Source organism: Pleurodeles waltl, chromosome 8 (genome assembly GCF_031143425.1).
Source record: "Pleurodeles waltl isolate 20211129_DDA chromosome 8, aPleWal1.hap1.20221129, whole genome shotgun sequence".
Lineage (NCBI taxonomy): Eukaryota > Metazoa > Chordata > Amphibia > Caudata > Salamandridae > Pleurodeles > Pleurodeles waltl.
Genome location: NC_090447.1, coordinates 188,580,480 through 189,705,790, shown reverse-complemented (window position 1 = coordinate 189,705,790; position 1,125,311 = coordinate 188,580,480). Strand labels below are relative to the sequence as shown.

Here is a 1,125,311-nt window from a genome sequence, read left to right as displayed (position 1 = left end):
AGTGCTGAAATGTCAGAAATGCATGAAAGGGTTATCCGATAACATAGGGCCTCACGTTCCTTTGCTGGTCTTTCCTTGGACGATTAATGGGAGTTCCCGCCTTTGTTGACTTCACTTGAACGCACCTGGGACAAAAAGAAAAGCCCTTAATAGTAAGGAGTGGTCCCTGGTAAATAGGATCACTGGAATTATACGGCGCATTGTGTGATTTAATTATCTCTCTGTGTTAACATTCTGACACACATTGAAAAGAGATGACAAGGCTGCAGAAAATACACAGGTGTCATACATAAATAAGAAAGACAACTAAACATATTGAAATTGTTGTTCGCCAACTGATAACACTCTTGTCTTGCAGAGGAACATAAAACCACTTTTGTTTACACTGTCCTATCTTAACTCCAAGAGCAAGAAAGGTGTGCATAAAAAATACTATGTCGTATTTAGTGCGAAAATGGTCGTTATAATAATTTTATGTTACACAATACTAGAAATAAGCTTACAGCTAGATTTTATTTCCATCTGTTATCTCTGTACAAAACTGCCTGCCCCGAAAGACGCTCTTTCTATTAAGAGTCGGGCCTGAAGGACAGTGTTATACAATGCGCATCTATAAGTGTATTACTAGAAGGAAATATAAGATTGAGATTTAGAAATAGAAGCATCCTGTTTGGAATTTTTGTACAGCCCGGATTCTCTGTTAAAAAAAAATAAAAGTGCGGCATTGCGCAGCATGTATGCTTGAACATGCACCAGTATTGAAACAAGCATTGGCAAAGCCACTGTTGTAGGAGAGGATGTGGTGTAAAGGCCAGCGCTGCCGAGCTTAGAGCTGCGGAAGACGGTTCGAGTCTCCGCAAATCAGAACTCGGCAAGTTCTGGGCAAATCACTTATCCCCACTCCCGTGCCCACCAAAAATGACGTGTCCTTGGGTCTTGTAACTGGTGCTTATTTAAAGTGCTCCAACACCTTCAGGTCGACTTTGCGCTATGTAAAATTGCAAAAACAAGAAACCAGCAGGTCTTGCCTATGCAATTTGTTTTAGCCAAGTTGTACACCAGCATGGCTGCTGTTCAGAATGGCTAAAAGTTAGTGAGAGGGGAGTGGAGTATCATAGTGTTGTGGCATAGATTGTTGTAGAGTGGAGTGATGTAGAGGGAAGGGACATACAGTGGAGTAGAGTAATGCGGTATAGAGTGAAGTGGCATAGAGTAAAATGTTCTGGAGGATTATAAAGAGGAAGTTAATACAGTGGCCTACAGTGGAGTGGTGTGGAGTAGCATAGAGTGTTGTGGAGTGGTGTGGAGTGGTGTTTCATAGAGTGCAGTGCCTTGGAGTGGAGTAGAGTGTCATAGAGTGCAGTGACATAGATTGGAGTAGAGTAGAGTGGCATTGAGTGGAGTGGCATAGTGTACAGTGGAGTAAAGTGTTGTGGAGTGCCGTAGAGTGAAGTGGCATAGTATAGGGTGGAGTAACGTGTTATAGAGTGGCACAGAGTGTTGTGTCATGGAGTACAATGGAATGGAGTAATGTCATATAGTAGAGCGGAGTGTCGTGGAGTGGAATGGTGTAGAGTGGAGTGATGTAAGTGGAGGGACATAAAGTGGAGTAGAGTGTCGTAGGGTGTCATGGCATAGAGTGGAGTAGAGAGGTGTATGGTGGAGTAGCATAGAGTAGAGGTTTGTAAAGTGGAGTAGGATAGCGTAGAGTGGAACAGTGTGTCATGGAGTAGGGTGTCATAGAGTGGTGTGGCATAGAGTGGAGTGTTGTAGAGTAAAATGTTGTGGAGGGTCACAGAGTTGAAGCTAACACAGTGGTGTAGAGTGTTGTATGGTGGAGTTGCATAGTGTTGTAGAGTGTAGTGCTGTTCAGTGGAGTAGAGTGGCATAGAGTGACACAGAGTGGAGTAGAGTGTTGTGGAGTGGTGTAGTGTAAAGTGTTGTGGTGTACTGTGAAGTGGCATAAAGCAGAGTAAAGTATTAAAAAGTGGAGTGAAGTAGTGTAGAGTGTCTTAGAGAGGCATAGAGAGTCATAGAGTGGAGTGTCATGGAGTGGTATAGAGTGGAGCAGAGTGTTGTAGAGTGATACAGAATGTAGTCATAGAGTGGAGTAAAGTGGAATGGAGTAGAGTGTCATAGAGTGGAGTGTCGTAGTGTGAAGTAAAGTGGCCTAGAGTGAAGTGGCATAATGTGTTGTAGATTGGAGTACAATAGAGTACACAGTAGAGTGGAATAGAGTGTCATGGAGTAGTGGAGTAATGTAGAGCAGTGGTTCCTAACCTGTGGTCCTGGGACCCCTGGGGGTCTGCAAAGGCTCCTCAGGAGGTCTGCAACTGCTTAGAAAATGTAATAATATTAACAGATTAGGTCCCTAGCTTCATTGGGGGGGTTCCCGGATTCCAATAATGATTATTTGGGTGTCCCAGGGTTCCAGTACTGATAAAATGGGGGCCCACAGAAGTCAAAAGGTTGAGAACCACTGGTGTGGAGTGTCATGGAGTGTGGTAGAGCAGAGTGGCATTGTGTAGAAGGGAGTAGAGTATCATAGAGTGTCGTTGAATAGAGTGTTGTAGGGTGGAGTTGCATAGAGTGGAATGTCCATGGTGTTGTGGTAGTGCGCTGCCATTACAGACAACACATTTTCAATTGAAATGACCATTACATTTGCACAGACATACTGTTTTATTGATAAAACCATTCAGAGCATAAACAATAATTTGTGGAAATGGCATCACCTAATGCAGCGGTTCCCAACCTGTGGTTCGTGGCCCTCCAGGGGTCTGTGACACATTCCCAGGGGTCCACAGGCCTGGGCCAGCCGGAAGGCACTTCTCCAGCTGAGGCCTCTCAAAACACGTGCATGTTTTTATATTTATTACTTCCGTTCTGGTGCAGTATTAAAAGCAGTGCAGAGTTCCTTGTACATCCAGCAGCTTTCGGTCAAAAATAAAAGCATCAAGATAACTCTGGTGATTAATGTACCTGGGGGAGAGAGATGGGAGTTTCATACAGTCGTAGTTTTGACTCCGAAGGTAGCACAGATGGTTAATATGCCTGCTGCAAAGAAGATGTATCATGCAAAGAACAGTATCTTATGTGCTTAGCACAGTGGGATACTGTTTTTGTCACAGGTATTCTTTTGTTACATTGCAGTTCATAAGTTACAATCATAATCCAGCACAGTGAGCTCTGAACGTCCATCATAGAGCTGCATGCAAACTGCATGGCACAAATTAGAAAGTAATGTTTTTTTCCCAGGCTTTCATTTTCCTTATGCTGCTAGAAATACATTATTATTAAAGTCAACACTAACCACTGTGTTATTTTCTGAATCCTGATTGTGTGCTTCTCCAAACCATTCACTTTTAGAAAAAGCCTACCAGTGTGGGTGACATCTTCACCTTGTAGTCACCTGTAAAGTGCTCCGACACCCTACACTAGAATGAGAGGTGCTGTGAAACAAATTAAATACATGTGACAGAGAGCCTATGGCGAGATCAGAAAAATCTTTCTCAGATCTTATCCACCTAAAACAATAAAAACCGAAATTCACTTTCCTTCAGCATACCCAGAACACGAGTGTCAAATAAATCCTTTCACTTTGAAGCAGTAGCTGGTGCCGCATAACTAAAGGGGAGTGGTGGGGGGTAGGTGGATGGAGACGAGGTGAATATAAAATAAATAAATAAATAAAACACACTTGTCTTGCCTCCGTCCGTGCCGCCTTGCTTGCCGCTTCTCTTGTGGTGTCGCAGAATTCACTGCTTGGATACCAGCACAGGCTCCCCAACAATCCCAGTGCTGCTTTCATGCTAACCTTAGCATGAAAGCAGCACCAGGACTGGTCTGAGTGGCTTGGTCTGCTGCTCAGACAGAGCCCTGGGGTCTGTGCAGTTTCTCCAGCCCAGCTGTTAAACACAGCCAGCCTGGAGAAACCTAAGTGTGCATGCATGTTTGGCCAGCCTCAGACGGCTGTCCAAACACACATGCACACTTTGGTGCACTCTCTCCGCTCCTCCTTTCCCCTTCCACCTCCCATGGCCAAGCCCTACCCCTCCTTGCATTATTTCATTTTTCGGTTAAAAAACAAAAAGTGCTGCCGCCATAGCAAAGGAGCCGCCCCTACTTTTAAGTCAGAAATAGAAAAGTAAACACCAAGATCCCTCAGAAGACAGAGCCCCACATTTGACCTTTGTTTTTAGATGCACAGCATATGTGTCAAGAGCACAATTGAAAATCCTGGTTACAGAAAGCAGTAAACAGGCTATGCTCCACAGAAGGGATAAAGACATATCAGATAGACCAGCACAAATAAAGCCAGCAAATTGAAAGCAAACAACTGTGAGTAACAAAACAGAAAACCAATGTAAGACATGGGGCTGAATGCATTCCCAGAGTAGCTTTCTGGATGTGTCCAAGAAGTCTTTGGAAACCAGATAGCTGTGCTGTCTGGTAGGCTTCAACCTAAAAATAATGTTTTATTTTACCCTGTTTGACTTGCATTTAAATATGCACGCTTTTTTCTTTATTTCTACAGACAAAAGCTCTTCTCTAGACCATCAAGTGGGGACATTTCTGTTTCCTTTCAGGACAGCATTTTTACCTCTTTCGTACTAGTTTGATGTTTAAGTAGTACAGCAATGTACAGATGAAAGAACAACAGTTAACTTTTACCAAGTGTCTACCACTGTGTTTCACAACCTTTGATCTCTCTGAATATTTGGTAACTTTTGCTTCGTTTAAACTAGAAACACTTGAAAAATTCAGCAAATTGTGCAGCAAGAATTACATTTTGACCAATGCATTTAAACACGAGTACTCACCCTACAGCAGGTATCCATAAATGTCATATTCCAGTACAAGTTTTGACCCTACTGCGCTTCAACCATAGTGTATTAAATCACTTTCTGCTGGTTCAATATCGTTAGTGTACTGCTGATAGAATATGTTGTTGGACAGCAATAGTTCTCTAAATTGATGTATCATAGTTTTCTGCTGTGGTTGTAATGCCCAAGAAGGTTCCATGCATTATCTCTTGCTCTAGCACTACATGAGGTTTGAATTCCATTAAAGCAACAGGGGCGAGTATTATGAATATTCCTTTGTGAAAATACTAGCAGCAAAACAGTAAAAAAATATATTGAGCATGAAAGAAAAACGTTCCACAGCAGATACATTTTTTTGCTTCCGTATATATGATGTGACACATGGTCAGTGCTTAATTTGTGCTTGTTGTTTCCGGTGCTAAGCAACGGCACTTATTTGTGAGGGCCGGGGCTTATTCTTATGCCTCAAGCATTTGCTACGAGCAAAAGACACATATGGGAAAGACGGAAGAAGGAAAAACTAAAAAGCGTCATAAAGGGAGAAAGTAGAAAGTTGCAGGATGAGCTGAAGGGGCAGGGGTGGCCGTAAATGGATTGAAGAGGCCCGAAATGGCTTCAGGATTACGCTGCCTCAGCATTCAGTGCTGGTAGATTTAATTACAGCAGCCTCGTGTTTAAGAGAAGGGCTTTGAGCACCGGCACCTCTTTATTTACAAATTAAGCACTGCACATGGTCCTCCATTCCTGTACCAGGCAGCCCTACACAAGTCATGTGCTCACATCATTCCTCCTCCTCCTCGTTCTAGGTGACAAACAGAACACAGCCTGGCTTTCGAAATAGAAACTAGAGCACCTGAGCTCCAACAGCAAATAGAAAACAGCCCCAGTATATTCAAGCTCCCATTTTCTTGAAACTCCCTTGCCTCATTTGAAATTAAACTGAAAGAGAAAAAAACATTCAGGGAAGTGGGAACCTTCACCTCCCTGTGTTTGAGAGTATCTAAACATCCTCTAATGCTAGTGAGGGAGAGTTTGCCGTCTGTGGCTCAATTATGACAATTTCCAAGCATGTCCTTCACATGTTGTGATACACATGCTACATCTTGTAATAGAAAGTTGTGAAAGTAGATTCATAAGACCGGTCTGTGGATTTTGTAATGTCCTTCAACGTATCGGAAGACATATAAGCTTTAAATGAGAGCCTGTGTGGCTGAGTGAGACAACCTTATTCATCCCTTCCTCTACCAGCAACCATGGACCCATTTTGCAAAAGTGGGTGACAAAATCTGAGCAAAAAGGCTATTTGAAAGAAATCAAATGCTGAGATGCATCGGGCGGAGGGTCTGAAAGAAGTAATCTGTGCTTCATAACTTATAAAACATTTCAGAACACCTAATATGGCACTAGGAATAACAGTGGGGTAAAATGTGTGTTATGAAAAAGGTTTAGTATGTTTAGCAACATAGAGTGAGAAAGCTTCAAGGGAAAAAAACTTTGTTACCAATATCCAAATCTTTCACACCTGAGACCCTTTTTAAGGAGAAGAACGATAAAAGCACAGTCAACGTGCAGTCAGTGTTTACAAATATATTATCAGGCCTTCACAATAAGAAATTCAAAACTATTCTATCATTCTATCAAATAGAGAACTTAAGTTTCAGAGACACATTAATACAAATTGACTATAGGGCTATTCTTGCCAGGAAATGCAGATTCACCAGTTCACCCTTCACTAAAATATGGTCTGCTGCAATAGCAGATCTGTAACCATTCACAGTGCCATAGGTTTACCCCTTTGAAAAAAAACACAAGACTAACAATTTCACAACGTATGCTGGAGATGTACAAGTGTGAATAATGTGCCTTTACATACTCCAGCCCACTTGGACTGACATATCTGTATTTTGCCTGACGTGAAAGAGAGCAAGAATCTCAGATGACTGACATCTTTTGAAAGACCTAATACATCCCAGGAATCCCTAAAATACATACTCCAGGCAATCAATTGCAGATGACAGTGTAACATCTTATAATGAGAGATCCCACTAGATTCAGTAGCAGGAAAAGGAAAGGTTTGAATCAATTCGGGAAAATCTACTGTCGGCTCTAGAAGTTGAGAGCACCACACTCGAGGAAACAAAAACAGTGCCACTAAAACAAATATAGCCATGTCCCTTCTGACATGGACAAGGGATCTGACAATTGTGGAGGAAGGATAAAAGCATATAATTGAAAATCTACTCAAGATTGAGGTTTGAGACCAGCATATCCATAAATAGAAGATCCAACAACCACAAATCCCTTAATCACAAGCCTGTCAATTCTGAGCTGAAGAAATGTGGACCCCTGGTCATCAATTTCATTGGTCAAACTTGGAATATATTCCACATGCAATAAAATATCATTTCCAGTTAGACGGCTTTTGGCTAAATGTGCCAGACATTTGGAAATGAGCTCCTCTGATCTTGTTTATTTACATCACTGCTGGAATATTGTCACTTCATAGTGGCACTCAAAACTTGATTCTACTTTGAACCAGGCTCCTTATTCTGATGTTACCTGTAAACAACTCTAAGCAATTTATGTGCCACTTTCTTCTAGGCACCACTTTTTATGCACGCCAGCCAACCTTGTTTGTTTTCATCTAACTTTAATGTAGTAACTACCCACCTCCAAGCTAAAGAATATACTTTCTATTCCCACTTTCATAACACATCTGCTCAGCTTGACTATCTCTTTATACCCTCCATGGATACAGATGGGTTGATTGACTCTTGCATCCTCCCATGTGCACTGACAGACCACACTCCAATCACCCTGGGCCTCAAGTCCTCCAGGTTTTAGCAGATAAACCAATGGCACCTTACCGTAGTGTGTCTGACAGATGCTGACTTTGCAGAATTCCTTCGTAAACACATCTCTGACTAGTCCAATACCAATAAACAATCCGTCATCTCCCCTACCATTGTATTAGAGGCCCTGAAGGCAACTGTCCGTGGTCAGGTAATATCTTACCAGACAACTGCCGGGTCCCACAGATTCGAGGAGGTTGTGTCCCTCAGGAACAAGTTGCGCTTGATGGAGGAGGCCCAAGCTGCAAATCCCACCGCCCAGTCGAGACACATGGTGGACCTTAGGAGGCTGATACTTTGCCAAAAGGAGCTGGGCACGGCAATCTTAGCACACCTTGCCTCACAGGATACTTGCTGGCGTGCAGGGTTTAGCCTTTCCCCCCTGGTTCCCACTCTAGTGACGGAGGCAGTCTCAGAGGTGTCAGACCGTCAAATGGTTGTCCAGGAATTTGCACGCACTTCTACCCCAGCTGCCCGGTGCTCGAGGCAGAGCACCTCATTCCCATTGTGGAAGACTTGCTTCTTCCCAGCCTAACCAACACTGACAGACAGGGACTTGAGGAATCCATCACAGCAGTGGAGATTGCAGAAGCCACTGGGGCACTCCCCACTGGGAAGTCTCTGGGACCTAATGGCTTCCCTCTGGAATTCTATAAAAATATGCCTCCCTTTTAAACCTCCTCCTTGCCTGCATTGTATGAGGAATCGTTGAAGGTAGGTGAGCTCCCTTACGATCTACAGGGGGCCACTATCTCTGTGATTTTCAAACCACAGAAGCCCCTGCAAGACTGTGGGTCATACAAACCCATCCCCATCTCCATCATAAATATGAAATCCAAAATCCTAGTCAACGTTTTGGCGAACTGGCTGGTGAAAGTCATCACTTCTCTAATTTACCCAGACCAGAACGGGTTCATGCCGTGATGCAGCACACACCATTGCCTCCGTCGGGTACATAGCACAATCACCCTGTGTAAGGACAGTGCGGACTGTCGGGCCCTCATCTTGATTAACTTTGAGAGAGCCTTCAACTTGGTTCAATGGCAATTAATGTTCTGCCTTTTTCGAATGCATAAACATTGGCCTCCCCTCTTCTACCGCTTGGCCCGTACGCTCTACTCTGGAACCTGGGTACTATCCCATTTGAATGAAATAATCTCTTAGATCATCCCCGTGGCACGCAACTCAATGCAGGAATGCCACCGGTCACTTCTCTTATTTATGCTTGTCATTGAGCCTCTGGCGGAATGGATCCATCAAGACGCGCAACTCTATGGATTCTGCTGGCCTGATGAACACTAAGATCGAGTATCGCTGTATAGGGATGACCTACTGATCTACATAAGTGAGCCAGAGACCTCTGCCCCATGCCTTATAGAGATCTTACGGATTTATGCAGAGGCCTCAAGGCTCTCAGTGAACTGGCCCAATTCCACATATATCCCTTTCTGAGGCTTTCACAAGGACATCAGGCCTACATCCCTGCCCAATGGTCCTCTGACCACTTTAGATATTTAATGATGCATGTCGCCCTCTCCCAGCAGCAGACCTGAGATCTCTATATAATGCCTGTGGTTGTTGGGACCACAAGCGGTATGGCCCACTGGCCAGCACTCCTGCTTAACGTGGCACATAGGGGGCAGTGTTCAAAATGGTTGCACTACCAAGGTTTCTCTACACCTTGCAGAACTAGCCTTACCCCCACTTTACCCACCCCATTCCTCATACTACAATCTGATGTGGTCTGCTTTATTTGGGCAGGGGGTCAGCCACAAATCTCTCTCTGTAATTGAGTGCTGTTCCCATATTATGGTGGACTGTGGTTCTCAGCTATATTACTGGGCCAGCCTCTTCCTTCCCATCACCAACTTTTTTTTTTGTAGACCGAAACAACCTCTTCATAGCAGTGGAGCTTGGTGAATTAGATCGCCATGCACACTCAGTCTTCTCTACGGATGCAGCATCCCCGCAACTCTACCACCCGCTACCCAGTCAACACAGTTTGGCTGGTGCCAGGCACTGCAGTAGATTGGGTGGCACAGGGTACCAACGTCATTTACGCCACTTTCGGTTGTATCTTTGGCTTAGTCAAACAGCCACCTTTGAAGGCTTCTGGGCATGGGACTCCATAGGCATCTCGAATGTTGGGGATGTCTGGACAAACACATCTATGTGCATGTTTCAACATCTTATGGGCACTTACACTATGCACAAGATTATTTGTTATCGCTTTTTAAAGCTGCAACATATCTTTGAAGCCTCTTGTGACTCCTCAGAGCCTCTTCCCCTATATAAACCCCTGGAATCACACCTGCTGGAATCATAACTATTCAGAAAGGGCATCTCTTGTCTCTATCGCTCATTAATCAATAACACACCAGACCCCATGACCACACCGAGGGAGAGATAAAAGGAGGATGAGGGCCCCTTGGACGAAGATGACTTGGTGGAAGCCAAAATGGCCATTAAGATATTGGCAATTTCAGTGAAACTTCACCTTATCCAGTTTAAATACTTTCATCATGTATACTACAGTCCCTCCCAGCTAAACAGGAGGAGGGGCATTTTATCACCATGATACTGGTGCTTCTGACTCCCAGGGTGCGCATTTTTGCGCATGGTCTGGGAATGTTCCATTATCCAAGCATAGTGAGAGCAAACCTGCAGTACCTTAGGGGGGTAGAATTGTCATATCAGATGCCTGGTTCGACTGGGCCTCATCATTGCAAAAAGTGTAATTGCCCAACAGTGACGCTCGAGACTAGCCCCACCATTTATTGAATGGGCCCAAAGAATGGATTATGGTGCTGCAGCAGAGAGAATTGTATATAAATCTAGGGGGTTCCCAGAAATTACCATAAGGCATACTTGGAGTCTGAGATCTAGCCCTTATGTGACACACCTTTGTTAACTCTGCTGCTAAGCAGTTAGGGGTTCAGGTTTATTTCAGCAGAGTTACTCCTATTGATGTGGTTCTTTTTATATGTAACCTGAGAACTAATAAAAAAGAGTTTAAACAAATGTAGTAACTGAAGCAAGGCTAAAATAGATTTTGTATTTTAGGCTTCCTTATAGGAGAACCACTAACCCAACTCCTTCCTTGGTTCCTGAGAAAGAAAAACTAACGTACAGTAAGGGAGGGCTTTTCCAATTGTTGGGGAGCTCTATAATCCACAGAGGCAGGTAAAATACTCTAAATTTACACAAACTTGAGACCCACAAAACTCAGGCCCTCATCATGACATTGAGTGAGAAAGTGTAATTACCATCAAATTATGACCATAGGGGTGATAACTCCCATAGACAGCCAATGTACCACACCAACCACTAGTGCGTTAACACCACTGACCATGGCAGTAGCCATCAACAGCCAGGCGGAAGACAAAGTACCGCCCACCATACTACGACCTTACAGTCCACCTGGATTTCCGGGGCAGTACCAACGCCATGAAAAGCCTGGCGGAAACAGAACACAGAAGACCAAAGACTCACCATCGGAGACACAGGGAAGAACAACGCCGCAAACCGGAACTGCAAGTCTTACCGATGCTCATCTACGTCATGCTCCACCTAGAACACCAACGTTGATGAAGACGATGACAGTGAGTACAACCGCCTAGCACACAAGGGAGGGAGGTTTAAAAACGAGAGTGACACACACACCATACACACAACCAGCTGCAGACGAAAACCAATGGCACACGACACACGGCAGAATAATGCAAGGACAACAAGAATGCAGTAATGAGAATGTATTGATTGTAAACAGCTACCAAAAGAACCAATTGTGCTAAAAATAAATATGTACAAATGCACAAAATGGGCCAATGCCCAGTCCAAAGTACTAAGGGTCCACATAGCCACAGAGCACAGTCCAAGGCCCAACTCGAATCCTGACTTCATCCGGATAGAACTCTGCAAGGGGATCAGTTTTCAAGTGGGCAGGCACCTCGGGGGTGGGGCCGGGGACACCTCAGCAGAATACAGGAACATGCCCACTGGTTCTGGAGGGGGCTCCATGCCCATAGCTCTGTGCTGGGAATGCAAAGCCACAGTCTCTCAGGTGGGTGACTTTCCCTCTGGTTCTGGAGGGGGCTCCATGCCCATATCTCTCTGCTGGGGAGTGGAAGGCCACAGTCTCTCAGGTGGGTGACTTTCCCACTGGTTCTGGAGGGGCTCCATGCCCATATCTCTCTTCTGGGGAGTGCAAGGCCACAGTCTCTCAGGTGGGTGACTTTCCCACTGGTTCAGGAGGGGGCTCCATGCCCATATGTCTCTGCTGGGATGTGCAAGGCCACAGTCTCTCAGGTAGGGCACATGCCCACTGCTTCTGGAGGGGGCCCCTTGTACAGCAGTCCCTGGAGGGTGGCCTACATGGCTTCCGCTGGTGGGGATGGCTGCACTGAGTCATCTGGAGGTGAGGGCTGCACTGTGTCAGCAGGTGAAGGTGCCTCCTGGGCAGCCTCTGATGGAGGTGAGGGCTGCACTGTCTCAGCAGTTGAAGGTGCCTCCTGGGCAGCCTCTGCAGGAGGAGTATGCTGCACTTCCTCAGCTGGTGGTGAGGGCCCCGTGACCACTGGTGTTGGTGGTGTCACCGTGACAGCCTCTGCTGGAGTCAAGGGCTTCTTCCCTTTCATGGCAGGAGGTGTTGGATCCTTACCCTTTCTGGCAGGGGTTGAGGGCTTCCCCTTAATGGCAGGCTGTGCGGGCTTCTTTGCCTTCCTGGCAGGAGTCGAGGGCTTCTTCCCCATCATGGCAGGAGGTGCGAGCTCCTTCCCCTTCATGGCAGGAGGTGTGGGATCCATAACCTTCCTGGCTGGTGGAGTGGGATCCTTCACTGACTTGCCACCACGACTGGGAAGTGCCACCATTGTCCACGTGGACTGTTTGGCTGAGGTGCTGGGCTGGGTTGTTGGGACCCTGCTCTTACGAGCAGGACAGGGGGACGGAGAGGGAAGAAGTCAAGCTGGGCAAAGAATAGCTTCGTAGGGACGGTGGAGCGGGATGAAGGAGGAGGGATGGGCGTGGAGGTTGAGTGAGTGGGTGTTGGAGGTGTATGTCTGCTGGACTTGGGTGCAGGTGAATGGGCAGTGTGCTGATGTGAGGTAGGTGGCTGAGGTGGATGGCTGTTGGGTGTGTGAGTGCTTGCGTTTGTGTCCTTTAGGAGGGGGGGATAGACAGGGTGGAAGAGGACACAGGGGATACGTGCATGGATGTTGTGGAGGTGTCTGCTAGTGAGGTGTGTGTGCTGCTTGGTGTGGTGATGCTGGTTGTGGACGTTGATGCAGTGCATGCAGGTGTGAGTGTGGACTTCACTATGAGGGAGGTGGAGTAGGAGGGATAGACAGTGGTGTCAGTGGATGTGGTTGTGTCTGCAACTGTCTGATGTTTGCGTAAGTGCTTGTGGGATGAAGTATGGTGCCTGGGTTTGACTGTGCCACTCTTGTGGTTTGTCTTGTGTGCATGCTCGTCTGTATGTGTGCATGGGATGGGTTGGTGTTGAGGAGACTGGGACTGGGCAGTGGTAGTTGGAGTGGGGACAGTAGGAACAGGGACAATGGCTGCCATCAAAGAGGAGGCCAGAACCTGAATCGATCTCTGTTGGGCCACCAATCCACAGTGGATGCCATCCGGGAATGCTTTGCATTGCTGCATCTGGGATGCCAGCCCCTGGATAGCATTCACAATGGTTGACTGCCCTACAGAGATGGATCTCAGGTGGTCAATAGCCTCTTCACTGGGCTCACTGGGGCAGGGCCTGAGGTGCCTGGGGCAAAGGAGATACCCACCCTCCTGGATGAGTGGGCGCGGGCAACTCATTGAGGGGCTACTGGGAGGGTGGTGCTGGTACGGGGGTGGCGGTTGTTCCTGCATCTGGGGTGGTCACAGAGGTGTCCCCCACCAACAGGGAACTTCCATCAGAGGAGGTATCTGAGTCTGTGTTGTCACCTCCTGTCTCCGCCGTAGTGCTCCTCTCGCCCTCCGTCCCACTGCTTCCCTCAGGGATGGTGGACTCTGCCTCAGGGTCCTGTGGGATGCAGCTCCCTCTGTCACCGGTGCCCCTGCTCCTCCGCCAGATGATTCTAATGCACACATGGACAGAATGACAGAAGAAAAAAGGGGGGCAAGAGAGAGAGAAAGGAAACACTGGGTCAATTACTGCACCAACACCACAGTTAGCATACACAGCACCATCACAGATAGGGATCAGGATTGAGCACTATGCATTGCACTGCCAGTGATTTGGCTAGATGCCATGGCAAGATAAGGGCCACACACTGCCAACCGCACCCCTCCTGGTACCCACAAACACCTGACTGACATGGAATGCTGACAAGCTAGGTTAGCTGCATTTGTCATACACCCATTACCCATGAGCTGGATCACGTTGCAATGTCTGACCTGTCATTAAGGGGCACCCACTAACTCACACCTGGACCCCATGCCACCAGCCAATTATTGTAGTATTGCCTACTGTACTCACCCCCTTGTGGCTGCTGTGATGCCCTCATGCACCCATCCAGCTCTGGGTAGGCCACCACCAGTATGCGGGCCATCAGGGGGATCAGGTTCTGATGGGCACCCCTTCCTCGTTGGGAGGCCATCCCCAGCTGGGCTTCCGCAGTCTTCCATGCCAGGCATCTCAGGTCTTCCCACCGTTTCCCATAGTGGGTCTCCTGCCTGCCATAGGCCCCCAGGGTTCGCACGTCCTTGGCGATGGCATGCCATAATCCCTTCTTTTGATGGGTGCTGACCTGCAGAGGTAATACAGACAGGAGGACACCAGTACACATACAATCCATCCTGTCACACATATGGCCCACCAATCTTGTTTCCGTCACCATTGGCACACACATTGGCACACCATGTACGCCACCACATTATATCCTGCCCGATGACACGATGCTTGCACACACATGCATCGTGCCCAAGGTGTACTCACCTGTTGGTCTGGAGGCCCATACAGCAGTCCGTACTGGGGTAGGACCCCATCTACCAATCGCTCCATCTCCTCCGAAGTGAAGGCAGGGGGCCTTTTCCCGGTCACAAAGGCCATGGTAGGTTCCAGACACAGGTCACAGCAGCACACGCAGTGTAGGTGTTCTCCTGTTGGAGATCAGGAAACAAGTGAGAAATCAGATAGAAAATGGCAGTCACGTCAGTGGCGGTGTACACTGCCTGCGCTAATCCCCATTGGCCACTGTACTCCACAGAGCCCCATAATATCCAATGAGGAATTGCATGGCGGTGCAAGACCACCTTTTGCCATGACACCCAACGTCAGCGGAGTTACCTCACTTCCACCTATCCCTACTTGCAGGACAGGCAGTCGTCATTTCATGGTGGCGGACAACGGTCATATCAACCTTAACTGCATCACACCCTAGATTAGCGCATTCCTCGCCATTCCCACCGTCCCATCACACAAATGCACTATGTACACTGAGGTTATGGTTCCATTGTTGAAATTGTGGCAGCCTACTCTCTCTTGTGTCCCTTCGATACATACCACTGCGGATGAATAGGAGGAGGAGACAAACCCCAGTATACAGACCTCTTGTGGACTTTGCTACACTGGAGGACAGGCACATTATACTCACCTCTAGACTGGACAGGGCCACAATCATAGAGCTGTGTGTCTAATTGGAGCCTGACCTGATATCTGCTATTCATCATCTGACTGGGATCCCCCCCTCTTGTGCAAGTGCTATCAGTGCTCCATTTCCTGGCAACTGGGTCTTCCCAAGTGACAGTGGGCTTGACAGCAGAAATGTCACAGCCAATATTTTCAATCGTGATGGCAAAAGTTTTGTCTGCCCTGGTGAAACACATGTGTAGCTACATAGTTTTCTCCCAGGTGGAAGATCTGGCCACTGTGAAGGCCGGATTCTATACAATGGGCGTATCCCCAATATTGTTGGGAAGATTGACGGGACACATATTGCGTTTGTCCCCCCCGCCAGAATGAACAGGTGTTCAGCAATCGTAAGAGTTTCCACTCACTGAATGTACAAATGGTATGCCTGGTAGACCAGTACATCCCCATACGTCACTGCTAAGTATGCCTTTGTTCTGAGGAATTGCAGCATCCCAAATGTGATGGCTCAACTACAGAGGCACAGGGTGTGGCTAATAGGTGAGCCATGGTCCCCACCCACTGTATGTTAGTGTATGCCTTTAGGTGTCATACCCATTTGCATTGAGTGAGGCTAAATGTTGTCCCTCAATACTTGCAGGTGACTCTGGCTACCCAAACCTATCGTGGCTGCTGACCCCTGGGAGGAATGCCAGGACAGGGGCTGAGGAACATTATAATGAGGCACATGGGCGAACCAGAAGGATCATCGAGAGGACCTTCGGGCTCCTGAAGGCCAGGTTCAGGTGCCTCAATCTGACAGGTGGATCCCTGTGCTACTTACCCGGGAAGCTCTGCCAGATAGTAGTGGCATGCTGCATGTTGCACAACCTGGCCCTCAGATGGCATGTACCTTTTCTGCAGGAGGAGGAGACTGGAGATGCCCTTGTGGCAGCAGTGGACCCTGAGGACAGTGAGGATGAGGATGAGGATGAGGACAACTGAACATCAGTCATACGTCAATACTTCCAATGACCTCAGGTGAGACAGTGCAACTGACCATTTCTCTGACTATTGATGTTTTCTGTGTTGCTGTAGCATGATGGCATTAACTTCCATTGCATCTCAACTTACTGTCACCTATGGCTTGTCATTTGACAGATGTTGGTGAGATAACTGTGTACTGATGTGATGACTACAAACAGCTACAGGTCATTATGTCTGTGCTCTCACAGTGTTCAGATCATTTACACTAGATGTGACTGCTCCCATAAATGCACATTTCCAACAAATAAATAAAATACTAGTAATAAATAAAATACTAGTAGTCAACTAGTTTTCAAGGGTGTTTATTGTAGTGCTATGAAATTGAGGGAAAGTGCAATGGAATAAGGTGATGATGGAGGAAAGTCCAGGGTATTGTTCCAGTCTGTTTGTAGCACAGGTTCAGTGTCCAAGGGGCCATATAGGAAGGAGGATCAAAGGCAGTTCAAAGTGGACAAGGTGACAGTGTGGGACACAAGGGGGACAATCAGGAGAGTCTCATTTTCTGGCTGTGGTCTTGGTAGGTGTCTCTGGCTTCTGTCTGGGATTCAGGGAACGTTTGTGGGGTGGTCCATCTTCTAGAGGGGGAGGGGTGCTGGTGGCCTGTGGGTCCTGTGGCGGGGCCTCCTGCCCACTAGCTGCAGCGAAAGTGGAAGGCTGGTCAGTGGACTGGCTAGTGGTAGGGGCCCGCTGGTGTGCTGTTGCTTCCCTCATGATGTTGGCCATGTCTGCCAGCACCCCTGCTATGGAGATCAAGGTGGTGTTGATGGCCTGCATGTCCTCCCTGATCCCCTATACTGATCCTTCTGCAGCCGCCTGTTCTCCTGCACATTGTCAAGGATCTGGCCCATCATGTCCTGGAAATGTTGGTAGGCTCCCAGGATCTCGGTGAGTGACTAATGGAGAGTCAGTTCCCTGGGCCTGTCCTCCCCCTGGCGCACAGCGGTCCTTCCAGTGTCCTTGTTGCCCTGTGCCTCTGTCCACTGAGCGGTGTGCCCACTGCTGCTGACACCAGGTCTCTGATTGTCTTGGGGGGGAGGTGTGGACTGGGGTCCCTGTACAGGTGGGCACACTGCTGATTGACGTGTCCTGGGGACAGAGGTGTGGGTACGCTGGGTGGGTGCTGTGGTGTTGGATACTGATGGGGGAGGCTCTTTTGTGGACTGTGAGTGGGCTGGGGTGACCGACTGTCCAGAGGTCCCTGACGGGCCAGGTTGTTGGTCCAGATCCTGAAGTCCAGAGATACTGTCATCACTGGAGACATCTTCTGTTGGGGGACTGGGTAGTCGTGGCACCTCCTCTCCGCTGGGATTGGCTGGGGCACCTGTGGGGATGTAAGTGATGTATATGTCTGTGGCATATTGTACATCCCTGGCTTCCCCTCTATCGTTGCTCTTGCCCTGCCACCTTTGTTTGTGTATGGTGATGTATTGTGGGATTATTAGTTTCCCTATGCTGTTCATGCTTTAGTGATTGGTGTCCATGCAGGGCTGGGAGGGATGTCCATGCATTGGTATGGCCTACAGGATTTGGCGTTGGGGTTAGTCATATGTGTAGGTGCAGTGTGTGGGATGGAGTGGAATGATGGGAGTGAGGGTAAGTGGGTGTGATGGCATGCCGGTATGGGGGTGATAAGTAGTAAATATTGGCTAACCAGTGTTCAGTCCTCCGGCTACTCCAGCGAGTCCCTCAGGGTGCAGTAATGCCAAGACTTGCTCCTCCCATGCTGTGAGCTGTGGCTTAGGAGGTGGGGATCCACCACCAGTCCTCTGTATGGCGAGCTGGTGCCTTGCTGCCATAGAACGTACCTACCCCCATAGGTCGTTCCACCTCTTCCTGATGTCGTCCCTTGTTCTTGGGTGCTGTCCCACAGCGTTCACCCTGTCCACGATTCTCCACCATAGCTCCATTTTCCTGGCAATGGATATTTGTTGTACCTATGCTCCAAATAGCTGTGGCTCTACCCTCGCTATTTCCTCCATCATGACCCTTAACTCCTCATCAGTGAAACAGGGGTGCATTTGTGGGGACATGGGTGTTGTGTGGTTTAGTGTTGGTGAGAGTGTGTTGAGTAATGTGGGGGTGTGTGGTATGTGGGGTGCGTGAGGGATGTATGGGTGTATGTGGTTTGTGTGTCTAGTTGTCTCTGTGCTGTTCGTGTCAATCACCTGGCAGTAATTGTTGTTCGTAAAGGGTTGTGGGTATTGTGGGTGTGTGTTTTATGGTGCTGTGGGTGTGTGTGGTGTGTGTATGAGTGTCAGGTGTGTGTTTTTTTATTATACGCCAGTGTACTGTTGTTTTGTATGTTGATGTCCATTCTGAGTGGGGCGGTATGGACTGCCAATGGTTTACCGCCATTGAATGTCCGCTGTGGTGATTCGTGGGTCATAATGTGGTGGGCGTTGTTTTGTTGGCGTAACGGTATGGGTGTTGGTACCGCCACTTTATCACTGACCTTTGGGCTTGCGGATTTGTGTATGTGGCTGTATTCTGTTGGATTGGTGTGTCATAATATAGGGAGTGGATATTCACCACCGCGGCGGTATTTTGGTGGCCGTCACTGTGGCGGTAAGCAGGATTTACCACCAATGTCTGTATTCTGACTCTGATTTTCTTCATAGAACAGCTAGGCCTGCCACAGTGAAAATGGCTTTTATGGCCTTGTCAATGTGGGGGCATGGCAACATTATTTTTCTACATGTCACTCTTTTAAATATATTGCACATGGCCTTGCAGGCTGAAAGGTCTACCTTGAGGTGACCTACTATAGTTAAAAGGGATGTTTTTACCTGTCAAAAAGGGTTATTATAACAGGTCACTCTGCAGGTGTACACTGCAACAGTCAAGCTACAGAGGGTTGACCTAAAGCCATGGTCACACTGTCAAACTTTTGAATGGCACAAAAGGTGTTGCAGCCCACAAGTGCCATTTACCCTCTAGGCCCTGGGTACACTTATTACACCCTATATTAAGGACTTACAGTCAAGTTAAATGTGCCAGTCAGAAGTAAGACAATTTAACCATAGTTACAGAGAGGAGGACAGGCATGTTACTACTAGTTAGCAAGGGTAAAGCACACAGGGTTCTAAAGCCAGCAAAAATATGGGGTCCAAAAAAGGTGAAAAAGCGGGGATCACCACACAGAAAAGGCACATTTCCAAATGAGACTACTTGCCCTTCTCAGTAGCATACAGGTACTCTGAGATAGTGACTACGTGCACTTTTATCTTTCCATTTAAAGCAGTGTGTATATATCCATGACTTAAAGTCTTTCTTGAAATTAAATGCTGTTGGTATGACACCTTTGATGTTATACTATTTCTCAAAACCTTGGTTTCGGGCCTCAGAATGCTTTTTTGTGTGATTTAATCTACTGTAATTTAGGAGAGTGGAGGACTTTCAAATAGCACAATACCAGGTTGCCTTAGCGCTGTATGTCACGAGTTTCACCCAAAACTCCAGGAACTGTTTGATTTTTCTGCAAGGCAAGCGCAGGAGATCCAGGCTCTGTCACTCCTCACTATCACTTGAATAATAAACCAAGCTGTAAAGGAGTTGCTCTCTCTATAATGCTGCAACTCAAGATTGTGGACACTATTTTGTCTGCTCTTGGAAGTTTTTGATTTATGAAGTCTGAAGAGACGCATTAGAGTCATCTTAAGCAAAGGACTTCTTTTCTCTTGCATTATAGTGTGCTAGATTGCCCTTCTCTTTGACAAACATAAGTTCCTTTACATGGTGTGTACGAAAGTTGCTTTCTTTTTAAACATACAAAACTGCTTGTTGGGTGCCCTATTATTTTCTTTATACCCATAAACCATTACTTGGAAAGTTGACTCTGCCACAAAGTCCTTTCTTGCAGGATATTATTGCCTTGAGGCAAACGAGATGCCAAGTCCATTCTTAAATGCCGTAATCTATGATATCAATCAAACCTTTGAAGTAGTTTCTTTTTTCACCTTATCCTCAGAAGTGTTTATTTTGCCACTAGTAACACCATGATTTCCAGTTTCTTTTTGTCTTTTGCAAAACCCCAGTTCACCACAAAACAATATACTAGGAGCTATCTAGAGGGACTTTTATACCCGTGTTGTGGAAATATGATCTAAACTCCCATCCAAAGCTGCGCATTTTAGGGCATTGCCAATGTGCGATATCAAGCCTTCTGCCTGCATCTCCACCAACATTTGTCAGATTTAGGATTACTAGATACATGCAGTCAAAGTAGTGAATAGTATTAGCTGTACAATAGTTTCAAGTTGGAATCTAACTGGTCTACGTTAGTAGCTCCCCAGGACATATAGGACATGGCAATGACTAATTCCGTGGATTAAGTATGAAGCCTAATTCTGTCTCCCACTTGGAGTTGTATTCTACTACTCTCAGTACTTGATATAGTTTTGATATTAGCTGTTTGTTCTTATCTGTTTGTAGAAGCTTTTAAAAGCTTTAAAAAAATAATCAGGTCCCTTGAGGTTCCTGCCTTGTCGGTGATGTTGTGTGTAGTGGAAACTTTCACTCTGTCTTGCACAACATTTTGTTTAATTTGCTTACACAATTTAATCGCACCCTCACTAAAATGCTGCTAGTTTAATTTACCCATTGCTCTTCCAGCTTTGCAATGCTTCCTGCTTCACTCCATGTTGTAAACCAGAGTTACCAATGAAAGTGCCAAAATATAACTAATCAAGCTCCTCCATTTTCAGGGTTTTAGAAACCTATTCTATCCTCTTCACCTCCCGATAAAGTTAACACACTGGTTTTGTAGCTTGTCTAGTGTGCTGTAGAGTACATGCACCAGTAATGCCCAGAAGAGGAACAGAATCCCCCCAAGGACCGTCATCCTGAGAGATGCAATGTTGCTCATCCATGAGAGGTACATGTTGTACCCCCACTGTAAATGTTCCTGGAGCATTCCAGTACAGGTAGCTATTTTGCAGCAAAGTACCACTGACAGTTGGGGTGCAAAACTATAAAATGAATCCCCAAGAAATTCATAGGCACCATATTCTATTGAAATAGGAGGAACAGCCTCTGACAACTTAGTGTTTTCAGTCACAGTTGGCTAAACTGATTTCATGTCCAGAAACCTACCTTAACTGGTGCAAGTCCCAAAGTGAGGTAGGAAGCAGCAAGACTGGATCAAACTAGGAGGCTTTGATACTGTCAGCAAATACTGTTAATTTAAATAAATCCAAATGATTTCCGTTTCTTACAACACTATCCCAAATCCGTTGGCAATGGGGTTCCAGACACAACTGAAAAAAAGAGGGAGAAGAGGGCATTCTTGCCTTGTCCGACACACAGAACCTGGTTTGATAATCCTAATTTGTGAAGTTAGTTCTGCATATAATGCCATATCCATGTTCAACTTCATAACTGACCAACATTGCCTCTTTAAGAAAACCCCAATTCACTCTGCCCAAAGCGGTCTTGGCAAGGAGAGGTGAGGAGCATTGTCTGGTCAGTGAGTCAGCATGCCACTCAAGTACACCAATTGTTTGATGCTTCTGCAATGCCTGGCATCTGCTGATGAATCCGAACTTATCTGGGTATGTCAGCTAAGGCAGGGCACTGTTCAGCCTCATGCTTAATATCTTTATATAGATCTTTAGTTTTATGATGAGTAGAGAAACTTACCTATCAGACAATTTGTCACCATTTTTGGTAGCACTTTGATTCTCACCTCTATTTTAGAAGGAGTAGCTCTCCCCTGAACAGCAAATAACTGAGGTATCTAGTTAATTAGTCAAGCAATCAAGACCAGAAGGTTTTGTGGAGGATTGAAGTAAATCCACCAGCACGCAATGCTTTAGAGTTTTTAAGGCCCTTGATGGCCTGTATCCCTTCTTTATTTGTAATAGATTCTACCAGGGTCTCCACCTCTTAAGGATATCATTTAACTAATTTGAATTCCTTGAAGTATGCTGTTATTGATGTTTAGTTAGTTATCTCTGTGCTTCATGTAAATATTGGTAAGCCAGCAGAACCTCTCTGCCTTTTCAGTTATCTACTTTAGTTTGCCACTATTATCATCTTTGATAGTGCAGACATATTTTTATGTGCCTTTATCTTTTGATCTGAATGCCAACAGCCTTCCTCATTTGTTAAACACTTTATATTTTTTTGTTTAGTTTTGGCAAGAGAATTCACAGCTCTATTGAGGTCCAGACTCTGGACTTTGCACCATATATATTGCAATTGGAATATTTTATGATGTGCTTCTACTACTACTAGGTCTACTTCAAGTTTCATTCATCATTACCCAAACAGGCCCCCATATCTATTAGGCATCCCCTTACTACTTCTTTAATTTCATCCCAGATAATGCTCAGATTATATACTGTGTCATTTAATTAGAGACATTCTTTTATTTGTTCCAACACAGATGCATTCACTGAGGGGTCATGCAAAAGAGAGTCACTGAGCCTCCATATACACCCTCATGTCACCCAATCAGCTCTCCATCTATAATGACATGCTGCTGTGCCATGGTCTGAGGGATGTCAACCTTCATCATCATGTACAGAAGATTATTGTCTGTGACTATCATGTCAGGAAGTGCCCATCATATGTCTGTGGCCAGAAGGTGCATGTAGTTAGCTGGGATTATGTGACCTCCAGCTATAATTCAAGCCTACCTCTGGCAGTCACCGCACTCCCTCTATTAAAAGGGCTGTAGCACCCCCAAACATCTGAGCTGTGTTGTGTCAGCTTTTGCCTACCACCAGATTACAGTTCCACCTAGCACTAGGGGCCCCGGAGGCTGTGTCATTAGTTTCTGAAGTGTGGTTATAATGAAGGGTTACTGATTAGAATTGGGTGCATAAACTGAAGAAAATGAACACCCCTCAGATCACTATTTAACAGAATCCACCTACCCATGTTGTCTATGAAGCACACAGATAGGGAAACCCCTGTGTGTGGTGCAAATATTATGCCTACTCTTGCTGTTTTTGTTTGGTTGAGGGGCAAGTTGCATTGGGACAGAGAGGGACTGTAGTCCCCATGCATCTTTATCTAGCAGGTGTGTCTTGTAAGAAACAGACATCATCCTACAGTTTTTTTATATCAGGGCATTGGACTGCTGGCGTTTGGTAAGGACCTGTTGGTCATCCAGCTGGGTATGGATCCACCATGGATGGTGAGGAATAGAGTCTTGCACCGCTCTCCCCACCAGAAGATGTCCTGGAGCTTGTCCCATGGTGGAGTGAGGTGTCTGTTGGTATTCACTCAAGAACGCATTAATCGTTCAGTCATATGGTTGCTGGTAGGCATGGGCGATTCATATCACTTTGTTCAGTGTCCTCATGCATTGCCCCACTTCCCCATTGGCTTGTGGTCATCTGGGGTGGTCATGACTTGAGGTACTCAGCCATCTCATGACCTTGGAACGGGGGCCCATTGTCAGTTCTCAGTTCTTTAAGCAGTCTGTTTGTGGCCATGATTTTCTCAAGCTTGGGCAGCACCTCATGAGCACCTAGTGGCAATAGGATTTCCACCTTCAGGTACTTTAAATAGTAGTCCATGACTACCGTGGTGTATCTTCCATCCGGTAAGCTGCTAAAGTCTAGGCTGGCAAGGAGCCAGGGCTGATGAGACCCTTCTTTGGTCATCACAGGGCAGAGGTGGGAGCAGCCCCAGTGGCTTGGCACCAACCTCACAAAAGTTTTGACCTGTTCATCCGTTAGTGGAAACCATACCTCTGTGCGTAGGGATTCTTGGTCTTGATCATGCCTTGGTGGCCCAAGTGAGCAAGTTGAATCAACTGACTATGGAGGCTTGCGGGGACGACGAGGCAATGGCCTCATAGAAGGCATCCTTCAGGATCAGCAACCAATTCCTGTCAGACGAGATACAAACTCTCCAGGATGTAACGCGCTTCCAGGGTCTTTTGTGTCCACTTCTCATTGAACTTGTGCCACTGGTTGTTTCTCACCGTTTCTAGGGCCTGTTGAAGATATTCATCCTGAGCGGTGGCTCATTGTATTTGAGTCATGGAGATGGGCAGAAGACATGACTAATCTACCACATATGGTACATATTCTTCAGTTTCTCTGGCTTTGTACTCTTCACTTAGAGTTGTTGCTCTCGGGTGCCTAGACAAGTAGTCTGCCGGGTTGGTTGAGCCGTGACGATACTCCACTTGGCAGTTGTATTCCTACAGCTGCAGCATCCATTTTTTAATTCTGGGGGTGGCTTTGAGTCGGCATTCGAAAAAGGGGAATGAGGGGTTTGTAGTCGGTTGTAACCATGAACGGCTGGCCATACATATACAGATAGAAGTGTCGGCATCCCCAGTGGATATCGATGGTTTCTGTCTCAATCTCTGAGTATCGCTGTTTCATGTCACCGGGGGCCAGACACCTCCTTCGGGTTGTTGCATGAGGACTGCCCTTAGGCCCAATTGGCCCAGTGTCGAAGGCAATGGTAGTCTGTTTTCAGGGATCATAGTACATGAGGGTGGTATCAATGGATAGGGCTGCTTTGGTTGCTTGGAACGCTCGCTCCTGGGCCTCCCCCGTGCCATGGCATGGAAGATTTTGTTAACTCTCATACTGGTAGTGTCAACGTGGTCAGATCCTGGATAAATCATTGCAGTAGTTTACCATCCCCAAGAAGCTGCGGACTTCTGACATGGTGGTGGGGGGCAGCATCCTTGATGTCTCGTACCTTTTCAGGGTCTGGTGGTAGGCCTTCAGATGGGAAGGTGTACCCTAAGAAACTGATCCATGGGGTTAAGAATTCACATTTGCCTGTAAAGTAAGTCCTGAGTCTTTAATTTTTTGGAGCACTCCTCAGAGTCAACTGTTGTGCTCAGGAATGGACTTTGTGTGTATGAGGATGTCATCACTGACATTGATTACACTGGGGAGGTCCCCTAGAATCTCTCGGATGGTATTCTAGAAAACTTTGGCGGCACTGGAGATGCCAAAGTTCAACCTATGGTATAGCCGCAGGCCAACATGAGTTAAGAAGGTGCTTATATATCGGGATTCCTCAGCCAGTGTGAGCTGGTGATATCCCAACCTCAAGTCAACTTTGGACAACCAGCATGCTCTGTTCAGTTCCACTAGAAGGTCGTCCACAGTGGGGAGCGGTGTTGTTCTCTCTTGATGGCCACTTTGGACAGTCTCATGTCCACATGTATACGATTATTCCTTCTTCTTCCAGTTCTCTCTCTACTTGTGGCCTCAGAGGAAAGGCAATCCTGTGGTGTCTCGAAGCTCTCGTCTTTACCGTCAGGTCAATGTGGAATGTGATTTATTTTCCTTTGAGGCACCTGATTCCATTGAACACCTTTGAGAATTCGTCGAAGATGTGGATGATGCCTTCCTGGTGGACCCCAACAGCAAACATGACAATCCCTAGGGCCTCTGCTGTTTTGCATCCTAGTAGCATACCACTGCCTTCTTTGGTGACATAGCCGACGGTGTTGCAGAATTCAGTTCCATGTGTGATAGAACTGTGAAATTTTCCTTGAATGGCCAGCGGTTGGCATTGCCCATATGAGAAGACTTTGATCATTGTCATCTGAAGAGGTGGTGGTGGTGGTTGCATCGTTCTTCCAGGGTATGCACAGCCCTGGATGATTTTACCCCATCATTCTTCCCCTTCATCCGTGATGACACATGTGTTTGCTATCTCCTTGAGCCTCATGTAGAATACGTCTAGAGACTCACTTTCTTGTTGTCTGGCTTGCAATATTACTAGGGTGGCATGTGTTTTGGGGGTCACCTCTGGCAATGTTTTGGATATTCAGTGAGACTCTTTCCTTCATAGGTGCAGAATCATGGCACTCTTTCTGTCATCTTTAATCGTCATGGCTTCAAAGTAGAGGCTCACCCGTTCTATCCAGTCTTTCTATCTGGACGCTTGTGCAAACAGGGACCCTTCTACAGTGAATGGCTCTAGTGGAGGTATGTTGGCCATTGCATTTACACTGTTGGTGATTGGGTGGCCTTCTAAAGTATTTCCACTTCACTGTGTTTGTGATTGGTCTTGGCGCCCACGTGGTGCCAGAGATCGCTGTGCTTGTGTGTAACCTGTGACTCTTGGGGGGGTCACTGAAGTGCTGTTGCTGTAGACCTGGGTGCCGTGACAGTGATGCTGTACTCTCAGCAGGGTGCAATGTTTTTTTTTCTAATTTGACAGGCTCATAGATGCCAGAGAGCCAATGTTTCATTCTTTTGAATCTTTCAAATCATTATTGCTTGCGGGGTGCTTGCTGCGTGGGGCCTTGCTGGCACATGCTTCTCATCCGTGCTGAGTGGTGACAGTGTCACCTACCACTCCTGAGGCATGAAGGGCTAGGTCTGGGAATCTTTGCCAGGAGTCTCCGGGTTTATCTGTGCTTTCAGTTGTCTTATTTCAGGCTGTGCCACTTGTCCCGTACTGTTCACGTAGTGCATTCCCATTTGCGGAGGTGTGACCTATCCACCACATGCACCACTCTTCCTCCCAGCTTCCTCTGGCACTTTTCATTGGTGCCCTAGGGCCATGCAGTGTTACAGTGAGGTGCGGATCCCGCCCTTGTTGTCAGTTTGTTGTGTGGAGGGCTAGGGTAGCTTCAACCTCTTCAGCCCTAGGGTAATCAGGAGTCGCCTGCGGAGCGCTGGCACTGGGCCGAGGCGCATGAAGACTCAGACAGACTCAGTATGGTGATCAGAGTCCCCAGGGAGTGCCATAACTAACTCCACCTCTCTTGGTCCCTTATTTATTAGTTATCTTACATGTGACCCAGGATTAGGCCACAGGCCCAAAAACACAGGTAACTCAAACTGCCTACCCCAGCGGACGGCAGCCAATTGGTCCTCCCCTCTTTCGTGCACTCCTACATCATACGTGCAACATTACAGTGTATTGTGTAGGACATCATATATAAGGACACACTAGATATGTGGTTCTTTACTTTGGAATCTTTTTGTTCTATGTTGAATGTGTTTGTTTACTGTTTTTCTGTTAGAATTTTGCAATTACGAAAAACAGCCATGACTGAACCTGTTAGATCCTTGAATACTGACCTAGTTCAGCTCATTTAGAAATTACACAGATTCACACCTGCCGACTTTCTTCCAAATACTCTCTCAAGCTCAATTCCTCATGACGGTAACATAAAGAGGTGACAGTATGACATGGGAAAGGGAATCAGGAAGCCATAAGAAACGCTTGGGACTGCCACAAGTGTTTTTCTTCTTGTATCGAGGATATTCACCCTCTTAGAGATGCTTCCAACATCTTATGTCTTCTGCTCTGATACTTAGAGTGGTTTTCCCTAACACTGACATGTAAAATAAATTTTATTTATAATCAGCCCAGATCCCCCTCTTCCTTTACTGATCTTACTAGCATGTGTGTTCCCACCTAGTGCTCCCCTCTTCCCCGCTGTCTCTTCCTAACTCACTTTTTCTTCTTCTTTTCTTCATTCACTGAACAAGACAAATGACTCAACATTAAGTTCTAAACAACAAACCTCTGTAGTAATCCTTGTGCTCATGTGTGACACAGTACTATTGTTAACCCCTTTTGCATAGATTAAAGCAAAGCATCCAGCTGTTAGCACAACTTCAACTTTTTCCCTTTAATATGTGGCTTCACAGTCAAGGGCCCCAAAAAAAACCAACTTGGTGAAAAAATGTTAACTAAAAGCATTCTCCTTGCTTTCTCCAGTGATTACTTCCAATTCACTGAACAAGATTTTCTTTTCTATCATAGTTCACCAAATAATGCCTTTCACTGTACTTCATTCATTTTTGTCCATGCTTTTTAAAAGTCTTTTGTCTCTTTCAATCCATGAACGAAAATGCTCACTAGCTCATGAAGGCTACAGGAAACCCTGTGAGCCTTTATATTAAGTTTTATCTTGAAGGGCAGCACTGCGCCTTACCTCCATGTGGGTACCCTTAAGAAACAGTGACTTACTAATTAGCTAATCATATTGTCTTTTGTTGAATGGACGCTTCATGTGGTTGTCAAATATTGGGTGTAACTTTAGGAGACAGCACCCCTTCTAACTCTAAAAACAAACCCTGTTTAGGTCAAAACACAGTTCTGAAAGAATCTTTGCTCAACCCCTATTATCTAGGGCACAAGTAGCAGGCGATCTCCAAAAAAGTGTGTGCTAAGTTCAATCATTACCAACAATTTTAAATTAAGGAATACAGCAAAATAAAATTCACAAACCGGTTTAGAAAAATAGTGAAAAATGTGATGAGTGCAAAGACATCAATGTCATCCAAATAGGTTAAAGGAAACCAGGGATATATCTTTTTTAAGTTCTAAGGCAAAACAACAGTTTGTGGTGGACCAAAGTCAGATACATCCAGTCACAGTCAAAGGAACTACCTTCAGACTTAAGGTCTGATGGAGATATTGGCAGATGAGTTACTCTGTCACAATGGTGATGGGTATCCCGTCGGCCGAAACCTAAATCTCATTATATCCTATGGGATTTAAATTTCAGTGGACAGGATATCCGTCACCATTGTGATGGAGTAACTCATCTGCCAATATCTAAATCAGGCCCAAAGTCTCCAACTGCTGGAAAAGTTTCTTCTGGTCAGTCCTGAAGCCCCTCGCTCCTCAGGACAGGCTTCTGGACATCAGATCCATCTCCAGCATGGCCTCTTGCAGGGTCAAGTCCGTTTATAGTAAGCTGGGCCTTCTTGGAACCAGAAGTCCTTTTGATTTTTGTGTCCCTGAATCAAGTAAGTAGGAGCCCAATGATTTGAAACATAGACAGCAGTTCCATTTCCTGTGGGGCAGCAGGATTCAGTGGTCCTTTATTTCTTGAGTCCGTATGGTACTCCTCTTCTGCCAGCATGAGCCAGGAGTCAGGATTCTTCTTCCAGAAGGGCCACCTTCTTCATATGGAGTTTCCCAGGTCCAAGAACGTTCTGAGGAGGTAGTGGCAGGGGTGCCAGATTAATCCTGTGCACTAGCCAATGAGTAGAGGAACTCTGCTTCCCAATCCTAACAATTTGCCTGCAGTGCCCCACCTCATTTTTCAGCACTCCCCCTTTGCCTCTTTGTCTTACTGTAAAATTACCCAAGAGTGCCGTTTTAGGACGGTTGGGACTCAGGTGCTATCATACAGGCCTTTCTATAGCATATTGGCCACTCTCATACCTGACAGGGTCAGATATGGTTTTCCCTCCTATCCTAACTATCCAGGAGGGACCTGGGGATGAATAGAAGAAGCCTCCTTGACGTCTCCAAGTCAAGCGAAGCAGTGCTAAACATGCCCTTTATCCTGCCAATTGTTCCTGTCCACTCACAGATATTAATTCCTGATAAGTGGTCAGCAGTTAACACCCATTGGCCTTTCCCGGGGCCAGAGGCAAGCCATTGCCCTCTTAACCAGAGGCATTATATCTTCAGCCAAATATCTTTTTTCAGCTCTGGAAGAGTTATAGGTGGCAGAATTAGTCTTAAGCCACAGGAACTCGCTGAATGACACTTCAGCTGGGGCACTTCACCTGTTAGAATTATTTGTCCCGGGATGGTTGTGCTTTTGCAAAAAGTAGGGAAACAGTATTTAATAAATCATAGAAGTATGGGCACATCGTGTCCCTCCGATCCTGTACATTTTGACAACTGGAAAAAACACAATGCAGCCCACATGACATTTAACTGTTCATGCCATTGGTGCCCTTACGGCACCATTTGCAAGGCTCCTATAGGGAAGTTAAATATGTCACACAGGGAGTTCCAGTGTATAGCACATGTTGGAGAGGGGAAGCACAGGCACTTACTACTGTCTAACAGTGTTAAAGTGGACAGAGTCCTAAGGCTATAAAAATACAGCACAGAAAAGGCACACAATCTGGGGTTACCATGAAGAAAACATGAATTTGCTGCAAAAACAATCTCTATTTAACTTCTAGTCAAGAAAACAAGTAGGTAAAACTGGGAGTCAAAAACGGATCTCAGACGAGCTCCGTTTGTGAGTGTAAACCATGACACTAAGTGATAGCGCTCCAGAAAGAGGCACTTTAAGTAAACTTGCTACACCACAACAGCAAGTGTCTTGTGAGTTCTTGCAGGAGTTCTCACTAAAAGAAAATATTGACAAAAGACTTAGGGCCAGATGTAGCAAAGTTTTGCGAGTCGCAAATGGCCCGAATCGCTATTTGCGACTGTGCAAAATCGGAAATGGGATGCAAAAATCCCATTTCCGACTCGCAAAAAGCGATGCGAGCCGTTACCGACTCGCAAAATTTGAAACCCCATTTTGTGACCCGCAAATAGGAAGTCGCAATTTGCGAGTCGCAAACCATATGCAATTGCAACTCGCAAATTGCGACTAGTCGCAAAAAGCCCAGTTTGCATGTCCCATTTACCACTAACTCAGAGCAGGTGGTAATCATTACCAAAGTATAAAAGGAGACCCAGAAGGCATCTGGGTTACTCAAGATGGCAGAGATATACCTGATAGCAGTGAGGAGGAGAGTCCACGCAGCCCAGCAGAGGAGGAGGAGGAGCCACAGACAGGAGAAGATTTATAGAACAAGGCAGACTCTTTTCCAGCAAACTGAGGAAGAGATATACGATAAATACCGCCTTAGCAGCGCAGCCATACTAGAATTAATTGAATTACTAAAACCACAGCTAGAACACCAGACTCTGCGCGGCTGCGCCATCCCTACGCATGTGCAAGTGCTATGCTCACTGCACCTCTTGGCCTCAGGGAGCTATCAGGGGGTCATTGCTGTGGCAGGTGGGGTATCTCAAAGTGCAGTGTCAAGGTTCCTCAGGGCCTTCCTAGACGCCATACTCACACACATGTCTCACTTCATATACCTACCCAGGAATGAGGCAGAAATTAACAGCACCAAGCTGGACTTTTACCGGATTGCCAACTTTCCCCATGTCATAGGATGTGTAGATGGGACACATATTCAAATATGCCCCCTGCAAACCTGGAACATCTGTTCCGCAACAGAAAGTGTACCCACTCACTCAATATTCAGGTTGTTTGTGACGCCCATTATGTCATCACTGACATTGTTGCAAAATTTCCAGGCAGTACCCATGACTCCTACATTTTTAGGCACAGTGGGATACACCAACGCCTGGAACGTGGGGAGTTTGGAGACGGATACCTCCTAGGTAGAGCTGCATACACCTTGCAGACATACACACAGGTCACTGTGCACACCAACCAGGACTTTCTAACAGTGTAATGTTTGTGCCCAACAGGCCATGGATAATGACTCCGTTCTTAACACCCAGCAATGATTCAGAGAGGCGATACAACAGTGCACATAAGAGGACCAGGAACCTGATTGAACGCACCTTTGGATTACTGAAAGCAAGATTCAGATGCCTCCACCGCAGTGGAGGTGCCCTCCAGTATACCCCCATTACAGCATTCAAAATTGTTGTCGCATGCGCCATCCTGCACAATATTGCCACCCGACGTGGGCTACCTCTCACCCCTGCAGACCCAGACTCTGAGGATGAAGAGCAAGAGCAACCACATCGCCATCATGGGGATCGGAGTATAGCTAATCAAGGCAGACTGAGGCGGGAACACATCGCAAACCAATACTTTGGAAGGTACGTGTCAACTTCAACCATACTCACCTACTGACCAAAAACTCCATTTGTCAAGTGGAACAAAAAAACTATTTAATATGTGCAGAAATACAACTATTTACAAATACTAACTGTTCATGGTCATCTAAATGCAAACCATGCATGGGGCACATTGCTGTCATGTGCCCCAACATCAGGGACAGGGTTTTGTCTATGTCCTACTGCGGCCTCTGCCAGCCTGGCTGGTCCCTGGTGGTTCTGCAGTGTTCTGCCTGGTACTCCCACTCCGGAGCACCCTAGTGTCACTGGCAGAGACACTGCTCACTGTAGAGCCCTCCTCGCTGTCCTGGGGTGTGTCCCCTGTGCCCCTGGACAGATGCCGTGCATCCATTAAGTCAATCATGTGTGTGATCCAGCCCAGGCCTCTAGCCACATCCCCTGCAAAATGGCCCATTTCTACTTGGAGGCCAACTGTCCTTCTCGACAGGCCAGTGGTGTTAACAGCCAGTCTGCCAATTGATGTGGCCATCCTGTCAAGCCTCTGTAGCAGCTGACGGTCCCTGCGCGGCCCACCCTCGCCCTGTGCCAGTAGTCCTGCCACCAGATCCCTCATGGACAGGGCTAGGTCCCCAGTGTTTGTGGCAATCACGTCTATTCGGGAATTTAGCTGCTGCATGCTGGCCTCATTGTTTCTGACAAAGCGGTGCAGCACACCACTAATCCGCCCTAATATATTGTTTTGCAGGCGCTGACCACAGAGCAGCTGTGCCTCGCTGTTGGTGGTAGATGGACGGCCGGACGCAGCCTGCAGCCCTGCTCTCCTGTACCTGCGTCGCCTGCGCAGTGGTGGATGCCCTGTGTGCTCTACTGTGGCCCTCCTGCCTGTTGCTGGCGCAGCCTCCTGAAACACATTTGCAGCAGGTGTGGACATCACAGGGATGGTGTTGGTCGTGCAGGTGGGAGTGGTGGCAGCTCCTGTGCTGTCCTCATGGGGCTGGCTTCTGTGGCTTGTGGTGGTGTCTTGTGGGAGACCTGTGGGACATGGGGAACAGACTGTCAGTGTCTACTATCTGTTGCACACTTCCTAATAAATATTTGCCTATGAACTGCCTACTTGACTACATTTCCCATAATGCATCATTCTGGTGTTTGCTACCCTGAAATGGAGCTATCTTGGTTGAGCATGCCCCTGTGTACATGGTGGGTGGGGGTATGGCATTGATAGGGGTACAGGCATATCACATGGTACTCACCGGTTGATGTAGTGGGCTCAGAGGTGTCCAGATCTCCAAATCCTGACACTGCCTCCTGCTCCAGGGTCTCCTCCACCCTTTCTTCCAGGGGTGTGGGTGGTGGTACGGATGATGGTCCCCCTCCTGTGCCTCTCATCTCCCAGAGCCTTTCTGCCACCCTCTCCTTGGTCCGGGAGCGGAGGTCATACCACCGTTTTTTTATCTCTTCTACACTCCTGTGGCTCACCCCCAGGGAGTTCACTTTTTCTTGGATCTCCTGCCAGAGTTGTTTTTTGGTGGCTTCTGGCACATTGAGGGCTGCCTTTCCGAATAGTTCATCATAGTGCTGACAGCATTCTTCTGTCAGCACCTCCAGCTCCTTCTCAGAAATTTTTTGTTTTCGTTTTCTAGGTGTTTCAGCCATTGTAGCTGCTGTTCCTCCTGTTTGCAGTTCAGCAGTTTAAAATGGGTGTGGTCCTCCCTCCTCCCAGGTGTATTTGTAAACTTCCTGGCTTTGATGTCATCATCATGTGCCAGGAAGTGTTTCCAGAGTGTTCTGGAGTGGTTTCTGGAGTGTTCTGCAGCAACTGCAATCAATTTACATGGTACTCGCAATTTGCGACACCCACTCGCAAATTGCGAGTTCGTTTTTTGCGCGGTCGCAAAAAGCGACCTCGCAAACTGCGGACTCGCTATCTGCGTTGCGACTCCGGGTGCGAGTCGCAAATTGTACACGGACATTGTACCTGCATTCCTATTAGCGACACGCAATTTGCGAGTCGCACATACTCGCAAATTGCGAGTCCCAAATTTTTTTGTACCTACATCTGGCCCCTGGTGCCGGATGTATCAAACTTTTTTGCATTCGCAAATGGTGTGAATCGCAAAAATCGTCCGTTTGCGAATGCAGAAATGCCTCCCTCGATGTATGAAAGGCATTTGCATTGTGAAAATAAGGAATAATTAAAATTGTGAATTTTAGCAAATATTACATGGTTTTGCATGTTGCAAACAGCGTATCGCAAATAGCGACACGATTTACCGAATAGCTATTTGCAAGACGCAAACTGTGACAAAGTTTTGTGATTCGCAGATAGCGGTCCGCAAAATACTGACGCAATTTGCGATATGCTGATTGCAACACACAAAACCATGTCTCAATGCGATGCATCAAAAATGACCAAATTGCGAATATTCGCAGAATGGCCTTTTGCACATGCAATTTACCACAAATTGAAATCAGGTGGTAACCAGGTGCAACCTATATTAAGAGGCCCAGAGTGACTCAGCCGCTTTTCCACAATAGCTGCACTCTAGGTGATGGCGAGGAGAATGAGGATCTTGGCAGGTTTGAGGAGAGGGAAGAGGAGACAGGAGCGCATTTTCGAAGGGAGCATTACTCTTTTTGACCAGACAGAGGAGGAAATCTATGAGAAGTACAGGTTAAGCTCAGCCATGATACTTGACCTGATAGCTGATCTACAAACCATACTGCAGTGCAGCACACACAGGACCAATAGTATTCCCACCCATGTGCAGGTATTATGTTCCCTGCACCTATTGACCTCAGGGAGCTATCAAGGGGTCATAGCAGCAGCAAGAGGGGTCTCACAGAGTGCTCCCTCACGCTTCTTCAATGCATTTCTAAATGCCATGCTGAGCAAAATACAAGAGCACATAAGGTTCACCAACACCCCACAGGAATTACAACAAACGAAAATCTATTTCTATCATTTTGCACAATTCCCACGTCATACGTGCCATCGATGGGACACATGTAGCAATCTGTCCACCATCGGCCACCGAGGATCTATATCGCAACTGTAAGAATCAACATTCTATGAACATACAGGTGATTAGCAATGCCTCCAACATCATTACAGATCTCGTGGCCAGACACCCAGGTAGCACACATGGCTCGTACATCTTTCGCCACAGCTGGATTCACACAAGACTGCTAGCTGGGGATACCTACTGGGTAAAGTAATAGTTGACAATGTTGCATTGATGTTATAGTGCCTGCAGATTTCAACAGTACTCACTTTACTCTGTTCATTCCAGGAGACAGTGCCTACGTAGTGCACACCTATATACTGACGCCCTATAGGAGCCCTGCAACGCCAGCAGAGAGGAGGTACAATGCTGCACACAGGGCAACCCGCAGTGTGGTGGAGTGGACCTTCGGACTGCTGAAGAGCCGCTTCAGGTGCATCCGTAAGAGTGAAGGGGCACTACAGTACAGCCCAGAGACAACCTGCCAAATTGTGGGTACATGTGCAATGTTGCACAACATTGCAACAAGAAGGGGCATACCAGTTGAACCAATGGAGCCTGACTCAGATGAAGATGGCGATCCCTTACCACCCCATCACCCAGTAGACAGGACCAGTGCAGAAGAGGGCAGGCAAAGACGTGCTGACATCACACACAACCATTTTTGATGTAAGTAATGACAACACCACTTCAATATTATGTATTTCTGTAGTTAGCAACTTTATTACCTTGACTTCAGGTAACATATGTGTCAATAGGACATAGCCATGAACCATAGGCTAACGTGCGATTAACAGTGTCACACTATTAGCATCATAGTATAACTGCATAGCTACATGTTACGGTAGTCCCCTGTAGGCCTTAACATTACTTCCTACGTCCACGCACTCCACTTGAGTGCTCAGTGGCCTCACTGGCACCTCTTGTAGCTGGTTTAGTGGCAGCACTGTGTCTGGTACTGGAACGCCTAGGATCCATCACAGGGGCTGTGAGACTGCTGAGGCTAGAGAACTCCTCACTATCCCCACCACCCAGTTCGCTGTTTGTAGCACTGCGTGCTGTCGGCATTGAGTCCAGGACATTGGTTATTTGCACTAATCCCTGTGCAACGTCCCGACTGCAGTGTGCCATCTCCACCTGTATGCCCACAGCACGTCGTGAAATCAAGGCAGTTAAGCTAGCCAGCCGATTGACCGATCTGCAGAACCCATCAAACCTTCCCATAAATTGGTGATGGCACCTACAGTGGCTGTCATGCTCCTGCTGAATCTCAGTGCAGAGGTCCCTAATGGCACTTATCAACTCCTTTGTGTTTTCGGCTGCTGTTTGCTGTCCCTCATTCAGAGACTCCAACTGCTTGTTCATGATCCAGTGTTTTCATTGAGTACATCCATCTGCTTGTGCAGTACTCCCATATTGTCATTGTGAGACTCAAACTGCCTGTACATTGCACCCATGTTCTGATCAATTGACACCAACTGTCTGTGCATTGACCTCATATGTTTGCATTGCAGGTGCTGCACTTTCAGCATGGAAGCTTCAAGGCCGCCGAAGATTGATGGGCCCTCTCCTTCCTCTATGCACTGTCTGCCTGCATCGTGACATCTCCTGAGGGGAGTTGACTGACGCTGGGGCAGGGACTGCTGTCTTCCTGTGGATCTAGCCTCTGGGGTGGTGTGGGGACTTCATCCAGCATCTCATCTGATTCCTGGTTATACTCTGGGAGAGGTAACAGCCTTGCCCTGCCTCTGGTTGGTGCAATACTGAAAGACTCACTTGTGTTGGAGTCGGACTGTGGCTGTGTTTCAACATTCCCCACATTTCCACCTTCTGCTGCAGCAGGGCCCGGGACATCTGCAACTACAATGTGCAGCATGTCATTTATGTACATATCACAAGAAGTTGCACAATAGTAAAAATTGTACTCTGACATTGTATCACTGTGAGTTGTGTGTGTTGTTTCTCCATGTGGCTGAACACCAACTTGCTAGTTGTGTAGTATTTTGACCATAGGGTTGTGGACTACCACTCCTGTAAGGCATAGTTGGGTTGTATGTAAGATGTGGCATGGACTACTTATTACAATGCATCTAAGTAATAGCTATCTTCTAAGGGTCATTTGAACATGCACATATGGGGATACACATCATTGCTGGCTTACCTTTGCTGGTGCTGGGTGTCCCTGAGGTGTCAATGTCAGTGACACCACTGACAGCTTCAGGTAGCAGTGTGGACTCCACCATGCCTTCCATTGGTGTGGACGGTGTCTGGGTGGGTGGTCCTCCTCCGATGCTCCTTCCCTCCTTTAGCCTGCTGGCTACCCTTTCTTTGGCACGGGAATGCAGGGCATACCATCTCTTGTGTATCTCCTCCACAGAGTGCTGCGCAATATACCCACTGCGCATATTTTGGTCTGGATTTCTGACCCCAGCTTCCTTTTCTCACTTTCAGGTACTTGGAGTGAGATGAAGTGGAAAATACCTATCTTTACTGTTCTGTGTGACAGCAGACATTCTCCACCCTACCACCACAATTTGTATAAATATTAACATTTTCACGATCGTCTAATGGTAGCGATGATGATGGATGTACAAATAGCAGTCACAAACTACTTTCTGTGCATACTGTTGTAATCTTAATGTGTATTCACTTGAATGCTTGTACTGCACAGTATCATGTGCTGCATCCTCATGCTTGCAGAGGCATTGTGTTACGTACAAGCTTTCTGGTTCTATGTGGGAGGCTTGGGAGTTGGGAGTCGGCAGCTTGGTGAAGCAGGAGCAGATTGGAAATCCCCATCCTTTCTATGCTTGTATTTTCATCAAATATGTCTTCAAATACTATCTCAAGTGTGAGGAACCAAATACCACATATTTGGTGATGAGCGACCAGAATACATTTTTTCCACCACAACAAAGAAAGGAGCTATCACCTGCAGTGTTGTGTCGGCAGCGCTGGAGTTCGACAAACTGCGTGTATCTTACCTGCTGTGTTACAGAGGTACAGTGGTAAAGTGCTTGTGCTCTCTACTGTACACATGGCAAAATTGGCTTATATCCTTTTGGCACATTTTATTTACTTATACGTCCCTAGTAATGTGGTACTACATGTCCCCAGGGCCTGTAAATTAAATGCCACTAGTGGACCTGCATCAGTTATTGTGCCACACACTTAGTTAGCCCTTTCAAACATGTCTCACACCAGGCACTGCAGCTTTTAGTGTAGTTTTGAACTGACATTTCAACTTGGCAAAATACAACTTTTGCCAGGCCTAAACCTTTATTTATAAATCATATGTCACCTCAGAGGTGGGCACTAAACAGCCCATAGGGCTAAGTGGAGCTTATTTAAAATGTTTGCCATGTGGGTTTAAGTTTTACATGTCCTGGTAGTGAAAACCCGCTTACATTCATATTTCACTACTGCAACGCCTGTCTCTCCAATAGGACAACATTTGGTAACCTTATTACATTTAATAAGTGATAACTTCAATTGGGAACTGGTTAGAAGGTCAGGTTTTGTGTCTACAGAATTGTAATTTAAACCCCTCTTGAATGTTAAAGTTGGATTTTAAGCCACGATTCTGAAAATACCACTTTTAGAAAGTTGGCATTTTTTGGTTCTAATTTCGAAACTGCAGACTGTATCCTAGGTCATAAGGCTGGTTGTAGTTGGCAGTTGGCCTTTGTGTATTCCTCTCAAAAATTAAGACAAAGGGGGATTAGGCATTGGCAGGATGGGAGGGACAGAGCTGTTCCCTGGCCCAATTACATTTCAAAAGGGTTGCCTCAGCACACTCACAAAAAACCTGACACCAGTTTATTGTCACCCCAGATCTCTTGGAGTCTGGCAGGGGAAGGAAGGAACCTCCAGAACCAGATGTGAGGGAAGTCTAGAAGGTTCTCCCACTACAAAGGCTGGCACCAGCTATAAATATTGAACCCTCACATCAACTCTTCAGTACACTCCTGGATTTGTGAAAGACTACAGAAGGGCCACCTTGTACTCCAGGGCACTGCCTTGCTGCTTTAGGAGTGTCTTGTTTCTCAGTGAATTGCCCTGCTGCTTGAGGCCTGCCTTGGTTCTCCAAGGACTGCCCTACTGTTTGAGGCTTGCCTTGTTCTCCAGAGGACTGCCCTGTTGCTTGAGACCTGTCTTATTCTTCAGAAGTCTGCCCTTTTGTTTGAGGCCTGCCTTGTTGCTTGAAAGAGAAAGAGCCATCTCTTTGAACCCAGGACTACCAGAGTGACTCTAATGGTCAAGTGGCTGACTTCTTTTTATAGGCTACAGGGACACAACAAGCTCCAGAGGCCTCATTCCACCTACCCTGCTGACCAGCTGCAACTGGCTATTCCTGGACCTGCAACACGACCTGCCAGAGCCCTGTGGTCTCTGCTGGAATGAGTTCCTGATCCCGAAGAGGTGCCCTATCCCCCCTCCTATCCCAGGTCCCGGACCCTTGGTTTGCATTAGTTGAGCCTCTCCTGGGAAATCCTGATTCTTTGAACTCTGTGCCCATGGCTTTGAGGGGGTAATCTTTTTCAGCGGGACTAACCTGGTCCATGTATCCAGCCCACACTCCATTGTGTTGATTCTGAATGTAAGACTTTGTTCCGGTATACCATCCGGAAAACTCCAGTTAGAGCTTTCTGCTTTTTAGTGCTACTGATTAGATATTCGGTGCACTGTGATGGAAATGAAGAATAGAGTTAGTACCCTATGTGAGGAAGGGTGTGCAAAAGACTCAACGAAAATAGATACTGATCGCATTCACTAGGTGATATTGTGAGACGGTCATACATTGAGTGATATACAGAAAGATAGCAGTGAGTTAAAATCATGCTTGGTGAGGTGTGCAATATAGTATATTTAAGGGCAAGTGCTGGCAAAGTTAAATAAAAAACTCACGTATTTGATATTGAAATTCACAAGTGAGTATAATACAGATTATTGTGGTGTAAAAACTATAATTGGTGAATAAGACAGCACATACCTAATAATAAATCATCTGAGAAACTTTGCCAGCACTTGCCCTTATATATAATATATTGCACATCTCACCAAGCATGATTTTAACTCACTGCTATCTTTCTATATATACCTTAATGCATGACTGTCTCACAATATCACCTAGGCAATGTGATTAGTATCTGCTTACCTTGAGTCTTTTGCACACCCTTCTTCACATTGGGTGCTAACTCTATTCTCCATTTCCATCACAGTGCACCAAATATTTTTTGAGACATCATGGTACTTTTCCTTTCCTCATTGCACTAAAGGTACTAACACGCTAGCTCTCCATAATTTTGTCCAATATTGACCCAATCATTATGTATACTTTACAGCCTTGAAAAAGCCCCAGGCAAACCTGCCACAGGGGGCGAAACACGTGTCGGCTTTCTGCTCACATATCAACGACTCTTTGTCCAAAACCACAATAAAACCTCCTTGAACCTTTCATCTTGACTCAAAGGAATGTGAAAAGCCTGATGTGAAAGAAAGAGACACATAAAACCAAGTATGTGAGTTGCCTTCAAAAACAAGTTGCTGTGTGTTTGTGTGTGTGTGTAATATGTTCGGCAAAACGAGATGCAGTGTGTGTGTGAGGGACAGGTCATACAAACACATAGCGTTTTTTGAATGAGACACAATGTACCATATGTGGTGAGATGCTTGAAAACAATGAGAAATGTGGCACCAGCTTGTGAGATGCTCACAGAAATTCAGTATAGTAAAATATGCCAAACAAGATGAGTGTGGGTGATGCTTGGTTCATAAGCAAATCTAAGGGGCTAGTACAATCTTTTAATTCATAGAATCATTTGAAGCGTCATGGTGTCAGAGAGTTATTCTTTTTTGAAAGCCACTCTAAGAAAATTACCAGTCCAGGAAAGGTGTGCACTAGGTACAATCTGAATGTGCAAATAAACAGTGAGGGGCAAATTTGTAACTTTTGATGCAACATAGCACAGTGGCCAAAGTTGCTTTCTTGCATTAGTAGGAGAGAATAGAACAGCACCATATATACTGGGATATGACACCAGTTTTGTCTCTCCCTGTGCTGGCGCACATTTGACTGCCTTCCGCCAAAACACACATCCATGCACTTTAGTGCACAGGAGTGTGTGTTTGGAGTCAAGCATAGGTTTTTGCAGTGGAAGAGTACCCTTCTGTACAGGAACTATGCTTAAACAGTTTAATATTTTGTCCACTGCATGTATGCTGTAAGTGCTGTGTATGTATAAAGTTTCAAAAGTTTAGAGAAAATAAAACTTTACTCATTCTTTATGCCTGCCTCGAGGAGGTACAATTTGTTGGCACAAGGTCCTATCTACCTCTTCTTTTCAGTAAATAAGGCTTTGCATCAAAAACCATGGACGGTTCTATTGAAATTAGAGGTGGGAAAGCCACTGTAAGCTCTAGCCAGACTCCAACTGGAAGCTTGAGCATTCAGTGGCTGGCTCTGGCTCAGCTCGAGGTCCCTACTGGGGACCTCTAGCCCATAAAGAGCTTAGCATTGGCTTCTCCCTGCCACCCTTCCTCTACCCAGGATATGGGGTTACGGTCAGAGTTGCCGACTGTGGACATGGGGAACTAGGTACAAGTTTCGCATTAGCTCAACATCCTGTGATTCTGGGCCAATCACTTAATCCACCCTTGCCAGTAAACAATGCATGTGATCTCATATAATGTAACTGGTGCTCATATAAAGCGCTCCAATACCTTTGGGTTGAGTTTGCACTATACTTTACAAACTGCAGAAAAATGCACTGAGAGGTCAAAATAAAGCCTTAACATAAGGATGAGCAAATAGATACCAATTTACTAACAAATTAATCACTGCTTCCCTGCTTGAATTGTGTGATCTTAGGCACATAATTTCACCAAAACTCTTGTTCCTTCATTATCACCAATGAGAGCGCATTTAAATATGTGAGTTCAGACTACCAGTAGTAGAAAACTATCACTTTTAACAAGTACTTCCCAGTGGAGTGCTATATACTCCCTTTTATTGTTAAGGTTTCACATCTTAAAGAAATACACAATTTTGAAGAGACTTTATCATATTTTATGTGGTGTTTGTTGTATAATTTTATTAGCAAATATTTTCAGGGCTTGGCTAATGCATGGGCTCTCTAAGATGTGAGCCAGACTCTTGACTCTAACTCGGCTGTCCCTGGGCTCTCCCTGTTAATTTGTTGGCTTGCCCACCTCCATGTTAACCAACTGAGATTTACTCTCAGAACAATGGATTGCCCACATATCAGGGAGGACCAAATTATTTGACAGTATTGACTAAATTATGCTGCAGTAAAAAGCAAATTGTGGTGAATAATGTAACACTGTTTGTCATGGTATTACTTCATTAAAATTGCCATTTATACAATCCCAATACTGTATGAGCAAAGATTTCACCTTATTAGTACAGGTTTAGTGCCCAAATGTTGCATATATGTTGTATGTGGTGATCAGAGTTATGCTCCTACCATGTGGGTTCGCTGCTCCTATGCATTATTTTGAGGTGAAAAGGGGTAAGAGATAGTTGCTCTCGACTGATTCTAATGTATGAATAAAAGTGTGTGATGTTTGGACTATTTTGGCGTGAAATGAGGGGTACCAACCTTCAGAGGTGCAAACCCAGTGGTTCATGCAGTTAAAAGGCCCATACGTTCACCCAAACCCTCTCAAAGGATCTTCCATGGAAGAAAAAGGCGACATGCGCTTTACAGTGCAACAGGCTCTATGGCACTCATAATACTCTTTGGTAAATGCAACAATTACTTGGAAAGAGAAGTGGATGAGCATAGAGGGCTGGGCCATTAAATAAAATCACTTATAGAATCTGGTGAAAGAATATAACTTTTCATTAAAAATTCTAATTAGTAGTGTCCTATGTTATGAATGTTTTCAAGGCGCTAAGAAAATAAAAAAAAACATATTAACATTTATATTTTTTCAAATATTAATGTTACAACTCCTTGGGATTCACAAGGAATAGGAAAGTGCTATAGAAATGCCTATAGAACAATACAATGTAACTGTCTTGCTCATTTATTTATATTTTAAAGGAAACTTGCATAAACACTCCTTTTTAGAAATTTAGGCTGTGACAAGGTACTACTGCAGTGTATTTGTGAATGGGGACAGATATGCTAATGGAGCCATTTATCCCTGTTTATCTGCCCCCACCAAGTCTTTAAATGACACCTTGCAAGTGGGCCGAAGAGAGCGTGATACCGCTCAGGGGGCACAAGAAGCAATTAAAAAAACAAAACCTTCTCTACATTTGAAAGGCCTTTGAATGACCTGTGAAGTACTAGAGTTGAGAGCACACTGATCAGGTAATCCTCTGGCATGGAAGCTGCAGCAGCCCGGGCAACAGGCTTTGGGAGCTTGGATTCGGACAAAAAGTCAACAGCCCAGTTTATAATTCATTAGTTTTCAGTTCTATTGCTTTTAATGCACTGAAGAACTATTGAAGGTTAAAAAGGGACTGCATCGCTGTCTCTTTTTAAACTTCAGGGTCGTTCATCCCCCTAGTCCCCCACATTCTCTCCCTTCCAAAATCTGGGTGCATAAATCCCATATAGTTCCTACGTCCATGGGTCACAGGATTTTAGTGATGGGATTGTCAGAGAATTATTTTCAGTTTATGATGGGTGCGTGAAGGTGACATCGTACAGCCAATGTGCACATCTGACATCCCACGTGCATAGTGGCCATTTTGGGAACTGCATTGTGTAGACTTGACATAGTGATGTGCAGTTTAATATTGGATGGACTGAACACCCATATTTGAGTATCTCTGTCATATCTAACCCCATGTAGACTTTTTCGTGGATTACCGCTACAGTGAAAATATTTTTTGACACTGTACCTGTTGTGGGAATATAATTACTGATCATACTTACCTGCATGTGAATAGTTTCAATTTTTTCCTAAGACTACTTTTAGTTTTTAAGCCTGTGCTGTGGAATATATTTACTGTGAGGGGTTGAGTAGTTTGTGTATTTTTTCAAGATTTATTGTAGCTTTCATTGGTTATATAAAACAGCCGCCATATTTTGTACAAAATCCAGGCAAATCTGCACAAAAGTGGGAGCAGTGGTTTCGAGTTTTCTAGAACTATCTAATTACAACTGATAGAAAAAAGTTTGCACCAACTAGAAAACTAGCTTTATTATTTAATTGTCTTGGTACAGAAGCACAGAAATGTTTTGATCACTTGAAAGTGAGACCCGCAGTAGAAGAGTCAGGCAACTCTAGGAATTTGGAATGTTTTTGTTGAAGCAGTGGAAAGACTTTCCCAGTGTTTGACAGATGAATCTAGTGTTATACTTGTCAGGATCCGTTTTTATTCTTAGAAGGAATTACCATCAGAGACCGTAGGTAGGAATGTGGCATCTATGAGGATTCTTGCCTGTACATGCTGTTTTCAGAATTCAGTTGATCAGTACACCCATGATCAGATACTTTTGAATTGCTCATCTAAACTAGTACATGAGGAGCATTTACTGTGTTGTAATAATCTTTCTGTGCAGGAAACTGTCAAATTTGCAAAAGGTATTAAAAGGTCAATGGAATCGATGAGGGTGATTTCAGGTGCGTGTGTCAATTCTGAGCAAGTGGGTGTGAGTGTGGCTAACAAATCTACTGTGAGTGATACCAAACAAAGGAAAATGGTTAGGAGAGGTACTGTTTGTTAGAGGTGTGAATGTAGTGCACCTGAAAGTCTGCAGTCTGAAATTGTGTCATAAGAACATTTAGGCCATTTGGGATCGACTTCTACCAAGAAACCTTTGAGGTCTTTTTTGGTGGCCAGCTACAGACAGTGAGGTTGATAATTTTGTAAATAAGTATTCGGAATGTTTGTTATCTAATAAACACTAGAAGTTAAAGGATACATCACTGTTGCAGATACCTTTCCCTGTAGGAGCATGGGGCAAGTTAACATTGGACTGTGCAGGAACTTCAAATTCTTTGTCTCAGAAAAACATTTATATTGTAGTTCTTGTAGACTATTTCTCTAAATGTATATACTATGATTTTGTTGAACAGAGGAGTACTCAAGTGGCTATTGAGTTTTTGCAAATGTTTTTACATTGGAGAATTTGTTTTTTGAACTCATTACTGATAATGAGCTTCAAGTGGTTTTGCATGACATGGACATTTTTTTAAAGAGAAAGAGGATTACACACTGTTATAAGCATAAGAGTTACCAAGGAAAAGATATAAGAACATCTTTGTTCAATCAGTAATGGAATGTTCTGACATTCATTAATATTGTAAATTTGTACATTATATATTATACTGTATATATGTTTAAGTTATGTTATTTATGGCTAGTTTATGGAAATGTAAAGAAATGGTACACTCCCGCTTACCTTAGAATGTTGGTCAATGGACCAGCTGGGAGTTTGTGGTGGAATGTTTTCAAAGATAATGTAAAGGCTGGAGCCTTGGTGATGTTGAAAACATGAATCATAAGAAATGTGAGACAGATTTTAATTTCTGTAGTCCTTTCAGAGTTTCTCTTGTTAACTAGAATTCTGTTAAGCTTTTAGATGGTCACTGGTTGGCTAGGCACAATTTGATTATACTCAACGACTTTCATAAAGAGGTTATTCAAAGTAGAAAGCATGTTCAAGAAGAATTTTTTATTTGTGGATCAAAGAAGCCATTAACTACTTATGAGTTTGAGAATACTGGAAATATTATTGATAGTTATAATTTGTGCTGTACGATGAATACATAAATGATTAGTTTGGCTATGTAATAGTATATATTAATATGTAGTTCATATATATTAATAGTTTCTTTATTTTCATATGTTTTTGTTAATGTGATGAGATGTAATCTTATTGTGTATTCACTTGTATGATTCTACTGAACAGTTATCTTGAGCTGCATCCTGAAGATATCACTAGTATTGTGTTACGTACAAGCTTTCGGGTTCTATGTGGGACGATGGGAAGTTAGTGACTTGGTGAAGCAGGAGGAGGTTGGAGAGATCTTTCATTTCTACGCTTGTATCATCACTAAATATGTATTCAAAAACGATCTCAAGGGTGAGGAATCCAATACCACACATACATGTTCTAATATTCACAATCAATATTGTAAAGCTAATGTCTGTAAACATTTCTATTAATTAAAAACGTACATCTATGGTGGCCATCTGCACCTAGCCACTGGGTTTAATTTGGAAGGGAAGGTTGGTGGGCATCACCACTGATTTCAACTGTTGCACCCCAAAATCTAAAAAGCTATCACTGGCAATGACCTATGTAGAAGTGGCAAGGAAAGCTACTTTTTAAAACTATTAGGATGGAAGGGCCAATAGAGTGCCTCTCTATAATGAAATACACACAGGGTATTGCTTAGGAGCTCACAAAACAGCAGTTTGTGTGCCCCTCTGTCTTGTGGATCGGAGACTCCACAAACCATTGCTAAGGAGCAGAAAGTTTAAGGGAACCTTAAGGACAGATGAGAAAATAGTGAGGATGTTACAGCTGCACAGACTATCAGCCACATTTGTCCTTACAGTAATCAAGATTAAATAAATTGAAATAGTTTGTTTTCACTAATAATAACTCAACCTATTGTTGCCCTTTTGATTTTCTCAAGGAACTTCTATGGATGCTGATTTTTACATATTAATTAGCATGCCCTTCATGTGTACTATGGAGTCACACTGAACACCAGTTTAAGACTGTACATGATATCTTGAAGGTCTTCAGTTCCCCATTTTCGGTAAAGAACATTTAAAGTTAAAGGAAATAATACACTAGTGATGACCTATTTTATCCATTCTTATGTCTGTGTTCCATTAATGTCTATAAGGATATGGTTTGGTATATTACTACCCAAGTCAAGTCAGAACATGCTTAACCATTCACCATTCCAGGTGATGTCTTACAGTTTTTGATTTGTTCCCATTTTAGGTAGAGAGCATTACAAGTGGACTCACTATTTACCCTCCTCAGATGCTATTCCACCAAAATATCAAATAACAAATGTAGTGTCAAAAATATTGTGAGATAGAGTACAGAAGGTAAGAATATTGTTTTCAAATTGTTTGTATCATTTTTAAAATATAGTTGTAGATTATATCATTGTTAATTATTTAGTTAAGTTTTATTAGTTTTTGTGACTTGAATTGCTGTTATGTTATGTTAATGTTAAGTATAGTTAATAATTTTAGTATGGTTTTGATTTTTTATTTGGTAATCAAGTTTTTTTTAATTTCATATCAGTTTTTTTGGGCGGGTTGTTGGTTTTAGAGGGAGATATGGTGGAAATGTGTACAAATATTAACTTAGAATTCTAAAAAGATACATTTATTGAGTTTCTCATCCATTAAAAAAAAACAAATCAATATATGAGAATGTAAGTACCAGTGTATTCACATTACCCTGGTATGCTGAGCCACTTGTTTGGACTGCCTAGCTACAACTGACCCCCAGCTATTAATTACATTGTGCATAATTCACAATCTTTGATCGGGCTCTATTCTTATAGGGAATTGTTCATAGGGGTCTCTCATCAGTAGGACAGATTGGATTTCATGAAAGGGCCTTCAATGCTTCAAGGTCATTTTGTAGTTTTTCATCTTACCTAGGCAGATTCATTTATATTTCTTCTGCTGAGGTCTACTCAGTAACATCCTGTATCCAGTTCTCCACTGTAGGGTTTCTAGGCATCAACGAGCAGCGTGCAATATGCCTTTTTGCAAGCCATAAAGTGTATTGTACAAATTTTGACTTCACGTTGTATTTTGATTATATGGCATCAATGCCTAAAAAAAACACGTTTGTGAGCATAGAGACTGTCATTTGTAAAAAATAGCATATCACTCTATCACCTATTTCCAGTATTCAAGTAGATGTACAAAATCCCACACTAGGTGATAATACATAGCCTTTTGCTTCTAACACTTGGGACAAGTTATTTCCTTTACTTGCATCAAACCTATACAGTATTACTGAGGTGACATAAGACCTATTTATAAAGATGAAATGCAAAGGGTGAAATCAAGTGTTACTAGATACCTCCTTTGTAAGTGTGAGCATTTCTCGCCATTGTTTATCAGTGTATTGAGTCCCACAATCTATTTCCATTTCCCTCTTGCCTTCAGTTCTGATTTAAGTGTGTCCACCTGCAGCGCTCTATATAGTCCTATGATACATCTCCGCCCGAGCCGCTCTTACTATCAAGCTCAACACTTCAGATTTGCATGTGGTACCCTGCATGTCTCCACAGAGCTGCCGTTACCCTCAACAGTGCATGAAAATTAAGAAAATGTCCCTCAACTACTCCAAATGTTTCCATCACTCTTTCCATTGAGTCTAATGCACTCAATTCAAACATACCCCCGTCATACAACCTCCTGCCTTCCATCTGGAAATATCCATCTCCACCTCTAAGTTTGCAAGTTCCTGGCGATGCAACACCAATAGGTCCAATGTAAATGGGGATGTTTTTCCACATCAGGTACAGTATAGCTTCTACAACCACTCCATGTCCCTTACTAATTGAGATACTGATGTCTTCAAACTAGTTTTCTGGAACAGGCACTGTATATGTTCATCTTTTGTTAGTGAGTCACCCAGCAACTCCCTCTGTATACTCCAGTTTGGATTAAACCAACTGGCTACAAATTGTAGTTGGACCGCTAAATAATATGCCATTAAATCTGGTACCCTTGCCACAATCTTTATATCCATTCTTACTGTCTCTTCATGCCCCATGTCAGTGCAATCATTATCAATCATAGTGTGTTGATAGATGCCCGTGGGATTGCATGCATACTACACTGGAACAACAATAACTACCTAGGTAGTCCCACCATCTTTGCTATTTGTCCTGCCATTGACAATGGTAAAGAGACCCATAGGTCTAATGACCTCTGTGAACTTATGATTAAGGGCATCATTATGAGTTTAGCGGGCGGCAGAAACCCCCGGCCAAACTCTTTGGGTCGGAAGACCGCCACTCCGGTCTTCTGCCCGCTGACCCTATTACGAGAAACAGCATTTCCGCCCACTGGCCCAGCAGGAAACTACTCACAACATTGACGCCGGTTCATAATTGAGCTGGTGGCAATGTTGCAGTGTGTCAGATGCAACAGCACCCATCTCGCTTTTCAATGCCTGTAATTCAGGCAGTGAAAAGCACGATGGGGCTGTCCATGGGGGCCCCCGGCACTGCCCATGCGACAGTGGATGGGCAGTGCAGGGACCCCCATTGGACCACCGGCACCCCATCTCCGCCCGCATTTGCATGGCAGTGGAACCACCATGCAAAGCTGGCACACACGGGACTAGTAATCCCCAGAGCATCGCTGCTTGTAATGCAGACCTGGTGGATTAAAATCGCCGGCACCACCAGGCCGTCGGCCAGTGTAAAACTGGCGGTGCCGGCAGTCCGACTGTGTTTCTTTCGCCGCGGTCGTAATGTGGGGGGCAGACTTCCACTTTGGGCCTAAATCTAGTTGTGTTCAACTCCTGATATGTCTGTTCTATACTCATCACCATTATCCCTAAATATCTGAATGAATGTGATTTCCATGGCATTTCCAGCATTGAAAGACTCTGAAACAGTGAAGTCACCAGGCTTTCTAATGGGAATATGAGTGACTATTGTGCATTAATACACAGCACAGATTGTTCCCTGAATTTCCCCAATATGTCTGTAAGTCATGGAAGGCAACTATATGGTTTGCTAAATATAGTAATAGATCATCTGTATACAAACAGACTAGATGCTTTCAACTGTATGCCTCTATCGCCCAGGCCAATGGCGCCAATCTAAGGATGTATGCCAGTGGTTCTACCGTTAGCATGAACAACAGCAGGGACAGTGGGCACGCCCATCTCGCACCATGCTAGTTCCCATTCTGTCAAATTCAGCCTATTTGTCTTGACTCGAGCTAGAGGTTTTGTACACAGAAGCTGGACCATTTGTATAAACATGGTTCCAAAATTAATTGTACTGAACATTGTAAACAGGTAGTTTCAGGACACCACTTCGAAGGCGTTTTCTGTGTCCCAAGACACAAGGGCATGGGTTCCCAATTATCCTGCATTTCTCCCACTAAACATCTCAATCAATTCAATTGAATTCAAAGCAATATATTGTATTAGTTCATTAAAACATTAACAATATTTGTGTTACAAATCCAGTCTAAAAGTTCAGCGCCACCCTGGCTGTTTACAACTGCAATCACCGTCACCCCATGGGGAACCTTGTTCCCGGCAGAAGTGGTGGTCGAGGACTGCCAGACTTGCTCTGACGGATGGACTGCCACACTCCAGAAAGCCAGTGCCCAGAACAGGGCCCCTGGACTGCCCATGGCATGGGCCCCCTTCCCAGCACTGTCAGAAGGCCCTCCAAGACGCCTTCCAACGGTGCTGGTTGGCCTCCTCTGTGCTACGGTATTGGACTCGGATTGCTTAGCATAGCACTGTTCCTGACTGATCGGTCAGCCCAGTGAGAACATTGTAATATGGTGGGTGGATGCCACCGGTATGACGGTGGCATCCTCCCTGTGGCTTTGACAGTTGGCTGGTCCGACTGCCAGTGTCGTAATGAGTTCCTTTATCTAATTTTGGTCGGGTTGGAGTGGTAGTTGTGAATTTTATCCTCCAAGTCTAATTTTTTTTCCCCTGCTTTTTTAAAAGCTGTATTAATATATTTTGTTTGTTTTAATATTAAAATTGAGTTTATTGTATATGAGTGTTTTACTATTTTTGTAATTGGAAATAATTTTTATTTATTTTTATTATGCTTTCTTATTTATATTTAAATAATCATTGTATTTTTTTTAATGTTTATTTTTGCAATTATTTTTAGTTTATGTTTGTAAGTTATGCATGTTTAAATATTTTTATATTATAAGTATATTTTTTACAAACGTAATATTTTTTAAATTAGTATAAATTCAAAAGGTAATATAGTCTCTAGTAGTTACAATTTGATACACTTACCCATTTTGACGATATTATGGTATTCTATATTTTTGATATTTTCATTTTATATACAAAGTTTGCAAAGTCTATATGTGTGTCCTCAATATTTTTGGCAGTACTTTTTTTGGCAATATTTTTGACAGCAATTTTTTTTATCATACAACAGATGAAATACCTTTATCTTTATCCATCAAGACAAAAACAGCATTTTACAGAGCCAGATCATGACGTAAGAATTCAAAATTCAGATTAGTAAAATACCTTACAGCTAACCTTGTTCCTAATTTAAAGATGGACACTAAATACAACAGTACAAAAGTACTGCATATTACTACCACTTAATTTAGTCTGCAAAAAACTAAGGAACCAGAATAGTGCTAATTTATTCTGCATGTTTCTACTTTTTGTTACCAACATTTAGGCTGTGATAATCATGGCAGAATTATCTTGAATCATTGTTGCAATTTGGTCACAGCTGAAAATCAGCATAAATAGTACAAATGTGCAGTATTCAAATTACTGCGTATTTTTTAGGTCAAGCGCTGCTTTTCTGACCTGTTGGAATTTATCTGGGCTTTTAACCATGCCCACCACACACCCATCAGTAATCACTCGTTTGTGGGCTTGCCCTTAAAAAATCATTTTGTTTTGTTGGTAAATGCTTTACGTTTTTCCCTCCTTGGGGAGGTTTAGTTACCGCCTTGGACATCGTCCCTGTTACATGATTAATTGTACTTTTGCCGATACTTTTGACTGCGAGCAAACTTCTTTTTCATTTTGTGTGCTGCTGCACGCTGATGCCATGGTGCTTTGAATCGGCTTGTTTATGTAAAACTGTATTGCTTTTCATTTTCAATTTATGTGCCAAGAAAAGTCCGGTTAAGAGTGTACAACGCTAATAGCTCTAACTCAACCTATTGCATTGCAAATGCTTGTTTTATTTACAGCCAGTGTGTTTTACTTTCATTTATATTTTAGTATTTCAAGAATGGGCACCAACCACGGACGTGATACACGGTATCACATACCTCTGCGTCACTTACTGGTCCCCTGCAGAAGCAGTGCTGACACCCATTGCTGCGTACATATACCTTCTTGTGTAAACTTGGTAAATTGATGCTCTTTTAAGCAAATAGATGCTTCAAGTAACTGCTGCATAACTGCAGTAACATTGCTTTCCCACAAATTGTGACTGCATTCATTCTAGCAAACGTAAGCATATTCTAAAAATATTTATTAAACAATGTTGTGCACGTTTGTTTGTTTAAATGTTTAATAAAATGTAGTGAACCTTATTGCATCAAATTGCATTAGTCCACTGTGCTCCTTCCATTAACCCTGTATTACCTCCCTCTTTGGAGGATGTAGCTCTATGTGGCACTGCATCCACCCCAGGCTCATTTGTTCATGTTAAACTTGGTGTGGCGACTTAGAAGCCAGCAGAATGAGGAGGGGGCATAGAATCTTGGTAGACTTGGAGAGGAATCCTAAAGACCCCTAAAGACCTTATGCTAGTCTGATGCAGATAGATTGAGCCTACAGCAGTGGTCCACAACCTTTTGACTTCTGTGGACCCCCACTTTATCATTACTGGAACCCAGGGACCGCCACTGAATCATTATTGAAATCCGGTGACCCCCCCACTGAGTCGTTACTGAAAGCTGGAACCTGATCTATTAATATTATTTAATTTTCTTAGCAGTCTCGGACCCCCTGAGGAGGCTTCATGGACCCCCAGTGGTCCCTGACCACAGTTTGGGAACCACTGGCCTACAGCATGGAGGAATTGTGGGTGCTTGCCACATGCAGCCGTGGCACTGTGCAGATTCATCTCCCATATTCAGAGCCCCATTAGCAGGAAAATAAATACAACTCCCAGTTGTCAAAGCTTCGAAAAATGAAGTTCAAGAAGCTTCCTCAATGGGCACTGACCTGTTATCTGGCTCTACCTGCAGAAGCAATGCTAGTTTCATCAGCCCACTCAAGGTCTCTCCTCTGCCTGCAGTATCATAGATAAGGGCGACCAAGAAGACACCTTGGCCCTGGTTAAGAAAAGTGGTGCTGCACCCAGTGCAGCGCCACTTTTCTTGCACCTCTTAGCTCCCCCCTAATGCCACCATGTGTGCACCGCATTTAATATATGGCGCACCATGGCTGTAGTTAGGGAACTAGCATCAGAATTTTTGACGCTAGTTCAGAGCTTTGCAGGATTAGCATAAAAAATGTTGATGCTAATCCTGCAAAGCCCATTGAGGCCCATTGTAAACAATGCTGTACCTCCTTTTAACGCCTGCTCTGGGCGCTAGGGGCTTTTAAATCTGCCCCCTTGTTGAGGAGGGGGAATTGCCTCTGGGAAATTTTGACCAATGATGATGAGTGTAGTCATGAGAAATCTCCTCACAAATAGGCTCTTCTAGAAAAGGTGTTGTCTTTCTGTTTTCAGTTGAGGACCCAAATAGACATTTACTCCTGGTCCATGCAGGAATAAAAATCTCACTCTGTTAGAAGTTAAGGAAAACAAAATTATACTTCATCAATCCAGTCATAACAATCTTAGAAACTATTTATAGTATAGGTCTTGTCTTAGACAATAAGGTTGCATTACATTTTACCTGGCAATATGTGCTGTAGTACGTTTTCCAAATTTCCTTCATTTAAAACATACATATATACACTTTCGCTTGAGAGTATTTTTCTTTTTAAATATAGAAAATATGTTATGGGCTTGTTTCTTGTCTTTTATCTACTTAGGATTGTGTAGGTTCTTGCAGTTGTCAGTCTGTACTTTCAAACTCAATTTTGTACAATTCTCTTTCAGGTTTTTTTCTAACTTATCCAATGAGCCTTTTCAAATAGAAGTATTAATGTTCCATTAAGTAAAATATATTTTTACAGTAGTATTTGTTTGCAAAAAACAAATAAACTGAATGATGCTTTCCAAGAGTTCTGCTAGATTTCTTTTTCTATAAAAAAAAAGAAAAGATAGTGTCACTGACCACGATTCCATTGTTCTTTTTTCAGGATTTCTGGAATACTGAAGATCACTGCACCTCCTCCTCTGCTGGGGCAACACCACAGGATGCACAGGATTGTGAGTTAAGATCCACACTGGAGACAAACTAGACTCAACACAACAACTGTATTCAGGACATTGAAGAACAGGCAACATGGTGCAAACTGGGAGAGGTTTAGAGGGGCGTATCTCAGTCAATACCATTGGGGGGTGAGTTTCAGGTTACACCCACGCTGGGATATCTTGTTAAAACATACGATGTGAGAAGCAGGACATGAGGGGGATTTAAGGGGCAATGGAAAGAGTGGGAGGTGGGTGTGTGGATAGGGGCACTTAAAACACAAATGTTTTCAAACTAATCAACATTTTTTAAGGCCTTCAAAACAGAGACAAGAGTGAGTGTGAGAGTGTGTGTGGGTCAGTGTAGGCATGTAAAAATCCTAGGTGAAATCCAAAAACACTTCACCATACCCGACTGAAAGCCCTTGTACCCAACTATTTACAGCAGACTACATTTTTAGGGGGGTGCAACACCTCAAACGTCCCCCCCTCAAAGCTGCGCCCCTGAAGGTTTATATAATTTATCTGCTCCAAGATGGGTGCTGGCAGGAAGTCTTGCATGACTCATTTTGCATGACTCATCTTTCTCTTGGCAGAATCTAGGTATCTTAAGGAGGTTGTAGAAGCAGGATAATTTCTACACTTGGTGTAATTACTAAATTTGAATATGAGGGCATGACTGTGGTCCTGCTAGCTGGCAAGTTGGAAAGTGGCATTACACCAGGCAGCCAAAAGAGAAATATTCAGGGAAAGTGGTGGCACTGGCCTTCCCTGAAATCTCTTGGATCCTGTAAGTAAAGGAGAAGACCAATTTATTTTTTGTGCAGTTTTCATATACCACAAATGTGACCCAAAGGCATTACAGTGCTTTTCATGAGCACCAGATTCTATTACACATTTTTAGGCTAAGCCTGCCAGACAGCACAATCTGGCCAGTTGCAGAAGACCTATTGTATGCTCACAGCCTTCCCATGATTAGCATTGGTTTGCCTTATTGTCACCATCATTTGCTTGCTTCCTATTCATCGGCTTGCCCTCTTCTTAATTTTTTACCTTCCTCGAAGCATAGCCTCTTCACGATACTTTTGATTGGCTCACTTGTATTGTTCCACTGTTCACATTTAAGGTACTACTTTTTCAATTCCTCATTCAGTACTCCAAGAGAATACACGTGTTTGCTAGCCCTCTCTCTGTTTTGCTGCTTCATCCCTCAAATATGCCCTCCGCCCATACTGTCTTGCACCACACCCTGCCTGCTTGTCTGTAAAACGTCAGCAAACATGGACAGTTTTGCTAGGGTATGGTTGAAGGTCAGACTCTAATGGTTGTTTTTGTTTTATCTCTTGCATCCCTTGTATGGTTTGAAAATATAAGCTTTGCTGCACAAAAGCTTCCATGGCACTAGGGATGGGTCTTCTGCTGCACTCACTCAACTGATGTCTGTGGCAGACATTATACTTAGCATGCACTTCTCCTGGAGGCCAGTAAATCCGATCCCTGAGCAAGCTCTGAGGGACGGCATAGATTGGAAACTTCACCAATCAATTTTTCAGAACCTGATGGAAAGATGGGGTTCATGCTCGATAGAACTCTTTGCATCCCGACTCAACTTCCAACTTCCAAGGTTCTTCAGTTGGGGGCCAGATCTGTTAGCGATGAGCTCAGATGCTTTCCTTCAGGACTGGTCCCAGGGTCTTCTTTATGCTTTCCCTCTGTTCTCAATGATTCAAAGTGTCCTTGCGCAGGTCAAGAGACAGTTGGCCGAGATCATTTTAGTGACACCTCTCTGGAAAGCTCAGGCTTGGTTTCCAGTAGCGATGTCCCTATCGTGTGCTCCTCCAGTTATAATTCCATTATTTCCTTTGTTATTCCTGGACCCATTGAGTCTTCCCCATCCTCTGATAATACAGGGTCAGTTAACTCTCATGCCATGGAGACTTTCAGGAGACGTTGGCAAATACCAGGTGTTTCAAGAGAAGCTATTTTCTTCCTTTTGCAGTCCTGGGCTCCTTCCACCCATAAACGTTACGCAGCCTCATGAAAACGATGGGTGGGTTGGTGCAGTGAACGGAGTATTGATCCCTTGGAGGCCCAAATTACCATGATTGCAAATTTTCTCTCCGAATTAGCAACTCAGGGTTTTGCCTATAGAACTATTAACAATTTCAGATCGGCTATTTCAGCAGGTCAGCCGCACTTAGAAGGTAGACCTTGTGGGAGAACATCCTTTGATCTCTAAGATCCCTCGGGGTATTCGGATGGTCAGACCTCCTCAAACCTGATATTCGGTTCTATGGGATGTAGATGTCGTCCTGCATTTTATCAGATCCTGACCATGTAATGAGGATTTGTCTTGTAAGCAATTATCTGCTAAGCTAACGTTTCTCTTATGCCTTATTTCATGTAGACGTGTGTCAGATGTGAGAGCACTGGATTTGACAGGTAGAATATTCACTCCCACCGGAGTTTCATCCACTGTTTTTAGACGTACAAAGACTGCATCTAGATGTATTTCTTACCCTGCTTTTCCCCACAATCAAAATTTATATATAGTTCAATGTTTGAAAGCTTATGAAAGTTGTACATGTGAGTTCTGCAGAGATGCAGGAGGTCAACTAATGATTTTTATTTCAAAAGCCGCATATTCCAGTGTCATTAGCTAGATGGGTTAAATGGTTAGTGGGGTAAGCTAGTATAGACATTACCATTTTTGGGTGATTCCGTTCAGGGAGCTATGGCTTCTAAGTCTTTTGGGCTGGTTCTCAACTAGAGGATATCATGGCAGCAGCAGATTGGTCTTCAGATAATACGTTAAAAAGTGTTTTATCATAAGCCTATTGTTGATATAGCATCAACAGTTGTGGATCAGCTTTGAACAAGCATAATCCGAAGCCTCTGGTCCTGACCTAGAATAAAAAATGTTCTAGCTACCGTGTCAAGAATGTTCAATTCTATTAAGGACACGGAGGCGAGGATTATCCCACCCTTAGTTGTGATGTTATCTGATATTTATTGCATTGGTAAATGTTTAAAGATTATACATTTTCATGATGATATATGTATGTGACTATCAAGTTTTACCCCCCCGCCTTATGGCCTAAACATTTCCAAATAGTATTATTAGTGCATTCTCTTTCATCCATAGGTTCCGCTAATAGAGGCGATTGATAGACCAGACAGATGATGATAACAAGATCAGGCCGCTGTTGCCCGCCGTTGGCAGTTCAAGTTTCGTTGGACGTTGCTGAATGTTGGGAAGAATATTTTTGGTGTAAAGAGAGAGGAAGGACTTTGGTTGTAGTGACTCCTATAGAGGAAAGCAAGCCTGGGATTGGACAGGCTGGACTACAGGTTCTATTGGGAAATCAAATTTTTCTGTAAATTTATTGGCTGCTGTTTAATTGTCAGTAAAGAAAGAGAAGCATAATCCTCACCCGGTAGCTAGAAATTTTTTATTCACAAACAATTCAGATACATGCCAGAAGGAGATCGGAGGCTGCACTGACATCCAAAGGTTTCTTTACTAAATAAACATTTAAAATAATATTAAAAATTGATTTCGTTCAGCAGAGAAACGGTAACGTTTCAGTTTAAAAGCTTTTTTTGATGTTTCAACAACCCTATACAAGCTAAAAAAAAAATACAGACATGCAGGAAAGAAAGTAATGTTCACACTACTGTCTACAAGTGCTAACTAAGGAAAGAATTTAAACGACTATGTCAATGCATAAACACTTCCCAAGTAGGTTTGTATAATTCAAATCAAAAAAATAATTCCTCGCTGACGAAACACAGACATAAATCAACTTACTTTGTAGCAGTACTTTTGGTTCCGTTGTAACCCAATGCCGAAGATGAAACATTCCTAGGACATTTCCGGCTCAACCTCTTCACACTGTTTGATAAAGAGGCGCCACAGTCGAGCAGCCTTCTCACTACAATACAAGGCAGAGCACACAACTGACGACTAATTATCTTGAAAGTTCTCCCCAGTATCATTGCATCTACTAGCGATAACACAGAGAACCAGTTAGTGCGTCTATCAAGGCTTTCTTTAAACTGTTCCTATCAGATTGCGGCCTGCAGTTATTCCATCTGGCTGATGTACAAGACAGAGAGGTTTTGGAGAGTTTTATGTCTTGATAAGTAGGCCATACGAGAACTAGAAGTGCTCGATAATTTTCATATACTTGAATGACCTTCGCCCCTCTTTCCCATAACCCCTGTAATTTGGGTAATCAATTAGGGCAGGCTCAGATACCTTGACTGTTAACCATAGTGCTACAGAAAATGGCCATGTTTGGCGGTTCTCTTTTCCATTATTATGCAAGCTTATCCAACAGAGAAAATTAGGGGGCAGTGATGCACAGGAGTGTGTCCTAACCTCCATCTGCATTGCGCGTGTGATGTATTCAGGTCACTGGCACGAGGTGTGCTACTATTGTTGCTTCCCGTTCTGAAGTGGAGCAGCTAAGGTAAAAAAGAATACATATTTTCAAATTTTTTAAATTTTTAGTTGCAAAGAAGCCGGGTATTGTAGCAAAGAATAATTTAGGTTTAAAGTTTTGTAGTAAAATATACTTTTTGTAAAGTAATGAATAAATGACTCCCTCTTCAAAACCTCATCTAGAGCCCTGGTCGCTGCATCAGCCATAGGTTTTGGGATGAGTTTTACCAATAACTGACCTCCTATTTGCATGTTATCCTTTTCCCAGAACACTGAGTATGGGTCTACAGAGACACCCCTTAAATAACAACATTGTGATGTCACTTAGTTAAATAGCTCCTGGCAACCTGACAACAACCTTCTGCTTAGGTATGTCCTCTGTTCCTCTGTTCATTTTAAGTGAAGGAATTATACGTGACCTTATTATTTGGGAATTTTTATGAGGATCCTTGTCCACCTGGGCTCAGACATACCGAGTAGCTCAGCCTTGCACCTAACTAGAGAACATCTAGGGAAAATAGGGAAAATGCAGATGTGTCATGGTGATCACACTACATTCATAGTAGCTTTCTAATTCATGTCTTTGCCTCATTGACTCAATGTTATAAACACAGGTGTAGGAAATTGGCTTACTGGTTGAGGGGAGTGAAATCCTACTCAAGCAGCAACCACAAATCATGTCAGGGTGAAACACAAGCAGACCCCAAACTAACCTATGCCTAATCCTCCGGTACCTTGGCACACAAGCAGTCAGACCTATCTTAGAGGCAATGTGTAAACTATTTGTGCAGCTCACAAACAGAAATAAGTAAGTTAAAATCAGAGCACAAGATATATCCCACACCAGTTTAGAGAAATAGATTTGAAACCAACATAACAAAAATCGAATTAGTAGAAGTGGAGACATGCAGTTGTAAAGATGTAAGTGAAAACGGTGCTTAAAAGCACAAAGCGCCAACTGTGGTTTTCTGGTTGGGCCAGACTGAGACAAGTCACAAGTTCAGGCCAAACATGATGCAGCACGGGCCGGATACAGAGACCAAGTTAGGTCCGCTGAACCAAGTACCTTAAATCCTGGTTGCGGAGCGTTGTGAGATCATGCGTCAAGGATGCGTCACGCAGTGGCAGTTCCAAGGAGCGGCGATACAAAGTCCTGCATAAGTGATGCATTGTGCAGTGGTGGTTCAGATGAAGAACTTGATGAAGGCTTGCGGTGTGAAGTCCTGCATTGGAGATGCATAGTGCAGCAGCAGTTCTGAGAAGCTGCGATGCAAGGTTCTGTGTTGGGGATGTCGCTCAGAGGCGATTCTAATGTGGAGCTGCAAGGAGAAGTGTCATGCTGCAACAGTTCTGCCCAGGAGACCACAGCTGGGCTGGCAGAGGACCTTCAGAACCAATTCTAAGGGTCCAGGTGGCATCACCTGGGGAGAAAATCTTACAGCATGCAGATTCCAGGTGCTGGGTTTAAGGTGGTTGGAGCCTTTCCTGTCCCTGAGGCTCTAATTAGTAGGTCAGCCAACTAGTCCTTAAAGCCACTCTATGCTCTGGTGGTCCTGGTCTCAAGCTGCAGGTCCAGTCAGTCTCACTCAGACTGCAGGGCAGCAGAGTAGCAGTCCATCTTGCAGAGCAGCTCTGCAGGTTGAGTCTTCCACAGGTCCAGAGATGGACTGGAGATTTAGGTTTGAGGGTCCAATATTTATACTTGGTGCCAGCTTTGAAGTAAGATAAGATTCTGGAGGTACCCTCCCAGAGGTGTTTAGAATTTCCTGCCTCCCCAACTTGTATCAGCTTCTCTAGGGGCACAAAAGACTAGAGTCAAAACCTTCATGAGTCAAAACTTGTGTGAACCTGATCAGGCAGCAACTTTATGATGTGCAAGTATGGTAAGAGAGAGCTCCTTCCCTATCAAGTGAGAGATGGTCCATCCTGCCAACACCCATTCCCCCTTTCTTTAGACACTAAACTCAACATTCCTACCTGCCTACTCACACTTGAAAGTTATCATTTAGTAAATGCTATAAGTTAACCCAATGTTATCCCATGGGAGATGCAGGCCTTGCAGTAGTGAAAAACGAATTTGAGAGTTTTTCACTACTAGGACATGTAAATGTTTAAAGTACATGTTCAACATTTTAAAACACTGCACCTGCTGTATGGGCCACTTCAAGCCTAAACTAGAGGTGATCTATTTGTATTAAGAAGGAAGGTTTAGGCCTGGCAATAGATTTATTTTAGCAGTTGAAAATGGCACTTTAAACCGCACACGATGGCCGCAATGGCAGGCTTGAGACATGTTTAAAGGGCTACTTAAGTGGGTGCTTATTTACAGGCCCTGGGTACATGTAGTACTACTGTATTAGGGACTTACAAGTAAATGAATGTGCCAATTGGGTGTAAGTCAATGTTATCATGTTTTATGGAGTGTGCACATGCATTTTAACAGTGATTAGCAGTGGTAAAGTGCATAGAGTCACAGGGCCAACAAAAATGAGATCAGAAAAAGTGGAGGAAGAAGGCAAAATGTTTGGTAGATGACCACTCTAAGGCTTATAAGTTTAACAATAGGCTATAGTAAAATAGACATATTTTTTAAGATGCATCATAATCCTGCCCCTTAAAATGACATTGACCCTATGATCTACATATTTGTATTACAGTCCCTTACCCAGTCCTTAATTATATAAAACAAAAAGAAAAATAAGTGCTGTCCCCCAAAGTTGGGCGGGGGGGCAGGTCTTACTTGGAGCACCACTGCCTCCTAAAGAATCCACCACCTTTGTGAGAAATACACAATTTTACCAAATTGACCATACTGCTTATTGAATAAGAATGCTATGGATGTGTGATGAATCAACGTATACTGCCTAAATTAATGCTGTAATCAAATCGTAAGCAAAACCAGTTGGGCTATGTGAGCCAAACATACCAGTGCAATGTTAAGATTATGATTAGTTGTGCTTTTATTTTTGAGGATGTGGTGATGTATGGTTTGTGTGTGGTAAATGATTGTGTTATTTGATGACTGAATGTGTGTGTCCGAGAGACCCAGGAAGTTAGGCAGCCAAATATTATTAAGTTTTGTATTATATTTTCTATGGAGTATTTTTGGCCAATATAAATATATATATATATATACATTGCCCTGAATTATTATGTCTTTATGTGACGCAACTGTATATCAATGGGGTTTATCTAATAAATTGTGTAAATATTGATTAATAATTTGTCTTCATACATGGCTCCATTCCTATTTTGAAGTTATATTTACAGGAGTTATTCCCATTTCTATAAAAACATTTGGGAGAAGTGTTTGTTTTGTGTTTGAACAGAGAACTGGACCTGCAACTTCATCCTTGAACCCAGGACACCTGAGCGACTCCAAGGGCTAGTCTGCTGGCCTCCTGATCTGAGCCTTAGGGACATAAAAGGCTTACAACATCTTGTACCAGCCCCTGGACTCAGCTGCAGTGAGTTCCTGACAGGTGGTGTCCCTATGGTCCTGGACCCTTGGTGTGGGCCAGTAAGCTTAAATCCAGCTTTTGGGTTCTTCTCAATTGCAAATGGGCCCATTCGCACCAAACCCTCGCCGCTCACACCATGATCCAGTGCAAAGCTCTGTCAGTCTGACTCTTTGTGTGCCAGCATTGACTATTTGTAGCACGCCAATGCACAGCTCCGCAAAGCCTGCCTGTGACACCAGCCGGGTCTTTGCGCTATGCAGACATCCTCCTGTAATGCCCTCCGCGGTCCTCGTGGGCCTCTTCAGCATGAATGAGATTCTTGGCACTGACTTGAGAAGGTAAACTTCAGCAGGCCTTACCTTGTGACTGTATCCGCTCTGTGCTCCATTGCCGATGGCCTGAAAGTGTGATTTTGATCCAGTCCAGTGCAACAAGATTACCTGAGCTGGCGCTTTGTGCTTATTGTTACTTTCACTAAATTCAAGAATGTTGATTTCCTGTTCTAATAATTTGATTTTTGTTGTTTTGGTTTTGCTTTATTTTTAAAATGTTGATATGTTTTTCTAATTTGGGGTGGGATCCTTTTTTCGTGGTGTTTTCACTGTTTTACTGTTTAAAGTGTTACACAAATACTATACACATTGCCTCTAAGTTAAACCTGACTGCTCCATGCCAAGCTACTAGGGGGATGAGCACAGGTTAATTTGGGGTTTGCTTCTGCCGTATCCTGACAAGTATTGTGTTTGTTGCTTGATCAGGACTAACACCCCATTCAACCAGTAACCCAAGTTTTTCACAATAGGCTTAATCAACTCCTAATATTGACTCTATACAAGGTAGGCCATTGAGCTGTAGCTAGACTGATGCCATAGGACTCTCTGATATCCTCAGCGCCTACCACTATTCTGTTGCTTCACAGTATGCTGCTCCCTATAATTGCAAACCTGCTTAATTAAGCGACAATTTGTGCATGCCGCTTTGCTCCATCAATGACCAATGTTTTTGTTAATGGTTATGATAAGGAATCTGGGGTTTGTAGTACATCTCTAATGGCTTCCCTGAAGATAAACAGATAGGGTAAACTGCAAATCTTGTATGATAAAAGTGCCCCCTCAGCTACACTCTAAATGTTCATTAATCCTTTGGACCAGGGCAGATGTTTCAAAATGTAAGTTTCCTTTCTGGCTGGCAAAAGCTTTGCCTCCCATACCTCCATGTCATACAGAGTTGACAACACTACTTGGGCCCAACTGCAAAGAAGAATTGGAAATACTCTTATCCCCTTACCTGCATTGTGAACCTTAGAAAGCCCTGTTTGTTTTCCTTTTTTACCATAGTTTACTTGGCTATTCATTTCCTCATGTAAGAAATACAAATTGTGATCAAGATTGCTTTTACACTTTGAACCATGAAAAGGGTCATTTGTACCTTATAAATGACAGTCATTAGGTTGAAAAATATAATATGGATACAGCGTAGCAATAGCTTTGCAGACTTTGTAATAATTACATGCAAGAAGAGGGCTTAACCAACTGCATTTATTCAACTACAGATTTCTGTCATGGCATCGATAAAAACACTATTCCCACCAAGCCAAGCTATGGTCCATCCATTTTTCCAATACATCTATTGCAGAAATGGGAGTTTCTTGTAGATTAGGTAGATCAATGCTTTGTCCCTTGAATCTTGGAGAGGGTCCCCCTGAATAAGTGCATTTGCTAGTACAACAAAATAAGGACCTAGGTTACTGGAGTTTTGACAGGAGTCATTATTGAAACTCATAGACAAGAATAAACATGATGGCAAACTCTTAGTATGAATTCCCTTATCACCTGCTATAGACAGGGTTGTGACTGACTATGGAATACAGGACAAAGGTGAATTAGAATAGAACAGCCAGTCAGCTGACCAGTACAGAGGCAGGACATCCTACAGTAGGGGTCACTTGATGGCAATGGTAGTAAAGTGCATTCAACACCTTTAAAGACGAAACTTGGCAGCAACGTTTGGATGCATTGGTTTTCCACTCTCAGTAGTTTGTACATTCTGCTTAGCATCTTCATCTTTGTTTTATTCTCCCATATCAGTTCCCCCTTGCCCGTGTGATTTGCCTATTGTCTCCTGTTTGTCCATTTGTGTTGTTCTGTCCTATTTGTGTACACTGTGCTGGAAATGTGTAGGATTCTGCGTGTTCTGGCAATGGAAGAATCTGAGCTGGTGTTCTGGCTGACCCTTAGTCTTAGCACAGCAACATCTATTGCAGAGTAGTGTATATGGAATCCTGTCATGTATCTTATACTTTCAGGTAACCGCTTAGCTTGGTATTAATTCTTGGCTAATTAATATTTCTCTGCAGACAACTCATTCTGCATCATTCCCTGGAGCAACTAGCTTGCCCTTTAGAAGTCAACTTTCATTCAGTCAAGGTTTTACCTTCACCAGTTTACAATGGCAAGAGGACAAGTGTCTCTTCTCTCCTTCCCCTATTGCATAGTGTTTTTCTGCTGATGTGTATGCATTGTCAGCACCCCCAGAGGGATGTGGGGAAGGACTGGATTCAAACCATATCCACACAGCAAGGTACAAACTTGACAGGGCCATAATTCCAGCCTTACTCATGTACTGGAAAACAACTGAATGAACTCCTTCATTGATTGTAAAGGGGCAGAAGGATGCACCTGGGTCATTCAAAGATAATTGATGGTTTGCCCTACTTGTATAGTTTGTCTCTCTTATGTTAAACCCACAGTTGTTATAATTTGTAATTTACTCTAGATTTCTCTACTTCCAGAATCATCTACTGTATCAGAAGTCAGCAGCAGATTTTAATGACTTTCAAAGTTCTTTTAACATTACCTTTTTAGGCACCATGCACAGAATAGATTATTAAATTATCAGTACTGAAGAAATTGGCATTACGTTGATTTTGTTATGCCAGGTGCTAACTGCTGTTGAACCAACAAACTTTTACTCCAGAATGGGGCCCCTGAAAGACTTAGGGGGTCATTCTAACTCTGGCGGGCGGCAGAGGCCGCCCGCCAGAGTTCCCCCCTCCAGAATACCGCACCGCGGTCAGAAGACCGATGCGGTTATTCTGGGTTTCCCACTGGGCTGGCGGGCGACCGCCAAAAGGCCGCCCGCCAGCCCAGTGGGAAACACCCTTCCCACGAGGAAGCCGGCTCCGAATGGAGCCGGCGGAGTGGGAAGGTGCGACGGGTGCAGTTGCACCCGTCGCAAATTTCAGTGTCTGCAAAGCAGACACTGACATTCTTTGTGGGGCCCTCTTACGGGGGCCCCTGCAGTGCCCATGCCATTGGCATGGGCACTGCAGGGGGCCCCAGGGGCCCCACGACACCCCATACCGCCATCCTGTTCCTGGCGGGCGAACCGCCAGGAACAGGATGGCGGTATGGGGTGTCTGAATCCCCATGGCGGCACAGCAAGCTGCGCCGCCATGGAGGATTCATCTGGGCAGCGGAAAACCGGCGGGAGACCGCCGGTTTTCCTCTTCTGACCTTCTGACAGCGGCCATTCTAACTCTGGCGGGCGGCGGAGGCCGCCCGCCAAAGTTCCCCCCTCCAGAATACCGCACCGCGGTCAGAAGACCGATGCGGTTATTCTGGGTTTCCCACTGGGCTGGCGGGCGACCGCCAAAAGGCCGCCCGCCAGCCCAGTGGGAAACACCCTTCCCACGAGGAAGCCGGCTCCGAATGGAGCCGGCGGAGGGGGAAGGTGCGACGGGTGCAGTTGCACCCGTTGCAAATTTCAGTGTCTGCAAAGCAGACACTGAAATTTTTTGTGGGGCCCTCTTACGGGGGCCCCACGACACCCCATACCGCCATCCTGTTCCTGGCGGGCGAACCGCCAGGAACAGGATGGCGGTATGGGGTGTCTGAATCCCCATGGCGGCGCAGCTGGATTCATCTGGGCAGCGGAAAACCGGCGGGAGACCGCCGGTTTTCCTCTTCTGACCGCGGCCAAACCGCCGCAGTCAGAATGCCCTGCGGGGCACCGCCAGCCTGTTGGCGGTGCTCCCGCCGACCCTGGCCCCTCAGAATCACCCCCTTAGTTTGCTCACTTGAAAAAATGATTCTCCAATTTAAGTTTATCTTTATGAGCTACCAGCTAAACTAAAGGATCACCCCACCTATCAATTACAAATACAAATTGTCAGATGTTGGAGAATAGCACGATAAAGCAATCTTAAAACATTTCCCCTATCAAGGTCCTCCCAAGGAGTTACTCTTCTGGTTTTATAAATAATCCATGAGATGTCTATGGCTGGCTGGATGAGTATCATATATTAAAGACCTGTGGGAGGTCTTTAAGCAGTGAAAAACTTAAAAATATAAAACCTAATTCCATGATCTAAGATTAATGATGATAATAGTGAAACTAGATCTAGCCTGAGATTTAAAGGTTTGTCTTAGCCAAAGATCCCTCTCAAATGGTCACTGCATGTCAGTAGTTTTATTTAAAATATCCAATGTATCGGTAGTTAACTCATGTGACAGGGCTTTGCTTTCTAGGAGGTAGGGCAAACAAGGAGCAGAGGTTCCACACCTCATTGTTGACTTCTTTTGTTGAGGTGATTTGACAAAGTGAATCCATTAGGCTGGTAATGTCACCCACCACTAAAATATCATTATTTATGTTTAGTAATCTTTGTTGTGAGGTTTCCCCCAAAACTTCTTTTAGAAAGTTCAGATTACCTGTTTCTAACTTACCTTTGGATGAGATGGCATGTTATACATTTTTAGGAGAAAAAAGACCTGTCCCTGTGGGAAGTAGTAAAATATACATTGAAATTCTAAACTCCTCCATAGACGTTAACGTTGGCATTGACATTAAATTACATTAAAGCTGACACCTATCAAAGTCTACATGAAGAGACCCCCAGTGGCAAAGGTTTTGGTAAGCAGGTAACCCTTGTAACAGCAGTGATTCTGTATGCCACATTTCTTGGAAACAACAGATAAAATAACCATTCACAAATTGATTTGAGGTATATGTCGACCACAGGGGAATGTCTCAAACAGTGGTGATGATTACTTTCAGGATAATTGGTTACTCAAAAGTATCACTAGTCCGATTTGTCATACTTCCTGGTCCTCTAGATTAAAATACCCTATTTCTGTTACTCATTAAAGGCTTAGGAGTGGACATCAGTGCTGAAAAACGTTCGAAACTTTAAACACAATGAATTTTTTTGTTGGATTATGGACAGGTTTTTTGAGTGCAGTTTTACTCTACACCCTTGGCAAGCTTGTCATGCCTCACTTTCCCCACAACTGGGACATCGTACTTGCATCATAGAGTATCAGAGATCCAAATTGCCAGATGCTGCTTAAGAGGCCACACGACAGACAACGACTACCGGGCCCAACCATGGTAGTTGTTTGCCACTGGCATCTTGGAGTCCACGCTACTGCGGCTATCCCAGTGTTAAGCTTTTAGATAAAAAGAAATTAGTAGAACATTGTTACTCTTCTGCACAAACCAGCAGTCCCGACAAAGCTTGTGTCTGACTTTAATTGCTTGACTTTGCAAAACAAACATATGGCTCAAAATTACCCTCGTGGACCCTAAGGTGAGAAAATATATTCCTACATTTTGGCACAGAAAAATACTGTTCTTAAATTTTCTCTGATCTTGTCCTCAAATAAATGAGAGCAAACACCTTATGTCTCTAATATACACTTAAAACATGACCACAACTACACAGGAGGAAGCCAGTCCTGCTCACTTGCTTACCTGCCTCCAATAACCAGATGAATTCACTAAAAGGAAGTAGAGCCTTTGTTGACCACCTATCAGCTCAAGGGTCTCTTTCTCGGTTAGTGGAATTGGATGAACAGTAGAGATCATGCACAGGTGGGGCCTGCATGTCACATGATGGCTTGTTTTTTAGCCCCGTGCGTATGGTTCAATGAGTAACAAAGTACTTAGCGCCCTGGAGTAAGGTTGCTCTGAATTCATTATTTGGTTGGTAGTCGCTTTTCATTTTAAAAGATTACGTTGGCTTGACCTATGCACTTTATGTCTTTCAAGGCGTGCAAGTCCTTTTCTGGTTTCATCACATACAATATATGTTATAGCTGTTTATACAAACTACGTTTTCACCTCCATAACTGAACCCTTTTAACGTTATGTGGACAAGGCTTACCCTGTGCTGAGATTCAATAAAAACTGCGCAAGAACAAAAATGACAGATGAAATAACAAATTTTGAATCCTCTGAGAGAGAAGACGATTGTGCTTTTGAAGGTGCAAACTCTAGCAAAGCAAAAAATGTGGTTTTAAAGTTTGCAATAGTCTTTTTTTAAATACAGAGACAAGGAAATCGTTTAATACCTACCCTTTTAGTGGCTGTTAGAGAACACACTGGGGCCCATATTTATACTTGGTTTGTGCCGAATTAGCGTAATTTGTTTTGGCGCTAATTCAGTGCAAACCAAACTCCATATTTATACTTTGGTGCTAGACACGTCTAGCACCAAAGTTATGGAGTTGACGTTGTTTTCTGAAGGGGAAGACCTACCTTGTGTCAATGAGATGCAAGGTACGCGTTCCCGTCCAGAAAAGGACGATATGGCCTTTGTGCCATATTTATCCCCTGTGCTAAAATCCAGCATGGGGGGATGAGGGCCTTAAATAATAGTGCTAAGCTTGCTTAGCGCCATTATTTAACGCCTGGGTCTGGGCAGGCGTAAGGGGACCTGTAGGCAGATTTCCATGGCCAGAGACCATGAAAATTGCCCACAGGTGCCCTTCCCTGTCCCCAGGGGCACCCCACCCACCCCTACACACACACCAGGAGGTCACCTACATATGGGGGACCCATCCAAAGTAAGTCTGGGTGAGTATATATTTTATTTTCATCCAACGCCTCTCGGGGGCCCTGACTTGGGGCCCCCTGCATGGCCCTGGCCCCAATGGCCATGCCAGGGTACATTTGTCCCCTGGGCATGACCATTGGGGTGGTGGGCATGTCTCCTGTCTTTACTAAGACAGGAGCCATGTCCATGGGGCTTGTGCGCCAGAAAATGGTGCTACACTGCCTAGAGGCAATTTTCTGGCCTCTTAACAGTGTAGTGCCATTATTTGGCGCACAAGCCCCGGTTCCCCTTACCCATCCCCGGCCATCTAGTGTCCTTTCCAAGGATGCTAATAGGGCCTTAGCATCGGCTAGCGCCATTCCATAAATATGGTGCCAGGCCGGAGTCTAGGAATGGGGCTAGCCGGCGCTATACTTTTTGGTGCAAACCTGTGTTAGCGCAGGTTTGCACCAAAAAGTATAAATGTGGGCCTCGGTGCTGTCTATCACTTCATAGCAAAGATAAGGGTGTTTGAGGGCTTCGAATAAGAGATCATTCAAAGCTAAAAAATGAACTGGCACTGAGGATCACACGGCAGAGATCAGAGGAACAGCAGTAAACTTGGAAAAGAGAAGAAAACTTCACAGAGCGCAGAGGAAGCCATTGCAACATCAAAAGGCTAACAGGGGATATAAAAGAAGAAGTGTGAAACCACTCAGCTGAGATGTGGTTATTTGGAAACTGGTGCTGCTGTGGCTGAATTCTAAGTAGAATGTGTTAGCAGAAAATGCTTGAAGTGAGAAACGCCCAAGAACCACACCCAAGCCACAGTTGAGATATTGTAAAATACTACCAGCCTCACCCAACTTTGACCGCTGACATTGTGCCAACAAGCCCACAAGGGGTTAAATCATGCTACAAATGAAACTGCAGTGCACAAATGCACTTGTAGGCATGTTAAAATAGGCTCTAGTCACATTATTTTGTATGTTGTCATTTGATTACAACTTTTTAAACTACAGTAGTAATCAAATTCACAATGAACATACACACAACCTTTACCAAATTATAGATTGAAAAATGGCACTCCATGCATTATATTTACCGTAGACAATGAGGGGCTTAACATTTAGGTACAGAGATGTTCTCACTTGCTATCAGTTTGCCGCAGCCGGGTAACAGCATGTATTACTTGACTAAGTAAAGAACATAAAATGCATCCTTTCCATTCTACTAGGATTAAGTTATGGATTGGGCCTTGGAGAGTGATAGATGTCTTCAAACATGGTTCTACAAAACTTTTTTTCTCAAAAGGCCCTTTCCTGGTGAACTACATAGCTGAGTTTTGACGTTCAGTCTATGAACGCCTGACTTCAAGACCGCTCTGCTCGGGATCCCAAGGAAGGCATCCAGGAACTGTTCGAACTGCTGCGTTCTTAACAACATTTTAAAACAGCAGACAGGCCGGTCGGCATCCGGTCGGTGGATCAATGATTCTCAAATGACCACTGACTACAAGTGTTGACACCCAACTTGGGTAGACATGGTAGAGTGCTGCCACTACCTAGATCTTAATCCTCTGCCTTTTTACATCAGATGTGTCCCAGGTTTTGCATAAATCTTGCATAATGGTATATATTATCAACTTAAAGTGGTCATCTTTGCTTCCAGATTGTGGCGGTAGACAGTAGTGGACTCTCTCACAAGTTTTTTGTGCATCTGGTTCCAAACACATCACTACCCAGGGGTGGAGGCCAGTGGGGTAACGAAACTTGAGGGGGCCTCCATGCACAGTACATGGAGGGGCACCCTCTCTGGGCTCCCTTAGGAGGTCTTAAGCCACTGTACTGTGCTGAGGGGGCCCCCTGGAGCACAAGGCCCCGAGCACCACAGGGGTTGTGCGGGACTTTGTTATGCCACTAGGGCTTATACTCTTGTATTGGCAGGACCCTTACCGGCAATCTGGATCTTGGTCTTTTCCTTCCCGGTGTAAGGACGACTGTTTCCCAAAGCCACAGTGTCACCAAATACACAGGAATATATGATATGCAAGTGCCCTTGAAAAGCTGCCATCTTCTCAGGAGTTAAAAGCCAAAGGCGTAAAAACCTCCTTGATGGATGAATACTTCAAAGAATTGAAGAAAACCAGGAATCAGGAATCCAACAGTGGAAATCTTATGGAACAAACAGTCAGGGGCAGCAAGTGGAGGGAGCTAGGAAACAGGCAAAGGAATGCACATTTGTTGCAATGCAACCTCCAACTAAACTGTCGTTTTTTTATATAGCAAAAGTACAGGAAAAGGAAATTACATCAAACATCTGATGCCAAAAATCATGATGAAATGTAAACAGAATGAAACCCTGAACTGGACTAGCTGCTAAGAAGCTTCTAAGGGCTGCTGCAAACTCTTGGACAGGTGATTGCAACTTTGGAGCTGGAGGGTCGAGGACAAGTAAGAAGGAGACCAAGAACATACAAGCATGCAGCCTCGGGTAAGTGAAACTCACAGTCCACAGCTGTGGGCTTCTTGTGGTGTCTAATGACACCTGGAGGCCATGGGACCATGCAAGGTACCACGGACATGGAACCCCGAGAAAGCTGAGACTCAGTAGTTGTAACAACTCAAAGGATTGAAACAGGAAAATATTAATGCCACAGTCAGCACCTTATGAGAGGGTCAAATACCCATTCAACGACTCTTCTTCTTATAAGGACTACAAGACATGTTTTCAGCCAACCTAGATTCTCATATGGACTAGGTAGATGGTGGCGTTTTGAAATGGCACAAGATCTTTCTTTTCCATGTTATCTATTTCGTAAATCCTACTTCACTAGACTTGCCAAACCATTCAGACTTTTTTGTGTGGAGAAAAAGATTTAGCTTGCTGCAGCTCTATGGGCATGGATACTTGGGTTTGAAAGTTGATGGCCCATTATTTCTGCATACCTGTTAGTAGAGGAATCAAGGACATGGGACTTCCACCTTGCGTTCCAAATGATGCAAGCATTTGGTAACATTTTCATGCTTTAAATTATTAAGTTAGATAAATGGTTTATTTAAACCACAGTATGTCAAACTGAAGATAAAAAAATACAATTAATATACAATATGGCAGAGCACCAGTAAAATATGGTTAATCATTCTAAAAAGATGCAAAAATTAGATAACAAAAATTAAAAAGGCGACAAAGAGCACAAACCGCATGTAAAATATGAATTTTCACCAGCAGGCTTTTAACAGTTCCTCGGGTGTTGACACCATATTTGATAAAAACAGATTTTGAAAAGAACCATATACACATATGCACTCCGATAAAATATGGGCATTTATGCATTCCTTTCAGTAGAACACCAGCAAAATGGCTTAGTAATCAACAATTTATTAGCTGCTCCTGAAATAAAATAGAGAGGGGTTAATGCTTACTTGGAATTTACTAATTTATTGTCGCGTATCATTATCCAGTAATTAAATTATATATTGGTATGCATTACCATAGTCATTACTTCTTCAAATCTAAATATTGTTAAGTCTCTTCATTTTGAAACTTCAGCAACTTCTAATTCTTTATTAACATTTTAGAGATGCCATTGGGTTACCATCATAATGGCAATAGGTTTCCCTCACTACACATATCAGCTTTTGGACGTTTACACCAACCGAAGTTTGCTTTTTTGCAGTGCTTTATTGCAATATATCAATATTTTATTATTGGTGTATAACAATAATTTATTCCACTATCTTAATGATTTTAATGCCACCAAATTTAACCATGATATCAGCTTCAACTTGAAATTGCTTATACCATGGCGGATTTGACAGTAAACATTTCAAACACTGATTTTCTATATGCTCCCATGATGTTATACTGTATAGATTAATATTTCTGCTCCCTACATTACCTAGAGAAGCACATTTGCTTTGTATTCATGAACAGGAGGACCAGATGAAAGATTAATATTTCTGCTCCATACATTACATAGGGAAGCACATTTGCTTTGCATTCATGAACAGGAGGACCAGATGAAAGCCCCCCCCCATAATTTTCAATAAAATTGTGTAAGCCTGCTATTGCAGTTTGTTTTTGATGGTCCGTCCATTTGAAATGCTTTTCAAAAATTATCCACAGGTATTTATACTAGGACACATAATAAGTTTTAGAATCCCTCAAATACCACATGTGACTACTACTTTTAGGGCCAAAAACTAGCATTTTAGTTTTATCCATCTTTATTTGTTAGGTTATTTTGCTAAACATATTTATGGAAAGCATTTAGTTTCCTTTGCAAAACAATCTGTGTTCTGGCCATAATCACCAAATCGTTGCATGCAGGAAACACAGGTCATGGTGTCCTCCTACCTTTGGTGAGATTAATAGGGATTGTGCAGCCTGGATGGAAGGGTGACCAAAAATAATAGGAAATAAAGTTGAGGCTAGCATGCATCTCTGTCGCAAACCTTCATACATCTTTACCTCATCAGATAGGGTGCCCGCATAATCTACTTCAACTCTGGTCCAGTTAAAAGGATGTAATTCTTTTAGTATAGAAAGTTCGGAAGGGGCATAGCCAGTACTACCAATTTTTGCCATAACAGTTTACAATTTACATGGTAAAATGTGCTCTAAAACAGCAGAGCAACAGAAATAAATTGTCTATTAGTCTATCAATTTTTTCGTCCATTACTGAAAGACTGAAACAATGGTCAATAGTCAATTGGCCATCACTGAAGCTACCCTGTTCTACTGGTAGTAAGTTATTGTCCTCAATCCAGTCTCTTAATGCTTGCTTTCGCATACACTGTTCCCCAATATCTATTAAACTGATCAAACTATTATTTTTTATAGTAATGTTGGATCATCCTTTTTTGGAGACCAGCTTAATCACTGTTCCTTTTCATCTATCAAGGAACCCATTCAGTAATCCATCTAAATGTCAGTGCAACCATTTGAGCCAATATATATTTGTTTTAATAGTAGGTGCTGAGAGATTATCTGAACCTGAGAGTCCAGTCAGATTTAGGGAGCTAATAGTGTGCGCTGTTATGTCTAAGATAAACACATTTACAACTGATGGATCACTTTTATACTCTGGTGGGTGTCCAGTCAGAGATTTAGACCTGTAGACTTTATCTAGGAATGATTTCCTTGATTCTTCTGGAATTATGCAGGAGAGTGTTGGTTGATTCTTTAATGTACCATACTGCACTCATTTCTAAACCTCCCTGCTTTCATTTGAATTGATGGCTTCTGATATTTGATTCAAGCACTTCTTGTAGAGCTCTGACTTCTTACTTTGTGAGAAATTGATATATTTACTTGACAATTGCTTATATTTCACCCATTCCCTTGTATTCTTTGTTCTATTTGAATGGGCCTCCATCGCCTTAACTAACTTTCACGGTTTTTGGCACTGCTCTTACAACCATCCACTCTTATTAACATGTTTTTATTACAGATTTTAATGCTTCATAACAAATTTCTTCATCTCCACCTTTAGACATGAAACAAACCTTCTTTATTGTTTCTGTGTGCAATTGAGTTGCTGCAGATCTGCCTGGCTTTGCTAATCTTTATGTGGTTCTGATATTGAGACAGTAAGTGTAAATGTTTTTATCTAATCCACTTGGAAGACATCATCAAAGTCTATTATGGCTTGCATGTTTAATGTTTAAGTTCAATTTTTCATTAGTGGCTGGCTTTTGAATCCTAAAGTCCGAGACCAATCCAAAGAACTATGCTGATGTGAAAATACAGTTGAATAGGCATTGCTTATATCCATTTCAAAAGGTCCTTGTTGCTGCCATACTATTTAGCCCTATAATTCCCAGTGATATAGGAAGACTCAAACCATTCCTGGCATGCATGAATGTTGAACTGTTTGAAAAGTTTGCATCAGGAATTTAATTAACTGCCAATAAATCTTCATACATGATATTGGTGCTTTTTGGATTTAAACACAAATTAAAGTCCCCTGATATAAAAACCACAGCTTTCGAACCGGTGCATATTATCACCTGTGACCATATTATATTCTAAAAAGTGTGGTTCAACATTATGCTCTTGAGGAAGACCTTGATCCCAGCGAGCTGACTTATTTGAAATAACTGGGAATATATTCAGTTGATCTTTGGATTAAAGTGCTCTGACATAAAACCCACAGCATTTGAACAGGTGCATAATATCACCTAAGATGTTTTCAAATTTATTACGGATTTGTTCTCCTTCCAATTTGAACACCAGCACAAAATAAACCCGTGACCACATTATATTCAGAACCATGTGGTTCAACATTATGTTCTTCAGTAACAGTAACTTATTTGATGAAACAGTGCTTATATTCAGCCACAGGGAAGAAGATAAACCTGGTTCCAATGGATCTGGGTCTGATTTTGCTGAGAACTGAAAAGTGAGGCACCTTGTAAATTTGAGGGTAATGTTCTTTCAGATCTTGCTGACGTTCACATTGTGAAGTCTCTTGCTGATTTACCTCTTTAAAAGTGCTTTTTAACATAGGGCTTGTAGTATAACATTTTAAGGAATGGCTAACCATTCCAAAATGGTTTGCAACTGTTAAATAGGCCTTCTGAGGTGTACTGGAAAATTACCAATTTCTTATCTAGCAAAGTCTTTTTGCAATTTCAGAACTTAAAATTGAGTGCACAAAGTATTCACTAATTGAAAATAGGTGCAAAAAGAGCAAAGAGCAAGTACAAAGTTATGCCAACTTGAAACAGATGTTAGCCTGCGACAAGGCATAACAGGTCACCCAAAATGCATTGAGCTCTTTTACAATGGCAGTACTGTATGCTATGTTGAGGTGGATGCACATCCTCGGAGTTCAGCAGATGACAGAGGAGGAGGAGAAGCGGTAGGAGTTTTAGCAGAGTGTGCCTTTGTTTAAACAAGTAAAAGAGGTGTACAGTAGGTACATAAGGTGAATTTAAGTTACATTTCTGAGTTGCCTGTTTTAGACAGGTCCATCAATCTTAGTGTGGCTATTCCTACATAACTTTCAGGTTTTACAGAGCCTTCACCCCCTTGCATGTGGGAGTTGCTGGTGGAATATACAAAATGTGCTTTGTCTAGAGTATTCTGGAACTTTCGGATGCTATGCTAGAAAATATTTTAGTCCTTGCACCCCAGTTGAATTAAAAGCCACAAAGGTGGCATGTTATTGTGTTGCCAAATTTCCAAACATAATTGGATGTGTGGCTGTAATACATACTCTCATTTGCACACCTTTTGGAATTGAGCACATTTATAGGAGACAGTTCATGTTCCGTATGACCATGGAATCTTGCTTCCATCAAGAATGGCTAGAGAGGAGGTCCATTCATGCATAAGCAACCTAGAGCTGTCATTAAAAAGACATTTGTTTTACACAAAGGGAAGCTTTGATGTCTTCATAAGTCTGGTGGTGCATTGGAATTTTACCCTACAGCATCTTGTAAAAGTGTTTGCCACAAGTGCAGTGTTAAACAATATTGCATTTAGTAAAGGCATGCTTTATAAAATAGTATTAGATGATTTAGACCATGGGTACTCGCAAACATTTTCCCAGGGGCCAAAAAGTTTGATTTGTGATGGGCTGCATTAATGCCAGGGCAGTGGCAGTCGGGGAGGGTGGCTGCGGTGATTGGTGGCAAGATAGGTGCATGAGAAGCAAAGGAGATACATCTAGTCGCTGAAATAAATAATGGGAAACCAGAAAGCCTGGAATTAATCCTGGCTTATCCACTTTTCTAAATTGTGTGAGCCTAGGCAATTGTTTAATATCACTTCCCCTCCTTTTTCTGCATTATCACATATGAGAGGACCTCGAATTACATGATTTCATGGTGTGCGCTGCTTCTAACCTGCTTCTATGTTTCATTTGCTGCTTCCAACCTGCTTCTATGTTTCATTTAATAAACTATAATGTTGTTCATGTATGATAGGAACCCAGCCACCCATAAAGTGCACATACCAAGTGACTTGTCTCTTTAATTTACTACTGGTGCTGTTATCAGGGTAAGGGGAAGAATTAATGTTTCCAAATTTATGTTTGAAAACTATCACTTTTAAATGAATACATCTCAATGCACTGCTAAAATAAATTGTTCTAAGGTGAAAAGGTTCTGCATGTTAACTCAATACACTTTTTTTTAATTTTGAAGAGACTCTCTTAGTTTATGAAACTTATGTTGCAAGATGTCTTTAAAAATTAAGGTGTTTCTAAAGTTAAGTGCAGGAGTCCCTAGTTATTTCCTTTCTTTTAAGTTTGAAATAAATGAGTGTGTGTCTATTTAATATTTGTATTGTTAGTGTGGAGTCGAGCAAACAGCTGCTCAGTGCTCCTGTTGGCCAGGGGGCTGCATGTAAAGGTCAGAGGGGCCACATGAGGTCTGCGGGCAGTACTTTGAGTATCCATTATTTAGACTATGAGGATGAAAATTTGGTTAGACCTCCACCCTTACCCTTCAAGGCCCCTGTCCCTCCCCTACCCCAACAGCATGCTTCCAGACCTGCCAAAGTTCATTAATGTTCAATTAATTATACATTTAATTTTGAGGTGAATTAAAAAATAAAAAAACGTTTATTTTAGTATTTTTTCATGTATTAAAATACAACAAATTTGTTACTTATATTTTGTTCACAATAATACATAATTGCCATTTTCTGTGGCTCCATATTCAGATATTAACAATATATACTTATTTATGCCTAAAAACTCTCTAAGAGTTTTTTTCTACTGCATGTGATGTTAAATTGGATTTTCCCTGCACACTTTGACTCCTAGTTGGTCTTTTAAGGCAATGCTTAGAGGTAACAGAAAAATAACTATAAGCTCCTTCTTCACTTTCCTTATGTGCAATATTGGAAATATTACACATATTCTGTGTTTGTATTTCTTCCAGGTAAGTGTCATTTGTGCCCCATTTCTGATACATCACTTCTCAGACATACTATTTCAAGTTTTATATTAGTGGTAAGTCTGTACATTGTACTTTTGAAGATGCCAACTTTTCAATAAACTGGCCTAAAACGTGTTGACTGATATCATTACATCTTTGTCTATGCTTGTTTTCCTGTGGGTGTGCCGTTATCGTTTGACATAGATACCTCACCACCTGAGTTATATCTCATGCACCAGAACTTAATATGTTATTATGCTCAGGCATGTATTTTGCATTTCATTAATCCTTCAACTGAATTTACAAATAGTCCTATGCTGCGTAATTTGAACTATTAGCAATGATGTTTCTAGAGCATGAAACTGATATGCAGTTGCAGTACCAACTGAAATGATTTCTACTAATGCAGTATCTGCTTGCCTAGAGGCGATCAGTCTGAGTACCGACTGTTGTCTACATCTAAATGTAGCATTTGTAAAGTGGATTCAGTGATGACAATAGTAGCGGTAACAATGGATGTTCAACGGATTCGTGGGCCACATGAGGTCTGCGGGCCGTACTTTGAGTATCCACTGAGTACTTGTATTTACTGAGGGGCTTTGCTTGCCTAAATTAGCCACCCCTTTTTCTTCTGTAGCAGAGCAGTATTCTTAACTCACACAAGAGTGGTAATTTTTACTTGGAGTTTGTAGAAGTTGAAGTTCGACCAAGATGGTGGTTCTTTCAGAGGGACTTACTTGAATGTCTCTGTTAACAAAGTGACACATTTAAAGCTATAAACATAGAAATGTGTTCTGTTGTTACTTTATGTTTTTCCTTGCAAATAAAATATATGTTGGATACGCTCAACCTCACACCCTTAGAATTTATTTAGTCTTATTCCCCCTCCAAATGTGGTAGATCTTCCTTAGAGGAAAGACTAGGGGTACAGGTGGGTATCTTCTGCCTTTCTCTGCTATATTGTGAAAAATATCAACTGTGCAAAAATGAAAGCTCATTCTCACCAGGTGATCCTTCCAGGAATTTGGTCCTCACTCACCACAATTTCCTTGATCCAATCTCTCCCTTTCACAGCTCTAGTTCAAGCATGGGGCTACCCTGCTGTCCAATCTCCTTTAGGTGAGAAAAAGCAATGTGGTGTACGGTTGGTCCAAACAATGATAAGAATTTGCTTCCCTTTTCACTTGTCTATGTGCTGGCCAGGTATGAAAAATCGGTTTACGCCTTCCTCAGTACCCACAGCACACCTTACTGCTGCACATATTCTTTCATGGGAATGATCACAAAATTACTCACCACTTTGAGTTATTCTACTGTGGCTAGGAGCATTGCTTCTGAGGTCAGCCATGACCAAGATGCTAGGTCTAATAGGAGAGCAACATACCACTATTCCAGTCCCAAGAGGCCAGAGTATGGTGTTTGCTGAAAACCTGGAGAAGGTGAAGAAGAAGGAGGCACAAGAGCAGTGGTTGTGGGAGGAGGTGATGCCATGAAAAAAGGATATAAATATGCCTAAAGACAAAATTCCTATTTCTTTTGTGAATATGTGATATCTGGTTCATTTCTCAATGGCGCTGAATTCCAATGCTGTCTGCACCATTAAACCACCTCCTGGCTTAACGCTTCTATTTTCATTAGAAAAGATCCTGGTTTATTGTTAGAATGGCAGTCAATGTGAGTCAGACTATGAATCGACCCATTCCATACCCCAGGTTATGTAAGTGGAGCGACTTTCACTCATCAGGACATAATTCCTGTCCCAGGATGTGTATGTGAAGAGAATTGGCCCGCATGCAGGACATCTAGAAATAAAGAGATAAAATAACTCTAATTAATTAATTTAGCACAGAATTTCCAACCAAAGTAATTAATGAGGCAGATCCCTTTGGGATAAGAGGGCGGGAACAGGGAATAGACTAAACACAGCTTCGGACACATTTACTCCTATTATACTATGCAAGGTCAGATTAGTTGTTTGTGAGACAGGAATGTTGTGATGATTGTGTGGTTCTGTGTGACTTCCAATGCAGGAACATTGGGAAATTTCTTAAAGTGGAAGGTTGGATAGAATTGTTTGGGATATCTTGAAAGAAAGTGTTTTGTACATGCCCTCTGCTAGTAAACAACTGCTTTAACTTCCTGCTGTCATCTAATTATTTAGAGATTATTATTATTTAAACATTGGTGATGTTTTTCGGACTTTCCCCGAGTCCACCACCAGGCATCACCTACAAAATGCCAAATATTGGGCACGAGGGGAGAGTGAAATCGAACTATATGACAAATGATGGTATTGGTGCTGTACTGTACACTTCAACTCAAAAGCACAAAATAACTGCACATGATGAAAAATACTGGGGGGGGTGGGGACGAACAAAAGCTGTCCTGGAATGTTTGCTTGTGCTCAACACAACACCACCATGAGCATCAGAAATGGCAATGTGCATCAATGAGCCCGCATAGCATAATGTTGAGCATGCCAATTTGCAATACCTGGACACTATATGCCCAATGCAATTGTAGTGTTGGATGCATATGCAGATACATGCATTGGGTGCAATTATGAGGTAATTGTGGCTAATTGCATTCAGTGTGCTGACATAGACAAGAGTGTTGCAGGATGAAATTACCAGAAGTCTGACACAACGTTGGTTGAAACCATGAAAAAGGCAGAGTGCATATTTGCATTTCGGGTCTTCAGGATTATAGCCTCACAGGGTATTTGGTTCATGTGGTAAACGTATTTCTGAGGTGTGATCTTCCGTCCATCATTTGGCTACGTGTGCTGAAGGCAGATTGAGCTGTCATCACCTGCAATCTGCACCTGTAATCCCACAGCTGTTAGGTGACTTGTTCACAAATTTTGTAAGGAATTTTAAAGATCGATGAAGATTAATTGGCTGAGCATCAACTTTTGCAAAAATTGAGTTCTTGCTGTGCTGCTCCCTGCATATACACCAGCTACTTTCCAGACCAACACGATACTTCCATTGATTATGTGCTTATACTGATCATCCTTAAAGGCAACACCTTGTAAATCTTTTTTAATTCTCTTCATTAGCTATTCCTTGCGTGTAGGTAGTGGTAGGTGTGTTATCTTCTTGCCTTAGGCCTCTTCGCTGTACAAAGCCTTTATAAGCTATGGCCACTTGACCACCATTGCACATTATATCATCAACTCTCCCCTGAATTTCGTAGTTTCAAAATTAAAGTCAATGGGACTTTTGATCACCACACCAACAACATTTCTCTTTTTTTATTACATCATACATTTATGGGTCTGCCCTTGAAAATAGGCTCCATTCCCTCCCCATATTCACAAAATAAACCTTTCCACAGAGTTAGGTGTAGAGCAAATTCAATAGCCAGTAATACAAAACATATAACATATAATGATTGCACATTACCATAGAATAATTTCCTTTAGTGACTTGATATGTAATGTCATTTGTATTACTGTCTATTGAATTTTGTCGGCACTTAACTCCTTTGAAAACAATTTTCTATATCCTGACATCTGTCAACGTCTTTTGCATTGTTTATAGATAGTGCAAAACCAAGTTGCAAGTATTCGGACCCAGTGGTATGTGTTGTCAATTGACCACCATTAGAGCGTGTGTCAGATACAGGGACCAGGTTAGTCCAATTGAAAAATTCCCTTCTATGTCTGGCTCAGAGTTCAATTCTTAGGAGAGGAGGCTATAAGGAGGAGGCTCATTGTAATGGATGGTCATCGTAATAGTGCAAAAAGCAGGTCGGGCACCGCAACCTGCTGTCTCTGTAGCATCAATAGCCCATTGGGCATTGTGGACAGTCTTTGCTGCATGCTTGTATTGGCGGCGGTCACAGGCTGCCATTGCTGTAGCCTGAAGTGCAGGTCACACTTTGTTGCTCATTGTTGACAGTCCGCCAGCGTGACAAGCAGGTCTTTCCCAGAACTTGGCAGAAACAGACCCGTTCACGATTGCGAGGAGCCCAAACCTCAGAATGTTCACTGTTTCACTTAGGAGGAACTCTCCCTAATGTCAGCCAACAGTTCAGAACCTGGGGAACACCTCTTGGAGATCAGGACATACCAACAGAAGCCAGAGACAGAGCTCAGGCAGGTGGTTGGGTGCAGGTCCAGTTCCAATAGGTCAGCTGAGCATGTGCAGGGAGGTCTTTGTAGCTTGTAGTGTCCCTGTAGCTCACACAGGAGGTCAGACAACTGACCCTTAAAGTCAATGTGGTTAGCGTGGGATAAAGAAAAGCAGGTCCAATCTTTCCTCTCAGACAGCAAGACAGGTTTTCAAGCAGCTGGGCAGTCTTCTAGCAGCAGGGCAGTCCTTCTTCTGAATCTTCCACAGGTCCAGGAGTGTTCTGATGAGTTGCTCTGGAGGTCCAACGTTTATACATGCTGCCAGTATTCATGTGTGGGAACTCCCTGTCCTACCCCCATATCTCATTCTGGAAAGTTATTCTCCTTCCCTGATCTAGGTTCCAAGCTATCTGTGGATAACAGACAGGGCAGGCCTGGTATCAGGTTCATTTAGGTGTGCAGGAAGCAAATCCCTCCTCCGTCATCTTGCAAAGATGGCCCATCCTGTCTATATCTTAGTCCCATCTATGTCACAGTATAGAAGTAATACACATAAACCGATCACAGCCATTCACAGTCATATGACCCAGGCATTAGCACAGATGGTTGGGACAATGCTAACTTTCTGAAAGTGACATTTTCAAAATTGTGGCTTAACATTCGATGCACAACTAAAGAGGAATTTGAATTATAATTCATCTGAGTAAAACAGGATATCTTAATCTGTTCCAAATCCAAAGTTAGCACTAATTAAATGTAATAAGGTAATCCACTGTTCTTCAATGGGAGAGATAGGCCTTGCAACAGGGAACAAAGACTTTATGTATTTTTCATTACCAGAACATGTAAAACTTAAGTGATCATGCCGTACGTTCTTAGACAAAGTGCCCCCTACCCTATGAGCCTTTATGGCCTACCTTATGGGTGACTGATAAGTATTAAAAGGTAATGTTTGGGCCTGGTAAAATGTTCATTATGCCAAGTCAAAATGGCAGTTTAGAACCCCACCACAGGCTGCAGGTCAGGCCTGAGATGTGTTTTAAAGTGCTCCTTAACTGGGTGGCACAATGAGTGCTGCAAGCCCACTAGTAGCATTTCATGTACAAGCTCTGGGTACATGTGGTACCATATACTAGGCACTTACAATGAAATGTAATGTGCCAATAGGGAGTTGCCCAATTTGACTATATTTGAAGGAGAGAGCACATGCACTGTGGCTCTGGTTAACAGTCATAAAGTGCACAGAGTCCTAAAACCATCAAAAAATGAATTCAGCAATCCAGAGGTATTAAGGCAAAAACTGTAGGTAAATACCACATCAAAGATGTTAGGTCTAACAGTCTCACAAAATCCACCCTCACAAATGTTTTACACTATTTAGCCAAGTGACCAAAATCCATTTACCATGAACATAATTTTAAAAAACTGCATTTGGAGTGTAGCATCCTTGCAAATAAAAACTCCCGGTATTAAGCTTCTAAGTCAATCCATTGGCTTTTTAAGGCATACATTCCTAAAAGCCCCTTCTCAACCACTAACAATTAACTCATACAATTTGTCAAAAACATTTCTGTTTGTGCACTGGCAAGGGAAATTAATAGACACATCTAGTAAACATGTCAGATGCAAAATAGGAGACAAATACATGTTAGACATTTTAAAATGTATCCATACGATCAATATAATTTTCAAGTATTTCTCTTCTTGCTTTAACTTAGAGCCACACAGTTTTGATTAGTTTTATTCATGTAACATAATATGATTTATATTTATCAAGTTAGTTGAGTAAGTTACTTATATGATAGGTGATGAGTTATACCTCAAATTATTGTCCCTGTTTAAGTATTACACAGACTTGGATCACAAACATTATTGTTTTACTACTTGTCAACCATGCACGATTCAGTGCCAAAAGCCCACAATATGGTTTTCTGCAATAGTGACCAAAAATTAATGTGCAGATTCCCTCAATATATATATATATATAACCTATCCAAGAAAAACTAAGTTTTCACTTCACATACATTTACATGTAAAGGTTACTATCATCCATATGTATTCATCTTTCTTTCAAAGTCGCCTTAGTTGTCTATGTTTTAGTGATGGTAAAGGAGATATTGTTTCCATGAAGTTCTAGGACTTCAGTACATTTATACTCTGTCTGCACCGAATTTGCATCCAAAATTTGGACGCAAATTCGGCGCAAACCTAAGACCATGTTTATACTTTGACACCTGACCCGCGAATGCCAAAATTCCGCCGTGTGCGTTGTTTCCTGGATGCCTGAAACCGCCTTGCGTTAATGACATGCAAAGTAGGAGTTCCCATCCCAAAAATGACTTAAACACTCGTGCGTCATATATTAATCCTACCGCGCAAAAATCCCGCACGCCTGGGAGGTGGAAAATGGCGCACAGCCCGATTTGCGTTAAAAAATATCGCCTGGGTCAGGGCAGGCATTAAAATGGGGCAAACACACCAGTACTTAAGGAAAACACACACAAGCAACATCAGAGCTCCAAAAGGAGGACATGGAGGTGCTATTCATCCAGCATGCACAAAGACGCAGAGCACAGGACCAACACCAGCAGCTTCCACAACACCAACAGGGACCCCATAGGCAACGCAGAAGGCAGGAGAGGATATTCCGGACCAGGACACCCCTTCTGGGCATGAGGGAACATGACATCATCCAGAGGTACAGACTAAATTGGCAAGCCATACAGCAGCTGCTGCACAACATTAAGCCCCAGTTGGCACCCAGCTTGCAGACACCCCACATCATTCCACCAGAGACCAAGCTGCTAGCTGTCCTCCACATGTTGGCAAGTGGATCTTTTCAAACCACTGGTGCCCTGGTTGCTGGGATCTCACAGCCCTCATTCTCTGCCTTCCTACCCAAGGTACTGGATGCCATCATCTTCCTCACACCCTGCCACATCAGCTTTCCCAACACACAGCAGAAGCAGCAGGAGACCAAACAGGGCTTCTACCAAATCAACGCCTTCCCACAAGTGCTTGGTGCCATTGACTGCACACATGTATGGATTGTGCCACCTGCTGCAACCAAGCATCTATACCGCAACAGGAAGCACACACACTCCATCAATGTGCAGGCCATTGTGGATCACCAGGGATTGATCACCAACATCGTGGCAAAGTATCCTGGGAGTGTACATGATTCATTCATCTTCCGCCACTGCACCATCAATCAACACTTCCAGGATGGACGATATGGAAATGGCCTACTTGTTGCTAAGTACAGAAACCTACTTATAACACACAGCACAGCAACCCTGTAGGACACACAACACATACACCACTACATGGACACATGGCCAGGCAGACACTGAGGTTGTGACACTGCTAGTCATGTTTGATATCCTGACCCAATGGGATACACACCTAGGGACAAATGACAGATGCAAATAACCACAGATGCCACTCCAGAGACACAAAGGACCAATTTAGAACCACACAGTGACAATGACATGGCCTTAACTAGCAGTACAACTTGGAAGATAAATCTTCCAAAATCACATCAATATCACTCAATCACATACCCTTCCAACGAATACGTACTGTGTAAGGGGGGTAATGTGTTTCGCTGAAGGTCAAACACCATGAGACTGATAGCATGATGATAATGACTCTAATGAATGGGGCATGGAATCATTGAGGCTGTACCAACATCTCACATCCTTCCTGGTCTGACAATGCCCGCTACCAATAAGCAAGTGGACTGTGCTAAGAACACATATTGATGTGACAATATTGCAAAGTGCACATTGCTACACCTACGGATTGACACAATTACACATATACACAGCAGGTGTACAGGCATATGGACCTACTGACAATTAAACCTTCACCCCCAGAGCCAAGTTAGCCAGCTTACCTAGAGCAGGTTCAGTAGTGTAGGTACACATTTGAACAGGAGCCAACTTGGTGAGTGCACAAAAATAGGTTTGCATAGAACTTGTCACACATGGGATATTTGTGCATTGTCAATTGTAAACACTTCAGTGCTGCCAACTTATGGACATGTGTTGTACATTGTCAGCTAGCCAAATCAAAGGCCCTCGCTGTTTTTTAACACATTCTATTGCATATATTGAATTGGATGGCATGTTCAGGCCATATTGATGCAACCGTGTTACCACCACTGTGGAACTGATTCTGTGTGTGGAAGTATCATGTCACCTCCAGTTAAGACACATGGACACTTCTTTCACATGACAAAATGCATGGGAGTACACAATGTACTGCAAGTGTACAAAAATACCGCTGACATCCGGTCAATCAGCCAAACACCAGTTCAGATAATGAAACAACCCAATGCTGATGGTACATCCTATAAGCCTAGGATTCCACACAAAAACACAAACACAGATGAGTCACAGACAACACAAGATAACAACTGCCATGCAAAGTGATAATCATGGTGCAACTCCATCAAAGATTTTCACTCATTTTCTCTTTCAGCTGATCAGGGGTATGGGATCTAGCCATGGATCATGACCCCATTTGCAAACCCAAGCACTGCAGCAGAGCGTGCCTATATCATCGGAGGACACGCACCATACTAGAGAGGACTTTTGGCATCCTGAAGTCAAGATTCAGGTGCCTCGACATCACCGGAGGCAGCCTCTTATATTCACCGGCAATGGTCTGCAAGATCATTCTGACCTTTGCCATCCTGCACAATATATGTGTAAGGAGGAACATTCCCCTCTATGAACCAGACCCACAAATGAAGAGGAGGAAGAGGAGGATGCTGTCCATCAACATGAGGGGGACCATCACCACTTTCTTATCATATGTCATTAAACACCCAATCTAATCACTAAACCAAGGTCTGGGTAATTATTTATGCATCACATGATCCCTAGGAACCACAATCAGAGTTTGGCCTCAGGGAGCAGTGCAGTAATACAGGTGAGGATACTGAAAACGCCACATCACATTTGTTGGGTATGAATATACACCCAACTGCACACACAGTGTAAATGACATATATCGTGTTCATTTCACATTTGAAGGGCAATATCAAGGTAGCACACCTATGGCACACATCCATGTTGGCAACATGGTTCATCGCAGCATATGGCACACAACTAAGACACCATCAATCACAAGTAAAAAACCTGCTTCATACATGAGGCAATGGATTTGCAATTGCATTGGTAACAGGAATGTATGACCACACCCTTGACAGCAGTAAGTGTGACATCAGCTAGCTCTGCAAGGAGCATGTGTGACAAGAAGTCCAGGTAAGCTGCAAATGGATAGCACGAGTGCCCCAAGTATGACAAGCATTGCTCATAAGACATGCCCTGTGCATGCCATCCCAGGTTATAAGTTCTGTCAAAAGCATTTATTCAGTCTCTCCTCCCTTCTTTAGGTGGCCCTGTATCTGGACTATTTGTACCCTGATAATCCTCCATCTACACACACCCAGACTCACATTCTGACTCGAGTGTGCTTCCCTCTTTAGTATGGCATGCCATAGTCCTAGGTCATCTGACTGCATGGACTGCAGGTCTAAAGATGCACTGCCCTGGTAGTCTGTAGGACCTGTAATCACCTGTCCATTGCTTCCCGTGTGAAAGGTACTGTTGGTCCTTTGAACTGGATTCACACCTACAGGACTTGTGAGAGACTGAAGCTGCACACACCTGTGAGCACTTCCATGCAGACCAGCCATTTGAACCTGCACTGCCATTGCTGCTGCCTGGAACTGCTTAGAAGCTGCCATTTTATGTATATCCTTGTTGTGCATTGCTGTATAAACCACTTGTGAAACACAGCCCTTGGTTTATTGTGTAACGTTGCAGCCAACAGCACAAATCCAGTTTTCATTTTTCACAGTGTTGTTCAGGCTTTTCCCAGTCTGAGTATGCTCACTGTGCATTTGCCTTGTTCATCTTAGTTCCTGACAGAGTGTGCATCCTATTAGCCTGATTGATTCCTGTCTTGGTGTTACCATAGAGGTTCCCTGTGGCTCCATTTCTCTCATAGTTGCTTTCCATGCCCTCACTTTCCTCCTGGGGTAATGTGTCTGGTAGGTCTACGATAAATCCACAAATATATTGTATAGTGTAATCAGTTTATATATGATATCAAGGTCGGTGACATGTATTCAAATAGCCTAATCCCGGCCCTATCCCTTGCCTGTGTTTTGTGTATGCATGAATGACAAACAGTGACAGTGAACTATGGCTGTATGCATCGATTTGGTATGGTGCCTACAGCACAACAAACAACGTTTGCTAATGTGCATGAAAGGACAAAACATATTTGTGTCCTGATGGTCCACACACACATTCACATTGGCTGCAATCCAATGATGGTGTTTGCGTGGTGACTAGCTGTGAAATTAATCAGCACAGAGGCACTGATGTTCCCTGTTGCAATGGGAATTTTCAATACCACCCTGTGTACAAATGTTGTGATGAAAGCTGCTGGGTTCTATTTACTGATCCATTATGTTTGTGAGCACACCAAGGTTGCCCTGTTGTCAGCCTCATAAAACGTGTGCAGTGCCTTAGCTGGACTATCCCCATGTGTGTTGTTGATTCCTCTTTGGCTTTCGGTCAATTCTGCTTTGAAGGATACTGTGTTAATGAAGGGAATGGATCCACAGACTCATGAGTAGACATGCACTTAACAGTGACAACATGGAGGACAATAATGACACAGGGTACACATGAAAATATGTGAAAACATGTAGCTTGGTCTGCTGGTCCTCGACTTCCACACGAGAAACATAGGTCATTTATATGACTCAAACTGTGGAGTGACATTAAATTTTTGTATTGTTTTCAGACTCTGTGTCACAAACACTGTACCTACATAGCATTTTCAAATGACTGACTCATGGCTAGTATACAAACAAGTGACCAGGATGTGGTATCCAACATTCCTGTACATGTGATGGCTTACTCATTGCCATTATCAACCATCCTCTATCTATCCTGTGCATAGTTTGTCATGGGAGATGTACTGTCCTAAAAGTCAGTGCAGTTCACACAGCATTAGATGCTACGTGTATGAAAAACTCATATCATGACTCATATCTACACTGAATAGTCTCTGATGGTTATCCACATTTACAACACATGCAAACAAGCACATTAACTAAAGCACGTCTTGTGACGTTCACACAGAGGCCAACAAAAATGGAAATAGCCAATTCACAGACATTAACACACAGGCAATGAGTTAATGTATTGAGTTGTGTAGCCTTGCTATCCTCTATTGACGCACAACCTGCTCAAACTGGGTAATACTAATTTTTATTCAAAAAGTTTGGGTATCTATTGCGTCAATAAAGACTGCTCATCCGGTACAACAATATGAGTATCATGGTCCGCAGTAGTGTGGTCTGCCACATGTGCCCAAACACTGGAACACACAATGCCTATCTCTGTACAGTTACAGCTTTCATGTACTTTAAAAATGAGAGAAATTACACAAACACAGTAAAAGACATATTTTGATGCAAACACATAAAAAAAAGACGCATATGCATCAATAATCGCTACATATGCGTTGAAAAATTCCTACACTGTACCCCATGAAATTGGTTACCAATTAAAAATAATTTGAACTATGAATGAGGGGCAATTTTTATGCATTTGCGTCAAAAATATTTGACGCACAGACTGTAAGCGTCATAACATTTTTACGCATCATAATAAAAACACACTGCATTTGAGGCAGGAAGTGATGTAATAGGATATCCTGTTTACAGAAATGGTACAGTGGGTGTACTTTCACTTTGCAGCCTGTGATTTTTCTAGACTGTGTGGCTGTGCTGAGAGTTTTGTCTGTCCAAATTGTGCTTTTGTCTCCTGTGTGCCATCCTATTTGTCATCTATTTTATTTGTCATTTTCTCAGTTTTTCATTGTAAGTGTGCATTTGTCATATTTGGTGTCTAATTTTGGCTTTGTATTGTTGGGAGTGTGTAGTGGGTATTGTTAGTTTGGGGATAGTTGGGCTGTTTGTGGGTTACTTTACTTTCATTTTCCTCCCTCCTTTCCCTTAATTTTCCTCTGTACCCTTTACTATTACTATAAGTTCTGTCATGTTGGGTAGGCCACGTCTGTGGAGAATGGGTGAGGAGGAGCTGGGGGCATTCATTTTGCTGGTGTGCCACTTCCTTCCCCTGATGATTGAAGCAGGTTGCAGGGTGATACTGGGGTATCACACCGAGGCGAGGAGGCTCAGTTGGTCCAAAGTGCTGTACCATCTGCATAGAATTTTCAACACACCACGCAATGACCACCAACTCAAGCACCTCTGGGCTGACCTTGTTGCCAGAGAGCAAGATCTGCTGGACCACCTGGGTGTTGTGATTAGTGGCCCGGTTGGTGAGTACAATTCAGAGTAATGTGCACATTGAAATGCTCTGTAGTGACAGTAGCAGATTTGTTGATATGCTGCAGGCAATGTTTTTGGACATGTGGAATGCAAGTTAAACATACAGTGGCCTTGAGTTATACAATACTTGCTACACATTACTGTCATTTGTTGACGCAACAGCTGCACAAACTTACAAAATACAACTTGATCTTGTAAATTAGTGCTGCTTTCACGTCAATAGATGATGGTAATGCTCAAACATATGTTTTATCCATGGTCTGTGAGTGTACCAGGAAAGAAATGTATCTCACAAGCTAGAGCAAGGAATTAATGTGGTCCCCAATTATTTGGAATACATCTGAAATGTATTCCGGGCCATGTGTGCAAAGTTCTTCCTAACCTCAGGTAATATCTTTAGCTGATAGTTTGACTTGGTTTGTGCCGCAATTAACTTAGAAATGGATGCCAAATTTATGCACATGGGTTCATATCTAAGGGCCAGATGTATCATCACGGCCCTTTGAGATTCGGTAATAGCGATTTTTAAGAAATCGCTATTACCAACTCGCAAAGTGCCATGTATCACATTTGCGATTCGGTAATAGCAATTTCTTAAAAATCGCAAATGCTATTACTAAATCGCAAATTGCGATACCGGCCCCATTCGCAGCTATGGGCCTGTTGGCCCATAGCTGCGAATTTTTGGCATTTCTAAAATTGCGATTTCTGAACCAGAAATCGCAATTTTGGAAATGCAAAAGGCTAGGGTGCTGGGGGCCTAAGGCCCCCTCTGCTGCACCCCAAAATCATTTTTAGCAACATGTAAGGTACACACATGCCAAAAGGGCATGTGTGCTTTACATGTTCAATTTAAAAATGCAGTTTAACTGCATTTTTAAATTTTGCACCAGGTTACCACCTGGTTGCAGATCATGGTATTTTGCATGTGCAAAATGCCATTCTGCGAAAAAATCACAATTTGCAATTTTTTGCAGCATTGCCTTGCGACCTGGATTTTGCGAATCGCAAATTGTGATTCGCAAAATCCAGGTCACAATGCTAGAAATCGCAATTTTAGAAATTTCTACTTTGTGGTCTGCGAATGCCTTTCATGCATTGCAGACCACTATTTTGCACTCGCAAAAGGCCGAATTTACCGGTTCGCACCATTTGCGAGTGCAAAATATTTTCATACATCTGGCCCTAAATGATTGGTGCTACTTTCCATAGCTGTAGCGTAAAACATGAAGCAAATGCTTCAAATTGAGGGATAAAAAATATCCCTGGCCCTCTGTTCATTGTTCCTGTGTGTTTTAAATTGGTCTTTGGCACAATAGCTGGAACAGAGCTGATGCATTTGCCATCTGTATTACTTTATAGCCATGCACTTCTCATAAGTTATTGGGTTATCATGGGAGACCTGAAGTTGGTGAATACATGGACACAATGTATTACTTGCATGATGTTGTGCAAGGGACCCCTGACCAATTCCATCATACATATAAAGTCTCCAAATACTTACCTACTTTATGTTTGGTACACCCCTGTTGATCTCATGCAGCATATGTACAATAGCTACCGTCCCAGTATGAAGGCTGTCACAGACATGGGTGTATGCTAAGATCAGAAGACCAGCATTCCTGTGACTGCTGCCATTCCCAAGGTACATACATATTGAAACCTACATCATCATGATTGACACAGTAGGACATTTGCTAAACCATGTTTCAATAATGGGACAGTGTCAGTTTGCTGTATACCCGCTGAGCTCCCAACTTGGCTAATGTAAGATGATGAATGGTGCTGACTGTGAATTCCAATACCCGATATGGGTACACAGGGCAATGAGTGACACATTTAAGGTGCAATGACTACACCTGTGCCCATGCATTATGTCATGGTCACCAAAATATGCACTGTCAGCATATGTTTCTTTGTTGTATTGATTTAGATAAATGGGCAATCCATGTTTAGCGTCAGATTGTCTTCAAGTAACGCACAGGATCCCTGCTGTTATGGTGTCATAGGGGGCATATGCAGCTCAGGGTACACTGTAAATGTAGCATATGCAACCTACACACAACACAGGCCCACATGTAAGGGACCATAGAAAGCATAATAAATCATGAGCTTAACTCAACCCACATGAGCATCACACAGTAACTGATTGTCCCTTGATGCACAAGCCACAATACCTGAGTGACTGGTATTGCAGTGCACCAGGAATGTGGCTTTGCATGTCTCTCATAATAACAAATGATGAAATGGAGTATACTCTATAACTGAGTCTGCAACCAATTGAGGAATCATGTTTGTCACCACATGATAGTTAGGGCCACTGCATGTGTGCATATGTGTGTGTATCACCCACTGGAGTGACAGGGTCTATACATGTTTACAGTGGTATGTATGTTGGAGTATCATCATGCCTGTGTGACTGGACTTTCAGATATAACGTCACACACAGTAATTTTACTTTAAAGTGTACAGTGCATAGACATTGAGCACATTTCACCCATCCATGCTTTACAGGTGGACCTGCCCCTTACACAATTGGAGAAGTGGCTCGACTTGCGGACCCAGACATATCCAGTAAGTGTTGATATTTCAGTTCTGTGTTGTATTTGCAGCTGTTGTGTGATTGACTCCTGTGTGTTGGACACATAGCAAGGTATGATGTGCTGGCACATGATCTGATATGTGATGTGATTGGAGTTTGACTTATTTTTCCATATTTGAGTTGGACAATCAGTGGCGTAGAGTCATATTTTGGGATTGTAGTGGAGCCCTGTAGGCATGGCCACGTGAGTAGGGTGACATTTGTTGTTACATTTCTTGTGATGACAAATTTGGAGAAGACCATTTTCATGATTTAGTCAGCAAGTCATACCCTGAATCACACAGAGTAGGGATGCCAAAGTATTACTCACAGACTTGAGCCTCCCTGTTCACTAATGAACATGTTAGACTGTATGTTTTACTTCTCAAGCATCTAGCTCCACATGTTGTGCTACGGTTATGTGGCACTTGAGTACAATGTCATAGGCAGCTCATGCCCAGATGGGTGCTTGCATCTATGTGCTTGTTGTAAGACAGGTATTGGTGGTATCAAATGATGTTGACAATTGTTCGCAATTAGGAACATAAATGTTGATGGGATTGTCCAATGTTTGTGTCTTTCCTAGTTTGGACACCCTCCTTACCTGCGGTGGACTGACTAAACCCATGGACAGCTGTCCAAAGCTTCCTGGCTGTATTTGATGTTTGAAATTATGTGTTGCTTGTCCATCCCCCCTGAGGCACAGGCTTAGGGTTATGAAATATGTGTACCTAGGTGTGAGGATCCAAGTGTAGTACACAGACATGTAATTCTGTAATTCATTTGTTCCAACCTAGGATACCCACTCTTGATTAGCAACTGCATACCATTCTGGCAATTCCAGTTACAGATCACAGATCTTGTGGCCCTTGATTTTCATCCAGAAGATAGTCATTAGTTGGCCTGTCACATGTGGAGGACTTGCAGCATTTGTTATGTGACTAATGTCAGAACAATGATACTTAGAGCATTGTTGTGCTGTTGGATAGGACATGTGTGGGCTGCGTTGGCATGTACTTCCTTAGGGAGAATCTGTGATCTGTACTGTGATTTGGCCTGTTTAAGCTAAATTAGATGAATTTTTTGATTACCATCTGTAGCTGTATCACACAATGATGTAACTAATGTTTGGCTTTATCTTTTTGAACAGCAGCCAATATGGATGCCAACCAGATCCGCGAGTTTCAGAGGTGGGCGATGCATTACCGCCACATCCTGGATGTTGAGTCTGGGTTCCGCCACATGGCACAGCGTTATCGCCATGAGAGAGCCACAGGGGTGTGGAGGGCATTTGCCCAAAGGGGCCCATCTGTGTCCACAACAACCGCCAGCACCACCACTACGACCCAAGTGGCAGTAAGGATGACAGCCACCACTGCAGGTCATTCAACATCCTCGGCTCCTGGACCACTGACAGCAGCCCCTGCTCCTCCAAGCATGGCACCAGCAACTGCACAACCCTCCACAACTGGCACACAGACCACCCCTGCTGCAGTCATTGACAAAGTGGAATTTCGTTCAATGCAACGTGACATGCAATGGATGTTGCGCAGACGGAACAGGCTGCAGCAAGACGTGTCCCAGATCAACAGGAGAGTGCATGGGATAAAGTAGACCCTGCGGAGGGCAAACTTGTGACTTGGAACCGTATTTATAAGTGAACTTGATATTTACCTCATTACTGTTTAGATAGTCACACTTTTGTTTAAATTCTCCACATTTCCAGTCCATATCATGAAACAATCATCTATATATCTGCCCCAAAATAGGATGTGTGTCTGCCATTCTGCTGCTCCCAGACCCCACACCCAGCTTTCCTCAAACCATCCCATCAATAAGTTTGCATATGATGGAGAAAATCTCAACCCCATCGCCACTCCTTGTTTTTGCTTAAACCAATCGTTTTTTAAAAGAAAGTAATTATGATTGAGGATGAGATCTATCATTTGTAATAGCATATTAGTATGTTCCTTTAACTGACTGATCTGATTGCTTGACTGCCTGATTCATGTTTGATGCTGGTGTATAAAGCCACCACATCCAAAGTTACCATAAACATATTGGGGTCCCATTGGATATCCGATAACAAACTCAATATATGTTTTGTGTCCCTAATGTACGAAGGAAGATTAATTACAAAAGGTTGTAAAAATATGTCAACAAACTCCGATATTCTCTCCGTGGGACCTCCCATACCTGACACTATTGGTCTCCCAGGGGGAAACTCACATTCTTTGTGTATTTTAGGTAACATATATAAACATGGAAATTTAGGGCGATTCACCTGTAAATATGTATATTCCTCGTCATCCAATAAACATTTCGCATGCCAGATATTAAGCAACCTGTTAATCTTACTGGATAGCCACATCATAGGATTATACATTAGTTTCTCATAACAGTTAGTATCATAAAGTTGTGCATATATTTCTTTTTCATAGTCCACACAATTCAAAATCACTATATTTCCACCTTTATCTGCTTGTTTAATAACCAATTCATCATCATGCATCAAAGTTTTCAATGCTTGATATTCCTTAAATTGTAAATTATATTTCATTGTTCGTTTCTGTTTCAATTCATGTTTTTCCAAGTCATTCCATACTAGTTTAAAAAATACATCAATGTTATTATTGATAACCTGTCTTGGTGTCCAAGTAGATTTCTGCCTAAGCCCACTGGTAATATGCAAATCAGATACAACATTTAGTTCTTGTAACACTCTGGATATGGTGGTCAGATATTCCTCATTATTGGTAATAAACATTAAAGCAACTGTATCATATATGTCTTGTATCGATAATTCACTATGTGCTATATTATTGTGTGAAATTATTTCAACATCCACAGATTTAATGTTAGTTTTAAAATGTTTCTTGAGTTTTAACATCCTTATAAATTTAAATAGATCTATTTTTTATTTTCAACTTACCAGTATCTCCTTTGCTAGTGGGGCAAAAACCTAACCCTTTCTTCAAAAGTGTCACCATATCAGATGTCAAATCCTTTTTGGATATATTGACCATGTTATTTTCTTCTCTTGGGAAAAGGCTCACATATTTTTGTCCCGTGACCTTGTCTTCATGCCTGAGTATTGTTCCCCGACCCTTTCCTCTCTTTCTTCTTCTTGTCTTCCTTCCCGACTTTTTTTATTTTGTTCCCAAGTCCCTTGCTTTATCCTCTTTAACTCTTGTAAAGAAGCACCCCCTTGCATGCCCAAGTTCAGTGATTGTCCCTCACCACTTTCTAAATCACTTTCACTGGTGGCAAAACACTTATCGGCGTTGTTGTGGAATCTATAGAATTAGTGGATTGGGCTCTAGATAATGCGCCCTTTATCAGATGATCATATTTACTTGAAAATATAAACACTCTACCGTTTAGGTAATCTTGTTCATCCCTCTTTAATTTCCTGGCTTTTCTCTGTTTGATCTCATCCTGAAATTTAATTATCACATCATTGAGAATATTATAATTCTTCAAATCAGTTGCTCCCTTTAAATTTAATTCTTTAATCTCTTTCTCCAAAGCCAAGATCTCTAATTGAAGTTTTTGAACTTTTCTATCCGCATTCTCTATTAGGATATCCATAAGTTTCATTGAGTTAGATTTCAGTTCCTCTTCCAACCTCATGAGTAAATCTGCATCCAAGTCATCATATGTGGGAAAAATATGTGATCTTAAAACCCTAGGTATTCTATTCAGCTTTTTATATTGCTTGAGTGTTGTGCTATCCCACCACCTTCACATTTCATTTTTCTTTAATTTTTCTAATCTAATAAATTTGGCCCTCAGGCCTTCCTTGCCTACACTGTTTCCACTTTTGGTTGCTTGACGTACTGTATGTCCACTATCTAAGCTTCTGAATAATTCCTCAGCTAATTTCTCTCTTTCAACTTCACTCATTCTGATCTGAGTTATCTAGTTTTGATGTGACAAAATAATGAGTAGAGAGCTGCCTACTCCAAACAAAGCAATAGCTACCAAGGGGCGATTTTTTAAGAGGTAATCGGCGCTCTCTTTCTCAAAAACAATTGGTTTAAGCAAAAACAAGGAATGGAGATGGGGTCGAGATTTTCTTCCTCATAAGCAAACTTATTTATGAGATGGTTTGAGGAAAAATGGGTGTGGGATCTGGGAGCATTTTTTTCTGATTATGTGTGTATTTCTAGTTATGTATAGTTCTTTACAAAATATGTATTGCTACTATGTCATAACAATAAAATACACACACACTCTTTAAACCTGTTTGACTAAGTATATTTTACCCATGGTTCTAATTATGTATTGTATGTGCATATGTCGTTAGCCGGCGTTAAAATTTTTGCATCGGCGCAGTTTTGCGTCAGAAAGTATAAATATGGGCCTTAGATCTCCAAAATCAAATAAGAACAGAATTTTCGACTCACCTCTCTGTTTTACAACGTTAATATGTGGGTTACTTATATCCAAACATATCACCCATTTTGTGTAGCTATTCATCTGTCCTGTGATCTCACCAGAGAAAATGATATGTTATTAGGGCTCCATGTCCTGTGAGAAAAATGCAGCACATTTGTTCTTTGCGCTCAGTGTGCTTTAAGTAGGCCTAATTCACGGAATTTTGGGACCTTTACAATATGGTTGTTATGTGAAATTCCAGACAATAGACCTTCATGCCGGCCTCCTTAATTACGTGCCATTTTCAGTAAATATTTTCAGCAAATGCACCATTTACTGTACAAATCTACAGTGAATGCACAGCAACAACGGAGCACGAGTAGCTGTTTTTTACGGTGCTTTTTATATGCCACACCAAATTTTGATCCATATCACTCAAAAATACAGCACGAAATGACAGAGGTGCATTTCCACGTGCTTACATGTAATTTTGTTTCATTTTGCTGAAATTGTGAATGATTAAGCAAAAATACATTATGTGAATTTTGCACTGCCCTAATGATGATATCACATTTCGGATGTTCGGACTCAGTGCACAGGAAGTTTTCTTGTCCCATTCCTTACAATCAGTGCCTTTCAATCAGAAGTAGGTGTGAGTAGCTTAAATATATTTATCCAAAACAGTTGCTTTACCAGTTGTTGCAGACTGAAGTTTCCAATCCAAGATAGAGCTAACCTTTTTTCATGTGATGTAATTTCCTACTTGAACCATTAATAAGGAGGTTTTGCCTTGAGATGGATGCATTTTTGCTCATTTGTTCCATTATTCATTATAGCATTCATTCCCCACTCAGCAGTCTTTTTGTCACTTAATTTTGCTCTACTATTTCTGCAGCAGGATTCTTTCTAGATTGCTGTGTTTCTGGTACACATATGATGGGTTCTTTCTCAACCCTGATTCAGGGTGGTTTTGCTGCCCTGCTTTTCAACTCTTTTATTATCCATCACCTTTAGTCAAGATTTACTAATATTGCCAAGGAGTTTTTTCTCCTCATTGTGAATCTTTCCTCCTGACTGGGATCCCCTTAACGAGACACTTGACACCTTTCAGGGTTCCTATTGTGCAAGGTGGCACCACGGCTACCAGGAGTAGTCACCATCTCGTTGAGGTATCAAAAATCAAACTAGAGATGTTTTCACTGCTGAAAGTCTCTGACAGATTGCAACACCAATGACGCTTCTGGTCTGTTCATTCAATTGATCTTTCTAGGGGCCTTGTGTAAGAGTTACCACAACTTTGCCTTGTATATTGACTTTATAATGAAGCCCAGAATTAATGTCTAATGATATCCAAGCAGTTGCTTCATGTACCCCACATATTTCTAGGGAACCATTGGATTTAAAGGAATTATCAGATTCCGTTGTGGTGCATTTTGCTTTGTTATGCTATGTTAGGGAATAGTTATAAAGTGCACTTTCACATGAGCCTTTTGACAGGGGAGAACTAATACATTCTAGTAACACCTGGAAGTTATAGATGTTTATTGATCAAGAAGCTAAGTGTTAAGTGTTTTCTAAAGCACAAGACAGGTTTCAAGATGTTTGGAGCAGCTATGGAGAACACTTTGGCGCTCATTACCACATTGGTGGTAAAAGCCGCTTACTGCTGTGCAGAAGACCGCCAACAAACCGCCGCAGCAGTGGAATTCCGCCACGGTCATTATGACCCACTGCTCGGAATCCGCCAAATTTCAGACACCCACAGAAGTCCGCCACACCAAAGGTCAGTGATAAACTGGCAAAAACAAAACCAACACCGTCCCACGAATCCACGTGTCGGTCTTTCAACCGCGGTAATCCATTGGCGGTACACACCGCCGTGCTCAAAATACACACACGTCTCCAAAACACCACCACATTGGACAATTCGAAATACACACACCTGATATACATACACACACCACTCCCACACACTCAATACAATATAAAACCCACACCCACATCACCCACAAACCCTTACGTCAACAATTGCGACAGAAGGCCAGAGAGAGACACCACCAAAAAGAACAATAGCATCCACAGGCACACAATACCATCACCCACATAACTTCCATGCACCTCACACAACTACATATCACCCCACTTATCACTACACACACCACCCCACACATCACCCACACCACCCCATGGCACGGCAAAGACACCCCATGTTCTCGGAGGAGGAGCTTAGGGTCATGGTGGAGGAAATCGTCCGGGTTGAGCCACAGGTGCAGCACACCTCTATAGCTAGGAAGATGGAGCTATGGGGAAGAATAGTGGACAGGGTCAATGCAGTGGGACAGCACCCAAGAAATAGGGATGACATCAGGAAGAGGTGGAACGACCTACGGGGGAAGGTGCGTTCCGTGGTCTCAAGACACCACCTTGCGGTTCAGCGGACTGGCGGCGGACCCACACCTCCTCCCCCACAACTAACAACATGAGAGGAGCAGGTCTTGGCAATTCTGCATCCTGAGGGCCTCGCAGTAGATGGAGGAATGGTCTCTGGTAAGTCAAATCTTAACTATTACATCCCCCACCCTACCTGCATGCTATCACATACCCCCCACCCTCACCCCCAACCCATCACTCCAACTCCTCAGAAAATGTCCAAATATCACAACCCACCCATCCCAACACCAAGCCCTGCATGCAACTACAAAGCATGGACACCCATCACCAATGCATGGCCACTGCACATACCCACACACACCCCTAAAAAAGTATCACACAAGGTCCCACACAAGAATGCAAGCACTGGGGTACACGGTCACCCACCCATTGCACACCATGCCACACACAGATGTAATAAACATCCTTTAATACCCCTGCAGGATCCCTACCCACCGTCACTGGACAGGAGGGTCCACACATGTCCACACCACCAACAGAAGAGGCCCACAGTGATGACAGCAGCTCTGTCCAACTGGATCTAGATGACCAGCCCGGCCCATCGGGGACCTCTGGACAGTCGGTTCCCCTGACACAGTCACAGGGCACCACAGAGCTTCCCCCCTCTGGAAACGCCAGCACAGCACCCACCCAGCGGGCCCATACCTCTGTCCCCAGGACACGTCAATCAGCAGTGTGTCCACCAATACAGGGAACCCAGACTAACCCACCACCCCAACAACAACAGGGACCTGGGGGCAGTGGCAGTGGGCACACGGTCCAGGGGACGGAGGCCCAGGAACACAGGGGAACTGGGAGGGCTGCTGTGCGACAGGGGGAGGACAGGCCAAGGGAACCCACTCTCCACAAGGCCCTCTCCAACATCATGGGAGCCTACCACCATTCCCAGGAGACGATGGCAACGGTACTGGCCAAATTTCAGGAGACCCAGCGCCTGCAGGAAGAACAGTATTTGGGCTTCATGGAGGAACTCAGATCCATGAATTCCACCCTGGGCACCATCGTAGGGGTGCTGAAGGAAGTCCTCAACACCAGGAGGGACACTGTGGCACAACAAGGGGCCCCTGACACTAGCCTGGACGATGAACTGCCCACCACCCCCGCCGGCACTAGTGGACAGGAGGAACCGCCACAGGACCAGCACCCACCCCCTGCAGAGGGTGAACCACCACGCAAATGGTCCCTGAGATCCAGGACAAAGACAGAGAACGATGCCAAGACCCCTGCCAAGAAATGAGACCACCCTGAATGTCATCCTTCTGTCCCACTTTGTCACCCTGTCCATCGTCAAACTGCCCCAGCTCCACTTCCTATGCCCATTTGGGCAATGCACCTGTGAGACTAATAGACTGGACTCTGCCATGGACATTCCTCCACCATCACCCCTCACCATTTTACAACCCCCTCCAATATAGAGCACTTAAATAAACACCCTTGTGTAATGTCAACATACCTATGTCACACAGCTCTAGTCCATGAGGAAACAAAGCAGATGTCACACAGTGGGACCCACATCTATGAAATCCTAAGGGAAAGTGACAACTCATTGACCATACACTGGGTGAAAACGACAGACAGTTGAGAGGTAGTAGTGTTAAAGTACATGTGGTAAGCAGGTTTGTATTCTTACCTGTGTCTCACTGGAAATATTGCAGGATCACTGAGTTCCTGTTGTCCATGTCCTCTTCTTCTGCTTCCTTGTCTTCACTGTCCACAGGCTCCACAGCTGCCACAACACCGCCATCTGGACCATCCTCCTGCAGAAAAGGCACCTGTCATCGCAAAGCTAAGTTGTGAAGCATACAGCAGGCCACGATGATCTCGCACACCTTCTTTGGTGAGTAGAATAGGGATCCACCTGTCATATGGAGGCACCTGAACCTGGCCTTCAGGAGGCCGAAGGTCCACTCTATAATCCGCCGAGTTCACCCATGGGCCTCATTGTAGCGTTCCTCTTCCCTTGTCCTGGGATTCCTCACTGGGGTCAGTAGCCATGAGAGGTTGGGGTACCCAGAGTCACCTGCAAATGGCGAGGGACAACTGTTAGACACACACTAACCTGTAGGGATATCCCCAGACCCAGACAACCATTCCCACTGACTTGCTTCCAGGTGCTCACCTAATAGCCACACACGGTGCCTCTGGAGTTGACCCATCACATAAGGGATGCTGCTATTCCGCAGGGTGTAAGCGTCATGCACTGAGCCAGGGAATTTGACATTCACATGGGAGATGTACTGGTCGGCCAAACACACCATCTGCACATTCATGGAATGATAACTCTTCCGGTTTCTGTACACCTGTTCACTCTTGCGGGGGGGTACCAAAGCCACATGTGTCCCATCAATGGCACCTATGATGTTGGGGATATGTCCCAGGGCATAGAAGTCACCTTTCACTGTAGGCAAATCCTCCACCTGAGGGAAAACGATGTAGCTCCGCATGTGTTTCATCAGGGCAGACAACACTCTGGACAACGCGTTGGAAAACATAGGCTGGGACATCCCTGATGCTATGGCCACTGTTGTTTGAAATGACCCACTTGCAAGGAAATGGAGTACTGACAGCACCTGCACTTGAGGGGGGATTCCTGTGGGATGGCGGATAGCTGACATCAGGTCTGGCTCCAGCTGGGCACACAGTTCCTGGATTGTGGCACGATCAAGCCTGTAGGTGATGATCTCATGTCTTTCCTCCATTGTCGACAGGTCCACCAGCGCTCTGTACACCGGAGGATGCCGCCATCTCCTCACATGTCCCAGCAGACAGTGCCTATGAAGGACAACAGCGAGCACAGAGTCAACCAACTCAGAGATACGTACCCACAGCTTACACAGAACTCGAATCATAACCAGAAATTTGGCCTGTATGAGTGTTGAGGCAAGGCCTAGGTATGTGTGACGCAGTTAGAAATTAAGCCATGTGGGCCCCTGAAATGGCGACTGCCTGACCTGTAAAGTGGGACAATGGGATGTGAGGTAACTGCGCTGGTGTTGTACACCGTCGCAGTAGGCGGTCGAAGACCGCGGCGCAGTTCTGCATTGGTTAACATTGGACCCTATGGGTCCCAGGGGCCAATGAGAATGTACGCCGGCGGTGACGGTACACACCGCCGCGGACGTGACCGCCATTTTCTATCTGTTCAATCACTCGATACCTGATCTTCCGCAGGAGAGGACCTACACTGCAAGTGCTGCTGTGACCTCAGTCTGGAAGAGACAATGGCTCGTGCATCTGGGGAAAGGGCCCCTGCCTTCACATCGGAGGAGTTGGAGAAACTCGTGGATGGGGTCCTCCCCAGTAAACACTACTCTACGGTCCTCCAGACAAACAGATAAGTACTCTGGGAGCATGCTGTATGGGCTATGCCTGTGTGGATTGGGGTGGATGAAAGATGGGGGGGAGATTGAGGCGTGCATGAAACGATGGTGAGTGTATGAGCCACATGGCAAGGGTAGGGATGGGGGCCAATGACTGTGATGGTGCAGTTGGTAATAAGTTTCTCTTCCCCCTGTACAAATCATGTAGGTCAGCACCCACCAGAAAAAGGATATTTGGCGTGCCATCGCCAAGGACTTCCGGACCCTGGGGGTCTACCACAGACGGAGCACCCACTGCCGTAAGAGATGGGAGGACATTTGCCGCTGGAGCAGGAAGACGGCGGAGGCCCAGCTGGGGATGGCCTCCCAACGTGGGAGGGGTGCCCGTCGCACCATGACCCCCCTGATGTTCAGGATCCTGGCGGTGGCGTACCTGGAGTTGAATGGGCGCTTGAGGGCATCACAGCAGCCACAAGGGGGTGAGTACACTCTCTATCTGCTGATTTTGCGCACAGTGGAGGTGTCTGGGTGGGGGAGGTGGGCTGTGGGTTTCCCTAGGCCAGTGCGAGTGTGCTAGTTAGGTCCCCTTTCTTCTGGCAGACCCTGTGGCCCCCCACCCGTGTACAGTGCCAAGTACACCTAGTCAGTCTCCTGTGTCATCCATGTGTGCAGATGTCGGCCATAGCCTTGTAGGCCATGTCCCAGGGATTGAACAGTAGACTCCAAGTGCGCAGCGTAGTGCCGGGGGATTCTGTGTCTGTCATGTCCGCCAACTGTAGCAGTAATGCATTCACTCAACATGTCTTTCTTCTGTCGTCCCCCCTTTTTGTGGTCTCCCTTTTCTTGTGTGCATTAGCATCATCAGGCGGAGGAGCAGTGGCACCGGAGCAGGAGGGAGCTGCATCCCACATGGCCCTGGAGGGCGAGACAACGGACTCAGAGTTCACCAGTAGGACGGAGGGCGAGGGGAGCTCCATGGCGGGGACAGGAGCTGAGATCAGTGATACAGACTCGTCCTCTGATGGGAGCTCCCTTGTGGTGGCAGCAACATCTGTGCCCCCCGCATCTACAGGTACAGCCGTCACCCCCCAGTACCAGCACCGCCCTCCCAGTAGCCCCTCAGCCTTTGCCCCGTACCCGCTCACCCAGGAGGGTGGGCATCACCTTCGCCCCAGGCACCTCAGGTCCTGCCCCAGTCACCCCTGCTGCCCTCAGTGAGGAGGCCATTGACCTCCTCAGGTCCCTCACTGTTGGGCAGTCTACCATTTTGAATGCCATCCAGGGTGTAGAGAGCCAGTTGCAACAAACAAATGCATTCCTGGAGGGCATTCATTCTGGTCAGGCGGCCCTTGAGCGAGCTTTTCAGACTCTGGCCTCAGCACTGATGGCAGCCATTGTCCCTGTGTCTAGCCTCCCCCCTCCAACTTCCTCCACCCAGACCCAATCCCCTCTACCTCAGCCTATCCCAAGCACACCTTCAGACCAGCATGCACACACCTCAATACACAAGGGAAGCTCTGGCAAACATAAGCACCACACATCCCACAGGCACTCACACAAGCATCACACACATGCAGACACACCAACATCCACTGCTTCCACTGTGTCCCCTTCCTCCTCGTCTCCTTCCTCCCTCCCAGTCTCGTCTACACTCACACCTGCGTGCACTGCATCAACAGCCACTACTTCCATCACCAGCACACACACCACCACACCCCACTCACGTGCAGTCACCACCCCCACTGCCATTCACACATCCCCTGTGTCCTCTCCCAGTGTGTCTGTGACGCCACCTCCCAAGATAGACAAACGTAGGCACACAGCCACCCAACAGCCATCCACCTCACGACAGCCTCCAGCGCATGCACCTTCACCCAAAGTCACCAAACCAACACCTCCTACAACCACTATCTCTTCCTCCACTCCCAAACCCCCTCCAGCTACCCATCCCAGTGTCCCGAAAAAACTTTTCCTGTCCAACCTTGACCTCTTTCCCTTACCTCCCCCACCCCGTCAGTCTCCTAGGGCCCAACTCTCCAGGTCCCAACCTAGCACCTCAGCCACAACATCTCTGGGACCAGTGGTGCCTGTAGTCACCGGAATCTGGAGTGCAGCGGCCACCAGGGCAGCCAGTGTGGCACAGAGCCACAGCACAGACAGTCCCCCACCTGTCAAACATCAAAAGTTGGCCAGTGCCTGGCGGGAGAGTGGGAAGACTCCAGCCTCCAAAGCCGCTCCCAGGGGTACAGGTGGGAGTGTGGAGTCAGCTGCGACACCTTCCAAGGTGGGGAAGGGCCACAAGAAAGTCTGCAAGTCTGGGAAGATCAGCACGGCGGAGAAGACCGCCATCATCCCCGCTGCCCAGGAGGCCACCGCCATCATCCCGCTGTCCAGGAGGCCACCGCCATCATCCCCGCTGCCCAGGAGGCCACCGACATCATCCCCGCTGCCCAGGAGGCCACCGCCAGCACCAGCCCAGCTGCCTAGGAGGCCACCGCCAGCCCAGCTCCCCAGGAGGCCACTGGCAGCACCAGCCCTGCTGGGCCAGACAGGACCGGCAGCACCAGTCCCGCTGGGACAGACAGGACCGCCAGCACGGACAGACAGGACTGCCAGCACCAGTCCCGCTGGGAGAGACAGGACCGCCAGCACCAGCCCCGCTGGGCCAGACAGGAGCGCCAGCACCAGCCCCGCTGCGACAGACAGGAGCGCCAGCACCAGTCCCGCTGGGACAGACAGGAGCGCCAGCACCAGTCCCGCTGGGCCATGAAGGACCGCCAGCAGCTGAGTCACTGCCAAGAACCCCGCCGCCACAAGCACCACTGAACAGGACACCACCACCACAAGCACCGCTGAACAGGATCACCGCCGCAACAGGCACCGCTGGCCCATGAGCGCCAAGGGCACTGACGCTACTGAGTCCGTCACGAGCAGGATGAAGCACTCTGGGCACAAGGCCCCCTCCAGAACCAGTGGAGAGATACATCCACTACCTCTGTCCTTGGCAGGAAGAAGCACTTGGGGCAGAAGGCCCCCTCCAGAACCATTGGAGAATCACATCCACTACCTCTGTCCTTGGGAGGAAGAAGCACTCTGGGCACAAGGCCCTCTCCAGAACCAGTGGAGAAAGGCATCCACCTGAGAGACCGTGGCTTTGCACTCCCCAGGATATGGGAGTGGGCAACCCACCCACTGTAGAGACTTGAGAGACTGTGGCTTTGCACTCCCCAGGATATGGCAGTGGGCAACCCACCCACTGTAGAGACTTGAGAGACTGTGGCTTCGCACTCCCCAGGATTGAACAGTGGGCATGTAGCCCCCATCGTGGATTTGGCGTCGTGCACTCAACCGGCTGAGGTCCTCCCCTTTCCCTTCCCCCTGAGGTGCCTGTTTTATTGCTATCTGATGCCCCTGCAGTGTTCTCTCCGTCATGTTCGGGGATCGAGTGTGGGCCTCGCCCATGCTGTGTGGGCCCAGTATTCCACGGACTTCAATGGAGCACTACCTGGACTATTATTCTTGGTGTAAATATTTGTTAATGGTGTATATATATTTTTGCGTCCTGGATTTTAATAGATTACATTGGTTACACTAATTTGCTTTTGTCTTTGCATTCTTCCGGGAGGTTTGGGGGGTGTAACTGTAATGTATCATGCTGTATTCGTGTGTGTGTTGTAGTGGGTGAGGGTGGGGGTATTGCGTGTGTGTCCCTGTTTTTTCCCTCCCCCTCCCCTGTGTCGTAGGTGCAGTACTCACTGTTGTCTTCGCCACCGGCGTTCATGCTCCTGGTAGAGGAGGAAGAAGATGAGGGCTGGCAGGATGTTGAGCTCGGGTTCCATGGCGTCCGGATTCTTCGTGGGGTGTGTAGAAGTGAGCGTTTTCCCTTCGGAGTCCTGTTTCCGCCGTGTTTTTGTCCGCGGTGAATCTGCCCCGGAAAAGGTCGTGGATTGGTAGGTTGTGATACTGTGGGCGGTACATTGTCCTCCGCCTGTCTGTTGGCGGTGACCGCCAAGCTGTTTCTTTGTACCGCCATGGCGGTCAGAGTGTTAAAGTAGCTGTCTTTGTTGGCAGTTTCCGCCACGGTCGGAATTGCAATTTTTTTACCTCCGGCCTGTTTGCGGTCTTACCGCCGCTTTAACACATGTATCATGCTGCATTCGTGTGTGTGTTGTAGCGGGTGAGGGAGGGAGTAGGGGTGTTGCGTGTGTGTGTCGCTGTTTTTTCCCTCCCCCTCCCCTGTGTCATAGGTGCAGTACTCACCGTTGTCTTCGCCGCCGGCATTCATGCTCCTGGTAGAGGAGCAAGAAGATGAGGGCTGGCAGGATGTTGAGCTCGGGTTCCATGGCGTCCGGATTCCTCGTGGGGTGTGTAGAGGTGAGCGTTTTCTCTTCGGAGTCCTGTTTCCGCCGTGTTTTTGTACGCGGTGAATCCGCCCCAGAAAAGGTGGTGGATTGGTAGGTTGTGATACTGTGGGCGGTACATTGTCCTCTGCCTGTCTGTTGGCGGTGACCGCCAAGCTGTTTGTTTGTACCGCCATGGCGGTCTGAGTGTTAAAGTCTTTGTTGGCGGTTTCCGCCACGGTCGTAATTGCAATTTTGTTTACCGCCGGCCTGTTGGTGGTCTTACCGCCGCTTTAACACCGTCCGCCACGGTTGTAATGACCACCTTTGTCACCAAAGAGAGTAATTTTGGAGCTGGGGACAGACAGGAGTAATACAATGGATGTACACAAGTCTCTAGTGGGATTGCAGCAAGAACCATTGTCGAACGTTTTTGATTGACCGTGTGCAAAATTATCATGGATTTCAAAGTAATTCTGTGTCATAAAGTAGTCATTGAAGTGATGTTAAGACATAACACGGACCCACCTGACATTTTGCACAAGTTGGAGATGTTGAATCAGTTTCTTAGAAGAAGCCAAGCACAGTGAATTAGCATAGTCCCGACTTGGCTACATTAACACATTAACTACTGTCATTTGGTAGTCAGGTTCCAGAAAAGGGAAAGGTGAATCCCCAAGTTTCTTGAAATAGCATTTACATTGGCAGATCGAGGACCCATTAATGTGGACCACAAACTCTTGTTCCATTGATCAACACTGAGGGGGTAAACAGGAACTCAATTCTTAGAGGATTCAGCTACAAGAAATTGTAGGGCATCCACCATTGAGTGATTGCCAGGTGAAAATCACCCTGGGTGTCATGGTTAGAGCTTAATGTATGAATTTTGTGAAGGCATGAGATTGTGAAGGTAAACTGTGGGTTATCTGTAGACATAGCGACCATGTCCTGTATTGATGTAATAACCTAGTAAAGGAGAGCATTTACCGATTGAACAGGAGTGGGGAGAGTGCATAGACACCACAGTTTACTTACCTTTGATTAGACTGGAACGGATTAGCCAAGGGCGATCCACCTTATTCGATCTCGGATCAGTAGAACTCTCAGTCAGCTATGGGGCTCTCTGCAGAATTCCGCGTTGATAAAGTGCCTCCGCATTGATCGTAGTAGGTTATAAAGAGAGGTTTGGTTGTACAGGAATGGCAGGTATGAAACACCGTGGACCAAGCTCTTCTACTCCTCGAAACAAAACGATCAGAGAACATTTTTGAAGCTAATCAGTGAGGAAGTGAAGAAGAATGGGTGAAGTTTTTGAAAGCACAATACAAGGGATGTACAGATATTCTACTGCTCCAGCCCCTTGCATAGCAGCATCCTATATGGCACTTAATAACAACAACAACAAAAACAGTGATTCAGACCACTTGGAACATTCAACCTCATCTCTAATAAAGGTTATGGAGAACTCACGTACCAACTGTGCACCTGTCCCCTTTGGAATTCCGCCAGCCCTCATATCAAAGAAAATATCACAATCTGGGCAAGTTTCCTGGCTTCAGTGTTTACATACTGTCCTCTGAGAGCATTCAAAATAGTTGGGTCAGTCATCCACCCTATTTTAAAGGTGGAGCAGCCACTTCTCCAAGTAGATTGATAGCTCTGTTCGTTGTGGGCCTCAAATATTCCTCAACTTTGCTTCTCCAAGATCTTTTAGAGTGGGCAACAGAGGTTAGAAGAACCCAGATGAATCAAATGGATTCTCAAAAAAAGAATGAACTCTTTCTTATTTCATGGTTGTTGGCCTGATCATGAAGAGGGCAAGTCACACTCATACACCGCTATTCATGTGTTTTGTGGACTTTAAGGCAGTGTTTGGTCATGTCCCCCATGATAAGCTTTGAGAAAAGCTACAACGCTGGGGGATTCTGCCAAAATGTTTGAGGACAATATGTTTTCTTAACACAAAAACCTGGGTTAAGATCAAGGTAGGGGATGGAAGTCGTCTGTCAAGAGATGTTAGCACCTCCCTATGTTTGAAGCTGGGATGTGTGTTAGCGCTGCTCTTTTTTTAGCCTAATCATCTCAGATCTCTCACTGTCCCTCACAGAGCTGGTGTCTCATTCCCCAAGTCTTGGCAGCCAACCATTGAGTAACATCTTATACGCTGATGATCTGCTCCTGCTAAGCAACACCCGAGTAGGTCTGCAAAGATTGATCAATAGGCTTGCTGAGTACTCACCAATAATCAATTGGAAATCAACCTCAAAAAGACTAAAGTAGTCCTTTATATTGTCAAATTGCCAAATACAGAAAATGGTATCTTAATGGGTCCACAATGGAAAAAACAGCAACCTATGCTTGTTTAGGTTTTAAATTGGATTTGAGGGCTTCCCACGCTGCACAAAAAAAAAACATTAGTGGGAAAGCAAATGCACTAAACTTTTCTTTCTCCACCTTAAGAAATAGCTTGTGGGGGCACAACCTAAAAGCACTGATCACAGTACTAAACTCAAAACTGATTCCACCCATATGCTACGGAGGCAAGATAACGCTAGGTGAAGACGCAGACATCTTGGAGAAGCTCATAATATGAACATATTAATGGGTGTTTCAGCCACCGAAGTCTGCCTCTCCTGCTCAAGTAAGACTTAAATTTTCTTTGGAAAAACAATCTTTAGCCAGATGAGGGGCCTTTGTCAGGTGCTGCCACAGACTAAAGAGTGCCTCTGAAAGTACATTAGCACACCTCGTCTGGGCGGATATTAATTTACAAAGGGGGAAAGGTCACTACACCAAGTACCTACAGAACAGTATTGAGATTCTAGGCCTTTAAGATTTATGGCAACTGAGCACAAGCTAGCACAATTAAAAAAAACTCTGAATAAATGCATCCAACTAAAAGGTCGCCTGGAGGACAACATGATACTAGTGAAACGAGCGCATGGGTGGCTGATGGTAAACTCTTATGATATCCGCCAGGATCAGCCCTACTTCAAGGCAGCATACTCTTTGACTGGTAAGAGGGACTTCATACCAAATGGCAGGATAAGGGACAATCAGAGGAAATGATGTGTCATCTGTACCACCAGGCAAAGGAAGTGTTCTTGCATATACTTTGTCTGTGCCCTACTTTATTAGTGCACAGAAGGACCTTGATATGCAAAGAGTTTTTAGCCCTGTGAGTAAGAACTTGTAGGTCAGCGGCCATAGAGGCCTTTAATCCACAAAACCTCATGTTAAATATTCGATTGGTGCAGGTTTTAGCCATCTTTAAGGACTTGATAAGGGCACTGTAACTCATGTTAATATCTGAAGGCTAAGATAAGGGCATAGGTCCACTGGGCCCTCAAAGGTCTCCATTTGTGTTTTACACTAGATTGCTAGGTGGGGAGCAAGAGGAATATTGCCCCATATACCGATGCTTTCAATTTCTATTAAATTGACGGGTTGCTAGGGGGAGTGTACGAGGAACACTGCGTCCTATCCCCTCTCATTTTGGCTTTTTATCTTTTGTTTCAATTTCTTACTATCCTGGATTATGCTATATTATGCCTTATGGATGAATTGACAGTTTTTGTTTACACCTATGCGTGTATTATATCCCTTGCTCATTTGCACAAGGTATCCTATTTTCAGGGTCTTTTTAGCTACTTTGGTAGGGTCTGCCAGTTAGTTATGATATTTTACATTTTGTTTTATGGAAAAATTGAATTATTTATTTATGTCTATGCATATTTTATTTGCAGTTTTTGCACAATGCTCTTTACAGCACACATGGTTGGGTCGTAGGCTACTTGTATATGTCCATGTGTGTACTATGTCCTTGACCGTTAGCACAATGCACTTTTTGCATGTCGTTCCTGTGCTTAGTCGGGCTAAAGTAGGCATGATCTATCAATTTTAAATAGTTTAATCCAGGTTCATTCTTAGTCTTTACAGAGGAAAGTATTATATTATTGTTGATTGAACTGTGTATGTTTATGGATTTTATTAACTAATAAACTTATCATTAGCTACCTACCAGCTGGAAGGGAGGAAGTGAAACAGCCTAAACTCTGTTGGTAAGAGAAGATTTAATTAATTGTAATACTTAGCCCAAGATGCCTGTCTCTTTAACGTATTGCACAGTTTAGCACGACCGGCCAAGGTTGGAAATCTAATCAGTTGTCTTGTTAGATCTGCCTTGGCTTGGTCAATTTCTCTCGAGACAACTACAGATCCTTAGAGAATTAGGTTTCCTTTTTAGTGACTTCCAAGAAGATGTATAAAGTTTCTAATTTGGATCGTGCTGCTAAGGAAGCATTATGTAATGTTGAACAGAGTGAAATTGGTGTATTAAGAAGCATGACTCGTTTTTGCCAATCAGCAATAGAGACAGACATACATGGACTCAGAGAACTCATATTACATTATTTCCTCATGGCTTGCAGGACTAGATTATGGATGAATTGGTTCATTCTCAACTACCTGCTTAGTTTTCTGAACTGATTGATTTAGCCTTGTTCCGGACATACATACAGTGACACTCCTTGTTGGTGTAAAAGGTCATTTATTTTAGGACAGGGTTTAAACACAACATCATTTAACATTTAACTGTATATGGTCCTTTAACCAGACCTTAACTTTTACAATTCCTTTTGCCTTCATTCTCTCCTCAAATAGCTCCCTTCAATTCTCCTACCGTATATGCTCCCCTATTCCTCCCATGCCTTCCTTGCTTGTAGCCTACCCCCCCGCTCTGGTCCTTCACCTCCTTGTTTTTCCCCCTGGAAGGGTGGACAAGCCCGCATCTGGCTCTCCACCCTCCCCCATCTCCTGCTACGCACCTCCTAATTCACCTGCCCTAAATGACTGCTAAGAAAAAACCCTACCTAACAAACCTTCCTTTCCTACCTAAACTCAAACTAGCCTTCCTCCCCTGGCCTTCCTAAGTTGGGTGGGTGGGTGGTCAACCGCTGCTCCCTACAGACCCCCGTCGGCACGGAACAGAGGCCGACCCCACCCCTCCACCCCCCTTATGAACCCTGCCTCAAATCCCACCCCCACTTACCTTCTACCCAATAGGGCGCCTCCGTGCCACTTCCTGTGCCCCGAACGTACCCTCGGAGAGACTAGACCGGGTTTCTCTCTCCGCGGGCCCCACCATCGGGACATACATACAGTGACACTCTTGTTGGTGTAAAAGGTCATTTATTTTATGACAGGGTTTAAACACAACATCCTTTAACATTTAACTGTATATGGTCCTTTAACCAGACCTTAACTTTTACAATTCCTTTTGCCTTCATTCTCTCCTCAAATAGCTCCCTTCAATTCTCCTACCGTATACGCTCCCCTATTCCTCCCATGCCTTCCTTGCTTGTAGCCTAACCCCCCCCGCTCTGGTCCTTCACCTCCTTGTTTTTCCCCCTGAAGGGTGGACAAGCCCGCATCTGGCTCTCCACCCTCCCCCATCTCCTGCCATCCAGCGAAACCCATGCGGCGTTTCGCTGCCCCACCCCAAGGAAAAACAACCTTTTTCCGCCTCTGTATGTGCTCCTATATCATTTCTCCCTTTTTTTTTTTTTTTTTTTTTTTCTAATGCCCAAATTCACCCCCCATAAACTTTCCAAAATCAACCTTAACTCTGTTAAGTAATACGCATTTCCTATCTGTGACAAATGGACCCCGTCATCTCGAAACAAGGCCTTCTCCTGTTCTTTTATGTCCCCGTGCTTTAAAACCTTGATCCCTTGAGCCCAGCAGAAAACTCTCATGGCTCTATTCAACTTTTTCCGAGCCAGCTCAATGGCTCTGTGATTGAGTGCCCCTCTCCATGCCTTTCTCGGCACAAATTCCGTCCATACTAGACATGTCCCACATAGCTTCTGCTTCAAAAGTTTCAAATCTCTTTGCATAAGCTGTATCAAAGTGAGCCCCGATAGCTTCACTGGATCATTTTCCCCAAGATGAATCAATAAAAGGTCCGGACATCCCCACTGTGGCAAGTTGCCCGTGATAAATGGGAGCAAGCTCCCCCACCTCATACCACTCTTGCCCCACCAAAAAACTTAATGTTGTCTGCTGGGCAGTGCCAATGATCTGCCGTAAACTTGCTTCTCCGCAAATTTCGCCGCCCAATGAACAAACGAATGGCCAACCAACCGTGTCGTCATCTTGTCCTTCTGTGGCCCAGCCACACATCCTGTAAAGAAAAAATGTTGTAAAGGCTGTTGTGATACGCTAAACCCCCCCCAACCTGATTTGTACACCTCAAGGCCTGACATACCGCTCGCAGCACCTAGATTTCCATCTCCCTATGGCCTTGATCTTAGCCCAATCCCAGCCTAAGTGGGCTGCCGCAGTCGCTGCGCCAATCCTGAATGAATGCGTTCCCTAATCCCCCGCGCGCCGACCTATCCGGCTAAGTGCCATTCTCATGACTTGTAACAGCTGATAACTCGTCAGTTTTTTCCCTGATGTATGTACAAAAAACCCTGAATCACCTGTCCCCAGCCACCTTGCCTTGAAAATGATCCACTCTGCTACTGGGCATGCCATCTCTACGCCCCCTTTTTCCAGCCATACCCACTTGCCTTTGCCAAGCTGATCCGTCTTCGATCGCCTAAGCCATATCCAGAGCCTGCCTTTGTGCATGCACACCTCCCTTCTCCTTACCCCAATTCCTTTCCCTACTCCCAACAATTCAGACACTCGAAAAAGGGCCAAAGAACATCCACACCATGGATAAGCGGAATAGACCCACCTCGTACTCATCCGCACAACAACCTGGTAAAACATGCAACAACTCAAGCAATATTTCAAAAGTAATGGGTTCTCTTGCAGGTTTAACCCCACTGGCCCTGACCCTGCCCCAACCCTTCAACATTTTACCCAGTAAATCATTATTCGCAGGGTCATAACCAAAAAAGAGTTTCCCATAAAAAGAGACACCTGCCAATTTTCCCCCAATCGTAGCTGGAGATAAACCCTCCCCGATCAGAAAAAGTACAAAACATATGGCACGTGCTTTGAGAGTCCGCAGGTCTTGCGCCCAAAAATTGCCCCCAAACGGCTCAAAAGATTGAAACTCCAACCATGCAAGCCTGTAATTCCGCTGCGTAGATACCGCTAATGACATCTCCACCAGCCCCGTGATCATCATGCCCCCCACTCCCAAATGTCTGCCGGGACCACAGTCTTGTTCCGTTCCGCTCCGGGTGCCAATTCGCGAAAACGCCGCCACTGTGAACGAGATAGGTAGTCTGCAATCTCGTTGTGAACCCCAGGTATATGTGCAGCTTTAAAGATAACATTCAAAGATAAACATTGAAACATGAACTGACGCAACAAGCGCAACACTCTGAGGTCCCTTGCTCTCTGCCTATTGACCAACTCTACCACCGCCATGTTGTCTACTTGAAAGATCACTGTCCTGTTAGCTAACTCTTGTCCCCACACTGCCATTGCCACTATTAAGGGAAAAAACTCCAGAAAAGCAATGCTTCTCCCCTGCTGCAACCAAAATGCAGCCCATTTTTCTGCGCACCACCTCCCGCCCCAGTATAAACCAAAACCCGATGCTCCTGCCGCATCGGAGAAAATTTGGACCTGCCACACCGTGTCCGACTCACCAAAAGACATCGGTACTCCATTGAAGTTTTTCAAAAAGATCTCCCATATTCTAATGTCTTCTCGCAATGCCAAGGAGACTCGTATTCTATGGTTTGGTAGCACTGCACCGGACATGGACAGTCCCAAACGTCTACAGAAAGACCGCCCTCCCCTTAACACTCTACAAGCAAAATTGAGGTAACCTAAAAGTTTTTGAGCCGTCCGTAAATCTATTTTTCGCAAAGTGCACACCACTGCTAGGAAATCCAGTATTTCTTTCACTTTTGCCGTTGGCAATCTGGCAACCAATTCTCCTGCATCCAGCTCAATACCCAAAAAGGTCAAAATCGGCATTGGTCCCTCTGTTTTCTCCGGGGCAAGAGGTACTCCTGTCTGCTGAGCTAGTCTCTGAAAACTGTCAAGAGCCCGCCCACACGCCCCGGATGCGGCTACTCCTACAAATAAGAAATCATCCAGGTATTGAGTCACCATCCTATGGCCGCTCATTCTCACAAAAACCCACTGTGGGAAAGTGCTGAAAGTCTCAAAAAGTGCGCATGATATCGCACATCCCATAGGCAGAACCCTGTCCACATAAATGGAGCCGTCTAGCTGCATACCCAAGAGGTCAAAATCTGCTGGGTGAATGGGAAGTAATCTAAAAGCTGATTGAATATCGCATTTTGCCATTTCGGCATTCCGCCCGCACTTCAGGACCAACTTCACTGTGTCATCAAATGACGCGTAAATTATTTTGGAGTCCTCTTGGGCAATAAAATCATTAACTGACGCACCTTCAGGCCACGATAGGTGGTGAATCAAGCAAAACTCTCCCTGCGCCTTTTTGGGTACCACTCCCAAAGGAGATATCATCAGCATGTCACTTGGCCATGTGGAAAACGGGCCAGCTATTCTACCCAGGCCCACCTCTTTTGCTAATTTGTCACGAACTATCTGAGGTCGTTCTTTGGCTGACCGCAAATTGTCTGCCCATCTCCTTTCTCGGGGACCTTGGTAACCTATTCTAAAACCTTTTCGAAAACCCCATTCCAGCAGTCGGGCTTTATCTGCTTCAGGGTAGATGCTCAACCAAGGCAGCAAAACCTCCAGTCTAACTGGTGTAGCACCCCTTTGGTGCAGGAGCGCCATGCAATCCCCTCCCTCTTGAAGCTCTCCACTGCTCTGCTGGGCTGGAGAGTGAGAAACATTGAATGACTGGGTGACGGCCCCCGCACTTGGAGCAATCATGTTTAAACCTGCACTGTGCTCTGGAACAAAAGCCTTTGTTAAAGTTCAAGCAGGCCCCTGAATTAGCCCCCGAAGTTGTCCCCGTAGTTTTTGTTGCGGCACCCGCCCCTCCCGGGGCGGGGCGTGCATGATAGGGCTTATAGATCACTGGCAGTCCACTTGCCATATGTGTGGACGCTGCTGCTTGTGCCGATGCCATCCATTGCATCCACAACTCTGGATCTACGTCCCCCCACGGCTTTTCAGGATTTACACTCACCCGGGCTCTAAACTCTTCATCATAACTGAGCCATGCAAAACCCCCGAAATGCATTTGTGCCTTCCTGATAATGTCCATGTATTTAAAAAGTGCAATAGCCCTATCCGGGTATTTTTCATAATATATACTGGCAAATATCAAAAAGGCCGACGTCCAATTGTCCATTGTGATAGGGACCCTAGGCCTACGCGTTAGCTCCTATTCCTCCTCCTCTTTGGCACCCTCTTTGGCCTGTATGTCCCTGTGTAGTAGCTTAAACACATCTACATACTCGTGCTTCCATATCCTAGCTTTCGTTTTTTCCGCTATATGAGACCCAAGTGGCATGGCCAGACCCATATATGGAAGACGTTTCTTATGGCCTTCCCCTTCTTTTTCCTCTGTTGTCGTATCTCCCCCGCCGTTTTACTACCTGTAGCTGTTGCTAGCGTGGAGGGGCCTTGCTTATCCTTGCTCTTGTCCGTTCCCTGCACCGGGCTAGGCCCTGGTGTTTCCAAAACCGATCCGTCCCCCACTCCAATAGATCTACTTGTGCTCGTCTCCCTTGATGTTGCTCCCTCTTCGCCCCACACTGACCACCATTTCTTACCTCCGACGTTCTCTCCCAGACTCCTTGGCACTCTCTTCAGATTTCTGCCACGCGGCATGGCTTGCCGTCCCCCTGTGGGCCGTTCCGCCAGGATCGTGTCCTGTAAAACAGCAAGCGAAGAAGAGGTTGCGCCGCTCTTGCGCCCTCGCCCCCCCTTTTTTTACAGCGCTCACCTGCACATCTCGAATCTCACCATTTTCCCATTCCTACCCTTCATCCTCGTAGTCCAGTTCCAATTCTTCCTCTCCTCCCCACTGGCCCCTGTGTTGGGCAAAAGCTCTTGCTTTGGTTGATGCAGTCTCTACCACCTCCGTACCCGAATGGCGCACACCATCGCTAAAGTACGCGTGTTCCCCCGGGGTGTAGAAGGCCGCCGCAGACCCCTCCAGTGCTTCGTTCCAACACGTTTGGGCTGTATTGCGTCCAGTTGGCGTATACCTTCTCCTGCCAACCTCTGCCGTTGGCATTGATTTACTCCTGCCCCCATGACCCTATGCGTCACCGGGTTTCCCCGCGCCGACTTGCCCCTCGGCCGCACCAGCCTCTTGTCTCTGGACCCCTTCTGACTGAGGAACCCAGACCCAGGTTCCGCCTCCCGCCCCTGGCTGCTGCGTCCCTCTGCTGTCTCTGGCCTCACTAGCCCTTTTGGCCGCTTCGCTGCGGGCGCTCGCTTCCTCCCTGTCTTTGCACTACTGTGCCCACCTGGCCTCCGTCTCAAGCACGATCCTGCGCTGTTCTCGTATCCTGCCTCTAGGTCCCAGGTCACTGCCTGATCCCAATTTCCCTGCGTGGGTGGGGCCGAGGCCTCGCTGGGCCCTGCCTTGTCCGTTACTTTGGTTTTCCCCAATCTGGCCTGGCGGGGAGCTGCCTTGGCTCTAGCTGACCCCCCTCTTGGTTTCCCCGCATATTTGCCTTTTTTCTTCACTGGGGCCCCAAAAACCCCCGAGGCTGTAACCATCGCCCTTGTGGTATGACAAGTCTAGCGGGGCAGCTTCCCCGCTGGGCCCCGGCAGGGGCTGCTCAGTCGCCCCGCCTTGTAAAACGGGACCACCCTCGCCTGTCAGCTGTCCCTCCGTGCCAGAGGGGTCGCCCCTGCTGATGCGTTATCCGCGCCAGCGGTTCCTGGCCCCGCGTCCTGTGTACCTTGGGCCTCTCCGCTAAACATGAGCGGGCTATGTGCCCTGGGGAACCCTTGTTGGGTGCCTGCGTCTTGGCCGGGGGGCGCAGGCCCTTCCTCCCTGTCCCCGCCTGAGTCCTGGGACTTGCATGCCGCAATAGCCGCCGCGACCTGACTGGATGCATCCCTTGTCGGGCGTGCCATACCCACCCAGGCCTGTTCTAATACTCCCTGTCTGAGTAGGTCCGCCCACCTTGCCTCGCCCAACACACGCAGCGCTGCCCTCACCGCTTCTGCGTCGTGGCTGGTAGCCATGGCGCCTCTCTTTATCCTTATTTATGTTTTATTTCTAATTAATAAAATATTATTTTTTATTTTTTTATTTTTTTTATTTTGCCCCCCATACTTGTGGCCCTGTTCTAGGAAAGGAAAAAAGGAGGGACCCTGTTGGACCTGGCTTTTTGACAGGGACATCCCCAAACGTTTTGCCTCCTTCCTCCAATTTCTTCTGACCTGTTGTTGTTGGCTTTTGACCTCTGGGCACTTTACCACTGCTAACCAGTGCTAAAGTGCATATGCTCTCTGTGTAAATTGTACTACTGATTGGTTATCCATGATTGACTATTTAATTTACTTGTAAGTCCCTGGTAGAGTGCACTACATGTGCCTAGGGCAGGTAGATTAAATGCTACTAGTGGGCCTGCAGCACTGGTTGTGCCACCCACCTCAGTAGCCCCTTAACCTTGTCTCAGGCCTGCCATTGCAAGGCCTGTGTGTGCAGTTTCACTGCCACTTCGACTTGGCATTTGAAGGTACTTGCCAAGCCTAGAACTCCCCTTTTTCTATACATAAGTCACCCCTAATGTGTGCCCTAGGTAACCCCTAGAGCAGGGTGCTGTGTGGGTAAAAGGCAGGACATGTACTTGTGTGGTTATATGTCCTGGTAGTGTAAAACTCCTAAATTCGTTTTTACACTACTGTGAGGCCTGCTCCCTTCATAGGCTAACATTGGGGCTGCTCTCATACATTGTTGAAGTGGCAGCTGCTGATCTGAAAGGAGCAGGAAGGTCATATTTAGTATGGCCAGAATGGTAATATAAAATCCTGCTGACTGGTGAAGTCGGATTTAATATTACTATTCTAGAAATGCCACTTTTAGAAACTGAACATTTCTTTGCACTAAAACCTTGTTGTGCCCTTCAATCCACGTCTGGCTAGGTTTAGTTGACAGCTCCTTGTGCATTCACTCAGACACACCCCAAACACAGGGTACTCAGTCTCACTTGCACACATCTGCATTTTGAATGGGTCTTCCTGGGCTGGGAGGGTGGAGGGCCTGCCCTCACACAAAGGACTGCCACACCCCCTACTGGGACTCTGGCAGACAGGATTGAACTGAAAAGGGGCTTGGTGCATTTCTTAGACACTCTTTGAAGTCACCCCCACTTCAAAGGCACAACTTAGTATAAAACAGGGCCTCTGCCCTACCTCATCAGACACTTGCTGGAGAAGAAACCTGAACCATAAACTACATCCTGCCAAGAAGAACTGCCTGGCTGCTCAAAGGACTCACCTGTCTGCTTTTCTACAAAGGACTGCTGCCTTGCTGTTGGGCTGCTGCCTTGCTGAACTCTTGTCTGGCTGTAAAAGTGCTCTCCAAGGGCTTGGATAGAGCTTGCCTCCTGTTCCCTGAAGTCTCAGGACCAAAAAGACTTCTCTCTTCCTCTTGGACGCTCCGTGCGCCAAACTTTTCGACGCACAGCTTGTTCCGCGGCAAGAAAAACGCCGCACACAGACGCTGATCGACGCGACGTCTTCGGGACGACCGAAACTTTGACGCACGGCCTCGCAAGGACAACGCCGCCCGACTTCCCGGGAGAAATCGACGCGACGCCTGCCGTGAGATCAAAACTTTGACGCACGGCCTTGCAAGGACAACGCCGCCCGACTCCGCAGGAGAAATCTACGCGACGCCTGCCGTGAGATCGAAACTTTGACGCACGGCCTCGCAAGGACAACTCCGCCCGACTTCCCGGGAGAAATCGACGCGACGCCTGCCGTGAGATCAAAACTTTGACGCACGGCCTCGCAAGGACAACGCCGCCCTACTCCGCAGGAGAAATCGATGCGACGCCTGCCGTGAGATCGAAACTTCGACGCGCAGCCCCGCAGAACGATGCGCAGCCGGAAAACAAGCAGGAAAATCCACGCACAGACCCGGGACATCTGGTACTCCCCGCAAACCACAGTAAGAGACTGTCCGCGCGCCGGAAAACGACGCCCGACTCCCCGCGTGGAAAATAACGACGCAAGTCTGTGTGTGCTGAGGAGAAATCAACGCACACACCAGTTTTCCACGCACCTCTTCTCCTGTGGCCCTCTGAGGAGATTTTCCACCAGAAACCAGGTACTTTGTGTTTGAAAGAGACTTTGTTTACTTTCTAAAGACTTAAGACACTTTCTATCACTTTTCAGTGATATCTTTACAAATTCGTATTGCAACTTTGATCGTTTTGACCTGAAGATACCCAGATAAATATTATATATTTTTCTAAACACTGTGTGGTGTATTTTTGTGGTGTTATGCTATGGTGTTGTATGATTTATTGCACAAATGCTTTACACATTGCCATCTAAGTTAAGCCTGACTGCTCGTGCCAAGCTACCGGAGGGTGAGCACAGGCTGATTTTGGATTGTGTGTGACTTACCCTGACTAGAGTGAGGGTTCTTGCTTGGACAGAGGGCAACCTGACTGCCAACCAAAAAAACAATTTCTAACATTGGTGATCAGCGGTGAGGATAGGACTTGTGTTTGTGCAGTGACATACAGTAGCTAAGTATTTCACTACCTACCCACAGTTGAAGGTCAACTTGATTTTTCATCTTTTTTGGCTTTTGGTTCTCTGATGTCCTCCTGGATATATTATTGATATTTTTGGACTTGGGATTTTGGTTCTTGCTGGTAAAATCTTATCAGAATGGGATTGTATACCTACTCATTCTTTGTTCGTACTGACCACCTCACTAAGGCTGACCTAAGGAAGCTTTGCAGAAAATGGGGCCTTCCTGTAGCAAGGAGATCTACTAAGGTGGAGATGCTACATCACTACATAGTCTGGGGGGAGGAAAGATGGGCAGAGAGAGAGGCAGCAAGAAACCAAATGACTAAGTACCCCTCAGATGAGGAGGAGGACTACGCACCTGAGGAGGAAGACTACTCAGATTTGGACAGTGACCCAGAAATAGATGAATGGCTCCGAGGTCAAAGGCGACAGGAGCAACAATTAGAGAAGTATCTTGCAGAGGTTGAGGCAAAAAGACTCTTAGCCCTGGAAGGAGAAAAGATTGCAGCTCAAGAGCTGAGCTGTAAAGAGCTGAAACTGGAGGCCGGAAGGGCTGAGTCTAGTTCAGATGGTGGCAGCAAAAATCTTGCATCTAGTACTGCTGAAGAAGGGCACAAGCCCAGAGATGTGGTACCCAACTTGAAGAAGGGAGTTGACACACCCCAGGCGGTTCAAGGGTATGAGGTAGTTCCCGTTATGCACAGGGTCCCTGAGAAGGATTGGGCAACTGGCACAGTGAGTCATATTCCTACTGGGGGGAGGGACACTTTACTGACTCTAGCAGAGAGTGACAGAGAAAAGGGTTCTCCCCTGGTGGACGTCCTGGATATAGAGTGTAGACACATCCCAGAAGAGTATGGGTTGAGTGTCAGGGACAGACAGATACTGTCTCACCAGTCTCAGGAGGGTGAGGTAGAGTGCTTTTCCAAGGTTGAGTTACTGGGTGGTTGGGTGAAGGGTACTGTGGTTAATACATGTGAAGGGCAGAATGATGTAATTGCTGGAGAGCATATGTCTGGTCCTTATTTTCCAGAGCTACGCCAACACCAGGTGGAGTGTGAGTTCTCTGACCCCAGGGAACTTACAATGGAGGCAGACTTCTGGGTGAGTACCAGAGAGTCTGAAGAGGCATTTGGGGGTGCTCCTGAAGGGAGTGGTCTAGGTGGTTCCCAACCGAGTGAGGTGGGAAAGGATTGTAGTGTCCCAGGTAGGTCCCAGGTCCTAGAGGGTTCCATGAGGGAACACCAGGAGGGAAGCCTAGCCTGTACCGTAGGGCCACCTTTTGAGGGAAGCCCCGCAGTGTCAGAAGAACTTGGGGGGGTGACTGTAGCCAGCATCCCAACAGTTCTGGTGTCTGGCAGTACCCCTCCTAGTGAGAGGGTGCAGAAGTCCAGACATAGGGTTGAGAGGGGGTTGCAGACCCCAGTGGAGGACCTTGAGAGTCAGGGGACAGCTCTGAGAGCAGAGCCCCCCAGGAATGACCCAGGTGAAACCGTTTCTGGTTTGGGGGAAACCCAGACTCTGCCGGATGGGCAGAGGTCGGGAGACCTGCACCAACCAGACTCTTGTGTGGCCCTTGGGGGCGGTATGTCCCTTGTGGGGGGTGAGAGTGCCCCCCAGGAAGTCCTGGCATGCCCGGCAAAGATTCAACCTCAGGGTGGTGACTCTGGGTTGGATACCCAGGTTCAGAGGTTAAACTCTGACCTGGTGGGAGGTAGATGTGCCTCCCAAGAAGTCCTGCTGTGCCAGGCAATTGTCCAACCTCAGGTTGTTGACTCTGGGTTGGATGACCAGATTCAGAGGTTAAACTCTGACCTGGTGGGGGGTAGGTGTGCCCCCCAGAAAGTCCTGGCGTGCCAGGCAATTGCCCAACCTCAGGGTGGTGACCCTGGGTTGGGGAACCAGGCTCAGAGGTTAAACTCTGACCTGGTGGGAGGTAGGTGTGCCTCCCTGGAAGTCCTGGCCTGCCAGGCAATGGTTCAACCTCAGGGTGGTGACTCTGGGTTGGCTAACCAGGTTCAGGGGATAAACTCTGGCCTGTTGGGGGGTAGGTGTGCCCCCCAGAAAGTCCTGGCGTGCCAGGCAATTGTTCAACCTCAGGGTGGTGACCCTGGGTTGGAGAACCAGGTTCAGAGGTTAACCTCTGACCTGGTGGGAGGTAGGCGTGCCTCCCAGAAAGTCCTGGTGTGCCAGGCAGTTGCCCAACCTCAGGGTGGTGACTCTGGGTTGGAAACCCAGGTTCAGAGGTTAAACTCTGACCTGGTGGGAGGTAGGTGTGCCTCCCAAGAAGTCCTGCTGTGCCAGGCAATTGTCCAACCTCAGGGTGTTGACTCTGGGTTGGATGACCAGGTTCAGAGGTTAAACTCTGACCTGGTGGGGGGTAGGTGTGCCCCCCAGAAAGTCCTGGCGTGCCAGGCAATTGCCCAACCTCAGGGTGGTGACCCTGGGTTGGGGAACCAGGCTCAGAGGTTAAACTCTGACCTGGTGGGAGGTAGGCGTGCCTCCCAGAAAGTCCTGGTGCGCCAGGCAATTGTTCAACTTCAGGGTGGTGACTCTGAGTTGAATGGCCAAATTCAGAGGTTAAACTCTGACCTGGTGGAGGGTCAGTGTGCCCTCCAGGAAGTCCTGGCGTGCCAGGCAATTGTTCAACTTCAGGGTGGTGACTCTGAGTTGAACGGTCAGGTGCAGAGGTTAAACTCTGACCTGGTGGGGGGTAGGTGTGCCTCCCAGGAAGTCCTGGTTTGCCAGGCAGTGATCCAGTCTGAGGGAACAGACCCTGGGCTGGAAGACCAGGTTCAGGGTGTCCCCCCGGACCTGGAGGGAGGGGCTACTGATAACAGTGCCCCTACCATGTTGTCTTCTGAGGAGGCCACTCCTAGTTGGAGGGTGCTGGACCCCAGAAGGGAGGGCAGGGGGAGGGAAGCCTCACCCCGGGCCCTAGTCCAACCTGAAGGTACAGACCCCAGGTTGGAGGGCCAGTTGCAGGTTAACAGCCCTGCAGGCTGGTGGAGGAATGGTACAGGGCGACTTCTGTAAGCACCCTGACCATGTTGGACTCTGGGGGTACCGCTCCAGGAGGGAGGGTACAGAGCCCCAGAGGGGAGGACCAGGTTCAGGCTGTCATCCCTGACCTGGTGGAAGGGAGAGTGGTTAAAGGGTGCCCAGCACCTGCGGCTACCGCCCCCCACTCTCCACAGCCACAGTGGTTGGAGAGCTTTGAGAGGCCTGGGGCCTGGCTCTTATCCCTGGCAGCTGTCAGTAATCACTGTGGCTTGCTGTCCGGGTGGACAGAGTTATCCCTGGGGAGGGGACAAGTGTCACACCCCGGGGATAGAGTGGGCAACACCACTGTGTTGGTCATGGTGGTACTATCCTGCTCCTGGGATACATCGGTGAGCAAAGTAAGGTTAGGTGCTGCACAGATGGGATCCGCAGGTAAGGAGAAAGGTTCCCCATGGGTTGGCTTAGTGCGCCCTGAGAGTATGGACAGAGGGATCCAATTGGAGTCAGGAAGGCGAAGAACTGGAGCATGCCCCTGCTGTTGTGGGCCTGGGTCCTTGTTCTGTCGCCTCAAACAGGGAAGTACATCAGGATAGTGATTGTTCTCCCCTGGCTTTAGGCTGGTAGGGGGTCATGTTGGACCTGGCTTTTTGACAGGGACATCCCCAAACTTTTTGCCTCCTTCCTCCTATTTTTTCTGACCTGTTGTTGTTGGCTTTTGACCTCTGGGCACTTTACCACTGCTAACCAGTGCTAAAGTGCATATGCTCTCTGTGTAAATTGTACTACTGATTGGTTTATCCATGATTGACTATTTAATTTACTTGTAAGTCCCTGGTAGAGTGCACTACATGTGCCTAGGGCAGGTAGATTAAATGCTACTAGTGGGCCTGCAGCACTGGTTGTGCCACCCACCTCAGTAGCCCCTTAACCTTGTCTCAGGCCTGCCATTGCAAGGCCTGTGTGTGCAGTTTCACTGCCACTTCGACTTGGCATTTAAAGGTACTTGCCAAGCCTAGAACTCCCCTTTTTCTATACATAAGTCACCCCTAATGTGTGCCCTAGGTAACCCCTAGAGCAGGGTGCTGTGTGGGTAAAAGGCAGGACATGTACTTGTGTGGTAATATGTCATGGTAGTGTAAAACTCCTAAATTCGTTTTTACACTACTGTGAGGCCTGCTCCCTTCATAGGCTAACATTGGGGCTGCTCTCATACATTGTTGAAGTGGCAGCTGCTGATCTGAAAGGAGCAGGAAGGTCATATTTAGTATGGCCAGAATGGTAATATAAAATCCTGCTGACTGGTGAAGTCGGATTTAATATTACTATTCTAGAAATGCCACTTTTAGAAAGTGAGCATTTCTTTGCACTAAAACCTTGTTGTGCCCTTCAATCCACGTCTGGCTAGGTTTAGTTGACAGCTCCTTGTGCATTCACTCAGACACACCCCAAACACAGGGTACTCAGCCTCACTTGCATACATCTGCATTTTGAATGGGTCTTCCTGGGCTGGGAGGGTGGAGGGCCTGCCCTCACACAAAGGACTGCCACACCCCCTACTGGGACTCTGGCAGACAGGATTGAACTGAAAAGGGGCTTGGTGAATTTCTTAGACACTCTTTGAAGTCACCCCCACTTCAAAGGCACAACTTAGTATAAAACAGGGCCTCTGCCCTACCTCATCAGACACTTGCTGGAGAAGAAACCTGAACCATAAACTACATCCTGCCAAGAAGAACTGCCTGGCTGCTCAAAGGACTCACCTGTCTGCTTTTCTACAAAGGACTGCTGCCTTGCTGTTGGCCTGCTGCCTTGCTGAACTCTTGTCTGGCTGTAAAAGTGCTCTCCAAGGGCTTGGATAGAGCTTGCCTCTTGTTCCCTGAAGTCTCACGACCAAAAAGACTTCTCTCTTCCTCTAGGACGCTCCGTGCACCGAACTTTTCGACGCACAGCTTGTTCCGCGGCAAGAAAAACGCCGCACACAGACGCTGATCGACGCAACGTCTTCGGGACGACCGAAACTTTGACGCACGGCCTCGCAAGGACAACGCCGCCCGACTTCCCGGGAGAAATCCAAGCGACGCCTGCCGTGAGATCAAAACTTTGACGCACGGCCTCGCAAGGACAACGACGCCCGACTCCGCAGGAGAAATCAACGCGACGCCTGCCGTGAGATCGAAACTTTGATGCACGGCCTCGCAAGGACAACGCCGCCCGACTTCCCGGGAGAAATCGACGCGACGCCTGCCGTGAGATCAAAACTTTGACGCACGGCCTCGCAAGGACAACGCCGCCCGACTCCGCAGGAGAAATCGACGCGACGCCTGCCGTGAGATCGAAACTTCGACGCGCAGCCCCGCAGAACGACGCGCAGCCGGAAAACAAGCAGGAAAATCCACGCACAGACCCGGGACATCTGGTACTCCCCGCAAACCACAGTAAGAGACTGTCCGCGCGCCGGAAAATGACGCCCGACTCCCCGCGTGGAAAATAACGACACAAGTCCGTGTGTGCTGAGGAGAAATCAACGCACACACCAGTTTTCCACGCACCTCTTCTCCTGTGGCCCTCTGAGGAGATTTTCCACCAGAAACCAGGTACTTTGTGTTTGAAAGAGACTTTGTTTACTTTCTAAAGACTTAAGACACTTTCTATCACTTTTCAGTGATATCTTTACAAATTCGTATTGCAACTTTGATCGTTTTGACCTGAAGATACCCAGATAAATATTATATATTTTTCTAAACACTGTGTGGTGTATTTTTGTGGTGTTATGCTATGGTGTTGTATGATTTATTGCACAAATGCTTTACACATTGCCTTCTAAGTTAAGCCTGACTGCTCGTGCCAAGCTACCGGAGGGTGAGCACAGGCTGATTTTGGATTGTGTGTGACTTACCCTCACTAGAGTGAGGGTTCTTGCTTGGACAGAGGGCAACCTGACTGCCAACCAAAAACCCCATTTCTAACAGACCCTCTTAGTTGCAGGGGCCTGGTCCCTTGGTGCCCCCCTGTAGGGAAACTGTCCTGTGGCCTGTCCCCCCGTCCCAGCCCTGGTCTCTGGTCAAATTCGAGTTTCCTTGTTTTTTTTAATTTTTTTGTTTTTTTTATTAATCGCTATTATTATTATTCTTTTTTTAAAATGTAAGTTTAAACCGGGGCCCGCGGGCCTAACCGTTAGTTTTTGGGTTCTTTTAGCCTATTTATACATGGGCCCCCACGCTGTCGTTGCAGGCGCGTGGTTCCCGCACCTGGGCCGGTGCTGATTGGGCGCGTGAGAACGCGGCCCAGCGTGCCTGCCTCACACGCGGCAGCGCGTTGATGAAAAATGCAGCCGGCTCTCCTGGCCTGCTCGCGCTGCCCCGGCTCCGGATACGAGCGCCAGTCCTGCCGCAAAGTGCTCCCCCTGCCTCGCCCACGAGGCCCTACCGCCAATCTCCTTACCGCTACCTATACTTGTACCTAAAAACACCTGCTCTTCAACCGTTGCTCCCTACAGACCCCCGTCGGCGCGGAACAGAGGCTGACCCCACCCCTCCACCCCCCTTATAAACCCTGCCTCAAATCCCACCCCCACTTACCTTCTACCCAATAGGGCGCCTCCGCGCCACTTCCTGTGCCCCGAACGTACCCGCAGAGAGACTAGACCGGGTCTCTCTCTCCGCGGGCCCCACCATAATTAAACATGCACTACAGAAAAGATGTAATGATACTCCTGAGTGGATGTTATTGTTTTTCACTTCCTTTTTTAACACAAACGTTACTGTGGTTCTTTGCAACTCGCCGCTGCACCAATGAATCACAGTAAAAGCTCTTCTGATTGGTTCCAATATTACTGGGTGTGATCTATGTGGCTTGACAGCTTCGGTAATAAGCTTGAGGATGTTTTCTGTGTTTTTTTGTTTTGCTTTTTGTGGCGCAGACTTGAGAAAGTGGCTTCAGGGAGTGAGGAGCAACAACATGCGGAAAGAAGGGGGCCACCAAAGTTAATTGTGTGGCAGTTCTTCTGCATCAGAGAAGAAGATAAATAAGTATTTATGAATATGGTGACTTGCAGGTTATGCGACAAAAACATCAGCCTCAGTGCAGGTAAAATGTACAGCTTTGAAACCTCAGGTATGCATACGTATCCCAAGGAATGGCATCTCCAAGAGTTCAATGCATCTAAAAGATGCTGGCAAGAAGATGAGGGATCTCCACGTCATCTGCATTCTTGCAGGACATAATGCATTCTGGATCAGCTTTACCTGTAGCTGTCCTCCAGAGCCAGAGGGAAGAATCGGACACTTGTTTCGCCACCACTGGCATACACTGTTTAGTAGTATGTGTTGGTGAGCAGAGATTTATCCCGAGAAAAAGTCGAGTTCTAGCTCATCACACTAGTTCTAAAAAACAATTTGCCATTCCTTGATTTTTGGAGACCCCCCTAAAAAAAATCGAAAGACTCCCCAAAAAGGGTTCATTTCACAAGTACTTCTATTGGTTAAAAAATAGAAAAAAAACTTTCCTTCTTTGTTATGTCATTATCTTAATGTTAGTAAAGTCTTATAGCCCGCTGGAAAGAGCCATCCTACCCATTTATGACTCACTCCCGTAAAATAGGTCTGAAACAGAGGCAAGGGTCTATAATAAATAATTATTTTACACTATTTATGTAATAATTTAATGGATGATATAGCAGGCTATGTTGGACTCTACGGCTATTAAAACATTCCATTTCCTGGAAGGAAAACATTGCGATATAAACAAGCGCTCACAGGAGATAGACACTTCCTATAGCCTGTCCCTCTTGCACAAAACCCCCATTGAGTGGCCAGCCCCTGATACCTACTGGTTTGGTCTTTGGGTTTCGCCTCCAGTTAGGCTCTGCCCAGTGCTTTATTTGCAATGGAATGAATGCCAGTGCCCAAATCTATGCTCTGAAACCCACAGTTTCACAATTAAATGTCAGCGCACCAAACACCAAGGCTACATAGCTAAGAATTCACCTCAGGCCTCTTTAATCCATGAGCAGACACTTCCCGTCCCTTTATCGAACTCTTAAAATCTTCTCCTTTACACCTTTATGACATTTTACCATCTTTCTCGTCCTCCGTCTCTCCGCTTTTTTAGAGTCGAGGCAAAGTGCTCTGTCCCTGGTGTAATCTCTCTGTGGGCTTTTAACCACCCCCATGTCAAGCCCATCAGTTTAGGTGGCTCATGGGCTTGCCTTTGAAAATTAGCTTGATTTAATTAGTGAAAAACGTGCATACGTCATGCCTTTTCCGGTGTTTAGTGCTCCTCGAGCGCACCGGCCAACTACTAAAAAGATACAAGGCTCCATGTTTTCCGCATGATTTTTGCACTATTTTTTCTCCTTATTTTGTAGGCAACGTGATCTCACTGGGCATTAGTAGAGTGCTTTGCATGACATCGACCCTGTTACATGAATATTTGCAGTTTGGCCGGTTATATGGATAATTGCACTTTTACCAATACGTTTCTCTGCAAGCGAACTTCTGTTTCCTTTTCTGTATTTAGTTTGCGCTCATGGCAGCCGTCGACTCACTTATGTGAAACTGTTTTACTTTTCATTTTCAGTTTATGTGGCAAGAAAAGTCTGGTTAGGAGTGTCCAACGCTAATAGCTTTAACTTGAGTAAACGCGAGACCCATTGCATTGCAAATGCTTGTTTTGTTTTCTGTCCCTTACAGAAATATAAGTGCCAGTCCTCAAAAATAAGTGTTGGTGCCCGCCACCGGCAATCAAATTAAGTACTGTCTCTGCCACACCTGGTCAAAGCCCAGCTGCACATGGCCTTTACCCGTGCTTAGCAGGGTATTAGCTGAAGCTGCGCTTTTGGCCGTGCACAGAGGGTGTTTGGCTGTGCTCTGGCCAGGCCCTGAGACTAAGTCCTTGCAGGCTGCCTAATGGCCCTGCTCCCTTCCCCCTACAGGCAGCCAACCCCTTGTATCCTTGTTCTGATTAAATATCTTTCTTTATACCATGGTCACATGAAAATCAGCAAATTATAAATTATGCATGCAAATGCACGGAGTATCGCATTCTATGTATTATCATTATTGCTGGAATATTATTGCCTGTTCTGAACAATGGCAAAAAATTGCATATTAAACTCAGCACAGCGATATGGATCTAATATCTACATATGTCTGTGATAAATGTGCATCACTTGGGCTTGTCATTTGGGGACATAGTCGATATTGTCTCTTGCTCTATTTTTGCTCTGGATTCTGTACTGTGATGTAGCCAAATGAGGCCATTAATCGTTTTAACTGTAATCACTACATTACAAGCATGATAATAAACACTTTCTGGCAAGAACTCCATAAAAATTTAATTACAATAAACTATGCTGTTACCAAAGCACTGGCAGCTCTGTAGGGCTTTACAGAGAGAATATGTGAGCAGGGATGAGTTACAATTTACAGCTTTACTTAGTTTATAAACTCTGTGCTGCGTGCATGGGCAGAGGCAGCTTGCCTCCACAGGCTGTGAACAATAGTAGCCACTTTTGCCAAGCAAAATGTGGGAGGTATTCCTAAGTAGTGTTTTCCCGCATTTCTCAAGCCATAGCTAATAAAATCATTGCCTTGCAGTCTTCGTTAGGATTTGCTGTTTTTGAAGTTTTTTTGTAATTCCCTGAATAGGAAACCCCAGATAGAATTATACATTGCAACAGTGAATGACGGGGGTGTTTTTCATACAGGGGTTCTGAATGACAGAATGCAAAGCTCGAATTGTCAATGATGTCAATTAGAGGCTCAAGGTGAAAAACATCCCCCATATTACATGTTCACCCATCTATAATTTTATGTGGTGTGTGGCCCTAAAATCATCTGCCTCTTCTTTCAATTGCTACTCAGGGGCAGAGGAGCAACGAGGACGATAGATAACACAACCTGCCCTCTCTGCACCAAATGTTTAGACAACTCCTGGCTAACTGCAACTCACCCCTCCTCCCTATGCGCCATTTGTCACCCTCTTGAAGTTGCGCTCTCCACTCTCCATTGGAGCAGAGAGTCAATGCCTCCCTGACAGGCTCTCTGAGAGCACTGTCGGAGCAACCACTTATTCTTTTGTAATGTAAAAAAACAGAAACTGTTTTTGTTTCCCACTTTTAGTATGTTATAGCATTAAATATGTAGATTTAGAATATGAGATTCACCCGCAGTGCATCCATGAGGGCAGAGGAGCATTGCCCCTCCACTGTGAGTGAAAGAAACATGAGAAATAAAGTGGCAAGGAAACAAATTTATTACCATTTTCTTTTTTATTCTGAAAGCATCCGGCTGTGAGGGAGGGAGGAACAGTGTGCATTCAGTTTAATTGTGCACACTGCACTTTGGCCAGCTATCTTGTGAAAGCCAGCCTGACATGCACGCTTTAAACATTCCAATCCGAGCTGTCTCAGACATCTGGGTGGAAAGCACGCAGAGGCCTCTAGGGCCTGAAGGAGTCTTGAACCAGCTTGCTCCAGCCAATCCTGGTGCTTCTCTCATGCCTGAGCAGCATGAGAGCAGCACCAGGATTGGTAGAGGGGAGTTGGATGAAGCTCTGGGAGCCTGTGTTGGAGGAGCCACAGACTGCTGAGATGAAGAGGTGCACTGGGTAAATAAATCTTTATTTGTTTATTTTATTTTGATTTAACTCACTGACACGCACTAAGAGAAACTTGCACTGCCTTCAGCCTCAACTTCAGAGTTCTCAATCGTGGCCTGTTATAGACACTGTTTAAAATAGAGCACGATGGAGAGCTTTGGATTGAGCTTAAGGGCACTGCTGTTTTTTTTTACCAGTGCCTCTCAGTGGGTTAAATATTCGCCCCACCAGTTTTGTTTGCCGCTTGCTGCCATTGCTGGTTCATGTTAGTGGCACTCAGTGAGAGCCGTACATAACAATGGATCAAACTGAAGGTTGATGCACCTTCTAAAGTCAGATCATGATGGAAGATAGTCACATCCATTCTCAAGACAACACAATATAATATAGAGTACCACCAAGAATTCAAAGGCACAGACGTACTATATCCCAATGACAAAGCCTATGGCACAGTACTTCTCCTTCATACACACATACTCTCACAGGTTGGTGGTAAGTTGCAAGACTAGTACCACCAGGAGCGCAGCTATATAGAAGGAGTCAGGGTGAGGGGAAGCACATGCAGAAAAGGAGGACACATAACCACCTTCATAACTTCAAATAATATTAACTAAAAATATACTATGACAAAAGGGAATAACATTGCCAGGATCATGCTGTACATTTGTACCAGGGAGGCAACCAAACAGCCCCTGTTACATGCAGAGTGTTTGGAGATCTAATCACAAATAGAACTGATAACGCGTCCGTCTATGTTAATTTATACACATCAGGACTCGTTTAGGTCGATGAATCTTTGGGCCCAGTGGTGAGACTCCGTAAGACGAGATAACCGATCAATAAGCCAATCAATATGTCAATAACATTGTCAAAAGTTAGCATCAAAATATATTTCACATCAGTCATTAATAAACCTTCGGCGCAATCATGACCTTTCAGTCACGAATAACCACACCTTGATGGAGATTAGTGAATTTTATTCCCTATTGATTACAATCTAATAGCAAATGCATTAATCTCAAAACCAAGAAGCATATAAACATAATCACAAGGTGACAACTATGATAAGCTTTCAATAACGCAAAGATCAGGAACATAAGATAATCATGCGAATAAGAAACAGATCGCAATACATAATACCTCCTAAAGGTCTTAGTTCAGCATAGCACTACGTTAGTCACGTCAGTTCCGTCAGTTCCGTCAGTCATAATGAATACCTCATCTAACCTCGAATTAGCATTAACATGTGGGGCTTCATGTAAAACAATTTAGAACATCAATTTGGAAAACTTCTAGCTAAGATCTCTAATCAAAAACATACAGCAGTTGGTACCTAGAAAGAAAAGGCAAAATAGATTTCATTAGTAATATATTACCCTCCTCTGGATAGGTCAGCATACAGAATCAGTCTTCGTCTTCAGGACATCAGTTAGATCACCGTCAGTCTATCTAAGTAGGACGCAAGGGACACTCTCCCCTTAAGGAGGAAAGTGTAATGGGCAGTCTATGGGCAAAGATTATTGTCTAGTCTCAAGTCACCAAATAGAGTGACAGAGTTTATGGATGCAATCGATATCATTCCCTACCTAATGCGTCTTGTCTCCTGTGTCATGGGTTTTTATCCCCTTTTCTAAAATACATTCCCCCAAAATTCTATTGGTCAATCACTACACCCCACTATTGGTAACCAATCAAATTATACATTAAGTAATGCATATGTCATTTCATGATACCCTCCTCTATCCTAATTGGTCTTTGCAATTGATGTTTTTCGTAGGTGGCATATCCGGGGTTATTTCATCTCCTTGGCACACATCTCGGGTCAAGAGTTCTCTTCTCCTCGCTTTATTGTCCTTGAAAGTGTCCATGTTTGTTTCGAAGTCACATAATTTGTACTAAAAGCTACTAGCATGCGAATGGGAGAATTGGGCATTGTAACGAGTAAGTGAGGGAAAAGAACAATCGCTGGATCATGTTCTTTTGCAAGTCAGCACACTGGAGAAACAGAAAAATACGCCTTTAATACGAGAGTTACACAGCTAATTCGCGACTCATGCTAACTTAAGATGTACGAGCTCTAATGAATGCGGTTTTATACGTAATAATGCACACAATTATAAATGATTAATTCTTCTAGTTGACATTAGTTTACACAGGTGAATAATTCTCCACGTTTATTAATACATTTCAATTATTAAGGCAGCATTGTTAAACATAGGCATTTCGCATCTATAACATGTAATAATTTAAACTACGCTCTCTCAGTCCCTCCTCTGATGACGCTCGTCATCACACAATCTTTTGATCTTTTAATTTTTCACCTTTCGCATGATACGCATTTCAACATCTTGCCCTTTATGTGAGCTTTCCCATATTTCATTGAACATTTTCTCTCTTTCACTTTCTTCATTTTGTCTGGCTCTTTTTGATAAATTTCGTTTTATTTTGTCATTCATTTTGCATGCCCCCCCTAATCCTAATAGTCAAATCAAAACAATTAATAGACCTATCATAATTTTTGCAAGTACCCCATTCCAAATGTTGGTAAACCAGCTTCCCACTCGGGCAATTCCTTTCCCAAATTTTTCCCAAACACCAGGTTCTTTCAGGTCCTTCAATTCTGTACTATCTCTAGTAAGGTTAGTAAGCATATTTCTAATTTTCTTACTGTTGTCAGGTATGAATGAACAGCAATGACGTTCATTAAGCATTTTGCACACACCTCCACTCTTTGCTAAAAGAATGTCTAAAGCAAGCCGGTTTTGAAGAGTCATAGCTCTTTCTGCAGCAAGTTCAGTAGTGCACACATTACAATCTTTCGCATCCATAGTTTCCACATACTCATTTAGTAAGCGATAGAACACATTAGTAGAAAGTTCCCCTTTTGCATTAGTTCCCTCATGCAGATGTCTGGCGTCTTGCTCAAATTTCTCCCACTGTGATAGTTTACTAGCAGTAGTAGTTTCAGGTTTTGAAGTTGCATTAATAGTTTCACTCTCTCTCCACGGCATTCCTACAATCACTCCCACAATCATTATTGCACATACAACACTCACCATAAATCCTAACCAACCACACACCTTACTTCCTTTGCTACTATAAGCCATGTTTGTATAGAATCAGAATAGCAGATCAACAATCAACTCGAGAAGGCGAACTTTTTCTGCGTAATTTATTTTTTTACAGCGTCTTCCCTCACTCCAGGACCCTTTTCGTCAATTCAGGTTAGCAGCTTGTCGTAATCAGGTTTCTTGAAGTCAAATCCAGGTTTTGTGTCGCTTTCCGGTAGTTTTCTAAAGTCTCTTTCTCTTTTCAGCTTTCACAATTTCAATTTTATCCAAGTTTTCTTGTAGAATACCTTCAGGTACCGTAGTATTGGCCTGGCACTTCTCAATCAAAGCAGAATGCTAAGAATTCTTGTTGCCATTCAGAGGTTGTAGCATATGCCCATTCAGGACCTGTGTATCTTCGGTTCGCTATTCTCTTTCTTTTTAGTCTTCGTTCACCTTGCTGCTCTCCTTCACTCAGATCATCTGCCTGTGAAGTATCGCTTTCTTCTATTATTGTTTCGTTTGCTATTTCCCTTATTCTGAAGTGTGGCTTGTCTGGCCAATTATCACCTCTGTGTGTTTTGTTTCGATGTTTTCCTTCAGGACGCTGAACAGCACCCTCCTCTTGTGATATGGTGTTTTCTCTTGACGGACTTGCAACTGGTTCAATTGCTCTCTCTCTGCTGTCTTCCGGTTCTACACTGTACTCAGGCTCTGAATTGTATTTGTCTACTTCTGGGAGAACCTCTCCTTGTCTTAGTTCTCCTGCTGCCTCAACTGAGATAGGCTCTCTGTCACCTCTCTCGAACTCACTGTCAGCTTGAGGGACAAGGCTGTTCTCAGTGGGCTCTCCCGTAGTCTCAGATCTCTCTTGACTGATTTCTGTCTCTGAGACTTCTCCTCCTGAAGTTATGGTGCCGGAATCTTCAAGTTCCTCTTCAACAGGACACGTTACCCTCTTTGTGTGACTGGCATGTATCCAGTTGGGAACCCCGGCACACTTCACAGCAGTAGTGGTAGTCAGTATTACTTGAAATGGCCCCTTCCAACGTGGCTCAAGACACGATTTCCTCACGTGCTTCTTGACAACCACCCAGTCACCAGCTTGCAAAGAATGTCCTGGTTCGCCGATTGGCGGCAATGTGTTAGCTTCCACCTGGTGAGAGAAAGAGCGAATTACGTCAGCCAAACCTTTGCAATAATCCAACACCATATCATCTGTAATATTCACTAGTGCATTCGCAGGTACCGCTGGTAACCTCATTGCTCTACCCATGAGGATTTCATGGGGGGATAGTCCCGTTTTCTTATCTGGCGTGTTTCTCATAGACATCAGTACTAGAGGTAACGCATCTGGCCACTTCATGTTTGTTGCTGCACACATTTTTGCTATTCTTGATTTTAAAGTACCATTCATCTGTTCAACTAGTCCTGATGCTTCAGAGCGATAGCTACAGTGCAACTTCTGCTCAATGTTGAGTGCTGCACACAGAACTTTGATCACCTCATTGTCGAAGTGTCTTCCCCTATCTGATTCTATAGAAACCGGAAACCCGAATCTTGGTATTAACTCTCTGAGTAGTAGTTTTGCAACTGTAAGACTGTCATTCCTACGTGTGGGGTATGCCTCAATCCAATGACTGAATACACACACAATTACCAACACGTACTTCAATCCTCCACAAACAGGCATTTCAATGAAATCCATTTGCATTTTGTTAAATGGCCCTCCAGCTCTTCCAATGTGGCTCAAAGTTACCACTGTTCCTTTTCCAGCGTTCATCTGCTGACAGATGACGCACCTGTGACAAGTAATTTCTGCGGCATGTCTGAATTTTGGATTGAACCAATCAATTTTAAAAGATCTGATCATGACATCTCTTCCTAAATGTGCCTGCCCATGATATAATCGGGCAAATTGTGACAAAAGACTATTTGGCAAAACCAGCTTTCCTTCCTCTGAAACCCACATATCATCTGCTCTTTGTACACACTGCATTTTCTGCCAGGAACGTTTTTCTTCTTTGCTAGCACGACTTTGTAATGTTTTTAATTCGTCTAAGGTATCAACCACTCGTAACGCTAGACTCAAGGTTGTGTCGTTCTCAGGTTGTGGTAACAATTCCCACTGCTTTTTAAATGATATACAGTTTAATGCACAAAATCTTGCAACTTGATCTGCGTAACCATTCCCCATTGACACAAAGTCTTGTGATCTGGTGTGAGCACTGCACTTCACCACGGCAATTTCAAGAGGTAACTGAATCGCATGTAACAAATCTCTTATTTGTTCTCCATTTTTCACTGGTGAACCAGAGGAGGTCATGAAACCCCTCTGCGACCAGAGTTGGCCAAAATCGTGTACAATTCCAAATCCATATCTGCTATCAGTATAGATTGTGACCTTCAAATTCACAGCGGCGTGGCAGGCTTTTGTAAGAGCTATAAATTCTGCCACCTGTGCAGAAAACACTTTCTCAAGCCAAGAGGCCTCGACTATGCCAGATATAGTACATACTGCGTAACCAGCTCTCAATGTTCCTGTTGAATCTCTTAGACAGGACCCATCAACGAACATAATGCAGTCGTTTTCTTTTAACTGGGTATCCTGTATGTCTGGGCGAGGTTTGGTACAGAGCTCAGTCACCTCAAGACAATCATGCTCAAATTCTTCCCCATCTTTGATTTCTGTATTCTCATTGGGAAGTAGAGTTGCCGGGTTCAGCACAGTGCATCTTTTTAATGTAACATTTGGTGACCCCAAAATAATTGTCTCATATTTAGTAAGTCGTGCATTTGTCATGTGCTGCGTCTTAGTTCGTGTCAACAAAATTTCGACAGAATGTGGAACCAATACTGTCAAAGGGTATCCCATGACTATGCCCTCACATTGTGAAAGGCTTTGACCAACTGCTGCGACTGCTCGCAAACAACCCGGTAAGGCTGCTGCAACAGGGTCCAAAGTAGCTGAAAAATACGCTACAGGGCGATTTGCAACTCCGTGGACCTGTGTTAAAACAGACAAAGAACAAGCATCAGAACAACAGAAAAGGTTTCTCATAATCGGGCATTCCCAGTGCTGGAGCCCTGCACATGCACTCCTTCAGCTCTAGAAATGACTCAAGCTCTTCTTTTGTCAAAGTGATTGTGTATGGTTCGTCCTTGACCTCTTTTCCTGTCAACTTTATTAAGGGTTTTGAGATGATCGAGAAATTGGGTATCCACTGGTGACAGTAACCCACCATTCCCAAAAACATCCTGACATCTCTCTTTGTTGTTGGGGGATTCATTTGTAAAACAGCTGTTATTCATTCCTTTGAAATTCTTCTGGACCCTTTCTCAATCAGATGCCCCAAATATTTCACTTCTTTCTGACAGTATTGCAACTTCTTAGGTGAAACTTTATGTCCATTCTTTCCCAAATGATTCAACAATGCAATAGTATTGTATTTACAGCTGTCTCTGGTTTTGGATGCAATCAACAAATCATCAATGTACTGCACAAGAGTCGAATTAAACGGCAGCATAAGAGGTTCCAAATCCTTCTTCAATATCTGATTGAAGATTGAAGGTGATTCAGAAAACCCCTGAGGAATTCTGCACCAACTGTACACCTTATCCAGGAATTTGAAACTGAACAAAAATTGGCTATCTTCGTGCAGAGGTATTGAGAAAAATGCTTGTGATAGGTCTACTACAGTAAACCATTCAGCATCACAAGGAACCTGGAACATTATTACCGCTGGGTTAGGTACCACCGGGCAACATTTTATCACAATTTCGTTTATTTTTCTCAAATCTTGCACAATTTGAACCTTTCCACAGGGCTTCTTTAAACCCATAATTGGTGAGTTACACGGACTGCTCAAAACTTCTTTCAAAACTCCCTGTCTGAGAAAATCTGCAATTATCTGTGTCACTTCAATGAGGACATCCTGAGTCATATGGTATTGTGGTACTTGTGGGAACACTGCATTTGGCTTTATTTGTACCTTGACTGGCCCTACTCCCTTGATTAATCCAACCTCTTTTCCAGTCAAGTCCCACACTTTCTCTGTTACAGACCCTTGCAGATCGGCAGGTAAATCAATCAAAGTAAACACTGGGTATAGAGTAATGAGAGGGTAGTCTTCATTTGTCTCTCCTCCTTCTATGAATTGACCCTCATCTCCTTAATCATCACTGTTTGTCTGAACTTCTATTCTATTGTTGGAACAGGTAATTGAACATTTGGTCTGACATAGTAAGTCCCTTCCTAGCAAGGACACTGGACTTGAATCGCATACAACAAACCTATGCAGGCCTTGGAAATTTCCAATTTCAACCTGTACTGGGTCAGTGATTGGATTTGTCAGATACTGGTTAGCCACACCAACCACTCGTATGGTGCGCCCTGAAAGAGGTAATCTCGGTACTTCTACACTGCGAACTGTAGAGCGCGTAGCTCCTGTGTCAACTAAGAATGAAACCTTATAGCGCATTACTTTTCCCTCTACATATGGGCCTCTCTGGTCTACCTCTAAAGAAGCTGCAAGCCTACACTCTTCACTGTCTGAGCTGTCGTCTGACCATTCCTCATTCATATCACTTTCACCTCGCAATGGGAATTGTTGTACAGTGTTGTTTTGGTTTGTTACCTGGCCTGTGACCTGCTGAGGAAGCGTCACCTGTTGCTGTCCCATCGGAGCTAGGGTAACTGCATTTGCTGTCTAGACACCATAGGGATCTGCTGTTGCATTGGTTGTACTGACACTGTTTGGAAACGCGCATTTGCATTTGCTGCATGGGTTGTACCCCTGGCATTTGCACCAAATTATTCTGGAAGTTCGGGTTCTGGTGTCTCATTCTTGGACCTCGTGAATTTTGTAGTGTACCGACATTAATGCTCTGCTGAACTGTACCATCCTGCACCACATTCGGACAATCCCGTTTCCAATGTCCCATGCCCCCGCACGCATGACATGGTGACATTCTTTTCACTACCTACCCGTCATTTTGAATGACAACATTATTCATATCCGAATTACGACTCACAAAACCTCGACCTCTACCTCTCGGCTGTGCCTGAAACACACCGTTCATTTGCGGTTGTTGTTGTATCATCTGCTGAACACCATTTCCCTGAATTCCAGCTTGTGCAGCCCTTATCTGCATCACCATCACTTTCTCCTTCAACTTTTTCTGCTTCAACTCAATTTCATCACTACAGTATTTCGCATACTGTAACACTTCATCAATCGGTTTAGCTTGCCAACAAATCAAATGATTCTTAATCATCTGGCTGACCTCCGGTCTCAGCCCTTCGACAAACCTAAACACAAGATGATTCATGTCCTTTGGTTCGATTGTCTCAGTACCACTGTAATGTTTGAATGCCTTCAACAATCTCTCATAATATGCATGTATTGATTCTTTGACCTCTTGCGAAGTCCGGTCGATTTTCTGCCAATCGGTTACCTTCGGCGACACCTTCTGTTTCAAAAACTCAATAACTTTATGATAATATTTCATCACCTCTTCAGAAGGTACTCCAGTCACTTTATCCCTTGCCGGCTCCTTCGTGGGCCAATCTACCCCTCTCTTGCACTCGAGCCACAAGTCTGGCGGAACAATAATCTCAAATAAGGTATTCAAGTCTTCCCAAAGACACTTCGCAAGCTTCACGAATCTATCTGTCTGTTGATACCACTCGATCGGTTTCTCTCTTAACCTAGGGTAATCATTCGTAAAGGACAAAATGTCTCCCCTTGACCAAGGCACATGTACTAAAATACCACCAGCTGTTTCTCTCATGGGTAAGATTTTTACCGTGTCTAAATTGGGTGTAGCCATTGCTTCATTAGACCCTGGGTCATTTCCCTTTTCCTTATTTCTTTTCTTTGCCCACCGGCCTTCCCATATCTCTAGTGCTCCCCAAATGTGTGCACTTTGTAACAATTCCTTTAGATGTGTCTTCATGCCTGCAGATCTCATGTGTTCAAAATCTTTGGTGTCAAAATCTAATCTGTAGCTCCTTTTCAGATGTTTTGTGTTGCCAATATCAATATTGTATTTGTCTGCCAAATTGGTTAATCTCTGGTTTATTTTTCCTACCTCTTTGGTAATCTTAGGGCATAAGTACCTCAACTCTGCCTCAGTGTATGATTCCAACCTATTCACTCCCATAGTTCCTTCCACCAATTCGGCAGCTTCTGTCCCTAGTCGTACAATATTCAGATATTCATCTTGTTTTTCTTTTTCAGGATCGATTGTGGTCACTGTAGCCTTTTGTGAAGCGCAAGTTTTCTCTAACCATTCATTTAACTGTTGTACTGTAAACCCCTGCAGTGAAATGTTCCCTGCATGTATCATTGGAGTGTGAGAAGTATTCGTGCTCATAGTTTGGGGAGTCAAGACTCCCAATCCTGCTTGCCGCAATGCTTCAAGAGGTGCCCCTATTGGACTAAGGTCCATTAAGGGTCTCTGTTGTTCACATACCTGTCCTTCTTGGCCCATTATCTGTGGAGCTCTAATAGGCCCTCCTCTTATCGCTTCATGAGTCATAACTCCCTGTTCGCAAGTCCCTGTTTTCTCTTGTGCATATAACGGCACCGGGGGACCGACAGTAATAGGCAGTGATATAGCAGCAGGTGTCTGACCTGGTCCCAAGCTTCTAGGAGCTGCAACACCATAGGTCTGTTCTAATGTACCTGGTATGGGTACTAATGGAGGTCCTGCTACAGGGTTATACCCAGGTATCAGCTGTGGCGGTTGAGACACTAGCTTCGGGGTTGACTCAATCTGAATCAGTCTTGGCTTTGTATATATCGGGTCTGGCAGCACCACCAAGTTTGTAGTAGTTTCAAGTACTGGAACATCAGGATAAATTATTTTTATCTGCGGTGGAGGCTGCAATTGTATCGGTAAGTCTGGTGCAGTGGGTACACTGTCACCATTCTGTATCAAGGCTGTATCACTAGTCTGTACCGTATCAGTAACTCCCTTCTCTTGCGTCTGGTTCCCATGATCCAAGCTGGTGCTTGGAACACTGTCGCTCACTGCATACGGTGGTGGACGATCATGCAACAATCTATCCATAAATGCCTCATCATCTGAATCATCCTCTTCTTCCCAGGACCTTTTGTTCTCTTTAATTTTTCCTGAATCCTTGTCGGTTTTACAAGAAGCTTTCTTTCCCTGTGTCTCTTCTCCCTGTGTTATTGCTGGAAACAGCTTTAACCCATCTACTATTCCTCGTCTCCACATTTTATTCTCACTGTCCCATCTAGCTTCTGCATAGGATTTTTCTGCTCTTGTCAATCTTCTGTGGAACCTTTCTTGCCTATGTTTAAGAGCCATCAGGTCCCAAATCGCCAAAGCCTCGTATTGTGCCGGTCTCGGAGGTGGTTTCTGCGTACTTAACATCCACCTCAAATTTTCTAATACCTTTGGATTGAATGTCCCATGTTCCGGAAACGCTAGACACGCCTCTTTCTCTGTTAATTTGCGCCATTGTTTCATCCATAAACAAGGTGCAACACCCTTCTCCTCCATAACTGTATAAGCTGGAGTACCTTCAGGTGGTGTAGGTTCCCCATCAGTTGCTACAATATATACATCTCCTTTCAAAGCGCTTTTGAATGCCTTAACAAAATTCATTTTGCAATTCTTTATTTCGTATTTGATCAGAAAAACAGCTTAATTCCCAGGACACTCTTCACCTACCCTTTTCTCAGCCTATTGCCTTTCACGGACGGCAGCCAATCCGTGCGCGACCCCTCTCGGCATCTGACCTATCTCAGCGCGGCACCACTGACGTCACACTCACACATACTGCGGCTGACAAAGTCTTGCGGCTTGTCCACCCCTCACTAACTCCTTACAATTCATACAAACTAATGCAAATTATTGCAAGCACCTTAAATGACAACACAAATCTGCCGGTTTACTACAGGAAGGGTAACACATTCGCTTCAGAACTTTACAGAGATTTCACTTGAAGCCTCGGCCGCTACTTTCTCCTTCTCAGTTCCCACATACGCAAGCAGAATTCGACCTGCAAATCCTACTCTCGACTTGTCAATGACTCCTTCTACTGCACTTTAGAACTCGTCAAATCTCCATCGAAGGTTTCACACATGCATTATAACTCGTACTTGACTTGTCAACCACGCCCGATTGACCTATTAAACCGCACAGATTACAACATAAACCATATTTACCATCATACTCCGGAGTCTTAGACCTCAATAGGTCCGTATACAACAACCAACCACGTGGATAATTTTGAGCAATAAGCGCTGCATTCACATGAAGTACGCCGACTTCCCTACTCTCATACTGTGGAGTACGCCCACTCCTTCTAATTAACACTTAGTTTGTCCTAGACACACACACATTTTTTCACGACCACCTGCAAGAAGCATAAGATTTATTAAGCGCAAAAGACCCTAACCACACATACTATGGCGCCGAGAACATTCCCAACTCATTCAGGCAGGCTCCGAGATCCCAGGAAAGCCATGGCGAACCTAGCCACTCATCGTCTCACCAATTTTCATTATCATAGAAAACAAAATTAACAATGAAAACTCCGTCCTAGGGCCCCCAAGGGCCAAACCGTCGCTCTGCTACCAGAACTGATAACGCGTCCGTCTATGTTAATTTATACACATCAGGACTCGTTTTAGGTCGATGAATCTTTGGGCCCAGTGGTGAGACTCCGTAAAACGAGATAACTGATCAATAAGCCAATCAATATGTCAATAACATTGTCAAAAGTTAGCATCAAAATATATTTCACATCAGTCATTAATAAACCTTCGGCGCAATCATGACCTTTCAGTCACGAATAACCACACCTTGATGGAGATTAGTGAATTTTATTCCCTATTGATTACAATCTAATAGCAAATGCATTAATCTCAAAACCAAGAAGCATATAAACATAATCACAAGGTGACAACTATGATAAGCTTTCAATAACGCAAAGATCAGGAACATAAGATAATCATGCGAATAAGAAACAGATCGCGATACATAATACCTCCTAAAGGTCTTAGTTCAGCATAGCACTACGTTAGTCACGTCAGTTCCGTCAGTTCCGTCAGTCATAATGAATACCTCATCTAACCTCGAATTAGCATTAACATGTAGGGCTTCATGTAAAACAATTTAGAACATCAATTTGGAAAACTTCTAGCTAAGATCTCTAATCAAAAACATACAGCAGTTGGTACCTAGGAAGAAAAGGCAAAATAGATTTCATTAGTAATATATTACCCTCCTCTGGATAGGTCAGCATACAGAATCAGTCTTCGTCTTCAGGACATCAGTTAGATCACCGTCAGTCTATCTAAGTAGAAGGCAAGGGACACTCTCCCCTTAAGGAGGAAAGTGTAATGGGCAGTATATGGGCAAAGATTATTGTCTAGTCTCAAGTCACCAAATAGAGTGACAGAGTTTCTGGATGCAATCGATATCATTCCCTACCTAATGCGTCTTGTCTCCTGTGTCATGGGTTTTTATCCCCTTTTCTAAAATACATTCCCCCAAAATTCTATTGGTCAATCACTACACCCCACTATTGGTAACCAATCAAATTATACATTAAGTAATGCATATGTCATTTCATGATACCCTCCTCTATCCTAATTGGTCTTCGTAATTGACGTTTTTCGTAGGTGGCATATCCGGGGTTATTTCATCTCCTTGGCACACATCTCGGGTCAAGAGTTCTCTTCTCCTCGCTTTATTGTCCTTGAAAGTGTCCATGTTTGTTTCGAAGTCACATAATTTGTACTAAAAGCTACTAGCATGCGAATGGGAGAATTGGGCATTGTAACGAGTAAGTGAGGGAAAAGAACAATCGCTGGGTCATGTTCTTTTGCAAGTCAGCACACTGGAGAAACAGAAAAATACGCCTTTAATATGAGAGTTACACAGCTAATTCGCGACTCATGCTAACTTAAGATGTACGAGCTCTAATGAATGCGGTTTTATACGTAATAATGCACACAATTATAAATGATTAATTCTTCTAGTTGACATTAGTTTACACAGGTGAATAATTCTCCACGTTTATTAATACATTTCAATTATTAAGGCAGCATTGTTAAACATAAGCATTTCACATCTATAACATGTAATATTTTAAACTACGCTCTCTCAGGACCAACCAATCACCAGACGTTTAAACCCTGAACAATGTCAGAGACATTGAAAATGGGTTTGGTGCTCTTTGCAAAACACCGTAATATGATATTAAAATGTTGTAAAATGATTTAAGCATGTTTAGAACATATATTTGGATTTCTATTGTATAATCCTAGCAATAGGGCAAAGGATCACTGCTCATCAAAAGGGCCAATATCAAGTAGAGGTCATTGGGAGAAGAGAGTGTGGACACAGGACATGAAATACTGGAGGGATTGGAGTTGGATGCTTAAGACGACAAGGAGCAGGGCAGTATGACAGAAGAGTTGGGTAACAGTGGCCGGGACCTGAGGTGAACAGCAGAGAGGGTAGGTCATGGTAATTGTGGCATACAGTTGCATAGACAGAAGCATGTACTGGTAAAAGTTTTCAACACTTTGTAAAGGACCTGAAAAGTTGTTAATGTTTCTGCAACTTGTGAGACGTAACCTCATGAAATCTTGGAACAGGTATTTGTACAGTAATTTCATATATTAAACTAGATTGCTCTACAAGGCTCCTATCACCGTCTTCTGCCTGCTTACCAGCGCTTCTCCTTATATCATGTTCTTGTAGTCCTAAGAGACTCTGAGACTGCCATATAAAGGTTATAGCAGAGACATGTTCATCTATGCACATAGGAATTATCTATTCTTACAACCAGAAACCCAGGGAAATCCACTAGTGACAATTTATATTTACAACGAAAAAACACAGGGCACAGAATCATTTTTGTCCCGTGCAGTGGGCTTTAATAAGAAGGTTGTGGGGGCACACGGGAATGGGTGGGTGGAATGATGAAACATTAGTTGGATGGTGCAACAAAAGCAAACTGAATTTCTATAACTGATTCTTCGATTTAATTCTGCCTCCTTAAGAATTGCACATGAATACTGTTTGCCCACATCTAATTGGATCACTTGCGGATGATAGTCGGGTCAGTTGGATCCTCATATCAGCATACGAAGAAATCACTGAAAATATTACTCAAGCAGTCATGAAATAATGCATTCTCTGATGCATAAATTATAAAGCAAAAACATAGTTGTTGGATGGGTAATCAGTTTTATCAATGCTACCACCACCTCAATGAATTAGAAAAAAATAGAATGTTTATTTCACAATCATGCTTTTTGGGAAAAAATATTTAAACTTACAGGCTAGTGTGATGACATGCCATTCATTATACATTGTTCAGCAAGCTGTACATGCCATTTTTAAGTCTGGCTATTTGATGTATCATTTCTCCTTCCTGATGTGCTTCAATTGAAATGCCTGAGACACTATTTTTTGCCTGAACATTTGTTTCATCACACGCAGTTCTTTATATCTTTATATCCTATAATCATTCTATACAGAAAGCAATCCCCTTTGCTTCTTTTTTTCCCGCATTGGGGAAGCCAACAGGGCAGGCACCGATGTCATAATACTTGGGCATGCAGCGCATCTGAACAGTATTTGTGAATAACTATTACTAGAACTGAAACTGAAATTCAGTATAGTTACGGCATAGATTTCCTCTGTATGTGTACCTCTATACTCAAAATAGATGGTTTAGATTTAATAGGCCATATGTACGGAATTTCGGATTCGTGATTTCCAAATTGTGAATCCATAGAAATTGCTATTTGGGAATCGCAAAACAGTATGTATGTAACCGCCGATTCCACTAATAGAGATTCCTATGGATTTGAATTCACAATTAGGAAATCGCAATTTTAGAAATTGTAAGTTGCAATTTTCTAATAGCAAAATGTAAAATACGAAAAGTCACATTTTTGGTGCAGAATGATGATGTCAGACCTGAAGTTTAAAAATATAGGGTGTGACTACTACCCAGCAGGCTAGGAAGGTGCTGGAATCAGGACTGCTCCTGCATCACTACTGCCAGTGTATCACACCATTCCTGGATCATAACATGGCCAATGAATATGGAAAGAGGAACTCAGGGAGCTGGAAGAAGAAGGTTCAATTCTCAGAGAAGGAGCTTGAGCTCCTGACAAAAGAATGTGTCTCCCATTTAGGCCAACTGTTTGGGAAGGCCTCCTTCACAGTACCAGAGAGCCAAAAAGCCAAGGTCTGAACCACTATTCTGGAAAAGGAGAACTAGGAATCACCAAGAGGACCATCCCAAAGATATGCAAATGGTGGTCCGACCTGAGGTCCAGCACAAAGGAGAAGGTGGCCAGCAGAACGGCTGAGGAACATGGAACAGGTGATGGAACCTCAAAACACCTCCCTCCAGCTCCCAGGGAGATGGTCATCGAGGGGACTCTGAAGCTAGAGAGTGTGGAGGGAGAGTCTGACATTGACACCTCCAATTCTGCAGGCACCAGCCAAGGTAGGTCATCTTCCCTTTACATAACTAACATAACATATTGGTAACAAATCCATATGTCATATATCACAGCAGGACTGACTCCATTGAGATGCTTGCCCCACACTGGCAATGCATAATGAGAGTTGTAGTACACATCATTTGCCTGTTGTACTGTGTGCTGATGACTGCACCAATCATATCTGTTCAGCATAAACATGTCACAAACATATGAATCACAGTTACAGCATTATTGTGGACAAACATTAACCATTGATTGACACTAACTATATACAAACATTTCAACAGATCACAGCCGGACGTGTGAGAGCCCATCGCAGCTGAAGGGGCTACTGACACTTATGTGGAAATTGAGGACACAACATCACCATCCACTCAGCCCATTACCCCAACTCCAACTGCCAGGAGAGCAACCATATCACTACTACAAGAGTCTGTGGACAATGATGAGGGACAATTGCAGGGCAGGGACCTCACAACATTGGAGAGCTGGACACAAAGACAGCGCAGACGCCAAACATCTACAGTCTGTCTTGATAATGTGTTGGACAACATGTTCAATCAATCAATCAATCAAAGCATTTGTAAAGCGCACTACTCACCATTGAGGGTCTCAAGGCATTGATGGGGGGCTGCTACTGATCTAACAACCAGGTCTTGAGTTATCTCCTGAAGGTTAGTAGGTCCTGTGTCTGTCGAAGGTGGGTGGGAAGAGTGTTCCACATCTTGGCGGCGAAGTGGGAGAACGATCTGCCACCGGCGGTCGTTCTGTGGATGCGTGGGACGGTGGCGAGGTCAATGTCACCGGCGTGAAGCTGTTGGGTCAGGGTGTAGAAGGAGAGCCGTCTGTTGATGTATTCTGGTCCGGTGTTGTGTAGTGCCTTGTGAGCATGGGTGAGGAGTCTGAACGTGATTCTCCTGTTGATGGGGAGCCAGTGCAGGTCTTTCAGATGGGCTGTGATGTGGCTATGGAGAGGGATGTCCAGGATGAGGCGTGCGGAGGTGTTGGAGAAGTCTCCTGTGTTTGATGGCTTGGAGAGGTCCATCATCTCCGCACAGCGCCTGCAAACAAAACAAATACGGACTGTGAATAGGCATCTGTAACGAATGTCTAGGTTGCCACAGCAGTTGGAGAAAGGACAGGAATGGTGGCTAACTGCAATGGAGAAGGATCACCGTGTGCAGAAACAGAGGCACAGGCAGTACCTGCAAAGGTTTGATGCCTTCACATGTTCCATCAACTGAATGGAAGTAGCAACAATAACACTAGCAAAGCGGACGGTGAACATACAGACTGACCTGAGGCATTACTGTCAGGACATTGCATGTGGGCTAATGTGATTGACCACAGCCTTTGAGAATATACAGAGACACAACATCTGTATCCCCAACAACCTGCCCCAATCTGAGAGCAAAGAGGGTTCTAGCCTCAGTGTCACATACAGTCAGGAGGCATGCAGTTACAGGTGTTCAAACTGACACACTTATAAGACTGACATGTCCAAAGTCCCACAGCCCAGTGCTGCTGACAAGACACCTAACCCCAGAGGTCGAAAGAAGTGAACCACTGAACAGTCAGAGGAATAAGTCACCTGTGTTTTGTTTTGCATTACATACTTTGTTGTATATTTTTCAAAATGTTACATCCACAAGGATACAGTTGATCCTTGAGTTAAAAAATGTTGTTGCTACCTGAATAAAAGGTGGTCTCTCAACTATGCACCAAGCATTACCATTACTTGTGATCTCTCAGTATTATATGTTTTAATTACTCTTTCATCAGAAATAGTTGTTGGCCATCTCTGTGCATTGTGCTCGCCCCTTTGCTGCACATGTGTCCTCCTGCTGCACCTGTAGTGGTGGTAAGTCATCCCCAGAGTCAGAATCAGGCTATATGGGTATGTTGTACAGACCCTTCTTAATTGCAATATTTTGTAGTTTGGCACATGCAGCAATGATCTTGCAGCACGTCTCTGGTCTGTACAGTAGAGCCCTGCCAGTCGTGTGTACGCATTGAAACCGGGACTTTAGGATCTCAGATGTCCTCTATATGATTGAACACGTTGCCCAGTGTGACCTGTTGTGCTGCCTTTCACTTCTTGTCCTTAGAGTCAGATATGGTGTGAGGGTCCAGGAACACAAGGCAAATGCACTGTCACCTTAAGAGCATGAGAAGAGAAACAATTAGGTCATATTACAAACACCATCCTAGCCACTGTATTAGTTGAGTCTGCGATTCTCTTACCTAGTAGGAAACCATGGCCAAATTTACCCTGTCAATTTGTATTCCACTGTAGAGGAACATGAATGAGTCGTGGGTGCTTCCTGGGAACCTGGCCGCAAGGTCCATTATGAAACAGGAGGCATCACACACTACATGCACATTGAGTGAGTGTGAGCTTTTCCTGCTCCTGTATATGAATTCATTTGCTGAGGTAGGACCTATGGCAATATGTGTGCCATCAACACGGCAAATTACATTAGGAAACTATGCCACCCTGTATGATATCAATTTGGCTTGTTGAAATGATTGTGGGTTATTGAGAAAAGATATACATTGTTTACGTTTGCTCACCAAGATGTCCAGAAACCTGTGAAAGAACTTGGAAAAAGCACTTTGTAACACCTCCCCCCACCACTGCAATGACCTCCCTGGTAACTGCAAGAAGCTAAGAGGCGTAGACAACACGATACCTGCACATGTGATGAGATTGCATTGCTTCTGAGTGTTGGGGCCTGTAGCTGAGTTTGCAACTCAGCAATTAAACCAATAATTACCTGACTACTGAGTCTGTACCTCTGATAAGTCTCATCCTCAGTCTGTTCAAACAGGGTGACCCTCACCCTAAAAAACCTCTCCTGTCTCCTCCTCCTTCTCTCCCTCCCAGCCAAAATCCTCCTCCTCCTCATCAGAACGTATGACAGAACTTTCAAAACCACCATTGTCAATGAGCCTGATGCATTTTGAGTGCCTTTTTAGGTTGAGTGCACAAGCACTCTAGGCTGTTGGAAGCAGCCTGTGGGCTTTTAATCACACCCACGCCATGCCAATCACTATTACTCGTTCCTGGGCTTGCCTTTCATAAATCATTTGTTATCATTGGTAAATGATTTAGGTTTGTCCCTCCTTGGTGCAGTTTTGTTTCTGCCTTGGATACTGACCGTGTTACATGGATAATTGCATGTTTGACCATACGTTTGACTGCGAGTGCACTTCTTTTTCCTTTTGTGTCTCTCCTTCGCTCTCATGCTCATAGCTGCTATGGCGCTTTGAACTGGCTTGCTTATGTCAATGTTTAACTTTTAATTTTCAATTTATGTGGCAAGAAAAGTCCAGTTAGGAATTTACAAAGCTAATACCTCTAACTCAGGTAAATGCAAGACAAATTGCATTGCATATGCTTGTTATATTTTGCACCTCTTACCACCTGATTTGAATCAATAGTTAATTGCATTTCCTAAATGCATATTTTGCAACTAGTCACTATTAGGAAATCCGTAGTACAGGCGGTTAGCAATTTGTAATTTGGAAATCACTAATTGTGATTTCCTATTTTGCTGTTACCGAAATGCGATTTCTACTTTCTGCACCACAGCAAATGCCTTTCGTACATTCAGAAATGGCATTTTGCATTTCCTAATGGCCCAAAATTGTAATTCGCACCATAGGAAATGTAAAATGCCTTCATACATATGGCCCACTGCTTGTCTGGAGCAATAAATACATTTTGTTGCTGATGTGGTTTAATAAACAAAAAATGTGAGTACAGATTTGTGGACTTCTGTAAGTTCTTTAAAATAGGGCTTTGAGTAAGCGAATGAGGCCTGAATGAGACAACCGGATCTAAAAGCAGCAAACGGAGAATGTAAACGCAAAGTAAAGGAAGTCTTAGTGGCATCCTGGCATTTTAAACAGCACACAGCTACCTCTATCAGCATTCTGTGATTACTGCAAAGCAAGGCAGTATAAGCAACTCTTTGGCATATCACGTTGTACCATGACATGTTACACATAATGCTTGTATGCGGGGATCATGACGTTAGGAAGAGCAGCATCCTGGAACATTCAGTTTCACTGTGATACTTCTGTTAGCAATTTAACACATACATTAGTAACCTAGTAGAATAGCACCCTGGAATATTAAACATCACACAAATGGTAGTATCAGCTCCATGCCCATTTGAGTTGCACTACTGATTTACTGACAGTACACTCAGGAGCGTCTTGCGGCCCGTGGCGGGGGCAGGGTGACGCGAGGGGGAGTTGGAGAAAAATCAATAATAAAACAAAAAAATACTTACATGAATCCACTGATGCTGCCACTGCGCAGCTCCTCTTTCCTTCACTGCAGGCATAGGCTCCCAGCCTGCCTTGTGGCAAATCTGAACGCTGCTGTCATGCTTCCGGCAGCATGACAGCAGCGTTCGGATTGGTCGAAGCACCTAGCCAGGGCGCTCCCAGGCAGACTGAAAGAGTCTGCCTGCTCTCTCCAACCCAGCAACGCAGTGCCGGGTTGGAGAGAGCTTAGTGTGCATGTATGTTTGGCCGGTCTCAGACTTGTCAGTCACATGGCACAGTTATTATTGCTGTATCGCAGACGTTTGCCAGTTGCTGCTGCTGGCGGGGGGAGGTACCAATGCTCCTCTGCTCTACCGGATGGGCTTAAGGAGTAAATTTATTAAATTGGAAAAATTAAGAAAGAACAAACTCTCAAAATGGTGGGATGGGACAACATTAAAACAATATGTCAAGCTCAATCGTATCCCAAGGGGATTACGCTCCCAAATCTTTCCTACATATGATGACTTGGACCCAGATTTACAGACTCTCTGGGACAAAGAACTAACCTCTAGTTCATTAAAACTTGGCTATCAATTTGGATGCGGCTGCTAACATGTAAATAATAAGCTATATCATCCTTTGAAGAATATGATTGAACCTTGATTTGAGAAAATCTGGACTGGCTATCAATTTGGATGCGGCTGCTAAAGTTTAAATAATAAGCTATATAATCTTTTGAAGAATATGATTGAACTTTGATTAGAGAAATCTGGACTTGGACTTTGGATCATAGCAATCTTGGAACAACAGATCAATTAATTCTACTATTTGGATTTGGACAGTGATACTGTAATTGGGGATTATGTTGGAAATAATCCTATTAATTTTCAGAAATATATGACAAAACATTGCCTATGTATACTGACTCATGAGTACTATTATTTTTCATGTTATAATGAGTGCCTCTTGTACTTTATATTTGCAATAGTGCTTTTAGCATCTATCAAGACCTTTTGAGTGTGGTCTTTCAAGAGTGCACCATTTCGAGATTCGACATTCTTCGTTGATATTCACCTCGCTACCCAGAGCGCCTAGTTTTCTCCCAGTACAATACACCCACACGTAGTTAGAGTATAAGACAATTGGGTAGTGGCCGCTAGGGTGAGGTTAAACAAGATGGATAGAGTGAAACTAGCAGAAGAACTATTTAATAATGTTGCACAAGGGAATACATTATTTAATCTGAATATAAGCTCTAATCACTCGCGTAAAGAGGGCTTAAGGAGTAAATTTATTAAATTGGAAAAATTAAAAAAGAACGAACTCTCAAAATGGTGGGATGGGGCAACATTAAAACAATATGTCAAGCTCAATCGTATCCCAAGGGGATTACGCTCCCAAATTTTTCCTACATATGATGACTTGGACCCAGATTTACTGACTCTCTGGGACAAAGAACTAACCTCTAGTTCATTAAAACCTGGCTATCAATTTGGATGCGGGTGCTAACATTTAAATAATAAGCTATATCATCCTTTGAAGAATATGATTGAACCTTGATTTGAGAAAATCTGGACTGGCTATCAATTTGGATGCGGCTGCTAAAGTTTAAATAATAAGCTATATCGTCTTTTGAAGAATATGATTGAACTTTGATTAGAGAAATCTGGACTTGGACTTTGGATCATAGCAATCTTGGAACAACAGATCAATTAATTCTACTATTTGGATTTGGACAGTGATACTGTAATTGGGGATTATGTTGGAAATAATCCTATTAATTTTCAGAAATATATGACAAAACATTGCCTATGTATACTGACTCATGAGTACTATTATTACTTTATTGTACTTTACAAGGAGCAACTGCAAGCATAAACATTACATGATGTCGAACTGGAGAGATCTGCAATTTTCCCTCTGAGAGAGGTGTAGATTCTGTCACTTTGACTGTGAACACATTCCACAACCTCTCCTCAATGACTGCAGAAAAAGGGCAGGGTAAGTAGGTCTATACAGTGAGCATCAACTTTGGTGAATTGAGGGAAGCAGAATAGGAAGAATTGGTGCAGGACACTGCAGCAGAACTGGAGTTGTGGTGAAGAGTGATTTGGTTATTTGGTGGCTGAACTGATTATTGGTGACCAGGTGGTCCTGAAAATCAGCAGGAACATCACTCAAATGTAGGATCAGCTGAATGCCCTGCTGAATGAAAAGTAACACAAACAGCACTCCCAGTAAACAGCCCTGCAATGGACACACACATCACAACACAATGGAAGGACAATGGGATGTACAATTGTTAGAAAGACAAATATACAAACCTCACTATGCAAATAATACATGCATAATAGAGATGGGGCCAGCAAGAACATTCCGGGGAGGAAGCTGCACTGAGACACATATCACTTTGCAACTGCCCATAAAACAAAATTTTCACAGGAACTGGCCTTTCGGGTATCTCTGGGACAAACAATACTAGACCCAAATGGCAGCCAATAAACAATGGTGACACGCTCCTGTATGTGGCACACCATGAGATGTACCCCCATTGTAAATGTCCTATTACGCACACCATTTGCCATATGTGAGGTTATACAGACATCATCCCATCAACGTAGGTGAACCATGCACCAAACAGTAGCTTACAAATGTTTTTAAAAAGAGAAAGCGGCACACGCTGGCATGTAGGCACAATGAATGCTGGAAACACTGATGGCACATGTCATGTCAATGGACATTCCCCACTTACCAAGAGAAAGTATTGATCTATAGCTGCACCCAAAGTACAAAATAGGCTCTGTCATATGTGTGATGGCCATCGTCACATTACAGACTTCAGCGAGGCACCAGCACCATCATACACTGAAGAAAACTATCCGCTGGGTGGCAGGTGCCAATATACTCATTTACACAGACACATGTCTGAGGACAGTGATCCATCACTTACTTACCTTTGGCCTATAACAGTGAGGACTAGTGGTATATTGCATAGCATGTACACACACAGTACAACAAACAGGACTTGATTGATCAATATACACAGTCACATGTCGCTCCTGGAGAGCAAGTGGTTTATGGATTGCAAACAGTAGTGTCCTGGGTCCCTGAGCAAATAGGCAAGGCACATCAGAATACAACATGTTACATGTCTACACAAACAATCTACTGTGTGACACATGGCTCATCCCTAATCATCAGGGGGAGCAGTCAGAACCTAACACATTCACTTGGCAATGTGACAGGACGGAATATGCCCCTCTACTCGCCCCCTTGTAGCTGCTGTGCTGCAGTCAAAAACCCAATAAGCTCTCAATAGGCTACTTCCAGAATGCAGGCCATTAGGGGCGTCATGGTCCGATGGGCACCATGCCCACGTTGGGAGGACATTCCCAGCTGGACCTCAGCAATTTCTTTGGCCCAGTGTCTCAGATCTTCCCACCTTTTCCTGCAGTGGGCACTCCACCGGATGGGGAATCCTAGAGTCTGTCGCTTCTGGGATATGGCTCTCTGTAGTGTCTTCTTTTGATTTGGCGTTGACCTGCATGGATGCAAAAGACAAATCAAGAGAGGGTGATCACACGTTTCATTACAAATGTTTGCGTCACATACATGTCAGTAACATCAAACTAGGACTTTTTTATTTGTCAATACTCCCCAAATGTGACACACACAAGCCAATAAGTACACGGACATGACTACGCACATATATATTTCCTAAAATGACTAAGCAAGCTTACTGACATGAGGTAGTCCATGCTCTAGCAACATGTACTGTGATGTGAGCCATTATAAAACACCACACACCTATGTGGCTTCTGAAGGGTAAACTCCTTAGGCATGAATGGGTCAACATATTCACACTCTGTGAGAATGACTCACTGCATGCATTCCCTACAGGTAACTTCCAGAGTACAAACTCAAACATTACACAAGTTTCAATGAAGGGGCTGGCATGGTGGGTACAGAAAATGTATTCCCTTTCCATGTGTGGACATGTGGAATAACAAATGCAGACTTATGCCACTTCATGAGGTGGGGTTCTGTGATATCTACCTGTACCACAGAACACTCCTTTTGACCATCCTATGTCCATCCTACAGAGATAGCTTCCAATTTACAAAGGCATGCATTATACACTGTCTGCTATGCGACCAAGCTACTGACTCACATATCATGGCCTCCCAGGAATCAATACACCGTCTGCACTGTGGGACTGTCAGTTATGCAATAAGCTTTCACAGAACAAATAAGACCTTTGGGAAGGTGACAACAGAGTTGTGGGATTAAGGGAACTATCATGAGTGTAATACACACACACTGACAATGATGCTAAGTGCACATATGGACACAATTAATGATTTACCGCTGTGCACGTTCCTTTTCTAGTCAAAGGAATGAAGCATTCAGGACAGGTTATTCCACCAGAGCCCCATGTAGGCCACATGACAGGATCTGCTAGGGTACAGGGAGTGGACAGAATGCCACAGTTGCATAGCCACAGTGACTCTCCCACAGCCTGGACTAGGTCCCATACTGGGAGATACATTGACAGGCCCTGGTCTCTAAAGGCTGATCTGACAGAAACTATATTGCACTCCTTTCCTACCCATCACTTCCATACATGACACTACATCTTGTACCAACAGCAATTTGGCATGTGGTGTGTGTGGCAACCTGATGGGTTCAGTGAGTCATGATAGGCCTTCCAAACAACAGTTTAGCAAGTACAGATGTGGCTTGCAATATATGTGGCATTATACACAAGGCTCACATGACTCAACTGATTCATACAACATGCATACACAGTTCATGCTGTCACACACACTTCATGTTGTCTGACATTTACAACAATCAAGAGGAAAGAGATGTCAGTGGATGGCAGTAATGACTCCCCACCTAGTTATGTGCATCCAACAGACGGAGGATCTAGGGCCCCAAACACCTCACACAACTCAATGTAACTGAAATTAACATATGACACTGGCCACCACTACCTGTACATTGTCTCTCCTGTTGATGCCACACAGACTGCACCTTCAGGCACATGAGTAGTCATACTGGCACACATGGGCACATTCTAGCCTGTGAGGAGGGAAAGGATGGTCAAGTACAAAGAAAATTTGCACTTGAGGTAAATACCTGTTCCTCTGGTAAGCCATAGGGCTATCCATACAAGGGTAGGACTTCAGTCACTAGCCTCTCCAGCTCCTCTAGAGAGAAGGATGGGGCTCTATCACCTGCTGGACGTCGCATGATTGCTCCCAGAGGCAGCACACTGCAGCTCGGGTCGTGGAGTGTCAGGAGTGAAGTGAGTGAATCTGCAGAACATGGCAGTCATGTCTGCCACATACGCGGTCATCACCACCAATGGATACAGCCATTGGCCCGTAACCACCACTGGCAACAAAATTACCTAATGGGTGTGTCTGCCGCGGTTGCAATCACCTACCACCATGAAGACTTCTGCCAGTGGTCGTGGGCGATTTCTTATGTCCGGTGGAATACATCAGGCAGCCATCATTTTCGTGGCCTGAAATGCTGCACTGGACTGTAGGAACTGTGTCACACCTGTGAAAATGTATTTTTGACCTCATAAACATGCTTTCCCTCTCTTGTCATGTAGGTCCTACTACTCAAACACCATTGTAGTATGTTGCAGGTCACAGATGTCATTTTACAGTGGCACACAGTCCACCACCACCAATGGTCATATTGGTGGTAGGAATACCCAGTCACATTTCTAGGGGCAATTGTGTTGCACATCTCTGAGTCATTTCTCTATTACCCTTCAGTCACCTGGGATAATAACATTTCTCAAATGTTGGGAAGTAGAGGGAGTGACCTGACTGCAAAGCCCAATAGGCACTGTTACTTGAAGTCCAAGCATCAGCCCAGTGTTTCCTTCTCCAAATACCCTTGTTTCTAAACTCACAAATTACGTTTACTCACCTTGGGGGATGAAATTGGTCAAGTGTATGAAGTAGGTAGAAGTAGAAGTAGAAGTAGATAGAATAACCTGACTGCAACTCACAGGAGGCCCTGTTTCTCTGATTCCAAACACCAGAACAGCATACATTCTATCAAAGAACCCAGTTAGGCAAATCACAATGTAAGTTTGCCCAGATATGAGGATACAATATGTAAATTTTGTCTAGTAAAGGAAATGGCCTGACTGAGAAGATTAGGAGGCTCTGTATCTCTCACTCCAGACATAAGACCAGGGTGCATATACCCAAATAGCCATGTCTATGAAATCCCAATTGAAGTTTACTCCCCTGGGAGGATACCATACGAAAAATAGTGGGAAGTAGAGGGAGTGACCAGAATTCCTAACAGGGGTTCTGAGGGACATTAACACCACCCTGAGCAGGGATTGACAACAACACTATTCCCCTTCCTTTGGTGCACCTACACCAGGCCCTTCATTGGTGCCAACCACTGGGACTGAGGCCCTTTCAGGGGAAGAACCCACCCCAGACAGTAGCAATAGATCCCTCCACCACGCAAGCAGGGACATCCAGCGAGGAATCCAGGAAGTGCGGATGGCAAGACACCCACCACAGACAGCAAGTGACCTCTTCCAAAATGACCTCCTTTGTGTGCCACATATTCACTCTGTTGACTGTTCCTAAACCACCCTCCATTTCCAATGGGAGGGGTACACTTTACTTTGAACTTCCAGTAGTGTGGCATCTACTCCAATGATTTCATCTACCATGACTAACCCCTTCACCTTTCTGTTCCATCATGCATCAATTTTGTATGCTGCACACATTTTCAATAAATCCACCTATCACACAGTCATTGACTGCTTGCTTCTGATACACATTGTGCTATGTAGAGATGTAAGACCACGTGAACCAAATGAAGAAGACACAAGATACTAATGCAAGGAGGGATTTGTTACTGGTGAAAAGAATATCTACCGACACACGCAAACACATTGCTACAAGTGTCTGATCCACCAAACATTTTATTGCACTGTACAGCACAGAGGTTGCTGAAATGTCTGGACTTTCATTGCAGAGAATGGCTGAATCACATTGAGTCAAGGTACACATAGCAAGGTACAGCCCCCAAACCACAGAAGGAAGAGCCTTGTCAGATATTGTCCTATAGAATAAGTAAACAGAAAAGTGGATGATGTCACCAGGTTTAGCCTTATCACACACCACACCAGAGTAATCCACCATCACATAAATCAAGGTACAGACAGAGGGCCCTGATCAGAGGCCCATCATTAGGCAATGACCATAAATCTGGTGGTATGACACAAACATATGTCAGTGTTATGGCACATGCACTGCGGTCTGCAATGATGAAATACATCTACTGCTGCATACAGGTCACACAAGAAGAGTGTTTAGCCAATGTGAAGGGTGAATGCCTTGCTCGCAATTGATGACTACATATTTCATGCCCACATGATGACACACATGATGCAATCGGCCCTACACAGCACACTAAACAAGTACAATGTGTACTTCAAACTTTCCACCCAAACAATGTTAAAGCTGCCTTGGCCCAGGTCTCATACACCCCAAATCAGTGACCTACATTACCTGGAATAATGCATGTCCACTTTGGCTGTCAGAACTGCATCAGATAACTGCCAATGTCACCACTCTGAAATGCTCACATGAGGATGTCATGGTGAAGGTACCTGTGCAAAGAAAAAGAAGGAGTATAGGCTTGAAAACATACAATTATACAAATCACATAGCAAGCATCTGAAAATAAAATTACATTGAAATGAGACTGTCACAAAAGAAGCAGCAACATCAAGGTGTGAATGTGTCAAAGGCTAACTCTTCAAGCACCCATTGGCTGAATATTGCATAGTATCAGCTAACTAGTTGTTGTCAAAACACTCAACTCCGCACATTCTCAGACCTACCGTGCATTGTGCAGTCACAGTCATTACATCACATGACATACTTACACTCATGAAAAAGTAGCTGTTGATGTGATCTTCCAACAAGGCAGCTCCTTTCTCTTCAACACTGTCATCCTCCCTTGACATTTTAGGATTCTCACCTGGTGACACTGTAGGCTCCCCTCCTCTGGGATATATGGGATTTTCCTCTGCAGGGCAATATTGTGGAGCATGCAGCATGACACAGTGATCTGACACACTTTCCTAGGTGAGTAGAGGAGGGTAGAGGAGGGTTCCGCAGTCTGGTCCAGACAAGCAAATCTGGCCTTCAGGAGCCCAAAAGACTATATGGGCAAATGGAGCTATTGGACTTTACAGTCATGTCACTCCATCTACTTCCCAACAGTTATCCCATGGTATCTTCCCAGGTGAGAACACTTCAGCTGGGAGCTCCCAGACAGGAGTATTTGGAGAAGAGGACACTGGTCTGGTGTTTGGAGTTATTAAAACAGTGCTTCCCCAGGGTTGCAGTACACTTCATTTGTGAGTTAACAAACAAGGGTATTTGGAGAAGGAAACACTGGGTTGGTTGCTTGAGTAGCAGTAACAGTGCCTGCTGGGAGTTGTAGTCATGTCAGTTCCTATACTACACACACTTGACAAATGTCCCCCCCAGGTGAGTACACTTCAATTGAAAGTTCACAGACAGGAATTTTTGGAGAAGAAGACACTGTTCTGGTGTTTAGAGCAGTCAAAACTATGTCCCCTGGGGCTTACAGTCATATCAGTCCTTGTACTATGCACCCTATGCAAATGTTGACCCCCCCTCAGGTGAGTACGCTTCATTTGTGAGTTAACAACAGGGGTATTTGGAGAAGGACACATTTGGCTGGTGCTTTTAGTAACAGTAACAGTGCCTGTTGGGAGTTGTAGTCATCCTGCTGGGAGTTGTAGTCATGTCAGTGCCTATACTGTACATACTTATCAAATGTTCTACCCCTAGGTGAGTACAGTTCAATTGGGAGTTCACAAACAGGGGTCTTTGGACAAGTGAACACTGGGCTGGTGAGTGGAGTAACAGTAAATGTGGCATAAAATGAGCTATTAGCATGACATTTCTGTAACATTTTTAATGTTGTTGCTTACCAGCCTCCACTCCCCCAGGTATTCCTGTCAATCCCCCAGGATGCAGGATGGCCAGGACCTTCTCCTCTCAGGAAAAGAGTTGTAATGGGGCAGTGGGACGTCTACTGCGAGTCTTTTTGGCCTGCAGCTGGTGTCTGGAGACCAGAGAACGGACCTTGCCCTTGAGGTTGTTCTACCTCTTTCTGATGGCGTCCTTTGTTCGCAGGGTGGTGTCTACAGCATTGACTCTGTTGACTATCCTGTCCCAACTCATCTTTGGAAAAATTGAGATTTTTTTAACGTGTCATAGTGGAAAAAAATATACAGAAACAGTTGAAAGTGACTTACTAAATAGGGGTAGTGCAAAAGGGGGTGAATGGAGTGGTGTCTGCATGGTGTTGTATAGGATATTGAAAAAAGGGGTGTCTAATTTATGGTGTGTGGATTAGTAAATTCATTCTATCTTGCTGAGTCTTGCTGTGAAAATGCAGAGGACTGTGGTGTGTGAGCGGGTGTGTTTTATAGTGTCCTTTGCAGGGTGTTTTTTTTGGCCATGTGTATTACTTTGGTGATCGCGAACTGCCCTGTTTTGGACCACCACTGGCTAACTGCCACAGTGACTTTGTGCTTGTAATAAGGGCAGAGGTCGGTCACTGTGCTGACGGCGCTGGAGGTCAGACGTTCTATTTCCAGGCATCCGCTCCGCTGGCGGTCTGCCTTCTTTGGTTGACAGTTGGGGGTCCTGCCTGTATAACTCATAATAGGGTGGTATGTAAGACCACCAACATGGAGGTCGTTTTAGGTCCGCCAATGTGGCGGTCTGGCGGTCCAACCACCAGACAAGCTAACTAGGGCTATCTAAGAACTTCCCCGATAGGTCCTAAAAGCCATCAGGAGTTCATATTGTCTGATGAATTATTGACCTGCTTTTAATCCTTTAATCCAAAGCTTTGAGAAGTCAGGGTTCCGCAAACTACTGTGTATATTGTAATCTTTAGTGTAATATTTGGATGAGCTATTTTTTTTTATATCTCACAATACTTCTTATCACAATCAGTGGAGACTTACAACATATCTTTATAACATTCATTAGACCATGTGCAACCTGGAGGCTCAGCAATATTTCCTATATTTGGATCTGGCTTACCCTGCTTGTCAAACTGGCCAGTGCAGAACCTTCTGCAATGTAGCACAGTTTTCAAACAAATTACCTGATTTCTCAATGACAAGGGTGACTCCTAGTTTCAATTAAACAAAGGGGAAGCCACATTGTTTATTGAAAAGACAAGGGCTCTGGTACAGATGTAGGCACAGTAGAAATGTTTAATTAGGCACAGTTCAGAAGCATTCATCCCAGTCTCCTACTCAGTAGCTGGTCTCAGAGAACCCCAAAACAATCCATCTCTGAAATGTGCAGTGACGCACTGATCACAACACCATTGATACATTTCTCTGTTGGGTATGGTCTTCTGTTCACTCTATATAACCTCCATAAGCAGAGCTGCAAGCAAGAAGCCATGCCACATAGGGTGCTGCCCCATTTTCCCTGTTTAGTAGTCATACCTTGCCAAAGCGAGTACATGAAACTATACTTTAGTAAAATGCTGTAAAACAGGAGTCCTGTATGAGTTCTTCCATGTACCCCGCTGAAAGTATACTTTTTAAATGAACTAATATGAGCTATATTTATATATGTGGATTGCTATGATACAAAGCAGACAGACTTAACTTAAGAAAATGTGGAAAGCATCTAGAAGTACTAAAACAGTTAAAAGTTATAAAATACACCACAATAAAAATATTACTCCAATTTATATAAAAAAAGAGAATCGAAGAGTACACTCCAGGTGCGGAGAGTACACTCTGGGCGAGAATACACTCCACACCCGGAGTGAAATCTCCGCTCCAAGTGTGGACGTAAAGATACTACTCGTAAATGTCCTAAATACCGAAATACTGAAGGTAATAAACTTAGTGTTGGACTTTTTCCCTTCGCAGGGTCATCTCCAATCTTATAGCCTCCTTTCTCCTATTTGTTCTGACCTGTTGTTGTTGGCTTATGGACTCTGGGCACTTTCCCACTGCTAACCAGTGCTAAAATGCATATGCTTTCTGTGTAAATTGTATTCTTGATTGGCTTTCCATGATTTACACATTTGATTTACTAGTAAGTCCCTAGTAAAGTGCAACAGAGGTGCCCTGGGCCAGTAAATCATATGCTACTAGTTGGCCTGCAGCACTGGTTGTGCCACCCACATTAGAAGCCCTGTAAACATGGCTCAGACCTACTACGCCAGTGTCTGTGTGTGCAATTTTAAACTGCCAATTCGACTTAGCAAATGTACCTACTTGCCAGGCCTCAACCTTCCCTTTTCTTACGTGTAAGGCACCCCTAAGTTAGGCCCTAGGAAGGTACATGGGCAGGGTGCGGTGTATGTTTAAGGAAGGACATATACTAATGTGTTTTATATGTCCTGACAGTGAAATACTGCTAAATTCGGTTTTCACTTTGCAAGGCCTATCTCTTTCATTAGTTAACATGGTGGCTGCCTTTAAATATTAAAATGCAGATTCCCCTTCGGAGCAGGTAGACATGTGGAGTTTGGGGTCTCTAAACTCACAATTTTAAAATACATCTTTCAGTAAAGTTTGTTTTAGATTGAGTGTTTGAAAATTACACTTTTAGAAAGTAAACAATCTGTGACTGCTTGTTTGTGGATTCCCTGTCTGGGTCAGTTTGACAGTTGGGCTTTTCGCACCTCTCTCTAGACCAGTAGTCTCCAAACTTTTTTTAATGCCGTGACCCACCCAGTTGCAAAAATAAAAATCATTGGGCCCCCCTCAGAATTTTTCACAATTATTTTATAAAGATGGCAATGTTTAAATATGTCTAGACCTATCTGAAAATTGCAGTTCACTACTGTTACCTTTTTAAAAATGCAATAACATGCCTCTGCTTAAAACAAAGGTGTGTTATCTGTATAAAGCAGCTTTTGACCAGAGTCTGGCACCCCCCCCCCTAGGATCACTTGAGGTCCCCCTAGTGGGGCCCGCCCCCCAGTTTGAAGACCTCTGCTCTAGACAGTGACACAAAGGGAGCTGGTGTGTAGCCTGCAAATCCTGATGAGCCATCTGTGCTGGGAGGGAGGGAAGGAGGGGTCACTCACACCTGAAAGGGCTGTGGCTGCCCTCACACAATGCAGTCTCCAACCCCCTGGTGTGTGTCTGGGGCCTGGCCTGGGCAAGGCAGGATCCTGAAAACAACAGAGACTTCTCTTTAACGTAGGCCTACTTCAGAGGCAGAAAGGGGTATAAGAAGGGCCTCCAAAACCCCTGACAATTAGATCACTTCTGGAATCAAGAGGAACCTCTGCCAAGGAGAAGAGCTGAGGAGAAGTGCTGCCCCTGCCTGTGACTGTGCTTTGTTGGGCTATCCTGCAGTTGCTGCTTCTGCCTGTGAAAGGGGACAAAGACTGGACTTTGTTGTGCATTCCTGTTTGAGGAGAATCTCCAAGGGCTTGAACTGAGCTTGCCTCCTGTTGTTGAAGTCTCAGGGCCATCAAAGACTTCCCCTGCCAGCACCTGGACTCTCTGCTGGGACTCCTGTCACGTGGTGCCCTATCCGGTTCCCGGGCCCTTGATAGGTGAAGTTGCTAGACAAGAAGTGAAAATCCACGCACAGACTGCCGTGCGGGGAAATTTGCAACACACCCTTTGTTCCACAGCTGGTAAACAACGGCTTTGCGGCTGAAATCAATGCTCCACCTGCATCGAGGCTGGAAGATCGACACAACGCAGCTGGAGAAACGACGTGCAACACCCGCTAACGAGGCTGATAATGACGCAAACCCTACACAGTGCAGTTTTGTGATACTGTGCAACTGGATCTTCAACGTAACATCGCTGGGCGTGGACAATCAACGCAAAGCCGGCATGGACCCAAGGTGCCCATCTGGATCGATGCATCGCTGTCCTGTGGGAGAGAAGAAATGACGCACGCCGTCCTAACGGGAGGAGGAACGATGCACTGTCTTGCTTACGAGTGAGAAATCGATGCATCGCTGGCCTTTTCCGATGCACACTCACCCGTGCAGCTTCATTTTGACGCTACCCAGGGACTTTTGTGCGCTAACAGCGTTCTCGCAGTTTTCTAAAGAATTTAAGTCTCTTTTTCTTTTTAAATTCATATCTCGACTTGTGTATGTTGGATTTTTGTCGTTTTGGTCTTGTTTTGTTTAGATAAATATTATCTATTTTTCTAAACCTGTGTTGTGTAATTTTGTAGTGTTTTCACTGAGTTACTGTGTGGTGGTACAAACACTTTACACATCGCTTTTGAAGTTAAGTCTGCCTGCTCATGCCAAGCTACCAAGGGCGTGAGTGGGGGTTAACTGATGGTGATTCTCATTTACTCTGACTAGAGTGAGGGTCCTTGCTTGGACAGGGGGTAATCTGACTGCCAACCAAAGAACCCATTTCTAACACTTAGACTTTTGGTCTACGTTTAGACCAAGGATCTAAGTTTACCATTCTGAATCAAGCTCAACGAGTGGGAAATGTTGGGAATTCACATTCAGGAAGCCGTTGATGTTGATCAGATGCTGCTCTGCATTGGACCTGGTGATGATATCTACCTTTGGACTTAAACTCATTTCTCAAAGTCAAATTCCTTTAGCAGGGCAAGGCTGTAGATAGAGAGGGTTCAACGTTGTCAGGTGATAGTCAGCATCAGGCCTGTTGAATCAGATTTGCTGCTGTGGAGAGGAACATAGAGGGATGTGGAAAAAGTCAGACAGTGTGGCGCTGTACCATTGGCGAAATGTCTTGGCAGGTTGATCCCAGTCTTCTGTTGATTCTCAAGGCAACAATCCTTGAAATAGTTTCTAAATCCCAGTTTTACAGTTAAGCAACAGGCATACACTCTGACATCAGCCAGAGGCTCTAGGACCTCAGGAGCTGCACTTGAGGGTCAGATCACACTCCACAGAAGCCACCAGCAGGGTCTAGTGCAGGTCCAGTTGAAACTGGTCAGATGGACTCCATCAGGAAAGTAGGGTTATTGCAGCTCTTGGTCCCTGCAGCATAGCAAGAGGTCAGGCTACTGACCCTTCTTTGCACTGCATACAAGTGGAAACAGGCCCAGCCCCTAGGATTCTCTTCATAGGTCACAACAGCTGATGTAGTCCTTCTTCTGTCTTTCACAGGTCTAGTAGTGTTCTGAAGAGTGTCCAAGAGTGCCAAATGTATGCCTGTCACTAGCCTGTGGGTGGGGGTGACTCTTGCCCCTCCCTGACCAGATGGGAAAAAGTTCCTGGGGTAACTGCACCCCTTTTTGTATCAGTTAGGGTGTGCCCCACAACAAACAATCCCACAGTGCCCCTTCTAGCTGAACCAAGATGGCACAGCCTTTCCTCTCTTGTGCAGAGTCCATGTAACCTCCCCTGTGGTCACTCAAAACTGGCTCTAGGGGCAGCTCCTCTGCCACTGGGATTGGTGTTTGTCTGTCTAGCAGAACAATAAAGGGTCAGACCCAGGTGTGAGCTACACCTGCCTGTGGCAGGGCAGACCCTTATAAAGGTAGCTAAGTTACTTGCCTCTACCCAGGTGGTCATCCTGTCACAGGAACAGGGCACCTCCACACACCCAAGTTCTTTACCTCAACTCTGGTAGTCAATTCCCAAATAATTAAGGAGCTATTCAGGTCTTGTGTGACAGTTAGAAGCTCATGCAAATGGACTTATAGGGGCTTTAGGCAGGGAAAAGGTAGCTTAAAGTATCTTTTGTAAAATACGTGAAAGAGCATTTTGTGAAAACTGTTTTTCAAGCCTTTTCACTATATGGAAATGTTTTACATTAAACCTTTACATGTCCCACATTTAAATCTCATGCACATTCCCTTACGAGCAGTTAAGGCTTACTTAGTGGTGACGTATTAATATTTAAAAGAAGGTTTGAACCTTTCAAAAGCATAGTGGTAGCAAGACTGCAGTCATGTTTCGTATTGTTGCTTTAGTGATGGCAAATACAATTCATGTTAGAGACTTATAGGTAAGGTAAATATTATAAACAGATTTTTTGGCAAAGGCTTTGACGTTAAACCTCAACCTACTTTCACATATACCTCTGCAACCCACGCAAAAAAATGCTAATGTGGCCCAATGAGGCCAAAATCGCTTCACCAGATTTACAAAGTGGCACATTTGCCAGCACCAAGCATAATGTATGCAAGGCCTCCCTATGGCGCACCTCCGTAGGGAGGCCGAATAAATGGTGCAAAGAAATGTAAAAGATTTCTTTGCGTTATTTCTTTCTGCATTTTTAACGCCTGCTCAGAGCACGCATTAAACGGGGGCATGCCATTGTTTTTCAATTGGCCCCTATGTATTGTCCAGGGTTAGCACAAAAATGTTGGCGCTAACCCTGAATAGTACATCAATAGCATCAGAAATTGCCCCCTACCCTGCGCCATGGTGCGCCGTATTCTAAATGCAGCGCACACATAGTGGCGGTAGTGGGACACTAAGAGACGCTTAGGTGGAGTGCCACTTTTCTTAAATCTGCCCCAATGTTTTCCAATGCCACCCACCCACACACACATTTTACATAGCCACCACTTGATGGACCACCCAGATACTTGCCAGGAAGGAGCTAAGGAACATCATTTAAAAAAAATATTTGTGAAGATTTGTCAAACAGCACCAAAGTTCTTAACAAATAAAAACACTCTTCTTATGTAAAGTCTGACCTAGCTACAAGTCCACAGTTATATAACCACCCTATTTACCACGAATCATCACAGAGCACTTTTCATCAATAATAGGCGTAAGTATAATTCAATTTAGTCATACTTGGCTGCTGACATGGTTCGCTAAGTTGGCACACTCATACTTGCCCAGTGGCTGGATTGACCTTGAGAAAGAAAAATCACTGGTGATATTTTTGCCAACACTAAGCAACAAGCAAACTGATGGAAATCTTGAAACCTAGCAAACTTTGTGGGTGAGGTGCCACCCTGCCTGTGACTACCACTGTGTAATTGTGTAATATATAATAATTTTCCCAAAAAAATCAACAGGCACATCAGCTGCTGCCTGGAAAGTTTTGGGAAGATCCATTAAGGGGGGGCGAGAAAAAGGGGGGAGTCCCAAAATACTTTTTCCCCATTCATTTTTCCACAGGGATTTTGAACAACAGTAACGCCCAAACCTCTACACGGAATTACACCAAATTTGGCAGAATGGTAGCTGTTGGTCCAGAAAGTGACCTTTTTGTTATTTTGGTGTAAATATGTTCAGTAGTTTTTGAGTAAATAAAGAAAATACAAATTTGAATATGTATGGGCACAAAGGCTTTGAGTGCTGAGATCTGATTGGCTGCCAACGCTTCAACAAGGCAGTGTTGGCAAACATTTAGGGACTCGACTTCAGTCGAGTCCCAGAAACAAACTTGAAAACAACAAAAGGGTGCCAGAGAGACCCCCCAGAGCTAATGAGAATTTCTTATAAGTTCTCACTATGGATCCAGTGAAAATAAAATAAAAAACAAGCACAGGCTCCGCACTTGTTTTATGAACAACCCCCGGGAGGCCAGGTCCCAGGGGCATTGCAATTTTAATGCAGGGGGCCTCGGGGACCACCACCTCCCCCGGGGTTACAATAATTAAGTGTGTAGGAGGCCACCTGACCCCTGCTGCCCTGGGGACTGCCACTTCCCTGCGGATTTAATCAAATTTGTGGCAGTGATTGGATTAACGTATAGTAATGAAAAATAATTTACCTTAAAAAAACATTAAATTCACTTAAAACCAAAGGTTATAAGGACGTTCTAGTTAGGCTCACATTTTAAACATACAAAGCCATAGAAATTAATCTGTTATAGTTAGAGTTATCTCAAGTAACTATAACTTGTGCCCTGAGGTAACTATGACTCATGCCCTTGCCACGCACTGCTAAGTACCCCACAAGTTACTGCACTCATGACATCTTTTATAACATCTTTGATAATATCAATGTAATATTTGCAGTAAAATTTGTGACGAAAAATACTGTGCGTGATGGGGCACGAGTGAGAATGTCTGTCTGGGTGTCAAAGTAGGTGCATCAGTGTCTGTGTGGGTCTGTGAGTGGGTGTGTGAGGGTTTCAGTGGGTCTGTGACTGGATGTATGAGAGTATGAATGGGTCTGTGAAAGGGTGTGCGAGTGTCTGAGTGGGTCTGTGAGTGGGTGCATAAGGGTCTGAGTGGGTGTATGAGTGGGAGAAAGAAAATGAAAAAGAAATTGAGAGAGAGTAAAGAAGGGTGAGAGGGCGAGAAATATACAGTTTTTTAGGTTTTGGTGAATGATATATTTAGAATTAGATATTGCTGGACATTTTGAAAAAAAGTGAGATTACCTTTCAGCTTGAACCTTAAACTTTTGAAGTATAAAAGACATTAAAGAAGGAAAATTATCACAGACACACCTGAAGCAGTACCTTCAACTTTCAGTGCGAGGGTCTGTGACCTTAACCTTCAGGCCATAGGTGACTCCTTACAGTGATGCTTCCAGACATACCTATGACAGTCAACACACACACGTGAATGGAAAAAGACATGAATGTTCCATTACTAGGAAGGTTTGACAGTCAAAACACTAGTAAATAAAGAAACGCAGTGCCAAGCAATACTAGGATTTGAAACTTCAGCCTACTGAGTGACAGTACAAGACCTTGACCTTTAGGCAAGAAGTTACTGTTTTCTGCTCTGCATCCAAATGTAACTATAACATCTGTACCAAACGTCTTTCCAGTATGACACTTTGAAATCATTGCATGAAGAGACCTTTGCGATGCATATCTCTCTCTCTTTCATCCCATTATGGGACGGAAGAGAGAGAGAGAGTGACAGGACCACAGGGGGCGCCTCAAGGCCCTTGTGATCCTAGCCAGCTTCCTACATCCTGTGGGAGTCGGCATTTCTCCCAGAAGCAGGAAACTTTAAATAGCAGTTCCCTGCTTCTGGGAGCAATGTTTTCATCTGTCTTCCCTGCACACACATTTGTGTGTAGGGAAGACAGATGAAAACTCTGCTTTCTGACAACTTCTGCTGTCAGAAAGCAGACTTTGTTTGCTTTTGCTTGGTGGGGGCTGTCAGCTCCTACCAAGCATAAGCAATCAACTATGCCGCAGGGGTGGGCAGCCCAGGATATAATAGGAGCTGTCCCTGGGGGGGTGGCATCCTCAGGGTCATAAATGGCTCCTCCAGGGGGGCCACGTGGCCCCCTCCAACTTTATTAGCCCTAGGGAGGTGGTGGTCCGGCTTGGGGATCCAAAAGGGGCCCCCTATGTGTTTCGAAATGTGTGCCCTAGGGGCTGCAGGGGGCGATCCTCTGCACAGTTTGTGTTTAGTGTCCTGGAGAGGTAGCGGTCCCCGGGGCTGCAGGGGGGCCACCCCCCATACAGGCACATAAAAAACTGCTTTTCTATAGAAACTAGATCCTAACTATACCTACCTAGTGGTGACTATATATATATATATATATATATATATATATATATATATATATATACAGAGAGAGAGAAGAGATAGATATATAGATATATATATATGGATGTAGATATAAAAATAACACTGCATTAAATATATGAATTACACTTTGGCTGTCACCGCTGTGTAGTTACAGTTAGGACTGGATTTCTAGAGGAAAGGGACTCTTTTTTTGCTAATAACTTTGGGACCATTTCATAAATCTTTACAAATATTTTAATAAAAAAGGTTAGGCCAACTCAGCTCCTTTGTGAAAAGTTTCACGATGGTCATTAAGCTGGTTCGAAGAAATGGGGAAGGTCCCAAAAATAATTTCCCCATTGAATTTCCCATGGGAACATTGAACAGTGATCCAGTCAAAAAGGCTGAACAGAATTACATTGAGCAGAAAGTTGGATCTTTACCCAGAAAGCATGTTTTTTTGTGATTTGTTGAAAATTCATTCAATAGTTTTAGAGAAATCAAAGTTCAAAATATATGTACCGGTGGCTTAAAATACACAATCTGATTGGCTACAACATGAAGAGAAAGTTGCAACTACCACTTTATAACTCGTGACTTGGTCCCCGTGTTGTATAAATCAAATAAAAATAAAGAATAAGGGGGGAGGTGGTGCCCCGACCCCTATACCCTTGTAGGATGGGATGGGTCCTAAAGGTACACTTCCTGGAGTCACAGTAAAAAGATTTTGTTTTGAGGCACTGTGATACTGCAGTACTACTATGAAACTAAGTGCAGCCCCCATGCAATGTTGCAGTAGTAAGTAGTACCACGGCACTGTGAAAAAAAGGTGGGGCCTTGGGGTGCTGCAAGACCATGGGGTATTGAACAGCAGCGGGGTCTTGGCCACCGGTAGGGAGTGGGCTGCCATGATCAGTTGGGCGCAGGGTAGGCCTAGTTAGATATGGTAATAAAATATTACTTTATGTTAACAACACCCTAGAAATTCACTGAAAAAAACAAACATTAAGGCAACTTTATAGTTAGGTATAGTTATAATACCTTAATTTAAATTTATTTTTAAAAATGGAGAAATTCACTGAACAAAGCAAAGGTTAAAGTGACATTATAGTATGGTGAAAAATATCAGTTAAAACATTACATTTTAAACTAAAAAAAACTACTTACATTTTTGAGTTATAGTTAACTGAAGTAGTTTGAGCTCATGTCATCACGGTACACTGCTTATTATCTCACATATTACATCACTCATGACAGCACTGATAACACTGATAACATAATTGTGACTTCTGAAATGACAAATACACGGTGCATGGCGAGGCTCTGAGTCATAGTTACTTCAGTTATAGTTATTTCAGTTAACTATAACTGGTGAATATCAGTATTTTTTTTGTTTCAAACGTAACATTTTAACTGACATTTTCACGTTAGCATAATGTCTGTATGGTAAATTACCACTTTGTATACCTACAAAAAAAACTCTTAGAGTCACTTACTTCCATTGTAACAACTTACAAAGTACTTACCCACATGGCAACAACTGTGTTGTAAAGGTTGCACACCTCCTATAGAACTTTGTAGGACCCTTGTCAAATATAGCTTAATTTTTCCCCAACATATTAGAGGTATTTAATTAGTAAGCCTCAAATTCTGTATTCTCTTACCTATTTTGCTTTTTGAACAGTTGTGACCTGTATTTCCAAGCCACTATCAAAGCATTTGTTTTCAGGTGGACAATGCTACTTAAAGATGAGTGAAGGACACTATAAATGAGCTTCCGGCTAGCCTGCATCATAACTGCCTCACCTTTGTGGTAACCCATAAGAATTTCTTATAGCATGCACCAAGCAAAACAGAGAACTCCCACTTTCATTGGTGCATGCAGCTTTCCATAACATAGCAAGATAAAATTCCAAGCAAGGGAAGCAACACATTTATATTACCCTGGACATGGTCTTCATTTTTTGCCCCCTTGTGGTGTGTATTCTCAGAGGGGACAGATATGGGCATCCCTTTTAAAGGTGCCAAAACACACTACACCACCTAATCCATTCTAAAAAACTGTCTGGTTTCCCCAACACAGAGCCAGAACACTAACATAGTTAAAAGTTGCCTAACTCTGCCACTGAGTACTGTGAGCCAACAGTTGGAGGGAGGGTCTGTGATGTCATGGACAACAGCCATTGTCAGGACATAATTCAGAAGGTGAGGGTGTGTGGCTCCTTATCTTCACTGAGAAGAGAGCTCGATGTTGCACTCTTACCACTTCCCCTTCTCAGCAGGTTTTGCAATTTGATATAGGACAGATATCAGTAGTTGTGAAACGTCCTCATTTCAGGTCCCCTGTTGCAAAGAGCAACACATTGGCACTGTCACACTTCTCTACTGTTCCTCACCAAGATAAGAGTAACATCCATTCTGGGTCAGAGTACATTGGACATTGGACTAAAAGTCAGGCACCGGAGCAGGAATATGAAAGATGGTGCCATGTGAGAATCACAAAAAAGATTAATTAAAGAGGCCATGTTGAAATGACGTTCAGCAGACTGGGGAAGTAAAAGGTGGAAAGTGATTCCTTTAGAGATTACACCAGTAGAAAAAACGCCAGAAGACCCAGAGCAAAAGACCCACAAGCATGTCCAGATGTAACTATTGCAAGATTTGAGTTCCAGCTGAAGCCAGATGCTGGATCTCTGACCACAGCGGTATTGAGAGAGGACCAACCAAAGTCAAATAATCTGTGGGTGATGAGAATTGGATAAGGTGTAACCTTCACCATCCTTCTTCTCCCAAGACACTATGATTGACCCACATGTGTACTACATGCCACACCCCAAAGAGCAACCATTGGAGATATCAACAGAGCACAAGCTAGATGTACATGTCAGTCTGGTAACAAGATTGCATCCATTGAACAATAGCTCCATCTTGACCTTTGGTTATTATTTTTCTTGCGTTGATTCTGAGCTGAATCATTAATTCCAAAGATATTTTCAGCCTGTGAAGTGTAACAGTGGGGGCAATATACTTCCAATATACTTCCAATCAACCTGAAGTATTTGTTTGTTTTCAACCTTGCACTTAACTTACCTGCTCAGAATAAAGACAGTGTATCACCTACAAACATTTTGGAAACTGTGGTGTGCTCATCTTATTTGTTAAATCATCTGTAAGGGAAGACATTCCTCCACAGCCAACATGAGACTCTTAACAAAAACATCATGCTTTTATAAGTTAGTCATCACTAGTATGTAGCTTTGCAAGTTTGAATTAAACATAAAAATATCACTTGGACATTGAATCAAGAAGAATTTCATTCAGGTACGTACCGATAACTGAGACAACATCTCTTTTATTTCAATTATTTTTTTATATCTTGTGTATTTTGGGTTAAAGGTATGGGCTCCCTAGGTTAATTATTTTATAATGGACGGGACTGTTCCACTATGTAGCAATACAATGAATGTTAACTTCACTCAATCGTTGATAATGCTTTTATAGGGATCCCAGATTTTATTTAGGATTACGTTTCTTTCCATTGCCATATTCTCTTTATGAAAACATTGTTTTATTAAATGTACTGATATCCCTTTCATAAAACAAGTATAATTTGTTCTAATTAAATCAATTAATTCAGTGGGAAATTGCAACAATATTAAATCGAGTCACTTTTCCTTATAGGAGATGTGGTAGACAATCTGAGTTCTAGCTCTTAAATCAGAACTTCTAGTAGAAGTTGCTAAGCTTGCTAACTTTCTTCAGATGCTAGACTAAGGGCCTGATTTAGATTTTAGCGGACGGGTTACTCCATCGCAATGGCGAAGGCTATCTCATCTGCCAAAATATCAATCCCGTAGGAAATAATGGGATTTATATTTCGGTGGACGGGATATCTGTCACTATTGTGACAGAGTAATCCATCCACCGAAATCTAAATCAGGCCCTAAGCGTTTAAATTAAACCCAAGAAATTTTGGATTATTGATTTATGAGGTGGAATAAAAGAGTTCTACATACCCAGTGAATGTTCGGCTTTCCACTAGCTGCTTAAGGCTGTCCCCTATTTAGGGGTGTATGTGGATGGCCTACAAGGTATAAGTATAAAAACAATTGTTTATACATTTACGATGGAAGAACTATGGACAAATCTTGTTTTTCCAAAATGGAAGCTTTTTCATTGTGACTTATCACATAATGAAGAGTATATTTGTTCCAAGGATATATTGCCAAATGTCAAGGACATCTACATCATCCCAGAATTTCAAGGAATTTAATATGGAGATTTCCATTTTAGCTATTTATTGTTAAAGAAAAAAAATTACAAAATCATTATTGATACCTTATTCAATATGGAGGAAGGTGTGGGGTGCCAGATAACATAATCTGAAATAAAAACATTAGTTTGTGCAGACAAGTTGTTTTCACCTATTGATTCTACCATCCCATGGGAGTAGAATAATGTTCCATCTGAGCAGTTCATACTTTATTTGGTTTACTCTGTTGAAATAGCATGTAGCATACATTATAGGTATGTTGGTAAAAGGCCAAGATGTTAGGTATGTCAGTAAAAAGTCACGTCTCCAAACAGGTGTTCTTATGTTGTTCAGAAATAAAGGGCAGATTTAACACAGATGAAAATGGGGTGTTGGTGGATAAAGGAAGACTATCTTGTTGTTCTGCTTTGGTGTTGAAATTATATTTAACATTTTCATTGGGTGTTGATAATTTTCATAAGTGTATTAGAGTGGACAAGAGTGAAAGAGGCTTCATCACTCTTACTGTAGCCATCATTTTAACATCTGCATTGATATGTGCCATTGGCATGCATGGGGCAGAAGCACAGAGCAATTTACTGTGTTTATGGAAAACTTCTATTGTGGCTCAATGAAAAAATGAGCTATTTTTCATAACCAATGTATCTAATAAAAACAAGTTTTAGTTGTTGGATCTAGCATACTAGTAAAATCTCAGGCTATACCATCAGAGCCAGAGGGCTTATCCTTATTAAGGCATTCAGGCTCAAAACCTAAGACTGCTGTACCAATACTGTCTTACTCAGCTGCTATTGAGATGTAAATGGTTTAAGGGGGGGCCCTTAGCCTCATAAGACTACTCCATTTGAAACGCCCGTCTTTTTGGGTTGCTACGGACCAGGCACTGGGCATAGGCATGTCAGCGATATAGAGGACTGTAAGGTTGATAGAGTTGTGCTTGCTGGTTCTTTGCATTGAGAAGTTAGGAATCCCTGACTAACGGATAATAATTGTGAAGATAATTAACTCAAGAACAGTCATATTTTAATCCTCTGTAGGATTCCAGGGATTGGTGAGACTACAATGGTTATCAAACACCCTTGCCATCAAGAAACGTTTGACACAGTGCTAACTGTCAGCAAGTGACAGCTTCTTCTATTCAAACAACAGCTGTGAGCATTAGGGGTAGCAGAAAGCAGTTCCAAGAACTTTTGCATGGCTTTCCAAATGCCAGTCAACAAAGTAGCACTATTTAGGCCAGGATTTTGGATTTTGTCTCACAGGCATATTGCTAACAATATACCTAGAATGGGCTTTGGGACTGCCCCTTTCAACCATTAATATTTCTTTGACAAGCCTCTTTCATCCATTGAGCTGAGACTTTATCAATTCAATCATGTCTTAGATGGGCTCAGTGGAGTATCCATCTCTCTGGTAATTCTATTAGCTGTTTGAGTCTATTTTTCTGCCTCCACTTTAATGCTTGTATTGACCTGCATGAGGGACTACTTTACAACTTTGGTGCTCATTCCGAGTTTGGCGGTAACCGAACCACCACGCCAATGGCGGTCTTGTGACCGTTGGTAGGGTGGCGGTGCAGACTGCCAAATAACAAGTAACGTGGTGAATCCAATGCAATACAGACAACTCACCGCCAGCCCGGCCACCGCCGACGAGCAGCATCCGCCGGCGGAAGACAACTTCAGGCAGGAGGCAGCCGAGTAACCACACCACCAGGATATCCGGTGGGGCCATCCCGCATGAAAAACCTGGCGGAAATAGAAAGTATAAATGGAAACACCCACCTCCAGGCACAGAGACGCCACCGCGGCCGCCATGGCAAATGAACTGCTAGACTTCCCAGCATTGTATCTCGCCATACACCTTCAGGACCACCGACGACGACAAAGATGACAACCGTAAGTATACCTAGCACAGAGAGGAGGGAAATAGCAGTGATACACTCCCACACAAAACACACATACCCCACGTACACAGTGAAGGCCACAACATACCTCAATGCCAAATACCCAAGATACACACAAAGCCATGCAAAGATATGTGCCAAACATACAGCACAACACACAACAACACCACCAACACACCCCATAACCACACAATGACTACTACCCCACAAACACCTCAACTATGACATAGACGGGCACGTTGTGCAACACTACACATACACACACACCATGAACTCCATGTAGCAATGACACACAATCAATAATTGTGAACACACATCCAAACTATCATACAGGAGACACAACACGTACAACCATCAATCAAAGAAATACACACATGCAGCACTAGACACACGGACTCACACAACACCCCATACAAACACACAAGCAAGCAGACACACACATCACAACATCCCCATGGCCCAAACCATCTACCGAGCGCATGCAACAACACAGACACAATCCACGCACAGACACCACACAGCTTTGTATACAGATGTCACACCACAATGTAGAAGGAAACCAGGACAAGCATCTCATCTTGCCAACCACAGCAATGTGGGCAGTTGTATTGGAACAATAAACTATATACAAAGGTGCCAATGGCAAGTTCAAATGTCTAATTTTGCAGGACACATTGTCCATCAACAATGGCCCAACCTGACTTCTGACTGAAGCTAGGCCTCCACTTCATAGGGGTAGCAATGGGACAGAAAGGCACCTCAGGGGTGGTGGGGGAGGCTTGGACATGGAAGGGGCATGTTTTGGCTTGGGTGGGGTGACCTAGGCACTGGGAGGGGTGGATTTTTTGCTGGGTGGAGGAGCAGGGGAAACACCAGAGGGGGGATCCAAGGAATGGGAGGTGAAGGGCCTGAGAGGAGCAGTGGGACACGCTGTTTACGGGGAAGACGGGGTGGGAGAGGAGTAGGGAAGAGGTCAAGGGTGGCAAGGAAAACTCTCTTAGGTACACGGGGTGGTCACATGATTGAGGGAGAGGAGTGGAGGTAGAGGGAGTGGTCGTCTGACGTGTCTGTGTGCTGTACGTGGATGCTGGTGTGTGCCGTGTCTGGATGTGTGTGGTGGCTGAATGTTGGGTGGGTGAGTGGGTACGTATGCATTTCTTGGGAGGGGGCAGAGAAGCAGGGAGAGGGAATGGGTGATGTGTGAGTGAATGTTGAGGTGGTGTGTGCAAGTGAGGTGGATGTGCTGCAGGACGGTAGTCATGGTGAGTGCAGATGTGGTGTGTGGAATGTGTGACTCTGAGTCTGCTGTTGCGGTGATTGTGGGGATGACAGGAATGACAGCAGGACTAGTGTGTGATGATGCTGTGCTGTCAGGTATGAGTGGAGATGTGACTGTATGGGAGGAGGTGGTGGTAGAAGTGTCTGTTGTTGTGTCTGCAGATGTGTGTTATGTATGTGCATGCCTGTGTGAACGTCTGTGATGCTCATGTCTGTCTTTGCACACCTTGTCTGTTGTACTGGGTGTATGCATGTGTGTTGGAGTGTCATGGATGGGTGTAGGGAAAGGGCTTGTGGATTGGGAACAGGTAGCTGGAGGGTCGCCGGAAGATGAAGGGACACTGGCTGCCGTCAACGAGGAGGCCAGAACCTGAAACGATCTCTGGAGGCCAGACAAGGCACAGTGAATGCCTTCCAGGAATGCATTGGTGTGCTGCATCTGGGATGCCAGTCCCTCAATGGCATTCACGATCGTTGTCTGCCCCACAGAGATGGACCTCAGGAGGTCAATAGCCTCCTCACTGAGGGCAGCAGGGCTGGCAGGGGCAGAGGTGCCTGTGGCAAAGGAGATGCCCACCCTCCTGGGTGAGTGGGCAGGGGCAACTGGGTGAGGTGCTACAGGGAGGGCAGTGCTGGAAAGGGGTTTGGTGGACAACAATGGTGTTGATGTGGTACCAGAAGGGCCCACCACTGCCAGGGAGCCACCATCGGAGGAGGATTCTGAGTCAGATGTTGTGGTAGCTCCAGTCTCTGCTGTAGTGCTCCCCTCGGCCTCCGTCCCACTGGTCCCCTCGGCTTCACTGCTGGTCGCCTCATGGGTCCCCTGGGCTGCAGCATCCCCACTCGCCGGTGCCCTTCCTCCCTCACCAGATGATGCTAATGCACACATAGACAGAAGAGGAGAGAGAAAAGGAGGATGGCAGAAACAGAAAGGGAGGAAAATATTAGAACCCACACATCCACTTCACAAACAAACAATGCAGATAACAGTCCCTGCCTGCCAAGCATTGGACAATATAGCAGTCTTTACCAAAAAGAGTCATGCAAGCTCTGTCCAAACCCATTACAACCCTGCAGACCAAACCCCTGCATAGAGACACCTACATGCCCATTATTGCCAAAGTGACTACTCCTAGAAACAAGCCATGAACTATAACCAATCACATGTCATCCACTTCAGGATGATATAAATCTAACCAGAGAGGGACTCGGACACTAAGGGCCAGATGTAGCAAACTTTTGCGAGTCGCAAATGGCCCGATTCGCAATTTGCGACCCTGCAAAATCGGAAATGGGATGCAAAAATCCCATTTCCGACTCGCAAAATGCGACGCGAGCCGTTACCGACTCGCAAAATTTGCAACCCCATTTTGCGACCCGCAAATAGGAAGTTGCAATTTGAGAGTCACAAACCATATGCAACAGCAACTCGCAAATTGCGACTAGTCGCAAAAAGCCTATTTTGCACTTCCAATTTACCACTAACTCAGAGCAGGTGGTAACCATTACCAAAGTATAATAGGAGACCCAGAAGGCATCTGGGTTACTCAAGATGGCGGAGATATACCTGATAGCAGTGAGCAGGAGAGCCCACGCCGCCCAGCAGAGGAGGAGGAGGAGGAGCCAGAGACAGGAGAAGATATACAGAACAAGGCAGACACTCTTCCAGCAAACTGAGGAGGAAATCTATGATAAATATAGACTTAGCAGCGCAGCAATACTAGATTTAATAGAATTACTCAAACCACAGCTAGAACGCCAGACTGTGCGCGGCTGCGCCATCCCTACGCATGTGCAAGTGCTATGCTCACTGCACCTCTTGGCCTCGGGTAGCTATCAGGGGGTCATAGCTGTGGCAGGTGGGGTATCCCAAAGTGCACTATCACGGTTCTTTAGGGCATTCCTAGACGCCTTACTCACACACATTTCTAGATACAGATACCTACCCAGGAATGAGGCAGAAATCAACAGCACCAAGTTGGAATTTTATAGGATTGCCAACTTCCCCCATGTCATAGGGTGTGTAGACGGGACCCATATACAAATATGCCCTCCTGCAAACCTGGAATATCTGTTCCGCAATAGGAAGTGTACCCACTCACTCAATATTCAGGTGGTATGTGACGCTCATTATGTCATCACTGACATGGTTGCTAAATTTCCAGGCAGTACTCATGACTCCTACATATTTAGGCACAGTGGGATACACCAACGCCTGGAACGTGGGGAGTTTGGAGACGGATACCTCCTAGTTAGAGCTGAATACACCTTGAAGACATGGACACAGGTCAATGTGCAAACCACCCATGCCTTGCTAACATTGTACGTTTTGTGCCAAACAGGTGACAGTGCATATGCATTACGACCATGGATACTAACTCCGTACTTGACACCCAGCAATGATTGCGAGAGGCGATACAACAGTGCACATAAGAGGACCAGGAACATCATCAAATGTACCTTCGGACTGCTGAAAGCAAGGTTCAGATGCCTCCACCGAAGTGGAGGTGCCCTACAGTATACCCCAATAACAGCTTTCAAAATTGTTGTTGCATGCGCTATACTGCACAACATTGCCACCAGACGTGGGCTACCTCTCACCCCTGAAGACCCTGATTCTGAGGATGAAGAGCAAGAGCTACCACATCGCCATCATGGGGATCGGAGCATCGCAAATCAAGGCAGACTGAGACGGGAACACATTGCAAACCAATACTTTGGAAGGTACGTGCCAACTTTTACCATACTCACCAATGTAACACACAAAGAGTCCATGTGTTAAGTGGAAAGAACAAGTAATTTAATAAGTGCAAATAACCAAACTATGTACAATAGGAACAGTGCAGGGGCTTCAATAGTCCACCTGGCATGGGACACATTGACATCATGTGCCCCAACCCCAAGGACAGTGTGGAGCTCACACCCTACGGCGGGCTCGGCCAGCCTGGCTGGTACTAGGGGGGTCAGCAGTGCTCTGCCTTGTGCTTCCACTACGAAGCACCCTGGTGTCACCGGCAGAGACACTGCTGACAGTGGAGCCCTCCTCGCTGTCCTGTGGCGTGTCGCCTGTGCCCCTGGCCACCTGCCGTGCCTCCATGAGGTCTATTGCATGGCTGAGACGGCCCAGTCCCCTTGCCACATCACCAGCAAAGTGGCCCATGTCCACCTGGAGGCTGACTGTGCGCCTAGACAGCCCAGTTGTGTTGACAGCCAGCCTAACTATAGAGGAGGACATCCTGTCCAGGCGTTGCAGCAGCTGGCGGTCCCTGCGCCGTGCACTGTCACTCTGTGTTAGCAGTCCTGCCACTAGTTGGCGCATAGACAGTGCAAGGTCACCCGTGTTGGTACCAATCACCTGTAACTCCGAATGTACCTGCTGCATACTGATGGCATGATTGCGTTCAAAGCGCTGCAATACCCCACTAATACTCCTTAATTGTTGGTTTTGCAGGCGCTGACCCCGTAGAAGTTGGACCTCGGTTGGTGATGTGGAGGCATGCCCTGACTCTGCCTGCCGCTCTGCTGTTGTAATCCCACGGCGCCTGCGAAGCGGTGGAGGCCCTGTGTTGTCTGAGGTGGCACTCTGGCTCGTACCTGGTGCAGGCTCACTCACCACTACTGCAACAGGTGTGACCTGAGAGGGCATGGTGTCGGTGGTGCAGGTAGCAGTGGTGGCTGGTCCTGTTGTCTCCTGTGTGTGCTGGCTGACCATTGGCCCCTGGCTGCTTGGGCTGGTGGGGGTGTCTTGTGGGAGACCTGTGGGACATACGGAACACACTGTCAGTGTCTACTATCTGTTATCAACTTCCTAATAAACTATTGCCTATGAACTGCCTACTTAACTACATTGCCCATAATGCATCATTCTGGTGTTTGCTACTCTGAAATGGAGCTAACTTGGTTATGCATGCCCCTGTGTACAAGGTGGGTGGGGTATGGCATTGATGAGGGTACATGCATGTTACTTGGTACTCACAGGTTGATGGTCCTGGCTCAGAGGTGTCCAGATCTCCCATCCCGCTTACAGCCTCAGCCCCTATGGTCTCTTCTACCCTTTCCTCCAGGGGTGTGGGTGGTGGTACCGTCGATGGTCCCCCTCCTGTGCCTCTCATCTCCCGGAGCCGCTCTGCCACCCTCTCCTTGGTCCGGGAGCGCAGGTCATACCACCTTTTCTTCAATTCTTCCACACTCCGGTGCTTGACCCCCAGGGAGTTGACCTTGTCCTTAATCTCCTGCCAAATTATTTTCTTCTCTGTGTCTGGCACGGTGAGGGCTGCCCTGCCAAACAACTCGTCTTGGTGCTGACAGCACTCATCAGTCAGCACCTCCAACTCCTTTTCAGCAAACTTTAGCTTCCTTCTCCTAGGATTGTCAGCCATGGTTGCAGGAGCTCTGTTTGTTAGCTGTGCTGAGTTTAAATGGGTGTGGTCCTCCCTCCTCCCAGGTGTATTTGTAAACTTCCTGGCTGTGATGTCATCATCATGTGCCAGGAAGTGTTTTCCTGAGTGTTCTGAAGTGTTTTCCAGAGTGTTCTGCAGCACCTGCATTAAATTTTCAGCACAGTCGCTATTTGCGATGCCCACTCGCAAATTGCGAGTCCGTTTTTACCGCGGTCGCAAAAAGCGACCTCGCAAACAGCGGACTCGCTATCTGCGGTGCGACTCCGTGTGCGAGTCGCAAATTGTCCTCGCGCTTTCTACCTGCATTGCAGTTAGCGAGTCGGAAATTGCGAGTCGCAAATACTCGCAATTTGCGAGTCGCTATTTTTTACCTACCTACATCTGGCCCTTACTAACTGACAGGAATGTGAGGAGCACATGTGGTACGAGGATCCATTGATGTAGGAAGTGATGCAACTGCAACCCTCAAGTAACATGCCTGTCATTACGCATCTACAATGCCATCATGACCAACTCAAACTATTACAGTATACGCAGAGATGGAGGATGCAGCCATTGACTTCATAGCAGACTAGAGAGACCCATACCTACAGCAGAATATGTGTCACTGTACCACTACTCATCCTACATGACTCAACATAGCATCCATCACACACTCCTACCTGATGGGTGTGGCAACCAGGCCTACATATTCCCTATACCACATCTGACTACATTCATTCCAAGTCCAAGGAGGGTGACAGTGCCCAACTATCCAGTAGTGACCTGACAGTCAACACTTACCCCCCTGTGGCTGCTGTGGTGCCTTCAAGTGCCCATCCAAATTAGGGTTCGCCACCTCCAGTATGCGGGCCATTAGGGGGTTAGGGTCTGATGTGCACCCCTCCCACGTTGGGAGGCCAGCTGGGCCTCTGCCGTCTTCTGGGCCCAGCGACGCACGTCCTCCCACCACTACCTGCAGTGGGTGCTCTGCCGGCAATGGACCCCCAGGGTCCGCACTTCCTTTGCGATGGCTCGCCACAACCCTTTCTTCTGGTGGGTGCTGGCTTGCTTGGGAAACAATGAGAAAAGGGGGGACATGATGTAAATGATAACAAACCAGCAGTGGGCGTAGGCGACACACACAATGAACACTGCTCATGCACACTGGCAATGTCCCACTCATGCCATGTGCATGCTACACACCAGGTCAGTCATGACATGTGAATGAGCACACACATACATGGTCAATCGACACACAACTTGTGGAACCATGGATGTAGTACTCACCTGTTGTCCTTGAGCTCCATACAACCACCCATACAGGGGTAGGACCCCTTACACCAGTTTTTCCAACTCCTCTGTGTGGAGAAGTGTGGCATAATGGTTAGAGAGGCAGACCCTGATGCAGAGATCTGGCCTGGGACCAGGGTTTAATTCCTGCCTCAGTGGTTCTTGGGCTCAATTTCCCTGGACAGGATATTTCTCGCCTCAGTGCCTAATCTAATTCATGGGTCTCACTCTGCAACTCTGGGCAATAGCTTGCTTAATCTCCACAACAGCCCCAACAGTGCTGGGCTGGCTGGCTTCACCTTGGGGTTTACCCAGGAGTGGGCACCTCAAAGGGAAAAGCCAGAAGGGGTTCCACAGCGGTATGTGTTCAGCGCCTCGATACCTTAGGGTCGGAGTGTGCTTTACAAGTACGAAGTTTACTTTACTTTTACTTACTCTGTTGAGAAGGCCGGGGCCCTTTCCCCTGCAGTGCGTGCCATCGTTGCTCCAAGAGACAGGACCCAGCAGCACACAAAGTGGAGGTCTGTATCGCCCGAATGCCAGGAGTCAAGTGAGCTGTCTCACACAAAATGGTGGTTATGACCGCAATGGTTATGACCGTCACCGCCGGCGGTGATCAGCATTGGTTCCAGTCTTCCATTGACATCAATGTTAACCAATGAGGAGTTGCACAGCGGCTCTGACCGCACTCCGCCATGACGACTTACACCGGCGGGACAAGGTCGCTTCCAGCAGTCCAATGCATGCCGGGCATGCCAATGCCATTTTAGTTTGTGACATTACTGTCCTGAGTGTATACTGCTTCACTACCTGCTTGTCAACACAAAAACAAACTGCAGGTCTGACATGGTGAATATGGACACATGTAGTGCATGTCTAGTGAAATGTACAGACTTGGCACAACAATTGTCAGCATATTTGACCAGTAAGGTAAAACATAGAAAAGGTGTAAGTGTACATGTCCTGTACACGTCCATCCACACAGTAATCATGTGCCTTCGTCTGGTTAGGTATGGATGGTAGAGCAATGTGTACTGACACATTGCAGGCAACTTGCCTGAGTATTGCATAATGACTGTTGTGTGTCATACTGTATAGCCTACCTTGTGACAGACATCCTGATTGTTGTTTGTATCCCTGCACAGATTTGGCCAGAATGGAGTGAGGAGGAATGCACCAATTTTCCGGCCACTCATTGATCTGGAAACCATGGAAGAACGCCACATCATCCTGACCTATCGACTGAACCGTCTGTGCATCAGGGAACTGGTCGCCCAGTTAAAGGCAGACCTCCTGCCAGGTTTGAGGAATCCCTATGCCATCCCTCCAACAGTCCAGATGCTGTCAGTCCTGCATTTCCTGATGAGTGGCACGTTTCAGAGCACGGTGGGACTGGCTGCAGGCTTTTCGGAGCCCCAGTTCTGTAAGGTGTTGCAGGATGTGCTGGATGCCCTACTCAAGCATGTGCACAGGTACATTAGGTTCCCACTTCCTCCAGATTTTCCCACTGTGAAAGCAGCCTTCTACAACATCTCAAATGTCCTGCATGTAATTGGGGCCATTGATGGGACTCACATTGCCCTGGTACCTCCGAAGATCAATGAACAGGTTTATAGGAATAGGAAGAGTACATATTCACTCAATGTACAAGTGGTGTGTCTTGCAGACCAATACATAACACATGTGAATGCTAAATTCCCTGGATCAGTACATGATTCCTACATCCTGAGGAACAGCAGTGTCTCTGCAATAATGTCCCAGCTACAGGGCGAAAGGGCCTGGCTCATAGGTATGTGTAATTCTCTCCATGTCAGACGTCTATACCCCTCATGACCCAGTCAGCACTCCGCCTAGCAATGTTACCCATGGCCATGTTTCCTTTCCCACACAGGTGACTCCGGATACCCCAACCTGCCCTGGCTCCTGACACCTGTGAGACATCCAACTACATTAGGGGAGAACAGGTACAATGAGGCACATGGCCGGATGAGGCGTGTGATTGACCGTACTTTTGGTCTCTTGAAAGCCAGATTTTGTTGTCTCAGTGTGTCTGGTGGTGCACTACAGTACAATCCAGGGAAAGTCTGCAAGATCATTGTTGCATGGTGCATGCTCCATAATCTGGCCCTCAGAAGGCACATCCTACTGTTGGAGGAGGGAGATGTTAATGCTGGAGCTGTGTTTGTGGCCGGTGACTCTGATGCTGAGGGGGAGGTAGATGAGGATGAGGCACATGACAACAGGACTGACATGATTCATCACTACTTTCCTTGAAGTACAGGTATGTGTGCATTACATGTCATCTGCGCATGGTAGATGTATTGTTGAAAGCAGTCTGTAGGTAGTATTTGCATGCATCAATGTATGTGTGGGGACTGAAGCCTTACATATTGGTTGACGACCTTTAAGGGTAGGTAACTCACCAAGAGGGGTAGTGGAAATTCAAAGCTGCTAACTTTATTTGTGGTATGCTGGTGCTATTGCGGTAGAGCCTTAAAGTTGTTGTGAAGCTTTAGGGTCCCCAGACTACCTATTTGGGGTTATGTTTGGGGGACTTCTCACTCTTGTCCTGCTGCATAGGCATATTATGCTTTGACATCTGTTGGGTGTCAGGTACCTGTTCATGACTAGTCAGGGAGTTGTGCAATTGAGGATGTGACCTATGTATTATCTTTCCTATTCCACACATGTGTGAATGCCAATGCAGTCCCTCATTTCTGGTGCAACATAGCTGCTGGGACACTCATCCTGTGCTTGTGCTCAACTGCTATTGATGTATGACTGTAGTTTACATTCCTACCACCTTGTACCTCATTCCATTTATTTATCCCTCTTCAGGTGACATCTCTGTTTACGGCCTGCTTGTTGATTTGCCTGTTGGCATAGTTGACACTGGATGTTAAAACAATATGGATGTACTCACACACCTGCTGGAGTATCCCACTACATCAGTAACTTGGACGTTTTGGTTGTGTAGACATGTGTATTCTTTTGTTGTTCTTTAACATATTTGGCAATACTAACAATAAAGAGACATGCACCATGACTTGTGATAATAGGTGTTTATTTAGTGTTGAATTTCACAGTCCAGAGGAGTGGGGTAGTGCTCTAGGTGATGAACAGAGTGGCTGGTCCAGCTGTTAGGTTCATAGGTCCTGTGTCCATTTGCCTCGGAATGATGTGACCTTAGTATTGGACAGCTAGCAGGGTGTAACAGTGGCACACAAGGGTGACATTTCAGAAGAGGGATCACTTCCTGGTGGGGGGGTTGGTCTTGGCCTCAGGTCCTGCAGGATGTCTGGATGGGCGAACTCTTTTACGGGGGGTTCCTCAGCTGCAGGGGTACGGGTGCTGTTGTCCTGTGGGTCCTCCTGCTGTGCCTCCATTTCAGTAGCAGGTGCTGATGTTGAGGGCAGTGGTGTTGACGGACTACTGGATGTGGCCTGCTGTTGGGTGGAGAACGTCTGCAAGATGCTGTTGAGTTCCTTGAGCAGCCCTAATATGGAGGCCATGGTGGTATTGTGTGCCTGCCACTGCTGCCTGGCTTCCTGATGGTATTCCTCCTGCAGCCTCTGTGTGTCCTGTAAAGTGGTAAGTATCTGGCCCAACTTGTCCTGGGTATGCTGGCAGGCTCCCAGGACCATGGAAACGGCCTCCTGGCCAGTCGTGTCCTGGACCTGCCTCTTCCCTTGTCCCATGATTGTCCTCCCACTGGCCCTTGCCCCCTGTGCCTGTGCCCCTGGTGCAGTGTGCCCCCTCCGACTGACACCAGGACAGTCATTGTCTTGGGTTTGCACCATTGACTCCTGTCCCTGTCCTGTGGGGCACACTGATAATTGATGTCACCTTGGGACACAGGTATGGGAAGGTGGGCTCTGCTGTGCACTGGCTGCCACAGGTTGCGTTGTGGGCAGGGTTAGATTGGTGGTGGTGGACTGACCACTCAAGCCTGATGGGCCAGGTTCATTGTCTGAATCCAGATTTGCATGTGGATCCTTCCCTATTTGTGCTGCATCCAGGCCTGGGCTTCCTGTTACTGGGCTCCTTGGTTGTGTGGCAGTACTTGGGAAACCTGTGAGATGAGAGGTATTGTGTCAGATGATGTTTTTTATGCAGTGACACACATGGTTGTATTCCCTCATTCACTGTATTTGCAGGGCAGAACTAGCATTGACAGTTTGCAGTCCACTGCTTGTGTTCCCATCAGTGGAAGGTTGCAATGTTCCTAATTTGCAGTACAGTTTACATTTGTCTTGCTACTGTCATTGCAATGCACTGATGTGCATTCTTACCACATATTGGTGATGGGGAGTGACATGGTTTAATGTGCAATTGCAGAGATGTGATATGGATGAAGCAGTCAGGCAAGGGTAGGGAGTGTTGCATTGTGGTAGTTGTGGTACTTTCTGCTGTGTGAGGCATACATGCACTGGGTTGGGCTGTGAGGGAATGGCGTCAGTGGGGAGATGTGACATGCAAGTGTGGGTATGGGGCCAATGATGGGATTGTGCACGTTTGTGTGGTTTGAGGGGGTGAGAAGGTGAGAAGGTGGTGGGGATACATGCTGTGCACAGGGACATGGTGGCCAGTAAGTACAGTGGACTTACCAGTGTCAAGTCCACTAGCAATTCCAGTCAGGCCTTCCAGAAGCAGTATGGCCAGGACCATCTGGTGGAGGTGGAGGTGGTGGTGGTCCGTCACCAGTCCTCATGACGGCCACAGGGTGCCTGGAAGCCATGGCCCGTACCTTCCCCCTCAGGTCATTCCACCTCTTCCTAATGTCCTCCCTTGTGCATGGATGGTTCCCCACTGCATTCATCCTGTTGACTATCTTCTACCATAAGTCGTTCTTCCGGGCTATGGATGTCTGCTGGACCAGTGCTCCAAACAGTCCCGGCTCCACTTTGACAATTACTTCGACCATTACCCTGAGCTCCTCTTCAGTGAATCTGGGGTTTTCTTTGTGGTGCCATGGTGGTTGTGTTGTGGGTGGGGGTGTATGCTGTGCAGGGATTGTGGGTGTGCTGTTTGTAGTTGTGGATATGTGTAATGATGTGTTCGTGTGCTCTGTGGGGTTTGTGTGCAGTGGTGTATTGTGTGCTGCGTGCTTAGTATGATGGTGCCTGTGGTATCTAGGTGCAGTGCCTCCTTTCGGTGTGTCCTTCTCTCGCTCTATCTGGGTTTCAATTTGCAAAGGGTTCTGGGGATATGTGGGAGTGTGGTTTGTCGTGCTGTGGAGAGGTGTTTGTATGTGTATGTGTTTCAGGTGTTGCTATTGGTTTTATCCTATCTGATGCAGTGTTGCTGTGGTGGTGGCTACTTATTTCCCACGGCGGTTTGGACCGCCAATGGATTACCGCTATGTTGGTTTCCGTGTTGCTGATTTGTGTATCAGAATTTGGCGGGCACATTTTCTCGGCATGGCAGTGGTGTAACCGCCTCCTTATTTCCATCATTTGGGCCGACGGTGTTGTTTTTCTGATCATAATTTGGCGGTGTTGTGTTGGTCACTCGTAATACGGCAGGCTTCACTCCGCCATCGCTGGCGGTGTTTCAGCTGCCTTTTGCACGGTGGTCTTTGGGTATGACCACCAAACTTGGAATGAACACCTTTGTCTCTACTACTCTAGCTGCTCTTACCTGCTCCTTATTGAGTATCCCACTGTAATGTATTACAACTGCGTGTGTAGCACATTAAACACAGGCCTATTAACTTTGCCAGTGCTTTTTTTGTCATTGTGACTACTGTTTCTTTAAGGCTAGAGGTGGCAATATTTTTGTTTTTATTATTATCTCACACATTTTTCATTCCTCTTAATCAATTGGTGTAAAAAAACAAAATAATTAAAAAAAGCATTAATTTTCTAAAATATTTTCCATGTTACCACCATATAAAGTTACTGTTTATAACATGCTTAGTTTGACCACCAATCCAGAAGGTGTCTTAACTAATAACAAAGGATGATATATATTGATATGTGAATCAAGGCATATAGCTCTAGGTGCAAAGGAAAACTTAACAAAATCATAAGGAAGAAAAAAATAAAACACTCAAAAACTACTGTCAGTTGAGGGATGTGGCTTGAGCGCCCACAAGATGGCTGACAGTCCATGAGGCACACTTTCCCCCAGGGGCTTCACAAGGATTTTTGTGGTTCTGCTGAATCCCTGGATGAGACAAAGGAGAGTGGAAGTGGCAGATGTGTCAAGATGTGGCATGAGGCATTTTTTCTGAACAGTCCATGCCTCTTTATATATTTGAATAGATTCCCCTGCGGCGCATGGCATACCAGTACTGCAGCCGCTATTTTGACTGCTCCCTCCTCAGAAGAGCGCACTTTGCGTGAAATGCTTGCCTCTATATCTATTCCAGCTTGTTCTACATGTGGATAAATAGCATTGCTTACATGCAGTCTCTGACTACCGGTGCCTTCCAGTGGAAGTATGTTAATTCCATCTCACAGTTAATTTAGTCATTTAAACATAATCAGATACTTTTTCTCTAACCTTGTCTAAGACACTTCATGGGTAACTCACCCATGCTCACTGGGTCTTCATTCACAAAAATGTTTATTCTTCCAAGTACATGTCCTATGTGAGGTGGAATAATTTCCCTGCGTAAGCAGTTATACCTATAAGACAGCCTCTTCTTGCTTTTGTTATTTTGTTCTCAAATTTGGATGGGAAGAATCACGCCTCAAAAATCAGTCAGTAATACTTTAACCCACAGAAACAAATTATTTTGCACTCATCCTTGTGGTGCTAATTCTCCTGCTATGTCGGATTTGACAACCAATAGGGAGGACCTGGCAACATCCATTCCAAAACCCTTCACAGCTCTTACATATGCAGTTCACTCTCGTAAAGACTTTTCCTGTGGAGGCACTAAAAGCCAGAAAAAAGACCCAACTTCACTTCCTAAGTCACCACCTAATCTCACCTTGGAGGTTCTTATGGCAGAAATTCAGAACTTAAAAGCCTTTCTTCAAAGTTTAAACCAAACTCACGCTGCAACGACTTGACAAGAAATGGTGTACCTTGGAGTCCAGGATAACAGCGGTTGAACAACCCATCAGTGATGCACAGGATGTCATCGTCTTGTGGACTCCATGTCTAAAACATATCACATCCTCAAAAAGCAAACTGAAGACTTGAAGAATCAAAACAGGCACAATAGTTTGCGTATACATGTTATTTCTGAAGAAGAGGAGGGCTCTGATATGATTACCTTTCTTCAATCTGCTATTACTAATTTGGTTGGTCTCAGGAGTTCCTCCTTTCAATATACAATGAGCACATCATATTGGTCCTCGAGCTCCCTCATCAGCCCAGTCCACTAGACCTAGAGGCATTATTGCTTTCTTCTTACAGTATACTGATCTCATGAAGATTTGTTCAGAGGCAAAACAATGGAAGCAGATGTTATGGCTTGCTCACAAGGGCTATATTACTCAAGACGTGGCACAGGTCACAGCCACTCATCATGAGGAATTTCTTGAGATTCGCCCTGCCTTGAGATCAATGAATGCTAGATTTGGTCACTTGCATCCATGTTTATTCAAGGTTAAATTCAAAGACAAGACTACTGTTTATGAGTCTCCAGCCCAGCTCCGAGAATTCCTATACCGTCACTGTGAAGATGTATAGATGTTGGACAATCTTCTCAGCATTTTTGGAATAGTTTTCCTTTCGTATTGTCTCCAGTATTGCACCTGGTTAATTACCACTTAATTGATATTTTGACTTTCCTCCTCTCCTCCGCAGGATCCTTCTGTCTTATCAGCTGAGTGGAGAGATGTTCCCAGTATGTTTCTATGTCTTTCCCATCTCCCCTGTCTGCCCACCAGATTATTTCTCATCCCTCTCAAGGTTGGTAAGTGTCTGCTTATTGCTCCTTGTGCAGTTCTTTTGCTCTTATTTTATATAATTGTCAAGTATTTGTATCATTTTGGTTGTAGGGGGATTATGGGCCTTGCAGCCTCTTGCCTTAGTATTTTACTGCTACTTGACTCCAATGCTGTTTTTTCATTGCTTGTTGATCATTATTATGGTTAAGGTCGCCCAGCCTCTTACCATTCTTTATTTTCTATCTTCAGGGTAGGGCTTATAGGTTTCCCCGTAGTTGACGTCTCCTCTTCCTTCTTCCTCTTTCCTATTCTGTCATCTTTAATTTTCCTTTGTTGTTTAATTTACTCATATGTCTTACATACTTGTGATGTTGTCAATCTGTTTCACCTGATGTTATTTTTCACCAGATTTATTGCGCTTGATGTATTGCCATTTAGATTTTTCCTTGGAATATTGTTTGTTACCAACCTACACATGTAGCTATGCATTCATTTCGAAAAATTTCCTGGGTTTTTGCAATCCAATTAAGAAACAGAGGGTTATTATTCACCTTTACCAATTAAAATATCAAATTGGCCTCTCGTAAGAAACACATCTAACGGACAAAGACTTACTCTCATTGAAGAAAAATTGGGATGGTCACTTTTTTGCTTCCCCTCTGTCAATATTAAGAATGGAGTTCTTATTTTAATTCACAAATCTTTGCTGGTTACAATGGATTATCAAAAAATGGATATTGAAGGTTGATGGATTTTGCTACAACCTAAGATTAAAAATTTACCTATATCAATATTTAATGTCTATGGTCCTACCAGGGTTGATTCAAAGTTTTGGCAAAATATTTAATTGATGTTAATGTCCTCCTCCAATACCAATTTGGTGAAGGGAGGTGACTGTAATCAAGTTATGGATCTATTCCTTGACAGACCCTCTATCACTCTATGTACACCTAATGAGATGCAAAAAGCTTTTAAATAGTCTATTTAATGTAGGGGGTTTGATTGATGCTTAGCGTATTTGCCATCCTGATATTTTAGAATATTCTTTCTACTCACCTGTAAACCAGTCTAGAGTGAGGATAGACTATGGGTGTATTTTGTTGGAGGGGTTGTTCCATCACAACAGTGGCGGACATCCCATCCACTGAAACCTAAATCCCAATAGATCCAATGGGAAATAATTTTTTTTTAAGAGTTCACCATTATTGGGATCATTGATAAATGCAGACATAATTCTAACCTTAATTCAGACCATTTCCCAGTTATTTTAGACTTAGATCTTGATGTTAACACTCATAGAACCAATAGATGGCATTTTAGTAATCTGCTTTTAATTGATAAATAGTTTGTGGCTAAGGTTGAAGACTTTGCTAACATTTTTTTTAAACTCAATGAAACACAAAATATGTCCTTGATACAATATGGAATGCTTTCAACGTGACACTAAGAGGTTTTATTAATAATTACGTTGAGGCTAAGAAAAAGGCCTCTGCTGAAATTGCCTCAAATTAATTTAACACCTGAAAAATACGTATTTTTCTTTGGCCATATCAACTACACTAGCTCAGTTCACACACACTAAATTTGATTTCAATAGGAACGTCACCCTTAGTGCCTATGGCACATTACTTAAAATGAACGCTAAATGTTATTGTGGATGTAATAGAGCTGGCAAGATGTTAGGTAACTACTATAGCCTTAGAACCCGCCGTAGCGGGCTCTACTGGCTATTAAAGGCCCGCTCCCCACGTTAAATGCCCGAGCCGAAGGTGCTACGGCGGGTTCTAAGGCTATTAGAACATTCTGCCACTCAGGGCAGAATGTTCTATTAAAAAAAAAAAAAAAATCACGGAGCCCGAGGGGATTAAAATCCCCTCGGGCTCAGTGAGGCTTTGTCCACAGCTGTTGCTGTGAACAAAGCGAACATTGGAATGTTGGCGCTGCGGGCTTTTACCGGCCAGTAAAAGCCTGCAGCACTCCATTGTTTTCAATGGAGCCCCCAGCATTCCAATGTTCTAATTAAAGATACGGAATGAAAGCTCAAAAATAACTAGTATGTAAGATGAACAAGATCATAAACACTTAAGGGCTCTGAAATACTGAGTACTTTCATGGACTATTATCAGACACTATATACTCCTGAACAGTCATTATCAGATAATCAAGTTAATGCCTTTTTTACTGCTATACCCAAGTTTCCTCAATGGGGTTGATATCTCCCTGTTGGAGCGGACATTTCAGCTGCCCTCAAAAATGTACCTCCTGATAAAGCACCAGGACCTGATGGACTTACAGTTTACATCTATTCATGTTTTTCCAAAATTTGATTACCCAAACTCCTTTCTCTGTTCTCCTTTTTGCCATGTCCGGTACTCATGGGTTGTTTCTAGAATCTATGTTGTGTTTGATTCCCAAGAAACATCATGACCTGTCTGCTTGCAAAAACTATATACCCATTTCATAATTTTATTTCTGATTTATTATATTACTTATAATTCTAGATTCTTTTTTAATATTATACATGCTGCATCACATAGTAGGGTACCTATGGCTGCAATTACATTAGATGCTGAAAAAGCCTTTGACCGAATGAACCTTCTGCTGAAAGAAGTACATTGGCACGGATTTGGCCTTAATACTTTAAGATATCAATTAACTATATTCCACTCCTCGAACATCTGTGTTTGTTGATGGTCTCCAATTTCCTTATTTTGGCTTAAAAAGGGGTAAAAGACAGGGGTGTCCTTTTTCCTCGCTTTTAGTTATATAAACCCTAAAACTCTTTCTACAACAAATTTGTAGATCACCTGGTTGTATGGGTTCTAAGCATGGCGACTTTGAGGTCACATTTACTGCTTATGCAGATTATATTCTATTATTTACGTTTAATCTAGAATCCACTCTTCCAATATTCTTTCAGTTATTGCGGAATGTTCTATAGTTTTGGGGTAGAAGCTAAATACTGTTAAAACAGAATTTATGTCATTGAGTAAATATTGTTTCAAATAAATGTTTTCTAATTCTTGCTTGTCATGGAACTCTATACCCACTAAATGTCTTGATGTTAACTATTCTTTTTCAAATAGGGTAACTATTGCTATTAACCTGGAAGAACTTAAATAGAGTCTCCACTCCCTATGAACACAATTTTCACCTTTATTTCGTTCTTGGAGGGGTATATTGGGTACTATTAAAATTATACTACTCCCAATTGTTAACAATCATTTATCGATGCTGCCTGTGAAGATTCCTCAAAATATATTTAAATGCATTTACACCATTCTAAGGAAATGTTAATGGAATTGTATAGCACCACTAATCCCCCTATACAAACTTGAAATGTCTTAAGATAATGGTGGAGTTCTGTTCCCTGATTTCAATTGTTATCACTCCACTTTCTTCCTCAATTTGAACCTCCCTCTCTCCAGACTCTGTTACCCCTCCCACAGTCTAGAAGCAAATAGAACTTAATTCAATATTTCCTTTTTCCTTCCAAGATCTAGTGTATTTTTCACATAAATCCCAGTTTCTTTCCTCACCTATCCTACACCATTCCATATCTCTTGCCAAATCTTTCATTCTTCCACCTAACCTTACATTGTATAACTTTAGATTCTCTCCTATATGTCATAATACAAATATACAATAAAATAGGTTATTGGCAACATTGGGTTCAGAAAGGTATCTGGCATGAGGATCAACTCATTATAAACAACCAATTCATATCCTTCCATACATTCCAACATATTTGCAATATGCCATGAGCTTCACAGCATAAATTTGACCAATTGATTCACTCCATTACACAAGCTTTACCTGTCCCATATTTACCATCTTCTTTAATGACTGACCCCCTCCTTCAATGTCATTGATTTTTGTGTTGAATGGAAGGTGTCTCAAATTTACAAGTATTTATCTTCATCAGATAACCCCAGAGACAAAAATTAAGTCGAACTACAATGGTAAAAAGACTTCTTTCAATCCTCTCCGCTATCCTTGTGGACAAAATCTGGTCCAAAATCCACTCCATGTCTTGTTCAACTAGCACTACTCAAACATGTTTTTCTTCTATAATAAGTTATATTTAACTCCTTTTTCTCCTCAGAGTATGAACTTCTCGACAAATAGTAAGTAGTGGTCCTGTAAAGCAGATAACAGTGATGTTTTACACGTTTTCGGAATGTCATAAAGTTTACCTCATTTGGTTAGAGGCTTGAAATAAAATTGCTGCTGTGTGCTCTGTTAAATTACCATTTGACATAGTTTCCATCTTTCTAGACGGTTCCTCTCACATCTGGAATGTTGATATCATCACTGGAAAGTTTGTGGATCTTTTTATTGCTATTGTCTTGCAAATAATACCTTCAAATTGGAAAAACACTATGCAGATTACTTTCAAAGGAAGGTGGGGCTTATTGTGTCATAATCATAGACTTGATAGAGCTCATTCATCTTCTGTCCAATATACAATTAAGAGGGGCCTTTGGTGGAGGCCTTTGACCTCCTTTCTGTGTATGCATGCTCAAGGTTCATCTCCTGAAAACAGGGTATTCAGTCCTCCTTCATATGTATGTGAACTTGTTTCCTTTTGCTTGATTACTGGCAGGTTTATACATTTCCATATATGGTTCTTTTGTAAGGCTCTCCCCATCCTTTTTCTTCCCTTTCTTTTCTTCGCTTTTCTTCTTATACATAAAGCCATAAAATGCGTTGCAACTTTATAGTGATAATCTCAGTCTTATACTCAATTCTGCTATTTTTAACCATGTTACTTTTTATCAGAACATACTTTGTAACGGACTACCTTGTAATAATTTTACTTTTGATGGTCATTAATAAAGCATTTTTTTAAACTTAAAAAGCCTACTCCCAGTTAAGCTACTAACCCTTTCAGTAGACTGTGTATCACAGTGACAATTCAGAAAGCAGTTTAATTAGTGAAATCAAATGTTTTGTTGCAAAGTTTGATTTTACATCATTTTCTTTTGCTCAAATATCCCAGAAACTAATACATACCTGTAAAGAAAGGGTCACCAAAAACATTCAAATAGAATTAAAAAATATTTCTCCTGAAATGAAATCTACTGAATACTTACAAAAAATGAAAAATTAATTTGTTTAATGTTATCTCTCATGGTTTATCACACAAACAAATGAAACTACGCACTCTTCACAATTCACAAAGATAGCTCATGCTTTTGAGTAAGTTTTCACTTTTGAATAAGTTTACTACTTTTCAGTACTCACACAGTCTCAGTGTAAGTTACTACAAAAACAACAGCAGTTAGTCTAGCAATACACATGGCCAACTATTGGTACAGCAACATCCTCCCATAGAAAATAATGGAGTTCGGGACTTAACCGCCCATTGGAAACAATTTAAAATTAAATAAAATTATTTAAAATAGTTAAAATATAAATAAATATAAATTAATATTACAAAAAATATTTAAACCGTGTGGGTCCACCCTGATTGCAAAGTCTTCCTATGGTAAAGAATAGGAAAATGTACAAAATTAAACATATGTTTGACACATCAATAAATATTACAAAAACTTTAGGTTAAATATTAATGTAAACTAATTTTGTATAGTTCATTTAAATGTGGGCCAACATAAACAAATGCTACAGCAGTATTAAATTAAATTTTAAATAAACTTAAACTAGTGGAAATATATAAAAAATGTATAAAAAACTACATTTCCGCCTAAATAAAAAATCTCGGTTTGGACTCAGCCATATGGATATCAGTCTTGACCTTTCCCAGTCCAGTATGAACTTCCAGGTCAGGTTCTCTCTGATCCGGAACACAAGCAGCCCAAGACCAGGTCCAAACTGAGGTGGCATGGTGGGCAAAAGAATGATGGGTTAGAATGCTATCTCCAGTGATTGCCAGTGGTTAGAGTTACTGGAAACGTTCCTCCTCTCACTTTTTGTGTCTTTGATGTAGCACTCTAGTTAGTTAACGGTGGGCCCAGACGTGGTTCCTATGCTCACTGTGCCACTGGAAATGAGCTACACCCGACTGAAGAGCCCCTATCAGGGCAAAACTGGTCTCAGGTCATTTGTGTTCCAGTTCAGGGAAGTTGTGGGCTGGCAGTTCGGGCTGCACTGTTCTGAATGGAGCAGGATCAAGACTGATTTGCATATGACTGGGCCCAATCTTAAGGAACATGATGGGCAAAAGAACAATGGATTGGAATGCTACCCTGAGCGATTGCCAGTGGTACACTTGTTCCTCCCACCGCCCTTTATGTCTTTAACATTTATAACTGCCTATTTACAATTTGGTTTTGCAATTAATGTGGCACTAATCTACAAAGAAAAAAACGATAATGGTGGTGTTCATGTACTATCATTATGCCATGTTGATCACTACAATACATCGTGACTTAGGGCCTGATTTTGAGTTTGGTGGCATTGTCACCACCGTCACAGTGACATCAAAAACCCCAACTGCTGACTAGGTAGTCTGCCAGCTGAATTATGATGTTGGTGGTTTGCTGAACTAGAGACGGCCAGAGTCTCCCAGATACCACCAACCATCAGCCGACAACCATGATGGTGGCTGAGCAAAAGCAGCTGGCACAGGACGGTATAGACAAGGGTACCACTATCCACATTACGATGTGCTTTTCCATTGAGCCGACTGTGACAGGGAGACCATCTGCTTGGAGATGGCTGAATCAAAGGAAATGAGGTGCTAGCTCCCCCATTTCTTTCTTCTCCCTTCAGTCTCTGACATTGGCCCCTTCGTCCAGGCCCCCCCCCTTCACAGCAGCAACTTAACCCTTATCAAAATCCAAAGAATACAGGTAACTACAATTAGCATTTTTCTGCCATTGACTGTGCTGGGCGTATATGGTCCAGTCTCCAGCAATCGAATGGGACATGCACAAAGTATTTTTATATATGTGTCATGTATTTTTGTACCTTTTGATCAAAATGTACACACCTGCATCAACACAAATGTAAAAATATACCTTGTATTGCTGACCGCATCCCCCGCGGGTCCACCGCCATCAGGAACACTGCCCCTGGGCCAGTCGTAACTGTCGACCACCTTGGCGGTCTGGCGGTCTGCCGGTCCCACCGCCAAACTCATAATCGGGCCCTTAGTTGGGAGTGCATTGTGATGAGCATGAGTAATACAATCTTATGACCCTATTACCTCTGTTAGAGACTGATCTCTTAATAACATTCCTTTCATCTATCTTCCACAGAGCAAAGAATTAGCCAGGGTACATTGCAGGCACTTTGGATTCACAGCACTGCAATACAACTTGATCAATGATATGTTTGTCTCAAATTTTTAGGATGCGAAAAACAAATTGTGAACTTACAGGGGCTTGCTGCCCCCGATTGCTTTCCATTGGTTGACTTAATTATCACTCGCATTTGCCTGCATATTATTTTCCTTTGCTTTCTTGTGTTTGTATATCCTTTTTAGTTTACTTTTGATTGGCTGACTTGTATCCTTCCACTGCTCACATATGGAAAACATTTGTTTTTTTATTCAGCACTCCATGACAGGGCATTATTTCCTACCTCTCTCCTTCATGTGCTGCTTTTCCCTGTTAAATCATACCCCTGTGCTCTGTTGCTCTGACCCCTCTCAGCATGTCTTAAAAAGCACAGCAGCAGGGATTTCTTTTCTGGTTTAGGACGAAGAGCAAACTTAAGGGTACTTTTTTTGTTGTCATCTGAATGCCACATATTGTGTGAAAGCACAACATTTTGCAATTGTAAGAAATTGAGTTATTAGTTGTGAGGAGTGGAAGCCCCGGGGTGTCAGGATGAACCAAAAAGGTACTGGCACAAAAGCAGTCAGGCTTAACTAGGACACAACGTGTAAAGTGTTTATGCAGTACTCAAACAGTAATAAAGTGAAAACACAACACAAGGAAAATCCCAGTTTAGAAAGACAGAATTCATTTTAAGGACTAAAATAACACCAAAATGACAAAAATCCAATCAGTAGAATCAGAGTTATGTACTTTTAGGGTCGAGCGCAAAGCGATCTGTCCCTGGTGTAATCTCTCTGTGGGCTTTTAACCACTCCCATGTCAAGCCCATCAGTTTGGTTGGTTCGTGGGCTTGCCTTTTAAAATTAGTTTGATTTAATTAGTGAAAGTGTATGTGTTATGCCTTTTCCGGTGTTTAGTCCGCCTCGAGTGCCCCGGCCAACTACTGAAAACATACAAGGCTCCATGTTTTCCGTATTGTTTCTGCACTGCTTTTTCTCTTTATATCGTAGGCAGCATGATCTCGCTGGGCAATAATAGAGAGTTTTGCATGACATCGACCCTGTTACATGGATATTTGCACTTTTGTCGGTTATATAGATAATTGCACTTTTGCTGGTTAGATGTATAATTGAATTTTTGCCGATACATTTCACTGCGAGCAAACTTCTGTTTCCTTTTGTGTGTTTGTTTTGCGCTCATGGCGGCCGTCGGCTCACTTATGTGAAACTGTTTTACTTTTCAGTTTATGTGGCAAGAAAAGTCTGGTTAGGAGTTTACAATGCTAGAAGCTTTAACTCGAGCAAACACGAGACCCATTGCATTGCAAATGCTTTTTAAAGTGTTAGGTGAAAAAAGCGCCCTTTGTCTAACCTTCCACTTTTCCTTGGTTTGGTTCCAAACTGTCTAGGTTAACGAAGGGCAGGCAGTCCTAGGCGTGAGCTGCATTTGCCAGTGGCAGGGAAGGCAGTCTTTGGAAGTCAGGAAGTGAATGGGCAAGGCCTGAGCTTACCCTTTGAAGCTCAGGAAGGCTGAGTACCATGCCCCAGGACACCCTGCTCAGGACAGCAACATTCACCCCATATCCAAGTCTCTTTTGTCTCCATGTCTGGAAGTAATACACAAAATACTACAAGAGAGACATTCACAGTCAAGTGACCCTGGACACTGGCTGAAAGGCATTTTTGTTTTAGGCAGAAAAAAGCCAACTTTCTAAGGAGACATTTTCAGAACAGGAATTTAAAATCTGACTTTACCATTAAAGAGGATTTTAATTCACAATTTATTTGAGTGGAAGAACCATTTCTCTATCTGTTCCCAAACTGAAGTTATCGATCTTTATGTGTAATAAGGCAACCCAGTGTCAGGCTATGGAAGAGATATCCTTACAGCAGTGAATTATGCAGACATGTCTTACCTTTTAAATACTATGCACTCAGCTCTATGAACCAATAGGGCCAACCATAGGGGTGAGTTGTAAGTATTAAAAAGCAAATTTTAGGTCTGATGAGAGGTTTAGTTTGCAAGGTCAAAATGGCTGTTTAAAACTGACCTACAGGCAGCAGTGGCAGGCATGAGACATGTTACAATGCTACTTTAGTGAGTGGCACAATGAGTTCTGCAGCTCACTAATATCATGCAATTTACAGGCCCAAGTGCAAGTGATACCTTCCTGACGCGTCCTTCTTTGTTAATTTATTACACATTAGGACTCGTTTTAGGCCAATGAATCTTGTGACCCAGTGGAGAGACACCGTAGGACGAGATAACTGATCAATATGTCAAGCAATATATCAATAATGTCATCAATATTTACCACCACAATGCACTTTACTTTGGATAAAGACATTAATCAAATTGTCGGCACAACCATGACCTTTCAGCCATGAATAACCACACCTTTGATAGAAGTTTAGGAATTTTATTCCCTATTGATTACAATCTACGAGCAAAATAGTTAATCTTAATACCAGGAAGCATAAGAGCATAGTCACAATATGGCAACTGTGATAAGATTTCAGTAATGCCAGAATCACAAACATAAGAGCATAGCACGGCATGAACATAGATCAGAATACAGCAAATGTCATATACGTCTCAGTTCAGCATAGCGTAACGTCAGTCATTTGTCTATTTGCGTCAGTCGAAGTGAACTCCTAACCTAACCACAGATTAGCATCAGCATGTTGGGCTTCATGCAAAACAATTTAGAACACCAATTTGGAAAACATCTAGCTATGGTCTCTATCAAAATGAGCAGTTGGTACCTAGAAAGGAAAAGCAAACAGACAAATTACAAATTGCATTGTCATAATTACCCTCCAAAGATTAGGTCAGCACCCAGGATCAGTCTTCGTCTTCAGGACATCAGTTAAAACGCCATCAATCAGGACTCAACTACAGGGCATAAGGGACACTTCCCTCATAAGGAGGAGAAGTGTAAAAGTGGGCAGACTATGAATGAGGATGGTTCAATAATTCTCAAGTCACCAAACAGAGTGACAGAGTTTCTGGATAAAATCAATAGCATTCCCTACCTAATTCTCTCGACCATCCTGTGTCATGGGTTTTTACAGGGGCTTGCTGCCCCCAATTGCTTTCCATTGGTTGACTTAATTATCACTCGCATTTGCCTGCATATTATTTTCCTTTGCTTTCTTGTGTTTGTATATCCTTTTTAGTTTACTTTTGATTGGCTGTCTTGTATCCTTCCACTGCTCACATATGGAAAACATATTTTTTTTTATTCAGCACTCCATGACAGGGCATTATTTCCTACCTCTCTCCCTCATGTGCTGCTTTTCCCTGTTAAATCATACCCCTGTGCTCTGTTGCTCTGACACCTCTCAGCATGTCTTAAAAAGCACAGCAGCAGGGATTTCTTTTCTGGTTTAGGACGAAGAGCAAACTTAAGGGTAGTTTTTTTGTTGTTGTCCTCTGAATGCCAACATTTAGCAATTGTAAGAAATTGAGTTATTAGTTGTGAGGAGTGGAAGCCTCGCGTTATCAGGATGAACCAAAAAGGTACTGCCACAAAAGCAGTCAGGCTTCACTAGGACACAACGTGTAAAGTATTTATGCAGTACTCAAACAGTAATAAAGTGAAAACACAACACACAAAAATCCCAGTTTAGAAAGACAGAATTCATTTTAAGGAATAAAATAACACCAAAAAGACAAAAATCCAATCAGTAGAACCAGAGTTATGTCCTTTTAGGGTTGAGCGCAAAGCTCTCTGTCCCTGGTGTAATCTCTCTGTTGGCTTTTAACCACTCCCATGTCAAGCCCATCAGTTTGGTTGGTTCAAGGGCTTGCCTTTTAAAATTAGTTTGATTTAATTAGTGAAAGACATGTATGTGTTATGCCTTTTCCGGTGTTTAGCCCGCCTCGAGCGCACCGGCCAACTACTGAAAACATACAAGGCTCCATGCTTTCCGTATGGTTTCTGCACTGCTTTTTCTCTTTATATCGTAGGCAGCACGATCTTGCTGGGCAATAATAGAGAGTTTTGCATGACATCGACCCTGTTACATGGATATGTACACTTTTGTCGGTTATATAGATAGTTGCACTTTTGCTGGTTACATGGATAATTGAATTTTTGCCGATACGTTTCACTGCAAGCAAACTTCTGTTTCCTTTTGTGTGTTTGTTTTGCGCTCATGGCGGCCGTCGGCTCGCTTATGTGAAACTGTTTTACTTTTCAGTTTATGTGGCAAGAAAAATCTGGTTAGGAGTTTACAATGCTAGAAGCTTTAATTCGAGCAAACACGAGACCCATTGCATTGCAAATGCTTTTTAAAAATATAGGTGAAAATAGAGCCCTTTGTCTAACCTTCCACTTTTCCTTGGTTTGGTTCCAAACTGTCTAGGTTAACGAAGGGCAGGCAGCCCTAGGCGTGAGCTGCATTTGTCAGTGGCAGGGAAGGCAGTCTTTGGAAGTCAGGAAGTGAATGGGCAAGGCCTGAGCTTACCCTTTGAAGCTCAGGAAGGCTGAGTACCATGCCCCAGGACACCCTGCTCAGGACAGCAACAATTACCCCATATCCAAGTCTCTTTTGTCTCCATGTCTGGAAGTAATACACAAAATACTACAAGAGAGACATTCACAGTCAAGTGACCCTGAACACTGGCTGAAAGGCATTTTTGTTTTAGGCAGAAAAAGGCCAACTTTCTAAGAAGACATTTTCAGAACAGGAATTTAAAATCTGACTTTACTATTAAAGAGGATTTTAATTCACAATTTATTTGAGTGGAAGAACCATTTCTCTATCTGTTCCCAAACTGAAGTTATCGATCTTTATGTGTAATGAGGCAACCCAGTGTCAGGCTATGGAAGAGATATCCTTACAGCAGTGAATTATGCAGACATGTCTTACCTTTTAAATACTATGCACTCAGCTCTATGAACCAATAGGGCCAACCATAGGGGAGACTTGTAAGTATTAAAAAGCAAATTTTAGGCCTGATGAGAGGTTTAGTTTGCAAGGTCAAAACGGCTGTTTAAAACTGACCTACAGGCAGCAGTGGCAGGCATGAGACATGTTACAATGCTACTTTAGTGAGTGGCACAATGAGTTCTGCAGCTCACTAATATCATGCAATTTACAGGCCCAAGTGCAAGTGATACCTTGCTAACGCGTCCTTCTATGTTAATTTATTACACATTAGGACTCGTTTTAGGCCAATGAATCTTGTGACCCAGTGGAGAGACACCGTAGGACGAGATAACTGATCAATATGTCAAGCAATATATCAATAATGTCATCAATATTTACTACCACAATGCACTTTACTTTGGATAAAGACATTAATCAAATTGTCGGCGCAACCATGACCTTTCAGCCATGAATAACGACACCTTTGATAGAATTTTATGAATTTTATACCCTATTGATTAGAATCTATGAGCAAAAGAGTTAGGGGGTCATTACAACAATGGCGGTAAAAGGCGCTTACTGCCGTGCAGAAGACCGCCAACACACCGCTGCGGCCACTGAGTTCTGCCAAAGCTATTATGACCCACATCTCGGAATCCACCGAAATTCAGACACCCACACAGCTCCGCCACACCAAAGGTCAGTGATAAACTAGCGAAAACAAATCCTCCACCATCACGCTAACAGAAACACGCCCATGCTATTACGACCCACGAATCCGCCTCGCTCAAAATACACACACATCTGCAAAACACCGCCACATTGGACAAATCGAAATACACACACCTGATACACATACAAACACCACTCCCACAAACCCATTACAATATAAAACACACACCCACATCACCCACAAACCCCTACGACCACAAAAATCTGAAAGAAGGCCAGAGAGAGACAACAGCAATAGACAACCCCACCACACAGAGGCACACAACACCATCACCCATACAGCATCCACGCTCAAAACACCCCACACCACCACACATCACCACACTCATCAACACATACACCACCCCACACATCACCTACACCACCCCATGTCACGCCAAAGACACCCCAGGTTTTCTGAGGAGGAGCTCAGGGTTTTGGTGGAGGAAATCCTACGGGTAGAGCCACAGCTATTTGGAGCGCAAGTGCAGCACACCTCCATAGCCAGGAAGATGGAGCTATGGCGAAGAATCGTCGACAGGGTCAACGCTGTGGGACAGCATCCAAGAAATCGGGAGGACATCCGGAAGAGGTGGAACGACCTACGGGGGAAGGTGCGTTCCGTGATATCCAGGCACAACATCGTGATTCAGCGGACTGGCGGCGGACCCCCACCTCCTCCCCCACAACTAACAACATGGGAGGAGCAGGTTTTGACCATCATGCATCCTGAGGGCCTCGGAGGAGTCGGTGGAGGAATGGACACTGGTAAGTCAAATCTTAACTACCATATCCCCCACCCTACCTGCATGCTATCACACCCCCCCACCCTCACCCCCTCCCCTATCACGCCAAATCCTCAATAAAGTACTCATAACACAAACCACCCATCCCAACACCATGCCCTGCATGCAACACCAAAGCATGGTCACCCCTCACTAAAGCATGCCCACAGCACATACCCTTAACACCCCCCCAACCATCATCACACAAGCCCCCACACTGGAATGCTAGCACTGGGGTACACGCTCACCCACCCATTGCACACCATGACACACACACATGCAATAATCATGCTTTTATACCCCTGCAGGACCACTACCCAACGTCACCAGACAGGAGGGTCCAGACATCTCTACCCCACCCACAGAAGAGGCCCACAGTGATGACAGCAGCTCCGGTCAACTGGATCCAGATGACCGGCCCGGACCATCGTGGGCCTCAGGACAGTCGGTTCCCCTCGCACAGGCACAGCCCAACACTGACCTTCCACCCTCTGGTAACACCAACACAGCACCCACCCAGCGGGCCCATACCTCCGTACCCAGGACACGTCAATCAGCTGTGTGTCCACCACTACAGGGAACCCAGGCTAACCCACCACCCAACAACAGGGACCTGGGGGCAGTGGTAGTGGGCACACGGTCCAGGGGACGGAGGCACAGGATCACAGGGGAACTGGGAGGGCTGCTGTGCGACAGGGGGCGGACAGGCCAAGGGAACCCACTCTCCACGAGGCCCTCTCCTCCCAGGAGACGATGGCGACTGTCCTGTCCAAGTTTCAGGAGACCCAGAGCATGCAGGAGGAACAGTATTTGGGGTTCAGGGAGGAGCTTAGAACCATCAGCTCCAGCCTGGGCACCATTGTAGGGGTGCTGAAGGACATGCAAAAGACCATGAGGGACACCGTGGCACTCCAAGGGCCCCTGACACTAGCATGGACGATGAACTGCCCACCACCTCCGCCGGCGCTAGTGGACAGGACGCCCCTCCACAGGACCACCACACCAGCACCCCACCCCTGCAGACGGACAACCACCCCGCAAGCGGTCCCTGAGATCCAGGAACAGGACAGAGCAAGATGGCAAGACCCCCGCCAGGAAATGAGACCACCCTGATTGTCCTCCCACTGTCCCACTTTGTTACCCTGCCCAGATTGGAACTGCCCCAGCTCCACTTCCTATGCCCATATGGGCAATGCACCTGTGTGACTAATAGACTGGACTCTGCCATGGACATTCCTCCACCATCACCCATCACCATTTTGCCACCCCCTCCAATAATTAGCACTTCAATAAACACCCTTGAACCACAAAACAATCTGGAGTCAGTCTGTGATTTTGAAAATGTGTATTAACTATGACAATGGCAAAATCGGTTCGAAAATGTAATGTCAACATACCTATGTCACACATCACAAGTCCATGAAGAATGCAAGCAGATGACACACGTTGGTAACCACACCTGTGAAACCGTAATGGAAATGTAGAACTCAGTTACCATATACTGCTGATAATTGACAGACAGGATAGAGGTAGAAGTGTGAAAGTGAATGTGATAGTAAAATAATTGTTCTCACCTGTGTGTCACTGGAAATGTTGCTGTATGACTGACTCCCTGTTGTCTGTGTCTTCTTCCTCAGCTTCATCCTCATCACTGTCCACAGGCTCCACAGGCTCCACAGCTGCCACAACGCCGTCATCTGGCCATCCTCCTGCAAAAAAGGCACCTGGCGTCGCAAAGCAAGATTGTGAAGCATGGAGCAGGCGATGATGATCTGGAACACCTTCCTTGGTGAGTAGAATAGGAAACCACCTGTCATATGGAGGCACATGAACCTGGCCTTCAGGAGGCCGAAGGTGCGTTCGATCACCCTCCTAGGTCGCCCATGGGCCTCATTGTAGCGTTCCTCTGCCCTGGTCCTGGGATTCCTCACTGGGGTCAATAGCCAGGACAGGTTGGGGTAACCAGAGTCCCCTAATAGCCACACACAGTGCCTCTGGAGTTGACCCATCACATATGGGATGCTGCTATTCCACAGGATGTAGGCGTCATGCACTGAGCCAGGGAACATAGCATTCACCTGGGAGATGTACTGGTCTGCCAAACATACCATCTGTACATTCATGGATCCTGTACACCTGTTCACTCCTATGGGGGGGGACCAGTGCTACATGGGTCCCATCAATAGCAACTATGATGTTGGGGATATGTCCCAGGGCATAGAAGTCATCCTTCACTGTAGCCAAATCCTCCACCTGAGGGAAAACGATGTAGCTCCTTACGTGTTTCAGCAGGGCAGACAACACTCTGGACAGCACGTTGGAAAACATAGGCTGGGACATCCCTGATGCCATGGCCACTGTTGTTTGAAGTTATCCACTTGCAAGGAAATGGAGCACTGATAGCACCTGCACATCAGGGGGTATTTCCGTGGGATGGCGGATTAGTGAGATCAGGTCAGGCTCCAAATGGGTACACAGTTCCTGGATTGTGGCACGGTCAAACCTGTAGGTGATGACCAAATGTCGCTCCTCCATTGTTAACAGGTCCAGCAGCGGTCGGTACACTGGAGGATTCCGCCATCTCCTCAAATGTCCCAGCTGACGGTGCCTATGAAGGACAACAGCGACCACAGAGTCAACAAAGTCCCAGGTATGTGCACACAGCTACACAGAACACGACCCCAAATACAAAACTCGTCCTGTATGTGTGTTGAGTGTAGGCCTAGGTATGTGTGACACAGTAGTAAATGAAGCCATGTGGGCCCCTGAAATGGCGGCTGCCTGACCTCTAAACTGGGACAATGGGGTGTGAGGTATCTGCGCTGGCGCTGTACACCATCGCGGTAAGTGGTCGAAGACCGCGGCGCAATGCTGCATTGGTTAACATTGGACCCTATGGGTCCCAGGAGCCAATGAGGAAGTGCGTCGGCGGTGATGATACGCACCGCCGCGGACGTCACCGCGTGGACGTGACCGCCATTTTCTATCTGTTCAATCACTCGATACCTGATCTTCGACAGGAGAGGACCTACACTGCAAGTGCTGCTGTGACCTCGGTCTGGAAGAGACAATGGCTGCTGCGTCTGGTGAAAGGGCCCCTGCCTTCACTGCTCAGGAGTTGAAGAAGCTAGTGGATGGGGTCCTCCCCCAGTACACTTTACTCTATGGTCCTCCAGACCAACAGGTAAGTACACAGGGAGCACGTTGTATGGGCTATGCTGGGTGGAGAGGGCTGGATTGCAGTAGCAAGGGGGCAGAGTTAAGCGACCATGAAGGACTGTGAATGCATGTGCCACATGGCAAGGGTAGGGATGGGGGCCACTCACTGCGACGGTGCACTTGTTAATGACTTCTCTTCTTCCCCTGTACATGTCATGTAGGTCAGCGCCCACCAGAAGAAGGACATTTGGCATGCCATCGCCAAGGACGTCCGGACCCTGGGGGTCCACCAGAGACGGGGCACCCACTGCCGTAAAAGATGGGAGGACATTTGTCACTGGAGCAAGAAGACGGCGGAGGCTCAGTTGGGGATGGCCTCCCAACGTGGGAGTGGTGCCCGTCGCACCATGACCCCCCTGATGTTCCGGATCCTGGCGGTGGCCTACCCTGAGTTGGATGGGCGCTTGAGGGCATCACAGCAGACACAAGGGGGTGAGTACAACATCATTCTGCGGACTTTGCGCACAGTGGAGGGGTCTGGGTGGGGGAGAGGGCTGTGGGTTCCCCTAGGCCAGGGCGAGTTAGGTAGGCTAGGCCCCTCCGTAATGCATGCCATGTGGCACTCCACCCCACCTCTGTAGAGTGCCAAGTACAGGTATACATGCCCCTGTGTCATCTATGTGTGCAGATGTCCACCATAGCCATGTAGGCCAGATCCCAGGAATTGCATATGTAGAGGCCAAGAGCACGGCATAGGGCAGGGGGCTGCTGTGTCTGTATTGTCCGCCAACGGTAGCGGTAAGCCATGCACTCAACCTGTCTTTCTTCTGTCGTTCCCCCCCCTTTTTGTGCTCTCCCTGTTCTTTTGTGCATCAGCATCATCAGGCGGAGGTACAGTGGCACCGGAGCACGAGGGAGCTGCATCCCACATGGCCATGGAGGGCCACACCACAGACTCTGAATACACCAGTGGGACGGAGGGCGATGGGAGCTTCACGTCGGTCACCGGATCACCAAACAGCGACACGGACTCATCCGCCGATGGGAGCTCCCTTGTGGTGGTGGCACCATCTGTGCCCCCCACTTCTACAGGTACAGCCGCCACCCCCCTACCAGCACCGCCCTCCCAGCAGCCCCTCAGCCTTCGCTTCAGGCCCGCTCACCCAGGAGGGTGTGCATCACCTTCGCCCCAGGCACCTCAGGCCCTGCCCCAGTCACCCCTGCTGCCCTCAGTGAGGAGGCCATTGACCTCCTCAGGTCACTCACTGTTGGGCAGTCTACCATTGTGAATGCCATCCAGGGTGTAGAAAGGGAGTTGCAACACGGTAATGCATTCCTGGAGGGCATTCATTCTGGTCAGGCTGCCCTTCATCGAACCCTGCAATCTCTGGCCTCAGCACTGATGGCAGCCATTGTCCCTGTGTCTAGCCTCCCCCCTTCAACTTCCTCCACACAGACCCAATCCCCTGTACCCCAGCCTATCCCAAGCACACCATCAGACAAGCATGCACACACCCCAACACACAAAAGTAGCTCAGGCAAACATAGGCACCACACAACCCACAGGCACTCACGCAAGCATCACCCACATATAGACACCGCAACATCCACTGCCTCCACTGTGTCCCCCTCCTCGTCGTCTCCCTCCTCCCTCCCAGTGTCGTCTACACTCTCACCTGCATGCACTACATCTACAGGCACTAGGACTCGCACCAGAACACCCAGCACCACACCCCGCTCACCTGCACTCACCACCCCCACTACCATTTACACGTCCCCTGTGTCCACTCCCAGTGTGTCTGTGACGCCCCCCTCCCAAAGTACACAAACGTGGGCACCCACACACCCAACATCCATCCACCTCACGACAGCCTCCAGTACCTGCACCTGCACCCAAATCACCTAAAGTGACACCTCCTACAACCACCTCCTCTTCCTCCAATCCTAGACCCCCTCTAGCTACCCATCCCAGTGTTCGTCAGAAACTCTTCCTCAGCAACGTTGACCTCTTTCCCACCAACCCCACCCCTCCAATTCTTAGGACCCGTAGTAGCACCTCAGATTAAAAAAAGTCCGGTACCAGTGGTGCGTGTTAAAGGTCTGTGGAGTGCACCAGCCTCCAGGGCAGTCAGTGTGACACGGAGCCAAAGCTCTGCAAGTCCACCCCCTGTAAAGCACCTTAAGTTGGAAAGTGGTCGACGGGAGAGGGTGAAGACTCCTGGCGGAAAAACAGCTCACAAGGGTCCCGGGGGGGAGTGCTGAGTCTGCTGTGACTCCTCCCAAGGTGCTGAAGGGGCAGAAGAAGTCTCCAAAGTCTGGGAAGAGCAGCACGGCGGAGAAGGCCGCCATCCTCCCCGCCGGCCAGCACGTCACCGCCAGCAGTATCGTCACTGGTCCGGAGAGCACCGCCAGAGTCAGTGCCCTGGAGGGCACCAGTATCGTCACAGGTCAGGAGACCACCGCTGGAGTCAGTGCCCTGGAGGGCACCAGTATCGTCACAGGTCAGGAGACCACCGCCGGAGTCAGTGCCCTGGAGGGCACCAGTATCGTCACAGGTCAGGAGACCACCGCTATCTTCAGTGACCTGGAGGGCCCCGGCAGCCACAGCCCCGATGGGCACTGAGGGACCGTAATGCCACACACCGCTGCACAGGTCAGAGACAGCAAAGGCAAGCACCGCTGAACAGGGCAAAGCACCGCCATGGTGAAGACCGCTGAACAGGGCAAAGCACCGCCCTGGCAAAGCACCGCTGAACAGGCCAAAGACCGACATGGTGAAGACTGCTGAACAGGGCAAAGCACCGCCATGGTGAAGACCGCTGAACAGGGCAAAGCATCGCCATGGTAAAGCACAGCTGAATAGGCCAAAGACCGACATGGTGAAGACCGCTGAACAGGGCAAAGCACCGCCATGGTGAAGACCGCTGAACAGGGCAAAGCACCGCCATGGCAAAGCACCGCTGAACAGGCCAAAGACCGACATGGTGAAGACCGCTGAACAGGGCAAAGCACCGCCATGGTGAAGACCGCTGAACAGGGCAAAGCACCGCCATAGCAAAGCACTGCTGAACAGGCCAAAGACCGACATGGTGAAGACCGCTGAACAGTGCAAAGCACCGCCATGGTGAAGACTGCTGAACAGGGCAAAGCACCACCATGGCAAAGCACCGCTGAACAGGCCAAAGACCGACATGGTGAAGACCGCTGAACAGGGCAAAGCACCGTCATGGTGAAGAACACTGAGCAGGGCAAAGCACCGCCATGGCAAAGCGCCGCTGAACAGGGCAAAGACCGCAATGGTGAAGACCGCTGAACAGGGCAAAGCATCGCCAACTCAAGCATCGTTAGCCCATGTGCAGCTGGGACAGTGACGGAACAGGGACCGTCACAGGGAGCGTGATGCACTTTGGGCACCAGTCCCCCTCCAGAACCAGTGGAGAATGTTATCCACTTGAGAGACTGTGGCTTTGCACTCCCCAGGACGGTACAGTGGGCAACCCACCCACTGTAGAGACTTGAGAGACTGTGGCTTTGCACTCCCCAGGATACATCAATGGGCATGGAGCCCCGTCGTGGATCTGGCGTGGTGCTGTAATCCGGCTGAGGTGCCCCCCTTCCCTTCCCCCTGAGGTGCCTGTTGTATTTATGTCTGATGCCCCTGCAGTGTTCTCTCCGTTTGTGGACAGGTGTCTAGTGTGGGCCTCGCCCATGCATTTTGGGCCCAGTGGTCCAAGGACATTGAAATGTGCATACCTGCACTACTAATCGTGATGTATATATTTGGAAAGTGTAAATCTATCTGTATATAGTAGGTTACTGTATTTTGATACATTACAATGTTTGAACTGATTTCGTTTTGTCTTTGCATTCTTCCGGGGGGGTTGTGGGTCGTTACTGTGCTGTTTGGAACTGCATTGGTGTGTGTGTTGTAGTGTGCGAGGGTCGGATTGGGGATGAGGGTGTTGCGTGTGTGTCCCCCTGACTTTTGCCTCCCCCCTCCCCTATGTCGTAGGTGCAGTACTCACCGTTGTCTTCGGCGCCTACGTTGCTGGTGATCGTAGATGAGCAGGAAGAGAAGCGCAGGGAGTATTTGTAGTTCGGGATCCATGGTAGCCTCCTTCCTCGTGGAGTGTGTTCAGGTGAGCGTTTTCCCATTGCAAAAGCTTTTTCCGCCGTGTTCTTATCCACGGTGAATCCGCCCCGGAAAAGGTGGCGGATTGGCGGGTTGTGATCCTGTGGGCGGTACATTGTCTTCGGCCTGTCTGTTGGCGGTGACCGCCGCGCTGCTTGTCTGTACCGCCGTGGCGGTCGGAGTGTTAAAGTGGCTGTCTATGTTGGCGGTTTCCGCCACGTCATAATTCCCTTTTTTTGTCCGCCGGCCCGTTTGCGGTATTACCGCAGCTTTAACACCGTCTGCCAGGGTTGTAATGACCACCTTAATCTTAATACCAGGAAGCATAAGAGCATAGTCACGATATGGCAACTGTGATAAGATTTCAGTAATGCCAGAATCACAAACATAAGAGCATAGCACGGCGTGAACATAGATCAGAATACAGCATATGTCATATACGTCTCAGTTCAGCATAGCGTAACGTCAGTCATTTGTCTATTTGCGTCAGTCGAAGTGAACTCCTGTCCTAACCACAGATTAGCATCAGCATGTTGGGCTTCATGCAAAACAATTTAGAACACCAATTTGGAAAACATCTAGCTATGGTCTCTATCAAAATGAACAGTTGGTACCTAGAAAGGAAAAGCAAACAGACAAATTACAAATTGCATTGTCATAATTACCCTCCAAAGATTAGGTCAGCACCCAGGATCAGTCTTCGTCTTCAGGACATCAGTTAAAACGCCATCAATCAGGACTCAACTACAGGGCATAAGGGACACTTCCCTCATAAGGAGGAGAAGTGTAAAAGTGGGCAGACTATGAATGAGGATGGTTCAATAATTCTCAAGTCACCAAACAGAGTGACAGAGTTTCTGGATAAAATCAATAGCATTCCCTACCTAATTCTCTCGACCATCCTGTGTCATGGGTTTTTACAGGGGCTTGCTGCCCCCAATTGCTTTCCATTGGTTGACTTAATTATCACTCGCATTTGCCTGCATATTATTTTCCTTTGCTTTCTTGTGTTTGTATATCTTTTTTAGTTTACTTTTGATTGGCTGTCTTGTATCCTTCCACTGCTCACATATGGAAAACATTTTTTTTTTTATTCAGCACTCCATGACAGGGCATTATTTCCTACCTCTCTCCCTCATGTGCTGCTTTTCCCTGTTAAATCATACCCCTGTGCTCTGTTGCTCTGACACCTCTCAGCATGTCTTAAAAAGCACAGCAGCAGGGATTTCTTTTCTGGTTTAGGACGAAGAGCAAACTTAAGGGTAGTTTTTTTGTTGTTGTCCTCTGAATGCCAACATTTCGCAATTGTAAGAAATTGAGTTATTAGTTGGGAGGAGTGGAAGCCCCGCGGTGTCAGGATGAACCAAAAAGGTACTGCCACAAAAGCAGTCAGGCTTCACTAGGACACAACGTGTAAAGTATTTATGCAGTACTCAAACAGTAATAAAGTGAAAACACAACACACAAAAATCCCAGTTTAGAAAGACAGAATTCATTTTAAGGAATAAAATAACACCAAAAAGACAAAAATCCAATCAGTAGAACCAGAGTTATGTCCTTTTAGGGTTGAGCGCAAAGCTCTCTGTCCCTGGTGTAATCTCTCTGTTGGCTTTTAACCACTCCCATGTCAAGCCCATCAGTTTGGTTGGTTCAAGGGCTTGCCTTTTAAAATTAGTTTGATTTAATTAGTGAAAGACATGTATGTGTTATGCCTTTTCCGGTGTTTAGCCCGCCTCGGGCGCACCGGCCAACTACTGAAAACATACAAGGCTCCATGCTTTCCGTATGGTTTCTGCACTGCTTTTTCTCTTTATATCGTAGGCAGCACGATCTTGCTGGGCAATAATAGAGAGTTTTGCATGACATCGACCCTGTTACATGGACATGTACACTTTTGTCGGTTATATAGATAGTTGCACTTTTGCTGGTTACATGGATAATTGAATTTTTGCCGATACGTTTCACTGCAAGCAAACTTCTGTTTCCTTTTGTGTGTTTGTTTTGTGCTCATGGCGGCCGTCGGCTCGCTTATGTGAAACTGTTTTACTTTTCAGTTTATGTGGCAAGAAAAATCTGGTTAGGAGTTTACAATGCTAGAAGCTTTAATTCGAGCAAACACGAGACCCATTGCATTGCAAATGCTTTTTAAAAATACAGGTGAAAATAGAGCCCTTTGTCTAACCTTCCACTTTTCCTTGGTTTGGTTCCAAACTGTCTAGGTTAACGAAGGGCAGGCAGTCCTAGGCGTGAGCTGCATTTGTCAGTGGCAGGGAAGGCAGTCTTTGGAAGTCAGGAAGTGAATGGGCAAGGCCTGAGCTTACCCTTTGAAGCTCAGGAAGGCTGAGTACCATGCCCCAGTACACCCTGCTCAGGACAGCAACATTCACCCCATATCCAAGTCTCTTTTGTCTCCATGTCTGGAAGTAATACACAAAATACTACAAGAGAGACATTCACAGTCAAGTGACCCTGAACACTGGCTGAAAGGCATTTTTGTTTTAGGCAGAAAAAGGCCAACTTTCTAAGGAGACATTTTCAGAACAGGAATTTAAAATCTGACTTTACTATTAAAGAGGATTTTAATTCACAATTTATTTGAGTGGAAGAACCATTTCTCTATCTGTTCCCAAACTGAAGTTATCGATCTTTATGTGTAATGAGGCAACCCAGTGTCAGGCTATGGAAGAGATATCCTTACAGCAGTGAATTATGCAGACATGTCTTACCTTTTAAATACTATGCACTCAGCTCTATGAACCAATAGGGCCAACCATAGGGGAGACTTGTAAGTATTAAAAAGCAAATTTTAGGCCTGATGAGAGGTTTAGTTTGCAAGGTCAAAACGGCTGTTTAAAACTGACCTACAGGCAGCAGTGGCAGGCATGAGACATGTTACAATGCTACTTTAGTGAGTGGCACAATGAGTTCTGCAGCTCACTAATATCATGCAATTTACAGGCCCAAGTGCAAGTGATACCTTGCTAACGTGTCCTTCTATGTTAATTTATTACACATTAGGACTCGTTTTAGGCCAATGAATCTTGTGACCCAGTGGAGAGACACCGTAGGACGAGATACCTGATCAATATGTCAAGCAATATATCAATAATGTCATCAATATTTACTACCACAATGCACTTTACTTTGGATAAAGACATTAATCAAATTGTCGGCGCAACCATGACCTTTCAGCCATGAATAACTACACCTTTGATAGAATTTTATGAATTTTATACCCTATTGATTAGAATCTATGAGCAAAAGAGTTAGGGGGTCATTACAACAATGGCGGTAAAAGGCGCTTACTGCCGTGCAGAAGACCGCCAACACACCGCTGCGGCCACTGAGTTCTGCCACAGCTATTATGACCCACATCTCGGAATCCACTGAAATTTAGACACCCACACAGCTCCGCCACACCAAAGGTCAGTGATAAACTAGCGAAAACAAATCCTCCACCATCACGCTAACAGAAACACGCCCATGCTATTACGACCCACGAATCCGCATCGCTCAAAATACACACACATCTCCAAAACACCGCCACATTGGACAATTCAAAATACACGCACCTGATACACATACAAACACCACTCCCACAAACCCATTACAATATAAAACACACACCCACATCACCCACAAACCCCTACGACCACAAAAATCTGAAAGAAGGCCAGAAATCCCTATTGATTACAATCTACGAGCAAAATAGTTAATCTTAATACCAGGAAGCATAAGAGCATAGTCACAATATGGCAACTGTGATAAGATTTCAGTAATGCCAGAATCACAAACATAAGAGCATAGCACGGCATGAACATAGATCAGAATACAGCAAATGTCATATACGTCTCAGTTCAGCATAGCGTAACGTCAGTCATTTGTCTATTTGCGTCAGTCGAAGTGAACTCCTAACCTAACCACAGATTAGCATCAGCATGTTGGGCTTCATGCAAAACAATTTAGAACACCAATTTGGAAAACATCTAGCTATGGTCTCTATCAAAATGAGCAGTTGGTACCTAGAAAGGAAAAGCAAACAGACAAATTACAAATTGCATTGTCATAATTACCCTCCAAAGATTAGGTCAGCACCCAGGATCAGTCTTCGTCTTCAGGACATCAGTCAAAACGCCATCAATCAGGACTCAACTGCAGGGCATAAGGGACACTTCCCTCATTAGGAGAAGTGTAAAAGTGGACAGACTATGAATGAGGATGGTTCAATAATTCTCAAGTCACCAAACAGAGTGACAGAGTTTCTGGATAAAATCAATAGCATTCCCTACCTAGTTCTCTCGACCCTCCTGTGTCATGGGTTTTTATCCCTTTTTCGTAGTACAGTCCCCCAAAATTTTATTGGTCATTTACTATACCCCACTATCTTTAACCTATCAAATTAAACATTAGGTAATTCTAATTGTCACCCCACATTTATTCATAACACTTTGATTGGTTTTCACAATTGACGTCTTCGGAGGTGGCACATCCGGGGGTTACTTCACATCTTGGCACGCTTTCTCGGGTCAGCAGTTCCTTTGGCCATGGTTTAAACGTCCTTGTACATTACATTAATCTACATTTGTTTCAATCTTGTGCATAAAACTTATACTAAAGCAGCAAGCATGCGGATGAGAACAGGATTGTAATGATACATTCATCTTCCAAGTTGAAGTAAAAGAACATTTGCAGGGTCAAGGCCCTTTGCGAGTCAGCACACTGGAAAACAGAAAAAATGCTTTTAATATGAGAGCCAGGCAGCTAAAACCCACGGCTCACGCTAACTTAAGGCCTATAAGGTTTTCAATATAAATGCAATATCGTAATCGTTAATATAACTTGATTAACCATATCATTAATGATTCTATTTATTAGTTTGCGTATACATTGGTGGCCACACACATTATAGTCATAATTCAAGTGCACATTTAAGCAAAATCACTATTATTGTTGTTTTCTATGCAACATCGTAAGCATTGATATGAGCATTTCATTTTAATATGTATTATTTAAACTACGCTCTCTCACCTTTTGCTAGGGACATCTAAGTAAATCAAATGTGCCACTTGGGTATAGGCCAAATTTACGATGTTTAAGGGATGGAGGACAAGCATTTTACTAATGGTTAGCATTTTACTAATGCCAACACAAACAAGCTTATCAAAACAGGGGAGTGAAGGCAAAATGTCAGTGAGAATACCACACCAAGAATGTCAAGTCTAACAGCACACAAAGCTTTTATGGCTCTGAGGAAAGGGCCACATGCTGCAATCACTAAGGGGGTGATTCTAACTTCGCCGCCCGCCGAAGTTCCCCCACCAAAATACCGCTCCGCGGTCGAAAGACCGCTGAGGGTATTTTGGGATTTGCCCTGGGCTGGCGGGCGGCCGCCAAAAGGCCGCCCGCCAGCCCAGGGCAAATCAGCCTTCCCACGAGGACGCCGGCTCAGAATTGAGCCGGCGTAGTGGGAAGGTGCGACGGGTGCAGTGGCACCTGTCGCGTATTTCAGTGTCTGCATAGCAGACACTGAAATACTTTGTGGGGCCCTCTTACGGGGGCCCCTGCAGTGCCCATGCCATTGGCATGGGCACTGCAGGGGCCCCCAGGGGCCCCACGGCACCCCCTACCGTTATCCTGTTCCTGGCGGGAGTCCCGCCAGGAACAGGATGGCGGTAGGGGGTGTCAGAATCCCCATGGCGGCGGAGCGCGCTCCGCCGCCATGGAAGATTCTGCAGGGTTTCCCGAATCTGACCGCGGCCGAACCGCCGCGGTCAGAATGCCCTGTGGGGCACCGCCGGTCTGTCGGCGGTGCTCCCGCCGACCCTGGCCCCGGCGGTCTCTGACCGCCGGGGTCAGAATGACCCCCTAAGTGTCTGAGGCAGAAGGTGAATTTAGCATAACACTTCTCCTGGGTGCCCATAAATCTCTTCCCTGAGATACTGTAGAGGGTACCAAACGCTAAATCCTTTGGAAAGTAAATTAGGCCTTAGCAAGAGTTTCCTTTACTATTCTGATACTTCCTTATTCTTTTTATATTCTGTTTCCCATGCGAAAAGTATTTGAAAAATAGGCCGTGCTTTTATAAAGTTTGAAAACACAGTATTTAATGTACAGTTTTGAGATACTGCCAGGTACGTGTTTTCCTTAAGTAGTTTGATTTTTTTACTTTTTAAAATAATACTTTACAGACTAACATTGGCAAAGCCAACTGCTCGGCACTTAGATTTAAAAGGCGACACCCAGGGGTAGAGCAATGCTTGTTAGCTTTGACTTATGATAGTGTTTGAGACATTCCTGACAAACATATATTGTATTCTATACTTTCTTTAAAAGACTTTCGTACTGCCTTCTTCAGACACTGATGTCTTTTGCTCAGGAACCTTCAGCCATTGAACTGTGACTTTGTCAGTTAGTCCACAAGAATAGATTAGCCCTTCCAAAATTCATTGAACTCTGTGTGTGTGTCTTTCCACCTCCATTGGAATGCATGAAAAGTACACTGTAATCATAATGCAATTCTTTTTCTCATCCATGCTTCACAAAGCAATCACAATTGTAACTGTTTTGCACCGCAATATATTGCTTTATTGCTTCTGTGAGTGTTTTAATGTCAAATTCAAACATTTTGGCGTTTACCAGCACTTGTTTAAAAAAAATCAGAGTGAAGAAGCAATTTCCTAAAATAACCCTGACATAGGAAATAGGATAGAAATGCAACATGTTTTAAATGGGTCTATTACTGAGATGTTTTCACGTGAAGGAAGTGCACACAGGGAGCAAGAGGATTAGTGATACTGAAGCATGTGACTGGAAGTCAGGAGGCTGCGGGTTCAATTTCTTGACCCCATGTCACTTTAAGTCATTTCCTTTCACTTCTTTGGAATATGAAATTGAATTATCGAATGCTTTCTTCTACTAATATCTCGTTGAAACCCTACCGTGTAGCAGTGCAGCAAGCGGAGGAACCAGACACAGCAAAGCATATGTGCACAGCAAACCCTACTGTACGTATACAAAGGAAGTGCTACGACTGCACACCATCCATTGAAACGAAGAGAGAAAATGTAAGGGCCTGGCCTTTATAATCTGTTTCCCACACAATACACAGCTGTATGACTAATGCTGCCATTTTGTTTCCCACCCATAAAAATAATTCACAGCTACAATTTGTGGGTCATATTTTTCAGCTCTCTTGCCAAAGGAGATGCAGACATGCATGCCTTTGTGTAAACCAGACTTGTGGGTCGGGACCTCAGAGGAGTCAAAGCAGGGTCACAGTAAGCTTTCAACTGAATGTGCTGCCAAAGTATATTCAAGGGACTTGAGTGCATCAACGACTTATATTTACTTTCTATATCTACAATAATGTGTTCATGTGTTTTAAAGAGTGTTTTTTAGATGGGTCATGACCACTTTTTGTTTCCTATAAATAGGGTCTTATCACAAACGTTTTTGCAGCTCCATACCCATGAGTGCCTAAGGACTGAGGAGTTTAACAAAAAGCTTCACAATGTCCAGTCCTTACAAAAAACAGAACAGTGACCGATTAACATTGGCAATAGAATTGCATATGTTAAGTATTTTTGAGAGAGCAGCAGATGACTACTCCTTTGTCTCTTAGGGCCAGATGTATCATGCATTTTTGTGGTCAGAGACCGCAAAAAAGCATTTTGGTATGTATAAAATCCAATTTGGGACTGGGTTACCGAATGGCAAATTGGAATTGCGATTACATGCCGATTCAGTATTAGGAAGGGTCTGTCAAGGGGCGTCCCTTCCTAATACCAAATCGTAGAGGTATGCAGGAATGTTTTGTGACCGAAGTGTGGTTGCAAAACATTCACATTTTACCACCTACTTCAAGTAGTTGGTAACCCATTCGCAAACGGGAAGGGGTCCCTAAAGGACCCCTTCCCCTTTGTGAATGCATGCAAAAAAATTTTTTAAGACAAGGCAGGGTTTCCACAGACCACTGCCTACTCTTAAAAAATGAAAAGAATACTTTTCATTTTTCTTTTTTAAACGCATCCCATTTTCCATTAAGGAAAATGGGCTACATTCTTTAAAAAAAAAGATTGCTTCATTTAAAAGCAATCACAGACATGGTGGTCTGCTGAGCCCAGCAAGCCACCATCCCTGTGACTTTAGCGTTTCCTAATGGGCTGCAAATTGCGACCACCCTCATGAATATTAATGCTGTAGGTTGCTTTGCGACCCATTAGGAAATGCAAAATGAAACTCCATGAGTTTCATAATTTGACTAGCTATTCCCTAATTGTGATTTGCAGGGAATCGCAATTAGGTAATCACAATTACATAAACTGATACATCTGGCCCTTAGTTTTGTTGCAAGTCTGGGAGTGCAGACTGCGATCTGGAGATTTAAGGGGCTATTCACAAAGATAACTTCCACTTGTGAGTAATTTACACATGTACACATGTAACTTACATTTTTGAGTAACTTTACTATTTATGGCCATTCACAAAAATGTTTCTGAGAAAGGGGATAGGGCCAAATTTACAAATATAAGTTACTACTGCAAAAAAGAAACAGTAATAAGTACCTCACCACACATTTCCAACAACCAGGCGCATCTCCTCCGTATGTGCTGCAAATCCTTTTCCAAGGAAAGGATAATTAACTCTGTTTATTATCCTTTCCATGTAAAAGGGGCGGGCATTGGGGGTGACGAGCTGAGGGGAGTGCACTGTGTACTCCCCTCAGAGTGCATGTGTGTTTGGCCGGCTGTCTCTGGCCGGCCAAACACATATGCCTATAGGGCTGTCTCCAGCCCAACAACACGGTTACTAGGCGGAAGAGAGCCTGCACAGGCTCCCAGTCGGCAGCAGTGACGGGAGGGGGAACGCAGCACGGGACCAAAGCAGGTAAGTTTTTTCTTTTATTATTTTTTTTTTTTCCCGTGCCTTCTGTGCCCCTGCCTCACCCAGCCATGCGAGCTGCTCATGCTGCCAAAAACTGGTACTGCACCACCCTCCCATAGAAAATAATGGAGGCAAGGACTTAAAACAAAACCCCTTTGGAAATATTATGAAATGAACACATATAAAATAGTTAAAACTATAAATAAATGTAGCTATATGTTAAAAAATATTTTAACCGTTTACGAAAAAAAAATAAAACATTGAGTTACATTTTAATAAAATGTGTATTTTTTAAAACTTGTTCATATCCTTTACCATAGGGAGATCTCCGCTCCAGTGGCAAAGATCTCCCTAAGGTAAAAAATAGGGAAAAATGAAAAAGTTAAATTAAACTTGTAAATAAATAAATAATAAATAAATACATTTGTAAATATATTTTACCTTAAATGTTCATGTAAATTATATGTTATATTTATTTTAAACATAGAACAAAAAAAAAGTTACATCATTAATAACAATTTACATTTTAAATTTAAATATTTTGAATATCTAAAATCAAATGCAAATTATTTTTCTGGAATTTAAACCACAACAAAATCCCACCTAAAATAAAATATATATAATTTTTATGTATTAATAATTACTAAAAGTGATGTATAGAATTAATTAAAATGAATCGAATTATATTTTAATAAAACATTATGATACCTTAAAATTTAAATAAAAAAATGCAATTTGAGAAAATGGGCCTTAGACTTTTCCACCAAAGCAAGATTGTGTGATGGGTTGAAGATCATGGTACCTTCCTCCATACAGTTAAAAAAATGATCAATGTTGTTTGCAGGTTGTGGATTTTCCTTTTATGAAGGTTATACAGGGTGTTCGGATTTTTTCACCTAGGGCTGGTGAATGCATTGAGGGGTTATTTATATGTTTGCATGTTGTCTATGTGCATGTGTTACATGTTTAGCACACATTCAGAAAAAGGCTACTGAGAGCTGTACAGGGTCAAGAAAATATATAGTCAAAAGGTGATTGAAGGGGTGTGAGGTTCTGAGATTGGAAGTGGACCGGTTCTGCATCGTGATATAGCGTTCCTCACACAGACATTTCTTCAGTTCATGTGTGTATGTATGTATATGTATGTGTGTGTGTGTGTGTGTGTGTGTGTGTGTGTGTGGTCTTGAGTTCTTGCTACCAGGCTTAAAGAATCAGCTGCCACCAGAGGAAGATCCTCATTATAAGTCAGCCTACACCCCTGCAAGAACTGGTGGGATCTACTTTAACACCCAAAGCAGTGTCTGGGCGCACAGGTATTACTCCATGTCAACCAGAAAGTGATAAGTGTATTTGTTTAAACTATATTAGAATAATAACTATTTATATTGCAGGCTATGGTCCAGTTTTTAAAAATGCTAAGTAACAAACTCAAGAATAAATGTGTTTTTATTTTACCATTCCATGGGAGTTGTAACTTGCCATTTCTTATTTTTCATTTTCAAACAAAATTAAAACATATTACACATTTAATACTAAAAACTAATTACTAAAACAAATAATTACTTAGTCTAATAAAGCAATAAAATTAATTATAATTTTCCAGAGATGATACAGCTCAGCTGGAGGAACTAGAGGGCGCCATGGTAATTTGAGGATAAGTTCGAATTTTAAGATCATGGCCAAGATGGCGGACGGAGCGGACATCTAATCCGACTCTGCGCCAGGCCCGAATATCATCCTGCAAAGATCGTGACAGCCGTACTATCCAGCCACACGGAATGTGACTCCCGGGGCTTAGTATACCGACCTGCGCTCTCGTGCTGCGCGGCCACTGCCGGAGGAAACGCGGACCGATGAATGAAATCGGGCCCGCGCGCTGACACTGGGCCGGGCCTTGTGGGCTAGGGGATCAGCCCGTGGGGTGCCTGGAGGAGGCCGACGGCAGAGAGAGGGACCACGGGGGCCTTTGGAGGCAGCAGAGATTACCGGTGCAGCCCCGGTGCCGGTGGCATGCCCCGGAGCCGTGTGAGCACGCGGCCCGCGGCGCGAGAGGGATGCCTTGCCTGGCCGCTGGATCGCGCCGCAAGTGGAACCGGCGGTGCGGAGAGTGCAGGCTGTGTGGGTGGCCTGCGGCCATGTGCTGCGACCGTGGTGCAGCGCGCTGCCTGTGGGGAACGCGACAGGGTTTTCGCTGCACTCCCTCCCCCCAATGCGGCTTGGATTGCGCCTGGCTTTGGGGCTGGATGTGCTGTGGAGGGGGGTGACCCAGTTAACTAGAGGTCCCTGTGGTTGGGACGAAGACACGAGCCTCGCAGAGTATATTTCGCTGGATTATAGGGCAGGGCCTGAATCAGCGCACCACAAGAGTAGCGGACTGTGGCTTGGATCCTCGCCATTTATGGTGATGGAGCGCAATAAATCATACAGACAACACCTGACGGGCAGGGTCCATGTGTGCTGGAGGAGCAGAGGGACCCTGAGGCCCCTCTGGATTCATTGGTGATGGCTATATTAGGGGCGCACACACAGAAATGTGATGACATCCTGATCGCAGTACAGAGTATAAAATCCACTTTGGAACCCTGCATATCGATGTGGGCCACTTGCATGAGGAGCATATGAACCTGAAGGAACAAGTCACCACCACTGAAGGCACAATATCGGAGTTGTGCCCCTCTCTGGCGAACGCCACCAAACATATCAAGGACTTACAGAAGGAGGTTCTGCATTTGTGTCACCGGCTTGAGGACCAGGAGGGTAGATCCCGACGCAACAATATCCGTGTGGTGGGACTGCAGGAACAGGAGGGGGGCCTTAGCTTGGATCTATACATGGAGCAGTGGCTGTCCCAATCAGTCCTACAAAGGAAACATTTGTCTTTTTTCTCCGTGGAGAGAGCGCATAGAGTACCTGGTTCTTGCGGTAAAGCGCACGCTAAGAGAACATAACATTAGATACGTGTTGTAATTCCCAATGACTCTCCGAATCATAACAGACACTAACACTATATTCTGTGCCACACCAGAGGAGGCCTGGGCATGGTTAGAAAGCAGCAGCATGGTTCCACTGCCATCTTCATTACCCCCTCGGCCACGGAGGTGCAGGTCAAGGGGGAACCCTCCTGGCGGAGTCCGGCTTACTCGCGCGGCCCCTACCGTGGAGCAAACTACCATGGAACAGGAGCGGGTGAGCGCAGTGGTGGAACTGAGAGTGGGCTCCCCCGCGTCGTCGTCATCGATGGAAAGTGTGGAGCAAGAGGAGAAGACCCCCCCCCAGTCTGGATGAGGAACAGCTCAGGGCGGCCTTGGGCGGGGGCCCAAAGGTGATGCCGCAGACTGCAGAAGACGGGCTCTAGAATGTGTGGCGCCTGGGTGGCGTGGTTCTCACCGCTTTGAACCCGCATAGTATAATTGGAAGGCTTGTCAATGCCAGCTTCACTAAGGGCTGGGATAGGCTAATTTGATGTTCTTACTTATCAATAGTACTACACTTTGATGTAATTTGTCTGTACTGAATGTGTTTCCCCCTCCCCCCTGTTTTACACCTTGGTGTATTCATAAATTAACAATAATGCTTTCATTGGGTAGCAGCATTTCAGTGCTATTGGCTGATCCTAAGTTTTTGACTCAGCTGGGGAAGAGTTGTTCAATGTTACATTTATATTTTTTTTATGGGTTTGTTTGTTGGATTTCTGGCTGGGATTGCATGAGTGTGCAGCGTGGATTCTGGGCTGGGTGGGTGGAATGTGGGGGGGCAACATATGATGTGGTCGTATTTGATATCCAGTATTGCTTGCTTACATGGTCGCACCTCCTGGACTCGTCCCACAATATTAACTCCAGATTAAATGACACAATACTCTTTTATAACATGGAATGTTAGGGGACTGGCGGGCTTTGGCAAGAGACACAGGGTTCACCAATTCCTGCGTCGCCACAAGGTACAGGTAGCTTTGCTTCAGGAGACACATCTCACTGCACCTGACCTAGGACAGGTGCTCAGGCAATGGCGAGGGACACCGATTGGGACCACATATTCTATTTATGCTAGTGGTGTTCTGATATGGGTGGCTCCTGGGGTACCGTTGTTGATACAAAGGACTCAGATAGACCCAGACGGGCGTTATGTCATCTTAGAGGGGACACTGGATGGATCACCGATCTCAATACTTTCACTATACGCCCCCAACGCTAACCAGGCCTTATTTTTACAGACTCTGTCCATGTCCCTTCTCCCTAACCCGGCAGCACCATGTTACTGGGGAGGTGATTTTAATGGCATGCCTTGCATTGATTTAGACAGGTCTGGCCCTCCGGTGTGGGGAACCCAGTCAGTTGCGCTTGTGGGCCACACATAATCAACTGCACAACGTGTGCCGTAATCTGCACCCTACCGACCGGGTCTACTCATTCCACTCAAGCCTAAATGCCCTACACACTAGGATTGATTTAGTCTATTGTAATCCAGAAGCGTTGCTGAAGTTCTCCAGTGCGGAGTACCTTGGGCGCGCCTTATCCGACCATTCACCCTTACAGGTAGGGATACAATGGAGCCGCAGTCCTCTGAGTATACCAACTTGGAGAATGCCTGTTATGGCATTACAAGACACCGCTTACAGGGAGAGCTTGAGAGAGCACATTGAATCTTACTACGAATTTAACGAGAACCCTGCATCAGACACAGGGATCGAGTGGGACGCCTTTAAGGTGGTACTGAGAGGCCATGCGATTAAAACAAATTATGGGACGGTGCTGCTATTGCGTCGGGAGCTCCGGGACTTAGAATTAGAGCTGAAACACTACGAGCAGCTTCTACCTACGGCTCCAGGGGTAGTAGCGTCCCTGGCGCGAGTGCGGATCGCCTATAGACAGGCATTGGATAGATTGGCCCAGCTAAATTACAGAGACTACCAAGCCCACAGACATGCAGAGGGAGACAAAGCAGGCAAACTGTTGGCATGGCTGCTTCGATCAGAGTGTGCCCAGGCACCAATTACGCGGCAGGAATGTTCAATTACTGAACACAGAGGTGGACATCAATGCAGCATTTTATGCATATTAGTCAGCTCTGTACGCAGCTTCGGAGATGGGGGGAGGGAGCAGCGGCGGAAGAGTTTCTGTGCCCCCTTCATATGGTTGGCCAATTGAATTTTATGCCACATATCAGGTAATGCTGGCTCCTAAACTGTTGAAAATGTCTAATGCAGCGTACGACGGGGGGATCCTCCGGCTTCCTTGAGGGAGGCGACGCTGCTGGTACTCCCAAAGCTGGCAGGGACCCCTTACTACTGGGATACTATCGTCTGCTATCATTGTTTAATTCTGATTACAAGATCTTAAGTCGTATAGTAGCAGAGAGGCTTATGCCCATAATCTCTGACCTAGTGCACTCTGACCAGAATGGATTCATCCCAGGCAGAAGCACCTTCCTCAACCTCCGTCGATTGTTTTCCATTAGGGACTGGGCGAGTGTGAAGGGAGGGGATAATGTAGTGGCCTTATTGGACATAGAAAAAGCATTTGACACTCTGGGGTGGGCCTACTTACTGAAGGTCCTGCAAACAACGGGCTTTGGACCTAGCTTTGTGAAATGGATAACTCTGCTACATCAGGCGCCGTTAGCCCGGGTTCAAGACAAGTGCTAGAATCTCAGAGCCTTTTGTCATCGGACGTGGAATACGTCAGGGCTGCCCCCTGTCCCCACTTCTATTTGTGCTAGCAATGGAACCCTTGGCGCGGGCCCTGAGAATGAGGGCTCCTGAGTGGGGTCTGTGCGTGGAGGGGGTATGGCATGTTGTCTCGCTCTACGCAATGATGCACTGGTGTACCTTCGCAAGCCCGCCACAGTGGTGCCTCAGCTGATGGCGTTACTGCAAAAATTTGGCAGGGCATCCGGTCTTAAAGTGAACTGGTCAAAGTCCTGCTTGTTCCCTCTTACATCCCTGACTATGGCTCAACGCATACAATTGCCCAACACTTCTTTGTCGTGGGAATATGACACCATCAAATACCTCGGGGTTAGGATACACCACGAGGAAAAGGATTTACTAGATGCAAATATAGGCAAAGTACTGGAGGGAGTGAAATCGTCGTTACAATTTTGGACCTCCCTCCCGCTATCCCCAATGGGTAGACTAGCCATCGCTAAGATGCTGATCCTTCCGCAACTGTTGTACCACTTCTCGACTCTCCCTGTTTACCTCACGCGTAGTGGTGCGCTGAGATGCGTTCGCTTCTTACTGTACTGATATGGGGCACAGGTAGAAGCCGGGTAGCGTTGTCCAAGCTCTATGCACCTACATTGGATGGTGGATTGGGGGTCCCAAATTTCGAGCACTATTATATGGCGGCCCAACTCCTGTGGCCTATGCGCTGGTTGGCAGGGCACAACTTGCACAAATTATCCCCCACACACTAAACAGCAAGCTCAGGTAGCCTCTTGGGTTGGGTAATGTCACCAAACCCTACTGGTTCTATTGGTGATAATAATTTATTAATGAGAATTGCTAGGAAATGCTGGCTTGGTTTCATGCGCACATTAAGACAAGAATTTCCATATGCACCAAAACTATTGCTGTGGGCTGTGCCAGGATGTGCTAGTTCTCTGCATAATCCGACGATGAGAGCTTGGGAAGCAGCAGGTATAGTGGAGTGGGGAGACCTATTTGAAGATCACATGCTGGTCTCGTTTGATAACTTAGTGAATGATTTCAGTGTGTCACCGGGCACTTTCATGGCATATGCAGCAGTGACGAGACAAGCGGCAGTCTACTGGGATACTATATCTAGGAAACCTGATACATCGATATTGCTTCAGACACTGCTGACACATGGGTCCAAGAGGAAGGCGATTACAAACATTTATAAAGCTCTACATATGGAGGCTAGATGTCCCTTGACATTGCTCTGAACATATTGGGAGGACGCGCTCCATGTCGAACTTACAGATGCACAATGGGAGCAGGCCCTCATGGTCCCGAAAATTATCTCTGTAAATACCCATTATAAATACATACAGTTTAATTATTTACATCACACTTACCTCGCTCCTGCGAGATTGGCATGGATTTACCCATCGGCAGCGGCAGCGGATAGATGTCCGAGATGCCACAACGGGAATGCGGATTCTTACACATGGTGTGGGCCTGCCCCGTGTAGTTGAATATTGGAAATTGATAACTGAGGCGCTAAATAAAATAACAAAGGAAAACACGCGGCGTGACATAGCACACTTTATCCTTGGAATAACTCATAGAACCCCTAAGAACAAATCAATGAACAAAACATTGGACTTAGCACTCATATTAGCAAAAAGATGCTTAGCAATGTGCTGGAAATCTGTGTTGCCCCCCCCCCCCCGGTGTCGAGATGGCTTGTTGAACTTCGCAACGGAGTACTGGCAGAACAACGCTTATTATTATCGTGGCATAATCAGGTGGGCCCTCTTCACGACCCCCAGATTGGACGACACTTCTTGAGGGTGTTGAGAGCCTGCTCGGTCTCCCCCTATCTCTGGGCCCCCTGCCTGTTTCCTACCCCCCCCCCCAATCCCCCAAGCACCCTTGCCACCTATGATAGGACCTCCTGGGTTTCCTGCCCGGTAGACTGATACGAGCCCTGAATGCTCTTTCTTTTGCTACTGTGCCTCAAATGCACACCTAGCTAATTGTAGTTTAGTTATGCCTTAGGTTATTTTATTCTTTAGTTATAATATGGAATAAGTATATTAACTAGTGTTTTCTAAAATATATACCAGTGAAGGAATCCAATTGGTATACCCTAGTCAATCTGCTATGTATGACGTTTTTACAATGGATATCAAGTGTAACGCAATATATGACAACTCCCATGTATATGCATTGATGTCTTGCGACTGAACAATCGATTTAATGTACAATTTTACACATGGTTGTGAATTCTTAAGTTCAAAATAAAGAAATATGGAGAAAATTTCAGGACACCAACTTCCATGATCAACAAGACATTCAGTAATCGTAAGGGCAAGAGTACAGCAGATGAGGAAATATAGAAGAAATTGGGCTAACATTAGAGCAACTACAATAAGTGTGCAAGATGTCCACAAGGAAGTACCACCAGGCATGCAACGTCCACCAGGGAAAATTGAAAGCAATGAATGCAATGGGCAGTGAAATAGAAGGGATCAAGGGAAAACAGTCAAGGAGGGATTTTCTACCTTGACAGAGGGGAAACAAAATTGACATGACAAATGTAATATATGATTTAACCATCCATTAAATGAGTTGTGTGCATCAGTTAAGGAGGAACCAGATGTCTATAGTTGTCAGCAAGGAAATGTGATGGCCTGTTTCATAGACTAGCATTTGCTACTAGGATGTTTCTAGGAGGACTTTAAACCTCCAAATTGAGAAGAGTCATGTCAGTGAAGATGTAGCAAGGAATTTAGAAAAGTTGAGTAATACCTTAAAGTTACTCCAGGCTTTTCAGGTTTACATGACAGGAAACCATCAGCCACATCACTGAATCATCAACCACACATGAAGAAAACACTTTCACATGACTGGAGGAGAAGGTACTGGGTCTACCACTGGATCTGAAAGTGCCTAAGTTGTAAGATGCAAATAAACACATACATTTACATCTACGTATGTTTGGTTTACATTTTTAAAAAGTTTGAATGTCATAAATGTGTACTGTCATTCACAAGATCACCATAGGTTACTAGCCAAGCATGAACATTTTTGTTTTGTTTGGTCAAATTCCTAACCTGTGAATAAGCAACATTTATATTATTATTTTAGATTAAAAAATACATTACTATGAATAATAAACGTTTTTGGATAACTTATTTTAGAAGTGGCTGTTTGTTATATTTGCTCAACAAGCTCTTCCTTCTGCAGGTCGTGTAGTGTCATTCACCACATTGTGTTCTGGAGGTGAATGTGAGTCACTAACGCCGGAGTACTCATTATCGTGTTCCATGGGAAGTCCTTTTTGTGTTGGTATGTTAGGCAGTGAAGCACAACATGTAATGGTTTTGCAATTTGTCTTAGATTTATACTGTAACATCCCACCACTTTTGTAAAAGCACCTACATTTCCCTTTTGGTAATCCAAAAGTGTGCCTCATCACAAGCGCTGCTCTTCTCGTTAGGTCTTTTCGACATGCTGTAATGGATTCTATTGGCTTTAACCATGCCCATATCACACCCATCACTTTCATTTGTTCCTGGCCCTGCCTTTCAAAATTCCCTTGATGTCATTGGTAGATTCTTTATCCTTCCTTGAGGCTGTTTTGTTACCACTTTGGAGACTGACCCTGTTACGTGTATTATTGCACGATTGGCCATGTACCTTAGTGTGGCACACTATTTTTTTCTTTGGCATCATGACTTAGCGCTCATGGCGGTATGTTGTTTTTTCCTCTTCCTTGTTTTCGGGCATCCTGCTGTCTCTTTGCAGTGTCTGCTTTTTTCTGTTGCACTTTTATGTAGTGCAAACTTGACATGTCACAAAGATATTGGAGTGGTGTTTTGTTTTTTTGCAGTTTTATATAGCGCAAACTTGATACAAAGGTATTACATGAGCACCGATTACATTACACAAGAACACATTCATTTTTGGTAGCAAGGGGAGATTAAGTGATTTGCCCAGAATCACAGGATGTTGAGCTAGTTCCGAGACTTGAACCATGTTCCCCAGCTCCAGTCAGCAGCTCTGGCCTCTATGCCACATCCTCTCCCCTAGGGTTCTTTGTCTGGTGTGTGTTGGGGCAGTCTGGGAATAACTTGTTTTTGTTAATACAGCGCCTGGTAATACAGGTTCGGCCATTTCATAGCGCTGCAAAGCAGGTGCCATTTTTAATAAAATCTCTATAATTCATTTGCATCGACCTTGCAGAGATGAAGAGGTGAAAAAGCTTGTCAGGATTGTAATCTGTGACATTCTCGTTGTGTCACGACCTCTGCAGAGGGTGCATTAAACAAATGACTTGAGTAGAGCTTAGCACTAGGGAATAGCACGCGATCTTGATAACCTCTGGAGGGTCAACAACCAAGCACACAGGTTAGTTCTAGGCAAGAGGATGGCAAAAGGTGTTGTCTCTAAAATCGTGGAAAAGGAGTTGTGACTCCAGACCCAAGCACTTCACAGCCTTGAGCTTGATAGCAAAATACATCCAGCCATTTGGATGTAAATTGGGCCTCTTCAAATAGAGTTCAGTTAGTGCGAACTCAATACAAAGATATTACAGCACTTTACATATGGGCGAGTTACATTACACAAGAACACATTCATTTTCTGTAGGAAGGGGAGATAAAGTGATTTGCCCAGAATCACGGGATGTTGAGCCGGAGTGTGTCATTTAACACACATTATTACGGTCTGAGCAAAGATTTCTCCTTATTAGTACCAGTTTCACGCATGGCCACAAGAGTCAGAAACCAAAAAGGGACCAGATGACCTCCGCAAATGATCTGCCTCTCCACACACTATGCCAGATTCACAGAACTGCATCATTCCAGTGACGCTTCCTCTTACTAACATGCACCAAGAAGAGACACGCATGCTTGATGTGGGCTACATAAATGATCATTTAAATGTTATTATTATTGTTATTGCATTAGTTATGTGATGGGGTTAAGAGGGGGAATGCATGTTTACGACTGCGCTACATATACAAGATGCAGGCTAAATTTCCAACACCGCAGTTAATATTTTCTCTAAAGTAATACATGATTCCTATTTATGACTTGTGAGGAACTGAGAATTTGTGGCTGGTGCAACATCTATTTAGGCTTCACAGACTTGGACACATCTGCTCTCAGCATCACTACAACATGAATGTTTGAGAGCAGCAGTTCATGGCATCTTCAATGCACACAAACATTCCTGTCACATGATCAGACTATTTCTGGACATCTTCTTCGACTTTAAGAGAAGTCAGAGCTGATTCACTGCCTGAGACGTACATGACTGTCTTAGCTCATTCTCATTGTATATTCTATGACTACATACCAGAAGTACACTAATGTTGTTTGCTTTACATTTGTTTCATTTGGGTATGCACAAATTCTCCTTTAGAGGGTATATGGTCTAACCAAGCCCTGTGGTTCAAGGAACTTGCCTTATGGAGGCACCTAGCGGTTAGGTGAAATTATTGCCAATATACCTTAAAAACCTATTTAGGAACAGCACCATTGGCACAGTTCTATTTTGCCTGCGGAGCTGAAACCACTCCCTGGCCAAGCTGTTCCAACAGAACGTCCATTGAATGGTTGGGCCAAATTAATTCTCACATGGTTTGTCCTAGCCTGTAATGGCACAGACAAGCTAAAAATGATGGAGCGGAATGTGCCTCACCATGTCTCAGAATATTGTATTTGATATTACAATTCACACAGAGCTGCTTGCCAGCTTGAAAAGGCCTGTGTGATTTCTAATTTACAGCTATGCCACACAACCAAACTGTGTCAAAACCTGAAAGGGGACCAAGCATCAGTGTGATCTAACACAAGGCACCACCACTGCGGTATCCAGTGCCACAACAGTGACATAGACAGTTCCCACCTTGGCTGGATCAATGTCCACATCCTGACCTGCAAGTATATTTTGAAATCAAACCTCTTCCCAGTACTTAGTTGCCTAGTTGGGCACCATGAGATTTACTTGACAAATGATTTCCTGGGAAGCTGGAAGTTGGGCTTATGCGACCGGCAGCACTCAATGTCCAATTCACCATCAATTTCATGAATAGGTTCAACGTACTTGTGTAAATGGCTTGATTTACAATAGTGTAATATGACGTTAAGCTTATAACTCAATTTACACAAACATAATATAACACCTGTATTATGTAACATTAGTTTGGAGTAAATGTGCTTTCATGGGTGTGGAGTGTGCATTCCAAGGTTGGGATGCCATAGAGAGTTTGTGCACACTACAATTGTATGAATTAGTAACTACTCACAAACATTCTCAGCCTGGTCACGGTTAGACACTTACTGTTGTTACAGACATGAGTAAACCATTTCTCAGTAACAGAATGAGGGGAAACATCCCTAAACTTTGTGGAGTTGTAGGAGATGTGGTTTCCCGACTCAGAAAAACATTTTCCAATGGAAAATGGGGGAAAACGTTAGAAAAGGGAAATGTCTTAATAATAATTTTTTTCTCATATGAAATTAGTTTCCAAGTACAGTTATGTGTGTGTAGCTGCTTACTAATGTGAGTACTCCCGGAAAGTTGTGACTGTTGCAGGCTCCCATGATTACTTCTGGAATTCTTCAAGAATTCCCAAATCAGAATCGAAAATCTCCCCTTTCATGTAGGAGTAAACTTAAGACTGTAGGTTTTCTTAGTAAAAGTGGCACCTTGTGTTTGAAAAAAAACACACACACAAGCGTAGAACATAACTGGAGGAGCCATGACTTCAGGCCGGGTGGCAGCACAATGCCCCCTCCTCCCTGTAAATATTTTATGTTACTGTGTTGCTTCTGTAATGCCATTTGAAATGAAGCCGGTGATTTGTGGTCAGACAGCATTTGTTTGCTTCTGTACACAGAAGATTGGCCTAATTTGCTAGTTTCCTGTTTTTGCAGTCTGAAACAGTCATCTGTGGCTTGGGCTGCAAAGCCAAGGCTGCTTCATAGCATCTTCAGGCTGGGTAACTTTTCACTTCATAATTCGTATTGGCCTAAAGTACTTTCTTTTCAAATATTTTGAACATTGGATTTTTCTACTTGTTGGAAATGCTTGCTTTGGGCCTCTGTCATCATTCTCCTCGCTCAGAGAGGAGATACGTCAGTGACCTCACAAGCTGATAGAGTGAGTGGGCTATTTATAGAACACGAAGTGACACAGGAAGCTGTTTTTTTATTTCATTTTTATGTTGCAGTTCTTATGTGCTATATACATATTATAGGTATAGGTTGAGGTCATTAAAATACTTTATTGCATGTCATTATACAACACGCATGTCCATTGAAGGACTGGGAAGGCAGGATCCATGCCAGGCTTGCAGGGTAACCACTGTGTAAATAAGTTCCATATATTTTATTTTTACTTAATTCATCTTATGTGGGTATCAAGAAACTCTGACATGGTTCTGGACCTTCCTTGGATTCCCAAGAAAAACATACATTTAAATCCTTTTCATAGGCAGAACTAATTCCAATGAACCAGCCCTGTAGGAGCCTCACTGAGCACCACTGGCCTAGGTGAAAAAACACTATCTTCCAAACTCAGGCTTCCCTTACTGCTCTGAGTGGTCCAGATGGCAAAGCCAAGACTTCAAATTTTGAGTAGACACCCCAACCCCAGATAATTCTCACTTCAAAACCATCAGCTAGAGCACAAATGAATGCAATGAAAAGGCACCATCAAGGCCCAGGAGATTCAGGTACACGTATCTGTTCTACAGAGTCCAGTCCTGAGCCAAGGGCTGTCATGAGACTATTAACCCAAACCCAAGGCAGTGCTTTAAATGAATACAGAGTACCAGCCCTTCTGTATTTCCATTTAAAACACTGACCCAGCATCACAAATGTTACACCTCTGGGGCCTATCTTGTTGGCCCATCTACCAATGAAGCTCTGTTTCACCAATCTGCACACATTTGAAGCCTCCTGTTCGGCTAAGCTACCTCTTCTGATATTCTCTTTGTATACAGTCAATGTTTTCAAAAGTTAGGCTGGTATTGCCAATGTAGAGGAATAGTTCCTTTAAACACACAGAGATATAAGGCTGCTCTCATTTCTTTGCTCCTAACTCTTTTGACCCCCTCATTCTCTGCATCTTTGTGGCTTGTTTGGTGCTATAAATGTTTACGTAAACACACTAGAAAGGTTTGCATCTGTAGGGTATCACAACCAATCTGTGGGAATGAGGCAAAAACACTCCTGAGATTGCGGCCTTGTTATGTCCTCTATCCTGCAGCAACAGGCCTGGGAGGGTTGCTATGGCACCTGGCATACATCCACTACACTCCAAACCAAAACACATAGGTAAAAGGCATATTCATTTACAACGCCAATAGCTCTAACTCTCACAAATGCCAGACCTATTTCATTACAAATGCTTATCTAATGAGACCTGGTGAATCTGTTTCTCTGGGTCAGGGTCAGGGTCAGCTCTAGGCATGAGCAGCATGGGCAGCTGCCCAGGGCCCCATGCTCAGCCCACCAACATGAGGCCTCGCACAAGTGTTGCCCCTGTCCTGGTCCTCGCACCCATTATGCAGCACTACACTGCAAGCCCCGGGGGAGGGCCGCCTCTCTCCTGAGCCTCGCAGGCATGTGTAGTGCTGCAAGGAATTGGGGCCAAGGCCCACCTCCCCTTGTCCTCACAGCACATTACCACAGCTGTGAGGCCCAGGAGAGGGGCCCCTTGTCACCTGGGTTTCGCAGCCCCACCTTAGCTGTGAGGCCCTTATGCAAGTTGCAGGTTTGGCTTTGATTTTTTTTAATCCTGCCCACTCAAAGGCACCACGTGATGCCAATTGCGGTGCCCCCAGCACTTTTAACTCTTCCAAAGGATAGTCAGCACTCAAGATTTCTGCCCTTTATGAGGTGTGAAAGGGCTGCTTATCAGTGGCAAGCAGGGATGCATTACAGCACAGGAGGGGTCTTGCACTATGCAGGTTCAGAAGCACCTCCAGCTATTAAAATGCAAACAGCCTTGAGTGATGTATTGAAACTCATTTTTTTAGATTCTTTTTTTGCAGTTTAATATTGTGCAAACTTGGCCTGGAAGTATTGGAGTGCTTTACATGAGCACCAGTTACATTATACAAGGACATATTTCAAGGGCCACTGGAATTATGCAGCAAGGGAGTACCAAATTATGCAGCAGAGTTTACTAAATTATGCAGCAAGAAAATGAAAAGTATGCAGCATAATGCAACATATTTGAGATAGTATAATTTCATTAGTTTGTCATTTTTACATGTTACCGATGTCTGGACAAAGGTTTAACACCAATAAGCAACTAATAGGTAAAGAGTCAACCTTTGCTAAGTGCCTTCCTCTGCACAGCAGGCATTTTTAGTAAGTTTTGATCTGTTTCAGCTAGACACCATATTTTCTGTTAAATTTTGCAAATTATGGAGCAGATGATGGATTATGTGGCAAATGCAGCAAATCCATAACTATGCGAAAAGGCTGTTGCCACAGAATTGCATAATTCTAGTGGCCCTGCATATTTGTTTATTAGGCACAAGGAGATTAGGTGATTTACCCACTATCACAGGATGTTCAAACACCGAGACTTGAACCTGGTTCTTGAGTTCTAAGTCAGCGGCTTTGGCCGTAATGCCACATCCTCAGGACCTGCTTGGGGAGTACACCTTTTTCTTACATTAAGGCCCTCATTACAAACCTGGTGGTAAATGCCACCTACCGCCGTCCTGACGGCCACCAACATACCGTGACCGTGGCGGTATTCCACTATGGGTATTATGACCCACAATGAGAAATCCGCCACAATACAGGCACCCACACAAGTCCGCCAGACCAAAGGTCAGTGATGAATTGGCGGAGGCAAAACCCACACTGTTACGCCAACAGGAATATGCCCACAGTATCAGGACCCACAAATCACCACAGTGGTCTTTCAACCGCGGTAAACCATTGGTGGTACACACCACCGCTCTCAAAATACACACACACTAACAAAACTACACCACATTGGACAATTCAAACTGCGCACACCTGACACACATACACACACCACACCCACACACCCACACCTCTATAAAACACACACTCACATTACCCACAACCCTTTCAAGGAAAAAAAAGATTGCCAACAGAGAGAGACACAAGCCAGGAGTACCCACTCAATCTGAGCCACAGAACACCATCACCCATACACCATCCACGCACCTCACACCACACACAACAACACATCACTCCACACATCACCCCACACATCCTCACACATATCACTCACACCACATCCATGGCACCCCAAAGACACCCCAGGTTTTCAGAGGAGGAGCTAAGGGTCATGGTGGAGGAAATCATCCGGGTAGACACACAGCTATTCGGATCACAGGTGCAGCAGATGGACATTGCAAGGAAGATGGAGCTATGGCGGAGGATCGTGGACAGGGTCAACACCGTGGGACAGCATCCAAGAACAAGGGATGACATCAGGGAGAGGTGTAACGACCTACCGGGGAAGGTGAATTCCGTGGTTTCAAGACACCAGTTAGCTGTACAGAGGACTGGAGGTGGACCCCCATCTCCTCCCCCACAACTAACAACATGGGAGGAGCAAGTCTTGGCAAAAATGCATCCTGAGGGCCTCGCAGGAGTAGCAGGAGGACTGGACTCTGGTAAGTCAGATCTCTACTACTATATCCCCCACCCTACCTTTATGCCATCACAAACTCCTACCCCTACCCTCACCCCCATCACTCCACCACCTCACATATACCCCACTATCACAACCCACCCATCCCAAAACCAAACCCTACATGTAACACCAATCTATGGACCCCCATCACAGACCTGCATGGACACCCATCACCACAGCATGCCCACTAGAGAGAATCACCTAGCCCACAAAATCACCACACACACAAGCCTAAGCTGCCAGGGCTATCCCAACCTTACAGGGAAACAAACCCATGCACAAGATGGCACACACAGATGCAATAACACTGCATTTTCATCCTCACAGGACCCATTCTCAACGTCACCGGAGAGGAGTTGCCACCAACATCCAGTCTCCCCCTAGAGGAGGCCCACAGTGATGACAGCATCTCTGCACGCCTGGATCAGAATGACCAACCTGGCCCATCAGGGACCTCTGGACAGTCGTTACCCTGCCACAGTCCCAACCCACCACAGAGCCTTCCCCCTCAGGAAACACCAGCACAGCAGCCACCCAGTGGGCCCATGCCACTGTCCCCTAGACACGTCAATCAGCAGTGTGTCCACCACTACAGGGACCCCAGGCAACCCCACGAACACAGGACGATCAGGGACCTGGGGTCAGTGGGCACACGGTTCAGGGGACAGAGGCACAGGACAACAGGGAGGCTGGGAGGACTGCTGTGAGACAGGGGGAGGACAGGTCCAGGGAACCCACTCTCCAGGAGGCACTCTCCAACATCCTGGGAGCATACCACCATTCCCAGGAGACCATGGGCCAGATACTGTACAAGTTGCAGGAGACCCAGCGGCTGCAGGAGGTACATACCAGGGGATCAGGGAGGACCTCAGAAACATCTACACATCCTGGTCACCATTGCAGGGGTGCTGGCAGACATGGGCAAGACCATGAGGGAGGTAGTGCCACACCAACGGACCCCTGACACTAGCCACACCGAAACACAGCCCTCCACCTCTGCCAGCGCTAGTGGACAGGAGGCCCCGCCACAGGACCAACAGGCCACCAGCACCCCACCCCCTGCAGGAGGAGAACCACCCCACAAACAGTCCCTGCGATCCAGGCAGAAGCCAGATAACATTGCCTAGACCCCCGCCAGGAAATAAGACTCTCCTGATTGTCACCCTTCTGTCCCACTCTGTCACCCTGTCCACTTTGAACTGCCATTACTCCACTTCCTATGCCCCATTGGACAATGCACCTGTGATACAAAGAGACTGGACTCGTACTGGACATTCCTCCACCATCACCTCAGCCCATGAACACTTAAATAAACACCCTTGGAACAAATAAAAATATTGAGTCTGTCAAATGATTGAATCATGTATTAGTACAACATTCTGAAAACATTGCAAGTCATATATACAGTAATGTATACATTGGTATGACCTTTAGTGGGCAGCAGTAAACATACCAGGAGCCAGAGTGGGCCACAGAGATCTGAAAAGAGAGATGCCAAAGGGGACAGTAAGTGGCCATAGATATAGGGAAATCAGGCTGCCATGTACAATGTCCAACAGAAAACTGAAATGTAAAATGAAGTTACTGTGTTTTACCTGTGTGTCACTGGAAGTACTGCTGAATTATATTACTTCTTTTGTCCACATCTTCTTCCTCTGCCTCCTCTTCCTCACTGTCCACAGGTTCCACCGCTGCCACAAGACCATCTCCAAGCTCATCCTCCTGCAGAAAAGGCACCTGCTGTCTCAAGGCCAGGTTGTGCAACATTCAACGATGATCTGGCACACCTTCTTGGGTGAGTAGTACAGGGATCCACCTGTCAGATGGAGACACCGGAACATGGCCTTCAGGAGGCCAACCGTTCTTTCAATTATCCTCCTTGTTTGCCCATGTACCTCATTGTAACGTTCCTCTGCCCTTGTCCTGGCATTCCTCACTGGGGTCAGTAGCCATGAGAGGTTGGGGTAACCAGAGTCACCTGCAAATATCGAGGCATACCTGTTAGACAAACACTAACCCTTAGGGACAACCCCATACCCAGATACCAACTTATACTGGGTGGGGACCTTGGGCTCACCTATTAGCCCCACCCGGTGCATCTGGAGTTGGCCCATCACATATGGGATGCTGCTATTCCTCAAGATAAAGGCGTCATGCACAGAGCCAGGAAACTTGGCATTCACATGGGAGATGTACTGGTCCGCCAAACACACCATCTGCACATTCATAGAGTGATAGTTTTTTCTATTCCTGAACACTTGTTCATTTCTTCTGGGGGGACAAATACTACATGGGTACCATGGGCATAAAAGTCAGATTTCACTGTGGCCAAATCCTCCACCTGGGGGAATACGATGTAGCTGTGCATGTGTTTCAGCAGGGCTGAGAACACTCTGGTCAACACGTTGGAGAACATTGGCTGAGACATCCCTGATGCCATGGCCACTGTTGTTTAGAAGGAACCACTTGCCAGGAAATGTAGCACTGACAGGACCTGCACTACAGGGGGGATACCTGTGGGCTGGCGGATAGCTGACATCAGGTCTGGCTCCAATTGGGTACACAGTTCTTGGATTGTGGCCCGATCAAGTCTGTAGGTTAGGATAATGTGTATGTCCTCCATAGTCGCAAGGTCCACCAGGGGTCTGTACACCAGAGGATGTCGCCATCTCATATTCATCCTCAGCGGCAGAAGCCTGTGGAGGAAAACGGTGAGCAGAGGGTCATAGTCACACATCAATTGAAATAATGATGCATCTTTTACTTTACAGAACCTGTATGTGAATCTGAGAGTCAGTTGCTGTGCCAATGTGATGCAGTTAGGTGCCATGGCCTGTGCCCCCCTGAAATGGCAGCTGCCTGAGCTGTGAGGAGGGACAAGTGGACATGAGGTAATTCCACTGGCCTTGTGCGCCGTTGCGGTAGGCGGTCGATGACCGCTGCGCAACATCGCACTTTTTATCATTGGGCCCTATGGGTTCCAGGAGCCAATGGCGATGTACACTGGCGGTGATGGTACGCACCGCCGTGGATGTGACCGCCATTTTCTATCTCTTCACTCACTTGCTACCTGACCTTCAACAGGAGAGGACCTACACTGCAAGTGCTGCTGTGACCTGTGTCTGGAAGCGACAATGGCTCATGTGTCTGGGGAAAGGACCCCTGCCTTCACTGCAGAGGAGTTGGAGAAACTGGTGGATGAGGTCCTACCCCAATACACTTTACTCTACGTTCCGCCAGACAAACAGGTGAGTACACTGTGAGCATGAGGCGTGGGGCATGAATGTATGGATTGCTGTGTGTGTAATCCACATGTAGGGGGGGGGTAGAGGCGTCCTGGCCAGGGTGCTGCATGTACGGTGGTCAATGTATGTGCACCAGGGGATGGGAGGGATCTGGTGGGCCATGAGTGCAACGGTCTGGACGGTTAACTAATTCCCTTTTCTGCTGTCTTTTCCATGCTGGTCAGCGCCCATCAGAAAAAGGGTATTTGGCGTGCCATCGCCAAGGAGGTGCGGACCCTGGGGGTCTTTGACAGGCGGAGCACCCACTGCCGCAAAGGGTGGGCGGACCTTCTCCGCTGGTCAAGGTAGACGGCGGAGGCCCAGCTGGGGCTGGCCTCACAACGAGGAAGGGGTGCCCGTCGTACCCTGACCCCCCTGATGTTCCGCATCCTGGCGGTGTCCTATCTGGAGTTGCATGGGCACTTGAAGGCATCACAGCAGCCACAAGGGGTGAGTACAGATTCAGTTTCATGACTGTGCGCACATTTCCGTTTACCTGGGTGGGGGATGTGGGCTGTGGGTACCCCTAGGCCAGGGCGAACATGGCAGGATAGGCTCCTTGTTGGTGGAGGCTCTGAAGCACTCCACCCCCAATAGTGTTAGTGGGCAGCTACTACTGGGCAGGGTTCTCTGGGTTTCAGGTGTGCAGCTAATGGCGTTAGGCATTGTACCCCATGGTCTTGTGTCTATCTTAGTAACTGGTAGTGCATGGCCTAGTGCATAGGGCTGCTCCCTGTGAGTTGTCTACGCCAACGGTAGTGTTGTTGCTGGCATTGACCAAGTGTATCCTCTGTCTACCCCCCACTGTTTGTTTTGTCACCCTGTCCTTGTGTGCATTACCATCATCTGGCAGAGGAGCAGAGGCACAGGTGACGGAGGGAGCTGCATCCCACATGGGCCTGGAGGCTGAATCCACCAACGGTGAGATCACCAGTGGGACGGAGGGCGAGGGGAGCGCCACCATGACGGGGACAGGAGGGGACACCACAGACAGTGACTCCTCCTCCGATGGAAGCTCCCTGGCTGTGACGGACACCTCTGTGCCCACCCCAACAACAGGTACAGCCGCCACCCCCCTACCAGCACCTCTCTCCCAGCAGCCCCTCAGCGTGTTTCCCGTGCCCGCTCACCCAGGAGGGTAGGCATCTTCTTCGCCCCAGGCACCTCAGGCCCTGTCCCAGTCAGCCCTGCTGCCCTCAGTGAGGAGGCTATTGACCTCCTGATATCCCTCACTGTTGGGCAGTCAACCATACTGACTTCCATCCAGGGTGTCGAGAGGCATTTGCAACAAACAAATGCATACCTGGAGGGCATTCACTCTGGCATGGCGGCCCAACAGAGAGCATTTCAGGCTCTAGCCTCAGCACTGATGGCAGCCATTGTCCCTGTCTCTAGCCTCCCTCCTCCAACTTCCTCTACCAAGTCCCAATCCCCTCAACCTATCCCAAGCATACCTTCAGACCAGCATTCACCCAAATCACCATACAAAAGTGGCTCAGGCAAACACAAGCACCACACTTCATCTCATGGGCACTCACACAAACACCATCCCCATGCAGACACGCCAACATCCACTGCCTCCACTGTGTCCCCCTCCTCCTCGTCATCCACCTCCCTCCTAGTAGTGTCTCCACTCACACCTGCATGCACTACATCCTCATCCGCTACCTCCATCACCAGCACGCCCATCACAACACACCCCTCACTGGCAGTCACCACCTCCACATCCATGCATGCGTCCCCTGTGTCCTCTCCCAGTGTGTCTGTGACCCCCTCCTCCCAAAGTACACAAACGCAAGCACCCACCCACCCAACAGCCATCCACCTCACAACAGCATCCAACCCATGCACCTGCACTCAAACTCAGCAGACAGACTCCTCCTATAACCAATCCCTCTTCCTTCACTCCCAAACCCTCTCCCTCTTCCCACCGCAGTGTCCCTAAGAAGCTTTTCCTGGCCTCCTTTGCCCTCTTCCCTACCCTTCCCCCCAGTCCTTCCCCCCAGGCCAGGGTGGCCAGAACCCAGCCCAGCACCTTGGCCACCAAATCGTCGTCCGCTGTGGTTCCTGCAGCTATCAAAGGCTCAAAGGGGGCACCCGTCAGCCCAGCCAGTGTGCCACCAACCCCTGCCAAGGACAAAACCATTCAGCCACCTGGCAAGGGGAAGAGGGGGACAGGATCCAGCAAGGGGAAGGAGCCACAACCACCCAGCAAGGCCACCTCAAAGACTCCCGCTGCCAGACCCAAGGTCACACCACCATCTGCCAAGTTAAGGAAGGGGCAGAAAACACCAGCCAAGGCACTTCAGGCGTCCGAGGCTGCAGGTGAAGGCCTAGTGTGTACCAGCACAACAGCTAGCACCGCCACCTGCACCGCGGCCAGCACCGCCAGCAGCCCCTCCGCTAGCACCGCCACAAGCCCCACCACCTGCACTGCCGCAAGCACCACTACTGTCAGCAGCAGCAGCCCCAGTGGGCAGCCGTCCGAGACTGCAGGAGAAGGGCTGGAGCCTCCCTTCACCACTGGCAGCACCGGCACCTGCACTACGGCCAGCACCACCACCTGCACCGCCGCTATTACTGCTGCAGGCCCCGCCACAAGCACTGCCACCTGCACCGCTGACAGTAGCACCACTGGCAGCAGCAGTAGCCCCAGTGGGAAGCCGTCCGAGGCTGCAGGAGAAGGGCTGGAGCCTCCCTCCAACACTGGCAGCACCCCCACCAGCCCCAGCACTACCACCAGTTTGCAGCCGTAGCCGTCGCCAGATGGAGTCTAGCCCTCCCTCCATGGACTATCATGCAACCTGGTCCCTGCAAATCTCGTGCCTCAGAAACCCAGGTGAGGGACTGTAAACTGCCACACACCAAGTGTTACATCACTAGGCACAAAGCCCCCTCCAGAACTAGTGGAGATATGCATCCACTAACCCTATCCTTGGCAGTATGAAGCACACTGGGCACAAAGCCCCCTCCAGAACCAGTGGAGATGTGCATCCACTCACCCAATCCTTGGCAGGATGAAGCACACTGGGCACAAAGCCCCCTCCAGAACCAGTGGCAGAAGGCATCCACTCACCCTATCCTTGGCAGGATAAAGCACACTGGGCACAAAGCCCCCTCCAGAACCAGTTGAAGAAGGCATCCACTCACCCTATCCTTGGCAGGATGAAGCAACTGGGCACAAAGCCCCCTCCAGAACCAATGGAAGAAGACATCCACTCATCCTATCCTTGGCAGGATGAAGCACACTGGGCACAAAGCCCCCTCCAGAACCAGTGGAGATATGCATCCACTCACCCAATCCTTGGCAGGATGAAGCACACTGGGCACAAAGCCGCCTCCAGAACCAGTGGAGATATGAATCCACTCACTCTATTCTTGGCAGGATGAAGCACACTGGGTACAAAGCTCCCCCCCCCCAGAACCAGTGGAGGTATGCATCCACTCACACTATCCTTAGCAGGATGAAGCACACTGGGCACAAAGCCCCCTCCAGAACCAGTTGAAGAAGGCATTCACTCACCCTATCCTTGGCAGGATGAAGCACACTGGGCACAAAGCCCCCTCCAGAACCAGTGGAAGAAGGCATCCACTCACCCTATCCTTGGCAGGATGAAGCACACTGGGCACAAAGCCCCCTCCAGAAACAGTGGAGATATTCATCCACTCACCCAATCCTTGGCAGGATGAAGCACACTGGGCACAAAGCCCCCTCCAGAACCAGTGGAGATATGCATCCACTCACCCAATCCTTGGCAGGATGAAGCACTCTGGGCACAAAGCCCCCTCAAGAACCAGTGGCGATATGCATCCACTCACCCAATCCTTAGCAGGATGAAGCACACTGGGCAGAAAGCCCCCTCCAGAACCAGTGGAAGAAGGCATCCACTTGAGAGACTGTGGCTTTGCACTCCCCAGGACCAAGCAGTGGGCAGACCACCCACTTGAGAGACTGTGGCTTTGCACTTCTGAGGAACAAGCAGTGGGCAAACCACCCACTAGAGAGACTGTGGCTTTGCACTCCCCAGGACCAAGCAGTGTGCAGACCACCCACTTGAGAGACTGTGGTTTTGCACTCCCCAGGACCAAGCAGTGGGCAAACCACCCACTGGAGACTGTGGCTTTGGACTCCCCAGGACCAAGCAGTGGGCAAACCACCCACTAGAGAGACTGTGGCTTTGCACTCTCCAGGAACAAGCAGTGGGCAACCCACCCACTTGAGAGACTGTGGCATTGCACTCCCCAGGACATCGCTGTGGGTATGGAGCCCCCTCCAGGAGCAGTGGCGTTTTACCATCTTCTGGCTGAGGTTCACCCCCCTTCACCCTCCCTCTGCGGTGCCTGTGTGTTTTCGACCTGATGCCCCTGCAGTGTTCTCTCTGTATTGAGGCAGGAGTCAAGTGTGGGCTTTGCCTATGGGTTTTGGCCCAGTGGCCCATGGACATTTTGAGTGGACAATGTGCTGCCTTCTGTACATATTGTATATTTTTGTAAATACTGTTTTTTAATTTCTTACGTATATCTGACTATTTCTAATATATCACTGATTTGACTCTATTCCTTTTGTCCATGCGTTCTTCAAGGGGGTTACGGGGTGTAAATGTAATGTTGATGCATGTGTTTGTGTTTATGGTGTTGTGGGTGAGGGTGGGGGTGAAGGGGGTGGCGTATTGCGTGTGTGTGTCACTCTCTTTTTCCTCCCCCTCCCCTGTGTACTAAGTGATCATCACCACCACCGTTGGTACTCCTGGTAAATGAGGATGTAGACCAGCATGGGGAGGACCTGCAGCTCGGGCTCCTTGGCGTTCTGGTTCTTCGTTGAGTGTCGAGAGGTGAGTGGTTTCCCTTCTGGGTACTGTTTCTGCCGTGCTTTTGATGGTGTTGGTACCGCTCCGGAAAAGCTGGAGGATGGGCGGGTTGTGATGGGGTGGGCGGTACATTGACTTCCGCCTGGCTGTTGGTGGTTGTTGCTACCGCCGTGGCGGTCGGAGTATTAAAGTGGCTGTATGTTTTGGTGGTTTCCGCCGTGGCTGTGATCCCATTTGTTTTACCGCCGGCCTGTTGGCGGTATTACTGCCGCTTTAAAACCGACCACCAGGGTTGTAATGAGGGCCTAAGTCTCTTGCAAAGTGCTGTCAGATTGTCAGATCAATGGACAAGGCACAGTGAGAGCATTAGTTGCCCAGGGTCAATCAGTTAGTTAAAGTAGTATGCCCATGATTGCAAGGCAATGATACTTGGTGCAAAGGTTATATATTTACCACTGTATTGCTTTTAGGTGACTACGCCATGTGACCGGACATCTCTCTCCTCCAAAGTAATATTCAGTCCACTTTTTTTAAATCACCCTAGCAGTTTTTACATTGAAACAAAATACTCCCAATCTTGCCAAAAAGGAAGCAGCAGAGCAGTAAGTTCAGTAAAGTGATTTGCCCAAGAGCACACAGTGTGGCCTAATAGAAGGCTGGGATTAAAAGCCGTGTTTCATAGTTCCGCATTTGCAACTAGTCCACTAGACCCGGACAGGGTTCTAAATGATTATGATCGGAAAGGGCTGACCCTTCCAGGGAATTGTCAATCTGTTATGAGCCCTGGCCAGCTTTAGAACACAGTGGGGCATATTTAGGAAAAGTGGCGCTGCACGAAGTGAAGCACCACTTTTCTTGCACCCCAGTGCCCCCCTAATGCCACTATGTGTGCGCCGTATTTAAAATACGGCGCACCATGGCGGTAGTTAGGGGACTAGCATCAGAATTTTCAAAAATGTTGACGCTAATGCAGCAAAGCACCTGCAAAGCACCCAGAGGCCCATTGTAACCAATGGAAGCCTAATTTTAATGCCTACCCTAAGCTGCTTGGAGCAAGTGTTAAAAGTGACGAACAAAATGATGCAAAGAATGGCGCAAAGAAATCTCAGAGATTTATTTGCGCCATTTTTGTGTCTCATTTAACAGAGATCGCCCCCTTTGCATACATTATGCCTGCATGCATTGTGTCACTTTGTAAATATAGGGCAGCGTTTTTGGTCTTCTAACTCCACATTTGCTTCAAAAAAATTATGCTAATGTGGCATTCAAATGGTGCTAGGGGCTCTTAAATATGCCCCACTGTTTTTTAACCATAAAGCTGAGATTAGATGTCATATATTTTAGTTCCATAGCTGAAACATACTCACTGCACCAGGTCTTGTGACTGTGGGTACTCACACATGATAAACTTAATCTCCAGTTGAGTTGTCTTTAAAGGGGTGATTTAGATAAACCTCTAAATTCTTCTCTGTGTTGCATAGTTCCTCTGCTCTCCAACAAACATCTTCTGATGTCTCTGCACACACAGTGTGCCTCCAAATGTGCAGGTGTCTCCAAAAGCACAAATTGGCCTGTGAAGGGATAATGGAATATTGGCCACCCTACTTGGCTCTTGCAGCGATGGCTGGAGACCATGATTGTGTGGCCAAGGGAAGGAGACTCTCCTGTCCTGGGACCTGCAGCACCAGGCCATGGATGTGAAGTCCAGGGCAATGGGGTCACATCCCATGAGCCTTGCAGCAGTACACCATTGGTGTAAGGCCCAGGGGATGGGACCACCCTTCACTGCGCCTCACAGCTTTGGATCATAGTGGGATGGTCCAGGGCTACATCATTCTTGCAAGGCCAATGAAAGTATGCTTCCATATTCTGGGTACCCCCATCTGGGCATTGCAGCACAAGATCATAGTTGTGAGCCCTAGGAGAGTGGAGGACCCTACCCTAGACCTCATAGCCATGGTGTAGCATTGCAAGCCCTTGGGGAGGGCCCCTATCCCATGGGCTTCATAGCCATGGTTCAATGCTGAGAGGCCTGTTGTAGATGGGCTCCCTCCGTTAATCCTTAATAGGTTTCAGCTTCTTGTGGAACTCAAGAAGTGAGGAGGATGCTCTGATGTGTTGAGGGACATTGTTGCATGTTTTGGGTGCAATGTAGGAGAATGAACGACCTCCAGTTTTGCTGTTGCAGATGCAGGGAACTAGTGGGAGTGCGGCAGAGCGTAAGTGTCTGGTGGGTTGGTGAAAGTATATGAGGCTGTTCAGGTATTCTGGTCAAGTGTTTCGTGGGGCACAGCTAGGAGCACAGACATCAGTAGTGCATCAGGTGCAGTGGCACTGGGCCCAGGGTACTTAGTGCCCAGTGTTCCTAAATGATGGCTTTATGTTACTGTGCAGCTAGTGGACGAGGGTCAGGAGGGCCCATTGCGCCATTGCTGTGCTTCTTGCCCCTCCTTCATGGACCACATAGTCAAGTTCCAGAGCTGTGAGTCCCGGGAGAGGCCCTCCCTGCCCCAGGCCCCACAGCCATGGTGACATATTTGTACCCCTATCCCCCGATGAGTTTAGCAGCCCTGGACTATGGCTGTGAGGAGCACAGTGGGGCCTGTCTCTCCAGGATGTAGCTGTCAGTAGTGCATCAGTGTAGGAGGCTGGACTGGCTTGTAGTGAGTACCAAGGGGTACTTGCACCTTGCACCAGGCCCAGTTATCCCTTATTAGTGTATAGGGTGTCTAGCAGCTTAGGCTGATAGATAATGGTAGCTTAGCAGAGCAGCTTAGGCTGAACTAGGAGACGTGTGAAGCTACTACAGTACCACTTAGTGTCATATGCACAATATCATAAGAAAACACAATACACAGTTATACTAAAAATAAAGGTACTTTATTTTTATGACAATATGCCAAAGTATCTTAGAGTGTACCCTCAGTGAGGGGATAGGAAATATACACAAGATATATATACACAATAGCAAAAATATGCAGTATAGTCTTAGAAAACAGTGCAAACAATGTATAGTTACAATAGGATGCAATGGGGAAACATAGGGATAGGGGCAACACAAACCATATACTCCAGAAGTGGAATGCGAACCACGAATGGACCCCAAACCTATGTGACCTTGTAGAGGGTCGCTGGGACTATTAGAAAATAGTGAGAGTTAGAAAAATAACCCTCCCCAAGACCCTGAAAAGTGAGTGCAAAGTGCACTAAAGTTCCCCTAAGGACAAAAGAGTCGTGTTAGAGGAATAATGCAGGAAAGACACAAACCAGCAATGCAACAACTGTGGATTTCCAATCTAGGGTACCTGTGGAACAAGGGGACCAAGTCCAAAAGTCACAAGCAAGTCGGAGATGGGCAGATGCCCAGGAAATGCCAGCTGCGGGTGCAAAGAAGCTTTGACTGGACAGAAGAAGCTGAGGTTTCTGCAGGAACGAAAAGGGCTAGAGACTTCCCCTTTGGTGGACGGATCCCTCTCGCCTTGGAGAGTTGTGCAGAAGTGTTTTCCCGCCGGAAGGACGCCCACAAGCCTTGCTACACGCAAATCGTGCGTTTGGCGTTTTTGGACGCTGCTGGGGCCCAGGAGGGACCAGGAGGTCGCAAATTGGACCTGCAGAGAGAGGGGACGTCGGGCAAGACAAAGAGCCCTCACTGAAGCAGGTAGCACCCAGAGAAGTGCCAGAAACAGGCACTACAAGGATGCGTGAAACGGTGCTCGCCGAAGTTGCACAAAGGAGTCCCACGTCGCCGGAGACCAACTTAGAAAGTCGTGCAATGCAGGTTAGAGTGCCGTGGACCCAGGCTTGGCTGTGCACGAAGGATTTCCGCCGGAAGTGCACAGGGGCCGGGGTAGCTGCAAAGTCGCGGTTCCCAGCAATGCAGCCCAGCGAGGTGAGGCAAGGACTTACCTCCACCAAACTTGGGCTGAAGAGTCACTGGACTGTGGGGGTCACTTGGACAGCGTCGCTGGATTCGAGGGACCTCGCTCGTCGTGCTGAGAGGAGACCCAAGGGACCGGTAATGCAGCTTTTTGGTGCCTGCGGTTGCAGGGGGAAGATTCCGTCGACCCACGGGAGATTTCTTCTGAGCTTCTGGTGCAGAGAGGAGGCAGACTACCCCCACAGCATGCACAAGCAGGAAAACAGTCAAGAAGGCGGCAGGATCAGCGTTACAGAGTTGCAGTAGTCGTCTTTGCTACTATGTTGCAGGTTTGCAGGCTTCCAGCGCGGTCAGCGGTCGATTCCTTATCAGAAGGTGAAGAGGGAGATGCAGAGGAACTCGGCTGAGCTCATGCATTCGTTATCTAAAGTTTCCCCAGAGACAGAGACCCTAAATAGCCAGAAAAGAGGGTTTGGCTACCTAGGAGAGAGGAAAGGCTACTAACACCTGAAGGAGCCTATCAGCAGGAGTCTCTGACGTCACCTGGTGGCACTGGCCACTCAGAGCAGTCCAGTGTGCCAGCAGCACCTCTGTTTCCAAGATGGCAGAGGTCTGGAGCACACTGGAGGAGCTCTGGACACCTCCCAGGGGAGGTGCAGGTCAGGGGAGTGGTCACTCCCCTTTCCTTTGTCCAGTTTCGCGCCAGAGCAGGGGCTAAGGGGTCCCTGAACCGGTGTAGACTGGCTTATGCAGAATTGGGCACATCTGTGCCCAACAAAGCATTTCCAGAGGCTGGGGGAGGCTACTCCTCCCCTGCCTTCACACCATTTTCCAAAGGGAGAGGGTGTCACACCCTCTCTCAGAGGAAGTTCTTTGTTCTGCCATCCTGGGCCAGGCCTGGCTGGACCCCAGGAGGGCAGCTGCCTGTCTGAGGGGTTGGTAGCAGCAGCAGCTGCAGTGAAACCCCAGGAAGGGCAGTCTGGCAGTACCAGGGTCTGTGCTACAGACCACTGGGATCATGGAATTGTACCAACAATGCCAGGATGGCATAGAGGGGGCAATTCCATGATCATAGACATGTTACATGGCCATATTCGGAGTTACCATGGTGAAGCTACATATAGGTAGTGACCTATATGTAGTGCTCGCGTGTAATGGTGTCCCCGCACTCACAAAGTTCAGTGAATTGGCTCTGAACAATGTGGGGGCACCTTGGCTAGTGCCAGGGTGCCCTCACACTAAGTAACCTTGCACCTAACCTTTACCAGGTAAAGGTTAGACATATAGGTGACTTATAAGTTACTTAAGTGCAGTGTAAAATGGCTGTGAAATAACGTGGACGTTATTTCACTCAGGCTGCAGTGGCAGGCCTGTGTAAGAATTGTCAGAGCTCCCTATGGGTGGCAAAAGAAATGCTGCAGCCCATAGGGATCTCCTGGAACCCCAATACCCTGGGTACCTCAGTACCATATACTAGGGAATTATAAGGGTGTTCCAGTAAGCCAATGTAAATTGGTAAAAATGGTCACTAGCCTGTCAGTGACAATTTGGAAACAAATGAGAGAGCATAACCACTGAGGTTCTGATTAGCAGAGCCTCAGTGAGACAGTTAGTCACTACACAGGTAACACATTCAGGCACACTTATGAGCACTGGAGCCCTGGGTTACCAGGGTCCCAGTGACACATACAACTAAAACAACATATATACAGTGAAAAATGGGGGTAACATGCCAGGCAAGATGGTACTTTCCTACAATCAGGTGCAGAGGCAGCAGGGCCTGTGAATGTTAGGAACCTAATGCACCCAAATGGCTGTGTTTTACAGTGTAGCATCATTTATGTGCATATTGGCCCTTGCCTATGTTATTATGTCATTGATCCCTTCTCCCATGCACTGCACAGCCATGATCCAGAGCTTCAAAGGCCAGGAAAAGCCCATCTCACATAGGTGTTACGGCCATGGTCCAGTGCTGAGAGTCCCAAGGAAGGGAGGCTGCTGTCATAGGGCTTGCAGCACTGGTCAATGGTTACAATATCCAAGTTCTTCTGAAGGGCATAGCTATCAATAGCTTAGCAAGTGGAGTAGGACCATGGCCTTGTGGGGTTATAGGTCCAGTGCATGCACTGTATTTTACTATCTAGTCAATCACGGCTCATTGCACCATTGATACACCACAGACCTCACTCTCCTGGGATAGCAGCTATTGTTCTCTGCTGCGAGGCCTAAATGGGTTTTGGGGGGTTGAGAGGCTGGCATCACAGCACCATGGCTGTGAGACCCAGGAGGATGAGCCCTTTTGATGGGCATACCTAACAATAGTGCAGCAGGTATAATGAAACTGGAGCCCAGGGGTATTATGGGCCCAATTTACCCAAATAATGTATGTAATTTATGCCCTGCCAGGGGAGGGGGAGAGAGAGGCCCATTTACCTTCCTCCACCTTGGCCTGTGGAACGATTGCCACACCAAGCTCCTGGTTCTCACAGCCATGCTCCAGTGTTGCAGGGGCCAAGAGAGGCCTCCTTCCCCTTGACCCCACAGCCATGGTCCATTGCTATAAAGTCTACTAAAGAAGGGTGCAGGAGTGTTCTTCATTTTAGATGTTTGTCCTCCATCTTATAGCAATCTCTTGTGGGATACCAAATGCCCAGCTTTTTTCGCTTGTCAAGAGACTGATGCAGGAAAGCAGGTTAATCAATAGGCGATGTAAAACACACAGTTTTCTGGGAAGCCTAGAGCAGCCCAGTCCAGTAGGATGTCCCAACACTAACTTTATGAGCAACCACTGTGCAGAGATGTGAAGGGAGCAGCATTTGCTAACATGGTAACTGGGAGGTAGGACTTGTCTCCCAAGAAGTGACCTACACAGGCTACCTTATTAAAATGTTTACGTTTAGGGGTGCCAAAATAAGAGAAAACTGAGAATGAAACAGCCCTGGATCCACCCTAAAACCTTTACTTTAAGAAAATGTCCAGGTAGCCAATGAGATATTGGCAGATATAGAGGAAGGGGTCCAGGAAGGACATGATTTGCCCAGGATCAAACAATTTGGTCAAGTAGGAAAACCAATATAGCAGCACAGGACTGCGTGTTTCAAAACGCATAACTTTCCTAGTATAGCACATGCTTTATGTGTTAAGGAGAATAGGGGTCTAATTTAAGAAATTGTATAATTAAATGAAAACTCCAAAATGAACTCAGTGATTTATTGGTAACCTTCATATAAACATGGTCTTGGTAAAATCACAAGTATAGTTAAATGTCCTGCTATGCAATAATGGCTTCCATACTGGGGAGAAAGCCCTAGGGAGAGGTGGATAAGGCGGAGCCTGTTCTTGACTTTTAGAAGTTAGGGATTGATTCTTGTCATCAAGGACTTCCAGCTATGGCCCAGTGCTGTGAGGTCCGGGGAAGGAAGGGCCTTCCCCCTATATCTTGCAGCACTGGACCATAGTGGGAAAGGGTGTCCCTCCCTTGAACCTCACAGAGATGGTCAAGTGCTGCAAGACTCGAGAAAGGGCCATGCCCTGGCCTTTCAGTGCTGGACCATGTGTAAGAGGCTCGGAGCGGCATTTCTCTCTTCGACTTCAGAGAACTAGTCAAGTATTGCGAGGCCCAGAGAAGTGGGCCCTAGATTTGCCTTTGATTACTTTTGAAGTTCAAGTAATAATAGTTCTAGCTACGTTTGCTGTTTGCAAACCAGTGTTAATGTCCGAAAGTTCCCAATGACTAAATAAATGAATGGGCCATTGTAGAATATCTCACTGCCACTATTTTCTTTCACTAAAAGCACTGCACTGTTTTAATCAGCATGATGTTTGTCTCTATTACCTTGCAAGATAATCAAATGCTTTTCCTGCTTAGAGGCTGGTGCCCTGTGAAACAATTGAGGTCCACCAGAGAGGCCTACACCCATTGTGCAGACTTACTTCTACACAATTTGTCTCTGTTTTACACACACATCCAATGTGAGAGCTTTTACTTTGTTGACGAGGCAAGGATTTCCTGTTCTATATTTTTATATCCTAACGCGTTCTGTTAAGATTTTTGCTCTGGTGTAGACATGAAAGTACTGTCCATGGTAATAAAATACTGTCTAGACGCTACCCTAGAGGGCTGGCATCACTCCAGTGGGCCTTACAACAATAGTCCAGCTCTGTAAGGCCCAACAAAATGAGCTGATTAGTGTTAGGCTTTTTTTTGAACATTTGCTTTCCAGATGTTCTGCAAAATTGGGAGAAATTATCATATGCAAGAAAAAGGAGATGTATCTCAAAACTGTTAATTGAGGCAGCGTTGCGCTAATTTACAAAAGGAAATCTGCAAACATGTAGGTGTGTTAATAATTAGAATCAGAAAATTTTAATTTTTCAGAGGGCACTGATAGAGTAGTTGTAGCCATGGCTAACAGCACATTATGTTAAACCATTTTAGCCTACATATAATTGCATGATAGTGGGTTGTGGTTTTATACTGTGTTTTGGGTGAGGCCTTTAACAGAAGGCAAGCTATTTTCAATAGCTGTATTTGCTTTCATTTCTTCCTTGCACATGCATTATCTTGTTCTGGGTAGCTGGGAAACCATCTACCACACTAGCCCCCATCTCAAGAGCATTCTATATGCTGCGGCACACCTCACTAGGGAATGAAGACATTTGAACAAATCATTCCATGGTGATGGAACACTACATGTTCCCCTTGCCAGCCTGCATCATCTTGAAACCCAGCTGCATCACCTTCAGTGCCACCACCATGCATTAAGAGTCTACAAGCCAGCTACCTTTTCTACTACACATTGACTATATGCTTGTCATTGACCCTGTGCAGTGCTCCTCTGCCTTTTGGCTAGGTTTGCAGTGTAGCAGTACCACATACACAAGAGTGACACCCCTGCTTACTTGGCAGACAATCTTGCTGTTACCAGTGGCTCTCCACACACCCGCAGCAAGAACATCTTCAGACGAAAGGAGAAGTGCTAAAAAGAAGATAAACAAGCAAAAGGCCTTTTCCATCATTGCACCAATGATTTAGAACAATATCCCTATATCCACTTGGACAGCCCAAACGGCTCCAATTTAGCATGAATTGATTTATTGATAATCTGAACCAATAAGGTTGCTTCTTGCAAAGTTGCTTTAACAATAGGGAATTGATGGTACTTCCCGTGATGTAATTTCCTGTGATTTCACATTGTATGCCAATTAGAGAAGCCTCACACATTCACTGTTTACCCGGGGCCCCAAAAGTCCTAGGATCGGCACTGCTCTGGGTGTATGTGTATTCAGATAAAGGGTCATGATCCAAAGCCTAATTGCACAGATGGTATACCCTAAAAGTAATTATATTATTATGCTACATTCACAAAAATTTCAATAAATATATTGTGTAAAACCTTTTTAACCCTTACCTAATGTATAATCATTCCTAACTCTGTTCTGGACAAACAGCCATATAGGGCACAATTATGAAATATGCAAGATGCTTGGGTACTACCAGGAAATCTGGTGACCAGGTCCGTGATGAGACATTTTGAAATACAAACTATCTGTATATTTAATTAATGTTGTCGTTTTCGACTGTGATACAGGTACTCATTTGCAGATAGTGGACATAAAGTATATATGTACCATCGACACAACCAATCACATTAGGGAAACAATTGTGGCCTGCAATTCCTGTTGGTTGTTAGGGAAGGGTATCTGTACATGTATTTTACTTATGCTTGCAGTCCACAAATCTCTATGCAAAATCTCTAAGTACACTGGAAGGTGCACTTTGAGATGTCAACTTTGCATGACTCCATGAAGGTGCTAGGTGAAGGGAACACATACTTAAGGATGGGTAGATGTAGTCTGACTATGCAATCATTCTACTAAAACTGACTTGAAATCATCTACCAGCGTTAAAATAGCCTGTACTTACTTTAAAACAATCAATACTTTCCGCGTATTTCTGCCTCACTTTGGTCAGTGTGACATGCTGCAAGTAAACTCTCTCCTTTCGCCTTCTTCTCCTCTGCCGAACAGCACAAAAAATATTCATCTTCTTGAAAAGACAAATGAATGTCATAACAGAAAAAGCTAAGCTCTCAACATGAGCGTTACGCTGCTCAGAGCTCAATTGTTTTCTACCTGAAGACAGAAGAGTTAATCATGTGCTGTGGATGGCTGCAAAGCTGAGCAGCCGCCTGAGTCAGACATCTTGTCAAGCGTCCACAAGTGACAATGAGTAAAGGAAGCGCACCTGATAAACATGTCCAGTTGACAGCATACAAAGGGCCTCGTGCAGATAATGGGGAGATTACGGGTAGCCACATTCCGTTGCGTCTGCTCCTCTCTGGAGAAGGAAAGCCCCCAGACATCCTGCTGACTAGAACGGTCATTTGTGTCCCCTGTATATGTGCTGCAAGCGCAGGGTGACATCAGCCAAGCGTCCCTCCAAAGGGGACGTGCCGGAGGAAAGCTACTTGTGTCGTTCGACTTCTTTCCCGGCTCTGACCCCTGCTTTTGTTCCAGTGTATTGACTGCTTGTAGGTTTGCTTGAAGTTGCATAACCTTCTAAGGGGCCCCTCCCTGCTCCTGGGCTGACTGGCTTCTTCTAGATTTTAGCCATACCCATCGTGTGAGTGAGAGAGAGATGGGTTCATGGCTGGTCCATGCATTGATGCACATGAGGCTGTGCAACAAATGCAGCACTCATTTAGATCACTCGTGTAATAATGCACACTCTTCCTTAGCAACACCTCAACTCAACACCTGCTACATATTCCAGCTAATTGTATTTTATTTTCTATCACACAAATAGTGAATACAATTATTCACTATTTGTGTAGTACAAGATCGACTTAAAACCGGTTAAGTTATTATACGTTGTCTTAAAAATAGAATTATAGGTATGTAATGAAATAGAATGTAAGGGGCATGGAGAGTTCTGGTGAGGAGAGGGCAGTGATAGTTGGAGGGAGGCAGAGGAGGAAGGAAGACATTCACTCTCTTTTACTGCACTTTACATGAAGCTCTTATCAATAAATCTGCATGAAATCTGATTCATCTGCAACATTATTATAATATTAATAAACATATGTTTGTGTGGATGGAAAGATGTTGAAATTGCTGGTTGATTCTGGAGCAAAGATGAACATTATTACAGAAGAATTCTTCAAAAATATATGGAACAACAAGGAGCTGTTCCCTCCCGACAGATTTCCTGTTTCGTATGATGAAAAAAAAAAAGATTTGTTTTGATATTTTGAAACAACTCTTCAGTTCAAGGAGAAGGTTATTCATGGGAAAGAATATGTTGCTAAGAAGGGGCTTAACAATCGCCATAATATGACACACACACACACACACAAAACCAACAGAGTACTGCCACAAACACAAATCCGCCAGACCAAAGGTCAGTGGTAAAGTGTTGGTACAAACACCCCTACCGTTATGCCAACAAAACAACGCCCATCACATTATGACCCACGGATCACCACGTCAGACATTCTACTGCAGTAAATGATTGGCGGTACACACCGGTGCGGTCAGAATGGCCACCCAAATACAAAACAACACAACATTTGCCAAAACTAAAATCACACACCTGACACTCATACACACACCACACCACACCCACCCACCCACAGCACTATAAAACACACACCCACATTACACACAACCCTTTGCCAACACAAAAAGACTGCAATAGCTAGCCACAAAAATACAGAGGGAACTACACCCCCCCCAAACACCCATACATCTGTTACACACTCCACACCCCACACTCCACCACATTACTCAAAAACCTCTGCACAACACACACCACACAACACCCATGTCCCCACTAAGGCACCCTCATTTCACAGATGAGGAGTTGCAGGGTCATGGTGGATGAAATAGACGGGTAGAGCCACAGGTACAGCAAATATCCATTGTAAGAAAGATGGAGCTATGGCTGAGAATCGTTGACCAGGTGAACGCCGTGGGACAGCGTCCAAGAACAAGGGATGACATCAGGAAGAGGTGGAACAACTTACGGGGAAGGTACGTTCCGTGGCAGCAAGGCACCATCTCGCCATCCAGAGGACTGGCGGTGGACCCCCACCTTCTCCCCCACAGCTGACAGCATGGGAGCAGCAAGTCATGGCAATCCTGCATCCTGAGGGACTCACTGGAGTAGTCAGAGGACTGGACACTGGTGAGTCAAAATTTACTACTTATCACCCCCCATACCTGCATGCCATCTCACCCCTTCACCCTGACTCCCGTCACTGCACTCCATGCCACACAGTGCACCTACACATGTGACTAACCCCAATGCCAAGCCCTGCATGCCATACCAATGCATGTACAGCCCTATCAGCCATGCATGTACGCCCACCACCAATGCATGCACAGCATGGAGAACTAACAATCCCACATTACATCACCATACACAACAAAGGTGGCAGGCCAACAGCAGTGATATAGGGGAAGCTAGGGATGTACAATATGTCACAGACATGAAGCATAATACATCACTTACATCTCCACAGGTGCCCAAGCCAGTCCCAGCGGCGAGGAGGTGCCACGACTATCCAGTCCCCCAACAGAAGATGTCCCCAGTGATGACAGTAACTCTGGACTTCTGGATCAGGATGACCTACCTGGCCCATCAGGGACCACTGGTCAGTCGGCCACCCCAGCCGCTCCCAGCCCACCACAGACCCTCCCCCCTCAGTATCCAACACCACAGCACCCGCCCAACATCCCCACACCTCTGTCCCCAGGACACGTCAATCAGCAGTGTGCCCACCTGTACAGGCACCCCAGTCCACACCTCACAGCCAAGACAATCAGGGTCCTGGGGTCAGTGGCAGTGGGCACACTATTCAGGGGACACAGTCACAGGGGGACAGGGACACTCAGAGAACAGCTGTGCGCCAGGGGGAGGACAGGCCCAGGGAACCGACTCTTCAGGAGGCACTCACTAATGTCTTGGGGGCTTACCAGCAATCTCAGGACAAGATGGGCCAGATTCTGAACAACATGCAGGAGAACCAGCGGCTGCAGGAGGTACACCATCAGGAGATCAGGAAAGATTTGTAAGCCCTCAACACCACCATGGTCTCCATAGCAGGGTGCTGGCTGATATGGCCAATATCATGAGGGAATATACAGCACACCAGCGGGCCCCTTCCACTAGCCAGTCAACTAAACAGCCACCTCTGCTGTAGCTAGTGGACAGGAGGCCCTGCCACAGGACCCACAGGCCACCAGCACCCCTCCCCCTGCAGAAGGTAAACCACCCCGCTAACGGTCCCTGCGACTCAGACAAATGCCAGAGACACTTGCCAAGACCAAGACCACCGCCAGGAAATTAGATCCTCTTGAATGTCCCCCTTGTGTTCCACTCTGTCACCTTGCCAACTTTGAACTGCCATTGCTCCCCTTCATATGGCCCCTTGGACACTGGCCTTGTGCTACAAACAGACTGGACCAATACCCTGGACTTTCCTCTACCATCACCCCATTCCATTGCACTATTCATTCTATATATTTCACCACAATAAACATCCTTGAACACAACTTGAGTGATAGTGCTTTATGTGATGAAAACGTGCAATTATGTTCACATTTACATCTTGTGGAATTGACCTGAACTTTGTGATAGAATACAAATAATGACCTGTAGCTGTCTGTAGTCATCACATCAGTACACAGTTGGAATAACACCAACATCTGCAAATTGAGAAGGCATAGGTGACAGTTAGTTGAGCTGCAAAGGAAGTGACTGCCATCCTGCTACAGTCACACTGAAAACATATATAAATACGCATACTGGCGGTGGTCTACCCAGAGCTGGACGGGCGCTTGAGGGCAGCACAGCAGCCACAAGAGGGTGAGTACAGTAGGCAATACTACAATAATTGGCAAGTGGCATGGGATGCAGGTGGTGGGTTTCAGTAAGTGGGTACCCCTTAATGCCAGCTCAGCCATTGCTGTGTGGTCCAGCACAAGATAAATGGGCGAATAGAAACATCTTGTATTGAAGATAGGTGGCAATCCATGTAAGACAGGCCTTAGTGGGTCACAGAAGGGGTGCCCTTTGGGGTGGTTGGCTCTCATCTTGCTGTGGTACCTAGCCAATGGAATGCCAGTGCGATGCATAGTGCCCAATCTTGGTCCCTGTGTGTTATGGTAATGTGTATGCCATCTGTGGTGTTGGTGCTGTAATTGACCCAGTGCTCCCTTTCACTCTCTCTCCCCCCTATTTTCTTCTCTCATCCTGTCCATGTGAGCATTAGCATCATATGGCGTAGGAGCAAGGGCACGGGCGACTGAGGGAGCTGCATCCCACAGGACCCAGGAGGCAGAGTCCACCAACGCCGAGGGGACCAGTGGGACGGAGGGCAAGGGGAGCACCACAGCGGAGACAGGAGGTGACAACACTGACTCTGACACCTTCTCCGATGGAAGCTCCCTGGTGGTGGCAGACACCTCTGGAACCACCCCAGCTACAGGTACAGCCGCCACCCCCGTACCAGCACCGCCCTCCCAGAAGACCCCCACTGAGTTGCCCGTGCCCGCCCATCCAGGAGGGTGGGCATCTCGTTCGCCCCAGGCACCTCAGGCCCTGTCCCAGGGAGCCCTAGTGCCCTCAGTGAGGAGGCTATTGACCTCCTGAGATCCATTTTTGTAGGGCAGTCAACCATAGTAAGTACCATCGAAGGGCTGGCATCCCAGATGCAGCAATTCAATGCATTCCTCGAGGGCATCTACAGTGGGTTGGCGTCCCTACAGAGATCGTTTCAGGCTCTGGCCTCGTTTCTGATGGCAGCCAGTGTCCCTGTTCCTACCGTCCCCCCTCCAACTACCACTTCCCAGTCCCCTCATCCCCAACCCATCTCATGCACACATACAGACAAACATGCACACAAAATATCAGGCAAGAGTAGCACAGTCAAACACTGGCAGCACGCTTCAGGTCACAAGCACTCACACAAACAACATACAGTTGCACACACAACCACATCCACTGTCTTCACTGTCTCCCCCTCCTTCTCCCTCACAGTCACATCCGCACTCACACCTGCATGCACTGCATCAACAGCCACCACCGCCATCTCCGCATCATGCAGCACACACACCTTACTTGCAGACACCTCCACAACATCCAACCACGCTTCCCCTTTGTCCTCTCCCACCCTGTCTGCCCCCCTCCTAAGAGACACAAAAGCATGCACTCAATCTCCCAACATCCATCCACCTCACACATGCACACTGTCCATGCACCTGCACCCAAGTCCAGCAGACGTACACCTCCGACAACCACTCCCTCAACCTCCACTCCCATCCCTCCTCCCACATCCCACCCCAACGTACCTAAGAAGCTTTTCCTTGCCCAACTTGACCTCTTCCCTCCCCCTCCAAACCCCTGTCTTGACCGTAAGAGCAGGGTCCTAATGACCCAGAACAGCACCTCACCCAAACAGTCTGCCACTGCTCCCATCAAATCCTCAGCTGCTAGCACAAAGGGGCCCCAGAGTGTGACGGCTGCCACTCCTACTGTGATCACACCTCCACCTCAGAAAGGGAGTACTAGGGTGGCGAAAACCAAGGGACAGGAGACGGGGACAGTGGAGGCACCTCCTAGTCCTGGAGGCAAGAAAAGGAAGGTTCCCACTTCACCACCCAAGAAAAGGAAGGTACCCACTCCACCACCCAAGAAAGGGAAGGTACCCACTCCACCAGCAAAGAGAGGCAGGAGGCCCCCTCCACCAGCAATGGGCAAGGAGCCCTCACCTCCAGCAGAGGCATCCAGGGTAACACCTCCACCAGCAGTGAGCAAGGAGCCCTCACCTCCAGGAGAGGCAGCCAGGGTAACACCTCTACCAGCAGTGAGCAAGGAGCCCTCACCTCCAGCAGAGGGCATGTAGGCCTCCCACCAGGGACAATTGGGCATGGAACCCCCTTCTGAACCAGTGGGCAAGTTCCCCACTTCAGTGACAGTGGCCTTGAACTCCCCAGCAAAGACAATTGGGCATGGAGCCCCCTCCAGATCCAGTGGGCAAGTTCCCCACTTAAGAGACTGTGGCCTTGCCCTCCCTACCAGGGACAATTGGGCATGGAGCCCTCTCCAGAACCAGTGGGCATGTTCCCCACTTCAGTGACTGTGGCCTTGCACTCCCCAGCAAAGACAATTAGGCATGGAGCCCCCTCCAGAACCAGTGGGCATGTTCCCCACTTCAGCTGAGGCGCCCCCACCCTACCCCCCTACCCTCCGAGGTGCCTGCCCATTTCCAATTTGATGCCCCTGCACAGTGGAGTCTGGATAGTCAGGAGTCGATTCCGGCCTTGGACTGTCCCCTGTGGCCATGTGGGCCTTTTGTAATTTGGACTGGCCATTGGCCCTTTCTGAACATTGACGGATGCTTTTGTTTTCGCATTGGACAATATGGTGGCTGTTGGCATCAAGTTACAGTGTTTGCTGATTCTCATTGTTGTCCTTGTTTTATTTTAACGTGTATCCTGTGGCATTGGTTTAACTCTGCAGCTGGTTGTTTGTATGGTGAGTGTGAATGGTGTGTGTTGTGCGTGTTTGTATCACTCTCCTTTTCCTCCCTCCCTCCCTTGTGTGCGAGGTGGTTGTACACACCAGTGTCGTCTTCGTCGGTGTTGGTGATCCAGATGGACCATGGCATAGAGGAGCATCGGGAAGACATGAAGTTCCGGCTCCAAGGCGGCAGCAGAGTCCTCTGTGTACCTGTTGGTGAGTGTTCTGTTTCCGCCAGACTTTTGATGGCGTTGGTACCACCCCGGAAATCCTGGTTGTCTGCTGTGTCATAATGTGGTGGGTGGAACCTTGTCTTGTTGGCTACCTCTGTGGTCAGCATTGTTAACGCCCTGGCGGTTGGTGTGGTACATTGGATGTCTATAGGAGGATTCACCGCAATTGCCATAATCTGCTTCTTGGCGGTATTACCGCCACTTTAACAGTCACCGCCAATGTCTCAATGAGGGCCACAGTGTTCAAGAGGGATACGAAGTGTCAACAGGATTTTATTCAATTGAAACATGAATTAAGTTCAGAGAATATTTTATCACCTTTTGATTGTGCCAATCAATGTTGTATCACGGTTGATGCAAACAACAGTGGGTTAGGAGCAACCCTCGGCCAAGTAGTGGGACAAGTTGAAAGAACTGTTAGCTTTGCCTCCTGGGCTCTGAGAGACAATGATAAAAAAAATTGTATCTGGAGAACTGTGTGTACCGTGAAGCAATACTTTTTACATCTAGGAGGGGAGAACCATTTCAAACTCCAGATGCCGGCCAGGAGCAAGCATGGTGAGCTGCCACAGTCACAACGACTGGGTAGAGATTTGGAAGCTGCTAACAATGGAGGGTGATCTTGCACATTGTTTTGTTGTATATAGATGTACATTTGAAAAATCGAACCTATGCAATACTTAAAAATAAAGTACACCACATTACATTGCATATAATACATTCTAGTGTGTATCTGAAAATAAAGAGACCTGAGGTTTCTTCCAAGAGAATGGCGACTCCTGGCAACCCCTAAGTGACAACCATGGAGCCCGGTACCTGCTTCCACAAGCATCTCTGGCATCACAGCTCTACCTACGAACAGCAAGTGGAGGTCCTGCCTAGGGCTCATTGCCTGTCTTTATGAGATTTTGCTGCTGCCCCTACCCACACTCTGCTTGGAGTTCTGTGCAAACAAATTTTGGTCCCCAAGTCACCTTATAGTCCTCTTTTGGTTTGAACCAGTATGGTGAAATAACCTAGTCCAAAATGGTAGATTCTTCACTTCTCAGTCTTGTTTCCCAAATCAAGATTCACCCTGGACACCAACCTTACCCTCAAAGAACACATTGCCAAAACAAATTAAAGACTGCCTGGTACCACCTAAACTGTTTTGTCCAGAAAACAATTTCAAAACGGCTGTTCAAGCCATTCTATTTTTGTATCTGGATGGTGGAAACACCCTGCTTTAGGGCCTCCCAGACACCACATTAGATCCCCTCAAGGGCTTTCTACACACCATCTCATCCAGGGCGTGACAAAATATGATTACATCACCCCCATCCTGACGGCACTCTATTAGCTCCACTACCCGGCCCACATCATCTTCAAAATTGGCTGAATCATCATTTACAAAGTGATCATGACCCGCACCCCAGCTTATCTTGCAGAAAAGGTCACCATCTATTGTGGTTCTTGCCACACCCGCAACAAGGACACCATCAGACTGGTGACTGAGAAGTTAAAAAAAGACAAAACAAGGCAACCTTGTCCATCTATGCACCCATTGATCTGAGCCAACACCCCTGTATCCAGTTTAGAAAACAGTTGAAGATGCACGTCTTTAAGAACACTACATCACAATGTAGTAAGAGTACACTTCTACTCCCAGAACCCGTCTCCCTCTCCAATTAGTCTTTGACTATATGCTTGCTTTTGACCCTGTACAGCAGTCTGCTACGTTTTTTACCACACATACGTAGCTACATATCTACATATATGCATACAAACATACAAGATCACGGTCTCTAACTAATGAGTAGATTCCACAAGTGTCAGAATTAAAGCTGACCTGGCTAGAGTGTCCAGTTTTTTGCACCTGTGCTTACTGTCCCATGTTCCTTACATCAACCCTGAAGCTCCATTCTCTACACCGTGTTGTACCTAGCCTAAAAGACCTGCCACAACTGTTTTTTCCTGGTTGCCTCATTTTCTTCTAGAACACAGATCAATTCTGACCTGGTTTCTATATGTGTTTTCCCTTTAATGTCAGTGTAGTGCCCTCCCAAGGGAAGACAGCACAATGAAAGGAAATAGAAACACTTTTCTCCAGAAAAGAAAACCAAAGCCTAAAACTCCACTTTGCCCTGCCCTTGAAAACATAGAGCTAGACTTGCTGCATCACTACTACAAGTTGTTGCTCTGATTACTTAATGGTTGTCTTTACGTTGAGTCCTAGTCTTCACTGTCACACTCCTGAGAAGGGAGAGGACCACTCACTGAGACAATCATTTTAACATTTGGTGCTACCATTACTGGAGAAGGGCATAAAGAAGACAATGTCCCACAGCACATAGTGTAAGGAATGCCAAGAAGCAATCTACTTAAACCCTCCTACTCCTACCAGTGGTGCTGGAACAGCAGTTAGAGAGGGGGTGTTGGCCCCTATAATCATAGTTGGCTTGATAAAAATTCCTCTGTTTCTGAAGAATTCACCTCAGCATATGAAAGAAACCTCTCCCACTGGATGCTGTGTGGGCCTCTAACAGATGGGCTTCTGTGGTGCAATTTGACACATGCATTCCTTAATGTATAGATCAAATGTAGTATGATTGTATCTGGTCAATTTTTAGTGAACTAGTTCCCCTCTGTAATAATGTTTTTGATACTAATGCATCACAATAAAAACCACTGAAGGGCTGTCTGTGAGTCTTACCGTTGGTAGGGCTAGTTCTTAATGTCTCTTCATGCCTTATGATGCCCTCATAGAGGACTTGTGAATTCCCCTACTGCTTCACACAGAATTTTGCTCCTAAACCTACTCAGATTCGTTCAATCTGTTCTTTTAAATTTCCACACTCATTGAAAGCACTGCTCTTGATCCACCTGGGGTTTCTCAGAGATCTGCCATTGTCACTGACTTTACGAAAATTCACTTCACCAATATCTGTGGTCCTGACAATAGCTGAAGTCACCAACAACTCTGCGTTTGGTAACATTAGGATTCTTCATTTTGAATAAAGACTCACTTACAATTGTATTCCTAGCTACAGCAAGAGTACTCAATAGATTATTTCTGTTAATACACTGCCATTTATAGATCTGCTCTTTGTGCACATAGAGTCACTAGGATTGTAGTTATTTCTAGGTGCACCTCGTTTGTAGAGAGACCAATGCCAACTGGGCAGAATCGTGTGCCATTTTGTTTCTCATGCAACAACACATGCCCAAATGTCAACAAATGCTTGGATAAGCAAAGTGAATCCATCAACAAGTGGCAGGCCGCCTGCCATGGGAAAAGGTGAGCCCTCCTTACTGCTTATCAATCAAGGGAGCCCTCTAATCTATCCTCTCCTGGTCACATCACAAATGTAATCTAATTGAGTTATGCTAACTGCATTATGTATTTGTATGCTCGATGTAATGTATATGTATTTGTCATAAGTAGCATTTTGCGACCATCTTGATCTGAAACATTAAATCTTTAGGTCGAGCCTAGGCAGTGCATACCGTGTCTCTTTGAGACATGCTCTATTCACTTTGTGAGCTTCTGGCCTGCCAATCGCTTTTAACTGGTAACTTTTACTGTTGTTTGCAAAGGCTTGCTTGTATGTGGTTGTTGTAGCTTTCATGTCCCTCCTTTTTGCGTGTTGTTGCTGCCCACAGAGCAGGCCCGCATTACTTTTCTCCTTTCACTTGTGTGCATTTACGTTTAATTATGAGCACTATTTTTTTCTGTTTCTCTCTGTGTTTGCAGTAGGTATTCCTTTTGTTCTTTGTTGTCTCGTCAATACAAAGCATGAGGATGAGATGGCGTTGACTGGCTGGGTCCTAGTGAGCAATGAGTCCAGTATGAAGCCGAGGTTGTGAGTGTGGGTGGTGGGCGTTGGGGCGGCTCCTAGAGTGGCAGGTCACCTGGAGTCGTCCCATGCTGATTTGTTGGAGGTGTAGATGATGATCTCGGTCTTATCCGAGTTCAGTTTGAGGCGGCTTGCCTCCATCCAGTTGGCGATGGTGTGAAGTCCGGTGTGGAGGTTGGTCTTGGCAGTTGCGGGGTCCTTCCTGAGTGAGAGATCAGCTGTGTGTCATCCACGTAGGAGACGATGTTGAGGCCGTGGGATAGGACGATGTTGGCGAGTGGCGCCATGTAGACATTGAAGAGGGTGGGGCTGAGAGAGGATCCTTGGGGAACTCCGCAGATGGTCTTGGTGGCTTTTGACAGGAACGGGGGGAGGCGGACTCTCTGGGTTCTGCTAGAGAGGAAGGATGTGAGCCAGTCCAGGGCCTTGCGGCGGATTCCAGCATCGTGGAGGCGTGTGCGAAGTGTGTGGTGACAGACGGTGTCGAAGGCTGCAGAAAGGTCAAGGAGGATGAGGGCAATGGTTTCACCTTTGTCGAGCCTGCTCCTGATGTCGTCGGTAGCAGCGATGAGAGCGGTCTCGGTGCTGTGGTTCTTGCGGAAGCCGAACTGGGAGATGTTGAGTAGGCTGTTGTCTTCTAGGAAGCGAGATAGTTGGCTGTTGACTATCTTCTCAATGACCTTCACTGGGAAGGGGAGTAGGGAGATGGGTCGGTAGTTCTTGAGGTCTTCGGGGTCGGCCTTGGGTTTTTTGAGCAGGGCGTTGACTTTGGCGTGTTTCCAACTCTCCGGGAAGATGGCGGTCTTGATGGGGCTGTTGATGATCGTACGGAGCGATGATTTGCCTGGCTTTATTGAAGAAGTGGTAAGGGCAGGGGTCGGCGGGTGAACTGGAGTGGACGGTGCTCATGATCTTAGTGGTTTACTCTTCGTTGGTGTGGGTCCAGGTACTCAGGATGTTGATGTGGATGGGTGCGTTGGGTTCGGCATTGGCAGTGGTGGTCTTGGGGGTCGGCGGTGCGAAACTGCCATGAATGTCCGTGATCTTGAAGTGAAAAAAGGTGGCAAGGGAGTCGCAAAGGTCTTGTGAGTGTGGGGGGTCGGCTGAACAGGACTTGGGGTTGGTGAGTTCCTTGATGATGCTGAAGAGCTCCTTTCTGTTGTGTGCGTTGTTGTCAATTCATTTTTTGTGGAATGATCTTTTGGTGGTCCGGATGAGCTGGTGATGTTTTCAGATGGCAATCTTGAGGGCGACATGGTTGCTCTCTGTTCTTGGCGCTAGATCTTCTCGGCTTTCCGGCATTCCAGCTTGGAGGTCGGCGGTGAACCAGGGAGCTTTCTTGCTGGTGCGGGTGTTGGTAGTTTTTCTAAGTGGAGCGAGGGTGTTGGCGCAGTCGTTGAGCCATTGTTTGAGGTTGAGGGAGGTGGTGTTGGGGTCACTGGTGTTGGGTGGTGGGGCATGGGCGAGGGTGGAGATCAGTTGGTCCTTGGAGATCTTGTTCCATTTGCGGTGAGGGGTCCGTTGCTGGTGGTGGTGAGCGGTGGGTTTCTGGAAGGAGAAATGGACACAGCGGTGGTCGGTCCAGTGGAGTTCGGTGGTGTGGGTGAAGGTGATGTGGCTGCTGGTGGAGAAGATGGTGTTGCATGTGTGGCCGGCTGAGTGGGTGGGTGTTATAACGAGTTGCTTGAGGCCGAGGTTGGCGAGGTTGGCGAGCAGGGCTGAGGAGTTGCTGTTGCCAGTGTTCTCCAGGTGAAAATTCAGCTCGCATGTAGTCCGTGGAGGCGAGGACGTGGGTGCTGATAGTGTCGCGATGTCATTGCAGAATTGTGGGTGGGTGCCCGGGGGTCAGTAGACAAGGGTTCCTGTCAGGGTGGTGTTGGCGTTGACGTAGATCTGGAAGTGCAGGGGTTCTGTGGCATCTAGGGCATTGTTGGTGTTGGTTGAGATCCTGATGGTGCTCCTGTTGACGATGGCGATTCCTCCTCCTGGTTTGTTGGTGCAGTCTCTTTGGATGATTTTGTAGCCCTCAGTGATGGCTATGGCGATGTCGGGTTCCGAGGAGTGGTTCATCCAGGTTTCGTGAGGAAGGCCATGTCTGGGGAAGTTGATGTGAGCAGGTCCCAGAGTTCGATGGCGTGCTTGTGGACGGAGTGGGTGTTGAGGAGGATGCAGCTTAGGTGGTTGTTATGGGTGGCGTTGTTGTGGTGCTTGGTGGCTTGAGTGCAGGTGAAGCTGCATGTCCGGCACGAGAAGGGTCCATGGGTGTGCCTAGGGGTGGTCTGAACGCAGGCGGTGGGGCGGCCAGGGTTGTGAACGTGGAGTTCTTTGGCAGTGTAGCGGCGTCTAGCGGCGGCGTGGGGGGTGCCAGGGACAGGGGGACTGGCGCTAGACACAGTTCAGGCGCGGACGGCGCGGACGGCGCAACCGCCATTAGGAAGGGGAGGTGGAAGGGAGGAGCAGCTGGGAGGCGGGAGGAGGGGAGCTGTGGCAAATGAGGGCTCGAGGGGGCGGGGCCACAGGGGACATAGCGGCGGGAACGTGAGAGTCGATGAACTGGCAAAAAAAGGGCTAAAAAGGAGAAGGCACTAAAACAGAGTCAAAAATCAGAAAAGGCGCAAAAGGTGGACACAACAGCACCGATAACACGAGGACAAATTACAGGACAGACACACAATACTTACGGCAACCACTAGACACTTGGGATGAGGCGCAGGCAGGTGCCTGCGGGTGGTGGAGGGCCTCGAACTCGCAGCAGCTGCGAGGGCGGGGTCAGGGCACGGTGGCAGACAGGGGGAGCTGCGCAGCGTGTATAGAGTGATACCTGGCCTTAAAACGAGTCAGGGGTCACTGGCACCGGCATTGGCATATCTGTGGCAGCAGATCCTCAACTCCTACAGTGAGTTTCTTTGCAGTACAGATAGTAGTTACAGATCTACTGGGTAGAGTGTTATTTTACAGGAAGCAGTCGGAACCTTGAGTACTTAAATGTAATTAGAACCGGGCAAAAAATATATGCCTTCTTTGTAATTAAATTATTTTATTTCCTTTAGATGTTCATAGTCTAAACTATTATGAAAGCTTTATATTTCACAGAAACTATTTTCGAAACATTATTTATTTAATTGATGCCATTTTCAAAGCAGCAAGTGTTTCAACGGGACACTCAGTAATCAGAAGAACCAGAAACACATTACTCTTTCAGGTTTCACCTGTAAATAACTTTTCAAAAGTAGGTTTTGAATTTTAAAGAACATCTTAGTGAGACAAGTACATAATAACTGTACAATATTCTTCTAGATGCTTGTTTTACCTAAGCACACAAGTGCGGCTGAAAGCCCTATAGGTGATTATAGATTAAACATTTCACCACCACACGCTTTAAAACATAGTAGGGTTGATCAGAGTAAAAGATGCACATACTTTTGTATATGCAAAAACTGTACATGCATGTTTGTTTTCTGCCAAGTGTAATATTAGATATGTTTTTACCAAACTAATCTTTACTCTGGAAGGTAGAAATGACAAAATTAGGAAACGTTGTGTTTATGATCTTCCACGCAAGCCAAAATAAATTTTTGTTGAATATCATAGATCAGGATGGCTCGTGAGCTAAATGCCCTGAGCTGAAATATGCAGTTATCTGCAGGTCAAAAATGCATATTATATTGTCTGTGTTAATTACATTGCATTGAAATGACAGAAGTGTTTTATGAAGTGCAATATAAAACAAGTTATTATAATTATTATCTTCAATGAGTATCAAACGTAGAAATATTGTGGTGCAAGATTATTGTGGATAAAATATTGAGGCACAAAATATTGAAAAGTAAGTGCATATACAATAGAGGAAGTATAGATTTATTTTTCCTAACTCCACATGTATGCATTTTTACCTAATGGCAGACACCACTAGATAGTTATAGTTAGGACCTAGTTTCTATATACAAAGTGGTTTTTTACTTCCCTATATCTTTGGTGCCGGTTAGAGAATCTTCACAAACTTTTCCAAAACAATACAATGCTCATGTCAGCTGCTGTCTGGAAAGTTGTGGGATGGTTTGTCAAGCAGGGACCGAGAAAAAGTGGGGTGGGACCAAAATGTGTTTTCTCCATGTTAATTTACATAGGGATTTTGAAAAGGAATAGAGGCCGAACTGATGGATAGAATTACACCAAATCTGGCAGAATGCTAGCTTTTGACCCAGAAGCAGCTCTTTTTGTTATTTGGTGTAAATCCATTCAGTATTTTTTGAAACATTAAAGAAAAACAAATTTGTCTAAATAGGGATAAATGGATGCAAAGGCTCCGCGAACCCTCCTGATCTTTTGCTGAAATCTGATTGACTGCCAACACTTCAAGAAGGAAGTGTTGGAAGCCATCTTGGGACTCGATGAAACTATTGGGCCAGGGCAAGTTCACTCTGACCCCTTGGCTCTTTTGATGGGGTCCCAGAGTGGACCCCCAAGGGCAAAAAACTATTTTTCAAAAACAATTTACTGCAAATTTGTGACAGGGTTGCGAATCCATGGCAAAAGTTTTTTTTTTTTAAAGTTGTCTCCCACGCTTGTTCTGAGAAAATCCCAGAGTGGGCCAGGTCCAGGGGGGCATGTTAGAAATTAAGGAGGGGGCACACGTGGCACCCCTCCTTGGCTTATTTATGTTCCAGGAATGGCCACCTCCCCAGGGCTTCATTTCAATAGTATGTGGGGGCAGCCCCATACCCCAGGGCAAACATTAAATTACATGTGTGTAGCAGCATGCCCCCCGCAGCCCCAGGGACCTCCCTAAGCCTGTAATAAAAGAATGATGGGGTCCGTTGCGGCACATCGCCCCCAAAAGCCACCTCCTCCCAGGGACAAATACAAGGTTCAAGGGAGGTCGTGCAGCCCCCTTCAAGGAGCCAATAATGCCCCTGAGGACTGCCACCTCCCAAGGCCGGCTCCTGCTATGTCCAGGGTGCCCACCACCAGGAGATAGATTTTAGCTCTAACTTGGCGGGAGCTTTGACAGCTCCTGCCAAGTTAGAGCAAACCCTTTATCTTGCTAGAAGCAGAGGTTTCCTCTGTTTTCCTGCCCACAGACACGCGGGCAGGGAAGCAGAGGAAACTATTGCTCTCACAGACCGGGAGCTGCATCCTAAGCAGCTCCCTGTCTGTGACTCCAATGCTGGCTCCCGCAGGAGGTGGGGAACCGGTTGAGACTGCGGGGTCATTCAGGCTCCACACGTGGTCCCCAACGGTGGTGAGTGGGTGCCCTGAGGGGCTCCCCAGTGACATGGCCATTCCCAGAAAGATGGGGTCCCTGGGGCCAAGATTGGCCGGGGGAGGAGGGCCATGCGGGCCCACTCCCTCCCAAAAAAATAAATCTATTAAGGCTGGGCCCCATGGGATGGGGTCCCCGAGGCTTAAATCAGCCCGAGGAGTGAGGCCCACCTCCCCCGCACCGCACATTTACCCAACTCGGTAGCACTCACTAACTAACCAGTAAAAAGTTCTCCAGTTCGGTAGACATTTGTACAAACTGTGGACTCTTGTTGGAAAAAGAAGCAGGTGAGATTCCATTCTGGCCATGATGATCATTTCACAGAAATTAAACCTCAGCAAGAAGCACTCACAAATATAAACATAGCAGGTTCCCAAGTTGAAGCTCCTCTTCTGGAAAGGACAGATGATCCCAGCTCCTGGGCTTGGCGAAGGCAAAGGAAGTGTGTTTAATTTGTAATTCCATATTGAAACATGATGTGAAATCCTTTGTGGAGATGAATACATCTTTCATCTATTGGAGCACAATCTGACACTCTCACAGCCATTCTCACACCCACATAGACCCTCTCACACCCACTCTCATGGCTACTCTCACACCCAGAGACACCCTCTCACATCTATTCGCACACCCAGAGAGATAGGCCCTGTGGCTCACTTTGGGTGCTCATGGCCTTTGGCCATGCGCAGCATGGGGTTGGGTGATTAGGGGACTGGCCACAGCAGTAGTTGGCCACAGGGCCTATCTCTCTGGGTGCCAGAATAGGTGTGATAGGTTGACTTTTGGTGTGACAGGCCTGAAGGCCATGCGCGGTGCCCTCACCATGCACTGCTAATTCCCCCAGATATAATAGCACTCATGAAAACTTTTATATCGTTAATAAAAATATCAATGAAACAGTAGAAGTTGAATGACTGAAGAACAAAACTGTACGTGGTAAGGGCACAAGTTATAGTTACCTTAGGCTGTGAGTTATAGTTGCTTGAAATAACTCTAACTGGTGAATTTCTATGATTTTGTGTGAGTAAATTCAGAACCCAACTATAACATCCCATAACCTTTGTTTTTCTAGGTACATTTCTAAGGTTTAATTATACTCCTAACTATAACATTCCAGTAACCTTTGATTTTTTTTCAGTGATATATATATATCTTTATACACACACAAAGGTGTGAAAAATACAAAAGTTAAAGCTTGGTTATACTTAGGAAAACCATTTTACATATACTACACAAAGTTTAAAATTCCTACAGGTATAACTTTCATTTACGATTTAGCCACCACCTTCAACTTATTATAAGAAGTGCATCTTGTTACACATTCTTTTCAGCACGCTAACCAGACAACACTAACTATAACTCACGACTCTACCATGCACTCTGTTGTGACAAATTATGTCTGTTGGAAGCTGGCTCTTTATATAGTGGACCAAAATGAGGTACACAGTGCAAATAGTCCAAGCAATTCCCAGAGGTATTACAAAGGTACAAATGACATCCCAAATGGTCTCCTTTTGGGTAGTGTGGTTGAGCAGTTAGGAATATCAGAGGGTAGTGCTAAGCATGTAAGGCACATACATGCAGTAAGTGAGACACACAACCAATGAAGACATCCAACACCAATTTATAAAAATAACATGTACTTTTATAGAACTTTTGATACCAGGTTCTCCAGAATCAGGTGAGTACTTTTCAAGAGAGGAATTTTTACAGGTTTTAAAAGTCAACACAGTGCTGTAATGTTATCCTATGGTGAAAAACAGATACTGCATTCGGACACCTCACAGCGACTTACAGGACTGCTTTCCAGGACCTAAGCCAAGAGTATGGAGCAATCTCCAAGGCCACGCCAACAGGTCACCTCAGGAGGCGCTGGTGCGTCACAAAGATGCTGCAGGGATGGACTGGGGAACCCACAGGGGGGATCGACCCTTGAGGCCTTCAGGCATGTGGGCATACCATTGGTACACTCCTTCTTGGGCTGAGGGCACGGAACAAGCAGTGTCTTCTGGCATCAGTTCCAGTGCTGGGATTCCTCACAGTTGCAGTGGGGTCTGCAGAAACAGTTTGCAGGCATGGACTGGGGGTTGGGTCTTATGAGGATCAGAGATGGGGGGACACCCTTGGTTCGCTTCTCCTCTATCCGATGTGGACGGGTGCAGGCATGTCCTGAGATGTCAGATCTTTGTCTCCTGGTCACACGTGGTTGCCAGGGGTCTGCAGAAACAGGTTGAGAACGCCGATTCAAAGTTCACAGTGGGTGAACTCAGGGGAATGGGGGGCTTTGTCTCTGGATCGCCTGGGGAGTACGCTGACACAGTTGGCCCAATTCAACATGGGCTAGGCGGCTAGGTGGAGTGGTGATGTCTGATGTCAGATTTCTGGCGGGCCCGATCCTCACAGTTCTTTTGTGGGTGCATGCAGATGAAGGAGAAGGTCCACTACTCCAATGGGGCTCTTCCTGGTTATTTGATAAGTACTGGCAGCTCTCCCAGTTTCTTGAAGGCTGCAGCGGCAGGACAGGTCAGTTACTCTTCGATGGTCAGGTGCAGCAGGCAGGCCGACAGGGTTGACATCAAATCAGTCATACTCCTTTGTATTTGGGTTCAGCAGGCTTCTTGTTCACTCCTTCTTCAGTATCCAGCAAATATCTGAAGTCCTGGTATTATGGGGTCCCCTAAATACTCAATTTAAGGGCCCTTAGGGAGAGTGAAAGGCATTAGGCAATGGGCTACTTAATATTGGGCTCATTATATCCCCTAGATGACCACTTCCTGTTGGGAGTGGGCATCACCCTTATTAAAGTTCCTTAATTCCACTACACACAAGATGGCAGAATTTCCTAAGTCGTGTCCACTTCAGGCTGGCCACCCTGTGCCCAGTATAGAAATGTGACACACCTTCTGCATAGCTAATTTTCCCGCCGGCACAGGTGCCAGATAGACCCTGGGGTGGAGGGGCTGGCATCTTCCTCTGAGGAAGGCCAGATCTGCATACCAAAGGCAGTGGAGTTGTTTTCCTCTTTCTGTGTGTGCTGCAGAATGCAGAAATAGGAACAAACAAGGTTCTTTCTCCTTGTAACACAGTTTTGAGGCATTCCCAGCTTTACAGATTCTTGCAAATCTGAGAATGTGTCAAAACCCATGGGTGTTGCATGGGAAAACCCACCGCCACGTGATAGGAACACATTCTTGGTGTAGAGTAAGGCAACACAGTACTTTGCTCTGCCTTGCCTGACAGTACATTGCTCTGCCTTGCCTTTCTCCATATTCATGCGGTCATGCAAAGTCACACAGGGTGGCTTTGCCTCACCTCATAGACATGATTGAGAGGCCTGCGCCACAAAAGCTTAATAAAAAGTGACGGACCGGCTGCGCAGACCTCTTGTAAATGATGCCCTTAAGTGCTTTCGGTCTTCACTTTCTTTGCCACTAAGTAGCAAACAGTAACTACCTGTTTTCACTAGTCTTTCCAGAGCCCAGATAAATGTGGATAGCAAAGCCACAAGCTATCCACTCACACACAAGACACAGGTATGACGACAGAATCCAGGCTGCAGCAGTTCTTTTCCAGTTCAGGCTGCAAACCTGCACACACCTCCTGTTTGTGCAGGAAGCAAAAGTCACCATGAACATATATTAAAATAATTGTAATAAATTCCTATGTGCGCCAGGACTAGTTACCTTTCATTAATGAAAGCAAGATGTTTAAAGCATAGTTCCAGCATATGTGGAAGTAGCCAGACCTAACCTACCTACTTCTATCCGATCCGAGATAATATAGAAGCATAACATGAGATTTCTTTAGGCCTATTTAATATTTTTTTTTTCTTTATTAAATAAAAAAAAAATTGGAAAAGAAAGGAAATTCATCACAAAAACATTACAGAACAGAAAATTTAGTCCATGGAAAAGAAAAAGAATCAAAAAAGGAAAACATGACAATCATATTCTAATTCATAGCAATTAAAATTTGTCTTTCCCAAAAAAAAACTTTATACAACCCCTCAAGTGGCCATTAACGAGTCTGAACCCATTCATGAAACTGCCCCCATATCACCTGTCCTTTTCTCCTCGCATGCTTCCCCTTCTGTTCATACAGGGCGACCTCAAGATGATAAACAGATAACAATTTACCCAGCCACTGTTGACAAGTAGGGGGCCATGGATCCAGCCATGCAGATGAAATGCACAATCGGTATACCGCCATAGCCATAAATATAAAAGCTCTATGCGTTTCCCCCCCTTTCTCAGCGATCCCTAAAACCACAATTTCAGGGGTAAGCTCTACATCATATCATACTACCCCCTTTAACACCTGCTGGACCCCTTCTTTCAGCGTGGTCAATTTCCCACAAGTAGCGAACATATGAATGATATCTGCTCCGGGTAAACCGCATCTTGGGCAATGTATCCCCTCCAATCCACCCCATTTAGCTATTTGGGCTGGGGAATAATATAGGTCATACAATGTCTTATTATGCTGTGCCTGTAATGCTGAAAACAATAACGTAGTATATCCGAGCTCCAGGGATTCAAGAAACTTGATGCCACCCTTTTTGAGCTTGCCATCCCACTTCTCGCTATATTTCTCGAGGTCATTGGGTTGTTTCGACATAAGCATTGAGTAGATAGATCTTATTGATGTATTAGGATTTTCGATTATATTGTCCAGAAAAGGATTTTTGGCAAACCCCTGTACCCCCCCAGCTTTTTTGCTCAAAAAATCTCTTATCTGCAAGTATTTAAAAAAATCTCTCCACTCAAGTCCAATCTTCTCCCGGAGATCAGCAAATAACTTAACCCCGGACCCATCATAGAGATCTCCTAACCTTCGTATCCCTAGAAGGGCCCATTTTATGAAATAAAAATCTTTGAATATCCCGGGCAGGGATGGATTATTGTTTATTAACGTATAGTAGTTAAACCTCCTAAGTCCAACCTTTTTCCGCCATGGTCGCCAGCATCTATAGGCGGCTTCCAGTACCTTAAATCGTACTTTTTTATAATACCCAGGTTCAGTGAAGATCATCAAATTCCCATTAGCTATTGGTCCTGTCAGCAGTTCATAAATATTTGGGCAGTATTCTGCCCCTGTCTTACCATGTTTACCCCCCAACAATGGGCACATATATTGAAAAGCTGCTCCCAACTGATACAATTTCAGGTTCGGGAGAGACCATCCCCTCTTTTCCCTGGGTAAAGACATAAATTTGCTCTCCCTTCTACATTTGCCATATGCCCATATAAATCTCATTACCCACTAGTCCATCTCTTTGAACCGGGAGCTTTCAAAACTCAATCGAATTGCCCGAAAAAGATACAACAGTTTGGGGAGAAGGATAATTTTAACCATTTTGTATCATCCCATTATAGACATATGCAGGTTATTCCATCTGTTCAGATCCTGCTTTGCTTTTCCGAGTATCGGGTCCAAATTTATACTGACGATCTCTTCTACCCTTGGGACAATATCAATACCTAAATACACCACATGATCCACCCGCCGAGTGTCCTGTGTGGTCACATGTCTATTAACCAATAGTTGGGTTTTCTCTCTATTTAATAAATACCCAGAGAACTTCCCAAATCTGCTTGTCTCCTCTTCAATTTCTCTCAATGCTACATCTGGGTTGGAAGTTATAAAGGCTATATCGTCAGCATATGCCAAGACCTTCGTGTCCCAACCGAACCTGCAAACTGGCGAAATAGTAGAGTTCCCTTCTAGCTGTCTAAGCAAGGGATCTATATATATTGCAAATAGCAATGGGGAGCAAGGACACCCCTGCCTAGTACCCCGCCCTATTTGAATGCGATCAGATTGCCCTCCCATTAGCGGAATCCGTACACCAAGGGATTTATAAGTGGCTTTTATTGCCGAGATACATTTTCCCCCAAAGCCAAAGACTTCCATTATCTGCCACAAATAATCCCAATTCACCCTATCAAAAGCTTTCTCAGCATCTAACAGCACGACAGCCATAGGTTCTTCCGCCACCTCCGTAGCATCTAAAAGCCTAATGACCCTCCTAATATGTTCAGTGGTATCTTTTCCAGGGATAAACCCATGTTGATTTGATACTACTAGTTTCTCGATAACCATAGAGAGCCGAGCTGCAAAACGTTTTGAGTACATTTTTACATCACTATTTATCAATGTAATTGGGCGATATGAGCCTGGGTTCTGTGGTGTCTTCCCCTTCTTTAAAAAAACTACTACACCGGCCATATCCCAGGATGGGGGAGTTTTACTACCCTTTTGTACCCGGATAAATAATTCCATCATCAGGGGTAACAATAGTGCTTTAAAACATTTGTAAAATTCAAGAGGGATTGCATCGGGACCAGTAGCTTTCCCCATGGAGAGCTCTCGCATTGCCGTCTCTAGTTCCCCACTACTAATACGCTCCTCCAGATTCAACTGATCTTCTTCCGGAAGTTTGCTGATCTTAATAGTGCTTAAGAACCCGAGCTTTGCTGCTTCTGTCAATGAAGGTCCCGGATTGTAAAGCTCGGCATAGTACTTTGAAACACCTCCCTAATCCCATCGGTGTCTACTATAATTCGTCCTTGCTGTTCCCTAATTTCCCTGATGACCCCAGATGCTGCCTTATGGCGTGCTCTTACTGCCAGCAAGGGACCAGACCTCTCCCCATATTCGTAGCTTTCGGTGCATTTGGCAAGATATTTTTCTGTGATTTTTTTTGCTGAAGTTTCATTTATTGCTGCCTTTGCGATAGAGATCTGCTCCAAAACATTATTTGTGTCTTCTCGCCTCTCTATAACCGAGATCAGCTGATTTTCTGCTGCTCTGAGTTATATATTTGCGCCCTTAATCAAAGATTGAGTACATCTCTGTCTCCTGAGACTAAAGCTTAGCATTTCTCCCCGTACCCCAGCCTTTAGGGTGTCCCAGACAATCTCAAGTGGAGGAGTCCCCTGATTGAACTCCAAGAATTCCTTTATCCAATTTTTCATATAGGTACAATATTCGGGGTCGTTAAGGAGCCCTGTAGGAAGTTGGCTCTGTATGTGCTATTTCAAAGTAAGGAATAGCATGCACAGAGTCCAAGGGTTCCCCTTAGAGGTAAGATAGTGGCAAAAAGAGATAATACTAATGCTCTATTTTGTGGTAGTGTGGTCGAGCAGTAGGCTTATCCAAGGAGTAGTGTTAAGCATTTGTTGTACATACACAAGACAATAAATGAGGTACACACACTCAGAGACAAATCCAGCCAATAGGTTTTGTTATAGAAAAATAACTTTTCTTAGTTTATTTTAAGAACCACAGGTTCAAATTTAACATGTAATATCTTGTTTGAAAGGTTTTGCAGGTAAATACATTTGGAACTTTGAATCATTTCTGTTGCATGTATACTTTTCAAGTTATTTACAAATAGCTATTTTAAAAGTGGACACACTGCAATTTTCACAGTTCCTGGGGGAGGTAAGTTTTTGTTAGTTTTACCAGGTAAGTACGACACTTACAGGGTTCAGTTCTTGGTCCAAGGTAGCCCACCGTTGGGGGTTCAGAGCAACCCCAAAGTTACCACACCAGCAGCTCAGGGCCGGTCAGGTGCAGAGTTCAAAGTGGTGCCCAAAACGCATAGGCTTCAATGGAGAGAAGGGGGTGCCCCGGTTCCAGTCTGCCAGCAGGTAAGTACCCACGTCTTCGGAGGGCAGACCAGGGGGGTTTTGTAGGGCACCGGGGGGGACACAAGCCCACACAGAAATTTCACCCTCAGCGGCACGGGGGCGGCCGGGTGCAGTGTTAGAACAAGCGTCGGGTTCGCAATGGAAGTCAATGAGAGATCAAGGGATCTCTTCAGCGCTGCAGGCAGGCAAGGGGGGGCTTCCTCGGGGAAACCTCCACTTGGGCAAGGGAGAGGGACTCCTGGGGGTCACGTCTGCAGTGAAAGTCCGGTCCTTCAGGTCCTGGGGGCTGCGGGTGCAGGGTCTTTTCCAGGCGTCGGGACTTAGGTTTCAGAGAGTCGCGGTCCGGGGAAGCCTCGGGATTCCCTCTGCAGGCGGCGCTGTGGGGGCTCAGGGGGGACAGGTTTTGGTACTCACAGTCGTAGAGTAGTCCGGGGGTCCTCCCTGAGGTGTTGGTTCTCCACCAGCCGAGTCGGGGTCGCCGGGTGCAGTGTTGCAAGTTTCACGCTTCTTGCGGGGAGTTTGCAGGGTTCTTTAAAGCTGCTCCTTTGGATAAAGTTGCAGTCTTTTTGGAGCAGGTCCGCTGTCCTCTGGAGTTTCTTGTCGTCGTCGAAGCAGGGCAGTCCTCAGAGGAGTCAGAGGTCGCTGGTCCCTTTGGAAGGCGTCGCTGGAGCAGAGTTCTTTGGAAGGCAGGAGACAGGCCGGTGAGTTTCTGGAGCCAAGGCAGTTGTTGTCTTCTGGTCTTCCTCTGCAGGGGTTTCCAGCTAGGCAGTCCTTCTTCTTGTTGTTGCAGGAATCTAATTTCTAGGTTCAGGGAGAGCCCTTAAATACTAAATTTAAGGGCGTGTTTAGGTCTGGGGATTAGTAGCCAATGGCTACTAGCCCTGAGGGTGGGTACACCCTCTTTGTGCCTCCTCCCAAAGGGAGGGGGTCACATCCCTAATCCTATTGGGGGAATCCTCCATCTGCAAGATGGAGGATTTCTAAAAGTTAGAGTCACTTCAGCTCAGGACACCTTAGGGGCTGTCCTGACTGGCCAGTGACTCCTCCTTGTTGTTCTCATTATTTCTCCTGGACTTGCCGCCAAAAGTGGGGGCTGGGTCCAGGAGGCGGGCATCTCCACTAGCTGGAGTGCCCTGGGGCATTGTAACACGAAGCTTGAGCCTTTGAAGCTCACTGCTAGGTGTTACAGTTCCTGCAGGGGGGAGGTGTGAAGCACCTCCACCCAGAGCAGGCTTTGTTTCTGTCCTCAGAGAGCACAAAGGCTCTCACCGCATGAGGTCAGACACTCGTCTCTCAGCAGCAGGCTGGCACAGACCAGTCAGTCCTGCACTGAACAATTGGGTAAAATACAGGGGGTATCTCTAAGATGCCCTCTGTGTGCATTTTTTAATAAATCCAACACTGGCATCAGTGTGGGTTTATTATTCTGAGAAGTTTGATACTAAACTTCCCAGTATTCAGTGTAGCCATTATGGAGCTGTGGAGTTCGTTTTTGACAGACTCACAGCCCATATACTCTTATGGCTACCCTGCACTTACAATGTCTAAGGTTTTGCTTAGACACTGTAGGGGCATAGTGCTCATGCACATATGCCCTCACCTGTGGTATAGTGCACCCTGCCTTAGGGCTGTAAGGCCTACTAGAGGGGTGACTTACCTATGCCACAGGCAGTGGAAGGTTGGCATGGCACCCTGAGGGGAGTGCCATGTCGACTTAGTCATTTTCTCCCCATCAGCACACACAAGCTGGCAAGCAGTGTGTCTGTGCTGAGTGAGGGGTCCCTAGGGTGGCATAAGACATGCTGCAGCCCTTAGAGACCTTCCCTGGCACCAGGGCCCTTGGTACCAGGGGTACCTGTTACAAGGGACTTACCTAGGTGCCAGGGTTGTGCCAATTGTGGAAACAATGGTACATTTTAGGTGAAAGAACACTGGTGCTGGGGCCTGGTTAGCAGGGTCCCAGCACACTTCTCAGTAAAGTCAGCATCAGTATCAGGCAAAAAGTGGGGGGGTAACTGCAACAGGGAGCCATTTCTTTACAAGCCCTTTCTCAAAAGTCCACTTCCTCATCTCATACTCAAAGCCATCCAGATCTAGTTCCAATATTAATGGGTTGTGGTCTGCCATAAACCGTGGGTATAGTTCCATGCCGGCTCCTGCTAACAATTCAGGAGATATTAAGAAATAATCTAATCGAGCCAACTTCACATGGGGAGCCGAATAATATGTATACCTGGGGTCCGGTGCACATAACTTTACCCAGGCATCCACTAACCCTAATTCCTTCTGCAGCCCAACTACAGCTTTATTTACCTGAGGCTTGCGACCATGGTACCTCTTAGGAGTGGCATCGAACAGATCTCTTATCCCATCCCATGACCCATTAAAATTAAAATCACCGCAGAGAATATAAGGGGAGGGCCATTCCGCTAATTCCACTGCCAAAAAGTCCATCACGGCAGGATCATCCGTTACTGCACCGTATGTAGAACACGGGGTAAAGCAACCTTGCCCATAATGACACTCTACTGCCACCCATCTTCCATTTCTATCTGCCATCTGCCTCGTAAACTTTAATCTATTACTCCGATCCAGTATCGCCACCCCCATGGTCTTAACATTCTGTTCAATGCAAACTACCATCCTCATACCAAGCAAACCCAGAATCCCTCTGTTGGTATATTCCACGTGCGTCTCCTGTAAGCAATAAACATGAGCACTGAGAATTTTCAAATCTTCTGCACCTTTTTGCCTTTTCTGGGGATCGTTTAATCCACAAATATTAATTGATGCAATTCGCAGTCTCGTCATTTGCCCCTTAACCTTGCTTCTCTGCAAATATATCAATTTTTCTTTTTTCTTAATTCCAGACTTGTGTCTTTTTTACCTTTCAGATGACTTCCCTCTACCTGTTTCGTACCTTGTGCATCTTTCTTTTCTCTTTCATCTCCATTAGCCACAAACAGCACATCTCCCCTTTCTTTTCCGTTTTTCTTCATATCCCCACCCTGTGCATCCCCACCTGTCCTGACTCCCCTCCCAAAACACCATTTCCCACCCTTTCCCCTCCCCTCCACACCCTTCTCCCAACAACTCACCTCCCAACCTCCCCCACCCCCCTGCCAACTGAGCAATCAGACCACCAATGGCCTGAATGATGGTAACTGATAATGCAGGTAAAAAAATAACCCTCCCCAAGCCGCCGCGTTTCATTCAACCACACATATTTGCTCCCCCCCAGCTTCTAGCTCTCCGATCTTTTACCAGTGCTGCCTATACTTTCAAATCCATCAAATATTCATTTGCTTGAATTTCAGATGTGAACATCCTAACTTTCCCATTAACCACTGTTTTCAACCTTGCGGGAGCCAACAAGAAAGCCTCCCCTCCCCTATCTTGGAAAGGCTTAATCAGCTGTCTTAATCGCCACCTACGCTCCACTGTGGCATGACAATAATCAGGTCATACAAAGGAAGTTATATTCTCGGTGCAGCGAGGGGCATCAGGGCGGGCCTCCTCAAATATAGCTTGCCTCAGTAAGAAATTACCCAAAAGAAACAGGACAGCCCTGGGGTATTTAGACCCGGGGTCACGATCCCCCACTCGCTTACCAAAAGGGAATCTATGGACTCTTTGGATTTCTGTCTCCCAATCCCAATTTACAAACTCTGGAAAGGCAGCGCGTAGCAGCTTGATCATAAATGCTCTAATATCGTTTCCCTCTACCCCTTCTTCTATCCCCAAAAAACGTAGATTATTTTTCCTCTGCCTATTCTCAAAATCTTCCAGCTTCCACACCTTGAGTGTCTACGTGCTCCTTCAGAGCCACCAACTCTCCCTCTACCACTGAGGTTCGGCTCTCAACAGTGTTCAATGTCTCTTCTATTTCGGAGCAAGATTTGGCATCGTCTGAACCGTGACCTGTAATTGTTTGGTGGCCACTCGAGCTCTGCACGTGTCTCAGTTTGCAGTTCCCTTACAGTACCGTTTATCAACTGTAGCATTTTTGTGTCTGTACTAGCCATATTATTTATCTGCTCACCTGGGCAATTTTCATCCGCGGTTAGATTGGGAGTCAGAGCCGTATCTCTGGGGGCCTTAGGATCTCTCTCAGATTGTGACAGTCTAATTCCTGAGTAATCCCATTTAAGCGTCGCTGCGCACCTCTCGGGAGAATCTGCGACGCCAGCTGAGCCGGTTCTGGACATTATACGCTTGCGGTGTCGGCCTCACCGTGGGTCCCACTGAGGGGGATAAACTCTCAGCCTCCGAAGAGCCGCTGCTACCCTCCTCGTTGAAATCATACCCACTGCTAGCCGCTTCTGACGCTTTCGTTAGCAAATAAAATTTATCTCCCCCATCCTTTGACCAATCAATGTTCCTCCCATCATTCTCCGCTTTTCTGATTTCAAATGTCCAGTTTTTATCCACATCCTCCCCTGTAGCGGTTCCTGTCTTCTCCCACGCTATTCCCTTTCTGCTGCAAGGTTTCGGGACATTCTTTAACCAAGTTATGGGTTTCTTTTGCCCTTTCTCCTTGCTCTTGTATATTATTGTGCACAATAAGATTTTCAGACTGCCTTGTCTGCTGCTCCAAATTCTTAGCTTCACTCATTTGCCCCTCCCCGCAGTCTTGTGGGTTGTTAGAGTCCAGGCTGCCCTCAACAAGCTTTGTGTCAGTGCATAAGTCCTTTTCCCCACAACTTGCCCCCCCGGAGCCTCCGTGATGGTAGGGGAATCCTTAAGTAAGGGACAAGGGTCCTCATAGGCCAGAAAATCAGTTACGCTTGGCTGTATCTTATTCTGTAGTTTGTCTCTTGACTTATTGTCGGGCTGGGCGACTCTAATCTGATCCTTCCCATCTCTCACGGCCCCAGCCCTGATCTTGCAGCCTACCTTTATTGACCCTCCCGTAGCCCGTTTCCCAGCAGGGCAGCCGTCGCTACCCTCTTTTGCCGTACATGCCTGACGTGCGTTTTCAGGTTTATCTGTCACATTCCTTAAATTTTGGGTGCCATTTCTGACCGCATAAACCAAGACAAAGACCAGGATCCAATCAATTCACCGATCCTTCGAACCGACTTTCGCCAATGACCAACTTCTCTCTTTAGCAGTTCCAGAGCGCCTTTTAATGTCCCGCTAAGTATCCATACAGGGCCTGACCTTGTCCCCTCAGGAGTGCCCTTAAGTCCGCCTTGCATTCAGCTTTCTTGATATATGCCACCACAGCTTGTGTTAAATGTAGGCGTTGTTGCAATCGTAAAAAAAAGGACTTACCGCAAGCCGCCGTCAATACGCTTCTCGCTCGCTGCGCTAGTACCTCCGTGTCACCGAAACCTCTGAAATCTGGGCTAATGCTGGCAACATCGGGGGGAACCGCGGAAGACACGAAAGCGGAGCTCAATCCAGCGTGGACGCGCTCACCATGCTCCGACGTCCATCTTTGCGGTGTCCAGGGGGAGGGGCCGACAACCGTCACACGGCAACCATCTTGCTCACATTTTCAGGCCTATTTAATTATTTAATAAATACAACATCACATTCCCATGTTTTTTTGAAATACTAAACTGAAAATAAATTATTTAAACCATAACAACATCATACGCTGCTGACCTAATATGTGTTTTGTTTTTTTGCATTGGAGGGCCTTGCATTCTTGCATTTATAATAGTAAAAGAAATCTGTAAATTGTAGAATCCAAACAAATGTAACATCAGAATGAGATAACAGATTCTTTCATAATTGTGTGTGATGGTCTATACTTCCTTATTAATCAAGGAAAAGTTTAGTAGCACCCACTGTAGAGATTATATTAAACAATGTTCAGTAGTCATTACTTTCCAATTCAAATTAGGTAAGAATGGAGGGGCCCGCGGGAAGCAAGAGCAACGCTCTAGTCTTCCCGCGGGTCAATTCGGGAAAGGAAGTGACGGCGAGGGACAGGGATTGGGAAAGGTAAGAGGGGGCGGGTCTAGGGGGAGGAAATAAAAGGGGTTGGGGGTGGAGGGACCGGCCTCTTTTCCGCGCTTACATCGCGCGTTTTAATTTGGAGTGGCCGGTCCCTGGGGATCCTTCATAGTGGGAGTTTGTGGTGCAGGTAGGCTGGGGTTTAGGGCAGGGAAGCGGTATATGGGAGTTTTGGTCCTTTGGTTTTAATACTAGGGGGCCGGGGCACGCTTGCAGCCCGCGCGGCCCCCTTTCACAATTACTGGGGGTGGCCATGCGCTCCTTTCGAGCGCCGACCCCCCCCCCCCCATTTCAGGAACAAGACACGCGTTTGCTGGCCAGCAGGCCTGCATTCGCAGCTCCACCACCGCAGTAGCAAGTGGCTGTTTTGAGCCACTGCGGCCCCCTGGGGGCCCCGACAGCAGGCCCCCTCCCCCTTTTTTCCGGGGGGCCCAACATTTTCAATTCATTCAGCGGCGGTCCAGATTGCCTGGCTCCGACCGCGTGGGGGCTCTAAAAAAAAAAAAAAAAAAAATTATCAGTAAGTAGACAAGGGTAAGTTTAAATTAGAGCATTATGTTTTCAGGCACAGGCTGGTTAACTATAATTAATAGGTGGGGGGAGATCACACATTAAGGCGTGGGGCCCTCGCCACAGGCTTTCAGGGCCCAATTAAGCGAGTTAGGGCCAATACAGGCGCCCCCCCCCCCCAAAAAAAAAAAAAAAAAATATTTAAAAATATATATATATATATATATATATATATATATATATATATATATTATGAAAAGTAATAGATACAATTTTATACAGGGAGGCTATTGCGCAGGGAAAAATTAACGCGCTCACAGGCCCCCTCCCCTTTGTCCAGGCCCCACGTCAAGACCCTGGGAGGCGGCAGGTTACGCAAAGGCCACGTATCCCTTATCAACACTCCCTCTGTGGGCCGCAGCAAGGGGGCACAGGCAGGCAAGTGTAGGAGGGACCCCCGCCCCGGACATGTCCGTGCCATGCGGCCGGCAGCCGGAGAGGCCAGCAGACAGTACAGGCAACGTAGGAACCATGCCCCAAGACAGAGGAAGGGGCAGATGGGTACGGGTCCCGAGTGGAAGGGGACAGGAAGTCGGGGAGGATAGTGTTTTAGGTAGCAAGATGGGAGCCAGTGGCGCATATGGCCATGTGGCGCGCGGAAGGTCAATGCCAACGCAAGAGGTTGGTAGAAAGAAGGCGATACCAACGGGGCGCAATACGGCCCCGGCACGTTGGTCAGAAGCGCTAGAGGGGTCTTCGGCGGCCTTCTCTACTTCGCAGGATCGGGGACAACACAGAATGGCGGACGCCATGTGGGGCAAGATGACATGTCTAATAAATGCATGAGGATGAGTGGGAGTGTTTGACAAACGGATGTGTGCGAATAGGAAGTGCTAGAACTGGACTATGACTAGGTTTCTGGAAGAATGGGAAAAGGGGGAGATCTGGGAAACAGAGGTACACAGCATAAGGGGGAGGGGAAGAGGACGCAGGAGCGGCGCAACCCCTCTCTCTGTTTCTATTTTTAGGAGCGGGACAACAGCATGGGTCCACAGGAAAGAAGGCAGGACCAAGCACGGGGCCGAGGGGCCCGGAAAGTTTTCGCGGCTTTCGACCACACGTGGAAGAGGTAAAGGGCAATGGTGGTAGGTTTGGGGGACAGCGAAAAGGGGATGTCATTTCAACTTACAAGTCCGTTGGGGTGGGGGAAGTTTCGACAGTTGACACACTGCTGCGAGCCAGAGCTACAACTGAGGGCGAGGGCGGGGACAAGATAGCAGGAGAGAAGTCAGGCACAGGAGAGTAGGAAGGGGGAAGACACAAGAAGAGGCTACCCTATATGGGTCTGGCTATGCCATTGTGCTCACACGTAGCGGAAAAAGCGAAGGCAAGAATATGGAGACCTGATTATGTAGACGTTTTTAAACTCTTTCATAAGGACATACAAGCCAAAGGAGGGTCTAAGGAAGAAGAGTAGGAGTTGGCCCGTAGGCCGAGGGTGCCAATTAATATGGACGTCAGCGTTTTTAATTTTGCAAGCATTTATTGTGAGAAATACCCTGACATAGGCTATAGCGCTATTTAAATACATGGACATCATTAAGCCATGGGGGGGATGTAGACCCAGAATTATGGATGCAGGGGATGACATCATCACAATCCGCAGTAGCGACACATACGGCCAGTGGGTTACCGGTGGTATATAAGCCTTTTCAGGCACGTCCAGCCCCGGGGGGGGAGGGGAGACAAAGAACAACATTTAACACGACAGGAGCGTGCAGGATTTTCACCAAAGGTTTCTGATCCAGACATCCTTGTAAAAAGGAAACAGGACTGCTCCAAGTGCGGGGGCCGTCATCAGGTTACTCAATGTTTTTCACCTTCAGTCCCTCCGTACAATGGAGGGCGGCAAAAGGCAGAGGGACACAGGGCGCTATCTGCTCCAAAAGGGGGCCTACGCCAGTTAGGTTAGTCTTTATCTTACCAGGGCTGCGTATATACACGGATAGGGCAGCTGCTTTGAGTTAGCAGAAGGGATTCAAGAAGGTTTGAGGGTCAGTGACCACGGCTCACGGGTGAGACACTGGGCAGACAAAGTGCGGTCTGCAAGGGAATTACCACAGGTGGTAAGGAAAAGCTGGACAAGGAACGGGCATTGGGCAGAATTGCGGGCCCATTTTTTATGGGCGGCCAAGTCAGATTTTGATGATATCCCCGCTGGGAGTCGTGCCGAAGAAGGCCCCGGGTGAAATCAGGTTGATACATCACCTCTCATGGCCGGAGGGCACATCTGTTAACTATTTCATGGCAGCAGAAGACACCAGACTGGTGTATGCATATGTGGATGATGCCGTAAAATTGGTCAGGGAGTGCGGCCATGGGGCAGAACTGGAAAAATGCAATATACAATCAGCTTTCAGGTTATTGCCGATACACACAAGGGATTTTTGAATTACTGGGGAATGCAGCTTGAAGGGGCAATCTATGTGGACAGGGTCCTGCCCAGGGGTCGCGCGATTTCATGCGCGTTGTTCGAAGCTTTTAGCACCTTCATGCAGTGGGTCTTTGTCAAGAGTAGTGGGCATTATGCGGTGACCCATTATTTGGATGACTTCTTTTGTAGGAAGGAAGGGTTCGCGGGGAGTGCCGGACGGCTCTGGAAGGTTTTCAGGATATGGCACAGCAGATGGGAGTGCCGTTGGCACCCAGAAAGACCAAAGGCCCCTCATAGTTTCTTACCTTTCTGGGTAGGGATTTAAGACTCCAGTATAATGACGGACAGATTACCGGCACAGACAGTAACGGAGATGCTGTTTTTCTTGGACACGGTGATAGGAAGCACGGAAAATCGATTCGAGACAGCCCAGAAGCGGTTGGGGTACCTTAACCTTGCTTGTAGGACAGTTAAAGGGGGGAGGATGTTTTTGCAGGTGATTAGGGTCGTGCATGTCAGGCGCAGTTTTGCCACACCAAAGAATAAGAGGGTCAAGGGGACTCGGAAGATGTTAAGGTGGGAAATATTTCTGAAACAATTAATTGGGGTACCCAGGTGGTTCTGGGAAGAAGAGACAGCATGGCAGGTGCAGATATTTTCAGATGCGGCAGGAGCGCATGGTTTTAGAGATTTTCGGGGATGGCAGATGGTGCTCGGAGGCGAGGCCAGCATTTTGGTGACAACTTAGGAGGAGCATTGCTTTTCTGGAAATTATTTTCCTTGCTGGTGGCCATGGCAGTATGGGGGCGCGAGTTAGCATATAGGGCAGTTTTCTTCAGAACCAACAACATGGCTGTCGTGGATTGAGGAACAGACAGGAAGCGAGGGATGTGAAGGTTTTTTGCGCTGGTTGCGCCGATTCATGTTGCAGGGCTTATCTCGGAATTGTGATCTTTAAAGCTGTCCATATACCAGGAGTTCTCAACGAGATTGTGGTATCCCTGTCCCTTTCACAGGGGCAGCGTTTCAGCAACCTGGGGTCAGGAACGGAGCGGACCAAGACAGCGGTCCCGGCAGACAATTGGGAATGGGGGGTATGATGATCACGGGTGGGTGGTGATGTTTTTAGCGGACTCCAATCGGCGAAGTTACCGGCTGGCCTGTTTGGGGTTTTTTCAGTTTTTGAGCGGTTACAGGAAAGTTTGGGGGGCAGAGTGACAAACAGTTAGAGCATCAGGAGTTTTGAGTTCTTGTACGGTGCATGTTTCAGAGAGGGTATCAGCGGCCACTATTTGGGGGTAAACTGGCAGGTGGACCTTTTTTATGGCAATTGTTTTTGATCACGACCCAGCAAGAAAGGATCTGTGGGAAGAATGTTAAAAGGTTGGGGCAGAATTAGAGCGGTGGGGGGTAGAACGGCCAGGGAACCCAATTTTTGAGTCGTTACTAGATTTGTTACACGAATTGCCGGTATGTTGCGCAGATGAATATGAGCTAGCAATTTTTCCGCTTAGGCAGGGTGGATGTTTTTTGGAGCTTTCAGTCAATCCTCACGGTTGTCAAACAAGGAAGCCGGGGTTTTTGTGCACAGATCAAGGTCCAAGCTCACTAGTTTTCAGCTCTTACGAGTGTTGAGGATGGCGTTGGGTCGTGTGGGCCGCCGGGCCATGGTTTTTTCGGTACACCTTAGTTTAGGTTTGGGGCAGCTACGGCCGCAGCGCATTTGGGTTGGGACTGGGCAAAAGGTCAAGGCGAGAGTCCGCTAGCGATCAAGGTGTTGTGAACTTTAAGTCAAGACCCTGAAAGGTGGGGCGATACAGTTGGAGGGGGTTTTAAAAGGGGGGGGGGTTTGTTCTGTTAAAAAAAAAAAAAAAAAAAAACAGAAAAAACAACACAGGTTACAGTTATTTTTCCATTGCAGGAGATGCGTTTGGTCCATCACAGAGCAAGATGGTTACATGGCTGGTCGGCCATTCATTTGTCCACTGGGCAGCGAAGTTCGTGGAGAAAACAGATATATGGTCGGGGCCTGGGACTATCCAGCAGGCGGCACGAGGTGCTATGGTGGGGAAAGAGCAGAAGGCGGTGGGGTAACCTGCTTCCTTTCATCACTGCTAATTTATGGAATTGGGGATGTGGCGGAATTGTTAATCATACATTTGGGAGAGGATGGCCTTGTGAAATTGTCAGAACTCACGTTACTGCAACACGTGCAGAGGGATTTGGAGATTCTCAAGCAAAAAATGGCATGGTACATACTTGGGTGGACAGAATTTGTTCCGCGTAGAGGGTGGAGAGGGGCAGTTAAGTATGGAGCCATGGAGCGGGCTCGAAGGAGTAAAGGTTTTGCTGGGCGCAAGGGCAAAAAATTAATGAAACACGAGAACATTACAGAGCAGGAGGTGGCACTGTTCAGAAACGATGGTGTTCACCTGTACACAATGGGAAACGCATAATATCTGACAAATCTGAGACTGCTGGTGGAAGATTTGTGGGGAGAAAATTGGTGGATTACAAACAAGAAATGAGAAGTACTGGGTCGCAGTAACGTGGCCTTTGGGGGGGTGGGGCAGCAAAACGCCAAATGGGTTTGTGCTGGTTGGCAGTAGATGGGGGAGGGTGGTGAGTCAGATGCGGGCTTGGCCACCCTTCTAGGGAATAAACAAGCAGGTGAAGGCTCTGAGTGGGGGTACGCACGAACCAAATGGGGCATGAAAGGAAAAGGGGAGTGCGTAGGGGAATGGAAACGAGATAAGGGTTTGAAGAAGAAGGATGAGCGAGGAGATGTTAATAGGAGGGCGTTATTAAAGTTACGGTTACCTTTGAAAGTTAATGGTTATGTTATTTATGCAATCCTGTCCTAATAAATGACCTTTTACACTAAAACAGCTGTCACTGAATTATTTCCCGATGGAGGGGCCCGCGGGAAGCAAGAGCAACGCTCTAGTCTTCCCGCGGGTCAATTCGGGAAAGGAAGTGACGGCGAGGGACAGGGATTGGGAAAGGTAAGTGGGGGCGGGTCTAGGGGGAGGAAATAAAAGGGGTTGGGGGTGGAGGGACCGGCCTCTTTTCCGCGCTTACATCGCGCGTTTTAATTTGGCCTCCCACCCACCCGGCAATTGGAAGAGCGATTGGAGGGACGGAAGTTAGAGTCGAATAGCAAGGAGGGGAGGGAAATTGTCAGTTAGGGCAGGTTGCAGGGGTGAGCGAGCAGTAGATGGGGGAGGGTGGTGAGTCAGATGCGGGCTTGGCCACCCTTCTAGGGAATAAACAAGCAGGTGAAGGCTCTGAGTGGGGGTACGCACGAACCAAATGGGGCATGAAAGGAAAAGGGGAGTGCGTAGGGGAATGGAAACGAGATAAGGGTTTGAAGAAGAAGGATGAGCGAGGAGATGTTAACAGGAGGGCGTTATTAAAGTTACGGTTACCTTTGAAAGTTAATGGTTATGTTATTTATGCAATCCTGTCCTAATAAATGACCTTTTACACTAAAACAGCTGTCACTGAATTATTTCCCGATAATGCAAGCACATACAAAGCACTTCACATTCGTGCTAATACATGAGCAGATAAGGTATTAATCAAAGAAGCCAGTTACAGATTAGAAAGAAACACTGCGTGCCATATGTATTTGATGGTTTTCATACTGATGACTTGTAGTTGGTAGCTGATTTTGAAACCGAATTTCCAACCATGCACGTAAGAGTGTTTAAATGCCCATATACGAATATTTACAAGCATTTTCTTCACCCTGTTTTGCTTAGAAGAGAACTGGCGTGGACGGTGTCTTTGTGAAGGAACGCACATTCGTTTTGTGTATAAATGCAAAAGTTTTTTTCTTCTTTAAAAGGGAAGGCCCCTTCAGGGCCCCTTTCCCTGTATACGAGGTGAGAGTTTCCACTGCCCCCCTGTGGCTGAAGAGCAGGTGTGAAGCTATCCACTCACACGAGACACAGGTATGACGACAGAATCCAGGCTGCGGCAGTTCTCTTCCAGTTCAGGCTGGACCTGCACACACCTCCTGTTTGTGCAGGAAGCAAAAGTCACCATGAGCATATATTGAAATAATTGTAATAAATTCCTATGTGCGCCAGGACTAGTCACATTTCATTAATGAAAGCGAGATGTTTAAAGCATAGTTCCAGCATGTGCGGAAGTAGCCAGACCTAACCTACCTACTTCTATTCGATCAGAGATAAGATAATAGCTTTGCATGAGATTTCTTTAGACTGACTTATTCCCAAAGGCCTATTTAATAAATATAACTTCACATTCCCATGTTTTTTTTAAATACTAAACTGAAAATAAATTAATTAACCCATAACAACATCATACGCCGCTTACCTTTTATGTGTCTTTTTTGCATTGGAGGGCTTGCATTCTTGCATTTATAATAGTAAAGGAAAGCATCCAAACAAATGTAACATCAGAATGAGATAAAAGATTCTTTCATAATTGTGGGTGATGCTCTATGCTTCCTTATTAATCAAGGAAAAGTTTAGTAGCACCCACTGTAGAGATGTTATTAAAAAATATTCAGTTATAAGTACTTTCCAATTCAAATTAGGTAAGAATAACGCAAGAACATACAAAGCACTTCACATTCACGAGCAGAGAAGGTATTAATCAAAGAAGCCATTTATAGATTAGAAAGAAACACTGCGTGCCATATGTATTTGATGGTTTTCATACTGATGACTTGTAGTTGGTAGGTGATTTTTAAACCGAATTTCCACCCAGTGACGTAAAAGTGTTTAAATGCCCATATACGAATATTTCCAAGCATTTTCTTCACCCTGTTTTGCTTAGAAGAGAACTGGCGTGGACGGTGTCTTTGTGAAGGAACACACATTCCTTTTGTGTATAATTGCAAAAGATTTTTTCTTCTTTAAGAGGGAAGGCCCCTTCAGGGCCCCTTTCCCTGTATACGAGGTAAGAGTTTCCACTGCCCCCCTGTGGCTGAAGAGCAGGTGTGAAGGGGCGCTGTCCCAGATCTGTATAACAAAGAGCTGAGCGCTTGACTCTCTTCAGTCAGCCCTATTTCACCTCACGGCTGCCCCAGCAACACAGAGCCTTAGCTTCATGGGGGTGGGAGATAACCAGCCTATGCTGATGAGTGACCCCTTTCTCCACTTGCCTTTTCGTTTAGTGCTATTTTAAATCACACAAGAAAATCAAGTAATCTCACCAGCAAAGAAATAATCTTCCGGAAAAATAATCATTTTCAAACTGCAGGTCTATAACTTCCTTTAGGAGGAGGAAAATGTCTATGCAGATGTCCAATGAAAGAATGACAAGCGCACCTTTCTATACAATACCATGTGAACACTATTTTGTAATTTATGAAGCACCTGCTTTCCACAGATGAAGCTGCTGTGCTATTTCACGCTGGTCTGTTTTTTAAACTGGACTTTACAGCATAGGACTTGAAAATGTAAAATATTTACGGCTCTGATGAGGTGTACAGTAATCTGAATTAGATACATGTATATAAGTGATCTTCAAAAAGGGCGCTCGTTCAAATACATAATACATGCTTCAGCACAACATATGAGTTATTTGCAAAACTAGAAATCCGTAAAATACATTTTATGCAAATGAGCAGCCAAAGCTAAGTTATAGATTATCAACAGTGAAGTATCAGTGGTGATAAGAGAATGTTGGAATAGTGAGAGCGAACAGTGAGAGAAGGGGAAAGCAAGCGAAGGCCAGCCAGCTGAGAGAGAGAAAGAACAGATGGTGAAAGAGGGAAAAAAGTAATATGGGGCAGAGAAAGGAGTGAAAAAGAGATAAAGAAATATGTTGATGGTGACAGAGCGATAGTTGAAAAGACAAAAAAGATGGAGAGGCATATTAAAAGGCAAGATAGATGAAGCAGACATAAAGCATGTTGGGGGGAGAGAGAGAGAGGCAGATACAGCAAGGAGGGAACAGATAGAGGAAAGGGAAAAAGAAAGAAAGAGGGTGAATAGGGAGTGAATGGAGAGATTATTTGATGGTTCACTTTGTAACTTGCACGTCAGAGTTTTCACTCCCATTACTATACTTTTCTAGGGGAGCTGAGAGGGATAGAGTACCTACTGCTGATATCTGTGCAGAAATCACCTTGAGAATCATGCACAGAGATCAAAGTGGACAGTATTACCTGGGAACAACATTCCAAAGCTTTCTTACTTTTACCAAAACAGATCCCACGGTTTTGGTTAAAAAACAACTGTTCATCAATGGTTCGCAGTGATCTTGAGTTGCCTCAGGCTGAAAAGGAAAGAGAGGGTCTCCTGTGCTGTGAAGCGAGAGGACGGACAGACAATCAGTGCTTAATTTGAGCTGGTGATTTCTGGTGCTTGGCCCCAATACTTAATTGTTAACACCAGCACTTATGACAGACTGTCATATAGAGTTACTCTTTGAATAATTCAGAGATGAACACACAACAGTTGTTTATTATTTCAATATATATTACAAATTACTAATACCCACCATCCAAGCAATTCCTATAGCTTTGGGGGCCTGGAATAGTCTGAATATTCACACTTTTAGGAGTGTGATGGTAAGTAGTTGTGCTACTTATGTCTTTTGCAACACTGATGAGGGCAATGGGTGGTGTTAGCTGTAGTGGCCTCCTGACAAGGGCTTTGAGACATTTTTTTAAATTTTTTTTAAGCACTGCAAACAGTTAAAGAAGAAGCAAGCCTTCTTTTCAGGGTGCCTGAAACCTGAAAAAAATGTAGATGTATGCAGCAAATTACTCAGCAAATCTAAAAGCTGCGGAACCTGTCTTATACTGTGTGAAGTACATTTGTAGGTCAAGTGTATCAGTATGTTCCAAAACTTACAGGGGTTACAGCTTACCACTGCTTACATCTTTATTGCCAGCCTCATTTGCTTGCTTGTTATACAATGGTTTTCTTTGTTCAAGCTTATCCATCTTGTGTTTGTCTCTCCCTTGGAGTCTAGCCTGCTTACCATCTGTCTCATTAGATGGCTTCTATTCTTCTTCAACTGATCAGTTTTTGGGAACCTTTTTTCCTTTCGGTTTAAGCACTCCTCAGGAGTGCAAGTGTTTTCAGCTCACTCCTTCTCACGTTTGTGTGCTCACCCCAAATGAACACCCTGTGCTGTTTCTGTCTTGTGCACTCCTCACCCACCCTCTTTGCATTCAGTGTTATTCTCACCCTCATGTGCTTCTCTGATGCTGCTTGTGATGATGCCACTGTTGGGTGCTTCTCACCTTCTTGTTTCTTCTCTCCCTGCGCTCCATGTTCTTCTCTCCCCCATACCTCTGCCCTGTGTTTTTCACTCCTTGTGTGCTTCTCCCCTGGCTCCCACTGTTCACTCTTGTGTGTGATGCTTCCACTTCCTCTCCTCCAGTACCCCAAACACCATCAATCCATCCTAAATAAAGTGGCCCACATTTGTGGATTGCAACCTTTTGTGAAGCATTTCTTTGATAGTAAAAGGTGAATAATTTGGGAGAGCTTTTGATAAATAAAGCCTTTTTTAACCTGTAGGCCAGTAACATTGGATAGGACTGAAGACTCCATTTTCAATGCATCTCACCTGCTGGTCTAATTATACTCGTCTGCAGGACCATTAAACTTACTTTGTCCTTGCTCACCCTCAAATCCCTGTGTCTTCTCTCTGTTCTTAGGTCTTAAAGCTCATGTTAATTCATGGACATCTTCACTGTCCACTGTCTTACAGGTCCTCATAGGTTGATGTTCACTTTAAAGGACCTAAGATGGCGTGACTCCTGCCTTCTTCAATTGGTTCTAAAACTACCCACCCAACTCTGAGGTAATTTCTACTCTCTCGTCCTCTAAGATTACTCGAGGATCCTGCTTAGGCAAAGACCCCAATAGGCTTTTACCCACTTTTAGGTGTCCTTGCACTTCTTATCACTCCTTTCTTGTAGGAAAGTACCCCCATTTTCTGCCTGATGTCAGTGTGCTTGACTGTGTTCACTGGGATCCTGCTAACCAAGATCACAATGATTATGCTCTTTCTCCTCTACATTTTGTCACTGCATTCTGGTAACCCAGTATTTCACCCACAATTGGCATACTGGTGCCCTCTTTTCAGTCCCTAGTATATGGTACCTAAGCACCCAGGGCATTGGGGTTCTAGGGGATCCCTCTGGGCTGCAGCATTTCTTTTGCCACCCATAGGGAGCCCATGCAAAGGCTTCTGCAGGACTGCAATTGCAGCCTGCGTGAAACAGTGTAGCACCCTTTCACTGCCATTTAGACTCACCAGGTCACTTATAAGTCACCCCTATAGCAGGGCCTTCACCCCTGAGGGCAGGGTGCAGAGTACCTGTGTGTGAGGGCACCCCTGCACTAACAGAGGTGCCCCCACGACCTCCAGGACCATTTCCAGACTTCGTGAGTGCGGGGACACCATTTTACATGTGTACTGGACATAGGTCACTACCGATGTCCAGCTACATAATGGTAACTCCGAACATAGGCATGTTTGGTATCAAACATGTTGGAATAATACCCCAATGCTTTTGCAAGCACTGGCTGTATGATTCCATGCACTCTGGGGGCTCCTTTGAGGACCCCAAGTATTGCCTGGTGTCTTGGAATCCTGCTCAAAATTAGTTCCTCTTATATCTTTGTTAACCCCTAGGCCCTGTTTCTCTTGCTCACTCTTAACTAGAAGCTCCTGATTATCCTCAGGTCAGCCAAGACCATGCTGACCATGAGATTTCCTGGTGCTTCAGTTTATCCCAGCTCTCCCGGTGCTACACACACAAAGGCCCTGAGGTTCCGACACACCACTAGTTTTTCAAACCGGGGGCTTGAACATGAGTATAATGTTTGCATGAATTGCAGCATGACTATCACTATTCCACTATCCAAGGGCAGACTTGAACATGACTATAAACAAACATTATGGCCCTCATTATGACATTGGCGGTAAATGCCACTTAGCCCTGGGGTGACGGCCGCCACTTACCACTGCAGTGGCATTCGCCATATTATGACACACACACACCAAACCCACAGAATACTGTCACATCCACAAATCCGTCAGCCCAAAGTTCAGTGGTAAAGTGTTGGCACGAACACCCATACCGGTACGCCAACAAAACAACGCCCACCACATTATGACCCACGAATCACCAAGGCGGACATTCAGTGGCAGTAAACTATTGACGGTACACACCGGCATGCTCAGAATGGCCACCCAAATACAAAACAACACCACATTAGCTGAATGGAGGGAAATAGAAATCAATTTAGTTTTTTAAATTTTCTTTTCTAAGTTCACACAACTCTGTTCCGAAACACTTTAGGTGACAACACCAAATTAATTTTAAAATACTTCCTTAAAAGATGCCTCACCGTTCTTATAGAATATTGAATTATGTCTTGTGATTGAAATGCATTAGCTAAATTCAACTCTAAATTGAATTTTCATCTCTTTCCTATTCGTTGTAATTCTCATTTCCCTTATTCATTCATAGTATTGTTTTGAAATTCTGCAAAATACCAAGTGCTTATTTCATTATGAGATGAAGCATTCTAAAGTGAACAGGACTCCACTCTTGTTTTCAAACTGTATTTAATATTTACTTGAAGAAATTAAATTATATAAGTTTGGAGCAAAATTGATGTGCTGCTGAGATTTGAACACAGGATTTCCTCTTTACGAAATAGGAGCTTTAACCAATAAGACACAGCACCTCTTTGGCATAAAATGATTGAATAACTGACTTAGTTGCCATTATGGGTTCTAAATGCCTTCTGTGAAGTCTTCCTTATCTGTGTTATTACGTTAAACATAAAAGAATTCCCCATCACTTAGGAAGAATACCTAAATTTTCATTAAAAAGTACTCATAAAAGTAGATTTTTGAGTGGTTCACAAATTATTATTGTAGAGGATTGCTTCACGTTTCTACTTCAACTCTAGGGTTTTATTTCATATTTACCTTCCTCTTTGATATACCATTCATTTTACATTCACGGTCTTGCTTCTGTCATCTCGAAAATACTCTGAATTTTATTTAGTACTAAGATGAACTGTTCAATAGTAAGTTGACTCAAATTTTTCATTTTTTAATTATACTTAAGAATACTTCCTTAATGAGTGACTTACCCTACTTATAGAATATTGAATTATGTGTTGTTAGTAAAATGCATATTATTAGTTAAATTGAACTCTCAATTTATTTCTCGTCTCTTTCCTTTTCTTTGACATTCGCTTTTTCAAATCAAATCAAATCAAATCATTAACATTTATAAAGCGCGCTACTCACCCGTGCGGGTCTCAAGGCGCTAGGGGGGAAAGGGGGGGTTATCGCTGCTCGAACAGCCAAGTCTTTAGGAGTCTCCGGAAAGCGGAGTGGTCCTGGGTGGTCCTGAGGCTGGTGGGGAGGGAGTTCCAGGTCTTGGCCGCCAGGAAGGAGAAAGATCTCCCACCCGCCGTGGAGCGGCGGGTGCGAGGGACGGCAGCAAGTGCGAGGCCAGCGGAGCGGAGGGGGCGGGTGGGGACGTAGAAGCTGAGGCGTCTGTTGAGGTATTCCGGTCCCTTGTTGTGGAGGGCTTTGTGTGCGTGGGTGAGAAGACGGAAGGTGATCCTTTTGCTGACTGGGAGCCAATGCAGGTGTCTCAGGTGTGCGGAGATGTGGCTGTTGCGGGGTACGTCGAGGATGAGGCGGGCCGAGGCGTTTTGGATGCGTTGCAGGCGGTTCTGGAGTTTGGCTGTGGTCCCGGCGTAGAGGGTGTTGCCGTAGTCCAGGCGGCTCGTGACGAGGGCGTGGGTCACGGTTTTTCTGGTGTCGGCGGGGATCCAGCGGAAGATCTTACGGAGCATGCGGAGAGTGAGGAAGCAGGCGGAGGACACGGCGTTGACTTGCTTGGTCATGGTGAGAAGAGGGTCCAAGATGAAGCCGAGGTTGCGGGCGTGGTCTGCGGGGGTCGGTGCGGTGCCGAGGGCCGTGGGCCACCAGGAGTCGTCCCAGGCGGACGGGGTGTTGCCGAGGATGAGGACTTCCGTTTTTTCAGAGTTCAGCTTTAGGCGGCTGAGCCTCATCCAATCTGCGACGTCCTTCATACCCTCTTGTAGGTTGGTCTTGGCGCTGGCGGGGTCCTTGGTGAGGGAGAGTACAAGTTGGGTGTCGTCGGCGTAGGAGGTGATGATGATGTCGTGCTTGCGTACGATGTCGGCGAGGGGGCTCATGTAGACATTGAAGAGTGTTGGGCTGAGCGATGAGCCTTGAGGTACGCCGCAGATGATCTTGGTGGGTTCTGAGCGAAACGGAGGGAGGTAAACTCTTTGGGAGCGGTTAGCGAGGAAGGAGGCGATCCAGTCCAGGGCCTGGCCTTGGATCCCGGTGGAGCGTAGGCGGGTGATTAGGGTGCGGTGACAGACGGTGTCAAAGGCAGCCGAGAGGTCGAGGAGAATGAGGGCGACTGTTTCACCGTTGTCCATCAGGGTTCTGATGTCGTCTGTGACTGAGATGAGGGCGGTTTCCGTGCTGTGGTTGGTTCGGAATCCGGTTTGTGAAGGGTCGAGCAGGTTGTTGTCTTCCAGGAAGGTGGTCAGCTGTTTGTTGACGGTCTTTTCTATTACCTTGGCTGGGAAAGGTAGAAGAGAGATGGGGCGGAAGTTTTTCAGGTCGCTTGGGTCAGCCGTAGGTTTCTTTAGTAGGGCGTTGACTTCAGCGTGCTTCCAGCATTCGGGGAAGGTAGCAGAAGAAAAAGAAGAGTTGATGACGGTCTGGAGGTGCGGGGCGATGATGTCGTCGGCTTTGTTAAAGATGAAGTGCGGGCAGGGGTCCGAAGGGGCGCCGGAGTGGATAGAGTTCATGATGGATTTGGTTTCTTCCGTGTTGATGTGGGTCCAGTTGTTGAGGGTGATGTCCGGGGAAGCGGGTTCAGTGGTGTATGGTTGGGTCTGGTGTCCGAAGCTGTCGTGGAGGTCGCTGATCTTGCGATGGAAGAAAGTGGCGAGGGATTCGCACAAATCCTGTGAGGGCGTGACGGCGTTGGCGCTGGCGCTGGGGTTGGAGAACTCTTTGACGATGCTGAAGAGTTCTCTGCTGTTGTGGCTGTTTTTGTCTAGTCTGTCGGTGAAAAAGTTCCTTTTGGCAGTGCGGATCAGGTGGTGGTGTTCGCGTGTAGCGTTCTTGAGGGCGGTCATGTTGTCAGCGGTGTGGTCCTTGCGCCAGGCCTTCTCAAGGGCACGACAAGTTTTCTTTGATTCTTTGAGGGTGTCAGAGAACCAGAGAGGTTTTTTGGTGTTGGTCTGTCGATGCGTGCGTTTGAGGGGAGCAAGGTTGTCAGCGCAGTTGGAGATCCAGTTTGTGAGGTTGAGAGCTGCGTCGTTGGGGTCGGTGGTGAGGGTGGGTTGGTTGGCGGCGAGAGCGGAGAAGAGTTGCTCTTCAGGGATCTTGTTCCACTGTCGATGAGGGATGGGTTGAGTGCGGAGGTGGGAGGTCTCGCGTCGGAATGTGAAGTGGACGCAGCTTTTTCCCTATTCATTTATGGTATTGCTTCGGAATTCTGCAAAATACCAAGTGTTTATTTCATTTGGAGATCAGGCATTCTAAAGTCAACAGAACACTACTCTTGTTTAAACTTTAGTGAACGTTTACTTGAAGAAATTGAATTTTAAAAGTTTGTACTAAATCTAAAGTGTTGCTGATATTTAAACACAGGACATCCTAGTTATGAGACAGGAGCTTTGACCACTAAACAACAGCAACTACTTATCCTACAATTTATGAATAACTGACTTAGTGGAGCTGACTTGTCCTCAGTGCCTTTAGAGCAGTCTTCTTTATCTGAGGTGAAACGTTGAACAGAAAAGGATTCCCCATCAATTAACAAGAATACCTACATTTTAGTTAAAAAGTACTTTTAAAAGTGGATTACATTTTTGAGTGGTTTACAAATAATAATTGTAGAGGAATACATCAATTGTCTTCAACTCTAAGGTTTTAGTTAATATAAATACCTTCCTTTGATTTACTCTTCATTTTACATTCAGTATTGCTTCTGCTACCATGAAAATTCTCTGAATTTTCTTTAATATTAAGATGAACTGTCTATTAGTAAGATGACTTAGATTTTTCATTTTTAAATTGTATCAGAGAAGTATCTAAGGAACCTGATTTGTAATTTTAAAATGAAAATATTAAGGTGCTGCTAAGATTTGAACTCAGGATCTCCAGTTTACAAGACAGACGTTTTAGCCAGCAAAGTCACAGCACCTGTTTGATGAAAGTCACTGTAATAGTTAGCTGAATGGAGTGAAATAGAAATCATTTGTTTTTCATTTTCTTTTCTAAGTTCACATAACTCTGTTCTTAAAGACTATAGGTGAGAACACTAAATTTATTTAAAAATACTTCCTTAAGAGGTGGCTTACCGTTCTTATAGAATATTGAATTATGTCTTGTGAGTGAAATGCATTAGTTAAATTCAACTCTAAATTAAATTTTCATCTCTTTCCTCTTTGTTGTAATTCTCATTTCCCTTATTCATTCACGGTATTGCTTTGAAATTCTGCAAAATTCCAAGTGCTTATTTCATTATGAGATGAAGCATCCTAAAGTGAACAGGACTCTACTCTTGTTTTTAAACTATTTAATATTTACTTGTAGAAGTTAAATTCTATAAGTTTGGAGCAAAATTGAGGTACAGACAAGATTTGAACTTAGGATTCCCTGGTTACAAGACAGGTGCTTTAAGCACTCAGCCACAAGACATCTTAGTCTTCAAATGATAGAATAACTAATTTAGTTCTCATTATTGGTTCTCAATGCCTTCTGTGGAGTCCTCTTTATCTGTGTTATTACGTTAAACATAAAAGAATTCCCCATCACATAAGAAGGGTACCTAAGTTTTCATTAAAAAGTACTCATAAAAGTAGATCACAGTTTTGGTGGTTCACAAATTATTATTGTAGGGGATTGCATCACTTTTCTTCTTCAACTCTAGGGTTTTATTTCATATTGATCTTCCTCTTTGATATACCCTTCAATTTACATTCACAGTCTTGCTCCTGTCATCTCGAAAACACTCTGAATTTTATTTCGTATTAAGATGAACTGTTCAATAGTAAGTTGACTCAAATTTTTCATTTTAAACTTATACCAAAGGATCATCTAACGAAAATAATCTGTTATTTAACTATGAAAAGGAATAAGGTGTAATTGAGATTTGAACTTGGGGTCTCAGGTTTATGAGACATTTCGTTTAACCAACTAAACACCTGCACCTTCATGCAAACCTTTTTTGGAATTGATAGCAGAATGTAGAGCAGTAGAAATCTTGTTTTTCAATTTTCTTTTCTAAGTTGATACAACTCTGTTGTCAGGTGAGAAGACCAAATTTATTTAAGAATACTTCCTTAATGAGTGACTTACCCTACTTATAGAATATTGAATTATGTGTTGTGAGTAAAATGGATTAGTTAAATTGAACTCTCAATTTATTTGTCGTCTCTTTCCTTTTCTTTGACATTTTCTTTTCCCCTATTCATTTATGGTATTGCTTTGGAATTCTGCAAAACACAAAGTGTTTATTTCATTTGTAGATCAAGCATTCTAAAGTCAACAGAACACTACTCTTGTTTTTAAACTTTATTGAATGTTTACTTGAAGAAATTGAATTTTAAAAGTTTGGACTAAAACTAAAGTGTTGCTGGAATTTAAACAGAGGACATCCTAGTTATGAGACAGGAGCTTTGACCACTAAACAACAGAATCTACTTATCTTACAAATATTGAATAACTGACTTAGTGGAGATGACTTGTCCTCAGTGCCTTTAGTGCAGTCTTCTTTATCTGTGGTGAAACATTGAACAGAAAAGGATTCCCCATCACTTAACAAGAATACCTACATTTTAGTTAAAAAGTACTTATAAAAGTGGATTACATTTTTGAGTGGTTTACAAATAATAATTGAAGAGGAATACATCAGTTGTCTTCAACTCTAAGGTTTTAGTTCATGTATACATTGCTATTTGATTTACTCTTCATTTTACATTCAACGTATTGCTTCTGTTACCATGAAAATTGTCTGTATTTTAGATTAAGATGAACTGTCTATTAGTAAGAGGACTCAGATTTTTCATTTTTAAATTGCATGAGACAGTATCTAAGGAAACTGATTTGTAATTTAGGAATACAAGTATCAAGGTGCCGCTGAGATTTGAACTCAGGACCTCCTCTTTACTAGACAGGCACTTCAACCAGCTAAGCCACAGCACCTGCATGACAAAAGTTACTGGAATAGTTATCTGAATGGAGTGAAATAGAAATCCTTGTTTTTTAATTTTCTTTTCAAAGTTCCCACAACTCTCTTCTTAAACACTATAGGTGAGAACACTAAATGTATTTAAAAATATTTCCTTGAGAGGTGGCTTACCGTTCTTATAGAAAGTCTTGTGAGTGTAATGCATTACTTAAATGTAACTCTAAATTGAATTTTCTTCTCTTTCCTCTTTGCTATAATTCTCATTTCCCTTATTCATTCATTGAATTGCTTTGAAATTCTGCAAAATACCAAGTGCTTTTTTCATTATGAGATGAAGCATTCTACAGTGAACAGGACACTACTTTTGTTTTGAAACTGTATTTAATATTTACTTGAAGAAATTCAATTCCATAAGTTTGGAGCAAAACTGAGGTGCTGCAGAGATTGGAACTCAAGATTTCCTGTTTACAAGACAGGCGCTTTAACCACTAAGCCACAGCACCTCTTACTCTTAAAATGATTGAATAACTGACTTAGTTGCCATTGTTGCTTTTCAATGCCTTCTGTGGAGTCTTTTTTTATCTGTGTTGTTACGTTAAACATAAAAGAATTCCCCATCACTTAAGAAGAGTACCTAAGTTTTCGTTAAAAAGTACTCATAAAAGTAGATTACATTTTTCAGTGGTGTAAGGAAATGCCTCCTTGGCATGGTTACCCCCTGACTTTTTTGCCTTTGCTGATGCTAAGTTTTGATTTGAAAGTGTGCTGAGGCCTGCTAACCAGGCTCCAGCACCAGTGTTCTTTCCCTAACCTGTACTTTTGTTTCCACAATTGGCACACCCTGGCATCCAGGTAAGTCCCTTGTAACTGGTACCCCTTGTACCAAGGGCCCTTATGCCAGGGAAGGTCTCTAAGGGCTGCAGCATATCTTATGCCACCCTGGGGACCCCTCACTCAGCACAGACACACTGCTTGCCATCTTGTGTGTGCTGGTGAGGACAAAACGAGTAAGTCGACATGGCACTCCCCTCAGGGTGCCATGCCAACCTCACACTGCCTATGCAGTATAGATAAGTCACCCCTCTAGCAGGCCTTAGAGCCCTAAGGCAGGGTGCACTATACCATAGGTGAGGGCACCAATGCATGAGCACTGTGCCCCTACAGTGTCTAAGCAAAACCTTAGACATTGTAAGTACAGGGTAGCCATAAGAGTATATGGTCTGGGAGTCTGTCAAACACGAACTCCACAGCACCATAATGGCTACACTGAAAACTGGGAAGTTTGGTATCAAACTTCTCAGCACAATAAATGCACACTGATGCCAGTGTACATTTTATTGTAACATACACCCCAGAGGGCACCTTAGAGGTGCCCCCTGAAACCTTAACCAACTACCCGTGTAAGCTGACTGGTTTTAGCAGCCTGCCACATTCAAGACATGTTGCTGGCCACATGGGGAGAGTGCCTTTGTCACTCTGTGGCTAGTAACAAAGCCTGTACTGGGTGGATATGCTTATCACCTCCCCCTTACAGGAACTGTAACACCTGGCGGTGAGCCTCAAAGGCTCACCCCCTTTGTTACAGCACCCCAGGGCATTCCAGCTAGTGTAGTTGCCCGCCCCCTCCGGCCACGGCCCCACTTTTGGCAGCAAGGCCAGAGGAGATAATGAGAAAAACAAGGAGGAGTCACTGGCCAGTCAGGACAGCCCCTAAGGCAACCTGAGCTGAGGTGACTCTGACTTTTAGGAATCCTATATCTTGCAGATGGAGGATTCCCCCAATAGGGATAGGAATGTGACCCCCTCCCCTTGGGAGGAGGCACAAAGAGGGTGTAGCCACCCTCAGGGCTAATATCCATTGGCTACTGCCCTCCCTGACATAAACACACCCCTAAATTCTGTATTTAGGGGCTCCCCTGATCCTAGGAACTCAGATTCCTGCAACCTAAGAAGAAGAGGACTGCTAAGCTGACAAACCCTGCAGAGAAGATGGAGATACCAACTGCTTTGGCCCCAGCTCTACCGGCCTGTCTCCCCACTTCTAAAGACACTGCTCCAGCAACGCTTTCCCCAGGGACCAGCGATCTCTGAATCCTCAGAGGACTGCCCTGCTCTAGAACGACCAAGAAACTCCCGAGGACAGCGGCTCTGTTCACCCAAGACTGCAACTTTGTAATGAAGGAGCAACTTTAAAACAACTTGCGTTTCCCGCCGGAAGCATGAGACTTGCTACTCTGCACCCGACGCCCCCGGCTCGACTTGTGGAGAACAATCACTTCAGGGAGGACTCCCCGGCGACTGCGAGACCGTGAGTAGCCAGAGTTGCCACCCCTGAGCCCCCATAGCAATGCCTGCAGAGGGAATCCGGAGGCTCCCCCTGACCGCGACTGCCTGTTCCTCAGATCCCGATGCCTGGTAAAGACTCTGCACCCGCAGCCCCCAGGACCTGAAGGATCCGAAGTCCAGTGCGGGAGTGACCCCCAGGAGGCCCTCTCCCTTGCCCAGGTGGTGGCTACCCCGAGGAGCCCCCCCCGCCTGCCTGCATTGCTGAAGAGACACCTTGGTCTCCCATTGAAACCTATTGAAAACCAGACACGTGTTTGCACACTGCACCCGGCCGCCCCCGTGCTGCTGAGGGTGTACTTTCTGTGCTGACTTGTGTCCCCCCCCGGTGCCCTACAAAACCCCCCTGGTCTGCCCTCCGAAGACGCGGGTACTTACCTGCTGGCAGACTGGAACCGGGGCACCCCCTTCTCCATTGAAGCCTATACGTTTTGGGCACCACTTTGACCTCTGCACCTTACCGGCCCTGAGCTGCTGGTGTGGTAACTTTGGGGTTGCTCTGAACCCCCAACGGTGGGCTACCTTGGACCCAAACTTGAACCCCGTAGGTGGTTTACTTACCTGCAAAAACTAACACACTCTTACTCCCCATAGGAACTGTTGAAAATTGCACTGTGTCTAGTTTTAAAATAGCTATATGTGATTTATGTGAAAACTGTATATGCTATTTTGCTAATTCAAAGTTCCTAAAGTACCTACCTGCAATACCTTTCATTTGAAGTATTACATATAAAATTTGAACCTGTGGTTCTTAAAATAAACTAAGAAAAGATATTTTTCTATACAAAAACCTATTGGCCTGGAATTGTCTATGAGTGTGGGTTCCTCATTTATCGCTTGTGTATGTACAACAAATGCTTAACACTACTCCTTTGATAAGCCTACTGCTCGACCACACTACCACAAAATAGAGCATTAGTATTATCTCTTTTTGCCACTATCTTACCTCTAAGGGGAACCCTTGGACTCTGTGCATACTATTCCTTACTTTGAAATAGTGCATACAGAGCCAACTTCCTACATTGGTGGATCAGCGGTGGGGTACAAGACATTGCATTTGCTGGACTACTCAGCCAATACCTGATCACACGACAAATTCCAAAAATTGTCATTAGAAACTGATTTTTGAAATTTGAACTATTTTTCTAAATTTTTAAAAGTCCTGCTAGGGCCTTGTGTTAGTCCCTGTTAGCATTTCTTTTAGAGTTTAAACGTTTTGTGAAAGTTTGAATTAGGCTCTAGAAATAGTTTTAGATTCTTAAAAAGTATTCCAGCTTTTAGAAACATAATGCCTGGTGCAGAAGAGAATGTGGTGAAACTCGACCTCACACCTTACCTCCATCTTAAGATGAGGGAGCTAAGGTCTCTCTGCAAAATAAAGAAAATCCCAGTTGGCTTAACACCCTCCAAACAACAGCTTCAGGAGCTTTTGGCAGAGTTTGAAAAGCCAACCCCTCTGAGGATGACAACCCAGAGGATGATGATAGTGACTTGGAGGAGAATTCCCCCCTTCCAGTCCTAACTAGGGAAATCAGGGACCCTCAATCCCTGATTCCAACTGTGATAGTCAGAGATGCTGCTTCCCTCACAGGAGGGGCCAGCACCTCTGAAATCACTGAGGATAGCCTCAGTGAAGAGGACCTCCTGTTAGCCAGGATGGCCAAAAGATTGGCTTTGGAGAGACAGCTCCTAGCCATAGAAAGGGAAAGACAAGAGATGGGTTTTGGTCCCATCCATGGTGACAGCAACATAAATAGGGTCAGAGATTCTCCTGACATGTTGAAAATCCCAAAAGGGATTGTAACTAAATATGAAGATGGTGATGACATCACCAAATGGTTCACAGCTTTTTGTGCAACCAGAAAAGTAAACAGATCTCACTGGGGTGCTCTCCTTTGGGAAATGTTCACTGGAAAGTGTAGGGATAGACTCCTCACACTCTCTGGAAAAGATGCAGAATCTTGTGACCTCATGAAGGGTACCCTGATTGAGGGCTTTGGATTCTCCACTGAGGAGTATAGAATTAGATTCAGGGGGGCTCAAAAAACCTCGAGCCAGACCTGGGTTGATTTTGTGGACTACTCAGTGAAAACACTGGATGGTTGGATTCAAGGCAGTGGTGTTAATGATTATGATGGGCTGTACAATTTATTTGTGAAAGAACACTTATTAAGTAATTGTTCAAATGATAAACTGCATCAGCATCTGGTAGACCTAGGACCAATTTCTCCCCAAGAATTGGGAAAGAAGGCGGACTATTGGGTCAAGACAAGGGTGACCAAGACTTCCACAGGGGGTGACCAAAAGAAAGGGTTCACAAAGCCTCCCCAGGGGAAGAGTGTTGAGACATCTAAAAACAAAAATAGTAAAGAGTCTTCTACAGGCCCCCAAAAACCTGCACAGGAGGGTGGGCCCAGAGCCTCTTCACAAATTTATTTTGGGTACAAGGGTAAAAACTTTGATCCCAAAAAGGCCTGGTGTCGTAGCTGTAATCAGCCTGGACACCAAACTGGAGACAAGGCCTGTCCCAAGAAAAGTACCACTTCTAACTCCACTCCAGCTAACACTGGAATGGCTGGTCTCCAAGTGGGATCAACAGTGTGCCCAGAGCAAATCAGGTGTCACACTGAAGCTACATTAGTCTCTGAGGGTGGCGTGGATTTAGCCACACTGGCTGCCTGGCCTCCTAACATGCAAAAATACAGGCAGCAGCTCTTAATTAATGGGACAAGTGTAGAAGGCCTGAGGGATACAGGTGCCAGTGTCACCATGGTGACAGAGAAACTGGTTTCCCCTGGTCAATACCTGGCTGGACAAACTTATCCAGTCACCAACGCTGACAATCAGACTAAAGGACATCCCATGGCTATGGTAACTTTAGAGTGGGGAGGGGTCAATGGCCTGAAACAGGTGGTGGTCTCCTCAAATATCCCTGTAGACTGTTTGCTTGGAAATGACCTGGAGTCCTCAGCATGGGCTGAGGTAGAATTGAAAACCCATGCAGCCATGCTGGGAATCCATGAACTGGTGTGTGTCAAGACAAGGGCACAGTGCAAGGCTCAGGGTGAAAAAGTAGAGCTGGATTCTGGAAAAAGGGCCCAGCCTACCAAGAGAAAAGGAAAGACAGCTGGGAAACCAGCTGCAACACAACAACAAAAAGAGAACCTCTCTTCTCAGGAAGAAGTTCTGCCCCCTGAGGGAACTGAGCCTATGGAGTTGGAACCTTATCAGGTTGAGCTCTTAGGCCCAGGGGCACCCTCAAGGGAGCAGTTGTGTAAGGGGCAAGAAACCTGTCCTTCTCTTGAAGGCCTTAGGCAGCAAGCTGCTGAAGAGTCCAATGGCAAGAAAACTGGAACACATAGGGTCTATTGGGAAGATGGACTCCTTTACACTGAGGCAAGAGATCCCAAACCTGGTGCCACTAGGAGAGTGGTAGTGCCTCAGGAGTTTAGGGAGTTCATACTGACCTTTGCCCATGATATTCCTCTTGCTGGGCATTTGGGACAAACCAAGACGTGGGAGGGACTAGTCAACCACTTCTACTGGCCCAACATGTCCCAGAAAGTCAAGGAGTTTTGTGTCTCCTGTACCACCTGTCAAGCCAGTGGTAAGACAGGTGGACACCCAAAGGCCCCCCTCATTCCACTTCCAGTGGTGGGGGTCCCCTTTGAAAGAGTGGGTGTGGACATAGTGGGTCCACCTGAACTTCCCACAGCCTCAGAGAACATGTACATACTAGTAGTAGTGGATCATGCTACTAGATAACCTGAAGCTATTCCCCTTAGGTCGACTACTGCCCCTGCAGTAGCCAAGGCCCTCATTGGTATATTTACCAGAGTTGGTTTTCCTAAGGAGGTGGTGTCTGACAGGGGTACCAACTTCATGTCAGCATACCCGAAACACATGTGGAATGACTGTGGAGTGACTTATAAATTCACTACACCATACCATCCACAAACTAATGGCCTTGTTGAGAGATTCAACAAGACATTAAAAGGCATGATCATGGGGCTCCCTGAAAAACTCAAAAGGAGATGGGATGTCCTCTTGCCATGTCTGCTTTTCGCTTACAGAGAGGTGCCTCAGAAGGGAGTAGGGTTCTCACCCTTTGAACTTCTGTTTGGCCACCCTGTAAGGGGACCACTAGCTCTTGTGAAAGAAGGCTGGGAGAGACCTCTTCATGAGCCTAAACAAGACATAGTGGACTATGTACTTGGCCTACGTTCAAGGATGGCAGAGTACATGGAAAAGGCAAGTAAAAACCTTGAGGCCAGCCAACAGCTCCAGAAGTTTTGGTATGACCAAAAGGCTGCAATGGTTGAATTTCAACCAGGGCAGAAAGTCTGGGTTCTGGAACCTGTGGCTCCCAGGGCACTTCAGGACAAATGGAGTGGCCCTTACCCAGTGCTAGAAAAGAAGAGTCTGGTCACCTACCTGGTGGACCTAGGCACTAGCAGGAGCCCCAAGAGGATGATCCATGTGAACCGCCTTAAGCTTTTCCATGATAGGGCTGATGTGAATCTGTTGATGGTAACAGATGAGGACCAGGAAGCTGAGAGTGAACCTCTCCCTGATCTCCTCTCCACAAACCCTAAGAATGGCTCAGTTGATGGAGTGATCTACTCAGACACCCTCTCTAGCCAACAGCAATCTGATTGTAGGAAGGTCCTGCAACAGTTTGCTGAGCTCTTTTCCCTAACCCCTGGTCAGACACACCTGTGTACCCATGATGTGGACACAGGAGACAGCATGCCTGTCAAAAAAAAAATATTTAGACAGTCTGACCAAGTTAAGGAAAGCATCAAAGTGGAAGTCCACAAGATGCTGGAATTGGGAGTCATTGAGCACTCTGACAGCCCCTGGGCTAGCCCAGTGGTCTTAGTCCCCAAACCTCACACCAAAGATGGAAAGAGAGAGATGAGGTTTTGTGTGGACTACAGAGGACTTAATTCTGTCACCAAGACAGATGCCCATCCCATTCCAAGGGCTTATGAACTGATTGATAAATTAGGTGCTGCCAAATTCTTAAGACTTTTGACTTAACAGCAGGGTACTGGCAAATCAAAATGGAACCAGGAGCAAAAGAAAAGACAGCATTCTCCACAGCTGATGGGCATTATCAGTTTACTGTTATGCCCTTTGGTTTAAAGAATGCCCATGCCACCTTCCAAAGGTTGGTGAATCAAGTCCTTGCTGGTTTGGAGTCCTTTAATGCAGCTTATCTTGATGATATTGCTGTCTTTAGCTCCAGCTGGCAGGATCACCTGGTCCACCTGAAGAAGGTTTTGAAGGCTCTGCAATCAGCAGGCCTCTCTATCAAGGCATCCGAATGCCAGATAGGGCAGGAAACTGTGGTTTACTTGGGACACCTTGTAGGTGGAGGCCAAGTTCAGCCACTCCAGCCTAAGATCCAGACTATTCTGGACTGGGTAGCTCCAAAATCCCAGACTCAAGTCAGGGCATTCCATGGCTTGACTGGGTACTACAGGAGGTTTGTGAAGGGATATGGATCCATAGTGACAGCCCTCACAGAACTTACCTCCAAGAAAATGCCCAAGAAAGTAAACTGGACTGTAGAATGCCAACAGGCCTTTGACACCCTGAAACAAGCAATGTGCACAGCACCAGTTCTAAAAGCTCCAGATTACTCCAAGCAGTTCATTGTGCAGACAGATGCCTCTGAACATGGGATAGGGGCAGTTTTGTCCCAAACAAATGATGATGGCCTTGACCAGCCTGTTGCTTTCATTAGCAGGAGGTTACTCCCCAGGGAGCAGCGTTGGAGTGCCATTGAGAGGGAGGCCTTTGCTGTGGTTTGGTCCCTGAAGAAGCTGAGACCATACCTCTTTGGTACTCACTTTGTAGTTCAGACTGACCACAGACCTCTCAGATGGCTGATGCAAATGAAACGTGAAAATCCAAAACTGTTGAGGTGGTCCATCTCCCTACAGGGAATGGACTTTATAGTGGAACACAGACCTGGGACTGCCCATGCCAGTGCAGATGGCCTTTCCAGGTTCTTCCACTTAGAAAATGAAGACTCTCTTGGGAAAGGTTAGTCTCATCCTCTTTTGTTTGGGGGGGGGTTGTGTAAGGAAATGTCTCCTTGGCATGGTTACCCCTGACTTGTTTGCCTTTGCTGATGCTAAGTTTTGATTTGAAAGTGTGCTGAGGCCTGCTAACCAGGCACCAGCACCAGTGTTCTTTCCCTAACCTGTACTTTTGTTTCCACAATTGGCACACCCTGGCATCCAGGTAAGTCCCTTGTAACTGGTACCCCTGAAACCAAGGGCCCTGATGCCAGGGAAGGTCTCTAAGGGATGCAGCATATCTTATGCCACCCTGGGGACCCCTCACTCAGCACAGACACACTGCTTGCCATCTTGTGTGTGCTGGTGAGGACAAAACGAGTAAGTCGACATGGCACTCCCCTCAGGGTGCCATGCCAACCTCACACTGCCTATGCAGTATAGATAAGTCAACCCTCTAGCAGGCCTTACAGCCCTAAGGCAGGGTGCACTATACCATAGGTGAGGGCACCAGTGCATGAGCACTGTGCCCCTACAGTGTCTAAGCAAAACCTTAGACATTGTAAGTACAGGGTAGCCATAAGAGTATATTGTCTGGAAGTCTGTCAAACACGAACTCCACAGCACCATAATGGCTACACTGAAAAGTGGGAAGTTTGGTATCAAACTTCTCAGCACAATAAATGCACACTGATGCCAGTGTACATTGTATTGTAACATACACCCCAGAGGGCGCCTTGGAGGTGCCCCCTGAAACCTCAACCAACTACCCGTGTAGGCTGACTGGTTTTAGCAGCCTGCCACACTCGAGACATGTTGCTGGCCACATGGGGAGAGTGCCTTTGTCACTCTGTGGCTAGTAACAAAGCCTGTACTGGTTGGAGATGCTTATAACCTCCCCCTTGCAGGAACTGTAACACCTGGCGGTGAGCCTCAAAAGCTCACCCCCTTTGTTACAGCACCCCAGGGCATTCCAGCTACTGGAGTTGCCCACCTCCTCCGGCCACGGCCCCACTTTTGGTGGCAAGGCCAGAGGAGATAATGAGAAAAACAAGGAGGAGTCACTGGCCAGTCAGGACAGCCCCTAAGGCAGCCTGCGCTGAGGTGACTCTTACTTTTAGAAATCCTCCATCTTGCAGATGGAGGATTCCCCCAATAGGGATAGGAATGTGACCCTCTCCCCTTGGGAGGAGGCACAAAGAGGGTGTAGCCACCCCCAGGGCTTGTAGCCATTGGCTACTACCCTCCCTGACCTAAACACACCCCTAAATTCTGTATTTGGGGGCTCCCCTGAACCTAGGAACTCAAATTCCTGCAACCTAAGAAGAAGAGGACTGCTAAGCTGAAAAACCCTGCAGAGAAGACGGAGACACCAACTGCTTTGGCCCCAGCTCTACCGGCCTGTCTCCCCACTTCTACAGACACTGCTCCAGCGACGCTTTCCCCAGGGACCAGCGACCTCTGAATCCTCAGAGGACTGCCCTGCTCTAGAAGGACCAAGAAACTCCTGAGGACAGCGGCTCTGTTCACCCAAGACTGCAACTTTGTAACGAAGGAGCAACTTTAAAACAACTTGCGTTTCCCGCTGGAAGCATGAGACTTGCTACTCTGCACCCGAGGCCCCCGGCTCGACTTGTGGAGAACAATCACTTCAGGGAGGACTCCCTGGCGACTGCGAGACCGTGAGTAGCCAGAGTTGCCCCCCCTGAGCCCCCACAGCGACGCCTGCAGAGGGAATCCCGAGGCTCCCCCTGACCGCGACTGCCTGTTCCTCAGATCCCGACGCCTGGTAAAGACTCTGCACCCGCAGCCCCCAGGACCTGAAGGATCCGAACTCCAGTGCAGGAGTGACCCCAGGAGGCCCTCTCCCTTGCCCAGGTGGTGGCTACCCTGAGGAGCCCCCACCTTGCCTGCCTGCATTGCTGAAGAGACACCTTGGTCTCCCATTGAAACCTATTGAAAACCCGGCCGCTCCCGTGCTGCTGAGGGTGTACTTTCTGCGCTGACTTGTGTCCCCCCCGGTGCCCTACAAAACCCCCCTGATCTGCCCTCCAAAGACGCGGGTACCTACCTGCTGGCAGACTGGAACCGGGGCACCCCCTTCTCCATTGAAGCCTATACGTTTTGGGCACCACTTTGACCTCTTCACCTGACCGGCCCTGAGCTGCTGGTGTGGTAAGTTTGGGGTTGCTCTGAACCCCCAACGGTGGGCTACCTGGACCTAAACTTGAACCCCGTAGGTGGTTTACTTACCTGCAAAAAATAACAAACTCTTACTCCCCATAGGAACTGTTGAAAATTGCACTGTCTAGTTTTAAAATAGCTATATGTGATTTATGTGAAAACTGTATATGCTATTTTGCTAATTCAAAGTTCCTAAAGTACCTACCTGCAAGACCTTTCATTTGAAGTATTACATGAAAACTTTGAACCTGTGGTTCTTAAAATAAACTAAGAAAATATATTTTTCTATACAAAAACCTATTGGCCTGGAATTGTCTTTGAGTGTGTGTTCCTCATTTATTGCTTGTGTATGTACAACAAATGCTTAACACTACTCCTTTGATAAGCCTACTGCTCGACCACACTACCACAAAATAGAGCATTAGTATTATCTCTTTTTGCCACTATCTTACGTCTAAGGGGAACCCTTGGACTCTGTGCATACTATTCCTTACTTTGAAATAGTGCATACAGAGCCAACTTCCTACAAGTGGTTCACAAATTATTATTGTAGAGGATTGTATCACTTTTCTTCTTCAACTCTAGGGCTTCATTTTATATTTATATTCCTCTTTGATATACCCTTCATTTTACATTCACAGTCTTGCTTCTGTCATCTCGAAAATACTCGGAATTTTATTTAGCATTAAGATCAACTGTTCAATAGTAAGTTGACTCAAATTTTTCATTTCAACATTATATCAAAGGATCATCTAATGAAAATAATCTGTTATTGAACTATGAAAAAGAGCAAGGTGTTGTGGAGATTTAAACTCAGGATCTCCTGTTTACTAGACGGCAGTATAAGCAACTAAGCCACTGCACCTTTGTTAGAAATGGGGTCTTTGGTTGACAGTCAGGTTACCCCCTGTTCAAGCAAGGACCCTCACTCTAGTTAGGATAAAAGAGAATCACCCTCAGCTAACCCCTGCTTACCCCCTTGGTAGCTTGGCAGAGCAGTAGGCTTAACCTCAGAGTGCTGGGCGTAAAGTATTTGTACCAACACACACAGTAACTTAATGAAAACACTACAAAATGACACAACACCAGTTTAGAAAAATAGGAAATATTTATCTAGACAAAACAAGACCAAAACGACAAACATCCAACATACACAAGTCAAGTTATGATTTTTTAAAGGTTTAAAATAAAAAGAGTCTTTAGGTAGTTGTAACAACACACTAGCGCTGCTAGCGTGTAAATGTACCTGGTTTGCGTCAAAAATAACCCCGCACGGGCGGTGTGCGTCGAAAGTAACCCTGCACGGCTGTGTGCGTCGAAAACAACTCGGCACGGTGGTGCGCGTTGAAAAAGCCAGCCACACGACGATCCGAAAGTCCCGCGGCGCAGGGTGCGATCTCTCAGCCTCCGTCAGCGATGCTGCGCGTCGTTTCTCCTGCTCCGGGCGTCGGTTTTTCGGTCGCGTTTCCTGCGGCGTCGTTTCTCAGCTGCGGAACCGGCGTCGCGTCGTTTTCTCAGCCGCGATCGGATTCGCGTCGATCTTTTCTCCGCACGGTGCTCGGTGCGTGTATTTTTGTCCTTAGGCTGCCAGCCTCTCCTTTCAGGGTCCCAGGAACTGGAAGGGCACCACAGAGCAGAGTAGGGGTCTCTCCAGAGACTCCAGGTGCTGGCAGGAAGAAGTCTTTGCTATCCCTGAGACTTCAGTAACAGGAGGCAAGCTCTACATCAAGCCCTTGGAGATTTCTTCTTCAAGATGGAAGGCACACAAAGTCCAGTCTTTGCCCTCTTACTCTGGCAGAAGCAGCACTGCAGGAAAGCTCCACAAAGCACAGTCACAGGCAGGGCAGCACTTGTTCCTCAGCGATCAGCTCTTCTCCAGGCAGAGGTTCCCCTTGATTCCAGAAGTGTTTCTAAAGTTTGTAAGTTTGGGTGCCCTTCTTATACCCATTTTAGTCTTTGAAGTCACCTTTCTTCAAAGGGGACTCACACCTTCTTGTGAAATCCTGCCTTGCCCAGGCAAGGCCTCAGACACACACCAGGGGGCTGGAGACAGCATTGTCAGAGGCAGGCACAGTCCTTTCAGATGAGAGTGACCACTCCACCCCTCCCTCCTAGCAGAGATGGCTAATCAGGAAATGCAGATCACACCCCAGCTCCCTTTGTGTCACTGTCTGGTGTGAGGTGAAAAACAACCCAACTGTCAAACTGACCCAGACAGGGAATCCACAAACAAGGCAGAGTCACAGAATGGTTTAAGCAAGAAAATGCTCACTTTCTAAAAGTGGCATTTTCAAACGCACAATCTCAAAATCAACTTTACTAAAAGATGTATTTTTAAATTGTGAGTTCAGGGATCCCAAACTCCACATGTCCATCTACTCTCTAGGGGAATCTACACTTTAATCATATTTAAAGGTAGCCCCCATATTATCCTATGAGAGAGAGACAGACCTTGCAACAGTGAAAACGAAATTGGCAGTATTTCACTGTCAGGACATATAAACCACATTACTATATGTCCTACCTTATCCATACACTGCACCCTGCCCTTGGGGCTACCTAGGGCCTACCTTAGGGGTGCCTTACATGTAAGAAAAGGGAAGGTTTAGGCCTGGCAAGTGGGTACACTTGCCAAGTCGAATTTACAGTGTAAGAATACACATACAGACACTGCAGTGGCAGGTCTGAGACATGATTACAGAGCTACTTATGTGGGTGGCACAACCAGTGCTGCAGGCCCACTAGTAGCATTTGATTTACAGGCCCTGGCACCTCTAGTGCACCTTACTAGGGACTTACTAGTAAATCAAATATGCCAATCATGGATAAACCACTTACATACAATTTAAACAGGAGAGCATATGCACTTTAGCACTGGTTAGCAGTGGTAAAGTGCTCAGAGTTGAAAAGCCAACAGCAACATGTCAGAAAAAATTAGGAGGCAGGAGGCAAAAAAGACTGGGGATGACCCTGCATAAGCAAAAGTCCAACACGACCCCCTACCAGCCTAAAGCCAGGGGAGAACAATCAATACCTTGATGTACTTCCCTGATTGGGGCGATAGAACAGGGACCCAGGCCCACAACAGCAGGGGCATGTTCCAGTTCTACGCCTTCCTGACTCCAGTTGGATCCCTCTGTCCATACTCTCAGGGCCCACTAAGCTAACCCATGGGGAACCCTTCTCCACATCTACAGACACCATCTGTGCAACACCTAACTTTACTTTGCTCCCAGATGTATTGCAATGGGCAGATAGTACCCCCAGGGCCAACACAGTGGTGTTGCCCACTCCACCCCTGGGGTGTGACTCTCGTCCTCCCCCCCCCAGGGGCAACTCTGTCCACCAGGACAGCAAGCCACAGTGGCCCCAGACAACTGTCAGGGATGAGAGCCCGACCTCAGGCCTCTCTAACCACTGTGACTGTGGAGAGTGGGGGGTGGTAGCCCCAGGTGCCTGGCACCCTTTGACCACTCTCTCTTCCACCAGGTCAGGGATGACAACCTGACCCTGGTCCTCCCCTCTGGGGCTCTGTACCCTCCCGGCAGAAGCGGCACCCCCAGAGTCAAAAACTGTCAGGGTGCTTGTAGAAGCAGTCCTGCACAATTCTTCCATCAGTGCAGGGATGTTAACCTGCAACTGATCCTCCAACCTGGGGTCTGTACCTTCAGGTTGGACCAGGGCCAGGGGTGAGGCTTCCCTCCCCCTGCCCTCTCTTCTGGGGTCCTGAACCACCCAACTAGGAGTGGCCCCCCCAGAAGACAACATGGTAGGGGCACTGTTAACAGTAGCCCCTTCCTCCAGGTCAGGGGGGACACCCTTAACCTGGCCTCCCAATCCAGGGTCTGTACCCACAGACTGGATCACTGCCTGGCAAACCAGGGCTTCCTGGGGGGCATACCTACCCCCCACCAGGTCAGAGTTTACCCTCTGAACCTGGTCATCCAACCCAGGGTCACCACCCTGCGGTTGAACCACTGCCTGGCACACCAGGACTTCCTTGGGAGCACACTTACCCCCCATCAGGTCAGAGTTTACCCCCTGAACCTGATCATTCAACCCAGAGTCACCACCCTGCGGTTGAACCATTGCCTGGCACACCAGGACTTCCTTGGGAGCACACTTACCCCCCTCAAGGGACACACTGTCCCGAAGGGCCACACAAGAGTCTGGCTGGCGCAGGTCTCCTGACCTCTGCCCATCTGACAGAGTCTGGATTCCCCCCAACCCAGAAATGGTCTCACCAAGGTCATTCATGGGGGGCTCTGCTCTCAGAGCTGACCCCTGACCCTCCAGGTTCTCCACTGGGGTCCGCAACCCCCTCTCAACCCTCTGTCTGGACTTCTGCACCCCCTCACTAGGAGTGGTACCGCCAGACACCAGAACTGGTGGGACGCTGGCTACAGCGGCCCCCCCAAGTTCTCCTGACACTGTGGGGTCTCCCTCAACAGATGGCCCTATGGTACAGGCTAGGCTCCCCTCCTGGTGTTCCCGCAGGGAACCCTCCAGGACCTGGGACCGGATCTCGGGCACCTTGGGCCTCAACCCATCCCCATTCCCTCTCCTCTGAGACTGGACATGGGGTCCCTCACCCATCCCACTACACTGGGACCTACCTGGGACACTACAATCCTTCCCTACCTCACCTGGTTGGGAACTACCTAGACCACTCCTCTCAGGAGCACCCCCAAATGCCTCTTCAGACTCTCTGGTACTCACCCAGAAGTCTGCCTCCATTGTAAGCTCCCTGGGGTCAGAGAACTCACACTCCACCTGGTGTTGGCATAGCTCTGGAACATAAGGACTAGACATATGCTCTCCAGCAATTACATCACTCAGCCCCTCACATGAATTAACCAAAGTACCCTTCACCCAACCATCCAGTGACTCTGCCTTGAAAAAGCACCCCACATCACCCTCCTGAGACTGGTGAGACAGTACCTGACTGTCCCTGACACTCAACCCACACTCTTCTGGGATGTTTTCACACTCCATAACCAGGACTTCTACCTGGGGGGAACCCCTCTCCCTGTCACTCTCACCTAGAGTCAGTAGAGTGTCCCTCCCACCAGTAGGAATATGACTCCCCATGCCAGTTCCCCAATCCACCTCAGGGACCCTGTGCATCACTGGAGCTACCTCATACCCCTGAACCTCCTGGCGTGTGTTAACTCCCTCCTTCAAGTAGGGCACCACCTCTCTGGGCATGTGCACTTCTGCAGCATCACTGGATATACAATTGTTGCTGCCACCATTCCAGCTGGACTCAGCCCTCATGACTTCCAGCTCTTTCAATTTAAGCTCGTAAGCATAAATCATTTTTTTAATCTCTAAGTTCCTCCTTCTTTCTTCCAACTCTTCCCACTTGTCATACTCCCTTTGCATCCTCAACTTTTCTGCCTCCAACCGGCGAACCCTTTCTGCCTGTCTGTCCTGTAACTCTTCAGGAGTCAGACCCTTGGGTGACACCCTGCCATCCCTCCTGGGGACCCTCCCCCCAGGCGTAACAGGTTCTTCCACTACACCACTGTGTATCCTCTGCACTTCCCCACCCACATTCTCCTCCTCTGCGTGCCCTCCAGCCTTCTTGATTGTCACCCCGGCCCTCTGTGCCTTTTGCAGCTCCCCCTCCCTGGTGGAGCTCTTAGTGGGACAGTCAAGATCTTTAAGGAACTGTTTCAATTGAGCAACTGAGTACTCCTTCAGTTTCTCCATTTCAAACACAGCTCCAGCTGTTGCATCTCCAGATTGAGACATGATGGTCACAAGTGCAAAGTTCCAAAGGCAGAAAATAAGTTCCCAATGAAGTAAAAAGAATCAGTCAAGGGATCAGCAAAATCATGGAAGTAGAACAAAAAGAGTCCTTAAGAGAAAAATCAAAAGATCACCAAACAAGTAGTATGTGGTCACGTAGTGGTCTGAGATCAAAACAGTAGTGTACACTTAATTACTGTATGTCAAGTACAAATACAAGTCCAATCCCGACCGCTGGTCACCAATGTTAGAAATGGGGTCTTTGGTTGACAGTCAGGTTACCCCCTGTTCAAGCAAGGACCCTCACTCTAGTTAGGATAAAAGAGAATCACCCTCAGCTAACCCCTGCTTACCCCCTTGGTAGCTTGGCAGAGCAGTAGGCTTAACCTCAGAGTGCTGGGCGTAAAGTATTTGTACCAACACACACAGTAACTTAATGAAAACACTACAAAATGACACAACACCAGTTTAGAAAAATAGGAAATATTTATCTAGACAAAACAAGACCAAAACGACAAAAATCCAACATACACAAGTCAAGTTATGATTTTTTAAAGGTTTAAAATAAAAAGAGTCTTTAGGTAGTTGTAACAACACACTAGCGCTGCTAGCGTGTAAATGTACCTGGTTTGCGTCAAAAATAACCCCGCACGGGCGGTGTGCGTCGAAAGTAACCCTGCACGGCTGTGTGCGTCGAAAACAACTCGGCACGGCGGTGCGCGTTGAAAAAGCCAGCCACACGACGATCCGAAAGTCCCGCGGCGCAGGGTGCGATCTCTCAGCCTCCGTCAGCGATGCTGCGCGTCGTTTCTCCTGCTCCGGGCGTCGGTTTTTCGGTCGCGTTTCCTGCGGCGTCGTTTCTCAGCTGCGGAACCGGCGTCGCGTCGTTTTCTCAGCCGCGATCGGATTCGCGTCGATCTTTTCTCCGCACGGTGCTCGGTGCGTGTATTTTTGTCCTTAGGCTGCCAGCCTCTCCTTTCAGGGTCCCAGGAACTGGAAGGGCACCACAGAGCAGAGTAGGGGTCTCTCCAGAGACTCCAGGTGCTGGCAGGAAGAAGTCTTTGCTATCCCTGAGACTTCAGTAACAGGAGGCAAGCTCTACATCAAGCCCTTGGAGATTTCTTCTTCAAGATGGAAGGCACACAAAGTCCAGTCTTTGCCCTCTTACTCTGGCAGAAGCAGCACTGCAGGAAAGCTCCACAAAGCACAGTCACAGGCAGGGCAGCACTTGTTCCTCAGCGATCAGCTCTTCTCCAGGCAGAGGTTCCCCTTGATTCCAGAAGTGTTTCTAAAGTTTGTAAGTTTGGGTGCCCTTCTTATACCCATTTTAGTCTTTGAAGTCACCTTTCTTCAAAGGGGACTCACACCTTCTTGTGAAATCCTGCCTTGCCCAGGCAAGGCCTCAGACACACACCAGGGGGCTGGAGACAGCATTGTCAGAGGCAGGCACAGTCCTTTCAGATGAGAGTGACCACTCCACCCCTCCCTCCTAGCAGAGATGGCTAATCAGGAAATGCAGATCACACCCCAGCTCCCTTTGTGTCACTGTCTGGTGTGAGGTGAAAAACAACCCAACTGTCAAACTGACCCAGACAGGGAATCCACAAACAAGGCAGAGTCACAGAATGGTTTAAGCAAGAAAATGCTCACTTTCTAAAAGTGGCATTTTCAAACGCACAATCTCAAAATCAACTTTACTAAAAGATGTATTTTTAAATTGTGAGTTCAGGGATTCCAAACTCCACATGTCCATCTACTCTCTAGGGGAATCTACACTTTAATCATATTTAAAGGTAGCCCCCATATTATCCTAGGAGAGAGAGACAGACCTTGCAACAGTGAAAACGAAATTGGCAGTATTTCACTGTCAGGACATATAAACCACATTACTATATGTCCTACCTTATCCATACACTGCACCCTGCCCTTGGGGCTACCTAGGGCCTACCTTAGGGGTGCCTTACATGTAAGAAAAGGGAAGGTTTAGGCCTGGCAAGTGGGTACACTTGCCAAGTCGAATTTACAGTGTAAGAATACACATACAGACACTGCAGTGGCAGGTCTGAGACATGATTACAGAGCTACTTATGTGGGTGGCACAACCAGTGCTGCAGGCCCACTAGTAGCATTTGATTTACAGGCCCTGGCACCTCTAGTGCACCTTACTAGGGACTTACTAGTAAATCAAATATGCCAATCATGGATAAACCACTTACATACAATTTAAACAGGAGAGCATATGCACTTTAGCACTGGTTAGCAGTGGTAAAGTGCTCAGAGTTGAAAAGCCAACAGCAACATGTCAGAAAAAATTAGGAGGCAGGAGGCAAAAAAAGACTGGGGATGACCCTGCATAAGCAAAAGTCCAACAACCTTCATGACAAAGTTTACTGGAATTGCTAGTAGAATGGAGTGCAGTAGAAATGGGTTTTTTTTATTTTCTTTTTTAAGTTGATAGAACTCTTTATTTAAGAATACTTAATGAGTGACTTACCCTACTTGTAGTATTATGAATTATGTGTTGTGAGTAAAATGCATTAGTTAATTTGAACTCTTAATTTATTTGTCGTCTCTTTCCTTTTCTTTGACATTCTATTTTCCCGTATTCATTTATGGCATTGCTTTCGAATTCTGCAAAACACCAAGTATTTATTTCATTTGGAGATCAAGCATTCTAAAGTCAACAGAACACTAATATTGTTTTTAAACTTTATTGAACGTTTACTTGAAGAAATGTAATTTTAAAAGTTTGGACTAAATCTAAAGTGTTGCTGGAATTTAAACACAGGACATCCTAGTAATGAGACAGGAGCTTTGACCACTAAACAACTCAGTCCTCAGTGACTTGTCCTCAGTGCCTTTAGTGCAGTCTTCTTTATCTGTGGTGAAAAGTTGAACAAAAAAGGATTCCCCATCACTTAACAAGAATACCTACATTTTAGTTAAAAAGTACTTATAAAAGTGCATTACAATTTTTAGTGGTTTACAAATAATAAATGTAGAGGTATACATCAGTTGTCTTCAACTCTTAGGTTTTAGTTCATATATAGCTTGCTATTTGATTTACTCTTCATTTTACATTCAAAGTATTGCTTCTGTTACCATGAAAATTCTATGAATTGTATTTAATATTAAGATGAACTGTCTATCACTAGGATGACTCAGATTTTTCAGTTTTTAATTGTATCAGAGAGTATCTAAGAGAACTGATCTGTAATTTAGGAATGAAAACATCAAGGTGCTGCTGAGATTTGAACTCAGGATCTCCTGTTTACTAGACAGGCACTTTAACCAGCTAAGCCACAGCACCTGCTTGGCAAAAGTCACCGTAATAGTTAGCTGAATGGAGTGAAATAGAAATCATTTTTTAATTTTTTTTTCTTTTCTAAGTTCCCACAACTCTCTTCTTAAACACTATGGGTGAGAACACTAAATTTATTTAAAAATACTTCCTTAAGAGGTGGTTTACCGTTCTTTTAGAATATTGAATTATGTCTTGTGAGTGAAATGCATTACAAAAATTCAACTCTAAATTGAATTTTCTTCTCTTTCCTCTTTGGTATAATTCTCATTTCCCTTATTCATTCATTGCATTGCTTTGAAATTCTGCAAAATACCAAGTGCTTTTTTCATTATGAGATGAAGCATTCTCAAGTGAACAGGACACTACTCTTGTTTTGAAACTGTATTTAATATTTACTTGAAGAAATTCAATTCTATAAGTTTGGAGCAAAACTGAGGTGCTGCTGAGATTTGAACATTTTAGTTAAAAAGTACTTTTAAAAGTAACTTACATTTTTCAGTGGTTCACAAATTATTATTGTAGAGGATTGTATCACTTTTCTTCTTCAACTCTAGGGCTTTATTTTATATTTATCTTCCTATATGATATACCCTTCATTTTACATTCACAGTCTTGCTTCTGTCATCTCGAAAATACTCAGAATTTTATTTAGTATTAAGATGAACTGTTCAATAGTAAGTTAACTCAAATTTTTATTTTAACATTATATCAAAGAATCATCGAATTAAAATAATTTGTTATTTAACTATGAAAAAATGCGAGGTGTTGTGGAGATTTGAACTCAGGATCTCCTGTTTACTAGATGGGCAGTTTAAGCAACTAAGCCACAGAACCTTTGTGACAAAGTTTACTGGAATTGCTAGTCGAATGGGGTGCAGTAGAAATCTTGTTTTTTCATTTTCTTTTCTAAGTTGGTACAACTGTTGTCAAACTCAATAGGTGAGAAGATCAAATTTATTTAAGAATACTTCCTTAATGAGTGACTTACCCTACTTATAGAATATTGAATTATGTGTTGTGAGTAAAATGCATTAGTTAAATTGAACTCTTAATTTATTTGTCGTCTCTTTCCTTTTCTTTGACATTCTCTTTTCCCCTATTCATTTATGGTATTACTTTCGAATTCTGCAAAACACCACGTGTTTATTTCATTTGGAGATCAAGCATTCTAAAGTCAACAGAACACTACTCTTGTTTGTAAACTTTATTGAACATTTACTTGAAGAAATTGAATTTTAAAAGTTTGGACTAAATCTAAATTGTTGCTGGAATTTAAACACAGGACATCCTAGTTATGAGACAGGAGCTTTGACCACTAAACAACAGCACCTACTTATCTTGCAGATATTGAATAACTGACTTAGCGGAGATGACTTGTCCTCAGTGCCTTTAGTGCAGTCTTCTTTATCTGAAGTGAAACGTTGAACAAAAAAGGATTCTCCATCACTTAACAAGAATACCTACATTTTAGTTAAAAAGTACTTATAAAAGTGGATTACATTTTTGAGTGGTTTACGAATAATAATTGTAGAGGAATATATCAGTTTTCTTCAACTCTGAGGTTTTAGTTCATATGTGCCTTGCTATTTGATTTACTCTTCATTTTACATTCAAAGTATTGCTTCTGTTACCATGAAAATTCTCTGAATTTTATTTAATATTTAGAGGAACTGTCTATTAGTAAGATGACTCAGATTTTTCATTTTTTAATTGTATCAGAGAGTATCTAAGGAAACTGATCTGTAATTTAAGAATAAAAATATCAAGGTGTTGCTGAGATTTGAACTCTGGACCTCCTGTTTACTAGACAGGCACTTTAACCAGCTAAGCCACAGCACCTGCTTGCCAAAAGTTTCTGGAATAGTTAGCTGAATGGATTGAAATAGAAATCATTTTTTTTTCATTTTCTTTTCTAAGTTCCCACAACTCTCTTCTTAAACACTATAGGTGATAACTCTAAATTTATTATAAAAATACTTCCTTAAGAGGTGGCTTACCGTTCTTTTAGAATATTGAATTATGTCTTGTGAGTGAAATGCATTACAAATATTCAACTCTAAATAGAATTTTCTTTTCTTTCCACTTTGTTATAATTCTCATTTCCCTTATTCATTCATTGCATTGCTTTGAAATTCTGCAAAATACCAAGTGCTCTTTTCATTAGGAGATGAAGCATTCTAAAGTGAACAGGACACTACTCTTGTTTTGAAACTGTATTTAATACTTACTTGAAGAAATTCAATTCTATAAGTTTGGAGCAAAACTGAGGTGCTGCTGAGATTTAAACTCAGGAGTTTCTGTTTATGAAACAAGTACTTTAACCGCTAATCCACAGCACCTCTTTCTCTTTAAATGATTGAATAATTGACTTAGCTGCCATTTTTGCTTTTCAATGCCTTCTGTGCAGTCTTTTTTTATCTGTGTTATTACCTTAAACATAAAAGAATAACCCATCACTTAAGAAGAGTACCTAAGTTTTTGTTAAAAAATACTCATAAAAGTAGATTACATTTTTCAGTGGTTCACAAATTATTATTGTAGAGGATTGCATCACTTTTCTTCTTCAACCCTAGGGCTTTATTTTATCTTTATGTTCCTATATGATAAACCCTTCATTTTACATTCACAGTCTTGATTCTGTCATCTCGAAAATACTCAGAATTTTATTTAGTATTAAGATGAACTGTTCAATAGTAAGTTGACTCAAATTTTTCATTTTAACATTATATCAAAGGATCATCCAATGAAAATAATCGGTTATTTAACTATGAAAAAATGCGAGGTGTTGTGGAGATTTGAACTCAGGATCTCCTGTTTATTAGATGGGTGTTTAAGCAACTAAGCCACAGAACCTTCATGACAAAGTTTACTGGAATTGCTAGTCGAATGGGGTCCAGTAGAAATCTTGTTTTTTCATTTTCTTTTCTAAGTTGTTACAACTCTGTTGTCAAACTCAATAGGTGAGAAGATCAAATTTATTTAAGAATACTTCCTTAATGAGTGACTTACCCTACTTATAGAATATTGAATTATGTGTTGTGAGTAAAATGCATTAGTTAAATTGAACTCTTAATTTATTTGTTGGTTTTTTCCTTTTCTTTGACATTCTCTTTTCCCCTATTCATTTATGGTATTACTTTCGAATTCTGCAAAACACCAAGTGTTTATTTCATTTGGAGATCAAGCATTCTAAAGTCAACAGAACACTACTCTTGTTTGTAAACTTTATTGAACGTTTACTTGAAGAAATTGAATTTTAAAGGTTTCAACTAAATCTAAATTGTTGCTGGAATTTAAACACAGGACATCCTAGTTATGAGACAGGAGCTTTGACCGCTAAACAACAGCACCTACTTATCTTACAGATATTGAATAACTGACTTAGTGGAGATGACTTGTCCTCAGTTCCTTTAGTGCAGTCTTCTTTATCTGTGGTGAAACGTTAAACAAAAAAGGATTCCCCATCACTTAACAAGAACACCTACATTTTAGTTAAAACGTACTTATTAAAGTGGATTACATTTTTGAGTGGTTTACAAATAATAATTGTATTGGAATACATCAGTTTTCTTCAACTCTAAGGTTTTAGTTCATATATACCTTGCTATTTGATTTACTCTTCATTTTACATTCAAAGTATTGATTCTGTAACCATGAAAATTCTCTGAATTTTATTTAATATTAAGATGAACTGTCTATTAGTAAGATGACTCAGATTTTTCATTTTTTAATTGTATCAGAGAGTATCTAAGGAAACTGATCTGTAATTTAAGAATAAAAATATCAAGGTGCTGCTGAGATTTGAACTCTGGACCTCCTGTTTACTAGACAGGCACTTTAACCAGCTAAGCCACAGCACCTGCTTGGCAAAAGTTACTGGAATAGTTAGCTGAATGGAGTGAAATAGAAATCATTTTTTTTTCATTTTCTTTTCTAAGTTCCCACAACTCTCTTCTTAAACACTATAGGTGAGAACTCTAAATTTATTATAAAAATACTTCATTAAGAGGTGGCTTACCGTTCTTTTAGAATATTGAATTATGTCTTGTGAGTGAAATGCATTACAAATATTCAACTCTAAATTGAATTTTCTTTTCTTTCCACTTTGTTATAATTCTCATTTCCCTTATTCATTCATTCCATTGCTTTGAAATTCTGCAAAATACCAAGTGCTCTTTTCATTAGGAGATGAAGCATTCTAAAGTGAACAGGACACTACTCTTGTTTTGAAACTGTATTTAATATTTACTTGAAGAAATTCAATTCTATATGTTTGGAGCAAAACTGAGGTGCTGCTGAGATTTAAACTCAGGAGTTTCTTTTTATGAAACAAGTACTTTAACCCCTAAGCCACAGCACCTCTTCCTCTTTAAATGATTGAATAATTGACTTAGCTGCCATTTTTGCTTTTCAATGCCTTCTGTGCAGTCTTTTTTGATCTGTGTTATTACCTTAAACATAAAAGAATTCCCCATCACTTAAGAAGAGTACCTACGTTTTTGTTAAAAAATACTCATAAAAGTAGATTACATTTTTCAGTGGTTCACAAATTATTATTGTAGAGGATTGCATCACTTTTCTTCTTCAACTCTAGCACTTTATTTTATATATATCTTCCTCTTTGATATACCCTTCATTTTACATTCACAGTCTTGCTTCTGTCATCTCGAAAATACTCGGAATTTTATTTAGTATTAAGATGAACTGTTCAATAGTAAGTTGACTAAAATTTTTCATTTTAACATTATATCAAAGGATCATCTAATGAAAATAATCTGTTATTTAACTATGAAAAAATGCGAGGTGTTGTGGAGATTTGAACGCAGGATCTCCTGTTTACTAGATGGGCAGTTTAAGCAACTAAGCCTCAGAAACTTCATAACAAAGTTTACTGGAATTGCTAGTCGAATTGAGTACAGTAGAAATCTTGTTTTTTCATTTTCTTTTCTAAGTTGATACAACTCTGTTGTCAAACTCAATAGGTGAAAGGAGCAAATTTATTTAAGAATACTTCCTTAATGAGTGACTTACCCTACTTTTAGAATATTGAATTATGTGTTGTGAGTAAAATGCATTAGTTAAATTGAACTCTTAATTTATTTGTCGTCTCTTTCCTTTTCTTTGACATTCTCTTTTACCCTGTTCATTTATGGTATTACTTTCGAATTCTGCAAAACACCAAGTGTTTGTTTCATTTGGAGATCAAGCATTCTAAATTCAACAGAATACTACTCTTGTTTGTAAACTTTATTGAACGTTTACTTGAAGAAATTGAATTTTAAAAGTTTCAACTAAATCTAAATTGTTGCTGGAATTTAAACACAGGACATCCTAGTTATGAGACAGGAGCTTTGACCACTAAACAACAGCACCTACTTATCTTACAGATATTGAATAACTGACTTAGTGGAGATGACTTGTCCTCAGTTCCTTTAGTGCAGTCTTCTTTATCTGTGGTGAAACGTTAAACAAAAAAGGATTCCCCATCACTTAACAAGAACACCTACATTTTAGTTAAAAAGTACTTATTAAAGTGGATTAGATTTTTGAGTGGTTTACAAATAATAATTGTAGAGGAATACATCAGTTTTCTTCAACTCTACGGTTTTAGTTCATATATACCTTGCTGTTTGATTTACTCTTCATTTTACATTCAAAGTATTGCTTCTGTTACCATGAAAATTCTCTGAATTTTATTTAATATTAAGATGAACTGTCTATTAGTAAGATGACTCAGATTTTTCATTTTTTAATTCTATCAGAGAGTATCTAAGGAATCTGATCTGTAATTTAAGAATAAAGATATCAAGGTGCTGCTGAGATTTGAACTCTGTACCTCCTGTTTACTAGACACGCACTTTAACCAGCTAAGCCACAGCACCTGCTTAGCAAAAGTTACTGGAATAGTTAGTTGAATGGAGTGAAATAGAAATCATTTTTTTTTTCATTGTCTTTTCTAAGTTCCCACAACTCTCTTCTTAAACACTGTAGGTGAGAACACTAAATTTATTTAAAAATACTTCCTTAAGAGGTGGCTTACCGTTCTTTTAGAATATTGAATTATGTCTTGTGAGTGAAATGCATTACAAATATTCAACTCTAAATTGAATTTTCTTTTCTTTCCTCTTTGTTATAATTCTCATTTCCCTTATTCATTCATTGCATTGCTTTGAAATTCTGCAAAAAACCAAGTGCTCTTTTCATTATGAGATGAAGCATTCTAAAGTGAACAGGACACTACTCCTGTTTTGAAAGTGTATTTAATATTTACTTGAAGAAATTCAATTCTATAAGTTTGGAGCAAAACTGAGGTGCTGCTGAGATTTGAACATGTTAGTTAAAAAGTACTTATAAAAGTAGATTACATTTTCCAGTGGTTCACAAATTATTATTGTAGAGGATTGTATCACTTTTCTTCTTCAACTCTAGGGCTTTATTTTATATTTATCTTCCTATATGATATACCCTTCATTTTACATTCACAGTCTTGCTTCTGTCATCTCGAAAATACTCAGAATTTTATTTAGTATTAAGATGAACTGTTCAATAGTAAGTTGACTCAAATTTTTCATTTCAACATTATATCAAATGATCATCTAATAAAAATAATCTGATATTTAACTGTGAAAAAATGCGAGGTGTTGTGAAGATTTGAACTCAGGATCTCCTGTTTACTAGATGGGCAGGTTAAGCAACTAAGCCACAGAACTTTCATGACAAAGTTTACTGGAATTTCTAGTCGAATGGGTTGCAGTAGAAATCTTTTTTTTTCATTTTCTTTTCTAAGTTGATACAACTCTGTTGTCAAACTCTATAGGTGAGAAGTTCAAATTTATTTAAGAATACTTCCTTAATGAGTGACTTACACTACTTATAGAACATTGAATTATGTGTTGTGAGTAAAATGCATTAGTTAAATTGAACTCTTAATTTATTTGTCGTCTCTTTCCTTTTCTTTGACATTCTCTTTTCCCCTATTCATTTATGGTATTACTTTCGAATTCTGCAAAACACCAAGTGTTTAATTCATTTGGAGCTCAAGCATTCTAAAGTCAACAGAACACTGCTCTTGTCTATAAACTTTAATGAACGTTTTCTTTGTAGAAAATGAATTTTAAACGTTTGTACTAAATCTAAATTGTTGCTGGAATTTAAACACAGGACATCCTAGTTATGAGACAGGAGCTTTGACCACTAAACAACAGCACCTACTTATCTTACAGATATTGAATAACTGACTTAGTGGAGATGACTTCTCTTCAGTGGCTTTAGTGCAGTCTTCTTTATCAGTGGTGAAACATTAAACAAAAAAGTATTCCCCATCACTTAACAAGAATACCTACATTTTAGTTAAAAAGTACTTATAAAAGTGTATTACATTTTTGAGTGGTTTACAAATAATAATTGTAGAGGAATACATCAGTTGTCTTCAACTCTAAGGTTTTAGTTCATATATACCTTGCTATTTGATTTACTCTTTATTTTACATTCAAAGTATTGCTTCTGTTACCATGAAAATTCTCTGAATTTTATTTAATATTAAGATGAACTGTCTATTAGTAAGATGACTCAGATTTTTCATTTTTTAATTATATCAGAGAGTATCTAAGGAAACTGATCTGTAATTTAAGAATAAAAATATCAAGGTGCTGCTGAGATTCAAACTCAGGATCTCCTGTTTACTAGAAAGATGCTTTAACCAGCTAAGCCACAGCACCTGCAAGACAAAAATCTCTGGAATAGTTAGCTGAATAGAGTGAAATAGAAATCATTTTTTTGTTTCATTTTCTTTTCTAAGTTCCCACAACTCTCTTCTTAAACACTATAGGTGAGAACACTAAATGTATTTAAAAATAGTTCCTTAAGAGGTGGCTTACCGTTCTTTTAGAATGTTGAATTATGTCTTGTGAGTGAAATGCATTACAAATATTCAACTCTAAAATGAATTTTCTTCTCTTTACTCTTTGTTATAATTCTCATTTCCCTTATTCATTCATTGCATTGCTTTGAAATTCTGCAAAATACCAAGTGCTCTTTTCATTATGAAATGAAGCATTCTAAAGTGAACAGGACACTACTCTTGTTTTGAAACTGCATTTAATATTTACTTGAAGAAATTCAATTCTATTAGTTTGGAGCAAAACTGAGGTGCTGCTGAGATTTGAACTCAGGATTTCCTGTTTACGAGACAGGTGCTTTAACCACTAAGTCACAGGACCTCTTACCCTTAAAATGATTGAATAACTGACTTAGTTGCCATTATTGCTTTTCAATACCTTCTGTGGACTCTTTTTTTATCTGTGTTATTACGTTAAACATAAAAGAATTCCCCATCACTTAAGAAGAGTACCTAAGATTTAGTTAAAAAGTATTCATAAAAGTAGACTACATTTTTCAGTGGCTCACAAATTATTATCGTAGATGATTGTATCACTTTTCTTCTTCAACTCTAGCACTTTATTTTATATTTATATTCCTCTTTGATATACCCTTCATTTTACATTCACAGTCTTGCTTCTGTCATCTCAAAAATACTCGGAATTTTATTTAGTATTAAGATGAACTGTTCAATAGTAAGTTACTCAAATTTTTCATTTTAACATTATATCAAAGGATCATCTAATGAAAATAATCTGTTATTTAACTATGAAAAAGAGCACGGTGTTGTGAAGATTTGAACTCAGGATCTCCGGTTTACTGGACAGCTACTTTAACCAGCTAAGCCACAGCACTTGCCTGACAAATGTCACTGGAATAGTTAGCTGAATGGAGTGAAATAGAAATCATTTTTTTTTCATTTTCTTTTCTAAGTTCCCACAACTCTCTTCTTAAACACTATAAGTGAGAACACTAAATGTATTTAAAAATTCTTCCTTAAGAGGTGGCTTACCGTTCTTTTAGAATATTGAATTATGTCTTGTGAGTGAAATGCATTACAAAAATTCAACTCTAAATTGAATTTTCTTCTCTTTCCTCTTTGTTATAATTCTCATTTCCCTTATTCATTCATTGCATTGCTTTGAAATTCTGCAAAATGCCAAGTGCTTTTTTCATTATGAGATGAACCATTCTAAATTGAACAGGACACTACTCTTGTTTTGAAACTGTATGTAATATTTACTTGAAAAAATTCAATTCTATAAGTTTTGAGCAAAACTGAGGTCCTACTGAGATTTGAACTCAGGATTTTCTGTTTACGAGACAGGTGTTTTAACCACTAAGCCACAGAACCTGTTACACTTAAAATGATTGAATAACTGACTTAGTTGCCATTATTGCTTTTCAATACCTTCTGTGGAGTCTTTTTTTATCTGTGTTATTAAGTTAAACATAAAAGAATTCCCCATCACTTAAGAAGAGTACCTAAGATTTAGTTAAAAAGTATTCATAAAAGTAGACTACATTTTTCAGTGGCTCACAAATTATTATTGTAGAGGATTGTATCACTTTTCTTCTTCAACTCTAGCACTTTATTTTATATTTATCTTCCTCTTTGATATACCCTTCATGTTACATTCACAGTCTTGCTTCTGTCATCTCGAAAATACTCGGAATTTTATTTAGTATTAAGATGAACTGTTCAATAGTAAGTTACTCAAATTTTTCATTTTAACATTATATCAAAGGATCATCTAATGAAAATAATCTGTTATTTAACTATGAAAAAGAGCACAGTGTTGTGGAGATTTGAACTCAGGCTCTCCTGTTTATTAGACGGGCAGTCAAAGTTACTAAGCCAGAGAACTTTCATGACAAAGTTTACTGCAATTGCTAGTAGAATGGAGTGCAGTAGAAATCTGTTTTTTAAATTTTCTTTTCTAAGTTGATACAACTCTGTGGTCAAACTCTATAGGTGAGCAGATCAAATTTATTTAAGAATACTTCCTTAATGAGTGACTTACCCTACTTATAGAAGATTGAATTATGTGTTGTGAGTAAAATGCATTGGTTAAATTGAACTCTTAATTTATTTGTCGTCTCTTTCCTTTTCTTTGACATTCTCTTTTCCCCTATTCTTTTATGGTATTACTTTCGAATTCTGCAAAACACCAAGTGTTTGTTTCATTTGGAGATCAAGCATTCTAAAGTCAACAGAACACTACTCTTGTTTTTAAACTTTATTGAACGTTTACTTGAAGAAATGGAATTTTAAAAGTTTGGACTAAATCTAAATTGTTGCTGGAATTTAAACACAGGACATCCTAGTTATGAGACAGGAGCTTTGACCACTAAACAACAGCACCTACTTATCTTACAAATATTGAATAACTGACTTAGTGGAGATGACTTGTCCTCAGTGCCTTTAGTGCAGTCTTCTTTATCTGTGGTGAAACATTGAACAAAAAAGGATTCCCCATCACTTAACAAGAATACCTACATTTTAGTTAACAAGTACTTATAAAAGTAGATTTCATTTTTGAGTGGTTTACAAATAATAATTGTAGAGGAATACATCAGTTGTCTTCAACTCTAAGGTTTTAGTTCATATATACCTTGCTATTTGATTTACTCTTCATTTTACATTCAAATTTTTGCTTCTGTTACCATGAAAATCCTCTGAATTTTATTTAATGTTAAGATGAACTGTCTATTAGTAAGATGACTCAGATTTTTCATTTTTTAATTGTATCAGAGAGTATCTAAGGAAACTGATCTGTAATTTAAGAATAAAAATATCAAGGTGCCGCTGAGATTTGAACTCAGGACCTCCTGTTTACTAGACAGGCGCTTTAACCAGCTAAGCCACAACACCTGCTTGACAAACGTCACTGGAATAGTTAGCTGAATGGAGTGACATAGAAATCATTTTTTTTTTCATTTTCTTTTCTAAGTTCCCACAACTCTCTTCTTAAACACTATAGGTGAGAAAACTAAATGTATTTAAAAATTCTTCCTTAAGAGGTGGCTTACCGTTCTTTTAGAATATTGAATTAGGTCTTGTGAGTGAAATGCATTACAAAAATTCAACTCTAAATTGAATTTTCTTCTCTTTCCTCTTTGTTATAATTCTCCTTTCCCTTGTTCATTCATTGCATTGCTTTGAAATTCTGCAAAATGCCAAGTGCTTTTTTCATTATGAGATGAAGCATTCTAAATTGAACAGGACACTACTCTTGTTTTGAAACTGTATTTAATATTTACTTGAAAAAATTCAATTCTATAAGTTTGGAGCAAAACTGAGGTGCTGCTGAGATTTGAACTCAGGATTTCCTGTTTACGAGACAGGTGCTTTAACCACTAAGTCACAGGACCTCTTACTTTTAAAATGATTGAATAACTGACTTAGTTGCCATTATTGCTTTTCAATACCTTCTGTGGACTATTTTTTTATCTGTGTTATTACGTTAAACATAAAAGAATTCCCCATCACTTAAGAAGAGTACCTAAGATTTAGTTAAAAAGTATTCATAAAAGTAGACTACATTTTTCAGTGGCTCACAAATTATTATCGTAGATGATTGTATCACATTTCTTCTTCAACTCTAGCACTTTATTTTATATTTATATTCCTCTTTGATATACCCTTCATTTTACATTCACAGTCTTGCTTCTGTCATCTCAAAAATACTCGGAATTTTATTTAGTATTAAGATGAACTGTTCAATAGTAAGTAACTCAAATGTTTCATTTTAACATTATATCAAAGGATCATCTAATGAAAATAATCTGTTATTTAACTATGAAAAAGAGCACGGTGTTGTGAAGATTTGAACTCAGGATCTCCGGTTTACTGGACAGCTGCTTTAACCAGCTAAGCCACAGCACCTGCCTGACAAATGTCACTGGAATAGTTAGCTGAATGGAGTGAAATAGAAATCATTTTTTTTTCATTTTCTTTTCTAAGTTCCCACAACTCTCTTCTTAAACACTATAAGTGAGAACACTAAATGTATTTAAAAATTCTTCCTTAAGAGGTGGCTTACCGTTCTTTTAGAATATTGAATTATGTCTTGTGAGTGAAATGCATTACAAAAATTCAACTCTAAATTGAATTTTCTTCTCTTTCCTCTTTGTTATAATTCTCATTTCCCTTATTCATTCATTGCATTGCTTTGAAATTCTGCAAAATGCCAAGTGCTTTTTTCATTATGAGATGAAGCATTCTAAATTGAACAGGACACTACTCTTGTTTTGAAACTGTATGTAATATTTACTTGAAAAAATTCAATTCTATAAGTTTGGAGCAAAACTGAGGTCCTACTGAGATTTGAACTCAGGATTTTCTGTTTACGAGACAGGTGTTTTAACCACTAAGCCACAGAACCTCTTACACTTAAAATGATTGAATAACTGACTTAGTTGCCATTATTGCTTTTCAATACCTTCTGTGGAGTCTTTTTTTATCTGTGTTATTAAGTTAAACATAAAAGAATTCCCCATCACTTAAGAAGAGTACCTAAGATTTAGTTAAAAAGTATTCATAAAAGTAGACTACATTTTTCAGTGGCTCACAAATTATTATTGTAGAGGATTGTATCACTTTTCTTCTTCAACTCTAGCACTTTATTTTATATTTATCTTCCTCTTTGATATACCCTTCATGTTACATTCACAGTCTTGCTTCTGTCATCTCGAAAATACTCAGAATTTTATTTAGTATTAAGATGAACTGTTCAATAGTAAGTTACTCAAATTTTTCATTTTAACATTATATCAAAGGATCATCTAATGAAAATAATCTGTTATTTAACTATGAAAAAGAGCACAGTGTTGTAGAGATTTGAACTCAGGATCTCCTGTTTATTAGACGGGCAGTCAATGCTACTAAGCCAGAGAACTTTCATGTCAAAGTTTACTGCAATTGCTAGTAGAATGGAGTGCAGTAGAAATCTGTTTTTTTAATTTTCTTTTCTAAGTTGATACAACTCTGTGGTCAAACTCTATAGGTGAGCAGATCAAATTTATTTAAGAATACTTCCTTAATGAGTGACTTACCCTACTTATAGAAGATTGAATTATGTGTTGTGAGTAAAATGCATTGTTTAAATTGAACTCTTAATTTATTTGTCGTCTCTTTCCTTTTCTTTGACATTCTCTTTTCCCCTATTCTTTTAAGTATTACTTTCGAATTCTGCAAAACACCAAGTGTTTGTTTCATTTGGAGATCAAGCATTCTAAAGTCAACAGAACACTACTCTTGTTTTTAAACTTTATTGAACGTTTACTTGAAGAAATTGAATTTTAAAAGTTTGGACTAAATCTAAATTGTTGCTGGAATTTAAACACAGGACATCCTAGTTATGAGACAGGAGCTTTGACCACTAAACAACAGCACCTACTTATCTTACAAATATTGAATAACTGACTTAGTGGAGATGACTTGTCCACAGTGCCTTTAGTGCAGTCTTCTTTATCTGTGGTGAAACGTTGAACAAAAAAGGATTCCCCTTCACTTAACAAGAATACCTACATTTTAGTTAACAAGTACTCATAAAAGTAGATTACATTTTTGAGTGGTTTACAAATAATAATTGTAGAGGAATACATCAGTTGTCTTCAACTCTAAGGTTTTAGTTCATATATACCTTGCTATTTGATTCACTCTTCATTTTACATTCAAAGTTTTGCTTCTGTTACCATGAAAATTCACTGAATTTTATTTAATATTAAGATGAACTGTCTATTAGTAAGATGACTCAGATTTTTCATTTTTTAATTGTATCAGAGAGAATCTAAGGAAACTGATCTGTAATTTAAGAATAAAAATATCAAGGTGCTGCTGAGATTTGAACTCTGGATCTCCTGTTTACTAGACAGGCGCTTTAACCAGCTAAGCCACAGAACCTGCTTGACAAACGTCACTGGAATAGTTAGCTGAATGGAGTGAAATAGAAATCATTTTTTTTTCATTTTCTTTTCTAAGTTCCCACAACTCTCTTCTTAAACACTATAGGTGAGAACACTAAATTTATTTAAAAATTCTATCTTAAGAGGTGGCTTACCGTTCTTTTAGAATATTGAATTATGTCTTGTGAGTGAAATGCATTACAAAAATTCAACTCTAAATTGAATTTTCTTCTCTTTCCTCTTTGTTATAATTCTCATTTCCCTTATTCATTCATTGCATTGCTTTGAAATTCTGCAAAATGCCAAGTGCTTTTTTCATTATGAGATGAAGCATTCTAAATTGAACAGGACACTACTCTTGTTTTGAAACTGTATGTAATATTTACTTGAAAAAATTCAATTCTATAAGTTTGGAGCAAAACTGAGGTCCTACTGAGATTTGAACTCAGGATTTTCTGTTTACGAGACAGGTGTTTTAACCACTAAGCCACAGAACCTCTTACACTTAAAATGATTGAATAACTGACTTAGTTGCCATTATTGCTTTTCAATACCTTCTGTGGAGTCTTTTTTTATCTGTGTTATTAAGTTAAACATAAAAGAATTCCCCATCACTTAAGAAGAGTACCTAAGATTTAGTTAAAAAGTATTCATAAAAGTAGACTACATTTTTCAGTGGCTCACAAATTATTATTGTAGAGGATTGTATCACTTTTCTTCTTCAACTCTAGCACTTTATTTTATATTTATCTTCCTCTTTGATATACCCTTCATGTTACATTCACAGTCTTGCTTCTGTCATCTCGAAAATACTCAGAATTTTATTTAGTATTAAGATGAACTGTTCAATAGTAAGTTACTCAAATTTTTCATTTTAACATTATATCAAAGGATCATCTAATGAAAATAATCTGTTATTTAACTATGAAAAAGAGCACAGTGTTGTAGAGATTTGAACTCAGGATCTCCTGTTTATTAGACGGGCAGTCAATGCTACTAAGCCAGAGAACTTTCATGTCAAAGTTTACTGCAATTGCTAGTAGAATGGAGTGCAGTAGAAATCTGTTTTTTTAATTTTCTTTTCTAAGTTGATACAACTCTGTGGTCAAACTCTATAGGTGAGCAGATCAAATTTATTTAAGAATACTTCCTTAATGAGTGACTTACCCTACTTATAGAAGATTGAATTATGTGTTGTGAGTAAAATGCATTGTTTAAATTGAACTCTTAATTTATTTGTCGTCTCTTTCCTTTTCTTTGACATTCTCTTTTCCCCTATTCTTTTAAGTATTACTTTCGAATTCTGCAAAACACCAAGTGTTTGTTTCATTTGGAGATCAAGCATTCTAAAGTCAACAGAACACTACTCTTGTTTTTAAACTTTATTGAACGTTTACTTGAAGAAATTGAATTTTAAAAGTTTGGACTAAATCTAAATTGTTGCTGGAATTTAAACACAGGACATCCTAGTTATGAGACAGGAGCTTTGACCACTAAACAACAGCACCTACTTATCTTACAAATATTGAATAACTGACTTAGTGGAGATGACTTGTCCACAGTGCCTTTAGTGCAGTCTTCTTTATCTGTGGTGAAACGTTGAACAAAAAAGGATTCCCCTTCACTTAACAAGAATACCTACATTTTAGTTAACAAGTACTCATAAAAGTAGATTACATTTTTGAGTGGTTTACAAATAATAATTGTAGAGGAATACATCAGTTGTCTTCAACTCTAAGGTTTTAGTTCATATATACCTTGCTATTTGATTCACTCTTCATTTTACATTCAAAGTTTTGCTTCTGTTACCATGAAAATTCTCTGAATTTTATTTAATATTAAGATGAACTGTCTATTAGTAAGATGACTCAGATTTTTTCATTTTTTAATTGTATCAGAGAGTATCCAAGGAAACTGATCTGTAATTTAAGAATAAAAATAACAAGGTGCTGCTGAGATTTGAACTCAGGATCTCCAGTTTACTAGACAGTCCCTTTAACCAGCTAAGTCACAGCACCTGCTTGACAAACATCACTGGAATAGTGAGCTGAATGGAGTGACATAGAAATCATTTTTTTTCATTTTCTTTTCTAAGTTCCCACAACTCTCTTCATAAAACACTATAGGTGAGAACACTAAATTTATTTAAAAATTCTTCCTTAAGAGGTGGCTTACCGTTCTTTTAGAATATTGAATTATGTCTTGTGAGTGAAATGCATTACAAAAATTCAACTCTAAATTGAATTTTCTTCTCTTTCCTCTTTATTCTAATTCTCATTTCCCTTATTCATTCATTGCATTGCTTTGAAATTCTGCAAAATACCAAGTGCTTTTTTCATTATGAGATGAAGCATTCTAAAGTGAACAGGACACTACTCTTGTTTTGAAACTGTATTTAATATTTACTTGAAAAAATTCAATTCAATAAGGTTGGAGCAAAACTGAGGTGCTGCTGAGATTTGAACTCAGGATTTCCTGTTTACGAGACAGGCGCTTTAACCACTAAGCCACAGCACCTCTTACTCTTAAAATGATTGAATAACTGACTCAGTTGCCATTATTGCTTTTCAATACCTTCTGTGGAGTCTTTTTTTATCTGTGTTATTACGTTAAACATAAAAGAATTCCCCATCACTTAAGAAGAGTACCTAAGATTTAGTTTAAAAGTATTCATAAAAGTAGACTACATTTTTCAGTGGCTCACAAATTATTATTGTAGAGGATTGTATCACTTTTCTTCTTCAACTCTAGCACTTTATTGTATATTTATCTTCCTCTTTGATATACCCTTCATTTTACATTCACAGTCTTGCTTCTGTCATCTCGAAAATACTCGGAATTTTATTTAGTATTAAGATGAACTGTTCAATAGTAAGTTACTCAAATTTTTCATTTTAACATTATATCAAAGGATCATCTAATGAAAATAATCTGTTATTTAACTATGAAAAAGAGCACGGTGTTGTGGATATTTGAACTCAGGATCTCCTGTTTATTAGATGGGCAGTCAAAGAAACTAAGCCAGAGAACTTTCATGACAAAGTTTACTGCAATTGCTAGTAGAATGGAGTGCAGTAGAAATTTGTTTTTTTTAATTTTCTTTTCTAAGTTGATACAGCTCTGTTGTCAAACTCTATAGGTGAGAAGATCAAATTTATTTAAGAATACTTCCTTAATGAGTGACTTACCCTACTTATAGAAGATTGAATTATGTGTTGTGAGTAAAATGCATTGGTTAAATTGAACTCTTAATTTATTTGTCGTCTCTTTCCTTTTCTTTGACATTCTCTTTTCCCCTATTCATTTATGGTATTACTTTCGAATTCTGCAAAACACCAAGTGTTTGTTTCATTTGGAGATCAAGCATTCTAAAGTCAACAGAACACTACTCTTGTTTTTAAACTTTTTTGAACGTTTACTTGAAGAAATTGAATTTTAAAAGTTTGGACTAAATCTAAATTGTTGCTGGAATTTAAACACAGGACATCCTAGTTATGAGACAGGAGCTTTGACCACTAAACAACAGCACCTACTTATCTTACAAATATTGAATACCTGACTTAGTGGAGATGACTTGTCCTCAGTGCCTTTAGTGCAGTCTTCTTTATCTGTGGTGAAATGTTGAACAAAAAAGGATTCCCCATCACTTAACAAGAATACCTACATTTTAGTTAACAAGTACTTATAAAAGTAGATTACATTTTTGAGTGGTTTACAAATAATAATTGTAGAGGAATACATCAGTTATCTTCAACTCTAAGGTTTTAGTTCATATATACCTTGCTATTTGATTTACTCTTCATTTTACATTCAAAGTTTTGCTTCTGTTACCACGAAAATTCACTGAATTTTATTTAATATTAAGATGAACTGTCTATTAGTAAGTTGACTCAGATTTTTCATTTTTTAATTGTATCAGAGAGTATCTAAGGAAACTGATTTGTAATTTAAGAATAAAAATATCAAGGTGCTGCTGAGATTTGAACTCAGGATCTCCTGTTTACTAGACAGGCGCTTTAACCAGCTAAGCCACAGCACCTGCTTGACAAACATCACTGGAATAGTTAGCTGAATGGAGTGAAATAGAAATCATTTTTTTTTCATTTTCTTTTCTAAGTTCCCACAACTCTCTTCTTAAACACTATTGGTGAGAACACTAAATTTATTTAAAAATTCTTCCTTAAGAGGTGGCTTACCGTTCTTTTAGAATATTGAATTATGTCTTGTGAGTGAAATACATTACAAAAATTCAACTCTAAATTGAATTTTCTTTTCTTTCCTCTTTGTTATAATTCTCATTTCCCTTATTCATTCATTGCATTGCTTTGAAATTCTGCAAAATACCAAGTGCTTTTTTCATTATGAGATGAAGCATTCTAAAGTGAACAGGACACTACTCTTGTTTTGAAACTGTATTTAATATTTACTTGAAAAAATTCAATTCTATAAGTTTGGAGCAAAACTGAGGTGCTGCTGAGATTTGAATTCAGGATTTCCTGTTTACAAGACAGGTGCTTTAACCACTAAGCCACAGCACCTCTTACTCTTAAAATGATTGAATAACTGACTCAGTTGCCATTATTGCTTTTCAATACCTTCTGTGGAGTCTTTTTTTATCTGTGTTATTACGTTAAACATAAAAGAATTCCCCATCACTTAAGAAGAGTACCTAAGATTTAGTTAAAAAGTATTCATAAAAGTAGACTACATTTTTCAGTGGCTCACAAATTATTATTGTAGAGGATTGTATCACCTTTCTTCTTCAACTCTAGCACTTTATTTTATATTTTTCTTCCTCTTTGATATACCCTTCATTTTACATTCACAGTCTTGCTTCTGTCATCTCGAAAATACTCGGAATTTTATTTAGTATTAAGATGAACTGTTCAATAGTAAGTTACTCAAATTTTTCATTTTAACATTATATCAAAGGATCATCTAATGAAAATAATCTGTTATTTAACTATGAAAAAGAGCACAGCGTTGTGGAGATTTGAACTCAGGATCTCCTGTTTATTAGGCGGGCAGTCAAAGCAACTAAGCCAGAGAACTTTCATGACAAAACTCACTGCAATTGTTAGTAGAATGGAGTGCAGTAGAAATCTGTTTTTTTTAAATTTTATTTTCTAAGTTGATCCAACTCTGTTGTCAAACTCTATAGGTGAGAAAATCAAATTTATTTAAGATTACTTCCTTAATGAGTGACTTACCCTACTTATAGAAGATTGAATTATGTGTTGTGAGTAAAATGCATTGGTTACATTGAACTCTTAATTTATTTGTTGTCTCTTTCCTTTTATTTGACATTCTCTTTTCCCCCATTTATTTATGGTATTACTTTCGAATTCTGCAAAACACCAAGTGTTTGTTTCATTTGGAGATCAAGCATTCTAAAGTCAACAGAACACTACTCTTGTTTTTAAGCTTTATTGAACGTTTACTTGAAGAAATTGAATGTTAAAAGTTTGGACTAAATCTAAATTGTTGCTGGAATTTAAACACAGGACATCCTAGTTATGAGACAGGAGCTTTGACCACTAAACAACAGCACCTACTTATCTTACAAATATTGAATAACTGACTTAGTGGAGATGACTTGTCCTCAGTGCCTTTAGTGCAGTCTTCTTTATCTGTGGTGAAATGTTGAACAAAAAAGGATTCCCCATCACTTAACAAGAATACCTACATTTTAGTTAACAAGTACTTATAAAAGTAGATTACATTTTTGAGTGGTTTACAAATAATAATTGTAGAGGAATACATCAGTTGTCTTCAACTCTAAGGTTTTAGTTCATATATACCTTGCTATTTGATTTACTCTTCATTTTACATTCAAAGTTTTGCTTCTGTTTCCATGAAAATTCTCTGAATTTTATTTAATATTAAGATGAACTGTCTATTAGAAAGATGACTCAGATTTTTCATTTTTTTATTGTATCAGAGAGTATCTAAGGAAACTGATCTGTAATTTAAGAATAAAAATACCAAGGTGCTGCTGAGATTTGAACTCAGGATCTCCAGTCTACTAGACAGGCGCTTTAACCAGCTAAGCCACATCACCTGCTTGACCAATGTCACTGGAATAGTTAGCTGAATGGAGTGAAATAGAAATCGGTTTTTTTTTCATTTTCTTTTCTAAGTTCCCACAACTCTCTTCTGAAACACTATAGGTGAGAACACTAAATTTATTTAAAAATTCTTCCTTAAGAGGTGGCTTACCATTCTTTTAGAATATTGAATGATGTCTTGTGAGTGAAATGCATTACAAAAATTCAACACTAAATTGAATTTTCTTCTCTTTCCTCTTTGTTATAATTCTCATTTCCCTTATTCATTCATTGCATTGCTTTGAAATTCTGCAAAATACCAAGTGCTTTTTTCATTATGAGATGAAGCATTCTAAAGTGAACAGGACACTACTCTTGTTTTGAAACTGTATTTAATATTTACTTGAAAAAATTCAATTCTATAAGTTTGGAGCAAAACTGAGGGGCTGCTGAAATCTGAACTCAGGATTTCCCGTTTATGAGAGAGGCGCTTTAACTACTAAGCCACAGCACCTCTTACTCTTAAAATGATTGAATAACTGACTTAGTTGCCATTATTGCTTTTCAATACCTTCTGTGGAGTCTTTTTTTATCTGTGTTATTACGTTAAACATAATAGAATTCCCCATCACTTAAGAAGAGTACCTAAGATTTAGTTAAAAAGTATTCATAAAAGTAGACTACATTTTTCAGTGGCTCACAAATTATTATTGTAGAGGATTGTATCACTTTTCTTCTTCAACTCTAGCACTTTATTTTATATTTATCTTCCTCTTTGATATACCCTTCATTTTACATTCACAGTCTTGATTCTGTCATCTCGAAAATACTCGGAATTTTATTTAGTATTAAGATGAACTGTTCAATAGTAAGTTACTCAAATTCTTGATTTTAACATTATATCAAAGGATCATCTAATGAAAATAATCTGTTATTTAACTATGAAAAAGAGCACGGTGTTGTGGAGATGTGAATTCAGGATCTCCTGTTTAGTAGACGAGTAGTCAAAGCAACTAACCCAGAGAACTTTCATGACAAAGTTTACTGCAATTGCTAGTAGAATGGAGTGCAGTAGAAATCTGTTTTTTTTTATTTTCATTACTAAGTTGATACAACTCTGTTGTCAAACTCTATAGCTGAGAAAATCACATTTATTTAAGAATACTTCCTTAATGAGTGACTTACCCTACTTATAGAAGATTGAATTATGTGTTGTGAGTAAAATGCATTGGTTAAATTGAACTCTTAATTTATTTGTCGTCTCTTTCCTTTTCTTTGACATTCTCTTTTCCCCTATTCATTTATGGTATAACTTTCGAATTCTGCAAAACACCAAGTTTTTGTTTCATTTAGAGATCAAGCCTTCTAAAGTCAACAGAACACTACTCTTGTTTTTAAGCTTTATTGAACGTTTACTTGAAGAAATAGAATTTTAAAAGTTTGGACTAAATCTAAATTGTTGCTGGAATTTAAACAAAGGACATCCTAGTTATGAGACAGGAGCTTTGACCACTAAACAACAGCACCTACTTATCTTACAAATATTGAATAACTGACTTAGTGGAGATGACTTGTCCTCAGTGCCTTTAGTGCAGTCTTCTTTATCTGTGGTGAAATGTTGAACTAAAAAGGATTCCCCATCACTTAACAAGAATACCTACATTTTAGTTAACAAGTACTTATAAAAGTAGATTACATTTTTGAGTGGTTTACAAATAATAATTGTAGAGGAATACATCAGTTATCTTCAACTCTAAGGTTTTAGTTCATATATACCTTGCTATTTGATTTACTCTTCATTTTACATTCAAAGTTTTGCTTCTGTTACCATGAAAATTCTCTGAATTTTATTTAATATTATGATGAACTGTCTATTAGGAAGATGACTCAGATTTTTCATTTTTTAATTGTATCAGAGAGTATCTAAGGAAACTGATCTGTAATTTAAGAATAAAAATATCAAGGTGCCGCTGAGATTTGAACTCAGGATCATCCTGTTTACTAGACAGGTGCCTTAACCAGCTAAGCCACAGAACCTGCTTGACAAACTTCACTGGAATAGTTAGCTGAATGGAGTGAAATAGAAATCATTTTTTTTTTCATTTTCTTTTCTAAGTTCCCACAACTCTCTTCTTAAACACTATAGGTGAGAACACTAAATTTATTTAAAAATTCTTCCTTAAGAGGTGGCTTACCGTTCTTTTAGAATATTGAATTATGTCTTGTGAGTGAAATGCATTACAAAAATTCAACTCTAAATTGAATTTTCTTCTCTTTCCTCTTTGTTATAATTCTCATTTCCCTTATTCATTCATTGCATTGCTTTGAAATTCTGCAAAATACCAAGTGCTTTTTTCATTATGAGATGAAGCATTCTAAAGTGAACAGGACACTACTCTTGTTTTGAAACTGTATTTAATATTTACTTGAAAAAATTCAATTCTAGAAGTTTGGAGCAAAACTGAGGTGCTGCTGAGATTTGAACTCAAGAGTTCCTGTTTACGAGACAAGCGCTTTAACCACTAAGCCACAGCACCTCTTACTCTTAAAATGATTGAATAACTGACTTAGTTGCCATTATTGCTTTTCAATACCTTCTGTGGAGTCTTTTTCTATCTGTGTTATTACGTTAAACATAAAAGAATTCCCCATCACTTAAGAAGAGTACCTAAGATTTAGTTAAAAAGTATTCATAAAAGTAGACTACATTTTTCAGTGGCTCACAAATTATTATTGTAGAGGATTGTATCACTTTTCTTCTTCAACTCTAGCACTTTATTCTATATTTATCTTCCTCTTTGATATACCCTTCATTTTACATTCACAGTCTTGCTTCTGTCATCTCGAAAATACTCGGAATTTTATGTAGTATTAAGATGAACTGTTCAATAGTAAGTTACTCAAATTCTTCATTTTAACATTATATCAAAGGATCATCTAATGAAAATAATCTGTTATTTAACTATGAAAAAGAGCACGGCATTGTGGAGATTTGAACTCAGGATCTCCTGTTTATTAGACGGGCAGTCAAAGCAACTAAGCCAGAGAAGTTGCATGACAAAGTTTACTGCAATTGCTAGTAGAATGGAGTGCAGTAGAAATCTGTTCTTTTTTTATTTTATTTTCTAAGTTGATACAACTCTGTTGTCAAACTCTATAGGTGAGAAAATCAAATTTATTTAAGAATACTTCCTTAATGAGTGACTTACCCTACTTATAGAAGATTGAATTATGTGTTGTGAGTAAAATGCATTGGTTAAATTGAAATCTTAATTTATTTGTCGTCTCTTTCCTTTTCTTTGACATTCTCTTTTCCCCTATTCATTTATGGTATTACTTTCGAATTCTGCAAAACACCAAGTGTTTGTTTCATTTGGAGATCAAGCATTCTAAAGTCAACAGAACACTACTCTTGTTTTTAAGCTTTATTGAACGTTTACTTGAAGAAATTGAATGTTAAAAGTTTGGACTAAATCTAAATTGTTGCTGGAATTTAAACACAGGACATCCTAGTTATGAGACAGGAGCTTTGACCACTAAACAACAGCACCTACTTATCTTACAAATATTGAATAACTGACTTAGTGGAGATGACTTGTCCTCAGTGCCTTTAGTGCAGTCTTCTTTATCTGTGGTGAAACGTTGAACAAAAAAGGATTCCCCATCACTTAACAAGAATACCTACATTTTAGTTAACAAGTACTTATAAAAGTAGATTACATTTTTGAGTGGTTTACAAATAATAATTGTAGAGGAATACATCAGTAGTCTTCAACTCTAAGGTTTTAGTTCATATATACCTTGCTATTTGATTTACTCTTCATTTTACATTCAAAGTTTTGCTTCTGTTACCATGAAAATTCTCTGAATTTTATTTAATATTAAGATGAACTGTCTACTAGTAAGATGACTCAGATTTTTCATTTTTTAATTGTATCAGAGAGTATCTAAGGAAACTGATCTGTAATTTAAGAATAAAAATATTAAGATGCTGCTGAGATTTGAACTCAGGATTTCCTGTTTACTAGACAGGTGCTTTAACCAGCTAAGCCACAGGACTTGTTTGACAAACGTCACTGGAATAGTTAGCTGAATGGAGTGAAATAGAAATCATTTTTTTTTTCATTTTCTTTTCTAAGTTCCCACAACTCTCTTCTTAAACACTATAGGTGAGAACACTAAATGTATTTAAAAATTCTTCCTTAAGAGGTAGCTTACCGTTCTTTTAGAATATTGAATTATTTCTTGTGAGTGAAATGCATTACAAAAATTCAACTCTAAATTGAATTTTCTTCTCTTTCCTCTTTGTTATAATTCTCATTTCCCTTATTCATTCATTGCATTGCTTTGAAATTCTGCAAAATACCAAGTGCTTTTTTCATTATGAGATGAAGCATTCTAAAGTGAACAGGACACTACTCTTGTTTTGAAACTGTATTTAATATTTACTTGAAAAAATTCAATTCTATAAGTTTGGAGCAAAACTGAGATTTGAACTCAGGATTTTCTGTTTACGAGACAGGTGCATTAACCACTAAGCCACAGCACCTCTTACTCTTAAAATGAATGAATAACTGACTTAGTTGCCATTATTGCTTTTCAATACCTTCTGTGGAGTCTTTTTTTATCTGTGTTATTACGTTAAACATAAAAGAATTCCCCATCACTTAAGAAGAGTACCTAAGATTTAGTTAAAAAGTATTCATAAAAGTAGACTACATTTTTCAGTGGCTCACAAATTATTATTGTAGAGGATTGTATCACTTTTCTTCTTCAACTCTAGCACTTTATTTTATATTTATCTTCCTCTTTGATATACCCTTCATTTTACATTCACAGTCTTGCTTCTGTCATCTCGAAAATACTCGGAATTTTATTTAGTATTAAGATGAACTGTTCAATAGTAAGTTACTCAAATTTTTCATTTTAACATTATATCAAAGGATCATCTAATGAAAATAATCTGTTATTTAACTATGAAAAAGAGCACGGTGTTGTGGAGATTTGAATTCAGGATCTCCTGTTTAGTAGACGGGCAGTCAAAGCAACTAAGCCAGAGAACTTTCATGACAAAGTTTACTGCAATTGCTAGTAGAATGGAGTGCAGTAGAAATCTGTTTTTTTTTTATTTTCATTACTAAGTTGATACAACTCTGTTGTCAAACTCTATAGGTGAGAAGATCAAATTTATTTAAGAATACTTCCTTAATGAGTGACTTACCTTACTTATAGAAGATTGAATTATGTGTTGTGAGTAAAATGCATTGGTTAAATTGAACTCTTAATTTATTTGTCGTCTCTTTCCTTTTCTTTGACATTCTCTTTTCCCCTATTCATTTATGGTATTACTTTCGAATTCTGCAAAACACCAAGTGTTTGTTTCATTTGGAGATCAAGCATTCTAAAGTCAACAGAACACTACTCTTGTTTTTAAACTTTTTTGAACGTTTACTTGAAGAAATTGAATTTTAAAAGTTTAGACTAAATCTAAATTGTTGCTGGAATTTAAACACAGGACATCCTAGTTATGAGACAGGAGCTTTGACCACTAAACAACAGCACCTACTTATCTTACAAATATTGAATAACTGACTTAGTGGAGATGACTTGTCCTCAGTGCCTTTAGTGCAGTCTTCTTTATCTGTGGTGAAACGTTGAACAAAAAAGGATTCCCCATCACTTAACAAGAATACCTACATTTTAGTTAACAAGTACTTATAAAAGTAGATTACATTTTTGAGTGGTTTACAAATAATAATTGTAGAGGAATACATCAGTTGTCTTCAACTCTAAGGTTTTAGTTCATATATACCTTGCTATTTGATATACTCTTCATTTTACATTCAAAGTTTTGCTTCTGTTACCATGAAAATTCTCTGAATTTTATTTAATATTAAGATGAACTGTCTATTAGTAAGATGACTCAGATTTTTCATTTTTTAATTGTATCAGAGAGTATCTAACGAAACTGATCTGTAATTTAAGAATAAAAATATCAAGGTGCTGCTGAGATTTGAACTCAGGATCTCCTGTTTACTAGACAGGCGCTTTAACCAGCTAAGCCACAGCACCTGCTTGACAAACATCACTGGAATAGTTAGCTGAATGGAGTGACATAGAAATCATTTTATTTTTCATTTTCTTTTCTAAGTTCCCACAACTCTCTTCTTAAACACTATAGGTGAGAACACTAAATTTATTTATCTAAAAATTCTTCCTTAAGAGGTGATTTACCGTTCTTTTAGAATATTGAATTATGTCTTGTGAGTGAAATGCATTACAAAAATTCAACTCTAAATTGAATTTTCTTTCTTTCTTCTTTGGTATAATTCTCATTTCCCTTATTCATTTATTGCATTGCTTTGAAATTCTGCAAAATACCAAGTGCATTTTTCATTATGAGATGAAGCATTCTAAAGTGAACAGGACACTACTCTTGTTTTGAAACTGTATTTAATATTTACTTGAAAAAATTCAATTCTATAAGTTTGGAGCAAAACTGAGGTGCTGCTGAGATTTGAACTCAGGATTTCCTGTTTACGAGACAGGCGCTTTAACCACTAAGCCACAGCACCTCTTACTCTCAAAATGATTGAATAATTGACTTAGTTGCCATTATTGCTTTTCAATACCTTCTGTGGAGTCTTTTTTTATCTGTGTTATTACGTTAAACATAAAAAAAATCCCCATCACTTAAGAAGAGTACCTAAGATTTAGTTAAAAAGTATTCATAAAAGTAGACTCCATTTTTCAGTGGCTCACAAATTATTATTGTAGAGGAGTGTATCACTTTTCTTCTTCAACTCTAGCACTTTATTTTATATTTATCTTCCTCTTTGATATACCCTTCATTTTACATTCACAGTCTTGCTTCTGTCATCTCGAAAATACTCAGAATTTTATTTAGTATTAAGATGAACTGTTCAATAGTAAGTTACTCAAATTTTTCATTTTAACATTATATCAAAGGATCATCTAATGAAAATAATCTGTTATTTAACTATGAAAAAGAGCACGGTGTGGTGGATATTTGAACTCAGGATCTCCTGTTCATTAGACGGGCAGTCAAAGCAACAAAGCCAGAGAACTTTCATGACAAAGTTTACTGCAATTGCTAGTAGAATGGAGTGCAGTAGAAATCTGTTTTTTTTTATTTTATTTTCTAAGTTGATACAACTCTGTTGTCAAACTCTATAGGTGAGAAAATCAAATTTATTTAAGAATACTTCCTTAATGAGTGACCTACCCTACTTATAGAATATTGAATTATGTGTTGTGAGTAAAATGCATTGGTTAAATTGAACTCTTAATTTATTTGTCGTCTCTTGCCTTTTCTTTGACATTCTCTTTTCCCCTATTCATTTATGGTATTACTTTCGAATTCTGCAAAACACCAAGTGTTTGTTTCATTTGGAGATCAAGCATTCTAAAGTCAACAGAACACTACTCTTGTTTTTAAACTTTTTTGAACGTTTACTTGAAGAAATTGAATTTTAAAAGTTTGGACTAAATCTAAATTGTTGCTGGAATTTAAACACAGGACATCCTAGTTATGAGACAGGAGCTTTGACCACTAAACAACAGCACCTACTTATCTTACAAATATTGAATAACTGACTTAGTGGAGATGACTTGTCCTCAGTGCCTTTAGTGCAGTCTTCTTTATCTGTGGTGAAATGTTGAACAAAAAAGGATTCCCCATCACTTAACAATAATACCTACATTTTAGTTAACAAGTACTTATAAAAGTAGATTACATTTTTGAGTGGTTTACAAATAATAATTGTAGAGGAATACATCAGTTTTCTTCAACTCTAAGGTTTTAGTTCATATATACCTTGCTATTTGATTTACTCTTCATTTTACATTCAAAGTTTTGCTTCTGTTACCATGAAAATTCACTGAATTTTATTTAATATTAAGATGAACTGTCTATTAGTAAGATGACTCAGATTTTTCATTTTTTAATTGTATCAGAGAGTATCTAAGGAAACTGATCTGTAATTTAAGAATAAAAATATCAAGGTGCTGCTGAGATTTGAACTCTGGATCTCCTGTTTACTAGACAGGCGCTTTAACCAGCTAAGCCACAGAACCTGCTTGACAAACGTCACTGGAATAGTTAGCTGAATGGAGTAAAATAGAAATCATTTTTTTTTCATTTTCTTTTCTAAGTTCCCACAACTCTCTTCTTAAACACTATAGGTGAGAACACTAAATTTATTTAAAAATTCTATCTTAAGAGGTGGCTTACCGTTCTTTTAGAATATTGAATTATGTCTTGTGAGTGAAATGCATTACAAAAATTCAACTCTAAATTGAATTTTCTTCTCTTTCCTCTTTGTTATAATTCTCATTTCCCTTATTCATTCATTGCATTGCTTTGAAATTCTGCAAAATACCAATTGCTTTTTTCATTATGAGATGAAGCATTCTAAAGTGAACAGGACACTACTCTTGTTTTGAAACTGTATTTAATATTTACTTGAAAAAATTCAATTCTATAAGTTTGGAGCAAAACTGAGGGGCTGCTGAGATCTGAACTCAGGATTTCCCGTTTATGAGAGAGGCGCTTTAACTACTAAGCCACAGCACCTCTTACTCTTAAAAAGATTGAATAACTGACTTAGTTGCCATTATTGCTTTTCAATACCTTCTGTGGAGTCTTTTTTTATCTGTGTTATTACGTTAAACATAAAAGAATTCCCCATCACTTAAGAAGAGTACCTAAGATTTAGTTAAAAAGTATTCATAAAAGTAGCCTACATTTTTCAGTGGCTCACAAATTATTATTGTAGAGGATTGTATCACTTTTCTTCTTCAACTCTAGCACTTTATTTTATATTTATCTTCCTCTTTGATATACCCTTAATTTTACATTCACAGTCTTGCTTCTGTCATCTCGAAAATACTCAGAATTTTATTTAGTATTAAGATGAACTGTTCAATAGTAAGTTACTCAAATTCTTGATTTTAACATTATATCAAAGGATCATCTAATGAAAATAATCTGTTATTTAACTATGAAAAAGAGCACGGTGTTGTGGAGATTTGAATTCAGGATCTCCTGTTTAGTAGACGAGTAGTCAAAGCAACTAACCCAGAGAACTTTCATGACAAAGTTTACTGCAATTGCTAGTAGAATGGAGTGCAGTAGAAATCTGTTTTTTTTTATTTTCATTACTAAGTTGATACAACTCTGTTGTCAAACTCTATAGCTGAGAAAATCACATTTATTTAAGAATACTTCCTTAATGAGTGACTTACCCTACTTATAGAAGATTGAATTATGTGTTGTGAGTAAAATGCATTGGTTAAATTGAACTCTTAATTTATTTGTCGTCTCTTTCCTTTTCTTTGACATTCTCTTTTCCCCTATTCATTTATGGTATAACTTTCGAATTCTGCAAAACACCAAGTTTTTGTTTCATTTAGAGATCAAGCATTCTAAAGTCAACAGAACACTATTCTTGTTTTTAAGCTTTATTGAACGTTTACTTGAAGAAATAGAATTTTAAAAGTTTGGACTAAATCTAAATTGTTGCTGGAATTTAAACAAAGGACATCCTAGTTATGAGACAGGAGCTTTGACCACTAAACAACAGCACCTACTTATCTTACAAATATTGGTTAACTGACTTAGTGGAGATGACTTGTCCTCAGTGCCTTTAGTGCAGTCTTCTTTATCTGTGGTGAAATGTTGAACAAAAAAGGATTCCCCATCACTTAACAATAATACCTACATTTTAGTTAACAAGTACTTATAAAAGTAGATTACATTTTTGAGTGGTTTACAAATAATAATTGTAGAGGAATACATCAGTTTTCTTCAACTCTAAGGTTTTAGTTCATATATACCTTGCTATTTGATTTACTCTTCATTTTACATTCAAAGTTTTGCTTCTGTTACCATGAAAATTCACTGAATTTTATTTAATATTAAGATGAACTGTCTATTAGTAAGATGACTCAGATTTTTCATTTTTTAATTGTATCAGAGAGTATCTAAGGAAACTGATCTGTAATTTAAGAATAAAAATATCAAGGTGCTGCTGAGATTTGAACTCTGGATCTCCTGTTTACTAGACAGGCGCTTTAACCAGCTAAGCCACAGAACCTGCTCGACAAACGTCACTGGAATAGTTAGCTGAATGGAGTGAAATAGAAATCATTTTTTTTTCATTTTCTTTTCTAAGTTCCCACAACTCTCTTCTTAAACACTATAGGTGAGAACACTAAATTTATTTAAAAATTCTATCTTAAGAGGTGGCTTACCGTTCTTTTAGAATATTGAATTATGTCTTGTGAGTGAAATGCATTACAAAAATTCAACTCTAAATTGAATTTTCTTCTCTTTCCTCTTTGTTATAATTCTCATTTCCCTTATTCATTCATTGCATTGCTTTGAAATTCTGCAAAATACCAATTGCTTTTTTCATTATGAGATGAAGCATTCTAAAGTGAACAGGACACTACTCTTGTTTTGAAACTGTATTTAATATTTACTTGAAAAAATTAAATTCTATAAGTTTGGAGCAAAACTGAGGGGCTGCTGAGATCTGAACTCAGGATTTCCTGTTTATGAGAGAGGCGCTTTAACTACTAAGCCACAGCACCTCTTACTCTTAAAAAGATTGAATAACTGACTTAGTTGCCATTATTGCTTTTCAATACCTTCTGTGGAGTCTTTTTTTATCTGTGTTATTACGTTAAACATAAAAGAATTCCCCATCACTTAAGAAGAGTACCTAAGATTTAGTTAAAAAGTATTCATAAAAGTAGACTACATTTTTCAGTGGCTCACAAATTATTATTGTAGAGGATTGTATCACTTTTCTTCTTCAACTCTAGCACTTTATTTTATATTTATCTTCCTCTTTGATATACCCTTCATTTTACATTCACAGTCTTGCTTCTGTCATCTCGAAAATACTCAGAATTTTATTTAGTATTAAGATGAACTGTTCAATAGTAAGTTACTCAAATTCTTGATTTTAACATTATATCAAAGGATCATCTAATGAAAATAATCTGTTATTTAACTATGAAAAAGAGCACGGTGTTGTGGAGATTTGAATTCAGGATCTCCTGTTTAGTAGACGAGTAGTCAAAGCAACTAACCCAGAGAACTTTCATGACAAAGTTTACTGCAATTGCTAGTAGAATGGAGTGCAGTAGAAATCTGTTTTTTTTTATTTTATTTTCTAAGTTGATACAACTCTGTTGTCAAACTCTATAGGTGAGAAAATCAAATTTATTTAAGAATACTTCCTTAATGAGTGACTTACCCTACTTATAGAAGATTGAATTATGTGTTGTGAGTAAAATGCATTGGTTAAATTGAAATCTTAATTTATTTGTCGTCTCTTTCCTTTTCTTTGACATTCTCTTTTCCCCTATTCATTTATGGTATTACTTTCGAATTCTGCAAAACACCAAGTGTTTGTTTCATTTGGAGATCAAGCATTCTAAAGTCAACAGAACACTACTCTTGTTTTTAAGCTTTATTGAACGTTTACTTGAAGAAATTGAATGTTAAAAGTTTGGACTAAATCTAAATTGTTGCTGGAATTTAAACACAGGACATCCTAGTTATGAGACAGGAGCTTTGACCACTAAACAACAGCACCTACTTATCTTACAAATATTGAATAACTGACTTAGTGGAGATGACTTGTCCTCAGTGCCTTTAGTGCAGTCTTCTTTATCTGTGGTGAAACGTTGAACAAAAAAGGATTCCCCATCACTTAACAAGAATACCTACATTTTAGTTAACAAGTACTTATAAAAGTAGATTACATTTTTGAGTGGTTTACAAATAATAATTGTAGAGGAATACATCAGTAGTCTTCAACTCTAAGGTTTTAGTTCATATATACCTTGCTATTTGATTTACTCTTCATTTTACATTCAAAGTTTTGCTTCTGTTACCATGAAAATTCTCTGAATTTTATTTAATATTAAGATGAACTGTCTATTAGTAAGATGACTCAGATTTTTCATTTTTTAATTGTATCAGAGAGTATCTAAGGAAACTGATCAGTAATTTAAGAATAAAAATATTAAGGTGCTGCTGAGATTTGAACTCAGGATATCCTGTTTACTAGACAGGTGCTTTAACCAGCTAAGCCACAGGACTTGTTTGACAAACTTCACTGGAATAGTTAGCTGAATGGAGTGAAATAGAAATCATTTTTTTTTCATTTTCTTTTCTAAGTTCCCACAACTCTCTTCTTAAACACTATAGGTGAGAACACTAAATTTATTAAAAAATTCTTCCTTAAGAGGTAGCTTACCGTTCTTTTAGAATATTGAATTATGTCTTGTGAGTGAAATGCATTACAAAAATTCAACTCTAAATTGAATTTTCTTCTCTTTCCTCTTTGTTATAATTCTCATTTCCCTTATTCATTCATTGCATTGCTTTGAAATTCTGCAAAATACCAAGTGCTTTTTTCATTATGAGATGAAGCATTCTAAAGTGAACAGGACACTACTCTTGTTTTGAAACTGTATTTAATATTTACTTGAAAAAATTCAATTCTATAAGTTTGGAGCAAAACTGAGATGCTGCTGAGATTTGAACTCAGGATTTTCTGTTTACGAGACAGGTGGATTAACCACTAAGCCACAGCACCTCTTACTCTTAAAATGAATGAATAACTGACTTAGTTGCCATTATTGCTTTTCAATACCTTCTGTGGAGTCTTTTTTTATCTGTGTTATTACGTTAAACATAAAAGAATTCCCCATCACTTAAGAAGAGTACCTAAGATTTAGTTAAAAAGTATTCATAAAAGTAGACTACATTTTTCAGTGGCTCACAAATTATTATTGTAGAGGATTGTATCACTTTTCTTCTTCAACTCTAGCACTTTATTTTATATTTATCTTCCTCTTTGATATACCCTTCATTTTACATTCACAGTCTTGCTTCTGTCATCTCGAAAATACTCGGAATTTTATTTAGTATTAAGATGAACTGTTCAATAGTAAGTTACTCAAATTTTTCATTTTAACATTATATCAAAGGATCATCTAATGAAAATAATCTGTTATTTAACTATGAAAAAGAGCACGGTGTTGTGGAGATTTGAATTCAGGATCTCCTGTTTAGTAGACGGGCAGTCAAAGCAACTAAGCCAGAGAACATTCATGACAAAGTTTACTGCAATTGCTAGTAGAATGGAGTGCAGTAGAAATCTGTTTTTTTTTTATTTTCATTACTAAGTTGATACAACTCTGTTGTCAAACTCTATAGGTGAGAAGATCAAATTTATTTAAGAATACTTCCTTAATGAGTGACTTACCCTACTTATAGAAGATTGAATTATGTGTTGTGAGTAAAATGCATTGGTTAAATTGAACTCTTAATTTATTTGTCGTCTCTTTCCTTTTCTTTGACATTCTCTTTTCCCCTATTCATTTATGGTATTACTTTCGAATTCTGCAAAACACCAAGTGTTTGTTTCATTTGGAGATCAAGCATTCTAAAGTCAACACAACACTACTCTTGTTTTTAAACTTTTTTGAACGTTTACATGAAGAAATTGAATTTTAAAAGTTTGGACTAAATCTAAATTGTTGCTGGAATTTAAACACAGGACATCCTAGTTATGAGACAGGATCTTTGACCACTAAACAACAGCACCTACTTATCTTACAAATATTGAATACCTGACTTAGTGGAGATGACTTGTCCTCAGTGCCTTTAGTGCAGTCTTCTTTATCTGTGGTGAAACGTTGAACAAAAAAGGATTCCCCATCACTTAACAAGAATACCTACATTTTAGTTAACAAGTACTTATAAAAGTAGATTACATTTTTGAGTGGTTTACAAATAATAATTGTAGAGGAATACATCAGTTGTCTTCAACTCTAAGGTTTTAGTTCATATATACCTTGCTATTTGATTTACTCTTCATTTTACATTCAAAGTTTTGCTTCTGTTACCATGAAAATTCTCTGAATTTTATTTAATAATAAGATGAACTGTCTATTAGTAAGATGACTCAGATTTTTCATTTTTTAATTCTATCAGAGAGTATCTAAGGAAACTGATCTGTAATTTAAGAATAAAAATATCAAGGTGCTGCTGAGATTTGAACTCAGGATCTCCTGTTTACTAGACAGGCGCTTTAACCAGCTAAGCCACAGCACCTGCTTGACAAACGTCACTGGAATAGTTAGCTGAATGGAGTGACATAGAAATCATTTTATTTTTCATTTTATTTTCTAAGTTCCCACAACTCTCTTCTTAAACACTATAGGTGAGAACACTAAATTTATTTATCTAAAAATTCTTCCTTAAGAGGTGGTTTACCATTCTTTTATAATATTGAATTATGTCTTGTGAGTGAAATGCATTCCAAAAATTCAACTCTAAATTGAATTTTCTTTCTTTCCTCTTTGTTATAATTTTCATTTCCCTTATTCATTCATTGCATTGCTTTGAAATTCTGCAAAATACCAAGTGCTTTTTTCATTATGAGATGAAGCATTCTAAAGTGAACAGGACACTACTCTTGTTTTGAAACTGTATTTAATATTTACTTGAAAAAATTCAATTCTATAAGTTTGGAGCAAAACTGAGATGCAGCTGAGATTTGAACTCAGGATTTTCTGTTTACGAGACAGGTGCATTAACCACTAAGCCACAGCACCTCTTACTCTTAAAATGAATGAATAACTGACTTAGTTGCCATTATTGCTTTTCAATACCTTCTGTGGAGTCTTTTTTTATCTGTGTTATTACGTTAAACATAAAAGAATTCCCCATCACTTAAGAAGAGTACCTAAGATTTAGTTAAAAAGTATTCATAAAAGTAGACTACATTTTTCAGTGGCTCACAAATTATTATTGTAGAGGATTGTATCACTTTTCTTCTTCAACTCTAGCACTTTATTTTATATTTATCTTCCTCTTTGATATACCCTTCATTTTACATTCACAGTCTTGCTTCTGTCATCTCGAAAATACTCGGAATTTTATTTAGTATTAAGATGAACTGTTCAATAGTAAGTTACTCAAATTTTTCATTTTAACATTATATCAAAGGATCATCTAATGAAAATAATCTGTTATTTAACTATGAAAAAGAGCACGGTGTTGTGGAGATTTGAATTCAGGATCTCCTGTTTAGTAGACGGGCAGTCAAAGCAACTAAGCCAGAGAACTTTCATGACAAAGTTTACTGCAATTGCTAGTAGAATGGAGTGCAGTAGAAATCTGTTTTTTTTTTATTTTCATTACTAAGTTGATACAACTCTGTTGTCAAACTCTATAGGTGAGAAGATCAAATTTATTTAAGAATACTTCCTTAATGAGTGACTTACCTTACTTATAGAAGATTGAATTATGTGTTGTGAGTAAAATGCATTGGTTAAATTGAACTCTTAATTTATTTGTCGTCTCTTTCCTTTTCTTTGACATTCTCTTTTCCCCTATTCATTTATGGTATTACTTTCGAATTCTGCAAAACACCAAGTGTTTGTTTCATTTGGAGATCAAGCATTCTAAAGTCAACAGAACACTACTGTTGTTTTTAAACTTTTTTGAACGTTTACTTGAAGAAATTGAATTTTAAAAGTTTGGACTAAATCTAAATTGTTGCTGGAATTTAAACACAGGACATCCTAGTTATGAGACAGGAGCTTTGACCACTAAACAACAGCACCTACTTATCTTACAAATATTGAATAACTGACTTAGTGGAGATGACTTGTCCTCAGGGCCTTTAGTGCAGTCTTCTTTATCTGTGGTGAAACGTTGAACAAAAAAGGATTCCCCATCACTTAACAAGAATACCTACATTTTAGTTAACAAGTACTTATAAAAGTAGATTACATTTTTGAGTGGTTTACAAATAATAATTGTAGAGGAATACATCAGTTGTCTTCAACTCTAAGGTTTTAGTTCATAAATACCTTGCTATTTGATATACTCTTCATTTTACATTCAAAGTTTTGCTTCTGTTACCATGAAAATTCTCTGAATTTTATTTAATATTAAGATGAACTGTCTATTAGTAAGATGACTCAGATTTTTCATTTTTTAATTGTATCAGAGAGTATCTAACGAAACTGATCTGTAATTTTAGAATAAAAATATCAAGGTGCTGCTGAGATTTGAACTCAGGATCTCCTGTTTACTAGACAGGCGCTTTAACCAGCTAAGCCACAGCACCTGCTTGACAAACATCACTGGAATAGTTAGCTGAATGGAGTGACATAGAAATCATTTTATTTTTCATTTTCTTTTCTAAGTTCCCACAACTCTCTTCTTAAACACTATAGGTGAGAACACTAAATTTATTTATCTAAAAATTCTTCCTTAAGAGGTGATTTACCGTTCTTTTAGAATATTGAATTATGTCTTGTGAGTGAAATGCATTACAAAAATTCAACTCTAAATTGAATTTTCTTTCTTTCTTCTTTGTTATAATTCTCATTTCCCTTATTCATTTATTGCATTGCTTTGAAATTCTGCAAAATACCAAGTGCATTTTTCATTATGAGATGAAGCATTCTAAAGTGAACAGGACACTACTCTTGTTTTGAAACTGTATTTAATATTTACTTGAAAAAATTCAATTCTATAAGTTTGGAGCAAAACTGAGGTGCTGCTGAGATTTGAACTCAGGATTTCCTGTTTACGAGACAGGCGCTTTAACCACTAAGCCACAGCACCTCTTACTCTCAAAATGATTGAATAATTGACTTAGTTGCCATTATTGCTTTTCAATACCTTCTGTGGAGTCTTTTTTTATCTGTGTTATTACGTTAAACATAAAAAAAATCCCCATCACTTAAGAAGAGTACCTAAGATTTAGTTAAAAAGTATTCATAAAAGTAGACTCCATTTTTCAGTGGCTCACAAATTATTATTGTAGAGGAGTGTATCACTTTTCTTCTTCAACTCTAGCACTTTATTTTATATTTATCTTCCTCTTTGATATACCCTTCATTTTACATTCACAGTCTTGCTTCTGTCATCTCGAAAATACTCAGAATTTTATTTAGTATTAAGATGAACTGTTCAATAGTAAGTTACTCAAATTTTTCATTTTAACATTATATCAAAGGATCATCTAATGAAAATAATCTGTTATTTAACTATGAAAAAGAGCACGGTGTGGTGGATATTTGAACTCAGGATCTCCTGTTCATTAGACGGGCAGTCAAAGCAACAAAGCCAGAGAACTTTCATGACAAAGTTTACTGCAATTGCTAGTAGAATGGAGTGCAGTAGAAATCTGTTTTTTTTTATTTTATTTTCTAAGTTGATACAACTCTGTTGTCAAACTCTATAGGTGAGAAAATCAAATTTATTTAAGAATACTTCCTTAATGAGTGACCTACCCTACTTATAGAAGATTGAATTATGTGTTGTGAGTAAAATGCATTGGTTAAATTGAACTCTTAATTTATTTGTCGTCTCTTGCCTTTTCTTTGACATTCTCTTTTCCCCTATTCATTTATGGTATTACTTTCGAATTCTGCAAAACACCAAGTGTTTGTTTCATTTGGAGATCAAGCATTCTAAAGTCAACAGAACACTACTCTTGTTTTTAAACTTTTTTGAACGTTTACTTGAAGAAATTGAATTTTAAAAGTTTGGACTAAATCTAAATTGTTGCTGGAATTTAAACACAGGACATCCTAGTTATGAGACAGGAGCTTTGACCACTAAACAACAGCACCTACTTATCTTACAAATATTGAATAACTGACTTAGTGGAGATGACTTGTCCTCAGTGCTTTTAGTGCAGTCTTCTTTATCTGTGGTGAAATGTTGAACAAAAAAGGATTCCCCATCACTTAACAAGAATACCTACATTTTAGTTAACAAGTACTTATAAAAGTAGATTACATTTTTGAGTGGTTTACAAATAATAATTGTAGAGGAATACATCAGTTTTCTTCAACTCTAAGGTTTTAGTTCATATATACCTTGCTATTTGATTTACTCTTCATTTTACATTCAAAGTTTTGCTTCTGTTACCATGAAAATTCTCTGAATTTTATTTAATAATAAGATGAACTGTCTATTAGTAAGATGACTCAGATTTTTCATTTTTTAATTCTATCAGAGAGTATCTAAGGAAACTGATCTGTAATTTAAGAATAAAAATATCAAGGTGCTGCTGAGATTTGAACTCAGGATCTCCTGTTTACTAGACAGGCGCTTTAACCAGCTAAGCCACAGCACCTGCTTGACAAACGTCACTGGAATACTTAGCTGAATGGAGTGACATAGAAATCATTTTATTTTTCATTTTATTTTCTAAGTTCCCACAACTCTCTTCTTAAACACTATAGGTGAGAACACTAAATTTATTTATCTAAAAATTCTTCCTTAAGAGGTGGTTTACCATTCTTTTATAATATTGAATTATGTCTTGTGAGTGAAATGCATTACAAAAATTCAACTCTAAATTGAATTTTCTTTCTTTCCTCTTTGTTATAATTTTCATTTCCCTTATTCATTCATTGCATTGCTTTGAAATTCTGCAAAATACCAAGTGCTTTTTTCATTATGAGATGAAGCATTCTAAAGTGAACAGGACACTACTCTTGTTTTGAAACTGTATTTAATATTTACTTGAAAAAATTCAATTCTATAAGTTTGGAGCAAAACTGAGATGCAGCTGAGATTTGAACTCAGGATTTTCTGTTTACGAGACAGGTGCATTAACCACTAAGCCACAGCACCTCTTACTCTTAAAATGAATGAATAACTGACTTAGTTGCCATTATTGCTTTTCAATACCTTCTGTGGAGTCTTTTTTTATCTGTGTTATTACGTTAAACATAAAAGAATTCCCCATCACTTAAGAAGAGTACCAAAAATTTAGTTAAAAAGTATTCATAAAAGTAGACTACATTTTTCAGTGGCTCACAAATTATTATTGTAGAGGATTGTATCACTTTTCTTCTTCAACTCTAGCACTTTATTTTATATTTATCTTCCTCTTTGATATACCCTTCATTTTACATTCACAGTCTTGCTTCTGTCATCTCGAAAATACTCAGAATTTTATTTAGTATTAAGATGAACTGTTCAATAGTAAGTTACTCAAATTTTTCATTTTAACATTATATCAAAGGATCATCTAATGAAAATAATCTGTTATTTAACTATGAAAAAGAGCACTGTGTTGTGGAGATTTGAATTCAGGATCTCCTGTTTAGTAGACGGGCAGTCAAAGCAACTAAGCCAGAGAACTTTCATGACAAAATTTACTGCAATTGCTAGTAGAATGGAGTGCAGTAGAAATCTGTTTTTTTTTTATTTTCATTACTAAGTTGATACAACTCTGTTATCAAACTCTATAGGTGAGAAGATCAAATTTATTTAAGAATACTTCCTTAATGAGTGACTTACCTTACTTATAGAAGATTGAATTATGTGTTGTGAGTAAAATGCATTGGTTAAATTGAACTCTTAATTTATTTGTCGTCTCTTTCCTTTTCTTTGACATTCTCTTTTCCCCTATTCATTTATGGTATTACTTTCGAATTCTGCAAAACACCAAGTGTTTGTTTCATTTGGAGATCAAGCATTCTAAAGTCAACAGAACACTACTCTTGTTTTTAAACTTTTTTGAACGTTTACTTGAAGAAATTGAATTTTAAAAGTTTGGACTAAATCTAAATTGTTGCTGGAATTTAAACACAGGACATCCTAGTTATGAGACAGGAGCTTTGACCACTAAACAACAGCACCTACTTATCTTACAAATATTGAATAACTGACTTAGTGGAGATGACTTGTCCTCAGTGCCTTTAGTGCAGTCTTCTTTATCTGTGGTGAAACGTTGAACAAAAAAGGATTCCCCATCACTTAACAAGAATACCTACATTTTAGTTAACAAGTACTTATAAAAGTAGATTACATTTTTGAGTGGTTTACAAATAATAATTGTAGAGGAATACATCAGTTGTCTTCAACTCTAAGGTTTTAGTTCATATATACCTTGCTATTTGATATACTCTTCATTTTACATTCAAAGTTTTGCTTCTGTTACCATGAAAATTCTCTGAATTTTATTTAATATTAAGATGAACTGTCTATTAGTAAGATGACTCAGATTTTTCATTTTTTAATTGTATCAGAGAGTATCTAACGAAACTGATCTGTAATTTAAGAATAAAAATATCAAGGTGCTGCTGAGATTTGAACTCAGGATCTCCTGTTTACTAGACAGGCGCTTTAACCAGCTAAGCCACAGCACCTGCTTGACAAACATCACTGGAATAGTTAGCTGAATGGAGTGACATAGAAATCATTTTATTTTTCATTTTCTTTTCTAAGTTCCCACAACTCTCTTCTTAAACACTATAGGTGAGAACACTAAATTTATTTATCTAAAAATTCTTCCTTAAGAGGTGATTTACCGTTCTTTTAGAATATTGAATTATGTCTTGTGAGTGAAATGCATTACAAAAATTCAACTCTAAATTGAATTTTCTTTCTTTCTTCTTTGTTATAATTCTCATTTCCCTTATTCATTTATTGCATTGCTTTGAAATTCTGCAAAATACCAAGTGCATTTTTCATTATGAGATGAAGCATTCTAAAGTGAACAGGACACTACTCTTGTTTTGAAACTGTATTTAATATTTACTTGAAAAAATTCAATTCTATAAGTTTGGAGCAAAACTGAGGTGCTGCTGAGATTTGAACTCAGGATTTCCAGTTTACGAGACAGGCGCTTTAACCACTAAGCCACAGCACCTCTTACTCTCAAAATGATTGAATAATTGACTTAGTTGCCATTATTGCTTTTCAATACCTTCTGTGGAGTCTTTTTTTATCTGTGTTATTACGTTAAACATAAAAAAAATCCCCATCACTTAAGAAGAGTACCTAAGATTTAGTTAAAAAGTATTCATAAAAGTAGACTCCATTTTTCAGTGGCTCACAAATTATTATTGTAGAGGAGTGTATCACTTTTCTTCTTCAACTCTAGCACTTTATTTTATATTTATCTTCCTCTTTGATATACCCTTCATTTTACATTCACAGTCTTGCTTCTGTCATCTCGAAAATACTCAGAATTTTATTTAGTATTAAGATGAACTGTTCAATAGTAAGTTACTCAAATTTTTCATTTTAACATTATATCAAAGGATCATCTAATGAAAATAATCTGTTATTTAACTATGAAAAAGAGCACGGTGTGGTGGATATTTGAACTCAGGATCTCCTGTTCATTAGACGGGCAGTCAAAGCAACAAAGCCAGAGAACTTTCATGACAAAGTTTACTGCAATTGCTAGTAGAATGGAGTGCAGTAGAAATCTGTTTTTTTTTATTTTATTTTCTAAGTTGATACAACTCTGTTGTCAAACTCTATAGGTGAGAAAATCAAATTTATTTAAGAATACTTCCTTAATGAGTGACCTACCCTACTTATAGAAGATTGAATTATGTGTTGTGAGTAAAATGCATTGGTTAAATTGAACTCTTAATTTATTTGTCGTCTCTTGCCTTTTCTTTGACATTCTCTTTTCCCCTATTCATTTATGGTATTACTTTCGAATTCTGCAAAACACCAAGTGTTTGTTTCATTTGGAGATCAAGCATTCTAAAGTCAACAGAACACTACTCTTGTTTTTAAACTTTTTTGAACGTTTACTTGAAGAAATTGAATTTTAAAAGTTTGGACTAAATCTAAATTGTTGCTGGAATTTAAACACAGGACATCCTAGTTATGAGACAGGAGCTTTGACCACTAAACAACAGCACCTACTTATCTTACAAATATTGAATAACTGACTTAGTGGAGATGACTTGTCCTCAGTGCCTTTAGTGCAGTCTTCTTTATCTGTGGTGAAATGTTGAACAAAAAAGGATTCCCCATCACTTAACAAGAATACCTACATTTTAGTTAACAAGTACTTATAAAAGTAGATTACATTTTTGAGTGGTTTACAAATAATAATTGTAGAGGAATACATCAGTTTTCTTCAACTCTAAGGTTTTAGTTCATATATACCTTGCTATTTGATTTACTCTTCATTTTACATTCAAAGTTTTGCTTCTGTTACCATGAAAATTCACTGAATTTTATTTAATATTAAGATGAACTGTCTATTAGTAAGATGACTCAGATTTTTCATTTTTTAATTGTATCAGAGAGAATCTAAGGAAACTGATCTGTAATTTAAGAATAAAAATATCAAGGTGCTGCTGAGATTTGAACTCTGGATCTCCTGTTTACTAGACAGGCGCTTTAACCAGCTAAGCCACAGAACCTGCTTGACAAACGTCACTGGAATAGTTAGCTGAATGGAGTGAAATAGAAATCATTTTTTTTTCATTTTCTTTTCTAAGTTCCCACAACTCTCTTCTTAAACACTATAGGTGAGAACACTAAATTTATTTAAAAATTCTATCTTAAGAGGTGGCTTACCGTTCTTTTAGAATATTGAATTATGTCTTGTGAGTGAAATGCATTACAAAAATTCAACTCTAAATTGAATTTTCTTCTCTTTCCTCTTTGTTATAATTCTCATTTCCCTTATTCATTCATTGCATTGCTTTGAAATTCTGCAAAATACCAATTGCTTTTTTCATTATGAGATGAAGCATTCTAAAGTGAACAGGACACTACTCTTGTTTTGAAACTGTATTTAATATTTACTTGAAAAAATTCAATTCTATAAGTTTGGAGCAAAACTGAGGGGCTGCTGAGATCTGAACTCAGGATTTCCCGTTTATGAGAGAGGCGCTTTAACTACTAAGTCACAGCACCTCTTACTCTTAAAATGATTGAATAACTGACTTAGTTGCCATTATTGCTTTTCAATACCTTCTGTGGAGTCTTTTTTTATCTGTGTTATTACGTTAAACATAAAAGAATTCCCCATCACTTAAGAAGAGTACCTAAGATTTAGTTAAAAAGTATTCATAAAAGTAGACTACATTTTTCAGTGGCTCACAAATTATTATTGTAGAGGATTGTATCACTTTTCTTCTTCAACTCTAGCACTTTATTTTATATTTATCTTCCTCTTTGATATACCCTTCATTTTACATTCACAGTCTTGCTTCTGTCATCTCGAAAATACTCAGAATTTTATTTAGTATTAAGATGAACTGTTCAATAGTAAGTTACTCAAATTCTTGATTTTAACATTATATCAAAGGATCATCTAATGAAAATAATCTGTTATTTAACTATGAAAAAGAGCACGGTGTTGTGGAGATTTGAATTCAGGATCTCCTGTTTAGTAGACGAGTAGTCAAAGCAACTAACCCAGAGAACTTTCATGACAAAGTTTACTGCAATTGCTAGTAGAATGGAGTGCAGTAGAAATCTGTTTTTTTTTATTTTCATTACTAAGTTGATACAACTCTGTTGTCAAACTCTATAGCTGAGAAAATCACATTTATTTAAGAATACTTCCTTAATGAGTGACTTACCCTACTTATAGAAGATTGAATTATGTGTTGTGAGTAAAATGCATTGGTTAAATTGAACTCTTAATTTATTTGTCGTCTCTTTCCTTTTCTTTGACATTCTCTTTTCCCCTATTAATTTATTGTATATGTTAGAAATGGGGTTTCTGGTTGGCTAGGGTATGCACCTCAGCCAGGCAGAACTTACCCACTCTAGTCAGGGCAAGGGAGTTACACGTCCAAGATAACCCCTGCTCACCCCCTTGGTAGCTTGGCACGAGCAGTCAGGCTTAACCCGGAGGCAATGCGTAAAGCGTTTGCACAACACACACATACATGTGACGCAATATCCCCACCACAAAGGAAACACAACACCAGATTATATGAAAATACACTGTATTGTACACAACGTAATTATTAGACCAACATCACATAACAGTACTATCCTGCTACCTTAGCAGTTGTCAGAACACGTTACACATTAATTACTCTGCAAACTAGCAGTAGTCACACATAACACACAGGTTACTCAGTATTCTGCAACATAAGCAGTAGTCAGGAAACACGTTATCACATTGGAACACTTGTCATAAGCATATCATAAAACGCCCATAGTAGGAACATTAGAAAACCTATGGCAAGTTAAGCAAACATATTAGCAAGTCATGCCCATAAAAGGAACATGTGCACACATATGTAAACACATCATAGGACAGGCAGGCAATATAACATAATTACAAAGTCTGTAAAAAGAACTTTAAATCAACGTTACATTAGTCCGTTTTAAAGTACCTGAAAAATGATGAAAAGGCACCTCCAGTGCCCAAAACGAATAATGGGGCCCCCGGCGCTCTTCTGCGCAAAACGGGGGCCTCCCTAGACTTGGCAGATAGAGAGGGGCAGCACGCACCCTCTCTGATTCCTGGCCGGGCCCCTTCTGGGACCCGGGATCATTGGGGGGCCCCCTGGGCCTCCACCGGCCCTCTCCAGGGGGGGGCCCAAGTCAGGGAAATCCTTGAAGGTGGAGGGGGGCGCCTCGCACCCCCTCCTGGGTGAAACGCGGGCCCCACCGGGGACCCGCTAACTCCTGGGGTCTCCCGGGGCCTATACTGGCCCTCGCACCGGGGAGACTCCCAGTTATAATGCTACTGGCCCACGCGGGGGCCAACAAAAGAGCCGGTGGCCAGGGCGAGCCTCCAGTGAGGCTGCCGCCCGGCCCGAAATGGCAGGAGAGTCCTCCGGGACTCCTGCAAGGGAGGAGAGGCGTCCTCCTCTCCCTCTGCCTCCGGGACTCCTGTGAGGGAGGGAGAGGCGTCCTCCTCTCCCTCGGATGACGTTGCGGCCCCAGGTGGGGCCTGCTGGTGCCCCGGGGGCGCTCCACAAAGCGCGCGTCCCCCGGGAGCACGATAGGAGCGTGATAGCTCCTTCCTTTACTCCGTGCAGTGCCCCGGGGGCACTAAAGTCAGCGCGATCCTCGCGCTTTAAACAGACAGCCCTACCCGGGCTGCGGCGGTGATTTTCTTTGTAGCCGAAACGCGCTCCAGACAGCGCGAGGGCACCATTAAAAGCCCGGGCTGCGGCGGTGATTTCCTGTAGTCCAAGAAAAGCGCCTTCAAAGCGCGCTAGCACCTCAGCAGCTTCACCCATTTAAAAGAAGCCTTTTTCCCTTAAAACATCCTGGGCAAGGATGTAAAAGATCGTTGCAGGGGTCAGGGGCCACAGCACCCTGCCCCTGGGAACAACTAAGCAAGAAGGAGCACAGGGCTGGTGGGCCCAGCTACAGGCCAGCACAAGGGGTGCAGATGGTGGCAGTTCCTCCTAGTGACCAGGCAGGTCACAGGTCAGCACAGCAGCAGCAGTCCATGGCGGTTTCCTGGTGAGTCCATTCATCAGCGTTCTGTGTCCAGTTCCAAGTTCCAAGAATGTTCAAATTGTGGGGAAAATTCCCCTGTACTTATAGTCAGTTCTTACAGTGTTTTACAGTGGTAGGGAGAGGAGGTTCCAGCCAGTTACAACTGGTTCTGGGAGTGCCCCCTCTCTCCTTTCAGCACAGGCTCCAAACATCAGTGGGGGGTTAACGACCCTATTGTGTGAGGCCAGGGCACAGCCTTTACAAATGTAGGTGTGCCCCGCCTCTCCCTTCTCTCAGCCCAGGAAGACTATTCAGTATGTAGATGCACCTCAGTGACACCTCCACCCTCCCTGTGTACAGGCTGTCTGAAAAGTATGCACAAAGCCCCAACTGTCACTCTGCCCAGACGTGGATTGGAGTCAAGCTGCAAAACACCAGAATCATAAGCACAGATAAATGCGCACTTTCTAGAAGTGGCATTTCTGTGATAGTAATAAAAAATACACCCACACCAGTAAGCAGTATTTATTATCACCATCACAACCATACCAAACACGCCTACGCTAGCCCTCATAAATCAGACAATACCCCTACACATAAGGCAGGGCATTTCTAATGCAATCCTATGAGAAGGCAGCACTCACAGCAGTGAGACACCAAGTTAGGCTGTTTGTCCCTACCAGGACAGGCCATGCAATATGGCACATGTCCTGCCTTTCTACATACATGGCACCCTGCCCACAGGGCGTACTTTAGGGGTGACTTACATGTAGTAAAAGGGGAGTTCTGGGCCTGGCAAGTAAATTTAGATGCCAGGTCCCTGTGGCAGAAAACTGCGCACACAGGCCCTGCGCTAGCAGGCCTGAGACAGGTTTGAAAGTCTACTTCAGTGGGTGGCGCAAGCAGCGCTGCAGGCCCACTAGTAGTATTTAATTTACAGGCCCTGGGTATAGAGATACCACTGTACGAGGGACTTATAGGTAAATTAAATATGCCAATCAGGTATAAGCCAATCATACCAACTTTAGATGGGAGAGCACCTGCACTTTAACACTGGTCAGCAGTGATAAAGTGCTCAGAGTCCTAGAGCCAACAGCGAAAGGTCAGAAAAACCAGGAGGAAGGAGGCAAAAAGACTAGGGATGACCATGCGTATGGCCAAAAGTCCAACAGTATAACTTTCGAATTCTGCAAAACACCAAGTTTTTGTTTCATTTAGAGATCAAGCATTCTAAAGTCAACAGAACAATATTCTTGTTTTTAAGCTTTATTGAACGTTTACTTGAAGAAATAGAATTTTAAAAGTTTGGACTAAATCTAAATTGTTGCTGGAATTTAAACAAAGGACATCCTAGTTATGAGACAGGAGCTTTGACCACTAAACAACAGCACCTACTTATCTTACAAATATTGAATAACTGACTTAGTGGAGATGACTTGTCCTCAGTGCCTTTAGTGCAGTCTTCTTTATCTGTGGTGAAATGTTGAACAAAAAAGGATTCCCCATCACTTAACAAGAATACCTACATTTTAGTTAACAAGTACTTATAAAAGTAGATTACATTTTTGAGTGGTTTACAAATAATAATTGTAGAGGAATACATCAGTTATCTTCAACTCTAAGGTTTTAGTTCATATATACCTTGCTATTTGATTTACTCTTCATTTTACATTCAAAGTTTTGCTTCTGTTACCATGAAAATTCTCTGAATTTTATTTAATATTATGATGAACTGTCTATTAGGAAGATGACTCAGATTTTTCATTTTTTAATTGTATCAGAGAGTATCTAAGGAAACTGATCTGTAATTTAAGAATAAAAATATCAAGGTGCCGCTGAGATTTGAACTCAGGATCTCCTGTTTACTAGACAGGCGCCTTAACCAGCTAAGCCACAGAACCTGCTTGACAAACTTCACTGGAATAGTTAGCTGAATGGAGTGAAATAGAAATCATTTTTTTTTTTCATTTTCTTTTCTAAGTTCCCACAACTCTCTTCTTAAACACTATAGGTGAGAACACTAAATTTATTTAAAAATTCTTCCTTAAGAGGTGGCTTACCGTTCTTTTAGAATATTGAATTATGTCTTGTGAGTGAAATGCATTACAAAAATTCAACTCTAAATTGAATTTTCTTCTCTTTCCTCTTTGTTATAATTCTCATTTCCCTTATTCATTCATTGCATTGCTTTGAAATTCTGCAAAATACCAAGTGCTTTTTTCATTATGAGATGAAGCATTCTAAAGTGAACAGGACACTACTCTTGTTTTGAAACTGTATTTAATATTTACTTGAAAAAATTAAATTCTAGAAGTTTGGAGCAAAACTGAGGTGCTGCTGAGATTTGAACTCAAGAGTTCCTGTTACGAAACAGGCGCTTTAACCACTAAGGCACAGCACCTCTTACTCTTAAAATGATTGAATAACTGACTTAGATGCCATTATTGCTTTTCAATACCTTCTGTGGAGTCTTTTTTTATCTGTGTTATTACGTTAAACATAAAAGAATTCCCCATCACTTAAGAAGAGTACCTAAGATTTAGTTAAAAAGTATTCATAAAAGTAGACTACATTTTTCAGTGGCTCACAAATTATTATTGTAGAGGATTGTATCACTTTTCTTCTTCAACTCTAGCACTTTATTTTATATTTATCTTCCTCTTTGATATACCCTTCATTTTACATTCACAGTCTTGCTTCTGTCATCTCGAAAATACTCGGAATTTTATGTAGTATTAAGATGAACTGTTCAATAGTAAGTTACTCAAATTCTTCATTTTAACATTATATCAAATGATCATCTAATGAAAATAATCTGTTATTTAACTATGAAAAAGAGCACGGCGTTGTGGAGATTTGAACTCAGGATCTCCTGTTTATTAGACGGGCAGTCAAAGCAACTAAGCCAGAGAACTTGCATGACAAAGTTTACTGCAATTGCTAGTAGAATGGAGTGCAGTAGAAATCTGTTCTTTTTTTATTTTATTTTCTAAGTTGATACAACTCTGTTGTCAAACTCTATAGGTGAGAAAATCAAATTTATTTAAGAATACTTCCTTAATGAGTGACTTACCCTACTTATAGAAGATTGAATTATGTGTTGTGAGTAAAATGCATTGGTTAAATTGAAATCTTAATTTATTTGTCGTCTCTTTCCTTTTCTTTGACATTCTCTTTTCCCCTATTCATTTATGGTATTACTTTCGAATTCTGCAAAACACCAAGTGTTTGTTTCATTTGGAGATCAAGCATTCTAAAGTCAACAGAACACTACTCTTGTTTTTAAGCTTTATTGAACGTTTACTTGAAGAAATTGAATGTTAAAAGTTTGGACTAAATCTAAATTGTTGCTGGAATTTAAACACAGGACATCCTAGTTATGAGACAGGAGCTTTGACCACTAAACAACAGCACCTACTTATCTTACAAATATTGAATAACTGACTTAGTGGAGATGACTTGTCCTCAGTGCCTTTAGTGCAGTCTTCTTTATCTGTGGTGAAACGTTGAACAAAAAAGGATTCCCCATCACTTAACAAGAATACCTACATTTTAGTTAACAAGTACTTATAAAAGTAGATTACATTTTTGAGTGGTTTACAAATAATAATTGTAGAGGAATACATCAGTAGTCTTCAACTCTAAGGTTTTAGTTCATATATACCTTGCTATTTGATTTACTCTTCATTTTACATTCAAAGTTTTGCTTCTGTTACCATGAAAATTCTCTGAATTTTATTTAATATTAAGATGAACTGTCTATTAGTAAGATGACTCAGATTTTTCATTTTTTAATTGTATCAGAGAGTATCTAAGGAAACTGATCAGTAATTTAAGAATAAAAATATTAAAGTGCTGCTGAGATTTGAACTCAGGATATCCTGTTTACTAGACAGGTGCTTTAACCAGCTAAGCCACAGGACTTGTTTGACAAACGTCACTGGAATAGTTAGCTGAATGGAGTGAAATAGAAATCATTTTTTTTTCATTTTCTTTTCTAAGTTCCCACAACTCTCTTCTTAAACACTATAGGTGAGAACACTAAATTTATTTAAAAATTCTTCCTTAAGAGGTGGCTTACCGTTCTTTTAGAATATTGAATTATGTCTTGTGAGTGAAATGCATTACAAAAATTCAACTCTAAATTGAATTTTCTTCTCTTTCCTCTTTGTTATAATTCTCATTTCCCTTATTCATTCATTGCATTGCTTTGAAATTCTGCAAAATACCAAGTGCTTTTTTCATTATGAGATGAAGCATTCTAAAGTGAACAGGACACTACTCTTGTTTTGAAACTGTATTTAATATTTACTTGAAAAAATTCAATTCTATAAGTTTGGAGCAAAACTGAGATGGTGCTGAGATTTGAACTCAGGATTTTCTGTTTACAAGACAGGTGCATTAACCACTAAGCCACAGCACCTCTTACTCTTAAAATGAATGAATAACTGACTTAGTTGCCATTATTGCTTTTCAATACCTTCTGTGGAGTCTTTTTTTATCTGTGTTATTACGTTAAACATAAAAGAATTCCCCATCACTTAAGAAGAGTACCTAAGATTTAGTTAAAAAGTATTCATAAAAGTAGACTACATTTTTCAGTGGCTCACAAATTATTATTGTAGAGGATTGTATCACTTTTCTTCTTCAACTCTAGCACTTTATTTTATATTTATCTTCCTCTTTTATATACCCTTCATTTTACATTCACAGTCTTGCTTCTGTCATCTCGAAAATACTCGGAATTTTATTTAGTATTAAGATGAACTGTTCAATAGTAAGTTACTCAAATTTTTCATTTTAACATTATATCAAAGGATCATCTAATGAAAATAATCTGTTATTTAACTATGAAAAAGAGCACGGTGTTGTGGAGATTTGAATTCAGGATCTCCTGTTTAGTAGACGGGCAGTCAAAGCAACTAAGCCAGAGAACTTTCATGACAAAGTTTACTGCAATTGCTAGTAGAATGGAGTGCAGTAGAAATCTGTTTTTTTTTTATTTTCATTACTAAGTTGATACAACTCTGTTGTCAAACTCTATAGGTGAGAAGATCAAATTTATTTAAGAATACTTCCTTAATGAGTGACTTACCCTACTTATAGAAGATTGAATTATGTGTTGTGAGTAAAATGCATTGGTTAAATTGAACTCTTAATTTATTTGTCGTCTCTTTCCTTTTCTTTGACATTCTCTTTTCCCCTATTCATTTATGGTATTACTTTCGAATTCTGCAAAACACCAAGTGTTTGTTTCATTTGGAGATCAAGCATTCTAAAGTCAACACAACACTACTCTTGTTTTTAAACTTTTTTGAACGTTTACATGAAGAAATTGAATTTTAAAAGTTTGGACTAAATCTAAATTGTTGCTGGAATTTAAACACAGGACATCTTAGTTATGAGACAGGATCTTTGACCACTAAACAACAGCACCTACTTATCTTACAAATATTGAATACCTGACTTAGTGGAGATGACTTGTCCTCAGTGCCTTTAGTGCAGTCTTCTTTATCTGTGGTGAAACGTTGAACAAAAAAGGATTCCCCATCACTTAACAAGAATACCTACATTTTAGTTAACAAGTACTTATAAAAGTAGATTACATTTTTGAGTGGTTTACAAATAATAATTGTAGAGGAATACATCAGTTGTCTTCAACTCTAAGGTTTTAGTTCATATATACCTTGCTATTTGATTTACTCTTCATTTTACATTCAAAGTTTTGCTTCTGTTACCATGAAAATTCTCTGAATTTTATTTAATAATAAGATGAACTGTCTATTAGTAAGATGACTCAGATTTTTCATTTTTTAATTGTATCAGAGAGTATCTAAGGAAACTGATCTGTAATTTAAGAATAAAAATAGCAAGGTGCTGCTGAGATTTGAACTCAGGATCTCCTGTTTACTAGACAGGCGCTTTAACCAGCTAAGCCACAGCACCTGCTTGACAAACGTCACTGGAATAGTTAGCTGAATGGAGTGACATAGAAATCATTTTATTTTTCATTTTATTTTCTAAGTTCCCACAACTCTCTTCTTAAACACTATAGGTGAGAACACTAAATTTATTTATCTAAAAATTCTTCCTTAAGAGGTGGTTTACCATTCTTTTATAATATTGAATTATGTCTTGTGAGTGAAATGCATTACAAAAATTCAACTCTAAATTGAATTTTCTTTCTTTCCTCTTTGTTATAATTTTCATTTCCCTTATTCATTCATTGCATTGCTTTGAAATTCTGCAAAATACCAAGTGCTTTTTTCATTATGAGATGAAGCTTTCTAAAGTGAACAGGACACTACTCTTGTTTTGAAACTGTATTTAATATTTACTTGAAAAAATTCAATTCTATAAGTTTGGAGCAAAACTGAGGTGCTGCTGAGATTTGAACTCAGGATTTCCTGTTTACGAGACAGGCACTTTAACCACTAAGCCACAGCACCTCTTACTCTTAAAATGATTGAATAACTGACTTAGTTGCCATTATTGCTTTTCAATACCTGCTGTGGAGTCTTTTTTTATCTGTGTTATTACGTTAAACATAAAAGAATTCCCCATCACTTAAGAAGAGTACCTAAGATTTAGTTAAAAAGTATTCATAAAAGTAGACTACATTTTTCAGTGGCTCACAAAATATTATTGTAGAGGATTGTATCACTTTTCTTCTTCAACTCTAGCACTTTATTTTATATTTATCTTCCTCTTTGATATACCCTTCATTTTACATTCACAGTCTTGCTTCTGTCATCTCAAAAATACTCTGAATTTTACTTAGTATTTAGATGAACTGTTCAATAGTAAGTTACTCAAATTTTTCATTTTAACATTATATCAAAGGATCATCTAATGAAAATAATCTGTTATTTAACTATGAAAAAGAGCACGGTGTTGTGGATATTTGAACTCAGGATCTCCTGTTTATTAGACGGGCAGTCAAAGCAACTAAGCCAGAGACCTTTCATGTCGAAGTTTACTGCAATTGCTAGTAGAATGGAGTGCAGTAGAAATCTGTTTTTTTTTATTTTATTTTCTAAGTTGATACAACTCTGTTGTCAAACTCTATAGGTGAGAAGATCAAATTTATTTAAGAATACTTCCTTAATGAGTGACTTACCCTACTTATAGAAGATTGAATTATGTGTTGTGAGTAAAATGCATTGGTTAAATTGAACTCTTAATTTATTTGTCGTCTCTTTCCTTTTCTTTGACATTCTCTTTTGCCCTATTCATTTATGGTATTACTTTCGAATTCTGCAAAACACCAAGTGTTTGTTTCATTTGGAGATCAAGCATTCTAAAGTCAACAGAACACTACTCTTGTTTTTAAAAACGTTTACTTGAAGAAATTGAATTTTAAAAGTTTGGACTAAATCTAAATTGTTGCTGGAATTTAAACACAGGACATCCTAGTTATGAGACAGGAGCTTTGACCACTAAACAACAGCACCTACTTATCTTACAAATATTGAATAACTGACTTAGTGGAGATGACTTGTCCTCAGTGCCTTTAGTGCAGTCTTCTTTATCTGTGGTGAAACGTTGAACAAAAAAGGATTCCCCATCACTTAACAAGAATACCTACATTTTAGTTAACAAGTACTTATAAAAGTAGATTACATTTTTGAGTGCTTTACAAATAATAATTGTAGAGGAATACATCAGTTGTCTTCAACTCTAAGGTTTTAGTTCATATATACCTTGCTATTTGATTTACTCTTCATTTTACATTCAAAGTTTTGCTTCTGTTACCATGAAAATTCTCTGAATTTTATTTAATATTAAGATGAACTGTCTATTAGTAAGATGACTGAGATTTTTCATTTTTTAATTGTATCAGAGAGTATCTAAGGAAACTGATCTGTAATTTAGGAATAAAAATATCAAGGTGCTGCTGAGATTTGAACTCAGGATCTCCTGTTTACTAGACAGGCGCATTAACCAGCTAAGCCACAGCACCTGCTTGACAAACGTTACTGGAATAGTTAGCTGAATAGAGTGAAATAGAAATCATTTTATTTTTCATTTTCTTTTCTAAGTTCCCACAACTCTCTTCTTAAACACTATAGGTGAGAGCACAAAATGTATTTAAAAATTCTTCCTTAAGAGGTGGCTTACCGTTCTTTTAGAATATTGAATTATGTCTTGTGAGTGAAATGCATTACAAAAATTCAACTCTAAATTGAATTTTCTTTCTTTCCTCTTTGTTATAATTCTCATTTCCCATATTCATTCAGTGCATTGCTTTGAAATTCTGCAAAATACCAAGTGCTTTTTTCATTATGAGATGAAGCATTCTAAAGTGAATAGGACACTACTCTTGTTTTGAAACTGTATTTAATATTTACTTGAAAAAATTCAATTCTATAAGTTTGGAGCAAAACTGAGGTGCTGCTGAGATTTGAACTCAGGATTTCCTGTTTACGAGACAGGTGCTTTAACCACTAAGCCACAGCACCGCTTACTCTTAAAATGATTGAATAACTGACTTAGTTGCCATTATTGCTTTTCAATACCTTCTGTGGAGTCTTTTTTTATCTGTGTTATTACGTTAAACATAAAAGAATTCCCCATCACTTAAGAAGAGTACCTAAGATTTAGTTAAAAAGTATTCATAAAAGTAGACTACATTTTTCAGTGGCTCACAAATTATTATTGTAGAGGATTGTATCACTTTTCTTCTTCAACTCTAGCACTTTATTTTATATTTATCTTCCTCTTTGATATACCCTTCATTTTACATTCACAGTCTTGCTTCTGTCATCTCGAAAATACTCGGAATTTTATTTAGTATTAAGATGAACTGTTCAATAGTAAGTTACTCAAATTTTTCATTTTAACATTATATCAAAGGATCATCTAATGAAAATAATCTGTTATTTAACTATGAAAAAGAGCACGGTGTTGTGGACATTTGAACTCAGGATCTCCTGTTTATTAGACGGGCAGTCAAAGTAACTAAGCCAGAGAACTTTCATGACAAAGTTTACTGCAATTGCTAGTAGAATGGAGTGCAGTAGAAATCTGTTTTTTTTAATTTTCTTTTCTAAGTTGATACAACTCTGTTGTCAAACTCTATAGGTGAGAAGATCAAATTTATTTAAGAATACTTCCTTAATGAGTGACTTACCCTACTTAAAGAAGATTGAATTATGTGTTGTGAGTAAAATGCATTGGTTAAATTGAACTCTTAATTTATTTGTCGTCTCTTTCCTTTTCTTTGACATTCTCTTTTCCCCTATTCATTTATGGTATTACTTTCGAATTCTGCAAAACACCAAGTGTTTGTTTCATTTGGAGATCAAGCATTCTAAAGTCAACAGAACACTACTCTTGTTTTTAAACTTTTTTGAACGTTTACTTGAAGAAATTGAATTTTAAAAGTTTGGACTAAATCTAAATTGTTGCTGGAATTTAAACACAGGACATCCTAGTTATGAGACAGGAGCTTTGACCACTAAACAACAGCACCTACTTATCTTACAAATATTGAATAACTGACTTAGTGGAGATGACTTGTCCTCAGTGCCTTTAGTGCAGTCTTCTTTATCTGTGGTGAAACGTTGAACAAAAAAGGATTCCCCATCACTTAACAAGAACACCTACATTTTAGTTAACAAGTACTTATAAAAGTAGATTACATTTTTGAGTGGTTTACAAATAATAATTGTAGAGGAATACATCAGTTGTCTTCAACTCTAAGGTTTTAGTTCATATATACCTTGCTATTTGATTTACTCTTCATTTTACATTCAAAGTTTTGCTTCTGTTACCATGAAAATTCTCTGAATTTTATTTAATATTAAGATGAACTGTCTATTAGTAAGATGACTCAGATTTTTCATTTTTTAATTGTATCAGAGAGTATCTAAGGAAACTGATCTGTAATTTAAGAATAAAAATATCAAGGTGCTGCTGAGATTTGAACTCAGGATCTCCTGTTTACTAGACAGGCGCTTTAACCAGCTAAGCCACAGCACCTGCTTGAGAAACGTTACTGGAATAGTTAGCTGAATGGAGTGAAATAGAAATCATTTTATTTTTCATTTTCTTTTCTAAGTTCCCACAACTCTCTTCTTAAACATTATAGGTGAGAACACTAAATTTATTTAAAAATTCTTCCTTAAGAGGTGGCTTACCGTTCTTTTAGAATATTGAATTATGTCTTGTGAGTGAAATGCATTACAAAAATTCAACTCTAAATTGAATTTTCTTTCTTTCCTCTTTGTTATAATTCTCATTTCCCTTATTCATTCATTGCATTGTTTTGAAATTCTGCAAAATACCAAGTGCTTTTTTCATTATGAGATGAAGCATTCTAAAGTGAACAGGACACTACTCTTGTTTTCAAACTGTATTTAATATTTACTTGAAAAAATTCAATTCTATAAGTTTGGAGCAAAACTGAGGTGCTGCTGAGATTTGAACTCAGGATTTCCTGTTTACAAGACAGGCGCTTTAACCACTAAGCCACAGCACCTCTTACTCTTAAAATGATTGAATAACTGACTTAGTTGCCATTATTGCTTTTCAATACCTTCTGTGGAGTCTTTTTTTATCTGTGTTATTACGTTAAACATAAAAGAATTCCCCATCACTTAAGAAGAGTACCTAAGATTTAGTTTAAAAGTATTCATAAAAGTAGACTACATTTTTCAGTGGCTCACAAATTATTATTGTAGAGGATTGTATCACTTTTCTTCTTCAACTCTAGCACTTTATTTTATATTTATCTTCCTCTTTGATATACCCTTCATTTTACATTCACAGTCTTGCTTCTGTCATCTCGAAAATACTCGGAATTTTATTTAGTATTAAGATGAACTGTTCAATAGTAAGTTACTCAAATTTTTCATTTTAACATTATATCAAAGGATCATCTAATGAAAATAATCTGTTATTTAACTATGAAAAAGAGCACAGTGTTGTGGAGATTTGAACTCAGGATCTCCTGTTTATTAGACGGGCAGTCAAAGCAACTAAGCCAGAGAACTTTCATGACAAAGTTTACTGCAATTGCTAGTAGAATGGAGTGCAGTAGAAATCTGTTTTTTTTAATTTTCTTTTCTAAGTTGATACAACTCTATTGTCAAACTCTATAGGTGAGAAGATCAAATTTATTTAAGAATACTTCCTTAATGAGTGACTTACCCCACTTATAGAAGATTGAATTATGTGTTGTGAGTAAAATGCATTGGTTAAATTGAACTCTTAATTTATTTGTCGTCTCTTTCCTTTTCTTTGACATTCTCTTTTCCCCTATTCATTTATGGTATTACTTTCGAATTCTGCAAAACACCAAGTGTTTGTTTCATTTGGAGATCAAGCATTCTAAAGTCAACAGAACACTACTCTTGTTTTTAAACTTTTTTGAACGTTTACTTGAAGAAATTGAATTTTAAAAGTTTGAACTAAATCTAAATTGTTGCTGGAATTTAAACACAGGACATCCTAGTTATGAGACAGCAGCTTTGACCACTAAACAACAGCACCTACTTATCTTACAAATATTGAATAACTGACTTAGTGGAGATGACTTGTCCTCAGTGCCTTTAGTGCAGTCTTCTTTATCTGTGGTGAAACGTTGAACAAAAAAGGATTCCCCATCACTTAACAAGAATACCTACATTTTAGTTAACAAGTACTTATAAAAGTAGATTACATTTTTGAGTGCTTTACAAATAATAATTGTAGAGGAATACATCAGTTGTCTTCAACTCTAAGGTTTGAGTTCATATATACCTTGCTATTTGATTTACTCTTCATTTTACATTCAAAGTTTTGCTTCTGTTACCATGAAAATTCTCTGAATTTTATTTAATATTAAGATGAACTGTCTATTAGTAAGATGACTCAGATTTTTCATTTTTTAATTGTATCAGAGAGTATCTAAGGAAACTGATCTGTAATTTAAGAATAAAAATATCACTGTGCTGCTGAGATTTGAACTCAGGATCTTCTGTTTACTAGACAGGCACTTTAACCAGCTAAGCCACAGCACCTGCTTGACAAATGTCACTGGAATAGTTAGCTGAATGGAGTGAAATAGAAATCATTTTTTTTTCATTTTCTTTTCTAAGTTCCCACAACTCTCTTCTTAAACACTATAGGTGAGAACACTAAATTTATTTAAAAATTCTTCCTTAAGAGGTGGCTTACCGTTCTTTTAGAATATTGAATTATGTCTTGTGAGTGAAATGCATTACAAAAATTCAACTCTAAATTGAATTTTCTTCTCTTTCCTCTTTGTTATAATTCTCATTTCCCTTATTCATTCATTGCATTGCTTTGAAATTCTGCAAAATACCAAGTGCTTTTTTTATTATGAGATGAAGCATTCTAAAGTGAACAGGACCCTACTCTTGTTTTGAAACTGTATTTAATATTTACTTGAAAAAATTCAATTCTATAAGTTTGGAGCAAAACTGAGGTGCTGCTGAGATTTGAACTCAGGATTTCCTGTTTACGAGACAGGCACTTTAACCACTAAGCCACAGCACCTCTTACTCTTAAAATGATTGAATAACTGACTTAGTTGCCATTATTGCTTTTCAATACCTTCTGTGGAGTCTTTTTTTATCTGTGTTATTACGTTAAACATAAAAGAATTCCCCATCACTTAAGAAGAGTACCTAAGATTTAGTTAAAAAGTATTCATAAAAGTAGACTACATTTTTCAGTGGCTCACAAATTATTATTGTAGAGGATTGTATCACTTTTCTTCTTCAACTCTAGCACTTTATTTTATATGTATCTTTCTCTTTGATATACCCTTCATTTTACATTCACAGTCTTGCTTCTGTCATCTCGAAAATACTCAGAATTTTATTTAGTATTTAGATGAACTGTTCAATAGTAAGTTTCTCAAATTTTTCATTTTAACATTATATCAAACGATCATTTAATGAAAATAACCTGTTATTTAACTATGAAAAAGAGCACGGTGTTGTGGAGATTTGAACTCAAGATCTCCTGTCTATTAGACGGCAGTCAAAGCAACTAAGCCAGAGAACTTTCATGACAAAGTTTACTGCAATTGCTAGTAGAATGGAGTGCAGTAGAAATCTGTTTTTTTTAATTTTCTTTTCTAAGTTGATACAACTCTGTTGTCAAACTCTATAGGTGAGAAAATCAAATTTATTTAAGAATACTTCCTTAATGAGTGACTTACCCTACTTATAGAAGATTGAATTATGTGTTGTGAGTAAAATGCATTGGTTAAATTGAACTCTTAATTTATTTGTCGTCTCTTTCCTTTTCTTTGACATTCTCTTTTCCCCTATTCATTTATGGTATTACTTTCGAATTCTGCAAAACACCAAGTGTTTGTTTCATTTGGAGATCAAGCATTCTAAAGTCAACAGAACACTACTCTTGTTTTTAAACTTTTTTGAACGTTTACTTGAAGAAATTGAATTTGAAACGTTTGGACTTAATCTAAATTGTTGCTGGAATTTAAACACAGGACATCCTAGTTATGAGACAGGAGCTTTGACCACTAAACAACAGCACCTACTTATCCTACAAATATTGAATAACTGACTTAGTGGAGATGACTTGTCCTCAGTGCCTTTAGTGCAGTCTTCTTTATCTGTGGTGAAACGTTGAACAAAAAAGGATTACCCATCACTTAACAAGAATACCTACATTTTAGTTAACAAGTACTTATAAAAGTAGATTACATTTTTGAGTGGTTTACAAATAATAATTGTAGAGGAATACATCAGTTGTCTTCAACTCTAAGGTTTTAGTTCATATATACCTTGCTATTTGATTTACTCTTCATTTTACATTCAAAGTTTTGCTTCTGTTACCATGAATATTCTCTGAATTTTATTCAATATTAAGATGAACTGTCTATTAGTAAGATGACTCAGATTTTTCATTTTTTAATTGTATCAGAGAGTATCTAAGGAAACTGATCTGTAATTTAGGAATAAAAATATCAAGGTGCTGCTGAGATTTGAACTCAGGATCTCCTGTTTACTAGACAGTCTCTCTAACCAGCTAAGCCACAGGACCTGCTTGACAAACGTCCCTAGAATAGTTAGCTGAATGGAGTGAAATAGAAATCATTTTTTTTTTCATTTTCTTTTCTAAGTTCCCACAACTCTCTCCTTAAACACTATAGATGAGAACACTAAATTTATTTAAAAATTCTTCCTTAAGAGGTGGCTTACCGTTCTTTTAGAATATTGAATTATGTCTTGTGAGTGAAATGCATTACAAAAATTCAACTCTACATTGAATTTTCTTCTCTTTCCTCTTTGTTATAATTCTCATTTCCCTTATTCATTCATTGCATTGCTTTGAAATTCTGCAAAATACCAAGTGCTTTTTTCATTATGAGATGAAGCATTCTAAAGTGAACAGGACACTACTCTTGTTTTGAAACTGTATTTAATATTTACTTGAAAAAATTCAATTCTAGATGTTTGGAGCAAAACTGAGGTGCTGCTGAGATTTGAACTCAGGATCTCCTGTTTACGAGACAGGCACTTTAACCACTAAGCCACAGCACCTCTTACTCTTAAAATGATTGAATAACTGACTTAGTTGCCATTATTGCTTTTCAATACCTTCTGTGGAGTCTTTTTTTATCTGTGTTATTACGTTAAACATAAAAGAATTCCCCATCACTTAAGAAGAGTACCTAAGATTTAGTTAAAAAGTATTCATAAAAGTAGACTACATTTTTCAGTGGCTCACAAATTATTATTGTAGAGGATTGTATCACTTTTCTTCTTCAACTCTAGCACTTTATTTTATATGTATCTTTCTCTTTGATATACCCTTCATTTTACATTCACAGTCTTGCTTCTGTCATCTCGAAAATACTCAGAATTTTATTTAGTATTTAGATGAACTGTTCAATAGTAAGTTTCTCAAATTTTTCATTTTAACATTATATCAAACGATCATCTAATGAAAATAACCTGTTATTTAACTATGAAAAAGAGCACGGTGTTGTGGAGATTTGAACTCAAGATCTCCTGTCTATTAGACGGCAGTCAAAGCAACTAAGCCAGAGAACTTTCATGACAAAGTTTACTGCAATTGCTAGTAGAATGGAGTGCAGTAGAAATCTGTTTTTTTTAATTTTCTTTTCTAAGTTGATACAACTCTGTTGTCAAACTCTATAGGTGAGAAAATCAAATTTATTTAAGAATACTTCCTTAATGAGTGACTTACCCTACTTATAGAAGATTGAATTATGTGTTGTGAGTAAAATGCATTGGTTAAATTGAACTCTTAATTTATTTGTCGTCTCTTTCCTTTTCTTTGACATTCTCTTTTCCCCTATTCATTTATGGTATTACTTTCGAATTCTGCAAAACACCAAGTGTTTGTTTCATTTGGAGATCAAGCATTCTAAAGTCAACAGAACACTACTCTTGTTTTTAAACTTTTTTGAACGTTTACTTGAAGAAATTGAATTTGAAACGTTTGGACTTAATCTAAATTGTTGCTGGAATTTAAACACAGGACATCCTAGTTATGAGACAGGAGCTTTGACCACTAAACAACAGCACCTACTTATCCTACAAATATTGAATAACTGACTTAGTGGAGATGACTTGTCCTCAGTGCCTTTAGTGCAGTCTTCTTTATCTGTGGTGAAACGTTGAACAAAAAAGGATTACCCATCACTTAACAAGAATACCTACATTTTAGTTAACAAGTACTTATAAAAGTAGATTACATTTTTGAGTGCTTTACAAATAATAATTGTAGAGGAATACATCAGTTGTCTTCAACTCTAAGGTTTTAGTTCATATATACCTTGCTATTTGATTTACTCTTCATTTTACATTCAAAGTTTTGCTTCTGTTACCATGAATATTCTCTGAATTTTATTCAATATTAAGATGAACTGTCTATTAGTAAGATGACTCAGATTTTTCATTTTTTAATTGTATCAGAGAGTATCTAAGGAAACTGATCTGTAATTTAGGAATAAAAATATCAAGGTGCTGCTGAGATTTGAACTCAGGATCTCCTGTTTACTAGACAGGCGCTCTAACCAGCTAAGCCACAGGACCTGCTTGACAAACGTCCCTAGAATAGTTAGCTGAATGGAGTGAAATAGAAATCATTTTTTTTTTCATTTTCTTTTCTAAGTTCCCACAACTCTTTTCTTAAACACTATAGGTGAGAACACCAAATTTATTTAAAAATTGTTCCTTAAGAGGTGGCTTACCGTTCTTTTAGAATATTGAATTATGTCTTGTGAGTGAAATGCATTACAAAAATTCAACTCTAAATTGAATTTTCTTCTCTTTCCTCTTTGTTATAATTCTCATTTCCCTTATTCATTCATTGCATTGCTTTGAAATTCTGCAAAATACCAAGTGCTTTTTTCATTATGAGATGATGCATTCTAAAGTGAACAGGACACTACTCTTGTTTTGAAACTGTATTTAATATTTACTTGAAAAAATTCAATTCTATAAGTTTGGAGCAAAACTGAGGTGCTGCTGAGATTTGAACTCAGGATTTCCTGTTTACGAGACAGGCGCTATAACCACTAAGCCACAGTACCTCTGACGCTTAAAATGATTGAATAACTGACTTAGTTGCCATTATTGCTTTTCAATACCTTCTGTGGAGTCTTTTTTTATTTGTGTTATTACGTTAAACATAAAAGAAATCCCCATCACTTAAGAAGAGTATCTAAGATTTAGTTAAAAAGTATTCCTAAAAGTAAACTACATTTTTCAGTGGCTCACAAATTATTATTGTAGAGGATTGTATCACTTTTCTTCTTCAACTCTAGCACTTTATTTTATATTTATCTTCCTCTTTGATATACCCTTTATTTTACATTCACAGTCTTGCTTCTGTCATCTCGAAAATACTCGGAATTTTATTTAGTATTAAGATGAACTGTTCAATAGTAAGTTACTCAAATTTTTCATTTTAACATTATATCAAAGGATCATCTAATGAAAATAATCTGTTATTTAACTTTGAAAAAGAGCACGGTGTTGTGGAGATTTGAACTCAGGATCTCCTGTTTATTAGACGGGCAGTAAAAGCAACTGAGCCAGAGAACTTTCATGACAAAGTTTACTGCAATTGCTAGTAGAATGGAGTGCAGTAGAAATCTGTTTTTTTTTCTTTTCTTTTCTAAGTTGATACAACTCTGTTGTCAAACTCTATAGGTGAGAAGATCAAATTTATTTAAGAATACTTCCTTAATGAGTGACTTACCCTACTTATAGAAGATTGAATTATGTGTTGTGAGTAAAATGCATTGGTTAAATTGAACTCTTAATTTATTTGTCGTCTCTTTCCTTTTCTTTGACATTCTCTTTTCCCCTATTCATTTATGGTATTACTTTCGAATTCTGCAAAACACCAAGTGTTTGTTTCATTTGGAGATCAAGCATTCTAAAGTCAACAGAACACTACTCTTGTTTTTAAGCTTTATTGAATGTTTACTTGAAGAAATTGAATTTTAAAAGTTTGGACTAAATCTAAATTGTTGCTGGAATTTAAACACAGGACATCCTAGTTATGAGACAGGAGCTTTGACCACTAAACAACAGCACCTACTTATCTTACAAATATTGAATAACTGACTTAGTGGAGATGACTTGTCCTCAGTGCCTTTAGTGCAGTCTTCTTTATCTGTGGTGAAACGTTGAACAAAAAAGGATTCCCCATCACATAACAAGAATACCTACATTTTAGTTAACAAGTACTTATAAAAGTAGATTACATTTTTGAGTGGTTTACAAATAATAATTGTAGAGGAATACATCAGTTGTCTTCAACTCTAAGGTTTTAGTTCATATATACCTTGCTAATTGATTTACTCTTCATTTTACATTCAAAGTTTTGCTTCTGTTACCATGAAAATTCTCTGAATTTTATTTAATATTAAGATGAACTGTCTATGAGTAAGATGACTCAGATTTTTCATTTTTTAATTGTATCAGAGAGTATCTAAGGAAACTGATCTGTAATTTAAGAATAAAAGTATCAAGGTGCTGCTGAGATTTGAACTCAGGATCTCCTGTTTACTAGACAGGCGCTTTAACCAGCTAAGCCACAGCACCTGCTTGACAAACTTTACTGGAATAGTTAGCTGAATGGAGTGAAATAGAAATCTTTTTTTTTTCATTTTCTTTTCTAAGTTCCCACAACTCTCTTCTTAAACACTATAGGTGAGAACACTAAATTTATTTAAAAATTCTTCCTTAAGAGGTGGCTTACCGTTCTTTTAGAATATTGAATTATGTCTTGTGAGTGAAATGCATTACAAAAATTCAACTCTAAATTGAATTTTCTTCTCTTTCCTCTTTGTTATAATTCTCATTTCCCTTATTCATTCATTGCATTGCTTTGAAATTCTGCAAAATACCAAATGCTTTTTTCATTATGAGATGAAGCATTCTAAAGTGAACAGGACACTACTCTTGTTTTGAAACTGTATTTAATATTTACTTGAAAAAATTCAATTCTATAAGTTTTGAGCAAAACTGAGGTACTGCTGAGATTTGAACTCAGGAATTCCTGTTTACAAGACAAGCGCTTTAACCACTAAGCCACAGCACCTCTTACTCTTGAAATGATTGAATAACTGACTTAGTTGCCATTATTGCTTTTCAATACCTTCTGTGGAGTCTTTTTTTATCTGTGTTATTACGTTAAACATAAAAGAATTCCCCATCACTTAAGAAGAGTACCTAAGATTTAGTTAAAAAGTATTCATAAAAGTAGACTACATTTTTCAGTGGCTCACAAATTATTATTGTAGAGGATTGTATCACTTTTCTTCTTCAACTCTAGCACTTTATTTTATATTTATCTTCCTCTTTGATATACCCTTCATTTTACATTCACAGTCTTGCTTCTGTCATCTCGAAAATACTCGGAATTTTATTTAGTATTAAGATGAACTGTTCAATAGTAAGTTACTCAAATTTTTCATTTTAACATTATATCAAAGGATCATCTAATGAAAATAATCTGTTATTTAACTATGAAAAAGAGCACGGTTTTGTGGAGATTTGAACTCTGGATCTCTTGTTTTTTAGATTGGAAGTCAAAGCAACTAAGCCAGAGAACTTTCATGACAAAGTTTACTGCAATTGCTAGTAGAATGGAGTGCAGTAGAAATCTGTTTTTTTTTTAATTTTATTTTCTAAGTTGATACAACTCTGTTGTCAAACTCTATAGGTGAGAAGATCAAATTTATTTAAGAATACTTCCTTAATGAGTGACTTACCCTACTTATAGAAGATTGAATTATGTGTTGTGAGTAAAATGCATTGGTTAAATTGAACTCTTAATTTATTTGTCGTCTCTTTCCTTTTCTTTGACATTCTCTTTTCCCCTATTCATTTATGGTATTACTTTCGAATTCTGCAAAACACCAAGTGTTTGTTTCATTTGGAGATCAAGCATTCTAAAGTCAACAGAACACTGCTCTTGTTTTTAAACTTTTTTGAACCTTTACTTGAAGAAATTGAATTTTAAAAGTTTGGACTAAATCTAAATTGTTGCTGGAATTTAAACACAGGACATCCTAGTTATGAGACAGGAGCTTTGACCACTAAACAACAGCACCTACTTATCTTACAAATATTGAATAACTGACTTAGTGGAGATGACTTGTCCTTAGTGCCTTTAGTGCAGTCTTCTTTATCTGTGGTGAAACGTTGGACAAAAAAGCATTCCCCATCACTTAACAAGAATACCTACATTTTAGTTAACAAGTACTTATAAAAGTAGATTACATTTTTGAGTGGTTTACAAATAATAATTGTAGAGGAATACATCAGTTGTCTTCTACTCTAAGGTTTTAGTTCATATATACCTTGCTATTTGATTTACTCTTCATTTTACATTCAAAGTTTTGCTTCTGTTACCATTAAAATTCTCTGAATTTTATTTAATATTAAGATGAACTGTCTATTAGTAAGATGACTCAGATTTTTCATTTTTTAATTGTATCAGAGAGTATCTAAGGAAACTGATCTGTAATTTAAGAATAAAAATATCAAGGTGCTGCTGAGATTTGAACTCAGGATCTCCCGTTTACTAGACAGGCGCTTTAACCAGCTAAGCCACAGCACCTGCATGACAAACATCACTGGAATAGTTAGCTGAATGGAGTGAAATAGAAATCATTTCTTTTTCATTTTCTTTTCTAAGTTCCCACAACTCTCTTCTTAAACACTATAGGTGAGAACACTAAATTTATTTAAAAATTCTTCCTTAAGAGGTGGCTTACCGTTCTTTTAGAATATTGACTTATGTCTTGTGAGTGAAATGCATTACAAAAATTCAACTCTAAATTGAATTTTCTACTCTTTCCTCTTTGTTATAATTCTCATTTCCCTTATTCATTCATTGCATTGCTTTGAAATTCTACAAAATACCGAGTGCTTTTTTCATTATGAGATGAAGCATTCTAAAGTGAACAGGACACTACTCTTGTTTTGAAACTGTATTTAATATTTACTTGAAAAAATTCAATTCTATACGTTTGGAGCAAAACTGAGGTGCTGCTGAGATTTGAACTCAGGATTTCCTGTTTACGAGACAGGTGCTTTAACCACTAAGCCACAGCACCTCTTACTCTTAAAATGATTGAATAAGTGACTTAGTTGCTATTATTGCTTTTCATTACCTTCTGTGGAGTCTTTTTTTATCTGTGTTACTACGTTAAACATAAAAGAATTCCCCATCACTTAAGAAGAGTACCTAAGATTTAGTTAAAAAGTATTCATAAACGTAGACTACATTTTTTAGTGGCTCACAAATTATTATTGTAGAGGATTGTATCACTTTTCTTCTTCAACTCTAGCACTTTATTTTATATTTATCTTCCTCTTTGATATACCCTTCATTTTACATTCACAGTCTTGCTTCTGTCATCTCGAAAATACTCGGAATTGTATTTAGTATTAAGATGAACTGTTCAATAGTAAGTTACTCAAATTTTTCATTTTAACATTATATCAAAGGATCATCTAATGAAAATAATCTGTTATTTAACTATGAAAAAGAGCACAGTGTTGTGGAGATTTGAACTCAGGATCTCCTGTTTTTTAGACGGGCAGTAAAAACAACTAAGCCAGAGAACTTTCATGACAAAGTTTACTGCAATTGCTAGTAGAATGGAGTGCAGTAGAAATCTGTTTTTTTTATTTTATTTTCTAAGTTGATACAACTCTGTTGTCAAACTCTATAGGTGAGAAGATCAAATTTATTTAATAATACTTCCTTAATGAGTGACTTACCCTACTTATAGAAGATTGAATTATGTGTTGTGAGTAAAATGCATTGGTTAAATTGAACTCTTAATTTATTTGTCGTCTCTTTCCTTTTCTTTGACATTCTCTTTTCCCCTATTCATTTATGGTATTACTTTCGAATTCTGCAAAACACCAAGTGTTTGTTTCATTTGGAGATCAAGCATTCTAAAGTCAACAGAACACTACTCTTGTTTTTAAACTTTTTTGAACCTTTACTTGAAGAAATTGAATTTTAAAAGTTTGGACTAAATCTAAATTGTTGCTGGAATTTAAACACAGGACATCCTAGTTATGAGACAGGAGCTTTGACCACTAAACAACAGCACCTACTTATCTTACAAATATTGAATAACTGACTTAGTGGAGATGACTTGTCTTTAGTGCAGTCTCCTTTATCTGTGGTGAAACGTTGAACAAAAAAGGATTCCCCATCACTTAACAAGAATACCTACATTTTAGTTAACAAGTACTTATAAAAGTAGATTACATTTTTGAGTGGTTTACAAATAATAATTGTAGAGGAATACATCAGTTGTCTTCAACTCTAAGGTTTTAGTTCATATATACCTTGCTATTTGATTTACTCTTCATTTTACATTCAAAGTTTTGCTTCTGTTACCATGAAAATTCTCTGAATTTTATTTAATATTAAGATGAACTGTCTATTAGTAAGATGACTCAGATTTTTCATTTTTTAATTGTATCAGAGAGTATCTAAGGAAACTGATCTGTAATTTAAGAATAAAAATATCAATGTGCTGCTGAGATTTGAACTCAGGATCTCCTGTTTACTAGACAGGTGCTTTAACCAGCTAAGCCACAGCACCTGCTTGACAAACTTCACTGGAATAGTTAGCTGAATGGAGTGAAATAGAAATCTTTTTTTTTTCATTTTCTTTTCTAAGTTCCCACAACTCTCTTCTTAAACACTATAGGTGAGAACACTAAATTTATTTAAAAATTCTTCCTTAAGAGGTGGCTTACCGTTCTTTTAGAATATTGAATTATGTCTTCTGAGTGAAATGCATTACAAAAATTCAACTCTAAATTGAATTTTCTTCTCTTTCCTCTTTGTTATAATTCTCATTTCCCTTATTCATTCATTGCATTGCTTTGAAATTCTGCAAAATACCAAGTGCTTTTTTCATTATGAGATGAAGCATTCTAAAGTGAACAGGACACTATTCTTGTTTTGAAACTGTATTTAATATTTACTTGAAAAAATTCAATTCTATAAGTTTGGAGCAAAACTGAGGTGTAGCTGAGATTTGAACTCAGGATTTCCTGTTTACGAAACAGGCGCTTTAACCACTAAGCCACAGCACCTCTTACTCTTAAAATGATTGAATAACTGACTTAGTTGCCATTATTGCTTTTCAATACCTTCTGTGGAGTCTTTTTTTATCTGTGTTATTACGTTAAACATAAAAGAATTCCCCATCACTTAAGAAGAGTACCTAAGATTTAGTTAAAAAGTATTCATAAAAGTAGACTACATTTTTTAGTGGCTCACAAATTATTATTGTAGAGGATTGTATCACTTTTCTTCTTCAACGCTAGCACTTTATTTTATATTTATCTTCCTCTTTGATATACCCTTCATTTTACATTCACAGTCTTGCTTCTGTCATCTCGAAAATACTCTGAATTTTATTTAGTATTAAGATGAACTGTTCAATAGTAAGTTACTCAAATTTTTCATTTTAACGTTATATCAATGGATCATCTAATGAAAATAATCTGTTATTTAACTATGAAAAAGAGCACGGTGTTGTGGAGATTTGAACTCAGGATCTCCTGTTTTTTAGACGGCAAGTCAAAGCAACTTAGCCAGAGAACTTTCATGACAAAGTTTATTGCAATTGCTAGTAGAATGGAGTGCAGTAGAAATCTGTTTTTTTTAATTTTATTTTCTAAGTTGATACAACTCTGTTGTCAAACTCTATAGGTGAGAAGATCAAATTTATTTAAGCATATTTCCTTAATGAGTGACTTACCCTACTTATAGAAGATTGAATTATGTGTTGTGAGTAAAATGCATTGGTTGAATTGAACTCTTAATTTATTTGTCGTCTCTTTCCTTTTCTTTGACATTCTCTTTTCCCCTATTCATTTATGGTATTACTTTCGAATTCTGCAAAACACCAAGTGTTTGTTTCATTTGGAGATCAAGCATTCTAAAGTCAACAGAACACTACTCTTGTTTTTAAACTTTTTTGAACCTTTACTTGAAGAAATTGAATTTTAAAAGTTTGGACTAAATCTAAATTGTTGCTGGAATTTAAACACAGGACATCCTAGTTATGAGACAGGAGCTTTGACCACTAAACAACAGCACCTACTTATCTTACAAATATTGAATAACTGACTTAGTGGAGATGACTTGTCCTTAGTGCCTTTAGTGCAGTCTTCTTTATCTGTGGTGAAACGTTGAACAAAAAAGGATTCCCCATCACTTAACAAGAATACCTACATTTTAGTTAACAAGTACTTATAAAAGTAGATTACATTTTTGAGCGGTTTACAAATAATAATTGTAGAGGAATACATCAGTTGTCTTCAACTCTAAGGTTTTAGTTCATATATACCTTGCTATTTGATTTACTCTTCATTTTACATTCAAAGTTTTGCTTCTGTTACCATGAAAATTCTCTGAATTTTATTTAATATTAAGATGAACTGTCTATTAGTAAGATGACTCAGATTTTTCATTTTTTAATTGTATCAGAGAGTATCTAAGGAAACTGATCTGTAATTTAAGAATAAAAATATCAAGGTGCTGCTGAGATTTGAACTCAGGATCTCCTGTTTACTAGACAGGTGCTTTAACGAGCTAATCCACAGCACCTGCTTGACAAACTTCACTGGAATAGTTAGCTCAATGGAGTGAAATAGAAATCTTTTTTTTTTCATTTTCTTTTCTAAGTTCCCACAACTCTCTTCTTAAACACTATAGGTGAGAACACTAAATTTATTTAAAAATTCTTCCTTAAGAGGTGGCTTACCGTTCTTTTAGAATATTGAATTATGTCTTGTGAGTGAAATGCATTACAAAAATTCAACTCTAAATTGAATTTTCTTCTGTTTCCTCTTTGTTATAATTCTAATTTCCCTTATTCATTCATTGCATTGCTTTGAAATTCTGCAAAATACCAAGTGCTTTTTTCATTATGAGATGAAGCATTCTAAAGTGAACAGGACACTACTCTTGTTTTGAAACTGTATTTAATATTTACTTGAAAAAATTCAATTCTATAAGTTTGGAGCAAAACTGAGGTGTTGCTGAGATTTGAACTCAGGATTTCCTCTTTACGAGACAGGCGCTTTAACCACTAAGCCACAGCACCTCTTACTCTTAAAATGATTGAATAACTGACTTAGTTGCCATTATTGCTTTTCAATACCTTCTGTGGAGTCTTTTTTTATCTGTGTTATTACGTTAAACATAAAAGAATTCCCCATCACTTAAGAAGAGTACCTAAGATTTAGTTAAAAAGTATTCATAAAAGTAGACTACATTTTTCAGTGGCTCACAAATTATTATTGTAGAGGATTGTATCACTTTTCTTCTTCAACTCTAGCACTTTATTTTATATTTATCTTCCTCTTTGATATACCCTTCATTTTACATTCACAGTCTTGCTTCTGTCATCTCGAAAATACTCGGAATTTTATTTAGTATTAAGATGAACTGTTCAATAGTAAGTTACTCAAATGTTTCATTTTAACATGATATCAAAGGATCATCTAATGAAAATAATCTGTTATTTAACTATGAAAAAGAGCACAGTGTTGTGGAGATTTGAACTCAGGATCTCCTGTTTATTAGACGGGCAGTAAAAGCAACTGAGCCAGAGAACTTTCATGACAAAGTTTACTGCAATTGCTAGTAGAATGGAGTGCAGTAGAAATCTGTTTTTTTTTCTTTTCTTTTCTAAGTTGATACAACTCTGTTGTCAAACTCTATAGGTGAGAAGATCAAATTTATTTAAGAATACTTCCTTAATGAGTGACTTACCCTACTTATAGAAGATTGAATTATGTGTTGTGAGTAAAATGCATTGGTTAAATTGAACTCTTAATTTATTTGTCGTCTCTTTCCTTTTCTTTGACATTCTCTTTTCCCCTATTCATTTATGGTATTACTTTCGAATTCTGCAAAACACCAAGTGTTTGTTTCATTTGGAGATCAAGCATTCTAAAGTCAACAGAACACTACTCTTGTTTTTAAGCTTTATTGAATGTTTACTTGAAGAAATTGAATTTTAAAAGTTTGGACTAAATCTAAATTGTTGCTGGAATTTAAACACAGGACATCCTAGTTATGAGACAGGAGCTTTGACCACTAAACAACAGCACCTACTTATCTTACAAATATTGAATAACTGACTTAGTGGAGATGACTTGTCCTCAGTGCCTTTAGTGCAGTCTTCTTTATCTGTGGTGAAACGTTGAACAAAAAAGGATTCCCCATCACATAACGAGAATACCTACATTTTAGTTAACAAGTACTTATAAAAGTAGATTACATTTTTGAGTGCTTTACAAATAATAATTGTAGAGGAATACATCAGTTGTCTTCAACTCTAAGGTTTTAGTTCATATATACCTTGCTAAATGATTTACTCTTCATTTTACATTCAAAGTTTTGCTTCTGTTACCATGAAAATTCTCTGAATTTCATTTAATATTAAGATGAACTGTCTATTAGTAAGATGGCTCAGATTTTTCATTTTTTAATTGTATCAGAGAGTATCTAAGGAAACTGATCTGTAATTTAAGAATAAAAATATCAAGGTGCTGCTGAGATTTGAACTCAGGATCTCCTGTTTACTAGACAGGCGCTTTAACCAGCTAAGCCACAGCACCTGCTTGACAAACTTTACTGGAATAGTTAGCTGAATGGAGTGAAATAGAAATCTTTTTTTTTTCATTTTCTTTTCTAAGTTCCCACAACTCTCTTCTTAAACACTATAGGTGAGAACACTAAATTTATTTAAAAATTCTTCCTTAAGAGGTGGCTTACCGTTCTTTTAGAATATTGAATTATGTCTTGTGAGTGAAATGCATTACAAAAATTCAACTCTAAATTGAATTTTCTTCTCTTTCCTCTTTGTTATAATTCTCATTTCCCTTATTCATTCATTGCATTGCTTTGAAATTCTGCAAAATACCAAATGCTTTTTTCATTATGAGATGAAGCATTCTAAAGTGAACAGGACACTACTCTTGTTTTGAAACTGTATTTAATATTTACTTGAAAAAATTCAATTCTATAAGTTTTGAGCAAAACTGAGGTACTGCTGAGATTTGAACTCAGGAATTCCTGTTTACAAGACAAGCGCTTTAACCACTAAGCCACAGCACCTCTTACTCTTGAAATGATTGAATAACTGACTTAGTTGCCATTATTGCTTTTCAATACCTTCTGTGGAGTCTTTTTTTATCTGTGTTATTACGTTAAACATAAAAGAATTCCCCATCACTTAAGAAGAGTACCTAAGATTTAGTTAAAAAGTATTCATAAAAGTAGACTACATTTTTCAGTGGCTCACAAATTATTATTGTAGAGGATTGTATCACTTTTCTTCTTCAACTCTAGCACTTTATTTTATATTTATCTTCCTCTTTGATATACCCTTCATTTTACATTCACAGTCTTGCTTCTGTCATCTCGAAAATACTCGGAATTTTATTTAGTATTAAGATGAACTGTTCAATAGTAAGTTACTCAAATTTTTCATTTTAACATTATATCAAAGGATCATCTAATGAAAATAATCTGTTATTTAACTATGAAAAAGAGCACGGTGTTGTGGAGATTTGAACTCTGGATCTCTTGTTTTTTAGACTGGAAGTCAAAGCAACTAAGCCAGAGAACTTTCATGACAAAGTTTACTGCAATTGCTAGTAGAATGGAGTGCAGTAGAAATCTGTTTTTTTTTTAATTTTATTTTCTAAGTTGATACAACTCTGTTGTCAAACTCTATAGGTGAGAAGATCAAATTTATTTAAGAATACTTCCTTAATGAGTGACTTACCCTACTTATAGAAGATTGAATTATGTGTTGTGAGTAAAATGCATTGGTTAAATTGAACTCTTAATTTATTTGTCGTCTCTTTCCTTTTCTTTGACATTCTCTTTTCCCCTATTCATTTATGGTATTACTTTCGAATTCTGCAAAACACCAAGTGTTTGTTTCATTTGGAGATCAAGCATTCTAAAGTCAACAGAACACTACTCTTGTTTTTAAACTTTTTTGAACCTTTACTTGAAGAAATTGAATTTTAAAAGTTTGGACTAAATCTAAATTGTTGCTGGAATTTAAACACAGGACATCCTAGTTATGAGACAGGAGCTTTGACCACTAAACAACAGCACCTACTTATCTTACAAATATTGAATAACTGACTTAGTGGAGATGACTTGTCCTTAGTGCCTTTAGTGCAGTCTTCTTTATCTGTGGTGAAACGTTGGACAAAAAAGCATTCCCCATCACTTAACAAGAATACCTACATTTTAGTTAACAAGTACTTATAAAAGTAGATTACATTTTTGAGTGGTTTACAAATAATAATTGTAGAGGAATACATCAGTTGTCTTCTACTCTAAGGTTTTAGTTCATATATACCTTGCTATTTGATTTACTCTTCATTTTACATTCAAAGTTTTGCTTCTGTTACCATTAAAATTCTCTGAATTTTATTTAATATTAAGATGAACTGTCTATTAGTAAGATGACTCAGATTTTTCATTTTTTAATTGTATCAGAGAGTATCTAAGGAAACTGATCTGTAATTTAAGAATAAAAATATCAAGGTGCTGCTGAGATTTGAACTCAGGATCTCCTGTTTATTAGACAGGCGCTTTAACCAGCTAAGCCACAGCACCTGCATGACAAACATCACTGGAATAGTTAGCTGAATGGAGTGAAATAGAAATCATTTCTTTTTCATTTTCTTTTCTAAGTTCCCACAACTCTCTTCTTAAACACTATAGGTGAGAACACTAAATTTATTTAAAAATTCTTCCTTAAGAGGTGGCTTACCGTTCTTTTAGAATATTGACTTATGTCTTGTGAGTGAAATGCATTACAAAAATTCAACTCTAAATTGAATTTTCTACTCTTTCCTCTTTGTTATAAATCTCATTTCCCTTATTCATTCATTGCATTGCTTTGAAATTCTGCAAAATACCGAGTGCTTTTTTCATTATGAGATGAAGCATTCTAAAGTGAACAGGACACTACTCTTGTTTTGAAACTGTATTTAATATTTACTTGAAAAAATTCAATTCTATACGTTTGGAGCAAAACTGAGGTGCTGCTGAGATTTGAACTCAGGATTTCCTGTTTACGATACAGGTGCTTTAACCACTAAGCCACAGCACCTCTTATTCTTAAAATGATTGAATAAGTGACTTAGTTGCTATTATTGCTTTTCATTACCTTCTGTGGAGTCTTTTTTTATCTGTGTTACTACGTTAAACATAAAAGAATTCCCCATCACTTAAGAAGAGTACCTAAGATTTAGTTAAAAAGTATTCATAAACGTAGACTACATTTTTTAGTGGCTCACAAATTATTATTGTAGAGGATTGTATCACTTTTCTTCTTCAACGCTAGCACTTTATTTTATATTTATCTTCCTCTTTGATATACCCTTCATTTTACATTCACAGTCTTGCTTCTGTCATCTCGAAAATACTCTGAATTTTATTTAGTATTAAGATGAACTGTTCAATAGTAAGTTACTCAAATTTTTCATTTTAACGTTATATCAATGGATCATCTAATGAAAATAATCTGTTATTTAACTATGAAAAAGAGCACGGTGTTGTGGAGATTTGAACTCAGGATCTCCTGTTTTTTAGACGGCAAGTCAAAGCAACTTAGCCAGAGAACTTTCATGACAAAGTTTATTGCAATTGCTGGTAGAATGGAGTGCAGTAGAAATCTGTTTTTTTTAATTTTATTTTCTAAGTTGATACAACTCTGTTGTCAAACTCTATAGGTGAGAAGATCAAATTTATTTAAGCATATTTCCTTAATGAGTGACTTACCCTACTTATAGAAGATTGAATTATGTGTTGTGAGTAAAATGCATTGGTTGAATTGAACTCTTAATTTATTTGTCGTCTCTTTCCTTTTCTTTGACATTCTCTTTTCCCCTATTCATTTATGGTATTACTTTCGAATTCTGCAAAACACCAAGTGTTTGTTTCATTTGGAGATCAAGCATTCTAAAGTCAACAGAACACTACTCTTGTTTTTAAACTTTTTTGAACCTTTACTTGAAGAAATTGAATTTTAAAAGTTTGGACTAAATCTAAATTGTTGCTGGAATTTAAACACAGGACATCCTAGTTATGAGACAGGAGCTTTGACCACTAAACAACAGCACCTACTTATCTTACAAATATTGAATAACTGACTTAGTGGAGATGACTTGTCCTTAGTGCCTTTAGTGCAGTCTTCTTTATCTGTGGTGAAACGTTGAACAAAAAAGGATTCCCCATCACTTAACAAGAATACCTACATTTTAGTTAACAAGTACTTATAAAAGTAGATTACATTTTTGAGCGGTTTACAAATAATAATTGTAGAGGAATACATCAGTTGTCTTCAACTCTAAGGTTTTAGTTCATATATACCTTGCTATTTGATTTACTCTTCATTTTACATTCAAAGTTTTGCTTCTGTTACCATGAAAATTCTCTGAATTTTATTTAATATTAAGATGAACTGTCTATTAGTAAGATGACTCAGATTTTTCATTTTTTAATTGTATCAGAGAGTATCTAAGGAAACTGATCTGTAATTTAAGAATAAAAATATCAAGGTGTTGCTGAGATTTGAACTCAGGATTTCCTCTTTACGAGACAGGCGCTTTAACCACTAAGCCACAGCACCTCTTAATCTTAAAATGATTGAATAACTGACTTAGTTGCCATTATTGCTTTTCAATACCTTCTGTGGAGTCTTTTTTTATCTGTGTTATTACGTTAAACATAAAAGAATTCCCCATCACTTAAGAAGAGTACCTAAGATTTAGTTAAAAAGTATTCATAAAAGTAGACTACATTTTTCAGTGGCTCACAAATTATTATTGTAGAGGATTGTATCACTTTTCTTCTTCAACTCTAGCACTTTATTTTATATTTATCTTCCTCTTTGATATACCCTTCATTTTACATTCACAGTCTTGCTTCTGTCATCTCGAAAATACTCGGAATTTTATTTAGTATTAAGATGAACTGTTCAATAGTAAGTTACTCAAATGTTTCATTTTAACATGATATCAAAGGATCATCTAATGAAAATAATCTGTTATTTAACTATGAAAAAGAGCACGGTGTTGTGGAGATTTGAACTCAGGATATCCTGTTTATTAGACGGGCAGTAAAAGCAACTGAGCCAGAAAACTTTCATGACAAAGTTTACTGCAATTGCTAGTAGAATGGAGTGCAGTAGAAATCTGTTTTTTTTTCTTTTCTTTTCTAAGTTGATACAACTCTGTTGTCAAACTCTATAGGTGAGAAGATCAAATTTATTTAAGAATACTTCCTTAATGAGTGACTTACCCTACTTATAGAAGATTGAATTATGTGTTGTGAGTAAAATGCATTGGTTAAATTGAACTCTTAATTTATTTGTCGTCTCTTTCCTTTTCTTTGACATTCTCTTTTCCCCTATTCATTTATGGTATTACTTTCGAATTCTGCAAAACACCAAGTGTTTGTTTCATTTGGAGATCAAGCATTCTAAAGTCAACAGAACACTACTCTTGTTTTTAAGCTTTATTGAATGTTTACTTGAAGAAATTGAATTTTAAAAGTTTGGACTAAATCTAAATTGTTGCTGGAATTTAAACACAGGACATCCTAGTTATGAGACAGGAGCTTTGACCACTAAACAACAGCACCTACTTATCTTACAAATATTGAATAACTGACTTAGTGGAGATGACTTGTCCTCAGTGCCTTTAGTGCAGTCTTCTTTATCTGTGGTGAAACGTTGAACAAAAAAGGATTCCCCATCACATAACAAGAATACCTACATTTTAGTTAACAAGTACTTATAAAAGTAGATTACATTTTTGAGTGGTTTACAAATAATAATTGTAGAGGAATACATCAGTTGTCTTCAACTCTAAGGTTTTAGTTCATATATACCTTGCTAATTGATTTACTCTTCATTTTACATTCAAAGTTTTGCTTCTGTTACCATCAAAATTCTCTGAATTTTATTTAATATTAAGATGAACTGTCTATTAGTAAGATGACTCAGATTTTTCATTTTTTAATTGTATCAGAGAGTATCTAAGGAAACTGATCTGTAATTTAAGAATAAAAATATCAAGGTGCTGCTGAGATTTGAACTCAGGATCTCCTGTTTACTAGACAGGCGCTTTAACCAGCTAAGCCACAGCACCTGCTTGACAAACTTTACTGGAATAGTTAGCTGAATGGAGTGAAATAGAAATCTTTTTTTTTTCATTTTCTTTTCTAAGTTCCCACAACTCTCTTCTTAAACACTATAGGTGAGAACACTAAATTTATTTAAAAATTCTTCCTTAAGAGGTGGCTTACCGTTCTTTTAGAATATTGACTTATGTCTTGTGAGTGAAATGCATTACAAAAATTCAACTCTAAATTGAATTTTCTACTCTTTCCTCTTTGTTATAATTCTCATTTCCCTTATTCATTCATTGCATTGCTTTGAAATTCTGCAAAATACCGAGTGCTTTTTTCATTATGAGATGAAGCATTCTAAAGTGAACAGGACACTACTCTTGTTTTGAAACTGTATTTAATATTTACTTGAAAAAATTCAATTCTATATGTTTGGAGCAAAACTGAGGTGCTGCTGAGATTTGAACTCAGGATTTCCTGTTTACGAGACAGGCGCTTTAACCACTAAGTCACAGCACCTCTTACTCTTAAAATGATTGAATAGCTGACTTAGTTGCTATTATTGCTTTTCAATACCTTCTGTGGAGTCTTTTTTTATCTGTGTTATTACGTTAAACATAAAAGAATTCCCCATCACTTAAGAAGAGTACCTAAGATTTAGTTAAAAAGTATTCATAAAAGTAGACTACATTTTTCAGTGGCTCACAAATTATTATTGTAGAGGATTGTATCACTTTTCTTCTTCAACTCTAGCACTTTATTTTATATTTATCTTCCTCTTTGATATACCCTTCATTTTACATTCACAGTCTTGCTTCTGTCATCTCGAAAATACTCTGAATTTTATTTAGTATTAAGATGAACTGTTCAATAGTAAGTTACTCAAATTTTTCATTTTAACGTTATATCAATGGATCATCTAATGAAAATAATCTGTTATTTAACTATGAAAAAGAGCACGGTGTTGTGGAGATTTGAACTCAGGATCTCCTGTTTTTTAGACGGCAAGTCAAAGCAACTTAGCCAGAGAACTTTCATGACAAAGTTTATTGCAATTGCTAGTAGAATGGAGTGCAGTAGAAATCTGTTTTTTTTTATTTTATTTTCTAAGTTGATACAACTCTGTTGTCAAACTCTATAGGTGAGAAGATCAAATTTATTTAAGCATATTTCCTTAATGAGTGACTTACCCTACTTATAGAAGATTGAATTATGTGTTGTGAGTAAAATGCATTGGTTGAATTGAACTCTTAATTTATTTGTCGTCTCTTTCCTTTTCTTTGACATTCTCTTTTCCCCTATTCATTTATGGTATTACTTTCGAATTCTGCAAAACACCAAGTGTTTGTTTCATTTGGAGATCAAGCATTCTAAAGTCAACAGAACACTACTCTTGTTTTTAAACTTTTTTGAACCTTTACTTGAAGAAATTGAATTTTAAAAGTTTGGACTAAATCTAAATTGTTGCTGGAATTTAAACACAGGACATCCTAGTTATGAGACAGGAGCTTTGACCACTAAACAACAGCACCTACTTATCTTACAAATATTGAATAACTGACTTAGTGGAGATGACTTGTCCTTAGTGCCTTTAGTGCAGTCTTCTTTATCTGTGGTGAAACGTTGAACAAAAAAGGATTCCCCATCACTTAACAAGAATACCTACATTTTAGTTAACAAGTACTTATAAAAGTAGATTACATTTTTGAGTGGTTTACAAATAATAATTGTAGAGGAATACATCAGTTGTCTTCAACTCTAAGGTTTTAGTTCATATACCTTGCTATTTGATTTACTCTTCATTTTACATTCAAAGTTTTGCTTCTGTTACCATGAAAATTCTCTGAATTTTATTTAATATTAAGATGAACTGTCTATTAGTAAGATGACTCAGATTTTTCATTTTTTAATTGTATCAGAGAGTATCTAAGGAAACTGATCTGTAATTTAAGAATAAAAATATCAAGGTGCTGCTGAGATTTGAACTCAGGATCTCCTGTTTACTAGACAGGTGCTTTAACGAGCTAATCTACAGCACCTGCTTGACAAACTTCACTGGAATAGTTAGCTGAATGGAGTGAAATAGAAATCTTTTTTTTTTCATTTTCTTTTCTATGTTCCCACAACTCTCTTCTTAAACACTATAGGTGAGAACACTAAATTTATTTAAAAATTCTTCCTTAAGAGGTGGCTTACCGTTCTTTTAGAATATTGAATTATGTCTTGTGAGTGAAATGCATTACAAAAATTCAACTCTAAATTGAATTTTCTTCTGTTTCCTCTTTGTTATAATTCTAATTTCCCTTATTCATTCATTGCATTGCTTTGAAATTCTGCAAAATACCAAGTGCTTTTTTCATTATGAGATGAAGCATTCTAAAGTGAACAGGACACTACTCTTGTTTTGAAACTGTATTTAATATTTACTTGAAAAAATTCAATTCTATAAGTTTGGAGCAAAACTGAGGTTTTGCTGAGATTTGAACTCAGGATTTCCTCTTTACGAGACAGGCGCTTTAACCACTAAGCCACAGCACCTCTTACTCTTAAAATGATTGAATAACTGACTTAGTTGCCATTATTGCTTTTCAATACCTTCTGTGGAGTCTTTTTTTATCTGTGTTATTACGTTAAACATAAAAGAATTCCCCATCACTTAAGAAGAGTACCTAAGATTTAGTTAAAAAGTATTCATAAAAGTAGACTACATTTTTCAGTGGCTCACAAATTATTATTGTAGAGGATTGTATCACTTTTCTTCTTCAACTCTAGCACTTTATTTTATATTTATCTTCCTCTTTGATATACCCTTCATTTTACATTCACAGTCTTGCTTCTGTCATCTCGAAAATACTCGGAATTTTATTTAGTATTAAGATGAACTGTTCATTAGTAAGTTACTCAAATGTTTCATTTTAACATGATATCAAAGGATCATCTAATGAAAATAATCTGTTATTTAACTATGAAAAAGAGCACGGTGTTGTGGAGATTTGAACTCAGGATCTCCTGTTTATTAGACGGGCAGTAAAAGCAACTGAGCCAGAGAACTTTCATGACAAAGTTTACTGCAATTGCTAGTAGAATGGAGTGCAGTAGAAATCTGTTTTTTTTTCTTTTCTTTTCTAAGTTGATACAACTCTGTTGTCAAACTCTATAGGTGAGAAGATCAAATTTATTTAAGAATACTTCCTTAATGAGTGACTTACCCTACTTATAGAAGATTGAATTATGTGTTGTGAGTAAAATGCATTGGTTAAATTGAACTCTTAATTTATTTGTCGTCTCTTTCCTTTTCTTTGACATTCTCTTTTCCCCTATTCATTTATGGTATTACTTTCGAATTCTGCAAAACACCAAGTGTTTGTTTCATTTGGAGATCAAGCATTCTAAAGTCAACAGAACACTACTCTTGTTTTTAAGCTTTATTGAATGTTTACTTGAAGAAATTGAATTTTAAAAGTTTGGACTAAATCTAAATTGTTGCTGGAATTTAAACACAGGACATCCTAGTTATGAGACAGGAGCTTTGACCACTAAACAACAGCACCTACTTATCTTACAAATATTGAATAACTGACTTAGTGGAGATGACTTGTCCTCAGTGCCTTTAGTGCAGTCTTCTTTATCTGTGGTGAAACGTTGAACAAAAAAGGATTCCCCATCACATAACAAGAATACCTACATTTTAGTTAACAAGTACTTATAAAAGTAGATTACATTTTTGAGTGGTTTACAAATAATAATTGTAGAGGAATACATCAGTTGTCTTCAACTCTAAGGTTTTAGTTCATATATACCTTGCTAATTGATTTACTCTTCATTTTACATTCAAAGTTTTGCTTCTGTTACCATGAAAATTCTCTGAATTTTATTTAATATTAAGATGAACTGTCTATTAGTAAGATGACTCAGATTTTTCATTTTTTAATTGTATCAGAGAGTATCTAAGGAAACTGATCTGTAATTTAAGAATAAAAATATCAAGGTGCTGCTGAGATTTGACCTCAGGATCTCCTGTTTACTAGACAGGCGCTTTAACCAGCTAAGCCACAGCACCTGCTTGACAAACTTTACTGGAATAGTTAGCTGAATGGAGTGAAATAGAAATCTTTTTTTTTTCATTTTCTTTTCTAAGTTCCCACAACTCTCTTCTTAAACACTATAGGTGAGAACACTAAATTTATTTAAAAATTCTTCCTTAAGAGGTGGCTTACCGTTCTTTTAGAATATTGAATTATGTCTTGTGAGTGAAATGCATTACAAAAATTCAACTCTAAATTGAATTTTCTTCTCTTTCCTCTTTGTTATAATTCTCATTTCCCTTATTCATTCATTGCATTGCTTTGAAATTCTGCAAAATACCAAGTGCTTTTTTCATTATGAGATGAAGCATTCTAAAGTGAACAGGACACTACTCTTGTTTTGAAACTGTATTTAATATTTACTTGAAAAAATTCAATTCTATAAGTTTGGAGCAAAACTGAGGTGTTGCTGAGATTTGAACTCAGGATTTCCTCTTTACGAGACAGGCGCTTTAACTACTAAGCCACAGCACCTCTTACTCTTAAAATGATTGAATAACTGACTTAGTTGCCATTATTGCTTTTCAATACCTTCTGTGGAGTCTTTTTTTATCTGTGTTATTACGTTAAACATAAAAGAATTCCCCATCACTTAAGAAGAGTACCTAAGATTTAGTTAAAAAGTATTCATAAAAGTAGACTACATTTTTCAGTGGCTCACAAATTATTATTGTAGAGGATTGTATCACTTTTCTTCTTCAACTCTAGCACTTTATTTTATATTTATCTTCCTCTTTGATATACCCTTCATTTTACATTCACAGTCTTGCTTCTGTCATCTCGAAAATACTCGGAATTTTATTTAGTATTAAGATGAACTGTTCATTAGTAAGTTACTCAAATGTTTCATTTTAACATGATATCAAAGGATCATCTAATGAAAATAATCTGTTATTTAACTATGAAAAAGAGCACGGTGTTGTGGAGATTTGAACTCAGGATCTCCTGTTTATTAGACGGGCACTAAAAGCAACTGAGCCAGAGAACTTTCATGACAAAGTTTACTGCAATTGCTAGTAGAATGGAGTGCAGTAGAAATCTGTTTTTTTTTCTTTTCTTTTCTAAGTTGATACAACTCTGTTGTCAAACTCTATAGGTGAGAAGATCAAATTTATTTAAGAATACTTCCTTAATGAGTGACTTACCCTACTCATAGAAGATTGAATTATGTGTTGTGAGTAAAATGCATTGGTTAAATTGAACTCTTAATTTATTTGTCGTCTCTTTCCTTTTCTTTGACATTCTCTTTTCCCCTATTCATTTATGGTATTACTTTCGAATTCTGCAAAACACCAAGTGTTTGTTTCATTTGGAGATCAAGCATTCTAAAGTCAACAGAACACTACTCTTGTTTTTAAGCTTTATTGAATGTTTACTTGAAGAAATTGAATTTTAAAAGTTTGGACTAAATCTAAATTGTTGCTGGAATTTAAACACAGGACATCCTAGTTATGAGACAGGAGCTTTGACCACTAAACAACAGCACCTACTTATCTTACAAATATTGAATAACTGACTTAGTGGAGATGACTTGTCCTCAGTGCCTTTAGTGCAGTCTTCTTTATCTGTGGTGAAACGTTGAACAAAAAAGGATTCCCCATCACATAACAAGAATACCTACATTTTAGTTAACAAGTACTTATAAAAGTAGATTACATTTTTGAGTGGTTTACAAATAATAATTGTAGAGGAATACATCAGTTGTCTTCAACTCTAAGGTTTTAGTTCATATATACCTTGCTAATTGATTTACTCTTCATTTTACATTCAAAGTTTTGCTTCTGTTACCATGAAAATTCTCTGAATTTTATTTAATATTAAGATGAACTGTCTATTAGTAAGATGACTCAGATTTTTCATTTTTTAATTGTATCAGAGAGTATCTAAGGAAACTGATCTGTTATTTAAGAATACAAATATCAAGGTGCTGCTGAGATTTGAACTCAGGATCTCCTGTTTACTAGACAGGCGCTTTAACCAGCTAAGCCACAGCACCTGCTTGACAAACTTTACTGGAATAGTTAGCTGAATTTAGTGAAATAGAAATCTTTTTTTTTTCATTTTCTTTTCTAAGTTCCCACAACTCTCTTCTTAAACACTATAGGTGAGAACACTAAATTTATTTAAAAATTCTTCCTTAAGAGGTGGCTTACCGTTCTTTTAGAATATTGAATTATGTCTTGTGAGTGAAATGCATTACAAAAATTCAACTCTAAATTGAATTTTCTTCTCTTTCCTCTTTGTTATAATTCTCATTTCCCTTATTCATTCATTGCATTGCTTTGAAATTCTGCAAAATACCAAATGCTTTTTTCATTATGAGATGAAGCATTCTAAAGTGAACAGGACACTACTCTTGTTTTGAAACTGTATTTAATATTTACTTGAAAAAATTCAATTCTATAAGTTTTGAGCAAAACTGAGGTACTGCAGAGATTTGAACTCAGGAATTCCTGTTTACAAGACAAGCGCTTTAACCACTAAGCCACAGCACCTCTTACTCTTGAAATGATTGAATAACTGACTTAGTTGCCATTATTGCTTTTCAATACCTTCTGTGGAGTCTTTTTTTATCTGTGTTATTACGTTAAACATAAAAGAATTCCCCATCACTTAAGAAGAGTACCTAAGATTTAGTTAAAAAGTATTCATAAAAGTTGACTACATTTTTCAGTGGCTCACAAATTATTATTGTAGAGGATTGTATCACTTTTCTTCTTCAACTCTAGCACTTTATTTTATATTTATCTTCCTCTTTGATATACCCTTCATTTTACATTCACAGTCTTGCTTCTGTCATCTCGAAAATACTCGGAATTTTATTTAGTATTAAGATGAACTGTTCAATAGTAAGTTACTCAAATTTTTCATTTTAACATTATATCAAAGGATCATCTAATGAAAATAATCTGTTATTTAACTATGAAAAAGAGCACGGTGTTGTGGAGATTTGAACTCTGGATCTCTTGTTTTTTAGACTGGAAGTCAAAGCAACTAAGCCAGAGAACTTTCATGACAAAGTTTACTGCAATTGCTAGTAGAATGGAGTGCAGTAGAAATCTGTTTTTTTTTAAATTTTATTTTCTAAGTTGATACAACTCTGTTGTCAAACTCTATAGGTGAGAAGATCAAATTTATTTAAGAATACTTCCTTAATGAGTGACTTACCCTACTTATAGAAGATTGAATTATGTGTTGTGAGTAAAATGCATTGGTTAAATTGAACTCTTAATTTATTTGTCGTCTCTTTCCTTTTCTTTGACATTCTCTTTTCCCCTATTCATTTATGGTATTACTTTCGAATTCTGCAAAACACCAAGTGTTTGTTTCATTTGGAGATCAAGCATTCTAAAGTCAACAGAACACTACTCTTGTTTTTAAACTTTTTTGAACCTTTACTTGAAGAAATTGAATTTTAAAAGTTTGGACTAAATCTAAATTGTTGCTGGAATTTAAACACAGGACATCCTAGTTATGAGACAGGAGCTTTGACCACTAAACAACAGCACCTACTTATCTTACAAATATTGAATAACTGACTTAGTGGAGATGACTTGTCCTTAGTGCCTTTAGTGCAGTCTTCTTTATCTGTGGTGAAACGTTGGACAAAAAAGCATTCCCCATCACTTAACAAGAATACCTACATTTTAGTTAACAAGTACTTATAAAAGTAGATTACATTTTTGAGTGGTTTACAAATAATAATTGTAGAGGAATACATCAGTTGTCTTCTACTCTAAGGTTTTAGTTCATATATACCTTGCTATTTGATTTACTCTTCATTTTACATTCAAAGTTTTGCTTCTGTTACCATTAAAATTCTCTGAATTTTATTTAATATTAAGATGAACTGCCTATTAGTAAGATGACTCAGATTTTTCATTTTTTAATTGTATCAGAGAGTATCTAAGGAAACTGATCTGTAATTTAAGAATAAAAATATCAAGGTGTTGCTGAGATTTGAACTCAGGATCTCCCGTTTACTAGACAGGCGCTTTAACCAGCTAAGCCACAGCACCTGCATGACAAACATCACTGGAATAGTTAGCTGAATGGAGTGAAATAGAAATCATTTCTTTTTCATTTTCTTTTCTAAGTTCCCACAACTCTCTTCTTAAACACTATAGGTGAGAACACTAAATTTATTTAAAAATTCTTCCTTAAGAGGTGGCTTACCGTTCTTTTAGAATATTGACTTATGTCTTGTGAGTGAAATGCATTACAAAAATTCAACTCTAAATTGAATTTTCTACTCTTTCCTCTTTGTTATAATTCTCATTTCCCTTATTCATTCATTGCATTGCTTTGAAATTCTGCAAAATACCGAGTGCTTTTTTCATTATGAGATGAAGCATTCTAAAGTGAACAGGACACTACTCTTGTTTTGAAACTGTATTTAATATTTACTTGAAAAAATTCAATTCTATACGTTTGGAGCAAAACTGAGGTGCTGCTGAGATTTGAACTCAGGATTTCCTGTTTACGAGACAGGCGCTTTAACCACTAAGCCACAGCACCTCTTACTCTTAAAATGATTGAATAACTGACTTAGTTGCTATTATTGCTTTTCAATACCTTCTGTGGAGTCTTTTTTTATCTGTGTTATTACGTTAAACATAAAAGAATTCCCCATCACTTAAGAAGAGTACCTAAGATTTAGTTAAAAAGTATTCATAAAAGTAGACTACATTTTTCAGTGGCTCACAAATTATTATTGTAGAGGATTGTATCACTTTTCTTCTTCAACTCTAGCACTTTATTTTATATTTATCTTCCTCTTTGATATACCCTTCATTTTACATTCACAGTCTTGCTTCTGTCATCTCGAAAATACTCTGAATTTTATTTAGTATTAAGATGAACTGTTCAGTAGTAAGTTACTCAAATTTTTCATTTTAACATTATATCAAAGGATCATCTAATGAAAATAATCTGTTATTTAACTATGAAAAAGAGCACGGTGTTGTGGAGATTTGAACTCAGGATCTCCTGTTTTTTAGACGGGAAGTCAAAGCAACTAAGCCAGAGAACTTTCATGACGAAGTTTACTGCAATTGCTAGTAGAATGGAGTGCAGTAGAAATCATTTTTTTTTTTTTTTCTTTTCTAAGTTGATACAACTCTGTTGTCAAACTCTATAGGTGAGAAGATCAAATGTATTTAAGAATACTTCCTTAATGAGTGACTTACCCTACTTATAGAAGATTGAATTATGTGTTGTGAGTAAAATGCATTGGTTAAATTGAACTCTTAATTTATTTGTCGTCTCTTTCCTTTTCTTTGACATTCTCTTTTCCCCTATTCATTTATGGTATTACTTCGAATTCTGCAAAACACCAAGTGATTGTTTCATTTGGAGATCAAGCATTCTAAAGTCAACAGAACACTACTCTTCTTTTTAAACTTTTTTTAACCTTTACTTGAAGAAATTGAATTTTAAAAGTTTGGACTAAATCTAAATTGTTGCTGGAATTTAAACACAGGACATCCTAGTTATGAGACAGGAGCTTTGACCACTAAACAACAGCACCTACTTGTCTTACAAATATTGAATAACTGACTTAGTGGAGATGACTTGTCCTCAGTGCCTTTAGTGCAGTCTTCTTTATTTGTGCTGGAACGTTGAACAAAAAAGGATTCCCCATCACTTAACAAGAATACCTACATTTTAGTTAACAAGTACTTATAAAAGTAGATTACATTTTTGAGTGGTTTCAAATAATAATTGTAGAGGAATTCATCAGTTGTCTTCAACTCTAAGGTTTTAGTTCATATATACCTTGCTATTTGATTTACTCTTCATTTTACATTCAAAGTTTTGCTTCTGTTACCATGAAAATTCTCTGAATTTTATTTAATATTAAGATGAACTGTCTATTATTAACATGACTCAGATTTTTCATTTTTTAATTGTATCAGAGAGTATCTAAGGAAACTGATCTGTAATTTAAGAATAACAATATCAAGGTGCTGCTGAGATTTGAACTCAGGATCTCCTGTTTACTAGACAGGCACTTTAACCAGCTAAGCCACAGCACCTGCTTGACAAACGTTACTGGAATAGTTAGCTGAATGGAGTGAAATAGAAATGATTTTTTTTTTAATTTTCTTTTCTAAGTTCCCACAACTCTCTTCTTAAACACTATAGGTGAGAACACTACATTTATTTAAAAATTCTTCCTTAAGAGGTGGGTTACCGTTCTTTTAGAATATTGAATTATGTCTTGTGAGTGAAATGCATTACAAAAATTCAACTCTAAATTGAATTTTCTTCTCTTTCCTCTTTGTTATAATTCTCATTTCCCTTATTCATTCATTGCATTGCTTTGAAATTCTGCAAAATACCAAGTGCTTTTTTCATTATGAGATGAAGCATTCTAAAGTGAACAGGACACTACTCTTGTTTTGAAACTGTATTTAATATTTACTTGAAAAAATTCAATTCTATAAGTTTGGAGCAGAACTGAGGTGCTGCTGAGATTTGAACTTAGATTTCCCTGTTTACAAGACAGGCGCTTTAACCACTAAGTCACAGTACCTCTTATTCTTAAAATAATTGAATAAAAGACTTAGTTGCCATTATTGCTTTTAAATACCTTCTGTAGAATCTTTTTTTATCTGTGTTATTACGTTAAACATAAAAGAATTCCCCATCACTTAAGAAGAGTACCTAAGATTTAGTTAAAAAGTATTCATAAAAGTAGACTACATTTTTCAGTGGCTCACAAATTATTATTGTAGAGGATTGTATCACTTTTCTTCTTCAACTCTAGCACTTTATTTTATATTTATCTTCCTCTTTGATATACCCTTCATTTTACATTCACAGTCTTGCTTCTGTCATCTCGAAAATACTCGGAATTTTATTTAGTATTAAGATGAACTGTTCAATAGTAAGTTACTCAAATTTTTCATTTTAACATTATATCAAAGGATCATCTAATGAAAATAATCTGTTATTTAACTATGAAAAAGTGCACGGTGTTGTGGAGATTTGAACTCAGGATCTCCTGTTTATTAGACTGGCAGTAAAGTCAACTGAGCCAGAGAACTTTCATGACAAAGTTTACTGCAATTGCTAGTAGAATGGAGTGCAGTAGAAATCTGTTTTTTTAAATTTTATTTTCTAAGTTGATACAACTCTGTTGTCTAACTCTATAGGTGAGAAGATCAAATTTATTTAAGAATACTTCCTTAATGAGTGACTTACCCTACTTATAGAAGATTGAATTATGTGTTGTGAGTAAAATGCATTGGTTAAATTGAACTCTTAATTTATTTGTCGTCTCTTTCCTTTTCTTTGACATTCTCTTTTCCCCTCTTCATTTATGGTATTACTTTCGAATTCCGCAAAACACCAAGTGTTTGTTTCATTTGGAGATCAAGCATTCTAAAGTCAACAGAACACTACTCTTGTTTTTAAACTTTATTGAACGTTTACTTGAAGAAATTGAATTTTAAAAGTTTGGACTAAATCTAAATTGTTGCTGGAATTTAAACACAGGACATTCTAGTTATGAGACAGGAGCTTTGACCACTAAACAACAGCAGCTACTTATCTTACAAATATTGAATAACTGACTTAGTGGAGATGACTTGTCCTCAGTGCCTTTAGTGCAGTCTTCTTTATCTGTGGTGAAACGTTGAACAAAAAAGGATTCCCCATCACTTAACAAGAATACCTACATTTTAGTTAACAAGTACTTATAAAAGTAGATTACATTTTTGAGTGGTTTACAAATAATAATTGTAGAGGAATACATCAGTTGTCTTCAACTCTAAGGTTTTAGTTCATATATACCTTGCTATTTGATTTACTCTTCATTTTACATTCAAAGTTTTGCTTCTGTTACCATGAAAATTCTCTGAATTTTATTTAATATTAAGATGAACTGTCTATTAGTAAGATGACTTAGATTTTTCATTTTTTAATTGTATCAGAGAGTATCTAAGGAAACTGATCTTTAATTTAAGAATAAAAATATCAAGGTGCTGCTGAGATTTGAACTGAGGATCTCCTGTTTACTAGAAAGGCGCTTTAACCAGCTAAGCCACATCACCTGCTTGACAAATGTCACTGGAATAGTTAGCTGAATGGAGTGAAATAGAAATCGTTTTTTTTTTCATTTTCTTTTCTAAGTTCCCACAACTCTCTTCTGAAACACAATAGGTGAGAACACTAAATTTATTTAAAAATTCTTCCTTAAGAGGTGGCTTACCGTTCTTTTAGAATATTGAATTATGTCTTGTGAGTGAAATGCATTACAAAAATTCAACTCTAAATTGAATTTTCTTCTCTTTCCTCTTTGTTATAATTCTCATTTCCCTTATTCATTCATTGCATTGCTTTGCAATTCTGCAAAATACCAAGTGCTTTTTTCATTATGAAATGAAGCATTCTAAAGTGAACAGGACACTACTCTTGTTTTGAAACTGTATTTAATATTTACTTGAAAAAATTCAATTCTATACGTTTGGAGCAAAACTGAGGTGCTGCTGAGATTTGAACTCAGGATTTCCTGTTTACGAGACAGGCGCTTTAACCACTAAGCCACAGCACCTCTTACTCTTAAAATGATTGAATAACTGACTTAGTTGCCATTATTGCTTTTCAATACCTTCTGTGGAGTCTTTTTTTATCTGTGTTATTACGTTAAACATAAAAGAATTCCCCATCACTTAAGAAGAGTACCTAAGATTTAGTTAAAAAGTATTCATAAAAGTAGACTACATTTTTCAGTGGTTCACAAATTATTATTGTAGAGGATTGTATCACTTTTCTTCTTCAACTCTAGCACTTTATTTTATATTTATCTTCCTCTTTGATATACCCTTCATTTTACATTCACAGTCTTGCTTCTGTCATCTCGAAAATACTCGGAATTGTATTTAGTATTAAGATGAACTGTTCAATAGTAAGTTACTCAAATGTTTCATTTTAACATTATATCAAAGGATCATCTAATGAAAATAATCTGTTATTTAACTACGAAAAAGAGCACGGTGTTGTGGAGATTTGAACTCAGGATCTCCTGTTTATTAGACGGGCAGTAAAAGCACCTAAGCCATCGAACTTTCATGACAAAGTTCACTGCAATTGCTAGTAGAATGGAGTGCAGTAGAAATCTGTTTTTTTTTATTTTCTTTTCTAAGTTGATACAACTCTGTTGTCAAACTCTATAGGTGAGAAGATCAAATTTATTTAAGAATACTTCCTTAATGAGTGACTTACCCTACTTATAGAAGATTGAATTATGTGTTGTGAGTAAAATGCATTGGTTAAATTGAACTCTTAATTTATTTGTCGTCTCTTTCCTTTTCTTTGACATTCTCTTTTCCCCTATTCATTTATGGTATTACTTTCGAATTCTGCAAAACACCAAGTGTGTGTTTCATTTGGAGATCAAGCATTCTAAAGTCAACAGAACACTACTCTTGTTTTTAAACTTTTTTGAACCTTTACTTGAAGAAATTGAATTTTAAAAGTTTGGACTAAATCTAAATTGTTGCTGGAATTTAAACACAGGACATCCTAGTTATGAGACAGGATCTTTGACCACTAAACAACAGCACCTACTTATCTTACAAATATTGAATAACTGACTTAGTGGAGATGACTTGTCCTCAGTGCCTTTAGTGCAGTCTTCTTTATCTGTGCTGGAACGTTGAACAAAAAAGGATTCCCCATCACTTAACAAGAATACCTACATTTCAGTTAACAAGTACTTATAAAAGTAGATTACATTTTTGAGTGGTTTACAAATAATAATTGTAGAGGAATACATCAGTTGTCTTCAACTCTAAGGTTTTAGTTCATATATACCTTGCTATTTGATTTACTCTTCATTTTACATTCAAAGTTTTGCTTCTGTTACCATGAAAATTCTCTGAATTTTATTTAATATTAAGATGAACTGTCTATTATTAACATGACTCAGATTTTTCATTTTTTAATTGTATCAGAGAGTATCTAAGGAAACTGATCTGTAATTTAAGAATAAAAATATCAAGGTGCTGCTGAGATTTGAACTCAGGATCTCCTGTTTACTAGACAGGCACTTTAACCAGCTGAGCCACAGCACCTGCTTGACAAACATCACTGGAATAGTTAGCTGAATGGAGTGAAATAGAAATTATTATTTTTTTCATTTTCTTTTCTAAGTTCCCACAACTCTCTTCTTAAACACTATAGGTGAGAACACCACATTTATTTAAAAATTCTTCCTTAAGAGGTGGGTTACCGTTCTTTTAGAATATTGAATTATGTCTTGTGAGTGAAATGCATTACAAAAATTCAACTCTAAATTGAATTTTCTTCTCTTTCCTCTTTGTTATAATTCTCATTTCCCTTATTCATTCATTGCATTGCTTTGAAATTCTGCAAAATACCAAGTGCTTTTTTCATTATGAGATGAAGCATTCTAAAGTGAACAGGACACTACTCTTGTTTTGAAACTGTATTTAATATTTACTTGAAAAAATTCAATTCTATAAGTTTGCATCAGAACTGAGGTGCTGCTGAGATTTGAAGTCAGGTTTCCCTGTTTACGAGACAGGCGCTTTAACCACTAAGCCACAGCACCGCTTATTCTTAAAATAATTGAATAAAAGACGTAGTTGCCATTATTGCTTTTCAATACCTTCTGTAGAATCTTTTTTTATCTGTGTTATTACGTTAAACATAAAAGAATTCCCCATCACTTAAGAAGAGTATCTAAGATTTAGTTAAAAAGTATTCATAAAAGTAGACTACATTTTTCAGTGGCTCACAAATTATTATTGCAGAGGATTGTATCACTTTTCTTCTTCAACTCTAGCACTTTATTTTATATTTATGTTCCTCTTTGATATACCCTTCATTTTACATTCACAGTCTTGCTTCTGTCAACTCGAAAATACTCAGAATTTTATTTAGTATTAAGATGAACTGTTCAATAGTAAGTTACTCAAATTTTTCATTTTAACATTATATCAAAGGATCATCTAATGAAAATAATCTGTTATTTAACTATGAAAAAGAGCATGGTGTTGTGGAGATTTGAACTCAGGATCTCCTGTTTATTAGACGGGCAGTAAAATCAACTAAGCCAGAGAACTTTCATGACAAAGTTTACTGCAATTGCTAGTAGAATGGAGTGCAGTAGAAATCTGTTTTTTTAAATTTTATTTTCTAAGTTGATACAACTCTGTTGTCAAACTCTATAGGTGAGAAGATCAAATTTATTTAAGAATACTTCCTTAATGAGTGACTTACCCTACTTATAGAAGATTGAATTATGTGTTGTGAGTAAAATGCATTGGTTAAATTGAACTCTTAATTTATTTGTCGTCTCTTTCCTTTTCTTTGACATTCTCTTTTCCCCTATTCATTTATGGTATTACTTTCGAATTCTGCAAAACACCAAGTGTTTGTTTCATTTGGAGATCAAGCATTCTAAAGTCAACAGAACACTACTCTTGTTTTTAAACTTTATTGAACGTTTACTTGAAGAAATTGAATTTTAAAAGTTTGGACTAAATCTAAATTGTTGCTGGAATTTAAACACAGGACATCCTAGTTATGAGACAGGAGCTTTGACCACTAAACAACAGCACCTACTTATCTTACAAATATTGAATAACTGACTTAGTGGAGATGACTTGTCCTCAGTGCCTTTAGTGCAGTCTTCTTTATCTGTGGTGAAACGTTGAACAAAAAAGGATTCCCCATCACTTAACAAGAATACCTACATTTTAGTTAACAAGTACTTATAAAAGTAGATTACATTTTTGAGTGGTTTACAAATAATAATTGTAGAGGAATACATCAGTTGTCTTCAACTCTAAGGTTTTAGTTCATATATACCTTGCTATTTGATTTACTCTTCATTTTACATTCAAAGTTTTGCTTCTGTTACCATGAAAATTCTCTGAATTTTATTTAATATTAAGATGAACTGTCTATTAGTAAGATGACTTAGATTTTTCATTTTTTAATTGTATCAGAGAGTATCTAAGGAAACTGATCTGTAATATAAGAATAAAAATATCAAGGTGCTGCTGAGATTTGAACTCAGGATCTCCTGTTTACTAGACAGGCGCTTTAACCAGCTAAGCCACATCACCTGCTTGACAAATTTCACTGGAATAGTTAGCTGAATGATGTGAAATAGAAATCATTTTTTTTTCATTTTCTTTTCTAAGTTCCCACAACTCTCTTCTTAAACACTATAGGTGAGAACACTAAATTTATTTAAAAATTCTTCCTTAAGAGGTGGCTTACCGTTCTTTTAGAATATTGAATTATGTCCTGTGAGTGAAATGCATTACAAAAATTCAACTCTAAATTGAATTTTCTTCTCTTTCCTCTTTGTTATAATTCTCATTTCCCTTATTCATTCATTGCATTGCTTTGAAATTCTGCAAAATACCAAGTGCTTTTTTCATTATGAGATAAAGCATTCTAAAGTGAACAGGACACTACTCTTGTTTTGAAACTGTATTTAATATTTACTTGAAAAAATTCAATTCTATAAGTTTGGAGCAAAACTGAGGTGTTACTGTGATTTGAACTCAGGATTTCCTGTTTACGAGACTGGCGCTTTAACCACTAAGCCAAGCCACCTCTTACTCTTAAAATGATTGAATAACTGACTTAGCTGCCATTATTGCTTTTTAATACCTTCTGTGGAGTCTTTTTTTATCTGTGTTATTACGTTAAACATAAAAGAATTCCTCATCACTTAAGAAGAGTACCTAAGATTTAGTTAAAAAGTATTCATAAAAGTAGACTACATTTTTCAGTGGCTCACAAATTATTATTGTAGAGGATTGTATCACTTTTCTTCTTCAACTCTAGCACTTTATTTTATATATATCTTCCTCTTTGATATACCCTTCATTTTACATTCACAGTCTTGCTTCTGTCATCTCGAAAATACTCGGAATTGTATTTAGTATTAAGATGAACTGTTCAATAGTAAGTTACTCAAATTTTTCATTTTAACATTATATCAAAGGATCATCTAATGAAAATAATCTGTTATTTAACTATGAAAAAGAGCACGGTGTTGTGGAGATTTGAACTCAGGATCTCCTGCTTTTTAGACAGGAAATCAAAGCAACTAAGCCAGAGAACTTTCATGACAAAGATTACTGCAATTGCTAGTAGAATGGAGTGCAGTAGAAATCTGTTTTTTTTTATTTTATTTTCTAAGTTGATACAACTCTGTTGTTAAACTCTATAGGTGAGAAGATCAAATTTATTTAAGAATACTTCCTTAATGAGTGACTTACCCTACTTATAGAAGATTGAATTATGTGTTGTGAGTAAAATGCATTGGTTAAATTGAACTCTTAATTTATTTGTCGTCTCTTTCCTTTTCTTTGACATTCTCTTTTCCCCTATTCATTTATGGTATTACTTTCGAATTCTGCAAAACACCAAGTGTTTGTTTCATTTGGAGATCAAGCATTTTAAAGTCATCAGAACACTACTCTTGTTTTTAAGCTTTATTGAACGTTTACTTGAAGAAATTGAATTTTAAAAGTTTGGACAAAATCTAAATTGTTGCTGGAATTTAAACACAGGACATCCTAGTTATGAGACAGGAGCTTTGACCACTAAACAACAGCACCTACTTATCTTACAAATATTGAATAACTGACTTAGTGGAGATGACTTGTCCTCAGTGCCTTTAGTGCAGTCTTCTTTATCTGTGGTGAAACGTTGAACAAAAAAGGATTCCCCATCACTTAACAAGAATACCTACATTTTAGTTAACAAGTACTTATAAAAGTAGATTACATTTTTGAGTGGTTTACAAATAATAATTGTAGAGGAATACATCAGTTGTCTTCAACTCCAAGGTTTTAGTTCATATATACCTTGCTATTTGATTTACTCTTCATTTTACATTCAAAGTTTTGCTTCTGTTACCATGAAAATTCTCTGAATTTTATTTAATATTAAGATGAACTGTCTATTAGTAAGATGACTTAGATTTTTCATTTTTTAATTGTATCAGAGAGTATCTAAGGAAACTGATCTGTAATTTAAGAATAAAAATATCAAAGTGCTGCTGAGATTTGAACTGAGGATCTCCTGTTTACTAGACAGGCGCTTTAACCAGCTAAGCCACATCACCTGCTTGACAAATGTCACTGGAATAGTTAGCTGAATGGAGTGAAATAGAAATCGTTTTTTTTTTCATTTTCTTTTCTAAGTTCCCACAACTCTCTTCTGAAACACAATAGGTGAGGACACTAAATTTATTTAAAAATTCTTCCTTAAGAGGTGGCTTACCGTTCTTTTAGAATATTGAATTATGTCTTGTGAGTGAAATGCATTACAAAAATTCAACTCTAAATTGAATTTTCTTCTCTTTCCTCTTTGTTATAATTCTCATTTCCCTTATTCATTCATTGCATTGCTTTGAAATTCTGCAAAATACCAAGATCTTTTTTCATTATGAGATGAAGCATTCTAAAGTGAACAGGACACTACTCTTGTTTTGAAACTGTATTTAATATTTATTAGATAAAAATTCAATTCTATACGTTTGGAGCAAAACTGAGGTGCTGCTGAGATTTGAACTCAGGATTTCCTGTTTACGAGACAGGCGCTTTAACCACTAAGCCACAGCACCTCTTACTCTTAAAATGATTGAATAATTGACTTAGTTGCCATTATTGCTTTTCAATACCTTCTGTGGAGTCTTTTTTTATCTGTGTTATTACGTTAAACATAAAAGAATTCCCCATCACTTAAGAAGAGTACCTAAGATTTAGTTAAAAAGTATTCATAAAAGTAGACTACATTTTTCAGTGGCTCACAAATTATTATTGTAGAGGATTGTATCACTTTTCTTCTTCAACTCTAGCACTTTATTTTATATTTATCTTCCTCTTTGATATACCCTTCATTTTACATTCACAGTCTTGCTTCTGTCATCTCGAAAATACTCGGAATTGTATTTAGTATTAAGATGAACTGTTCAATAGTAAGTTACTCAAATTTTTCATTTTAACATTATATCAAAGGATCATCTAATGAAAATAATCTGTTATTTAACTACGAAAAAGAGTACGGTGTTGTGGAGATTTGAACTCAGGATCTCCTGTTTATTAGACTGGCAGTAAAAGCACCTAAGCCAGCGAACTTTCATGACAAAGTTCACTGCAATTGCTAGTAGAATGGAGTGCAGTAGAAATCTGTTTTTTTTTATTTTATTTTCTAAGTTGATACAACTCTGTTGTCAAACTCTATAGGTGAGAAGATCAAATTTATTTAAGAATACTTCCTTAATGAGTGACTTACCCTACTTATAGAAGATTGAATTATGTGTTGTGAGTAAAATGCATTGGTTAAATTGAACTCTTAATTTATTTGTCGTCTCTTTCCTTTTCTTTGACATTCTCTTTTCCCCTATTCATTTATGGTATTACTTTCGAATTCTGCAAAACACCAAGTGTTTGTTTCATTTGGAGATCAAGCATTCTAAAGTCAACAGAACACTACTCTTGTTTTTAAGCTTTATTGAACGTTTACTTGAAGAAATTGAATTTTAAAAGTTTGGACAAAATCTAAATTGTTGCTGGAATTTAAACACAGGACATCCTAGTTATGAGACAGGAGCTTTGACCACTAAACAACAGCACCTACTTATCTTACAAATATTGAATAACTGACTTAGTGGAGATGACTTGTCCTCAGTGCCTTTAGTGCAGTCTTCTTTATCTGTGGTGAAACGTTGAACAAAAAAGGATTCCCCATCACTTAACAAGAATACCTACATTTTAGTTAACAAGTACTTATAAAAGTAGATTACATTTTTGAGTGGTTTACAAATAATAATTGTAGAGGAATACATCAGTTGTCTTCAACTCTAAGGTTTTAGTTCATATATACCTTGCTATTTGATTTACTCTTCATTTTACATTCAAAGTTTTGCTTCTGTTACCATGAAAATTCTCTGAATTTTATTTAATATTAAGATGAACTGTCTATTAGTAAGATGACTTAGATTTTTCATTTTTTAATTGTATCAGAGAGTATCTAAGGAAACTGATCTGTAATTTAAGAATAAAAATATCAAGGTGGTGCTGAGATTTGTACTGAGGATCTCCTGTTTACTAGACAGGCGCTTTAACGAGCTAAGCCACATCACCTGCTTGACAAATGTCACTGGAATAGTTAGCTGAATGGAGTGAAATAGAAATCGTTTTTTTTTTCATTTTCTTTTCTAAGTTCCCACAACTCTCTTCTGAAACACAATAGGTGAGAACACTAAATTTATTTAAAAATTCTTCCTTAAGAGGTGGCTTACCGTTCTTTTAGAATATTGAATTATGTCTTGTGAGTGAAATGCATTACAAAAATTCAACTCTAAATTGAATTTTCTTCTCTTTCCTCTTTGTTATAATTCTCATTTCCCTTATTCATTCATTGCATTGCTTTGAAATTCTGCAAAATACCAAGATCTTTTTTCATTATGAGATGAAGCATTCTAAAGTGAACAGGACACTACTCTTGTTTTGAAACTGTATTTAATATTTACTAGATAAAAATTCAATTCTATACGTTTGGAGCAAAACTGAGGTGCTGCTGAGATTTGAACTCAGGATTTCCTGTTTACGAGACAGGCGCTTTAACCACTAAGCCACAGCACCTCTTACTCTTAAAATGATTGAATAACTGACTTAGTTGACATTATTGCTTTTCAATACCTTCTGTGGAGTTTTTTTTTTATCTGTGTTATTATGTTAAACATAAAAGAATTCCCCATCACTTAAGAAGAGTACCTAAGATTTAGTTAAAAAGTATTCATAAAAGTAGACTCCATTTTTCAGTGGCTCACAAATTATTATTGTAGAGGATTGTATCACTTTTCTTCTTCAACTCTAGCACTTTATTTTATATTTATCTTCCTCTTTGATATACCCTTCATTTTACATTCACAGTCTTGCTTCTGTCATCTCGAAAATACTCGGAATTGTATTTAGTATTAAGATGAACTGTTCAATAGTAAGTTACTCAAATTTTTCATTTTAACATTATATCAAAGGATCATCTAATGAAAATAATCTGTTATTTAACTACGAAAAAGAGCACGGTGTTGTGGAGATTTGAACTCAGGATCTCCTGTTTATTAGACGGGCAGTAAAAGCACCTAAGCCAGCGAACTTTCATGACAAAGTTCACTGCAATTGTTAGTAGAATGGAGTGCAGTAGAAATCTGTTTTTTTTTATTTTATTTTCTAAGTTGATACAACTCTGTTGTCAAACTCTATAGGTGAGAAGATCAAATTTATTTAAGAATACTTCCTTAATGAGTGACTTACCCTACTTATAGAAGATTGAATTATGTGTTGTGAGTAAAATGCATTGGTTAAATTGAACTCTTAATTTATTTGTCGTCTCTTTCCTTTTCTTTGACATTCTCTTTTCCCCTATTCATTTATGGTATTACTTTCGAATTCTGCAAAACACCAAGTGTTTGTTTCATTTGGAGATCAAGCATTCTAAAGTCAACAGAACACTACTCTTGTTTTTAAACTTTTTTGAACCTTTACTTGAAGAAATTGAATTTTAAAAGTTTGGACTAAATCTAAATTGTTGCTGGAATTTAAACACAGGACATCCTAGTTATGAGACAGGAGCTTTGACCACTAAACAACAGCACCTACTTATCTTACAAATATTGAATAACTGATTTAGTGGAGATGACTTGTCCTCAGTGCCTTTAGTGCAGTCTTCTTTATCTGTGGTGAAACGTTGAACAAAAAAGGATTCCCCATCACTTAACAAGAATACCTACAATTTAGTTAACAAGTACTTATAAAAGTAGATTACATTTTTGAGTGGTTTACAAATAATAATTGTAGAGGAATACATCAGTTGTCTTCAACTCTAAGGTTTTAGTTCATATATACCTTGCTAATAGATTTACTCTTCATTTTACATTCAAAGTTTTGCTTCTGTTACCATGAAAATTCTCTGAATTTTATTTAATATTAAGATGAACTGTCTATTAGTAAGATGACTCAGATTTTTCATTTTTTAATTGTATCAGAGAGTATCTAAGGAAACTGATCTGTAATTTAAGAATAAAAATAGCAAGGTGCTGCTGAGATTTGAACTCAGGATCTCCTGTTTACTAGACAGGCTCTTTAACCAGCTAAGCCACAGCACCTGCTTGACAAATGTCACTGGAATAGTTAGCTGAATGGAGTGAAATAGAAATCATTTTTTTTTCATTTTCTTTTCTAAGTTCCCACAACTCTCTTCTTAAACACTATAGGTGAGAACACTACATTTATTTAAAAATTCTTCCTTAAGAGGTGGGTTACCGTTCTTTTAGAATATTGAATTATGTCTTGTGAGTGAAATGCATTACAAAAATTCAACTCTAAATTGAATTTTCTTCTCTTTCCTCTTTGTTATAATTCTCATTTCCCTTATTCATTCATTGCATTGCTTTGAAATTCTGCAAAATACCAAGTGCTTTTTTCATTATGAGATGAAGCATTCTAAAGTGAACAGGACACTACTCTTGTTTTGAAACTGTATTTAATATTTACTTGAAAAAATTCAATTGTATAAATTTGGAGCAGAACTGAGGTGCAGCTGAGATTTGAACTCAGGTTTCACTGTTTACGAGACAGGCACTTTAACCACTAAGCCACAGCACCACTTATTCCTAAAATAATTGAATAAAAGACTTAGTTGCCATTATTGCTTTTCAATACCTTCTGTAGAATCTTTTTTTATCTGTGTTATTACGTTAAACATAAAAGAATTCCCCATCACTTAAGAAGAGTACCTAAGATTTAGTTAAAAAGTATTCATAAAAGTAGACTACATTTTTCAGTGGCTCACAAATTATTATTGTAGAGGATTGTATCACTTTTCTTCTTCAACTCTAGCACTTTATTTTATATTTATCTTCCTCTTTGATATACCCTTCATTTTACATTCACAGTCTTGCTTCTGTCATCTCGAAAATACTCTGAATTTTATTTAGTATTAAGATGAACTGTTCAATAGTAAGTTGACTCAAATTTTTCATTTTAACATTATATCAAAGGATCATCTAATGAAAATAATCTGTTATTTAACTATGAAAAAGAGCATGGTGTTGTGGAGATTTGAACTCAGGATCTCCTGTTTATTAGACGGGCAGTAAAATCAACTAAGCCAGAGAACTTTCATGACAAAGTTTACTGCAATTGCTAGTAGAATGGAGTGCAGTAGAAATCTGTTTTTTTTTATTTTCTTTTCTAAGTTGATACAACTCTGTTGTCAAACTCTATAGGTGAGAAGATCAAATTTATTTAAGAATACTTCCTTAATGAGTGACTTACCCTACTTATAGAAGATTGAATTATGTGTTGTGAGTAAAATGCATTGGTTAAATTGAACTCTTAATTTATTTGTCGTCTCTTTCCTTTTCTTTGACATTCTCTTTTCCCCTATTCATTTATGGTATTACTTTCGAATTCTGCAAAACACCAAGTGTTTGTTTCATTTGGAGATCAAGCATTCTAAAGTCAACAGAACACTACTCTTGTTTTTAAGCTTTATTGAACGTTTACTTGAAGAAATTGAATTTTAAAAGTTTGGACAAAATCTAAATTGTTGCTGGAATTTAAACACAGGACATCCTAGTTATGAGACAGGAGCTTTGACCACTAAACAACAGCACCTACTTATCTTACAAATATTGAATAACTGACTTAGTGGAGATGACTTGTCCTCAGTGCCTTTAGTGCAGTCTTCTTTATCTGTGGTGAAACGTTGAACAAAAAAGGATTCCCCATCACTTAACAAGAATACCTACATTTTAGTTAACAAGTACTTATAAAAGTAGATTACATTTTTGAGTGGTTTACAAATAATAATTGTAGAGGAATACATCAGTTGTCTTCAACTCTAAGGTTTTAGTTCATATATACCTTGCTATTTGATTTACTCTTCATTTTACATTCAAAGTTTTGCTTCTGTTACCATGAAAATTCTCTGAATTTTATTTAATATTAAGATGAACTGTCTATTAGTAAGATGACTTAGATTTTTCATTTTTTAATTGTATCAGAGAGTATCTAAGGAAACTGATGTGTAATTTAAGAATAAGAATATCAAGGTGCTGCTGAGATTTGAACTGAGGATCTCCTGTTTACTAGACAGGCGCTTTAACCAGCTAAGCCACATCACCTGCTTGACAAATGTCACTGGAATAGTTAGCTGAATGGAGTGAAATAGAAATCGTTTTTTTTTTCATTTTCTTTTCTAAGTTCCCACAACTCTCTTCTGAAACACAATAGGTGAGAACACTAAATTTATTTAAAAATTCTTCCTTAAGAGGTGGCTTACCGTTCTTTTAGAATATTAAATTATGTCTTGTGAGTGAAATGCATTACAAAAATTCAACTCTAAATTGAATTTTCTTCTCTTTCCTCTTTGTTATAATTCTCATTTCCCTTATTCATTCATTGCATTGCTTTGCAATTCTGCAAAATACCAAGTGCTTTCTTCATTATGAGATGAAGCATTCTAAAGTGAACAGGACACTACTCTTGTTTTGAAACTGTATTTAATATTTACTTGAAAAAATTCAATTCTATAAGTTTGGAGCAAAACTGAGGTGCTGCTGAGATTTGAACTCAGGATTTCCTGTTTACGAGACAGGCGCTTTAACCACTAAGCCACAGCACCTCTTACTCTTAAAATGATTGAATAACTGACTTAGTTGCCATTATTGCTTTTCAATACCTTCTGTGGAGTCTTTTTTTATCTGTGTTATTACGTTAAACATAAAAGAATTCCCCATCACTTAAGAAGAGTACCTAAGATTTAGTTAAAAAGTATTCATAAAAGTAGACTACATTTTTCAGTGGTTCACAAATTATTATTGTAGAGGATTGTATCACTTTTCTTCTTCAACTCTAGCACTTTATTTTATATTTATCTTCCTCTTTGATATACCCTTCATTTTACATTCACAGTCTTGCTTCTGTCATCTCGAAAATACTCGGAATTGTATTTAGTATTAAGATGAACTGTTCAATAGTAAGTTACTCAAATTTTTCATTTTAACATTATATCAAACGATCATCTAATGAAAATAATCTGTTATTTAACTACGAAAAAGAGCACGGTGTTGTGGAGATTTGAATTCAGGATCTCCTGTTTATTAGACGGGCAGTAAAAGCACCTAAGCCAGCGAACTTTCATGACAAAGTTCACTGCAATTGCTAGTAGAATGGAGTGCAGTAGAAATCTGTTTTTTTTTATTTTATTTTCTAAGGTGATACAACTCTGTTGTCAAACTCTATAGGTGAGAAGATCAAATTTATTTAAGAATACTTCCTTAATGAGTGACTTACCCTACTTATAGAAGATTGAATTATGTGTTGTGAGTAAAATGCATTGGTTAAATTGAACTCTTAATTTATTTGTCGTCTCTTTCCTTTTCTTTGACATTCTCTTTTCCCCTATTCATTTATGGTATTACTTTCGAATTCTGCAAAACACCAAGTGTGTGTTTCATTTGGAGATCAAGCATTCTAAAGTCAACAGAACACTACTCTTGTTTTTAAACTTTTTTGAACCTTTACTTGAAGAAATTGAATTTTAAAAGTTTGGACTAAATCTAAATTGTTGCTGGAATTTAAACACAGGGCATCCTAGTTATGAGACAAGAGCTTTGACCACTAAACAACAGCACCTACTTATCTTACAAATATTGAATAACTGACTCAGTGGAGATGACTTGTCCTCAGTGCCTTTAGTGCAGTCTTCTTTATCTGTGCTGGAACGTTGAACAAAAAAGGATTCCCCATCACTTAACAAGAATACCTACATTTTATTTAACAAGTACTTATAAAAGTAGATTACATTTTTGAGTGGTTTACAAATAATAATTGTAGAGGAATACATCAGTTGTCTTCAACTCTAAGGTTTTAGTTCATATATACCTTGCTATTTGATTTACTCTTCATTTTACATTCAAAGTTTTGCTTCTGTTACCATGAAAATTCTCTGAATTTTATTTAATATTAAGATGAACTGTCTATTGTTAACATGACTCAGATTTTTCATTTTTTAATTGTATCAGAGAGTATCTAAGGAAACTGATCTGTAATTTAAGAATAAAAATATCAAGGTGCTGCTGAAATTTGAACTCAGGATCTCCTGTTTACTAGACAGGCACTTTAACCAGCTAAGCCACAGCACCTGCTTGACAAACGTCACTGGAATAGTTAGCTGAATGGAGTGAAATAGAAATTATTATTTTTTTCATTTTCTTTTCTAAGTTCCCACAACTCTCTTCTTAAACACTATAGGTGAGAACACTACATTTATTTAAAAATTCTTCCTTAAGAGGTGGGTTACCGTTCTTTTAGAATATTGAATTATGTCTTGTGAGTGAAATGCATTACAAAAATTCAACTCTAAATTGAATTTTCTTCTCTTTCCTCTTTGTTATAATTCTCATTTCCCTTATTCATTCATTGCATTGCTTTGAAATTCTGCAAAATACCAAGTGCTTTTTTCATTATGAGATGAAGCATTCTAAAGTGAACAGGACACTACTCTTGTTTTGAAACTGTATTTAATATTTACTTGAAAAAATTCAATTGTATAAATTTGGAGCAGAACTGAGGTGCAGCTGAGATTTGAACTCAGGTTTCACTGTTTACGAGACAGGCACTTTAACCACTAAGCCACAGCACCACTTATTCCTAAAATAATTGAATAAAAGACTTAGTTGCCATTATTGCTTTTCAATACCTTCTGTAGAATCTTTTTTTATCTGTGTTATTACGTTAAACATAAAAGAATTCCCCATCACTTAAGAAGAGTACCTAAGATTTAGTTAAAAAGTATTCATAAAAGTAGACTACATTTTTCAGTGGCTCACAAATTATTATTGTAGAGGATTGTATCACTTTTCTTCTTCAACTCTAGCACTTTATTTTATATTTATCTTCCTCTTTGATATACCCTTCATTTTACATTCACAGTCTTGCTTCTGTCATCTCGAAAATACTCTGAATTTTATTTAGTATTAAGATGAACTGTTCAATAGTAAGTTGACTCAAATTTTTCATTTTAACATTATATCAAAGGATCATCTAATGAAAATAATCTGTTATTTAACTATGAAAAAGAGCATGGTGTTGTGGAGATTTGAACTCAGGATCTCCTGTTTATTAGACGGGCAGTAAAATCAACTAAGCCAGAGAACTTTCATGACAAAGTTTACTGCAATTGCTAGTAGAATGGAGTGCAGTAGAAATCTGTTTTTTTTAATTTTATTTTCTAAGTTGATACAACTCTGTTGTCAAACTCTATAGGTGAGAAGATCAAATTTATTTAAGAATACTTCCTTAATGAGTGACTTACCCTACTTATAGAAGATTGAATTATGTGTTGTGAGTAAAATGCATTGGTTAAATTGAACTCTTAATTTATTTGTCGTCTCTTTCCTTTTCTTTGACATTCTCTTTTCCCCTATTCATTTATGGTATTACTTTCGAATTCTGCAAAACACCAAGTGTTTGTTTCATTTGGAGATCAAGCATTCTAAAGTCAACAGAACACTACTCTTGTTTTTAAGCTTTATTGAACGTTTACTTGAAGAAATTGAATTTTAAAAGTTTGGACAAAATCTAAATTGTTGCTGGAATTTAAACACAGGACATCCTAGTTATGAGACAGGAGCTTTGACCACTAAACAACAGCACCTACTTATCTTACAAATATTGAATAACTGACTTAGTGGAGATGACTTGTCCTCAGTGCCTTTAGTGCAGTCTTCTTTATCTGTGGTGAAACGTTGAACAAAAAAGGATTCCCCATCACTTAACAAGAATACCTACATTTTAGTTAACAAGTACTTATAAAAGTAGATTACATTTTTGAGTGGTTTACAAATAATAATTGTAGAGGAATACATCAGTTGTCTTCAACTCTAAGGTTTTAGTTCATATATACCTTGCTATTTGATTTACTCTTCATTTTACATTCAAAGTTTTGCTTCTGTTACCATGAAAATTCTCTGAATTTTATTTAATATTAAGATGAACTGTCTATTAGTAAGATGACTTAGATTTTTCATTTTTTAATTGTATCAGAGAGTATCTAAGGAAACTGATGTGTAATTTAAGAATAAGAATATCAAGGTGCTGCTGAGATTTGAACTGAGGATCTCCTGTTTACTAGACAGGCGCTTTAACCAGCTAAGCCACATCACCTGCTTGACAAATGTCACTGGAATAGTTAGCTGAATGGAGTGAAATAGAAATCGTTTTTTTTTTCATTTTCTTTTCTAAGTTCCCACAACTCTCTTCTGAAACACAATAGGTGAGAACACTAAATTTATTTAAAAATTCTTCCTTAAGAGGTGGCTTACCGTTCTTTTAGAATATTAAATTATGTCTTGTGAGTGAAATGCATTACAAAAATTCAACTCTAAATTGAATTTTCTTCTCTTTCCTCTTTGTTATAATTCTCATTTCCCTTATTCATTCATTGCATTGCTTTGCAATTCTGCAAAATACCAAGTGCTTTTTTCATTATGAGATGAAGCATTCTAAAGTGAACAGGACACTACTCTTGTTTTGAAACTGTATTTAATATTTACTTGAAAAAATTCAATTCTATACGTTTGGAGCAAAACTGAGGTGCTGCTGAGATTTGAACTCAGGATTTCCTGTTTACGAGACAGGCGCTTTAACCACTAAGCCACAGCACCTCTTACTCTTAAAATGATTGAATAACTGACTTAGTTGCCATTATTGCTTTTCAATACCTTCTGTGGAGTCTTTTTTTATCTGTGTTATTACGTTAAACATAAAAGAATTCCCCATCACTTAAGAAGAGTACCTAAGATTTAGTTAAAAAGTATTCATAAAAGTAGACTACATTTTTCAGTGGTTCACAAATTATTATTGTAGAGGATTGTATCACTTTTCTTCTTCAACTCTAGCACTTTATTTTATATTTATCTTCCTCTTTGATATACCCTTCATTTTACATTCACAGTCTTGCTTCTGTCATCTCGAAAATACTCGGAATTGTATTTAGTATTAAGATGAACTGTTCAATAGTAAGTTACTCAAATTTTTCATTTTAACATTATATCAAACGATCATCTAATGAAAATAATCTGTTATTTAACTACGAAAAAGAGCACGGTGTTGTGGAGATTTGAATTCAGGATCTCCTGTTTATTAGACGGGCAGTAAAAGCACCTAAGCCAGCGAACTTTCATGACAAAGTTCACTGCAATTGCTAGTAGAATGGAGTGCAGTAGAAATCTGTTTTTTTTTATTTTATTTTCTAAGGTGATACAACTCTGTTGTCAAACTCTATAGGTGAGAAGATCAAATTTATTTAAGAATACTTCCTTAATGAGTGACTTACCCTACTTATAGAAGATTGAATTATGTGTTGTGAGTAAAATGCATTGGTTAAATTGAACTCTTAATTTATTTGTCGTCTCTTTCCTTTTCTTTGACATTCTCTTTTCCCCTATTCATTTATGGTATTACTTTCGAATTCTGCAAAACACCAAGTGTGTGTTTCATTTGGAGATCAAGCATTCTAAAGTCAACAGAACACTACTCTTGTTTTTAAACTTTTTTGAACCTTTACTTGAAGAAATTGAATTTTAAAAGTTTGGACTAAATCTAAATTGTTGCTGGAATTTAAACACAGGGCATCCTAGTTATGAGACAAGAGCTTTGACCACTAAACAACAGCACCTACTTATCTTACAAATATTGAATAACTGACTCAGTGGAGATGACTTGTCCTCAGTGCCTTTAGTGCAGTCTTCTTTATCTGTGCTGGAACGTTGAACAAAAAAGGATTCCCCATCACTTAACAAGAATACCTACATTTTATTTAACAAGTACTTATAAAAGTAGATTACATTTTTGAGTGGTTTACAAATAATAATTGTAGAGGAATACATCAGTTGTCTTCAACTCTAAGGTTTTAGTTCATATATACCTTGCTATTTGATTTACTCTTCATTTTACATTCAAAGTTTTGCTTCTGTTACCATGAAAATTCTCTGAATTTTATTTAATATTAAGATGAACTGTCTATTGTTAACATGACTCAGATTTTTCATTTTTTAATTGTATCAGAGAGTATCTAAGGAAACTGATCTGTAATTTAAGAATAAAAATATCAAGGTGCTGCTGAAATTTGAACTCAGGATCTCCTGTTTACTAGACAGGCACTTTAACCAGCTAAGCCACAGCACCTGCTTGACAAACGTCACTGGAATAGTTAGCTGAATGGAGTGAAATAGAAATTATTATTTTTTTCATTTTCTTTTCTAAGTTCCCACAACTCTCTTCTTAAACACTATAGGTGAGAACACTACATTTATTTAAAAATTCTTCCTTAAGAGGTGGGTTACCGTTCTTTTAGAATATTGAATTATGTCTTGTGAGTGAAATGCATTACAAAAATTCAACTCTAAATTGAATTTTCTTCTCTTTCCTCTTTGTTATAATTCTCATTTCCCTTATTCATTCATTGCATTGCTTTGAAATTCTGCAAAATACCAAGTGCTTTTTTCATTATGAGATGAAGCATTCTAAAGTGAACAGGACACTACTCTTGTTTTGAAACTGTATTTAATATTTACTTGAAAAAATTCAATTGTATAAATTTGGAGCAGAACTGAGGTGCAGCTGAGATTTGAACTCAGGTTTCACTGTTTACGAGACAGGCACTTTAACCACTAAGCCACAGCACCACTTATTCCTAAAATAATTGAATAAAAGACTTAGTTGCCATTATTGCTTTTCAATACCTTCTGTAGAATCTTTTTTTATCTGTGTTATTACGTTAAACATAAAAGAATTCCCCATCACTTAAGAAGAGTACCTAAGATTTAGTTAAAAAGTATTCATAAAAGTAGACTACATTTTTCAGTGGCTCACAAATTATTATTGTAGAGGATTGTATCACTTTTCTTCTTCAACTCTAGCACTTTATTTTATATTTATCTTCCTCTTTGATATACCCTTCATTTTACATTCACAGTCTTGCTTCTGTCATCTCGAAAATACTCTGAATTTTATTTAGTATTAAGATGAACTGTTCAATAGTAAGTTGACTCAAATTTTTCATTTTAACATTATATCAAAGGATCATCTAATGAAAATAATCTGTTATTTAACTATGAAAAAGAGCATGGTGTTGTGGAGATTTGAACTCAGGATCTCCTGTTTATTAGACGGGCAGTAAAATCAACTAAGCCAGAGAACTTTCATGACAAAGTTTACTGCAATTGCTAGTAGAATGGAGTGCAGTAGAAATCTGTTTTTTTTAATTTTATTTTCTAAGTTGATACAACTCTGTTGTCAAACTCTATAGGTGAGAAGATCAAATTTATTTAAGAATACTTCCTTAATGAGTGACTTACCCTACTTATAGAAGATTGAATTATGTGTTGTGAGTAAAATGCATTGGTTAAATTGAACTCTTAATTTATTTGTCGTCTCTTTCCTTTTCTTTGACATTCTCTTTTCCCCTATTCATTTATGGTATTACTTTCGAATTCTGCAAAACACCAAGTGTTTGTTTCATTTGGAGATCAAGCATTCTAAAGTCAACAGAACACTACTCTTGTTTTTAAGCTTTATTGAACGTTTACTTGAAGAAATTGAATTTTAAAAGTTTGGACAAAATCTAAATTGTTGCTGGAATTTAAACACAGGACATCCTAGTTATGAGACAGGAGCTTTGACCACTAAACAACAGCACCTACTTATCTTACAAATATTGAATAACTGACTTAGTGGAGATGACTTGTCCTCAGTGCCTTTAGTGCAGTCTTCTTTATCTGTGGTGAAACGTTGAACAAAAAAGGATTCCCCATCACTTAACAAGAATACCTACATTTTAGTTAACAAGTACTTATAAAAGTAGATTACATTTTTGAGTGGTTTACAAATAATAATTGTAGAGGAATACATCAGTTGTCTTCAACTCTAAGGTTTTAGTTCATATATACCTTGCTATTTGATTTACTCTTCATTTTACATTCAAAGTTTTGCTTCTGTTACCATGAAAATTCTCTGAATTTTATTTAATATTAAGATGAACTGTCTATTAGTAAGATGACTTAGATTTTTCATTTTTTAATTGTATCAGAGAGTATCTAAGGAAACTGATCTGTAATTTAAGAATAAAAATATCAAGGTGCTGCTGAGATTTGAACTCAGGATCTCCTGTTTACTAGACAGGCGCTTTAACCAGCTAAGCCACAGCACCTGCTTGACAAACGTCACTGGAATAGTTAGCTGAATGGATTGAAATAGAAATCATTTTTTTTTCATTTTCTTTTCTAAGTTCCCACAACTCTCTTCTTAAACACTATAGGTGAGAACACTACATTTATTTAAAAATTCTTCCTTAAGAGGTGGGTTACCGTTCTTTTAGAATATTGAATTATGTCTTGTGAGTGAAATGCATTACAAAAATTCAACTCTAAATTGAATTTTCTTCTCTTTCCTCTTTGTTATAATTCTCATTTCCCTTATTCATTCATTGCATTGCTTTGAAATTCTGCAAAATACCAAGTGCTTTTTTCATTATGAGATAAAGCATTCTAAAGTGAACAGGACACTACTCTTGTTTTGAAACTGTATTTAATATTTACTTGAAAAAATTCAATTCTATAAGTTTGGAGCAAAACTGAGGTGTTACTGAGATTTGAACTCAGGATTTCCTGTTTACGAGACTGGCGCTTTAACCACTAAGCCAAGCCACCTCTTACTCTTAAAATGATTGAATAACTGTCTTAGCTGCCATTATTGCTTTTTAATACCTTCTGTGGAGTCTTTTTTTATCTGTGTTATTACGTTAAACATAAAAGAATTCCTCATCACTTAAGAAGAGTACCAAAGATTTAGTTAAAAAGTATTCATAAAAGTAGACTACATTTTTCAGTGGCTCACAAATTATTATTGTAGAGGATTGTATCACTTTTCTTCTTCAACTCTAGCACTTTATTTTATATATATCTTCCTCTTTGATATACCCTTCATTTTACATTCACAGTCTTGCTTCTGTCATCTCGAAAATACTCGGAATTGTATTTAGTATTAAGATGAACTGTTCAATAGTAAGTTACTCAAATTTTTCATTTTAACATTATATCAAAGGATCATCTAATGAAAATAATCTGTTATTTAACTATGAAAAAGAGCACGGTGTTGTGGAGATTTGAACTCAGGATCTCCTGTTTATTAGACTGGCAGTAAAGTCAACTGAGCGAGAGAACTTTCATGACAAAGTTTACTGCAATTGCTAGTAGAATGGAGTGCAGTAGAAATCTGGTTTTTTAATTTTATTTTCTAAGTTGATACAACTCTGTTGTCTAACTCTATAGGTGAGAAGATCAAATTTATTTAAGAATACTTCCTTAATGAGTGACTTACCCTACTTATAGAAGATTGAATTATGTGTTGTGAGTAAAATGCATTGGTTAAATTGAACTCTTAATTTATTTGTCGTCTCTTTCCTTTTCTTTGACATTCTCTTTTCCCCTATTCATTTATGGTATTACTTTCGAATTCTGCAAAACACCAAGTGTTTGTTTCATTTGGAGATCAAGCATTCTAAAGTCAACAGAACACTACTCTTGTTTTTAAGCTTTATTGAACGTTTACTTGAAGAAATTGAATTTTAAAAGTTTGGACAAAATCTAAATTGTTGCTGGAATTTAAACACAGGACATCCTAGTTATGAGACAGGAGCTTTGACCACTAAACAACAGCACCTACTTATCTTACAAATATTGAATAACTGACTTAGTGGAGATGACTTGTCCTCAGTGCCTTTAGTGCAGTCTTCTTTATCTGTGGTGAAACGTTGAACAAAAAAGGATTCCCCATCACTTAACAAGAATACCTACATTTTAGTTAACAAGTACTTATAAAAGTAGATTACATTTTTGAGTGGTTTACAAATAATAATTGTAGAGGAATACATCAGTTGTCTTCAACTCTAAGGTTTTAGTTCATATATACCTTGCTATTTGATTTACTCTTCATTTTACATTCAAAGTTTTGCTTCTGTTACCATGAAAATTCTCTGAATTTTATTTAATATTAAGATGAACTGTCTATTAGTAAGATGACTTAGATTTTTCATTTTTTAATTGTATCAGAGAGTATCTAAGGAAACTGATCTGTAATTTAAGAATAAAAATATCAAGGTGCTGCTGAGATTTGAACTCAGGATCTCCTGTTTACTAGACAGGCGCTTTAACCAGCTAAGCCACAGCACCTGCTTGACAAACATCACTGGAATAGTTAGCTGAATGGATTGAAATAGAAATCATTTTTTTTTCATTTTCTTTTCTAAGTTCCCACAACTCTCTTCTTAAACACTATAGGTGAGAACACTACATTTATTTAAAAATTCTTCCTTAAGAGGTGGGTTACCGTTCTTTTAGAATATTGAATTATGTCTTGTGAGTGAAATGCATTACAAAAATTCAACTCTAAATTGAATTTTCTTCTCTTTCCTCTTTGTTATAATTCTCATTTCCCTTATTCATTCATTGCATTGCTTTGAAATTCTGCAAAATACCAAGTGCTTTTTTCATTATGAGATAAAGCATTCTAAAGTGAACAGGACACTACTCTTGTTTTGAAACTGTATTTAATATTTACTTGAAAAAATTCAATTCTATAAGTTTGGAGCAAAACTGAGGTGTTACTGAGATTTGAACTCAGGATTTCCTGTTTACGAGACTGGCGCTTTAACCACTAAGCCAAGCCACCTCTTACTCTTAAAATGATTGAATAACTGTCTTAGCTGCCATTATTGCTTTTTAATACCTTCTGTGGAGTCTTTTTTTATCTGTGTTATTACGTTAAACATAAAAGAATTCCTCATCACTTAAGAAGAGTACCAAAGATTTAGTTAAAAAGTATTCATAAAAGTAGACTACATTTTTCAGTGGCTCACAAATTATTATTGTAGAGGATTGTATCACTTTTCTTCTTCAACTCTAGCACTTTATTTTATATATATCTTCCTCTTTGATATACCCTTCATTTTACATTCACAGTCTTGCTTCTGTCATCTCGAAAATACTCGGAATTGTATTTAGTATTAAGATGAACTGTTCAATAGTAAGTTACTCAAATTTTTCATTTTAACATTATATCAAAGGATCATCTAATGAAAATAATCTGTTATTTAACTATGAAAAAGAGCACGGTGTTGTGGAGATTTGAACTCAGGATCTCCTGCTTTTTAGACAGGAAATATAAGCAACTAAGCCAGAGAACTTTCATGACAAAGATTACTGCAATTGCTAGTAGAATGGAGTGCAGTAGAAATCTGTTTTTTTTTTATTTTATTTTCTAAGTTGATACAACTCTGTTGTTAAACTCTATAGGTGAGAAGATCAAATTTATTTAAGAATACTTCCTTAATGAGTGACTTACCCTACTTATAGAAGATTGAATTATGTGTTGTGAGTAAAATGCATTGGTTAAATTGAACTCTTAATTTATTTGTCGTCTCTTTCCTTTTCTTTGACATTCTCTTTTCCCCTATTCATTTATGGTATTACTTTCGAATTCTGCAAAACACCAAGTGTTTGTTTCATTTGGAGATCAAGCATTCTAAAGTCAACAGAACACTACTCTTGTTTTTAAGCTTTATTGAACGTTTACTTGAAGAAATTGAATTTTAAAAGTTTGGACAAAATCTAAATTGTTGCTGGAATTTAAACACAGGACATCCTAGTTATGAGACAGGAGCTTTGACCACTAAACAACAGCACCTACTTATCTTACAAATATTGAATAACTGACTTAGTGGAGATGACTTGTCCTCAGTGCCTTTAGTGCAGTCTTCTTTATCTGTGGTGAAACGTTGAACAAAAAAGGATTCCCCATCACTTAACAAGAATACCTACATTTTAGTTAACAAGTACTTATAAAAGTAGATTACATTTTTGAGTGGTTTACAAATAATAATTGTAGAGGAATACATCAGTTGTCTTCAACTCTAAGGTTTTAGTTCATATATACCTTGCTATTTGATTTACTCTTCATTTTACATTCAAAGTTTTGCTTCTGTTACCATGAAAATTCTCTGAATTTTATTTAATATTAAGATGAACTGTCTATTAGTAAGATGACTTAGATTTTTCATTTTTTAATTGTATCAGAGAGTATCTAAGGAAACTGATGTGTAATTTATGAATAAAAATATCAAGGTGCTGCTGAGATTTGAACTGAGGATCTCCTGTTTACTAGACAGGCGCTTTAACCAGCTAAGCCACATCACCTGCTTGACAAATGTCACTGGAATAGTTAGCTGAATGGAGTGAAATAGAAATCGTTTTTTTTTTCATTTTCTTTTCTAAGTTCCCACAACTCTCTTCTGAAACACAATAGGGGAGGACACTAAATTTATTTAAAAATTCTTCCTTAAGAGGTGGCTTACCGTTCTTTTAGAATATTGAATTATGTCTTGTGAGTGAAATGCATTACAAAAATTCAACTCTAAATTGAATTTTCTTCTCTTTCCTCTTTGTTATAATTCTCATTTCCCTTATTCATTCATTGCATTGCTTTGAAATTCTGCAAAATACCAAGATCTTTTTTCATTATGAGATGAAGCATTCTAAAGTGAACAGGACACTACTCTTGTTTTGAAACTGTATTTAATATTTACTAGATAAAAATTCAATTCTATACGTTTGGAGCAAAACTGAGGTGCTGCTGAGATTTGAACTCAGGATTTCCTGTTTACGAGACAGGCGCTTTAACGACTAAGCCACAGCACCTCTTACTCTTAAAATGATTGAATAACTGACTTAGTTGCCATTATTGCTTTTCAATACCTTCTGTGGAGTCTTTTTTTATCTGTGTTATTACGTTAAACATAAAAGAATTCCCCATCACTTAAGAAGAGTACCTAAGATTTAGTTAAAAAGTATTCATAAAAGTAGACTACATTTTTCAGTGGCTCACAAATTATTATTGTAGAGGATTGTATCACTTTTCTTCTTAAACTCTAGCACTTTATTTTATATTTATCTTCCTCTTTGATATACCCTTCATTTTACATTCACAGTCTTGCTTCTGTCATCTCGAAAATACTCGGAATTGTATTTAGTATTAAGATGAACTGTTCAATAGTAAGTTACTCAAATTTTTCATTTTAACATTATATCAAAGGATCATCTAATGAAAATAATCTGTTATTTAACTACGAAAAAGAGCACGGTGTTGTGGAGATTTGAACTCAGGATCTCCTGTTTATTAGACGGGCAGTAAAAGCACCTAAGCCAGCGAACTTTCATGACAAAGTTCACTGCAATTGCTAGTAGAATGGAGTGCAGTAGAAATCTGTTTTTTTTTATTTTATTTTCTAAGTTGATACAACTCTGTTGTCAAACTCTATAGGTGAGAAGATCAAATTTATTTAAGAATACTTCCTTAATGAGTGACTTACCCTACTTATAGAAGATTGAATTATGTGTTGTGAGTAAAATGCATTGGTTAAATTGAACTCTTAATTTATTTGTCGTCTCTTTCCTTTTCTTTGACATTCTCTTTTCCCCTATTCATTTATGGTATTACTTTCGAATTCTGCAAAACACCAAGTGTTTGTTTCATTTGGAGATCAAGCATTCTAAAGTCAACAGAACACTACTCTTGTTTTTAAGCTTTATTGAACGTTTACTTGAAGAAATTGAATTTTAAAAGTTTGGACAAAATCTAAATTGTTGCTGGAATTTAAACACAGGACATCCTAGTTATGAGACAGGAGCTTTGACCACTAAACAACAGCACCTACTTATCTTACAAATATTGAATAACTGACTTAGTGGAGATGACTTGTCCTCAGTGCCTTTAGTGCAGTCTTCTTTATCTGTGGTGAAACGTTGAACAAAAAAGGATTCCCCATCACTTAACAAGAATACCTACATTTTAGTTAACAAGTACTTATAAAAGTAGATTACATTTTTGAGTGGTTTACAAATAATAATTGTAGAGGAATACATCAGTTGTCTTCAACTCTAAGGTTTTAGTTCATATATACCTTGCTATTTGATTTACTCTTCATTTTACATTCAAAGTTTTGCTTCTGTTACCATGAAAATTCTCTGAATTTTATTTAATATTAAGATGAACTGTCTATTAGTAAGATGACTTAGATTTTTCATTTTTTAATTGTATCAGAGAGTATCTAAGGAAACTGATCTGTAATTTAAGAATAAAAATATCAAGGTGCTGCTGAGATTTGTACTGAGGATCTCCTGTTTACTAGACAGGCGCTTTAACCAGCTAAGCCACATCACCTGCTTGACAAATGTCACTGGAATAGTTAGCTGAATGGAGTGAAATAGAAATCGTTTTTTTTTTCATTTTCTTTTCTAAGTTCCCACAACTCTCTTCTGAAACACAATAGGTGAGAACACTAAATTTATTTAAAAATTCTTCCTTAAGAGGTGGCTTACCGTTCTTTTAGAATATTGAATTATGTCTTGTGAGTGAAATGCATTACAAAAATTCAACTCTAAATTGAATTTTCTTCTCTTTCCTCTTTGTTATAATTCTCATTTCCCTTATTCATTCATTGCATTGCTTTGAAATTCTGCAAAATACCAAGATCTTTTTTCATTATGAGATGAAGCATTCTAAAGTGAACAGGACACTACTCTTGTTTTGAAACTGTATTTAATATTTACTAGATAAAAATTCAATTCTATACGTTTGGAGCAAAACTGAGGTGCTGCTGAGATTTGAACTCAGGATTTCCTGTTTACGAGACAGGCGCTTTAACCACTAAGCCACAGCACCTCTTACTCTTAAAATGATTGAATAACTGACTTAGTTGACATTATTGCTTTTCAATACCTTCTGTGGAGTCTTTTTTTATCTGTGTTATTACGTTAAACATAAAAGAATTCCCCATCACTTAAGAAGAGTGCCTAAGATTTAGTTAAAAAGTATTCATAAAAGTAGACTACATTTTTCAGTGGCTCACAAATTATTATTGTAGAGGATTGTATCACTTTTCTTCTTCAATTCTAGCACTTTATTTTATATTTATCTTCCTCTTTGATATACCCTTCATTTTACATTCACAGTCTTGCTTCTGTCATCTCGAAAATACTCGGAATTGTATTTAGTATTAAGATGAACTGTTCAATAGTAAGTTACTCAAATTTTTCATTTTAACATTATATCAAAGGATCATCTAATGAAAATAATCTGTTATTTAACTACGAAAAAGAGCACGGTGTTGTGGAGATTTGAACTCAGGATCTCCTGTTTATTAGACGGGCAGTAAAAGCACCTAAGCCAGCGAACTTTCATGACAAAGTTAACTGCAATTGCTAGTAGAATGGAGTGCAGTAGAAATCTGTTTTTTTTTATTTTATTTTCTAAGTTGATACAACTCTGTTGTCAAACTCTATAGGTGAGAAGATCAAATTTATTTAAGAATACTTCCTTAATGAGTGACTTACCCTACTTATAGAAGATTGAATTATGTGTTGTGAGTAAAATGCATTGGTTAAATTGAACTCTTAATTTATTTGTCGTCTCTTTCCTTTTCTTTGACATTCTCTTTTCCCCTATTCATTTATGGTATTACTTTCGAATTCTGCAAAACACCAAGTGTTTGTTTCATTTGGAGATCAAGCATTCTAAAGTCAACAGAACACTACTCTTGTTTTTAAACTTTTTTGAACCTTTACTTGAAGAAATTGAATTTTAAAAGTTTGGACTAAATCTAAATTGTTGCTGGAATTTAAACACAGGACATCCTAGTTATGAGACAGGAGCTTTGACCACTAAACAACAGCACCTACTTATCTTACAAATATTGAATAACTGATTTAGTGGAGATGACTTGTCCTCAGTGCCTTTAGTGCAGTCTTCTTTATCTGTGGTGAAACGTTGAACAAAAAAGGATTCCCCATCACTTAACAAGAATACCTACAATTTAGTTAACAAGTACTTATAAAAGTAGATTACATTTTTGAGTGGTTTACAAATAATAATTGTAGAGGAATACATCAGTTGTCTTCAACTCTAAGGTTTTAGTTCATATATACCTTGCTATTTGATTTACTCTTCATTTTACATTCAAAGTTTTGCTTCTGTTACCATGAAAATTCTCTGAATTTTATTTAATATTAAGATGAACTGTCTATTAGTAACATGACTCAGATTTTTCATTTTTTAATTGTATCAGAGAGTATCTAAGGAAACTGATCTGTAATTTAAGAATAAAAATAGCAAGGTGCTGCTGAGATTTGAACTCAGGATCTCCTGTTTACTAGACAGGCGCTTTAACCAGCTAAGCCACAGCACCTGCTTGACAAATGTCACTGGAATAGTTAGCTGAATGGAGTGAAATAGAAATCATTTTTTTTTCATTTTCTTTTCTAAGTTCCAACATATCTCTTCTTAAACACTATAGGTGAGAACACTAAATTTATTTAAAAATTCTTCCTTAAGAGGTGGCTTACCGTTCTTTTAGAATATTGAATTATGTCTTGTGAGTGAAATGCATTACAAAAATTCAACTCTAAATTGAATTTTCTTCTCTTTCCTCTTTGTTATAATTCTCATTTCCCTTATTCATTCATTGCATTGCTTTGAAATTCTGCAAAATACCAAGATCTTTTTTCATTATGAGATGAAGCATTCTAAAGTGAACAGGACACTACTCTTGTTTTGAAACTGTATTTAATATTTACTAGATAAAAATTCAATTCTATACGTTTGGAGCAAAACTGAGGTGCTGCTGAGATTTGAACTCAGGATTTCCTGTTTACGAGACAGGCGCTTTAACCACTAAGCCACAGCACCTCTTACTCTTAAAATGATTGAATAACTGACTTAGTTGACATTATTGCTTTTCAATACCTTCTGTGGAGTCTTTTTTTATCTGTGTTATTACGTTAAACATAAAAGAATTCCCCATCACTTAAGAAGAGTACCTAAGATTTAGTTAAAAAGTATTCATAAAAGTAGACTACATTTTTCAGTGGCTCACAAATTATTATTGTAGAGGATTGTATCACTTTTCTTCTTCAATTCTAGCACTTTATTTTATATTTATCTTCCTCTTTGATATACCCTTCATTTTACATTCACAGTCTTGCTTCTGTCATCTCGAAAATACTCGGAATTGTATTTAGTATTAAGATGAACTGTTCAATAGTAAGTTACTCAAATTTTTCATTTTAACATTATATCAAAGGATCATCTAATGAAAATAATCTGTTATTTAACTACGAAAAAGAGCACGGTGTTGTGGAGATTTGAACTCAGGATCTCCTGTTTATTAGACGGGCAGTAAAAGCACCTAAGCCAGCGAACTTTCATGACAAAGTTAACTGCAATTGCTAGTAGAATGGAGTGCAGTCGAAATCTGTTTTTTTTTATTTTATTTTCTAAGTTGATACAACTCTGTTGTCAAACTCTATAGGTGAGAAGATCAAATTTATTTAAGAATACTTCCTTAATGAGTGACTTACCCTACTTATAGAAGATTGAATTATGTGTTGTGAGTAAAATGCATTGGTTAAATTGAACTCTTAATTTATTTGTCGTCTCTTTCCTTTTCTTTGACATTCTCTTTTCCCCTATTCATTTATGGTATTACTTTCTAATTCTGCAAAACACCAAGTGTTTGTTTCATTTGGAGATCAAGCATTCTAAAGTCAACAGAACACTACTCTTGTTTTTAAACTTTTTTGAACCTTTACTTGAAGAAATTGAATTTTAAAAGTTTGGACTAAATCTAAATTGTTGCTGGAATTTAAACACAGGACATCCTAGTTATGAGACAGGAGCTTTGACCACTAAACAACAGCACCTACTTATCTTACAAATATTGAATAACTGATTTAGTGGAGATGACTTGTCCTCAGTGCCTTTAGTGCAGTCTTCTTTATCTGTGGTGAAACGTTGAACAAAAAAGGATTCCCCATCACTTAACAAGAATACCTACAATTTAGTTAACAAGTACTTATAAAAGTAGATTACATTTTTGAGTGGTTTACAAATAATAATTGTAGAGGAATACATCAGTTGTCTTCAACTCTAAGGTTTTAGTTCATATATACCTTGCTATTTGATTTACTCTTCATTTTACATTCAAAGTTTTGCTTCTGTTACCATGAAAATTCTCTGAATTTTATTTAATATTAAGATGAACTGTCTATTAGTAACATGACTCAGATTTTTCATTTTTTAATTGTATCAGAGAGTATCTAAGGAAACTGATCTGTAATTTAAGAATAAAAATAGCAAGGTGCTGCTGAGATTTGAACTCAGGATCTCCTGTTTACTAGACAGGCGCTTTAACCAGCTAAGCCACAGCACCTGCTTGACAAATGTCACTGGAATAGTTAGCTGAATGGAGTGAAATAGAAATCATTTTTTTTTCATTTTCTTTTCTAAGTTCCAACATATCTCTTCTTAAACACTATAGGTGAGAACACTAAATTTATTTAAAAATTCTTCCTTAAGAGGTGGCTTACCGTTCTTTTAGAATATTGAATTATGTCTTGTGAGTGAAATGCATTACAAAAATTCAACTCTAAATTGAATTTTCTTCTCTTTCCTCTTTGTTATAATTCTCATTTCCCTTATTCATTCATTGCATTGCTTTGAAATTCTGCAAAATACCAAGATCTTTTTTCATTATGAGATGAAGCATTCTAAAGTGAACAGGACACTACTCTTGTTTTGAAACTGTATTTAATATTTACTAGATAAAAATTCAATTCTATACGTTTGGAGCAAAACTGAGGTGCTGCTGAGATTTGAACTCAGGATTTCCTGTTTACGAGACAGGCGCTTTAACCACTAAGCCACAGCACCTCTTACTCTTAAAATGATTGAATAACTGACTTAGTTGACATTATTGCTTTTCAATACCTTCTGTGGAGTCTTTTTTTATCTGTGTTATTACGTTAAACATAAAAGAATTCCCCATCACTTAAGAAGAGTACCTAAGATTTAGTTAAAAAGTATTCATAAAAGTAGACTACATTTTTCAGTGGCTCACAAATTATTATTGTAGAGGATTGTATCACTTTTCTTCTTCAATTCTAGCACTTTATTTTATATTTATCTTCCTCTTTGATATACCCTTCATTTTACATTCACAGTCTTGCTTCTGTCATCTCGAAAATACTCGGAATTGTATTTAGTATTAAGATGAACTGTTCAATAGTAAGTTACTCAAATTTTTCATTTTAACATTATATCAAAGGATCATCTAATGAAAATAATCTGTTATTTAACTACGAAAAAGAGCACGGTGTTGTGGAGATTTGAACTCAGGATCTCCTGTTTATTAGACGGGCAGTAAAAGCACCTAAGCCAGCGAACTTTCATGACAAAGTTAACTGCAATTGCTAGTAGAATGGAGTGCAGTAGAAATCTGTTTTTTTTTATTTTATTTTCTAAGTTGATACAACTCTGTTGTCAAACTCTATAGGTGAGAAGATCAAATTTATTTAAGAATACTTCCTTAATGAGTGACTTACCCTACTTATAGAAGATTGAATTATGTGTTGTGAGTAAAATGCATTGGTTAAATTGAACTCTTAATTTATTTGTCGTCTCTTTCCTTTTCTTTGACATTCTCTTTTCCCCTATTCATTTATGGTATTACTTTCGAATTCTGCAAAACACCAAGTGTTTGTTTCATTTGGAGATCAAGCATTCTAAAGTCAACAGAACACTACTCTTGTTTTTAAACTTTTTTGAACCTTTACTTGAAGAAATTGAATTTTAAAAGTTTGGACTAAATCTAAATTGTTGCTGGAATTTAAACACAGGACATCCTAGTTATGAGACAGGAGCTTTGACCACTAAACAACAGCACCTACTTATCTTACAAATATTGAATAACTGATTTAGTGGAGATGACTTGTCCTCAGTGCCTTTAGTGCAGTCTTCTTTATCTGTGGTGAAACGTTGAACAAAAAAGGATTCCCCATCACTTAACAAGAATACCTACAATTTAGTTAACAAGTACTTATAAAAGTAGATTACATTTTTGAGTGGTTTACAAATAATAATTGTAGAGGAATACATCAGTTGTCTTCAACTCTAAGGTTTTAGTTCATATATACCTTGCTATTTGATTTACTCTTCATTTTACATTCAAAGTTTTGCTTCTGTTACCATGAAAATTCTCTGAATTTTATTTAATATTAAGATGAACTGTCTATTAGTAACATGACTCAGATTTTTCATTTTTTGATTGTATAAGAGAGTATCTAAGGAAACTGATCTGTAATTTAAGGATAAAAATAGCAAGGTGCTGCTGAGATTTGAACCGAGGATCTCTGTTTACTAGACAGGCGCTTTAACCAGCTAAGCCACATCACCTGCTTGACAAATGTCACTGGAATAGTTAGCTGAATGGAGTGAAATAGAAATCGTTTTTTTTTTCATTTTCTTTTCTAAGTTCCCACAACTCTCTTCTGAAACACAATAGGTGAGAACACTAAATTTATTTAAAAATTCTTCCTTAAGAGGTGGCTTACCGTTCTTTTAGAATATTAAATTATGTCTTGTGAGTGGAATGCATTACAAAAATTCAACTCTAAATTGAATTTTCTTCTCTTTCCTCTTTGTTATAATTCTCATTTCCCTTATTCATTCATTGCATTGCTTTGCAATTCTGCAAAATACCAAGTGCTTTTTTCATTATGAGATGAAGCATTCTAAAGTGAACAGGACACTACTCTTGTTTTGAAACTGTATTTAATATTTACTTGAAAAAATTCAATTCTATACGTTTGGAGCAAAACTGAGGTGCTGCTGAGATTTGAACTCAGGATTTCCTGTTTACGAGACAGGCGCTTTAACCACTAAGCCACAGCACCTCTTACTCTTAAAATGATTGAATAACTGACTTAGTTGCCATTATTGCTTTTCAATACCTTCTGTGGAGTCTTTTTTTATCTGTGTTATTACGTTAAACATAAAAGAATTCCCCATCACTTAAGAAGAGTACCTAAGATTTAGTTAAAAAGTATTCATAAAAGTAGACTACATTTTTCAGTGGTTCACAAATTATTATTGTAGAGGATTGTATCACTTTTCTTCTTCAACTCTAGCACTTTATTTTATATTTATCTTCCTCTTTGATATACCTTCATTTTACATTCACAGTCTTGCTTCTGTCATCTCGAAAATACTCGGAATTGTATTTAGTATTAAGATGAACTGTTCAATAGTAAGTTACTCAAATTTTTCATTTTAACATTATATCAAACGATCATCTAATGAAAATAATCTGTTATTTAACTACGAAAAAGAGCACGGTGTTGTGGAGATTTGAACTCAGGATCTCCTGTTTATTAGACGGGCAGTAAAAGCACCTAAGCCAGCGAACTTTCATGACAAAGTTCACTGCAATTGCTAGTAGAATGGAGTGCAGTAGAAATCTGTTTTTTTTTATTTTATTTTCTAAGGTGATACAACTCTGTTGTCAAACTCTATAGGTGAGAAGATCAAATTTATTTAAGAATACTTCCTTAATGAGTGACTTACCCTACTTATAGAAGATTGAATTATGTGTTGTGAGTAAAATGCATTGGTTAAATTGAACTCTTAATTTATTTGTCGTCTCTTTCCTTTTCTTTGACATTCTCTTTTCCCCTATTCATTTATGGTATTACTTTCGAATTCTGCAAAACACCAAGTGTGTGTTTCATTTGGAGATCAAGCATTCTAAAGTCAACAGAACACTACTCTTGTTTTTAAACTTTTTTGAACCTTTACTTGAAGAAATTGAATTTTAAAAGTTTGGACTAAATCTAAATTGTTGCTGGAATTTAAACACAGGACATCCTAGTTATGAGACAGGAGCTTTGACCACTAAACAACAGCACCTACTTATCTTACAAATATTGAATAACTGACTCAGTGGAGATGACTTGTCCTCAGTGCCTTTAGTGCAGTCTTCTTTATCTGTGCTGGAACGTTGAACAAAAAAGGATTCCCCATCACTTAACAAGAATACCTACATTTTATTTAACAAGTACTTATAAAAGTAGATTACATTTTTGAGTGGTTTACAAATAATAATTGTAGAGGAATACATCAGTTGTCTTCAACTCTAAGGTTTTAGTTCATATATACCTTGCTATTTGATTTACTCTTCATTTTACATTCAAAGTTTTGCTTCTGTTACCATGAAAATTCTCTGAATTTTATTTAATATTAAGATGAACTGTCTATTGTTAACATGACTCAGATTTTTCATTTTTTAATTGTATCAGAGAGTATCTAAGGAAACTGATCTGTAATTTAAGAATAAAAATATCAAGGTGCTGCTGAGATTTGAACTCAGGATCTCCTGTTTACTAGACAGGCACTTTAACCAGCTAAGCCACAGCACCTGCTTGACAAACGTCACTGGAATAGTTAGCTGAATGGAGTGAAATAGAAATTATTATTTTTTTCATTTTCTTTTCTAAGTTCCCACAACTCTCTTCTTAAACACTATAGGTGAGAACACTACATTTATTTAAAAATTCTTCCTTAAGAGGTGGGTTACCGTTCTTTTAGAATATTGAATTATGTCTTGTGAGTGAAATGCATTACAAAAATTCAACTCTAAATTGAATTTTCTTCTCTTTCCTCTTTGTTATAATTCTCATTTCCCTTATTCATTCATTGCATTGCTTTGAAATTCTGCAAAATACCAAGTGCTTTTTTCATTATGAGATGAAGCATTCTAAAGTGAACAGGACACTACTCTTGTTTTGAAACTGTATTTAATATTTACTTGAAAAAATTCAATTCTATAAATTTGGAGCAGAACTGAGGTGCGGCTGAGATTTGAACTCAGGTTTCACTGCTTACGAGACAGGCACTTTAACCACAAAGCCACAGCACCGCTTATTCCTAAAATAATTGAATAAAAGACTTAGTTGCCATTATTGCTTTTCAATACCTTCTGTAGAATCTTTTTTTATCTGTGTTATTACGTTAAACATAAAAGAATTCCCCATCACTTAAGAAGAGTACCTAAGATTTAGTTAAAAAGTATTCATAAAAGTAGACTACATTTTTCAGTGGCTCACAAATTATTATTGTAGAGGATTGTATCAATTTTCTTCTTCAACTCTAGCACTTTATTTTATATTTATCTTCCTCTTTGATATACCCTTCATTTTACATTCACAGTCTTGCTTCTGTCATCTCGAAAATACTCGGAATTTTATTTAGTATTAAGATGAACTGTTCAATAGTAAGTTACTCAAATTTTTCATTTTAACATTATATCAAAGGATCATCTAATGAAAATAATCTGTTATTTAACTATGAAAAAGAGCATGGTGTTGTGGAGATTTGAACTCAGGATCTCCTGTTTATTAGACGGGCAGTAAAATCAACTAAGCCAGAGAACTTTCATGACAAAGTTTACTGCAATTGCTAGTAGAATGGAGTGCAGTAGAAATCTGTTTTTTAAAATTGTATTTTCTAAGTTGATACAACTCTGTTGTCAAACTCTATAGGTGAGAAGATCAAATTTATTTAAGAATACTTCCTTAATGAGTGACTTACCCTACTCATAGAAGATTGAATTATGTGTTGTGAATAAAATGCATTGGTTAAATTGAACTCTTAATTTATTTGTCGTCTCTTTCCTTTTCTTTGACATTCTCTTTTCCCCTATTCATTTATGGTATTACTTTCGAATTCTGCAAAACACCAAGAGTTTGTTTCATTTGGAGATCAAGCATTCTAAAGTCAACAGAACACTACTCTTGTTTTTAAACTTTATTGAACGTTTACTTGAAGAAATTGAATTTTAAAAGTTTGGACTAAATCTAAATTGTTGCTGGAATTTAAACACAGGACATCCTAGTTATGAGACAGGAGCTTTGACCACTAAACAACAGCACCTACTTATCTTACAAATATTGAATAACTGACTTAGTGGAGATGACTTGTCCTCAGTGCCTTTAGTGCAGTCTTCTTTATCTGTGGTGAAACGTTGAACAAAAAAGGATTCCCCATCACTTAACAAGAATACCTACATTTTAGTTAACAAGTACTTATAAAAGTAGATTACATTTTTGAGTGGTTTACAAATAATAATTGTAGAGGAATACATCAGTTGTCTTCAACTCTAAGGTTTTAGTTCATATATACCTTGCTATTTGATTTACTCTTCATTTTACATTCAAAGTTTTGCTTCTGTTACCATGAAAATTCTCTGAATTTTATTTAATATTAAGATGAACTGTCTATTAGTAAGATGACTTAGATTTTTCATTTTTTAATTGTATCAGAGAGTATCTAAGGAAACTGATCTGTAATTTAAGAATAAAAATATCAAGGTGCTGCTGAGATTTGAACTCAGGATCTCCTGTTTACTAGACAGGCGCTTTAACCAGCTAAGCCACAGCACCTGCTTGACAAACGTCACTGGAATAGTTAGCTGAATGGAGTGAAATACAAATCATTTTTTTTTCATTTTCTTTTCTAAGTTCCCACAACTCTCTTCTTAAACACTATAGGTGAGAACACTAAATTTATTTAAAAATTCTTCCTTAAGAGGTGGGTTACCGTTCTTTTAGAATATTGAATTATGTCTTGTGAGTGAAATGCATTACAAAAATTCAACTCTAAATTGAATTTTCTTCTCTTTCCTCTTTGTTATAATTCTCATTTCCCTTATTCATTCATTGCATTGCTTTGAAATTCTGCAAAATACCAAGTGCTTTTTTCATTATGAGATAAAGCATTCTAAAGTGAACAGGACACTACTCTTGTTTTGAAACTGTATTTAATATTTACTTGAAAAAATTCAATTCTATAAGTTTGGAGCAAAACTGAGGTGTTACTGAGATTTGAACTCAGGATTTCCTGTTTACGAGACTGGCGCTTTAACCACTAAGCCAAGGCACCTCTTACACTTAAAATGATTGAATAACTGACTTAGCTGCAATTATTGCTTTTCAATACCTTCTGTGGAGTCTTTTTTTATCTGTGTTATTACGTTAAACATAAAAGAATTCCTCATCACTTAAGAAGAGTACCTAAGATTTAGTTAAAAAGTATTCATAAAAGTAGACTACATTTTTCAGTGGCTCAGAAATTATTATTGTAGAGGATTGTATCACTTTTCTTCTTCAACTCTAGCACTTTATTTTATATATATCTTCCTCTTTGATATACCCTTAATTTTACATTCACAGTCTTGCTTCTGTCATCTCGAAAATACTCGGAATTGTATTTAGTATTAAGATGAACTGTTCAATAGTAAGTTACTCAAATTTTTCATTTTAACATTATATCAAAGGATCATCTAATGAAAATAATCTGTTATTTAACTATGAAAAAGAGCACGGTGTTGTGGAGATTTGAACTCAGGATCTCCTGCTTTTTAGACAGGAAGTCAAAGCAACTAAGCCAGAGAACTTTCATGACAAAGATTACTGCAATTGCTAGTAGAATGGAGTGCAGTAGAAATCTGTTTTTTTTTTATTTTATTTTCTAAGTTGATACAACTCTGTTGTTAAACTCTATAGGTGAGAAGATCAAATTTATTTAAGAATACTTCCTTAATGAGTGACTTACCCTACTTATAGAAGATTGAATTATGTGTTGTGAGTAAAATGCATTGGTTAAATTGAACTCTTAATTTATTTGTCGTCTCTTTCCTTTTCTTTAACATTCTCTTTTCCCCTATTCATTTATGGTATTACTTTCGAATTCTGCAAAACACCAAGTGTTTGTTTCATTTGGAGATCAAGCATTCTAAAGTCAACAGAACACTACTCTTGTTTTTAAGCTTTATTGAACGTTTACTTGAAGAAATTGAATTTTAAAAGTTTGGACAAAATCTAAATTGTTGCTGGAATTTAAACACAGGACATCCTAGTTATGAGACAGGAGCTTTGACCACTAAACAACAGCACCTACTTATCTTACAAATATTGAATAACTGACTTAGTGGAGATGACTTGTCCTCAGTGCCTTTAGTGCAGTCTTCTTTATCTGTGGTGAAACGTTGAACAAAAAAGGATTCCCCATCACTTAACAAGAATACCTACATTTTAGTTAACAAGTACTTATAAAAGTAGATTACATTTTTGAGTGGTTTACAAATAATAATTGTAGAGAAATACATCAGTTGTCTTCAACTCTAAGGTTTTAGTTCATATATACCTTGCTATTTGATTTACTCTTCATTTTACATTCAAAGTTTTGCTTCTGTTACCATGAAAATTCTCTGAATTTTATTTAATATTAAGATGAACTGTCTATTAGTAAGATGACTTAGATTTTTCATTTTTTAATTGTATCAGAGAGTATCTAAGGAAACTGATCTGTAATTTAAGAATAAAAATATCAAGGTGCTGCTGAGATTTGAACTGAGGATCTCCTGTTTACTAGACAGGCGCTTTAACCAGCTAAGCCACATCACCTGCTTGACAAATGTCACTGGAATAGTTAGCTGAATGGAGTGAAATAGAAATCGTTTTTTTTTTCATTTTCTTTTCTAAGTTCCCACAACTCTCTTCTGAAACACAATAGGTGAGGACACTAAATTTATTTAAAAATTCTTGCTTAAGAGGTGGCTTACCGTTCTTTTAGAATATTGAATTATGTCTTGTGAGTGAAATGCATTACAAAAATTCAACTCTAAATTGAATTTTCTTCTCTTTCCTCTTTGTTATAATTCTCATTTCCCTTATTCATTCATTGCATTGCTTTGAAATTCAGCAAAATACCAAGATCTTTTTTCATTATAAGATGAAGCATTCTAAAGTGAACAGGACACTACTCTTGTTTTGAAACTGTATTTAATATTTACTAGATAAAAATTCAATTCTATACGTTTGGAGCAAAACTGAGGTGCTGCTGAGATTTGAACTCAGGATTTCCTGTTTACGAGACAGGCGCTTTAACCACTAAGCCACAGCACCTCTTACTCTTAAAATGATTGAATAACTGACTTAGTTGCCATTATTGCTTTTCAATACCTTCTGTGGAGTCTTTTTTTATCTGTGTTATTACGTTAAACATAAAAGAATTCCCCATCACTTAAGAAGAGTACCTAAGATTTAGTTAAAAAGTATTCATAAAAGTAGACTACATTTTTCAGTGGCTCACAAATTATTATTGTAGAGGATTGTATCACTTTTCTTCTTCAACTCTAGCACTTTATTTTATATTTATCTTCCTCTTTGATATACCCTTCATTTTACATTCACAGTCTTGCTTCTGTCATCTCGAAAATACTTGGAATTGTATTTAGTATTAAGATGAACTGTTCAATAGTAAGTTACTCAAATTTTTCATTTTAACATTATATCAAAGGATCATCTAATGAAAATAATCGGTTATTTAACTACGAAAAAGAGCACGGTGTTGTGGAGATTTGAACTCAGGATCTCCTGTTTATTAGACGGGCAGTAAAAGCACCTAAGCCAGCGAACTTTCATGACAAAGTTCACTGCAATTGCTAGTAGAATGGAGTGCAGTAGAAATCTGTTTTTTTTTATTTTATTTTCTAAGTTGATACAACTCTGTTGTCAAACTCTATAGGTGAGAAGATCAAATTTATTTAAGAATACTTCCTTAATGAGTGACTTACCCTACTTATAGAAGATTGAATTATGTGTTGTGAGTAAAATGCATTGGTTAAATTGAACTCTTAATTTATTTGTCGTCTCTTTCCTTTTCTTTGACATTCTCTTTTCCCCTATTCATTTATGGTATTACTTTCGAATTCAACAAAACACCAAGTGTTTGTTTCATTTGGAGATCAAGCATTCTAAAGTCAACAGAACACTACTCTTGTTTTTAAACTTTTTTGAACCTTTACTTGAAGAAATTGAATTTTAAAAGTTTGGACTAAATCTAAATTGTTGCTGGAATTTAAACACAGGACATCCTAGTTATGAGACAGGAGCTTTGACCACTAAACAACAGCACCTACTTATCTTACAAATATTGAATAACTGATTTAGTGGAGATGACTTGTCCTCAGTGCCTTTAGTGCTGTCTTCTTTATCTGTGGTGAAACGTTGAACAAAAAAGGATTCCCCATCACTTAACAAGAATACCTACAATTTAGTTAACAAGTACTTATAAAAGTAGATTACATTTTTGAGTGGTTTACAAATAATAATTGTAGAGGAATACATCAGTTGTCTTCAACTCTAAGGTTTTAGTTCATATATACCTTGCTATTTGATTTACTCTTCATTTTACATTCAAAGTTTTGCTTCTGTTACCATGAAAATTCTCTGAATTTTATTTAATATTAAGATGAACTGTCTATTAGTAAGATGACTCAGATTTTTCATTTTTTAATTGTATCAGAGAGTATCTAAGGAAACTGATCTGTAATTTAAGAATAAAAATAGCAAGGTGCTGCTGAGATTTGAACTCAGGATCTCCTGTTTACTAGACAGGCGCTTTAACCAGCTAAGCCACAGCACCTGCTTGACAAATGTCACTGGAATAGTTAGCTGAATGGAGTGAAATAGAAATCATTTTTTTTTCATTTTCTTTTCTAAGTTCCAACAACTCTCTTCTTAAACACTATAGGTGAGAACACTAAATTTATTTAAAAATTCTTCCTTAAGAGGTGGCTTACCGTTCTTTTAGAATATTGAATTATGTCTTGTGAGTGAAATGCATTACAAAAATTCAACTCTAAATTGAATTTTCTTCTCTTTCCATCTTTGTTATAATTCTCATTTCCTTTATTCATTCATTGCATTGCTTTGAAATTCTACAAAATACCAAGTGCTTTTTTCATTATGAGATGAAGCATTCTAAAGTGAACAGGACAATACTCTTGTTTTGAAACTGTATTTAATATTTACTTGAAAAAATTCAATTCTATAAGTTTGGAGCAGAACTGAGGTGCTGCTGAGATTTGAACTCAGGTTTCCCTGTTTACAAGAAAGGCGCTTTAACCACTAAGCCACAGCACCGCTTATTCTTAAAATAATTGAATAACAGACTTAGTTGCCATTATTGCTTTTCAATACCTTCTGTAGAATCTTTTTTTACCTGTGTTATTACGTTAAACATAAAAGAATTCCCCATCACTTAAGAAGAGTACCTAAGATTTAGTTAAAAAGTATTCATAAAAGTAGACTACAATTTTCAGTGGCTCACAAATTATTATTGTAGAGGATTGTATCACTTTTCTTCTTCAACTCTAGCACTTTATTTTATATTTATCTTCCTCTTTGATATACCCTTCATTTTACATTCACAGTCTTGCTTCTGTCATCTCGAAAATACTCAGAATTTTATTTAGTATTAAGATGAACTGTTCAATAGTAAGTTACTCAAATTTTTCATTTTAACATTATATCAAAGGATCATCTAATGAAAATAATCTGTTATTTAACTATGAAAAAGAGCACGGTGTTGTGGAGATTTGAACTCAGGATCTCCTGTTTATTAGACGGGCAGTAAAAACAACTAAGCCAGAGAACTTTCATGACAAAGTTTACTGCAATTGCTAGTAGAATGGAGTGCAGTAGAAATCTGTTTTTTTTAATTTTCTTTTCTAAGTTGATACAACTCTGTTGTCAAACTCTATAGGTGAGAAGATCAAATTTATTTAAGAATACTTCCTTAATGAGTGACTTACCCTACTTATAGAAGATTGAATTATGTGTTGTGAGTAAAATGCATTGGTTAAATTGAACTCTTAATTTATTTGTCGTCTCTTTCCTTTTCTTTGACATTCTCTTTTCCCCTATTCATTTATGGTATTACTGTTGAATTCTGCAAAACACCAAGTGTTTGTTTCATTTGGAGATCAAGCATTCTAAAGTCAACAGAACACTACTCTTATTTTTAAACTTTATTGAACGTTTACTTGAAGAAATTGAATTTTAAAAGTTTGGACTAAATCTAAATTGTTGCTGGAATTTAAACACAGGACATCCTAGTTATGAGACAGGAGCTTTGACCACTAAACAACAGCACCTACTTATCTTACAAATATTGAATAACTGACTTAGTGGAGATGACTTGTCCTCAGTGCCTTTAGTGCAGTCTTCTTTATCTGTGGTGAAACGTTGAACAAAAAAGGATTCCCCATCACTTAACAAGAATACCTACATTTTAGTTAACAAGTACTTATAAAAGTAGATTACATTTTTGAGTGGTTTACAAATAATAATTGCAGAGGAATACATCAGTTGTCTTCAACTCTAAGGTTTTAGTTCATATATACCTTGCTATTTTATTTACTCTTCATTTTACATTCAAAGTTTTGCTTCTGTTACCATGAAAATTCTCTGAATTTTATTTAATATTAAGATGAACTGTCTATTAGTAAGATGACTTAGATTTTTCATTTTTTAATTGTATCAGAGAGTATCTAAGGAAACTGATGTGTAATTTAAGAATAAGAATATCAAGGTGCTGCTGAGATTTGAACTGAGGATCTCCTGTTTACTAGACAGGCGCGTTAACCAGCTAAGCCACATCACCTGCTTGACAAATGTCACTGGAATAGTTAGCTGAATGGAGTGAAATAGAAATCGTTTTTTTTTTCATTTTCTTTTCTAAGTTCCCACAACTCTCTTCTGAAACACAATAGGTGAGAACACTAAATTTATTTAAAAATTCTTCCTTAAGAGGTGGCTTACCGTTCTTTTAGAATATTAAATTATGTCTTGTGAGTGAAATGCATTACAAAAATTCAACTCTAAATTGAATTTTCTTCTCTTTCCTCTTTGTTATAATTCTCATTTCCCTTATTCATTCATTGCATTGCTTTGAAATTCTGCAAAATACCAAGTGCTTTTTTCATTATGAGATGAAGCATTCTAAAGTGAACAGGACACTACTCTTGTTTTGAAACTGTATTTAATATTTACTTGAAAAAATTCAATTCTATAAATTTGGAGCAGAACTGAGGTGCGGCTGAGATTTGAACTCAGGTTTCACTGTTTACGAGACAGGCACTTTAACCACTAAGCCACAGCACCGCTTATTCTTAAAATAATTGAATAAAAGACTTAGTTGCCATTATTGCTTTTCAATACCTTCTGTAGAATCTTTTTTTATCTGTGTTATTACGTTAAACATAAAAGAATTCCCCATCACTTAAGAAGAGTACCTAAGATTTAGTTAAAAAGTATTCATAAAAGTAGACTACATTTTTCAGTGGCTCACAAATTATTATTGTAGAGGATTGTATCACTTTTCTTCTTCAACTCTAGCACTTTATTTTATATTTATCTTCCTCTTTGATATACCCTTCATTTTACATTCACAGTCTTGCTTCAGTCATCTCGAAAATACTCGGAATTTTATTTAGTATTAAGATGAACTGTTCAATAGTAAGTTACTCAAATTTTTCATTTTAACATTATATCAAAGGATCATCTAATGAAAATAATCTGTTATTTAACTATGAAAAAGAGCATGGTGTTGTGGAGATTTGAACTCAGGATCTCCTGTTTATTAGACGGGCAGTAAAATCAACTAAGCCAGAGAACTTTCATGACAAAGTTTACTGCAATTGCTAGTAGAATGGAGTGCAGTAGAAATCTGTTTTTTTAAATTTTATTTTCTAAGTTGATACAACTCTGTTGTCAAACTCTATAGGTGAGATCAAATTTATTTAAGAATACTTCCTTAATGAGTGACTTACCCTACTCATAGAAGATTGAATTATGTGTTGTGAGTAAAATGCATTGGTTAAATTGAACTCTTAATTTATTTGTCGTCTCTTTCCTTTTCTTTGACATTCTCTTTTCCCCTATTCATTTATGGTATTACTTTCGAATTCTGCAAAACACCAAGAGTTTGTTTCATTTGGAGATCAAGCATTCTAAAGTCAACAGAACACTACTCTTGTTTTTAAACTTTATTGAACGTTTACTTGAAGAAATTGAATTTTAAAAGTTTGGACTAAATCTAAATTGTTGCTGGAATTTAAACACAGGACATCCTAGTTATGAGACAGGAGCTTTGACCACTAAACAACAGCACCTACTTATCTTACAAATATTGAATAACTGACTTAGTGGAGATGACTTGTCCTCAGTGCCTTTAGTGCAGTCTTCTTTATCTGTGGTGAAACGTTGAACAAAAAAGGATTCCCCATCACTTAACAAGAATACCTACATTTTAGTTAACAATTACTTATAAAAGTAGATTACATTTTTGAGTGGTTTACAAATAATAATTGTAGAGGAATACATCAGTTGTCTTCAACTCTAACGTTTTAGTTCATATATACCTTGCTATTTGGTTTACTCTTCATTTTACATTCAAAGTTTTGCTTCTGTTACCATGAAAATTCTCTGAATTTTATTTAATATTAAGATGAACTGTCTATTAGTAAGATGACTTAGATTTTTCATTTTTTAATTGTATCAGAGAGTATCTAAGGAAACTGATTTGTAATTTAAGAATAAAAATATCAAGGTGCTGCTGAGATTTGAACTCAGGATCTCCTGATTATTAGATAGGCGCTTTAACCAGCTAAGCCACAGCACCTGCTTGACAAACGTCACTGGAATAGTTAGCTGAATTGAGTGAAATAGAAATCATTTTTTTTTTCATTTTCTTTTCTAAGTTCCCACAACTCTCTTCTTAAACACTATAGGTGAGAACACTAAATTTATTTAAAAATTCTTCCTTAAGAGGTGGCTTACCGTTCTTTTAGAATATTGAATTATGTCTTGTGAGTGAAATGCATTACAAAAATTCAACTCTAAATTGAATTTTCTTCTCTTTCCTCTTTGTTATAATTCTCATTTCCCTTATTCATTCATTGCATTGCTTTGCAATTCTGCAAAATACCAAGTGCTTTTTTCATTATGAGATGAAGCATTCTAAAGTGAACAGGACACTACTCTTGTTTTGAAACTGTATTTAATATTTACTTGAAAAAATTCAATTCTATAAGTTTGGAGCAAAACTGAGGTGCTGCTGAGATTAGAACTCAGGATTTCCTGTTTACGAGACAGGTGCTTTAACCACTAAGCCACAGCACCTCTTACTTTTAAAATGATTGAATAACTGACTTAGTTGCCATTATTGCTTTTCAATACCTTCGGTGGAGTCTTTTTTTATCTGTGTCATTACGTTAAACATAAAAGAATTCCCCATCACTTAAGAAGAGTACCTAAGATTTAGTTAAAAAGTATTCATAAAAGTAGACTACATTTTTCAGTGGCTCACAAATTATTATTGTAGAGGATTGTATCACTTTTCTTCTTCAACTCTAGCACTTTATTTTATATTTATCTTCCTCTTTGATATACCCTTCATTTTACATTCACAGTCTTGCTTCTGTCATCTCGAAAATACTCGGAATTTTATTTAGTATTAAGATGAACTGTTCAATAGTAAGTTACTCAAATGTTTCATTTTAACATTATATCAAAGGATCATCTAATGAAAATAATCTGTTATTTAACTATGAAAAAGAGCACAGTGTTGTGGAGATTTGAACTTAGGATCTCCTGTTTATTAGACGGGCAGTAAAAGCAACTAAGCCAGAGAACTTTCATGACAAAGTTTACTGCAATTGCTAGTAGAATGGAGTGCAGTAGAAATCTGTTTTTTTTAATTTTATTTTCTAAGTTGATACAACTCTGTTGTCAAACTCTATAGGTGAGAAGATCAAATTTATTTAAGAATACTTCCTTAATGAGTGACTTACCCTACTTATAGAAAATTGAATTATGTGTTGTGAGTAAAATGCATTGGTTAAATTGAACTCTTAATTTATTTGTCGTCTCTTTCCTTTTCTTTGACATTCTCTTTTCCCCTATTCATTTATGGTATTACTTTCGAATTCTGCAAAACACCAAGTGTTTGTTTCATTTTGAGATCAATCATTCTAAAGTCAACAGAACACTACTCTTGTTTTTAAACTTTATTGAACGTTTACTTGAAGAAATTGAATTTTAAAAGTTTGGACTAAATCTAAATTGTTGCTGGAATTTAAACACAGGACATCCTAGTTATGAGACAGGAGCTTTGACCACTAAACAACAGCAGCTACTTATCTTACAAATATTGAATAACTGACTTAGTGGAGATGACTTGTCCTCAGTGCCTTTAGTGGAGTCTTCTTTATCTGTGGTGAAACGTTGAACCAAAAAGGATTCCCCATCACTTAACAAGAATACCTACATTTTAGTTAACAAGTACTTATAAAAGTAGATTACATTTTTGAGTGGTTTACAAATAATAATTGTAGAGGAATACATCAGTTGCCTTCACCTCTAAGGTTTTAGTTCATATATACCTTGCTATTTGATTTACTCTTCATTTTACATTCAAAGTTTTGCTTCTGTTACCATGAAAATTCTCTGAATTTTATTTAATATTAAGATGAACTGTATATTAGTAAGATGACTCAGATTTTTCATTTTTTTATTGTATCAGAGAGTATCTAAGGAAACTGATCTGTAATTTAAGAATAAAAATATCAAGGTGCTGCTGAGATTTGAACTCAGGATCTCCTGTTTACTAGACAGGCGCTTTAACCAGCTAAGCCACAGCACCTGCTTGACAAATATCACTGGAATAGTTAGCTGAATGGAGTGAAATAGAAATCCTTTTTTTTTCATTTTCTTTTCTAAGTTCCCACAACCCTCTTCTTAAACACTATAGGTGAGAACACTAAATGTATTTAAAAATTATTCCTTAAGAGATGGGTTACCGTTCTTTTAGAATATTGAATTATGTCTTGTGAGTGAAATGCATTACAAAAATTCAACTCTAAATAGAATTTTCTTCTCTCTCCTCTTTGTTATAATTCTCATTTCCCTTATTCATTCATTGCATTGCTTTGCAATTCTGCAAAATACCAAGTGCTTTTTTCTTTATGAGATGAAGCATTCTAAAGTGAACAGGACACTACTCTTGTTTTGAAACTGTATTTAATATTTACCTGAAAAAATTCAATTCTATAAGTTTGGAGCAAAAATGAGGGGCTGCAGAGATTTGAAATCAGCATTTCCTGTTTACGAGACAGGCGCTTTAACCACTAAGCCACAGCACCTCTTACTCTTAAAATGATTGAATAACTGACTTAGTTGCCATTATTGCTTTTCAATACCTTCTGTGGAGTCTTTTTTTATCTGTGTTATTACGTTAAACATAAAAGAATTCCCCATCACTTAAGAAGAGTACCTAAGATTTAGTTAAAAAGTATTCATAAAAGTAGACTACATTTTTCAGTGGCTCACAAATTATTATTGTAGAGGATTGTATCACTTTTCTTCTTCAACTCTAGCACTTTATTTTATATATATCTTCCTCTTTGATATACCCTTCATTTTACATTCACAGTCTTGCTTCTGTCATCTCGAAAATACTCGGAATTTTATTTAGTATTAAGATGAACTGTTCAATATTAAGTTACTCAAATTTTTCATTTTAACATTATATCAAAGGATCATCTAATGAAAATAATCTGTTATTTAACTATGAAAAAGAGCACGGTGTTGTGGAGATTTGAACTCAGGATCTCCTGCTTTTTAGACGGGAAGTCAAAGCAACTAAGCCAGAGAACTTTCATGACAAAGATTACAGCAATTGCTAGTAGAATGGAGTGCAGTAGAAATCTGTTTTTTTTTTATTTTATTTTCTAAGTTGATACAACTCTGTTGTCAAACTCTATAGGTGAGAAGATCAAATTTATTTAAGAATACTTCCTTAATGAGTGACTTACCCTGCTTATAGAAGATTGAATTATGTGTTGTGAGTAAAATGCATTGGTTAAATTGAACTCTTAGTTTATTTGTCGTCTCTTTCCTTTTCTTTGACATTCTCTTTTCCCCTATTCATTTATGGTATTACTTTCGAATTCTGCAAAACACCAAGTGTTTGTTTCATTTGGAGATCAAGCATTCTAAAGTCAACAGAACACTACTCTTGTTTTTAATCTTTATTGAACGTTTACTTGAAGAAATTGAATTTTAAAAGTTTGGACTAAATCTAAATTGTTGCTGGAATTTAAACACAGGACATCCTAGTTATGAGACAGGAGCTTTGACCACTAAACAACAGCACCTACTTATCTTACAAATATTGAATAACTGACTTAGTGGAGATGACTTGTCCTCAGTGCCTTTAGTGCAGTCTTCTTTATCTGTGGTGAAACGTTGAACAAAAAAGGATTCCCCATCACTTAACAAGAATACCTACATTTTAGTTAACAAGTACTTATAAAAGTAGATTACATTTTTGAGTGGTTTACAAATAATAATTGTAGAGGAATACATCAGTTGTCTTCAACTCTAAGGTTTTAGTTCATATATACCTTGCTATTTGATTTACTCTTCATTTTACATTCAAAGTTTTGCTTCTGTTACCATGAAAATTCTCTGAATTTTATTTAATATTAAGATGAACTGTATATTAGTAAGATGACTCAGATTTTTCATTTTTTAATTGTATCAGAGAGTATCTAAGGAAACTGATCTGTAATTTAAGAATAAAAATATTAAGGTGCTGCTGAGATTTGAACTCAAGATCTCCTGTTTTCTAGACAGGTACTTTAACCAGCTAAGCCACGGCACCTGCTTGACAAATGTCACTGGAATAGTTAGCTGAATGGAGTGAAATAGAAATCATTTTTTTTTCATTTTCTTTTCTAAGTTCCCACAACCCTCTTCTTAAACACTATAGGTGAGAACACTAAATGTATTTAAAAATTATTCCTTAAGAGGTGGGTTACCGTTCTTTTAGAATATTGAATTATGTCTTGTGAGTGAAATGCATTACAAAAATTCAACTCTAAATTGAATTTTCTTCTCTTTCCTCTTTGTTATAATTCTCATTTCCCTTATTCATTCATTGCATTGCTTTGCAATTCTGCAAAATACCAAGTGCTTTTTTCATTATGAGATGAAGCATTCTAAAGTGAACAGGACACTACTCTTGTTTTGAAACTGTATTTAATATTTACTTGAAAAAATTCAATTCTATAAGTTTGGAGCAGAACTGAGGTGCTGCTGAGATTTGAACTCAGGTTTCCCTGTTTACAAGAAAGGCGCTTTAACCACTAAGCCACAGCACCGCTTATTCTTAAAATAATTGAATAACAGACTTAGTTGCCATTATTGCTTTTCAATACCTTCTGTAGAATCTTTTTTTACCTGTGTTATTACGTTAAACATAAAAGAATTCCCCATCACTTAAGAAGAGTACCTAAGATTTAGTTAAAAAGTATTCATAAAAGTAGACTACAATTTTCAGTGGCTCACAAATTATTATTGTAGAGGATTGTATCACTTTTCTTCTTCAACTCTAGCACTTTATTTTATATTTATCTTCCTCTTTGATATACCCTTCATTTTACATTCACAGTCTTGCTTCTGTCATCTCGAAAATACTCAGAATTTTATTTAGTATTAAGATGAACTGTTCAATAGTAAGTTACTCAAATTTTTCATTTTAACATTATATCAAAGGATCATCTAATGAAAATAATCTGTTATTTAACTATGAAAAAGAGCACGGTGTTGTGGAGATTTGAACTCAGGATCTCCTGTTTATTAGACGGGCAGTAAAAACAACTAAGCCAGAGAACTTTCATGACAAAGTTTACTGCAATTGCTAGTAGAATGGAGTGCAGTAGAAATCTGTTTTTTTTAATTTTCTTTTCTAAGTTGATACAACTCTGTTGTCAAACTCTATAGGTGAGAAGATCAAATTTATTTAAGAATACTTCCTTAATGAGTGACTTACCCTACTTATAGAAGATTGAATTATGTGTTGTGAGTAAAATGCATTGGTTAAATTGAACTCTTAATTTATTTGTCGTCTCTTTCCTTTTCTTTGACATTCTCTTTTCCCCTATTCATTTATGGTATTACTGTTGAATTCTGCAAAACACCAAGTGTTTGTTTCATTTGGAGATCAAGCATTCTAAAGTCAACAGAACACTACTCTTATTTTTAAACTTTATTGAACGTTTACTTGAAGAAATTGAATTTTAAAAGTTTGGACTAAATCTAAATTGTTGCTGGAATTTAAACACAGGACATCCTAGTTATGAGACAGGAGCTTTGACCACTAAACAACAGCACCTACTTATCTTACAAATATTGAATAACTGACTTAGTGGAGATGACTTGTCCTCAGTGCCTTTAGTGCAGTCTTCTTTATCTGTGGTGAAACGTTGAACAAAAAAGGATTCCCCATCACTTAACAAGAATACCTACATTTTAGTTAACAAGTACTTATAAAAGTAGATTACATTTTTGAGTGGTTTACAAATAATAATTGCAGAGGAATACATCAGTTGTCTTCAACTCTAAGGTTTTAGTTCATATATACCTTGCTATTTTATTTACTCTTCATTTTACATTCAAAGTTTTGCTTCTGTTACCATGAAAATTCTCTGAATTTTATTTAATATTAAGATGAACTGTCTATTAGTAAGATGACTTAGATTTTTCATTTTTTAATTGTATCAGAGAGTATCTAAGGAAACTGATGTGTAATTTAAGAATAAGAATATCAAGGTGCTGCTGAGATTTGAACTGAGGATCTCCTGTTTACTAGACAGGCGCGTTAACCAGCTAAGCCACATCACCTGCTTGACAAATGTCACTGGAATAGTTAGCTGAATGGAGTGAAATAGAAATCGTTTTTTTTTTCATTTTCTTTTCTAAGTTCCCACAACTCTCTTCTGAAACACAATAGGTGAGAACACTAAATTTATTTAAAAATTCTTCCTTAAGAGGTGGCTTACCGTTCTTTTAGAATATTAAATTATGTCTTGTGAGTGAAATGCATTACAAAAATTCAACTCTAAATTGAATTTTCTTCTCTTTCCTCTTTGTTATAATTCTCATTTCCCTTATTCATTCATTGCATTGCTTTGAAATTCTGCAAAATACCAAGTGCTTTTTTCATTATGAGATGAAGCATTCTAAAGTGAACAGGACACTACTCTTGTTTTGAAACTGTATTTAATATTTACTTGAAAAAATTCAATTCTATAAGTTTGGAGCAAAACTGAGGTGCTGCTGAGATTTGAACTCAGGATTTCCTGTTTACGAGACAGGCGCTTTAACCACTAAGCCACAGCACCTCTTACTTTTAAAATGATTGAATAACTGACTTAGTTGCCATTATTGCTTTTCAATACCTTCGGTGGAGTCTTTTTTTATCTGTGTCATTACGTTAAACATAAAAGAATTCCCCATCACTTAAGAAGAGTACCTAAGATTTAGTTAAAAAGTATTCATAAAAGTAGACTACATTTTTCAGTGGCTCACAAATTATTATTGTAGAGGATTGTATCACTTTTCTTCTTCAACTCTAGCACTTTATTTTATATTTATCTTCCTCTTTGATATACCCTTCATTTTACATTCACAGTCTTGCTTCTGTCATCTCGAAAATACTCGGAATTTTATTTAGTATTAAGATGAACTGTTCAATAGTAAGTTACTCAAATGTTTCATTTTAACATTATATCAAAGGATCATCTAATGAAAATAATCTGTTATTTAACTATGAAAAAGAGCACAGTGTTGTGGAGATTTGAACTTAGGATCTCCTGTTTATTAGACGGGCAGTAAAAGCAACTAAGCCAGAGAACTTTCATGACAAAGTTTACTGCAATTGCTAGTAGAATGGAGTGCAGTAGAAATCTGTTTTTTTTAATTTTATTTTCTAAGTTGATACAACTCTGTTGTCAAACTCTATAGGTGAGAAGATCACATTTATTTAAGAATACTTCCTTAATGAGTGACTTACCCTACTTATAGAAAATTGAATTATGTGTTGTGAGTAAAATGCATTGGTTAAATTGAACTCTTAATTTATTTGTCGTCTCTTTCCTTTTCTTTGACATTCTCTTTTCCCCTATTCATTTATGGTATTACTTTCGAATTCTGCAAAACACCAAGTGTTTGTTTCATTTTGAGATCAATCATTCTAAAGTCAACAGAACACTACTCTTGTTTTTAAACTTTATTGAACGTTTACTTGAAGAAATTGAATTTTAAAAGTTTGGACTAAATCTAAATTGTTGCTGGAATTTAAACACAGGACATCCTAGTTATGAGACAGGAGCTTTGACCACTAAACAACAGCAGCTACTTATCTTACAAATATTGAATAACTGACTTAGTGGAGATGACTTGTCCTCAGTGCCTTTAGTGGAGTCTTCTTTATCTGTGGTGAAACGTTGAACAAAAAAGGATTCCCCATCACTTAACAAGAATACCTACATTTTAGTTAACAAGTACTTATAAAAGTAGATTACATTTTTGAGTGGTTTACAAATAATAATTGTAGAGGAATACATCAGTTGCCTTCACCTCTAAGGTTTTAGTTCATATATACCTTGCTATTTGATTTACTCTTCATTTTACATTCAAAGTTTTGCTTCTGTTACCATGAAAATTCTCTGAATTTTATTTAATATTAAGATGAACTGTATATTAGTAAGATGACTCAGATTTTTCATTTTTTTATTGTATCAGAGAGTATCTAAGGAAACTGATCTGTAATTTAAGAATAAAAATATCAAGGTGCTGCTGAGATTTGAACTCAGGATCTCCTGTTTACTAGACAGGCGCTTTAACCAGCTAAGCCACAGCACCTGCTTGACAAATATCACTGGAATAGTTAGCTGAATGGAGTGAAATAGAAATCCTTTTTTTTTCATTTTCTTTTCTAAGTTCCCACAACCCTCTTCTTAAACACTATAGGTGAGAACACTAAATGTATTTAAAAATTATTCCTTAAGAGATGGGTTACCGTTCTTTTAGAATATTGAATTATGTCTTGTGAGTGAAATGCATTACAAAAATTCAACTCTAAATAGAATTTTCTTCTCTCTCCTCTTTGTTATAATTCTCATTTCCCTTATTCATTCATTGCATTGCTTTGCAATTCTGCAAAATACCAAGTGCTTTTTTCTTTATGAGATGAAGCATTCTAAAGTGAACAGGACACTACTCTTGTTTTGAAACTGTATTTAATATTTACCTGAAAAAATTCAATTCTATAAGTTTGGAGCAAAAATGAGGGGCTGCAGAGATTTGAAATCAGGATTTCCTGTTTACGAGACAGGCGCTTTAACCACTAAGCCACAGCACCTCTTACTCTTAAAATGATTGAATAACTGACTTAGTTGCCATTATTGCTTTTCAATACCTTCTGTGGAGTCTTTTTTTATCTATGTTATTACGTTAAACATAAAAGAATTCCCCATCACTTAAGAAGAGTACCTAAGATTTAGTTAAAAAGTATTCATAAAAGTAGACTACATTTTTCAGTGGCTCACAAATTATTATTGTAGAGGATTGTATCACTTTTCTTCTTCAACTCTAGCACTTTATTTTATATTTATCTTCCTCTTTGATATACCCTTCATTTTACATTCACAGTCTTGCTTCTGTCATCTCGAAAATACTCGGAATTTTATTTAGTATTAAGATGAACTGTTACATAGTAAGTTACTCAAATTTTTCATTTTAACATTAAATCAAAGGATCATCTAATTAAAATAATCTGTAATTTAACTATGAAAAAGAGCACGGTGTTGTGGAGATTTGAACTCAGGATCTCCTGTTTATAAGACGGGCAGTCAAAGCAACTAAGCCAGAGAACTTTCATGACAAAGTTTACTGCAATTGCTAGTAGAATGGAGTGCAGTAGAAATCTGTTTTTTTAAATTTTATTTTCTAAGTTGATACAACTCTGTTGTCAAACTCTATAGGTGAGAAGATCAAATTTATTTAAGAATACTTCCTTAATGAGTGACTTACCCTACTTATAGAAAATTGAATTATGTGTTGTGAGTAAAATGCATTGGTTAAATTGAACTCTTAATTTATTTGTCGTCTCTTTCCTTTTCTTTGACATTCTCTTTTCCCCTATTCATTTATGGTATTACTTTCGAATTCTGCAAAACACCAAGTGTTTGTTTCATTTGGAGATCAAGCATTCTAAAGTCAACAGAACACTACTCTTGTTTTTAATCTTTATTGAACGTTTACTTGAAGAAATTGAATTTTAAAAGTTTGGACTAAATCTAAATTGTTGCTGGAATTTAAACACAGGACATCCTAGTTATGAGACAGGAGCTTTGACCACTAAACAAAAGCACCTACTTATCTTACAAATATTGAATAACTGACTTAGTGGAGATGACTTGTCCTCAGTGCCTTTAGTGGAGTCTTCTTTATCTGTGGTGAAACGTTGAACAAAAAAGGATTCCCCATCACTTAACAAGAATACCTACATTTTAGTTAACAAGTACTTATAAAAGTAGATTGCATTTTTGAGTGGTTTACAAATAATAATTGTAGAGGAATACATCAGTTGTCTTCAACTCTAAGGTTTTAGTTCATATATACCTTGCTATTTGATTTACTCTTCATTTTACATTCAAAGTTTTGCTTCTGTTACCATGAAAATTCTCTGAATTTTATTTAATATTAAGATGAACTGTATATTAGTAAGATGACTCAGATTTTTCATTTTTTAATTGTATCAGAGAGTATCTAAGGAAACTGATCTGTAATTTAAGAATAAAAATATTAAGGTGCTGCTGAGATTTGAACTCAAGATCTCCTGTTTACTAGACAGGTACTTTAACCAGCTAAGCCACGGCACCTGCTTGACAAATGTCACTGGAATAGTTAGCTGAATGGAGTGAAATAGAAATCATTTTTTTTTCATTTTCTTTTCTAAGTTCCCACAACCCTCTTCTTAAACACTATAGGTGAGAACACTAAATGTATTTAAAAATTATTCCTTAAGAGGTGGGTTACCGTTCTTTTAGAATATTGAATTATGTCTTGTGAGTGAAATGCATTACAAAAATTCAACTCTAAATTGAATTTTCTTCTCTTTCCTCTTTGTTATAATTCTCATTTCCCTTGTTCATTCATTGCATTGCTTTGCAATTCTGCAAAATACAAAGTGCTTTTTTCATTATGAGATGAAGCATTCTAAAGTGAACAGGACACTACTCTTGTTTTGAAACTGTATTTAATATTTACTTGAAAAAATTCAATTCTATAAGTTTGGAGCAAAACTGAGGTGCTGCTGAGATTTGAACTCAGGATTTCCTGTTTACGAGACAGGCGCTTTAACCACTAAGCCACAGCACCTCTTACTCTTAAAATGATTGAATAACTGACTTAGTTGCCATTATTGCTTTTCAATACCTTCGGTGGAGTCTTTTTTTATCTGTGTCATTACGTTAAACATAAAAGAATTCCCCATCACTTAAGAAGAGTACCTAAGATTTAGTTAAAAAGTATTCATAAAAGTAGACTACATTTTTCAGTGGCTCACAAATTATTATTGTAGAGGATTGTATCACTTTTCTTCTTCAACTCTAGCACTTTATTTTATATTTATCTTCCTCTTTGATATACCCTTCATTTTACATTCACAGTCTTGCTTCTGTCATCTCGAAAATACTCGGAATTTTATTTAGTATTAAGATGAACTGTTCAATAGTAAGTTACTCAAATGTTTCATTTTAACATTATATCAAAGGATCATCTAATGAAAATAATCTGTTATTTAACTATGAAAAAGAGCACAGTGTTGTGGAGATTTGAACTTAGGATCTCCTGTTTATTAGACGGGCAGTAAAAGCAACTAAGCCAGAGAACTTTCATGACAAAGTTTACTGCAATTGCTAGTAGAATGGAGTGCAGTAGAAATCTGTTTTTTTTTATTTTATTTTCTAAGTTGATACAACTCTGTTGTCAAACTCTATAGGTGAGAAGATCACATTTATTTAAGAATACTTCCTTAATGAGTGACTTACCCTACTTATAGAAAATTGAATTATGTGTTGTGAGTAAAATGCATTGGTTAAATTGAACTCTTAATTTATTTGTCGTCTCTTTCCTTTTCTTTGACATTCTCTTTTCCCCTATTCATTTATGGTATTACTTTCGAATTCTGCAAATCACCAAGTGTTTGTTTCATTTTGAGATCAAGCATTCTAAAGTCAACAGAACACTACTCTTGTTTTTAAACTTTATTGAACGTTTACTTGAAGAAATTGAATTTTAAAAGTTTGGACTAAATCTAAATTGTTGCTGGAATTTAAACACAGGACATCCTAGTTATGAGACAGGAGCTTTGACCACTAAACAACAGCAGCTACTTATCTTACAAATATTGAATAACTGACTTAGTGGAGATGACTTGTCCTCAGTGCCTTTAGTGGAGTCTTCTTTATCTGTGGTGAAACGTTGAACAAAAAAGGATTCCCCATCACTTAACAAGAATACCTACATTTTAGTTAACAAGTACTTATAAAAGTAGATTACATTTTTGAGTGGTTTACAAATAATAATTGTAGAGGAATACATCAGTTGCCTTCACCTCTAAGGTTTTAGTTCATATATACCTTGCTATTTGATTTACTCTTCATTTTACATTCAAAGTTTTGCTTCTGTTACCATGAAAATTCTCTGAATTTTATTTAATATTAAGATGAACTGTATATTAGTAAGATGACTCAGATTTTTCATTTTTTTATTGTATCAGAGAGTATCTAAGGAAACTGATCTGTAATTTAAGAATAAAAATATCAAGGGGCTGCTGAGATTTGAACTCAGGATCTCCCGTTTACTAGACAGGCGCTTTAACCAGCTAAGCCACAGCACCTGCTTGACAAATATCACTGGAATAGTTAGCTGAATGGAGTGAAATAGAAATCCTTTTTTTTTCATTTTCTTTTCTAAGTTCCCACAACCCTCTTCTTAAACACTATAGGTGAGAACACTAAATGTATTTAAAAATTATTCCTTAAGAGGCGGGTTACCGTTCTTTTAGAATATTGAATTATGTCTTGTGAGTGAAATGCATTACAAAAATTCAACTCTAAATAGAATTTTCTTCTCTCTCCTCTTTGTTATAATTCTCATTTGCCTTATTCATTCATTGCATTGCTTTGCAATTCTGCAAAATACCAAGTGCTTTTTTCTTTATGAGATGAAGCATTCTAAAGTGAACAGGACACTACTCTTGTTTTGAAACTGTATTTAATATTTACCTGAAAAAATTCAATTCTATAAGTTTGGAGCAAAAATGAGGGGCTGCTGAGATTTGAAATCAGCATTTCCTGTTTACGAGACAGGCGCTTTAACCACTAAGCCACAGCACCTCTTACTCTTAAAATGATTGAATAACTGACTTAGTTGCCATTATTGCTTTTCAATACCTTCTGTGGAGTCTTTTTTTATCTGTGTTATTACGTTAAACATAAAAGAATTCCCCATCACTTAAGAAGAGTACCTAAGATTTAGTTAAAAAGTATTCATAAAAGTAGACTACATTTTTCAGTGGCTCACAAATTATTATTGTAGAGGATTGTATCACTTTTCTTCTTCAACTCTAGCACTTTATTTTATATTTATCTTCCTCTTTGATATACCCTTCATTTTACATTCACAGTCTTGCTTCTGTCATCTCGAAAATACTCAGAATTTTATTTAGTATTAAGATGAACTGTTCAATAGTAAGTTACTCAAATTTTTCATTTTAACATTATATCAAAGGATCATCTAATTAAAATAATCTGTAATTTAACTATGAAAAAGAGCACGGTGTTGTGGAGATTTGAACTCAGGATCTCCTGTTTATAAGACGGGCAGTCAAAGCAACTAAGCCAGAGAACTTTCATGACAAAGTTTACTGCAATTGCTAGTAGAATGGAGTGCAGTAGAAATCTGTTTTTTTTATTTTCTTTTCTAAGTTGATACAACTCTGTTGTCAAACTCTATAGGTGAGAAAATCTAATTTATTTAAGAATACTTCCTTAATGAGTGACTTACCCTACTTATAGAAGATTGAATTATGTGTTGTGAGTAAAATGTATTGGTTAAATTGAACTCTTAATTTATTTGTCGTCTCTTTCCTTTTCTTTGACATTCTCTTTTCCCCTATTCATTTATGGTATTACTTTCGAATTCTGCAGAACACCAAGTGTTTGTTTCATTTGGAGATCAAGCATTCTAAAGTCAACAGAACACTACTCTTGTTTTTAAGCTTTATTGAACGTTTACTTGAAGAAATTGAATTTTAAAAGTTTGGACTAAATCTAAATTGTTGCTGGAATTTAAACACAGGACATCCTAGTTATGAGACAGGAGCTTTGACCACTAAACAACAGCACCTACTTATCTTACAAATATTGAATAACTGACTTAGTGGAGATGACTTGTCCTCAGCGCCTTTAGTGCAGTCTTCTTTATCTGTGGTGAAACGTTGAACAAAAAAGGATTCCCCATCACTTAACAAGAATACCTACATTTTAGTTAACAAGTACTTATAAAAGTAGATTACATTTTTGAGTGGTTTACAAATAATAATTGTAGAGGAATACATCAGTTGCCTTCACCTCTAAGGTTTTAGTTCATATATACCTTGCTATTTGATTTACTCTTCATTTTACATTCAAAGTTTTGCTTCTGTTACCATGAAAATTCTCTGAATTTTATTTAATATTAAGATGAACTGTCTATTAGAAAGATGACTCAGATTTTTCATTTTTTTATTGTAGCAGAGAGTATCTAAGGAAACTGATCTGTAATTTAAGAATAAAAATATCAAGGTGCTGCTGAGATTTCAACTCAGGATCTCCAGTTTACTAGAAAGGCGCTTTAACCAGCTAAGCCACATCACCTGCTTGACCAATGTCACTGGAATAGTTAGCTGAATGGAGTGAAATAGAAATCGTTTTTTTTTTCATTTTCTTTTCTAAGTTCCCACAACTCTCTTCTGAAACACTATAGGTGAGAACACTAAATTTATTTAAAAATTCTTCCTTAAGAGGTGGCTTACCATTCTTTTAGAATATTGAATGATGTCTTGTGAGTGAAATGCATTACAAAAATTCAACTCTAAATTGAATGTTCTTCTCTTTCCTCTTTGTTATAATTCTCATTTCCCTTATTCATTCATTGCATTGCTTTGAAATTCTGCAAAATACCAAGTGCTTTTTTCATTATGAGATGAAGCATTCTAAAGTGAACAGGACACTACTCTTGTTTTGAAACTGTATTTAATATTTACTTGAAAAAATTCAATTCTATAAGTTTGGAGCAAAAGTGATATGCTGTTGAGATTTGAACTCAGGATTTCCTGTTTAAGAGACAGGCGCTTTAACCACTAAGCCACAGCACCTCTTACTCTTAAAATGATTGAATAACTGCCTTAGTTGCCATTATTGCTTTTCAATACCTTCGGTGGAGTCTTTTTTTATCTGTGTTATTACGTTAAACATAAAAGAATTCCCCATCACTTAAGAAGAGTACCTAAGATTTAGTTAAAAAGTATTCATAAAAGTAGACTACATTTTTCAGTGGCTCACAAATTATTATTGTAGAGGATTGTATCACTTTTCTTCTTCAACTCTAGCACTTTATTTTATATTTATCTTCCTCTTTGATATACCCTTCATTTTACATTCACAGTCTTGCTTCTGTCATCTCGAAAATACTCGGAATTTTATTTAGTATTAAGATGAACTGTTCAATAGTAAGTTACTCAAATGTTTCATTTTAACATTATATCAAAGGATCATCTAATGAAAATAATCTGTTATTTAACTATGAAAAAGAGCACAGTGTTGTGGAGATTTGAACTTAGGATCTCCTGTTTATTAGACGGGCAGTAAAAGCAACTAAGCCAGAGAACTTTCATGACAAAGTTTACTGCAATTGCTAGTAGAATGGAGTGCAGTAGAAATCTGTTTTTTTTAATTTTATTTTCTAAGTTGATACAACTCTGTTGTCAAACTCTATAGGTGAGAAGATCAAATTTATTTAAGAATACTTCCTTAATGAGTGACTTACCCTACTTATAGAAAATTGAATTATGTGTTGTGAGTAAAATGCATTGGTTAAATTGAACTCTTAATTTATTTGTCGTCTCTTTCCTTTTCTTTGACATTCTCTTTTCCCCTATTCATTTATGGTATTACTTTCGAATTCTGCAAAACACCAAGTGTTTGTTTCATTTTGAGATCAATCATTCTAAAGTCAACAGAACACTACTCTTGTTTTTAAACTTTATTGAACGTTTACTTGAAGAAATTGAATTTTAAAAGTTTGGACTAAATCTAAATTGTTGCTGGAATTTAAACACAGGACATCCTAGTTATGAGACAGGAGCTTTGACCACTAAACAACAGCAGCTACTTATCTTACAAATATTGAATAACTGACTTAGTGGAGATGACTTGTCCTCAGTGCCTTTAGTGGAGTCTTCTTTATCTGTGGTGAAACGTTGAACAAAAAAGGATTCCCCATCACTTAACAAGAATACCTACATTTTAGTTAACAAGTACTTATAAAAGTAGATTACATTTTTGAGTGGTTTACAAATAATAATTGTAGAGGAATACATCAGTTGCCTTCACCTCTAAGGTTTTAGTTCATATATACCTTGCTATTTGATTTACTCTTCATTTTACATTCAAAGTTTTGCTTCTGTTACCATGAAAATTCTCTGAATTTTATTTAATATTAAGATGAACTGTATATTAGTAAGATGACTCAGATTTTTCATTTTTTTATTGTATCAGAGAGTATCTAAGGAAACTGATCTGTAATTTAAGAATAAAAATATCAAGGTGCTGCTGAGATTTGAACTCAGGATCTCCTGTTTACTAGACAGGCGCTTTAACCAGCTAAGCCACAGCACCTGCTTGACAAATATCACTGGAATAGTTAGCTGAATGGAGTGAAATAGAAATCCTTTTTTTTTCATTTTCTTTTCTAAGTTCCCACAACCCTCTTCTTAAACACTATAGGTGAGAACACTAAATGTATTTAAAAATTATTCCTTAAGAGGTGGGTTACCGTTCTTTTAGAATATTGAATTATGTCTTGTGAGTGAAATGCATTACAAAAATTCAACTCTAAATAGAATTTTCTTCTCTCTCCTCTTTGTTATAATTCTCATTTCCCTTATTCATTCATTGCATTGCTTTGCAATTCTGCAAAATACCAAGTGCTTTTTTCTTTATGAGATGAAGCATTCTAAAGTGAACAGGACACTACTCTTGTTTTGAAACTGTATTTAATATTTACCTGAAAAAATTCAATTCTATAAGTTTGGAGCAAAAATGAGGGGCTGCTGAGATTTGAAATCAGCATTTCCTGTTTACGAGACAGGCGCTTTAACCACTAAGCAACAGCACCTCTTACTCTTAAAATGATTGAATAACTGACTTAGTTGCCATTATTGCTTTTCAATACCTTCTGTGGAGTCTTTTTTTATCTGTGTTATTACGTTAAACATAAAAGAATTCCCCATCACTTAAGAAGAGTACCTAAGATTTAGTTAAAAAGTATTCATAAAAGTAGACTACATTTTTCAGTGGCTCACAAATTATTATTGTAGAGGATTGTATCACTTTTCTTCTTCAACTCTAGCACTTTATTTTATATTTATCTTCCTCTTTGATATACCCTTCATTTTACATTCACAGTCTTGCTTCTGTCATCTCGAAAATACTCGGAATTTTATTTAGTATTAAGATGAACTGTTCAATAGTAAGTTACTCAAATGTTTCATTTTAACATTATATCAAAGGATCATCTAATGAAAATAATCTGTTATTTAACTATGAAAAAGAGCACAGTGTTGTGGAGATTTGAACTTAGGATCTCCTGTTTATTAGACGGGCAGTAAAAGCAACTAAGCCAGAGAACTTTCATGACAAAGTTTACTGCAATTGCTAGTAGAATGGAGTGCAGTAGAAATCTGTTTTTTTTAATTTTATTTTCTAAGTTGATACAACTCTGTTGTCAAACTCTATAGGTGAGAAGATCAAATTTATTTAAGAATACTTCCTTAATGAGTGACTTACCCTACTTATAGAAAATTGAATTATGTGTTGTGAGTAAAATGCATTGGTTAAATTGAACTCTTAATTTATTTGTCGTCTCTTTCCTTTTCTTTGACATTCTCTTTTCCCCTATTCATTTATGGTATTACTTTCGAATTCTGCAAAACACCAAGTGTTTGTTTCATTTTGAGATCAATCATTCTAAAGTCAACAGAACACTACTCTTGTTTTTAAACTTTATTGAACGTTTACTTGAAGAAATTGAATTTTAAAAGTTTGGACTAAATCTAAATTGTTGCTGGAATTTAAACACAGGACATCCTAGTTATGAGACAGGAGCTTTGACCACTAAACAACAGCAGCTACTTATCTTACAAATATTGAATAACTGACTTAGTGGAGATGACTTGTCCTCAGTGCCTTTAGTGGAGTCTTCTTTATCTGTGGTGAAACGTTGAACAAAAAAGGATTCCCCATCACTTAACAAGAATACCTACATTTTAGTTAACAAGTACTTATAAAAGTAGATTACATTTTTGAGTGGTTTACAAATAATAATTGTAGAGGAATACATCAGTTGCCTTCACCTCTAAGGTTTTAGTTCATATATACCTTGCTATTTGATTTACTCTTCATTTTACATTCAAAGTTTTGCTTCTGTTACCATGAAAATTCTCTGAATTTTATTTAATATTAAGATGAACTGTATATTAGTAAGATGACTCAGATTTTTCATTTTTTTATTGTATCAGAGAGTATCTAAGGAAACTGATCTGTAATTTAAGAATAAAAATATCAAGGTGCTGCTGAGATTTGAACTCAGGATCTCCTGTTTACTAGACAGGCGCTTTAACCAGCTAAGCCACAGCACCTGCTTGACAAATATCACTGGAATAGTTAGCTGAATGGAGTGAAAAAGAAATCCTTTTTTTTTCATTTTCTTTTCTAAGTTCCCACAACCCTCTTCTTAAACACTATAGGTGAGAACACTAAATGTATTTAAAAATTATTCCTTAAGAGGTGGGTTACCGTTCTTTTAGAATATTGAATTATGTCTTGTGAGTGAAATGCATTACAAAAATTCAACTCTAAATAGAATTTTCTTCTCTCTCCTCTTTGTTATAATTCTCATTTCCCTTATTCATTCATTGCATTGCTTTGCAATTCTGCAAAATACCAAGTGCTTTTTTCTTTATGAGATGAAGCATTCTAAAGTGAACAGGACACTACTCTTGTTTTGAAACTGTATTTAATATTTACCTGAAAAAATTCAATTCTATAAGTTTGGAGCAAAAATGAGGGGCTGCAGAGATTTGAAATCAGCATTTCCTGTTTACGAGACAGGCGCTTTAACCACTAAGCCACAGCACCTCTTACTCTTAAAATGATTGAATAACTGACTTAGTTGCCATTATTGCTTTTCAATACCTTCTGTGGAGTCTTTTTTTATCTGTGTTATTACGTTAAACATAAAAGAATTCCCCATCACTTAAGAAGAGTACCTAAGATTTAGTTAAAAAGTATTCATAAAAGTAGACTACATTTTTCAGTGGCTCACAAATTATTATTGTAGAGGATTGTATCACTTTTCTTCTTCAACTCTAGCACTTTATTTTATATTTATCTTCCTCTTTGATATACCCTTCATTTTACATTCACAGTCTTGCTTCTGTCATCTCGAAAATACTCGGAATTTTATTTAGTATTAAGATGAACTGTTACATAGTAAGTTACTCAAATTTTTCATTTTAACATTATATCAAAGGATCATCTAATTAAAATAATATGTAATTTAACTATGAAAAAGAGCACGGTGTTGTGGAGATTTGAACTCAGGATCTCCTGTTTATAAGAGGGGCAGTAAAAGCAACTAAGCCAGAGAACTTTCATGACAAAGTTTACTGCAATTGCTAGTAGAATGGAGTGCAGTAGAAATCTGTTTTTTTTAATTTTATTTTCTAAGTTGATACAACTCTGTTGTCAAACTCTATAGGTGAGAAGATCAAATTTATTTAAGAATACTTCCTTAATGAGTGACTTACCCTACTTATAGAAAATTGAATTATGTGTTGTGAGTAAAATGCATTGGTTAAATTGAACTCTTAATTTATTTGTCGTCTCTTTCCTTTTCTTTGACATTCTCTTTTCCCCTATTCATTTATGGTATTACTTTCGAATTCTGCAAAACACCAAGTGTTTGTTTCATTTGGAGATCAAGCATTCTAAAGTCAACAGAACACTACTCTTGTTTTTAATCTTTATTGAACGTTTACTTGAAGAAATTGAATTTTAAAAGTTTGGACTAAATCTAAATTGTTGCTGGAATTTAAACACAGGACATCCTAGTTATGAGACAGGAGCTTTGACCACTAAACAACAGCACCTACTTATCTTACAAATATTGAATAACTGACTTAGTGGAGATGACTTGTCCTCAGTGCCTTTAGTGGAGTCTTCTTTATCTGTGGTGAAACGTTGAACAAAAAAGGATTCCCCATCACTTAACAAGAATACCTACATTTTAGTTAACAAGTACTTATAAAAGTAGATTGCATTTTTGAGTGGTTTACAAATAATAATTGTAGAGGAATACATCAGTTGTCTTCAACTCTAAGGTTTTAGTACATATATACCTTGCTATTTGATTTACTCTTCATTTTACATTCAAAGTTTTGCTTCTGTTACCATGAAAATTCTCTGAATTTTATTTAATATTAAGATGAACTGTATATTAGTAAGATGACTCAGATTTTTCATTTTTTTATTGTATCAGAGAGTATCTAAGGAAACTGATCTGTAATTTAAGAATAAAAATATCAAGGTGCTGCTGAGATTTGAACTCAGGATCTCCTGTTTACTAGACAGGCGCTTTAACCAGCTAAGCCACAGCACCTGCTTGACAAATATCACTGGAATAGTTAGCTGAATGGAGTGAAATAGAAATCCTTTTTTTTTCATTTTCTTTTCTAAGTTCCCACAACCCTCTTCTTAAACACTATAGGTGAGAACACTAAATGTATTTAAAAATTATTCCTTAAGAGGTGGGTTACCGTTCTTTTAGAATATTGAATTATGTCTTGTGAGTGAAATGCATTACAAAAATTCAACTCTAAATAGAATTTTCTTCTCTCTCCTCTTTGTTATAATTCTCATTTCCCTTATTCATTCATTGCATTGCTTTGCAATTCTGCAAAATACCAAGTGCTTTTTTCTTTATGAGATGAAGCATTCTAAAGTGAACAGGACACTACTCTTGTTTTGAAACTGTATTTAATATTTACCTGAAAAAATTCAATTCTATAAGTTTGGAGCAAAAATGAGGGGCTGCAGAGATTTGAAATCAGCATTTCCTGTTTACGAGACAGGCGCTTTAACCACTAAGCCAGAGCACCTCTTACTCTTAAAATGATTGAATAACTGACTTAGTTGCCATTATTGCTTTTCAATACCTTCTGTGGAGTCTTTTTTTATCTGTGTTATTACGTTAAACATAAAAGAATTCCCCATCACTTAAGAAGAGTACCTAAGATTTAGTTAAAAAGTATTCATAAAAGTAGACTACATTTTTCAGTGGCTCACAAATTATTATTGTAGAGGATTGTATCACTTTTCTTCTTCAACTCTAGCACTTTATTTTATATTTATCTTCCTCTTTGATATACCCTTCATTTTACATTCACAGTCTTGCTTCTGTCATCTCGAAAATACTCGGAATTTTATTTAGTATTAAGATGAACTGTTACATAGTAAGTTACTCAAATTTTTCATTTTAACATTATATCAAAGGATCATCTAATTAAAATAATCTGTAATTTAACTATGAAAAAGAGCACGGTGTTGTGGAGATTTGAACTCAGGATCTCCTGTTTATAAGACGGGCAGTCAAAGCAACTAAGCCAGAGAACTTTCATGACAAAAGTTTACTGCAATTGCTAGAAGAATGGAGTGCAGTAGAAATCTGTTTTTTTAAATTTTATTTTCTAAGTTGATACAACTCTGTTGTCAAACTCTATAGGTGAGAAGATCAAATTTATTTAAGAATACTTCCTTAATGAGTGACTTACCCTACTTATAGAAAATTGAATTATGTGTTGTGAGTAAAATGCATTGGTTAAATTGAACTCTTAATTTATTTGTCGTCTCTTTCCTTTTCTTTGACATTCTCTTTTCCCCTATTCATTTATGGTATTACTTTCGAATTCTGCAAAACACCAAGTGTTTGTTTCATTTGGAGATCAAGCATTCTAAAGTCAACAGAACACTACTCTTGTTTTTAATCTTTATTGAACGTTTACTTGAAGAAATTGAATTTTAAAAGTTTGGACTAAATCTAAATTGTTGCTGGAATTTAAACACAGGACATCCTAGTTATGAGACAGGAGCTTTGACCACTAAACAACAGCACCTACTTATCTTACAAATATTGAATAACTGACTTAGTGGAGATGACTTGTCCTCAGTGCCTTTAGTGGAGTCTTCTTTATCTGTGGTGAAACGTTGAACAAAAAAGGATTCCCCATCACTTAACAAGAATACCTACATTTTAGTTAACAAGTACTTATAAAAGTAGATTGCATTTTTGAGTGGTTTACAAATAATAATTGTAGAGGAATACATCAGTTGTCTTCAACTCTAAGGTTTTAGTTCATATATACCTTGCTATTTGATTTACTCTTCATTTTACATTCAAAGTTTTGCTTCTGTTACCATGAAAATTCTCTGAATTTTATTTAATATTAAGATGAACTGTATATTAGTAAGATGACTCAGATTTTTCATTTTTTAATTGTATCAGAGAGTATCTAAGGAAACTGATCTGTAATTTAAGAATAAAAATATTAAGGTGCTGCTGAGATTTGAACTCAAGATCTCCTGTTTACTAGACAGGTACTTTAACCAGCTAAGCCACGGCACCTGCTTGACAAATGTCACTGGAATAGTTAGCTGAATGGAGTGAAATAGAAATCATTTTTTTTTCATTTTCTTTTCTAAGTTCCCACAACCCTCTTCTTAAACACTATAGGTGAGAACACTAAATGTATTTAAAAATTATTCCTTAAGAGGTGGGTTACCGTTCTTTTAGAATATTGAATTATGTCTTGTGAGTGAAATGCATTACAAAAATTCAACTCTAAATTGAATTTTCTTCTCTTTCCTCTTTGTTATAATTCTCATTTCCCTTGTTCATTCATTGCATTGCTTTGCAATTCTGCAAAATACAAAGTGCTTTTTTCATTATGAGATGAAGCATTCTAAAGTGAACAGGACACTACTCTTGTTTTGAAACTGTATTTAATATTTACTTGAAAAAATTCAATTCTATAAGTTTGGAGCAAAACTGAGGTGCTGCTGAGATTTGAACTCATGATTTCCTGTTTACGAGACAGGCGCTTTAACCACTAAGCCACAGCACCTCTTACTCTTAAAATGATTGAATAACTGACTTAGTTGCCATTATTGCTTTTCAATACCTTCTGTGGAGTCTTTTTTTATCTGTGTTATTACGTTAAACATAAAAGAATTCCCCATCACTTAAGAAGAGTACCTAAGATTTAGTTAAAAAGTATTCATAAAAGTAGACTACATTTTTCAGTGGCTCACAAATTATTATTGTAGAGGATTGTATCACTTTTCTTCTTCAACTCTAGCACTTTATTTTATATTTATCTTCCTCTTTGATATACCCTTCATTTTACATTCACAGTCTTGCTTCTGTCATCTCGAAAATACTCGGAATTTTATTTAGTATTAAGATGAACTGTTACATAGTAAGTTACTCAAATTTTTCATTTTAACATTATATCAAAGGATCATCTAATTAAAATAATATGTAATTTAACTATGAAAAAGAGCACGGTGTTGTGGAGATTTGAACTCAGGATCTCCTGTTTATAAGAGGGGCAGTAAAAGCAACTAAGCCAGAGAACTTTCATGACAAAGTTTACTGCAATTGCTAGTAGAATGGAGTGCAGTAGAAATCTGTTTTTTTTAATTTTATTTTCTAAGTTGATACAACTCTGTTGTCAAACTCTATAGGTGAGAAGATCAAATTTATTTAAGAATACTTCCTTAATGAGTGACTTACCCTACTTATAGAAAATTGAATTATGTGTTGTGAGTAAAATGCATTGGTTAAATTGAACTCTTAATTTATTTGTCGTCTCTTTCCTTTTCTTTGACATTCTCTTTTCCCCTATTCATTTATGGTATTACTTTCGAATTCTGCAAAACACCAAGTGTTTGTTTCATTTGGAGATCAAGCATTCTAAAGTCAACAGAACACTACTCTTGTTTTTAATCTTTATTGAACGTTTACTTGAAGAAATTGAATTTTAAAAGTTTGGACTAAATCTAAATTGTTGCTGGAATTTAAACACAGGACATCCTAGTTATGAGACAGGAGCTTTGACCACTAAACAACAGCACCTACTTATCTTACAAATATTGAATAACTGACTTAGTGGAGATGACTTGTCCTCAGTGCCTTTAGTGGAGTCTTCTTTATCTGTGGTGAAACGTTGAACAAAAAAGGATTCCCCATCACTTAACAAGAATACCTACATTTTAGTTAACAAGTACTTATAAAAGTAGATTGCATTTTTGAGTGGTTTACAAATAATAATTGTAGAGGAATACATCAGTTGTCTTCAACTCTAAGGTTTTAGTACATATATACCTTGCTATTTGATTTACTCTTCATTTTACATTCAAAGTTTTGCTTCTGCTCCCAAGAAAATTCTCTGAATTTTATTTAATATTAAGATGAACTGTATATTAGTAAGATGACTCAGATTTTTCATTTTTTTATTGTATCAGAGAGTATCTAAGGAAACTGATCTGTAATTTAAGAATAAAAATATCAAGGTGCTGCTGAGATTTGAACTCAGGATCTCCTGTTTACTAGACAGGCGCTTTAACCAGCTAAGCCACAGCACCTGCTTGACAAATATCACTGGAATAGTTAGCTGAATGGAGTGAAATAGAAATCCTTTTTTTTTCATTTTCTTTTCTAAGTTCCCACAACCCTCTTCTTAAACACTATAGGTGAGAACACTAAATGTATTTAAAAATTATTCCTTAAGAGGTGGGTTACCGTTCTTTTAGAATATTGAATTATGTCTTGTGAGTGAAATGCATTACAAAAATTCAACTCTAAATAGAATTTTCTTCTCTCTCCTCTTTGTTATAATTCTCATTTCCCTTATTCATTCATTGCATTGCTTTGCAATTCTGCAAAATACCAAGTGCTTTTTTCTTTATGAGATGAAGCATTCTAAAGTGAACAGGACACTACTCTTGTTTTGAAACTGTATTTAATATTTACCTGAAAAAATTCAATTCTATAAGTTTGGAGCAAAAATGAGGGGCTGCTGAGATTTGAAATCAGCATTTCCTGTTTACGAGACAGGCGCTTTAACCACTAAGCCACAGCACCTCTTACTCTTAAAATGATTGAATAACTGACTTAGTTGCCATTATTGCTTTTCAATACCTTCTGTGGAGTCTTTTTTTATCTGTGTTATTACGTTAAACATAAAAGAATTCCCCATCACTTAAGAAGAGTACCTAAGATTTAGTTAAAAAGTATTCATAAAAGTAGACTACATTTTTCAGTGGCTCACAAATTATTATTGTAGAGGATTGTATCACTTTTCTTCTTCAACTCTAGCACTTTATTTTATATTTATCTTCCTCTTTGATATACCCTTCATTTTACATTCACAGTCTTGCTTCTGTCATCTCGAAAATACTCAGAATTTTATTTAGTATTAAGATGAACTGTTCAATAGTAAGTTACTCAAATTTTTCATTTTAACATTATATCAAAGGATCATCTAATTAAAATAATCTGTAATTTAACTATGAAAAAGAGCACGGTGTTGTGGAGATTTGAACTCAGGATCTCCTGTTTATAAGACGGGCAGTCAAAGCAACTAAGCCAGAGAACTTTCATGACAAAGTTTACTGCAATTGCTAGTAGAATGGAGTGCAGTAGAAATCTGTTTTTTTTATTTTCTTTTCTAAGTTGATACAACTCTGTTGTCAAACTCTATAGGTGAGAAAATCTAATTTATTTAAGAATACTTCCTTAATGAGTGACTTACCCTACTTATAGAAGATTGAATTATGTGTTGTGAGTAAAATGTATTGGTTAAATTGAACTCTTAATTTATTTGTCGTCTCTTTCCTTTTCTTTGACATTCTCTTTTCCCCTATTCATTTATGGTATTACTTTCGAATTCTGCAAAACACCAAGTGTTTGTTTCATTTGGAGATCAAGCATTCTAAAGTCAACAGAACACTACTCTTGTTTTTAAGCTTTATTGAACGTTTACTTGAAGAAATTGAATTTTAAAAGTTTGGACTAAATCTAAATTGTTGCTGGAATTTAAACACAGGACATCCTAGTTATGAGACAGGAGCTTTGACCACTAAACAACAGCACCTACTTATCTTACAAATATTGAATAACTGACTTAGTGGAGATGACTTGTCCTCAGTGCCTTTAGTGCAGTCTTCTTTATCTGTGGTGAAACGTTGAACAAAAAAGGATTCCCCATCACTTAACAAGAATACCTACATTTTAGTTAACAAGTACTTATAAAAGTAGATTACATTTTTCAGTGGTTTACAAATAATAATTGTAGAGGAATACATCAGTTGCCTTCACCTCTAAGGTTTTAGTTCATATATACCTTGCTATTTGATTTACTCTTCATTTTACATTCAAAGTTTTGCTTCTGTTACCATGAAAATTCTCTGAATTTTATTTAATATTAAGATGAACTGTCTATTAGAAAGATGACTCAGATTTTTCATTTTTTTATTGTATCAGAGAGTATCTAAGGAAACTGATCTGTAATTTAAGAATAAAAATATCAAGGTGCTGCTGAGATTTCAACTCAGGATCTCCAGTTTACTAGAAAGGCGCTTTAACCAGCTAAGCCACATCACCTGCTTGACCAATGTCACTGGAATAGTTAGCTGAATGGAGTGAAATAGAAATCGTTTTTTTTTTCATTTTCTTTTCTAAGTTCCCACAACTCTCTTCTGAAACACTATATGTGAGAACACTAAATTTATTTAAAAATTCTTCCTTAAGAGGTGGCTTACCATTCTTTTAGAATATTGAATGATGTCTTGTGAGTGAAATGCATTACAAAAATTCAACTCTAAATTGAATGTTCTTCTCTTTCCTCTTTGTTATAATTCTCATTTCCCTTATTCATTCATTGCATTGCTTTGAAATTCTGCAAAATACCAAGTGCTTTTTTCATTATGAGATGAAGCATTCTAAAGTGAACAGGACACTACTCTTGTTTTGAAACTGTATTTAATATTTACTTGAAAAAATTCAATTCTATAAGTTTGGAGCATAAGTGAGATGCTGCTGAGATTTGAACTCAGGATTTCCTGTTTAAGAGACAGGCGCTTTAACCACTAAGCCACAGCACCTCTTACTCTTAAAATGATTGAATAACTGACTTAGTTGCCATTATTGCTTTTCAATACCTTCGGTGGAGTCTTTTTTTATCTGTGTTATTACGTTAAACATAAAAGAATTCCCCATCACTTAAGAAGAGTACCTAAGATTTAGTTAAAAAGTATTCATAAAAGTAGACTACATTTTTCAGTGGCTCACAAATTATTATTGTAGAGGATTGTATCACTTTTCTTCTTCAACTCTAGCACTTTATTTTATATTTATCTTCCTCTTTGATATACCCTTCATTTTACATTCACAGTCTTGCTTCTGTCATCTCGAAAATACTCGGAATTTTATTTAGTATTAAGATGAACTGTTCAATAGTAAGTTACTCAAATGTTTCATTTTAACATTATATCAAAGGATCATCTAATGAAAATAATCTGTTATTTAACTATGAAAAAGAGCACAGTGTTGTGGAGATTTGAACTTAGGATCTCCTGTTTATTAGACGGGCAGTAAAAGCAACTAAGCCAGAGAACTTTCATGACAAAGTTTACTGCAATTGCTAGTAGAATGGAGTGCAGTAGAAATCTGTTTTTTTTAATTTTATTTTCTAAGTTGATACAACTCTGTTGTCAAACTCTATAGGTGAGAAGATCAAATTTATTTAAGAATACTTCCTTAATGAGTGACTTACCCTACTTATAGAAAATTGAATTATGTGTTGTGAGTAAAATGCATTAGTTAAATTGAACTCTTAATTTATTTGTCGTCTCTTTCCTTTTCTTTGACATTCTCTTTTCCCCTATTCATTTATGGTATTACTTTCGAATTCTGCAAAACACCAAGTGTTTGTTTCATTTTGAGATCAATCATTCTAAAGTCAACAGAACACTACTCTTGTTTTTAAACTTTATTGAACGTTTACTTGAAGAAATTGAATTTTAAAAGTTTGGACTAAATCTAAATTGTTGCTGGAATTTAAACACAGGACATCCTAGTTATGAGACAGGAGCTTTGACCACTAAACAACAGCAGCTACTTATCTTACAAATATTGAATAACTGACTTAGTGGAGATGACTTGTCCTCAGTGCCTTTAGTGGAGTCTTCTTTATCTGTGGTGAAACGTTGAACAAAAAAGGATTCCCCATCACTTAACAAGAATACCTACATTTTAGTTAACAAGTACTTATAAAAGTAGATTACATTTTTGAGTGGTTTACAAATAATAATTGTAGAGGAATACATCAGTTGCCTTCACCTCTAAGGTTTTAGTTCATATATACCTTGCTATTTGATTTACTCTTCATTTTACATTCAAAGTTTTGCTTCTGTTACCATGAACATTCTCTGAATTTTATTTAATATTAAGATGAACTGTATATTAGTAAAATGACTCAGATTTTTCATTTTTTTATTGTATCAGAGAGTATCTAAGGAAACTGATCTGTAATTTAAGAATAAAAATATCAAGGTGCTGCTGAGATTTGAACTCAGGATCTCCTGTTTACTAGACACGCACTTTAACCAGCTAAGCCACAGCACCTGCTTGACAAATATCACTGGAATAGTTAGCTGAATGGAGTGAAATAGAAATCCTTTTTTTTTCATTTTCTTTTCTAAGTTCCCACAACCCTCCTCTTAAACACTATAGGTGAGAACACTAAATGTATTTAAAAATTATTCCTTAAGAGGTGGGTTACCGTTCTTTTAGAATATTGAATTATGTCTTGTGAGTGAAATGCATTACAAAAATTCAACTCTAAATAGAATTTTCTTCTCTCTCCTCTTTGTTATAATTCTCATTTCCCTTATTCATTCATTGCATTGCTTTGCAATTCTGCAAAATACCAAGTGCTTTTTTCTTTATGAGATGAAGCATTCTAAAGTGAACAGGACACTACTCTTGTTTTGAAACTGTATTTAATATTTACCTGAAAAAATTCAATTCTATAAGTTTGGAGCAAAAATGAGGGGCTGCAGAGATTTGAAATCAGCATTTCCTGTTTACGAGACAGGCGCTTTAACCACTAAGCCACAGCACCTCTTACTCTTAAAATGATTGAATAACTGACTTAGTTGCCATTATTGCTTTTCAATACCTTCGGTGGAGTCTTTTTTTATCTGTGTTATTACGTTAAACATAAAATAATTCCCCATCACTTAAGAAGAGTACCTAAGATTTAGTTAAAAAGTATTCATAAAAGTAGACTACATTTTTCAGTGGCTCACAAATTATTATTGTAGAGGATTGTATCACTTTTCTTCTTCAACTCTAGCACTTTATTTTATATTTATCTTCCTCTTTGATATACCCTTCATTTCACATTCACAGTGTTGCTTCTGTCATCTCGAAAATTCTCAGAATTTTATTTAATATTAAGATGAACTGTCTATTAGTAAGATGACTCAGATTTTTCATTTTTTTATTGTATCAGAGAGTATCTAAGGAAACTGTTCTGTAATTTAACAATCAAAATATCAAGGTGCTGCTGAGATTTCAACTCAGGATCTCCAGTTTACTAGACAGGCGATTTAACCAGCTAAGCCACATCACCTGCTTGACAAATTTCACTGGAATAGTTAGCTGAATGATGTGAAATAGAAATCATTTTTTTTTCATTTTCTTTTCTAAGTTCCCACAACTCTCTTCTTAAACACTACAGTATAGGTGAGAACACTACATTTATTTAAAAATTCTTCCTTAAGAGGTGGCTTACCGTTCTTTCAGAATATTGAATTATGTCCTGTGAGTGAAATGCATTACAAAAATTCAACTCTAAATTGAATTTTCTTCTCTTTCCTCTTTGTTATAATTCTCATTTCCCTTATTCATTCATTGCATTGCTTTGAAATTCTGCAAAATACCAAGTGCTTTTTTCATTATGAGATGAAGCATTCTAAAGTGAACAGGACACTACTCTTGTTTTGGAACTGTATTTAATATTTACTTGAAAAAATTCAATTCTATAAGTTTGGAGCAAAACTGAGGTGTTGCTGAGATTTGAACTCAGGATTTCCTGTTTAAGAGACACGCGCTTTAACCACTAAGCCACAGCACCTCTTACTCTTAAAATGATTGAATAACTGACTTAGTTGCCATTATTGCTTTTCAATACCTGCTGTGGAGTCTTTTTTTATCTGTGTTATTACGTTAAACATAAAAGAATTCCCCATCACTTAAGAAGAGTACCTAAGATTTAGTTAAAAAGTATTCATAAAAGTAGATTACATTTTTCAGTGGCTCACAAATTATTATTGTAGAGGATTGTATCACTTTTCTTCTTCAACTCTAGTGCTTTATTTTATATTTATCTTCCTCTTTGATATACCCTTCATTTCACATTCACAGTCTTGCTTCTGTCATCTCGAAAATACTCAGAATTTTATTTAGTATTAAGATGAACTGTTCAATAGTAAGTTACTCAAATTTTTCATTTTAACATTATATCAAAGGATCATCTAATGAAAATAATCTGTTATTTAACTATGAAAAAGAGCACGGTGTTGTGGAGATTTGAATTCAGGATCTCCTGTTTTTTAGACGGGAAGTCAAAGCAACTAAGCCAGAGAACTTTCATGACAAAGATTACTGCAATTGCTAGTAGAATGGAGTGCAGTAGAAATCTGTTTTTTTTTTATTTTATTTTCTAAGTTGATACAACTCTGTTGTCAAACTCTATAGGTGAGAAGATCAAATTTATTTAAGAATACTTCCTTAATGAGTGACTTACCCTACTTATAGAAGATTGAATTATGTGTTGTAAGTAAAATGCATTGGTTAAATTGAACTCTTAATTTATTTGTCGTCTCTTTCCTTTTCTTTGACATTCTCTTTTCCCCTAATCATTTATGGTATTACTTTCGAATTCTGCAAAACACCAAGTGTTTGTTTCATTTGGAGATCAAGCATTCTAAAGTCAACAGAACACTACTCTTGTTTTTAAGCTTTATTGAACGTTTACTTGAAGAAATTGAATTTTAAAAGTTTGGACTAAATCTAAATTGTTGCTGGAATTTAAACACAGGACATCCTAGTTATGAGACAGGAGCTTTGACCACTAAACAACAGCACCTACTTATCTTACAAATATTGAATAACTGACTTAGTGGAGATGACTTGTCCTCAGTGCGTTTAGTGCAGTCTTCTTTATCTGTGGTGAAACGTTGAACAAAAAAGGATTCCCCATCACTTAAGAAGAATACCTACATTTTAGTTAACAAGTACTTATAAAAGTAGATTACATTTTTGAGTGGTTTACAAATAATAATTGTAGAGGAATACATCAGTGGCCTTCACCTCTGAGGTTTTAGTTCATACATACCTTGCTATTTGATTTACTCTTCATTTTACATTCAAAGTTTTGCTTCTGTTTCCATGAAAATTCTCTGAATTTTATTTAATATTAAGATGAACTGTCTATTAGAAAGATGACTCAGATTTTTCATTTTTTTATTGTATCAGAGAGTATCTAAGGAAACTGATCTGTAATTTAAGAATAAAAATATTAAGGTGCTGCTGAGATTTGAACTCAGGATCTCCAGTCTACTAGACAGGCGCTTTAACAAGCTAAGCCACATCACCTGCTTGACCAATGTCACTGGAATAGTTAGCTGAATGGAGTGAAATAGAAATCGTTTTTTTTTTCATTATCTTTTCTAAGTTCCCACAACTCTCTTCTGAAACACTATAGGTGAGAACACTAAATTTATTTAAAAATTCTTCCTTAAGAGGTGGCTTACCATTCTTTTAGAATATTGAATGATGTCTTGTGAGTGAAATGCATTACAAAAATTCAACTCTAAATTGAATTTTCTTCTCTTTCCTCTTTGTTATAATTCTCATTTCCCTTATTCATTCATTGCATTGCTTTGAAATTCTGCAAAATACCAAGTGCTTTTTTCATTATGAGATGAAGCATTCTAAAGTGAACAGGACACTACTCTTGTTTTGAAACTGTATTTAATATTTACTTGAAAAAATTCAATTCTATAAGTTTGGAGCAAAAGTGAGATGCTGCTGAGATTTGAACTCAGGATTTCCTGTTTAAGAGACAGGCGCTTTAACCACTAAGCCACAGCACCTCTTACTCTTAAAATGATTGAATAACTGACTTAGTTGCCATTATAGCTTTTCAATACCTTCGGTGGAGTCTTTTTTTATCTGTGTTATTACGTTAAACATAAAAGAATTCCCCATCACTTAAGAAGAGTACCTAAGATTTAGTTAAAAAGTATTCATAAAAGTAGACTACATTTTTCAGTGGCTCACAAATTATTATTGTAGAGGATTGTATCACTTTTCTTCTTCAACTCTAGCACTTTATTTTATATTTATCTTCCTCTTTGATATACCCTTCATTTTACATTCACAGTCTTGCTTCTGTCATCTCGAAAATACTCGGAATTTTATTTAGTATTAAGATGAACTGTTCAATAGTAAGTTACTCAAATGTTTCATTTTAACATTATATCAAAGGATCATCTAAGGAAAATAATCTGTTATTTAACTATGAAAAAGAGCACGGTGTTGTGGAGATTTGAACTCAGGATCTCCTGTTTATTAGACGGGCAGTAAAAGCAACTAAGCCAGAGAACTTTCATGACAAAGTTTACTGCAATTGCTAGTAGAATGGAGTGCAGTAGAAATCTGTTTTTTTTTATTTTCTTTTCTAAGTTGATACAACTCTGTTGTCAAACTCTATAGGTGAGAAGATCAAATTTATTTAAGAATACTTCCTTAATGAGTGACTTACCCTACTTATAGAAGATTGAATTATGTGTTGTGAGTAAAATGCATTGGTTAAATTGAACTCTTAATTTATTTGTCGTCTCTTTCCTTTTCTTTGACATTCTCTTTTCCCCTATTCATTTATGGTATTACTTTTGAATTCTGCAAAACACCAAGTGTTTGTTTCATTTTGAGATCAAGCATTCTAAAGTCAACAGAACACTACTCTTGTTTTTAAACTTTATTGAACGTTTACTTGAAGAAATTGAATTTTTAAAGTTTGGACTAAATCTAAATTGTTGCTGGAATTTAAACACAGGACATCCTAGTTATGAGACAGGAGCTTTGACCACTAAACAACAGCAGCTACTTATCTTACAAATATTGAATAACTGACTTAGTGGAGATGACTTGTCCTCAGTGTCTTTAGTGGAGTCTTCTTTATCTGTGGTGAAACGTTGAACAAAAAAGGATTCCCCATCACTTAACAAGAATACCTACATTTTAGTTAACAAGTACTTATAAAAGTAGATTACATTTTTGAGTGGTTTACAAATAATAATTGTAGAGGAATACATCAGTTGCCTTCACCTCTAAGGTTTTAGTTCATATATACCTTGCTATTTGATTTACTCTTCATTTTACATTCAAAGTTTTGCTTCTGTTACCATGAAAATTCTCTGAATTTTATTTAATATTAAGATGAACTGTATATTAGTAAGATGACTCAGATTTTTCATTTTTTAATTGTATCAGAGAGTATCTAAGGAAACTGATCTGTAATTTAAGAATAAAAATATCAAGGTGCTGCTGAGATTTGAACTCAGGATCTCCTGTTTACTAGACAGGTACTTTAACCAGCTAAGCCACAGCACCTGCTTGACAAATGTCACTGGAATAGTTAGCTGAATGGAGTGAAATAGAAATCATTTTTTTTTCATTTTCTTTTCTAAGTTCCCACAACCCTCTTCTTAAACACTATAGGTGAGAACACTAAATGTATTTAAAAATTATTCCTTAAGAGGTGGGTTACCGTTCTTTTAGAATATTGAATTATGTCTTGTGAGTGAAATGCATTACATAAATTCAACTCTAAATTGAATTTTCTTCTCTTTCCTCTTTGTTATAATTCTCATTTCCCTTATTCATTCATTGCATTGCTTTGCAATTCTGCAAAATACCAAGTGCTTTTTTCATTATGAGATGAAGCATTCTAAAGTGAACAGGACACTACTCTTGTTTTGAAACTGTATTTAATATTTACTTGAAAAATTCAATTCTATAAGTTTGGAGCAAAACTGAGGTATTGCTGAGATTTGAACTCAGGATTTCCTGTTTACGAGACAGGCACTTTAACCACTAAGGCACAGCACCTCTTACTCGTAAAATGATTGAATAACTGACTTAGTTGCCATTATTGCTTTTCAATACCTTCGGTGGAGTCTTTTTTTATCTGTGTTATTACGTTAAACATAAAAGAATTCCCCATCACTTAAGAAGAGTAGCTAAGATTTAGTTAAAAAGTATTCATAAAAGTAGACTACATTTTTCAGTGGCTCACAAATTATTATTGTAGAGGATTGTATCACTTTTCTTCTTCAACTCTAGCACTTTATTTTATATTTATCTTCCTCTTTGATATACCCTTCATTTCACATTCACAGTGTTGCTTCTGTCATCTCGAAAATACTCGGAATTTTATTTAGTATTAAGATGAACTGTTCAATAGTAAGTTACTCAAATGTTTCATTTTAACATTATATCAAAGGATCATCTAATGAAAATAATCTGTTATTTAACTATGAAAAAGAGCACGGTGTTGTGGAGATTTGAACTTAGGATCTCCTGTTTATTAGACGGGCAGTAAAAGCAACTAAGCCAGAGAACTTTCATGACAAAGTTTACTGCAATTGCTAGTAGAATGGAGTGCAGTAGAAATCTGTTTTTTTTTATTTTATTTTCTAAGTTGATACAACTCTGTTGTCAAACTCTATAGGTGAGAAGATCAAATTTATTTAAGAATACTTCCTTAATGAGTGACTTACCCTACTTATAGAAGATTGAATTATGTGTTGTGAGTAAAATGCATTGGTTAAATTGAACTCTTAATTTATTTGTCGTCTCTTTCCTTTTCTTTGACATTCTCTTTTCCCCTATTCATTTATGGTATTACTTTTGAATTCTGCAAAACACCAAGTGTTTGTTTCATTTTGAGATCAAGCATTCTAAAGTCAACAGAACACTACTCTTGTTTTTAAACTTTATTGAACGTTTACTTGAAGAAATTGAATTTTAAAAGTTTGGACTAAATCTAAATTGTTGCTGGAATTTAAACACAGGACATCCTAGTTATGAGACAGGAGCTTTGACCACTAAACAACAGCAGCTACTTATCTTACAAATATTGAATAACTGACTTAGTGGAGATGACTTGTCCTCAGTGCCTTTAGTGGAGTCTTCTTTATCTGTGGTGAAACGTTGAACAAAAAAGGATTCCCCATCACTTAACAAGAATACCTACATTTTAGTTAACAAGTACTTATAAAAGTAGATTACATTTTTGAGTGGTTTACAAATAATAATTGTAGAGGAATACATCAGTTGCCTTCACCTCTAAGGTTTTAGTTCATATATACCTTGCTATTTGATTTACTCTTCATTTTACATTCAAAGTTTTGCTTCTGTTACCATGAAAATTCTCTGAATTTTATTTAATATTAAGATGAACTGTATATTAGTAAGATGACTCATATTTTTCATTTTTTAATTGTATCAGAGAGTATCTAAGGAAACTGATCTGTAATTTAAGAATAAGAATATCAAGGTGCTGCTGAGATTTGAACTCAGGATCTCCTGTTTACTAGACAGGTACTTTAACCAGCTAAGCCACAGTACCTGCTTGACAAATATCACTGGAATAGTTAGCTGAATGGAGTGAAATAGAAATCATTTTTTTTTCATTTTATTTTCTAAGTTCCCACAACCCTCTTCTTAAACACTATAGGTGAGAACACTAAATGTATTTAAAAATTATTCCTTAAGAGGTGGGTTACCGTTCTTTTAGAATATTGAATTATGTCTTGTGAGTGAAATGCATTACAAAAATTCAACTCTAAATTGAATTTTCTTCTCTTTCCTCTTTGTTATAATTCTCATTTCCCTTATTCATTCATTGCATTGCTTTGCAATTCTGCAAAATACCAAGTGCTTTTTTCATTATGAGATGAAGCATTCTAAAGTGAACAGGACACTACTCTTGTTTTGAAACTGTATTTAATATTTACTTGAAAAAATTCAATTCTATAAGTTTGGAGCAAAAATGAGGCGCTGCTGAGATTTGAACTCAGCATTTCCTGTTTACGAGACAGGCGCTTTAACCACTAAGCCACAGCACCTCTTACTCTTAAAATGATTGAATAACTGACTTAGTTGCCATTATTGCTTTTCAATACCTTCTGTGGAGTCTTTTTTTATCTGTGTTATTACGTTAAACATAAAAGAATTCCCCATCACTTAAGAAGAGTACCTAAGATTTAGTTAAAAAGTATTCATAAAAGTAGACTACATTTTTCAGTGGCTCACAAATTATTATTGTAGAGGATTGTATCACTTTTCTTCTTCAACTCTAGCACTTTATTTTATATTTATCTTCCTCTTTGATATACCCTTCATTTTACATTCACAGTCTTGCTTCTGTCATCTCGAAAATACTCGGAATTTTATTTAGTATTAAGATGAACTGTTCAATAGTAAGTTAATCAAATTTTTCATTTTAACATCATATCAAAGGATCATCTAATGAAAATAATCTGTTATTTGACTATGAAAAAGAACACGGTGTTGTGGAGATTTGAACTCAGGATCTCCTGTTTATAAGACGGGCAGTCAAAGCAACTAAGGCAGAGAACTTTCATGACAAAGTTTACTGCAATTGCTAGTAGAATGGAGTGCAGTAGAAATCTTTTTTTTTTATTTTCTTTTCAAAGTTGATACAACTCTGTTGTCGAACTCTATAGGTGAGAAGATCAAATTTATTTAAGAATACTTCCTTAATGAGTGACTTACCCTACTTATAGAAGATTGAATTATGTGTTGTGAGTAAAATGCATTGGTTAAATTGAACTCTTAATTTATTTGTCGTCTCTTTCCTTTTCTTTGACATTCTCTTTTACCCTATTCATTTATGGTATTACTTTCGAATTCTGCAAAACACCAAGTGTTTGTTTCATTTGGAGATCAAGCATTCTAAAGTCAACAGAACACTACTCTTGTTTTTAAACTTTATTGAACGTTTACTTGAAGAAATTGAATTTTAAAAGTTTGGACTAAATCTAAATTGTTGCTGGAATTTAAACACAGGACATCCTAGTTATGAGACAGGAGCTTTGACCACTAAACAACAGCACCTACTTATCTTACAAATATTGAATAACTGACTTAGTGGAGATGACTTGTCCTCAGTGCGTTTAGTGCAGTCTTCTTTATCTGTGGTGAAACGTTGAACAAAAAAGGATTCCCCATCACTTAAGAAGAATACCTACATTTTAGTTAACAAGTACTTATAAAAGTAGATTACATTTTTGAGTGGTTTACAAATAATAATTGTAGAGGAATACATCAGTTGCCTTCACCTTTAAGGTTTTAGTTCATATATACCTTGCTATTTGATTTACTCTTCATTTTACATTCAAAGTTTTGCTTCTGTTACCATGAAAATTCTCTGAATTTTATATAATATTATGATGAACTGTCTATTAGAAAGATGACTCAGATTTTTCATTTTTTTATTGTATCAGAGAGTATCTAAGGAAACTGATCTGTAATTTAAGAATAAAAATATCAAGGTGCTGCTGAGATTTGAACTCAGGATCTCCTGTTTACTAGACAGGCGCTTTAACCAGCTAAGCCACATCACCTGCTTGACCAATGTCACTGGAATAGTTAGGTGAATGGAGTGAAATAGAAATCGTTTTTTTTTTCATTTTCTTTTCTAAGTTCCCACAACTCTCTTCTGAAACACTATAGGTGAGAACACTAAATTTATTTAAAAATTCTTCGTTAAGAGGTGGCTTACCGTTCTTTTAGAATATTGAATTATGTCTTGTGAGTGAAATGCATTACAAAAATTCAACTCTAAATTGAATTTTCTTCTCTTTCCTCTTTCTTATAATTCTCATTTCCCTTATTCATTGCATTGCTTTGAAATTCTGCAAAATACCAAGTGCTTTTTTCATTATGAGATGAAGCATTCTAAAGTGAACAGGACACTACTCTTGTTTTGCAACTGTATTTAATATTTACTTGAAAAAATTCAATTCTATAAGTTTGGAGCAAAACTGAGGTGTTGCTGAGATTTGAACTCAGGATTTCCTGTTTAAGAGACACGCGCTTTAACCACTAAGCCACAGCACCTCTTACTCTTAAAATGATTGAATAACTGACTTAGTTGCCATTATTGCTTTTCAATACCTGCTGTGGAGTCTTTTTTTATCTGTGTTATTACGTTAAACATAAAAGAATTCCCCATCACTTAAGAAGAGTACCTAAGATTTAGTTAAAAAGTATTCATAAAAGTAGATTACATTTTTCAGTGGCTCACAAATTATTATTGTAGAGGATTGTATCACTTTTCTTCTTCAACTCTAGTGCTTTATTTTATATTTATCTTCCTCTTTGATATACCCTTCATTTCACATTCACAGTCTTGCTTCTGTCATCTCGAAAATACTCAGAATTTTATTTAGTATTAAGATGAACTGTTCAATAGTAAGTTACTCAAATTTTTCATTTTAACATTATATCAAAGGATCATCTAATGAAAATAATCTGTTATTTAACTATGAAAAAGAGCACGGTGTTGTGGAGATTTGAACTCAGGATCTCCTGTTTTTTAGACGGGAAGTCAAAGCAACTAAGCCAGAGAACTTTCATGACAAAGATTACTGCAATTGCTAGTAGAATGGAGTGCAGTAGAAATCTGTTTTTTTTTTATTTTATTTTCTAAGTTGATACAACTCTGTTGTCAAACTCTATAGGTGAGAAGATCAAATTTATTTAAGAATACTTCCTTAATGAGTGACTTACCCTACTTATAGAAGATTGAATTATGTGTTGTAAGTAAAATGCATTGGTTAAATTGAACTCTTAATTTATTTGTCGTCTCTTTCCTTTTCTTTGACATTCTCTTTTCCCCTAATCATTTATGGTATTACTTTCGAATTCTGCAAAACACCAAGTGTTTGTTTCATTTGGAGATCAAGCATTCTAAAGTCAACAGAACACTACTCTTGTTTTTAAGCTTTATTGAACGTTTACTTGAAGAAATTGAATTTTAAAAGTTTGGACTAAATCTAAATTGTTGCTGGAATTTAAACACAGGACATCCTAGTTATGAGACAGGAGCTTTGACCACTAAACAACAGCACCTACTTATCTTACAAATATTGAATAACTGACTTAGTGGAGATGACTTGTCCTCAGTGCGTTTAGTGCAGTCTTCTTTATCTGTGGTGAAACGTTGAACAAAAAAGGATTCCCCATCACTTAAGAAGAATACCTACATTTTAGTTAACAAGTACTTATAAAAGTAGATTACATTTTTGAGTGGTTTACAAATAATAATTGTAGAGGAATACATCAGTGGCCTTCACCTCTGAGGTTTTAGTTCATACATACCTTGCTATTTGATTTACTCTTCATTTTACATTCAAAGTTTTGCTTCTGTTTCCATGAAAATTCTCTGAATTTTATTTAATATTAAGATGAACTGTCTATTAGAAAGATGACTCAGATTTTTCATTTTTTTATTGTATCAGAGAGTATCTAAGGAAACTGATCTGTAATTTAAGAATAAAAATATTAAGGTGCTGCTGAGATTTGAACTCAGGATCTCCAGTCTACTAGACAGGCGCTTTAACAAGCTAAGCCACATCACCTGCTTGACCAATGTCACTGGAATAGTTAGCTGAATGGAGTGAAATAGAAATCGTTTTTTTTTTCATTATCTTTTCTAAGTTCCCACAACTCTCTTCTGAAACACTATAGGTGAGAACACTAAATTTATTTAAAAATTCTTCCTTAAGAGGTGGCTTACCATTCTTTTAGAATATTGAATGATGTCTTGTGAGTGAAATGCATTACAAAAATTCAACTCTAAATTGAATTTTCTTCTCTTTCCTCTTTGTTATAATTCTCATTTCCCTTATTCATTCATTGCATTGCTTTGAAATTCTGCAAAATACCAAGTGCTTTTTTCATTATGAGATGAAGCATTCTAAAGTGAACAGGACACTACTCTTGTTTTGAAACTGTATTTAATATTTACTTGAAAAAATTCAATTCTATAAGTTTGGAGCAAAAGTGAGATGCTGCTGAGATTTGAACTCAGGATTTCCTGTTTAAGAGACAGGCGCTTTAACCACTAAGCCACAGCACCTCTTACTCTTAAAATGATTGAATAACTGACTTAGTTGCCATTATAGCTTTTCAATACCTTCGGTGGAGTCTTTTTTTATCTGTGTTATTACGTTAAACATAAAAGAATTCCCCATCACTTAAGAAGAGTACCTAAGATTTAGTTAAAAAGTATTCATAAAAGTAGACTACATTTTTCAGTGGCTCACAAATTATTATTGTAGAGGATTGTATCACTTTTCTTCTTCAACTCTAGCACTTTATTTTATATTTATCTTCCTCTTTGATATACCCTTCATTTTACATTCACAGTCTTGCTTCTGTCATCTCGAAAATACTCGGAATTTTATTTAGTATTAAGATGAACTGTTCAATAGTAAGTTACTCAAATGTTTCATTTTAACATTATATCAAAGGATCATCTAAGGAAAATAATCTGTTATTTAACTATGAAAAAGAGCACGGTGTTGTGGAGATTTGAACTCAGGATCTCCTGTTTATTAGACGGGCAGTAAAAGCAACTAAGCCAGAGAACTTTCATGACAAAGTTTACTGCAATTGCTAGTAGAATGGAGTGCAGTAGAAATCTGTTTTTTTTTATTTTCTTTTCTAAGTTGATACAACTCTGTTGTCAAACTCTATAGGTGAGAAGATCAAATTTATTTAAGAATACTTCCTTAATGAGTGACTTACCCTACTTATAGAAGATTGAATTATGTGTTGTGAGTAAAATGCATTGGTTAAATTGAACTCTTAATTTATTTGTCGTCTCTTTCCTTTTCTTTGACATTCTCTTTTCCCCTATTCATTTATGGTATTACTTTTGAATTCTGCAAAACACCAAGTGTTTGTTTCATTTTGAGATCAAGCATTCTAAAGTCAACAGAACACTACTCTTGTTTTTAAACTTTATTGAACGTTTACTTGAAGAAATTGAATTTTTAAAGTTTGGACTAAATCTAAATTGTTGCTGGAATTTAAACACAGGACATCCTAGTTATGAGACAGGAGCTTTGACCACTAAACAACAGCAGCTACTTATCTTACAAATATTGAATAACTGACTTAGTGGAGATGACTTGTCCTCAGTGTCTTTAGTGGAGTCTTCTTTATCTGTGGTGAAACGTTGAACAAAAAAGGATTCCCCATCACTTAACAAGAATACCTACATTTTAGTTAACAAGTACTTATAAAAGTAGATTACATTTTTGAGTGGTTTACAAATAATAATTGTAGAGGAATACATCAGTTGCCTTCACCTCTAAGGTTTTAGTTCATATATACCTTGCTATTTGATTTACTCTTCATTTTACATTCAAAGTTTTGCTTCTGTTACCATGAAAATTCTCTGAATTTTATTTAATATTAAGATGAACTGTATATTAGTAAGATGACTCAGATTTTTCATTTTTTAATTGTATCAGAGAGTATCTAAGGAAACTGATCTGTAATTTAAGAATAAAAATATCAAGGTGCTGCTGAGATTTGAACTCAGGATCTCCTGTTTACTAGACAGGTACTTTAACCAGCTAAGCCACAGCACCTGCTTGACAAATGTCACTGGAATAGTTAGCTGAATGGAGTGAAATAGAAATCATTTTTTTTTCATTTTCTTTTCTAAGTTCCCACAACCCTCTTCTTAAACACTATAGGTGAGAACACTAAATGTATTTAAAAATTATTCCTTAAGAGGTGGGTTACCGTTCTTTTAGAATATTGAATTATGTCTTGTGAGTGAAATGCATTACATAAATTCAACTCTAAATTGAATTTTCTTCTCTTTCCTCTTTGTTATAATTCTCATTTCCCTTATTCATTCATTGCATTGCTTTGCAATTCTGCAAAATACCAAGTGCTTTTTTCATTATGAGATGAAGCATTCTAAAGTGAACAGGACACTACTCTTGTTTTGAAACTGTATTTAATATTTACTTGAAAAATTCAATTCTATAAGTTTGGAGCAAAACTGAGGTATTGCTGAGATTTGAACTCAGGATTTCCTGTTTACGAGACAGGCACTTTAACCACTAAGGCACAGCACCTCTTACTCGTAAAATGATTGAATAACTGACTTAGTTGCCATTATTGCTTTTCAATACCTTCGGTGGAGTCTTTTTTTATCTGTGTTATTACGTTAAACATAAAAGAATTCCCCATCACTTAAGAAGAGTAGCTAAGATTTAGTTAAAAAGTATTCATAAAAGTAGACTACATTTTTCAGTGGCTCACAAATTATTATTGTAGAGGATTGTATCACTTTTCTTCTTCAACTCTAGCACTTTATTTTATATTTATCTTCCTCTTTGATATACCCTTCATTTCACATTCACAGTGTTGCTTCTGTCATCTCGAAAATACTCGGAATTTTATTTAGTATTAAGATGAACTGTTCAATAGTAAGTTACTCAAATGTTTCATTTTAACATTATATCAAAGGATCATCTAATGAAAATAATCTGTTATTTAACTATGAAAAAGAGCACGGTGTTGTGGAGATTTGAACTTAGGATCTCCTGTTTATTAGACGGGCAGTAAAAGCAACTAAGCCAGAGAACTTTCATGACAAAGTTTACTGCAATTGCTAGTAGAATGGAGTGCAGTAGAAATCTGTTTTTTTTTATTTTATTTTCTAAGTTGATACAACTCTGTTGTCAAACTCTATAGGTGAGAAGATCAAATTTATTTAAGAATACTTCCTTAATGAGTGACTTACCCTACTTATAGAAGATTGAATTATGTGTTGTGAGTAAAATGCATTGGTTAAATTGAACTCTTAATTTATTTGTCGTCTCTTTCCTTTTCTTTGACATTCTCTTTTCCCCTATTCATTTATGGTATTACTTTTGAATTCTGCAAAACACCAAGTGTTTGTTTCATTTTGAGATCAAGCATTCTAAAGTCAACAGAACACTACTCTTGTTTTTAAACTTTATTGAACGTTTACTTGAAGAAATTGAATTTTAAAAGTTTGGACTAAATCTAAATTGTTGCTGGAATTTAAACACAGGACATCCTAGTTATGAGACAGGAGCTTTGACCACTAAACAACAGCAGCTACTTATCTTACAAATATTGAATAACTGACTTAGTGGAGATGACTTGTCCTCAGTGCCTTTAGTGGAGTCTTCTTTATCTGTGGTGAAACGTTGAACAAAAAAGGATTCCCCATCACTTAACAAGAATACCTACATTTTAGTTAACAAGTACTTATAAAAGTAGATTACATTTTTGAGTGGTTTACAAATAATAATTGTAGAGGAATACATCAGTTGCCTTCACCTCTAAGGTTTTAGTTCATATATACCTTGCTATTTGATTTACTCTTCATTTTACATTCAAAGTTTTGCTTCTGTTACCATGAAAATTCTCTGAATTTTATTTAATATTAAGATGAACTGTATATTAGTAAGATGACTCATATTTTTCATTTTTTAATTGTATCAGAGAGTATCTAAGGAAACTGATCTGTAATTTAAGAATAAGAATATCAAGGTGCTGCTGAGATTTGAACTCAGGATCTCCTGTTTACTAGACAGGTACTTTAACCAGCTAAGCCACAGTACCTGCTTGACAAATATCACTGGAATAGTTAGCTGAATGGAGTGAAATAGAAATCATTTTTTTTTCATTTTATTTTCTAAGTTCCCACAACCCTCTTCTTAAACACTATAGGTGAGAACACTAAATGTATTTAAAAATTATTCCTTAAGAGGTGGGTTACCGTTCTTTTAGAATATTGAATTATGTCTTGTGAGTGAAATGCATTACAAAAATTCAACTCTAAATTGAATTTTCTTCTCTTTCCTCTTTGTTATAATTCTCATTTCCCTTATTCATTCATTGCATTGCTTTGCAATTCTGCAAAATACCAAGTGCTTTTTTCATTATGAGATGAAGCATTCTAAAGTGAACAGGACACTACTCTTGTTTTGAAACTGTATTTAATATTTACTTGAAAAAATTCAATTCTATAAGTTTGGAGCAAAAATGAGGCGCTGCTGAGATTTGAACTCAGCATTTCCTGTTTACGAGACAGGCGCTTTAACCACTAAGCCACAGCACCTCTTACTCTTAAAATGATTGAATAACTGACTTAGTTGCCATTATTGCTTTTCAATACCTTCTGTGGAGTCTTTTTTTATCTGTGTTATTACGTTAAACATAAAAGAATTCCCCATCACTTAAGAAGAGTACCTAAGATTTAGTTAAAAAGTATTCATAAAAGTAGACTACATTTTTCAGTGGCTCACAAATTATTATTGTAGAGGATTGTATCACTTTTCTTCTTCAACTCTAGCACTTTATTTTATATTTATCTTCCTCTTTGATATACCCTTCATTTTACATTCACAGTCTTGCTTCTGTCATCTCGAAAATACTCGGAATTTTATTTAGTATTAAGATGAACTGTTCAATAGTAAGTTAATCAAATTTTTCATTTTAACATCATATCAAAGGATCATCTAATGAAAATAATCTGTTATTTGACTATGAAAAAGAACACGGTGTTGTGGAGATTTGAACTCAGGATCTCCTGTTTATAAGACGGGCAGTCAAAGCAACTAAGGCAGAGAACTTTCATGACAAAGTTTACTGCAATTGCTAGTAGAATGGAGTGCAGTAGAAATCTTTTTTTTTTATTTTCTTTTCAAAGTTGATACAACTCTGTTGTCGAACTCTATAGGTGAGAAGATCAAATTTATTTAAGAATACTTCCTTAATGAGTGACTTACCCTACTTATAGAAGATTGAATTATGTGTTGTGAGTAAAATGCATTGGTTAAATTGAACTCTTAATTTATTTGTCGTCTCTTTCCTTTTCTTTGACATTCTCTTTTACCCTATTCATTTATGGTATTACTTTCGAATTCTGCAAAACACCAAGTGTTTGTTTCATTTGGAGATCAAGCATTCTAAAGTCAACAGAACACTACTCTTGTTTTTAAACTTTATTGAACGTTTACTTGAAGAAATTGAATTTTAAAAGTTTGGACTAAATCTAAATTGTTGCTGGAATTTAAACACAGGACATCCTAGTTATGAGACAGGAGCTTTGACCACTAAACAACAGCACCTACTTATCTTACAAATATTGAATAACTGACTTAGTGGAGATGACTTGTCCTCAGTGCGTTTAGTGCAGTCTTCTTTATCTGTGGTGAAACGTTGAACAAAAAAGGATTCCCCATCACTTAAGAAGAATACCTACATTTTAGTTAACAAGTACTTATAAAAGTAGATTACATTTTTGAGTGGTTTACAAATAATAATTGTAGAGGAATACATCAGTTGCCTTCACCTTTAAGGTTTTAGTTCATATATACCTTGCTATTTGATTTACTCTTCATTTTACATTCAAAGTTTTGCTTCTGTTACCATGAAAATTCTCTGAATTTTATATAATATTATGATGAACTGTCTATTAGAAAGATGACTCAGATTTTTCATTTTTTTATTGTATCAGAGAGTATCTAAGGAAACTGATCTGTAATTTAAGAATAAAAATATCAAGGTGCTGCTGAGATTTGAACTCAGGATCTCCTGTTTACTAGACAGGCGCTTTAACCAGCTAAGCCACATCACCTGCTTGACCAATGTCACTGGAATAGTTAGGTGAATGGAGTGAAATAGAAATCGTTTTTTTTTTCATTTTCTTTTCTAAGTTCCCACAACTCTCTTCTGAAACACTATAGGTGAGAACACTAAATTTATTTAAAAATTCTTCGTTAAGAGGTGGCTTACCGTTCTTTTAGAATATTGAATTATGTCTTGTGAGTGAAATGCATTACAAAAATTCAACTCTAAATTGAATTTTCTTCTCTTTCCTCTTTCTTATAATTCTCATTTCCCTTATTCATTGCATTGCTTTGAAATTCTGCAAAATACCAAGTGCTTTTTTCATTATGAGATGAAGCATTCTAAAGTGAACAGGACACTACTCTTGTTTTGAAACTGTATTTAATATTTACTTGAAAAAATTCAATTCTATAAGTTTGGAGCAAAAGTGAGATGCTGCTGAGATTTGAACTCAGGATTTCCTGTTTAAGAGACAGGCGCTTTAACCACTAAGCCACAGCACCTCTTACTCTTAAAATGATTGAATAACTGACTTAGTTGCCATTATTGCTTTTCAATACCTTCGGTGGAGTCTTTTTTTATCTGTGTTATTACGTTAAACATAAAAGAATTCCCCATCACTTAAGAAGAGTACCTAAGATTTAGTTAAAAAGTATTCATAAAAGTAGACTACATTTTTCAGTGGCTCACAAATTATTATTGTAGAGGATTGTATCAGTTTTCTTCTTCAACTCTAGCACTTTATTTTATATTTATCTTCCTCTTTGATATACCCTTCATTTTACATTCACAGTCTTGCTTCTGTCATCTCGAAAATACTCGGAATTTTATGTAGTATTAAGATGAACTGTTCAATAGTAAGTTACTCAAATGTTTCATTTTAACATTATATCAAAGGATCATCTAATGAAAATAATCTGTTATTTAACTATGAAAAAGAGCACGGTGTTGTGGAGATTTGAACTCAGGATCTCCTGTTTATTAGACGGGCAGTAAAAGCAACTAAGCCAGAGAACTTTCATGACAAAGTTTACTGCAATTGCTAGTAGAATAGAGTGCAGTAGAAATCTGTTTTTTTTAATTTTCTTTTCTAAGTTGATACAACTCTGTTGTCAAACTCTATAGGTGAGAAGATCAAATTTATTTAAGAATACTTCCTTAATGAGTGACTTACCCTACTTATAGAAGATTGAATTATGTGTTGTGAGTAAAATGCTTTGGTTAAATTGAACTCTTAATGTATTTGTCGTCTCTTTCCTTTTCTTTGACATTCTCTTTTCCCCTATTCATTTATGGTATTACTTTCAAATTCTGCAAAACACCAAGTGTTTGTTTCATTTTGAGATCAAGCATTCTAAAGTCAACAGAACACTACTCTTGTTTTTAAACTTTATTGAACGTTTACTTGAAGAAATTGAATTTTAAAAGTTTGGACTAAATCTAAATTGTTGCTGGAATTTAAACACGGGACATCCTAGTTATGAGACAGGAGCTTTGACCACTAAACAACAGCAGCTACTTATCTTACAAATATTGAATAACTGACTTAGTGGAGATGACTTGTCCTCAGTGCCTTTAGTGGAGTCTTCTTTATCTGTGGTGAAACGTTGAACAAAAAAGGATTCCCCATCACTTAACAAGAATACCTACATTTTAGTTAACAAGTACTTATAAAAGTAGATTACATTTTTGAGTGGTTTACAAATAATAATTGTAGAGGAATACATCAGTTGCCTTCACCTCTAAGGTTTTAGTTCATATATACCTTGCTATTTGATTTACTCTTCATTTTACATTCAAAGTTTTGCTTCTGTTACCATGAAAATTCTCTGAATTTTATTTAATATTAAGATGAACTGTATATTAGTAAGATGACTCAGATTTTTCATTTTTTAATTGTATCAGAGAGTATCTAAGGAAACTGATCTGTAATTTAAGAATAAAAATATCAAGGTGCTGCTGAGATTTGAACTCAAGATCTCCTGTTTACTAGACAGGTACTTTAACCAGCTAAGCCACAGCACCTGCTTGACAAATGTTACTGGAATAGTTAGCTGAATGGAGTGAAATAGAAATCATTTTTTTTTCATTTTCTTTTCTAAGTTCCCACAACCCTCTTCTTAAACACTATAGGTGAGAACACTAAATGTATTTAAAAATTATTCCTTAAGAGGTGGGTTACCGTTCTTTTAGAATATTGAATTATGTCTTGTGAGTGAAATGCATTACAAAAATTCAACTCTAAATTGAATTTTCTTCTCTTTCCTCTTTGTTATAATTCTCATTTCCCTTATTCATTCATTGCATTGCTTTGCAATTCTGCAAAATACCAAGTGCTTTTTTCATTATGAGATGAAGCATTCTAAAGTGAACAGGACACTACTCTTGTTTTGAAACTGTATTTAATATTTACTTGAAAAAATTCAATTTTATAAGTTTGGAGCAAAACTGAGGTGCTGCTGAGATTTGAACTCAGGATTATCTGTTTACGAGACAGGCACTTTAACCACTAAGCCACAGCACCTCTTACTCTTAAAATGATTGAATAACTGACTTAGTTGCCATTATTGCTTTTCAATACCTTCTGTGGAGCCTTTTTTTTTCTGTGTTATTACGTTAAACATAAAAGAATTCCCCATCACTTAAGAAGAGTACCTAAGATTTAGTTAAAAAGTATTCATAAAAGTAGACTACATTTTTCAGTGGCTCACAAATTATTATTGTAGAGGATTGTATCACTTTTCTTCTTCAACTCTAGCACTTTATTTTATATTGATCTTCCTCTTTGATATACCCTTCATTTTACATTCACAGTCTTGCTTCTGTCATCTCGAAAATACTCGGAATTTTATTTAGTATTAAGATGAACTGTTCAATAGTAAGTTACTCACATTTTTCATTTTAACATTATATCAAAGGATCATCTAATGAAAATAATCTGTTATTTAACTATGAAAAAGAGCACGGTGTTGTGGACATTTGAACTCAGGATCTCCTGTTTATTAGACGGGCAGTCAAAGCAACTAAGCCAGAGTACTTTCTTGACAAAGTTTACTGCAATTGCTAGTAGAATAGAGTGCAGTAGAAATCTGTTTTTTTTTTTTCTTTTCTAAGTTGATACAACTCTGTTGTCAAACTCTATAGGTGAGAAAATCAAATTTATTTAAGAATACTTCCTTAATGAGTGACTTACCCTACTTATAGAAGATTGAATTATGTGTTGTGAGTAAAATGCTTTGGTTAAATTGAACTCTTAATTTATTTGTCGTCTCTTTCCTTTTCTTTGACATTCTATTTTCCCCTATTCATTTATGGTATTACTTTCGAATTCTGCAAAACACCAAGTGTTTGTTTCATTTGGAGATCAAGCATTCTAAAGTCAACAGAACACTACTCTTGTTTTTAAGCTTTATTGACCGTTTACTTGAAGAAATTGAATTTTAAAAGTATGGTCTAAATCTAAATTGTTGCTGGAATTTAAACACAGGGCATCCTAGTTATGAGACAGGAGCTTTGACCACTAAACAACAGCACCTACTTATTTTACAAATATTGAATAACTGACTTAGTGGAGATGACTTGTCCTCAGTGCCTTTAGTGCAGTCTTCTTTATCTGTGCTGAAACGTTGAACAAAAAAGGATTCCCCATCACATAACAAGAATACCTACATTTTAGGTAACAAGTACTTATAAAAGTAGATTACATTTTTGAGTGGTTTACAAATAATAATTGTAGAGGAATACATCAGTTGTCTTCAACTCTAAGGTTTTAGTTCATATATACCTTGCTATTTGATTTACTCTTCATTTTACATTCAAAGTTTTGCTTCTGTTACCATGAAAATTCTCTGAATTTTATTTAATATTAAGATGAACTGTCTATTAGTAAGATGACTCAGATTTTTCATTTTTTAATTGTATCAGAGAGTATCTAAGGAAACTGATCTGTAATTTAAGAATAAAAATATCAAGGTGCTGCTGAGATTTGAACTCAGGATCTCCTGTTTACTAGACAGGCGCTTTAACCAGCTAAGCCACAACACCTGCTTGACAAACCTCACTGGAATAGTTAGCTGAATGGAGTGAAATAGAAATCATTTTTTTTTTCATTTTCTTTTCTAAGTTCCCACAACTCTCTTCTGAAACACTATAGGTGAGAACACTAAATTTATTTAAAAATTCTTCCTTAAGAGGTGGCTTACCGTTCTTTTAGAATATTGAATTATGTCTTGTGAGTGAAATGCATTACAAAAATTCAACTCTAAATTGAATTTTCTTCTCTTTCCTCTTTGTTATAATTCTCATTTCCCTTATTCATTCATTGCATTGCTTTGAAATTCTGCAAAATACCAAGTGCTTTTTTCATTATGAGATGAAGCATTCTAAAGTGAACAGGACACTACTCTTGTTTTGAAACTCTATTTAATATTTACTTGAAAAAATTCAATTCTATAAGTTTGGAGCAAAACTATGGTGCTGCTGAGATTTGAACTCAGGATTTCCTGTTTACGAGACAGGTGCTTTAACCACTAAGCCACAGCACCTCTTACTCTTAAAATGATTGAATAACTGACTTAGTTATCATTATTGCTTTTCAATACCTTCTGTGGAGTCTTTTTTTATCTGTGTTATTACGTTAAACATAAAAGAATTCCCTATCACTTAAGAAGAGTACCTAAGATTTAGTTAAAAAGTATTCATAAAAGTAGACTACATTTTTCAGTGGCTCACAAATTATTATTGTAGAGGATTGTATCACTTTTCTTCTTCAACTCTATCACTTTATTTTATATTTATCTTCCTCTTTGATATACCCTTCATTTTACATTCACAGTCTTGCTTCTGTCATCTCGAAAATACTCGGAATGTTATTCAGTATTAAGATGAACTGTTCAATAGTAAGTTACTCAAATTTTTCATTTTAACATTATATCAAAGGATCATCTAATGAAAATAATCTGTTATTTAACTATGAAAAAGAGCACGGTGTTGTGGAGATTTGAACTCAGGATCTCCTGTTTATTAGACGGGCAGTCAAAGCAACTAAGCCAGATAACTTTCATGACAAAGTTTACTGCAATTGCTAGTAGAATGGAGTGCAGTAGAAATCTGTTTTTTTTTATTTTCTTTTCTAAGTTGATACAACTCTGTTGTCAAACTCTATAGGTGAGAAGATCAAATTTATTTAAGAATACTTCCTTAATGAGTGACTTACCCTACTTATAGAAGATTGAATTATGTGTTGTGAGTAAAATGCATTGGTTAAATTGAACTCTTAATTTATTTGTCGTCTCTTTCCTTTTCTTTGACATTCTCTTTTCCCCTATTCATTTATGGTATTACTTTCGAATTCTGCAAAACACCAAGTGTTTGTTTCATTTGGAGATCAAGCATTCTAAAGTCAACAGAACACTACTCTTGTTTTTAAGCTTTATTGAACGTTTACTTGAAGAAATTAAATTTTAAAAGTTTGGACTAAATCTAAATTGTTGCTGGAATTTAAACACAGGACATCCTAGTTATGAGACAGGAGCTTTGACCACTAAACAACAGCACCTACTTATCTTACAAATATTGAATAACTGACTTAGTGGAGATGACTTGTCCTCAGTGCGTTTAGTGCAGTCTTCTTTATCTGTGGTGAAACGTTGAACAAAAAAGGATTCCCCATCACTTAAGAAGAATACCTACATTTTAGTTAACAAGTACTTATAAAAGTAGATTACATTTTTGAGTGGTTTACAAATAATAATTGTAGAGGAATACATCAGTTGCCTTCACCTCTAAGGTTTTAGTTCATATATACCTTGCTATTTGATTTACTCTTCATTTTACATTCAAAGTTTTGCTTCTGTTACCATGAAAATTCTCTGAATTTTATTTAATACTAAGATGAACTGTCTATTAGAAAGATGACTCAGATTTTTCATTTTTTTATTGTATCAGAGAGTATCTAAGGAAACTGATCTGTAATTTAAGAATCAAAATATCAAGGTGCTGCTGAGATTTCAACTCAGGATCTCCAGTTTACTAGACAGGCGATTTAACCAGCTAAGCCACATCACCTGCTTGACAAATTTCACTGGAATAGTTAGCTGAATGATGTGAAATAGAAATCATTTTTTTTTCATTTTCTTTTCTAAGTTCCCACAACTCTCTTCTTAAACACTATAGGTGAGAACACTAAATTTATTTAAAAATTCTTCCTTAAGAGGTGGCTTACCGTTCTTTTAGAATATTGAATTATGTCCTGTGAGTGAAATGCATTACAAAAATTCAACTCTAAATTGAATTTTCTTCTCTTTCCTCTTTGTTATAATTCTCATTTCCCTTATTCATTCATTGCATTGCTTTGAAATTCTGCAAAATACCAAGTGCTTTTTTCATTATGAGATGAAGCATTCTAAAGTGAACAGGACACTACTCTTGTTTTGAAACTGTATTTAATATTTACTTGAAAAAATTCAATTCTATAAGTTTGGAGCAAAACTGAGGTGTTGCTGAGATTTGAACTCAGGATTTCCTGTTTAAGAGACACGCGCTTTAACCACTAAGCCACAGCACCTCTTACTCTTAAAATGATTGAATAACTGACTTAGTTGCCATTATTGCTTTTCAATACCTTCTGTGGAGTCCTTTTTTATCTGTGTTATTACGTTAAACATAAAAGAATTCCCCATCACTTAAGAAGAGTACCTAAGATTTAGTTAAAAAGTATTCATAAAAGTAGATTACATTTTTCAGTGGCTCACAAATTATTATTGTAGAGGATTGTATCACTTTTCTTCTTCAACTCTAGTGCTTTATTTTATATTTATCTTCCTCTTTGATATACCCTTCATTTCACATTCACAGTCTTGCTTCTGTCATCTCGAAAATACTCAGAATTTTAGTTAGTATTAAGATGAACTGTTCAATAGTAAGTTACTCAAATTTTTCATTTTAACATTATATCAAAGGATCATCTAATGAAAATAATCTGTTATTTAACTATGAAAAAGAGCACGGTTTTGTGGAGATTTGAACTCAGGATCTCCTGTTTTTTAGACGGGAAGTCAAAGCAACTAAGCCAGAGAACTTTCATGACAAAGATTACTGCAATTGCTAGTAGAATGGAGTGCAGTAGAAATCTGTTTTTTTTTTAATTTTATTTTCTAAGTTGATACAACTCTGTTGTCAAACTCTATAGGTGAGAAGATCAAATTTATTTAAGAATACTTCCTTAATGAGTGACTTACCCTACTTATAGAAGATTGAATTATGTGTTGTAAGTAAAATGCATTGGTTAAATTGAACTCTTAATTTATTTGTCGTCTCTTTCCTTTTCTTTGACATTCTCTTTTCCCCTAATCATTTATGGTATTACTTTCGAATTCTGCAAAACACCAAGTGTTTGTTTCATTTGGAGATCAAGCATTCTAAAGTCAACAGAACACTACTCTTGTTTTTAAGCTTTATTGAACGTTTACTTGAAGAAATTGAATTTTAAAAGTTTGGACTAAATCTAAATTGTTGCTGGAATTTAAACACAGGACATCCTAGTTATGAGACAGGAGCTTTGACCACTAAACAACAGCACCTACTTATCTTACAAATATTGAATAACTGACTTAGTGGAGATGACTTGTCCTCAGTGCGTTTAGTGCAGTCTTCTTTATCTGTGGTGAAACGTTGAACAAAAAAGGATTCCCCATCACTTAAGAAGAATACCTACATTTTAGTTAACAAGTACTTATAAAAGTAGATTACATTTTTGAGTGGTTTACAAATAATAATTGTAGAGGAATACATCAGTGGCCTTCACCTCTGAGGTTTTAGTTCATATATACCTTGCTATTTGATTTACTCTTCATTTTACATTCAAAGTTTTGCTTCTGTTTCCATGAAAATTCTCTGAATTTTATTTAATATTAAGATGAACTGTCTATTAGAAAGATGACTCAGATTTTTCATTTTTTTATTGTATCAGAGAGTATCTATGGAAACTGATCTGTAATTTAAGAATAAAAATATCAAGGTGCTGCTGAGATTTGAACTCAGGATCTCCAGTCTATTAGACAGGCGCTTTAACCAGCTAAGCCACATCACCTGCTTGACCAATGTCACTGGAATAGTTAGCTGAATGGAGTGAAATAGAAATCGTTTTTTTTTTTCATTTTCTTTTCTAAGTTCCCACAACTCTCTTCTGAAACACTATAGGTGAGAACACTAAATTTATTTAAAAATTCTTCCTTAAGAGGTGGCTTACCATTCTTTTAGAATATTGAATGATGTCTTGTGAGTGAAATGCATTACAAAAATTCAACTCTAAATTGAATTTTCTTCTCTTTCCTCTTTGTTATAATTCTCATTTCCCTTATTCATTCATTGCATTGCTTTGAAATTCTGCAAAATACCAAGTGCTTTTTTCATTATGAGATGAAGCATTCTAAAGTGAACAGGACACTACTCTTGTTTTGAAACTGTATTTAATATTTACTTGAAAAAATTCAATTCTATAAGTTTGGAGCAAAAGTGAGATGCTGCTGAGATTTGAACTCAGGATTTCCTGTTTAAGAGACAGGCGCTTTAACCACTAAGCCACAGCACCTCTTACTCTTAAAATGATTGAATAACTGACTTAGTTGCCATTATTGCTTTTCAATACCTTCGGTGGAGTCTTTTTTTATCTGTGTTATTACGTTAAACATAAAAGAATTCCCCATCACTTATGAAGAGTACCTAAGATTTAGTTAAAAAGTATTCATAAAAGTAGAGTACATTTTTCAGTGGCTCACAAATTATTATTGTAGAGGATTGTATCACTTTTCTTCTTCAACTCTAGCACTTTATTTTATATTTATCTTCCTCTTTGATATACCCTTCATTTTACATTCACAGTCTTGCTTCTGTCATCTCGAAAATACTCGGAATTTTATTTAGTATTAAGATGAACTGTTCAATAGTAAGTTACTCAAATGTTTCATTTTAACATTATATCAAAGGATCATCTAATGAAAATAATCTGTTATTTAACTATGAAAAAGAGCACGGTGTTGTGGAGATTTGAACTCAGGATCTCCTGTTTATTAGACGGGCAGTAAAAGCAACTAAGCCAGAGAACTTTCATGACAAAGTTTACTGCAATTGCTAGTAGAATGGAGTGCAGTAGAAATCTGTTTTTTTTAATTTTCTTTTCTAAGTTGAAACAACTCTGTTGTCAAACTCTATAGGTGAGAAGATCAAATTTAATTAAGAATACTTCCTTAATGAGTGACTTACCCTACTTATAGAAGATTGAATTATGTGTTGTGAGTAAAATGCATTGGTTAAATTGAACTCTTAATTTATTTGTCGTCTCTTTCCTTTTCTTTGACATTCTCTTTTCCCCTATTCATTTATGGTATTACTTTTGAATTCTGCAAAACACCAAGTGTTTGTTTCATTTTGAGATCAAGCATTCTAAAGTCAACAGAACACTACTCTTGTTTTTAAACTTTATTGAACGTTTACTTGAAGAAATTGAATTTTTAAAGTTTGGACTAAATCTAAATTGTTGCTGGAATTTAAACACAGGACATCCTAGTTATGAGACAGGAGCTTTGACCACTAAACAACAGCAGCTACTTATCTTACAAATATTGAATAACTGACTTAGTGGAGATGACTTGTCCTCAGTGTCTTTAGTGGAGTCTTCTTTATCTGTGGTGAAACGTTGAACAAAAAAGGATTCCCCATCACTTAACAAGAATACCTACATTTTAGTTAACAAGTACTTATAAAAGTAGATTACATTTTTGAGTGGTTTACAAATAATAATTGTAGAGGAATACATCAGTTGCCTTCACCTCTAAGGTTTTAGTTCATATATACCTTGCTATTTGATTTACTCTTCATTTTACATTCAAAGTTTTGCTTCTGTTACCATGAAAATTCTCTGAATTTTATTTAATATTAAGATGAACTGTATATTAGTAAGATGACTCAGATTTTTCATTTTTTAATTGTATCAGAGAGTATCTAAGGAAACTGATCTGTAATTTAAGAATAAAAATATCAAGGTGCTGCTGAGATTTGAACTCAGGATCTCCTGTTTACTAGACAGGTACTTTAACCAGCTAAGCCACAGCACCTGCTTGACAAATGTCACTGGAATAGTTAGCTGAATGGAGTGAAATAGAAATCATTTTTTTTTCATTTTCTTTTTTAAGTTCCCACAACCCTCTTCTTAAACACTATAGGTGAGAACACTAAATGTATTTAAAAATTATTCCTTAAGAGGTGGGTTACCGTTCTTTTAGAATATTGAATTATGTCTTGTGAGTGAAATGCATTACATAAATTCAACTCTAAATTGAATTTTCTTCTCTTTCCTCTTTGTTATAATTCTCATTTCCCTTATTCATTCATTGCATTGCTTTGCAATTCTGCAAAATATCAAGTGCTTTTTTCATTATGAGATGAAGCATTCTAAAGTGAACAGGACACTACTCTTGTTTTGAAACTGTATTTAATATTTACTTGAAAAAATTCAATTCTATAAGTTTGGAGCAAAACTGAGGTACTGCTGAGATTTGAACTCAGGATTTCCTGTTTACGAGACAGGCACTTTAACCACTAAGCCACAGCACCTCTTACTCGTAAAATGATTGAATAACTGACTTAGTTGCCATTATTGCTTTTCAATACCTTCGGTGGAGTCTTTTTTTATCTGTGTTATTACGTTAAACATAAAAGAATTCCCCATCACTTAAGAAGAGTAGCTAAGATTTAGTTAAAAAGTATTCATAAAAGTAGACTACATTTTTCAGTGGCTCACAAATTATTATTGTAGAGGATTGTATCACTTTTCTTCTTCAACTCTAGCACTTTATTTTATATTTATCTTCCTCTTTGATATACCCTTCATTTTACATTCACAGTGTTGCTTCTGTCATCTCGAAAATACTCGGAATTTTATTTAGTATTAAGATGAACTGTTCAATAGTAAGTTACTCAAATGTTTCATTTTAACATTATATCAAAGGATCATCTAATGAAAATAATCTGTTATTTAACTATGAATAAGAGCACGGTGTTGTGGAGATTTGAACTTAGGATCTCCTGTTTATTAGACGGGCAGTAAAAGCAACTAAGCCAGAGAACTTTCATGACAAAGTTTACTGCAATTGCTAGTAGAATGGAGTGCAGTAGAAATCTGTTTTTTTTTATTTTATTTTCTAAGTTGATACAACTCTGTTGTCAAACTCTATAGGTGAGAAGATCAAATTTATTTAAGAATACTTCCTTAATGAGTGACTTACCCTACTTATAGAAGATTGAATTATGTGTTGTGAGTAAAATGCATTGGTTAAATTGAACTCTTAATTTATTTGTCGTCTCTTTCCTTTTCTTTGACATTCTCTTTTCCCCTATTCATTTATGGTATTACTTTTGAATTCTGCAAAACACCAAGTGTTTGTTTCATTTTGAGATCAAGCATTCTAAAGTCAACAGAACACTACTCTTGTTTTTAAACTTTATTGAACGTTTACTTGAAGAAATTGAATTTTAAAAGTTTGGACTAAATCTAAATTGTTGCTGGAATTTAAACACAGGACATCCTAGTTATGAGACAGGAGCTTTGACCACTAAACAACAGCAGCTACTTATCTTACAAATATTGAATAACTGACTTAGTGGAGATGACTTGTCCTCAGTGCCTTTAGTGGAGTCTTCTTTATCTGTGGTGAAACGTTCAACAAAAAAGGATTCCCCAGCACTTAACAAGAATACCTACATTTTAGTTAACAAGTACTTATAAAAGTAGATTACATTTTTGAGTGGTTTACAAATAATAATTGTAGAGGAATACATCAGTTGCCTTCACCTCTAAGGTTTTAGTACATATATACCTTGCTATTTGATTTACTCTTCATTTTACATTCAAAGTTTTGCTTCTGTTACCATGAAAATTCTCTGAATTTTATTTAATATTAAGATGAACTGTATATTAGTAAGATGACTCAGATTTTTCATTTTTTAATTGTATCACAGAGTATCTAAGGAAACTGATCTGTAATTTAAGAATAAAAATATCAAGGTGCTGCTGAGATTTGAACTCAGGGTCTCCTGTTTACTAGACAGGTACTTTAACCAGCTAAGCCACAGCACCTGCTTGACAAATATCACTGGAATAGTTAGCTGAATGGAGTGAAATAGAAATCATTTTTTTTTTTCATTTTCTTTTCTAAGTTCCCACAACTCTCTTCTGAAACACTATAGGTGAGAACACTAAATTTATTTAAAAATTCTTCCTTAAGAGGTGGCTTACCGCTCTTTTAGAATATTGAATTATGTCTTGTGAGTGAAATGCATTACAAAAATTCAACTCTAAATTGAATTTTCTTCTCTTTCCTCTTTGTTATAATTCTCATTTCCCTTATTCATTCATTGCATTGCTTTGAAATTCTGCAAAATACCAAGTGCTTTTTTCATTATGAGATGAAGCATTCTAAAGTGAACAGGACACTACTCTTGTTTTGAAACTGTATTTAATTTTTTTCTTGAAAAAATTCAATTCTATAAGTTTGGAGCAAAACTGAGGTGCTGCTGAGATTTGAACTCAGGATTTCCTGTTTACGAGACAGGCGCTTTAACCACTAAGCCACAGCACCTCTTACTCTTAAAATGATTGAATAACTGACTTAGTTGCCATTATTGCTTTTCAATACCTTCTGTGGAGTCTTTTTTTATCTGTGTTATTACGTTAAACATAAAATAATTCCCCATCACTTAAGAAGAGTACCTAAGATTTAGTTAAAATGTATTCATAAAAGTAGATTACATTTTTCAGTGGCTCACAAATTATTATTGTAGAGGATTGTATCACTTTTCTTCTTCAACTCTAGCACTTTATTTTATATTTATCTTCCTCTTTGATATACCCTTCATTTTACATTCACAGTCTTGCTTCTGTCATCTCGAAAATACTCGGAATTTTATTTAGTATTAAGATGAACTGTTCAATAGTAAGTTACTCACATTTTTCATTTTAACATTATATCAAAGGATCATCTAATGAAAAATATCTGTTATTTAACTTTGAAAAAGAGCACAGTGTTGTGGAGATTTGAACTCAGGATCTCCTGTTTACTAGACGGGCAGTCAAAGCAACTAAGCCAGAGATCTTTCATGACAAAATTTACAGCAATTGCTAGTAGAATGGAGTGCAGTAGAAATCTGTTTTTTTAAATTTTCTTTTCTAAGTTGATACAACTCTGTTGTCAAACTCTATAGGTGAGAAAATCTAATTTATTTAAGAATACTTCCTTAATGAGTGACTTACCCTACTTATAGAAGATTGAATTATGTGTTGTGAGTAAAATGTATTAGTTAAATTGAACTCTTAATTTAATTGTCGTCTCTTTCCTTTTCTTTGACATTCTCTTTTCACCTATTCATTTATGGTATTACTTTCGAATTCTGCAAAACACCAAGTGTTTGTTTCATTTGGAGATCAAGCATTCTAAAGTCAACAGAACACTACTCTTGTTTTTAAGCTTTATTGAACGTTTACTTGAAGAAATTAAATTTTAAAAGTTTGGACTAAATCTAAATTGTTGCTGGAATTTAAACACAGGACATCCTAGTTATGAGACAGGAGCTTTGACCACTAAACAACAGCACCTACTTATCTTACAAATATTGAATAACTGACTTAGTGGAGATGACTTGTCCTCAGTGCGTTTAGTGCAGTCTTCTTTATCTGTGGTGAAACGTTGAACAAAAAAGGATTCCCCATCACTTAAGAAGAATACCTACATTTTAGTTAACAAGTACTTATAAAAGTAGATTACATTTTTGAGTGGTTTACAAATAATAATTGTAGAGGAATACATCAGTTGCCTTCACCTCTAAGGTTTTAGTTCATATATACCTTGCTATTTGATTTACTCTTCATTTTACATTCAAAGTTTTGCTTCTGATACCATGAAAATTCTCTGAATTTTATTTAATATTAAGATGAACTGTCTATTAGAAAGATGACTCAGATTTTTCATTTTTTTATTGTATCAGAGAGTATCTAAGGAAACTGATCTGTAATTTAACAATCAAAATATCAAGGTGCTGCTGAGATTTCAACTCAGGATCTCCAGTTTACTAGACAGGCGATTTAACCAGCTAAGCCACATCACCTGCTTGACAAATTTCACTGGAATAGTTAGCTGAATGATGTGAAATAGAAATCATTTTTTTTTCATTTTCTTTTCTAAGTTCCCACAACTCTCTTCTTAAACACTATAGGTGAGAACACTACATTTATTTAAAAATTCTTCCTTAAGAGGTGGCTTACCGTTCTTTCAGAATATTGAATTATGTCCTGTGAGTGAAATGCATTACAAAAATTCAACTCTAAATTGAATTTTCTTCTCTTTCCTCTTTGTTATAATTCTCATTTCCCTTATTCATTCATTGCATTGCTTTGAAATTCTGCAAAATACCAAGTGCTTTTTTCATTATGAGATGAAGCATTCTAAAGTGAACAGGACACTACTCTTGTTTTGGAACTGTATTTAATATTTACTTGAAAAAATTCAATTCTATAAGTTTGGAGCAAAACTGAGGTGTTGCTGAGATTTGAACTCAGGATTTCCTGTTTAAGAGACACGCGCTTTAACCACTAAGCCACAGCACCTCTTACTCTTAAAATGATTGAATAACTGACTTAGTTGTCATTATTGCTTTTCAATACCTGCTGTGGAGTCTTTTTTTATCTGTGTTATTACGTTAAACATAAAAGAATTCCCCATCACTTAAGAAGAGTACCTAAGATTTAGTTAAAAAGTATTCATAAAAGTAGATTACATTTTTCAGTGGCTCACAAATTATTATTGTAGAGGATTGTATCACTTTTCTTCTTCAACTCTAGTGCTTTATTTTATATTTATCTTCCTCTTTGATATACCCTTCATTTCACATTCACAGTCTTGCTTCTGTCATCTCGAAAATACTCAGAATTTTATTTAGTATTAAGATGAACTGTTCAATAGTAAGTTACTCAAATTTTTCATTTTAACATTATATCAAAGGATCATCTAATGAAAATAATCTGTTATTTAACTATGAAAAAGAGCACGGTGTTGTGGAGATTTGAACTCAGGATCTCCTGTTTTTTAGACGGGAAGTCAAAGCAACTAAGCCAGAGAACTTTCATGACAAAGATTACTGCAATTGCTAGTAGAATGGAGTGCAGTAGAAATCTGTTTTTTTTTTATTTTTTTTTCTAAGTTGATACAACTCTGTTGTCAAACTCTATAGGTGAGAAGATCAAATTTATTTAAGAATACTTCCTTAATGAGTGACTTACCCTACTTATAGAAGATTGAATTATGTGTTGTAAGTAAAATGCATTGGTTAAATTGAACTCTTAATTTATTTGTCGTCTCTTTCCTTTTCTTTGACATTCTCTTTTCCCCTAATCATTTATGGTATTACTTTCGAATTCTGCAAAACACCAAGTGTTTGTTTCATTTGGAGATCAAGCATTCTAAAGTCAACAGAACACTACTCTTGTTTTTAAGCTTTATTGAACGTTTACTTGAAGAAATTGAATTTTAAAAGTTTGGACTAAATCTAAATTGTTGCTGGAATTTAAACACAGGACATCCTAGTTATGAGACAGGAGCTTTGACCACTAAACAACAGCACCTACTTATCTTACAAATATTGAATAACTGACTTAGTGGAGATGACTTGTCCTCAGTGCGTTTAGTGCAGTCTTCTTTATCTGTGGTGAAACGTTGAACAAAAAAGGATTCCCCATCACTTAAGAAGAATACCTACATTTTAGTTAACAAGTACTTATAAAAGTAGATTACATTTTTGAGTGGTTTACAAATAATAATTGTAGAGGAATACATCAGTGGCCTTCACCTCTGAGGTTTTAGTTCATACATACCTTGCTATTTGATTTACTCTTCATTTTACATTCAAAGTTTTGCTTCTGTTTCCATGAAAATTCTCTGAATTTTATTTAATATTAAGATGAACTGTCTATTAGAAAGATGACTCAGATTTTTCATTTTTTTATTGTATCAGAGAGTATCTAAGGAAACTGATCTGTAATTTAAGAATAAAAATATTAAGGTGCTGCTGAGATTTGAACTCAGGATCTCCAGTCTACTAGACAGGCGCTTTAACCAGCTAAGCCACATCACCTGCTTGACCAATGACACTGGAATAGTTAGCTGAATGGAGTGAAATAGAAATCGTTTTTTTTTTCATTATCTTTTCTAAGTTCCCACAACTCTCTTCTTAAACACTATAGGTGAGAACACTAAATTTATTTAAAAATTCTTCCTTAAGAGGTGGCTTACCATTCTTTTAGAATATTGAATGATGTCTTGTGAGTGAAATGCATTACAAAAATTCAACTCTAAATTGAATTTTCTTCTCTTTCCTCTTTGTTATAATTCTCATTTCCCTTATTCATTCATTGCATTGCTTTGAAATTCTGCAAAATACCAAGTGCTTTTTTCATTATGAGATGAAGCATTCTAAAGTGAACAGGACACTACTCTTGTTTTGAAACTGTATTTAATATTTACTTGAAAAAATTCAATTCTATAAGTTTGGAGCAAAAGTGAGATGCTGCTGAGATTTGAACTCAGGATTTCCTGTTTAAGAGACAGGCGCTTTAACCACTAAGCCACAGCACCTCTTACTCTTAAAATGATTGAATAACTGACTTAGTTGCCATTATAGCTTTTCAATACCTTCGGTGGAGTCTTTTTTTATCTGTGTTATTACGTTAAACATAAAAGAATTCCCCATCACTTAAGAAGAGTACCTAAGATTTAGTTAAAAAGTATTCATAAAAGTAGACTACATTTTTCAGTGGCTCACAAATTATTATTGTAGAGGATTGTATCACTTTTCTTCTTCAACTCTAGCACTTTATTTTATATTTATCTTCCTCTTTGATATACCCTTCATTTTACATTCACAGTCTTGCTTCTGTCATCTCGAAAATACTCGGAATTTTATTTAGTATTAAGATGAACTGTTCAATAGTAAGTTACTCAAATGTTTCATTTTAACATTATATCAAAGGATCATCTAATGAAAATAATCTGTTATTTAACTATGAAAAAGAGCACGGTGTTGTGGAGATTTGAACTCAGGATCTCCTGTTTATTAGACGGGCAGTAAAAGCAACTAAGCCAGAGAACTTTCATGACAAAGTTTACTGCAATTGCTAGTAGAATGGAGTGCAGTAGAAATCTGTTTTTTTTTATTTTCTTTTCTAAGTTGATACAACTCTGTTGTCAAACTCTATAGGTGAGAAGATCAAATTTATTTAAGAATACTTCCTTAATGAGTGACTTACCCTACTTATAGAAGATTGAATTATGTGTTGTGAGTAAAATGCATTGGTTAAATTGAACTCTTAATTTATTTGTCGTCTCTTTCCTTTTCTTTGACATTCTCTTTTCCCCTATTCATTTATGGTATTACTTTTGAATTCTGCAAAACACCAAGTGTTTGTTTCATTTTGAGATCAAGCATTCTAAAGTCAACAGAACACTACTCTTGTTTTTAAACTTTATTGAACGTTTACTTGAAGAAATTGAATTTTTAAAGTTTGGACTAAATCTAAATTGTTGCTGGAATTTAAACACAGGACATCCTAGTTATGAGACAGGAGCTTTGACCACTAAACAACAGCAGCTACTTATCTTACAAATATTGAATAACTGACTTAGTGGAGATGACTTGTCCTCAGTGTCTTTAGTGGAGTCTTCTTTATCTGTGGTGAAACGTTGAACAAAAAAGGATTCCCCATCACTTAACAAGAATACCTACATTTTAGTTAACAAGTACTTATAAAAGTAGATTACATTTTTGAGTGGTTTACAAATAATAATTGTAGAGGAATACATCAGTTGCCTTCACCTCTAAGGTTTTAGTTCATATATACCTTGCTATTTGATTTACTCTTCATTTTACATTCAAAGTTTTGCTTCTGTTACCATGAAAATTCTCTGAATTTTATTTAATATTAAGATGAACTGTATATTAGTAAGATGACTCAGATTTTTCATTTTTTAATTGTATCAGAGAGTATCTAAGGAAACTGATCTGTAATTTAAGAATAAAAATATCAAGGTGCTGCTGAGATTTGAACTCAGGATCTCCTGTTTACTAGACAGGTACTTTAACCAGCTAAGCCACAGCACCTGCTTGACAAATGTCACTGGAATAGTTAGCTGAATGGAGTGAAATAGAAATCATTTTTTTTTCATTTTCTTTTCTAAGTTCCCACAACCCTCTTCTTAAACACTATAGGTGAGAACACTAAATGTATTTAAAAATTATTCCTTAAGAGGTGGGTTACCGTTCTTTTAGAATATTGAATTATGTCTTGTGAGTGAAATGCATTACATAAATTCAACTCTAAATTGAATTTTCTTCTCTTTCCTCTTTGTTATAATTCTCATTTCCCTTATTCATTCATTGCATTGCTTTGCAATTCTGCAAAATACCAAGTGCTTTTTTCATTATGAGATGAAGCATTCTAAAGTGAACAGGACACTACTCTTGTTTTGAAACTGTATTTAATATTTACTTGAAAAAATTCAATTCTATAAGTTTGGAGCAAAACTGAGGTACTGCTGAGATTTGAACTCAGGATTTCCTGTTTACGAGACAGGCACTTTAACCACTAAGGCACAGCACCTCTTACTCTTAAAATGATTGAATAACTGACTTAGTTGCCATTATTGCTTTTCAATACCTGCTGTGGAGTCTTTTTTTATCTGTGTTATTACGTTAAACATAAAAGAATTCCCCATCACTTAAGAAGAGTACCTAAGATTTAGTTAAAAAGTATTCATAAAAGTAGATTACATTTTTCAGTGGCTCACAAATTATTATTGTAGAGGATTGTATCACTTTTCTTCTTCAACTCTAGTGCTTTATTTTATATTTATCTTCCTCTTTGATATACCCTTCATTTCACATTCACAGTCTTGCTTCTGTCATCTCGAAAATACTCAGAATTTTATTTAGTATTAAGATGAACTGTTCAATAGTAAGTTACTCAAATTTTTCATTTTAACATTATATCAAAGGATCATCTAATGAAAATAATCTGTTATTTAACTATGAAAAAGAGCACAGTGTTGTGGAGATTTGAACTCAGGATCTCCTGTTTTTTAGACGGGAAGTCAAAGCAACTAAGCCAGAGAACTTTCATGACAAAGATTACTGCAATTGCTAGTAGAATGGAGTGCAGTAGAAATCTGTTTTTTTTTAATTTTATTTTCTAAGTTGATACAACTCTGTTGTCAAACTCTATAGGTGAGAAGATCAAATTTATTTAAGAATACTTCCTTAATGAGTGACTTACCCTACTTATAGAAGATTGAATTATGTGTTGTAAGTAAAATGCATTGGTTAAATTGAACTCTTAATTTATTTGTCGTCTCTTTCCTTTTCTTTGACATTCTCTTTTCCCCTAATCATTTATGGTATTACTTTCGAATTCTGCAAAACACCAAGTGTTTGTTTCATTTGGAGATCAAGCATTCTAAAGTCAACAGAACACTACTCTTGTTTTTAAGCTTTATTGAACGTTTACTTGAAGAAATTGAATTTTAAAAGTTTGGACTAAATCTAAATTGTTGCTGGAATTTAAACACAGGACATCCTAGTTATGAGACAGGAGCTTTGACCACTAAACAACAGCACCTACTTATCTTACAAATATTGAATAACTGACTTAGTGGAGATGACTTGTCCTCAGTGCGTTTAGTGCAGTCTTCTTTATCTGTGGTGAAACGTTGAACAAAAAAGGATTCCCCATCACTTAAGAAGAATACCTACATTTTAGTTAACAAGTACTTATAAAAGTAGATTACATTTTTGAGTGGTTTACAAATAATAATTGTAGAGGAATACATCAGTGGCCTTCACCTCTGAGGTTTTAGTTCATATATACCTTGCTATTTGATTTACTCTTCATTTTACATTCAAAGTTTTGCTTCTGTTTCCATGAAAATTCTCTGAATTTTATTTAATATTAAGATGAACTGTCTATTAGAAAGATGACTCAGATTTTTCATTTTTTTATTGTATCAGAGAGTATCTAAGGAAACTGATCTGTAATTTAAGAATAAAAATATTAAGGTGCTGCTGAGATTTGAACTCAGGATCTCCAGTCTACTAGACAGGCGCTTTAACCAGCTAAGCCACATCACCTGCTTGACCAATGTCACTGGAATAGTTAGCTGAACGGAGTGAAATAGAAATCGTTTTTTTTTTCATTATCTTTTCTAAGTTCCCACAACTCTCTTCTGAAACACTATAGGTGAGAACACTAAATGTATTTAAAAATTCTTCCTTAAGAGGTGGCTTACCATTCTTTTAGAATATTGAATGATGTCTTGTGAGTGAAATGCATTACAAAAATTCAACTCTAAATTGAATTTTCTTCTCTTTCCTCTTTGTTATAATTCTCATTTCCCTTATTCATTCATTGCATTGCTTTGAAATTCTGCAAAATACCAAGTGCTTTTTTCATTATGAGATGAAGCATTCTAAAGTGAACAGGACACTACTCTTGTTTTGAAACTGTATTTAATATTTACTTGAAAAAATTCAATTCTATAAGTTTGGAGCAAAAGTGAGATGCTGCTGAGATTTGAACTCAGGATTTCCTGTTTAAGAGACAGGCGCTTTAACCACTAAGCCACAGCACCTCTTACTCTTAAAATGATTGAATAACTGACTTAGTTGCCATTATAGCTTTTCAATACCTTCGGTGGAGTCTTTTTTTATCTGTGTTATTACGTTAAACATAAAAGAATTCCCCATCACTTAAGAAGAGTACCTAAGATTTAGTTAAAAAGTATTCATAAAAGTAGACTACATTTTTCAGTGGCTCACAAATTATTATTGTAGAGGATTGTATCACTTTTCTTCTTCAACTCTAGCACTTTATTTTATATTTATCTTCCTCTTTGATATACCCTTCATTTTACATTCACAGTCTTGCTTCTGTCATCTCGAAAATACTCGGAATTTTATTTAGTATTAAGATGAACTGTTCAATAGTAAGTTACTCAAATGTTTCATTTTAACATTATATCAAAGGATCATCTAATGAAAATTGTTGGACTTTTGCTTATGCAGGGTCATCCCCAGACTTTTTTGCCTCCTGCCTCCTATATTTTTCTGACATGTTGCTGTTGGCTTTTCAACTCTGAGCACTTTACCACTGCTAACCAGTGCTAAAGTGCATATGCTCTCCTGTTTAAATTGTATGTAAGTGGTTTATCCATGATTGGCATATTTGATTTACTAGTAAGTCCCTAGTAAGGTGCACTAGAGGTGCCAGGGCCTGTAAATCAAATGCTACTAGTGGGCCTGCAGCACTGGTTGTGCCACCCACATAAGTAGCTCTGTAATCATGTCTCAGACCTGCCACTGCAGTGTCTGTGTGTGTATTCTTACACTGTAAATTCGACTTGGCAAGTGTACCCACTTGCCAGGCCTAAACCTTCCCTTTTCTTACATGTAAGGCACCCCTAAGGTAGGCCCTAGGTAGCCCCAAGGGCAGGGTGCAGTGTATGGATAAGGTAGGACATACAGTAATGTGGTTTATATGTCCTGACAGTGAAATACTGCCAATTTCGTTTTCACTGTTGCAAGGTCTGTCTCTCTCTCATAGGATAATATGGGGGCTACCTTTAAATATGATTAAAGTGTAGATTCCCCTAGAGAGTAGATGGACATGTGGAGTTTGGGATCCCTGAACTCACAATTTAAAAATACATCTTTTAGTAAAGTTGATTTTGAGATTGTGAGTTTGGAAATGCCACTTTTAGAAAGTGAGCATTTTCTTGCTTAAACCATTCTGTGACTCTGCCTGGTTTGTGGATTCCCTGTCTGGGTCAGTTTGACAGTTGGGTTGTTTTTCACCTCACACCAGACAGTGACACAAAGGGAGCTGGGGTGTGATCTGCATTTTCTGATTAGCCATCTCTGCTAGGAGGGAGGGGTGGAGTGGTCACTCTCATCTGAAAGGACTGTGCCTGCCTCTGACAATGCTGTCTCCAGCCCCCTGGTGTGTGTCTGAGGCCTTGCCTGGGCAAGGCAGGATTTCACAAGAAGGTGTGAGTCCCCTTTGAAGAAAGGTGACTTCAAAGACTAAAATGGGTATAAGAAGAGCACCCAAACTTACAAACTTTAGAAACACTTCTGGAATCAAGGGGAACCTCTGCCTGGAGAAGAGCTGATCGCTGAGGAACAAGTGCTGCCCTGCCTGTGACTGTGCTTTGTGGAGCTTTCCTGCAGTGCTGCTTCTGCCAGAGTAAGAGGGCAAAGACTGGACTTTGTGTGCCTTCCATCTTGAAGAAGAAATCTCCAAGGGCTTGATGTAGAGCTTGCCTCCTGTTGTTGAAGTCTCAGGGATAGCAAAGACTTCTTCCTGCCAGCACCTGGAGTCTCTGGAGAGACCCCTACTCTGCTCTGTGGTGCCCTTCCAGTTCCTGGGACCCTGAAAGGAGAGGCTGGCAGCCTAAGGACAAAAATACACGCACCGAGCACCGTGCGGAGAAAAGATCGACGCGAATCCGATCGCGGCTGAGAAAACGACGCGACGCCGGCTCCGCAGCTGAGAAACGACGCCGCAGGAAACGCGACCGGAGAATCGATGCCCGGAGCAGGAGAAACGACGCGCAGCATCGCTGACGAAGGCTGAGAGATCGCAACCAGCGCCGCGGGACTTTCGGACCGTCGCGTGGCTGGCTTTTTCGACGCGCCTCGCCGTGCCGAGCTGTTTTCGACGCACATACCCGTGCAGGGTTATTTTCGACGCACACCGCCCGTGCAGGGTTATTTGTGCCGCAAACCAGGTACATTTACACGCTAGCAGCGCTAGTGTGTTGTTACAACTACCTAAAGACTCTTTTTATTTTAAACCTTTAAAAAATCATAACTTGACTTGTGTATGTTGGATTTTTGTCGTTTTGGTCTTGTTTTGTCTAGATAAATATTTCCTATTTTTCTAAACTGGTGTTGTGTCATTTTGTAGTGTTTTCATTAAGTTACTGTGTGTGTTGGTACAAATACTTTACGCCCAGCACTCTGAGGTTAAGCCTACTGCTCTGCCAAGCTACCAAGGGGGTAAGCAGGGGTTAGCTGAGGGTGATTCTCTTTTATCCTAACTAGAGTGAGGGTCCTTGCTTGAACAGGGGGTAACCTGACTGTCAACCAAAGACCCCATTTCTAACATTGGTGACCAGCGGTCGGGATTTGGACTTGTGTTTGTACTTGACATACAGTAATTAAGTGTACACTACTGTTTTGATCTCAGACCACTACGTGACCACATACTACTTGTCTTGTGATTCTGCTTTTTGTTCTCTGATGTCCTCCTGGAAGTATTGATGATATTTTTGGACTTTGTTTTTTGGTTGTGAAGCCTTTGCAGAAATGGAAGTCAATTTCTGGCACCTATCTATGTATAAAAAGTGGCAGCTTAAAGCATTCTGCATGGAAAGGGGACTGGCTGTGAACAAGGAATCCAGAAGGGAGGATCTTGAGTCAGCCCTGTTTCAGGATGAATTGAAACGTTGTCAGGCAACACCACCAAATGAGTCTGAGGAGAATAACTACTCTGAGGAGGAGGACTACTCCAAAGAGGAGGGCAGTGGCCCTGAGGAGGGAACAGAAAGAGATGATAGGCTCCTAGCTCGAATCCGGAGTCTGGAAGAGCTTAAGAGGGCCGAGGAGAAGAGAGCCTTAGTCCTGGCAGAAAGGAGGAGGGACTTAGAGATTAAAAAAATGATTTATGCTTACGAGCTTAAATTGAAAGAGCTGGAAGTCATGAGGGCTGAGTCCAGCTGGAATGGTGGCAACAACAATTGTATATCCAGTGATGCTGCAGAAGTACACATGCCCAGAGAGGTGGTGCCCTACTTGAAGGAGGGAGTTAACACACGCCAGGAGGTTCAGGGGTATGAGGTAGCTCCAGTGATGCACAGGGTCCCTGAGGTGGATTGGGGAACTGGCATGGGGAGTCATATTCCTACTGGTGGGAGGGACACTCTACTGACTCTAGTTGAGAGTGACAGGGAGAGGGGTTCCCCCCAGGTAGAAGTCCTGGTTATGGAGTGTGAAAACATCCCAGAAGAGTGTGGGTTGAGTGTCAGGGACAGTCAGGTACTGTCTCACCAGTCTCAGGAGGGTGATGTGGGGTGCTTTTTCAAAGCAGAGTCACTGGATGGTTGGGTGAAGGGTACTTTGGTTAATTCATGTGAGGGGCGGAGTGATGTAATTGCTGGAGAGCATATGTCTAGTCCTTATTTTCCAGAGCTATGCCAACACCAGGTGGAGTGTGAGTTCTCTGACCCCAGGGAGCTTACAATGGAGGCAGACTTCTGGGTGAGTACCAGAGAGTCTGAAGAGGCATTTGGGGGTGCTCCTGAGAGGAGTGGTCTAGGTAGTTCCCAACCAGGTGAGGTAGGGAAGGATTGTAGTGTCCCAGGTAGGTCCCTGTGTAGTGGGATGGGTGAGGGACCCCATGTCCAGTCTCAGAGGAGAGGGAATGGGGATGGGTTGAGGCCCAAGGTGCCCGAGATCCGGTCCCAGGTCCTGGAGGGTTCCCTGCGGGAACCCCAGGAGGGGAGCCTAGCCTGTACCATTGGGCCATCTGTTGAGGGAGACCCCACAGTGTCAGGAGAACTTGGGGGGGCGGCTGTAGCCAGCGTCCCACCAGTTCTGGTGTCTGGCAGTACCACTCCTAGTGAGGGGTTGCAGAAGTCCAGACAGAGGGTTGAGAGGGGGTTGCGGACCCCAGTGGAGAACCTGGAGGGTCAGGGGTCAGCTCTGAGTGCAGAGCCCCCCAGGAATGACCTTGGTGAGACCATTTCTGGGCTGGGGGGAATCCAGACTCTGTCAGATGGGCAGAGGTCAGGAGACCTGCGCCAGCCAGACTCTTGTATGGCCCTTGGGGAAAGTGTTTCCCTTGTGGGGGGTAGGTGTGCCCCCCAGGAAGTCCTGGTGCGCCAGGCAATGATTCAACCGCAGGGTGGTGACTCTGGGTTGGATGATCAGGTTCAGGGGGTAAACTCTGACCTGATGGGGAGTACGTGTGCTCCCAAGGAAGTCCTGGTGCGCCAGGCAGTGGTTCAACCGCAGGGTAGTGACTCTGGGTTGGATTGCCAGATTCAGGGGGTAAGCTCTGATCTGGTAGGGGGTAGGTGTGCTCCCCTGGAAGTCCTGGTGTGCCAGGCAATGGTTCAACCGCAGGGTGGTGACTCTGGGTTGAATGATCAGGTTCAGGGGGTAAACTCTGACCTGATAGGGGGTAAGTGTGCTCCCAAGCAAGTCCTGGTGTGCCAGGCAGTGGTTCAACCGCAGGGTGGTGACCCTGGGTTGGATGACCAGGTTCAGAGGGTAAACTCTGACCTGGTAGGGGGTAAGTATGCCCCCCAGGAAGTCCTGGGTTGCCAGGCAGTGATCCAGTCTGTGGGTACAGACCCTGGATTGGGAGGCCAGGTTAAGGGTGTCCCCCCTGACCTGGAGGAAGAGGCTACTGCTAACAGTACCCCTACCATGTTGTCTTCTGGGGGGGCCGCTCCTAGTTGGGTGGTTCAGGACCCCAGAAGAGAGGGCAGGGGGAGGGAAGCCTCACCCCTGGCCCTGGTCCAACCTGAAGGTACAGACCCCAGGTTGGAGGATCAGTTGCAGGTTAACATCCCTGCACTGATGGAAGAATTGTGCAGGACTGCTTCTACAAGCACCCTGACAGTTTTGGACTCTGGGGGTGCCGCTTCTGCAGGGAGGGTACAGAGCCCCAGAGGGGAGGACCAGGGTCAGGTTGTCATCCCTGACCTGGTGGAAGAGAGAGTGGTCAAAGGGTGCCAGGCACCTGGTGCTACCACCCCCCACTCTCCACAGTCACAGTGGTTAGAGAGGCCTGAGGTCGGGCTCTCATCCCTGACAGTTGTCTGGGGTCACTGTGGCTTACTGTCCTGGTGGACAGAGTTGCCCCTGGGGGGGGGAGGACGAGAGTCACACCCCGGGGGTGGAGTGGGCAACACCACTGTGTTGGCCCTGGTGGTACTATCTGCCCATTGCAATACATCTGTGAGCAAAGTAAAGTTAGGTGTTGCACAGATGGTGTCTGTAGATGTGGAGAAGGGTTCCCCATGGGTTAGCTTAGTGGGCCCTGAGAGTATGGACAGAGGGATCCAACTGGAGTCAGGAAGGCGTAGAACTGGAACATGCCCCTGCTGTTGTGGGCCTGGGTCCCTGTTCTATCGCCCCAATCAGGGAAGTACATCAAGGTATTGATTGTTCTCCCCTGGCTTTAGGCTGGTAGGGGGTCGTGTTGGACTTTTGCTTATGCAGGGTCATCCCCAGACTTTTTTGCCTCCTGCCTCCTATATTTTTCTGACATGTTGCTGTTGGCTTTTCAACTCTGAGCACTTTACCACTGCTAACCAGTGCTAAAGTGCATATGCTCTCCTGTTTAAATTGTATGTAAGTGGTTTATCCATGATTGGCATATTTGATTTACTAGTAAGTCCCTAGTAAGGTGCACTAGAGGTGCCAGGGCCTGTAAATCAAATGCTACTAGTGGGCCTGCAGCACTGGTTGTGCCACCCACATAAGTAGCTCTGTAATCATGTCTCAGACCTGCCACTGCAGTGTCTGTGTGTGTATTCTTACACTGTAAATTCGACTTGGCAAGTGTACCCACTTGCCAGGCCTAAACCTTCCCTTTTCTTACATGTAAGGCACCCCTAAGGTAGGCCCTAGGTAGCCCCAAGGGCAGGGTGCAGTGTATGGATAAGGTAGGACATACAGTAATGTGGTTTATATGTCCTGACAGTGAAATACTGCCAATTTCGTTTTCACTGTTGCAAGGTCTGTCTCTCTCTCATAGGATAATATGGGGGCTACCTTTAAATATGATTAAAGTGTAGATTCCCCTAGAGAGTAGATGGACATGTGGAGTTTGGGATCCCTGAACTCACAATTTAAAAATACATCTTTTAGTAAAGTTGATTTTGAGATTGTGAGTTTGGAAATGCCACTTTTAGAAAGTGAGCATTTTCTTGCTTAAACCATTCTGTGACTCTGCCTGGTTTGTGGATTCCCTGTCTGGGTCAGTTTGACAGTTGGGTTGTTTTTCACCTCACACCAGACAGTGACACAAAGGGAGCTGGGGTGTGATCTGCATTTTCTGATTAGCCATCTCTGCTAGGAGGGAGGGGTGGAGTGGTCACTCTCATCTGAAAGGACTGTGCCTGCCTCTGACAATGCTGTCTCCAGCCCCCTGGTGTGTGTCTGAGGCCTTGCCTGGGCAAGGCAGGATTTCACAAGAAGGTGTGAGTCCCCTTTGAAGAAAGGTGACTTCAAAGACTAAAATGGGTATAAGAAGGGCACCCAAACTTACAAACTTTAGAAACACTTCTGGAATCAAGGGGAACCTCTGCCTGGAGAAGAGCTGATCGCTGAGGAACAAGTGCTGCCCTGCCTGTGACTGTGCTTTGTGGAGCTTTCCTGCAGTGCTGCTTCTGCCAGAGTAAGAGGGCAAAGACTGGACTTTGTGTGCCTTCCATCTTGAAGAAGAAATCTCCAAGGGCTTGATGTAGAGCTTGCCTCCTGTTGTTGAAGTCTCAGGGATAGCAAAGACTTCTTCCTGCCAGCACCTGGAGTCTCTGGAGAGACCCCTACTCTGCTCTGTGGTGCCCTTCCAGTTCCTGGGACCCTGAAAGGAGAGGCTGGCAGCCTAAGGACAAAAATACACGCACCGAGCACCGTGCGGAGAAAAGATCGACGCGAATCCGATCGCGGCTGAGAAAACGACGCGACGCCGGCTCCGCAGCTGAGAAACGACGCCGCAGGAAACGCGACCGGAGAATCGACGCCCGGAGCAGGAGAAACGACGCGCAGCATCGCTGACGAAGGCTGAGAGATCGCAACCAGCGCCGCGGGACTTTCGGACCGTCGCGTGGCTGGCTTTTTCGACGCGCCTCGCCGTGCCGAGCTGTTTTCGACGCACATACCCGTGCAGGGTTATTTTCGACGCACACCGCCCGTGCGGGGTTATTTTTGCCGCAAACCAGGTACATTTACACGCTAGCAGCGCTAGTGTGTTGTTACAACTACCTAAAGACTCTTTTTATTTTAAACCTTTAAAAAATCATAACTTGACTTGTGTATGTTGGATTTTTGTCGTTTTGGTCTTGTTTTGTCTAGATAAATATTTCCTATTTTTCTAAACTGGTGTTGTGTCATTTTGTAGTGTTTTCATTAAGTTACTGTGTGTGTTGGTACAAATACTTTACGCCCAGCACTCTGAGGTTAAGCCTACTGCTCTGCCAAGCTACCAAGGGGGTAAGCAGGGGTTAGCTGAGGGTGATTCTCTTTTATCCTAACTAGAGTGAGGGTCCTTGCTTGAACAGGGGGTAACCTGACTGTCAACCAAAGACCCCATTTCTAACAAAAATAATCTGTTATTTAACTATGAAAAAGAGCACAGTGTTGTGGAGATTTGAACTCAGGATCTCCGGTTTATTAGACGGGCAGTAAAAGCAACTAAGCCAGAGAACTTTCATGACAAAGTTTACTGCAATTGCTAGTAGAATGGAGTGCAGTAGAAATCTGTTTTTTTTTATTTTCTTTTCTAAGTTGATACAACTCTGTTGTCAAACTCTATAGGTGAGAAGATCAAATTTATTTAAGAATACTTCCTTAATGAGTGACTTACCCTACTTATAGAAGATTGAATTATGTGTTGTGAGTAAAATGCATTGGTTAAATTGAACTCTTAATTTATTTGTCGTCTCTTTCCTTTTCTTTGACATTCTCTTTTCCCCTATTCATTTATGGTATTACTTTTGAATTCTGCAAAACACCAAGTGTTTGTTTCATTTTGAGATCAAGCATTCTAAAGTCAACAGAACACTACTCTTGTTTTTAAACTTTATTGAACGTTTACTTGAAGAAATTGAATTTTTAAAGTTTGGACTAAATCTAAATTGTTGCTGGAATTTAAACACAGGACATCCTAGTTATGAGACAGGAGCTTTGACCACTAAACAACAGCAGCTACTTATCTTACAAATATTGAATAACTGACTTAGTGGAGATGACTTGTCCTCAGTGTCTTTAGTGGAGTCTTCTTTATCTGTGGTGAAACGTTGAACAAAAAAGGATTCCCCATCACTTAACAAGAATACCTACATTTTAGTTAACAAGTACTTATAAAAGTAGATTACATTTTTGAGTGGTTTACAAATAATAATTGTAGAGGAATACATCAGTTGCCTTCACCTCTAAGGTTTTAGTTCATATATACCTTGCTATTTGATTTACTCTTCATTTTACATTCAAAGTTTTGCTTCTGTTACCATGAAAATTCTCTGAATTTTATTTAATATTAAGATGAACTGTATATTAGTAAGATGACTCAGATTTTTCATTTTTTAATTGTATCAGAGAGTATCTAAGGAAACTGATCTGTAATTTAAGAATAAAAATATCAAGGTGCTGCTGAGATTTGAACTCAGGATCTCCTGTTTACTAGACAGGTACTTTAACCAGCTAAGCCACAGCACCTGCTTGACAAATGTCACTGGAATAGTTAGCTGAATGGAGTGAAATAGAAATCATTTTTTTTTCATTTTCTTTTCTAAGTTCCCACAACCCTCTTCTTAAACACTATAGGTGAGAACACTAAATGTATTTAAAAATTATTCCTTAAGAGGTGGGTTACCGTTCTTTTAGAATATTGAATTATGTCTTGTGAGTGAAATGCATTACATAAATTCAACTCTAAATTGAATTTTCTTCTCTTTCCTCTTTGTTATAATTCTCATTTCCCTTATTCATTCATTGCATTGCTTTGCAATTCTGCAAAATACCAAGTGCTTTTTTCATTATGAGATGAAGCATTCTAAAGTGAACAGGACACTACTCTTGTTTTGAAACTGTATTTAATATTTACTTGAAAAATTCAATTCTATAAGTTTGGAGCAAAACTGAGGTACTGCTGAGATTTGAACTCAGGATTTCCTGTTTACGAGACAGGCACTTTAACCACTAAGGCACAGCACCTCTTACTCGTAAAATGATTGAATAACTGACTTAGTTGCCATTATTGCTTTTCAATACCTTCGGTGGAGTCTTTTTTTATCTGTGTTATTACGTTAAACATAAAAGAATTCCCCATCACTTAAGAAGAGTAGCTAAGATTTAGTTAAAAAGTATTCATAAAAGTAGACTTCATTTTTCAGTGGCTCACAAATTATTATTGTAGAGGATTGTATCACTTTTCTTCTTTAACTCTAGCACTTTATTTTATATTTATCTTCCTCTTTGATATACCCTTCATTTTACATTCACAGTGTTGCTTCTGTCATCTCGAAAATACTCGGAATTTTATTTAGTATTAAGATGAACTGTTCAATAGTAAGTTACTCAAATGTTTCATTTTAACATTATATCAAAGGATCATCTAATGAAAATAATCTGTTATTTAACTATGAAAAAGAGCACGGTGTTGTGGAGATTTGAACTTAGGATCTCCTGTTTATTAGACGGGCAGTAAAAGCAACTAAGCCAGAGAACTTTCATGACAAAGTTTACTGCAATTGCTAGTAGAATGGAGTGCAGTAGAAATCTGTTTTTTTTTATTTTATTTTCTAAGTTGATACAACTCTGTTGTCAAACTCTATAGGTGAGAAGATCAAATTTATTTAAGAATACTTCCTTAATGAGTGACTTACCCTACTTATAGAAGATTGAATTATGTGTTGTGAGTAAAATGCATTGGTTAAATTGAACTCTTAATTTATTTGTCGTCTCTTTCCTTTTCTTTGACATTCTCTTTTCCCCTATTCATTTATGGTATTACTTTTGAATTCTGCAAAACACCAAGTGTTTGTTTCATTTTGAGATCAAGCATTCTAAAGTCAACAGAACACTACTCTTGTTTTTAAACTTTATTGAACGTTTACTTGAAGAAATTGAATTTTAAAAGTTTGGACTAAATCTAAATTGTTGCTGGAATTTAAACACAGGACATCCTAGTTATGAGACAGGAGCTTTGACCACTAAACAACAGCAGCTACTTATCTTACAAATATTGAATAACTGACTTAGTGGAGATGACTTGTCCTCAGTGCCTTTAGTGGAGTCTTCTTTATCTGTGGTGAAACGTTGAACAAAAAAGGATTCCCCATCACTTAACAAGAATACCTACATTTTAGTTAACAAGTACTTATAAAAGTAGATTACATTTTTGAGTGGTTTACAAATAATAATTGTAGAGGAATACATCAGTTGCCTTCACCTCTAAGGTTTTAGTTCATAAATACCTTGCTATTTGATTTACTCTTCATTTTACATTCAAAGTTTTGCTTCTGTTACCAGGAAAATTCTCTGAATTTTATTTAATATTAAGATGAACTGTATATTAGTAAGATGACTCAGATTTTTCATTTTTTAATTGTATCAGAGAGTATCTAAGGAAACTGATCTGTAATTTAAGAATAAGAATATCAAGGTGCTGCTGAGATTTGAACTCAGGATCTCCTGTTTACTAGACAGGTACTTTAACCAGCTAAGCCACAGTACCTGCTTGACAAATATCACTGGAATAGTTAGCTGAATGGAGTGAAATAGAAATCATTTTTTTTTCATTTTATTTTCTAAGTTCCCACAACCCTCTTCTTAAACACTATAGGTGAGAACACTAAATGTATTTAAAAATTATTCCTTAAGAGGTGGGTTACCGTTCTTTTAGAATATTGAATTATGTCTTGTGAGTGAAATGCATTACAAAAATTCAACTCTAAATTGAATTTTCTTCTCTTTCCTCTTTGTTATAATTCTCATTTCCCTTATTCATTCATTGCATTGCTTTGCAATTCTGCAAAATACCAAGTGCTTTTTTCATTATGAGATGAAGCATTCTAAAGTGAACAGGACACTACTCTTGTTTTGAAACTGTATTTAATATTTACTTGAAAAAATTCAATTCTATAAGTTTGGAGCAAAAATGAGGCGCTGCTGAGATTTGAACTCAGCATTTCCTGTTTACGAGACAGGCGCTTTAACCACTAAGCCACAGCACCTCTTACTCTTAAAATGATTGAATAACTGACTTAGTTGCCATTATTGCTTTTCAATACCTTCTGTGGAGTCTTTTTTTATCTGTGTTATTACGTTAAACATAAAAGAATTCCCCATCACTTAAGAAGAGTACCTAAGATTTAGTTAAAAAGTATTCATAAAAGTAGACTACATTTTTCAGTGGCTCACAAATTATTATTGTAGAGGATTGTATCACTTTTCTTCTTCAACTCTAGCACTTTATTTTATATTTATCTTCCTCTTTGATATACCCTTCATTTTACATTCACAGTCTTGCTTCTGTCATCTCGAAAATACTCGGAATTTTATTTAGCATTAAGATGAACTGTTCAATAGTAAGTTAATCAAATTTTTCATTTTAACATTATATCAAAGGATCATCTAATGAAAATAATCTGTTATTTGACTATGAAAAAGAACACGGTGTTGTGGAGATTTGAACTCAGGATCTCCTATTTATAAGACGGGCAGTCAAAGCAACTAAGGCAGAGAACTTTCATGACAAAGTTTACTGCAATTGCTAGTAGAATGGAGTGCAGTAGAAATCTTTTTTTTTTATTTTCTTTTCTAAGTTGATACAACTCTGTTGTCGAACTCTATAGGTGAGAAGATCAAATTTATTTAAGAATACTTCCTTAATGAGTGACTTACCCTACTTATAGAAGATTGAATTATGTGTTGTGAGTAAAATGCATTGGTTAAATTGAACTCTTAATTTATTTGTCGTCTCTTTCCTTTTCTTTGACATTCTCTTTTACCCTATTCATTTATGGTATTACTTTCGAATTCTGCAAAACACCAAGTGTTTGTTTCATTTGGAGATCAAGCATTCTAAAGTCAACAGAACACTACTCTTGTTTTTAAACTTTATTGAACGTTTACTTGAAGAAATTGAATTTTAAAAGTTTGGACTAAATCTAAATTGTTGCTGGAATTTAAACACAGGACATCCTAGTTATGAGACAGGAGCTTTGACCACTAAACAACAGCACCTACTTATCTTACAAATATTGAATAACTGACTTAGTGGAGATGACTTGTCCTCAGTGCGTTTAGTGCAGTCTTCTTTATCTGTGGTGAAACGTTGAACAAAAAAGGATTCCCCATCACTTAAGAAGAATACCTACATTTTAGTTAACAAGTACTTATAAAAGTAGATTACATTTTTGAGTGGTTTACAAATAATAATTGTAGAGGAATACATCAGTTGCCTTCACCTCTAAGGTTTTAGTTCATATATACCTTGCTATTTGATTTACTCTTCATTTTACATTCAAAGTTTTGCTTCTGTTACCATGAAAATTCTCTGAATTTTATTTAATATTAAGATGAACTGTCTATTAGAAAGATGACTCAGATTTTTCATTTTTTTATTGTATCAGAGAGTATCTAAGGAAACTGATCTGTAATTTAAGAATAAAAATATCAAGGTGCTGCTGAGATTTGAACTCAGGATCTCCTGTTTACTAGACAGGCGCTTTAACCAGCTAAGCCACATCACCTGCTTGACCAATGTCACTGGAATAGTTAGGTGAATGGAGTGAAATAGAAATCGTTTTTTTTTTCATTTTCTTTTCTAAGTTCCCACAACTCTCTTCTGAAACACTATAGGTGAGAACACTAAATTTATTTAAAAATTCTTCGTTAAGAGGTGGCTTACCGTTCTTTTAGAATATTGAATTATGTCTTGTGAGTGAAATGCATTACAAAAATTCAACTCTAAATTGAATTTTCTTCTCTTTCCTCTTTCTTATAATTCTCATTTCCCTTATTCATTGCATTGCTTTGAAATTCTGCAAAATACCAAGTGCTTTTTTCATTATGAGATGAAGCATTCTAAAGTGAACAGGACACTACTCTTGTTTTGAAACTGTATTTAATATTTACTTGAAAAAATTCAATTCTATAAGTTTGGAGCAAAAGTGAGATGCTGCTGAGATTTGAACTCAGGATTTCCTGTTTAAGAGACAGGCGCTTTAACCACTAAGCCACAGCACCTCTTACTCTTAAAATGATTGAATAACTGACTTAGTTGCCATTATTGCTTTTCAATACCTTCGGTGGAGTCTTTTTTTATCTGTGTTATTACGTTAAACATAAAAGAATTCCCCATCACTTAAGAAGAGTACCTAAGATTTAGTTAAAAAGTATTCATAAAAGTAGACTACATTTTTCAGTGGCTCACAAATTATTATTGTAGAGGATTGTATCAGTTTTCTTCTTCAACTCTAGCACTTTATTTTATATTTATCTTCCTCTTTGATATACCCTTCATTTTACATTCACAGTCTTGCTTCTGTCATCTCGAAAATACTCGGAATTTTATGTAGTATTAAGATGAACTGTTCAATAGTAAGTTACTCAAATGTTTCATTTTAACATTATATCAAAGGATCATCTAATGAAAATAATCTGTTATTTAACTATGAAAAAGAGCACGGTGTTGTGGAGATTTGAACTCAAGATCTCCTGTTTATTAGACGGGCAGTAAAAGCAACTAAGCCAGAGAACTTTCATGACAAAGTTTACTGCAATTGCTAGTAGAATAGAGTGCAGTAGAAATCTGTTTTTTTTAATTTTCTTTTCTAAGTTGATACAACTCTGTTGTCAAACTCTATAGGTGAGAAGATCACATTTATTTAAGAATACTTCCTTAATGAGTGACTTACCCTACTTATAGAAGATTGAATTATGTGTTGTGAGTAAAATGCTTTGGTTAAATTGAACTCTTAATGTATTTGTCGTCTCTTTCCTTTTCTTTGACATTCTCTTTTCCCCTATTCATTTATGGTATTACTTTCGAATTCTGCAAAACACCAAGTGTTTGTTTCATTTTGAGATCAAGCATTCTAAAGTCAACAGAACACTACTCTTGTTTTTAAACTTTATTGAACGTTTACTTGAAGAAATTGAATTTTAAAAGTTTGGACTAAATCTAAATTGTTGCTGGAATTTAAACACGGGACATCCTAGTTATGAGACAGGAGCTTTGACCACTAAACAACAGCAGCTACTTATCTTACAAATATTGAATAACTGACTTAGTGGAGATGACTTGTCCTCAGTGCCTTTAGTGGAGTCTTCTTTATCTGTGGTGAAACGTTGAACAAAAAAGGATTCCCCATCACTTAACAAGAATACCTACATTTTAGTTAACAAGTACTTATAAAAGTAGATTACATTTTTGAGTGGTTTACAAATAATAATTGTAGAGGAATACATCAGTTCCCTTCACCTCTAAGGTTTTAGTTCATATATACCTTGCTATTTGATTTACTCTTCATTTTACATTCAAAGTTTTGCTTCTGTTACCATGAAAATTCTCTGAATTTTATTTAATATTAAGATGAACTGTATATTAGTAAGATGACTCAGATTTTTCATTTTTTAATTGTATCAGAGAGTATCTAAGGAAACTGATCTGTAATTTAAGAATAAAAATATCAAGGTGCTGCTGAGATTTCAACTCAGGATCTCCTGTTTACTAGACAGGTACTTTAACCAGCTAAGCCACAGCACCTGCTTGACAAATGTTACTGGAATAGTTAGCTGAATGGAGTGAAATAGAAATCATTTTTTTTTCATTTTCTTTTCTAAGTTCCCACAACCCTCTTCTTAAACACTATAGGTGAGAACACTAAATGTATTTAAAAATTATTCCTTAAGAGGTGGGTTACCGTTCTTTTAGAATATTGAATTATGTCTTGTGAGTGAAATGCATTACAAAAATTCAACTCTAAATTGAATTTTCTTCTCTTTCCTCTTTGTTATAATTCTCATTTCCCTTATTCATTCATTGCATTGCTTTGCAATTCTGCAAACTACCAAGTGCTTTTTTCATTATGAGATGAAGCATTCTAAAGTGAACAGGACACTACTCTTGTTTTGAAACTGTATTTAATATTTACTTGAAAAAATTCAATTTTATAAGTTTGGAGCAAAACTGAGGTGCTGCTGAGATTTGAACTCAGGATTATCTGTTTACGAGACAGGCACTTTAACCACTAAGCCACAGCACCTCTTACTCTTAAAATGATTGAATAACTGACTTAGTTGCCATTATTGCTTTTCAATACCTTCTGTGGAGCCTTTTGTTTTCTGTGTTATTACGTTAAACATAAAAGAATTCCCCATCACTTAAGAAGAGTACCTAAGATTTAGTTAAAAAGTATTCATAAAAGTAGACTACATTTTTCAGTGGCTCACAAATTATTATTGTAGAGGATTGTATCACTTTTCTTCTTCAACTCTAGCACTTTATTTTATATTGATCTTCCTCTTTGATATACCCTTCATTTTACATTCACAGTCTTGCTTCTGTCATCTCGAAAATACTCGGAATTTTATTTAGTATTAAGATGAACTGTTCAATAGTAAGTTACTCACATTTTTCATTTTAACATTATATCAAAGGATCATCTAATGAAAATAATCTGTTATTTAACTATGAAAAAGTGCACAGTCTTGTGGAGATTTGAACTCAGTATGTCCTGTTTATTAGACGGGCAGTCAAAGCAACTAAGCCAGAGAACTTTCATGACAAAGTTTACTGCAATTGCTAGTAGAATGGAGTGCAGTAGAAATCTGTTTTTTTTAATTTTCTTTTCTAAGTTGATACAACTCTGTTGTCAAACTCTATAGGTGAGAAAATCACATTTATTTAAGAGTACTTCCTTAATGAGTGACTTACCCTACTTATAGAAGATTGAATTATGTGTTGTGAGTAAAATACATTGGTTAAATTGAACTCTTAATTTATTTGTCGTCTCTTTCCTTTTCTTTGACATTCTCTTTTCCCCTATTCAGTTATGGTATTACTTTCGAATTCTGCAAAACACCAAGTGTTTGTTTCATTTGGAGATCAAGCATTCTAAAGTCAACAGAACACTACTCTTGTTTTTAAGCTTTATTGAACGTTTACTTGAAGAAATTGAATTTTAAAAGTTTGGTCTAAATCTAAATTGTTGCTGGAATTTAAACACAGGACATCCTAGTTATGAGACAGGAGCTTTGACCACTAAACAACAGCACCTACTTATCTTACAAATATTGAATAACTGACTTAGTGGAGATGACTTGTCCTCAGTGCCTTTAGTGCAGTCTTCTTTATCTGTGCTGAAACGTTGAACAAAAAAGGATTCCCCATCACTTAACAAGAATACCTACATTTTAGTTAACAAGTACTTATAAAAGTAGATTACATTTTTGAGTGGTTTACAAATCATAATTGTAGAGGAATACATCAGTTGTCTTCACCTCTAAGGTTTTAGTTCATATATACCTTGCTATTTGATTTACTCTTCATTTTACATTCAAAGTTTTGCTTCTGTTACCATGAAAATTCTCTGAATTTTATTTAATATTAAGATGAACTGTCTATTAGTAAGATGACTCAGATTTTTCATTTTTTAATTGTATCAGAGAGTATCTAAGGAAACTGATCTGTAATTTAAGAATAAAAATATCAAGGTGCTGCTGAGATTTGAACTCAGGATCTCCTGTTTATTAGACAGGCACTTTAACCAGCTAAGCCACAGCACCTGCTTGACAAACCTCACTGGAATAGTTAGCTGAATGGAGTGAAATAGAAATCATTTTTTTTTTTCATTTTCTTTTCTAAGTTCCCACAACTCTCTTCTGAAACACTATAGGTGAGAACACTAAATGTATTTAAAAATTCTTCCTTAAGAGGTGGCTTACCGTTCTTTTAGAATATTGAATTATGTCTTGTGAGTGAAATGCATTACAAAAATTCAACTCTAAATTGAATTTTCTTCTCTTTCCTCTTTGTTATAATTCTCATTTCCCTTATTCATTCATTGCATTGCTTTGAAATTCTGCAAAATACCAAGTGCTTTTTTCATTATGAGATGAAGCATTCTAAAGTGAACAGGACACTACTCTTGTTTTGAAACTGTTTTTAATATTTACTTGAAAAAATTCAATTCTATAAGTTTGGAGCAAAAATGAGGTGCTGCTTAGATTTGAACTCAGGATTTCCTGTTTATAAGACAGGCGCTTTAACCACTAAGCCACAGCACCTCTTACTCTTAAAATGATTGAATAACTGACTTAGTTGTCATTATTGCTTTTCAATACCTTCTCTGGAGTCGTTTTTTATCTGTGTTATTACGTTAAACATAAAGGAATTCCCTATCACTTAAGAAGAGTACCTAAGATTTAGTAAAAAAGTATTCATAAAAGTAGACTACATTTTTCAGTGGCACACAAATTATTATTGTAGAGGATTGTATCACTTTTCTTCTTCAACTCTAGCACTTTATTTTATATTTATCTTCCTCTTTGATATACCCTTCATTTTACATTCACAGTCTTGCTTCTGTCATCTCGAAAATACTCGGAATTTTATTTAGTATTAAGATGAACTGTTCAATAGTAAGTTACTCAAATTTTTCATTTTAACATTATATCAAAGGATCATCTAATGAAAATAATCTGTAATTTAACTATGAAAAAGAGCACGGTGTTGTGGAGATTTGAACTCAGGACCTCCTGTTTATTAGACAGGCAGTCAAAGGAACTAAGCCAGAGAACTTTCATGACAAAGTTTACTGCAATTGCTAGTAGAATGGAGTGCAGTAGAAATCTGTTTTTTTTAATTTTCTTTTCTAAGTTGATACAACTCTGTTGTCAAACTCTATAGGTGAGAAGATCAAATTTATTTAAGAATACTTCCTTAATGAGTGACTTACCCTACTTATAGAAGATTGAATTATGTGTTGTGAGTAAAATGCATTGGTTAAATTGAACTCTTAATTTATTTGTCGTCTCTTTCCTTTTCTTTGACATTCTCTTTTCCCCTATTCATTTATGGTATTACTTTTGAATTCTGCAAAACACCAAGTGTTTGTTTCATTTTGAGATCAAGCATTCTAAAGTCAACAGAACACTACTCTTGTTTTTAAACTTTATTGAACGTTTACTTGAAGAAATTGAATTTTAAAAGTTTGGACTAAATCTAAATTGTTGCTGGAATTTAAACACAGGACATCCTAGTTATGAGACAGGAGCTTTGACCACTAAACAACAGCACCTACTTATCTTACAAATATTGAATAACTGACTTAGTGGAGATGACTTGTCCTCAGTGCCTTTAGTGGAGTCTTCTTTATCTGTGGTGAAACGTTGAACAAAAAAGGATTCCCCATCACTTAACAAGAATACCTACATTTTAGTTAACAAGTACTTATAAAAGTAGATTTTATTTTTGAGTGGTTTTCAAATAATAATTGTAGAGGAATACATCAGTTGTCTTCAACTCTAAGGTTTTAGTTCATATATACCTTGCTATTTGATTTACTCTTCATTTTACATTCAAAGTTTTGCTTCTGTTACCATGAAAATTCTCTGAATTTTATTTAATATTAAGATGAACTGTCTATTAGTAAGATGACTCAGATTTTTCATTTTTTAATTGTATCAGAGAGTATCTAAGGAAACTGATCTGTAATTTAAGAATAAAAATATCAAGGTGCTGCTGAGATTTGAACTCAGGATCTCCTGATTACTAGACAGGCGCTTTAACCAGCTAAGCCACAGCACCTGCTTGACAAACCTCACTGGAATAGTTAGCTGAATGGAGTGAAATAGAAATCATTTTTTTTTTCATTTTCATTTCTAAGTTCCCACAACTCTCTTCTGAAACACTATAGGTGAGAACACTAAATTTATTTAAAAATTCTTCCATAAGAGGTGGCTTACCGTTCTTTTAGAATATTGAATTATGTCTTGTGAGTGAAATGCATTACAAAAATTCAACTCTAAATTGAATTTTCTTCTCTTTCCTCTTTGTTATAATTCTCATTTCCCTTACTCATTCATTGCATTGCTTTGAAATTCTGCAAAATACCAAGAGCTTTTTTCATTATGAGATGAAGCATTCTAAAGTGAACAGGACACTACTCTTGTTTTGAAACTGTATTTAATATTTACTTGAAAAAATTCAATTCTATAAGTTTGGAGCAAAACTGAGGTGCTGCTGAGATTTGAAGTCAGCATTTCCTGTTTACGAGACAGGCGCTCTAACCACTAAGCCACAGCACCTCTTACTCTTAAAATGATTGAATAACTGACTTAGTTGCCATTATTGCTTTTCAATACCTTCTGTGGAGTCTTTTTTTATCTGTGTTATTACGTTAAACATAAAAGAATTCCCCATCACTTAAGAAGAGTACCTAAGATTTAGTTAAAAAGTATTCATAAAAGTAGACTACATTTTTCAGTGGCTCACAAATTATTATTGTAGAGGATTGTATCACTTTTCTTCTTCAACTCTAGCACTTTATTTTATATTTATCTTCCTCTTTGATATACCCTTCATTTTACATTCACAGTCTTGCTTCTGTCATCTCGAAAATACTCGGAATTTTATTTAGTATTAAGATGAACTGTTCAATAGTAAGTTACTCACATTTTTCATTTTAACATTATATCAAAGGATCATCTAATGAAAATAATCTGTTATTTAACTATGAAAAAGAGCACGGTGTTGTGGAGATTTGAACTCAGGATCTCCTGTTTATTAGACGGGCAGTCAAAGCAACTAAGCCAGAGTACTTTCTTGACAAAGTTTACTGCAATTGCTAGTAGAATAGAGTGCAGTAGAAATCTGTTTTTTTTTTTTTCTTTTCTAAGTTGATACAACTCTGTTGTCAAACTCTATAGGTGAGAAAATCAAATTTATTTAAGAATACTTCCTTAATGAGTGACTTACCCTACTTATAGAAGATTGAATTATGTGTTGTGAGTAAAATGCATTCGTTAAATTGAACTCTTAATTTATTTGTCGTCTCTTTCCTTTTCTTTGACATTCTATTTTCCCCTATTCATTTATGGTATTACTTTCGAATTCTGCAAAACACCAAGTGTTTGTTTCATTTGGAGATCAAGCATTCTAAAGTCAACAGAACACTACTCTTGTTTTTAAGCTTTATTGACCGTTTACTTGAAGAAATTGAATTTTAAAAGTATGGTCTAAATCTAAATTGTTGCTGGAATTTAAACACAGGGCATCCTAGTTATGAGACAGGAGCTTTGACCACTAAACAACAGCACCTACTTATTTTACAAATATTGAATAACTGACTTAGTGGAGATGACTTGTCCTCAGTGCCTTTAGTGCAGTCTTCTTTATCTGTGCTGAAACGTTGAACAAAAAAAGGATTCCCCATCACATAACAAGAATACCTACATTTTAGGTAACAAGTACTTATAAAAGTAGATTACATTTTTGAGTGGTTTACAAATAATAATTGTAGAGGAATACATCAGTTGTCTTCAACTCTAAGGTTTTAGTTCATATATACCTTGCTATTTGATTTACTCTTCATTTTACATTCAAAGTTTTGCTTCTGTTACCATGAAAATTCTCTGAATTTTATTTAATATTAAGATGAACTGTCTATTAGTAAGATGACTCAGATTTTTCATTTTTTAATTGTATCAGAGAGTATCTAAGGAAACTGATCTGTAATTTAAGAATAAAAATATCAAGGTGCTGCTGAGATTTGAACTCAGGATCTCCTGTTTACTAGACAGGCGCTTTAACCAGCTAAGCCACAACACCTGCTTGACAAACCTCACTGGAATAGTTAGCTGAATGGAGTGAAATAGAAATCATTTTTTTTTTCATTTTCTTTTCTAAGTTCCCACAACTCTCTTCTGAAACACTATAGGTGAGAACACTAAATTTATTTAAAAATTCTTCCTTAAGAGGTGGCTTACCGTTCTTTTAGAATATTGAATTATGTCTTGTGAGTGAAATGCATTACAAAAATTCAACTCTAAATTGAATTTTCTTCTCTTTCCTCTTTGTTATAATTCTCATTTCCCTTATTCATTCATTGCATTGCTTTGAAATTCTGCAAAATACCAAGTGCTTTTTTCATTATGAGATGAAGCATTCTAAAGTGAACAGGACACTACTCTTGTTTTGAAACTCTATTTAATATTTACTTGAAAAAATTCAATTCTATAAGTTTGGAGCAAAACTATGGTGCTGCTGAGATTTGAACTCAGGATTTCCTGTTTACGAGACAGGTGCTTTAACCACTAAGCCACAGCACCTCTTACTCTTAAAATGATTGAATAACTGACTTAGTTATCATTATTGCTTTTCAATACCTTCTGTGGAGTCTTTTTTTATCTGTGTTATTACGTTAAACATAAAAGAATTCCCTATCACTTAAGAAGAGTACCTAAGATTTAGTTAAAAAGTATTCATAAAAGTAGACTACATTTTTCAGTGGCTCACAAATTATTATTGTAGAGGATTGTATCACTTTTCTTCTTCAACTCTATCACTTTATTTTATATTTATCTTCCTCTTTGATATACCCTTCATTTTACATTCACAGACTTGCTTCTGTCATCTCGAAAATACTCGGAATGTTATTCAGTATTAAGATGAACTGTTCAATAGTAAGTTACTCAAATTTTTCATTTTAACATTATATCAAAGGATCATCTAATGAAAATAATCTGTTATTTAACTATGAAAAAGAGCACGGTGTTGTGGAGATTTGAACTCAGGATCTCCTGTTTATTAGACGGGCAGTCAAAGCAACTAAGCCAGATAACTTTCATGACAAAGTTTACTGCAATTGCTAGTAGAATGGAGTGCAGTAGAAATCTGTTTTTTTTTATTTTCTTTTCTAAGTTGATACAACTCTGTTGTCAAACTCTATAGGTGAGAAGATCAAATTTATTTAAGAATACTTCCTTAATGAGTGACTTACCCTACTTATAGAAGATTGAATTATGTGTTGTGAGTAAAATGCATTGGTTAAATTGAACTCTTAATTTATTTGTCGTCTCTTTCCTTTTCTTTGACATTCTCTTTTCCCCTATTCATTTATGGTATTACTTTCGAATTCTGCAAAACACCAAGTGTTTGTTTCATTTGGAGATCAAGCATTCTAAAGTCAACAGAACACTACTCTTGTTTTTAAACTTTATTGAACGTTTACTTGAAGAAATTGAATTTTAAAAGTTTGGACTAAATCTAAATTGTTGCTGGAATTTAAACACAGGACATCCTAGTTATGAGACAGGAGCTTTGACCACTAAACAACAGCACCTACTTATCTTACAAATATTGAATAACTGACTTAGTGGAGATGACTTGTCCTCAGTGCCTTTAGTGGAGTCTTCTTTATCTGTGGTGAAACGTTGAACAAAAAAGGATTCCCCATCACTTAACAAGAATACCTACATTTTAGTTCACAAGTACTTATAAAAGTAGATTTTATTTTTGAGTGGTTTTCAAATAATAATTGTAGAGGAATACATCAGTTGTCTTCAACTCTAAGGTTTTAGTTCATATATACCTTGCTATTTGATTTACTCTTCATTTTACATTCAAAGTTTTGCTTCTGTTACCATGAAAATTCTCTGAATTTTATTTAATATTAAGATGAACTGTCTATTAGTAAGATGACTCAGATTTTTCATTTTTTAATTGTATCAGAGAGTATCTAAAGAAACTGATCTGTAATTTAAGAATAAAAATATCAAAGTGCTGCTGAGATTTGAACTCAGGATCTCCTGTTTACTAGACAGGCGCTTTAACCAGCTAAGCCACAGCACCTGCTTGACAAACCTCACTGGAATAGTTAGCTGAATGGAGTGAAATAGAAATCATTTTTTTTTTCATTTTCTTTTCTAAGTTCCCACAACTCTCTTCTGAAACACTATAGGTGAGAACACTAAATTTATTAAAAAATTCTTCCTTAAGAGGTATCTTACCGTTCTTTTAGAATATTGAATTATGTCTTGTGAGTGAAATGCATTACAAAAATTCAACTCTAAATTGAATTTTCTTCTCTTTCCTCTTTGTTATAATTCTCATTTCCCTTACTCATTCATTGCATTGCTTTGAAATTCTGCAAAATACCAAGTGCTTTTTTCATTATGAGATGAAGCATTCTAAAGTGAACAGGACACTACTCTTGTTTTGAAACTGTATTTAATATTTACTTGAAAAAATTCAATTCTATAAGTTTGGAGCAAAACTGAGGTGCTGCTGAGATTTGAAGTCAGCATTTCCTGTTTACGAGACAGGCGCTCTAACCACTAAGCCACAGCACCTCTTACTCTTAAAATGATTGAATAACTGACTTAGTTGCCATTATTGCTTTTCAATACCTTCTGTGGAGTCTTTTTTTATCTGTGTTATTACGTTAAACATAAAAGAATTCCCCATCACTTAAGAAGAGTACCTAAGATTTAGTTAAAAAGTATTCATAAAAGTAGACTACATTTTTCAGTGGCTCACAAATTATTATTGTAGAGGATTGTATCACTTTTCTTCTTCAACTCTAGCACTTTATTTTATATTTATCTTCCTCTTTGATATACCCTTCATTTTACATTCACAGTCTTGCTTCTGTCATCTCGAAAATACTCGGAATTTTATTTAGTATTAAGATGAACTGTTCAATAGTAAGTTACTCACATTTTTCATTTTAACATTATATCAAAGGATCATCTAATGAAAATAATCTGTTATTTAACTATGAAAAAGAGCACGGTGTTGTGGAGATTTGAATTCAGGATCTCCTGTTTATTAGACGGGCAGTCAAAGCAACTACGGCAGAGTACTTTCTTGACAAAGTTTACTGCAATTGCTAGTAGAATAGAGTGCAGTAGAAATCTGTTTTTTTTATTTTCTTTTCTAAGTTGATACAACTCTGTTGTCAAACTCTATAGGTGAGAAAATCAAATTTATTTAAGAATACTTCCTTAATGAGTGACTTACCCTACTTATAGAAGATTGAATTATGTGTTGTGAGTAAAATGCATTGGTTAAATTGAACTCTTAATTTATTTGTCGTCTCTTTCCTTTTCTTTGACATTCTCTTTTCCCCTACTCATTTATGGTATTACTTTCGAATTCTGCAAAACACCAAGTGTTTGTTTCATTTGGAGATCAAGCATTCTAAAGTCAACAGAACACTACTCTTGTTTTTAAGCTTTATTGAACGTTTACTTGAAGAAATTGAATTTTAAAAGTATGGTCTAAATCTAAATTGTTGCTGGAATTTAAACACAGGGCATCCTAGTTATGAGACAGGAGCTTTGACCACTAAACAACAGCACCTACTTATTTTACAAATATTGAATAACTGACTTAGTGGAGATGACTTGTCCTCAGTGCCTTTAGTGCAGTTTTCTTTATCTGTGCTGAAACGTTGAACAAAAAAGGATTCCCCATCACTTAACAAGAATACCTACATTTTAGTTAACAAGTACTTATAAAAGTAGATTACATTTTTGAGTGGTTTACAAATAATAATTGTAGAGGAATACATCAGTTGTCTTCAACTCTAAGGTTTTAGTTCATATATACCTTGCTATTTGATTTACTCTTCATTTTACATTCAAAGTTTTGCTTCTGTTACCATGAAAATTCTCTGAATTTTATTTAATATTAAGATGAACTGTCTATTAGTAAGATGACTCAGATTTTTCATTTTTTAATTGTATCAGAGAGTATCTAAGGAAACTGATCTGTAATTTAAGAATAAAAATATCAAGGTGCTGCTGAGATTTGAACTCAGGATCTCCTGTTTACTAGACAAGCGCTTTAACCAGCTAAGCCACAACTCCTGCTTGACAAACCTCACTGGAATAGTTAGCTGAATGGAGTGAAATAGAAATCGTTTTTTTTTTCATTTTCTTTTCTAAGTTCCCACAACTCTCTTCTGAAACACTATAGGTGAGAACACTAAATTTATTTAAAAATTCTTCCTTAAGAGGTGGCTTACCGTTCTTTTAGAATATTGAATTATGTCTTGTGAGTGAAATGCATTACAAAAATTCAACTCTAAATTGAATTTTCTTCTCTTTCCTCTTTGTTATAATTCTCATTTCCCTTATTCATTCATTGCATTGCTTTGAAATTCTGCAAAATACCAAGTGCTTTTTTCATTATGAGATGAAGCATTCTAAAGTGAACAGGACACTACTCTTGTTTTGAAACTCTATTTAATATTTACTTGAAAAAATTCAATTCTATAAGTTTGGAGCAAAACTGAGGTGCTGCTGAGATTTGAACTCAGGATTTTCGGTTTACTAGACAGGCGCTTTAACCACTAAGCCACAGCACCTCTTACTCTTAAAATGATTGAATAACTGACTTAGTTATCATTATTGCTTTTCAATACCTTCTGTGGAGTCATTTTTTTATCTGTGTTATTACGTTAAACATAAAAGAATTCCCCATCACTTAAGAAGAGTACCTAAGATTTAGTTAAAAAGTATTCATAAAAGTAGACTACATTTTTCAGTGGCTCACAAATTATTATTGTAGAGGATTGTATCACTTTTCTTCTTCAACTCTAGCACTTTATTTTATATTTATCTTCCTCTTTGATATACCCTTCATTTTACATTCACAGTCTTGCTTCTGTCATCTCGAAAATACTCGGAATGTTATTCAGTATTAAGATGAACTGTTCAATAGTAAGTTACTCAAATTTTTCATTTTAACATTATATCAAAGGATCATCTAATGAAAATAATCTGTTATTTAACTATGAAAAAGAGCACGGTGTTGTGGAGATTTGAACTCAGGATCTCGTGTTTATTAGACGGGCAGTCAAAGCAACTAAGCCAGAGAACTTTCATGACAAAGTTTACTGCAATTGCTAGTAGAATGGAGTGCAGTAGAAATCTGTTTTTTTTTATTTTCTTTTCTAAGTTGATACAACTCTGTTGTCAAACTCTATAGGTGAGAAAATCAAATTTATTTAAGAATACTTCCTTAATGAGTGACTTACCCTACTTATAGAAGATTGAATTATGTGTTGTGAGTAAAATGCATTGGTTAAATTGAACTCTTAATTTATTTGTCGTCTCTTTCCTTTTCTTTGACATTCTCTTTTCCCCTATTCATTTATGGTATTACTTTCGAATTCTGCAAAACACCAAGTGTTTGTTTTATTTGGAGATCAAGCATTCAAAAGTCAACAGAACACTACTCTTGTTTTTAAGCTTTATTGAACGTTTACTTGAAGAAATTGAATTTTAAAAGTTTGGTCTAAATCTAAATTGTTGCTGGAATTTAAACACAGGACATCCTAGTTATGAGACAGGAGCTTTGACCACTAAACAACAGCACCTACTTATCTTACAAATATTGAATAACTGACTTAGTGGAGATGACTTGTCCTCAGTGCCTTTAGTGCAGACTTCTTTATCTGTGCTGAAACGTTGAACAAAAAAGGATTCCCCATCACTTAACGAGAATACCTACATTTTAGTTAACAAGTACTTATAAAAGTAGATTACATTTTTGAGTGGTTTTCAAATCATAATTGTAGAGGAATACATCAGTTGTCTTCAACTCTAAGGTTTTAGTGCATATATACCTTGCTATTTGATTTACTCTTCATTTTACATTCAAAGTTTTGCTTCTGTTACCATGAAAATTCTCTGAATTTTATTCAATATTAAGATGAACTGTCTATTAGTAAGATGACTCAGATTTTTCATTTTTTAATTGTATCAGAGAGTATCTAAGGAAACTGATCTGTAATTTAAGAATAAAAATATCAAGGTGCTGCTGAGATTTGAACTCAGGATCTCCTGTTTACTAGACAGGCGCTTTAACCAGCTAAGCCACAGCACCTGCTTGACAAACCTCACTGGAATAGTTAGCTGAATGGAGTGAAATAGAAATCATTTTTTTTTCATTTTCTTTTCTAAGTTCCCACAACTCTCTTCTGAAACACTATAGGTGAGAACACTAAATTTATTTAAAAATTCTTCCTTAAGAGGTGGCTTACCGTTCTTTTAGAATATTGAATTATGTCTTGTGAGTGAAATGCATTACAAAAATTCAACTCTAAATTGAATTTTCTTCTCTTTCCTCTTTGTTATAATTCTCATTTCCCTTACTCATTCATTGCATTGCTTTGAAATTCTGCAAAATACCAAGTGCTTTTTTCATTATGAGATGAAGCATTCTAAAGTGAACAGGACACTACTCTTGTTTTGAAACTGTATTTAATATTTACTTGAAAAAATTCAATTCTATAAGTTTGGAGCAAAACTGAGGTGCTGCTGAGATTTGAAGTCAGCATTTCCTGTTTACGAGACAGGCGCTCTAACCACTAAGCCACAGCACCTCTTACTCTTAAAATGATTGAATAACTGACCTAGTTGCCATTATTGCTTTTCAATACCTTCTGTGGAGTCTTTTTTTATCTGTGTTATTACGTTAAACATAAAAGAATTCCCCATCACTTAAGAAGAGGACCTAAGATTTAGTTAAAAAGTATTCATAAAAGTAGACTAAATTTTTCAGTGGCTCACAAATTATTATTGTAGAGGATTGTATCACTTTTCTTCTTCAACTCTATCACTTTATTTTATATTTATCTTCCTCTTTGATATACCCTTCATTTTACATTCACAGTCTTGCTTCTGTCATCTCGAAAATACTCTGAATGTTATTCAGTATTAAGATGAACTGTTCAATAGTAAGTTACTCAAATTTTTCATTTTAACATTATATCAAAGGATCATCTAATGAAAATAATCTGTTATTTAACTATGAAAAAGAGCACGGTGTTGTGGAGATTTGAACTCAGGATCTCCTGTTTATTAGACGGGTAGTCAAAGCAACTAAGCCAGAGAACTTTCATGACAAATTTTACTGCAATTGCTAGTAGAATGGAGTGCAGTAGAAATCTGTTTTTTTTATTTTATTTTATAAGTTGATACAACTCTGTTGTCAAACTCTATAGGTGAGAAAATCAAATTTATTTAAGAATACTTCCTTAATGAGTGACTTACCCTACTTATAGAAGATTGAATTATGTGTTGTGAGTAAAATGCATTGGTTAAATTGAACTCTTCATTTATTTGTCGTCTCTTTCCTTTTCTTTGACATTCTCTTTTCCCCTATTCATTTATGGTATTACTTTCGAATTCTGCAAAACACCAAGTGTTTGTTTCATTTGGAGATCAAGCATTCAAAAGTCAACAGAACACTACTCTTGTTTTTAAGCTTTATTGAACGTTTACTTGAAGAAATTGAATTTTAAAAGTTTGGTCTAAATCTAAATTGTTGCTGGAATTTAAACACAGGACATCCTAGTTATGAGACAGGAGCTTTGACCACTAAACAACAGCACCTACTTATCTTACAAATATTGAATAACTGACTTAGTGGAGATGACTTGTCCTCAGTGCCTTTAGTGCAGTCTTCTTTATCTGTGCTGAAACGTTGAACAAAAAAGGATTCCCCATCACTTAACAAGAATACCTACATTTTAGTTAACAAGTACTTATAAAAGTAGATTACATTTTTGAGTGGTTTACAAATCATAATTGTAGAGGAATACATCAGTTGTCTTCAACTCTAAGGTTTTAGTTCATATATACCTTGCTATTTGATTTACTCTTCATTTTACATTCAAAGTTTTCCTTCTGTTACCATGAAAATTCTCTGAATTTTATTTAATATTAAGATGAACTGTCTATTAGTAAGATGACTCAGATTTTTCATTTTTTAATTGTATCAGAGAGTATCTAAGGAAACTGATCTGTAATTTAAGAATAAAAATATCAAGGTGCTGCTGAGATTTGAACTCAGGACCTCCTGTTTACTAGACAGGTGCTTTAACCAGCTAAGCCACAGCACCTGCTTGACAAACCTCACTGGAATAGTTAGCTGAATGGAGTGAAATAGAAATCATTTTTTTTTTCATTTTCTTTTCTAAGTTCCCACAACTCTCTTCTGAAACACAATAGGTGAGAACACTAAATTTATTTAAAAATTCTTCCTTAAGAGGTGGCTTACCGTTCTTTTAGAATATTGAATTATGTCTTGTGAGTGAAATGCATTACAAAAATTCAACTCTAAATTGAATTTTCTTCTCTTTCCTCTTTGTTATAATTCTCATTTCCCTTATTCATTCATTGCATTCCTTTGAAATTCTGCAAAATACCAAGTGCTTTTTTCATTATGAGATGAAGCATTCTAAAGTGAACAGGACACTACTCTTGTTTTGAAACTGTATTTAATATTTACTTGAAAAAATTCAATTCTATGAATTTGGAGCAAAACTGAGGTGCTGCTGAGATTTGAACTGAGGATTTCCTGTTTACGAGACAGGCGCTTTAACCACTAAGCCACAGCACCTCTTACTCTTAAAGCGATTGAATAACTGACTTAGTTGCCAATATTGCTTTTCAATACCTTCTGTGGAGTCTTTTTTTATCTGTGTTATTACGTTAAACATAAAAGAATTCCCCATCACTTAAGAAGAGTACCTAAGATTTAGTTAAAAAGTATTCATAAAAGTAGACTACATTTTTCAGTGGCTCACAAATTATTATTGTAGAGGATTGTATCACTTTCCTTCTTCAACTCTAGCACTTTATTTTATATTTATCTTCCTCTTTGATATACCCTTCATTTTACATTCACAGTCTTGCTTCTGTCATCTCGAAAATACTCGGAATTTTATTTAGTATTAAGATGAACTGTTCAATAGTAAGTTACTCACATTTTTCATTTTAACATTATATCAAAGGATCATCTAATGAAAATAATCTGTTATTTAACTATGAAAAAGAGCACGGTGTTGTGGAGATTTGAGCTCAGGATCTCCTGTTTATTAGACAGGCAGTCAAAGTAACTAAGCCAGAGCACTTTCATGACAAAGTTTACTGCAATTTCTAGTAGAATGGAGTGCAGTAGAAATCAGTTTTTTTTCTTTTCTTTTCTAAATTGATACAATTTTGTTGTCAAACTCTATAGGTGAGAAGATTGAATTTATTTAAGAATACTTCCTTAATGAGTGACTTACCCTACTTATAGAAGATTGAATTATGTGTTGTGAGTAAAATGCATTGGTTAAATTGAACTCTTAATTTATTTGTCGACTCTTTCCTTTTCTTTGACATTCTCTTTTCCCCTATTCATTTATGGTATTACTTTCGAATTCTGCAAAACACCAAGTGTTTGTTTCATTTGGAGATCAAGCATTCTAAAGTCAACAGAACACTACTCTTGTTTTTAAACTTTATTGAACGTTTACTTGAAGAAATTGAATTTTAAAAGTTTGGACTAAATCTAAATTGTTGCTGGAATTTAAACACAGGACATCCTAGTTATGAGACAGGAGCTTTGACCACTAAACAACAGCACCTACTTATCTTACAAATATTGAATAACAGCACCTCTTACCCTTAAAATGATGACTTGTCCTCAGTGCCTTTAGTGCAGTCTTCTTTATCTGTGGTGAAACGTTGAACAAAAAAGGATTCCCCATCACTTAACAAGAATACCTATATTTTAGTTAACAAGCACTTATAAAAGTAGATTACATTTTTGAGTGGTTTACAAATAATAATTGTAGAGGAATACATCAGTTGTCTTCAACTCTAAGGTTTTAGTTCATATATACCTTGCTATTTGATTTACTCTTCATTTAACATTCAAAGTTTTGCTTCTGTTACCATGAAAATTCTCTGAATTTTATTTAATATTAAGATAAATTGTCTATTAGTAAGATGACTCAGATTTTTCATTTTTTAATTGTATCAGAGAGTATCTAAGGAAACTGACCTGTAATTTAAGAATATGAATATCAAGGTGCTGCTGAGATTTGAACTCAGGATCTCTTGTTTACTAGACAGGCGCTTTAACAAGCTAAGCCACAGCACCTGCTTGACAAATGTCACTGGAATAGTTAGCTGAATGGAGTAAAATAGAAATCCTTTTTTTTTCATTTTCCTTTCTAAGTTCCCACAACTCTCTTCTTAAACACTATAGGTGAGAACACTAAATTTATTTAAAAATTCTTCCTTAAGAGGTGGGTTACCGTTCTTTTAGAATATTGAATTATGTCTTGTGAGTGAAATGCATTACAAAAATTCAACTCTAAATTGAATTTTCTTCTCTTTCCTCTTTGTTATAATTCTCATTTCCCTTATTCATTGCATTGCTTTGAAATTCTGCAAAATACCAAGTGCTTTTTTCATTATGAGATGAAGCATTCTAAAGTGAACAGGACACTACTCTTGTTTTGAAACTGTATTTAATATTTACTTGAAAAAATTAAATTCTATATGTTTGGAGCAAAACTGAGGTGCTGCTGAGATTTGAACTCAGCATTTCCTGTTTATGAGACAGGCGCTTTAACCACTAAGTCACAGCAACTTTTACCCTTAAAATGATTGAATAACTGACTTAGTTGCCATTATTGCTTTTCAATACCTTCTGTGGACTCTTTTTTTTATCTGTGTTATTACGTTAAACATAAAAGAATTCCCCATCACTTAAGAAGAGTACCTAAGATTTAGTTAAAAAGTATTCATAAAAGTAGACTACATTTTTCAGTGGCTCACAAATTATTATTGTAGAGGATTGTATCACTTTTCTTCTTCATCTCTAGCACTTTATTTTATATTTATCTTCCTCTTTGATATACCCTTCATTTTACATTCACAGTCTTGCTTCTGTCATCTCGAAAATACTCGGAATTTTATTTAGTATTAAGATGAACTGTTCAATAGTAAGTTACTCAAATTTTTCATTTTAACATTATATCAAAGGATCATTTAATGAAAATAATCTGTTATTTAACTATGAAAAAAAGCACGGTGTTGTGGAGATTTGAACTCAGGATCTCCTGTTTATTAGACGGGCAGTCAAAGCAACTAAGCCATAGAACTTTCATGACAAAGTTTACTGCAATTGCTAGTAGAATGGAGTGCAGTAGAAATCTGTTTTTTTTTCTTTTCTTTTCTATGTTGATACAACTCTGTTGTCAAACTCTATAGGTGAGAAGATCAAATTTATTTAAGAATACTTCCTTAATGAGTGACTTGCCCTACTTATAGAAGATTGAATTATGTGTTGTGAGTAAAATGCATTGGTTAAATTGAACTCTTAATTTATTTGTCGTCTCTTTCCTTTTCTTTGACATTCTCTTTTCCCCTATTCATTTATGGTATTACTTTCGAATTCTGCAAAACACCAAGTGTTTGTTTCATTTGGAGATCAAGCATTCTAAAGTCAACAGAACACTACTCTTGTTTTTAAGCTTTATTGAACGTTTACTTGAAGAAATTGAATTTTAAAAGTTTGGACTAAATCTAAATTGTTGCTGGAATTTAAACACAGGACATCCTAGTTATGAGACAGGAGCTTTGACCACTAAACAACAGCACCTACTTATCTTACAAATATTGAATAACTGACTTAGTGGAGATGACTTGTCCTCAGTGCTTTAGTGCAGTCTTCTTTATCTGTGCTGAAACGTTGAACAAAAAAGGATTCCCCATCACTTAACAAGAATACCTACATTTTAGTTAACAAGTACTTATAAAAGTAGATTACATTTTTGAGTGGTTTACAAATAATAATTGTAGAGGAATACATCAGTTGTCTTCAACTCTAAGGTTTTAGTTCATATATACCTTGCTATTTGATTTACTCTTCATTTTACATTCAAAGTTTTGCTTCTGTTACCATGAAAATTCTTTGAATTTTATTTAATATTAAGATGAACTGTCTATTAGTAAGATGACTCAGATTTTTCATTTTTTAATTGTATCAGAGAGTATCTAAGGAAACTGATCTGTATTTTAAGAATAAAAATATCAAAGTGCTGCTGAGATTTGAACACAGGATCTCCTGTTTACTAGACAGGCGCTTTAACCAGCTAAGCCACAGCACTTGCTTGACAAACATCACTGGAATAGTTAGCTGAATGGAGTGAAATAGAAATCATTTTTTTTTCATTTTCTTTTCTAAGTTCCCACAACTCTCTTCTTAAACACTATAGGTGAGAACACTAAATTTATTTAAAAATTCTTCCTTAAGAGGTGGGTTACAGTTCTTTTAGAATATTGAATTATGTCTTGTGTGTGAAATGCATTACAAAAATTCAACTCTAAATTGAATTTTCTTCTCTTTCCTCTTTGTTACAATTCTCATTTCCCTTATTCATTGCATTGCTTTGAAATTCTGCAAAATACCAAGTGCTTTTTTCATTATGAGATGAAGCATTCTAAAGTGAACAGGAAACTACTCTTGTTTTGAAACTGTATTTAATATTTACTTGAAAAAATTCAATTCTATAAGTTTGGAGCAAAACTGAGGTGCTGCTGAGATTTGAGCTCAGCATTTCCTGTTTACGAGACAAGCGCTTTAACCACTAAGCCACAGCACCTCTTACTCTTCAAATGATTGAATAACTGACTTAGTTGTCATTATTGCTTTTCAGTACCTTCTGTGGAGTCTTTTTTTATCTGTGTTATTACGTTAAACATAAAAGAATTCCCCATCACTTAAGAATAGTACCTAAGATTTAGTTTAAAAGTATTCATAAAAGCAGACTACATTTTTCAGTGGCTCACAAATTATTATTGTAGAGGATTGTATCACTTTTCTTCTTCAACTCTAGCACTTTATTTTATATTTATCTTCCTCTTTGATATACCCTTCATTTTACATTCACAGTCTTACTTCTGTCATCTCGAAAATACTCGGAATTTTATTTAGTATTAAGATGAACTGTTCAATAGTAAGTTACTCAAATTTTTCATTTTAACATTATATCAAAGGATCATCTAATGAAAATAATCTGTTATTTAACTATGAAAAAGAGCACGGTGTTGTGGAGATTTGAACTCAGGATCTCCTGGTTACTAGACAGGCAGTCAAAGCAACTAAGCCAGAGAACTTTCATGACAAAGTTTACTGCAATTGCTAGTAGAATGGAGTGCAGTAGAAATCTGTTTTTTTTATTTTCTTTTCTAAGTTGATACAACTCTGTTGTCAAACTCTATAGGTGAGAAGATCAAATTTATTTAAGAATACTTCCTTAATGAGTGACTTACCCTACTTATAGAAGATTGAATTATGTGTTGTGAGTAAAATGCATTGGTTAAATTGAACTCTTAATTTAATTGTCGTCTCTTTCCTTTTCTTTGACATTCTCTTTTCCCCTATTCATTTATGGTATTACTTTTGAATTCTGCAAAACACCAAGTGTTTGTTTCATTTGGAGATCAAGCATTCTAAAGTCAACAGAACACTACTCTTGTTTTTAAGCTTTATTGAACGTTTACTTGAAGAAATTGAATTTTAAAAGTTTGGACTAAATCTAAATTGTTGCTGGAATTTAAACACAGGACATCCTAGTTATGAGACAGGAGCTTTGACCACTAAACAACAGCACCTACTTATCTTACAAATATTGAATAACTGACTTAGTGGAGATGACTTGTCCTCAGTGCCTTTAGTGGAGTCTTCTTTATCTGTGGTGAAACGTTGAACAAAAAAGGATTCCCCATCACTTAACAAGAATACCTTCATTTTAGTTAACAAGTACTTATAAAAGTAGATTACATTTTTGAGTGGTTTTCAAATAATAATTGTAGAGGAATACATCAGTGGTCTTCAACTCTAAGGTTTTAGTTCATATATACCTTGCTATTTGATTTACTCTTCATTTTACATTCAAAGTTTTGCTTCTGTTACCATGAAAATTCTCTGAATTGTATTTAATATTAAGATGAACTGTCTATTAGTAAGATGACTCAGATTTTTCATTTTTTAATTGTATCAGAGAGTATCTAAGGAAACTGATCTGTAATTTAAGAATAAAAATATCAAGGTGCTGCTGAGATTTGAACTCAGGATCTCCTGATTACTAGACAGGCGCTTTAACCAGCTAAGCCACAGCACCTGCTTGACAAACCTCACTGGAATAGTTAGCTGAATGGAGTGAAATAGAAATCATTTTTTTTTTCATTTTCATTTCTAAGTTCCCACAACTCTCTTCTGAAACACTATAGGTGAGAACACTAAATTTATTTAAAAATTCTTCCATAAGAGGTGGCTTACCGTTCTTTTAGAATATTGAATTATGTCTTGTGAGTGAAATGCATTACAAAAATTCAACTCTAAATTGAATTTTCTTCTCTTTCCTCTTTGTTATAATTCTCATTTCCCTTACTCATTCATTGCATTGCTTTGAAATTCTGCAAAATACCAAGAGCTTTTTTCATTATGAGATGAAGCATTCTAAAGTGAACAGGACACTACTCTTGTTTTGAAACTGTATTTAATATTTACTTGAAAAAATTCAATTCTATAAGTTTGGAGCAAAACTGAGGTGCTGCTGAGATTTGAAGTCAGCATTTCCTGTTTACGAGACAGGCGCTCTAACCACTAAGCCACAGCACCTCTTACTCTTAAAATGATTGAATAACTGACTTAGTTGCCATTATTGCTTTTCAATACCTTCTGTGGAGTCTTTTTTTATCTGTGTTATTACGTTAAACATAAAAGAATTCCCCATCACTTAAGAAGAGTACCTAAGATTTAGTTAAAAAGTATTCATAAAAGTAGACTACATTTTTCAGTGGCTCACAAATTATTATTGTAGAGGATTGTATCACTTTTCTTCTTCAACTCTAGCACTTTATTTTATATTTATCTTCCTCTTTGATATACCCTTCATTTTACATTCACAGTCTTGCTTCTGTCATCTCGAAAATACTCGGAATTTTATTTAGTATTAAGATGAACTGTTCAATAGTAAGTTACTCACATTTTTCATTTTAACATTATATCAAAGGATCATCTAATGAAAATAATCTGTTATTTAACTATGAAAAAGAGCACGGTGTTGTGGAGATTTGAACTCAGGATCTCCTGTTTATTAGACGGGCAGTCAAAGCAACTAAGCCAGAGTACTTTCTTGACAAAGTTTACTGCAATTGCTAGTAGAATAGAGTGCAGTAGAAATCTGTTTTTTTTTTTTTCTTTTCTAAGTTGATACAACTCTGTTGTCAAACTCTATAGGTGAGAAAATCAAATTTATTTAAGAATACTTCCTTAATGAGTGACTTACCCTACTTATAGAAGATTGAATTATGTGTTGTGAGTAAAATGCATTCGTTAAATTGAACTCTTAATTTATTTGTCGTCTCTTTCCTTTTCTTTGACATTCTATTTTCCCCTATTCATTTATGGTATTACTTTCGAATTCTGCAAAACACCAAGTGTTTGTTTCATTTGGAGATCAAGCATTCTAAAGTCAACAGAACACTACTCTTGTTTTTAAGCTTTATTGACCGTTTACTTGAAGAAATTGAATTTTAAAAGTATGGTCTAAATCTAAATTGTTGCTGGAATTTAAACACAGGGCATCCTAGTTATGAGACAGGAGCTTTGACCACTAAACAACAGCACCTACTTATTTTACAAATATTGAATAACTGACTTAGTGGAGATGACTTGTCCTCAGTGCCTTTAGTGCAGTCTTCTTTATCTGTGCTGAAACGTTGAACAAAAAAAGGATTCCCCATCACATAACAAGAATACCTACATTTTAGGTAACAAGTACTTATAAAAGTAGATTACATTTTTGAGTGGTTTACAAATAATAATTGTAGAGGAATACATCAGTTGTCTTCAACTCTAAGGTTTTAGTTCATATATACCTTGCTATTTGATTTACTCTTCATTTTACATTCAAAGTTTTGCTTCTGTTACCATGAAAATTCTCTGAATTTTATTTAATATTAAGATGAACTGTCTATTAGTAAGATGACTCAGATTTTTCATTTTTTAATTGTATCAGAGAGTATCTAAGGAAACTGATCTGTAATTTAAGAATAAAAATATCAAGGTGCTGCTGAGATTTGAACTCAGGATCTCCTGTTTACTAGACAGGCGCTTTAACCAGCTAAGCCACAACACCTGCTTGACAAACCTCACTGGAATAGTTAGCTGAATGGAGTGAAATAGAAATCATTTTTTTTTTCATTTTCTTTTCTAAGTTCCCACAACTCTCTTCTGAAACACTATAGGTGAGAACACTAAATTTATTTAAAAATTCTTCCTTAAGAGGTGGCTTACCGTTCTTTTAGAATATTGAATTATGTCTTGTGAGTGAAATGCATTACAAAAATTCAACTCTAAATTGAATTTTCTTCTCTTTCCTCTTTGTTATAATTCTCATTTCCCTTATTCATTCATTGCATTGCTTTGAAATTCTGCAAAATACCAAGTGCTTTTTTCATTATGAGATGAAGCATTCTAAAGTGAACAGGACACTACTCTTGTTTTGAAACTCTATTTAATATTTACTTGAAAAAATTCAATTCTATAAGTTTGGAGCAAAACTATGGTGCTGCTGAGATTTGAACTCAGGATTTCCTGTTTACGAGACAGGTGCTTTAACCACTAAGCCACAGCACCTCTTACTCTTAAAATGATTGAATAACTGACTTAGTTATCATTATTGCTTTTCAATACCTTCTGTGGAGTCTTTTTTTATCTGTGTTATTACGTTAAACATAAAAGAATTCCCTATCACTTAAGAAGAGTACCTAAGATTTAGTTAAAAAGTATTCATAAAAGTAGACTACATTTTTCAGTGGCTCACAAATTATTATTGTAGAGGATTGTATCACTTTTCTTCTTCAACTCTATCACTTTATTTTATATTTATCTTCCTCTTTGATATACCCTTCATTTTACATTCACAGTCTTGCTTCTGTCATCTCGAAAATACTCGGAATGTTATTCAGTATTAAGATGAACTGTTCAATAGTAAGTTACTCAAATTTTTCATTTTAACATTATATCAAAGGATCATCTAATGAAAATAATCTGTTATTTAACTATGAAAAAGAGCACGGTGTTGTGGAGATTTGAACTCAGGATCTCCTGTTTATTAGACGGGCAGTCAAAGCAACTAAGCCAGATAACTTTCATGACAAAGTTTACTGCAATTGCTAGTAGAATGGAGTGCAGTAGAAATCTGTTTTTTTTTATTTTCTTTTCTAAGTTGATACAACTCTGTTGTCAAACTCTATAGGTGAGAAGATCAAATTTATTTAAGAATACTTCCTTAATGAGTGACTTACCCTACTTATAGAAGATTGAATTATGTGTTGTGAGTAAAATGCATTGGTTAAATTGAACTCTTAATTTATTTGTCGTCTCTTTCCTTTTCTTTGACATTCTCTTTTCCCCTATTCATTTATGGTATTACTTTCGAATTCTGCAAAACACCAAGTGTTTGTTTCATTTGGAGATCAAGCATTCTAAAGTCAACAGAACACTACTCTTGTTTTTAAACTTTATTGAACGTTTACTTGAAGAAATTGAATTTTAAAAGTTTGGACTAAATCTAAATTGTTGCTGGAATTTAAACACAGGACATCCTAGTTATGAGACAGGAGCTTTGACCACTAAACAACAGCACCTACTTATCTTACAAATATTGAATAACTGACTTAGTGGAGATGACTTGTCCTCAGTGCCTTTAGTGGAGTCTTCTTTATCTGTGGTGAAACGTTGAACAAAAAAGGATTCCCCATCACTTAACAAGAATACCTACATTTTAGTTCACAAGTACTTATAAAAGTAGATTTTATTTTTGAGTGGTTTTCAAATAATAATTGTAGAGGAATACATCAGTTGTCTTCAACTCTAAGGTTTTAGTTCATATATACCTTGCTATTTGATTTACTCTTCATTTTACATTCAAAGTTTTGCTTCTGTTACCATGAAAATTCTCTGAATTTTATTTAATATTAAGATGAACTGTCTATTAGTAAGATGACTCAGATTTTTCATTTTTTAATTGTATCAGAGAGTATCTAAGGAAACTGATCTGTAATTTAAGAATAAAAATATCAAAGTGCTGCTGAGATTTGAACTCAGGATCTCCTGTTTACTAGACAGGCGCTTTAACCAGCTAAGCCACAGCACCTGCTTGACAAACCTCGCTGGAATAGTTAGCTGAATGGAGTGAAATAGAAATCATTTTTTTTTTCATTTTCTTTTCTAAGTTCCCACAACTCTCTTCTGAAACACTATAGGTGAGAACACTAAATTTATTTAAAAATTCTTCCTTAAGAGGTGGCTTACCGTTCTTTTAGAATATTGAATTATGTCTTGTGAGTGAAATGCATTACAAAAATTCAACTCTAAATTGAATTTTCTTCTCTTTCCTCTTTGTTATAATTCTCATTTCCCTTACTCATTCATTGCATTGCTTTGAAATTCTGCAAAATACCAAGTGCTTTTTTCATTATGAGATGAAGCATTCTAAAGTGAACAGGACACTACTCTTGTTTTGAAACTGTATTTAATATTTACTTGAAAAAATTCAATTCTATAAGTTTGGAGCAAAACTGAGGTGCTGCTGAGATTTGAAGTCAGCATTTCCTGTTTACGAGACAGGCGCTCTAACCACTAAGCCACAGCACCTCTTACTCTTAAAATGATTGAATAACTGACTTAGTTGCCATTATTGCTTTTCAATACCTTCTGTGGAGTCTTTTTTTATCTGTGTTATTACGTTAAACATAAAAGAATTCGCCATCACTTAAGAAGAGTACCTAAGATTTAGTTAAAAAGTATTCATAAAAGTAGACTACATTTTTCAGTGGCTCACAAATTATTATTGTAGAGGATTGTATCACTTTTCTTCTTCAACTCTAGCACTTTATTTTATATTTATCTTCCTCTTTGATATACCCTTCATTTTACATTCACAGTCTTGCTTCTGTCATCTCGAAAATACTCGGAATTTTATTTAGTATTAAGATGAACTGTTCAATAGTAAGTTACTCACATTTTTCATTTTAACATTATATCAAAGGATCATCTAATGAAAATAATCTGTTATTTAACTATGAAAAAGAGCACGGTGTTGTGGAGATTTGAATTCAGGATCTCCTGTTTATTAGACGGGCAGTCAAAGCAACTACGGCAGAGTACTTTCTTGACAAAGTTTACTGCAATTGCTAGTAGAATAGAGTGCAGTAGAAATCTGTTTTTTTTTATTTTCTTTTCTAAGTTGATACAACTCTGTTGTCAAACTCTATAGGTGAGAAAATCAAATTTATTTAAGAATACTTCCTTAATGAGTGACTTACCCTACTTATAGAAGATTGAATTATGTGTTGTGAGTAAAATGCATTGGTTAAATTGAACTCTTAATTTATTTGTCGTCTCTTTCCTTTTCTTTGACATTCTCTTTTCCCCTACTCATTTATGGTATTACTTTCGAATTCTGCAAAACACCAAGTGTTTGTTTCATTTGGAGATCAAGCATTCTAAAGTCAACAGAACACTACTCTTGTTTTTAAGCTTTATTGAACGTTTACTTGAAGAAATTGAATTTTAAAAGTATGGTCTAAATCTAAATTGTTGCTGGAATTTAAACACAGGGCATCCTAGTTATGAGACAGGAGCTTTGACCACTAAACAACAGCACCTACTTATTTTACAAATATTGAATAACTGACTTAGTGGAGATGACTTGTCCTCTGTGCCTTTAGTGCAGTTTTCTTTATCTGTGCTGAAACGTTGAACAAAAAAGGATTCCCCATCACTTAACAAGAATACCTACATTTTAGTTAACAAGTACTTATAAAAGTAGATTACATTTTTGAGTGGTTTACAAATAATAATTGTAGAGGAATACATCAGTTGTCTTCAACTCTAAGGTTTTAGTTCATATATACCTTGCTATTTGATTTACTCTTCATTTTACATTCAAAGTTTTGCTTCTGTTACCATGAAAATTCTCTGAATTTTATTTAATATTAAGATGAACTGTCTATTAGTAAGATGACTCAGATTTTTCATTTTTTAATTGTATCAGAGAGTATCTAAGGAAACTGATCTGTAATTTAAGAATAAAAATATCAAGGTGCTGCTGAGATTTGAACTCAGGATCTCCTGTTTACTAGACAAGCGCTTTAACCAGCTAAGCCACAACTCCTGCTTGACAAACCTCACTGGAATAGTTAGCTGAATGGAGTGAAATAGAAATCGTTTTTTTTTTCATTTTCTTTTCTAAGTTCCCACAACTCTCTTCTGAAACACTATAGGTGAGAACACTAAATTTATTTAAAAATTCTTCCTTAAGAGGTGGCTTACCGTTCTTTTAGAATATTGAATTATGTCTTGTGAGTGAAATGCATTACAAAAATTCAACTCTAAATTGAATTTTCTTCTCTTTCCTCTTTGTTATAATTCTCATTTCCCTTATTCATTCATTGCATTGCTTTGAAATTCTGCAAAATACCAAGTGCTTTTTTCATTATGAGATGAAGCATTCTAAAGTGAACAGGACACTACTCTTGTTTTGAAACTCTATTTAATATTTACTTGAAAAAATTCAATTCTATAAGTTTGGAGCAAAACTGAGGTGCTGCTGAGATTTGAACTCAGGATTTTCGGTTTACTAGACAGGCGCTTTAACCACTAAGCCACAGCACCTCTTACTCCTAAAATGATTGAATAACTGACTTAGTTATCATTATTGCTTTTCAATACCTTCTGTGGAGTCATTTTTTTATCTGTGTTATTACGTTAAACATAAAAGAATTCCCCATCACTTAAGAAGAGTACCTAAGATTTAGTTAAAAAGTATTCATAAAAGTAGACTACATTTTTCAGTGGCTCACAAATTATTATTGTAGAGGATTGTATCACTTTTCTTCTTCAACTCTAGCACTTTATTTTATATTTATCTTCCTCTTTGATATACCCTTCATTTTACATTCACAGTCTTGCTTCTGTCATCTCGAAAATACTCGGAATGTTATTCAGTATTAAGATGAACTGTTCAATAGTAAGTTACTCAAATTTTTCATTTTAACATTATATCAAAGGATCATCTAATGAAAATAATCTGTTATTTAACTATGAAAAAGAGCACGGTGTTGTGGAGATTTGAACTCAGGATCTCCTGTTTATTAGACGGGCAGTCAAAGCAACTAAGCCAGAGAACTTTCATGACAAAGTTTACTGCAATTGCTAGTAGAATGGAGTGCAGTAGAAATCTGTTTTTTTTTATTTTCTTTTCTAAGTTGATACAACTCTGTTGTCAAACTCTATAGGTGAGAAAATCAAATTTATTTAAGAATACTTCCTTAATGAGTGACTTACCCTACTTATAGAAGATTGAATTATGTGTTGTGAGTAAAATGCATTGGTTAAATTGAACTCTTAATTTATTTGTCGTCTCTTTCCTTTTCTTTGACATTCTCTTTTCCCCTATTCATTTATGGTATTACTTTCGAATTCTGCAAAACACCAAGTGTTTGTTTTATTTGGAGATCAAGCATTCAAAAGTCAACAGAACACTACTCTTGTTTTTAAGCTTTATTGAACGTTTACTTGAAGAAATTGAATTTTAAAAGTTTGGTCTAAATCTAAATTGTTGCTGGAATTTAAACACAGGACATCCTAGTTATGAGACAGGAGCTTTGACCACTAAACAACAGCACCTACTTATCTTACAAATATTGAATAACTGACTTAGTGGAGATGACTTGTCCTCAGTGCCTTTAGTGCAGACTTCTTTATCTGTGCTGAAACGTTGAACAAAAAAGGATTCCCCATCACTTAACGAGAATACCTACATTTTAGTTAACAAGTACTTATAAAAGTAGATTACATTTTTGAGTGGTTTTCAAATCATAATTGTAGAGGAATACATCAGTTGTCTTCAACTCTAAGGTTTTAGTGCATATATACCTTGCTATTTGATTTACTCTTCATTTTACATTCAAAGTTTTGCTTCTGTTACCATGAAAATTCTCTGAATTTTATTCAATATTAAGATGAACTGTCTATTAGTAAGATGACTCAGATTTTTCATTTTTTAATTGTATCAGAGAGTATCTAAGGAAACTGATCTGTAATTTAAGAATAAAAATATCAAGGTGCTGCTGAGATTTGAACTCAGGATCTCCTGTTTACTAGACAGGCGCTTTAACCAGCTAAGCCACAGCACCTGCTTGACAAACCTCACTGGAATAGTTAGCTGAATGGAGTGAAATAGAAATCATTTTTTTTTCATTTTCTTTTCTAAGTTCCCACAACTCTCTTCTGAAACACTATAGGTGAGAACACTAAATTTATTTAAAAATTCTTCCTTAAGAGGTGGCTTACCGTTCTTTTAGAATATTGAATTATGTCTTGTGAGTGAAATGCATTACAAAAATTCAACTCTAAATTGAATTTTCTTCTCTTTCCTCTTTGTTATAATTCTCATTTCCCTTACTCATTCATTGCATTGCTTTGAAATTCTGCAAAATACCAAGTGCTTTTTTCATTATGAGATGAAGCATTCTAAAGTGAACAGGACACTACTCTTGTTTTGAAACTGTATTTAATATTTACTTGAAAAAATTCAATTCTATAAGTTTGGAGCAAAACTGAGGTGCTGCTGAGATTTGAAGTCAGCATTTCCTGTTTACGAGACAGGCGCTCTAACCACTAAGCCACAGCACCTCTTACTCTTAAAATGATTGAATAACTGACCTAGTTGCCATTATTGCTTTTCAATACCTTCTGTGGAGTCTTTTTTTATCTGTGTTATTACGTTAAACATAAAAGAATTCCCCATCACTTAAGAAGAGGACCTAAGATTTAGTTAAAAAGTATTCATAAAAGTAGACTAAATTTTTCAGTGGCTCACAAATTATTATTGTAGAGGATTGTATCACTTTTCTTCTTCAACTCTATCACTTTATTTTATATTTATCTTCCTCTTTGATATACCCTTCATTTTACATTCACAGTCTTGCTTCTGTCATCTCGAAAATACTCTGAATGTTATTCAGTATTAAGATGAACTGTTCAATAGTAAGTTACTCAAATTTTTCATTTTAACATTATATCAAAGGATCATCTAATGAAAATAATCTGTTATTTAACTATGAAAAAGAGCACGGTGTTGTGGAGATTTGAACTCAGGATCTCCTGTTTATTAGACGGGCAGTCAAAGCAACTAAGCCAGAGAACTTTCATGACAAAGTTTACTGCAATTGCTAGTAGAATGGAGTGCAGTAGAAATCTGTTTTTTTTATTTTATTTTATAAGTTGATACAACTCTGTTGTCAAACTCTATAGGTGAGAAAATCAAATTTATTTAAGAATACTTCCTTAATGAGTGACTTACCCTACTTATAGAAGATTGAATTATGTGTTGTGAGTAAAATGCATTGGTTAAATTGAACTCTTCATTTATTTGTCGTCTCTTTCCTTTTCTTTGACATTCTCTTTTCCCCTATTCATTTATGGTATTACTTTCGAATTCTGCAAAACACCAAGTGTTTGTTTCATTTGGAGATCAAGCATTCAAAAGTCAACAGAACACTACTCTTGTTTTTAAGCTTTATTGAACGTTTACTTGAAGAAATTGAATTTTAAAAGTTTGGTCTAAATCTAAATTGTTGCTGGAATTTAAACACAGGACATCCTAGTTATGAGACAGGAGCTTTGACCACTAAACAACAGCACCTACTTATCTTACAAATATTGAATAACTGACTTAGTGGAGATGACTTGTCCTCAGTGCCTTTAGTGCAGTCTTCTTTATCTGTGCTGAAACGTTGAACAAAAAAGGATTCCCCATCACTTAACAAGAATACCTACATTTTAGTTAACAAGTACTTATAAAAGTAGATTACATTTTTGAGTGGTTTACAAATCATAATTGTAGAGGAATACATCAGTTGTCTTCAACTCTAAGGTTTTAGTTCATATATACCTTGCTATTTGATTTACTCTTCATTTTACATTCAAAGTTTTCCTTCTGTTACCATGAAAATTCTCTGAATTTTATTTAATATTAAGATGAACTGTCTATTAGTAAGATGACTCAGATTTTTCATTTTTTAATTGTATCAGAGAGTATCTAAGGAAACTGATCTGTAATTTAAGAATAAAAATATCAAGGTGCTGCTGAGATTTGAACTCAGGACCTCCTGTTTACTAGACAGGTGCTTTAACCAGCTAAGCCACAGCACCTGCTTGACAAACCTCACTGGAATAGTTAGCTGAATGGAGTGAAATAGAAATCATTTTTTTTTTCATTTTCTTTTCTAAGTTCCCACAACTCTCTTCTGAAACACAATAGGTGAGAACACTAAATTTATTTAAAAATTCTTCCTTAAGAGGTGGCTTACCGTTCTTTTAGAATATTGAATTATGTCTTGTGAGTGAAATGCATTACAAAAATTCAACTCTAAATTGAATTTTCTTCTCTTTCCTCTTTGTTATAATTCTCATTTCCCTTATTCATTCATTGCATTCCTTTGAAATTCTGCAAAATACCAAGTGCTTTTTTCATTATGAGATGAAGCATTCTAAAGTGAACAGGACACTACTCTTGTTTTGAAACTGTATTTAATATTTACTTGAAAAAATTCAATTCTATGAATTTGGAGCAAAACTGAGGTGCTGCTGAGATTTGAACTGAGGATTTCCTGTTTACGAGACAGGCGCTTTAACCACTAAGCCACAGCACCTCTTACTTTTAAAGCGATTGAATAACTGACTTAGTTGCCAATATTGCTTTTCAATACCTTCTGTGGAGTCTTTTTTTATCTGTGTTATTACGTTAAACATAAAAGAATTCCCCATCACTTAAGAAGAGTACCTAAGATTTAGTTAAAAAGTATTCATAAAAGTAGACTACATTTTTCAGTGGCTCACAAATTATTATTGTAGAGGATTGTATCACTTTCCTTCTTCAACTCTAGCACTTTATTTTATATTTATCTTCCTCTTTGATATACCCTTCATTTTACATTCACAGTCTTGCTTCTGTCATCTCGAAAATACTCGGAATTTTATTTAGTATTAAGATGAACTGTTCAATAGTAAGTTACTCACATTTTTCATTTTAACATTATATCAAAGGATCATCTAATGAAAATAATCTGTTATTTAACTATGAAAAAGAGCACGGTGTTGTGGAGATTTGAGCTCAGGATCTCCTGTTTATTAGACAGGCAGTCAAAGTAACTAAGCCAGAGCACTTTCATGACAAAGTTTACTGCAATTTCTAGTAGAATGGAGTGCAGTAGAAATCTGTTTTTTTTCTTTTCTTTTCTAAATTGATACAATTTTGTTGTCAAACTCTATAGGTGAGAAGATCGAATTTATTTAAGAATACTTCCTTAATGAGTGACTTACCCTACTTATAGAAGATTGAATTATGTGTTGTGAGTAAAATGCATTGGTTAAATTGAACTCTTAATTTATTTGTCGACTCTTTCCTTTTCTTTGACATTCTCTTTTCCCCTATTCATTTATGGTATTACTTTCGAATTCTGCAAAACACCAAGTGTTTGTTTCATTTGGAGATCAAGCATTCTAAAGTCAACAGAACACTACTCTTGTTTTTAAACTTTATTGAACGTTTACTTGAAGAAATTGAATTTTAAAAGTTTGGACTAAATCTAAATTGTTGCTGGAATTTAAACACAGGACATCCTAGTTATGAGACAGGAGCTTTGACCACTAAACAACAGCACCTACTTATCTTACAAATATTGAATAACAGCACCTCTTACCCTTAAAATGATGACTTGTCCTCAGTGCCTTTAGTGCAGTCTTCTTTATCTGTGGTGAAACGTTGAACAAAAAAGGATTCCCCATCACTTAACAAGAATACCTATATTTTAGTTAACAAGCACTTATAAAAGTAGATTACATTTTTGAGTGGTTTACAAATAATAATTGTAGAGGAATACATCAGTTGCCTTCAACTCTAAGGTTTTAGTTCATATATACCTTGCTATTTGATTTACTCTTCATTTAACATTCAAAGTTTTGCTTCTGTTACCATGAAAATTCTCTGAATTTTATTTAATATTAAGATAAATTGTCTATTAGTAAGATGACTCAGATTTTTCATTTTTTAATTGTATCAGAGAGTATCTAAGGAAACTGACCTGTAATTTAAGAATATGAATATCAAGGTGCTGCTGAGATTTGAACTCAGGATCTCCTGTTTACTAGACAGGCGCTTTAACAAGCTAAGCCACAGCACCTGCTTGACAAATGTCACTGGAATAGTTAGCTGAATGGAGTAAAATAGAAATCCTTTTTTTTTCATTTTCTTTTCTAAGTTCCCACAACTCTCTTCTTAAACACTATAGGTGAGAACACTAAATTTATTTTAAAATTCTTCCTTAAGAGGTGGGTTACCGTTCTTTTAGAATATTGAATTATGTCTTGTGAGTGAAATGCATTACAAAAATTCAACTCTAAATTGAATTTTCTTCTCTTTCCTCTTTGTTATAATTCTCATTTCCCTTATTCATTGCATTGCTTTGAAATTCTGCAAAATACCAAGTGCTTTTTTCATTATGAGATGAAGCATTCTAAAGTGAACAGGACACTACTCTTGTTTTGAAACTGTATTTAATATTTACTTGAAAAAATTAAATTCTATATGTTTGGAGCAAAACTGAGGTGCTGCTGAGATTTGAACTCAGCATTTCCTGTTTATGAGACAGGCGCTTTAACCACTAAGTCACAGCAACTTTTACCCTTAAAATGATTGAATAACTGACTTAGTTGCCATTATTGCTTTTCAATACCTTCTGTGGACTCTTTTTTTATCTGTGTTATTACGTTAAACATAAAAGAATTCCCCATCACTTAAGAAGAGTACCTAAGATTTAGTTAAAAAGTATTCATAAAAGTAGACTACATTTTTCAGTGGCTCACAAATTATTATTGTAGAGGATTGTATCACTTTTCTTCTTCAACTCTAGCACTTTATTTTATATTTATCTTCCTCTTTGATATACCCTTCATTTTACATTCACAGTCTTGCTTCTGTCATCTCGAAAATACTCGGAATTTTATTTAGTATTAAGATGAACTGTTCAATAGTAAGTTACTCAAATTTTTCATTTTAACATTATATCAAAGGATCATTTAATGAAAATAATCTGTTATTTAACTATGAAAAAAAGCACGGTGTTGTGGAGATTTGAACTCAGGATCTCCTGTTTATTAGACGGGCAGTCAAAGCAACTAAGCCATAGAACTTTCATGACAAAGTTTACTGCAATTGCTAGTAGAATGGAGTGCAGTAGAAATCTGTTTTTTTTTCTTTTCTTTTCTATGTTGATACAACTCTGTTGTCAAACTCTATAGGTGAGAAGATCAAATTTATTTAAGAATACTTCCTTAATGAGTGACTTGCCCTACTTATAGAAGATTGAATTATGTGTTGTGAGTAAAATGCATTGGTTAAATTGAACTCTTAATTTATTTGTCGTCTCTTTCCTTTTCTTTGACATTCTCTTTTCCCCTATTCATTTATGGTATTACTTTCGAATTCTGCAAAACACCAAGTGTTTGTTTCATTTGGAGATCAAGCATTCTAAAGTCAACAGAACACTACTCTTGTTTTTAAGCTTTATTGAACGTTTACTTGAAGAAATTGAATTTTAAAAGTTTGGACTAAATCTAAATTGTTGCTGGAATTTAAACACAGGACATCCTAGTTATGAGACAGGAGCTTTGACCACTAAACAACAGCACCTACTTATCTTACAAATATTGAATAACTGACTTAGTGGAGATGACTTGTCCTCAGTGCTTTAGTGCAGTCTTCTTTATCTGTGCTGAAACGTTGAACAAAAAAGGATTCCCCATCACTTAACAAGAATACCTACATTTTAGTTAACAAGTACTTATAAAAGTAGATTACATTTTTGAGTGGTTTACAAATAATAATTGTAGAGGAATACATCAGTTGTCTTCAACTCTAAGGTTTTAGTTCATATATACCTTGCTATTTGATTTACTCTTCATTTTACATTCAAAGTTTTGCTTCTGTTACCATGAAAATTCTTTGAATTTTATTTAATATTAAGATGAACTGTCTATTAGTAAGATGACTCAGATTTTTCATTTTTTAATTGTATCAGAGAGTATCTAAGGAAACTGATCTGTATTTTAAGAATAAAAATATCAAAGTGCTGCTGAGATTTGAACACAGGATCTCCTGTTTACTAGACAGGCGCTTTAACCAGCTAAGCCACAGCACTTGCTTGACAAACATCACTGGAATAGTTAGCTGAATGGAGTAAAATAGAAATCATTTTTTTTTCATTTTCTTTTCTAAGTTCCCACAACTCTCTTCTTAAACACTATAGGTGAGAACACTAAATTTATTTAAAAATTCTTCCTTAAGAGGTGGGTTACAGTTCTTTTAGAATATTGAATTATGTCTTGTGTGTGAAATGCATTACAAAAATTCAACTCTAAATTGAATTTTCTTCTCTTTCCTCTTTGTTACAATTCTCATTTCCCTTATTCATTGCATTGCTTTGAAATTCTGCAAAATACCAAGTGCTTTTTTCATTATGAGATGAAGCATTCTAAAGTGAACAGGAAACTACTCTTGTTTTGAAACTGTATTTAATATTTACTTGAAAAAATTCAATTCTATAAGTTTGGAGCAAAACTGAGGTGCTGCTGAGATTTGAGCTCAGCATTTCCTGTTTACGAGACAGGCGCTTTAACCACTAAGCCACAGCACCTCTTACTCTTCAAATGATTGAATAACTGACTTAGTTGTCATTATTGCTTTTCAGTACCTTCTGTGGAGTCTTTTTTTATCTGTGTTATTACGTTAAACATAAAAGAATTCCCCATCACTTAAGAATAGTACCTAAGATTTAGTTTAAAAGTATTCATAAAAGCAGACTACATTTTTCAGTGGCTCACAAATTATTATTGTAGAGGATTGTATCACTTTTCTTCTTCAACTCTAGCACTTTATTTTATATTTATCTTCCTCTTTGATATACCCTTCATTTTACATTCACAGTCTTACTTCTGTCATCTCGAAAATACTCGGAATTTTATTTAGTATTAAGATGAACTGTTCAATAGTAAGTTACTCAAATTTTTCATTTTAACATTATATCAAAGGATCATCTAATGAAAATAATCTGTTATTTAACTATGAAAAAGAGCACGGTGTTGTGGAGATTTGAACTCAGGATCTCCTGGTTACTAGACAGGCAGTCAAAGCAACTAAGCCAGAGAACTTTCATGACAAAGTTTACTGCAATTGCTAGTAGAATGGAGTGCAGTAGAAATCTGTTTTTTTTATTTTCTTTTCTAAGTTGATACAACTCTGTTGTCAAACTCTATAGGTGAGAAGATCAAATTTATTTAAGAATACTTCCTTAATGAGTGACTTACCCTACTTATAGAAGATTGAATTATGTGTTGTGAGTAAAATGCATTGGTTAAATTGAACTCTTAATTTAATTGTCGTCTCTTTCCTTTTCTTTGACATTCTCTTTTCCCCTATTCATTTATGGTATTACTTTCGAATTCTGCAAAACACCAAGTGTTTGTTTCATTTGGAGATCAAGCATTCTAAAGTCAACAGAACACTACTCTTGTTTTTAAGCTTTATTGAACGTTTACTTGAAGAAATTGAATTTTAAAAGTTTGGACTAAATCTAAATTGTTGCTGGAATTTAAACACAGGACATCCTAGTTATGAGACAGGAGCTTTGACCACTAAACAACAGCACCTACTTATCTTACAAATATTGAATAACTGACTTAGTGGAGATGACTTGTCCTCAGTGCCTTTAGTGGAGTCTTCTTTATCTGTGGTGAAACGTTGAACAAAAAAGGATTCCCCATCACTTAACAAGAATACCTTCATTTTAGTTAACAAGTACTTATAAAAGTAGATTACATTTTTGAGTGGTTTTCAAATAATAATTGTAGAGGAATACATCAGTGGTCTTCAACTCTAAGGTTTTAGTTCATATATACCTTGCTATTTGATTTACTCTTCATTTTACATTCAAAGTTTTGCTTCTGTTACCATGAAAATTCTCTGAATTGCAATTAATATTAAGATGAACTGTCTATTAGTAAGATGACTCAGATTTTTCATTTTTTAATTGTATCAGAGAGTATCTCATGAAACTGATCTGTAATTTAAGAATAAAAATATCAAGGTGCTGCTGAGATTTGAACTCAGGATCTCCTGTTTACTAGACAGGCGCTTTAACCAGCTAAGCCACAGCACCTGCTTGACAACCGTTACTGGAACAGTTAGCTGAATGGAGTGAAATAGAAATCATTTTTTTTTTTATTTTATTTTCTAAGTTCCCACAACTCTCTTCTGAAACACTATAGGTGAGAACACTAAATTTATTTAAAAATTCTTATTTAAGAGGTGGCTTACCGTTCTTTTAGAATATTGAATTATGTCTTGTGAGTGAAATGCATTACAAAAATTTAACTCTAAATTGAATTTTCTTCTCTTTCCTCTTTGTTATAATTCTCATTTCCCTTATTCATTCATTGCATTGCTTTGAAATTCTGCAAAATACCAAGTGCTTTTTTCATTATGAGATGAAGCATTCTAAAGTGAAGAGGACACTACTCTTGTTTTGAAACTGTATTTAATATTTACTTGAAAAAATTCAATTCTATAAGTTTGGAGCAAAACTGAGGTGCGGCTGAGATTTGAACTCAAGATTTCCTGTTTACGAGACAAGCACTTTAACGACTAAGCCACAGCACCTCTTACTCTTAAAATGATTGAATAACTGACTTAGTTGCCATTATTGCTTTTCAATACCTTCTGTGGAGTCTTTTTTTATCTGTGTTATTACGTTAAACATAAAAGAATTCCCCATCACTTAAGAAGAGTACCTAAGATTTAGTTAAAAAGTATTCATAAAAGTAGACTACATTTTTCAGTGGCTCACAAATTATTATTGTAGAGGATTGTATCACTTTTCTTCTTCAACTCTAGCACTTTATTTTATATTTATCTTCCTCTTTGATATACCCTTCATTTTACATTCACAGTCTTGCTTCTGTCATCTCGAAAATACTCGGAATTTTATTTAGTATTAAGATGAACTGTTCAATAGTAAGTTACTCAAATTTTTCATTTTAACATTATATCAAAGGATCATTTAATGAAAATAATCTGTTATTTAACTATGATAAAGAGCACGGTGTTGTGGAGATTTGAACTCAGGATCTCCTGTTTATTAGACGGGCAGTCAAAGCAACTAAGCCATAGAACTTTCATGACAAAGTTTACTGCAATTGCTAGTAGAATGGAGTGCAGTAGAAATCTGTTTTTTTTTCTTTTCTTTTCTATGTTGATACAACTCTGTTGTCAAACTCTATAGGTGAGAAGATCAAATTTATTTAAGAATACTTCCTTAATGAGTGACTTGCCCTACTTATAGAAGATTGAATTATGTGTTGTGAGTAAAATGCATTGGTTAAATTGAACTCTTAATTTATTTGTCGTCTCTTTCCTTTTCTTTGACATTCTCTTTTCCCCTATTCATTTATGGTATTACTTTCGAATTCTGCAAAACACCAAGTGTTTGTTTCATTTGGAGATCAAGCATTCTAAAGTCAACAGAACACTACTCTTGTTTTTAAGCTTTATTGAACGTTTACTTGAAGAAATTGAATTTTAAAAGTTTGGACTAAATCTAAATTGTTGCTGGAATTTAAACACAGGACATCCTAGTTATGAGACAGGAGCTTTGACCACTAAACAACAGCACCTACTTATCTTACAAATATTGAATAACTGACTTAGTGGAGATGACTTGTCCTCAGTGCCTTTAGTGCAGTCTTCTTTATCTGTGCTGAAACGTTGAACAAAAAAGGATTCCCCATCACTTAACAAGAATACCTACATTTTAGTTAACAAGTACTTATAAAAGAAGATTACATTTTTGAGTGGTTTACAAATAATAATTGTAGAGGAATACATCAGTTGTCTTCAACTCTAAGGTTTTAGTTCATATATACCTTGCTATTTGATTTACTATTCATTTTACATTCAAAGTTTTGCTTCTGTTACCATGAAAATTCTCTGAATTTTATTTAATATTAAGATGAACTGTCTATTAGTAAGATGACTCAGATTTTTCATTTTTTAATTGTATCAGAGAGTATCTAAGGAAACTGATCGGTAATTTAAGAATACAAATATCAAGGTGCTGCTGAGATTTGTACTCAGGATCTCCTGTTTACTAGACAGGCGCTTTAACCAGCTAAGCCACAGCACCTACTTGACAAATGTCACTGGAATAGTTAGCTGAATGGAGTGAAATAGAAATCATTTTTTTTTTCATTTTCTTTTCTAAGTTCCCACAAATCTCTTCTTAAACACTATAGGTGAGAACACTAAATTTATTTAAAAATTATTCCTTAAGAGGTGGCTTACCGTTCTTTTAGAATATTGAATTATGTCTTGTGAGTGAAATGCATTACAAAAATTCAACTCTAAATTGAATTTTCTTCTCTTTCCTCTTTGTTATAATTATTATTTCCCTTATTCATTGCATTGCTTTGAAATTCTGCAAAATACCAAGTGCTTTTTTCATTATGAGATGAAGCATTCTAAAGTGAACAGGACACTACTCTTGTTTTGAAACTGTATTTAATATTTGCTTGAAAAAATTCAATTCTATAAGTTTGGAGCAAAACTGAGGGGCTGCTGAGATTTGAACTCAGGATTTCCTGTTTACGAAACAGGCACTTTAACCTCTAAGCCACAGCACCTCCTACTCTTAAAATGATTGAATAACTGACTTAGTTGCCATTATTGCTTTTCAATACCTTCTGTGGAGTCTTTTTTTATCTGTGTTATTACGTTAAACATAAAAGAATTCCCCATCACTTAAGAAGAGTACCTAAGATTTAGTTTAAAAGTATTCATAAAAGTAGACTACATTTTTCAGTGGCTCACAAATTATTATTGTAGAGGATTGTATCACTTTTCTTCTTCAACTCTAGCACTTTATTTTATATTTATCTTCCTCTTTGATATACCCTTCATTTTACATTCACAGTCTTGCTTCTGTCATCTCGAAAATACTCGGAATTTTATTTAGTATTAAGATGAACTGTTCAATAGTAAGTTACTCAAATTTTTCATTTTAACCTTATATCAAAGGATCATTTAATGAAAATAATCTGTTATTTAACTATGAAAAAGAGCACGGTGTTGTGGAGATTTGAACTCAGGATCTCCTGTTTATTAGACGGGCAGTCAAAGCAACTAAGCCATAGAACTTTCATGACAAAGTTTACTGCAATTGCTAGTAGAATGGAGTGCAGTAGAAATCTGTTTTATTTTCTTTTCTTTTCTATGTTGATACAACTCTGTTGTCAAACTCTATAGGTGAGAAGATCAAATTTATTTAAGAATACTTCCTTAATGAGTGACTTGCCCTACTTATAGAAGATTGAATTATGTGTTGTGAGTAAAATGCATTGGTTAAATTGAACTCTTAATTTATTTGTCGTCTCTTTCCTTTTCTTTGACATTCTCTTTTCCCCTATTCATTTATGGTATTACTTTCGAATTCTGCAAAACACCAAGTGTTTGTTTCATTTGGAGATCAAACATTCTAAAGTCAACAGAACACTACTCTTGTTTTTAAACTTTATTGAACGTTTACTTGAAGAAATTGAATTTTAAAAGTTTGGACTAAATCTAAATTGTTGCTGGAATTTAAACACAGGACATCCTAGTTATGAGACAGGAGCTTTGACCACTAAACAACAGCACCTACTTATCTTACAAATATTGAATAACTGACTTAGTGGAGATGACTTGTCCTCAGTGCCTTTAGTGCAGTCTTCTTTATCTGTGCTGAAACGTTGAACAAAAAAGGATTCCCCATCACTTAACAAGAATACCTACATTTTAGTTAACAAGTACTTATAAAAGTAGATTACATTTTTGAGTGGTTTACAAATAATAATTGTAGAGGAATACATCAGTTGTCTTCAACTCTAAGGTTTTATTTCATATATACCTTGCTATTTGATTTACTATTCATTTTACATTCAAAGTTTTGCTTCTGTTACCATGAAAATTCTCTGAATTTTATTTAATATAAAGATGAACTGTCTATTAGTAAGATGACTCAGATTTTTCATTTTTTAATTGTATCAGAGAGTATCTAAGGAAACTGATCTGTAATTTAAGAATAAAAATATCAAAGTGCTGCTGAGATTTGAACTCAGGATCTCCTGTTTACTAGACAGGCGCTTTAACCAGCTAAGCCACAGCACTTGCTTGACAAACATCACTGGAATAGTTAGCTGAATGGAGTGAAATAGAAATCATTTTTTTTTTCATTTTCTTTTCTAAGTTCCCACAACTCTCTTCTTAAACACTATAGGTGAGAACACTAAATTTATTTAAAAATTCTTCCTTAAGAGGTGGGTTACCGTTCTTTTAGAATATTGAATTATGTCTTGTGAGTGAAATGCATTACAAAAATTCAACTCTAAATTGAATTTTCTTCTCTTTCCTCTTTGTTATAATTCTCAATTCCCTTAATCATTCATTGCATTGCTTTGAAATTCTGCAAAATACCAAGTGCTTTTTTCATTATGAGATGAAGCATTCTAAAGTGAACAGGACACTACTCTTGTTTTGAAACTGTATTTAATATTTACTTGAAAAAATTCAATTCTATAAGTTTGGAGCAAAGCTGAGGTGCTGCTGAGATTTGTACTCAGGATTTCCTGTTTACGAGACAGGTGCTTTAACCACTAAGCCACAGCACCTCTTACTCTTAAAATGATTGAATAACTGACTTAGTTGTCATTATTGCTTTTCAATACCTTCTGTGGAGTCTTTTTTTATCTGTGTTATTACGTTAAACATAAAAGAATTCCCCATCACTTAAGAAGAGTACCTAAAATCTATTTAAAAAGTATTCATAAAAGTAGACTACATTTTTCAGTGGCTCACAAATTATTATTGTAGAGGATTGTATCACTTTTCTTCTTCAACTCTAGCACTTTATTTTATATTTATCTTCCTCTTTGATATACCCTTCATTTTACATTCACAGTCTTGCTTCTGTCATCTCGAAAATACTCGGAATTTTATTTAGTATTAAGATGAACTGTTCAATAGTAAGTTACTCACATTTTTCATTTTAACATTATATCAAAGGATCATCTAATGAAAATAATCTGTTATTTAACTATGAAAAAGAGCACGGTGTTGTGGACATTTGAACTCAGGATCTCCTGTTTATTAGACTGGCAGTCAAAGCAACTAAGCCAGAGAACTTTCATGACAAAGTTTACTGCAATTGCTAGTAGAATGGAGTGCAGTAGAAATCAGTTTTTTAAAATTTTCTTTTCTAAGTTGATACAACTCTGTTGTCAAACTCTATAGGTGAGAAAATCATTTTTTTTAAGAATACTTCCTTAATGAGTGACTTACCCTACTTATAGAAGATTGAATTATGTGTTGTGAGTAAAATGCATTGGTTAAATTGAACTCTTAATTTATTTGTCGTCTCTTTCCTTTTCTTTCACATTCTCTTTTCCCCTATTCATTTATGGTATTACTTTCGAATTCTGCAAAACACCAAGTGTTTGTTTCATTTGGAGATCAAGCATTCTAAAGTCAACAGAACACTACTCTTGTTTTTAAGCTTTATTGAACGTTTACTTGAAGAAATTGAATTTTAAAAGTTTGGTCTAAATCTAAATTGTTGCTGGAATTTAAACACAGGGCATCCTAGTTATGAGACAGGAGCTTTGACCACTAAACAACAGCACCTACTTATCTTACAAATATTGAATAACTGACTTAGTGGAGATGACTTGTCCTCAGTGCCTTTAGTGCAGTCTTCTTTATCTGTGCTGAAACGTTGAACAAAAAAGGATTCCCCATCACTTAACAAGAATACCTACATTTTAGTTAACAAGTACTTATAAAAGTAGATTACATTTTTGAGTGGTTTACAAATCATAATTGTAGAGGAATACATCAGTTGTCTTCACCTCTAAGGTTTTAGTTCATATATACCTTGCTATTTGATTTACTCTTCATTTTACATTCAAAGTTTTGCTTCTGTTACCATGAAAATTCTCTGAATTTTATTTAATATTAAGATGAACTGTCTATTAGTAAGATTACTCATATTTTTCATTTTTTAATTGTATCAGAGAGTATCTAAGGAAACTGATCTGTAATTTAAGAATAAAAATATCAAGGTGCTGCTGAGATTTGAACTCAGGATCTCCTGTTTACTAGACAGGCGCTTTAACCAGCTAAGCCACAGCACCTGCTTGACAAACCTCACTGGAATAGTTAGCTGAATGGAGTGAAATAGAAATCATTTTTTTTTTCATTTTCTTTTCTAAGTTCCCACAACTCTCTTCTGAAACACCATAGGTGAGAACACTAAATTTATTTAAAAATTCTTCCTTAAGAGGTGGCTTACCGTTCTTTTAGAATATTGAATTATGTCTTGTGAGTGAAATGCATTACAAAAATTCAACTCTAAATTGAATTTTCTTCTATTTCCTGTTTGTTATAATTCTCATTTCCCTTATTCATTCATTGCATTGCTTTGAAATTCTGCAAAATACCAAGTGCTTTTTTCATTATGAGATGAAGCATTCTAAAGTGAACAGGACACTACTCTTGTTTTGAAACTGTATTTAATATTTACTTGAAAAAAATAAATTCTATAAGTTTGGAGCAAAACTGAGGTGCTGCTGAGATTTGAACTGAGGATTTCCAGTTTACGAGACAGGCACTTTAACCACTAAGCCACAGCACCTCTTACTCTTAAAATGATTGAATAACTGACTTAGTTGCCATTATTGCTTTTCAATACCTTCTGTGGAGTCTTTTTTTATCTGTGTTATTACGTTAAACATAAAAGAATTCCCCATCACTTAAGAAGAGTACCTAAGATTTAGTTAAAAAGTATTCATAAAAGTAGACTACATTTTTCAGTGGCTCACAAATTATTATTGTAGAGGATTGTATCACTTTTCTTCTTCAACTCTAGCACTTTATTTTATATTTATCTTCCTCTTTGATATACCCTTCATTTTACATTCACAGTCTTGCTTCTGTCATCTTGAAAATACTTGGAATTTTATTTAGTATTAAGATGAACTGTTCAATAGTAAGTTACTCACATTTTTCATTTTAACATTATATCAAAGGATCATCTAATGAAAATAATCTGTTATTTAACTATGAAAAAGAGCACGGTGTTGTGGAGATTTGAACTCAGGATCTCCTGTTTATTAGACGGGCAGTCAAAGCAACTAAGCCAGAGAACTTTCATGACAAAGTTTACTGCAATTGCTAGTAGAATGGAGTGCAGTAGAAATCAGTTTTTTTAAATTTTCTTTTCTAAGTTGATACAACTCTGTTGTCAAACTCTTTAGGTGAGAAGATCAAATTTATTTAAGAATACTTCCTTAATGAGTGACTTACCCTACTTATAGAAGATTGAATTATGTGTTGTGAGTAAAATGCATTGGTTAAATTGAACTCTTAATTTATTTGTCGTCTCTTTCCTTCTCTTTGACATTCTCTTTTCACCTATTCATTTATGGTATTACTTTCGAATTCTGCAAAACACCAAGTGTTTGTTTCATTTGGAGATCAAGCATTCTAAAGTCAACAGAACACTACTCTTGTTTTTAAGCTTTATTGAACGTTTACTTGAAGAAATTGAATTTTAAAAGTTTGGTCTAAATCTAAATTGTTGCTGGAATTTAAACACAGGGCATCCTAGTTATGAGACAGGAGCTTTGACCACTAAACAACAGCACCTACTTATCTTACAAATATTGAATAACTGACTTAGTGGAGATGACTTGTCCTCAGTGCCTTTAGTGCAGTCTTCTTTATCTGTGCTGAAACGTTGAACAAAAAAGGATTCCCCATCACTTAACAAGAATACCTACATTTTAGTTAACAAGTACTTATAAAAGTAGATTACATTTTTGAGTGGTTTACAAATCATAATTGTAGAGGAATACATCAGTTGTCTTCACCTCTAAGGTTTTAGTTCATATATACCTTGCTATTTGATTTACTCTTCATTTTACATTCAAAGTTTTGCTTCTGTTACCATGAAAATTCTCTGAATTTTATTTAATATTAAGATGAACTGTCTATTAGTAAGATTACTCATATTTTTCATTTTTTAATTGTATCAGAGAGTATCTAAGGAAACTGATCTGTAATTTAAGAATAAAAATATCAAGGTGCTGCTGAGATTTGAACTCAGGATCTCCTGTTTACTAGACAGGCGCTTTAACCAGCTAAGCCACAGCACCTGCTTGACAAACTTCACTGGAATAGTTAGCTGAATGGAGTGAAATAGAAATCATTTTTTTTTTCATTTTCTTTTCTAAGTTCCCACAACTCTCTTCTGAAACACCATAGGTGAGAACACTAAATTTATTTAAAAATTCTTCCTTAAGAGGTGGCTTACCGTTCTTTTAGAATATTGAATTATTTCTTGTGAGTGAAATGCATTACAAAAATTCAACTCTAAATTGAATTTTCTTCTATTTCCTGTTTGTTATAATTCTCATTTCCCTTATTCATTCATTGCATTGCTTTGAAATTCTGCAAAATACCAAGTGCTTTTTTCATTATGAGATGAAGCATTCTAAAGTGAACAGGACACTACTCTTGTTTTGAAACTGTATTTAATATTTACTTGAAAAAATTAAATTCTATAAGTTTGGAGCAAAACTGAGGTGCTGCTGAGATTTGAACTGAGGATTTCCGGTTTACGAGACAGGCGCTTTAACCACTAAGCCACAGCACCTCTTACTCTTAAAATGATTGAATAACTGACTTAGTTGCCATTATTGCTTTTCAATACCTTCTGTGGAGTCTTTTTTTATCTGTGTTATTACGTTAAACATAAAAGAATTCCCCATCACTTAAGAAGAGTACCTAAGATTTAGTTAAAAAGTATTCATAAAAGTAGACTACATTTTTCAGTGGCTCACAAATTATTATTGTAGAGGATTGTATCACTTTTCTTCTTCAACTCTAGCACTTTATTTTATATTTATCTTCCTCTTTGATATACCCTTCATTTTACATTCACAGTCTTGCTTCTGTCATCTTGAAAATACTTGGAATTTTATTTAGTATTAAGATGAACTGTTCAATAGTAAGTTACTCACATTTTTCATTTTAACATTATATCAAAGGATCATCTAATGAAAATAATCTGTTATTTAACTATGAAAAAGAGCACGGTGTTGTGGAGATTTGAACTCAGGATCTCCTGTTTATTAGACGGGCAGTCAAAGCAACTAAGCCAGAGAACTTTCATGACAAAGTTTACTGCAATTGCTAGTAGAATGGAGTGCAGTAGAAATCAGTTTTTTAAAATTTTCTTTTCTAAGTTGATACAACTCTGTTGTCAAACTCTTTAGGTGAGAAGATCAAATTTATTTAAGAATACTTCCTTAATGAGTGACTTACCCTACTTATAGAAGATTGAATTATGTGTTGTGAGTAAAATGCATTGGTTAAATTGAACTCTTAATTTATTTGTCGTCTCTTTCCTTTTCTTTGACATTCTCTTTTCACCTATTCATTTATGGTATTACTTTCGAATTCTGCAAAACACCAAGTGTTTGTTTCATTTGGAGATCAAGCATTCTAAAGTCAACAGAACACTACTCTTGTTTTTAAGCTTTATTGAACGTTTACTTGAAGAAATTGAATTTTAAAAGTTTGGTCTAAATCTAAATTGTTGCTGGAATTTAAACACAGGACATCCTAGTTATGAGACAGGAGCTTTGACCACTAAACAACAGCACCTACTTATCTTACAAATATTGAATAACTGACTTAGTGGAGATGACTTGTCCTCAGTGCCTTTAGTGCAGTCTTCTTTATCTGTGGTGAAACGTTGAACAAAAAAGGATTCCCCATCACTTAACAAGAATACCTACATTTTAGTTAACAAGTACTTATAAAAGTAGATTACATTTTTGAGTGGTTTACAAATAATAATTGTAGAGGAATACATCAGTTGTCTTCACCTCTAAGATTTTAGTTCATATATACCTTGCTATTTGATTTACTCTTCATTTTACATTCAAAGTTTTGCTTCTGTTACCATTAAAATTCTCTGAATTTTATTTAATATTAAGATGAACTGTCTATTAGTAAGATGACTCAGATTTTTCATTTTTTAATTGTATCAGAGAGTATCTAAGGAAACTGATCTGTAATTTAAGAATAAAAATATTAAGGTGCTGCTGAGATTTAACCCCTTCGCTGCCAGGCCTTTTCCCCCTCCTGTGCCAGGCCTTTTTTTGCCTATTTGGGGCAGTTCGTGCTTAGGCCCTCATAACTTTTTGTCCACATAAGCTAACCAAGCCAAATTTGCGTCCTTTTTTTCCAACATCCTAGGGATTCTAAAGGTACCCAGACTTTGTGGGTTCCCATGAAGGAGGCCAAGAAATTGGCCAAAATACAGTGAACATTTCGTTTTTTTCAGATAAATTGGAAAAAGTGGCTGCAGAAGGAGGCTTGTGGTTTTTCCCCTGAAAATGGCATCAACAAAGGGTTTGCGGTGCTAAACTCAGCAGCTTCCCAGCTTTCAGGAACAGGCAGACTTGAATCAGAAAACCCAATTTTTCAACACAATTTTGGCATTTTACTGGGGCATTCCCCATTTGTGCAATTTTTTGTGCTTTCAGCCTCCTTCCAGTCAGTGACAGGAATGGTCATGAAACCAATGCTGGATCCCAGAAACCTAAACATTTCTGAAAAGTAGACAAAATTCTGAATTCAGCAAGGGGTCATTTGTGTAGATCCTACAAGGGTTTCCTACAGAAAATAACAGCTGAAAAAGAAAAATATTGAAATTGAGGTGAAAAAAACATCAATTTTTCTCTACTTTTTACTCTGTAACTTTTCCCTGCAATGTCAGATTATCGAAAGCCATATACCGTTCCGTCTGCTGGACTCCTCTGGTTGCGGGGATATATAGGGTTTGTAGGTTCATCAAGAACCCGAGGAACCCAGAGCCAATAAATGAGCTGCACCCTGCAGTGCGTTTTCATTCTATACCGGGTATACAGTAATTCATTTGCTGAAATATAAGGAGTAAAAAATAGCTATCAAGAAAACCTTTGCATTTCCAAAAAGGGCACAAGATAAGGTGTTGAGGAGCAGTGGTTATTTGCACATCTCTGAATTCCGGGGTGACCATAGTAGCACGTGAATTTCAGGGAATTTCTCAAATAGATGTCTTTTTTACACAAACTGCTATATTTGGAAGGAATAAATGTTGAGAAAGACAAGGGGCAATAACACTTGTTTTGCTATTCTATGTTCCCCCAAGTCTCCCGATAAAAATGATACCTCACTTGTGTGGGTAGGCCTAGCGCCCGCGACAGGATATGCCCCAAAACACAACGTGGACATATCACAGAAAACAGAGCTGTTTTTAGCAAAGTGACTACCTGTAGATTTTGGCCTCTAGCTCAGCCGCCACCTAGGGAAACCTACCAAACCTGTGCATTTCTGAAAACTAGAGACCTAGGGGAATCCAAGGAGGGGTGACTTGTGTGGCTCGGACCAGGTTCTGTTACCCAGAATCCTTTGCAAACCTCAAAATTTGGCTAAAAAAACACATGTTCCTCACATTTCTGTGGCAGAAAGTTCTGGAATCTGAGAGGAGCCACAAATTTCCTTCCACCCAGCGTTCCCCCACGACTCCCGATAAAAATGATACCTCACTTGTGTGGGTAGGCCTAGCGCCCGCGACAGGATATGCCCCAAAACACAACGTGGACATATCACAGAAAACAGAGCTGTTTTTAGCAAAGTGACTACCTGTAGATTTTGGCCTCTAGCTCAGCCGCCACCTAGGGAAACCTACCAAACCTGTGCATTTCTGAAAACTAGAGACCTAGGGGAATCCAAGGAGGGGTGACTTGCGGGGCTCGGACCAGGTTCTGTTACCCAGAATCCTTTGCAAACCTCAAAATTTGGCTAAAAAAAACACATGTTCCTCACATTTCTGTGGCAGAAAGTTCTGGAATCTGAGAGGAGCCACAAATTTCCTTCCACCCAGCGTTCCCCCACGTCTCCTGATAAAAATGATACCTCACTTGTGTGGGTAGGCCTAGCGCCCGCGACAGGATATGCCCCAAAACACAACGTGGACATATCACAGAAAACAGAGCTGTTTTCAGCAAAGTGACTACCTGTAGATTTTGGCCTCTAGCTCAGCCGCCACCTAGGGAAACCTACCAAACCTGTTCATTTCTGAAAACTAGAGACCTAGGGGAATCCAAGGAGGGGTGACTTGTGTGGCTCGGACCAGGTTCTGTTACCCAGAATCCTTTGCAAACCTCAAAATTTGGCTAAAAAAAACAAATGTTCCTCACATTTCTGTGGCAGAAAGTTCTGGAATCTGAGAGGAGCCACAAATTTCCTTCCACCCAGCTTTCCCCCAAGTCTCCCGATAAAAATGATACCTCACTTGCGTGGGTAGGCCTAGCGCCCGCGACAGGAAACGCCCCAAAGCGCAACGTGGACACAACCAAAATTTTGGAAGAAAACAGTGCCTACCTGTGGATTTTGGCCTGTAGCTCAGCCGGCACCTAGGGAAACCTACCAAACCTGTGCATTTCTGAAAACTAGAGACCTAGGGGAATCCAAGGAGGGGTGACTTGCGGGGCTCGGACCAGGTTCTGTTACCCAGAATCCTTTGCAAACCTCAAAATTTGGCCAAAAAAACACTGTTTCCTCTCATTTCTGTGGCAGAAAGTTCTGGAATCTGAGAGGAGCCACAAATTTCCTTCCAACCAGCATTCCCCCAAGTCTCCCGATAAAAATGATACCTCACTTGTGTGGGTGGGCCAGGTGCCTGCAACAGAATAAGGCCCAAAACCTGAAGAGATAGAAGGGATAGGTATTTTTGCAATATATCATTTTGATGTGTGCACATACGTCCGTGATGTGCCAAACACTAAAATTGTGAAAAGAAACACACTTAGGTTATGTGAAGAAGACCCCTCACCCACCAACCAAGTTGGTGGCATGCTTCATCATCGGGGTCCCACCCGAGGCACTAATGTGTCACAGGTGTGCTGCGACGCCTGATTACAGCGGAGCAGGTTTTGTCATTTTTTACAACACATACTGGTTGGATTTGGCACGAGGGTGAGTGATGGTTCAGTGGATCAAATTTTATTAACAAGAGATTTCACAAAAATGAAATGCACTGCTAATAACTGAAAGGCAAAAAAGTGAACCAATGACTCACAGCTCGTGAGCTGTAAAGCCGCGACAAGGCACCAACCGCTTTACAGTCCATTCACACACCTTTCATACATGACACGCACAAGACCATTCACACCGCCAGCCACGGGCCCAGCACATTACAACACTCACATCGACAGACCGCGCCACTCAAGGGCCCATCACTTACATACGCCCACATGCCTGATACAAGAATCACACCAGCTGATGGGAGTGTGGACTGCCGTTTGGCTGGCACCGCCAGCCAAGCGCCACCCCACGCACACCGCCAGCCAAGCGCCACCCCACGCACACCGCCAGCCAAGCGCCACCCCACGCACACCGCCAGCCAAGCGCCACCCCACGCACACCGCAATCACTTTTTTTATTTATAAACAACAAATAAACTACTAATTATAAAATAGGCACAAAACTACAAACACAAAACCTCAAACTAAATACACGACAGATGCCAACCGTGAAACATATGAAAATATAAAACAGACAGCTTACGCTCACGGTATTTCCCAAATGTTTTTCCTTGTGTGGTAACTTCTAAAACAGCTGGGCACACACAGCCCAGGCTTTGAAGGGCATTCGGGGCAGTACATCCGGCTCTCCCTCCGGATTGATCTCCGGGCACATACTCTACATTTCTTTGTGGGCATGTCTTTTTTGGGAGTGGGAGGAATGTGATCTGGAAAGTGCCGATCTTTCAATCTAGCCACATCCTCCACCACTTCTACTCTAGGAACTCTTGCCGGTACCACCACAATAAGGCTTTCTATCACCGACTCCTGAAATGTAACAAAAGTCATCCTTGACTCAGGTGAACAATCCTTGTATACAATAAAGGCATTAAAAGTTGCCAAATGAAATAAATGTAGGGCCAACTTTTTATACCACACATACGACTTACGAAGAGCAGTGTAAGGTTCCAACCTCTGATCTACTCTATCAACACCACCCATGTGCCTATTGTAGTCCAAAATGCACGCAGGTTTGCGCACTTCCGCAACCTGACCCCAAACAGCCACAGGGGAAGTACTCTCATCATGGATGGTCGATAGCATGTACACATCCCTCCTGTCTGAAAATGTCATAGCTAACAGCTCATTATTCCGCAAGGCACTGCACTGTCCCCTCTCAAGTTTTTTACAGACAAGCTCCCTTGGATAGCCTTTGCGGTTAGAACGGATTGTGCCACAAGCAACAGTGTCCACCCTAAACAACTCCTTGAACAACTGCACTCCAGTGTAGAAATTATCTACGTACAAATGGTGACCTTTGTTAAACAGCCGTCTAGCAAGTTCCCACACAATTTTTTCGCTAACTCCAAAAGTGGCCGGACAACCAGGAGGGTCAATACTGGAATCCCTACCAGTGTAGACCCGGAAATTATAAACATATCCTGTACTGCTTTCTGACAGCAGATACAATTTAATCCCATACCGTGCCCTCTTACTAGGAATGTACTGCTTAAAAACTAAACGCCCCTTGTAAAGGACCAAAGACTCGTCCACACTTATCTCTTTGCCTGGAACATAGACCTCTGAAAACCGATCCACAAAATGATCAAGGACAGGCCTAATCTTAAAAAGGCGGTCACAATCAGGGTGATCTCGTGGCAAGGCTAAAGCATTGTCTACAAAATGCAGCATACGAAGAAGAAGCAAATACCGATTACGTGTCATAGTTGCAGGAAATATAGCAGTTGCCATCAAGGGACTAGTAGACCAATAAGAAGCCAGTGACGGCTTCCTGATCAACCCCATCAAAAAAGACAAACCTAAAAACCTTTTCATCTCTTCCAGATATGTGGGAACCCAATGAGTAGCTCTAGACTGAGGCTTAAGTCTGGCAGCGTTGTCCCGCAAATATTGCTCTGCATACACATTTGTCTGCTCCACAATCTCTTCCAAAAATACATCGTCCATAAACAAGTGAAAGAAATGGACAGGCAGAAAGTTTTCCGTATTAACTCTACACCCTGGGAGACTAGTAAATGCCGGTAACTGTGGCTGCTCCATGTTTGGGACAATCCAGGTGTCAGGTCTTCTAATGGGAAACCCTTCAGCCCCAGGCTGCTGCACTCTTGGCACATCAATGTCCTCCTCTAACTCAGGCCCTTCATCTGCACTGAGAGTAGCTTCCTCATCAGAAGAATACTCTTGGACAGAAAACTCACTTCCAGAATCTCCTGCTTCCTCCTCTGCCTCAGATGCAGAGTCAGTGTCGTAATCATGGTCTGAAGACGACTCAAAGATCATGCGAACAACCTGCTGAGCGGTCACTTTGCGGCTAGCCATGATCCTAACAACAAATGGATTGCCAACAACAACTAACACTAAAATAAGTAATAAACAAAGTGTAGCTTTATCACAAAGAGTTATGTACTACAAAAAACTATACCACTCAGTTGCCTGAAATAGCTACTCACCAAGCAACTACTCTGCACAGACACAGCAATCACCAATGATATCCCACTAAAAAGAAAAAGAAAAAAAAGCAAATTAGACATATGACAACACAAACATTACTGTGTTCAAATCTAAGGACAATGTCAAACACACAATACTGCATTTAGTACACCACCTACAAACATGTCATTCATGCATGTCAACAATACTCCTTTGCAGTAAATTGCTTTCACTTACCTAAAACATGCAGCTATGCAAACCACTGGACAACTACTGCCAAAACCGCTAAGATCCACAGCAAAGGAAGCAAAAGCGTTGAACTAGAAGAAAAAGAAGAAATAAATTGTTATAATCACAAATACAAATACTTTGCCAGTTGACAAACACCCCACCACCAAGAACTTAGAAGTTGCCCCTGGTACCTAAGTGGATCCTTCCCCCCCTCGGGGGTAGATGGGCGTAAAAAAATTAGCCGAAATGGGCAACACCTCTGTGCCCCCTTTTAGGGGGCGACCCTTCCCAAAGGGGGCACCCCCAGCACAAAACAAAAAAATCCCTGCCGTATTGGTGGTTTCTGCCCTCCTTGGACAAAATTACACACACACCACACAATCCCTGGCGCCTAGTGTGCTTCCACCCCCCCCGGGCCAGATCGTCCAAAAAATGACTGGTCTGCCATCGGGGGGCCGAAACAGAAAAAAAAAAACTCCCCAGGGGAGAGACCCTTGCCCAAGGGGTTGCCCCCAAAATAAACAACAAAAACAAAATCCCTGGTGTCTAGTGGATTTTGCCCCCCCGCCGGCAGATCAGCCCGAAATATCGGCGGATCCGCCCCAAGGGGGGGGGGGGGCGAAATACAAAAAAAAATTGCCCCCGGGGGGGGCGACCCTTGCCCAAGGGGTCGCCCCCAAAATAATGCCAAAATAACACTATCCCTGGTGTCTAGTGGTTTTCGCCCCCCCCTGGGGGCAGATCCGCTGAAAAAACGGCGGATCTGCCCCCAGGGGGGGGAGAAATACTAAAAATAATTGCCCCCGGGGGGGCGACCCTTACCCAAGGGGTCGCCCCCAAAATATTGAACACAGTAAATCCCTGGTGGCTAGTGGAGATTCCTGCTCCACGATCGCGGGCTCTGCCCGCGATCGTGGAGCAGGAATTTAATGAAAACAGGCACCGGGGGAAAGGAAAAACCCTTTCCTTTCCCCCCGTGTCTGTTACCACCACCCCGACCCCCAAAAACGAAGAGGACTTACTTTTTGTGTCATCCTCGGTAGACGCGCTGGAAGCAAATGGCTTCCAGCGCGCCCGGCAACACTAGATGACGTCAGCGCGCTGTGCGCGCGCTGACGTCATCGGATTGCCGTGGGGGGGGGGCGGGGGTGGAAGGGGAAGGTCTTCCCCTTCCATCCCCGCCTGGGGGGGAGGGGGGTGCACGGGGGGCACGCTAGCGCGCCCCCAAGTTCCCCTGTGCCTAGGACGAGATGATCTTATCCAAGGCACAGGGGAACTGTAGCCTTGGACGAGATCATCTCGTCCAAGGCACCCAAGCGGTTAAACTCAGGATCTCCTGTTTACTAGACAGGCGCTTTAACCAGCTAAGCCACAGTACCTGCTTGACAAACGTCACTGGAATAGTTAGCTGAATGGAGTGAAATAGAAATCATTTTTTTTTCATTTTCTTTTCTAAGTTCCCACAACTCTCTTCTTAAACACTATAGGTGAGAACACTAAATTTATTTAAAAATTCTTCCTTAAGAGGTGGGTTACCGTTCTTTTAGAATATTGAATTATGTCTTGTGAGTGAAATGCATTACAAAAATTCAACTCTAAAGTGAATTTTCTTCTCTTTCCTCTTTGTTATAATTCTCAATTCCCTTATTCATTCATTGCATTGCTTTGAAATTCTGCAAAATACCAAGTGCTTTTTTCATTATGAGATGAAGCATTCTAAAGTGAACAGGACACTACTCTTGTTTTGAAACTGTATTTAATATTTACTTGAAAAAATTCAATTCTATAAGTTTGGAGCAAAACTGAGGTGCTGCTGAGATTTGAACTCAGGATTTCCTGTTTACAAGACAGGCGCTTTAACCACTAATCCACAGCACCTATTACTCTTAAAATGATTGAATAACTGACTTAGTTGCCATTATAGCTTTTCAATACCTTCTGTGGAGTCTTTTTTTATCTGTGTTATTACGTTAAACATAAAAGAATTCCCCATCACTTAAGAAGAGTACCTAAGATTTAGTTAAAAAGTATTCATAAAAGTAGACTACATTTTTCAGTGGCTCACAAATTATTATTGTAGAGGATTGTATCACTTTTCTTCTTCAACTCTAGCACTTTATTTTATATTTATCTTCCTCTTTGATATACCCTTCATTTTACATTCACAGTCTTGCTTCTGTCATCTCGAAAATACTCGGAATTTTATTTAGTATTAAGATGAACTGTTCAATAGTAAGTTACTCAAATTTTTCATTTTAACATTATATCAAAGGATCATCTAATGAAAATAATCTGTTATTTAACTATGAAAAAGAGCACGGTGTTGTGGAGATTTGAACTCAGGATCTCCTGTTTATTAGACGGGCAGTCAAAGCAACTAAGCCAGAGAACTTTCATGACAAAGTTTACTGCAATTGCTAGTAGAATGGAGTGCAGTAGAAATCTGTTTTTTTTTATTTTATTTTCTAAGTTGATACAACTCTGTTGTCAAACTCTATAGGTGAGAAGATCAAATTTATTTAAGAATACTTCCTTAATGAGTGACTTACCCTACTTATAGAAGATTGAATTATGTGTTGTGAGTAAAATGCATTGGTTAAATTGAACTCTTAATTTATTTGTCGTCTCTTTCCTTTTCTTTGACATTCTCTTTTCCCCTATTCATTTATGGTATTACTTCGAATTCTGCAAAACACCAAGTGTTTGTTTCATTTGGAGATCAAGCATTCTAAAGTCAACAGAACACTACTCTTGTTTTTAACCTTTATTGAACGTTTACTTGAAGAAATTGAATTTTAAAAGTTTGGACTAAATCTAAATTGTTGCTGGAATTTAAACACAGGACATCCTAGTTATGAGACAGGAGCTTTGACCACTAAACAACAGCACCTACTTATCTTACAAATATTGAATAACTGACTTAGTGGAGATGACTTGTCCTCAGTGCCTTTAGTGCAGTCTTCTTTATCTGTGGTGAAACGTTGAACAAAAAAGGATTCCCCATCACTTAACAAGAATACCTACGTTTTAGTTAACAAGTACTTATAAAAGTAGATTACATTTTTGAGTGGTTTACAAATAATAATTGTAGAGGAATACATCAGTTGTCTTCACCTCTAAGGTTTAGTTCATATATACCTTGCTATTTGATTTACTCTTCATTTTACATTCAAAGTTTTGCTTCTGTTACCATTAAAATTCTCTGAATTTTATTTAATATTAAGATGAACTGTCTATTAGTAAAATGACTCAGATTTTTCATTTTTTTATTGTATCAGAGAGAATCTAAGGAAACTAATCTGTAATTTAAGAATAAAAATATCAAGGTGCTGCTGAGATTTGAACTCAGGATCTCCTGTTTACTAGACAGGCGCTTTAACCAGCTAAGCCACAGCACCTGCTTGACAAACGTCACTGGAATAGTTAGCTGAATGGAGTGAAATAGAAATCATTTTTTTTTCATTTTCTTTTCTAAGTTCCCACAACTCTCTTCTTAAACACTTTAGGTGAGAACACAAAATTTATTTAAAAATTCTTCCTTAAGAGGTGGGTTACCGTTCTTTTAGAATATTGAATTATGTCTTGTGAGTGAAATGCATTACAAAAATTCAACTCTAAATTGAATTTTCTTCTCTTTCCTCTTTGTTATAATTCTCAATTCCCTTATTCATTCATTGCATTGCTTTGAAATTCTGCAAAATACCAAGTGCTTTTTTCATTATGAGATGAAGCATTCTAAAGTGAACAGGACACTACTCTTGTTTTGAAACTGTATTTAATATTTACTTGAAAAAATTCAATTCTATAAGTTTGGAGCAAAACTGAGGTGCTGCTGAGATTTGAACTCAGGATTTCCTGTTTACGAGACAGGCGCTTTAACCACTAAGCCACAGCACCTCTTACTCATAAAATGATTGAATAACTGACTTAGTTGTCATTATTGCTTTTCAATACCTTCTGTGGAGTCTTTTTTTATCTGTGTTATTACGTTAAACATAAAAGAATTCCCCATCACTTAAGAAGAGTACCTAAGATTTAGTTAAAAAGTATTCATAAAAGTAGACTACATTTTTCAGTGGCTCACAAATTATTATTGTAGAGGATTGTATCACTTTTCTTCTTCAACTCTAGCACTTTATTTTATATTTATCTTCCTCTTTGATATACCCTTCATTTTACATTCACAGTCTTGCTTCTGTCATCTCGAAAATACTCGGAATTTTATTTAGTATTAAGATGAACTGTTCAATAGTAACTTACTCAAATTTTTCATTTTAACATTATATCAAAGGATCATCTAATGAAAATAATCTGTTATTTAACTATGAAAAAGAGCACGGTGTTGTGGAGACTTGAACTCAGGATCTCCTGTTTTTTAGACGGGCAGTCAAAGCAACTAAGCCAGAGAACTTTCATGACAAAGTTTACTGCAAATGCTAGTAGAATGGAGTGCAGTAGAAATCTGTTTTTTTTTTTATTTTATTTTCTAAGTTGATACAACTCTGTTGTCAAACTCTATAGGTGAGAAGATCAAATTTATTTAAGAATACTTCCTTAATGAGTGACTTACCCTACTTATAGAAGATTGAATTATGTGTTGTGAGTAAAATGCATTGGTTAAATTGAACTCTTAATTTATTTGTCGTCTCTTTCCTTTTCTTTGACATTCTCTTTTCCCCTATTCATTTATGGTATTACTTTCGAATTCTGCAAAACACCAAGTGTTTGTTTCATTTGGAGATCAAGCATTCTAAAGTCAACAGAACACTACTCTTGTTTTTAAGCTTTATTGAACGTTTACTTGAAGAAATTGAATTTTAAAAGTTTGGACTAAATCTAAATTGTTGCTGGAATTTAAACACAGGACATCCTAGTTATGAGACAGGAGCTTTGACCACTAAACAACAGCACCTACTTATCTTACAAATATTGAATAACTGACTTAGTGGAGATGACTTGTCCTCAGTGCCTTTAGTGCAGTCTTCTTTATCTGTGGTGAAACGTTGAACAAAAAAGGATTCCCCATCACTTAACAAGAATACCTACATTTTAGTTAAAAAGTACTTATAAAAGTAGATTACATTTTTGAGTGGTTTACAAATAATAATTGTAGAGGAATACATCAGTTGTCTTCAACTCTAAGGTTTTAGTTCATATATACCTTGCTATTTGATTTACTCTTCATTTTACATTCAAAATTTTGCTTCTGTTACCACGAAAATTCTCTGAATTTTATTTAATATTAAGATGAACTGTCTATTAGTAAGATGACTCAGATTTTTCATTTTTTAATTGTATCAGAGAGTATCTAAGGAAACTGTTCTGTAATTTAATAATAAAAATATCAAGGTGCTGCTGAGATTTGAACTCAGGATCTCCTGTTTACTAGACAGGTGCTTTAACCAACTAAGCCACAGCACCTGCTTGACAAACGTCACTGGAATAGTTAGCTGAATGGAGTGAAATAGGAATCATTTTTTTTTCATTTTCTTTTCTAAGTTCCAACAACTCTCTTTTTAAACACTATAGGTGAGAACACTAAATTTATTTTAAAATTCTTCCATAAGAGGTGGCTTACCGTTCTTTTAGAATATTGAATTATGTCTTGTGAGTGAAATGCATTACAAAAATTCAACTCTAAATTGAATTTTCTTCTCTTTCCTCTTTGTTATAATTCTCATTTCCCTTATTCATTCATTGCATTGCTTTGAAATTCTGCAAAATACCAAGTGCTTTTTTCATTATGAGATGAAGCATTCTAAAGTGAACAGGACACTACTCTTGTTTTGAAACTGTATTTAATATTTACTTGAAAAAATTCAATTCTATAAGTTTGGAGCAAAACTGAGTTGCTACTGAGATTTGAACTCAGGATTTCCTGTTTACAAGACAGGCGCTTTAACCACTAAGCCACAGCACCTCTTACTCTTAAAATGATTGAATAACTGACTTAGTTGTCATTATTACTTTTCAATACCTTCTGTGGAGTCTTTTTTATCTGTGTTATTACGTTAAACATAAAAGAATTCCCCATCACTTAAGAAGAGTACCTAAGATTTAGTTAAAAAGTATTCATAAAAGTAGACTACATTTTTCAGTGGCTCACAAATTATTATTGTAGAGGATTGTATCACTTTTCTTCTTCAACTCTAGCACATTATTTTATATTTATCTTCCTCTTTGATATACCCTTCATTTTACATTCACAGTCTTGCTTCTGTCATCTCGAAAATACTCAGAATTTTATTTAGTATTAAGATGAACTGTTCAATAGTAAGTTACTCAAATTTTTCATTTTAACATTATATCAAAGGATCATCTAATGAAAAGAATCTGTTATTTAACTATGAAAAAGAGCACGGTGTTGTGGAGATTTGAACTCAGGATCTCCTGTTTATTAGACTGGCAGTCAAATAAACTAAGCCAGAGAACTTTCATGACAACGTTTACTGCAATTGCTAGTAGAATGGAGTGCAGTAGAAATCTGTTTTTTTTAAATTTTATTTTCTAAGTTGATACAACTCTGTTGTCAAACTCTATAGGTGAGAAGATCAAATTTATTTAAGAATACTTCCTTAATGAGTGACTTACCCTACTTATAGAAGATTGAATTATGTGTTGTGAGTAAAATGCATTGGTTAAATTGAACTCTTAATTTATTTGTCGTCTCTTTCCTTTTCTTTGACATTCTCTTTTCACCTATTCATTTATGGTATTACTTTCGAATTCTGCAAAACACCAAGTGTTTGTTTCATTTGGAGATCAAGCATTCTAAAGTCAACAGAACACTACTCTTGTTTTTAAGCTTTATTGAACGTTTACTTGAAGAAATTGAATTTTAAAAGTTTGGACTAAATCTAAATTGTTGCTGGAATTTAAACACAGGACATCCTAGTTATGAGACAGGAGCTTTGACCACTAAACAACAGCACCTACTTATCTTACAAATATTGAATAACTGACTTAGTGGAGATGACTTGTCCTCAGTGCCTTTAGTGCAGTCTTCTTTATCTGTGGTGAAACGTTGAACAAAAAAGGATTCCCCATCACTTAACAAGAATACCTACATTTTAGTTAACAAGTACTTATAAAAGTAGATTACATTTTTGAGTGGTTTACAAATAATAATTGTAGAGGAATACATCAGTTGTCTTCACCTCTAAGGTTTTAGTTCATATATACCTTGCTATTTGATTTACTCTTCATTTTACATTCAAAGTTTTGCTTCTGTTACCATTAAAATTCTCTGAATTTTATTTAATATTAAGATGAACTGTCTATTAGTAAGATGACTCAGATTTTTCATTTTTTAATTGTATCAGAGAGTATCTAAGGAAACTGATCTGTAATTTAAGAATAACAATATTAAGGTGCTGCTGAGATTTGAACTCAGGATCTCCTGTTTACTAGATAGGCACTTTAACCAGCTAAGCCACAGTACCTGCTTGACAAACGTCACTGGAATAGTTAGCTGAATGGAGTGAAATAGAAATCATTTTTTTTTCATTTTCTTTTCTAAGTTCCCACATCTCTCTTCTTAAACACTATAGGTGAGAACACTAAATTTATTTAAAAATTCTTCCTTAAGAGGTGGGTTACCGTTCTTTTAGAATATTGAATTATGTCTTGTGAGTGAAATGCATTACAAAAATTCAACTCTAAATTGAATTTTCTTCTCTTTCCTCTTTGTTATAATTCTCAATTCCCTTATTCATTCATTGCATTGCTTTGAAATTCTGCAAAAAACCAAGTGCTTTTTTCATTATGAGATGAAGCATTCTAAAGTGAACAGGACACTACTCTTGTTTTGAAACTGTATTTAATATTTACTTGAAAAAATTCAATTCTATAAGTTTGGAGCAAAACTGAGGTGCTGCTGAGATTTGAACTCAGGATTTCCTGTTTACAAGACAAGCGCTTTAACCACTAATCCACAGCACCTATTACTCTTAAAATGATTGAATAACTGACTTAGTTGCCATTATTGCTTTTCAATACCTTCTGTGGAGTCTTTTTTTATCTGTGTTATTACGTTAAACATAAAAGAATTCCCCATCACTTAAGAAGAGTACCTAAGATTTAGTTTAAAAGTATTCATAAAAGTAGACTACATTTTTCAGTGGCTCACAAATTATTATTGTAGAGGATTGTATCACTTTTCTTCTTCAACTCTAGCACTTTATTTTATATTTATCTTCCTCTTTGATATACCCTTCATTTTACATTCACAGTCTTGCTTCTGTCCCCTCGAAAATACTCGGAATTTTATTTAGTATTAAGATGAACAGTTCAATAGTAAGTTACTCAAATTTTTCATTTTAACATTATATCAAAGGATCATCTAATGAAAATAATCTGTTATTTAACTATGAAAAAGAGCACGGTATTGTGGAGATTTGAACTCAGGATCTCCTGTTTATTAGACGGGCAGTCAAAGCAACTAAGCCAGAGAACTTTCATGACGAAGTTTACTGCAAATGCTAGTAGAATGGAGTGCACCGGAGGATTGTTTTTTTTTTTTTTCACCGTAGGAGACGCGGAAGAGCTTCCGCGTCTCCATCCCACCCCCCTCCCGCCCCCTTATGACGTCAGCGCGCCGTGAGGCACGCTGACGTCACATTTTTTCCCCACCGGAGAAGGAGAGACGGAGGTAAGCGTTCTTTCCTTCTCCGGTGTGGAAAAAAAGGCCAAAACGGCCTCCCCAGATGCCAGGGAGGCATCGATGGAAAGGGGAGGCTCTCCCCTTTCCATCGATGCCTCCCTGGCACCGTTTCCTGGCCGTGGATCGCAGCGCGGCTGCGATCCACGGCCAGGAAATGGCACTAGGCACCAGGGATCTTCTTTGGGGGGGTCGGCCCCCTCGTAAAAGGGCCACCCCCCCCCCGGCAATATTTTAATTATTTATACTGTTTTGGGGGGCGATCGCACCCCCCACAAAAAAAAGAAATAAAAAAAAGAAAAAAAAAATGGCGGGGTCGGCCCTTGGAACACGGGCCGACCCCAGGGGAAAAAAAAAAAACGTAGTTTTGCCTGGGGAGGCCGATCGCCCCCCCAGGGTAAAAAAAAACAAAAAAAAACAAATTGTTGGTGGTCAGCCCTTAGGGTGACCATCAATGGGGCCATTTTTTTTTTTATACATGTGTGCTTTGCCGAGGGCAAGCACACATGTATAAAAAGAAAAAGATTTGTGACATGAGTCTCATATATATGTGTATATATGTATACACATATATATATCTATATAGATATATATATCTATATAGATATATATATATATCTATCTATATAGATATATATATATATATATATATCTATATAGATAGATATATATATTTTTTTCAGGACAAGCATTGCAGCGTCCATGTGCTGATTTTCTGACTTGTTGGTGTGTATCTGGGCTTCTAACAACGCCCACCTCACGCCCATCACTACCACTCCTTTGATGGCATTGGAAAATGATTTACCTTTGTCCCTCCTTGGGGAGGTTTTGCTAACGCCTTGGCCATCGCCCCTGGTACATGGCTAATTGCACTTTTGCTGTTACGTTTAACTGCGAGCGAACTTCTTTTCCTTTTGTGTAACTCTTCACATGATGCTCATGGTGGCCATGGCGCTGTGAATCGGCTCTCTTATGTGAAAGAGTTTAACTTTAAATTATCAATTTATGTGGCAAGAAAAGTTGGGTTAGGAGTTTATAACGCTAATAGCTCTAACTCGAGCAGATGCGAGACCCATTGCATTGTAAATGCTTGTTATTCTTGTGTGTGTTGTTTTATAATGGTGAACAATTTCACCGCACTCCACGAGGACCGTGATCAAGACTCCTTGGTGAGTTGAAACACGTTGGTGGTTATTGACTGCAATAAAATACACGTTTATTTGTACTTCATGGAGTGCGGTGAAATTTTTCGGCATTAGATAATTTCTAGATTGGTCTTCCCTGTCACTGGGCACCGGCAGTGAAGTGTGCCGCCCAGCAACCCTTCAACCACTTTGTTTCTAAACATATAAATATATATATATTATTATATATATATATATATATATATATATATATATATATACACACAATATGCATGCATGCATGTCTTTTCTGTAGTGGCAGTTTTGCTGGATAGTACTGAGGGAATTAGAAGAGGAGGTAATGGGAGGCAGAGCACCAAAAATGACTGTTGCACAGGGTGTGTGGTAAGGTGAAGTAATACATTCTTTTTTTGTTTTTTTCAGTGTTTTCAGAGAATCTGCAGAATTGGAGAAGAAGCGAAGGTAAGGTGATGACATTTCCTGTTGTACACAACAAACATACCAACAAGCAATTTTGTGACTATCTGCCTTCTACGTAGGATAGTAATTTAGAGGGACAGTTTAGCCAGTTGCAGAGATGGCGTCTCGTTGGATGACTGCTGATCAAGCCCTAGCTCGGGTTATGGAGGACAGTTCTGATGTAGGCTCAGAGACTGAGACAGCAGACACTGAGACAGCATCTGAGGGAGAGGACAATGGGGCAGATTCTGGGAGTGATTTTTCAGTCGGCGGAGTCCCATCTGACGACACCTCTTCCAGTGAGTCTGAAGGAGACAATGACGACATCCGTGCTGTCCCTTCGCAAGCACATTCTGGGCAGCGGGACCACATTGGGTTAGCCGAACCCAGAGAGCACGTGCTTGCTGCCGCAAGCACAGAACGAGTGCTCTCTTGGCAGCCCCCCTGTTTGGTTCAGCCCCAAATTCCACCTTTTACTGGTGACGCTGGATGTAAAGTCGATACAGCTAACTTTTTGCCAGTCGACTACATCTATCTGTTTTTGGATGTTGACTTTCTTCAGAAAGTTGTGCAGCAAACAAATTTGCGTGCAGACCAATTTCTGAGGGAGCGCGGAGGCACTCTAGGGCCCCGTTCTAGGGCACGCCAGTGGACTCCCACTTCGCTGGCGGAGTTGAAGATATTTTTGGGCCTTACCCTCAAAATGGGGTTAGTACAGAAACCCACCTTGCAGTCCTACTGGACGACTCGCACGGTTTGGGTAACTCCCATCTTCGCACCATACATGAGCAGAGATCGTTTTTTGCTACTGCAGCGCATGCTGCATTTCAATGACAATTCTGCTGCATTGCCCCGGGACCATCCAGATCATGACAGGTTGTTCAAAATTCGGCCTGTCGTGGAACATTTGTCTGCCAGGTTTCCAGAGATCTATACTCCTGGAAAGAATATAGCAGTCGATGAGTCCTTGATCCTGTACAAAGGACGGCTGCTTTTCAGACAGTACATTGCGAGCAAAAGAGCTCGCTATGGCATAAAGCTGTACATGCTGTGTGAGAGCTCTACTGGCTATGTGTACAGCCTGAGAGTGTATACAGGGAAGGATTCTACCCTAAACCCTGTAGGTTGCCCTCCCACGTTAGGGGTCACAGGTAAGATTGTATGGGAACTTGTCCATCCACTTCTTCACAAAGGTTATAACCTTTATGTGGACAATTTCTATACAGGAGTAGAGCTGTTCAGTGAGCTCTACAAAGCTGGCACTGTGGCCTGCGGTACAGTTCGTTGTAACCGCAAAGGATTCCCGCGGGAGCTTGTTTGCAAGAAGCTCCAGAAATCACAGAGTACTGCATTGCGTTCTAACGAACTGCTCGCAGTCAAGTTCCTAGATAGACGTGATGTATACGTGCTCACTACAATTCATGATGAGAGCACTTCTCCCATCACGGTTTGGGGTCAGATGGCCGAAGTCCACAAGCCCATCTGTATACTTGATTACAATAAGTACATGGGTGGAGTGGACAAGAACGACCAGGTTCTTCAACCATACAATGCGTGTCGTAAAACTCGCACTTGGTACAAGAAACTGTTTACCCACCTGATTCAGATGGCAACATATAATGCGTATGTTGTTTACCGTCAGACAACAACAGGAAGACTCATGACTTTCCTTGACTTCCAGTTGTCTGTAATTGAAAGCCTCACTGCTGTTACTGAAGAAGCAGCAGCCTCCACCTCATATGTTCTGGAGGATGTGGCAAGGCTGCAGGAGCGACACTTTGCTGATCGCATACCTAAAACACCCAAAAAGGATCGCCCATGTCGTCGCTGTAAAGTGTGCTCAAAGCATGGAAAGCGGCAGGAGAGTCGGTATTACTGTCCCCAGTGTCCATCACAACCAGGCCTCTGTATCCCTACTTGCTTTACGTTGTATCATACTAAAGCAAAGTTCTGGGAAATCGACTGAGGTTGAGCTGCTGTTGGGTAATCCTTTCAGTGGCAGTGCATGGATACCGAACGTCCATGGGCCACTGCTTCGTTAGGCAAGGAGCCACAGAATTTTACTTCATCATGGACTTCCTTTTGGCGTGGTCGGTGTTCTGTTCAATTAACATGCATTTTCTTCCCCCTACTGCATATACTAGTAGACAGAACATATGCCACATTGCCACGGAGTACCCTTTCTTCACCTGCATGTCTTCCTTACTTTCAACGGTAGATATGCTCTCTCAGTTCGAGAAATCACTTTGTAGGGCATACTTGGAAGCCCCCAACTTGCTTCCACAAACTAGTATAGGTTCACTTGGCTATTATACAGGATTAGCCAGGACTCTGATGAGAACAGAGACATGGATGGGTAAGGAAAGCTTATGGTAGGAGTGCCTTCACAGGGTTATTGCACAGGTAGAAGGCAGATAGTAAAGGTAGTACAGATGTACATCATCTACACCTATGGATTCAAACCCATTGGTGCCATCCCAGCACTAAAGGAGAATGACTTGTATAGGTCAGTGTTTGACCTGCTTTTCATGTTCATCCTCCATCAGAACTTAGTAGATGTTCAGTTTGCTGTATAAGTGCATTATAGTCACATCACTGCACATAATGTTGGCTGGGACATATGCTACGTTCTCATGGACTCCCCTATGTACCAAACACTACCCTTTTCCATAGCCTATGACCTTCTCTTTAGGGAACATCATGAGAAATCCCCAGCATGTCTCCCTTAGTTTCAAAGGTAGATATGCTCACTCAGTTCGAGGAATCGCTTTGTACGGCATACTCGGACACCCCCAACTTGCATCCACAAACTGGAAGGAGTTGGATTTAGCACAGAGATTGCGCTAAAGGCGCATGAAAAACATGTCTTCCTGAGCCTCAGGTGGCTGTCACAGGAGTCATTAGTAAAGGTTTGTTACGCATGCATTTGGTAATGTTAAGGAAGAAGGAGGCAGGTAGCCTATGACCTTCTCTTTAGGTAACAGCATGAGAAATCCCCAGCATGTCTCCCTTAGTTTCAAAGGTAGATATGCTCACTCAGTTCGAGGAATCGCTTTGTACGGCATACTCGGACACCCCCAACTTGCATCCACAAACTGGAAGGAGTTGGATTTAGCACAGAGAGTGCGCTAAAGGCGCATGAAAAACATGTCTTCCTGAGCCTCAGGTGGCTGTCACAGGAGTCATTAGTAAAGGTTTGTTACGCATGCATTTGGTAATGTTAAGGAAGAAGGAGGCAGTTACTTGACAGGTGGTAAAATGTAGTCAAACTTAATCCGTTCTGTGGCGTGTGAATGTGATGGGCCCTTGTCTGGCAGCGGTAAGTTAATGTGAGTGGAGTGATTGATTGGATTGGGCCCGTGGCTGGCGATATGAAAGGGTTGTTTGTTGTGCGTGAATGGCGTGTGAATGGACCATAAAGAGGTTGGTGCCTGGACGCGGCTTTATGGCCCACCTTCAGAAGGCTTGGTTTCAACATTCAGATACTTTGATAAGTAATCATGCTTTAAAACCATAATTTCTGGAGGTGCTAAAACCAACCAGTGTGAGTGGTGGGTTAACTTTAACAAACTAGTACCAGGGGAGACCAAGGGTGCAGGACTTGCATGGCTTTCACCAGTTTTCCTTCACCCAGAATCCCCTTGAAATTACATTATGTGCTTAAAAAACACATTTTCCTTGCATTCCAATGAGCAGAAGTCCAGGGATCTGCAGGGATCCTCAAAATTCCTACCACCCAGTGTTTCCCCACTTGTCCTGATAAAAACACAACCCCGCTTGTGTGCCTGCGCCTAGTGCCTGCTTCAGGAATGAATCACTCCAGGGTTAACAGTAGACCTCAAGCAAGGACTACCATTGACCCTTGTGTGATCCATTCCTGTCGCGGGCGCTAGGCCTACCCACACAAGTGAGGTATCGTTTTTATCGGGAGACTTGGTGGGACGTTGGGTGGAAGGAAATTTGAGGCTCCTCTCAGATTCCAGAACTTTCTGTCATCGAAATGTGAGGAAAACTTGTTTTTTTAGTCACTTTTTGAGGTTTGCAAAGGATTCTGGGTAACAGAACCTGGTCAGAGCCCCGCGAGTCACCCCATCTTGGATTCCCCTAGGTCTCTAGTTTTCAAAAATGTACAGGTTTGGTAGGTTTCCCTAGGTGCCGGCTGAGCTAGAGGCCAAAATCTACAGGTAGGCACTTTGCAAAAAACAGCTCTGTTTTCTGTGATGTGTCCACGTTGTGTTTTGGGGCATTTCCTGTCGCGGGCGCTAGGCCTACCCACACAAGTGAGGTATCATTTTTATCGGGAGACTTGGGGGGACGCTGGGTGGAAGGAAATTTGAGGCTCCTCTCAGATTCCAGAACTTTCTGTCATCGAAATGTGAGGAAAACTTGTTTTTTTAGCCACTTTTTGAGGTTTGCAAAGGATTCTGGGTAACAGAACCTGGTCAGAGCCCCGCGAGTCACCCCATCTTGGATTCCCCTAGGTCTCTAGTTTTCAAAAATGTACAGGTTTGGTAGGTTTCCCTAGGTGCCGGCTGAGCTAGAGGCCAAAATCTACAGGTAGGCACTTTGCAAAAAACAGCTCTGTTTTCTGTGATGTGTCCACGTTGTGTTTTGGGGCATTTCCTGTCGCGGGCGCTAGGCCTACCCACACAAGTGAGGTATCATTTTTATCGGGAGACTTGGGGGGACGCTGGGTGGAAGGAAATTTGAGGCTCCTCTCAGATTCCAGAACTTTCTGTCATCGAAATGTGAGGAAAACTTGTTTTTTTAGCCACTTTTTGAGGTTTGCAAAGGATTCTGGGTAACAGAACCTGGTCAGAGCCCCGCGAGTCACCCCATCTTGGATTCCCCTAGGTCTCTAGTTTTCAAAAATGTACAGGTTTGGTAGGTTTCCCTAGGTGCCGGCTGAGCTAGAGGCCAAAATCTACAGGTAGGCACTTTGCAAAAAACAGCTCTGTTTTCTGTGATGTGTCCACGTTGTGTTTTGGGGCATTTCCTGTCGCGGGCGCTAGGCCTACCCACACAAGTGAGGTATCATTTTTATCGGGAGACTTGGGGGGACGCTGGGTGGAAGGAAATTTGAGGCTCCTCTCAGATTCCAGAACTTTCTGTCACCGAAATGTGAGGAAAACTTGTTTTTTTAGCCACTTTTTGAGGTTTGCAAAGGATTCTGGGTAACAGAACCTGGTCAGAGCCCCGCGAGTCACCCCATCTTGGATTCCCCTAGGTCTCTAGTTTTCAAAAATGTACAGGTTTGGTAGGTTTCCCTAGGTGCCGGCTGAGCTAGAGGCCAAAATCTACAGGTAGGCACTTTGCAAAAAACAGCTCTGTTTTCTGTGATGTGTCCACGTTGTGTTTTGGGGCATTTCCTGTCGCGGGCGCTAGGCCTACCCACACAAGTGAGGTATCATTTTTATCGGGAGACTTGGGGGGACGCTGGGTGGAAGGAAATTTGAGGCTCCTCTCAGATTCCAGAACTTTCTGTCACCGAAATGTGAGGAAAACTTGTTTTTTTAGCCACTTTTTGAGGTTTGCAAAGGATTCTGGGTAACAGAACCTGGTCAGAGCCCCGCGAGTCACCCCATCTTGGATTCCCCTAGGTCTCTAGTTTTCAAAAATGTACAGGTTTGGTAGGTTTCCCTAGGTGCCGGCTGAGCTAGAGGCCAAAATCTACATGTAGGCACTTTGCAAAAAAGAGCTCTGTTTTCTGTGATGTGTCCACGTTGTGTTTTGGGGCATTTCCTGTCGCGGGCGCTAGGCCTACCCACACAAGTGAGGTATCATTTTTATCGGGAGACTTGGGGGGACGCTGGGTGGAAGGAAATTTGAGGCTCCTCTCAGATTCCAGAACTTTCTGTCACCGAAATGTGAGGAAAACTTGTTTTTTAGCCACTTTTTGAGGTTTGCAAAGGATTCTGGGTAACAGAACCTGGTCAGAGCCCCGCGAGTCACCCCATCTTGGATTCCCCTAGGTCTCTAGTTTTCAAAAATATACAGGTTTGGTAGGTTTCCCTAGGTGCCGGCTGAGCTAGAGGCCAAAATCTACAGGTAGGCACTTTGCAAAAAACAGCTCTGTTTTCTGTGATGTGTCCACGTTGTGTTTTGGGGCATTTCCTGTCGCGGGCGCTAGGCCTACCCACACAAGTGAGGTATCATTTTTATCGGAAGACTTGGGGGGACGCTGGGTGGAAGGAAATTTGAGGCTCCTCTCAGATTCCAGAACTTTCTGTCACCGAAATGTGAGGAAAACTTGTTTTTTTAGCCACTTTTTGAGGTTTGCAAAGGATTCTGGGTAACAGAACCTGGTCAGAGCCCCGCGAGTCACCCCATCTTGGATTCCCCTAGGTCTCTAGTTTTAAAAAATGTACAGGTTTGGTAGGTTTCCCTATGTGCCGGCTGAGCTAGAGGCCATAATCTACAGGTAGGCACTTTGCAAAAAACAGCTCTGTTTTCTGTGATGTGTCCACGTTGTGTTTCGGGGCATTTCCTGTCGCGGGCACTAGGCCTACCCACACAAGTGAGGTATCATTTTTATCGGGAGACTTGGGGGGACGCTGGGTGGAAGGAAATATGAGGCTCCTCTCAGATTCCAGAACTTTCTGTCACCGAAATGTGAGGAAAACTTGTTTTTTTAGCCACTTTTTGAGGTTTGCAAAGGATTCTGGGTAACAGAACCTGGTCAGAGCCCCGCGAGTCACCCCATCTTGGATTCCCCTAGGTCTCTAGTTTTCAGAAATGTACAGGTTTGGTAGGTTTCCCTAGGTGCCGGCTGAGCTAGAGGCCAAAATCTACAGGTAGGCACTTTGCAAAAAACAGCTCTGTTTTCTGTGATGTGTCCACGTTGTGTTTTGGGGCAATTCCTGTTGCGGGCGCTAGGCCTACCCACACAAGTGAGGTATCATTTTTATCGGGAGACTTGGGGGGACGCTGGGTGGAAGGAAATTTGAGGCTCCTCTCAGATTCCAGAACTTTCTGTCATCGAAATGTGAGGAAAACTTGTTTTTTTAGCCACTTTTTGAGGTTTGCAAAGGATTCTGGGTAACAGAACCTGGTCAGAGCCCCGCGAGTCACCCCATCTTGGATTCCCCTAGGTCTCTAGTTTTCAAAAATGTACAGGTTTGGTAGGTTTCCCTAGGTGCCGGCTGAGCTAGAGGCCAAAATCTACATGTAGGCACTTTGCAAAAAACAGCTCTGTTTTCTGTGATGTGTCCACGTTGTGTTTTGGGGCATTTCCTGTCGCGGGCGCTAGGCCTACCCACACAAGTGAGGTATCATTTTTATCGGGAGACTTGGGGGGACGCTGGGTGGAAGGAAATTTGAGGCTCCTCTCAGATTCCAGAACTTTCTGTCATCGAAATGTGAGGAAAACTTGTTTTTTTTGCCACTTTTTGAGGTTTGCAAAGGATTCTGGGTAACAGAACCTGGTCAGAGCCCCGCGAGTCACCCCATCTTGGATTCCCCTAGGTCTCTAGTTTTAAAAAATGTACAGGTTTGGTAGGTTTCCCTATGTGCCGGCTGAGCTAGAGGCCATAATCTACAGGTAGGCACTTTGCAAAAAACAGCTCTGTATTTTGTCAAAAAATGGGATGTGTCCACGTTGTGTTTTGGGGCATTTCCTGTCGCGGGCGCTAGGCCTACCCACACAAGTGAGGTATCATTTTTATCGGGAGACTTGGGGGAACATAGAATAGCAAAACAAGTGTTATTGCCCCTTATCTTTCTCTACATTTTTTCCTTCCAAATATAAGAGAGTGTGTAAAAAAGACGTCTATTTGAGAAATGCCCTGCAATTCACATGCTAGTATGGGCACCTCGGAATTCAGAGATGTGCAAATAACCACTGCTCCTCAAAACCTTATCTTGATCCCATTTTGGAAATGCAAAGGTTTTCTTGATACCTCTTTTTCACTCTTGATATTTCAGCAAATGAATTGCTGTATACCTAGTATAGAATGAAAACCAACTGCAGGGTGCACCTCATTTATTGGCTCTGGGTACCTAGGGTTCTTGATGAACCTATAAGCCCTTTATATCCCCGCAACCAGAAGAGTCCAGCAGACAAAACGGTATATTGCTTTCAGAAATCTGACATCGCAGGAAAAAGTTACAGAGTAAAACATAAAGAAAAATGGCTGTTGTTTTCAGCTCAATTTCAATATTTTTTTATTTCAGCTGTTATTTTCTGTAGGAAAACCTTGTAGGATCTACACAAATGACCCCTTGCTGAATTCAGAATTTTGTCTAGTTTTCAGAAATGTTTAGCTTTCCAGGATCCAGCATTGGTTTCACACCCATTCCTGTCACTAAGTGGAAGGAGGTTGAAAGCACCAAAAATAGTAAAAATGGGGTATGTCCCAGTAAAATGCCAAATTTGTGTTGGAAAATGTGGTTTTCCGATTCAAGTCTGCCCGTTCCTGAAAGGTGGGAAGATAGTGATTTCAGCACCAGAAACCCTTTGTTGATGGCATTTTCAGGGAAAAAACCACAAGCCTTCTTCGGCTGCCCTTTTTTCCCATTTTTTTGGAAAAAACGAAATTTTCACTGTATTTTGGCTATTTTCTTGGTCTCCTCCAGGGGAAACCACAAACTCTGGGTACCATTAGAATCCCTAGGATGTTGGAAAAAAAGGACGCAAATTTGGCGTGGTTAGCTTATGTGGACAAAAAGTTATGAAGCCCTAAGCGCGAACTACCCCAAATAGCCAAAAAAGGGCTCAGCACTGGGGGGGAAAAGGCCCAGCAGCTAAGAGGTTAATGAGTGACTTACCCTACTTATAGAAGATTGAATTATGTGTTGTGAGTAAAATGCATTGGTTAAATTGAACTCTTAATTTATTTGTCGTCTCTTTCCTTTTCTTTGACATTCTCTTTTCCCCTATTCATTTATGGTATTACTTTCGAATTCTGCAAAACACCAAGTGTTTGTTTCATTTGGAGATCAAGCATTCTAAAGTCAACAGAACACTACTCTTGTTTTTAAGCTTTATTGAACGTTTACTTGAAGAAATTGAATTTTAAAAGTTTGGACTAAATCTAAATTGTTGCTGGAATTTAAACACAGGACATCCTAGTTATGAGACAGGAGCTTTGACCACTAAACAACAGCACCTACTTATCTTACAAATATTGAATAACTGACTTAGTGGATATGACTTGTCCTCAGTGCCTTTAGTGCAGTCTTCTTTATCTGTGGTGAAACGTTGAACAAAAAAGGATTCCCCATCACTTAACAAGAATACCTACGTTTTAGTTAACAAGTACTTATAAAAGTAGATTACATTTTTGTGTGGTTTACAAATAATAATTGTAGAGGAATACATCAGTTGTCTTCACCTCTAAGGTTTTAGTTCATATATACCTTGCTATTTGATTTACTCTTCATTTTACATTCAAAGTTTTGCTTCTGTTACCATTAAAATTCTCTGAATTTTATTTAATATTAAGATGAACTGTCTATTAGTAAAATGACTCAGATTTTTCATTTTTTAATTGTATCAGAGAGAATCTAAGGAAACTAATCTGTAATTTAAGAATAAAAATATCAAGGTGCTGCTGAGATTTGAACTCAGGATCTCCTGTTTACTAGACAGGCGCTTTAACCAGCTAAGCCACAGCACCTGCTTGACAAACGTCACTGGAATAGTTAGCTGAATGGAGTGAAATAGAAATCATTTTTTTTTCATTTTCATTTCTAAGTTCCCACAACTCTCTTCTTAAACACTATAGGTGAGAACACAAAATTTATTTAAAAATTCTTCCTTAAGAGGTGGGTTACCGTTCTTTTAGAATATTGAATTATGTCTTGTGAGTGAAATGCATTACAAAAATTCAACTCTAAATTGAATTTTCTTCTCTTTCCTCTTTGTTATAATTCTCAATTCCCTTATTCATTCATTGCATTGCTTTGAAATTCTGCAAAATACCAAGTGCTTTTTTCATTATGAGATGAAGCATTCTAAAGTGAACAGGACACTACTCTTGTTTTGAAACTGTATTTAATATTTACTTGAAAAAATTAAATTCTATAAGTTTGGAGCAAAACTGAGGTGCTGTTGAGATTTGAACTCAGGATTTCCTGTTTACGAGACAGGCGCTTTAACCACTAAGCCACAGCACCTCTTACTCATAAAGTGATTGAATAACTGACTTAGTTGTCATTATTGCTTTTCAATTCCTTCTGTGGAGTCTTTTTTTATCTGTGTTATTACGTTAAACATAAAAGAATTCCCCATCACTTAAGAAGAGTACCTAAGATTTAGTTAAAAAGTATTCATAAAAGTAGACTACATTTTTCAGTGGCTCACAAATTATTATTGTAGAGGATTGTATCACTTTTCTTCTTCAACTCTAGCACTTTATTTTATATTTATCTTCCTCTTTGATATACCCTTCATTTTACATTCACAGTCTTGCTTCTGTCATCTCGAAAATACTCGGAATTTTATTTAGTATTAAGATTAACTGTTCAATAGTAAGTCACTCAAATTTTTCATTTTAACATTATATCAAAGGATCATCTAATGAAAATAATCTGTTATTTAACTATGAAAAAGAGCACGGTGTTGTGGAGATTTGAACTCAGGATCTCCTGTATATTAGACGGGCAGTCAAAGCAACTAAGCCAGAGAACTTTCATGACAAAGTTTACTGCAAATGCTAGTAGAATGGAGTGCAGTAGAAATCTGTTTTTTTTTTAATTTTATTTTCTAAGTTGATACAACTCTGTTGTCAAACTCTATAGGTGAGAAGATCAAATTTATTTAAGAATACTTCCTTAATGAGTGACTTACCCTACTTATAGAAGATTGAATTATGTGTTGTGAGTAAAATGCATTGGTTAAATTGAACTCTTAATTTATTTGTCGTCTCTTTCCTTTTCTTTGACATTCTCTTTTCCCCTATTCATTTATGGTATTACTTTCGAATTCTGCAAAACACCAAGTGTTTGTTTCATTTGGAGATCAAGCATTCTAAAGTCAACAGAACACTACTCTTGTTTTTAAGCTTTATTGAACGTTTACTTGAAGAAATTGAATTTTAAAAGTTTGGACTAAATCTAAATTGTTGCTGGAATTTAAACACAGGACATCCTAGTTATGAGACAGGAGCTTTGACCACTAAACAACAGCACCTACTTATCTTACAAATATTGAATAACTGACTTAGTGGAGATGACTTGTCCTCAGTGCCTTTAGTGCAGTCTTCTTTATCTGTGGTGAAACGTTGAACAAAAAAGGATTCCCCATCACTTAACAAGAATACCTACATTTTAGTTAACAAGTACTTATAAAAGTAGATTACATTTTTGAGTGGTTTACAAATAATAATTGTAGAGGAATACATCAGTTGTCTTCAACTCTAAGGTTTTAGTTCATATATACCTTGCTATTTGATTTACTCTTCATTTTACATTCAAAATTTTGCTTCTGTTACCATGAAAATTCTCTGAATTTTATTTAATATTAAGATGAACTGTCTATTAGTAAGATGACTCAGATTTTTCATTTTTTAATTGTATCAGAGAGTATCTAAGGAAACTGTTCTGTAATTTAATAATAAAAATATCAAGGTGCTGCTGAGATTTGAACTCAGGATCTCCTGTTTACTAGACAGGTGCTTTAACCAACTAAGCCACAGCACCTGCTTGACAAACGTCACTGGAATAGTTAGCTGAATGGAGTGAAATAGGAATCATTTTTTTTTCATTTTCTTTTCTAAGTTCCCACAACTCTCTTTTTAAACACTATAGGTGAGAACACTAAATTTATTTAAAAATTCTTCCATAAGAGGTGGCTTACCGTTCTTTTAGAATATTGAATTATGTCTTGTGAGTGAAATGCATTACAAAAATTCAACTCTAAATAGAATTTTCTTCTCTTTCCTCTTTGTTATAATTCTCATTTCCCTTATTCATTCATTGCATTGCTTTGAAATTCTGCAAAATACCAAGTGCTTTTTTCATTATGAGATGAAGCATTCTAAAGTGAACAGGACACTACTCTTGTTTTGAAACTGTATTTAATATTTACTTGAAAAAATTCAATTCTATAAGTTTGGAGCAAAACTGAGATGCTACTGAGATTTGAACTCAGGATTTCCTGTTTACGAGACAGACGCTTTAACCACTAAGCCACAGCACCTCTTACTCTTAAAATGATTGAATAACTGACTTAGTTGTCATTATTACTTTTCAATACCTTCTGTGGAGTCTTTTTTATCTGTGTTATTACGTTAAACATAAAAGAATTCCCCATCACTTAAGAAGAGTACCTAAGATTTAGTTAAAAAGTATTCATAAAAGTAGACTACATTTTTCAGTGGCTCACAAATTATTATTGTAGAGGATTGTATCACTTTTCTTCTTTAACTCTAGCACTTTATTTTATATTTATCTTCTTATTTGATATACCCTTCATTTTACATTCACAGTCTTGCTTCTGTCATCTCGAAAATACTCGGAATTTTATTTAGTATTAAGATGAACTGTTCAATTGTAAGTTACTCAAATTTTTCATTTTAACATTATATCAAAGGATCATCTAATGAAAATAATCTGTTATTTAACTATGAAAAAGAGCACGGTGTTGTGGAGATTTGAACTCAGGATCTCCTGTTTATTAGACGGGCAGTCAAAGCAACTAAGCCAGAGAACTTTCATGACAAAGTTTACTGCAATTGCTAGTAGAATGGAGTGCAGTAGAAATCTGTTTTTTTTAAATTTTATTTTCTAAGTTGATACAACTCTGTTGTCAAACTCTATAGGTGAGAAGATCAAATTTATTTAAGAATACTTCCTTAATGAGTGACTTACCCTACTTATAGAAGATTGAATTATGTGTTGTGAGTAAAATGCATTGGTTAAATTGAACTCTTAATTTATTTGTCGTCTCTTTCCTTTTCTTTGACATTCTCTTTTCCCCTATTCATTTATGGTATTACTTTGAATTCTGCAAAACACCAAGTGTTTGTTTCATTTGGAGATCAAGCATTCTAAAGTCAACAGAACACTACTCTTGTTTTTAACCTTTATTGAACGTTTACTTGAAGAAATTGAATTTTAAAAGTTTGGACTAAATCTAAATTGTTGCTGGAATTTAAACACAGGACATCCTAGTTATGAGACAGGAGCTTTGACCACTAAACAACAGCACCTACTTATCTTACAAATATTGAATAACTGACTTAGTGGAGATGACTTGTCCTCAGTGCCTTTAGTGCAGTCTTCTTTATCTGTGGTGAAACGTTGAACAAAAAAGGATTCCCCATCACTTAACAAGAATACCTACATTTTAGTTAACAAGTACTTATAAAAGTAGATTACATTTTTGAGTGGTTTACAAATAATAATTGTAGAGGAATACATCAGTTGTCTTCACCTCTAAGGTTTTAGTTCATATATACCTTGCTATTTGATTTACTCTTCATTTTACATTCAAAGTTTTGCTTCTGTTACCATTAAAATTCTCTGAATTTTATTTAATATTAAGATGAACTGTCTATTAGTAAGATGACTCAGATTTTTCATTTTTTAATTGTATCTGAGAGAATCTAAGGAAACTAATCTGTAATTTAAGAATAAAAATATCAAGGTGCTGCTGAGATTTGAACTCAGGATCTCCTGTTTACTAGACAGGCGCTTTAACCAGCTAAGCCACAGCACCTGCTTGACAAACGTCACTGGAATAGTTAGCTGAATGGAGTGAAATAGAAATCATTTTTTTTTCATTTTCTTTTCTAAGTTCCCACAACTCTCTTCTTAAACACTATAGGTGAGAACACAAAATTTATTTAAAAATTCTTCCTTAAGAGGTGGCTTACCGTTCTTTTAGAATATTGAATTATGTCTTGTGAGTGAAATGCATTACAAAAATTAAACTCTAAATTGAATTTTCTTCTCTTTCCTCTTTGTTATAATTCTCAATTCCCTTATTCATTCATTGCATTGCTTTGAAATTCTGCAAAATACCAAGTGCTTTTTTCATTATGAGATGAAGCATTCTAAAGTGAACAGGACACTACTCTTGTTTTGAAACTGTATTTAATATTTACTTGAAAAAATTCAATTCTATAAGTTTGGAGCAAAACTGAGGTGCTGCTGAGATTTGAACTCAGGATTTCCTGTTTACGGGACAGGCGGTTTAACCACTAAGCCACAGCACCTCTTTCTCCTAAAATGATTGAATAACTGACTTAGTTGTCATTATTGCTTTTCAATACCTTCTGTGGAGTCTTTTTTTATCTGTGTTATTACGTTAAACATAAAAGAATTCCCCATCACTTAAGAAGAGTACCTAAGATTTAGGTAAAAAGTATTCATAAAAGTAGACTACATTTTTCAGTGGCTCACAAATTATTATTGTAGAGGATTGTATCACTTTTCTTCTTCAACTCTAGCACTTTATTTTATATTTATCTTCTTATTTGATATACCCTTCATTTTACATTCACAGTCTTGCTTCTGTCATCTCGAAAATACTCAGAATTTTATTTAGTATTAAGATGAACTGTTCAATTGTAAGTTACTCAAATTTTTCATTTTAACATTATATCAAAGGATCATCTAATGAAAATAATCTGTTATTTAACTATGAAAAAGAGCACGGTGTTGTGGAGATTTGAACTCAGGATCTCCTGTTTATTAGACAGGCAGTCAAAGCAACTAAGCCAGAGAACTTTCATGACAAAGTTTACTGCAATTGCTAGTAGAATGGAGTGCAGTAGAAATCTGTTTTTTTTTTATTTTATTTTCTAAGTTGATACAACTCTGTTGTCAAACTATAGGTGAGAAGATCAAATTTATTTAAGAATACTTCCTTAATGAGTGACTTACCCTACTTATAGAAGATTGAATTATGTGTTGTGAGTAAAATGCATTGGTTAAATTGAACTCTTAATTTATTTGTCGTCTCTTTCCTTTTCTTTGACATTCTCTTTTCCCCTATTCATTTATGGTATTACTTCAAATTATGCAAAACACCAAGTGTTTGTTTCATTTGGAGATCAAGCATTCTAAAGTCAACAGAACACTACTCTTGTTTTTAAGCTTTATTGAACGTTTACTTGAAGAAATTGAATTTTAAAAGTTTGGACTAAATCTAAATTGTTGCTGGAATTTAAACACAGGACATCCTAGTTATGAGACAGGAGCGTTGACGACTAAACAACAGCACCTACTTATCTTACAAATATTGAATAACTGACTTAGTGGAGATGACTTGTCCTCAGTGCCTTTAGTGCAGTCTTCTTTATCTGTGGTGAAACGTTGAACAAAAAAAGGATTCCCCATCACTTAACAAGAATACCTACATTTTAGTTAACAAATACTTATAAAAGTAGATTACATTTTTGAGTGGTTTATAAATAATAATTGTAGAGGAATACATCAGTTGTCTTCAACTCTAAGGTTTTAGTTCTTATATACCTTGCTATTTGATTTACTCTTAATTTTACATTCAAAGTTTTGCTTCTGTTACCATTAAAATCTCTTAATTTTATTTAATATTAAGATGTACTGTCTATTAGTAGGATGACTCAGATTTTTCATTTTTTAATTGTATCAGAGAGTATCTAAGGAAACTGATCTGTAATTTAAGAATACAAATATCAAGGTGCTGCTGAGATTTGAACTCAGGATCTCCTGTTTACTAGACAGGCGCTTTAACCAGCTAAGCCACAGTACCTGCTTGACAAACATCACTGGAATAGTTAGCTGAATGGAGTGAAATAGAAATCATTTTTTTTTCATTTTCTTTTCTAAGTTCCCACAACTCTCTTCTTAAACACTATAGGTGAGAACACAAAATTTATTTAAAAATTCTTCCTTAAGAGGTGGGTTACCGTTCTTTTAGAATATTGAATTATGTCTTGTGAGTGAAATGCATTACAAAAATTAAACTCTAAATTGAATTTTCTTCTCTTTCCTCTTTGTTATAATTCTCAATTCCCTTATTCATTCATTGCATTGCTTTGAAATTCTGCAAAATACCAAGTGCTTTCTTCATTATGAGATGAAGCATTCTAAAGTGAACAGGACACTACTCTTGTTTTGAAACTGTATTTAATATTTACTTGAAAAAATTCAATTCTATAAGTTTGGAGCAAAACTGAGGTGCTGCTGAGATTTGAACTCAGCATTTCCTGTTTACGAGACAGGCGCTTTAACCACTAAGCCACAGCACCTCTTACTCTTAAAATGATTGAATAACTGACTTAGTTGCCATTATTGCTTTTCAATACCTTCTGTGGAGTCTTTTTTTATCTGTGTTATTACGTTAAACATAAAAGAATTCCCCATCACTTAAGAAGAGTACCTAAGATTTAGTTAAAAAGTATTCATAAAAGTAGACTACATTTTTCAGTGGCTCACAAATTATTATTGTAGAGGATTGTATCACTATTCTTCTTCAACTCTAGCACATTATTTTATATTTATCTTCCTCTTTGATATACCCTTCATTTTACATTCACAGTCTTGCTTCTGTCATCTCGAAAATACTCGGAATTTTATTTAGTATTAAGATGAACTGTTCAATAGTAAGTTACTCAAATTTTTCATTTTAACATTATATCAAAGGATCATCTAATGAAAAGAATCTGTTATTTAACTATGAAAAAGAGCACGGTGTTGTGGAGATTTGAACTCAGGATCTCCTGTTTATTAGACTGGCAGTCAAAGAAACTAAGCCAGGGAACTTTCATGACAAAGTTTACTGCAATTGCTAGTAGAATGGAGTGCAGTAGAAATCTGATTTTTTTAAATTTTATTTTCTAAGTTGATACAACTCTGTTGTCAAACTCTATAGGTGAGAAGATCAAATTTATTTAAGAATACTTCCTTAATGAGTGACTTACCCTACTTATAGAAGATTGAATTATGTGTTGTGAGTAAAATGCATTGGTTAAATTGAACTCTTAATTTATTTGTGGTCTCTTTCCTTTTCTTTGACATTCTCTTTTCACCTATTCATTTATGGTATTACTTTCGAATTCTGCAAAACACCAAGTGTTTGTTTCATTTGGAGATCAAGCATTCTAAAGTCAACAGAACACTACTCTTGTTTTTAAGCTTTATTGAACGTTTACTTGAAGAAATTGAATTTTAAAAGTTTGGACTAAATCTAAATTGTTGCTGGAATTTAAACACAGGACATCCTAATTATGAGACAGAAGCTTTGACCACTAAACAACAGCACCTACTTATCTTACAAATATTGAATAACTGACTTAGTGGAGATGACTTGTCCTCAGTGCCTTTAGTGCAGTCTTCTTTATCTGTGGTGAAACGTTGAACAAAAAAGGATTCCCCATCACTTAACAAGAATACCTACATTTTAGTTAACAAGTACTTATAAAAGTAGATTACATTTTTGAGTGGTTTACAAATAATAATTGTAGAGGAATACATCAGTTGTCTTCACCTCTAAGGTTTTAGTTCATATATACCTTGCTATTTGATTTACTCTTCATTTTACATTCAAAGTTTTGCTTCTGTTACCATTAAAATTCTCTGAATTTTATTTAATATTAAGATGAACTGTCTATTAGTAAGATGACTGAGATTTTTCATTTTTTAATTGTATCTGAGAGAATCTAAGGAAACTAATCTGTAATTTAAGAATAAAAATATCAAGGTGCTGCTGAGATTTGAACTCAGGATCTCCTGTTTACTAGACAGGCGCTTTAACCAGCTAAGCCACAGCACCTGCTTGACAAACGTCACTGGAATAGTTAGCTGAATGGAGTGAAATAGAAATCATTTTTTTTTCATTTTCTTTTCTAAGTTCCCACAACTCTCTTCTTAAACACTATAGGTGAGAACACAAAATTTATTTAAAAATTCTTCCTTAAGAGGTGGCTTACCGTTCTTTTAGAATATTGAATTATGTCTTGTGAGTGAAATGCATTACAAAAATTAAACTCTAAATTGAATTTTCTTCTCTTTCCTCTTTGTTATAATTCTCAATTCCCTTATTCATTCATTGCATTGCTTTGAAATTCTGCAAAATACCAAGTGCTTTTTTCATTATGAGATGAAGCATTCTAAAGTGAACAGGACACTACTCTTGTTTTGAAACTGTATTTAATATTTACTTGAAAAAATTCAATTCTATAAGTTTGGAGCAAAACTGAGGTGCTGCTGAGATTTGAACTCAGGATTTCCTGTTTACGAGACAGGCGGTTTAACCACTAAGCCACAGCACCTCTTTCTCCTAAAATGATTGAATAACTGACTTAGTTGTCATTATTGCTTTTCAATACCTTCTGTGGAGTCTTTTTTTATCTGTGTTATTACGTTAAACATAAAAGAATTCCCCATCACTTAAGAAGAGTACCTAAGATTTAGTTAAAAAGTATTCATAAAAGTAGACTACATTTTTCAGTGGCTCACAAATTATTATTGTAGAGGATTGTATCACTTTTCTTCTTCAACTCTAGCACTTTATTTTATATTTATCTTCTTATTTGATATACCCTTCATTTTACATTCACAGTCTTGCTTCTGTCATCTCGAAAATACTCAGAATTTTATTTAGTATTAAGATGAACTGTTCAATTGTAAGTTACTCAAATTTTTCATTTTAACATTATATCAAAGGATCATCTAATGAAAATAATCTGTTATTTAACTATGAAAAAGAGCACGGTGTTGTGGAGATTTGAACTCAGGATCTCCTGTTTATTAGACAGGCAGTCAAAGCAACTAAGCCAGAGAACTTTCATGACAAAGTTTACTGCAATTGCTAGTAGAATGGAGTGCAGTAGAAATCTGTTTTTTTTAAATTTTATTTTCTAAGTTGATACAACTCTGTTGTCAAACTCTATAGGTGAGAAGATCAAATTTATTTAAGAATACTTCCTTAATGAGTGACTTACCCTACTTATAGAAGATTGAATTATGTGTTGTGAGTAAAATGCATTGGTTAAATTGAACTCTTAATTTATTTGTCGTCTCTTTCCTTTTCTTTGACATTCTCTTTTCCCCTATTCATTTATGGTATTACTTCAAATTATGCAAAACACCAAGTGTTTGTTTCATTTGGAGATCAAGCATTCTAAAGTCAACAGAACACTACTCTTGTTTTTAAGCTTTATTGAACGTTTACTTGAAGAAATTGAATTTTAAAAGTTTGGACTAAATCTAAATTGTTGCTGGAATTTAAACACAGGACATCCTAGTTATGAGACAGGAGCTTTGACCACTAAACAACAGCACCTACTTATCTTACAAATATTGAATAACTGACTTAGTGGAGATGACTTGTCCTCAGTGCCTTTAGTGCAGTCTTCTTTATCTGTGGTGAAACGTTGAACAAAAAAAGGATTCCCCATCACTTAACAAGAATACCTACATTTTAGTTAACAAGTACTTATAAAAGTAGATTACATTTTTGAGTGGTTTATAAATAATAATTGTAGAGGAATACATCAGTTGTCTTCAACTCTAAGGTTTTAGTTCTTATATACCTTGCTATTTGATTTACTCTTCATTATACATTCAAAGTTTTGCTTCTGTTACCATTAAAATCTCTTAATTTTATTTAATATTAAAATGTACTGTCTATTAGTAGGATGACTCAGATTTTTCATTTTTTAATTGTATCAGAGAGTATCTAAGGAAACTGATCTGTAATTTACGAATACAAATATCAAGGTGCTGCTGAGATTTGAACTCAGGATCTCCTGTTTACTAGACAGGCGCTTTAACCAGCTAAGCCACAGTACCTGCTTGACAAACGTCACTGGAATAGTTAGCTGAATGGAGTGAAATAGAAATCATTTTTTTTTCATTTTCTTTTCTAAGTTCCCACAACTCTCTTCTTAAACACTATAGGTGAGAACACAAAATTTATTTAAAAATTCTTCCTTAAGAGGTGGGTTACCGTTCTTTTAGAATATTGAATTATGTCTTGTGAGTGAAATGCATTACAAAAATTAAACTCTAAATTGAATTTTCTTCTCTTTCCTCTTTGTTATAATTCTCAATTCCCTTATTCATTCATTGCATTGCTTTGAAATTCTTCAAAATACCAAGTGCTTTCTTCATTATGAGATGAAGCATTCTAAAGTGAACAGGACACTACTCTTGTTTTGAAACTGTATTTAATATTTACTTGAAAAAATTCAATTCTATAAGTTTGGAGCAAAACTGAGGTGCTGCTGAGATTTGAACTCAGCATTTCCTGTTTACGAGACAGGCGCTTTAACCACTAAGCCACAGCACCTCTTACTCTTAAAATGATTGAATAACTGACTTAGTTGCCATTATTGCTTTTCAATACCTTCTGTGGAGTCTTTTTTTATCTGTGTTATTACGTTAAACATAAAAGAATTCCCCATCACTTAAGAAGAGTACCTAAGATTTAGTTAAAAAGTATTCATAAAAGTAGACTACATTTTTCAGTGGCTCACAAATTATTATTGTAGAGGATTGTATCACTTTTCTTCTTCAACTCTAGCACATTATTTTATATTTATCTTCCTCTTTGATATACCCTTCATTTTACATTCACAGTCTTGCTTCTGTCATCTCGAAAATACTCGGAATTTTATTTAGTATTAAGATGAACTGTTCAATAGTAAGTTACTCAAATTTTTCATTTTAACATTATATCAAAGGATCATCTAATGAAAAGAATCTGTTATTTAACTATGAAAAAGAGCACGGTGTTGTGGAGATTTGAACTCAGGATCTCCTGTTTATTAGACTGGCAGTCAAAGTATCTAAGCCAGAGAACTTTCATGACAAAGTTTACTGCAATTGCTAGTAGAATGGAGTGCAGTAGAAATCTGTTTTTTTTAAATTTTATTTTCTAAGTTGATACAACTCTGTTGTCAAACTCTATAGGTGAGAAGATCAAATTTATTTAAGAATACTTCCTTAATGAGTGACTTACCCTACTTATAGAAGATTGAATTATGTGTTGTGAGTAAAATGCATTGGTTAAATTGAACTCTTAATTTATTTGTCGTCTCTTTCCTTTTCTTTGACATTCTCTTTTCACCTATTAATTTATGGTATTACTTTCGAATTCTGCAAAACACCAAGTGTTTGTTTCATTTGGAGATCAAGCATTCTAAAGTCAACAGAACACTACTCTTGTTTTTGAGCTTTATTGAACGTTTACTTGAAGAAATTGAATTTTAAAAGTTTGGACTAAATCTAAATTGTTGCTGGAATTTAAACACAGGACATCCTAGTTATGAGACAGGAGCTTTGACCACTAAACAACAGCACCTACTTATCTTACAAATATTGAATAACTGACTTAGTTGAGATGACTTGTCCTCAGTGCCTTTAGTGCAGTCTTCTTTATCTGTGGTGAAACGTTGAACAAAAAAGGATTCCCCATCACTTAACAAGAATACCTACATTTTAGTTAACAAGTACTTATAAAAGTAGATTACATTTTTGAGTGGTTTACAAATAATAATTGTAGAGGAATACATCAGTTGTCTTCACCTCTAAGGTTTTAGTTCATATATACCTTGCTATTTGATTTACTCTTCATTTTACATTCAAAGTTTTGCTTCTGTTACCATTAAAATTCTCTGAATTTTATTTAATATTAAGATGAACTGTCTATTAGTAAGATGACTCAGATTTTTCATTTTTTAATTGTATCAGAGAGTATCTAAGGAAACTGATCTGTAATTTAAGAATAACAATATTAAGGTGCTGCTGAGATTTGAACTCAGGATCTCCTGTTTACTAGATAGGCGCTTTAACCAGCTAAGCCACAGTACCTGCTTGACAAACGTCACTGGAATAGTTAGCTGAATGGAGTGAAATAGAAATCATTTTTTTTTCATTTTCTTTTCTAAGTTCCCACAACTCTTTTCTTAAACACTATAGGTGAGAACACTAAATTTATTTAAAAATTCTTCCTTAAGAGGTGGGTTACCGTTCTTTTAGAATATTGAATTATGTCTTGTGAGCGAAATGCATTACAAAAATTCAACTCTAAATTGAATTTTCTTCTCTTTCCTCTTTGTTATAATTCTCAATTCCCTTATTCATTCATTGCATTGCTTTGAAATTCTGCAAAAAACCAAGTGCTTTTTTCATTATGAGATGAAGCATTCTAAAGTGAACAGGACACTACTCTTGTTTCGAAACTGTATTTAATATTTACTTGAAAAAATTCAATTCTATAAGTTTGGAGCAAAACTGAGGTGCTGTTGAGATTTGAACTCAGGATTTCCTGTCTACGAGACAGGCGCTTTAACCACTAATCCACAGCACCTATTACTCTTAAAATGATTGAATAACTGACTTAGTTGCCATTATTGCTTTTCAATACCTTCTGTGGAGTCTTTTTTTATCTGTGTTATTACGTTAAACATAAAAGAATTCCCCATCACTTAAGAAGAGTACCTAAGATTTAGTTAAAAAGTATTCATAAAAGTAGACTACATTTTTCAGTGGCTCACAAATTATTATTGTAGAGGATTGTATCACTTTTCTTCTTTAACTCTAGCACTTTATTTTATATTTATCTTCTTATTTGATATACCCTTCATTTTACATTCACAGTCTTGCTTCTGTCATCTCGAAAATACTCAGAATTTTATTTAGTATTAAGATGAACTGTTCAATTGTAAGTTACTCAAATTTTTCATTTTAACATTATATCAAAGGATCATCTAATGAAAATAATCTGTTATTTAACTATGAAAAAGAGCACGGTGTTGTGGAGATTTGAACTCAGGATCTCCTGTTTATTAGACAGGCAGTCAAAGCAACTAAGCCAGAGAACTTTCATGACAAAGTTTACTGCAATTGCTAGTAGAATGGAGTGCAGTAGAAATCTGTTTTTTTTAAATTTTATTTTCTAAGTTGATACAACTCTGTTGTCAAACTCTATAGGTGAGAAGATCAAATTTATTTAAGAATACTTCCTTAATGAGTGACTTACCCTACTTATAGAAGATTGAATTATGTGTTGTGAGTAAAATGCATTGGTTAAATTGAACTCTTAATTTATTTGTCGTCTCTTTCCTTTTCTTTGACATTCTCTTTTCCCCTATTCATTTATGGTATTACTTCAAATTATGCAAAACACCAAGTGTTTGTTTCATTTGGAGATCAAGCATTCTAAAGTCAACAGAACACTACTCTTTTTTTTAAGCTTGATTGAACGTTTACTTGAAGAAATTGAATTTTAAAAGTTTGGACTAAATCTAAATTGTTGCTGGAATTTAAACACAGGACATCCTAGTTATGAGACAGGAGCTTTGACCACTAAACAACAGCACCTACTTATCTTACAAATATTGAATAACTGACTTAGTGGAGATGACTTGTCCTCAGTGCCTTTAGTGCAGTCTTCTTTATCTGTGGTGAAACGTTGAACAAAAAAGGATTCCCCATCACTTAACAAGAATACCTACATTTTAGTTAACAAGTACTTATAAAAGTAGATTACATTTTTGAGTGGTTTATAAATAATAATTGTAGAGGAATACATCAGTTGTCTTCAACTCTAAGGTTTTAGTTCTTATATACCTTGCTATTTGATTTACTCTTCATTTTACATTCAAAGTTTTGCTTCTGTTACCATTAAAATCTCTTAATTTTATTTAATATTAAGATGAACTGTCTATTAGTAAGATGACTCAGATTTTTCATTTTTTAATTGTATCAGAGAGTATCTAAGGAAACTGATCTGTAATTTAAGAATTCAAATATCAAGGTGCTGCTGAGATTTGAACTCAGAATCTCCTGTTTTCTAGACAGGCGCTTTAACCAGCTAAGCCACAGTACCTGCTTGACAAACGTCACTGGAATAGTTAGCTGAATGGAGTGAAATAGAAATCATTTTTTTTTCATTTTCTTTTCTAAGTTCCCACAACTCTCTTCTTAAACACTATAGGTGAGAACACTAAATTTATTTAAAAATTCTTCCTTAAGAGGTGGGTTACCGTTCTTTTAGAATATTGAATTATGTCTTGTGAGTGAAATGCATTACAAAAATTCAACTCTAAATTGAATTTTCTTCTCTTTCCTCTTTGTTATAATTCTCAATTCCCTTATTCATTCATTGCATTGCTTTGAAATTCTGCAAAAAACCAAGTGCTTTTTTCATTATGAGATGAAGCATTCTAAAGTGAACAGGACACTACTCTTGTTTTGAAACTGTATTTAATATTTACTTGAAAAAATTCAATTCTATAAGTTTGGAGCAAAACTGAGGTGCTGCTGAGATTTGAACTCAGGATTTCCTGTTTACGAGACAGGCGCTTTAACCACTAATCCACAGCACCTATTACTCTTAAAATGATTGAATAACTGACTTAGTTGCCATTATTGCTTTTCAATACCTTCTGTGGAGTCTTTTTTTATCTGTGTTATTACGTTAAACATAAAAGAATTCCCCATCACTTAAGAAGAGTACCTAAGATTTAGTTAAAAAGTATTCATAAAAGTAGACTACATTTTTCAGTGGCTCACAAATTATTATTGTAGAGGATTGTATCACTTTTCTTCTTCAACTCTAGCACTTTATTTTATATTTATCTTCCTCTTTGATATACCCTTCATTTTACATTCACAGTCTTGCTTCTGTCACCTCGAAAATACTCGGAATTTTATTTAGTATTAAGATGAACAGTTCAATAGTAAGTTACTCAAATTTTTCATTTTAACATTATATCAAAGGATCATCTAATGAAAATAATCTGTTATTTAACTATGAAAAAGAGCACGGTATTGTGGAGATTTGAACTCAGGATCTCCTGTTTATTAGACGGGCAGTCAAAGCAACTAATCCAGAGAACTTTCATGACAAAGTTTACTGCAAATGCTAGTAGAATGGAGTGCAGTAGAAATCTGTTTTTTTTTTTATTTTATTTTCTAAGTTGATACAACTCTGTTGTCAAACTCTATAGGTGAGAAGATCAAATTTATTTAAGAATACTTCCTTAATGAGTGACTTACCCTACTTATAGAAGATTGAATTATGTGTTGTGAGTAAAATGCATTGGTTAAATTGAACTCTTAATTTATTTGTCGTCTCTTTCCTTTTCTTTGACATTCTCTTTTCCCCTATTCATTTATGGTATTACTTTCGAATTCTGCAAAACACCAAGTGTTTGTTTCCTTTAGAGATCAAGCATTCTAAAGTCAACAGAACACTACTCTTGTTTTTAAGCTTTATTGAACGTTTACTTGAAGAAATTGAATTTTAAAAGTTTGGACTAAATCTAAATTGTTGCTGGAATTTAAACACAGGACATCCTAGTTATGAGACAGGAGCTTTGACCACTAAACAACAGCACCTACTTATCTTACAAATATTGAATAACTGACTTAGTGGAGATGACTTGTCCTCAGTGCCTTTAGTGCAGTCTTCTTTATCTGTGGTGAAACGTTGAACAAAAAAGGATTCCCCATCACTTAACAAGAATACCTACATTTTAGTTAACAAGTACTTATAAAAGTAGATTACATTTTTGAGTGGTTTACAAATAATAATTGTAGAGGAATACATCAGTTGTCTTCAACTCTAAGGTTTTAGTTCATATATACCTTGCTATTTGATTTACTCTTCATTTTACATTCAAAATGTTGCTTCTGTTACCATGAAAATTCTCTGAATTTTATTTAATATTAAGATGAACTGTCTATTAGTAAGATGACTCAGATTTTTCATTTTTTAATTGTATCAGAGAGTATCTAAGGAAACTGTTCTGTAATTTAATAATAAAAATATCAAGGTGCTGCTGAGATTTGAACTCAGGATCTCCTGTTTACTAGACAGGTGCTTTAACCAACTAAGCCACAGCACCTGCTTGACAAACGTCACTGGAATAGTTAGCTGAATGGAGTGAAATAGGAATCATTTTTTTTTCATTTTCTTTTCTAAGTTCCCACAACTCTCTTTTTAAACACTATAGGTGAGAACACTAAATTTATTTAAAAATTCTTCCATAAGAGGTGGCTTACCGTTCTTTTAGAATATTGAATTATGTCTTGTGAGTGAAATGCATTACAAAAATTCAACTCTAAATTGAATTTTCTTCTCTTTCCTCTTTGTTATAATTCTCAATTCCCTTATTCATTCATTGCATTGCTTTGAAATTCTGCAAAATACCAAGTGCTTTTTTCATTATGAGATGAAGCATTCTAAAGTGAACAGGACACTACTCTTGTTTTGAAACTGTATTTAATATTTACTTGAAAAAATTCAATTCTATAAGTTTGGAGCAAAACTGAGGTGCTGCTGAGATTTGAACTCAGGATTTCCTGTTTACGAGACAGGCGCTTTAACCACTAATCCACAGCACCTATTACTCTTAAAATGATTGAATAACTGACTTAGTTGCCATTATTGCTTTTCAATACCTTCTGTGGAGTCTTTTTTTATCTGTGTTATTACGTTAAACATAAAAGAATTCCCCATCACTTAAGAAGAGTACCTAAGATTTAGTTAAAAAGTATTCATAAAAGTAGACTACATTTTTCAGTGGCTCACAAATTATTATTGTAGAGGATTGTATCACTTTTCTTCTTCAACTCTAGCACTTTATTTTATATTTATCTTCCTCTTTGATATACCCTTCATTTTACATTCACAGTCTTGCTTCTGTCACCTCGAAAATACTCGGAATTTTATTTAGTATTAAGATGAACAGTTCAATAGTAAGTTACTCAAATTTTTCATTTTAACATTATATCAAAGGATCATCTAATGAAAATAATCTGTTATTTAACTATGAAAAAGAGCACGGTATTGTGGAGATTTGAACTCAGGATCTCCTGTTTATTAGACGGGCAGTCAAAGCAACTAAGCCAGAGAACTTTCATGACAAAGTTTACTGCAATTGCTAGTAGAATGGAGTGCAGTAGAAATCTGTTTTTTTTACATTTTATTTTCTAAGTTGATACAACTCTGTTGTCAAACTCTATAGGTGAGAAGATCAAATTTATTTAAGAATACTTCCTTAATGAGTGACTTACCCTACTTATAGAAGATTGAATTATGTGTTGTGAGTAAAATGCATTGGTTAAATTGAACTCTTAATTTATTTGTCGTCTCTTTCCTTTTCTTTGACATTCTCTTTTCACCTATTCATTTATGGTATTACTTTCGAATTCTGCAAAACACCAAGTGTTTGTTTCATTTGGAGATCAAGCATTCTAAAGTCAACAGAACACTACTCTTGTTTTTAAGCTTTATTGAACGTTTACTTGAAGAAATTGAATTTTAAAAGTTTGGACTAAATCTAAATTGTTGCTGGAATTTAAACACAGGACATCCTAGTTATGAGACAGGAGCTTTGACCACTAAACAACAGCACCTACCTATCTTACAAATATTGAATAACTGACTTAGTGGAGATGACTTGTCCTCAGTGCCTTTAGTGCAGTCTTCTTTATCTGTGGTGAAACGTTGAACAAAAAAGGATTCCCCATCACTTAACAAGAATACCTACATTTTAGTTAACAAGTACTTATAAAAGTAGATTACATTTTTGAGTGGTTTATAAATAATAATTGTAGAGGAATACATCAGTTGTCTTCAACTCTAAGGTTTTAGTTCTTATATACCTTGCTATTTGATTTACTCTTCATTTTACATTCAAAGTTTTGCTTCTGTTACCATTAAAATCTCTTAATTTTATTTAATATTAAGATGAACTGTCTATTAGTAAGATGACTCAGATTTTTCATTTTTTAATTGTATCAGAGAGTATCTAAGGAAACTGATCTGTAATTTAAGAATACAAATATCAAGGTGCTGCTGAGATTTGAACTCAGGATCTCCTGTTTACTAGACAGGCGCTTTAACCACCTAAGCCACAGTACCTGCTTGACAAACGTCACTGGAATAGTTAGCTGAATGGAGTGAAATAGAAATCATTTTTTTTTCATTTTCTTTTCTAAGTTCCCACAACTCTCTTCTTAAACACTATAGGTGAGAACACAAAATTTATTTAAAAATTCTTCCTTAAGAGGTGGGTTACCGTTCTTTTAGAATATTGAATTATGTCTTGTGAGTGAAATGCATTACAAAAATTAAACTCTAAATTGAATTTTCTTCTCTTTCCTCTTTGTTATAATTCTCAATTCCCTTATTCATTCATTGCATTGCTTTGAAATTCTGCAAAATACCAAGTGCTTTCTTCATTATGAGATGAAGCATTCTAAAGTGAACAGGACACTACTCTTGTTTTGAAACTGTATTTAATATTTACTTGAAAAAATTCAATTCTATAAGTTTGGAGCAAAACTGAGGTGCTGCTGAGATTTGAACTCAGCATTTCCTGTTTACGAGACAGGCGCTTTAACCACTAAGCCACAGCACCTCTTACTCTTAAAATGATTGAATAACTGACTTAGTTGCCATTATTGCTTTTCAATACCTTCTGTGGAGTCTTTTTTTATCTGTGTTATTACGTTAAACATAAAAGAATTCCCCATCACTTAAGAAGAGTACCTAAGATTTAGTTAAAAAGTATTCATAAAAGTAGACTACATTTTTCAGTGGCTCACAAATTATTATTGTAGAGGATTGTATCACTTTTCTTCTTCAACTCTAGCACATTATTTTATATTTATCTTCCTATTTGATATACCCTTCATTTTACATTCACAGTCTTGCTTCTGTCATCTCGAAAATACTCGGAATTTTATTTAGTATTAAGATGAACTGTTCAATAGTAAGTTACTCAAATTTTTCATTTTAACATTATATCAAAGGATCATCCAATGAAAATAATCTGTTATTTAACTATGAAAAAGAGCACGGTGTTGTGGAGATTTGAACTCAGGATCTCCTGTTTATTAGACTGGCAGTCAAAGAAACTAAGCCAGAGAACTTTCATGGCAAAGTTTACTGCAATTGCTAGTAGAATGGAGTGCAGTAGAAATCTGTTTTTTTAAAATTTTATTTTCTAAGTTGATACAACTCTGTTGTCAAACTCTATAGGTGAGAAGATCAAATTTATTTAAGAATACTTCCTTAATGAGTGACTTACCCTACTTATAGAAGATTGAATTATGTGTTGTGAGTAAAATGCATTGGTTAAATTGAACTCTTAATTTATTTGTCGTCTCTTTCCTTTTCTTTGACATTCTCTTTTCACCTATTCATTTATGGTATTACTTTCGAATTCTGCAAAACACCAAGTGTTTGTTTCATTTGGAGATCAAGCATTCTAAAGTCAACAGAACACTACTCTTGTTTTTAACCTTTATTGAACGTTTACTTGAAGAAATTGAATTTTAAAAGTTTGGACTAAATCTAAATTGTTGCTGGAATTTAAACACAGGACATCCTAGTTATGAGACAGGAGCTTTGACCACTAAACAACAGCACCTACTTATCTTACAAATATTGAATAACTGACTTAGTGGAGATGACTTGTCCTCAGTGCCTTTAGTGCAGTCTTCTTTATCTGTGGCGAAACGTTGAACAAAAAAGGATTCCCCATCACTTAACAAGAATACCTACATTTTAGTTAACAAGTACTTATAAAAGTAGATTACATTTTTGAGTGGTTTACAAATAATAATTGTAGAGGAATACATCAGTTGTCTTCACCTCTAAGGTTTTAGTTCATACATACCTTGCTATTTGATTTACTCTTCATTTTACATTCAAAGTTTTGCTTCTGTTACCATTAAAATTCTCTGAATTTTATTTAATATTAAGATGAACTGTCTATTAGTAAGATGACTCAGATTTTTCATTTTTTAATTGTATCAGAGAGTATCTAAGGAAACTGATCTGTAATTTAAGAATAACAATATTAAGGTGCTGCTGAGATTTGAACTCAGGATCTCCTGTTTACTAGATAGGCGCTTTAACCAGCTAAGCCACAGTACCTGCTTGACAAACGTCACTGGAATAGTTAGCTGAATGGAGTGAAATAGAAATCATTTTTTTTTCATTTTCTTTTCTAAGTTCCCACAACTCTCTTCTTAAACACTATAGGTGAGAACACAAAATTTATTTAAAAATTCTTCCTTAAGAGGTGGGTTACCGTTCTTTTAGAATATTGAATTATGTCTTGTGAGTGAAATGCATTACAAAAATTCAACTCTAAATTGAATTTTCTTCTCTTTCCTCTTTGTTATAATTCTCAATTCCCTTATTCATTCATTGCATTGCTTTGAAATTCTGCAAAAAAACAAGTGCTTTTTTCATTATGAGATGAAGCATTCTAAAGTGAACAGGACACTACTCTTGTTTTGAAACTGTATTTAATATTTACTTGAAAAAATTCAATTCTATAAGTTTGGAGCAAAACTGAGGTGCTGCTGAGATTTGAACTCAGGATTTCCTGTTTACGAGACAGGCGCTTTAACCACTAATCCACAGCACCTATTACTTTTAAAATGATTGAATAACTGACTTAGTTGCCATTATTGCTTTTCAATACCTTCTGTGGAGTCTTTTTTTATCTGTGTTATTACGTTAAACATAAAAGAATTCCCCATCACTTAAGAAGAGTACCTAAGATTTAGTTAAAAAGTATTCATAAAAGTAGACTACATTTTTCAGTGGCTCACAAATTATTATTGTAGAGGATTGTATCACTTTTCTTCTTCAACTCTAGCACTTTATTTTATATTTATCTTCCTCTTTGATATACCCTTCATTTTACATTCACAGTCTTGCTTCTGTCACCTCGAAAATACTCGGAATTTTATTTAGTATTAAGATGAACAGTTCAATAGTAAGTTACTCAAATTTTTCATTTTAACATTATATCAAAGGATCATCTAATGAAAATAATCTGTTATTTAACTATGAAAAAGAGCACGGTATTGTGGAGATTTGAACTCAGGATCTCCTGTTTATTAGACGGGCAGTCAAAGCAACTAAGCCAGAGAACTTTCATGACAAAGTTTACTGCAAATGCTAGTAGAATGGAGTGCAGTAGAAATCTGTTTTTTTATTTATTTTATTTTCTAAGTTGATACAACTCTGTTGTCAAACTCTGTAGGTGAGAAGATCAAATTTATTTAAGAATACTTCCTTAATGAGTGACTTACCCTACTTATAGAAGATTGAATTATGTGTTGTGAGTAAAATGCATTGGTTAAATTGAACTCTTAATTTATTTGTCGTCTCTTTCCTTTTCTTTGACATTCTCTTTTCCCCTATTAATTTATGGTATTACTTTCGAATTCTGCAAAACACCAAGTGTTTGTTTCATTTGGAGATCAAGCATTCTAAAGTCAACAGAACACTACTCTTGTTTTTAAGCTTTATTGAACATTTACTTGAAGAAATTGAATTTTAAAAGTTTGGACTAAATCTAAATTGTTGCTGGAATTTAAACACAGGACATCCTAGTTATGAGACAGGAGCTTTGACCACTAAACAACAGCACCTACTTATCTTACAAATATTGAATAACTGACTTAGTGGAGATGACTTGTCCTCAGTGCCTTTAGTGCAGTCTTCTTTATCTGTGGTGAAACGTTGAACAAAAAAGGATTCCCCATCACTTAACAAGAATACCTACATTTTAGTTAACAAGTACTTATAAAAGTAGATTACATTTTTGAGTGGTTTACAAATAATAATTGTAGAGGAATACATCAGTTGTCTTCAACTCTAAGGTTTTAGTTCATATATACCTTGCTATTTGATTTACTCTTCATTTTACATTCAAAATTTTGCTTCTGTTACCATGAAAATTCTCTGAATTTTATTTAATATTAAGATGAACTGTCTATTAGTAAGATGACTCAGATTTTTCATTTTTTAATTGTATCAGAGAGTATCTAAGGAAACTGTTCTGTAATTTAATAATAAAAATATCAAGGTGCTGCTGAGATTTGATCTCAGGATCGCCTGTTTACTAGACAGGCGCTTTAACCAGCTAAGCCACAGTACCTGCTTGACAAACGTCACTGGAATAGTTAGCTGAATGGAGTGAAATAGAAATCATTTTTTTTTCATTTTCTTTTCTAAGTTCCCTCAACTCTCTTCTTAAACACTATAGGTGAGAACACTAAATTTATTTTAAAATTCTTCCATAAGAGGTGGCTTACCGTTCTTTTAGAATATTGAATTATGTCTTGTGAGTGAAATGCATTACAAAAATTCAACTCTAAATTGAATTTTCTTCTCTTTCCTCTTTGTTATAATTCTCATTTCCCTTATTCATTCATTGCATTGCTTTGAAATTCTGCAAAATACCAAGTGCTTTTTTCATTATGAGATGAAGCATTCTAAAGTGAACAGGACACTACTCTTGTTTTGAAACTGTATTTAATATTTACTTGAAAAAATTCAATTCTATAAGTTTGGAGCAAAACTGAGGTGCTACTGAGATTTGAACTCAGGATTTCCTGTTTACGAGACAGGCGCTTTAACCACTAAGCCACAGCACCTCTTACTCTTAAAATGATTGAATAACTGACTTAGTTGTCATTATTACTTTTCAATACCTTCTGTGGAGTCGTTTTTTATCTGTGTTATTACGTTAAACATAAAAGAATTCCCCATCACTTAAGAAGAGTACCTAAGATTTAGTTAAAAAGTATTCATAAAAGTAGACTACATTTTTCAGTGGCTCAAAAATTATTATTGTAGAGGATTGTATCACTTTTCTTCTTTAACTCTAGCACTTTATTTTATATTTATCTTCTTATTTGATATACCCTTCATTTTACATTCACAGTCTTGCTTCTGTCATCTCGAAAATACTCGGAATTTTATTTAGTATTAAGATGAACTGTTCAATTGTAAGTTACTCAAATTTTTCATTTTAACATTATATCAAAGGATCATCTAATGAAAATAATCTGTTATTTAACTATGAAAAAGAGCACGGTGTTGTGGAGATTTGAACTCAGGATCTCCTGTTTATTAGACGGGCAGTCAAAGCAACTAAGCCAGAGAACTTTCATGACAAAGTTTACTGCAATTGCTAGTAGAATGGAGTGCAGTAGAAATCTGTTTTTTTTTTATTTTATTTTCTAAGTTGATACAACTCTGTTGTCAAACTATAGGTGAGAAGATCAAATTTATTTAAGAATACTTCCTTAATGAGTGACTTACCCTACTTATAGAAGATTGAATTATGTGTTGTGAGTAAAATGCATTGGTTAAATTGAACTCTTAATTTATTTGTCGTCTCTTTCCTTTTCTTTGACATTCTCTTTTCCCCTATTCATTTATGGTATTACTTCAAATTATGCAAAACACCAAGTGTTTGTTTCATTTGGTGATCAAGCATTCTAAAGTCAACAGAACACTACTCTTGTTTTTAAGCTTTATTGAACGTTTACTTGAAGAAATTGAATTTTAAAAGTTTGGACTAAATCTAAATTGTTGCTGGAATTTAAACACAGGACATCCTAGTTATGAGACAGGAGCGTTGACCACTAAACAACAGCACCTACTTATCTTACAAATATTGAATAACTGACTTAGTGGAGATGACTTGTCCTCAGTGCCTTTAGTGCAGTCTTCTTTATCTGTGGTGAAACGTTGAACAAAAAAAGGATTCCCCATCACTTAACAAGAATACCTACATTTTAGTTAACAAGTACTTATAAAAGTAGATTACATTTTTGAGTGGTTTATAAATAATAATTGTAGAGGAATACATCAGTTGTCTTCAACTCTAAGGTTTTAGTTCTTATATACCTTGCTATTTGATTTACTCTTCATTTTACATTCAAAGTTTTGCTTCTGTTACCATTAAAATCTCTTAATTTTATTTAATATTAAGATGTACTGTCTATTAGTAGGATGACTCAGATTTTTCATTTTTTAATTGTATCAGAGAGCATCTAAGGAAACTGATCTGTAATTTAAGAATACAAATATCAAGGTGCTGCTGAGATTTGAACTCAGGATCTCCTGTTTACTAGACAGGCGCTTTAACTAGCTAAGCCACAGTACCTGCTTGACAAATATCACTGGAATAGTTAGCTGAATGGAGTGAAATAGAAATCATTTTTTTTTCATTTTCTTTTCTAAGTTCCCACAACTCTCTTCTTAAACACTATAGGTGAGAACACAAAATTTATTTAAAAATTCTTCCTTAAGAGGTGGGTTACCGTTCTTCTAGAATATTGAATTATGTCTTGTGAGTGAAATGCATTACAAAAATTAAACTCTAAATTGAATTTTCTTCTCTTTCCTCTTTGTTATAATTCTCAATTCCCTTATTCATTCATTGCATTGCTTTGAAATTCTGCAAAATACCAAGTGCTTTCTTCATTATGAGATGAAGCATTCTAAAGTGAACAGGACACTACTCTTGTTTTGAAACTGTATTTAATATTTACTTGAAAAAATTCAATTCTATAAGTTTGGAGCAAAACTGAGGTGCTGCTGAGATTTGAACTCAGCATTTCCTGTTTACGAGACAGGCGCTTTAACCACTAAGCCACAGCACCTCTTACTCTTAAAATGATTGAATAACTGACTTAGTTGCCATTATTGCTTTTCAATACCTTCTGTGGAGTCTTTTTTTATCTGTGTTATTACGTTAAACATAAAAGAATTCCCCATCACTTAAGAAGAGTACCTAAGATTTAGTTAAAAAGTATTCATAAAAGTAGACTACATTTTTCAGTGGCTCACAAATTATTATTGTAGAGGATTGTATCACTTTTCTTCTTCAACTCTAGCACATTATTTTATATTTATCTTCCTCTTTGATATACCCTTCATTTTACATTCACAGTCTTGCTTCTGTCATCTCGAAAATACTCGGAATTTTATTTAGTATTAAGATGAACTGTTCAATAGTAAGTTACTCAAATTTTTCATTTTAACATTATATCAAAGGATCATCTAATGAAAACAATCTGTTATTTAACTATGAAAAAGAGCACGGTGTTGTGGAGATTTGAACTCAGGATCTCCTGTTTATTAGACTGGCAGTCAAAGAAACTAAGCCAGGGAACTTTCATGACAAAGTTTACTGCAATTGCTAGTAGAATGGAGTGCAGTATAAATCTGTTTTTTTTAAATTTTATTTTCTAAGTTGATACAACTCTGTTGTCAAACTCTATAGGTGAGAAGATCAAATTTATTTAAGAATACTTCCTTAATGAGTGACTTACCCTACTTATAGAAGATTGAATTATGTGTTGTGAGTAAAATGCATTGGTTAAATTGAACTCTTAATTTATTTGTCGTCTCTTTCCTTTTCTTTGACATTCTCTTTTCACCTATTCATTTATGGTATTACTTTCGAATTCTGCAAAACACCAAGTGTTTGTTTCATTTGGAGATCAAGCATTCTAAAGTCAACAGAACACTACTCTTGTTTTTAAGCTTTATTGAACGTTTACTTGAAGAAATTGAATTTTAAAAGTTTGGACTAAATCTAAATTGTTGCTGGAATTTAAACACAGGACATCCTAATTATGAGACAGAAGCTTTGACCACTAAACAACAGCACCTACTTATCTTACAAATATTGAATAACTGACTTAGTGGAGATGACTTGTCCTCAGTGCCTTTAGTGCAGTCTTCTTTATCTGTGGTGAAACGTTGAACAAAAAAGGATTCCCCATCACTTAACAAGAATACCTACATTTTAGTTAACAAGTACTTATAAAAGTAGATTACATTTTTGAGTGGTTTACAAATAATAATTGTAGAGGAATACATCAGTTGTCTTCACCTCTAAGGTTTTAGTTCATATATACCTTGCTATTTGATTTACTCTTCATTTTACATTCAAAGTTTTGCTTCTGTTACCATTAAAATTCTCTGAATTTTATTTAATATTAAGATGAACTGTCTATTAGTAAGATGACTCAGATTTTTCATTTTTTAATTGTATCAGAGAGTATCTAAGGAAACTGATCTGTAATTTAAGAATAACAATATTAAGGTGCTGCTGAGATTTGAACTCAGGATCTCCTGTTTACTAGATAGGCGCTTTAACCAGCTAAGCCACAGTACCTGCTTGACAAACGTCACTGGAATAGTTAGCTGAATGGAGTGAAATAGAAATCATTTTTTTTTCATTTTCTTTTCTAAGTTCCCACAACTCTCTTCTTAAACACTATAGGTGAGAACACTCAATTTATTTAAAAATTCTTCCTTAAGAGGTGGGTTACCGTTCTTTTAGAATATTGAATTATGTCTTGTGAGTGAAATGCATTACAAAAATTCAACTCTAAATTGAATTTTCTTCTCTTTCCTCTTTGTTATAATTCTCAATTCCCTTATTCATTCATTGCATTGCTTTGAAATTCTGCAAAAAACCAAGTGCTTTTTTCATTATGAGATGAAGCATTCTAAAGTGAACAGGACACTACTCTTGTTTTGAAACTGTATTTAATATTTACTTGAAAAAATTCAATTCTATAAGTTTGGAGCAAAACTGAGGTGCTGCTGATATTTGAACTCAGGATTTCCTGTTTACGAGACAGGCGGTTTAACCACTAAGCCACAGCACCTCTTACTCCTAAAATGATAGAATAACTGACTTAGTTGTCATTATTGCTTTTCAATACCTTCTGTGGAGTCTTTTTTTATCTGTGTTATTACGTTAAACATAAAAGAATTCCCCATCACTTAAGAAGAGTACCTAAGATTTAGTTAAAAAGTATTCATAAAAGTAGACTACATTTTTCAGTGGCTCACAAATTATTATTGTAGAGGATTGTATCACTTTTCTTCTTCAACTCTAGCACTTTACTTTATATTTATCTTCTTATTTGATATACCCTTCATTTTACATTCACAGTCTTGCTTCTGTCATCTCGAAAATACTCAGAATTTTATTTAGTATTAAGATGAACTGTTCAATTGTAAGTTACTCAAATTTTTCATTTTAACATTATATCAAAGGATCATCTAATGAAAATAATCTGTTATTTAACTATGAAAAAGAGCACGGTGTTGTGGAGATTTAAACTCAGGATCTCCTGTTTATTAGACAGGCAGTCAAAGCAACTAAGCCAGAGAACTTTCATGACAAAGTTTACTGCAATTGCTAGTAGAATGGAGTGCAGTAGAAATCTGTTTTTTTTAAATTTTATTTTCTAAGTTGATACAACTCTGTTGTCAAACTCTATAGGTGAGAAGATCAAATTTATTTAAGAATACTTCCTTAATGAGTGACTTACCCTACTTATAGAAGATTGAATTATGTGTTGTGAGTAAAATGCATTGGTTAAATTGAACTCTTAATTTATTTGTCGTCTCTTTCCTTTTCTTTGACATTCTCTTTTCCCCTATTCATTTATGGTATTACTTCAAATTATGCAAAACACCAAGTGTTTGTTTCATTTGGAGATCAAGCATTCTAAAGTCAACAGAACACTACTCTTGTTTTTAAGCTTTATTGAACGTTTACTTGAAGAAATTGAATTTTAAAAGTTTGGACTAAATCTAAATTGTTGCTGGAATTTAAACACAGGACATCCTAGTTATGAGACAGGAGCTTTGACCACTAAACAACAGCACCTACTTATCTTACAAATATTGAATAACTGACTTAGTGGAGATGACTTGTCCTCAGTGCCTTTAGTGCAGTCTTCTTTATCTGTGGTGAAACGTTGAACAAAAAAGGATTCCCCATCACTTAACAAGAATACCTACATTTTAGTTAACAAGTACTTATAAAAGTAGATTACATTTTTGAGTGGTTTATAAATAATAATTGTAGAGGAATACATCAGTTGTCTTCAACTCTAAGGTTTTAGTTCTTATATACCTTGCTATTTGATTTACTCTTCATTTTACATTCAAAGTTTTGCTTCTGTTACCATTAAAATCTCTTAATTTTATTTAATATTAAGATGAACTGTCTATTAGTAAGATGACTCAGATTTTTCATTTTTTAATTGTATCAGAGAGTATCTAAGGAAACTGATCTGTAATTTAAGAATACAAATATCAAGGTGCTGCTGAGATATGAACTCAGGATCTCCTGTTTACTAGACAGGTGCTTTAACCAGCTAAGCCACAGTACCTGCTAGACAAACGTCACTGGAATAGTTAGCTGAATGGAGTGAAATAGAAATCATTTTTTTTTTCATTTTCTTTTCTAAGTTCCCACAACTCTCTTCTTAAACACTATAGGTGAGAACACAAAATTTATTTAAAAACTCTTCCTTAAGAGGTGGGTTACCGTTCTTTTAGAATATTGAATTATGTCTTGTGAGTGAAATGCATTACAAAAATTAAACTCTAAATTGAATTTTCTTCTCTTTCCTCTTTGTTATAATTCTCAATTCCCTTATTCATTCATTGCATTGCTTTGAAATTCTGCAAAATACCAAGTGCTTTCTTCATTATGAGATGAAGCATTCTAAAGTGAACAGGACACTACTCTTGTTTTGAAACTGTTTTTAATATTTACTTGAAAAAATTCAATTCTATAAGTTTGGAGCAAAACGGAGGTGCTGCTGAGATTTGAACTCAGCATTTCCTGTTTACGAGACAGGCGCTTTAACCACTAAGCCACAGCACCTCTTACTCTTAAAATGATTGAATAACTGACTTAGTTGCCATTATTGCTTTTCAATACCTTCTGTGGAGTCTTTTTTTATCTGTGTTATTACGTTAAACATAAAAGAATTCCCCATCACTTAAGAAGAGTACCTAAGATTTAGTTAAAAAGTATTCATAAAAGTAGACTACATTTTTCAGTGGCTCACAAATTATTATTGTAGAGGATTGTATCACTTTTCTTCTTCAACTCTAGCACATTATTTTATATTTATCTTCCTCTTTGATATACCCTTCATTTTACATTCACAGTCTTGCTTCTGTCATCTCGAAAATACTCGGAATTTTATTTAGTATTAAGATGAACTGTTCAATAGTAAGTTACTCAAATTTTTCATTTTAACATTATATCAAAGGATCATCCAATGAAAATAATCTGTTATTTAACTATGAAAAAGAGCACGGTGTTGTGGAGATTTGAACTCAGGATCTCCTGTTTATTAGACTGGCAGTCAAAGAAACTAAGCCAGAGAACTTTCATGACAAAGTTTACTGCAATTGCTAGTAGAATGGAGTGCAGTAGAAATCTGTTTTTTTTAAATTTTATTTTCTAAGTTGTTACAACTCTGTTGTCAAACACTATAGGTGAGAAGATCAAATTTATTTAAGAATACTTCCTTAATGAGTGACTTACCCTACTTATAGAAGATTGAATTATGTGTTGTGAGTAAAATGCATTGGTTAAATTGAACTCTTAATTTATTTGTCGTCTCTTTCCTTTTCTTTGACATTCTCTTTTCACCTATTCATTTATGGTATTACTTTCGAATTCTGCAAAACACCAAGTGTTTGTTTCATTTGGAGATCAAGCATTCTAAAGTCAACAGAACACTACTCTTGTTTTTAAGCTTTATTGAACGTTTACTTGAAGAAATTGAATTTTAAAAGTTTGGACTAAATCTAAATTGTTGCTGGAATTTAAACACAGGACATCCTAGTTATGAGACAGGAGCTTTGACAACTAAACAACAGCACCTACTTATCTTACAAATATTGAATAACTGACTTAGTGGAGATGACTTGTCCTCAGTGCCTTTAGTGCAGTCTTCTTTATCTGTGGTGAAACGTTGAACAAAAAAGGATTCCCCATCACTTAACAAGAATACCTACATTTTAGTTAACAAGTACTTATAAAAGTAGATTACATTTTTGAGTGGTTTACAAATAATAATTGTAGAGGAATACATCAGTTGTCTTCACCTCTAAGGTTTTAGTTCATATATACCTTGCTATTTGATTTACTCTTCATTTTACATTCAAAGTTTTGCTTCTGTTACCATTAAAATTCTCTGAATTTTATTTAATATTAAGATGAACTGTCTATTAGTAAGATGACTCAGATTTTTCATTTTTTCATTGTATCAGAGAGTATCTAAGGAAACTGATCTGTAATTTAAGAATAACAATATTAAGGTGCTGCTGAGATTTGAACTCAGGATCTCCTGTTTACTGGATAGGCGCTTTAACCAGCTAAGCCACAGTACCTGCTTGACAAATGTCACTGGAATAGTTAGCTGAATGGAGTGAAATAGAAATCATTTTTTTTTCATTTTCTTTTCTAAGTTCCCACAACTCTCTTCTTAAACACTATAGGTGAGAACACTAAATTTATTTAAAAATTCTTCCTTAAGAGGTGGGTTACCGTTCTTTTAGAATATTGAATTATGTCTTGTGAGTGAAATGCATTACAAAAATTCAACTCTAAATTTAATTTTCTTCTCTTTCCTCTTTGTTATAATTCTCAATTCCCTTATTCATTCATTGCATTGCTTTGAAATTCTGCAAAATACCAAGTGCTTTTTTCATTATGAGATGAAGCATTCTAAAGTGAACAGGACACTACTCTTGTTTTGAAACTGTATTTAATATTTACTTGAAAAAATTCAATTCTATAAGTTTGGAGCAAAACTGAGGTGCTGCTGAGATTTGAACGCATGATTTCCTGTTTACGAGTTAGGCGCTTTAACCACTAATCCACAGCACCTATTACTCTTAAAATGATTGAATAACTGACTTAGTTGCCATTATTGCTTTTCAATACCTTCTGTGGAGTCTTTTTTTATCTGTGTTATTACGTTAAACATAAAAGAATTCCCCATCACTTAAGAAGAGTACCTAAGATTTAGTTAAAAAGTATTCATAAAAGTAGACTACATTTTTCAGTGGCTCACAAATTATTATTGTAGAGGATTGTATCACTTTTCTTCTTCAACTCTAGCACTTTATTTTATATTTATCTTCTTATTTGATATACCCTTCATTTTACATTCACAGTCTTGCTTCTGTCATCTCGAAAATACTCTGAATTTTATTTAGTATTAAGATGAACTGTTCAATTGTAAGTTACTCAAATTTTTCATTTTAACATTATATCAAAGGATCATCTAATGAAAATAATCTGTTATTTAACTATGAAAAAGAGCACGGTGTTGTGGAGATTTGAACTCAGGATCTCCTGTTTATTAGACAGGCAGTCAAAGCAACTAAGCCAGAGAACTTTCATGACAAAGTTTACTGCAATTGCTAGTAGAATGGAGTGCAGTAGAAATCTGTTTTTTTTAATTTTATTTTCTAAGTTGATACAACTCTGTTGTCAAACTCTATAGGTGAGAAGATCAAATTTATTTAAGAATACTTCCTTAATGAGTGACTTACCCTACTTATAGAAGATTGAATTATGTGTTGTGAGTAAAATGCATTGGTTAAATTGAACTCTTAATTTATTTGTCGTCTCTTTCCTTTTCTTTGACATTCTCTTTTCCCCTATTCATTTATGGTATTACTTCAAATTACGCAAAACACCAAGTGTTTGTTTCATTTGGAGATCAAGCATTCTAAAGTCAACAGAACACTACTCTTGTTTTTAACCTTTATTGAACGTTTACTTGAAGAAATTGAATTTTAAAAGTTTGGACTAAATCTAAATTGTTGCTGGAATTTAAACACAGGACATCCTAGTTATGAGACAGGAGCTTTGACCACTAAACAACAGCACCTACTTATCTTACAAATATTGAATAACTGACTTAGTGGAGATGACTTGTCCTCAGTGCCTTTAGTGCAGTCTTCTTTATCTGTGGTGAAACGTTGAACAAAAAAGGATTCCCCATCACTTAACAAGAATACCTACATTTTAGTTAACAAGTACTTATAAAAGTAGATTACATTTTTGAGTGGTTTACAAATAATAATTGTAGAGGAATACATCAGTTGTCTTCACCTCTAAGGTTTTAGTTCATATATACCTTGCTATTTGATTTACTCTTCGTTTTACATTCAAAGTTTTGCTTCTGTTACCATTAAAATTCTCTGAATTTTATTTAATATTAAGATGAACTGTCTATTAGTAAGATGACTCAGATTTTTCATTTTTTAATTGTATCAGAGAGAATCTAAGGAAACTAATCTGTAATTTAAGAATAAAAATATCAAGGTGCTGCTGAGATTTGAACTCAGGATCTCCTGTTTACTAGACAGGCGCTTTAACCAGCTAAGCCTCAGCACCTGCCTGACAAACGTCACTGGATTAGTTAGCTGAATGGAGTGAAATAGAAATCATTTTTTTTTCATTTTCTTTTCTAAGTTCCCACAACTCTCTTCTTAAACACTATAGGTGAGAACACAACATTTATTTAAAAATTCTTCCTTAAGAGGTGGGTTACCGTTCTTTTAGAATATTGAATTATGTCTTGTGAGTGAAATGCATTACAAAAATTAAACTCTAAATTGAATTTTCTTCTCTTTCCTCTTTGTTATAATTCTCAATTCCCTTATTCATTCATTGCATTGCTTTGAAATTCTGCAAAATACCAAGTGCTTTCTTCATTATGAGATGAAGCATTCTAAAGTGAACAGGACACTACTCTTGTTTTGAAACTGTATTTAATATTTACTTGAAAAAATTCAATTCTATAAGTTTGGAGCAAAACTGAGGTGCTGCTGAGATTTGAACTCAGCATTTCCTGTTTACGAGACAGGCGCTTTAACCACTAAGCCACAGCACCTCTTACTCTTAAAATGATTGAATAACTGACTTAGTTGCCATTATTGCTTTTCAATACCTTCTGTGGAGTCTTTTTTTATCTGTGTTATTACGTTAAACATAAAAGAATTCCCCATCACTTAAGAAGAGTACCTAAGATTTAGTTAAAAAGTATTCATAAAAGTAGACTACATTTTTCAGTGGCTCACAAATTATTATTGTAGAGGATTGTATCACTTTTCTTCTTCAACTCTAGCACATTATTTTATTTTTATCTTCCTCTTTGATATACCCTTCATTTTACATTCACAGTCTTGCTTCTGTCATCTCGAAAATACTCGGAATTTTATTTAGTATTAAGATGAACTGTTCAATAGTAAGTTACTCAAATTTTTCATTTTAACATTATATCAAAGGATCATCCAATGAAAATAATCTGTTATTTAACTATTAAAAAGAGCACGGTGTTGTGGAGATTTGAACTCAGGATCTCCTGTTTATTAGACTGGCAGTCAAAGAAACTAAGCCAGAGAACTTTCATGACAAAGTTTACTGCAATTGCTAGTAGAATGGAGTGCAGTAGAAATCTGTTTTTTTTAAAGTTTATTTTCTAAGTTGATACAACTCTGTTGTCAAACTCTATAGGTGAGAAGATCAAATTTATTTAAGAATACTTCCTTAATGAGTGACTTACCCTACTTATAGAAGATTGAATTATGTGTTGTGAGTAAAATGCATTGGTTAAATTGAACTCTTAATTTATTTGTCGTCTCTTTCCTTTTCTTTGACATTCTCTTTTCCCCTATTCATTTATGGTATTACTTTCGAATTCTGCAAAACACCAAGTGTTTGTTTCATTTGGAGATCAAGCATTCTAAAGTCAACAGAACACTACTCTTGTTTTTAAGCTTTATTGAACGTTTACTTGAAGAAATTGAATTTTAAAAGTTTGGACTAAATCTAAATTGTTGCTGGAATTTAAACACAGGACATCCTAGTTATGAGACAGGAGCTTTGACCACTAAACAACAGCACCTACTTATCTTACAAATATTGAATAACTGACTTAGTGGAGATTACTTGTCCTCAGTGCCTTTAGTGCAGTCTTCTTTATCTGTGGTGAAACGTTGAACAAAAAAGGATTGCCCATCACTTAACAAGAATACCTACATTTTAGTTAACAAGTACTTATAAAAGTAGATTACATTTTTGAGTGGTTTACAAATAATAATTGTAGAGGAATACATCAGTTGTCTTCAACTCTAAGGTTTTAGTTCATATATACCTTGCTATTTGATTTACTCTTCATTTTACATTCAAAATTTTGCTTCTGTTACCATGAAAATTCTCTGAATTTTATTTAATATTAAGATGAACTGTCTATTAGTAAGATGACTCAGATTTTTCATTTTTTAATTGTATCAGAGAGTATCTAAGGAAACTGTTCTGTAATTTAATAATAAAAATATCAAGGTGCTACTGAGATTTGAACTCAGGATCTCCTGTTTACTAGACAGGTGCTTTAACCAACTAAGCCACAGCACCTGCTTGACAAACGTCACTGGAATAGTTAGCTGAATGGAGTGAAATAGAAATCTTTTTTTTTTCATTTTCTTTTCTAAGTTCCCACAACTCTCTTTTTAAACACTATAGGTGAGAACACTAAATTTATTTTAAAATTCTTCCATAAGAGGTGGCTTACCGTTCTTTTAGACTATTGAATTATGTCTTGTGAGTGAAATGCATTACAAAAATTCAACTCTAAATTGAATTTTCTTCTCTTTCCTCTTTGTTATAATTCTCATTTCCCTTATTCATTCATTGCATTGCTTTGAAATTCTGCAAAATACCAAGGGCTTTTTTCATTATGAGATGAAGCATTCTAAAGTGAACAGGACACTACCCTTGTTTTGAAACTGTATTTAATATTTACTTGAAAAAATTCAATTCTATAAGTTTGGAGCAAAACTGATGTGCTACTGAGATTTGAACTCAGGATTTCCTGTTTACGAAACAGGCGCTTTAACCACTAAGCCACAGCACCTCTTACTCTTAAAATGATTGAATAACTGACTTAGTTGTCATTATTACTTTTCAATACCTTCTGTGGAGTCTTTTTTATCTGTGTTATTACGTTAAACATAAAATAATTCCCCATCACTTAAGAAGAGTACCTAAGATTTAGTTAAAAAGTATTCATAAAAGTAGACTACATTTTTCAGTGGCTCACAAATTATTATTGTAGAGGATTGTATCACTTTTCTTCTTTAACTCTAGCACTTTATTTTATATTTATCTTCTTATTTGATATACCCTTCATTTTACATTCACAGTCTTGCTTCTGTCATCTCGAAAATACTCGGAATTTTATTTAGTATTAAGATGAACTGTTCAATTGTAAGTTACTCAAATTTTTCATTTTAACATTATATCAAAGCATCATCTAATGAAAATAATCTGTTATTTAACTATGAAAAAGAGCACGGTGTTGTGGAGATTTGAACTCAGGATCTCCTGTTTATTAGACGGGCAGTCAAAGCAACTAAGCCAGAGAACTTTCATGACAAAGTTTACTGCAATTGCTAGTAGAATGGAGTGCAGTAGAAATCTGTTTTTTAAAATTTTATTTTCTAAGTTGATACAACTCTGTTTTCAAACTCTATGGGTGAGAAGATCAAATTTATTTAAGAATACTTCCTTAATGAGTGACTTACCCTACTTATAGAAGATTGAATTATGTGTTGTGAGTAAAATGCATTGGTTAAATTGAACTCTTAATTTATTTGTCGTCTCTTTCCTTTTCTTTGACATTCTCTTTTCCCCTATTCATTTATGGTATTACTTTCGAATTCTGCAAAACACCAAGTGTTTGTTTCATTTGGAGATCAAGCATTCTAAAGTCAACAGAACACTACTCTTGTTTTTAAACTTTATTGAACGTTTACTTGAAGAAATAGAATTTTAAAAGTTTGGACTAAATCTAAATTGTTGCTGGAATTTAAACACAGGACATCCTAGTTATGAGACAGGAGCTTTGACCACTAAACAACAGCACCTACTTATCTTACAAATATTGAATAACTGACTTAGTGGAGATGACTTGTCCTCAGTGCCTTTAGTGCAGTCTTCTTTATCTGTGGTGAAACGTTGAACAAAAAAGGATTCCCCATCACTTAACAAGAATATCTACATTTTAGTTAACAAGTACTTATAAAAGTAGATTACATTTTTGAGTGGTTTACAAATAATAATTGTAGAGGAATACATCAGTTGTCTTCACCTCTAAGGTTTTAGTTCATATATACCTTGCTATTTGATTTACTCTTCATTTTACATTAAAAGTTTTGCTTCTGTTACCATTAAAATTCTCTGAATTTTATTTAATATTAAGATGAACTGTCTATTAGTAAGATGACTCAGATTTTTCATTTTTTAATTGTATCAGAGAGTATCTAAGGAAACTGATCTGTAATTTAAGAATAAAAATATCAAGTTGCTGCTGAGATTTGAACTCAGGATCTCCTGTTTACTAGACAGGCGCTTTAACCAGCTAAGCCACGGCACCTGCTTGACAAACGTCACTGGAATAGTTAGCTGAATGGAGTGAAATAATAATCATTTTTTTTTCATTTTCTTTTCTAAGTTCCCACAACTCTCTTCTTAAACACTATAGGTGAGAACACTAAATTTATTTAAAAATTCTTCCTTAAGAGGTGGGTTACCGTTCTTTTAGAATATAGAATTATCTCTTGTGAGTGAAATGCATTACAAAAATTCAACTCTAAATTGAATTTTCTTCTCTTTCCTCTTTGTTATAATTCTCAATTCCCTTATTCATTCATTGCATTGCTTTGAAATTCTGCAAAATACCAAGTGCTTTTTTCATTATGAGATGAAGCATTCTAAAGTGAACAGGACACTACTCTTGTTTTGAAACTGTATTTAATATTTACTTGAAAAAATTCAATTCTATAAGTTTGGAGCAAAACAAAGGTGCTGCTGAGATTTGAACTCAGGATTTCCTGTTTACGAGACAGGTGCTTTAACCACTAAGCCACAGCACCTCTTACTCTTAAAATGATTGAATAACTGACTTAGTTGCCATTATTGCTTTTCAATCCCTTCTGTGGAGTCTTTTTTTATCTGTGTTATTACATTAAACATAAAAGAATTCGCCATCACTTAAGAAGAGTACCTAAGATTTAGTTAAAAAGTATTCATAAAAGTAGACTACATTTTTCAGTGGCCTACAAATTATTATTGTAGAGGATTGGATCACTTTTCTTCTTCAACTCTAGCACTTTCTTTTATATTTATCTTCCTCTTTGATATACCCTTCATTTTACATTCACAGTCTTGCTTCTGTCATCTCGAAAATACTCGGAATTTTATTTAGTATTAAGATGAACTTTTCAATAGTAAGTTAGTCAAATTTGTCATTTTAACATTATATCAAAGGATCATCTAATGAAAATAATCTGTTATTTAACTATGCAAAAGAGCACGGTGCTGTGGAGATTTGAACTCAGGATCTCCTGTTTATTAGACTGGCAGTCAAAGAAACTAAGCCAGAGAACTTTCATGACAAAGTTTACTGCAATTGCTAGTAGAATGGAGTGCAGTAGAAATCTGTTTTTTTATTTTTTTATTTTCTAAGTTGATACAACTCTGTTGTCAAACTCTATAGGTGAGAAGATCAAATTTATTTAAGAATACTTCCTTAATGAGTGACTTACCCTACTTATAGAAGATTGAATTATGTGTTGTGAGTAAAATGCATTGGTTAAATTGAACTCTTAATTTATTTGTCGTCTCTTTCCTTTTCTTTGACATTCTCTTTTCCCCTATTCATTTATGGTATTACTTTTGAATTCTGCAAAACACCAAGTGTTTGTTTCATTTGGAGATCAAGCATTCTAAAGTCAACAGAACACTACTCTTGTTTTTAAACTTTATTGAACGTTTACTTGAAGAAATTGAATTTTAAAAGTTTGGACTAAATCTAAATTGTTGCTGGAATTTAAACACAGGACATCCTAGTTATGAGACAGGAGCTTTGACCACTAAACAACAGCACCTACTTATCTTACAAATATTGAATAACTGACTTAGTGGAGATGACTTGTCCTCAGTGCCTTTAGTGCAGTCTTCTTTATCTGTGGTGAAACGTTGAACAAAAAAGGATTCCCCATCACTTAACAAGAATACCTACATTTTAGTTAACAAGTACTTATAAAAGTAGATTACATTTTTGAGTGGTTTACAAATAATAATTGTAGAGGAATACATCAGTTGTCTTCAACTCTAAGGTTTTAGTTCATATATACCTTGCTATTTGATTTACTCTTCATTTTACATTCAAAATTTTGCTTCTGTTACCATGAAAATTCTCTGAATTTTATTTAATATTAAGATGAACTGTCTATTAGTAAGATGACTCAGATTTTTCATTTTTTAATTGTATCAGAGAGTATCTAAGGAAACTGTTCTGTAATTTAATAATAAAAATATCAAGGTGCTACTGAGATTTGAACTCAGGATCTCCTGTTTACTAGACAGGTGCTTTAACCAACTAAGCCACAGCACCTGCTTGACAAACGTCACTGGAATAGTTAGCTGAATGGAGTGAAATAGAAATCTTTTTTTTTTCATTTTCTTTTCTAAGTTCCCACAACTCTCTTTTTAAACACTATAGGTGAGAACACTAAATTTATTTTAAAATTCTTCCATAAGAGGTGGCTTACCGTTCTTTTAGACTATTGAATTATGTCTTGTGAGTGAAATGCATTACAAAAATTCAACTCTAAATTGAATTTTCTTCTCTTTCCTCTTTGTTATAATTCTCATTTCCCTTATTCATTCATTGCATTGCTTTGAAATTCTGCAAAATACCAAGGGCTTTTTTCATTATGAGATGAAGCATTCTAAAGTGAACAGGACACTACCCTTGTTTTGAAACTGTATTTAATATTTACTTGAAAAAATTCAATTCTATAAGTTTGGAGCAAAACTGATGTGCTACTGAGATTTGAACTCAGGATTTCCTGTTTACGAAACAGGCGCTTTAACCACTAAGCCACAGCACCTCTTACTCTTAAAATGATTGAATAACTGACTTAGTTGTCATTATTACTTTTCAATACCTTCTGTGGAGTCTTTTTTATCTGTGTTATTACGTTAAACATAAAATAATTCCCCATCACTTAAGAAGAGTACCTAAGATTTAGTTAAAAAGTATTCATAAAAGTAGACTACATTTTTCAGTGGCTCACAAATTATTATTGTAGAGGATTGTATCACTTTTCTTCTTTAACTCTAGCACTTTATTTTATATTTATCTTCTTATTTGATATACCCTTCATTTTACATTCACAGTCTTGCTTCTGTCATCTCGAAAATACTCGGAATTTTATTTAGTATTAAGATGAACTGTTCAATTGTAAGTTACTCAAATTTTTCATTTTAACATTATATCAAAGCATCATCTAATGAAAATAATCTGTTATTTAACTATGAAAAAGAGCACGGTGTTGTGGAGATTTGAACTCAGGATCTCCTGTTTATTAGACGGGCAGTCAAAGCAACTAAGCCAGAGAACTTTCATGACAAAGTTTACTGCAATTGCTAGTAGAATGGAGTGCAGTAGAAATCTGTTTTTTAAAATTTTATTTTCTAAGTTGATACAACTCTGTTTTCAAACTCTATGGGTGAGAAGATCAAATTTATTTAAGAATACTTCCTTAATGAGTGACTTACCCTACTTATAGAAGATTGAATTATGTGTTGTGAGTAAAATGCATTGGTTAAATTGAACTCTTAATTTATTTGTCGTCTCTTTCCTTTTCTTTGACATTCTCTTTTCCCCTATTCATTTATGGTATTACTTTCGAATTCTGCAAAACACCAAGTGTTTGTTTCATTTGGAGATCAAGCATTCTAAAGTCAACAGAACACTACTCTTGTTTTTAAACTTTATTGAACGTTTACTTGAAGAAATAGAATTTTAAAAGTTTGGACTAAATCTAAATTGTTGCTGGAATTTAAACACAGGACATCCTAGTTATGAGACAGGAGCTTTGACCACTAAACAACAGCACCTACTTATCTTACAAATATTGAATAACTGACTTAGTGGAGATGACTTGTCCTCAGTGCCTTTAGTGCAGTCTTCTTTATCTGTGGTGAAACGTTGAACAAAAAAGGATTCCCCATCACTTAACAAGAATATCTACATTTTAGTTAACAAGTACTTATAAAAGTAGATTACATTTTTGAGTGGTTTACAAATAATAATTGTAGAGGAATACATCAGTTGTCTTCACCTCTAAGGTTTTAGTTCATATATACCTTGCTATTTGATTTACTCTTCATTTTACATTAAAAGTTTTGCTTCTGTTACCATTAAAATTCTCTGAATTTTATTTAATATTAAGATGAACTGTCTATTAGTAAGATGACTCAGATTTTTCATTTTTTAATTGTATCAGAGAGTATCTAAGGAAACTGATCTGTAATTTAAGAATAAAAATATCAAGTTGCTGCTGAGATTTGAACTCAGGATCTCCTGTTTACTAGACAGGCGCTTTAACCAGCTAAGCCACGGCACCTGCTTGACAAACGTCACTGGAATAGTTAGCTGAATGGAGTGAAATAATAATCATTTTTTTTTCATTTTCTTTTCTAAGTTCCCACAACTCTCTTCTTAAACACTATAGGTGAGAACACTAAATTTATTTAAAAATTCTTCCTTAAGAGGTGGGTTACCGTTCTTTTAGAATATAGAATTATCTCTTGTGAGTGAAATGCATTACAAAAATTCAACTCTAAATTGAATTTTCTTCTCTTTCCTCTTTGTTATAATTCTCAATTCCCTTATTCATTCATTGCATTGCTTTGAAATTCTGCAAAATACCAAGTGCTTTTTTCATTATGAGATGAAGCATTCTAAAGTGAACAGGACACTACTCTTGTTTTGAAACTGTATTTAATATTTACTTGAAAAAATTCAATTCTATAAGTTTGGAGCAAAACAAAGGTGCTGCTGAGATTTGAACTCAGGATTTCCTGTTTACGAGACAGGTGCTTTAACCACTAAGCCACAGCACCTCTTACTCTTAAAATGATTGAATAACTGACTTAGTTGCCATTATTGCTTTTCAATCCCTTCTGTGGAGTCTTTTTTTATCTGTGTTATTACATTAAACATAAAAGAATTCGCCATCACTTAAGAAGAGTACCTAAGATTTAGTTAAAAAGTATTCATAAAAGTAGACTACATTTTTCAGTGGCCTACAAATTATTATTGTAGAGGATTGGATCACTTTTCTTCTTCAACTCTAGCACTTTCTTTTATATTTATCTTCCTCTTTGATATACCCTTCATTTTACATTCACAGTCTTGCTTCTGTCATCTCGAAAATACTCGGAATTTTATTTAGTATTAAGATGAACTTTTCAATAGTAAGTTAGTCAAATTTGTCATTTTAACATTATATCAAAGGATCATCTAATGAAAATAATCTGTTATTTAACTATGCAAAAGAGCACGGTGCTGTGGAGATTTGAACTCAGGATCTCCTGTTTATTAGACTGGCAGTCAAAGAAACTAAGCCAGAGAACTTTCATGACAAAGTTTACTGCAATTGCTAGTAGAATGGAGTGCAGTAGAAATCTGTTTTTTTATTTTTTTATTTTCTAAGTTGATACAACTCTGTTGTCAAACTCTATAGGTGAGAAGATCAAATTTATTTAAGAATACTTCCTTAATGAGTGACTTACCCTACTTATAGAAGATTGAATTATGTGTTGTGAGTAAAATGCATTGGTTAAATTGAACTCTTAATTTATTTGTCGTCTCTTTCCTTTTCTTTGACATTCTCTTTTCCCCTATTCATTTATGGTATTACTTTTGAATTCTGCAAAACACCAAGTGTTTGTTTCATTTGGAGATCAAGCATTCTAAAGTCAACAGAACACTACTCTTGTTTTTAAACTTTATTGAACGTTTACTTGAAGAAATTGAATTTTAAAAGTTTGGACTAAATCTAAATTGTTGCTGGAATTTAAACACAGGACATCCTAGTTATGAGACAGGAGCTTTGACCACTAAACAACAGCACCTACTTATCTTACAAATATTGAATAACTGACTTAGTGGAGATGACTTGTCCTCAGTGCCTTTAGTGCAGTCTTCTTTATCTGTGGTGAAACGTTGAACAAAAAAGGATTCCCCATCACTTAACAAGAATACCTACATTTTAGTTAACAAGTACTTATAAAAGTAGATTACATTTTTCAGTGGTTTACAAATAATAATTGTAGAGGAATACATCAGTTGTCTTCAACTCTAAGGTTTTAGTTCATATATACCTTGCTATTTGATTTACTCTTCATTTTACATTCAAAATTTTGCTTCTGTTACCATGAAAATTCTCTGAATTTTATTTAATATTAAGATGAACTGTCTATTAGTAAGATGACTCAGATTTTTCATTTTTTAATTGTATCAGAGAGTATCTAAGGAAACTGTTCTGTAATTTAATAATAAAAATATCAAGGTGCTGCTGAGATTTGAACTCAGGATCTCCTGTTTACTAGACAGGTGCTTTAACCAACTAAGCCACAGCACCTTCTTGACAAACATCACTGGAATAGTTAGCTGAATGGAGTGAAATAGAAATCTTTTTTTTTTCATTTTCTTTTCTAAGTTCCCACAACTCTCTTTTTAAACACTATAGGTGAGAACACTAAATTTATTTTAAAATTCTTACATAAGAGGTGGCTTACCGTTCTTTTAGACTATTGAATTATGTCTTGTGAGTGAAATGCATTACAAAAATTCATCTCTAAATTGAATTTTCTTCTCTTTGTTATAATTCTCATTTCCCTTATTCATTCATTGCATTGCTTTGAAATTCTGCAAAATACCAAGTGCTTTTTTTATTATGAGATGAAGCATTCTAAAGTGAACAGGACACTACCCTTGTTTTGAAACTGTATTTAATATTTACTTGAAAAAATTCAATTCTATAAGTTTGGAGCAAAACTGAGGAGCTACTGAGATTTGAACTCAGGATTTCCAGTTTACGAGACAGGCGCTTTAACCACTAAGCCACAGCACCTCTTACTCTGAAAATGATTGAATAACTGACTTAGTTGTCATTATTGCTTTTCAATACCTTCTGTGGAGTCTTTTTTATCTGTGTTATTACGTTAAACATAAAAGAATTCCCCATCACTTAAGAAGAGTACCTAAGATTTAGTTAAAAAGTATTCATAAAAGTAGACTACATTTTTCAGTGGCTCACAAATTATTATTGTAGAGGATTGTATCACTTTTCTTCTTTAACTTTAGCACTTTTTTTTATATTTATCTTCTTATTTGATATACCCTTCATTTTACATTCACAGTTTTGCTTCTGTCATCTCGAAAATACTCGGAATTTTATTTAGTATTAAGATGAACTGTTCAATTGTAAGTTACTCAAATTTTTCATTTTAACATTATATCAAAGGATCATCTAATGAAAATAATCTGTTATTTAACTATGAAAAAGAGCACGGTGTTGTGGAGATTTGAACTCAGGATCTCCTGTTTAATAGACGGGCAGTCAAAGCAACTAAGTCAGAGAACTTTCATGACAAAGTTTACTGCAATTGCTAGTAGAATGGAGTGCAGTAGAAATCTGTTTTTTTAAATTTTATTTTCTAAGTTGATTCAACTCTGTTGTCAAACTCTATGGGTGAGAAGATCAAATTTATTTAAGAATACTTCCTTAATGAGTGACTTACCCTACTTATAGAAGATTGAATTATGTGTTGTGAGTAAAATGCATTGGTTAAATTGAACTCTTAATTTATTTGTCGTCTCTTTCCTTTTCTTTGACATTCTCTTTTCCCCTATTCATTTATGGTATTACTTTCGAATTCTGCAAAACACCAAGTGTTTGTTTCATTTGGAGATCAAGCATTCTAAAGTCAACAGAACACTACTCTTGTTTTTAAACTTTATTGAACGTTTACTTGAAGAAATTGAATTTTAAAAGTTTGGACTAAATCTAAATTGTTGCTGGAATATAAACACAGGACATCCTAGTTATGAGGCAGGAGCTTTGACCACTAAACAACAGCACCTACTTATCTTACAAATATTGAATAACTGACTTAGTGGAGATGACTTGTCCTCAGTGCCTTTAGTGCAGTCTTCTTTATCTGTGGTGAAACGTTGAACAAAAAAGGATTCCCCATCACTTAACAAGAATATCTACATTTTAGTTAACAAGTACTTATAAAAGTAGATTACATTTTTGAGTGGTTTACAAATAATAATTGTAGAGGAATACATCAGTTGTCTTCACCTCTAAGGTTTTAGTTCATATATACCTTGCTATTTGATTTACTCTTCATTTTACATTCAAAGTTTTGCTTCTGTTACCATTAAAATTCTCTGAATTTTATTTAATATTAAGATGAACTGTCTATTAGTAAGATGACTCAGATTTTTCATTTTTTAATTGAATCAGAGAGTATCTAAGGAAACTGATCTGTAATTTAAGAATAAAAATATCAAGGTGCTGCTGAGATTTGAACTCAGGATCTCCTGTTTACTAGACAGGCGCTTTAACCAGCTAAGCCACAGCACCTGCTTGACAAACGTCACTGGAATAGTTAGCTGAATGGAGTGAAATAGAAATCATTTTTTTTTCATTTTCTTTTCTAAGTTCCCACAACTCTCTTCTTAAACACTATAGGTGAGAACACTAAATTTATTTAAAAATTCTTCCTTAAGAGGTGGGTTACCGTTCTTTTAGAATATAGAATTATCTCTTGTGAGTGAAATGCATTACAAAAATTCAACTCTAAATTTAATTTTCTTCTCTTTCCTCTTTGTTATAATTCTCAATTCCCTTATTCATTCATTGCATTGCTTTGAAATTCTGCAAAATACCAAGTGCTTTTTTCATTATGAGATGAAGCATTCTAAAGTGAACAGGACACTACTCTTGTTTTGAAACTGTATTTAATATTTACTTGAAAAAATTAAATTCTATAAGTTTGGAGCAAAACTGAGGTGCTGCTGAGATTTGAACTCAGGATTTCCTGTTTACGAGACAGGCGCTTTAACCACTAAGCCACAGCACCTCTTACTCTTAAAATGATTGAATAACTGACTTAGTTGCCATTATTGCTTTTCAATACCTTCTGTGGAGTCTTTTTTTATCTGTGTTATTACGTTAAACATAAAAGAATTCCCCATCACTTAAGAAGAGTACCTAAGATTTTGTTAAAAACTATTCATAAAAGTAGACTACATTTTTCAGTGGCCTACAAATTATTATTGTAGAGGATTGTATCACTTTTCTTCTTCAACTCTAGCACTTTATTTTATATTTATCTTCCTCTTTGATATACCCTTCATTTTACATTCACAGTCTTGCTTCTGTCATCTCGAAAATACTCGGAATTTTATTTAGTATTAAGATGAACTGTTCAATAGTAAGTTACTCAAATTTTTCATTTTAACATTATATCAAAGGATCATCTAATGAAAATAATCTGTTATTTAACTATGAAAAAGAGCACGGTGCTGTGGAGATTTGAACTCAGGATCTCCTGTTTATTAGACTGGCAGTCAAAGAAACTAAGCCAGAGAACTTTCATGACAAAGTTTACTGCAATTGCTAGTAGAATGGAGTGCAGTAGAAATCTGTTTTTTTTAAATTTTATTTTCTAAGTTGATACAACTCTGTTGTCAAACTCTATAGGTGAGAAGATCAAATTTATTTAAGAATACTTCCTTAATGAGTGACTTACCCTACTTATAGAAGATTGAATTATGTGTTGTGAGTAAAATGCATTGGTTAAATTGAACTCTTAATTTATTTATCGTCTCTTTCCTTTTCTTTGACATTTTCTTTTCACCTATTCATTTATGGTATTACTTTCGAATTCTGCAAAACACCAAGTGTTTGTTTCATTTGGAGATCAAGCATTCTAAAGTCAGCAGAACACTACTCTTGTTTTTAAGCTTTATTGAACGTTTACTTGAAGAAATTGAATTTTAAAAGTTTGGACTAAATCTAAATTGTTGCTGGAATTTAAACACAGGACATCCTAGTTATGAGACAGGAGCTTTGACCACTAAACAACAGCACCTACTTATCTTACAAATATTGAATAACTGACTTACTGGAGATGACTTGTCCTCAGTGCCTTTAGTGCAGTCTTCTTTATCTGTGGTGAAACGTTGAACAAAAAAGGATTCCCCATCACTTAACAAGAATACCTACATTTTAGTTAACAAGTACTTATAAAAGTAGATTAAATTTTTGAGTGGTTTACAAATAATAATTGTAGAGGAATACATCAGTTGTCTTCACCTCTAAGGTTTTAGTTCATATATACCTTGCTATTTGATTTACTCTTCATTTTACATTCAAAGTTTTGCTTCTGTTACCATTAAAATTCTCTGAATTTTATTTAATATTAAGATGAACTGTCTATTAGTAAGATGACTCAGATTTTTCATTTTTTAATTGTATCAGAGAGAATCTAAGGAAACTAATCTGTAATTTAAGAATAAAAATATCAAGGTGCTGCTGAGATTTGAACTCAGGATCTCCTGTTTACTAAACAGGCGCTTTAACCAGCTAAGCCACAGCACCTGCTTGACAAACGTCACTGGAATAGTTAGCTGAATGGAGTGAAATAGAAATCATTTTTTTTTCATTTTCTTTTCTAAGTTCCCACAACTCTCTTCTTAAACACTATAGGTGAGAACACAACATTTATTTAAAAATTCTTCCTTAAGAGGTGGGTTACCGTTCTTTTAGAATATTGAATTATGTCTTGTGAGTGAAATGCATTACAAAAATTCAACTCTAAATTGAATTTTCTTCTCTTTCCTCTTTGTTATAATTCTCAATTCCCTTATTCATTCATTGCATTGCTTTGAAATTCTGCAAAATACCAAGTGCTTTTTTCATTATGAGATGAAGCATTCTAAAGTGAACAGGACACTACTCTTGTTTTGAAACTGTATTTAATATTTACTTGAAAAAATTCAATTCTATAAGTTTGGAGCAAAACTGAGGTGCTGCTGAGATTTGAACTCAGGATTTCCTGTTTACGAGACAGGCGCTTTAACCACTAAGCCACAGCACCTCTTACTCATAAAATGATTGAATAACTGACTTAGTTGCCATTATTGCTTTTCAATACCTTCTGTGGAGTCTTTTTTTATCTGTGATATTACGTTAAACATAAAAGAATTCCCCATCACTTAAGAAGAGTACCTAAGATTTAGTTAAAAAGTATTCATAAAAGTAGACTACATTTTTCAGTGGCTCACAAATTATTATTCTAGAGGATTGTATCACTTTTCTTCTTCAACTCTAGCACTTTATTTTATATGTATCTTCCTCTTTGATATACCCTTCATTTTACATTCACAGTCTTGCTTCTGTCATCTCGAAAATACTCGGAATTTTATTTAGTATTAAGATGAACTGTTCAATAGTAAGTTACTCAAATTTTTCATTTTAACATTATATCAAAGGATCATCTAATGAAAATAATCTGTTATTTAACTATGAAAAAGAGCACGGTGTTGTGGAGATTTGAACTCAGGATCTCCTGTTTATTAGACGGGCAGTCAAAGCAACTAAGCCAGAGAACTTTCATGACAAAGTTTACTGCAAATGCTAGTAGAATGGAGTGCAGTAGAAATCTGTTTTTTTTTTAATTTTATTTTCTAAGTTGATACAACTCTGTTGTCAAACTCTATAGGTGAGAAGATCAAATTTATTTAAGAATACTTCCTTAATGAGTGACTTACCCTACTTATAGAAGATTGAATTATGTGTAGTGAGTAAAATGCATTGGTTAAATTGAACTCTTAATTTATTTGTCGTCTCTTTCCTTTTCTTTGACATTCTCTTTTCCACTATTCATTTATGGTATTACTTTCGAATTCTGCAAAACACCAAGTGTTTGTTTCATTTGGAGATCAAGCATTCTAAAGTCAACAGAACACTACTCTTGTTTTTAAACTTTATTGAACGTTTACTTGAAGAAATTGAATTTTAAAAGTTTGGACTAAATCTAAATTGTTGCTGGAATATAAACACAGGACATCCTAGTTATGAGACAGGAGCTTTGACCACTAAACAACAGCACCTACTTATCTTACAAATATTGAATAACTGACTTAGTGGAGATGACTTGTCCTCAGTGCCTTTAGTGCAGTCTTCTTTATCTGTGGTGAAACGTTGAACAAAAAAGGATTCCCCATCACTTAACAAGAATATCTACATTTTAGTTAACAAGTACTTATAAAAGTAGATTACATTTTTGAGTGGTTTACACATAATAATTGTAGAGGAACACATCAGTTGTCTTCACCTCTAAGGTTTTAGTTCATATATACCTTGCTATTTGATTTACTCTTCATTTTACATTCAAAATTTTGCTTCTGTTACCATTAAAATTCTCTGAATTTTATTTAATATTAGGATGAACTGTCTATCAGTAAGATGACTCAGATTTTTCATTTTTTAATTGTATCAGAGAATATCTAAGGAAACTGATCTGTAATTAAAAAATACAAATAACAAGGTGCTGCTGAGATTTGAACTCAGGATCTCTTGTTTACTAGAAAGGTGCTTTAACCAGCTAAGCCACAGCACCTGCTTGACAAATGTCATTGGAATAGTTAACTGAATGGAGTGAAATAGAAATCATTTTTTTTTCATTTTCTTTTCTACGTTCCCACAACTCTCTTCTTAAACACTATAGGTGAGAACACAAAATTTATTTAAAAATTCTTCCTTAAGAGGTGAGTTACCGTTCTTTTAGAATATTGAATTATGTCTTGTGAGTGAAATGCATTACAAAAATTCAACTCTAAATTGAATTTTCTTCTCTTTCCTCTTTGTTATAATTCTCAATTCCCTTATTCATTCATTGCATTGCTTTGAAATTCTGCAAAATACCAAGTGCTTTTTTCATTATGAGATGAAGCATTCTAAAGTGAACAGGACACTACTCTTGTTTTGAAACTGTATTTAATATTTACTTGAAAAAATTCAATTCTATATGTTTGGAGCAAAACTGAGGTGCTGCTGAGATTTGAACTCAGGAATTCCTGTTTACAAGACAGGCGCTTTAACCACTAAGCCACAGCACTTCTTACTCTTAAAATGATTGAATAACTGACTTAGTTGCCATTATTGCTTTTCAATACCTTCTGTGGAGTCTTTTTTTATCTGTGTTATTACGTTAAACATAAAAGAATTTCCCATCACTTAAGAAGAGTACCTAAGATTTAGTTAAAAAGTATTCATAAAAGTAGACTACATTTTTCAGTGGCTCACAAATTATTATTGTAGAGGATTGTATCACTTTTCTTCTTCAACTCTAGCACTTTATTTTATATGTATCTTCCTCTTTGATATACCCTTCATTTTACATTCACAGTCTTGCTTCTGTCATCTCGAAAATACTCGGAATTTTATTTAGTATTAAGATGAACTGTTCAATAGTAAGTTACTCAAATTTTTCATTTTAACATTATATCAAAGGATCATCTAATGAAAATAATCTGTTATTTAACTATGAAAAAGAGCACGGTGTTGTGGAGATTTGAACTCAGGATCTCCTGTTTATTAGACGGGCAGACAAAGCAACTAAGCCAGATAACTTTCATGACAAAGTTTACTGCAAATGCTAGTAGAATGGAGTGCAGTAGAAATCTGTTTTTTTTTTAATTTTATTTTCTAAGTTGATACAACTCTGTTGTCAAACTCTATAGGTGAGAAGATCAAATTTATTTAAGAATACTTCCTTAATGAGTGACTTACCCTACTTATAGAAGATTGAATTATGTGTAGTGAGTAAAATGCATTGGTTAAATTGAACTCTTAATTTATTTGTCGTCTCTTTCCTTTTCTTTGACATTCTCTTTTCCACTATTCATTTATGGTATTACTTTCGAATTCTGCAAAACACCAAGTGTTTGTTTCATTTGGAGATCAAGCATTCTAAAGTCAACAGAACACTACTCTTGTTTTTAAGCTTTATTGAACGTTTAGTTGAAGAAATTGAATTTTAAAAGTTTGGACTAAATCTAAATTGTTGCTGGAATTTAAACACAGGACATCCTAGTTATGAGACAGGAGCTTTGACCACTAAACAACAGCACCTACTTATCTTACAAATATTGAATAACTGACTTAGTGGAGATGACTTGTCCTCAGTGCCTTTAGTGCAGTCTTCTTTATCTGTGGTGAAACGTTGAACAAAAAAGGATTCCCCATCACTTAACAAGAATACCTACATTTTAGGTAACAAGTACTTATAAAAGTAGATTACATTTTTGAGTGGTTTACAAATAATAATTGTAGAGGAATACATCAGTTGTCTTCAACTCTAAGGTTTTAGTTCATATATACCTTGCTATTTGATTTACTCTTCATTTTACATTCAAAATATTGCTTCTGTTACCATTAAAATTCTCTGAATTTTATTTAATATTAGGATGAACTGTCTATCAGTAAGATGACTCAGATTTTTCATTTTTTAATTGTATCAGAGAATATCTAAGGAAACTGATCTGTAATTTAAGAATACAAATAACAAGGTGCTGCTGAGATTTGAACTCAGGATCTCTTGTTTATTAGAAAGGTGCTTTAACCAGCTAAGCCACAGCACCTGGTTGACAAATGTCACTGGAATAGTTAGCTGAATGGAGTGAAATAGAAATCATTTTGTTTTCATTTTCTTTTCTAAGTTCCCACAACTCTCTTCTTAAACACTATAGGTGAGAACAATAAATGTATTTAAAAATTCTTCCTTAAGAGGTGGGTTACCGTTCTTTTAGAATATTGAATTATGTCTTGTGAGTGAAATGCATTACAACAATTCAACTCTAAATTGAATTTTCTTCTCTTTCCTCTTTGTTATAATTCTCAATTCCCTTATTCATTCATTGCATTGCTTTGAAATTCTGCAAAATACCAAGTGCTTTTTTCATTATGAGATGAAGCATTCTAAAGTGAACAGGACACTACTCTTGTTTTGAAACTGTATTTAATATTTACTTGAAAAAATTCAATTCTATATGTTTGGAGCAAAACTGAGGTGCTGCTGAGATTTGAACTCAGGAATTCCTGTTTACAAGACAGGCGCTTTAACCACTAAGCCACAGCACCTCTTACTCTTAAAATGATTGAATAACTGACTTAGTTGCCATTATTGCTTTTCAATACCTTCTGTGGAGTCTTTTTTTATCTGTGTTATTACGTTAAACATAAAAGAATTTCCCATCACTTAAGAAGAGTACCTAAGATTTAGTTAAAAAGTATTCATAAAAGTAGACTACATTTTTCAGTGGCTCACAAATTATTATTGTAGAGGATTGTATCACTTTTCTTCTTCAACTCTAGCACTTTATTTTATATTTATCTTCCTCTTTGATATACCCTTCATTTTACATTCACAGTCTTGCTTCTGTCATCTCGAAAATACTCAGAATTTTATTTAGTATTAAGATGAACTGTTCAATAGTAAGTTACTCAAATTTTTCATTTTAACATTATATCAAAGGATCATCTAATGAAAATAATCTGTTATTTAACTCTGAAAAAGAGCACGGTGTTGTGGAGATTTGAACTCAGGATCTCCTGTTTATTAGACTGGCAGTCAAAGAAACTAAGCCACAGAACTTTCATGACAAAGTTTACTGCAATTGCTAGTAGAATGGAGTGCAGTAGAAATCAGTTTTTTTTTAATTTTATTTTCTAAGTTGATACAACTCTGTTGTCAAACTCTATAGGCGAGAAGATCACATTTATTTAAGAATACTTCCTTAATGAGTGACTTACCCTACTTATAGAAGATTGAATTATGTGTTGTGAGTAAAATGCATTGGTTAAATTGAACTCTTAATTTATTTGTCGTCTCTTTCCTTTTCTTTGACATTTTCTTTTCACCTATTCATTTATGGTATTACTTTCGAATTCTGCAAAACACCAAGTGTTTGTTTCATTTGGAGATCAAGCATTCTAAAGTCAACAGAACACTACTCTTGTTTTTAAGCTTTATTGAACGTTTACTTGAAGAAATTGAATTTTAAAAGTTTGGACTAAATCTAAATTGTTGCTGGAATTTAAACACAGGACATCCTAGTTCTGAGACAGGAGCTTTGACCACTAAACAACAGCACCTACTTATCTTACAAATATTGAATAACTGACTTAGTGGAGATGACTTGTCCTCAGTGCCTTTAGTGCAGTCTTCTTTATCTGTGGTGAACCGTTGAACAAAAAAGGATTCCCCATCACTTAACAAGAATACCTACATTTTAGTTAACAAGTACTTATAAAAGTAGATTACATTTTTGAGTGGTTTACAAATAATAATTGTAGAGGAATACATCAGTTGTCTTCACCTCTAAGGTTTTAGTTCATATATACCTTGCTATTTGATTTACTCTTCATTTTACATTCAAAGTTTTGCTTCTGTTACCATTAAAATTCTCTGAATTTTATTTAATATTAAGATGAACTGTCTATTAGTAAGATGACTCAGATTTTTCATTTTTTAATTGTATCAGAGAGAATCTAAGGAAACTAATCTGTAATTTAAGAATAAAAATATCAAGGTGCTGCTGAGATTTGAACTCAGGATCTCCTGTTTACTAAACAGGCGCTTTAACCAGCTAAGCCACAGCACCTGCTTGACTAACGTCACTGGAATAGTTAGCTGAATGGAGTGAAATAGAAATCATTTTTTTTTCATTTTCTTTTCTAAGTTCCCACAACTCTCTTCTTAAACACTATAGGTGAGAACACAAAATTTATTTAAAAATTCTTCCTTAAGAGGTGGGTTACCGTTCTTTTAGAATATTGAATTATGTCTTGTGAGTGAAATGCATTACAAAAATTCAACTCTAAATTGAATTTTCTTCTCTTTCCTCTTTGTTATAATTCTCAATTCCCTTATTCATTCATTGCATTGCTTTGAAATTCTGCAAAATACCAAGTGCTTTTTTCATTATGAGATGAAGCATTCTAAAGTGAACAGGACACTACTCTTGTTTTGAAACTGTATTTAATATTTACTTGAAAAAATTCAATTCTATAAGTTTGGAGCAAAACTGAGGTGCTGCTGAGATTTGAACTCAGGATTTCCTGTTTACGAGACAGGCGCTTTAACCACTAAGCCACAGAACCTCTTACTCATAAAATGATTGAATAACTGACTTAGTTGCCATTATTGCTTTTCAATACCTTCTGTGGAGTCTTTTTTTATCTGTGATATTACGTTAAACATAAAAGAATTCCCCATCACTTAAGAAGAGTACCTAAGATTTAGTTAAAAAGTATTCATAAAAGTAGACTACATTTTTCAGTGGCTCACAAATTATTATTCTAGAGGATTGTATCACTTTTCTTCTTCAACTCTAGCACTTTATTTTATATGTATCTTCCTCTTTGATATACCCTTCATTTTACATTCACAGTCTTGCTTCTGTCATCTCGAAAATACTCTGAATTTTATTTAGTATTAAGATGAACTGTTCAATAGTAAGTTACTCAAATTTTTCATTTTAACATTATATCAAAGGATCATCTAATGAAAATAATCTGTTATTTAACTATGAAAAAGAGCACAGTGTTGTGGAGATTTGAACTCAGGATCTCCTGTTTAATAGACGGGCAGTCAAAGCAACTAAGTCAGAGAACTTTCATGACAAAGTTTACTGCAATTGCTAGTAGAATGGAGTGCAGTAGAAATCTGTTTTTTTAAATTTTATTTTCTAAGTTGATACAACTCTGTTGTCAAACTCTATGGGTGAGAAGATCAAATTTATTTAAGAATACTTCCTTAATGAGTGACTTACCCTACTTATAGAAGATTGAATTATGTGTTGTGAGTAAAATGCATTGGTTAAATTGAACTCTTAATTTATTTGTCGTCTCTTTCCTTTTCTTTGACATTCTCTTTTCCCCTATTCATTTATGGTATTACTTTCGAATTCTGCAAAACACCAAGTGTTTGTTTCATTTGGAGATCAAGCATTCTAAAGTCAACAGAACACTACTCTTGTTTTTAAACTTTATTGAACGTTTACTTGAAGAAATTGAATTTTAAAAGTTTGGACTAAATCTAAATTGTTGCTGGAATATAAACACAGGACATCCTAGTTATGAGACAGGAGCTTTGACCACTAAACAACAGCACCTACTTATCTTACAAATATTGAATAACTGACTTAGTGGAGATGACTTGTCCTCAGTGCCTTTAGTGCAGTCTTCTTTATCTGTGGTGAAACGTTGAACAAAAAAGGATTCCCCATCACTTAACAAGAATATCTACATTTTAGTTAACAAGTACTTATAAAAGTAGATTACATTTTTGAGTGGTTTACACATAATAATTGTAGAGGAACACATCAGTTGTCTTCACCTCTAAGGTTTTAGTTCATATATACCTTGCTATTTGATTTACTCTTCATTTTACATTCAAAGTTTTGCTTCTGTTACCATTAAAATTCTCTGAATTTTATTTAATATTAAGATGAACTGTCTATTAGTAAGATGACTCAGATTTTTCATTTTTTAATTGTATCAGAGAGTATCTAAGGAAACTGATCTGTAATTTAAGAATAAAAATATCAAGGTGCTGCTGAGATTTGAACTCAGGATCTCCTGTTTACTAGACAGGTGCTTTAACCAACTAAGCCACAGCACCTTCTTGACAAACATCACTGGAATAGTTAGCTGAATGGAGTGAAATAGAAATCTTTTTTTTTTCATTTTCTTTTCTAAGTTCCCACAACTCTCTTTTTAAACACTATAGGTGAGAACACTAAATTTATTTTAAAATTCTTACATAAGAGGTGGCTTACCGTTCTTTTAGACTATTGAATTATGTCTTGTGAGTGAAATGCATTACAAAAATTCATCTCTAAATTGAATTTTCTTCTCTTTGTTATAATTCTCATTTCCCTTATTCATTCATTGCATTGCTTTGAAATTCTGCAAAATACCAAGTGCTTTTTTTATTATGAGATGAAGCATTCTAAAGTGAACAGGACACTACCCTTGTTTTGAAACTGTATTTAATATTTACTTGAAAAAATTCAATTCTATAAGTTTGGAGCAAAACTGAGGAGCTACTGAGATTTGAACTCAGGATTTCCAGTTTACGAGACAGGCGCTTTAACCACTAAGCCACAGCACCTCTTACTCTGAAAATGATTGAATAACTGACTTAGTTGTCATTATTGCTTTTCAATACCTTCTGTGGAGTCTTTTTTATCTGTGTTATTACGTTAAACATAAAAGAATTCCCCATCACTTAAGAAGAGTACCTAAGATTTAGTTAAAAAGTATTCATAAAAGTAGACTACATTTTTCAGTGGCTCACAAATTATTATTGTAGAGGATTGTATCACTTTTCTTCTTTAACTTTAGCACTTTTTTTTATATTTATCTTCTTATTTGATATACCCTTCATTTTACATTCACAGTTTTGCTTCTGTCATCTCGAAAATACTCGGAATTTTATTTAGTATTAAGATGAACTGTTCAATTGTAAGTTACTCAAATTTTTCATTTTAACATTATATCAAAGGATCATCTAATGAAAATAATCTGTTATTTAACTATGAAAAAGAGCACGGTGTTGTGGAGATTTGAACTCAGGATCTCCTGTTTAATAGACGGGCAGTCAAAGCAACTAAGTCAGAGAACTTTCATGACAAAGTTTACTGCAATTGCTAGTAGAATGGAGTGCAGTAGAAATCTGTTTTTTTAAATTTTATTTTCTAAGTTGATTCAACTCTGTTGTCAAACTCTATGGGTGAGAAGATCAAATTTATTTAAGAATACTTCCTTAATGAGTGACTTACCCTACTTATAGAAGATTGAATTATGTGTTGTGAGTAAAATGCATTGGTTAAATTGAACTCTTAATTTATTTGTCGTCTCTTTCCTTTTCTTTGACATTCTCTTTTCCCCTATTCATTTATGGTATTACTTTCGAATTCTGCAAAACACCAAGTGTTTGTTTCATTTGGAGATCAAGCATTCTAAAGTCAACAGAACACTACTCTTGTTTTTAAACTTTATTGAACGTTTACTTGAAGAAATTGAATTTTAAAAGTTTGGACTAAATCTAAATTGTTGCTGGAATATAAACACAGGACATCCTAGTTATGAGGCAGGAGCTTTGACCACTAAACAACAGCACCTACTTATCTTACAAATATTGAATAACTGACTTAGTGGAGATGACTTGTCCTCAGTGCCTTTAGTGCAGTCTTCTTTATCTGTGGTGAAACGTTGAACAAAAAAGGATTCCCCATCACTTAACAAGAATATCTACATTTTAGTTAACAAGTACTTATAAAAGTAGATTACATTTTTGAGTGGTTTACAAATAATAATTGTAGAGGAATACATCAGTTGTCTTCACCTCTAAGGTTTTAGTTCATATATACCTTGCTATTTGATTTACTCTTCATTTTACATTCAAAGTTTTGCTTCTGTTACCATTAAAATTCTCTGAATTTTATTTAATATTAAGATGAACTGTCTATTAGTAAGATGACTCAGATTTTTCATTTTTTAATTGAATCAGAGAGTATCTAAGGAAACTGATCTGTAATTTAAGAATAAAAATATCAAGGTGCTGCTGAGATTTGAACTCAGGATCTCCTGTTTACTAGACAGGCGCTTTAACCAGCTAAGCCACAGCACCTGCTTGACAAACGTCACTGGAATAGTTAGCTGAATGGAGTGAAATAGAAATCATTTTTTTTTCATTTTCTTTTCTAAGTTCCCACAACTCTCTTCTTAAACACTATAGGTGAGAACACTAAATTTATTTAAAAATTCTTCCTTAAGAGGTGGGTTACCGTTCTTTTAGAATATAGAATTATCTCTTGTGAGTGAAATGCATTACAAAAATTCAACTCTAAATTTAATTTTCTTCTCTTTCCTCTTTGTTATAATTCTCAATTCCCTTATTCATTCATTGCATTGCTTTGAAATTCTGCAAAATACCAAGTGCTTTTTTCATTATGAGATGAAGCATTCTAAAGTGAACAGGACACTACTCTTGTTTTGAAACTGTATTTAATATTTACTTGAAAAAATTAAATTCTATAAGTTTGGAGCAAAACTGAGGTGCTGCTGAGATTTGAACTCAGGATTTCCTGTTTACGAGACAGGCGCTTTAACCACTAAGCCACAGCACCTCTTACTCTTAAAATGATTGAATAACTGACTTAGTTGCCATTATTGCTTTTCAATACCTTCTGTGGAGTCTTTTTTTATCTGTGTTATTACGTTAAACATAAAAGAATTCCCCATCACTTAAGAAGAGTACCTAAGATTTTGTTAAAAACTATTCATAAAAGTAGACTACATTTTTCAGTGGCCTACAAATTATTATTGTAGAGGATTGTATCACTTTTCTTCTTCAACTCTAGCACTTTATTTTATATTTATCTTCCTCTTTGATATACCCTTCATTTTACATTCACAGTCTTGCTTCTGTCATCTCGAAAATACTCGGAATTTTATTTAGTATTAAGATGAACTGTTCAATAGTAAGTTACTCAAATTTTTCATTTTAACATTATATCAAAGGATCATCTAATGAAAATAATCTGTTATTTAACTATGAAAAAGAGCACGGTGCTGTGGAGATTTGAACTCAGGATCTCCTGTTTATTAGACTGGCAGTCAAAGAAACTAAGCCAGAGAACTTTCATGACAAAGTTTACTGCAATTGCTAGTAGAATGGAGTGCAGTAGAAATCTGTTTTTTTTAAATTTTATTTTCTAAGTTGATACAACTCTGTTGTCAAACTCTATAGGTGAGAAGATCAAATTTATTTAAGAATACTTCCTTAATGAGTGACTTACCCTACTTATAGAAGATTGAATTATGTGTTGTGAGTAAAATGCATTGGTTAAATTGAACTCTTAATTTATTTATCGTCTCTTTCCTTTTCTTTGACATTTTCTTTTCACCTATTCATTTATGGTATTACTTTCGAATTCTGCAAAACACCAAGTGTTTGTTTCATTTGGAGATCAAGCATTCTAAAGTCAGCAGAACACTACTCTTGTTTTTAAGCTTTATTGAACGTTTACTTGAAGAAATTGAATTTTAAAAGTTTGGACTAAATCTAAATTGTTGCTGGAATTTAAACACAGGACATCCTAGTTATGAGACAGGAGCTTTGACCACTAAACAACAGCACCTACTTATCTTACAAATATTGAATAACTGACTTACTGGAGATGACTTGTCCTCAGTGCCTTTAGTGCAGTCTTCTTTATCTGTGGTGAAACGTTGAACAAAAAAGGATTCCCCATCACTTAACAAGAATACCTACATTTTAGTTAACAAGTACTTATAAAAGTAGATTAAATTTTTGAGTGGTTTACAAATAATAATTGTAGAGGAATACATCAGTTGTCTTCACCTCTAAGGTTTTAGTTCATATATACCTTGCTATTTGATTTACTCTTCATTTTACATTCAAAGTTTTGCTTCTGTTACCATTAAAATTCTCTGAATTTTATTTAATATTAAGATGAACTGTCTATTAGTAAGATGACTCAGATTTTTCATTTTTTAATTGTATCAGAGAGAATCTAAGGAAACTAATCTGTAATTTAAGAATAAAAATATCAAGGTGCTGCTGAGATTTGAACTCAGGATCTCCTGTTTACTAAACAGGCGCTTTAACCAGCTAAGCCACAGCACCTGCTTGACAAACGTCACTGGAATAGTTAGCTGAATGGAGTGAAATAGAAATCATTTTTTTTTCATTTTCTTTTCTAAGTTCCCACAACTCTCTTCTTAAACACTATAGGTGAGAACACAACATTTATTTAAAAATTCTTCCTTAAGAGGTGGGTTACCGTTCTTTTAGAATATTGAATTATGTCTTGTGAGTGAAATGCATTACAAAAATTCAACTCTAAATTGAATTTTCTTCTCTTTCCTCTTTGTTATAATTCTCAATTCCCTTATTCATTCATTGCATTGCTTTGAAATTCTGCAAAATACCAAGTGCTTTTTTCATTATGAGATGAAGCATTCTAAAGTGAACAGGACACTACTCTTGTTTTGAAACTGTATTTAATATTTACTTGAAAAAATTCAATTCTATAAGTTTGGAGCAAAACTGAGGTGCTGCTGAGATTTGAACTCAGGATTTCCTGTTTACGAGACAGGCGCTTTAACCACTAAGCCACAGCACCTCTTACTCATAAAATGATTGAATAACTGACTTAGTTGCCATTATTGCTTTTCAATACCTTCTGTGGAGTCTTTTTTTATCTGTGATATTACGTTAAACATAAAAGAATTCCCCATCACTTAAGAAGAGTACCTAAGATTTAGTTAAAAAGTATTCATAAAAGTAGACTACATTTTTCAGTGGCTCACAAATTATTATTCTAGAGGATTGTATCACTTTTCTTCTTCAACTCTAGCACTTTATTTTATATGTATCTTCCTCTTTGATATACCCTTCATTTTACATTCACAGTCTTGCTTCTGTCATCTCGAAAATACTCGGAATTTTATTTAGTATTAAGATGAACTGTTCAATAGTAAGTTACTCAAATTTTTCATTTTAACATTATATCAAAGGATCATCTAATGAAAATAATCTGTTATTTAACTATGAAAAAGAGCACGGTGTTGTGGAGATTTGAACTCAGGATCTCCTGTTTATTAGACGGGCAGTCAAAGCAACTAAGCCAGAGAACTTTCATGACAAAGTTTACTGCAAATGCTAGTAGAATGGAGTGCAGTAGAAATCTGTTTTTTTTTTAATTTTATTTTCTAAGTTGATACAACTCTGTTGTCAAACTCTATAGGTGAGAAGATCAAATTTATTTAAGAATACTTCCTTAATGAGTGACTTACCCTACTTATAGAAGATTGAATTATGTGTAGTGAGTAAAATGCATTGGTTAAATTGAACTCTTAATTTATTTGTCGTCTCTTTCCTTTTCTTTGACATTCTCTTTTCCACTATTCATTTATGGTATTACTTTCGAATTCTGCAAAACACCAAGTGTTTGTTTCATTTGGAGATCAAGCATTCTAAAGTCAACAGAACACTACTCTTGTTTTTAAACTTTATTGAACGTTTACTTGAAGAAATTGAATTTTAAAAGTTTGGACTAAATCTAAATTGTTGCTGGAATATAAACACAGGACATCCTAGTTATGAGACAGGAGCTTTGACCACTAAACAACAGCACCTACTTATCTTACAAATATTGAATAACTGACTTAGTGGAGATGACTTGTCCTCAGTGCCTTTAGTGCAGTCTTCTTTATCTGTGGTGAAACGTTGAACAAAAAAGGATTCCCCATCACTTAACAAGAATATCTACATTTTAGTTAACAAGTACTTATAAAAGTAGATTAAATTTTTGAGTGGTTTACACATAATAATTGTAGAGGAACACATCAGTTGTCTTCACCTCTAAGGTTTTAGTTCATATATACCTTGCTATTTGATTTACTCTTCATTTTACATTCAAAATTTTGCTTCTGTTACCATTAAAATTCTCTGAATTTTATTTAATATTAGGATGAACTGTCTATCAGTAAGATGACTCAGATTTTTCATTTTTTAATTGTATCAGAGAATATCTAAGGAAACTGATCTGTAATTAAAAAATACAAATAACAAGGTGCTGCTGAGATTTGAACTCAGGATCTCTTGTTTACTAGAAAGGTGCTTTAACCAGCTAAGCCACAGCACCTGCTTGACAAATGTCATTGGAATAGTTAACTGAATGGAGTGAAATAGAAATCATTTTTTTTTCATTTTCTTTTCTACGTTCCCACAACTCTCTTCTTAAACACTATAGGTGAGAACACAAAATTTATTTAAAAATTCTTCCTTAAGAGGTGAGTTACCGTTCTTTTAGAATATTGAATTATGTCTTGTGAGTGAAATGCATTACAAAAATTCAACTCTAAATTGAATTTTCTTCTCTTTCCTCTTTGTTATAATTCTCAATTCCCTTATTCATTCATTGCATTGCTTTGAAATTCTGCAAAATACCAAGTGCTTTTTTCATTATGAGATGAAGCATTCTAAAGTGAACAGGACACTACTCTTGTTTTGAAACTGTATTTAATATTTACTTGAAAAAATTCAATTCTATATGTTTGGAGCAAAACTGAGGTGCTGCTGAGATTTGAACTCAGGAATTCCTGTTTACAAGACAGGCGCTTTAACCACTAAGCCACAGCACTTCTTACTCTTAAAATGATTGAATAACTGACTTAGTTGCCATTATTGCTTTTCAATACCTTCTGTGGAGTCTTTTTTTATCTGTGTTATTACGTTAAACATAAAAGAATTTCCCATCACTTAAGAAGAGTACCTAAGATTTAGTTAAAAAGTATTCATAAAAGTAGACTACATTTTTCAGTGGCTCACAAATTATTATTGTAGAGGATTGTATCACTTTTCTTCTTCAACTCTAGCACTTTATTTTATATGTATCTTCCTCTTTGATATACCCTTCATTTTACATTCACAGTCTTGCTTCTGTCATCTCGAAAATACTCGGAATTTTATTTAGTATTAAGATGAACTGTTCAATAGTAAGTTACTCAAATTTTTCATTTTAACATTATATCAAAGGATCATCTAATGAAAATAATCTGTTATTTAACTATGAAAAAGAGCACGGTGTTGTGGAGATTTGAACTCAGGATCTCCTGTTTATTAGACGGGCAGACAAAGCAACTAAGCCAGATAACTTTCATGACAAAGTTTACTGCAAATGCTAGTAGAATGGAGTGCAGTAGAAATCTGTTTTTTTTTTAATTTTATTTTCTAAGTTGATACAACTCTGTTGTCAAACTCTATAGGTGAGAAGATCAAATTTATTTAAGAATACTTCCTTAATGAGTGACTTACCCTACTTATAGAAGATTGAATTATGTGTAGTGAGTAAAATGCATTGGTTAAATTGAACTCTTAATTTATTTGTCGTCTCTTTCCTTTTCTTTGACATTCTCTTTTCCACTATTCATTTATGGTATTACTTTCGAATTCTGCAAAACACCAAGTGTTTGTTTCATTTGGAGATCAAGCATTCTAAAGTCAACAGAACACTACTCTTGTTTTTAAGCTTTATTGAACGTTTAGTTGAAGAAATTGAATTTTAAAAGTTTGGACTAAATCTAAATTGTTGCTGGAATTTAAACACAGGACATCCTAGTTATGAGACAGGAGCTTTGACCACTAAACAACAGCACCTACTTATCTTACAAATATTGAATAACTGACTTAGTGGAGATGACTTGTCCTCAGTGCCTTTAGTGCAGTCTTCTTTATCTGTGGTGAAACGTTGAACAAAAAAGGATTCCCCATCACTTAACAAGAATACCTACATTTTAGGTAACAAGTACTTATAAAAGTAGATTACATTTTTGAGTGGTTTACAAATAATAATTGTAGAGGAATACATCAGTTGTCTTCAACTCTAAGGTTTTAGTTCATATATACCTTGCTATTTGATTTACTCTTCATTTTACATTCAAAATATTGCTTCTGTTACCATTAAAATTCTCTGAATTTTATTTAATATTAGGATGAACTGTCTATCAGTAAGATGACTCAGATTTTTCATTTTTTAATTGTATCAGAGAATATCTAAGGAAACTGATCTGTAATTTAAGAATACAAATAACAAGGTGCTGCTGAGATTTGAACTCAGGATCTCTTGTTTATTAGAAAGGTGCTTTAACCAGCTAAGCCACAGCACCTGGTTGACAAATGTCACTGGAATAGTTAGCTGAATGGAGTGAAATAGAAATCATTTTGTTTTCATTTTCTTTTCTAAGTTCCCACAACTCTCTTCTTAAACACTATAGGTGAGAACAATAAATGTATTTAAAAATTCTTCCTTAAGAGGTGGGTTACCGTTCTTTTAGAATATTGAATTATGTCTTGTGAGTGAAATGCATTACAACAATTCAACTCTAAATTGAATTTTCTTCTCTTTCCTCTTTGTTATAATTCTCAATTCCCTTATTCATTCATTGCATTGCTTTGAAATTCTGCAAAATACCAAGTGCTTTTTTCATTATGAGATGAAGCATTCTAAAGTGAACAGGACACTACTCTTGTTTTGAAACTGTATTTAATATTTACTTGAAAAAATTCAATTCTATATGTTTGGAGCAAAACTGAGGTGCTGCTGAGATTTGAACTCAGGAATTCCTGTTTACAAGACAGGCGCTTTAACCACTAAGCCACAGCACCTCTTACTCTTAAAATGATTGAATAACTGACTTAGTTGCCATTATTGCTTTTCAATACCTTCTGTGGAGTCTTTTTTTATCTGTGTTATTACGTTAAACATAAAAGAATTTCCCATCACTTAAGAAGAGTACCTAAGATTTAGTTAAAAAGTATTCATAAAAGTAGACTACATTTTTCAGTGGCTCACAAATTATTATTGTAGAGGATTGTATCACTTTTCTTCTTCAACTCTAGCACTTTATTTTATATTTATCTTCCTCTTTGATATACCCTTCATTTTACATTCACAGTCTTGCTTCTGTCATCTCGAAAATACTCAGAATTTTATTTAGTATTAAGATGAACTGTTCAATAGTAAGTTACTCAAATTTTTCATTTTAACATTATATCAAAGGATCATCTAATGAAAATAATCTGTTATTTAACTCTGAAAAAGAGCACGGTGTTGTGGAGATTTGAACTCAGGATCTCCTGTTTATTAGACTGGCAGTCAAAGAAACTAAGCCACAGAACTTTCATGACAAAGTTTACTGCAATTGCTAGTAGAATGGAGTGCAGTAGAAATCAGTTTTTTTTTAATTTTATTTTCTAAGTTGATACAACTCTGTTGTCAAACTCTATAGGTGAGAAGATCACATTTATTTAAGAATACTTCCTTAATGAGTGACTTACCCTACTTATAGAAGATTGAATTATGTGTTGTGAGTAAAATGCATTGGTTAAATTGAACTCTTAATTTATTTGTCGTCTCTTTCCTTTTCTTTGACATTTTCTTTTCACCTATTCATTTATGGTATTACTTTCGAATTCTGCAAAACACCAAGTGTTTGTTTCATTTGGAGATCAAGCATTCTAAAGTCAACAGAACACTACTCTTGTTTTTAAGCTTTATTGAACGTTTACTTGAAGAAATTGAATTTTAAAAGTTTGGACTAAATCTAAATTGTTGCTGGAATTTAAACACAGGACATCCTAGTTCTGAGACAGGAGCTTTGACCACTAAACAACAGCACCTACTTATCTTACAAATATTGAATAACTGACTTAGTGGAGATGACTTGTCCTCAGTGCCTTTAGTGCAGTCTTCTTTATCTGTGGTGAACCGTTGAACAAAAAAGGATTCCCCATCACTTAACAAGAATACCTACATTTTAGTTAACAAGTACTTATAAAAGTAGATTACATTTTTGAGTGGTTTACAAATAATAATTGTAGAGGAATACATCAGTTGTCTTCACCTCTAAGGTTTTAGTTCATATATACCTTGCTATTTGATTTACTCTTCATTTTACATTCAAAGTTTTGCTTCTGTTACCATTAAAATTCTCTGAATTTTATTTAATATTAAGATGAACTGTCTATTAGTAAGATGACTCAGATTTTTCATTTTTTAATTGTATCAGAGAGAATCTAAGGAAACTAATCTGTAATTTAAGAATAAAAATATCAAGGTGCTGCTGAGATTTGAACTCAGGATCTCCTGTTTACTAAACAGGCGCTTTAACCAGCTAAGCCACAGCACCTGCTTGACTAACGTCACTGGAATAGTTAGCTGAATGGAGTGAAATAGAAATCATTTTTTTTTCATTTTCTTTTCTAAGTTCCCACAACTCTCTTCTTAAACACTATAGGTGAGAACACAAAATTTATTTAAAAATTCTTCCTTAAGAGGTGGGTTACCGTTCTTTTAGAATATTGAATTATGTCTTGTGAGTGAAATGCATTACAAAAATTCAACTCTAAATTGAATTTTCTTCTCTTTCCTCTTTGTTATAATTCTCAATTCCCTTATTCATTCATTGCATTGCTTTGAAATTCTGCAAAATACCAAGTGCTTTTTTCATTATGAGATGAAGCATTCTAAAGTGAACAGGACACTACTCTTGTTTTGAAACTGTATTTAATATTTACTTGAAAAAATTCAATTCTATAAGTTTGGAGCAAAACTGAGGTGCTGCTGAGATTTGAACTCAGGATTTCCTGTTTACGAGACAGGCGCTTTAACCACTAAGCCACAGAACCTCTTACTCATAAAATGATTGAATAACTGACTTAGTTGCCATTATTGCTTTTCAATACCTTCTGTGGAGTCTTTTTTTATCTGTGATATTACGTTAAACATAAAAGAATTCCCCATCACTTAAGAAGAGTACCTAAGATTTAGTTAAAAAGTATTCATAAAAGTAGACTACATTTTTCAGTGGCTCACAAATTATTATTCTAGAGGATTGTATCACTTTTCTTCTTCAACTCTAGCACTTTATTTTATATGTATCTTCCTCTTTGATATACCCTTCATTTTACATTCACAGTCTTGCTTCTGTCATCTCGAAAATACTCTGAATTTTATTTAGTATTAAGATGAACTGTTCAATAGTAAGTTACTCAAATTTTTCATTTTAACATTGTATCAAAGGATCATCTAATGAAAATAATCTGTTATTTAACTATGAAAAAGAGCACAGTGTTGTGGAGATTTGAACTCAGGATCTCCTGTTTAATAGACGGGCAGTCAAAGCAACTAAGTCAGAGAACTTTCATGACAAAGTTTACTGCAATTGCTAGTAGAATGGAGTGCAGTAGAAATCTGTTTTTTTAAATTTTATTTTCTAAGTTGATACAACTCTGTTGTCAAACTCTATGGGTGAGAAGATCAAATTTATTTAAGAATACTTCCTTAATGAGTGACTTACCCTACTTATAGAAGATTGAATTATGTGTTGTGAGTAAAATGCATTGGTTAAATTGAACTCTTAATTTATTTGTCGTCTCTTTCCTTTTCTTTGACATTCTCTTTTCCCCTATTCATTTATGGTATTACTTTCGAATTCTGCAAAACACCAAGTGTTTGTTTCATTTGGAGATCAAGCATTCTAAAGTCAACAGAACACTACTCTTGTTTTTAAACTTTATTGAACGTTTACTTGAAGAAATTGAATTTTAAAAGTTTGGACTAAATCTAAATTGTTGCTGGAATATAAACACAGGACATCCTAGTTATGAGACAGGAGCTTTGACCACTAAACAACAGCACCTACTTATCTTACAAATATTGAATAACTGACTTAGTGGAGATGACTTGTCCTCAGTGCCTTTAGTGCAGTCTTCTTTATCTGTGGTGAAACGTTGAACAAAAAAGGATTCCCCATCACTTAACAAGAATATCTACATTTTAGTTAACAAGTACTTATAAAAGTAGATTACATTTTTGAGTGGTTTACACATAATAATTGTAGAGGAACACATCAGTTGTCTTCACCTCTAAGGTTTTAGTTCATATATACCTTGCTATTTGATTTACTCTTCATTTTACATTCAAAGTTTTGCTTCTGTTACCATTAAAATTCTCTGAATTTTATTTAATATTAAGATGAACTGTCTATTAGTAAGATGACTCAGATTTTTCATTTTTTAATTGTATCAGAGAGTATCTAAGGAAACTGATCTGTAATTTAAGAATAAAAATATCAAGGTGCTGCTGAGATTTGAACTCAGGATCTCCTGTTTACTAGACAGGCGCTTTAACCAGCTAAGCCACAGCACCTGCTTGACAAACGTCACTGGAATAGTTAGCTGAATGGAGTGAAATAGAAATCATTTTTTTTTCATTTTCTTTTCTAAGTTCCCACAACTCTCTTCTTAAACACTATAGGTGAGAACACTACATTTATTTAAAAATTCTTCCTTAAGAGGTGGGTTACCGTTCTTTTAGAATATAGAATTATCTCTTGTGAGTGAAATGCATTACAAAAATTCAACTCTAAATTTAATTTTCTTCTCTTTCCTCTTTGTTATAATTCTCAATTCCCTTATTCATTCATTGCATTGCTTTGAAATTCTGCAAAATACCAAGTGCTTTTTTCATTATGAGATGAAGCATTCTAAAGTGAACAGGACACTACTCTTGTTTTGAAACTGTATTTAATATTTACTTGAAAAAATTAAATTCTATAAGTTTGGAGCAAAACTGAGGTGCTGCTGAGATTTGAACTCAGGATTTCCTGTTTACGAGACAGGCGCTTTAACCACTAAGCCACAGCACCTCTTACTCTTAAAATGATTGAATAACTGACTTAGTTGCCATTATTGCTTTTCAATACCTTCTGTGGAGTCTTTTTTTATCTGTGTTATTACGTTAAACATAAAAGAATTCCCCATCACTTAAGAAGAGTACCTAAGATTTAGTTAAAAACTATTCATAAAAGTAGACTACATTTTTCAGTGGCCTACAAATTATTATTGTAGAGGATTGTATCACTTTTCTTCTTCAACTCTAGCACTTTATTTTATATTTATCTTCCTCTTTGATATACCCTTCATTTTACATTCACAGTCTTGCTTCTGTCATCTCGAAAATACTCGGAATTTTATTTAGTATTAAGATGAACTGTTCAATAGTAAGTTACTCAAATTTTTCATTTTAACATTATATCAAAGGATCATCTAATGAAAATAATCTGTTATTTAACTATGAAAAAGAGCACGGTGCTGTGGAGATTTGAACTCAGGATCTCCTGTTTATTAGACTGGCAGTCAAAGAAACTAAGCCAGAGAACTTTCATGACAAAGTTTACTGCAATTGCTAGTAGAATGGAGTGCAGTAGAAATCTGTTTTTTTTTTATTTTATTTTCTAAGTTGATACAACTCTGTTGTCAAACTCTATAGGTGAGAAGATCAAATTTATTTAGGAATACTTCCTTAATGAGTGACTTACCCTACTTATAGAAGATTGAATTATGTGTTGTGAGTAAAATGCATTGGTTAAATTGAACTCTTAATTTATTTGTCGTCTCTTTCCTTTTCTTTGACATTCTCTTTTCCACTATTCATTTATGGTATTACTTTCGAATTCTGCAAAACACCAAGTGTTTGTTTCATTTGGAGATCAAGCATTCTAAAGTCAACAGAACACTACTCTTGTTTTTAAACTTTATTGAACGTTTACTTGAAGAAATTGAATTTTAAAAGTTTGGACTAAATCTAAATTGTTGCTGGAATATAAACACAGGACATCCTAGTTATGAGACAGGAGCTTTGACCACTAAACAACAGCACCTACTTATCTTACAAATATTGAATAACTGACTTAGTGGAGATGACTTGTCCTCAGTGCCTTTAGTGCAGTCTTCTTTATCTGTGGTGAAACGTTGAACAAAAAAGGATTCCCCATCACTTAACAAGAATATCTACATTTTAGTTAACAAGTACTTATAAAAGTAGATTACATTTTTGAGTGGTTTACACATAATAATTGTAGAGGAACACATCAGTTGTCTTCACCTCTAAGGTTTTAGTTCATATATACCTTGCTATTTGATTACTCTTCATTTTACATTCAAAATTTTGCTTCTGTTACCATTAAAATTCTCTGAATTTTATTTAATATTAGGATGAACTGTCTATCAGTAAGATGACTCAGATTTTTCATTTTTTAATTGTACCAGAGAATATCTAAGGAAACTGATCTGTAATTTAAAAATTCAAATAACAAGGTGCTGCTGAGATTTGAACTCAGGATCTCTTGTTTACTAGAAAGGTGCTTTAACCAGCTAAGCCACAGCACCTGCTTGACAAATGTCATTGGAATAGTTAACTGAATGGAGTGAAATAGAAATCATTTTTTTTTCATTTTCTTTTCTACGTTCCCACAACTCTCTTCTTAAACACTATAGGTGAGAACACAAAATTTATTTAAAAATTCTTCCTTAAGAGGTGGGTTACCGTTCTTTTAGAATATTGAATTATGTCTTGTGAGTGAAATGCATTACAAAAATTCAACTCTAAATTGAATTTTCTTCTCTTTCCTCTTTGTTATAATTCTCAATTCCCTTATTCATTCATTGCATTGCTTTGAAATTCTGCAAAATACCAAGTGCTTTTTTCATTATGAGATGAAGCATTCTAAAGTGAACAGGACACTACTCTTGTTTTGAAACTGTATTTAATATTTACTTGAAAAAATTCAATTCTATATGTTTGGAGCAAAACTGAGGTGCTGCTGAGATTTGAACTCAGGAATTCCTGTTTACAAGACAGGCGCTTTAACCACTAAGCCACAGCACCTCTTACTCTTAAAATGATTGAATAACTGACTTAGTTGCCATTATTGCTTTTCAATACCTTCTGTGGAGTCTTTTTTTATCTGTGTTATTACGTTAAACATAAAAGAATTCCCCATCACTTAAGAAGAGTACCTAAGATTTAGTTAAAAAGTATTCATAAAAGTAGACTACATTTTTCAGTGGCTCACAAATTATTATTGTAGAGGATTGTATCACTTTTCTTCTTCAACTCTAGCACTTTATTTTATATTTATCTTCCTCTTTGATATACCCTTCATTTTACATTCACAGTCTTGCTTCTGTCATCTCGAAAATACTCGGAATTTTATTTAGTATTAAGATGAACTGTTCAATAGTAAGTTACTCAAATTTTTCATTTTAACATTATATCAAAGGATCATCTAATGAAAATAATCTGTTATTTAACTATGAAAAAGAGCACGGTGTTGTGGAGATTTGAACTCAGGATCTCCTGTTTATTAGACGGGCAGACAAAGCAACTAAGCCAGATAACTTTCATGACAAAGTTTACTGCAAATGCTAGTAGAATGGAGTGCAGTAGAAATCTGTTTTTTTTTTAATTTTATTTTCTAAGTTGATACAACTCTGTTGTCAAACTCTATAGGTGAGAAGATCAAATTTATTTAAGAATACTTCCTTAATGAGTGACTTACCCTACTTATAGAAGATTGAATTATGTGTAGTGAGTAAAATGCATTGGTTAAATTGAACTCTTAATTTATTTGTCGTCTCTTTCCTTTTCTTTGACATTCTCTTTTCCACTATTCATTTATGGTATTACTTTCGAATTCTGCAAAACACCAAGTGTTTGTTTCATTTGGAGATCAAGCATTCTAAAGTCAACAGAACACTACTCTTGTTTTTAAGCTTTATTGAACGTTTAGTTGAAGAAATTGAATTTTAAAAGTTTGGACTAAATCTAAATTGTTGCTGGAATTTAAACACAGGACATCCTAGTTATGAGACAGGAGCTTTGACCACTAAACAACAGCACCTACTTATCTTACAAATATTGAATAACTGACTTAGTGGAGATGACTTGTCCTCAGTGCCTTTAGTGCAGTCTTCTTTATCTGTGGTGAAACGTTGAACAAAAAAGGATTCCCCATCACTTAACAAGAATACCTACATTTTAGGTAACAAGTACTTATAAAAGTAGATTACATTTTTGAGTGGTTTACAAATAATAATTGTAGAGGAATACATCAGTTGTCTTCAACTCTAAGGTTTTAGTTCATATATACCTTGCTATTTGATTTACTCTTCATTTTACATTCAAAGTTTTGCTTCTGTTACCATGAAAATTCTCTGAATTGCAATTAATATTAAGATGAACTGTCTATTAGTAAGATGACTCAGATTTTTCATTTTTTAATTGTATCAGAGAGTATCTAAGGAAACTGATCTGTAATTTAAGAATAAAAATATCAAGGTGCTGCTGAGATTTGAACTCAGGATCTCCTGTTTACTAGACAGGTGGTTTAACCAACTAAGCCACAGCACCTGCTTGACAAACGTCACTGGAATAGTTAGCTGAATGGAGTGAAATAGAAATCATTTTTTTTTCATTTTCTTTTCTAAGTTCCCACAACTCTCTTCTTAAACACTATAGGTGAGAACACTAAATTTATTTAAAAATTCTTCCTTAAGAGGTGGCTTACCGTTCTTTTAGAATATTGAATTATGTCTTGTGAGTGAAATGCATTACAAAAATTCAACTCTAAATTGAATTTTCTTCTCTTTCCTCTTTGTTATAATTCTCAATTCCCTTATTCATTCGTTGCATTGCTTTGAAATTCTGCAAAATACCAAGTGCTTTTTTCATTATGAGATGAAGCATTCTAAAGTGAACAGAACACTACTCTTGTTTTGAAACTGTATTTAATATTTACTTGAAAAAATTCAATTATATAAGTTTGGAGCAAAATTGAGGTGCTGCTGAGATTTGAACTCAGGATTTCCTGTTTACGAGACAGGCGCTTTAACCACTAAGCCACAGCACCTCTTACTCTTAAAATGATTGAATAACTGACTTAGTTGCCATTATTGCTTTTCAATACCTTCTGTGGAGTCTTTTTTTATCTGTGTTATTACTTTAAACATAAAATAATTCCCCATCACTTAAGAAGAGTACCTAAGATTTAGTTAAAAAGTATTCATAAAAGTAGATTACATTTTTCAGTGGCTCACAAATTATTATTGTAGAGGATTGTATCACTTTTCTTCTTCAACTCTAGCACTTTATTTTATATTTATCTTCCTCTTTGATATACCCTTCATTTTACATTCACAGTCTTGCTTCTGTCATCTCGAAAATACTCGGAATTTTATTTAGTATTAAGATGAACTGTTCAATAGTAAGTTACTCAAATTTTTCATTTTTACATTATATCAAAGGATCATCTAATGAAAATAATCTGTTATTTAACTATGAAAAAGAGCACGGTGCTGTGGAGATTTGAACTCAGGATCTCCTGTTTATTAGACTGGCAGTTAAAGAAACTAAGCCAGAGAACTTTCATGACAAAGTTTATTGCAATTGCTAGTAGAATGGAGTGCAGTAGAAATCTGTTTTTTTTTTATTTTATTTTCTAAGTTGATACAACTCTGTTGTCAAACTCTATAGGTGAGAAGATCAAATTTATTTAAGAATACTTCCTTAATGAGTGACTTACCCTACTTATGGAAGATTGAATTATGTGTTGTGAGTAAAATGCATTGGTTAAATTGAACTCTTAATTTATTTGTCGTCTCTTTCCTTTTCTTTGACATTCTCTTTTCACCTATTCATTTATGGTATTACTTTCGAATTCTGCAAAACACCAAGTGTTTGTTTCATTTGGAGATCAAGCATTCTAAAGTCAACAGAACACTACTCTTGTTTTTAAGCTTTATTGAACGTTTACTTGAAGAAATTGAATTTTAAAAGTTTGGACTAAATCTAAATTGTTGCTGGAATTTAAACACAGGACATCCTAGTTATGAGACAGGAGCTTTGACCACTAAACAACAGCACCTACTTATCTTACAAATATTGAATAACTGACTTAGTGGAGATGACTTGTCCTCAGTGCCTTTAGTGCAGTCTTCTTTATCTGTGGTGAAACGTTGAACAAAAAAGGATTCCCCATCACTTAACAAGAATACCTACATTTTAGTTAACAAGTACTTATAAAAGTAGATTACATTTTTGAGTGGTTTACAAATAATAATTGTAGAGGAATACATCAGTTGTCTTCAACTCTAAGGTTTTAGTTCATATATACCTTGCTATTTGATTTACTCTTCATTTTACATTCAAAATTTTGCTTCTGTTACCATGAAAATTCTCTGAATTTTATTTAATATTAAGATGAACTGTCTATTAGTAAGATGACTCAGATTTTTCATTTTGTAATTGTATCAGAGAGTATCTAAGGAAACTGTTCTGTAATTTAATAATAAAAATATCAAGGTGCTGCTGAGATTTGAACTCAGGATCTCCTGTTTACTAGACAGGTGCTTTAACCAACTAAGCCACAGCACCTGCTTGACAAACATCACTGGAATAGTTAGCTGAATGGAGTGAAATAGAAATCATTTTTTTTTCATTTTCTTTTCTAAGTTCCCACAACTCTCTTCTTAAACACTATAGGTGAGAACACTAAATTTATTTAAAAATTCTTCCTTAAGAGGTGGCTTACCGTTCTTTTAGAATATTGAATTATGTCTTGTGAGTGAAATGTATTACAAAAATTCAACTCTAAATTGAACTTTCTTCTCTTTCCTTTTTTGTTATAATTCTCATTTCCCTTATTCATTCATTGCATTGCTTTGAAATTCTGCAAAATACCAAGTGCTTTTTTCATTATGAGATGAAGCATTCTAAACTAAACAGGACACTCCTCTTGTTTTGAAACTGTATTTAATATTTACTTGAAAAAATTAAATTCTATAAGTTTGGAGCAAAACTGAGGTGCTGCTGAGATTTGAACTCAGGATTTCTTGTTTACGAGACAGGCGCTTTAACCACTATCCCACAGCACCTCTTACTCTTAAAATGTTTGAATAACTGACTTAGTTGGCATTATTGCTTTTCAATACCTTCTGTGGAGTCTTTTTTTATCTGTGTTATTACGTTAAACTTAAAAGAATTCCCCATCACTTAAGAAGAGTACCTAAGATTTAGTTAAAAAGTATTCATAAAAGTAGACTACATTTTTCAGTGGCTCACAAATTATTATTGTAGAGGATTGTATCACTTTTCTTCTTCAACTCTAGCGCTTTATTTTATATTTATCTTCCTCCTTGATATACCCTTCATTTTACATTCACAGTCTTGCTTCTGTCATCTCGAAAATACTCTGAATTTTATGTAGTATTAAGATGAACTGTTCAATAGTAAGTTACTCAAATTTTTCATTTTAACATTATATCAAAGGATCATCTAATGAAAATAATCTGTTATATTACTATGAAAAAGAGCACGGCGTTGTGGAGATTTGAACTCAGGATCTCCTGTTTATTAGACGGGCAGTCAAAGCAACTAAGCCAGAGAACTTTCATAACAAAGCTTACTGCAATTGCTATTAGAATGGAGTGCAGTAGAAATCTGTTTTTTTTATTTTATTTTCTAAGTTGATACAACTCTGTTGTCAAACTCTATAGGTGAGAAAATCAAATTTATTTAAGAATACTTCCTTAATGAGTGACTTACCCTACCTATAGAAGATTGAATTATGTGTTGTGAGTAAAATGCATTGGTTAAATTGAACTCTTAATTTATTTGTCGTCTCTTTCCTTTTCTTTGACATTCTCTTTTCCCCTATTCATTTATGGTATTACTTTCGAATTCTGCAAAACACCAAGTGTTTGTTTCATTTGGAGATCAAGCATTCTAAAGTCAACAGAACACTACTCTTGTTTTTAAGCTTTATTGAACGTTTACTTGAAGAAATTGAATGTTAAAAGTTTGGACTAAATCTAAATTGTTGCTGGAATTTAAACACAGGACATACTAGTTATGAGACAGGAGCTTTGACGACTAAACAACAGCACCTACTTATCTTACAAATATTGAATAACTGACTTAGTGGAGATGACTTGTCCTCAGTGCCTGTAGTGCAGTCTTCTTTATCTGTGGTGAAATGTTGAACAAAAAAGGATTCCCCATCACTTAACAAGAATACCTACATTTTAGTTAACAAGTACTTATAAAAGTAGATTACATTTTTGAGTGGTTTACACATAATAACTGTAGAGGAATACATCAGTTGTCTTCAACTCTAAGGTTTTAGTTCATTTATACCTTGCTATTTGATTTACTCTTCATTTTACATTCAAATTTTTGCTTCTGTTACCACGAAAATTCACTGAATTTTATTTAATATTAAGATGAACTGTCTATTAGTAAGATGACTCAGATTTTTCATTTTTTAATTGTATCAGAGAGTATCTAAGGAAACTGATTTGTAATTTAAGAATAAAAATATCAAGGTGCTGCTGAGATTTGAACTCAGGATCTCCTGTTTACTAGACAGGTGCTTTAACCAGCTAAGCCACAGCACCTGCTTGACAAACATCACTGGAATAGTTAGCTGAATGGAGTGAAATTGAAATCATTTTTTTTTCATTTTCTTTTCTAAGTTCCCACAACTCTCTTCTTAAACACTATTGGTGAGAACACAAAATTTATTTAAAAATTCTTCCTTAAGAGGTGGCTTACCGTTCTTTTAGAATATTGAATTATGTCTTGTGAGTGAAATACATTACAAAAATTCAACTCTAAATTGAATTTTCTTTTCTTTCCTCTTTGTTATAATTCTCATTTCCCTTATTCATTCATTGCATTGCTTTGAAATTCTGCAAAATACCAATTGCTTTTTTCATGATGAGATGAAGCATTCTAAAGTGAACAGGACACTACTCTTGTTTTGAAACTGTATTTAATATTTACTTGAAAAAATTCAATTCTATAAGTTTGGAGCAAAACTGAGGTGCTGCTGAGATTTGAACTCAGTATTTCCTGTTTACGAGACAGGTGCTTTAACCTCTAATCCACAGCACCTCTTACTCTTAAAATGATTTAATAACTGACTTAGTTGCCATTATTGCTTTTCAATACCTTCTGTGGAGTCTTCTTTTATCTGTGTTATTACGTTAAACATAAAAGAATTCCCCATCACTTAAGAAGAGTACCTAAGATTTAGTTAAAAAGTATTCATAAAAGTAGACTACATTTTTCAGTGGCTCACAAATTATTATTGTAGAGGATTGTATCACTTTTCTTCTTCAACTCTAGCACTTTATTTTATATTTATCTTCCTCTTTGATATACCCTTCATTTTACATTCACAGTCTTGCTTCTGTCATCTCGAAAATACTCGGAATTTTATTTAGTATTAAGATGAACTGTTCAATAGTAAGTTACTCAAATTTTTCATTTTAACATTATATCAAAGGATCATCTAATGAAAATAATCTGTTATTTAACTATGAAAAAGAGCACGGCGTTGTGGAGATTTGAACTCAGGATCTCCTGTTTATTAGACGGGCAGTCAAAGCAACTAAGCCAGAGAACTTTCATGACAAAGCTTACTGCAATTGCTAGTAGAATGGAGTGCAGTAGAAATCTGTTTTTTTTTATTTTCTTTTCTAAGTTGATACAACTCTGTTGTCAAACTCTATAGGTGAGAAAATCAAATTTATTTAAGAATACTTCCTTAATGAGTGACTTACCCTACTTATAGAAGATTGAATTATGTGTTGTGAGTAAAATGCATTGGTTAAATTGAACTCTTAATTTATTTGTCGTCTCTTTCCTTTTCTTTGACATTCTCTTTTCCCCTATTCATTTATGGTATTACTTTCGAATTCTGCAAAACACCAAGTGTTTGTTTCATTTGGAGATCAAGCATTCTAAAGTCAACAGAACACTACTCTTGTTTTTAAGCTTTATTGAACGTTTACTTGAAGAAATTGAATGTTAAAAGTTTGGACTAAATCTAAATTGTTGCTGGAATTTAAACACAGGACATCCTAGTTATGAGACAGGAGCTTTGACCACTAAACAACAGCACCTACTTATCTTACAAATATTGAATAACTGACTTAGTGGAGATGACTTGTCCTCAGAGCCTTTAGTGCAGTCTCCTTTATCTGTGGTGAAACGTTGAACAAAAAAGGATTCCCCATCACTTAACAAGAGTACCTACATTTTAGTTAACAAGTACTTATAAAAGTAGATTACATTTTTGAGTGGTTTACAAATAATAATTGTAGAGGAATACATCAGTTGTCTTCAACTCTAAGGTTTTACTTCATATATACCTTGCTATTTGATTTACTCTTCATTTTACATTCAAAGTATTGCTTCTGTTACCATGAAAATTCACTGAATTTTATTTAATATTAAGATGAACTGTCTATTAGTAAGATGACTCAGATTTTTCATTTTTTAATTGTATCAGAGAGTATCTAAGGAAACTGATCTGTAATTTAAGAATAAAAATATCAAGGTGCTGCTGAGATTTGAACTCAAGATCTCCTGTTTACTAGACAGGCGCTTTAACCGGCTAAGCCACAGCACCTGCTTGACAAACTTCACTGGAATAGATAGCTGAATGGAGTGAAATAGAAATCATTTTTTTTCATTTTCTTTTCTAAGTTCCCACAACTCTCTTCTTAAACACTATTGGTGAGAACACTAAATTTATTTAAAAATTCTTCCTTAAGAGGTGGCTTACCGTTCTTTTAGAATATTGAATTATGTCTTGTGAGTGAAATGCATTACAAAATTCAACTCTAAATTGAATTTTCTTCTCTTTCCTCTTTGTTATAATTCTCATTTCCCTTATTCATTCATTGCATTGCTTTGAAGTTCTGCAAAATACCAAGTGCTTTTTTCATTATGAGATGAAGCATTCTAAAGTGAACAGGACACTACTCTTGTTTTGAAACTGTATTTAATATTTACTTGAAAAAATTCAATTCTATAAGTTTGGAGCAAAACTGAGGTGCTGCTGAGATTTGAACTCAGGATTTCCTATTTACGAGACAGGTGCTTTAACCACTAAGCCACAGCACCTCTTACTCTTAAAATGATTGAATAACTGACTCAGTTGCCATTATTGCTTTTCAATACCTTCTGTGGAGTCTTTTTTTATCTGTGTTATTACGTTAAACATAAAAGAATTCCCCATCACTTAAGAAGAGTACCTAAGATTTAGTTAAAAAGTATTCATAAAAGTAGACTACATTTTTCAGTGGCTCACAAATTATTATTGTAGAGGATTGTATCACCTTTCTTCTTCAACTCTAGCACTTTATTTTATATTTATCTTCCTCTTTGATATACCCTTCATTTTACATTCACAGTCTTGCTTCTGTCATCTCGAAAATACTCGGAATTTTATTTAGTATTAAGATGAACTGTTCAATAGTAAGTTACTCAAATTTTTCATTTTAACATTATATCAAAGGATCATCTAATGAAAATAATCTGTTATTTAACTATGAAAAAGAGCACAGCGTTGTGGAGATTTGAACTCAGGATCTCCTGTTTATTAGGCGGGCAGTCAAAGCAACTAAGCCAGAGAACTTTCATGACAAAACTTACTGCAATTGTTAGTAGAATGGAGTGCAGTAGCAATCTGTTTTTTTTTTATTTATTTTTCTAAGTTGATCCAACTCTGTTGTCAAACTCTATAGGTGAGAAAATCAAATTTATTTAAGAATACTTCCTTAATGAGTGACTTACCCTACTTATAGAAGATTGAATTATGTGTTGTGAGTAAAATGCATTGGTTACATTGAACTCTTAATTTATTTGTTGTCTCTTTCCTTTTATTTGACATTCTCTTTTCCCCCATTTATTTATGGTATTACTTTCGAATTCTGCAAAACACCAAGTGTTTGTTTCATTTGGAGATCAAGCATTCTAAAGTCAACAGAACACTACTCTTGTTTTTAAGCTTTATTGAACGTTTACTTGAAGAAATTGAATGTTAAAAGTTTGGACTAAATCTAAATTGTTGCTGGAATTTAAACACAGGACATCCTAGTTATGAGACAGGAGCTTTGACCACTAAACAACAGCACCTACTTATCTTACAAATATTGAATAACTGACTTAGTGGAGATGACTTGTCCTCAGTGCCTTTAGTGCAGTCTTCTTTATCTGTGGTGAAATGTTGAACAAAAAAGGATTCCCCATCACTTAACAAGAATACCTACATTTTAGTTAACAAGTACTTATAAAAGTAGATTACATTTTTGAGTGGTTTACAAATAATAATTGTAGAGGAATACATCAGTTTTCTTCAACTCTAAGGTTTTAGTTCATATATACCTTGCTATTTGATTTACTCTTCATTTTACATTCAAAGTTTTGCTTCTGTTACCATGAAAATTCACTGAATTTTATTTAATATTAAGATGAACTGTCTATTAGTAAGATGACTCAGATTTTTAATTTTTTAATTGTATCAGAGAGAATCTAAGGAAACTGATCTGTAATTTAAGAATAAAAATATCAAGGTGCTGCTGAGATTTGAACTCAGGATCTCCTGTTTACTAGACAGGTGCTTTAACCAGCTAAGCCACAGAACCTGCTTGACAAACGTCACTGGAATAGTTAGCTGAATGGAGTGAAATAGAAATCATTTTTTTTTCATTTTCTTTTCTAAGTTCCCACAACTCTCTTCTTAAACACTATAGGTGAGAACACTAAATTTATTTAAAAATTCTTCCTTAAGAGGTGGCTTACCGTTCTTTTAGAATATTGAATTATGTCTTGTGAGTGAAATGCATTACAAAAATTCAACTCTAAATTGAATTTTCTTCTCTTTCCTCTTTGTTATAATTCTCATTTCCCTTATTCATTCATTGCATTGCTTTGAAATTCTGCAAAATACCAAGTGCTTTTTTCATTATGAGATGAAGCATTCTAAAGTGAACAGGACACTACTCTTGTTTTGAAACTGTATTTAATATTTACTTGAAAAAATTTAATTCTATAAGTTTGGTGCAATACTGAGGTGCTGCTGTGATTTGAACTCAGGATTTCCTGTTTACGAGACAGGTGCTTTACCCACTAAGCCACAGCACCTCTTACTCTTGAAATGATAGAATAACTGACTTAGTTGCCATTATTGCTTTTCAATACCTTCTGTGGAGTCTTTTTTTATATGTGTTATTACGTTAAACATAAAAGAATTCCCCATCACTTAAGAAGAGTACCTAAGATTTAGTTAAAAAGTATTCATAAAAGTAGACTACACTTTTCAGTGGCTCACAAATTATTATTGTAGAGGATTGTATCACTTTTCTTCTTCAACTCTAGCACTTTATTTTATATTTATCTTCCTCTTTGATATACCCTTCATTTTACATTCACAGTCTTGCTTCTGTCATCTCGAAAATACTCGGAATTTTATTTAGTATTAAGATGAACTGTTCAATAGTAAGTTACTCAAATTTTTCATTTTAACATTATATCAAAGGATCATCTAATGAAAATAATCTGTTATTTAACTATGTAAAAGAGCACGGTATTGTGGAGATTTGAACTCAGGATCTCCTGTTTATTAGACGGGAAGTCAAAGCAACTAAGCCAGAGAACTTTCATGACAAAGTTTACTGCAATTGCTAGTAGAATGGAGTGCAGTAGAAATCTGTTTTTTTTATTTTCTTTTCTAAGTTGATCCAACTCTGTTGTCAAACTCTATAGGTGAGAAGATCAAATTTATTTAAGAATACTTCCTTAATGAGTGACTTACCCTACTTATAGAAGATTGAATTATGTGTTGTGAGTAAAATGCATTGGTTAAATTGAACTCTTAATTTATTTGTCGTCTCTTTCCTTTTCTTTGACATTCTCTTTTCCCCTATTCATTTATGGTATTACTTTCAAATTCTGCAAAACACCAAGTGTTTGTTTCATTTGGAGATCAAGCATTCTAAAGTCAACAGAACACTACTCTTGTTTTTAAACTTTTTTGAACGTTTACTTGAAGAAATTGAATTTTAAAAGTTTGGACTAAATCTAAATTGTTGCTGGAATTTAAACACAGGACATACTAGTTATGAGACAGGAGCTTTGACCACTAAACAACAGCACCTACTTATCTTACAAATATTGAATAACTGACTTAGTGGAGATGACTTGTCCTCAGTGCCTGTAGTGCAGTCTTCTTTATCTGTGGTGAAATGTTGAACAAAAAAGGATTCCCCATCACTTAACAAGAATACCTACATTTTAGTTAACAAGTACTTATAAAAGTAGATTGCATTTTTGAGTGGTTTACAAATAATAACTGTAGAGGAATACATCAGTTGTCTTCAACTCTAAGGTTTTAATTCATTTATACCTTGCTATTTGATTTACTCTTCATTTTACATTCAAAGTTTTGCTTCTGTTACCACGAAAATTCACTGAATTTTATTTAATATTAAGATGAACTGTCTATTAGTAAGATGACTCAGATTTTTCATTTTTTAATTGTATCAGAGAGTATCTAAGGAAACTGATTTGTAATTTAAGAATAAAAATATCAAGGTGCTGCTGAGATTTGAACGCAGGATCTCCTGTTTACTAGACAGGCGCTTTAACCAGCTAAGCCACAGCACCAGCTTGACATACATCACTGGAATAGTTAGCTGAATGGAGTGAAATAGAAATCATTTTTTTTTCATTTTCTTTTCTAAGTTCCCACAACTCTCTTCTTAAACACTATTGGTGAGAACACTAAATTTATTTAAAAATTCTTCCTTAAGAGGTGGCTTACCGTTCTTTTAGAATATTGAATTATGTCTTGTGAGTGAAATACATTACAAAAATTCAACTCTAAATTGAATTTTCTTTTCTTTCCTCTTTGTTATAATTCTCATTTCCCTTATTCATTCATTGCATTGCTTTGAAATTCTGCAAAATACCAATTGCTTTTTTCATGATGAGATGAAGCATTCTAAAGTGAACAGGACACTACTCTTGTTTTGAAACTGTATTTAATATTTACTTGAAAAAATTCAATTCTATAAGTTTGGAGCAAAACTGAGGTGCTGCTGAGATTTGAACTCAGGATTTCCTGTTTACGAGACAGGTGCTTTAACCTCTAGGCCACAGCACCTCTTACTCTTAAAATGATTGAATAACTGACTTAGTTGCCATTATTGCTTTTCAATTCCTTCTGTGGAGTCTTCTTTTATCTGTGTTATTACGTTAAACATAAAAGAATTCCCCATCACTTAAGAAGAGTACCTAAGATTTAGTTAAAAAGTATTCATAAAAGTAGACTACATTTTTCAGTGGCTCACAAATTATTATTGTAGAGGATTGTATCACTTTTCTTCTTCAACTCTAGCACTTTATTTTATATTTATCTTCCTCTTTGATATACCCTTCATTTTACATTCACAGTCTTGCTTCTGTCATCTCGAAAATACTCGGAATTTTATTTAGTATTAAGATGAACTGTTCAATAGTAAGTTACTCAAATTTTTCATTTTAACATTATATCAAAGGATCATCTAATGAAAATAATCTGTTATTTATCTATGAAAAAGAGCACGGCGTTGTGGAGATTTGAACTCAGGATCTCCTGTTTATTAGACGGGCATTCAAAGCAACTAAGCCAGAGAACTTTCATGACAAAGTTTACTACAATTGCTAGTAGAATGGAGTGCAGTAGAAATCTTTTTTTTTTAATTTTCTTTTCTAAGTTGATACAACTCTGTTGTCAAACTCTATAGGTGAGAAAATCAAATTTATTTAAGAATACTTCCTTAATGAGTGACTTACCCTACTTATAGAAGATTGAATTATGTGTTGTGAGTAAAATGCATTGGTTAAATTGAACTCTTAATTTATTTGTCGTCTCTTTCCTTTTCTTTGACATTCTCTTTTCCCCTATTCATTTATGGTATTACTTTCGAATTCTGCAAAACACCAAGTGTTTGTTTCATTTGGAGATCAAGCATTCTAAAGTCAACAGAACACTACTCTTGTTTTTAAGCTTTATTGAACGTTTACTTGAAGAAATTGAATGTTAAAAGTTTGGACTAAATCTAAATTGTTGCTGGAATTTAAACACAGGACATCCTAGTTATGAGGCAGGAGCTTTGACCACTAAACAACAGCACCTACTTATCTTACAAATATTGAATAACTGACTTAGTGGAGATGACTTGTCCTCAAAGCCTTTAGTGCAGTCTCCTTTATCTGTGGTGAAACGTTGAACAAAAAAGGATTCCCCATCACTTAACAAGAGTACCTACATTTTAGTTAACAAGTACTTATAAAAGTAGATTACATTTTTGAGTGGTTTACAAATAATAATTGTAGAGGAATACATCAGTTGTCTTCAACTCTAAGGTTTTACTTCATATATACCTTGCTATTTGATTTACTCTTCATTTTACATTCAAAGTTTTGCTTCTGTTACCATGAAAATTCACTGAATTTTATTTAATATTAAGATGAACTGTCTATTAGTAAGATGACTCAGATTTTTCATTTTTTAATTGTATCAGAGAGTATCTAAGGAAACTGATCTGTAATTTAAGAATAAAATATCAAGGTGCTGCTGAGATTTGAACTCAAGATCTCCTGTTTACTAGACAGGCGCTTTAACCAGCTAAGCCACAGCACCTGCTTGACAAACTTCACTGGAATAGATAGCTGAATGGAGTGAAATAGAAATCATTTTTTTTCATTTTCTTTTCTAAGTTCCCACAACCCTCTTCTTAAACACTATTGGTGAGAACACTAAATTTATTTAAAAATTCTTCCTTAAGAGGTGGCTTACCGTTCTTTTAGAATATTGAATTATGTCTTGTGAGTGAAATGCATTACAAAATTCAACTCTAAATTGAATTTTCTTCTCTTTCCTCTTTGTTATAATTCTCATTTCCCTTATTCATTCATTGCATTGCTTTGAAATTCTGCAAAATACCAAGTGCTTTTTTCATTATGAGATGAAGCATTCTAAAGTGAACAGGACACTACTCTTGTTTTGAAACTGTATTTAATATTTACTTGAAAAAATTCAATTCTATAAGTTTGGAGCAAAACTGAGGTGCTGCTGAGATTTGAACTCAGGATTTCCTTTTTACGAGACAGACACGTTAACCACTAAGCCACAGCACCTCTTACTCTTAAAATGATTGAATAACTGACTTAGTTGCCATTATTGCTTTTCATTACCTTCTGTGGAATCTTTTTTAATCTGTGTAATTACGTTAAACATAAAGAATTCCCCATCACTTAAAAAGAGTACCTAAGATTTAGTTAAAAAGTATTCATAAAAGTAGACTACATTTTTCAGTGGCTCACAAATTATTATTGTAGAGGATTGTATCACTTTTCTTCTTCAACTCTAGCACTTTATTTTATATTTATCTTCTTCTTTGATATACCCTTCATTTTACATTCACAGTCTTGCTTCTGTCATCTCGAAAATACTCGGAATTTTATTTAGTATTAAGATGAACTGTTCAATAGTAAGTTACTCAAATATTTCATTTTAACATTATATCAAAGGATCATCTAATGAAAATAATCTGTTATTTAACTATGAAGAAGACCACGGTGTTGCAGAGATTTGAACTCAGGATCTCCTGTTTATTAGACGGGCAGTCAAAGCAACTAAGCCAGAGAACTTTCATGACAAAGTTTACTGCAATTGCTAGTAGAATGGAGTGCAGTAGAAATCTGTTTTTTTTTATTTTATTTTCTAAGTTGATACAACTCTGTTGTCAAGCTCTATAGGTGAGAAAATCAAATTTATTTAAGAATACTTCCTTAATGAGTGACTTACCCTACTTATAGAAGATTGAATTATGTGTTGTGAGTAAAATGCATTGGTTAAATTGAACTCTTAATTTATTTGTCGGCTCTTTCCTTTTCTTTGACATTCTCGTTATTCCTATTCATTTATGGTATTACTTTCGAATTCTGCAAAACACCAAGTGTTTGTTTCATTTGGAGATCAAGCATTCTAAAGTCAACAGAACACTACTCTTGTTTTTAAGCTTTACTGAACGTTTACTTGAAGAAATAGAATTTTAAAAGTTTGGACTAAATCTAAATTGTTGCTGGAATTTAAACACAGGACATCCTAGTTATGAGACAGGAGCTTTGACCACTAAACAACAGCACCTACTTATCTTACAAATATTGAATAACTGACTTAGTGGAGATGACTTGTCCTCAGTGCCTCTAGTGCAGTCTTCTTTATCTGTGGTGAAACGTTGAACAAAAAAGGATTCCCCATCACTTAACAAGAATACCTACATTTTAGTTAACAAGTACTTATAAAAGTAGATTACATTTTTGAGTGGTTTACAAATAATAATTGTAGAGGAATACATCAGTTGTCTTCAACTCTAAGGTTTTAGTTCATATATACCTTGCTATTTGATTTACTCTTCATTTTACATTCAAAGTTTTGCTTCTGTTACCATGAAAATTCTCTGAATTTTATTTAATATTAAGATGAACTGTCTATTAGTAAGATGACTCAGATGTTTCATTTTTTAATTGTATCAGACAGTATCTAAGGAAACTGATCTGTAATTTAGGAATAAAAATATCAAGGTGCTGCTGAGATTTGAACTCAGGATTTCCTGTTTACTAGACAGGCGCTTTAACCAGCTAAGCCACAGCACCTGCTTGACAAATGTAACTGGAATAGTTAGCTGAATGGAGTGAAATAGAAATCATTTTTTTTTCATTTTCTTTTCTAAGTTCCCACAACTCTCTTCTTAAACACTATAGGTGAGAACACTAAATTTATTTAAAAATTCTTCCTTAAGAGGTGGCTTACCGTTCTTTTAGAATATTGAATTATGTCTTGTGAGTGAAATGCATTACAAGAATTCAACTCTAAATTGAACTTTCTTCTCTTTCCTTTTTGTTATAATTCTCATTTCCCTTATTCATTCATTGCATTGCTTTGAAATTCTGCAAAATACCAAGTGCTTTTTTCATTATGAGATGAAGCATTCTAAACTAAACAGGACACTACTCTTGTTTTGAAACTGTATTTAATATTTACTTGAAAAAATTCAATTCTATAAGTTAGGAGCAAAACTGAGGTGCTGCTGAGATTTGAACTCAGGATTTCTTTTTTACAAGACAGACACTTTAACCACTAAGCCACAGCACCTCTTATTCTTAAAATGATTGAATAACTGACTTAGTTGCCATTATTGCTTTTCATTACCTTCTGTGGAATCTTTTTTTTTCTGTGTTATTACGTTAAACATAAAAGAATTCCCCATCACTTAAGAAGAGTACCTAAGATTTAGTTAAAAAGTATTCATAAAAGTAGACTACATTTTTCAGTGGCTCACAAATTATTATTGTAGAGGATTGTATCACTTTTCTTCTTCAACTCTAGCACTTTATTTTATATTTATCTTCTTCTTTGATATACCCTTCATTTTACATTCACAGTCTTGCTTCTGTCATCTCGAAAATACTCGGAATTTTATTTAGTATTAAGATGAACTGTTCAATAGTAAGTTACTCAAATATTTCATTTTAACATTATATCAAAGGATCATCTAATGAAAATAATCTGTTATTTAACTATGAAAAAGACCACGGTGTTGCAGAGATTTGAACTCAGGATCTCCTGTTTATTAGACGGGCAGTCAAAGCAACTAAGCCAGAGAACTTTCATGCCAAAGTTTACTGCAATTGCTAGTAGAATGGAGTGCAGTAGAAATCTGTTTTTTTTTATTTTATTTTATTTTCTAAGTTGATACAACTCTGTTGTCAAACTCTATAGGTGAGAAAATCAAATTTATTTAAGAATACTTCCTTAATGAGTGACTTACCCTACTTATAGAAGATTGAATTATGTGTTGTGAGTAAAATGCATTGGTTAAATTGAACTCTTAATTTATTTGTCGGCTCTTTCCTTTTCTTTGACATTCTCTTTTCCCCTATTCATTTATGGTATTACTTTCGAATTCTGCAAAACACCAAGTGTTTGTTTCATTTGGAGATCAAGCATTCTAAAGTCAACAGAACACTACTCTTGTTTTTAAGCTTTACTGAACGTTTACTTGAAGAAATAGAATTTTAAAAGTTTGGACTAAATCTAAATTGTTGCTGGAATTTAAACACAGGACATCCTAGTTATGAGACAGGAGCTTTGACCACTAAACAACAGCACCTACTTATCTTACTAATATTGAATAACTGACTTAGTGGAGATGACTTGTCCTCAGTGCCTCTAGTGCAGTCTTCTTTATCTGTGGTGAAACGTTGAACAAAAAAGGATTCCCCATCACTTAACAAGAATACCTACATTTTAGTTAACAAGTACTTATAAAAGTAGATTACATTTTTGAGTGGTTTACAAATAATAATTGTAGAGGAATACATCAGTTGTCTTCAACTCTAAGGTTTTAGTTCATATATACCTTGCTATTTGATTTACTCTTCATTTTACATTCAAAGTTTTGCTTCTGTTACCATGAAAATTCTCTGAATTTTATTTAATATTAAGATGAACTGTCTATTAGTAAGATGACTCAGATGTTTCATTTTTTAATTGTATCAGACAGTATCTAAGGAAACTGATCTGTAATTTAGGAATAAAAATATCAAGGTGCCGCTGAGATTTGAACTCAGGATCTCCTGTTTACTAGACAGGCGCTTTAACCAGCTAAGCCACAGCACCTGCTTGACAAATGTAACTGGAATAGTTAGCTGAATGGAGTGAAATAGAAATCATTTTTTTTTCATTTTCTTTTCTAAGTTCCCACAACTCTCTTCTTAAACACTATAGGTGAGAACACTAAATTTATTTAAAAATTCTTCCTTAAGAGGTGGCTTACCGTTCTTTTAGAATATTGAATTATGTCTTGTGAGTGAAATGTATTACAAAAATTCAACTCTAAATTGAACTTTCTTCTCTTTCCTTTTTGTTATAATTCTCATTTCCCATATTCATTCATTGCATTGCTTTGAAATTCTGCAAAATACCAAGTGCTTTTTTCATTATGAGATGAAGCATTCTAAACTAAACAGGACACTACTCTTGTTTTGAAACTGTATTTAATATTTACTTGAAAAAATTCAATTCTATAAGTTTGGAGCAAAACTGAGGTGCTGCTGAGATTTGAACTCAGGATTTCCTGTTCACGAGACAGGTGCTTTAACAACTAAGCCACAGCACCTCTTACTCTTAAAATGATTGAATAACTGACTCAGTTGCCATTATTGCTTTTCAATACCTTCTGTGGAGTCTTTTTTTATCTCTGTTATTACGTTAAACATAAAAGAATTCCCCATCACTTAAGAAGAGTACCTAAGATTTAGTTAAAAACTATTCATAAAAGTAGACTACATTTTTCAGTGGCTCACAAATTATTATTGTAGAGGATTGTATCACCTTTCTTCTTCAACTCTAGCACTTTATTTTATATTTATCTTCCTCTTTGATATACCCTTCATTTTACATTCACAGTCTTGCTTCTGTCATCTTGAAAATACTCGGAATTTTATTTAGTATTAAGATGAACTGTTCAATAGTAAGTTACTCAAATTTTTCATTTTAACATTATATCAAAGGATCATCTAATGAAAATAATCTGTTATTTAACTATGAAAAAGAGCACAGCGTTGTGGAGATTTGAACTCAGGATCTCCTGTTTATTAGGCGGGCAGTCAAAGCAACTAAGCCAGAGAACTTTCATGACAAAACTTACTGCAATTGTTAGTAGAATGGAGTGCAGAAGAAATCTGTTTTTTTTTTATTTTTTTTTCTAAGTTGATCCAACTCTGTTGTCAAACTCTATAGGTGAGAAAATCAAATTTATTTAAGAATACTTCCTTAATGAGTGACTTACCCTACTTATAGAAGATTGAATTATGAGTTGTGAGTAAAATGCATTGGTTACATTGAACTCTTAATTTATTTGTTGTCTCTTTCCTTTTATTTGACATTCTCTTTTCCCCCATTTATTTATGGTATTACTTTCGAATTCTGCAAAACACCAAGTGTTTGTTTCTTTTGGAGATCAAGCATTCTAAAGTCAACAGAACACTACTCTTGTTTTTAAGCTTTATTGAACGTTTACTTGAAGAAATTGAATGTTAAAAGTTTGGACTAAATCTAAATTGTTGCTGGAATTTAAACACAGGACATCCTAGTTATGAGACAGGAGCATTGACCACTAAACAACAGCACCTACTTATCTTACAAATATTGAATAACTGACTTAGTGGAGATGACTTGTCCTCAGTGCCTTTAGTGCAGTCTTCTTTATCTGTGGTGAAATGTTGAACAAAAAAGGATTCCCCATCACTTAACAAGAATACCTACATTTTAGTTAACAAGTACTTATAAAAGTAGATTACATTTTTGAGTGGTTTACAAATAATAATTGTAGAGGAATACATCAGTTTTCTTCAACTCTAAGGTTTTAGTTCATATATACCTTGCTATTTGATTTACTCTTCATTTTACATTCAAAGTTTTGCTTCTGTTACCATGAAAATTCACTGAATTTTATTTAATATTAAGATGAACTGTCTATTAGTAAGATGACTCAGATTTTTCATTTTTTAATTGTATCAGAGAGAATCTAAGGAAACTGATCTGTAATTTAAGAATAAAAATATCAAGGTGCTGCTGAGATTTGAACTCAGGATCTCCTGTTTACTAGACAGGTGCTTTAACCAGCTAAGCCACAGAACCTGCTTGACAAACGTCACTGGAATAGTTAGCTGAATGGAGTGAAATAGAAATCATTTTTTTTTCATTTTCTTTTCTAAGTTCCCACAACTCTCTTCTTAAACACTATAGGTGAGAACACTAAATTTATTTAAAAATTCTTCCTTAAGAGGTGGCTTACCGTTCTTTTAGAATATTGAATTATGTCTTGTGAGTGAAATGCATTACAAAAATTCAACTCTAAATTGAATTTTCTTCTCTTTCCTCTTTGTTATAATTCTCATTTCCCTTATTCATTCATTGCATTGCTTTGAAATTCTGCAAAATACCAAGTGCTTTTTTCATTATGAGATGAAGCATTCTAAAGTGAACAGGACACTACTCTTGTTTTGAAACTGTATTTAATATTTACTTGAAAAAATTAAATTCTATAAGTTTGGTGCAATACTGAGGTGCTGCTGTGATTTGAACTCAGGATTTCCTGTTTACGAGACAGGTGCTTTACCCACTAAGCCACAGCACCTCTTACTCTTGAAATTATTGAATAACTGACTTAGTTGCCATTATTGCTTTTCAATACCTTCTGTGGAGTCTTTTTTTATATGTGTTATTACGTTAAACATAAAAGAATTCCCCATCACTTAAGAAGAGTACCTAAGATTTAGTTAAAAAGTATTCATAAAAGTAGACTACACTTTTCAGTGGCTCACAAATTATTATTGTAGAGGATTGTATCACTTTTCTTCTTCAACTCTAGCACTTTATTTTATATTTATCTTCCTCTTTGATATACCCTTCATTTTACATTCACAGTCTTGCTTCTGTCATCTCGAAAATACTCGGAATTTTATTTAGTATTAAGATGAACTGTTCAATAGTAAGTTACTCAAATTTTTCATTTTAACATTATATCAAACGATCATCTAATGAAAATAATCTGTTATTTAACTATGAAAAAGAGCACGGTGTTGTGGAGATTTGAACTCAGGATCTCCTGTTTATTAGACGGGAAGTCAAAGCAACTAAGCCAGAGAACTTTCATGACAAAGTTTACTGCAATTGCTAGTAGAATGGAGTGCAGTAGAAATCTGTTTTTTTTATTTTCTTTTCTAAGTTGATCCAACTCTGTTGTCAAACTCTATAGGTGAGAAGATCAAATTTATTTAAGAATACTTCCTTAATGAGTGACTTACCCTACTTATAGAAGATTGAATTATGTGTTGTGAGTAAAATGCATTGGTTAAATTGAACTCTTAATTTATTTGTCGTCTCTTTCCTTTTCTTTGACATTCTCTTTTCCCCTATTCATTTATGGTATTACTTTCAAATTCTGCAAAACACCAAGTGTTTGTTTCATTTGGAGATCAAGCATTCTAAAGTCAACAGAACACTACTCTTGTTTTTAAACTTTTTTGAACGTTTACTTGAAGAAATTGAATTTTAAAAGTTTGGACTAAATCTAAATGGTTGCTGGAATTTAAACACAGGACATACTAGTTATGAGACAGGAGCTTTGACCACTAAACAACAGCACCTACTTATCTTACAAATATTGAATAACTGACTTAGTGGAGATGACTTGTCCTCAGTGCCTGTAGTGCAGTCTTCTTTATCTGTGGTGAAATGTTGAACAAAAAAGGATTCCCCATCACTTAACAAGAATACCTACATTTTAGTTAACAAGTACTTATAAAAGTAGATTACATTTTTGAGTGGTTTACAAATAATAACTGTAGAGGAATACATCAGTTGTCTTCAACTCTAAGGTTTTAGTTCATTTATACCTTGCTATTTGATTTACTCTTCATTTTACATTCAAAGTTTTGCTTCTGTTACCACGAAAATTCACTGAATTTTATTTAATATTAAGATGAACTGTCTATTAGTAAGATGACTCAGATTTTTCATTTTTTAATTGTATCAGAGAGTATCTAAGGAAACTGATTTGTAATTTAAGAATAAAAATATCAAGGTGCTGCTGAGATTTGAACTCAGGATCTCCTGTTTACTAGACAGGCGCTTTAACCAGCTAAGCCACAGCACCTGCTTGACAAACATCACTGGAATAGTTAGCTGAATGGAGTGAAATAGAAATCATTTTTTTTTCATTTTCTTTTCTAAGTTCCCACAACTCTCTTCTTAAACACTATTGGTGAGAACACTAAATTTATTTAAAAATTCTTCCTTAAGAGGTGGCTTACCGTTCTTTTAGAATATTGAATTATGTCTTGTGAGTGAAATACATTACAAAAATTCAACTCTAAATTGAATTTTCTTTTCTTTCCTCTTTGTTATAATTCTCATTTCCCTTATTCATTCATTGCATTGCTTTGAAATTCTGCAAAATACCAATTGCTTTTTTCATGATGAGATGAAGCATTCTAAAGTGAACAGGACACTACTCTTGTTTTGAAACTGTATTTAATATTTACTTGAAAAAATTCAATTCTAAAAGTTTGGAGCAAAACTGAGGTGCTGCTGAGATTTGAACTCAGGATTTCCTGTTTACGAGACAGGTGCTTTAACCTCTAAGCCACAGCACCTCTTACTCTTAAAATGATTGAATAACTGACTTAGTTGCCATTATTGCTTTTCAATACCTTCTGTGGAGTCTTCTTTTATCTGTGTTATTACGTTAAACATAAAAGAATTCCCCATCACTTAAGAAGAGTACCTAAGATTTAGTTAAAAAGTATTCATAAAAGTAGACTACATTTTTCAGTGGCTCACAAATTATTATTGTAGAGGATTGTATCACTTTTCTTCTTCAACTCTAGCACTTTATTTTATATTTATCTTCCTCTTTGATATACCCTTCATTTTACATTCACAGTCTTGCTTCTGTCATCTCGAAAATACTCGGAATTTTATTTAGTATTAAGATGAACTGTTCAATAGTAAGTTACTCAAATTTTTCATTTTAACATTATATCAAAGGATCATCTAATGAAAATAATCTGTTATTTAACTATGAAAAAGAGCACGGCGTTGTGGAGATTTGAACTCAGGATCTCCTGTTTATTAGACGGGCAGTCAAAGCAACTAAGCCAGAGAACTTTCATGACAAAGCTTACTGCAATTGCTAGTAGAATGGAGTGCAGTAGAAATCTGTTTTTTTTAATTTTCTTTTCTAAGTTGATACAACTCTGTTGTCAAACTCTATAGGTGAGAAAATCAAATTTATTTAAGAATACTTCCTTAATGAGTGACTTACCCTACTTATAGAAGATTGAATTATGTGTTGTGAGTAAAATGCATTGGTTAAATTGAACTCTTAATTTATTTGTCGTCTCTTTCCTTTTCTTTGACATTCTCTTTTCCCCTATTCATTTATGGTATTACTTTCGAATTCTGCAAAACACCAAGTGTTTGTTTCATTTGGAGATCAAGCATTCTAAAGTCAACAGAACACTACTCTTGTTTTTAAGCTTTATTGAACGTTTACTTGAAGAAATTGAATGTTAAAAGTTTGGACTAAATCTAAATTGTTGCTGGAATTTAAACACAGGACATCCTAGTTATGAGACAGGAGCTTTGACCACTAAACAACAGCACCTACTTATCTTACAAATATTGAATAACTGACTTAGTGGAGATGACTTGTCCTCAGAGCCTTTAGTGCAGTCTCCTTTATCTGTGGTGAAACGTTGAACAAAAAAGGATTCCCCATCACTTAACAAGAGTACCTACATTTTAGTTAACAAGTACTTATAAAAGTAGATTACATTTTTGAGTGGTTTACAAATAATAATTGTAGAGGAATACATCAGTTGTCTTCAACTCTAAGGTTTTACTTCATATATACCTTGCTATTTGATTTACTCTTCATTTTACATTCAAAGTTTTGCTTCTGTTACCATGAAAATTCACTGAATTTTATTTAATATTAAGATGAACTGTCTATTAGTAAGATGACTCAGATTTTTCATTTTTTAATTGTATCAGAGAGTATCTAAGGAAACTGATCTGTAATTTAAGAATAAAAATATCAAGGTGCTGCTGAGATTTGAACTCAAGATCTCTTGTTTACTAGACAGGCGCTTTAACCAGCTAAGCCACAGCACCTGCTTGACAAACTTCACTGGAATAGATAGCTGAATGGAGTGAAATAGAAATCATTTTTTTTCATTTTCTTTTCTAAGTTCCCACAACTCTCTTCTTAAACACTATTGGTGAGAACACTAAATTTATTTAAAAATTCTTCCTTAAGAGGTGGCTTACCGTTCTTTTAGAATATTGAATTATGTCTTGTGAGTGAAATGCATTACAAAATTCAACTCTAAATTGAATTTTCTTCTCTTTCCTCTTTGTTATAATTCTCATTTCCCTTATTCATTCATTGCATTGCTTTGAAATTCTGCAAAATACCAAGTGCTTTTTTCATTATGAGATGAAGCATTCTAAAGTGAACAGGACACTACTCTTGTTTTGAAACTGTATTTAATATTTACTTGAAAAAATTCAATTCTATAAGTTTGGAGCAAAACTGAGGTGCTGCTGAAATTTGAACTCAGGATTTCCTGTTTACGAGACAGGTGCTTTAACCACTAAGCCACAGCACCTCTTACTCTTAAAATGATTGAATAACTGACTCAGTTGCCATTATTGCTTTTCAATACCTTCTGTGGAGTCTTTTTTTATCTGTGTTATTACGTTAAACATAAAAGAATTCCCCATCACTTAAGAAGAGTACCTAAGATTTAGTTAAAAAGTATTCATAAAAGTAGACTACATTTTTCAGTGGCTCACAAATTATTATTGTAGAGGATTGTATCACCTTTCTTCTTCAACTCTAGCACTTTATTTTATATTTATCTTCCTCTTTGATATACCCTTCATTTTACATTCACAGTCTTGCTTCTGTCATCTCGAAAATACTCGGAATTTTATTTAGTATTAAGATGAACTGTTCAATAGTAAGTTACTCAAATTTTTCATTTTAACATTATATCAAAGGATCATCTAATGAAAATAATCTGTTATTTAACTATGAAAAAGAGCACAGCGTTGTGGAGATTTGAACTCAGGATCTCCTGTTTATTAGGCGGGCAGTCAAAGCAACTAAGCCAGAGAACTTTCATGACAAAACTTACTGCAATTGTTAGTAGAATGGAGTGCAGTAGAAATCTGTTTTTTTTTTATTTATTTTTCTAAGTTGATCCAACTCTGTTGTCAAACTCTATAGGTGAGAAAATCAAATTTATTTAAGAATACTTCCTTAATGAGTGACTTACCCTACTTATAGAAGATTGAATTATGTGTTGTGAGTAAAATGCATTGGTTACATTGAACTCTTAATTTATTTGTTGTCTCTTTCCTTTTATTTGACATTCTCTTTTCCCCCATTTATTTATGGTATTACTTTCGAATTCTGCAAAACACCAAGTGTTTGTTTCATTTGGAGATCAAGCATTCTAAAGTCAACAGAACACTAATCTTGTTTTTAAGCTTTATTGAACGTTTACTTGAAGAAATTGAATGTTAAAAGTTTGGACTAAATCTAAATTGTTGCTGGAATTTAAACACAGGACATCCTAGTTATGAGACAGGAGCTTTGACCACTAAACAACAGCACCTACTTATCTTACAAATATTGAATAACTGACTTAGTGGAGATGACTTGTCCTCAGTGCCTTTAGTGCAGTCTTCTTTATCTGTGGTGAAATGTTGAACAAAAAAGGATTCCCCATCACTTAACAAGAATACCTACATTTTAGTTAACAAGTACTTATAAAAGTAGATTACATTTTTGAGTGGTTTACAAATAATAATTGTAGAGGAATACATCAGTTTTCTTCAACTCTAAGGTTTTAGTTCATATATACCTTGCTATTTGATTTACTCTTCATTTTACATTCAAAGTTTTGCTTCTGTTACCATGAAAATTCACTGAATTTTATTTAATATTAAGATGAACTGTCTATTAGTAAGATGACTCAGATTTTTCATTTTTTAATTGTATCAGAGAGAATCTAAGGAAACTTATCTGTAATTTAAGAATAAAAATATCAAGGTGCTGCTGAGATTTGAACTCAGGATCTCCTGTTTACTAGACAGGTGCTTTAACCAGCTAAGCCACAGAACCTGCTTGACAAACGTCACTGGAATAGTTAGCTGAATGGAGTGAAATAGAAATCATTTTTTTTTCATTTTCTTTTCTAAGTTCCCACAACTCTCTTCTTAAACACTATAGGTGAGAACACTAAATTTATTTAAAAAATTTTCCTTAAGAGGTGGCTTACCGTTCTTTTAGAATATTGAATTATGTCTTGTGAGTGAAATGCATTACAAAAATTCAACTCTAAATTGAATTTTCTTCTCTTTCCTCTTTGTTATAATTCTCATTTCCCTTATTCATTCATTGCATTGCTTTGAAATTCTGCAAAATACCAAGTGCTTTTTTCATTATGAGATGAAGCATTCTAAAGTGAACAGGACACTACTCTTGTTTTGAAACTGTATTTAATATTTACTTGAAAAAATTAAATTCTACAAGTTTGGTGCAATACTGAGGTGCTGCTGTGATTTGAACTCAGGATTTCCTGTTTACGAGACAGGTGCTTTACCCACTAAGCCACAGCACCTCTTACTCTTGAAATGATTGAATAACTGACTTAGTTGCCATTATTGCTTTTCAATACCTTCTGTGGAGTCTTTTTTTATATGTGTTATTACGTTAAACATAAAAGAATTCCCCATCACTTAAGAAGAGTACCTAAGATTTAGTTAAAAAGTATTCATAAAAGTAGACTACACTTTTCAGTGGCTCACAAATTATTATTGTAGAGGATTGTATCACTTTTCTTCTTCAACTCTAGCACTTTATTTTATATTTATCTTCCTCTTTGATATACCCTTCATTTTACATTCACAGTCTTGCTTCTGTCATCTCGAAAATACTCGGAATTTTATTTAGTATTAAGATGAACTGTTCAATAGTAAGTTACTCAAATTTTTCATTTTAACATTATATCAAAGGATCATCTAATGAAAATAATCTGTTATTTAACTATGAAAAAGAGCACGGTATTGTGGAGATTTGAACTCAGGATCTCCTGTTTATTAGACGGGAAGTCAAAGCAACTAAGCCAGAGAACTTTCATGACAAAGTATACTGCAATTGCTAGTAGAATGGAGTGCAGTAGAAATCTGTTTTTTTTATTTTCTTTTCTAAGTTGATCTAACTCTGTTGTCAAACGCTATAGGTGAGAAGATCAAATTTATTTAAGAATACTTCCTTAATGAGTGACTTACCCTACTCATAGAAGATTGAATTATGTGTTGTGAGTAAAATGCATTGGTTAAATTGAACTCTTAATTTATTTGTCGTCTCTTTCCTTTTCTTTGACATTCTCTTTTCCCCTATTCATTTATGGTATTACTTTCAAATTCTGCAAAACACCAAGTGTTTGTTTCATTTGGAGATCAAGCATTCTAAAGTCAACAGAACACTACTCTTGTTTTTAAACTTTTTTGAACGTTTACTTGAAGAAATTGAATTTTAAAAGTTTGGACTAAATCTAAATTGTTGCTGGAATTTAAACACAGGACATCCTAGTTATGAGACAGGAGCTTTGACCACTAAACAACAGCACCTACTTATCTTACAAATATTGAAAAACTGACTTAGTGGAGATGACTTGTCCTCAGTGCCTTTAGTGCAGTCTTCTTTATCTGTGGTGAAACGTTGAACAAAAAAGGATTCCCCATCACTTAACAAGAATACCTACATTTTAGTTAACAAGTACTTATAAAAGTAGATTACATTTTTGAGTGGTTTACAAATAATAATTGTAGAGGAATACATCAGTTGTCTTCAACTCTAAGGTTTTAGTTCATATATACCTTGCTATTTGATTTACTCTTCATTTTACATTCAAAGTTTTGCTTCTGTTACCATGAAAATTCTCTGAATTTTATTTAATATTAAGATGAACTGTCTATTAGTAAAATGACTCAGATTTTTCATTTTTTAATTGTATCAGAGAGTATCTAAGGAAACTGATTTGTAATTTAAGAATAAAAATATCGAGGTGCTGCTGAGATTTGAACTCAGGATCTCCTGTTTACAAGACAGGTGCTATAACCAGCTAAGCCACATCACCTGCTTGACAACCGTCACTGGAATTTAGCTGAATGAAGTGAAATAGAAATAATTTTTTTTTTCATTTTCTTTTCTAAGTTCCCACAACTCTCTCCTTAAACACTATAGGTGAGAACACTAAATTTATTTAAAAATTCTATCTTAAGAGGTGGCTTACCGTTCTTTTAGAATATTGAATTATGTCTTGTGAGTGAAAAGCATTACAAAAATTCAACTCTAAATTGAATTTTCTTCTCTTTCCTCTTTGTTATAATTCTCATTTCCCTTATTCATTCATTGCATTGCTTTGAAATTCTGCAAAATACCAAGTGCTTTTTTCATTATGAGATGAAGCATTCTAAAGTGAACAGGACACTACTCTTGTTTTGAAACTGTATTTAATATTTACTTGAAAAAATTCAATTCTATAAGTTTGGAGCAAAACTGAGGTGCTGCTGAGATCTGAACTCAGGATTTCCCGTTTATGAGAGAGGCGCTTTAACTACTAAGCCACAGCACCTCTTACTCTTAAAATGATTGAATAACTGACTTAGTTGCCATTATTGCTTTTCAATACCTTCTGTGGAGTCTTTTTTTATCTGTGTTATTACGTTAAACATAAAAGAATTCCCCATCACTTAAGAAGAGAACCTAAGATTTAGTTAAAAAGTATTCATAAAAGTAGACTACATTTTTCAGTGGCTCACAAATTATTATTGTAGAGGATTGTATCACTTTTCTTCTTCAACTCTAGCACTTTATTTTATATTTATATTCCTCTTTGATATACCCTTCATTTTACATTCACAGTCTTGCTTCTGTCATCTCGAAAATACTCGGAATTTTATTTAGTATTAAGATGAACTGTTCAATAGTAAGTTACTCAAATTCTTGATTTTAACATTATATCAAAGGATCATCTAATGAAAATAATGTGTTATTTAACTTTGAAAAAGAGCACGGCGTTGTGGAGATTTGAACTCAGGATCTCCTGTTTATTAGACGGGCAGTCAAAGCAACTAAGCCAGAAAACTTTCATGACAAAGTTTACTGCAATTGCTAGTAGAATGGAGTAGAGTAGAAATCTGTTCTTTTTTTATTTTATTTTCTAAGTTGATACAACTCTGTTGTCAAACTCTATAGGTGAGAAAATCAAATTTATTTAAGAATACTTCCTTAATGAGTGACTAACCCTACATATAGAAGATTGAATTATGTGTTGTGAGTAAAATGCATTGGTTAAATTGAACTCTTAATTTATTTGTCGTCTCTTTCCTTTTCTTTGACATTCTCTTTTCCCCTATTCATTTATGGTATTACTTTCGAATTCTGCAAAACACCAAGTGTTTGTTTCATGTGGAGATCAAGCATTCTAAAGTCAACAGAACACTACTCTTGTTTTTAAGCTTTATTGAACGTTTACTTGAAGAAATTGAATTTTAAAAGTTTGGACTAAATCTAAATTGTTGCTGGAATTTAAACACAGGACATCCTAGTTATGAGACAGGAGCTTTGACCACTAAACAACAGCACCTACTTATCTTACAAATATTGAATAACTGACTTAGTGGAGATGACTTGTCCTCAGTGCCTTTAGTGCAGTCTTCTTTATCTGTGGTGAAACGTTGAACAAAAAAGGATTCCCCATCACTTAACAAGAATACCTACATTTTAGTTAGCAAGTACTTATAAAAGTAGATTACATTTTTGATTGGTTTACAAATAATAATTGTAGAGGAATGCATCAATTGTCTTCAACTCTAAGGTTTTAGTTCATATATACCTTGCTATTTGATTTACTCTTCATTTTACATTCAAAGTTTTGCTTCTGTTACCATGAAAATTCTCTGAATTTTATTTAATATTAAGATGAACTGTCTATTAGTAAGATGACTCAGATTTTTCATTTTTTAATTGTATCAGAGAGTATCTAAGGAAACTGATCTGTAATTTAAGAATAAAAATATCAAGGTGCTGTTGAGATTTGAACTCAGGATCTCCTGTTTACTAGACAGGCACTTTAACCAGCTAAGCCACAGCACCTGCTTGGCAAACATCACTGGAATAGTTAGCTGAATGGAGTGAAATAGAAATCATTTTTTTTTTCATTTTCTTTTCTAAGTTCCCACAACTCTCTCCTTAAACACTATAGGTGAGAACACTAAATTTATTTAAAAAATCTTCCTTAAGAGGTGGCTTACCGTTCTTTTAGAATATTGAATTATGTCTTGTGAGTGAAATGCATTACAAAAATTCAACTCTAAATTGAATTTTCTTCTCTTTCCTCTTTGTTATAATTCTCATTTCCCTTATTCATTCATTGCATTGCTTTGAAATTCTGCAAAATACCAAGTGCTTTTTTCATTATGAGAAGAAGCATTCTAAAGTGAACAGGACACTACTCTTGTTTTGAAACTGTATTTAATATTTACTTGAAAAAATTCAATTCTATAAGTTTGGAGCAAAACTGAGGTGCTGCGGAGATTTGAATTCAGGATTTTCTGTTTACGAGACAGGTGCATTAACCACTAAGCCACAGCACCTCTTACTCTTAAAATGAATGAATAACTGACTTAGTTGCCATTATTGCTTTTCAATACCTTCTGTGGAGTCTTTTTTTATCTGTGTTATTACGTTAAACATAAAAGAATTCCCCATCACTTAAGAAGAGTACCTAAGATTTAGTTAAAAAGTATTCATAAAAGTAGACTACATTTTTCAGTGGCTCACAAATTATTATTGTAGAGGATTGTATCACTTTTCTTCTTCAACTCTAGCACTTTATTTTATATTTATCTTCCTCTTTGATATACCCTTCATTTTACATTCACAGTCTTGCTTCTGTCATCTCGAAAATACTCGGAATTTTATTTAGTATTAAGATGAACTGTTCAATAGTAAGTTACTCAAATTTTTCATTTTAACATTATATCAAAGGATCATCTAATGAAAATAATCTGTTATTTAACTATGAAAAAGAGCACGGTGTTGTGGAGATTTGAATTCAGGATCTCCTGTTTAGTAGACGGGCAGTCAAAGCAACTAAGCCAGAGAACTTTAATGACAAAGTTTACTGCAATTGCTAGTAGAATGGAGTGCAGTAGAAATCTGTTTTTTTTTTATTTTCATTACTAAGTTGATACAACTCTGTTGTCAAACTCTATAGGTGAGAAGATCAAATTTATTTAAGAATACTTCCTTAATGAGTGACTTACCCTACTTATAGAAGATTGAATTATGTGTTGTGAGTAAAATGCATTGGTTAAATTGAAGTCTTAATTTATTTGTCGTCTCTTTCCTTTTCTTTGACATTCTCTTTTCCCCTATTCATTTATGGTATTACTTTCGAATTCTGCAAAACACCAAGTGTTTGTTTCATTTGGAGATCAAGCATTCTAAAGTCAACAGAACACTACTCTTGTTTTTAAACTTTTTTGAACGTTTACTTGAAGAAATAGAATTTTAAAAGTTTGGACTAAATCTAAATTGTTGCTGGAATTTAAACACAGGACATCCTAGTTATGAGACAGGAGCTTTGACCACTAAACAACAGCACCTACTTATCTTACAAATATTGAATAACTGACTTAGTGGAGATGACTTGTCCTCAGTGCCTTTAGTGCAGTCTTCTTTATCTGTGGTGAAACGTTGAACAAAAAAGGATTCCCCATCACTTAACAAGAATACCTACATTTTAGTTAACAAGTACTTATAAAAGTAGATTACATTTTTGAGTGGTTTACAAATAATAATTGTAGAGGAATACATCAGTTGTCTTCAACTCTAAGGTTTTAGTTCATATATACCTTGCTATTTGATATACTCTTCATTTTACATTCAAAGTTTTGCTTCTGTTACCATGAAAATTCTCTGAATTTTATTTAATATTAAGATGAACTGTCTATTAGTAAGATGACTCAGATTTTTCATTTTTTAATTGTATCAAAGAGTATCTAACGAAACTGATCTGTAATTTAAGAATAAAAATATCAAGGTGCTGCTGAGATTTGAACTCAGGATCTCCTGTTTACTAGACAGGTGCTTTAACCAGCTAAGCCACAGCACCTGCTTGACAAACGTCACTGGAATAGTTAGCTGAATGGAGTGACATAGAAATCATTTTATTTTTCATTTTCTTTTCTAAGTTCCCACAACTCTCTTCTTAAACACTATAGGTGAGAACACTAAATTTATTTATCTAAAAATTCTTCCTTAAGAGGTGAGTTACCGTTCTTTTAGAATATTGAATTATGTCTTGTGAGTGAAATGCATTACAAAAATTCAACTCTAAATTGAATTTTCTTTCTTTCTTCTTTGTTATAATTCTCATTTCCCTTATTCATTTATTGCATTGCTTTGAAATTCTGCAAAATACCAAGTGCATTTTTCATTATGAGATGAAGCATTCTAAAGTGAACAGGACAATACTCTTGTTTTGAAACTGTATTTAATATTTACTTGAAAAAATTCAATTCTATAAGTTTGGAGAAAAACTGAGGTGCTGCTGAGATTTGAACTCAGGATTTCCTGTTTACGAGACAGACGCTTTAACCACTAAGCCACAGCACCTCTTATTCTCAAAATGATTGAATAATTGACTTAGTTGCCATTATTGCTTTTCAATACCTTCTGTGGAGTCTTTTTTTATCTGTGTTATTACGTTAAACATAAAAAAAATCCCCATCACTTAAGAAGAGTACCTAAGATTTAGTTAAAAAGTATTCATAAAAGTAGACTCCATTTTTCAGTGGCTCACAAATTATTATTGTAGAGGATTGTATCACTTTTCTTCTTCAACTCTAGCACTTTATTTTATATTTATCTTCCTCTTTGATATACCCTTCATTTTACATTCACAGTCTTGCTTCTGTCATCTCGAAAATACTCAGAATTTTATTTAGTATTAAGATGAACTGTTCAATAGTAAGTTACTCAAATTTTTCATTTTAACATTATATCAAAGGATCATCTAATGAAAATAATCTGTTATTTAACTATGAAAAAGAGCACGGTGTGGTGGATATTTGAACTCAGGATCTCCTGTTTATTAGACGGGCAGTCAAAGCAACAAAGCCAGAGAACTTTCATGACAAAGTTTACTGCAATTGCTAGTAGAATTGAGTGCAGTAGAAATCTGTTTTTTTTAATTTTATTTTCTAAGTTGATACAACTCTGTTGTCAAACTCTATAGGTGGGAAAATCAAATTTATTTAAGAATACTTCCTTAATGAGTGACCTACCCTACTTATAGAAGATTGAATTATGTGTTGTGAGTAAAATGCATTGGTTAAATTGAACTCTTAATTTATTTGTCGTCTCTTTCCTTTTCTTTGACATTCTCTTTTCCCCTATTCATTTATGGTATTACTTTCGAATTCTGCAAAACACCAAGTGTTTGTTTCATTTGGAGATCAAGCATTCTAAAGTCAACAGAACACTACTCTTGTTTTTAAACTTTTTTTGAACGTTTACTTGAAGAAATTGAATTTTAAAAGTTTGGACTAAATCTAAATTGTTGCTGGAATTTAAACACAGGACATCCTAGTTATGAGACAGGATCTTTGACCACTAAACAACAGCACCTACTTATCTTACAAATATTGAATACCTGACTTAGTGGAGATGACTTGTCCTCAGTGCCTTTAGTGCAGTCTTCTTTATCTGTGGTGAAACGTTGAACAAAAAAGGATTCCCCATCACTTAACAAGAATACCTACATTTTAGTTAACAAGTACTTATAAAAGTAGATTACATTTTTGAGTGGTTTACAAATAATAATTGTAGAGGAATACATCAGTTGTCTTCAACTCTAACGTTTTAGTTCATATATACCTTGCTATTTGATTTACTCTTCATTTTACATTCAAAGTTTTGCTTCTGTTACCATGAAAATTCTCTGAATTTTATTTAATAATAAGATGAACTGTCTATTATTAAGATGACTCAGATTTTTCATTTTTTAATTCTATCAGAGAGTATCTAAGGAAACTGATCTGTAATTTAAGAATAAGAATATCAAGGTGCTGTTGAGATTTGAACTCAGGATCTCCAGTTTACTAGACAGGCGCTTTAACCAGCTAAGCCACAGCACCTGCTTGACAAACTTCACTGGAATAGTTAGCTGAATGGAGTGACATAGAAATCATTTTATTTTTCATTTTATTTTCTAAGTTCCCACAACTCTCTTCTTAAACACTATAGGTGAGAACACTAAATTTAATTATCTAAAAATTCTTCCTTAAGAGGTGGTTTACCATTCTTTTATAATATTGAATTATGTCTTGTGAGTGAAATGCATTACAAAAATTCAACTCTAAATTGAATTTTCTTTCTTTCCTCTTTGTTATAATTTTCATTTCCCTTATTCATTCATTGCATTGCTTTGAAATTCTGCAAAATACCAAGTGCTTTTTTAATTATGAGATGAAGCATTCTAAAGTGAACAGGACACTACTCTTGTTTTGAAACTGTATTTAATATTTACTTGAAAAAATTCTATTCTATAAGTTTGGAGCAAAACTGAGGTGCTGCTGAGATTTGAACTCAGGATTTCCTGTTTACGAGACAGGCGCTTTAACCACTAAGCCACAGCACCTCTTACTCTTAAAATGATTGAAGAACTGACTTAGTTGCCATTATTGCATTTCAATACCTGCTGTGGAGTCTTTTTTTATCTGTGTTATTACGTTAAACATAAAAGAATTCCCCATCACTTAAGAAGAGTACCTAAGATTTAGTTAAAAAGTATTCATAAAAGTAGACTACATTTTTCAGTGGCTCACAAAATATTATTGTAGAGGATTGTATCACTTTTCTTCTTCAACTCTAGCACTTTATTTTATATTTATCTTCCTCTTTGATATACCCTTCATTTTACATTCACAGTCTTGCTTCTGTCATCTCGAAAATACTCAGAATTTTATTTAGTATTAAGATGAACTGTTCAATAGTAAGTTACTCAAATTTTTCATTTTAAGATTATATCAAAGGATCATCTAATGAAAATAATCTGTTATTTAACTATGAAAAAGAGCACGGTGTTGTGGATATTTGAACTCAGGATCTCCTGTTTATTAGACGGGCAGTCAAAGCAACTAAGCCAGAGACCTTTCATGTCAAAGTTTACTGCAATTGCTAGTAGAATGGAGTGCAGTAGAAATCTGTTTTTTTTTATTTTATTTTCTAAGTTGATACAACTCTGTTGTCAAACTCTATAGGTGAGAAGATCAAATTTATTTAAGAATACTTCCTTAATGAGTGACTTACCCTACTTATAGAAGATTGAATTATGTGTTGTGAGTAAAATGCATTGGTTAAATTGAACTCTTAATTTATTTGTCGTCTCTTTCCTTTTCTTTGACATTCTCTTTTCCCCTATTCATTTATGGTATTACTTTCGAATTCTGCAAAACACCAAGTGTTTGTTTCATTTGGAGATCAAGCATTCTAAAGTCAACAGAACACTACTCTTGTTTTTAAACTTTTTTGAACGTTTACTTGAAGAAATTGAATTTTAAAAGTTTGGACTAAATCTAAATTGTTGCTGGAATTTAAACACAGGACATCCTAGTTATGAGACAGGAGCTTTGACCACTAAACAACAGCACCTACTTATCTTACAAATATTGAATAACTGACTTATTGGAGATGACTTGTCCTCAGTGCCTTTAGTGCAGTCTTCTTTATCTGTGGTGAAACGTTGAACAAAAAAGGATTCCCCATCACTTAACAAGAATACCTACATGTTAGTTAACAAGTACTTATAAAAGTAGATTACATTTTTGAGTGGTTTACAAATAATAATTGTAGAGGAATACATCAGTTGTCTTCAACTCTAAGGTTTTAGTTCATATATACCTTGCTATTTGATTTACTCTTCATTTTACATTCAAAGTTTTGCTTCTGTTACCATGAAAATTCTCTGAATTTTATTTAATAATAAGATGAACTGTCTATTAGTAAGATGACTCAGATTTTTCATTTTTTAATTCTATCAGAGAGTATCTAAGGAAACTGATCTGTAATTTAAGAATAAAAATATCAAGGTGCTGCTGAGATTTGAACTCAGGATCTCCTGTTTACTAGACAGGCGCTTTAACCAGCTAAGCCACAGCACCTGCTTGACAAACTTCACTGGAATAGTTAGCTGAATGGAGTGACATAGAAATCATTTTATTTTTCATTTTATTTTCTAAGTTCCCACAACTCTCTTCTTAAACACTATAGGTGAGAACACTAAATTTATTTATCTAAAAATTCTTCCTTAAGAGGTGGTTTACCATTCTTTTATAATATTGAATTATGTCTTGTGAGTGAAATGCATTACAAAAATTCAACTCTAAATTGAATTTTCTTTCTTTCCTCTTTGTTATAATTTTAATTTCCCTTATTCATTCATTGCATTGCTTTGAAATTCTGCAAAATACCAAGTGCTTTTTTCATTATGAGATGAAGCATTCTAAAGTGAACAGGACACTACTCTTGTTTTGAAACTGTATTTAATATTTACTTGAAAAAATTCAATTCTATAAGTTTGGAGCAAAACTGAGGTGCTGCTGATATTTGAACTCAGGATTTCCTGTTTACGAGACAGGCGCTTTAACCACTAAGCCACAGCACCTCTTACTCTTAAAATGATTGAATAACTGACTTAGTTGCCATTATTGCTTTTCAATACCTGCTGTGGAGTCTTTTTTTATCTGTGTTATTACGTTAAACATAAAAGAATTCCCCATCACTTAAGAAGAGTACCTAAGATTTAGTTAAAAAGTATTCATAAAAGTAGACTACATTTTTCAGTGGCTCACAAAATATTATTGTAGAGGATTGTATCACTTTTCTTCTTCAACTCTAGCACTTTATTTTATATTTATCTTCCTCTTTGATATACCCTTCATTTTACATTCACAGTCTTGCTTCTGTCATCTCGAAAATACTCGGAATTTTATTTAGTATTAAGATGAACTGTTCAATAGTAAGTTACTCAAATGTTTCATTTTAACATTATATCAAAGGATCATCTAATGAAAATAATCTGTTATTTAACTATGAAAAAGAGCACGGTGTTGTGGATATTTGAACTCAGGATCTCCTGTTTATTAGACGGGCAGTCAAAGCAACTAAGCCAGAGACCTTTCATGTCAAAGTTTACTGCAATTGCTAGTAGAATGGAGTGCAGTAGAAATCTGTTTTTTTTTATTTTATTTTCTAAGTTGATACAACTCTGTTGTCAAACTCTATAGGTGAGAAGATCAAATTTATTTAAGAATACTTCCTTAATGAGTGACTTACCCTACTTATAGAAGATTGAATTATGTGTTGTGAGTAAAATGCATTGGTTAAATTGAACTCTTAATTTATTTGTCGTCTCTTTCCTTTTCTTTGACATTCTCTTTTCCCCTATTCATTTATGGTATTACTTTCGAATTCTGCAAAACACCAAGTGTTTGTTTCATTTGGAGATCAAGCATTCTAAAGTCAACAGAACACTACTCTTGTTTTTAAACTTTTTTGAACGTTTACTTGAAGAAATTGAATTTTAAAAGTTTGGACTAAATCTAAATTGTTGCTGGAATTTAAACACAGGACATCCTAGTTATGAGACAGGAGCTTTGACCACTAAACAACAGCACCTACTTATCTTACAAATATTGAATAACTGACTTAGTGGAGATGACTTGTCCTCAGTGCCTTTAGTGCAGTCTTCTTTATCTGTGGTGAAACGTTGAACAAAAAAGGATTCCCCATCACTTAACAAGAATACCTACATTTTAGTTAACAAGTACTTATAAAAGTAGATTACATTTTTGAGTGGTTTACAAATAATAATTGTAGAGGAATACATCAGTTGTCTTCAACTCTAAGGTTTTAGTTCATATATACCTTGCTATTTGATTTACTCTTCATTTTACATTCAAAGTTTTGCTTCTGTTACCATGAAGATTCTCTGAATTTTATTTAATAATAAGATGAACTGTCTATTAGTAAGATGACTCAGATTTTTCATTTTTTAATTCTATCAGAGAGTATCTAAGGAAACTGATCTGTAATTTAAGAATAAAAATATCAAGGTGCTGCTGAGATTTGAACTCAGGATCTCCTGTTTACTAGACAGGCGCTTTAACCAGCTAAGCCACAGCACCTGCGTGACAAACGTCACTGGAATAGTTAGCTGAATGGAGTGACATAGAGATCATTTTATTTTTCATTTTATTTTCTAAGTTCCCACAACTCTCTTCTTAAACACTATAGGTGAGAACACTAAATTAATTTATCTAAAAATTCTTCCTTAAGAGGTGGTTTACCATTCTTTTATAATATTGAATTATGTCTTGTGAGTGAAATGCATTACAAAAATTCAACTCTAAATTGAATTTTCTTTCTTTCCTCTTTGTTATAATTTTCATTTCCCTTATTCATTCATTGCATTGCTTTGAAATTCTGCAAAATACCAAGTGCTTTTTTCATTATGAGATGAAGCATTCTAAAGTGAACAGGACACTACTCTTGTTTTGAAACTGTATTTAATATTTACTTGAAAAAATTCAATTCTATAAGTTTGGAGCAAAACTGAGGTGCTGCTGAGATTTGAACTCAGGATTTCCTGTTTACGAGACAGGCGCTTTAACCACTAAGCCACAGCACCTCTTACTCTTAAAATGATTGAATAACTGACTTAGTTGCCATTATTGCTTTTCAATACCTGCTGTGGAGTCTTTTTTTATCTGTGTTATTACGTTAAACATAAAAGAATTCCCCATCACTTAAGAAGAGTACCTAAGATTTAGTTAAAAAATATTCATAAAAGTAGACTACATTTTTCAGTGGCTCACAAAATATTATTGTAGAGGATTGTATCACTTTTCTTCTTCAACTCTAGCACTTTATTTTATATTTATCTTCCTCTTTGATATATCCTTCATTTTACATTCACAGTCTTGCTTCTGTCATCTCGAAAATACTCGGAATTTTATTTAGTATTAAGATGAACTGTTCAATAGTAAGTTACTCAAATTTTTCATTTTAACATTATATCAAAGGATCATCTAATGAAAATAATCTGTTATTTAACTATGAAAAAGAGCACGGTGTTGTGGATATTTGAACTCAGGATCTCCTGTTTATTAGACGGGCAGTCAAAGCAACTAAGCCAGAGACCTTTCATGTCAAAGTTTAATGCAATTGCTAGTAGAATGGAGTGCAGTAGAAATCTGTTTTTTTTTATTTTATTTTCTAAGTTGATACAACTCTGTTGTCAAACTCTATAGGTGAGAAGATCAAATTTATTTAAGAATACTTCCTTAATGAGTGACTTACCCTACTTATAGAAGATTGAATTGTGTGTTGTGAGTAAAATGCATTGGTTAAATTGAACTCTTAATTTATTTGTCGTCTCTTTCCTTTTCTTTGACATTCTCTTTTCCCCTATTCATTTATGGTATTACTTTCGAATTCTGCAAAACACCAAGTGTTTGTTTCATTTGGAGATCAAGCATTCTAAAGTCAACAGAACACTACTCTTGTTTTTAAACTTTTTTGAACGTTTACTTGAAGAAATTGAATTTTTAAAGTTTGGACTAAATCTAAATTGTTGCTGGAATTTAAACACAGGACATCCTAGTTATGAGACAGGAGCTTTGACCACTAAACAACAGCACCTACTTATCTTACAAATATTGAATAACTGACTTAGTGGAGATGACTTGTCCTCAGTGCCTTTAGTGCAGTCTTCTTTATCTGTGGTGAAACGTTGAACAAAAAAGGATTCCCCATCACTTAACAAGAATACCTACTTTTTAGTTAACAAGTACTTATAAAAGTAGATTACATTTTTGAGTGGTTTACAAATAAGAATTGTAGAGGAATACATCAGTTGTCTTCAACTCTAAGGTTTTAGTTCATATATACCTTGCTATTTGATTTACTCTTCATTTTACATTCAAAGTTTTGCTTCTGTTACCATGAAAATTCTCTGAATTTTATTTAATATTAAGATGAACTGTCTATTAGTAAGATGACTGAGATTTTTCATTTTTTAATTGTATCAGAGAGTATCTAAGGAAACTGATCTGTAATTTAAGAATAAAAATATCAAGGTGCTGCTGAGATTTGAACTCAGGATCTCCTGTTTACTAGACAGGCGCTTTAACCAGCTAAGCCACAGCACCTGCTTGACAAACATTACTGGAATAGTTAGCTGAATAGAGTGAAATAGAAATCATTTTATTTTTCATTTTCTTTTCTAAGTTCCCACAACTCTCTTCTTAAACACTATAGGTGAGAACACAAAATGTATTTAAAAATTCTTCCTTAAGAGGTGGCTTACCGTTCTTTTAGAATATTGAATTATGTCTTGTGAGTGAAATGCATTACAAAAATTCAACTCTAAATTGAATTTTCTTCTCTTTCCTCTTTGTTATAATTCTCATTTCCCTTATTCATTCATTGCATTGCTTTGAAATTCTGCAAAATACCAAGTGCTTTTTTCATTATGAGATGAAGCATTCTAAAGTGAACAGGACACTACTCTTGTTTTGAAACTGTATTTAATATTTACTTGAAAAAATTCAATTCTATAAGTTTGGAGCAAAACTGAGGTGCTGCTGAGATTTGAACTCAGGATTTCCTGTTTACGAGACAGGTGCTTTAACCACTAAGCCACAGCACCGCTTACTCTTAAAATGATTGAATAACTGACTTAGTTGCCATTATTGCTTTTCAATACCTTCTGTGGAGTCTTTTTTTATCTGTGTTATTACGTTAAACATAAAAGAATTCCCCATCACTTAAGAAGAGTACCTAAGATTTAGTTAAAAAGTATTCATAAAAGTAGACTACATTTTTCAGTGGCTCACAAATTATTATTGTAGAGGATTGTATCACTTTTCTTCTTCAACTCTAGCACTTTATTTTATATTTATCTTCCTCTTTGATATACCCTTCATTTTACATTCACAGTCTTGCTTCTGTCATCTCGAAAATACTCGGAATTTTATTTAGTATTAAGATGAACTGTTCAATAGTAAGTTACTCAAATTTTTCATTTTAACATTATATCAAAGGATCATCTAATTAAAATAATCTGTTATTTAACTATGAAAAAGAGCACGGTGTTGTGGACATTTGAACTCAGGATCTCCTGTTTATTAGACGGGCAGTCAAAGTAACTAAGCCAGAGAACTTTCATGACAAAGTTTACTGCAATTGCTAGTAGAATGGAGTGCAGTAGAAATCTGTTTTTTTTAATTTTATTTTCTAAGTTGATACAACTCTGTTGTCAAACTCTATAGGTGAGAAGATCAAATTTATTTAAGAATACTTCCTTAATGAGTGACTTACCCTACTTATAGAAGATTGAATAAAGTGTTGTGAGTAAAAAGCATTGGTTAAATTGAACTCTTAATTTATTTGTCGTCTCTTTCCTTTTCTTTGACATTCTCTTTTCCCCTATTCATTTATGGTATTACTTTCGAATTCTGCAAAACACCAAGTGTTTGTTTCATTTGGAGATCAAGCATTCTAAAGTCAACAGAACACTACTCTTGTTTTTAAACTTTTTTGAACGTTTACTTGAAGAAATTGAATTTTAAAAGTTTGGACTAAATCTAAATTGTTGCTGGAATTTAAACACAGGACATCCTAGTTATGAGACAGGAGCTTTGACCACTAAACAACAGCACCTACTTATCTTACAAATATTGAATAACTGACTTAGTGGAGATGACTTGTCCTCAGTGCCTTTAGTGCAGTCTTCTTTATCTGTGGTGAAACGTTGAACAAAAAAGGATTCCCCATCACTTAACAAGAATACCTACATTTTAGTTAACAAGTACTTATAAAAGTAGATTACATTTTTGAGTGGTTTACAAATAATAATTGTAGAGGAATACATCAGTTGTCTTCAACTCTAAGGTTTTAGTTCATATATACCTTGCTATTTGATTTACTCTTCATTTTACATTCAAAGTTTTGCTTCTGTTACCATGAAAATTCTCTGAATTTTATTTAATATTAAGATGAACTGTCTATTAGTAAGATGACTCAGATTTTTCATTTTTTAATTGTATCAGAGAGTATCTAAGGAAACTGATCTGTAATTTAAGAATAAAAATATCAAGGTGCTGCTGAGATTTGAACTCAGGATCTCCTGTTTACTAGACAGGCGCTTTAACCAGCTAAGCCACAGCACCTGCTTGACAAACGTCACTCGAATAGTTAGCTGAATGGAGTGAAATAGAAATCATTTTATTTTTCATTTTCTTTTCTAAGTTCCCACAACACTCTTCTTAAACACTATAGGTGAGAACACTAAATTTATTTAAAAATTCTTCCTTAAGAGGTGGCTTACCGTTCTTTTAGAATATTGAATTATGTCTTGTGAGTGAAATGCATTACAAAAATTCAACTCTAAATTGAATTTTCTTTCTTTCCTCTTTGTTATAATTCTCATTTCCCTTATTCAATCATTGCATTGCTTTGAAATTCTGCAAAATACCAAGTGCTTTTTTCATTATGAGATGAAGCATTCTAAAGTGAACAGGACACTACTCTTGTTTTAAAACTGTATTTAATATTTACTTGAAAAAATTCAAATCTATAAGTTTGGAGCAAATCTGAGGTGCGGCTGAGATTTGAAATCAGGATTTCCTGTTTACAAGACAGGCGCTTTAACCACTAAGCCACAGCACCTCTTACTCTTAAAATGATTGAATAACTGACTTAGTTGCCATTATTGCTTTTCAATACCTTCTGTGGAGTCTTTTTTTATCTGTGTTATTACGTTAAACATAAAAGAATTCCCCATCTCTTAAGAAGAGTACCTAAGATTTAGTTAAAAAGTATTCATAAAAGTAGACTACATTTTTCAGTGGCTCACAAATTATTATTGTAGGGGATTGTATCACTTTTCTTCTTCAACTCTAGCACTTTATTTTATATTTATCTTCCTCTTTGATATACCCTTCATTTTACATTCACAGTCTTGCTTCTGTCATCTCGAAAATACTCGGAATTTTATTTAGTATTAAGATGAACTGTTCAATAGTAAGTTTCTCAAATTTTTCATTTTAACATTATATCAAAGGATCATCTAATGAAAATAATCTGTTATTTAACTATGAAAAAGAGCACAGTGTTGTGGAGATTTGAACTCAGGATCTCCTGTTTATTAGACGGGCAGTCAAAGCAACTAAGCCAGAGACCTTTCATGACAAAGTGTACTGCAATTGCTAGTAGAATGGAGTGCAGTAGAAATCTGTTTTTTTTAATTTTATTTTCTAAGTTGATACAACTCTGTTGTCAAACTCTATAGGTGAGAAAATCTAATTTATTTAAGAATACTTCCTTAATGAGTGACCTACCCTACTTATAGAAGATTGAATTATGTGTTGTGAGTAAAATGCATTGGTTAAATTGAACTCTTAATTTATTTGTCGTCTCTTTCCTTTTCTTTGACATTCTCTTTTCCCCTATTCATTTATGGTATTACTTTAGAATTCTGCAAAACACCAAGTGTTTGTTTCATTTGGAGATCAAGCATTCTAAAGTCAACAGAACACTACTCTTGTTTTTAAACTTTTTTGAACGTTTACTTGAAGAAATTGAATTTTAAAAGTTTGGACTAAATCTAAATTGTTGCTGGAATTTAAACACAGGACATCCTAGTTATGAGACAGGAGCTTTGACCACTAAACAACAGCACCTACTTATCTTACAAATATTGAATAACTGACTTAGTGGAGATGACTTGTCCTCAGTGCCTTTAGTGCAGTCTTCTTTATCTGTGGTGAAACGTTGAACAAAAAAGGATTCCCCATCACTTAACAATACCTACATTTTAGTTAACAAGTACTTATAAAAGTAGATTACATTTTTGAGTGGTTTACAAATAAGAATTGTAGAGGAATACATCAGTTGTCTTCAACTCTAAGGTTTTAGTTCATATATACCTTGCTATTTGATATACTCTTCATTTTACATTCAAAGTTTTGCTTCTGTTACCATGAAAATTCTCTGAATTTTATTTAATATTAAGATGAACTGTCTATTAGTAAGATGACTCAGATTTTTCATTTTTTAATTGTATCAGAGAGTATCTAACGAAACTGATCTGTAATTTAAGAATAAAAATATCAAGGTGCTGCTGAGATTTGAACTCAGGATCTCCTGTTTACTAGACAGGCGCTTTAACCAGCTAAGCCACAGCACCTGCTTGACAAACGTCACTGGAATAGTTAGCTGAATGGAGTGACATAGAAATCATTTTATTTTTCATTTTCTTTTCTAAGTTCCCACAACTCTCTTCTTAAACACTATAGGTGAGAACACTAAATTTATTTATCTAAAAATTCTTCCTTAAGAGGTGATTTACCGTTCTTTTAGAATATTGAATTATGTCTTGTGAGTGAAATGCATTACAAAAATTCAACTCTAAATTGAATTTTCTTTCTTTCTTCTTTGTTATAATTCTCATTTCCCTTATTCATTTATTGCATTGATTTGAAATTCTGCAAAATACCAAGTGCATTTTTCATTATGAGATGAAGCATTCTAAAGTGAACAGGACACTACTCTTGTTTTGAAACTGTATTTAATATTTACTTGAAAAAATTCAATTCTATAAGTTTGGAGCAAAACTGAGGTGCTGCTGAGATTTGAACTCAGGATTTCCTGTTTACGAGACAGGCGCTTTAACCACTAAGCCACAGCACCTCTTACTCTCAAAATGATTGAATAATTGACTTAGTTGCCATTATTGCTTTCCAATACCTTCTGTGGAGTCTTTTTTCATCTGTGTTATTACGTTAAACATAAAAAAAATCCCCATCACTTAAGAAGAGTACCTAAGATTTAGTTAAAAAGTATTCATAAAAGTAGACTCCATTTTTCAGTGGCTCACAAATTATTATTGTAGAGGATTGTATCACTTTTCTTCTTCAACTCTAGCACTTTATTTTATATTTATCTTCCTCTTTGATATACCCTTCATTTTACATTCACAGTCTTGCTTCTGTCATCTCGAAAATACTCAGAATTTTATTTAGTATTAAGATGAACTGTTCAATAGTAAGTTACTCAAATTTTTCATTTTAACATTATATCAAAGGATCATCTAATGAAAATAATCTGTTATTTAACTATGAAAAAGAGCACGGTGTGGTGGATATTTGAACTCAGGATCTCCTGTTTATTAGACGGGCAGTCAAAGCAACAAAGCCAGAGAACTTTCATGACAAAGTTTACTGCAATTGCTAGTAGAATGGAGTGCAGTAGAAATCTGTTTTTTTAAATTTTATTTTCTAAGTTGATACAACTCTGTTGTCAAACTCTATAGGTGAGAAAATAAAATTTATTTAAGAATACTTCCTTAATGAGTGACCCACCCTACTTATAGAAGATTGAATTATGTGTTGTGAGTAAAATGCATTGGTTAAATTGAACTCTTAATTTATTTGTCGTCTCTTTCCTTTTCTTTGACATTCTCTTTTCCCCTATTCATTTATGGTATTACTTTCGAATTCTGCAAAACACCAAGTGTTTGTTTCATTTGGAGATCAAGCATTCTAAAGTCAACAGAACACTACTCTTGTTTTTAAACTTTTTTGAACGTTTATTTGAAGAAATTGAATTTTAAAAGTTTGGACTAAATCTAAATTGTTGCTGGAATTTAAACACAGGACATCCTAGTTATGAGACAGGATCTTTGACCACTAAACAACAGCACCTACTTATCTTACAAATATTGAATACCTGACTTAGTGGAGATGACTTGTCCTCAGTGCCTTTAGTGCAGTCTTCTTTATCTGTGGTGAAACGTTGAACAAAAAAGGATTCCCCATCACTTAACAAGAATACCTACATTTTAGTTAACAAGTACTTATAAAAGTAGATTACATTTTTGAGTGGTTTACAAATAATAATTGTAGAGGAATACATCAGTTGTCTTCAACTCTAAGGTTTTAGTTCGTATATACCTTGCTATTTGATTTACTCTTCATTTTACATTCAAAGTTTTGCTTCTGTTACCATGAAAATTCTCTGAATTTTATTTAATAATAAGATGAACTGTCTATTAGTAAGATGACTCAGATTTTTCATTTTTTAATTCTATCAGAGAGTATCTAAGGAAACTGATCTGTAATTTAAGAATAAAAATATCAAGGTGCTGCTGAGATTTGAACTCAGGATCTCCTGTTTACTAGACAGGCACTTTAACCAGCTAAGCCACAGCACCTGCTTGACAAATGTCACTGGAATAGTTAGCTGAATGGAGTGACATAGAAATCATTTTATTTTTCATTTTATTTTCTAAGTTCCCACAACTCTCTTCTTAAACACTATAGGTGAGAACACTAAATTTATTTATCTAAAAATTCTTCATTAAGAGGTGGTTTACCATTCTTTTATAATATTGAATTATGTCTTGTGAGTGAAATGCATTACAAAAATTCAACTCTAAATTGAAATTTCTTTCTTTCCTCTTTGTTATAATTTTCATTTCCCTTATTCATTCATTGCATTGCTTTGAAATTCTGCAAAATACCAAGTGCTTTTTTCATTATGAGATGAAGCATTCTAAAGTGAACAGGACACTACTCTTGTTTTGAAACTGTATTTAATATTTACTTGAAAAAATTCAATTCTATAAGTTTGGAGCAAAACTGAGGTGCTGCTGAGATTTGAACTCAGGATTTCCGGTTTACGAGACAGGCGCTTTAACCACTAAGCCACAGCACCTCTTACTCTTAAAATGATTGAATAACTGACTTAGTTGCCATTATTGCTTTTCAATACCTGCTGTGGAGTCTTTTTTTATCTGTGTTATTACGTTAAACATAAAAGAATTCCCCATCACTTAAGAAGAGTACCTAAGATTTAGTTAAAAAGTATTCATAAAAGTAGACTACATTTTTCAGTGGCTCACAAAATATTATTGTAGAGGATTGTATCACTTTTCTTCTTCAACTCTAGCACTTTATTTTATATTTATCTTCCTCTTTGATATACCCTTCATTTTACATTCACAGTCTTGCTTCTGTCATCTCGAAAATACTCGGAATTTTATTTAGTATTAAGATGAACTGTTCAATAGTAAGTTACTCAAATTTTTCATTTTAACATTATATCAAAGGATCATCTAATGAAAATAATCTGTTATTTAACTATGAAAAAGAGCACAGTGTTGTGGATATGTGAACTCAGGATCTCCTAATTCTTAGACGGGCAGTCAAAGCAACTAAGCCAGAGACCTTTCATGTCAAAGTTTACTGCAATTGCTAGTAGAATGGAGTGCAGTAGAAATCTGTTTTTTTTTATTTTATTTTCTAAGTTGATACAACTCTGTTGTCAAACTCTATAGGTGAGAAGATCAAATTTATTTAAGAATACTTCCTTAATGAGTGACTTACCCTACTTATAGAAGATTGAATTATGTGTTGTGAGTAAAATGCATTGGTTAAATTGAACTCTTAATTTATTTGTCGTCTCTTTCCTTTTCTTTGACATTCTCTTTTCCCCTATTCATTTATGGTATTACTTTCGAATTCTGCAAAACACCAAGTGTTTGTTTCATTTGGAGATCAAGCATTCTAAAGTCAACAGAACACTACTCTTGTTTTTAAAAACGTTTACTTGAAGAAATTGAATTTTAAAAGTTTGGACTAAATCTAAATTGTTGCTGGAATTTAAACACAGGACATCCTAGTTATGAGACAGGAGCTTTGACCACTAAACAACAGCACCTACTTATCTTACAAATATTGAATAACTGACTTAGTGGAGATGACTTGTCCTCAGTGCCTTTAGTGCAGTCTTCTTTATCTGTGGGAACAAAAAAGGATTCCCCATCACTTAACAAGAATACCTACATTTTAGTTAACAAGTACTTATAAAAGTAGATTACATTTTTGAGTGCTTTACAAATAATAATTGTAGAGGAATACATCAGTTGTCTTCAACTCTAAGGTTTTAGTTCATATATACCTTGCTATTTGATTTACTCTTCATTTTACATTCAAAGTTTTGCTTCTGTTACCATGAAAATTCCCTGAATTTTATTTAATATTAAGATGAACTGTCTATTAGTAAGATGACTGAGATTTTTCATTTTTTAATGGTATCAGAGAGTATCTAAGGAAACTGATCTGTAATTTAAGAATACAAATATCAAGGTGCTGCTGAGATTTGAACTCAGGATCTCCTGTTTACTAGACAGGCGCTTTAACCAGCTAAGCCACAGCACCTGCTTGACAAATGTTACTGGAATAGTTAGCTGAATAGAGTGAAATAGAAATCATTTTATTTTTCATTTTCTTTTCTAAGTTCCCACAACTCTCTTCTTAAACACTATAGGTGAGAACACAAAATGTATTTAATATTCTTCCTTAAGAGGTGGCTTACCGTTCTTTTAGAATATTGAATTATGTCTTGTGAGTGAAATGCATTACAAAAATTCAACTCTAAATTGAATTTTCTTTCTTTCCTCTTTGTTATAATTCTCATTTCCCATATTCATTCATTGCATTGCTTTGAAATTCTGCAAAATACCAAGTGCTTTTTTCATTATGAGATGAAGCATTCTAAAGTGAACAGGACACTACTCTTGTTTTGAAACTGTATTTAATATTTACTTGAAAAAATTCAATTCTATAAGTTTGGAGCAAAACTGAGGTGCTGCTGAGATTTGAACTCAGGATTTCCTGTTTACGAGACAGGTGCTTTAACCACTAAGCCACAGCACCACTTACTCTTAAAATGATTGAATAACTGACTTAGTTGCCATTATTGCTTTTCAATACCTTCTGTGGAGTCTTTTTTTATCTGTGTTATTACGTTAAACATAAAAGAATTCCCCATCACTTAAGAAGAGTACCTAAGATTTAGTTAAAAAGTATTCATAAAAGTAGACTACATTTTTCAGTGGCTCACAAATTATTATTGTAGAGGATTGTATCACTTTTCTTCTTCAACTCTAGCACTTTATTTTATATTTATCTTCCTCTTTGATATACCCTTCATTTTACATTCACAGTCTTGCTTCTGTCATCTCGAAAATACTCGGAATTTTATTTACTATTAAGATGAACTGTTCAATAGTAAGTTACTCAAATTTTTCATTTTAACATTATATCAAAGGATCATCTAATTAAAATAATCTGTTATTTAACTATGAAAAAGAGCACGGTGTTGTGGACATTTGAACTCAGGATCTCCTGTTTATTAGACAAGCAGTCAAAGTAACTAAGCCAGAGAACTTTCATGACAAAGTTTACTGCAATTGCTAGTAGAATGGAGTGCAGAAGAAATCTGTTTTTTTCTTTTCTTTTCTAAGTTGATACAACTCTGTTGTCAAACTCTATAGGTGAGAAGATCAAATTTATTTAAGAATACTTCCTTAATGAGTGACTTACCCTACTTATAGAAGATTGAATTATGTGTTGTGAGTAAAATGCATTGGTTAAATTGAACTCTTAATTTATTTGTCGTCTCTTTCCTTTTCTTTGACATTCTCTTTTCCCCTATTCATTTATGGTATTACTTTCGAATTCTGCAAAACACCAAGTGTTTGTTTCATTTGGAGATCAAGCATTCTAAAGTCAACAGAACACTACTCTTGTTTTAAACTTTTTTGAACGTTTACTTGAAGAAATTGAATTTTAAAAGTTTGGACTAAATATAAATTGTTGCTGGAATTTAAACACAGGACATCCTAGTTATGAGACAGGAGCTTTGACCACTAAACAACAGCACCTACTTATCTTACAAATATTGAATAACTGACTTAGTGGAGATGACTTGTCCTCAGTGCCTTTAGTGCAGTCTTCTTTATCTGTGGTGAAACGTTGAACAAAAAAGGATTCCCCATCACTTAACAAGAATACCTACATTTTAGTTAACAAGTACTTATAAAAGTAGATTACATTTTTGAGTGGTTTACAAATAATAATTGTAGAGGAATACATCAGTTGTCTTCAACTCTAAGGTTTTAGTTTATATATACCTTGCTATTTGATTTACTCTTCATTTTACATTCAAAGTTTTGCTTCTGTTACCATGAAAATTCTCTGAATTTTATTTAATAATAAGATGAACTGTCTATTAGTAAGATGACTCAGATTTTTCATTTTTTAATTCTATCAGAGAGTATCTAAGGAAACTGATCTGTAATTTAAGAATAAAAATATCAAGGTGCTGCTGAGACTTGAACTCAGGATCTCCTGTTTACTAGACAGGCGCTTTAACCAGCTAAGCCACAGCACCTGCTTGACAAACGTCACTGGAATAGTTAGCTGAATGGAGTGACATAGAAATCATTTTATTTTTCATTTTATTTTCTAAGTTCCCACAACTCTCTTCTTAAACACTATAGGTGAGAACACTAAATTTATTTATCTAAAAATTCTTCCTTAAGAGGTGGTTTACCATTCTTTTAGAATATTGAATTATGTCTTGTGAGTGAAATGCATTACAAAAATTCAACTCTAAATTGAATTTTCTTTCTTTCCTCTTTGTTATAATTTTCATTTCTCTTATTCATTCATTGCATTGCTTTGAAATTCTGCAAAATACCAAGTGCTTTTTTCATTATGAGATGAAGCATTCTAAAGTGAACAGGACACTACTCTTGTTTTAAAACTGTATTTAATATTTACTTGAAAAAATTCAATTCTATAAGTTTGGAGCAAATCTGAGGTGCGGCTGAGATTTGAACTCAGGATTTCCTGTTTACAAGACAGGCGCTTTAACCACTAAGCCACAGCACCTCTTACTCTTAAAATGATTGAATAACTGACTTAGTTGCCATTATTGCTTTTCAATACCTGCTGTGGAGTCTTTTTTTATCTGTGTTATTACGTTAAACATAAAAGAATTCCCCATCACTTAACAGGAGTACCTAAGATTTAGTTAAAAAGTATTCATAAAATAAGACTACATTTTTCAGTGGCTCACAAAATATTATTGTAGAGAATTGTGTCACTTTTCTTCTTCAACTCTAGCACTTTATTTTATATTTATCTTCCTCTTTGATATACCCTTCATTTTACATTCACAGTCTTGCTTCTGTCATCTCGAAAATACTCGGAATTTTATTTAGTATTAAGATGAACTGTTCAATAGTAAGTTACTCAAATCTTTCATTTTAACATTATATCAAAGGATCATCTAATGAAAATAATCTGTTATTTAACTATGAAAAAGAGCACGGTGTTGTGGATATTTGAACTCAGGATCTCCTGTTTATTAGACGGGCAGTCAAAGCAACTAAGCCAGAGACCTTTCATGTCAAAGTTTACTGCAATTGCTAGTAGAATGGAGTGCAGTAGAAATCTGTTTTTTTTTATTTTATTTTCTAAGTTGATACAACTCTGTTGTCAAACTCTATAGGTGAGAAGATCAAATTTATTTAAGAATACTTCCTTAATGAGTGACTTACCCTACTTATAGAAGATTGAATTATGTGTTGTGAGTAAAATGCATTGGTTAAATTGAACTCTTAATTTATTTGTCGTCTCTTTCCTTTTCTTTGACATTCTCTTTTCCCCTATTCATTTATGGTATTACTTTCGAATTCTGCAAAACACCAAGTGTTTGTTTCATTTGGAGATCAAGCATTCTAAAGTCAACAGAACACTACTCTTGTTTTTAAAAACGTTTACTTGAAGAAATTGAATTTTAAAAGTTTGGACTAAATCTAAATTGTTGCTGGAATTTAAACACAGGACATCCTAGTTATGAGACAGGAGCTTTGACCACTAAACAACTGCACCTACTTATCTTACAAATATTGAATAACTGACTTAGTGGAGATGACTTGTCCTCAGTGCCTTTAGTGCAGTCTTCTTTATCTGTGGTGAAACGTTGAACAAAAAAGGATTCCCCATCACTTAACAAGAATACCTACATTTTAGTTAACAAGTACTTATAAAAGTAGATTACATTTTTGAGTGCTTTACAAATAATAATTGTAGAGGAATACATCAGTTGTCTTCAACTCTAAGGTTTTAGTTCATATATACCTTGCTATTTGATTTACTCTTCATTTTACATTCAAAGTTTTGCTTCTGTTACCATGAAAATTCTCTGAATTTTATTTAATATTAAGATGAACTGTCTATTAGTAAGATGACTGAGATTTTTCATTTTTTAATTGTATCAGAGAGTATCTAAGGAAACTGATCTGTAATTTAAGAATAAAAATATCAAGGTGCTGCTGAGATTTGAACTCAGGATCTCCTGTTTACTAGACAGGCGCTTTAACCAGCTAAGCCACAGCACCTGCTTGACAAACGTTACTGGAATAGTTAGCTGAATAGAGTGAAATAGAAATCATTTTATTTTTCATTTTCTTTTCTAAGTTCCCACAACTCTCTTCTTAAACACTATAGGTGAGAACACAAAATGTATTTAAAAATTCTTCCTTAAGAGGTGGCTTACCGTTCTTTTAGAATATTGAATTATGTCTTGTGAGTGAAATGCATTACAAAAATTCAACTCTAAATTGAATTTTCTTTCTTTCCTCTTTGTTATAATTCTCATTTCCCATATTCATTCATTGCATTGCTTTGAAATTCTGCAAAATACCAAGTGCTTTTTTCATTATGAGATGAGGCATTCTAAAGTGAACAGGACACTACTCTTGTTTTGAAACTGTATTTAATATTTACTTGAAAAAATTCAATTCTATAAGTTTGGAGCAAAACTGAGGTGCTGCTGAGATTCGAACTCAGGATTTCCTGTTTACGAGACAGGTGCTTTAACCACTAAGCCACAGCACCGCTTACTCTTAAAATGATTGAATAACTGACTTAGTTGCCATTATTGCTTTTCAATACCTTCTGTGGAGTCTTTTTTTATCTGTGTTATTACGTTAAACATAAAAGAATTCCCCATCACTTAAGAAGAGTACCTAAGATTTAGTTAAAAAGTATTCATAAAAGTAGACTACATTTTTCAGTGGCTCACAAATTATTATTGTAGAGGATTGTATCACTTTTCTTCTTCAACTCTAGCACTTTATTTTATATTTATCTTCCTCTTTGATATACCCTTCATTTTACATTCACAGTCTTGCTTCTGTCATCTCGAAAATACTCGGAATTTTATTTAGTATTAAGATGAACTGTTCAATAGTAAGTTACTCAAATTTTTCATTTTAACATTATATCAAAGGATCATCTAATTAAAATAATCTGTTATTTAACTATGAAAAAGAGCACGGTGTTGTGGACATTTGAACTCAGGATCTCCTGTTTATTAGACGGGCAGTCAAAGTAACTAAGCCAGAGAACTTTCATGACAAAGTTTACTGCAATTGCTAGTAGAATGGAGTGCAGTAGAAATCTGTTTTTTTTTATTTTATTTTCTAAGTTGATACAACTCTGTTGTCAAACTCTATAGGTGAGAAGATCAAATTTATTTAAGAATACTTCCTTAATGAGTGACTTACCCTACTTATAGAAGATTGAATAAAGTGTTGTGAGTAAAATGCATTGGTTAAATTGAACTCTTAATTTATTTGTCGTCTCTTTCCTTTTCTTTGACATTCTCTTTTCCCCTATTCATTTATGGTATTACTTTCGAATTCTGCAAAACACCAAGTGTTTGTTTCATTTGGAGATCAAGCATTCTAAAGTCAACAGAACACTACTCTTGTTTTTAAACTTTTTTGAACGTTTACTTGAAGAAATAGAATTTTAAAAGTTTGGACTAAATCTAAATTGTTGCTGGAATTTAAACACAGGACATCCTAGTTATGAGACAGGAGCTTTGACCACTAAACAACAGCACCTACTTATCTTACAAATATTGAATAACTGACTTAGTGGAGATGACTTGTCCTCAGTGCCTTTAGTGCAGTCTTCTTTATCTGTGGTGAAACGTTGAACAAAAAAGGATTCCCCATCACTTAACAAGAATACCTACATTTTAGTTAACAAGTACTTATAAAAGTAGATTACATTTTTGAGTGGTTTACAAATAATAATTGTAGAGGAATACATCAGTTGTCTTCAACTCTAAGGTTTTAGTTCATATATACCTTGCTATTTGATTTACTCTTCATTTTACATTCAAAGTTTTGCTTCTGTTACCATGAAAATTCTCTGAATTTTATTTAATATTAAGATGAACTGTCTATTAGTAAGATGACTCAGATTTTTCATTTTTTAATTGTATCAGAGAGTATCTAAGGAAACTGATCTGTAATTTAAGAATAAAAATATCAAGGTGCTGCTGAGATTTGAACTCAGGATCTCCTGTTTACTAGACAGGCACTTTAACCAGCTAAGCCACAGCACCTGCTTGACAAACATTACTGGAATAGTTAGCTGAATGGAGTGAAATAGAAATCATTTTATTTTTCATTTTCTTTTCTAAGTTCCCACAACTCTCTTCTTAAACATTATAGGTGAGAACACTAAATTTATTTAAAAATTCTTCCTTAAGAGGTGGCTTACCGTTCTTTTAGAATATTGAATTATGTCTTGTGAGTGAAATGCATTACAAAAATTCAACTCTAAATTGAATTTTCTTTCTTTCCTCTTTGTTATAATTCTTATTTCCCTTATTCATTCATTGCATTGTTTTGAAATTCTGCAAAATACCAAGTGCTTTTTTCATTATGAGATGAAGCATTCTAAAGTGAACAGGCAACTACTCTTGTTTTGAAACTGTTTTTAATATTTACTTGAAAAAATTCAATTCTATCAGTTTGGAGCAGAACTGAGGTGCTGCTGAGATTTAAACTCATGATTTCCTGTTTACGAGACAGGCGCTTTAACCACTAAGCCACAGCACCTCTTACTCTTAAAATGATTGAATAACTGACTTAGTTGCCATTATTGCTTTTCAATACCTTCTGTGGAGTCTTTTTTTATCTGTGTTATTACGTTAAACATAAAAGAATTCCCCATCACTTAAGAAGAGTACCTAAGATTTAGTTTAAAAGTATTCATAAAAGTAGACTACATTTTTCAGTGGCTCACAAATTATTATTGTAGAGGATTGTATCACTTTTCTTCTTCAACTCTAGCACTTTATTTTATATTTATCTTCCTCTTTGATATACCCTTCATTTTACATTCACAGTCTTGCTTCTGTCATCTCAAAAATACTCGGAATTTTATTTAGTATTAAGATGAACTGTTCAATAGTAAGTTACTCAAATTTTTCATTTTAACATTATATCAAAGGATCATCTAATGAAAATAATCTGTTATTTAACTATGAAAAAGAGCACGGTGTTGTGGATATTTGAACTCAGGATCTCCTGTTTATTAGACGGGCAGTCAAAGAAACTAAGCCAGAGAACTTTCATGACAAAGTTTACTGCAATTGCTAGTAGAATGGAGTGCAGTAGAAATCTGTTTTTTTTTTATTTTATTTTCTAAGTTGATACAGCTCTGTTGTCAAACTCTATAGGTGAGAAGATCAAATTTATTTAAGAATACTTCCTTAATGAGTGACTTACCCTACTTATAGAAGATTGAATTATGTGTTGTGAGTAAAATGCATTGGTTAAATTGAACTCTTAATTTATTTGTCGTCTCTTTCCTTTTCTTTGACATTCTCTTTTCCCCTATTCATTTATGGTATTACTTTCGAATTCTGCAAAACACCAAGTGTTTGTTTCATTTGGAGATCAAGCATTCTAAAGTCAACAGAACACTACTCTTGTTTTTAAACTTTTTTGAACGTTTACTTGAAGAAATTGAATTTTAAAAGTTTGGACTAAATCTAAATTGTTGCTGGAATTTAAACACAGGACATCCTAGTTATGAGACAGGAGCTTTGACCACTAAACAACAGCACCTACTTATCTTACAAATATTGAATAACTGACTTAGTGGAGATGACTTGTCCTCAGTGCCTTTAGTGCAGTCTTCTTTATCTGTGGTGAAACGTTGAACAAAAAAGGATTCCCCATCACTTAACAAGAATACCTACATTTTAGTTAACAAGTACTTATAAAAGTAGATTACATTTTTGAGTGGTTTACAAATAATAATTGTAGAGGAATACATCAGTTGCCTTCACCTCTAAGGTTTTAGTTCATATATACCTTGCTATTTGATTTACTCCTCATTTTACATTCAAAGTTTTGCTTCTGTTACCATGAAAATTCTCTGAATTTTATTTAATATTAAGATGAACTGTCTATTAGTAAGATGACTCAGATTTTTCATTTTTTAATTGTATCAGAGAGTATCTAAGGAAACTGATCTGTAATTTAAGAATAAAAATATCAAGGTGCTGCTGAAATTTGAACTCAGGATCTCCTGTTTACTAAACAGGCGCTTTAACCAGCTAAGCCACAGCACCTGCTTGACAAACGTCGCTCGAATAGTTAGCTGAATGGAGTGAAATAGAAATCATTTTATTTTTCATTTTCTTTTCTAAGTTCCCACAACTCTCTTCTTAAACACTATAGGTGAGAACACTAAATTTATTTAAAAATTCTTCCTTAAGAGGTGGCTTACCGTTCTTTTAGAATATTGAATTATGTCTTGTGAGTGAAATGCATTACAAAAATTCAACTCTAAATTGAATTTTCTTTCTTTCCTCTTTGTTATAATTCTCATTTCCCTTATTCAATCATTGCATTGCTTTGAAATTCTGCAAAATACCAAGTGCTTTTTTCATTATGAGATGAAGCATTCTAAAGTGAACAGGACACTACTCTTGTTTTAAAACTGTATTTAATATTTACTTGAAAAAATTCAATTCTATAAGTTTGGAGCAAATCTGAGGTGCGGCTGAGATTTGAACTCAGGATTTCCTGTTTATAAGACAGGCGCTTTAACCACTAAGCCACAGCACCTCTTACTCTTAAAATGATTGAATAACTGACTTAGTTGCCATTATTGCTTTTCAATACCTTCTGTGGAGTCTTTTTTTATCTGTGTTATTACGTTAAACATAAAAGAATTCCCCATCACTTAAGAAGAGTACCTAAGATTTAGTTAAAAAGTATTCATAAAAGTAGACTACATTTTTCAGTGGCTCACAAATTATTATTGTAGGGGATTGTATCACTTTTCTTCTTCAACTCTAGCACTTTATTTTATATTTATCTTCCTCTTTGATATTCCCTTCATTTTACATTCACAGTCTTGCTTCTGTCATCTCGAAAATACTCGGAATTTTATTTAGTATTAAGATGAACTGTTCAATAGTAAGTTTCTCAAATTTTTCATTTTAACATTATATCAAAGGATCATCTAATGAAAATAATCTGTTATTTAACTATGAAAAAGAGCACAGCGTTGTGGAGATTTGAACTCAGGATCTCCTGTTTATTAGACGGGCAGTCAAAGCAACTAAGCCAGAGACCTTTCATCACAAAGTGTACTGCAATTGCTAGTAGAATGGAGTGCAGTAGAAATCTGTTTTTTTAAATTTTATTTTCTAAGTTGATACAACTCTGTTGTCAAACTCTATAGGTGAGAAAATCTAATTTATTTAAGAATACTTCCTTAATGAGTGACCTACCCTACTTATAGAAGATTGAATTATGTGTTGTGAGTAAAATGCATTGGTTAAATTGAACTCTTAATTTATTTGTCGTCTCTTTCCTTTTCTTTGACATTCTCTTTTCCCCTATTCATTTATGGTATTACTTTAGAATTCTGCAAAACACCAAGTGTTTGTTTCATTTGGAGATCAAGCATTCTAAAGTCAACAGAACACTACTCTTGTTTTTAAACTTTTTTGAACGTTTACTTGAAGAAATTGAATTTTAAAAGTTTGGACTAAATCTAAATTGTTGCTGGAATTTAAACACAGGACATCCTAGTTATGAGACAGCAGCTTTGACCACTAAACAACAGCACCTACTTATCTTACAAATATTGAATAACTGACTTAGTGGAGATGACTTGTCCTCAGTGCCTTTAGTGCAGTCTTCTTTATCTGTGGTGAAACGTTGAACAAAAAAGGATTCCCCATCACTTAACAAGAATACCTACATTTTAGTTAACAAGTACTTATAAAAGTAGATTATAATATTGTAGAGGAATACATCAGTTGTCTTCAACTCTAAGGTTTTAGTTCATATATACCTTGCTATTTGATTTACTCTTCATTTTACATTCAAAGTTTTGCTTCTGTTACCATGAATATTCTCTGAATTTTATTTAATATTAAGATGAACTGTCTATTAGTAAGATGACTCAGATTTTTCATTTTTTAATTGTATCAGAGAGTATCTAAGGAAACTGATCTGTAATTTATGAATAAAAATATCAAGGTGCTGCTGAGATTTGAACTCAGGATCTCCTGTTTACTAGACAGGCGCTCTAACCAGCTAAGCCACAGGACCTACTTGACAAACGTCCCTAGAATAGTTAGCTGAATGGAGTGAAATAGAAATCATTTTTTTTTTCATTTTCTTTTCTAAGTTCCCACAACTCTCTCCTTAAACACTATAGCTGAGAACACTAAATTTATTTAAAAATTCTTCCTTAAGAGGTGGCTTACCGTTCTTTTAGAATATTGAATTATGTCTTGTGAGTGAAATGCATTAAAAAAATTCAACTCTAAATTGAATTTTCTTCTCTTTCCTCTTTGTTATAATTCTCATTTCCCTTATTCATTCATTGCATTGCTTTGAAATTCTGCAAAATACCAAGTGCTTTTTTCATTATGAGATGAAGCATTCTAAAGTGAACAGGACACTACTCTTGTTTTGAAACTGTATTTAATATTTACTTGAAAAAATTCAATTCTAGATGTTTGGAGCAAAACTGAGGTGTTGCTGAGATTTGAACTCAGGATTTCCTGTTTAAGAGACAGGCGCTTTAACCACTAAGCCACAGCACCTCTTACTCTTAAAAAGATTGAATAACTGACTTAGTTGCCATTATTGCTTTTCAATACCTTCTGTGGAGTCTTTTTTTATCTGTGTTATTACGTTAAACATAAAAGAATTCCCCATCACTTAAGAAGAGTACCTAAGATTTAGTTAAAAAGTATTCATAAAAGTAGACTAAATTTTTCAGTGGCTCACAAATTATTATTGTAGAGGATTGTATCACTTTTCTTCTTCAACTCTAGCACTTTATTTTATATTTATCTTCCTCTTTGATATACCCTTCATTTTACATTCACAGTCTTTCTTCTGTCATCTCGAAAATACTCTGAATTTTATTTAGTATTAAGATGAACTGTTCAATAGTAAGTTACTCAAATTTTTCATTTTAACATTATATCAAAGGATCATCTAATGAAAATAATCTGTTATTTAACTATGAAAAAGAGCACGGTGTTGTGGAGATTTGAACTCAGGATCTCCTGTTTATTAGACGGGCAGTCAAAGCAACTAAGCCAGAGAACTTTCATGACAAAGTTTACTGCAATTGCTAGTAGAATGGAGTGCAGTAAAAATCTGTTTTTTTCAATTTTCTTTTCTAAGTTGATACAACTCTGTTGTCAAACTCTATAGGTGAGAAGATCAAATTTATTTAAGAATACTTCCTTAATGAGTGACTTACCCCACTTATAGAAGATTGAATTATGTGTTGTGAGTAAAATGTATTGGTTAAATTGAACTCTTAATTAATTTGTCGTCTCTTTCCTTTTCTTTGACATTCTCTTTTCCCCTATTCATTTATGGTATTACTTTCGAATTCTGCAAAACACCAAGTGTTTGTTTCATTTGGAGATCAAGCATTCTAAAGTCAATAGAACACTACTCTTGTTTTTAAACTTTTTTGAACGTTTACTTGAAGAAATTGAATTTTAAAAGTTTGGACTAAATCTAAATTGTTGCTGGAATTTAAACACAGGACATCCTAGTTATGAGACAGCAGCTTTGACCACTAAACAACAGCACCTACTTATCTTACAAATATTGAATAACTGACTTAGTGGAGATGACTTGTCCTCAGTGCCTTAAGTGCAGTCTTCTTTATCTGTGGTGAAACGTTGAACAAAAAAGGATTCCCCATCACTTAACAAGAATACCTACATTTTAGTTAACAAGTACTTATAAAAGTAGATTACATTTTTGAGTGCTTTACAAATAATAATTGTAGAGGAATACATCAGTTGTCTTCAACTCTAAGGTTTTAGTTCATATATACCTTGCTATTTGATTTACTCTTCATTTTACATTCAAAGTTTTGCTTCTGTTACCATGAAAATTCTCTGAATTTTATTTAATATTAAGATGAACTGTCTATTAGTAAGATGACTCAGATTTTTCATTTTTTAATTGTATCAGAGAGTATCTAAGGAAACTGATCTGTAATTTAAGAATAAAAATATCACGGTGCTGCTGAGATTTGAACTCAGGATCTCCTGTTTACTAGACAGGCACTTTAACGAGCTAAGCCACAGCACCTGCTTGACAAATGTCATTGGAATAGTTAGCTGAATGGAGTGAAATAGAAATCATTTTTTTTCATTTTCTTTTCTAAGTTCCCACAACTCTCTTCTTAAACACTATAGGTGAGAACACTAAATTTATTTAAAAATACTTCCTTAAGAGGTGGCTTACCGTTCTTTTAGAATATTGAATTATGTCTTGTGAGTGAAATGCATTACAAAAATTCAACTCTAAATTGAATTTTCTTCTCTTTCCTCTTTGTTATAATTCTCATTTCCCTTATTCATTCATTGCATTGCTTTGAAATTCTGCAAAATACCAAGTGCTTTTTTCATTATGAGATGAAGCATTCTAAAGTGAACAGGACCCTACTCTTGTTTTGAAACTGTATTTAATATTTACTTGAAAAAATTCAATTCTATAAGTTTGGAGCAAAACTGAGGTGCTGTTGAGATTTGAACTCAGGACTTCCTGTTTACGAGACAGGCGCTTTAACCACTAAGCCACAGCACCTCTTACTCTTAAAATGATTGAATAACTGACTTAGTTGCCATTATTGCTTTTCAATACCTTCTGTGGAGTCTTTTTTTATCTGTGTTATTACGTTAAACATAAAAGAATTCCCCATCACTTAAGAAGAGTACCTAAGATTTAGTTAAAAAGTATTCATAAAAGTAGACTACATTTTTCAGTGGCTCACAAATTATTATTGTAGAGGATTGTATCACTTTTCTTCTTCAACTCTAGCACTTTATTTTATATTTATCTTCCTCTTTGATATACCCTTCATTTTACATTCACAGTCTTGCTTCTGTCATCTCGAAAATATTCTGAATTTTATTTAGTATTTAGATGAACTGTTCAATAGTAAGTTTCTAAAATTTTTCATTTTAACATTATATCAAAGGATCATCTAATGAAAATAATCTGTTATTTAACTATGAAAAAGAACATGGTGTTGAGGAGATTTGAACTCAGGATCTCCTGTTTATTAGACAAGCAGTCAAAGCAACTAAGCCAGAGAAATTTCATGACAAAGTTTACTGCAGTTGCTAGTAGAATGGAGTGCCGTAGAAATCTGTTTTTTTTATTTTCTTTTCTAAGTTGATACAACTCTGTTGTCAAACTCTATAGGTGAGAAAATCAAATTTATTTAAGAATACTTCCTTAATGAGTGACTTACCCTACTTATAGAAGATGGAATTATGTGTTGTGAGTAAAATGCATTGGTTAAATTGAACTCTTAATTTATTTGTCATCTCTTTCCTTTTCTTTGACATTCTCTTTTCCCCTATTCATTTATGGTATTACTTTCGAATTCTGCAAAACACCAAGTGTTTGTTTCATTTGGAGATCAAGCATTCTAAAGTCAACATAACACTACTCTTGTTTTTAAACTTTTTTTAACGTTTACTTGAAGAAATTGAATTTTTAAAATTTGGACTAAATCTAAATTGTTGCTGGAATTTAAACACAGGACATCCTAGTTATGAGACAGGAGCTTTGACCACTAAACAACAGCACCTACTTATCTTACAAATATTGAATAACTGACTTAGTGGAGATGACTTGTCCTCAGTGCCTTTAGTGCAGTCATCTTTATCTGTGGTGAAACGTTGAACAAAAAAGGATTCCCCATCAGTTAAGAAGAATACCTACATTTTAGTTAACAAGTACTTATAAAAGTAGATTACATTTTTGAGTGGTTTACAAATAATAATTGTAGAGGAATACATCAGTTGTCTTCAACTCTAAGGTTTTAGTTCATATATACCTTGCTATTTGATTTACTCTTCATTTTACATTCAAAGTTTTGCTTCTGTTACCATGAAAATTCTCTGAATTTTATTTAATATTAAGATGAACTGTCTATTAGTAAGATGACTCAGATTTTTCATTTTTTAATTGTATCAGAGAGTATCTAAGGAAACTGATCTGTAATTTAAGAATAAAAATATCACGGTGCTGCTGAGATTTGAACTCAGGATCTCCTGTTTACTAGAGTGGTGCTTTAACCAGCTAAGCCACAGCACCTGCTTGACAAATGTCACTGGAATAGTTAGCTGAATGGAGTGAAATAGAAATCATTTTTTTTTTTCATCTTCTTTTCTAAGTTCCCACAACTCTCTCCTTAAACACTATAGGTGAGAACACTAAATTTATTTAAAAATTCTTCCTTAAGAGGTGGCTTACCGTTCTTTTAGAATATTGAATTATGTCTTGTGAGTGAAATGCATTACAAAAATTCAACTCTAAATTGAATTTTCTTCTCTTTCCTCTTTGTTATAATTCTCATTTCCCTTATTCATTATTGCATTGCTTTGAAATTCTGCAAAATACCAAGTGCTTTTTTCATTAGGAGATGAAGCATTCTAAAGTGAACAGGACACTACTCTTGTTTTGAAACTGTATTTAATATTTACTTGAAAAAATTCAATTCTATAAGTTTGGAGCAAAACTGAGGTGCTGCTGAGATTTGAACTCAGGATTTCCTGTTTAGGAGACAGGCACTTTAACCACTAAGCCACAGCACCTCATACTCTTAAAATGATTGAATAACTGACTTAGTTGCCATTATTGCTTTTCAATACCTTCTGTGGAGTCTTTTTTTATCTGTGTTATTACGTTAAACATAAAAGAATTCCCCATCACTTAAGAAGAGTACCTAAGATTTAGTTAAAAAGTATTCATAAAAGTAGACTACATTTTTCAGTGGCTCACAAATTATTATTGTAGAGGATTGTATCACTTTTCTTCTTCAACTCTAGCACTTTATTTTATATTTATCTTCCTCTTTGATATACCCTTCATTTTACATTCACAGTCTTGCTTCTGTCATCTCGAAAATACTCTGAATTTTATTTAGTATTAAGATGAACTGTTCAATAGTAAGTTACTCAAATTTTCATTGTAACATGATATCAAAGGATCATCTAATGAAAATAATCTGTTATTTAACTATGAAAAAGAGCACGGTGTTGTGGAGATTTGTACTCAGGATCTCCTGTTTAGTAGACGGGCAGTCAAAGCAACTTTGCCAGAGAACTTTCATGACAAAGTTTACTGCAATTGCTAGTAGAATGGAGTGCAGTAGAAATCTGTTTTTTTTTCTTTTCTTTTCTAAGTTGATACTACTCTGTTGTCAAACTCTATAGGTGAGAAGATCAAATTTATTTAAGAATACTTCCTTAATGAGTGACTTACCCTACTTATAGAAGATTGAATTATGTGTTGTGAGTAAAATGCATTGGTTAAATTGAACTCTTAATTTATTTGTTGTCTCTTTCCTTTTCTTTGACATTCTCTTTTCCCCTATTCATTTATGGTATTACTTTCGAATTCTGCAAAACACCAAGCGTTTGTTTCATTTGGAGATCAAGCATTCTAAAGTCAACAGAACACTACTCTTGTTTTTAAACTTTTTTGAACGTTTACTTGAAGAAATTGAATTTTAAAAGTTTGGACTAAATCTAAATTGTTGCTGGAATTTAAACACAGGACATCCTAGTTATGAGACAGGAGCTTTGACCACTAAACAACAGCACCTACTTATCTTACAAATATTGAATAACTGACTTAGTGGATGTTAGAAATGGGGTTTCTGGTTGGCTAGGGTATGCACCTCAGCCAGGCAGAACTTACCCACTCTAGTCAGGGCAAGGGAGTTACACGTCCAAGATAACCCCTGCTCACCCCCTTGGTAGCTTGGCACGAGCAGTCAGGCTTAACCCGGAGGCAATGCGTAAAGCGTTTGCACAACACACACATACATGTGACGCAATATCCCCACCACAAAGGAAACACAACACCAGATTATATGAAAATACACTGTATTGTACACAACGTAATTATTAGACCAACATCACATAACAGTACTATCCTGCTACCTTAGCAGTTGTCAGAACACGTTACACATTAATTACTCTGCAAACTAGCAGTAGTCACACATAACACACAGGTTACTCAGTATTCTGCAACATAAGCAGTAGTCAGGAAACACGTTATCACATTGGAACACTTGTCATAAGCATATCATAAAACGCCCATAGTAGGAACATTAGAAAACCTATGGCAAGTTAAGTAAACATATTAGCAAGTCATGCCCATAAAAGGAACATGTGCACACATATGTAAACACATCATAGGACAGGCAGGCAATATAACATAATTACAAAGTCTGTAAAAAGAACTTTAAATCAACGTTACATTAGTCCGTTTTAAAGTACCTGAAAAATGATGAAAAGGCACCTCCAGTGCCCAAAACGAATAATGGGGCCCCCGGCGCTCTTCTGCGCAAAACGGGGGCCTCCCTAGACTCCTGGGGTTAGGGGAGGGCGGCACGCACCTCCTCTGTGACAAAAATGGGCCCCTCTGGGGACCGTGAACACTGGGGGCCCTCCCAGGCCTCCACCGGCCCTCTCGAGGGGGGGCCCAGGTCTGGGAAACCTTTAAAGGGGGAGGGGGGTGCCTCGCACCCCCTCCTAATTGAAACACGGGCCCCTCCGGGGACCCGCTAACTCCCTGGGCCTCTGGGGGCCCTGCCACTATGGGAGACCCCGAAATGACATACTCCTGGCCCGCGAGGGGGCCAACAAGAGAGCTGGGGGCCAGGGCGAGCCTCCGGTGAGGCTGCCGCCCGGCCTGGGATAGCAGGAGAGTCCTCCGGGACTCCTGCACGCGAGGGAGAGGCGTCCTCCTCTTCCTCTACTTCCAGATGACGTCGCGGCCCAAGGTGGGGCCTGCTGGTGCCCCGGGGGCGCTCTGAAAAGCGCGCGTCCCCCAGGAGCACGCTAGGAGCGTGCTAGCTCCTTCCTTGACTTCTGAAAGTGCCCCGGGGGCACTAGAGACAGCGCGGACCTCGCGCTGGAATGCAAATGCTCTGCCCGGGCTGCGGCGGTGATTCCAGCAAAGAAAAGGCGCTGTAGAGAGCGCGAGGGCACATTTATGCGCCCGGGTTGCGGCGGTGATCTCCTTTAGTAGAAACGCGCTCCAGGAAGCGCGAGGGCACAATTAAAAGCCCGGGCTGCGGCGGTGATTTCCTTTTTAGTCAAAGAAAAGCGCTTTCAAAGCGCGAGGGCACATCAGCAGCCTCAGCAATTTAAAAGAATGCCTTGTTCCTGGTGGACGCATTCTGTGCAAAGGTCTAAAGGATCGTTACAGGGGTCAGGGGCCACAGCACCCTGCCCCTGGGAACAACTCAACAAGAAGGAGCACAGGGCTGGTGGGCCCAGCTACAGGCCAGCACAAGGGGTGCAGTTGGTGGCAGTTCCTCCTAGTGACCAGGCAGGTCACAGGTCAGCACAGCAGCAGCAGTCCAAGGCGGTTTCCTGGTGAGTCCATTCATCAGCGTTCTGTGTCCAGTTTCAAGTTCCAAGAATGTTCAAATTGTGGGGAAAATTCCCCTGTACTTATAGTCAGTTCTTACAGTGTTTTACAGTGGTAGGGAGAGGAGGTTCCAGCCAGTTACAAATGGTTCTGGGAGTGCCCCCTCTCTCCTTTCAGCACAGGCTCCAAACATCAGTGGGGGGTTAACGACCCTATTGTGTGAGGCCAGGGCACAGCCTTTACAAATGTAGGTGTGCCCCGCCTCTCCCTTCTCTCAGCCCAGGAAGACTATTCAGTATGTAGATGCACCTCAGTGACACCTCCACCCTCCCTGTGTACAGGCTGTCTGAAAAGTATGCACAAAGCCCCAACTGTCACTCTGCCCAGACGTGGATTGGAGTCAAGCTGCAAAACACCAGAATCATAAGCACAGATAAATGCGCACTTTCTAGAAGTGGCATTTCTGTGATAGTAATAAAAAATACACCCACACCAGTAAGCAGTATTTATTATCACAACCATACCAAACACGCCTACGCTAGCCCTCATAAATCAGACAATACCCCTACACATAAGGCAGGGCATTTCTAATGCAATCCTATGAGAAGGCAGCACTCACAGCAGTGAGACACCAAGTTAGGCTGTTTGTCACTACCAGGACAGGCCATGCAATATGGCACATGTCCTGCCTTTCTACATACATGGCACCCTGCCCACAGGGCGTACTTTAGGGGTGACTTACATGTAGTAAAAGGGGAGTCCTGGGCCTGGCAAGTAATTTTAGATGCCAGGTCCCTGTGGCAGAAAACTGCGCACACAGGCCCTGCGCTAGCAGGCCTGAGACAGGTTTGAAAGTCTACTTCAGTGGGTGGCGCAAGCAGCGCTGAAGGCCCACTAGTAGTATTTAATTTACAGGCCCTGGGTATAGAGATACCACTGTACAAGGGACTTATAGGTAAATTAAATATGCCAATCAGGTATAAGCCAATCATACCAACTTTAGATGGGAGAGCACCTGCACTTTAACACTGGTCAGCAGTGATAAAGTGCTCAAAGTCCTAGAGCCAACAGCGAAAGGTCAGAAAAACCAGGAGGAAGGAGGCAAAAAGACTAGGGATGACCATGCGTATGGCCAAAAGTCCAACACAACCCCCTACCAGCCAAAATCCAGGGGAGAACAATCAATACCTTGATGTACTTTCCTGATTGGGGCGATAGAACAAGGACCCAGGCCCACAACAGCAGGGGCATGTTCCAGTTCTACGCCTTCCTGACTCCACTGGGATCTCTCTGTCAATGCGTCCCAGGCAGCCTAGACCAACCCACGGGGATTCTCTAGCTGCCAATGGCCAGAACCAGGCCCCAGGCCATCTAGGAGCCTCTGGTCTCTGAAACCATAATGAGTGGGGGGCGGTAGCCCCAGGTGCAAAGCAACCTGTCTCCACTCCATTTCTGATCAGTTCAGGGGCTCTACCCTGCCACTGATCCACCAACCTAGGGTCCGCACCCATAGGTTCTACAGGGGCTAGAGGCGAGGCTCTCCTCCCTCTACCCCTCCTTCTAGGATCCCGCCCTCCTCTCCTAGGAGGGGTATCACCAGAATCCACACTTGCCAGGGTGCTGGGTACAGCAGCCCTGCACAACTTTCTCGCCAGCCCAGGATCACTACCTGGCGACTGACCACCCAACCCAGGGACGACACCCTTGGGTTGCACCGGGGTCCGGGGCGGGCTTCCCCCTCCCTGACCCCCACTTCCAGAGTCCTGCATCTCCCCACCTCGGGAGAAGCCACCAGAAGTTTCACACAGGGGGGTGAGCACACTAACCGCCCCCCCAACCAGGTCAGAGTTTACCCCCTGAACCTGTCTATCTAGTCCAGGGACGACACCCTTAGACTGGACCATTGCCCAGCGAACCAGGACTTCCTTGGGAGCACACCTACCCCCTACCAGATCAGAGCTTACCCCCTGAATCTGGCAATCCAACCCAGAGTCACTACCCTGCGGTTGAACCACTGCCTGGCGCACCAGGACTTCCTGGGGAGCACACGTACTCCCCATCAGGTCAGAGTTTACCCCCTGAACCTGATCATCCAACCCAGAGTCACCACCCTGCGGTTGAATCATTGCCTGGCGCACCAGGACTTCCTGGGGGGCACACCTACCCCCCATCAGGGAAACACTTTCCCCAAGGGCCACACAAGAGTCTGGCTGGCGCAGGTCTCCTGACCTCTGCCCATCGGACAGAGTCTGGATTCCCCCCAGCCCAGAAATGGTCTCACCAAGGTCATTCCCGGGGGGCTCTGCACTCAGAGCTGACCCCTGACCCTCCAGGTTCTCCACTGGGGCCCGCAGCCCCCTCTCAACCCTATGTCTGGATTTCCGCCTCCTCCGCTGTAGAGCGAGACTACCAGACACCAGGACCGGCGGAACGCTATCACCAGCCACCCGCCTAAATCCTAATGACAAAATGGGATCCTTCTGAACAGCTGGCCCTACGGCACAGGTTAGGCTCACCTCCTGGCGTTCACTCATGGAACCTTCAGGGGCCTGGGACGGTATCTTGGGCACCTTGGGCCTCAGCCCAGCCCCATTCCCTCTCCTCAGAGACGGGACATGGGGTCCCTCACCCATCCCAGTCCACTGGGACCTACCTGGGACACTCCATTCCTTTCCCACCACACCTTGTTGGGAAACACCTAGACCACTCTCATTAGGAACACCCCCTAATGTCACACCAGACCCTCTGGTACGCAACCAGAAGTCTGCCTCCTTTGCAAGCTCCCTGGAGTCAGAGAGCTCACACACTGACAAGTGTTGGCGTAACTCTGAAAAACAACAACGAAACAGGTGCTCTCTGAGAATCAGATTAAACAGCCCTTCAAAATTGTTTACTGTGCTACCCTTCACCCATCCATCTAGTGCAATGCAGCAATCCTCCACAAACTCCTCCCAAGACTGGTGGGACAGTTTCTTACCACCCCTAAACCTTTTTCTGTATTCCTCAGGGGAAAAACCATACTTCACAATCAGTGCGTTCTTCACAGCGGAGTACCCCTCCCTGTCACTCTCTTCTAGAGTCAGTAGGGCATCCCTCCCCTCCTCAGGAATAAAACTCCCTAGGCCAGTTCCCCAATCCTTCTCAGGGATCCTGCGCTCTACCAGAGCCCTCTCATATTCCTTTAACCACTGACGTATGTCACCCCCCTCTTGGAACCTAGGTACCAGATCTATGGGTATGTGAGGAACATCTTTGCTACAGCACTGTACATTGCTGCCACCACTGGACTCCACCTGCAGCGCTGGTGAGTCCAGAACCTTCAGACTGCGCTCTAGAGCGAGTCTTTCTCTGGCAAAGGCCCTCTCTGCCTCTGCCATTCTCTCCTGTACTAAGGCCTTCTCTACCTCAGCCCTTCTCTCCTCAACAGCTAGGCGCGCTAACTGCAACTTCAGGTCCCTCTCTTCCCGCCTATCTCTTAGCTCATCAGGCGTCAAGGAATGAGAGGTAGCCCTGCTTCTTACACTGGACCCAGCAAGGGACTCCCTATCACTGGGGCCTTCCCTGTCAACTGGCGTCCCCAACCGGTCATTCTCACCCTCCTGATCAGTCTCTCTACCACTCTCTAGGGATGAGGTCTGGGAGCCCTCCCATTGGGAACCCTCGCTACACTCAGGATCCTCTGGGTACCCCCTACGCACACTCCCTCCCTGGGTAAATGTCACAAACCTTTCAAAGAAATTCAGAGATCTCCTGAGGTCCCCTTCTACAGGCAGCCCTCTCTCTTTACAGAACCCCTCTAATTCCCCCTGCGTGTAAAACGGCAGGTCCTCTAAATCAAAGGTAAGCCCCATCTTGAAAAGGTACAAATAACTCAACTGTGACAACCACAATACCCAAGCGTGAGAACTGAAAACAGGAAAAATGACCAAAGAGAGAAAGTTAAGAGAAGCCAAACATGTGATGGTCTAAACGCAATCCTTGTAGTGAAATAATGAGTCACAATGGTATTGTGCAAGCGCAAGTCCTATCCTCACCGCTGACTTCCAATGTTAGAAATGGGGTTTCTGGTTGGCTAGGGTATGCACCTCAGCCAGGCAGAACTTACCCACTCTAGTCAGGGCAAGGGAGTTACACGTCCAAGATAACCCCTGCTCACCCCCTTGGTAGCTTGGCACGAGCAGTCAGGCTTAACCCGGAGGCAATGCGTAAAGCGTTTGCACAACACACACATACATGTGACGCAATATCCCCACCACAAAGGAAACACAACACCAGATTATATGAAAATACACTGTATTGTACACAACGTAATTATTAGACCAACATCACATAACAGTACTATCCTGCTACCTTAGCAGTTGTCAGAACACGTTACACATTAATTACTCTGCAAACTAGCAGTAGTCACACATAACACACAGGTTACTCAGTATTCTGCAACATAAGCAGTAGTCAGGAAACACGTTATCACATTGGAACACTTGTCATAAGCATATCATAAAACGCCCATAGTAGGAACATTAGAAAACCTATGGCAAGTTAAGCAAACATATTAGCAAGTCATGCCCATAAAAGGAACATGTGCACACATATGTAAACACATCATAGGACAGGCAGGCAATATAACATAATTACAAAGTCTGTAAAAAGAACTTTAAATCAACGTTACATTAGTCCGTTTTAAAGTACCTGAAAAATGATGAAAAGGCACCTCCAGTGCCCAAAACGAATAATGGGGCCCCCGGCGCTCTTCTGCGCAAAACGGGGGCCTCCCTAGACTCCTGGGGTTAGGGGAGGGCGGCACGCACCTCCTCTGTGACAAAAATGGGCCCCTCTGGGGACCGTGAACACTGGGGGCCCTCCCAGGCCTCCACCGGCCCTCTCGAGGGGGGGCCCAGGTCTGGGAAACCTTTAAAGGGGGAGGGGGGTGCCTCGCACCCCCTCCTAATTGAAACACGGGCCCCTCCGGGGACCCGCTAACTCCCTGGGCCTCTGGGGGCCCTGCCACTATGGGAGACCCCGAAATGACATACTCCTGGCCCGCGAGGGGGCCAACAAGAGAGCTGGGGGCCAGGGCGAGCCTCCGGTGAGGCTGCCGCCCGGCCTGGGATAGCAGGAGAGTCCTCCGGGACTCCTGCACGCGAGGGAGAGGCGTCCTCCTCTTCCTCTACTTCCAGATGACGTCGCGGCCCAAGGTGGGGCCTGCTGGTGCCCCGGGGGCGCTCTGAAAAGCGCGCGTCCCCCAGGAGCACGCTAGGAGCGTGCTAGCTCCTTCCTTGACTTCTGAAAGTGCCCCGGGGGCACTAGAGACAGCGCGGACCTCGCGCTGGAATGCAAATGCTCTGCCCGGGCTGCGGCGGTGATTCCAGCAAAGAAAAGGCGCTGTAGAGAGCGCGAGGGCACATTTATGCGCCCGGGTTGCGGCGGTGATCTCCTTTAGTAGAAACGCGCTCCAGGAAGCGCGAGGGCACAATTAAAAGCCCGGGCTGCGGCGGTGATTTCCTTTTTAGTCAAAGAAAAGCGCTTTCAAAGCGCGAGGGCACATCAGCAGCCTCAGCAATTTAAAAGAATGCCTTGTTCCTGGTGGACGCATTCTGTGCAAAGGTCTAAAGGATCGTTACAGGGGTCAGGGGCCACAGCACCCTGCCCCTGGGAACAACTCAACAAGAAGGAGCACAGGGCTGGTGGGCCCAGCTACAGGCCAGCACAAGGGGTGCAGTTGGTGGCAGTTCCTCCTAGTGACCAGGCAGGTCACAGGTCAGCACAGCAGCAGCAGTCCAAGGCGGTTTCCTGGTGAGTCCATTCATCAGCGTTCTGTGTCCAGTTTCAAGTTCCAAGAATGTTCAAATTGTGGGGAAAATTCCCCTGTACTTATAGTCAGTTCTTACAGTGTTTTACAGTGGTAGGGAGAGGAGGTTCCAGCCAGTTACAACTGGTTCTGGGAGTGCCCCCTCTCTCCTTTCAGCACAGGCTCCAAACATCAGTGGGGGGTTAACGACCCTATTGTGTGAGGCCAGGGCACAGCCTTTACAAATGTAGGTGTGCCCCGCCTCTCCCTTCTCTCAGCCCAGGAAGACTATTCAGTATGTAGATGCACCTCAGTGACACCTCCACCCTCCCTGTGTACAGGCTGTCTGAAAAGTATGCACAAAGCCCCAACTGTCACTCTGCCCAGACGTGGATTGGAGTCAAGCTGCAAAACACCAGAATCATAAGCACAGATAAATGCGCACTTTCTAGAAGTGGCATTTCTGTGATAGTAATAAAAAATACACCCACACCAGTAAGCAGTATTTATTATCACCATCACAACCATACCAAACACGCCTACGCTAGCCCTCATAAATCAGACAATACCCCTACACATAAGGCAGGGCATTTCTAATGCAATCCTATGAGAAGGCAGCACTCACAGCAGTGAGACACCAAGTTAGGCTGTTTGTCACTACCAGGACAGGCCATGCAATATGGCACATGTCCTGCCTTTCTACATACATGGCACCCTGCCCACAGGGCGTACTTTAGGGGTGACTTACATGTAGTAAAAGGGGAGTCCTGGGCCTGGCAAGTAATTTTAGATGCCAGGTCCCTGTGGCAGAAAACTGCGCACACAGGCCCTGCGCTAGCAGGCCTGAGACAGGTTTGAAAGTCTACTTCAGTGGGTGGCGCAAGCAGCGCTGCAGGCCCACTAGTAGTATTTAATTTACAGGCCCTGGGTATAGAGATACCACTGTACAAGGGACTTATAGGTAAATTAAATATGCCAATCAGGTATAAGCCAATCATACCAACTTTAGATGGGAGAGCACCTGCACTTTAACACTGGTCAGCAGTGATAAAGTGCTCAGAGTCCTAGAGCCAACAGCGAAAGGTCAGAAAAACCAGGAGGAAGGAGGCAAAAAGACTAGGGATGACCATGCGTATGGCCAAAAGTCCAACAGTGGAGATGACTTGTTCTCAGTGCCTTTAGTGCAGTCTTCTTTATCTGTGCTGAAACGTTGAACAAAAAAGGATTCCCCATCACTTAACAAGAATACCTACATTTTAGTTAACAAGTACTTATAAAAGTAGATTACATTTTTGAGTGGTTTACAAACAATAATTGTAGAGGAATACATCAGTTGTCTTCAACTCTAAGGTTTTAGTTCATATATACCTTGCTATTTGATTTACTCTTCATTTTACATTCAAAGTTTTGCTTCTGTTACCATGAAAATTCTCTGAATTTTATTTAATATTAAGATGAACTGTCTATTAGTAAGATGACTCAGATTTTTCATTTTTTAATTGTATCAGAGAGTATCTAAGGAAACTGATCTGTAATTTAAGAATAAAAATATCAAGGTGCTGCTGAGATTTGAACTCAGGATCTCTTGTTTACTAGACAGGCACTTTAACCAGCTAAGCCACAGCACCTGCTTGACAAACTTCATTGGAATAGTTAGCTGAATGGAGTGAAATAGAAATCATTTTTTTTTCATTTTCTTTTCTAAGTTCCCACAACTCTCTTCTTAAACACTATAGGTGAGAACACTAAATTTATTTAAAAATTCTTCCTTAAGAGGTGGCTTACCGTTCTTTTAGTATATTGAATTATGTCTTGTGAGTGAAATGCATTACAAAAATTCAACTCTAAATTGAATTTTCTTCTCTTTCATCTGTGTTATAATTCTCATTTCCCTTATTCATTCATTGCATTGCTTTGAAATTCTGCAAAATACCAAGTGCTTTTTTCATTATGAGATGAAGCATTCTAAAGTGAACAGGACACTACTCTTGTTTTGAAACTGTATTTAATATTTACTTGAAAAAATTCAATTCTATAAGTTTGGAGCAAAACTGAGGTTTTGCTGAGATTTGAACTCAGGATCTCCTGTTTACAAGACAGGCGCATTAACCACTAAGCCACAGCACCCCTTACTCTTAAAATGATTGAATAATTGACTTAATTGCCATTATTGCTTTTCAATACCTTCTGTTTAGTCTTTTTTTATCTGTGTTATTACGTTAAACATAAAAGAATTCCCCATCACTTAAGAAGAGTACCTAAGATTTAGTTAAAAAGTATTCATAAAAGTAGACTACATTTTTCAGTGGCTCACAAATTATTATTGTAGAGGATTGTATCACTTTTCTTCTTCAACTCTAGCACTTTATTTTATATTTATCTTCCTCTTTGATATACCCTTCATTTTACATTCACAGTCTAGCTTCTGTCATCTCGAAAATACTCTGAATTTTATTTAGTATTAAGATGAACTGTTCAATAGTAAGTTACTCAAATTTTTCATTTTAACATTATATCAATGGATCATCTAATGAAAATAATCCGTTATTTAACTGTGAAAAAGAGCACGGTGTTGTGGAGATTTGAACTCAGGATCTCCTGTTTTTTAGACGGGAAGTCAAAGCAACTAAGCCAGAGAACTTTCATGACAAAGTTTACTGCAATTGCTAGTAGAATGGAGTGCAGTAGATATCTGTTTTTTTAAATTTTCTTTTCTAAGTTGATACAACTCTGTTGTCAAACTCTATAGGTGAGAAGATCAAATTTATTTAAGAATACTTCCTTAATGAGTGACTTACCCTACTTATAGAAGATTGAATTATGTGTTGTGAGTAAAATGCATTGGTTAAATTGAACTCTTAATTTATTTGTTGTCTCTTTCCTTTTCTTTGACATTCTCTTTTCCCCTATTCATTTACGGTATTACTTTCGAATTCTGCAAAACACCAAGTGTTTGTTTCATTTGGAGGTCAAGCATTCTAAAGTCAACAGAACACTACTCTTGTTTTTAAACTTTATTTAACGTTTACTTGAAGAAATTGAATTTTTAAAGTTTGGACTAAATCTAAATTGTTGCTGGAATTTAAACACAGGACATCCTAGTTATGAGACAGGAGCGTTGACCACTAAACAACAGCACCTACTTATCTTACAAATATTGAATAACTGACTTAGTGGAGATGACTTGTCCTCAGTGCCTTTAGTGCAGTCTTCTTTATCTGTGGTGAAACGTTGAACAAAAAAGGATTCCCCATCACTTAACAAGAATACCTACATTTTAGTTAACAAGTACTTATAAAAGTAGATTACATTTTTGAGTGGTTTACAAATAATAATTGTAGAGGAATACATCAGTTGTCTTCAATTCTAAGGTTTTAGTTCATATATACCTTGCTATTTGATTTACTCTTCATTTTACATTCAAAGTTTTGCTTCTGTTACCATGAAAATTCTCTGAATTTTATTTAATATTAAGGTGAAGTATCTATTAGTAAGATGAATTAGATTTTTCATTTTTGAATTGTATCAGAGAGTATCTAAGGAAACTGATCTGTAATTTAAGAATAAAAATATCAAGGTGCTGCTGAGATTTGAATTCAGGATATCCTGTTTATTAGATAGGTGCTTTAACCAGCTAAGCCACAGCACCTGCTTGACAAACGTCACTGGAATAGTTAGCTGAATTGAGTGAAATAGAAATCATTTTTTTTTTCATTTTCTTTTCTAAGTTCCCACAACTCTCTTCTTAAACACTATAGGTGAGAACACTAAATTTATTTAAAAATTCTTCCTTAAGAGGTGGCTTACCGTTCTTTTAGAATATTGAATTATGTCTTGTGAGTGAAATGCATTACAAAAATTCAACTCTAAATTGAATTTTCTTCTCTTTCCTCTTTGTTATAATTCTCATTTCCCTTATTCATTCATTGCATTGCTTTGAAATTCTGCAAAATACCAAGTTCTTTTTTCATTATGAGATGAAGCATTCTAAAGTGAACAGGACACTACTCTTGTTTTGAAACTGTATTTAATATTTACTTGAAAAAATTCAATTCTATAAGTTTGGAGCAAAACTGAGGTGTTACTGAGATTTGAACTCAGGATTTCCTGTTTACGAGACTGGCGCTTTAACCACTAAGCCACAGCACCTCTTACTCTTAAAATGATTGAATAACTGACTTAGTTGCCATTATTGCTTTTCAATACCTTCTGTGGAGTCTTTTTTTATCTGTGTTATTACGTTAAACATAAAAGAATTCCTCATCACTTAAGAAGAGTACCTAAGATTTAGTTAAAAAGTATTCATAAAAGTAGACTACATTTTTCAGTGGCTCACAAATTATTATTGTAGAGGATTGTATCACTTTTCTTCTTCAACTCTAGCACTTTATTTTATATTTATCTTCCTCTTTGATATACCCTTCATTTTACATTCACAGTCTTGCTTCTGTCATCTCGAAAATACTCGGAATTTTATTTAGTATTAAGATGAACTGTTCAATAGTAAGTTACTCAAATGTTTCATTTTAACATTATATCAAAGGATCATCTAATGAAAATAATCTGTTATTTAACTATGAAAAAGAGCACGGTGCTGTGGAGATTTGAACTCAGGATCTCCTGTTTATTAGACGGGCAGTAAAAGCAACTAAGCCAGAGAACTTTCATGACAAAGTTTACTGCAATTGCTAGTAGAATGGAGTGCAGTAGAAATCTGTTTTTTTTAATTTTATTTTCTAAGTTGATACAACTCTGTTGTCAAACTCTATAGGTGAGAAGATCAAATTTATTTAAGAATACTTCCTTAATGAGTGACTTACCCTACTTATAGAAGATTGAATTATGTGTTGTGAGTAAAATGCATTGGTTAAATTGAACTCTTAATTTATTTGTCGTCTCTTTCCTTTTCTTTGACATTCTCTTTTCCCCTATTCATTTATGGTATTACTTTTGAATTCTGCAAAACACCAAGTGTTTGTTTCATTTTGAGATCAAGCATTCTAAAGTCAACAGAACACTACTCTTGTTTTTAAACTTTATTGAACGTTTACTTGAAGAAATTGAATTTTAAAAGTTTGGACTAAATCTAAATTGTTGCTGGAATTTAAACACAGGACATCCTAGTTATGAGACTGGAGCTTTGACCACTAAACAACAGCAGCTACTTATCTTACAAATATTGAATAACTGACTTAGTGGAGATGACTTGTCCTCAGTGCCTTTAGTGGAGTCTTCTTTATCTGTGGTGAAACGTTGAACAAAAAAGGATTCCCCATCACTTAACAAGAATACCTACATTTTAGTTAACAAGTACTTATAAAAGTAGATTACATTTTTGAGTGGTTTACAAATAATAATTGTAGAGGAATACATCAGTTGCCTTCACCTCTAAGGTTTTAGTTCATATATACCTTGCTATTTGATTTACTCCTCATTTTACATTCAAAGTTTTGCTTCTGTTACCATGAAAATTCTCTGAATTTTATTTAATATTAAGATGAACTGTATATTAGTAAGATGACTCAGATTTTTCATTTTTTAATTGTATCAGAGAGTATCTAAGGAAACTGATCTGTAATTTAAGAATAAAAATATCAAGGTGCTGCTGAGATTTGAACTCAGGATCTCCTGTTTACTAGACAGGTACTTTAACCAGCTAAGCCACAGCACCTGCTTGACAAATGTCACTGGAATAGTTAGCTGAATGGAGTGAAATAGAAATCACTTTTTTTTCATTTTCTTTTCTAAGTTCCCACAACCCTCTTCTTAAACACTATAGGTGAGAACACTAAATGTAATGAAAAATTATTCCTTAAGAGGTGGGTTACCGTTCTTTTAGAATATTGAATTATGTCTTGTGAGTGAAATGCATTACAAAAATTCAACTCTAAATTGAATTTTCTTCTCTTTCCTCTTTGTTATAATTCTCATTTCCCTTATTCATTCATTGCATCGCTTTGCAATTCTGCAAAATACCAAGTGCTTTTTTCATTATGAGATGAAGCATTCTAAAGTGAACAGGACACTACTCTTGTTTTGAAACTGTATTTAATATTTACTTGAAAAAAATCAATTCTATAAGTTTGGAGCAAAAGTGAGATGCTGCTGAGATTTGAACTCAGGATTTCCAGTTTAAGAGACAGGCGCTTTAACCACTAAGCCACAGCACCTCTTACTCTTAAAATGATTGAATAACTGACTTAGTTGCCGTTATTGCTTTTCAATACCTTCGGTGGAGTCTTTTTTTATCTGTGTTATTACGTTAAACATAAAAGAATTCCCCATCACTTAAGAAGAGTACCTAAGATTTAGTTAAAAAGTATTCATAAAAGTAGACTACATTTTTCAGTGGCTCACAAATTATTATTGTAGAGGATTGTATCACTTTTCTTCTTCAACTCTAGCACTTTCTTTTATATTTATCTTCCTCTTTGATATACCCTTCATTTTACATTCACAGTCTTGCTTCTGTCATCTCGAAAATACTCGGAATTTTATTTAGTATTAAGATGAACTGTTCAATAGTAAGTTACTCAAATGTTTCATTTTAACATTATATCAAAGGATCATCTAATGAAAATAATCTGTTATTTAACTATGAAAAAGAGCACGGTGTTGTGGAGATTTGAACTCAGGATCTCCTGTTTATTAGACGGGCAGTAAAAGCAACTAAGCCAGAGAACTTTCATGACAAAGTTTACTGCAATTGCTAGTAGAATGGAGTGCAGTAGAAATCTGTTTTTTTTAATTTTATTTTCTAAGTTGATACAACTCTGTTGTCAAACTCTATAGGTGAGAAGATCAAATTTATTCAAGAATACTTCCTTAATGAGTGACTTACCCTACTTATAGAAGATTGAATTATGTGTTGTGAGTAAAATGCATTGGTTAAATTGAACTCTTAATTTATTTGTCGTCTCTTTCCTTTTCTTTGACATTCTCTTTTCCCCTATTCATTTATGGTATTACTTTCGAATTCTGCAAAACACCAAGTGTTTGTTTCATTTTGAGATCAAGCATTCTAAAGTCAACAGAACACTACTCTTGTTTTTAAACTTTATTGAACGTTTACTTGAAGAAATTGAATTTTAAAAGTTTGGACTAAATCTAAATTGTTGCTGGAATTTAAACACAGGACATCCTAGTTATGAGACTGGAGCTTTGACCACTAAACAACAGCAGCTACTTATCTTACAAATATTGAATAACTGACTTAGTGGAGATGACTTGTCCTCAGTGCCTTTAGTGGAGTCTTCTTTATCTGTGGTGAAACGTTGAACAAAAAAGGATTCCCCATCACTTAACAAGAATACCTACATTTTAGTTAACAAGTACTTATAAAAGTAGATTACATTTTTGAGTGGTTTACAAATAATAATTGTAGAGGAATACATCAGTTGCCTTCACCTCTAAGGTTTTAGTTCATATATACCTTGCTATTTGATTTACTCTTCATTTTACATTCAAAGTTTTGCTTCTGTTACCATGAAAATTCTCTGAATTTTATTTAATATTAAGATGAACTGTATATTAGTAAGATGACTCAGATTTTTCATTTTTTAATTGTATCAGAGAGTATCTAAGGAAACTGATCTGTAATTTAAGAATAAAAATATCAAGGTGCTGCTGAGATTTGAACTCAGGATCTCCTGTTTACTAGACAGGTACTTTAACCAGCTAATCCACAGCACCTGCTTGACAAATGTCACTGGAATAGTTAGCTGAATGGAGTGAAATAGAAATCACTTTTTTTTCATTTTCTTTTCGAAGTTCCCACAACCCTCTTCTTAAACACTATAGGTGAGAACACTAAATGTAATTAAAAATTATTCCTTAAGAGGTGGGTTACCGTTCTTTTAGAATATTGAATTATGTCTTGTGAGTGAAATGCATTACAAAAATTCAACTCTAAATTGAATTTTCTTCTCTTTCCTCTTTGTTATAATTCTCATTTCCCTTATTCATTCATTGCATTGCTTTGAAATTCTGCAAAATACCAAGTGCTTTTTTCATTATGAGATGAAGAATTCTAAAGTGAACAGGACACTACTCTTGTTTTGAAACTGTATTTAATATTTACTTGAAAAAATTAAATTCTATAAGTTTGGAGCAAAACTGAGGTGCTGCTGAGATTTGAACTCAGGATTTCCTGTTTACGAGACAGGCGCTTTAACCACTAAGCCACAGCACCTCTTACTCTTAAAATGATTGAATAACTGACTTAGTTGCCATTATTGCTTTTCAATACCTTCTGTGGAGTCTTTTTTTATCTGTGTTATTACTTTAAACATAAAATAATTCCCCATCACTTAAGAAGAGTACCTAAGATTTAGTTAAAAAGTATTCATAAAAGTAGATTACATTTTTCAGTGGCTCACAAATTATTATTGTAGAGGATTGTATCACTTTTCTTCTTCAACTCTAGCACTTTATTTTATATTTATCTTCCTCTTTGATATACCCTTCATTTTACATTCACAGTCTTGCTTCTGTCATCTCGAAAATACTCGGAATTTTATTTAGTATTAAGATGAACTGTTCAATAGTATGTTACTCAAATGTTTCATTTTAACATTATATCAAAGGATCATCTAATGAAAATAATCTGTTATTTAACTTTGAAAAAGAGCACAGTGTTGTGGAGGTTTGAACTCAGGATCTCCTGTTTATTAGACGGGCAGTAAAAGCAACTAAGCCAGAGAACTTTCATGACAAAGTTTACTGCAATTGCTAGTAGAATGGAGTGCAGTAGAAATCTGTTTTTTTTTATTTTCTTTTCTAAGTTGATACAACTCTGTTGTCAAACTCTATAGGTGAGAAGATCAAATTTATTTAAGAATACTTCCTTAATGAGTGACTTACCCTACTTATAGAAGATTGAAATATGTGTTGTGAGTAAAATGTATTGGTTAAATTGAACTCTTAATTTAATTGTCGTCTCTTTCCTTTTCTTTGACATTCTCTTTTCCCCTATTCATTTATGGTATTACTTTCGAATTCTGCAAAACACCAAGTGTTTGTTTCATTTTGAGATCAAGCATTCTAAAGTCAACAGAACACTACTCTTGTTTTTAAACTTTATTGAACGTTTACTTGAAGAAATTGAATTTTAAAAGTTTGGACTAAATCTAAATTGTTGCTGGAATTTAAACACAGGACATCCTAGTTATGAGACAGGAGCTTTGACCACTAAACAACAGCAGCTACTTATCTTACAAATATTGAATAACTGACTTAGTGGAGATGACTTGTCCTCAGTGCCTTTAGTGGAGTCTTCTTTATCTGTGGTGAAACGTTGAACAAAAAAGGATTCCCCATCACTTAACAAGAATACCTACATTTTAGTTAACAAGTACTTATAAAAGTAGATTACATTTTTGAGTGGTTTACAAATAATAATTGTAGAGGAATACATCAGTTGCCTTCACCTCTAAGGTTTTAGTTCATATATACCTTGCTATTTGATTTACTCTTCATTTTACATTCAAAGCTTTGCTTCTGTTACCATGAAAATTCTCTGAATTTTATTTAATATTAAGATGAACTGTCTATTAGTAAGATGAATCAGATTTTTCATTTTTTAATTGTATCAGAGAGTATCTAAGGAAACTGATCTGTAATTTAAGAATAAAAACATCAAGGTGCTGCTGAGATTGGAACTCAGGATCTCCTGTTTACTAGACAGGTACATTAACCAGCTAAGCCACAGCACCTGCTTGACAGATGTCACTGGAATAGTTAGCTGAATGGAGTGAAATAGAAATCATTTTTTTTTCATTTTCTTTTCTAAGTTCCCACAACCCTCTTCTTAAACACTATAGGTGAGAACACTAAATGTATTTAAAAATTATTCCTTAAGAGGTGGGTTACCGTTCTTTTAGAATATTGAATTATGTCTTGTGAGTGAAATGCATTACAAAAATTCAACTCTAAATTGAAATTTTCTTCTCTCTCCTCTTTGTTATAATTCTCATTTCCCTTATTCATTCATTGCATTGATTTGCAATTCTGCAAAATACCAAGTGCTTTTTTCATTATGAGATGAAGCATTCTAAAGTGAACAGGACACTACTCTTGTTTTGAAACTGTATTTAATATTTACTTGAAAAAATTCAATTCTATAAGTTTGGAGCAAAAATTAGGGGCTGCTGAGATTTTAACTCAGCATTTCCTGTTTACGAGACAGGCGCTTTAACCACTAAGCCACAGCACCTCTTACTCTTAAAATGATTGAATAACTGACTTAGTTGCCATTATTGCTTTTCAATACCTTCTGTGGAGTCTTTTTTTATCTGTGTTATTACGTTAAACATAAAAGAATTCCCCATCACTTAAGAAGAGTACCTAAGATTTAGTTAAAAAGTATTCATAAAAGTAGACTACATTTTTCAGTGGCTCACAAATTATTATTGTAGAGGATTGTATCACTTTTCTTCTTCAACTCTAGCACTTTATTTTATATTTATCTTCCTCTTTGATATACCCTTCATTTTACATTCACAGTCTTGCTTCTGTCATCTCGAAAATACTCGGAATTTTATTTAGTATTAAGATGAACTGTTCAATAGTAAGTTACTCAAATTTTTCATTTTAACATTATATCAAAGGATCATCTAATTAAAATAATCTGTTATTTAACTATGAAAAAAAGCACGGTGTTGTGGAGATTTGAACTCAGGATCTCCTGTTTATAAGACGGGCAGTCAAAGCAACTAAGCCAGAGAACTTTCATGACAAAGTTTACTGCAATTGCTAGTAGAATGGAGTGCAGTAGAAATCTGTTTTTTTTATTTTCTTTTCTAAGTTGATACAACTCTGTTGTCGAACTCTATAGGTGAGAAGATCAAATTTATTTAAGAATACTTCCTTAATGAGTGACTTACCCTACTTATAGAAGATTGAATTATGTGTTGTGAGTAAAATGCATTGGTTAAATTGAACTCTTAATTTATTTGTCGTCTCTTTCCTTTTCTTTGACATTCTCTTTTCCCCTATTCATTTATGGTATTACTTTCGAATTCTGCAAAACACCAAGTGTTTGTTTCATTTGGAGATCAAGCATTCTAAAGTCAACAGAACACTACTCTTGTTTTTAAACTTTATTGAACGTTTACTTGAAGAAATTGAATTTTCAAAGTTTGGACTAAATCTAAATTGTTGCTGGAATTTAAACACAGGACATCCTAGTTATGAGACAGGAGCTTTGACCACTAAACAACAGCACCTACTTATCTTACAAATATTGAATAACTGACTTAGTGGAGATGACTTGTCCTCAGTGCCTTTAGTGGAGTCTTCTTTATCTGTGGTGAAACGTTGAACAAAAAAGGATTCCCCATCATTTAACAAGAATACCTACATATTAGTTAACAAGTACTTATAAAAGTATATTACATTTTTGAGTGGTTTACAAATAATAATTGTAGAGGAATACATCAGTTTTCTTCACCTCTAAGGTTTTAGTTCATATATACCTTGCTATTTGATTTACTCTTCATTTTACATTCAAAGTTTTGCTTCTGTTACCATGAACATTCTCTGAATTTTATTTAATATTAAGATGAACTGTCTATTAGTAAGATTAATCAGATTTTTCATTTTTTAATTGTATCAGAGAGTATCTAAGGAAACTGATCTGTAATTTAAGAATCAAAATATCAAGGTGCTGCTGAGATTTGAACTCAGGATCGCCTGTTTACTAGACAGGCGCTTTAACCAGCTAAGCCACAGCACCTGCTTGACAAATTTCACTGGAATAGTTAGCTGAATGAAGTGAAATAGAAATCATTTTTTTTTCATTTTCTTTTCTAAGTTCCCACAACTCTCTTCTTAAACACTATAGGTGAGAACACTAAATTTATTTAAAAATTCTTCCTTAAGAGGTGGCTTACCGTTCTTTTAGAATATTAAATTATGTCCTGTGAGTGAAATGCATTACAAAAATTCAACTCTAAATTGAATTTTCTTCTCTTTCCTCTTTGTTATAATTCTCATTTCCCTTATTCATTCATTGCATTGCTTTGAAATTCTGCAAAATACCAAGTGCTTTTTTCATTATGAGATGAAGCATTCTAAAGTGAACAGGACACTACTCTTGTTTTGAAACTGTATTTAATATTTACTTGAAAAAATTCAATTCTATAAGTTTGGAGCAAAACTGAGGTGTTGCTGAGATTTGAACTCAGGATTTCCTGTTTAAGAGACAGGCTCTTTAACCACTAAGCCACAGCACCTCTTACTCTTAAAATGATTGAATAACTGACTTAGTTGCCATTATTGCTTTTCAATACCTTCTGTGGAGTCTTTTTTTATCTGTGTTATTACGTTAAACATAAAAGAATTCCCCATCACTTAAGAAGAGTACCTAAGATTTAGTTAAAAAGTATTCATAAAAGTAGATTACATTTTTCAGTGGCTCACAAATTATTATTGTAGAGGATTGTATCACTTTTCTTCTTCAACTCTAGCACTTTATTTTATATTTATCTTCCTCTTTGATATACCCTTCATTTTACATTCATAGTCTTGCTTCTGTCATCTCGAAAATACTCAGAATTTTATTTAGTATTAAGATGAACTGTTCAATAGTAAGTTACTCAAATTTTTCATTTTAACATTATATCAAAGGATCATCTAATGAAAATAATCTGTTATTTAACTATGAAAAAGAGCACGGTGTTGTGGAGATTTGAACTCAGGATCTCCTGTTTTTTAGACGGGAAGTCAAAGCAACTAAGCCAGAGAACTTTCATGACAAAGATTTCTGCAATTGCTAGTAGAATGGAGTGCAGTAGAAATCTGTTTTTTTAAAATTTTATTTTCTAAGTTGATACAACTCTGTTGTCAAACTCTATAGGTGAGAAGATCAAATTTATTTAAGAATACTTCCTTAATGAGTGACTTACCCTACTTATAGAAGATTGAATTATGTGTTGTAAGTAAAATGCATTGGTTAAATTGAACTCTTAATTTATTTGTCGTCTCTTTCCTTTTCTTTGACATTCTCTTTTCCCCTATTCATTTATGGTATTACTTTCGAATTCTGCAAAACACCAAGTGTTTGTTTCATTTGGAGATCAAGCATTCTAAAGTCAACAGAACACTACTCTTGTTTTTAAGCTTTATTGAAGGTTTACTTGAAGAAATTGAATTTTAAAAGTTTGGACTAAATCTAAATTGTTGCTGGAATTTAAACACAGGACATCCTAGTTATGAGACAGGAGCTTTGACCACTAAACAACAGCACCTACTTATCTTACAAATATTGAATAACTGACTTAGTGGAGATGACTTGTCCTCAGCGCGTTTAGTGCAGTCTTCTTTATCTGTGGTGAAACGTTAAACCAAAAAGGATTCCCCATCACTTAAGAAGAATACCTACATTTTAGTTAACAAGTACTTATAAAAGTAGATTACATTTTTGAGTGGTTTACAAATAATAATTGTAGAGGAATACATCAGTTGCCTTCACCTCTAAGGTTTTAGTTCATATATACCTTGCTATTTGATTTACTCTTCATTTTACATTCAAAGTTTTGCTTCTGTTACCATGAAAATTCTCTGAATTTTATTTAATATTAAGATGAACTGTCTATTAGAAAGATGACTCAGATTTTTCATTTTTTTATTGTATCAGAGAGTATCTAAGGAAACTGATCTGTAATTTAAGAATAAAAATATCAAGGTGCTGCTGAGATTTGAACTCAGGATCTCCAGTTTACTAGACAGGCGCTTTAACCAGCTAAGCCACATCACCTGCTTGACCAATGTCACTGGAATAGTTAGCTGAATGGAGTGAAATAGAAATCGTTTTTTTTTTCATTTTCTTTTCTAAGTTCCCACAACTCTCTTCTGAAACACTATAGGTGAGAACACTAAATTTATTTAAAAATTCTTCCTTAAGAGGTGGCTTACCATTCTTTTAGAATATCGAATGATGTCTTGTGAGTGAAATGCATTACAAAAATTCAACTCTAAATTGAATTTTCTTCTCTTTCCTCTTTGTTATAATTCTCATTTCCCTTATTCATTCATTGCATTGCTTTGAAATTCTGCAAAATACCAAGTGCTTTTTTCATTATGAGATGAAGCATTCTAAAGTGAACAGGACACTACTCTTGTTTTGAAACTGTATTTAATATTTACTTGAAAAAATTCAATTCTATAAGTTTGGAGCAAAAGTGAGATGCTGCTGAGATTTGAACTCAGGATTTCCTGTTTAAGAGACAGGCGCTTTAACCACTAAGCCACAGCACCTCTTACTCTTAAAATGATTGAATAACTGACTTAGTTGCCATTATTGCTTTTCAATACCTTCGGTGGAGTCTTTTTTTATCTGTGTTATTACGTTAAACATAAAATAATTCCCCATCACTTAAGAAGAGTACCTAAGATTTAGTTAAAAAGTATTCATAAAAGTAGACTACATTTTTCAGTGGCTCACAAATTATTATTGTAGAGGATTGTATCACTTTTCTTCTTCAACTCTAGCACTTTATTTTATATTTATCTTCCTCTTTGATATACCCTTCATTTTACATTCACAGTCTTGCTTCTGTCATCTCGAAAATACTCGGAATTTTATTTAGTATTAAGATGAACTGTTCAATAGTAAGTTACTCAAATTTTTCATTTTAACATTATATCAAAGGATCATCTAATTAAAATAATCTGTTATTTAACTATGAAAAAAAGCACGGTGTTGTGGAGATTTGAACTCAGGATCTCCTGTTTATAAGACGGGCAGTCAAAGCAACTAAGCCAGAGAACTTTCATGACAAAGTTTACTGCAATTGCTAGTAGAATGGAGTGCAGTAGAAATCTGTTTTTTTTATTTTCTTTTCTAAGTTGATACAACTCTGTTGTCGAACTCTATAGGTGAGAAGATCAAATTTATTTAAGAATACTTCCTTAATGAGTGACTTACCCTACTTATAGAAGATTGAATTATGTGTTGTGAGTAAAATGCATTGGTTAAATTGAACTCTTAATTTATTTGTCGTCTCTTTCCTTTTCTTTGACATTCTCTTTTCCCCTATTCATTTATGGTATTACTTTCGAATTCTGCAAAACACCAAGTGTTTGTTTCATTTGGAGATCAAGCATTCTAAAGTCAACAGAACACTACTCTTGTTTTTAAACTTTATTGAACGTTTACTTGAAGAAATTGAATTTTCAAAGTTTGGACTAAATCTAAATTGTTGCTGGAATTTAAACACAGGACATCCTAGTTATGAGACAGGAGCTTTGACCACTAAACAACAGCACCTACTTATCTTACAAATATTGAATAACTGACTTAGTGGAGATGACTTGTCCTCAGTGCCTTTAGTGGAGTCTTCTTTATCTGTGGTGAAACGTTGAACAAAAAAGGATTCCCCATCATTTAACAAGAATACCTACATATTAGTTAACAAGTACTTATAAAAGTATATTACATTTTTGAGTGGTTTACAAATAATAATTGTAGAGGAATACATCAGTTTTCTTCACCTCTAAGGTTTTAGTTCATATATACCTTGCTATTTGATTTACTCTTCATTTTACATTCAAAGTTTTGCTTCTGTTACCATGAACATTCTCTGAATTTTATTTAATATTAAGATGAACTGTCTATTAGTAAGATTAATCAGATTTTTCATTTTTTAATTGTATCAGAGAGTATCTAAGGAAACTGATCTGTAATTTAAGAATCAAAATATCAAGGTGCTGCTGAGATTTGAACTCAGGATCGCCTGTTTACTAGACAGGCGCTTTAACCAGCTAAGCCACAGCACCTGCTTGACAAATTTCACTGGAATAGTTAGCTGAATGAAGTGAAATAGAAATCATTTTTTTTTCATTTTCTTTTCTAAGTTCCCACAACTCTCTTCTTAAACACTATAGGTGAGAACACTAAATTTATTTAAAAATTCTTCCTTAAGAGGTGGCTTACCGTTCTTTTAGAATATTAAATTATGTCCTGTGAGTGAAATGCATTACAAAAATTCAACTCTAAATTGAATTTTCTTCTCTTTCCTCTTTGTTATAATTCTCATTTCCCTTATTCATTCATTGCATTGCTTTGAAATTCTGCAAAATACCAAGTGCTTTTTTCATTATGAGATGAAGCATTCTAAAGTGAACAGGACACTACTCTTGTTTTGAAACTGTATTTAATATTTACTTGAAAAAATTCAATTCTATAAGTTTGGAGCAAAACTGAGGTGTTGCTGAGATTTGAACTCAGGATTTCCTGTTTAAGAGACAGGCTCTTTAACCACTAAGCCACAGCACCTCTTACTCTTAAAATGATTGAATAACTGACTTAGTTGCCATTATTGCTTTTCAATACCTTCTGTGGAGTCTTTTTTTATCTGTGTTATTACGTTAAACATAAAAGAATTCCCCATCACTTAAGAAGAGTACCTAAGATTTAGTTAAAAAGTATTCATAAAAGTAGATTACATTTTTCAGTGGCTCACAAATTATTATTGTAGAGGATTGTATCACTTTTCTTCTTCAACTCTAGCACTTTATTTTATATTTATCTTCCTCTTTGATATACCCTTCATTTTACATTCATAGTCTTGCTTCTGTCATCTCGAAAATACTCAGAATTTTATTTAGTATTAAGATGAACTGTTCAATAGTAAGTTACTCAAATTTTTCATTTTAACATTATATCAAAGGATCATCTAATGAAAATAATCTGTTATTTAACTATGAAAAAGAGCACGGTGTTGTGGAGATTTGAACTCAGGATCTCCTGTTTTTTAGACGGGAAGTCAAAGCAACTAAGCCAGAGAACTTTCATGACAAAGATTTCTGCAATTGCTAGTAGAATGGAGTGCAGTAGAAATCTGTTTTTTTTAAATTTTATTTTCTAAGTTGATACAACTCTGTTGTCAAACTCTATAGGTGAGAAGATCAAATTTATTTAAGAATACTTCCTTAATGAGTGACTTACCCTACTTATAGAAGATTGAATTATGTGTTGTAAGTAAAATGCATTGGTTAAATTGAACTCTTAATTTATTTGTCGTCTCTTTCCTTTTCTTTGACATTCTCTTTTCCCCTATTCATTTATGGTATTACTTTCGAATTCTGCAAAACACCAAGTGTTTGTTTCATTTGGAGATCAAGCATTCTAAAGTCAACAGAACACTACTCTTGTTTTTAAGCTTTATTGAAGGTTTACTTGAAGAAATTGAATTTTAAAAGTTTGGACTAAATCTAAATTGTTGCTGGAATTTAAACACAGGACATCCTAGTTATGAGACAGGAGCTTTGACCACTAAACAACAGCACCTACTTATCTTACAAATATTGAATAACTGACTTAGTGGAGATGACTTGTCCTCAGCGCGTTTAGTGCAGTCTTCTTTATCTGTGGTGAAACGTTAAACCAAAAAGGATTCCCCATCACTTAAGAAGAATACCTACATTTTAGTTAACAAGTACTTATAAAAGTAGATTACATTTTTGAGTGGTTTACAAATAATAATTGTAGAGGAATACATCAGTTGCCTTCACCTCTAAGGTTTTAGTTCATATATACCTTGCTATTTGATTTACTCTTCATTTTACATTCAAAGTTTTGCTTCTGTTACCATGAAAATTCTCTGAATTTTATTTAATATTAAGATGAACTGTCTATTAGAAAGATGACTCAGATTTTTCATTTTTTTATTGTATCAGAGAGTATCTAAGGAAACTGATCTGTAATTTAAGAATAAAAATATCAAGGTGCTGCTGAGATTTGAACTCAGGATCTCCAGTTTACTAGACAGGCGCTTTAACCAGCTAAGCCACATCACCTGCTTGACCAATGTCACTGGAATAGTTAGCTGAATGGAGTGAAATAGAAATCGTTTTTTTTTTCATTTTCTTTTCTAAGTTCCCACAACTCTCTTCTGAAACACTATAGGTGAGAACACTAAATTTATTTAAAAATTCTTCCTTAAGAGGTGGCTTACCATTCTTTTAGAATATCGAATGATGTCTTGTGAGTGAAATGCATTACAAAAATTCAACTCTAAATTGAATTTTCTTCTCTTTCCTCTTTGTTATAATTCTCATTTCCCTTATTCATTCATTGCATTGCTTTGAAATTCTGCAAAATACCAAGTGCTTTTTTCATTATGAGATGAAGCATTCTAAAGTGAACAGGACACTACTCTTGTTTTGAAACTGTATTTAATATTTACTTGAAAAAATTCAATTCTATAAGTTTGGAGCAAAAGTGAGATGCTGCTGAGATTTGAACTCAGGATTTCCTGTTTAAGAGACAGGCGCTTTAACCACTAAGCCACAGCACCTCTTACTCTTAAAATGATTGAATAACTGACTTAGTTGCCATTATTGCTTTTCAATACCTTCGGTGGAGTCTTTTTTTATCTGTGTTATTACGTTAAACATAAAATAATTCCCCATCACTTAAGAAGAGTACCTAAGATTTAGTTAAAAAGTATTCATAAAAGTAGACTACATTTTTCAGTGGCTCACAAATTATTATTGTAGAGGATTGTATCACTTTTCTTCTTCAACTCTAGCACTTTATTTTATATTTATCTTCCTCTTTGATATACCCTTCATTTTACATTCACAGTCTTGCTTCTGTCATCTCGAAAATACTCGGAATTTTATTTAGTATTAAGATGAACTGTTCAATAGTAAGTTACTCAAATGTTTCATTTTAACATTATATCAAAGGATCATCTAATGAAAATAATCTGTTATTTAACTATGAAAAAGAGCACGGTGTTGTGGAGATTTGAACTCAGGATCTCCTGTTTATTAGACGGGCAGTAAAAGCAACTAAGCCAGAGAACTTTCATGACAAAGTTTACTGCAATTGCTAGTAGAATGGAGTGCAGTAGAAATCTGTTTTTTTTAATTTTCTTTTCTAAGTTGATACAACTCTGTTGTCAAACTCTATAGGTGAGAAGATCAAATTTATTTAAGAATACTTCCTTAATGAGTGACTTACCCTACTTATAGAAGATTGAATTATGTGTTGTGAGTAAAATGCATTGGTTAAATTGAACTCTTAATTTATTTGTCGTCTCTTTCCTTTTCTTTGACATTCTATTTTCCCCTATTCATTTATGGTATTACTTTCGAATTCTGCAAAACACCAAGTGTTTGTTTCATTTGGAGATCAAGCATTCTAAAGTCAACAGAACACTACTCTTGTTTTTAAACTTTATTGAACGTTTACTTGAAGAAATTGAATTTTAAAAGTTTGTACTAAATCTAAATCGTTGCTGGAATTTAAACACAGGACATCCTAGTTATGAGACAGGAGCTTTGACCACTAAACAACAGCAGCTACTTATCTTACAAATATTGAATAACTGACTTAGTGGAGATGACTTGTCCTCAGTGCCTTTAGTGGAGTCTTCTTTATCTGTGGTGAAACGTTGAACAAAAAAGGATTCCCCATCACTTAACAAGAATACCTACATTTTAGTTAACAAGTACTTATAAAAGTAGATTACATTTTTGAGTGGTTTACAAATAATAATTGTAGAGGAATACATCAGTTGCCTTCACCTCTAAGGTTTTAGTTCATATATACCTTGCTATTTGATTTACTCTTCATTTTACATTCAAAGTTTTGCTTCTGTTACCATGAAAATTCTCTGAATTTTATTTAACATTAAGATGAACTGTATATTAGTAAGATGACTCAGATTTTTCATTTTTTAATTGTATCAGAGAGTATCTAAGGAAACTGATCTGTAATTTAAGAATAAAAATATCAAGGTGCTGCTGAGATTTGAACTCAGGATCTCCTGTTTACTAGACAGGTACTTTAACCAGCTAAGCCACAGCACCTGCTTGACAAATGTCACTGGAATAGTTAGCTGAATGGAGTGAAATAGAAATCACTTTTTTTTCATTTTCTTTTCGAAGTTCCCACAACCCTCTTCTTAAACACTATAGGTGAGAACACTAAATGTAATTAAAAATTATTCCTTAAGAGGTGGGTTACCGTTCTTTTAGAATATTGAATTATGTCTTGTGAGTGAAATGCATTACAAAAATTCAACTCTAAATTGAATTTTCTTCTCTTTCCTCTTTGTTATAATTCTCATTTCCCTTATTCATTCATTGCATTGCTTTGAAATTCTGCAAAATACCAAGTGCTTTTTTCATTATGAGATGAAGAATTCTAAAGTGAACAGGACACTACTCTTGTTTTGAAACTGTATTTAATATTTACTTGAAAAAATTCAATTCTATAAGTTTGGAGCAAAACTGAGGTGCTGCTGAGATTTGAACTCAGGATTTCCTGTTTACGAGACAGGCGCTTTAACCACTAAGCCACAGCACCTCTTACTCTTAAAATGATTGAATAACTGACTTAGTTGCAATTATTGCTTTTCAATACCTTCTGTGGAGTCTTTTTTTATCTGTGTTATTACTTTAAACATAAAATAATTCCCCATCACTTAAGAAGAGTACCTAAGATTTAGTTAAAAAGTATTCATAAAAGTAGATTACATTTTTCAGTGGCTCACAAATTATTATTGTAGAGGATTGTATCACTTTTCTTCTTCAACTCTAGCACTTTATTTTATATTTATCTTCCTCTTTGATATACCCTTCATTTTACATTCACAGTCTTGCTTCTGTCATCTCGAAAATACTCGGAATTTTATTTAGTATTAAGATGAACTGTTCAATAGTAAGTTACTCAAATGTTTCATTTTAACATTATATCAAAGGATCATCTAATGAAAATAATCTGTTATTTAACTTTGAAAAAGAGCACAGTGTTGTGGAGGTTTGAACTCAGGATCTCCTGTTTATTAGACGGGCAGTAAAAGCAACTAAGCCAGAGAACTTTCATGACAAAGTTTACTGCAATTGCTAGTAGAATGGAGTGCAGTAGAAATCTGTTTTTTTTTATTTTCTTTTCTAAGTTGATACAACTCTGTTGTCAAACTCTATAGGTGAGAAGATCAAATTTATTTAAGAATACTTCCTTAATGAGTGACTTACCCTACTTATAGAAGATTGAAATATGTGTTGTGAGTAAAATGTATTGGTTAAATTGAACTCTTAATTTAATTGTCGTCTCTTTCCTTTTCTTTGACATTCTCTTTTCCCCTATTCATTTATGGTATTACTTTCGAATTCTGCAAAACACCAAGTGTTTGTTTCATTTTGAGATCAAGCATTCTAAAGTCAACAGAACACTACTCTTGTTTTTAAACTTTATTGAACGTTTACTTGAAGAAATTGAATTTTAAAAGTTTGGACTAAATCTAAATTGTTGCTGGAATTTAAACACAGGACATCCTAGTTATGAGACAGGAGCTTTGACCACTAAACAACAGCAGCTACTTATCTTACAAATATTGAATAACTGACTTAGTGGAGATGACTTGTCCTCAGTGCCTTTAGTGGAGTCATCTTTATCTGTGGTGAAACGTTGAACAAAAAAGGATTCCCCATCACTTAACAAGAATACCTACATTTTAGTTAACAAGTACTTATAAAAGTAGATTACATTTTTGAGTGGTTTACAAATAATAATTGTAGAGGAATACATCAGTTGCCTTCACCTCTAAGGTTTTAGTTCATATATACCTTGCTATTTGATTTACTCTTCATTTTACATTCAAAGCTTTGCTTCTGTTACCATGAAAATTCTCTGAATTTTATTTAATATTAAGATGAACTGTCTATTAGTAAGATGAATCAGATTTTTCATTTTTTAATTGTATCAGAGAGTATCTAAGGAAACTGATCTGTAATTTAAGAATAAAAACATCAAGGTGCTGCTGAGATTGGAACTCAGGATCTCCTGTTTACTAGACAGGTACTTTAACCAGCTAAGCCACAGCACCTGCTTGACAAATCTCACTGGAATAGTTAGCTGAATGGAGTGAAATAGAAATCATTTTTTTTTCATTTTCTTTTCTAAGTTCCCACAACCCTCTTCTTAAACACTATAGGTGAGAACACTAAATGTATTTAAAAATTATTCCTTAAGAGGTGGGTTACCGTTCTTTTAGAATATTGAATTATGTCTTGTGAGTGAAATGCATTACAAAAATTCAACTCTAAATTGAAATTTTCTTCTCTCTCCTCTTTGTTATAATTCTCATTTCCCTTATTCATTCATTGCATTGATTTGCAATTCTGCAAAATACCAAGTGCTTTTTTCATTATGAGATGAAGCATTCTAAAGTGAACAGGACACTACTCTTGTTTTGAAACTGTATTTAATATTTACTTGAAAAAATTCAATTCTATAAGTTTGGAGCAAAAATTAGGGGCTGCTGAGATTTTAACTCAGCATTTCCTGTTTACGAGACAAGCGCTTTAACCACTAAGCCACAGCACCTCTTACTCTTAAAATGATTGAATAACTGACTTAGTTGCCATTATTGCTTTTCAATACCTTCTGTGGAGTCTTTTTTTATCTGTGTTATTTTGTTAAACATAAAAGAATTCCCCATCACTTAAGAAGAGTACCTAAGATTTAGTTAAAAAGTATTCATAAAAGTAGACTACATTTTTCAGTGGCTCACAAATTATTATTGTAGAGGATTGTATCACTTTTCTTCTTCAACTCTAGCACTTTATTTTATATTTATCTTCCTCTTTGATATACCCTTCATTTTACATTCACAGTCTTGCTTCTGTCATCTCGAAAATACTCGGAATTTTATTTAGTATTAAGATGAACTGTTCAATAGTAAGTTACTCAAATTTTTCATTTTAACATTATATCAAAGGATCATCTAATTAAAATAATCTGTTATTTAACTATGAAAAAAAGCACAGTGTTGTGGAGATTTGAACTCAGGATCTCCTGTTTATAAGACGGGCAGTCAAAGCAACTAAGCCAGAGAACTTTCATGACAAAGTTTACTGCAATTGCTAGTAGAATGGAGTGCAGTAGAAATCTGTTTTTTTTATTTTCTTTTCTAAGTTGATACAACTCTGTTGTCGAACTCTATAGGTGAGAAGATCAAATTTATTTAAGAATACTTCCTTAATGAGTGACTTACCCTACTTATAGAAGATTGAATTATGTGTTGTGAGTAAAATGCATTGGTTAAATTGAACTCTTAATTTATTTGTCGTCTCTTTCCTTTTCTTTGACATTCTCTTTTCCCCTATTCATTTATGGTATTACTTTCGAATTCTGCAAAACACCAAGTGTTTGTTTCATTTGGAGATCAAGCATTCTAAAGTCAACAGAACACTACTCTTGTTTTTAAACTTTATTGAACGTTTACTTGAAGAAATTGAATTTTCAAAGTTTGGACTAAATCTAAATTGTTGCTGGAATTTAAACACAGGACATCCTAGTTATGAGACAGGAGCTTTGACCACTAAACAACAGCACCTACTTATCTTACAAATATTGAATAACTGACTTAGTGGAGATGACTTGTCCTCAGTGCCTTTAGTGGAGTCTTCTTTATCTGTGGTGAAACGTTGAACAAAAAAGGATTCCCCATAATTTAACAAGAATACCTACATATTAGTTAACAAGTACTTATAAAAGTATATTACATTTTTGAGTGGTTTACAAATAATAATTGTAGAGGAATACATCAGTTTTCTTCACCTCTAAGGTTTTAGTTCATATATACCTTGCTATTTGATTTACTCTTCATTTTACATTCAAAGTTTTGCTTCTGTTACCATGAACATTCTCTGAATTTTATTTAATATTAAGATAAACTGTCTATTAGTAAGATTAATCAGATTTTTCATTTTTTAATTGTATCAGAGAGTATCTAAGGAAACTGATCTGTAATTTAAGAATCAAAATATCAAGGTGCTGCTGAGATTTGAACTCAGGATCGCCTGTTTACTAGACAGGCGCTTTAACCAGCTAAGCCACAGCACCTGCTTGACAAATTTCACTGGAATAGTTAGCTGAATGAAGTGAAATAGAAATCATTTTTTTTTCATTTTCTTTTCTAAGTTCCCACAACTCTCTTCTTAAACACTATAGGTGAGAACACTAAATTTATTTAAAAATTCTTCCTTAAGAGGTGGCTTACCGTTCTTTTAGAATATTAAATTATGTCCTGTGAGTGAAATGCATTACAAAAATTCAACTCTAAATTGAATTTTCTTCTCTTTCCTCTTTGTTATAATTCTCATTTCCCTTATTCATTCATTGCATTGCTTTGAAATTCTGCAAAATACCAAGTGCTTTTTTCATTATGAGATGAAGCATTCTAAAGTGAACAGGACACTACTCTTGTTTTGAAACTGTATTTAAAATTTACTTGAAAAAATTCAATTCTATAAGTTTGGAGCAAAACTGAGGTGTTGCTGAGATTTGAACTCAGGATTTCCTGTTTAAGAGACAGGCGCTTTAACCACTAAGCCACAGCACCTCTTACTCTTAAAATGATTGAATAACTGACTTAGTTGCCATTATTGCTTTTCAATACCTTCTGTGGAGTCTTTTTTTATCTGTGTTATTACGTTAAACATAAAAGAATTCCCCATCACTTAAGAAGAGTACCTAAGATTTAGTTAAAAAGTATTCATAAAAGTAGATTACATTTTTCAGTGGCTCACAAATTATTATTGTAGAGGATTGTATCACTTTTCTTCTTCAACTCTAGCACTTTATTTTATATTTATCTTCCTCTTTGATATACCCTTCATTTTACATTCATAGTCTTGCTTCTGTCATCTCGAAAATACTCAGAATTTTATTTAGTATTAAGATGAACTGTTCAATAGTAAGTTACTCAAATTTTTCATTTTAACATTATATCAAAGGATCATCTAATGAAAATAATCTGTTATTTAACTATGAAAAAGAGCACGGTGTTGTGGAGATTTGAACTCAGGATCTCCTGTTTTTTAGACGGGAAGTCAAAGCAACTAAGCCAGAGAACTTTCATGACAAAGATTACTGCAATTGCTAGTAGAATGGAGTGCAGTAGAAATCTGTTTTTTTTTTATTTTATTTTCTAAGTTGATACAACTCTGTTGTCAAACTCTATAGGTGAGAAGATCAAATTTATTTAAGAATACTTCCTTAATGAGTGACTTACCCTACTTATAGAAGATTGAATTATGTGTTATAAGTAAAATGCATTGGTTAAATTGAACTCTTAATTTATTTGTCGTCTCTTTCCTTTTCTTTGACATTCTCTTTTCCCCTATTCATTTATGGTATTACTTTCGAATTCTGCAAAACACCAAGTGTTTGTTTCATTTGGAGATCAAGCATTCTAAAGTCAACAGAACACTACTCTTGTTTTTAAGCTTTATTGAACGTTTACTTGAAGAAATTGAATTTTAAAAGTTTGGACTAAATCTAAATTGTTGCTGGAATTTAAACACAGGACATCCTAGTTATGAGACAGGAGCTTTGACCACTAAACAACAGCACCTACTTATCTTACAAATATTGAATAACTGACTTAGTGGAGATGACTTGTCCTCAGCGCGTTTAGTGCAGTCTTCTTTATCTGTGGTGAAACGTTGAACAAAAAAGGATTCCCCATCACTTAAGAAGAATACCTACATTTTAGTTAACAAGTACTTATAAAAGTAGATTACATTTTTGAGTGGTTTACAAATAATAATTGTAGAGGAATACATCAGTTGCCTTCACCTCTAAGGTTTTAGTTCATATATACCTTGCTATTTGATTTACTCTTCATTTTACATTCAAAGTTTTGCTTCTGTTACCATGAAAATTCTCAGAATTTTATTTAATATTAAGATGAACTGTCTATTAGAAAGATGACTCAGATTTTTCATTTTTTTATTGTATCAGAGAGTATCTAAGGAAACTGATCTGTAATTTAAGAATAAAAATATCAAGGTGCTGCTGAGATTTGAACTCAGGATCTCCAGTTTACTAGACAGGCGCTTTAACCAGCTAAGCCACATCACCTGCTTGACCAATGTCACTGGAATAGTTAGCTGAATGGAGTGAAATAGAAATCGTTTTTTTTTTCATTTTCTTTTCTAAGTTCCCACAACTCTCTTCTGAAACACTATAGGTGAGAACACTAAATTTATTTAAAAATTCTTCCTTAAGAGGTGGCTTACCATTCTTTTAGAATATCGAATGATGTCTTGTGAGTGAAATGCATTACAAAAATTCAACTCTAAATTGAATTTTCTTCTCTTTCCTCTTTGTTATAATTCTCATTTCCCTTATTCATTCATTGCATTGCTTTGAAATTCTGCAAAATACCAAGTGCTTTTTTCATTATGAGATGAAGCATTCTAAAGTGAACAGGACACTACTCTTGTTCTGAAACTGTATTTAATATTTACTTGAAAAAATTCAATTCTATAGGTTTGGAGCAAAAGTGAGATGCTGCTGAGATTTGAACTCAGGATTTCCTGTTTAAGAGACAGGCGCTTTAACCACTAAGCCACAGCACCTCTTACTCTTAAAATGATTGAATAACTGACTTAGTTGCCATTATTGCTTTTCAATACCTTCTGTGGAGTCTTTTTTTATCTGTGTTATTACGTTAAACATAAAATAATTCCCCATCACTTAAGAAGAGTACCTAAGATTTAGTTAAAAAGTATTCATAAAAGTAGACTACATTTTTCAGTGGCTCACAAATTATTATTGTAGAGGATTGTATCACTTTTCTTCTTCAACTCTAGCACTTTATTTTATATTTATCTTCCTCTTTGATATACCCTTCATTTTACATTCACAGTCTTGCTTCTGTCATCTCGAAAATACTCGGAATTTTATTTAGTATTAAGATGAACTGTTCAATAGTAAGTTACTCAAATTTTTCATTTTAACATTATATCAAAGGATCATCTAATTAAAATAATCTGTTATTTAACTATGAAAAAAAGCACGGTGTTGTGGAGATTTGAACTCAGGATCTCCTGTTTATAAGACGGGCAGTCAAAGCAACTAAGCCAGAGAACTTTCATGACAAAGTTTACTGCAATTGCTAGTAGAATGGAGTGCAGTAGAAATCTGTTTTTTTTATTTTCTTTTCTAAGTTGATACAACTCTGTTGTCGAACTCTATAGGTGAGAAGATCAAATTTATTTAAGAATACTTCCTTAATGAGTGACTTACCCTACTTATAGAAGATTGAATTATGTGTTGTGAGTAAAATGCATTGGTTAAATTGAACTCTTAATTTATTTGTCGTCTCTTTCCTTTTCTTTGACATTCTCTTTTCCCCTATTCATTTATGGTATTACTTTCGAATTCTGCAAAACACCAAGTGTTTGTTTCATTTGGAGATCAAGCATTCTAAAGTCAACAGAACACTACTCTTGTTTTTAAACTTTATTGAACGTTTACTTGAAGAAATTGAATTTTCAAAGTTTGGACTAAATCTAAATTGTTGCTGGAATTTAAACACAGGACATCCTAGTTATGAGACAGGAGCTTTGACCACTAAACAACAGCACCTACTTATCTTACAAATATTGAATAACTGACTTAGTGGAGATGACTTGTCCTCAGTGCCTTTAGTGGAGTCTTCTTTATCTGTGGTGAAACGTTGAACAAAAAAGGATTCCCCATCATTTAACAAGAATACCTACATATTAGTTAACAAGTACTTATAAAAGTATATTACATTTTTGAGTGGTTTACAAATAATAATTGTAGAGGAATACATCAGTTTTCTTCACCTCTAAGGTTTTAGTTCATATATACCTTGCTATTTGATTTACTCTTCATTTTACATTCAAAGTTTTGCTTCTGTTACCATGAACATTCTCTGAATTTTATTTAATATTAAGATGAACTGTCTATTAGTAAGATTAATCAGATTTTTCATTTTTTAATTGTATCAGAGAGTATCTAAGGAAACTGATCTGTAATTTAAGAATCAAAATATCAAGGTGCTGCTGAGATTTGAACTCAGGATCGCCTGTTTACTAGACAGGCGCTTTAACCAGCTAAGCCACAGCACCTGCTTGACAAATTTCACTGGAATAGTTAGCTGAATGAAGTGAAATAGAAATCATTTTTTTTTCATTTTCTTTTCTAAGTTCCCACAACTCTCTTCTTAAACACTATAGGTGAGAACACTAAATTTATTTAAAAATTCTTCCTTAAGAGGTGGCTTACCGTTCTTTTAGAATATTAAATTATGTCCTGTGAGTGAAATGCATTACAAAAATTCAACTCTAAATTGAATTTTCTTCTCTTTCCTCTTTGTTATAATTCTTATTTCCCTTATTCATTCATTGCATTGCTTTGAAATTCTGCAAAATACCAAGTGCTTTTTTCATTATGAGATGAAGCATTCTAAAGTGAACAGGACACTACTCTTGTTTTGAAACTGTATTTAATATTTACTTGAAAAAATTCAATTCTATAAGTTTGGAGCAAAACTGAGGTGTTGCTGAGATTTGAACTCAGGATTTCCTGTTTAAGAGACAGGCTCTTTAACCACTAAGCCACAGCACCTCTTACTCTTAAAATGATTGAATAACTGACTTAGTTGCCATTATTGCTTTTCAATACCTTCTGTGGAGTCTTTTTTTATCTGTGTTATTACGTTAAACATAAAAGAATTCCCCATCACTTAAGAAGAGTACCTAAGATTTAGTTAAAAAGTATTCATAAAAGTAGATTACATTTTTCAGTGGCTCACAAATTATTATTGTAGAGGATTGTATCACTTTTCTTCTTCAACTCTAGCACTTTATTTTATATTTATCTTCCTCTTTGATATACCCTTCATTTTACATTCATAGTCTTGCTTCTGTCATCTCGAAAATACTCAGAATTTTATTTAGTATTAAGATGAACTGTTCAATAGTAAGTTACTCAAATTTTTCATTTTAACATTATATCAAAGGATCATCTAATGAAAATAATCTGTTATTTAACTATGAAAAAGAGCACGGTGTTGTGGAGATTTGAACTCAGGATCTCCTGTTTTTTAGACGGGAAGTCAAAGCAACTAAGCCAGAGAACTTTCATGACAAAGATTTCTGCAATTGCTAGTAGAATGGAGTGCAGTAGAAATCTGTTTTTTTTAAATTTTATTTTCTAATTTGATACAACTCTGTTGTCAAACTCCATAGGTGAGAAGATCAAATTTATTTAAGAATACTTCCTTAATGAGTGACTTACCCTACTTATAGAAGATTGAATTATGTGTTGTAAGTAAAATGCATTGGTTAAATTGAACTCTTAATTTATTTGTCGTCTCTTTCCTTTTCTTTGACATTCTCTTTTCCCCTATTCATTTATGGTATTACTTTCGAATTCTGCAAAACACCAAGTGTTTGTTTCATTTGGAGATCAAGCATTCTAAAGTCAACAGAACACTACTCTTGTTTTTAAGCTTTATTGAACGTTTACTTGAAGAAATTGAATTTTAAAAGTTTGGACTAAATCTAAATTGTTGCTGGAATTTAAACACAGGACATCCTAGTTATGAGACAGGAGCTTTGACCACTAAACAACAGCACCTACTTATCTTACAAATATTGAATAACTGACTTAGTGGAGATGACTTGTCCTCAGCGCGTTTAGTGCAGTCTTCTTTATCTGTGGTGAAACGTTAAACCAAAAAGGATTCCCCATCACTTAAGAAGAATACCTACATTTTAGTTAACAAGTACTTATAAAAGTAGATTACATTTTTGAGTGGTTTACAAATAATAATTGTAGAGGAATACATCAGTTGCCTTCACCTCTAAGGTTTTAGTTCATATATACCTTGCTATTTGATTTACTCTTCATTTTACATTCAAAGTTTTGCTTCTGTTACCATGAAAATTCTCTGAATTTTATTTAATATTAAGATGAACTGTCTATTAGAAAGATGACTCAGATTTTTCATTTTTTTATTGTATCAGAGAGTATCTAAGGAAACTGATCTGTAATTTAAGAATAAAAATATCAAGGTGCTGCTGAGATTTGAACTCAGGATCTCCAGTTTACTAGACAGGCGCTTTAACCAGCTAAGCCACATCACCTGCTTGACCAATGTCACTGGAATAGTTAGCTGAATGGAGTGAAATAGAAATCGTTTTTTTTTTCATTTTCTTTTCTAAGTTCCCACAACTCTCTTCTGAAACACTATAGGTGAGAACACTAAATTTATTTAAAAATTCTTCCTTAAGAGGTGGCTTACCATTCTTTTAGAATATCGAATGATGTCTTGTGAGTGAAATGCATTACAAAAATTCAACTCTAAATTGAATTTTCTTCTCTTTCCTCTTTGTTATAATTCTCATTTCCCTTATTCATTCATTGCATTGCTTTGAAATTCTGCAAAATACCAAGTGCTTTTTTCATTATGAGATGAAGCATTCTAAAGTGAACAGGACACTACTCTTGTTTTGAAACTGTATTTAATATTTACTTGAAAAAATTCAATTCTATAAGTTTGGAGCAAAAGTGAGATGCTGCTGAGATTTGAACTCAGGATTTCCTGTTTAAGAGACAGGCGCTTTAACCACTAAGCCACAGCACCTCTTACTCTTAAAATGATTGAATAACTGACTTAGTTGCCATTATTGCTTTTCAATACCTTCGGTGGAGTCTTTTTTTATCTGTGTTATTACGTTAAACATAAAATAATTCCCCATCACTTAAGAAGAGTACCTAAGATTTAGTTAAAAAGTATTCATAAAAGTAGACTACATTTTTCAGTGGCTCACAAATTATTATTGTAGAGGATTGTATCACTTTTCTTCTTCAACTCTAGCACTTTATTTTATATTTATCTTCCTCTTTGATATACCCTTCATTTTACATTCACAGTCTTGCTTCTGTCATCTCGAAAATACTCGGAATTTTATTTAGTATTAAGATGAACTGTTCAATAGTAAGTTACTCAAATGTTTCATTTTAACATTATATCAAAGGATCATCTAATGAAAATAATCTGTTATTTAACTATGAAAAAGAGCACGGTGTTGTGGAGATTTGAACTCAGGATCTCCTGTTTATTAGACGGGCAGTAAAAGCAACTAAGCCAGAGAACTTTCATGACAAAGTTTACTGCAATTGCTAGTAGAATGGAGTGCAGTAGAAATCTGTTTTTTTTTATTTTCTTTTCTAAGTTGATACAACTCTGTTGTCAAACTCTATAGGTGAGAAGATCAAATTTATTTAAGAATACTTCCTTAATGAGTGACTTACCCTACTTATAGAAGATTGAATTATGTGTTGTGAGTAAAATTCATTGGTTAAATTGAACTCTTAATTTATTTGTCGTCTCTTTCCTTTTCTTTGACATTCTATTTTCCCCTATTCATTTATGGTATTACTTTCGAATTCTGCAAAACACCAAGTGTTTGTTTCATTTGGAGATCAAGCATTCTAAAGTCAACAGAACACTACTCTTGTTTTTAAACTTTATTGAACGTTTACTTGAAGAAATTGAATTTTAAAAGTTTGTACTAAATCTAAATCGTTGCTGGAATTTAAACACAGGACATCCTAGTTATGAGACAGGAGCTTTGACCACTAAACAACAGCAGCTACTTATCTTACAAATATTGAATAACTGACTTAGTGGAGATGACTTGTCCTCAGTGCCTTTAGTGGAGTCTTCTTTATCTGTGGTGAAACGTTGAACAAAAAAGGATTCCCCATCACTTAACAAGAATACCTACATTTTAGTTAACAAGTACTTATAAAAGTAGATTACATTTTTGAGTGGTTTACAAATAATAATTGTAGAGGAATACATCAGTTGCCTTCACCTCTAAGGTTTTAGTTCATATATACCTTGCTATTTGATTTACTCTTCATTTTACATTCAAAGTTTTGCTTCTGTTACCATGAAAATTCTCTGAATTTTATTTAACATTAAGATGAACTGTATATTAGTAAGATGACTCAGATTTTTCATTTTTTAATTGTATCAGAGAGTATCTAAGGAAACTGATCTGTAATTTAAGAATAAAAATATCAAGGTGCTGCTGAGATTTGAACTCAGGATCTCCTGTTTACTAGACAGGTACTTTAACCAGCTAAGCCACAGCACCTGCTTGACAAATGTCACTGGAATAGTTAGCTGAATGGAGTGAAATAGAAATCACTTTTTTTTCATTTTCTTTTCGAAGTTCCCACAACCCTCTTCTTAAACACTATAGGTGAGAACACTAAATGTAATTAAAAATTATTCCTTAAGAGGTGGGTTACCGTTCTTTTAGAATATTGAATTATGTCTTGTGAGTGAAATGCATTACAAAAATTCAACTCTAAATTGAATTTTCTTCTCTTTCCTCTTTGTTATAATTCTCATTTCCCTTATTCATTCATTGCATTGCTTTGAAATTCTGCAAAATACCAAGTGCTTTTTTCATTATGAGATGAAGAATTCTAAAGTGAACAGGACACTACTCTTGTTTTGAAACTGTATTTAATATTTACTTGAAAAAATTCAATTCTATAAGTTTGGAGCAAAACTGAGGTGCTGCTGAGATTTGAACTCAGGATTTCCTGTTTACGAGACAGGCGCTTTAACCACTAAGCCACAGCACCTCTTACTCTTAAAATGATTGAATAACTGACTTAGTTGCCATTATTGCTTTTCAATACCTTCTGTGGAGTCTTTTTTTATCTGTGTTATTACTTTAAACATAAAATAATTCCCCATCACTTAAGAAGAGTACCTAAGATTTAGTTAAAAAGTATTCATAAAAGTAGATTACATTTTTCAGTGGCTCACAAATTATTATTGTAGAGGATTGTATCACTTTTCTTCTTCAACTCTAGCACTTTATTTTATATTTATCTTCCTCTTTGATATACCCTTCATTTTACATTCACAGTCTTGCTTCTGTCATCTCGAAAATACTCGGAATTTTATTTAGTATTAAGATGAACTGTTCAATAGTAAGTTACTCAAATGTTTCATTTTAACATTATATCAAAGGATCATCTAATGAAAATAATCTGTTATTTAACTTTGAAAAAGAGCACAGTGTTGTGGAGGTTTGAACTCAGGATCTCCTGTTTATTAGACGGGCAGTAAAAGCAACTAAGCCAGAGAACTTTCATGACAAAGTTTACTGCAATTGCTAGTAGAATGGAGTGCAGTAGAAATCTGTTTTTTTTTATTTTCTTTTCTAAGTTGATACAACTCTGTTGTCAAACTCTATAGGTGAGAAGATCAAATTTATTTAAGAATACTTCCTTAATGAGTGACTTACCCTACTTATAGAAGATTGAATTATGTGTTGTGAGTAAAATGCATTGGTTAAATTGAACTCTTAATTTATTTGTCGTCTCTTTCCTTTGACATTCTCTTTTCCCCTATTCATTTATGGTATTACTTTCGAATTCTGCAAAACACCAAGTGTTTGTTTCATTTTGAGATCAAGCATTCTAAAGTCAACAGAACACTACTCTTGTTTTTAAACTTTATTGAACGTTTACTAGAAGAAATTGAATTTTAAAAGTTTGGACTAAATCTAAATTGTTGCTGGAATTTAAACACGGGACATCCTAGTTATGAGACAGGAGCTTTGACCACTAAACAACAGCAGCTACTTATCTTACAAATATTGAATAACTGACTTAGTGGAGATGACTTGTCCTCAGTGCCTTTAGTGGAGTCATCTTTATCTGTGGTGAAACGTTGAACAAAAAAGGATTCCCCATCACTTAACAAGAATACCTACATTTTAGTTAACAAGTACTTATAAAAGTAGATTACATTTTTGAGTGGTTTACAAATAATAATTGTAGAGGAATACATCAGTTGCCTTCACCTCTAAGGTTTTAGTTCATATATACCTTGCTATTTGATTTACTCTTCATTTTACATTCAAAGCTTTGCTTCTGTTACCATGAAAATTCTCTGAATTTTATTTAATATTAAGATGAACTGTCTATTAGTAAGATGAATCAGATTTTTCATTTTTTAATTGTATCAGAGAGTATCTAAGGAAACTGATCTGTAATTTAAGAATAAAAACATCAAGGTGCTGCTGAGATTGGAACTCAGGATCTCCTGTTTACTAGACAGGTACTTTAACCAGCTAAGCCACAGCACCTGCTTGACAAATCTCACTGGAATAGTTAGCTGAATGGAGTGAAATAGAAATCATTTTTTTTTCATTTTCTTTTCTAAGTTCCCACAACCCTCTTCTTAAACACTATAGGTGAGAACACTAAATGTATTTAAAAATTATTCCTTAAGAGGTGGGTTACCGTTCTTTTAGAATATTGAATTATGTCTTGTGAGTGAAATGCATTACAAAAATTCAACTCTAAATTGAAATTTTCTTCTCTCTCCTCTTTGTTATAATTCTCATTTCCCTTATTCATTCATTGCATTGATTTGCAATTCTGCAAAATACCAAGTGCTTTTTTCATTGAGATGAAGCATTCTAAAGTGAACAGGACACTACTCTTGTTTTGAAACTGTATTTAATATTTACTTGAAAAAATTCAATTCTATAAGTTTGGAGCAAAAATTAGGGGCTGCTGAGATTTTAACTCAGCATTTCCTGTTTACGAGACAAGCGCTTTAACCACTAAGCCACAGCACCTCTTACTCTTAAAATGATTGAATAACTGACTTAGTTGCCATTATTGCTTTTCAATACCTTCTGTGGAGTCTTTTTTTATCTGTGTTATTTTGTTAAACATAAAAGAATTCCCCATCACTTAAGAAGAGTACCTAAGATTTAGTTAAAAAGTATTCATAAAAGTAGACTACATTTTTCAGTGGCTCACAAATTATTATTGTAGAGGATTGTATCACTTTTCTTCTTCAACTCTAGCACTTTATTTTATATTTATCTTCCTCTTTGATATACCCTTCATTTTACATTCACAGTCTTGCTTCTGTCATCTCGAAAATACTCGGAATTTTATTTAGTATTAAGATGAACTGTTCAATAGTAAGTTACTCAAATTTTTCATTTTAACATTATATCAAAGGATCATCTAATTAAAATAATCTGTTATTTAACTATGAAAAAAAGCACAGTGTTGTGGAGATTTGAACTCAGGATCTCCTGTTTATAAGACGGGCAGTCAAAGCAACTAAGCCAGAGAACTTTCATGACAAAGTTTACTGCAATTGCTAGTAGAATGGAGTGCAGTAGAAATCTGTTTTTTTTATTTTCTTTTCTAAGTTGATACAACTCTGTTGTCGAACTCTATAGGTGAGAAGATCAAATTTATTTAAGAATACTTCCTTAATGAGTGACTTACCCTACTTATAGAAGATTGAATTATGTGTTGTGAGTAAAATGCATTGGTTAAATTGAACTCTTAATTTATTTGTCGTCTCTTTCCTTTTCTTTGACATTCTCTTTTCCCCTATTCATTTATGGTATTACTTTCGAATTCTGCAAAACACCAAGTGTTTGTTTCATTTGGAGATCAAGCATTCTAAAGTCAACAGAACACTACTCTTGTTTTTAAACTTTATTGAACGTTTACTTGAAGAAATTGAATTTTCAAAGTTTGGACTAAATCTAAATTGTTGCTGGAATTTAAACACAGGACATCCTAGTTATGAGACAGGAGCTTTGACCACTAAACAACAGCACCTACTTATCTTACAAATATTGAATAACTGACTTAGTGGAGATGACTTGTCCTCAGTGCCTTTAGTGGAGTCTTCTTTATCTGTGGTGAAACGTTGAACAAAAAAGGATTCCCCATAATTTAACAAGAATACCTACATATTAGTTAACAAGTACTTATAAAAGTATATTACATTTTTGAGTGGTTTACAAATAATAATTGTAGAGGAATACATCAGTTTTCTTCACCTCTAAGGTTTTAGTTCATATATACCTTGCTATTTGATTTACTCTTCATTTTACATTCAAAGTTTTGCTTCTGTTACCATGAACATTCTCTGAATTTTATTTAATATTAAGATGAACTGTCTATTAGTAAGATTAATCAGATTTTTCATTTTTTAATTGTATCAGAGAGTATCTAAGGAAACTGATCTGTAATTTAAGAATCAAAATATCAAGGTGCTGCTGAGATTTGAACTCAGGATCGCCTGTTTACTAGACAGGCGCTTTAACCAGCTAAGCCACAGCACCTGCTTGACAAATTTCACTGGAATAGTTAGCTGAATGAAGTGAAATAGAAATCATTTTTTTTTCATTTTCTTTTCTAAGTTCCCACAACTCTCTTCTTAAACACTATAGGTGAGAACACTAAATTTATTTAAAAATTCTTCCTTAAGAGGTGGCTTACCGTTCTTTTAGAATATTAAATTATGTCCTGTGAGTGAAATGCATTACAAAAATTCAACTCTAAATTGAATTTTCTTCTCTTTCCTCTTTGTTATAATTCTCATTTCCCTTATTCATTCATTGCATTGCTTTGAAATTCTGCAAAATACCAAGTGCTTTTTTCATTATGAGATGAAGCATTCTAAAGTGAACAGGACACTACTCTTGTTTTGAAACTGTATTTAAAATTTACTTGAAAAAATTCAATTCTATAAGTTTGGAGCAAAACTGAGGTGTTGCTGAGATTTGAACTCAGGATTTCCTGTTTAAGAGACAGGCGCTTTAACCACTAAGCCACAGCACCTCTTACTCTTAAAATGATTGAATAACTGACTTAGTTGCCATTATTGCTTTTCAATACCTTCTGTGGAGTCTTTTTTTATCTGTGTTATTATGTTAAACATAAAAGAATTCCCCATCACTTAAGAAGAGTACCTAAGATTTAGTTAAAAAGTATTCATAAAAGTAGATTACATTTTTCAGTGGCTCACAAATTATTATTGTAGAGGATTGTATCACTTTTCTTCTTCAACTCTAGCACTTTATTTTATATTTATCTTCCTCTTTGATATACCCTTCATTTTACATTCATAGTCTTGCTTCTGTCATCTCGAAAATACTCAGAATTTTATTTAGTATTAAGATGAACTGTTCAATAGTAAGTTACTCAAATTTTTCATTTTAACATTATATCAAAGGATCATCTAATGAAAATAATCTGTTATTTAACTATGAAAAAGAGCACGGTGTTGTGGAGATTTGAACTCAGGATCTCCTGTTTTTTAGACGGGAAGTCAAAGCAACTAAGCCAGAGAACTTTCATGACAAAGATTACTGCAATTGCTAGTAGAATGGAGTGCAGTAGAAATCTGTTTTTTTTTTATTTTATTTTCTAAGTTGATACAACTCTGTTGTCAAACTCTATAGGTGAGAAGATCAAATTTATTTAAGAATACTTCCTTAATGAGTGACTTACCCTACTTATAGAAGATTGAATTATGTGTTATAAGTAAAATGCATTGGTTAAATTGAACTCTTAATTTATTTGTCGTCTCTTTCCTTTTCTTTGACATTCTCTTTTCCCCTATTCATTTATGGTATTACTTTCGAATTCTGCAAAACACCAAGTGTTTGTTTCATTTGGAGATCAAGCATTCTAAAGTCAACAGAACACTACTCTTGTTTTTAAGCTTTATTGAACGTTTACTTGAAGAAATTGAATTTTAAAAGTTTGGACTAAATCTAAATTGTTGCTGGAATTTAAACACAGGACATCCTAGTTATGAGACAGGAGCTTTGACCACTAAACAACAGCACCTACTTATCTTACAAATATTGAATAACTGACTTAGTGGAGATGACTTGTCCTCAGCGCGTTTAGTGCAGTCTTCTTTATCTGTGGTGAAACGTTGAACAAAAAAGGATTCCCCATCACTTAAGAAGAATACCTACATTTTAGTTAACAAGTACTTATAAAAGTAGATTACATTTTTGAGTGGTTTACAAATAATAATTGTAGAGGAATACATCAGTTGCCTTCACCTCTAAGGTTTTAGTTCATATATACCTTGCTATTTGATTTACTCTTCATTTTACATTCAAAGTTTTGCTTCTGTTACCATGAAAATTCTCAGAATTTTATTTAATATTAAGATGAACTGTCTATTAGAAAGATGACTCAGATTTTTCATTTTTTTATTGTATCAGAGAGTATCTAAGGAAACTGATCTGTAATTTAAGAATAAAAATATCAAGGTGCTGCTGAGATTTGAACTCAGGATCTCCAGTTTACTAGACAGGCGCTTTAACCAGCTAAGCCACATCACCTGCTTGACCAATGTCACTGGAATAGTTAGCTGAATGGAGTGAAATAGAAATCGTTTTTTTTTTCATTTTCTTTTCTAAGTTCCCACAACTCTCTTCTGAAACACTATAGGTGAGAACACTAAATTTATTTAAAAATTCTTCCTTAAGAGGTGGCTTACCATTCTTTTAGAATATCGAATGATGTCTTGTGAGTGAAATGCATTACAAAAATTCAACTCTAAATTGAATTTTCTTCTCTTTCCTCTTTGTTATAATTCTCATTTCCCTTATTCATTCATTGCATTGCTTTGAAATTCTGCAAAATACCAAGTGCTTTTTTCATTATGAGATGAAGCATTCTAAAGTGAACAGGACACTACTCTTGTTCTGAAACTGTATTTAATATTTACTTGAAAAAATTCAATTCTATAGGTTTGGAGCAAAAGTGAGATGCTGCTGAGATTTGAACTCAGGATTTCCTGTTTAAGAGACAGGCGCTTTAACCACTAAGCCACAGCACCTCTTACTCTTAAAATGATTGAATAACTGACTTAGTTGCCATTATTGCTTTTCAATACCTTCTGTGGAGTCTTTTTTTATCTGTGTTATTACGTTAAACATAAAATAATTCCCCATCACTTAAGAAGAGTACCTAAGATTTAGTTAAAAAGTATTCATAAAAGTAGACTACATTTTTCAGTGGCTCACAAATTATTATTGTAGAGGATTGTATCACTTTTCTTCTTCAACTCTAGCACTTTATTTTATATTTATCTTCCTCTTTGATATACCCTTCATTTTACATTCACAGTCTTGCTTCTGTCATCTCGAAAATACTCGGAATTTTATTTAGTATTAAGATGAACTGTTCAATAGTAAGTTACTCAAATTTTTCATTTTAACATTATATCAAAGGATCATCTAATTAAAATAATCTGTTATTTAACTATGAAAAAAAGCACGGTGTTGTGGAGATTTGAACTCAGGATCTCCTGTTTATAAGACGGGCAGTCAAAGCAACTAAGCCAGAGAACTTTCATGACAAAGTTTACTGCAATTGCTAGTAGAATGGAGTGCAGTAGAAATCTGTTTTTTTTTATTTTCTTTTCTAAGTTGATACAACTCTGTTGTCGAACTCTATAGGTGAGAAGATCAAATTTATTTAAGAATACTTCCTTAATGAGTGACTTACCCTACTTATAGAAGATTGAATTATGTGTTGTGAGTAAAATGCATTGGTTAAATTGAACTCTTAATTTATTTGTCGTCTCTTTCCTTTTCTTTGACATTCTCTTTTCCCCTATTCATTTATGGTATTACTTTCGAATTCTGCAAAACACCAAGTGTTTGTTTCATTTGGAGATCAAGCATTCTAAAGTCAACAGAACACTACTCTTGTTTTTAAACTTTATTGAACGTTTACTTGAAGAAATTGAATTTTCAAAGTTTGGACTAAATCTAAATTGTTGCTGGAATTTAAACACAGGACATCCTAGTTATGAGACAGGAGCTTTGACCACTAAACAACAGCACCTACTTATCTTACAAATATTGAATAACTGACTTAGTGGAGATGACTTGTCCTCAGTGCCTTTAGTGGAGTCTTCTTTATCTGTGGTGAAACGTTGAACAAAAAAGGATTCCCCATCATTTAACAAGAATACCTACATATTAGTTAACAAGTACTTATAAAAGTATATTACATTTTTGAGTGGTTTACAAATAATAATTGTAGAGGAATACATCAGTTTTCTTCACCTCTAAGGTTTTAGTTCATATATACCTTGCTATTTGATTTACTCTTCATTTTACATTCAAAGTTTTGCTTCTGTTACCATGAACATTCTCTGAATTTTATTTAATATTAAGATGAACTGTCTATTAGTAAGATTAATCAGATTTTTCATTTTTTAATTGTATCAGAGAGTATCTAAGGAAACTGATCTGTAATTTAAGAATCAAAATATCAAGGTGCTGCTGAGATTTGAACTCAGGATCGCCTGTTTACTAGACAGGCGCTTTAACCAGCTAAGCCACAGCACCTGCTTGACAAATTTCACTGGAATAGTTAGCTGAATGAAGTGAAATAGAAATCATTTTTTTTTCATTTTCTTTTCTAAGTTCCCACAACTCTCTTCTTAAACACTATAGGTGAGAACACTAAATTTATTTAAAAATTCTTCCTTAAGAGGTGGCTTACCGTTCTTTTAGAATATTAAATTATGTCCTGTGAGTGAAATGCATTACAAAAATTCAACTCTAAATTGAATTTTCTTCTCTTTCCTCTTTGTTATAATTCTCATTTCCCTTATTCATTCATTGCATTGCTTTGAAATTCTGCAAAATACCAAGTGCTTTTTTCATTATGAGATGAAGCATTCTAAAGTGAACAGGACACTACTCTTGTTTTGAAACTGTATTTAAAATTTACTTGAAAAAATTCAATTCTATAAGTTTGGAGCAAAACTGAGGTGTTGCTGAGATTTGAACTCAGGATTTCCTGTTTAAGAGACAGGCGCTTTAACCACTAAGCCACAGCACCTCTTACTCTTAAAATTATTGAATAACTGACTTAGTTGCCATTATTGCTTTTCAATACCTTCTGTGGAGTCTTTTTTTATCTGTGTTATTACGTTAAACATAAAAGAATTCCCCATCACTTAAGAAGAGTACCTAAGATTTAGTTAAAAAGTATTCATAAAAGTAGATTACATTTTTCAGTGGCTCACAAATTATTATTGTAGAGGATTGTATCACTTTTCTTCTTCAACTCTAGCACTTTATTTTATATTTATCTTCCTCTTTGATATACCCTTCATTTTACATTCATAGTCTTGCTTCTGTCATCTCGAAAATACTCAGAATTTTATTTAGTATTAAGATGAACTGTTCAATAGTAAGTTACTCAAATTTTTCATTTTAACATTATATCAAAGGATCATCTAATGAAAATAATCTGTTATTTAACTATGAAAAAGAGCACGGTGTTGTGGAGATTTGAACACAGGATCTCCTGTTTTTTAGACGGGAAGTCAAAGCAACTAAGCCAGAGAACTTTCATGACAAAGATTACTGCAATTGCTAGTAGAATGGAGTGCAGTAGAAATCTGTTTTTTTTTTATTTTATTTTCTAAGTTGATACAACTCTGTTGTCAAACTCTATAGGTGAGAAGATCAAATTTATTTAAGAATACTTCCTTAATGAGTGACTTACCCTACTTATAGAAGATTGAATTATGTGTTATAAGTAAAATGCATTGGTTAAATTGAACTCTTAATTTATTTGTCGTCTCTTTCCTTTTCTTTGACATTCTCTTTTCCCCTATTCATTTATGGTATTACTTTCGAATTCTGCAAAACACCAAGTGTTTGTTTCATTTGGAGATCAAGCATTCTAAAGTCAACAGAACACTACTCTTGTTTTTAAGCTTTATTGAACGTTTACTTGAAGAAATTGAATTTTAAAAGTTTGGACTAAATCTAAATTGTTGCTGGAATTTAAACACAGGACATCCTAGTTATGAGACAGGAGCTTTGACCACTAAACAACAGCACCTACTTATCTTACAAATATTGAATAACTGACTTAGTGGAGATGACTTGTCCTCAGCGCGTTTAGTGCAGTCTTCTTTATCTGTGGTGAAACGTTGAACAAAAAAGGATTCCCCATCACTTAAGAAGAATACCTACATTTTAGTTAACAAGTACTTATAAAAGTAGATTACATTTTTGAGTGGTTTACAAATAATAATTGTAGAGGAATACATCAGTTGCCTTCACCTCTAAGGTTTTAGTTCATATATACCTTGCTATTTGATTTACTCTTCATTTTACATTCAAAGTTTTGCTTCTGTTACCATGAAAATTCTCAGAATTTTATTTAATATTAAGATGAACTGTCTATTAGAAAGATGACTCAGATTTTTCATTTTTTTATTGTATCAGAGAGTATCTAAGGAAACTGATCTGTAATTTAAGAATAAAAATATCAAGGTGCTGCTGAGATTTGAACTCAGGATCTCCAGTTTACTAGACAGGCGCTTTAACCAGCTAAGCCACATCACCTGCTTGACCAATGTCACTGGAATAGTTAGCTGAATGGAGTGAAATAGAAATCGTTTTTTTTTTCATTTTCTTTTCTAAGTTCCCACAACTCTCTTCTGAAACACTATAGGTGAGAACACTAAATTTATTTAAAAATTCTTCCTTAAGAGGTGGCTTACCATTCTTTTAGAATATCGAATGATGTCTTGTGAGTGAAATGCATTACAAAAATTCAACTCTAAATTGAATTTTCTTCTCTTTCCTCTTTGTTATAATTCTCATTTCCCTTATTCATTCATTGCATTGCTTTGAAATTCTGCAAAATACCAAGTGCTTTTTTCATTATGAGATGAAGCATTCTAAAGTGAACAGGACACTACTCTTGTTCTGAAACTGTATTTAATATTTACTTGAAAAAATTCAATTCTATAGGTTTGGAGCAAAAGTGAGATGCTGCTGAGATTTGAACTCAGGATTTCCTGTTTAAGAGACAGGCGCTTTAACCACTAAGCCACAGCACCTCTTACTCTTAAAATGATTGAATAACTGACTTAGTTGCCATTATTGCTTTTCAATACCTTCTGTGGAGTCTTTTTTTATCTGTGTTATTACGTTAAACATAAAATAATTCCCCATCACTTAAGAAGAGTACCTAAGATTTAGTTAAAAAGTATTCATAAAAGTAGACTACATTTTTCAGTGGCTCACAAATTATTATTGTAGAGGATTGTATCACTTTTCTTCTTCAACTCTAGCACTTTATTTTATATTTATCTTCCTCTTTGATATACCCTTCATTTTACATTCACAGTCTTGCTTCTGTCATCTCGAAAATACTCGGAATTTTATTTAGTATTAAGATGAACTGTTCAATAGTAAGTTACTCAAATTTTTCATTTTAACATTATATCAAAGGATCATCTAATTAAAATAATCTGTTATTTAACTATGAAAAAAAGCACGGTGTTGTGGAGATTTGAACTCAGGATCTCCTGTTTATAAGACGGGCAGTCAAAGCAACTAAGCCAGAGAACTTTCATGACAAAGTTTACTGCAATTGCTAGTAGAATGGAGTGCAGTAGAAATCTGTTTTTTTTATTTTCTTTTCTAAGTTGATACAACTCTGTTGTCGAACTCTATAGGTGAGAAGATCAAATTTATTTAAGAATACTTCCTTAATGAGTGACTTACCCTACTTATAGAAGATTGAATTATGTGTTGTGAGTAAAATGCATTGGTTAAATTGAACTCTTAATTTATTTGTCGTCTCTTTCCTTTTCTTTGACATTCTCTTTTCCCCTATTCATTTATGGTATTACTTTCGAATTCTGCAAAACACCAAGTGTTTGTTTCATTTGGAGATCAAGCATTCTAAAGTCAACAGAACACTACTCTTGTTTTTAAACTTTATTGAACGTTTACTTGAAGAAATTGAATTTTCAAAGTTTGGACTAAATCTAAATTGTTGCTGGAATTTAAACACAGGACATCCTAGTTATGAGACAGGAGCTTTGACCACTAAACAACAGCACCTACTTATCTTACAAATATTGAATAACTGACTTAGTGGAGATGACTTGTCCTCAGTGCCTTTAGTGGAGTCTTCTTTATCTGTGGTGAAACGTTGAACAAAAAAGGATTCCCCATCATTTAACAAGAATACCTACATATTAGTTAACAAGTACTTATAAAAGTATATTACATTTTTGAGTGGTTTACAAATAATAATTGTAGAGGAATACATCAGTTTTCTTCACCTCTAAGGTTTTAGTTCATATATACCTTGCTATTTGATTTACTCTTCATTTTACATTCAAAGTTTTGCTTCTGTTACCATGAACATTCTCTGAATTTTATTTAATATTAAGATGAACTGTCTATTAGTAAGATTAATCAGATTTTTCATTTTTTAATTGTATCAGAGAGTATCTAAGGAAACTGATCTGTAATTTAAGAATCAAAATATCAAGGTGCTGCTGAGATTTGAACTCAGGATCGCCTGTTTACTAGACAGGCGCTTTAACCAGCTAAGCCACAGCACCTGCTTGACAAATTTCACTGGAATAGTTAGCTGAATGAAGTGAAATAGAAATCATTTTTTTTTCATTTTCTTTTCTAAGTTCCCACAACTCTCTTCTTAAACACTATAGGTGAGAACACTAAATTTATTTAAAAATTCTTCCTTAAGAGGTGGCTTACCGTTCTTTTAGAATATTAAATTATGTCCTGTGAGTGAAATGCATTACAAAAATTCAACTCTAAATTGAATTTTCTTCTCTTTCCTCTTTGTTATAATTCTCATTTCCCTTATTCATTCATTGCATTGCTTTGAAATTCTGCAAAATACCAAGTGCTTTTTTCATTATGAGATGAAGCATTCTAAAGTGAACAGGACACTACTCTTGTTTTGAAACTGTATTTAATATTTACTTGAAAAAATTAAATTCTATAAGTTTGGAGCAAAACTGAGGTGTTGCTGAGATTTGAACTCAGGATTTCCTGTTTAAGAGACAGGCTCTTTAACCACTAAGCCACAGCACCTCTTACTCTTAAAATGATTGAATAACTGACTTAGTTGCCATTATTGCTTTTCAATACCTTCTGTGGAGTCTTTTTTTATCTGTGTTATTACGTTAAACATAAAAGAATTCCCCATCACTTAAGAAGAGTACCTAAGATTTAGTTAAAAAGTATTCATAAAAGTAGATTACATTTTTCAGTGGCTCACAAATTATTATTGTAGAGGATTGTATCACTTTTCTTCTTCAACTCTAGCACTTTATTTTATATTTATCTTCCTCTTTGATATACCCTTCATTTTACATTCATAGTCTTGCTTCTGTCATCTCGAAAATACTCAGAATTTTATTTAGTATTAAGATGAACTGTTCAATAGTAAGTTACTCAAATTTTTCATTTTAACATTATATCAAAGGATCATCTAATGAAAATAATCTGTTATTTAACTATGAAAAAGAGCACGGTGTTGTGGAGATTTGAACTCAGGATCTCCTGTTTTTTAGACGGGAAGTCAAAGCAACTAAGCCAGAGAACTTTCATGACAAAGATTTCTGCAATTGCTAGTAGAATGGAGTGCAGTAGAAATCTGTTTTTTTTAAATTTTATTTTCTAAGTTGATACAACTCTGTTGTCAAACTCTATAGGTGAGAAGATCAAATTTATTTAAGAATACTTCCTTAATGAGTGACTTACCCTACTTATAGAAGATTGAATTATGTGTTGTAAGTAAAATGCATTGGTTAAATTGAACTCTTAATTTATTTGTCGTCTCTTTCCTTTTCTTTGACATTCTCTTTTCCCCTATTCATTTATGGTATTACTTTCGAATTCTGCAAAACACCAAGTGTTTGTTTCATTTGGAGATCAAGCATTCTAAAGTCAACAGAACACTACTCTTGTTTTTAAGCTTTATTGAACGTTTACTTGAAGAAATTGAATTTTAAAAGTTTGGACTAAATCTAAATTGTTGCTGGAATTTAAACACAGGACATCCTAGTTATGAGACAGGAGCTTTGACCACTAAACAACAGCACCTACTTATCTTACAAATATTGAATAACTGACTTAGTGGAGATGACTTGTCCTCAGCGCGTTTAGTGCAGTCTTCTTTATCTGTGGTGAAACGTTAAACCAAAAAGGATTCCCCATCACTTAAGAAGAATACCTACATTTTAGTTAACAAGTACTTATAAAAGTAGATTACATTTTTGAGTGGTTTACAAATAATAATTGTAGAGGAATACATCAGTTGCCTTCACCTCTAAGGTTTTAGTTCATATATACCTTGCTATTTGATTTACTCTTCATTTTACATTCAAAGTTTTGCTTCTGTTACCATGAAAATTCTCTGAATTTTATTTAATATTAAGATGAACTGTCTATTAGAAAGATGACTCAGATTTTTCATTTTTTTATTGTATCAGAGAGTATCTAAGGAAACTGATCTGTAATTTAAGAATAAAAATATCAAGGTGCTGCTGAGATTTGAACTCAGGATCTCCAGTTTACTAGACAGGCGCTTTAACCAGCTAAGCCACATCACCTGCTTGACCAATGTCACTGGAATAGTTAGCTGAATGGAGTGAAATAGAAATCGTTTTTTTTTTCATTTTCTTTTCTAAGTTCCCACAACTCTCTTCTGAAACACTATAGGTGAGAACACTAAATTTATTTAAAAATTCTTCCTTAAGAGGTGGCTTACCATTCTTTTAGAATATCGAATGATGTCTTGTGAGTGAAATGCATTACAAAAATTCAACTCTAAATTGAATTTTCTTCTCTTTCCTCTTTGTTATAATTCTCATTTCCCTTATTCATTCATTGCATTGCTTTGAAATTCTGCAAAATACCAAGTGCTTTTTTCATTATGAGATGAAGCATTCTAAAGTGAACAGGACACTACTCTTGTTTTGAAACTGTATTTAATATTTACTTGAAAAAATTCAATTCTATAAGTTTGGAGCAAAAGTGAGATGCTGCTGAGATTTGAACTCAGGATTTCCTGTTTAAGAGACAGGCGCTTTAACCACTAAGCCACAGCACCTCTTACTCTTAAAATGATTGAATAACTGACTTAGTTGCCATTATTGCTTTTCAATACCTTCGGTGGAGTCTTTTTTTATCTGTGTTATTACGTTAAACATAAAATAATTCCCCATCACTTAAGAAGAGTACCTAAGATTTAGTTAAAAAGTATTCATAAAAGTAGACTACATTTTTCAGTGGCTCACAAATTATTATTGTAGAGGATTGTATCACTTTTCTTCTTCAACTCTAGCACTTTATTTTATATTTATCTTCCTCTTTGATATACCCTTCATTTTACATTCACAGTCTTGCTTCTGTCATCTCGAAAATACTCGGAATTTTATTTAGTATTAAGATGAACTGTTCAATAGTAAGTTACTCAAATGTTTCATTTTAACATTATATCAAAGGATCATCTAATGAAAATAATCTGTTATTTAACTATGAAAAAGAGCACGGTGTTGTGGAGATTTGAACTCAGGATCTCCTGTTTATTAGACGGGCAGTAAAAGCAACTAAGCCAGAGAACTTTCATGACAAAGTTTACTGCAATTGCTAGTAGAATGGAGTGCAGTAGAAATCTGTTTTTTTTTATTTTCTTTTCTAAGTTGATACAACTCTGTTGTCAAACTCTATAGGTGAGAAGATCAAATTTATTTAAGAATACTTCCTTAATGAGTGACTTACCCTACTTATAGAAGATTGAATTATGTGTTGTGAGTAAAATGCATTGGTTAAATTGAACTCTTAATTTATTTGTCGTCTCTTTCCTTTTCTTTGACATTCTATTTTCCCCTATTCATTTATGGTATTACTTTCGAATTCTGCAAAACACCAAGTGTTTGTTTCATTTGGAGATCAAGCATTCTAAAGTCAACAGAACACTACTCTTGTTTTTAAACTTTATTGAACGTTTACTTGAAGAAATTGAATTTTAAAAGTTTGTACTAAATCTAAATCGTTGCTGGAATTTAAACACAGGACATCCTAGTTATGAGACAGGAGCTTTGACCACTAAACAACAGCAGCTACTTATCTTACAAATATTGAATAACTGACTTAGTGGAGATGACTTGTCCTCAGTGCCTTTAGTGGAGTCTTCTTTATCTGTGGTGAAACGTTGAACAAAAAAGGATTCCCCATCACTTAACAAGAATACCTACATTTTAGTTAACAAGTACTTATAAAAGTAGATTACATTTTTGAGTGGTTTACAAATAATAATTGTAGAGGAATACATCAGTTGCCTTCACCTCTAAGGTTTTAGTTCATATATACCTTGCTATTTGATTTACTCTTCATTTTACATTCAAAGTTTTGCTTCTGTTACCATGAAAATTCTCTGAATTTTATTTAACATTAAGATGAACTGTATATTAGTAAGATGACTCAGATTTTTCATTTTTTAATTGTATCAGAGAGTATCTAAGGAAACTGATCTGTAATTTAAGAATAAAAATATCAGGGTGCTGCTGAGATTTGAACTCAGGATCTCCTGTTTACTAGACAGGTACTTTAACCAGCTAAGCCACAGCACCTGCTTGACAAATGTCACTGGAATAGTTAGCTGAATGGAGTGAAATAGAAATCACTTTTTTTTCATTTTCTTTTCGAAGTTCCCACAACCCTCTTCTTAAACACTATAGGTGAGAACACTAAATGTAATTAAAAATTATTCCTTAAGAGGTGGGTTACCGTTCTTTTAGAATATTGAATTATGTCTTGTGAGTGAAATGCATTACAAAAATTCAACTCTAAATTGAATTTTCTTCTCTTTCCTCTTTGTTATAATTCTCATTTCCCTTATTCATTCATTGCATTGCTTTGAAATTCTGCAAAATACCAAGTGCTTTTTTCATTATGAGATGAAGAATTCTAAAGTGAACAGGACACTACTCTTGTTTTGAAACTGTATTTAATATTTACTTGAAAAAATTCAATTCTATAAGTTTGGAGCAAAACTGAGGTGCTGCTGAGATTTGAACTCAGGATTTCCTGTTTACGAGACAGGCGCTTTAACCACTAAGCCACAGCACCTCTTACTCTTAAAATGATTGAATAACTGACTTAGTTGCCATTATTGCTTTTCAATACCTTCTGTGGAGTCTTTTTTTATCTGTGTTATTACTTTAAACATAAAATAATTCCCCATCACTTAAGAAGAGTACCTAAGATTTAGTTAAAAAGTATTCATAAAAGTAGATTACATTTTTCAGTGGCTCACAAATTATTATTGTAGAGGATTGTATCACTTTTCTTCTTCAACTCTAGCACTTTATTTTATATTTATCTTCCTCTTTGATATACCCTTCATTTTACATTCACAGTCTTGCTTCTGTCATCTCGAAAATACTCGGAATTTTATTTAGTATTAAGATGAACTGTTCAATAGTAAGTTACTCAAATGTTTCATTTTAACATTATATCAAAGGATCATCTAATGAAAATAATCTGTTATTTAACTTTGAAAAAGAGCACAGTGTTGTGGAGGTTTGAACTCAGGATCTCCTGTTTATTAGACGGGCAGTAAAAGCAACTAAGCCAGAGAACTTTCATGACAAAGTTTACTGCAATTGCTAGTAGAATGGAGTGCAGTAGAAATCTGTTTTTTTTTATTTTCTTTTCTAAGTTGATACAACTCTGTTGTCAAACTCTATAGGTGAGAAGATCAAATTTATTTAAGAATACTTCCTTAATGAGTGACTTACCCTACTTATAGAAGATTGAAATATGTGTTGTGAGTAAAATGTATTGGTTAAATTGAACTCTTAATTTAATTGTCGTCTCTTTCCTTTTCTTTGACATTCTCTTTTCCCCTATTCATTTATGGTATTACTTTCGAATTCTGCAAAACACCAAGTGTTTGTTTCATTTTGAGATCAAGCATTCTAAAGTCAACAGAACACTACTCTTGTTTTTAAACTTTATTGAACGTTTACTTGAAGAAATTGAATTTTAAAAGTTTGGACTAAATCTAAATTGTTGCTGGAATTTAAACACAGGACATCCTAGTTATGAGACAGGAGCTTTGACCACTAAACAACAGCAGCTACTTATCTTACAAATATTGAATAACTGACTTAGTGGAGATGACTTGTCCTCAGTGCCTTTAGTGGAGTCATCTTTATCTGTGGTGAAACGTTGAACAAAAAAGGATTCCCCATCACTTAACAAGAATACCTACATTTTAGTTAACAAGTACTTATAAAAGTAGATTACATTTTTGAGTGGTTTACAAATAATAATTGTAGAGGAATACATCAGTTGCCTTCACCTCTAAGGTTTTAGTTCATATATACCTTGCTATTTGATTTACTCTTCATTTTACATTCAAAGCTTTGCTTCTGTTACCATGAAAATTCTCTGAATTTTATTTAATATTAAGATGAACTGTCTATTAGTAAGATGAATCAGATTTTTCATTTTTTAATTGTATCAGAGAGTATCTAAGGAAACTGATCTGTAATTTAAGAATAAAAACATCAAGGTGCTGCTGAGATTGGAACTCAGGATCTCCTGTTTACTAGACAGGTACTTTAACCAGCTAAGCCACAGCACCTGCTTGACAAATCTCACTGGAATAGTTAGCTGAATGGAGTGAAATAGAAATCATTTTTTTTTCATTTTCTTTTCTAAGTTCCCACAACCCTCTTCTTAAACACTATAGGTGAGAACACTAAATGTATTTAAAAATTATTCCTTAAGAGGTGGGTTACCGTTCTTTTAGAATATTGAATTATGTCTTGTGAGTGAAATGCATTACAAAAATTCAACTCTAAATTGAAATTTTCTTCTCTCTCCTCTTTGTTATAATTCTCATTTCCCTTATTCATTCATTGCATTGATTTGCAATTCTGCAAAATACCAAGTGCTTTTTTCATTATGAGATGAAGCATTCTAAAGTGAACAGGACACTACTCTTGTTTTGAAACTGTATTTAATATTTACTTGAAAAAATTCAATTCTATAAGTTTGGAGCAAAAATTAGGGGCTGCTGAGATTTTAACTCAGCATTTCCTGTTTACGAGACAAGCGCTTTAACCACTAAGCCACAGCACCTCTTACTCTTAAAATGATTGAATAACTGACTTAGTTGCCATTATTGCTTTTCAATACCTTCTGTGGAGTCTTTTTTTATCTGTGTTATTTTGTTAAACATAAAAGAATTCCCCATCACTTAAGAAGAGTACCTAAGATTTAGTTAAAAAGTATTCATAAAAGTAGACTACATTTTTCAGTGGCTCACAAATTATTATTGTAGAGGATTGTATCACTTTTCTTCTTCAACTCTAGCACTTTATTTTATATTTATCTTCCTCTTTGATATACCCTTCATTTTACATTCACAGTCTTGCTTCTGTCATCTCGAAAATACTCGGAATTTTATTTAGTATTAAGATGAACTGTTCAATAGTAAGTTACTCAAATTTTTCATTTTAACATTATATCAAAGGATCATCTAATTAAAATAATCTGTTATTTAACTATGAAAAAAAGCACAGTGTTGTGGAGATTTGAACTCAGGATCTCCTGTTTATAAGACGGGCAGTCAAAGCAACTAAGCCAGAGAACTTTCATGACAAAGTTTACTGCAATTGCTAGTAGAATGGAGTGCAGTAGAAATCTGTTTTTTTTATTTTCTTTTCTAAGTTGATACAACTCTGTTGTCGAACTCTATAGGTGAGAAGATCAAATTTATTTAAGAATACTTCCTTAATGAGTGACTTACCCTACTTATAGAAGATTGAATTATGTGTTGTGAGTAAAATGCATTGGTTAAATTGAACTCTTAATTTATTTGTCGTCTCTTTCCTTTTCTTTGACATTCTCTTTTCCCCTATTCATTTATGGTATTACTTTCGAATTCTGCAAAACACCAAGTGTTTGTTTCATTTGGAGATCAAGCATTCTAAAGTCAACAGAACACTACTCTTGTTTTTAAACTTTATTGAACGTTTACTTGAAGAAATTGAATTTTCAAAGTTTGGACTAAATCTAAATTGTTGCTGGAATTTAAACACAGGACATCCTAGTTATGAGACAGGAGCTTTGACCACTAAACAACAGCACCTACTTATCTTACAAATATTGAATAACTGACTTAGTGGAGATGACTTGTCCTCAGTGCCTTTAGTGGAGTCTTCTTTATCTGTGGTGAAACGTTGAACAAAAAAGGATTCCCCATAATTTAACAAGAATACCTACATATTAGTTAACAAGTACTTATAAAAGTATATTACATTTTTGAGTGGTTTACAAATAATAATTGTAGAGGAATACATCAGTTTTCTTCACCTCTAAGGTTTTAGTTCATATATACCTTGCTATTTGATTTACTCTTCATTTTACATTCAAAGTTTTGCTTCTGTTACCATGAACATTCTCTGAATTTTATTTAATATTAAGATGAACTGTCTATTAGTAAGATTAATCAGATTTTTCATTTTTTAATTGTATCAGAGAGTATCTAAGGAAACTGATCTGTAATTTAAGAATCAAAATATCAAGGTGCTGCTGAGATTTGAACTCAGGATCGCCTGTTTACTAGACAGGCGCTTTAACCAGATAAGCCACAGCACCTGCTTGACAAATTTCACTGGAATAGTTAGCTGAATGAAGTGAAATAGAAATCATTTTTTTTTCATTTTCTTTTCTAAGTTCCCACAACTCTCTTCTTAAACACTATAGGTGAGAACACTAAATTTATTTAAAAATTTTTCCTTAAGAGGTGGCTTACCGTTCTTTTAGAATATTAAATTATGTCCTGTGAGTGAAATGCATTACAAAAATTCAACTCTAAATTGAATTTTCTTCTCTTTCCTCTTTGTTATAATTCTCATTTCCCTTATTCATTCATTGCATTGCTTTGAAATTCTGCAAAATACCAAGTGCTTTTTTCATTATGAGATGAAGCATTCTAAAGTGAACAGGACACTACTCTTGTTTTGAAACTGTATTTAAAATTTACTTGAAAAAATTCAATTCTATAAGTTTGGAGCAAAACTGAGGTGTTGCTGAGATTTGAACTCAGGATTTCCTGTTTAAGAGACAGGCGCTTTAACCACTAAGCCACAGCACCTCTTACTCTTAAAATGATTGAATAACTGACTTAGTTGCCATTATTGCTTTTCAATACCTTCTGTGGAGTCTTTTTTTATCTGTTTTATTACGTTAAACATAAAAGAATTCCCCATCACTTAAGAAGAGTACCTAAGATTTAGTTAAAAAGTATTCATAAAAGTAGATTACATTTTTCAGTGGCTCACAAATTATTATTGTAGAGGATTGTATCACTTTTCTTCTTCAACTCTAGCACTTTATTTTATATTTATCTTCCTCTTTGATATACCCTTCATTTTACATTCATAGTCTTGCTTCTGTCATCTCGAAAATACTCAGAATTTTATTTAGTATTAAGATGAACTGTTCAATAGTAAGTTACTCAAATGTTTCATTTTAACATTATATCAAAGGATCATCTAATGAAAATAATCTGTTATTTAACTATGAAAAAGAGCACGGTGTTGTGGAGATTTGAACTCAGGATCTCCTGTTTTTTAGACGGGAAGTCAAAGCAACTAAGCCAGAGATCTTTCATGACAAAGATTACTGCAATTGCTAGTAGAATGGAGTGCAGTAGAAATCTGTTTTTTTTTTATTTTATTTTCTAAGTTGATACAACTCTGTTGTCAAACTCTATAGGTGAGAAGATCAAATTTATTTAAGAATACTTCCTTAATGAGTGACTTACCCTACTTATAGAAGATTGAATTATGTGTTATAAGTAAAATGCATTGGTTAAATTGAACTCTTAATTTATTTGTCGTCTCTTTCCTTTTCTTTGACATTCTCTTTTCCCCTATTCATTTATGGTATTACTTTCGAATTCTGCAAAACACCAAGTGTTTGTTTCATTTGGAGATCAAGCATTCTAAAGTCAACAGAACACTACTCTTGTTTTTAAGCTTTATTGAACGTTTACTTGAAGAAATTGAATTTTAAAAGTTTGGACTAAATCTAAATTGTTGCTGGAATTTAAACACAGGACATCCTAGTTATGAGACAGGAGCTTTGACCACTAAACAACAGCACCTACTTATCTTACAAATATTGAATAACTGACTTAGTGGAGATGACTTGTCCTCAGCGCGTTTAGTGCAGTCTTCTTTATCTGTGGTGAAACGTTGAACAAAAAAGGATTCCCCATCACTTAAGAAGAATACCTACATTTTAGTTAACAAGTACTTATAAAAGTAGATTACATTTTTGAGTGGTTTACAAATAATAATTGTAGAGGAATACATCAGTTGCCTTCACCTCTAAGGTTTTAGTTCATATATACCTTGCTATTTGATTTACTCTTCATTTTACATTCAAAGTTTTGCTTCTGTTACCATGAAAATTCTCAGAATTTTATTTAATATTAAGATGAACTGTCTATTAGAAAGATGACTCAGATTTTTCATTTTTTTATTGTATCAGAGAGTATCTAAGGAAACTGATCTGTAATTTAAGAATAAAAATATCAAGGTGCTGCTGAGATTTGAACTCAGGATCTCCAGTTTACTAGACAGGCGCTTTAACCAGCTAAGCCACATCACCTGCTTGACCAATGTCACTGGAATAGTTAGCTGAATGGAGTGAAATAGAAATCGTTTTTTTTTTCATTTTCTTTTCTAAGTTCCCACAACTCTCTTCTGAAACACTATAGGTGAGAACACTAAATTTATTTAAAAATTCTTCCTTAAGAGGTGGCTTACCATTCTTTTAGAATATCGAATGATGTCTTGTGAGTGAAATGCATTACAAAAATTCAACTCTAAATTGAATTTTCTTCTCTTTCCTCTTTGTTATAATTCTCATTTCCCTTATTCATTCATTGCATTGCTTTGAAATTCTGCAAAATACCAAGTGCTTTTTTCATTATGAGATGAAGCATTCTAAAGTGAACAGGACACTACTCTTGTTCTGAAACTGTATTTAATATTTACTTGAAAAAATTCAATTCTATAGGTTTGGAGCAAAAGTGAGATGCTGCTGAGATTTGAACTCAGGATTTCCTGTTTAAGAGACAGGCGCTTTAACCACTAAGCCACAGCACCTCTTACTCTTAAAATGATTGAATAACTGACTTAGTTGCCATTATTGCTTTTCAATACCTTCGGTGGAGTCTTTTTTTATCTGTGTTATTACGTTAAACATAAAATAATTCCCCATCACTTAAGAAGAGTACCTAAGATTTAGTTAAAAAGTATTCATAAAAGTAGACTACATTTTTCAGTGGCTCACAAATTATTATTGTAGAGGATTGTATCACTTTTCTTCTTCAACTCTAGCACTTTATTTTATATTTATCTTCCTCTTTGATATACCCTTCATTTTACATTCACAGTCTTGCTTCTGTCATCTCGAAAATACTCGGAATTTTATTTAGTATTAAGATGAACTGTTCAATAGTAAGTTACTCAAATTTTTCATTTTAACATTATATCAAAGGATCATCTAATTAAAATAATCTGTTATTTAACTATGAAAAAAAGCACGGTGTTGTGGAGATTTGAACTCAGGATCTTCTGTTTATAAGACGGGCAGTCAAAGCAACTAAGCCAGAGAACTTTCATGACAAAGTTTACTGCAATTGCTAGTAGAATGGAGTGCAGTAGAAATCTGTTTTTTTTATTTTCTTTTCTAAGTTGATACAACTCTGTTGTCGAACTCTATAGGTGAGAAGATCAAATTTATTTAAGAATACTTCCTTAATGAGTGACTTACCCTACTTATAGAAGATTGAATTATGTGTTGTGAGTAAAATGCATTGGTTAAATTGAACTCTTAATTTATTTGTCGTCTCTTTCCTTTTCTTTGACATTCTCTTTTCCCCTATTCATTTATGGTATTACTTTCGAATTCTGCAAAACACCAAGTGTTTGTTTCATTTGGAGATCAAGCATTCTAAAGTCAACAGAACACTACTCTTGTTTTTAAACTTTATTGAACGTTTACTTGAAGAAATTGAATTTTCAAAGTTTGGACTAAATCTAAATTGTTGCTGGAATTTAAACACAGGACATCCTAGTTATGAGACAGGAGCTTTGACCACTAAACAACAGCACCTACTTATCTTACAAATATTGAATAACTGACTTAGTGGAGATGACTTGTCCTCAGTGCCTTTAGTGGAGTCTTCTTTATCTGTGGTGAAACGTTGAACAAAAAAGGATTCCCCATCATTTAACAAGAATACCTACATATTAGTTAACAAGTACTTATAAAAGTATATTACATTTTTGAGTGGTTTACAAATAATAATTGTAGAGGAATACATCAGTTTTCTTCACCTCTAAGGTTTTAGTTCATATATACCTTGCTATTTGATTTACTCTTCATTTTACATTCAAAGTTTTGCTTCTGTTACCATGAACATTCTCTGAATTTTATTTAATATTAAGATGAACTGTCTATTAGTAAGATTAATCAGATTTTTCATTTTTTAATTGTATCAGAGAGTATCTAAGGAAACTGATCTGTAATTTAAGAATCAAAATATCAAGGTGCTGCTGAGATTTGAACTCAGGATCGCCTGTTTACTAGACAGGCGCTTTAACCAGCTAAGCCACAGCACCTGCTTGACAAATTTCACTGGAATAGTTAGCTGAATGAAGTGAAATAGAAATCATTTTTTTTTCATTTTCTTTTCTAAGTTCCCACAACTCTCTTCTTAAACACTATAGGTGAGAACACTAAATTTATTTAAAAATTCTTCCTTAAGAGGTGGCTTACCGTTCTTTTAGAATATTAAATTATGTCCTGTGAGTGAAATGCATTACAAAAATTCAACTCTAAATTGAATTTTCTTCTCTTTCCTCTTTGTTATAATTCTCATTTCCCTTATTCATTCATTGCATTGCTTTGAAATTCTGCAAAATACCAAGTGCTTTTTTCATTATGAGATGAAGCATTCTAAAGTGAACAGGACACTACTCTTGTTTTGAAACTGTATTTAATATTTACTTGAAAAAATTCAATTCTATAAGTTTGGAGCAAAACTGAGGTGTTGCTGAGATTTGAACTCAGGATTTCCTGTTTAAGAGACAGGCTCTTTAACCACTAAGCCACAGCACCTCTTACTCTTAAAATGATTGAATAACTGACTTAGTTGCCATTATTGCTTTTCAATACCTTCTGTGGAGTCTTTTTTTATCTGTGTTATTACGTTAAACATAAAAGAATTCCCCATCACTTAAGAAGAGTACCTAAGATTTAGTTAAAAAGTATTCATAAAAGTAGATTACATTTTTCAGTGGCTCACAAATTATTATTGTAGAGGATTGTATCACTTTTCTTCTTCAACTCTAGCACTTTATTTTATATTTATCTTCCTCTTTGATATACCCTTCATTTTACATTCATAGTCTTGCTTCTGTCATCTCGAAAATACTCAGAATTTTATTTAGTATTAAGATTAACTGTTCAATAGTAAGTTACTCAAATTTTTCATTTTAACATTATATCAAAGGATCATCTAATGAAAATAATCTGTTATTTAACTATGAAAAAGAGCACGGTGTTGTGGAGATTTGAACTCAGGATCTCCTGTTTTTTAGACGGGAAGTCAAAGCAACTAAGCCAGAGAACTTTCATGACAAAGATTTCTGCAATTGCTAGTAGAATGGAGTGCAGTAGAAATCTGTTTTTTTTAAATTTTATTTTCTAAGTTGATACAACTCTGTTGTCAAACTCTATAGGTGAGAAGATCAAATTTATTTAAGAATACTTCCTTAATGAGTGACTTACCCTACTTATAGAAGATTGAATTATGTGTTGTAAGTAAAATGCATTGGTTAAATTGAACTCTTAATTTATTTGTCGTCTCTTTCCTTTTCTTTGACATTCTCTTTTCCCCTATTCATTTATGGTATTACTTTCGAATTCTGCAAAACACCAAGTGTTTGTTTCATTTGGAGATCAAGCATTCTAAAGTCAACAGAACACTACTCTTGTTTTTAAGCTTTATTGAACGTTTATTTGAAGAAATTGAATTTTAAAAGTTTGGACTAAATCTAAATTGTTGCTGGAATTTAAACACAGGACATCCTAGTTATGAGACAGGAGCTTTGACCACTAAACAACAGCACCTACTTATCTTACAAATATTGAATAACTGACTTAGTGGAGATGACTTGTCCTCAGCGCGTTTAGTGCAGTCTTCTTTATCTGTGGTGAAACGTTAAACCAAAAAGGATTCCCCATCACTTAAGAAGAATACCTACATTTTAGTTAACAAGTACTTATAAAAGTAGATTACATTTTTGAGTGGTTTACAAATAATAATTGTAGAGGAATACATCAGTTGCCTTCACCTCTAAGGTTTTAGTTCATATATACCTTGCTATTTGATTTACTCTTCATTTTACATTCAAAGTTTTGCTTCTGTTACCATGAAAATTCTCTGAATTTTATTTAATATTAAGATGAACTGTCTATTAGAAAGATGACTCAGATTTTTCATTTTTTTATTGTATCAGAGAGTATCTAAGGAAACTGATCTGTAATTTAAGAATAAAAATATCAAGGTGCTGCTGAGATTTGAACTCAGGATCTCCAGTTTACTAGACAGGCGCTTTAACCAGCTAAGCCACATCACCTGCTTGACCAATGTCACTGGAATAGTTAGCTGAATGGAGTGAAATAGAAATCGTTTTTTTTTTCATTTTCTTTTCTAAGTTCCCACAACTCTCTTCTGAAACACTATAGGTGAGAACACTAAATTTATTTAAAAATTCTTCCTTAAGAGGTGGCTTACCATTCTTTTAGAATATCGAATGATGTCTTGTGAGTGAAATGCATTACAAAAATTCAACTCTAAATTGAATTTTCTTCTCTTTCCTCTTTGTTATAATTCTCATTTCCCTTATTCATTCATTGCATTGCTTTGAAATTCTGCAAAATACCAAGTGCTTTTTTCATTATGAGATGAAGCATTCTAAAGTGAACAGGACACTACTCTTGTTTTGAAACTGTATTTAATATTTACTTGAAAAAATTCAATTCTATAAGTTTGGAGCAAAAGTGAGATGCTGCTGAGATTTGAACTTAGGATTTCCTGTTTAAGAGACAGGCGCTTTAACCACTAAGCCACAGCACCTCTTACTCTTAAAATGATTGAATAACTGACTTAGTTGCCATTATTGCTTTTCAATACCTTCGGTGGAGTCTTTTTTTATCTGTGTTATTACGTTAAACATAAAATAATTCCCCATCACTTAAGAAGAGTACCTAAGATTTAGTTAAAAAGTATTCATAAAAGTAGACTACATTTTTCAGTGGCTCACAAATTATTATTGTAGAGGATTGTATCACTTTTCTTCTTCAACTCTAGCACTTTATTTTATATTTATCTTCCTCTTTGATATACCCTTCATTTTACATTCACAGTCTTGCTTCTGTCATCTCGAAAATACTCGGAATTTTATTTAGTATTAAGATGAACTGTTCAATAGTAAGTTACTCAAATGTTTCATTTTAACATTATATCAAAGGATCATCTAATGAAAATAATCTGTTATTTAACTATGAAAAAGAGCACGGTGTTGTGGAGATTTGAACTCAGGATCTCCTGTTTATTAGACGGGCAGTAAAAGCAACTAAGCCAGAGAACTTTCATGACAAAGTTTACTGCAATTGCTAGTAGAATGGAGTGCAGTAGAAATCTGTTTTTTTTTATTTTCTTTTCTAAGTTGATACAACTCTGTTGTCAAACTCTATAGGTGAGAAGATCAAATTTATTTAAGAATACTTCCTTAATGAGTGACTTACCCTACTTATAGAAGATTGAATTATGTGTTGTGAGTAAAATGCATTGGTTAAATTGAACTCTTAATTTATTTGTCGTCTCTTTCCTTTTCTTTGACATTCTATTTTCCCCTATTCATTTATGGTATTACTTTCGAATTCTGCAAAACACCAAGTGTTTGTTTCATTTGGAGATCAAGCATTCTAAAGTCAACAGAACACTACTCTTGTTTTTAAACTTTATTGAACGTTTACTTGAAGAAATTGAATTTTAAAAGTTTGTACTAAATCTAAATCGTTGCTGGAATTTAAACACAGGACATCCTAGTTATGAGACAGGAGCTTTGACCACTAAACAACAGCAGCTACTTATCTTACAAATATTGAATAACTGACTTAGTGGAGATGACTTGTCCTCAGTGCCTTTAGTGGAGTCTTCTTTATCTGTGGTGAAACGTTGAACAAAAAAGGATTCCCCATCACTTAACAAGAATACCTACATTTTAGTTAACAAGTACTTATAAAAGTAGATTACATTTTTGAGTGGTTTACAAATAATAATTGTAGAGGAATACATCAGTTGCCTTCACCTCTAAGGTTTTAGTTCATATATACCTTGCTATTTGATTTACTCTTCATTTTACATTCAAAGTTTTGCTTCTGTTACCATGAAAATTCTCTGAATTTTATTTAACATTAAGATGAACTGTATATTAGTAAGATGACTCAGATTTTTCATTTTTTAATTGTATCAGAGAGTATCTAAGGAAACTGATCTGTAATTTAAGAATAAAAATATCAAGGTGCTGCTGAGATTTGAACTCAGGATCTCCTGTTTACTAGACAGGTACTTTAACCAGCTAAGCCACAGCACCTGCTTGACAAATGTCACTGGAATAGTTAGCTGAATGGAGTGAAATAGAAATCACTTTTTTTTCATTTTCTTTTCGAAGTTCCCACAACCCTCTTCTTAAACACTATAGGTGAGAACACTAAATGTAATTAAAAATTATTCCTTAAGAGGTGGGTTACCGTTCTTTTAGAATATTGAATTATGTCTTGTGAGTGAAATGCATTACAAAAATTCAACTCTAAATTGAATTTTCTTCTCTTTCCTCTTTGTTATAATTCTCATTTCCCTTATTCATTCATTGCATTGCTTTGAAATTCTGCAAAATACCAAGTGCTTTTTTCATTATGAGATGAAGAATTCTAAAGTGAACAGGACACTACTCTTGTTTTGAAACTGTATTTAATATTTACTTGAAAAAATTCAATTCTATAAGTTTGGAGCAAAACTGAGGTGCTGCTGAGATTTGAACTCAGGATTTCCTGTTTACGAGACAGGCGCTTTAACCACTAAGCCACAGCACCTCTTACTCTTAAAATGATTGAATAACTGACTTAGTTGCCATTATTGCTTTTCAATACCTTCTGTGGAGTCTTTTTTTATCTGTGTTATTACTTTAAACATAAAATAATTCCCCATCACTTAAGAAGAGTACCTAAGATTTAGTTAAAAAGTATTCATAAAAGTAGATTACATTTTTCAGTGGCTCACAAATTATTATTGTAGAGGATTGTATCACTTTTCTTCTTCAACTCTAGCACTTTATTTTATATTTATCTTCCTCTTTGATATACCCTTCATTTTACATTCACAGTCTTGCTTCTGTCATCTCGAAAATACTCGGAATTTTATTTAGTATTAAGATGAACTGTTCAATAGTAAGTTACTCAAATGTTTCATTTTAACATTATATCAAAGGATCATCTAATGAAAATAATCTGTTATTTAACTTTGAAAAAGAGCACAGTGTTGTGGAGGTTTGAACTCAGGATCTCCTGTTTATTAGACGGGCAGTAAAAGCAACTAAGCCAGAGAACTTTCATGACAAAGTTTACTGCAATTGCTAGTAGAATGGAGTGCAGTAGAAATCTGTTTTTTTTTATTTTCTTTTCTAAGTTGATACAACTCTGTTGTCAAACTCTATAGGTGAGAAGATCAAATTTATTTAAGAATACTTCCTTAATGAGTGACTTACCCTACTTATAGAAGATTGAAATATGTGTTGTGAGTAAAATGTATTGGTTAAATTGAACTCTTAATTTAATTGTCGTCTCTTTCCTTTTCTTTGACATTCTCTTTTCCCCTATTCATTTATGGTATTACTTTCGAATTCTGCAAAACACCAAGTGTTTGTTTCATTTTGAGATCAAGCATTCTAAAGTCAACAGAACACTACTCTTGTTTTTAAACTTTATTGAACGTTTACTTGAAGAAATTGAATTTTAAAAGTTTGGACTAAATCTAAATTGTTGCTGGAATTTAAACACAGGACATCCTAGTTATGAGACAGGAGCTTTGACCACTAAACAACAGCAGCTACTTATCTTACAAATATTGAATAACTGACTTAGTGGAGATGACTTGTCCTCAGTGCCTTTAGTGGAGTCATCTTTATCTGTGGTGAAACGTTGAACAAAAAAGGATTCCCCATCACTTAACAAGAATACCTACATTTTAGTTAACAAGTACTTATAAAAGTAGATTACATTTTTGAGTGGTTTACAAATAATAATTGTAGAGGAATACATCAGTTGCCTTCACCTCTAAGGTTTTAGTTCATATATACCTTGCTATTTGATTTACTCTTCATTTTACATTCAAAGCTTTGCTTCTGTTACCATGAAAATTCTCTGAATTTTATTTAATATTAAGATGAACTGTCTATTAGTAAGATGAATCAGATTTTTCATTTTTTAATTGTATCAGAGAGTATCTAAGGAAACTGATCTGTAATTTAAGAATAAAAACATCAAGGTGCTGCTGAGATTGGAACTCAGGATCTCCTGTTTACTAGACAGGTACTTTAACCAGCTAAGCCACAGCACCTGCTTGACAAATCTCACTGGAATAGTTAGCTGAATGGAGTGAAATAGAAATCATTTTTTTTTCATTTTCTTTTCTAAGTTCCCACAACCCTCTTCTTAAACACTATAGGTGAGAACACTAAATGTATTTAAAAATTATTCCTTAAGAGGTGGGTTACCGTTCTTTTAGAATATTGAATTATGTCTTGTGAGTGAAATGCATTACAAAAATTCAACTCTAAATTGAAATTTTCTTCTCTCTCCTCTTTGTTATAATTCTCATTTCCCTTATTCATTCATTGCATTGATTTGCAATTCTGCAAAATACCAAGTGCTTTTTTCATTATGAGATGAAGCATTCTAAAGTGAACAGGACACTACTCTTGTTTTGAAACTGTATTTAATATTTACTTGAAAAAATTCAATTCTATAAGTTTGGAGCAAAAATTAGGGGCTGCTGAGATTTTAACTCAGCATTTCCTGTTTACGAGACAAGCGCTTTAACCACTAAGCCACAGCACCTCTTACTCTTAAAATGATTGAATAACTGACTTAGTTGCCATTATTGCTTTTCAATACCTTCTGTGGAGTCTTTTTTTATCTGTGTTATTTTGTTAAACATAAAAGAATTCCCCATCACTTAAGAAGAGTACCTAAGATTTAGTTAAAAAGTATTCATAAAAGTAGACTACATTTTTCAGTGGCTCACAAATTATTATTGTAGAGGATTGTATCACTTTTCTTCTTCAACTCTAGCACTTTATTTTATATTTATCTTCCTCTTTGATATACCCTTCATTTTACATTCACAGTCTTGCTTCTGTCATCTCGAAAATACTCGGAATTTTATTTAGTATTAAGATGAACTGTTCAATAGTAAGTTACTCAAATTTTTCATTTTAACATTATATCAAAGGATCATCTAATTAAAATAATCTGTTATTTAACTATGAAAAAAAGCACAGTGTTGTGGAGATTTGAACTCAGGATCTCCTGTTTATAAGACGGGCAGTCAAAGCAACTAAGCCAGAGAACTTTCATGACAAAGTTTACTGCAATTGCTAGTAGAATGGAGTGCAGTAGAAATCTGTTTTTTTTATTTTCTTTTCTAAGTTGATACAACTCTGTTGTCGAACTCTATAGGTGAGAAGATCAAATTTATTTAAGAATACTTCCTTAATGAGTGACTTACCCTACTTATAGAAGATTGAATTATGTGTTGTGAGTAAAATGCATTGGTTAAATTGAACTCTTAATTTATTTGTCGTCTCTTTCCTTTTCTTTGACATTCTCTTTTCCCCTATTCATTTATGGTATTACTTTCGAATTCTGCAAAACACCAAGTGTTTGTTTCATTTGGAGATCAAGCATTCTAAAGTCAACAGAACACTACTCTTGTTTTTAAACTTTATTGAACGTTTACTTGAAGAAATTGAATTTTCAAAGTTTGGACTAAATCTAAATTGTTGCTGGAATTTAAACACAGGACATCCTAGTTATGAGACAGGAGCTTTGACCACTAAACAACAGCACCTACTTATCTTACAAATATTGAATAACTGACTTAGTGGAGATGACTTGTCCTCAGTGCCTTTAGTGGAGTCTTCTTTATCTGTGGTGAAACGTTGAACAAAAAAGGATTCCCCATAATTTAACAAGAATACCTACATATTAGTTAACAAGTACTTATAAAAGTATATTACATTTTTGAGTGGTTTACAAATAATAATTGTAGAGGAATACATCAGTTTTCTTCACCTCTAATGTTTTAGTTCATATATACCTTGCTATTTGATTTACTCTTCATTTTACATTCAAAGTTTTGCTTCTGTTACCATGAACATTCTCTGAATTTTATTTAATATTAAGATGAACTGTCTATTAGTAAGATTAATCAGATTTTTCATTTTTTAATTGTATCAGAGAGTATCTAAGGAAACTGATCTGTAATTTAAGAATCAAAATATCAAGGTGCTGCTGAGATTTGAACTCAGGATCGCCTGTTTACTAGACAGGTGCTTTAACCAGCTAAGCCACAGCACCTGCTTGACAAATTTCACTGGAATAGTTAGCTGAATGAAGTGAAATAGAAATCATTTTTTTTTCATTTTCTTTTCTAAGTTCCCACAACTCTCTTCTTAAACACTATAGGTGAGAACACTAAATTTATTTAAAAATTCTTCCTTAAGAGGTGGCTTACCGTTCTTTTAGAATATTAAATTATGTCCTGTGAGTGAAATGCATTACAAAAATTCAACTCTAAATTGAATTTTCTTCTCTTTCCTCTTTGTTATAATTCTCATTTCCCTTATTCATTCATTGCATTGCTTTGAAATTCTGCAAAATACCAAGTGCTTTTTTCATTATGAGATGAAGCATTCTAAAGTGAACAGGACACTACTCTTGTTTTGAAACTGTATTTAAAATTTACTTGAAAAAATTCAATTCTATAAGTTTGGAGCAAAACTGAGGTGTTGCTGAGATTTGAACTCAGGATTTCCTGTTTAAGAGACAGGCGCTTTAACCACTAAGCCACAGCACCTCTTACTCTTAAAATGATTGAATAACTGACTTAGTTGCCATTATTGCTTTTCAATACCTTCTGTGGAGTCTTTTTTTATCTGTGTTATTACGTTAAACATAAAAGAATTCCCCATCACTTAAGAAGAGTACCTAAGATTTAGTTAAAAAGTATTCATAAAAGTAGATTACATTTTTCAGTGGCTCACAAATTATTATTGTAGAGGATTGTATCACTTTTCTTCTTCAACTCTAGCACTTTATTTTATATTTATCTTCCTCTTTGATATACCCTTCATTTTACATTCATAGTCTTGCTTCTGTCATCTCGAAAATACTCAGAATTTTATTTAGTATTAAGATGAACTGTTCAATAGTAAGTTACTCAAATTTTTCATTTTAACATTATATCAAAGGATCATCTAATGAAAATAATCTGTTATTTAACTATGAAAAAGAGCACGGTGTTGTGGAGATTTGAACTCAGGATCTCCTGTTTTTTAGACGGGAAGTCAAAGCAACTAAGCCAGAGAACTTTCATGACAAAGATTACTGCAATTGCTAGTAGAATGGAGTGCAGTAGAAATCTGTTTTTTTTTTATTTTATTTTCTAAGTTGATACAACTCTGTTGTCAAACTCTATAGGTGAGAAGATCAAATTTATTTAAGAATACTTCCTTAATGAGTGACTTACCCTACTTATAGAAGATTGAATTATGTGTTATAAGTAAAATGCATTGGTTAAATTGAACTCTTAATTTATTTGTCGTCTCTTTCCTTTTCTTTGACATTCTCTTTTCCCCTATTCATTTATGGTATTACTTTCGAATTCTGCAAAACACCAAGTGTTTGTTTCATTTGGAGATCAAGCATTCTAAAGTCAACAGAACACTACTCTTGTTTTTAAGCTTTATTGAACGTTTACTTGAAGAAATTGAATTTTAAAAGTTTGGACTAAATCTAAATTGTTGCTGGAATTTAAACACAGGACATCCTAGTTATGAGACAGGAGCTTTGACCACTAAACAACAGCACCTACTTATCTTACAAATATTGAATAACTGACTTAGTGGAGATGACTTGTCCTCAGCGCGTTTAGTGCAGTCTTCTTTATCTGTGGTGAAACGTTGAACAAAAAAGGATTCCCCATCACTTAAGAAGAATACCTACATTTTAGTTAACAAGTACTTATAAAAGTAGATTACATTTTTGAGTGGTTTACAAATAATAATTGTAGAGGAATACATCAGTTGCCTTCACCTCTAAGGTTTTAGTTCATATATACCTTGCTATTTGATTTACTCTTCATTTTACATTCAAAGTTTTGCTTCTGTTACCATGAAAATTCTCAGAATTTTATTTAATATTAAGATGAACTGTCTATTAGAAAGATGACTCAGATTTTTCATTTTTTTATTGTATCAGAGAGTATCTAAGGAAACTGATCTGTAATTTAAGAATAAAAATATCAAGGTGCTGCTGAGATTTGAACTCAGGATCTCCAGTTTACTAGACAGGCGCTTTAACCAGCTAAGCCACATCACCTGCTTGACCAAAATCACTGGAATAGTTAGCTGAATGGAGTGAAATAGAAATCGTTTTTTTTTTCATTTTCTTTTCTAAGTTCCCACAACTCTCTTCTGAAACACTATAGGTGAGAACACTAAATTTATTTAAAAATTCTTCCTTAAGAGGTGGCTTACCATTCTTTTAGAATATCGAATGATGTCTTGTGAGTGAAATGCATTACAAAAATTCAACTCTAAATTGAATTTTCTTCTCTTTCCTCTTTGTTATAATTCTCATTTCCCTTATTCATTCATTGCATTGCTTTGAAATTCTGCAAAATACCAAGTGCTTTTTTCATTATGAGATGAAGCATTCTAAAGTGAACAGGACACTACTCTTGTTCTGAAACTGTATTTAATATTTACTTGAAAAAATTCAATTCTATAGGTTTGGAGCAAAAGTGAGATGCTGCTGAGATTTGAACTCAGGATTTCCTGTTTAAGAGACAGGCGCTTTAACCACTAAGCCACAGCACCTCTTACTCTTAAAATGATTGAATAACTGACTTAGTTGCCATTATTGCTTTTCAATACCTTCGGTGGAGTCTTTTTTTATCTGTGTTATTACGTTAAACATAAAATAATTCCCCATCACTTAAGAAGAGTACCTAAGATTTAGTTAAAAAGTATTCATAAAAGTAGACTACATTTTTCAGTGGCTCACAAATTATTATTGTAGAGGATTGTATCACTTTTCTTCTTCAACTCTAGCACTTTATTTTATATTTATCTTCCTCTTTGATATACCCTTCATTTTACATTCACAGTCTTGCTTCTGTCATCTCGAAAATACTCCGAATTTTATTTAGTATTAAGATGAACTGTTCAATAGTAAGTTACTCAAATGTTTCATTTTAACATTATATCAAAGGATCATCTAATGAAAATAATCTTTTATTTAACTATGAAAAAGAGCACGGTGTTGTGGAGATTTGAACTCAGGATCTCCTGTTTATTAGACGGGCAGTAAAAGCAACTAAGCCAGAGAACTTTCATGACAAAGTTTACTGCAATTGCTAGTAGAATGGAGTGCAGTAGAAATCTGTTTTTTTTTATTTTCTTTTCTAAGTTGATACAACTCTGTTGTCAAACTCTATAGGTGAGAAGATCAAATTTATTTAAGAATACTTCCTTAATGAGTGACTTACCCTACTTATAGAAGATTGAATTATGTGTTGTGAGTAAAATGCATTGGTTAAATTGAACTCTTAATTTATTTGTCGTCTCTTTCCTTTGACATTCTCTTTTCCCCTATTCATTTATGGTATTACTTTCGAATTCTGCAAAACACCAAGTGTTTGTTTCATTTTGAGATCAAGCATTCTAAAGTCAACAGAACACTACTCTTGTTTTTAAACTTTATTGAACGTTTACTAGAAGAAATTGAATTTTAAAAGTTTGGACTAAATCTAAATTGTTGCTGGAATTTAAACACGGGACATCCTAGTTATGAGACAGGAGCTTTGACCACTAAACAACAGCAGCTACTTATCTTACAAATATTGAATAACTGACTTAGTGGAGATGACTTGTCCTCAGTGCCTTTAGTGGAGTCTTCTTTATCTGTGGTGAAACGTTGAACAAAAAAGGATTCCCCATCACTTAACAAGAATACCTACATTTTAGTTAACAAGTACTTATAAAAGTAGATTACATTTTTGAGTGGTTTACAAATAATAATTGTAGAGGAATACATCAGTTGCCTTCACCTCTAAGGTTTTAGTTCATATATACCTTGCTATTTGATTTACTCTTCATTTTACATTCAAAGTTTTGCTTCTGTTACCATGAAAATTCTCTGAATTTTATTTAATATTAAGATGAACTGTATATTAGTAAGATGACTCAGATTTTTCATTTTTTAATTGTATCAGAGAGTATCTAAGGAAACTGATCTGTAATTTAAGAATAAAAATATCAAGGTGCTGCTGAGATTTGAACTCAGGATTTCCTGTTTACTAGACAGGTACTTTAACCAGCTAAGCCACAGCACCTGCTTGACAAATGTTACTGGAACAGTTAGCTGAATGGAGTGAAATAGAAATCATTTTTTTTTTCATTTTCTTTTCTAAGTTCCCACAACCCTCTTCTTAAACACTATAGGTGAGAACACTAAATGTATTTAAAAATTATTCCTTAAGAGGTGGGTTACCGTTCTTTTAGAATATTGAATTATGTCTTGTGAGTGAAATGCATTACAAAAATTCAACTCTAAATTGAAATTTTCTTCTCTCTCCTCTTTGTTATAATTCTCATTTCCCTTATTCATTCATTGCATTGATTTGCAATTCTGCAAAATACCAAGTGCTTTTTTCATTATGAGATGAAGCATTCTAAAGTGAACAGGACACTACTCTTGTTTTGAAACTGTATTTAATATTTACTTGAAAAAATTCAATTCTATAAGTTTGGAGCAAAAATTAGGGGCTGCTGAGATTTTAACTCAGCATTTCCTGTTTACGAGACAAGCGCTTTAACCACTAAGCCACAGCACCTCTTACTCTTAAAATGATTGAATAACTGACTTAGTTGCCATTATTGCTTTTCAATACCTTCTGTGGAGTCTTTTTTTATCTGTGTTATTTTGTTAAACATAAAAGAATTCCCCATCACTTAAGAAGAGTACCTAAGATTTAGTTAAAAAGTATTCATAAAAGTAGACTACATTTTTCAGTGGCTCACAAATTATTATTGTAGAGGATTGTATCACTTTTCTTCTTCAACTCTAGCACTTTATTTTATATTTATCTTCCTCTTTGATATACCCTTCATTTTACATTCACAGTCTTGCTTCTGTCATCTCGAAAATACTCGGAATTTTATTTAGTATTAAGATGAACTGTTCAATAGTAAGTTACTCAAATTTTTCATTTTAACATTATATCAAAGGATCATCTAATTAAAATAATCTGTTATTTAACTATGAAAAAAAGCACAGTGTTGTGGAGATTTGAACTCAGGATCTCCTGTTTATAAGACGGGCAGTCAAAGCAACTAAGCCAGAGAACTTTCATGACAAAGTTTACTGCAATTGCTAGTAGAATGGAGTGCAGTAGAAATCTGTTTTTTTTATTTTCTTTTCTAAGTTGATACAACTCTGTTGTCGAACTCTATAGGTGAGAAGATCAAATTTATTTAAGAATACTTCCTTAATGAGTGACTTACCCTACTTATAGAAGATTGAATTATGTGTTGTGAGTAAAATGCATTGGTTAAATTGAACTCTTAATTTATTTGTCGTCTCTTTCCTTTTCTTTGACATTCTCTTTTCCCCTATTCATTTATGGTATTACTTTCGAATTCTGCAAAACACCAAGTGTTTGTTTCATTTGGAGATCAAGCATTCTAAAGTCAACAGAACACTACTCTTGTTTTTAAACTTTATTGAACGTTTACTTGAAGAAATTGAATTTTCAAAGTTTGGACTAAATCTAAATTGTTGCTGGAATTTAAACACAGGACATCCTAGTTATGAGACAGGAGCTTTGACCACTAAACAACAGCACCTACTTATCTTACAAATATTGAATAACTGACTTAGTGGAGATGACTTGTCCTCAGTGCCTTTAGTGGAGTCTTCTTTATCTGTGGTGAAACGTTGAACAAAAAAGGATTCCCCATAATTTAACAAGAATACCTACATATTAGTTAACAAGTACTTATAAAAGTATATTACATTTTTGAGTGGTTTACAAATAATAATTGTAGAGGAATACATCAGTTTTCTTCACCTCTAAGGTTTTAGTTCATATATACCTTGCTATTTGATTTACTCTTCATTTTACATTCAAAGTTTTGCTTCTGTTACCATGAACATTCTCTGAATTTTATTTAATATTAAGATGAACTGTCTATTAGTAAGATTAATCAGATTTTTCATTTTTTAATTGTATCAGAGAGTATCTAAGGAAACTGATCTGTAATTTAAGAATCAAAATATCAAGGTGCTGCTGATATTTGAACTCAGGATCGCCTGTTTACTAGACAGGCGCTTTAACCAGCTAAGCCACAGCACCTGCTTGACAAATTTCACTGGAATAGTTAGCTGAATGAAGTGAAATAGAAATCATTTTTTTTTCATTTTCTTTTCTAAGTTCCCACAACTCTCTTCTTAAACACTATAGGTGAGAACACTAAATTTATTTAAAAATTCTTCCTTAAGAGGTGGCTTACCGTTCTTTTAGAATATTAAATTATGTCCTGTGAGTGAAATGCATTACAAAAATTCAACTCTAAATTGAATTTTCTTCTCTTTCCTCTTTGTTATAATTCTCATTTCCCTTATTCATTCATTGCATTGCTTTGAAATTCTGCAAAATACCAAGTGCTTTTTTCATTATGAGATGAAGCATTCTAAAGTGAACAGGACACTACTCTTGTTTTGAAACTGTATTTAAAATTTACTTGAAAAAATTCAATTCTATAAGTTTGGAGCAAAACTGAGGTGTTGCTGAGATTTGAACTCAGGATTTCCTGTTTAAGAGACAGGCGCTTTAACCACTAAGCCACAGCACCTCTTACTCTTAAAATGATTGAATAACTGACTTAGTTGCCATTATTGCTTTTCAATACCTTCTGTGGAGTCTTTTTTTATCTGTGTTATTACGTTAAACATAAAAGAATTCCCCATCACTTAAGAAGAGTACCTAAGATTTAGTTAAAAAGTATTCATAAAAGTAGATTACATTTTTCAGTGGCTCACAAATTATTATTGTAGAGGATTGTATCACTTTTCTTCTTCAACTCTAGCACTTTATTTTATATTTATCTTCCTCTTTGATATACCCTTCATTTTACATTCATAGTCTTGCTTCTGTCATCTCGAAAATACTCAGAATTTTATTTAGTATTAAGATGAACTGTTCAATAGTAAGTTACTCAAATTTTTCATTTTAACATTATATCAAAGGATCATCTAATGAAAATAATCTGTTATTTAACTATGAAAAAGAGCACGGTGTTGTGGAGATTTGAACTCAGGATCTCCTGTTTTTTAGACGGGAAGTCAAAGCAACTAAGCCAGAGAACTTTCATGACAAAGATTACTGCAATTGCTAGTAGAATGGAGTGCAGTAGAAATCTGTTTTTTTTTTATTTTATTTTCTAAGTTGATACAACTCTGTTGTCAAACTCTATAGGTGAGAAGATCAAATTTATTTAAGAATACTTCCTTAATGAGTGACTTACCCTACTTATAGAAGATTGAATTATGTGTTATAAGTAAAATGCATTGGTTAAATTGAACTCTTAATTTATTTGTCGTCTCTTTCCTTTTCTTTGACATTCTCTTTTCCCCTATTCATTTATGGTATTACTTTCGAATTCTGCAAAACACCAAGTGTTTGTTTCATTTGGAGATCAAGCATTCTAAAGTCAACAGAACACTACTCTTGTTTTTAAGCTTTATTGAACGTTTACTTGAAGAAATTGAATTTTAAAAGTTTGGACTAAATCTAAATTGTTGCTGGAATTTAAACACAGGACATCCTAGTTATGAGACAGGAGCTTTGACCACTAAACAACAGCACCTACTTATCTTACAAATATTGAATAACTGACTTAGTGGAGATGACTTGTCCTCAGCGCGTTTAGTGCAGTCTTCTTTATCTGTGGTGAAACGTTGAACAAAAAAGGATTCCCCATCACTTAAGAAGAATACCTACATTTTAGTTAACAAGTACTTATAAAAGTAGATTACATTTTTGAGTGGTTTACAAATAATAATTGTAGAGGAATACATCAGTTGCCTTCACCTCTAAGGTTTTAGTTCATATATACCTTGCTATTTGATTTACTCTTCATTTTACATTCAAAGTTTTGCTTCTGTTACCATGAAAATTCTCAGAATTTTATTTAATATTAAGATGAACTGTCTATTAGAAAGATGACTCAGATTTTTCATTTTTTTATTGTATCAGAGAGTATCTAAGGAAACTGATCTGTAATTTAAGAATAAAAATATCAAGGTGCTGCTGAGATTTGAACTCAGGATCTCCAGTTTACTAGACAGGCGCTTTAACCAGCTAAGCCACATCACCTGCTTGACCAATGTCACTGGAATAGTTAGCTGAATGGAGTGAAATAGAAATCGTTTTTTTTTTCATTTTCTTTTCTAAGTTCCCACAACTCTCTTCTGAAACACTATAGGTGAGAACACTAAATTTATTTAAAAATTCTTCCTTAAGAGGTGGCTTACCATTCTTTTAGAATATCGAATGATGTCTTGTGAGTGAAATGCATTACAAAAATTCAACTCTAAATTGAATTTTCTTCTCTTTCCTCTTTGTTATAATTCTCATTTCCCTTATTCATTCATTGCATTGCTTTGAAATTCTGCAAAATACCAAGTGCTTTTTTCATTATGAGATGAAGCATTCTAAAGTGAACAGGACACTACTCTTGTTCTGAAACTGTATTTAATATTTACTTGAAAAAATTCAATTCTATAGGTTTGGAGCAAAAGTGAGATGCTGCTGAGATTTGAACTCAGGATTTCCTGTTTAAGAGACAGGCGCTTTAACCACTAAGCCACAGCACCTCTTACTCTTAAAATGATTGAATAACTGACTTAGTTGCCATTATTGCTTTTCAATACCTTCGGTGGAGTCTTTTTTTATCTGTGTTATTACGTTAAACATAAAATAATTCCCCATCACTTAAGAAGAGTACCTAAGATTTAGTTAAAAAGTATTCATAAAAGTAGACTACATTTTTCAGTGGCTCACAAATTATTATTGTAGAGGATTGTATCACTTTTCTTCTTCAACTCTAGCACTTTATTTTATATTTATCTTCCTCTTTGATATACCCTTCATTTTACATTCACAGTCTTGCTTCTGTCATCTCGAAAATACTCGGAATTTTATTTAGTATTAAGATGAACTGTTCAATAGTAAGTTACTCAAATTTTTCATTTTAACATTATATCAAAGGATCATCTAATTAAAATAATCTGTTATTTAACTATGAAAAAAAGCACGGTGTTGTGGAGATTTGAACTCAGGATCTCCTGTTTATAAGACGGGCAGTCAAAGCAACTAAGCCAGAGAACTTTCATGACAAAGTTTACTGCAATTGCTAGTAGAATGGAGTGCAGTAGAAATCTGTTTTTTTTTATTTTCTTTTCTAAGTTGATACAACTCTGTTGTCAAACTCTATAGGTGAGAAGATCAAATTTATTTAAGAATACTTCCTTAATGAGTGACTTACCCTACTTATAGAAGATTGAATTATGTGTTGTGAGTAAAATGCATTGGTTAAATTGAACTCTTAATTTATTTGTCGTCTCTTTCCTTTGACATTCTCTTTTCCCCTATTCATTTATGGTATTACTTTCGAATTCTGCAAAACACCAAGTGTTTGTTTCATTTTGAGATCAAGCATTCTAAAGTCAACAGAACACTACTCTTGTTTTTAAACTTTATTGAACGTTTACTAGAAGAAATTGAATTTTAAAAGTTTGGACTAAATCTAAATTGTTGCTGGAATTTAAACACGGGACATCCTAGTTATGAGACAGGAGCTTTGACCACTAAACAACAGCAGCTACTTATCTTACAAATATTGAATAACTGACTTAGTGGAGATGACTTGTCCTCAGTGCCTTTGGTGGAGTCTTCTTTATCTGTGGTGAAACGTTGAACAAAAAAGGATTCCCCATCACTTAACAAGAATACCTACATTTTAGTTAACAAGTACTTATAAAAGTAGATTACATTTTTGAGTGGTTTACAAATAATAATTGTAGAGGAATACATCAGTTGCCTTCACCTCTAAGGTTTTAGTTCATATATACCTTGCTATTTGATTTACTCTTCATTTTACATTCAAAGTTTTGCTTCTGTTACCATGAAAATTCTCTGAATTTTATTTAATATTAAGATGAACTGTATATTAGTAAGATGACTCAGATTTTTCATTTTTTAATTGTATCAGAGAGTATCTAAGGAAACTGATCTGTAATTTAAGAATAAAAATATCAAGGTGCTGCTGAGATTTGAACTCAGGATTTCCTGTTTACTAGACAGGTACTTTAACCAGCTAAGCCACAGCACCTGCTTGACAAATGTTACTGGAACAGTTAGCTGAATGGAGTGAAATAGAAATCATTTTTTTTTCATTTTCTTTTCTAAGTTCCCACAACCCTCTTCTTAAACACTATAGGTGAGAACACTAAATGTATTTAAAAATTATTCCTTAAGAGGTGGGTTACCGTTCTTTTAGAATATTGAATTATGTCTTGTGAGTGAAATGCATTACAAAAATTCAACTCTAAATTGAAATTTTCTTCTCTCTCCTCTTTGTTATAATTCTCATTTCCCTTATTCATTCATTGCATTGATTTGCAATTCTGCAAAATACCAAGTGCTTTTTTCATTATGAGATGAAGCATTCTAAAGTGAACAGGACACTACTCTTGTTTTGAAACTGTATTTAATATTTACTTGAAAAAATTCAATTCTATAAGTTTGGAGCAAAAATTAGGGGCTGCTGAGATTTTAACTCAGCATTTCCTGTTTACGAGACAAGCGCTTTAACCACTAAGCCACAGCACCTCTTACTCTTAAAATGATTGAATAACTGACTTAGTTGCCATTATTGCTTTTCAATACCTTCTGTGGAGTCTTTTTTTATCTGTGTTATTTTGTTAAACATAAAAGAATTCCCCATCACTTAAGAAGAGTACCTAAGATTTAGTTAAAAAGTATTCATAAAAGTAGACTACATTTTTCAGTGGCTCACAAATTATTATTGTAGAGGATTGTATCACTTTTCTTCTTCAACTCTAGCACTTTATTTTATATTTATCTTCCTCTTTGATATACCCTTCATTTTACATTCACAGTCTTGCTTCTGTCATCTCGAAAATACTCGGAATTTTATTTAGTATTAAGATGAACTGTTCAATAGTAAGTTACTCAAATTTTTCATTTTAACATTATATCAAAGGATCATCTAATTAAAATAATCTGTTATTTAACTATGAAAAAAAGCACAGTGTTGTGGAGATTTGAACTCAGGATCTCCTGTTTATAAGACGGGCAGTCAAAGCAACTAAGCCAGAGAACTTTCATGACAAAGTTTACTGCAATTGCTAGTAGAATGGAGTGCAGTAGAAATCTGTTTTTTTTCTTTTCTTTTCTAAGTTGATACAACTCTGTTGTCGAACTCTATAGGTGAGAAGATCAAATTTATTTAAGAATACTTCCTTAATGAGTGACTTACCCTACTTATAGAAGATTGAATTATGTGTTGTGAGTAAAATGCATTGGTTAAATTGAACTCTTAATTTATTTGTCGTCTCTTTCCTTTTCTTTGACATTCTCTTTTCCCCTATTCATTTATGGTATTACTTTCGAATTCTGCAAAACACCAAGTGTTTGTTTCATTTGGAGATCAAGCATTCTAAAGTCAACAGAACACTACTCTTGTTTTTAAACTTTATTGAACGTTTACTTGAAGAAATTGAATTTTCAAAGTTTGGACTAAATCTAAATTGTTGCTGGAATTTAAACACAGGACATCCTAGTTATGAGACAGGAGCTTTGACCACTAAACAACAGCACCTACTTATCTTACAAATATTGAATAACTGACTTAGTGGAGATGACTTGTCCTCAGTGCCTTTAGTGGAGTCTTCTTTATCTGTGGTGAAACGTTGAACAAAAAAGGATTCCCCATAATTTAACAAGAATACCTACATATTAGTTAACAAGTACTTATAAAAGTATATTACATTTTTGAGTGGTTTACAAATAATAATTGTAGAGGAATACATCAGTTTTCTTCACCTCTAAGGTTTTAGTTCATATATACCTTGCTATTTGATTTACTCTTCATTTTACATTCAAAGTTTTGCTTCTGTTACCATGAACATTCTCTGAATTTTATTTAATATTAAGATGAACTGTCTATTAGTAAGATTAATCAGATTTTTCATTTTTTAATTGTATCAGAGAGTATCTAAGGAAACTGATCTGTAATTTAAGAATCAAAATATCAAGGTGCTGCTGAGATTTGAACTCAGGATCGCCTGTTTACTAGACAGGCGCTTCAACCAGCTAAGCCACAGCACCTGCTTGACAAATTTCACTGGAATAGTTAGCTGAATGAAGTGAAATAGAAATCATTTTTTTTTCATTTTCTTTTCTAAGTTCCCACAACTCTCTTCTTAAACACTATAGGTGAGAACACTAAATTTATTTAAAAATTCTTCCTTAAGAGGTGGCTTACCGTTCTTTTAGAATATTAAATTATGTCCTGTGAGTGAAATGCATTACAAAAATTCAACTCTAAATTGAATTTTCTTCTCTTTCCTCTTTGTTATAATTCTCATTTCCCTTATTCATTCATTGCATTGCTTTGAAATTCTGCAAAATACCAAGTGCTTTTTTCATTATGAGATGAAGCATTCTAAAGTGAACAGGACACTACTCTTGTTTTGAAACTGTATTTAAAATTTACTTGAAAAAATTCAATTCTATAAGTTTGGAGCAAAACTGAGGTGTTGCTGAGATTTGAACTCAGGATTTCCTGTTTAAGAGACAGGCGCTTTAACCACTAAGCCACAGCACCTCTTACTCTTAAAATGATTGAATAACTGACTTAGTTGCCATTATTGCTTTTCAATACCTTCTGTGGAGTCTTTTTTTATCTGTGTTATTACGTTAAACATAAAAGAATTCCCCATCACTTAAGAAGAGTACCTAAGATTTAGTTAAAAAGTATTCATAAAAGTAGATTACATTTTTCAGTGGCTCACAAATTATTATTGTAGAGGATTGTATCACTTTTCTTCTTCAACTCTAGCACTTTATTTTATATTTATCTTCCTCTTTGATATACCCTTCATTTTACATTCATAGTCTTGCTTCTGTCATCTCGAAAATACTCAGAATTTTATTTAGTATTAAGATGAACTGTTCAATAGTAAGTTACTCAAATTTTTCATTTTAACATTATATCAAAGGATCATCTAATGAAAATAATCTGTTATTTAACTATGAAAAAGAGCACGGTGTTGTGGAGATTTGAACTCAGGATCTCCTGTTTTTTAGACGGGAAGTCAAAGCAACTAAGCCAGAGAACTTTCATGACAAAGATTACTGCAATTGCTAGTAGAATGGAGTGCAGTAGAAATCTGTTTTTTTTTTATTTTATTTTCTAAGTTGATACAACTCTGTTGTCAAACTCTATAGGTGAGAAGATCAAATTTATTTAAGAATACTTCCTTAATGAGTGACTTACCCTACTTATAGAAGATTGAATTATGTGTTATAAGTAAAATGCATTGGTTAAATTGAACTCTTAATTTATTTGTCGTCTCTTTCCTTTTCTTTGACATTCTCTTTTCCCCTATTCATTTATGGTATTACTTTCGAATTCTGCAAAACACCAAGTGTTTGTTTCATTTGGAGATCAAGCATTCTAAAGTCAACAGAACACTACTCTTGTTTTTAAGCTTTATTGAACGTTTACTTGAAGAAATTGAATTTTAAAAGTTTGGACTAAATCTAAATTGTTGCTGGAATTTAAACACAGGACATCCTAGTTATGAGACAGGAGCTTTGACCACTAAACAACAGCACCTACTTATCTTACAAATATTGAATAACTGACTTAGTGGAGATGACTTGTCCTCAGCGCGTTTAGTGCAGTCTTCTTTATCTGTGGTGAAACGTTGAACAAAAAAGGATTCCCCATCACTTAAGAAGAATACCTACATTTTAGTTAACAAGTACTTATAAAAGTAGATTACATTTTTGAGTGGTTTACAAATAATAATTGTAGAGGAATACATCAGTTGCCTTCACCTCTAAGGTTTTAGTTCATATATACCTTGCTATTTGATTTACTCTTCATTTTACATTCAAAGTTTTGCTTCTGTTACCATGAAAATTCTCAGAATTTTATTTAATATTAAGATGAACTGTCTATTAGAAAGATGACTCAGATTTTTCATTTTTTAATTGTATCAGAGAGTATCTAAGGAAACTGATCTGTAATTTAAGAATAAAAATATCAAGGTGCTGCTGAGATTTGAACTCAGGATCTCCAGTTTACTAGACAGGCGCTTTAACCAGCTAAGCCACATCACCTGCTTGACCAATGTCACTGGAATAGTTAGCTGAATGGAGTGAAATAGAAATCGTTTTTTTTTTCATTTTCTTTTCTAAGTTCCCACAACTCTCTTCTGAAACACTATAGGTGAGAACACTAAATTTATTTAAAAATTCTTCCTTAAGAGGTGGCTTACCATTCTTTTAGAATATCGAATGATGTCTTGTGAGTGAAATGCATTACAAAAATTCAACTCTAAATTGAATTTTCTTCTCTTTCCTCTTTGTTATAATTCTCATTTCCCTTATTCATTCATTGCATTGCTTTGAAATTCTGCAAAATACCAAGTGCTTTTTTCATTATGAGATGAAGCATTCTAAAGTGAACAGGACACTACTCTTGTTCTGAAACTGTATTTAATATTTACTTGAAAAAATTCAATTCTATAGGTTTGGAGCAAAAGTGAGATGCTGCTGAGATTTGAACTCAGGATTTCCTGTTTAAGAGACAGGCGCTTTAACCACTAAGCCACAGCACCTCTTACTCTTAAAATGATTGAATAACTGACTTAGTTGCCATTATTGCTTTTCAATACCTTCGGTGGAGTCTTTTTTTATCTGTGTTATTACGTTAAACATAAAATAATTCCCCATCACTTAAGAAGAGTACCTAAGATTTAGTTAAAAAGTATTCATAAAAGTAGACTACATTTTTCAGTGGCTCACAAATTATTATTGTAGAGGATTGTATCACTTTTCTTCTTCAACTCTAGCACTTTATTTTATATTTATCTTCCTCTTTGATATACCCTTCATTTTACATTCACAGTCTTGCTTCTGTCATCTCGAAAATACTCGGAATTTTATTTAGTATTAAGATGAACTGTTCAATAGTAAGTTACTCAAATTTTTCATTTTAACATTATATCAAAGGATCATCTAATTAAAATAATCTGTTATTTAACTATGAAAAAAAGCACGGTGTTGTGGAGATTTGAACTCAGGATCTCCTGTTTATAAGACGGGCAGTCAAAGCAACTAAGCCAGAGAACTTTCATGACAAAGTTTACTGCAATTGCTAGTAGAATGGAGTGCAGTAGAAATCTGTTTTTTTTATTTTCTTTTCTAAGTTGATACAACTCTGTTGTCGAACTCTATAGGTGAGAAGATCAAATTTATTTAAGAATACTTCCTTAATGAGTGACTTACCCTACTTATAGAAGATTGAATTATGTGTTGTGAGTAAAATGCATTGGTTAAATTGAACTCTTAATTTATTTGTCGTCTCTTTCCTTTTCTTTGACATTCTCTTTTCCCCTATTCATTTATGGTATTACTTTCGAATTCTGCAAAACACCAAGTGTTTGTTTCATTTGGAGATCAAGCATTCTAAAGTCAACAGAACACTACTCTTGTTTTTAAACTTTATTGAACGTTTACTTGAAGAAATTGAATTTTCAAAGTTTGGACTAAATCTAAATTGTTGCTGGAATTTAAACACAGGACATCCTAGTTATGAGACAGGAGCTTTGACCACTAAACAACAGCACCTACTTATCTTACAAATATTGAATAACTGACTTAGTGGAGATGACTTGTCCTCAGTGCCTTTAGTGGAGTCTTCTTTATCTGTGGTGAAACGTTGAACAAAAAAGGATTCCCCATCATTTAACAAGAATACCTACATATTAGTTAACAAGTACTTATAAAAGTATATTACATTTTTGAGTGGTTTACAAATAATAATTGTAGAGGAATACATCAGTTTTCTTCACCTCTAAGGTTTTAGTTCATATATACCTTGCTATTTGATTTACTCTTCATTTTACATTCAAAGTTTTGCTTCTGTTACCATGAACATTCTCTGAATTTTATTTAATATTAAGATGAACTGTCTATTAGTAAGATTAATCAGATTTTTCATTTTTTAATTGTATCAGAGAGTATCTAAGGAAACTGATCTGTAATTTAAGAATCAAAATATCAAGGTGCTGCTGAGATTTGAACTCAGGATCGCCTGTTTACTAGACAGGCGCTTTAACCAGCTAAGCCACAGCACCTGCTTGACAAATTTCACTGGAATAGTTAGCTGAATGAAGTGAAATAGAAATCATTTTTTTTTCATTTTCTTTTCTAAGTTCCCACAACTCTCTTCTTAAACACTATAGGTGAGAACACTAAATTTATTTAAAAATTCTTCCTTAAGAGGTGGCTTACCGTTCTTTTAGAATATTAAATTATGTCCTGTGAGTGAAATGCATTACAAAAATTCAACTCTAAATTGAATTTTCTTCTCTTTCCTCTTTGTTATAATTCTCATTTCCCTTATTCATTCATTGCATTGCTTTGAAATTCTGCAAAATACCAAGTGCTTTTTTCATTATGAGATGAAGCATTCTAAAGTGAACAGGACACTACTCTTGTTTTGAAACTGTATTTAATATTTACTTGAAAAAATTCAATTCTATAAGTTTGGAGCAAAACTGAGGTGTTGCTGAGATTTGAACTCAGGATTTCCTGTTTAAGAGACAGGCTCTTTAACCACTAAGCCACAGCACCTCTTACTCTTAAAATGATTGAATAACTGACTTAGTTGCCATTATTGCTTTTCAATACCTTCTGTGGAGTCTTTTTTTATCTGTGTTATTACGTTAAACATAAAAGAATTCCCCATCACTTAAGAAGAGTACCTAAGATTTAGTTAAAAAGTATTCATAAAAGTAGATTACATTTTTCAGTGGCTCACAAATTATTATTGTAGAGGATTGTATCACTTTTCTTCTTCAACTCTAGCACTTTATTTTATATTTATCTTCCTCTTTGATATACCCTTCATTTTACATTCATAGTCTTGCTTCTGTCATCTCGAAAATACTCAGAATTTTATTTAGTATTAAGATGAACTGTTCAATAGTAAGTTACTCAAATTTTTCATTTTAACATTATATCAAAGGATCATCTAATGAAAATAATCTGTTATTTAACTATGAAAAAGAGCACGGTGTTGTGGAGATTTGAACTCAGGATCTCCTGTTTTTTAGACGGGAAGTCAAAGCAACTAAGCCAGAGAACTTTCATGACAAAGATTTCTGCAATTGCTAGTAGAATGGAGTGCAGTAGAAATCTGTTTTTTTTTAATTTTATTTTCTAAGTTGATACAACTCTGTTGTCAAACTCTATAGGTGAGAAGATCAAATTTATTTAAGAATACTTCCTTAATGAGTGACTTACCCTACTTATAGAAGATTGAATTATGTGTTGTAAGTAAAATGCATTGGTTAAATTGAACTCTTAATTTATTTGTCGTCTCTTTCCTTTTCTTTGACATTCTCTTTTCCCCTATTCATTTATGGTATTACTTTCGAATTCTGCAAAACACCAAGTGTTTGTTTCATTTGGAGATCAAGCATTCTAAAGTCAACAGAACACTACTCTTATTTTTAAGCTTTATTGAACGTTTACTTGAAGAAATTGAATTTTAAAAGTTTGGACTAAATCTAAATTGTTGCTGGAATTTAAACACAGGACATCCTAGTTATGAGACAGGAGCTTTGACCACTAAACAACAGCACCTACTTATCTTACAAATATTGAATAACTGACTTAGTGGAGATGACTTGTCCTCAGCGCGTTTAGTGCAGTCTTCTTTATCTGTGGTGAAACGTTAAACCAAAAAGGATTCCCCATCACTTAAGAAGAATACCTACATTTTAGTTAACAAGTACTTATAAAAGTAGATTACATTTTTGAGTGGTTTACAAATAATAATTGTAGAGGAATACATCAGTTGCCTTCACCTCTAAGGTTTTAGTTCATATATACCTTGCTATTTGATTTACTCTTCATTTTACATTCAAAGTTTTGCTTCTGTTACCATGAAAATTCTCTGAATTTTATTTAATATTAAGATGAACTGTCTATTAGAAAGATGACTCAGATTTTTCATTTTTTTATTGTATCAGAGAGTATCTAAGGAAACTGATCTGTAATTTAAGAATAAAAATATCAAGGTGCTGCTGAGATTTGAACTCAGGATCTCCAGTTTACTAGACAGGCGCTTTAACCAGCTAAGCCACATCACCTGCTTGACCAATGTCACTGGAATAGTTAGCTGAATGGAGTGAAATAGAAATCGTTTTTTTTTTCATTTTCTTTTCTAAGTTCCCACAACTCTCTTCTGAAACACTATAGGTGAGAACACTAAATTTATTTAAAAATTCTTCCTTAAGAGGTGGCTTACCATTCTTTTAGAATATCGAATGATGTCTTGTGAGTGAAATGCATTACAAAAATTCAACTCTAAATTGAATTTTCTTCTCTTTCCTCTTTGTTATAATTCTCATTTCCCTTATTCATTCATTGCATTGCTTTGAAATTCTGCAAAATACCAAGTGCTTTTTTCATTATGAGATGAAGCATTCTAAAGTGAACAGGACACTACTCTTGTTTTGAAACTGTATTTAATATTTACTTGAAAAAATTCAATTCTATAAGTTTGGAGCAAAAGTGAGATGCTGCTGAGATTTGAACTCAGGATTTCCTGTTTAAGAGACAGGCGCTTTAACCACTAAGCCACAGCACCTCTTACTCTTAAAATGATTGAATAACTGACTTAGTTGCCATTATTGCTTTTCAATACCTTCGGTGGAGTCTTTTTTTATCTGTGTTATTACGTTAAACATAAAATAATTCCCCATCACTTAAGAAGAGTACCTAAGATTTAGTTAAAAAGTATTCATAAAAGTAGACTACATTTTTCAGTGGCTCACAAATTATTATTGTAGAGGATTGTATCACTTTTCTTCTTCAACTCTAGCACTTTATTTTATATTTATCTTCCTCTTTGATATACCCTTCATTTTACATTCACAGTCTTGCTTCTGTCATCTCGAAAATACTCGGAATTTTATTTAGTATTAAGATGAACTGTTCAATAGTAAGTTACTCAAATGTTTCATTTTAACATTATATCAAAGGATCATCTAATGAAAATAATCTGTTATTTAACTATGAAAAAGAGCACGGTGTTGTGGAGATTTGAACTCAGGATCTCCTGTTTATTAGACGGGCAGTAAAAGCAACTAAGCCAGAGAACTTTCATGACAAAGTTTACTGCAATTGCTAGTAGAATGGAGTGCAGTAGAAATCTGTTTTTTTTTATTTTCTTTTCTAAGTTGATACAACTCTGTTGTCAAACTCTATAGGTGAGAAGATCAAATTTATTTAAGAATACTTCCTTAATGAGTGACTTACCCTACTTATAGAAGATTGAATTATGTGTTGTGAGTAAAATGCATTGGTTAAATTGAACTCTTAATTTATTTGTCGTCTCTTTCCTTTTCTTTGACATTCTATTTTCCCCTATTCATTTATGGTATTACTTTCGAATTCTGCAAAACACCAAGTGTTTGTTTCATTTGGAGATCAAGCATTCTAAAGTCAACAGAACACTACTCTTGTTTTTAAACTTTATTGAACGTTTACTTGAAGAAATTGAATTTTAAAAGTTTGTACTAAATCTAAATCGTTGCTGGAATTTAAACACAGGACATCCTAGTTATGAGACAGGAGCTTTGACCACTAAACAACAGCAGCTACTTATCTTACAAATATTGAATAACTGACTTAGTGGAGATGACTTGTCCTCAGTGCCTTTAGTGGAGTCTTCTTTATCTGTGGTGAAACGTTGAACAAAAAAGGATTCCCCATCACTTAACAAGAATACCTACATTTTAGTTAACAAGTACTTATAAAAGTAGATTACATTTTTGAGTGGTTTACAAATAATAATTGTAGAGGAATACATCAGTTGCCTTCACCTCTAAGGTTTTAGTTCATATATACCTTGCTATTTGATTTACTCTTCATTTTACATTCAAAGTTTTGCTTCTGTTACCATGAAAATTCTCTGAATTTTATTTAACATTAAGATGAACTGTATATTAGTAAGATGACTCAGATTTTTCATTTTTTAATTGTATCAGAGAGTATCTAAGGAAACTGATCTGTAATTTAAGAATAAAAATATCAAGGTGCTGCTGAGATTTGAACTCAGGATCTCCTGTTTACTAGACAGGTACTTTAACCAGCTAAGCCACAGCACCTGCTTGACAAATGTCACTGGAATAGTTAGCTGAATGGAGTGAAATAGAAATCACTTTTTTTTCATTTTCTTTTCGAAGTTCCCACAACCCTCTTCTTAAACACTATAGGTGAGAACACTAAATGTAATTAAAAATTATTCCTTAAGAGGTGGGTTACCGTTCTTTTAGAATATTGAATTATGTCTTGTGAGTGAAATGCATTACAAAAATTCAACTCTAAATTGAATTTTCTTCTCTTTCCTCTTTGTTATAATTCTCATTTCCCTTATTCATTCATTGCATTGCTTTGAAATTCTGCAAAATACCAAGTGCTTTTTTCATTATGAGATGAAGAATTCTAAAGTGAACAGGACACTACTCTTGTTTTGAAACTGTATTTAATATTTACTTGAAAAAATTCAATTCTATAAGTTTGGAGCAAAACTGAGGTGCTGCTGAGATTTGAACTCAGGATTTCCTGTTTACGAGACAGGCGCTTTAACCACTAAGCCACAGCACCTCTTACTCTTAAAATGATTGAATAACTGACTTAGTTGCCATTATTGCTTTTCAATACCTTCTGTGGAGTCTTTTTTTATCTGTGTTATTACTTTAAACATAAAATAATTCCCCATCACTTAAGAAGAGTACCTAAGATTTAGTTAAAAAGTATTCATAAAAGTAGATTACATTTTTCAGTGGCTCACAAATTATTATTGTAGAGGATTGTATCACTTTTCTTCTTCAACTCTAGCACTTTATTTTATATTTATCTTCCTCTTTGATATACCCTTCATTTTACATTCACAGTCTTGCTTCTGTCATCTCGAAAATACTCGGAATTTTATATAGTATTAAGATGAACTGTTCAATAGTAAGTTACTCAAATGTTTCATTTTAACATTATATCAAAGGATCATCTAATGAAAATAATCTGTTATTTAACTTTGAAAAAGAGCACAGTGTTGTGGAGGTTTGAACTCAGGATCTCCTGTTTATTAGACGGGCAGTAAAAGCAACTAAGCCAGAGAACTTTCATGACAAAGTTTACTGCAATTGCTAGTAGAATGGAGTGCAGTAGAAATCTGTTTTTTTTTATTTTCTTTTCTAAGTTGATACAACTCTGTTGTCAAACTCTATAGGTGAGAAGATCAAATTTATTTAAGAATACTTCCTTAATGAGTGACTTACCCTACTTATAGAAGATTGAAATATGTGTTGTGAGTAAAATGTATTGGTTAAATTGAACTCTTAATTTAATTGTCGTCTCTTTCCTTTTCTTTGACATTCTCTTTTCCCCTATTCATTTATGGTATTACTTTCGAATTCTGCAAAACACCAAGTGTTTGTTTCATTTTGAGATCAAGCATTCTAAAGTCAACAGAACACTACTCTTGTTTTTAAACTTTATTGAACGTTTACTTGAAGAAATTGAATTTTAAAAGTTTGGACTAAATCTAAATTGTTGCTGGAATTTAAACACAGGACATCCTAGTTATGAGACAGGAGCTTTGACCACTAAACAACAGCAGCTACTTATCTTACAAATATTGAATAACTGACTTAGTGGAGATGACTTGTCCTCAGTGCCTTTAGTGGAGTCATCTTTATCTGTGGTGAAACGTTGAACAAAAAAGGATTCCCCATCACTTAACAAGAATACCTACATTTTAGTTAACAAGTACTTATAAAAGTAGATTACATTTTTGAGTGGTTTACAAATAATAATTGTAGAGGAATACATCAGTTGCCTTCACCTCTAAGGTTTTAGTTCATATATACCTTGCTATTTGATTTACTCTTCATTTTACATTCAAAGCTTTACTTCTGTTACCATGAAAATTCTCTGAATTTTATTTAATATTAAGATGAACTGTCTATTAGTAAGATGAATCAGATTTTTCATTTTTTAATTGTATCAGAGAGTATCTAAGGAAACTGATCTGTAATTTAAGAATAAAAACATCAAGGTGCTGCTGAGATTGGAACTCAGGATCTCCTGTTTACTAGACAGGTACTTTAACCAGCTAAGCCACAGCACCTGCTTGACAAATCTCACTGGAATAGTTAGCTGAATGGAGTGAAATAGAAATCATTTTTTTTTCATTTTCTTTTCTAAGTTCCCACAACCCTCTTCTTAAACACTATAGGTGAGAACACTAAATGTATTTAAAAATTATTCCTTAAGAGGTGGGTTACCGTTCTTTTAGAGTATTGAATTATGTCTTGTGAGTGAAATGCATTACAAAAATTCAACTCTAAATTGAAATTTTCTTCTCTCTCCTCTTTGTTATAATTCTCATTTCCCTTATTCATTCATTGCATTGATTTGCAATTCTGCAAAATACCAAGTGCTTTTTTCATTATGAGATGAAGCATTCTAAAGTGAACAGGACACTACTCTTGTTTTGAAACTGTATTTAATATTTACTTGAAAAAATTCAATTCTATAAGTTTGGAGCAAAAATTAGGGGCTGCTGAGATTTTAACTCAGCATTTCCTGTTTACGAGACAAGCGCTTTAACCACTAAGCCACAGCACCTCTTACTCTTAAAATGATTGAATAACTGACTTAGTTGCCATTATTGCTTTTCAATACCTTCTGTGGAGTCTTTTTTTATCTGTGTTATTTTGTTAAACATAAAAGAATTCCCCATCACTTAAGAAGAGTACCTAAGATTTAGTTAAAAAGTATTCATAAAAGTAGACTACATTTTTCAGTGGCTCACAAATTATTATTGTAGAGGATTGTATCACTTTTCTTCTTCAACTCTAGCACTTTATTTTATATTTATCTTCCTCTTTGATATACCCTTCATTTTACATTCACAGTCTTGCTTCTGTCATCTCGAAAATACTCGGAATTTTATTTAGTATTAAGATGAACTGTTCAATAGTAAGTTACTCAAATTTTTCATTTTAACATTATATCAAAGGATCATCTAATTAAAATAATCTGTTATTTAACTATGAAAAAAAGCACAGTGTTGTGGAGATTTGAACTCAGGATCTCCTGTTTATAAGACGGGCAGTCAAAGCAACTAAGCCAGAGAACTTTCATGACAAAGTTTACTGCAATTGCTAGTAGAATGGAGTGCAGTAGAAATCTGTTTTTTTTATTTTCTTTTCTAAGTTGATACAACTCTGTTGTCGAACTCTATAGGTGAGAAGATCAAATTTATTTAAGAATACTTCCTTAATGAGTGACTTACCCTACTTATAGAAGATTGAATTATGTGTTGTGAGTAAAATGCATTGGTTAAATTGAACTCTTAATTTATTTGTCGTCTCTTTCCTTTTCTTTGACATTCTCTTTTCCCCTATTCATTTATGGTATTACTTTCGAATTCTGCAAAACACCAAGTGTTTGTTTCATTTGGAGATCAAGCATTCTAAAGTCAACAGAACACTACTCTTGTTTTTAAACTTTATTGAACGTTTACTTGAAGAAATTGAATTTTCAAAGTTTGGACTAAATCTAAATTGTTGCTGGAATTTAAACACAGGACATCCTAGTTATGAGACAGGAGCTTTGACCACTAAACAACAGCACCTACTTATCTTACAAATATTGAATAACTGACTTAGTGGAGATGACTTGTCCTCAGTGCCTTTAGTGGAGTCTTCTTTATCTGTGGTGAAACGTTGAACAAAAAAGGATTCCCCATAATTTAACAAGAATACCTACATATTAGTTAACAAGTACTTATAAAAGTATATTACATTTTTGAGTGGTTTACAAATAATAATTGTAGAGGAATACATCAGTTTTCTTCACCTCTAAGGTTTTAGTTCATATATACCTTGCTATTTGATTTACTCTTCATTTTACATTCAAAGTTTTGCTTCTGTTACCATGAACATTCTCTGAATTTTATTTAATATTAAGATGAACTGTCTATTAGTAAGATTAATCAGATTTTTCATTTTTTAATTGTATCAGAGAGTATCTAAGGAAACTGATCTGTAATTTAAGAATCAAAATATCAAGGTGCTGCTGAGATTTGAACTCAGGATCGCCTGTTTACTAGACAGGTGCTTTAACCAGCTAAGCCACAGCACCTGCTTGACAAATTTCACTGGAATAGTTAGCTGAATGAAGTGAAATAGAAATCATTTTTTTTTCATTTTCTTTTCTAAGTTCCCACAACTCTCTTCTTAAACACTATAGGTGAGAACACTAAATTTATTTAAAAATTCTTCCTTAAGAGGTGGCTTACCGTTCTTTTAGAATATTAAATTATGTCCTGTGAGTGAAATGCATTACAAAAATTCAACTCTAAATTGAATTTTCTTCTCTTTCCTCTTTGTTATAATTCTCATTTCCCTTATTCATTCATTGCATTGCTTTGAAATTCTGCAAAATACCAAGTGCTTTTTTCATTATGAGATGAAGCATTCTAAAGTGAACAGGACACTACTCTTGTTTTGAAACTGTATTTAAAATTTACTTGAAAAAATTCAATTCTATAAGTTTGGAGCAAAACTGAGGAGTTGCTGAGATTTGAACTCAGGATTTCCTGTTTAAGAGACAGGCGCTTTAACCACTAAGCCACAGCACCTCTTACTCTTAAAATGATTGAATAACTGACTTAGTTGCCATTATTGCTTTTCAATACCTTCTGTGGAGTCTTTTTTTATCTGTGTTATTACGTTAAACATAAAAGAATTCCCCATCACTTAAGAAGAGTACCTAAGATTTAGTTAAAAAGTATTCATAAAAGTAGATTACATTTTTCAGTGGCTCACAAATTATTATTGTAGAGGATTGTATCACTTTTCTTCTTCAACTCTAGCACTTTATTTTATATTTATCTTCCTCTTTGATATACCCTTCATTTTACATTCATAGTCTTGCTTCTGTCATCTCGAAAATACTCAGAATTTTATTTAGTATTAAGATGAACTGTTCAATAGTAAGTTACTCAAATTTTTCATTTTAACATTATATCAAAGGATCATCTAATGAAAATAATCTGTTATTTAACTATGAAAAAGAGCACGGTGTTGTGGAGATTTGAACTCAGGATCTCCTGTTTTTTAGACGGGAAGTCAAAGCAACTAAGCCAGAGAACTTTCATGACAAAGATTACTGCAATTGCTAGTAGAATGGAGTGCAGTAGAAATCTGTTTTTTTTTTATTTTATTTTCTAAGTTGATACAACTCTGTTGTCAAACTCTATAGGTGAGAAGATCAAATTTATTTAAGAATACTTCCTTAATGAGTGACTTACCCTACTTATAGAAGATTGAATTATGTGTTATAAGTAAAATGCATTGGTTAAATTGAACTCTTAATTTATTTGTCGTCTCTTTCCTTTTCTTTGACATTCTCTTTTCCCCTATTCATTTATGGTATTACTTTCGAATTCTGCAAAACACCAAGTGTTTGTTTCATTTGGAGATCAAGCATTCTAAAGTCAACAGAACACTACTCTTGTTTTTAAGCTTTATTGAACGTTTACTTGAAGAAATTGAATTTTAAAAGTTTGGACTAAATCTAAATTGTTGCTGGAATTTAAACACAGGACATCCTAGTTATGAGACAGGAGCTTTAACCACTAAACAACAGCACCTACTTATCTTACAAATATTGAATAACTGACTTAGTGGAGATGACTTGTCCTCAGTGCCTTTTGTGGAGTCTTCTTTATCTGTGGTGAAACGTTGAACAAAAAAGGATTCCCCATCACTTAACAAGAATACCTACATTTTAGTTAACAAGTACTTATAAAAGTAGATTACATTTTTGAGTGGTTTACAAATCATAATTGTAGAGGAATACATCAGTTGTCTTCACCTCTAAGGTTTTAGTTCATATATACCTTGCTATTTGATTTACTCTTCATTTTACATTCAAAGTTTTGCTTCTGTTACCATGAAAATTCTCTGAATTTTATTTAATATTAAGATGAACTGTCTATTAGTAAGATTACTCAGATTTTTCATTTTTTAATTGTATCAGAGAGTATCTAAGGAAACTGATCTGTAATTTAAGAATAAAAGTATCAAGGTGCTGCTGAGATTTGAACTCAGGATCTCCTTTTTACTAGACAGGCGCTTTAACCAGCTAAGCCACAGAACCTGCTTGACAAACCTTACTGGAATAGTTAGCTGAATGGAGTGAAATTGAAATCATTTTTTTTTTCATTTTCTTTTCTAAGTTCCCACAACTCTCTTCTGAAACACCATAGGTGAGAACACTAAATTTATTTAAAAATTCTTCCTTAAGAGGTGGCTTACCGTTCTTTTAGAATATTGAATTATGTCTTGTGAGTGAAATGCATTACAAAAATTCAACTCTAAATTGAATTTTCTTCTATTTCCTCTTTGTTATAATTCTCTTTTCCCTTATTCATTCATTGCATTGCTTTGAAATTCTGCAAAATACCAAGTGCTTTTTTCATTATGAGATGAAGCATTCTAAAGTGAACAGGACACTACTCTTGTTTTGAAACTGTATTTAATATTTACTTGAAAAAATTCAATTCTATAAGTTTGGAGCAAAACTGAGGTGCTGCTGAGATTTGAACTGAGGATTTCCAGTTTACGAGACAGGCGCTTTAACCACTAAGCCACAGCACCTCTTACTCTTAAAATGATTGAATAACTGACTTAGTTGCCATTATTGCTTTTCAATACCTTCTGTGGAGTCTTTTTTTATCTGTGTTATTACGTTAAACATAAAAGAATTCCCCATCACTTAAGAAGAGTACCTAAGATTTAGTTAAAAAGTATTCATAAAAGTAGACTACATTTTTCAGTGGCTCACAAATTATTATTGTAGAGGATTCTATCACTTTTCTTCTTCAACTCTAGCACTTTATTTTATATTTATCTTCCTCTTTGATATACCCTTCATTTTACATTCACAGTCTTGCTTCTGTCATCTCGAAAATACTTGGAATTTTATTTAGTATTAAGATGAACTGTTCAATAGTAAGTTACTCACATTTTTCATTTTAACATTATATCAAAGGATCATCTAATGAAAATAATCTGTTATTTAACTATGAAAAAGAGCACGGTGTTGTGGAGATTTGAACTCAGGATCTCCTGTTTATTAGACGGGCAGTCAAAGCAACTAAGCCAGAGAACTTTCATGACAAAGTTTACTGCAATTGCTAGTAGAATGGAGTGCAGTAGAAATCAGTTTTTTTAAATTTTCTTTTCTAAGTTGATACAACTCTGTTGTCAAACTCTATAGGTGAGAAAATCTAATTTATTTAAGAATACTTCCTTAATGAGTGACTTACCCTACTTATAGAAGATTGAATTATGTGTTGTGAGTAAAATGCATTGGTTAAATTGAACTCTTAATTTATTTGTCGTCTCTTTCCTTTTCTTTCACATTCTCTTTTCCCCTATTCATTTATGGTATTACTTTCGAATTCTGCAAAACACCAAGTGTTTGTTTCATTTGGAGATCAAGCATTCAAAAGTCAACAGAACACTACTCTTGTTTTTAAGCTTTATTGAACGTTTACTTGAAGAAATTGAATTTTAAAAGTTTGGTCTAAATCTAAATTGTTGCTGGAATTTAAACACAGGGCATCCTAGTTATGAGACAGGAGCTTTGACCACTAAACAACAGCACCTACTTATCTTACAAATATTGAATAACTGACTTAGTGGAGATGACTTGTCCTCAGTGCCTTTAGTGCAGTCTTCTTTATCTGTGGTGAAACGTTGAACAAAAAAGGATTCCCCATCACTTAACAAGAATACCTACATTTTAGTTAACAAGTACTTATAAAAGTAGATTACATTTTTGAGTGGTTTACAAATAATAATTGTAGAGGAATACATCAGTTGTCTTCAACTCTAAGCTTTTAGTTCATATATACCTTGCTATTTGATTTACTCTTCATTTTACATTCAAAGTTTTGCTTCTGTTACCATGAAAATTCTCTGAATTTTATTTAATATTAAGATGAACTGTCTATTAGTAAGATGACTCAGATTTTTCATTTTTTAATTGTATCAGAGAGTATCTAAGGAAACTGATCTGTAATTTAAGAATAAAAATATCAAGGTGCTGCTGAGATTTGAACACAGGATCTCCTGTTTACTAGACAAGCGCTTTAACCAGCTAAGCCACAGCACCTGCTTGACAAACCTCACTGGAATAGTTAGCTGAATGGAGTGAAATAGAAATCATTTTTTTTTTCATTTTCTTTTCTAAGTTCCCACAACTCTCTTCTGAAACACTATAGGTGAGAACACTAAATTTATTTAAAAATTCTTCCTTAAGAGGTGGCTTACCGTTCTTTTAGAATATTGAATTATGTCTTGTGAGTGAAATGCATTACAAAAATTCAACTCTAAATTGAATTTTCTTCTCTTTCCTCTTTGTTATAATTCTCATTTCCCTTACTCATTCATTGCATTGCTTTGAAATTCTGCAAAATACCAAGTGCTTTTTTCATTATGAGATGAAGCATTCTAAAGTGAACAGGACACTACTCTTGTTTTGAAACTGTATTTAATATTTACTTGAAAAAATTCAATTTTATAAGTTTGGAGCAAAACTGAGGTGCTGCTGAGATTTGAACTCAGGATTTTCGGTTTACGAGACAGGCACTATAACCACTAAGCCACAGCACCTCTTACTCTTAAAATGATTGAATAACTGACTTAGTTGCCATTATTGCTTTTCAATACCTTCTGTGGAGCCTTTTTTTTCTGTGTTATTACGTTAAACATAAAAGAATTCCCCATCACTTAAGAAGAGTACCTAAGATTTAGTTAAAAAGTATTCATAAAAGTAGACTACATTTTTCAGTGGCTCACAAATTATTATTGTAGAGGATTGTATCACTTTTCTTCTTCAACTCTAGCACTTTATTTTATATTGATCTTCCTCTTTGATATACCCTTCATTTTACATTCACAGTCTTGCTTCTGTCATCTCGAAAATACTCGGAATTTTATTTAGAATTAAGATGAACTGTTCAATAGTAAGTTACTCACATTTTTCATTTTAACATTATATCAAAGGATCATCTAATGAAAATAATCTGTTATTTAACTATGAAAAAGTGCACAGTCTTGTGGAGATTTGAACTCAGGATGTCCTGTTTATTAGACGGGCAGTCAAAGCAACTAAGCCAGAGAACTTTCTTGACAAAGTTTACTGCAATTGCTAGTAGAATGGAGTGCAGTAGAAATCTGTTTTTTTAAATTTTCTTTTCTAAGTTGATACAACTCTGTTGTCAAACTCTATAGGTGAGAAAATCACATTTATTTAAGAATACTTCCTTAATGAGTGACTTACCCTACTTATAGAAGATTGAATTATGTGTTGTGAGTAAAATGCATTGGTTAAATTGAACTCTTAATTTATTTGTCGTCTCTTTCCTTTTCTTTCACATTCCCTTTTCCCCTATTCATTTATGGTATTACTTTCGAATTCTGCAAAACACCAAGTGTTTGTTTCATTTGGAGATCAAGCATTCTAAAGTCAGCAGAACACTGCTCTTGTTTTTAAGCTTTATTGAACGTTTACTTGAAGAAATTGAATTTTAAAAGTTTGGTCTAAATCTAAATTGTTGCTGGAATTTAAACACAGGGCATCCTAGTTATGAGACAGGAGCTTTGACCACTAAACAACAGCACCTACTTATCTTACAAATATTGAATAACTGACTTAGTGGAGATGACTTGTCCTCAGTGCCTTTAGTGCAGTCTTCTTTATCTGTGCTGAAACGTTGAACAAAAAAGGATTCCCCATCACTTAACAAGAATACCTACATTTTAGTTAACAAGTACTTATAAAAGTAGATTACATTTTTGAGTGGTTTACAAATCATAATTGTAGAGGAATACATCAGTTGTCTTCACCTCTAAGGTTTTAGTTCATATATACCTTGCTATTTGATTTACTCTTCATTTTACATTCAAAGTTTTGCTTCTGTTACCGTGAAAATTCTCTGAATTTTATTTAATATTAAGATGAACTGTCTATTAGTAAGATTACTCAGATTTTTCATTTTTTAATTGTATCAGAGAGTATCTAAGGAAACTGATCTGTAATTTAAGAATAAAAATATCAAGGTGCTGCTGAGATTTGAACTCAGGATCTCCTGTTTACTAGACAGGTGCTTTAACCAGCTAAGCCACAGCACCTGCTTGACAAACTTTACTGGAATAGTTAGCTGAATGGAGTGAAATAGAAATCATTTTTTTTTTCATTTTCTTTTCTAAGTTCCCACAACTCTCTTCTGAAACACCATAGGTGAGAACACTAAATTTATTTAAAAATTCTTCCTTAAGAGGTGGCTTACCGTTCTTTTAGAATATTGAATTATGTCTTGTGAGTGAAATGCATTACAAAAATTCAACTCTAAATTGAATTTTCTTCTATTTCCTCTTTGTTATAATTCTCATTTCCCTTATTCATTCATTGCATTGCTTTGAAATTCTGCAAAATACCAAGTGCTTTTTTCATTATGAGATGAAGCATTCTAAAGTGAACAGGACACTACTCTTGTTTTGAAACTGTATTTAATATTTACTTGAAAAAATTCAATTCTATAAGTTTGGAGCAAAACTGAGGTGCTGCTGAGATTTGAACTGAGGATTTCCATTTTACGAGACAGGCGCTTTAACCACTACGCCACAGCACCACTTACTCTTAAAATGATTGAATAACTGACTTAGTTGCCATTATTGCTTTTCAATACCTTCTGTGGAGTCTTTTTTTATCTGTGTTATTACGTTAAACATAAAAGAATTCCCCATCACTTAAGAAGAGTACCTAAGATTTAGTTAAAAAGTATTCATAAAAGTAGACTACATTTTTCAGTGGCTCACAAATTATTATTGTAGAGGATTGTATCACTTTTCTTCTTCAACTCTAGCACTTTATTTTATATTTATCTTCCTCTTTGATATACCCTTCATTTTACATTCACAGTCTTGCTTCTGTCATCTCGAAAATACTTGGAATTTTATTTAGTATTAATATGAACTGTTCAATAGTAAGTTACTCACATTTTTCATTTTAACATTATATCAAAGGATCATCTAATGAAAATAATCTGTTATTTAACTATGAAAAAGAGCACGGTGTTGTGGAGATTTGAACTCAGGATCTCCTGTTTATTAGACGGGAATTCAAAGCAACTAAGCCAGAGAACTTTCATGACAAAGTTTACTGCAATTGCTAGTAGAATGGAGTGCAGTAGAAATCAGTTTTTTTTAATTTTCTTTTCTAAGTTGATACAACTCTGTTGTCAAACTCTATAGGTGAGAAAATCTAATTTATTTAAGAATACTTCCTTAATGAGTGACTTACCCTACTTATAGAAGATTGAATTATGTGTTGTGAGTAAAATGCATTGGTTAAATTGAACTCTTAATTTATTTGTCGTCTCTTTCCTTTTCTTTCACATTCTCTTTTCCCCTATTCATTTATGGTATTACTTTCGAATTCTGCAAAACACCAAGTGTTTGTTTCATTTGGAGATCAAGCATTCTAAAGTCAACAGAATACTACTCTTGTTTTTAAGCTTTATTGAACGTTTACTTGAAGAAATTGAATTTTAAAAGTTTGGTCTAAATCTAAATTGTTGCTGGAATTTAAACACAGGGCATCCTAGTTATGAGACAGGAGCTTTGACCACTAAACAACAGCACCTACTTATCTTACAAATATTGAATAACTGACTTAGTGGAGATGACTTGTCCTCAGTGCCTTTAGTGCAGTCTTCTTTATCTGTGCTGAAACGTTGAACAAAAAAGGATTCCCCATCACTTAACAAGAATACCTACATTTTAGTTAACAAGTACTTATAAAAGTAGATTACATTTTTGAGTGGTTTACAAATAATAATTGTAGAGGAATACATCAGTTGTCTTCACCTCTAAGGTTTTAGTTCATATATACCTTGCTATTTGATTTACTCTTCATTTTACATTCAAAGTTTTGCTTCTGTTACCATGACAATTCTCTGAATTTTATTTAATATTAAGATGAACTGTCTATTAGTAAGATGACTCAGATTTTTCATTTTTTAATTGTATCAGAGAGAATCTAAGGAAACTGATCTGTAATTTAAGAATAAAAATATCAAGGTGTTGCTGAGATTTGAACTCAGGATCTCCTGTTTACTAGACAGGCGCTTTAACCAGCTAAGCCACAACACGTACGTGACAAACCTCACTGGAATAGTTAGCTGAATGGAGTGAAAAATAAATCATTTTTTTTTTCATTTTCTTTTCTAAGTTCCCACAACTCTCTTCTGAAACACTATAGGTGAGAACACTAAATTTATTTAAAAATTCTTCCTTAAGAGGTGGCTTACCGTTCTTTTAGAATATTGAATTATGTCTTGTGAGTGAAATGCATTACAAAAATTCAACTCTAAATTGAATTTTCTTCTCTTTCCTCTTTGTTATAATTCTCATTTCCCTTATTCATTCATTGCATTGCTTTGAAATTCTGCAAAATACCAAGTGCTTTTTTCATTATGAGATGAAGCATTCTAAAGTGAACAGGACACTACTCTTGTTTTGAAACTCTATTTAATATTTACTTGAAAAAATTCAATTCTATAAGTTTGGAGCAAAACTGAAGTGCTGCTGAGATTTAAACTCAGGATTTCCTGTTTACGAGACAGGCACTTTAACCACTAAGCCACAGCACCTCTTACTCTTAAAATGATTGAATAACTGACTTAGTTATCATTATTGCTTTTCAATACCTTCTGTGGAGTCTTTTTTTATCTGTGTTATTACGTTAAACATAAAAGAATTCCCCATCACTTAAGAAGAGTACCTAAGATTTAGTTAAAAAGTATTCATAAAAGTAGACTACATTTTTCAGTGGCTCACAAAATATTATTGTAGAGGATTGTATCACTTTTCTTCTTCAACTCCAGCACTTTATTTTATATTTATCTTCCTCTTTGATATACCCTTCATTTTACATTCACAGTCTTGCTTCTGTCATCTCGAAAATACTCGGAATGTTATTCAGTATTAAGATGAACTGTTCAATAGTAAGTTACTCAAATTTTTCATTTTAACATTATATCAAAGGATCATCTAATGAAAATAATCTGTTATATAACTTTTCAAAAGAGCACAGTGTTGTGGAGATTTGAACTCAGGATCTCCTGTTTATTAGGCGGGCAGTCAAAGCAACTAAGCCAGAGAACTTTCATGACAAAGTTTGCTGCAATTGCTAGTAGAATGGAGTGCAGTAGAAATCTGTTTTTTTTAATTTTCTTTTCTAAGTTGATACAACTCTGTTGTCAAACTCTATAGGTGAGAAAATCAAATTTATTTAAGAATACTTCCTTAATGAGTGACTTACCCTACTTATAGAAGATTGAATTATGTGTTGTGAGTAAAATACATTGGTTAAATTGAACTCTTAATTTATTTGTCGTCTCTTTCCTTTTCTTTGACATTCTCTTTTCCCCTATTCATTTATGGTATTACTTTCGAATTTTGCAAAACACCAAGTGTTTGTTTCATTTGGAGATCAAGCATTCAAAAGTCAACAGAACACTACTCTTGTTTTTAAGCTTTATTGAACGTTTACTTGAAGAAATTGAATTTTAAAAGTTTGGTCTAAATCTAAATTGTTGCTGGAATTTAAACATAGGACATCCTAGTTATGAGACAGGAGCTTTGACCACTAAACAACAGCACCTACTTATCTTACAAATATTGAATAACTGACTTAGTGGAGATGACTTGTCCTCAGTGCCTTTAGTGCAGACTTCTTTATCTGTGCTGAAACGTTGAACAAAAAAGGATTCCCCATCACTTAACAAGAATACCTACATTTTAGTTAACAAGTACTTATAAAAGTAGCTTAGATTTTTGAGTGGTTTACAAATCATAATTGTAGAACAATACATCAGTTGTCTTCAACTCTAAGGTTTTAGTTCATATATACCTTGCTATTTGATTTACTCTTCATTTTACATTCAAAGTTTTGCTTCTGTTACCATGAAAATTCTCTGAATTTTATTCAATATTAAGATGAACTGTCTATTAGTAAGATGACTCAGATTTTTCATTTTTTAATTGTATCAGAGAGTATCTAAGGAAACTGATCTGTAATTTAAGAATAAAAATATCAAGGTGCTGCTGAGATTTGAACTCAGGATCTCCTGTTTACTAGACAGGTGCTTTAACCATCTAAGCCACAGCACCTGCTTGACAAACCTCACTGGAATAGTTAGCTGAATGGAGTGAAATAGAAATCATTTTTTTTTTCATTTTCTTTTCTAAGTTCCCACAACTCTCTTCTGAAACACTACAGGTGAGAACACTAAATTTATTTAAAAATTCTTCCTTAAGAGGTGGCTTACCGTTCTTTTAGAATATTGAATTATGTCTTGTGAGTGAAATGCATTACAAAAATTCAACTCTAAATTGAATTTTCTTCTCTTTCCTCTTTGTTATAATTCTCATTTCCCTTATTCATTCATTGCATTGCTTTGAAATTCTGCAAAATACCAAGTGCTTTTTTCATTATGAGATGAAGCATTCTAAAGTGAACAGGACACTACTCTTGTTTTGAAACTCTATTTAATATTTACTTGAAAAAATTCAATTCTATAAGTTTGGAGCAAAACTGAGGTGCTGCTGAGATTTGAACTGAGGATTTCCTGTTTACGAGACAGGCGCTTTAACCACTAAGCCACAGCACCTCTTACTCTTAAAATGATTGAATCACTGACTTAGTTGCCATTATTGCTTTTCAATACCTTCTGTGGAGTCTTTTTTTATCTGTGTTATTACGTTAAACATAAAAGAATTCCCCATCACTTAAGAAGAGTACCTAAGATTTAGTTAAAAAGTATTCATAAAAGTAGACTACATTTTTCAGTGGCTCACAAATTATTATTGTAGAGGATTGTATCACTTTTCTTCTTCAACTCTAGCACTTTATTTTATATTTATCTTCCTCTTTGATATACCCTTCATTTTACATTCACAGTCTTGCTTCTGTCATCTCGAAAATACTCGGAATTTTATTTAGTATTAAGATGAACTGTTCAATAGTAAGTTACTCAAATGTTTCATTTTAACATTATATCAAAGGATCATCTAATGAAAATAATCTGTTATTTAACTATGAAAAAGAGCACGGTGTTGTGGAGATTTGAACTCAGGATCTCCTGTTTATTAGACGGGCAGTAAAAGCAACTAAGCCAGAGAACTTTCATGACAAAGTTTACTGCAATTGCTAGTAGAATGGAGTGCAGTAGAAATCTGTTTTTTTTTATTTTCTTTTCTAAGTTGATACAACTCTGTTGTCAAACTCTATAGGTGAGAAGATCAAATTTATTTAAGAATACTTCCTTAATGAGTGACTTACCCTACTTATAGAAGATTGAATTATGTGTTGTGAGTAAAATGCATTGGTTAAATTGAACTCTTAATTTATTTGTCGTCTCTTTCCTTTTCTTTGACATTCTATTTTCCCCTATTCATTTATGGTATTACTTTCGAATTCTGCAAAACACCAAGTGTTTGTTTCATTTGGAGATCAAGCATTCTAAAGTCAACAGAACACTACTCTTGTTTTTAAACTTTATTGAACGTTTACTTGAAGAAATTGAATTTTAAAAGTTTGTACTAAATCTAAATCGTTGCTGGAATTTAAACACAGGACATCCTAGTTATGAGACAGGAGCTTTGACCACTAAACAACAGCAGCTACTTATCTTACAAATATTGAATAACTGAGTTAGTGGAGATGACTTGTCCTCAGTGCCTTTAGTGGAGTCTTCTTTATCTGTGGTGAAACGTTGAACAAAAAAGGATTCCCCATCACTTAACAAGAATACCTACATTTTAGTTAACAAGTACTTATAAAAGTAGATTACATTTTTGAGTGGTTTACAAATAATAATTGTAGAGGAATACATCAGTTGCCTTCACCTCTAAGGTTTTAGTTCATATATACCTTGCTATTTGATTTACTCTTCATTTTACATTCAAAGTTTTGCTTCTGTTACCATGAAAATTCTCTGAATTTTATTTAACATTAAGATGAACTGTATATTAGTAAGATGACTCAGATTTTTCATTTTTTAATTGTATCAGAGAGTATCTAAGGAAACTGATCTGTAATTTAAGAATAAAAATATCAAGGTGCTGCTGAGATTTGAACTCAGGATCTCCTGTTTACTAGACAGGTACTTTAACCAGCTAAGCCACAGCACCTGCTTGACAAATGTCACTGGAATAGTTAGCTGAATGGAGTGAAATAGAAATCACTTTTTTTTCATTTTCTTTTCGAAGTTCCCACAACCCTCTTCTTAAACACTATAGGTGAGAACACTAAATGTAATTAAAAATTATTCCTTAAGAGGTGGGTTACCGTTCTTTTAGAATATTGAATTATGTCTTGTGAGTGAAATGCATTACAAAAATTCAACTCTAAATTGAATTTTCTTCTCTTTCCTCTTTGTTATAATTCTCATTTCCCTTATTCATTCATTGCATTGCTTTGAAATTCTGCAAAATACCAAGTGCTTTTTTCATTATGAGATGAAGAATTCTAAAGTGAACAGGACACTACTCTTGTTTTGAAACTGTATTTAATATTTACTTGAAAAAATTCAATTCTATAAGTTTGGAGCAAAACTGAGGTGCTGCTGAGATTTGAACTCAGGATTTCCTGTTTACGAGACAGGCGCTTTAACCACTAAGCCACAGCACCTCTTACTCTTAAAATGATTGAATAACTGACTTAGTTGCCATTATTGCTTTTCAATACCTTCTGTGGAGTCTTTTTTTATCTGTGTTATTACTTTAAACATAAAATAATTCCCCATCACTTAAGAAGAGTACCTAAGATTTAGTTAAAAAGTATTCATAAAAGTAGATTACATTTTTCAGTGGCTCACAAATTATTATTGTAGAGGATTGTATCACTTTTCTTCTTCAACTCTAGCACTTTATTTTATATTTATCTTCCTCTTTGATATACCCTTCATTTTACATTCACAGTCTTGCTTCTGTCATCTCGAAAATACTCGGAATTTTATTTAGTATTAAGATGAACTGTTCAATAGTAAGTTACTCAAATGTTTCATTTTAACATTATATCAAAGGATCATCTAATGAAAATAATCTGTTATTTAACTTTGAAAAAGAGCACAGTGTTGTGGAGGTTTGAACTCAGGATCTCCTGTTTATTAGACGGGCAGTAAAAGCAACTAAGCCAGAGAACTTTCATGACAAAGTTTACTGCAATTGCTAGTAGAATGGAGTGCAGTAGAAATCTGTTTTTTTTTATTTTCTTTTCTAAGTTGATACAACTCTGTTGTCAAACTCTATAGGTGAGAAGATCAAATTTATTTAAGAATACTTCCTTAATGAGTGACTTACCCTACTTATAGAAGATTGAAATATGTGTTGTGAGTAAAATGTATTGGTTAAATTGAACTCTTAATTTAATTGTCGTCTCTTTCCTTTTCTTTGACATTCTCTTTTCCCCTATTCATTTATGGTATTACTTTCGAATTCTGCAAAACACCAAGTGTTTGTTTCATTTTGAGATCAAGCATTCTAAAGTCAACAGAACACTACTCTTGTTTTTAAACTTTATTGAACGTTTACTTGAAGAAATTGAATTTTAAAAGTTTGGACTAAATCTAAATTGTTGCTGGAATTTAAACACAGGACATCCTAGTTATGAGACAGGAGCTTTGACCACTAAACAACAGCAGCTACTTATCTTACAAATATTGAATAACTGACTTAGTGGAGATGACTTGTCCTCAGTGCCTTTAGTGGAGTCATCTTTATCTGTGGTGAAACGTTGAACAAAAAAGGATTCCCCATCACTTAACAAGAATACCTACATTTTAGTTAACAAGTACTTATAAAAGTAGATTACATTTTTGAGTGGTTTACAAATAATAATTGTAGAGGAATACATCAGTTGCCTTCACCTCTAAGGTTTTAGTTCATATATACCTTGCTATTTGATTTACTCTTCATTTTACATTCAAAGCTTTACTTCTGTTACCATGAAAATTCTCTGAATTTTATTTAATATTAAGATGAACTGTCTATTAGTAAGATGAATCAGATTTTTCATTTTTTAATTGTATCAGAGAGTATCTAAGGAAACTGATCTGTAATTTAAGAATAAAAACATCAAGGTGCTGCTGAGATTGGAACTCAGGATCTCCTGTTTACTAGACAGGTACTTTAACCAGCTAAGCCACAGCACCTGCTTGACAAATCTCACTGGAATAGTTAGCTGAATGGAGTGAAATAGAAATCATTTTTTTTTCATTTTCTTTTCTAAGTTCCCACAACCCTCTTCTTAAACACTATAGGTGAGAACACTAAATGTATTTAAAAATTATTCCTTAAGAGGTGGGTTACCGTTCTTTTAGAATATTGAATTATGTCTTGTGAGTGAAATGCATTACAAAAATTCAACTCTAAATTGAAATTTTCTTCTCTCTCCTCTTTGTTATAATTCTCATTTCCCTTATTCATTCATTGCATTGATTTGCAATTCTGCAAAATACCAAGTGCTTTTTTCATTATGAGATGAAGCATTCTAAAGTGAACAGGACACTACTCTTGTTTTGAAACTGTATTTAATATTTACTTGAAAAAATTCAATTCTATAAGTTTGGAGCAAAAATTAGGGGCTGCTGAGATTTTAACTCAGCATTTCCTGTTTACGAGACAAGCGCTTTAACCACTAAGCCACAGCACCTCTTACTCTTAAAATGATTGAATAACTGACTTAGTTGCCATTATTGCTTTTCAATACCTTCTGTGGAGTCTTTTTTTATCTGTGTTATTTTGTTAAACATAAAAGAATTCCCCATCACTTAAGAAGAGTACCTAAGATTTAGTTAAAAAGTATTCATAAAAGTAGACTACATTTTTCAGTGGCTCACAAATTATTATTGTAGAGGATTGTATCACTTTTCTTCTTCAACTCTAGCACTTTATTTTATATTTATCTTCCTCTTTGATATACCCTTCATTTTACATTCACAGTCTTGCTTCTGTCATCTCGAAAATACTCGGAATTTTATTTAGTATTAAGATGAACTGTTCAATAGTAAGTTACTCAAATTTTTCATTTTAACATTATATCAAAGGATCATCTAATTAAAATAATCTGTTATTTAACTATGAAAAAAAGCACAGTGTTGTGGAGATTTGAACTCAGGATCTCCTGTTTATAAGACGGGCAGTCAAAGCAACTAAGCCAGAGAACTTTCATGACAAAGTTTACTGCAATTGCTAGTAGAATGGAGTGCAGTAGAAATCTGTTTTTTTTATTTTCTTTTCTAAGTTGATACAACTCTGTTGTCGAACTCTATAGGTGAGAAGATCAAATTTATTTAAGAATACTTCCTTAATGAGTGACTTACCCTACTTATAGAAGATTGAATTATGTGTTGTGAGTAAAATGCATTGGTTAAATTGAACTCTTAATTTATTTGTCGTCTCTTTCCTTTTCTTTGACATTCTCTTTTCCCCTATTCATTTATGGTATTACTTTCGAATTCTGCAAAACACCAAGTGTTTGTTTCATTTGGAGATCAAGCATTCTAAAGTCAACAGAACACTACTCTTGTTTTTAAACTTTATTGAACGTTTACTTGAAGAAATTGAATTTTCAAAGTTTGGACTAAATCTAAATTGTTGCTGGAATTTAAACACAGGACATCCTAGTTATGAGACAGGAGCTTTGACCACTAAACAACAGCACCTACTTATCTTACAAATATTGAATAACTGACTTAGTGGAGATGACTTGTCCTCAGTGCCTTTAGTGGAGTCTTCTTTATCTGTGGTGAAACGTTGAACAAAAAAGGATTCCCCATAATTTAACAAGAATACCTACATATTAGTTAACAAGTACTTATAAAAGTATATTACATTTTTGAGTGGTTTACAAATAATAATTGTAGAGGAATACATCAGTTTTCTTCACCTCTAAGGTTTTAGTTCATATATACCTTGCTATTTGATTTACTCTTCATTTTACATTCAAAGTTTTGCTTCTGTTACCATGAACATTCTCTGAATTTTATTTAATATTAAGATGAACTGTCTATTAGTAAGATTAATCAGATTTTTCATTTTTTAATTGTATCAGAGAGTATCTAAGGAAACTGATCTGTAATTTAAGAATCAAAATATCAAGGTGCTGCTGAGATTTGAACTCAGGATCGCCTGTTTACTAGACAGGTGCTTTAACCAGCTAAGCCACAGCACCTGCTTGACAAATTTCACTGGAATAGTTAGCTGAATGAAGTGAAATAGAAATCATTTTTTTTTCATTTTCTTTTCTAAGTTCCCACAACTCTCTTCTTAAACACTATAGGTGAGAACACTAAATTTATTTAAAAATTCTTCCTTAAGAGGTGGCTTACCGTTCTTTTAGAATATTAAATTATGTCCTGTGAGTGAAATGCATTACAAAAATTCAACTCTAAATTGAATTTTCTTCTCTTTCCTCTTTGTTATAATTCTCATTTCCCTTATTCATTCATTGCATTGCTTTGAAATTCTGCAAAATACCAAGTGCTTTTTTCATTATGAGATGAAGCATTCTAAAGTGAACAGGACACTACTCTTGTTTTGAAACTGTATTTAAAATTTACTTGAAAAAATTCAATTCTATAAGTTTGGAGCAAAACTGAGGTGTTGCTGAGATTTGAACTCAGGATTTCCTGTTTAAGAGACAGGCGCTTTAACCACTAAGCCACAGCACCTCTTACTCTTAAAATGATTGAATAACTGACTTAGTTGCCATTATTGCTTTTCAATACCTTCTGTGGAGTCTTTTTTTATCTGTGTTATTACGTTAAACATAAAAGAATTCCCCATCACTTAAGAAGAGTACCTAAGATTTAGTTAAAAAGTATTCATAAAAGTAGATTACATTTTTCAGTGGCTCACAAATTATTATTGTAGAGGATTGTATCACTTTTCTTCTTCAACTCTAGCACTTTATTTTATATTTATCTTCCTCTTTGATATACCCTTCATTTTACATTCATAGTCTTGCTTCTGTCATCTCGAAAATACTCAGAATTTTATTTAGTATTAAGATGAACTGTTCAATAGTAAGTTACTCAAATTTTTCATTTTAACATTATATCAAAGGATCATCTAATGAAAATAATCTGTTATTTAACTATGAAAAAGAGCACGGTGTTGTGGAGATTTGAACTCAGGATCTCCTGTTTTTTAGACGGGAAGTCAAAGCAACTAAGCCAGAGAACTTTCATGACAAAGATTACTGCAATTGCTAGTAGAATGGAGTGCAGTAGAAATCTGTTTTTTTTTAATTTTATTTTCTAAGTTGATACAACTCTGTTGTCAAACTCTATAGGTGAGAAGATCAAATTTATTTAAGAATACTTCCTTAATGAGTGACTTACCCTACTTATAGAAGATTGAATTATGTGTTATAAGTAAAATGCATTGGTTAAATTGAACTCTTAATTTATTTGTCGTCTCTTTCCTTTTCTTTGACATTCTCTTTTCCCCTATTCATTTATGGTATTACTTTCGAATTCTGCAAAACACCAAGTGTTTGTTTCATTTGGAGATCAAGCATTCTAAAGTCAACAGAACACTACTCTTGTTTTTAAGCTTTATTGAACGTTTACTTGAAGAAATTGAATTTTAAAAGTTTGGACTAAATCTAAATTGTTGCTGGAATTTAAACACAGGACATCCTAGTTATGAGACAGGAGCTTTGACCACTAAACAACAGCACCTACTTATCTTACAAATATTGAATAACTGACTTAGTGGAGATGACTTGTCCTCAGCGCGTTTAGTGCAGTCTTCTTTATCTGTGGTGAAACGTTGAACAAAAAAGGATTCCCCATCACTTAAGAAGAATACCTACATTTTAGTTAACAAGTACTTATAAAAGTAGATTACATTTTTGAGTGGTTTACAAATAATAATTGTAGAGGAATACATCAGTTGCCTTCACCTCTAAGGTTTTAGTTCATATATACCTTGCTATTTGATTTACTCTTCATTTTACATTCAAAGTTTTGCTTCTGTTACCATGAAAATTCTCAGAATTTTATTTAATATTAAGATGAACTGTCTATTAGAAAGATGACTCAGATTTTTCATTTTTTTATTGTATCAGAGAGTATCTAAGGAAACTGATCTGTAATTTAAGAATAAAAATATCAAGGTGCTGCTGAGATTTGAACTCAGGATCTCCAGTTTACTAGACAGGCGCTTTAACCAGCTAAGCCACATCACCTGCTTGACCAATGTCACTGGAATAGTTAGCTGAATGGAGTGAAATAGAAATCGTTTTTTTTTTCATTTTCTTTTCTAAGTTCCCACAACTCTCTTCTGAAACACTATAGGTGAGAACACTAAATTTATTTAAAAATTCTTCCTTAAGAGGTGGCTTACCATTCTTTTAGAATATCGAATGATGTCTTGTGAGTGAAATGCATTACAAAAATTCAACTCTAAATTGAATTTTCTTCTCTTTCCTCTTTGTTATAATTCTCATTTCCCTTATTCATTCATTGCATTGCTTTGAAATTCTGCAAAATACCAAGTGCTTTTTTCATTATGAGATGAAGCATTCTAAAGTGAACAGGACACTACTCTTGTTCTGAAACTGTATTTAATATTTACTTGAAAAAATTCAATTCTATAGGTTTGGAGCAAAAGTGAGATGCTGCTGAGATTTGAACTCAGGATTTCCTGTTTAAGAGACAGGCGCTTTAACCACTAAGCCACAGCACCTCTTACTCTTAAAATGATTGAATAACTGACTTAGTTGCCATTATTGCTTTTCAATACCTTCGGTGGAGTCTTTTTTTATCTGTGTTATTACGTTAAACATAAAATAATTCCCCATCACTTAAGAAGAGTACCTAAGATTTAGTTAAAAAGTATTCATAAAAGTAGACTACATTTTTCAGTGGCTCACAAATTATTATTGTAGAGGATTGTATCACTTTTCTTCTTCAACTCTAGCACTTTATTTTATATTTATCTTCCTCTTTGATATACCCTTCATTTTACATTCACAGTCTTGCTTCTGTCATCTCGAAAATACTCGGAATTTTATTTAGTATTAAGATGAACTGTTCAATAGTAAGTTACTCAAATGTTTCATTTTAACATTATATCAAAGGATCATCTAATGAAAATAATCTTTTATTTAACTATGAAAAAGAGCACGGTGTTGTGGAGATTTGAACTCAGGATCTCCTGTTTATTAGACGGGCAGTAAAAGCAACTAAGCCAGAGAACTTTCATGACAAAGTTTACTGCAATTGCTAGTAGAATGGAGTGCAGTAGAAATCTGTTTTTTTTTATTTTCTTTTCTAAGTTGATACAACTCTGTTGTCAAACTCTATAGGTGAGAAGATCAAATTTATTTAAGAATACTTCCTTAATGAGTGACTTACCCTACTTATAGAAGATTGAATTATGTGTTGTGAGTAAAATGCATTGGTTAAATTGAACTCTTAATTTATTTGTCGTCTCTTTCCTTTGACATTCTCTTTTCCCCTATTCATTTATGGTATTACTTTCGAATTCTGCAAAACACCAAGTGTTTGTTTCATTTTGAGATCAAGCATTCTAAAGTCAACAGAACACTACTCTTGTTTTTAAACTTTATTGAACGTTTACTAGAAGAAATTGAATTTTAAAAGTTTGGACTAAATCTAAATTGTTGCTGGAATTTAAACACGGGACATCCTAGTTATGAGACAGGAGCTTTGACCACTAAACAACAGCAGCTACTTATCTTACAAATATTGAATAACTGACTTAGTGGAGATGACTTGTCCTCAGTGCCTTTAGTGGAGTCTTCTTTATCTGTGGTGAAACGTTGAACAAAAAAGGATTCCCCATCACTTAACAAGAATACCTACATTTTAGTTAACAAGTACTTATAAAAGTAGATTACATTTTTGAGTGGTTTACAAATAATAATTGTAGAGGAATACATCAGTTGCCTTCACCTCTAAGGTTTTAGTTCATATATACCTTGCTATTTGATTTACTCTTCATTTTACATTCAAAGTTTTGCTTCTGTTACCATGAAAATTCTCTGAATTTTATTTAATATTAAGATGAACTGTATATTAGTAAGATGACTCAGATTTTTCATTTTTTAATTGTATCAGAGAGTATCTAAGGAAACTGATCTGTAATTTAAGAATAAAAATATCAAGGTGCTGCTGAGATTTGAACTCAGGATTTCCTGTTTACTAGACAGGTACTTTAACCAGCTAAGCCACAGCACCTGCTTGACAAATGTTACTGGAACAGTTAGCTGAATGGAGTGAAATAGAAATCATTTTTTTTTCATTTTCTTTTCTAAGTTCCCACAACCCTCTTCTTAAACACTATAGGTGAGAACACTAAATGTATTTAAAAATTATTCCTTAAGAGGTGGGTTACCGTTCTTTTAGAATATTGAATTATGTCTTGTGAGTGAAATGCATTACAAAAATTCAACTCTAAATTGAATTTTCTTCTCTTTCCTCTTTGTTATAATTCTCATTTCCCTTACTCATTCATTGCATTGCTTTGAAATTCTGCAAAATACCAAGTGCTTTTTTCATTATGAGATGAAGCATTCTAAAGTGAACAGGACACTACTCTTGTTTTGAAACTGTATTTAATATTTACTTGAAAAAATTCAATTTTATAAGTTTGGAGCAAAACTGAGGTGCTGCTGAGATTTGAACTCAGGATTTTCGGTTTACGAGACAGGCACTATAACCACTAAGCCACAGCACCTCTTACTCTTAAAATGATTGAATAACTGACTTAGTTGCCATTATTGCTTTTCAATACCTTCTGTGGAGCCTTTTTTTTCTGTGTTATTACGTTAAACATAAAAGAATTCCCCATCACTTAAGAAGAGTACCTAAGATTTAGTTAAAAAGTATTCATAAAAGTAGACTACATTTTTCAGTGGCTCACAAATTATTATTGTAGAGGATTGTATCACTTTTCTTCTTCAACTCTAGCACTTTATTTTATATTGATCTTCCTCTTTGATATACCCTTCATTTTACATTCACAGTCTTGCTTCTGTCATCTCGAAAATACTCGGAATTTTATTTAGAATTAAGATGAACTGTTCAATAGTAAGTTACTCACATTTTTCATTTTAACATTATATCAAAGGATCATCTAATGAAAATAATCTGTTATTTAACTATGAAAAAGTGCACAGTCTTGTGGAGATTTGAACTCAGGATGTCCTGTTTATTAGACGGGCAGTCAAAGCAACTAAGCCAGAGAACTTTCTTGACAAAGTTTACTGCAATTGCTAGTAGAATGGAGTGCAGTAGAAATCTGTTTTTTTAAATTTTCTTTTCTAAGTTGATACAACTCTGTTGTCAAACTCTATAGGTGAGAAAATCACATTTATTTAAGAATACTTCCTTAATGAGTGACTTACCCTACTTATAGAAGATTGAATTATGTGTTGTGAGTAAAATGCATTGGTTAAATTGAACTCTTAATTTATTTGTCGTCTCTTTCCTTTTCTTTCACATTCCCTTTTCCCCTATTCATTTATGGTATTACTTTCGAATTCTGCAAAACACCAAGTGTTTGTTTCATTTGGAGATCAAGCATTCTAAAGTCAGCAGAACACTGCTCTTGTTTTTAAGCTTTATTGAACGTTTACTTGAAGAAATTGAATTTTAAAAGTTTGGTCTAAATCTAAATTGTTGCTGGAATTTAAACACAGGGCATCCTAGTTATGAGACAGGAGCTTTGACCACTAAACAACAGCACCTACTTATCTTACAAATATTGAATAACTGACTTAGTGGAGATGACTTGTCCTCAGTGCCTTTAGTGCAGTCTTCTTTATCTGTGCTGAAACGTTGAACAAAAAAGGATTCCCCATCACTTAACAAGAATACCTACATTTTAGTTAACAAGTACTTATAAAAGTAGATTACATTTTTGAGTGGTTTACAAATCATAATTGTAGAGGAATACATCAGTTGTCTTCACCTCTAAGGTTTTAGTTCATATATACCTTGCTATTTGATTTACTCTTCATTTTACATTCAAAGTTTTGCTTCTGTTACCGTGAAAATTCTCTGAATTTTATTTAATATTAAGATGAACTGTCTATTAGTAAGATTACTCAGATTTTTCATTTTTTAATTGTATCAGAGAGTATCTAAGGAAACTGATCTGTAATTTAAGAATAAAAATATCAAGGTGCTGCTGAGATTTGAACTCAGGATCTCCTGTTTACTAGACAGGTGCTTTAACCAGCTAAGCCACAGCACCTGCTTGACAAACTTTACTGGAATAGTTAGCTGAATGGAGTGAAATAGAAATCATTTTTTTTTTCATTTTCTTTTCTAAGTTCCCACAACTCTCTTCTGAAACACCATAGGTGAGAACACTAAATTTATTTAAAAATTCTTCCTTAAGAGGTGGCTTACCGTTCTTTTAGAATATTGAATTATGTCTTGTGAGTGAAATGCATTACAAAAATTCAACTCTAAATTGAATTTTCTTCTATTTCCTCTTTGTTATAATTCTCATTTCCCTTATTCATTCATTGCATTGCTTTGAAATTCTGCAAAATACCAAGTGCTTTTTTCATTATGAGATGAAGCATTCTAAAGTGAACAGGACACTACTCTTGTTTTGAAACTGTATTTAATATTTACTTGAAAAAATTCAATTCTATAAGTTTGGAGCAAAACTGAGGTGCTGCTGAGATTTGAACTGAGGATTTCCATTTTACGAGACAGGCGCTTTAACCACTACGCCACAGCACCACTTACTCTTAAAATGATTGAATAACTGACTTAGTTGCCATTATTGCTTTTCAATACCTTCTGTGGAGTCTTTTTTTATCTGTGTTATTACGTTAAACATAAAAGAATTCCCCATCACTTAAGAAGAGTACCTAAGATTTAGTTAAAAAGTATTCATAAAAGTAGACTACATTTTTCAGTGGCTCACAAATTATTATTGTAGAGGATTGTATCACTTTTCTTCTTCAACTCTAGCACTTTATTTTATATTTATCTTCCTCTTTGATATACCCTTCATTTTACATTCACAGTCTTGCTTCTGTCATCTCGAAAATACTTGGAATTTTATTTAGTATTAATATGAACTGTTCAATAGTAAGTTACTCACATTTTTCATTTTAACATTATATCAAAGGATCATCTAATGAAAATAATCTGTTATTTAACTATGAAAAAGAGCACGGTGTTGTGGAGATTTGAACTCAGGATCTCCTGTTTATTAGACGGGCATTCAAAGCAACTAAGCCAGAGAACTTTCATGACAAAGTTTACTGCAATTGCTAGTAGAATGGAGTGCAGTAGAAATCAGTTTTTTTTAATTTTCTTTTCTAAGTTGATACAACTCTGTTGTCAAACTCTATAGGTGAGAAAATCTAATTTATTTAAGAATACTTCCTTAATGAGTGACTTACCCTACTTATAGAAGATTGAATTATGTGTTGTGAGTAAAATGCATTGGTTAAATTGAACTCTTAATTTATTTGTCGTCTCTTTCCTTTTCTTTCACATTCTCTTTTCCCCTATTCATTTATGGTATTACTTTCGAATTCTGCAAAACACCAAGTGTTTGTTTCATTTGGAGATCAAGCATTCTAAAGTCAACAGAATACTACTCTTGTTTTTAAGCTTTATTGAACGTTTACTTGAAGAAATTGAATTTTAAAAGTTTGGTCTAAATCTAAATTGTTGCTGGAATTTAAACACAGGGCATCCTAGTTATGAGACAGGAGCTTTGACCACTAAACAACAGCACCTACTTATCTTACAAATATTGAATAACTGACTTAGTGGAGATGACTTGTCCTCAGTGCCTTTAGTGCAGTCTTCTTTATCTGTGCTGAAACGTTGAACAAAAAAGGATTCCCCATCACTTAACAAGAATACCTACATTTTAGTTAACAAGTACTTATAAAAGTAGATTACATTTTTGAGTGGTTTACAAATAATAATTGTAGAGGAATACATCAGTTGTCTTCACCTCTAAGGTTTTAGTTCATATATACCTTGCTATTTGATTTACTCTTCATTTTACATTCAAAGTTTTGCTTCTGTTACCATGACAATTCTCTGAATTTTATTTAATATTAAGATGAACTGTCTATTAGTAAGATGACTCAGATTTTTCATTTTTTAATTGTATCAGAGAGAATCTAAGGAAACTGATCTGTAATTTAAGAATAAAAATATCAAGGTGTTGCTGAGATTTGAACTCAGGATCTCCTGTTTACTAGACAGGCGCTTTAACCAGCTAAGCCACAACACGTACGTGACAAACCTCACTGGAATAGTTAGCTGAATGGAGTGAAAAATAAATCATTTTTTTTTTCATTTTCTTTTCTAAGTTCCCACAACTCTCTTCTGAAACACTATAGGTGAGAACACTAAATTTATTTAAAAATTCTTCCTTAAGAGGTGGCTTACCGTTCTTTTAGAATATTGAATTATGTCTTGTGAGTGAAATGCATTACAAAAATTCAACTCTAAATTGAATTTTCTTCTCTTTCCTCTTTGTTATAATTCTCATTTCCCTTATTCATTCATTGCATTGCTTTGAAATTCTGCAAAATACCAAGTGCTTTTTTCATTATGAGATGAAGCATTCTAAAGTGAACAGGACACTACTCTTGTTTTGAAACTCTATTTAATATTTACTTGAAAAAATTCAATTCTATAAGTTTGGAGCAAAACTGAAGTGCTGCTGAGATTTAAACTCAGGATTTCCTGTTTACGAGACAGGCACTTTAACCACTAAGCCACAGCACCTCTTACTCTTAAAATGATTGAATAACTGACTTAGTTATCATTATTGCTTTTCAATACCTTCTGTGGAGTCTTTTTTTATCTGTGTTATTACGTTAAACATAAAAGAATTCCCCATCACTTAAGAAGAGTACCTAAGATTTAGTTAAAAAGTATTCATAAAAGTAGACTACATTTTTCAGTGGCTCACAAAATATTATTGTAGAGGATTGTATCACTTTTCTTCTTCAACTCCAGCACTTTATTTTATATTTATCTTCCTCTTTGATATACCCTTCATTTTACATTCACAGTCTTGCTTCTGTCATCTCGAAAATACTCGGAATGTTATTCAGTATTAAGATGAACTGTTCAATAGTAAGTTACTCAAATTTTTCATTTTAACATTATATCAAAGGATCATCTAATGAAAATAATCTGTTATATAACTTTTCAAAAGAGCACAGTGTTGTGGAGATTTGAACTCAGGATCTCCTGTTTATTAGGCGGGCAGTCAAAGCAACTAAGCCAGAGAACTTTCATGACAAAGTTTGCTGCAATTGCTAGTAGAATGGAGTGCAGTAGAAATCTGTTTTTTTTAATTTTCTTTTCTAAGTTGATACAACTCTGTTGTCAAACTCTATAGGTGAGAAAATCAAATTTATTTAAGAATACTTCCTTAATGAGTGACTTACCCTACTTATAGAAGATTGAATTATGTGTTGTGAGTAAAATACATTGGTTAAATTGAACTCTTAATTTATTTGTCGTCTCTTTCCTTTTCTTTGACATTCTCTTTTCCCCTATTCATTTATGGTATTACTTTCGAATTTTGCAAAACACCAAGTGTTTGTTTCATTTGGAGATCAAGCATTCAAAAGTCAACAGAACACTACTCTTGTTTTTAAGCTTTATTGAACGTTTACTTGAAGAAATTGAATTTTAAAAGTTTGGTCTAAATCTAAATTGTTGCTGGAATTTAAACATAGGACATCCTAGTTATGAGACAGGAGCTTTGACCACTAAACAACAGCACCTACTTATCTTACAAATATTGAATAACTGACTTAGTGGAGATGACTTGTCCTCAGTGCCTTTAGTGCAGACTTCTTTATCTGTGCTGAAACGTTGAACAAAAAAGGATTCCCCATCACTTAACAAGAATACCTACATTTTAGTTAACAAGTACTTATAAAAGTAGCTTAGATTTTTGAGTGGTTTACAAATCATAATTGTAGAACAATACATCAGTTGTCTTCAACTCTAAGGTTTTAGTTCATATATACCTTGCTATTTGATTTACTCTTCATTTTACATTCAAAGTTTTGCTTCTGTTACCATGAAAATTCTCTGAATTTTATTCAATATTAAGATGAACTGTCTATTAGTAAGATGACTCAGATTTTTCATTTTTTAATTGTATCAGAGAGTATCTAAGGAAACTGATCTGTAATTTAAGAATAAAAATATCAAGGTGCTGCTGAGATTTGAACTCAGGATCTCCTGTTTACTAGACAGGTGCTTTAACCATCTAAGCCACAGCACCTGCTTGACAAACCTCACTGGAATAGTTAGCTGAATGGAGTGAAATAGAAATCATTTTTTTTTTCATTTTCTTTTCTAAGTTCCCACAACTCTCTTCTGAAACACTACAGGTGAGAACACTAAATTTATTTAAAAATTCTTCCTTAAGAGGTGGCTTACCGTTCTTTTAGAATATTGAATTATGTCTTGTGAGTGAAATGCATTACAAAAATTCAACTCTAAATTGAATTTTCTTCTCTTTCCTCTTTGTTATAATTCTCATTTCCCTTATTCATTCATTGCATTGCTTTGAAATTCTGCAAAATACCAAGTGCTTTTTTCATTATGAGATGAAGCATTCTAAAGTGAACAGGACACTACTCTTGTTTTGAAACTCTATTTAATATTTACTTGAAAAAATTCAATTCTATAAGTTTGGAGCAAAACTGAGGTGCTGCTGAGATTTGAACTGAGGATTTCCTGTTTACGAGACAGGCGCTTTAACCACTAAGCCACAGCACCTCTTACTCTTAAAATGATTGAATCACTGACTTAGTTGCCATTATTGCTTTTCAATACCTTCTGTGGAGTCTTTTTTTATCTGTGTTATTACGTTAAACATAAAAGAATTCCCCATCACTTAAGAAGAGTACCTAAGATTTAGTTAAAAAGTATTCATAAAAGTAGACTACATTTTTCAGTGGCTCACAAATTATTATTGTAGAGGATTGTATCACTTTTCTTCTTCAACTCTAGCACTTTATTTTATATTTATCTTCCTCTTTGATATACCCTTCATTTTACATTCACAGTCTTGCTTCTGTCATCTCGAAAATACTCGGAATTTTATTTAGTATTAAGATGAACTGTTCAATAGTAAGTTACTCACATTTTTCATTTTAACATTATATCAAAGGATCATCTAATGAAAATAATCTGTTATTTAACTATGAAAAAGAGCACGGTGTTGTGGAGATTTGAACTCAGGATCTCCTGTTTATTAGACGGGCAGTCAAAGCAACTAAGCCAGAGAAGTTTCATGACAAAGTTTACTGCAATTGCTAGTAGAATGGAGTGCAGTAGAAATCAGTTTTTTTTTATTTTATTTTCTAAGTTGATACAACTCTGTTGTCAAACTCTATAGGTGAGAAAATCAAATTTATTTAAGAATACTTCCTTAATGAGTGACTTACCCTACTTATAGAAGATTGAATTATGTGTTGTGAGTAAAATGCATTGGTTAAATTGAACTCTTAATTTATTTGTCGTCTCTTTCCTTTTCTTTGACATTCTCTTTTCCCCTATTCATTTATGGTATTACTTTCGAATTCTGCAAAACACCAAGTGTTTGTTTCATTTGGAGATCAAGCATTCTAAAGTCAACAGAACACTACTCTTGTTTTTAAGCTTTATTGAACGTTTACTTGAAGAAATTGAATTTTAAAAGTTTGGTCTAAATCTAAATTGTTGCTGGAATTTAAACACAGGGCATCCTAGTTATGAGACAGGAGCTTTGACCACTAAACAACAGCACCTACTTATCTTACAAATATTGAATAACTGACTTAGTGGAGATGACTTGTCCTCAGTGCCTTTAGTGCAGTCTTCTTTATCTGTGCTGAAACGTTGAACAAAAAAGGATTCCCCATCACTTAACAAGAATACCTACATTTTAGTTAACAAGTACTTATAAAATTAGATTACATTTTTGAGTGGTTTACAAATCATAATTGTAGAGGAATACATCAGTTGTCTTCAACTCTAAGGTTTTTGTTCATATATACCTTGCTATTTGATTTACTCTTCATTTTACATTCAAAGTTTTGCTTCTGTTACCATGAAAATTCTCTGAATTTTATTTAATATTAAGATGAACTGTCTATTAGTAAGATTACTCAGATTTTTCATTTTTTTATTGTATCAGAGAGTATCTAAGGAAACTGATCTGTAATTTAAGAATAAAAATATCAAGGTGCTGCTGAGATTTGAACTCAGGATCTCCCGTTTACTAGACAGGCGCTTTAACCAGCTAAGCCACAGCACCTGCTTGACAAACCTCACTGGAATAGTTAGCTGAATGGAGTGAAATAGAAATCATTTTTTTTTTCATTTTCTTTTCTAAGTTCCCACAACTCTCTTCTGAAACACTATAGGTGAGAACACTAAATTTATTTAAAAATTCTTCCTTAAGAGGTGGCTTACCGTTCTTTTAGAATATTGAATTATGTCTTGTGAGTGAAATGCATTGCAAAAATTCAACTCTAAATTGAATTTTCTTCTCTTTCCTCTTTGTTATAATTCTCATTTCCCTTATTCATTCATTGCATTGCTTTGAAATTCTGCAAAATACCAAGTGCTTTTTTCATTATGAGATGAAGCATTGTAAAGTGAACAGGACACTACTCTTGTTTTGAAACTGTATTTAATATTTACTTGAAAAAATTCAATTCTATAAGTTTGGAGCAAAACTGAGGTGCTGCTTAGATTTGAACTCAGGATTTCCTGTTAATAAGACAGGAGCTTTAACCACTAAGCCACAACACCTCTTACTCTTAAAATGATTGAATAACTGACTTAGTTGTCATTATTGCTTTTCAATACCTTCTGTGGAGTCTTTTTTCATCTGTGTTATTACGTTAAACATAACAGAATTCCCCATCACTTAAGAAGAGTACCTAGGATTTAGTTAAAAAGTATTCATAAAAGTAGACTACATTTTTCACTGGCTCACAAATTATTATTGTAGAGGATTGTATCACCTTTCTTCTTCAACTCTAGCACTTTATTTTATATTTATCTTCCTCTTTGATATACCCTTCATTTTACATTCACAGTCTTGCTTCTGTCATCTCGAAAATACTCGGAATTTTATTTAGTATTAAGATGAACTGTTCAATAGTAAGTTACTCACATTTTTCATTTTAACATTATATCAAAGGATCATCTAATGAAAATAATCTGTTATTTAACTATGAAAAAGAGCACGGTGTTGTGGAGATTTGAACTCAGGATCTCCTGTTTATTAGACGGGCAGTCAAAGCAACTAAGCCAGAGAACTTTCATCACAAAGTTTACTGCAATTGCTAGTAGAATGGAGTGCAGTAGAAATCAGTTTTTTTTTATTTTCTTTTCTAAGTTGATACAACTCTGTTGTCAAACTCTATAGGTGAGAAAATCAAATTTATTTAAGAATACTTCCTTAATGAGTGACTTACCCTACTTATAGAAGATTGAATTATGTGTTGTGAGTAAAATGCATTGGTTAAATTGAACTCTTAATTTATTTGTCGTCTCTTTCCTTTTCTTTCACATTCTCTTTTCCCCTATTCATTTATGGTATTACTTTCGAATTCTGCAAAACACCAAGTGTTTGTTTCATTTGGAGATCAAGCATTCTAAAGTCAACAGAACACTACTCTTGTTTTTAAGCTTTATTGAACGTTTACTTGAAGAAATTGAATTTTAAAAGTTTGGTCTAAATCTAAATTGTTGCTGGAATTTAAACACAGGGCATCCTAGTTATGAGACAGGAGCTTTGACCACTAAACAACAACACCTACTTATCTTACAAATATTGAATAACTGACTTAGTGGAGATGACTTGTCCTCAGTGCCTTTAGTGCAGTCTTCTTTATCTGTGCTGAAACGTTGAAAAAAAAAGGATCCCGCCTCACTTAACAAGAATACCTACATTTTAGTTAACAAGTACTTATAAAAGTAGATTACATTTTTGAGTGGTTTACAAATCATAATTATAGAGGAATACATCAGTTGTCTTCAACTCTAAGGTTTTAGTTCATATATACCTTGCTATTTGATTTACTCTTCATTTTACATTCAAAGTTTTGCTTCTGTTACCATGAAAATTCTCTGAATTTTATTTAATATTAAGATGAACTGTCTATTAGTAAGATGACTCAAATTTTTCATTTTTTAATTGTATCAGAGAGTATCTAAGGAAACTGATCTGTAATTTAAGAATAAAAATATCAAGGTGCTGCTGAGATTTGAACTCAGGATCTCCTGTTTACTAGACAGGTGCTTTAACCAGCTAAGCCACAGCACCTGCTTGACAAACCTTACTGGAATAGTTAGCTGAATGGAGTGAAATAGAAATCATTTTTTTTTTCATTTTCTTTTCTAAGTTCCCACAACTCTCTTCTGAAACACTATAGGTGAGAACACTAAATTTATTTAAAAATTCTTCCTTAAGAGGTGGCTTACCGTTCTTTTAGAATATTGAATTATGTCTTGTGAGTGAAATGCATTACAAAAATTCAACTCTAAATTGAATTTTCTTCTCTTTCCTCTTTGTTATAATTCTCATTTCCCTTATTCATTCATTGCATTGCTTTGAAATTCTGCAAAATACCAAGTGCTTTTTTCATTATGAGATGAAGCATTCTAAAGTGAACAGGACACTACTCTTGTTTTGAAACTGTATTTAATATTTACTTGAAAAAATTCAATTCTATAAGTTTGGAGCAAAACTGAGGTGCTGCTTAGATTTGAACTCAGGATTTCCTGTTTATAAGACAGGAGATTTAACCACTAAGCCACAACATCTCTTACTCTTAAAATGATTGAATAACTGACTTAGTTGTCATTATTGCTTTTCAATACCTTCTGTGGAGTCTTTTTTTATCTGTGTTATTACGTTAAACATAAAGGAATTCCCCATCACTTAAGAAGAGTACCTAAGATTTAGTTAAAAAGTATTCATAAAAGTAGACTACATTTTTCAGTGGCACACAAATTATTATTGTAGAGGATTGTATCACTTTTCTTCTTCAACTCTAGCACTTTATTTTATATTTATCTTCCTCTTTGATATACCCTTCATTTTACATTCACAGTCTTGCTTCTGTCATCTCGAAAATACTCGGAATTGTATTTAGTATTAAGATGAACTGTTCAATAGTAAGTTGCTCAAATTTTTCATTTTAACATTATATCAATGGATCATCTAATGAAAATAATCTGTTATTTAACTATGAAAAAGAGCACGGTGTTGTGGAGATTTGAACTCAGGATCTCCTGTTTATTACACAGGCAGTCAAAGCAATTAAGCCAGAGAACTTTCATGGCAAAGTTTACTGCAATTGCTAGTAGAATGGAGTGCAGTAGAAATCTGTTTTTTTTAATTTTATTTTCTAAGTTGATACAACTCTGTTGTCAAACTCTATAGGTGAGAAGATCAAATTTATTTAAGAATACTTCCTTAATGAGTGACTTACCCTACTTATAGAAGATTGAATTATGTGTTGTGAGTAAAATGCATTGGTTAAATTGAACTCTTAATTTATTTGTCGTCTCTTTCCTTTTCTTTGACATTCTCTTTTCCCCTATTCATTTATGGTATTACTTTCGAATTCTGCAAAACACCAAGTGTTTGTTTCATTTGGAGATCAAGCATTCTAAAGTCAACAGAACACTACTCTTGTTTTTAAACTTTATTGAACGTTTACTTGAAGAAATTGAATTTTAAAAGTTTGGACTAAATCTAAATTGTTGCTGGAATTTAAACACAGGACATCCTAGTTATGAGACAGGAGCTTTGACCACTAAACAACAGCACCTACTTATCTTACAAATATTTAATAACTGACTTAGTGGAGATGACTTGTCCTCAGTGCCTTTAGTGGAGTCTTCTTTATCTGTGGTGAAACGTTGAACAAAAAAGGATTCCCCATCACTTAACAAGAATACCTACATTTTAGTTAACAAGTACTAATAAAAGTAGATTACATTTTTGAGTGGTTTACAAATAATAATTGTAGAGGAATACATCAGTTGTCTTCACCTCTAAGGTTTTAGTTCATATATACCTTGCTATTTGATTTACTCTTCATTTTACATTCAAAGTTTTGCTTCTGTTACCATGAAAATTCTCTGAATTTTATTTAATATTAAGATGAACTGTCTATTAGTAAGATGACTCAGATTTTTCATTTTTTAATTGTATCAGAGAGTATCTGAGGAAACTGATCTGTAGTTTAAGAATGAAAATATCAAGGTGCTGCTGAGATTTGAACTCAGGATCTCCTGTTTACTAGACAGGCACTTTAACCAGCTAAGCCACAGCACCTGCTTGATAAATGTCACTGGAATAGTTAGCTGAATGGAGTGAAATAGAAATCATTTTTTTTTTCATTTTCTTTTCTATGTTCCCAACACCCTCTTCTTAAACACTATAGGTGAGAACACTAAATTTATTTAAAAATTCTTCCTTAAGAGGTGGGTTACCGTTCTTTTAGAATATTGAATTATGTCTTGTGAGTGAAATGCATTACAAAAATTCAACTCTAAATTGAATTTTCTTCTCTTTCCTCTTTGTTATAATTCTCATTTCCCTTATTCATTCATTGCATTGCTTTGAAATTCTGCAAAATACCAAGTGCTTTTTTCATTACGAGATGAAGCATTCTAAAGTGAACAGGACATTACTCTTGTTATGAAACTGTATTTAATATTTACTTGAAAAAATTCAATTCTATAAGTTTGGAGCAAAACTGAGGTGCTGCTCAGATTTGAAGTCATCATTTCCAGTTTACGAGACAGGCGCTTTAACCACTAAGCCACAGCACCTCTTACTCTTAAAATGATTGAATAACTGACTTAGTTGCCATTATTGCTTTTCAATACCTTCTGTGGAGTCTTTTTTCATCTGTGTTATTACGTTAAACATAAAAGAATTCCCCATCACTTAAGAAGAGTACCTAGGATTTAGTTAAAAAGTATTCATAAAAGTAGACTACATTTTTCAGTGGCTCACAAATTATTATTGTAGAGAATTGTATCACTTTTCTTCTTCAACTCTAGCACTTCATTTTATATTTATCTTCCTCTTTGAGATACCCTTCATTTTACATTCACAGTCTTGCTTCTGTCATCTCGAAAATACTCGGAATTTTATTTAGTATTAAGATGAACTGTTCAATAGTAAGTTACTCACATTTTTCATTTTAACATTATATCAAAGGATCATCTAATGAAAATAATCTGTTATTTAACTATGAAGAAGAGCACGGTGTTGTGGAGATTTGAGCTCAGGATCTCCTGTTTATTAGACAGGCAGTCAAAGTAACTAAGGCAGAGCACTTTCATGACAAAGTTTACTGCAATTTCTAGTAGAATGGAGTGCAGTAGAAATCTGTTTTTTTTATTTTCTTTTCTAAATTGATACAATTTTGTTGTCAAACTCTATAGGTGAGAAGATCGAATTTATTTAAGAATACTTCCTTAATGAGTGACTTTCCCTACTTATAGAAGATTGAATTATGTGTTGTGAGTAAAATGCATTGGTTAAAATGAACTCTTAATTTATTTGTCGACTCTTTCCTTTTCTTTGACATTCTCTTTTCCCCTATTCATTTATGGTATTACTTTCGAATTCTGCAAAACACCAAGTGTTTGTTTCATTTGGAGATCAAGCATTCTAAAGTCAACAGAACACTACTCTTGTTTTTAAACTTTATTGAACGTTTACTTGAAGAAATTGAATTTTAAAAGTTTGGACTAAATCTAAATTGTTGCTGGAATTTAAACACAGGACATCCTAGTTATGAGACAGGAGCTTTCACCACTAAACAACAGCACCTACTTATCTTACAAATATTGAATAACAGCACCTCTTACCCTTAAAATGATGACTTGTCCTCAGTGCCTTTAGTGCAGTCTTCTTTATCTGTGGTGAAACGTTGAACAAAAAAGGATTCCCCATCACTTAACAAGAATACCTACATTTTAGTTAACAAGTACTAATAAAAGTAGATTACATTTTTGAGTGGTTTACAAATAATAATTGTAGAGGAATACATCAGTTGTCTTCACCTCTAAGGTTTTAGTTCATATATACCTTGCTATTTGATTTACTCTTCATTTTACATTCAAAGTTTTGCTTCTGTTACCATGAAAATTCTCTGAATTTTATTTAATATTAAGATGAACTGTCTATTAGTAAGATGACTCAGATTTTTCATTTTTTAATTGTATCAGAGAGTATCTGAGGAAACTGATCTGTAGTTTAAGAATAAAAATATCAAGGTGCTACTGAGATTTGAACTCAGGATCTCCTGTTTACTAGACAGGCACTTTAACCAGCTAAGCCACAGCACCTGCTTGATAAATGTCACTGGAATAGTTAGCTGAATGGAGTGAAATAGAAATCATTTTTTTTTTCATTTTCTTTTCTAAGTTCCCAACACCCGCTTCTTAAACACTATAGGTGAGAACACTAAATTTATTTAAAAATTCTTCCTTAAGAGGTGGGTTACCGTTCTTTTAGAATATTGAATTATGTCTTGTGAGTGAAATGCATTACAAAAATTCAACTCTAAATTGAATTTTCTTCTCTTTCCTCTTTGTTATAATTCTCATTTCCCTTATTCATTCATTGCATTGCTTTGAAATTCTGCAAAATACCAAGTGCTTTTTTCATTACGAGATGAAGCATTCTAAAGTGAACAGGACATTACTCTTGTTATGAAACTGTATTTAATATTTACTTGAAAAAATTAAATTCTATAAGTTTGGAGCAAAACTGAGGTGCTGCTCAGATTTGAAGTCATCATTTCCAGTTTACGAAACAGGCGCTTTAACCACTAAGCCACAGCACCTCTTACTCTTAAAATGATTGAATAACTGACTTAGTTGCCATTATTGCTTTTCAATACCTTCTGTGGAGTCTTTTTTCATCTGTGTTATTACGTTAAACATAAAAGAATTCCCCATCACTTAAGAAGAGTACCTAGGATTTAGTTAAAAAGTATTCATAAAAGTAGACTACATTTTTCAGTGGCTCACAAATTATTATTGTAGAGGATTGTATCACTTTTCTTCTTCAACTCTAGCACTTCATTTTATATTTATCTTCCTCTTTGATATACCCTTCATTTTACATTCACAGTCTTGCTTCTGTCATCTCGAAAATACTCGGAATTTTATTTAGTATTAAGATGAACTGTTCAATAGTAAGTTACTCACATTTTTCATTTTAACATTATATCAAAGGATCATCTAATGAAAATAATGTGTTATTTAACTATGAAGAAGAGCACAGTGTTGTGGAGATTTGAACTCAGGATCTCCTGTTTATTAGACGGGCAGTCAAAGCAACTAAGCCAGAGAACTTTCTTGACAAAGTTTACTGCAATTGCTAGTAGAATGGTGTGCAGTAGAAATCTGTTTTTTTTAATTTTCTTTTCTAAGTTGATACAACTCTGTTGTCAAACTCTATAGGTGAGAAAATCAAATTTAGTTAAGAATACTTCCTTAATGAGTGACTTGCCCTACTTATAGAAGATTGAATTATGTGTTGTGAGTAAAATGCATTGGTTAAATTGAACTCTTAATTTATTTGTCGTCTCTTTCCTTTTCTTTGACATTCTCTTTTCCCCTATTCATTTATGGTATTACTTTCGAATTCTGCAAAACACCAAGTGTTTGTTTCATTTGGAGATCAAGCATTCTAAAGTCAACAGAACACTACTCTTGTTTTTAAGCTTTATTGAACGTTTACTTGAAGAAATTGAATTTTAAAAGTATGGTCTAAATCTAAATTGTTGCTGGAATTTAAACACAGGGCATCCTAGTTATGAGACAGGAGCTTTGACCACTAAACAACAGCACCTACTTATCTTACAAATATTGAATAACTGACTTAGTGGAGATGACTTGTCCTCAGTGCCTTTAGTGCAGTCTTCTTTATCTGTGCTGAAACGTTGAACAAAAAAGGATTCCCCATCACTTAACAAGAATACCTACATTTTAGTTAACAAGTACTTATAAAAGTAGATTACATTTTTGAGTGGTTTACAAATAATAATTGTAGAGGAATACATCAGTTGTCTTCACCTCTAAGGTTTTAGTTCTTATATATCTTGCTATTTGATTTACTCTTCATTTTACATTCAAAGTTTTGCTTCTGTTACCATGAAAATTCTCTGAATTTTATTTAATATTAAGATGAACTGTATTTTAGTAAGATGACTCAGATTTTTCATTTTTTAATTGTATCAGAGAGTATCTAAGGAAACTGATCTGTAATTTAAGAATAAAAATATCAAGGTGCTGCTGAGATTTGAACTCAGGATTTCCTGTTTACTAGACAGGCGCTTTAACCAGCTAAGCCACAGCACCTGCTTGACAAACCTCACTGGAATAGTTAGCTGAATGGAGTGAAATAGAAATCATTTTTTTTTTTCATTTTCTTTTCTAAGTTCCCACAACTCTCTTCTGAAACACTATAGGTGAGAACACTAAATTTATATAAATATTCTTCCTTAAGAGGTGGGTTACCGTTCTTTTAGAATATTGAATTATGTCTTGTGAGAGAAATGCATTACAAAAATTCAACTCTAAATTGAATTTTCTTCTCTTTCCTCTTTGTTATAATTCTCATTTCCCTTATTCATTCATTGCATTGCTTTGAAATTCTGCAAAATACCAAGTGCTTTTTTCATTATGAGATGAAGCATTCTAAAGTGAACAGGACACTACTCTTGTTTTGAAACTGTATTTAATATTTACTTGAAAAAATTCAATTCTATAAGTTTGGAGCAAAACTGAGGTGCTGCTGAGATTTGAACTCAGGATTTCCTGTTTACGAGAGAGGCACTATAACCACTAAGCCACAGCACCTCTTACTCTGAAAATGATTGAATAACTGACTTAGTTGCCATTATTGCTTTTCAATACCTTCTGTGGAGTATTTTTGTATCTGTGTTATTACGTTAAACATTAAAGAATTCCCTATCACTTAAGAAGAGTACCTAAAATCTATTTAAAAAGTATTCATAAAAGTAGACAACATTTTTCAGTGGCTCACAAATTATTATTGTAGAGGATTGTATCACTTTTCTTTTTCAACTCTAGCGCTTTATTTTATATTTATCTTCCTCTTTGATATACCCTTCATTTTACATTCACAGTCTTGCTTTTGTCATCTCGAAAATAGTCCGAATTTTATTTAGTATTAAGATGAACTGTTCAATAGTAAGTTACTCAAATTTTTCATTTTAACATTATATCAAAGGATCATCTAATGAAAATAATTTGTTATTTAACTATGAAAAAGAGCACGGTGTTGTGGAGATTTGAGCTTAGGATCTCCTGTTTATTAGACAGGCAGTCAAAGTAACTAAGCCAGAGCACTTTCATGACAAAGTTTACTGCAATTTCTAGTAGAATGGAGTGCAGTAGAAATCTGTTTTTTTTATTTTCTTTTCTAAATTGATACAATTTTGTTGTCAAACTCTATAGGTGAGAAGATCGAATTTATTTAAGAATACTTCCTTAATGAGTGACTTTCCCTACTTATAGAAGATTGAATTATGTGTTGTGAGTAAAATGCATTGGTTAAATTGAACTCTTAATTTATTTGTCGACTCTTTCCTTTTCTTTGACATTCTCTTTTCCCCTATTCATTTATGGTATTACTTTCGAATTCTGCAAAACACCAAGTGTTTGTTTCATTTGGAGATCAAGCATTCTAAAGTCAACAGAACACTACTCTTGTTTTTAAACTTTATTAAACGTTTACTTGAAGAAATTGAATTTTAAAAGTTTGGACTAAATCTAAATTGTTGCTGGAATTTAAACACAGGACATCCTAGTTATGAGACAGGAGCTTTGACCACTAAACAACAGCACCTACTTATCTTACAAATATTGAATAACAGCACCTCTTACCCTTAAAATGATGACTTGTCCTCAGTGCCTTTAGTGCAGTCATCTTTATCTGTGGTGAAACGTTGAACAAAAAAGGATTCCCCATCACTTAACAAGAATACCTATATTTTAGTTAACAAGTACTTATAAAAGTAGATTACATTTTTGAGTGGTTTACAAATAATAATTGTAGAGGAATACATCAGTTGTCTTCAACTCTAAGGTTTTAGTTCATACATACCTTGCTATTTGATTTACTCTTCATTTTACATTCAAAGTTTTGCTTCTGTTACCATGAAAATTCTCTGAATTTTATTTAATATTAAGATGAACTGTCTATTAGTAAGATGACTCAGATTTTTCATTTTTTAATTGTATCAGAGAGTATCTAAGGAAACTGACCTGTAATTTAAGAATATGAATATCAAGGTGCTGCTGAGATTTGAACTCAGGATCTCCTGTTTACTAGACAGGCGCTTTAACCAGCTAAGCCACAGCACCTGCTTGACCAATGTCACTGGAATAATTAGCTGAATGGAGTAAAATAGAAATCCTTTTTTTTTCATTTTCTTTTCTAAGTTCCCACAACTCTCTTCTTAAACACTATAGGTGAGAACACTAAATTTATTTAAAAATTCTTCCTTAAGAGGTGGGTTACCGTTCTTTTAGAATATTGAATTATGTCTTGTGAGAGAAATGCATTACAAAAATTCAACTCAAAATTGAATTTTCTTCTCTTTCCTCTTTGTTATAATTCTCATTTCCCTTATTCATTGCATTGCTTTGAAATTTTGCAAAATACCAAGTGCTTTTTTCATTATGAGATGAAGCATTCTAAAGTGAACAGGACACTACTCTTGTTTTGAAACTGTATTTAATATTTACTTGAAAAAATTCAATTCTATAAGTTTGGAGCAAAACTGAGGTGCTGCTGAGATTTGAACTCAGGATTTCCTGTTTACGAGACAGGCGCTTTAACCACTAAGTCACAGCACCTCTTACCATTAAAATGATTGAATAACTGACTTAGTTGCCATTATTGCTTTTCAATACCTTCTGTGGACTCTTTTTTAATCTGTGTTATTACGTTAAACATAAAAGAATTCCCCATCACTTAAGAAGAGTACCTAAGATTTAGTTAAAAAGTATTCATAAAAGTAGACTACATTTTTCAGTGGCTCACAAATTATTATTGTAGAGGATTGTATCACTTTTCTTCTTCAACTCTAGCACTTTATTTTATATTTATCTTCCTCTTTGATATACCCTTCATTTTACATTCACAGTCTTGCTTCTGTCATCTCGAAAATACTCGGAATTTTATTTACTATTAAGATGAACTGTTCAATAGTAAGTTACTCACATTTTTCATTTTAACATTATATCAAAGGATCATCTAAAGAAAATAATCTGTTATTTAACTATGAAAAAGAGCACGGTGTTGTGGAGATTTGAACTCAGGATCTCCTGTTTAATAGACGAGCAGTCAAAGCAACTAAGCCAGGGAACTTTCATGACAAAGTTTACTGCAATTGCTAGTAGATTGGAGTGCAGTAGAAATCTGTTTTATTTTATTTTGTTTTCTAAGTTGATACAACTCTGTTGTCAAATTCTATAGGTGAGAAAATCAAATTTATTTAAGAATACTTCCTTAATGAGTGACTTACCCTACTTATAGAAGATTGAATTATGTGTTGTGAGGAAAATGCATTGGTTAAATTGAACTCTTAATTTAATTGTCGTCTCTTTCCTTTTCTTTGACATTCTCTTTTCCCCTATTCATTTATGGTATTACTTTCGAATTCTGCAAAACACCAAGTGTTTGTTTCATTTGGAGATCAAGCATTCTAAAGTCAACAGAACACTACTCTTGTTTTTAAGCTTTATTGAACGTTTACTTGAAGAAATTGAATTTTAAAAGTTTGGACTAAATCTAAATTGTTGCTGGAATTTAAACACAGGACATCCTAGTTATGAGACAGGAGCTTTGACCACTAAACAACAGCACCTACTTATCTTACAAATATTGAATAACTGACTTAGTGGAGATGACTTGTCCTCAGTGCCTTTAGTGCAGTCTTCTTTATCTGTGGTGAAACGTTGAACAAAAAAGGATTCCCCATCACTTAACAAGAATAACTACATTTTAGTTAACAAGTACTTATAAAAGTAGATTACATTTTTGAGTGGTTTACAAATAATAATTGTAGAGGAATACATCAGTTGTCTTCAACTCTAAGGTTTTAGTTCATTTATACCTTGCTATTTGATTTACTCTTCATTTTACATTCAAAGTTTTGCTTCTGTTACCATGAAAATTCTCTGAATTTTATTTAATATTAAGATGAACTGTCTATTAGTAAGATGACTCAGATTTTTCATTTTTTAATTGTATCAGAGAGTATCTAAGGAAACTGATCTGTAATTTAAGAATAAAAATATCAAGGTGCTGCTGAGATTTGAACTCAGGATCTCCTGTTTACTAGACAGGCGCTTTAACCAGCTAAGCCACAGCACCTGCTTGACAAATGTCACTGGAATAGTTAGCTGAATGGAGTGAAATAGAAATCTTTTTTTTTTCATTTTCTTTTCTAAGTTCCCACAACTCTCTTCTTAAACACTACAGGTGAGAACACTAAATTTATTTAAAAATTCTTCCTTAAGAGGTGGCTTACCGTTCTTTTAGAATATTGAATTATGTCTTGTGAGTGAAATGCATTACAAAAATTCAACTCTAAATTGAATTTTCTTCTCTTTCCTCTTTGTTATAATTCTCATTTCCTTTATTCATTGCATTGCTTTGAAATTCTGCAAAATACCAAGTGCTTTTTTCATTATGAGATGAAGCATTCTAAAGTGAACAGGACACTACTCTTGTTTTGAAACTGTATTTAATATTTACTTGAAAAAATTCAATTCTATAAGTTTGGAGCAAAACTGAGATGCTGCTGAGATTTGAACTCAGCATTTCCTGTTTACAAGACAGGCGCTTTAACCAGTAAGTCACAGCACCTCTTACCCTTAAAATGATTGAATAACTGACTTAGTTGCCATTATTGCTTTTCAATACCTTCTGTGGACTCTTTTTTTATCTGTGTTATTACGTTAAACATAAAAGAATTCCCCATCACTTAAGAAGAGTACCTAAGATTTAGTTAAAAAGTATTCATAAAAGTAGACTACATTTTTCAGTGGCTCACAAATTATTATTGTAGAGGATTGTATCACTTTTCTTCTTCAACTCTAGCAGTTTATTTTATATTTATCTTCCTCTTTGATATACCCTTCATTTTACATTCACAGTCTTGCTTCTGTCATCTCGAAAATACTCGGAATTTTATTTAGTATTAAGATGAACTGTTCAATAGTAAGTTACTCAAATTTTTCATTTTAACATTATATCAAAGGATCATCTAATGAAAATAATCTGTTATTTAACTATGAAAAAGAGCACGGTGTTGTGGAGATTTGAACTCAGGATCTCCTGTTTACTTGGCGGGCAGTCAAAGCAACTAAGCCAGAGAACTTTCATGACAAAGTTTTCTGCAATTGCTAGTAGAATGGAGTGCAGTAGAAATCTGTTTTTTTTTATTTTCTTTTCTAAGTTGATACAACTCTGTTGTCAAACTCTATAGGTGAGAAGATCAAATTTATTTAAGAATACTTACTTAATGAGTGACTTACCCTACTTATAGAAGATTGAATTATGTGTTGTGAGTAAAATGCATTTTTTAAATTGAACTCTTAATTTATTTGTCGTCTCTTTCCTTTTCTTTGACATTCTCTTTTCCCCTATTCATTTATGGTATTACTTTTGAATTCTGCAAAACACCAAGTGTTTGTTTCATTTGGAGATCAAGCATTCTAAAGTCAACAGAACACTACTCTTGTTTTTAAGCTTTATTGAACGTTTACTTGAAGAAATTTAATTTTAAAAGTTTGGACTAAATCTAAATTGTTGCTGGAATTTAAACACAGGACATCCTAGTTATGAGACAGGAGTTTGACCACTAAACAACAGCACCTACTTATCTTACAAATATTGAATAACTGACTTAGTGGAGATGACTTGTCCTCAGTGCCTTTAGTGGAGTCTTCTTTATCTATGGTGAAACGTTGAACAAAAAAGGATTCCCCATCACTTAACAAGAATACCTACATTTTAGTTAACAAGTACTTATAAAAGTAGATTACATTTTTGAGTGGTTTACAAATAATAATTGTAGAGGAATACATCAGTTGTCTTCAACTCTAAGGTTTTAGTTCATATATACCTTGCTTTTTGATTTACTCTTCATTTTACATTCAAAGTTTTGCTTCTGTTACCATGAAAATTCTCTGAATTGTATTTAATATTAAGATGAACTGTCTATTAGTAAGATGACTGAGATTTTTCATTTTTTAATTGTATCAGAGAGTATCTAAGGAAACTGATCTATAATTTAAGAATAAAAATATCAAGGTACTGCTGAGATTTGACCTCAGGATCTCCTTTTTACTAGACAGGCACTTTAACCAGCTAAGCCACAGCACCTGCTTGACAAACGTCACTGGAATAGTTAGCTGAATGGAGTGAAATAGAAATCGTTTTTTTTTTCATTTTCTTTTCTAAGTTTCCACAACTCTCTTCTGAAACACTATAGATGAGAACACTAAATTTATTTAAAAATTCTTCCTTAAGAGGTGGCTTACCGTTCTTTTAGAATATTGAATTATGTCTTGTGAGTGAAATGCATTACAAAAATTCAACTCTAAATTGAATTTTCTTCTCTTTCCTCTTTGTTATAATTCTCATTTCCCTTATTCATTCATTGCATTGCTTTGAAATTCTGCAAAATACCAAGTGCTTTTTTCATTATGAGATGAAGCATTCTAAAGTGAACAGGACACTACTCTTGTTTTGAAACTGTATTTAATATTTTCTTGAAAAAATTCAAGTCTATAAGTTTGGAGCAAAAGTGAGGTGCTGCTGAGATTTGAACTGAGGATTTCCGGTTTACGAGAGAGGCACTTTAACCACTAAGCCACAGCACCTCTTACTTTTAAAATGATTGAATAACTGACTTAGTTGCCATTATTGCTTTTCAATACCTTCTGTGGAGTCTTTTTTTATCTGTGTTATTACGTTAAACATAAAAGAATTCCCCATCACTTAAGAAGAGTACCTAAGATTTAGTTAAAAAGTATTCATAAAAGTAGACTACATTTTTCAGTGTCTCACAAATTATTATTGTAGAGGATTGTATCACTTTTCTTCTTCAACTCTAGCACTTTATTTTATATTTATCTTCCTCTTTGATATTCCCTTCATTTTACATTCACAGTCTTGCTTCTGTCATCTCGAAAATACTCGGAATTTTATTTAGTATTAAGATGAACTGTTCAATAGTAAGTTACTCACATTTTTCATTTTAACATTATATCAAAGGATCATCTAATGAAAATAATCTGTTATTTAACTATGAAAAAGAGCACGGTGTTGTGGAGATTTGAACTCAGGATCTCCTGTTTATTAGACGGGCAGTCAAAGCAACTAAGCCAGAGAACTTTCATGACAAAGTTTACTGCAATTGCTAGTAGAATGGAGTGCAGTAGAAATCTGTTTTTTTAAATTTTATTTTCTAAGTTGATACAACTCTGTTGTCAAACTCTATAGGTGAGAAAATCAAATTTATTTAAGAATACTTCCTTAATGAGTGACTTACCCTACTTATAGAAGATTGAATTATGTGTTGTGAGTAAAATGCATTGGTTAAATTGAACTCTTAATTTATTTGTCGTCTCTTTCCTTTTCTTTGACATTCTCTTTTCCCCTACTCATTTATGGTATTACTTTCGAATTCTGCAAAACACCAAGTGTTTGTTTCATTTGGAGATCAAGCATTCTAAAGTCAACAGAACACTACTCTTGTTTTTAAACTTTATTGAACGTTTACTTGAAGAAATTGAATTTTAAAAGTTTGGACTAAATCTAAATTGTTGCTGGAATTTAAACACAGGACATCCTAGTTATGAGACAGGAGCTTTGACCACTAAACAACAGCACCTACTTATCTTACAAATATTGAATAACTGACTTAGTGGAGATGACTTGTCCTCAGTGCCTTTAGTGGAGTCTTCTTTATCTGTGGGGAAACGTTGAACAAAAAAGGATTCCCCATCACTTAACAAGAATACCTACATTTTAGTTAACAAGTACTTATAAAAGTAGATTACATTTTTGAGTGGTTTACAAATAATAATTGTAGAGGAATACATCAGTTGTCTTCACCTCTAAGGTTTTAGTTCATATATACCTTGCTATTTGATTTACTCTTCATTTTACATTCAAAGTTTTGCTTCTGTTACCATGAAAATTCTCTGAATTTTATTTAATATTAAGATGAACTGTCTATTAGTAAGATGACTCAGATTTTTCATTTTTTAATTGTATCAGAGAGTATCTAAGGAAACTGATCTGTAGTTTAAGAATAAAAATATCAAGGTGCTGCTGAGATTTGAACTCAGGATCTCCTGTTTACTAGACAGGCACTTTAACCAGCTAAGCCACAGCACCTGCTTGACAAATGTCACTGGAATAGTTAGCTGAATGGAGTGAAATAGAAATCATTTTTTTTTTCATTTTCTTTTCTAAGTTCCCACAACCCTCTTCTTAAACACTATAGGTGAGAACACTAAATGTATTTAAAAATTCTTCCTTAAGAGGTGGGTTACCGTTCTTTTAGAATATTGAATTATGTCTTGTGAGTGAAATGCATTACAAAAATTCAACTCTATATTGAATTTTCTTCTCTTTCCTCTTTGTTATAATTCTCATTTCCCTTATTCATTCATTGCATTGCTTTGAAATTCTGCAAAATACCAAGTGCTTTTTTCATTACGAGATGAAGCATTCTAAAGTGAACAGGACACTACTCTTGTTATGAAACTGTATTTAATATTTAATTGAAAAAATTCAATTCTATAAGTTTGGAGCAAAACTGAGGTGCTGCTGAGATTTGAAGTCATCATTTCCGGTTTACCAGACAGGCGCTTTAACCACTAAGCCACAGCACCTCTTACTCTTAAAATGATTGAATAACTGACTTAGTTGCCATTATTGCTTTTCAATACCTTCTGTGGAGTCTTTTTTTATCTGTGTTATTACGTTAACCATAAAAGAATTCCCCATCACTTAAGAAGAGTACCTAAGATTTAGTTAAAAAGTATTCATAAAAGTAGACTACATTTTTCAGTGGCTCACAAATTATTATTGTAGAGGATTGTATCACTTTTCTTCTTCAACTCTAGCACTTTATTTTATATTTATCTTCCTCTTTAATATACCCTTCATTTTACATTCACAGTCTTGCTTCTGTCATCTCGAAAATACTCGGAATTTTATTTAGTATTAAGATGAACTGTTCAATAGTAAGTTACTCACATTTTTCATTTTAACATTATATCAAAGGATCATCTAATGAAAATAATCTGTTATTTAACTATGAAAAAGAGCACGGTGTTGTGGAGATGTGAACTCAGGATCTCCTGTTTATTAGACGGGCAGTCAAAGCAACTAAGCCAGAGAACTTTCATGACAAAGTTTACTGCAATTGCTAGTAGAATGGAGTGCAGTAGAAATCAGTTTTTTTTTATTTTCTTTTCTAAGTTGATACAACTCTGTTGTCAAACTCTATAGGTGAGAAAATCAAATTTATTTAAGAATACTTCCTTAATGAGTGACTTACCCTACTTATAGAAGATTGAATTATGTGTTGTGAGTAAAATGCATTGGTTAAATTGAACTCTTAATTTATTTGTCGTCTCTTTCCTTTTCTTTCACATTCTCTTTTCCCCTATTCATTTATGGTATTACTTTCGAATTCTGCAAAACACCAAGTGTTTGTTTCATTTGGAGATCAAGCATTCTAAAGTCAACAGAACACTACTCTTGTTTTTAAGCTTTATTGAACGTTTACTTGAAGAAATTGAATTTTAAAAGTTTGGTCTAAATCTAAATTGTTGCTGGAATTTAAACACAGGGCATCCTAGTTATGAGACAGGAGCTTTGACCACTAAACAACAACACCTACTTATCTTACAAATATTGAATAACTGACTTAGTGGAGATTACTTGTCCTCAGTGCCTTTAGTGCAGTCTTCTTTATCTGTGCTGAAACGTTGAAAAAAAAAGGATCCCCCATCACTTAACAAGAATACCTACATTTTAGTTAACAAGTACTTATAAAAGTAGATTACATTTTTGAGTGGTTTACAAATAATAATTGTAGAGGAATACATCAGTTGTCTTCAACTCTAAGGTTTTAGTTCATATATACCTTGCTATTTGATTTACTCTTCATTTTACATTCAAAGTTTTGCTTCTGTTACCATGAAAATTCTCTGAATTTTATTTAATATTAAGATGAACTGTCTATTAGTAAGATGACTCTGATTTTTCATTTTTTAATTGTATCAGAGAGTATCTAAGGAAACTGATCTGTAATTTAAGAATAAAAATATCAAGGTGCTGCTGAGATTTGAACTCAGGATCTCCTGTTTACTAGACAAGCGCTTTAACCAGCTAAGCCACAGCACCTGCTTGACAAGCCTCACTGGAATAGTTAGCTGAATGGAGTGAAATAGAAATCATTTTTTTTTTCATTTTCTTTTCTAAGTTCCCACAACTCTCTTCTGAAACACTATATGTGAGAACACTAAATTTATTTAAAAATTCTTCCTTAAGAGGTGGCTTACCGTTCTTTTAGAATATTGAATTATGTCTTGTGAGTGAAATGCATTACAAAAATTCAACTCTAAATTGAATTTTCTTCTCTTTCCTCTTTGTTATAATTCTCATTTCCCTTATTCATTCATTGCATTGCTTTGAAATTCTGCAAAATACCAAGTGCTTTTTTCATTATGAGATGAAGCATTCTAAAGTGAACAGGACACTACTCTTGTTTTGAAACTGTATTTAATATTTACTTGAAAAAATTCAATTCTATAAGTTTGGAGCAAAACTGAGGTGCTGCTTAGATTTGAACTCAGGATTTCCTGTTTATAAGACAGGCGCTTTAACCACTAAGCCACAACACCTCTTACTCTTAAAATGATTGAATAACTGACTTAGTTGCCATTATTGCTTTTGAATACCTTCTGTGGAGTCTTTTTTTATCTGTGTTATTACGTTGAACATAAAAGAATTCCCCATCACTTAAGAAGAGTACCTAAGATTTAGTTAAAAAGTATTCATAAAAGTAGACTACATTTTTCAGTGGCTCACAAATTATTATTGTAGAGGATTGTATCACTTTTCTTCTTCAACTCTAGCACTTTTTTTTATATTTATCTTCCTCTTTGATATACCCTTCATTTTACATTCACAGTCTTGCTTCTGTCATCTCGAAAATACTCAGAATTTTATTTAGTATTAAGATGAACTGTTCAATAGTAAGTTACTCAAATTTTTCATTTTAACATTATATCAAAGGATCATCTAATGAAAATAATCTGTTATTTAACTATGAAAAAGAGCACAGTGTTGTGGAGATTTGAACTCAGGATCTCCTGTTTATTAGACGGGCAGTCAAAGCAACTAAGCCAGAGAACTTTCATAACAAAGTTTACTGTAATTGCTAGTAGAATGGAGTGCAGTAAAAATCTGTTTTTTTTATTTTATTTTCTATTTTGATACAACTCTGTTGTCAAACTCTATAGGTGAGGAGATCAAATTTATTTAAGAATACTTCCTTAATGAGTGACTTACCCTACTTATAGAAGATTGAATTATGTGTTGTGAGTAAAATGCATTGGTTAAATTGAAGTCTTAATTTATTTGTCGTCTCTTTCCTTTTCTTTGACATTCTCTTTTCCCCTATTCATTTATGGTATTACTTTCGAATTCTGCAAAACACCAAGTGTTTGTTTCATTTGGAGATCAAGCATTCTAAAGTCAACAGAACACTACTCTTGTTTTTAAACTTTATTGAACGTTTACTTGAAGAAATTGAATTTTAAAAGTTTGGACTAAATCTAAATTGTTGCTGGAATTTAAACACAGGACATCCTAGTTATGAGACAGGAGCTTTGACCATTAAACAACAGCACCTACTTATCTTACAAATATTGAATAACTGACTTAGTGGAGATGACTTGTCCTCAGTGCCTTTAGTGCAGTCTTCTTTATCTGTGGTGAAACGTTGAACAAAAAAGGATTCCCCATCACTTAACAAGAATAGCTACATTTTAGTTAACAAGTACTTATAAAAGTACATTACATTTTTGAGTGGTTTACAAATAATAATTGTAGAGGAATACATCAGTTGTCTTCAACTCTAAGGTTTTAGTTCATATATACCTTGCTATTTGATTTACTCTTCATTTTACATTCAAAGTTTTGCTTCTGTTACCTTGAAAATTCTCTGAATTTTATTTAATATTAAGATGAACTGTCTATTAGTAAGATGACTCAGATTTTAATTGTATCAGAGAGTATCTAAGGAAACTGATCTGTTATTTAAGCATACAAATATCAAGGTGCTGCTGAGATTTGAACTCAGGACCTCACATTTACAAGACAGGCGCTTTAACCAGCTAAGCCACAGCACCTGCTTGACAAACGTCACTGGAATAGTTAGCTGAATGGAGTGAAATAGAAATCATTTTTTTTTCATTTTCTTTTCTAAGTTCCCACAACTCTCTTCTTAAACACTATAGGTGAGAACACTAAATTTATTTAAAAATTCTTCCTTAAGAGGTGGCTTACCGTTCTTTTAGAATATTGAATTATGTCTTGTGAGTGAAATGCATTACAAAAATTCAACTCTAAATTGAATTTTCTTCTCTTTCCTCTTTGTTATAATTCTCATTTCCCTTATTCATTCATTGCATTGCTTTGAAATTCTGCAAAATACCAAGTGCTTTTTTCATTATGAGATGAAGCATTCTAAAGTGAACAGGACACTACTCTTGTTTTGAAACTGTATTTAATATTTACTTGAAAAAATTCGATTCTATAAGTTTGGAGCAAAACTGAGGTGCTGCTGAGATTTGAACTCAAGATTTTCTGTTTACGAGACAGGCACTTTAACCACTAAGCCACAGCACCTCTTACTCTTAAAATGATTGAATAACTGACTTAGTTGCCATTATTGCTTTTCAATACCTTCTGGGGAGTCTTTTTTTATCTGTGTTATTACGTTAAACATAAAAGAATTCCCATCACTTAAGAAGAGTACCTAAGATTTATTTAAAAAGTATTCATAAAAGTAGACTACATTTTTCTGTGGCTCACAAATTATTATTGTAGAGGATTGTATCACTTTTCTTCTTCAACTCTAGCACTTTATTTTATATTTATCTTCCTCTTTGATATACCCTTCATTTTACATTCACAGTCTTGCTTGTGTCATCTCGAAAATACTCGGAATTTTATTTAGTATTAAGATGAACTGTTCAATAGTAAGTTACTCACATTTTTCATGTTAACATTATATCAAAGGATCATCTAATGAAAATAATCTATTATTTAACTATGAAAAAGAGCACGGTGATGTGGAGATTTGAACTCAGGATCTCCTGTTTACTAGACGGGCAGTCAACGCAACTAAGCCAGAGAACTTTCATGACAAAGTTTACTGCAATTGCTAGTAGAATGGAGTGCAGTAGAAATCTGTTTTATTTTATTTTATTTTCTAAGTTGATACAACTCTGTTGTCAAACTCTATAGGTGAGAAAATCAAATTTATTTAAGAATACTTCCTTAATGAGTGACTTACGCTACTTACAGAAGATTGAATTATGTGTTGTGAGTAAAATGCATTGGTTAAATTGAACTCTTAATTTAATTGTCGTCTCTTTCCTTTTCTTTGACATTCTCTTTTCCCCTATTCATTTATGGTATTACTTTCGAATTCTGCAAAACACCAAGTGTTTGTTTCATTTGGAGATCAAGCAATCTAAAGTCAACAGAACACTACTCTTGTTTTTAAGCTTTATTGAACGTTTACTTGAAGAAATTGAATTTTAAAAGTTTGGACTAAATCTAAATTGTTGCTGGAATTTAAACACAGGACATCCTAGTTATGAGACAGGAGCTTTGACCACTAAACAACAGTACCTACTTATCTTACAAATATTGAATAACTGACTTAGTGGAGATGACTTGTCCTCAGTGCCTTTAGTGCAGTCTTCTTTATCTGTGGTGAAACGTTGAACAAAAAAGGATTCCCCATCACTTAACAAGAATACCTACATTTTAGTTAACAAGTACTTATAAAAGTAGATTACATTTTTGAGTGGTTTACAAATAATAATTGTAGAGGAATACATCAGTTGTCTTCAACTCTAAGGTTTTAGTTCATATATACCTTGCTATTTGATTTACTCTTCATTTTACATTCAAAGATTTGCTTCTGTTACCATGAAAATTCTCTGAATTTTATTTAATATTAAGATGAACTGTCTATTAGTAAGATGACTCTGATTTTTCATTTTTTAATTGTATCAGAGAGTATCTAAGGAAACTGATCTGTAATTTAAGAATAAAAATATCAAGGTGCTGCTGAGATTTGAACTCAGGATATCCTGTTTACTAGACAGGCGCTTTAAACAGCTAAGCCACAGCACCTGCTTGACAAATGTCACTGGAATAGTTAGCTGAATGGAGTGAAATAGAAATCATTTTTTTTTTCATTTTCTTTTCTAAGTTCCCACAACTCTCTTCTTAAACACTATAGGTGAGAACACTAAATTTATTTAAAAATTCTTCCTTAAAAGGTGGCTTACCGTTCTTTTAGAATATTGAATTATGTCTTGTGAGTGAAATGCATTACAAAAATTCAACTCTAAATTGAATTTTCTTCTCTTTCCTCTTTGTTATAATTCTCATTTCCCTTATTCATTCATTGCATTGCTTTGAAATTCTGCAAAATACCAAGTGCTTTTTTCATTATGAGATGAAGCATTCTAAAGTGAACAGGACACTACTCTTGTTTTGAAACTGTATTTAATATTTACTTGAAAAAATTCAATTTTATAAGTTTGGAGCAAAACTGAGGTGCTGCTGAGATTTGAACTCAGGATTTCCTGTTTACGAGACAGGTGCTTTAACCACTAAGTCACAGCACCTCTTACCTTTAAAATGTTTGAATAACTGACTTAGTTGCCATTATTGCTTTTCAATACCTTCTGTGGACTCTTTTTTTATCTGTGTTATTACGTTAAACATAAAAGAATTCCCCATCACTTAAGAAGAGTACCTAAGATTTAGTTAAAAAGTATTCATAAAAGTAGACTACATTTTTCAGTGGCTCACAAATTATTATTGTAGAGGATTGTATCACTTTTCTTCTTCAACTCTAGCGCTTTATTTTATATTTATCTTCCTCTTTGATATACCCTTCATTTTACATTCACAGTCTTGCTTCTGTCATCTCGAAAATAGTCCGAATTTTATTTAGTATTAAGATGAACTGTTCAATAGTAAGTTACTCAAATTTTTCATTTTAACATTATATCAAAGGATCATCTAATGAAAATAATCTGTTATTTAATTATGAAAAAGAGAACGGTGTTGTGGAGATTTGAACTCAGGATCCCCTGTTTATTAGACGGGCAGTCAAAGTAACTAAGCCAGAGCACTTTCATGACAAAGTTTACTGCAATTTCTAGTAGAATGGAGAGCAGTAGAAATCTGTTTTTTTTATTTACTTTTCTAAGTTGATACAATTCTGTTGTCAAACTCTATAGGTGAGAAGATCGAATTTATTTAAGAATACTTCCTTAATGAGTGACTTACCCTACTTATAGAAGATTGAATTATGTGTTGTGAGTAAAATGCATTGGTTAAATTGAACTCTTAATTTATTTGTCGACTCTTTCCTTTTCTTTGACATTCTCTTTTCCCCTATTCATTTATGGTATTACTTTCGAATTCTGCAAAACACCAAGTGTTTGTTTCATTTGGAGATCAAGCATTCTAAAGTCAACAGAACACTACTCTTGTTTTTAAACTTTATTGAACGTTTACTTGAAGAAATTGAATTTTAAAAGTTTGGACTAAATCTATATTGTTGCTGGAATTTAAACACAGGACATCCTAGTTATGAGACAGGAGCGTTGACCACTAAACAACAGCACCTACTTATCTTACAAATATTGAATAACTGACTTAGTGGAGATGACTTGTCCTCAGTGCCTTTAGTGCAGTCTTCTTTATCTGTGGTGAAACGTTGAACAAAAAAGGATTCCCCATCACTTAACAAGAATACCTACATTTTAGTTAACAAGTACTTATAAAAGTAGATTACATTTTTGAGTGGTTTACAAATTATAATTGTAGAGGAATACATCAGTTGTCTTCAACTCTAAGGTTTTAGTTCATATATACCTTGCTATTTGATTTACTCTTCATTTTACATTCAAAGTTTTGCTTCTGTTACCATGAAAATTCTCTGAATTTTATTTAATGTTAAGATGAACTGTCTATTAGTAAGATGACTCAGATTTTTCATTTTTTAATTGTATCAGAGAGTATCTAAGGAAACTGATCTGTAATTTCAGAATAAAAATATCAAGGTGCTGCTGAGATTTGAACTCAGGATCTCCTGTTTACTAGACAGGCGCTTTAACCAGCTAAGCCACAGCACCTGCTTGACTAAAGTCACTGGAATAGTTAGCTGAATGGAGTGAAATAGAAATCATTTTTTTTTTCATTTTCTTTTCTAAGTTCCCACAACTCTCTTCTGAAACACTATAGGTGAGAACACTAAATTTATTTTAAAATTCTTCCTTAAGAGGTGGCTTACCGTTCTTTTAGAATATTGAATTATGTCTTGTGAGTGAAATGCATTACAAAAACTCAACTCTAAATTGAATTTTCTTCTCTTTCCTCTTTGTTATAATTCTCATTTCCCTTATTCATTGCATTGCTTTGAAATTCTGCAAAATACCAAGTGCTTTTTTCATTATGAGATGAAGCATTCTAAAGTGAACAGGACACTACTCTTGTTTTGAAACTGTATTTAATATTTACTTGAAAAAATTCAATTCTATAAGTTTGGAGCAAAACTGAGGTGCTGCTGAGATTTGAACTCAGCATTTCCTGTTTACGAGACAGGCGCTTTAACCAATAAGCCACAGCACCTCTTACTCTTAAAATGATTGAATAACTGACTTAGTTGCCATTATTGCTTTTCAATACCTTCTGTGGAGTCTTTTTTTATCTGTGTTATTACGTTAAACATAAAAGAATTCCCCATCACTTAAGAAGAGTACCTAAGATTTAGTTTAAAAGTATTCATAAAAGTAGACTACATTTTTCAGTGGCTCACAAATTATTATTGTAGAGGATTGTATCACTTTTCTTCTTCAACTCTAGCACTTTATTTTATATTAATCTTCCTCTTTGATATACCCTTCATTTTACATTCACAGTCTTGCTTCTGTCATCTCGAAAATACTTGGAATTTTATTTAGTATTAAGATGAACTGTTCAATAGTAAGTTACTCACATTTTTCATTTTAACATTATATCAAAGGATCATCTAATGAAAATAATCTGTTATTTAACTATGAAAAAGAGCACGGTGTTGTGGAGATGTGAACTCAGGATCTCCTGTTTATTAGACAGGCAGTCAAAGCAACTAAGCCAGAGAACTTTCATGACAAAGTTTACTGCAATTGCTAGTAGAATGGAGTGCAGTAGAAATCAGTTTTTTTTTATTTTCTTTTCTAAGTTGATACAACTCTGTTGTCAAACTCTATAGGTGAGAAAATCAAATTTATTTAAGAATACTTCCTTAATGAGTGACTTACCCTACTTATAGAAGATTGAATTATGTGTTGTGAGTAAAATGCATTGGTTAAATTGAACTCTTAATTTATTTGTCGTCTCTTTCCTTTTCTTTCACATTCTCTTTTCCCCTATTCATTTATGGTATTACTTTCGAATTCTGCAAAACACCAAGTGTTTGTTTCATTTGGAGATCAAGCATTCTAAAGTCAACAGAACACTACTCTTGTTTTTAAGCTTTATTGAACGTTTACTTGAAGAAATTGAATTTTAAAAGTTTGGTCTAAATCTAAATTGTTGCTGGAATTTAAACACAGGGCATCCTAGTTATGAGACAGGAGCTTTGACCACTAAACAACAACACCTACTTATCTTACAAATATTGAATAACTGACTTAGTGGAGATTACTTGTCCTCAGTGCCTTTAGTGCAGTCTTCTTTATCTGTGCTGAAACGTTGAAAAAAAAAGGATCCCCCATCACTTAACAAGAATACCTACATTTTAGTTAACAAGTACTTATAAAAGTAGATTACATTTTTGAGTGGTTTACAAATAATAATTGTAGAGGAATACATCAGTTGTCTTCAACTCTAAGGTTTTAGTTCATATATACCTTGCTATTTGATTTACTCTTCATTTTACATTCAAAGTTTTGCTTCTGTTACCATGAAAATTCTCTGAATTTTATTTAATATTAAGATGAACTGTCTATTAGTAAGATGACTCTGATTTTTCATTTTTTAATTGTATCAGAGAGTATCTAAGGAAACTGATCTGTAATTTAAGAATAAAAATATCAAGGTGCTGCTGAGATTTGAACTCAGGATCTCCTGTTTACTAGACAAGCGCTTTAACCAGCTAAGCCACAGCACCTGCTTGACAAGCCTCACTGGAATAGTTAGCTGAATGGAGTGAAATAGAAATCATTTTTTTTTTCATTTTCTTTTCTAAGTTTCCACAACTCTCTTCTGAAACACTATATGTGAGAACACTAAATTTATTTAAAAATTCTTCCTTAAGAGGTGGCTTACCGTTCTTTTAGAATATTGAATTATGTCTTGTGAGTGAAATGCATTACAAAAATTCAACTCTAAATTGAATTTTCTTCTCTTTCCTCTTTGTTATAATTCTCATTTCCCTTATTCATTCATTGCATTGCTTTGAAATTCTGCAAAATACCAAGTGCTTTTTTCATTATGAGATGAAGCATTCTAAAGTGAACAGGACACTACTCTTGTTTTGAAACTGTATTTAATATTTACTTGAAAAAATTCAATTCTATAAGTTTGGAGCAAAACTGAGGTGCTGCTTAGATTTGAACTCAGGATTTCCTGTTTATAAGACAGGCGCTTTAACCACTAAGCCACAACACCTCTTACTCTTAAAATGATTGAATAACTGACTTAGTTGCCATTATTGCTTTTGAATACCTTCTGTGGAGTCTTTTTTTATCTGTGTTATTACGTTGAACATAAAAGAATTCCCCATCACTTAAGAAGAGTACCTAAGATTTATTTAAAAAGTATTCATAAAAGTAGACTACATTTTTCAGTGGCTCACAAATTATTATTGTAGAGGATTGTATCACTTTTCTTCTTCAACTCTAGCACTTTTTTTTATATTTATCTTCCTCTTTGATATACCCTTCATTTTACATTCACAGTCTTGCTTCTGTCATCTCGAAAATACTCAGAATTTTATTTAGTATTAAGATGAACTGTTCAATAGTAAGTTACTCAAATTTTTCATTTTAACATTATATCAAAGGATCATCTAATGAAAATAATCTGTTATTTAACTATGAAAAAGAGCACTGTGTTGTGGAGATTTGAACTCAGGATCTCCTGTTTATTAGACGGGCAGTCAAAGCAACTAAGCCAGAGAACTTTCATAACAAAGTTTACTGTAATTGCTAGTAGAATGGAGTGCAGTAGAAATCTGTTTTTTTTATTTTATTTTCTATTTTGATACAACTCTGTTGTCAAACTCTATAGGTGAGAAGATCAAATTTATTTAAGAATACTTCCTTAATGAGTGACTTACCCTACTTATAGAAGATTGAATTATGTGTTGTGAGTAAAATGCATTGGTTAAATTGAAGTCTTAATTTATTTGTCGTCTCTTTCCTTTTCTTTGACATTCTCTTTTCCCCTATTCATTTATGGTATTACTTTCGAATTCTGCAAAACACCAAGTGTTTGTTTCATTTGGAGATCAAGCATTCTAAAGTCAACAGAACACTACTCTTGTTTTTAAACTTTATTAAACGTTTACTTGAAGAAATTGAATTTTAAAAGTTTGGACTAAATCTAAATTGTTGCTGGAATTTAAACACAGGACATCCTAGTTATGAGACAGGAGCTTTGACCATTAAACAACAGCACCTACTTATCTTACAAATATTGAATAACTGACTTAGTGGAGATGACTTGTCCTCAGTGCCTTTAGTGCAGTCTTCTTTATCTGTGGTGAAACGTTGAACAAAAAAGGATTCCCCATCACTTAACAAGAATAGCTACATTTTAGTTAACAAGTACTTATAAAAGTACATTACATTTTTGAGTGGTTTACAAATAATAATTGTAGAGGAATACATCAGTTGTCTTCAACTCTAAGGTTTTAGTTCATATATACCTTGCTATTTGATTTACTCTTCATTTTACATTCAAAGTTTTGCTTCTGTTACCTTGAAAATTCTCTGAATTTTATTTAATATTAAGATGAACTGTCTATTAGTAAGATGACTCAGATTTTAATTGTATCAGAGAGTATCTAAGGAAACTGATCTGTTATTTAAGCATACAAATATCAAGGTGCTGCTGAGATTTGAACTCAGGACCTCACATTTACAAGACAGGCGCTTTAACCAGCTAAGCCACAGAACCTGCTTGACAAACGTCACTGGAATAGTTAGCTGAATGGAGTGAAATAGAAATCATTTTTTTTTCATTTTCTTTTCTAAGTTCCCACAACTCTCTTCTTAAACACTATAGGTGAGAACACTAAATTTATTTAAAAATTCTTCCTTAAGAGGTGGCTTACCGTTCTTTTAGAATATTGAATTATGTCTTGTGAGTGAAATGCATTACAAAAATTCAACTCTAAATTGAATTTTCTTCTCTTTCCTCTTTGTTATAATTCTCATTTCCCTTATTCATTCATTGCATTGCTTTGAAATTCTGCAAAATACCAAGTGCTTTTTTCATTATGAGATGAAGCATTCTAAAGTGAACAGGACACTACTCTTGTTTTGAAACTGTATTTAATATTAACTTGAAAAAATTCAATTCTATAAGTTTGGAGCAAAACTGAGGTGCTGCTGAGATTTGAACTCAAGATTTTCTGTTTACGAGACAGGCACTTTAACCACTAAGCCACAGCACCTCTTACTCTTAAAATGATTGAATAACTGACTTAGTTGCCATTATTGCTTTTCAATACCTTCTGGGGAGTCTTTTTTTATCTGTGTTATTACGTTAAACATAAAAGAATTCCCCATCACTTAAGAAGAGTACCTAAGATTTATTTAAAAAGTATTCATAAAAGTAGACTACATTTTTCTGTGGCTCACAAATTATTATTGTAGAGGATTGTATCACTTTTCTTCTTCAACTCTAGCACTTTATTTTATATTTATCTTCCTCTTTGATATACCCTTCATTTTACATTCACAGTCTTGCTTGTGTCATCTCGAAAATACTCGGAATTTTATTTAGTATTAAGATGAACTGTTCAATAGTAAGTTACTCACATTTTTCATGTTAACATTATATCAAAGGATCATCTAATGAAAATAATCTATTATTTAACTATGAAAAAGAGCACGGTGATGTGGAGATTTGAACTCAGGATCTCCTGTTTACTAGACGGGCAGTCAACGCAACTAAGCCAGAGAACTTTCATGACAAAGTTTACTGCAATTGCTAGTAGAATGGAGTGCAGTAGAAATCTGTTTTATTTTATTTTATTTTCTAAGTTGATACAACTCTGTTGTCAAACTCTATAGGTGAGAAAATCAAATTTATTTAAGAATACTTCCTTAATGAGTGACTTACGCTACTTACAGAAGATTGAATTATGTGTTGTGAGTAAAATGCATTGGTTAAATTGAACTCTTAATTTAATTGTCGTCTCTTTCCTTTTCTTTGACATTCTCTTTTCCCCTATTCATTTATGGTATTACTTTCGAATTCTGCAAAACACCAAGTGTTTGTTTCATTTGGAGATCAAGCAATCTAAAGTCAACAGAACACTACTCTTGTTTTTAAGCTTTAATGAACGTTTACTTGAAGAAATTGAATTTTAAAAGTTTGGACTAAATCTAAATTGTTGCTGGAATTTAAACACAGGACATCCTAGTTATGAGACAGGAGCTTTGACCACTAAACAACAGTACCTACTTATCTTACAAATATTGAATAACTGACTTAGTGGAGATGACTTGTCCTCAGTGCCTTTAGTGCAGTCTTCTTTATCTGTGGTGAAACGTTGAACAAAAAAGGATTCCCCATCACTTAACAAGAATACCTACATTTTAATTAACAAGTACTTATAAAAGTAGATTACATTTTTGAGTGGTTTACAAATAATAATTGTAGAGGAATACATCAGTTGTCTTCAACTCTAAGGTTTTAGTTCATATATACCTTGCTATTTGATTTACTCTTCATTTTACATTCAAAGATTTGCTTCTGTTACCATGAAAATTCTCTGAATTTTATTTAATATTAAGATGAACTGTCTATTAGTAAGATGACTCTGATTTTTCATTTTTTAATTGTATCAGAGAGTATCTAAGGAAACTGATCTGTAATTTAAGAATAAAAATATCAAGGTGCTGCTGAGATTTGAACTCAGGATATCCTGTTTACTAGACAGGCGCTTTAAACAGCTAAGCCACAGCACCTGCTTGACAAATGTCACTGGAATAGTTAGCTGAATGGAGTGAAATAGAAATCATTTTTTTTTCATTTTCTTTTCTAAGTTCCCACAACTCTCTTCTTAAACACTATAGGTGAGAACACTAAATTTATTTAAAAATTCTTCCTTAAAAGGTGGCTTACCGTTCTTTTAGAATATTGAATTATGTCTTGTGAGTGAAATGCATTACAAAAATTCAACTCTAAATTGAATTTTCTTCTCTTTCCTCTTTGTTATAATTCTCATTTCCCTTATTCATTCATTGCATTGCTTTGAAATTCTGCAAAATACCAAGTGCTTTTTTCATTACGAGATGAAGCATTCTAAAGTGAACAGGACATTACTCTTGTTATGAAACTGTATTTAATATTTACTTGAAAAAATTAAATTCTATAAGTTTGGAGCAAAACTGAGGTGCTGCTCAGATTTGAAGTCATCATTTCCAGTTTACGAAACAGGCGCTTTAACCACTAAGCCACAGCACCTCTTACTCTTAAAATGATTGAATAACTGACTTAGTTGCCATTATTGCTTTTCAATACCTTCTGTGGACTCTTTTTTTATCTGTGTTATTACGTTAAACATAAAAGAATTCCCCATCACTTAAGAAGAGTACCTAAGATTTAGTTAAAAAGTATTCATAAAAGTAGACTACATTTTTCAGTGGCTCACAAATTATTATTGTAGAGGATTGTATCACTTTTCTTCTTCAACTCTAGCGCTTTATTTTATATTTATCTTCCTCTTTGATATACCCTTCATTTTACATTCACAGTCTTGCTTCTGTCATCTCGAAAATAGTCCGAATTTTATTTAGTATTAAGATGAACTGTTCAATAGTAAGTTACTCAAATTTTTCATTTTAACATTATATCAAAGGATCATCTAATGAAAATAATCTGTTATTTAATTATGAAAAAGAGAACGGTGTTGTGGAGATTTGAACTCAGGATCTCCTGTTTATTAGACGGGCAGTCAAAGTAACTAAGCCAGAGCACTTTCATGACAAAGTTTACTGCAATTTCTAGTAGAATGGAGAGCAGTAGAAATCTGTTTTTTTTATTTACTTTTCTAAGTTGATACAATTCTGTTGTCAAACTCTATAGGTGAGAAGATCGAATTTATTTAAGAATACTTCCTTAATGAGTGACTTACCCTACTTATAGAAGATTGAATTATGTGTTGTGAGTAAAATGCATTGGTTAAATTGAACTCTTAATTTATTTGTCGACTCTTTCCTTTTCTTTGACATTCTCTTTTCCCCTATTCATTTATGGTATTACTTTCGAATTCTGCAAAACACCAAGTGTTTGTTTCATTTGGAGATCAAGCATTCTAAAGTCAACAGAACACTACTCTTGTTTTTAAACTTTATTGAACGTTTACTTGAAGAAATTGAATTTTAAAAGTTTGGACTAAATCTATATTGTTGCTGGAATTTAAACACAGGACATCCTAGTTATGAGACAGGAGCGTTGACCACTAAACAACAGCACCTACTTATCTTACAAATATTGAATAACTGACTTAGTGGAGATGACTTGTCCTCAGTGCCTTTAGTGCAGTCTTCTTTATCTGTGGTGAAACGTTGAACAAAAAAGGATTCCCCATCACTTAACAAGAATACCTACATTTTAGTTAACAAGTTCTTATAAAAGTAGATTACATTTTTGAGTGGTTTACAAATTATAATTGTAGAGGAATACATCAGTTGTCTTCAACTCTAAGGTTTTAGTTCATATATACCTTGCTATTTGATTTACTCTTCATTTTACATTCAAAGTTTTGCTTCTGTTACCATGAAAATTCTCTGAATTTTATTTAATGTTAAGATGAACTGTCTATTAGTAAGATGACTCAGATTTTTCATTTTTTAATTGTATCAGAGAGTATCTAAGGAAACTGATCTGTAATTTCAGAATAAAAATATCAAGGTGCTGCTGAGATTTGAACTCAGGATCTCCTGTTTACTAGACAGGCGCTTTAACCAGCTAAGCCACAGCACCTGCTTGACTAAAGTCACTGGAATAGTTAGCTGAATGGAGTGAAATAGAAATCATTTTTTTTTTCATTTTCTTTTCTAAGTTCCCACAACTCTCTTCTGAAACACTATAGGTGAGAACACTAAATTTATTTTAAAATTCTTCCTTAAGAGGTGGCTTACCGTTCTTTTAGAATATTGAATTATGTCTTGTGAGTGAAATGCATTACAAAAACTCAACTCTAAATTGAATTTTCTTCTCTTTCCTCTTTGTTATAATTCTCATTTCCCTTATTCATTGCATTGCTTTGAAATTCTGCAAAATACCAAGTGCTTTTTTCATTATGAGATGAAGCATTCTAAAGTGAACAGGACACTACTCTTGTTTTGAAACTGTATTTAATATTTACTTGAAAAAATTCAATTCTATAAGTTTGGAGCAAAACTGAGGTGCTGCTGAGATTTGAACTCAGCATTTCCTGTTTACGAGACAGGCGCTTTAACCAATAAGCCACAGCACCTCTTACTCTTAAAATGATTGAATAACTGACTTAGTTGCCATTATTGCTTTTCAATACCTTCTGTGGAGTCTTTTTTTATCTGTGTTATTACGTTAAACATAAAAGAATTCCCCATCACTTAAGAAGAGTACCTAAGATTTAGTTTAAAAGTATTCATAAAAGTAGACTACATTTTTCAGTGGCTCACAAATTATTATTGTAGAGGATTGTATCACTTTTCTTCTTCAACTCTAGCACTTTATTTTATATTAATCTTCCTCTTTGATATACCCTTCATTTTACATTCACAGTCTTGCTTCTGTCATCTCGAAAATACTTGGAATTTTATTTAGTATTAAGATGAACTGTTCAATAGTAAGTTACTCACATTTTTCATTTTAACATTATATCAAAGGATCATCTAATGAAAATAATCTGTTATTTAACTATGAAAAAGAGCTCGGTGTTGTGGAGATTTGAACTCAGGATTTCCTGTTTATTAGACGGGCAGTCAAAGAAACTAAGCAAGAGAACTTTCATGACAAAGTTTACTGCAATTGCTAGTAGAATGGAGTGCAGTAGAAATCTGTTTTTTTTTTATTTTATTTTCTATGTTGATACAACTCTGTTGTCAAACTCTATAGGTGAGAAGATCAAATTTATTTAAGAATACTTCCTTAATGAGTGACTTACCCTACTTATAGAAGATTGAATTATGTGTTGTGAGTAAAATGCATTGGTTAAATTGAACTCTTAATTTATTTGTCGTCTCTTTCCTTTTCTTTGACATTCTCTTTTCCCCTATTCATTTATGGTATTACTTTCGAATTCTGCAAAACACCAAGTGTTTGTTTCATTTGGAGATCAAGCATTCTAAAGTCAACAGAACACTACTCTTGTTTTTAAACTTTTTTGAACGTTTACTTGAAGAAATTGAATTTTAAAAGTTTGGACTAAATCTAAATTGTTGCTGGAATTTAAACACAGGACATCCTAGTTATGAGACAGGAGCTTTGACAACTAAACAACAGCACCTACTTATCTTACAAATATTGAATAACTGACTTAGTGGAGATGACTTGTCCTCAGTGCCTTTAGTGCAGTCTTCTTTATCTGTGGTGAAACGTTGAACAAAAAAGGATTCCCCATCACTTAACAAGAATACCTACATTTTAGTTAACAAGTACTTATAAAAGTAGATTACATTTTTGAGTGGTTTACAAATAATAATTGTAGAGGAATACATCAGTTGTCTTCAACTCTTAGGTTTTAGTTCATATATACCTTGCTATTTGATTTACTCTTCATTTTACATTCAAAGTTTTGCTTCTGTTACCATCAAAATTCTCTGATTTTTATTTAATATTAAGATGAACTGTCTATTAGTAAGATGACTCAGATTTTTCATTTTTTAATTGTATCAGAGAGTATCTAAGGAAACTGATCTGTAATTTAAGAATAAAAATATTAAGGTTCTGCTGAGATTTAACCCCTTCGCTGCCAGGCCTTTTCCCCCTCCTGTGCCAGGCCTTTTTTTGACTATTTGGGGCAGTTCGCGCTTAGGCCCTCATAACTTTTTGTCCACATAAGCTAACCAAGCCAAATTTGCGTCCTTTTTTTCCAACATCCTAGGGATTCTAAAGGTACCCAGACTTTGTGGGTTCCCATGAAGGAGGCCAAGAAATTGGCCAAAATACAGTGAACATTTCGTTTTTTTCAAAAAAATTGGAAAAAGTGGCTGCAGAAGGAGGCTTGTGGTTTTTCCCCTGAAAATGGCATCAACAAAGGGTTTGCGGTGCTAAACTCAGCAGCTTCCCAGCTTTCAGGAACAGGCAGACTTGAATCAGAAAACCCAATTTTTCAACACATTTTTGGCATTTTACTGGGGCATACCCCATTTGTGCAATTTTTTGTGCTTTCAGCCTCCTTCCAGTCAGTGACAGGAATGGTCATGAAACCAATGCTGGATCCCAGAAACCTAAACATTTCTGAAAAGTAGACAAAATTCTGAATTCAGCAAGGGGTCATTTGTGTAGATCCTACAAGGGTTTCCTACAGAAAATAACAGCTGAAAAAGAAAAATATTGAAATTGAGGTGAAAAAAACATCAATTTTTCTCTACTTTTTACTCTGTAACTTTTCCCTGCAATGTCAGATTATCGAAAGCAATATACCGTTCCGTCTGCTGGACTCCTCTGGTTGCGGGGATATATAGGGTTTGTAGGTTCATCAAGAACCCGAGGAACCCAGAGCCAATAAATGAGCTGCACCCTGCAGTGCGTTTTCATTCTATACCGGGTATACAGTAATTAATTTGCTGAAATATAAGGAGTAAAAAATAGCTATCAAGAAAAACTTTGCATTTCCAAAAAGGGCACAAGATAAGGTGAATTTCTCAAATAGATGTCTTTTTTACACAAACTCCTATATTTGGAAGGAATAAATGTAGAGAAAGACAAGGGACAATAACACTTGTTTTGCTATTCTATGTTCCCCCAAGTCTCCCGATAAAAATGATACCTCACTTGTGTGGGTAGGCCTAGCGCCCGCGACAGGATATGCCCCAAAACACAACGTGGACATATCACAGAAAACAGAGCTGTTTTTAGCAAAGTGACTACCTGTAGATTTTGGCCTCTAGCTCAGCCGCCACCTAGGGAAACCTACCAAACCTGTGCATTTCTGAAAACTAGAGACGTAGGGGAATCCAAGGAGGGGTGACTTGCGGGGCTCGGACCAGGTTCTGTTACCCAGAATCCTTTGCAAACCTCAAAATTTGGCTAAAAAAACACATGTTCCTCATATTTCTGTGGCAGAAAGTTCTGGAATCTGAGAGGAGCCACAAATTTCCTTCCACCCAGCGTTCCCCCAAGTCTCCCGATAAAAATGATACCTCACTTGTGTGGGTAGGCCTAGCGCCCGCGACAGGATATGCCCCAAAACACAACGTGGACATATCACAGAAAACAGAGCTGTTTTTAGCAAAGTGACTACCTGTAGATTTTGGCCTCTTGCTCAGCCGCCACCTAGGGAAACCTACCAAACCTGTGCATTTCTGAAAACTAGAGACCTAGGGGAATCCAAGGAGGGGTGACTTGTGGGGCTCGGACCAGGTTCTGTTACCCAGAATCCTTTGCAAACCTCAAAATTTGGCTAAAAAAACACATGTTCCTCACATTTCTGTGGCAGAAAGTTCTGGAATCTGAGAGGAGCCACAAATTTCCTTCCACCCAGCGTTCCCCCACGACTCCCGATAAAAATGATACCTCACTTGTGTGGGTAGGCCTAGCGCCCGCGACAGGATATGCCCCAAAACACAACGTGGACATATCACAGAAAACAGAGCTGTTTTTAGCAAAGTGACTACCTGTAGATTTTGGCCTCTAGCTCAGCCGCCACCTAGGGAAACCTACCAAACCTGTGCATTTCTGAAAACTAGAGACCTAGGGGAATCCAAGGAGGGATGACTTGCGGGGCTCGGACCAGGTTCTGTTACCCAGAATCCTTTGCAAACCTCAAAATTTGGCTAAAAAAACACATGTTCCTCAAATTTCTGTGGCAGAAAGTTCTGGAATCTGAGAGGAGCCACAAATTTCCTTCCACCCAGCGTTCCCCCACATCTCCCGATAAAAATGATACCTCACTTGTGTGGGTAGGCCTAGCGCCCGCGACAGGATATGCCCCAAAACACAACGTGGACATATCACAGAAAACAGAGCTGTTTTTAGCAAAGTGACTACCTGTAGATTTTGGCCTCTAGCTCAGCCGCCACCTAGGGAAACCTACCAAACCTGTGCATTTCTGAAAACTAGAGACCTAGGGGAATCCAAGGAGGGGTGACTTGTGTGGCTCGGACCAGGTTCTGTTACCCAGAATCCTTTGCAAACCTCAAAATTTGGCTAAAAAAACACATGTTCCTCACATTTCTGTGGCAGAAAGTTCTGGAATCTGAGAGGAGCCACAAATTTCCTTCCACCCAGCGTTCCCCCACGACTCCCGATAAAAATGATACCTCACTTGTGTGGGTAGGCCTAGCGCCCGCGACAGGATATGCCCCAAAACACAACGTGGACATATCACAGAAAACAGAGCTGTTTTTAGCAAAGTGACTACCTGTAGATTTTGGCCTCTAGCTCAGCCGCCACCTAGGGAAACCTACCAAACCTGTGCATTTCTGAAAACTAGAGACCTAGGGGAATCCAAGGAGGGGTGACTTGCGGGGCTCGGACCAGGTTCTGTTACCCAGAATCCTTTGCAAACCTCAAAATTTGGCTAAAAAAACACATGTTCCTCACATTTCTGTGGCAGAAAGTTCTGGAATCTGAGAGGAGCCACAAATTTCCTTCCACCCAGCGTTCCTCCACGTCTCCCGATAAAAATGATACCTCACTTGTGTGGGTAGGCCTAGCGCCCGCGACAGGATATGCCCCAAAACACAACGTGGACATATCACAGAAAACAGAGCTGTTTTCAGCAAAGTGACTACCTGTAGATTTTGGCCTCTAGCTCAGCCGCCACCTAGGGAAACCTACCAAACCTGTGCATTTCTGAAAACTAGAGACCTAGGGGAATCCAAGGAGGGGTGACTTGTGTGGCTCGGACCAGGTTCTGTTACCCAGAATCCTTTGCAAACCTCAAAATTTGGCTAAAAAAAACACATGTTCCTCACATTTCTGTGGCAGAAAGTTCTGGAATCTGAGAGGAGCCACAAATTTCCTTCCACACAGCGTTCCCTCACGTCTCCCGATAAAAATGATACCTCACTTGTGTGGGTAGGCCTAGCGCCCGCGACAGGATATGCCCCAAAACACAACGTGGACACATCACAGGAAACAGAGCTGTTTTTAGCAAAGTGACTACCTGTAGATTTTGGCCTCTAGCTCAGCCGCCACCTAGGGAAACCTACCAAACCTGTGCATTTCTGAAAACTAGAGACCTAAGGGAATCCAAGGAGGGGTGACTTGCGGGGCTCGGACCAGGTTCTGTTACCCAGAATCCTTTGCAAACCTCAAAATTTGGCTAAAAAAACACATGTTCCTCACATTTCTGTGGCAGAAAGTTCTGGAATCTGAGAGGAGCCACAAATTTCCTTCCACCCAGCGTTCCCCCAAGTCTCCCGATAAAAATGATACCTCACTTGCGTGGGTAGGCCTAGCGCCCGCGACAGGAAACGCCCCAAAGCGCAACGTGGACACAACCAAAATTTTGGAAGAAAACAGTGCCTACCTGTGGATTTTGGCCTGTAGCTCAGCCGGCACCTAGGGAAACCTACCAAACCTGTGCATTTCTGAAAACTAGAGACCTAGGGGAATCCAAGGAGGGGTGACTTGCGGGGCTCGGACCAGGTTCTGTTACCCAGAATCCTTTGCAAACCTCAAAATTTGGCCAAAAAAACACTTTTTCCTCTCATTTCTGTGGCAGAAAGTTCTGGAATCTGAGAGGAGCCACAAATTTCCTTCCACCCAGCATTCCCCCAAGTCTCCCAATAAAAATGATACCTCACTTGTGTGGGTGGGCCAGGTGCCTGCAACAGAATAAGGCCCAAAACCTGAAGAGATAGAAGGGATAGGTATTTTTGCAATATATCATTTTGATGTGTGCACATACGTCCGTGATGTGCCAAACACTAAAATTGTGAAAAGAAACACACTTAGGTTATGTGAAGAAGACCCCTCACCCACCAACCAAGTTGGTGGCATGCTTCATCATCGGGGTCCCACCCGAGGCACCTAGTGTGTCACAGGTGTGCTGCGACGCCTGATTACAGCGGAGCAGGTTTTGTCATTTTTTACAACACATACTGGTTGGATTTGGCACGAGGGTGAGTGATGGTTCAGTGGATCAAATTTTATTAACAAGAGATTTCACAAAATTGAAATGCACTGCTAATAACTGAAAGGCAAAAAAGTGAACCAATGACTCACAGCTCGTGAGCTGTAAAGCCGCGACAAGGCACCAATCGCTTTACAGTCCATTCACACACCTTTCATACATGACACGCACAAGACCATTCACACCGCCAGCCACGGGCCTAGCACATTACAACACTCACATCGACAGACCGCGCCACTCAAGGGCCCATCACTTACATACGCCCACATGCCTGATACAAGAATCACACCAGCTGATGGGAGTGTGGACTGCCGTTTGGCTGGCACCGCCAGCCAAGCGCCACCCCACGCACACTGCCAGCCAAGCGCCACCCCACGCACACCGCCAGCCAAGCGCCACCCCACGCACACCGCAATCACTTTTTTTATTTATAAACAACAAATAAACTACTAATTATAAAATAGGCACAAAACTACAAACACAAAACCTCAAACTAAATACACGACAGATGCTAACCGTGAAACATATGAAAATATAAAACAGACAGCTTACGCTCACAGTATTTCCCAAAAGTTTTTCCTTGTGTGGTAACTTCTAAAACAGCAGGGCACACACAGCCCAGGCTTTGAAGGGCATTCGGGGCAGTACATCCGGCTCTCCCTCCGGATTGATCTCCGGGCACATACTCTACATTTCTTTGTGGGCATGTCTTTTTTGGGAGTGGGAGGAATGTGATCTGGAAAGTGCCGATCTTTCAATCTAGCCACATCCTCCACCACTTCTACTCTAGGAACTCTTGCCGGTTCCACCACAATAAGGCTTTCTATCACCGACTCCTGAAATTTAACAAAAGTCATCCTTGACTCAGGTGAACAATCCTTGTATACAATAAAGGCATTAAAAGTTGCCAAATGAAATAAATGTAGGGCCAACTTTTTATACCACACATACGACTTACGAAGAGCAGTGTAAGGTTCCAACCTCTGATCTACTCTATCAACACCACCCATGTGCCTATTGTGGTCCAAAATGCACGCAGGTTTGCGCACTTCCGCAACCTGACCCCAAACAGCCACAGGGGAAGTACTCTCATCATGGATGGTCGATAGCATGTACACATCCCTCCTGTCTGAAAATGTCATAGCTAACAGCTTATTATTCCGCAAGGCACTGCACTGTCCCCTCTCAAGTTTTTTACAGACAAGCTCCCTTGGATAGCCTTTGCGGTTAGAACGGATTGTGCCACAAGCAACAGTGTCCACCCTAAACAACTCCTTGAACAACTGCACTCCAGTGTAGAAATTATCTACGTACAAATGGTGACCTTTGTTAAACAGCCGTCTAGCAAGTTCCCACACAATTTTTTCGCTAACTCCAAAAGTGGCCGGACAACCAGGAGGGTCAATACTGGAATCCCTACCAGTGTAGACCCGGAAATTATAAACATATCCTGTACTGCTTTCTGACAGCAGATACAATTTAATCCCATACCGTGCCCTCTTACTAGGAATGTACTGCTTAAAAACTAAACGCCCCTTGAAAAGGACCAAAGACTCGTCCACACTTATCTCTTTGCCTGGAACATAGACCTCTGAAAACCGATCCAGAAAATGATCAAGGACAGGCCTAATCTTAAAAAGGCGGTCACAATCAGGGTGATCTCGTGGCAAGGCTAAAGCATTGTCTACAAAATGCAGCATACGAAGAAGAAGCAAATACCGATTACGTGTCATAGTTGCAGGAAATATAGCAGTTGCCATCAAGGGACTAGTAGACCAATAAGAAGCCAGTGACGGCTTCCTGATCAACCCCATCAAAAAAGACAAACCTAAAAACCTTTTCATCTCTTCCAGATATGTGGGAACCCAATGAGTAGCTCTAGACTGAGGCTTAAGTCTGGCAGCGTTGTCCCGCAAATATTGCTCTGCATACACATTTGTCTGCTCCACAATCTCTTCCAAAAATACATCGTCCATAAACAAGTGAAAGAAATGGACAGGCAGAAAGTTTTCCGTATTAACTCTACACCCTGGGAGACTAGTAAATGCAGGTAACTGTGGCTGCTCCATGTTTGGGGCAATCCAGGTGTCAGGTCTTCTAATGGGAAACCCTTCAGCCCCAGGCTGCTGCACTCTTGGCACATCAATGTCCTCCTCTAACTCAGGCCCTTCATCTGCACTGAGAGTAGCTTCCTCATCAGAAGAATACTCTTGGACAGAAAACTCACTTCCAGAATCTCCTGCTTCCTCCTCTGCCTCAGATGCAGAGTCAGTGTCGTAATCATGGTCTGAAGACGACTCAAAGAGCATGCGAACAACCTGCTGAGCGGTCACTTTGCGGCTAGCCATGATCCTAACAACAAATGGATTGCCAACAACAACTAGCACTAAAATAAGTAATAAACAAAGTGTAGCTTTATCACAAAGAGTTATGTACTACAAAAAACTATACCACTCAGTTGCCTGAAATAGCTACTCACCAAGCAACTACTCTGCACAGACACAGCAATCACCAATGATATCCCACTAAAAAAAAAAAGAAAAAAGCAAATTAGACATATGACAACACAAACATTACTGTGCTCAAATCTAAGGACAATGTCAAACACACAATACTGCATTTAGAACACCACCTACAAACATGTCATTCATGCATGTCAACAATACTCCTTTGCAGTAAATTGCTTTCACTTACCTAAAACATGCAGCTATGCAAACCACTGGACAACTACTGCCAAAACCGCTAAGATCCACAGCAAAGGAAGCAAAAGCGTTGAACTAGAAGAAAAAGAAGAAATAAATTGTTATAATCACAAATACAAATACTTTGCCAGTTGACAAACACCCCACCACCAAGAACTTAGAAGTTGTCCCTGGTACCTAAGTGGATCCTGCCCCCCCTCGGGGGTAGATGGGCGTAAAAAAATTAGCCGAAATGGGCAACACCTCTGTGCCCCCTTTTAGGGGGCGACCCTTCCCAAAGGGGGCACCCCCAGCACAAAACAAAAAAATCCCTGCCGTATTGGTGGTTTCTGCCCTCCTTGGACAAAATTACACACACACCACACAATCCCTGGCGCCTAGTGTGCTTCCACCCCCCCGGGGCCAGATCGTCCAAAAAATGACTGGTCTGCCATCGGGGGGCCGAAACAGAAAAAAAAAAACTCCCCAGGGGAGAGACCCTTGCCCAAGGGGTTGCCCCCAAAATAAACAACAAAAACAAAATCCCTGGTGTCTAGTGGATTTTGCCCCCCCGCCCCCTTGGCGGCAGATCAGCCCAAAAATTGGCAATCTGCCCCTGGGGGGGCAGGGGGGGGCAAATACTAAAAAATTTGTCCCCCAGTGGGACGCCCCTTGCCCAAAGGGTCGCCCCCCAAAAAAAACTTTACAATAAAAATAAATCCCTGGTGTCTAGTGGTTTTCAACCCCCCTCGGGGGCAGATCCGCCAAAAAATCAGCGGATCTGCCCCGCGGGGGGGGCTAAATACAAAAAAAAAATCCCCGGGGGGGCTACCCTGGCCCAAGGGGTCGCCCCCAAAATATACACAAAATATAAAATCCCTGGTGTCTAGTGGTTTTCGCCCCCCCCCCCGGGGGCAGATCTGACGAAAATTCGGCGGATCTGCCCCCGGGGGGGCGAAATACAAAAAAAAATTGCCCCCGGGGTGGGGCGACCCTTGCCCAAGGGGGTCGTCCCCAAAATAAACATAAAATACTATATCCCTGGTGTCTAGTGGTTTTCGCCCCCCCCTGGGGGCAGATCCGCCGAAAAATCGGCAGATCTGCCCCCAGGGGGGGGGGGCGAAATACAATAAAAAAATGCCCCCGGGGGAGGGCGACCCTTGCCCAAGGGGTCGCCCCCAAAATAATCAATATAATAAATTTTCCCTGGTGTCTAGTGGTTTTCGCCCCCCCCCTGGGGGCAGATCCGCCGAAAAATCGGCGGATCTGTCCCCAGGGGAGGGGGCGAAATACAAAAAAAAATTGCCCCCGGGGGGGGCGACCCTTGCCCAAGGGGTCGCCCCCAAAATAATGCCAAAATAACACTATCCCTGGTGTCTAGTGGTTTTCGCCCCCCCCTGGGGGCAGATCCGCCGAAAAAACGGGGTCGCCCCCAAAATATTGAACACAGTAAATCCCTGGTGGCTAGTGGACCAGGAATCTAATGAAAACAGGCACCGGGGGAAAGGAAAAACCCTTTCCTTTCCCCCCGTGTCTGTTTCCACCACCCCCCGACCCCCAAAAACGAAGAGGACTTACTTTTTGTGTCCTCCTCGGTAGACGCGCTGGAAGCAAATGGCTTCCAGCGCGCCCGGCAACACTAGATGACATCAGCACGCTATGTGCGCGCTGACGTCATCGGATTGCCGTGGGGGGGGGGGCGGGGGTGGAAGGGGAAGGTCTTCCCCTTCCATCCCCACCTGGGGGGGCAAGGGGGGTACAGGTGGGGCACGCTAGCGCGCCCCCAAGTTCCCCTGTGCCTAGGACGAGATGATCTTGTCCAAGGCACAGGGGAACTGTAGCCTTGGACGAGATCATCTCGTCCAAGGCACCCAAGCGGTTAAACTCAGGATCTCCTGTTTACTAGATAGGCGCTTTAACCAGCTAAGCCACAGTACCTGCTTGACAAACGTCACTGGAATAGTTAGCTGAATGGAGTGAAAAGAAATCATTTTTTTTTCATTTTTTTTTCTAAGTTCCCACAACTCTCTTCTTAAACACTATAGGTGAGAACAATAAATTTATTTAAAAATTCTTCCTTAAGAGGTGGGTTACCGTTCTTTTAGAATATTGAATTATGTCTTGTGAGTGAAATGCATTACAAAAATTCAACTCTAAAGTGAATTTTCTTCTCTTTCCTCTTTGTTATAATTCTCAATTCCCTTATTCATTCATTGCATTGCTTTGAAATTCTGCAAAATACCAAGTGCTTTTTTCATTATGAGATGAAGCATTCTAAAGTGAACAGGACACTACTCTTGTTTAGAAACTGTATTTAATATTTACTTGAAAAAATTCAATTCCATAAGTTTGGAGCAAAACTGAGGTGTTGCTGAGATTTGAACTCAGGATTTCCTGTTTATGAGACAGGTGCTTTAACCACTAATCCACAGCACCTATTACTCCTAAAATGATTGAATAACTGACTTAGTTGCCATTATTGCTTTTCAATACCTTCTGTGGAGTCTTTTTTTATCTGTGTTATTACGTTAAACATAAAAGAATTCCCCATCACTTAAGAAGAGTACCTAAGATTTAGTTAAAAAGTATTCATAAAAGTAGACTACATTTTTCAGTGGCTCACAAATTATTATTGTAGAGGATTGTATCACTTTTCTTCTTCAACTCTAGCACTTTATTTTATATTTATCTTCCTCTTTGATATACCCTTCATTTTACATTCACAGTCTTGCTTCTGTCATCTCGAAAATACTCTGAATTTTATTTAGTATTAAGATGAACTGTTCAATAGTAAGTTACTAAAATTTTTCATTTTAACATTATATCAAAGGATCATCTAATGAAAATAATCTGTTATTTAACTATGAAAAAGAGCACGGTGTTGTGGAGATTTGAACTCAGGATCTCCTGTTTATTAGACGGGCAGTCAAAGCAACTAAGCCAGAGAACTTTCATGACAAAGTTTACTGCAATTGCTAGTAGAATGGAGTGCAGTAGAAATCTGTTTTTTTAAATTTTATTTTCTAAGTTGATACAACTCTGTTGTCAAACTCTATAGGTGAGAAGATCAAATTTATTTAAGAATACTTCCTTAATGAGTGACTTACCCTACTTATAGAAGATTGAATTATGTGCTGTGAGTAAAATGCATTGGTTAAATTGAACTCTTAATTTACTTGTCGTCTCTTTCCTTTTCTTTGACATTCTCTTTTCCCCTATTCATTTATGGTATTACTTCGAATTCTGCAAAACACCAAGTGTTTGTTTCATTTGGAGATCAAGCATTCTAAAGTCAACAGAACACTACTCTTGTTTTTAACCTTTATTGAACGTTTACTTGAAGAAATTGAATTTTAAAAGTTTGGACTAAATCTAAATTGTTGCTGGAATTTAAACACAGGTCATCCTAGTTATGAGACAGGAGCTTTGACCACTAAACAACAGCACCTACTTATCTTACAAATATTGAATAACTGACTTAGTGGAGATGACTTGTCCTCAGTGCCTTTAGTGCAGTCTTCTTTATCTGTGGTGAAACGTTGAACAAAAAAGGATTCCCCATCACTTAACAAGAATACCTACATTTTAGTTAACAAGTACTTATAAAAGTAGATTACATTTTTGAGTGGTTTACAAATAATAATTGTAGAGGAATACATCAGTTGTCTTCACCTCTAAGGTTTTAGTTCATATATACCTTGCTATTTGATTTACTCTTCATTTTACATTCAAAGTTTTGCTTCTGTTACCATTAAAATTCTCTGAATTTTATTTAATATTAAGATGAACTGTCTATTAGTAAGATGACTCAGATTTTTCATTTTTTAATTGTATCAGAGAGAATCTAAGGAAACTAATCTGTAATTTAAGAATAAAAATATCAAGGTGCTGCTGAGATTTGAACTCAGGATCTCCTGTTTACTAGACAGGCGCTTCAACCAGCTAAGCCACAGCACCTGCTTGACAAACGTCACTGGAATAGTTAGATGAATGGAGTGAAATAGAAATCATTTTTTTTTCATTTTCTTTTCTAAGTTCCCACAACTCTCTTCTTAAACACTATAGGTGAGAACACAAAATTTATTTAAAAATTCTTCCTTAAGAGGTGGGTTACCGTTCTTTTAGAATATTGAATTATGTCTTGTGAGTGAAATGCATTACAAAAATTCAACTCTAAATTGAATTTTCTTCTCTTTCCTCTTTGTTATAATTCTCAATTCCCTTATTCATTCATTGCATTGCTTTGAAATTCTGCAAAATACCAAGTGCTTTTTTCATTATGAGATGAAGCATTCTAAAGTGAACAGGACACTACTCTTGTTTTGAAACTGTATTTAATATTTACTTGAAAAAATTCAATTCTATAAGTTTGGAGCAAAACTGAGGTGCTGCTGAGATTTGAACTCAGGATTTCCTGTTTACGAGACAGGGGCTTTAACCACTAAGCCACAGCACCTCTTACTCATATAATGATTGAATAACTGACTTAGTTGTCATTATTGCTTTTCAATACTTTCTGTGGAGTCTTTTTTTATCTGTGTTATTACGTTAAACATAAAAGAATTCCCCATCACTTAAGAAGAGTACCTAAGATTTAGTTAAAAAGTATTCATAAAAGTAGACTACATTTTTCAGTGGCTCACAAATTATTATTGTAGAGGATTGTATCACTTTTCTTCTTCAACTCTAGCACTTTATTTTATATTTATCTTCCTCTTTGATATACCCTTCTTTTTACATTCACAGTCTTGCTTCTGTCATCTCGAAAATACTCGGAATTTTATTTAGTATTAAGATGAACTGTTCAATAGTAAGTTACTCAAATTTTTCATTTTAACATTATATCAAAGGATCATCTAATGAAAATAATCTGTTATTTAACTATGAAAAAGAGCACGGTGTTGTGGAGATTTGAACTCAGGATCTCCTGTTTATTAGACGGGCAGTCAAAGCAACTAAGCCAGAGAACTTTCATGACAAAGTTTACTGCAAATGCTAGTAGAATGGAGTGCAGTAGAAATCTGTTTTTTTTTTATTTTATTTTCTAAGTTGATACAACTCTGTTGTCAAACTCTATAGGTGAGAAGATCAAATGTATTTAAGAATACTTCCTTAATGAGTGACTTACCCTACTTATAGAAGATTGAATTATGTGTTGTGAGTAAAATGCATTGGTTAAATTGAACTCTTAATTTATTTGTCGTCTCTTTCCTTTTCTTTGACATTCTCTTTTCCCCTATTCATTTAAGGTATTACTTTCGAATTCTGCAAAACACCAAGTGTTTGTTTCATTTGGAGATCAAGCATTCTAAAGTCAACAGAACACTACTCTTGTTTTTAAGCTTTATTGAACGTTTACTTGAAGAAATTGAATTTTAAAAGTTTGGACTAAATCTAAATTGTTGCTGGAATTTAAATACAGGACATCCTAGTTATGAGACAGGAGCTTTGACCACTAAACAACAGCACCTACTTATCTTACAAATATTGAATAACTGACTTAGTGGAGATGACTTGTCCTCAGTGCCTTTAGTGCAGTCTTCTTTATCTGTGGTGAAACGTTGAACAAAAAAGGATTCCCCATCACTTAACAAGAATACCTACATTTTAGTTAACAAGTACTTATAAAAGTAGATTACATTTTTGAGTGGTTTACAAATAATAATTGTAGAGGAATACATCAGTTGTCTTCAACTCTAAGGTTTTAGTTCATATATACCTTGCTATTTGATTTACCCTTCATTTTACATTCAAAATTTTGCTTCTGTTACCATGAAAATTCTCTGAATTTTATTTAATATTAAGATGAACTGTCTATTAGTAAGATGATTCAGATTTTTCATTTTTTAATTGTATCAGAGAGTATCTAAGGAAACTGTTCTGTAATTTAATAATAAAAACATCAAGGTGCTGCTGAGATTTGAACTCAGGATCTCCTGTTTACTAGACAGGTGCTTTAACCAACTAAGCCACAGCACCTGCTTGACAAACATCACTGGAATAGTTAGCTGAATGGAGTGAAATAGGAATCATTTTTTTTTCATTTTCTTTTCTAAGTTCCCACAACTCTCTTTTTAAACACTATAGGTGAGAACACTAAATTTATTTTAAAATTCTTCCATAAGAGGTGGCTTACCGTTCTTTTAGAATATTGAATTATGTCTTGTGAGTGAAATGCGTTACAAAAATTCAACTCTAAATTGAATTTTCTTCTCTTTCCTCTTTGTCATAATTCTCATTTCCCTTATTCATTCATTGCATTGCTTTGAAATTCTGCAAAATACCAAGTGCTTTTTTCATCATGAGATGAAGCATTCTAAAGTGAACAGGACACTACTCTTGTTTTGAAACTGTATTTAATATTTACTTGAAAAAATTCAATTCTATAAGTTAGGAGCAAAACTGAGGTGCTACTGAGATTTTAACTCAGGATTTCCTGTTTACGAGACAGGCGCTTTAACCACTAAGCCACAGCACCTCTTACTCTTAAAATGATTGAATAACTGACTTAGTTGCCATTATTGCTTTTCAATACCTTCTGTGGAGTCTTTTTTTATCTGTGTTATTACGTTAAACATAAAAGAATTCCCCATCACTTAAGAAGAGTACCTAAGATTTAGTTAAAAAGTATGCATAAAAGTAGACTACATTTTTCAGTGGCCTACAAATTATTATTGTAGAGGATTGTATCACTTTTCTTCTTCAACTCTAGCACTTTCTTTTATATTTATATTCCTCTTTGATATACCCTTCATTTTACATTCACAGTCTTGCTTCTGTCATCTCGAAAATACTCGGAATTTTATTTAGTATTAAGATGAACTTTTCAATAGTAAGTTAGTCAAATTTGTCATTTTAACATTATATCAAAGGATCATCTAATGAAAATAATCTGTTATTTAACTATGCAAAAGAGCACGGTGCTGTGGAGATTTGAACTCAGGATCTCCTGTTTATTAGACTGGCAGTCAAAGAAACTAAGCCAGAGAACTTTCATGACAAAGTTTACTGCAATTGCTAGTAGAATGGAGTGCAGTAGAAATCTGTTTTTTATTTTTTTTATTTTCTAAGTTGATACAACTTTGTTGTCAAACTCTATAGGTGAGAAGATCACATTTATTTAAGAATACTTCCTTAATGAGTGACTTACCCTACTTATAGAAGATTGAATTATGTGTTGTGAGTAAAATGCATTGGTTAAATTGAACTCTTAATTTATTTGTCGTCTCTTTCCTTTTCTTTGACATTCTCTTTTCCCCTATTCATTTATGGTATTACTTTCGAATTCTGCAAAACACCAAGTGTTTGTTTCATTTGGAGATCAAGCATTCTAAAGTCAACAGAACACTACTCTTGTTTTTAAACTTTATTGAACGTTTACTTGAAGAAATTGAATTTTAAAAGTTTGGACTAAATCTAAATTGTTGCTGGAATTTAAACACAGGACATCCTAGTTATGAGACAGGAGCTTTGACCACTAAACAACAGCACCTACTTATCTTACAAATATTGAATAACTGACAGTGGAGATGACTTGTCCTCAGTGCCTTTAGTGCAGTCTTCTTTATCTGTGGTGAAACATTGAACAAAAAAGGATTCCCCATCACTTAACAAGAATACCTACATTTTAGTTAACAAATACTTATAAAAGTAGATTACATTTTTCAGTGGTTTACAAATAATAATTGTAGAGGAATACATCAGTTGTCTTCAACTCTAAGGTTTTAGTTCATATATACCTTGCTATTTGATTTACTCTTCATTTTACATTCAAAATGTTGATTCTGCTACCATGAAAATTCTCTGAATTTTATTTAATATTAAGATGAACTGTCTATTAGTAAGATGACTCAGATTTTTCATTTTTTAATTGTATCAGAGAGAATCTAAGGAAACTGTTCTGTAATTTAATAATAAAAATATCAAGGTGCTGCTGAGATTTGAACTCAGGATCTCCTGTTTACTAGACAGGTGCTTTAACCAACTAAGCCACAGCACCTGCTTGACAAACGTTACTGGAATAGTTAGCTGAATGGAGTGAAATAGAAATCTTTTTTTTTTCATTTTCTTTTCTAAGTTCCCACAACTCTCTTCTTAAACACTATAGGTGAGAACACTAAATTTATTTAAAAATTCTTCCTTAAGAGGTGGGTTACCGTTCTTTTAGAATATAGAATTATCTCTTGTGAGTGAAATGCATTGCAAAAATTCAACTCTAAATTTAATTTTCTTCTCTTTCCTCTTTGTTATAATTCTCAAAGCCCTTATTCATTCATTGCATTGCTTTGAAATTCTGCAAAATACCAAGTGCTTTTTTCATTATGAGATGAAGCATTCTAAAGTGAACAGGACACTACTCTTGTTTTGAAACTGTATTTAATATTTACTTGAAAAAATTAAATTCTATAAGTTTGGAGCAAAACTGAGGTGCTGCTGAGATTTGAACTCAGGATTTCCTGTTTACGAGACAGGCGCTTTAACCACTAAGCCACAGCACCTCTTACTCTTAAAATGATTGAATAACTGACTTAGTTGCCATTATTGCTTTTCAATACCTTCTGTGGAGTCTTTTTTTATCTGTGTTATTACGTTAAACATAAAAGAATTCCCCATCACTTAAGAAGAGTACCTAAGATTTAGTTAAAAAGTATTCATAAAAGTAGACTAAATTTTTCAGTGGCTCACAAATTATTATTGTAGAGGATTGTATCACTTTTCTTCTTCAACTCTAGCACTTTATTTTATATTTATCTTCCTCTTTGATATACCCTTCATTTTACATTCACAGTCTTGCTTCTGTCATCTCGAAAATACTCAGAATTTTATTTAGTATTAAGATGAACTGTTCAATAGTAAGTTACTCAAATTTTTCATTTTAACATTATATCAAAGGATCATCTAATGAAAATAATCTGTTATTTAACTATGAAAAAGAGCACGGTGCTGTGGAGATTTGAACTCAGGATCTCCTGTTTATTAGACTGGCAGTCAAAGAAACTAAGCCAGAGAACTTTCATGACAAAGTTTACTGCAATTGCTAGTAGAATGGAGTGCAGTAGAAATCTGTTTTTTTTTAATTTTATTTTCTAAGTTGATACAACTCTGTTGTCAAACTCTATAGGTGAGAAGATCAAATGTATTGAAGAATACTTCCTTAATGAGTGACTTACCCTACTTATAGAAGATTGAATTATGTGTTGTGAGTAAAATGCATTGGTTAAATTGAACTCTTAATTTATTTGTCGTCTCTTTCCTTTTCTTTGACATTCTCTTTTCACCTATTCATTTATGGTATTACTTTCGAATTCTGCAAAACACCAAGTGTTTGTTTCATTTGGAGATCAAGCATTCTAAAGTCAACAGAACACTACTCTTGTTTTTAACCTTTATTGAACGTTTACTTGAAGAAATTTAATTTTAAAAGTTTGGACTAAATCTAAATTGTTGCTGGAATTTAAACACAGGACATCCTAGTTATGAGACAGGAGCTTTGACCACTAAACAACAGCACCTACTTATCTTACAAATATTGAATAACTGACTTAGTGGAGATGATTTGTCCTCAGTGCCTTTAGTGCAGTCTTCTTTATCTGTGGTGAAACGTTGAACAAAAAAGGATTCCCCATCACTTAACAAGAATACCTACATTTTAGTTAACAAGTACTTATAAAAGTAGATTACATTTTTGAGTGGTTCACAAATAATAATTGTAGAGGAATACATCAGTTGTCTTCACCTCTAAGGTTTTAGTTCATATATACCTTGCTATTTGATTTACTCTTCATTTTACATTCAAAGTTTTGCTTCTGTTACCATTAAAATTCTCTGAATTTTATTTAATATTAAGATGAACTGTCTATTAGTAAGATGACTCAGATTTTTCATTTTTTAATTGTATCAGAGAGTATCTAAGGAAACTGATCTGTAATTTAAGAATACAAATATCATGGTGCTGCTGAGATTTGAACTCAGGATCTCCTGTTTACTAGACAGGCGCTTTAACCAGCTAAGCCACAGCACCTGCTTGACACATGTCACTGGAATAGTTAGCTGAATGGAGTGAAATAGAAATCATTTTTTTTTCATTTTCTTTTCTAAGTTCCCACAACTCTCTTCTTAAACACTATAGGTGAGAACACTAAATTTATTTAAAAATTCTTCCTTAAGAGGTGGGTTACCGTTCTTTTAGAATATTGAATTATGTCTTGTGAGTGAAATGCATTACAAAAATTCAACTCTAAATTGAATTTTCTTCTCTTTCCTCTTTGTTATAATTCTCATTTCCCTTATTCATTCATTGCATTGCTTTGAAATTCTGCAAAATACCAAGTGCTTTTTTCATTATGAGATGAAGCATTCTAAAGTGAACAGGACACTACTCTTGTTTTGAAACTGTATTTAATATGTACTTGAAAAAATTCAATTCTATAAGTTTGGAGCAAAACTGAGGTGCTACTGAGATTTGAACTCAGGATTTCCAGTTTACAAGACAGGCGCTTTAACCACTAAGCCACAGCACCTCTTATTCTTAAAATGATTGAATAACTGACTTAGTTGTCATTATTGCTTTTCAATACCTTCTGTGGAGTCTTTTTTTATCTGTGTTATTACGTTAAACATAAAAGAATTCCCCATCACTTAAGAAGAGTACCTAAGATTTAGTTAAAAAGTATTCATAAAAGTATACTACATTTTTCAGTGGCTCACAAATTATTATTGTAGAGGATTGTATCACTTTTCTTCTTCAACTCTAGCACTTTATTTTATATTTATCTTCTTCTTTGATATACCCTTCATTTTACATTCACAGTCTTGCTTCTGTCATCTCAAAAATACTCGGAATTTTATTTAGTATTAAGATGAACTGTTCAATAGTAAGTTACTCAAATTTTTCATTTTAACATTATATCAAAGGATCATCTAATGAAAATAATCTGTTATTTAACTAAGAAAAAGAGCACGGTGTTGTGGAGATTTGAACTCAGGATCGCCTGTTTATTAGACGGGCAGTCAAAGCAACTAAGCCATAGAACTTTCATGACAAAGTTTACTGCAATTGCTAGTAGAATGGAGTGCAGTAGAAATCTTTTTTTTTTAATTTTATTTTCTAAGTTGATACAACTCTGTTGTCAAACTCTATAGGTGAGAACATCAAATTTATTTAAGAATACTTCCTTAATGAGTGACTTACCCTACTTATAGAAGATTGAATTATGTGTTGTGAGTAAAATGCATTGGTTAAATTGAACTCTTAATTTATTTGTCGTCTCTTTCCTTTTCTTTGACATTCTCTTTTCCCCTATTCATTTATGGGTATTACTTTCGAATTCTGCAAAACACCAAGTGTTTGTTTCATTTGGAGATCAAGCATTCTAAAGTCAAAAGAACACTACTCTTGTTTTTAAACTTTATTGAACGTTTACTTGAAGAAATTGAATTTTAAAAGTTTGGACTAAATCTAAATAGTAGCTGGAATTTAAACACAGGACATCCTAGTTATGAGACAGGAGCTTTGACCACTAAACAACAGCACCTACTTATCTTACAAATATTGAATAACTGACTTAGTGGAGATGACTTGTCCTCAGTGCCTTTAGTGCAGTCTTCTTTATCTGTGGTGAAACGTTGAACAAAAAAGGATTCCCCATCACTTAACAAGAATACCTACATTTTAGTTAACAAGTACTTATAAAAGTAGATTACATTTTTGAGTGGTTTACAAATAATAATTGTAGAGGAATACATCAGTTGTCTTCAACTCTAAGGTTTTAGTTCATATATACCTTGCTATTTGATTTACTCTTCATTTTACATTCAAAGTTTTGCTTCTGTTACCATGAAAATTCTCAGAATTTTATTTAATATTAAGATGAACTGTCTATTAGTAAGATGACTCAGATGTTTCATTTTTTAATTGTATCAGAGAGTATCTAAGGAAACTGATCTGTAATTTAAGAATAAAAATATTAAGGTGCTGCTGAGATTTGAACTCAGGATCTCCTGTTTACTAGACAGGCGCTTTAACCAGCAAAGCCACAGCACCTGCTTGACAAACGTCACTGGAATAGTTAGCTGAATGGAGTGAAATAGAAATCATTTTTTTTTTCATTTTCTTTTCTAAGTTCCCACAACTCTCTTCTTAAACACTATAGATGAGAACACTAAATTTATTTAAAAATTCTTCCTTAAGAGGTGGCTTACCGTTCTTTTAGAATATTGAATTATGTCTTGTGAGTGAAATGCATTACAAAAATTCAACTCTAAAATGAATTTTCTTCTCTTTCCTCTTTGTTATAATTCTCATTTCACTTATTCATTCATTGCATTGCTTTGAAATTCTGCAAAATACCAAGTGCTTTTTTCATTATGAGATGAAGCCTTCTAAAGTGAACAGGACACTACTCTTGTTTTGAAACTGTATTTAATATTTACTTGAAAAAAATAAATTCTATAAGTTTGGAGCAAAACTGAGGTGTTGCTGATATTTGAACTCAGGATTTCCTGTTTACAAGACAGGCACTTTAACCACTAAGCCACAGCACCTCTTACTCTTAAAATGATTGAATAACTGACTTAGTTACCATTATTGCTTTTCAATACCTTCTGTGGAGTCTATTTTTATCTGTGTTATTACGTTAAACATAAAAGAATTCCCCATCACTTAAGAAGAGTACCTAAGATTTAGTTAAAAAGTATTCATAAAAGTAGACTACATTTTTCAGTGGCTCACAAATTATTATTGTAGAGGATTGTATCACTTTTCTTCTTCAACTCTAGCACTTTCTTTTATATTTATCTTCCTCTTTGATATACCCTTCATTTTACATTCACAGTCTTGCTTCTGTCATCTCGAAAATACTCGGAATTTTATTTAGTATTAAGATGAACTGTTCAATAGTAAGTTAGTCAAATTTGTCATTTTAACATTATATCAAAGGATCATCTAATGAAAATAATCTGTTATTTAACTATGTTAAAGAGCATGGTGTTGTGGAGATTTGAATTCAGGATCTCCTGTTTATTAGACGGGCAGTCAAAGCAACTAAGCCAGAGAACTTTCATGACAAAGTTTACAGCAATTGCTAGTAGAATGGAGTGCAGTAGAATTTTTTTTTTTTGTTTCTAAGTTGATACAACTCTGTTGTCAAACTCTATAGGTGAGAAGATCAAATTTATTTAAGAATACTTCCTTAATGAGTGACTTACCCTACTTATAGAAGATTGAATTATGTGTTTTGAGTAAAATGCATTGGTTAAATTGAACTCTTAATTTATTTGTCGTCTCTTTCCTTTTCTTTGACATTCTCTTTTCCCCTATTCATTTATGTTATTACTTTCGAATTCTGCAAAACACCAAGTGTTTGTTTCATTTGGAGATCAAGCATTCTAAAGTCAACAGAACACTACTCTTGTTTGTAAACTTTATTGAACGTTTACTTGAAGAAATTGAATTTTAAAAGTTTGGACTAAATCTAAATTGTTGCTGGAATTTAAACACAGGATATCCTAGTTATGAGACAGGAGCTTTGACCACTAAACAACAGCACCTACTTATCTTACAAATATTGAATAACTGACTTAGTGGAGATGACTTGTCCTCAGTGCCTTTAGTGCAGTCTTCTTTATCTGTGGTGAAACGTTGAACAAAAAAGGATTCCCCATCACTTAACAAGAATACCTACATTTTAGTTAACAAGTACTTATAAAAGTGGATTACATTTTTGAGTGGTTTACAAATAATAATTGTAGAGGAATACATCAGTTGTCTTCAACTCTAAGGTTTTAGTTCATATATACCTTCCTATTTGATTTATTCTTCATTTTACATTCAAAGTTTTGCTTCTGTTACCATGACAATTCTCTGAATTTTATTTAATATTAAGATGAACTGTCTATTAGTAAGATGACTCAGATTTTCATTTTTTAATTGTATCAGAGAGTATCTAAGGAAACTGATCTGTAATATAAGAATAAAAATATCAAGGTGCTGCTGAGATTTGAACTCAGGATCTCCTGTTTACTAGACAGGTGCTTTAATCAGCTAAGCAACAGCATCCTTTTTGACAAACATCACTGGAATAGTTAGCTGAATGGAGTGAAATAGAAATCATTTTTTTTTCATTTTCTTTTCTAAGTTCCCACAACTCTCTTCTTAAACACTATAGGTGAGAACACTAAACTTATTTCAAAATTCTTCCTTAAGAGGTGGCTTACCGTTCTTTTAGAATATTGAATTATGTCTTGTGAGTGAAATGCATTACAAAAATTCAACTCTAAATTTAATTTTCTTCTCTTTGCTCTTTGTTATAATTCTCATTTCCCTTATTCATTCATTGCATTGCTTTGAAATTCTGCAAAATACCAAGTGTTTTTTTCATTATGAGATGAAGCATTCTAAAGTGAACAGGACAATACTCTTGTTTTGAAACTGTATTTAATATTTACTTGAAAAAATTCAATTCTATAAGTTTGGAGCAAAACTGGGGTGCTGCTGAGATTTGAAGTTAGATATTTCCTGTTTACGAGACAGGCGCTTTAACCACTAAGCCACAGCACCTCCTACTCTTAAAATGATTGAATAACTGACTTAGTTGTCATTATTGCTTTTCAATACCTTCTGTGGAGTCTTTTTTTATCTGTGTTATTACGTTAAACATAAAAGAATTCCCCATCACTTAAGAAGAGTACCTAAGATTTAGTTAAAAAGTATTCATAAAAGTAGACTACATTTTTCAGTGGCTCACAAATTATTATTGTAGAGGATTGTATCACTTTTCTTCTTCAACTCTAGCACTTTATTTTATATTTATCTTCCTCTTTGATACACCCTTCATTTTACATTCACAGTCTTGCTTCTGTCATCTCGAAAATACTCTGAATTTTATTTAGTATTAAGATGAACTGTTCAATAGTAAGTTAGTCAAATTTGTCATTTTAACATTATATCAAAGGATCATCTAATTAAAATAATCTGTTATTTAACTATGCAAAAGAGGATGGTGTTGTGGAGATTTGAAATCAGGATCTCCTGTTTATTAGACGGGCAGTCAAAGCAACTAAGCCAGAGAACTTTCATGACAAAGTTTTCTGCAATTGCTAGTAGAATGGAGTGCAGTAGAATTCTTTTTTTTTTTTTTTTTTCTAAGTTGATACAACTCTGTTGTCAAACTCTATAGGTGAGAAGATCAAATTTATTTAAGAATACTTCCTTAATGAGTGACTTACCCTACTTATAGAAGATTGAATTATGTGTTTTGAGTAAAATGCATTGGTTAAATTGAACTCTTAATTTATTTGTCGTCTCTTTCCTTTTCTTTGACATTCTCTTTTCCCCTATTCATTTATGTTATTACTTTTGAATTCTGCAAAACACCAAGTGTTTGTTTCATTTGGAGATCAAGCATTCTAAAGTCAACAGAACACTACTCTTGTTTTTAAACTTTATTGAATGTTTACTTGAAGAAATTGAATTTTAAAAGTTTGGACTAAATCTAAATTGTTGCTGGAATTTAAACACAGGATATCCTAGTTATGAGACAGGAGCTTTGACCACTAAACAACAGCACCTACTTATCTTACAAATATTGAATAACTGACTTAGTGGAGATGACTTGTCCTCAGTGCCTTTAGTGCAGTCTTCTTTATCTGTGGTGAAACGTTGAACAAAAAAGGATTCCCCATCACTTAACAAGAATACCTACATTTTAGTTAACAAGTACTTATAAAAGTAGATTACATTTTTGAGTGGTTTACAAATAATAATTGTAGAGGAATACATCAGTTGTCTTCAACTCTAAGGTTTTAGTTCATATATACCTTCCTATTTGATTTATTCTTCATTTTACATTCAAAGTTTTGCTTCTGTTACCATGACAATTCTCTGAATTTTATTTAATATTAAGATGAACTGTCTATTAGTAAGATGACTCAGATTTTCATTTTTTAATTGTATCAGAGAGTATCTAAGGAAACTGATCTGTAATATAAGATTATAAAGATCAAGGTGCTGCTGAGATTTGAACTCAGGATCTCCTGTTTATTAGACAGGTGCTTTAACCAGCTAAGCCACAGCACCTGCTTGACAAACGTTACTGGAATAGTTAGCTGAATGGAGTGAAATAGAAATCATTTTTTTTTCATTTTCTTTTCTAAGTTCTCACAACTCTCTTCTTAAACACTATAGGTGAGAACACTAAATTTATTTAAAAATTCTTCCTTAAGAGGTGGCTTACCGTTTTTTTAGAATATTGAATTATGTCTTGTGAGTGAAATGCATTACAAAAATTTCACTCTAAATTGAATTTTCTTCTCTTTCCTATTTGTTATAATTCTCATTTCCCTTATTCATTCATTGCATTGCTTTGAAATTCTGCAAAATACCATGTGCTTTTTTCATTATGAGATGAAGCATTCAAAATTGAACAGGACACTACTCTTGTTTTGAAACTGTATTTAATATTTACTTGAAATAATTCAATTCTATAAGTTTGGAGCAAAACTGAGGTGCTGCTGAGATTTGAACTCAGGATTTCCTGTTTACGAGACAGGCACTTTAACCACTAAGCAACAGCACCTCTTACTCCTAAAGTGATTGAATAACTGACTTAGTTGCCATTATTGCTTTTCAATACCTTCTGTGGAGTCTTTTTTTATCTGTGTTATTACGTTAAACATAAAAGAATTCCCCATCACTTAAGAAGAGTACCTAAGATTTAGTTAAAAAGTATTCATAAAAGTAGACTACATTTTTTAGTGGCTCACAAATTATTATTGTAGAGGATTGTATCACTTTTCTTCTTCAACTCTAGCACTTTATTTTACAATTTTCTTCCTCTTTGATATACCCTTCATTTTACATTCACAGTCTTGCTTCTGTTATCTCGAAAATACTCTGAATTTTATTTACTATTAAGATGAACTTTTCAATAGTAAGTTACTCAAATTTTTCATTTTAACATTATATCAAAGGATCATCTAATGAAAATAATCTGTTATTTAACTATGATAAAGAACACGGTGTTGTGGAGATTTGAACTCAGGATCTCCTTTTTATTAGACGGGCAGTCAAAGCAACTAAGCCAGAGAACTTTCATGACAAAGTTTACTGCAATTGCTTGTAGAATGGAGTGCAGTAGAAATCTGTTTTTTTTAATTATATTTTCTAAGTTGATACAACTCTGTTGTCAAACTCTATAGGTGAGAAGATCAAATTTATTTAAGAATACTTCCTTAATGCGTGACTTACCCTACTTATAGAAGATTGAATTATGTGTTGTGAGTAAAATGCATTGGTTAAATTGAACTCTTAATTTATTTGTCGTCTCTTTCCTTTTCTTTGACATTCTCTTTTCCCCTATTCATTTATGGTATTATTTTCGAATTCTGCAAAACACCAAGTGTTTGTTTCATTTGGAGATCAAGCATTCTAAAGTCAACAGAACACTACTCTTGTTTTTAAACTTTATTGAAGGTTTACTTGAAGAAATTGAATTTTAAATGTTTGGACTAAATCTAAATTGTTGCTGGAATTTAAACACAGGACATCCTAGTTATGAGACAGGAGCTTTGACCACTAAACAACAGCACCTACTTATCTTACAAATATTGAATAACTGACTTAGTGGAGATGACTTGTCCTCAGTGCCTTTAGTGCAGTCTTCTTTATCTGTGGTGAAACGTTGAACAAAAAAGGATTCCCCATCACTTAACAAGAATACCTACATTTTAGTTAACAAGTACTCATAAAAGTAGATTACATTTTTGAGTGGTTTACAAATAATAATTGTAGAGGAATACATCAGTTGTCTTCAACTCTAAGGTTTTAGTTCATATATACCTTGCTATTTGATTTACTCTTCATTTTACATTCAAAGTTTTGCTTCTGTTACCATGAAAATTCTCTGAATTTTATTTAATATTAAGATGAACTGTCTATTAGTAAGATGACTCAGATATTTCATTTTTTAATTGTATCAGAGAGTATCTAAGGAAACTGATCTGTAATTTAAGAATAAAAATATCAAGGTGCTGCTGAGATTTGAACGCAGGATCTCTTGTTTACTAGACAGGCGCTTTAACCAGCTAAGCCACAGCACCTGCTTGACAAACATCCTGGAATAGTTAGCTGAATGGAGTGAAATAGAAATCATTTTTTTTTTCATTTTCTTTTCTAAGTTCCCACAACTCTCTTCTTAAACACTATAGGTGAGAACACTAAATGTGTTTAAAAATTCTTCCTTAAGAGGTGGCTTACCGTTCTTTTAGAATATTGAATTATGTCTTGTGAGTGAAATGCATTACAAAAATTCAACTCTAAATTGAATTTTCTTCTCTTTCCTCTTTGTTATAATTCTCATTTCCCTTATTCATTCATTGCATTGCTTTGAAATTCTGCAAAATACCATGTGCTTTTTTCATTATGAGATGAAGCATTCAAAATTGAACAGGACACTACTCTTGTTTTGAAACTGTATTTAATATTTACTTGAAAAAATTCAATTCTATAAGTTTGGAGCAAAACTGAGGTGCTGCTGAGATTTGAACTCAGGATTTCCTGTTTACGAGACAGGTGCTTTAACCACTAAGCCACAGCACCTATTATTCTTAAAATGATTGAATAACTGACTTAGTTGCCATTATTGCTTTTCAATACCTCCTGTGGAGTCTTCTTTTATCTGTGTTATTACGTTAAACATAAAAGAATTCCCCATCACTTAAGAAGAGTACCTAAGATTTAGTTAAAAAGTATTCATAAAAGTAGACTACATTTTTCAGTGGCTCACAAATTATTATTGTAGAGGATTGTATCACTTTTCTTCTTCAACTCTAGCACTTTATTTTATATTCATCTTCCTCTTTGATATACCCTTCATTTTACATTCACAGTCTTGCTTCTGTCATCTCGAAAATACTCTGAATTTTATTTAGTATTAAGATGAACTGTTCAATAGTAAGTTACTCAAATTTTTCATTTTAACATTATATCAAAGGATCATCTAATGAAAATAATCTGTTATTTAACTATGAAAAAGAAAACGGTGTAGTGGAGATTTGAACTCAGGATCTCCTGTTTATTAGACGGGCAGTCAAAGCAACTAAGCCAGAGAACTTTCATGGCAAAGTTTACTGCAATTGCTAGTAGAATGGAGTGCAGTAGAAATCTGTTTTTTTTATTTTATTTTCTAAGTTGATACAACTCTGTTGTCAAACTCTATAGGTGAGAAGATCAAATTTATTTAAGAATACTTCCTTAATGCGTGACTTACCCTACTTATAGAAGATTGAATTATGTGTTGTGAGTAAAATGCATTGGTTAAATTGAACTCTTAATTTATTTGTCGTCTCTTTCCTTTTCTTTGACATTCTCTTTTCCCCTATTCATTTATGGTATTACTTTCGAATTCTGCAAAACACCAAGTGTTTGTTTCATTTGGAGATCAAGCATTCTAAAGTCAACAGAACACTACTCTTGTTTTTAAACTTTATTGAACGTTTACTTGAAGAAATTGAATTTTAAAAGTTTGGACTAAATCTAAATTGTTGCTGGAATTTAAACACAGGACATCCTAGTTATGAGACAGGAGCTTTGACCACTAAACAACAGCACCTACTTATCTTACAAATATTGAATAACTGACTTAGTGGAGATGACTTGCCCTCAGTGCCTTTAGTGCAGTCTTCTTTATCTGTGGTGAATCGTTGAACAAAAAAGGATTTCCCATCACTTAACAAGAATACCTACATTTTAGTTAACAAGTACTTATAAAAGTAGATTACATTTTTGAGTGGTTTACAAATAATAATTGTAGAGGAATACATCAGTTGTCTTCAACTCTAAGGTTTTAGTTCATATATACCTTGCTATTTGATTTACTCTTCATTTTACATTCAAAGTTTTGCTTCTGTTACCATGAAAATTCTCAGAATTTTATTTAATATTAAGATGAACTGTCTATTAGTAAGATGACTCAGATTTTTCACTTTTTAATTGTATCAGAGAATATCTAAGGAAACTGATCTGTAATTTAAGAATAAAAATATGAAGGTGCTGCTGAGATTTGAACTCAGAATCTCCTGTTTACTAGACAGGAGCTTTAACCAGCTAAGCCACAGCACCAGCTTGACAAACATCACTGGAATAGTTAGCTGAATGGAGTGAAATAGAAATCATTTTTTTTTCATTTTCTTTTCTAAGTTCCCACAACTCTCTTCTTAAACACTGTAGGTGAGAACACTAAATTTATTTAAAAATTCTTCCTTAAGAGGTGGCTTACCGTTCTTTTAGAATATTGAATTATGTCTTGTGAGTGAAATGCATTTAAAAAATTCAACTCTAAATTTAATTTTCTTCTCTTTCCTCTTTGTTATAATTCTCATTTCCCTTATTCATTCATTGCATTGCTTTGAAATTCTGCAAAATACCAAGTGTTTTTTTCATTATGAGATGAAGCATTCTAAAGTGAACAGGACAATACTCTTGTTTTGAAACTGTATTTAATATTTACTTGAAAAAATTCAATTCTATAAGTTTGGAGCAAAACTGGGGTGCTGCTGAGATTTGAAGTTAGGATTTCCTGTTTTGCGAGACAGGCGCTTTAACCAATAAGCCACAGCACCTCCTACTCTTAAAATGATTGAATACCTGACTTAGTTGTCATTATTGCTTTTCAATACCTTCTGTGGAGTCTTTTTTTATCTGTGTTATTACGTTAAACATAAAAGAATTCCCCATCACTTAAGAAGAGTACCTAAGATTTAGTTAAAAAGTATTCATAAAAGTAGACTACATTTTTCAGTGGCTCACAAATTATTATTGTAGAGGATTGTATCAATTTTCTTCTTCAACTCTAGCACTTTATTTTATATTTATCTTCTTCTTTGATATACCCTTCATTTTACATTCACAGTCTTGCTTCTGTCATCTCAAAAATACTCGGAATTTTATTTAGTATTAAGATGAACTGTTCAATAGTAAGTTACTCACATTTTTCATTTTAACATTATATCAAAGGATCATCTAATGAAAATAATCTGTTATTTAACTAAGAAAAAGAGCACGGTGTTGTGGAGATTTGAACTCAGGATCGCCTGTTTATTGGACGGGCAGTCAAAGTAACTAAGCCAGAGAACTTTCATGACAAAGTTTACTGCAATTGCTAGTAGAATGGAGTGCAGTAGAAATCTGTTTTTTTAAATTTTATTTTCTAAGTTGATACAACTCTGTTGTCAAACTCTATAGGTGAGAAGATCAAATTTATTTAAGAATACTTCCTTAATGAGTGACTTACCCTACTTATAGAAGATTGAATTATGTGTTGTGAGTAAAATGAATTGGTTAAATTGAACTCTTAATTTATTTGTCGTCTCTTTCCTTTTCTTTGACATTCTCTTTTCCCCTATTCATTTATGGGTATTACTTTCGAATTCTGCAAAACACCAAGTGTTTGTTTCATTTGGAGATCAAGCATTCTAAAGTCAAAAGAACACTACTCTTGTTTTTAAACTTTATTGAACGTTTACTTGAAGAAATTGAATTTTAAAAGTTTGGACTAAATCTAAATAGTAGCTGGAATTTAAACACAGGACATCCTAGTTATGAGACAGGAGCTTTGACCACTAAACAATAGCACCTACTTATCTTACAAATATTGAATAACTGACTTAGTGGAGATGACTTGTCCTCAGTGCCTTTAGTGCAGTCTTCTTTATCTGTGGTGAAACGTTGAAGAAAAAAGGATTCCCCATCACTTAACAAGAATACCTACATTTTAGTTAACAAGTACTTATAAAAGTAGATTACTTTTTTGAGTGGTTTACAAATAATAATTGTAGAGGAATACATCATTTGTCTTCAACTCTAAGGTTTTAGTTCATATATACCTTGCTATTTGATTTACTCTTCATTTTACATTCAAAGTTTTGCTTCTGTTACCATGAAAATTCTCAGAATTTTATTTAATATTAAGATGAACTGTCTATTAGTAAGATGACTCAGACGTTTCATTTTTTAATTGTATCAGAGAGTATCTAAGAAAACTGATCTGTACTTTAAGAATAAAAATATTAAGGTGCTGCTGAGATTTGAACTCAGGATCTCCTGTTTACTAGACAGGCGCTTTAACCAGCTAAGTCACAGCACCTGCTTGACAAACGTCACTGGAATAGTTAGCTGAATGGAGTGAAATAGAAATCAATTTTTTTTTCATTTTCTTTTCTAAGTTCCCACAACTCTCTTCTTAAACACTATAGGTGAGAACACTAAATTTATTTAAAAATTCTTCCTTAAGAGGTGGCTTACCGTTCTTTTAGAGTATTGAATTATGTCTTGTGAGTGAAATGCATTACAAAGATTCAACTCTAAATTGAATTTTCTTCTCTTTCCTCTTTGTTATAATTCTCATTTCCCTTATTCATTCATTGCATTGCTTTGAAATTCTGCAAAATACCAAGTGCTTTTTTCATTATGACATGAAGCCTTCTAAAGTGAACAGGACACTACTCTTGTTTTGAAACTGTATTTAATATTTACTTGAAAAAATAAATTCTATAAGTTTGGAGCAAAACTGAGGTGTTGCTGATATTTGAACTCAGGATTTCCTGTTTACAAGACAGGCGCTTTAACCACTAAGCCACAGCACCTCTTACTCTTAAAATGATTGAATAACTGACTTAGTTACTATTATTGCTTTTCAATACCTTCTGTGGAGTCTTTTTTTATCTGTGTTATTACGTTAAACATAAAAGAATTCCCCATCACTTAAGAAGAGTACCTAAGATTTAGTTAAAAAGTATTCATAAAAGTAGACTACATTTTTCAGTGGCTCACAAATTATTATTGTAGAGGATTGTATCACTTTTCTTCTTCAACTCTAGCACTTTATTTTATATTTATCTTCCTCTTTGATATACCCTTCATTTTACATTCACAGTCTTGCTTCTGTCATCTCGAAAATACTCGGAATTTTATTTAGTATTAAGATGAACTGTTCAATAGTAAGTTAGTCAAATTTGTCATTTTAACATTATATCAAAGGATCATCTAATGAAAATAATCTGTTATTTAACTATGCAAAAGAGGATGGTGTTGTGGAGATTTGAATTCAGGATCTCCTATTTATTAGACGGGCAGTCAAAGCAACTAAGCCAGAGAACTTTCATGAAAAAGTTTACTGCAATTGCTAGTAGAATGGAGTGCAGTAGAATTCTTTTTTTTTTTTTTTCTAAGTTGATACAACTCTGTTGTCAAACTCTATAGGTGAGAAGATCAAATTTATTTAAGAATACTTCCTTAATGAGTGACTTACCCTACTTATAGAAGATTGAATTATGTGTTTTGAGTAAAATGCATTGGTTAAATTGAACTCTTAATTTATTTGTCGTCTCTTTCCTTTTCTTTGACATTCTCTTTTCCCCTATTCATTTATGTTATTACTTTTGAATTCTGCAAAACACCAAGTGTTTGTTTCATTTGGAGATCAAGCATTCTAAAGTCAACAGAACACTACTCTTGTTTTTAAACTTTATTGAACGTTTACTTGAAGAAATTGAATTTTAAAAGTTTGGACTAAATCTAAATTGTTGCTGGAATTTAAACACAGGATATCCTAGTTATGAGACAGGAGCTTTGACCACTAAACAACAGCACCTACTTATCTTACAAATATTGAATAACTGACTTAGTGGAGATGACTTGTCCTCAGTGCCTTTAGTGCAGTCTTCTTTATCTGTGGTGAAACGTTGAACAAAAAAGGATTCCCCATCACTTAACAAGAATACCTACATTTTAGTTAACAAGTACTTATAAAAGTAGATTACATTTTTGAGTGGTTTACAAATAATAATTGTAGAGGAATACATCAGTTGTCTTCAACTCTAAGGTTTTAGTTCATATATACCTTCCTATTTGATTTATTCTTCATTTTACATTCAAAGTTTTGCTTCTGTTACCATGACAATTCTCTGAATTTTATTTAATATTAAGATGAACTGTCTATTAGTAAGATGACTCAGATTTTCATTTTTTAATTGTATCAGAGAGTATCTAAGGAATCTGATCTGTAATATAAGATTATAAATATCAAGGTGCTGCTGAGATTTGAACTCAGGATCTCCTGTTTACTAGACAGGTGCTTTAACCAGCTAAGCCACAGCACCTGCTTGACAAACGTCACTGGAATAGTTAGCTGAATGGAGTGAAATAGAAATCTTTTTTTTTTCATTTTCTTTTCTAAGTTCTCACAACTCTCTTCTTAAACACTATAGGTGAGAACACTAAATTTATTTAAAAATTCTTCCTTAAGAGGTGGCTTACCGTTTTTTTAGAATATTGAATTATGTCTTGTGAGTGAAATGCATTACAAAAATTCCACTCTAAATTGAATTTTCTTCTCTTTCCTATTTGTTATAATTCTCATTTCCCTTATTCATTCATTGCATTGCTTTGAAATTCTGCAAAATACCATGTGCTTTTTTCATTATGAGATGAAGCATTCAAAATTGAACAGGACACTACTCTTGTTTTGAAACTGTATTTAATATTTACTTGAAATAATTCAATTCTATAAGTTTGGAGCAAAACTGAGGTGCTGCTGAGATTTAAACTCAGGATTTCCTGTTTACGAGACAGGCGCTTTAACCACTAAGCAACAGCACCTCTTAAACCTAAAGTGATTGAATAACTGACTTAGTTGCCATTATTGCTTTTCAATACCTTCTGTGGAGTCTTTTTTTATCTGTGTTATTACGTTAAACGTAAAAGAATTCCCCATCACTTAAGAAGAGTACCTAAGATTTAGTTTAAAAGTATTCATAAAAGTAGACTACATTTTTTAGTGGCTCACAAATTATTATTGTAGAGGATTGTATCACTTTTCTTCTTCAACTCTAGCACTTTATTTTACATTTATCTTCCTCTTTGATATACCCTTCATTTTACATTCACAGTCTTGCTTCTGTCATCTCGAAAATACTCTGAATTTTATTTAGTATTAAGATGAACTGTTCAATAGTAAGTTACTCAAATTTTTCATTTTAACATTATATCAAAGGATCATCTAATGAAAATAATCTGTTATTTAACTATGATAAAGAACACGGTGTTGTGGAGATTTGAACTCAGGATCTCCTTTTTATTAGACGGGCAGTCAAAGCAACTAAGCCAGAGAACTTTCATGACAAAGTTTACTGCAATTGCTAGTAGAATGGAGTGCAGTAGAAATCTGTTTTTTTTAAATTATATTTTCTAAGTTGATACAACTCTGTTGTCAAACTCTATAGGTGAGAAGATCAAATTTATTTAAGAATACTTCCTTAATGCGTGACTTACCCTACTTATAGAAGATTGAATTATGTGTTGTGAGTAAAATGCATTGGTTAAATTGAACTCTTAATTTATTTGTCGTCTCTTTCCTTTTCTTTGACATTCTCTTTTCCCCTATTCATTTATGGTATTACTTTCGAATTCTGCAAAACACCAAGTGTTTGTTTCATTTGGAGATCAAGCATTCTAAAGTCAACAGAACACTACTCTTGTTTTTAAACTTTATTGAAGGTTTACTTGAAGAAATTGAATTTTAAATGTTTGGACTAAATCTAAATTGTTGCTGGAATTTAAACACAGGACATCCTAGTTATGAGACAGGAGCTTTGACCACTAAACAACAGCACCTACTTATCTTACAAATATTGAATAACTGACTTACTGGAGATGACTTGTCCTCAGTGCCTTTAGTGCAGTCTTCTTTATCTGTGGTGAAACGTTGAACAAAAAAGGATTCCCCATCACTTAACAAGAATACCTACATTTTAGTTAACAAGTACTCATAAAAGTAGATTACATTTTTGAGTGGTTTACAAATAATAATTGTAGAGGAATACATCAGTTGTCTTCAACTCTAAGGTTTTAGTTCATATATACCTTGCTATTTGATTTACTCTTCATTTTACATTCAAAGTTTTGCTTCTGTTACCATGAAAATTCTCTGAATTTTATTTAATATTAAGATGAACTGTCTATTAGTAAGATGACTCAGATCTTTCATTTTTTAATTGTATCAGAGAGTATCTAAGGAAACTGATCTGTAATTTAAGAATAAAAATATCAAGGTGCTGCTGAGATTTGAACTCAGGATCTCCTGTTTACTAGACAGGCGCTTTAACCAGCTAAGCCACAGAACCTGCTTGACAAACATCCCTGGAATAGTTAGCTGAATGGAGTGAAATAGAAATCATTTTTTTTTCATTTTCTTTTCTAAGTTCCCACAACTCTCTTCTTAAACACTATAGGTGAGAACACTAAATGTGTTTAAAAATTCTTCCTTAAGAGGTGGCTTACCGTTCTTTTAGAATATTGAATTATGTCTTGTGAGTGAAATGCATTACAAAAATTCAACTCTAAATTGAATTTTCTTCTCTTTCTTCTTTGTTATAGTTCTCATTTCCCTTATTCATTCATTGCATTGCTTTGAAATTCTGCAAAATACCAAGTGCTTTTTTCATTATGAGATGAAGCATTCTAAGTTGAACAGGACACTACTCTTGTTTTGAAACTGTATTTAATATTTACTTGAAAAAATTAAATTCTATAAGTTTGGAGCAAAACTGAGGTGCTGCTGAGATTTGAAGTCAAGATTTCCTGTTTACGAGACAGGTGCTTTAACCACTAAGCAACAGCACCTCTTACTCCTAAAGTGATTGAATAACTGACTTAGTTGCCATTATTGCTTTTCAATACCTTTTGTGGAGTCTTTTTTTATCTGTATTATTACGTTAAACATAAAATAATTCCCCATCACTTAAGAAGAGTACCTAAGATTTAGTTAAAAAGTATTCAAAAAAGTAGACTACATTTTTCAGTGGCTCACAAATTATTATTGTAGAGGATTGTATCACTTTTCTTCTTCAACTCTAGCACTTTCTTTTATATTTATCTTCCTCTTTGATATACCCTTCATTTTACATTCACAGTCTTGCTTCTGTCATCTCGAAAATACTCGGAATTTTATTTAGTATTAAGATGAACTGTTCAATAGTAAGTTAGTCAAATTTGTCATTTTAACATTATATCAAAGGATCATATAATGAAAATAATCTGTTATTTAACTATGTTAAAGAGCATGGTGTTGTGGAGATTTGAATTCAGGACCTCCTGTTTATTAGACGGGCAGTCAAAGCAACCAAGCCAGAGAACTTTCATGACAAAGTTTACTGCAATTGCTAGTAGAATGGAGTGCAGTAGAATTTTTTTTTTTTTCTAAGTTGATACAACTCTGTTGTCAAACTCTATAGGTGAGAAGATCACATTTATTTAAGAATACTTCCTTAATGAGTGACTTACCCTACTTATAGAAGATTGAATTATGTGTTTTGAGTAAAATGCATTGGTTAAATTGAACTCTTAATTTATTTGTCGTCTCTTTCCTTTTCTTTGACATTCTCTTTTCCCCTATTCATTTATGTTATTACTTTCGAATTCTGCAAAACACCAAGTGTTTGTTTCATTTAGAGATCAAGCATTCTAAAGTCAACAGAACACTACTCTTGTTTTTAAACTTTATTGAACGTTTACTTGAAGAAATTGAATTTTAAAAGTTTGGACTAAATCTAAATTGTTGCTGGAATTTAAACACAGGATATCCTAGTTATGAGACAGGAGCTTTGACCACTAAACAACAGCACCTACTTATCTTACAAATATTGAATAACTGACTTAGTGGACAGGACTTGTCCTCAGTGCCTTTAGTGCAGTCTTCTTTATCTGTGGTGAAACGTTGAACAAAAAAGGATTCCCCATCACTTAACAAGAATACCTACATTTTAGTTAACAAGTACTTATAAAAGTAGATTACATTTTTGAGTGGTTTACAAATAATAATTGTAGAGGAATACATCAGTTGTCTTCAACTCTAAGGTTTTAGTTCATATATACCTTCCTATTTGATTTATTCTTCATTTTACATTCAAAGTTTTGCTTCTGTTACCATGACAATTCTCTGAATTTTATTTAATATTAAGATGAACTGTCTATTAGTAAGATTACTCAGATTTTAATTTTTTAATTGTATCAGAGAGTATCTAAGGAAACTGATCTGTAATATAAGAATAAAAATATCAAGGTGCTGCTGAGATTTGAACTCAGGATCTCCTGTTTACTAGACAGGTGCTTTAACCAGCTAAGCCACAGCACCTGCTTGACAAACATCACTGGAATAGTTAGCTGAATGGAGTGAAATAGAAATCATTTTTTTTTCATTTTCTTTTCTAAGTTTTCACAACTCTCTTCTTAAACACTATAGGTGAGAACACTAAATTTATTTAAAAATTCTTCCTTAAGAGGGTGGCTTACCGTTTTTTTTAAATATTGAATTATGTCTTGTGAGTGAAATGCATTACAAAAATTGCACTCTAAATTGAATTTTCTTCTCTTTCCTATTTGTTATAATTCTCATTTCCCTTATTCATTCATTGCATTGCTTTGAAATTCTGCAAAATACCATGTGCTTTTTTCATTATGAGATGAAGCATTCAAAATTGAACAGGACACTACTCTTGTTTTGAAACTGTATTTAATATTTACTTGAAAAAATTCGATTCTATAAGTTTGGAGCAAAACTGAGGTGCTGCTGAGATTTGAACTCAGGATTTTCTGTTTACGAGACAGGCGCTTTAACCACTAAGCAACAGCACCACTTACTCCTACAATGATTGAATAACTGACTTAGTTGCCATTATTGCTTTTTAATACCTTCTGTGGAGTCTTTTTTTATCTGTGTTATTACGTTAAACATAAAAGAATTCCCCATCACTTAAGAAGAGTACCTAAGATTTAGGTAAAAAGTATTCATAAAAGTCGACTACATTTTTCAGTGGCTCACAAATTATTATTGTAGAGGATTGTATCACTTTTCTTCTTCAACTCTAGCACTTTATTTTATATTTATCTTCCTCTTTGATATACCCTTCATTTTACATTCACAGTCTTGCTTCTGTCATCTCGAGAATACTCGGAATTTTATTTAGTAATAAGATGAACTGTTCAATAGTAAGTTACTAAAATTTTTCATTTTATCATTATATCAAAGGATCATCTAATGAAAATCATCTTTTATTTAACTATGAAAAAGAGCACGGTGTTGTGGAGATTTGAACTCAGGATCTCCTGTTTATTAGACGGGCAGTCAAAGTAACTAAGCCAGAGCACTTTCATGACAAAATTTGCTGCAATTGCTAGTAGAATGGAGTGCAGTAGAAATCTGTTTTTTTTTATTTTCTTTTCTAAGTTGATACAACTCTGTTGTCAAACTCTATAGGTGAGAATATCAAATTTATTTAAGAATACTTCCTTAATGCGTGACTTACCCTACTTATAGAATATTGAATTATGTGTTGTGAGTAAAATGCATTGGTTAAATTGAACTCTTAATTTATTTGTCGTCTCTTTCCTTTTCTTTGACATTCTCTTTTCCCCTATTCATTTATGGTATTATTTTCGAATTCTGCAAAACACCAAGTGTTTGTTTCATTTGGAGATCAAGCATTCTAAAGTCAACAGAACACTACTCTTGTTTTTAAACTTTATTGAACGTTTATTTGAAGAAATTGAATTTTAAAAGTTTGGACTAAATCTAAATTGTTGCTGGAATTTAAACACAGGACATTCTAGTTATGAGACAGGAGCTTTGACCACTAAACAACAGCACCTACTTATCTTACAAATATTGAATAACTGACTTAGTGGAGATGACTTGTGCTCAGTGCCTTTAGTGCAGTCTTCTTTATCTGTGGTGAAACGTTGAACAAAAAAGGATTCCCCATCACTTAACAAGAATACCTACATTTTAGTTAACAAGTACTCATAAAAGTAGATTACATTTTTGAGTGGTTTACACATAATAATTGTAGAGGAAAACATCAGTTGTCTTCAACTCTAAGGTTTTAGTTCATATATACCTTGCTATTTGATTTACTCTTCATTTTACATTCAAAGTTTTGCTTCTGTTACCATGAAAATTCTCTGAATTTTATTTAATATTAAGATGAACTGTCTATTAGTAAGATGACTCAGATCTTTCATGTTTTAATTGTATCAGAGAGTATCTAAGGAAACAGATCTGTAATTTAAGAATAAAAATATCAAGGTGCTGCTGAGATTTGAACTCAGGATTTCCTGTTTACAAGATAGGCACTTTAACCACTAAGCCACAGCACCTCTTACTCTTAAAATGATTGAATAACTGACTTAGTTACCATTATTGCTTTTCAATACCTTCTGTGGAGTCTATTTTTATCTGTGTTATTACGTTAAACATAAAAGAATTCCCCATCACTTAAGAAGAGTACCTAAGATTTAGTTAAAAAGTATTCATAAAAGTAGACTACATTTTTCAGTGGCTCACAAATTATTATTGTAGAGGATTGTATCACTTTTCTTCTTCAACTCTAGCACTTTCTTTTATATTTATCTTCCTCTTTGATATACCCTTCATTTTACATTCACAGTCTTGCTTCTGTCATCTCGAAAATACTCGGAATTTTATTTAGTATTAAGATGAACTGTTCAATAGTAAGTTAGTCAAATTTGTCATTTTAACATTATATCAAAGGATCATCTAATGAAAATAATCTGTTATTTAACTATGTTAAAGAGCATGGTGTTGTGGAGATTTGAATTCAGGATCTCCTGTTTATTAGACGGGCAGTCAAAGCAACTAAGCCAGAGAACTTTCATGACAAAGTTTACTGCAATTGCTAGTAGAATGGAGTGCAGTAGAATTTTTTTTTTTTGTTTCTAAGTTGATACAACTCTGTTGTCAAACTCTATAGGTGAGAAGATCAAATTTATTTAAGAATACTTCCTTAATGAGTGACTTACCCTACTTATAGAAGATTGAATTATGTGTTTTGAGTAAAATGCATTGGTTAAATTGAACTCTTAATTTATTTGTTGTCTCTTTCCTTTTCTTTGACATTCTCTTTTCCCCTATTCATTTATGTTATTACTTTCGAATTCTGCAAAACACCAAGTGTTTGTTTCATTTGGAGATCAAGCATTCTAAAGTCAACAGAACACTACTCTTGTTTGTAAACTTTATTGAACGTTTACTTGAAGAAATTGAATTTTAAAAGTTTGGACTAAATCTAAATTGTTGCTGGAATTTAAACACAGGATATCCTAGTTATGAGACAGGAGCTTTGACCACTAAACAACAGCACCTACTTATCTTACAAATATTGAATAACTGACTTAGTGGAGATGACTTGTCCTCAGTGCCTTTAGTGCAGTCTTCTTTATCTGTGGTGAAACGTTGAACAAAAAAGGATTCCCCATCACTTAACAAGAATACCTACATTTTAGTTAACAAGTACTTATAAAAGTGGATTACATTTTTGAGTGGTTTACAAATAATAATTGTAGAGGAATACATCAGTTGTCTTCAACTCTAAGGTTTTAGTTCATATATACCTTCCTATTTGATTTATTCTTCATTTTACATTCAAAGTTTTGCTTCTGTTACCATGACAATTCTCTGAATTTTATTTAATATTAAGATGAACTGTCTATTAGTAAGATGACTCAGATTTTCATTTTTTAATTGTATCCGAGAGTATCTAAGGAAACTGATCTGTAATATAAGAATAAAAATATCAAGGTGCTGCTGAGATTTGAACTCAGGATCTCCTGTTTACTAGACAGGTGCTTTAATCAGCTAAGCAACAGCATCCTGCTTGACAAACATCACTGGAATAGTTAGCTGAATGGAGTGAAATAGAAATCATTTTTTTTTCATTTTCTTTTCTAAGTTCCCACAACTCTCTTCTTAAACACTATAGGTGAGAACACTAAACTTATTTCAAAATTCTTCCTTAAGAGGTGGCTTACCGTTCTTTTAGAATATTGAATTATGTCTTGTGAGTGAAATGCATTACAAAAATTCAACTCTAAATTTAATTTTCTTCTCTTTGCTCTTTGTTATAATTCTCATTTCCCTTATTCATTCATTGCATTGCTTTGAAATTCTGCAAAATACCAAGTGTTTTTTTCATTATGAGATGAAGCATTCTAAAGTGAACAGGACAATACTCTTGTTTTGAAACTGTATTTAATATTTACTTGAAAAAATTCAATTCTATAAGTTTGGAGCAAAACTGGGGTGCTGCTGAGATTTGAAGTTAGGATTTCCTGTTTACGAGACAGGCGCTTTAACCACTAAGCCACAGCACCTCCTACTCTTAAAATGATTGAATAACTGACTTAGTTGTCATTATTGCTTTTCAATACCTTCTGTGGAGTCTTTTTTTATCTGTGTTATTACGTTAAACATAAAAGAATTCCCCATCACTTAAGAAGAGTACCTAAGATTTAGTTAAAAAGTATTCATAAAAGTAGACTACATTTTTCAGTGGCTCACAAATTATTATTGTAGAGGATTGTATCACTTTTCTTCTTCAACTCTAGCACTTTATTTTATATTTATCTTCCTCTTTGATACACCCTTCATTTTACATTCACAGTCTTGCTTCTGTCATCTCGAAAATACTCGGAATTTTATTTAGTATTAAGATGAACTGTTCAATAGTAAGTTAGTCAAATTTGTCATTTTAACATTATATCAAAGGATCATCTAATGAAAATAATCTGTTATTTAACTATGCAAAAGAGGATGGTGTTGTGGAGATTAGAAATCAGGATCTCCTGTTTATTAGACGGGCAGTCAAAGCAACTAAGCCAGAGAACTTTCATGACAAAGTTTTCTGCAATTGCTAGTAGAATGGAGTGCAGTAGAATTCTTTTTTTTTTTTTTTTCTAAGTTGATACAACTCTGTTGTCAAACTCTATAGGTGAGAAGATCAAATTTATTTAAGAATACTTCCTTAATGAGTGACTTACCCTACTTATAGAAGATTGAATTATGTGTTTTGAGTAAAATGCATTGGTTAAATTGAACTCTTAATTTATTTGTCGTCTCTTTCCTTTTCTTTGACATTCTCTTTTCCCCTATTCATTTATGTTATTACTTTTGAATTCTGCAAAACACCAAGTGTTTGTTTCATTTGGAGATCAAGCATTCTAAAGTCAACAGAACACTACTCTTGTTTTTAAACTTTATTGAACGTTTACTTGAAGAAATTGAATTTTAAAAGTTTGGACTAAATCTAAATTGTTGCTGGAATTTAAACACAGGATATCCTAGTTATGAGACAGGAGCTTTGACCACTAAACAACAGCACCTACTTATCTTACAAATATTGAATAACTGACTTAGTGGAGATGACTTGTCCTCAGTGCCTTTAGTGCAGTCTTCTTTATCTGTGGTGAAACGTTGAACAAAAAAGGATTCCCCATCACTTAACAAGAATACCTACATTTTAGTTAACAAGTACTTATAAAAGTAGATTACATTTTTGAGTGGTTTACAAATAATAATTGTAGAGGAATACATCAGTTGTCTTCAACTCTAAGGTTTTAGTTCATATATACCTTCCTATTTGATTTATTCTTCATTTTACATTCAAAGTTTTGCTTCTGTTACCATGACAATTCTCTGAATTTTATTTAATATTAAGATGAACTGTCTATTAGTAAGATGACTCAGATTTTCATTTTTTAATTGTATCAGAGAGTATCTAAGGAAACTGATCTGTAATATAAGATTATAAAGATCAAGGTGCTGCTGAGATTTGAACTCAGGATCTCCTGTTTATTAGACAGGTGCTTTAACCAGCTAAGCCACAGCACCTGCTTGACAAATGTTACTGGAATAGTTAGCTGAATGGAGTGAAATAGAAATCATTTTTTTTTCTTTTTCTTTTCTAAGTTCTCACAACTCTCTTCTTAAACACTATAGGTGAGAACACTAAATTTATTTAAAAATTCTTCCTTAAGAGGTGGCTTACCGTTTTTTTAGAATATTGAATTATGTCTTGTGAGTGAAATGCATTACAAAAATTCCACTCTAAATTGAATTTTCTTCTCTTTCCTATTTGTTATAATTCTCATTTCCCTTATTCATTCATTGCATTGCTTTGAAATTCTGCAAAATACCATGTGCTTTTTTCATTATGAGATGAAGCATTCAAAATTGAACAGGACACTACTCTTGTTTTGAAACTGTATTTAATATTTACTTGAAATAATTCAATTCTATAAGTTTGGAGCAAAACTGAGGTGCTGCTGAGATTTGAACTCAGGATTTCCTGTTTACGAGACAGGCACTTTAACCACTAAGCAACAGCACCTCTTACTCCTAAAGTGATTGAATAACTGACTTAGTTGCCATTATTGCTTTTCAATACCTTCTGTGGAGTCTTTTTTTATCTGTGTTATTACGTTAAAGATAAAAGAATTCCCCATCACTTAAGAAGAGTACCTAAGATTTAGTTAAAAAGTATTCATAAAAGTAGACTACATTTTTTAGTGGCTCACAAATTATTATCGTAGAGGATTGTATCACTTTTCTTCTTCAACTCTAGCACTTTATTTTACAATTTTCTTCCTCTTTGATATACCCTTCATTTTACATTCACAGTCTTGCTTCTGTTATCTCGAAAATACTCTGAATTTTATTTACTATTAAGATGAACTGTTCAATAGTAAGTTACTCAAATTTTTCATTTTAACATTATATCAAAGGATCATCTAATGAAAATAATCTGTTATTTAACTATGATAAAGAACACGGTGTTGTGGAGATTTGAACTCAGGATCTCCTTTTTATTAGACGGGCAGTCAAAGCAACTAAGCCAGAGAACTTTCATGACAAAGTTTACTGCAATTGCTTGTAGAATGGAGTGCAGTAGAAATCTGTTTTTTTTAATTATATTTTCTAAGTTGATACAACTCTGTTGTCAAACTCTATAGGTGAGAAGATCAAATTTATTTAAGAATACTTCCTTAATGCGTGACTTACCCTACTTATAGAAGATTGAATTATGTGTTGTGAGTAAAATGCATTGGTTAAATTGAACTCTTAATTTATTTGTCGTCTCTTTCCTTTTCTTTGACATTCTCTTTTCCCCTATTCATTTATGGTATTATTTTCGAATTCTGCAAAACACCAAGTGTTTGTTTCATTTGGAGATCAAGCATTCTAAAGTCAACAGAACACTACTCTTGTTTTTAAACTTTATTGAAGGTTTACTTGAAGAAATTGAATTTTAAATGTTTGGACTAAATCTAAATTGTTGCTGGAATTTAAACACAGGACATCCTAGTTATGAGGCAGGAGCTTTGACCACTAAACAACAGCACCTACTTATCTTACAAATATTGAATAACTGACTTAGTGGAGATGACTTGTCCTCAGTGCCTTTAGTGCAGTCTTCTTTATCTGTGGTGAAACGTTGAACAAAAAAGGATTCCCCATCACTTAACAAGAATACCTACATTTTAGTTAACAAGTACTCATAAAAGTAGATTACATTTTTGAGTGGTTTACAAATAATAATTGTAGAGGAATACATCAGTTGTCTTCAACTCTAAGGTTTTAGTTCATATATACCTTGCTATTTGATTTACTCTTCATTTTACATTCAAAGTTTTGCTTCTGTTACCATGAAAATTCTCTGAATTTTATTTAATATTAAGATGAACTGTCTATTAGTAAGATGACTCAGATATTTCATTTTTTAATTGTATCAGAGTATCTAAGGAAACTGATCTGTAATTTAAGAATAAAAATATCAAGGTGCTGCTGAGATTTGAACGCAGGATCTCTTGTTTACTAGACAGGCGCTTTAACCAGCTAAGCCACAGCACCTGCTTGACAAACATCCTGGAATAGTTAGCTGAATGGAGTGAAATAGAAATCATTTTTTTTTTCATTTTCTTTTCTAAGTTCCCACAACTCTCTTCTTAAACACTATAGGTGAGAACACTAAATGTGTTTAAAAATTCTTCCTTAAGAGGTGGCTTACCGTTCTTTTAGAATATTGAATTATGTCTTGTGAGTGAAATGCATTACAAAAATTCAACTCTAAATTGAATTTTCTTCTCTTTCCTCTTTGTTATAATTCTCATTTCCCTTATTCATTCATTGCATTGCTTTGAAATTCTGCAAAATACCATGTGCTTTTTTCATTATGAGATGAAGCATTCAAAATTGAACAGGACACTACTCTTGTTTTGAAACTGTATTTAATATTTACTTGAAAAAATTCAATTCTATAAGTTTGGAGCAAAACTGAGGTGCTGCTGAGATTTGAACTCAGGATTTCCTGTTTACGAGACAGGTGCTTTAACCACTAAGCCACAGCACCTATTATTCTTAAAATGATTGAATAACTGACTTAGTTGCCATTATTGCTTTTCAATACCTCCTGTCGAGTCTTCTTTTATCTGTGTTATTACGTTAAACATAAAAGAATTCCCCATCACTTAAGAAGAGTACCTAAGATTTAGTTAAAAAGTATTCATAAAAGTAGACTACATTTTTCAGTGGCTCACAAATTATTATTGTAGAGGATTGTATCACTTTTCTTCTTCAACTCTAGCACTTTATTTTATATTCATCTTCCTCTTTGATATACCCTTCATTTTACATTCACAGTCTTGCTTCTGTCATCTCGAAAATACTCTGAATTTTATTTAGTATTAAGATGAACTGTTCAATAGTAAGTTACTCAAATTTTTCATTTTAACATTATATCAAAGGATCATCTAATGAAAATAATCTGTTATTTAACTATGAAAAAGAAAACGGTGTAGTGGAGATTTGAACTCAGGATCTCCTGTTTATTAGACGGGCAGTCAAAGCAACTAAGCCAGAGAACTTTCATGGCAAAGTTTACTGCAATTGCTAGTAGAATGGAGTGCAGTAGAAATCTGTTTTTTTTATTTTATTTTCTAAGTTGATACAACTCTGTTGTCAAACTCTATAGGTGAGAAGATCAAATTTATTTAAGAATACTTCCTTAATGCGTGACTTACCCTACTTATAGAAGATTGAATTATGTGTTGTGAGTAAAATGCATTGGTTAAATTGAACTCTTAATTTATTTGTCGTCTCTTTCCTTTTCTTTGACATTCTCTTTTCCCCTATTCATTTATGGTATTACTTTCGAATTCTGCAAAACACCAAGTGTTTGTTTCATTTGGAGATCAAGCATTCTAAAGTCAACAGAACACTACTCTTGTTTTTAAACTTTATTGAACGTTTACTTGAAGAAATTGAATTTTAAAAGTTTGGACTAAATCTAAATTGTTGCTGGAATTTAAACACAGGACATCCTAGTTATGAGACAGGAGCTTTGACCACTAAACAACAGCACCTACTTATCTTACAAATATTGAATAACTGACTTAGTGGAGATGACTTGCCCTCAGTGCCTTTAGTGCAGTCTTCTTTATCTGTGGTGAATCGTTGAACAAAAAAGGATTTCCCATCACTTAACAAGAATACCTACATTTTAGTTAACAAGTACTTATAAAAGTAGATTACATTTTTGAGTGGTTTACAAATAATAATTGTAGAGGAATACATCAGTTGTCTTCAACTCTAAGGTTTTAGTTCATATATACCTTGCTATTTGATTTACTCTTCATTTTACATTCAAAGTTTTGCTTCTGTTACCATGAAAATTCTCAGAATTGTATTTAATATTAAGATGAACTGTCTATTAGTAAGATGACTCAGATTTTTCACTTTTTAATTGTATCAGAGAATATCTAAGGAAACTGATCTGTAATTTAAGAATAAAAATATGAAGGTGCTGCTGAGATTTGAACTCAGAATCTCCTGTTTACTAGACAGGAGCTTTAACCAGCTAAGCCACAGCACCGGCTTGACAAACATCACTGGAATAGTTAGCTGAATGGAGTGAAATAGAAATCATTTTTTTTTCATTTTCTTTTCTAAGTTCCCACAACTCTCTTCTTAAACACTGTAGGTGAGAACACTAAATTTATTTAAAAATTCTTCCTTAAGAGGTGGCTTACCGTTCTTTTAGAATATTGAATTATGTCTTGTGAGTGAAATGCATTTAAAAAATTCAACTCTAAATTTAATTTTCTTCTCTTTCCTCTTTGTTATAATTCTCATGTCCCTTATTCATTCATTGCATTGCTTTGAAATTCTGCAAAATACCAAGTGTTTTTTTCATTATGAGATGAAGCATTCTAAAGTGAACAGGACAATACTCTTGTTTTGAAACTGTATTTAATATTTACTTGAAAAAATTCAATTCTATAAGTTTGGAGCAAAACTGGGGTGCTGCTGAGATTTGAAGTTAGGATTTCCTGTTTACGAGACAGGCGCTTTAACCACTAAGCCACAGCACCTCCTACTCTTAAAATGATTGAATACCTGACTTAGTTGTCATTATTGCTTTTCAATACCTTCTGTGGAGTCTTTTTTTATCTGTGTTATTACGTTAAACAAAAAAGAATTCCCCATCACTTAAGAAGAGTACCTAAGATTTAGTTAAAAAGTATTCATAAAAGTAGACTACATTTTTCAGTGGCTCACAAATTATTATTGTAGAGGATTGTATCAATTTTCTTCTTCAACTCTAGCACTTTATTTTATATTTATCTTCTTCTTTGATATACCCTTCATTTTACATTCACAGTCTTGCTTCTGTCATCTCAAAAATACTCGGAATTTTATTTAGTATTAAGATGAACTGTTCAATAGTAAGTTACTCACATTTTTCATTTTAACATTATATCAAAGGATCATCTAATGAAAATAATCTGTTATTTAACTAAGAAAAAGAGCACGGTGTTGTGGAGATTTGAACTCAGGATCGCCTGTTTATTGGACGGGCAGTCAAAGTAACTAAGCCAGAGAACTTTCATGACAAAGTTTACTGCAATTGCTAGTAGAATGGAGTGCAGTAGAAATCTGTTTTTTTAAATTTTATTTTCTAAGTTGATACAACTCTGTTGTCAAACTCTATAGGTGAGAAGATCAAATTTATTTAAGAATACTTCCTTAATGAGTGACTTACCCTACTTATAGAAGATTGAATTATGTGTTGTGAGTAAAATGAATTGGTTAAATTGAACTCTTAATTTATTTGTCGTCTCTTTCCTTTTCTTTGACATTCTCTTTTCCCCTATTCATTTATGGGTATTACTTTCGAATTCTGCAAAACACCAAGTGTTTGTTTCATTTGGAGATCAAGCATTCTAAAGTCAAAAGAACACTACTCTTGTTTTTAAACTTTATTGAACGTTTACTTGAAGAAATTGAATTTTAAAAGTTTGGACTAAATCTAAATAGTAGCTGGAATTTAAACACAGGACATCCTAGTTATGAGACAGGAGCTTTGACCACTAAACAATAGCACCTACTTATCTTACAAATATTGAATAACTGACTTAGTGGAGATGACTTGTCCTCAGTGCCTTTAGTGCAGTCTTCTTTATCTGTGGTGAAACGTTGAACAAAAAAGGATTCCCCATCACTTAACAAGAATACCTACATTTTAGTTAACAAGTACTTATAAAAGTAGATTACTTTTTTGAGTGGTTTACAAATAATAATTGTAGAGGAATACATCATTTGTCTTCAACTCTAAGGTTTTAGTTCATATATACCTTGCTATTTGATTTACTCTTCATTTTACATTCAAAGTTTTGCTTCTGTTACCATGAAAATTCTCAGAATTTTATTTAATATTAAGATGAACTGTCTATTAGTAAGATGACTCAGACGTTTCATTTTTTAATTGTATCAGAGAGTATCTAAGAAAACTGATCTGTACTTTAAGAATAAAAATATTAAGGTGCTGCTGAGATTTGAACTCAGGATCTCCTGTTTACTAGACAGGCGCTTTAACCAGCTAAGTCACAGCACCTGCTTGACAAACGTCACTGGAATAGTTAGCTGAATGGAGTGAAATAGAAATCAATTTTTTTTTCATTTTCTTTTCTAAGTTCCCACAACTCTCTTCTTAAACACTATAGGTGAGAACACTAAATTTATTTAAAAATTCTTCCTTAAGAGGTGGCTTACCGTTCTTTTAGAATATTGAATTATGTCTTGTGAGTGAAATGCATTACAAAGATTCAACTCTAAATTGAATTTTCTTCTCTTTCCTCTTTGTTATAATTCTCATTTCCCTTATTCATTCATTGCATTGCTTTGAAATTCTGCAAAATACCAAGTGCTTTTTTCATTATGACATGAAGCCTTCTAAAGTGAACAGGACACTACTCTTGTTTTGAAACTGTATTTAATATTTACTTGAAAAAATAAATTCTATAAGTTTGGAGCAAAACTGAGGTGTTGCTGATATTTGAACTCAGGATTTCCTGTTTACAAGACAGGCGCTTTAACCACTAAGCCACAGCACCTCTTACTCTTAAAATGATTGAATAACTGACTTAGTTACTATTATTGCTTTTCAATACCTTCTGTGGAGTCTTTTTTTATCTGTGTTATTACGTTAAACATAAAAGAATTCCCCATCACTTAAGAAGAGTACCTAAGATTTAGTTAAAAAGTATTCATAAAAGTAGACTACATTTTTCAGTGGCTCACAAATTATTATTGTAGAGGATTGTATCACTTTTCTTCTTCAACTCTAGCACTTTATTTTATATTTATCTTCCTCTTTGATATACCCTTCATTTTACATTCACAGTCTTGCTTCTGTCATCTCGAAAATACTCTGAATTTTATTTAGTATTAAGATGAACTGTTCAATAGTAAGTTAGTCAAATTTGTCATTTTAACATTATATCAAAGGATCATCTAATGAAAATAATCTGTTATTTAACTATGCAAAAGAGGATGGTGTTGTGGAGATTTGAATTCAGGATCTCCTATTTATTAGACGGGCAGTCAAAGCAACTAAGCCAGAGAACTTTCATGAAAAAGTTTACTGCAATTGCTAGTAGAATGGAGTGCAGTAGAATTCTTTTTTTTTTTTTTTTTCTAAGTTGATACAACTCTGTTGTCAAACTCTATAGGTGAGAAGATCAAATTTATTTAAGAATACTTCCTTAATGAGTGACTTACCCTACTTATAGAAGATTGAATTATGTGTTTTGAGTAAAATGCATTGGTTAAATTTAACTCTTAATTTATTTGTCGTCTCTTTCCTTTTCTTTGACATTCTCTTTTCCCCTATTCATTTATGTTATTACTTTTGAATTCTGCAAAACACCAAGTGTTTGTTTCATTTGGAGATCAAGCATTCTAAAGTCAACAGAACACTACTCTTGTTTTTAAACTTTATTGAACGTTTACTTGAAGAAATTGAATTTTAAAAGTTTGGACTAAATCTAAATTGTTGCTGGAATTTAAACACAGGATATCCTAGTTATGAGACAGGAGCTTTGACCACTAAACAACAGCACCTACTTATCTTACAAATATTGAATAACTGACTTAGTGGAGATGACTTGTCCTCAGTGCCTTTAGTGCAGTCTTCTTTATCTGTGGTGAAACGTTGAACAAAAAAGGATTCCCCATCACTTAACAAGAATACCTACATTTTAGTTAACAAGTACTTATAAAAGTAGATTACATTTTTGAGTGGTTTACAAATAATAATTGTAGAGGAATACATCAGTTGTCTTCAACTCTAAGGTTTTAGTTCATATATACCTTCCTATTTGATTTATTCTTCATTTTACATTCAAAGTTTTGCTTCTGTTACCATGACAATTCTCTGAATTTTATTTAATATTAAGATGAACTGTCTATTAGTAAGATGACTCAGATTTTCATTTTTTAATTGTATCAGAGAGTATCTAAGGAATCTGATCTGTAATATAAGATTATAAATATCAAGGTGCTGCTGAGATTTGAACTCAGGATCTCCTGTTTACTAGACAGGTGCTTTAACCAGCTAAGCCACAGCACCTGCTTGACAATCGTCACTGGAATAGTTAGCTGAATGGAGTGAAATAGAAATCTTTTTTTTTTCATTTTCTTTTCTAAGTTCTCACAACTCTCTTCTTAAACACTATAGGTGAGAACACTAAATTTATTTAAAAATTCTTCCTTAAGAGGTGGCTTACCGTTTTTTTAGAATATTGAATTATGTCTTGTGAGTGAAATGCATTACAAAAATTCCACTCTAAATTGAATTTTCTTCTCTTTCCTATTTGTTATAATTCTCATTTCCCTTATTCATTCATTGCATTGCTTTGAAATTCTGCAAAATACCATGTGCTTTTTTCATTATGAGATGAAGCATTCAAAATTGAACAGGACACTACTCTTGTTTTGAAACTGTATTTAATATTTACTTGAAATAATTCAATTCTATAAGTTTGGAGCAAAACTGAGGTGCTGCTGAGATTTAAACTCAGGATTTCCTGTTTACGAGACAGGCGCTTTAACCACTAAGCAACAGCACCTCTTAAACCTAAAGTGATTGAATAACTGACTTAGTTGCCATTATTGCTTTTCAATACCTTCTGTGGAGTCTTTTTTTATCTGTGTTATTACGTTAAACGTAAAAGAATTCCCCATCACTTAAGAAGAGTACCTAAGATTTAGTTAAAAAGTATTCATAAAAGTAGACTACATTTTTTAGTGGCTCACAAATTATTATTGTAGAGGATTGTATCACTTTTCTTCTTCAACTCTAGCACTTTATTTTACATTTATCTTCCTCTTTGATATACCCTTCATTTTACATTCACAGTCCTGCTTCTGTCATCTCGAAAATACTCTGAATTTTATTTAGTATTAAGATGAACTGTTCAATAGTAAGTTACTCAAATTTTTCATTTTAACATTATATCAAAGGATCATCTAATGAAAATAATCTGTTATTTAACTATGATAAAGAACACGGTGTTGTGGAGATTTGAACTCAGGATCTCCTTTTTATTAGACGGGCAGTCAAAGCAACTAAGCCAGAGAACTTTCATGACAAAGTTTACTGCAATTGCTAGTAGAATGGAGTGCAGTAGAAATCTGTTTTTTTTAATTATATTTTCTAAGTTGATTCAACTCTGTTGTCAAACTCTATAGGTGAGAAGATCAAATTTATTTAAGAATACTTCCTTAATGCGTGACTTACCCTACTTATAGAAGATTGAATTATGTGTTGTGAGTAAAATGCATTGGTTAAATTGAACTCTTAATTTATTTGTCGTCTCTTTCCTTTTCTTTGACATTCTCTTTTCCCCTATTCATTTATGGTATTACTTTCGAATTCTGCAAAACACCAAGTGTTTGTTTCATTTGGAGATCAAGCATTCTAAAGTCAACAGAACACTACTCTTGTTTTTAAACTTTATTGAAGGTTTACTTGAAGAAATTGAATTTTAAATGTTTGGACTAAATCTAAATTGTTGCTGGAATTTAAACACAGGACATCCTAGTTATGAGACAGGAGCTTTGACCACTAAACAACAGCACCTACTTATCTTACAAATATTGAATAACTGACTTACTGGAGATGACTTGTCCTCAGTGCCTTTAGTGCAGTCTTCTTTATCTGTGGTGAAACGTTGAACAAAAAAGGATTCCCCATCACTTAACAAGAATACCTACATTTTAGTTAACAAGTACTCATAAAAGTAGATTACATTTTTGAGTGGTTTACAAATAATAATTGTAGAGGAATACATCAGTTGTCTTCAACTCTAAGGTTTTAGTTCATATATACCTTGCTATTTGATTTACTCTTCATTTTACATTCAAAGTTTTGCTTCTGTTACCATGAAAATTCTCTGAATTTTATTTAATATTAAGATGAACTGTCTATTAGTAAGATGACTCAGATCTTTCATTTTTTAATTGTATCAGAGAGTATCTAAGGAAACTGATCTGTAATTTAAGAATAAAAATATCAAGGTGCTGCTGAGATTTGAACTCAGGATCTCCTGTTTACTAGACAGGCGCTTTAACCAGCTAAGCCACAGCACCTGCTTGACAAACATCCCTGGAATAGTTAGCTGAATGGAGTGAAATAGAAATCATTTTTTTTTCATTTTCTTTTCTAAGTTCCCACAACTCTCTTCTTAAACACTATAGGTGAGAACACTAAATGTGTTTAAAAATTCTTCCTTAAGAGGTGGCTTACCGTTCTTTTAGAATATTGAATTATGTCTTGTGAGTGAAATGCATTACAAAAATTCAACTCTAAATTGAATTTTCTTCTCTTTCTTCTTTGTTATAGTTCTCATTTCCCTGATTCATTCATTGCATTGCTTTGAAATTCTGCAAAATACCAAGTGCTTTTTTCATTATGAGATGAAGCATTCTAAGTTGAACAGGACACTACTCTTGTTTTGAAACTGTATTTAATATTTACTTGAAAAATTCAATTCTATAAGTTTGGAGCAAAACTGAGGTGCTGCTGAGATTTGAAGTCAAGATTTCCTGTTTACGAGACAGGTGCTTTAACCACTAAGCAACAGCACCTCTTACTCCTAAAGTGATTGAATAACTGACTTAGTTGCCATTATTGCTTTTCAATACCTTTTGTGGAGTCTTTTTTTATCTGTATTATTACGTTAAACATAAAATAATTCCCCATCACTTAAGAAGAGTACCTAAGATTTAGTTAAAAAGTATTCAAAAAAGTAGACTACATTTTTTAGTGGCTCACAAATTATTATTGTAGAGGATTGTATCACTTTTCTTCTTCAACTCTAGCACTTTCTTTTATATTTATCTTCCTCTTTGATATACCCTTCATTTTACATTCACAGTCTTGCTTCTGTCATCTCGAAAATACTCGGAATTTTATTTAGTATTAAGATGAACTGTTCAATAGTAAGTTAGTCAAATTTGTCATTTTAACATTATATCAAAGGATCATATAATGAAAATAATCTGTTATTTAACTATGTTAAAGAGCATGGTGTTGTGGAGATTTGAATTCAGGACCTCTTGTTTATTAGACGGGCAGTCAAAGCAACCAAGCCAGAGAACTTTCATGACAAAGTTTACTGCAATTGCTAGTAGAATGGAGTGCAGTAGAATTTTTTTTTTTTTCTAAGTTGATACAACTCTGTTGTCAAACTCTATAGGTGAGAAGATCACATTTATTTAAGAATACTTCCTTAATGAGTGACTTACCCTACTTATAGAAGATTGAATTATGTGTTTTGAGTAAAATGCATTGGTTAAATTGAACTCTTAATTTATTTGTCGTCTCTTTCCTTTTCTTTGACATTCTCTTTTCCCCTATTCATTTATGTTATTACTTTCGAATTCTGCAAAACACCAAGTGTTTGTTTCATTTAGAGATCAAGCATTCTAAAGTCAACAGAACACTACTCTTGTTTTTAAACTTTATTGAACGTTTACTTGAAGAAATTGAATTTTAAAAGTTTGGACTAAATCTAAATTGTTGCTGGAATTTAAACACAGGATATCCTAGTTATGAGACAGGAGCTTTGACCACTAAACAACAGCACCTACTTATCTTACAAATATTGAATAACTGACTTAGTGGAGAGGACTTGTCCTCAGTGCCTTTAGTGCAGTCTTCTTTATCTGTGGTGAAACGTTGAACAAAAAAGGATTCCCCATCACTTAACAAGAATACCTACATTTTAGTTAACAAGTACTTATAAAAGTAGATTACATTTTTGAGTGGTTTACAAATAATAATTGTAGAGGAATACATCAGTTGTCTTCAACTCTAAGGTTTTAGTTCATATATACCTTCCTATTTGATTTATTCTTCATTTTACATTCAAAGTTTTGCTTCTGTTACCATGACAATTCTCTGAATTTTATTTAATATTAAGATGAACTGTCTATTAGTAAGATTACTCAGATTTGAATTTTTTAATTGTATCAGAGAGTATCTAAGGAAACTGATCTGTAATATAAGAATAAAAATATCAAGGTGCTGCTGAGATTTGAACTCAGGATCTCCTGTTTACTAGACAGGTGCTTTAACCAGCTAAGCCACAGCACCTGCTTGACAAACATCACTGGAATAGTTAGCTGAATGGAGTGAAATAGAAATCATTTTTTTTTCATTTTCTTTTCTAAGTTTTCACAACTCTCTTCTTAAACACTATAGGTGAGAACACTAAATTTATTTAAAAATTCTTCCTTAAGAGGGTGGCTTACCGTTTTTTTTAAATATTGAATTATGTCTTGTGAGTGAAATGCATTACAAAAATTGCACTCTAAATTGAATTTTCTTCTCTTTCCTATTTGTTATAATTCTCATTTCCCTTATTCATTCATTGCATTGCTTTGAAATTCTGCAAAATACCATGTGCTTTTTTCATTATGAGATGAAGCATTCAAAATTGAACAGGACACTACTCTTGTTTTGAAACTGTATTTAATATTTACTTGAAAAAATTCGATTCTATAAGTTTGGAGCAAAACTGAGGTGCTGCTGAGATTTGAACTCAGGATTTTCTGTTTACGAGACAGGCGCTTTAACCACTAAGCAACAGCACCTCTTACTCCTACAATGATTGAATAACTGACTTAGTTGCCATTATTGCTTTTTAATACCTTCTGTGGAGTCTTTTTTTATCTGTGTTATTACGTTAAACATAAAAGAATTCCCCATCACTTAAGAAGAGTACCTAAGATTTAGGTAAAAAGTATTCATAAAAGTCGACTACATTTTTCAGTGGCTCACAAATTATTATTGTAGAGGATTGTATCACTTTTCTTCTTCAACTCTAGCACTTTATTTTATATTTATCTTCCTCTTTGATATACCCTTCATTTTACATTCACAGTCTTGCTTCTGTCATCTCGAGAATACTCGGAATTTTATTTAGTAATAAGATGAACTGTTCAATAGTAAGTTACTAAAATTTTTCATTTTATCATTATATCAAAGGATCATCTAATGAAAATCATCTTTTATTTAACTATGAAAAAGAGCACGGTGTTGTGGAGATTTGAACTCAGGATCTCCTGTTTATTAGACGGGCAGTCAAAGTAACTAAGCCAGAGCACTTTCATGACAAAATTTGCTGCAATTGCTAGTAGAATGGAGTGCAGTAGAAATCTGTTTTTTTTTATTTTCTTTTCTAAGTTGATACAACTCTGTTGTCAAACTCTATAGGTGAGAATATAAAATTTATTTAAGAATACTTCCTTAATGCGTGACTTACCCTACTTATAGAAGATTGAATTATGTGTTGTGAGTAAAATGCATTGGTTAAATTGAACTCTTAATTTATTTGTCGTCTCTTTCCTTTTCTTTGACATTCTCTTTTCCCCTATTCATTTATGGTATTATTTTCGAATTCTGCAAAACACCAAGTGTTTGTTTCATTTGGAGATCAAGCATTCTAAAGTCAACAGAACACTACTCTTGTTTTTAAACTTTATTGAACGTTTACTTGAAGAAATTGAATTTTAAAAGTTTGGACTAAATCTAAATTGTTGCTGGAATTTAAACACAGGACATTCTAGTTATGAGACAGGAGCTTTGACCACTAAACAACAGCACCTACTTATCTTACAAATATTGAATAACTGACTTAGTGGAGATGACTTGTGCTCAGTGCCTTTAGTGCAGTCTTCTTTATCTGTGGTGAAACGTTGAACAAAAAAGGATTCCCCATCACTTAACAAGAATACCTACATTTTAGTTAACAAGTACTCATAAAAGTAGATTACATTTTTGAGTGGTTTACAAATAATAATTGTAGAGGAAAACATCAGTTGTCTTCAACTCTAAGGTTTTAGTTCATATATACCTTGCTATTTGATTTACTCTTCATTTTACATTCAAAGTTTTGCTTCTGTTACCATGAAAATTCTCTGAATTTTATTTAATATTAAGATGAACTGTCTATTAGTAAGATGACTCAGATCTTTCATGTTTTAATTGTATCAGAGAGTATCTAAGGAAACAGATCTGTAATTTAAGAATAAAAATATCAAGGTGCTGCTGAGATTTGAACTCAGGATTTCCTGTTTACAAGACAGGCACTTTAACACCTAACCCACAGCACCTCTTACTCTTAAAATGATTGAATAACTGACTTAGTTACCATTATTGCTTTTCAATACCTTCTGTGGAGTCTATTTTTATCTGTGTTATTACGTTAAACATAAAAGAATTCCCCATCACTTAAGAAGAGTACCTAAGATTTAGTTAAAAAGTATTCATAAAAGTAGACTACATTTTTCAGTGGCTCACAAATTATTATTGTAGAGGATTGTATCACTTTTCTTCTTCAACTCTAGCACTTTCTTTTATATTTATCTTCCTCTTTGATATACCCTTCATTTTACATTCACAGTCTTGCTTCTGTCATCTCGAAAATACTCGGAATTTTATTTAGTATTAAGATGAACTGTTCAATAGTAAGTTAGTCAAATTTGTCATTTTAACATTATATCAAAGGATCATCTAATGAAAATAATCTGTTATTTAACTATGTTAAAGAGCATGGTGTTGTGGAGATTTGAATTCAGGATCTCCTGTTTATTAGACGGGCAGTCAAAGCAACTAAGCCAGAGAACTTTCATGACAAAGTTTACTGCAATTGCTAGTAGAATGGAGTGCAGTAGAATTTTTTTTTTTTGTTTCTAAGTTGATACAACTCTGTTGTCAAACTCTATAGGTGAGAAGATCAAATTTATTTAAGAATACTTCCTTAATGAGTGACTTACCCTACTTATAGAAGATTGAATTATGTGTTTTGAGTAAAATGCATTGGTTAAATTGAACTCTTAATTTATTTGTCGTCTCTTTCCTTTTCTTTGACATTCTCTTTTCCCCTATTCATTTATGTTATTACTTTCGAATTCTGCAAAACACCAAGTGTTTGTTTCATTTGGAGATCAAGCATTCTAAAGTCAAGAGAACACTACTCTTGTTTGTAAACTTTATTGAACGTTTACTTGAAGAAATTGAATTTTAAAAGTTTGGACTAAATCTAAATTGTTGCTGGAATTTAAACACAGGATATCCTAGTTATGAGACAGGAGCTTTGACCACTAAACAACAGCACCTACTTATCTTACAAATATTGAATAACTGACTTAGTGGAGATGACTTGTCCTCAGTGCCTTTAGTGCAGTCTTCTTTATCTGTGGTGAAACGTTGAACAAAAAAGGATTCCCCATCACTTAACAAGAATACCTACATTTTAGTTAACAAGTACTTATAAAAGTGGATTACATTTTTGAGTGGTTTACAAATAATAATTGTAGAGGAATACATCAGTTGTCTTCAACTCTAAGGTTTTAGTTCATATATACCTTCCTATTTGATTTATTCTTCATTTTACATTCAAAGTTTTGCTTCTGTTACCATGACAATTCTCTGAATTTTATTTAATATTAAGATGAACTGTCTATTAGTAAGATGACTCAGATTTTCATTTTTTAATTGTATCAGAGAGTATCTAAGGAAACTGATCTGTAATATAAGAATAAAAATATCAAGGTGCTGCTGAGATTTGAACTCAGGATCTCCTGTTTACTAGACAGGTGCTTTAATCAGCTAAGCAACAGCATCCTGCTTGACAAACATCACTGGAATAGTTAGCTGAATGGAGTGAAATAGAAATCATTTTTTTTTCATTTTCTTTTCTAAGTTCCCACAACTCTCTTCTTAAACACTATAGGTGAGAACACTAAACTTATTTCAAAATTCTTCCTTAAGAGGTGGCTTACCGTTCTTTTAGAATATTGAATTATGTCTTGTGAGTGAAATGCATTACAAAAATTCAACTCTAAATTTAATTTTCTTCTCTTTGCTCTTTGTTATAATTCTCATTTCCCTTATTCATTCATTGCATTGCTTTGAAATTCTGCAAAATACCAAGTGTTTTTTTCATTATGAGATGAAGCATTCTAAAGTGAACAGGACAATACTCTTGTTTTGAAACTGTATTTAATATTTACTTGAAAAAATTCAATTCTATAAGTTTGGAGCAAAACTGGGGTGCTGCTGAGATTTGAAGTTAGGATTTCCTGTTTACGAGCCAGGCGCTAAGCCAACCACTAAGCCACAGCACCTCCTACTCTTAAAATGATTGAATAACTGACTTAGTTGTCATTATTGCTTTTCAATACCTTCTGTGGAGTCTTTTTTTATCTGTGTTATTACGTTAAACATAAAAGAATTCCCCATCACTTAAGAAGAGTACCTAAGATTTAGTTAAAAAGTATTCATAAAAGTAGACTACATTTTTCAGTGGCTCACAAATTATTATTGTAGAGGATTGTATCACTTTTCTTCTTCAACTCTAGCACTTTATTTTATATGTATCTTCCTCTTTGATACACCCTTCATTTTACATTCACAGTCTTGCTTCTGTCATCTCGAAAATACTCGGAATTTTATTTAGTATTAAGATGAACTGTTCAATAGTAAGTTAGTCAAATTTGTCATTTTAACATTATATCAAAGGATCATCTAATGAAAATAATCTGTTATTTAACTATGCAAAAGAGGATGGTGTTGTGGAGATTTGAAATCAGGATCTCCTGTTTATTAGACGGGCAGTCAAAGCAACTAAGCCAGAGAACTTTCATGACAAAGTTTTCTGCAATTGCTAGTAGAATGGAGTGCAGTAGAATTCTTTTTTTTTTTTTTTTTCTAAGTTGATACAACTCTGTTGTCAAACTCTATAGGTGAGAAGATCAAATTTATTTAAGAATACTTCCTTAATGAGTGACTTACCCTACTTATAGAAGATTGAATTATGTGTTTTGAGTAAAATGCATTGGTTAAATTGAACTCTTAATTTATTTGTCGTCTCTTTCCTTTTCTTTGACATTCTCTTTTCCCCTATTCATTTATGTTATTACTTTTGAATTCTGCAAAACACCAAGTGTTTGTTTCATTTGGAGATCAAGCATTCTAAAGTCAACAGAACACTACTCTTGTTTTTAAACTTTATTGAACGTTTACTTGAAGAAATTGAATTTTAAAAGTTTGGACTAAATCTAAATTGTTGCTGGAATTTAAACACAGGATATCCTAGTTATGAGACAGGAGCTTTGACCACTAAACAACAGCACCTAGTTACTCTTACAAATATTGAATAACTGACTTAGTGGAGATGGCTTGTCCTCAGTGCCTTTAGTGCAGTCTTCTTTATCTGTGGTGAAACGTTGAACAAAAAAGGATTCCCCATCACTTAACAAGAATACCTACATTTTAGTTAACAAGTACTTATAAAAGTAGATTACATTTTTGAGTGGTTTACAAATAATAATTGTAGAGGAATACATCAGTTGTCTTCAACTCTAAGGTTTTAGTTCATATATACCTTCCTATTTGATTTATTCTTCATTTTACATTCAAAGTTTTGCTTCTGTTACCATGACAATTCTCTGAATTTTATTTAATATTAAGATGAACTTTCTATTAGTAAGATGACTCAGATTTTCATTTTTTAATTGTATCAGAGAGTATCTAAGGAAACTGATCTGTAATATAAGATTATAAAGATCAAGGTGCTGCTGAGATTTGAACTCAGGATCTCCTGTTTATTAGACAGGTGCTTTAACCAGCTAAGCCACAGCACCTGCTTGACAAACGTTACTGGAATAGTTAGCTGAATGGAGTGAAATAGAAATCATTTTTTTTTCATTTTCTTTTCTAAGTTCTCACAACTCTCTTCTTAAACACTATAGGTGAGAACACTAAATTTATTTAAAAATTCTTCCTTAAGAGGTGGCTTACCGTTTTTTTAGAATATTGAATTATGTCTTGTGAGTGAAATGCATTACAAAAATTCCACTCTAAATTGAATTTTCTTCTCTTTCCTCTTTGTTATAATTCTCATTTCCCTTATTCATTCATTGCATTGCTTTGAAATTCTGCAAAATACCATGTGCTTTTTTCATTATGAGATGAAGCATTCAAAATTGAACAGGACACTACTCTTGTTTTGAAACTGTATTTAATATTTACTTGAAATAATTCAATTCTATAAGTTTGGAGCAAAACTGAGGTGCTGCTGAGATTTGAACTCAGGATTTCCTGTTTACGAGACAGGCACTTTAACCACTAAGCAACAGCACCTCTTACTCCTAAAGTGATTGAATAACTGACTTAGTTGCCATTATTGCTTTTCAATACCTTCTGTGGAGTCTTTTTTTATCTGTGTTATTACGTTAAACATAAAAGAATTCCCCATCACTTAAGAAGAGTACCTAAGATTTAGTTAAAAAGTATTCATAAAAGTAGACTACATTTTTTAGTGGCTCACAAATTATTATTGTAGAGGATTGTATCACTTTTCTTCTTCAACTCTAGCACTTTATTTTACAATTTTCTTCCTCTTTGATATACCCTTCATTTTACATTCACAGTCTTGCTTCTGTTATCTCGAAAATACTCTGAATTTTATTTACTATTAAGATGAACTGTTCAATAGTAAGTTACTCAAATTTTTCATTTTAACATTATATCAAAGGATCATCTAATGAAAATAATCTGTTATTTAACTATGATAAAGAACACGGTGTTGTGGAGATTTGAACTCAGGATCTCCTTTTTATTAGACGGGCAGTCAAAGCAACTAAGCCAGAGAACTTTCATGACAAAGTTTACTGCAATTGCTTGTAGAATGGAGTGCAGTAGAAATCTGTTTTTTTTAATTATATTTTCTAAGTTGATACAACTCTGTTGTCAAACTCTATAGGTGAGAATATCAAATTTATTTAAGAATACTTCCTTAATGCGTGACTTACCCTACTTATAGAAGATTGAATTATGTGTTGTGAGTAAAATGCATTGGTTAAATTGAACTCTTAATTTATTTGTCGTCTCTTTCCTTTTCTTTGACATTCTCTTTTCCCCTATTCATTTATGGTATTATTTTCGAATTCTGCAAAACACCAAGTGTTTGTTTCATTTGGAGATCAAGCATTCTAAAGTCAACAGAACACTACTCTTGTTTTTAAACTTTATTGAAGGTTTACTTGAAGAAATTGAATTTTAAATGTTTGGACTAAATCTAAATTGTTGCTGGAATTTAAACACAGGACATCCTAGTTATGAGACAGGAGCTTTGACCACTAAACAACAGCACCTACTTATCTTACAAATATTGAATAACTGACTTAGTGGAGATGACTTGTCCTCAGTGCCTTTAGTGCAGTCTTCTTTATCTGTGGTGAAACGTTGAACAAAAAAGGATTCCCCATCACTTAACAAGAATACCTACATTTTAGTTAACAAGTACTCATAAAAGTAGATTACATTTTTGAGTGGTTTACAAATAATAATTGTAGAGGAATACATCAGTTGTCTTCAACTCTAAGGTTTTAGTTCATATATACCTTGCTATTTGATTTACTCTTCATTTTACATTCAAAGTTTTGCTTCTGTTACCATGAAAATTCTCTGAATTTTATTTAATATTAAGATGAACTGTCTATTAGTAAGATGACTCAGATATTTCATTTTTTAATTGTATCAGAGAGTATCTAAGGAAACTGATCTGTAATTTAAGAATAAAAATATCAAGGTGCTGCTGAGATTTGAACGCAGGATCTCTTGTTTACTAGACAGGCGCTTTAACCAGCTAAGCCACAGCACCTGCTTGACAAACATCCTGGAATAGTTAGCTGAATGGAGTGAAATAGAAATCATTTTTTTTTTCATTTTCTTTTCTAAGTTCCCACAACTCTCTTCTTAAACACTATAGGTGAGAACACTAAATGTGTTTAAAAATTCTTCCTTAAGAGGTGGCTTACCGTTCTTTTAGAATATTGAATTATGTCTTGTGAGTGAAATGCATTACAAAAATTCAACTCTAAATTGAATTTTCTTCTCTTTCCTCTTTGTTATAATTCTCATTTCCCTTATTCATTCATTGCATTGCTTTGAAATTCTGCAAAATACCATGTGCTTTTTTCATTATGAGATGAAGCATTCAAAATTGAACAGGACACTACTCTTGTTTTGAAACTGTATTTAATATTTACTTGAAAAAATTCAATTCTATAAGTTTGGAGCAAAACTGAGGTGCTGCTGAGATTTGAACTCAGGATTTCCTGTTTACGAGACAGGTGCTTTAACCACTAAGCCACAGCACCTATTATTCTCAAAATGATTGAATAACTGACTTAGATGCCATTATTGCTTTTCAATACCTCCTGTGGAGTCTTCTTTTATCTGTGTTATTACGTTAAACATAAAAGAATTCCCCATCACTTAAGAAGAGTACCTAAGATTTAGTTAAAAAGTATTCATAAAAGTAGACTACATTTTTCAGTGGCTCACAAATTATTATTGTAGAGGATTGTATCACTTTTCTTCTTCAACTCTAGCACTTTATTTTATATTCATCTTCCTCTTTGATATAACCTTCATTTTACATTCACAGTCTTGCTTCTGTCATCTCGAAAATACTCTGAATTTTATTTAGTATTAAGATGAACTGTTCAATAGTAAGTTACTCAAATTTTTCATTTTAACATTATATCAAAGGATCATCTAATGAAAATAATCTGTTATTTAACTATGAAAAAGAAAACGGTGTAGTGGAGATTTGAACTCAGGATCTCCTGTTTATTAGACGGGCAGTCAAAGCAACTAAGCCAGAGAACTTTCATGGCAAAGTTTACTGCAATTGCTAGTAGAATGGAGTGCAGTAGAAATCTGTTTTTTTTATTTTATTTTCTAAGTTGATACAACTCTGTTGTCAAACTCTATAGGTGAGAAGATCAAATTTATTTAAGAATACTTCCTTAATGCGTGACTTACCCTACTTATAGAAGATTGAATTATGTGTTGTGAGTAAAATGCATTGGTTAAATTGAACTCTTAATTTATTTGTCGTCTCTTTCCTTTTCTTTGACATTCTCTTTTCCCCTATTCATTTATGGTATTACTTTCGAATTCTGCAAAACACCAAGTGTTTGTTTCATTTGGAGATCAAGCATTCTAAAGTCAACAGAACACTACTCTTGTTTTTAAACTTTATTGAACGTTTACTTGAAGAAATTGAATTTTAAAAGTTTGGACTAAATCTAAATTGTTGCTGGAATTTAAACACAGGACATCCTAGTTATGAGACAGGAGCTTTGACCACTAAACAACAGCACCTACTTATCTTACAAATATTGAATAACTGACTTAGTGGAGATGACTTGCCCTCAGTGCCTTTAGTGCAGTCTTCTTTATCTGTGGTGAATCGTTGAACAAAAAAGGATTTCCCATCACTTAACAAGAATACCTACATTTTAGTTAACAAGTACTTATAAAAGTAGATTACATTTTTGAGTGGTTTACAAATAATAATTGTAGAGGAATACATCAGTTGTCTTCAACTCTAAGGTTTTAGTTCATATATACCTTGCTATTTGATTTACTCTTCATTTTACATTCAAAGTTTTGCTTCTGTTACCATGAAAATTCTCAGAATTTTATTTAATATTAAGATGAACTGTCTATTAGTAAGATGACTCAGATTTTTCACTTTTTAATTGTATCAGAGAATATCTAAGGAAACTGATCTGTAATTTAAGAATAAAAATATGAAGGTGCTGCTGAGATTTGAACTCAGAATCTCCTGTTTACTAGACAGGAGCTTTAACCAGCTAAGCCACAGCACCGGCTTGACAAACATCACTGGAATAGTTAGCTGAATGGAGTGAAATAGAAATCATTTTTTTTTCATTTTCTTTTCTAAGTTCCCACAACTCTCTTCTTAAACACTGTAGGTGAGAACACTAAATTTATTTAAAAATTCTTCCTTAAGAGGTGGCTTACCGTTCTTTTAGAATATTGAATTATGTCTTGTGAGTGAAATGCATTTAAAAAATTCAACTCTAAATTTAATTTTCTTCTCTTTCCTCTTTGTTATAATTCTCATTTCCCTTATTCATTCATTGCATTGCTTTGAAATTCTGCAAAATACCAAGTGTTTTTTTCATTATGAGATGAAGCATTCTAAAGTGAACAGGACAATACTCTTGTTTTGAAACTGTATTTAATATTTACTTGAAAAAATTCAATTCTATAAGTTTGGAGCAAAACTGGTGTGTTGCTGAGATTTGAAGTTAGGATTTCCTGTTTACGAGACAGGCGCTTTAACCACTAAGCCACAGCACCTCCTACTCTTAAAATGATTGAATACCTGACTTAGTTGTCATTATTGCTTTTCAATACCTTCTGTGGAGTCTTTTTTTATCTGTGTTATTACGTTAAACATAAAAGAATTCCCCATCACTTAAGAAGAGTACCTAAGATTTAGTTAAAAAGTATTCATAAAAGTAGACTACATTTTTCAGTGGCTCACAAATTATTATTGTAGAGGATTGTATCACTTTTCTTCTTCAACTCTAGCACTTTATTTTATATTAATCTTCCTCTTTGATATACCCTTCATTTTACATTCACAGTCTTGCTTCTGTCATCTCGAAAATACTCTGAATTTTATTTAGTATTAAGATGAACTGTTCAATAGTAAGTTACTCAAATTTTTCATTTTAACATTATATCAAAGGATCATCTAATGAAAATAATCTGTTATTTAACTATGAAAAAGAAAACGGTGTAGTGGAGATTTGAACTCAGGATCTCCTGTTTATTAGACGGGCAGTCAAAGCAACTAAGCCAGAGAACTGTCATGGCAAAGTTTACTGCAATTGCTAGTAGAATGGAGTGCAGTAGAAATCTGTTTTTTTTATTTTATTTTCTAAGTTGATACAACTCTGTTGTCAAACTCTATAGGTGAGAAGATCAAATTTATTTAAGAATACTTCCTTAATGCGTGACTTACCCTACTTATAGAAGATTGAATTATGTGTTGTGAGTAAAATGCATTGGTTAAATTGAACTCTTAATTTATTTGTCGTCTCTTTCCTTTTCTTTGACATTCTCTTTTCCCCTATTCATTTATGGTATTACTTTCGAATTCTGCAAAACACCAAGTGTTTGTTTCATTTGGAGATCAAGCATTCTAAAGTCAACAGAACACTACTCTTGTTTTTAAACTTTATTGAACGTTTACTTGAAGAAATTGAATTTTAAAAGTTTGGACTAAATCTAAATTGTTGCTGGAATTTAAACACAGGACATCCTAGTTATGAGACAGGAGCTTTGACCACTAAACAACAGCACCTACTTATCTTACAAATATTGAATAACTGACTTAGTGGAGATGACTTGCCCTCAGTGCCTTTAGTGCAGTCTTCTTTATCTGTGGTGAATCGTTGAACAAAAAAGGATTTCCCATCACTTAACAAGAATACCTACATTTTAGTTAACAAGTACTTATAAAAGTAGATTACATTTTTGAGTGGTTTACAAATAATAATTGTAGAGGAATACATCAGTTGTCTTCAACTCTAAGGTTTTAGTTCATATATACCTTGCTATTTGATTTACTCTTCATTTTACATTCAAAGTTTTGCTTCTGTTACCATGAAAATTCTCAGAATTTTATTTAATATTAAGATGAACTGTCTATTAGTAAGATGACTCAGATTTTTCACTTTTTAATTGTATCAGAGAATATCTAAGGAAACTGATCTGTAATTTAAGAATAAAAATATGAAGGTGCTGCTGAGATTTGAACTCAGAATCTCCTGTTTACTAGACAGGAGCTTTAACCAGCTAAGCCACAGCACCGGCTTGACAAACATCACTGGAATAGTTAGCTGAATGGAGTGAAATAGAAATCATTTTTTTTTCATTTTCTTTTCTAAGTTCCCACAACTCTCTTCTTAAACACTGTAGGTGAGAACACTAAATTTATTTAAAAATTCTTCCTTAAGAGGTGGCTTACCGTTCTTTTAGAATATTGAATTATGTCTTGTGAGTGAAATGCATTTAAAAAATTCAACTCTAAATTTAATTTTCTTCTCTTTCCTCTTTGTTATAATTCTCATTTCCCTTATTCATTCATTGCATTGCTTTGAAATTCTGCAAAATACCAAGTGTTTTTTTCATTATGAGATGAAGCATTCTAAAGTGAACAGGACAATACTCTTGTTTTGAAACTGTATTTAATATTTACTTGAAAAAATTCAATTCTATAAGTTTGGAGCAAAACTGGGGTGCTGCTGAGATTTGAAGTTAGGATTTCCTGTTTACGAGACAGGTGCTTTAACCACTAAGCCACAGCACCTCCTACTCTTAAAATGATTGAATACCTGACTTAGTTGTCATTATTGCTTTTCAATACCTTCTGTGGAGTCTTTTTTTATCTGTGTTATTACGTTAAACATAAAAGAATTCCCCATCACTTAAGAAGAGTACCTAAGATTTAGTTAAAAAGTATTCATAAAAGTAGACTACATTTTTCAGTGGCTCACAAATTATTATTGCAGAGGATTGTATCAATTTTCTTCTTCAACTCTAGCACTTTATTTTATATTTATCTTCTTCTTTGATATACCCTTCATTTTACATTCACAGTCTTGCTTCTGTCATCTCAAAAATACTCGGAATTTTATTTAGTATTAAGATGAACTGTTCAATAGTAAGTTACTCACATTTTTCATTTTAACATTATATCAAAGGATCATCTAATGAAAATAATCTGTTATTTAACTAAGAAAAAGAGCACGGTGTTGTGGAGATTTGAACTCAGGATCGCCTGTTTATTGGACGGGCAGTCAAAGTAACTAAGCCAGAGAACTTTCATGACAAAGTTTACTGCAATTGCTAGTAGAATGGAGTGCAGTAGAAATCTGTTTTTTTAAATTTTATTTTCTAAGTTGATACAACTCTGTTGTCAAACTCTATAGGTGAGAAGATCAAATTTATTTAAGAATACTTCCTTAATGAGTGACTTACCCTACTTATAGAAGATTGAATTATGTGTTGTGAGTAAAATGAATTGGTTAAATTGAACTCTTAATTTATTTGTCGTCTCTTTCCTTTTCTTTGACATTCTCTTTTCCCCTATTCATTTATGGGTATTACTTTCGAATTCTGCAAAACACCAAGTGTTTGTTTCATTTGGAGATCAAGCATTCTAAAGTCAAAAGAACACTACTCTTGTTTTTAAACTTTATTGAACGTTTACTTGAAGAAATTGAATTTTAAAAGTTTGGACTAAATCTAAATAGTAGCTGGAATTTAAACACAGGACATCCTAGTTATGAGACAGGAGCTTTGACCACTAAACAATAGCACCTACTTATCTTACAAATATTGAATAACTGACTTAGTGGAGATGACTTGTCCTCAGTGCCTTTAGTGCAGTCTTCTTTATCTGTGGTGAAACGTTGAACAAAAAAGGATTCCCCATCACTTAACAAGAATACCTACATTTTAGTTAACAAGTACTTATAAAAGTAGATTACTTTTTTGAGTGGTTTACAAATAATAATTGTAGAGGAATACATCATTTGTCTTCAACTCTAAGGTTTTAGTTCATATATACCTTGCTATTTGATTTACTCTTCATTTTACATTCAAAGTTTTGCTTCTGTTACCATGAAAATTCTCAGAATTTTATTTAATATTAAGATGAACTGTCTATTAGTAAGATGACTCAGACGTTTCATTTTTTAATTGTATCAGAGAGTATCTAAGAAAACTGATCTGTACTTTAAGAATAAAAATATTAAGGTGCTGCTGAGATTTGAACTCAGGATCTCCTGTTTACTAGACAGGCGCTTTAACCAGCTAAGTCACAGCACCTGCTTGACAAACGTCACTGGAATAGTTAGCTGAATGGAGTGAAATAGAAATCAATTTTTTTTTCATTTTCTTTTCTAAGTTCCCACAACTCTCTTCTTAAACACTATAGGTGAGAACACTAAATTTATTTAAAAATTCTTCCTTAAGAGGTGGCTTACCGTTCTTTTAGAATATTGAATTATGTCTTGTGAGTGAAATGCATTACAAAGATTCAACTCTAAATTGAATTTTCTTCTCTTTCCTCTTTGTTATAATTCCATTTCCCTTATTCATTCATTGCATTGCTTTGAAATTCTGCAAAATACCAAGTGCTTTTTTCATTATGACATGAAGCCTTCTAAAGTGAACAGGACACTACTCTTGTTTTGAAACTGTATTTAATATTTACTTGAAAAAATAAATTCTATAAGTTTGGAGCAAAACTGAGGTGTTGCTGATATTTGAACTCAGGATTTCCTGTTTACAAGACAGGCGCTTTAACCACTAAGCCACAGCACCTCTTACTCTTAAAATGATTGAATAACTGACTTAGTTACTATTATTGCTTTTCAATACCTTCTGTGGAGTCTTTTTTTATCTGTGTTATTACGTTAAACATAAAAGAATTCCCCATCACTTAAGAAGAGTACCTAAGATTTAGTTAAAAAGTATTCATAAAAGTAGACTACATTTTTCAGTGGCTCACAAATTATTATTGTAGAGGATTGTATCACTTTTCTTCTTCAACTCTAGCACTTTATTTTATATTTATCTTCCTCTTTGATATACCCTTCATTTTACATTCACAGTCTTGCTTCTGTCATCTCGAAAATACTCGGAATTTTATTTAGTATTAAGATGAACTGTTCAATAGTAAGTTAGTCAAATTTGTCATTTTAACATTATATCAAAGGATCATCTAATGAAAATAATCTGTTATTTAACTATGCAAAAGAGGATGGTGTTGTGGAGATTTGAATTCAGGATCTCCTATTTATTAGACGGGCAGTCAAAGCAACTAAGCCAGAGAACTTTCATGAAAAAGTTTACTGCAATTGCTAGTAGAATGGAGTGCAGTAGAATTCTTTTTTTTTTTTTTTTTCTAAGTTGATACAACTCTGTTGTCAAACTCTATAGGTGAGAAGATCAAATTTATTTAAGAATACTTCCTTAATGAGTGACTTACCCTACTTATAGAAGATTGAATTATGTGTTTTGAGTAAAATGCATTGGTTAAATTGAACTCTTAATTTATTTGTCGTCTCTTTCCTTTTCTTTGACATTCTCTTTTCCCCTATTCATTTATGTTATTACTTTTGAATTCTGCAAAACACCAAGTGTTTGTTTCATTTGGAGATCAAGCATTCTAAAGTCAACAGAACACTACTCTTGTTTTTAAACTTTATTGAACGTTTACTTGAAGAAATTGAATTTTAAAAGTTTGGACTAAATCTAAATTGTTGCTGGAATTTAAACACAGGATATCCTAGTTATGAGACAGGAGCTTTGACCACTAAACAACAGCACCTACTTATCTTACAAATATTGAATAACTGACTTAGTGGAGATGACTTGTCCTCAGTGCCTTTAGTGCAGTCTTCTTTATCTGTGGTGAAACGTTGATCAAAAAAGGATTCCCCATCACTTAACAAGAATACCTACATTTTAGTTAACAAGTACTTATAAAAGTAGATTACATTTTTGAGTGGTTTACAAATAATAATTGTAGAGGAATACATCAGTTGTCTTCAACTCTAAGGTTTTAGTTCATATATACCTTCCTATTTGATTTATTCTTCATTTTACATTCAAAGTTTTGCTTCTGTTACCATGACAATTCTCTGAATTTTATTTAATATTAAGATGAACTGTCTATTAGTAAGATGACTCAGATTTTCATTTTTTAATTGTATCAGAGAGTATCTAAGGAATCTGATCTGTAATATAAGATTATAAATATCAAGGTGCTGCTGAGATTTGAACTCAGGATCTCCTGTTTACTAGACAGGTGCTTTAACCAGCTAAGCCACAGCACCTGCTTGACAAACGTCACTGGAATAGTTAGCTGAATGGAGTGAAATAGAAATCTTTTTTTTTTCATTTTCTTTTCTAAGTTCTCACAACTCTCTTCTTAAACACTATAGGTGAGAACACTAAATTTATTTAAAAATTCTTCCTTAAGAGGTGGCTTACCGTTTTTTTAGAATATTGAATTATGTCTTGTGAGTGAAATGCATTACAAAAATTCCACTCTAAATTGAATTTTCTTCTCTTTCCTATTTGTTATAATTCTCATTTCCCTTATTCATTCATTGCATTGCTTTGAAATTCTGCAAAATACCATGTGCTTTTTTCATTATGAGATGAAGCATTCAAAATTGAACAGGACACTACTCTTGTTTTGAAACTGTATTTAATATTTACTTGAAATAATTCAATTCTATAAGTTTGGAGCAAAACTGAGGTGCTGCTGAGATTTAAACTCAGGATTTCCTGTTTACGAGACAGGCGCTTTAACCACTAAGCAACAGCACCTCTTAAACCTAAAGTGATTGAATAACTGACTTAGTTGCCATTATTGCTTTTCAATACCTTCTGTGGAGTCTTTTTTTATCTGTGTTATTACGTTAAACGTAAAAGAATTCCCCATCACTTAAGAAGAGTACCTAAGATTTAGTTAAAAAGTATTCATAAAAGTAGACTACATTTTTTAGTGGCTCACAAATTATTATTGTAGAGGATTGTATCACTTTTCTTCTTCAACTCTAGCACTTTATTTTACATTTATCTTCCTCTTTGATATACCCTTCATTTTACATTCACAGTCTTGCTTCTGTCATCTCGAAAATACTCTGAATTTTATTTAGTATTAAGATGAACTGTTCAATAGTAAGTTACTCAAATTTTTCATTTTAACATTATATCAAAGGATCATCTAATGAAAATAATCTGTTATTTAACTATGATAAAGAACAGGTGTTGTGGAGATTTGAACTCAGGATCTCCTTTTTATTAGACGGGCAGTCAAAGCAACTAAGCCAGAGAACTTTCATGACAAAGTTTACTGCAATTGCTAGTAGAATGGAGTGCAGTAGAAATCTGTTTTTTTTAATTATATTTTCTAAGTTGATACAACTCTGTTGTCAAACTCTATAGGTGAGAAGATCAAATTTATTTAAGAATACTTCCTTAATGCGTGACTTACCCTACTTATAGAAGATTGAATTATGTGTTGTGAGTAAAATGCATTGGTTAAATTGAACTCTTAATTTATTTGTCGTCTCTTTCCTTTTCTTTGACATTCTCTTTTCCCCTATTCATTTATGGTATTACTTTCGAATTCTGCAAAACACCAAGTGTTTGTTTCATTTGGAGATCAAGCATTCTAAAGTCAACAGAACACAACTCTTGTTTTTAAACTTTATTGAAGGTTTACTTGAAGAAATTGAATTTTAAATGTTTGGACTAAATCTAAATTGTTGCTGGAATTTAAACACAGGACATCCTAGTTATGAGACAGGAGCTTTGACCACTAAACAACAGCACCTACTTATCTTACAAATATTGAATAACTGACTTACTGGAGATGACTTGTCCTCAGTGCCTTTAGTGCAGTCTTCTTTATCTGTGGTGAAACGTTGAACAAAAAAGGATTCCCCATCACTTAACAAGAATACCTACATTTTAGTTAACAAGTACTCATAAAAGTAGATTACATTTTTGAGTGGTTTACAAATAATAATTGTAGAGGAATACATCAGTTGTCTTCAACTCTAAGGTTTTAGTTCATATATACCTTGCTATTTGATTTACTCTTCATTTTACATTCAAAGTTTTGCTTCTGTTACCATGAAAATTCTCTGAATTTTATTTAATATTAAGATGAACTGTCTATTAGTAAGATGACTCAGATCTTTCATTTTTTAATTGTATCAGAGAGTATCTAAGGAAACTGATCTGTAATTTAAGAATAAAAATATCAAGGTGCTGCTGAGATTTGAACTCAGGATCTCCTGTTTACTAGACAGGCACTTTAACCAGCTAAGCCACAGCACCTGCTTGACAAACATCCCTGGAATAGTTAGCTGAATGGAGTGAAATAGAAATCATTTTTTTTTCATTTTCTTTTCTAAGTTCCCACAACTCTCTTCTTAAACACTATAGGTGAGAACACTAAATGTGTTTAAAAATTCTTCCTTAAGAGGTGGCTTACCGTTCTTTTAGAATATTGAATTATGTCTTGTGAGTGAAATGCATTACAAAAATTCAACTCTAAATTGAATTTTCTTCTCTTTCTTCTTTGTTATAGTTCTCATTTCCCTTATTCATTCATTGCATTGCTTTGAAATTCTGCAAAATACCAAGTGCTTTTTTCATTATGAGATGAAGCATTCTAAGTTGAACAGGACACTACTCTTGTTTTGAAACTGTATTTAATATTTACTTGAAAAAATTCAATTCTATAAGTTTGGAGCAAAACTGAGGTGCTGCTGAGATTTGAAGTCAAGATTTCCTGTTTACGAGACAGGTGCTTTAACCACTAAGCAACAGCACCTCTTACTCGTAAAGTGATTGAATAACTGACTTAGTTGCCATTATTGCTTTTCAATACCTTTTGTGGAGTCTTTTTTTATCTGTATTATTACGTTAAACATAAAATAATTCCCCATCACTTAAGAAGAGTACCTAAGATTTAGTTAAAAAGTATTCAAAAAAGTAGACTACATTTTTCAGTGGCTCACAAATTATTATTGTAGAGGATTGTATCACTTTTCTTCTTCAACTCTAGCACTTTCTTTTATATTTATCTTCCTCTTTGATATACCCTTCATTTTACATTCACAGTCTTGCTTCTGTCATCTCGAAAATACTCGGAATTTTATTTAGTATTAAGATGAACTGTTCAATAGTAAGTTAGTCAAATTTGTCATTTTAACATTATATCAAAGGATCATATAATGAAAATAATCTGTTATTTAACTATGTTAAAGAGCATGGTGTTGTGGAGATTTGAATTCAGGACCTCCTGTTTATTAGACGGGCAGTCAAAGCAACCAAGCCAGAGAACTTTCATGACAAAGTTTACTGCAATTGCTAGTAGAATGGAGTGCAGTAGAATTTTTTTTTTTTTCTAAGTTGATACAACTCTGTTGTCAAACTCTATAGGTGAGAAGATCACATTTATTTAAGAATACTTCCTTAATGAGTGACTTACCCTACTTATAGAAGATTGAATTATGTGTTTTGAGTAAAATGCATTGGTTAAATTGAACTCTTAATTTATTTGTCGTCTCTTTCCTTTTCTTTGACATTCTCTTTTCCCCTATTCATTTATGTTATTACTTTCGAATTCTGCAAAACACCAAGTGTTTGTTTCATTTAGAGATCAAGCATTCTAAAGTCAACAGAACACTACTCTTGTTTTTAAACTTTATTGAACGTTTACTTGAAGAAATTGAATTTTAAAAGTTTGGACTAAATCTAAATTGTTGCTGGAATTTAAACACAGGATATCCTAGTTATGAGACAGGAGCTTTGACCACTAAACAACAGCACCTACTTATCTTACAAATATTGAATAACTGACTTAGTGGAGAGGACTTGTCCTCAGTGCCTTTAGTGCAGTCTTCTTTATCTGTGGTGAAACGTTGAACAAAAAAGGATTCCCCATCACTTAACAAGAATACCTACATTTTAGTTAACAAGTACTTATAAAAGTAGATTACATTTTTGAGTGGTTTACAAATAATAATTGTAGAGGAATACATCAGTTGTCTTCAACTCTAAGGTTTTAGTTCATATATACCTTCCTATTTGATTTATTCTTCATTTTACATTCAAAGTTTTGCTTCTGTTACCATGACAATTCTCTGAATTTTATTTAATATTAAGATGAACTGTCTATTAGTAAGATTACTCAGATTTTAATTTTTTAATTGTATCAGAGAGTATCTAAGGAAACTGATCTGTAATATAAGAATAAAAATATCAAGGTGCTGCTGAGATTTGAACTCAGGATCTCCTGTTTACTAGACAGGTGCTTTAACCAGCTAAGCCACAGCACCTGCTTGACAAACATCACTGGAATAGTTAGCTGAATGGAGTGAAATAGAAATCATTTTTTTTTCATTTTCTTTTCTAAGTTTTCACAACTCTCTTCTTAAACACTATAGGTGAGAACACTAAATTTATTTAAAAATTCTTCCTTAAGAGGGTGGCTTACCGTTTTTTTTAAATATTGAATTATGTCTTGTGAGTGAAATGCATTACAAAAATTGCACTCTAAATTGAATTTTCTTCTCTTTCCTATTTGTTATAATTCTCATTTCCCTTATTCATTCATTGCATTGCTTTGAAATTCTGCAAAATACCATGTGCTTTTTTCATTATGAGATGAAGCATTCAAAATTGAACAGGACACTACTCTTGTTTTGAAACTGTATTTAATATTTACTTGAAAAAATTCGATTCTATAAGTTTGGAGCAAAACTGAGGTGCTGCTGAGATTTGAACTCAGGATTTTCTGTTTACGAGACAGGCGCTTTAACCACTAAGCAACAGCACCTCTTACTCCTACAATGATTGAATAACTGACTTAGTTGCCATTATTGCTTTTTAATACCTTCTGTGGAGTCTTTTTTTATCTGTGTTATTACGTTAAACATAAAAGAATTCCCCATCACTTAAGAAGAGTACCTAAGATTTAGGTAAAAAGTATTCATAAAAGTCGACTACATTTTTCAGTGGCTCACAAATTATTATTGAGGAGGATTGTATCACTTTTCTTCTTCAACTCTAGCACTTTATTTTATATTTATCTTCCTCTTTGATATACCCTTCATTTTACATTCACAGTCTTGCTTCTGTCATCTCGAGAATACTCGGAATTTTATTTAGTAATAAGATGAACTGTTCAATAGTAAGTTACTAAAATTTTTCATTTTATCATTATATCAAAGGATCATCTAATGAAAATCATCTTTTATTTAACTATGAAAAAGAGCACGGTGTTGTGGAGATTTGAACTCAGGATCTCCTGTTTATTAGACGGGCAGTCAAAGTAACTAAGCCAGAGCACTTTCATGACAAAATTTGCTGCAATTGCTAGTAGAATGGAGTGCAGTAGAAATCTGTTTTTTTTTATTTTCTTTTCTAAGTTGATTCAACTCTGTTGTCAAACTCTATAGGTGAGAATATCAAATTTATTTAAGAATACTTCCTTAATGCGTGACTTACCCTACTTATAGAAGATTGAATTATGTGTTGTGAGTAAAATGCATTGGTTAAATTGAACTCTTAATTTATTTGTCGTCTCTTTCCTTTTCTTTGACATTCTCTTTTCCCCTATTCATTTATGGTATTATTTTCGAATTCTGCAAAACACCAAGTGTTTGTTTCATTTGGAGATCAAGCATTCTAAAGTCAACAGAACACTACTCTTGTTTTTAAACTTTATTGAACGTTTACTTGAAGAAATTGAATTTTAAAAGTTTGGACTAAATCTAAATTGTTGCTGGAATTTAAACACAGGACATTCTAGTTATGAGACAGGAGCTTTGACCACTAAACAACAGCACCTACTTATCTTACAAATATTGAATAACTGACTTAGTGGAGATGACTTGTGCTCAGTGCCTTTAGTGCAGTCTTCTTTATCTGTGGTGAAACGTTGAACAAAAAAGGATTCCCCATCACTTAACAAGAATACCTACATTTTAGTTAACAAGTACTCATAAAAGTAGATTACATTTTTGAGTGGTTTACAAATAATAATTGTAGAGGAAAACATCAGTTGTCTTCAACTCTAAGGTTTTAGTTCATATATACCTTGCTATTTGATTTACTCTTCATTTTACATTCAAAGTTTTGCTTCTGTTACCATGAAAATTCTCTGAATTTTATTTAATATTAAGATGAACTGTCTATTAGTAAGATGACTCAGATCTTTCATGTTTTAATTGTATCAGAGAGTATCTAAGGAAACAGATCTGTAATTTAAGAATAAAAATATCAAGGTGCTGCTGAGATTTGAACTCAGAATGTCCTGTTTACTAGACAGGCACTTTAACCAGCTAAGCCACAGCACCTGCTTGACAAACACCCCTGGAATAGTTAGCTGAATGGAGTGAAATAGAAATCATTTTTTTTTTCATTTTCTTTTCTAAGTTCCCACAACTCTCTTCTTAAACACTATAGGTGAGAACACTAAATGTGTTGAAAAATTCTTCCTTAAGAGGTGGCTTACCGTTCTTTTAGAATATTGAATTATGTCTTGTGAGTGAAATGCATTACAAAAATTCAACTCTAAATTGAATTTTCTTCTCTTTCCTCTTTGTTATAATTCTCATTTCCCTTATTCATTCATTGCATTGCTTTGAAATTCTGCAAAATACCAAGTGCTTTTTTCATTATGAGATGAAGCATTCTAAAGTGAACAGGACACTACTCTTGTTTTAAAACTGTATTTAATATTTACTTGAAAAAATTCAATTCCATAAGCTTGGAGCAGAACTGAGGTGCTGCTGAGATTTGAACTCAGGATTTCCTGTTTACGAGACCAGCGCATTAACCACTAAGCCACAGCACCTCTTACTCCTAAAATGATTGAATAACTGACTTAGTTGCCATTATTGCTTTTCAATACCTTCTGTGGAGTCTTTTTTTATCTGTGTTATTACGTTAAACATAAAAGAATTCCCCATCACTTAAGAAGAGTACCTAAGATTTAGTTAAAAAGTATTCATAAAAGTAGACTACATTTTTCAGTGGCTCACAAATTATTATTGTAGAGGATTGTATCACTTTTCTTCTTCAACTCTAGCACTTTATTTTATATTTATCTTCTTCTTTGATATACACTTCATTTTACATTCACAGTCTTGCTTCTGTAATCTCAAAAATACTCGGAATTTTATTTAGTATTAAGATGAACTGTTCAATAGTAAGTTACTCACATTTTTCATTTTAACATTATATCAAAGGATCATCTAATGAAAATAATCTGTTATTTAACTAAGAAAAAGAGCTCGGTGTTGTGGAGATTTGAACTCATGATCGTCTGTTTATTAGACTGGCAGTCAAAGCAACTAAGCCAGAGAACTTTCATAACAAAGTTTACTGCAATTGCTAGTAGAATGGAGTGCAGTAGAAATCTGTTTTTTTAAATTTTATTTTCTAAGTTGATACAACTCTGTTGTCAAACTCTATAGGTGAGAAGATCAAATTTATTTAAGAATACTTCCTTAATGAGTGACTTACCCTACTTATAGAAGATTGAATTATGTGTTGTGAGTAAAATGCATTGGTTAAATTGAACTCTTAATTTATTTGTCATCTCTTTCCTTTTCTTTGACATTCTCTTTTCCCCTATTCATTTATGGGTATTACTTTCGAATTCTGCAAAACACCAAGTGTTTGTTTCATTTGGAGATCAAGCATTCTAAAGTCAAAAGAACACTACTCTTGTTTTTAAACTTTATTGAACGTTTACTTGAAGAAATTTAATTTTAAAAGTTTGGACTAAATCTAAATAGTAGCTGGAATTTAAACACAGGACATCCTAGTTATGAGACAGGAGCTTTGACCACTAAACAACAGCACCTACTTATCTTACAAATATTGAATAACTGACTTAGTGGAGATGACTTGTCCTCAGTGCCTTTAGTGCAGTCTTCTTCATCTGTGGTGAAACGTTGAACAAAAAAGGATTCCCCATCACTTAACAAGAATACCTACATTTTAGTTAACAAGTACTTATAAAAGTAGATTACATTTTTGAGTGGTTTACAAATAATAATTGTAGAGGAATACATCAGTTGTCTTCAACTCTAAGGTTTTAGTTCATATATACCTTGCTATTTGATTTACTCTTCATTTTACATTCAAAGTTTTGCTTCTGTTACCATGAAAATTCTCAGAATTTTATTTAATATTAAGATGAACTGTCTATTAGTAAGATGACTCAGATATTTCATTTTTTAATTGTATCAGAGAGTATCTAAGGAAACTGATCTGTAATTTAAGAATACAAATATTAAGGTGCTGCTGAGATTTGAACTCAGGATCTCCTGTTTACTAGACAGGCGCTTTAACCAACAAAGCCACAGCACCTGCTTGACAAACATCACTGGAATAGTTAGCTGAATGCAGTGAAATAGAAATCAATTTTTTTTTCATTTTCTTTTCTAAGTTCCCACAACTCTCTTCTTAAACACTATAGGTGAGAACACTAAATTTATTTAAAAATTCTTCCTTAAGAGGTGGCTTACCGTTCTTTTAGAATATTGAATTATGTCTTGTGAGTGAAATGCATTACAAAAATTCAACTCTAAATTGAATTTTCTTCTCTTTCATCTTTGTTATAATTCTCATTTCCCTTATTCATTCATTGCATTGCTTTGAAATTCTGCAAAATACCAAGTGCTTTTTTCATTATGAGATGAAGCCTTCTAAAGTGAACAGGACACTACTCTTGTTTTGAAACTGTATTTAATATTTACTTAAAAAAATTAAATTCTATAAGTTTGGAGAAAAACTGAGGTGTTGCTGATATTTGAACTCAGGATTTCCTGTTTACAAGACAGGCACTTTAACCACTAAGCCACAGCCCCTCTTACTCTTAAAATGATTGAATAACTGACTTAGTTACCATTATTGCTTTTCAATACCTTCTGTGGAGTCTTTTTTTATCTGTGTTATTACGTTAAACATAAAAGAATTCCCCATCACTTAAGAAGAGTACCTAAGATTTAGTTAAAAAGTATTCATAAAAGTAGACTACATTTTTCAGTGGCTCACAAATTATTATTGTAGAGGATTGTATCACTTTTCTTCTTCAACTCTAGCACTTTCTTTTATATTTATCTTCCTCTTTGATATACCCTTCATTTTACATTCACAGTCTTGCTTCTGTCATCTCGAAAATACTCGGAATTTTATTTAGTATTAAGATGAACTGTTCAATAGTAAGTTAGTCAAATTTGTCATTTTAACATTATATAAAAGGATCATCTAATGAAAATAATCTGTTATTTAACTATGCAAAAGAGCATGGTGTTGTGGAGATTTGAATTCAGGATCTCCTGTTTATTAGACGGGCAGTCAAAGCAACTAAGCCAGAGAACTTTCATGACAAAGTTTACTGCAATTGCTAGTAGAATGGAGTGCAGTAGATTTTTTTTTTTTTTTTTCTAAGTTGATACAACTCTGTTGTCAAACTCTATAGGTGAGAAGATCAAATTTATGTAAGAATACTTCCTTAATGAGTGACTTACCCTACTTATAGAAGATTGAATTATGTGTTTTGAGTAAAATGCATTGGTTAAATTGAACTCTTAATTTATTTGTCGTCTCTTTCCTTTTCTTTGACATTCTCTTTTCCCCTATTCATTTATGTTATTACTTTCGAATTCTGCAAAACACCAAGTGTTTGTTTCATTTGGAGATCAAGCATTCTAAAGTCAACAGAACACTACTCTTGTTTTTAAACTTTATTGAACGTTTACTTGAAGAAATTGAATTTTAAAAGTTTGGACTAAATCTAAATTGTTGCTGGAAATTAAACACAGGACATTCTAGTTATGAGACAGGAGCTTTGACCACTAAACAACAGCACCTACTTATCTTACAAATATTGAATAACTGACTTAGTGGAGATGACTTGTGCTCAGTGCCTTTAGTGCAGTCTTCTTTATCTGTGGTGAAACGTTGAACAAAAAAGGATTCCCCATCACTTAACAAGAATACCTACGTTTTAGTTAACAAGTACTCATAAAAGTAGATTACATTTTTGAGTGGTTTACAAATAATAATTGTAGAGGAATACATCAGTTGTCTTCAACTCTAAGGTTTTAGTTCATATATATCTTGCTATTTGATTTACTCTTCATTTTACATTCAAAGTTTTGCTTCTGTTACCATGAAAATTCTCTGAATTTTATTTAATATTAAGATGAACTGTCTATTAGTAAGATGACTCAGATCTTTCATGTTTTAATTGTATCAGAGAGTATCTAAGGAAACTGATCTGTAATTTAAGAATAAAAATATCAAGGTGCTGCTGAGATTTGAACTCAGGATCTCCTGTTTACTAGACAGGCGCTTTAACCAGCTAAGCCACAACACCTGCTTGACAAACACCCCTGGAATAGTTAGCTGAATGGAGTGAAATAGAAATCTTTTTTTTTTTCATTTTCTTTTCTAAGTTCCCACAACTCTCTTCTTAAACACTATAGGTGAGAACACTAAATGTGTTTAAAAATTCTTCCTTAAGAGGTGGCTTACCGTTCTTTTAGAATATTGAATTATGTCTTGTGAGTGAAATGCATTACAAAAATTTAACTCTAAATTGAATTTTCTTCTCTTTCCTCTTTGTTATAATTCTCATTTCCCTTATTCATTCATTGCATTGCTTTGAAATTCTGCAAAATACCAAGTGCTTTTTTCATTATGAGATGAAGCATTCTAAATTGAACAGGACACTACTCTTGTTTTGAAACTGTAACTAATATTTACTTGAAAAAATTCAATTCTATAAGTTTGGAGCAAAACTGAGGTGCTGCTGAGATTTGAACTCAAGATTTCCTGTTTACGAGACAGGCGCTTTAACCACTAAGCAACAGCAATTCTTACTCCTAAAGTGATTGAATAACTGACTTACTTGCCATTATTGCTTTTCAATACCTTCTGTGGAGTCTTTTTTTATCTGTGTTATTACGTTAAACATAAAAGAATTCCCCATCACTTAAGAAGAGTACCTAAGATTTAGTTAAAAAGTATTCATAAAAGTAGACTACATTTTTTAGTGGCTCACAAATTATTATTGTAGAGGATTGTATCACTTTTCTTCTTCAACTCTAGCTTTTTATTTTATATTTATCTTCCTCTTTGATATACCCTTCATTTTACATTCACAGTCTTGCTTCTGTCATCTCGAAAATACTCTGAATTTTATTGAGTATTAAGATGAACTGTTGAATAGTAAGTTACTCAAATTGTTCATTTTAACATTATATCAAAGGATCATCTAATGAAAATAATCTGTTATTTAACTATGAAAAAGAGTACGGTGTTGTGAATATTTGAACTCAGGATCTCCTGTTTATTAGACGGGCAGACAAAGCAACTAAGCCAGAGAACTTTCATGACAAAGTTTACTGCAATTGCTAGTAGAATGGAGTGCAGTAGAAATCTGTTTTTTTTAATTATATTTTCTAAGTTGATACAACTCTGTTGTCAAACTCTATAGGTGAGAAGATCAAATTTATTTAAGAATACTTCCTTAATGCGTGACTTACCCTACTTATAGAAGATTGAATTATGTGTTGTGAGTAAAATGCATTGGTTAAATTGAACTCTTAATTTATTTGTCGTCTCTTTCCTTTTCTTTGACATTCTCTTTTCCCCTATTCATTTATGGTATTACTTTCGAATTCTGCAAAACACCAAGTGTTTGTTTCATTTGGAGATCAAGCATTCTAAAGTCAACAGAACACTACTCTTGTTTTTAAACTTTATTGAACGTTTACTTGAAGAAATTGAATTTTAAATGTTTGGACTAAATCTAAATTGTTGCTGGAATTTAAACACAGGACATCCTAGTTATGAGACAGGAGCTTTGACCACTAAACAACAGCACCTACTTATCTTACAAATATTGAATAACTGACTTAGTGGAGATGACTTGTCCTCAGTGCCTTTAGTGCAGTCTTCTTTATCTGTGGTGAAACGTTGAACAAAAAAGGATTCCCCATCACTTAACAAGAATACCTACATTTTAGTTAACAAGTACTCATAAAAGTAGATTACATTTTTGAGTGGTTTACAAATAATAATTGTAGAGGAATACATCAGTTGTCTTCAACTCTAAGGTTTTAGTTCATATATACCTTGCTATTTGATTTACTCTTCATTTTACATTCAAAGTTTTGCTTCTGTTACCATGAACATTCTCAGAATTTTATTTAATATTAAGATGAACTGTCTATTAGTAAGATGACTCAGATCTTTCATTTTTTAATTGTATCAGAGAGTATCTAAGGAAACTGATCTGTAATTTAAGAATATAAATATCAATGTGCTGCTGAGATTTGAACTCAGGATCTCCTGTTTACTAGACAGGCACTTTAACCAGCTAAGCCACAGCACCTGCTTGACAAACATCCCTGGAATAGTTAGCTGAATGGAGTGAAATAGAAATCATTTTTTTTTTCATTTTCTTTTCTAAGTTCCCACAACTCTCTTCTTAAACACTATAGGTGAGAACACTAAATGTGTTTAAAAATTCTTCCTTAAGAGGTGGCTTACCGTTCTTTTAGAATATTGAATTATGTCTTGTGAGTGAAATGCATTACAAAAATTCAACTCTAAATTGAATTTTCTTCTCTTTCCTCTTTGTTATAATTCTCATTTCCCTTATTCATTCATTGCATTGCTTTGAATTTCTGCAAAATACCAAGTGCTTTTTTCATTATGAGATGAAGCATTCTAAGTTGAACAGGACACTACTCTTGTTTTGAAACTGTATTTAATATTTACTTGAAAAAATTCAATTCTATAAGTTTGGAGCAAAACTGAGGTGTTGCTGAGATTTGAACTGAAGATTTCCTGTTTACGAGACAGGTGCTTTAACCACTAAGCAACAGCACCTCTTACTCCTAAAGTGATTGAATAACTGACTTAGTTGCCATTATTGCTTTTCAATACCTTCTGTGGAGTCTTTTTTTATCTGTGTTATTACGTTAAACATAAAAGAATTCCCCATCACTTAAGAAGAGGACCTAAGATTTAGTTAAAAAGTATTCAAAAAAGTAGACTACATTTTTCAGTGGCTCACAAATTATTATTGTAGAGGATTGTATCACTTTTCTTCTTCAACTCTAGCACTTTATTTTATATTTATCTTCCTCTTTGATATACTCTTCATTTTACATTCACAGTCTTGCTTCTGTCATCTCAAAAATACTCTGAATTTTATTTAGTATTAAGATGAACTGTTCAATAGTAAGTTACTCAAATTTTTCATTTTAACATTATATCAAAGGATCATCTAATGAAAATAATCTGTTATTTAACTATGAAAAAGAACACGGTGTTGTGGAGATTTGAACTCAGGATCTCCTGTTTATTAGACGGGCAGTCAAAGCAACTAAGCCAGAGAACTTTCATAACAAAGTTTACTGCAATTGCTAGTAGAATGGAGTGCAGTAGAAATCTGTTTTTTTTATTTTCTTTTCTAAGTTGATACAACTCTGTTGTCAAACTCTATAGGTGAGAAGATCAAATTTATTTAAGAATACTTCCTTAATGCGTGACTTACCCTACTTATAGAAGATTGAATTATGTGTTGTGAGTAAAATGCATTGGTTAAATTGAACTCTTAATTTATTTGTCGTCTCTTTCCTTTTCTTTGACATTCTCTTTTTCCCTATTCATTTATGGTATTACTTTCGAATTCTGCAAAACACCAAGTGTTTGTTTCATTTGGAGATCAAGCATTCTAAAGTCAACAGAACACTACTCTTGTTTCTAAACTTTATTGAACGTTTACTTGAAGAAATTGAATATTAAAAGTTTGGACTAAATCTAAATTGTTGCTGGAATTTAAACACAGGACATCCTAGTTATGAGACAGGAGCTTTGACCACTAAACAACACCACCTATTTATCTTACAAATATTGAATAACTGACTTAGTGGAGATGACTTGTCCTCAGTGCCTTTAGTGCAGTCTTCTTTATCTGTGGTGAAACGTTGAACAAAAAAGGATTCCCCATCACTTAACAAGAATACCTACATTTTAGTTAACAAGTACTCATAAAAGTAGATTACATTTTTGAGTGGTTTAAAAATAATAATTGTAGAGGAATACATCAGTTGTCTTCAACTCTAAGGTTTTAGTTCATATATACCTTGCTATTTGATTTACTCTTCATTTTACATTCAAAGTTTTGCTTCTGTTACCATGAAAATTCTCTGAATTTTATTTAATATTAAGATGAACTGTCTATTAGTAAGATGACTCAGATCTTTCATTTTTTAATTGTATCAGAGAGTATCTAAGGAAACTGATCTGTAATTTAAGAATAAAAATATCAAGGTGCTGCTGAGATTTGAACTCAGGATCTCCTATTTACTAGACAGGCGCTTTAACCAGCTAAGCCACAGCACCTGCTTGACAAACATCCCTGGAATAGTTAGCTGAATGGAGTGAAATAGAAATCATTTTTTTTTTCATTTTCTTTTCTAAGTTCCCACAACTCTCTTCTTAAACACTATAGGTGAGAACACTAAATGTGTTTAAAAATTCTTCCTTAAGAGGTGGCTTACCGTTCTTTTAGAATATTGAATTATGTCTTGTGAGTGAAATGCATTACAAAAATTCAACTCTAAATTGAATTTTCTTCTCTTTCCTCTTTGTTATAATTCTCATTTCCCTTATTCATTCATTGCATTGCTTTGAAATTCTGCAAAATACCAAGTGCTTTTTTCATTATGAGATGAAGCATTCTAAAGTGAACAGGACACTACTCATGTTTTAAAACCGTATTTAATATTTACTTGAAAAAATTCAATTCTATAAGTTTGGAGCAGAACTGAGGTGCTGCTGAGATTTGAACTCGGGATTTCCTGTTGATGAGACAGGTGCATTAACCACTAAGCCACAGCACCGCTTACTCCTAAAATGATTGAATAACTGACTTAGTTGCCATTATTGCTTTTCAATACCTTCTGTGGAGTCTTTTTTTATCTGTGTTATTACGTTCAACATAAAAGAATTCCCCATCACTTAAGAAGAGTACCTAAGATTTAGTTTAAAAGTATTCATAAAAGTAGACTACATTTTTCAGTGGCTCACAAATTATTATTGCAGAGGATTGTATCACTTTTCTTCTTCAACTCTAGCACTTTATTTTATATTTATCTTCCTCTTTGATATACCCTTCATTTTACATTCACAGTCTTGCTTCTGTCATCTCGAAAATACTCGGAATTTTATTTAGTATTAAGATGAACTGTTCAATAGTAAGTTACTCAAATTTTTCATTTTAACATTATATCAAAGGATCATCTAATGAAAATAATCTGTTATTTAACTATGAAAAAGAGCACGGTGTTGTGGAGATTTGAATTCAGGATCTCCTGTTTATTAGACGGGCAGTCAAAGCATCTAAGCCAGAGAACTTTCATGACAATGTTTACTGCAATTGCTAGTAGAATGGGGTGCAGTAGAAATCTGTTTTTTTTAATTTTATTTTCTAAGTTGATACAACTCTGTTGTCAAACTCTATAGGTGAGAAGATCAAATTTATTTAAGAATATTTCCTTAATGAGTGACTTACCCAACTTATAGAAGATTGAATTATGTGTTGTGAGTAAAATGCATTGGTTAAATTGAACTCTTAATTTATTTGTCATCTCTTTCCTTTTCTTTGACATTCTCTTTTCCCCTATTCATTTATGGTATTACTTTCGAATTCTGCAAAACACCAAGTCTTTGTTTCATTTGGAGATCAAGCATTCTAAAGTCAACAGAACACTACTCTTGTTTTTAAACTTTATTGAACGTTTACTTGAAGAAATTGAATTTTAAAAGATTGGACTAAATCTAAATTGTTGCTGGAATTTAAACACAGGACATCCTAGTTATGAGACAGGAGCTTTGACCACTAAACAACAGCACCTACTTATCTTACAAATATTGAATAACTGACTTAGTGGAGATGACTTGTCCTCAGTGCCTTTAGTGCAGTCTTCTTTATCTGTGGTGAAACGTTGAACAAAAAAGGATTCCCCATCACTTAACAAGAATACCTACATTTTAGTTAACAAGTCCTCATAAAAGTAGATTACATTTTTGAGTGGTTTACAAATAATAATTGAAGAGGAATACATCAGTTGTCTTCAACTCTAAGGTTTCAGTTCATATATACCTTGCCATTTGATTTACTCTTCATTTTACATTCAAAGTTTTGCTTCTGTTACCATGAAAATTCTCTTAATTTTCTTTAATATTAAGATGAACTGTCTATTAGTAAGATGACTCAGATTTTTCATTTTTTAATTGTATCAGAGAGTATTTAAGGAAACTGATCTGTAATTTAAGAATAAAAATATCAAGGTGCTGCTGAGATTTGAACTCAGGATCTCCCGTTTACTAGACAGGCGCTTTAACCAGCTAAGCCACAGCACCTGCTTGACAAACGTCACTGGAATAGTTAGCTGAATGGAGTGAAATAGAAATCATTTTTTTTTTCATTTTCTTTTCTAAGTTCCCACAACTCTCTTCTTAAACACTATAGGTGAGAACATTGAATGTATTTAAAAATTCTTCCTTAAGAGGTTTCTTACCGTTCTTTTAGAATATTGAATTATGTCTTGTGAGTGAAATGCATTACAAAAATTCAACTCTAAATTGAATTTTCTTCTCTTTCCTCTTTGTTATGCTTCTCATTTCCCTTATTCTTTCATTGCATTGCTTTGAAATTCTGCAAAATACCAAGTGCTTTTTTCATTATGAGATGAAGCATTCTAAAGTGAACAGGACACTACTCTTGTTTTGAAACTGTATTTAATATTTACTTGAAAAAATTCAATTCTATAAGTTTGGAGCAAAACTGAGGTGCTGCTGAGATTTGAACTCAGGATTTCCTGTTTACGAGACAAGCGCTTTAACCACTAAGCCACAGCACCTCTTACGTCTAAAATGATTGAATAACTGACTTAGTTGCCATTATTACTTTTCAATACCTTCTGTGGAGTCTTTTTTTAACTGTGTTATTACGTTAAACATAAAAGAATTCCCCATCACTTAAGAAGAGTACCGAAGACTTAGTTAAAAAGTATTCATAAAAGTAGAGTACATTTTTCAGTGGCTCACAAATTATTATTGCAGAGGATTGTATCACTTTTCTTCTTCAACTCTAGCACTTTATTTTATATTTATCTTCCTCTTTGATATACCCTTCATTTTACATTCACAGTCTTGCTTCTGTCATCTCGAAAATACTCGGAATTTTATTTAGTATTAAGATGAACTGTTCAATAGTAAGTTACTCAAATTTGTCATTTTAACATTATATCAAAGGATCATCTAATGAAAATAATCTGTTATTTAACTATGAAAAAGAGCACTGTGTTGTGGAGATTTGAACTCAGGATCGCCTGTTTATTAGACGGGCAGTCAAAGGAACTAAGCCAGAGAACTTTCATGACAAAGTTTACTGCAATTGCTAGTAGAATGGAGTGCAGTAGAAATCTGTTTTTTTTTCTTTTCTTTTCTAAGTTGATACAACTCTGTTGTCAAACGCTATAGGTGAGAAGATCAAATTTATTTAAGAATACTTCCTTAATGAGTGACTTACCCTACTTATAGAAGATGTAATTATGTGTTTTGAGTAAAATGCATTGGTTAAATTGAACTCTTAATTTATTTGTCGTCTCTCTCCTTTTCTTTGACATTCTCTTTTCCCCTATTCATTTATGGTATTACTTTCGAATTCTGCAAAACACCAAGTGTTTGTTTCATTTGGAGATCAAGCATTCTAAAGTCAACAGAACACTACTCTTGTTTTTAAACTTTATTGAACGTTTACTTGAAGAAATTGAATTTTAAAAGTTTGGACTAAATCTAAATTGTTGCTGGAATTTAAACACAGGACATTCTAGTTATGAGACAGGAGCTTTGACCACTAAACAACAGCACCTACTTATCTTACAAATATTGAATAACTGACTTAGTGGAGAGGACTTGTCCTCAGTGCCTTTAGTGCAGTCTTCTTTATCTGTGGTGAAACGTTGAACAAAAAAGGATTCCCCATCACTTAACAAGAATACCTACATTTTAGTTAACAAGTACTTATAAAAGTAGATTACATTTTTGAGTGGTTTACAAATAATAATTGTAGAGGAATACATAAGTTGTCTTCAACTCTAAGGTTTTAGTTCATATATACCTTGCTATTTGATTTACTCTTCATTTTACATTCAAAGTTTTGCTTCTGTTACCATGAAAATTCTCTGAATTTTATTTAATATTAAGATGAACTGTCTATTAGTAAGATGACTCAGATATATTTTTTTATTTTATTGTATCAGAGAGTATCCAAGGAAACTGATCTGTAATTTAAGAATAAAAATATCAAGGAGCTGCTTAGATTTGAACTCAGGATCTCCTGTTTACTAGACAGGTGCTTTAACAATCTAAGCCACAGCACCTGCTTGACAAACGTCACTGGAATAGTTAGCTGAATGGAGTGAAATAGAAATCATTTTTTTTTTCATTTTCTCTTCTAGGTTCCCACAACTCTCTTCTTAAACACTATAGGTGAGAACACTAAATTTATTTAAAAATACTTCCTTAAGAGGTGGCTTACCGTTCTTTTAGAATATTGAATTATGTCTTGTGAGTGAAATGCATTACAAAAATGTAACTCTAAATTGAATTTTCTTCTCTTTCCTCTTTGTTATAATTCTCTTTTCCCTTATTCATTCATTGTATTGCTTTGAAATTCTGCAAAATACCAAGTGCTTTTTTCATTATGAGATGGAGCATTCTAAAGTGAACAGGACACTACTCTTGTTTTGAAACTGTATTTAATATTTACTTGAAAAAATTCAATTCTATAAGTTTGGAGCAAAACTGAGGTGCTACTGAGATTTGAACTGAAGATTTCCTGTTCACAAGACAGGCGCTTTAACCACTAAGCCACAGCACCTCTTACTCTTAAAATGATTGAATAACTGACTTAGTTGCCATTATTGCTTTTCAATACCTTCTGTGGAGTCTTATTTTATCTGTGTTATTACGTTAAACATAAAACAATTCCCCATCATTTAAGAAGAGTACCTAAGATTTAGTTAAAAAGTATTCATAAAAGTAGACTATATTTTTCAGTGGCTCACAAATTATTATTGAAGAGGATTGTATCACTTTTCTTCTTCAACTCTAGCGCTTTATTTTATATTCATCTTCCTCTTTGATATACCCTTCATTTTCCATTCACAGTCCTGCGTCTGTTATCTCGAAAATACTCGGAATTTTATTTAGTATTAAGATGAACCGTTCAATAGTAAGGTGTCTCAAATTATTCATTTTAACATTATATCAAAGGATCATCTAATTAAAATAATCTGTTATTAAACTATGAAAAAGAGCAAGGTGTTGTGGAGATTTGAACTCAGAATCTCCTGTTTACTAGACAGGCACGTTAAGCAACTAAGCCACAGCACCTTCATGACAAAGTTTACTGAAATTGCTAGTAGAATAGAGTGCAGTGGAAATCTGTTTTTTTAAATTTCATTTTCTAAGTTGATACAACTCTGTTGTCAAACTCTATAGGTGAGAAGATCAAATTTATTTAAGAATACTTCCTTAATGAGTGACTTACACTACTTATAGAAGATTGAATTATGTGTTGTGAGTAAAATGCATTACTGAAATTGAACTCTTAATTTATTTGTTGTCTCTTTCCTTTTCTTTGACATTCTTTTTTTCCCTATTCATTTATTGTATTACATTCGAATTCTGCAAAACACCAAGTGTTTGTTTCATTTGGAGATCAAGCATTCTAAAGTCAACAGAACACTACTCTTGTTTTTAAACTTTATTGAACGTTTACTTGAAGAAATTGAATTTTAAAAGTTTGGACTAAATCTAAAGTGTTGCTGGAATTTAAACACAGGACATCCTAGTTATGAGACTGGAGCTTTGACCACTAAACAACAGCACCTACTTATCTTACAAATATTGAATAACTCACTTAGTGGAGATTACTTGTCCTCAGTGCCTTTAGTGCAGTCTTCTTTATCTGTGGTGAAACGTTGAACAAAAAGGGATTCCTCATCACTTAACAAGAATACCTACGTTTTAGTTAAAAAGTACTTATAAAAGTGGATTACATTTTTGAGTGGTTTACAAATAATAATTGTAGAGGAATACATCAATTGTCTTCAACTGTAAGGTTTTAGTTCATATATACCTTGCTATTTGATTTATTCTTCATTTTACATTCAAAGTATTGCTTCTGTTACCATGAAAATTCTCTGAATTATATTTAATATTAAGATGAACTGTCTATTAGTAAGATGACTTAGATTTTTCATTTTTTAATTGCATCAGAGAGAATCTAAGGGAACTGATCTGTAATTTAAGAATAAAAAAATCAAGGTGCTGCTGAGATCTGAACTCAGGATCTCCTGTTTACTACACAGGCGCTTTAACCATCTAAGCCACAGCACCTACTTGACAAATGTCACTGGAATAGTTAGCTGAATGGAGTGAAATATAATTTTTTTTTTTTCATTTTCTTTTCTAAGTTCCCACAACTCTCTTCTTAAACACTATAGGTTCAGAACACTAAATTTATTTTAAAATACTTCCTTACGAGGTGGCTTACAGTTCTTTTAGAATATTGAATTATGTCTTGTGAGTGAAATGCATTACAAAAGTTCAACTCTAAATAGAATTTTCTTCTCTTTCCTCTTTGTTATAATTTTCATTTCCCTTATTCATTCATTGCATTGCTTGAAATTCTGCAAAATACCAAGTGCTTTTTTCATTATGAGATGAAGCATTCTAAAGTGAACAGGACACTACTCTTGTTTTGAAACTGTATTTAATATTTACTTGAAAAATTCAATTCTATAAGTTTGGAGCAAAACTGAGCTGTTGCTGAGATTTGAACTCAGGATTTCCTGTTTACGAGATAGGCGCTTTAACCACTAAGCCACAGCACCTTTTACTCTTAAAATGATTGAATAACTGACTTAGTTGCCATTATTGCTTTTCAATGCCTTCTGTGGAGTCTTTTTTTATCTGTGTTATTACGTTAAACATAAAAGAATTCCCCATCACTTAAGAAGAGTACCTAAGTTTTTGTTAAAAAGTACTCATAAAAGTAGATTACATTTTTCAGTGGTTCACAAATTATTATTGTAAAGGATTGTATCACTTTTCTTCTTCAACTCTAGTGCTTTATTTTGTATTTATCTTCCTCTTTGATATACCCTTCATTTTACGTTCACAGTCTTGCTTCTGTCATCTCGAAAATACTCAGAATTTTATTTAGTATTAAGATGAACTCCTCATAGTAAGTTGACTCAAATATTTCATTTTAACATTATATCAAAGGATCATCTAATGAAAATAATCTGTTATTTAACTATGAAAAGGAGCGAGTTGTTCTGGAGATTTGAACTCAGAGGCTCCTGTTTATTAGACGGGCATTCAAAGCAACTAAGCGACAGCACCTTCATAGCAATGTTTACTGAAATTGCTAGTAGAATGGAGTGCAGTAGAAATCTCGTTTTTTAATTTTCTTTTCTAAGTTGATACAACTCTGTTGTCAAACTCTATAGGTGAGAAGATCAAATTTATTTAAGAATACTTCCTTAATGAGTGACTTACCCTACTTATAGAATATTGAATTATGTGTTGTGAGTAAAATGCATTAGTTAAATTGAACTCTTAATTTATTTGTCGTCTCTTTCCTTTTCTTTGACATTCTCTTTTCCCCTATTCATTTATGGTATTACTTTTGAATTCTGCAAAACACCACGTGTTTGTTTCATTTGGAGATCAAGCATTCTAAAGTCAACAGAACACTACTCTTGTTTTTAAACTTTATTGAATGTTTCCTTGAAGAAATTGGCTTTTAAAATTTTGGACTAAATCTAAAGTGTTGCTGGAATTTAAACACAGGAAATCCTAGTTATGAGACAGGAGCTTTGACCACTAAACAACAGCACCTACTTATCTTACAAATATTGAACAACTGACTCAGTGGAGATGACTTGTCATCAGTACCTTAAGTGCAGTCTTCTTTATCTGTGGTGAAACGTTGCACAAAAAAGGATTCCCCATCACTTAACAAGAATACCTACATTTTAGTTAAAAAGTACTTATAAAAGTGGATTACATTTTTGAGTGGTTTACAAATAATAATTGTAGAGGAATACATAAATCGTCTTCAACTCTAAGGTTTTAGTTCATAAATACCTTGCTATTTGATTTACTCTTCATTTTACATTCAAAGTATTGCTTCTGTTACCATGAAAATTCTCTGAATTTTATTTACTATTAAAATGAACTGTCTATTAGTAAGATGACTCAGATTTTTCATTTTTTTATTGTGTCAGAGAGTGTCTAAGGAAACTGATCTGTAATTTAAGAATAAAAATATCAAGGTGCTGCTGAGATTTGAACTCAGGATCTCCTGTTTACTAGACAGGCGCTTTAACCAGCTAAGCCACAGCACCCGCTTGACAAATGGCACTGGAATAGTTAGCTGAATGGAGTGAAATATAATTTTTTTTTTTCATTTTCTTTTCTAGGTTCCCACAACTCTCTTCTTAAACACTATAGGTGAGAACACTAAATTTATTTAAAAATACTTCCTTAAGAGGTGGCTTACCGTTCTTTTAGAATATTGAATTATGTCTTGTGAGTGAAATGCATTACAAAAATTCAACTCTAAATTGAATTTTCTTCTCTTTCCTCTTTGTTATAATTTTCATTTCCCTTTTTCATTCATTGCATTGCTTTGAAATTCTGCAAAATACCAAGTGCTTTTTTCATTATGAGATGAAGCATTCTAAAGTGAACAGGACACTACTGTTGTTTTGAAACTGTATTTAATATTTACTTGAAAAAATTCAATTCTATAAGTTTGGAGCAAAACTGAGTTGTTGCTGAGATTTGAACTCAGGATTTCCTGTTTACAAGACAGGCGCTTTAACCACTAAGCCACAGCACCTTTTACTCTTAAAATGATTGAATAACTGACTTAGTTGCCATTATTGCTTTTCAATGCCTTCTGTGGAGTCTTTTTTTATCTGTGTTATTACGTTAAACATAAAAGAATTCCCCATCACTTAAGAAGAGTACCTAAGTTTTTGTTAAAAAGTACTCATAAAAGTAGATTACATTTTTCAGTGGTTCACAAATTATTATTGTAAAGGATTGTATCACTTTTCTTCTTCAACTCTAGTGCTTTATTTTGTATTTATCTTCCTCTTTGATATACCCTTCATTTTACGTTCACAGTCTTGTTCTGTCATCTCGAAAATACTCAGAATTTTATTTAGTATTAAGATGAACTCCTCATAGTAAGTTGACTCAAATATTTCATTTTAACATTATATCAAAGGATCATCTAATGAAAATAATCTGTTATTTAACTATGAAAAGGAGCGAGTTGTTCTGGAGATTTGAACTCAGAGGCTCCTGTTTATTAGACGGGCATTCAAAGCAACTAAGCGACAGCACCTTCATAGCAATGTTTACTGAAATTGCTAGTAGAATGGAGTGCAGTAGAAATCTCGTTTTTTAATTTTCTTTTCTAAGTTCATACAACTCTGTTGTCAAACTCTATAGGTGAGAAGATCAAATTTATTTAAGAATACTTCCTTAATGAGTGACTTACCCTACTTATAGAATATTGAATTATGTGTTGTGAGTAAAATGCATTAGTTAAATTGAACTCTTAATTTATTTGTCGTCTCTTTCCTTTTCTTTGACATTCTCTTTTCCCCTATTCATTTATGGTATTACTTTTGAATTCTGCAAAACACCACGTGTTTGTTTCATTTGGAGATCAAGCATTCTAAAGTCAACAGAACACTACTCTTGTTTTTAAACTTTATTGAACGTTTCCTTGAAGAAATTGGCTTTTAAAATTTTGGACTAAATCTAAAGTGTTGCTGGAATTTAAACACAGGAAATCCTAGTTATGAGACAGGAGCTTTGACCACTAAACAACAGCACCTACTTATCTTACAAATATTGAACAACTGACTCAGTGGAGATGACTTGTCATCAGTACCTTTAGTGCAGTCTTCTTTATCTGTGGTGAAACGTTGCACAAAAAAGGATTCCCCATCACTTAACAAGAATACCTACATTTTAGTTAAAAAGTACTTATAAAAGTGGATTACATTTTTGAGTGGTTTACAAATAATAATTGTAGAGGAATACATAAATCGCCTTCAACTCTAAGGTTTTAGTTCATAAATACCTTGCTATTTGATTTACTCTTCATTTTACATTCAAAGTATTGCTTCTGTTACCATGAAAATTCTCTGAATTTTATTTACTATTAAAATGAACTGTCTATTAGTAAGATGACTCAGATTTTTCATTTTTTTATTGTGTCAGAGAGTGTCTAAGGAAACTGATCTGTAATTTAAGAATAAAAATATCAAGGTGTTGCTGAGATTTGAACTCAGGATCTCCTGTTTACTAGACAGGCGCTTTAACCAACTAAGCCACAGCACCCGCTTGACAAATGGCACTGGAATAGTTAGCTGAATGGAGTGAAATAGAAATCATTTTTTTTTTTCATTTTCTTTTCTAGGTTCCCACAACTCTCTTCTTAAACACTATAGGTGAGAACACTAAATGTATTTAAAAATACTTCCTTAAGAGGTGGCTTACCGTTCTTTTAGAATATTGAATTATGTCTTGTGAGTGAAATGCATTACAAAAATTCAACTCTAAATTGAATTTTCTTCTCTTTCCTCTTTGTTATAATTTTCATTTCCCTTTTTCATTCATTGCATTGCTTTGAAATTCTGCAAAATACCAAGTGCTTTTTTCATTATGAGATGAAGCATTCTAAAGTGAACAGGACACTACTGTTGTTTTGAAACTGTATTTAATATTTACTTGAAAAAATTCAATTCTATAAGTTTGGAGCAAAACTGAGGTGTTGTTGAGATTTGAACTCAGGATTTCCTGTTTACGAGACAGGCGCTTTAACCACTACGCCACAGCACCTCTTCCTCTTAAAACGATTGAATAACTTACTTAGTTGCCATTATTGCTTTTCAATGCCTTCTGAGGAGTCTTTTTTTATCTGTGTTATTACGTTAAACATAAAAGAATTCCCCATCACTTAAGAAGAGTACCTACGTTTTTGTTAAAAAGTACTCATAAAAGTAGATTACATTTTTCAGTGGTTCACAAATTATTATTGTAGAGGATGGTATCACTTGTCTTCTTCAACTCTAGTGCTTTATTTTATATTTATATTCCTCTTTGATATACCCTTCATTTTACGTTCACAGTCTTGCTTCTGTCATCTCGAAAATACTCGGAATTTCATTTAGTATTAAGATGAACTGCTCAATAGTAAGTTGACTCAAATTTTTCATTTTAACATTATATCAAAGGATCATCTAATGAAAATAATCTGTTATTTAACTATGAAAAGGAGCGATTTGTTGTGGAGATTTGAACTCAGGATCTCCTGTTTATTAGACGGGCATTCAAAGAAACTAAGCCACAGCACCTTCATAGCAAAGTTTACTGGAATTGCTAGTAGAATGGAGTGCAGTAGAAATCTCTTTTTTTTATTTTTTTTTCTAAGTTGATACAACTCTGTTGTCAAACTATAGGTGACAAGATCAAATTTATTTAAGAATACTTCCTTAATGAGTGACTTACCCTACTTATAGAATATTGAATTATGTGTTGTGAGTGAAATGCATTAGTTAAATTGAACTCTTAATTTATTTGTCGTCTCTTTCCTTTTCTTTGACATTCTCTTTTTGCCTATTCATTTATGGTATTACTTTCGAATTCTGCAAAACACCAAGTGTTTGTTTCATTTGGAGATCAAGCATTCTAAAGTCAACAGAACACTACTCTTGTTTTTAAACTTTATTGAACGTTTACTTGAAGAAATTGAATTTTAAAAGTTTGGACTAAATCTAAAGTGTTGCTGGAATTTAAACACAGGACATCCTAGTTATGAGACAGGAGCTTTGACCACTAAACAACAGCACCTACTTATCTTACAAATATTGAACTACTGACTCAGTGGAGATGACTTGTCCTCAGTGCCTTTAGTGCAGTCTTCTTTATCTGTGGTGAAACATTGCACAAAAAAGGATTCCCCATCACTTAACAAGAATACCTACATTTTAGTTAAAAAGTACTTATAAAAGTGGATTACATTTTTGAGTGGTTTACAAATAATAATTGTAGAGGAATACATCAATTGTCTACAACTCTAAGGTTTTAGTTCATATATACCTTGCTATTTGATTTACTCTTCATTTTACATTCAAAGTATTGCTTCTGTTACCATGAAAAATCTCTGAATTTTATTTAATATTAAGATGAACTGTCTATTAGTAAGATGACTCAGATTTTTCATTTTTTAATTGTATCAGAGAGTGTCTAAGGAAACTGATCTGTAATTTAAGAATAAAAATATCAAGGTGTCGCTGAGATCTGAACTCACAATCTCCTGTTTATTAGACAAGCACTTTAACCATCTAAGCCACAGCACCTGCTTGACCAAAATCACTGGAATAGTTAGCTGAATGGAGTGAAATAGAAATCATTTTTTTTTTCATTTTCTTTTCTAAGTTACCACAACTCTCTTCTAAACACTATAGGTGAGTACACTAAATTTATTTAAAAATACTTCCTTAAGAGGTGGCTTACTACTGTTTTAGAATATTAAATTATGTCTTGTGAGTGAAATGCATTACTTAAATTGAATTCTAAATTGAATTTTCTTCTCTTTCCTCTTTGTTATAATTCTCATTTCTCTTATTCATTCATTGTATTGCTTTGAAATTCTGCAAAATACCAAGTGCTTTTTTCATTATGAGATGAAGCATTCTAATGTGAACAGGACACTACTCTTGTGTCAACACCAGAGCAGTACGCGCTCTATTGGCGACAAAAACGCAAAAACCCAGCACTCTCAAAACAACGTAATTTATGCATTGTGCTGATATGTTGTGGTTTAACCTTTTGCATTGCAGTGTTCAATCCTGAAAACGTATTTTTAATATGTTTACAAATACTGTTCCTTTGCAATGTATTGCTGCATGTTTTCAGAGTGTGTTAGGGTGTGGCTCCTTTCCAGCGCCTTCCGGAGACTTTCCCTGCAACATTCCTGGGCGTGGTTCTGAGGCTGGGCCAAGACTCTATAAAAGAGAGCCAGCCCAACTCCCAGTGCTCACTATTCAGAGGTCTCGGTGCAGAGCAGCAGCTTTTTCCTGAGCTCCTGTCCCGGTGGCCTATTTGGATCTTGCAGTCTTCTGCCCTTCATCCTTCAATGGTGGTCATTGTTCCAGGCGGTAAGACAGTGGTTGGACTGTCCCAACACCGTTATTGAGAATTTTCATATTCTTGGTTCAATTCTTAAATGAGTAACAGATTACTTGCGCGCTACCATTTCTTGACATTTATATGGTAGTTTACAAATAGGCAAGATGCGCGATTGGTTTCATAAAGGTTTGACTTTGTTATTCATTGCGTGCTACCATTTCTTGACATTGGCATGGTGGCTTAAGAATCGGCAAGATGCGCGATTCGTTTTATGGTGTTTAAACATTGTTGTCCATTGCGTGCTACTATTTCTTGACATTTACATGATGTTTTACGAATTGGCAAGATGCGCAACTCGTTTCATGAGGATTTAACTTTGTTGTTCATTGCGCGCTACCATTTCTTGACATTTACATGGTGGCTTAAGAATCGGCAAAAGAAGCGCGATTCGTTTCATTGTACTTTGATCTTGTTATTTATTGTGAGCTGTTATTTCTTGACATTTACATCGTGTTTTACGAATCGGCAAGACGCGCGATTCGATTAATGATGATTTGACTTTGATATTCATTGCGTGCTACTATTTCTTGGTATTTTACATAGTGACACTCGAATCGGCAAGACGCACGATTCTCTCCTCGAGTTTATTTCATGTTGTTTATTGTATGCCACTATTCTAAGATATTTATTATGTAATATTCGAGTTGACAAGTTATGTGATTTGTTTCCTGAATCCATATAGTGTTATTCATGGTGCGCAATCCTTTTATGGTGTTTACTATATATATATATATATATATATGTATATATATATATATATATATATATATGCAATATGTGCAATTTGTGTTGAAACATTTTAAGAGTACACAGAAGGCCAGAGTTTCTAGATGCAATATTGTATGGTCCTAGTATACATTCTCAAAACAGGATTTATTTGACTGGTTTAAAATTTAGTCAGAATGTTTTTATGATTCTCATGTAAAGGAAAGTACTTGAATAAAAAGTGTAGGAAGTTGGCTCTGTATGCACTATTTCAAAGTAAGGAATAGTATACACAGAGTCCAAGGGTTCCCCTTGGAGGTAAGATAGTGGCAAAAAGAGATAATACTAATGCTCTATTTTGTGGTAGTGTGGTCGAGCAGTAGGCTTATCAAAGGAGTAGTGTTAAGAATTTGTTGTACACACACAGGCAATAAATGAGGAACACACACTCAGAGACAATTCCAGGCCAATAGGTTTTTGTATAGAAAAATATATTTTCTTAGTTTATTTTAAGAACCACAGGTTCAAATTTTACATGTAATACTTCAAATGAAAGGTATTGCAGGTAAGTACTTTAGGAACTTTGAATAATCACAATAGCATATATACTTTTCAAATAAATCACATATAGCTATTTTAAAACTAGACACAGTGCAATTTTCAACAGTTCCTGGGGTAGGTAAGTATTTGTTAGTTTTTGTAGGTAAGTAAACCACCTACGGGGTTCAAGTTTGGGTCCAAGGTAGCCCACCGTTGGGGGTTCAGAGCAACCCCAAAGTTACCACACCAGCAGCTCAGGGCCGGTCAGGTGCAGAGTTCAAAGTGGTGCCCAAAACGCATAGGCTTCAATGGAGAAGTGGGTGCCCCGGTTCCAGTCTGCCAGCAGGTAAGTACCCGCGTCTTCGGAGGGCAGACCAGGGGGGTTTTGTAGGGCACCGGGGGGGACACAAGTCAGCACAGAAAGTACACCCTCAGCAACACGGGGCGGCCGGGTGCAGTGTGCAAACACACGTCGGGTTTCCAATGTAAATCAATGGGAGACCAAGGGGTCTCTTCAGCGATGCAGGCGGTAAGGGGGGGGCTCCTCGGGGTAACCACCACCTGGGCAAGGGAGAGGGCCTCCTGGGAGTCACTCCTGCACTGGAGATCCGATCTTTCAGGTCCTGGGGGCTGCGGGTGCAGAGTCTTTTCCAGGCATCGGGATCTGGGAGTCAGGCAGTCGCGGTCAGGGGGAGCCTCGGGATTCCCTCTGCAGGTGCCGCTGTGGGGGCAACTCTGGCTACTCACGGTCTCGTAGTCGCCGGGGAGTCCTCCCTGAAGTGTTTGTTCTCCACAAGTCGAGCCGGGGGTGTCGGGTGCAGAGTAGCAAGTCTCACGCTTCCGGCGGGAAACGCAGTTGTCTTGAAGTTGCTTCTTTGGAAACAAAGTTGCAGTCTTGGATGAACAGGGCCGCTGTTCTCGGGAGTTTCTTGGTCCTTCTAGAGCAGGCCAGTCCTCTGAGGATTCAGGGGTCGCTGGTCCCTGGGGAAAGCGTCGCTGGAGCAGTGTCTTTGAAAGTGGGGAGACAGGCCGGTAGAGCTGGGGCCAAAGCAGTTGGTGTCTCCGTCTTCTCTGCAGGGTTTTTCAGCTTAGCAGTCCTCTTCTTCTTAGGTTGCAGGAATCTGAGTTCCTAGGTTCAGGGGAGCCCCTAAATACAGAATGTAGGGGTGTGTTTAGGTCAGGGAGGGCAGTAGCCAATGGCTACTAGCCCTGAGGGTGGCTACACCCTCTTTGTGCCTCCTCCCAAGGGGAGGGGGTCACATTCCTATCCCTATTGGGGGGATCCTCCATCTGCAAGATGGAGGATTCCTAAAAGTCAGAGTCACTTCAGCTCAGGTTGCCTTAGGGGCTGTCCTGACTGGTCAGTGACTCCTCCTTGTTTTTTTCATTATCTCCTCTGGCCTTGCCGCCAAAAGTGGGGCCGTGGCCGGAGGGGGCGGGCAACTCCACTAGCTGGAATGCCCTGTGGTGCTGTAACAAAGGAGGTGAGCCTTTGAGGCTCACCGCCAGGTGTTACAGCTCCTGCAAGGGGGAGGTGATAAGCATCTCCACCCAGTGCAGGCTTTGTTACTAGCCACAGAGTGACAAAGGCACTCTCCCCATGTGGCCAGCAACATGTCTCTGTAGAAGCCTAATTATTCAACACCCATCCAGATATAAACGACCGTTAGCCAGCTCTTCTAGATAAACATAAAGAATTTATTAGAGATAGAAATAGAAAGACATGTACATGGAGGATGCTCTGTACTAGTGTACACGAACAGCCCAATACAAGGAAGTAATCCATGATCTTTTATAGTATTAAACCACAAACATAATTCAACGTATTATTGGTTCTTTGTCATTGACGTATGATTGACGTATGGCTATTTCTCCATTATGTCTGAAGGTAGTTTTTCCTATCATACCATATATAGTAACAAAAAGCATAGAAAAGGATTTTACACAAGGTGGCCTACGTGCCTAATATCACATGGTCCATCTTGTGACAGAACTTGAGAACATTACGTACTCAGACTGGTACTTTCCAGAAGGGAGATTGCTTCAGCTAGCATGCAATGACGATGATATTTCATGATGGCTGTTCAGAGAGCAAGCCTTGCAACATAATGCATTCCTAGCAGTAGCAAATTACATTTGTAGGCCTCTTTATTTAATGATAGGCCTGTGCAGAGATTGTCATTGTGTATCACAGGGGTCACCAGGCATAGCATACCTAAGAACTGTAAAATGTGATTCCACATCTCGAGTGTGGCAGGCTGCTAAAACCAGTCAGCCTACACGGGTAGTTGGTTAAGGTTTTAGGGGGCACCTCTAAGGTGCCCTCTGGGGTGTATGTTACAATAAAATGTACACTGGAATCAGTGTGCATTTATTGTGCTGAGAGGTTTGATACCAAACTTCCTAGTTTTCAGTGTAGCCATTATGGTGCTGTGGAGTTCGTGTTTGACAGACTCCCAGACCATCTACTCTTATGGCTACCCTGCACTTACAATGTCTAAGGTTTTGCTTAGACAAATGTAGGGGCACAGTGCTCATGCACTGGTGCCCTTACCTATGGTATAGTGCACCCTGCCTTAGGGCTGTAAGGCCTGCTAGAGGGGTGACTTATCTATACTGCATAGGCAGTGTGAGGTTGGCATGGCACCCTGAGGGGAGGGCCATGTCGACTTACTCGTTTTGTCCTCACCAGCACACACAAGCTGGCAAGCAGTGTGTCTGTGCTGAGTGAGGGGTCCCCAGGGTGGCAAAAGACATGCTGCATCCCTTAGAGACCTTCCCTGGCATCAGGGCCCTTGGTACCAGGGGTACCAGTTACGAGGGACTTACCTGGATGCCAGGGTGTGCCAATTGTGAAAACAAAAGTACAGGTTAGGGAAAGAACACTGGTGCTGGGGCCTGGTTAGCAGGCCTCAGCACACTTTCAAATCAAAACTTAGCATCAGCAAAGGCAAAAAGTCAGGGGGTAACCATGCCAAGGAGGCATTTCCTTACAAAAAGGTTTTCATTTAATTCATCTTGATTCCCCTACAGGTATCCGGCCATCTTGAAACTTAGTCATTTTAAACTTAATTCTTAGATTGTTCATGTTTTCAGAGTGACTAGGCTTAGAATCATAGTCTAGTATTGATTTCTGGAGATATAATTTTCATATTCTGTGTTCTAACCTTTTTTTTACTACAGGTCTCCTTCCCAGCTGTTCCCTTCCTAATCTCTCTCAGTCTCTGTGATTTATCTATCAGAGTCGTGGAGCTGTTCAGTGGTGGACTTGTTGGGAACGTGCACAGACCCTGAGGATCTGGTGACTCTGACATCTTGTTTTGAAATTGTATTTAATATTTACTTGAAGAACTTAAATCCTTTAAGTTTGGTGATAAACTGAGGCGCTGCTGAGATTTGAACTCAGGATTTCCTGTTTACTAGACAGGCGCTTTAACCAGCTAAGCCACAGCACCTTCTTGACAAATGTCACTGGAATAGTTAGCTGAATGGAGTGAAATAGAAATCATTTTTTTCATTTTCTTTTCTAAGTTCCCACAACTCTCTTCTTAAACACTGTAGGTGAGAATACAAAATTTATTTAAAAATACTTCCTTAAGAGGTGGCTTACCGTTCTTTTAGAATATTGAATTATGTCTTGTGAGTGAAATGCATTACTTAAATTGAACTCTAAATTGAATTTTCTTCTCTTTCCTCTTTGTTATAATTCTCATTTCCCTTATTCATTCAATGTATTGCTTTGAAATTCTGCAAAATACCAAGTGCTTTTTTCATTCTAAGATGAAGCATTCTAAAGAAAACAGGCCACTACTCTTGTTTTGAAACTACATTTAATATTTACTTGAAGAAATTACATTCTATAAATTTGGAGCAAAACTGAGGTGCTGCTGAGATTTGAATTGAGGATCTCCTGTTTACGAGACAGGAGCTTTAACCACTAAGCCACAGCACCTCTTAGTCTTAAAAAGATTGAAAAACTGACTTAGTTGCCATTATTGTTTCTCTATGCCTTCTGTGGAGTCTTTTTTTTATCTGTGTTATTAAGTTAAACATAAAAGAATTCCCCATCTCTTAAGAAGAGTACATAAGTTTTCATTAAAAAGTACTCATAAAAGTAGATTACATTTTTCAGTGGTTCACAAATTATTATTGTAGAGGATTGTATCACTTTTCTTCTTCAACTCTAGGGCTTCATTTTATATTTATCTTCCTCTGTGATATACCCTTCATTTTACATTCACAGTCTTGCTTCTGTCATCTCGAAAATAATCTGAATTTTATTTGGTATTAAGATGAACTGTTCAATAGTAAGCTGACTCAAATTTTTCATTTTAACATTATATCAAATGATCATCTAATGAAAATAATCTTTTTTTTAACTATGAAAAAGAGCAAGGTGTTGTGGAGATTTGAACTCAGGATTTCCTGTTTACTAGACGGGTAGTTTAAGCAACTAAGCCACAGCACCTTCATGACAAAGTTTACTGGAATTGCTAGTAGAATGGAGTGCGGTAGAAATCTCGTTTTTTAATTTTCTTTTCTAAGTTGGTACAACTCTGTTGTCAAACTCTATAGGTGAGAAGATCAAACTTATTTAAGAATACTTCCTTAATGAGTGACTTACCCTACTTATAGAATATTGAATTATGTGTTGTGAGTAAAATGAATTAGTTAAATTGAACTCTCAATTTATTTGTCATCTCTTTCCTTTTCTTTGACATTCTCTTTTCCCCTATTCATTTATGGTATTGCTTTCAAATTCTGCAAAACACCAAGTGTTTATTTCATTTGGAGATCAAGCATTCTAAAGTCAACAAAACACTACTCTTGTTTTTAAACTTTATTGAACATTTAGTTGAAGAAATTGAATTTTAAAAGTTTGGACTAAATCTAAAGTGTTGCTGGAATTTAAATACAGGACATCCTAGTTATGAGACAGGAGCTTTGACCACTAAACAACAGCACCTACTTATCTTACAAATATTGAATAACTGACTTAGTGGAAATGACTTGTCCTCAGTGCCTTTAGTGCAGTCTTCTTTATCTGTGGTGAACCGTTGAACAAAAAAGGATTCCCCATCACTTAACAAGAATACCTACATTTTAGTTAAAAAGTACTTATAAAAGTGGGTTACATTTTTGAGTGGTTTACAAATAATAATTGTTAGAGGAATACAATTGTCTTCAACTCTAAGGTTTTAGTTCATATATACCTTGCTTTTTGATTTACTCTTCATTTGACATTCAAAGTATTGCTTCTGTTACCATGAAGATTCTCAGAATGTTATTTAATATATTAAGATTAACTGTCTATTAGTAAGATGACTCAGATTTTTCATTTTTTAATTGCTTCAGAGAGTATCTAAGGAAACTGATCTGTAATTTAAGAATAAAAATATCAAGGTGCTGCTGAGGTTTGAACTCAGGATCTCCTGTTTACTAGACAGGCACTTTAACCAACTAAGCCACAGAACCTGCTTGACAAAAGTCACTGGAATAGTTAGCTGAATGGAGTGAAATAGAAATCATTTTTTTTTCATTTTCTTTACTAAGTTACCACAACTCTCTTCTTAAGCCCTTCGCTGCCAGGCCTTTTTCCCCTCAGGTGCCAAGCCTTTTTTTGGCTATTTGGGGCAGTTCGCGCTTAGGCCGTCATAACTTTTTGTTCACATAAGCTACCCACGCCAAATTTGCGTCCTTTTTTTCCAACATCATAGGGATTCTAGAGGTACCCAGACTTTGTGGGTTACCCAGAAGGAGGACAAGAAAGTTGGCAAAATACAGTGAAATATTTTTTTTTTTTGGAAACAAAATGAGAAAAAGGGGCTGCAGAAGAAGGCTTGTGGTTTGTTCCCTGAAAATGGCATCAACAAAGGGTTTGCAGTGCTAAAATCACCAGCTTCCTAGCGTTCAGGAACAGGCAGACTTGAATCAGAAACCCCAATTTTTCAACACAATATTGCCATTTTACTGGGGCATACCCCATTTTTAGGATTTTTTTGTGCTTTCAACCTCCTTCCTGTCAGTGACAGAAATGGGCATGAAACCAATATTGGATCCCAGACACCGAAACATTTCTGAAAAGTAGACCAAATTCTGAATTCAGCAAGGGGTAATTTGTGTAGATCCTACAAGGGTTTCCTACAGAAAATAACAACTGGAAAAAAAACATATGGAAATTGAGGTGAAAAAGTCAGCAATTTTTCTCTACGTTTTACTCTGTAACTTTTTCCTGCAATGTCAGATTTTTTAAAGCAATATACTGTTACGTCTGCTGGTCTCTTTTGGTTGCGGGGATATATAGGGCTTGTAGGTTCATCAAGAACTCTAGGTACCCAGAGCTAATAAATGACCTGCACCATGCCTTGGGTTTTCGTTCTATATCGGGTATACAGCAATTCATTTGCTGAAATATAAAGAGTAAAAAATAGCTATCAAGAAAACGTTTGTATTTCCAAAATGGGCACAAGATAAGGTGTTGCGGAGTAGTGGTTATTTGCACATCTCTGAATTCCGGGGAGCCCATACTAGCATGTGAATTACAGGGCATTTGTCAAATAGACGTCTTTTTTACACACTCTCTTATATTTGGAAGGAAAAAATGTAGAGAAAGACAAGGGACAATAACACTTGTTTTGCTATTCTATGTTCCCCCAAGTCTCCCGATAAAAATGATACCTCACTTGTGTGGGTAGGCCTAGTGCCTGTGACAGAAAATGCCCCAAAACACAATGTGAACACATCCCATTTTTTGACAGAAAACAGAGGTGTTTTTTGCAAAGTGCCTACCTGTAGATTTTGGCCTCTAGCTCAGACGGCACCTAGGGAAACCTACCAAACCTGTGCATTTTTGAAAACTAGAGACCAAGGGGAATCCAAGATGGGGTGACTTGTGGGGCTCTGACCAGGTTCTGTTACCCAGAATCCTTTGCAAACCTCAAAATTTGGCTAAAAAAACAGATTTTCCTCACATTTCGGTGACAGAAAGTTCTGGAATCTGAGAGGAGCCACAAATTTCCTTCCACCCAGCGTTCCCCCAAGTCTCCCGAGAAAAATGGTACCTCACTTGTGTGGGTAGGCCTAGCGCCCACAAAAGGAAATGGCCCAAAACACAACGTTGACACATCCCATTTTGTTACAGAAAACAGAGGTGTTTTTTGCAAAGTGCCTATCTGTAGATTTTGGCCCCTAGCTCAGCCGGCACCTAGGGAAACCTACCAAACCAGCACATTTTTAAAAACTAGAGACCTAGGGGAATCCAAGATGGGGTGACTTGTGGGGCTCTGACCAGGTTCTTTTACCCAGAATCCTTTGAAAACCTCAAAATATGGCTAAAAAAACACATTTTCCTCACATTTCGGTGACAGAAAGTTCTGGAATCTGAGAGGAGCCACAAATTTCCTTTGCCCCACCGTTCCCCCAAGTCTCCCGATAAAAATGGTACCTCACTTGTGTGGGTAGGCCTAGTGCCCACAAAAGGAAATGGCCCAAAACACAACATGGACGTATCACATTTTTTCACAGAAAACAGTGCTTACCTGTGGATTTTGGCCTCCAGCTCAGCCGGCACCTGGGGAAACCTAGCAAACCAGCACATTTCTGAAAACTAGACACCTAGGGGAATCCAAGATGGGGTGACTTGTGGGGCTCTGACCAGGTTCTGTTACCCAGACTCCTTTGCAAACCTCAAAATTTGGCCAAAAAAACACTTTTTCCTCTAATTTTGGTAACAGAAAGTTCTGGAATCTGAGAGGAGCCACAAATGTCCTTCCACCCAGCGTTTCCCCAAGCCTCCCGATACAAATGGTACCTCACTTGTGTGGGTGGGCCTAGCGCCCATGAAAGGAAATGGCCCAAAACACAACGTGGACACATCACATTTTTTCACAGAAAACAGAGGTGTTTTTTGCAAAGTGCCTATCTGTAGATTTTGTCCCCTTGCTCAGCCGGCACCTAGGGAAACCTACCAAACCAGCACATTTTTGAAAACTAGAGACCTAGGGGAATCCAAGATGGGGTGACTTGTGGGGCTGTGACCAGGTTCTGTCACCCAGAATCCTTTGAAAACCTCAAAATTTGGCTAAAAAAACACATTTTCCTCACATTTCGGTGACAGAAAGTTCTGGAATCTGAGAGGAGCCACAAATTTCCTTCCACCCAGCGTTCCCCCAAGTCTCCCGATAAAAATGGTACCTCACTTGTGTGGGTAGGCCTAGTGCCCACAAAAGGAAATGGCCCAAAACACAACGTGGACACATCACTTTTTTTTACAGAAAACAGAGGTGCCTATGGGGTCGCTCCCTTTGCTTGACGGCGCAAAAAAAAAGATCCCCAGTGCCTAGTGGTTTCTGCCCCACTTGGGGGTTTCTGACCCCCTTGGGAGCAGATTCACCTAAAATCGGCCGATTTGCCCCCAGGGGGGGCAGAAATGGTCTAAATACAATTTGCCCCTCCAGGGGAGCGACCCTTGCCTAAGGGGTCGCTCCCCATCTCTAAAGAAACAAACAAACAAAAACAAAAAAACACCCCAAAAAATTAGCCCTGGCGCCTAGAGGTTTCTGCCCCCCGGGGGCAGATCACCTAATAACAATAGGCCGATCTGCAGCCGAGGGGGCAGAAATGGCCTAAAATAAATTTCCTTCTCCCACCCCCTTGGGGAGCGACCCTTGCCTACGGGGTCGCTCCCCTTGCGTGATGGCGCAAAAAAAAAGATCCTTGGTGCCTAGTGGTTTCTGCCCCCCTTGGGGGCAGATTGACCTAAAATCGGCCGATCTGCCCCCAAAGCGGGCAGAAATGGCCTAAATACAATTTGCCCCTCCAGGGGAGCGACCCTTGCCTAAGGGGTTGCTCCCCATCTCTAAAAAAACAAAAACAAAAAAAATGTGCAGTGGCGCCTAGAGGTTTCTGCCACCCCTTGGGGCAGATCGGCCTAATAACAATAGGCCTATCTGCCCCCGGTGGCAGAAATGGCCTGAAATATATGTACCCCCCCAATCCCCCCCAGGGAGCGACCCTTGCCTACGAGGTCGCTGCCCTTGCCTGACGGCGCAAAAAAAAAGATCCCTGGTGCCTAGTGGCTCCCCACACCTAAAACAAAAAACTAAAAAAAAAAAAAAATTACCCCTGGTGCCTAGAGGTTTCTGCCCCCGGGGGGGCAGAAAAGGCCTTAAAAAAAATGCCCCCCCCCCGGGAGCGACCCTTGCCCAAGGGGTCGCTCCCTCCTGCCAGTTTCATTTATAAAAAAAGCATTTCACTTCCAATAGCGCTGGAAGCTGAGCTTCCAGCACGATGGGGGAGGCTCTGTGATTGTCAGCGCGCGCTCGCGTGCTGACGTCACAGGGGGTGTGGGGGGGTCGGGGGTGGAAGGGGAAGGGATTCTCCTTTCAGCCCTGGCTAGCGCTTCCCCCGAGGGCCAGTCGCAGGGCGTAATGGTTACGTACATGGCGCCACACGGGCGCTGCCATGGACGTAACCATTACGTCCATGGCGACAAAGGGGTTAAACACTATAGGTGAGAACACTAAACTTATTTAAAAATACTTCCTTAAGAGGTGGCTTACCATTATTTTAGGATATTGAATTATGTCTTGTGAGTGAAATGCATTATTTAAATTGGACTCTAAATTGAATTTTCTTCTCTTTCCTCTTTGTTATAATTCTCATTTCACTTATTCATTCATTGCATTGCTTTGATATTCTGCAAAATACCAAGTGCTTTTTTCATTATGAGATGAAGCATTCTAAAGTGAACAGGACACTACTCTTGTTTTAAAACTGTATTTAATATTTACTTGAAGAAATTAAATTCTATAAGTTTGGAGCAAAACTGAGGTGCTGTGGAGATTTGAACTGAGGATTTCCTGTTTACTAGAGAGGCGCTTTAAGCGCTAAGCCACATCACCTCTTATGCTTAAAATGATTGAACAACTGACTTAGTTGCCATTATTGCTTCTCAATGCCTTCTGTGAAGTCTTTTTTATCTGTGTTATTACACTAAACATACAATATTTCCCCATCACTTAAGAAGAGTACCTACGTTTTCGTTCAAAAGTACTCATAAAAGTAGATTATATTTTTCAGTGGTTCACAAATTATTATTTTAGAGGATTGTATCACTTTTCTCCTTCAACTCTAGGGCTTTATTTTATATTTATCTTCCTCTTTGATATACCCTTCATTTTACATTCACAGTCTTGCTTCTGTCATCTCGAAAATACAATGAATATTATTCAGTATTAAGATGATCTGTTCAATAGTAAGTTGACTCAAATATTTCATTTTTACATTATTTCAAAGGATCATCTAATGAAAATATTCTGTTATCTAATTATGAAAAAGAGCAAAGTGTTGCTGGGAGTTGAACTCAGTATCTTATGTTTCGTAGACAGGCACTTTAACCAGCTAAGCCACAGTAACTTCTTGGCAAAATTTACTGGAATTGATAGTAGAATGGAGTAGTAGAAATCTAGTTTTTCAAATTTCATTTCCAAGTTGATACACCTCTGTTGTCAAACTCTATAGGTGAGAAGACCAAATTATGAATACTTTCTTAATGAGTGACTTACTCTACTTATAGATTATTAAATTATGTGTTGTGAGTAAAATGCATTAGTTAAATTGAACTCTCAATTTATTTGTCGTCTCTTTCCTTTCTTTGACATTCTCTTTTCCCCTATTAATTTATGGTATTGCTTTGGAATTCTGCACAACACCAAGTGTTCATTTCATTTGGAGATCAAGCATTCTAAAGTCAACAGAACACTACTCTTGTTTTTAAACTTTATTCAACGTTTACCTGAAGAATTTGAATTTAAAAAACTTGGACTACATCTAAAGTGTTGCTGGAATTTAAACACAGGACATCCTAGTTATGAGACAGGAGCTTTGACCACTAAATAACAGCACCTACTTATCTTACAAATATTGAATAACTGATTTAGTAGAGATGACTTGTCCTCAGTGCCTTTAGTGCAGTCTTCTTTATCTGTGGTGAAACGTTGAACAGAAAAGGATTCCCCATCACTTAACAAGAATACCTACATTTTAGTTAAAAAGTACTTATAACAGTGAATTACATTTTTGAGTGGTTTACAAATAATAATTGTGGAGGAATACATCAATTGTCTTCAACTCTAAGGTTTTAGTTCATATATATCTTGCTATTTGATTTGCTCTTCATTTTGCATTCAAAGAATTGCTTCTGTTACCACGAAAATTCTCTGAATTTTATTTAATATTAAGATGAACTGTCTATTAGTAAGATGACTCAGATTTTTCATTTTTAAATAGTATCAGAGAAGTATCTAAGTAAACTGATCTGTAATTTAAAAATGATAATATCAAGGTGCTGCTGTGATATGAACTCAGGACCTCCGGTATACTAGACAGGGGCTTTAACCAGCTAAGCCACAACACCTGCTTGAGTAAATTTACTGGAAAAGTTAGCTGAATGGAGTGAAATAGAAATCATTTTTTTTTTTCATTTTCTTTTCTAAGTTCACACAACTCTATGCTCAAACACTATAGGTGAGAACACTAAATTTATTTAAAAATACGTCCTTAAGAGGTGGCTTACCGTTCTTATAGAATATTGAATCATGTCTTGTGAATGAAAATAATTAGTTAAATTCAACTCTAAATTGAATTTTCATCTCTTTCCTCTTTGTTATAATTCTCATTTCCCTTATTCATTCATGGTATTACTTTGAAATTCTACAAAATACCAAGTGCATATTTCATAATAAGATGAAGCATTCTAAAGTGAACAGGACACTACTCTTGTTTTTTAACTGCATTTAATATTTACTTGAAAAAAATAAATTCTATAAGTTTGGAGCAAAACTGAGGGGGCTGTTGAGATTTGAACTCAGGATTTTCCGTTTACAAGACAGGTGCTCTAAACACTAAGCCACAGCACCTCATAGTCATAAAATGATTAAATAACTGACTTAGTTGCCATTATTGGTTCTCAATGCCTGCTGTGGAGTCTTTTTTATCTGTGTTATTACGTTAAACATAAAAGAATTCCCAATCACTTAAAAAGAGTACCTACGTTTTCGTTAAAAAGTACTCATAAAAGTAGATTACATTTCTGAGTTGTTCACAAATTATTATTGTAGAGGATTGTATCACTTTTCTTCTTCAACTCTAGGGTTTTATTTTATATGTATCTTCCTGTTTGATATACCCTTAATTTTACATTCACAGTCTTGCTTCTGTCATCTCGAAAATACTCTGAATTTTATTTAGTATTAAGATGAACTGTTCATTAGTAAGTTGACTCAACTTTTTCACTTTTACAATTATATCAAAGGTTCATCTAATGAAAATAATCTGTTATTTAACTATGAAAAAGAGAAAGGTGTTGCTGCGATATGAACTCAGGATCTCCAGTTTACTACACGGGTAGTTTAACCAACTAAGTCACAGAACCTACATGACAAATTTTACTGGAACTGATAGCAGAATGGAGTGCAGTAGAAATCTTGTTTTTCAATTTTCTTTTCTAAGTTGATACAACTCTATTGTCAAACACTATAGGTGAGAAGACCAAATTTATTTAAGGATACTTCCTTAATGAGTGACTTACCCTACTTATAGAATATTGAATTATGGGTTGTGAGTAAAATGCATTAGTTAAATTAAACTCTCAATGTATTTGTCGTCTCTTTCCTTTTCTTTGACATTCTCTTTTCCCCTATTCATTTATGGTATGGCTTTGGAATTCTGCAAAACACCAAGTGTTTATTTAATTTGGAGATCAGGCATTCTAAAGTCAACAGAACACTACTCTTGTTTTTAAACTTTATTGAACGTTTACTTGAAGAAATTGAATTTTAAAAATGTGGACTACATCTAAAGTGTCGCTGAAATTTGAACACAGGACTTCCTATTTATGACACAGGAGCTTTGACCCCTAAACAACAGCACCTACTAATCTTACAAAATATGAATAACTGACTTAGTGGAGATGACTTGTCCTCAGAGCCTTTAGTGCAGTCTTCTTTATCTGTGGTGAAATGTTGAACAGAAAAGGATTCCCCATCACTTAAAAAGAATACCAACATTTTAGTTCAAAGGTACTTATAAAAGTGGATTACATTTTTGAGTGGTTTACAAATACAAATTGTAGAGGAATACATTAATTGTCTTCAACTCTAAGGCTTTAGTTCATATGTACCTTCCTATTTGATTTACTCTTCATTTTACATTCAAAGTATTGCTTCTGTTAACATGAGAATTCTCTGAATTTAATTTAATAGTAAGATGAAGTGTCTATTAGTAAGATGTCACAGATTTTTCATTTTTACATTTTAGCAGAGAAGTATCTAAGGAAAATGATCTGTAATTTAATGATGAAAATATCAAGGTGCTGTTGGGATTTGAACTCAGGATTTCCTGTTAACTAGACAGGCACTCTAACCAGCTAAGCCACAACACCTGCTTGATTGAAGTCATTGGAATAGATGGCCTAAACGAAAATCACACACTTGACACTGATACACATACCACACACACCCACCCACAGCACTATAAAACACCCACCCACATTACACACAACCCTTTACGAACACCAATAATCGCCACAAGACTAACACAAAGACCACTGAGACAACTACACACACACCCTAAACACCCATCCATCAGTCATACACCCCACTTCCCACACCTCAACACATCACTCAAAACCCTCTGCACAACACACAACACACACCACACAACACCCATGTCCTCACTAAGGCACCCCAGTTTCACTGATGAGGAATTGCGGGTCATGGTAGAGGAAATAGTCAGAGAAGAGCCACAGCTGTTTGGAGCATGGGTACAGCAGATACCCATTGCCAGGAAGATGGAGCTATGGCGGAGGAACGTGGACAGGGTGAACTCCATGGGACAGCAACCAAGAACAAGGGATGACATCAGGAAGAGGTGGAACGACCTACGGGGGAAGGTACGTTCCATAGCAGCAAGGCACCAGCTTGCCATCCGGAGGACTGGCGGTGGACCCCCACCAAGTCCCCCACAGCACACAGCATGGAAGGAGCAAGTATTGGCAAGCCTGCATCCTGAGGGACTCACTGGAGTAGCTGGAGGTCTAGACACTGGTGAGTCAATATTTATTATTTATCACCACCCATACCTGCATGCCATCACACCCCCTCACCCTCAATCCCATCACTCCACTCCATCCCACACACTTACCTCCACATCTGACTAACCCCAATGCCAAGCCTGCATGCTATACCAATGCATGGACAGCCCTCCAAGCCCTGCATGTACACCCATCACCAAAGCACGCACAGCATGGAAAACTAGCAATCCCACAATATATCACCTTACACCAACAAAGGTGGCAGGGCAACAGCAACAATAGAGGGGAAACTCGGAATGTACAATATGTCACAGACATGAAGCATAATACATTACTTACATCCCCACAGATGCCCCAGCCAATCTCAGCAGCAAGGAGGTACATGACTATCCAGTCCCCCAATAGAAGATGACCCCAGTGATGACAGTAACTCTGGACTTCAGGATCTGGATGAACTACCTGGCCTATCAGGGACCACTGGTCATTCGGCCACCCCAGCCCACTCACAGTCCACCACACAGCCTCCCCATCAATATCTAACACCACAGCACACACCCAACGTCACCACACCTCTATCCCCAGGACACTTCAATCAGCAGTTTACCCACCTGTACAGGGACCCCAGTCCACACATCAACCCCAAGACAATCAGGGGCCTGGGGTCAGTGGCAGTGGGCACACGTTCAGGGGACAGAGGCACAGGGGAACAGGAATACTCGGAGGACCCCTGTGCACCAGGGAGAGGACAGGCCCAGGGAACCGACTCTCCAGGAGGCACTCACTAATGTCCTGGGTGCTTACCAACAATCCCAGGACAAGATGGGCTAGATCCTTATCAACATGTAGGCGAACAAGCAGCTGCAGGAGGTACGCCATCAGGAGATCAGGGAGGATTTGCAGGCCCTCAACACCACCATGGCCTCCATAGCAGGGGTACTGGCAGATATGGCCAAAATCATGAGGGAATGGACAGCACAAAAGCGGGCCCCTACCACCAGCCAGTCTACTGACCAGCCTACCACGTCCGCTGCAGCTAGTGGGCAGGAGGCCACTAGCACCCCTCCCCCTACAGAAGGTGAACCACCCCGCAAACGTTCACTGTGACCCAGACAGAAGACAGAGACATTTGCCAAGACCAAGACCACCACCAGGAAATGAGACCCTCCTGAACGTCCTCTTTGTGTTCCACCCTGTCACCTTGTCCACTTTCAACTGCCTTTGCATCCCTTCCAATGGCCCCTTGGACACTGGACCTGTGCTACAAACAGACTGGACCAATACCCTGGACTTTCCCCTACCTACATTGCACTTTTCCATCAATTATTGGCACTACAATAAATACCCTTGAACACAACTTGAGTGATACTGCGAGTCATAGTTGCTTGAAATAACTCTAACTGGTGAATTTCTATGATTTTGAGTGAGTAAATTCAGAATCTAACTATAACATCCCATAACCTTTGTTTTTAAGTACATTTCTAAGGTTTAATTATACTCCTAACGATAACATTCCTGTAACATTTTTTTTTTTCAGTGAATATATCTATACATATATATCTTTATACACACTCAAAGGTGTGAAAAATACAAAGGTTAAAGCTTGGGTATACTTAGGAAAACAATGTTCCATATACAAACCAAGCATATACTACACAAACCTTAAAATTCCTACAGTTATAACTTTCATTTATGATTTAGCCATCACTTTCAAATTAGTATGAGTAGTGCACCTTCTTACATATTCTTTTCAGCACGCTAACCAGACAACACTAACTATAACTCACGACTCTACCATGCACTCTGTTGTAACAAATGATGTCTGTAGGAAGCTGGCTCTTTATATAGTGGACCAAAATGAGGTACACTGTGCAAATAGTCCAAGCAATTCCCAGAGGTATTACAAAGGCACAAATGACATCCCAAATGGTCTCCTTTTGGGTAGTGTGGTTGAGAAGTTAGGAATATCAGGTGGTAGCGCTAAGCATGTAAGGCACATACATTCAGTAAGTGATACACACAATCAATGAAGAAATCCAACACCAATTTATAAAAATAACATGTACTTTTATAGAACTTTTGATACCAGGTTCTCCAGAATCAGGTGAGTACTTTTCAAGAGAGGAATTTTTACAGGTTTTAAAAGTCAACACAGTGCTGTAATGTTATCCTATGGTAAAAAACAGATACTGCATTTGGACACTTCACAGCGCCATAAAGGACTGCTTTCCAGGACCTAAGCTAAGAGTTAGGAGCAAGGTCCAAGGCCACACCAACAGGTCACCTCAGGAGGTGCTGGCACATCACAAAGATGCTGCAGGGATGGACTGGAAGGCCAGTCCTGGGAAACCCACAGGGGGGATCGACCCTTGAGGCCCTCAGGCATGTGGGCATACCATCGGTAAACTCCTTCTTGGGCTGAGGGCACGGAACGAGCAGTGTCTTCTGGCGTCAGTTCCAGTGCTGGGATTCCTCACAGTTGCAGTGGGGTCTGCAGAAACAGTTTGCAGGCGTGGACTGGGGGTTGGGTCTTATGAGGATCAGAGATGTGGGGACACCCTTGGTTCTCTTCTCCTCTATCCGATGTGGACGGGTGCAGGCATGTCCTGAGATTTCAGATCTTTGTCTCCTGGTCACACGCAGTTGCAGGGGGTCTGCAGTAACAGGCTGCAGATGCCGATTCAAAGTCCACAATGGGTGAACTCAGCGGTATGGGGGGCTTTGTCTCTGGATGGCCTGGGGAGTACGCTGACATAGTTGGCCCAATTCAACATGGGCTAGGCGGCCCAGGTGGAGTGGTGATGTCTGACGTCAGATTTCTGGCAGTCCTGATCCTCTCAGTTCTTTTGTGGGTGCATGCAGATAAAGGGGAGAAGCTCCTCTACTCCAATGGAGCTCTTCCTGGTTATTTGCTAAGCACTGGCAGCTCTCCCAGTTTCTTGAAGGCTGCAGCGGCAGGACAGGTCAGTTACATTTCGATGGTCAGGTGCAGCAGGCAGGCCGACAGGGTTGACATCAAGTCAGTCACGCTCCTTTGCATTTGGTTTTAACAGGCTTCTTGTTCACTCCTTCTTCTGTATCCAGCGAAGATCTGAGGTCCTGGTATTATGGAGTCCCCTAAATACTAAATGTAAGGGCCATTAAGGGGAGTGAAGGGCAGTAGGCAATGGGCTACTCATTCTGGGGGTCATTACATCCCCTAGATGACCACTTCCTGTTGGGAGTGTTCTTCACCCTGTTCAAAGTTCCTTAATTCCACTACACACAAGATGGCTATATTTCCTAAGTCAGGTCCACTTCAGGCTGGCCACCCTAGGGTGTGCCAGTCTAGAAAGTGACACGAGTTCTGCATAGCTAATTTTCCCACCAGTACAGGTGCCAGATAGGCCCTGGGGTAGGGGGGCTGGCATCTTCCACTGAGGAAGGCCATATCTGCATACCAAAGGCAGTGGAGTTGTTTTCCTCTTTCTGTGTGTGCTGCAGAATGCAGAAAGAGGAAAAAACTAAGTTATTTCTCCTTGTTACACAGTTTTGAGGCATTCCCAGGTTTACAGATTCTTTTAAATCTGAGAATGTGTCAAAACCCATGGGTGTTGCATGGGAAAACCCACTGCAACGCCCATGGAACACCTTCTTGGTGTAGAGTAAGGCAACGCAGCACTTTGCTCTGCCTTGCCTTCCTCCATATTCATGCGGTCATGAAAAGTCGCACAGGGTGGCTTTGCCTCACCTCATAAACATGATTGAGAGGCCTGCACCACAAAAGCTTAATAAAAAGTGACGCTGTGGCTGCGCAGACCTCTTGTAAATGATGCCCTTAAGTGCTTTCAGTCTTCACTTTCTTTGCCACTAAGTAGCAGTAAAAGCATGAAATTGCACAAGAAATTGTTCTATCTTTCCCTACCTGTTTTCACTAGTCTTTCCAGAGCCCAGATAAATGTGGATGGCAAAGCCACAAGCTATCCACTCACACGAGACACAAGTATGACGACAGAATCCAGGCTGCAGCAGTTCTCTTTCAGTTCAGGCTGGACCTGCACACACCTCCTGTTTGTGCAGGAAGCAAAAGTCACCATGAGCATATATTGAAATAATTGTAATAAATTCCTATGTGCGCCAGGACTAGTCACATTTCATTAATGAAAGCGAGATGTTTAAAGCATAGTTCCAGCATATACGGAAGTAGCCAGACCTAACCTACCTACTTCTATTCGATCAGAGATAAGATAAGAGCTTTGCATGAGATTTCTTTAGACTGACTTATTCCCAAAGGCCTATTTAATAAATATAACTTCACATTCCCATGTTTTTTTTAAATACTAAACTGAAAATAAATTAATTAACCCATAACAACATCATACGCCGCTTACCTTTTATGTGTCTTTTTTGCATTGGAGGGCTTGCATTCTTGCATTTATAATGGTAAAGGAAAGCATCCAAACAAATGTAACATCAGAATGAGATAAAAGATTCTTTCATAATTGTGGGTGATGCTCTATGCTTCCTTATTAATCTAGGAAAAGTTTAGTAGCACCCACTGTAGAGATATTATTAAAAAATATTCGGTTATAAGTACTTTCCAATTCAAATTAGGTAAGAATAACGCAAGCACATACAAAGCACTTCACATTCGTGCTAATGCACGAGCAGAGAAGGTATTAATCAAAGAAGCCATTTATAGATTAGAAAGAAACACTGCGTGCCATATGTATTTGATGGTTTTCATACTGATGACTTGTAGTTGGTAGGTGATTTTTAAACCGAATTTCCACCCAGTGACGTAAAAGTGTTTAAATGCCCATATACGAATATTTCCAAGCATTTTCTTCACCCTGTTTTGCTTAGAAGAGAACTGGCGTGGACGGTGTCTTTGTGAAGGAACACACATTCCTTTCGGGACATACCTACGTGACGCTCTTGTTGGTGTAAAAGGTCATTTTATTAGAACAGGATTTAAACACAAACAATACTTAAAACCTTTAACTGTATATCTCTTTAAAGCAGACTTTAACTTTACAAAACTCCCTCTCCTTCATTTTGTCCTCAAATGTCTCCCTTCAATTTTCCTGCCGTATGTGCTCCCTTATTCCGCCCATGCCTTCCTTGCCTATAGCCTACCCCTCCCCGCTCTGATGCTTCACCTCCTTGTTTTCCCCCTGGAAGGGTGGACAAGCCCGCACCTGGCTCTCCACCCTCCCCCATCTCCTGCTACCTCTTTACAACTCACCTGTCCTAAATGACTGTTGACCCCCCCTACCTGACATAACTAAATATACCTAACTAAAAAACCCCTTCCTCCCCCTGTCTTCCTAGCTGGGTGGGTGGGTGGTACCTAAAATAAACCTTCTTCCCTCCTAGTCGGTGCGCAAAAGGGCCGACCCCACCCTCCACCCCCCTTATAAACCTACACTAGCACCCCGCCCCCACTTACCTCTTAACCAATCGGGCGCCTTGCGCGCCACTTCCCCCGTCCCGAATCAACCCGCGGAGAGACTAGACTGCGTCTCTCTCTCCGCGGGTCCCCTCATTGTGTATAATTGCAAAAGATGTTTTCTTCTTTAAGAGGGAAGGCCCCTTCAGGGCCCCTTTCCCTGTATACGAGGTGAGAGTTTCCACTGCCCCCCTGTGGCTGAAGAGCAGGTGTGAAGGGGCGCTGTCCCAGATCTGTATAACAAAGAGCTGAGCGCTTGACTCTCTTCAGTCAGCCCTATTTCACCTCACGGCTGCCCCAGCAACACAGAGCCTTAGCTTCATGGGGGTGGGAGATAACCAGCCTATGCTGATGAGTGACTTCTTTCTCCACTTGCCTTTTCGTTTAGTGCTATTTTAAATCACACAAGAAAATCAAGTAATCTCACCAGCAAAGAAATAATCTTCCGGAAAAATAATCATTTTCAAACTGCAGGTCTATAACTTCCTTTAGGAGGAGGAAAATGTCTATGCAGATGTCCAATGAAAGAATGACAAGCGCACCTTTCTATACAATACCATGTGAACACTATTTTGTAATTTATGAAGCACCTGCTTTCCACAGATGAAGCTGCTGTGATATTTCACGCTGGTCTGTTTTTTAAACTGGATTTTACAGCATAGGACTTGAAAATGTAAAATATTTACGTCTCTGATGAGGTGTACAGTAATCTGAATTAGATAAATGTATATAAGTGATCTTCAAAAAGGGCACTCGTTCAAATACATAATACATGTTTCAGCACAACATATGAGTTATTTGCAAAACTAGAAATCCGCAAAATACATTTTATGCAAATGAGCAGCCAAAGCTAAGTTATAGATTATCAACAGTGAAGTATCAGTATTGATAAGAGAATGTTGGAATAGTGAGAGCGAACAGGGAGAGAAGGGGAAAGCAAGCAAAGGCCAGCCAGCTGAGAGAGAGAAAGAACAGATGGTGAAAGAGGGAAAAAAGTAATATGGGTCAGAGAAAGGAGTGAAAAAGAGATAAAGAAATATGTTGATGGTGACAGAGCAATAGTTAAAAAGACAAAAAAGATAGAGAGGCATATTAAAAGGCAAGATAGATGAAACAGACATAAAGCATGTTGGGGGGAGAGAGAGAGAGGCAGATACAGCAAGGAGGGAACAGATAGAGGAAAGGGAAAAAGAGAGAGAGGATGAATAGGGAGTGAAGGGAGAGATTATTTGATGGTTCACTTTGTAATTTGCACGTCAGAGTTTTCACTCCCAGTACTATACTTTCCTAGGGGAGCTAAGAGGGATAGAGTACCTATTGCTGATATCAGTGCAGAAATCATCTTGAGGATCAAGCACAGATATCAAAGTGGACGGTATTTCCTGGGAACAACTTTCCAAAGCTTTCTTAATTTTACCAAAACAGATCCCACGGTTTTGGTTAAAATAACAACTGTTTATCAATGGTTAGCAGTGATCTTGATTTGCCTCAGGCTGAAAAGGAAAGAGAGGGTCTCCTGTGCTGTGAAGCGAGAGGACGGACAGACAATCAGAGCTTAATTTGAGCTGGTGATTTCTGGTGCTTGACCCCAATACTTAATTGTTTACACCGGGACTTATGACAGACTGTCATATAGAGTTACTCTTTGCATAATTCAGAGCTGATCACACAACAGTTGTTTATTGTTTCAATATATATTACAAGTTACTAATACCCACCATCCAAGCAATTCCTATAGCTTTGGGGGCCTGGAATAGTCTGAATATTCACACTTGTAGGAGTGTGATGGTGAGTAGTGGTGCTACTTATCTCTTTTGCAACACTGATGAGGGCAATGGGTGGTGTAAGCTGCAGTGGCCTCCTGACAAGGGCTTTGACACACTTTTTTTTTATTTAAGCACTGCAGACAGTTAAAGAAGAAGAAAGCCTTCTCTTCAGGGTGCCTGTTACCTGAAAAAAATGTAGATGTATGCAACAAATTACTCAGCAAATCTAAAAGCTGCGGAACCTGTCTTATACTGTGTGAAGTACATTTGTAGGTCAAGCTTACCAGTATGTTCCAAAACTTACAGGGGTTACAGTTCACCACTGCTTACTGTCTTTATTGTCAGCCTCATTTGTTTGCTTCTTATACAATGTTTTTCTTTGTTCCAGCATATCCATCTTGTGTCTGTCTCTCCCTTGGAGTCTATCCTGCTTACCATCTCTCTCATTAGCTGGTGTAAGGAAATACCTCCTTGGCATGGTTACCCCCTGACATTTTGCCTTTGCTGATGCTAAGTTTTGATTTGAAAGTGTGCTGAGGCCTGCTAACCAGGCCCCAGCACCAGTGTTCTTTCCCTAACCTGTACTTTTGTTTTCACAATTGGCACACCCTGGCATCCAGGTAAGTCCCTTGTAACTGGTACCCCTGGTACCAAGGGCCTTGATGCCAGGGAGGGTCTCTAAGGGCAGCAGCATGTCTTATGCCACCCTGGGGACCCCTCACTCAGCACAGACACACTGCTTGCCAGCTTGTGTGTGCTAGTGGGGATAAAACGACTAAGTCGACATGGCACTCCCCTCAGGGTGCCATGCCAACCTCACACTGCCTATAGAGTATAGATAAGTCACCCCGCTAGCAGGCCTTACAGCCCTAAGGCAGGGTGCACTATACCATAGGTGAGGGCATAAGTGCATGAGCACTATGCCCCTACAGTGTCTAAGCAAAACCTTAGACATTGTAAGTGCAGGGTAGCCATAAGAGTATATGGTCTGGGAGTCTGTCATGCACGAACTCCACAGCACCATAATGGCTACACTGAAAACTGTGAAGTTTGGTATCAAACTTCTCAGCACAATAAATGCACACTGATGCCAGTGTACATTTTATTGTAACATACACCCCCAGAGGGCACCTTAGAGGTGCCCCCTGAAACCTTAACCGACTACCCGTGTAGGCTGACTGGATTTAGCAGCCTGCCTGTAGGAAGTTGGCTCTGTATGTGCTATTTCAAAGTAATGAATAGCATGCACAGAGTCCAAGGGTTCCCCTTAGAGGTAAGATAGTGGCAAAAAGAGATAATACTAATGCTCTATTTTGTGGTAGTGTGGTCGAGCAGTAGGCTTATCAAAGGAGTAGTGTTAAGCATTTGTTGTACATACACACAGGCAATAAATGAGGAACACACACTCAGAGACAAATCCAGCCAATAGGTTTTGTTATAGAAAAATATCTTTTCTTAGTTTATTAAGAACCACAGGTTCAAATTCTACATGTAATATCTCATTTGAAAGGTATTGCAGGTAAGTACTTTAGGAACTTTGAATAATTACAGTAGCATATATACTTTTTACATAAAACACATTTAGCTGTTTTAAAAGTGGACACAGTGCAATTTTCACACTTCTTGGGGGAGGTAAAGTATTGTTAGGTTTTGCAGGTAAGTAAACCACCTACGGGGTTAAGATTGGGGTCCAAGGTAGCCCACCGTTGGGGGTTCAGAGCAACCCCAAAGTCACCACACCAGCAGCTCAGGGCCGGTCAGGTGCAGAGTTCAAAGTGGTGCCCAAAACGCATAGGCTTCAATGGAGAGAAGGGGGTGCCGCGGTTCCAGTCTGCCAGCAGGTAAGTACCCGCGTCTTCGGAGGGCAGACCAGGGGGGTTTTGTAGGGCACCGGGGGGGGACCAGCTCACACAAAAAGTACACCCTCAGCGGCACTGGGGCGGCCGGGTGCAGTGTGCAAACACGCGTCGGGTTTCCAATGTAAATCAATGGGAGACCAAGGGGTCTCTTCAGCGATGCAGGCAGGCAAGGGGGGGCTCCTCGGGGTAGCCACCACCTGGGCAAGGGAGAGGGCCTCCTGGGGGTCACTCCTGCACTGAAGTTCCAATCCTTCAGGTGCTGGGGGCTGCGGGTGCAGGGTCTTTTTCAGCCGTCGGGATTTTAGAGTCAGACAGTCGCGGTTAGGGGGAGCCTCGGGATTCCCTCTGCAGGCGTCGCTGTGGGGGCTCAGGGGGGACAACTTTGGTTACTCACAGTCTCGGAGTCGCCGGAGGGTCCTCCCTGAGGTGTTGGTTCTCCACCAGTCGAGTCGGGGTCGCCGGGTGCAGTGTTGCAAGTCTCACACTTCTTGCGGGGATTGCAGGGGTCTTTAAATCTGCTCATCTGAAACAAAGTTGCAGTCTTTTTGGAACAGGGCCGCTGTCCTCTGGAGTTTCTTGTTTCTCTTGAAGCAGGGCAGTCCTCTGAGGATTCAGAGGTCGCTGGTCCTGGGGAAAGCGTCGCTGGAGCAGGGTTCTATAGAAGGCAGGAGACAGGCCGGTAGGACTGGGGCCAAAGCAGTTGGTGTCTTCTTTTCTTCTTCTACAGGGGTCTTTCAGCTCAGCAGTCCTCTTCTTCTTGTAGTTGCAGGAATCTAAATTCTTAGGTTCAGGGGAGCCCTTAAATACTAAATTTAAGGGCGTGTTTAGGTCTGGGGGGTTAGTAGCCAATGGCTACTAGCCCTGAGGGTGAGTACACCCTCTTTGTTCCTCCTCCCAAGGGGAGGGGGTCACATTCCTATCCCTATTGGGGGAATCCTCCATCTGCAAGATGGAGGATTTCTAAAAGTCAGAGTCACCTCAGCTCAGGACACCTTAGGGGCTGTCCTGACTGGCCAGTGACTCCTCCTTGTTTTTCTCATTATCTCCTCCTGGACTTGCCACCAAAAGTGGGGGCTGTGTCCAGGAGGCGGGCATCTCCACTATCTGGAGTGCCCTGGGGCATTGTAACACGAAGCTTGAGCCTTTGAAGCTCACTGCTAGGTGTTACAGTTCCTGCAGGGGGGAGGTGTGAAGCACCTCCACCCAGAGCAGGCTTTGTTTCTGTCCTCAGAGAGCACAAAGGCTCTCACCGCATGGGGTCAGAAACTCGTCTCTCAGCAGCAGGCTGGCACAGACCAGTCAGTCCTGCACTGAACAATTGGGTAAAATACAGGGGGTATCTCTAAGATGCCCTCTGTGTTCATTTTTTAATAAATCCAACACTGGCATCAGTGTGGGTTTATTATTCTGAGAAGTTTGATACTAAACTTCCCAGTATTCAGTGTAGCCATTATGGAGCTGTGGAGTTCGTTTTTGACAGACTCCCAGCCCATATACTCCTATGGCTACCCTGCACTTACAATGTCTAAGGTTTTGCTTAGACACTGTAGGGGCATAGTGCTCATGCACATATGCCCTCACCTGTGGTATAGTGCACCCTGCCTTAGGGCTGTAAGGCCTACTAGAGGGGTGACTTACCTATGCCACAGGCAGTGGGAGGTTGGCATGGCACCCTGAGGGGAGTGCCATGTCGACTTAGTCATTTTCTCCCCACCAGCACACACAAGCTGGCAAGCAGTGTGTCTGTGCTGAGTGAGGGGTCCCTAGGGTGGCATAAGACATGCTGCAGCCCTTAGAGACCTTCCCTGGCATCAGGGCCCTTGGTACCAGAGGTACCAGTTACAAGGGACTTACCTAGGTGCCAGGGTTGTGCCAATTGTGGAAACAATGGTACATTTTAGGTGAAAGAACACTGGTGCTGGGGCCTGGTTAGCAGGGTCCCAGCACACTTCTCAGTCAAGTCAGCATCAGTATCAGGCAAAAAGTGGGGGGTAACTGCAACAGGGAGCCATTTATTTACACAAGCCCCCCCCAGCCCACAGGCCAGGAGACTCAGCCAAAGCTGGGAGAGTCTTCCTAGTCTGTCAGGCGAGGAAGAGTGGAGGAAATAGGCTGGTTTGTTGCAGGGCCTACTCTGCCTTAAATCCTCCTGTTCAGGTAATTCCCTCTGGGGAACTGACCCACTTCCACAGTGATAGGACCTTGTCTGAATTGCCTCTTGTCTGTACTTTTTATGTCTCCACCCATTCTCTCTATTTTGGGGTTAGAGGTATCCACCTCTGCTAATCTTATCTTAGCCAGGGTCACCCCTAGCTTACCCAAAGAGGTTACCCAGAGCTGGAGTAACCCCACCATGACCAACAGGGTCAGGGGGCCTAACTTGCTATTTGGCATGGGGTCAGACCACCATGCCAAGGATAGTGCAGCCATAAAGGCTAACACCCAGCAGAGGCCACTGACAGCTGTCAGTGCCCAGAACCACACCTTTAGCTCTTCACCTACAAGGGAGGGGGCTAAGTTGCAGGCTTCTTTGGGTTCAGGGTGCCTGTCTGCTGTATTAGAGTGGGGGGTTACCACATCTTGTAGTAAACACCATTCTTCCACTCTTTCTTCTGTTAGCTGAGGAGCCACCCACTCAGGCTTAACAGTTGCCTGACTAGCCAGGACTTCTTGTGGGTCAGGTTGGACTTTATCAGAGCCACTTTTGGAGTTCTCCCCTACTGGAGCAGAATCTCCTTGGCTTGCTGGAACCTTTGCTAAAGGTTGTCCACCCTTCCTACACTGTTTTCTATTCTTTTTCTTCTGGGGCCTGCTTGCAATTACTGCAGGGGCAGGACCTCCAGAATCCTTGGGAGAGGACTGGCACTGGACCAGTTCCTCTCTTGGGCTCTGACTAACCTCTGGGTAGTCATTTCCAAGGAGACAATCAAGGGGGAGGTCTGTACTGACTACCACCCTTCTCCAGCTAAAAGTCCCACCCACTTCTATGGGCACAAAAGCCACAGGCCTATCAGTGACCCTGTCTGGGCTAACTCTTACTCTGGCCATCTCACCTGGGATGTACTGGTTTGAGAACACCAGCCTGTCATGCACAATAGTGTGACTGGCACAAGTGTCTCTCAGGGCAGTGGCTGGGATTCCATTCACCAGTAGGTGGTGGAAGTGTCTACTTCCCTCTGGAATCTCCAACTCACCTCTTGGGCCCTTTTTCCAGTTGAAGGTTATGAAGACCTCCTCATCTGAGGAGTCATCCCCAATGGCTACACTGGTCACCCCTGGGATTTTTCTAGGGGGTTTGTTTTTGGGACAAGAAGTGTCCTTGGTGTGGTGCCCTGTCTGTTTACAGTTATGGCACCATGCCTTAGTGGCATCCCAGTTCTTACCCTGGTACCCACCTTTGTTTTGGGTTGTGTCTCGGGGCCCACCCACCTGGTCTGGTTTTTGGGGGCCTACAGAGGACTCTTTTTCTTTATTTCTAGTGTCACCCACTTTCTCCTGGGGAGTCTTTGTAACCCCTTTCTTTTGGTCACCCCCAGTGGAAGTTTTGGTTACCCTAGTCTTGACCCAGTGGTCCGCCTTCTTTCCCAATTCTTGGGGAGAAATTGGTCCTAGGTCTACCAGATACTGATGCAACTTTTCATTGAAGCAGTTACTTAAAATGTGTTCTTTCATAAACCAATTATAAAGCCCAACATAGTCATGCACTTCATTTCCAGTTACCCAACCATCTAGTGTTTTCACTGAGTAGTCTACAAAATCAACCCAGGTCTGGCTCGAGGATTTTTGAGCCCCCCTGAATCTAATTCTATACTCCTCAGTGGAGAATCCAAAGCCCTCAATCAGGGTACCCTTCATGAGGGCATAGGATTCTGCATCTTTTCCAGAGAGTGTGAGGAGTCTATCCCTACACTTTCCAGTTAACATTTCCCAAAGGAGAGCACCCCAGTGAGATCTGCTTACTTTTCTGGTTACACAAGCCCTCTCAAAAGCTGTGAACCATTTGGTGATGTCATCACCATCTTCATATTTAGTTACAATCCCTTTAGGGATTTTCAACATGTCAGGAGAATCTCTGACCCTATTTATGTTGCTGCCACCATTGATGGGACCTAGGCCCATCTCTTGTCTTTCCCTTTCTATGGCTAGGATCTGTCTTTCCAAAGCCAATCTTTTGGCCATCCTGGCTAACTGGATGTCCTCTTCACTGAGGCTATCCTCAGTGATTTCAGAGGTACTGGCCCCTCCTGTGAGGGAAGCAGCATCTCTGACTATCACAGTTGGAATCAGGGATTGAGGGTCCCTGGGTTCCCTAGTTAGGACTGGAAGGGGGGAATTCTCCTCCAAGTCACTAACATCCTCCTCTGGGTTGTCATCCTCAGAGGGGTTGGCTTTTTCAAACTCTGCCAAAAGCTCCTGGAGCTGTTGTTTGGAGGGTCTTAAGCCAATTGTGATTTTCTTTATTTTGCAGAGTGACCTTAGCTCCCTAATCTTAAGATGGAGGTAAGGGGTGGTGTCGAGTTCCACCACATTCATCTCTGTACTAGACATTATGCTTCTAAAAGTTGGAATACTTTTTAAGAATCTAAAACTAGTTCTAGGTTCTAATTCAAACTTTCACAAACTTTTAAACTCTAAAAGAAATGCTAAACAGGATCTAACACAAGGCCCTAGCAGGTCTTTTAAGAATTTAGAAAAATAGCTCAAATTGCAAAAATCAATTTCTAATTACATTTTTTGGAATTTGTCGTGTGATCAGGTATTGGCTGAGTAGTCCAGCAAATGCAAAGTCTTGTACCCCACCGCTGATCCACCAATGTAGGAAGTTGGCTCTGTATGTGCTATTTCAAAGTAAGGAATAGCATGCACAGAGTCCAAAGGTTCCCCTTAGAGGTAAGATAGTGGCAAAAAGAGATAATACTAATGCTCTATTTTGTGGTAGTGTGGTCGAACAGTAGGCTTATCAAAGGAGTAGTGTTAAGCATTTGTTGTACATACACACAGGCAATAAATGAGGAACACACACTCAGAGACAAATCCAGCCAATAGGTTTTGTTATAGAAAATATCTTTTCTTAGTTTATTTTAAGAACCACAGGTTCAAATTCTACATGTAATATCTCATTTGAAAGGTATTGCAGGTAAGTACTTTAGGAACTTTGAATAATTACAGTAGCATATATACTTTTTACATAAAACACATTTAGCTGTTTTAAAAGTGGACACAGTGCAATTTTCACAGTTCCTGGGGGAGGTAAAGTATTGTTAGGTTTTGCAGGTAAGTAAACCACCTACGGGGTTAAGATTGGGGTCCAAGGTAGCCCACCGTTGGGGGTTCAGAGCAACCCCAAAGTCACCACACCAGCAGCTCAGGGCCGGTCAGGTGCAGAGTTCAAAGTGGTGCCCAAAACGCATAGGCTTCAATGGAGAGAAGGGGGTGCCCCGGTTCCAGTCTGCCAGCAGGTAAGTACCCGCATCTTCGGAGGGCAGACCAGGGGGGTTTTGTAGGGCACCGGGGGGGACACCAGCTCACACAAAAAGTACACCCTCAGTGGCACTGGGGCGGCCGGGTGCAGTGTGCAACCACGCGTCGGGTTTCCAATGTAAATCAATGGGAGACCAAGGGGTCTCTTCAGCGATGCAGGCAGGCAAGGGGGGCTCCTCGGGGTAGCCACCACCTGGGCAAGGGAGAGGGCCTCCTGGGGGTCACTCCTGCACTGAAGTTCCGATCCTTCAGGTGCTGGGGGCTGCGGGTGCAGGGTCTTTTCCAGCCGTCGGGATTTTAGAGTCAGACAGTCGCGGTCAGGGGGAGCCTGGGGATTCCCTCTGCAGGCGTCGCTGTGGGGGCTCAGGGGGGACAACTTTGGTTACTCACAGTCTCTGAGTCGCCGGAGGGTCCTCCCTGAGGTGTTGGTTCTCCACCAGTCGAGTCGGGGTCACCGGGTGCAGTGTTGCAAGTCTCACGCTTCTTGCGGGGATTGCAGGGGTCTTTAAATCTGCTCCTCTAAAACAAAGTTGCAGTCTTTTTGGAACAGGGCCGCTGTCCTCGGGAGTTTCTTGTTTCTCTTGAAGCAGGGCAGTCCTCTGAGGATTCAGAGGTCGCTGGTCCTGGGGAAAGCGTCGCTGGAGCAGGGTTCTATAGAAGGCAGGAGACAGGCCGGTAGGACTGGGGCCAAAGCAGTTGGTGTCTTCTTTTCTTCTTCTGCAGGGGTCTTTCAGCTCAGCAGTCCTCTTCTTCTTGTAGTTGCAGGAATCTAAATTCTTAGGTTCAGGGGAGCCCTTAAATACTAAATTTAAGGGTGTGTTTAGGTCTGGGGGTTAGTAGCCAATGGCTACTAGCCCTGAGGGTGGGTACACCCTCTTTGTTCCTCCTCCCAAGGGGAGGGGGTAACATTCCTATCCCTATTGGGGGAATCCTCCATCTGCAAGATGGAGGATTTCTAAAAGTCAGAGTCACCTCAGCTCAGGACACCTTAGGGGCTGTCCTGACTGGCCAGTGACTCCTCCTTGTTTTTCTCATTATCTCCTCCTGGACTTGCCGCCAAAAGTGGGGGCTGTGTCCAGGAGGCGGGCATCTCCACTAGCTGGAGTGCCCTGGGGCATTGTAACACGAAGCTTGAGCCTTTGAAGCTCACTGCTAGGTGTTACAGTTCCTGCAGGGGGGGAGGTGTGAAGCACCTCCACCCAGAGCAGGCTTTGTTTCTGTCCTCAGAGAGCACAAAGGCTCTCACCGCATGGGGTCAGAAACTCATCTCTCAGCAGCAGGCTGACACAGACCAGTCAGTCCTGCACTGAACAATTGGGTAAAATACAGGGGGTATCTCTAAGGTTTTGCTTAGACACTGTAGGGGCATAGTGCTCATGCACATATGCCCTCACCTGTGGTATAGTGCACCCTGCCTTAGGGCTGTAAGGCCTACTAGAGGTGTGACTTACCTATGCCACAGGCAGTGGGAGGTTGGCATGGCACCCTGAGGGGAGTGCCATGTCGACTTAGTCATTTTCTCCCCACCAGCACACACAAGCTGGCAAGCAGTGTGTCTGTGCTGAGTGAGGGGTCCCTAGGGTGGCATAAGACATGCTGCAGCCCTTAGAGACCTTCCCTGGCATCAGGGCCCTTGGTACCAGGGGTACCAGTTACAAGGGACTTACCTAGGTGCCAGGTTTGTGCCAATTGTGGAAACAATGGTACATTTTAGGTGAAAGAACACTGGTGCTGGGGCCTGGTTAGCAGGGTGCCAGCACACTTCTCAGTCAAGTCAGCATCAGTATCAGGCAAAAAGTGGGGGGTAACTGCAACAGGGAGCCATTTCTTTACACTGCCACACTAGAGACATGTTGCTGGCCACATGGGGAGAGTGCCTTTGTCACTCTGTAGCTAGTAACAAAGCCTGTACTGGGTGGAGGTGCTTCACACCTCCCCCTGCAGGAACTGTAACACCTGGCGGTGAGCCTCAAAGGCTCACCCCCTTTGTTACAGCACCCCAGGGCACTCCAGCTAGTGGAGTTGCCCGCCCCCTCCGGCCACGGCCCCACTTTTGGCGGCAAGGCCAGAGGAGATAATGAGAAAAACAAGGAGGAGTCACTGGCCAGTCAGGACAGCCCTTAAGGTGTCCTGAGCTGAGGTGACTCTGACTTTTAGAAATCCTCCATCTTGAAGATGGAGGATTCCCCCAATAGCGATAGGAATGTGCCCCCCTCCCCTCAGGGAGGAGGCACAAAGAGGGTGTAGCCCCCCTCAGGGAAACACACCCCTAAATTCTGTATTTAGGGGCTCCCCAGAACCTAGGAAACTAGATTCCTGCAACCTAAGAAGAAGAGGACTGCTGAGCTGAAAAACCCTGCAGAGAAGACGGAGACACCAACTGCTTTGGCCCCAGCTCTACCGGCCTGTCTCCCCACTTCTAAAGACACTGCTCCAGCGACGCTTTCCACAGGGACCAGCGACCTCTGAAGCCTCAGAGGACTGCCCTGCATCTAGAAGGACCAAGAACTCCAGAGGACAGCGGCTCTGTTCACCAAAGACTGCAACTTTGCAACAAAGAAGCAACTTTGAAACAACACGCGTTTCCCGCCGGAAGCGTGAGACTTGGCACTCTGCACCCGACGCCCCCGGCTCGACTTGTGGAGAACAATCACTTCAGGGAGGACTCCCCGGCGACTGCGAGACCCTGAGTAGCCAGAGTTGACCCCCCTGGGCCCCCACAGCGACGCCTGCAGAGGGAATCCCGAGGCTCCTCCTGACCGCGACTGCCTGCTTCAAAGACCCGACACTTGGTAAAGGTACTGCATCCGCAGCCCCCAGGACCTGAATGATCCGACCTCCAGTGCAGGAGCGACCCCTAGGTGGTGCTCTCCCTTGCCCAGGTGGTGGCTACCCCGAGGAGCCCCCCTTGCCTGCCTGCATCGCTGAAGAGACCCCTTGGTCTCCCACTGATTTCCATTGAAAACCCGACGCTTGTTTGCACACTGCACCCGGCCGCCCCGTTGCCGCTGAGGGTGTACTTTCTGTGTGGACTTGTGTCCCCCCCGGTGCCCTACAAAACCCCCCTGGTCTTCCCTCCGAAGACGCGGGTACTTACCTGCTGGCAGACTGGAACCGGGGCACCTCCTTCTCCATTGAAGCCTATGCGTTTTGGGCACCACTTTGACCTCTGCACCTGACCGGCCCTGAGCTGCTGGTGTGGTAACTTTGGCGTTGCTCTGAACCCCCAACGGTGGGCTACCTTGGACCCAAACTTGAACCCCGTAGGTGGTTTACTTACCTGCAAAAACTAACAAACACTTACCTCCCCCAGGAACTGTTGCAAATTGCACTGTCTAGTTTTAAAATAGCTATATGTCATTTATGTGAAAACTGTATATGCTATTTTGCTAATTCAAAGTTCCTAAAGTACCTACCTGCAATACCTTTCATTTGAAGTATTACATGTAAATCTTGAACTTGTGGTTCTTAAAATAAACTAAGAAAATATATTTTTCAATACAAAAACCTAGTGTGTGTTCCTCATTTATTGCTTGTGTGTGTACAACAAATGCTTACCACTACTCCTTTGATAAGCCTACTGCTCGACCGCACTACCACAAAATAGAGCATTAGTATTATCTCTTTTTGCCACTATCTTACCTCTAAGGGGAACTCTTGGACTCTGTGCATACTATTCCTTACTTTAAAATAGTGCATACAGAGCCAACTTCCTACATTGGTGGATCAGCGGTGGGGTACAAGACTTTGCATTTACTGGACTACTCAGCCAATACCTGATCACACGACTAAATTCCAAAAATTGTCATTAGAAACGGATTTTTGCAATTTGAGCTATTTTTCTAAATTTTTAAAAGTCCTGCAAGGGCCTTGTGTTAGTCCCTGTTAGCATTTCTTTTAGAGTTTAAAAGTTTTGTAAAAGTTTGAATTAAGTTCTAGAGATAGTTGCAGATTCTTAAAAAGTATTCCATCTTTTAGAAACATAATGTCTAACGCAGAAGAGAATGTGATGGAACTCGACCTCACCCCTTAACTCCATCTTAGGATGAGGGAGTTAAGGTCTCTCTGCAAATTAAAAAATATTATAGCTGGTTTAAACCCTACCAAATTACAGCTCCAGGAGCTTTTGGCAGAGTTTGCTAAAGACAACCCCTCTGAGGATGACCTCCTAGAGGAAGAAACTAGTGATGTGGAGGAAGTCCCACCCCCACTGCTAGTTAGGGAAGTCAAGGCTCCTCAAACTCTGACTCCAAATGTGATAGTCAGAGATGCTGCTTCCCTCACAGGAGGGTCCAGCACCTCTGGAATCACTGAGGATAGCCTCAGTGGTGAAGATGACCTCCTGGTAGCCAGGATGGCCAAAAGATTGGCTTTAGAGAGACAGCTCCTAGCAATAGAAAGGGAAAGGCAAGAGATGGGTTTTGGTCCCATCCATGGTGGCAGCAACATAAATAGGGTCAGAGATTCTCCTGACATGTTGAAAATCCCAAAAGGGATTGTAACTAAATATGAAGATGGTGATGACATCACCAAATGGTTCACAGCTTTTGAGAGGGCTTGTGCAACCAGAAAAGTAAACAGATCTCACTGGGGTGCTCTCCTTTGGGAAATGTTCACTGGAAAGTGTAGGGATAGACTCCTCACACTCTCTGGAAAAGATGCAGAATCCTATGCCCTCATGAAGGCTACCCTGATTGAGGGCTCTGGATTCTCCACTGAGGAGTATAGAATTAGGTTCAGAGGGGATCAAAAATCCTCGAGCCAGACCTGGGTTGATTTTGTTGACTACTCAGTGAAAACACTGGATGGTTGGATTCAAGACAGTGGTGTAAATGATTATGATGGGCTGTACAATTTATTTGTGAAAGAACACCTATTAAGTAATTGTTCAAATGATAAACTGCATCAGCATCTGGTAGACCTAGGACCAATTTCTCCCCAAGAATTGGGAAAGAAGGCGGGCCATTGGGTCAAGACTAGGGTGACCAAGACTTCCAAAGGGGGTGACCAAAAGAAAGGGGTCACAAAGCCTCCCCAGGGGAAGAGTGTTGAGACATCCAAAGGGAAAAATAGTAAAGAGTCTTCTACAGGCCCCCAAAAACCTGCACAGGAGGGTGGGCCCAGAGCCTCTTCACAATCCAATTTTGGGAACAAGGGTAAAAACTTTGATCCCAAAAAAGGCCTGGTGTCGTAGCTGTAATCAGCCTGGACACCAAACTGGAGACAAGGCCTGTCCCAAGAAAGGTTCCACTTCTAACTCTACTCCAGCTAACACTGGAATGGCTAGTCTCCAAGTGGGATCAACAGTGTGCCCAGAGCAAATCACGTGTCACACTGAAGCTACATTAGTCTCTGAGGGTGGAGTGGATTTAGCCACACTGGCTGCCTGGCCCCCTAACATGCAAAAATACAGGCAGCAGCTCTTAATTAATGGGACAAGTGTAGAAGGCCTGAGGGATACAGGTGCCAGTGTCACCATGGTGACAGAGAAACTGGTTTCCCCTGGTCAATACCTGGCTGGACAAACTTATCCAGTCACCAACGCTGACAATCAGACTAAAGTACATCCCATGGCTATGGTAACTTTAGAGTGGGGAGGGGTCAATGGCCTGAAACAGGTGGTGGTCTCCTGAAATATCCCTGTAGACTGTTTGCTTGGAAATGACCTGGAGTCCTCAGCATGGGCTAAGGTAGAACTCAAAACCCATGCAGCCATGCTGGGTATCCCTGAACTGGTGTGTGTCAAGACAAGGGCACAGTGCAAGGCTCAGGGTGAAAAAGTGGTGTTGGAGCCTGGAAAAAGGGCCCAACCCACCAAGAGAAAAGGAAAGAAGACTGGGGGACCAGCTTCCACACAACAAGAAAAAGAGAACCTCTCTTCTCAGGAAGAAGTTTTGCCCTCTGAGGGAACTGAGCCTCTGGAGTTAGACCCTTATCAGGTTGAGCACCTAGGCCCAGGGGGACCCTCAAGGGAGCAGTTGTGTAAGGGGCAAGAAACCTGTCCCTCTCTTGAAGGCCTTAGGCAGCAGGCTGCTGAAGAGTCCAATGGAAAAATAACAGGAACACATAGGCCCTCATTCTGACCTTGGCGGGCGGCGGAGGCCGCCCGCCAAAGTCCCGCCGTCAGGTTACCGTTCCGCGGTCGAAAGACCGCGGCGGTAATTCTGACTTTCCCGCTGGGCTGGCGGGCGGTCGCCTTCAGACCGCCAGCCAGCCCAGCGGGAAAGAGGCTTCCACGATGAAGCCGGCTCGGAATCGAGCCGGCGGAGTGGAAGCTGTGCGACGGGTGCAGTTGCACCCGTCGCGTATTTCACTGTCTGCACAGCAGACAGTGAAATACATGTAGGGGCCCTCTTACGGGGGCCCCTGCAATGCCCATGCCAGTGGCATGGGCACTGCAGGGGCCCCCAGGGGCCCCGCGACCCCCCCTACCGCCATCCGGATCTCGGCGGTCCGACCGCCGGGATCTGGATGGCGGTAGGGGGGGTCGGAATCCCCGCGGCGGTGCAGCAAGCTGCGCTGCCGCGGTCGATTCAATGGGCCCGCGGTACACTGGCGGGACCCCGCCAGTGGTGCCGGTCCGACCGCGGCTTTACCGCCGCGGTCGGAATCCCCATTGGAGCACCGCCGGCCTGTCGGCGGTGCTCCCGCGGTCCTCCGCCCTGGCGGTCAAAGACCGCCAGGGTCAGAATGACCACCATAGAGTCTATTGGAAAGATGGACTCCTTTACACTGAGGCAAGAGATCCCAAACCTGGTGCCACTAGGAGAGTGGTAGTGCCTCAGGAGTTTAGGGAGTTCATTCTGACCTTAGCTCATGATATTCCTCTTGCTGGGCATTTGGGACAGACCAAGACTTGGGAGAGACTAGTCAACCACTTCTATTGGCTCAACATGTCCCAGGAGGTCAAGGAGTTTTGTGTCTCCTGTGCCACCTGTCAAGCCAGTGGTAAGACAGGTGGACACCCAAAGGCCCCCTTCATCCCACTTCCAGTGGTGAGGGTCCCCTTTGAAAGAGTGGGTGTGGACATAGTGGGTCCACTTGAACCTCCCACAGCCTCAGGGAACCTGTACATACTAGTAGTAGTGGATCGTGTTACTAGATACCCTGAAGCAATTCCCCTTAGGCCGACTACTGCCCCTGCAGTAGCCAAGGCACTCATTGGTATTTTTACCAGAGTGGGTTTTCCTAAGGAGGTGGTGTCTGACAGAGGTGCCAACTTTATGTCAGCATACCTGAAGCACATGTGAAATGAGTGTGGGGTGACTTACAAATTCACCACACTATACCATCCACAAACCAATGGCCTTGTTGAGAGATTCAACAAGACATTGAAAGGCATGATCATGGGGCTCCCTGAAAAACTCAAAAGGAAATGGGAGGTCATCTTGCCATGTCTGCTTTTCACTTATAGAGAGGTGCCTCAGAAGGGAGTACGGTTTTCCCCCTTTGAACTTCTGTTTGGCCATCCTGTAAGGGGACCACTAGCTCTTGTGAAAGAAGGCTGGGAGAGACCTCTTCATGAGCCTAAGCAAGATATAGTGGACTATGTACTAGGCCTACGTTCAAGGATGGCAGAGTACAAGGAAAAGGCAAGCAAAAACCTTGAGGCCAGCCAACAGCTCCAGAAGTTTTGGTATGACCAAAAGGCTGCAATGGTTGAATTTCAGCCAAGGCAGAAAGTCTGGGTTTTGGAGCCTGTGGCTCCCAGGGCACTTCAGGACAGATGGAGTGGCCCTTACCCAGTCCTAGAAAAGAAGAGTCAGGTCACCTACCTGGTAGACCTAGGCACTAGCAGGGCCCCCAAGAGGGTGATCCATGTGAACCGCCTCAAGCTCTTCCATGATAGGGCAGATGTGAATCTGTTGATGGTAACAGATGAGGACCAGGAAGCTGAGAGTGAACCTCTCCCTGATCTCCTCTCCACAGACCCTAAAGATGGCTCAGTGGATGGAGTGATCTATTCAGACACCCTCTCTGGCCAACAACAATCTGACTGTAGGAAGGTCCTGCAACAGTTTGCTGAGCTCTTTTCCCTAACCACTGGTCAGACACACCTGTGTACCCATGATGTGGACACAGGAGACAGCATGACGATCAAAAACAAAATATTCAGACAGTCTGACCGAGTTAAGGAAAGCATCAAAGTGGAAGTCCACAAGAAGCTGGTATTGGGAGTCATTGAGGACTCTGACAGCCCCTGGGCTAGCCCAGTGGTCTTAGTCCCCAAACCTCACACCAAAGATGGAAAGAGAGAGATGAGGTTTTGTGTGGACTACAGAGGACTTAATTCTGTCACCAAGACAGATGCCCATCCCATTCCAAGGGCAGATGCACTCATAGACAAACTAGGTGCTGCCAGATACTTAAATACCTTTGGCTTGACAGCAGGGTACTGGTGAATCAAAATGGCACCAGGAGCAAAAGAAAAGACAGCATTCTTCACACCTGATGGGCATTATCAGTTTACTGTTATGCCCTTTGGTTTAAAAAATGCCCCTGCCACCTTCCAAAGGTTGGTGAATCAAGTCCTTGCTGGCTTGGAGTCCTTTAGTGCAGCTTATCTTGACGATATTGCTGTCTTTAGCTCCAGCTGGCAGGATCACCTGGTCCACCTGAAGAAGGTTTTGAAGACTCTGCAAGCAGCAGGCCTCTCTATCAAGGCATCCAAATAAATGCCAGATAGGGCAGGGAACTGTGGTTTACTTGGGACACCTTGTAGGTGGAGGCCAAGTTCAGCCACTCCAGCCTAAGATCCAGACTATTCTGGACTGGGCAGCTCCAAAAACCCAGACTCAAGTCAGGGCATTCCTTGGCTTGACTGGGTACTACAGGAGGTTTGTGAAGGGATATGGATCCATAGTGACAGCCCTCACAGAGCTTACCTCCAAGAAAATGCCCAAGAAGGTAAACTGGACTGTAGAATGTCAACAGGCCTTTGACACCCTGAAACATGCAATGTGCACAGCACCAGTTCTAAAAGCTCCAGATTACTCTAAGCAGTTCATTGTGCAGACAGATGCCTCTGAACATGGGATAGGGGTGGTTTTGTCCCAAACAAATGATGATGGCCTTGACCAGCCTGTTGCTTTCATTAGCAGGAGGTTACTCCCCAGGGAGCAGCGTTGGAGTGCCATTGAGAGGAAGGCCTTTGCTGTGGTTTGGTCCCTGAAGAAGCTGAGACCATACCTCTTTGCTACTCACTTTGTAGTTCAAACTGACCACCGACCTCTCAGATGGCTGATGCAAATGAAAGGTGAAAATACAAAACTGTTGAGGTGGTCCATCTCCCTACAGGGAATGGACTTTATAGTGGAACAGAGACCTGGGGCTGCCCATGCCAATGCAGATGGCCTTTCCAGGTTCTTCCACTTAGAAAATGAAGACTCTCTTGGGAAAGGTTAGTCTCATCCTCTTTCGTTTGGGGGGGGGGGGTTGTGTAAGGAAATGCCTCCTTGGCATGGTTACCCCCTGACTTTTTGCCTTTGCTGGTGCTAAGTTTTGATTTGAAAGTGTACTGAGGCCTGCTAACCAGGCCCCAGCACCAGTGTTCTTTCCCTAACCTGTACTTTTGTTTCCACAATTGGCACACCCTGGCATCCAGGTAAGTCCCTTGTAACTGGTACCCCTGGTATCAAGAGCCCTGATGCCAGGGAGGGTCTCTAAGGGCTGCAGCATGTCTTATGCCACCCTGGGGAACCCTCACTCAGTACAGACACACTGCTTGCCAGCTTGTGTGTGCTAGTGGGGATAAAACGACTAAGTCGACATGGCACTCCCCTCAGGGTGCCATGCCAACCTCACACTGCCTATAGAGTATAGATAAGTCACCCCTCTAGCAGGCCTTACAGCCCTAAGGCAGGGTGCACTATACCATAGGTGAGGGCATAAGTGCATGAGCACTATGCCTCTACGGTGTCTAAGCAAAACCTTAGACATTGTAAGTGCAGGGTAGCCATAAGAGTATACGGTCTGGGAGTCTGTCATGCACGAACTGCACAGCACCATAATGGCTCCACTGGAAACTGTGAAGTTTGGTATCAAACTTCTCAGCACAATAAATGCACACTGATGCCAGTGTACATTTTATTGTAACATACACCCCAGAGGGCACCTTAGAGGTTTCTACATTGCCTTTGGGGTCCCTGCTGGTGTGGAAGCTACTGTGGTTGGTCCTGTGCTCTGCGTCTGCGTGCATGCTGGATGAAAAGCACCTCCATGTCTTTCTCTGCTGTTGCTTCTGTGTGTTTTCATTAAGTATTGGTGTGTTTACCCCATTTTAACGCCTACCCTGACCTAGGCGTTATTTTTTTACGCAAATAGGCTGTGCATCATTTTCCGACTCTGCCTCCCGGCTGTGCGGGATTTTTGCACGATTGGATAAGTAAGGCACACCGGTGTTTAAGTCATTTTTGGGACGGGAACGCCTACCTTGCACGTCATTAACGCAAGGCGGTTTACCGCATCCAGAAAATGACGCACACAGCGGAATTTTGGCGTTCGCAGGCTTGGGCATCAAAGTTTAAATATGGTGCACAGATTGCGCCGAATGTTTGTCAAACGTTTTGACGCACACACGTCGAAAATAGAGCTTAAATATGCCCCAAGTGCTTATTTCATTATGAGATGAAGCATTTTAAAATGAACAGGACTCTACTCTTTGTTTTTAGACTGTATTTAATATTTACTTGAAGAAATTAAATTCTATAAGTTTGGAGCAAAATTGAGGTGTTGCAGAGATTTGAAGTTTCCTGTTTATGAGACACTAAACCACAGCACCTCTTTGTTCCAAAATGATTGAATAGCTGACTTATTTGCCATTATTGGTTTTCAATGCCTTCTGGGGAGTCTTCTTTGTCTGTGTTATTACGTTAAACATAAACAAATTCTCCATCACTTAGGAAGAATACCTAAGTTTTCATTAAAAATAACTCATAAAAGGAGATTACATTTTTGAGTGGTTAAAACATTATTATTGTAGAGGATTGTATCACTTTTCTTCTTCAACTCTAGGGTTTTATTTCATATTTATCTTACTCTTTGATATACCCTTCATTTTCCATTCACAGTCTTGCTTCTGTCATCTCAAAAATTCTCTGAATTTTATTTAGTATTAAGATGAAATGTTCAATAGTAAGTTGACTCAATTTTTAAATTTTTAAATTACATCAAAACATCATCTAATGAAAATAATCTGTTATTCAACTATGAAAAAGAGCAAGTGCTGCTGAGACTTGAACTCACTATCGTTTATTTACTAGATACGCAGTTTAACCAACTAAGCCAAAGCACCTTCATGTGAAAGTGTGTTGGTATTGAGTGCAGTAAAAATCTTGTTTTTCAATTTTCTTTCCTAAGTTGATACAACTCTGTTGTCAAACATTATAGGTGAGAAGACCAAATGTTTTGAAGAATACTTCCTTAATGAGTGACTCACCCTACTTATAGAATATTGAATTATGCGTTGTGAGTAAAACGCATCAGTTAAATTGAACTCTCAATTTATTTGATCGCCTCTTTCCTTTTCTTTGACATTTTCTTTTCCCCTATTCATTTATGGTATTGCTTTGGAATTCTGCAAAACACCAAGGGGGTCATTCTGACCCTGGCGGTAATTACCGCCATGGCGGAGGTCGGCGGTAGCACCGCCAACAGGCTGGCGGTGCACCGCTGGGCATTCTGACCGCGTGGTTCAGCCGCGGCCAGAAACGGAAAGTCGGCGGTGTACCGCCGACTTTCCGCTGCCCTTGAGAATCCTCCATGGCGGCGGAGCGCGCTCCGCCGCCATGGGGATTCTGACACCCCCTACCGCCATCCAGTTCCTGGTGGTTCTCCCGCCGGGAACAGGATGGCGGTAGGGGGTGCCGCGGGGCCCCTGGGGGCCCCTGCAGTGCCCATGCCAATGGCATGGGCACTGCAGGGGCCCCCGTAAGAGGGCCCCAAAAAGAATTTCAGTGTCTGCCTAGCAGACACTGAAATTCGCGACGGGTGCAACTGCACCCGTCGCACCTTCCCACACCGCCGGCTCAATTCTGAGCCGGCGTCCTCGTGGGAAGGGTGTTTCCCGCTGGGCTGGCGGGCGGACTTTCGGCGGTCACCCGCCAGCCCAGTGGGAAAGCCAGAATGACCGCCGCGGTCTTTTGACCGCGGAGCGGTCTTTCGGCGGGAACCGCGTGGCGGGCGGCGACCGCCGTCCGCCGCGGTCAGAATCACCCCCCAAGTGTTTAGTTAGTTTGGAGATCAAGCTTTCTAAAGTTAACAGAACACTACTCTTGTTTTTAAACTTTATTGACCGTCTACTTGAAGAAATTGAGTTTTAAAAGTTTGGACTAAATCTCAAGCGTTGCTGAAATATGAACACTGGACTTTCTATTTATGAGACAGGAGCTTTGACCACTAAACAACAGAACCTACTTGTCTTTCAACTTATGAATAACTGAGTTAGTGGAGATGACTTGTCCTCAATGCCTTTGGTGCAGTCTTCTTTATCTGTGGTGAAACATTGAACAGACAAGAATTCCCCATCACTTAACAAGAATACCTACATTTTAGTTAAAAAGAACTTATAAAAGTGGACTACATTTTTGAGTGGTTTACAAATAATAATTGTAGAGGAATACATCAATTGTCTTTGACTCTAAGGTTTTGGTTCACATATACCTTCCTATTTGATTTACTCTTCATTTTACATTCAAAGTATTGCTTCCATTACCATGACAATTCTCTGAATTTTACTTAATATTAAGATGAACTGTCTATTAGTAAGATGAATCAGATTTTTCATTTTTAAATTATATCAGAGGAGTCTCTAAGGAAACTGATCTGTAATTTAACAATGAAAATATCAAGGTGCAGCTGAAATTTGAACTCAGAATCTCCTGTTTACTAGACAGGTACTTTAACCAGCTAAGCCACGGGTACCTACTTGACAAAGTTCATTGGAATACTTAGCCGAATGGAGTGAAATCGAAATCATTTTTTTTTTTTTCATTTTCCTTTCTAAGTTTACTCAACTCTGTTCTTAAGCACTATAGGTGAGAATACCAAATTTATTTAAAAATACTTCCTTAAGAAGTGGCTTACAGTTCTTATAGAATATTGAATTACGTCTTGTGAGTGAAATGCATTAGTTAAATTCAACTCTAAATTTAATTTTCATCTCTTTCCTCTTTGTTGTAATTCTAATTTCCCTTATTCATTCATGGTATTGCTTTGAAATTCTGCAAAATACCAAGTGCTTATTTCATTAAGAGATGAACCATTCTAAAGTGAACAGGGCTCTACTCTTGTTTTTAAACTGTATTTAATATTTACATGAAGAAATTATATTCGATAAATTTGGAGAAAAATTAAGGTGCTGCTGAGAATCAAACTCAAGATTTTGTCTTTGCAAGCCAGGCGCTTTAACCGCTAAGCCACAGGACATCTTTGATCCAAACTGATTGAATAACTGACTTAGTTGCCGTTATTGGTTCTAAATGCCTTCTGTGGAGTCTTCTTTATCTGTGTTATTACGTTAAACAAAAAAGAATTCCCCATCATTTAAGAAGAATACCTATGTTTTCGTTAAAAAGTACTAATAAAAGTAGATTACATTTTTGAGTGGTTCAATAATTATTATTGTAGTGGATTGCATCACTTTTCTTCTTCAACTCTAGGGTTTTATTTCATATTTATCTTCCATTTTGATATACTCCTCATTTTACATTCACAATCTTGCTTCTGTCATCTCGAAAATACTCTGAATTTGCACTGTTAAATAGTAAGTTGACTCAAATATTTCATTTTTAAATTATATCAAAGGATCATCTAAAGAAAATAATCTGTTATTTAACCATGAAAAAGGTTTTGGTGCTGCTGAGGTTTGAATTCAGGATCTCTTGTCTGCTAAACCAGTAGTTTAATCTACTAAACCACAGAAACTTCATGACAAAGTTTGCTGGAATTGATAGCAGAAAGGAGTGCAATAGAAATAAAAAATTTCAATTTTCTTTTTTAAGTTGATACAACTCTGTTGTCAACACTATAGGTGAGAAGACCAAATTATTAAATAATATTTCCTTAATGAGTGACTTACCCTACTTATAGACTATTGAGTTAAGTGTTGTGAGTAAAATGCATTAAGAACTCTCAATGTATTTGTCGTCTCTTTCCGTTTATTTGACATTCTCTTTTCACCTTTTCATTTATGGTATTGTTTTGGACTTCTGCAAAACACCAAGTGTTTATTTTATTTGAAGATCAAGCATTCTAAAGTCAAAAGAACACTGCTCTTGTTTTTAAACTGTATTTAACGTTTACTTGAAGAAATCAAAATTTTAAAGTTTGGTCTAAATCTAAAGTGTTGTTGATATTTGAACACTGGAATTCCTATTCATGAGACTGGAGCTTTGACCACTAAACAATAGCACCTAGTGACTTTCCAAATATGAATAACTGACTTAGTGGTGATGACACGTCCTCAGTGCCTTTAGTGCAGTCTTCTTTATCTGTGGTGAAATGTTGAATAGAAAAGGATTCCCCATCACTTAACAAGAATACCTACATTTTAGTTAAAAAGTACTTATAAAAGTGGATTACATTTTTGAGTGGTTTACAAATATTAATTGTAGAGGAATACATCAATTGTCTTCGACTCTAAGGTTTTAGTTCATATGTACCTTTCTAATTGATTTACTCTTCATTTTATATTCAAAGTATTGGTTCTGTTACCATGAAAAGTCTCTGAATTTTATTTAATATTAAGATGAACTGTCTATTAGTAAGATGACACAGATTTTTCATTTTAAAATTTTATCAGAGAAGTATCTAAGGAAAACAATCTGTAATTTAACAATGAAAACATAAACGTGCGGCTGAGATTTGAAGTCAGGACCTTGTGCTTAGTAGACAAGCGCTTTAACCAGCTAAGCCACAGCACCTTTTTGACCAAAGATACTGTAATAGTTAGCTGAATGGAGTGAAATAGAAATCAATTTTGTTTTTTTAATTTTCTTTTCTAAGTTCACACAACTCTATTCTGAAACACTATAGGTGGGAACACCAAATTCATTTAAAATTACTTCCTTAAAAGGTGGCTTACAGTTCTTATAGAATATTGAATAATGTCTTATGGCTGAAATGCATTAGTTAAATTCAACTCTAAATTGAATTTTCATCTCTTTCCTGTGTGTTGTAATTCTCATTTCCCTTGTATATTCATGTTATTGCTTTGAAATTCTGCAAAATACCAAGTGCTTATTTTATTATGAGATGAAGCATTCTAAAGTGAACAGGACTCTACTCTTCTTTTTAAACTGTATATAATATGTACTTGAAGAAATTAAATTCTATAAGTTTGGAGCAAAATTGGGATACTGCGGAGATTTGAATTCAGGATTTCCTGGTTGCAAGATAGGTGCTTCAACCACTAAGCAACAGCACCTCTCTATTTTGGAATAATTGAATAACTGACTTAGTTGCTATTATTGGTTCTTAATGCCTTTTGTGTAGTCTCCTTCATCTGTGTTATTACGTTAAATGTAAAAGAATTCCCCATCACTTAAGAAGAACACCTAGGTTTTCGTTAAAAAGTACTCATAAAAGTAGATTACATTTTTGAGTGGTTCACAATTTATTATTGAAGAGGATGCATCACTTTTTTTCTTCAACTCTAGGGTTTTATTTCATATTTATCTTCCTCTTTGATATTCTCTTCATTTTACATTCACAGACTTGCTTCTGTCATCTCGAAAATACTCTGAATTTTATTTGGTATTAAGATGAACTGTTCAATAGTTAGTTGACTCAAATTTTTCATTTTTCAATCATATCAAAGGATAATTTCATGAAACTAATCTGTTATTTTACTATAATAAAGTAAGGTGCTGATGAGGTTTGAACTTAGGATCGCCTCATTTAATAAACAGGCAGTGTAACCAACCAAACCCCAGCACCTTGACGACAAAATTGATTGGAATTGATAGCAGAATGGAGTGCAGTATAAATCTAATTTTTCAATTTTCATTTCTAAGTTGATACAACTCTCTTGTCAAACACTATAGGTGAGAAGACCAAATTTATTTAAGAATACCCCCTTAATGAGTGACCTATCCTACTTATAGAATATTGAATTATATGTGTGAGTAAAATGCATTAGTTAAACTGAACCCTCAATGTATTTGTCATCTCTTTCCTTTTCTTTGACATTCTCTTTTCCCCTATTCATTTATGGTATTGCTTTGGAATTCTGCAAAACACCACGTGTTTATTTCATTTGGTGATCAAGCATTCTAAAGTCAACAGAACACTACTCTTGTTTTTAAACTTTATTGAACGTTTACTTGAAGAAATCGAATTTTAAAAATTTGAACTAAATCTAAAGTGTTGCTGAAATTTGAACTGTGGACTTCACATTTATAGCACCGGAGCTTTGTCTACTAAACAACAGCACCTACTTATCATACCAAATATGAATAACTGACTTAGTGGAGATGACTTGTCCTCAGTGCCTTTAGTGCAGTCTTCTTTATCTGTGCTGATCTGTTGAACAGAAAAGGATTCCCCATCACTTAACAACAATACCTACACTTTAGTTAAAAAGTACTTATAAATGTGGATTGCATTTTTGAATGGTTTACAACTAATAATTGTAGAGGAATACATCTATTGTCCTCAACTCTAAGGCTTTAATTCATATATACCTTCCTATTTGATTTACTCTTCATTTTACATTCAAAGTATTGCTTCTGTTACCATTTTATTTAATATTAAGATGAACTGTCTATTAGTTAGATGACACAGATGAAAACATCAATGTGCTTCTGAGATTTGAACTCAGGATCCCCTGTTTACTAGACACAGACTTTATCCAGCTAAGCTACAGAACCTGCTTGGCAAAAAGGCTCTGGAATAGTTGGCCTAAATGAAAATCACACAACTGACACTGATACACACTGATACACACACCACACACACACACACACACCAACCCACAGCACTATAAAACACCCACCCACAATACCCACAACCCTTTACGAACACCAATAATTGCCATGAGACTAACACTAATACCACTGAGACAACTACACAAACACCACAAACACCCATCCATCCATCATACACCCCACATCTCACACCTCACCGCATCACTCAACAACCTGTGCGCAACACACACCACACAACATCCATGTCCTCACTAAGGCACCCCGTTTCACTGATGAGGAGTTGCAAGTCATGGTGGAGGAAATAGTCAGGGTAGAGCCACAGCTGTTTGGAGCACAGGTACAGGAGATATCCATTGCCAGGAAGATGGAGCTATGGCGGAGGAACAGGGTGAACTCCATGGGACAGCATCCAAGAACAAGGGACGAGATCAGAGAGAGGTTGAACGACGTATGGTGGAAGGTACGTTCCATAGTAGCAAGGCACTAGCTCTCCATCCAGAGGACTGGCGGCGGACCCCCACCAAATCCCCCACAGCTCACAGCATGGAAGGAGAAAGTAATGGCAATCCTGCATCCTGAGAGACTCATTGGAGTAGCTGGATGTCTAGACACTGGTGAGTCAATATTTATTATTTATCACCACCCATACCTACATGCCATCACGCACCCTTACCCTCAATCCTTTCACTCGACTCCATCCCACACAATGCACCTACACATCTGACTAACCCCAATGCCAAGCCTTCATGCTATACCAATGCATGGACAGCCCTCCGAGCCCTGCATGTACACCCATCACCAAAGCATGCACAGCATGGATAACTAACAATCCCACAATATATCACCATACACCAACAAAGGTGGCAGGGCAACAGCAACAATAGAGGGAAGCTAGGCATGTACAATATGTCACAGACATGAAGCATAATACATTGCTTACATCCCCACAGGTGCCCCAGACAATCTCAGCAGCGAGGAGGTACCACGACTATCCAGTCCCCCAATAGAAGATGACCCCAGTGATGACAGTAACTCTGGACTTCAGGATCTGGATGAACTACCTGGCCTATCAGGGACCACTGGTCAGTCGGCCACCCCAGCCCACTCACAGTCCACCACACAGCCTCCCCCATCAATATCTAACACCACAGCACACACCCAACATCCCCACACATCTATCCACAGGACACTTCAATCAGCAGTTTACCCACCTGTACAGGGACCCCAGTCCACACCTCACCCCCAAGACATTCAGGGACCTGGGGTCAGTGGCAGTGGGCACACATTCAGGGGACAGAGGCACAGGAAAACAGGGACACGGGGAGGACCCCTGTGCACCAGGGGGAGGACAGCCCCAGGGAAACGACTCTCCAGGAGGCACTCACTAATGTCCTGGTTGCTTACCAACAATCCCAGGACAAGATGGGATAGATCCTTACCAACATGCAGGAGAACAAGCAGCTGCAGGAGGTACACCATCAGGAGATCATGGAGGATTTGCAGGCCCTCAACACCACCATGGTCTCCATAGCAGGGGTGCTGGCAGATATGGCCAAAATCATGAGGGAAAGGACAGCACACCAGTGGACCCCTACCACTAGCCAGTCGACTGACCAGCCCACCACTTACGCTGCAGCTAGTGGGCAGGAGGCCCTGCCACAGGACCCACAGGCCACCAGCACCCCTCCCCCTGCAGAAGGTGAACCACCCTGCAAATGTTCACTATGACCCAGACAGAAGCCAGAGACACTTGCCAAGACCAATACCACCACCAGGAAATGAGACCCTCCTGAATGTCCCCTTTGTGTCCCACCCTGTCACCTTGTCCACTTTCAACTGCCTTTTCATCCCTTCCTAAGGCCCCTTGGACACTGGACCTGTGCTACAAACAGACTGGACCAATACCCTGGACTTTCCTCTACCATCACCCCATTCCATTACATACAGAAAACATCAATATTCATAGGAATGGTCAGTTCCACTGTCTCACCTGTGTGTCATTGGAAGTATTGACGTATAACTGATATTCTGTTGTCTACATCCTCATCTTCTGCCTCCTCAGGGTCCACTGCTGCTACTTGGGCATTTCCAGTCTCCTCCTCCTGCAGATAAGGCACATGTCGTCTGAGGGCCAGGGTGTGCAACATTCAGCAAGTCATTACTATCTAGCAGACCTTCTTGGGTGAGTAGGACAGGGATCCACCTGTCAGATTCAGGCATCTATACCTGCCCTTCAGGAAGCAGAAGATCCTTTCAATAATTCTCCTGGTTCGCCCATGTGCATAATTATAATGATTCTCTGCCCCTGTCCTGGCATTCCTTGCAGGGGTCAGGAGCCACAGTAGGTTTGGGTAGCCAGAGAGAGTCACCTACAAGTATTGAGCGACAAACATTAGCCTTACACAATAGAATGGGGTTAACACCAGAAGGCAGGCACTGACATACATTGGTTGGGGAGTCAGGCTCACCAATTAGCCACACCCTGTGCCTCTGTAGTTGTGCCATCACATTTGGGATGCTGCTATTCCTCAGGACAAAGGCGTTATGCACCGACCCAGGATACTTGGCAGTGACGTGGGAGATGTACTGGTCCGCCAGGCACACCATTTGAACATTGAGTGAGTGGAAACTCTTCTGATTCCTGAACACCTGTTCATCCTGGCAGGGGGGGACAAACGCAATATGTGTACCGTCAATCGCCCCACTAATATTGCGTATTTTTCCCATTGCATAGAATCCTGCCTTCACAATGGCCAAATCTTCCACCTGGGGAAAGCAATGTAGCTGCACATGTGTTTGACCAAGGCAGACAAAACCCTTGCCAGCAGGATTGAGAACACTGGCTGTGACATTCCTGCTGCCAAGCCCTCTGTCACTTGGAAAGAACCAGTTGCCAGGAAATGGACCACAGATATAACCTGCACAAGAGGGGTTATCCCAGTGGGATGACGGATAGCTGATATCAAATCGCGCTCCAGTTCGGAAGACAGCTCTGTGATTGTGGCCCTGTCCAGTCTGTAGGTGAGTATTATGTGCCTGTCATCCAGTGTAGCCAAGTCCACAAGAGTTCTGTACACAGGTGCTTGTCTCCTCCTCCCTATTCATCCGCAGTTGTAGGTACCTAAGGGACACAAGGGTGAGTAGGCTATCTCAATTTGAACAATGGAACCACCACCTCAGTGTACATTGAGCATTGATGTGATGGGACAATGGGAATGTCAATGTATGTGCAAATCGTAGCAATGATGCAGTTATGGATTATCTGAATGTAGTCCACCACCATAAAATGGCGACCGCCTGTCCTGTATCTAGGGACAGGTGGAAGTGAGGTAACTCCGCCAACATTGGGTGTCATGGCGGGAGACGGTCTTACACTGTTGTGTAATTCCTCATTGGCTAATATGGGCCTCTATGGAGTACAGTGGCCAACGGGGATCATCGGCGGCGGTGACAGTGTACACCGCCGCGGATGTGACCAACATTTTCTATCTGAATCCTCACTTGATTCCTGACTTTCCACAGGACAAGTCCTACACTGCGTGTTCTGCTGTGACCTATGTCTGGATCCTGCCATGGCCTGTGTGACCGGTAAAGGTCCCTGCCTTCACTTCGGAGGAGTTGGAGCTCTTGGTGGATGGGGTCCTACCCCAGTATGGACAGCTGTATGGGCCTCCAGACCAACAGGTGAGTACACCTTGGGCATGAAGCATGTGACAAGTTTCATGGAGATGTGTATGCAAGCATCATTGCCATTTGGGGGGCTGGTATGTCTGGTGGTAGTGTACATGGTGGGCGCTGGGTGATGTGTGTCCCAATGTAGATGGAAATGGGATTTGTGAGGCATATGTGTGACAGGCTGGATTGAATGCGTAATGGTGTCCTCCTGTCTGTGTTTCCCCTGCAGATCAGCACCCATCAGAAAAAGGGATTGTGGCGTGCCATCACCAAGGACGTACAGACCCTGGGAGTCTACTGCAGGTGGAGCACCCACTGTAGGAAACGGTGGGAGGTCCTGAGACGCTGAGCCCGGAAGACTGCAGAAGCCCAGCTGGGGATGGCCTCCCAACGAGGGCGGGGTGCCCGTTGGACCCTGACCCACCTGATGGCCCACATAATTGCGGTGGCATACCCAGAGCTGCATGGGCGTTTGAGGGCATCACAGCAGCCACAAGGGGGTGAGTACAGTGGGCGTTACAACTGTAATTGGTATGTGGCATGGGATCCTGGTGGTGGGTGTCAGTTAGTGGGTGCCCCTTAATGCCAGATCAGACATTGCAGCGTGATCCAGCTCAAGGGTAATGGGTGTATTGCAAAATCTGGTAACCTAGCTAGGTTGCATTCCATGTCAGACAGGGCTTAGTGACTCCCAGGAGGGGTGCAGTTGGCGGTGGTTCACTCACATTTTGCTGTGGTACCTAGCCAATGGAATGCCAGTGCAATGCATGGTGATCAATCCTGATCCCTGTGTTTGACAGTAATGTGTATGCTATCTGTGGTGTTGGTGCCATAATTGACCCAGTGCTCCCTTTCTCTCTCTCCCTTATTTTCTTCTGTCATCCTGTCCATGTGTGCATTAGCATCATCTGGTGGAGAAACAGGGGCAACGGCGACAGAAGGAGCTGCATCCCACAGGACCCAGGAGGTAGAGTCCACCGACGCCGAGGGAACCAGTGGGATGGAGGACGAGGGGAGCACCACAGTGGAGACTGGAGATCACTGAACCTGATTCCTCCTCCAATGAAAGCTCCCTAGTGGTGGCGGACACCTCTGGGACCACCCCAGCTACAGGTACACCCGCCACCCCTATACCAGCAGCCCTCCCAGTAGACACTCACCGAGTTGCCCGTGCCCGGTCACCTAGGAGGGTGGGCATCTCCTTCGCCCCAGGTACTCAGACCCTGCCCCGGTCAGCCTTGCTGCCCTCAGTGAGGAGGCTATTGACCTCCTGAGATCCACCTCTGTAGGGCAGTCAACCATTGTGAATGCCATCCAGGGGCTGGCATCCCAGATGTAGCAATGCAATGCATTCCTGGAGGGCATTCACTGTGGATTAGTGGGCCAAGTGAGATCGTTCCAGGCTCTGGCCTCCTCTCTAAAGTCAGCCATTGTTCCTGTTCCTACTGTCCCGCCTCCAACTATATCTTCCCAGTCCCAGTCTCCTCAACCCCAATGCATCCCATGCACACATACAGACATGCTTGCACACAAAAGATCACACAAGAGTGGCACAGATAAAAACAGGCAGCACACTTCAGGCCACAAGCACTCATACAAACAACAGACAGTTGCACACACTACAACATCCACTGCCTCCCCTGTCTCCCCCTCCTCTTCCTCCTCCTCCCTCACAGTCACATCCGCACTCACACCTGTATGCACTGAACCAACAGCCACCACCACCACACCAAGCAGCACACACACCTCACTTGCATTCACCTCCACAACATCCATCCACACGTCCCCTGTGTCCTCTCCCACCCTGTCTGCCCCCTCCCAAGACACACAAACGCAAGCACTCAGACTCCCAACAGCCATCCACCTCACATCAGCACACTGCCCATGCACCTGCACCCAAGTCCAGCAGACATACACCTCCAACAACCACCCCCTCAACCTCCACTCCCAACCCTCCTCCCTCATCCCACCCCACTGCCCCTAAGAAGCTTTTCCTTGACAAACTTGACCTCTTCCCTCCCCTTTCGCCCCTCGCCTCTGCGCGTAAGAGCAGGGTCACAACGACCCAGCCCAGCACCTCAGCCAAACAGTCCACGGGGACAGTGGAGGAACCTCCTAGTCATGGAGGCAAGAAAGGGAAGGATCCCACTCCACCACTCAAGAAAGGAAAGGATCCAACTCTACCACCCAAGAGAGGGAAGGATACCACTCCACCACCCAAGAGAAGGAAGGTTCTCACTCCACCAACTAAGAGAGGCAAGAGGCCCCCTCCAACAGCAGTGGGCAAGGAACCCTCACCTCCAGCTGGGACACAGCTGCCCCCACCTCCAGCTGGGACACAGCAGCCCTCACCTCCAGCTGGGACGCAGCAGCCCTCACCTCTAGCAGAGGGCATGTAGCCCACCCTCCAGGGACTGTTGTACAAGGAGTTCCCTCTAGAACCAGTGGGCAAGTTCCCCTCCTCAGAGACTGTGACCTTGCACTCCCCAGCAAAGGATAATGGGCATGGAGCCCCCTCCAGAACCAGTGGGCAAGTTCCCCACCTCAGAGACTGTGACCTTGCACTCCCCAGCAAAAGATAATGGGCATGAAGCCCCCTCCAGAACCAGTGGGCAAGTTTCCCACTTTAGCTGAGGTGCCCCCAAACGCTCTCCCCCCTCAGGTGCCTGGCCATTTCCAATATGATGCCTCTGCACAGTGTAGTGCGGATTTCGTCAGGGAACAAGTTGGGGCTTGGACTCTGCCATGTGGCCATGTGGGCCTTTTGTACTTTTGACTGCCCATTGGCCCTTTCTGAAGATTTACTCAAATTTCTCCTATCACATGGACAGTATGGTGGCTGTTGGCATCAAATTACAATGTCAGTTATGACTAAATGTTGTCCTTGCATTATTATGATGTGTGTCCTGTGACATTGGTTTTCCTCTGCAGCTGGTTGTGTGGATGGTGTGTGTTGTGAGTGTGTGTGTCACTCTCCTTTTCCTCCCTCCCACCCTTGTGTGCTAGGCTGCTGTACTCACCGCCGTCAATTTCGTTGGCATTGGTGTTCCAGGTGCAGCATGGGGTTGAGGAGCATCAGGAAGACTTGAAGTTCTGGTTCATCGCGGCGTTGATCTTCGCGTTCTTCTGTTTCCCAGAATCCTTTGCAAACCTCAAAATGTGGCTAAAAAAAACATTTTTTCCTCACATTTCGGTGACAGAAAGTTCTGGAATCTGAGAGGAGCCACACATTTCCTTCCACCCAGCATTCCCCCAAGTCTCCCGATAAAAATGGTACCTCACTTGTATGGGTAGGCCTAGTGCCCGCGACAGGAAATGCCCCAAAACACAAAGTGGACACATCACATTTTCTCAAAGAAAACAGATGTGTTTTTTTGCAAAGTGCCTACCTGTGGATTTTGGCCTCTAGCTCAGCCGCCACCTAAGGAAACCTATCAAACCTGTGCATTTTTTAAAACTAGAGACCATGGGGAATCCAAGACGAGGTGACGTGTGGGGCTCTCACTAGGTTCTGTTTCCCAGAATCCTTTGCAAACCTCAACATGTGGCAAAAAAAAAACTCTTTCCTCACATTTTGGTGACAGAAAGTTCTGGAATCTGAGAGGAGCCATACATTTCCTTCCACCCAGCGTTCCCCCAAGTCTCCCGATAAAAATGGTACCTCACTTGTGTGGGTAGGCCTAGTGCCCGCGACAGGAAATGCCCCAAAACACAAAGTGGACACATCACATTTTCTCAAAGAAAACAGATGTGTTTTTTGCAAAGTGCCTACCTGTGGATTTTGGCCTCTAGCTCAGCCGCCACCTAGGGAAACCTACCAAACCTGTGCATTTTTTAAAACTAGAGACGTAGGGGAATCTAAGACGGGGTGACTTGTGGGGCTCTCACCGGGTTCTGTTTCCCAGAATCCTTTGCATACCTCAAAATGAGGCTAAAAAAACACTTTTTCCTCACATTTTTGTGACAGAAAGTTCTAGAATCTGAGAGACGCCACACATTTCGTTCAACCCAGCATTCCCCCAAGTCTCCTGATAAAAATGGTACCTCACTTGTGTGGGTAGTTCTAGTGCCCGCGACAGGAAATGCCCCAAAACACAAAGTGGACACATCACATTTTCTCAAAGAAAACAGAGGTGTTGTTTGCAAAGTGCCTACCTGTGGATTTTGGCCTCTAGCTCAGCCGCACTTAGGGAAATCTACCAAACCTATGCATTTTTTTAAACTAGAGACCTAGGGGAATCCAAGACAGGGTGACTTGTGGGGCTTTCACCAGGTTCTGTTTCCCAGAATCCTTTGCAAACCTCAAAATGTGGATAAAACACTTTTTCCTCACATTTTGGTGACAGAAAGTTCTGGAATATGAGAGGAGCCACACATTTCCTTCCACCCAGCGTTCCCCCAAGTCTCCTGATAAAAATGGTACCTCACTTCTGGGGGTAGGCCTAGTGCCCGCGACAGGAAATGCCCCAAAACACAAAGTGGACACATCACATTTTCTCAAAGAAAACAGAGGTGTTTTTTGCAAAGTGCCTACTTGTGGATTTTGGCCTCTAGCTCAGCCGCCACCTAAGGGAACGTACCAAACCTGTGCATTTTTTAAAACTAGAGATCTAGGAGAATCTAAGACGGGGTGACTTGTGGGGCTCGCAGCAGGTTCTGTTACCCAGAATCCTTTGCAAACCTCAAAATGTGGCTAAAAAAACACTTTTTCCTCACATTTTGTGACAGAAAGTTCTGGAATCTGAGAGGAGCAACAAATTTCCTTCCACCCAGCATTCCCCCAAGTCTCCCGATAAAAATGGTACCTCTCTTGTGTGGGTAGGCCTAGTGCCTGCGACAGGAAATGCCCCAAAACACAAAGTGGACACATCACATTTCCTCAAAGAAAACAGAGGTGTTTTTTGCAAAGTGCCTACTTGTGGATTTTGGCCTCTAGTTCAGCCTCCACCTAGGGAAACCTACCAAACCGGTGCATTTTTAAAAACTACAGACCATGGGGAATCCAAGACGGGGTGACTTGTGGGGCTCTCACTAGGTTCTGTTTCCCAGAATCCTTTGCAAACCTCAAAATGTGGCTAAAAAAACACTTTTTCCTCACATTTTGGTGACAGGAAGTTCTGGAATCTGAGAGGAGCCACAAATGTCCTTCCTCCCAGCGTTCCCCCAAGTCTCCCGATAAAAATGGTACCTCACTTGTGTGGGTAGGCCTAGTGCCCGTGACAGGAAATGCCCCAAAACACAAAGTGGACACATCACATTTCCTCAAAGAAAACAGAGGTGTTTTTTGCAAAGTGCCTACTTGTGGATTTTGGCCTCTAGTTCAGCCTCCACCTAGGGAAACCTACCAAACCGGTGCATTTTTAAAAACTAGAGACCATGGGGAATCCAAGACGGGGTGACTTGTGGGGCTCTCACTAGGTTCTGTTTCCCAGAATCCTTTGCAAACCTCAAAATGTGGCTAAAAAAACACTTTTTCCTCACATTTTGGTGACAGGAAGTTCTGGAATCTGAGAGGAGCCACAAATTTCCTTCCTCCCAGCGTTCCCCCAAGTCTCCCGATAAAAATGGTACCTCACTTGTGTGGGTAGGCCTAGTGCCCGTGACAGGAAATGCCCCAAAACACAAAGTGGACACATCACATTTCCTCAAAGAAAACAGAGGTGTTTTTAGCAAAGTGCCTACTTGTGGATTTTGGCCTCTAGCTCAGCCGCAACCTAGGGAAACCTACGAAACCTGGGCATTTTTGAAAACTAGAGACCTGGGAGAATCCAAGACGGGGTGACTTGTGGGGCACTCACCAGGTTCTGGTACCCAGAATCCTTTGCAAACCTCAAAATGTGGCTAAAAAAAACCTTTTTCCTCACATTTTGGTGACAGGAAGTTCTGGAATCTGAGAGGAGCCACACATTTCCTTCCACCCAGCGTTCCCCCAAGTCTCCCGATAAAAATGGTACCTCACTTGTGTGGATAGGCCTAATGCCCGCGACAGGAAATGCTCCAAAACACAAAGTGGACACATCACATTTTCCAAACAAAACAGAGGTGTTTTTTGCAACGTGCCTACCTGTGGATTTTGGCCTCTAGCTCAGCCGCCACCTAAGGAAACCTACCAAACCTGTACATTTTTTAAAACTAGAGACCTATGGGAATCCAAGACGGGATGACTTGTGGGGCACTCACCAGGTTCTGTTACCCAGAATCCTTTGCAAACCTCAAAATGTGGCTAAAAAAACACTTTTTCCTCACATTTTGGTGACAGGAAGTTCTGGAATCTGAGAGGAGCCACAAATTTCCTTCCTCCCAGCGTTCCCCCAAGTCTCCCGATAAAAATGGTACCTCACTTGTGTGGGTAGGCCTAGTGCCCGTGACAGGAAATGCCCCAAAACACAAAGTGGACACATCACATTTCCTCAACGAAAACAGAGGTGTTTTTTGCAAAGTGCCTACTTGTGGATTTTGGCCTCTAGCTCAGCCGCAACCTAGGGAAACCTACGAAACCTGTGCATTTTTTAAAACTAGAGACCTGGGAGAATCCAAGACGGGGTGACTTGTGGGGCTCGCACTAGGTTCTGTTTCCCAGAATCCTTTGCAAACCTCAAAATGTGGCTAAAAAACCACTTTTTCCTCACATTTTGGTGACAGGAAGTTCTGGAATCTGAGAGGAGCCACAAATTTCCTCCCTCCCAGCGTTCCCCCAAGTCTCCCGATAAATATGGTACCTCACTTGTGTGGGTAGGCCTAGTGCCCGTGACAGGAAATGCCCCAAAACACAAAGTGGACACATCACATTTCCTCAAAGAAAACAGAGGTGTTTTTTGCAAAGTGCCTACTTGTGGATTTTGGCCTCTAGCTCAGCCGCAACCTAGGGAAACCTACGAAACCTGTGCATTTTTTAAAACTAGAGACCTGGGAGAATCCAAGACGGAGTGACTTGTGGGGCACTCACCAGGTTCTGGTACCCAGAATCCTTTGCAAACCTCAAAATGTGGCTAAAAAAAAACTTTTTCCTCACATTTTGGTGACAGGAAGTTCTGGAATCTGAGAGGAGCCACACATTTCCTTCCACCCAGTGTTCCCCCAAGTCTCCCGATAAAAATGATACCTCACTTGTGTGGATAGGCCTAGTGCCCGCGACAGGAAATGCTCCAAAACACAAAGTGGACACATCACATTTTCCAAACAAAACAGAGGTGTTTTTTGCAAAGTGCCTACCTGTGGATTTTGGCCTCTAGCTCAGCCGCCACCTAAGGAAACCTACCAAACCTGTGCATTTTTTAAAACTAGAGACCTATGGGAATCCAAGACAGGGTGACTTGTGGGGCACTCACCAGGTTCTGTTACCCAGAATCCTCTGCAAACCTCAAAATGTGGCTAAAAAAACACTTTTTCCTCACATTTTGGTGACAGGAAGTTCTGGAATCTGAGAGGAGCCACAAATTTCCTTCCTCCCAGCGTTCCCCCTAGTCTCCCGATAAAAATGGTACCTCACTTGTGTGGGTGGGCCTAGTGCCCGTGACAGGAATTGCCCCAAAACACAAAGTGGACACATCACATTTCCTCAAAGAAAACAGAGGTGTTTTTTGCAAAGTGCCTACTTGTGGACATTGGCCTCTAGCTCAGCCGCATCCTAGAGAAACCTACGAAACCTGTGCATTTTTGAAAACTAGAGACCTGGGAGAATCCAAGACGGGGTGACTTGTGGGGCACTCACCAGGTTCTGGTACCCAGAATCCTTTGCAAACCTCAAAATGTGGCTAAAAAAAAACTTTTTCCTCACATTTTGGTGACAGGAAGTTCTGGAATCTGAGAGGAGCCACACATTTCCTTCCACCCAGCGTTCCCCCAAGTCTCCCGATAAAAATGGTACCTCACTTGTGTGGATAGGCCTAGTGCCCGCGACAGGAAATGCTCCAAAACACAAAGTGGACACATCACATTTTCCAAACAAAACAGAGGTGTTTTTTGCAAAGTGCCTACCTGTGGATTTTGGCCTCTAGCTCAGCCGCCACCTAAGGAAACCTACCAAACCTGTGCATTTTTTAAAACTAGAGACCTATGGGAATCCAAGATGGGGTGACTTGTGGGGCACTCACCAGGTTCTGTTACCCAGAATCCTTTGCAAACCTAAAAATGTGGCTAAAAAAACACTTTTTCCTCACATTTTGGTGACAGAAAGTTCTGGAATCTGAGAGGAGTCACACATTTCCTTCCACCCAGCATTCCCCCAAGTCTCCCGATAAAAATGGTACCTCACTTGTGTGGGTGGGCCAAGTGTTTGTCACAGGGAAGAGCCAAAAACACGTCAAAATTGAGGAGGAACCAAAGTGGGTCCAAAAGGGCAGTTTGTAAAAAATCATTTTTAGGCTGACAAGTGCAGCATGAATTTTATCGGTATAGATTAGACAATGTTGGGTTCCATCACAAAAATGTTGGAAAAATGTGTGCTTTCCAGCAAAGTTGAAGGTTTGCAGGGCATTTTGGGTAAGGAAATGGTGCGGGTGCATGTGAAGCACACCTCCCTGGAATCAACTACATGTTTAGTTTTCAGATGTGTCTAGGTCTTGTGGATTTTTCTACATGGCAGCTTCCCAAAGTTAAAAAAAGTGCAGCCCTCACCATTCCAAGTGGGACGATTTTGACAGTTACCAAGCTCTCATGGCCCAAATGTAAAACAAAAAACAAAAATAATCAAATGTCCTCTTGCTTTCCATGGGATAAGATGTTTTAGTGTGCGTGGGAAAGCTGAATGACTGTTAACCCCTTCAGTTCAGGTGGTGGCATAACCAGGCCCATACTGGTTGGTAGCCACGACCCCACTATTTTCTTTTATTATTTTTATTCCCTGGCATCTAGTAGACTTTCTATCCCCCGGGGTGTGGATCAGGGGTAATTGCCCAATCTGCCCACTGGTGGGCAGAACAACTTTGGCCCCATTTATTTGTTGTGGGGGTATGGCCATACCCCCAACCTCTTATTTTGAAAACAAAATCTTCCCTGGTCTCTGGTGGGCTTTCTGCCCCCCTTGGTGGCAGATGGGCCTTTCAAAAATAGGCTAATCTGCCTATTATGGCCAACAGTAATGTGCCCCCATGGGGAGCGACCCTTTCCCAAGGGGCTGCCCCCCCAAAACAAAACACCCACATACACACACATCAATCCATGGTGTCTAGAGGTTTCGGCCCCCTTTGGGGGCAGATTGGCCTAATATAAATAGGCCAATCTGCCCCCAGAGGGGGCAGAAATGGCCTAAAAATAATTAGCCCCCCTGGGGAGCGGTCCTTGCCCAAGGGGCCGCTCCCCTTATGTGCAAGTACCAAAAAAAAAAAAATCCCTGGTGTCTAGTGGTTTCTGCCCCCCCCCCCGGGGGGCAGAAATGGCCTAGTAATAAGTTGCCCCACGGGAGCAACCCTTGCCCAAGGGGTCGTCCCCAAGCATAAAAAAATAAAAATAAAAAAAAATCCCTGGTGTCTAGTGGTTTCTAAGAAATGGCCTAATTATAATTTGTCCCCCCAGGGAGCGACCCTTGCCCAAGGGGTCGCTCCCCAAACAAAAAAATAAAAATAAACAAACAAGAAAATATCCCTGGTGTCTAGTGGTTTCTATGGCCTATTAATAATTTGTCCCCACCGGGAGCGACCTTTGCCCAAGGGGTCGCTCCCCAAACATAAACATTTTTTAAAAAACAACAAATAAAATTATCCCTGGTGTCTAGTGGATTTCTGCTCCCCAGGGGCAGAAATGGCCTAAAAATAATTTGCCCCCTGAGGAGCAGCCCTTGCCCAAGGGGCCGCTCCCCTGCCTTGAAATAGCCCACATAAAAAAATATTCCCTGGTGTCTAGTGGTTTCTGCCCCCGGGTGGGCAGAAATAGCCAAGAAATAAATTGCCCCCCGAAGAGCGGCCCTTGCCCAAGGGGCCGTTCCCCTTATTGGAAATAAGAAAAAAAAAATCCCTGGTGTCTAGTGGCATTTCTGCTGCCCAATCGTGCAGTAGAAATGCTCAGAGAGACATGAATGGAGATGAAAGGCCTTTCCTCTCCTTTCATGCCTCTCTGCCCCCTCCACGTGATCGGAGGAGAAATGCTTTTGCATTTCTCCTTCGATCGGGTGCTGGAAGCTGAGCTTCCAGCGCTGGGGGGGGAAGGCCTCTGATGAGGTCAGCACGCGAAAGCGCGCTGACGTCATCAGGCACCGCGAGAGGGGTCAAGGGGTGGGGGTGGAAGGGGAAGCGATTCCCCTTCCATCTCTGGCTAGGGAGGGGGGTGCTTGGCCATTGGGGGGAGCGCTTGCGCTCACCCCTGGGGCCCATAGCCGGACGAGGTGGTCTCGTCCCCGGTGCCGAGGACGAGACCACCTTGTCCGGGGCACAGAAGCGGTTAAATGCAGTATTTTCTGTGACCTGGCACTATCTCTGCAGGGGCTTGAAATGGCTATCATCAGACACTCTCTCTGTCAGCTCCAGAATATTACTATAATCACATGTCATATTTTAGGGGCATATTATTGCACAGCTGTATGAAAAAGATGATGACTAGTGATGAAAAAGAACTAGGTAAACTCAACATGGCTCTCCCATCTGACCACATTGCAGGATCTTTGGCCTCTAAGTTAGTTGAACTATGTGTTGCTTTCTTATATCTTAAAGTTTGTGAGCACTCAGCAATAGGCTAGATATATGTAAATCCCTTTCCATGGAATTGATATGCTATACTGTAGCTCTCTGCTGAGAAATACATTATAAGCAAAGTCTATTTTCTGTTTGCTCCTCAGACACAATGAGCTATTCATATATGACTAAACTGTCATGCAGTTTAGGTACGGCACTCAAAAATAACGTCTAGCCATGTATTTATGAATGTATTCAATCACAAATGATCATTATTGAGTAAGTCCCTACAAGGATGGTAACACGCTTTGAAGTCCCCACAATGAGGGTTCTGTGCGCACAATTAAATAACAACACATTTGCAGATTTGAAGCAGGATCCCGTATTTTTTCTTAACATTTTTCTGTTATTGGTATATTCGTAAAACATTTGCAAAGGTTAGTCCCCACAAGGCAAGTATCTACACATAGTCCCCACATGATGGTAACACGAGTACATGTATATCTTCCTTTGGTAATGCTGCATATGTATGTGCATGCCTGCTTATGTGCATGTCTATGTGCGTCTGTGTTTGTATGTATGTGCTTGTGCCTGCTTGTGTGTATGTGTGTGTGTGTGTGTATGTGTGCTTGCATTTTTTCATGTATCCGAGTATGCAGCTGTAGGTGGCTGTGTTTCTGAATGCGTGCACACCTGTGTCTGTGTTTGTGTCTGTGTATGCGTGTTTCTGTGTATGTGTGCTTGCACATTTGTGTGGGTCTGTCTGTGCATCTATGTTTATTTGAATGTTTTTTTATAGCATGTAGAAGGCCCAGGGAATGGGTGACAGCACTTTATTGAGCACAATATCTATGATAATAACTACTAAACATATAACAGATTGAGGAGCTGAAAACACAACAATACGAATAGGCTAGGACAGTTACACACCTCAATATGTTGTTAAACTCTGTTGTCCTCCTTTGTTCTACTTTTGTCTAGTTTGTATTTATTGCTGCTTGTTCTATGTACGTACCTCGAAACTGATCTCTTGGCATATCAGCACTATATACATTGGATACAAATGTTCTAGTATGAACAACAAAAACATATTCAATAAGTAAAACAATACAAAAGCATATCCTGTACAACATGCACATATAATAATATATGTATCTGTGGGAGGTGCACAAGTGAGTGTATCACACTGACTGTGCGTGCTTAGTTGTGTGTGTGTAATTGTTGGTGTATTACTGTGAGTGTGGATTTGAGTCTTTGGTTCAGTGTACCTATCAGTATATCGGTTTGTGTACATCACTATGTTACTGTGTGTACGTGTATTGGTGTATCACTGTGCGTGTGTTTGTCTGTGCTGTGTGCATGAGTGTGGTTTTATCACAGTGTACATGTGTCCATCTGTATCTGTGGGTTTGTATATCTGTGTGTATGATATTTTTTTACATATTCCATATTTATGCATGTAGGTGTGTGTTTGCGTGATGGGGACTTTTGTATCTCTGAGATTGTGTGTATATTACTGTGTGTGTGTCTGGGCTGAGTGCTATGTGCATGCCTAGTTGCCTGCTCGTGTGCCCTCTGAGAAATTATTCCAAGCACCTCAGTGAGTTCACAAGAAGAGGAGATAGGGGTGCCCTGTGTTTTAACAATTTTAACTCTGTTCCACTCAAATCTGCCCCAATCCAATCCAAAACAGTCTGCATTAACAACAGAAAAATAACAAAAATAGTAAACCTACACTCACATCCAGAAGATCTATTGGATATGCTATTGCTTGTGTAAAAAGGCACCTAAAACCTTTATAATAACATTTTACAGCAGAGGTACAAATATATCTGACTTCTTTGCAGCTTCTAAAAGTTTGTTGTTTGCTAATCACTATGGCCCTCATTACGAGTTTGGCAGTCTCAGGACCGCCATGTTGGCATTGGCAGTCATACTACAGATGGCCCGGCAGTGAAGACTGCCATGGTTATAATTATGACCATGGTAGTCTTCCCAACACAACACAGCCAAACTACCGCCAGTACCACCAGTGCAGACAGGCTGACGCGCACTGTGGTAGGCACCTTCAGATCGGTGGGGAGCATGGTTCCGATGGACACATTACAAGGCTGCACACCGCCAGGCTTTCCGCCGCGGTCACATGGCCACCAAAACTCGGCTGGAAACCAACACTATAAAAGGAAACACTCACCTTCAGGAACACATACCTGCCTGGAGCCGCCATGGAGCCTGAACACAAAGTCCTTCCACTGCTCCTGCTCGCAAGACTCCAGAACCAGCGACGCCGACGAAGACAACAACCGTAAGTACACACACCTAGCACACACTGGAGTCAAAGGCATTAGTACACACACACACAACATACACATCCGGGACGGCTTGCGACGTCCCACACACATACTGAAGCACACACCCATACGAACACACAGACACCTACATATCCACATAGAACATGAAAAGAGAGTACTGGGAGTATTGCTATCCCACACCACCTCCCAAGAGAAATCTATATAACCACTAAGGGTGTGGGGTAGTAGGGGTTGAGGGTGGAACTGGATCAGTGTTCCCTCAATAAGCGGTATCAACTTGGTCGCTTTGAAATACGAAACGGAAAAAGCATGAATGGAGAGTGTCTCAGGGACGTGGAGCTGTGTTGTCCTAGGGGAGGAAAAAAGGAGGGGGACGACGAAAAGGGGGGAGTTCCCTTACGGACTAGGTAGCAGCTAGTTTAAACTCAGCACTCCCTCTGGTTCTTTTAACCAAGAGGTTGAGTCCGCCCAAGTAGTACCATCTTACTTGGGTGGGGCTAGGCGGTCAAATAATGAAGCAAGACACTATTATGCGTGTGAGACCACCTAGTCCGTACATACATATCCACATACATACTACACACATGCACACCCAAACTACACACACCACGGCCAACACACACATGCCATACACACACCAACCCACACACACAGCACCGCCACTGTCTAACACTATCATACACATCAACACCGACTCACACAGTGACATCACAACCGCAACTACCCAAACGCTTCACCAAGCACTCTGACTTCACACCTCCACATGACAACACATACATGCAACATGTAACAACACCACACAACCAATCAACACTATCACACTGCCATACAATGAAACATTTGTCACACCACGCACACACCACAGACAACACATAGGACATAGCCAACACCACACACATGGACACCCACACAACAACCCCATAAGGGAACACAACACCACCTTCACACATGCCAACACAAACTATACACAATTTGGCTACACACATGCATGGCTTGGTGCATGTACCAAGCACAAACATATCCAACACACAAAACACAGCAAGGACAGCGGGACTAATAGCAGGGTCACACACACACATGCAGCCCAGGCACAATAGCTAGCACAACCAACACACACACACAATCCAAAGCCTACAAACACTATCCAGCCATGTAGAAAGAAAGGCAGGGCAAGTAAGTTACCATCAAAGCCAACAGCAGGTATATATTCATCTATTATAAATAAACTATATACAAATGGAAGGCCATTGGCCAGTCCAAGGTTTAAGGTGCCTAAGGCACAAATGGCACCTGACTGTGCCCCAACTTGACTTTTGACTGCAAAATGATCCCACAGGGTAGGGGCATCAAGGGGGCAGGCAGGCACCTCAACGGTTAGGTGGGGCGTGGAGGGGAATTTGGGCTTGGGAGGGGGATCCTTGGGTTTGGACTTGGGAGGGTGCTCCTTGGGCTTTGGTTTGGGAGCGGGGTCCTTGGGCCTGGGTTTGGGTGGGGTAGATGTCTTGACAGGGAGAGGGACATGGGCACTAGCGGGGGCAAGGGAGGACTTGGAGGTGAAAGGGCTACACTTGGGCAGGGACAAAGAGCGCTTGGGGTCTCACTGGGTGGGAGAGGGTAGGGAACAGGAAAAACCCAGAGAGGAAATGCTTCTTAGACACAGGGGGCGGTCATGGAAAAAGGGTTTGGGAGTGGAGGGAAAGGGAGTGGTTGTCAGATGTGTAGGTGTGGATGTCTTGGGTGCAGGTGTATGGAATGCTTGTGGGTGCAGGGTGTCTGTTGGGTGGGTGAGTGCAGGTGTTTAGGTGTTTTGTGAGGAGAGGGAGGTGCTGGGAGAAGCTGTGTAGATGGGTGACTGTCTGTTGGCGTGGTGTCTGCTGGTATGGTACATGTGCTGCATGTGGGGGTGTTGGTGTTTGTGGTCGCTGCGGATGTGGTGACTGGGGTGGATGTCTGTGGGTTTGCTATTGTACTGAATGTGGGTAAGATGGGACTGGTGGCTGGATCCGTGCATGATGGTGTGGTGGCTGTAGGTGTGTTTGGTGTAGTGTCTGTGAGGGAGTGGGTTGTGGGAGAGTCAGTGCAGCGAGTGGATGTTGGTGTGACTGCACGTGGGTGTTGTTTGTGTGCATGCTGGTGGTGGGTCTTGTGGTGCTTGTGTTTGTCTGTGTTACCCTTATCTATTGAGGTCACATCCACTGACTACATACTCCTCGGGGACTTAAACTTCCACCTCGAGAACACCAACAACAACACCGCCACCCTGCCCGACAACCTCTCCAACCTCGGCCTCAAACAGCTCGTCACAACACCGATCCACTCCGCAGGACACACACTCGACCCTATTTTTTCTGCCAGCAGTCACGTCACCTTCAGCCACACTACCGAACTCCACTGGACAGACCACCGCTGCATCCACTTCTCCTTCAAGAAACCCACAACGGATCTTCCACCGCAGTTGGAACAAGGTCACCGAAGACCAACTTATCGCAACCCTCTCCAGGAACCCACCCATCGACACCACGGACACTGATGCAGCTGCCCGCAACTTCAGGCAATGGGTCAACACCATTGCCAATACTCTCGCCCCAATCAAGAATCCCTCCAATAGATGCACCAACAGAAAGGCATTCTGGTTTACTGCCAACCTCCACGAATCTAAGCAAACCTGCTGAAGACTGAAAAGAGAGTGGCGCCAAGATCAGACTCTGTACAACCACACAGCCTTCAAAAACGCCATCCGCAGACACCACCAACTCATCCGAGCCACCAAGAGAACGGCCTTCAAAGATCGTATCAACAACAACGCACACAACGCAGCCACAAGGAGCTCTTCAACGTTGTGAAGGAACTCTGCAATCCCAGCTCCAACGCCAACGACATCCCTCCATCCCAAGACCTCTGCAACTCCCTAGCCTCCTACTTCCACAGCAAGATTGCAGACATCCACAACAGCTTCAGCACCAAGACCCCCCCGGCAACCACCAACACCACAGATTCACCTCCGACCAACCTCCTGCTCTCATGGACCCCCGTCAACGACAACAACATCATCAAAATCATGAACACCATCCCCTCCAGCTCTCCATCTGACCCCTGCCCTCACCACATCCTCTACAAAGCAAGCTCCGTCATCACACCCGCACTACAGAAGATCATCAACAGCTCCTTAGAGTCCACCACCTTCCTGGAGAGCTGGAAACACGCTGAGATCAACACCCTCCTCAAAAAACCCAAGGCGGAACCAAAGGACCTCAAGAACTTCCGGCCTGTCTCCCTACTCCCCTTCCCGGCAAAAGTCATCAAGAAGGCTATTGACAGACAACTAACTCACTTCCTTGAAGAGAACTGCACCCTGGACCCTTCCCAATCTGGATTCCGCAGCAACCACAGTACCGAAACTGCCCTCATCGCCGGCACCAACGACATCAGAACCATACTGGACAACAGCGAAACCGTGGCCCTCATCCTCCTGGATCTCTCGGCCATGTTCGACACCGTCTGCCACAACACCCTAAGCTCACGCCTCAGTAATGTAGGAATCCGCGACAGAGCCCTGGACCGGGTCACCTCCTATCTAACCGACAGAACCCATAGAGTCCGACTCACCCCATTCCGCTCGGAGGCCACCGAAATAATCTGCGGCGTACCCCAGGGTTCGTCCCTCAGTCCGACCCTCTTCAACGTCTACATGGCCCTGCTCGCTATCATCGCCAGATCCCACAACCTCAACATGATCACACCCTGCTAGTCCTCTCTCTCACCAAGGACTCTGCCAAGACCAACCTCCACGAAGTAATGAAGGCCATTGCCGAATGGATGAAGAGCAGCTGCTTCAAACTCAATTCCGACAAGACGAAAGTCCTCATCTTCGGCTCCAGCCCCTCCACATGGGATGACTCCTGGTGGCCTGCCACTCTCGGAGCCATTTCTACTCCCACCGACCACGCAATGCAACCTAGGATTCATCTTGGACTCCTCATTATCCATGACCCAGCAAGTCAATGCCATCTCCTCCTCCTGCTTCAACATCCTCCGCATGCTCCAAATGATCTGCAAATGGATACCCATGGAAACCAGAAGAACAGTCACACAAGCCCACGTAAGCAGCAAACTGGACTACGGCAATGCCCTCTTCGCAGGAACCACAGCCAAACTCCAGAAGAGGCTGCAACGCATCGAGAATGCCTCCGCACGCCTCATCCTGGACATCCCCCCCCCAATGCTGCATCATAGACCACCTGCAAAACTTGCACTGGCTCCCAGTCAACAAGAAAATCACATTCAAACTCCTCACCCATGCTCACAAAGCACTGCACAACACTGGACCAGAATACCTCAACAGATGGCTCTCCTTCTACACCCTGACCCGACAACTCTACTCCACCGAACTCGCCCTTGTACCCGTCCCACATGTCCACAGAACTACAACCAGCGGTCGATCATTCTCGCACCTCGCCGCCAAAATGTGGAACACTGTTCCCACCCACCTGCCCGAGACCAAAGACCTCCTTACCTTCAGGAAACTTCTCAAGACCTGGTTGTTCGAGCAGCAGTACCTTCCTCCCCCTTCTCCCTCCCTCCTCAGCGCCTTGAGATCCTCACAGGTGAGCAGTGTGCTTTACAAATTCCTGATTGATTGATGCATGCCTGTGTGTATGTGTGCTTTGGACGGTTATGGGGAGAGGGGTCTGGGATTGGGAAGTTGGATGGGGGAGAGAGACAAAGGGACATTAGCTGCCGTCAGAGGGGAGTCCAGAGCCTGAGAGGATCTCTTTAGGCCAGCCATGGCACCGTGAATGCCTTCCAAGAAAGCATTGCTCTGTTGGACTTGAGCTGCCAGTCACTGAATGGCATTCACAATGGTCGATTCAACCTCAGGAGGTCAATAGCCTCCTCAATGAGGGCAGCAGGGTTGACTGGGGCAGGGGCAGAGACACCCACCCTTTTGGGTGAGCGGGCACTGGCAACTGGATGGGAAGCTACAAGGAGGGCAGTGCTAGTAAGTGGGGTGCAGACAAAGATGGAGCAGTGGTGGTCCTGGATGGGTCTGCCACTGCCAGGGAGTCTCCACTGGAGGAGGATTCCGAGGATGAAGTATTCGATCCGGTCTCCCCTCGTGGCACTCCCCTCACCCTCCATCCCACTGGGTCCCTCGGTGTCGCTGGTGACACCTTCCTGGGTACCGTGGGCTGCCCCACTTGCCTGTGCCCCTTCTCCTTCATCAGACGATGCTGATGCACACAATGAGAGAGAGGGGGGGGAAGAGAGGGAGTGAGAGAGAGAAAGGTGGCAAAATGGTTAACATATACCACCCATTGACACAGCCACACATGTAAATCTGTCACAATACATACCATGGCTATGTAATCACATTTGCCAATGCGCATTACATACATCATGTCATGACATGTCACTACTACCCACACCTGTCTGCCAACCCTCACACCTACAGCAATACCTAGGTAGGACTGCACTACTAGATTCATCTCCATGATGCCAACCAAAGCTCTTTAGCTGGCATAGCATGCCCTGGATGCAGTAGCAGTTGTATGCCTGGATACACATCTTACCTCCCCATACCTCTTTCACCCATTGGATGTGTAGCTGACTGGACACAACACAATACAGTCACAATACCTGATTAGTCCATGTCCTCTTTAACATGTCCATTACAGTGACCACAACTCCACTCACAGACCACACAGCACCTACCTGTCATTTTACAAGGCTGCCCACTCAGTATACTGATGCCATTATGGAGGAGAACTCAGATTTAGCCACTACTAGTTAGACACCCAAACAGTTCACATATGATGTGTACTATGTGAACCTGTAGTATAGCTTAGTAGTCAGACCCTATCACAGAGCCAGAGCAGGTTACACACAATACATATATCCCTATCCAGCATACTGCTAAGTGCATCTACAATGGGCCATGTACCACTTGAAAAACATCCAAACACAACCACTGAGTGCACTGTCAGCACATATGTACCTCTGGAACACACATACCACATCATGGACCACTTCCAATGCCACCACACATGCAGGTACAATAGTTGGACTATGCACCATGACAACTCCACCCTCACACATCATTCCACAAATGACAAAACCTGATCCCAGACAACACATCTGTATATATATCTATATATATATATATATATATATATATATATATATATACATATATATATATTTGCATGCGTTAGGCACATTTGGACAAACACTGCCAGTACACCAAATACACATCCCACTACTACATCAGCTGCCTGAGGAGACTGAATTCAAAATTTGCTTCACATCAATACGCCATGGGTCATGCAGTACCCAAACCACTCCTATTCTGCCACTACCTAATAGCCAAGGCAAGCTGGAATAGTCACAGACCATCAGATGTGCCCCCAGCTATCCATGACGACATGATGTAGGCAGTCAGTCAGCAAAACAGCATAGGACTTGCTAGGACTTTGTCATGGTGACATATGAGGGATCTCCCAGGACACTTACCACCTCCAGTATCAACCCATTGGTTGGAATGCCACATCCCCACAAGTATAGCTCATAGGAATGCATTATCTGTGCTTTCAAACCTCATCAATTTGAAATGTTACAGTATCCCAGCTTGCCTACCTACACATACCCTACAGTCAGCAGATCTGCTATATAATTGCCTAGTCAGCTATCAGGCCAATACTCATGACCCATGAAGGCCAGTTCTGTAGTGGAACTGTAATGGCAGCCCCACAATTTGTCAATACCATAACCATTACATGATTGATATAGTCCCAGGGATATCAGGAGTGTGACACAGTCGCATGTACAGGATAAGCTACATAGATGGGAGTGGACTGATGCCGCAGAGCCACTAAGGCAGTTGGCTGGAACTGGTCATACACAATGCTTAGGGTGATATAAACACTCACATCCATTGTATGGCCAGGATGGAGTCACACAGGTGCCTATGACATAAGTGCATCTCCGCATTTCAGACAAGGATGGGCATGGAAATGGCAGATGTACATCCACTGACAGTAAAGCATGGAGATACATCTACAAAATATACTCTGCCAAGGTGCATATCACTCATTTCCAATTGTTGATACATACGTAGCATTAATTCAATGTCGCTTTGCCTGAAGTGAGGAACGCAATCCCATCTAAGGCCAGCCAAATATCTTGATGCATTCAGTACTCACCCCCTCGTGGCTGCTGTGCTGCCATCAAATGCCAATCCACCTCAGGGTAGGCCACCACCAAAATGTGGGCCATTTGCGGGGTCAAGGTCTGACAGGCACCCCTCCCTCATTGGGAGGACATCCCCAGCTGGGCCTCCATGGTCTTCCAAGTCCAGCGCCTCAGGTCCTCCCACTGCTTGTGACAATGGATGCCCCGCTTGCTATGGACCCCCAGGATTCCCACTTACTTGGCAATTGCACGCCAGATCCCCTTCTTCTGATGAGTGTTGACTTGCATTGGTGACACAGACAGAAGAAGAAAGTTATGAAGACTGGCACCATATCAACAGCAGTGGACTATAAACATCAGACCCACCGAATGCCCACACATACCCATCCTCATGGTTCACACGCCTAAACTCCTTGCCCCTGCATGCATGTACTCCCTGACCGGAACACGTATGCCATTCCCCCTCACACACACCCCATCACACATGACTATGACATTGGGCTCACCTGTTCCTCTGGAGCCCCATACAGCTGTTCATACAGGGGTAGGACCCCCTTCCACCAGCTTTTCAAGCTCTTCTTGGGTGAAGGCTGGGGCCTTATGACCGGTAGGACGTGGCATTATGGCTCCCAGAGACAGTACACAGCAGCTCAGCTCATGGAAGTCTTGCTTGCAAGAGTGTCAGGAGTCAAGTGAGCAAGGCTACAGAAAATGGTTGTCATTGGCTCCAGTCCCCCATAGCAGCAATGTTACCCAATGAGAAGTTGCACAGCAGTTGCGACTGCCTACCACCATGATGACAAATGACGGTGGACTTAGGTCACTTCCATCAGACCAGAGCTGCAGGACAGGCAGCTGCCATCTTATGCTCATCTCATGGCTTGATGCATGAAAATAAGTGTGCCATGCACTTTTTTCACCTGAATGTGGACAAGGCCTATGTTGTGGCATCATGGTTTGGCTTATACATGTGACATGCATGATACAGTGGCTCTATACTGCTGGTTGCCATATGACATGCATGTCCAGTTAGGCATCGGCTCAGAGGTGGTGTAACCATACAGGTAATTAGCATGACTACATACATGCTTAGTGCAGGACAGCTCAGTGTACCACATATGGAATGTGACACGTGATGTATGTCAGTAACTATTGATCAAGAGCAGCAATGTGCAACAAGGAAGGAGTCCATGACACTTCAGCATGCCCAATATAGTATGTGTCAGCAGTGTGCGGCATGTCTACAATGTTATGTGTGTGCGAATATGATATGTTCTGCTAACATGTGTGGAGTTCATATCACATTGTACATTCTCTCCTCTCTATTCTAGATACCATGTCATGAGGATATTGAGACACGCATCAGTGTACCGTCCGCTAGTGGACCTCGCAAACCTGGAGGAGAGGCATTTCATTCACACCTATCATCTGAATCATCAGACCATCATGGATGTATGTACCCAGTTGGTTCCAGATCTACTGCCTGCCATACGTAATCCCTATGCCATCCCTTCCACAATTCAAGTTATGTCAGTGCTACACATCCTTGCCACAGGCTTCTTTCAGATCACAGTGGGCTTGGCAGCAGGGATGTCACAGCCCATGTTCAGTTTTGTGTTGAAGGATGTACTGTGTGCTTTATTGAAACACCTGGACAGCTACATCAGGTTCCCCCAACTAGGGGATTTGGCCTATGTGAATCCCTCATGTGATCGGGCCATAGATGGCACCCATGTAGCTGTGGTCCCTCCCAGTGACACTGAATAGGTGTATAGGAACAGGAAAAACTACCCTTCCATCAATGATCAAGTGGTGTGTGTGGCAGACCAATACATCTCCCAAATGACAGTCAAGTTTCCTGAATCTGTGCATGACTCCTACATTCTGAGGAACAGCAATGACCCCTACATGATAGCACAGAGAAAGAGGGCTTTGCTCTTTGTTATGTATGCATTTGGATGTGTGTCTCTGTTATGGAACCTGTCAACATATTCTTCTCTGTGGTTGTAACTGTAGTGTAACAGGTCCTACCTCTGTGCACACAGGTGACTGGCTATCCTAACCTTCCCTGTCTGTGGACAGCAGTGAGGTACCCTGCCACTGAAGAGGAACTCAATGAGGCCCACGGCAGGACGAGGCATGTAACACAAAGGACATTTGGCCTCCTGAAGGCCAGATTCAGGTGCTTGCAGGTCTCTGGAGGTGCCCTCCTCTACAGTCCCCAAAAGGTATGCCAGATCATAATTGCCTGCTGCATGCTCCACAATCTGGCCCTGGGACGTCAGATACCCTTACTAGCTGATGTTGAGGCAGCAGGTGGACCAGAGACTGGTGATGCAGAAGTGGAAAGTGATAAGGAGGCAGATGAAGAAGGTGCAGCTGATTCTAGGGCTGAGCTCATCAATCAGTACTTTGAGTAACATACAGGTATTCTGTGTGTGTTTTTGCATGTGTACTATTTCAACAGAGTTTGCTGTCAATGGTCCTCCTGATTTAGAATATTAGTGGTGGTGTAATGTGTTCCTATCCCTATGTGTGTGTTGTGGGAGGTGACTGTATGCATGTAAGTTGCTGACTGGAAATGTATCATCTCTACCTGTATTGTGCTATGTGTCCTGCATTCTCCTGTTCTCATGTCATTTCAGCGAGTGACTGGGTTCTGTTAATCATTGTCTCTCCTACCTATTGCTTGAGCTATTCATCTTCATTAGCCTTTGGTTACTGTTCACAGAGTAGAGTTTAGTGCATGATAGATGCCAACTACAGTGTTTTGTGATGTATTACCTGAGACTGGTGATGTAGACGTTATATCTGTTGTGCCCTGTTTAGATGGCTATCTACGCCGGGCACAACAACTATGAACTCCATATGTGCTTTGTGTGGCACCAGGCCCACTATCCTGATGGTAGTCTCTGTCATCGTCTTTTTGCAGGTTGGATAAGTGGATATTCTCTGGTGTGTGGTTGTACTGGTGACTCCCTTACATCTAGCCTAGGACATATCTGTTTTACTATGTCTCGTGCAGAGGACACCTCCTTCTGCGGCCCATTACATTGCCTGTTGGATTGGGGGCCATACCCACATAACATTTTGCAAACCAAACATTTGTATATGTACAAATAAAGACGCAAATTCAGTAGCTGTGATCTATAGTGTTTATTGTGCATACAGTGGCAAACTGGTGATGAGTGGGGTCATGGTAGATGGAATCCTCAGAGTGGGTGGCACAGCTATAGGTAGCACAGGTCCAGTGTCAAAGGGCCATGGGAAAATGGACTAATATCATTGAACAGTCAACAGGGTGTCTCAGTGGCACACAAGGGAGAGTAATCAGGAGAGGGTCACTTACTGGCAGTGGGTTTGGTCTTGGCATCTGCTCCAGCTGGATGTCTGGATGGACATCCACATTTGCGGAGGGTTCTTCAGCTACAGAGGGAGTGGTGCCTGGGGCCTGTGGTTCCCCTGGCAGGGCCTCCATTCCACTAGCAGCACCAGATGAAGAAGGCTCTGATGTGATGTGGCTAGTGGAAGGGGCCTGCTGGTGGGTGGAGGAAGCAGGGTGCTGTTGATGTCCCTGAGTACCCCTGAAATGGAGGCCATGGTGGCATTATGGGCCTGTCACTGCTACATGACCTCCTGGTGGTATTCCCTCCTCAGCTTCTGGTTTTCCCACAACATGGTTCTGATCTGGCCCATCTTGTCCTGGAATTGTTGATATGCTCCCAGGACTTGGGAGATGGCTTCCTGGTCAGATGACTCCCTTGGCTGCCCCATCCTCTGGCCCACAGGTCCCCTCCATACCCCCTGCCCCCATGAGCCTGTGCCCCGGCATGGTGTGTCCACTCCCAGTGTCACCAGGACCTTCATTGTCTTGGGTGTGTGGGGTGGACTCAGGTCCTTGTACTATGGGGCACACAACTGATTGTACAGTCATTGGGGCACAGGTTTGGGTTAGGAGAGTTGGCTGAGATGGTGGTGCCGTATGATGGGGGGAGGGTTTTGATGTGGGCAGGGAGTGGTAGACTGACTAGGGGTCCAAGATGGGCCGGGTAGGTCGCCACTGTCCAGACATCCGTGTCCTCACTGGGGCCTTCATCTTGAGGAGCGCTGTCTGTCTCTGGTATCCTCTCCGTGGTGACAGTGGCAGGGGTACCTGTGGATAGAGTGAGAGAGGGTTAAATGGTGGAGGTGTGATTGGTTGTCTTTTTGTCTGATGCATACAGTGACTTGACTTGATTCCTTGCAATGGCAACGACAGGTGCAGCAGTGCTAATAGTTTGTGGATAGTGGATTGTGACATGTGTACCTTGCTCCATAGGGGTTGTTGTGAATCAGGCTTGGTAACTTTAGCTCGGTGGGTAGGTTCTGTTCCTGTATGATGGTGCACATGACAGGGGTGGCCTATTAGCTAGTGGCCATTCTGGCTTGTTACATGTGAGTGGGAATGGCTGTCCATTGCAGCATGGTATCCAGGTGGGAGGAGGGTATGTGTGTATGCAAGGTTGCTTATCCTGTCTATGCATGTTGTGCATGGAGTGTACTTTCTTAGTTTCATGCCCATGATCAGTCCATTTCAGGATTGTTGATCTGGATAAGTGGCACTTAGGTTTGGTGACAGTGCTGTGTCTGGGGTTGTTTGGCATTGTATTGTGCCATTGCATTGCTGTCATTGCCATGTATTGGTCCTCATTCGAAGCATCCAGTTGTTGTAGCTAGTGCAATAGCCATACATGCAACAGATGTGATGTGAAGTGCACACTGCAGGATTTGATGTAGATGGGCTAGTGCATTGTGGGAGTTGTAGTGCTAGTAATTGGCTGTGCTATCCATGCACTTGGCAGGGAGTGTGTGGGCATTGGGACAGGGTAGTGGTGTGGCATGCAGGAGAGGGGCATTAGGTGAATAGGTGGGAGGTATAGTAGAAAATAGGTTGAATTGGGGAGTGTTTGGGTGGTGAGCAAGTATGCTGGACAGGTCGAATTAGTGCCAGGAGAGTGGTAGTTACTAACCAGCATCCAGACCTCTGGGTATTCCAGGGAACGAGGTGGATGCCCACCGCCAATCTTGTGCACAGCTATCTGGTGTCGTGAATCCATGGAATGCACCTTTCCCCGTAGGTCTTCAACCTCTTCCTGATGTCCTCCCTTGCGTGTAGATGGGTGCCCATTGAGTTGAACCCGTCAACTATTCACTGCCATATCACCATTTTCCTGTCTATGGAGGTTCGCTGTACCAGTGCCCCTAAGAGTTGTGGCTCTAGGATTTCATCAACCATAACCCTCAACCCATTGTCACTGAAGAGTGGGTGCTTTTGACATGACATGGTGGTTGTGTTGTGGCTGGGGCTGAGTGTTGTGTGTGTAGGGTGCAGTGCAGGGTGGTTGGTGGAGTGGGAGTGTTTGGTTGTGGGTGCTGGTACGTTGTGGTTTTTGTGTGTAGTTGTGATGTGTCTAGTGTTGTTCGTGCAATTGTGTGGTGTGTGGTGAATGTGAAGTGTAAATGTGCCTATGGTGTATGAGTGCCTAGTAATGAGATTCTGGCTTCTCGGTGTATGTGGTGGTCGTTTTTGTTGAAAAGGACTGTGGGTTGTGTGTGGGGGTGTTATATAGTACAGTGAGTAGGTGTGCCTGGTATGTGCAAGTGTGTCAGGTGTAGGGTATTCAAACTTTCCAATGTGGTGTTCTGTTCTGACAGGAGTGAGTTCAGAGCGTGGCGGTTCAGATTGCCAATGGTTTTCCGCTATGGAAGATCCGCTGTGGTGATTTGTGGGCCATAATCTGCTGGATGGAAGGTTGTCGGCGTGGTGGTACTGGTAGTGGAACTGCCTCTTTCTCTCCCTCCTGAGTCCTGGCGGTGTTGGATTTGTGGCTGTTTTTTGGGGGTCTTCATAGTTTGACTCTTAATACGGTGGTCGGATTTCCACCAAGATGGAGGTCTTTTGGCAGCCACCATGAGGGCCTATGACCCTAGCAGCCCTTATCTAATGTAGAGACCTTTCTTCGAAGTTAAATAGTTAGTTTCACAATCAGGATGTGGGGACCAAGAACTGACAGTGAAACAGCAATATAGTGCCAGGCACTACATGGTAGTTCAATTCATTTGTGCCAGATGCACAAACATCATACAAGTTCAAATGGAGGAAAAGACCAACAGTGCAAGTATTGGAGTACAAATTATAATTTATAATTGTAATAGAAATTTAAGCACTAAGGGGCTTATAACGAACTGGAGGTCCTTAGACAACCAGCCTCGTGGTGAAGGTCAGACCTCTGCAACCCATGACCATGGCATGGGCAGTAAAGGGGCCCCCCTGCCCAGCACCCTCAGAGTGCGCACAGTCTGCTTTGCAGACAGCGCACTCTGAGGGTGCTTTGTGCTACAATATTGGCCTCGGCGGGAACATTGTAATACGACAAGGGGGACCCCACTGATATGATGGTGGCGGCCTCCCCACAAGTTTGGCGGTTGGCTCGTCTGGCCGCCAAACCTGTAATGAAGGCCTGAAACTGTCTTTCTCAAAACAGCCATGAATCATAACATGAACAGGCTTGTGCCTACTCTTGGTGAGTCCTACATCCACAAATCGGAGTCACAAAGCACTCAGGAATACACTGTTCAAAGTTAGGATCTTCTCTCTTTCCCAGTGCATGCCTAGGTCACCTAGTTATATCACTGCCTTTTGCCCACATTGTGAGAATTATCCATTTGCAGCGATAAGATGTTTGTGAACTGTACACAAATGTTCTTTTATTATTTTTCTATCACATGGGAATCTTTTCAGCACATTACACCCAATTTGTCCCCATTGCCAGGAGAAACTTCTTAGTGAGACATGCTCCTTTTGAAAGAGCAGAATGTGTGTGACTCATACTGAAGTTAGCCATGTGCACCATATGCCTCTCTGCTTCTACCCACCACAGCATAGGGCAATGGGTCAGCCCACATTAGCCACTGTCTATATTGCACAAGGACAACCCTGTTTGCCCAGGGGAACCAGGGTAAATATAATAAAGCCAAACAGTTGTCCCATGGGTATTAGTCATCCACACTTCATCTGCTTTAGGGGTGTGCAAACTCATTAAAGAGTTTGTATCATATTGAATATTGTCAAGAAAGTTACAATATTTTGCATGATAAAGATACTTACATTTGAATAGGAACAATATACATTTGTTATGTTCCAAAATTAGGGCATACGATGCAGTACTCAGAAAGCAAACAAGTCACTGAATAGATCACATATCAGCCACTGATCAGTTATCACGCCATTCACATTTTACTTCCACCCAGCACAGCATACTTCTTTGGGGAAAAGGGAGAGCACTCTTCATCAGTTGTTGTGCCATTTATCATCGTCATCATCAACGGATCTTTATTCGTCTTATTTCGGCCACATAAGAAAACATAATACAGAATAAGACACATAGGCCCTCATTACAACATTGGCGGCAAAAGTCGCTTACCGCCGTGCAGAAGACCGCCAACATACCGCCGCGGCAGCGGAATTCTGCCACGGTCATAATGACCCACTGCTCGGAATCCGCCAAAATTGAGACACCCACACAAGTCCGCCACACCAAAGGTCAGTGATAAACTGGCGAAAAAAAACCTCCACCGTCATGCCAACAGAAATACGCCCACACTATCACGACCCACGAATCCACACGGCGGTCTTTCAACCGCGGTATTCTGTTGGCGGTACACACCGCCGCGCTCAAAATACACACACTCTTACAAAACACAGCCACATTGGACAAATCAAAATACACACACCTGATACACATACACACACCACTCCCACACACCCATTACAATATAAAACACACACCCACATCACCCAGAAACCCCTACGACCAAAATACCAAAAGAAGGCCAGAGAGAGACACTACAAATTACTACCAAGCATCCACAGGCACACAATACCATCACCCACATAACTTCCACACACCTCACACAACACACCACTAAATATTACCCCACTTATCACTACACACACCAACCCACACATCACCCACACCACCCCATGGCACGGCAAAGACACCCCAGGTTCTCTGAGGAGGAGCTCAGGGTCATGGTGGAGGAAATCATCTGGGTAGAGCCACAGCTATTCGGATCACAGGTGCAGCACACCTCCATAGCTTGGAAGATGGAGCTATGGCGAAGAATCTTGGACAGGGTCAATGCAGTGGGACAGCACCCAACAACACGGGATGACATCAGGAAGAGGTGGAACGGCCTACGGGGGAAGGTGCGTTTCTTGGTCTCAAGACACCACATAGCGGTTCAGTGGACTGGCAGCGGGCCCCCACCTCCTCCCCCACAACTAACAACATAGGAGGATCAAGTCTTGGCGATTCTGCATCCTGAGGGCCTCGCAGGAGTAGATGGAGGAATGGACTCTGGTAAGGCAATGCGTGACTACTATAGCCCCCACCCTACCTGCATGCCCTCACCCCCATCAATCCAACTCCTCACAAATGTCCCAATATCACAAACCACACATCCCAACGCCAAGCCCTGCATGCAACAACAAAGCATGGACACCCATCACCAAATCATGGCCACTGCACATACCCATACACCCCCCTAAACCACCATCACACAAGGTCCCACACAGGAATGCAAGCGCTGGGGTACACGGTCACCCACCCATTGCACACCATGGCACACACAGATGCAATAAACATCCTTTTATACCCCTGCAGGACCCCTACCCAACGTCACCGGACAGGAGTGTCCACACATGTCCACACCACCAACAGAAGAGGCCCACAGTGAGGACAGCAGCTCTGTCCAACTGGATCTAGATGACCAGCCCGGCCCATCTGGGACCTCGGGACAGTCGGTTCCCCTGACACAGTCACAGGCCACCACAGAGCTTCCCCCCTCTGGAAACACCAGCACAGCACCCACCCAGCTGGCCCATACCTCTGTCCCCAGGACACGTCAATCAGCAGTGTGTCCACCACTACAGGGAACGCAGGCTAACCCACCACCCCAACAACAACTGGGACCTGGGGGCAGTGGCAGTGGGCACACAATCCAAGGGACAGAGTCCAAGGAACACAGGGAACTGGGAGGGCTGCTGTGCGACAGGGGAGGACTGTCCCAGGGAACCCACTCTCCACGAGGCCCTCTCCAACATCATGGGAGCCTACCATCATTTCCAGGAGACAATGGCAACGGTACTAGCCAAGTTTCAGGAGACCCAGCGGCTGCAGGAGGAACAGTATTTGGGCTTCAGGGAGGAACTCAGATCCATCAATTCCACCCTGGGCACCATCGTAGGGGTGCTGAAGGAAGTCCTCAACACCAGGAGGGACACTGTGGCACTACAATGGGCCCCTGACACTAGCCTGGACGATGAACTGCCCACCACCTCCGCCGGCGCTAGTGGACAGGAGGCACCGCCACAGGACCAGCACACCAGCGCCCCACCCCCTGCAGAGGGAGAACAACCCTGCAAACGGTCCCTGAGATCCAGAACAAAGACAGAGAACAATGCCAAGACCCCCGCCAAGAAATGAGACCACCCTGATTGTCATCCTTCTGTCCCACCTTGTCACCCTGCCCATCCTCAAACTGCCCCAGATCCACTTCCTATGCCCATTTGGGCAATGCACCTGTGAGACTAATAGACTGGGCTCTGTCGTGGACATTCCTCCACCATCACCCCTCATCATTTTACACCACCCTCCAATATTGAGCACTTAAATAAACACCCTTAAAGCACAAAACAATCTGGAGTCTGTCTGTGATTTTGAAATAGTGTATTAGCAATTACAGTGTCAAAATGCTCTTTCAATGGTAATGTCAACATACCTATGTCACACAGCTCCAGTCCATGAGGAAACAAAGCAGATGTCAGACAGTGGGACCCACATCTGTGAAATTGTAAGGGAAAGTGACAACTCAGTGACCATACACTGGGTGAAAACGACAGACAGTAGAGAGGTAGTAGTGTTAAAGTACATGTAGTAGGCAGGTTTGTCTTCTTACCTGTGTCTCACTGGAAGTATTGCAGGATCACCGAGTTCCTGTTGTCGATATCCTCTTCTTCTGCTTCCTCGTCTTCACTGTCCACAGGCTCCACAGCTGCCACAACACCTCCATCTGGACCATCCTCCTGCAGAAAAGGCACCTGTCGTCGCAAAGCTAAGTTGTGAAGCATACAGCAGGCCATGATGATCTGGCATACCTTCTTTGGTGAGTAGAATAGGGATCCACCTGTCATATGGAGGCACCTGAACCTGGCCTTCAGGAGGCCGAAGGTCCGCTCTATAATCCTCAGAGTTTGCCCATGGGCCTCATTGTAGCGTTCCTCTGCCCTCGTCCTGGGATTCCTCACTGGGGTCAGTAGCCATGACAGGTTGGGGTAAACAGAGTCACCTGCAAATGGCGAGGAACAACTATTAGACACACACTAACCTGTAGGGATATCCCCAGACAACCATTCCCACTGACTTGCTTCCAGGTGCTCACCTATTAGCCACACACGGTGCTTCTGGAGTTGACCCATCACATAAGGGATACTGCTATTCCGCAGGATGTAAGCGTCATGCACTGAGCCAGGCAATTTGGCATTCACATGGGAGATGTACTGGTCTGCCAAACACACCATCTGCACATTCATCGAATGATAACTCTTCCGGTTTCTGTACACCTGTTCACTCCTGTGGGGGGTACCAATGCCACATGTGTCCCATCAATGGCACCTATGATGTTGGGGATATGTCCCAGGGCATAGAAATCACCTTTCACTGTAGGCAAATCCTCCACCTGAGGGAAAACGATGTAGCTCTGCATGTGTTTCAGCAGGGCAGACAACACTCTGGACAACACGTTGGAAAACATAGGCTGGGACATCCCTGATGCTATGGCCACTGTTGTTTGTTTGAAATGACCCACTTGCAAGGAAATGGAGTACTGACAGCACCTGCACTAGAGGGGGGACTCCTGTGGGATGGCGGATAGCTGACATCAGGTCTGGCTCCAACTGGGCACACAGTTCCAGGATTGTGGCATGATCAAGCCTGTAGGTGATGATCACATGTTTTTCCTCCATTGTCGACAGGATCACCAGCGGTCTGTACACCGGAGGATGCCGCCATCTCCTCACATGTGCCAGCGGACGGTGCCTATGAAGGACAACAGCGAGCACAAAGTCAACCAACTCAGAGGTACGTACCCACAGCTTACACAGAACACGATTCATAATCTGAAATTTGCATGTATGAGTGTTGAGGCAAGGCCTAGGTATGTGTGACGCAGTTAAAAATTAAGCCATGTGAGGTAACTGCTCTGGCGTTGTACACCGTCGCGGTAGGCGGTCAAAGACCGTGGCGCAATTCTGCATTGGTTAACATTGGACCCTATGACGATGTACGCCGGCGGTGACGGTACGTAGCGCCGCGGACGTGACTGCCATTTTCTATCTGTTCAATCACTCGATACCTGATCTTCGACAAGAGAGGACCTACACTGCAAGTGCTGCTGTGACCTCAGTCTGGAAGAGACAATGGCTTGTGTGTCTGGGGAAAGGGCCCCTGCCTTCACCACGGAGGAGTTGGAGAAACTCATGGATGGGGTCCTCCCCTAGTACACGCTACTCTACGGTCCTCCAGGCAAACAGGTAAGTACACTGGGAGCATGCTGTATGGGCTATGCCTGTGTGGAGTGGGGTGGATGAAAGATGGGGGTGGGGGAGATTGAGGTGTGCATGAAACGACGGTGAGTGCATGTGCCACATGGCAAGGGTAGGGATGGGGGCCAATGACTGTGACGGTGCAGTTGGTAATAACTTTTCTTTTTCCCCTGTACAATTCATATAGGTCAACGCCCACCAGAAGAAGGACATCTGGCGTGCCATCGCCAAGGACGTCCGGACCCTGGGGGTCTATCACAGACGGAGCACCCATTGCCGTAAGAGATGGGAGGACATTCGCCGCTGGAGCAAGAAGATGGCGGAGGCCCAGCTGGGGATGGTCTCCCAACGTGGAAGGGGTGCCCGTTGCACCATGACCCCCCTGATGTTCAGGATCCTGGCGGTGGCGTACCCGGAGTTGGATGGATGCTTGAGGGCATCACAGCAGCCACAAGGGGGTGAGTACACTCTCATTCAGCTGATTCAGCACGCAGTGGAGGTGTCTGGGTGGGGGAGGTGGGCTGTGGGTTTCCCTAGGCCAGGGCGAGTGTGCTAGTTAGGTCCCCTTCTTCTAGCAGACCCTGTGGCACCCCACCCCACCTGTGTACAGTGCCAACTACACCTAGTCAGGCTCCTGTGACATCCATGTGTGCAGATGTCGGCCATAGCCTTGTAGGCCATGTCCCAGGGATTGAACAGTGGACCCCAAGTGCGCGGCGTAGTGCAGGGGGCTTCTGTGTCTGTCGTGTCCGCCAACGGTAGCGGTAATGCATGCACTCAACATGCCTTTCTTCTGTCGTCCCCCCCTTTTTTGTGGTCTCCCTGTTCTTGTGTGCATTAGCATCATCAGGCGGAGGAGCAGTGGCACCGGAGCAGGAGGGAGCTCGAACCCACATGGCCCTGGAGGGCGAGACTACAGACTCGGAATTCACCAGTGGGACGGAGGGCGAGGGGAGCTCCACGGCGGGGACAGGAGCTGACACCAGTGATACGGACTCATCCTCTGATGGGAGCTCCCTTGTGGTGGTGCCACATCTGTGCCTCCCGCATCCACAGGTACAGCCGCCACCCCCCCCTACCAGCACCGCCCTCCCAGCAGCCCCTCAGCCTTTGCCCCGTGCCTGCTCACACAGGAGGGTGGGCATCACCTTCGCCCCAGGCACCTCAGGCCCTGCCCCAGTCACCCCTGCTGCCCTCAGTGAGGAGGCCATTGGCCTCCTCAGGTCCCTCACTGTTGTGCAGTGTACCATTTTGAATGCCATCCAGGGTGTAGAGAGGCAGTTGCAACAAACAAATGCATTCCTGAAGGGCATTCATTCTGGTCAGGCAGCCCTTCAGCGAGCTTTTCAGACTCTGGCCTCAGCACTGATGGCAGCTATTGTCCCTGTCTCTAGCCTCCCCCCTCCAACTTCCTCCACCCAGACCCACACCCCTGTACCTCAGCCTACCCCAAGCACACCATCAGACCAGCATGCACACACCTCAACACACAAGGGAAGCTCTGGCAAACATAAGCACCACACATCCCACAGGCACTCACGCAAGCATCACACACATGCAGACACACCAACATCCACTGCCTCCACTGTGTCCCCCTCCTCCTCGTCTCCCTCCTCCCTCCCAGTCTCGTCTCCACTCACACCTGCATGCACTACATCTACAGCCACTACTTCCATCACCAGCACACACATCACCACACCCCGCTCACGTGCAGTCACCACCCCACTACCATTCACACATCCCCTGTGTCCTTTCCCTGTGTGTCTGGGATGCCACCTCCCAAGATACACAAACACAGGCACACACCCACCCAACAGCCATTAACCTCACGACAGCCTCCAGCGCATGCACCTTCACCCAAAGTCACCAAACGTACACCTCCTACAACCACAACCTCTTCCTCCACTCCCAAACCCCCTCCAGCTACCCTTCCCAGTGTTCCCAAGAAACTTTTCCTGTCCACCCTTGACCTCTTTCCCTCACCTCCCCAACCCGTCAGTCTCCTAGGGCCCGACTCTCCAGGTCCCAACCTAGCACCTCAGCCACAACATCTCCGGGACCAGTGGTGCCAGTAGTCACCGGATTCTGGAGTGCACCAGGCAGCAGGGCAGCCAGTGTGGCAAGGAGTCACAGCACGTACAGTCCCCCACCTGTCAAGCATCAAAAGTTGGCCAGTGCCCGGCGGGAGAGGGGGAAGACTCCAGCCACCAAAGCCGCTCCCAGAGGTACAGGAGGGAGTGTGGAGTCAGCTTTGACACCTTCCAAGGTGGCGAAGGGGCACAAGAAACCCAGCTGGGAAGAGCAGAACGGCGGAGAAGACCGCCATCATCCCCGCTGCCCTGGAGGCCACCGCCATCAGCCCCGCTGCCCAGGAGGCCATCGCCATCAGCCCCGCTGGCCAGGAGGCCACCGCCATCAGCCCCGCTGGGCCAGACAGGACCGCCAGCACCAGCCCCGCTGGGCCAGACAGGACCACCAGCCCCGCTGGCCAGGAGGCCACTGCCATCAGCCCCGCTGGGCCAGACAGGACCGCCAGCACCAGCCCCGCTGGGCCAGACAGGACCGCCAGCACCAGCCCCATTGGGCCAGACAGGACCGCCAGCAGCTGAGTCGCTGCCAAGGACCCCGCCGCAACAAGCACCGCTGAACAGGACACCGCCGCCACAAGCACCGCTGAACAGGACACCTCCGCCACAAGCACCGCTGGCCCATGAGCGCCAAGGGCACTGACGCTACTGAGTCCGCCACAAGCAGGATGAAGCACTCTGGGCACAAAGCCCCCTCCAGAACCAGTGGAGAATCACAGCCACTCACACAGTCCTTGGCAGGATGAAGCACTCTGGGCACAAAGCCCCCTCCAGAACCAGTGGAGAATCACATCCACTCACACAGTCCTTGGCAGGGTGAAGCACTCTGGGCACAAAGCCCCACCAGAACCAGTGGAGTATCACATCCACTCACACAGTCCTTGGCAGGATAAAGCACTCTGGGCACAAAGCCCCCTCCAGAACCAGTGGAGAATCACATCCACTCACACAGTCCTTGGCAGGATGAAGCACTCTGGCCACAAAGCCCCCTCCAGAACCAGTGGAGAATCCCATCCACTCACACAGTCCTTGGCAGGATGAAGCACCCTGGGCACAAAGCCCCCTCCAGAACCAGTGGAGAAAAGCATCCACTCACACAGTCCTTGGCAGGATGAAGCACTCTGGGCACAAAGCCCCCTCCAGAACCAGTGGAGAAAGGCATCCACTACCTCTGTCCTTGGCAGGATGAAGCACTCTGGGCACAAAGCCCCCTCCAGAACCAGTGGAGTATCACATCCACTCACACAGTCCTTGGCAGGATGAAGAACTCTGGACACAAAGCCCCATCCAGAACCAGTGGAGTATCACATTCACTCACACAGTCCTTGGCAGGATGAAGCACTCTGGGCACAAAGCCCCCTCCAGAACCAGTGGAGAAAGGTATCCACTCACACAGTCCTTGGCAGGATGAAGCACTCTCGGCACAAAGCCCCCTCCAGAACCAGTGGAGAATGTTATTCACTTGAGAGACTGTGGCTTTGCACTCCCCAGGATTGAACAGTGGGCAAACCACCCACTGTAGAGACTTGAGGGACTGTGCTTTGCACTCCCCAGGATTGAACAGTGGGCAAACCACCCACTGTAGAGACTTGAGAGACTGTGGCTTTCACTCCCCAGGATTGAACAGTGGGCATGTGGCCCCCTCGTGGATTTGGCGTCGTGCACTCAACCGGCTGAGGTGCCCCCCCTTTCCCTTCCCCCTGAGGTGCCTGTTTTATTGCTATCTGATGCCCCTGCAGTGTTCTCTCCGTCATGTTCGGGTATTGAGTGTGGGCCTCGCCCATGCAGTGTGGGCCTGGTGTTCCACGGACTTCAATGGAGCAATACCTGGACTACTATTCTTGGTGTATATATTTGTTAATAGTGTATATATATTTTTGCGTACTGGATTTTATTATATTACAAGGGTTACACTCATTTCCTTTTGCCTTTGCATTCTTCCGGGGGCTTTGGGGGGCTGTAACTGTAATGTATCATGCTGTATTAGTGTGTGTGTTGTCGTGGGTGAGGGTGGGGGTGGGGGTGTTGCGTGTGTGTGTCCCTGGTTTTTCTCTCCCCTGTGCCGTATGTGAAGTACTCACCGTGGTCTTCGCCGCCGGCATTTGTGCTCCTGGTAGACGAGCAAGAAGATAAGGGCAGGGAAAATGTGAAGCTCTGGTTTCATGGCGTCCTGGTTCCTCGTTGGGTATGTAGAGGTGAGCGTTTTCCCTTCGAAGTCCTGTTTCCGCCGTGTTTTTGTTCGCAGTGAATCCGCCCCGGAAAAGGTGGCGGATTGGTATGTTGTGATAGGGTGGGCAGGACATTATCCTCCACCTGTCTATTGGCGGTGACCGCCACGCTGTGTGTTTGTACCGCCTTGGCGGTCAGAGTGTTAAAGTGGGTGTCTTTGTTGGCAGTTTCCACCACGGTCGTGATTCCATTTTTTCCCCCGGCCTGTTGTAGGTCTTACCGCCGCTTTAACACCGACCGCCAGGGTTGTAATGACCACCATAATAAATAAAGCATCAGTTCATAACCATACTTAAATATTCCAAAGCTTGTCTATGAAGAAAGTTAAATCACTCAGAAAAGTCTTTGAGACAGCCGGCCAGCAGCTGAAAAATGCTAAAACAGTTCATATGACCTGACTCAATGGTCCTCCACACCTACATAAAATCACATACTAGCAATGTTCCCCATCAAGTGACTTTCTGATTTAAAAACAGAGCTCACACAGAAACATAGTTCAGGGGAGCTCAGCTGTTGTAAGTGTAATAGCGCTTCTCTACATTGATAATGTCCTAACTTTTTTAGCAAGGGCAATAGAAAGTGCTTCCACTGAAATTTATGCAAACTACAGAAAAGGATGAAATGCAAAAGTGACTGTTCAGTCCCATTATCATATGAACAAAACAGTGCAACAACCCCCCACCAGATCGAGTTCTTTTTGAAAATTTGTGACCCTCCAGACAGTACCAACTCTAAATCGGAAGAGAAGTAATCTCTCCCAGTGAGTTTGATCAAGGGTTAGGTTGAGGGCTGCTTCCACAGATTCTAAAATATATAATTCGGCCATCAATGTATGTTTTGATCGTTCAGTTGTCAATCTCTCTTCCTCATGGCGCTCAAAAAAAAGTCCTTAACCTTAAATTTGTCGTTTTACTTATTTCCCCAGGATTCTTAAACAAGAAGACAGATCCAGGTTTTTCAAAGTTTCCCGAATATAATTCAACCACGGGATTTAAAAGCCCTTCTCCAAGCTTAGGCAATCCAGGATTGCGGCCCTTCAAATTGATGCCTTCGGGTTGGACCATACACTGACCCACAACAGCAAAGGAGCCAAATGCACCTTATCTGAGATATCACCTAGATTAAGCTCTGAGTGAAGGAGGAAAGTGGATGTGGATGGCGGTAAATGCAATAGCCGTCAAATCATTTGGTTTTCCTCCTGCTGTAAGAGAGAGGTGTTATGAAAACCTCAGATCCCATCCCAGTACGTAGTAATGGTTATACACTGCATATTATACATGTTGAGGACCGGGAGGAATATCCCTTTGTCTCTCGAGCTGACAAGATTACCTATCGCCCCTGCTGATATACTAAGTTTGAGGCAAGAGCTCTTAAACTGTGGCTGCCAAGACACCTAGAAGCTAAAGATTAAGCCTAAATAACTGAAATTGCTGATGCTTGTGAGTGACTGAGTATTGTTTGTAAACGTATTTAGCCTAGGTTTAAATGGCCCACACGCTATATTGTGTGATTTCCCATAGTTGGTGTTAGATCTAGGCTACTCATAAATGAGACAAAACAGTCGACCAACGACCACAATGTGTTAGGAGTGTGAGTGAGCAGGACTGCGTCATCTTCATAGAGTAATGCAGGCACCTGCACGCCCGCTTTCCTTGGTGTCTCTGTCGGGTTAGAGATCAAGTGGAAGCATAAGGCTTTAATGTAGAGGATTAAGGGTAAGGGTACCAAAATACACCCTTGACGCTTTAAGGAAAACTCCAAAGACATTTCACCATGGACACTCATGTGCACTTTGGCTTTAGATCTGTGTTCATAGAATGCAAAAGATTTACTTAGGGGGGCGTTCCACCCTTAAGTCGAACACCATTGTCCACAGCTTGGTCCTGTTGACTGAATCGAATGCCATGGATAGATCCATAAATGCCAAATAAATGGGTGAGCACCTGATGTAGGTGTATTTTCTTATTAACAAACTTAAATTCAGGCACTGCTGAACCGTACCCAATCATGGGCGAAAGCCAAATTAGAAGAGCGAAAGGATGTTCTTATCTTGGGCCAAGGTGACAAGGCGGTTATAAACCACTCTTCCTGTAATTTTAATTGAGCTATCACTAGGGGCTATATGTACCAACGAATTTTCCCATAGACACAGAATGGGTAAAACCCTTTGCTACATCTGGCCCTAAGTGAGATGGGAAAGTTGCATTTGGGAGACATCTGATCTCCCTTTTTTAAAAATAGGAATTATAATAGATAGGGTCCAAGAGTGGTGATGTTGACATGAAGGGTACTATTTAAAATGTTGGTAATGAGGGGACCACATAGATCAGGCACACATTTTATAAAGCCAATTGGGACCCCATCTGGACTGGGCACTTTCCCACCCGTACTCTGCTGGATTGCCAACTGTACTTCTGGTAGGGTGACAAAGAAATGTGGGGAATACTGCAACCTATTACAAAGGGCGACCACCATGCCTAGGTTTTCCTCCAGATGATAAATGGTGGTGAAACACAAAGCCCAATCAGAACCTAACAAAAGGGATTTCTGGGGTGTTCCTTGTTCTCACTTCATTTACTAGGCTCCAGAATATTTTACTGTCATTCCTTGCTGCTGTAACTCCCAATAGCTCCCAATCCCTTTTTTATAGCTCCTCCTTTCTAAGTTTGATGGCTCATTTATATTCTAGATGCATGTCCCTACCCTAGGGCCACCTTCTCGGGATGGCAGTCAAGGCCTTCCTCAGCCTCAGATTAGCCGCTCAGCAACGCTTGTCAAACCCATGTGGGCCTTTTTGTCAGGACGAGAGGGTTTAAGCAGGGCCTGTTTAACATGGCGGGTCAAGCTACTGTAGTGTGTTGCCATGGTTCGACACTCAATTGGGGTCAAACAACTGAAAAACAACCCCTGACATGTTTTTAACAACATTTTCAAGGTGTCATTTTGATTTTTAATGTATCAAACAAGCCTTATTTCATCTGTAGTATGTTGAGTAATGGAGGTTAAATTAAAATCATGTTGGTGTCTACTCAAGGGTAATTAAGCTAATGCGCAGAGGGCATTGTGATCGCCCCACCCAGTCAATAGAACGTCCCCTTTTGAAAGCCAATTCACAAAATCAGCAATCACAAACATATATTCAATGATTGAGGAGAAACCAGCCCTCTGAATGTTGGTAATAGAATTCCGTCCTTTCTAAGTGCCCCAAGTAGATCAGCTAGGTCAGGTGCTACCAGATATCTGTTCAGCTCTGCCCCCCTGTTGTCACATATAATACTACTTCTATTCAAAGGGTCACCTAGTTCACAGTTACATCTCTCCAATTTGGTGTTAAAATCATGGCATAAAAAATAACAAAATTGCACTCAATAGTTTGCCTGTAGTGATTACAACAAAAAATTGAACAATTGAGCGAAATGAGTGCAAACAGAGGATGTAAAAGCATTACTATAAAAATTAATTATACAAAGCGAAAAGCACATCAGACTATCTCAGATTTTTGGTGCTAAAAAAAGCCGGGAAATCAATCTCAATAACGGTAGCATCAACATGGAGATTTATACTAATCCAGGTCGAGAGTCCACCCAATGCCCTACCTCTAGCAGAAGGGGTAGCTAGGTTGCTGTAACATGCATACCCATCATATGATATAAGGGAAAGGGACCATGTTTCCTGTAAAGCTATTATCTTGTGCTTTAACCCCCAAGGTGCCTGGGGCGAGCTGGTTCCGTGTGCCTGGGACGAGACCAGCTCATCCTGCACCCGGCCCACGGGGGAGCGCTAACGCTCTCCCGTGGGCCTCCCTCCCACACCCCCACAGTCAGGGATGGAATGGGAATCACTTCCCCTTCCACCCCAACCTCCCCAGTGACGTCTGATGACGTCAGCCTGCAAATTGCACGCTGACCTCATCAGAGGTCACCTCGGATCATGCTGGAAGCGTGCTTCCAGCACGATCCCGGAAGAAAAATGCTTTTGTATTTCTCTTCTGACAAGGAGGTGGGGCGGGAGGGACAAGAAAGGAAAGGAAAGACCTTTCCTTTCTTGTCTCTCACAGCATTTCTGCTGCCCGATCGAGATGCGATTGAGCAGCAGAAATTGCCCACCAGACATCAGGGATTTTTTTTTTGTACATTTCAATAAGGGGAGTGGCCACTTGGGCAAGGGCCGCTGCCCAGGGAACCAATTGATTTTTAGGCCATTTCTGTCCCCCCTGGGGGCAGATCGGCCTAATATAATTTGACTGATCTGCCCCCGGGGGGGGGCAGAAACCACCAGACACCAGGGACTATTTCTATTTATCATACTTGCACATAAGGGGAGCGGCCCCTTGGGCAAGGGTCACTCCACAGGGGGACAAATTAAGTATAGGCCATTTCTGCCTCCCGGGGGCAGAAACCACTAGACACCAGGGACTCTTTCTCATACTTGCGCATAAGGGGAGCGGCCCCTTGGGCAAGTGTCGCTCCCCAGGGGGCCACATTAAGTTTAGGCCATTTCTGCCCCCCTGGGTGCAGACCAGCCTAATATAATTAGGCCAATCTGCCCCCAGAGGGGCAGAAAACCCCTAGACACCAGGGATATTTTTTTTTTGTCTGTTTATTTTTTTTTACATGTGGGGAGCGACCTCTTATGCAAAGGTTGATCCCCGGGGGGGGGGGGGCAGAAACCACAAGACACCAGGGAATCTGCATTTTTTTTATACTAACCATAAGGGAAGTGACACCTTTGGCAAGGGCTGCTCCCCAGGGGAGGCAAAATATTTTTAGGCCTTTTCTGCCCCCCCTGGAGGTAGATGGGCCTATTTTTGGAAGTCCCATCTGCCCTCAAGGGGAGCAGAAAGCCCACCAGAGACCAGGGAAGATTTTTGTTTCAAAATAAGAGGTTGGGGTATAACCATACCCCACCCCAAATAAATGGGGCCAAAGTTGTTCTGCCCACCAGTGGGCGGATTGAGCAATTACCCCCAATCGACATCCCAGGGGGGCAGAAAGTCTACTAGATGCCAGGGAATACAAAAAAAAGAAAAAATAGTGGGGTGGTGGCTACCAACCAGTATGGGCCTGGTTGTGCTCCCACCCGGACTGAAGGGGGTAACAGTCTTTCAGCTCTCCCCTGCACACTAAAAAATCTTATACCATGGCTAGCAAGAGGATATTTGATTAATCTGGGTTTTGGTTTTACATTTGGGCCATGAGAGCTTGGTAACTCTCACAATCATCCCTCTTGGAATGGTGAGGGCTGCACTTTTTTTTACTTTGGAACGCTGCCATGTAGAAAAATCCACAAGACCTAGACACATCTGAAAACTTAACATCTGGTTGATTCCAGGGTAGTGTGCTTCACATGCAGCTCGCACCATTTCCTTACCCAAAATGCCCTGCAAACCTCCAACTTTGCTGGAAATCACACATTTTTCCCACATTTTTGTGATGGGACCTTCCGGAATCTGCAGCAATCTAAAAAATTCCTACCACCCAACATTGCCTCATCTATAGCGATAAAAATTCTGTTGCACTTGTCAGCCTAAAATGTTTTTTTTTCAAACTGCCCTTTTGGACCTGCTTTGGTTCTCCCTCAATTTTGACATGTTTTTGGCTCTTCCCTGTCACAGGCACTTCGCCCACCTACACAAGTGAGGTATCATTTTTACCGGAGAGACTGAGGGGAACAATGGGTGGTAGGAAATTTGTCCCGGTGCGATGATCGTACACAGAAATGTGGGAAAAAGTAGATTTTTTAGCTACATTTGAGGTTTGCTGAGGATTCTGGGTAAGAAAACATTGAGGGATCCATGCAAGTCACACCTCCCTGGACTCCCTCGGGTGTCTAGTTTTCAGAAATGCCTGGGTTTGGTAGATTTCCCTAGATGGCTGCTGAGCCCATGACCAAAAACGCAGGTGCCCCTCGCAAAAACAGGTAGTTTTGAATTTGATCATTTTGATGTGTCCAGATAGTGTTTTGGGGCATTTCCTGTTGCGAGCACAAGGGCTACCCACACAAAGTGAGGTAGCATTTTTATCGGGAGACTTGGGGGAACGCTGGGTGGAAGGACATTTGTGGCTCCTCTCATATTCCAGAACTTTCTGTCACCGAAATGAGAGGAAAATTTGTTTTTTTGTCAAATGTTGAGGTTTGCACAGGATTCTGGGTAACAGAACCTGGTGGGAGCCCCACAAGTCACCCCATCTTGGATTCCCCTAGGTGTCTAGTTTTCAAAAATGCACAGGTTTGGTAGGTTTCCCAGAGCTAGAGGCCAAAATGCAAAGGTAGGCACTTTGCAAAAAACACCTCTGTTTTCTTAGGGAAAAGGTGATGTGTCCTCGTTGTGTTTTGGGGCATTTCCGGTCACGGGCACTAGGCCTACCTACACAAGTAAGGTATAATTTTTATCGGGAGACTTGGGGAAACCCTAGGTGGAAGGAAATTTGTGGCGCCTCTCAGATTCCAGAACTTTCTGTAACTCAAATATGAGGAAAAGGTGTTTTTTAGCCATATTTTGAGGTTTGCAAAGGATTCTGGGTTACAGAACCTGGTGGGAGCCCCACAAGTCACTCCATCTTGCATTTACCTAAGTGTCTAGTTTTAAAAAATGCACAGGTTTGGTAGGTTTCTCTAAGTGCTGGCTGAGCTAGAGGCCAATGTCCACACGTAGGCACTTTGCAAAAAACACCTCTGTTTTCTTTGGGAAAATGTGATGTGTCCACGTTGTATTTTGGGGCATTTCCTGTCGCGGGCACTAGGCCTACCCACACAAGTGAGGTATAATTTTTATCGGGAGACTTGGGGTAACGCTGGGTGGAAGGAAATTTGTGGCTCCTCTCAGATTCCAGAACTTTCTGTCACTGAAATGTGATGAAAAGTGTTTTTTAGCCAAATTTTGATGTTAGCAAAAGATTCTGGGTAACAGACCCTCATCAGAGCCACACGTGTCACCCTATCCTGGATTCCCCCAGGTGTCTAGTTTCAAAAAGTGCACAGGTTTGGTAGGTCTCTCTAAGTGCCGGCTGAGCTAGATGCCAAAATCCACAGGTAGGCACTTTGCAAAAAACACCTCTGTTTTCTTCGGGAAAAATGTGACGTGTCCACGTTGTGTTTTGGGGCATCTCCGGTCGCGGGCACTAGGCCTACCCACACAAGTGAGGTATCATTTTTATCTGGAGACTTGGGGGTGTTATTGCCCCTTGTCTTTCTCTACATTTTCCCTTCCGAATGAAAGATAGTTTGTAAAAAAGACGTCTATTTGAGAAATGCTGTGTAGTTCGCATGCTAGTATGGGCACCCCGGAATTCAGACATGTGCAAATAACCACTGCTTCTCAACACCTTATCTTGTGCCCATTTTGGAAATACAAAGGTTTTCTTGATATCTATTTTTCACTCTTTATATTTCAGCAAATGAATTGCTGTATACGAGGTATACATTGAAAACCCATTGCAAGGTGCAGCTCATTTATTGGCTCTGGGTACCTAGAGTTCTTGATGAACCTACAAGCCCTATATATCCCCGCAACCAGAAGAGTCCAGAAGATGTAACAGTATATTGCTTTAAAAAATCTGACATCACAGGAAAAAGTTACAGAGTAAAACGTGGAGAAAAATTGTTGTTTTATTTCACCTCAATTTCAATATTTTTTTATTTCAGCTGTTGTTTTCTGTAGGAAACCCTTGTAGGAGCTACACAAATTACCCATTGCTGAATTCAGAATTTTGTCTACTTTACAGAAATGTTTAGCTTTCTGGGATCCAGCATTGGTTTTATACCCATTTCTGTCACTAACTGGAAGGAGGCTGAAAGCACAAAAAATCATAAAAATGGGGTATGTCCCAGTAAAATGCCAAAATTGTGTTGAAAAATTGGGTTTTCTGATTCAAGTCTCCCTGTTCCTGAAAGCTGGGAAGCTGGTGATTTTAGCATAGCAAACCCTTTGTCAATGCCTTTTTCAGGTAAAAAAAACACAAGCCTTCTTCTGCAGACCTTTTTTCTCTGTTTTCTGAAAAAGTCAAAAATGTTGGCAAATTTCTTGACCTCCTTCAGGGGAACCCACAAATTCTGGCTACCTCTAGAATCCCTAGGATGTTGGAAAAAAAGGACACATATCTGGTGTGGGTAGCTTATGTGGGCAGAAAGTTATGAGGCGTCTAAGTGCGAACTGCCCCAAATAGCCAAAAAAAGCCTGGCACCTGAGGGGGAAAAGGCCTAGCAGCGAAGGGGTTAAAAAAATGCTTGCCACTTAGGGTTGTCGACTTTGCTTTTAAGACCGGCCACATTACAACTGAATATAGAAAGGGATCGGCCCTGGCATAGATCAGGTGAAACGGCCTTAGCATGTGGCAAATTATCGCTCGTAACCATGCTGTTGGCATAATTTCCCATCCCTGGTGGTCCATCTAAATCCAAGAGGGCTTCATATCTATTGGCTAAGGGGATTGGGTGAAGATTACCAAGGCTCACTGGGGGAAGGGCTGATGGCCCTAGCACCGACAAACTGGCTGTGGTTCCTTATGGGCAGGGCATGTTCAAACACAGTACAAATGAATGTTGGGGCCTCTCAAAACAATTATAACAGGAACTTGTGAGGTTAGGCAGAAGTAGCTGGTGGCAGAGGGATATGCCTGACACTGGTAAGAGGAAGGTTTATAAACATATCTTAATGATGCCAGGTTATAGAGCTCTTTAACACTGACTGTGATTGTAAACTACGAATAGACAACAAATAGCGAGCCCACCAGGGGAATCTAAAGTTCACGACGACGACACAATACTGCAGTGTGTCGACTGGGTTTGGCCCAATCCATGCAGACCTCCGCACTAACAAGATGTTTTTCCCATGGAAAAATTAGAAGCTTTGATATCACGCTAGCCAATCTAACATCTTGTTGAATAGATCTTTGTAGGATTCCCACTGACCTTGTCAAAGAACCAGGGCCCCAGTCAGTATAAGGACAATCGTCTGGAGATAGATTGATGACTGCCTAAGCAGCAGTAGTGCCAGGCGATGGTTCATTCCCAGGCGGGCCCAAAAGAATAGAAATGGGCAAGAAAGAATCCTGGTCTTTGCAAGATTGGTCAGCTTGATGAGGCCTCTCCACTACACTCACCTTTCCTGGGGGTGCCGGCTTCATAAATGAGGTGGCACTAGTTTCAGGGACTGGAGAAGGATGATTAGTTTCTAGTTGAATCAACCCTTTGCTCAGAACGGGTGAGTTGCTAGAACCAGTGGTAAGTTGACATATACACTGTTGTAGAGATGCTATTTTGGCTTCCAAAGAGTTTAATCGTTGTACTAAGGGAGACATTTCTGACCTTATAGCTGAGCAATATTTCTCATAAAACTTAACAGAGTACTTGGTGGAAAGTAAAGGTTCAAATGAGGAGTTCCAACCCAATGTTTGATGATATAGATGGAGGCAAAAGTGTACTGGCCACTTGGTTGGTGATTGGTAAAAACACCACCTGTGATGTGGAAAAGGTACAGTTAGGTTGATTAGACTGGGCACCTCACCTGGGATTTCTTGGTTGTACCGATGTACGGCTATGACTACATGTGGAAATGGAACCAGAGAGGTTCCCGGTGACTTCAGTCCCTGAGGCTTGACTAATTGTAACAAAAGGCTGTGCTCCGTTAGGCACCAAGCTTATATCTGAAGTAGGTGAGAAAAGGGGCCCAGTCACAGAGATGCACCCTAGATTTAAGGAAAGTCTCCTTTCCGTGAGGACAATCTCTGTATTGATTACGCTTACAGCACGCTCTAGCATGCAGTCGATAGACATGGCTTTAATGGTGGGGATGAGGATCAACATCCCCCAAGTTTATTTTTCCCCAGTCTTACTTTATCAAGTCAAATGGAATTTTAGAATGCCACCTCCAATTTAGCAACAGCTTACCTCAGTCCTTGGTGTGTAACAAAGCTAAAAGAATTAAAATAAATAAACTTGTAGACATAAAAATAACTCAGAGCCTACCTATACACAAAGGCTTGCAAGTTCGGGAGCTTCATGATCTTTCGATGTAGCCTCCAGATACCACCAGAGGTAGTAGAAACATTTCCACAAAGCCTAAGGAAGAGAAGAAACCAGTGAAGCGCCTAGAAGTCGCTCCTGCTAGCATGCTTAAAGTCCGTTGGACCAAGAGAGGAGGGCCCATCCCGGCCTCCTCCAATTTCAGATGGGCACAGATGGGCCCGCCCTTGGCCTGGGCTTCACCTTGGCACAGCCCATGTGGGTCCTGTACCGCAGGAGATTGAAAATCGCTTTATAGTGCCCAGGACGGGTCAGCCCATCCTTTCTGGACAATAAGGATGTTGGAACTCCGAGTCCCTTTCTGCTGTCTGTTCCTGCGCTCTCAGTTACACTCCTGCGTGTCCTGCGCCGTGGGAGATGGACCATCACTTTATAGTGTGCACTGCATGGAAAGTAGGGTCAGCCCCTCCTTCCTGGACACAAAGGATGTTGGGACACAAAGTTATTTGATGCTGTCTATTCCTGCGCTCCCAGGTACACTCCTGCACTACCCGCGCGGCAGGAGATGGCATGAGGAAAGCGGTGTCAGCCCGTCTTTTCTGGACACAAAGGATGTTGGGACACCGAGTCCTTTGCTGCTGTCCGTTCCTGCACACCTGCACGTCCTGCGCCGCAGGAGATGGACAAGTGCTTTATAGTGCGTGGGGATACCAGGGTCAACCCCACCTTTCTGGACACGAAGGATGTTAGGACACCGAGTCCCTTGCTGCTGTCCGTTCTTGTGCTCCCAGTTACACTCCTTCATGTGCCATTCACATGGTACTTCTTTCCAGCATGGTATACATCATGGGGCAATAGCTGAACTCACTTCAGCCAATGATCACTTATTCAGCCATTCACAATTTGCTTCCACCCACCACATTATAGGACAATGTGTCAGCCCATTCCAGCCATTGAGCAGTTATCGTGCAATTCAAATTTACTTCCTCCCTTCGCAACATACATCGAGTGGAAATGGGCGAGCCTACATCTGCTATTGATCAAGTAGTCTACAATTCATATTTTACTTCTATCCACCACAACATATATCTTGGAGTCTTTGTTTTTGTACTGTATTGCCCAAGGGGCCGGGGTCAGAGCGGTAAACTCTTTTATTGAAGATATGAAACAAAGTGACCCCATCTATTATTTACTCACAATGTCTAATAGTAAACGTATGCCTGAATCCTGCCCATGGTCTTTTCATTGCTGATAAAACACTGTAATTGTGCAAGAACTGGGTCAATAGTGTGGAAACCCTGTAGCAGTGTTGCTACTTTAGCAACTGTGTTAGAACACTCTAGTTAGTGTAGGAAATATACATATTGGCTAGAACCACATAATTGTATTTAGTGGAACTTTGTACAACAACCCCATTACTGTGTATGGTATCTTGTTTTGCTGCAATATTAGCATCCTTCTGTTAGCCCTGACATCCTTGACGTGATATTCCCACAAACATTTTTGTCTTCACTCCTCCTGTTTGTTGAATTCATTTTTGTTGCGTTTATGACTTAGTGCACTTTATTACTGCTAACCAGTGCTGAAGTGCTTGTGCTCTCTCCTTCAAACATGGTAAATTTGGCATACACCTAAGTGGTACATTTAACTTACTTGTAAGTCCCCAGTAAATGATAATACGTGTACTTGGATCCTATTTGCTAAATGCTATTAATAGGCCTCCACCCACTAAAGTAGAACTTCAAAAACATAATCTCAGGCCTGCCACAGCAGCCTACAGTGCAGTTGTAGAGTGCCATGTCATCCCCGAAAAATAAATCTTTTGATAGCCCTCAACCTTTCTTTTCAATACTTAGTTAGGCCAGAAAGGCTAATATGGCAGGGTGCATTGTATTTAAAAAGTTGGATGTGTGTACTTGAGTTGTGCATGTCTTCGCAGTGAAAACTCCTAAAGTCATTTTTATTGTTGTAAGGCATATCTCTCCAATTGACTAAAATTGGGCTACCTTATTATATTTAATAAGTGTTAACTTTAGACTGTAAGCAGATAAGGACATGCGGTCTACACTCAAATTAATTCTAATTTAAAATCCTCTTTAATGGGAAAGTCGGATTTTAAGTTAGAATTCAGAAAATGCCACTTTTAGAAAGTTGTCAAGGGAACAAATGTTCCTGGAGGAATTATTTCTGCATAATTTCTCAAATTAAAACACATTGGTCAAATAGATCCAATACTCCCTAAAAAATTCAATGAAAAAAATATAATGATTACTAGCGCACATACTGTTTGAATGAATTGTATTAGAAACAACACTTGTACAGTTGCTAGAGTGTCATTAATATGGGTATGTAAATCAGCTGGTCTATCAACACTGTACACCTCACATAGAGATCCAATGCAATTGATATTCAAGATCAAAGGATCCCAGATAAATGTCCACCCCCTCTTGACAACACCAGTTTTAATGCACAGTCCCAAATCCTTTTTCATAAATCACACTGTGACATGTCAATGAGGAAAAATTGTCAACGTTTCTGTCTCCAGTGGCACAAAGGTCTGCAAAACCATTATCAGGACTCAGTGCTGAAAGAACAGGATCAACCCAAGATCACACCTACATAAGATAAAATCAAGAAACAAAAAGAATATGTACTGCAGAGTCAGAACAACACTATGTGCACTGCCTGTTACACTGAAAACACACCCCAAACCATGGGGTTCATTATGACCCTGGTGGTCGGAGACCGCCAGGGCTAAAGTGGCGTCTGTACCGCCAACAGGCTGGCGGTACGGAGACCCCTATTATGACCGCGGCGGTAGCGCCGCGGTCGCACCGCCGGGGCTGGCGGTTTCCCACCATTTTAGCCCCGGCGGTGATAATCCGCCAGGGCAGCGCTGCACTGGGGTTTATGACTCCCCTACCGCCAGCCTGTTTCTGGCGGTTTGCACTGCCAGGAAGAGGCTGGTGGTAAGGGGAGTCCTGGGGCCCCTGGGGGCCCCTGCACTGCCCCTGCCACTGGCATGGGCAGTGCAGGGGCCCCCTAACAGGGCCCCATGCAGCTTTTCACTGTCTGCATAGCAGACAGTGAAAAGCGCGACGGGTGCTACTGCACCCGTCGCACGGCCGCAACACCGGCGGCTCCATTAGGAGCCGGCTCCTATGTTGCGGCCGCATCCCCACTGGGCCGGCGGGCGTAAACTAGGTTAGCGCCCGCCGGCCCAGCGGGAATGTTGTAATGGGGACTGCGGTAGTGCGGCCGCATTGGCGGCCGCACGGCGGTTACAGCTTGTCTGGCGGCGGTAGCCGCCCGCCAAGCTTGTAATGACCCCCATAGTGTTAAAATCAATTAATGTGAACCCCCATCTGACCAAGATACACCCAACAAGTGGGTAAAAAGGCATACCACCAATCACATTAATGTACATAGAACTCAGGAAAGGCTCACTTTTTTAACTTAGTAAACTGATACATGTTTGCTCTAACACTGTTTGAATAGAACCGAATAACAAAAACGATAAAGATCATAAATCCACCAATATAAATCAAAAAGATAGTCAGTCCCTCAAGGGCATACATCCCCTTGGACTTATTCTATTTACATTTTCACATTCACTGAAATCGAACTACGCAAGGAATGCTGCCAAACACAGGCAAAACAAAGTGGATTTAAACCTGAAACCAAAACATAGGCACTCTAAGAAAAAAATGTAACAGCTGAATAATTCCCATAACAGTAAACTCCCCTCATACTACGGGCACTTACTCTCATGCGGGAGACAGCAGCCGTCTGCTTCTGCGCCTCCCGAATCCATTGTATAGAATAGTCGGCACAGACTCTGAAACTGATCACTGGTGCAAAATTTTAAAAGAGCTGGGAGTGATCATTTGATATATGTAAGGCCTACGGCAGCCATCTTAGAATGACTGTAGCCTCATCCCGTACTAATGGTGTTGCAGAAAAAAAACATGTATCTCCAACAAATGATAAACACAATACCATGTTACAACTTAGTTAAAAGGAAAGCAGAATATTGAGCACTATATTGATATCAAAACCTCACACTCTAAGAAATGTTAGAAAATATGCCTGGTCCAAGAGTGCCATCTTTAAATGTCTTATCATTCTATGGAGGTATGTAGAGCAATCATAATATAGATGAGTAAACCCAAATCTCATCTTTGTCAGAGTTAGGAAGGCAGGCTTGCATGCTCATTTAGATTTTCAACAAGAGGCTAAGAGGGCAAAAAATAAATAACACTAAAGCACAACAAAATATATAACAAAGAACTATCGCCATACATGGAACCAGAACCCAAGACACTGAGAAATATCTGGGGCTTAACCCTGAGAGTGGGTCATTATCCGTGTGGCAAATGTACTGTGGGCTCCACCACAAGAATTGTGAAATATTGTATTTTTAATGCTAAAACTTGGAATTAAAAAAAAAATCTAATTGCGTCACAAAGAATGTTATATATTGCATTGAATATCAATGCTCACTGTATCATATTGGTAAAACCACCCAAGAAGTGAGCAAGAAAATTGTACATCAATCACAAATACGTTGTAATGTCATCAGTGAGCCCTTGGTGGAACATTTTACAACTCTGGATCATACCCCACTGAAATGCAGTGGTTTGTGCTGGAAATTGTGAAATGTACGAAGAGGAGACATAATGTGGACCGCCTGTTACACTTTAGGGAAAGCAAACGGATTTGGTTGACTGATGCAGTGAAGAAAGGTTAAAAACAGCAGATAGAATGGCAGGTGCTTGCCACCACATAACCCTTTATAGATGGCTGTAGATAGAGGTGTCTTTGAGTGGGTCTTTGTAATTCTCTGTACTTGGAAGATCTCTTCTTTATTTTCTTTCTTCTGTAGATGTTTTCTATAGTTGGAGTCAAGACATGTCTCAATGATACTTCTTTTACCTACGGTTTGTTCTCTTTTTGAGAAGTGGTTTTCAATTCAAACAAGTTTGAGATATACCTTGTAACACTTGGTGGTGGTTCTTTTTTCCTTTATACTTTGTTGTGATTTTGTGTTATTTATTTTTTGCCCCATTTCCCTCCATCCTGTAGGAAAGTAGCATCTTTCTGACATAGTTACCCCCACTGTTTGCCTGGTGTCAATATGTTTACACTGTAGTACACTGGAATCCTGACAATCAGGACCCCGTTGTAAGGGCTCTCTCCTCTAAATTTGGTTGAATGATAATTTTTACACCTCACAATTGGCATACTGGTGCACCCATGTAAGTCTCTAGTATATGGTACTTAGGTACCCAAGGCATTGGTACACCAGGCGTCTCCCATGGGCTGCAGCATGTACTATGCCATCCATGGAAGCCCATGCAAACTGTGTCTGCAGGCCTGCCATTCCAGCCTGCGTGAAATGGTGCATGCACCTTTCCCTTTAAATACAAGGCCTGCCTTAGATCGCGGTCACTGCACTTGGACATTGTAAGTCACCCCTGTAGTAGGTCCTTCAGCCCAAGGGCAAGGTCCATGGCTCTAAGTGTGAGGGCACCCCTGCGTAAGCAGGGGTGCCCTTAAAGCCCCAGACTCCATTTCCTGGGATGTGTAAGTGCGGGGAAGCCGTTTTAAGGTATGTAGTGGACACTGGTCAACACAAGTAGTCCAACTAAATAATGGCTTCACCAAACCTAGGCATGTTTGGTATCAAACATGTTGGAATCATGCAACTACACTGATTCCAGTGTTAGTTACATGATACCATGTACTCTGGGGGTGCCTTAGAGGATCTCCCAGATCTGCCTATACAGCCTTGCAGGCAGGGTATGCATACCGGCCCGTGTTGCTGCCGACTCTAGACTCTGTCCTGTCCTCCTGCTGATGAGCCTAGCTCGAGCAGGGGAAGGAAGAACAAAGGATTTCCTGTGGTGTAGACTCTACAAGAAAGTCTTTGCAAGACCCTTCTGTAACACTGGCCTCCGGAACCACTGCTGGTCAGCCTTAGGCTCTGAAACAAGACTGTATCCAGTTGGAAGGGCTCTCACTGCAACATTGTTTCTTCAGCTCCTGCAAGATTTCTGTAACATCTGTGGCTGTGCATCCTCCAGGTTCATAGGGACTCTGTTTGCAATAGGAAGCAAGAAGAACTCTCCCTTGGAGTGAAGGAGTCACTCCCCCGCATCCGCAAGCATCTCAATGACAACAGCCGGCTGGTGGGTCCTGCAGTGCCACAGACCATGTGAAGGCTCCTCAACACAGGTGGTGGTTCTGTGGTCCCTGCCAGGTCCAACTTGTCCCCTATACAACGTGAGAGACAGTGGGCCTTTGCTGTGGCCACCGGGACAGAACCCCTGTGCACCGCATCTGTTGCTGTTATCATGGCTTGTTGACTCTTCCTCCAGGAGATCTTGAAGCTCCAAGAAGCCCCAGCCTCCAGCACTCTGCAACCCCAGGAATAGCATCCACTCTGCAACTCCTGTTGTGTGGGACTCCTTCTTTGTTGTGCTGCTCAGGCCTCCCTGCGACTCTCTCTGCCTGTGGGTCCTTGTGGGGGCTCCAATGAGTCCTCCTGGGTTTCCTGTGTGCTGAGGATCAACCCTGACTCTCCTCCAACGGTTGAGTCACTAGGACCTTGCTGGTGCCAAGAATCCTGCAAACTTCCCTGCAGCTTGCTCTTGCATTTGCTGATGCTTGTTGGTGGCTCTGCTAACCACTGACCCCTCTGCAGTCCGGCGACCGATGTGGGACAGCTCGTGGGCAACTCCAAGGATCTTCTTGCATCACCTGGACTCGGCAGCTGGACTTCTTCCTTTACTGACCTGCAGGACTTCTCCCCAAGAAGGGTGGGCATTGTCTACCTGCACCGCCTGGACATCTCCGAGTAGTATGGACTCTGTTCCCTTCATTTTCAGGTTCTTCTTGTCCAGAATCCACCTCTGGGTTCTAGCGACCTGGTCCACAAGTTGCAAGAGCAGATGGACAAACAAGTCTCCAATTGACTCTAACGAAGGTTTCCGATGTCACTTCACCCTTATGCACCTGAGCTCCCTTGTGCCAACTGGTTTCCTTGGAATCCTCTGGAAAGCGTCCTGAATCTTGAAAACTCCAACCGCAACAATCCTGTGTTAGCCTATGGGACACCCGGCTGGATAACAACTCTGCACACAGGTCCCTGGGTGATTTCATACTACCCCAGCCCTTGGGATCCTAACACACTTACCTTGGTTGGGCACCTCCATTCTCATACCACTTTCTTAGTATAGGGTATGTCTCTCCCCCATAGGGCTCCGTGTATTCCTAGGCTTTTCCTGTTTGTTTCTAAGTATATTTTCTGTGTGTAGATATCCCCAAGTGCAGATATAACAACATCAGGATAGTCTTAGTGTTGCAACAAAGAATACTTCATTTGTGTTACACTTGGTGTGATTCTTTCTTGTGTGAACATCACTGGCTGACTATTGTGGTATTTTAAGTGCTTTACCCTCCTCCCTGATAAGCTTGAGCTGCTCTCCACAGCTACCCCTAGAGAGCTTTGGTTATCTCGGCACAAAAACACTTTCACTAAGGGTTGCCTGGACTCATAGGTGTACACCATAAACTGAACCAGCCTCCTACACCCACCCTGCCTTTGAAAACTTACATGAGCCTGGAAGCCTGCCTTCCTAACTTTGACAAAGATGAGACTCGGATTTACTCATCTATGTTATGATTGGTCTACATAACTTCATGGGATGATAAGACATTTAAAGATGGCATTATTGGACCAGGCAAATTTTCTAAGATTACTTGGAGTGTGAAGTTTTGATATCAGTATAGCGTTCAATATTCTGCCTTCCCTTTAGCTAAGTAAGAACATGTGATTTTGTTACTATTTGTTGGAGATAACGGATGAGGCTACAGTCATTTTAAGATGGCCTCTGTAGGCCTTATATATATCACGTGATTACTCCCATTGCGTTTTAAATCTTCACTTGAGTGATCAGTTTCAGCGTCTGTGCCAACTATTCTATACCATGGATTCGGGAGTCACAGGAGTAGGCGGCTACTGTCTCCCGCATGAGAGTAAGTGCCCGTACTATGAAGGAGTTTTACTGTTATGGGGATTATTAACTATTACATTTTTTCCGAGAGTGTCTCGTTTGTTCTCGGTCTTGGTTTCAGGTTTAAGTCCACTTTTTGTGCCTGTGATTGACAGCATTCCTTGCATAGTTCAATTTCAGTGAATTGTGGAAATGTAAGTAGAGTAAGTGCGAGGGAACGTATGCTGTTGAGGGATATATTTTTTATTTATATTTGTGTATTTAAAATCGTTATTGTGTTTATATTCAGTAATGTTTAAACAGTCTGAACGAACGTGTATAAACTTACTGAGTTGAATAGTTAGGTTTTTCCTGAGTTCTTTGTACATTAGTGTGATTTGTGGTATGTCTTTTTACACACTTGGTGGGTGTATCTTGGTTAGATGAGGGTTCACATTGTTTGATTTTAACACATGGTTTGGGGGGTGTTTTTGGTGTAACAGGCAGTGCTTAATGTGTCTTTCTGACTCCTCAGTACATATTTTTTAGTTTCTATATTTTATCTTAAATAGGTGTGACCTTGGGTTAATCCTGTTCTTTAAACACTTATGATGGTCCTGTGGACTTCTGTGTCACTGGAGACTGAAACGTCAACAATTCCTCCTCATTGACGTGTCACAGTGTGATATAAGAAAAAGTACTTGGGATTGTGCATTAAAAAACTGGTGTTGTCAAGAAGGATTGGTCATCTCTCTGGGATCCTTCGATCTTGACTATGAATTGTGTTGGGTCCCTATGTGAGGTGTACAGTGTTGATAGACAAAACTGAGGTATATATGCATACACGTGAAACACTAGCACCTATGCAGTGTTGTTTCTAATACAATTTGTTCGACAGGACATGTGGATATTATATTTTTTTCATTTCATTTTTTGGCAGTATTGGATCTATTTGATAAATGTCATTTGATTTGAGAAATTGTGCAGAAATAACTCCTCCAGGAAGATTTGTTCTCTTGACAATTGTCCATACACAGTTCCTTGGGGAATATCGGGTAGCCCTGGGTATTTCAAACTTTTAGAAAGTTGGCATTTTCTTATCCCAAACATTTGTTCCTTCTGCCAATGTCCTGGGTCACATGTCTGTGAATGGCTCTGCTGTTGGGATTTGTGTATTGCTTCCAGACAGTGACATAAAGAGGGTTGAGGTGTGAACAGGATGGGCCATCCTTACAGAATGACTGTGGAGGTGGTCTACCGAGCCCCACTAACACTTCAAAGGGCTTTGCCTCCTGCACACATAACCCAGCACCAGGCCTGGCCTACCTTTTGTTACCCCAGACCGTCTGGAGCCTTGACCGGGGAAGAACTTTCCAGACAACACAAAAAAATGATGGACGGAGTGCTGACAATGCAAACACTCACCCCCAGTCACAGATCTGGGTTTAATCCATCGTTTTTTTGCTGCCCATGCCATTCCAGTTTGGACCCAGCCATATGCAGATCAGTCTTGACCCTGTTCCCCATGGGAACAGTCCAGCCCGAACTGCCAGGCCAGGTCTTCCCTGGACTGGAAACAAGCATCCTGGGACCGGTTTCGGGGTTTCACCCCTCATCAGCCAGGCTAGCTTGAATCCAGTGGCATGGGAAGCACGGGACCCACGTCTGGGCATACCCTTCCCACTTAGGGCGACATTAACAACACAAAAGAATGATGGACGGAGTGCTGACAATGCAAACACTCACCCCCAGTCACAGATCTGGGTTTAATCCATCGTTTTTTTTGCTGCCTATGCCATTCCAGTTTGGACCCAGCCATATGCAAATCAGTCTTGACCCTGTTCCCCATGGGAACAGTCCAGCCCGAACTGCCAGGCCAGGTCTTCCCTGGACTGGAAACAAGCATCCTGGGACCGGTTTCGGGGTTTCACCCCTCATCAGCCAGGCTAGCTTGAATCCAGTGGCATGGCATGTGTTGCTAAAGAACTTTCCAGAACCAGATATGAGTGTAGGACAGGGAGTCCCCCACACAAAGGCTGGCACCAGGTATAAATATTGGACCTCCAGAGCCTCCTTTGAGAACACTTCTGAACTTGTGAAAGTTACAGAAGGACTTCAAACTACCAGAGGTCTGCCCTGCTACATGAAGAACTACCTTGGTGTCTAAAAAGGAAGATTGGGCCTGCTTGCATTCATCATAGGCTACCCAGGGTGACTACAAGGGTCAGTTGGCCGACCTTCTGTGGGAACTACTTGGACACAATAAGCTCCAGAGGCCTCCCTACGTCTGGCCAGCTGCCCTGGGGAAGCTGGACCTGCAACTGGACATGCCTGAGCCCTGCTACTCACTGCCACTGGAGTGAGTCCTGATCCCTAGGAGATGACTCCAGGTCCCGGACCCTTGGTTTCTATTTGCTGTATATACCTCCCAGGTCAACTGAAGGTTTCACTGGAACCGACTCAGCACAACGCAAACTGATGCAGGACTTTGCATTGCAACACCTTGCAGCTCCTGATCAGCATCTTCATTGGAACTGAGGCAGTGCAACGATACCTGGCGCAAGACCTCACATTGCATCACCTTGCAGCTCCTGATCGGTTACTTCATTTTAACCAATGCAGCATGACATTGCAGCACCGCACAGTCTGGAGAAGGACCTCACATCTCAACACCAAGGGCACTAAGCTACAAATCTGAGCAGGGCATACTCAGCCATGTTCCTGGCCCACAGTCCATCACAGTCGGCCTGAACTTGTGACTTTGTCCCAGTCCAGGGTGATCTGATAACCACAGTTGGCATCTTCTGCTTCTTGGTGCTATTTTCACTTACAACTTTAGAATTCAATATCTCTGGTGGATTGGAATTTTGTCACTCTGGCATCATTTTATTTATTTAGGATTACTCTAGTTTTCTAAATTGGTATAGGATTTGTCTTGTGTTGTGTTTTCACTTTATTGCTGTCCGTGTGCTGCATAAACATGTTACACATTGCCTCTAAATTAAGCTTAACTATTGTGTGCCAAGCTAGAGGAGAATTAAGCATGGGTTAATTTAAGACCTTTTTATGGTTTATCCTGACAAGGACTGTGGTTGTTGTCTGAGTGGGTCTTCCACCCCCTTAACCTATAGCCAATTTCTTACAACTTCTGTTTTACTACGACAAGCTCTGGACTAGACTATAAGTAATTCTTTTTGTTTCTGTTCTGAGTCACAACCATCACGCCATCTCAGTCTATGCCTCTCCACTCAGTGCTATTCCACTTGATGCCACTCCACTCTATACCACTCCACTCTGCTCTACTCCACTCACCACCACTCCATTCTATGCCACTCCACTCAAATCCACCCCATAATCTATGCCACCATACTCTATGCCTTGACACTGTATGCCACAATACTCAACAGTATGACACAACACTCAATGACACTCCACTCTACAGAACTCCACTCTATGCCACTTCACTCTATTCAACTCTACGGCACTCAACGCTCCTCCACTCTATCACACTCTGCTCCTCTCTATGGCATACTACTGTACAACACTGTTCTCCAGACTATGGGATTGTATGACACTCTACTCCACTTTGTGGCACTGTACAGCACTCCACTCTATGCAACGTACTCAATGCCACTCCACCCCACTTTACTCCACTCCATTGTATGTCACACTACTCCACTCTACTTCACTCTACTACACTACTCCGCTCTACGCCACTGTATGGCACTTGACTCTATGACACTCTATGCCACTCCACTCTACTAGACTCTACCTCACTGTGCTCTATGCCACTCCGAAGTACAACAATGTACTGCACTCTATGCCACTCCACTCTAATCCACTTTATGACACTTTCCAACATTCTGTAGCATGGGTACTCACAAACGTTTTGCCGGGGTCCAAAATTACAGTCTGGTTTGTGGCCGAGGGCCGCACCAATGGGCTTGTGGAGGGTGGGCAGGGCAAAGGGGTGGGACGAAGGGGCAGGGCTACAGGTGTAAAAAAACATTACTAGACAAAGCTGTATTTTTGAAGCCAGATGTAAGTACAAAGCTAGATATTTTGACAATACATTTTTATTATACAATAGCATTCTTAAAAGGCATTGCATGGTAATCCTCCCTAAGCGGATATTCAGCATAAGTTTAACTGAGACCAAAAATAGGTATGTCAAAGGAAGATATACTAAGAACTTATTTTACACTTCATGTCTCCTATTAGTGTCCTGTAATCTAGTACCATGTCTGAAACAGCAAGCTTTAAGAGTTGATACAGATATAAGTCTGTTAGCTTATTTCTGAGTTTACCCTTCAACAGTCGCATTGTAGAAAACAAACTTTCACAAACATATGTTGAACCATACATACAAGTTACTTTCTGGGCCACTGTAAAAAGAACAGGAAATTTGTCAGAAGGCACAATGTTCCAGAATTCTTCTGGTGCCTGCCCCAAAAAAGATGCTTCAAGAACTACCACTTTCATGGGACTTCAGGTGGAAAATACTATACATAAATATCGTTCGAAAGATGCAGTGCTCAAGAATCCCACAGAAACCGAAGCACAGGTATACATACTTCTTCCCACTGCACATATACACGAAGGCACACATATAAGCACATCAGGGACACTCACACTCAAACATAATTACACACACACAAGTCATGCTTATTGCCGCACAACCTGATGCATGAAACTGGCAGCTTAACCCATTAGAACCCCGGCGGTTGCTGTGCACTTCAACCACCGTTACTACTGTTAGGCTTCGGTTTCTAAGAATGCAAATAAATAAACATTAAGCAGACTAGAATTACGATCAGTGCTTAATTTGTGCTTGTTGTTACTGGTGCGGTGCACCAGCACTTATTTTTGAGGGCCAGCGCTTATTTTTCTGCCTCAAGCATTTAGAACGAGCAAAAGACATATGGGAAAGATGGAGGAAGAGAAAAACACAAAAGCGTCACAAAGGGAGAAAGCAGAAAGCTGCAAGAGTGAGCCAGAGGGGACAGGGAGTGCTTTTATATGGATTGAAGAGGCCCGAGATGGCTTCAGGATTACACTGCCTCAGTATTCCATGTTTGCACATTTAATTGCAGCAGCCACATGTTTAAGAGGAGGGATTTGGGCACCAGCACATTTTTATTTACAAATTAAGCACTGATTACGATACCCCCGCGCCCCCTGAATGCCTGAACCCCTGACCACCCCCTGAACCCTCGACCACCCATAGGGGAGCAGATTGTGGAGGCTTACCTTTAAATCATGGAGAGTGAAGAGACATTGATGCAGGCGGCGAAGGTAGTGGGAAGCTTCCAAAGACCGTTTAAAAGTCAGCTGACTATTAAAGGGTCTTTGCGTCCCACTACCGCAAGTGTGTGACGTCTCCCCGGCTCCGGATCCAGGGCAGGAAACACAGAAGAGGGCCTCTGGAATGGGAGGCATGCACAGCAAAGCTGCTATTGCGCATGCTCCAGTGGCCCTCTTTTGTGTTTACCAACAGGACGTAGTTGGAGTCTACATTTAGAAAAAAAGGTCTGCGGGCCACCGCGGAATGTCGGCCGGTCCACTGGCAGCCTTCAGGCCGTACTATAAGTACCACGGTTTTATAGCATGCCACTCCACTGTATGACACACCACTTCACTCTATGACACTTTACTCCACTCTCTCCTATGCCACTCCACCCTAATCCACTTCATGCCACTCTACTGTATGACACACCACTCCACTCTATGACACTATACCCCAATCTGTGCCACTGAACTCCACCTTACTCCACTGTATAAAACTTTACCCCACTCTATGCCACTGTATGCCACTCCACTCTATGCTGCTCATCTTTATGACACTCTACTGAACCCTATGCAAGTCCACTCTTGAACACTGTACTACACTCTGTGCCGCTCTATGACACTCCACTCTACTCTATGCCACTGCATGACATGTTACTCCACTCTATAACACTCTACAACTCTGTAGTCAACTCTACTTCACTCTACACAACTCCTTCTAGGCCACTGGACTCTATTTACAATGACTTTCTTCTATGAAACACTACCACACTCTGCTGCAGTACTCCACTCTATCCCACTGCAATCTATGCCACTCCACTCCACCACAGTCTATGACAATCTAGTCAGTGCCACTCCATTCTACAACTCTCTACTCCACTCTATGGTATTCTGCTCCACTAGACTTTCCAACAAGCCACTTCACTCCACTCCACTGTATGACACTCCATTCCTCTCTATAAAACTTTGCTCCACTCTAAGCAACAGTTACACCAAGGGCGGCCTCCAGAAAATCTCAGGGGGGTTCTGTTACTCTGCTGCTTGGGTATGAAGCTACCTCGCAGCTCGATCAGACCAACATTTTACTGATAGAATACCATAACACATTAAAAAAAAACAAGGCATCCTCCGAAAAAAAAATACTTAAATAATTTGCAATACGTTGACTGAAAATTTAAAACGTGGGATGTAACTGGATTCTCTGCTAGTTTCCATTACTCAGATTTCCTGATCTCACATGGCTAAACTGTTTGCGCTTATAAATTTTCTGCAATATAGTATTTTTCCCACTTACCTTTAGCCGAACAATGCTGGGAACACAACGATAATTTAGATTTAGTGAACTCAGGTTGTCTGTTAAATGGATATTAAAGGTAAGAATAAACTTAAGAGTTTTGGGCCCATGATGTGAAATAATTTAAATCTGTTCCTAAGTTTTCAAAGGAGTCCTTATCGGTTCAGGAAGGACATAAAAAGGACATTAAAAGCTTTCTGTTAAAAAATGCCCTTCGGTGCTTGAAGGCCATGATGGAACAGGCTGCCTTGCCCGAGCTCTCCAAAGCTTTCCATTTCAGAGCCACTATAGCACCGCCATCCAATGGTTGTACTCACCACACTGACATAACTGAAAGGGTACAATCCCCACGATTCGACACCTAAATAGGGAATAGAAAACTAAAGATTTAGAGACAAATACCATGCATGTTTATAACTGTTAATCTATTTTTATTGGAAGATTCCAGGAAAGTTGTCGAATTTCCTTACTTTGGAACACTTTGGTGTTAACAACTTCACAGTTATCACTTCTATTGGTGCCTATATGTACACCGACGCAGCTCTAAGAGTTTTTAATTAAAGATTAAATAAAAAACAAACGAAATATCTATCGATACAAACATTTTTGTTGAAAACGTTTAATATGAAATCTAAATAATTGTTCCCTGTAATTGTTTTTGGACCAGAAAAATAACTTTTATAGCTGCAGCACTAGACTTTTAGGGCTAGACGATTCGAGACCAGATGCCTATGACTGTTCCTGGACATACTATTTCAACTTGCACCATGAGGTACAACAAAACGTTATAGTTAGGTATTAATATATTAATACTATGATGTATATAAGATGATTTAACCAAAAAGCTGTTTTCTAAACACATTTTCAAAAAGGATTTTTGACCAGTTTATTTCTCAATAAGTAGCTTTTCTGCAAATAACTTTTCTGAAATTAAATATCAATCTTTTTTTAAAACGTGCAGGTCTACAAAGAATTATGTGCCCAGGCTAGTTATTTGACACCAGAAAGGTACAACATTTCAGAAAAGAGCCGAGATGGCTCAGGTTGAAACGGAAGAAAGTTTAATTTGTGTATTCCCGAGTTCATGGAACCTTCTGGGCTCCAGAATCTACAACCTTAACCTATTTCAGAAAGCCATATACACTATGCTTGATGGTGAAGTGTTGGTGAAGGAAAAGGCACGCTCACTTTTCTCCACTTTGTCCACTAATTTAGTTCTTCTTGTCAAAGACCCACTGATCGGGCCAAACTCGGAGACTTCTCGCCTTTGCAAGAAATGCCAGATTGTGATAATGCTTTGGCTCACAGATGCTGTCATGTTCCTTCCTCTGAATTCTCAGAAAGCTATAAAAAGCACAGGCGCGCTAGCACACGGAAGCAGCAGCAGCACTGCAGTTTTTCAGTAACAAAAGATTATTTATTTCAGTGGCTTTTCTTAAATGGTTATGAAACTGTATGTTTTCTCTTTATCCGTGCTTTTTGGTCCTCTCTCCCTTCACTGTAGGAATGTAGGTGACTAGGACATACATAAAATCAAGCTGTGGAGCACCCCAAACGTCAAGTACCACAGAATATGTTTTGTGGGCATAAATCTGTTTTCCTGACTACCAGCGCTTCCTCCCCGTGTCCTCTGCTTACACTCTCCCCTCTTAATGGCAGCCTGCTCTGATGGAAGCAGGATTTGGGAAAAGCTGCAGCTTCTTTCACCGTAATCAGAATGAGGTCGTGACCAACATCAGTGGATACCATGATCAGATGAATTTAGGACATTTCTCACGCATTAGTGACCAGGTTGAACGTTTGCTTTCAGCCATACCAGCACTAAGGCGGTCATTCCAACCGCGGCGGGCGGCAGTAGCCGCCCGCCTGGCGGGAACCGCGGAATGACCGCACCGCCATTCTGGCTTTCCCGCTGGGCCGGCGGGTGACCGCCAAAAGGCCGCCCGCCGGCCCAGCGGGAAAGACCCAGCAACGATGAAGCCGGCTCCGAATGGAGCCGGCGGAGTTGCTGGGGTGCGACGGGTGCAGTGGCACCCGTTGCGATTTTCAGTGTCTGCGAAGCAGACACTGAAAATCATTATGGGGTCCTGTTAGGGGGCCCCTGCACTGCCCATGCCAGTGCCCCCAGGGGCCCCACGACACCCGTTCCCGTCATCCTGTTCCTGGCGGTAAAAACCGCCAGGAACGGGATGGCGGGAAGGGGGTCGGAATCCCCAAGGCGGCGCTGCAAGCAGCGCCGCAATGGAGGATTCCCTGGGCCAGGGGAAAACCGGCGGGAAACCGCCGGTTCAATCAATCAATCAATCAATCATAGTATTTATAAAGCGCGCTATGTACCCGTCAGGGTTTCGAGGCGCTGAGAGGGGGGGGGGGGGGAGCGCTGCTGATTTAGCGGTCGAAGAGCCAGGTCTTGAGGAGCCTTCTGAATGCGAGGAGGTCCTGGGTCTGGCGAAGAGATGTGGGGAGAGAGTTCCAGGTCTTGGCGGCGAGGAAGGAGAAGGATCTGCCGCCGGATGTCTTGCGCTGGATTCGGGGTACGATGGCGAGGGCGAGGTTGGCGGATCGGAGTTGACGTGTTGGAGTGTAGAAGTTCAGTCTGGTGTTGAGGTAGGAGGGTCCGGTGTTGTGAAGTGCCTTGTGAGCGTGGGTCAGGAGTTTAAAGGTGATCCTCTTGTCTACCGGGAGCCAGTGGAGTTCCTTTAGGTGAGGGGAGATGTGATTTCGGCGGGGTATGTCGAGGATCAGTCGGGCGGAGGCATTTTGGATGCGTTGGAGTCGTTTGATGTCTTTGGTTGGGATGCCTGTGTAGAGTGCGTTGCCGTAGTCAAGTCTGCTGCTGACGAGGGCCTGGGTCACCGTCTTTCTGGTTTCTGTTGGAATCCACTTGAAGATTCTGCGGAGCATTCGAAGGGTGTTGAAACAGGAGGAGGAGACGGCGCTGACCTGTTTGGACATGGTGAGGGCGGAGTCCAGGATGAAGCCGAGGTTTCTTGCGTGGCTGGCAGGGGTGGGCGGGGGTCCGAGGACGGAGGGCCACCATGAGTCGTTCCAGGCCGAGGGAGCGCGCCCGAGGATGAGGACTTCCGTCTTGTCGGAGTTGAGTTTCAGGCGACTGTTGTTCATCCAATCGGCGATGGATTTTAGTCCCTCGTGGAGGTTTGTTTTGGCGGTGAGCGGGTCTTTGGTCAGGGAGAGGACGAGCTGGGTGTCGTTGGCGTAGGAGATGATGCTGAGATGATGTTGGCGGGCCAGTTGAGCGAGGGGTGCCATGTAGACGTTGAACAACGTAGGGTTGAGGGAGGATCCTTGGGGGACGCCGCAGATGAGGTTGGTGGCTTTGGAGCGGAAAGGGGAGAGACGGACTCTCTGTGTTCTGTCGGAGAGGAAGGATGAGATCCAGTGGAGGGCTTTGTCTTGGATGCCGGCTTCCTGGAGGCGGGTCAGTAGGGTGCGGTGGCAGACGGTGTCAAAGGCGGCTGATAGGTCGAGGAGGATGAGGGCTGAGGTTTCGCCGTTGTCCATTTGATGTCTGATGTCATCTGTGGCGGCGAGGAGAGCAGTCTCAGTGCTGTGGTTTCGTCTGAATCCGGATTGTGAGGGGTCCAGGATGGAATTGTCTTCGAGGAAGTGGGTGAGCTGAGTGTTGACGATCTTCTCGATGACTTTCGCTGGAAAAGGGAGGAGAGAGATCGGACGGAAGTTTTTGAGATCGTTGGGGTCGGCCTTGGGTTTTTTGAGGAGGGGTTGGATTTCTGCGTGTTTCCAGCTGTCCAGGAAGGTGGCAGAAGTGAAGGAGAGGTTGATGATCTTGCGGAGTTCGGGGGCGATGGTGGCGTTGGCTGAGTTGAAAACATGATGGGGGCAGGGGTCCGTGGGGGAGCCTGAGTGGATGGTGTTCATGGTTGTTATGGTTTCTGCCTCGTACACGTGGGTCCAGGCGGTGAGGCGGCAGTCGCGGGAGGAGACGTCGGGGTGGGGTCTGGCGGTGGACCGGTGTTGAAGCTGTCGTGGATGGTAGCGATTTTCTGGTGGAAGAAGGTGGAGAGGTCGTCGCAGAGTTTCTGGGAGGGCGGGATGTCGTTGGAGTTGGCTTTTGGATTGGAGAGTTCCTTCACGATGCCGAAGAGTTCTTTGCAGTCGTGGGCGTTGTTGTTGATGCGTTCGGTGAAGTGGGCGCGCTTGGCGATGCGGATCCGTTGGTGGTGTTCGCGGTTGGCGTTTTTGAGGGCGACGAGGTTGTTGGGAGTGCGTTCTTGGATCCATTTCTTTTTGAGCTTCTGGCAGATGCTTTTGGAGGTGGTTAGATCGTCTGTGAACCAGGCCGGTTTTTTCTTTCCTTGGATGGCGGTGGGTTTCTTGGGAGGGGCAAGGGTGTTGGCGCAGTCGAGGATCCATTGGTGGAGGTTGATGGCGGCTGTGCTGGGGTCGGTTGCGTCGGGTGGAAGGTTGTTGATGAGGGTGCTGGTCAGTTGGTCTTGGGTGACTTTGCCCCAGCGGCGGTGGGGAGGTAGCTGGATGCGGTGTTGCTCTGTGGTTTTTTTATAGGTGAAATGGACGCAGTGATGGTCGGTCCAGTGGAGTTCGGAGGTGTGGCTGAAGGAAACGTGGTTGCTTGAGGTGAAGAGGGGGTCAAGGGTGTGTCCGGCGATGTGGGTGGGCGTGTTGACTAGCTGGCGGAGTCCGAGGTTGAGGAGGTTGGAGGTCAGTGATGCGGTGTTGACGTCGTTGGCATTTTCCAGATGGTAGTTCAGATCTCCCAGGAGGATGTAATCCGGGGAAGCGAGGGCGTGGGTGCTTGCAAGGTCGGCAATGGTGTCGCTGAAGGGGGCTCTTGGTCCTGGAGGGCGGTATATGAGGGTTCCTCTGAGGGTCGTGTTGGGGTCCGTGTGGATCTGGAAGTGGAGGTGTTCGGCTGTCCTGAGGGTGTCGTCTGAGTGGGTGTGGATTTTGAGGGTAGCTTTGTGAGCGATGGCTATTCCGCCGCCGATTCCGTTGGTTCGATCTCTTCTGGTGATTTTGTAGCCGTCCGGTATGGCGATGGCGATGTCCGGAGACGAGGAGTCGTTCCACCAGGTTTCGGTCAGGAAAGCCACGTCAGGAGCAGTGGTGTCGAGCAAATCCCAGAGCTCGATGCCGTGTTTTCGTGCGGAGCGGGTGTTGATGAGGATGCAGTTCAGGTGGTTGGGGTTGAATGTTTCAGTAGTTGGATTGGTCGTTCTGATGCAGGAGAATTTGCAGGTACGGCAGGAGAAGGGTCCTTTAGTGTGCTTCGGGGATGCCCGGTAGCATTCAGTGGAGGGGCCGGGATTGAAGGCGCGGAGTTCGTTGATCGAGTAGCGGATGCAGGGGGCGCGAGGGCCAGGGGGTGTGGCGCTGGGCGCGGTCCAGGCGCGGACGGGCGCAGACGGGCTTGCCTCTTGCGCGCCTCCGGCGCGCCAGCGGCGCGGACGCGCAGCGCCAGCCATTTACCGCCGCGGTCAGAATGCCCAGGAAGCACCGCCAGCCTGTTGGCGGTGCTTCCGCGGTCGTTGGCCCTGGCGGTCGGTGACCGCCAGGGTCAGAATGACCCCCTAAGAGTGGTATGACCCAAGGAACCCTGGGGGAACTGCATCAAGGGAGGGATGTCCTGATGGACCCTCAGCTGATCCAGTCCTTGAAGAAGGCCTGAGGGAGTGGCAGGCAATATTTGATAAGCACCTACGGGATTTAATGTTCAGAACGGCCTGACACCCATGACTGTTTAACCAACATAGTTCAGAAATAGTGATGTCAGAGGAATCATTTTAACAAACGTTTAAAATTATTTAAAAAAAATATTTTGTTTGAGGAAGAACCATCTGCTCGCTCATTTCCTATACTTGTTGTTTTACTGTGTTTTTTTGTGATATAACATTACTTGCTGTTGCTTTTAGCTCTCAGACCAGCACTTCTATCACAAATGCTCCTTGACTGTAACGAGGATGCACTGTTAAGCATTATACAAAATAACTAACATGAAATAAATGATAATGCATCCTTTTTGTGGAGTTGTACATTTGTAGGTGCTTTTCCCTAGACAGGCAAAATACAGGTGAGTTGTGTCACTATAACAGAGGATTGACTAGTACTATTTTAAGGGTACGCGTAAACTATTTGTATGAGTAAAGAAGGTGCTGCTTCTCCTTGTTCCCTGCCTTAGCTTTGCCTGATCCTCTGATCAGACCTGGCCTTTTCGGACCCAGCTCCGATGTAGCCGAGCTGAGGCTTCACCACCTCATACTCATGGTGCTGGCTTCTGCGTCCTTCTCCACTCTCTCTCCTTTAACTCTTGCTCTACTCTGTTACCTCTCACCTTTTCATCTCTTTTCGCTCACTTTATCACTCCTCTTGCCTCGGCCATCTTGTTCTTTCTTTCTTATCGCTCTTACAATATTTATTTGGCACCTCTTGGCTCTTTTTTCACCACTTTTGCACTATCTCTTTTGCCCCTTGTGCATTTTCCTTAACCATCTCTTAGACATCTTTTGCCTCTTCTTTTGACATCTTTTTTTGCATATGTTGCCTCTTTTTCACCATCTCCTTTGCATCTCTTTGCCTCTTCTTTAACTGCCTACTTTGCATCTTTTTCCTCTTCCCGCTGTTCACTATTTTTCCTCATTTTCCACTCTTCTCTTCCCTCTGCAACCTTCTCTTTCTCTTTTTTGCCACCTTTTGCACCCTTGCTCTCCACTGCGGCATTCTCACCCTTTCCTACTGGCCGCTCCCATATTCTTCTGCTGCTGGCACCTGCCACTTGCCCCTCCCAGCCCCATCCTCTACCCCCTGGATGTCCTCCCCCCCTCGTGAACCTACTAAATGGTGGCCGACAGGTGCAGTGGGTGCGCCACTGGTGTGCCAAAGGCATACATACCCAACCTACAACCAGTGGAAGGATCCTTGTCCATCCCACCCCAGCCTCAGATGCAATTTGGCCTTGAACCTCCACTCTCTGAACACCAGACGACTGCATAGGATCTGTACATCATCCTACCCAATATGCACAGAAGGTACAGTCTCCTTCACCTCCTGCCAATACTCCTGCCGTCTCCAAGCCCCCAACATTTGCTCTCCTCACCATGAAAATCTGCAAACTCCCTCATGATCTCTTCCCAGACCTTCTCTTCCTTGATGAAACTTGGCTCACTCCATGTCGGCACCCAGCATCGCAGCAATTAATGTCCCCCAGCTTCAAGATTGAAAGGCAGGACAGAACCTGCAACCGGGAGAAGAACTTGTCATCTTTTACCAAAAAACTCCACTACTTTATCACATCCGCTAACTCCAGGCTTTCAAGCACAACATCTCCAGAAACAACATCATGGGAGGGGTCTCACTCTACCAACATCAAGGACGGAGATCTAACCTTAGAAACACCATTACAGACCTCTTCACCTTGCTGGGGCTCAACTTCAGCTCCTTTATCCTCGGGGACCTCAACTGCCACCTGGAGAACCTCACCAACCAGAACATCAACAACCTTCTGGAAGAACTGTACACTCTCTGACTCACCCAACAAGTCAAGGACTCCACCCATGCTGAAAGACATCTCCTTGACTCCATTTTCATCAATTTCCCTGAAATCATGGTGGACAAGCTCATCACCTCACCTGGACTGACCACTCCCTCATCGGATTCAGGCTGCATCTACTCAAACCAATGCAGAACCACAACCACCAAAACCACCCGATGCAACGGGAACAAAAAGCCCAAAGGGAACCTGGATCCCTTTGCTTCGCATCTGCAACCCTCTGCACAAAGATGACATCCCTCAATCAATCACCAATTTAAATTCCTAGATAAACACCTGCGCCAGCACCCTCTCACCATCACCACTCTATGGACTAGGATGCAAACCATCATCCCCACAAAAGAAACCACCAACATCATGCTCTCTATCCACTCGGGAGCAACATCTGACACCAGTACACACTTTATTTTCACCAAAGGAATCGACTCATCTGTGCTGCCCTCACCCAAATACTCAATGACTCACTCTCTACTGCTGCTTTCAAGGATGCCTGCCAAATACAGCACCAAACTACTGTTACTAAAGAAAGTTGCAGTTGATCCTGAGATTCTGGCCAACTTCTGGTCAATCTCCTTGCAACCCTACCCGCAACCTGGAAAAAATTGTCAGTAAAAGATTTGCTGGCTACCTCAGCAACAACCACTTTCTGGACCCTACACAATCCTGATTTAGGTGCAATTATAGCACCAAGACCACCCCCACTGCCACTGATAACAACTACATTATCATGGACAAAGAAGAGGCATCCTCCTCAACAAGGCAGACATGGCAGTTCAAACTGCACACACAGGCTGCAATGGCAGGCCTGAGACATGTTTAAATGTTTGGGGGAGTTCCACCCACTGACAGCTCTAACAATAAAATAACAACATTGCATAGCATAACATAACATAACATAACATAACAGAAGAGAACAGAACATAACATAACTGCGGTCCTATTGAATGACAGTGCTTACACAGCCTAGTGGCGGTAGGTGAAGAATGCATAGTGCTCATTAGCTCTAAAACACTTTGGGCCTGATAACGAACTTGGCGGATAGGATACTCCGTCACAAACGTGACAGAAATCCCACCTGCTGTATTACAAGTTCCATTATATCCTAGGGAACTTGTAAAACAGCGGGTGGATTATCCATCATGTTTGTGATGGTGTATCCTATCCGCCAAGGTCGTAATCCGGCCCTTTGTTATTAGGCCACCTCCAGATTGTCAGCCCAACCAAAGGTTTCAGTTAAACTGTCGAGCAACAGAAAACAGAAAAAGAACCCAATAAAGAGCACAACAGCGGGAATATGAAATACATAGAGTCTCACACACAAGACTCACATATCTCATTCCCTGGCAATAAAACAAACCACCTGTAACTGCACAGCACACACACATTAATTAAACATACTACTCAGGGTTTCTTGTTACTTGAGCTACCTGAGGCTTTTGACAGGATAGACCATGAGATCCTTATCAACCTCCTGAAAGGGATTAATCTCATGGGGGTCTGCGCTTGACTGGTTTATTTTGTTTGTCTTGGTTCTCAGTCAGTCTGTCTCACTGAACCAATATCTTTTGTGTGCAGACTTTCGAGGGTCGATCCTGTCTCCTGTTCTCTTTAACATCCAAGTGCAACCTTTGGAAGTACTGTTTCATAGTTTTGGCTTTCAGTTACTGTTCTACGCAGATGGCACTCACATTTTTAAAAACTTGTAAAGAGGATAATCAGTTCTGAGATGCCTCTTAAGAATAACTTGGAAACCATTCAAAGGTGAATGGCAACAACAGTTCCTTAAATTGAATGGAGACAAGACGGAGATCCTGCTCTCCAGAGGGAGCACTGTAATGTGGCTGGATACCCTCTGAGCACTCTCATTAGGTAACATTCCCTCTCCATCTAACTTGGTGAATAATTTAGGCTTTTGGGTTGACCAGGAGCTGTCATTGGACACCTTCATATATAAAAAAGGACTACATGTCTGATGCTCTTGAAATCCTTGAAGAAAATCCTTCCAACCCTTGCACATGGTAACTTAGCATCAATCCTCAGTGCTGTCTCTGAAGCCTGCCACTCTTTTCATTGATTGGCAGTCAAAGAAATAATCCATTTTAAAGCACTGTGCTTTATACTATTGCTATATCTATAATATTGCTGGCCCAACCAGATCTCCTCTCTAATGATACACTATGCTCCTGCTATGTTCTTGTGATCAAGCTCTCCTTTTACTTTTTAAGGTATCCCAATATCGGTAGGAACACCTTGACAGCAGAGCATTTACAGTTCAGACACCCTCCATCTGGAACACTCTGCCTCTGAAGTTGCATTCAACTGAATTCCACACTGTATTCCTTAAACAACTAAAGGCCCATCTTTTCTGTTAGTCCTGTTTGTGTTCCCTTGTTGTTTACCTCTCTGTTCATCCTAGTATATGATGTCTATGTGTACCCTTTAGAAATTAAAAGTAATTAAAAACAGGTGAACCAACAAACCTAGTATCTCTTTTCCTACCTTTAGAGACACCTTCATACTTGCATCTGCAGTCCTCATAACTTCATTATCCATCACTCTCTCTAACTCTTCTTGTCCAAACTTGAATTCTTCTGGTATCACAATCACTCTCTTCCACAATCTTACCACCATCCAACCTTTGAATATTAGAACCGCATCATATGTCGTACCTTGTTCCATATTATCCCTATGCACTATTCAACTATAACTTGCGCACTCCAAGCCCCTCATGTCCTCTTATCTTCCACCACTTGCATGACCCATGTATTCAACATCTTATTGACTTCTTTCCTCATTCGCATCTTTTCTGATTTCACTGTGTCAATTACTACTCCAAAAATGTATAACTCTTTATCATGATGCACAACTTCTTATCTCCACCATGATGAAATTCCCTTTTGCACAAGGTGATATGGCTGCAATTCCAAAACCTCCTGTTAGCTGAACTGCACAAAACTTACACACACTTACCTTCAACAATAAAGAGACTGTTTATATGCACACACTGTCATACCTTCATAGAAGTCTCCTGTAGACTTATTTTAATCCCAAAAGCAGCAATCATGCTGCTTGTTGCTGTTCTGTAAGAGCACAACATCTTATTTAATGTTTGCTTCCAATTCATGTCCTTTTTAGCTCCACTTGATAGTTCCCTTGATTCCACAGTAGAACTGCTACACCTACCCATTACAGCTCGGATGGTACAATGATGTTACTTTAGGTTAAATTCTGATGCGGTCCAATTACCATTTCATCGTATCCAGCTGAAATTGGATGTCATTGGCATTTACTCCTGTGGAAATATTCTATGCATAGATTCAAAAACCTCTGCCATCCATTGACCCAAAATTTCGATTGCTAAATTTTGCCAAGGTATGCTCAGACACACATTCAAGGTAGTTGTAAATTATGCTGTGTCTTATCTGCACACTGACACAGTACACAACTCAACACTGCACTCTCTTCTTGCAAATCCATTCCCAGTCATCAAAAATGTCTTTCATATTATGTTTGATGTTACAAATGCCCAAATTACTCTCATGACACAATCTTATACTCTTCGCCTAATGTGATATGAAAGAATCACCTTCTGCTTCCTTTTCAGGTTTGAGCCTGCAAGAGCATGTGTTACTGCATGTGTCTTGCTAGCGAGACTCTTGTTATTTAAAAAAGGCTTGGAACCTCCCTGTTCTTTACCATTTGTTGGCTTCCCTGGACCTCTTATTTAAAGCCTCATAATTCGTCACTTCAGGCCAACCCATCTTCTCCACCAGCAGCCACGCCACCTTCACCCACACCACCGACCTCCACTGGATCGACCGCCGCTGCATCCATTTCTCATTCCAGAAGCCCACCGCCCATCACCAACAGCATCGGACCCCGCACCGCAAGTGGAACAAGATCTCCAAGGACCAACTGATCTCCACCCTGGCCCACGCTCCGCCACCCAACACCAGCGACCCCAACACCGCCACCCTCAACCTCAAACAATGGCTCGACAACTGCGCCAACTCCCTAGCTCCTCTTAAGAAAACCACCAACACCCGCACCAGCAAGAAAGCTCCCTGGTTCACAGCAGACCTCCAGGCCTCCAAGCGGGAGTGCCGGAAAGACGAGAAGATCTGTCCCCAAGAACAAACAGAAAACAACCACGCCACCCTCAAATCCACCATCCGCAAACATCACCAGCTCATCCGGACCACCAAAAGATCTTTCTACAAAGAACGAATTGACAACAACGCACACAACAGCAAGGAGCTCTTCAGCATCATCAAGGAACTCACCAATCCCAAGTCCTGCTCTGCCAACCCCCGACACTCGCAAGACTTCTGCAACTCCCTTGCCACCTTTTTTCATCGCAAGACCACAGACATCCAGTGCAGCTTCGCATCACCATCACCTACCACCACCACCGTCAACACCGACCCCAACGCACCCATACTGAGTGCATGGACCCACACCAATGACGAGGAAACCACCAAGACCATGAGCACCATCCAATCCGGTTCACCCGCCGACCCCTGCCCTCACCACGTCTTCAATAAAGGCAGCCAAATCAGCTCCGGACCATCTTCAACAGCTCCTTCAAGACCGCCATCTTCCCGGAGAGCTGGAAACACGCTGAAGTCAATGCCCTGCTCAAAAAGCCCAAAGCTGACCCCAAAGACCTAAAAAACTACTGGCCGATCTCCCCACTCCCCTTCCCTGCGAAAGTCTTTGAGAAGATAGTCAACAGCCAACTATCTTGCTTCCTAGAGGACAACAGCCTGCTCGACATCTCCCAGTTCGGCTTCCGCAAGAACCACAGCACCGAGACCGACCTTATTGCTGCCACCGACGACATCAGGAGCAGGCTCGACAAAGGGGAAACCATTGCCCTCATCCTCCTCGACCTCTCCGCGGCCTTCGACACCGTCTGTCACCACACACTTCGCACATGCCTCCACAATGCTGGAATCCACCACAAAGGCCTAGACTGGCTCACATCCTTCCTCTATGGCAGAACCCAAAGAGTCCGCCTCCCCCCGTTCCTGTCAAACGTCACCAAGACCATCTGCGGAGTCCCCCAGGGATCCTCACTCAGCCCCACCCTCTTCAATGTCTACATGGCACCGCTCGCAAACATCGTCCATTCCCACGGCCTCAACATCATTTCCTACATGGACGACACTCAGCTGATCCTCTCTCTCACAAAGGACCCCGCAACCGCCAAGACCAACCTCCACACCGGACTTCACGCCATCGCCAACTGGATGGAGACAAGCCACCTCAAACTGAACTCAGAGAAGACCGAGATCATCATCTTTTTCTCCAATAAATCAGCATGGGATGACTCCTGGGGGCCTGCCACTCTGGGAGCCGCCCCAACGCCCACCACCCATGCACGCAACCTCGGCTTCATACTGGACTCATCGCTCACTATGACCCAGCAAATCAACGCCATCTCATCCTCATGTTTTAACACCCTTCACATGCTCTGCAAGACCTTCAAATGGATCCCCATTGAAACCAAAAGAACGGACCCACGCCCTTGTCAGCAGCAGACTGGACTACAGCAACGCACTCCACGCGGGAACAATGGCCAAACTCCAGAGAAAACTTCAGCGCATCCAGAACGCTTCAATCAATCAATCAATCAATCACATTTATAAAGCGCGCTACTCACCCATAAGGGTCTCAAGGCGCTGGGGGGGAGGGGGTCAGTGCTCGAAGAGCCAGGTCTTGAGCTGCCTTCTGAAGGGGAGGTGTTCGGGTATGGCGCGAAGGTGACTGGGAAGGGAGTTCCAGGTCTTCGCTGCCAGAAAAGAGAAGGATTTTCCTCCGGCGGTGGTTTTGCGGATGCGGGGAACGGCTGCCAAGGCCTGACCGGTGGAGCGCAGAGTGCGCGTAGGAGTGTAGAAGGAGACGCGGGAGTTGATGAGTTTGGGTCCGAGGTTGTAGAGGGCTTTGTGTGCGTGGGTGAGGAGTCTGAAGGTGATCCTCTTGTTGACCGGGAGCCAATGGAGTTTTCTCAGGTGTCCGGAGATGTGGTGGTGGCGAGGTATGTCCAGGATGAGTCGTGCTGCGGCGTTCTGGATCCGTTGAAGTTTCCTCTGCAGCTTGGTGGTGATGCCGGCGTACAGAGTGTTCCCGTAGTCCAGGCGGCTGGTGACGAGGGCGTGGGTGACGGTCTTCCTGGTGTCGATGGGGATCCAGCGGAAGATCTTGCGGAGCATGCGGAGGGTGTTGAAGCACGCTGAGGTCACCGAGTTGACCTGTCTGGTCATCGAGAGGGAGGAGTCCAGGATGAAGCCGAGGTTGCGTGCGTGGTTGGTCGGTTGGGGAGTCCTGCCTAGGGCGGGGGGCCACCAGGAGTCGTCCCATGCGGAGGGGGTAGGGCCGAGGATGAGGACCTCCGTTTTATCTGTGTTCAGTTTCAGTCGGCTGTCTGTCATCCAGGTCGCTACTTCCTTCATGCCGTCGTGCAGTCTGGTCCTTGCTGATGTGGGGTTGTTGGTGAGGGATAAGATGAGCTGGGTGTCGTCGGCGTAGGATATGATGTAGAGTCCGTGTTTGCGTGCGATGTTTGCCAGGGGGGTCATGTAGACGTTGAATAGGGTGGGGCTGAGGGAGGATCCTTGGGGTACGCCGCAGATGATCTCCGTGGCTGCGGATCTGAAGGGGGGGAGGCGGACTCTCTGGGTCCTTCCGGAGAGGAAGGAGATGACCCATTCCAGGGCCTTGCCTCTGATGCCGGCGCTGCAGAGGCGGTCTATCAGGGTGCGGTGGCAGACCGTGTCGAAGGCTGCAGAGAGATCCAGGAGAATGAGGGCCACGGTTTCACCCTTGTCGGTCAGGGCTCGGATGTCGTCCGTGGCTGCGATGAGGGCGGTTTCGGTGCTGTGGTTGGCCCTGAATCCGAACTGAGTGGAGTCGAGGGAGTCGGAGGTTTCCAGGGCGGCGGTGAGTTGAGCGTTGACGATTTTCTCAATCACTTTGGCGGGGAACGGTAGGAGGGAGATAGGCCGGAAGTTTTTGAGTTCGGTGGGGTCTGCTGTAGGTTTCTTTAACAGGGCGTTGAGTTCTGCGTGTTTCCAGCTTTCAGGGAAGGTAGCGGTGGTGAGGGAGGCGTTGATGACGTCTCGGAGGTGGGGTGCGATGATGTTGTCGGCCTTGTTGTAAATGTGGTGAGGACAGGGGTCGGAGGGTGATCCCGAGTGGATCGAGTTCATGACGCGGTGGTTTCCTCGGTGGTGGTAGGGTTCCAGGCGAGGATGGTGGAGATGTCGTTTGCGGCTTTCGGGGGCGGGTTCATGTTGGTGGTCGTGAAGCTGTTGTAGATGTCGGCGATCTTACGGTGGAAGAAGGTCGCGAGGGAGTCGCAGAGGTCCTGTGAGGGAGGGATGGGGTTGGTTTCTGCGTCCGGGTTGGAGAGCTCTTTGACGATGCCAAATAGTTCCTTGCTGTTGTGGGCGTTGTTGTCAAGTCTGTTCTGGTAGGCTGTTTTTCGTGCGGTGCGGAGGCGTTGGTGGTGTTGGCGGGTGGTGTCCTTGAGAGCTGTCAGGTTTTCCTCTGTCGGGTTGAGGCGCCATGTCTTCTCGCGGAGGCGGCATTCTTTCTTGGAGTTTTTGAGTTCGGTGGTGAACCAGGAGTTTTTCTTGTGGTTGTTGGTGTTGGTTTGGGTCTTCAGAGGGGCCAGGAGGTTGGCGCAGTCGGAGATCCAGTTGGTGAGGTTGTTGGCGGCCTCGTTGGGGTTGCTGGTGCTGGTGGGTTGGTTCAGGGAGAGCGTTGCTGCGAGTTGTTCTGTGGTGATTCGGTTCCAGTGTCTTTTTGGTGGTTGCCGGGTGTGGTGATGCACGGTGGTTTTCTTGAAGCTGAAGTGGAGGCAGCTGTGGTCCGACCATGTGAGTTCGGTGGTGTGGCTGAAGGTGATGTGTTTGCTTGAGGAGAAGATGGGGTCGAGCGTGTGTCCGGCATAGTGGGTGGGGGTGTTGACCAGTTGTTTCAGTCCCAGGTTGGCGAGGTTGTCTAGAACGGCGGTGGTGTTGTTGTCGGTGTGGTTCTCCAGGTGAAAGTTGAGGTCTCCTAGGAGGATGTAGTCGGTGGATGAGAGTGCGTGGGGGTTGACGAAGTCTGCGATGTCTTCGCTGAACTTGGTGCGGGGTCCTGGTGGTCTGTACATGAGGGTGCCTCTTAGGGTTGTCTTGGGGTCGATGTGGATCGCGAAGTGGAGGTGTTCGGCGTCGGGAAGTGAGTTGTCGGTGTGGGTCGAGATGCTGATGGAGCTTTTGTGTGCGATGGCGATGCCTCCTCCGGTGCGGTTGAAGCGGTCTCTCCGGATGATTTTGTAGCCGTCGGGGATGGCTATGGCGATGTCGGGTGCCGAGGAAGGGTTCATCCAGGTCTCGGTGAGGAAGGCGATGTCTGGGTTCGTTGAGTTGATGAGGTTCCACAGTTCGATGGCGTGCCTGTGGACGGAGCGGGTGTTGACCAGGATGCATTCGAGGTTGCTTCCGGGGGCGTCGTTCTTGGTGGTGGCGGTGTGGGTCCGTAGGCAGGTGAAGCGGCAGTTGCTGCAGGTGAAGGGTCCGTGGGTTCGTTTGGGGGTGGCGCGGTAGCAGCCCGGCGCGCGGCTGGGGTTGAGGTTGGCGAGGGTGGCGGAGTCATAGGTCAAGCGGGGGGCGCGGGGGCCAGGGGTTCGGGCGCTGGGCGCGGTCCAGGCGCGGACGGGCGCAGACAGGCTTGCCTTAGGCGCGCCTTCGGCACGCCAGCGGCGCGTCCGCTGCGCGGCCTCGCAGCGGCCGCCATTTAAGGGGTAGGTGGGGAGGCGGGGTCAGCTGGGAGGCGGGAGGTGGGCGGGCAGGGGAGCTGGAAGCGGGAAAAAAGAGCGGCAAAAAAGAGCGGCAAAAAACGGCAGGAAAAGCGCGGTAGGAGCGGCGGGAAAAAGCGGCAGGACGGCAAAAAGGGAACAAGAGCCTACTAAAATCTACTAAAAAGGAGGGGCTGAGAGGGGAGGACGGCGCACGGCACTCGGGGGCACACGCACGGGATACAAGGAGAGAAAAGGGAATTTCAGTCACTCGGGGGCACACGCACGGGATACAAGGAGAGAAAAGGGATTTTTAGTCAGCACCAGCACAAGCACAAGCACTCGGGGTACACGGGCAAGAAGGGGGGAGCACACTCACAGGAGGAAGGCAGTCAGGGACTGGAGGCGCTGCGTGAGCAGGGGAGTGACCTACCCGAGGGTCAGTGGTCGCTCCCCAGTGCTTCCGCATGACTCAACCTCCCTCGCCACAATCATCATCTTTGGCTCCAATAAATCAGCATGGGACGACTCCTGGTGGCCTGCCACTCTGGGAGCCGCCCCAACGCCCACCATCCACGCACGCAACCTCGGCTTCATACTGGACTCACCGCTCACTATGACCCAGCAAATCAAAGCCATCTCATCCTCATGTTTTAACACCCTTCACATGCTCCGCAAGACCTTCAAATGGATCCCCATTGAAACCAGAAGAACGGTCACCCACGCCCTCGTTAGCAGCAGACTGGACTACGGCAACGCACTCTACGCGGGAACAATGGGCAAACTCCAGAGAAAACTTCAGCGCATCCAGAACGCCTCCGCACGACTCAACCTCCCTCGCCACGAACACATCTCGGCCCACCTCAGAGACCTCCACCGGCTCCCCATCAACAACAGGATCATCTTTAAACTCCTAACCCACGCTCACAAAGCTCTCCATGACGCTGGACCTTCCTGCCTCAACGAGAACTCAACTTGCACACCCCGACACGTCAGCTCTGCTCCACCAACCTTGCCCTCGCCACCGTCCCCCGCGTCCGCCGTACCAAAGCCGGCTGCAGATCCTTCTCCCACCTTGCCGCAAAGACCTGGAACTCCCTTCCCGTCAACCTACGTCTGACTCTGGAGATCCTGTCCAGGAAGCGCCTCAAGACCTGGCTGTTCGAGCAGTAGCACCCCCCCAGCACCTTGAGACCCTACAGGGTGAGTAGCGCGCTTAACAAATTTTTGATTGATTGACTGATCATTTCCATTCCTGTCTGTGGAGCAGGAACCAAGCAGTGATTGATTCAAATTAATCAGTGCCCGGCTGCTGCTCCCTACGTGATTGAAGAACGTATTTTTCACTTCTAGGGCCCTGCAAACAGAAGACGTGTGAATGGCCAAAATGTGCCCAGCAGGAGAAACAAAATTGCTAAGTTTTATTATCTAAAGTTAATTCTGATTTTGCCAAGTCATCTTTTCTCACTTTACACTCATATTTTGTTTTGTTTTTGCTTGTGGGCACTGTTCTCAAAAGATGATGACTATCATGTTCTAAATATTGCAAAGCAGCATTTTTCTTAATTATGTGTAATTTCCGAAAATATGCTTTAAGACTTAACCGTGCAGTACACCACAATCCACCCCACTCCAATCCAATCCACCCGACTCCAATCCAAACCAATCTACCCCATCGCCGCCCGCAACAATTCATCCCATTCAATCCAATGGACCTCAGACCAATCCAATCTACCCCATTCCAACCCACTTTACTCCAAACCAAACCACTTACCCAAATCCACTGCAATCCATCTGACTCCAATCCTCCCAACCCAGCCTTCTCAATCTGTCCCACCCGGCTCACCCAATCTACCCCACTCCAGTAAAAAACAATCTGCCCCACTCCAATCCAAAACAATCTGCCCCACTCCAATTCCAAATATTCTGTCCCACACCAATCCAAAACAATCTGCTCTACTCCATTCTACAACAATCTGCCCACTCCAATCCAAAACAAACTGCACCACTGCAATATGCCCCCTCCAGTCCACAACAATCTGCCCCACTCCAATCCAAAACAATATGCCTCACTCCAATCCAAAATAATCTGACACATTTCAATTTGCCCCACTCTAAACCAAAACAGTCTTCCCCACTCCAATCTGCTGCATGCCAATCCCAAACAATCTGTCCCCCGCCAGTCTGCCCCACATGCATCAGCCCCACTCCAATCTAAAACAATCTGCCTCACTCCAATCTGCTCCATTCCAATCTAAAAAAAATCTGCTCCACTCCAATCTACACCCATTTGCT

At 37.9% G+C, this 1,125,311-nt stretch overlaps 454 non-coding genes across 454 annotated transcripts; all 454 read right to left on the bottom strand.

Annotated features, from left to right (window-relative positions):
* Nucleotides 1–302,278: 302,278 nt before the first annotated feature.
* Nucleotides 302,279–302,352, bottom strand: TRNAT-AGU (transfer RNA threonine (anticodon AGU)). The gene has a single exon. It is a non-coding gene; the product is annotated as a tRNA-Thr (tRNA).
* Nucleotides 302,353–321,884: 19,532 nt separating this feature from the next.
* Nucleotides 321,885–321,958, bottom strand: TRNAT-AGU (transfer RNA threonine (anticodon AGU)). The gene has a single exon. It is a non-coding gene; the product is annotated as a tRNA-Thr (tRNA).
* Nucleotides 321,959–323,717: 1,759 nt separating this feature from the next.
* TRNAT-AGU (transfer RNA threonine (anticodon AGU)) lies at nt 323,718–323,791 on the bottom strand. The gene has a single exon. It is a non-coding gene; the product is annotated as a tRNA-Thr (tRNA).
* A 1,947-nt stretch (nt 323,792–325,738) lies between these two features.
* On the bottom strand, nt 325,739–325,812 carry TRNAT-AGU (transfer RNA threonine (anticodon AGU)). The gene has a single exon. It is a non-coding gene; the product is annotated as a tRNA-Thr (tRNA).
* A 3,784-nt stretch (nt 325,813–329,596) lies between these two features.
* TRNAT-AGU (transfer RNA threonine (anticodon AGU)) lies at nt 329,597–329,670 on the bottom strand. Its single transcript has one exon. It is a non-coding gene; the product is annotated as a tRNA-Thr (tRNA).
* A 2,961-nt stretch (nt 329,671–332,631) lies between these two features.
* Nucleotides 332,632–332,705, bottom strand: TRNAT-AGU (transfer RNA threonine (anticodon AGU)). Its single transcript has one exon. It is a non-coding gene; the product is annotated as a tRNA-Thr (tRNA).
* A 2,959-nt stretch (nt 332,706–335,664) lies between these two features.
* Nucleotides 335,665–335,738, bottom strand: TRNAT-AGU (transfer RNA threonine (anticodon AGU)). Its single transcript has one exon. It is a non-coding gene; the product is annotated as a tRNA-Thr (tRNA).
* Nucleotides 335,739–338,184: 2,446 nt separating this feature from the next.
* Nucleotides 338,185–338,257, bottom strand: TRNAT-CGU (transfer RNA threonine (anticodon CGU)). The gene has a single exon. It is a non-coding gene; the product is annotated as a tRNA-Thr (tRNA).
* A 1,448-nt stretch (nt 338,258–339,705) lies between these two features.
* TRNAT-AGU (transfer RNA threonine (anticodon AGU)) lies at nt 339,706–339,779 on the bottom strand. Its single transcript has one exon. It is a non-coding gene; the product is annotated as a tRNA-Thr (tRNA).
* Nucleotides 339,780–340,205: 426 nt separating this feature from the next.
* TRNAT-UGU (transfer RNA threonine (anticodon UGU)) lies at nt 340,206–340,278 on the bottom strand. Its single transcript has one exon. It is a non-coding gene; the product is annotated as a tRNA-Thr (tRNA).
* A 3,973-nt stretch (nt 340,279–344,251) lies between these two features.
* On the bottom strand, nt 344,252–344,324 carry TRNAT-CGU (transfer RNA threonine (anticodon CGU)). Its single transcript has one exon. It is a non-coding gene; the product is annotated as a tRNA-Thr (tRNA).
* A 3,461-nt stretch (nt 344,325–347,785) lies between these two features.
* Nucleotides 347,786–347,859, bottom strand: TRNAT-AGU (transfer RNA threonine (anticodon AGU)). Its single transcript has one exon. It is a non-coding gene; the product is annotated as a tRNA-Thr (tRNA).
* A 430-nt stretch (nt 347,860–348,289) lies between these two features.
* TRNAT-CGU (transfer RNA threonine (anticodon CGU)) lies at nt 348,290–348,362 on the bottom strand. Its single transcript has one exon. It is a non-coding gene; the product is annotated as a tRNA-Thr (tRNA).
* A 1,448-nt stretch (nt 348,363–349,810) lies between these two features.
* On the bottom strand, nt 349,811–349,884 carry TRNAT-AGU (transfer RNA threonine (anticodon AGU)). The gene has a single exon. It is a non-coding gene; the product is annotated as a tRNA-Thr (tRNA).
* Nucleotides 349,885–351,831: 1,947 nt separating this feature from the next.
* TRNAT-AGU (transfer RNA threonine (anticodon AGU)) lies at nt 351,832–351,905 on the bottom strand. Its single transcript has one exon. It is a non-coding gene; the product is annotated as a tRNA-Thr (tRNA).
* A 1,947-nt stretch (nt 351,906–353,852) lies between these two features.
* Nucleotides 353,853–353,926, bottom strand: TRNAT-AGU (transfer RNA threonine (anticodon AGU)). Its single transcript has one exon. It is a non-coding gene; the product is annotated as a tRNA-Thr (tRNA).
* Nucleotides 353,927–355,874: 1,948 nt separating this feature from the next.
* On the bottom strand, nt 355,875–355,948 carry TRNAT-AGU (transfer RNA threonine (anticodon AGU)). The gene has a single exon. It is a non-coding gene; the product is annotated as a tRNA-Thr (tRNA).
* A 1,952-nt stretch (nt 355,949–357,900) lies between these two features.
* TRNAT-AGU (transfer RNA threonine (anticodon AGU)) lies at nt 357,901–357,974 on the bottom strand. Its single transcript has one exon. It is a non-coding gene; the product is annotated as a tRNA-Thr (tRNA).
* A 430-nt stretch (nt 357,975–358,404) lies between these two features.
* On the bottom strand, nt 358,405–358,477 carry TRNAT-CGU (transfer RNA threonine (anticodon CGU)). Its single transcript has one exon. It is a non-coding gene; the product is annotated as a tRNA-Thr (tRNA).
* A 1,448-nt stretch (nt 358,478–359,925) lies between these two features.
* Nucleotides 359,926–359,999, bottom strand: TRNAT-AGU (transfer RNA threonine (anticodon AGU)). The gene has a single exon. It is a non-coding gene; the product is annotated as a tRNA-Thr (tRNA).
* A 1,952-nt stretch (nt 360,000–361,951) lies between these two features.
* Nucleotides 361,952–362,025, bottom strand: TRNAT-AGU (transfer RNA threonine (anticodon AGU)). The gene has a single exon. It is a non-coding gene; the product is annotated as a tRNA-Thr (tRNA).
* Nucleotides 362,026–362,455: 430 nt separating this feature from the next.
* Nucleotides 362,456–362,528, bottom strand: TRNAT-CGU (transfer RNA threonine (anticodon CGU)). The gene has a single exon. It is a non-coding gene; the product is annotated as a tRNA-Thr (tRNA).
* Nucleotides 362,529–363,976: 1,448 nt separating this feature from the next.
* On the bottom strand, nt 363,977–364,050 carry TRNAT-AGU (transfer RNA threonine (anticodon AGU)). The gene has a single exon. It is a non-coding gene; the product is annotated as a tRNA-Thr (tRNA).
* Nucleotides 364,051–368,875: 4,825 nt separating this feature from the next.
* Nucleotides 368,876–368,949, bottom strand: TRNAT-AGU (transfer RNA threonine (anticodon AGU)). The gene has a single exon. It is a non-coding gene; the product is annotated as a tRNA-Thr (tRNA).
* A 1,949-nt stretch (nt 368,950–370,898) lies between these two features.
* Nucleotides 370,899–370,972, bottom strand: TRNAT-AGU (transfer RNA threonine (anticodon AGU)). Its single transcript has one exon. It is a non-coding gene; the product is annotated as a tRNA-Thr (tRNA).
* A 1,948-nt stretch (nt 370,973–372,920) lies between these two features.
* On the bottom strand, nt 372,921–372,994 carry TRNAT-AGU (transfer RNA threonine (anticodon AGU)). The gene has a single exon. It is a non-coding gene; the product is annotated as a tRNA-Thr (tRNA).
* Nucleotides 372,995–373,424: 430 nt separating this feature from the next.
* On the bottom strand, nt 373,425–373,497 carry TRNAT-CGU (transfer RNA threonine (anticodon CGU)). The gene has a single exon. It is a non-coding gene; the product is annotated as a tRNA-Thr (tRNA).
* A 1,440-nt stretch (nt 373,498–374,937) lies between these two features.
* On the bottom strand, nt 374,938–375,011 carry TRNAT-AGU (transfer RNA threonine (anticodon AGU)). Its single transcript has one exon. It is a non-coding gene; the product is annotated as a tRNA-Thr (tRNA).
* Nucleotides 375,012–375,437: 426 nt separating this feature from the next.
* On the bottom strand, nt 375,438–375,510 carry TRNAT-CGU (transfer RNA threonine (anticodon CGU)). Its single transcript has one exon. It is a non-coding gene; the product is annotated as a tRNA-Thr (tRNA).
* Nucleotides 375,511–376,958: 1,448 nt separating this feature from the next.
* TRNAT-AGU (transfer RNA threonine (anticodon AGU)) lies at nt 376,959–377,032 on the bottom strand. Its single transcript has one exon. It is a non-coding gene; the product is annotated as a tRNA-Thr (tRNA).
* Nucleotides 377,033–377,458: 426 nt separating this feature from the next.
* On the bottom strand, nt 377,459–377,531 carry TRNAT-UGU (transfer RNA threonine (anticodon UGU)). Its single transcript has one exon. It is a non-coding gene; the product is annotated as a tRNA-Thr (tRNA).
* Nucleotides 377,532–378,979: 1,448 nt separating this feature from the next.
* Nucleotides 378,980–379,053, bottom strand: TRNAT-AGU (transfer RNA threonine (anticodon AGU)). Its single transcript has one exon. It is a non-coding gene; the product is annotated as a tRNA-Thr (tRNA).
* Nucleotides 379,054–379,479: 426 nt separating this feature from the next.
* On the bottom strand, nt 379,480–379,552 carry TRNAT-CGU (transfer RNA threonine (anticodon CGU)). Its single transcript has one exon. It is a non-coding gene; the product is annotated as a tRNA-Thr (tRNA).
* Nucleotides 379,553–380,999: 1,447 nt separating this feature from the next.
* TRNAT-AGU (transfer RNA threonine (anticodon AGU)) lies at nt 381,000–381,073 on the bottom strand. Its single transcript has one exon. It is a non-coding gene; the product is annotated as a tRNA-Thr (tRNA).
* Nucleotides 381,074–381,500: 427 nt separating this feature from the next.
* On the bottom strand, nt 381,501–381,573 carry TRNAT-CGU (transfer RNA threonine (anticodon CGU)). The gene has a single exon. It is a non-coding gene; the product is annotated as a tRNA-Thr (tRNA).
* A 1,447-nt stretch (nt 381,574–383,020) lies between these two features.
* TRNAT-AGU (transfer RNA threonine (anticodon AGU)) lies at nt 383,021–383,094 on the bottom strand. The gene has a single exon. It is a non-coding gene; the product is annotated as a tRNA-Thr (tRNA).
* A 427-nt stretch (nt 383,095–383,521) lies between these two features.
* TRNAT-CGU (transfer RNA threonine (anticodon CGU)) lies at nt 383,522–383,594 on the bottom strand. The gene has a single exon. It is a non-coding gene; the product is annotated as a tRNA-Thr (tRNA).
* Nucleotides 383,595–385,042: 1,448 nt separating this feature from the next.
* On the bottom strand, nt 385,043–385,116 carry TRNAT-AGU (transfer RNA threonine (anticodon AGU)). The gene has a single exon. It is a non-coding gene; the product is annotated as a tRNA-Thr (tRNA).
* Nucleotides 385,117–385,542: 426 nt separating this feature from the next.
* On the bottom strand, nt 385,543–385,615 carry TRNAT-UGU (transfer RNA threonine (anticodon UGU)). Its single transcript has one exon. It is a non-coding gene; the product is annotated as a tRNA-Thr (tRNA).
* Nucleotides 385,616–387,065: 1,450 nt separating this feature from the next.
* Nucleotides 387,066–387,139, bottom strand: TRNAT-AGU (transfer RNA threonine (anticodon AGU)). Its single transcript has one exon. It is a non-coding gene; the product is annotated as a tRNA-Thr (tRNA).
* Nucleotides 387,140–387,565: 426 nt separating this feature from the next.
* TRNAT-CGU (transfer RNA threonine (anticodon CGU)) lies at nt 387,566–387,638 on the bottom strand. The gene has a single exon. It is a non-coding gene; the product is annotated as a tRNA-Thr (tRNA).
* A 1,438-nt stretch (nt 387,639–389,076) lies between these two features.
* TRNAT-AGU (transfer RNA threonine (anticodon AGU)) lies at nt 389,077–389,150 on the bottom strand. The gene has a single exon. It is a non-coding gene; the product is annotated as a tRNA-Thr (tRNA).
* A 426-nt stretch (nt 389,151–389,576) lies between these two features.
* TRNAT-CGU (transfer RNA threonine (anticodon CGU)) lies at nt 389,577–389,649 on the bottom strand. The gene has a single exon. It is a non-coding gene; the product is annotated as a tRNA-Thr (tRNA).
* A 1,448-nt stretch (nt 389,650–391,097) lies between these two features.
* On the bottom strand, nt 391,098–391,171 carry TRNAT-AGU (transfer RNA threonine (anticodon AGU)). Its single transcript has one exon. It is a non-coding gene; the product is annotated as a tRNA-Thr (tRNA).
* Nucleotides 391,172–391,597: 426 nt separating this feature from the next.
* TRNAT-CGU (transfer RNA threonine (anticodon CGU)) lies at nt 391,598–391,670 on the bottom strand. Its single transcript has one exon. It is a non-coding gene; the product is annotated as a tRNA-Thr (tRNA).
* A 1,448-nt stretch (nt 391,671–393,118) lies between these two features.
* TRNAT-AGU (transfer RNA threonine (anticodon AGU)) lies at nt 393,119–393,192 on the bottom strand. Its single transcript has one exon. It is a non-coding gene; the product is annotated as a tRNA-Thr (tRNA).
* A 426-nt stretch (nt 393,193–393,618) lies between these two features.
* TRNAT-UGU (transfer RNA threonine (anticodon UGU)) lies at nt 393,619–393,691 on the bottom strand. The gene has a single exon. It is a non-coding gene; the product is annotated as a tRNA-Thr (tRNA).
* A 1,450-nt stretch (nt 393,692–395,141) lies between these two features.
* On the bottom strand, nt 395,142–395,215 carry TRNAI-AAU (transfer RNA isoleucine (anticodon AAU)). The gene has a single exon. It is a non-coding gene; the product is annotated as a tRNA-Ile (tRNA).
* A 426-nt stretch (nt 395,216–395,641) lies between these two features.
* On the bottom strand, nt 395,642–395,714 carry TRNAT-CGU (transfer RNA threonine (anticodon CGU)). Its single transcript has one exon. It is a non-coding gene; the product is annotated as a tRNA-Thr (tRNA).
* A 1,448-nt stretch (nt 395,715–397,162) lies between these two features.
* TRNAT-CGU (transfer RNA threonine (anticodon CGU)) lies at nt 397,163–397,235 on the bottom strand. The gene has a single exon. It is a non-coding gene; the product is annotated as a tRNA-Thr (tRNA).
* Nucleotides 397,236–398,683: 1,448 nt separating this feature from the next.
* On the bottom strand, nt 398,684–398,757 carry TRNAT-AGU (transfer RNA threonine (anticodon AGU)). The gene has a single exon. It is a non-coding gene; the product is annotated as a tRNA-Thr (tRNA).
* Nucleotides 398,758–399,183: 426 nt separating this feature from the next.
* TRNAT-CGU (transfer RNA threonine (anticodon CGU)) lies at nt 399,184–399,256 on the bottom strand. Its single transcript has one exon. It is a non-coding gene; the product is annotated as a tRNA-Thr (tRNA).
* A 3,467-nt stretch (nt 399,257–402,723) lies between these two features.
* TRNAT-AGU (transfer RNA threonine (anticodon AGU)) lies at nt 402,724–402,797 on the bottom strand. Its single transcript has one exon. It is a non-coding gene; the product is annotated as a tRNA-Thr (tRNA).
* Nucleotides 402,798–404,744: 1,947 nt separating this feature from the next.
* TRNAT-AGU (transfer RNA threonine (anticodon AGU)) lies at nt 404,745–404,818 on the bottom strand. The gene has a single exon. It is a non-coding gene; the product is annotated as a tRNA-Thr (tRNA).
* Nucleotides 404,819–405,244: 426 nt separating this feature from the next.
* Nucleotides 405,245–405,317, bottom strand: TRNAT-UGU (transfer RNA threonine (anticodon UGU)). Its single transcript has one exon. It is a non-coding gene; the product is annotated as a tRNA-Thr (tRNA).
* A 1,450-nt stretch (nt 405,318–406,767) lies between these two features.
* On the bottom strand, nt 406,768–406,841 carry TRNAT-AGU (transfer RNA threonine (anticodon AGU)). The gene has a single exon. It is a non-coding gene; the product is annotated as a tRNA-Thr (tRNA).
* A 426-nt stretch (nt 406,842–407,267) lies between these two features.
* On the bottom strand, nt 407,268–407,340 carry TRNAT-CGU (transfer RNA threonine (anticodon CGU)). Its single transcript has one exon. It is a non-coding gene; the product is annotated as a tRNA-Thr (tRNA).
* Nucleotides 407,341–408,786: 1,446 nt separating this feature from the next.
* Nucleotides 408,787–408,860, bottom strand: TRNAT-AGU (transfer RNA threonine (anticodon AGU)). Its single transcript has one exon. It is a non-coding gene; the product is annotated as a tRNA-Thr (tRNA).
* Nucleotides 408,861–411,309: 2,449 nt separating this feature from the next.
* On the bottom strand, nt 411,310–411,382 carry TRNAT-CGU (transfer RNA threonine (anticodon CGU)). The gene has a single exon. It is a non-coding gene; the product is annotated as a tRNA-Thr (tRNA).
* A 1,448-nt stretch (nt 411,383–412,830) lies between these two features.
* TRNAT-AGU (transfer RNA threonine (anticodon AGU)) lies at nt 412,831–412,904 on the bottom strand. The gene has a single exon. It is a non-coding gene; the product is annotated as a tRNA-Thr (tRNA).
* Nucleotides 412,905–413,331: 427 nt separating this feature from the next.
* On the bottom strand, nt 413,332–413,404 carry TRNAT-CGU (transfer RNA threonine (anticodon CGU)). The gene has a single exon. It is a non-coding gene; the product is annotated as a tRNA-Thr (tRNA).
* A 1,448-nt stretch (nt 413,405–414,852) lies between these two features.
* On the bottom strand, nt 414,853–414,926 carry TRNAT-AGU (transfer RNA threonine (anticodon AGU)). The gene has a single exon. It is a non-coding gene; the product is annotated as a tRNA-Thr (tRNA).
* A 2,449-nt stretch (nt 414,927–417,375) lies between these two features.
* Nucleotides 417,376–417,448, bottom strand: TRNAT-CGU (transfer RNA threonine (anticodon CGU)). Its single transcript has one exon. It is a non-coding gene; the product is annotated as a tRNA-Thr (tRNA).
* A 1,950-nt stretch (nt 417,449–419,398) lies between these two features.
* Nucleotides 419,399–419,471, bottom strand: TRNAT-CGU (transfer RNA threonine (anticodon CGU)). The gene has a single exon. It is a non-coding gene; the product is annotated as a tRNA-Thr (tRNA).
* Nucleotides 419,472–420,920: 1,449 nt separating this feature from the next.
* TRNAT-AGU (transfer RNA threonine (anticodon AGU)) lies at nt 420,921–420,994 on the bottom strand. Its single transcript has one exon. It is a non-coding gene; the product is annotated as a tRNA-Thr (tRNA).
* A 426-nt stretch (nt 420,995–421,420) lies between these two features.
* Nucleotides 421,421–421,493, bottom strand: TRNAT-CGU (transfer RNA threonine (anticodon CGU)). Its single transcript has one exon. It is a non-coding gene; the product is annotated as a tRNA-Thr (tRNA).
* Nucleotides 421,494–422,942: 1,449 nt separating this feature from the next.
* Nucleotides 422,943–423,016, bottom strand: TRNAT-AGU (transfer RNA threonine (anticodon AGU)). The gene has a single exon. It is a non-coding gene; the product is annotated as a tRNA-Thr (tRNA).
* A 427-nt stretch (nt 423,017–423,443) lies between these two features.
* TRNAT-CGU (transfer RNA threonine (anticodon CGU)) lies at nt 423,444–423,516 on the bottom strand. Its single transcript has one exon. It is a non-coding gene; the product is annotated as a tRNA-Thr (tRNA).
* Nucleotides 423,517–424,964: 1,448 nt separating this feature from the next.
* On the bottom strand, nt 424,965–425,038 carry TRNAT-AGU (transfer RNA threonine (anticodon AGU)). The gene has a single exon. It is a non-coding gene; the product is annotated as a tRNA-Thr (tRNA).
* A 427-nt stretch (nt 425,039–425,465) lies between these two features.
* On the bottom strand, nt 425,466–425,538 carry TRNAT-CGU (transfer RNA threonine (anticodon CGU)). Its single transcript has one exon. It is a non-coding gene; the product is annotated as a tRNA-Thr (tRNA).
* Nucleotides 425,539–426,987: 1,449 nt separating this feature from the next.
* TRNAT-AGU (transfer RNA threonine (anticodon AGU)) lies at nt 426,988–427,061 on the bottom strand. The gene has a single exon. It is a non-coding gene; the product is annotated as a tRNA-Thr (tRNA).
* A 427-nt stretch (nt 427,062–427,488) lies between these two features.
* On the bottom strand, nt 427,489–427,561 carry TRNAT-CGU (transfer RNA threonine (anticodon CGU)). Its single transcript has one exon. It is a non-coding gene; the product is annotated as a tRNA-Thr (tRNA).
* A 1,448-nt stretch (nt 427,562–429,009) lies between these two features.
* On the bottom strand, nt 429,010–429,083 carry TRNAT-AGU (transfer RNA threonine (anticodon AGU)). Its single transcript has one exon. It is a non-coding gene; the product is annotated as a tRNA-Thr (tRNA).
* A 427-nt stretch (nt 429,084–429,510) lies between these two features.
* Nucleotides 429,511–429,583, bottom strand: TRNAT-CGU (transfer RNA threonine (anticodon CGU)). Its single transcript has one exon. It is a non-coding gene; the product is annotated as a tRNA-Thr (tRNA).
* Nucleotides 429,584–431,032: 1,449 nt separating this feature from the next.
* TRNAT-AGU (transfer RNA threonine (anticodon AGU)) lies at nt 431,033–431,106 on the bottom strand. Its single transcript has one exon. It is a non-coding gene; the product is annotated as a tRNA-Thr (tRNA).
* A 1,946-nt stretch (nt 431,107–433,052) lies between these two features.
* TRNAT-AGU (transfer RNA threonine (anticodon AGU)) lies at nt 433,053–433,126 on the bottom strand. The gene has a single exon. It is a non-coding gene; the product is annotated as a tRNA-Thr (tRNA).
* A 1,948-nt stretch (nt 433,127–435,074) lies between these two features.
* On the bottom strand, nt 435,075–435,148 carry TRNAT-AGU (transfer RNA threonine (anticodon AGU)). The gene has a single exon. It is a non-coding gene; the product is annotated as a tRNA-Thr (tRNA).
* A 428-nt stretch (nt 435,149–435,576) lies between these two features.
* TRNAT-CGU (transfer RNA threonine (anticodon CGU)) lies at nt 435,577–435,649 on the bottom strand. Its single transcript has one exon. It is a non-coding gene; the product is annotated as a tRNA-Thr (tRNA).
* Nucleotides 435,650–437,599: 1,950 nt separating this feature from the next.
* Nucleotides 437,600–437,672, bottom strand: TRNAT-CGU (transfer RNA threonine (anticodon CGU)). The gene has a single exon. It is a non-coding gene; the product is annotated as a tRNA-Thr (tRNA).
* Nucleotides 437,673–439,120: 1,448 nt separating this feature from the next.
* TRNAT-AGU (transfer RNA threonine (anticodon AGU)) lies at nt 439,121–439,194 on the bottom strand. The gene has a single exon. It is a non-coding gene; the product is annotated as a tRNA-Thr (tRNA).
* A 427-nt stretch (nt 439,195–439,621) lies between these two features.
* Nucleotides 439,622–439,694, bottom strand: TRNAT-CGU (transfer RNA threonine (anticodon CGU)). The gene has a single exon. It is a non-coding gene; the product is annotated as a tRNA-Thr (tRNA).
* Nucleotides 439,695–441,142: 1,448 nt separating this feature from the next.
* TRNAT-AGU (transfer RNA threonine (anticodon AGU)) lies at nt 441,143–441,216 on the bottom strand. The gene has a single exon. It is a non-coding gene; the product is annotated as a tRNA-Thr (tRNA).
* A 427-nt stretch (nt 441,217–441,643) lies between these two features.
* TRNAT-CGU (transfer RNA threonine (anticodon CGU)) lies at nt 441,644–441,716 on the bottom strand. Its single transcript has one exon. It is a non-coding gene; the product is annotated as a tRNA-Thr (tRNA).
* A 1,948-nt stretch (nt 441,717–443,664) lies between these two features.
* TRNAT-CGU (transfer RNA threonine (anticodon CGU)) lies at nt 443,665–443,737 on the bottom strand. Its single transcript has one exon. It is a non-coding gene; the product is annotated as a tRNA-Thr (tRNA).
* A 1,447-nt stretch (nt 443,738–445,184) lies between these two features.
* On the bottom strand, nt 445,185–445,258 carry TRNAT-AGU (transfer RNA threonine (anticodon AGU)). Its single transcript has one exon. It is a non-coding gene; the product is annotated as a tRNA-Thr (tRNA).
* Nucleotides 445,259–447,206: 1,948 nt separating this feature from the next.
* TRNAT-AGU (transfer RNA threonine (anticodon AGU)) lies at nt 447,207–447,280 on the bottom strand. The gene has a single exon. It is a non-coding gene; the product is annotated as a tRNA-Thr (tRNA).
* A 1,948-nt stretch (nt 447,281–449,228) lies between these two features.
* Nucleotides 449,229–449,302, bottom strand: TRNAT-AGU (transfer RNA threonine (anticodon AGU)). Its single transcript has one exon. It is a non-coding gene; the product is annotated as a tRNA-Thr (tRNA).
* Nucleotides 449,303–449,730: 428 nt separating this feature from the next.
* TRNAT-CGU (transfer RNA threonine (anticodon CGU)) lies at nt 449,731–449,803 on the bottom strand. The gene has a single exon. It is a non-coding gene; the product is annotated as a tRNA-Thr (tRNA).
* Nucleotides 449,804–451,251: 1,448 nt separating this feature from the next.
* TRNAT-AGU (transfer RNA threonine (anticodon AGU)) lies at nt 451,252–451,325 on the bottom strand. Its single transcript has one exon. It is a non-coding gene; the product is annotated as a tRNA-Thr (tRNA).
* A 427-nt stretch (nt 451,326–451,752) lies between these two features.
* On the bottom strand, nt 451,753–451,825 carry TRNAT-UGU (transfer RNA threonine (anticodon UGU)). The gene has a single exon. It is a non-coding gene; the product is annotated as a tRNA-Thr (tRNA).
* A 1,949-nt stretch (nt 451,826–453,774) lies between these two features.
* On the bottom strand, nt 453,775–453,847 carry TRNAT-CGU (transfer RNA threonine (anticodon CGU)). The gene has a single exon. It is a non-coding gene; the product is annotated as a tRNA-Thr (tRNA).
* A 1,946-nt stretch (nt 453,848–455,793) lies between these two features.
* Nucleotides 455,794–455,866, bottom strand: TRNAT-CGU (transfer RNA threonine (anticodon CGU)). The gene has a single exon. It is a non-coding gene; the product is annotated as a tRNA-Thr (tRNA).
* A 1,448-nt stretch (nt 455,867–457,314) lies between these two features.
* TRNAT-AGU (transfer RNA threonine (anticodon AGU)) lies at nt 457,315–457,388 on the bottom strand. The gene has a single exon. It is a non-coding gene; the product is annotated as a tRNA-Thr (tRNA).
* Nucleotides 457,389–459,336: 1,948 nt separating this feature from the next.
* Nucleotides 459,337–459,410, bottom strand: TRNAS-AGA (transfer RNA serine (anticodon AGA)). The gene has a single exon. It is a non-coding gene; the product is annotated as a tRNA-Ser (tRNA).
* Nucleotides 459,411–459,836: 426 nt separating this feature from the next.
* TRNAT-UGU (transfer RNA threonine (anticodon UGU)) lies at nt 459,837–459,909 on the bottom strand. The gene has a single exon. It is a non-coding gene; the product is annotated as a tRNA-Thr (tRNA).
* A 1,949-nt stretch (nt 459,910–461,858) lies between these two features.
* TRNAT-CGU (transfer RNA threonine (anticodon CGU)) lies at nt 461,859–461,931 on the bottom strand. Its single transcript has one exon. It is a non-coding gene; the product is annotated as a tRNA-Thr (tRNA).
* Nucleotides 461,932–463,379: 1,448 nt separating this feature from the next.
* On the bottom strand, nt 463,380–463,453 carry TRNAT-AGU (transfer RNA threonine (anticodon AGU)). The gene has a single exon. It is a non-coding gene; the product is annotated as a tRNA-Thr (tRNA).
* A 1,947-nt stretch (nt 463,454–465,400) lies between these two features.
* On the bottom strand, nt 465,401–465,474 carry TRNAT-AGU (transfer RNA threonine (anticodon AGU)). Its single transcript has one exon. It is a non-coding gene; the product is annotated as a tRNA-Thr (tRNA).
* Nucleotides 465,475–465,900: 426 nt separating this feature from the next.
* On the bottom strand, nt 465,901–465,973 carry TRNAT-CGU (transfer RNA threonine (anticodon CGU)). The gene has a single exon. It is a non-coding gene; the product is annotated as a tRNA-Thr (tRNA).
* A 1,448-nt stretch (nt 465,974–467,421) lies between these two features.
* Nucleotides 467,422–467,495, bottom strand: TRNAT-AGU (transfer RNA threonine (anticodon AGU)). Its single transcript has one exon. It is a non-coding gene; the product is annotated as a tRNA-Thr (tRNA).
* A 3,968-nt stretch (nt 467,496–471,463) lies between these two features.
* Nucleotides 471,464–471,537, bottom strand: TRNAT-AGU (transfer RNA threonine (anticodon AGU)). Its single transcript has one exon. It is a non-coding gene; the product is annotated as a tRNA-Thr (tRNA).
* A 1,947-nt stretch (nt 471,538–473,484) lies between these two features.
* TRNAT-AGU (transfer RNA threonine (anticodon AGU)) lies at nt 473,485–473,558 on the bottom strand. The gene has a single exon. It is a non-coding gene; the product is annotated as a tRNA-Thr (tRNA).
* Nucleotides 473,559–475,505: 1,947 nt separating this feature from the next.
* TRNAT-AGU (transfer RNA threonine (anticodon AGU)) lies at nt 475,506–475,579 on the bottom strand. Its single transcript has one exon. It is a non-coding gene; the product is annotated as a tRNA-Thr (tRNA).
* A 1,948-nt stretch (nt 475,580–477,527) lies between these two features.
* TRNAT-AGU (transfer RNA threonine (anticodon AGU)) lies at nt 477,528–477,601 on the bottom strand. The gene has a single exon. It is a non-coding gene; the product is annotated as a tRNA-Thr (tRNA).
* Nucleotides 477,602–478,027: 426 nt separating this feature from the next.
* TRNAT-CGU (transfer RNA threonine (anticodon CGU)) lies at nt 478,028–478,100 on the bottom strand. Its single transcript has one exon. It is a non-coding gene; the product is annotated as a tRNA-Thr (tRNA).
* A 1,448-nt stretch (nt 478,101–479,548) lies between these two features.
* Nucleotides 479,549–479,622, bottom strand: TRNAT-AGU (transfer RNA threonine (anticodon AGU)). Its single transcript has one exon. It is a non-coding gene; the product is annotated as a tRNA-Thr (tRNA).
* A 3,968-nt stretch (nt 479,623–483,590) lies between these two features.
* Nucleotides 483,591–483,664, bottom strand: TRNAT-AGU (transfer RNA threonine (anticodon AGU)). Its single transcript has one exon. It is a non-coding gene; the product is annotated as a tRNA-Thr (tRNA).
* Nucleotides 483,665–488,651: 4,987 nt separating this feature from the next.
* Nucleotides 488,652–488,725, bottom strand: TRNAT-AGU (transfer RNA threonine (anticodon AGU)). Its single transcript has one exon. It is a non-coding gene; the product is annotated as a tRNA-Thr (tRNA).
* A 1,946-nt stretch (nt 488,726–490,671) lies between these two features.
* On the bottom strand, nt 490,672–490,745 carry TRNAT-AGU (transfer RNA threonine (anticodon AGU)). Its single transcript has one exon. It is a non-coding gene; the product is annotated as a tRNA-Thr (tRNA).
* Nucleotides 490,746–491,171: 426 nt separating this feature from the next.
* Nucleotides 491,172–491,244, bottom strand: TRNAT-CGU (transfer RNA threonine (anticodon CGU)). The gene has a single exon. It is a non-coding gene; the product is annotated as a tRNA-Thr (tRNA).
* A 1,447-nt stretch (nt 491,245–492,691) lies between these two features.
* Nucleotides 492,692–492,765, bottom strand: TRNAT-AGU (transfer RNA threonine (anticodon AGU)). The gene has a single exon. It is a non-coding gene; the product is annotated as a tRNA-Thr (tRNA).
* A 3,967-nt stretch (nt 492,766–496,732) lies between these two features.
* Nucleotides 496,733–496,806, bottom strand: TRNAT-AGU (transfer RNA threonine (anticodon AGU)). Its single transcript has one exon. It is a non-coding gene; the product is annotated as a tRNA-Thr (tRNA).
* A 1,946-nt stretch (nt 496,807–498,752) lies between these two features.
* On the bottom strand, nt 498,753–498,826 carry TRNAT-AGU (transfer RNA threonine (anticodon AGU)). The gene has a single exon. It is a non-coding gene; the product is annotated as a tRNA-Thr (tRNA).
* Nucleotides 498,827–499,252: 426 nt separating this feature from the next.
* Nucleotides 499,253–499,325, bottom strand: TRNAT-CGU (transfer RNA threonine (anticodon CGU)). Its single transcript has one exon. It is a non-coding gene; the product is annotated as a tRNA-Thr (tRNA).
* Nucleotides 499,326–500,772: 1,447 nt separating this feature from the next.
* On the bottom strand, nt 500,773–500,846 carry TRNAT-AGU (transfer RNA threonine (anticodon AGU)). The gene has a single exon. It is a non-coding gene; the product is annotated as a tRNA-Thr (tRNA).
* A 1,944-nt stretch (nt 500,847–502,790) lies between these two features.
* On the bottom strand, nt 502,791–502,864 carry TRNAT-AGU (transfer RNA threonine (anticodon AGU)). Its single transcript has one exon. It is a non-coding gene; the product is annotated as a tRNA-Thr (tRNA).
* A 426-nt stretch (nt 502,865–503,290) lies between these two features.
* On the bottom strand, nt 503,291–503,363 carry TRNAT-CGU (transfer RNA threonine (anticodon CGU)). Its single transcript has one exon. It is a non-coding gene; the product is annotated as a tRNA-Thr (tRNA).
* A 1,446-nt stretch (nt 503,364–504,809) lies between these two features.
* Nucleotides 504,810–504,883, bottom strand: TRNAT-AGU (transfer RNA threonine (anticodon AGU)). Its single transcript has one exon. It is a non-coding gene; the product is annotated as a tRNA-Thr (tRNA).
* Nucleotides 504,884–505,310: 427 nt separating this feature from the next.
* Nucleotides 505,311–505,383, bottom strand: TRNAT-CGU (transfer RNA threonine (anticodon CGU)). The gene has a single exon. It is a non-coding gene; the product is annotated as a tRNA-Thr (tRNA).
* A 5,494-nt stretch (nt 505,384–510,877) lies between these two features.
* Nucleotides 510,878–510,951, bottom strand: TRNAT-AGU (transfer RNA threonine (anticodon AGU)). The gene has a single exon. It is a non-coding gene; the product is annotated as a tRNA-Thr (tRNA).
* A 426-nt stretch (nt 510,952–511,377) lies between these two features.
* On the bottom strand, nt 511,378–511,450 carry TRNAT-CGU (transfer RNA threonine (anticodon CGU)). Its single transcript has one exon. It is a non-coding gene; the product is annotated as a tRNA-Thr (tRNA).
* Nucleotides 511,451–512,898: 1,448 nt separating this feature from the next.
* On the bottom strand, nt 512,899–512,972 carry TRNAT-AGU (transfer RNA threonine (anticodon AGU)). The gene has a single exon. It is a non-coding gene; the product is annotated as a tRNA-Thr (tRNA).
* Nucleotides 512,973–513,401: 429 nt separating this feature from the next.
* Nucleotides 513,402–513,474, bottom strand: TRNAT-CGU (transfer RNA threonine (anticodon CGU)). Its single transcript has one exon. It is a non-coding gene; the product is annotated as a tRNA-Thr (tRNA).
* A 5,492-nt stretch (nt 513,475–518,966) lies between these two features.
* Nucleotides 518,967–519,040, bottom strand: TRNAT-AGU (transfer RNA threonine (anticodon AGU)). The gene has a single exon. It is a non-coding gene; the product is annotated as a tRNA-Thr (tRNA).
* A 426-nt stretch (nt 519,041–519,466) lies between these two features.
* TRNAT-CGU (transfer RNA threonine (anticodon CGU)) lies at nt 519,467–519,539 on the bottom strand. Its single transcript has one exon. It is a non-coding gene; the product is annotated as a tRNA-Thr (tRNA).
* A 10,827-nt stretch (nt 519,540–530,366) lies between these two features.
* On the bottom strand, nt 530,367–530,440 carry TRNAT-AGU (transfer RNA threonine (anticodon AGU)). The gene has a single exon. It is a non-coding gene; the product is annotated as a tRNA-Thr (tRNA).
* Nucleotides 530,441–530,865: 425 nt separating this feature from the next.
* Nucleotides 530,866–530,938, bottom strand: TRNAT-CGU (transfer RNA threonine (anticodon CGU)). The gene has a single exon. It is a non-coding gene; the product is annotated as a tRNA-Thr (tRNA).
* Nucleotides 530,939–532,386: 1,448 nt separating this feature from the next.
* Nucleotides 532,387–532,460, bottom strand: TRNAT-AGU (transfer RNA threonine (anticodon AGU)). Its single transcript has one exon. It is a non-coding gene; the product is annotated as a tRNA-Thr (tRNA).
* Nucleotides 532,461–532,886: 426 nt separating this feature from the next.
* Nucleotides 532,887–532,959, bottom strand: TRNAT-CGU (transfer RNA threonine (anticodon CGU)). Its single transcript has one exon. It is a non-coding gene; the product is annotated as a tRNA-Thr (tRNA).
* A 1,447-nt stretch (nt 532,960–534,406) lies between these two features.
* TRNAT-AGU (transfer RNA threonine (anticodon AGU)) lies at nt 534,407–534,480 on the bottom strand. Its single transcript has one exon. It is a non-coding gene; the product is annotated as a tRNA-Thr (tRNA).
* A 1,944-nt stretch (nt 534,481–536,424) lies between these two features.
* TRNAT-AGU (transfer RNA threonine (anticodon AGU)) lies at nt 536,425–536,498 on the bottom strand. The gene has a single exon. It is a non-coding gene; the product is annotated as a tRNA-Thr (tRNA).
* Nucleotides 536,499–536,924: 426 nt separating this feature from the next.
* On the bottom strand, nt 536,925–536,997 carry TRNAT-CGU (transfer RNA threonine (anticodon CGU)). The gene has a single exon. It is a non-coding gene; the product is annotated as a tRNA-Thr (tRNA).
* A 1,448-nt stretch (nt 536,998–538,445) lies between these two features.
* TRNAI-AAU (transfer RNA isoleucine (anticodon AAU)) lies at nt 538,446–538,519 on the bottom strand. Its single transcript has one exon. It is a non-coding gene; the product is annotated as a tRNA-Ile (tRNA).
* Nucleotides 538,520–538,947: 428 nt separating this feature from the next.
* On the bottom strand, nt 538,948–539,020 carry TRNAI-UAU (transfer RNA isoleucine (anticodon UAU)). Its single transcript has one exon. It is a non-coding gene; the product is annotated as a tRNA-Ile (tRNA).
* Nucleotides 539,021–540,468: 1,448 nt separating this feature from the next.
* TRNAT-AGU (transfer RNA threonine (anticodon AGU)) lies at nt 540,469–540,542 on the bottom strand. The gene has a single exon. It is a non-coding gene; the product is annotated as a tRNA-Thr (tRNA).
* Nucleotides 540,543–540,969: 427 nt separating this feature from the next.
* Nucleotides 540,970–541,042, bottom strand: TRNAT-CGU (transfer RNA threonine (anticodon CGU)). Its single transcript has one exon. It is a non-coding gene; the product is annotated as a tRNA-Thr (tRNA).
* Nucleotides 541,043–542,490: 1,448 nt separating this feature from the next.
* TRNAT-AGU (transfer RNA threonine (anticodon AGU)) lies at nt 542,491–542,564 on the bottom strand. Its single transcript has one exon. It is a non-coding gene; the product is annotated as a tRNA-Thr (tRNA).
* Nucleotides 542,565–542,991: 427 nt separating this feature from the next.
* TRNAT-CGU (transfer RNA threonine (anticodon CGU)) lies at nt 542,992–543,064 on the bottom strand. Its single transcript has one exon. It is a non-coding gene; the product is annotated as a tRNA-Thr (tRNA).
* Nucleotides 543,065–544,512: 1,448 nt separating this feature from the next.
* Nucleotides 544,513–544,586, bottom strand: TRNAT-AGU (transfer RNA threonine (anticodon AGU)). The gene has a single exon. It is a non-coding gene; the product is annotated as a tRNA-Thr (tRNA).
* A 427-nt stretch (nt 544,587–545,013) lies between these two features.
* Nucleotides 545,014–545,086, bottom strand: TRNAT-CGU (transfer RNA threonine (anticodon CGU)). Its single transcript has one exon. It is a non-coding gene; the product is annotated as a tRNA-Thr (tRNA).
* A 1,447-nt stretch (nt 545,087–546,533) lies between these two features.
* Nucleotides 546,534–546,607, bottom strand: TRNAT-AGU (transfer RNA threonine (anticodon AGU)). The gene has a single exon. It is a non-coding gene; the product is annotated as a tRNA-Thr (tRNA).
* A 427-nt stretch (nt 546,608–547,034) lies between these two features.
* On the bottom strand, nt 547,035–547,107 carry TRNAT-AGU (transfer RNA threonine (anticodon AGU)). The gene has a single exon. It is a non-coding gene; the product is annotated as a tRNA-Thr (tRNA).
* Nucleotides 547,108–548,556: 1,449 nt separating this feature from the next.
* TRNAT-AGU (transfer RNA threonine (anticodon AGU)) lies at nt 548,557–548,630 on the bottom strand. The gene has a single exon. It is a non-coding gene; the product is annotated as a tRNA-Thr (tRNA).
* Nucleotides 548,631–549,056: 426 nt separating this feature from the next.
* Nucleotides 549,057–549,129, bottom strand: TRNAT-CGU (transfer RNA threonine (anticodon CGU)). Its single transcript has one exon. It is a non-coding gene; the product is annotated as a tRNA-Thr (tRNA).
* Nucleotides 549,130–550,576: 1,447 nt separating this feature from the next.
* TRNAT-AGU (transfer RNA threonine (anticodon AGU)) lies at nt 550,577–550,650 on the bottom strand. The gene has a single exon. It is a non-coding gene; the product is annotated as a tRNA-Thr (tRNA).
* Nucleotides 550,651–551,077: 427 nt separating this feature from the next.
* TRNAT-CGU (transfer RNA threonine (anticodon CGU)) lies at nt 551,078–551,150 on the bottom strand. Its single transcript has one exon. It is a non-coding gene; the product is annotated as a tRNA-Thr (tRNA).
* A 1,456-nt stretch (nt 551,151–552,606) lies between these two features.
* Nucleotides 552,607–552,680, bottom strand: TRNAT-AGU (transfer RNA threonine (anticodon AGU)). Its single transcript has one exon. It is a non-coding gene; the product is annotated as a tRNA-Thr (tRNA).
* A 1,943-nt stretch (nt 552,681–554,623) lies between these two features.
* TRNAT-AGU (transfer RNA threonine (anticodon AGU)) lies at nt 554,624–554,697 on the bottom strand. The gene has a single exon. It is a non-coding gene; the product is annotated as a tRNA-Thr (tRNA).
* A 422-nt stretch (nt 554,698–555,119) lies between these two features.
* TRNAT-CGU (transfer RNA threonine (anticodon CGU)) lies at nt 555,120–555,192 on the bottom strand. Its single transcript has one exon. It is a non-coding gene; the product is annotated as a tRNA-Thr (tRNA).
* A 1,447-nt stretch (nt 555,193–556,639) lies between these two features.
* TRNAT-AGU (transfer RNA threonine (anticodon AGU)) lies at nt 556,640–556,713 on the bottom strand. Its single transcript has one exon. It is a non-coding gene; the product is annotated as a tRNA-Thr (tRNA).
* Nucleotides 556,714–557,140: 427 nt separating this feature from the next.
* On the bottom strand, nt 557,141–557,213 carry TRNAT-CGU (transfer RNA threonine (anticodon CGU)). Its single transcript has one exon. It is a non-coding gene; the product is annotated as a tRNA-Thr (tRNA).
* Nucleotides 557,214–558,661: 1,448 nt separating this feature from the next.
* TRNAT-AGU (transfer RNA threonine (anticodon AGU)) lies at nt 558,662–558,735 on the bottom strand. Its single transcript has one exon. It is a non-coding gene; the product is annotated as a tRNA-Thr (tRNA).
* A 427-nt stretch (nt 558,736–559,162) lies between these two features.
* On the bottom strand, nt 559,163–559,235 carry TRNAT-CGU (transfer RNA threonine (anticodon CGU)). The gene has a single exon. It is a non-coding gene; the product is annotated as a tRNA-Thr (tRNA).
* Nucleotides 559,236–560,683: 1,448 nt separating this feature from the next.
* TRNAT-AGU (transfer RNA threonine (anticodon AGU)) lies at nt 560,684–560,757 on the bottom strand. The gene has a single exon. It is a non-coding gene; the product is annotated as a tRNA-Thr (tRNA).
* Nucleotides 560,758–561,184: 427 nt separating this feature from the next.
* Nucleotides 561,185–561,257, bottom strand: TRNAT-CGU (transfer RNA threonine (anticodon CGU)). Its single transcript has one exon. It is a non-coding gene; the product is annotated as a tRNA-Thr (tRNA).
* A 1,448-nt stretch (nt 561,258–562,705) lies between these two features.
* TRNAT-AGU (transfer RNA threonine (anticodon AGU)) lies at nt 562,706–562,779 on the bottom strand. The gene has a single exon. It is a non-coding gene; the product is annotated as a tRNA-Thr (tRNA).
* A 427-nt stretch (nt 562,780–563,206) lies between these two features.
* TRNAT-AGU (transfer RNA threonine (anticodon AGU)) lies at nt 563,207–563,279 on the bottom strand. The gene has a single exon. It is a non-coding gene; the product is annotated as a tRNA-Thr (tRNA).
* A 1,449-nt stretch (nt 563,280–564,728) lies between these two features.
* TRNAT-AGU (transfer RNA threonine (anticodon AGU)) lies at nt 564,729–564,802 on the bottom strand. Its single transcript has one exon. It is a non-coding gene; the product is annotated as a tRNA-Thr (tRNA).
* Nucleotides 564,803–565,228: 426 nt separating this feature from the next.
* TRNAT-CGU (transfer RNA threonine (anticodon CGU)) lies at nt 565,229–565,301 on the bottom strand. The gene has a single exon. It is a non-coding gene; the product is annotated as a tRNA-Thr (tRNA).
* Nucleotides 565,302–566,748: 1,447 nt separating this feature from the next.
* TRNAT-AGU (transfer RNA threonine (anticodon AGU)) lies at nt 566,749–566,822 on the bottom strand. The gene has a single exon. It is a non-coding gene; the product is annotated as a tRNA-Thr (tRNA).
* A 427-nt stretch (nt 566,823–567,249) lies between these two features.
* Nucleotides 567,250–567,322, bottom strand: TRNAT-CGU (transfer RNA threonine (anticodon CGU)). The gene has a single exon. It is a non-coding gene; the product is annotated as a tRNA-Thr (tRNA).
* Nucleotides 567,323–568,778: 1,456 nt separating this feature from the next.
* Nucleotides 568,779–568,852, bottom strand: TRNAT-AGU (transfer RNA threonine (anticodon AGU)). The gene has a single exon. It is a non-coding gene; the product is annotated as a tRNA-Thr (tRNA).
* Nucleotides 568,853–570,794: 1,942 nt separating this feature from the next.
* On the bottom strand, nt 570,795–570,868 carry TRNAT-AGU (transfer RNA threonine (anticodon AGU)). Its single transcript has one exon. It is a non-coding gene; the product is annotated as a tRNA-Thr (tRNA).
* Nucleotides 570,869–571,290: 422 nt separating this feature from the next.
* On the bottom strand, nt 571,291–571,363 carry TRNAT-CGU (transfer RNA threonine (anticodon CGU)). The gene has a single exon. It is a non-coding gene; the product is annotated as a tRNA-Thr (tRNA).
* Nucleotides 571,364–572,810: 1,447 nt separating this feature from the next.
* TRNAT-AGU (transfer RNA threonine (anticodon AGU)) lies at nt 572,811–572,884 on the bottom strand. The gene has a single exon. It is a non-coding gene; the product is annotated as a tRNA-Thr (tRNA).
* A 1,948-nt stretch (nt 572,885–574,832) lies between these two features.
* On the bottom strand, nt 574,833–574,906 carry TRNAT-AGU (transfer RNA threonine (anticodon AGU)). Its single transcript has one exon. It is a non-coding gene; the product is annotated as a tRNA-Thr (tRNA).
* Nucleotides 574,907–576,850: 1,944 nt separating this feature from the next.
* TRNAT-AGU (transfer RNA threonine (anticodon AGU)) lies at nt 576,851–576,924 on the bottom strand. The gene has a single exon. It is a non-coding gene; the product is annotated as a tRNA-Thr (tRNA).
* A 427-nt stretch (nt 576,925–577,351) lies between these two features.
* TRNAT-CGU (transfer RNA threonine (anticodon CGU)) lies at nt 577,352–577,424 on the bottom strand. Its single transcript has one exon. It is a non-coding gene; the product is annotated as a tRNA-Thr (tRNA).
* Nucleotides 577,425–578,871: 1,447 nt separating this feature from the next.
* Nucleotides 578,872–578,945, bottom strand: TRNAT-AGU (transfer RNA threonine (anticodon AGU)). The gene has a single exon. It is a non-coding gene; the product is annotated as a tRNA-Thr (tRNA).
* A 1,948-nt stretch (nt 578,946–580,893) lies between these two features.
* Nucleotides 580,894–580,967, bottom strand: TRNAT-AGU (transfer RNA threonine (anticodon AGU)). Its single transcript has one exon. It is a non-coding gene; the product is annotated as a tRNA-Thr (tRNA).
* Nucleotides 580,968–590,377: 9,410 nt separating this feature from the next.
* On the bottom strand, nt 590,378–590,450 carry TRNAT-UGU (transfer RNA threonine (anticodon UGU)). Its single transcript has one exon. It is a non-coding gene; the product is annotated as a tRNA-Thr (tRNA).
* A 1,446-nt stretch (nt 590,451–591,896) lies between these two features.
* On the bottom strand, nt 591,897–591,970 carry TRNAT-AGU (transfer RNA threonine (anticodon AGU)). Its single transcript has one exon. It is a non-coding gene; the product is annotated as a tRNA-Thr (tRNA).
* A 426-nt stretch (nt 591,971–592,396) lies between these two features.
* Nucleotides 592,397–592,469, bottom strand: TRNAT-CGU (transfer RNA threonine (anticodon CGU)). Its single transcript has one exon. It is a non-coding gene; the product is annotated as a tRNA-Thr (tRNA).
* A 1,450-nt stretch (nt 592,470–593,919) lies between these two features.
* TRNAT-AGU (transfer RNA threonine (anticodon AGU)) lies at nt 593,920–593,993 on the bottom strand. The gene has a single exon. It is a non-coding gene; the product is annotated as a tRNA-Thr (tRNA).
* Nucleotides 593,994–594,419: 426 nt separating this feature from the next.
* On the bottom strand, nt 594,420–594,492 carry TRNAT-UGU (transfer RNA threonine (anticodon UGU)). Its single transcript has one exon. It is a non-coding gene; the product is annotated as a tRNA-Thr (tRNA).
* A 1,448-nt stretch (nt 594,493–595,940) lies between these two features.
* On the bottom strand, nt 595,941–596,014 carry TRNAT-AGU (transfer RNA threonine (anticodon AGU)). Its single transcript has one exon. It is a non-coding gene; the product is annotated as a tRNA-Thr (tRNA).
* Nucleotides 596,015–596,440: 426 nt separating this feature from the next.
* TRNAT-UGU (transfer RNA threonine (anticodon UGU)) lies at nt 596,441–596,513 on the bottom strand. Its single transcript has one exon. It is a non-coding gene; the product is annotated as a tRNA-Thr (tRNA).
* An 11,865-nt stretch (nt 596,514–608,378) lies between these two features.
* On the bottom strand, nt 608,379–608,452 carry TRNAT-AGU (transfer RNA threonine (anticodon AGU)). The gene has a single exon. It is a non-coding gene; the product is annotated as a tRNA-Thr (tRNA).
* Nucleotides 608,453–608,878: 426 nt separating this feature from the next.
* Nucleotides 608,879–608,951, bottom strand: TRNAT-CGU (transfer RNA threonine (anticodon CGU)). The gene has a single exon. It is a non-coding gene; the product is annotated as a tRNA-Thr (tRNA).
* A 1,450-nt stretch (nt 608,952–610,401) lies between these two features.
* TRNAT-AGU (transfer RNA threonine (anticodon AGU)) lies at nt 610,402–610,475 on the bottom strand. Its single transcript has one exon. It is a non-coding gene; the product is annotated as a tRNA-Thr (tRNA).
* Nucleotides 610,476–610,901: 426 nt separating this feature from the next.
* On the bottom strand, nt 610,902–610,974 carry TRNAT-CGU (transfer RNA threonine (anticodon CGU)). The gene has a single exon. It is a non-coding gene; the product is annotated as a tRNA-Thr (tRNA).
* Nucleotides 610,975–612,421: 1,447 nt separating this feature from the next.
* Nucleotides 612,422–612,495, bottom strand: TRNAT-AGU (transfer RNA threonine (anticodon AGU)). The gene has a single exon. It is a non-coding gene; the product is annotated as a tRNA-Thr (tRNA).
* Nucleotides 612,496–612,921: 426 nt separating this feature from the next.
* TRNAT-CGU (transfer RNA threonine (anticodon CGU)) lies at nt 612,922–612,994 on the bottom strand. Its single transcript has one exon. It is a non-coding gene; the product is annotated as a tRNA-Thr (tRNA).
* A 1,446-nt stretch (nt 612,995–614,440) lies between these two features.
* TRNAT-AGU (transfer RNA threonine (anticodon AGU)) lies at nt 614,441–614,514 on the bottom strand. The gene has a single exon. It is a non-coding gene; the product is annotated as a tRNA-Thr (tRNA).
* Nucleotides 614,515–614,940: 426 nt separating this feature from the next.
* Nucleotides 614,941–615,013, bottom strand: TRNAT-CGU (transfer RNA threonine (anticodon CGU)). The gene has a single exon. It is a non-coding gene; the product is annotated as a tRNA-Thr (tRNA).
* A 1,449-nt stretch (nt 615,014–616,462) lies between these two features.
* Nucleotides 616,463–616,536, bottom strand: TRNAT-AGU (transfer RNA threonine (anticodon AGU)). The gene has a single exon. It is a non-coding gene; the product is annotated as a tRNA-Thr (tRNA).
* A 426-nt stretch (nt 616,537–616,962) lies between these two features.
* On the bottom strand, nt 616,963–617,035 carry TRNAT-CGU (transfer RNA threonine (anticodon CGU)). Its single transcript has one exon. It is a non-coding gene; the product is annotated as a tRNA-Thr (tRNA).
* A 1,448-nt stretch (nt 617,036–618,483) lies between these two features.
* TRNAT-AGU (transfer RNA threonine (anticodon AGU)) lies at nt 618,484–618,557 on the bottom strand. Its single transcript has one exon. It is a non-coding gene; the product is annotated as a tRNA-Thr (tRNA).
* Nucleotides 618,558–618,983: 426 nt separating this feature from the next.
* On the bottom strand, nt 618,984–619,056 carry TRNAT-CGU (transfer RNA threonine (anticodon CGU)). The gene has a single exon. It is a non-coding gene; the product is annotated as a tRNA-Thr (tRNA).
* A 1,449-nt stretch (nt 619,057–620,505) lies between these two features.
* On the bottom strand, nt 620,506–620,579 carry TRNAT-AGU (transfer RNA threonine (anticodon AGU)). The gene has a single exon. It is a non-coding gene; the product is annotated as a tRNA-Thr (tRNA).
* Nucleotides 620,580–622,525: 1,946 nt separating this feature from the next.
* On the bottom strand, nt 622,526–622,599 carry TRNAS-AGA (transfer RNA serine (anticodon AGA)). Its single transcript has one exon. It is a non-coding gene; the product is annotated as a tRNA-Ser (tRNA).
* A 426-nt stretch (nt 622,600–623,025) lies between these two features.
* Nucleotides 623,026–623,098, bottom strand: TRNAT-CGU (transfer RNA threonine (anticodon CGU)). Its single transcript has one exon. It is a non-coding gene; the product is annotated as a tRNA-Thr (tRNA).
* Nucleotides 623,099–624,548: 1,450 nt separating this feature from the next.
* On the bottom strand, nt 624,549–624,622 carry TRNAT-AGU (transfer RNA threonine (anticodon AGU)). Its single transcript has one exon. It is a non-coding gene; the product is annotated as a tRNA-Thr (tRNA).
* Nucleotides 624,623–625,048: 426 nt separating this feature from the next.
* Nucleotides 625,049–625,121, bottom strand: TRNAT-CGU (transfer RNA threonine (anticodon CGU)). Its single transcript has one exon. It is a non-coding gene; the product is annotated as a tRNA-Thr (tRNA).
* A 1,448-nt stretch (nt 625,122–626,569) lies between these two features.
* Nucleotides 626,570–626,643, bottom strand: TRNAT-AGU (transfer RNA threonine (anticodon AGU)). The gene has a single exon. It is a non-coding gene; the product is annotated as a tRNA-Thr (tRNA).
* Nucleotides 626,644–627,069: 426 nt separating this feature from the next.
* On the bottom strand, nt 627,070–627,142 carry TRNAT-CGU (transfer RNA threonine (anticodon CGU)). The gene has a single exon. It is a non-coding gene; the product is annotated as a tRNA-Thr (tRNA).
* Nucleotides 627,143–628,591: 1,449 nt separating this feature from the next.
* Nucleotides 628,592–628,665, bottom strand: TRNAT-AGU (transfer RNA threonine (anticodon AGU)). Its single transcript has one exon. It is a non-coding gene; the product is annotated as a tRNA-Thr (tRNA).
* Nucleotides 628,666–629,091: 426 nt separating this feature from the next.
* Nucleotides 629,092–629,164, bottom strand: TRNAT-CGU (transfer RNA threonine (anticodon CGU)). Its single transcript has one exon. It is a non-coding gene; the product is annotated as a tRNA-Thr (tRNA).
* A 1,450-nt stretch (nt 629,165–630,614) lies between these two features.
* TRNAT-AGU (transfer RNA threonine (anticodon AGU)) lies at nt 630,615–630,688 on the bottom strand. Its single transcript has one exon. It is a non-coding gene; the product is annotated as a tRNA-Thr (tRNA).
* A 426-nt stretch (nt 630,689–631,114) lies between these two features.
* Nucleotides 631,115–631,187, bottom strand: TRNAT-CGU (transfer RNA threonine (anticodon CGU)). Its single transcript has one exon. It is a non-coding gene; the product is annotated as a tRNA-Thr (tRNA).
* A 1,446-nt stretch (nt 631,188–632,633) lies between these two features.
* Nucleotides 632,634–632,707, bottom strand: TRNAT-AGU (transfer RNA threonine (anticodon AGU)). Its single transcript has one exon. It is a non-coding gene; the product is annotated as a tRNA-Thr (tRNA).
* A 426-nt stretch (nt 632,708–633,133) lies between these two features.
* On the bottom strand, nt 633,134–633,206 carry TRNAT-CGU (transfer RNA threonine (anticodon CGU)). Its single transcript has one exon. It is a non-coding gene; the product is annotated as a tRNA-Thr (tRNA).
* A 1,449-nt stretch (nt 633,207–634,655) lies between these two features.
* TRNAT-AGU (transfer RNA threonine (anticodon AGU)) lies at nt 634,656–634,729 on the bottom strand. The gene has a single exon. It is a non-coding gene; the product is annotated as a tRNA-Thr (tRNA).
* A 1,946-nt stretch (nt 634,730–636,675) lies between these two features.
* Nucleotides 636,676–636,749, bottom strand: TRNAT-AGU (transfer RNA threonine (anticodon AGU)). The gene has a single exon. It is a non-coding gene; the product is annotated as a tRNA-Thr (tRNA).
* Nucleotides 636,750–637,176: 427 nt separating this feature from the next.
* On the bottom strand, nt 637,177–637,249 carry TRNAT-CGU (transfer RNA threonine (anticodon CGU)). The gene has a single exon. It is a non-coding gene; the product is annotated as a tRNA-Thr (tRNA).
* A 1,449-nt stretch (nt 637,250–638,698) lies between these two features.
* On the bottom strand, nt 638,699–638,772 carry TRNAT-AGU (transfer RNA threonine (anticodon AGU)). The gene has a single exon. It is a non-coding gene; the product is annotated as a tRNA-Thr (tRNA).
* A 1,946-nt stretch (nt 638,773–640,718) lies between these two features.
* TRNAT-AGU (transfer RNA threonine (anticodon AGU)) lies at nt 640,719–640,792 on the bottom strand. The gene has a single exon. It is a non-coding gene; the product is annotated as a tRNA-Thr (tRNA).
* A 426-nt stretch (nt 640,793–641,218) lies between these two features.
* Nucleotides 641,219–641,291, bottom strand: TRNAT-CGU (transfer RNA threonine (anticodon CGU)). The gene has a single exon. It is a non-coding gene; the product is annotated as a tRNA-Thr (tRNA).
* A 1,449-nt stretch (nt 641,292–642,740) lies between these two features.
* TRNAT-AGU (transfer RNA threonine (anticodon AGU)) lies at nt 642,741–642,814 on the bottom strand. Its single transcript has one exon. It is a non-coding gene; the product is annotated as a tRNA-Thr (tRNA).
* Nucleotides 642,815–643,238: 424 nt separating this feature from the next.
* TRNAT-CGU (transfer RNA threonine (anticodon CGU)) lies at nt 643,239–643,313 on the bottom strand. The gene has a single exon. It is a non-coding gene; the product is annotated as a tRNA-Thr (tRNA).
* Nucleotides 643,314–644,760: 1,447 nt separating this feature from the next.
* On the bottom strand, nt 644,761–644,831 carry TRNAT-AGU (transfer RNA threonine (anticodon AGU)). Its single transcript has one exon. It is a non-coding gene; the product is annotated as a tRNA-Thr (tRNA).
* A 429-nt stretch (nt 644,832–645,260) lies between these two features.
* TRNAT-CGU (transfer RNA threonine (anticodon CGU)) lies at nt 645,261–645,333 on the bottom strand. Its single transcript has one exon. It is a non-coding gene; the product is annotated as a tRNA-Thr (tRNA).
* Nucleotides 645,334–646,782: 1,449 nt separating this feature from the next.
* On the bottom strand, nt 646,783–646,856 carry TRNAT-AGU (transfer RNA threonine (anticodon AGU)). The gene has a single exon. It is a non-coding gene; the product is annotated as a tRNA-Thr (tRNA).
* Nucleotides 646,857–647,280: 424 nt separating this feature from the next.
* On the bottom strand, nt 647,281–647,355 carry TRNAT-CGU (transfer RNA threonine (anticodon CGU)). The gene has a single exon. It is a non-coding gene; the product is annotated as a tRNA-Thr (tRNA).
* Nucleotides 647,356–648,802: 1,447 nt separating this feature from the next.
* On the bottom strand, nt 648,803–648,873 carry TRNAT-AGU (transfer RNA threonine (anticodon AGU)). Its single transcript has one exon. It is a non-coding gene; the product is annotated as a tRNA-Thr (tRNA).
* Nucleotides 648,874–649,302: 429 nt separating this feature from the next.
* TRNAT-CGU (transfer RNA threonine (anticodon CGU)) lies at nt 649,303–649,375 on the bottom strand. Its single transcript has one exon. It is a non-coding gene; the product is annotated as a tRNA-Thr (tRNA).
* Nucleotides 649,376–650,824: 1,449 nt separating this feature from the next.
* TRNAT-AGU (transfer RNA threonine (anticodon AGU)) lies at nt 650,825–650,898 on the bottom strand. The gene has a single exon. It is a non-coding gene; the product is annotated as a tRNA-Thr (tRNA).
* A 419-nt stretch (nt 650,899–651,317) lies between these two features.
* TRNAT-CGU (transfer RNA threonine (anticodon CGU)) lies at nt 651,318–651,390 on the bottom strand. The gene has a single exon. It is a non-coding gene; the product is annotated as a tRNA-Thr (tRNA).
* A 1,447-nt stretch (nt 651,391–652,837) lies between these two features.
* Nucleotides 652,838–652,911, bottom strand: TRNAT-AGU (transfer RNA threonine (anticodon AGU)). The gene has a single exon. It is a non-coding gene; the product is annotated as a tRNA-Thr (tRNA).
* A 426-nt stretch (nt 652,912–653,337) lies between these two features.
* TRNAT-CGU (transfer RNA threonine (anticodon CGU)) lies at nt 653,338–653,410 on the bottom strand. The gene has a single exon. It is a non-coding gene; the product is annotated as a tRNA-Thr (tRNA).
* A 1,449-nt stretch (nt 653,411–654,859) lies between these two features.
* TRNAT-AGU (transfer RNA threonine (anticodon AGU)) lies at nt 654,860–654,933 on the bottom strand. The gene has a single exon. It is a non-coding gene; the product is annotated as a tRNA-Thr (tRNA).
* Nucleotides 654,934–655,359: 426 nt separating this feature from the next.
* Nucleotides 655,360–655,432, bottom strand: TRNAT-CGU (transfer RNA threonine (anticodon CGU)). Its single transcript has one exon. It is a non-coding gene; the product is annotated as a tRNA-Thr (tRNA).
* A 1,450-nt stretch (nt 655,433–656,882) lies between these two features.
* TRNAT-AGU (transfer RNA threonine (anticodon AGU)) lies at nt 656,883–656,956 on the bottom strand. The gene has a single exon. It is a non-coding gene; the product is annotated as a tRNA-Thr (tRNA).
* A 426-nt stretch (nt 656,957–657,382) lies between these two features.
* On the bottom strand, nt 657,383–657,455 carry TRNAT-UGU (transfer RNA threonine (anticodon UGU)). The gene has a single exon. It is a non-coding gene; the product is annotated as a tRNA-Thr (tRNA).
* A 1,950-nt stretch (nt 657,456–659,405) lies between these two features.
* Nucleotides 659,406–659,478, bottom strand: TRNAT-UGU (transfer RNA threonine (anticodon UGU)). The gene has a single exon. It is a non-coding gene; the product is annotated as a tRNA-Thr (tRNA).
* Nucleotides 659,479–660,927: 1,449 nt separating this feature from the next.
* TRNAT-AGU (transfer RNA threonine (anticodon AGU)) lies at nt 660,928–661,001 on the bottom strand. The gene has a single exon. It is a non-coding gene; the product is annotated as a tRNA-Thr (tRNA).
* Nucleotides 661,002–661,427: 426 nt separating this feature from the next.
* TRNAT-CGU (transfer RNA threonine (anticodon CGU)) lies at nt 661,428–661,500 on the bottom strand. Its single transcript has one exon. It is a non-coding gene; the product is annotated as a tRNA-Thr (tRNA).
* Nucleotides 661,501–662,948: 1,448 nt separating this feature from the next.
* Nucleotides 662,949–663,022, bottom strand: TRNAT-AGU (transfer RNA threonine (anticodon AGU)). The gene has a single exon. It is a non-coding gene; the product is annotated as a tRNA-Thr (tRNA).
* A 419-nt stretch (nt 663,023–663,441) lies between these two features.
* On the bottom strand, nt 663,442–663,514 carry TRNAT-CGU (transfer RNA threonine (anticodon CGU)). The gene has a single exon. It is a non-coding gene; the product is annotated as a tRNA-Thr (tRNA).
* Nucleotides 663,515–664,961: 1,447 nt separating this feature from the next.
* TRNAT-AGU (transfer RNA threonine (anticodon AGU)) lies at nt 664,962–665,035 on the bottom strand. The gene has a single exon. It is a non-coding gene; the product is annotated as a tRNA-Thr (tRNA).
* Nucleotides 665,036–665,461: 426 nt separating this feature from the next.
* Nucleotides 665,462–665,534, bottom strand: TRNAT-CGU (transfer RNA threonine (anticodon CGU)). Its single transcript has one exon. It is a non-coding gene; the product is annotated as a tRNA-Thr (tRNA).
* Nucleotides 665,535–666,983: 1,449 nt separating this feature from the next.
* Nucleotides 666,984–667,057, bottom strand: TRNAT-AGU (transfer RNA threonine (anticodon AGU)). The gene has a single exon. It is a non-coding gene; the product is annotated as a tRNA-Thr (tRNA).
* Nucleotides 667,058–667,483: 426 nt separating this feature from the next.
* TRNAT-CGU (transfer RNA threonine (anticodon CGU)) lies at nt 667,484–667,556 on the bottom strand. Its single transcript has one exon. It is a non-coding gene; the product is annotated as a tRNA-Thr (tRNA).
* A 1,450-nt stretch (nt 667,557–669,006) lies between these two features.
* TRNAT-AGU (transfer RNA threonine (anticodon AGU)) lies at nt 669,007–669,080 on the bottom strand. The gene has a single exon. It is a non-coding gene; the product is annotated as a tRNA-Thr (tRNA).
* Nucleotides 669,081–669,506: 426 nt separating this feature from the next.
* Nucleotides 669,507–669,579, bottom strand: TRNAT-UGU (transfer RNA threonine (anticodon UGU)). Its single transcript has one exon. It is a non-coding gene; the product is annotated as a tRNA-Thr (tRNA).
* A 1,950-nt stretch (nt 669,580–671,529) lies between these two features.
* TRNAT-UGU (transfer RNA threonine (anticodon UGU)) lies at nt 671,530–671,602 on the bottom strand. The gene has a single exon. It is a non-coding gene; the product is annotated as a tRNA-Thr (tRNA).
* Nucleotides 671,603–673,051: 1,449 nt separating this feature from the next.
* TRNAT-AGU (transfer RNA threonine (anticodon AGU)) lies at nt 673,052–673,125 on the bottom strand. The gene has a single exon. It is a non-coding gene; the product is annotated as a tRNA-Thr (tRNA).
* A 426-nt stretch (nt 673,126–673,551) lies between these two features.
* On the bottom strand, nt 673,552–673,624 carry TRNAT-CGU (transfer RNA threonine (anticodon CGU)). The gene has a single exon. It is a non-coding gene; the product is annotated as a tRNA-Thr (tRNA).
* A 1,448-nt stretch (nt 673,625–675,072) lies between these two features.
* TRNAT-AGU (transfer RNA threonine (anticodon AGU)) lies at nt 675,073–675,146 on the bottom strand. The gene has a single exon. It is a non-coding gene; the product is annotated as a tRNA-Thr (tRNA).
* A 426-nt stretch (nt 675,147–675,572) lies between these two features.
* TRNAT-CGU (transfer RNA threonine (anticodon CGU)) lies at nt 675,573–675,645 on the bottom strand. The gene has a single exon. It is a non-coding gene; the product is annotated as a tRNA-Thr (tRNA).
* Nucleotides 675,646–677,093: 1,448 nt separating this feature from the next.
* TRNAT-AGU (transfer RNA threonine (anticodon AGU)) lies at nt 677,094–677,167 on the bottom strand. Its single transcript has one exon. It is a non-coding gene; the product is annotated as a tRNA-Thr (tRNA).
* A 426-nt stretch (nt 677,168–677,593) lies between these two features.
* TRNAT-UGU (transfer RNA threonine (anticodon UGU)) lies at nt 677,594–677,666 on the bottom strand. Its single transcript has one exon. It is a non-coding gene; the product is annotated as a tRNA-Thr (tRNA).
* Nucleotides 677,667–679,116: 1,450 nt separating this feature from the next.
* Nucleotides 679,117–679,190, bottom strand: TRNAT-AGU (transfer RNA threonine (anticodon AGU)). Its single transcript has one exon. It is a non-coding gene; the product is annotated as a tRNA-Thr (tRNA).
* Nucleotides 679,191–679,616: 426 nt separating this feature from the next.
* On the bottom strand, nt 679,617–679,689 carry TRNAT-CGU (transfer RNA threonine (anticodon CGU)). Its single transcript has one exon. It is a non-coding gene; the product is annotated as a tRNA-Thr (tRNA).
* A 1,449-nt stretch (nt 679,690–681,138) lies between these two features.
* TRNAT-AGU (transfer RNA threonine (anticodon AGU)) lies at nt 681,139–681,212 on the bottom strand. The gene has a single exon. It is a non-coding gene; the product is annotated as a tRNA-Thr (tRNA).
* Nucleotides 681,213–683,159: 1,947 nt separating this feature from the next.
* TRNAT-AGU (transfer RNA threonine (anticodon AGU)) lies at nt 683,160–683,233 on the bottom strand. Its single transcript has one exon. It is a non-coding gene; the product is annotated as a tRNA-Thr (tRNA).
* A 1,947-nt stretch (nt 683,234–685,180) lies between these two features.
* On the bottom strand, nt 685,181–685,254 carry TRNAT-AGU (transfer RNA threonine (anticodon AGU)). Its single transcript has one exon. It is a non-coding gene; the product is annotated as a tRNA-Thr (tRNA).
* A 424-nt stretch (nt 685,255–685,678) lies between these two features.
* TRNAT-CGU (transfer RNA threonine (anticodon CGU)) lies at nt 685,679–685,751 on the bottom strand. Its single transcript has one exon. It is a non-coding gene; the product is annotated as a tRNA-Thr (tRNA).
* A 1,449-nt stretch (nt 685,752–687,200) lies between these two features.
* TRNAT-AGU (transfer RNA threonine (anticodon AGU)) lies at nt 687,201–687,274 on the bottom strand. The gene has a single exon. It is a non-coding gene; the product is annotated as a tRNA-Thr (tRNA).
* A 426-nt stretch (nt 687,275–687,700) lies between these two features.
* On the bottom strand, nt 687,701–687,773 carry TRNAT-CGU (transfer RNA threonine (anticodon CGU)). Its single transcript has one exon. It is a non-coding gene; the product is annotated as a tRNA-Thr (tRNA).
* A 1,447-nt stretch (nt 687,774–689,220) lies between these two features.
* On the bottom strand, nt 689,221–689,294 carry TRNAT-AGU (transfer RNA threonine (anticodon AGU)). Its single transcript has one exon. It is a non-coding gene; the product is annotated as a tRNA-Thr (tRNA).
* Nucleotides 689,295–689,720: 426 nt separating this feature from the next.
* Nucleotides 689,721–689,793, bottom strand: TRNAT-CGU (transfer RNA threonine (anticodon CGU)). The gene has a single exon. It is a non-coding gene; the product is annotated as a tRNA-Thr (tRNA).
* A 1,447-nt stretch (nt 689,794–691,240) lies between these two features.
* On the bottom strand, nt 691,241–691,314 carry TRNAT-AGU (transfer RNA threonine (anticodon AGU)). Its single transcript has one exon. It is a non-coding gene; the product is annotated as a tRNA-Thr (tRNA).
* A 1,944-nt stretch (nt 691,315–693,258) lies between these two features.
* Nucleotides 693,259–693,332, bottom strand: TRNAT-AGU (transfer RNA threonine (anticodon AGU)). The gene has a single exon. It is a non-coding gene; the product is annotated as a tRNA-Thr (tRNA).
* A 426-nt stretch (nt 693,333–693,758) lies between these two features.
* Nucleotides 693,759–693,831, bottom strand: TRNAT-UGU (transfer RNA threonine (anticodon UGU)). Its single transcript has one exon. It is a non-coding gene; the product is annotated as a tRNA-Thr (tRNA).
* A 1,453-nt stretch (nt 693,832–695,284) lies between these two features.
* TRNAT-AGU (transfer RNA threonine (anticodon AGU)) lies at nt 695,285–695,358 on the bottom strand. The gene has a single exon. It is a non-coding gene; the product is annotated as a tRNA-Thr (tRNA).
* A 426-nt stretch (nt 695,359–695,784) lies between these two features.
* Nucleotides 695,785–695,857, bottom strand: TRNAT-CGU (transfer RNA threonine (anticodon CGU)). Its single transcript has one exon. It is a non-coding gene; the product is annotated as a tRNA-Thr (tRNA).
* A 1,449-nt stretch (nt 695,858–697,306) lies between these two features.
* TRNAT-AGU (transfer RNA threonine (anticodon AGU)) lies at nt 697,307–697,380 on the bottom strand. The gene has a single exon. It is a non-coding gene; the product is annotated as a tRNA-Thr (tRNA).
* Nucleotides 697,381–697,806: 426 nt separating this feature from the next.
* TRNAT-CGU (transfer RNA threonine (anticodon CGU)) lies at nt 697,807–697,879 on the bottom strand. Its single transcript has one exon. It is a non-coding gene; the product is annotated as a tRNA-Thr (tRNA).
* Nucleotides 697,880–699,326: 1,447 nt separating this feature from the next.
* On the bottom strand, nt 699,327–699,400 carry TRNAT-AGU (transfer RNA threonine (anticodon AGU)). Its single transcript has one exon. It is a non-coding gene; the product is annotated as a tRNA-Thr (tRNA).
* A 426-nt stretch (nt 699,401–699,826) lies between these two features.
* TRNAT-CGU (transfer RNA threonine (anticodon CGU)) lies at nt 699,827–699,899 on the bottom strand. The gene has a single exon. It is a non-coding gene; the product is annotated as a tRNA-Thr (tRNA).
* Nucleotides 699,900–701,347: 1,448 nt separating this feature from the next.
* Nucleotides 701,348–701,421, bottom strand: TRNAT-AGU (transfer RNA threonine (anticodon AGU)). The gene has a single exon. It is a non-coding gene; the product is annotated as a tRNA-Thr (tRNA).
* A 424-nt stretch (nt 701,422–701,845) lies between these two features.
* TRNAT-CGU (transfer RNA threonine (anticodon CGU)) lies at nt 701,846–701,918 on the bottom strand. The gene has a single exon. It is a non-coding gene; the product is annotated as a tRNA-Thr (tRNA).
* A 1,449-nt stretch (nt 701,919–703,367) lies between these two features.
* On the bottom strand, nt 703,368–703,441 carry TRNAT-AGU (transfer RNA threonine (anticodon AGU)). Its single transcript has one exon. It is a non-coding gene; the product is annotated as a tRNA-Thr (tRNA).
* Nucleotides 703,442–703,867: 426 nt separating this feature from the next.
* TRNAT-CGU (transfer RNA threonine (anticodon CGU)) lies at nt 703,868–703,940 on the bottom strand. Its single transcript has one exon. It is a non-coding gene; the product is annotated as a tRNA-Thr (tRNA).
* Nucleotides 703,941–705,387: 1,447 nt separating this feature from the next.
* TRNAT-UGU (transfer RNA threonine (anticodon UGU)) lies at nt 705,388–705,461 on the bottom strand. The gene has a single exon. It is a non-coding gene; the product is annotated as a tRNA-Thr (tRNA).
* Nucleotides 705,462–707,408: 1,947 nt separating this feature from the next.
* On the bottom strand, nt 707,409–707,482 carry TRNAT-AGU (transfer RNA threonine (anticodon AGU)). The gene has a single exon. It is a non-coding gene; the product is annotated as a tRNA-Thr (tRNA).
* A 1,949-nt stretch (nt 707,483–709,431) lies between these two features.
* Nucleotides 709,432–709,505, bottom strand: TRNAT-AGU (transfer RNA threonine (anticodon AGU)). The gene has a single exon. It is a non-coding gene; the product is annotated as a tRNA-Thr (tRNA).
* A 430-nt stretch (nt 709,506–709,935) lies between these two features.
* On the bottom strand, nt 709,936–710,008 carry TRNAT-CGU (transfer RNA threonine (anticodon CGU)). The gene has a single exon. It is a non-coding gene; the product is annotated as a tRNA-Thr (tRNA).
* A 1,449-nt stretch (nt 710,009–711,457) lies between these two features.
* Nucleotides 711,458–711,531, bottom strand: TRNAT-AGU (transfer RNA threonine (anticodon AGU)). The gene has a single exon. It is a non-coding gene; the product is annotated as a tRNA-Thr (tRNA).
* Nucleotides 711,532–711,961: 430 nt separating this feature from the next.
* On the bottom strand, nt 711,962–712,034 carry TRNAT-CGU (transfer RNA threonine (anticodon CGU)). The gene has a single exon. It is a non-coding gene; the product is annotated as a tRNA-Thr (tRNA).
* Nucleotides 712,035–713,482: 1,448 nt separating this feature from the next.
* On the bottom strand, nt 713,483–713,556 carry TRNAT-AGU (transfer RNA threonine (anticodon AGU)). Its single transcript has one exon. It is a non-coding gene; the product is annotated as a tRNA-Thr (tRNA).
* Nucleotides 713,557–713,986: 430 nt separating this feature from the next.
* Nucleotides 713,987–714,059, bottom strand: TRNAT-CGU (transfer RNA threonine (anticodon CGU)). The gene has a single exon. It is a non-coding gene; the product is annotated as a tRNA-Thr (tRNA).
* Nucleotides 714,060–715,507: 1,448 nt separating this feature from the next.
* On the bottom strand, nt 715,508–715,581 carry TRNAT-AGU (transfer RNA threonine (anticodon AGU)). The gene has a single exon. It is a non-coding gene; the product is annotated as a tRNA-Thr (tRNA).
* Nucleotides 715,582–716,011: 430 nt separating this feature from the next.
* Nucleotides 716,012–716,084, bottom strand: TRNAT-CGU (transfer RNA threonine (anticodon CGU)). The gene has a single exon. It is a non-coding gene; the product is annotated as a tRNA-Thr (tRNA).
* Nucleotides 716,085–717,532: 1,448 nt separating this feature from the next.
* On the bottom strand, nt 717,533–717,606 carry TRNAT-AGU (transfer RNA threonine (anticodon AGU)). Its single transcript has one exon. It is a non-coding gene; the product is annotated as a tRNA-Thr (tRNA).
* Nucleotides 717,607–718,033: 427 nt separating this feature from the next.
* TRNAT-CGU (transfer RNA threonine (anticodon CGU)) lies at nt 718,034–718,106 on the bottom strand. Its single transcript has one exon. It is a non-coding gene; the product is annotated as a tRNA-Thr (tRNA).
* A 1,448-nt stretch (nt 718,107–719,554) lies between these two features.
* On the bottom strand, nt 719,555–719,628 carry TRNAT-AGU (transfer RNA threonine (anticodon AGU)). Its single transcript has one exon. It is a non-coding gene; the product is annotated as a tRNA-Thr (tRNA).
* Nucleotides 719,629–720,054: 426 nt separating this feature from the next.
* On the bottom strand, nt 720,055–720,127 carry TRNAT-UGU (transfer RNA threonine (anticodon UGU)). The gene has a single exon. It is a non-coding gene; the product is annotated as a tRNA-Thr (tRNA).
* A 1,445-nt stretch (nt 720,128–721,572) lies between these two features.
* Nucleotides 721,573–721,646, bottom strand: TRNAT-AGU (transfer RNA threonine (anticodon AGU)). Its single transcript has one exon. It is a non-coding gene; the product is annotated as a tRNA-Thr (tRNA).
* Nucleotides 721,647–722,076: 430 nt separating this feature from the next.
* TRNAT-CGU (transfer RNA threonine (anticodon CGU)) lies at nt 722,077–722,149 on the bottom strand. Its single transcript has one exon. It is a non-coding gene; the product is annotated as a tRNA-Thr (tRNA).
* A 1,448-nt stretch (nt 722,150–723,597) lies between these two features.
* TRNAT-AGU (transfer RNA threonine (anticodon AGU)) lies at nt 723,598–723,671 on the bottom strand. The gene has a single exon. It is a non-coding gene; the product is annotated as a tRNA-Thr (tRNA).
* Nucleotides 723,672–724,101: 430 nt separating this feature from the next.
* Nucleotides 724,102–724,174, bottom strand: TRNAT-CGU (transfer RNA threonine (anticodon CGU)). Its single transcript has one exon. It is a non-coding gene; the product is annotated as a tRNA-Thr (tRNA).
* Nucleotides 724,175–725,605: 1,431 nt separating this feature from the next.
* On the bottom strand, nt 725,606–725,679 carry TRNAT-AGU (transfer RNA threonine (anticodon AGU)). The gene has a single exon. It is a non-coding gene; the product is annotated as a tRNA-Thr (tRNA).
* Nucleotides 725,680–726,104: 425 nt separating this feature from the next.
* On the bottom strand, nt 726,105–726,177 carry TRNAT-CGU (transfer RNA threonine (anticodon CGU)). Its single transcript has one exon. It is a non-coding gene; the product is annotated as a tRNA-Thr (tRNA).
* A 1,445-nt stretch (nt 726,178–727,622) lies between these two features.
* Nucleotides 727,623–727,696, bottom strand: TRNAT-AGU (transfer RNA threonine (anticodon AGU)). The gene has a single exon. It is a non-coding gene; the product is annotated as a tRNA-Thr (tRNA).
* Nucleotides 727,697–728,126: 430 nt separating this feature from the next.
* TRNAT-UGU (transfer RNA threonine (anticodon UGU)) lies at nt 728,127–728,199 on the bottom strand. The gene has a single exon. It is a non-coding gene; the product is annotated as a tRNA-Thr (tRNA).
* A 1,440-nt stretch (nt 728,200–729,639) lies between these two features.
* Nucleotides 729,640–729,713, bottom strand: TRNAT-AGU (transfer RNA threonine (anticodon AGU)). Its single transcript has one exon. It is a non-coding gene; the product is annotated as a tRNA-Thr (tRNA).
* A 426-nt stretch (nt 729,714–730,139) lies between these two features.
* TRNAT-CGU (transfer RNA threonine (anticodon CGU)) lies at nt 730,140–730,212 on the bottom strand. The gene has a single exon. It is a non-coding gene; the product is annotated as a tRNA-Thr (tRNA).
* A 1,448-nt stretch (nt 730,213–731,660) lies between these two features.
* Nucleotides 731,661–731,734, bottom strand: TRNAT-AGU (transfer RNA threonine (anticodon AGU)). Its single transcript has one exon. It is a non-coding gene; the product is annotated as a tRNA-Thr (tRNA).
* Nucleotides 731,735–732,160: 426 nt separating this feature from the next.
* TRNAT-CGU (transfer RNA threonine (anticodon CGU)) lies at nt 732,161–732,233 on the bottom strand. Its single transcript has one exon. It is a non-coding gene; the product is annotated as a tRNA-Thr (tRNA).
* A 1,449-nt stretch (nt 732,234–733,682) lies between these two features.
* On the bottom strand, nt 733,683–733,756 carry TRNAT-AGU (transfer RNA threonine (anticodon AGU)). Its single transcript has one exon. It is a non-coding gene; the product is annotated as a tRNA-Thr (tRNA).
* A 426-nt stretch (nt 733,757–734,182) lies between these two features.
* On the bottom strand, nt 734,183–734,255 carry TRNAI-UAU (transfer RNA isoleucine (anticodon UAU)). The gene has a single exon. It is a non-coding gene; the product is annotated as a tRNA-Ile (tRNA).
* Nucleotides 734,256–735,681: 1,426 nt separating this feature from the next.
* On the bottom strand, nt 735,682–735,755 carry TRNAT-AGU (transfer RNA threonine (anticodon AGU)). The gene has a single exon. It is a non-coding gene; the product is annotated as a tRNA-Thr (tRNA).
* Nucleotides 735,756–737,703: 1,948 nt separating this feature from the next.
* TRNAT-AGU (transfer RNA threonine (anticodon AGU)) lies at nt 737,704–737,777 on the bottom strand. The gene has a single exon. It is a non-coding gene; the product is annotated as a tRNA-Thr (tRNA).
* A 425-nt stretch (nt 737,778–738,202) lies between these two features.
* Nucleotides 738,203–738,275, bottom strand: TRNAT-CGU (transfer RNA threonine (anticodon CGU)). Its single transcript has one exon. It is a non-coding gene; the product is annotated as a tRNA-Thr (tRNA).
* Nucleotides 738,276–739,722: 1,447 nt separating this feature from the next.
* Nucleotides 739,723–739,796, bottom strand: TRNAT-AGU (transfer RNA threonine (anticodon AGU)). Its single transcript has one exon. It is a non-coding gene; the product is annotated as a tRNA-Thr (tRNA).
* Nucleotides 739,797–740,223: 427 nt separating this feature from the next.
* TRNAR-CCU (transfer RNA arginine (anticodon CCU)) lies at nt 740,224–740,296 on the bottom strand. Its single transcript has one exon. It is a non-coding gene; the product is annotated as a tRNA-Arg (tRNA).
* Nucleotides 740,297–750,429: 10,133 nt separating this feature from the next.
* Nucleotides 750,430–750,503, bottom strand: TRNAT-AGU (transfer RNA threonine (anticodon AGU)). Its single transcript has one exon. It is a non-coding gene; the product is annotated as a tRNA-Thr (tRNA).
* Nucleotides 750,504–754,472: 3,969 nt separating this feature from the next.
* TRNAT-AGU (transfer RNA threonine (anticodon AGU)) lies at nt 754,473–754,546 on the bottom strand. Its single transcript has one exon. It is a non-coding gene; the product is annotated as a tRNA-Thr (tRNA).
* Nucleotides 754,547–756,493: 1,947 nt separating this feature from the next.
* TRNAT-AGU (transfer RNA threonine (anticodon AGU)) lies at nt 756,494–756,567 on the bottom strand. The gene has a single exon. It is a non-coding gene; the product is annotated as a tRNA-Thr (tRNA).
* A 426-nt stretch (nt 756,568–756,993) lies between these two features.
* Nucleotides 756,994–757,066, bottom strand: TRNAT-CGU (transfer RNA threonine (anticodon CGU)). The gene has a single exon. It is a non-coding gene; the product is annotated as a tRNA-Thr (tRNA).
* A 1,448-nt stretch (nt 757,067–758,514) lies between these two features.
* On the bottom strand, nt 758,515–758,588 carry TRNAT-AGU (transfer RNA threonine (anticodon AGU)). The gene has a single exon. It is a non-coding gene; the product is annotated as a tRNA-Thr (tRNA).
* A 1,947-nt stretch (nt 758,589–760,535) lies between these two features.
* Nucleotides 760,536–760,609, bottom strand: TRNAT-AGU (transfer RNA threonine (anticodon AGU)). The gene has a single exon. It is a non-coding gene; the product is annotated as a tRNA-Thr (tRNA).
* Nucleotides 760,610–762,557: 1,948 nt separating this feature from the next.
* On the bottom strand, nt 762,558–762,631 carry TRNAT-AGU (transfer RNA threonine (anticodon AGU)). Its single transcript has one exon. It is a non-coding gene; the product is annotated as a tRNA-Thr (tRNA).
* Nucleotides 762,632–764,578: 1,947 nt separating this feature from the next.
* TRNAT-AGU (transfer RNA threonine (anticodon AGU)) lies at nt 764,579–764,652 on the bottom strand. Its single transcript has one exon. It is a non-coding gene; the product is annotated as a tRNA-Thr (tRNA).
* Nucleotides 764,653–766,600: 1,948 nt separating this feature from the next.
* Nucleotides 766,601–766,674, bottom strand: TRNAT-AGU (transfer RNA threonine (anticodon AGU)). Its single transcript has one exon. It is a non-coding gene; the product is annotated as a tRNA-Thr (tRNA).
* Nucleotides 766,675–768,622: 1,948 nt separating this feature from the next.
* Nucleotides 768,623–768,696, bottom strand: TRNAT-AGU (transfer RNA threonine (anticodon AGU)). Its single transcript has one exon. It is a non-coding gene; the product is annotated as a tRNA-Thr (tRNA).
* Nucleotides 768,697–769,122: 426 nt separating this feature from the next.
* Nucleotides 769,123–769,195, bottom strand: TRNAT-CGU (transfer RNA threonine (anticodon CGU)). Its single transcript has one exon. It is a non-coding gene; the product is annotated as a tRNA-Thr (tRNA).
* A 1,448-nt stretch (nt 769,196–770,643) lies between these two features.
* TRNAT-AGU (transfer RNA threonine (anticodon AGU)) lies at nt 770,644–770,717 on the bottom strand. The gene has a single exon. It is a non-coding gene; the product is annotated as a tRNA-Thr (tRNA).
* Nucleotides 770,718–772,664: 1,947 nt separating this feature from the next.
* On the bottom strand, nt 772,665–772,738 carry TRNAT-AGU (transfer RNA threonine (anticodon AGU)). The gene has a single exon. It is a non-coding gene; the product is annotated as a tRNA-Thr (tRNA).
* A 1,948-nt stretch (nt 772,739–774,686) lies between these two features.
* On the bottom strand, nt 774,687–774,760 carry TRNAT-AGU (transfer RNA threonine (anticodon AGU)). The gene has a single exon. It is a non-coding gene; the product is annotated as a tRNA-Thr (tRNA).
* A 1,947-nt stretch (nt 774,761–776,707) lies between these two features.
* TRNAT-AGU (transfer RNA threonine (anticodon AGU)) lies at nt 776,708–776,781 on the bottom strand. Its single transcript has one exon. It is a non-coding gene; the product is annotated as a tRNA-Thr (tRNA).
* A 1,948-nt stretch (nt 776,782–778,729) lies between these two features.
* Nucleotides 778,730–778,803, bottom strand: TRNAT-AGU (transfer RNA threonine (anticodon AGU)). Its single transcript has one exon. It is a non-coding gene; the product is annotated as a tRNA-Thr (tRNA).
* A 1,948-nt stretch (nt 778,804–780,751) lies between these two features.
* TRNAT-AGU (transfer RNA threonine (anticodon AGU)) lies at nt 780,752–780,825 on the bottom strand. Its single transcript has one exon. It is a non-coding gene; the product is annotated as a tRNA-Thr (tRNA).
* Nucleotides 780,826–781,251: 426 nt separating this feature from the next.
* On the bottom strand, nt 781,252–781,324 carry TRNAT-CGU (transfer RNA threonine (anticodon CGU)). The gene has a single exon. It is a non-coding gene; the product is annotated as a tRNA-Thr (tRNA).
* A 1,443-nt stretch (nt 781,325–782,767) lies between these two features.
* Nucleotides 782,768–782,841, bottom strand: TRNAT-AGU (transfer RNA threonine (anticodon AGU)). Its single transcript has one exon. It is a non-coding gene; the product is annotated as a tRNA-Thr (tRNA).
* A 1,945-nt stretch (nt 782,842–784,786) lies between these two features.
* TRNAT-AGU (transfer RNA threonine (anticodon AGU)) lies at nt 784,787–784,860 on the bottom strand. Its single transcript has one exon. It is a non-coding gene; the product is annotated as a tRNA-Thr (tRNA).
* Nucleotides 784,861–786,808: 1,948 nt separating this feature from the next.
* Nucleotides 786,809–786,882, bottom strand: TRNAT-AGU (transfer RNA threonine (anticodon AGU)). Its single transcript has one exon. It is a non-coding gene; the product is annotated as a tRNA-Thr (tRNA).
* Nucleotides 786,883–788,830: 1,948 nt separating this feature from the next.
* Nucleotides 788,831–788,904, bottom strand: TRNAT-AGU (transfer RNA threonine (anticodon AGU)). The gene has a single exon. It is a non-coding gene; the product is annotated as a tRNA-Thr (tRNA).
* A 1,948-nt stretch (nt 788,905–790,852) lies between these two features.
* On the bottom strand, nt 790,853–790,926 carry TRNAT-AGU (transfer RNA threonine (anticodon AGU)). Its single transcript has one exon. It is a non-coding gene; the product is annotated as a tRNA-Thr (tRNA).
* A 1,947-nt stretch (nt 790,927–792,873) lies between these two features.
* Nucleotides 792,874–792,947, bottom strand: TRNAT-AGU (transfer RNA threonine (anticodon AGU)). The gene has a single exon. It is a non-coding gene; the product is annotated as a tRNA-Thr (tRNA).
* A 1,948-nt stretch (nt 792,948–794,895) lies between these two features.
* TRNAT-AGU (transfer RNA threonine (anticodon AGU)) lies at nt 794,896–794,969 on the bottom strand. Its single transcript has one exon. It is a non-coding gene; the product is annotated as a tRNA-Thr (tRNA).
* Nucleotides 794,970–796,917: 1,948 nt separating this feature from the next.
* TRNAT-AGU (transfer RNA threonine (anticodon AGU)) lies at nt 796,918–796,991 on the bottom strand. Its single transcript has one exon. It is a non-coding gene; the product is annotated as a tRNA-Thr (tRNA).
* Nucleotides 796,992–797,417: 426 nt separating this feature from the next.
* TRNAT-CGU (transfer RNA threonine (anticodon CGU)) lies at nt 797,418–797,490 on the bottom strand. Its single transcript has one exon. It is a non-coding gene; the product is annotated as a tRNA-Thr (tRNA).
* A 1,448-nt stretch (nt 797,491–798,938) lies between these two features.
* TRNAT-AGU (transfer RNA threonine (anticodon AGU)) lies at nt 798,939–799,012 on the bottom strand. The gene has a single exon. It is a non-coding gene; the product is annotated as a tRNA-Thr (tRNA).
* Nucleotides 799,013–800,959: 1,947 nt separating this feature from the next.
* Nucleotides 800,960–801,033, bottom strand: TRNAT-AGU (transfer RNA threonine (anticodon AGU)). Its single transcript has one exon. It is a non-coding gene; the product is annotated as a tRNA-Thr (tRNA).
* Nucleotides 801,034–802,981: 1,948 nt separating this feature from the next.
* Nucleotides 802,982–803,055, bottom strand: TRNAT-AGU (transfer RNA threonine (anticodon AGU)). The gene has a single exon. It is a non-coding gene; the product is annotated as a tRNA-Thr (tRNA).
* Nucleotides 803,056–805,002: 1,947 nt separating this feature from the next.
* Nucleotides 805,003–805,076, bottom strand: TRNAT-AGU (transfer RNA threonine (anticodon AGU)). The gene has a single exon. It is a non-coding gene; the product is annotated as a tRNA-Thr (tRNA).
* A 1,948-nt stretch (nt 805,077–807,024) lies between these two features.
* On the bottom strand, nt 807,025–807,098 carry TRNAT-AGU (transfer RNA threonine (anticodon AGU)). Its single transcript has one exon. It is a non-coding gene; the product is annotated as a tRNA-Thr (tRNA).
* Nucleotides 807,099–809,046: 1,948 nt separating this feature from the next.
* On the bottom strand, nt 809,047–809,120 carry TRNAT-AGU (transfer RNA threonine (anticodon AGU)). Its single transcript has one exon. It is a non-coding gene; the product is annotated as a tRNA-Thr (tRNA).
* A 426-nt stretch (nt 809,121–809,546) lies between these two features.
* TRNAT-CGU (transfer RNA threonine (anticodon CGU)) lies at nt 809,547–809,619 on the bottom strand. Its single transcript has one exon. It is a non-coding gene; the product is annotated as a tRNA-Thr (tRNA).
* Nucleotides 809,620–811,067: 1,448 nt separating this feature from the next.
* Nucleotides 811,068–811,141, bottom strand: TRNAT-AGU (transfer RNA threonine (anticodon AGU)). The gene has a single exon. It is a non-coding gene; the product is annotated as a tRNA-Thr (tRNA).
* Nucleotides 811,142–813,088: 1,947 nt separating this feature from the next.
* On the bottom strand, nt 813,089–813,162 carry TRNAT-AGU (transfer RNA threonine (anticodon AGU)). The gene has a single exon. It is a non-coding gene; the product is annotated as a tRNA-Thr (tRNA).
* A 1,948-nt stretch (nt 813,163–815,110) lies between these two features.
* TRNAT-AGU (transfer RNA threonine (anticodon AGU)) lies at nt 815,111–815,184 on the bottom strand. Its single transcript has one exon. It is a non-coding gene; the product is annotated as a tRNA-Thr (tRNA).
* A 1,943-nt stretch (nt 815,185–817,127) lies between these two features.
* TRNAT-AGU (transfer RNA threonine (anticodon AGU)) lies at nt 817,128–817,201 on the bottom strand. Its single transcript has one exon. It is a non-coding gene; the product is annotated as a tRNA-Thr (tRNA).
* A 1,948-nt stretch (nt 817,202–819,149) lies between these two features.
* Nucleotides 819,150–819,223, bottom strand: TRNAT-AGU (transfer RNA threonine (anticodon AGU)). The gene has a single exon. It is a non-coding gene; the product is annotated as a tRNA-Thr (tRNA).
* A 1,948-nt stretch (nt 819,224–821,171) lies between these two features.
* Nucleotides 821,172–821,245, bottom strand: TRNAT-AGU (transfer RNA threonine (anticodon AGU)). The gene has a single exon. It is a non-coding gene; the product is annotated as a tRNA-Thr (tRNA).
* A 1,943-nt stretch (nt 821,246–823,188) lies between these two features.
* TRNAT-AGU (transfer RNA threonine (anticodon AGU)) lies at nt 823,189–823,262 on the bottom strand. Its single transcript has one exon. It is a non-coding gene; the product is annotated as a tRNA-Thr (tRNA).
* A 1,947-nt stretch (nt 823,263–825,209) lies between these two features.
* On the bottom strand, nt 825,210–825,283 carry TRNAT-AGU (transfer RNA threonine (anticodon AGU)). The gene has a single exon. It is a non-coding gene; the product is annotated as a tRNA-Thr (tRNA).
* A 1,948-nt stretch (nt 825,284–827,231) lies between these two features.
* On the bottom strand, nt 827,232–827,305 carry TRNAT-AGU (transfer RNA threonine (anticodon AGU)). Its single transcript has one exon. It is a non-coding gene; the product is annotated as a tRNA-Thr (tRNA).
* A 1,947-nt stretch (nt 827,306–829,252) lies between these two features.
* TRNAT-AGU (transfer RNA threonine (anticodon AGU)) lies at nt 829,253–829,326 on the bottom strand. Its single transcript has one exon. It is a non-coding gene; the product is annotated as a tRNA-Thr (tRNA).
* Nucleotides 829,327–831,274: 1,948 nt separating this feature from the next.
* Nucleotides 831,275–831,348, bottom strand: TRNAT-AGU (transfer RNA threonine (anticodon AGU)). The gene has a single exon. It is a non-coding gene; the product is annotated as a tRNA-Thr (tRNA).
* Nucleotides 831,349–833,296: 1,948 nt separating this feature from the next.
* On the bottom strand, nt 833,297–833,370 carry TRNAT-AGU (transfer RNA threonine (anticodon AGU)). Its single transcript has one exon. It is a non-coding gene; the product is annotated as a tRNA-Thr (tRNA).
* A 426-nt stretch (nt 833,371–833,796) lies between these two features.
* TRNAT-CGU (transfer RNA threonine (anticodon CGU)) lies at nt 833,797–833,869 on the bottom strand. Its single transcript has one exon. It is a non-coding gene; the product is annotated as a tRNA-Thr (tRNA).
* A 1,448-nt stretch (nt 833,870–835,317) lies between these two features.
* Nucleotides 835,318–835,391, bottom strand: TRNAT-AGU (transfer RNA threonine (anticodon AGU)). The gene has a single exon. It is a non-coding gene; the product is annotated as a tRNA-Thr (tRNA).
* Nucleotides 835,392–837,338: 1,947 nt separating this feature from the next.
* On the bottom strand, nt 837,339–837,412 carry TRNAT-AGU (transfer RNA threonine (anticodon AGU)). Its single transcript has one exon. It is a non-coding gene; the product is annotated as a tRNA-Thr (tRNA).
* Nucleotides 837,413–839,360: 1,948 nt separating this feature from the next.
* Nucleotides 839,361–839,434, bottom strand: TRNAT-AGU (transfer RNA threonine (anticodon AGU)). The gene has a single exon. It is a non-coding gene; the product is annotated as a tRNA-Thr (tRNA).
* Nucleotides 839,435–839,861: 427 nt separating this feature from the next.
* TRNAT-CGU (transfer RNA threonine (anticodon CGU)) lies at nt 839,862–839,934 on the bottom strand. Its single transcript has one exon. It is a non-coding gene; the product is annotated as a tRNA-Thr (tRNA).
* A 1,448-nt stretch (nt 839,935–841,382) lies between these two features.
* Nucleotides 841,383–841,456, bottom strand: TRNAT-AGU (transfer RNA threonine (anticodon AGU)). Its single transcript has one exon. It is a non-coding gene; the product is annotated as a tRNA-Thr (tRNA).
* Nucleotides 841,457–841,883: 427 nt separating this feature from the next.
* On the bottom strand, nt 841,884–841,956 carry TRNAT-CGU (transfer RNA threonine (anticodon CGU)). The gene has a single exon. It is a non-coding gene; the product is annotated as a tRNA-Thr (tRNA).
* A 1,447-nt stretch (nt 841,957–843,403) lies between these two features.
* TRNAT-AGU (transfer RNA threonine (anticodon AGU)) lies at nt 843,404–843,477 on the bottom strand. Its single transcript has one exon. It is a non-coding gene; the product is annotated as a tRNA-Thr (tRNA).
* Nucleotides 843,478–845,425: 1,948 nt separating this feature from the next.
* On the bottom strand, nt 845,426–845,499 carry TRNAT-AGU (transfer RNA threonine (anticodon AGU)). The gene has a single exon. It is a non-coding gene; the product is annotated as a tRNA-Thr (tRNA).
* A 427-nt stretch (nt 845,500–845,926) lies between these two features.
* Nucleotides 845,927–845,999, bottom strand: TRNAT-CGU (transfer RNA threonine (anticodon CGU)). The gene has a single exon. It is a non-coding gene; the product is annotated as a tRNA-Thr (tRNA).
* A 1,448-nt stretch (nt 846,000–847,447) lies between these two features.
* On the bottom strand, nt 847,448–847,521 carry TRNAT-AGU (transfer RNA threonine (anticodon AGU)). Its single transcript has one exon. It is a non-coding gene; the product is annotated as a tRNA-Thr (tRNA).
* A 427-nt stretch (nt 847,522–847,948) lies between these two features.
* Nucleotides 847,949–848,021, bottom strand: TRNAT-CGU (transfer RNA threonine (anticodon CGU)). Its single transcript has one exon. It is a non-coding gene; the product is annotated as a tRNA-Thr (tRNA).
* A 1,448-nt stretch (nt 848,022–849,469) lies between these two features.
* Nucleotides 849,470–849,543, bottom strand: TRNAT-AGU (transfer RNA threonine (anticodon AGU)). Its single transcript has one exon. It is a non-coding gene; the product is annotated as a tRNA-Thr (tRNA).
* A 426-nt stretch (nt 849,544–849,969) lies between these two features.
* On the bottom strand, nt 849,970–850,042 carry TRNAT-CGU (transfer RNA threonine (anticodon CGU)). Its single transcript has one exon. It is a non-coding gene; the product is annotated as a tRNA-Thr (tRNA).
* Nucleotides 850,043–851,490: 1,448 nt separating this feature from the next.
* Nucleotides 851,491–851,564, bottom strand: TRNAT-AGU (transfer RNA threonine (anticodon AGU)). The gene has a single exon. It is a non-coding gene; the product is annotated as a tRNA-Thr (tRNA).
* Nucleotides 851,565–853,511: 1,947 nt separating this feature from the next.
* TRNAT-AGU (transfer RNA threonine (anticodon AGU)) lies at nt 853,512–853,585 on the bottom strand. The gene has a single exon. It is a non-coding gene; the product is annotated as a tRNA-Thr (tRNA).
* A 1,948-nt stretch (nt 853,586–855,533) lies between these two features.
* On the bottom strand, nt 855,534–855,607 carry TRNAT-AGU (transfer RNA threonine (anticodon AGU)). Its single transcript has one exon. It is a non-coding gene; the product is annotated as a tRNA-Thr (tRNA).
* A 1,943-nt stretch (nt 855,608–857,550) lies between these two features.
* Nucleotides 857,551–857,624, bottom strand: TRNAT-AGU (transfer RNA threonine (anticodon AGU)). Its single transcript has one exon. It is a non-coding gene; the product is annotated as a tRNA-Thr (tRNA).
* A 426-nt stretch (nt 857,625–858,050) lies between these two features.
* On the bottom strand, nt 858,051–858,123 carry TRNAT-CGU (transfer RNA threonine (anticodon CGU)). The gene has a single exon. It is a non-coding gene; the product is annotated as a tRNA-Thr (tRNA).
* A 1,447-nt stretch (nt 858,124–859,570) lies between these two features.
* TRNAT-AGU (transfer RNA threonine (anticodon AGU)) lies at nt 859,571–859,644 on the bottom strand. Its single transcript has one exon. It is a non-coding gene; the product is annotated as a tRNA-Thr (tRNA).
* A 1,948-nt stretch (nt 859,645–861,592) lies between these two features.
* TRNAT-AGU (transfer RNA threonine (anticodon AGU)) lies at nt 861,593–861,666 on the bottom strand. The gene has a single exon. It is a non-coding gene; the product is annotated as a tRNA-Thr (tRNA).
* Nucleotides 861,667–862,093: 427 nt separating this feature from the next.
* Nucleotides 862,094–862,166, bottom strand: TRNAT-CGU (transfer RNA threonine (anticodon CGU)). Its single transcript has one exon. It is a non-coding gene; the product is annotated as a tRNA-Thr (tRNA).
* Nucleotides 862,167–863,614: 1,448 nt separating this feature from the next.
* TRNAT-AGU (transfer RNA threonine (anticodon AGU)) lies at nt 863,615–863,688 on the bottom strand. The gene has a single exon. It is a non-coding gene; the product is annotated as a tRNA-Thr (tRNA).
* Nucleotides 863,689–864,115: 427 nt separating this feature from the next.
* TRNAT-CGU (transfer RNA threonine (anticodon CGU)) lies at nt 864,116–864,188 on the bottom strand. The gene has a single exon. It is a non-coding gene; the product is annotated as a tRNA-Thr (tRNA).
* A 1,448-nt stretch (nt 864,189–865,636) lies between these two features.
* TRNAT-AGU (transfer RNA threonine (anticodon AGU)) lies at nt 865,637–865,710 on the bottom strand. Its single transcript has one exon. It is a non-coding gene; the product is annotated as a tRNA-Thr (tRNA).
* Nucleotides 865,711–867,658: 1,948 nt separating this feature from the next.
* On the bottom strand, nt 867,659–867,732 carry TRNAT-AGU (transfer RNA threonine (anticodon AGU)). The gene has a single exon. It is a non-coding gene; the product is annotated as a tRNA-Thr (tRNA).
* A 1,948-nt stretch (nt 867,733–869,680) lies between these two features.
* TRNAT-AGU (transfer RNA threonine (anticodon AGU)) lies at nt 869,681–869,754 on the bottom strand. The gene has a single exon. It is a non-coding gene; the product is annotated as a tRNA-Thr (tRNA).
* A 1,956-nt stretch (nt 869,755–871,710) lies between these two features.
* TRNAT-AGU (transfer RNA threonine (anticodon AGU)) lies at nt 871,711–871,784 on the bottom strand. The gene has a single exon. It is a non-coding gene; the product is annotated as a tRNA-Thr (tRNA).
* Nucleotides 871,785–873,732: 1,948 nt separating this feature from the next.
* TRNAT-AGU (transfer RNA threonine (anticodon AGU)) lies at nt 873,733–873,806 on the bottom strand. The gene has a single exon. It is a non-coding gene; the product is annotated as a tRNA-Thr (tRNA).
* A 428-nt stretch (nt 873,807–874,234) lies between these two features.
* On the bottom strand, nt 874,235–874,307 carry TRNAT-CGU (transfer RNA threonine (anticodon CGU)). Its single transcript has one exon. It is a non-coding gene; the product is annotated as a tRNA-Thr (tRNA).
* A 1,456-nt stretch (nt 874,308–875,763) lies between these two features.
* On the bottom strand, nt 875,764–875,837 carry TRNAT-AGU (transfer RNA threonine (anticodon AGU)). Its single transcript has one exon. It is a non-coding gene; the product is annotated as a tRNA-Thr (tRNA).
* A 422-nt stretch (nt 875,838–876,259) lies between these two features.
* TRNAT-CGU (transfer RNA threonine (anticodon CGU)) lies at nt 876,260–876,332 on the bottom strand. The gene has a single exon. It is a non-coding gene; the product is annotated as a tRNA-Thr (tRNA).
* A 1,448-nt stretch (nt 876,333–877,780) lies between these two features.
* TRNAT-AGU (transfer RNA threonine (anticodon AGU)) lies at nt 877,781–877,854 on the bottom strand. The gene has a single exon. It is a non-coding gene; the product is annotated as a tRNA-Thr (tRNA).
* A 3,964-nt stretch (nt 877,855–881,818) lies between these two features.
* TRNAT-AGU (transfer RNA threonine (anticodon AGU)) lies at nt 881,819–881,892 on the bottom strand. The gene has a single exon. It is a non-coding gene; the product is annotated as a tRNA-Thr (tRNA).
* Nucleotides 881,893–883,840: 1,948 nt separating this feature from the next.
* Nucleotides 883,841–883,914, bottom strand: TRNAT-AGU (transfer RNA threonine (anticodon AGU)). The gene has a single exon. It is a non-coding gene; the product is annotated as a tRNA-Thr (tRNA).
* A 427-nt stretch (nt 883,915–884,341) lies between these two features.
* TRNAI-UAU (transfer RNA isoleucine (anticodon UAU)) lies at nt 884,342–884,414 on the bottom strand. The gene has a single exon. It is a non-coding gene; the product is annotated as a tRNA-Ile (tRNA).
* Nucleotides 884,415–885,852: 1,438 nt separating this feature from the next.
* TRNAT-UGU (transfer RNA threonine (anticodon UGU)) lies at nt 885,853–885,926 on the bottom strand. Its single transcript has one exon. It is a non-coding gene; the product is annotated as a tRNA-Thr (tRNA).
* Nucleotides 885,927–886,352: 426 nt separating this feature from the next.
* TRNAT-CGU (transfer RNA threonine (anticodon CGU)) lies at nt 886,353–886,425 on the bottom strand. The gene has a single exon. It is a non-coding gene; the product is annotated as a tRNA-Thr (tRNA).
* Nucleotides 886,426–887,872: 1,447 nt separating this feature from the next.
* TRNAT-AGU (transfer RNA threonine (anticodon AGU)) lies at nt 887,873–887,946 on the bottom strand. The gene has a single exon. It is a non-coding gene; the product is annotated as a tRNA-Thr (tRNA).
* Nucleotides 887,947–888,373: 427 nt separating this feature from the next.
* On the bottom strand, nt 888,374–888,446 carry TRNAT-CGU (transfer RNA threonine (anticodon CGU)). Its single transcript has one exon. It is a non-coding gene; the product is annotated as a tRNA-Thr (tRNA).
* Nucleotides 888,447–889,893: 1,447 nt separating this feature from the next.
* On the bottom strand, nt 889,894–889,967 carry TRNAT-AGU (transfer RNA threonine (anticodon AGU)). The gene has a single exon. It is a non-coding gene; the product is annotated as a tRNA-Thr (tRNA).
* A 423-nt stretch (nt 889,968–890,390) lies between these two features.
* Nucleotides 890,391–890,463, bottom strand: TRNAT-CGU (transfer RNA threonine (anticodon CGU)). The gene has a single exon. It is a non-coding gene; the product is annotated as a tRNA-Thr (tRNA).
* A 1,448-nt stretch (nt 890,464–891,911) lies between these two features.
* On the bottom strand, nt 891,912–891,985 carry TRNAT-AGU (transfer RNA threonine (anticodon AGU)). The gene has a single exon. It is a non-coding gene; the product is annotated as a tRNA-Thr (tRNA).
* A 427-nt stretch (nt 891,986–892,412) lies between these two features.
* Nucleotides 892,413–892,485, bottom strand: TRNAI-UAU (transfer RNA isoleucine (anticodon UAU)). Its single transcript has one exon. It is a non-coding gene; the product is annotated as a tRNA-Ile (tRNA).
* Nucleotides 892,486–893,923: 1,438 nt separating this feature from the next.
* Nucleotides 893,924–893,997, bottom strand: TRNAT-UGU (transfer RNA threonine (anticodon UGU)). The gene has a single exon. It is a non-coding gene; the product is annotated as a tRNA-Thr (tRNA).
* A 426-nt stretch (nt 893,998–894,423) lies between these two features.
* Nucleotides 894,424–894,496, bottom strand: TRNAT-CGU (transfer RNA threonine (anticodon CGU)). The gene has a single exon. It is a non-coding gene; the product is annotated as a tRNA-Thr (tRNA).
* Nucleotides 894,497–895,944: 1,448 nt separating this feature from the next.
* Nucleotides 895,945–896,018, bottom strand: TRNAT-AGU (transfer RNA threonine (anticodon AGU)). The gene has a single exon. It is a non-coding gene; the product is annotated as a tRNA-Thr (tRNA).
* Nucleotides 896,019–897,964: 1,946 nt separating this feature from the next.
* On the bottom strand, nt 897,965–898,038 carry TRNAT-AGU (transfer RNA threonine (anticodon AGU)). Its single transcript has one exon. It is a non-coding gene; the product is annotated as a tRNA-Thr (tRNA).
* A 423-nt stretch (nt 898,039–898,461) lies between these two features.
* TRNAT-CGU (transfer RNA threonine (anticodon CGU)) lies at nt 898,462–898,534 on the bottom strand. Its single transcript has one exon. It is a non-coding gene; the product is annotated as a tRNA-Thr (tRNA).
* A 12,375-nt stretch (nt 898,535–910,909) lies between these two features.
* Nucleotides 910,910–910,983, bottom strand: TRNAT-AGU (transfer RNA threonine (anticodon AGU)). Its single transcript has one exon. It is a non-coding gene; the product is annotated as a tRNA-Thr (tRNA).
* A 426-nt stretch (nt 910,984–911,409) lies between these two features.
* Nucleotides 911,410–911,482, bottom strand: TRNAT-CGU (transfer RNA threonine (anticodon CGU)). The gene has a single exon. It is a non-coding gene; the product is annotated as a tRNA-Thr (tRNA).
* Nucleotides 911,483–912,931: 1,449 nt separating this feature from the next.
* TRNAT-AGU (transfer RNA threonine (anticodon AGU)) lies at nt 912,932–913,005 on the bottom strand. The gene has a single exon. It is a non-coding gene; the product is annotated as a tRNA-Thr (tRNA).
* A 426-nt stretch (nt 913,006–913,431) lies between these two features.
* Nucleotides 913,432–913,504, bottom strand: TRNAT-CGU (transfer RNA threonine (anticodon CGU)). Its single transcript has one exon. It is a non-coding gene; the product is annotated as a tRNA-Thr (tRNA).
* Nucleotides 913,505–914,951: 1,447 nt separating this feature from the next.
* Nucleotides 914,952–915,025, bottom strand: TRNAT-AGU (transfer RNA threonine (anticodon AGU)). The gene has a single exon. It is a non-coding gene; the product is annotated as a tRNA-Thr (tRNA).
* Nucleotides 915,026–915,451: 426 nt separating this feature from the next.
* On the bottom strand, nt 915,452–915,524 carry TRNAT-CGU (transfer RNA threonine (anticodon CGU)). The gene has a single exon. It is a non-coding gene; the product is annotated as a tRNA-Thr (tRNA).
* A 1,449-nt stretch (nt 915,525–916,973) lies between these two features.
* TRNAT-AGU (transfer RNA threonine (anticodon AGU)) lies at nt 916,974–917,047 on the bottom strand. Its single transcript has one exon. It is a non-coding gene; the product is annotated as a tRNA-Thr (tRNA).
* Nucleotides 917,048–917,473: 426 nt separating this feature from the next.
* TRNAT-UGU (transfer RNA threonine (anticodon UGU)) lies at nt 917,474–917,546 on the bottom strand. The gene has a single exon. It is a non-coding gene; the product is annotated as a tRNA-Thr (tRNA).
* Nucleotides 917,547–918,995: 1,449 nt separating this feature from the next.
* Nucleotides 918,996–919,069, bottom strand: TRNAT-AGU (transfer RNA threonine (anticodon AGU)). Its single transcript has one exon. It is a non-coding gene; the product is annotated as a tRNA-Thr (tRNA).
* A 3,958-nt stretch (nt 919,070–923,027) lies between these two features.
* Nucleotides 923,028–923,101, bottom strand: TRNAI-AAU (transfer RNA isoleucine (anticodon AAU)). The gene has a single exon. It is a non-coding gene; the product is annotated as a tRNA-Ile (tRNA).
* A 426-nt stretch (nt 923,102–923,527) lies between these two features.
* TRNAT-CGU (transfer RNA threonine (anticodon CGU)) lies at nt 923,528–923,600 on the bottom strand. The gene has a single exon. It is a non-coding gene; the product is annotated as a tRNA-Thr (tRNA).
* Nucleotides 923,601–925,048: 1,448 nt separating this feature from the next.
* On the bottom strand, nt 925,049–925,122 carry TRNAT-AGU (transfer RNA threonine (anticodon AGU)). Its single transcript has one exon. It is a non-coding gene; the product is annotated as a tRNA-Thr (tRNA).
* Nucleotides 925,123–925,548: 426 nt separating this feature from the next.
* Nucleotides 925,549–925,621, bottom strand: TRNAT-CGU (transfer RNA threonine (anticodon CGU)). Its single transcript has one exon. It is a non-coding gene; the product is annotated as a tRNA-Thr (tRNA).
* Nucleotides 925,622–927,068: 1,447 nt separating this feature from the next.
* TRNAT-AGU (transfer RNA threonine (anticodon AGU)) lies at nt 927,069–927,142 on the bottom strand. The gene has a single exon. It is a non-coding gene; the product is annotated as a tRNA-Thr (tRNA).
* Nucleotides 927,143–929,091: 1,949 nt separating this feature from the next.
* TRNAT-AGU (transfer RNA threonine (anticodon AGU)) lies at nt 929,092–929,165 on the bottom strand. Its single transcript has one exon. It is a non-coding gene; the product is annotated as a tRNA-Thr (tRNA).
* Nucleotides 929,166–929,591: 426 nt separating this feature from the next.
* Nucleotides 929,592–929,664, bottom strand: TRNAT-UGU (transfer RNA threonine (anticodon UGU)). Its single transcript has one exon. It is a non-coding gene; the product is annotated as a tRNA-Thr (tRNA).
* Nucleotides 929,665–931,105: 1,441 nt separating this feature from the next.
* On the bottom strand, nt 931,106–931,179 carry TRNAT-AGU (transfer RNA threonine (anticodon AGU)). The gene has a single exon. It is a non-coding gene; the product is annotated as a tRNA-Thr (tRNA).
* Nucleotides 931,180–931,605: 426 nt separating this feature from the next.
* TRNAT-CGU (transfer RNA threonine (anticodon CGU)) lies at nt 931,606–931,678 on the bottom strand. The gene has a single exon. It is a non-coding gene; the product is annotated as a tRNA-Thr (tRNA).
* A 1,449-nt stretch (nt 931,679–933,127) lies between these two features.
* Nucleotides 933,128–933,201, bottom strand: TRNAT-AGU (transfer RNA threonine (anticodon AGU)). Its single transcript has one exon. It is a non-coding gene; the product is annotated as a tRNA-Thr (tRNA).
* Nucleotides 933,202–935,136: 1,935 nt separating this feature from the next.
* On the bottom strand, nt 935,137–935,210 carry TRNAT-AGU (transfer RNA threonine (anticodon AGU)). Its single transcript has one exon. It is a non-coding gene; the product is annotated as a tRNA-Thr (tRNA).
* A 427-nt stretch (nt 935,211–935,637) lies between these two features.
* On the bottom strand, nt 935,638–935,710 carry TRNAT-CGU (transfer RNA threonine (anticodon CGU)). Its single transcript has one exon. It is a non-coding gene; the product is annotated as a tRNA-Thr (tRNA).
* A 1,448-nt stretch (nt 935,711–937,158) lies between these two features.
* TRNAT-UGU (transfer RNA threonine (anticodon UGU)) lies at nt 937,159–937,231 on the bottom strand. Its single transcript has one exon. It is a non-coding gene; the product is annotated as a tRNA-Thr (tRNA).
* A 3,455-nt stretch (nt 937,232–940,686) lies between these two features.
* On the bottom strand, nt 940,687–940,760 carry TRNAI-AAU (transfer RNA isoleucine (anticodon AAU)). Its single transcript has one exon. It is a non-coding gene; the product is annotated as a tRNA-Ile (tRNA).
* A 426-nt stretch (nt 940,761–941,186) lies between these two features.
* Nucleotides 941,187–941,259, bottom strand: TRNAT-CGU (transfer RNA threonine (anticodon CGU)). Its single transcript has one exon. It is a non-coding gene; the product is annotated as a tRNA-Thr (tRNA).
* Nucleotides 941,260–942,705: 1,446 nt separating this feature from the next.
* On the bottom strand, nt 942,706–942,779 carry TRNAT-AGU (transfer RNA threonine (anticodon AGU)). Its single transcript has one exon. It is a non-coding gene; the product is annotated as a tRNA-Thr (tRNA).
* A 426-nt stretch (nt 942,780–943,205) lies between these two features.
* On the bottom strand, nt 943,206–943,278 carry TRNAT-CGU (transfer RNA threonine (anticodon CGU)). The gene has a single exon. It is a non-coding gene; the product is annotated as a tRNA-Thr (tRNA).
* Nucleotides 943,279–944,725: 1,447 nt separating this feature from the next.
* TRNAT-AGU (transfer RNA threonine (anticodon AGU)) lies at nt 944,726–944,799 on the bottom strand. Its single transcript has one exon. It is a non-coding gene; the product is annotated as a tRNA-Thr (tRNA).
* A 1,948-nt stretch (nt 944,800–946,747) lies between these two features.
* Nucleotides 946,748–946,821, bottom strand: TRNAT-AGU (transfer RNA threonine (anticodon AGU)). The gene has a single exon. It is a non-coding gene; the product is annotated as a tRNA-Thr (tRNA).
* A 426-nt stretch (nt 946,822–947,247) lies between these two features.
* TRNAT-UGU (transfer RNA threonine (anticodon UGU)) lies at nt 947,248–947,320 on the bottom strand. Its single transcript has one exon. It is a non-coding gene; the product is annotated as a tRNA-Thr (tRNA).
* A 1,443-nt stretch (nt 947,321–948,763) lies between these two features.
* On the bottom strand, nt 948,764–948,837 carry TRNAT-AGU (transfer RNA threonine (anticodon AGU)). The gene has a single exon. It is a non-coding gene; the product is annotated as a tRNA-Thr (tRNA).
* A 426-nt stretch (nt 948,838–949,263) lies between these two features.
* On the bottom strand, nt 949,264–949,336 carry TRNAT-CGU (transfer RNA threonine (anticodon CGU)). Its single transcript has one exon. It is a non-coding gene; the product is annotated as a tRNA-Thr (tRNA).
* A 1,448-nt stretch (nt 949,337–950,784) lies between these two features.
* Nucleotides 950,785–950,858, bottom strand: TRNAT-AGU (transfer RNA threonine (anticodon AGU)). The gene has a single exon. It is a non-coding gene; the product is annotated as a tRNA-Thr (tRNA).
* A 1,934-nt stretch (nt 950,859–952,792) lies between these two features.
* Nucleotides 952,793–952,866, bottom strand: TRNAT-AGU (transfer RNA threonine (anticodon AGU)). Its single transcript has one exon. It is a non-coding gene; the product is annotated as a tRNA-Thr (tRNA).
* A 427-nt stretch (nt 952,867–953,293) lies between these two features.
* Nucleotides 953,294–953,366, bottom strand: TRNAT-CGU (transfer RNA threonine (anticodon CGU)). Its single transcript has one exon. It is a non-coding gene; the product is annotated as a tRNA-Thr (tRNA).
* A 4,981-nt stretch (nt 953,367–958,347) lies between these two features.
* On the bottom strand, nt 958,348–958,421 carry TRNAI-AAU (transfer RNA isoleucine (anticodon AAU)). Its single transcript has one exon. It is a non-coding gene; the product is annotated as a tRNA-Ile (tRNA).
* Nucleotides 958,422–958,847: 426 nt separating this feature from the next.
* Nucleotides 958,848–958,920, bottom strand: TRNAT-CGU (transfer RNA threonine (anticodon CGU)). The gene has a single exon. It is a non-coding gene; the product is annotated as a tRNA-Thr (tRNA).
* A 1,448-nt stretch (nt 958,921–960,368) lies between these two features.
* Nucleotides 960,369–960,442, bottom strand: TRNAT-AGU (transfer RNA threonine (anticodon AGU)). Its single transcript has one exon. It is a non-coding gene; the product is annotated as a tRNA-Thr (tRNA).
* Nucleotides 960,443–960,868: 426 nt separating this feature from the next.
* On the bottom strand, nt 960,869–960,941 carry TRNAT-CGU (transfer RNA threonine (anticodon CGU)). Its single transcript has one exon. It is a non-coding gene; the product is annotated as a tRNA-Thr (tRNA).
* Nucleotides 960,942–962,388: 1,447 nt separating this feature from the next.
* On the bottom strand, nt 962,389–962,462 carry TRNAT-AGU (transfer RNA threonine (anticodon AGU)). Its single transcript has one exon. It is a non-coding gene; the product is annotated as a tRNA-Thr (tRNA).
* A 1,946-nt stretch (nt 962,463–964,408) lies between these two features.
* TRNAT-AGU (transfer RNA threonine (anticodon AGU)) lies at nt 964,409–964,482 on the bottom strand. The gene has a single exon. It is a non-coding gene; the product is annotated as a tRNA-Thr (tRNA).
* Nucleotides 964,483–966,430: 1,948 nt separating this feature from the next.
* Nucleotides 966,431–966,504, bottom strand: TRNAT-AGU (transfer RNA threonine (anticodon AGU)). The gene has a single exon. It is a non-coding gene; the product is annotated as a tRNA-Thr (tRNA).
* A 425-nt stretch (nt 966,505–966,929) lies between these two features.
* TRNAT-UGU (transfer RNA threonine (anticodon UGU)) lies at nt 966,930–967,002 on the bottom strand. The gene has a single exon. It is a non-coding gene; the product is annotated as a tRNA-Thr (tRNA).
* Nucleotides 967,003–968,445: 1,443 nt separating this feature from the next.
* Nucleotides 968,446–968,519, bottom strand: TRNAT-AGU (transfer RNA threonine (anticodon AGU)). Its single transcript has one exon. It is a non-coding gene; the product is annotated as a tRNA-Thr (tRNA).
* Nucleotides 968,520–968,945: 426 nt separating this feature from the next.
* On the bottom strand, nt 968,946–969,018 carry TRNAT-CGU (transfer RNA threonine (anticodon CGU)). The gene has a single exon. It is a non-coding gene; the product is annotated as a tRNA-Thr (tRNA).
* A 1,447-nt stretch (nt 969,019–970,465) lies between these two features.
* On the bottom strand, nt 970,466–970,539 carry TRNAT-AGU (transfer RNA threonine (anticodon AGU)). Its single transcript has one exon. It is a non-coding gene; the product is annotated as a tRNA-Thr (tRNA).
* A 1,935-nt stretch (nt 970,540–972,474) lies between these two features.
* On the bottom strand, nt 972,475–972,548 carry TRNAT-AGU (transfer RNA threonine (anticodon AGU)). The gene has a single exon. It is a non-coding gene; the product is annotated as a tRNA-Thr (tRNA).
* A 427-nt stretch (nt 972,549–972,975) lies between these two features.
* Nucleotides 972,976–973,048, bottom strand: TRNAT-CGU (transfer RNA threonine (anticodon CGU)). Its single transcript has one exon. It is a non-coding gene; the product is annotated as a tRNA-Thr (tRNA).
* Nucleotides 973,049–974,496: 1,448 nt separating this feature from the next.
* Nucleotides 974,497–974,570, bottom strand: TRNAT-AGU (transfer RNA threonine (anticodon AGU)). Its single transcript has one exon. It is a non-coding gene; the product is annotated as a tRNA-Thr (tRNA).
* Nucleotides 974,571–976,519: 1,949 nt separating this feature from the next.
* TRNAT-AGU (transfer RNA threonine (anticodon AGU)) lies at nt 976,520–976,593 on the bottom strand. The gene has a single exon. It is a non-coding gene; the product is annotated as a tRNA-Thr (tRNA).
* Nucleotides 976,594–978,533: 1,940 nt separating this feature from the next.
* On the bottom strand, nt 978,534–978,607 carry TRNAT-AGU (transfer RNA threonine (anticodon AGU)). Its single transcript has one exon. It is a non-coding gene; the product is annotated as a tRNA-Thr (tRNA).
* Nucleotides 978,608–980,555: 1,948 nt separating this feature from the next.
* On the bottom strand, nt 980,556–980,629 carry TRNAT-AGU (transfer RNA threonine (anticodon AGU)). Its single transcript has one exon. It is a non-coding gene; the product is annotated as a tRNA-Thr (tRNA).
* Nucleotides 980,630–982,576: 1,947 nt separating this feature from the next.
* TRNAT-AGU (transfer RNA threonine (anticodon AGU)) lies at nt 982,577–982,650 on the bottom strand. The gene has a single exon. It is a non-coding gene; the product is annotated as a tRNA-Thr (tRNA).
* Nucleotides 982,651–984,598: 1,948 nt separating this feature from the next.
* Nucleotides 984,599–984,672, bottom strand: TRNAT-AGU (transfer RNA threonine (anticodon AGU)). Its single transcript has one exon. It is a non-coding gene; the product is annotated as a tRNA-Thr (tRNA).
* Nucleotides 984,673–985,099: 427 nt separating this feature from the next.
* On the bottom strand, nt 985,100–985,172 carry TRNAT-CGU (transfer RNA threonine (anticodon CGU)). Its single transcript has one exon. It is a non-coding gene; the product is annotated as a tRNA-Thr (tRNA).
* Nucleotides 985,173–988,645: 3,473 nt separating this feature from the next.
* TRNAT-AGU (transfer RNA threonine (anticodon AGU)) lies at nt 988,646–988,719 on the bottom strand. Its single transcript has one exon. It is a non-coding gene; the product is annotated as a tRNA-Thr (tRNA).
* A 1,944-nt stretch (nt 988,720–990,663) lies between these two features.
* Nucleotides 990,664–990,737, bottom strand: TRNAT-AGU (transfer RNA threonine (anticodon AGU)). Its single transcript has one exon. It is a non-coding gene; the product is annotated as a tRNA-Thr (tRNA).
* A 424-nt stretch (nt 990,738–991,161) lies between these two features.
* TRNAT-UGU (transfer RNA threonine (anticodon UGU)) lies at nt 991,162–991,234 on the bottom strand. Its single transcript has one exon. It is a non-coding gene; the product is annotated as a tRNA-Thr (tRNA).
* Nucleotides 991,235–992,680: 1,446 nt separating this feature from the next.
* Nucleotides 992,681–992,754, bottom strand: TRNAT-AGU (transfer RNA threonine (anticodon AGU)). Its single transcript has one exon. It is a non-coding gene; the product is annotated as a tRNA-Thr (tRNA).
* A 7,479-nt stretch (nt 992,755–1,000,233) lies between these two features.
* Nucleotides 1,000,234–1,000,307, bottom strand: TRNAT-AGU (transfer RNA threonine (anticodon AGU)). Its single transcript has one exon. It is a non-coding gene; the product is annotated as a tRNA-Thr (tRNA).
* A 424-nt stretch (nt 1,000,308–1,000,731) lies between these two features.
* TRNAT-CGU (transfer RNA threonine (anticodon CGU)) lies at nt 1,000,732–1,000,804 on the bottom strand. Its single transcript has one exon. It is a non-coding gene; the product is annotated as a tRNA-Thr (tRNA).
* Nucleotides 1,000,805–1,002,253: 1,449 nt separating this feature from the next.
* TRNAT-AGU (transfer RNA threonine (anticodon AGU)) lies at nt 1,002,254–1,002,327 on the bottom strand. The gene has a single exon. It is a non-coding gene; the product is annotated as a tRNA-Thr (tRNA).
* Nucleotides 1,002,328–1,125,311: the final 122,984 nt, after the last annotated feature.